The sequence below is a fragment of the Podarcis tiliguerta genome, assembly GCF_965153285.1.
Source record: "Podarcis tiliguerta genome assembly, chromosome: 7".
NCBI classification, from domain to species: Eukaryota; Metazoa; Chordata; class Lepidosauria; order Squamata; family Lacertidae; genus Podarcis; species Podarcis tiliguerta.
The window spans coordinates 6,288,312-7,441,744 of NC_139540.1; the positions used below are offsets into that span (position 1 = coordinate 6,288,312).

At 43.6% G+C, this 1,153,433-nt stretch overlaps 21 protein-coding genes and 2 long non-coding RNA genes across 83 annotated transcripts in view; 9 read left to right on the forward strand and 14 right to left on the reverse strand.

Annotated features, from left to right (window-relative positions):
• The window catches only part of SLC45A4 (solute carrier family 45 member 4), a 111,759-nt gene extending 73,446 nt beyond the window's left edge, over nt 1–38,313 (forward strand). For all 5 annotated transcript variants that reach the window (XM_083450543.1, XM_083450542.1, XM_083450546.1 and 2 more), the window contains 7 exons: nt 1–297; nt 21,338–21,526; nt 24,690–24,869; nt 25,927–27,002; nt 28,672–28,771; nt 28,987–29,198; nt 31,008–38,313. The exon at nt 1–297 is cut by the window's left edge and continues 375 nt beyond it. In XM_083450543.1, the coding sequence (XP_083306669.1) occupies nt 57–297; nt 21,338–21,526; nt 24,690–24,869; nt 25,927–27,002; nt 28,672–28,771; nt 28,987–29,198; nt 31,008–31,373 (2,364 nt within the window). In that variant the 5' untranslated portion in view covers nt 1–56 and the 3' untranslated portion in view covers nt 31,374–38,313. The remainder of the gene's footprint in view (nt 298–21,337; nt 21,527–24,689; nt 24,870–25,926; nt 27,003–28,671; nt 28,772–28,986; nt 29,199–31,007) is intronic.
• Nucleotides 38,314–48,714: 10,401 nt separating this feature from the next.
• DENND3 (DENN domain containing 3) lies at nt 48,715–100,867 on the reverse strand. 4 transcript variants are annotated; one of them, XR_014513737.1, is made up of 25 exons: nt 100,137–100,798; nt 98,692–98,880; nt 91,994–92,273; nt 89,988–90,103; nt 88,848–88,987; nt 87,377–87,488; nt 84,530–84,649; nt 82,425–82,643; nt 79,455–79,576; nt 78,214–78,369; nt 73,731–73,827; nt 69,354–69,457; nt 68,870–69,048; nt 67,380–67,901; nt 63,271–63,533; nt 61,967–62,137; nt 60,942–61,071; nt 60,480–60,587; nt 58,274–58,410; nt 57,216–57,376; nt 55,426–55,559; nt 51,929–52,041; nt 51,673–51,810; nt 49,493–50,105; nt 48,715–49,349 (listed from the first exon to the last, which is right to left on the reverse strand). XR_014513737.1 is itself a non-coding variant. In XM_083450412.1 (24 exons), exons 2-24 carry the CDS (start codon nt 98,773–98,775, stop codon nt 49,905–49,907), a joined length of 3,807 nt encoding a protein of 1,268 aa, XP_083306538.1. In that variant the 5' UTR covers nt 98,776–98,880; nt 100,744–100,867; the 3' UTR covers nt 49,891–49,904. The 4 variants fall into 4 exon arrangements, 2 of the variants coding, with proteins under 2 accessions (XP_083306538.1, XP_083306537.1); XR_014513738.1 differs by having other exon boundaries at nt 99,898–100,758; XM_083450412.1 differs by lacking the exon at nt 48,715–49,349 and having other exon boundaries at nt 49,891–50,105; nt 100,744–100,867.
• Nucleotides 100,868–167,415: 66,548 nt separating this feature from the next.
• Nucleotides 167,416–357,240, forward strand: PTK2 (protein tyrosine kinase 2; the record flags this gene model as incomplete). 32 transcript variants are annotated; one of them, XM_083450474.1, is made up of 36 exons in its annotated part: nt 167,436–167,509; nt 181,549–181,611; nt 211,138–211,164; nt 250,770–250,996; nt 254,876–255,042; nt 260,793–260,880; nt 275,643–275,722; nt 279,442–279,504; nt 282,676–282,730; nt 284,461–284,601; nt 285,363–285,440; nt 286,229–286,336; nt 288,760–288,877; nt 290,393–290,423; nt 293,996–294,048; nt 298,716–298,799; nt 300,108–300,125; nt 305,546–305,602; nt 306,841–306,861; nt 307,932–308,029; nt 310,129–310,213; nt 312,630–312,730; nt 314,319–314,434; nt 316,377–316,477; nt 317,336–317,425; nt 319,959–320,163; nt 326,518–326,629; nt 329,285–329,371; nt 333,133–333,270; nt 334,447–334,578; nt 340,892–340,954; nt 344,967–345,006; nt 345,448–345,554; nt 354,282–354,437; nt 355,166–355,246; nt 356,189–357,240. In XM_083450474.1, the coding sequence occupies exons 4-36, from the start codon at nt 250,802–250,804 to the stop codon at nt 356,399–356,401; spliced, it is 3,282 nt and encodes a 1,093-aa protein (XP_083306600.1). In that variant the 5' UTR covers nt 167,436–167,509; nt 181,549–181,611; nt 211,138–211,164; nt 250,770–250,801. The 32 variants fall into 32 exon arrangements, with proteins under 32 accessions (XP_083306585.1, XP_083306600.1, XP_083306571.1 ...); XM_083450473.1 differs by lacking the exon at nt 167,436–167,509 and adding an exon at nt 167,552–167,780; XM_083450445.1 differs by lacking the exon at nt 211,138–211,164.
• Nucleotides 211,650–213,939, reverse strand: LOC310682252. The gene is made up of 3 exons (XR_014513813.1): nt 213,770–213,939; nt 212,596–212,812; nt 211,650–212,484 (listed from the first exon to the last, which is right to left on the reverse strand). It is a non-coding gene; the product is annotated as an uncharacterized lncRNA (long non-coding RNA).
• Nucleotides 300,132–304,504, forward strand: LOC310682267. Its single transcript, XR_014513829.1, has 3 exons — nt 300,132–302,612; nt 302,972–303,386; nt 303,631–304,504. It is a non-coding gene; the product is annotated as an uncharacterized lncRNA (long non-coding RNA).
• A 1,119-nt stretch (nt 357,241–358,359) lies between the features above and the next one.
• Nucleotides 358,360–363,458, reverse strand: RPLP1 (ribosomal protein lateral stalk subunit P1). The gene is made up of 4 exons (XM_083450770.1): nt 361,676–363,458; nt 359,257–359,331; nt 358,795–358,909; nt 358,360–358,486 (listed from the first exon to the last, which is right to left on the reverse strand). The coding sequence occupies exons 1-4, from the start codon at nt 361,745–361,747 to the stop codon at nt 358,407–358,409; spliced, it is 342 nt and encodes a 113-aa protein (XP_083306896.1). The 5' UTR covers nt 361,748–363,458; the 3' UTR covers nt 358,360–358,406.
• A 1,990-nt stretch (nt 363,459–365,448) lies between these two features.
• Nucleotides 365,449–419,047, forward strand: AGO2 (argonaute RISC catalytic component 2). Of its 6 annotated transcripts, none has more exons than XR_014513744.1 (20): nt 365,449–366,521; nt 381,107–381,302; nt 384,409–384,529; nt 385,625–385,809; nt 386,891–387,027; nt 387,155–387,289; nt 388,074–388,161; nt 388,842–388,989; nt 390,143–390,262; nt 391,148–391,270; nt 391,943–392,076; nt 393,584–393,768; nt 395,440–395,599; nt 396,639–396,729; nt 398,085–398,279; nt 399,582–399,716; nt 399,958–400,059; nt 402,046–402,245; nt 403,364–406,268; nt 417,591–419,047. XR_014513744.1 is itself a non-coding variant. In XM_083450511.1 (19 exons), the coding sequence occupies exons 1-19, from the start codon at nt 366,479–366,481 to the stop codon at nt 403,470–403,472; spliced, it is 2,607 nt and encodes an 868-aa protein (XP_083306637.1). In that variant the 5' UTR covers nt 365,449–366,478; the 3' UTR covers nt 403,473–407,229. The 6 variants fall into 6 exon arrangements, 4 of the variants coding, with proteins under 4 accessions (XP_083306637.1, XP_083306638.1, XP_083306640.1 ...); XR_014513745.1 differs by having other exon boundaries at nt 385,628–385,809; XM_083450511.1 differs by lacking the exon at nt 417,591–419,047 and having other exon boundaries at nt 403,364–407,229.
• Nucleotides 419,048–420,375: 1,328 nt separating this feature from the next.
• On the reverse strand, nt 420,376–424,079 carry CHRAC1 (chromatin accessibility complex subunit 1). Its single transcript, XM_083450769.1, has 3 exons — nt 423,872–424,079; nt 421,731–421,857; nt 420,376–421,161 (listed from the first exon to the last, which is right to left on the reverse strand). The coding sequence occupies exons 1-3, from the start codon at nt 424,028–424,030 to the stop codon at nt 421,019–421,021; spliced, it is 429 nt and encodes a 142-aa protein (XP_083306895.1). The 5' UTR covers nt 424,031–424,079; the 3' UTR covers nt 420,376–421,018.
• Nucleotides 424,080–425,526: 1,447 nt separating this feature from the next.
• Nucleotides 425,527–696,812, forward strand: TRAPPC9 (trafficking protein particle complex subunit 9). 4 transcript variants are annotated; one of them, XR_014513742.1, is made up of 23 exons: nt 425,527–425,665; nt 427,773–428,373; nt 438,251–438,396; nt 438,892–439,020; nt 439,431–439,457; nt 440,002–440,123; nt 442,321–442,446; nt 446,044–446,260; nt 448,778–448,921; nt 450,078–450,204; nt 451,497–451,642; nt 452,723–452,808; nt 456,216–456,342; nt 457,632–457,764; nt 459,087–459,250; nt 463,963–464,115; nt 467,024–467,148; nt 494,340–494,482; nt 499,168–499,278; nt 524,783–524,936; nt 531,001–533,322; nt 533,590–534,605; nt 534,799–535,514. XR_014513742.1 is itself a non-coding variant. In XM_083450441.1 (23 exons), exons 2-23 carry the CDS (start codon nt 427,790–427,792, stop codon nt 694,914–694,916), a joined length of 3,459 nt encoding a protein of 1,152 aa, XP_083306567.1. In that variant the 5' UTR covers nt 425,527–425,665; nt 427,773–427,789; the 3' UTR covers nt 694,917–696,812. The 4 variants fall into 4 exon arrangements, 3 of the variants coding, with proteins under 3 accessions (XP_083306567.1, XP_083306569.1, XP_083306568.1); XM_083450441.1 differs by lacking the exons at nt 533,590–534,605; nt 534,799–535,514 and adding exons at nt 691,015–691,238; nt 694,737–696,812 and having other exon boundaries at nt 524,783–524,935; nt 531,000–531,091; XM_083450442.1 differs by lacking the exons at nt 425,527–425,665; nt 533,590–534,605; nt 534,799–535,514 and adding exons at nt 425,734–425,824; nt 691,015–691,238; nt 694,737–696,812 and having other exon boundaries at nt 524,783–524,935; nt 531,000–531,091.
• A 30,736-nt stretch (nt 696,813–727,548) lies between these two features.
• On the reverse strand, nt 727,549–1,108,692 carry LOC310682170 (mas-related G-protein coupled receptor member H-like). Of its 3 annotated transcripts, none has more exons than XM_083450645.1 (4): nt 1,108,517–1,108,669; nt 1,106,196–1,106,267; nt 1,102,880–1,104,876; nt 727,549–727,562 (listed from the first exon to the last, which is right to left on the reverse strand). In XM_083450645.1, the coding sequence occupies exons 2-3, from the start codon at nt 1,106,255–1,106,257 to the stop codon at nt 1,103,778–1,103,780; spliced, it is 1,161 nt and encodes a 386-aa protein (XP_083306771.1). In that variant the 5' UTR covers nt 1,106,258–1,106,267; nt 1,108,517–1,108,669; the 3' UTR covers nt 727,549–727,562; nt 1,102,880–1,103,777. The 3 variants fall into 3 exon arrangements, with proteins under 3 accessions (XP_083306771.1, XP_083306772.1, XP_083306770.1); XM_083450644.1 differs by lacking the exon at nt 727,549–727,562 and adding an exon at nt 1,101,205–1,102,218 and having other exon boundaries at nt 1,102,896–1,104,876; nt 1,108,517–1,108,692; XM_083450646.1 differs by lacking the exon at nt 1,108,517–1,108,669 and having other exon boundaries at nt 1,106,196–1,107,000.
• Nucleotides 755,208–842,501, forward strand: KCNK9 (potassium two pore domain channel subfamily K member 9). Its single transcript, XM_083450599.1, has 5 exons — nt 755,208–756,099; nt 756,641–758,772; nt 837,095–840,172; nt 840,429–841,821; nt 842,316–842,501. The coding sequence occupies exons 2-3, from the start codon at nt 758,127–758,129 to the stop codon at nt 837,931–837,933; spliced, it is 1,485 nt and encodes a 494-aa protein (XP_083306725.1). The 5' UTR covers nt 755,208–756,099; nt 756,641–758,126; the 3' UTR covers nt 837,934–840,172; nt 840,429–841,821; nt 842,316–842,501.
• LOC310681089 (cation channel sperm-associated protein 2-like) lies at nt 935,939–939,607 on the reverse strand. The gene has a single exon (XM_083448473.1). It carries the CDS (start codon nt 939,573–939,575, stop codon nt 938,091–938,093), a length of 1,485 nt encoding a protein of 494 aa, XP_083304599.1. The 5' UTR covers nt 939,576–939,607; the 3' UTR covers nt 935,939–938,090.
• LOC310681846 (cation channel sperm-associated protein 2-like) lies at nt 979,586–982,117 on the forward strand. The gene has a single exon (XM_083449814.1). The coding sequence runs from the start codon at nt 979,618–979,620 to the stop codon at nt 981,103–981,105; it is 1,488 nt and encodes a 495-aa protein (XP_083305940.1). The 5' UTR covers nt 979,586–979,617; the 3' UTR covers nt 981,106–982,117.
• Nucleotides 1,015,578–1,029,918, forward strand: LOC310681823 (uncharacterized protein). Its single transcript, XM_083449780.1, has 2 exons — nt 1,015,578–1,015,678; nt 1,028,783–1,029,918. Exons 1-2 carry the CDS (start codon nt 1,015,613–1,015,615, stop codon nt 1,029,797–1,029,799), a joined length of 1,083 nt encoding a protein of 360 aa, XP_083305906.1. The 5' UTR covers nt 1,015,578–1,015,612; the 3' UTR covers nt 1,029,800–1,029,918.
• LOC310681835 (mas-related G-protein coupled receptor member D-like) lies at nt 1,043,434–1,047,432 on the forward strand. Its single transcript, XM_083449801.1, has 2 exons — nt 1,043,434–1,043,677; nt 1,045,613–1,047,432. The coding sequence occupies exon 2, from the start codon at nt 1,045,636–1,045,638 to the stop codon at nt 1,046,650–1,046,652; it is 1,017 nt and encodes a 338-aa protein (XP_083305927.1). The 5' UTR covers nt 1,043,434–1,043,677; nt 1,045,613–1,045,635; the 3' UTR covers nt 1,046,653–1,047,432.
• On the reverse strand, nt 1,050,051–1,052,947 carry LOC310682191 (mas-related G-protein coupled receptor member H-like). The gene is made up of 2 exons (XM_083450686.1): nt 1,052,798–1,052,947; nt 1,050,051–1,052,671 (listed from the first exon to the last, which is right to left on the reverse strand). Exon 2 carries the CDS (start codon nt 1,052,616–1,052,618, stop codon nt 1,051,638–1,051,640), a length of 981 nt encoding a protein of 326 aa, XP_083306812.1. The 5' UTR covers nt 1,052,619–1,052,671; nt 1,052,798–1,052,947; the 3' UTR covers nt 1,050,051–1,051,637.
• Nucleotides 1,054,312–1,055,782, reverse strand: LOC310682188 (mas-related G-protein coupled receptor member H-like). Its single transcript, XM_083450681.1, has 2 exons — nt 1,055,483–1,055,782; nt 1,054,312–1,055,356 (listed from the first exon to the last, which is right to left on the reverse strand). Exon 2 carries the CDS (start codon nt 1,055,301–1,055,303, stop codon nt 1,054,317–1,054,319), a length of 987 nt encoding a protein of 328 aa, XP_083306807.1. The 5' UTR covers nt 1,055,304–1,055,356; nt 1,055,483–1,055,782; the 3' UTR covers nt 1,054,312–1,054,316.
• On the reverse strand, nt 1,065,927–1,072,460 carry LOC310682180 (mas-related G-protein coupled receptor member H-like). The gene is made up of 3 exons (XM_083450669.1): nt 1,072,276–1,072,460; nt 1,071,836–1,071,886; nt 1,065,927–1,067,340 (listed from the first exon to the last, which is right to left on the reverse strand). Exons 1-3 carry the CDS (start codon nt 1,072,284–1,072,286, stop codon nt 1,066,392–1,066,394), a joined length of 1,011 nt encoding a protein of 336 aa, XP_083306795.1. The 5' UTR covers nt 1,072,287–1,072,460; the 3' UTR covers nt 1,065,927–1,066,391.
• LOC310682177 (mas-related G-protein coupled receptor member H-like) lies at nt 1,075,372–1,087,669 on the reverse strand. 2 transcript variants are annotated; one of them, XM_083450661.1, is made up of 4 exons: nt 1,087,557–1,087,669; nt 1,087,118–1,087,168; nt 1,086,432–1,086,484; nt 1,075,372–1,076,828 (listed from the first exon to the last, which is right to left on the reverse strand). In XM_083450661.1, exons 1-4 carry the CDS (start codon nt 1,087,572–1,087,574, stop codon nt 1,075,937–1,075,939), a joined length of 1,014 nt encoding a protein of 337 aa, XP_083306787.1. In that variant the 5' UTR covers nt 1,087,575–1,087,669; the 3' UTR covers nt 1,075,372–1,075,936. The 2 variants fall into 2 exon arrangements, with proteins under 2 accessions (XP_083306787.1, XP_083306786.1); XM_083450660.1 differs by lacking the exon at nt 1,075,372–1,076,828 and adding an exon at nt 1,082,593–1,084,152.
• On the reverse strand, nt 1,091,935–1,094,844 carry LOC310682058 (mas-related G-protein coupled receptor member H-like; the record flags this gene model as incomplete). The annotated part of the gene is made up of 2 exons (XM_083450303.1): nt 1,091,935–1,093,212; nt 1,094,840–1,094,844. The coding sequence occupies 2 exons, from the start codon at nt 1,094,842–1,094,844 to the stop codon at nt 1,092,321–1,092,323; spliced, it is 897 nt and encodes a 298-aa protein (XP_083306429.1). The 3' UTR covers nt 1,091,935–1,092,320.
• A 4,664-nt stretch (nt 1,108,693–1,113,356) lies between the features above and the next one.
• Nucleotides 1,113,357–1,115,539, reverse strand: LOC310682222 (proto-oncogene Mas-like). The gene has a single exon (XM_083450755.1). The coding sequence runs from the start codon at nt 1,115,385–1,115,387 to the stop codon at nt 1,114,770–1,114,772; it is 618 nt and encodes a 205-aa protein (XP_083306881.1). The 5' UTR covers nt 1,115,388–1,115,539; the 3' UTR covers nt 1,113,357–1,114,769.
• Nucleotides 1,115,540–1,115,760: 221 nt separating this feature from the next.
• LOC310682179 (proto-oncogene Mas-like) overlaps nt 1,115,761–1,153,433 on the reverse strand; it is a 38,817-nt gene continuing 1,144 nt past the window's right edge. The window contains exons 1-3 of one of the 9 annotated variants that reach the window (XR_014513760.1): nt 1,123,451–1,124,213; nt 1,118,712–1,118,808; nt 1,115,761–1,115,801 (exon numbers count right to left, since the gene is read on the reverse strand). Coding sequence is in view for 6 of the 9 variants with exons in the window: in XM_083450664.1 (XP_083306790.1) it covers nt 1,121,797–1,122,813 (1,017 nt within the window). In the remaining 3 variants the exon portion in view is untranslated. Of the gene's footprint in view, nt 1,115,802–1,118,710; nt 1,118,809–1,121,570; nt 1,122,858–1,123,450; nt 1,124,214–1,125,191; nt 1,125,264–1,128,430; nt 1,128,766–1,130,965; nt 1,132,184–1,132,951; nt 1,133,761–1,152,678; nt 1,152,895–1,153,433 lie in introns of those variants that run through there. The other 8 variants (XM_083450664.1, XR_014513761.1, XR_014513762.1 and 5 more) reach the window with 8 other exon arrangements.
• The window catches only part of LOC310682181 (proto-oncogene Mas-like), a 22,827-nt gene continuing 15,055 nt past the window's right edge, over nt 1,145,662–1,153,433 (reverse strand). Inside the window, exons 2-3 of one of the 4 annotated variants that reach the window (XM_083450673.1) lie at nt 1,151,966–1,152,106; nt 1,145,662–1,146,639 (exon numbers count right to left, since the gene is read on the reverse strand). In XM_083450673.1, coding sequence (XP_083306799.1) covers nt 1,145,734–1,146,639; nt 1,151,966–1,152,058 — 999 coding nt within the window. In that variant the 5' untranslated portion in view covers nt 1,152,059–1,152,106 and the 3' untranslated portion in view covers nt 1,145,662–1,145,733. Of the gene's footprint in view, nt 1,146,640–1,150,838; nt 1,152,107–1,152,674; nt 1,152,773–1,153,433 lie in introns of those variants that run through there. The other 3 variants (XM_083450671.1, XM_083450670.1, XM_083450672.1) reach the window with 3 other exon arrangements.

Here is a 1,153,433-nt window from a genome sequence, read left to right on the forward strand (position 1 = left end):
AGGTAGAATAAATAAATAAATATATAAATAAATATATATATATTATATATATTTTTATGGTAATGAAAATGGCTCCCCAGAATGCTGACTCGGAATCTATGCAAGTTCAAGAGCTGCCCGTGGTTCAGCTTCAGAAACCGGAAAACGAGAATGAGAGTAAGGAAGAGACCATAAGCGAAGGATCCATAGACCGGATACCTGTACGCCTCTGGGTGATGCACGGGGCTGTGATGTTTGGCAGAGAATTCTGTTACGCCATGGAGACAGCTTTGGTGACGCCAGTATTGTTACAAATAGGTAAGTGGAATTGCATAACCATGAACAGTCGCCATCGTCGTTATCCATGAAACAGCAGAACAAGTTGGCCCTCTGGAGATGTTTTCTGATTTTGCTGTACCCACCTCTTCAAGAGGCAAGCAGAGACCACGGCATACAAGCCACTGGTTCTCAGTAAGCCACTCCTACGGTGGAACCCTCAATCCACATCAGTGTAACCAGGAGCCATGCGGGTTGAGTGGATCATGCGATTACTTTCCATACCAGTGTCTTGGCTCCAAGGGAGGTGCCATGCTGACGTGAGAAGTAACGCCATCATCCAGCCACCCAACCCAGTTTGCCTCCCTGTGTGCCAGCCAATCGCCATGCTGCACTATCATTCAACAAAACCCTAGTTCAGGAAGGAATATCCAAACCCTATAAGGCTGGTATGGTGGGGTTGGGAGTTAGAAGGGACTATAACTTTCACTGAATCAGGCAGGTTTGTAGGTATCATATGAAGAAATTAACAGATCCCATTATTGGTGTGTTTGTGTTTCCTAAGAGTTACCTCAATTTTTCTGCCTTCTGTGCCTTCCCTTTTCCTTTTTCTACTTTCATCCTTAGAGGACTTGCAAAACTTTTAGCTTCTGGTAGGGTGGATTTGATTTAAATCAATTTGAATCATGATTTACTAGTCAGTAAAACTTGATTTAAATAAAAAAAAATTAAAGAAAGACTCATTCTTGCTGGTATAATCTTAATATTTACAACAAGATGAAGGTTTCATTTTTGGAATAATAAATTTTCAGAGTGGGTTTTACAGTTATATCAAAAATTACTGATTTGGTTATACTATTAGAAATAGACAGATAATTATGAAATTATTCTGAGGTTTAATAAGTTAACTGTTTATATTTGGACAACTTTGCTGCTGTACTTAATTGGAAGGAGAAAAACAATCATTTCCTTAATAACAATTTAAACAATTTATTTAACTAAAACAATAACATTATAGCATATGTATACATGTTTGTTAACTGATGTGGTTAAAACATTTTTAAAACAAAAAACTTAGGCTGAGTTTTAGCACACATGAAAAACTTAAATCCTTATTTCCTGATGAATAGCCTTTGGACTATAGTGTAAATTAAATAGAAAGTTATCTTTAGAAAGATTTTTCCTTCAAAAGCATTTTATATTAAAAATCCAATTTTTTAAAAAAAAATCCAATTTAAATTTTAAAAATCTGATTTTTTTTATTTTGATTTTTTTTATCCACCCTGGCTTCTAGTCAAGGCCGATATCACCAGCTGCACATCCAACTACCTGGCAATAGATACTGCTACATGTTGCACTCTACTAAATTAACCCCCCCCCCAATTCTCCAATACAGCCATCCCATTATTGCCTCCCCAGGTGTGCATTTGGCAATCCTAAAGGATTTAGCTCTCTGCTGTATTTATGGGTAGGCTAGTTTGTTCCAGGCTTCAAAGGAAAGCCCAGCGTTCATTTAGTGATGTTGAAAGCAACTTCGAGGTGGTGGTGACACAAGCGCTGGTCTGGGCTACCTCGAGAATGCCTTGCTCGGAGAAGGACACACCCCCCCCCAAATTCCTAAGAGTAAGAGGGGAAGTGAGCGTTGGGGCTACTGCCATGTTAGCAGCAGCAGAACAGCTTCCTTAGCGCCAAAGGAGAGGGAAGCAAAGAGCCAAGGCAGTAACGTTCACCTTGGGGGACACAGTGCTTTGTGTTAACCTGTGCATGGCTCCCTAGGTTTGAGGACTGGGGCGATCACCCCCACTCACCGTACCCTAAGGACACTACTGGACACACGTTTTTGTACTCATTCCTGGCCTTTTGTGGTTCTAGGCCTTACCTGTAGCACACTATTGAGCTGTTCTGCTTTTTCTGAGGTTCTCCCCAGGTCATTGCAAATCCCTGCTCAAAAGCCAACTATTTCAGCTATCCTTGAAACGTCAACTGACTCACCACACTTTTAAAGTCGCAGTAATGTTGATCTTCCAGTACCAAAGTCCATCTTCTTTCAAAGTTGACTCAGCTCTTGAAGTTCACATTACTCAGCAAATATTCCAATGTCTCCTGGGGTTTTGATGGTTTGAAGCTGTTGCTTGTGCAATAGGAATACAGTAATGCTTAGAATTAGATTTCAGTTTAGATGTTCCAAAGCCTAATCTAAGTCCTCGTCTTTTTTTTTTTTAAGAAGCCCAGGTAGAACAGTAGATCATGTTTCATTCACATATGCAGAAGACAAGGGGCCAAGTTGCTGTGTGGCCTTGGGGAAGCCACATTTCTTACCTAACACTACCTCACACGGTGTTGCTTAGAAGCACCAATTTAGTTTTGAACCCTCAGGATAGGGTGGGAAATCTGAACAAATTAACTTCTTTACATTGACTCAAGGATGTCTACACTACACATTTGTAATGTTAACCTTAGAGTGTGACATACATAGCATACAGGATAGTGATTATCAAAAGGGCTTGATCTAAGTTGGAAGTGAGTGGCGGGCAGCTCTCAGTAGTGTTGAAGACTTTATCTTAAGATGCAAGACACGTCTCTCAATTAACTGCAGATCTCTCAGACAGATTATCCACAATGAGTGAGCGTTCAGCGCCTTTTGCTGCATAATTTAAAGCCATCAAAAATATATATACGGAGGCGTACAGTAGAAGGCAGAGCTTTGTTTGCGAAATGTTGCCTACAAATAAGGAGCTTAGCTTGCGAAATATTGGCCTAGAAAGGTGTTTGTGCCATAACTCTTCTCGGAAATCTTTTACGCCTCTCTTTGACCCCGGTGAGCTTAATCTGGCCGTAACTTGTCCAAAGACCTGTGGGTTGGATGGCTCAGAAGCAACCTCAGTTTGGACGCAGGACAGGCTTTTACACCAAGGGTGTGCCAGTGTTCTGGCGTTAGCAACTTAAAACTGCCCCTTGAGAATTGTGTGGGGCACTTGTGCCTCCTGGGGAGAGGCCGAGGTGAGCTGCCACATACTCTTTTGGGTGGGGACTGAGAAAAGAGGGTGGTGTAACATCGGATAATTTTAACCTTTCGAATTGTAGGTTAGTTTCTATGCATCCCTCTCTGTTCTCTATCCAGGCAAGCACAAAGCCTTGTCGGAGGTCAAGGACACAGTCTAGACAGGCAAAAACACTCAAGGAGGGTGTAGTGTTAAGGGGTGTGGCCAGGGAGGATTCAGAGGGCCAGAAAAGAGAGGCCTGGGTAGCCGTATTGGGGCCCTGGACGTGTGGTTCCCCATCACAGTGGAGAGTGAGGGTGCGTAAAATGCACTGAACCGGTCTTTGCTACATCTCCCTTATCAAGGAACAGAAACCTTTATCTCAGCAAGTACCAGTAGGTAGATGCCAGGAGTGAGCTAGCGGGAAATCACAGTTAGTGGAATTAACTCTTTATTAGAAAAAACAACAACAACAGGATCTGCGCAGGAGTATCCAGACTAATGAGCACAGCAACTAATCTCCGGCAGGTCTTGCCCCTGCAAAGCAGTTGCGGAGACTGGAGATCCCCACCTCCCTACAGCTGCCTAAGACCCCTCTTCTCCAGGGTTTACCCCAAGCAATCTGAGCCTGCACTTCCTCCACCCTCTTCAGACCTCTCCTGGTTCTTCAGGGAGGAAGAGAGCTTGTCCCCGCAGGAGGGGGAGACTCCCTGGCTTCTTCACCAGCTGCACTCATCCTTGCCTCTTGGCCTCCCTCTTCTGCTTCAGCTTCTGCCACCGATTCTGGACATCTCTCTGCCGTAGACTCCTCTCACTCACTAAGCCCTGTTACCTCTTCAGCTTCAAACACCTCCTCTTCCCGGACTTTGAGCCTTCTTCCCTTGGGAGTTTCCCAGCCAGCTCCTCCCCGCATTCCTCTGCACCCAGCCAGTCCAGGACAGTAGAGGAGTTCTTTTATAGGCAGAGGAACTCTTTTAAGATATACAGGACTCGTGCCATAATGGGTTCTGATATTTTTATACAGTGCCGTATTAAATGCCTGATTACCATTTAGTCCTGCCATCACCTTCGGAAAAGGATGGGATAAAATGTAGATATTAGAAGAGGTGATAAGTGGGTCACAGTATTGCCTTCCTCTCTATGACCTCAGCAGTGATGCTCTCTACAGCCAGTGATCTGCCTCCAGGCTGTCCTCTAAAAAACAGGACCAGGCTATGCAAATTTAGGGGGAGCGATCTCATTCATGTGCTTGTGTCTAGAAACTCATACTATGCCTTGTTCTCAACATTGAAACCTGGACTCGTGCCCTCATTGCTTTGAGGTGTGTTGGCAAGTTGGTTTCAGCAGCCCCTCATTTACATAACTCTGCATATTAAGTAGAGTGCTCCCGACATTTATATGTGCAATTTCTGAAGATTTAAAGGAGGGCACTTCCGCTGACATTCCATTGCAAAATGCCTCCGCTGTGCTTGTGGTGGGTTTTTTTGTGACTTTCGAAATTGACTTGCAGTAACCCTGGTACCAGTTGCATGGAAGAGAACCTTTGACCTCCGCTAGATAGGTCTCTCCAAACAAACCCCGCATTGTGGCCATTCATTTGCACGTGTTCTTGTTCTAAACTGCGTTACCCTTCGAACAGTGCTTTCTCCAGATTGGTAGCTGGAAGCATGTAACCGTATCCGGGGCCTTAGTGGCATAGCAACAAGGGGAAAGTAAGCCCTATTTTATCAGGCAGGTTTCTCTTGCATGACTTGCTTTTCTGTTGCTCTGACCCCCCCCCCCCCAACCCCAGGCTAGCAACTTAAGAAGTAGGGGGGATGAATAGGAGTCGTTTAGTGAATATAGTACACTGGGAAGCATCGGTTCTCTGGCGTTAAAGGTGGGCATCCCAAGGAGGTGCAGATAATTTCTGGGAGAAGCAACAGCTCTTTCCACATCTGGCTGCAGTCTGAGAAGGAGTTTGGGGAATACACAGCGGGTGCCTCTTCCATGGTTGAGGATGTTGTGATCTACCATGCATAGGGCAGGGTAACACAGCTCACTTTCCCCATTGAAGTCTAGCTTTCTTGCATGCTAGCTAGAGTTAATTATTTTGTGAGTTATTAGCCTTCTTTTTTCTTTTCTTTTTTGCAAGGTCAAAAAAGTAAGTCTGTAAAATGCACGAGAGTCCAGTTCTTGTTCCTGGCCTCCGTTGGGTCTTCAAGAACCAGCTAAATCTAAGCTTATTTTCTACCTTTAGGTGTGAAATTAAGTTTGCTCTCTGCCAAACACGAAAGTCCCTCTTGCTTGGTCGTTCTTTCTCTTGGGCTTTGAAATGATGCAAACCATATTGGCCACAGGTGGTTCGTGATGATTTAAGTCGGTTGCAGGTTTGTTCTGTTTCCCAATTTGGAAAGCTGGCTGCTAAAGCCAAACGAGCTCTTTAGCAAAGAGAAATCAAGACATGCGCCTTAACAACAAAAAAAGAGCTTGATGTAGCTTCAAACTGGATTTCTTCATTGTCAGGGGATTAAGCTGACTCAAGAATGCTCCACTTGAAATCCTCAGATATTAGAGGATGACTTGAAACTGCGGCTCTGTTGTAAACCTGATTTCTTGCCTTTTGTCTTGCCAACTTCAAATTAAGCATGTCGAGAAGGATCGTTCCCATTTGGGATTCTGTGGCTTTCAGGTAAAAAATGCAGGTAAAGGGAAACAACACCCCTGCTTAATCTTCTTGATGTTGGAAGAAGCAAACAGTTTTATAACAACCCTTGATGGGCTGGGAAAGAGGCTTTCCTCTTTCATATCCCATCGCTGTGTATCTGAGCCACCTTGCGTTTAAAACTCTTACAGTATCCTTCTGTGTTTTTGCAGGATTCTCAAATTTCAGCCAGTTTGGAATCATCAGGTTTGACTTGCTGGGATGGGGGAGTAAAACCTCCCGCTGTGTCCCTGTGCCCCTCCCCACTCCAAATAAAAATCCGTTTCTAAAATATGCTTGCAGGGGGGTTGTAGAAGGAGCAGCCAGTAGACTAACGTAGCAGTATTAATTTTATCACTTCATTCAACCGGCATAGCTGAATTAACTTTATTAAGTGCTGCAAGCACAATGGCCCTTTTAATACCCTAAGCACTTATGGTCCTCCATTCATGAATGAGCTTCAGTCATCAACCGGCGTACTATATAGAGGCTTCCCAGAGCTGATTGTCTAAATAGCCAACCCCACACAGAATGAAGCCCCCACAGTTTTGCACTAAATAGGATTTGTGTATCTCGCTCGCAGCTACAGGAAAGCACCAGCTTCAATAAAGGCCACATGCCTCGGAAGTGGCAAACACTTTTATTTTTAATGAAGCTTAGTAGGCAATTATTTCAGAACACACTCCCAGTTCCAGGTTTTCAATGAACGGTGGGGCTAAAGGGATTGATGGATCTATTGGAATTCTTGGAACGTATGAATCAGCAACTGCGTTCCCTTTTGACGACAAAAGAATTGGGGCGAGTGGTTCTTTTTGTGTGTGTTTGGAGTGCAGTAAAACCACCTCCGAATACCCCAACTGTGGGTCGCAAACACCCGGGGGGTTAGTCCCTGTGCATTCATTGCCATTGTTGGTTAGGTAATCGTAGGCCTTTTTGAAAGGATAACAAAGATTGCGTTTCGTTTTGTAATGGGTTGGTAAATACGGCGACTCAGTGGTTTCCTTTGCATAGTCTGCAGGAAACGTAAACCTTCCCTTTTGCTGTTTTGGTGTGTACTGCAACACCCACCCACCCCAAATTGACTCATCTATAGAGAGAAACAAACGCCTCACACAACTACCACAAGCCACCGGCATATGGCAAAGGATTCTGGGGTACATTCTTCATGGAAGGTGCTGGCCAGCCCATCATGCCTCCCCATTGGCTTGTGTGCGTTCCTGGTACAGCGCTTCTAAATTCACCTGCATCCTGTGGAGAGCTTGAGATTCAGGCAAAGCTGTTCTCCCGATACCGATCATCGCATGGTGCTCAACTCCCAATAAGCTGCTTAAAAAATCCAGGGTTCCATCAGGCCTATTTGAGACCCCCACAGTACAGTGGTACCTCGGGTTAAGTACTTAATTTGTTCTGGAGGTCCGTTCTTAACCTGAAACTGCTCTTAACCTGAAGCACCACTTTAGCTCATGGGGCCTCTCGCTGCTGCCGCGCCACCGGAGCACGATTTCTGTTCTCATCCTGAAGCAAAGTTCTTAACCCGAGGTACTATTTCTGGGTTAGCGGGGTCTGTAACCTGAAGCGTCTGTAACCCCAGGTATCACTGTACGTCATATAGAAATAAAGCCCCATAGCAAAGCAAAATAATATTTGAGTTGCAAACAAAGACCTTCCCAGGCAGAACGTTGATGAACTTGGGAGGTGGAGGGGGGGGGGAGATTTTAGCACGGAGCATGTGAACTTGCAGAAAAGAGCCGCGTTTAATGAGAAGAGAAGGGAGCAGGATCCAGTCCTTGCTTCAACAAGTATATCAAAGTGAGCTTAATTGCTTTAAAGTCTTTCTAATATAGCATCACATTGCCCAAAACATGCTGGGCCAGTAGAGTACCTGGTTTGCATCTCCCTTGCCTGAAATTCTGGAGAGCCACTGTCAGTCACTGGGCTATGTGGGTCAGTGGCCTAATGTGGTCTAAGACAACTCCCTGTGTTCCCATTCATGCACACATTTTTGGTTTTTGTTTGTGGGGGGGGGGGACACTCTCGTGGCATTCATCTTGACGCATTTTTGGAGCGGCATAAATTGCACCCTAGCGCTTCTTAATGCTGATTTCCATTTCTCTGTTTCTCTTTTGCAACAGCAAATACGTTAGAACTCTTTAATTTGGAACAAATGCAAACGGTTGTAGAGCACGTGACATAAAATAGTATTCCTGCTTTTCCAGAAAATTTCAGCAGTTCACACTACTGTGCTCTCTCTCTCTCTCTCTCTGTTATTCATTGTTTCATGGCACTCTATAGCACCCAGCTGCTTTTTTTCATTGATTCTAGCAAAGTGCTCTCTAACCACATGTTTACAAAGGACGTCGTTTCTGCGTCTGATGTCATCAGTTTTGTGGTGCTGCCCCCGCCGTTTCCATTTTTTTATTATTATTATTTCTCTTTCCTCTGCCAATAAACCACACACTGCTTCTTGGATCAGTTTGGAAACCATTTTCATTAACCTCTGCCAATTGTTTTGGACAACTTATTCATTGAGTCCCTCCTTCTCAGCCCGCAGCATTTCCTGGCACTCCATCCCAGGGATAATGAGATCATTGCCCATATCTTGTATAAACAGGGTTCCCCCCCCCCAACTTTGAAATTGATACAGGTAATTCTCATTTTAGAGAGAGACAACTAAGGTTTAGTCAAGACAGATCAATATTACTGTCCTCCTGGTAGCAGGCCAGGGATTTTAACCCTGATAGTGACGCTGTGAGGTCCCACGTTTATAAGAGCACCCAGAAAATAATCTGTTTTAAATACATATAGCCAGGTTTGCCCCTAAAGCTTCCCCATCAAGCTGTACTGTGTGCATTACCCTTATGGGAACTTGTTCCTAAATCAGTCAATATCCTTGGAATTGCAAAAAAGCTCTATTGAGCTTTGGGTAAACTGGGCTGCCGCATGTCTGTGGGCGACACATGTCATTAGAACTGATGTCTAATCTTCCAGCGAGAGCACTGCAGGCTTACATAACGCATGTGGCGCGTAAATGGGGGCCTCATGTGCAGCCTGTACGTTTTAATTACAGCCCTCCAGAGAGGGGGAGGGGAAGATTATAGCGCAGCGGAAAAACCCGAGCCCTTGCAGGCTGGCATCTCTCGCGGAGTATTTGGGAAGGTCCGTGTGATCTTCCAAGTGCCTTGCTGACCATTTGGGAAAGGCTCGGTCCTTTTTCGGGGCAGGCTCAACTGTACCCACTGTATTTCCTTCCGTGCATGGGGTGCTGGTGGTTATTAGCTGCCTCCTGTACCTGTCACTCCAGCTGACTGACAGCAGTCCGTTGCAAAGTCAGCAAATTTCTAAGTGTGAGCATGTACGCTGGGGCTGGGGAAGGGGGCGGTTTATAGGTGTTCACTAAGAGTCTCAAGGAATCTGCGTTGGAGATGGAAAAGGGGGAGTTGGGGCTTTGACACACACCTGCCGGCATCCCCTCCAACATTTTCTCGCCCAGATCCGTCTCTGCTTTCAAATGCATGGCCTTTTTGTTTTTTAGTGAATTGCAACGAGCTTATCGCAAGGCCAGGGGTTGGGAATCGCGGAGAGAGGAGAGGGGGCGGTTGCACTCATTGTTCTGCTTGTGGTCTTCACATGAACATCTGATTTGATTGGCCACTTGTGAGAACGGAGTGCTGGCTAAGTTTGGCCTCTGGCCTGATCACAGCAACCGCGTTCTTAAGATTGTAATTCGCATGCAACAAAATTCATATTCCGTGGACTCAAAAAGCAGTACTGCGGCGAACCTCTCTGAAACGAAACAGAGTTATCTTCCTTCTTTCCTTCCTTCCTTCTTTCGTGCATGGTGGCTAACAGATTGAGGTTGAATCCTGACAAGACAGAAGTACTGTTTTGGGGGGACAGGGAGAGGGCGGGTGTGGGCGATTCCCTGGTCCTAACTGGGGTAACTGTGCCCCTGAAGGACCAGGGGTGCAGCCTAGGAGTCATTTTGGACTCACAGCTGTCCATGGAGGTGCAGGTTAATTCTGTGTCCAGGGCAGCTGTCTACCAGCTCCAACTGGTACGCAGGCTGAGACCCTACCTGCCCGCAGACTGTCTTGCCAGAGTGGTGCATGTTCTGGTTATCTCCCGCTTGGACTACTGCAACGCGCTCTACGTGGGGCTACCTTTGAAGGTGACCCAAAAACTGCAATTAATCCAGAATGCAGCAGCTAGACTGGGGACTGGGAGCAGCCGCCAGGACCACATAACACCGGTCCTGAGAGATCTGCATTGGCTCCCAGTACGTTTCCAAGCACAATTCAAAGTGCTGGTGCTGACCTTTAAAGCCCTAAACGGCCTCGGTCCTGTATACCTGAAGGAGCGTCTCCACCCCCATCGTTCAGCCCGGACACTGAGATCCAGTGCTGAGGGCCGTCTGGCAGTTCCCTCATTGCGAGAAGTGAGGTTAGAGGGAACCAGACAGAGGGCCTTCTCGGTAGTGGCACCCACCCTGTGGAACACCCTCCCTTCAGACGTGAAGGAAATAAGCAGCTATCCTATCTTTAAAAGACATCTGAAGGCAGCTCTGGTTAGGGAAGTATTTAATGCTGTATTGTTTTTAACACTCGATTGGGAGCCGCCCAGAGTGGCTGGGGAAACTTAGTCAGATGGGCGGGATATAAATAATAAATTATTATTATTATTATTATTATTATTATTATTATTATTATTATTATTCCTTCCTTCCTTCCTTCCTTCCTTCCTTCCTTCCTTCCTTCCTTTTTTTAAAGCAGATTTATACTTGTTTTCTGTCAAGTGACCCCAAAGGCCATCTCCTCCAAATCGCTGCAGTGCAAGAATCTTCTGCTCTACATGGGACTCAGACCCACGACCCTGATACTAAGAATCTCATGCTCCATTGACTGAGCTGTCGTTTGTGGTCCGTTGTGCACCTACAAGCCACAAAGTGAGGTGACCACCCGGTGTAGATGCCTGCTCAGTTTCATCCCGCTGGCTGCCACCCAAATTCTTCTTCCCGCCACCCCCAGCAAGTCACAATCACTGGGAACTTGCTTTTTAAAAGAAAAGCGGCTGTCGGATTCCGCTCTTGGGCAGTGTTGCTGGTGACATGTATGCCCTGCTCCTCTGCTGCCTTTTTGGCATGTACGTTCTGCCCCGGCGGCTTTTTGTTGCACAGCCAATAAAACGTGACAACGTTTGATGAATACAGCAGCACAACACTAACTTAGCTCTCGCTCAGTGTAGCACAGAAGGATGGCAGGGAACGCAGTGACAGGGTAGAATTCAGTGAAGAATGAGCAGATGGGATAATTGGCAGCAGGAAAGAGGGCTCTCAATTACCTCCACTGGCCTGTTGACCCCTTTCAATGGGGCCACTTGCTCCCTCATCAGACTCCTCTTGGTTCTGTTGCATCACTAATTCTGCAAGCATTTGATCTGGTCAAAGGCAAAACGGCTTAACCAAGGAGGGATGCTACTTGCTCAAGTACATAAATTACTTGCAAACCAGTGGTGCTTCAGTACTGGGAGCCTCGCTTCAATTTATTCTAGGCCCTTTACTTCAAAGGGGAGGACATTTCATGCTTGCTCTGATCTCGTGGAGCAGCTTTGTCCAAATAAAATGTTTGGGGAATGGCAAATGGCAGGCAGTGTCCTCTTTGTGTTCTGCAGAAATACTTGTTTCCTGCTTTTAAAAGCACATTGTTTTGGTCTTAGATCTCCCTGCTCCAAAGACTTAAGGCTCTCTCTTTTTTTGTTTGCCCAATAAAATATTTCAATTGTTCCTTCACTGAGAGAATCATAGATCTGCAGAGTTGGAAAGGCATTGCAGGAATCACAACTTACTCTGAATATGCCCTATTGATAAACAACGGCACAGGGTTTCTTCCAGAGAATCAAGGAACTGTGCTGCTGAGAATTGTAGTTTTGTGAGGGATGAACTGTAGCTCCCAGGACTTTTAAATGCATGGTATAGATAGGACCAGGGACACGGGTGGCGCTGTGGGTTAAACTACAGAGTCTAGGACTTGCTGATCAGAAGGTGGGCAGTTCGAATCCCCGCGGCAGGGTGAGCTCCCGTTGCTCGGTCCCTGCTCCTGCCAACCTAGCAGTTAGAAAGCACGTCAAAGTGCATGTAGATAAATAGGTACCACTCTAGCGGGAAGGTAAACAGCGTTTCTGTGCACTGCTCTGGTGGCTTAGTCATGCTGGCCACATGACCCGGAAGCTGTACGCCGGCTCCCTCGGCCAATAAAGCGAGATGAGCGCCGCAACCCCAGAGTCGGTCACGACTGGATCTAATGGTCAGGGGTCCCTTTACCTTTATAGATAGGACCTTAGTTTTTTCTGCCTACTGGGAGGTATTTTTTAAAAAAACAATAAAAAAAACTACTATTCCCATGCACCCTAACGGGAAGCAGTGCATTAAGAATGAGGCCTTTAAATCTTTTCTTGACAATAGAGAGCCACTCCCTGCTCCTGATCTCCAACCTTGCACTTCAAAATCAGCTGCTTGAGGGGGAGTTGACTGCTGGACACCAAACTCACTACAAGCTGCGTTCTGGACATGGCTTGTATTGTTAGAATTTCAAAACTGGGGGAGTTTGATTTCTGCCCTCCTGTAGTTCCAAAATTGGAGCCCCATCCACACTCCAGCTGCTTCTCCACAATCTCCTGAAAAGTAAAGGGTTGGGTGGATCTCATTCTAGAGGTACCACTTATGCTTCTGTAATGGTACAGGCTTGCATGTGAGTAATTCAGGAAGTGGGTGCACAGACTTCATTCCTTCCCAGAAAACTCCCAAAAAAAACCCGCTTCCGTGGACACAACTTTGATAACTAGATAAAAAATGGCCAGTGTTGGCAGTCTCCAAGGCACCTGGCATATAAGGAGGTGTCCTTGTTTCCATGTGGCCAATTTGAAACCTGAAAATACAGAAATCTCACGTACGTTGCATCATTATGCAAACCCAAGTGAACAGCAGGTGGCAGTTTCCACTGCCAAGCCTGTTTGGAGCAGTAGTCATTCGCCCGAATGGTCACGCAGGGTGTGTTCCCGTTGCTGGGTCACCCTCCAGATACAAAAGATACGCCCTGAGCCAACTCTGCAATTAACCTGTGCAATTGAAACACTCCCCTTGCCAGAGCTGAGCAGCTTTCCACGAGAAGAGGGCGCAGTCGGACGATAAGGAGATCGCTTCCTTTGATTAGGATCTCGGTGGACAGGAGCCAAACCACCTTTCCTCCCCCTCTGCTCGTGAGCATCGTGTCAGTTTGCGCGCCTGTGCAGAGTTCGTTCCTCTTGTACGTGCTCACACGGGGGCAGTGGGAAAATAGGGCAAGTAGCCCCATGCCCCTTGAGACCCTGCAAAGTGTTGGTTCAAAGTGTTGGTGCTGACCTTGAAAGCCCTAAACGGCCTCAACCCAGTATACCTGAAGGAGCGTCTTCACCCCCATCATTCAGCCCGGACACTGAGGTCCAGCGCTGAGGGCCTTCTGGCAGTTCCCCCCTGTGAGAAGTGAGGTTGCAGGGAACCAGGCAGAGGGCCTTCTCGGTAGTGGCACCCGCCCTGTGGAAGGCCGTCCCACCAGATGTCAAAGAGAACAACTACCAGACTTTTAGAAGACATCTGAAGGCAGCCCTGTTTAGGGAAGCTTTTAATGTTTGATGTATTACGGTAATTTAATATTTTGTTGGAAGCTGCCCAGAGTGGCTGGGGAAGCCCAGCCAGATGGGCAGGGTATAAATAGTAAGTTGTTGTTGTTGTTGTTGTTGTTTATATGCAGCTGTCCCATGCGGGTATCGAACCTGCAACCTGGGCATTATCAGCACCATGCTCTGACCAACTGAGCTACCCAGGAGAAGAAGCTTCCTTGTGCTAGCTGGAAACTTTGGCCTTAAAAGTCGGACTCTCTGCAGTCCTTTTTCTCCATCCAAGATGGTTCTCATGCAAGATCCCTGTCCCTGCAGACCTTATCACGAAAGGAATATTGAATGTGCCGTGCGACCGAGACTCGTGCTAGCAATTTCCTGTGAACAGCCAACTCCTCAGGTCCCACTATTGTTGCCCAGTCAGTCGTTGGGGCTTTTTTTGTGTGCTATGTGTCTGGAGGGGGGAAGAACAAACAAAACTTATTTACTGTAGGCCCGTGTCCTGTTTGTTTGTAGCTGGCTGGGAAATGCCATTTTTCCAGAGTCTCAGCAGGAGCAGCGGCCGCAAACAAACGAAATTGTTTTCTATTGATTTGTGTGGGCACGTCACAGCTTTGTGCAAAAGGCAGGTTGTTCTTTTTTTAAAAAAAAGTTACAATCAACTTTGCTTATCAGGGGTGCTTTTTGGGTGACCTGTTTTCCCAGACTGTTTTGCAGCACTTCCTCAATAACTTCCAGGAGAGGTGTATCATTCCCACCCGCTCCGGAGGTCAACAGAAACAAATGGGGGGGGGGAGATAAGCATTACTCAGGCTAGTCCCTGATAATGAGCGCTGCCAAATCATTTCGTTCCCTTTTCCAGTTATCCCATTGGAATAAGCATGGCAGAAGAGAGCTGCTGGGATGCGGTTCTTTCAGTTATAGAATCATAGAATTGTTGGGAAGGGACCCTGAGGGTTATCTACTCCAACCCCTAGCAATGCAGGAATATTTTGCCCAATGTGGGGCTGGAGCCCACAGCCCTGAGATTGAGTCTTATGCTCCACCGACTGAGCTATCAAGGGCCTGTAGGTTGTTTTAGTAGGAGTGTGTTTGCCAACCCCACCCTCCCCAGCTTCCCATCATGTCCGCTGAGCGTGCTCAGTCCTCACGGGGCTGTTTTAGGTGGGCTCCCATTTTACAGTCCCCCTCCCTAAGTTATTTTATACTTCTGGGAAAATTTGCAGGTCCCCCCCTGCAAACTAGCTGATTCCTCTCCACTCTGCGGGCACAGGGCCATTCTTGATGCCTTGTTGGCATCCGTCTGTCTTGAGAGACAATGGAGTGCGCCTCCAGGGGTGAAGTCAAACCGCTGCATTAGCTGCGCCAAGCTGACCTCCTCAGGATGCAAACCTGGGCAGTGTGGATGGAGGTCTTGGGCTGCCCAGAGGACAAGACCCCCCTCTTGGCCTTGCTGTTGTGGCCCAAAGGAAAGCGGAGAAATACATTTGGCACCAGCTTGACGGCAGGATTTGCGTACAAGGCGCCGTCCAGCTGTCTTGGGGACTCCACTCCAGATCTGTGCAGGGTTTACTCCTTAGCCTTTTCTACTCCTAAAGATGTCCCGCGAAGCAGCGGAGGTTTAGCATCAGAGTTTTCTTCCTCCTAGATAGGCAACCTTCCCAGCCGTCCTTCCCTTCCCTCTACAGCACATGTAGAAACCACTTTCTTGGCCATGGGACCCACTATTGGTCTCTTCCGCTCAGTGTGCTGGAGCTAGTCTTTGCATGCAAAGGAAATCCCTAACTCACAGAGGGTATGAGACCTAGTGACTACCCTCACCTGGTTTAGCCAGCCAGTCACAGCTGTTCCTGGGGTGTGGCTGCTGTCACATGCTGGCATCTTCTAGGAGCCACAGGTGAGAGGTGAGTGCAGGGTGGGGTCCAAAGGTGCACAAACTACCCCAGAAGGAGCACAGTATGTTCCCCATTATAGGTGCTACCCACTCCCCTAACACCCCATACTCTTGCTGTATAAAAGGTAAAGAGACCCCTGACCATTAGGTCCAGTCGTGACCGACTCTGGGGTTGCGGCGCTCATCTCGCTTTATTGACTAAGGGAGCCGGCATACAGCTTCTGGGTCATGTGGCCAGCATGACTAAGCCGCTTCTGGCGAACCAGAACAGCACACGGAAACACCGTTTACCTTCCCGCCAGAGCGGTACCTATCTATCTACTTGCACTTTGACGTGCTTTCGAACTGCTAGGTTGGCAGGAGCAGGGACCGAGCAACGGGAGATCACCCCGTCGCGGGGATTCGAACCACCGACCTTCTGATCGGAAAGCCCTAGGCTCTTTAGTTTAACCCACAGCGCCACCCGCGTCCCACCTCTTGCTGTATAAGCACAAGCAATTAGTGTACATATAACAAGGGGGATCTGCAACAGAATGTTGCAGTATGGGACACTTGTGTTTACTGTTCCAGTGTGTCAACCGTACTTTCCTTCCTACCCCCAAAATAGGGAGAGTGGTCATTTCTTGAGGGCGGCCAAAGTCCAGGGTGTTCCCAGATAGCGCTTTAAGAAGATCCATGTGGAACCCCCCGAGCCTTCAGGCGGGTTTAAGGCGCCAAGAGGCATGGCAAGCCCAAGTAACTCCTTGCCAAGACGCCTGATTTTAAATCACTGCAAGTAACACGGTGTGGGCGACGGGAAAACATGGTGTTCCCAGCCCTCCTTTGGCTTACGGTGCTTCAAAGCCCTGCGGCGCTCGGTCTCGAAAACAAGAGCATATTCCTCTCGGCAGCTGAAAGAACGTTTAGAGTGGGTTTTAATTTTGTGCTTGATCAGCTCGGATCAGATTAAGAGCCGCTCTACAAGCTAAGGGTGCGCTGAGTCCCTTTCTCTTAGTTGTCGATGGCGAATTCAGAGACAGAGCCCTCCTTTATGCTGCTGTACCTGGATCCAAATTCCTGGCTGTGTTTTGTTCCATGTCAGATGAGGCGATAGGGTCAGAAACAAGCAGCGTTTTCACAATGCTTAGCTCCTGAAATCCTCCTCCTCTCCCCCCCCCCCCTTTCTTTTTGCTGTGCTGCTTGACTGAGATCTGAGTTGTGCTTACGATGTACTAAAAAGGCTCCCCAAATCGGTTTTGTTTTCACTGCCTACGGGTTTGTTACGCTTGTATTTTGTCTCTGGCGCATTGCATGCCTTTCCTGGATTTAGACTTGGAAATGCATCCCCATAAAGGAGTTCCTTGCCCCTAGCCCAGATGTATTGCACTCAGCTGGTCTTGTGGGGTGCCACCAGCATTAATTCCTAAACAGCCCCCTAATAGGTTGTGCTGAATTAATAGAAGGCTGCTTAGTGGCTAGAGCACACCTGTCCCGTCCCCCCAGGGACATGGTATCAGCATCCGCCGAATTAATGTCCTTAGCCATGCGCCACTCATTTTCTATTCAGCCCCTGCTGGCAGCAAGGAAGTCTGCCATAGCTCTCTGCATCAGATGCAGTTAGATCACTTGGTCACTCCCGTACAGGGGTGCAGCAGCAGTGCCCTCCCTCAGAGGAAGCTGCCTGTTGCATCTCTGTAGGAGTCCCTGCTCCAGTCAAGGGACTTCCTTAGCTCTTGCAGAAAGGAGCACAGTTGATTGAGTCCTTAATCTTGCACTGTTTTGGGGGGTAGAAAGAAACCATGCTCCAGCTTTGATAAAGGATGTGCCTCGTCTATCAGAAGTGTGGGAAACCTCTGTACAAACTTGCCTGTTTTTGATAGTATAGTTAATGTTGTCTTCAGTGTTGATACTAAAGCTATAGGGGAGCCAGAACTGTTTCTGTGTTCACTTTGGGATTCTGCAACTAGAATGAATTAAACAAAGCAGGCAATGTGTATCCAGTTTTGAGTTTGGGAAGAATTGTTTGTTTTAAACTGAGCCTAGAGTGGTGGAAGGGACGCGGGTGGCGCTGTGGTCTAAACCACAGAGCCTAGGGCTTGCCGATCCGAAGGTTGGCGGTTTGAATCCCCGATAACGGGTGAGCTCCCGTTATTTGGTCCCAGCTCTTGCCCACCTAGCAGTTCGAAAGCACGTCAAAGTGCAAGTAGATAAATAGGTACCGCTCCTGCGGGAAGGTAAACGGCATTTCCGTGCGCTGCTCTGGTTCGCCAGAAGCGGCTTAGTCATGCTGGCCACATGACCCGGAAGCTGTCTGCGGACAAACGCCGGCTCCCTCGGCCTATAGAGCGAGATGAGCGCGCAACCCCAGAGTCATCCGCAACTGGACCTAATGGTCAGGGGTACCTTTAGGGTGGTGGAAAGAAAAGAGTGAACTGGAAACCGAGATGAAATGGGTGGTTTCTAGATTGTGGAAAGGTGTGTTGGACTTCTTGAGGGGTGGGGTGTTGGGAGAGAGAATGCAGTACCTGTGGGAGCCCATGAAATGGGCAAACTGGGATTGCCGCCTCTCTCATAACCGCTGCCTCAAAGACAACAGACGAGTCTCATTGCTTTCCATACACCTGTGAGCTTTCACTCTGGTGGCATCTAGAATCTTGCTCTTCTTTTTAAACAGAAACCCACAGTGCTCAGCAGGTACAGGGAACCTTTGACTTTCCGGGTGCTGCTGAACTACAACTCCCATCGGCTCCAGTTATGACGGCCAGTCGTCAGGGTTGATGGGAGGTGTAGTTTAGCAAACACCTGGCGGGCAACCGGTCTCCCTATACATGATACTCAGACCCATGCATACACTTCTAAATTCTCTGCTGTGTTGCACAATTGCAGCCATAATAAGTCTTTCGGTGAAAGCGTCGGACGGGTTTCTGCAGGTGGGTGCCTTTCCCTTGTTTATACGCCACACAGCGAACGTCCATCAACCTTAAAAAAATATTGTGTACTAGTCAGGTTTGTCCTTTCTTTCCTTCTGCCAGCTACAGTTTTGACAGGCTTATTAAAACAGGCTGTACCAATTTAGGAATGCAGACGTCAACAAGCCTGTTTAAAGGAGAGGTTTTCCAGTCAGCAAACAGCATAGCTGGTGAAATTGCTGTTGGCATAAAGCAGCACACCCAAAATATATCTTCTTCTTCTTTTTAATCCATCCCTCGTTGCCCCTTGTCTTGTTTCTATCCTCTGAGGTTGTAAATGCAAATTAAAATTAATCTTGGGATTATGATTATTATTGAGCCAGAAGCTCACACTACCATGTAGGAATTTGCAGCTTGCAAAAGCGAGATACAAATTTCACGAGTTAAATAAACCTAAATGCCGCCACCTTGTTTTGCTTGGCCTTGGCTTTCGGCGTCAGAATCTCAGCTACATCTTCTAAAAACAAGTTTCCACTCCTTATATTTAGGTTGAACATTAATTGGATTGTTTTAAAGGTAACCTTAGATGCATGTTAAATGTTTTCTGTTCAAACGCTACAGGGGTTTCTGGAAAGCCCGGCATATAACCTCACAAAGCAAGTCTGCAGGAAGATTAAGATCTGTCCGTGCTTTAAATAACAGCCCTTTTAGTCTCGCCTAAACAGCCGCATCAGCTTCTCAGAACACAGATTGCGTAATCCCGATGGCAAATACAGAGTAGTAACCTTAAATGCATGTTGATCGTGTTTGCAAGGTCAAATCCTAGGCACAGCCTGGCCATGTGTCTTTGGGAGGCGGATGTTTTTTACCGCAGTGGGGTTTTAAAGATTGGCCTTGGTTGCCCAGTTGCTAATTGGGGCCTCTCAGATGATTATTTGAAGTGGCGAATAAAAACATGGTTGTATATTTTGGTGGGGAATCCTTTTTTAAAGCAGCCTCTTCTGTCACGTTTTTCTGACACTGGCACCATCTACAGGCTCCAAGTTAGCATTACACGTACTAAATAATCTCTTCAATATACAGTGTTATCTTTTCCCAGATACTCCAAATCTGGCATTTCACAGCCAGTAAAACAGCAAACCCAGCATATAAATGTCTATTCGTTGGGCTTCATAAACGGCGGAGGAATCCACCGTCTTGTTGCTCTCTCCCTACTTAATGGAATAGTGAAAAATTAACAGGGGGCTGTTCCGCTCAGGTTTCGGCTTTCTTTGGCAGAGGGTTAAAGCATGCGGGTGGCGCTGTGGGTTAAACCACAAAGCCTAGGACTCGCCGATCAGAAGGTTGGCTGTTCGAATCCCCGCGACAGGATGAGCTCCCGTTGCTTGGTCCCTGCTCCTGCCAACCTAGCAGTTCGAAAGCACGTCAAAGTGCAAGTAGATAGATAGGTACCACTCCGGCAGGAAAGTAAACAGTGATTCTGTGCGCTGCTCTGGTTTGCCAGAAGTGGCTTAGTCATGCTGGCCACATGACCCGGAAGCTGTACGCTGGCTCCCTTGGCCAATAAAGCGAGATGAGCGCCGCAACCCTAGAGTCAGCCACAACTGGACCTAATGGTCAGGGGTCCCTTTACCTTTAAGATATGCTGTATTTGCAAATATGCAAGGGGAGTGTGAGTGGAGGCAAGCAGGTGGAAAACCCACTACCCCACATCCATAGAAACATAGGATGGGGCCTTACCCTTGGTCCATCTAGCTCCACTCTACACTGAGTGGCAGCCATTTTTCTGGGGTTTCATGCAGGAGTCTGTTCCCAGGCCTACCTGCAGAAACTGGGGGTTTAACCTGGAAGCTTCTACCTGCAAGGCAAATGCTCTACTGGCGCTCTGCCTCTTTAGGGAGAAGATTTATCAACACTGGGTGAACTATTTATAGTAAGAGTAATAAAAAAACGTTATTTAGGGGAATTGAATTGAATTCTAAATTATATTCCGGATACATGGGAGATTTCAAGGGGTCAAAAAAAATGGATGTACCACGCTATATTAGAAGCAAAAAAACTTGTTTTGATGAATTGGAAGAGCCGCAGAAAGATGCCATTGAGCACATGGATTGATAATATGGACAGATTAGCGGCATATGAACGAATTGCATGTCGATGCAAATTAAGAATGGATAAATATTAAGAAATCTGGAATGACTATTTACGCGATAAGGTGGATAGTGGGGGAAAGTGGGGGGAGGAGAGAGACGTGGGAAAATATTGTTAAAAGGGCGCAGTCATAGGTATATCAGTGTATTTGAATCCGAATTGTCAAATTGTGTTATTGTTATTATGGTTTTTGTTGTAGTGTCTTTTGCGGTTGTTATTTGTATCGAAAAAATGATTAAATAACTGAAATTTTATGATTCTAACTCTGCATTGGCGACGCTCACACAAGCGGCACCACAATGCTGTTAACCTCTTAGAACTCCTGATCCCTCAAAGATTATTTCTCTCAAAATGTTCCCCATCCTTAGCTGCTGCATTCCCTTGTTCCACTAAAGTTTAGTTATATTTATTTAGCACGGATTTCCACATTCGGTCCGTACGTTTACATCCTTATTTCCAAGTGGGGTCATGGGCGGGCTTTAGTCAGTGAAAACAAGCAAGACGTAAACTATGGTTTCATATCCTGGCTTGTTCACTACTTACAAACTGCAGTTCCCTGAGGCTGGATGCAACGGGGAACTGTGGTTTGCTTAAAAGCAGAAGCGGGTGCTTCTCATCTCCTTCTCGTGGACCCAAAAGGAGAGTGCAAGCCCAAGGGTCATTCAGCCATAATCTTGTAACAGGAAACCTTGCATCTGAACCAGGCCAGTGTTGGCTTGGTTGACTGCATTTCTTAAACCTACAACAGCATTGGCTAGCCTGGGGGTCCTGTGTTGAGTTGAAGATGTTTGCTTTCCAAAATGTAACCAATAACCCTCTTGAATTCTCTGTCTTTTAGGTCTTCCTGAACAGTACTACAGCCTCACTTGGTTCCTCAGCCCAATCCTGGGCTTGATCTTCACTCCTCTAATAGGTTCAGCTAGTGACCGCTGTACTCTCAGCTGGGGCCGCCGGCGGCCTTTTATCCTTGCCCTCTGCATTGGTGTCCTCTTTGGAGTTGCCCTTTTCCTGAACGGCTCCATTATAGGTAAATCAGGGGATATTCTTGCGTCACTGTGCTGTCTGTTCAAACAAGCAGCAAAGGACCGCACTCCGCAGCCAGCTAAAAAAGCATTAATTGCGGAGACGCTGTGGGATTTTGCTACCATGCACCTGAATTCTGTGACTGGAACAAGCTGCAGAAAGTAAAGTTGTCTTAATTTGCTTGGGTGGTATCCAGCATTAGTCCTACTTACTCAGGCTTGTTAATGTCAGTGCCTTTGCCTCTGTTTCTTCTCATCAAAAGCAACTGCCAGGCTTATCGTGATGGCTTGCGGTGGCAAAATCCTAGCAGGTCTGAAACGACTGCAGCTCTTGGCATGGGAAAACTGTAGGAACCTGTTCACAGGGAAATGTTTCCTGTTGTGCTCTGATTTCCCTTTAATGCATATCTGGCAAACATATCCTGTTTCCAGCATTATTTGAAAAGGGGGGGGGGGAAGAAGGACAAAAAGATCGTTTCGCTTTTTCTTGTTCTGTTCTTAGGCTGAGGGGGGGGAGAGAGGGGGGAGAACACGGCAAGATCTAAAAATTGTTTATCAAAAGACTAAAAGGGGGAAGAATAACTCTTTCCTTCATCCCCGTCATTGCTGTTAGAGCAACACTCTGGGGAAACAATAGAAGCTGGGAATTTACCTTCTTTGGGGATTCAGACTGAGGCGAACTCCGTTGGCGACTCTTCGCATTTGCTGGGTATTAGCCAAGGTGGTGCAGTGGTTAAGAGCGCAGGGCTAGGACCTGAGAGTTGTTGTTGTTTAGTCGTTTAGCCGTGTCCGACTCTTCGTGACCCCATGGACCAGAGCACACCAGGCCCTCCTGTCTTCCACTGCCTCCCGCAGTTTGGTCAGACTCATGCTGGTAGCTTCGAGAACACTTTCCAACCATCTCATCCTCTGTCGTCCCCTTCTCCTTGTGCCCTCCATCTTTCCCAACTTCAGGGTCTTTTCCAGGGAGTCTTCTCTTCTCATGAGGTGGCCAAAGTATTGGAGCCTCAGCTTCACGATCTGTCCTTCCAGTGAGCACTCAGGGCTGATTTCCTTCAGAATGGACATGTTTGATCTTCTCAAATCCCCATTCAGCCATGAAGCTCACTGGCTGCGCTTGAGCCAGTCACACACTCTAAGCCTAAATTAGTAGTAGTAGTATACCACCCGTCATTTGTAGATCTCAGGGTGGTTCGCAGGATAATAATGCAAGATAAAAACACAAATAACACAATAGAAACAATAACTAAACAAAACAGTACACACACCCCAGCTTGTTGTGAGGATAAAAGGGGGAGGTGGAAAACCCTGTACTGGAGCTCCTTCGAGGAAAAGCAGAATATAAAGAAGGCTGATCGCCGAAGAATTGATGCTTTTGAATTCTGGTGCTGGAGGAGACTCTTGAGAGTCCCATGGACTGCAAGAAGATCAAATGCATCCATTCTTAAGGAAATCAGCCCTGAGTGCTCACTGGAAGAACAGATCGTGAAGCTGAGGCTCCAATACTTTGGCCACCTCAGGAGAAGAAAAGACTCCAAGGAAAAGACACTGATGTTGGGAAAGATGGAGGGCACAAGGAGAAGGGGACGGCAGAGGACGAGGTGGTGGGACAGTGTTTTCGAAGCTACCAGCATGAGTTTGACCAAACTGCGGGAGGCAGTGGAAGACAGAAGGGCCTGGCGTGCTTTGATCTATGGGGTCATGAAGAGTCAGACACGACTAAACGACTAAACAACAACAACAATAAAAAAAATGGAAAACAATTAGTTTCCCCAGCTTCTGTGCCATTCTCTCATCCCAAGGACGGGAGCAGCATCAACTGTTCACACTTTGTAAAATAGGCTCCCAAAGCTTATGGAAAAGGAGTGTGTTGGAACTTACGAAGCTGTTCTCTGCAGGGAAAGGCTGTCTCTCTCTCTGCACTGATCTAGGGTCTTTCCCCGCCCTGCCCGGAGATGTCAGGTATTCCACCTTGCAGCTTCTGAATGCAGAGCTCACAGCCTCTCTCCCCTGCTTGACTGGAAGCACTTCCTCCCGCTCTGAACTTAGAAAGCCTGCAAGCTCTGATCTCTCTGAGGTGGTTCAGCCCATGAACACTCGATCTGCCCCACTAGAACATTCGGGTTTTGCCTGCAATTGAGGACAAGCGACACGTGTATTTTAAAAGCCCCCCTCGCCCCCCCCCAGCAAATGCTTCAAATCTTGGCAGCTCTGGGTTTTTTTAAAAGAGTACATTCCTCACTCTGTGGTGCGGCTGTAGCCAAGCACATTTCATTACTTCCTCCTTTTTCTGTTTGGGGTTGTATTTTTCCCCCCACCTCCCACAAGTTGCGTAATAAAATAACACCACCTTAACCTGGGCTGACCTTCTCGGCCAACTTTTGTCAGACAAGGGAAGAAGCAGGTAACCGAGAGCTCCCTAGGCAAAATAAAATTGTACTCATCAGAAACACATTGTGTCAATCCTAATAATAATAATAATAATTTATTATTTATATCCCGCCCATCTGGCTGGGCTTCCCGAGTCACTCTGGGCAGCTTCCAACAAAATATTAAAATACAGTAATGCATCAAACATTAAAAGCTTCCCTAAACAGGGCTGACTTAAGATGCCTTCTAAATGTCTGGTGGTAGTTGTTTTCCTTGACATCTGGTGGGAGGGCGTTCCACAGGGTGGGTGCATAGGTGTCAACGGTTCCCTTTTTTAAAGGGAAATTCCCTTATTCCGAATAGGATTCTTCGCAAGAAAAGGGAAAAGTTGTCAGCTATGGGTGGGTGCCACTACCGAGAAGGCCCTCTGCCTGGTTCTCTGTAACTTGGCTTCTCTCAGTGAGGTAACTGCCAGAAGGCCCTTGGCACTGGACCTCAGTGTCTGGGCAGAACGATGGGGGTGGAGACGCATTTTCAGATATACTGGGCCGAGGCAAAACAAGCCCTCAAACCAGCCCTGGTCTAACCCATGCCACAGGGTTGAAATGCCCAGCCAGAGCGGCCAAGGGATAATTCCAGCGGTTCGTCTTGGCAGCCGATCCGTTAAGGAGATCCGTTTGTTTCTTTGATAATAAAAAGGACTGTTATTTTGTTCTTGGGTCGGTTCTTTACGAGGTAAAGAAAAAGGGAGAGAGAGAAAACGCCCTCCTTGTTTTCTTTGCTCTTCTTTCCTGCCAGGCCTGGCCATTGGAGATGTCCCAGACAAGCAGCCCATCGGCATCGTTCTCACTGTGCTGGGGGTGGTGGTCTTGGATTTTTGCGCTGATGCGACGGAGGGGCCGATCCGGGCCTATCTGCTGGACGTGGTGGACAGCGAGGAACAGGACATGGCGCTCAACATCCACGCCTTCTCAGCTGGTATGTGATTCTGTCTGTTCTTTTCTGTAAAGAAACCTGCCCCAGCTTCTGTCCCAGGCATCTCTGGGTAGGGCTTGGGAATGTCTCCTGCCTGGAACTCCAAAAAGCTCCTGCCAGTCAGTGTGGGACAGTACAGTGCTAGACAGACTGTATAAGGCTGTGGGTCTGACTCTGTATAAGGCGACTTCCTACGTTCCTTAAATAATTTTATTTCAATTTATTCCATAGAAGAGCATACTTAAACTTCCAACACCGCTTCCCTTTTAAGATTGTACTCTGTTTCCCAAGGTGGCTCAGTTGAGATGACACCAAACCATGGTTAAGGAAAGTCAACTGTCACCAGAGTTCTTTGGGGGGAGTTGATCAGCCAGCAAAGCAGAGCAAAGAAGCTTTGGTTTGAAGGAAACTTGAGAGAAAAATGCTCCTGTATGGTTGGAAGTTCAAACCACACTTTGGTTTCCAAACCATGGTCAACCTGAAACCCTGGCTTGCCTTGATCGCTGAAATGACTGCTTTCGTCTCCATTCATTTGTCCGCAGCTGTGCCAGAAGCAAGGTCTGTCTGTTCGGCAAGCTGCAGTTCTCAGCTGAACTAAACAAATTAACTACATCATATTTATGGAGCTGGGGACGCGGGTGGCGCTGTGGGTTAAAGCCTCAGCGCCTAGGGCTTGCCGATCGAAACGTCGGCGGTTCGAATCCCCGCGGCGGGGTGCGCTCCCGTTGTTCGGTCCCAGCGTCTGCCAACCTAGCAGTTCGAAAGCACTTTCGGGTGCAAGTAGATAAATAGAGACCGCTTACTAGCGGGAAGGTAAACGGCGTTTCCGTGTGCTGCGCTGGCTTGCCAGATGCAGCTTGTCACGCTGGCCACGTGACCCGGAAGTGTCTCCGGATAGCAGTGGCCCCAGGCCTCTTAAGTGAGATGGGCGCACAACCCTAGAGTCCTCTTTTATGTAGCAGCCAGATAGGAGGCACTGCTGCCTCGCCCACTTGGGTGGTTCCCAGCCTTTTCACAAAGCCGCCAGCGCATAACTTTTGGCCCTTCTCTCCTTCCTTAGGTCTCGGAGGGGCCATTGGCTACATGCTGGGAGGCCTCGACTGGATGCAGACGTTCTTTGGGGTCATCTTCGTCTCCCAGGAGCAAGTCCTCTTCTTCTTTGCCGCCATCATCTTCTCCGTCTCCGTCGTCCTCCACCTTTGCAGCATTGAGGAGGAGCAATACAACCCCCAGCAGGACCGGATCGACGACGAGGCCGACACCCTTTCGAGCGTCAAGCTGAGCGGCAGCCTCCCTCCCCTGAGCCGCCTGAACGTCATCAGCGAGGAGGACCATTACAGGAGCTCCATGTACCGGGACGAGGTGCAGTCTGAGCAGGACCTCAACATGGACTTCCTGGACGTGGACATTGTCCGCAGCAAGAGCGACTCTGTCCTGCACATGCCGGACGCCACCTTGGAGATGGAATCGGAGCTGCTTTTCCTCCACGAAATCGAGCCTTCCATCTTCCAGGACTCCTCCTACCCCAACACCCCGCACAGCGCCAGCCAGGAGTACATGAAGTCCAAATTCAACCGGCTGTCTGCTTTCCTCAGGGAGAACGAGAAGGAGGAGGACATGTTGCTTGATAATCACTTGAACGAAGCCAAAGCCCCGAACAGCAACGGCTCCCTACCCAAAGACCTCCTGAACGGGCACGCGAGGATCGGCATGAAGCAGTCGAGCACCTCCAACTCCATGCGCAGGCGCAAGCACATGTTCTACCGCCAGCCTTCCCACACCTTCTCCTACTACGGCAAGATCGGCTCCCACCGCTACCGCTTCCGGCGGGCCAACGCCATCGTGCTGATCAAGTCCTCGCGGAGCATGAACGACATCTACGACATGCAGAAGAGGCAGCGGCAGAGGTGCCGGCACAGGAACCAGAGCGGAGCCACCAACTCCAGCGGCGACACCGAGAGCGAGGAAGGCGAGACCGAAACGACTGTCCGGCTCCTGTGGCTGTCCATGCTGAAGATGCCCCAGGAGCTCCTGCGCCTCTGCGTCTGCCACCTCTTGACCTGGTTCTCCATCATCGCCGAAGCCGTGTTCTACACCGACTTCATGGGGCAGGTCATTTTCAACGGCGACCCCAAGGTGAGTCGCAAAGCTGGCCTCTGCCACGTGTTCTGCTTACAGAGTCACTCCTCCGCTCCATAGATATTTAGAATCATAGAATCCTAGAGTTGGAAGAGACCACAAGGGCCATTGAGTCCAACCCCCTGCCAAGCAGGAAACACCATCAGAGCACTCCTGACAGATGGTTGTCAAGCCTCTGCTTAAAGACCTCCAAAGAAGGAGACTCCACCACACTCCTTGGCAGCAAATTCCACTGTCGAACAGCTCTTACTGTCAGGAAGTTCTTCCTAATGTTTAGGTGGAATCTTCTTTCTTGTAGTTTGGATCCATTGCTCCGTGTCCGCTTCTCTGGAGCAGCAGAAAACAACCTTTCTCCCTCCTCTAGGTGACATCCTTTTATATATTTGAACATGGCTATCATATCACCCCTTAACCTCCTCTTCTCCAGGCTAAACATGCCCAGCCCCCTTAGCCGTTCCTCATAAGGCATCGTTTCCAGGCCTTGGACCATTTTGGTTGCCCTCCTCTGGACACGTTCCAGTTTGTCAGTGTCCTTCTTGAACTGTGGTGCCCAGAACTAGCATCGCTCTGCAAATTAGCTGAGCCCAAGCAGAGGGTGCTGCAAAGAAATTTCCCAGGTTTGTCAGGGTCCCAGGTTTATTTCATCACCATTTGCCTTGGAATCTGGCGGGCAAGGACGTTTGAAGTTTGGTTCTTTGTGGCCTAAAACTATATTGCTTTATGGCCGATTTGGTTTCGGTTTCACTCCTTTTATCGTTCTGAGTTTCTCGAGAATCTTTCTTTGAAACATGGGTTGAAAATAAGCCAGATGAATAAGCGAAAGTGTAAATCCTGGCCCAATTGCACTGGCTGCCAATTAGTGTCCAGGCCCAATTCAAAGTTCTGGTTTTGACCCGTAAAGCCTTAAGTGCTTCAGGACCAGAATTCCTCAAGGACCGCCTCTCCCTATAGGAACCAGCCTGGACCCTGCAATTATCTTCTGAGGCCCTTCTTTGTGTGCCTCTTCCACAAGAGGTTCAGAGGCCAGCGACACGAGAGTAGACCTTTTCTGCTGTGGCTCCCCGTTTGTGGAATGCTCTCCCCAGGGAGACTCGCCTGGCACCTTCATTAGATTTTTAGGGACCATGAGAAAATGTTCCTCTTCGACCAGGCCTTTGGCAGATTAATATTCTTTTAAATAGTGTCCTTTCAAATATATTGGGGAGGGGTATTTCTTTCTTTCTCGTTTTTATTATCTGTTTAATGTTTTTATGTTCTGAGCCGCCCTGAGATATCCGGATGAAGGGCTGTATGCAAATTTAATAAAATCAATCAATCTTTGGCTAGGCAGAGAGGTGCAAACATTGACACTTCCATGCTCTTGTTCATAGTGTGGCCTTTGCTTAAATCTCTAAAGCATGGGTAGGCAAACTAAAGCCTGGGGGCCATATCCGGCCCAATCGCCTTCTAAATCGGCCTGCGGACGGTCCGGGAATCAGCGTGTTTTTACATGAGTAGAATGTGTCCTTTGATTTAAAATGCATCTCTGGGTTATTTGTGGGGCATATGAATTTGTTCATTCCCCCCCAAAAAATATATAGTCCAGCCCCCCACAAGGTCTGAGGGCCAGTGGGCTGGCCCCCTGCTGAAAAGGTTTGCTGACCCCTGCTCTATTGCTTCACTGCAGGCCCCTTCGAATTCCACCGAACTGCATGCCTACAATGCCGGCGTTCAGATGGGCTGTTGGGGTTTGGTCATCTATGCCGCTACTGCAGCTGTGTGTTCAGGTAAGAGGTTCTGCGCCGGCAGCTGAAAGTCTCTGCACCCCAGACCAGCGAAGCCGTGTGTGGCTGACAGATAAGAGAATCGAGGAAGGGGACTGAGCGGGGGAAATTAGCCCTGGCCATGAAGTGCTTTAATGAGGGAGAGTTGGGCGGCTAATTGCACCCGGAGCGCGGGGCGCTTTTCTCTAACGGCAACATGCTTGGCCCCCTTTCTGCAGCCTTGCTACAGAAATACTTGGACAACTATGACCTCAGCATCCGAGTGATCTACATCCTGGGCACTCTGGGCTTCTCCATTGGCACGGCAGTGATGGCCATGTTCCCCAATGTGTACGTCGCCATGATCATGATCAGCTCCATGGGCATCGTTTCCATGAGTATATCCTACTGCCCCTACGCCCTTCTAGGGCAGTATCACGACATCAAGCAGGTAGGTGGCCGTGGGCCGGGCGTTGGGGGACGTGAGTTGGGCAAGAACCACATGGATGGATGAAGTCAGACCCCAGATCCATCCAGCCCAGCCACTGTCTACTGCAGCCTTCCCTGACCGGGCGTCCTGGACTACATTTCCCATCAGGCCCAGCAAGCACAGAGGGGGGTTCATGCTTTGAAGGCATCCCACGGCATACACAGACCTGCAGAGTCAGCCTTTAAGCTCTGGAGAGCCTTCAGGGAATGGGAAGAGATGGAGACAAGCCCGTCAAATTGTAGTTTGCAGTTGGAAAGCCCAGTATTCAGCAAGCAGCACTTCAGGCTGCTTTTGGCCTGAGGATTACCAGATCCTCGTACATATACATATACATATACATATACATATACATATACATATACATATATACATATACATATACATATACATATACATATACATATACATATAAATGGAGACGCAGGTGGCGCTGTGGGTTAAACCACAGAGCCTAGGACTTGCCGATCAGAAGGTCGGCGGTTCGAATCCCCGCAATGGGGTGAGCTCCTGTTGCTCGGTCCCTGCTCCTGCCAACCTAGCAGTTCGAAAGCACACCAAGTAGATAAATAGGTACCACTCTGCCGCGAAGGTAAACGGCGTTTCTGTGCACTGCTCTGGTTCGCCAGAAGCGGCTTAGTCATGCTGGCCACATGACCCGGAAGCTGTACACCAGCTCCCTCGGCCAATAAAGGAAGATGAGCACCGCAACTCCAGTCGGCCACGACTGGACCTAACGGTCAGGGATACCTTTACCTTTACCTATACATTCACACACACACATATTTTCTGTTATACAATTTAAAATACTCATTTTAACATCATTAAAATATCAATGGCGTCTGTTCTTCTCCTTCCATGGTTCGTTTTTCATATCATAGATTCCTGCGTATTTTACAAAAGCTAAACCATTCAATATTCCATCAATACATCCATCAAACCTGATTTACACTGTTGAATTTACCTTAATGCTTCCAACCTTTTCAGGTGTGCATAGCTCCCCCCCATATATTCAGTAAACGTTTTCCAATCTTCTCTAAACGTATGTTCTTGTTCTCTACTTCCATATGTTAAATCTGCAAGCTGCGCATATTCCGTCACCTTAAGTTGCCATTCTTCTTCAGTTGGGACCTCGCTCGTTTTCCATTTTGGGGCTAACAGAACACGGGCTGCAGTAGTTGCATACATAAATAACCTTCTTTTTTTTGACACTTGAGAATTGTGTTCTGAATTATCCCCTACAGAAAGCACTCTGGGTTTTTTGGAAAAGTAATTTTAAACATTTCCTCCCCCCTCCCCCATTCATTATAGATTAGTTCCCAGTACAGTGGTACCTCTGGATACGAACGGGATCCGTTCTGGAGCCCCGTTCGCATCCTGAAGTCAACGCAACCCGCGTCTGCGCATGCACGGGTCGCGATTCGCCGCTTCCGCGCATGCGTGTGGCGTCATTTCGAGTGTCTGCGCATGCGTGAGCGGCGAAACCCAGAAGTAACGCATTCTGTTACTTCCGGGTCGCTGCGGAGTGCAACCCAAAAGTGCTCAACCTGAAGCAACTTCAAGCCGAGGTATGACTGTACTCTTTTACAAGTCCACCACATATGAAAGAAGGTTCCCGCCACCTCTTTGCAGTTCCTGACCACAGACGTAAAGGACTTGTCCCCAGGGTGTCAGTCCCCAAAGCAAGCTGCTTCAGATACTGCAACGCAATGTGTGCTCTGCTACCCAATTCCCCGTTTTGTTGATAGCATCTCCTGTCCCCTTCTCTTTCAGTATATCCACCATAGCCCTGGGAACTCAAAGCGAGGTTTTGGCATAGACTGCGCCATCTTGTCCTGCCAAGTCTACATCTCCCAGATCCTCGTGGCCTCTGCGCTGGGAGGAGTGGTGGACGCCGTGGGCACCGTGCGGGTCATACCCATGGTGGCGTCGGTAGGGTCTTTCTTGGGCTTCCTGACGGCCACGTTCCTGGTGATTTACCCCGACGTCGGCGAGAGCCCGAAGGAAGAGCAGAAAGGGCTGGCGCCTCCCGAGGCGGCCGAGAGCGGCGGCGACGCGGATGGGGAGAAGCCGACCGTGATCAAGCTCTCTCGGAAAGAAGCCTCCGCGACAGAAGTGGAAAGCGAGTCGGTCGTTTGAGCGAAGCGCCGCCATTTGCACACATTCCAAGCCGTTTCAGGTGCATGAATCGGGACGTTCTCGCAAAGCAGAATCTGAACTTTTCAAAGGACATCCTTGCTGCAGCATCGGATTGAAATGGTTCTTTCATGCAAAGATGTAGATGAAATTCCATAGTCTTAGGGTAGCCTTGAATAGGTAGCTTTGATGCTGATTGCTTTCTCTACAATCCAGAAAAATCTCCTTTCTTAGAGGTATTTTTAATGGCGAGAAAACACGTTTCCATGGGGACTTTTATCGATGGGCAGGAAAACGTTCTTGCGTGGTTTGCTTTGTTTTTTTAAGACCTCGTGGCGGTTTTTCAAAATTCTCAAATCACCCATTCGGACTGTTTATTTCCCTTCCACCCACACCACCATTTTTAAAAACTGTAATTAAAAAACGAAAGCAATTCTGGCTGTGGCTTTTGCAGAAAAGTTTTCTGTTTTTTGTTCTGACTCCTTCAGACCTTGCAAGTTCAGTAGGATGGTGTATTTTAAAACTGATGCCGTTTTTATTAGGCTGGCAGCCGCGGTTCTCTGCTTTATGTTCCTCACCCCCTGGAACCATAGTCTGGATTTCATTATTTTTCCGTGCAATTACTACTAAGTATTCCCCCACCCACGACTTCCCTTGGACTTATTGCATCAGTTACTGCAAGAATTGCTGTCGCTTTATTTTTTATTATTATTTTTATTTTTATTCAAGCTGTTTTAAGCACCCGCACCTGCCGGCTGTTGCTTGCCAAGGATTCCTCGAGTGTGATCTCTTCGCCGCAGAGATGGCGATGTTTCGGTGGTTGGGAGGGACTTCTGGCTCTCCTCGGACGGTGGGAGGCGACATGCGTAGCTCTGAGGAGCACCAGTGGAACATTCTGTGACCTGTTTTGATCGGCGAGCCGGTCAGAATCTGACTTATTTTTCTTTTCATCTTTTGGTGGCGTTTGAAAGCCAATCATCTCCTTTGTGACGAAGCTGCTAATGGGGACGCGGATTCCCCGCTGTCAGTTTCTGCAGGCGGGCTGTGAGGTTCCCCTTTGTTTAGAAAGGGGGTCGTCGATTGCACTTTTTTCTGAACTTCTGGGCTGGAAATTGCGATAGCGGAGAGTTTCGAAAGGTAGTCTCGCTCCCGCAAGCGTAAACCAAAGGCCTACCTCTTGATACCTGCAGCCTGGAGAGAAAGAGAGAGAGAGTGCGTGCGTGTTGCGTGTGTTATTGTTGTTGTTGTTGTTTTTAAAAAGGAAAATGTATCTTGAAACAGCTTTGGGCCTTAAAGAAAACAAAATTCACCATTTTTAAAAAAAAAATATGCTGTAACTTTATTTAGTCGGAATCTTACTAAGCTGTTTTCCCACGTCCTTTCAACCCAGACTCCCTCCCCTCCCAGCCCCCAAATTCCGGGTCCAGGACAATAGCAGTAACACACATAGCAGGTTGTCGGGTAGACCAGGCTCTCATACCAAGCCAAGTGTCATTGCTGGGGATCGACAGCCTGTTAGAGGATGTCCTTAACAACAGCCAGCTTAGAAGGTCCTTCTCTTCACAAATATGGGGGGGGGGGGGCTTCTCCTTGCACGTTCCCCTTGCGCCTTGCAGGCAGTGGGAGCCAAAAGAGGCCGCAGCTGGTTTGCAGGCTGAAACCGCAGTGAAACCCAGGCTGCTCTTGCGAGAGATTTCTGCTGCCTCAAACTCACCTATTTAAAATGCATGCCTTGAACCATGCTGCTGCAAGTATAGCGATTCGAAAGCAAAAATCCTATCTTATCTATATATTTCAGAATGAAAAGCAGTTTTTAATAAATTACTTGAATTGTCAATTGTATGTATGTTTGACATAGCTGAAATGGAAATCGCCCGGCTGGCATCTCTTGGGTAGTTTGATGGCATCTCCTGTTTGTTTCTTAGCTCTCCATCAATTTACATATTTTTACCTCCGTAGGTGGGCGGGGGGGGGGGTGGACAGGGTTTGCATAGGCTTTTTAGAGGCCAGGAGGATTACATGAATACTCATTTTGTATACAGGGTTTCACAAACCGTTTTTTAAATGTCTGAGGTCCCCCTCCCCTCCCCCAAAAAAGACGACTATTTGGTGCATTTTGTTTGAAACTTCTTTTCTGAGCACAGTATAAGACTACAGAAGCAATCTAGTTATTGGGGGGGGGGGGGACAGAAAAAGAAAAACCTTCCAGGAGCTTGTAACCAAGAGAGCCCCCCCCTCCACCTAAACAGAAAGTCTCCTTTCACTACACATAAGACTTTTTAATTTTATTTTTTGAAAAAGTACTCCACGACATTAATTTGAGATAGCTGTTCTCTGCGTAAATTGCACCTTGTTCTACGAGGACCCCACTTCGTCACTCCCGAAGGCGTGTAAAAATAGCAAGCTGCCACTTGCGGCTCGAATCCCGCTTTGAAGAGGAGGCAAAAAGGGAACACTCTCAAACGCCTCTGTTGGATCTCTCCCCTTGATGCAGTTTGAAGGTCACTCATTCGGCTCTGACATTTCTTTTCCTTGAAAGCTCTCTCCCCCCCCCCCTTTGATTCTGCCTTGCTCTGCCCGAACTATTGAGGATGAGGAAGGCAAGTGTTTATTTTCCAAAAAGGAAAAAGCTTTCTTTTCAGAGGACTCAAAAGCTTATTTTTGGAAGAGCACATCGAAATTTGGAGGCTTCCCGGCAGTTCCTTGGTTCCTACGAACACTCGCTTTCTGACCAGCCCTGCAGTTGCGGGGTCACAATTTTTGCGTCACTATTGGCCCTGCCAGAATCTGAAAAGCGACCATGCATTATGGTGCTAAGGAGAAAATGGGCAGGTCTTGGTGAATTTTCTGATCTTTTGGACCCTTGTGAACATGGGCAAACGAGAGATTTAGCCTTGTAGCAGGGCTTAAACCCTCCTAAACATTTATGCCATAGAATTCTGAATAGCATTTCCCTTCCTGCGCTCTAGAATTTGCTCTTTAGGGCTTCTGAACTGCAGCCGCCAAGACGTGCTGCTGTCTGTCGAGAGATGCAAAGAACTTGGAGCAAATGGGCCTCGATGAGCCCAGAGCCAAGGTGGAAAGAGCAAGCCCCAAATTCTGTCTGGGAGCCAGTCGTGTTGTGTTTTCATCTTTGTAGATGCATTTAATGTCTTGGTCCCATCTCATTAAATCCCAGCACGGGATCATCGTCGTTCCCATTTGCCTTCTTCAGATGCTCAAGTTCAAATGCAGTTGAGCAGAACTGAATTGGGAAACGTCTTGATTTTGGAAAGGCAGAGGGAGCTTCCTATGCCGGCTGTGAAAGCTGTTTAGACGTGCCACAGGAAGATACGAGGCAGATCTAAGGCCAACACACCCTGGAATTGTAGGTCCGGCTTTGGTTTGGGGGGTCTCTGAATCCCCCACATCCGAACAACCCCACCATTTCCAGCGGTCTTTAGGAGAAGCGTCAGCCTCTGAGTTTTTTACATCATGAGCACACGTCTCATTCTTTCATCTGTCTCTTATAGAGCATACTGTTAGAATGGGGCACTTCCTTTTCCTCGCTGATTTTGAGACGCCGCACCTTCAACCAAATCTTTGCGGAGCGTCTGGCTCACAGACACGTTGAACACGCTGAAAATCTTCTGTAGTTGCCATCAGATACCTGGTCTCATGGGCAGCATTTATTGGACTTTGTAGGGCTTGATAGGGTTATATGTAATCTTTAAAAAAAGAAAGAAATCACACAAATTGATTTCCTGTGGCAATATCCAGCTGGGCTTCAAGCTTGTATATTTATGACGGCTTGTGGAGAGAAAAGCAATAACCTCTTTCTCCTGATTTGCACATGGGGAATTGAACCCAAATACTCTTTTTGATACCCTGGTCTTCCCCCTGCCTATTCCACCAGCCAGGCTTTCTTCAAGATTCCCAACCGCACCATGTGGGCGACTGATCCTCCTCTTAGGAGACGAGGCAGTCAGGAGATTGGAAGACCGGAACCCGTGTGATTTTTCCTGGCCCTGTCCATTGCTTTTTACTTTAGGCCATTTCCATGAAAGTGGAGGATAAGAAAGCTCTCTTTAAAGGACTGGCGAAGGAGGCTGCCCCATCACCATCTTGCCTCTGCCGGGAATGTTTGTTTTCTTCTTTTCCTCCTATGGATGAAACCTCCAGCAGAGGTTCCCTAGGCTGGATTTTCCAGAAGACAAATCTTAGCCAAGATACGGGGGGGATAGCATCAACTGCCCCGGCTTCCAGTTTTGAATTCGTTCTGCTGAAACCCGTTTGAGAAGGCTGTGGCAAAAGAGCTGCAATTTCTGGTCTGCAATCCAGAATCGGACCATGTCATGAGAGTGGCAAATAACCTCATCTAACTGCATGGAGTCATCATCTTGAAAGGCATGTTAGTGCCACTCGGTCTGATTTCTGCCATCTTTAAAGGCGGCTTTCGGTACCCATTTTAAAGGCACTCTCTTGTGCTGCGGAGGGAGGGGGCAGTGAAGCCGTTAGGCTGCAAAGCCAAAGCTTGACCCATCACTCCACCCCAAAACAGAGCATGATAACTAAAACCCAGCAGAGTATTTCCTCTTTGCAGCTCAATTTTAGGAGCTCACCTGGGCACCTGGCATTCTTCTGGTTCCACCTTTTCACCATTCAGTCGCAGAAAAGCTTTTTTCTTTGTTTTAAAAATGAAAAGCGGTTGGGCCTGGTTAAGGATGAATTAAAACGGAACGGCTTGGGCCTCGTTCTGCTGCTGTTTTCACTGTACATTGAAACATGGTGTTCCCTGCCCTTTCCTTCTGCCTGCTAGCAGGATGCAATCAGCTCTGACTTAGATCCACCCGTTGCTTCTTACACAACCCGAAATCTTGCATGATTCCCCACGTAAGCACATGTAGCAACTTTTGAGTACCTGAAGTGTCTTTTTGTGGGGGTGGTGGGGAGTGATTTGGTTTTTATTCATTTGCAGCGACCCCTTGTTTCCCCCCCCACCCCCCGTTAATAGGCCAAATAAATGTAACAAGACACAAAAAATATTGCACAGAAATGGGGATAAGTGACTTGGGAAGAAAAAAAGAAAAGGATACCAAATTTCACCTGTGTGCGTCTTCTCCTAACTTATGGATTCTTAAACGCGCAGGTTTTGTCATTTAAACAGCCAAGCTACAAGTTTTTTAAGACTGCATTGCAGGAGGAATGCCATTTGCAAAACAGAACAAAAAGAAGAAGATATTATCTACCCAGAGTTCTGTGGTTCATGTTGCTCCCATAATAAAATGTTTTACTGAGGATGTATCTTCTGCTGAAACACTTGTTTATGCCCCCATTTTATTTTGTTTTTTTGAGGAAGGGTCTCAGAGACACCCACATGAATTCCAGAAGCATAGAGTCCTTACATGCACAACTTCCTTGTGGCAGTTAAATTCAGAGGGGGAGATGGTTTGGCTTTAATTCAAGAGTCAGGTGACACTTGGACCTTAGATGGGATGAATTCTTCCTTTCAGCAACTTCTGACAGGTAGGCTAGCCCTAAGGTGCTGGTTTTGTTTCTTCAAGTTGCCGGAATAATTCCCAGGTGCGGAAAACATAGTGTGCAAATTCTCCGCGCGTGTTCAAGGTGGTCGTTGCTAGAAGCTGTGAAGAGGCTTCTGCACAGTTTGTAGACCAGACCACCTTTGCTCAAGGGCGTTTTTATGATCCGTTTCCAGACAGCAAAGACTAAATCCACTGCCTGAGGGCTCTTTTGGGAAAAAACAAACAGTTGCCTAAGAGGGAGAATTCCACCCACTGCAACTTCTCTCACTATACACAGCTGTGGAACAAGCAAAAACAGCTGGAATTCCTTCTAAACACATCTCTCTTAAGATTCAGTAAATTTCTCTCCACGTGCACCTAAAAGCTCTGATGCAATAACTCGAGGAATCATCCTGGAGTTACAAAATGATACCTGGTAGGTCTTGCAGGCACCCTCGTCCGATGTGTAAGAGAACAGGACATGCATACCAGGGGCATTATAGAGGTTATGCATTTTCCAGATAGTTGCCAGTAAATTAACTTCCTATGAAAAGCGCCCAGGTAAATAAAACTGTAATTCTCTTGGGAGAATTACAATGTAAACTCCTTTTCTTCTTCAGGTCACAAAATAGCTTACTTCATTGATCAAGTGTCAAGCATCTAATTTCATAAAATTAGAACCCAGAAAATCTCAGCTCTGTCCGGCTTGGCCATCACCCGAGTTAGCATTGACTTTTAGTTCTGTTTTGTTTTTAAATTCGATAGAAGCCTAAACTCCTCCTGGATAGTACAATTTGATCATCTGATCTTTCCTACGCTATGTACTTTGTTGTTGTTGTTGTTGAATTTCTGCTGCAACATGGACCTGAAACCTTCTTGGTAGCCAAATGGCCAGCTTGAATATTAAAATAAAATAAAATAAATGCCTCCCCTAGTGAAAAGCTGCATATAGGCATCTCTTAATGAAAAAAAAATATAAGTAAATATATATATTTAGTTCCATTGTGAACTGGCCATATGACAACTTCTTGTTTATCAACTTATTAAGTTGGGGCAGTATACTAGCTCTTGCTGAGTTTAGCAATGTTTATAAGTGTGTGTTAAACACATAAATGTTTCGAGTTTAACGAGGAAAAAGGGATAAATAAGAAATGTGACCGATGAATGTGTCTGAGTGGATTAGATGGCAGAATGTTCTGGGATTTGATTTTGACACAGAGCTTTCTTTTTCTGGTTTTCAAGGTAAAGACTTGTTGCATGAGAAACAGTTTAACTGTTCTGCACTTTTGGTCTCTTTGTAATTTTCCCCCACACCCACCCATTTATGGATAGAAATGGCTGAATGTAGAGTTTAAAAGAGAGAAAAACAAACCACTATTTCACATTTACATGTGTTCAATCCATTGTTCTACAGTTCAATCTTAATAAACATTTCAATATGAGCCGGTGGATCTGGGTTTTTGTGTTCGTGGAGAATGGGAAATAAGTCAGTCCTGCTCTTACATAAATCTAAATAATTGGGTGCACATAGAATTTAAGAGAGCCAGCCCATTCTAGCCCTAGTTCCTCTCCAAATCTGTCCGCTAATGTTTTGGGTCCTCTTCCTTGTCTTCTGATACGCAGCCCCTCAGTAATAAGATGATGGGGGACACCTGGCTTACTAGCAGTATATGGAGGGAATGATCTCGGGGTCTTAATAGACCACAAGCTTAACATGAGTCCACAGTGTGATGCAGCAGCAAAAAAAGCTAATGCTATTCTAGGCTGCATCAACAGAAGTATAGTATCCACATCAAGGGAAGTAATAGTGCTACTCTATTCTGCCTTGGTCAGACCACACTTGGAATATTGTGTCCAGTTCTGGGTACCACAAATTAAGAAGGATATTGACAAGCTGGAAGGTGTGCAGAGGAGGGCGACCAAGATGATCAGGGGTCTGGAAACCAAGCTTTATGAGGAGCAGTTGAAGGAGCTGGGTATGTTTAGCCTGAAAAAGAGTGAGAGGAGATATGAGGTTGTTTAGTCATGTCCGACTCTTTGTGACCCCATGGACCAGAGCACGCCAGGCACTCCTGTCTTCCACTGCCTCACGCAGTTTGGTCAAACTCATGTTGGTAGCTTCAAGAACACCGTCCAACCATCTTGCCCTCTGTCGTCCCCTTCTCCTTGTGCCCTCCATCTTTCCCAACATGAGGGTCTTTTCCAGGGAATCTTCTCTTCTCATGAGGTGGCCAAAGTATTGGAGCCTCAGCTTCAGGATCTGTCCTTCCAGTGAACACTCGGGGCTGATTTTCTTCAGAATGGAGAGGTTTGATCTTCTTGCAGTCCATGGGACTCTGAAGAGTCTGATAGCCATCTTCAAATATCTCAAGGGCTGTCACATAGAAGAGGGAACAAGCTTGTTTTCTCCTGCTCTGGAATGTAGGACTTGAACCAATGGATTCAAGTTAACAAGAAAGGAGATTCTGACAGTAAGAGCTGTTCAACCGTGGAACCTCGGAAGGTTGTGGTCTCTCCTTCCGTGGAGGTTTTTAAGCAGAGGTTGGGTGGCCATCTGTCATGGATGCTTTTGTTGAAATTCCTGCATTGCAGGGGGTTGGACTAGATGACCCTGGGGGTCCCTTTCGACTCTGCTATTCCAGGATTCTAGGTTCCTGGGCCTGGCATGAAATGTTACTGCATCTTTGTACAAACTTAAGGCCGCAATAATGTTCGCTCTCTCCTCCCTTCCACTACCCCTGGGAAGTGGAACGTGGTTTCAGACATTACACAAGGAGCTTGGAATTATTATTATTATTATTATTATTATATTTATTTATTTATACATACATACCCCGCCCATCTGGCTGGGTTTCCCCAGCCACTCTGGGTGGCTTCCAACAGAATATTAAAATACAATAACCTATTAAACATTAAAAGCTTCCCTAAGCAGGGTATGCACGGGACATGGGTGGCGCTGTGGGTTAAACCACAGAGCCTAGGACTTGCTGATCAGAAGGTCAGTGGTTCGAATCCCCGCGACAGGGTGAGCTCCCGTTGCTCGGTCCCTGTTCCTGCCAACCTAGCAGTTCGAAAGCACGTCAAAGTGCAAGTAGATAAATAGGTACCGCTCCGGCGGGAAGGTAAACGGCGTTTCCGTGCGCTGCTCTGGTTCACCAGAAGCGGCTTAGTCATGCTGGCTACATGACCCGGAAGCTGTACGCCGGCTCCCTTGGCCAATAAAGCGAGATGAGCGCCACAACCCCAGAATTGGTCACGACTGGACCTAATGGTCAGGGGTCCCTTTACCTTTAAACAGGGTGTGCACTGTTCCTTCACAGGTTCATTCCACCCCCACGTCCTCCCTGCTTCCATCTAAAGTTCAAAGTCATCCCTCTTCTTGCTGCGCAGCTGACTCTCCCAGCCTTTGAAACTGTAGATGCAGACAGACAGACAGCCATGTCCACAGCACTGAAAACTCGCACCACCAATGAGCAGGAAAAGCTGCCTGTCTGGTCCTCAAGCTGTTTGTGGCTGCTTGTATGTGGCAGCAGCCCAAGAACTCCTTCCCTCTCACTAGCTACACCGTTTGTCATTTCTCTTTGCCAAGTGAGCAGTTACAATGCTCACGTATACAAAATGCTGGCATGAAAGTGGCAAGCTCTACTCTGTAAACATCCCAAGGCATCTTGGTGCCTGGGCTCACTGAGCAAGAATCGCCACCTCTGGGCCTACAGCAGACAAACGGCGCTGACGACTTCAAAAAAAGTTGAGTTCCACGAGACAAGACTCCCAGGGAAGCATGGTTAACAAAGTCTCAGAAACAAGTCTTTTAATCTGCATCAACCAGCTGTTTCCACATTAGAAGCCCCCAGCATACGGACTATACTGAGAGCTTTAATTTGATTTTTGTATTCCAGGTTGATGCACGCACACCCCACTCGGCCAAATGATCTCCAAGGCTGCTTACAAAACACTTGAGCAATGCAGAAGGGGAGGGGGACCCTACCCAGTGCCCCCTTGATATTGCAGCCCTTCCCTTCAGTTCTGTGATCCAGGACAACAGGCAGAGCACATTTGTAGCATTCATACCATTTGAGAAAAGATTATCGTCGTGATACATATTTACACGCTGCCTCTCTGACAGGAACACAAGGCGGCTTACAGATTAAAGAAAAAGAGCAGCTAAAGAGCAGCCTCTCTTGGTCAGCCCTGTAGAGGACCTTAAGGTCCATGAATAATCATAGTTTAGAGATCCCGGGCCCTAAAGAAGTCAGATTATCCTCCACCAGGGCCAGGGCCTTCTCAGTGATGGCTCTGATCTGGTGGAATGTTCTGTCCCAGGAGACCAGGGCCCTACAGGATTTAACTTCCTTCCGCAGGTCCTGTAAGACAGAACTATTCCACCTGGCTTTCAATTTGAACTTAGCCAGATCTTTTATTCCCTTTCCTTCCCTCCCCCTCCCCTTTTATGAAGATCACCCGCCCTGGGATCCCACGGCTAATTCTCCCCTGGTCTCCTCGCTGGCCCAAATAGGACTAATTTAGCCAGCTAGCCCTGGTGATCATCTAAAGTTTATGGGATGGATTTCCCCCCTAAATTTATTTTTGAATTCTCAATTTATTGTTATTCACATTTTATACTGTATTTTATGCTGTTTTTTGTTGCATCAATTAAGTATTTTAAATTTGTTGTTAGCCACCCTGAGCCCAGTTTTCTGAACCAAGAAGGGCGGGGTATAAATATAAAAAATAAATAAAATAAAATAAAAAGCATTGGTGTAAGCCATTCATTTAAAAGCGAGCACTGATAGAATTAAAACCACACACACAAAAACACATTAAAAGTCTATTAAAACCATCCAAGTGATTACAGTTAAAAACAACAGCACAGCCGAAGCCTTTTCACTAAAAGCAGTCCGTCCCCAAATGCATGTTGGAACAAGGAGGTCTTTGACTGCCTGAAGAAGCGCAACAAGGAAGGAGCCAGTCTGGCTTTTATAGGGAAAGAGTTCCAGAGTCTGGAAGCAGCCACTGAGAAGGCCCTCTCCTATGTGTGCATGAGATGCTTAATCTCAGGGTTGTGGGTTCGAACCCCACTTTGGGCAAAAGATTCCTGCATTTTAGGGAGCTGGACTGGGTGATGCTCACAGTCCCTTCCAACTCCACAATAATAGAATTAGCTTGGACCTAAGCTGCAGAGGGGACACGGGTGGCGCTGTGGGTTAAACCACAGAGCCTAGGACTTGCCGATCAGAAGGCCGGCAGTTTGAATCCCCACAATGGGGTGAGCTCCCGTTGCTCAGTCCCTGCTCCTGCCAACCTAGCAGTTTGAAAGCACGTCAAAGTGCAAGTAGATAAATAGGTAGGTAAACGGCGTTTCCGTGTGCTGCTCTGGTTCGCCAGAAGCGGCTTAGTCATGCTGGCCACATGACCCGGAAGCTGTACGCCGGCTCCCTCGGCCAATAAAGTGAGATGAGCACCGCAACCCCAGAGTCGGCCACAACTGGACCTAATGGTCAGGGGTCCCTTTAACTTTTTCAGCTGCAGAGGGCTTTATAGGACAGAAAACCAAGTCCAGGGTGTGTCCTGCAGCACAGAGGGGTCCAGGCCTTTTTTTTCTGCCAGAACGCACCTCTTTGAGGAATTCCAGCCCCTCTTTGTAGCCTACTGGGGGCCAGAGCTGCACATCAGAGACTTCAGGCTGCATGCCGCTCTTGGCTTTGTGTCGGAGGCTGTGGGGCAGCACATCAGAGGCAATGTTGTAATGCGGCCGCAGCAATGCTGGCGGTGGGGCAATCGGGCGGAGAAGGGTCCCCCCCAAAAAATCATTGTTTCCCCCACTAAAAAAAAAGCTCAGCAACTTTGGCTCCCCCTTAAAAAATACTCAACAACTTAGGGTTGTCTGTCCAAGCAGAAGTGAGAGTTCTTGCACCTCTTTTTCTAGGGGGGGGGGAGCATTGGATAGGTCCATAAATTACTTGGGACAGACCCCAGACTGAGGGATCCCAAACACTCCTGAAGGGTACCAGATTGGTGATCTGTCTTTTTAAAAAAATAATATTTATTAGAATTTTAATAGTTACAGAAAAAGAAGAAAGGGAAAAAAAGGAACAATAAAAAATTTAACAAACAATACATCAAAAATAAAAACAAAAACAAAAAAACAATACATCAAAACAACAAAACAAAAACATTTAAAAACACACCCAATATTTCCATATCTTTACCTTTCATTTACTTGTTTCATCGATCTCCTCACACCTCCCTTTTTTGTATTCTAGTTCAGTTAGCTATTTCAGCAAATCCTTTCCATCTTTCTCCATTTTTTTGTTCTATAATTTATCTTAACACAATCTAACTTTAAATTTTCCACTTTGGCCCATTAACAATCAGTTTTTGCTTAATTCTTTATAACATTTCTGCTAAAACCATATAACTTCATTCCAGCATTCTTCTAACATTCATTAATTTTGCAGTATTTCTGTAAATATACTTTGATTTTTTTCCCAATCTTCTTTCACCGACTCTTCTGCCTGGTCCCAGATTGGCGATCTGGTGCTTCCCACAAGCCCTGACTAAATTACAGTAACGAAGGCAGTAGCAGCCAAAGAGGCTGACTCATTTCTGCCTGGCCAGACGCACAGGTGACATCAGCCATGCACTTGTTTAAAATGAATGGGCCTGTGACGATGCTTTGCACAATAGGCCCTGACCTAGTATGGCAGAAAGTTGTAGCCTTGGCCCACCCTGCTCTCTGTTTAGGGGAACATTCACTCAACTGCTCTTGACTCATGGGACCGGATTTCATCCCGTAATTCCAGGCTTCTGTCCATTCAATTTTTTTATCGGACGCTTTTCCTTTAATTCTGAAGCCGTGGTGCAAAACCTTTTATTATTTTAGCCCAGGGAGCAGCAGAAAAGAATGGAGGCGGACAAAGGGCTTTGAACGCGATGCAGCAGTTCCTTTTCCTAATAGCTGCCATGCAGCGTTTCATTGTGATGTGAATTTTGTACCATGACAATGAGCGGCCTCTACTGAGAGCCAGTGTAGACCAGCCGTTAAGGGACGCAGATCAGGCAGAGCTGCACCTTTGTGCTTTCAATGAAACGTTAGGTGGAACTTCTTAGCAGTTTGACAATGGAACAGATTGCTTTGAGAGTTGGGGTCTTCTCCTTTCCTGTAGTATTTTGGTGGCACGGTGCACATTTCTCAGGGACACGATAATTGCTCCCTGCACTGCAAATCCCACTTTGACACCAGGAGGGCTGACTTTAGGTGACCTCCAAGTCCCCTTTCAATTCTGTGACTGGAAGACTAAGTTGGACAGGGCGAAAATATTGATGGGCACATATCAGCAAAGAGTTGGGAAGGATAGAATTCTGACAGTTCTTTTTGACACTACAGCACCAAACAGGGAGCCTGGGAAGTTCCTCCCTAGGTAATGTACACATAATAACCTTGGCAACCAAGTGCTTGAAGAAGAAGAAGAATTTTAATAATAATTTCATTATTTGTTGCCCCAGCCATTCTGGGAGGAGGCTTCCAGCATATAAAACATTAAACATTAAAGACCTTCCCTACACGGGGCTGGCTTCAGATGTCATCTAAAGGTTATGTAGTAACTCCTCGACACCTGATGGGAGGGTGTTCTACAGGGCGGGCGCCACCACCGAGAAGACCCTGTGCCCGGTTCCCTGTAACCTCACTTTTCACAGTGAGGAAGCCCCAGAAGGCCCTCGGAGCTGGACCTCAGTGTCCGGGCTGAACGATGGGGGTGGAGACGCTCCTTCAGGTATACAGGGCCAAGGTTGTTTGAGGCTTTAAAGGTCAGGGCTGGCCTGGTTTTGGGGAACACATCTGCTGCTGTCCCTGCCCCTCCTGCTTGCTAAGTGCTGGGCTGGCTGCAGTCCACGCGCTCCATTTCTCAGATCCCATTCCCAAGATCTCTTCCCCTATGAAGAAGAGTTTGGATTTGATATCCCGCTTTATCACTCCCCTTCAGGAGTCTCAAAGTGGCTAACAGTCTCCTTTCCCTTCCTCCCCCACAACAAACACTCTGTGAGGTGAGTGGGGCTGAGAGACTTCAGAGAAGGGTGACTAGCCCAAGGTCACCCAGCAGCTGCATGTGGAGGAGCGGGGAAGCGAACCCGGTTCACCAGATTACGAGTCCACCGCTCTTAACCACTACACCACACTGGCTCTCAGGAGTGTGCTTCTCACCCCACCGACTGCCTGGCAATGACAGAGGCACTTTCTGAGCATTTATGCAGATGATAGCAGCAGCAGTGACAAACCCCATGGGTGGTATTGCCGCTATTCAGGCAGCAGCTGTGTTAGTTGCCAAAGTCTGCTAAAGTGGAGTTATCAGTCACGTTACAAAGACAACCCTCCAGGCTTTTTCTAGAGAGAGGGAGGACCAACTTAAAAGGCAAATGATGCGTTGGCAGGATTCTGCTCCTGACTCATGTCATCCTTATGCTCTGTTTCTTCACTCCGGCTAGTAAAGTTTATGTTCGGGGGTGAGAAGGGACAAGCGAGTATTTAACACACACACCCTCCCTTTTCCTAAGCGGAGACGAGATGAAGGCTTCTCTCTGCCTGAAAAGCTGCAAGGCAAAAAATAAGGCCATTTTATCAGGACCAGAGGGTTGTGCCATATCAGTATCCCTCGCCGCTTTCCAATCCAGAAGCCTACAGAAAAACCAACTGGGTTTGCTGCTGCTGTTTCCAACAAGCTGTTATTTAGTGATGGGGGCCGGGCTAGGAGGCTTTAAAGGGAGACAGGACAAAATCTGTTCAGGGCTTTGACAGCTGTCAACAGCTTTTAGCTCTGATAGTTACTTGGACCTTTCGGAGACAGTATGGCACGCTATTGAATGCCAATTACCGGAGCATTAGTAAGCAAGGACTGCTGCCTCTCTGTATTGCTTACCGGTGGAATAGGATGGGGAGATGCTCCCTATTCAGTCAAGAAGCTCATTGGGTGACCTTGGACCAGCCACTGTCTCTTAGTCTCACCTACCTCACAGGGGTGTTGTGAGGTTAAGATGGGGAGGGGGTGATACATGCCAGCAGATACAACTCCCTGGAGGAAAGGTGGGAGGGGAATCTAATCAATAAATTCAGCAAGGCTTTTCTTATGTCCTTTCTCCACCACCTACTGGAGCACCAAAGCTTCTCTTTACTTTGCTCCCTGCATTGAAAAGGATAATAATAATAATAATAATAATAATAATAATAATAATAATAATTTATTATTTGTACCCCGCCCATCTGGCTGGGTTTCCCCAGCCACTCTGGGCGGCTTCCAACAAAGATGAAAAATACACTAAAATGTCACATATTAAAAACTTCCCTGATGTCTTCTGAATGTCAGGTAGTTGTTTATCACTTTGACATCTGATGGGAGGGCGTTCCACAGGGCGGGCGCCACTACCGTGAAGGCCCTCTGCCTGGTTCCCTGTAACTTAGCCTCTCGCAGTGAGGGAACCGCCAGAAGGCCCTCGGAGCTGGACCTCAGTGGATGACAGAGAAGGCTGCAAGGCCCTTGTATTGCAAGGAGTGTTGTGGACGATGCTCTGTGCCCAGCTTAGTGAGCAATACAGAAGGTGCCCAGTACCAGTTTGATACATTTGCTGTCCCCAGTGCACCTTCTTACACTGCAAACCCACCATGCTCAAGAGCTGTGTCTCAGCACGACCAAACGGTGAACAGAGCAGCGACTGCTGTATCCATTGCTGGGGCTCCCTAGAATATATGGCCTTTTCATTTGATGCAAGCAACATGAGTACAAATCAGCACAAATGCTTCTCAAAGCTCCGATGCTATCAGAGTTCGAAAACGAAGAAGGAAAGTCACAACAGCTGTGTACTACTTATCTTTGAAAGACTGGCTGCTAATAATTCAGGTGGCTTGTTAAATTTCACTTGGTGGTGGTCTACAAAAAGGCTGCGTGCCTCATCTCTGGTGCCATTAATACTTCGGGTTCCAGTTAAATTTTACTCTGTGCTGACCTGCTTGCTCATATATATATATATACCGTATTTTTCGCCCTATAGGACGCACTTTTTCCCCTCCAAAAATGAAGGTGAAATGTGTGTGCGTCCTATGGGGCGAATGCAGGCTTTCGCGGAAGCCTGGAGAGCAAGAGGCGTCGGTGCGCACCGACTCCTCTTGCTCTCCAGGCTCCAGAAAGCTATCCGCAAGCCTTGCGCACCCGGGGGGGAGTTCCCCTGGGCGCGCAAGGCTTGGGGGCGGCAGCCTGCAGCGCGGAGCACTGGGCGCCCTTCAGAGGAAACCCCGTGCTTCGAGCAGGTGTCGGCAAGCCTTGCGCACCCGGGGGAACTCCCCCCGGGAGCGCAAGACTTGCGGGCGGCAGCCTGCAGCGCAGAGCATGGGGCGCCCTTCCGAGGACTCCCCGTGCTTCGCGCAAGTGTCGGCAAGTCTTGCGCACCGGGGGAGAACTCCCCCCCCGGCGCGCAAGGCTTGCGGGCGGCAGCCTGCAGCGCGGAGCACGGGGCGCCCTTCGGAGGACTCCCCGTGCTTCGCGCAGGTGTCCGCAGCCTGTCGCCCGCCGCATGGGGCGCCCTGAAGCAGAGCGCCCCTCGCGCCGGGCAGACATCGGCCAGCCCCACAAACTCCGGGGACAGCGGGGAGGCGCAGCGCCGCCATCCCACTGTTCCCCAACCTGGTTTTGGGGGGAAAATAAAGGGAAAAAAAATTTCCTTTATTTCCCCCCAAAAAAAGTAGGTGCGTCCTATGGGACGGAGCGTCCTATGGGACGAAAAATACGGTAATTAAAAAATAATAATTTACATTTCAAAATATTCATTTAGACCTTAAATCAATGACTTCCCTTCTTCTCTTTTTCTGGTTCATTTTGCATACCATACATCCCTGCATATTTTATATGAACTAAACCATTCGGTAATCCATTATTACACCATCAAAACTTCTTTACACTGTTGAATTTATCTTAATGCCACCAGTGTTTTTAAGTGTATACAATTTTCACCCAAATAATCAGTAAACATTTCCCAGTCTTCTTTAAACATATATTCTTCTTGTTTCTCTTCTTCTTTCTATATGTTAAATCCGCAAGATGCGCGTATGCCATCAGTTTAAGTCGCCATTCTTCTTTGGTTGGGACCTCGCTTGTTTTCCATTTTTTACCTGCTTGCTCTTTTATGAAGGTCCTACAAGGAGAACAGAGTGATCTTGCACCAGATTGGACAAATGTTTTGTGTGCACGCTGGAAACTCAGGTGTGCTTACTTAAAAGGAAGCGCCTCATCATTGCAGAAGCAAATAAACTTTTGGAAGTCACCCTCACATCTCTCTCCAAGCCGATCAGAAGGTCGGAGGTTCGAATCCCCGCGACAGGGTGAGCTCCCGTTGCCCGGTCCCTGCTCCTGCCAACCTAGCAGTCCGAAAGCACGTCAATGTGCAAGTAGATAAATAGGTACTGTTCCAGCAGGAAGGTAAACGGTGTTTCTGTGTGCTGCTCTGGTTCACCAGAAGCGGCTTAGTCATGCTGGTCACATGACCCGGAAGCTGTACACCGGCTCCCTCGGCCAGTAAAGCAAGATGAGCACCGCAACCCGAGAGTCGGCCACGACTGGACCTAATGGTCAGGGGTCCCTTTACCCTTTACCTGCTGGATAAATCTGCTCCTCTTAGAGGTAGACATGGCAGTGCAATACATAAGTCACAGTTTCCACACATATTTGAATAAAGATGTTTGATGTCAGCTGAAGTATGAAGCCTGTCCTTCTCAAGCTGATCTTTGTATTCACTATTCCAACCCGTTACATTCAGTACAGATTTTTCAGTAGCTAAAAAATTGAAAAGTTAGCTTCAGCTACTCCAAAAAGGCATGGTTTTATTAGTAGATAGAAATCCTTCTGTTACTCATAGGGTATATGAAATTCGCAATTTGTAACACTTCAATCTTTTATTAAACTGTTTACAAAAATAGCAAATATTTCTGTCTTTACAACGCTATCCAACACACTATCCCAATACGAAAGTTAAGGCCGTCAAAAGTTTCCTTCAGGCTCACTATGTAATGACTTTATATGTTAAAAAGTTGGAGGACAGAATTGCTTATTTACATTTCAGCTATAAATATCAAAAAATGGCAGGGGAACGACTCATTTGTGAGCAAGGACTCCTGATGGGAAGTAAGAGCATTTGAAAAGGGCAGAGTGGCATAGCTTATGTTCGCAATTAAATGGAAGCACCTTTGAAAATTAAGGTACAATATAAAATTATTCCATCTCACTGGAGTGTGTTAAATGTATAAACAAAGAAAGCAGCAGTCCCACTTTTAGGGAGTTGAGAACCTGATTTACAATTTACTTTCAGATCAGCAAGTAACCACAATCCTCAGAAGGGGAAATTTCTTCAATGCACTAGTGCTAGTGGAAAAGTCTCGTGACTGCAGCACCTTGGGCGGGAAAAGCTTATATTTTACTATAGTGATCTCTACAGTGTAGTGAGAACCTCCCTTCTTGCAAAAGCATCCTCATTCATTCTCAGTGGAGTAACTCAACCTGGAACGAGTCTTGAGATCAACAATGGTAAGCCAGGAAAAGACAGGTCTCTGTCAACCAACTTATCCCATTTAAAAGACCCTATATAGTCTTAAGGGCAATAGTCATCATTCACCCTTCTAAGCTTAACGGATTAATTGCACTGCAACGGTTTGTCATTCAGGAAGCACAGAACCCGATTACGCTGTCTGAACAAGGTGCCATTGATCCTACAACGCAGCAAATAATAAACTTCAGCTGGTATCTACAATTTGATATTAAAGACTCATTCAATGATTTCCTAGTGCATTTTCAAGTTTCTTACTCAGTGTATTCACGGTCATAATATACATTTACTTCTGCTATTCTAGAACAGAAATTCTAGAACAATTACCCTGAAAAGTGATCTGGTAAGTTAAAACATTGAAGGAAGAACAAGATACACACAAGACTGAAGCCAACGGACTCTCTGTTCCCAGCCTTAAAAACTGAATTAAACAAAACTGAAACACTGAACTTTATTCAACCTTCCAGATTGCTATCTTCCCTTCTTCCTTTCCAGAGCCGCTAAGAACGTATCTGTCCTCTGCCGAGCAAAGAGCTTTCACCGTGTCGATGTGCCCAACCAATTCTTTCTCCACCGTTTTCTTTTCCACATCAACCACATAGATCTTTCCTTTGGTTTTGCCTTGAGAAAGACCTCTGCCGCCAACCCATATCTGAAAGGCAAACAGGTCCTTTTAAAACAAAATACTGTATTTCCATTGTGCATGTAAATATGCATTATTTTAATCATTTATTCCAGCAGTAACAGGAGCAGCTGCAAGAAAGTAGGGGGGGGGAGACCTCAAACTGGTGACTAATAGCTAATTTATTAATGTAAGTATTAATGCCCAACTTATTTTGGCATATGTGATCACCTTCAGGAGACACAAATATATAGCTCATCTTTAATGCCTCAGCATACATTTCTGAGAAGGTGTTTTGTTGAAACAGGAAAACAGAGAACTGCATAGTAATATGGATCAACTCAACATGTTAGCTGCATAGCCAAGTGAAGTTTAACATTTAGTAACCATGTAAGCTAGCATCACCATCTGCTTATATTACCGTACTTTTCCATGTATAAGACACCCCCTATTTTGGGGGACTCTAATTTAAGAAAATGGGGGAGAAGGCACAGAGTTGTTGAGCTTGGGGGGTTACCCAAAGTTGTTGACCTTTTTTGGGGGGGCTGCCAAAAATCGCTCAACACGCACCACAAAATCTACCTCTTGACTGCCAGTGTGGTGTAGTGGTTAAGAGCGGTAGACTTGTAATCTGGGGAACCGGGTTCGTGTCTCCGCTCCTCCACATGCAGCTGCTGGGTGACCTTGGGCCAGTCACACTTCTCTGAAGTCTCTCAGCCTCACTCACCTCACAGAGTGTTTGTTGTGGGGGAGGAAGGGAAAGGAGAATGTGAGCCGCTTTGAGACTCCCTCGGGTAGTGATAAAGCGGGGTATCAAATCCAAACTCTTCTTCTTCTTCTCTCGCCAGCAGAAGCTGCCAATCACCCGCCTTATTATCACAGCGTCAGCCAATCAACGCCATTGACGCAAAAACCATAAGACGCCCAAAAGCTGCTGACAGCTGCGGCAGCAACCAATCAAACGTCCACCCTATGCACTATCCATGTATAAGACGACCCCAACTTCTAAACATAAATTTTACAGAAAAAAACCTGGTCTTATACACGGAGTAGTACGGTAATTGTTATTTAAATTAAAATAAGGTATTTGAGACTGACCACTCCATTGTAAGTAAACTATAAATAGTTGGTATAACTATAAATAGTTCCTATAACTAGGAAGGGAAGAGTATGGTTATCCACAGGCTATCAGATACAAGCAAACTGATAAATGACAGAACACACCATTTTGCCTTCACTAATTCTGGATGCATCATGAAAAAGCTACATAATGCCATTCTGGAGTCCTTGAAGGAAAAATACAAAAAAATACTTTCCAAGTGTGGCTGGTTCATTAAACAACGAGGGGATTATAGCTAAAGAACCTTGAAACCAAATCCATGAGCCGAACAAAACTTTAGATTTGTGATGTGGCAAATCTGAGAGGAGCTTCAAAAGCGGCTTGTAATTATGGCAGAGGGGGGAAGTGAAAAACTAACCACAACTGAATGGAGTTAGCAAGCAGCTCTTGCATAAACCTAGACGGACTTCTGTATCATAGCTGAGATCGCTGAGTAAGCCACAAGAGGCAAACAGAGTTCCTTTGCATCCGATTTACCTGGTTTTTAACTTTCATCATACACGTGATCTCTGAGCAGTCTTGCAGGCTGATCTTTTGAGAGGGTGTCGAGAGATCAGTCATGTTCCAGAAATACAACTCAGTGCTCGCTGAACATGATGCCAGCACTTGTTCACTCTAAGGCAAAAGCGAAGAGAAAGGCAAGAGAATACTCTTATTAATGCAAAGGATTGTCTAGCACGTTTAGGTTAAGGTGGTAGTAACAAATCAGCTGCCGCAATCTACTGTTACATACCTCGGGGAACAACTGGAAACAGAGGAAGGGCGTGGCTCTCGCGTTGTCTTCCATTTGTACCCTTTGCCGAATAATACCATTTGTTGAGAGGACAAGAATACAGCTCCCTATACCTTAAAACAAACATTCATAAAGCGCTTAGTAACGAAGATATTACAGTGGTACCTCGCAAGACAAATGCCTCGCAAGACGAAAAACTCGCAAGACGAAAGAGTTTTTTGTTTTTTGAGTTGCTTCGCAAGACGAATTTCCCTATGGGCTTGCTTCACAAGACGAAAACGTCTTGCGCCTTTTTCTTAAAACTGTCAATGCATTGCAGCATTCGAGGAACTTCAGTAATAGTTGTAAGGTAGATATAAGAAATTAGATTTAATGAGAATAAGTTTAATTATAAGAAAAAATGTGTATGGGCAATAAGTAATATGAATTTGAAGTATGGAATGGACGGGAGGTCGGGTCTTTAGTGTTAAGACCAATAGATGTTTTATTGTCTGCTAGGAGTATTGTGTGTCTATGGTTGTTTTTGTGATGGTTTGGTATTTGTGTTCGGTGTTTGTTTGTTTGTCTTTCTTGTTGTATAAATAAAAAACTTTAAAAAAAAAAAGAAAAACTCGCAAGACGAAAGAGTTTTTTGTTTTTTGAGTTGCTTCGCAAGACGAATTTCCCTATGGGCTTGCTTCGCAAGACGAAAACGTCTTGCGCCTTTTTCTTAAAACTGTCAATGCATTCCTATGGGAAACAGTCAATGCATTTCCTATGGGAAACCGTGCTTCGCAAGACGAAAAATTCACAAGATGAAAAAACTCGCAGAACGGATTAATTTCGTCTTGCAAGGCACCACTGTATTGTCTCATTAAAGCAGAAATGAAGATGGTGGTGCATGGATCATTTACACTAAATAAGTAAATACAAGGCATGACCGAAAAGTAGGGTGAATCACCCCTGTACGTGATAATAGGAATTGCTGGATTCACAGAGATATGTGGGAGGTGTCTGGCCATATCTCAGCTAACATAGGCCCACGGGTCTCAGCATTTATTTGACGGCCTACATTCATGTGGCAGCTGTTTTGTTGTTGTTTAGTCGTCTCAGTCGTGTTCGACTCTCCGTGACCCCATGAACCAGAGCATGCCTTGGAAACTCTCACTTTCTTCTCAAAGATTCTCCTTTTTTTATGTCCATGGAGTTTTCTTGGCAAAATACTGGAGTGGTTTGCCTGTTCCTTCTCCAGGTGGATCACATTTAGTCTAAACTCTCAGCCATGACCTGTCCGTCTTGGGGCTGTTTAGTAATAATAATAAGACCTTTATTGTCATTGTACAACCTATGTACAATGAAATTAAATGAGCCTCCCTCCCCCACCCCCAAACACTCAATCTCTTATCGAACAACACACCACCTCGCAAGTCAATTTCGCTATGTTATTTTCTGTTGAACAGCCTAACAGCCCATGGACAGAAGCTATTTTTTAGCCTGTTGGTATGGCTGATTATACTTCTATATCTCCTGCCCGAGGGTAAAAGATTAAAGGGGTGATGGCCAGGGTGTAAGTCATCCTGGAGAATTTTTCTTGCTCTCCTAAGGCAACGATCCCTTGCGATGTTAATAGTGCAGTGCGTTGCGATTGAAAATGGAGAAGAGAGTCAATATAAAATTCTGTTTCAAATGGGGTAAATCGGCATCGGAAACCCACGAAATGCTCACAATTGTGTATGGAGATTAAGCTGTAACCCGAAAGACAGCGTATGAGTGGTTTAAGCATTTCCGTGAAGGGTGGCAAAAAATTGAAAATGACCCTCGGTCTGGCAGACCGTCAACAAGGAGAACGGCTGCAAATGGCGACAGAGTTCAACAGTTATTGATGCGGGATCAGCGTTTGCCCATCTGAAGGATGGCAAAAGGATTTCATATTCCAAGTGAAATCGTTCCTGAGGTTACTGAGTTGTCCCACCCTCCATATTCTCCCAATCCGGCTCCACCAAATTTCTTTCTTTTTCCAAAACTGAAATCTGCCCTGAAAAGGCACAGATTTCCCAACATGTCCAAGCTGCTGTGACGAGGGAACTGAAAGCAGTATGAAAGGAGGACTTCTCCAGAAGTTTCCAAAAGTTCTACGAACATTGTCAATGGCACATTGTATCAGATTTCTGTCCAATTTCTGTGACCATTCACCCAACTTTCCGGTCACACCTTGTATTTCTGTTTCTAACCTTAACACTAATATTCTTAACTATGGAATAGTTTAGCAAAAGGATATACAGTGGCACCTCCGGTTACAAACGTCTCGGTTACAAACGCTTCAGGTTACAGACTCTGCTAACCTGGAAAAGGTACCGTATTTTTCGCTCTATAGGACGTACCCAACCATAGGACGCACCTTGTTTTAGAGGGGGAGAACAAGAGGAAAAAAATTCTCCCCCTCTCTGCTCAGCGCCCCTTCAGCTAAGCGGCAGGAGAAACGGAGCCCCTTCCATTTCTCCTCCCGCTTTGCTGAAGGGGCGCTGCACAGCTCTCCCTCTCTGCTGAAGCCAGGAGAGTCTTGCTCTCCTGGCTTCAGCAAAAGGAACCCGAAGCCTTTGGAGCGCAGCGCGAGTTCCCGCCGCACTGCAAAGGCTTCAGGTGGCTATCCCTGAAGCCTGGAGAGCGAGAGGGGTCGGTGCGCACCGACCCCTCTAGCTCTCCAGGCTTCAACGAAAGCAACGCGTAGCCTCCGGAGCGTGGAGGGAGCACTCCCTCTGCGCTTCAGAGGCTTCGCGTTGCTATCGCTGAAGCCAGGGAGCCTTCATTCACTCCATAGGACACACACATTTCCCCTTAATTTTTGGAGGGGGGGAAGTGCGTCCTATAGAGCGAAAAATACGGTACCTTGAGTTGAGAACTTTGCCCCTGGATGAGAACAGAAATTGTGTGCCGGCGGCACAGCGGCAGCAAGAGGCCCCATTAGTAAAAGGACGCCTCTAGTTCAGAACAGTTTCAGGTTGAAAACAGACCTCCGGGACAAATTAAGTTAGTAACTAGAGGTACCACTGTAAATGATTCACAGGAAAGAAAAGAGAACATGTTTGGAACCCTAATCTGGTTCACTGCACCTTTTGGGGGCTCCCCCTATTTTCTGGTGCTGCCTTCTTCCTACTAAGCATTGAAGGGATATACCAACGCTGTTAGGAAAACCCCTGTTTCTGATAGGAGTTTGTCAGGTTCATGAGCACCAGGTGAGCTCTCTTCCTAATGCAGAGAAATGCTAAGCACTGAAACAACACACTCACATTTGCAGCAAGGAAGAGTCTTCCCAGAAATGAAATTTAAATTAATCAGTCCCACGGTTTCAGCTGAAGTCCGCTAAAGTTATTATAAGCATTTGGGTGACGGTCTCCAAGAAAGAGCAGGGGAAGGCTGAAGGTGGCCGATTTCTTATGAATCAAAGTCAGATATGGCTTCCCCACCCTCTTCCTTTTAAATTACATTCTTTTCAGGTAGATGAAGACACAGAAACTTACAGCACCAAAGCCTGTTACTGTGGAATTTGATAGCAGTCAGAGTTTCACAGGGCAGCTGGAATCTGTGGTTCACTTTCAAAGTGCTGATGTCCCACATAATCACTGTCCCGTCCACGCTGCAAGAACAGGCCTCACTGCGCATGCGCAAGGAAAGTACGTGATGTTAGGACATGTGTTACAAAAAAATTTAACAAGTCGACGTAAACATTAATACAGTGGTATCTCGGTTTTCGAACATAATGCATTCCGGAAGACAGCTCGAGTTCCAAAACGTTTGAAAACCAAAGCATTTACTTACGCAAAACTCAATACGGAAGCCGTGTGGCACATTCAACTTCCAAAAAGCATTCAAAAACCGAAGCATTTACTTTCAGGTTTTCGATGTTCGAAAACCGAAACATTCAACTTCCGAGACGTTCAAAAACCGAGGTACCACTGTACTGTGGTTGAGGTAACAACATGTAATTCTATTCATGAGTCACTATCTGCCAGAGAAGTCTGTGTGTGTGTGTGTGTGTGTGTGTGTGTGTGGTGTATTGTTCAGTCTTCAAACATTACTTTTACCCCTCCTGCTTTTAAGCTAAACAAAAATCACATTCCAAGTTTTGTGGTATCTAGATTCTAGCTTCCCTTCAATGCAATGCAGAAGGAGTGAACTAAAACTTGTCCAATAACACTTCTCCTGCTTTAGGGCTGCGCTGCTGTTTATATCCGTAAAATAGCCTACTATATCCGATCTCATGAATTAGATATTGAGACACACACACACACAACTGAGGAACCAGCTTTTGGAACTAAGACCTCAGCTCAAAACTGGACTGCTCTTATTTCAAATGTACTCATACCTCCCCAACATCCACCTGGACAAAAGGCGAAAATGTGACTGGAAGATGAATTACGTACATTTTCTAGTTTCTAAGCTCATCTCTTCGCAAGGAGTTTTCTTGCTATTTGGACACATCTCATGGATTAGAAAGTTCTGCAGGTGACAGGAGAGAACCAGCCACTACCTCGGGGCAAAGGAACCTTTGGACCTCCAGAAATTATTGGACTTCACCTCCCAATCAGCCACAACCAGCATGACCAGGAGTCAGGGATTTTGTAGTGCAGGGCGACAAGAGGACTGCAGGCTCCCCGTCTCTGTTTTTCACTTAAAATTTAGAGGTGAAATATTTCAAGTAGATACCCAGACATGCACAAGAGAACAGAAATGTTTTACAAACTGGTGCATCATCCTGCTTCTCTTGCAAAAACCATGAATGGTTGTAGTTCCCACAGCGCTCGTGTGCAACCCTTTTGCTGTGCTTCCTTTTCCTTCCCCATGAAATTCCTCATACTTGGACATATGGCTTCATTCAGATGAACTTCTCACTAAAATTTTCCCCACATGCTGAGACTGCACAGTTGTAAAGCTACCCCCTTGTATTCCAACAATAATTTCCACTAAGCTTTGTTAATAATTTCTGTGTCCTCTAGGTTTGGGGGTAAATAAATTCAAAGCTGCTCTCCATTTTTCACCTAGAGGTGGGCTGAAAAGAAGAGGTCCTAAGAAACAGGGGCTCAGAAATTCCTCAAGCAACTGCCCATCAGTTTGGTTTTTGGCAGCATATCATAGTCCCCTTTTGAGGGAAACACTTTGAAAAAAAGAGGGTCCACCAATAGAAGTCTCTCTCTCTCTCTCTCTCTCTCTCTCTCTCTCTCTCTCTCTCTCCCCTGGTCCCTTACACTCAGGATACAATCCCAGTTGGTCTTTGAACAAGAGAACCTGCCATACTATATATTCAGCTGACCTGGAGCTGCTGTCTCCATTTTTCACAATGATGTCCACAACTTCGGAGCGATGGTCGTTCAGCTGCTTATTGCAAGACATGCTGTGGGTATTGATCAAATAAATAATGGAGTCCTGAGAACCGATCCAGACTTGGCTTTGTTCCACCATTACCATACAATTCTGCATTTGTAAGAAGAAGAAGAAATACTCAGCAAGACTATATCACTGCAAGATGGAAGCTCTCAATATCACACCAAAACGTTAAATCCCTGAAAAGCCTTGATGATTCTGAAAGACACACAAATGTTTTCCAGAGGTGAAATTCCACTTAGCTGTCTGTAACCTTGAGTCTCTTAGATGGGCAGTTCCCTATCCCAAACACTCATAGAATCATAGAGCTGGAAGAGACCACAAGGGCCATCGAGTCCAACCCCCTGCCAAGCAGGAAACACCATCAGAGCACTCCTGACATATGGTTGTCAAGCCTCTGCTTAAAGACCTCCAAAGAAGGAGACTCCACCACACTCCTTGGCAGCAAATTCCACTGTCGAACAGCTCTTACTGTCAGGAAGTTCTTCCTAATGTTTAGGTGGAATCTTCTTTCTTGTAGTTTGGATCCATTGCTCCGTGTCCGCTTCTCTGGAGCAGCAGAAAACTGTTTCTATTGAACTTAAGGAAACACCTGTACCCCTTTCTGATATATGCTGCTTAGAAACTTGAGCCTCTCAGGTCCTCCCGGCAGTATCTCTCTGCCCCCATCTCTCAGTGAAGCCTTGAAGAATTCCAAACAGTGTGCGTCAATTTCATTAGCAGCTAGCCACTATTTACCGCCCAAGAAGAAAACACAGGTGGTTTTCCTTCTGCGCCATTCCTTGGATTTCCTGATACAGTATATCTGGACAGAATATATTGCCACATAAATAACAATGAAACAGAAAAGACCCCAACACAGCTCACTTCTACCAAAACAAAAACTAAAAGGATGGAAAAGTTCAAAAAGTAAAAACGCCCATGCACCCTTCAGTACTTTTTGCTAGCAAATTAAAAATTATGCAGTATTTGCACAGTGTTGCTTACCAGTTTAGAGTTTCCTACTTTAAGATAGTGCTGTATGGACCATGTAGATGCATCGAAGACGACCACCTTCCCCTCATTTAAGGCACACCATAATTTTGGGTGGGCATCCCCATGTTTTTCTGCTGGATCAAGTTGCCCTAAGCGTTGGAAGGAGAAAACAGGGACACACTTGGTATAAAATACGTTTGAACCAAATACATTATCGAGCAATGTACTATCTAAGAGTACAGTGGTGCCTCGCAAGACGAAATTAATTCGTTCTGCGAGTTTTTTCGTCTTGTGAATTTTTCGTCTTGCGAAGCACGGTTTCCCATAGGAAATGCATTGACGGTTTCCCATAGGAACGCATTGGCGGTTTTAAGAAAAAGGCGCAAGACGCTTTCGTCTTGCAAAGCAAGCCCATAGGGAAATTCGTCTTGCGAAGCAACTCAAAAAACAAAAAACTCTTTCGTCTTGCGAGTTTTTCGTCTTGCGAGGCATTCGTCTTGCGAGGTACCACTGTATACATCTGGCTATGCCATCTTACAGTTTGGGTTACTGGGGAACACTGAAGAGCAGTTGTATTTCTGATGCCTATTAACGTCTCCCTCAGCTGTTACCTTTTTCACTGTGTTTTTGTTCAAGACAGTCCCTGTATTTTACAAAGCTTAACAGAGCCAAGAATGAAGAGGATGCAGGTTTCAGCCCATCAGCTTTACACGGAAGACCTGCTCCTGAAATATTTCCAACACAGGTGTGATTGTAAGAACCACGCTTCAGCTTAAAGTACCGGCACTTTCTAGACTGGCAGGAGAACAGAGAGAAGAAACACTTTTTCTGGTTGCATAGCCAAAATAAATTATTTTGATACTATGCTATACTACACTGAAATACTTATATGTTCCTTTGATTGTCCTTGAATGTCATCCTTTTCTGCCACAGCCTCTGAGAACCACTGCAGTACGGTATTCACTCCTGAACTACTCTGTCATGTGTCATTTAGCTCAGGGTTTTTCAAACTTCAGCTTTTTCTTCTTTGGACTACAAATCCCATCATCCCTAGCTAGCAGGACCAGTGGTAAAGGGTGATGGGAATTGTAGTCCAAAACAATTGGAGACCCAATTATGGGAAACCCTGATTTAGCCTACACAGAATAGTGAGATAAATAAAGGTAAAAAGTAAAGGATCCCTGGACGGTTAAGTCCAGTCAAAGGCGACTATGGGGTTGCGGCACTCATCTCGCTTTCAGGCCGAGGGAGCTGGTGTTTATCCACAGACAGCTTTCCAGGTAATGTGGCCAGCATGATTAAACCGCTTCTAGCACAACAGAATACTTTGATGGAAACCATAGCGCACGGAAACACTGTTTACCTTCCCGCCGGAGTGGTACCTATTTATCTACTTGCACTGGCATGGTTTTGAACTGATAGGTTGGCAGGAGCTGGGACCGAGCAACAGGAGCTCACCCCATTGCGGGATTCGAACCGCCGACCTTCCAATTGGCAAGCCCAAGAGGCTCAGTGATTTAGACCACAGCGCCACCTGTGTCCCTTTTTAGTGAGATAAATATTTGGCCTTGGAATGAGGATACCAGAGTTCTTACTGCCTCCTCTCCTCGGCCATATATCTCACCAGGAGGCCTCTTTCTGTTATCTTCCCCAACTTGTTGAGAAGCCAGCGTACCCCATCCCAACAGACTGCGGTGCTGTAATGTCACCAAGTGCCACCAACTCCAATTGTTCCCTGACACGCACCCCTTCCAGGAATACAGTATTCCATACCTGGTGTATCCAGTGGTGATGTATGGAAGTGAGAGCTGGACCATAAAGAAGGCTGATCGCCAAAAAATTGATGCTTTTGAATTATGGTGCTGGAGTAGACTCTTGAGAGTCCCATGGACTGCAAGAAGATCAAACGCATCCATTCTTAAGGAAATCAGCCCTGAGTGCTCACTGGAAGGACAGATCATGAAGCTGAGGCTCCAGTACTTTGGCCACCTCATGAGAAGAGAAGACTCCCTGGAAAAGACCCTGATGTTGGGAAAGATGGAGGGCACAAGGAGAAGGGGACAACAGAGGACGAGATGGTTGGACAGTGTTCTCGAAGCTACCAGCATGAGTTTGACCAAACTGCGGGAGGCAGTGGAAGACAGGAGTGCCTGGCGTGCTCTGGTTCATGGGGTCACGAAGAGTCGGACACGACTAAACGACTAAACAACAACAATACCTGGTGTATAAAGTAAGACTTCTACTGCTTGTGGAAAAGTTTCCCCAGCTGACGGATTAATCTTGTGCTTGAGTGTTTCTCTTGTTGTTTTGGGGACCATCATGGGCACTGAAGAAGAACAGACAAATACATGATGTTGTTTTTCAAAGTTACTGTCAGGCCCAGGAGCATAAACACATGCAAATGCCTGAAGAAATAAAGGCCAGTCACAGAACGAAAACAGAAGTCCATTTGGAAGGCAGTCAGAATAGTCACACAACAGGTCCTAGCATTCTGCTCCTCCTACTACTAGCCCTGGGCCTTTGGGTGCAGTCAAACTCTGACACACTGTACTCTGGCCCCTAGGTATTCCTGGGCTTGGTGCATGATTGGAGATGCCTTGAACCAACAGAGTTCTGGACGATGCTCTTAGATACAGAACAACGGTTCTAGCAGGAGCATTTAAGCCACAAACCAGCTCACCTTCGTTCTTCATCTTATCAAAGTAAGATAGCTTGGAAGCAGCATAAATGATCTTAGAGGACTGCAGTACACCCACGACTGCATCCATCAGGAGAACGTTCGTAAGTGCTTGTTGAATATACTGAGGGTCCTAGGGGACAAAATGAAAAGAAGCCATTATGTTCTGTGAACCGCCCTGAGACCTCCGGGTATAGGGCAGTATATACCATATTTTTCGCTCTATAAGATGCACCAGACCACAAGACGCACCTAGTTTTTGGAGGAGGAAAACAAGAAAAAAATATTCTGAATCTCAGAAGCCAGAACAGCAAGAGGGATCACTGCGCAGTGAAAGCAGCGATCCCTCTTGCTGTTCTAGCTTCTGGGATAGCTGTGCAGCCTGCATTCGCTCCATAAGACGCACACACATTTCCCCATACTTTTTAGGAGGGAAAAAGTGAGTCTTATAGAGCAAAAAATACGGTAAATTCAATAAATAATAATAATACTTGCTTTTTGCCTTCTGTTCCTTTTGTTTTAAGAAAAAGCCCATGTTTATCTCCCAATGTGTATGTTCATGATCCTCCCATTCAGCTTTGCATGTGTGCATAATGCAATATTCTATATAATCACATTACCAAATTCAATCTAAGAATATGAAGCCTTTGTTTATTTACTTATTAAGTTTAGGGGAGGAAATACTTTCCTTCAGGACCTTTAACTACCATCCCATTAACAGTAAAAACGGATTGCACCAATCCATCCAGAATCAGGTTGAAATGTGCGCCAAGGAAGCCATACAACAAAATGGTTGTTTAAAATATGGATACAGAAGATGTCAGGCTCAATAGTATCGTGGGTTTTGTAACGAAGGCTGCAGTCTTGGCAAAATTGGTCACTTCGCTTCTCTAATTATTAATCTTCTCTTACAACTGAAGGCGAGGAAAACATGGGGATTTCAAAGGTCAACGGGATAGTAAAAGCGTATAAAACTTTTCTTTTGACAATACAAAACATATTGCAACTGCCAATTCAAAGTGCCAGACCTTGTGATCATCCGCCATTTTCTTCCCGGCCCACATCTCCTTCACCATCAAGTGCCACAGATCACATTCAGATTTAAGATTTGCTTCGAAAACCTCCTTTTTGGACACGGCTTTTATCTTTAGGGTGGGAATCCGGAGAAGCAGGAAAGCAACTGTCGTACTCTTCACTTCCTGGGTTTGGGGGCAGTGGGAGAAGACGGAGAAATTAGAACTGAAAACTGAAGTGAGGCAAAGTACAGCTACACAGCTGTCTCCTCCAAATCCCTTCCCCGCCCCGTAATTTTTTCAGTTCCTCGGATTCTAAGCTCTTTCTGGAGACATGCTTTTCTCTAAATCAGGCATGGCCAAACTTGGCCCTCCAGCTTGTTTTGGGACTACAACTCCCATCATCCCTAGCTAACAGGATCAGTGGTCAGGGATGATGGGAATTGTAGTCCCAAAACAGCTAGAGGGCCACGTTTGGCCATGCCTGCTCTAAACAAACAATGGTCACAGTAGAGCAGGTGTGGAGAAACCACCAGATGTTGCGGAACTACAAATTCCATCATGCCTGGCCGTTGGCTATGCTTGCTGGGGCTGATGGGAACTGAAATTCAGCAACACCCAGATGGCCAAAGGTTCTCCAAACCTGCAGCAGATGCAACCGAGCCCCCGGATTGTATTGTATGCGATATTATTAAAATGCTGGGGGGTGGGAGAGTTTGCATGAAGTTCCATTAAGAGATGGCAAGAATTTCCAGCACTGAATAGGTTGCCAAACATGCCCCAGACAGAATTTGACCCGAAAAATTAAACTTTGGTATGGCAAAACTGATGTTAAAAGCCAAACATGTACACAAGATGATAATGACTGTTTCAGATACAGTGGTGCCTCGCAAGATGAAATTAATTCGTTCTGCGAGTTTTTTCGTTCTACGAGTTTTTTCGTCGTGCGAAGCACCAATGTGCATTGACGGTTTCCCATAGGAATGCATTGGTGGTTTTAAAAAAAAAGGCGCAAGACGTTTCGTCTTGTGAAGCAAGCCCATAGGGAAATCCGTCTTGCGAAGCAACTCAGAAAACGAAAAACTCTTTCGTCTTGCGAGTTTTTCGTCTTCCGAGGCATTCGTCTTGCGAGGTACCACTGTCTACGGTTGCCTCAACTATTTCTTGTGCATACCACCATCAGCCCTAAAGCACATAAATATATAAAAAGCCTCTATAAAGGCCACCAACTGGGATATAAGGCAGCCCCAAATCTGCAGTTGTATAATAAATATCTTCAAAATTAGGGAATTTGGGTATTGAGTCTATGTCGCACTCACCTCTATGTCCCTGAAAGTTGCAATCTCTTGGTAGCCGGGCCGAACTCCTTCAGTCAGAAGGAACAAGCGTTTCTGAGTCATGGCTATTTTCCCAACTCCTTTGTTCGTTTTAACAGAGGACGACAACTTGTAGACACATTCGTTTTTGTCTAAGCGTTCTATCACGCTGGGAGGCAGGTTTACTTCTTGAGCTTCTGCTTCCGTTTCTTTCCAGTAGGTGTAAAAGTCCTTAAATGTTTCTGGGTCTATTTGTTTCTGATGTCCTTAAATGAAAGGAACCATTATTTCCTGTTAACATTTCTACACAACCTGAGACACCCTGAGAAAAGTCATGCTAACCTGGTTTGACATGACACGGGAAGCCAAACTAGTTCCTCCTTTCACCCAAGCAGTGGGACAAGGTTTTAGCTTCTGTGGCAAATGTGTTTTGAGATTATAAACCACATCTTACAACATTTAGAATTTACTGGACTCTGTTTCATTCATATAGAAAGGGATTATCTACGACAACATGTCGCTGGAGATGTAATAGGGAAAATGATTCTTTGAAACATATGTTTATGCAATGTCCAACGCTTACGGATTTCTGGAGGAAACTTTTAGGATGCATAGGGACGCAGGTGGCACTGTGGATTAAACCACAGAGCCTAGGACTTGCTGATCGGAAGGTCGGCAGTTCGAATCCCCGCTATGGGGTGAGCTCCCGTTGCTTGGTCCCTGCTCCTGCCAACCTAGTAGTTCGAAAGCACGTCAAAGTTTACCTCTGGCGGGAAGGTAAACGGCATTTCTGTGCGCTGTTCTGGTTCGCCAGAAGCTGTACGCCGGCTCCCTTGGCCAATAAAGCGAGATGAGCACCGCAACCCCAGAGTTGTCCACGACTGGACCTAATGGTCAGGGGTCCCTTTACCTTTACCTATTAGGATGCATAAATACTACTGGGGGGGCGGATAAAAATTGTCAGATGATAATATTATCCTAAATCATATGTCAACAATATGGGGTTTGACAGCAGGTCCACTTAGATAGACTCTTTGCACCTTTACTGCAACCAAAAGACTGATATTGGTTCACTGGAAAGAGAATACCTTTGATCAATAGATACAAGATATAACTCAACATATGAACGGATTGCTTTTGGACACAAATTGTGTACAGATAAATATAATGATATTTGGAATGCATTTATATAAAATTATAATGACTTGTTAATAATTTTATATTCATTGGAATAATATTATTTATATACCCGTACATTGTATTTTGTCACAGTTTGCAGCACTTTTCTCTTTTTGTTTTGCATTTCTTTCCTTCCTTCCTCCATTTTATTTCTCCACTGAAAATTTCCAATAATATATAAATAAAAACAGTAAGCTCTCGCTTTTCTTGTTCCTGGCCTGCTGCCTCTGCCATTACGGCCCCTAACATCTCAAATTCAAGTATCTATCCTCTTTTTTTTCTGAATGGAAGAAGTGGCTTCATAAAGACTAGGCTTTACGAGAGGAGATGAAGCAAGTGAAACGAAGTGGGCAACCCAGTCTCAGAAGAAACTGGAGAAATGGATCGACAGCAAAACATGGAGAAGCAACAGCAGAACGATGGCTATACCTCATCCACAAACCAATTGCTAAACCTGTCCCACAGATAAAACCAAAATCAGCTGCTACTAGACATACCATCTGTGACTGCAGAACTGCCTTCTGAAAAAATACCTCAGCAACTATTATCAATTTACCATTTTAAGTATGGTTCAAGTAACTCTGCAATTGCTGCTGGCATCATTGCTGCAGTCTCCCACTGAGCCTAGGCAGTGCAAGCCAATGTACAGAGACAGATCCCAGACCTGGCCAAGGAAAGCATGCCAGCTCTCAGTAGCAAACACACACAGGTTATTAGAAGTGTAAAATGAGACATCAACCGAACCACGTGAAGCTGGCAATTTTGCCTGCACCAGGTAAAAAGGTAAAGGTAAAGGTACCCCTGCCCGTACGGGCCAGTCTTGACAGACTCTAGGGTTGTGCGCCCATCTCACTCAAGAGGCCGGGGGCCAGCGCTGTCCGGAGACACTTCCGGGTCACGTGGCCAGCGTGACATCGCTGCTCTGGCGAGCCAGAGCCGCACACGGAAACGCCGTTTACCTTCCCGCTAGTAAGCGGTCCCTATTTATCTACTTGCACCTGGGAGTGCTTTCGAACTGCTAGGTTGGCAGGCGCTGGGACCGAACAACGGGAGCGCACCCCGCCACAGGGATTCGAACCGCCGACCTTTCGATCAGCAAGCCCTAGGCGCTGAGGCTTTTACCCACAGCGCCACCTGCGTCCCTGCCTGCACCAGGTAGGTGCCATTTTAAAAATCCATCTCACTTTGGATGATAGCGCTGCAGAGAAGCAACAGAATCAGCCAAAGTATCCCATGTTTTTCACTCATAGACTTTCCTCTGCAACAAGACTGGCCGCATTTCATTCCTACCGTTATTAAGCTACGGATGCAGGACTAGGGCAAACACAGTACAGTGTTTCCTCGGGTTACATAGGCTTCATGTTACATACACTTCAGGTTACAGACTCTGCTAACCCAGAAATTGTGCTTCAGGTTAAGAACTTTGCTTCAGGATGAGAACAGAAATTGTGCTCCGGCGGCACGGCAGCAGCGGGAGGCCCCATTAGCTAAAGTGGTGCTTCAGGTTAAGAACAGTTTCAGGTTAAGTACGGACCTCTGGAATGAATTAAGTACTTAACCCGAGGTACCACTGTACAGTGGTACCTTGTGTTACGGATGGGATCCGTTCCGGATGCCGTTCCGGATGCCGCCTGTAATGCAAAAAGCCTGCAACTTGAAGCACCACGTCTGCGCAGCGCGATTTGGTGCTTCTGCGCATGTGCGAAGCATAATTTAGTGCTTCTGCGAATGCGTGAGCGGCGAAACCCAGAAGTAACCCATTCCGGTACTTCTGGGTTGCTGCGGGACGCAAGACGAAAACACGCAACCTGAAGCGGATGTAACATGAGGTATGACTGTAAAAGTCATGAAGGGATAATAAGAACACCGAACTATGGAGAGAAGGAGAGATAGCTCAGTCAGTAGAGCATGGGAATCTCAGGGTTGTGGGTTTGAGCCCCACGTGGGGCAAAAGATCCCTACATTGCAGGGGGTTAGACTAGATGACTCTTGTGGTCCCTTCCAACTCTTATGATTCTATGGAAGCAAAGTAACAACTGAATATGAATCCAAGCAGTCATCAGTGATTATTACTAATGTTGTCTGCACTGCAATAATCATCTCAGACACTATGCAACAAGCTAGCAATGGAGAACTAAGAACAGGTGGCTGCAGATCAGTATTTGCTTAGTGGCCATTGGTTGCAGGATGCATGCAATCACTTGGTAGGCAAAGGGCTTCTACATCACGAGGAGAATTTCACCCTGCTTGTGGAGCCTTGGCACACCCTAAAACCAGCATATCACCCTGGATCTGTATGATCAAGCAAGATATTTGAGTTCAGGCTCTAGTCCAGTGCAGAGTGTTGTGTTTAGAGCAGATAAGGGTAAAGGTAAAGGAGCCCTGGAGGGTTAAGTCCAGTCAAAGGCAACTCTGGGGTTGTGGCATTCATCTCGCTTCAGACCAAAGGAGTCGGCGTTCGTCCACAGACAGCTTTTCCGGGTCATGTGGCCAGCATGTCTAAACTGTTCTGGCACAATGGAACACTGTGATGGAAACCAGAGCGCACGGAAACACTGTTTACCTTCCTGCTGCAGCGGTACCTATTTATCTACTTGCGCTGGTGTGCTTTCGAACTGCTAGGTTGGCAGGAGCTGGGACAGAGCAACGCGATCTCACCCCGTCGTGGGGATTCGAACCGCTGACCATCCGATCAGGAAGCCCAAGAGGCTCAGTGGTTTAGACCACAGGGCCACCCGCATCCCATGTTTATGGTACAATACCTTGCTGATTTGGTTAGGTTTGCCAGCATCTCCTTCGCAGCAAGAAACGTATCGGGGAATGAACATGTTTTACGTCAACAGTAAGAGCAATATTCAAGGAAGGAAAAAAAGGTAGGTATGAAAAATTCTGACGAAAACAACTGCTTTCGAGCATATTTTTTTACCCCTTACCAACTGTCAGTGCATCGAACAGCCGATGAATCGTGTCTGTGTCTCTGACAATCCCAGATTCTTGAACGAACTTCACAAAGTCATCCAGCTGCATGTGTGTTTTCGGCAACTGGAATTTTTTCACACGGTCATCTACTTTGCTTATTTCCCTTTGGTTATCCATCACTTGACTGATCAGCCTCTTCAGCTCCGGCTTCTGATCTGCTTGGGAACGTTCGGAAGGAGGAAGGTTTTCCACCGCTTTCCTCACAAGGTCTGTGGGAAATATCCGTATGTCTGTCTTATAAAGGTTCTGGAAGTCCGAAAGCGCATTCAGAAGCTTTCCTTGCATCAAACCAATAAGTCCCCGGAGGTAGAAATACCTTGCCAGAAGCGCAGAGTTATCGGGAGACAAACTATCTATAGCTCTGCTGAGATAAATATTAAATTCAAGGTAGTAAGAAAAGACACACTGGCTCAGAAGAGGAAAGTGGATTTCTGGGATCTTGAAAGTCGTCACTGACTTAGAGGTTGATCTCGTATCTAGAAAAGGTAACAAACAATTGCTTACTACTAAAACAAATGCAACTAAATAAAAACAATTATACAACTTTTAGAAGGCATCTGAAGGCAGCCCTATATGGGGAAGTGTTTTTTTTTAATGTTTGATGTTTTATTATGCTTTTCTATTTGTTGAATGCTGCCTCAAGTGGCTGGGGCAACCCAGTCAGATGGGCAACAAGCAGATAATAAAAATAAGATTAATGATAATAATAATAATAATTTTTTATTTATACCCCGCCCTCCCCAGCCAAGGCGGCTTACAAGCAATAATAAAAACAAGATGAATGATTACAACTTAAAAACAAAAGTAAAATACAACATTAAAATAATGGAACATTAAAATATTAAAATGTAGCCTCATCGCAGGAGAAGGAAAAGAAAAAAGAAAGAGAGGGAGGGAGGGAATCAGATTGGCTCCAAGCCAAAGGCCAGGCGGACTCTGTCTTACAGGCCCTGCGGAAAGAAAGATTAAGATAACGAAAGTAAGATTAGGAAGCAATAGGCCAGGCATAGCCAAACTCGGTCCTCCAGATGTTTTGAGACTACAATTCCCATCATCCCTGACCGCTGGTCCTGTTAGCGAGGGATGATGGGAGTTGTAGTCCCAAAACATCTGGAGGGCCAAGTTTGCCTATGCCTGCAATAGGCCATTGACTATCGTTTTGCCTGTCCCACGCTGGTTTCAACGCCCCTACTAGGAACGCTTGCTTATGTTTACTCTTCTGAAAAGGATCGCAAGGAGACTGGCAGAAGTAACGGCACAGCGCTTTGCAGTCGGACGAAACTGGATTCTGAGACCTGACAACCTTTCCCTAACAGCCATGGATTGGTCTTCAGAATGCAGTTCAAGAGAGGGCTGCTGTATTTGACATTTATTTTATCTTTTTCATTTGCAGTGGAATGAGAAGAGAAACAGCTACAGCAGCCCAGTTAAGTTCTCCTCTTACCTTGCTTCACGTCTAAACGCCGAAGAGACGAATTCCTCGCCGGGCCATCCTTTGGCGCGATCTCTTGCAGATTAGGCAAGCTCAGTCCCATTCGCCTGCTCATCATGTACTGAGGATTAAACCTTCTCGAAATTACATTTTCCATGGTTGGCCTCCTCGGGCTGAGCAGCGAAGTTAACCTGCAGATAACAACATACATATATCAAACCTACTTGCAGGATCCAACAAACTCTCTGCCCTTGTGGCCATCACAAAACCCAGGCTAGGGAATAGCCCAGGCTGCGTTTCACAAACCCAAAGACAGTTACCAACCCATATAATTATTTGATGAAGTGGGACAAGGGATTTCAAAGATCATTTTAAATCATGCTTCTGTAGCAAAACTTCCTGGAAAAAAAAAAGAAAAATAGCCATGTGCTCAGCGGAGTAGAAAAGGGTATTTTGCTATGCAGCCACTGTATAAATAGTGAGAAGGCTTCTTCACCTGTCTTTCTCAGCTTCGGTGCTCAGCTCTAGGCGGGCAAAAGCATCCATCCTTCTGTTAAGGCGAGCTTTAAGGAAAAAGTGAAATATATAGGTATCCAGCACCTGCAAAGCGTAACAGGAAAGCGACGTTAGTATCTTGACATATTTGAAGGGCTAGCTATTCACTGACGTGAAACATCCCCAATGCGTCCCCTTAAAGCTGGACTTGTATGTCTGCACACTTATGATTAGGGCAGGCTTCCTCAACCTTGGCCCTCTAGATCTTCTGGACTACAATTCCCATCATCCCTGACCACTAGTCCTGTTAGCTAGGGATCATGGGAGTTGTAGTCCCAAAACGAGCTGGAGGGCCAAGTTTGGGGATGCCTGGGCTAAGTCCATTGCTTTATACCAGGCTTCCTCAACCTCGACCCTCCAGATGTTTTGAAACTACAGTTCCCATCATCCCTGACCACTGGTCCTGCTAGCTAGGGATGATGGGAGTTGTAGGCCAAAAACATCTGGAGGGCCGAGGTTGAGAAAGCCTGGATTAGTGCTTCACACCAGAAGTTCACCTGCTTAGTTTTTTTGTGAGGGGAAGGGGAGAAGAGTTTATCTAAGAAACTTCCCAATGTTCTGAACAAAAGACCAGAGGTAGAATTATTATACATTTACGATGGGGTGGAAGGACTCGCTCACAAATTTATTGACAAGCTGCGCAAATTATTATAGCTAGGAAGTGGAAGGGGCAAGGTGAATATAAAATGGAAGAATGGTATAAAGAGATGTGGAATATAATTATTAATGATAAATTAAAACGTGCCGTTATGGTATATGCAGGAGAAATGATTTTGAGGAGATATGGAGAGTGTAGAATTTGTACTCTTAAAACGGAAAGGGGTCAAACCATCGCAAGAGGCGTTGAAATTTTGTGAGGTTGGATAGCTATAACGGAATGGTATCGGTGGTGGGGTGCACATTTTTATTCTTATTTATTTATGGTTATTAGTTTGTCCAAATACAAATAAAAACAAATTAAAAAAAGAAACTTCCCAATGCTGCGTTTGTTTTTCTTTTTGCTGTGTTTTTTTTCCTTTCCCTTTTTGCTCTTAATCGTACTTATTGCTTCTCCAAGTTGCTGCTGCTACTTTTTAAAAACAAAGACAACAGGATCTTCTCCCTGGGAGCAGTCATTTGCTCAAACTCAGGGAACAGGACCACACAGTGAACCACATAATGCTGCTCAATGATAAACTTAGCCAGAGCTCGCTAAGTGTGGACGTTGCTGAGGGATGGGGTGCCAAACAAAGCAATATGGCCCTCCGTCTCAAGGGGGGGAAGAAGAAGAAGAAGAGTTTGGATTTGATACCCCGCCTTTCACTCCCTTTTAAGGAGTCTCAAAGCGGGTAACATTCTCCTTTCCCTTCCTCCCCCACAACAAACACTCTGTGAGGTGAGTGGGGCTGAGAGACTTCAAGGAAGTGTGACTGGCCCAAGGTCACCCAGCAGCTGCATGTGGAGGAGCGGAGATGCGAACCCGGTTCACCAGATTACGAGACTACCGCTCCTAACCACTACACCACACTGGGAAAACACACACACACACACACACATATATATATGTGTGTGTGTGTATATGTGTGTGTATATATATGTGTGTGTGTATAGGTAAAGGGACCCCTGACCATTAGGTCCAGTCGCGGACGACTCTGGGGTTGCGGCACTCATCTTGCTTTATTGGCCGAGGGAGCCGATGTACAGCTTCCGGGTCATGTGGCCAGCATGACTAAGCCGCTTCTGGCAAACCAGAGCAGTGCACAGAAACGCCGTTTACCTTCCCGCCAGAGCGGTACCTATTGATCTACTTGCACTTTGACGTTCTTTTGAACTTCTAGGTTAGCAGGAGCAGGGACTGAGCAATGGGAGCTCACCCCATCGTGGGGATTCGAACCCCCGACCTTATGATCGGCAAGTCCTAGGCTCTGTGGTTTAACCCACAACGCCACCCACATCCCATATATATATATGCAGCTTTCAAATCTCCTTCCTGGGGAGAGCATTCCACAAGCCACTGCAGAAAGGGCCTGGTTCTCATGCTGCCACCCTCCAGACCTCTCACAGAGGAGGCACACAAAGAAGGGCCTCAGTTGATGATCACAGGGTCCGGGTGGGTTCATGTCAGGAGAAGCCGCCTGTGAGCTATTGCGGTCACATAGAGCAAATTGCAAAAGTTCAACCAGGACGTGACAGCAGCCAGATTTGCCTTTCCCAAGAAGAGGCAAAGCTGGTACACTGGCCAAAATTGTGGAAAAGGCACGTGATCGTAAAGAGACAGAGCTGTTAATCTTTTTCGATGCGAGGGCTGAAAAACTGAAAGGAGGGGGGTGGGCGTTCCTTCTTTTCTAATTCTCTCTTTATTCTCTATGTGCCTTTTTAGCTGCGTTCATCCACTAGGTGGCATGTTATCGACATAGGATATTGGTTTCTCAAGGGTTGCAGTCATCACCGACAGCCTCGCCAGAATTTCATCACGCGAACAACAATTTGTTGATGAGACACCCTGCAAACTCTTGTTATCCATTTCCAAAACAACGCTGGTGGCTTATGTTCAGTGGATGACCAGGACCTATAGCGTTGAGGGATGGGGAAGAGGTGGGGGGGCATTTGGATCTGACACTCAAGCTCCAAGGAGGCCCCTCAAATTCGGACCCTTGTTAAAATTATTGGCATTGGGTAAGTTTCGCAACTTGTCCTCGGGCACTTGAGACCAAAGTGTGACAATCTCACAGCTTAGAAGGGCACGTTTAAACAAATAACTGGTACAGATTTAGTCATGTTAAAAGAGATTTAACTGATATAGATTTAGTTACGCTTGAGTTTTTGTTCTGGTGTTATTCCAACCTAGAATCAGGGGCAGAAAGACTCTTGTTTTATATTTATGGTCTTTCGTTTCCCCACATTCTCCTCAAAACAACCCTGTGGGGTAGGTATTTGGGGCCAAACCCAGTGTTTGGCCCAAGATCTTGCAGTGAACTTCATGGCTGCGTGGTCTCCCAGACCCTAGACCAAGTAATATCCCACCACTTTATTTCATAATCTGGGAAGTAGGCCTAAAAGTGAATATACAGGCTGAAGGAAATGATCTTTTCCCATAGGTCTGGAAGGCTGAGGAGGCCCCTAGGTTGTGTGTGGCAACTTTTAACAGTCCACTAATGCTGGCTAATTCATCCTTCTGGGCCCCACAAATTCACCCTACCAGGTCCAGGGTCCACCAGCTACCACTGAGGTATTCAAATACACAAATACAAGATGGGTGACACCTGGCTTGAGAGCAGTACATGTGAAAAGGATCTAGGAGTCTTGGTTGACCACAAACTTGACATGAGCCAACAGTGTGACGCGGCAGCTAAAAAAGCCAATGCAATTCTGGGCTGCATCAATAGGAGTATAGCATCTAGATCAAGGGAAGTAATAGTGCCACTGTATTCTGCTCTGGTCAGACCTCACCTGGAGTACTGTGTCCAGTTCTGGGCACCACAGTTCAAGAAGGACACTGACAAACTGGAACGTGTCCAGAGGGGGGCAACCAAAATGGTCAAAGGCCTGGAAACGATGCCTTATGAGGAACGGCTAAGGGAGCTGGGCATGTTTAGCCTGGAGAAGAGGAGGTTAAGGGGTGATATGATAGCCATGTACAAATATATAAAAGGACATCACATAGAGGAGGGAGAAAGGTTGTTTTCTGCTGCTCCAGAGAAGCGGACACGGAGCAATGGATCCAAACTACAAGAAAGAAGATTCCACCTAAACATTAGGAAGAACTTCCTGACAGTAAGAGCTGTTTGACAGTGGAATTTGCTGCCAAGGAGTGTGGTGGAGTCTCCTTCTTTGGAGGTCTTTAAGCAGAGGCTTGACAACCATATGTCAGGAGTGCTCTGGTGGTGATTCCTGCTTGGCAGGGGGTTGGACTCGATGGCCCTTGTGGTCTATTCCAACTCTATGATTCTATGATTTTATGGCAGTTTCCTGGACCGTGCCAACAGATGTCATAGTCCAGACTCTTTCACTCAAAGGAGAGGGCAGAAGAAGGACTCACTGGCCTTTCCAGTGGTTTTAGTCAAGGTTCTCCCATTACATAATGCTATGCCAAAAGGTAAAATCCTTCTTTCAACCGTTCTGCACAGGTAAGACCAAAGGACATACAACGAGATGGATGAATGAATAAACAGCTAGAAGCTAAATGGCTTAAAAAAATAAATAATCGAATTCATGTACTTCCCATAAAAGAACACTTGTGAAGGAAAGCTACAGGCCACATCCAAAATACCCGAATTCTTTAAAACTCTACTTATAATATTGAGTGACAAAATGATACAAATCAGTTCTGAAGATTTACCTTTTTGTAAAACTGCTGGTCGCACACTGCTCTCGTTTTCATAAATTCCTCACTATTAAATACTCTGTGCTCATAATTCAGATGATCTTTCACCTCCCTATTGGTAAAACAAAATTATCAAAATCAATCATGAATAAAGGTCCTTACTAATTGTGCTCAGTTCTTTAGGTGGAATCATTAAATCCACGCCCCCCCCCCTTAATTCTATTGTAACCTGCAAGTCTTCAGCAACACATCTAATACAGCACAGAGCACCCACCACATATAAACGACATGGGGAAAAAGGCACGTGTCATGGAAGTGTACGAGTTAGGGGTGGAGAAGGTATTTTACTGGGCCACTTTTCACAGAATCATAGAAGTGTAGAGCTGGGATCCCAACCCCCACAACCTGGAGCTTGAACCCACAGACCTGAGATTAAGTGTCTCCTGCTGGACTGACTGAGCTATCTCAGGGGACCAAACTGGCCTGACACTCCCTAACTTGCTTGTGGATCAGAACACAGCTCCCAATCGGACAGCACACTTCAGCATATTTTGAAATGCATTTCAGGGGGCAGAAGATGCACACACAAATAGGTTTAGGAAACTGATACACATGAAGGATCATTCTTGCGTATAATAGCTGAAGCCAAAGACTGATGTTCTGCAAATCAGTCTAACCCCCTTTTTAAAGCCATCTGCCCCAGTGGCTATTACAGCAAGATGGTCTGCAAGCAATACCTTATTGTTAATTATTGCAAACACACACATCCCGATTCGCAAGCAACAAACGCTTCGCATTTGTATTTTTCTTGGTCCTGGAGTCTGGCGCATAAAGCAGTAGAAGAAAGGAAAGACACTACTGGAAAAGAAGAACAAAGGGAAAGTTGGAAGAAAAGGACAAAACAAAAATCTCAAGCCCATTGACAGAATGTTGACTGGCTTTAGCACTGTAGCACTTTGCCTCTTCATAGAAAGCATTGGCTCAAATATTTATGAAAGCAGCAATAATTTCCCCTGAAGAAGAAGAAGAAGAAGAAGAAGAAGAAGAAGAAGAAGAAGAAGAAGAAGAGTTTGGATTTGATATCCCACCTTTCACGCCCTTTAAGGAGTCTCAAAGCGGCTAACATTCTCCTTTCCCTTCCTCCCCCACAACAAACACTCTGTGGGGTGAGTGGGGCTGAGAGACTTCAAAGAAGTGTGACTGGCCCAAGGTCACCCAGCAGCTGCATGTGGAGGAGTGGAGACGCGAACCCGGTTCCCCAGATTACAAGACTACCGCTCTTAACCACTACACCACACTGGCTCCTGAGTGTTGGTATGCCTGACTATGGTGCTAGGGGTACCAATTCTGTGCAGTGAATTAATACTGCAGTTTTGAAAAAGACACCCCTAGCGTTTTCCCCCCCAGATTCCAAATTCTAATTCTTTCCACACCGCCTCATCTTCTTCCACCAAAACTCCACTAATTTTTCAGCAGAATCATGTCTGTACTGAAGTGACCATTAAAAACAACTCAAGTGCATTTCTAGCTCTCACTGGAAGCAAACTATGGTCAGCAACCTTTGCAACCCCATAGTTAACACTGGAAAGGGATGAGGAGGAACTGAGCAGGAGAAGAGAGAACACAAACTTGTAGGATGCTCTCATTTATTTTAACCACAGTTAAGATTAGCAAGGCATCAGGAAATGTCACAGCTGCATGGGTACAAAGGCAAATGTCAAATGAGTGCCAAAATTCAGGTGGACCGTTAACCTTATTTAGGCACAGTTAACACCCCCCCCCCCCCAGAGCAGATGGGGGGGAGGAAGTCCTGCTACATGAATGGACCTCGTTCCATGCACACGTCAACTTAGTTGAAGCCCATCCAATAGGTCTATTCAAAGTAAAACTTATTTGAATTACACCCTCAGTCGCCACATTACAATGAATTCACACAGAGTCAACTGGCAACAGCCAAAAACCCACTTGAAAGCTCAGCATAAAAAGGTCCTTTGCTACAAGCATGAAATCCCTTTCTCTTAACAATGATTCTGTCCTCAAGACTAAGTCCTAGAAGCCTGGGGGGCTTCATAACATTACTCACTGAATTGTTTGCAGTGCCCCCCCCCCTCCAACCAGCCACAAGTCTGATGAGTAATGCGATGCACTTTGCAGCCGGGCAGCTTAAAAGTACACCTAACGTAAATTAGGGTAAGTAGCATTCACTATGAAGTTAAAAGGGACGTGGGTGGCGCTGTGGGTTAAACCACAGAGCCTAGGACTTGCCGATCAGAAGGTTGGCAGTTCGAATCCCCGCGACGGGGTGAGCTCCCATTGTTCAGTCCCTGCTCCTGCCCACCTAGCAGTTCGAAAGCAAGTCAAAGTGCAAGTAGATAAATAGGTACCACTCCGGCGGGAAGGTAAACAGCATTTCCGTGCGCTGCTCTGGTTCGCCAGAAGTGGCTTAGTCATGCTGGCCACATGACCCGGAAGCTGTATGCCGGCTCCCTTGGCCAAAAAGGTGAGATGAGCGCCGCAACCCCAGAGTCGGTCACGACTGGACCTAATGGTCAGGGGTCCCTTTACCTTTACCTCTATGAAGTTAAAAGGAGCCCTGGCGCATCAGAATGGAAGCCCATTTAGTCCAGCATCTTGCTCTCACAACAGCCACCCATCTTCTTTCTTCTTTGGCGATCACTTGTAGCCTAGTAAGACTGTCTTCCCTAAACACGGTTTTAACAATGAGTCCATAAGTGACTGTGGAGGCCAATTCTGGATCCACACGTCTTTCCACAGTGGGGACATTGGTTTCCAGGCCGGATTTGATCATGGTGAGGGTTTGCCACATGTGCCTTGCTCTTAGCACGTTTCTCCCTTGCATCCTGAGTTCGAGTGTCTTCAAAGTTCACCTTTGGTAAAGGCTGTTCTCCAATTGGAGCGCTCGCAGACAAGTGTTTCCCAATTGTTGGTGTTTAGACTACATTTTTTAGATTTGCCTTGAGACAGTCTTTAAACCTCTTTTGTTGACCGCCAGCATTACGCTTTCCATTTTTAAGTTGGGAATAGAGTAGTTGCTTTGGAAGACAATCATCGGGCATCCGCACAACATGACCAGTCCAACGAAGTTGATGTTGAAGAATCATCGCTTTGACACTGGTGATCTTTGCTTCTTCCAGTACACTGACCTTAGTTCGCCTGTCTTTCCAAGTGATGTGTAAGATTTTTCGGAGACAAAATGGAATCTTTCCAGAAGTTGGCGTTTATAAGTGGTCCATGTTTCACAGGCATAGAGCAAGCTTGCTAGTACAATAGCTTTGTAAACAAGCATTTCGGTTTACCTGCGAATGTCCCGGTCCTCAAACACTCTGCACTTCAATCGGGAGAAAGCCGCACTCGCAGAGCTCAGGCGATGCTGGATTTCGGCATCAATGTCGGCCCTTGTGGAAAGACAACTGCTGGAGCCATAGAATCATAGAATCATAGAATCATAGAATCATAGAATCATAGAATCATAGAGTTGGAAGAGACCACAAGGGTCATCGAGTCCAACCCCCTGCCAAGCAGGAAACACCATCAGAGCACTCCTGACATATGGTTGTCAAGCCTCTGCTTAAAGACCTCCAAAGAAGGAGACTCCACCACACTCCTTGGCAGCAAATTCCACTGTCGAACAGCTCTTACTGTCAGGAAGTTCTTCCTAATGTTTAGGTGGAATCTTCTTTCTTGTAGTTTGTATCCATTGCTCCGTGTCCGCTTCTCTGGAGCAGCAGAAAACAACCTTTCTCCCTCCTCTATGTGACATCCTTTTATATATTTGAACATGGCTATCATATCACCCCTTAACCTCCTCTTCTCCAGGCTAAACATGCCCAGCTCCCTTAGCCGATCCTCATAAGGCATTGTTTCCAGGCCTTTGACCATTTTGGTTGCCCTCCTCTGTACACGTTCTAGTTTGTCAGTGTCCTTCTTGAACTGTGGTGCCCAGAACTGGACACAGTACTCCAGGTGAGGTCTGACCAGAGCAGAATACAGTGGCACTATAACTTCCCTTGATCTAGATGCTATACTCCTATTGATGCAGCCCAGAATTGCATTGGCTTTTTTAGCTGCCGCGTCACACTGTTGGCTCATGTTAAGTTTGTGGTCAACCAAGACTCCTAGATCCTTTTCACATGTACTGCTCTCAAGCCAGGTGTCACCCATCTTGTATTTGTGCCTCTCATTTTTTTTGCCCAAGTGCAATACTTTACATTTCTCCCTGTTAAAATTCATCTTGTTTGTTTTGGCCCAGTTCTCTAATCTGTCAAGGTCGTTTTGAGCCAACCCTATGCCCAGGAGAAACACTGACATAACTGAGCCTCAGATTCAACGCCTCATTTATTCCTTCACCGAATCGAGGGACTCTTCGCTTTAGTACAGAAGGGAGCAGGAGATGCTCAGAGACAGACAGAGAGAGAGAAAGTGCAAATGCTTTGAGTTCCAGAATCATGCGCTGTGCAAGGGTTATTTCAGCACCTACCTAAAGATATTGACTATTAACTGCAGAGTAATCTGTTGAATTTCAGAATTCAGCCTCTGCTGCCAAATCCTCCTTCGCAGCTGAACTTCACCAAGGTCTGTGCAGGAAGCACGGTGGGATAGCTCCAAGTCATAGTGCAGCTGAAGATTTTCAACCCTGCAGGGGGGGAAAAGAACACGTTAACGCCCTAAAATTTAAATCAAATCCACCCTGGGTGGGGGGAGTCTGAGGATTCCACTCCCCGTCCAAGAGAGATGTGGCGGGATGCCAGGACAGGCATTTTCTCAACAGTCAAAAACTCACCCAGCCCCAATGGTAACCCCAGGGATGGAGGAAAGAGAGAAGCAGAGTGGAATGGCTTCAAGGCATCCTTTGAAACCAAGGGCCTTAAGCTATGCCTGTCTCGACAAGCAATCAGACTTAAGAGAGAATTTGGAGTATGTGTGGGGGAATTTGCTCACCAGTCAGGTGTCAGTACGCAAGAGAAAATGGGATTAGGTGTATTATAGAAGACAAAGGGACGCGGGTGGCGCTGTGGGCTAAACCACAGAGCCTAGGACTTGCCGATGAGAAGGTTGGCGGTTCGAATCCCCACAACAGGATGAGCTCCCGTTGCTCGGTCCCTGCTCCTGCCAACCTAGCAGTTTGAAAGCACGTCAAAGTGCAAGTAGATAAATAGGTACCGTTCCGGCGGGAAGGTAAACAGCATTTCCATACACTGCTCTGGTTTTGCCAGAAGCGGCTTAGTCATGCTGGCCATATGACCCGGAAGCTGTACGCCGGCTCCCTTGGCCAATAAAGCGAGATGAGCACCGCAACCCCAGAGTCGGCCACGACTGGACCTAATGGTCAGGGGTCCCTTTACCTTTACCTAGAAGACAAACTCTTTATCTTACTGGATCATGTGCCATTATCAGAATTTTGCAGTTCAAACTTTTTGGGTGTTTATTTCAGAAAACCCATCAACAATCTCTGTGCGTGTATTTGGGTGAATGGCATAGCTTAATTAACGCACACCACTTCCCCCCATTCAGGCGCCCTGTTGCCCCCCACCCCAGGTCCCTCAATCCACTGAAGGAATCCATCTTTCTAATCGCACTGGATGAAGATAAGTTCAGCCCCCGCGCAACTCACTACCTCACACCCCGTCGCCAAGCAGGAGAATGAGCAGGTGCACAAAAACCGCACTGTGTGTCTTTGCCAAACAATTTCATTTTTTCATCCTTAGCATTTATTTCTACCTTGCTATGAAGATTTTTGCCGCCTCCAGTGGGATATCTGGAATTTCAGTCTCCTCTTCCGATGACTGGGATTGCGCGATATCGCCATTGTCGATGTTAATTAGAATTAAGTCGTCGGCTTCCTTTTTATTTGAGAGACAGACAGGTTCATCATTTAAAACAATATGGATTAGGCAGGAAGAAGCAATGCAAAATGCAAGCTATGACACTATTAACAATGGAATAACTGAATACCACCCATAAGATGCAATTAAAATTAAGTTTCACTCAAAAGTAGAACTATTGAAATTAATGAACCTGATTTTGTGAATCTCAGTGGGTCTACCCTGAGCAATGCTTAGCTGAATACCACACGATGTATCTCACTTAACGTGGGCGGAATTCAATGCAGCACTTAGGAAATTGTTTTGTGCAATCATTTTTGCTTGGCCAAAGAGATGCTCTCCCCTTTTCTCCTTCTGTACACTGTTCTGGGGGTTCTTTTCAACCCCCCAGAATGAATTAGCGGGCAATACAGTAAGGAAGGGGAGGGAATAAGCCCGGCTGCGCTGGCATGTTCTGGCTTCTGCAAATGAAGCCAGGTAGTTGAATCCAGCCCCGTATGAATAAAAATACGTAGGTTTCAAATTTTTGGTCACAGAGCAGGGTAGATAAAAATCAATAATAATTTTTAAAAATCGGATTTTTTAAAATTTAAATTGGATTTTTAAAAAAATTAAATTGGATTGTTAAAATAAAATGCTTTCGGAGGAAAAACCTTTCTAAATATAGTTTTCTATTTAAGTTACATTATACTCCAAAGGCTATTCATCAAGAAAAAAGGATTTGTTTTTACTTTTTCATGTGTGCTAAAACTCAGTCTAAGTTGTTGTTTTTTACTGTTTAACCACATCAGTTAACAAACATGAATATATATGCTATAATGTTATTGTTTTAGTTAAATAAATTGTTATTAAGGAAATGATTATTTTTCTCCTTCCAATAAAGTACAGCAGAAAAATTGTCCAGATATAAACAGTTAACTTATTAAACCTCACAATAATTTCATAATTACCTGCCTTTGTTTTTCTAATAGTATAACCAAATCAGTAATTTTTGAAATAACTGTAAAAACTGCTCTGAAAATTTATTATTCCAAAAATGAAACCTTCATCTGGTTGTAAATATTAAGATTATACCTGCAAGAATGAGTCTTTCTGCAAAAAAAAAAAAAAAAAAAAAAGATTTAAATCAAGTCTTCCTGACTAGTGATTTACAGTATTTTTTGCTCTATAAGACTCACTTTTTCCCTCCTAAAAAGTAAGGGGAAATGTGTGTGCGTCTTATGGAGCGAATGCAGGCTGCACAGCTATCCCAGAAGCCAGAACAGCAAGAGGGATTGCTGCTTTCACTGAGCAGCGATCCCTCTTGCTGTTCTGGCTTCTGAGATTCAGAATATTTTTTTCTTGTTTTCCTCCTCCAAAAACTAGGTGCGTCCTGTGGTCTGGTGTGTCTTATAGAGAGAAAAATATGGTGAATCATGATTTAAATCAAATCCACCCTGTCACAGAGCAATAATTTATGAACAAAAGCATTGATCTTATCTGTGGATAAAATATTAGAACACAGTTCAAACCGAGGGGAGGAGATCAGTGGTGGACCACACACTTTGCATGCAAAAAGTCTTGGTTCAACGTCCGGCAACTACAGGAGACGCCCATTTGAAACCCCAAAGAACCACTGCCAGTCCGTGTAGACAGCACTGAACTAGATGGAGCAAATGTCTGACTCAGAACAAGGCAACTTCCTGCGTTTCCATCCAGTCTATCTCAGCCTCGCTGGGGAGCCGCTTGGACTCGTGCGAAAATATCCTACACAAATCTTCCCATTCCGAAAAGACTGAAGAGTCCTTTCAGATGTGAAGGCTGACAATGGGAGCCAATTCTTTAGAGCACGGCCACAACCCTATAAAACAGGAAATGAGCTAACTCTCAGGGTTCCCTGGAAGATGAACCAGCATTTATAATCCCCTGTCAAAGGGTCTGACCTGAGACTGCACTGGTGGTGGCAGCAATTATGAGAAATGTCAGGGGATTTACAGAGCAATCATGGCAATAGCAGTGCGAGCGAGAGCCAGAATTCAGGAGGTAGGGGCAGTGGCAGAGAAGTTCGTCCTTTGCCACTCGGTTGGTTATCTGGGGTTGCAGCCACAGCACAGCTAAGAAGCAGATTAAATGGGTGCCCTACATACATGACGAATATTATTAAATGCGTAATCTCTTCAAAAGGGCCCAGTTATCTATAATACCATGTGTTCGTCTAAACCATTTTCCATTTTTAATTCGTATTAGATAAGCATTAGATAATCCCCAGGGCTAGCTGGCTGAATTGGTCCTACTTGGGCCAGCGAGGAGGCCAGGGGAGAATTAGCTGTGGGATCTTCATAAAAGGGGTAGGGGGAGGGAAGAGAAGGGAAATAAAAGATCAGGCTGAATTTAGATTAAAGGCCAGACTGAATTCAGATTAAAGGCCAGGTAAGAATAGTCTTACAGGCCTGACAGAAGGAGGTTAAATTCTGAAGGGCCCTAGTCTCATGGCACAGAGCATTCCACCAGGTCGGAGCCATCACTGAGAAGGCCCTGGCCGTGGTGGAGGATAGTCTGACTTCCTTAGGGCCCGGGACCTCTAAACTATGGTTATTCATGGACCTTAAGGTCTTCTGCAGGGCAGACCAGGAGAGGCGGTCCCGTAAATACGTACCTGGAAGTGACCTGGATAAGTCATAAGGACATTACTGGAACATCACTAAAAGGGTGGAATGGAGGTAGAAAAAAGGGTTCACAGGCTTTTTCAATGGGCTTCTGATCCCATGCAAGTGGGCAGTAACCCAGAACGCAACTCCAGCACAAATGTGGAGTTACCTGCACCTCTGAATGCATTTTATAGGTGAGAGAAGCAGAGAAGCAGAACTGGATATGACCCACAACAGACCTTGCAAACCTCTCCAAAATGATCAATGTGGCATCCCATGAGGAAGGATGTAGGAGCCATGACGAAATCCAACATCTGACGAGACAGAATGGGTACGAAAGTGTGCTGCCACTGAATAGGGTGGATGTACATCATGAAGCACTCGGATATGAGGGTCAGCAATGCCCAGTCAGAGGAAAATAAAACAATCTTCCGCTCTGTTAAAATACAGGTTATGATCTGGAAAGGGAGGGAAAACAGGCCACCATAAATTCCATATAGGGAGAGCTTCAGCGTAACAGCACCTTATCATTTAATTAACAAATTTTAAGTGCTTGGCATACTTTACAAAAGTTGTTGTTGTTGTTGTTGTTGTTGTTATATTTATTTATACCCCACCCATCTGGCTGGGTTTCCCCAGCCACTCTGGGCGGCTTCCAACAGAACACTAAAATACAATAACCTACTAAAAATTAAAAGCTTCCCTAGGCAGGGCTGCCTTCAGATGTCTTCTAAAAGTTTGGTAGTTGTTTTTCTCTTTGACATCTGGTGGGAGGGCATTCCACAGAGCGGGTGCCACTCCCGAGAAGGCCCTCATCTCAGTAACTCTTATTACATCCCGTCTAGCAGAAAGATGGAAGGAGAATTGAACTGGCAACATCCCTCTGACTTCTTACTCTCACTGCCACTATGAGCATTCAGTATTTACGGCGACCCTGTCAAAGCCCTGGTCTCGCTATGGAAAGGCGGGCGAGACTTTGCCTGGTTATGGGGATCGCTGTGTTCCCGTTGTTAAAAGTATGGTATGTCTTCTCGCATGCTCCCTGCCAGAGGCCCATTTCACTCATTCAGAACAAGGGTAGTAGGCTGAAATTATTTACAAATGGGATCCTCCTTAATGAGGGTCCTAGTTGCGCGCGGGCCCCTAAGGCACCCTCGCTGGGAGAGTAGTTGCCAGGAGTGGCCCAAGCCTTAACCGTTGGGCCCTGGGATCATGCCAGGCTGTTTGGGCCAATCAGGGCAGTTGGCGCGATTCCTGGGGCCTATAAAAGCGGCAGCGCGGCGTAACTGGGGTTACCTGCATTCGCGCTGCCGAACACCTGCCCTCCCTCCCTAATTTTATGTGCTGCTGCTTTGGCCTTGCTTTGGATTGGGTCGCCTGTTTTGGAGCAAGAGCTGGGTAGGAATTTTTTCCATTTGGCAGATTGGATGTAGCCGCTTGGTTTTCACCTACCCCCTTAGCAATCGTCACAACTTTGTAAGGTTTGGCGGTGAGGCATTGGCTTATTGAAGTGTGTGGGAGGGGAGGTGCGGCCATCACCTGCCCCTCCATGAATAAGGGTATTCTGGTAAAGGAATCTGGAGGTCTGGATCTCGCCTGAAGTCCGCTTGAGGGGCGAGGGCCATGCCAGGACCGCAGGAACCCCAGGGTGAGCTGTTAGGATATTTCCGTTCCACCTTAAAAGGGAGCAGGATGTTTGTGTCACAGCCTGCGCATTTCCTGTTTCACAGGATGTTTATGTTGTGTCTTTGCTTTCGTTTCTCTCTCTCTGCCGGAGACATCTGAAGCAGGCAGTCATGTTTTTCTTTGTTCTGATCAACGCTGAATAAACTTGTAAATCATGCTCTCCTGACTGCATCTTTCGCTGTGCTTTATCTGCTGATAAGAGCGTGCATCGGCTCTAGAATGTGAGAAGCTATTTCTAGAGCTCGTGTCGCTAATTGCTGATACTGCGTGTCTACGGGAGATCAATGGACGTCCGGAGACGACGTGGAGGTCAAGATGGACTTTGTCTCCCTGGCAGTATCCCAACAACAGTTTCGTTGGTCTTCACCAATGTTGCTCCCTCGTTTGGTGTTTACCCTTTCAGACTTCCAGCCAGAGAGGCAGGAGTCAGTTATAGTCTGTTGCCAATGCCTAAGCCAACACTGCTCACTTTGCTGTAATCGATAAAGTTGTGGCCTAAATTTTCCCAATAACTTAAACTAAAATTACGTGTCAGTGTGAAGTTATTTTCAGGGGAAGGGCTTGGGGGCCTCGGAGCGCCAAGTAATTCTGTGCAACTCCCATAAACTATACACGGATCCAGTTTCCACCTGCTTAAAAAAAGACAGCCATGCTATACCTGTAACACCTGTTCCGGTTTGAAGCATAGGAAGGGAAGGTGTAGATCCAGATCGATAAGTGGGCTGTCAGGATCCTCCTGAGATGGAAATATTACCTGGAGAGGCTTCGTATTAAATATCTAGGAGGAACAACAGAGGTGGGTGGTCAGCTATTTTTTGTGTCATAACCACAAACTGCAACTACAATATATTTTACAAACAAAAACAGTGAAAACAGGCCTAAGAATCGGGAACAAGAAGACTGCTTTTGTATGCAGAACATTCACAGATCTGCAGCATTATAGCACATTTCTTTGTCCAAATGAACAAGCTTTTGTATTTTTTTTGCTCATCTACAGGAAGGGACTAAACAAAGCAACCGGAGAATTTGACAATAGATTAAACTTATCTGACATCTACTGTGATAATGAGCCGTCTAGTCTAATCCCTTTCTGAGCAAGGAAATGTTAATTCATGTGAGAGGGGGTGGGAAGAGAAAATAACAGTTGCATTACTGAGCGGATGAACCGTGAAAACAAATGCAAATTCTGGTGTTAAGTAAGATGGGATTTAGTTAATAACTCCTGTAGAACTTATATTTATTATTTATTATTATTATTTCAAGCACAATCATGAGCAGTTGCAATACAGGCTCAGATACTATAACACAAACAGAAAACTTACATTAAATTGCATCACTCGATGACAAGTTCTCACACAGACTAAAGGTCCTAGGGGAGACTACAGAACTGTTCTGTATTCCCATGATTGCCAAATACTGGAATAAACCCTGAAAACTGTTATGATCAGATACCTATTGACAAAGGCTCAACCCAGACCCTAGACAGGCTCTGGACAAAGAGAGAGAATGAAGATTGAATACAAACTCCTACAGTCTGCCCCGAAACACACATTCTTCAATGAATTATGTCATGTCCTGCAAAATAAGGATAACCTCCATTATTCCTCTTTAAAGGTAAAGGGACCCCTGACCATTAGGTCCAGTCGTGACCGACTCTGGGGTTGCGGCGCTCATCTCGCTTTATTGGCTGAGGGAGCCGGCGTACAGCTTCTGGGTCATGTGGCCGAAGCAGAGCAGCGCACAGAAACACCATTTACCTTCCCGCCAGAGTGGTACCTATTTATCTACTTGCACTTTGACGTCCTTTGAACTGCTAGGTTGGCAGGAGCAGGGACCGAGCGACGGAAGCTCACCCCATCGCTGGGACTGCCGACCTTCTGATTGGCAAGCCCTAGGCTCTGTGGTTTAACCCACATCGCCACTACCTAAAAATCCCAGCGTGGGCAGAAGAACATTGCAGTCCTAAAAGCAGAGTAGAAATAGAGGTCCTAAAAGACAGGGAACACCCAGGGCAGAAATGTGTAGGACAGGAACAGAACTTGAATCTTCAAACATGGATTACTGCCAAATAGCAGTAAAGAAGAAGGAAAGGTGATTTCCAGCAGGAAAAGCAGAAGATAGGGAGAGCTAAAGCATTCCCTCCCACACACCCCCATTTCCCCCCTGCAACCCCTCCCTCCCCTACAGTCAAAATAACATGGGAGGGAGAGAGGGAATGCAGAGACAAGATTTTCCCAACCATCGTCTCTCCACTGAAACTCCACTGTCCTATATTATTGCAAATGGCAGGGGTGACCTGAATTTGCAGACACAAGCCTGCTGCTGTCTGGTGTCAAGGCACCTTCATCGTGTAGTTTTCTTGATACGCTGAAAGTGCACCTCTCTTTGACAACTGAGATATGCATTCTAGGACACGCCCTCCCCCCTTCATTCTGTAATCTGTTTTAACTGATTCCGAAAGTGTTCTTTTTTAAATTGCTGTAAGCCACTTTCCCTTCCTCTCTTATTTTTCCCTAGGCCTGCATCATTTTTTTTGTTTTTTATACATATTTTGACTGTCAGACCAACACGGCTACCTACCTGAATCTAGAGTAATGTTCCGGTTTGCAGACTTTTTCTGGAAGTCAAACATGCTCTGTTTTGACTGTTACACTTCCAATTTGAGTGCCACACTTCCGTTTTAAGTGTTACACTGAGGTCTGTCTGTTTTTGTTATTTATTTTGCATTTTTGCTTCTGCGACTCTTTTTCGTTTTGTTTTTGTGACTGTGTGTAACCCAGTTCAGCTACTGACTGATTGAATGATTGCATGACTGCAGTACATTGTTTACTGCTTTCATTTTATGGATCAATGGTCTCGTTAGATAGTAAAATTCATGTTAAACTGCTGTTTTAGGGGTTGTTTTTAAAAGTCTGGAATAGATTAATCCGTTTTGCATTACTTTCTATGGGAAAGCACGCCTTGGTTTAGAAATGCTTTGGTTTTGGAACAGACTTCCGGAATGGATTAAGTTTGAGAACCAAGGTACCACTGTAGACAACAAATTGAAGGGTAAGTTTGGTCTGGAGGGAAAAATGAAGAATGGAGGAGAAGAAGAAGAGTTTGGATTTGATATCCCGCTTTATCACTACCTGAAGGAGTCTCATAGCAGCTAACAATCTCCTTTCCCTTCCTCCCCCACAACAAACACTCTGTGAGGTGAGTGAGACTGAGAGACTTCAGAGAAGTGTGACTAGCCCAAGGTCACCCAGCAGCTGCATGTGGAGGAGCGGGGAAGCAAACCTAGTTCACCAGATTACGAGTCCACCGCTCTTAACCACTACACCATGCTGGCCTAGGGAAAAATAAGAGAGGAAGGGAAAGTGGCCGTGAGCCTTTGCTCTTCTGAGCACCAGTCATGAACCAAGTTCTTCAGAACAGGGTTATTTTAAGTTCCCTCATTTCCAGACAAACACTAAGGAAGCTAATATACAGCAGAATAAAATGTAGTATCTTGCAGAATTACCAAGTGCAAAGGTCCTGGAGGAGGAGTGGGGATTAAACACAGTCTGGCCGCGAATTCTTTTATATAGTTATCAACATCTAAATCCTTGTAAGACTTCAATTGTGCCAATAAGCTGAAATAATAAAAAAAGCAAATAGAAGTGAAGCATATGTCAGTAGAAGGCAAAATTACTTTTAGTAAAATTCTCATTCCTTCAAAGTATGTTTTCTTCTGTACAGTATATATACACCAACTTACTGCAGTCCTTCTTTGTGTTGTTTTTGGTGCCTGCTAAAAACTGCTTTGCTCCAACGAAATATACTTAGATATATTTTTAAAATATGTGTTTAGATATATATTTTTAAAATGTATCTAAATACGTGCCTTGCTTTCATAAGTTTTTGATGAATATTTTAGTTTTAGCTTGAGTAAGCGGTATATAAATTTTGTTAAATAAATCAAAATGCATCACAATATACGTAACTGCAACAGACTAAATCCATGCTTACAACCATCACTAACCTCGGAATAACCGTTGAAAGAAATACATTTTAAGTGCCGTTCTGAACACAGGAGTATAGCATCTAGATCAAGGGAAGTAATAGTGCCACTGTGTTCTGCTCTGGTCAGACCTCACCTGGAGTACTGTGTCCAGTTCTGGGCACCACAGTTCAAGAAGGACACTGACAAACTGGAACGTGTCCAGAGGAGGGCAACCAAAATGGTCAAAGGCCTGGAAATGATGCCTTATGAGGAACGGCTAAGGGAGCTGGGCATGTTTAGCCTGGAGAAGAGGAGGTTAAGGGGTGATATGATAGCCATGTTCAAATACATAAAAGGATGTCACATAGAGGAGGGAGAAAGGTTGTTTTCTGCTGCTCCAGAGAAGCGGACACGGAGCAATGGATCCAAACTACAAGAAAGAAGATTCCACCTAAACATTAGGAAGAACTTCCTGACAGTAAGAGCTGTTCGACAGTGGAATTTAGTGCCAAGGAGTGTGGTGGAGTCTCCTTCTTTGGAGGTCTTTAAGCAGAGGCTTGACAACCATATGTCAGGAGTGCTCTGATGGTGTTTCCTGCTTGGCAGGGGGTTGGACTCGATGGCCCTTGTGGTCTCTTCCAACTCTATGATTCTATGATTCTAACCCAATTAATTTCCACCTATAAGGACACTGATTAATTATAGCACTGCCTCTTGGGGCATACTTTCCTTCCAATCTGCAAACCTACTTGGAAGGACAGTTTTAAAATAAATCGTTTCCTGTTCCACACTGATTGTGAAAACAGAGACCGTTCCAAGCAAAATGCTGCAGCGCTTAGGTGAATCTGCTGCCTTAATTTGGCTGACTTTGCCTCCCAACAGTTGTAATTGGTCACTAAAAGCTCTCTTACTGTGATATAGAATATTTTGACAGCTTCTGTAACAAATAAAATCACAGCCATGGGTGCAAGTTACTGCCATTGAAGTCGCTTAGATCATAAATCCTTACCAGGACAGACAGTCTTTGAGGGCATTGAAGTAGGGATACCTAGATATGATGCACACTGCAAATGGCACAAAATACGAAGCAGATCTGGAGCCCTTTGCCGTTTCCCAAGAAGCTTGTCCATTATAGAAGATGTGGGCATCCTGCAAGAAAACTGTGTGTTACTTTAGGCACGTCAAAAAAACTCAGTTTTGGAAAACCAAGAAGCACATTTACAAAATAAAGGACATAATGTTGACTTTAAGAACCGCTCATGTTGCAGTACATATTAGGCACTCAAGACCCATTCTAATTCTACAATAACAACAACAACAACAATTTATTATTTATACCCTGCCCATCTGGTTAACAACAACAACAACAATAATAATAATAATAATTTATACCCTGCCCATCTGGCTGGGTTTCCCCAGCCACTCTGGGCGGCTCCCAACAGTATATTATTATTATTATTATTATTATTATTAGCAATAAACATCAAACATTAAAAACTTCCCTAAACAGGGCTGCCTTCAGATGTCTTCTAAAAGTCAGATAGTTGTATATTTCCTTGACATCTGATGGGAGGGCATTCCACAGGGTGGGCACCACCACCGAGAAGGCCCTCTTACTGGTTTCTCACTTCTCGCAGAGAGGGAACCACCAGAAAGCCCTTGGAGCTGGACCTCAGTGTCCGGGCTGAACGATGGGGGGTGGAGATGCTCCTTCAGATATACTGGGCCGAGGCTGTTTAGGGCTTTAAAGGTCAGCACCAACACTTTGAATTGTGTTCAGAAACGTACTGGGAGCCAACATAGGTCTTTCAGGACCAGTGTTATACGGTGTTATATTCTTTGGGGAATTCCCATGTTCTGCTTACAAAAGCCACCCTACAGGTTTATAATCACATGTTAAGAACAAGTTACCTGAGTTGACAAAGTCGAAAGCATTCGCCCTAGTTATATCTGTGACTAGAACTCACAATCAAGAACTCTTCTGGGTCTTCTTCTTCAGAGAGGCATGCCCTGAACCATAAGAACTTAGCAGTAGCTAAAGATACAGACACTAGATGACTAATTCTGAGAATGGTCAGCATTTGCAAATGATCAACTCAGCATTTGGGCTTGTCGGATTAGGAGCACAGCAGCAGGCTAAATAACCTACTTGCATAGGCCGGTAATACTGTGCGACAACACCATACGTTCTGTTACCACAGACATCGGTGAAAACAAGGAAATGGATGCGGTCTTCCGTGGATTCCAACGCTATATTAAATCCTCCTGCAAATGAAATTAACGCATTGTAAGTCACAGCACCAATAAAAGTTAGCAGTAGTGAACACAGTTACGAATTGCCATCTTCAGATGAAGGGCAGTACAGTGGTGCCCCGCAAGACGAATGCCTCGCAAGACGGAAAACCCGCTAGACGAAAGGGTTTTCCGTTTTGGAGGTGCTTCGCAAAACGAATTTCCCATGGGCTTGCTTCGCAAGACGAAAATGACTTGCGAGTTCCTGCGATTTTTTTTCGCTCCCCACCCCCTTTTTCTAAGGCACTAAGCTGCTAATAGCCTTTTATCAGCTAATCCGCTAATCCCTTAAGCCTTTAATAGCCGCTAATAGCCGCTAAACCGCTAATAGCGCTAATCCGCTAATGGGCTTGCTTCGCAAGACGAAAAAACCGCTAGACGAAGAGACTCGCGGAACGGATTCTTTTCGTCTTGCGAGGCACCACTGTATATAGATTTAATACATAACAACAGCAACAGCAACAACAACAACAACAACAACAACAACAACAACTACAGTGCACATATCTGCAGACCCTGAAAACTGGTCCCAGGAGTGAAATTAGGAAGGCTGACCAAATCAACTTCCAGAGCACAGAAATCCAAGCAGTTTGTATTTTAAAATGCAAAGCCAACATCGCTTCCAAGAATACACGAGACAGTTCAAGCGGTGTTGTTTGTTTTCCCAAACTGGGGGGGTGGGGGTGGAGGACACAGATCCTTTGGATCCATTCCTTCCTGTGATCCTTACCCGGCACAGATGTTCAACATCTGCACAGACCACTGGCAGAGGTCACAAAGATTGCCACATTACCAGGGAGCAGCCTCGGAATCACCTCTCTCTCTGCTCTCAGAGAGGGAAATCCGAAACATGCCACGGCCGCTTGGAACACCCTACCCCCAGGGACCAAAGGATCACAGCCTTAATAAATCAAATTTAGCCTATTTAAATACCACCCAGATTGGCAGCGTTTTTGCTCTTAAGATTTTCATATTTTTCTCTTGTAGCCGAGATGCAGCTTATACTATCTGCATGGGGATGAGAGTTATACACAGTAGCCCAGAATCAGAATAGGAATCATTGGTTAGATTATCATGTAACCCAGCCCTTAGATTCTAATGCATGATCTATCTATCTATCTATCTATCTATCTATCTATCATCTATCATCTATCTATCTATCTATCTATCTATCTATCTATCTATCATCTATCATCTTCTATCATCTATCATCTATCATCTTCTATCATCTATCTATCATCATCTATCTATCTGTCTGTCTGTCTGTCTATCATCTCTCTATCATCTCTCTATCTATCTATCTATCTATCTACCCCTCTCTCTCTCTCTCCAGTGCGTTCTTTCTGGGGGGATGAAGGCGTACACATACCCCTAAACGTTTTGTGAATCTTTGTACTTTTGTCCATTTACTGAATTTATTTTTCCCGATTTAAACTATAAAATGGTAATTCTCTTGAGTGAAAATGAGAATACAGTCATACCTCGGGTTACAGGCGCTTCGGGTTGTGCGATTTCAGGTTGCGCACCGCACCGAACCCGGAAGTACCAAAATAGGTTACTTCCAGGTTTCAGCGCTTGCGCATGCGCAGAAGTACCGAATTGTAAGCCGCACATGCGCAGACGCGGCGCTGCGGGTTGCAGGCACTGTGGGTTGCGAACATGCTTCCCGTACGGATCATGTTCACAACCCGAGCATCCACTGTACCCCTAAACATTTTTAAGAAAAAAAGCACTGTATCTATCATCAATAAAATGATTCCCACTTTTCCAGAAGCACAAGTCCCCTGCTTTTATGCATCAATATTGATCCTATCCGTTAACAGACATGAAACTGATTATTAAAATGACAGGGGCTCACATTACCTGGAAAGCAAAGCTGTGGCAATCCATTAAGGTCAATGTCTATAGGGATGGTAATATCTTCTGTCTCAGGAATTTTATGGGCTCCATTCAGAGCTCTTGCAGTGTCAATCTTGGATTTCTCTTTCCTTTTCCGAAAGGAACGCCGTTTCCCTTTATTGAACGCATTACTATTTATATTTGCTGTTTTCAACTCCTCCTTGCTGATGAACGGAGGTACAAAAACAGAAAGTACTTCTGGTTCGAACGGAGGGGCGCTTCTTATGTCATGTCTTTGAGCAACCTAAAAACAATAAAACAATAACAATTCTTAATTTGTCCCCAAATGATGGTTCACATATAAGAAATTTACTTCTGTTACTACTTAGCAGCAATTTATTTTTGTTATGAAACAAACCCCAGCTAAAACAATATTTTTAAAAGAATGTTACAAATATTATTTGGCAATAATTACTTCTTCAGTCTTCATCCTCTTATGTATTATCTTCATTTTGTACATGGTGCTCTCTGCACACATATCTGATACTAAATTCTACTGTTGGATTGTACTTCCAAGTAAACAAACTCTAAGACTACTAGTTCAAAATTAAAGCCAAGAGCATTTAACTAGGTGCAAAAGTCCATTGGGTATTTTTCCACTGTCAGTTCTTTCTTCAAGAATCAATAATACGCATTAAATGAAACATAGGCAACATTATTATTTCAATTTGTTACCTACCTTTCAACCTAAGGTTACAGCAATTAAATCGCAATGTTAAAAGCAGTTCAAAAGAATTCACCATCACAAAAATATGGTGGGCCCTAAAACTAGACATCCCGGGTGTCAAAAAGCAAAGGTAGAGGTATGTCTTTAGCATTCGATGAAGATGCCAAACACACCTCTATGGGGAGAGAGCTCCACAGCTTTGTGGCTGTCACAGAGAATAAAGGTAAAGGTAAAGGTACCCCTGCCCGTACGGGCCAGTCTTAACAGACTCTAGGGTTGTGCGCCCATCTCACTCAAGAGGCCGGGGGCCAGCGCTGTCCGGAGACACTTCCGGGTCACGTGGCCAGCGTGACATCGCTGCTCTGGAGAGCCAGAGCCGCACACGGAAACGCTGTTTACCTTCCCGCTAGTAAGCGGTCCCTATTTATCTACTTGCACCCGGGAGTGCTTTCGAACTGCTAGGTTGGCAGGCGCTGGGACCGAACAATGGGAGCGCACCCCGCCACGGGGATTCGAACCGCCGACGTTTCAATCGGCAAGCCCTAGGCGCTGAGGCTTTTACCCACAGCGCCACCCGTGTCCCTTGTCACAGAGAATAGGTAAAGGTAAAAGGTAAAAGAACCCTGGACGGTTAAGTCCAGTCAAAGGCGACTATGGGGTTGCGGCACTCATCTCGCTTCAGGCCGAGGGAGCTGGCGTTTGTGCCCAGACAGCTTTCTGGGTCACGTAGCCCGCATGACTAAACCACTTCTGGCGCAACAGAACACCATGACAGAAGCCAGAGCACAAGGAAACGCTGTTTACCTACCCGTCACAGTGGTATCTATTTATCTACTTGTGCTGGTGTGCACAACTGATAGGTTGGCAGGAGCTGGGACAGAGCAACGGGCACTCACCCTGTCACGGGGATTCGAACCACTGACCTTCCGATCAGCAAGCCCAAGAGACTCGGTGGTTTAGACCACAGCGCCACCCGCATCACAGAGAATGTCCTCCCCCAGGCCACCAGCAGCCCAAGCTTACAGAAGTGATGGAACAACCAATAGGGATTCCTATGCTAATCATAACACCCAAGGGGATCTGTAGGGAAGGAGGCAAGCCTTCAGATGCTTGGAGCCTGAGTCATTTGAGGCTTTAAACACTAACACGAGCACCTTGACTTGGGCCCAGAAATAGAACTGGCAATCGGTGCTACTGTTTTGCAAGATCTAAATGGAACCCAAACAGTAATCCAGCTGCTGCATTTCGAACCATCCGAAGTTTCTCAATCATCTTCAAGAGCATCCCCATGCACAGTGCAGTCATCCAAACGGGATGCTACCAGAGCTATGTCACTTCCTGTCCAGAAGGGGCCACAGCTGTTGAACCAGCCATGGCTGGAAAAAGACAGTCCCAGCCACCAAGGTCATCTAAGCTTCCAGATCCAGGAGGACCTCCGAGCTGTGAACCTCCTCTTTCCAAAAGACTGCAACCCTATCCAAACCCCTACCCACCTCCTGGACATGAGTAGCTCAGGACCTTAAACTCAGTTTACAGTAAAAGTCACAAAAAATGGGTTGCGTCCATGTTAGTCCTACTCAAACTGGACATGAGGAACTTAGGTTCGTTTATGTCATCAGCACCTGTCTGTCTCGAGAGACAATGGAGTGCACCCCCAGAGGTGAAGTCAAACCACTGCATTAGCAAGACCAAAGTGACCTCTTCAGTGTGTATGGAGGTCCCGGGCTGCCCAGAAGACAATCCCCACCTCCTGGCCTCACTGGTGTGGTCCAAAGGAAAGCAGAGCAAGATGTTTGGCACCAGCTTGGCTGCAGGAGTTGCTGGTAGGGGGCATACAAGGCGTCATCTAGCTATCTTAAAGACTCCTCCAAATTTGTGTAGTTTATACTCCAGGCTTCCTCAACCTTGGCCCTCCAGATGTTTTGGTACTACAATTCCCATCATCCCTGACCACTGGTCCTGCTAGCTAGGGGTGATGGGAGTTGTAGTCCCAAAACAATCTCCGGCATCTGGACATGCGCAGACGTGATTTCTGGTATCTGCGCGTGCGCAGGCGCCATTTCCGGCGCCACTTGGCGAGTCCCCGCACCATGCTGTGCTGGTTTAGCGCAGCGCACGTGGGACTTGCCAAGCGAGTGGCTCGGTTTGCGGGCAGCTCATGGGCCGCTAAACTGGTCTTCGTGGGCCGCATCCGGCCCATGGGCCGCACGTTGCCGACCTCTGGTCTAGGGAGTATAACAAGCTTCCTCAGCCTCAGCCCTCCAGATGTTTTTGGCCTGGATGGGTGAGTTTGCCTGGTCTAGTAGTTAACAATATTGGAAGCAAAGTCAAGAAATCCTAAGCTAATACAGATTCTATGCCGGTTTCTCAAGAACTTGCGACACCCTTAAATCTATCTTGCTTCAAGACATTTTTCTTTTCAATTTTGTGCAAAGCATGACCATTATCAACCAATAGAACCAAATAAAATCAACTAAGCATCTTGATCTTTATCTAGTTCATTCTACCAAAGTCAGTTCGTAAGATGTCAGTGGCGAAAAAAAACTAAGCATGCTATTTTGCAACCAGTTCAGTTCATTCTGCTGAAACTGACTCATCGGAAGAAGTCTTCTATAGGAAGTGCCCACACCACTCCATCATATTCTATGTCAGATGGTGCCCCCCCCCCCAAATGTTGCTGAACTCCAACTCCCATCAGCCCCAGCCAGAGATGGTGAGAACCACATGGGTTACCCCTGCTCTAGGCAAATTATTAAACCGCCTTCAGGATCAGGAAGCAATGCCCTTCCCTGGGGTAAGGGGGCAGACCTACCAATGGCTATCAGCTTTTCCCCTTTCCCAGTCTAGCCATGAGATGAACAGCTGACAATGGCGGTAGCTTTCAGTCAATGAAAAAATAAAGATTTAAATGGCAAGGATGTTTCGTATAACTGCCTAAGCATGCAAGCAGTGGTGGTGCTCGGGAACAGGGAGTTGGGAACCAAAAGAGTACTTATCAAAATCATATTGCCATTTTCAGCGGATAATAAATCAGTTTGACACCCTGGTCATATGAGTGACACCCTACTTTAGATTCAGGTAGGTAGCCATGTTGGTCTGATGCAGTCAAAATAAATATAAAGCACCTTAGAGACCAACTAAGTTTGTTCTGGGTATAAGCTATACCCAGAACAAACTTAACAGGTAAAGGGACCTCTGACCAACTCTGGGGTTGCAGCACTCGTCTTGCTTTACTGGCCGAGAGAGCCGGCATACAGCTTCTGGGTCATGTGGCCAGCATGACTAAACTGCTTCTGGCGAACCAGAGCAGCGCACGGAAACGCCGTTTACCTTCCCGCCGGAGCGATACCTATTTATCTACTTGCACTTTGACGTGCTTTCGAACTGCTAGGTTGGCAGGAGCTGGGACCGAACAATGGGAGCTCACTCCATCGCAGGGATTCGAACCGCCGACCTTCCGATCGGCAAGCCCAAGGCTCAGTGGTTTACACCACAGTACCTTCCGCGTCCCGAGAACAAACTTAGTTGGTCTCTAAGGTGCTACTGGACATTTATTTTTAATTTGTTTTTTTTAACCCTACTTTAGAGCCCACGCAATCATCACAATGCCAAACAGCCGTTGCCATTCCTGACACAAACTCTCCCCACCAACAAAGGAGCTGTAGATCCACTTTTAGAACAACCTGTAACCAATTCAGATGGAAGATAGTTGTTCAACAAACGAGCTTATCTGCTTAAATAGCCCTCATCAGAAAAGAAAACAGCAACATACTAGGCAATTTGGAGAGAGGATACATCTGATGAAGTAAATAAGTCTACAAAAGCTTATGAAAAATAAGCTTATTGGATGAAAGAAGAATGGCAGACAAAATTAATCGACTACGCAGAACTAGATAAAATGACAGGAAGGATTCAAAACCTGCAGGACCAGAGATTCACAGAAGATTGGAAAAATTATACCAACTATTTGAAGAGCAACTGTAATCAACAAATTGCACTAGTAGGATTACAAGAAGTTTTGTAAGGAGAAATATATGAAACATTGCAAAGTAGAAAAAGAATAGAGATATTAGTTATGAGATTTAAATGTAATAGTGAAAGTAAGAAATGTATATTGAGTGATTAGATTGGAAAATTTTCAGAGGTGATTGATGGAAGTAAAAAAAATTGTATAAGATGTAAAAGTATGTTTAATTACTGTTGAAAATGAGATGTTAAAAAACTAATAAAATTTTATATATATATATATATATATATATATATACAGATTCCAAATTGCTTTTTAACATGGAACATCACCACAAGAGAATAATCATGGAAGCCATCGAGATAGAGAAACACCCTCACAACATGAACAAGCGTGACGACACATCCCGCTTGCCAGACATCTGGAAATTAGCCCTCCCCACAAAATCTGACACCAGATCCAGAGGCACACAGAACGCCATCACCAATCAACCACACCAGACCCAAACCCAGACCCTCTCCACAGATAAATTACAGACACCATCCAGTAGCCAAACCAGGGTGGCACCTCCGGATGCTGCACCCCCCTGCAATCCCTACACAGATCTGGCTGGCACAGGCCACAAAACCACAGCTCGCCCCTATACACGAAGCCAAGCCAGAGCACAACCAAGTGCAGTACAGCCATCTTCTCAGAAAAACTCTTCACAAAGTTCAAGAGTTCAAGACACGAAGGCTTTAGCAACTAATCCACACCTAATGACCCACCTAAGTGGGATTCAGGAAATCACTCAAGAAATCACTCAAGATATCCCTCAAGTAATTAAGGAACAAAAGAAGAAAAGGCACACTAGCCTGGGAACCTCCTCTCTGCCCAGAACATTGGAGGCTATACACCACACCTCCTCAACAGTATTTATAGGAACTCAAACACTGAGATCCTGCTCTGTTCCAGTAACAAGAAGCCGAAAGCACCAGCCTGAAGATGACGAGTGAGACCTCGTCGAAACGTCGCCTAGACACCCCAACTTTTACACGGGAAGACACCCGAGGACACCAAAACCTGCATATATATGTATATATATACACACACACACACATATATACACACATATATATAGTGGTACCTCGTGTTAAGTACTTAATTCGTTCCAGAGGTCTGTTCTTAACCTGAAACTGTTCTTAACCTGAGGCACCACTTTAGCTAATGGAGCCTCCTGCTGCCGCTGCGCCCTAAAGCACAATTTCTGTTCTCATCCTGAAGCAAAGTTCTTAACCTGAAGCACTATTTCTGGGTTAGCAGAGTCTGTAACCTGAAGCGTATGTAACCTGAAGCGTATGTAACCCGAGGTACTACTGTATATAAGAAAAATAAGCTTCTTGGTCTTTAAAGTCCCACAAGACTCTTGGTGTGTGTTTTCCCTGCAAGCAATCAACACAGCTAACCCTCTGGAAACCATAAGGGCTTGGTGATTAAGACTTAAGTGTTGCAGCATGCTAACGAAACGTCACAGGCTGGTGACATGCCCACTTTAAAGCAAAGTGGCACATCTCCATTTCACAACATCTCAACTCTTAGGAAGTGGCGGCGCTTGTTTCTTTTTCTTCTTTTTTAATCTGCAGAAACCACACACTCACCTTGCAAAAGGAAATAATTTTTTTTTTTAAGTCTTCCCCTGCCCCCAAGCTCCTAACGTGTAAATAAAGGCCAAAGAAGGAAGTTGACAAATTAGTGAGACAGGCGAGATAATCTTAAACTCCTGCGATCTATTATGTATTTACAAGCGGATCTGTGGGAAAGAAGCTGTGTTGTCGTTGTTTTTTCCTTCTCAGCCTCAGGGTGGATTTACCAGTTTGTCAGCGCATCAGGAACACGCTAACAGCTTTGCACAGTTACATAGCACAGAAATGCAGCCGCGCTGGTTTAAACGGATCTGAAGGGTGACTAGAAAGCGATTTGTTCCACCTTTCCCCTGCAGTCACCAACCCTGCGAAAGCATAGCAGCTCAGTCCCTTTACCCTTTTTTACCTGGTACATTTCCTTCTCCCTTTCTTTAGGGACGCCGACCAGCACGCAGATCTCCAGCACTGAAGAAGGGAGCACATCTTCCATAGCAAGGGCGCGGAGCCCACAAGAAGCCGAGGAATCCGGGCTGCTTCCTGCCCCTTCCAGACGGAGCCCACAGACCCCGGACAGCCAAGTTCAGTTCCTCCAGCCCTGTAGGAAGAAGGGAAGAGGGGAATGGAGGTGAAGACAGGCAGCCTCCTTGCTTCCGAGAAGGAAAGAAACAAACGAGGTCTGTGTCATCCGCTATGGGAGGAGCCTCTGTAAACTCTCCTCACTCAGAGGGCTGGATAAAAAGTTAAAAACCAACAGGGAAAGGGATCAAAAGGAAAGTTGACACCTGCAAGGAGTAGCAAAATCTCACCCCATGGCACTTCTGTTTCCAAGCACCCTTTGCAACGGAAGGGGGGGGGGCTGGTCCCAAAATAAAGAATAAGAACAGCCTTCAGTCTCTGCTCGCCCTGGGATGGAGGAGAAAGGAAGGGGTTGCCTGATCGTCTCTTCACTTATTTTAGGTGCATTTTCTCACTTTCTTTTTTGATCTCAAAATTGACAGCAAAGGGGTGTGAGATGGGGGGGGGGGGCTCCCTCGTCCCGATTTCTTCACCCGACCCCAAAATTTGGGGAGGGGGAATTTGTTGGCCAGCTCACCGCATTCAAACAAAATAATAATAATAATAATAATAATAATGACGACTCTGGGCGGCTTCCAACAAAACACTAATATACAAAATAACCTATTAAACATTAAAAGCTTCCCTAAACAGGGCTGCCTTCAGATGTCTTCTAAAAGTTTGGTAGTTGTTTTTCTCTTTGACATCTGGTGGGAGGGGGTTCCACAGGGCGGGTGCCACTACCGAGAAGGCCCAATGAACAACACCCCAATGAAAGGGGTTTCATTGGGAAACTGGGGGTGGCATATAGCCCTAACTTCAAGCTCGGCTCCCAAACACCCGCAAAATTGGGGGGGGGGGAGCAGTCCTCTCTTAAGTTGGCTCTCCTGACATCCATCTGCCCATTTGCAGAGGCTTTGAATCACAGGATTATAGACTCCAGGAGAGTTGGAAGGGACCCCCAAAGTCATCTAGTCCAACCCCCTGCAATGCAGGAATCTCAACATATGGTCGCGTCCCCCCCCCCCCCAACATCCAATTTGAAACTGTACAGGACCTTGCTTAGCTTTGCAAATGTGCCAGCGGTTTTATTTTAATATTGTTTTTAAGTTGTATTCATTCAGCTTCTTTTTATTATTGGTTGTTAGACGCCCTGAGCCTGGCCTTGGGCTGGGGAGGGCGGGGTATAAATAAAAAAATTTATTATTATCATTATTGCGCACCCCCACCCCCCAAATGAAGACAAGAAAGCAAAAGCAGATGCCCCGATGGTTTTGAAAATGGGGGGGAACACACCTTCTCTCCCCAATATTTCCTTAACTTTTAGAGAGCTCCTGCCCACCCCCCTCAAAAAAGGGGGAGGGAAAAAGACCCCCACCCCAAAAAAGAGGGAGGCAGAAAAGACACACCCAAAATGGGGAAGGCCCAAAAAAACCCAAAAGCGGGGAAGCAATAAGACACCCCCAAAAAGGCACCCCCAAAAAGGAGACAAAAAAGACACCCCCAAAATGGGGAAGGCCAAAAAAAACCCCCAAAATGGGGGAAGCAAAAAGACACCCCAAAAAGGCACCCCCCAAAAAAGAGGAAGGCAAAAAGGACACCCCCAAATTGGGGAAGGCCAAAAACCAACAACCCAAAAATAATAATTTGGGAGAAACCTCTACAGAGCTGCCTCTGAGGGGCTTCTGCTCACTTCTCAGTGCCAAGTGGGGTGGGGAAAAAATGGAGAGGCGCCCGCCCCCCAACTCAATCTCTCCTCAGCCCAGTTAAAAAGGGGAAGATATGGAAGACACACGCGGCCCCTTCCAGGAAGCAGGGCCGGCTCCCCTCGGCCGAGAAGGGGGCGCCCTCAGGCCCACCCCCCAGTCCCAAAGGCCAGCCTCCCTCCAGCTGGGACACCCACACGCCCCGCCGCGCCGCCCCTGCCCGCGGAGGCCTCGGCGGGTGGGAGAGGCGGAGTCCCGGGCGGCTTCCCTCGAGCAGGGGAGGAGCGGGAGAGGCTGCCCGCGGCGCGGAGGCAGGAAGTCGGGGAGGAGGCGGAGGAGGAGGGCGGCAGAAGAAGGGGAGGGTCCGAACGTATTTCTTATGGCTATTATAGGGCAATCGGTTTTAAAAAACCAAAACAAACCCTGGTAGGATTTATTTTTAGATTTCATCAAGTTTAATGCACTACTAGTGTGTGCATATAAACTCTGTTTGTTTGATTCATAAAGTTTAATGCATCGCTGGATTTTTATTTTACTGTGTTGCTGTTTAGTCGTTCAGTCGCGTCCGGCTCTTCGTGAACCCATGGACCAGAGCATGCCAGGCACTCCTGTCTTCCACTGCCTCCGCAGTTTGGTCAAACTCATGTTGGTCTCTTCGAGAACACTGTCCCAACATCTTGTCCTCTGTCGTCCCCTTCTCCTTGTGCCCTCCATCTTTCCCAACATCAGGGTCTTTTCCAGGGAGTCTTCTCTTCTCATGAGGTGGCCAAAGTATTGGAGCCTCAGCTTCAGGATCTGTCTTTCCAGTGAGCACTCAGGGCTGATTTCCTTCAGAATGGAGAGGTTTGATCTTCTTGCAGTCCATGGGACTCTCAAGAGTCTCCTCCAGCAGCATAATTCAAAAGCGTCAATTCTTCGGCGGTCAGCCTTCTTTATGGTCCAGCTCTCACTTCCATACATCACTACTGGGAAAACCATAGTTTTTACTATACGGACTTTTGTTGGCAAGGTGATGTCTCTACTTTTTTTCTGTGTACATATATACAAATACACACAAACATACACACACACACACATATATATACACACACACATACATATACATACATACATCATAGCTGTCAACTTTTTTCTTGCGAGGAATCCTATTCGGAATAAGGGAATTTCCCTTTAAAAAAGGAAAACATTGACAGCTATGACATACATACAGACACACACACACATATATAACCCCTCTTTAATTATTTCATAAAATTTAACCGTTGCATTATGTGTGTCTAATTTTTTATTTTGAAAAAAAAATCACCTCTTTATTTATTTCATGAATGCACCACTTGATCGTTTTGGGGTTTTTCAATTATAATAATAATAATAATAATAATAATAATAAAAATAAATCACTCAAAGTGGTTTCTGAAAAGGCAAGGCAATACTGCAAAACGGAGAGAAATCCGCAGCCCTGCTTCACGACATATGAAAGCTAAAATGGCAAAACAGATCAGAGTTTTACCTGAACTTTCTAAGCTTGCCTAAACAGGAATGCTTTTAGCGGGTGCCGAAAAGAGAAAAGCGAAGGCGCCTGCTTGGTCTCAAGTGGCAGGGAGTTCCAAAGTGCTACACTAAATGACCGGGTTTTTGCAAATGCAGAACAGTTATTAGGTAGCACCTGTAAAAAGGTAAAGGTACAGGGACCCCTGACAGTTAAGTCCAGTCCCGAACGACTCTGGGGTGCCAGCACTCATCTCGCTTTACTGGTCAAGGGAGCCGGCGTTTGTCCACTTCCGCAGGCAGTTTTCCGGGTCATGTGGCCAGCAACGGAACACCGAAACCAGAGCAGTGCACGGAAACGCCGTTTACCTTCCCGCCGGAGCGGTACCTATTTATCTACTTGCACTTTGATGTGCTTTCAAACTGCTAGGTGGGCAGGAGCTGGGACTGAGCAACAGGAGATCACCCCGTCACGGGGCCTTGAACCGCCGACCTTCCGATCGGCAAGTCCAAGTGGCTCAGTGGTTTCAACCACAGCGCCACCTGTGTCCAGGTAGCAACTGTAGTAGTGCCAATTAAAACTACAGTGGTACCTCTGGTTGCAAACGGGATCCGTTCCGGAGGCCCGTTCGCAACATGAAAGGAATGCAACCCGCAGCGGCACGTCTGCGCACGTGCAGGTTGCAATTCGCTGCTTCTGCGCATGCGCGGGACATCATTGTGCGCGTCTGTGCGTGCACGAGCAGCGAAACCCGGAAGTAGCCCTTTCCAGTACTTTCGGGTCACTACGGGACGTAACCTGAAAGAATGTAAGATGAAGCGAACGTAAGATGAGGCATGACTGTATACACAATATATAAATCAATTTGATTTTCTCTATGGTTCTTTTTGTTTCTTCACTGGATTTCTATTTCTTGTTATATATATATATATATATATATATATATATCCATATTAGTTGAATCCATCAGGTGCACTACAATATCTTTTGTTTTCTCATTACCTACTTACAGTCTTTTTAGGGATTCAGGACAAGCTCAGACATCATCCAATGCAATTCTGGGCTGCATCAATAGGAGTATAGCATCTAGATCAAGGGAAGTAATAGTGCCACTGTATTCTGCTCTGGTCAGACCTCACCTGGAGTACTGTGTCCAGTTCTGGGCACCACAGTTCAAGAAGGACACTGACAAACTGGAACGTGTCCAGAGGAGGGCAACCAAAATGGTCAAAGGCCTGGAAATGATGCCTTATGAGGAACGGCTAAGGGAGCTGGGCATGTTTAGCCTGGAGAAGAGGAGGTTAAGGGGTGATATGATAGCCATGTTCAAATATATAAAAGGATGTCACCTAGAGGAGGGAGAAAGGTTGTTTTCTGCTGCTCCAGAGAAGCGGACACGGAGCAATGGATCCAAACTACAAGAAAGAAGATTCCACCTAAACATTAGGAAGAACTTCCTGACAGTAAGAGCTGTTTGACAGTGGAATTTGCTGCCAAGGAGTGTGGTGGAGTCTCCTTCTTTGGAGGTCTTTAAGCAGAGGCTTGACAACCATATGTCATGAGTGCTCTGATGGTGTTTCCTGCTTGGCAGGGGGTTGGACTCGATGGCCCTTGTGGTCTATTCCAACTCTATGATTCTATGATCATAAACTCACTCTCACACACTACAAATTTCCAATAATATTATGAACAAACGTTTAAAAACTTGGCGCCAGTTAAAACAGATATAGTGCTGCCCACCTCGGCAGAAATAAAAAAGTTATCCATTATAAGATAGTGCTCTAAAAATAATGCTAGGAATGGTTTGCAGAGGAGTAGCTGCATTTACAGAATGTTAACCATTTCCTTGTCTTCCTTTTCTTGTAAAGTTAATATTATTATTTCATTTATAATGTATATAAAATAGAAGGAACAATTATGACAAACAGGCAAAAACTGAAAGATGAAAAACAAGGCGTCGCAATTGCTCTACTAGCAGTAGCTATTGTTCCTACAATGGATCATGGGAGACCGGTTCCATGATTAGAAAAGTTCATGTATTGGTGGAAATAGTAATAATAGTGTTCCCCTTCCCTTGGTTGGCTACATCTGTACTGTACAGTGGTGCCTCGCAAGACGAAAAGAATCCGTTCCGTGAGTCTCTTCGTCTAGCGGTTTTTTCGTCTTGCGAAGCAACCCTATTAGCGGATTAGCGGATTAGCGCTATTAGCGGTTTAGCAGCTATTAGCGGTTTAGCAGCTATTAGCGGCTATTAAAGGCTTAAGGGGTTAGCGGATTAGCTGCTAAAAGGCTATTAGCAGTTTAGTGCCTTAGAAAAAGGGGGTGGGGAGCGGGAAAAAACCGCAAGACATTTTCGTCTTGCGAAGCAAGCCCATAGGAAATTTGTTTTGCGAAGCACCTCCAAAATTGAAAACCCTTTCATCTAGCAGGTTTTCCGTCTTGCGAGGCATTCGTCTTGCGGGGCACCACTGTATTTCTATTATTCTGTTCCGAATTAACTGTAGAAATGGATGACGGGCCTCCTCAAGGCATAAGAAGGCTATTAAATTAGGGTTACCAGACATCCCCGTTTCCCAGGGACTGTCCCCGGATTTATGAATAAGCCCCCATACAAATTCCATCCCCGGAATGTCCCCAGATTTCATCTCATGTCCCTGGGAAACGCAGCAGCGGCAGTCTCAGCAGCCTAGAGCAGTTGGCTCTGGCTGGCTTCAGGAGCTGCTCAGAAGTCCCCATATGATGATGGTGCAAGGACTCTAAGACGCAGCTTCCAGGCTGCCCCCACCTTCCCTGACCCCAGCAACTAAGCTGTGAAGGGAGGCTTCATGCTGCCAGTGTGGTGTAGTGATTAAGAGCGGTAGTCTTGTAATCTGGGGAACCGGGTTCGCGTCTCCGCTCCTCCACATGCAGCTTCTGGGTGACCTTGGGCCAGTCACACTTCTCTGAAGTCTCTCAGCCCCACTCACCTCACAGAGTGTTTGTTGTGGGGGAGGAAGGGAAAGGAGAATGTTAGCCGCTTTGAGACTCCTTAAAGGGAGTGAAAGGAGGGATATCAAATCCAAACTCCTCCTCCTCCTCCTCTTCTTCTTCTTCTTCTTCTTCTTCTTCTTCTTCTTCTTCTTCTATCGGAGCAGCCTCCCCATTCCTACTTGCGTGCAAGCAGGAGCAAGGCGGGGATCTCTTAGCTGTGAAGGGAGGCTCCATGCTGCCTATCGGAGCAGCCTCCCCATTCCTACTTGCGTGCAAGCAGGAGTGAGGCGGGGATCTCTTAGCTGTGAAGGGGGGCTTCACGCTGCCTATCAGAGCAACTGGGAAGCCTCCCTTCCCAGCTGAGGGACCCCCATCGCCTCCTGCTTGCACAGAAGTAGGAATGGGATTGGGGCTGCTCTGATGGGAAGGAAGGCATCGCGCTGCCCAAGCCTCGCCACCGCCACTCTCGGTCCTCCTTCTCCGCCTTCCATGCCTGACTGCTTCCCCACCACCGCCACCAAAGAACCAACAACTTCGGGGCTGCCCAGGGAGAAAGGAGATAGAAGCCTTGGAGGAAGTGGCGGTTGAGGTCAAGGCAGCGGCCGCCCCCTGCTACCGCCATCGCTGCAGCATCAACATCCTGAACGTGCACTTATTTATTTATTTAAAGTGTCCCCCGGATTCATTGAAAAAAATCTGGTAACCTTATATTAAATGGCAAAGAAAACAATTTCCCCAGTCACTGTAGAAAGAAGCAATTGCAGATTTGAAACAGTAAGAAAAGGTTCCTTTTTGGGGGGGAGGGAAGAGCAGTATTATTCATAATGTATCCATAGCTCAATGCAAGTTCTTTTGAGGGCTTACACCCAGGAAAGTGGGTACGGGGGTTTCCAGTGTTTATTTGCTGCAGGGGAAGGAAGAGGAAACTGTTGCCCTCCGAATTTTCTCGCACTGCAGCTCCCCCCATCCCTGAACATTGCTGCCTGAGGCTGATGGGAATTGGAGTTCAACAACGGGAAAGCCACAGGTTCTCCATGCCCTGGTCCTGAATGGGGTAACTGTGCCCCTGAAGGACCAGGTGCGCAGCCTGGGAGTCATTTTGGACTCACAGCTGTCCATGGAAGCACAGGTCAAATCTGTATCCAGGGCAGCTGTTTACCAGCTCCATCTGGTACGTAGGCTGAGACCCTATCTGCCTGCAGACTGTCTCGCCAGAGTGGTGCATGCTCTGGTTATCTCCCGCTTGGACTACTGCAATGCGCTCTACGTGGGGCTACCTTTGAAGGTGACCTGGAAACCACAACTAATCCAGAATGCGGCAGCTAGACTGGGGACTGGGAGTGGCCACTGAGACCATAGAACACCGGTCTTGAAAGACCTACATTGGCTCCCAGTACGTTTCCGAGCACAATTCAAAGTGTTGGTGCTGACCTTTAAAGCCCTAAACGGCCTCGGTCCAGTATATCTGAAGGAGCGTCTCCACCCCCATTGTTCTACCCGGACACGGAGGTCCAGCTCCGAGGGCCTTCTGGCGGTTCCCTCACTGCAAGAGGCCAAGTTACAGGGAACCAGGCATAGGGCCTTCTCGGTAGTGGCGCCCGCCCTGTGGAACGCCCTCCCATCAGATGTGAAAGCGATAAACAACTACTTGACATTCAGAAGACATCTGAAGGCAGCCCTGTTCAGGGAAGTTTCTAATATGTGACATTTTAGTGTATTTTTCATCTTTGTTGGAAGCTACAAATAATAAATTATTATTATTATTATTATTATTATTATTATTATTATTATTATTATTATGCCCGCTTTGCTAAATTAATGCAGTCGCTTATAACAGAGGTTATTGGGGCAGTGTGCAAAAAGAGGGGAACCACACACAACTTTAAAACTTTAAAACAGGCCTCTGTGCGTGTTCTTGCAAAGGTTGCATAATAACAGAGCTAGATTATTTGCTCAAGTTCACATCTCATTCAAATAATCAACATGCAACTCAAACCTATCCTTTCTGGAAGTTATTATGGAGTACACCTTATGCATATAACGTCAGCTGAACCGAACAGACTTACTTGTGTAATCTGTCAAGGCAAATACTTGTATAAATTGTGATAAGCCTGAATGACAAGGTTATTGGAGGAGGTTATTGCAAGCTGCAGCCGCCAAGCCAATTGACATATTTAAAACACTGCATTTGGGTGTTCAGATTCACACTTTATACCAAACAACGCCTTTTTTCTTTCCTGCATCTGTTTTTCCTCTGTGTAAGAAACGATATTAGGAAAAGGAAGAGAGCTGTGTTTAAATCAAAGTACAGCATCGCATGTGGATTATGGGTGCATAATCAAAGATTCAAAGTACTGTATTTTTTGCTCTATAAGACGCACCAGACCATAAGACGCACCTAGTTTTTGGAGGAGGAAAACAAGGAAAAAAATATTCTGAATCTCAGAAGCCAGAACAGCAAGAGGGATCGCTGCGCAGTGAAAGCAGCAATCCCTCTTGCTGTTCTGGCTTCTGGATAGCTGCGCAGCCTGCTTTCGCTCCATAAGACACACACACATTTCCCCTTACTTTTTAGGAGGGAAAAAGTAAGTCTTATGGAGCAAAAAATATGGTAAATTCAGACCTTGAGCCGGAAGGAAATAAAGATAGAGAGAAGTCTCCAAAGGGAAACACAGAAAATGAGATGTACATTTGCACTGACAGTCTGCATCATCAGATACAAATCAACACTCCATGTCCAGGCTCCAAATGACAAAGTTTCAAAGACTCTGAAGCACGTAAGATGCTCTGTCTCCTTCACAAAGTTTGTCATATTCCCTTCAGTTGAGGGGGCTCACAATTTTGGTGCACAATGGAGCATTCATGGAGGACTGGACTGGGCCGCAGACCCTCGATAGGAAAGTACAACGCTGCCTTATTTGTTGACAATTTGTCTCGAGAGACATTGGAAGAGAGCACCTTTTGGGGTGCATCTTAAAAAGTAGAGACATCACCTTGCCAACAAAGGTCCGTATAGTTAAAGCCATGGTTTTCCCAGTCGTGATGTATGGAAGTGAAAGCTGGACCATAAAGAAGGCTGATCGCCGAAGAATTGATGCTTTTGAATTATGGTGCTGGAGGAGACTCTTGAGAGTCCCATGGACTGCAAGAAGATCAGACCTCTCCATTCTGAAGGAAATCAGCCCTGAGTGCTCACTGGAAGGACAGATCCTGAAGCTGAGGCTCCAAGACTTTGGCCACCTCATGAGAAGAAAAGACTCCCTGGAAAAGACCTTGATGTTGGGAAAGATGGAGGGCACAAGGAGAAGGGGATGACAGAGAACGAGATGGTTGGACAGTGTTCTTGAAGCTACGAACATGAGTTTGACCAAACTGCGGGAGGCAGTGGAAGACAGGAGTGCCTGGCGTGCTCTGGTCCATGGAGTCACAAAGAGTCGGATACGACTAAACAACAACAACAACATGTTTAATACATATGCTCAATAAGCACTGCAATTTATGCTGTTTCAGGTTTGATTTTCACCAATTTCTGTTAGATTGTGTTAGTGTGCATGTTGGGAACCTGTGTTACGTGTAGCCATTCGCACCATGTAGCAACTTGAGCTGCGTCTTTGTGATTCACATATTAGCTGTATTCCTGCTCCAGTGTAGGGGGGGCAGCAACTTGCAAAATCATGAGTTTCATAAAGCAACAGGTTACCATAACTTCTCTAATAGTAACGCACTCAAGGATTTCCAGGGGTATACATTATCACCTTTATCGTGGCCCTTTGGATCACCACCACATTTGGAAAGGAAGAAGAAGAGTTTGGATTTGATATCCCACTTTATCACTACCTGAAGGAGTCTCAAAGCAGCTAACATTCTCCTTTCCCTTCCTCCCCCACAACAAACACTCTGTGACATGAGTGGGGCTGAGAGACTTCAAAGAAGTGTGACTAGCCGAAGGTCACCCAGCAGCTGCATGTGGAGGAGCGGAGACGCGAACCCAGTTCACCAGATTATGAGACCACCACTCTTAACCACTACACCACACTGGCGGGAGGGATGCAGGCCTTCTCTGTTGTGGGTGCCAACATGATGGAGTCCCTGGCTCGTCCAATCATTTGTTGATGCGGCCAGGTCTTGCTCAGAGGATAGAGTGGCTGTAGCTTTGGCAAGGATCTCCGAGTAGCACCATTTTGGAGGACGAGCTTTGCATTCCAAAGGTTCAGGTCCTGGCATCTGCAAATTAAAAGATTTTGGGTAAGAGATGTTCAGAAGAAGCTCTCCCTGAGACCCTGGATAGTTGCTAAAAGTGTGTTGCTATAGCACTGTATTGCTTTAAACTGACCTGGTATAATGTTTCCTAACACCTTCCAAATGGACGTCTGCCATCATGTTTGCTTTCCATTTCCATCATGTTTTTGCTGGTTGCAAGCCTATGCCCACTTAGTAAAGGACCCCTGACCATTTACCTTCCCACCGGAGTGGTACCTATTTATCAACTTGCACTTTGACGTTCTTTTGAACTTCTAGGTTAGCAGGAGCAGGGACTGAGCAACGGGAGCTCACCCCATTGCAGGGATTCGAACAGCCGACCGTCTGATCAGCAAGTCCTAGGCTCTGTGGTTTAACCCACAGGCACCACCCGTGTCCCTTTTATGCCCACTTACTTGGAAGTAAGTCCCATTGATCTCAACGATGCTTACTTCTGAGTACACACACCTAGGTTTGTACTGTTAGTGAGGGAATTACATGTCCTGGTAGTGGGTTATAATGCTGTTTGTTTGGAATTGTTTGTTTTTAATGTTGTGTTTTTAGATCAGTAATATTTTATTATTTTAATGCGTTTTTATGATTGCCCACTTTATGCTTCTGAACAGAAAAGTGGGATGTGAGGGTATTAAAATATTTCTTTACAAAACAGGGGCTACCCATGGACTCCCTTACAAAAAGCTGCAGCTCTGATTCCCATTTGCTCCTTTCTCTTCTGTAAAGAACATTCACACTGAATAATCAAATTCAAAAGCTCTTTGAAATTCACAATATTTTTCCCATGGCTCTTTCCTCTTCTTGGTTTGATGCATCGTTTTCCTGCACTTGTTTTTTTCCAGTTCATCAAAGAGTGAGGTGAATTTCTTTTTCTATCCATATAAAGTGAATTATTCATCACGAACTTCATTGTTCATCTTCCTTTTCCTATTTAGCCTTGTCCCTTCATCCATTCTAATGCATTTAATGAATTCATTGTGGTTGGACTACATGGAACTGGCGGAAATGACTGGCAGAATCCGAGACCAGGGAGAAGAGTCGGTGGAAGAAGACTGGAAAAAGTTTTACAGAAATACTGCAAAATTAATGAATGTTAAAAGAATGGTGGAATGAAGTTATATGGCTTTAGCAGAAATGTTATAAGGATTTAAGTATAAATAGATTAATAGAATATTATAGGTAAAATAAGGTTAGAATGTGTTAAGATAATTATAGGACAGAAAATAGAGAAAGATGGAAGGGAATTGCTGAAATAATTGATAGAAGTGGAATACAAAATGGAGGTGTGAGGAGGTCGGTGAAATAAGTGAATGAAAGACAAGATATTGAAACTGTTTGAGTGTTTTAAACTGTTTTTGTTCGGCTTTGTTAGTTTAATGTGTTAGTGTTATGTAGTGTCTTTGTATTGTATTGTATTGTTCCTTTTTTAGCTTTTGTTTTTCTTTTGTTTTGTTTTGTAGTGTTTAAATTGTTCAAAAAGTAATAAATATTATTTAAAAAAAATTAAATTAATGAATTCATTGTGGGACGTGGGTGGCGCTGTGGGTTAAACCACAGAGCCTAGGACTTGCCGATCAGAAGGTCAGCGGTTCAAATCCCTGCCACAGGGTGATCTCCCGTTGCTTGGTCCCTGCTCCTGCCAACCTAGCAGTTTGAAAGCATGCCAGTGCAACTAGATAAATAGGTAACACTCCAGCGGAAAGGTAAACTGCGTTTCTGTGCGCCGCTCTGGTTCGCCAGAAGCGGCTTAGTCATGCTGGCCACATGACCCAGAAGCTGTACGCCGGCTCCCTCGGCCAATAAAGCGAGATGAGTTCCACAACCCCAGAGTCGGCCACGACTGGACCTAATGGTCAGGGGTCCCTTTACCCTTTACCTTTGGTTTAGGGGGTCCTTTTTTCTGACACTTGGGAAACTTTCCCAAACTTCACTTGCTTCAGCCTTGAGTTCTCGTCCTTATTGCCTCTGCAACCTCGAGATGTTCCTTGTTATCAGCTTTATTACTGCTCCTCCAGTGCTGTCTCAAGGATTATGCGTAATCTTCTCTGCACCTTGATCCAGGTTATTGCCAAACAGAGCAGACTTCAAAAGGTAGGCTGGTGGGTTTTATTATTATTATTATTTTCTGGCAGCACTGAAATGTTCAGCCTCCTGCCAGGAAAGGAAGTCTCACTCTGATTGCAGAAAGACATGAGGATTGGTGAACCATATCTAATTTGCATTTACAGATGATGGTGAAGATTTTAAATTTATTTACATTTATTTATTACATCCTATGCCCTTTTGAAGGGACGTGGGTGGCGCTGTGGGTTAAACCACAGAGCCTAGGACTTGCCCCTCAGAAGGTCAGCGGTTCAAATCCCCGCGATGGGGTGAGCTCCCGTTGCTCGGTCCCTGCTCCTGCCAACCTAGCAGTTCGAAAGCACGACAAAGTGCAAGTAGATAAATAGGTACCACTGCGGAGGAAAGGTAAACAGCGTTTCCGCGAGCTGCTCTGGTTCGCCAGAAACGGCTTAGTCATGCTGGCCACATGACCCGGAAGCTGTTCACCGGCTCCCTCGGCCAATAAAGCGAGATGATCTTTGTTTAGATAGAATTTAATACCCAAGATCTCTGTTTAGATAGTATTTAATACCCTGAGCCATTTGTTTTAGCCATTTGTTTTCGAATGCAGGGGCAACAGGGGCAACAGGGGCAAAAGGTGATCTGGTAATTAAGGTGCCTTGTCGAGGCAAATGTAAGATATATGGCTACTTGTCTGCCATTTATGGATAGAAAGAAATATAGCTCTTTGTCTCCCATAAAAGGTAATAGGAAATGGGTGTATCTTTTATGATTGGTTCTAGCAAACAGCCAATAGGAATTTCAACCAGGCTGATTGGACAGAGGCAGCCAAAGGAGGAGTAAGGAGGCTGGGCTGAGGAAATATAAGTGCTGGCCATCAGGGCTGGAGTGGGCAGAGCTTTGGTAACCATATACCACTGTGCCTATCATTTATTTGTCTGACAAATAAATTATTATTTTAATTTCTCTATTGCTGCATTGAATATTTCATTCCAGCTAAGCGTTAACCACAAGCAGGGTGCTACACTGACTGGGGCTTGATGGGTGCTGGAGTCCAGATCTGACCGTCCCTATTTTCAACCAATCGGCATTAAACCATATGTTAACTCTTAGTTCTTTGGAGTAGTCACAGTGCCCTCCTGCTAAGGAGAAAGATGTTCACAAGTCGCTAGCTCCAAGCTCACTGTCTCTCGCTTGTGCACTGTTATGTACTGAGTTGAATAAGATCCAAATTGCAGCAGTCGGATTGATCCTAGAACAATAGGATTCAGAATGCAGCAGTCTGATTGGTCCTAGAACAATAGGATTCAGAATGCAGCAGTCTGATTGGTCCTAGAACAATAGGATTCAGAATGCAGCAGTCTGATTGGTCCTAGAGCAATAGGATTCAGAATGCAGCAGTCTGATTGGTCCTAGAACAATAGGACCCAGAATGCAGCAGTCTGATTGGTCTGCAGGAGCCACCCAATCCAACTCTAGGTGGAAGTGAATCCGCAACCTGATTGGCCTACAGGAGAATCCCGGAATTAGCCAATCACATGTTGCCTATTATGTAAATAATGTATATAAAGCAGACATTCTGGGGGAACTTCCATTCCTCCTCACCATTATGAGCTGAAGAAAGAGCATGAAATCCACACTCGACTCTGAGTATAATTCACGCACCCTCTTTTCTCTGAAAAGTCTGCAACCACATCGCTCAGCCGAGCGCAGACAAGACAATGCGGTCATCAGCCCGTGATCACAGCACGGCACGTTCCCCATCACTTATTTCGTTTCGGGCTTGCTTCAATGCACACATGCAAATGAGGCTGTAACAAACGTGACACAGATTTCTCGTTTCCGCTCAAGCGGAATGCGGCGGTCTAGACAAAACCGGATAAACCTGGTTCACAGCCACGCTGGACAACCGCAAAACAGCCAAGTCATTTGCCCCAAAGCAGAAAAAGCCACAATCGTGTTTCACGCTTCAAGGTGCTGAGGCCAGCTATTACTTCTGCACTTTGAGAACCACCAGTCATTTTAGTGAGTTTTAGCTAACAGAACTGCTCAGACTGCTGAGAAGTTTGGATATGCTGTTTGGCACTAGGGTTTGGAGGCTTGGCCTCCTTAACTGGTGCAACCAGAATTTTCTCATCCTGCTTCTAACTTGGGATGTCTTCTCTGTGCAAAATAAGACTGCCCATGTCAGAGATCCCAGGCCCTACCTGGAAATATTGCTAAGCTCTAGCGATGATCCTAGTGAGGTAAAAAAACTTTAAGACGGTGTCATTATTTAAATCTTGCCATTTCCTCCTTCCTCCTTGGTTTTGCTCTATTTAACACCAGAAGGTCAGGCCAAGAATAGGATCAAGGAAGTTATGTGTACCAACACACTGTCAGCATCGCCCTTGAGCCAGTGTGACCAACTGGGCTCATCCACTTCAGCCCCGACTGGGCTAGGTGAGCTGGGTAGCACCTCCAGAGACCACCCTCAGCACAGGAACAGGTCAAAGTGCTGTGGACTCACAGCTTAGAGTTGTGAGCACCGGATTCACTCCAACAAGACAGTTGTCGTACACAGCAGAGTACAGCAGAGTCCAGCAGAGTATATAAACAACTCGGAGAGCAGCCCTGTAGAATATTCTCTTTATTCTATAACTACAACTGTTATACAACTATATACAGAGCTAAATAGGTCTAAGCATAAAGAATGCTGAACGCAAGTGAGTGCCTGCAGCTGCTCTTAGCAGCAACCTCATCTAAATACACAATCTCTTACACACAGTCTCTCTCTTCCTGACTGACTGACTGACCCACTCACTGACCGACTCTTTGATGTGGTGCTGGAGCAGAATATGTAGAGAGCAGAACACGCCTCCTCCTCTCTGCAGAATCAGCAGACTCCTCAGGAGATTCTTGGATATGGGAGGGGTGAAATCTCCTCACACACTGCAAATTATTTCCCCCCAAATTGGCTCAAATATTGACTTCCTTTGCAGAACACTTTAGTCTGCTTTCATAATAATAATAATAATAATAATTTGTTATTTGTACCCCGCCCATCTGGCTGGGTTTCCCCAGCCACTCTGTGATGGCTCACCCCGTCACAGGGATTCGAACCGCTGACCTTCCGATCGGCAAGTCCTAGGCTCTTTGGTTTAACCCACAGCGCCACCCGCATACCACCAGTCTACATGTAGGGCAAAGCTTTTAAACTAGGGATGCCCAGAATGAATTTCTGTGCTCCATCCAAATTATGGTCCATCTCCATATATGCCAGACCGGAAAGCGACATTAAGGTTGAGTTCACTCATTTTTATTTGAAAAAGGAAGAAGGGATTCAAGCCGACAACGCAACCGTAGAGCTTATTTCCTTTCTCCCAGAAGAATATTGGATTTTGCATCCGCTGATCTACCCTGTTCCTATTTTCAAAGGATCTGGAGGGTAAATTGACTGCCTTAGTCTTTCTGAGTTCAATACATAGACTTGCAGTATTAGACGTGTTTTGTATGCGCTGTCTTAGTCAGGCAAGTGCAAATAGCTGTCTTCATTAATTGGGAGCCAAGCCAAGGAAGTTCTTAAGCAAACAGTGAACGCCCAAAACATTTCCTGCTTTTCTAAGCCATTGTTATGTACTGAGTTGAATTGGATCCAAAATGCAGCAGTCTGATTGGTCCTAGAACAATAGGATTCAGAATGCAGCAGCCTGATTGGTCCTAGAACAATAGGATTCAGAATGCAGCAGCCTGATTGGTCCTAGAACAATAGGCTCCAGAATGCAGCAGTCTGATTGGTCCACAGGAGCCACCCAATCCAGCTCCAGGTGGAAGTGAATCCGCGACCTGATTGGCCTACAGGAGAATCCCGGAATTAGCCAATCACGTGGGACCCATTGTGTAAATAATGTATATAAAGCAGACATTCTGGGGGAACTTCCATTCCTCCTCACCACTATGAGCTGAATAAAGAGCATGAAATCCACTCTTGACTCCGAGTATATTTCATAAATACTGCCCTAACCATTTTCAGCAGAGAGCATATTTGTATCTACCATCTGAATCTGCTTTCCCAAGGCGCATTGGTATTCACAAATAAAAACACATGGAAATCAGTGAGGCATATCATGCATTTAATTGACTTGCCAGGTGAGATTCCAGAAGAGCAGGCATGCTAGCCTTTGCACAGCAAAGACAAGGGGTGATGGGCTGACTTAGAACTTTTCTGCAAGGAAAGCTCAGGTTGTCTGCAGGGCAAAAGTGTAGAGAGTGTTACCTGGACTATGGTTTTAGCGTGAAAATTGTGACTGTTCTCTTTTGAAGCTTATCAGCATACGTTAAAGCTACATGTTGTAGAGAGATAATTTATTACGGTCGGAGACCAGCTTATAAAACACACTTGGGAGTACAGTCACAGAAGGAAAACAAACTATTAAAACAATGTACAACAATAAATTTAAAAACAATGTACAACACAACAATAAACTACCGCAGGGAGTTGACCCAGAGTCAGCCATGGAACCGAGTTTGGAGATTTTCTTAACAAACTAGTTTGAGTTGGGAGATGGTCTGCGCCTACAGATCTGTGCACAGAATCTGGTGACCATCCAGGTTGTCTTCTGATCTTTGCCTAAAAGGAAAAGGTCAAATTTTGGCTTTACCAGGAGGTCAGCGAGCCTCACCAGCAGGGGATCAATGGTCTCACTACATGCCTCTTCATAAAAGGGACACCTAAAGAACGAGTGTTCTGGGCTTCCTATCTCCCCCAATGAACAGGCGCAAAGTCTCTGGGCAAAAAAAATGAGAGGCACAAATACAAGATGGGTGACACCTGGCTTGAGAGCAGTACATGTGAAAAGGATCTAGGAGTCTTGGTTGACCACAAACTTGACACGAGCCAACAGTGTGACGCGGCAGCTAAAAAAGCCAATGCAATTCTGGGCTGCATCAATAGGAGTATAGCATCTAGATCAAGGGAAGTAATAGTGCCACTGTATTCTGCTCTGGTCAGACCTCACCTGGAGTACTGTGTCCAGTTCTGGGCACCACAGTTCAAGAAGGACACTGACAAACTGGAACGTGTCCAGAGGAGGGCAACCAAAATGGTCAAAGGCCTGGAAACGATGCCTTATGAGGAACGGCTAAGGGAGCTGGGCATGTTTAGCCTGGAGAAGAGGAGGTTAAGGGGTGATATGATAGCCATGTTCAAATATATGAAGGGATGTCATATGGAGGAGGGAGAAAGGTTGTTTTCTGCTGCTCTAGAGAAGCGGACACAGAGCAATGGATCCAAACTACATAAAGAAGATTCCACCTAAACGTTAGGAAGAACTTCCTGACAGTAAGAGCTGTTCGACAGTGGAATTTGCTGCCAGGGAGTGTGGTGGAGTCTCCTTCTTTGGAGGTCTTTAAGCAGAGGCTTGACAACCATATGTCAGGAGTGCTCTGATGGTGTTTCCTGCTTGGCAGGGGGTTGGACTCGATGGCACTTGTGGTCTCTTCCAACTCTATAATTCTATGATTCTATTCTATGATTCTATGACTTTTTAAAGGCTCCTTCCAGGACCAGCGAGGGCAGAGCCGAGCTTCTGGCGAGTGTAAAGGTCCTTCTTGCATTTTTTGATACAGCTACATGTTGTACATTTCAAGCATATGACTTTCGCCCAATGATCTTGTAGTTTGTAAAGAGTGCTATGCATTGTACAGTACCTGCTAAATTCGGTGAGACTGGTTGCTGGCTGCAGAGAATCTAGGAGGGCATCAAATCATCAAGCATGAATAAATGTTTCTGTAATGGGGAGATCTCCTTTGCTGATGTAGGACCAGAAGCATAGTGAATTATGGCCACTTCCAATGGGTTGCTTAGCAACTCGATTGCTGCCAGCTCATGTAATATACCCAGGAGGAGAAGTAGGTCAACTCTGATGAGACAAATGGGGGAAAGTCTCTGGGAGCTGGAATGCCGGTTTGTTGTGCATGCCTTCGCAATGCAGGTCCCTTCATGCCCTTGGGCAATGGCTTTCAGGGTGGCAGGTGGGTCAACCTTCAGAACACCTAATTCCTTGGTGCAGACGATAAAGGATTGAACGAAGGCAGAAAGGCCCCAGTTGCTGCTATGGTAGACTGAGGAGTTTTCTTCTGCCTTGGGGGTATAGTTAAACCAAAATTGGGTACTAGACTGTGGTGTGTCCTAGAATTCTTGGACAAATCCATCTTTTGCATTCAAGGAGCATATATCTGCCTACAGGTGGAGTTGTGTGGGCTTAGTCTTAGATGGTTTAAGCAAGTAGGGTTACGATACGATAATCTTTATTGTCATTGTCCCATACATGTTAACGGAGGAATCCGAGGGCTCCCTTGGGGGAAAAAACAAAGACAGCAACCAGGACAATTTGGAGCAAAAGAGCAGCCTATAGGCTTGGCCTTTATTGGAAACTGTCGCGACAGGACTCCCACCCACAACAAGATGAAGCAAAATGGAAGCCCGGAACAAAAGAAGACCCCAACTTTTATTAGTTACTAATGCTTCTGAACACCAGTTTCTGGAAACCACAGGAGGGGAGAGGGCTCTTGTGCTCATGCTTTGCTCCCTGGTTTTCCACAGGCATCTGGTTGGCCACTGTGAGAACGGGAAGCTGGACTTGATTGCCTATTAGCCTGATCCAGCCACTTATTCTTATGTTCTTATGTCTTACCTTAGCCAGCCCTTGCCCCTGCTTGTCCATAACCAGTCCTGGGGGTGTCACTACCTTAGTCTAAGTGCTGCCTTTGTAAAACCCAGCAGGGAACAGGAGGAGAACCTGCTAGAAAGAGCTGGTTCTGCCTATTTTTGGCTGTAGCGCCACCTACTGTTCGTCTCCCTTCCTTCTGCCCTACCAGCCCCAATGGGCACCAGCTGCCCCGGTTTATACCCCACCTTTCAATTTCTTTTAAGGAATGCCCAGGGCAACTGACGCAAGGAGATAGAACAGAGAACTACCATCAGTACAGTAAAACGGTAAAGACCAAACGCAGCAGGAGAAGCAGTTAAAAACCAACCCATGTGGGGATGCAAATAAAACAATGCACACAAGGTGAAAGACTTCTGGGAAAAGATTTATAATGAATCGAAAAAAATGTTGAAACATACATTTATAAAGAAACCAGAGGCTTTTCTTCTTGGAATAACAGGTTTGGAATTGCCCAAGAAAGATGTTAAATTATTTTTGTATGCCACAACTGCTGCTCGTATTTTGTTAGCTAAAAAGTGGAAAACCGAAGAATTACCAAGAGTAGAAGAATGGCAGATGAAGATGATGGATTTTTCGGAGCTAGCCGACCTAACCGGAAGAGTCCGCGACCAGAAGGAGGAGGAATATCAGGAAGAATGGAATAAATTTAATTATTATTTAGTTAAATTTGTTAAGTTAAACTAACCGGAAATAGCTTGCAGATTACTTAATGGGCTTAGGATTTTATGTTAAGTGATGAATTAATATGTTTAATTCCAAAAGGTGAAGATTTAAGGATGTTAATGTTTAAGTTAAATTTCATAAAAATTGGGATTTGGAAAACCGTTAAAAGGACATGCAATGAAATTCAACCAAGGGGAAGCGAGGAAGTCACTTAACAAAGTTAATAACTGTAATTTTCAATAAGGCTATGATTTATGTTTGTTATGTTTGTTTGTCTTGTGTGTTTGTTTATAATATTGTGAAAACCAATACATTTTTTGGAAAATAAAACAATGCACACAGTTGCTCACAATCACTCCTTCCCCATCTGAGAGTGCGGAGCACGGAAAACTCCCTTTGACAGCCTCGCAAGAGGAGAGAGAGAGAGAGAGAGGGAAAAAGATGGGTGATGAGCCAGAACGTTGGCTGCAAGCCCCTAGGACAGCTTTGTTGTCCACAGCAAGCAAGCGCATATGCTAACATTTTAGCAAAGTAGAATTGTTTTGGCTGTGGTGGAGAATCTCCTCTCCCCAAAACTAGAAACGGAGAATGCATCAGCCAGCATCCGATTTTCTAAAAATGCTGAGGGCAGAAGCAGCTGCTTGAAAATTCCCTTGGCAGGTTCCCATGACTAGGAGATGCTCGCCCAGTACGGAACTGGCAACTTCTTTCTTTTAAGAAATGTTACCCCTTTTTTTCTATTATTTCTCATCAAGGCCTGCTCTGCCAATTTCATTTGGCACTTGCCGCTTCCCCAAGCAATAGGAAGCTACAGCGCAGGGTCAGTTCCTCATGAAAGTGGGAAGGATTGAAGAGGTATAGGCTGGTTCTGTGTTTATATCCAAGTTGAGCAGGAGTGGAACAAGCAGATACTAAGGACATTCAGTGCTATTCCAGAACATAAGAAGGGGCTGAGTTGGAGCAGACCAAAGGCCTATCTAGTCCTTTCTATTTCCTCCAGTGGCCAACCAGATGCCTGAGAAGTCCACAAGCAGGAAGACACAAGAGCTACCCACCCGGGAAGAATGGCAGATGAAGCTGATGGACTATATGGAAATGGCGGAAATGACTGGCAGAATCCGAGACCAGGGAGAAGAGTTGATGGAAGAAGACTGGAAAAAATTTAAAGTATATTTACAGAAGTATTGTAAAATTAATGAATGTTAGAAGAATACTGGAATGATGCTATATGGTTTTAGCAGAAAGGTGCTAAAGAATTAAGTAAAAACTGATTGTTTGGGCTAAATTGGAAAACTTAAAAGTATGATTAGGTGAAGACGAATTAAAGAACAAAAAAATGTGAAAGAGGGAAGGAATTTGCTGAATTAGTTAACTTGAACTAGAATACAAAAAAGGGAGGTATGAGGAAGTCGAGGAAATAAGTAAATGAAAGATTATGATATGGAATCTGGATGAGTTTTCTTTTTTTTTTATTAGGTTATTTTGATGTACGGTTCTTTTTTCCTTTTCTTTTTTCCTTTCTTATTTTTGTTGTATTGTTTGTAAAAAAAAATTCATTGTGTCTGTTTTTCTTTACACTTTTTTTTCTGTAATCAAAAAACTTTTAATAAATATCTTTTTTTTAAAAAAAGAGAGAGAGAAGTCCACAAGCAGTGTTATTCCTCGAAAGAGACCTACCTGAAAATGATTTACAGATGGTATTTAACTCCGAGTAGACTTGCTAAATTTAAAATGTATAACATTGCATCAGTTAAGTGCTGGAGATGCAATGAGGCTGAGAGTACATTTTATCATATGTGGTGGACTTGTAAAAAGGGTAAAGGAGTATTGGGAAATAATTTATAATGAATTGGAAAAAAATGTTTAAAAGTACTCCCCCCCCAAAAAAAAAAATCCAGATTCCTTTTTGTTGGGGATAATTCAGATGGAAATTCCCAGGTGTCAAAAAAGGCTATTTATGCAACCCACTACTGCGGCCCATGTTTTGTTAGCCCAAAAATGGAAAACGAACGAGGTCCCAACTAAAGAAGAATGGCCACTTAAACTGATGGAACTGGAATACGTGCAGCTGGCAGACTTATAGAATAGGAGAACAAGAAGAATATACGTTTCAAGAAGATTGGAAAATGTTTATTGAATATATGGGGGGGGTTGAATTGTGTACACTTGAAAACATTGGCAGCATTAAGATACATTCAACAGTGTAAATGAGTTTTGATGGATGTAAAAATGGAATACTGAATTACTTAGTTTGTGTAAAATATGCAGGGATCTATGGCATGCAAATTGAACCATGGAAGGAGAAGAAGGGAAGTCATTGATATTTTAAGGTTGTTCAAATGAATATTTTAAAAGGAAAAATAGAAAAACTTAATAAAAATTATACAAAAAAAGAGAGAAGTCCACAAGCAGGATATGAGGGCAGCAATAGTCCTGTCCTGATATTGATCCCCACTAGGTGGGTTCAGAGATATATTGCCTTGTTTCAGAGGTATGTTGGTCTTATATATATATATATACACGTCATGACCAGTAGCCATTGATAACATTTTTCTCCATAAATTTGTCTGATTCCCTTTTAAAGACATGGTTATCTCAGCATCTTGGCTGTCCGTTGTCCTGAAATGGCTGCCAGTCAATTTCATTTGGTGTATTAAAAGAGGGAGGGGAACCCACATGTTCAGAGGAGGGCAACAAAGGTGATAAAGGGTCTGGAAAACCAAGCCTTATGAGGAACAGTCGAGGGAATTGTTTAGCCCAGAGAAGAGAAGGCTGAGAGGAGAAATGAGAGCCATCAATGGCCTCTCCTTCACTGGAGGTTTTTCAACAGAGGTTGGATGGCCACCTGCCAATTTTGTTCCCAGTTTTATAAAATTCTACCATGTCCCTCCACCCAGAGTCTCCCTCCCCCCCCCCCGCCACCATCCCTAAACTGAAAAACCTGAGACATTGTACCCTTTCCTCATAAGAACCATGTTCCTGCCTCCTGGTCATTTTGCTTGTCGTTTTCAGAAACTTTTTCCAGTTCCACAATATCCTTTTTTGAGGGGAGGGCGTAGTTTCTTAACAGCACCGGGAACTGTAGGTCTGCACCCTTAACAAACTACAGTTCCCAAGATTCTTTGGGGCAGGGGGAGACCCACACTTTAAAGGTGACCCGTGATTCTTTGGGAACTGTAAGCGTGACCTTAGATCGCTCATAACAAAAGCATCAGCCACCCTGCCATTCTCTAACACAGCACTAGAGGAAGCTAAAGCCACACACATTGCGGAAGATGCTGAGGCACAAGACCTAGATCAGTCACTTACAAGAGTTCCCTCTAAGCCTTAAGAAAAAACACTGCAATTATCCTTGTGTGTGCAGTCATATGCCTCCAAATGATTGAAAGCAATTGTAGCAGAGGACTCAAAAAGTGCAGGGAGGGTTTGTGTATGGAGAGAGAGAGAGAGAGAAAGATCAGCTTCAGAATCTCAAAAATAAAATAGAGATAAAATATGCACTCTCTGGCCCTTACACCAAACAATCATTCTTCTTAAACTGCCCCATGATCCTCTGGTGAAGGGGAGTATATGAATTTAATTGATAATAATAATAATAATAATAATAATAATAATAATAATAATTCAATGGCTCGCTATTTTACATTTAAAGGCAAAGGGACCTCTGACCATTAGGTCCAGTCGTGGCCGACTCTGGGGTTGCGGCGCTCATCTCGCTTTATTGGCCGAGGGAGCCAGCGTACAGCTTGGTCATGTGGCCAGCATGACTAAGCCGCTTCTGGTGAACCAGAGCAGCGCATGGAAACACCGTTTACCTTCCCGCCGGAGTGGTACCTATTTATCTACTTGCACTTTGACGTACTTTCAAACTGCTAGGTTGGCAGGAGCAGGGACTGAGCAACGGGAGCTCACCCCATCACGGGGATTCGAACCGCCGACCTTCTGATCGGCAAGTCCTAGGTTCTGTGGTTAACCCACAGCGCCACCTGCGTCCTATTTTACATTTATGTTAAGGCAATTCACAAAATATCATAAAGCAACTGGCATAGTACAAAAATAGGAACAACTGAAGGCTGGTTTGAAAACAATGCGAAATGAGCATCTAAGGCAGAGACCTTTTAATCCAGGCAGGAATGCTTGCCAAAACAAAAATGTCTTTACTTGTTTCTGGAAAGCAGAATTCTGAAAAATGCAAGGAGGGTCTTGCTGGAGCTGGGGTTGGGCTCATGCTACTCAGACGTAGACAATATCTGACTTAATGATGGCATGAATTTCCCTGCTCAGGCATTTGCGAGGGTTCATTTGCATAATATCTGAGTTGGGGGCAGAGTAGCGTTGCCTCCGATGCAGACAATTGTTTTGATCGGACCGCCTGACCCATTTTTGCAGGGCGCCGCCGAGCGCCGCCAGTCAGGACGCCACATTAACAAGAAACAGGCAGACAGGGAAGGTCACAGCCAAACACAAGCATAGGAATAGAGATTGTGGACCACTCAGATGAAGAAAGAAGGCATAGGAACCAAGCCAGGTTCTCTGATGCGCTCCTGTTCCCGGCATTTCCTAATGCCTTTACCTTATGGTGAGCGGCAGCTCTGATTCCCATTTCGCTTATTCCTTTCGCGATGCTGTGGTGGAGGATGCCAGTGTTAAATCTCAGACTGTGTAGCCAGGATCTGAATTGTAAGAAACAGGGAAAGTGAGAAAACACCTATGATAAATGAGTGGCAGCTCCAAATGATAGAATATCTGCTATGATGATGGGTAGAGTCAGTGGATATCCAAAACAGAAAGTACAGAAATAGACTTTATTTGCGTAGCCGACAGGCTATAGCATCAAAGGACAAACACCAACAGAAATACATTACAGATATAGTTACCATAAAATCTTGTGACCTATTAAAACCCTAGGTAAATTAATAATCTCAGTACTTAAAACTTGGCAGAAGTAATAAAATAATAATAATAAAACATAATGATAATAATCATAAAATCCTAGGTGAGGAATCCGGGTGACGACACTGGTGTCATTCAGATAACAGCTCTCAGTCTCATTGCTCTCTTGATAAATTTGGCGACCTTCTCGGCTAGAAGTGAGAACAATTTGGCTTCGCAAGAGTGGCCTGGGATGGCAGATAGGAGCGGCGTAATGGTCTCGTCCCTGAGATCTTTATATAGGGAGCAAGACAAGAGAACGTGTGACACCGTCTCTACATAGCCAGCTCCACAGGGGCAGAGCCGGTTCTCAAATGGAATTTTTTGATATCTACCTTCAAGAACAGCTGAGGGTAACATATTTAGTCTGGCCAGGCGAAAGTACAGAAAGAAAATCTTTAAAGAATACCAGGGAAACTATTGTAATATTGTAATAGTATTGCAATATTGTAATACAGTGGTACCTCGGGTTACATACACTTCAGGTTACATACGCTTCAGGTTACAGACTCCGCTAACACAGAAATAGTACCTCAGGTTAAGAACTTTGCTTCAGGATGAGAACAGAAATCGTGCTCCAGCGGCGCAGCGGCAGCGGGAGGCCCTATTAGCTAAAGTGGTGCTTCAGGTTAAGAACAGTTTCAGGTTAAGAACAGACCTCCAAAACGAATTAAGTACTTAACCCGAGGTACCACTGTATTGTAATATTGTAATATTGTAATAATAAAAATCTCCTGGCAGAACTAGAATGATTCTTGCAAAATAAGAAACACAATGTTTTTGTTTTTTGATAAAAACAAAGAAAACAATATGGTATTTTGGAACTGTGTGTGAAAGAACAATAGAAATAATAATACAATGAGCCTAATCGGAAGTTAAATGTATTTATTTTTCTTTTTTTTAATGCTTTTCTTTATTAATCTCTTTTTTCTTTTTTCATTATTAATTTTCTTCTTTTCTCACTTTTTCTCTCTTTTTCTTTCTTTCCCTTTTTCTTCTCTTCCTCTCTCCCCTTTAGTTTCTTTTCTTTCTTATCTGCTAAGAAAGAGATAAAGTCAAAAATATGGAAAGTTGACTTATTCGAAGCGATGTTTTGTAGTTTGTTAAGTATTGTTAAAGATGGTCAGCCGTAGCGAATAGCGAATTGATGTGTTAGTTATTGTTGATTTATTGTTTTTGCTGAATCTTAAATAGAGATACAAGAAGGGGGAAAAGAAAGTATTTAAGTTTTTCACCCCTGTAGCCTTCACAGCTGCACAACAGACAGACATTCTAGAGGTATAGTTTTCCACAACATGCTGTTTAATTTCGAACCTCTTGTGCCTTCTCCATATCACAGACTTCCTTCATGCCCTCCATTTCCTGTGGGCTTTCTGTTTTGAATCTTTCTCTTTCAAATATTTGCAAGTCTGCTTGTGGGTAGCGTTTGCAGATGTGAACATGTGTGTAACACATATGGCACCACTGGAAGTGTGAGGTGCAAAAATAGGTTGTGGTGCGCCAATAGTGATTAAAAGTAGAATCAAGTAACCTCTCGAAAAGTCGACTGTATCAAATTGTTTGGAAATGGAAGGCGAGGAAGAAGAAAAGACATAGAAAATATTGCTGTCGTGTAAAAAAGAGGAACCAAGATCTGCAATCTCTATAATCTTAAAAAAGAAGAAGACGATAAAAGATAAAAGGGGCCAGGCTAGATAACAGTTTCCAGATGCATGTTAAACTTTATAACTTCTAATTATCTGACACGAACCCAAATTCTCAGGATCCTATCTAGATCAAGATAATGTCCCCTGAAAGTTCTGAGTCATCCAGGAAGAGACGGCAGAAGAGTTCACTTTTATGCCCTGTTATAAGAATTTTAAGGTGTTTTATATATATAAAATAGATGTTCATAAACGTACCAAGCAAACACATGTACAGTGGTACCTCGGGTTGCATACGCTTCAGGTTACATACGCTTCAGGTTACACACTCTGCTAACCCAGAAATAGTGCTTCAGGATAAGAACAGAAAATGAAAGCAACAGGAATTACCAACAATTGAAGAGTGGCAGATGAAGATGACGGAATATGCAGAGCTGGCGAAGCTGACTGGAACAATCCAAAACCAGTGTGATCAAGCTTTCCAAAAAGACTGGGGTAAATTTACACAATATTTGAAGGACAATTGTAAAGACTTAACGATGCTAGCAGGAATGACTTAGGAAGACTTATAACGGTGATAATTTTACCTTTTTACATATATATATATTTAAAAATTGATTAATTGGAATGATAAAAAGTAAGTAGGAAGAGGTGTGAATGTGGAAACCATAATAAAGAATTAATGTAACCATAAGGCGGGAGGGAGGGACGACAACTAGCTCATATGAGCCAAAAAATTGGAAAAATGCAGGAAGGAAGTATTTAAATATTGCAAAATTAAAATTTAATAAAATATTATATAAAAGAAGAAAAACAATTGGTGACACATCAATATACATCAATACATTCATATTTCACAAGTGGGTGTGATTTATGAATGTTGAGTGTAGGAAATAAAATCCATGTCATGAATAATTGTACAACCTTTGTCACGTCGCCTTTTATCTACCTTTCCCCCCCCCTTAACAAAAAGTCACTCTAACCATTTCTCGCACAGGAGTTGTTGGATCACGTTGCTTGCTCTGGCTTATTTGAACAACCAATAAAGCAGTTCCCTCAAATTCACTTATAACAGGGAGCTCGGACTATGTAAAAGTCGATGTGAAAGCTTCCATTTGCCTCTTTGCAGCTATACCAGAAGAGAGAGGAAGTGGGTGGATGCAAGCCTGAGGTTCGTGCCGACTTGTAATGCTAAAAACCATGCTAAGAACCACAGTTTAGTGTTACCTACTAAAAGGCATTAGAATGCGTTGCCAAGAGACAATAGAGGGAAATATATTCCTCCCAGAGGTAGGTTGAAAATCACAGTAACAGGAAAGATGGATCTACACACAGGAGGAATAAGTCAGAAATTAAATCGTCATAACAAAAGGGAAAAAAAAACCCTATGTAAAAATCGCATAGAAAATTTGTTTGCTTTCTGGCGCCATCTGGTGTTGCATGTTTATAACGCATTCAAAGCGTTGTTTTTGACTGATGTAGCTGAGTCTGAAGTCAGCCACACACGCCTTTCATATCAGGTGAAACAAAGTCTTCCTTGATTAGAAATGCATGTACCAAATCATAACCCACACCTTAAAAACTGAACACTATTCCAGTTCTAACTGTATAAGGTCATACATGATCAGGAGCAGAGAGAAATGTTCACTTAAGTGTATGAAATCCAAGCTATCAGATATTTTCTAGCTAATTGAAATTCCTTTTTTTTAAAAAAAAAAAAAAAAAAGTGTGCATATAATTTAATGGGAATTCTTACCCGTGAAGAGTATGCCTGCTCAAATAATACATAATGAAACATTCAAAAGCAAAGCAGAACAGGATGCACTTACAGGACAGTCAATATTTCCAAGCTAAATTTATCCCGTTATTCTTTCTAAATGGTTCTGGTACATTAAGCTGGAGCTACGTAGATGCTGCGTTAAGCATACCAATTTCAGCTATAAACTTCGCTGTGCGCAGGAATCAATACAGAAGAGATACATCCAAGGAGATATATGGAGCAGAAATTATCCTGAAGTCTTCTAGATGGTTTCTAGATGTTCCCAACGTTGTGCTCGTATGCAGTTGCCATCATGTGCAGGATTTTGATGTGAGCCACTGTGTGTGTGACCGGGACTGCAGAGATTTGTTTGTCTCCGCAAGCAGCTGCAGATGTAATAGGCCGTGTTCATGTAATGGGTTTCCTATATGCTACCTGCAATTATCACTTGATGGCTGGGTGTCTGAAACAATTATCGCAGATGAGAAGCTACTTGCTTCTTGTTACTGTCTATGATAAATTGTCTTCAGCTCGGGAAGGCAATTTATGCCAGGAACCGCTGCTTGCTAGATAATAATAAAATAATAATAATAATTTATTTATACCCCGCCCTTCCCAGTTCAGAAAACCGGGCTCAGGGCGGCTAACAGCAAATTTAAAACAATTGATGCAACAAAAAAACAGCATAAAATACAGTATAAAACGTGAATAACAAAAAAAATCAGAATTCAAAAATCAATTTAGGGGGGAAATCCATCCAATAAACAGTAGATGATCACCAGGGCTAGCTGGCTAAATTAGTCCTATTTGGGCCAGCGAGGAGGCCAGGGGAGAATTAGCTGTGGGATCCCAGAGCGGGTAATCTTCATAAAAAGGGGAGGGGAGGGAAGGAGGGGGAATAAAAGATCAGGCTAAGTTCAAATTGAAAGCCAGGCGGAATAGCTCTGTCTTAAAGGCCCTGCGGAAGTTAGTTAAATACGGTAAATCCTGCAGGGCCCTGGTCTCATGGGACATTCCACCAAGTCGGAGCCATCACTGAGAAGGCCCTGGCCCTGGTGGAGGGTAGTCTGACTTCTTTAGGGCCCGGGACCTCTAAACTATGACTATTCATGGACCTCAAGGTCCTCTGCAGGGCAGACCAGGAGAGGCGGTCCTGTAAATACGAGGGCCCTAAGCCACAAAGGGATAACTGAGGGGTGTGTCCAGGGTTCGGATACACTAAGATTATCTCATTCTGCATCAGTTGCAAGTGTTCACCCCAGTATGGTCCCCCTTTATCACATGCAAAGCAGAAAAGGACAATGACCTGCCCTCCCCAATAGCATACGAATAAAAAAAATGCTCAACAATTCCCCCCCAAAAAAGTTCAACAACTTTTTCTGTCCAGATTTTTACTTCTTGAAATATGGCAACCCTGGCCAAGCTGACACATACCCCAACGACAACACTAGGCGACAGAACGAAAGAACAATACTCCCCCCCATCTCTCTCCCCCCTCTTTTCCTTCCAAGTGCAAATGTCTCTGAGAAAAGTGTCTCTCACTAAAAGTTGTATAGTTACTTATCTCCTTGGCTCGGTGGTCATATAACTTCATACCATCCAACAGCTGTCCGGTGAAAATAGGGACATCCTAAGGAAAAGTGGGACATGGTCGGATCAAATCAGAAACCGGGACGGCTTCTCTAAATCCAGGACTGTCTCTGGAATATAGGGTAAAGGTAAAGGGTAAAGGGACCCCTGACCATTAGGTCCAGTCGTGGCCGACTCGGGTTGCGGCGCTCATCTCGCTTTACTGGCTGAGGGAGCCGGCGTACAGCTTGCGGGTCATGTGGCCAGCATGACTAAGCCGCTTCTGGCGAACCAGAGCAGCGCATGGAAACTCCTTCCCGCTGGAGTGGTACCTATTTATCTACTTGCACTTTGACGTGCTTTCGAACTGCTAGGTTGGCAGGAGAGGGACCGAGCAACGGGAGCTCACCCCATCGCGGGGATTCGAACCGCTGACCTTCTGATCGGCAAGTCCTAGGCTCTGTGGTTTAACCCACAGCGCCATCCGCATAAGGAATATAGGGTAGGGTTGCCATATTTCAAAAGGAGAGGCGTCTGAGTCCAAACAGAAGCCCTCATCTTTGCTGAAGATTGGATGGCTACATTCCTTGAGCCTTTGTATCCATGGAAGAGCCATCTAATTTGCCCTGTAAGTTATTCTGTGTCTTCACCTTTGCTGTTTCTTCGAGCAAGTAATTATAGAAGGTCAGTGCCCAGTTAAATGAGATGCTGAGATAAACTAGATTAACATCCTGTTGCAGCCTGTGGCCTTTCAGGGTGGTATTTAATTTCCAAGTTGCAATGATGTTTATGGAAGTGGCACATATTTTGAGCATTTGACAGCAGCAGAGGCAATAATCACCCGCGATGGTTCTGCTGGGATGCAGGATGTCCGCTAAGCTGATTAAAATAGAAATAAAAAAGGAATGCAGCTCAAAAACTTCGACTGGGTACAGAAACAGACGCAACTTCCATAGCAAACCTTTCCCGCCCCCCCTTTTGGCATTTTGCAAATAATTAAATCTTGCAGGGATAAGTATCAGATGAAAAAACTGCCTCTGAGAAAGGGCTCTGATGCTCCCATGCATTGATTTCCTCTCCTATGGACGTTTGACCTTTCTGCTCTGTAATGTTAAGGCCGTTTGAAAGAAGCTGAATGGCTAAGGCTTTCTCCAAGGAAACGGGAGAGCTGTCATTTTGCAAGGAAGTTGTGCTCCCTGTCCTCCTGCCTCGCTGACCAGGTAATCCCATGGGACCTGCCACTCTTTGTTCTTTGCCTTCTGCTCAAACATGCCTGGTGACCCCAGAAATGAGTCTGGAGGAGGAACGACGGGGACATGTTTTCCTGCCTCACAAGGGATGGCATAACAGAAAGGTGAGTTTTCTGCTTGAGGTGTCAACCAAGAGAGAGCGATGCTTGGGAGAATCGTCTTAACGCTCTTGGGTCTGTTGGTATTTACTGTGTTTTACTGCACAAGTGGACACGGGTAGCGCGGTGGGTTAAACCACAGAGCCTAGGACAGGGGTCTGCAACCTTTAAGACAAAAAGAGCCACTTGGACCCATTTCCGAAGAAAAAAAAAACTGGGAGCCGCAAAACTCGTCATTATAAAAATAACTTTTTTGTCACTTTTTATTATTTTTTTGTTTGACCCCTCAGAATTACTCCTCCTCATAGAAATAAACGTTAAATTAACAAGTTACCTTTTTGTGTGTGTTCTTCACTCCCCTTCAAAACAGTGACCAGCGTACATGCCCCCTTTCAATGCAGTGACCAGCGTACATGCCCCTTACAATGTAGCAGACGGGCGGGAAGGTGACGTCGGGACGGTGCGTGACTAACGCACGCACTGCCCCCATGCGACGTCACAGCCAGTACAGTGCCCGCCACAGTGGGGAGTGTTGGGGCGCACAATGCGCCTCCTCCTCTCGCTAGTATCTGCCCTGGAGCCGCTGCAAAGGTGTAAAAGAGCCACATGTGGCTCCGGAGCCGCGGGTTGCAGACCCCTGGCCTAGGACTTGCCGATCAGAAGGTCGGCGGTTCGAATACCTGCAACGGGGTGAGCTCCCGTTGCTCGGTCCCTGCTCCTGCAGTTCGAAAACACATCAAGGTGCAAGTAGATAAATAGGTACCGCTCTGGCGGGAAGGTAAACGCCGTTTTCGTGCACTTTTCTGGTTCGCCAGAAGCGGCTTAGTCATGCTGGCCACATGACCCGGAGGCTGTACACCGGCTCCCTTGGCCAATAAAGCGAGATGAGTTGGCTACAACTGGACCTAATGGTCAGGGGTCCCTTTACCTTTACCTTACTGCACAGGTGGTCTTTGAGTGGGCAGACTTTTCCAGAGAGGAATGGATCAGATTAGGTCTTCTGAAACATCTTGGAGGTTCTGCAGATGCATTTAGCCCCCAAAGCAAGAAGAATAGTATTTATGAGGGGGTGGCATTTGAATGAAACCAAAGGAAAGCCAGAAGGAACTGGCTCATACGTAAGTCAATCTCATTGACGGCAGATTCTTAAAAATGCTGTCAAGTCACATGTTACCTTCAAGTTCTAACTGGTTTATATGGAAACATTTTTGCTGAGAATAATCATAATAATAATAAGACAGGTTTTTTGTTTTCTTTACAAGAACTAATGCTAAAGGAATCCAGAAGATCTGTTCCAGTGAAAGTCTGAACCACACATTTTTACCAAGCAACTTATTGAAGCAGCCAAAATATTTCTCTTTCTAAACAGAGAGATCTAATATCACTTGTTTAAATGTAATAACGTGGTCTCGGACGAAATGGAGAACACAGAAAGGTTTGGTGTTCAGAGTATAACTATGTGGCCGCACAAATCTGCGAGATTCCAAAATATACATACTGTATTTATATGTATACCTTGCTGTAGGCATCCATCTGTCTTGAGAGACAATGGAGTGTGCCTCTGGAGGTGAAAACAAACCGCCGGAGAATCACGGCGTCTGCTGTGGCTGCAGAGACCAGCAACTCATAACCGCTGCCTCCTGCGTTGTTTTTGCTTTCTGGGTGCAAACCTGGGCAGTGGGGCATCTTCAGGAAAAGAAAAGGCAAAGGACCAAACCCTGCACAAATCAGAAGTGGAGTCCGGAAGATGGTTGGATGGCACCTTTTATGCCTTCTCCCAGCAACTCCTGCAGCCAAGCTGGTGCCAAATGTATATGTATAGATGCCCATTTATTGTTTAATTACATGCTGCCTCGTGGCCAAAAAAAGCCAAGGCAGCTCACTCACACACACACACACACACACACACCCTGCAAATTTCAAGCACAAAAAGCAAAATGTACAAAAATTTAAAACGACGAAACCTTAACATTTCCAAAAAATATTTGAAGCTAATTGCATTCATGCACCCGCCGTTCCTTCCAATGTGGCCTCACCAATAGGAATAAGGGGGTGCATATAATTCACAGTCCCGAGCCCCATGGAATCATCTGCCCAATCAATGGGAAACGGAGGGGTGGGTCATATGGTAGGGTTGCCGGGGGGGGGGGGGGCAAAGTTGTGTCGGACTCCCAGATGCTGTTTCCGACAGCCGAATTCTGACTATGTCTGGGAAATTCCGGATGTATGGCAGCCATGCCATATGGCGATAAGGGGACAGAGCCTCCCATCACGTTTTTGACGACAGATAGTAGTATTACTGTTTTAATACACAGGTAGACGCAGGTGGCGCTGTGGGTAAAACCTCAGTGCCTAGGACTTGCCGATCGTATGGTCGGCGGTTCAAATCCCTACGGCGGGGTGAGCTCCCGTCTTTCGGTTCCAGCTCCTGCCCACCGAGCAGTTCGAAAGCACCCCTAAGTGCAAGTAGATAAAGGTTGTTGTTGTTGTTGTTTAGTCGTTTAGTCGTGTCCGACTCTTCGTGACCCCATGGACCAGAGCACGCCATGCACTTCTGTCTTCCACTGCCTCCCGCAGTTTGGTCAAACTCATGTTTGTAGCTTCGAAGACACTATCCAACCATCTCGTCCTCTGTTGTCCCCTTCTCCTTGTGCCCTCCATCTTTCCCAATATCAGGGTCTTTTCCAGGGAGTCTTCTCTTCTCCTGAGGTGGCCAAAGTATTGGAGCCTCAGCTTCACGATCTGTCCTTCCAGTGAGCACTCAGGGCTGATTTCCTTAAGAATGGATGCGTTTGATCTTCTTGCAGTCCATGGGACTCTCAAGAGTCTCCTCCAGCACCAGAATTCAAAAGCATCAATTCTTCGGCAAACAGCCTTCTTTATGGTCCGGCTCTCACTTCCATACATCACTACTGCGAAAACCATAGCTTTTACTATACGGACCTTTGTCGGCAAGGTGATGTCTCTGCTTTTTAAGATGCTGTCTAGGTTTGTCATTGCTTTCCTCCCAAGAAGCAGGCGTCTCTTAATTTCGTGGCTGCTGTCACCATCTGCAGTGATCATGGAGCCCAAGAAAGTAAAATCTCTCACTGCCTCCATTTCTTCCCCTTCTATTTGCCAGGAGGTGATGGGACCAGTGGCCATGATCTTCGTTTTTTTGATGTTGAGCTTCAGACCATATTTTGCGCTCTCCTCTTTCACCCTCAATAAAAGGTTCTTTAATTCCTCCTCACTTTCTTCCATCAAGGTTGTGCCATCTGCATATCTGAGGTTGTTGATATTTCTCCTGGCAATCTTAATTCCGGCTAGGGATTCATCCAGCCCAGCCTTTCGCATGATGAATTCTGCATATAAGTTAAATAAGCAGGGAGACAATATACAGCCTTGTCGTACTCCTTTCCCAATTTTGAACCAATCAGTTGTTCCATATCCAGTTCTAACTGTAGCTTCTTGTCCCACATAGAGATTTCTCAGGAGACAGATGAGGTGATCAGGCACTCCCATTTCTTTAAGAACTTGCCATAGTTTGCTGTGGTCAACACAGTCAAAGGCTTTTGCATAGTCAATGAAGTAGAAGTAGATGTCTTTCTGGAACTCTCTAGCTTTCTCCATAATCCAGCGCATGTTTGCAATTTGGTCTCTGGTTCCCCTGCCCCTTCTAAATCCAGCTTGCACTTCTGGCAGTTCTCGGTCCACATACTGCTTGAGCCTTCCTTGTAGAATTTTAAGCATAACCTTGCTAGCATGTGAAATGAGTGCAATTGTGCGGTAGTTGGAGCATTCTTTAGCACTGCCCTTCTTTGGGATTGGGATGTAGACTGATCTTCTCCAGTCCTCTGGCCACTGCTGAGTTTTCCAAACTTGCTGGCATATTGAGTGTAGCACCTTAACAGCATCATCTTTTAAATTTTTAAATAGTTCAGCTGGAATACCATCACTTCCACTGGCCTTGTTATTTGCAGTGCTTTCTAAGGCCCATTTGACTTCACACTCCAGGATGTCTGGCTCAAGGTCAGCAACCACACTACCTGGGGTGTACGAGACATCCATATCTTTCTGGGATAATTCCTCTGTGTATTCTTGCCACCTCTTCTTGATGTCTTCTGCTTCTGTTAGGTCCTTACCACTTTTGTCCTTTATTATGGTAATCTTGGAACGAAATGTTCCTTTCATATCTCCAATTTTCTTGAACAGATCTCTGGTTCTTCCCATTCTGTTGTTTTCCTCTATTTCTTTGCATTGCTCTTTAAGATCCCCTTCATGGATCACTGCCTTGCCGTGGCGAAGGGGCTTGAAGAACTCAGGGAAGCTATGAACTATGCCGTGCAGGGCCACCCAAGATGAACAGGTCATAGTGGAGAGTTTTGACCAAACGTGATCCACCTGGAGGAGGAACCGGCAAGCCACTCCAGTATCCCTGCCAAGAAAACTCCATGGACAAAGACAACAGGCATATAAAAGTAGATAAATAGGTACCGCTTTATAGCGGGAAGGTAAACGGCGTTTCCGTGTGCTGTGCTGGTGCTGGCTCGCCAGAGCAGCTTCGTCATGCTGGCCACGTGACCCGGAAGTATCTCCGGACAGCGCTGGCTCCCGGCCTCTTAAGTGAGATGAGCGCACAACCCTAGAGTCGGACACGACTGGCACGTACGGGCAGGGGTACCTTTACCTTTACCTATACCTAGTAGTCTCCAGTGTCTCTTGACCTCCCTGGTCCTTGTCAGAAACACCACACTGGCTTTTGAGATGTGAACCTCAGAGCACATGGAATTTCTTGTGCTTTTCAATTAGTTTTTATTCAGGATTTTGTGTGTGTGTGTGTATTACAAAACTGATAAACAGGGAAAGGCACATTTGTTGTCTCCACTTTCAATTCACAGAGTCCTTTTCACGGTTTGTTTAGATTTTAGAAGACATCTGAAGGCAACCCTGTATAGGGAAGATTTTTGAATGTTTATTTTGTTTTTATATATCTTGGAAGATGCCCAGAGTGGCTGGGGCAACCCTGTTAGATGGGTGGGGTGAAATAATAATAATAATAATAATAGAATAGGGCATCCTTATTTTTATTGGAGAAATGTTGGGAGGTATGGGTGGAAGGGTGTATGACAGGAAGAGAGTGTGACATGGGAACTCAGGAAGCTGTCTTGTGCCAAGTCTGACCAAATAAACAAATGAATGGTCTGCCTACCTCAGTATTGCCCACACAGACTGGGACGCGGGTGGCGCTGTGGGTTAAACCACAGAGACTAGGGCTTGCCAATCAGAAGGTCGGCGGTTCAAATCCCCGTGACGGGGTGAGCTCCCATTGCTCGGTCCCTGCTCCTGCCAACCTAGCAGTTCAAAAGCATGAAGTGCAAGTAGATAAATAGGTACCACTCGGTCGGGAAGGTAAACAGCATTTCCGTGTGTTGCTCTGCTTCGCCAGAAGCGGCTTAGTCATGCTGGCCGCATGACCCGGAAGCTGTACATCGGCTCCCTCGGCCAATAAAGCGAGATGAGCGTCACAACCCCAGAGTCGGCCACAACTGGACCTAATGGTCAGGGGTCCCTTTACCTTTACCTTAGTATTGCCCACACAGGCTGGCAGCAGCTTTCCAAGCTTCCGGACAGGGAGTCTCTCCCAGCCCTATCCAGAGATGTCAGCGATTGAACGTGGGACTTTCTGCATGCAAAGCGTTACTAACTGAGCTACAGCCCTTCTCCTAAGTGGGCCTCACCACCCTCTTGCATTGGTTCTGCCCATCCAACATTTTGAATCGCCCCTGCTCACAGGGGGCATCCATACTCACAAAGATTAGCCACAAAGGAATGCAGCCTGTGGGCTGAAAATTTCATGGACTGGCTGATGGCAGAGGAGTGGTGGGTGGCACCAGCTGGGGAAAGCCCAAGGGAGGATGGCTCAGAGCCAGGGGGTTGGTAGTGGGACAAGGATGAGTGTGTTGGGATACTGCCAGGGAGACGGGGGCATCAGGCAGGCCTCCAGCTGGCTCCAGCCACTGGCTGGCAGCTGGGCAATCACCGGTCTCCCTTGGAACAGCATCAAACAGCGACACAAGTCTCAGATACCTTTAGAGACTTGGCACGTTCTATCAGCAAAGTGAATAAATCTTCTCACAATGGAAATGGTGGACAGAGACATGTGTAAGCATTATTTACAGGCATTTATTCAGCATAGTTGAGGAACAAAGGAAAAAACATGTCTGCTTCCCTTCGTGTCCAGCAAACAAAAGCAATATATAAACGGAAGTTCCCAGCAAGCCTGTGCTGGAAGTAAACAGGCATGTGATACACAACAGTCATGCCTGCTTCTTTTAAGGTGCAACCGAACTTTATCCTAACAGAGTGGTCAGAGGGAGAAGACTGGGAGGAAGTGGTGTTGGAAGCTGAAGAAGTAACGGCTTGGTGAGCAGGAAGAGTTTGTGGCAGAGAGCAGTAGAGACTCAAAGGCAGAAGCGGAGACTGGAGAGGAAGGGAGCCAAGAGGCAGAGAAGAGGCAGGCTACTGAAGAAGCCAGGGAGTCTCCCCCGCCTGCTGTGGCCAGCTCCTCTCCCTCCAGTCCCCCAGAACCAGAAGAGGTGTGAAGAGGGAGGAACAAAGACAGGCACGGCGACATTGCCTCAGATTACTTGGGAAGGACGTGAGGGAGAAAGATTCTTAGAGAAATGTAGGAAGACAGGGACCTCATAGAAGCAAGATTTACCAGGATGAGTTGCAGTGCTCACTAGGCATGGCCTCCTGTATAATGAGTTAACTTTGCTGACGCCGTGTGATTTATTTCCAACTTGCTTCCGACTCCAGCTCCTGACAAAAATGGTCTGTCACTCCAATTTATGCTGAGATGCAGTGATATGCATTACTCCAGTAATGTGCTGGTCCGGGGGGGGGGGGTTTACCGTGCGGCGTGGTCTAAGTCTGGTCCTAGGTTGAGGGTAAGGAGGCTGTCCGTCAGGGGCGAAGCGAGGTCCAAAGCGAGGAGTCGGGTGTGGCCAGGAACTCAGGAGAGCAGGTCAGGGTGCCGGCAGGAACAGGTTACCAACGATGTTGCTCCCGCAACCTGGGACTGGGCTGGCTGGCCTTTATCTCCTCTGAGGCATAGGGCGGTCCCGGCCCACAGGTGACTCGCCTCTCCTGGCCTTAAGGTGAGCACTCCTCCTGCGGGAACTTAGTTCCCTCCGCCTCTCTGCCCTGAGCCTCTGCAGCTCAGGAGAGGCTGGAGGGTTACTGGACCCAGAGGCAACCTCACCTTCCCCTGACAGGGCTGGGAGAGGAGCACCTGCAGGCAATGGGTCCTCAATCACCTCCGGAGCTGGAGTGGATACATCTGGTGTCTGCTCCTGAGGATCCGGCACAGGTGAGGGCCCTTCAGGTTCAAGCCCCTGCCCCAGTTCAGCCAGCCCTGGAGGCAGGGACTCCTGTGCAGGCTGGGATTCCTCAGGTTCAGCCTCTGAATCGGATTCCCAGGCCATCACAAGTAATGTTGCAGTTTATGTCTTTGAACTTGCTGGGAATGAAGAAGAAATTGAGCATCCATTTGTGAGGTTCCCATGTGCTTGTAGCTGCCGGCTAGAGGCCTGTGCTATGCTTGGTGCTAAAAAAAAAATAGTCGATGCAGGAGAGTGTCAAGAGTATAAAACTGTTGCTCATATATGGGTATTCCACAATCCACATGTTTTAGTTTAACTTCCCCTTTGTGTAAAATGTAGGGGGGGGGCTGTCAATTGTTTCAATTGACTTCGGAAGAATTGGCCATTGTCATTAATGGCATGGCGTTTCCTGCCAGGATACTGCTGTGTTCTGCCGCCAGTTGGAGACATCCGAGTTTACTGCCAAAATATCTTCATAGGCGCTTCACTAACAATAGCTTGATTGCTGCAATGCTTAGATAGCTGCAATTGTAAAATTAAGGGGAAAGGTTTGATACACTAATGGTCTCACTCTCAGGGCAGCTGTGTTGCCCCATCTGTAAAACGCCTTCACCTGGGAAGATCTCAGGGGTAGGTCATCTTTTTGGTGTCTGTAAGAGATTCATTGTCCCACCTCCCAGACTTTATGCTGTGGGTTGTATCTGGCGCTAGTCCTGCTCAGAGTAGACCCCCATTGAGGCATCTGTCCAGTTCTGAACTTCTTGAGTCCTTCTGAATCTTGAGTCCTGAGCTCTACATCAACAGAGCCTTTGCCATTACAGTGGTACCTCTGGTTGTGAACGGGATCCGTTCCGGAGCCCCGTTCACAACATGAGCAGAACGCAACCCACAGCAGCGCGTCTGTGCACGCGCGGGTTGCAATTCGCTGCTTCTGCACATGCATGTGATGTCACTTTGCGTGTCTGCGCATGCACGAGCGGTGAAACCCAGAAGTAACCCTTCCCGATACTTCTGGGTCGCTGAGGGACACAACCTGAAAAAACGTATCATGAAGCAAATGTAACACAAGGTATGACTGTACTTGCCTGAATTAAGAACCTTTGTTGCTGTTGGCATCTGTCTGTCTCAAGACACAATGGAGTGCACCTCCAGGGGTGAAGTCAAACAGCTGCATTGTTGTTGTTTAGTCATTTAGTCGTGTCCAACTCTTCGGGACCCCATGGACCAGAGCATGCCAGGCACTCCTGTCTTCCAATGCCTCCCGCATTTTGGTCAAACTCATGCTGGTAGCTTCGAGAACACTGTCCCACCATCTCGTCCTCTGTCGTCCCCTTCTCCTTGTGCCCTCCATCTTTCCCAACATCAGGGTCTTTTCCAGGGAGTCTTCTCTTCTCATGAGGTGGCCAAAGTCTTGGAGCCTCAGCTTCACGATCTGTCCTTCCAGTGAGCACTCAGGGCTGATTTGCTTCAGAATGAAGAGGTTTGATCTTCTTGCAGTCCATGGGACTCTCAAGAGTCTCCTCCAGCACCATAATTCAAAACCCTCAATTATTCGGCGATCAGCCTTCTTTATGGTAACCGCTGCATTAGCAGCACCCAAATGGCTTCTCTGGGGCAAGGATGTATGGAGGTCCTGGGGTGCCCAGGTGATAAGCCCCCAACCCTCTGAGCCTCACTGATGTGGTCCAAAGGAAAGGAAAGCAATAGGTTTGGAACCAGCTTAGCTGCAGGAATTGCCAGAAGGAGGCATACAAGGAGCCACACAACCGTCTTAGGGGCTCTGCTCTGGATTTGTGTAGGGTTAGCTCCTCAGCTTCTTCTTCTCCCAAACATCCCCTACAGCAGAGGTTTAGGATCAGCGTTTTCCTAGATGGGCTCCCTTCCCAGGTTGACAAACCCCATCTGCCCTTCCGTTCCCTCTACAGCACGTGCAGAAACCACCTTCTTGACCATTGGACTCTCTCTCTCGGTCTCATATATTCTGTCCACCAGAGCCTGTCTTCACACGCACAGGAAGACCCTGTGCTGGGCCCGGGGGTAACCCGAGCAACTGCGTCCAGGTCCGGTCCCGAATCCAAGGATTCCGCGAGGAGTCAGTCCGACAGGGCCAAGGAAGGTCACAAGGCAGGAAACCTGGCTAGGTCTGGCACAGGGTCTCAGGCAGGTTCTAGCAAACAGCAATGTTGCTCCCACAACCTGGGGCAGGGTCTGACAGCCTTTTATCTTTGTCAGGGTAGCGGCCGGTCCTGATCCCCCAGTGACTCACCTCCCTGTTTCGCCCAAAGGCGAGCACTCCTCCTGCGAGTGCTCAGGTCTTTCCTTCTTTCAGACCTCAGTCTCTGCAGCTCGGGAGACGTCGGCGAGTTACTAGACCCAGAGGCCGCCTCAGCCTCTCCTGACCCAACTGGTAGTGGAGCAGCTGTAAGTGATGGCCCAGCTGAAGGCAACGAGGTCATCCCCGCATCTGGAGCCAGGGCAGGCTCAGGCCCCTGACTCAGCCCAGCTGGTGTTTGTTGCAGGGGAACCTGTGTAGACTGGGATTCTTCAGGATCAGGCCCCAGACTTGATCCAGATGCCGCCTGAGGCAAAGGATCTGGTGCGGACTGAGACTCCTCTGGTTCCGAGTCCGAGCCCCAGTCCCAGGCCATCACACCCCTAAGTCACTGATGGTTTGAGACCCATTGGCTGAGCAGCGGAGCAAGCCGATCAGGCACCTGGAGAGGCGTGCGTGCCCTGAGACCAGGGGTGGGGCCAGCCGCCCGCAGGGCAAGGCCAGCCAGGGCAGGACGCTCCACGGGGCCTCCAAAGAGTCTGCCTACCTCCTTCCACTCAGCCCTACAGCTGAGGGGGAGGTGGCGGGCAGACCATTTGGAGCAACGTGGAGCCTGCGGGTGCCCAAGCCGCCACATCACTCCCAGTTGAGATGCGTGGCTCAAGCGCACTGCAGGCCCCGCAGTGAGTGCCGCCCAGCATTTTGTCACTGCCCTCAGTGTCACCCAGGGCGGCCCGCTCCCACCACACACCCCTTCCTCCGCCCCTGCATCTGCCATCGTCACCTGGTTTAGCCAGCCAGTCAAAGCCATTCCTGGGGTGTGGCTGCTGGAGAGAGACTTTCTGTAAAGGTAAAGGGACCCCTGACCATTACGTCCAGTCGTGGTCGACTCTGGGGTTGTGGCGCTCATCTCGCTTTAGTGGCCGAGGGAGCCGGTGTACAGCTTCCGGGTCATATAGCCAGCATGACTAAGCCGCTTCTGGCGAACCAGAGCAGCACACGGAAATGCCGTTTACCTTCCCGCCGGAGCGGTACCTATTTATCTACTTGCACTTTGACATACTTTCGAACTGCTAGGTTGGCAGGAGCAGGGACCGAGCAACGGGAGCTCACCCCGTTGTGGGGATTCGAACCACTGACCTTCTGACCAGCAAGTCCTATGCTCTGTGGTTTAAACCAAAGCGCCACCCACGTTCCTCCTTGCCCCACCTAGCCTTTCCCAAACTATGACTTTGAGAACAGCAGCAGCAGGGAAGAGAGGAGTTCAGGGATATATCTATATTTAAATAGTTTTATAAGCTGTGCTTCTTTGTTTCGCAATTTGACCCCTTTACATGGTTTTGTATGTTTTGTGGTTATTTTATGCATTGTGATTTGCTGTTACTTTTATTGATTAGAGATTGGTAATTCTTTATTGTGGTTAAACTGTTTAATTATTATTTACTGATGTTTAATTTTACTGTTTACTATCAGATTCTGATGGATTGTGGAATGTTGCTTTGTTTGATATAAGTTGTTTATTTTAAAAGTTATTACGACTTTTACATTGGATCAGATTGCTCCCATTATTGTTTGATGTTTTATTATGTTTTTATGTCTTGGAAGCCGCGCAGAGTGGCTTGGGCAACCCAGTCAGATGGGCGGGATATAAACATATTATTATTATTATTATTATTATTATTATTATTATTATTATTATTATTATTATACTGGCAGCTTCTAGAAACCACCGGTTAGTGCTGAGTGCAGGATGGGGTCCAAAGGTGGATAAACTACCCAAAAAAGACCATGAGGTGTCCCCCACCAGAGGTACTACCCCTATCCTAACACTCCATACTTTAAGAACTCTTTATAATAATAATATAATAATACTAATTTATTATTTATAGCCCACCCGTCTGGCTGGGTTTCCCCAGCCACTCTGGGCAGCTTCCAACAGAATATTAAAATACTGTAACTACTTACAAAATACTCTGCTTGAATGCAGGGAGCCTGGACAGTTTCTATGTGCAATTTGTGCAAATTTCTGGTAGCAGCTCCCTTTCTGAGCACAGCTGAGGCAAGATCTCCTGGAATGTTGGTTCCTTGGGTTTGCTTTGATGGCTGGACCAGCCATGGACCTACGAACAGAGGATCGGTTTTGTGCATTGAGTATTTGCTTGGCTGTGTTTGCAAAATAAATTAAGGGCTTCCTTCCCAGCGTGCAAAAGTGTTGCAAACTTCTGTTGGGATAAATGTTTGATTTGGCTGCCCCTTTCCTCCTCACACTGGATTGATTCACGCCAGTCACGATCTACAGGTTTTGCTCAAGGTGTCACAAGGCGCTCCCAGAAATTTCGACCCATTTATTTGGCATTGCCTGGGAAACTTACGGTCTGCCAAGAAATGTTTTTGGGGAAGTCAGATAGCTGATTAAAAAGAAACTTTTTGTGCGTGGGAGAAGCTGGGAAAAGCAAGACAGGAGAGACAGAGTAGCTAAGGTTGGTTGGTTTGCTGCCTTGGTGAATTAAAACAGTCATATCCACCTTTGCTTCTTGTGCTGGACCCGGGGGGGGGGGGTGTTACCGTGAGGAGTGGTCAGAGTCCGGTTCTGGGTCGAGGGTCTGGAGACTGTCCACCAAGGGCGAAGCGGAGTCCAAAGCAAAAAGCCGGGTGTGATCGGGAACTCCAGAAGAGCAGGTCTGGGTGCTGGCAGAAACAGGTTTCCAACAATGTTGCTCCCGCAACCTGGGACTGGGCTGACTGGCCTTTATCTCCTCTGAGGCCAGGGGCGGTCCCAGCCCACAGGTGACTCGCCTCTCCTGGCCTTAAGGTGAGCACTCCTCCTGTAAGAACTTAGTTCCCTCCGCCTCTCTACCCTGAGCCTCTGTAGCTCAGGAGAGGCTGGAGGGTTACTAGACCCAGGGGCAGCTTCACCTTCCCCTGACAGGGCTGGGAGAGGCGCACCTGCAGGCAATGGGTCCTCAATCACCCCCGGAGCCAGAGTGGAATCACCTGGTGTCTGATCCTGAGGATCCGGCACAGGTGCAGGCCCTTCAGATTCAAACCCTTGCCCCGGCTCAGCCGGCCCTGGAGGCGGGGACTCCTGTGCAGGCTGGGACTCCTCAGGTTCAGCTTCTGAATCAGATTCCCAGGCCATCACACTTCTTATCATGCATTGCGGAGATCAGAGCCGTCTTTCCCAGTGGGTTTACTGGCGAGTTGCGCCAGGGCACCGGCCTCTCAGGGGCGTCCCAGCGAGTGGGGGAGCTGTGCGGCTTTGCCGGCGCCTCTCCTTTCCCTCCTGCATGCCCAACAACTGCGCCCCGTCAACCAGATGGCAGGCATGCAACTTGCCTCCCAAGGCTCCATGGGAGGAGAGCGATCCCTGCAGAGGCTTAGGATGGAAGCTGCGCCCCGCCAACTATATGGCTGGCAGATGTGCAGCTTCCTTCTCAAGCCCCCACAGAGGCTTGGGAAAAGGTCGACAACTCTGGGAAATGAGGGTGGGGCGCTGGAGGGATCTTTGCACCACAGCGCCGGATATGCTTAAGACCAGTGGCGTAGCGTGGGGGGTGCAGGGGGGGCCGGCCGCACGGGGTGCAACATCTGGGGGGGGCACGCGCTCGCACTCGCAGCTCTCTGCCCCTACCTGGCTCACTCACTCTCTCTCACTGCAGTGCTGGCTGTGCGAATCCGATCCGAGCTGCCGGGTCACCGCCCAATGTGGAGGGGAGGGTGCCAGGCGTGCGGTGCGGTGCGGAGAGAGAGCGAGGGACTATCTCGGGGAGGGACAGTGCAGGGGGGGGCGCAAATTACTTGCCTTGCCCCGGGTGCTGACAACCCACGCTACGCCACTGCTTAAGCGGCCCTGGGAGATTAACAATAGTACAATTGCTGCAATCCTATACCCACTTAGATGGATGTAAGGCCCACTGAATTCAATAGGACTCATATTGGATTGCACTGTAGATGAACAAGTACTCATAACAACAACAACAACAACAATAATAATAACAATTAATAATAATTTATTATTTATACCCAGCTACTCTGGGCGGCTTCCAACAAAATATTAAAATACCATAATACATCAAACATTAAAAGCTTCCCTAAACAGGGCTGCCTTCAGATGTCTTCTTAAAGTCTGGTAGTTGTTGTTCTCTTTGACATCTGGTGGGAGGGCGTTCCACAGGGCGGGCGCCACCACCGAGAAGGCCCTCTGCCTGGTTCCCTGTAACTTGGCTTCTCATAATGAGGGAACCGCCAGAAGGCCCTCGCCGCTGGACCTCAGTGTCCAGGTAGAACGATGGGGGTGGAGACGCTCCTTCAGATATACTGAACCGAGGCCAGTATTCACTATTCTCATCTTTTAATGTCTGTACATTCTTTGCTCATTCCTCTTTATAACTAGGTCTGTGCCCCCAGGCAGGCAGTGGAGAGATGAAAAAGCTCTTCATCATCTCCCCTGGAATGCAAGGAATATTCAGTGATCCCAAATATCTGGTGGTTTAAAATCCAGAGTTAAGGCTATCACGTGTTGGCTCAAGCTCCGCAAAGCTGGGAAACAGAAAGCCGAGGCTAATGCCTTAACAGACGAGCCTCGTGGTTGGTAGAGAAGTCGTGCAATTTCACAAACAGTGCTTGCTTACGGCTAGGGGTGCCTGACAATTCCATGTAAATTCCATGACAATTCTCATGTAAAAACAAAAGGCAGGCCCCACAAATAACCCTTTTAAATAAAGAACACATTCTACTCATGTAAAAACACACTGATTCACGGACTGTCCGCGGGCCGGATTGAGAAGGCGATTGGGCCGGATCCGGCCCCTGGACCTTAGTTTGCCTACCCATGTTTTAGGACAATGCTTCCCCGGTTGTTTTTGGACTACACTTCCCATCAACTCTGACCACTGGTCCTGCTAGCTCCAGATGATGTGAGTTGCATTCCAAAAACAGCTGGAGACCCAAGTTTGGGAAACACTGTTTTAGGAGGTATTGGTCATGCCACACCCTTCGGATAAAGCTACATTCCTTTCTTTCTCTGTATGTGGACCTCTCTTTATAGCAACCAGCTTCTGGGTTTTTCCTTTCAAGTTTTGGCAGAGACTCCCCCCCCCATTACCGTTTTTTTTGCTCTATAAGACTCACTTTTTCCCTCCTAAAAAGGAAGGGGAAATGTGTGTGCGTCTTATGGAGCGAATGCAGGCTGCGCAGCTATCCCAGAAGCTAGAACAGCGAGAGGGATCGCTGCGCAGTGCTCCCTCTTGTTGTTCTAGCTTCTGGCTTAGCCGCACGAAGCCTTATCAGGGCAGGGGGAGCCTTCATCCCGCTGCCCTGAAGAGGCTTCGCATGGCTATCCCTGAAGCCAGAACAGTGAGAGGAATCGCTGTGCAGCGATCCCTCTTGCTGTTCTGGCTTCTGGGATTCAGAATATATATTTTTTCTTGTTTTCCTCCTCCAAAAACTAGGTGCGTCTTATGGTCTGGTACGTCTTATAGAGCGAAAAATACGGTATATTTTTAAGTTGAGAATCCTGCATTGCAGGGGGTTGCACTACATGACTCTAGGGTACCTCCCAAAGCTGCACTTTTATGATTCTATTGCAAGCTATATTAGAACAGAAAATGGAGGGTCACTTCTCTGCAGTCCAGCACAATCTTGTTCATCGCATCTAACAAAGCAATTCATTTCCTGCCTCGACTCCTCCTCTCGGTTCGTCTCCCCGCCATCTCCGATAGCAGGATTGGTTCTGCAAAGTCCATTTCGCTTTAATTGTGATTGAAGATTAGCAGTGATAACATTTCCAAATCCTGCTGCAGATAATAAAAGATTAAAATATGCAAACTAGGCAGAATTTCTGCCTCGTGCATCCTGATTGTGGCAGATATGAAGTTGCAAAACACCCAGCGGAATCTGCAGGGAGCTGTAGACCTTGCTGCAGACTTCACAGCGCAAGCTTTCAAACGCCACTTTTCATTTTTTACTTCGAATTTGTTTTCCAGGAGCCGATGGCAATTTTCGCTGTCTCTCGTTTTTTTATTCTCATGGCCAACTTGCAAGTAAGAATAAGCTGTGAAATACTGACTTGCACAGTGTAATCCTGAAGATCTATTGCTAAAACCAGGCTCCAGGCATGGTGCAATTAAAGCTTTTAGCCCAGCCTTGCCCTTTTCCTGTAACGTTTTCCTGTAATGTTAGTTTTCAGCATGCAGGGAGTTTCCAGTGCAGTGTAGCATGACCAGATGTCCTGGCCAACCCCAGCTAAGGAATGCACATGTCTATAAGTTAAGTCTTCATTGACAAAAGATGCACTTACAGTGGTACCTCTGGATGCGAATGGGATCCGTTCCGGAGCCCCGTTCGCATCCTGAAGCGAATGCAACCTCCATCAGTGGGTGCGCAGGTCGCGATTTGACGCTTCTGCGCATGCGGTCATTTTGAGCGTCTGCGCATGCACGAGCGGCGAAACCCAGAAGTAACACACTCTGTTACTTCCGGGTCACCGCGGAGCACAACCCGAAAATGCTTAACCCAAAGCTACTTCAACCCGAGGTATGACTGTACAGCAATTCCTGCAGTGCTCCTGCTATGCACACACAAACACAGCAGCTGTAGTGGACTGGCTAGGAATGATGGGAGGAACCAGGTAGGGAACCCCCATAGAAGAGGGAGAAGACTGGGAGGAGTAGGTGTTGGAAATGGAAGAGCTAACAGGGCTTAGTGAGCTGGGAGAGTTTGTGGCAGACAGAAGTCCAGAATCAGCGGCAGAAGCTGAAGAAGAGGAGGGAGGCCAAGAAGCAGAGCTGACTCAGGTTGTTGAAGAGTCACGGTGTCTCCCCTTCCTGCTGTGGCAAACTCTCCTTCCGAGAACCAGGAATGGCATGAAAAGAGCAAAGGAGAGGTCAGCTTCGTGCAGGCGTAGTCTCCCATTTATTTGGCTGCAATAGTCCATGTGGAAGGGCTTGCAAGTATGAATACGCTGAGAACTATTTAGTGGACTGCCTTGGTCAGACCACACCTGGAACACTGTGTCCAATTCTGGACATCACAATTTAAGAAGGATGTTGACAAGCTGGAAGGTGTGCAGAGGAGGGAGACCAAGATGATCAAGGGTCTGCAAACCAAGCCTTATGAGGAATGGTTGAAGGAGCTGGGAAAAAAGGAGAGTGAGAGGAGATATGATTTGTTGTTGTTTAGTCGTTTAGTTGTGTGCGACTCTTCGTGACCCCATGGACCAGAGCAAGCCAGGCACTCTTGTCTTCCACTGCCTCCCGCAGTTTGGTCAAACTCATGCTGGTAGCTTCGAGAACACTGTCCCACCATCTCGTCCTCTGTTGTCCCCTTCTCCTTGTGCCCTCCATCTTTCCCAACATCAGGGTCTTTTCCAGGGAGTCTTCTCTTCTCATGAGGTGGCCAAAATATTGGAGCCTCAGCTTCAGGATCTTCAAATATCTCAATGGCTGTTACATAGAAGAGGGAACAAGCTTGTTTTCTCCTGCTCTGGAAGGTAGGACTTGAAGGTAGGATTCAAGTTAGAAGAAAGGAGATTCTGACTAAACATCAGGGAAAACCTCCTCACAGTAAGAGCTGTTTGACAGCGAAATGGACTCCCATGGAAGGTTGTGGACTCTCCTTCCTTGGAGGTTTTTAAGCAGAGGATGGATGGTCATCTGTCATGGATGCTTTAGCTGAGATTCCAGCATTGCAGGGGGTTGGACTAGATGACCCTGAGGGTCCCTTCCAACTTTACCATTCTATGACCATCTGCTTCACATTCAGAATCCTGCCTGAACTCCTACCGAGCTGTTGCCCATCAGTGCAGAGGAACCAATAAGCAAACTCAGTAATATTGCAGCCCCCTCTGTTTCTAGGAAGTAAGAGCCGCTTGGGGTAGCAGGAGCAGTTTGAGTTGTGAAGCAATGCCGTCAGGAATACTTGCCACAGTTTATGGCCTCTGCCTTGCCTGGCCTGCCTTCTCCTCCTATGTCCCCAACTCATTATCATAAGAATTATGCTTCCTCCTCATCTTGTAATAATTAAGTCCACCACCACGCAAGAAAGACTCGCATTATGGGTAGCTTTCTGCACAAGGAGCAAAACTCCTGTTGACTCTCGAGTCTTGCCTCTTTCTCCCCTTCGGTGATATTGTTAACGAATTCATGTTGTGGGTGGTTGGCCCTGATGGAATGGAAATCTGCATACAGTAAAGTATGCAGGCTGGAGACTCAAACTGACTCCTGTAATTGCCTTCTAGGCTGCCTTAAAAGCAAAGCTTTATTTCTGAAGATTTCTCCCCTTGGCTTGCATTGTCCTGTTAATAGCATTTGTTCTGGTGCTTGCTGCTGAATAAACCTTGCTTTGGCGATTAGAGGAAACCGGATGGCTCAAACAATAAAAGATTAGGCCTGTAACTGCAGCTTTTCCAGATAGGTTTAAAAACTGAGGTCGCCTGTTAGCACTAACTTAAAACTCAGCATACCCGGGAACATTACGGGTATTGTCAAATGTACGGCATTCAAATATATTGTTGGATTTATTAAAGGTATTTGCACCAGTTTTTCAGGTGAACCTCACAAAGCAGTATTAAAACAATAAGAATAAATCAAAACAATGTAGCTCGGCCCCTGCTCCTGCCAACCTAGCAGTTCGAAAGCACGTCAAAGTGCAAGTAGATAAATAGGTACCACTCCGGCGGGAAGGTAACAGCGTTTCCGTGCGCTGCTCTGGTTCGCCAGAAGCGGCTTAGTCATGCTGGCCACATGACCCGGAAGCTGTACGCCAGCTCCCTCGGCCAATAAAGCGAGATGAGCGCTGCAACCCCAGAGTCAGTCACAACTGGACCTAATGGTCAGGGGTCCCTTTACCTTTACCTTTTAGTAAGACAGCAAAGAATAACTGGAGCATGGAAGTAAGATTGAGAGCGTATTGTGGGAGAAACAACAGTGACCAGGAAGTTATCATGTCCTCTTGGGTTTCTTGAGTTTCATGATACTGACACAAGGGAAAGCTGAGTGTAGCTGGACATACACCCTGGTGTTAAGTTGTGGGTGAACATATCAAACGACATAGCAATTCTTCAAACAGCTCTTGTTTATTCATAGGCCCAGAACACAACTGGGCTGAAGGGTTCAGCCAACCTGCATAAATAGAGCTCAACTACAAAGCAACAGTAACAACTTTCTGTAACTATCCAATCACTGAACGTCACTTTCAATTCCTTATTTGCATATGTGGACCTGAGTGAAAACTATCTACAGTATCCTCCTGCTGGCCCAGGGTGAGAACTTCAGTAAATAACACCTGGAATTTAGGAAGGCTGGTTTCAAAAACCTTAAGGAACTACTAGGTGAGATCCAATGGTGAGAAATACAGGATACTACAAGTGTTCCTTTTTTCCAGGGACAGTCCTGGATTTAAAGAAGCCTTCGCAGTTTCTGATTTGATCCTGGAATGTCCTGCTTTTCCTTAGGATGGTCCCTATTTTCACTGGAGAAATATTGGAGGGTGTGGAGTTATGCAACCCCCAAGCCAAGGAGATAAGTAACTATACAACTTTTAGAAGACATCTGGAGGCAGCCCTATACAATGGGTTTTTAAATGTTTAATACTTTATTATGTTTTTATATATGTTGGAAGCCACCCAGAGTGGCTGGGGCAACCCAGTTAGATGGGTGAAGTATTATTATTATTATTATTATTATTATTATTATTATTATTAAATAGCACGTCCCTCTTTTCATCGGAGAAATGTTGGAGGGTATGGAAATAATCAAAGAGAAGGGAGTCCAAGATGGACAGGAGTTTCTTTTAACTCCTTCTTTTAACTTTTAACTGAGTTAAGATTAAAAAAGGGTGTGTACAAAAAATGGAAAAGGGGGGAAACCACCAAAGAGGAATTCAAACAAATAGCCAGCACGTGTAGACACAAAGTCAGAAAAGCTAAAGCACAGAATGAACTCAGGCTTGCTAGAGAGGTTAAAAGCAACAAAAAAGGCTTTTATGGGTATGTTCGTAGCAAAAGGAAGGACAAAGAAACAGTGGGGTCACTCAGAGGAGAAGATGGTGAAATGCAAACAGGGGACACAGAAAGGACTGAACTCCTCAATGCCTTCTTTGCCTCAGTCTTCTCCGATAAAGAAAACAATGCCCGACCTGAAGAATTTGGAGCAATTGATTCAGCAGAGGAAACACAGCCCAGAATAACTAAGACGATAGTACAAGAATACTTGGCTAGTTTAGATGTATTCAAGTCTCCAGGGCCCGATGAACTGCATCCAAGAGTATTAAAAGAACTGGCAGATGTGATCTCAGAACCACTGGCAGTCATCTTTGAGAATTCCTGGAGAACAGGTGAAGTCCCGGCAGACTGGAGGAAGGCAAATGTTGTCCCTATTTTCAAAAAGGGGGAAAGAGAGGACCTAAATAATTACCGCCCAGTCAGTCTGACATTAATACCAGGGAAGATTCTGGAGCAGATCGTTAAGCAAACAGTCTGTGAGCACCTAGAAAGGAATGCTGTGATCACCAATAGTCAGCATGGATTTCTGAAAAATAAGTCATGTCAGACTAACCTGATCTCGTTTTTTGACAGAATTACAAGCCTGGTAGATGAAGGGAACACAGTGGATGTAGCCTACCTTGATTTCAGCGAGGCATTTGACAAGGTGCCCCATGATATTCTTGTAAAGAAGCTGGTAAAATGCGGTCTTGACTATGCTACCACTCAGTGGATTTGTAACTGGCTGACTGACCGAACCCAAAGGGTGCTCATCAATGGTTCCTCTTCATCCTGGAGAAGAGTGACTAGTGGGGTGCCACAGGGTTCTGTCTTGGGCCCGGTCTTATTCAACATCTTTATCAACGACTTGGATGATGGACTCAAGGGCATCCTGATCAAATTTGCAGATGACACCAAACTGGGAGGGGTGGCTAACACCCCAGAGGACAGGATCACACTTCAAAACGAGAACTGGGCCAAAACAAACAAGATGAATTTTAACAGGGAGAAATGTAAAGTATTGCACTTGGGCAAAAAAAAAAAATGAGAGGCACAAATACAAGATGGGTGACACCTGGCTTGAGAGCAGTACATGTGAAAAGGATCTAGGAGTCTTGGTTGACCACAAACTTGACATGAGCCAACAGTGTGACGCGGCAGCTAAAAAAGTCAATGTAATTCTGGGCTGCATCAATAGGAGTATAGCATCTAGATCAAGGGAAGTAATAGTGCCACTGTATTCTGCTCTGGTCAGACCTCACCTGGAGTACTGTGTCCAGTTCTGGGTACCACAGTTCAAGAAGGACACTGACAAATTGGAACGTGTCCAGAGGAGGGCAACCAAAATAGTCAAAGGCCTGGAAACGATGCCTTATGAGGAACGGCTAAGAGAGCTGGGCATGTTTAGCCTGGAGAAGAGGAGGTTAAGGGGTGATATGATAGCCATGTTTAAATATATAAAAGGATGTCACATAGAGGAGGGAGAAAGGTTGTTTTCTGCTGCTCCAGAGAAGCGGACACAGAGCAATGGATCCAAACCACAAGAAAGAAGATTCCACCTAAACATTAGGAAGAACTTCCTGACAGTAAGAGCTGTTTGACAGTGGAATTTGCTGCCAAGGAGTGTGGTGGAGTCTCCTTCTTTGGAGGTCTTTAAGCAGAGGATTGACAACCATATGTCAGGAGTGCTCTGATGGTGTTTCCTGCTTGGCAGGGGGTTGGACTCGATGGCCCTTGTGGTCTCTTCCAACTCTATGATTCTATGATTCTTAAATATTGAAGGCACAAAGGCAGACAATTCCAACAAGAAAGAAAAGTGGGAGGCATCTAAAGAAAATCTGAACAATATCCAGAACATTTTTGTTTTTTTAAATTGCCATGTAGGTGAAGGCAAAGAACTGCAGGCAAAGAACATGGGTTATGCAGAGGCTGGCATCTAACAGCTCAAGAGAGAGATGCCCTGTTGCAATAGCCACTTCCTGGTGGGCATTTCTCCAGAAACTCTCAGCAAGAGTAACATTTCACTGTTTGCAGAGCAGGCAATGCCAATTTACAGTCCCTAGGCTGAATCCAGCCCCAAGCTGCCACCCTATAGTTTCTCTGTCTCCCACCCACCACGCTTAATGAGACAGAGTTAATAGAGAATGGGGCACATGGCAACTTGGCAAGGCAACCCTTCTTTTGTTGACAATGATGACATTGAAACGCAGGCGCCAGATTGAAGAGACCCAGTTCCGAAATCCGTAGCCACGCTTCTGGTGTGATTGAGGGCTTCATCTGTTCAGAGATCAGTTGCACAGCAACCTAAAACCAACAAACAAATTTAGCATTCATTTGACGTTCATGCCTACTTTTTCATTTACCTTGGCTGTTTTTACCATCTACAACTGGTTTTAACTGTCCTCCAATGTTTGCTTTTTCATGTTGTCATCTGAAGCTTTTTATGAGATGATTTGGTTATTTAAACTCAGTAAAAATTAACATTTTTTTTTAAAAAAGAAAGGCTTGGGTGGAGCAGGTGGGAATGATGAAGACTGAGAAATGGGGGTAGGAATCTGTGGGGGGAGACTATGGCAATCTCATCCACTATTGCACTCACCTTGGAAGAGCATTTGGAGGTGCAGAGAGATCTCTGGAACGTATCCCCCGTATAAGTCAAGAGTCAACTATCTTCTTCTTCTTCTTTGGCAATCACTCATAGCCGAGTAAGATTGCCTTCCATGAACACGGTCTTAACAGTGTGTCCGTAGGTGACTATGGAGGCCAATTCTGGATCCACATGTCCTTCCACAGTGGGGACACAGGTTTCCGGGAAGGAGTTGATCACGGTGAGGATTTGACAAACATGCCTTCCTCTTAGCACATTTCTCCCTTTTGTCCTGAGTTCGAGTGTCTTCAAAGCCCATGACACCTTTGGTAAAGGCTGTTCTCCAACTGGAGCACTCGCAGGCCAGTGTTTCCCAGTTGTCGGTGTTTATGCTACATTTTTTTAGATTTGCCTTGAGAGAGTCTTTAAACCTCTTTTGCTGTCCACCAACATTACACTTTCCATTCTAAAGCTGGAAATAGAGCAGTTGCTTTGGAAGACAATAATCAGGCATCCACACAACATGACCAGTCCAGCGAAGTTGATGTTGAAGAATCATTGCTTCAACACTGAGGATCTTTGCTTCTTCCAGTACACTGGCATTAGTTTGTCTGTCTTCCCAAGTGATATGTACAATTTTTCAGAGACATCGTTGATGGAATCTTTCAAGGAGTTGGAGATGGCATTAATAAGTCAACTGTATTTTAAATAATAATAATTAAAATAAAATAATAATAATAATAATAATAATAATAATAATAATAATAATAATAATTTATTTGTACCCCGCCCATCTGGCTGGGTTTCCCCAGCCACTCTGGGCGGCTTCCACAAAGACCAAAAATACACTAATATGTCATACATTAAAAACTTCCCTGAACTAGGGAGGGCATTCCAAGGTGCTGGTGCCACCACTGAAAAGGTTCTGTACCTATTGGAAGGCAATCAAACTGCTGGCTTTTGTGACACCTGTACAGGGTCTTTCCACATTAGTCCCTTATAATAATTGGTACTGCAGAGACGAGTTGGGGAGAGGGATCTGTACGTATTGATGGATTCTGGTATGCCAATTGAAGCAAAGGGAACTTAACCCTCCATCCCTACTCACCCCCAGCCAAAATTACCTGCTTCAAAAATTAGTAGCTGGCCAGATTTGTACAGCTTTACAGCAACGTCTGTACAGGTATAGGATGCAAGCCAATGCGATGGGTTTGCAGTGTTATTCTGTGCAGGTGTCTCAGAAGTAAGCCCCACATCGGGTAAGTCCATTGGGTTTTACTCCCAGGTGTGTATAGAGCTGTAGCCTTTCCTATGCCCTCTTACCTATGAGAACTTGGTGGGAATTAATTCTGAGTAGGCAGAGGGTTGCACTCTTATATAACAATATACTTCTACTTAAATTGGACATTTATTTGGTTTATTAATTTATCCACATCAAATGTGGGGGGAGAAAGTGGGATCATTATAAATAGACTCTTTTCTGTGGTTTCAGAGACGCTGTAATTATTTCTTCCAACCAAATGACTGGTCTTTTAAAAAACAACAACTGTGAAAAGGCTCTGATTTGTTTCTGGGCTAAGTAAGATTCTTGAAAAGCCATTTCCTTTCTCTAAGATCTTGAGAGCTCAATCCTGGGCAGGAAAGAAGAGAAGAGAACATGAATCACTGTTAAGCTGCAAATATTTCAGGTTGTTTGACAGCAGCCAAATCCCTTCTTCTGCAGTAAACTCTTCCTTACAGGCAGATGGGAGGCTAAGGCAGTTGGGGGGGGGCACTCACAAATTACTGCAATTCCACCCCCATACTATTGAGAATCCTCTAGTAAAAAGCAAACAAACAGTCAAACCATTCTATGGTTGTATACACATTAGCAGCTTAAAATGCAGTTAGATTGTTCAGTTCGGATCAAAGCTGGTTTAGTTGGAAAGTTATCAAAACACAGTATTTCATAAGAAGAAGCCGGATAGATCAGGAGATAGGGGTCTGTGGCTAGCATAATGTGTTCACTGCTTCCCAGACCTGCGGTGCAGAGTAGATGGGAATGTGTACACTGCCTAAATCTCAGACTCAGAATGCTGGCTGGCATCCGTCTATCTCAGGAGACAATGGAGGAGTGTGTCTTTGGAGGTGAAGTCAAACTGTTGGAAGTTACAGTGCCTGCTGTGGCCGTGAGGACCGATACAGGAGAGACATGTTGTTGTTTTTTTCATTGTTTTTCCAAAAACAAAAAGAAACAAAGTACAAGCATCAAATTCAAAATCCATATTCGTATTCTAACATAAGCCTATTACATAGATTACCTAAATTAAAATATACATAATGACTCTAGGTGTCAGGGAACTGCCATCGGAGCCAGAGGGAGAGGGAGGGCTCCAGAGGGATTCCGGAGAGCGGCCCGAGAGGGAGAGAAGCAGCACATCTTCTGGGGAAGGAAATCAGCGTAGCACCAGTGGAGAAGGGGGGCAGATGGGGGAATCGGCGAGGTGGCTCCAAGACTCCTCGCCGGGGACCAGCGGGGAGAGCACGGGTCCTCCGATGCCCACACCCTCCCTGCGCAGAAGGCTTCCGCGCAGGGAGAGTAGGCGAAGACTAGGCGTCAAAGAACTTTTATGCTGGAAGAAGTTTAAGAAACGCCCACTGACGGATTCTGCCAGCGATTGAGACAGCCACGGGAGAGTGGTTGTCCAGACAGAAAGGGTTCACTCAGGCAACCCACCCAGGTGTGGCGCCGATTTACGCACGAGCAACCCCTAGAACCATTACACTAGGCTTCCTTTTGTATTGAAATACAACACAGTTAGAAAATTTATATTATAAATAATATTAAAGATTCCCACATGCCCCCCACTCCCCCTCACCCATGTGTGATCTCAGTAGTTTACTTCTTCCATCTTGTTGTGTTGTTATACTTTAATAATTATTCAATTAATTCTATTGTTCTTTTATTGCTTACCCCTGCACGTTTTACCCATTATCTATTAATATTTCAATTCCAGAACAATATTTGTAGGTATTCCTTCACACCATCCCACTCTTTGATTATTCTCTGATTTGAGTGGCCTCTAATAATTGCAGGAGAGACATGTTTTGTTGCAGTTGGGGCAGTTGAAGGCGTCCAGTTTTGCTGTTCCAAATGTACCATGTTGTTTCTTCTCTCTGCACTCCTCCCAGCGGTCATTCCTCCTCTGGTGGATGACCTGACTGATTGTCTCCAGATACTGCACTTGTCTGCAAGGGATTCCCACATGGTGGGATTGATGTTGCCAGCCTTCATGTCACGTTTGCAGACATCTTTGTGGCACAAAGTTGGTCTGCCAACGGGCCTGGTGTCTGAAGCCAGCTCCCTATAGAGCACGTCCTTGGGGATCTTCCATTCTCTGGACATGACCAAGCCAGCATAGACCACAAATTTGGTAAGTTTACTTACAAAACTCTTCAAAGGTCAGATTTGTGTGCTTTTCAGTACAGCAGTCAGAAAAAGACGCACAGGCAGGAGAACGTTGCTTGGTTACAAAATGGTAAAAGTTACTAAACTATTGGTATATGACAAAAAAATGTTAAGTTTCAGGCTCCATTCTTCTCTGAAACGAAAGAGGCTTCTCAGAGGGAGAAGCTGGTGAAAGCAGCTGGAGGGAGGAGCTCAGATCTCCTCACACACTGAATTCACATACAGACTGAATACAACAGGAGGCTTGGTTGTCCATTTCTTCCTAAGGTGTGGGAAAGTGACATGGGCTATTCCTGGCAGGACAGCTTACTTTATGGCATTAACCCCTTTATGTTTGGGAGGAAAAGAGTGTTGCAACACAGTTAGCCTCCTTGCCCGTTCACCTAGATTCTTTGAGGAATGCTACTATAGTCATGCATGGAATACTATAGTCATGTATGATGTGTGGAAGTGAAAGCTGGACCATAAAGAAGGCTGATCGCTGAAAAATTGATGCTTTTGAATTATGGTGCTGGAGGAGACTCTTGAGAGTCCCATGGACTGCAAGAAGATCAAACCTCTCCATTCTGAAGGGAATCAGCCCTGAGTGCTCACTGGAAGGACAGATCCTGAAGCTGAGACTCCAATACTTTGGCCACCTCATGAGAAGAGAAGACTCCCTGGAAAAGACCCTGATGTTGGGAAAGATGGAGGGCACAAGGAGAAGGGGATGACAGAGGACGAGATGGTTGGACAGTGTTCTCGAAGCTACCAGCATGAGTCTGACTAAACTGCAGGAGGCAGTAGAAGACAGAAGTGCCTGGCGTACACTGGTCCATGGGGTCACAAAGAGTCGGACACGACTAAAGGACTAAACAACAACAACAACGACAGTCAAATGTGCAAAACCTGTGTAAGGGGATGTCATAGATATGCCTTTGTCAGACACCACTGGACATACTTAGAAAGAAATTAAGTCCCACTATGTTCCATGGGGCTTACTTCCAGGTAAACATGCCGAGGACTGTTGTCCTGCACAAGGTCAGGCGTGGGAAGATTGCTGTGTGTGGCATTAAAAAAAACCTTTGTTTTCAAATGTATTCATTCTGCTATTAGGCACAAGCCCAGATTTTCCTGAAATCTCTGCACTGTTGTGCCAAATTTCATCCAAAACTTTAGCTTCTTCAAATAGAAGGAAGTCAAGCAACGTGGCGTGGTTTCAAAGTAGCAACGCATTTGGTTCAGTGAAGTACAGAAACCTTTACCAACCGATGTTTTAGAATACAACTCCCATAAGCCCTAGGCAACATGTGTTACCTAGGGCTGATGGGAATCATATTCCAAAATCTCTGGAGGGCACCTGATTGATTAAAGCAGCTGTACAGCCTTTGACTTAAAGAGAAAAATGCGGGTGGTGTTGTGGGTTAAACCACAGAGCCTAGGTCTTGCCGATCAGAAGGTCAACAGTTCGAATCCCCGCGACGGGGTGAGCTCCCGTTGCTCGGTCCCTGCTCCTGCCAACCTAGCAGTTTGAAAGCACAAAGTGCAATTAGATAAATAGGTACCGCTCCAGCAGGAAGGTAAACGGCATTTCCGTGCGCTGCTCTGGTTTGCCAGAAGCGGCTTAGTCATGCTGGCCACATGACTCAGAAGCTGTACGCCGGCTCCCTCAGCCAATAAAGCGAGATGAGCACCGCAACCCCAGAGTCGGCCATGACTGGACCTAATGGTCAGGGGTCCCTTTACCTTTATACATCTTATTGTTGGTAGAGCCTCTCTCAGCCCTCAGATATGTAAACGGGAGCTGAAGGAACAGTAGAATACAGATTGATTACGTTTACAGGACCATGCAGCTGAAGTGCTTCTGATACAGTGCCACATGAATTTATTATATGCACAAGCAAATCAAGACGTGTGGCTTATGCAGTGCTACCATACGGAAATTGCAGATGTTGCCTCCTGGAGTAGAAAATTCGGGTACAGAAAGCACTAAACTCTTCACACTTTATACACAACTGAATGTCAAAACCTAACACCCTAGGAAATGCTGTTTATGTTGCGTACAAAACTGGCTTCGAGCTGTTAAGTCACTATGCAGGAAACAACTTTCTGGCTCAATTAGTGCAAGCATTGGAGGTCTCCCTCTGTGCATGTGTTTACGTATGCATACAGTTCTTTGCAAAATATGTCATTAGCCCTGACCACAGGTCCTGCTAGCTAGGGATGATGGGAGTTGTAGTCCAAAAACAGCTGGAGACCCAAGTTTGTGAAACCCTGATCTAGACCTTTCAATTCAACAGGGATGTGTATGAGGCACTGTGCCAGATGTTTGCCCCCCCCCATGCAAACTGCAACAGCCCCATGCTGCAGAAGGCGCTTCTGAAATTCAGGAGTGTGGGATGCCCAGCCTGTGTTCCAGTCCTCCAGCAACAGATGCTGAAATGGAGTGTGGATTTCATGCTCTTTATTCAGCTTATAGTAGTGAGGAGGAATGGAAGTTCCCCCAGAATGTCTGCTTTATAGACATTATTTACACAATGGGCCCCATGTGATTGGCTAATTCCAGGATTCACCTGTAGGCCAATCAGGTTGTGGATTCACTTCCACCTGGAGCTGGATTGGGTGGCTCCTGTGGACCAATCAGACTGCTGCATTCTGAATCCTATTGTTCTAGGACCAATCAGACTGCTGCATGCTGATTCCTATTGTTCTAGGACCAATCAGACTGCTGCCTTTTGAATCCTAGGCAACTCAGTACATAACAGATGCCCATTCCTCAACCATGGTGAACCCAATATTGGGGCTTTCTGCACAATTAATTACCAATGGACGTATCTTTCAATCACCATGCTCTCCGTGGGCACATGAATGTTTCTGCTGGCACAGGGGGTTTTCCATCAGCACAAGCCCTCTCTTAGAATCATAGAATCATAGAGTTGGAATAGACCACAAGGGCCATCGAGTCCAACCCCCTGCCAAGCAGGAAACACCATCAGAGCACTCCTGACATATGGTTGTCAAGCCTCTGCTTAAAGACCTCTAAAGAGGGAGACTCCACCACACTCCTTGGCAGCAAATTCCACTGTCGAACAGCTCTTACTATCAGGAAGTTCTTCCTAATAATGTTCTTTTTGCCCTCTCTCCATTATGCCCTTTCAGCCAACAGTTCTGGTGGTTTCAATTCCTCTGCCAGGCTCCTTTCTACTATACTTTTTATACGATGCTGCCTTCTGTTCTTGCTATAGACTTAACATTTTTGGTTTTTGCAGTCCACAATTATGAAAAGGTCGGAGTATAGATTTCTTAAACCCATCATCCCGCTCAAAATGCCCTTTTATTCAACAGGCGTGCTTTGTTTGAATTTCCGGTTCCATTTTCTTCTTTATTACCTGCCCCCACCCTCCTTTTTACCTTGGGAGTCTGAGCTGGGATTATTTTTGTGCTCCCAATTAAGGAACAAATGCCTCAGAAATGTTAAGCCAATCGCAAAAACTAATCAGGCGGCTTCCGTAAGGAACGGAGCCTCTGTTCCCACTGCGTGAACACCAGCCCTCTGTGTATTCTTCGCGCAACCGCAGCAACACGGCAGTGGCTAACCCTTTTACACTGACGATTTAACTTTGTTTTCCGCTGGGATTCTCGCTTCAGCTCTTATGCCAGACAGCATCCATGGCATCCCGAGAATTTGTTTAGCTATATTTCAAATCCACAGTGACGCGAACAAATCCACACATAACATAAGCGTGTTTCATGGCTTTCACTTCCCCGTAATCCATTCTTGTAGACTTCTCTGCTGTACTCCTCACTGTGACATCGGAGTATAAGCCTTAATTTAATGTTGCCACAATGACAGGCAGAGGCCGGTGTATATTAGGGGACCGTGCATACTGAAAAGACTTCAGGAAAGTAACATTAAGAGAGCCTCCTGAGCATTCCACAATGAAGCTGCTTCTAAACCAGCTCTTTTTCTGGAATGCACACGCTTTGTTCACACACACACACACACACACACACACACTGAGCATCCAGATTACATAATTGTAAGCTTGTTTACATTACAGTCTTTTGCCCTCCCATGTTTTTTATACCTGACTTATGGCAATTTTTGTGGAAAGGCAATGTGCTTAATCAGGCCTTTAAGGGCTTCTGTGCCTTTAGTTTAACATTTCCTGTTTGCAGCTTCAGCCTGCTTTATTGTTTCCTGACAAAAGCCAGAGGAGGAAGCTTTAATTACTGGTTTTACTTGTCCTTTTCATTCTTATAGCAAGTATGAGAAGAAATAATCAAAGCCCCTTTGCCCCAATTCCAGCTTATTTCCCGGAGATTTGGTAGTATAGGAGGACTCCCATACATGATGTGCTGGTCCTGGGGGGGAGGGGGTTTACCATGAGGCGTGGTCAGAGTCTGGTCCTGGACCGAGGATCTGGAGACTGTCCACCAAGGGGGAAGCTGGGTTCAAAGCAAGAAGCCGGGCATGGTCGGGAACTCCGGAAAGACAGGTCTAGGTGCTGGCAGAAACAGGTTTCCAATGTCATTGCTCCCGCAACCTGGGACTGGGCTGACTGGCCTTTATCTCCTCTGAGGCCAGGGGCGGTCCCGGCCCCCAGGTGACTAGCCTCTCCTGGCCTGGAGGTGAGCACTCCTCCTGCGAGAACTTAGTTCCCTCTGCCTCTCTGCCCGGAGCCTCTGCAGCTCAGGAGAGGCTGGAGGGTTACTGGACCCAGGGGCAGCTTCACCTTCCCCTGACAGGGCTGGGAGAGGCACACCTGTCGGCAATGGGTCCTCAATCACCTCCGGAGCCAGAGTGGATTCATCTGGTGTCTGCTCCTGAGGATCCAGCACAGGTGAGGGCCCTTCAGGTTCAAGCCCCTGCCCTGGCTCAGCCGGCCCTGGAGGCAGGGACTCCTGTGCAGGCTGGGACTCCTCAGGTTCAGCTTCTCAATCAGATTCCCAGGCCATCACACATGACCAGGTAACACTACTGCAGCCACGTATGAAGAAGACAGTGAAAATACAGTGTATGCAAAACACATTGAGAAAGAGCTCACACAGTGAACAGCTGGGCATCTCTTTTCTTCAACTATAATACCAAATTATTTACTTGCAGGAGTGTAAGCACTGATGTAGAAGAATGAGCCACTTGGAGGATCAAGCTGACAGCCACCATCATTTGAGGGGAAATCTCTTTTAATATTAATATGTATTAAATTTATCTGCTTGTGGAGAAGAAATTCGCTGTGGATTTTAATGTTATATTTCTAACTTACTGAACTCTTCCCCCCACCCCCGACTTAAAATCCACATTATTTCAATTCAGAGAAGTAGCCCTGCAGTTCCAAATAACTTGTCTCCCTTCAGCTTGATCAGCCTTGGCTGTTTTAATGAGTATTTACTCCCTTGCAGTACAGCTCAAGACTGCTAAGCTGTAAAATACTAGATTACTATTTTCATTTTCTGCATAAAGCTGTTCTCCCCCCTTCCACATCCTCATTCAGTAATGGAAAAGATAATTAATGTTATGCTGTAATTAAGTTCATTATTATTTTATTGTTTATACCAATATAGCACAAGGATTTGCAGGTTTATTAAACGGCTGGAAAATTAAAAGAGATAATGGTGTGGGTGGGAATAAAAAGATTGGTATAAATTCAAACATTGTGTTCTCCTGTATTAGTGCCACGGCAATGCAAGCTGACCAGTCTATCATAATTCACATTTGCAAAACGGCATGTGTTATCACTTGGCACTTGTCTAATCAAGATAGAACCTTGTGGCCCTTGAACCTCGATGGCCCTTGTGGTCTCTTCCACCTCTATGATTCTATGTACTTCCACCATGGATGTGAAAAGGCAAATTGTCTGTGAAGGATTTAAAGCATGGAGCTTGCAATTTAAAGCATGAAGCTCCACCTCTCATTGACAAATCCATTTTCCCAGGGACATTGATGAGTGTAGCTTTGGTGTGCTTCCTCCTGGGTCAGTATTCTTACAAGCTCTGTTTAGTGAAAATGCTGTCATCTTTGCTCTTGGATACAGACCAAGTAAATGTCAATGAATGTCTTTATAATTTAGGCTGTGACTACCACTGAAACGTGCAGAGATGTCACTGAAGTTTGTTCAGTGGTTGCAACTGGTTTAGAATTTCAGAACCTCCAAGTGTCCCTATTTTCCAGGGATAGTCCTGGATTTACAGAAGCCATCCTGGTTTCTGATTTGATCATTGAATGTCCTTCTTTTCCTTAAAAAGGTAAAGGGACCCCTGACCATTAGGTCCAGTCATGGCTGACTCTGGGGTTGCGGCGTTCATCTCGCTTTATTGGCCAAGGAAGCCAGCGTATAGCTTCTGGGTCATGTGGCCAGCATGACTAAGCTGCTTCTGTCGAACCAGAGCAGTGCACGAAATGTTGTTTACCTTCCCGCTAGAGCGGTACCTATTTATCTACTTGCACTCTGACGCGCTTTTGAACTGCTAGGTTGGCAGGAGCAGGGACCAAAAAACGGGAGCTCATCCCGTTGCGGGGATTTGAACCGTTGACCTTCTGAATGGCAAGTCCTAGGCTCTGTGGTTTAACCCACAGCGCCACCCGCGTCCCTTAGGATGTACCTATTTTCATCAGAGAAATGATGGAGGGTATGGAGTTATGCAACCCCCGAGCCAAGGAGATAAGTAACTATACAACCTTCAGAAAACATCTGAAGGTTGTCCTGTATAGGGAAGTGGTTTTTTTATGTTTATAGCTGCTTGCATTCCAAATAACACCAGTCTCAAGGGTTTTCCATTGTACAGTCTGAGCTGAGCTGCTGAGGGTGTAGCTAAATATCAATGAAAAAGTGGACCCCTGTGAGTACTTTGAGTTTTGTGCGGGGCTGCTGAGCTCACACACTTTCATGAGCTACATGATCACAGTGGCACTTTTACTAAGTGTCGTGGTTGGCTGGCACCTGTCTGTTTCAGGAGACAATGGAAGAGTGCTCCTTTAGGGCTAAAGTCAAACCGTTGGAGAGTTACAGCGCCTGCTGTAGCTGTAGAGACCGATACAGGAGAGACATGTTTTGTTGCATCTGGAACAGATGGAGGCATTTGGTTGCGCTGATGCAGGTGCACCATGGCGTTTCTTCTTTCTGTGCTCCTCCCAGTAGTGATTCCTCCTCTGGTCACTGCTGTGGATACAGGACCTCACTGATTATCTCCAGGCACTGTGGTTGACTGCAGGGGATTCCCACATGGTGTGCATGATGTTGCCAGCCTTCAATGTCATGTTTGCAGACCTCTTTGTAATACAGAGTTGGTAAGGTGATCACAAGTAAGGAAAAGTCTAGTTCATGTGGATCCCTTGTCGCTTGAGACTGTAGCAATGTTTGGAGTGACATGCCAAAAGTAAAATATAAGCTACATTCCATTTGCTGCAAAGAAGACACTTCATAACTTTACTGTTGGCTGAAGGGGTTGGACGGGACATTTCAGAAGTAGCATGAGAATCTGGACATATACTGTATCCTGCTTCCGGTATGACAGCTCCCCTTTGAATTGTGCCACCTGAGACAGCTATTTACTCAGTCTAGGAAAAGCCAGAGTCATAACCCTGAGTCATACAGCAGTACGGTAGCCAAACTAAAACAGAGGCAGTAAGGCAAATAAGCTAACAATAATTATATATTTATAATTAATAGGGTGCTTTAGTGTTGAAATCTTCACACACCTATCTTGGTAATCTTTACAAGAGCTCTTTAAGGTGCTGTGTTATCTGATGAAAATAAGAGGAAAATATCCACAGGAGCTAAAAAGAATAGCTTGCTCTTGGAAATCGCCCAACCCACTTCAGACTTCAACTTTCTTTTGCTACTGCAGAGGAGAATAGATTTTCTCCCTTTCAATTGCTTTAAGCCTCTCGGTGGTGATCTTTTTATAGCACCTGTGGATATGTTCTTCTTGTTTCATTGTTAGTAAATGCAGTTCTCTTGCTTCTGCAGTATTAATTATTATTGCAGAATAGATTGCAGAAGAGGGACTGAGAGATAGTGACTTGCTTAGTGTTCTTTAGCCTGCAATCCTAACCCCACTTACCTAGGAGTAAAACCTGTCACGGCTAAAATGGCCGCTGCAGCAGGTTGTATATATAAAGTGAGAAATGTTAGTTTGTGCTGAGGCTGGTGTTTGAGTTGGTTGGTTAGTGCTGGTGTGTATAGTTATTCAGTTGTGTTTTGCACAAAGACTTTTAAGAATAAAACTCTGCAAGGATATTCTCGTGGACTCTTTTATGCAGACAAGGGTCCGAGGACCAGGCTGAGGAGACAAAGGGAGGTCAGAACCCTTTCCTTCTTTTTTTTTGCTTTTTACAAACACTGACAAAACCGTTGAATTAAATAGGACTTCTGAGGAGACATGGTTAGGACTGCATTTAAAGCCCGTACGAACGAAAGTGGGGTTTTCACTTCTGGATAAACAAGCATAGACGTGCAATGCACAGTGTGCCACTGAGAATTTGTGGGCTGCATATCAGTCTTGGACTTGGGAGATCTGGCTTCCAATGGCCATTCAGCAGCCATGAAAGTGACTTTGGGCCACAAGTCTCTATCTTTCACCCTTGACTGTTGTAAGGATTCTATGCCTTTGTACATGGAAACACTGCCCTAAATTCCTTTGCTTTCAAGACCAGAACAATGCTACAAAAGACAAATGAATGGAAGGCTGAGATAACATTTGAACCTGGATCCCCTTCATCTCAGGGTCTTAGGCACTAGGTTGACTAGCAGGATCAGGTACCAAAATCACTGCCTGCCGACAACTGGAAAGGCAAAAGCAAAGGAACCCCTGACCATTAGGTCCAGTCGTGACCGACTCTGGGGTTGCGGCGCTCATCTTGCTTTATTGGCCAAGGGAGCTGACGTACAGCTTCCGGGTCATGTGGCCAGCATGACTAAGCCGCTTCTGGCAAACCAGAGCAGTGGACGGAAACGCCGTTTACCTTCCTGCCAGAGTGGTACCTATTTATCTACTTGCACGACGTGCTTTCGAACTGCTAGGTTGGCAGGAGCAGGGACTGAGCAACAGGAGCTCACCCTGTCGCAGGGATTCGGACCGCCAGCCTTCTGATCGGCAAGTCCTAGGCTCTGTGGTTTAACCCACAGCGCCACCCGCGTCCCACATGGGTGCAAAAATGGGTGCCCTACCCTCTTAAACAGTTCCAGGTGGAGGGTATCTTGGACAGCCCTAGAGAGCTGGCATGGTATAGGGGCAAGTTTGTCAGACTAGGACCAGGCAGACCAGGGTCCAAATTCCCCCACCGGCAGAAAGCTCATTGGCTGGCCTTGGGCCAATCGCTGTCCCTGTCTCTCAGCCTAGCATTCTTCACAAAGCTGTTGTGAGTATAAAAAAGAGCAGCGGGTGAACCAAGCACATCACCTTAAGCTCCGTGGAAGAAGGTTGGCATATAAATGTAAGTCTTCTTGGTGGTGGCTGCTCCCAGACTTTGGAACTCCCTCCGTAGAGAAGCCAGACTGGCTCCCTCCTTGCTTTCCATCCACCAGCAGGTCAAGACCTTCTTATTTCAACAGCCTTTTGGCAACTGACTGCTTTCAATGAAAGGGCTGGTATTGTGCTGTTTTTATGGTCATTATCTGTATGTTTCTAATCTTTCTATATCCATCTAGATAAACTTTGTTAAAGTTTAATTGCTTTTTAATGATGGTTTTTTCCTGTTTTTATCTGAATTACCTATATATCTGTCAACCTTTCTACACACACCCCTTGAGGGAAAGTTGTGATTTTTTTTCATTTGTGGGGAAATTATTACTTGTGGGGGGGATTTCTGTCCTTGTTTGATGAGTGCTTGATACTCATTAACAATGATTTATTACTTTTTGTAGGAGAGTCTGGTGCCTCTACAGCCTCACCTCCTGCTGCTGTATGCCACCTTGAGCTCCTTGGAAGAAAGTTGGCATATAAATGCAATTATATATACAGTATACGCACACACACACACACACACACACACACAGAGTATAGGGTTGCCATATTTCAAAAAATATGGACAGAAAAGTTGAACTTTTTTCTTTTTTTGCAAAGTTGTCAAGCTGCTTTCTTTTCTTTCTTTTTTGCTCAAAGTTCTTGAGCTTTTTTGGGGGGGAGCGGCAAAGTTCTTGAGCTTTTATTGCAACCCTTTTCTTGCGAGCAGTTATTCCCCAGGCACTACAGTGGCCAGGCTTTCTTTTCCTCGCCTTCACCCTTAGGAAAATTTGTGATTTCTTTCCCTGTGGGGGTACTGGGTGGGGGGGAGGGCTGGTTATCGCTTATCAAGGATATTCGTGGGTTTGAGCCCCCATGTGGTCCCTTCCAATACTTTATAAGACTTTATTTTATTTTATTTTAGGGGAGCTTCTGCCTCTCCTCCTCCTGCTGCCTTATGTCACCTGGAGCTCGAGAACAAAGGCAGCATAAAAATGTAATCACACATGAACACACATGCTGACATAGAGGGCAGATATTCCTTTCCTCCCTCCTCAGGTATCTTCTTCTTACTTCTTCTTTGGTGATCACTCCTAGCCGAGTAAGATTGTCTTCCATCAACAGAGTTTTAACAATGAGTCCATAAGTGACTGTGAAGGCCAATTCTGGATCCACATGTCCTTCCACAGTGGGGACATTGATTTCCGGGCAGGAGTTGATCACGGTGTGGATTTGCCAAGCGTACCTTCCTCTTAGCATGTTTCTCCCTTGCGTCCTGAGTTCAAGTGTTTTCAAAGCCCAAGGTACCTTTGGTCAAGGCTGTTCTCCAATTGGAGCACTCGCAGGCCAGTGTTTCCCAATTGTTCTTGTTTAGACTACATTTTTAAAGATTTGCCTTGAGACAGTCTTTAAACCTCTTTTGTTGACCGCCAGCATTACGCTTTCCATTTCTAAGTTCGGAATAGAGTAGTTGCTTTGGAAGGCGACAATCAGGCATCTGCACAACATGACCAGTCCAACGAAGTTGACGTTGAAGAATCATCGCTTCAGCATTGGTGATCTTTGCTTCTTCCAGTACACTGGTATTAGTTCGCTCGTCTTCCCAAGTGATGTGTAAAATTTTTTGGAGACACTGTTGATGGAATCTTTCCAGGAGTTGCCGTTTATACAGTGGTACCTCTGGTTACGTACTTAATTCGTTCCGGAGGTCCGTTCTTAACCTGAAACTGTTCTTCACCTGGAGCACCACTTTAGCTAATGGGGCCTCCTGCTGCCGCCGCCGCACGATTTCTGTTCTCATCCTGAAGCAAAGTTCTTAACCCGAAGTACTATTTCTGGGTTAGCGGAGTCTGTAACCTGAAGCGTATGTAACTTGAAGCGTATGTAACCCGAGGTACCACTGTAAATGGTCCGTTTCAGAAGCATACAGTAAAATTGAAGTTACAGGTAGGTAGCTGTGTTGGTCTGCCATAGTAGGGGGGAGAAATCTGAAAAAAAGTGTGCATGCACACGAAAGCTTATAACAATAACAAACTTAGTTGGTCTCTAAGGTGTTACTGGAAGGAATTTTTTTAATTTTTTTTTGAGTAAAATTTAAGTGCAGAGTGTTTTGAGGACCGGGACATTCGCGGGGAAACCAAAACGCTTGTTTACAAAGCTACTGTACTGTCAGGTGTCTATCTACCTGCCGACCTTTCCCCACACACCCCCTGAGGAGAAGTTTCTGATTTCTTCCCCTCAGAGTGCGTGTGTGTGAGTGGGGGATACTTCGGCGTGAGGAGGGGACCGCGCGTTGGGCGGAGGCGCCCCATCCATGCCCTCAGCGCCCCGCGCTCGAGGCGGGGGTGGGGCGGGGCCGCGCGCTCCCGCTCCCTCGCCGCGCAGTCGCTCGCGGCCATGTTGTAGGCGCCGGGAACGAACTGGAGAGGGAAAGGCGAGGGAGAGAGGGAGAGAGAGCGCGCGCGCGCGAGGGCGGGCGCGTGTCTGTATGTGTATATATGTGAGGGCAACGGCGGCGTCGGCGGCGCATCCCATGGTGCAGCGCGCCGGGAGGGAGGGAGGCCGGCTGGCTGAGGGGACGGGCGGAGCGGCCTGGGAAGCGGGAGAAGGAGCAGCTTTCTCCTCCTCCTCCGGCTGAGGGAAGCGACCGGCGGAACGACCCGCGGGGGAAGGGAAGGGAAGGAAGGAAAGAAGAAGAGGGAGGCGGGCGAATGGACGCTCGGCTCTTATGATCGTGGCGCCTCAGGGCTTCGCCGGGTGAGTCTCTCATCCCCCCTCAGCCGTGAGGGGAAGAGGAGGAGGAAAGGCGGGGGCGGCCAGTTTGGAAGGGAGCGTGGATGCGTGTGGGGAGGGAAGAAGCGGTTGTGGGAATGGGGTGACGGTGGGGTGGGGGCTCCGAAAGGCGCGCCCTCCTCTTCTCCTCCCCTCCTGAGGGAAGGCAATGGAATAACATGTAAACAGGGAGTTTTCCATCCCTGAGGGTCTCTTTATGTCACACAGAGAGAGATGAAGGGGAGGGTTGTGGGGCAGGGCTCCGCCAGGGGGTGTGTATGGGGTGGGTGGGTGCAAAGGTGAAGCGGCCGTGGCTTTTTGAATGGGAGCGAGAGTTGTGTGTGTGTGTGTGTGTGTGTGGAGGGTGAAGCGTCCCCTGAGGTGTTGTGATTTGCACGTCAGCCGCTGTGGTTTTTGTGTGTTTCCACTAACAAAAGGGCCCATCCGAGCTCTGCAAACTTCGGGGCTCTTTGATTTCTCTCTCTCTGGAATCGCGCAGGAAAGAGAAACCAAGCCGCTCCCCCCCCCCCCTTTTCTTTCTCTCTCTCTTCCCCACAAAAGCAGGGAAGAGGAAACGAAGCTGCCTAAAAATAATAAACCTTTCCTTTGGGTGATCCACACCCGGCCGCCGCCGCCCCCGCCTCCGTGTTTCGTTCCTGACCCAGCCTTTGCGAAGTGTGGCAGATCCACGGGAGTTCACGAGGAATGCCGTGTAGGCCTTAAGTGCTTCTGGGGCGTGTGAAGGGGGTCGCTTGTGGGGAAAGTAAACGAGAAGGGCGGGGCGGCCCTCCAGTCTGGGATGCATCCGTCTCCGAAACACGCTTATAACCTGTAGCATGGAGAGTTGTGGATCGGCGTGTGCATCTTGAGCAACACGGGGAGTGGTGGTGTGTGTTTGTGTGTGTTTGTGGGAAGTCTACAAGGGAAGTCGCTGAGATTTCTCGTGTGCGCATCTTTTGGCCAAATAGTAAAAAATTCAGGTTGCCTGATCCACAGGGGAAAGGGTAGCCTCCGAAAGGGGGAGTGTATGCGTGCTGCTTGTGTGTTTTGCGGTGGTGGTGGTGTGTTATTCACCCAAGGCAGGTTTCTTTTGAAAGATTTTGAGGAGGAAAAGATCCAAATCCAGTGTAAATACACTGAATCACCCTCTCATCTTCACACTCTCCCCACAGTGAGATGGGCACAGCTGCAAAATAATCTTAACTCATTTCCAGATCATGTGTATATAGTAAAATTAATCCAGAATTTTGTGCGTTGTTCCTCCCAGCCCATGTTTCTCTTTTTCTAACTTTTAAATATATTGCTGGTTTTGCATTTATTTGTTCTAGATTAGTATATTGGCCAGTTCTAACATACAAAGCTAGGGATTTTGTGAACTAGGCAGTTCTGTATTACTTGAAATACTTTTTTTTTTTTTTAACTGAAACTACTTTTCTTCCAGTAGTATAGGCTATAATACCAATGCTGGGCTCTTGTACTGCTGATCTGCAGTTGAATTTCTGGCAATATATGTAGTACCATAATAAAGATATTGGAAGGGAGTTTAAGCTGAAAGCAGAAAGTTTGCCAGTGGAGATTTCAGAGTTCATTGTTCATGATGTACATCCGTACTGCAAGCTTTCCACTCCCCCTCCCCACCCCCACATCTGGAAGTAGTTAGCTTTGATTCTTCCCTCCCCACACTCCTTTCTTAAATGACACCCTCTGTGTATGTTAAATGATAGAATTTATAACTTGTCCGCCATTTAAAGGATCAAGGCCAGCAACCTCTTATTTAATTTGTTCATCCTTTCAACTTTTCTTCATTTGTGCTTTACTGAATGTTGAGGCGAGAATTATTTCTCCTCTCCTTACTGAGTCTATAGCTGAACTGGGAAGTGAACCCAGGTGCCTGAGGTCAATTCTGTTCAGTGTATCATAGTTGCTTTCATTCCAGCTGCAGGGCCTGATATCGCAAGCCTTGGCTTCCCTTTTGCTGACAGTCTCATATGAAGCTAAGTTACAACACTGCTCTTCATTGTGTATAATTGCACTTCTGTGTTATCAATTTGCTGGTTCAGGGTTCTGTGATACAAGCAATGATCTGTGATGCTGTAGTTCTTTATAACTGAGTAGCATTGTGTTTGTGTAGCAGCATCCACCCCACTGTGTAGTCAAGGCAGCTTTGCAGCATTTTGAATCACTAAAATGCATCATTTTTTGTGTGAAAACCAAAGCAGTTATTTAAATGCTTTAAACGGAACATCAGTTAATGTTCAGAGAGGAGATTTGTTCCTCTCCCCAAAAAGTAAAAATGTATTCACTTGGCTTGAAAAGTTCTAAAGGTCTTTATTACTGAGTAGAAGGAGGAATTATGGCATACATGTGGCATTTTCTTAATGCTTTGATTTGACTAACAACTGCACCTGCTGAAATTCACTCTTCACAACTATTACATGTTCAAGAGCCCCTGTTGTTGATTGCATCTGGTCACTGTAGTCCTGTTTCCAGGGGTGATGTAATCATATCCTGTTTTTCAAGTAAATGGCATGGTATTAAGAGCGTGTTCTCATGTAAACGATTTCTAGTTTTTGAGGACGAATCAGAAGAGACATCAAAAGCAACAATTCAGTTTGTAGATTCAACAAGCCTCTTGGTGACAAAGGATGAATCTTTTAATTTGGTTTTGATACTAATATGTGTAAACATTCAAGGAAGTTGGAAATTTCCATAAATATTGTTTCCTCCACTATTGCAAGAATCTCAAAGCATCAGTGTGGGTCTTTCAGAATGGCAGAAGTATTTGGTATGCTGCTGCCTACAGATCGGAGATAATAGGATGTTGCAAATCCTCTCACATCTCTTAAGAACTGTGTATATGCCTTTCATCAAATATAGCAAACAATTTGTAAATTGAGTAATGGCACAGGAAAGTTGCTGATAACTGCCTTCAGAAGTGTGATGTAGTAAGATAGTCACTTCAAGAATCAGCAGTGTTGATTAAAAAAAAAAGATGCTTAAAAGGGAGCTGTTAGAACTGAACATTTGCTGTATGCTTGCCATTGTTCAGTATTCATGTAGCTCTGTTACTAACTTTCTTTAAAAATATAACTAGAAGAGAGAAACTCTCAGGTTTGCTTTTGAAATTGTTTGAGATTTTTGAATGTATTATTATTACCATCATATACATATGAGAGGTAATGAAAATTGGTGTAGGGTATTGGTGAAGAGACATGAACTTACATTCAGGTAGGTAGCCGTGTTTGTCTGATGCAGTCAAAATATATATAAAAAATAAAAAAATTGTCCAGTAGCACCTTAGAGACCAACTAAGTTTGTTCTTGGTATAAGCTTTTGTGCGTATGAACACTTCTTCAGATACACTACCTTCAGATACCATCAGCTATTTGAAGAAGTGTGCATGCACATGAAAGCTTATACAGTGGTACCTTGGGTTAAGTACTTAATTCATTCCAGAGGTCCGTTCTTAACCTGAAGCACCACTTTAGCTAATGGGGCCTCCTGCTGCCGCCACGCCGCCCGAGCCCGATTTCTGTTCTCATCCTGAAGCAAAGTTCTTAACCTGAAGCACTATTTCTGGGTTAGCAGAGTGTGTAACCTGAAGCGTATATAACCCGAGGTACCACTGTACCAAGAACAAACTTAGTTGGTCTCTAAGGTGCTACTGGACAATTTTTTTATATGAACTTACATTGTACTTTGGAAGGCAACATTTGAGTAGGGTTATCCTATGGTTTATTGAACATGGGGTCTCTTGCCCAACCATGGTTTCCTGTGGTGTGAACAAGCTATGCTGAGCCAGGGTCTCATGCTCCTCTTCTTGCATGAGCAAATGGAAAAGATGAGAGGTTTTCAATTTTAAGCAAGCTGTAGTTCCCTGTTAAGGCTGATACCTGCCAATAGTGGTTTGTTTAAACTCTAGTGAGAACCAAACCAGGATCAAACAAAGCTTTCTGTTCCTGGCTTGTTAAATAATTTAATAAGCTGCAGGACAGAGGTTGGATGCACTGTGGATTGCACTGAGATTGTTTAAAATTGGATAACTGAAGTTTCCTATTTTTACCTCCTGGTGTACAAAAGTGTGTGTGTTGGGGAAGCCTGAGGCTAACCACAACTTACTCATGTGGCTCCTGTTATGTCTGAACCATGCAATTGGGTTCAAATATCCACCGGATGCTCTTGTTCTTTCATTATTGTCTAAGCACATCAAAACACCAAAGGATGCACTTCAGTGTAGTCATGTGTATTGTGATGCACATTGGGGCACACACAGACGTGTGTGTGTGTGTGTGTATACAGTGCTTTTTTCTAAAAAATGTTTAGGGGTACTCACATTTTCCTACTCATGTTGAAATACTGCCCCTCAATTAGGCCAAACTTAGATTCACAAAATGTTTAAGGGTATATTTACCCCTGTGTACCCCCAGAAAAAAGCATTGTGTGTATGTATATATATGAGCACACACATGCTCATGGGGTCTGTACTGGTGGTCACTGACCAGGAAAGAGATCTTTGGGTTGTTGTGGACAGCACAGTGACAATCTTGACCCAGTGTGCAACATCTGTGAAAAAGGTGAATGCCATGGTAGGGATAATTGGGAAAAGGACTGAAAATAAAACTTGCCATATAAATCTGTGGTGTGACTGTGTGCAATTGAGATTTCCTCACCTCAAAGATATTGTAGAGCTTGAAAATGTTCACAAAAGGGCAACCAAAATGATCAAAGGAATGGGGCAACCCCCCTGTGTGGAAAGATTGCAGCATTTGAGGGTTTTTAGTTTTGCGGAATGAGAGAATACATGATAAAGTTGTACTGTATAAAATTGTGCACGGTGTTGAAAAAGTTGATAGAGAAAAGCTCCCCCCCCCCCCCATAATGTTAGAACTTGGTGCCATCCAGTGAAGCTGGATGTTGGGCTGACGTACAAAAGAAACTACTACTTCACACAGCATGTAGTTAGTGATAGCTTTAAAATAGGATTGTGAGGAGACTGCTGATGCATTTTGGACTTAACATGGGCATTTGCTGCTATGAGAACAGGTTGCAATGTTGTTAGATGGAGGAGCAAGTGTGTGAGCCTAAAAAGCTGTTCCTGATGTCCCAGAGTTGTGTGTGTATTGTGGGGGAAGTATTGTCTGAACATGTGCTATGTGGGCTTAGGCAAACCACGGTTCCTTTGCTCTTAACTGAAATAAGGAACATTTTAGAGGGTGGTTGTGAGAATTTCTGAGCTAATGTATGAGGAAGCTTAAACAGTTAAAACATATTCTAAAATGCTGATTATTCTTATATGCATAAATAAAAAAGTATTCTGTTCTTACTACATTCCTGTGAAGAACTTGATAACAGTTACTTTTTTCAGCAGAAACATGCTCCAATCTGTTGAGGTGGGCTCAATTTCTCTAAAGTCATTTTTCCGATATCTGTCTGAGCGAGTAAGAAAAAGGCTTCTCTTCGGAATTTTCTTCTTTTTTGTGGTGTCTGCCATTCCCCCTTTCCACCCCACATGCTCCATAATAATAATAGGTCTGAAGATTGTGGAGGGTGCAAAATGATGGTTAGGCTGCCAACACATTTGATGATGCTGTCATTTGCAATGGCATCACATTAAACCTAAGGGAAAAGAAGCTTTGCTGCCATTGCTTATGATGAGCCCCTCAAGCCTGAGAAAATACTGAAAAATGTCTCTTTCTCATAGAGAAATTTGGTGAAATGGTGCTCACTGTCCTTTGTTTCTGTACTCACAGATTGAGTGGAGAATTTCAAAAGGCCATTTGCACTACTCTAATTGGAAGCATATTTGTGTTTTCTTTCTGGTGGGCAACTCACATATTGAAGTTTTTCACAATTTTGAAGCATTTCTATTCCTGTTTCCTTATTTCTTTCTAGACTGGTTTCTAGTTTCAAAGTCTATATCTGTTAAACTGACTATTTCTTGTTATGTTAAATTTCACAATCATAAAGTGAAATTTGATCTTGCCGTAGAAACTCCGTGGAGAATCATTCAGGGTTTTTTGGTGCTTTTTTTGGGTATTTGAATAGCTTCCCATCCTTTCACTGGTGCAAGGAACAGACTAGTTTAGTCAGCAAAAATCCTTAAGACAAGTGGCTTTGAAAAGACCAGAGCTAAAGATCTTGCCTTGCTTCTCTTTTCTGTATAATGTTGTACTTGGACAACTCTTGTAAGTTTTCACTTTCCAGGAATGAGGAGTTGTCTTTTGCATTGGCAACAGAAAAAAAGATAGGAACACATCAATCTTCCTAGCTAGGCAATAACTGCCTTCTCTGTTCGTTGGTTAAGGGGAGGAGCAGGGGATGTTGTCCCAGATTTCAGTCCTGTCAGTTCAAATATTAAGCTGAAAGGTTGGGTTGAACTGATACAAGCTGTTGTAGGGGGAAGAAGCAAGCCACTACCTGCCAGCTTTCTCTTCATTTTGGGGAACCTTTTGTTTTGATCCTCTGGATTGCAATCAAGGCAAGAAGAGTCTCAGTGCCCTGCTCCCCTTTGCTTTTGACAGATTCTAGAAATTCCTGCTCCCCCCCCCCAAAGAATGGGGCATTGCAGGGGGTTGGACTAGATAACTCTGGGGGTCCCTTCCAACTCCACAATTCTACGAGGCTGTGATTCTATGATTGCTCTGTAGGTAGAGGTATGATGCTAATCCTTTTGGTCTGGTTTGTTCACTTTAGTCATCTTTGGTTTATGTGTGCTGTTCAGTGTGTGTTTTTCCCCTTCTGATTTTGCTATACTGTTCTGGACTTTGGTGTTTGATGCTGGTGTGGCATGCCATACGGATGGACAGCGTTTTTTTCCTTCCAAGTATATGATTTATCCTTGCACCTCCTCTTGGCCTCTGGGATCGGTCAGCTGATCAGGCTGCCTAAATGGCATGCAGCAAAGGAGACTAGTGTTCAAAATTCTGTGATTTAGCTTTCTGGCTAATTGGAACTTTCTTCAGGTGATTTGGGCATTTAAGTGTGCTTCCAGGTAGGCACATAATATTGTAAGGGTTAGCTCAGATGAGTTATCAGCAACAGGTTCCCCCCTTCCACTTGCTGGCTTTCCTCTGGAAAATGAATATCTGAATTAAATGTTGGTAATTTTGATAGCAACAATATTGTGAGCACACAGTGAGAAATTCGCATGTGTCAGGGGTTCAGGAGCAGAGTCACAGGAGAGGGAGGAAACGGAGAGCGAGGGGGAGGAGTCTGAAGGAAATGTCAGCGACGACAGTAGTCCGAGGTCTCTGAGTCTCTCCAGTGACTCGGAGGATTCACAGAAAGGGGCCCCCATGGTCAGGGCAAGGGGAGTGCCCAGGGGGACACCTCGGGAAGAAGGGGCCAGAGGAGACTCAGAGAGTAGCAGTTGGAAATCAGGGCCCGCGTCCCCCCCAGAGGGCAGTAGGGGGGAGGAGTCCCAGGCATCGGGATCAGGTGGAGCGCTGCCAGCGGGAGAACATGAGGCAGGATTGACCACACCTCCGTCGGGGAGTGAGGAAACGGTCATCAGGAAAGTTAAACGCGCGCGCGCGCCAAGTTCAAATGTACAGGAGGGAGGCACAGTGGGCAGCCCGGGAAGAGAGCCAGGTCCTAAAGCCCGCAGAAGAGAGCGGGAGGAGTCAGGGGGGTCGTCATCGTCAGCCTCAGAGGAATCCAGGGAGACAGGGGCCCCGGAGGGCAACAGGACCCAGAGGAGAAAGAAGAGGTGGAGTAAAGCTAGAGTCTTAAACTGGTGTACAGGGGGCGGGGACTCAGAGGGAGCTTCGCCGGTCTAAAGTTTAGACGTAGGGATGGAGCGCTGCGGCGTGGAAATGGAAACTGTACTTCAATAAAGACTTTTGTACATAAATACCAGCCAGCGTTGGTCCTCTGTGAGCTGGGACCAGGAGCCAGCCTTGACAGCATGCATGAGGAGTCCCTATTCAACAATAAACTTCCATTGATAAGCACCCATATTCAAAACATATTATACTTTCCCTCTGCAATTTCAGAATTTGGACTCAAGCTTTTCTGATTTGGGGGCCATGTTGATTTCCCATGTAATTTGATGACAAACTAGCACATAATTTGGTGTAGAATTAATTGTAACCACCAATACTATTTTTCTAGAAAAAGAGGTGCCAGAACTCACCGTGAACACCTCCCGCCAAGTGCTCTGCTCACACTTCTAATAAGCTGGCAGACCAGAAAGGGGGGGGGGGCACAGGGCTGCTGTGATGGTCCATGATGGCAACTGGTTTCTTCCACTGAGGCACCCAGAGGAGCCTTGCACACCTTGCCTGGCAACCCAGAGCAGCAGAGGAGTGGCCCAGGGAGTGTATGGATGGGTGAGTGGTCTCTGAGCCAGGGTGGAGAGACACAATTTTTGCACCCCCCCTGGGCCTGCATCACTGGCAGGGGCAATTCTAGCCAACCTCTAGGTATGCCCCTGATTAATATACAAAGTCCTGAGCAACTTCAGAGACACAGTACCTTGAATACTACCTGAGCTCTTGTTCCAAGCTATGGAAATAGGCTGTGAGCCACAGGATAGAGGCCTGATGCTTGAATGAATGAATACGTACTGCTGATCACATATCCTTAAACTATTGTGATGGGTATGCATAATAAAAGCAGTGAGTAGTGGATGTTGATTCCATGGGTTAACCTCTTCTGCTGTGATGCTCATGGGGCAAGTGCTACCTCAGCCAGATCTATTTCAGAGAATTTATTTAATATCCCACCTTTTTGTCTGACAATAGGCTTCCAAGGCAGCTGACAATAAGCTTTTTTAAAAAAAAAATATTGTTGTGACTTACGAAAGGCTTTGGAATGACAGGAAGGTCATTCCCATGAGGCCTTGCTGCTTTGTGGTTCATCATCTGTCCTGCAGATTTATGAGGTTAAAGTATTATAATTCCATATAATCTATTCTATGTTACTTGTAGAAGTGGGGTATAAGTGTGATAAACAAGCATGAACACTAAGTGATTTATAGTTACCAGTAACCTCTCAGGATGTCTTGTCAGATCCTGTGAATCTTAAGAAAAGGGAAGTTGATAACACACAACATCTCTGCAAGTGAACTTGTTAAACTTATCCAGAACAAAACTTAGTCAATAAGAAATGTAGTGGCTTCCTTATCTAGCAATTTGCCCATGACTGAAGTCACTTTCACTTGGGTCCTTTGAGTACTGTTTCCTCTAATCCCTGAAAGATAACGCCCACATGATAACATCCCTAAGAGATCCCCAGAGGGTGAGGCAGCGTGACTTCCTGAGAAAGGGTAAGGGCTGGTGTCAACCTTCTAAGAAAGATTATGAATGGAAATGGGTGAATTGCTTATGTGATGTTTTTAAAGCCTCAGGACCATATGTGCATTTTACCTTTCTGGTGTCAGTAATACATGAAGTTATGAACTGTAATTTTGGTAGAAATTTAGCTGAGGTTTGGCATGGACTATTACAGTGGCATATTTGTAACTTATTTTAAAGAGTCTGAGCTCTTGAGATTGGGTGATAAATGCTTTTAAACATGCACGACTCAGTCCAGTAAAGTAGGCCCAATATGAGGACCCTATGTTATGAAATGTAAGGCTGTTGATTTATCTGAAACCACTGTTTTAGTGCCTTGCTACCTTTTTATTATTTAGCTTAACTCTGGAGGATGGATGGGGCAGAAAAAAAGATGTGTTTTTTTACCGTCTCCTGATATTTAATTATTTTTATGGTCTCTAGAAAGACCTTTGTTTTCCCAATTGAGAGTTGTGGAATATTTTAAAACTGTGAATATTGTCTGTGTTCAAGCTGGGGCTTGTGCATTTGAATGCTTTTCTTGAATTGAGCTAATGTAGCATATGTTGCACAGTTCTTACATAACTAGAATTCGCTTAGACGTCCAAGGGTTACATTCGGCTTTCCCCCGCCCCTCTGTCCTTCCAACCAGTTTTCGCTTTTAAGAGCTGAAACAGCCTCATCATTGCTAGATGAACTGACTTAAGCCAGCCACTGCATGTGGAACTGTTTTCTCCCAGTGAACATAGGGAGGGAGGTTGTTTGTGAGGAGGTTTGGTTTATATGCAAATTGAGAGTGGGGAGGGAAGTGGGCCACAAGTGGGAGTTCCTGGGAAGTTAGGATTGTGTGTGTTTGTGTGAGACAGAGAGAGAGATAGGAAGAAGGGAGATGACATGAGTATATGGCATTGGGATTTAGAGTGTGTGAAACTTTGGGAAGAATCATAGGAAAAGACAGGGGACACCATAGTATATCTGTCTGAAAATGTGCATATTTCCCCTCTAATTCTATTGTGTATTCTACTTGCAGTCTGCTCAGTTTCTTTCCACATACAAATTGACTCTTGGTAATTTCCTAGTGAATTTTGCTGCCTTGTATCTTATATTTTAGGTTAAGTGTTGTGTTTAGCAAATAATACAGTACTGCAAATTGCTTGTATGTGTTGCATTAGAAATTGAAATAGGCAATAAGCCTGAAGCCCTGGTCTCACTCAGCTTTGATGTTGAACAAAGAGTAGTTTTTATTGGTTCAGTCCCTGCAGTTGCCCTACCATTCTTGATAACTAGCAAAAGGAAATGAGAGGATATTATAACGAGGACTGCCACAGCAAATGTTAACGAGGGTCTTTTTAATTAACTGCACATCATGATAATTTTAGGAAGAGGTTTCTGAACAGCTAGAGGGCATGGTTAGGCACGAGGCCAGAAGTAACCGAGGTCAATACTGGAAACATAACTGAAAGTGATGAGTCATAAGGCATTTTTTGTGGGTAGTGAAAGTTAGGTACTTGGGAAGTGTGAGCAGATAGCAAGAATAACAAACACAAGGCTGCAATAGATTTTGGGTCCTAACAGATCTCAGGCATTCAAAATGTTCCATTAAGCTCCATGAAGTCAGAGTTTTACAGTCAACCAGTGGTCAAAATAATTACTGGTCTTCCCTAGAAATCTTGACTGCAATCAGTCCAGAAATTAATGTTATTTAAATCTCTTAATACACCTCTCCCCTCTCCCCCTTTTGGCAAAGTATTGTTGTGCCCTGTCACCTGCAAGTACTTTTCATGCTTGGGAGCCTTAAAGCCTTATGTGGTTTGGTGTATTGCACTGCTTGGGGGGCTGTTGTGTCAAAAACAAAGCATTATATTGGGGCATATGTGTGTTTTCTCATTTACTTAACACAGTTGATGAGGGGTTTTCTAAGCTGTGGTATGTAAATGGCTTTGAACACCCTAAAGTGATATATATAAATGCTAAATATGAAATAGTATTTTCTCACAATTTCCTATCCCCTCTATCTTTCTTTTTACTGTTCTGTAGTAAAGCAGACTACAATTTCATCATTATTGGCTAATGTAAGGCTGGAATGCTAATAGAGCATGCCTTAGTGTGGCCTCCCTGCCATAAACAAAAATCTTTGCCATATACTGGATTTTAATTAACTGTCTAGTACTGAAGGACTCCTGGATACAAATGAACTCTCTACTGATTCTTTCTAGGATAAGAAGTAGCAAAAAGTATAGCAGATGCTTAGATGTACAGTGGAACCTCGGGTTACAGACGCTTCAGGTTACAGACCGCTAACCCAGAAATAGTACCTCGGGTTAAGAACTTTGCTTCAGGATGAGAACAGAAATCGCACGGCGGCAGCGCAACAGCCCCATTAGGTAAAGTGGTACCTCAGGTTAAGAACAGTTTCATGTTAAGAACAGACCTCCAGAACGAATTAAATTCTTAACCAGAGGTACCACTGTATAAGAAATGGCTTTTCAGTACTTGTGTGCTAAATGTGATGCAGTGGAACCTCGTGTTACGTACTGCCCCCTTTGAACGCTGTGGGTTACGAGCTCAGCTAACCCAGAAGTAGATGCTCCCGGTTTTTACCTTTGCCCCGGGATATGCGCGGAAGTCGCTCACCAGCAGCACGGGAGCAGTGGGAGGTGCCATTAGCGAAAGCACGCCTCATGTTACAAGCAGTTTCAGGTTGAGAACGGACCTCCGGAATGAATTAAATTAGTAATTGGAGGTACCACTGTAATGATGTTTAAGTTAGAAGCAAATTCTTACTGAACATTGAAAAGGAGTAGGAGGAAGGTATTTCTCTGGAAATACCTCAGAGGTGGCATTTACACAGTGTTAGAAACTGAGATATAAGAGCTAGGAGCCAAATGGAACCTTCAAATTAGGTTTCAGTTGCCACAATATGCCTAGAAGCATTTTTTTTACATGATTTCACAGCAAATGAAGACAAGATGGGCCATTTAGCTGAAGATGGAATAAATACTGTGCACGAAAGACAAGTTCTTTTAAAATGAAGAAGCAGTCAAGTGGAAAAAGCAGTCTAGAAGAGATGTGACTGCAGTTTCATTCTAGCAGAAGTTAAAAACTGAACCTCTTTTACTCAGAGTGGGTAGTTTGCCAAAACCTGCATCTTTAAAAAAAATGTGAATAACTTTGCTTAGAGAATTTATTTGGTTCTATTCACAGTTTTTTGTATTTGGAGGGTTGTAACCAGCCATAGCAAAACAGGTTGTACAGAGAGCACAGTTGGTCTTAAGTTTAGGCATGTTTAGGACAGTCACAACCAGTGAACATGGCTGAGTTAGGTTTTGAACCTGGGTCTCCCAGGTCCTAGTTCTACAGACACTAACCACTACACCACACTGACTATCACTAACTATCACTGAGGCAAGCTTTTTCTTTCCGTTTACAATGTCACAGCTTCTGTGATAGGTGGAGCTGCCAGTGAGGGACATTGTCTAAATCTGTCCATTCATGCCTACATAACATGATTATTTTCAAAGTTCTAATATTTTTATTTCTGTAGAGCAAAGCACTTCCCTGTAAATGGTAGGGTGGTGCTCCACTATTTCAAGATGCTTGGTTTCTTTGAAGGTTTGCCCCTACCTCAAATTATCATTTTAGCTGTAGTGTGTTAACTCCATGAGTATGGATGAGAGGAAATTTGTGGGAAATGTTTGCACTTAAAAAAACACAAAATACAAAAAACAAAAAGCCTACCATTCTGTATTGATAACTAGGATTTAGCATGAAAACCCTCAAAGGTGGTTTATAGAAAGCCTAACATAACATTTATTTTGACATATGAAATGGGGTTTTCCCAAAAAAAGGCACTTCTTTATTTCATTTTTCACTTCCAGTAAAAATGCAAGTAAGACCGACACCTTGTAGTTTGAATTATAAAACGGCACCCCTTGCACTTAAAAGATAATAAAATTCCACACCTCCTCCTATTTCTAAAATACTCTATTTTATAGAATATGCACCAGTTTAAAGGGTGTTTCCACAGAGTAGTTCTGTTTCTCCAAAGAGACTCTCTTTGAACAGCCAGATCTCCCCTCCTGCTCCAACCACAACATGTCTTTCACAGATGAAAATCAGCCAGATCTCCCCTCTGGTGACTGCAGATTTCAGCTTGGTCACAAGGGGGCGCTCCTGAGTTGCAAAAAGCGACTGACAACTGGCTAATTTCGAATGCCTCATTTATATGCTTGTGTGAATCTGAAAGCCATTCTAATTCAGAAAATATCCAATTTGCAATTCTGGATTTATTCAAAATAAAAAGTAGTTTTCATTGATGTATTTTGTTGTGGATATCAATATGATAGATCTTATCAATATTATCTGTACTGTAGTTTGTTTCAGTTTGCTCATTCATAGCTTTTATGATGCATTTCCTTTTGTATTTTCAATATGTCAAGAAAGATAATATACCTGACTAATTCTATTTATTATTACAGTTTTCAAGACCCTTCTTATTCTTAGAAGGCATCCACTGCTAAGAACTGGAAAATCTGCTTAAGGTAGATATTATGTGTTATTTTCCATCTATTTTTTTAAAATGAATACTGTATGGGCATTCTACAAAGTATGTGAGTGAATTATGAGCCCTCAAAGACCATACAGTGCATGCATCTATTTCTACCTGGATTTCCTAGAAATTTATGTCCTAAAGGAAAGAGCAGCATGCCACATAGCAATCAGCAATACAATATCTGATATGGCATGTTAAAGCCTGCTCTGTAGCACAACAAGCACAGCATTGTGAATGCATTTGCTTTCTATACTTTGTGCATTGTTAATGAATGTAGTCTTTTTGTTTTGGTGTTGGTAAATGGTGTAAGGATTTTAGGCATTGCAGAGTTTTTCATGTCTGTCTGAAGAGAAGTTCCTCAAAAGCTTGCCCTTGTCATGAACTGAGATTAGTGCTACCAGAATGTGTAATCTCAGCTGCTTTTTGATCAGCACCCAGGGTCCAGAAACGGTGGGAAGAGTATTCTTATACTTATCCCATGACTTTGTGATTGCAGTGGAGTTGCTTTATTGCTGTGCCAAATTTTACCTTGTGAGTTATGTGGAAATTCTTACCAGAAAAAAATTACTCCATATTTAGGCTGTATATCTTGGTACTGTGTAGAGTAACCTCCTAGTGAGGCAAGTTGAAGCTTCTCAATTTGCTTTCTTCTGAAGTGAGAAACATTTTTCACTCCTGCTTAATTCTAAGAATACACTTAAGGAGCCTACGGGACTGTATGTTTGTTGCGGTTCCATCACTGCATTGCACAAGGTCAAAACTGAGCATATAATTTTGTGTTGTGAGATTCTCAGTTTTTGGTTTTATGTAAGTAAGTTTCTAGTCCTTAGACTTCAAAGAGATGTAGTCAGTTGCCTGGTTAACATCTCAGAAGCCGGATGATGAACTCAGTAGAATTTCTTCAAGCTGTAGGATTCACTTTTCTAGGAGCAATGAGGGAAGTTATACTCCTGATGTCCTTGTGTTTAAGGAAACAATCCCTAAACCACTTGCATTGTTTTGGATTTCTAAAACAAGATATGATGGATACATGTAGTAGTTTGTGCTTTTGTGATAGCATGGTATTGAAGAAGAGAAAATGTATAAAAGGTCACCCGGAGCACGTTTTTGTTTACTTCCTCTAGATTGCAGACCTGGAAGCCTGTCCCCAGCTTTTAGCCCCTTGTTCTGTACTTGTGCCCAGCATCAATTTATGGCAGCCTGGTGACCCACCCACAAGGATTTTATGACTCACAGTTTTATCCTTTTCTCTCATTTTAGAACTGCTGAGTTATATTTTAAATTTGCAAGACACTCAGAAAATGAGCTGGGATATGACTTCCGTTGTAACATGGGTTTAGTGTTTGTATGTCTGTCTGTCTTTTGTACCTAGCACAATGCACATACAATATATTTATGTTCTGTTTCGTTTGAGATTACTGTTGGAGAGTGCTCAAAACATATGATGTCATCTAGAAATGAGCTTTATTTGGTCTTTTCTGTGAACTGCAGCCTCCTGTTCTCTGGAATACTCCAAACGTAACAGATTAAGTGAGTCATCAGACAACTGTGTAATCATCAGTTTGTTGGGTAAATAACTTTCAGAGTGCAGTGCAGCATCTCCTTGGATAAAACTTTGTAACAGAATTCCTTTTGTGGGTTCTATTCGTGACCACACTGTTAAAATGTAGGAAAGCAAAAAACATATATGGCAAAAACCCCATGCTAAATAGTTAAAAAGAAAGTGTGTCAACAGTTCTTTAACCACACAAGTACACAAACCAAATAATGTCTCAATATTATTTGGATCATTCAGTATTAAAGTGGTGACCTTTCCTCATGTACTTGCTTGCTTTGTTCTTTGGGGCTTATTCCAAAAACTGCATGAAGCCATGCATAGAATTGCAGTCTTAAGAAAAAAGGAGGTACACCAAGGCTGCCCACATATTGAACAGGACTGTATTCTTGAGAGTTTCTTGAATTAGTATGTATTGATCACTGGATGAATGGTTTCCTACTCAAACTGAGACACCTTTCTCATATTTCTGCTAAGTCATGATTGCCCAAGATGGTCTTCAACAAGTCCCAATTCCTACATTTTCCTTTTTGTCCAGTCACTTACCTTAGTAAGGTGGGAATTGTTTGGAATGAATGAGAGGAGAGTTGAAAAGCCTTTTGCACACTTACAACATATCATAAATTATTGCCCTTAAGTATCTTTCTGTGTTGTCAAACTTGCAAAGATAGCTCTGCTTCCTGCTATTTTTGCAAATGTAAATCAACACTTGAAAACTATACCACCTTGCTACTTGCAAGTATTGAGGTGTAAATTGAGTGCTGAGAGGAACAGATCTTGTAGAAAGGTTGGTAGGACTGGAGAGAGAGTTGGTTTAAGAGTACTTATTGGAAGTCTGGCAGACATCCACTGACACAACTTAATCTGTGCAGTGAAGACTGAAGCTTTGTAGAAAGTGCACAGGATTACTTCCAGCAGTAATGACTACTTAGTAATGCGAAGAACAGCAAGCTATTCTGCTCAGAGTAGTGCTACTCTGCTGCATATTACTGCATATTACACATTACTCTGCTGCATATTACTGCATATTGCTGCATATTACACATTACACCGCTGGCTGTATTTGGATACAGTATTACCTTCATGTCTATACTGGGAACTCTGTCTTAATGGCTAACAAATGAGGATAATTAGGTTGTAGGGAGAAGCAAGGGAGGAGCATGTTCCCTTGGTGCCCGTCATGGCTTAATACAGGAGTGACCAACATTTTGGGACCTCCAGGCACATTAGCCCATTGAAGAAACTGTTGTAGGCACCACACATACAGCAGCCAAGCATAGGTGGCAACCTGCTCTGTTGACTGCAGTAGAATACAGTGGTGCCCCGCAAGACGAATGCCTCGCAAGACGGAAAACCCGCAAGACGAAAGGGTTTTCCGTTTGCAGAGGCGAATTTCCCTATGGGCTTGCTTCGCAAGACGAAAAATGACGAAAATTCTTGCGATTTTTTTTCGCTCCAAAACCCCTTTTTCTGAAGCGCTAAGCTGCTAAAAGCATTTTAGCAGCAAAACCGCTAATCCCTTAAGCCTTAAAAAGCCGTTTTTAGCCCTTAAACTGTCAACAGCGCTAATAGCGCTAATCCGCTAATGGGCTTGCTTCGCAAGACGAAAAAACCGCAAGACGAAAAGACTCGTGGAACGGATTCTTTTCGTCTTGCGAGGCACCACTGTACTTCTAAATAACCCCAGTTCAGCATGGGCAGGTGTGTGGAGGGAACTCCAAAGGCACCAGGGAAGATTTCTGCAGGCACATGTGTGCAGGCACATTATGAAGCTACAGATGAACATCTGCTCATGATCACTGTGTCTGGACTGGAGCCTGTTCCTGGGCCACTTTCCCAGATTGTACACTGCTTCCTTCAGTAAGCTAAGCTGTGTATGAAGGCTTGATATGAATTATGGAACCTTTTTATTTTTAAACTCTGAGGTTTAGATTATACTATTTGTATTATGTGGTGACATCTTGATCAGCTTTCTCATGATGATGTATGCCTGTTAGCATCCTAATAGCATTTACACATAATAGCATTAATATCCCCGTAAAAACATGACAGCATTAATTTTCCCATCCTTTGAAAATATTTTAAAATGCTTTTACATGCCACATTCAAAATTTCCCATTGATGTTGTAGCAATCAAGTGATAAGCATCTATGTGAGTACAGAGCAAAAAAATGTGTTCCAGAGCACTGCAACTCACTTTGATACTAATTTGTGACACTTGTAAGGTATACCAGGGATGGCTAATTTGTAGTCCACCAGATTTTGTTACTCCAAATTTGCAACATGTCTGTTGATTAGCCATACTGATTGGGGTTGATAGGAACTGGAACCCATAAACTTCTCGAAGCCACAGGTTAGGCACCTGATGTATACCTACATAAAACAGGCAATCTAGCATTGGTGAATCTCATTTTTAATTTGGCAGATTTAAGTTCAACAATGCATATACAACACATGGGGCATTCTAACTGTAGGAGACTGAATTTAAACCAAATAGCATTCGTTGTTGTTGTTTAGTGGTTTAGTCGTGTCTGACTCTTCGTGACCCCATGGACCAGAGCACGCCAGGCACTCCTGTCTTCCACTGCCTCCCACAGTTTGGTCAAACTCATGTTCATAGCTTTGAGAACACTGTCCAACCATCTCGCCCTCTGTCGTTCCCTTCTCCTTGTGCCCTCCATCTTTCCCAACATCAGGGTCCTTTCCAGGGAGTCTTCTCTACTCATGAGGTGGCCAAAGTATTGGAGCCTCGGCTTCAGGATCTGTCCTTCCAGTGAGCACTCAGGGCTGATTTCCTTAAGAATGGAGAGGTTTGATCTTCTTGCAGTCCATGGGACTCTCAAGAGTCTCCTCCAGCACCATAATTCAAAAGCATCCATTCTTCGGCGAGCAGCCTTCTTTATGGTCCAGCTCTCACTTCCATACATCACTACTGGGAAAACCAGAGCTTTAACCAGACCTTTGTTGGCAAGGTCTCTGCTTTTTAAGATGCTGTCTAGGTTTGTCATTGCTTTTCTCCCAAGAAGCAGGCGTCTTTTCATTTCGTGACTGCTGTCACCATCTGCAGTGATCATGGAACCCAAGAAAGTAAAATCTCTCACTGCCTCCATTTCTTCCCCTTCTACAGTATTTGCCAGGAGGTGATGGGACCAGTGGCCATGATCTTCGTTTTTTTGATGTTGAGCTTCAGACCATATTTTGCGCTCTCCTCTTTCACCCTCATTAAAAGGTTCTTTAATTCCTCCTCACTTTCTGCCATCAAGGTTGTATCATCTGCATATCTGAGGTTGCTGATATTTCTTTCGGCAATCTTAATTCCGACTTGGGATTCATCCAGTCCAGCCTTTCGCGTGATGAATTCTGCATATAAGTTAAATAAGCAGGGAGACAATATACAACCTTGTCGTACTCCTTTCACAATTTTGAACCAATCAGTTGTTCCATATCCAGTTCTAACTGTAGCTTCTTGTCCCACATAGAGATTTCTCATTCGTTACCTTGACAAGAATCTGCACTAATGTCCTTCCTGCTGAAGTTTGTAAAGAATAAAAGTGAAAGAGGAAATGTTATATTTCCTTGTTCCAACTTTTCTTCCCCTGGGAAGCAACACGTTTCTTTACACGCAATTGGGCTGAGCTGCACCTTGGTAGTGCCTCTTTGAGCTTTAGTTGGGAATTAACTCTTCACACCTAGGGTTTTGCATGATGGATTGCAACATCAGGAGCCAACTTTTTCCTTAATCAGTGGTTAGCAAGGACTGTTTGCTGAAATAATTAATGAAATCAAACTTTGTAGCAGTTATTAAATTTCATGCTGGCCTGATAAATGAGAAGCATGCAGAATTTATGCAGACCTGGCGTAAAACTGAACAAATGCGCTCAGATTTTTATTAGATTGTGTGAGTTGATTTGATCATTCCTCTGCATGCCATATAAACACATTGGGTGATTGGTCCTTATTGTGTACTTCAAAGTCCTTTGTGTGTAAGCTACTCAAGAAGACGATTTGGCTTCTGCTGACTTTCTCTTGCCTATCATGCCTCCTAAAATTAATCTTCAGCTTTCTTCACATAGACTGCCTTGCTTCTTCATTACTACCAACGGACCTACATGTTTCACTTTAAAGGATGGAGATGAACCTGGATGAATAGTAGGGTTTATGTTCTGTCCTAACACCTCTGAGCACAACCTGAAACATGCATAGTGCTTAACAGAGCCTCATTTGAGAGTCTGGCACCCTTTCCTGGCCATATGCAAACCCCATGGCTTCATTATCAGTCAACCTTTTTTTCTCTCTTTCCAGGTTCTCTGTTAACCATCTAGTCTAATTAGTTGTGAAGACCTCTATAGTTACTACACTATTTTGTGATTCTTTGGTTCACCTAATACAGGTATTGCTCTAATATGAATTCTGGAATTCTTATAGGTCTACGTGAATACCTGTTTTGCTTATTCATAAGTAAAATACAGAAATGGTACAATGCTACCTCAGAGCTATAAAAGGGATCTTTTCTTGTAAAACAAAAGAAGCATTAGGAACAGAGTGCTGTTATGTGTTCATATAACCGTGTCTAAATTTGTTGATGTCCAGATTTTCACACTAATCTAAAGTAAGTGATATTAGTTTGAGTAGCAAACATGATTTTGAGTAACAATATTGAACTAAGATCTGCCAGTGTAGCCTAACTTGCACTACTAAGTGTCTTGCTTCTGCCTGGTACAGTGTTCTCACTTAGCATGAAACCTAAGAAGGGCATGCTCAAACTTCGGAACAAGTGCAACTGGGCAGTTTCTGGGGAACTCTTTAATATATTGCGTTTCTATTTATCTTCCTAAGGCCTCTCTCTGCCTGTTTTTGTATAGCTTATCAAAGTATTATAGTTGGCGTTTTCAATGCTGTTAAGGAAACTTGCCAAGAGTCTTCTAGTGAACTTCTGATGTCATACAATTATTTGAGAATGAAGAAAACTCCCCAAATGCCTTTCTTTTTGAAAGACTCAAATTGAACCAGAAGAACTCTTTCCTCTTTGAATGGGTAGCATTTTCTGAATGGGACAGATCCCCATTATGTGGGGGCATATGTGTGTTGTACATGACTATGCATGATGCACAGATGAAGCCTACTGGTAGACAAGGTCTTTATTTTATTAAAACCAGCACATTACACGGGAAACGACACTATCTATGGTAAATGCATGTGTCTGTATCCTTAGGCTTATCAGTCTGGACAGATTAGCTATTAGGTTTTACTTTTGCTCTTGAGCAGAAAATAACTCCAAAGCTTTGTTCTGTTATAGACTCTGGTGTCCTGGAATCGCCTAGATATGTCTTGTTGAAATATTTCACACAAGTGTTAAAAGCTCTGACGTGGTAGGTAATAGAACTGTTGACAGATCTTCAAGTCTAACATTGTGAATGGGGATAACTAAACGATGATATTTTTATGAGCCTAGATTTAGCTTTGTAAGTACTATTAACGATAGCAGGATTGTGGCTACCATTACAAGTGGAGGTAATACATCCACTTACAAAGAAAATGCTCCTTTCATTTCTGCTGATTAGCCTAATCTTTAATCTTACACAAGAAAGCCATTTCCTGTCCCTGGGGAGATGACATTGCGGGCTGCGAGCAAGCCCTTCCCACGCTCATGGGGCAGGATAGCCCTCCGCCATTGGTTGGTCCTCAGCCATGTCAACCCAAGGCTCTCAAATCCGGATGGTCCGGGGGCATGGCGCAGGCTACTTAAACTGCCCACGGCCGAGGACATGTTCCTTTTCTCCCTGCTCAGTCAGTTCTCCCACCCTCCGTCCCTTAGGTTAGGTTCTTTATCTCCTGACCTTGCTATGGACTTTGGTTGGTTACCTGTTTTTTAACAAGGGCCTGGTAGGAATTTTTTCCACTTGGCAAATTGGCACCAGCCATTTGGTTTTTTGCCTACCTCGTAGCAAATCATCCCAATTTTGTAAGGTTTGGCAGTTAGGCATTGGAGTATTAGGTTGAAGGTGAGGGGAGGTAGTGGCCATCACCTACCCCTCCTATTTCAAGGAATTCCATTAAAGGAATCCGAGGGGCGTGGTCTCTGTCCGAAGCCCCAGACGGGGGGGGGGGGGGCTAGGGCCATGACACCTAGCGGTGACCCTGGGGGAGTTCCTAGTTGATGTGCATCAGCAGGGCTCCCCCTTCTGGTGGTTAACCCTTCCAAGACTCTTGCAGATGGGCAGGAGTCAGATATAGTCTTGTGGTGTCCAATGCCTAAGTCAATACCACTCACATTCTGTAACCATCATCATCATCATCATCATCATCATCAAACCCTTTATTGGCATCACATACAAACATCCAAAACAAATCAATACAGAATTACCACTTCCCCAGTGGCACAAAACATTTGCTAAAAGAAAGGAGGCAGAGCAGTCTATTGTCACATCTCTAGGTCTCCAGGGAGATCAGGCGTCTGCAGTGTATTTCTATGACAAAAAAACAAATAGAGATATTTAGCCACTAACTTGGTGAGCTCCTGATCATTCCCCAGTAATAGAAAATGTATGACCTCCAACTCTGGTTTCCATTTGGGGATGCAGAGTTGATCTAGAAATTGCAGGCATGCCTAGTGAACTCTCAGAAAAAGAGTGAGTATGATTTCTAGTGGTCAGGCATGGAACTTCAGTGTTTCAGTGTAGCTATTTGTGTTTCCCATGAATAAATTATGGTAATACATTGATTTTGTTTTAATTGCATAATTAATACAGAGAGGGGAATTTAATTTTTCTTGCTGTGGATTTTTTTGTTACTTTTGAGTAACAAATTTACTCAGCCTTCTCCTTAACTGTATATTTCCTTTTAAACAAAGCTATTGCTTAAACAAGAGAAAACTGATCTCTGATCTACCCATTTGAACCAGATGAATCTTGGTGATTTCAGGGTGAGGTCTTGTTTACATGATAAACAACAGTTAAATGAAGTCTGAGACACAAAGTATGCCTTTTTGGTTGTTGCTTCTCTCTGTTGTTGAGGTCTGTAGTCCTGACCTTGCAGGGGTTCTGAAAACATTGCAAAAATCCTTTATTTTTTTAAAAGGCTAGATTTTAATTGACATAAAAAAACAAGAATGCACATTATTGAATATATTTGTGGATGTGGTAAATTTTAATGGAAATCTGTGTATCTATTGGTTAGTTGCTATGCTGATGTTTCTGTAAGCGTGTCTTCTGTAAGCCACTCAGAATTTACTAACTATTGGAGTGGATAGAAATTGTAAAATGAACACAATTGTAGAACCATACAGTCCCAGTTCAGGTTTTGCCAAACTTATATTTTACTGCATTAGTTATGTAACTTAAAATTTGTGGTGTTGGGGGTGGAGGGAAAAGGGGAACATGTCTCTTATGCTCAAGGCCATGGGTTGGCAGACTAAGGCCTGCAGGCCGGATCAGGCCCACCAGGCTTGTAAATCTGGCCAGTGGACCCTGCCACTCGCTCGGTCAGTCCCCACACGCTGAGCTAAACCAGCATAGTGCTTCCTTGAAAAGAAGCCGTGGACGCCTCGCTGTGCGGGGACTGACTTCCGCGATGCTGACACTGCTTCAGATTGGCTGCAGGAAGCTCCTGCAGCCAATCCGAAGCTGCAGATGCCTTTGGGCAGGCAGCAACGCTGGCGCAGCTTCGGATAGGCTGCAGGAAGTTCCTGCAGCCAATCTGAAGCCTCGCTGCCCGTGCGCTGAGGCGTCTGCTGGCGGGCGGGTGGTGGGTCTGGGCCGTGCTGTGGGCATCGTGACGGGTGCGTCGCAGGGCTTCAGCCGGAGCTTGGTGCACCTGCTGGCCCTGCGCCCGGCTTGGTGCTGCTGCTGGTGGCACACTTGGCTGCCACGCTGGAGCAGCTGGATGGCGAGCTGTGCGCCCCTCCTGCCCGCTGACCAGGCCTTGAACGACGGGCCGCAGCGTGTGATGCATGCCGCCTGGGAGCTCCGCAGGGGCAGGCCAAAGGAGTGGCTGCTGCTTGTCAACAATGCCGGTGAGCGGGCGGAGCTGAGACGCGCTCCTGAGTGCGTGCAGAGTGTGTTCCTCCTCCAGGTCCGGAAGCAGGTGCAGGACCGACTTGCAGGGCGGCTTCCTGCAGGGGCCACTCTGCTTCCTTAGAAATGCCAGATCCCCTGGGAAAGGGCTAAGGCAGGGCTTTAGGAGGAAATAACACTAGGGACATAAGCCACACATTAATAAATCTTTCTCCCAAGATCTGACAAAAGCTGCATCCTACAGATCTCTCTCCCTCCCCCCCCCCCTTTCCTACCCACTTCTCCCTTTATTAGCTAAAACTTTGCAACTGATATTTATAGTTATTTTTGCCCCAGTGCATCAGTTTGAAGCTGCCAGGTACTCGGAGGTTAATTTCACTGTGTGCTTTTGTAAATTTATTTGGAAAGATAAAGTGTAATCAGTGGATGGTGGGATTTTTTTGGGTGGTGGTTTTGGGAATTCTTTTCTTTCTTCTGGGAAAGAGATTTCTTTAAACCAGGAGAAAGCCAGGCGCCAGATCTCCTCCCCTTCCCACACTTCCAAAATTTTAATTTTGATGGGTTCATTCTGCCCCCCCCTACTTTGCCTGAGACCATGCAGAGCCCCAATCAGTCGGCAGGCATTAGTGGTTTGGAAGGGTCCTTAGACTGACTTGATTATACAGCAGGTTTGTAAGGGAAGATGAAGAACAAGAAGAAAGTGGGCAGGAGTTGCAGTAGAAAACCAAACTGAACAAATTATGCTGTTGGGTCTGGTTCAGATTTAACCTTGAAACAAGGTATGAGTTTTTTGGGGAGTAGACTTCTGGATTAGGTGGTGCTCTCTCTGCTCTTCCCTGTCTATGCTGTATTCCTCCATTTAGCACTGTATGTGACCACCTCTAACCTGGATTATAAAGAGGTTTGGTACATGCCTAAATTTCATGTTGGATTTGAAATCAGGTTGTCAAAGAGTGCTAACAGACTTCATCATGTTTTGAATTTGTGGAAGGGATGGCTGTGTTTGCACATTACTATAAGCCACAGTTCTCTGGCTTGTCATCCATTTTCTGCCCAATCATTGCTTCTTTGCTACTGCTCTGGTGCAAGCAGGACAAACAACCCAAGAAGCCTGAGCTGGTAATTGTGGTGTCTTTGTCCCTAGCAGCTTTAGGTTGGTTTTCAAGTTGTGGTTTGTTATGGAAGCCTCGATCCCTAACTTGGATGTAACAGAAAACCAAGGATTCATTTGCTCTGGTTGCATGATTTTTGGAAAATGAGAAACATGGAAGATTTCAGTCAAGTAAAAAACAATTCATGGAATGGATGGGTTTTTGTTGACAGCTCAGAATTTAGGCAAATGTAGGAAGGTGTATGAACTTTATACTGTTCTCATTTGATGATTTCCTCCAGCAGATTTTTGACTGTTTTGATTAAGGTTGAAGGTACACACTGAACTGAGTTTACAAGAGCATAATGCATTTGCTCTTATAACCATATACCCTTGGAGACAGAAGAAGGGGTAGAGCTCCAAACTTCTCAGGATTCAGCTTTAAGTCCCCCCCCCCCCATTGTGTTAACAGATAAATCCTCTTTGGTATGGGCAATACTAGATTTCCTAAGAATAAGCAGTTTTATAATGAGAGGCTAAAATGTTTCTCAAGTAATTGTTCAGACTTTTTCTGGTTTCACTCTTTTCCCTCTTATCATTAAAGGTGCGTAGTTGTTTTTCAAGGAAGGGTGTGTTTTGGTTTTTGCCTACTGTGAAATTTGAGAGCTCTTGAGTGTTTTGAGATTTGACAGTAGAGGCACAGAGCGGTAGACATAGCTGCAAGCAACCTTGCAGCAAGGGAATCAGACATAACTTTCCACTGGAGGATTTCTTTCAAACACCACAAGAGCAAATGCAGGTCCTTGGATTTTTAAATTGTGCAAGTAATGGTATGTACTTCATGTATTGTTTGGATTAATTTGGTTAATGGGTATATAGACAATTCTGGTAACTGCAGAAGGTAGAGAACCTATGGCTGTGTACTGATAATAGCATGTTTTGCTTGCTTCTCAAATATGCAATAACTTTGTCTCAACATTCCCCTATGGTAACAAATGTTCCGTAGAGACTTGGTGGTGGCAGTATAAAGAGTATCCATATTGTTTTCTCTTTTTATTTGTCCTTAATGGTGACTCAAGTTTGGATTTTGTAGCAATTCAGGTTGAAATTCTCCAAAAGCTGAAACCCCCTTCAAAAGCACAACCAAATCTGCTGAGGGGTTTGTGTGTGTGTGTTCCTTTGGTATGATTCTTTCTTGCCTGTTTCAGTGATGGGCATAGTGTTTAAAGTTCCTTTTTTCTCAGATGGGATGAACTCTGGTATTTACCGTATTTTTCCGTGTATAACCCGCCCCTGTGTATAAGACGACCCCTATTTTTGGGGGACTCAAAATTAAGGAAATGGGGGGAGATTGCCCACAGTTCTTAAGCTTCTTTTGGGGTGGATTGCCCAATTGTTGAGCTTTTTTGGTGGTGGTGGGGATTACCCAGAGTTGTTCAGATTGCCGACAATCGCTCATCCGCTAGCGGCTTATAGATAACAAAAATTAGTTACCGTACATTATAAAGAAAAACATCAGCCTGGTTTCAGAGGCAATGGAATTATTAAATTGGAATTAAATTATTAGTATTCATTTATTTAGAATACTCATTCCACTTTTCAGCAGGGGTGGGCTTTCACATAGGCATCTTCCATCCTTGAAAAAATGAACACACTCACTCAGTACTCTCACCAATATATATGTAGGTTCTGGTTGTTTTAGAGGCCACGCCTCCCTTGAAGCTCCTCTTCTCCCTTCCTCCCATATCAGAAATATATAAGATGTCAAGGCCGGAAGGACAGGGCTGCTCCTGCCACAACAGTTCTTTCCTCAGACAGCTGACTTGATGACATTTGATGGAATTGTCTTTCTTTTTACCCAGTCTCAGTTTTTAGTTCGACTCTCTTGTTTTTGGCAAAGAACAGACCCTCCTTAACACCCTCCCTTCCACATTTCTGGAGCAGAACTGATAATATCTAGGCCAGGAGGACAGGGCTGTTATCACACAGTTATTTCTGCAGACACATCTAATGTACCCTTCCAGACAACACAAGAAACTGTTATGATCACATTGTATTTGTTGGATGTGCTGCAAAGTGGTAAATCTGGTTTTGGAATGCTTAGACATACGGATTGTGTTCAGAATGCTGTAATCAGAATTGGGGAATGGTAAGATAGGTGCAAGGGGGATCTATTTTGAACTCTAACACAAAAATGTTTTCCTTCCCATTTTTAAGACTTGATTGCCTTATTCTGTCCTCTTGCTCTCTGTACATGTTCTGAAAAATGTAATTTATTTTTTCTTAACTTGCTCAAACAACTTATTGGGCTAGGCTTGCAGAAGACTGGCATTTGGAGTAGCCGGTTAGCAGATGGTTGGAATGTGTGCAAGGACATCCAGTGGTATACAAGCATGCATGGTAGTCTAATTGCCGTGCATTTTTCCGTTAACTTTTTTTGGCAACAGAAAAAACTTTTATCAGAACCAATGTGAAGTGATAATTATTCCTTTCTTAATTGTATGCTTTTTGTAGTTTTATCTAAACACAATGGAATTACTGAGAGGTTATAAGCGTTTTACCTTCCAAGTCAGCAATTCCTTCTGGTGAGGGGGATATTTAGGTCAAGGTTACTGAAAAAATCGGAGTTTATATTGGTTTAATTACATCTTAATCTATGGGGAAATTGCTACCTGTGTATTCTGATAATACTACTATAGAGCCTAAAAAAATTGTATGTGACAGTTGATGCATTTTGGCCAGCTGCCTTCAACTAAATAAAAAGAAATTAGATAGCAGAGGTTGCCCATGAAGCTTGTTCTGCCATCTGTATAGTACTTGGATTTCAATCTGGAGAATATCTGTATCCAATCTCCCCAGAACCCAATTGATGTATAAATATCCCCAGTAGCACAGTGAAAGAGGCAGGAGGAAGGTAGATATCCCCCAGTCCTCCTAAAACTGGTTGTACAACTGTACCATTATCTAGCAAGTTCAAGAAGCATGCAAAGAAATGTTTAAAACTTGGCATGCATCTGCTTGTACTTGGCATACATCTTTTTAAAATTGGATGCAAGTGCTTAATTGTTGTTACATTGGAAGAAATTGTTTGCTAGTATGATATATTACATTACCAAACAGAGCTGGTTAAACTTGGGTCAAGTGCTCTTCATTGCTCAATTTTTAAAAAATCCAACTTCTGTATTTTTATTTGATTGCATCGTTTTTTTGCTTTCAGCACAGCTTAGTTTTAAGGAAAAACCATGTTAACTTGTGAATACAATTTAAAACTTGCATCTGAAATGGGAGTGTTCATGTGCTTTGTCATTATGAAGTGTTTTGCAGTTCTAAGTATTCAATTGGAAGTTAATCCATTGAACTAAGAGCGACTTTATTCTGAATAAACATAGACAGGATTGGAGTGCATGTGATCTAGTGTAAAGCCATTTCTATGTTAAGGCAAGGCTAGCTAATGTGATGGCCTTCTGATGTTGTGGGCTATAATTGGCATCTTCCCCAGTCCAAAATCTCTGGAGAGTGCCATGTTGGCTATCCCTGTGTTAAGGAGATCTGCTTGGCATTGGACCAGCCATCTTCTCTAATTTGTGGTCATTGTGGACTGCATATGGCAAAGTGAGTTCAAGCTATGCTTTAAGGTAAGGTTACCAGATTTTTTTCAATGAATCCAGGGACACTTTTCAACTTGGATGGATTTTGTATGGGGACTGATTTTGTATGGGAAACAGGGACATCTGGTAACCTTACTTTAAGGGCTTTTTCCCAAAGGCAAAAAATCCTACTATTGTAGGGTGGTAGGTACTAGTGTAATTTTTGGTCTTGTGCCAGAAACACAACACTGGCATATACCAGGTAATCATAACTTACACCAGTCACATCAAAGTATGCATTTGGACACCCTGCTTCAGCCTTTTGGCATAAATCCAAGTACAGAAATGGGTGCACACAGTCTATATGGTCAGGAATTTACTACAGTCTCCCCATGTGGCTGGGTGATGTGGAGATAATTTAAATTTAGCAAAAGCTGCACCTGAGTCTTACACCTAATTAGTTGAGAAAATGTGCTACAAAACTTATTGAAGGCAGATAAATGTTTGTAACAATTACCATTTCTATCAGCAACAGTAAATATCCAAAGTAAGCAAATGTTGTTAAAAGAAAATTTCTGAATCAAGACTACATGTGTAAATTCATCCAAGATCACATTTACTAAAACATCCTTTCTTTTAAAAAAAGAATGCTCTGCTTTGTATGTTCAGTACTGGGAACCATTCTCTGGAAAATGGCACAACTTGGGTTTACTAACCTTTGAGCATTTAACCACAAATCTCAGTATAGCTCATAGAAAACATTACTTGCTAGTCAAAATAATATCCATTATTATTTATTGGGAAATACTGAATCTTGCTTCATTCTGTATCTCATTCAGTCAGCTTGGGCTTTAAGCAACCTAAATAATCTGTTGTCACCTGCAAATATGACTACCCCACTGCTCACTCGTGATACCACATCATTTTGATCACTGTTTGCTTCCCTCCTTTGTATTAAATACTTGGGAACTAGTGATTTGGGATCATCCCTGTTCTGAGCACCAAGTTCTCATACATCACAGTTGTACTCCTCACCTCATTGACTTCTGAAACTGTTTTGAGACTTGACTTTGCATTCTGTTTACTTACTTGCATTCACCTTACTTGCATACAATAAAAAAACACTTGTACATGGACATTCGTTTACTCTTTTTGTGCTTGCCCCTCCTTTACTGTCCCCTGCTTGGTCTGATGATTAGTTCAAATTCAATGTGGGAAAGGTATGTTTCCCTTCTGGTGGAAAGTGTGGGGTGCTACTTAGCAAGATGGGGTAGAGTTGCTTCTTTTTATATAAATCCATTGGTGGATTGTCTGTTGCATTCTTGCCCCACTATGTTGGCTTATTTGCAGCAAAAAGCAAAAAATCTTCAGTGCCAAATATTATTTGCTCATATCTGGAGATTGACCTTCTTGCAAATGGCTTGTTTTGCTTGACATTTTGTGTATATCAGATATTGGTGCCTTTAAAAACATTTCTGAGTACCGTCATTGTGAATGATTTATAACTCTACTATAAAGTTGCTTAGGTGGACTCTTATGGACAGATATGCAAAGAACCGTATCTGTTTCTTAGTGGGGGAATTTTGCTTTTGATTTGTATCAACTGATGAAACTCTCTGATCACAGTATGTTAACGTCAAGTTCTCTGCAGGGTACAACAGCAATTGCTTATCAGGTTTTCTTTTATCAGGAGCCTTCTTCTAAGATGTTTGAAAAAGTAGACCCTTTAGGAGTTTTTCTAGTCGTCTTCTGGCTCTACCACCAGGTGCATGAGTAAAAACCCACTCTAAAGGTCTGCCTGGGAACAACATTCGTCACAAAAACTGCTTGCTGTTTTGTCTATAACTAAAAGCTGCAATTTTCAAAGTCATAAAGACATATTGATATAGAGGGGCCATCCTTGTAAAACACAAATCTGAAAAATCATTGTAACACTAAAATAGTTAAGCTTAGCATTCCCTTTGCATTAGCAAATTATAAATCAACTTCAATTTTTTTGGCCTTGCTCATTAGGCAGAATTGCTCCTCCATATGTGTGTGTGTGTGTGTGTGTGTGTGTGAGAGAGAGAGAGAGAGAGAGAGAGAGAGAGAGAGAATATTTTGAACAGAAGCTGTGACGTCTATTGAAATAAAATGTTTGGGCATTAAATATGCACTTATATATTTGTGCCAGACTGCATACAATATGTATGTGAAATGCTTACTGACTGATGGACGTCTCAAGCTGTGGAAGTTTACAGTGCTTACTCATAAGTAGAGCAGACTGTATCAGCATAAATAAAAGGCATAGTTAATTTTTTTCTCTCAACAGTTTTTCCAATTGAATGGGTCAGGGATGTGGTGGCCATAGCTTTGCCTACATTTCTTATCGAAACCTCACTCCCATGTTGAAGCATCATTGTATAGCTTAGGCAGAATTAACAATTTTTGCTGTACGTTCACATGTTGGTAGCAAGCCATTTCGTTATGTTGTGCAACATGATCGTATCATAGCATAGGATGCATTTAGCTTTATCTCTCTAGAAAAATAGCAGGAAGTTGCTGGGCAGTTTATGTGCACAAGCAAGAACATGCCTTCTAGAGTTTCATCATGGATTTTGTTTTCTAAATACCTGTTAAGACTCTGTGGGGGAGAATAGTTATAGTTTTACATTCAAGTGATTTAATTCCAGAAAGTTCAGTTGCATCTATTTTCTGTTAAATATTTTAAAGTGATAGCTCTCGTTTCCCCCTCTCTCAACTTCCTTTCAATATTCTAAGCTGAGACATGAATATTAAGGATGAAAGGCACTGAACTCAGATTTTCTTATGTGCTGATTTTGGAGGATGTGGACACCTTAGAACTCAATCTTGTTTCACTGCTTGAAAACTCTGTCTTCCTGTCAGGCTATCTAGTCAACTGGGATAATATGACATTTAAAATTGCATCACAACAGTTGTTTAAAACCTGGACATTTTAAGTGGTGGCCCACTGAGATCATCTTTCTAGGAATGAAAATCCCCAAAGCTGGTTAAAGTGAATTTAGCTTTCATACTTGATCAAATAAAAGCCGATTTAGACTGCTGGGAGACATTAGTGGTCGATCTTTGTAGGAAGTTCCGTATCATTAGCATGAAAATTCTTCCTCATCTCATTTATATTTTAAGGGGCCTTCCTGTCTCAATTTCACAGCATTATTTTACAGAAACCTGTTGACCTTAAAAAAATCCCTTTGTGGAACTGCCTATCCCATTTCACTCTCCAGTAGCTCTGACTCCTTGCTTGATTGGGAGTTTAACAATCTTGGTCCCCACATCGTATCATAGAACCTTTTCTTCTAGCATGTCTTTGACAATGAGTTCCTCAAACTGCAATGGCGCATACCTACAGTTTTGACCCATTATAAAGGTCACTGCCCTTGTATAGTTGGCTCTAGGGCAGGGATGAAGAACACGTGGTCCCCTGCCCCAGAATTGTCCTATGATTTTGTTTTTGTTCTCTGAATCTAATGTCAACCATGCCATCATGGCATACTCAGAAATGTTGTTATACGTGGTACGTTACCTGACTCCCATTTTCCAGCAGAGAGAATTCTAGTTGCAGGTGATAAGTCAGAAACCATTCCACATGGTCACGTCTAGTAGAACCTTCTAAGACCATTGGGTGCAATGGAACTCCATGTCCCAAAATTTTGTTGACTCCTGTGGGAAAGGTGAGCACAAGAGCAGTTTCCTCTCCTGTAGTTTCCAGCAGCTCATATTCAGTAGCATACTGCCCTCAACCTTGGAGGCAGAGTACCCACTAATAGCCTTTATCTCCATGAATTAATCTCTCCCCCCCCCCCTATTCTTTTTCTGCACTTCTGGGCATACAGTATATCTGCAAGTTCTTCAATATTTTGATTGCCAATTTTTAATGCTGTTCCTGTTCTTATTTTCTTTAATACTGCATCCTTTATTCAAACACTAAAAAATTAATTACAAACATCTTTATCCAACTTGTTGGTTTTTTTTGGCATGTCTTGAGTTTATCCTGTATGCCCATAAAATGCTGGTTTCATAATCTTCATCTAGTTCTAAGAAATCTTTGATACTAGGGACACCAATCAGTTGTTTTATAACTGTCTCGTAGCTGTCATTGCCTGCTCAAGAGGCAATTTTATTCATAATTAAGAAGAAATATGACTAGCATCTTACTTTGTTATTAATGCTAAAAATTGCATCTCTGCAGAAATGTAAAAGACATCTGCTGGGAATTAAAAATAACTTTTTAAGTTCTATACATTAATACACATCCAGATATTAAGAAGCTACTCTGATATTCCAAGAAGGGGAGAGATCTTTGTATAAAGAGGATCGATAGTTTTTCATTTTAGCCAAGGGTTGACACCTTATTAAGTATTTAACAGTTACGTCACAAACAACAAAGACTTCAGATCGTTGTAGAGAAGACAAAAGTTTACAAAATTACTGTTTGCTATTAGAAGTTATGAAGTTCCAGTTTACATTTTGAGTCATTGCAACATTAGGTGTTTACTTACTCATTTTCAGTTCCAGATTTAGGGCATTGGTTTGTTTTGTATTTGCATGAATTAGCATTTCTGGTTTTTAGTGACCTTTGAGAGGAATAAGTTCTAAATACACTAAGGTACTTCACTGAGAAAGATGTTGTCCTGCTTTTGTAAAGAAAAAATACAGCTGCATCTCCTTCAGCTTGCTTCTGGATAATAATATATAGTGAAAGCTCCTGCTAGCTTCCAGGAGGGACTTGCTTCTGTTCTTTATTGTCACTCTTTAAAAAGTAATTGATTGAAAATGCATGTTAGGGTGTGAGGCTATCAAGTGAACAGAATGGGCTTACTGGTACACGCACAAAATATTGGAGTAGAAGAGATTCGAAAGGCTGATTGCTATGGCTGTTCTTCTTTTAGGATTTATTGCGGCCGCAGCCAGATTTAGCAAAATACGTTTACCCATCTGGCAGCCTAGAATTGTCTCGTCAGCTGAAGCTAATGGACTTAGTGATGGATGCCTTTTGTTTGCGCTGCCTGACTTTTGAGTGAAAGGAGACAAAAGAAGCTCCACTGGCTTCACTGTACTGTGTGATAAGCTCGTGACCAAAGGCTGCTGCACTATGTTCTCTGTGAAACGGGATGGGGGGAGAGCAAATATTAATTGACAACTTAAGGGTTTTGGATCTAAGAATGCTGAAGCTGTACTGAATATACCGAATTCTAGCAGGCTTTGTAAGCAAGAACCTACATGGAAAGACTATACTGTGGTAAGTATTATGTAAGACGATTCTGTTTTGCCAGTTTAATGTGTGCATTGGATGCAGTTGCTGCTATGCCCGGATTCTGAATATTTTTAGTCTTTTGTTGTATGTAACCTGAAGACCCATTTGTATCAATTAGGTTACTAGTTAGGACCTTTGTGATTATTCTGCATTTTGTTTCCCAAGATGGGTGTTCATGTGGCTAAATTACATGCACTGAAAATCCATCAAGTCCATTTTCAATGATCAAACATGTCCCCTCCCCCATTTTTCATTACAGAATAAAAATATATCTGGAACAAAATTAAACTTTGTTAGTTTGATTGGGATGCTGCAATATCCTTTCTTGGTATGCGGGATGGTTAAATATGGGCGTGTTGATATGGTAACTGACAGCTCTGTGTATGTATCTGTGTGCATTAAAGTACACCTTATCAAGAGCACATTGTCAAAGTATGATCATAAGAAATAACAAGTAGCCGATTGATTTTCCTAATACATAAAGCTGTGTGGTACTGAAACATTTTGTTTCCTCAGTCAGCTCAGTTTTATCAAAGAATGTCACAAGAGCTAGTTTCAATTTGTTCACATTTTTATTTTGTATTGTAAACCAATTATCTTCACTGATTTAAAGATATTGAGCATATAGCAATTTCAAAGTAGCATTGAGTTTTCGTAAAAGTAGTGAGACAATTGTGACTATAAATCACTTGTGGAGCAGCTTTTTTCCATTACTCACAACATTTGGATGTCACACTAAAACAGGAGTAGCTAACTTGTGGTCCTCCCATATGTTTGGCTGCCATCTTCTCTCACCAGCCCCAGCACGCATAGCTAATGGTTAGGGATTGTGGAATTTGTAGTCTGAAAAAAGGTGGCTAGGACTTAATCCTTGAGTTTAAAGTCTCACTTCCCTGGTAACTGGAAGAACATGCTCTACGTTGCTTAGATATAGATGTGTCTTTGTATTAAAAGTTTAAGTGTTCAGAATTTCCCATCTACCAGCATTTGCTGCATTAATAAAATGTGTTTATTGCCTTTGGATTAAAAATGCCCCCAGAGGTGTATTTGATGAAGGCCTGCATAATTGGTGGCTCACCAGTCAGAATACAACACACCAGCCGTGTCTGGTGGTTGCTGTGTGCTTGAGAAGCCCTCAGCTCTTGCTGACCTAGGCAAGGGGTGGGGTGTGTGTGTGTGGCCACGTGTTTTAGGTAAGGAAAATGTCATTGGTTCCTCCACTTCCCACAACATATATTATTAGCTACCTTTCTTTGACCTCCAAGATATATTTGTACCAAATATTTGTACCAATATTTGATTGGTGATTAAAACTTGCCTCTTGCTGTTGGGAGAAAGTCGGTGTCATTATGCTGTTAATACGCATAAATTGATTGGTCTGCACAGTGCATTACGGGAAAGATACGCTTCAGCCATCATTTTAAATGTTGATTATGCTTTAATGGTTCTACACTAAATATATTCATTTGACTCTTTATGGACACCCAAAACCATTCATGCTGAATGTGTTATTCTTATCAGTGCTCTGACAAAAAAGCACACACTTAACATTTCTAGATGTTTCACTGTAACTTCAGGAATCCCTGTAAGCAGATGGCTTATACAAACAGTGCACACTTCATTCATGCTACCTGGAATTCCTTTGTTAGTCTTTGTAGGCTGTAGACTTTGGAGTCCTTCTATGGAGTGGATTCTCCACCTTTCATGTGAAAAGTGGAACAGCTGATGTCTCTTGAAAAGCATCAGCAGCCATTAGCCAGACTGTGAGGAGGACAAAGTATTTACCATATTAGTTCTTCAGATTGACATCTTTTATCATCCCTTGTCCTTATCTTCCTCTTTGGTCATTTTAAATTGCATGTTTTTTCTTTTCCAGTCTTACTTTTTGTGAAGCCCCATAATTCTTTACCACTAACTGGAGCAATAAAGAAATAAGTGGTCTTGGGAATATTTAGCTAGAGGTGGGCAAATCAGTGGTCTAACTTAGAAGAAGGATTTGCAGTTTCTCTCCTGAATGAATCCAATTTTTTTACAAGTTTATATTTTAACCTACAGAAGAAAACAATAGGATTATTGTATGACGTTTGGATACATGATGCTGATGAGTGCATCCATTAAATACACAGTTTATTACTTATTTCATTTGTACCCAGGCCTGTTGAACAAATCAGTCTTTGCCTGTCAGTAAAAGGAAAGCAGAAAGCAGGGCAGCATAACATCGCATGGATGGGAGTTCCACAATCTGGGAGCAAGCTACTAAGAAGGTGCTCTCTTGTGTTCTCACTAAACATGCCTGTGAATGTGACAGGGCTGAGAGAAAGACTTCCCCAGAAGATCTTAAAGCCTGGGCTCCCATAGGAAGATACACATCCTGAGTTGCTTTGGGTTCATTAATGGAGGGGGTGAATTGCGACGAAAATGTGAATAGGAGGTGGGGGCAGTCCTACTTGATATACCACTTGGTATTTGCTACAGTGGCTTGGAGGGTGTGGTATTTGTCTTTGTTGTTGTTTTGAGCAAGTAGTATGTAAATTTTGTAAAATAATAAAAAGAGAAACCAAAATAAAACCATCCATATTTGAATTGGCTTTGAAGCCGGAGGAGTTTTGTGTATGTGCTGTTAGTCGAACAGTCAGATTGAAAAATGTTACAGGATCATTAAGACTCTGAATTGCGAGGGTTGACTAATAAGTGGAAGAATAAAGTATTTAAGAGAGTGTACCAAATGCTGGCCTGGACTGGGAGATGGCTTTTATCTGGTGGGCAGAATATTTAGAAAGTGTTCTTTTGAAGCAGATTACCCACCTGACACGGTGTACTCTTACGATTAATTTAGTGCTGGTGAATGGAGCTAGAGAGGCTACTTGGGAGTCAGTTCTTCTATGGTCCATTGAGTGGGAAGGAATGACCGCTGGGTGTGGAGCACACTTCTGCTCACAGACAGCCTTAGCTGTCTGACCGCGTGACCTTCGGGTGTGGAACATACTTCCACCCGCAGACAAACCACAGCTGTCTGAACATCATGCCCTCTATCTAACCTTTGGCTTTCTCGGTGGTCTGCCATGCCCTGTCTGTGACCTTTGTCTCCTTCGTCATACATTGTGCAAGGGGAAAGTGGTGGAAACAGGTGCCAAAATAACTTTGTACCACCCCTCGATCTCGGGATTGGAAGATGTGTAAAGGTCACAGTCCAAAATGTATCTGACTGGTTTTGCATATTGTGCTAATAAAAAGAGCCTCAGCAGAGCTGGCTGGCAGCTTGCTTGTGCACAGTTCACCTGCATTACCAACTCCTGCCTCATGCCTTCACTTCAGAGTGGGCCTGTCTGCTTCAGTTTTTGTCATTAGCTTATAACATCCTGCTAAGAAGTGAAAACAGAGCTGACTTTTCTATCCAAGAGTTTGCCAAGAGTGTTTCCAATTGTCAGATCACTGTAGCCACTTCATGTCTCAGGTTTTTCCACTCAGACCTAGGTACTTCTATAAGAAGGATGTGATGGTAGGACTGCCCAGGAGCAAATAACATGCAATGTACCTCTCAGTCTGTTCTTTCTCAAAGAAAGGTAGGGATGTATTCTAGTTTGTCACAAGAGTGTAATTTCCCAGCACCGAAGCACCACTCCACAACTGGAAGCCTGAGCGAAGGGTTAGGCACAGCTGATGGCTCGTCCAAAACATAATAAACTCTAATTATAAATATTAATTTAATTTCCATAAAGAATGAAAGAAATCTAAAGTTACACTGGGGGGAGGGGACAGATTCTCTAAGTAGTTCATAACACTTGTTATATCCTGACAATATTTTCAGTAACTTGCAGGTTAAAGAGAAGCATCTTTCTTCAGTTGGCATACGGAGAACATGTGCTGTCCCAGCAACACATAAAACACATTAAGGAGAGTGGCAAAACTATTGGGAAAACCTACTCTTTGTCTCTGGAGATTCAGGAGAGGGTTTGGGTGACAACAATAATGCCATCAGATAGGATTTTGACCGGGCCAGGTTTTGCATGGGCCACAATGGCAAACACAATTTTACCTCCTGTAAATGACATTGAGAAGTGAGTGTACAGTTGAGATCTTCTGTTCCCACTTGTCAGATTTCCCACATGGATTTGGTAAAGTGCAGCTCACATGCTTACTGGCTTTTGAGATTATGTAGACAAGAATCTGGGCAGAAAGAGTGCATTATGAAGAGAACCAGTGTTGGATTACTGTTACAACTGAGACCATACATGATTCAGTATGAACATGATAGAAACAGCTCTGTATAGATAGCTAGAAACAACTGTAGTTCATTGAGGCCACCACTTGTTTTCTGGCAGCACATTCTGAATGTTAGCAGGTCTTTAAAAGAAAATAGTATGAGTCCTTTTCTGATTGGATGGTATAAACCTTAAATAAACTTAAACTGACGTATTCCACTGTTTTACTTGGCTGATTAAAGGGACCTCCCAATACTGTTTTGTAGCTTGTCAACCACAGTTAGTGTTTCTCATATGCAAGACAGAGTTGAGGTCTATTTATTAGGCAAATTATTGCTAGTTTAAAGAGTTGTGCAATGCAGAGTCTTGCTCCATAAGTCAAAAGGCATTCAGAGCCACTTAGTCTTAAAAATTATTCTAAAAACACAAAACACAGTAATTTGGTCTAGATATAAGGCTGAACCATGGTTTAGAGCAGGGGTTGGCAAGGTGTACCTTGCCTGGGCCGGTTCACTGCAGCGGAGAGCCCTCCGTGGGCCGGATTGCATGATTTCCGGCCTCTGCGCAGATGTGATTTTCGGTGCCTCGGAAGCGAGTCCCTGTGTTGCACTGCGCGCGGGGACTCACTGAGCAAGCGGCTTGGTTTGGGGGTGGCTCGGGGGCTGATTAAACGACCCCCATGGGCTGCTTATGGTCCATGGGCCTTAGGTTGCCTACCCCTGGTTTAGAGTGACATGCCTGAGCAGCAGTAAACTTTGAGTTTATACACTATCCCTCTCCTTTTCTTCTCTAGTACATCCACGAAGTTTGGAAACATTTCCTGATTTGAACAAACTAGAGTTAAGCATTACACTCAAACAGGGAACTCTGGTCAGTTAAACCACAGTTTGATCTGGGCTTGTTTCAATGAAGTATTGTTTTACTAACTACAGGGTAAATTATGGATGGTTAAGAACAGGAATCTGCAGCTGCACTGGAAGAGGAGAGAGCAGAGGGAAATGCACAATCAGAAGTCTAGTTAACTTAATAGTAAACTATGCTTTTAGCATTGTGTCTGAACTTGGGACAATTAGCACCTTGATCTTTTCCAACAAAACATATTCTATCAGTCTAATCAAGTTATATACCATGAACAGCTCCAGAATTCAGACCTGATTAAGTATAGCTTGGGAACCACCACAAAACTCCTTTTCACAAGTTAACACCCTCTTTTTATTGGACTTGCTTTGTTTTGATGCAGGAGTGTGCACATTTTAGCACTGTACATATTTTCCCTTTAAATATTTTTATGCTGACCCCAGAGCACAGCAGAACTAACATATGGTTATCCATTGCTGTTTGGGAGACTGCCTTTATTTTATTTTTGTTACATAAATCGAAAACAGTTTTAAATGTCAAAAAGAGGACAACTAGAACAAGAAAAAATGATCAAAAATACAATACAAGGGGAAAATATACAATACAGTGGAGCTACAAATACTTTGCATCACATACCTTATGGGAGAAAGCACCTCAAAGCTAAAATTGTAAAATGTCATGCAAATATGAGATATACCAAGAATCATGGGTGATTTCTGTCTTGAACTGTTTCCAAAAATTGTGCTGTGAGAGTGGAGGGTAAAATTTGGAAGACTTCTTGAATGAATGAAAATGTGTACAAATCCTTTAACATGCCCAGTTCACCCTATTAAACGAGTGCAGGAGTGGTTATTGGGTATGGCTGTTACACAGGAACATAAGAAGCTGCCTTATAAAACTGGTCAGTGTAGTACAGTGGTACCTCGGGTTACATATGCTTCAGGTTACAGACTCGGCTAACCCAGAAATAGTACCTCGGGTTAAGAACATTGCTTCAGGATGAGAATAGAAATCACATAGCAATGCCGCCGTGGCAGCAGGAGGCCCCATTAGCTAAAGTGGTGCTTCAGGTTAAGAACAGTTTTAGGTTAAGAACGGACCTCCGGAATGAATTAAGGTACCACTGTAGTAGGATTTCAGGCTGGAGGTCTCTCTGAAGCCTAGAGATACCAGGAACTAAATCTGGGACATCCTGCATGCAAAGCAGATGCTCTAGAACAGAGCTATGACCCTTCCCCTTGTTGTGTAAGAACACAAGAGCATGATTGCTTGGTCATCCCAATTTAGTCCAATCTGCTTCAGGCAGCCAGGCAGCCAGATGTTTCTGAAAGCTGTCAAGCATAGCATGAAGATAGCAGTGAAGACTATTATGGAACAACCTTTTGTGGACTAGAATCATATGCATGATGGGTTATCACATGTTTGGTTACACGTACATATGTATGTTGAGAGGAAAATGCTGTAGGGTCAAAGGAGTGTAGAAAATGCAGTGTGAGAGTGTTCATAGTGACCATATATAGCAGCTGTCCCTTGATTTGATCTCCTATTTATAGTGAGATCAAAGCACATTGTATTTATTCAAATTAGGAATGCTGTAATTGAATTTATTGAAAAGTGATGGTAGTTTATATTAACATTATTTATATTTATACTATATTAATTTGTCTAATCTCATTGAGTAATCTACTTTGCTATAGTGATATTGTGATCTAATTAATGCAAGTTGTGAAGAAGTAACTGTGCAACACTGGTTTTGGTGGTGCCTACTTTTCCCTTTGTTCTTTGTTACAGTTCGTGGTTAGTGTGGATAGAACTTAACCATGAGCAGGACTTTGGAAAGCACCCTGTGCTATAGCAAAAGAAAAAGGAAAACAAAAAACAAAACACGGAGAGGAGCAAAGCAGCTGTGATGTATTCTCTGGGAGACCATGTATTCATGTAAGCCATAGTTTGGCTCAGTGTGACATGCAAACCAGGGCAGCATGGAATTGTTCATTTTGTAATGTCTGTGGCAATATTTACTTTGAAATTGTGCATATCTTTAAAAAATAATGTCAGTATGCATTAGCTTTGGATACATTAGCTTCCTGCTTTGCCAATATCCATTGTGTGTATCTTGGGTGAGGAGGTATGATGTTCACATAGAAAGATTCCACCCCTTCCCATATTGTGAAGTAAATCCTTTCCACTTGTGGGTGTTGTTGCTTACCAGTTATAGATAATTCTCTCACCCCCCCCCCCCAAGTTCCTATAACACTTTTTTCACAGAAGCATGTCAGGACATGAGCTGCATTTCCTTTCTAATGTCTGTTCTGAAGATTGTCCAGGCTTACATGCTTTTTTCATAAGGGATTTTTCAAATAATAAAACAGAATTTTTGTAACACCCTTTACTTTTTTTAAAAGAGAGCTGGGTTAAAATTTTAGTGCTACAAATATCCCCAGATTATAATTCATTGATGTGACAGATCCAAGATAGCGCGCTGCTTAGCAAAAATAAATCTATGGGTGCATCCACCTAAACTAGAATACTGTAAGGCTTCTGCTGTCTTAAGGAGGCTGTATATACCAATAACTGTTGTTTATGGAATCTATTGCCGGAGGCAACGTAAGGCTTTCCATTCCTGAAGTTTGTGTTGCTCTTTCCTGTCTGCTTTTTGTTTTCTCATATTTAAGGGCTTCTCTCATTACATCAGCCTGACTTGCTAGTGAGCAGATGGTTTAGTGAGCATTTTTCTTGGTGGAATTGTTACCCTTGAGCTTTTCTGTGGTCTCCCCTGAGTGTTGCCTAGTTTTGTAAGACAAAATCCTGTGGCACCCTTAAAGACAAACCAGTTTCTTCTAAATTCATAATGAACTAGCTTAGCCCACACACTTGAAGTGATGGTGTAGAAGTCAGAAATGTGGAGTTTAATAATTTATCTTGTTCTCTTTCTCGCTAGGCCTGTGTTTATGGTAGGTTTTTCCTTGGTACTAGTTTGACCATATCTCCCCAATAAGTGGGAATACTGCCTATATAGCTATAGCACCCTTCATTTGAGAATTACGGCCTGGTTTACAATATAAGGACACAATAATACATAACATAATTACAAAACAATACCCCCCCCCAAGTTTAATCATTCATTTAGCCAAGTATAATGATGATCAACTGTGTGCGGCTTTCAGATTGCTGTAATACTGTTAGTATTTTAAACAGATGTCTTCATTTACTTTATTGGACCTTATTTGTTATAATATATAATTTTACTGTTTTAATAATTTAAATAAAATAAAATAGTTTTTAAAAATGAACCACATCTCTTGTCCCACCTACTTTTGGCCTCTAGCCCTACCCATAAGAGACAACCCCAATTTTTCTGGCACCCATCTCCCCCCAAAACAAATACACATATTTTGTCCTCCTTTTTTTGCCTTGAAGAATTTTTTTGGAAAGTCTATTGTAATTATTTCTACATCTATACATGTGCTGTAATATGCACTAAATTCTTTTTCATCCTATCTCCCAGAACTACAGTCTAGCTAAAGTCCAAGGCTCTGCAGGGAGGGCTGGGAAACAGATGGCCCTCCAGATGCCATAAATAATAATTATGATGATGATGATGATAGTAGTAGTTTATTATTTGTACCCCACCCATCTGACTGGGTTGCCCCTGCCACTCTGGGCAGCTTCCAGCATATATACAGTAAAAACATAATAAAACATTAAACCTTAAAAAACCTCTCTATACAGGGCCTCCTTCAGATGTCTTCTAAAGGTTATATAGTTACTCATCTCCTTGACATCTGATGGGAGTGCGTTCCACAGGGTGGGCCCCATTACCACAAAGGCCCTTGGCCTGGTTCCCTGTAGCTTCAATTCTCGCCAGGAGGCCCTCGGTGCTGGATCTCAGTGTCCAGGCTGAAAAATGGGGTTGGAGACCCCATTTGAGTTTGGTGTCAAACTCAGCCAGCATGGCCAGTGGTCAGGGATGATGGGAGTTGCAGTTCGATTGAAAGAACCTCCCTTCCTATGCTGTAAGGAGAACTGCTTCTGAAACTGACAAATGGGTCAATTGTTCAAAGAAGCAAATGCATTCAAAAGTGTTTTGGAGCCTTTTTGGCTCCTGGCTGCTTTTCTATTCACTACAACTTAACTAACATGTTATATTGGTAAATATTGTGTTTCTGCATTTTGAGAGTTGTTTTTATTTCTGGCTGCTATGTGGTTTTCAGCAATAACTGTATATTCTTAGAGGCAGATCTCAGATTGTGTTTGAAATATGCTGTAGGCTGAGCTGGGAAGCTTTCAGTTTTTGGTGTAATTATTTTACTTAATTGTTTTTCATTAAAGTTTTATTAGTTTTTACAACATGAAACATTGATTATAAGCCTAACTAAATATATAACATTAGCATTTTCTTGTTGATATGTATTTCTCCATGCTTTCTAACCTTTGATATATCCATGCCAGCTTTTAATGATGATCAAGCTCTTCTCTTACTGTATACTGGATAGATGTTGGGGATTAGCAGCTGGAATTCCTGCTGCTAATGTAGCTTCAAAATTGGCCTTAAAAGTTGCAGAAAAGCTCGATCAGTTTATCAGTTTAGATAATCCACCAAACCATAGGCATAGCTGTCAACGTTTTCCTTTTTTTAAGGGAAATTCCCTTATTCCGAACAGGATTCCTTTCAAGAAAAGGGAAAAGTTGACAGCTATGACCATAGGTAGCAACTATATTTCCAATCACAATTTCTGATTATGGCTTCCTAGCTAGTTGTATGCATGGTTTGTCAGTTCAGACATCATAGGGTACACTAGTGATGGGAATAGACTTTTGAGATTGAAATATGACCATTTCCAACTTATGTAGCTCAAGAGAATGGGATTGTAAATTAGAAAGATTGCACCAAATTTTATTTACACTAATATATATTTCTTTTTAATTATTGCAGATATTTCCAGACTTTCTTTTTCAGCAGGTAAGGTATTGTTTTAATAATAAATGTTGGCTTTTATAATGATATAATTCTAAAATATGGCCAAGTATGATGCCTGTAATTTTTTTGTATTGCTTGGTAATCATTAATGTATTTTGTAAGCTATATAGTTATGGTGTCAAGAAGTCAGAATTGTTGTATATAGAGGTGTGTAAAAGTCCATAGGGATTTGCTGCTCTGTTTTCAATACAGTTGTGAAAATAAGGTAGAAGACCCCTGGATGGTTAAGTCCAGTCAAAGGCAACTATGGGGTGCAGCGCTCATCTTGCTTCAGGTCGAGGGAGCCAGTGTTTGTCCACAGACAGCTTTCTAGGTTATGTGGTCAGCATGACTACACTGCTTCTGGCGCAATGGAACACCATGACAGAAGCCAGAGTGCATGGAAATGCCATTTACCTTCCCACCACAGCAGTACCTATTTATCTACTTGCGCTGGTGTGCTTTAGAACTGCTAGGTTGGCAGAATCTGGGACAGAGCAACGGGAGCTCACCCTGTCACGCAGATTCAAACCGCCAACCTTCCGATCAGGAAGCCCAAGAGGCTCAGTGGTTTAGACTACAGCGCCACCCACAACCCGGTGAAAATAAGAAGAGGTGTTGATGAGTCAGGATTTTAGGTTAAGGCTTGTAGGAATAAACTACCTTGTGGTATTTATTTTTAAAGTAAGACATTCAGTGTGGTGAATATGGAGATGGTATGGAGTATAGAGGGCTAGCTAAGGCATCCCATCCCAACCTTCCTAATTTATTTTTCAGTAGACTTGCATCTATTAAATCACACACAAAAGAACCTGATCCATGCATTTATTTATTTACTGCCACCACCACAAATGACTAGATTGTCAGTGGACTCTGACTTTTAGACTAATGACTGGTGGTTTCCTCAGTCTATCTGTGAAAGCCATCATTACTTTAGTAGGTGCATTTTGTATTTGGAAAGCTGAACTGAAAACTTTCGAGTTTATGTGGGAAATACAGAAGGCTACATGAAAGGCAGTGTGACCTTCCGCAAACAGAGCGCCCTGTGTTTATATAAAATAAAGAACACACTGTTTTTATTATTACTGAACCACGCACTGTTACCTACTAACAATCTCTGAAGTCCTAATGAAACCATAGACTTTTCAGGAACTGTGACCCTAAACACCCCTCAATAGAATGCAATGACAATTTTAGCTGTCTGCCATACTATTTATGCTGCTTACAGGACAATCTTTAAGGAGGTTCTTGCCTCTTAGTGCTGCAATATGGGATCTTGTGTTTTTGTTCAGGTGACTTTTTTTTACTTCTGCTTATCCCTCTCTCACAACTACTTGGAACAGAATTTTGTTTTTAGTATGCAGAATAGGCATCAAATGCAAATTGAAGATTTAAAAAGCAGCACTTCAAAACAACAACAGAATATACAACAACAACAACAACAGAATATACCTGATAGCACTATGCAGTAACTGTCTGGAATCGTCTTCGACTCTTTTGTATGTCTGTCTTTTCTGTTCTGAACATTTCCATTACAATACATCTCTACTCTGTGGGGAAGCATTGTAGCAGTGGACTTTTCCAGTGCTCCATGGTCATAGTGTGCAGCTAACAATCGGATTAAATATAGATTCTGTTGTTCTTGTCGTTGCTGGAAGATAAAGGTCATTGTGAACATTTCCTTTCCTCTTTGATTTCATAGTTAAACCTTTTTGTGGGGATGATTAAGTGTGTGCTGTTGAATGCATTACTTGATTAGGTAGTTTGTTAAACCATCACATAAGGGAGTTATCCTACATTTCTCTAATTTCTATCATAGCTTTCAAGTCTTTGCCACTTACTTTGCTCTTGCTTTTTTAATTGAGGCCAAGAATATGAGACTTGAGGATTTGAGAGTGCAAATCACTGGAGGCGTCTGAGGGCAACTTGTTAAATTTTTATCACTTTAGAGCTGGATTGAAGGCTGTGCTCCAGCACTTTATCTGTATGTAAAGTCCTCTAGGCCAGACATCTCGTAGCATGTACATAAATAAATGTTTTAATTGCTTTTTTAAATTAAAGAATTGAGCATCTATCTCAGTAGATCTGGTTGATGTTTGAGATATGGTAGATAAATTCATTAAATCCCATGGTTGACTTTGCTTCCCTCGTCATCTCCGTGTTTTTCCCATTTTCCCCATTTCCCATCATTATTAAATTGTTTTGTGCAGTATTAAGAGGGAGGTTGAAGTATTATGGTTTCTGATTTCAATTGAATAAATATCAATGCTACTAGTATTTCAATATTTGTATGGATCATTGATATATGAAATATTGGGAAATGAAATTTAATTGGTAAATTAAAAAAGTAGTAAAATTAAAAGGTAGGTGTCAAATAGATATGATGCAGATGTAGTGTAGCATTGTTGCCATTTTAGCAATGAGAACCTGAATGAATCTACCTGGCTGTGCTGTACTGTTCAATGCAAAGGGATCAGTTCACAAGTTGATAGACTGGAAGCCTGAGAAATGCATTTTCTTTGCATGGGTTTTTTTTTGGTAAGACTTGAAAATAAGCATCTAATTCTACTTTAGCAAGTTCAGAAATTGTTATATAGAACTTATGCACCTTGCACTGCTCTCTTTCTCTAAGCCACCAGCATTATATATGTGTGGAATTTCTGTTTCCCCCATTCATCCTGTTGTAGTTTACTCTCCTGATTCCCTCCCTCAACAGTAGATGACCTATGGTATTATATCCTGTGGTTGCCTGGCAACCTCAGAGTATGCACTTATGACCATAGACTTACAAGAGTAGACTGACACACAATGCCCAGATTCAGAGTTGACTTGGAATTTTAATTTGATGCATGTATCTTTTGCCTTTTGAAAAGCAAATCTATGGAGGCAAAGGCTTCTGTGTTGTACGTTCACTTGAGTGCTAGATTTGGGGTGGGAAGAATTCTGAAGCGTCAATTTAAGTATAATTACTTTTACAGCAGCCTTTCAGTCGGAGTTTTGTTTTGCTAGCCATAACAGAAAGTGTTCCTATACAGGTGAGGGTCAGTGTACTATATTCTACTATAGTGTTTATAACCTTTGAGGGTCGCACTGCATTTTTATAAAAGATAAAAGCAGGTGGGTGGATTGTAGAAATGATTGGAGTAGTATAGGTGAAAGTGTTTGATTTTTGCATTAACCCACCACTACCAGACCGGGAGCGTGCGTGCGCTCGTGCTCTCTCTCTCTCTCTCTCTCTCACACACACACACACACAGGCACACAAAATAAAACAAACACATTTCTGAAAGGCTGGATAATAACAATGGATTTCAGGGTTGCCATAAAGCAGCTTGCTCTTAGCCACACCTCTTGTCTCCCTGCAGTATGGCCACAATAATGATGGCCTTATCTCTGCTGCTACTTTTTTTTTCTTTCATATTTTTGGGTGGGGGGCATTACTATTGGCTACTGTAAAGGGAGCTTAAGGATGCAAACATTTTCTTTGCATGCTTAATTTTGCTGACAACTCTCAGCTGGCTGTCTCTTTGTTTATTGATGAATGATGAGGTATAGTCGTTAGACTGTTGGACCAGGACTGTTGAGACCCAGCTTCAGATCTCTACTCAGATGTAAACCTCTCACCCAATTTACTTGGGCTTCTCACTCATTAGAATGCTGCACTGAGCTCCTTGGTGAAAAGCTGGAATATAAGTGTAATGAACACTGATTTTCCTGTCATAAATTTTAAAATTTATCTGATAATTTCCTGAAAGTATGTATTTTTTATAACTGGCATTTCTATTTTTCCTTGTGCTATCTCCATCATTCCTTTTAAATCATATGAGTAGGTTATGGGCCTGCATGCAGATCCACTTCTGTCCATTATTATTTTTTACTGAACATCATCTAGGTGTTTAGGCACTTCTAAATATTGTACATTTGTTTTCCTTCTGTTTTGAAATAAACCATGCAAAGTCATCTGCATTTAATTCATGGGTTTTTTTTTTTTTTTAAGGAGGAAAAAGGTAATTTCTCTATGTGGCTTTCATCTTCTGGAAGAACATCAACATTTAGTTTAAAAGAGAATTAACTTACCAATTTTGAGGGAGGTTTCTGTCTGCTAGACAGAGCTAGCCAAGCTGAACACTTGCATGGACATCTGTTTGCAATCTTGTGCTTGTGAAAAGTGCCTTAGGGATATTCACTGATAACAAGCAGTTAATGGCAGGGTTCTATGTTTCATCCTGATTATTGGTTTTTGGCACCATGCTAGGGGGCATTAGTTGGTTGCTGATGTTTACAGGCAAGAATACCATCTACTAGATAACACTTTGTAAATGCTGCTAAGATCTGACCATGGTTGAGATGTGACACTACAACTCAGGATACAACAGTCAGGAAAGCCATAATACTAATAAAGGGTAATGGTAAAGGGACCCCTGACCATTAGGTCCAGTCGTGACCGACTCTGGGGTTGCGGCGCTCATCTCGCTTTATTGGCCGAGGGAGCCGGTGTACAGCTTCCAGGTCATGTGGCCAGCATGACTAAGCCGCTTCTGGTGAACCAGAGCAGCGCATGGAAACTCCTTCCCGCCGGAGTGGTACCTATTTATCTACTTGCACTTTGACGTGCTTTCGAACTGCTTAGGTTGGCAGGAGAGGGACCGAGCAACGGGAGTAGCTGTCTTTTAAAAACCAACAACAACAGCAATAATAATAAGAACAACAACAACACACAAACCTTTGGTAGTTTTATGATGTGCATTACAAATCTAGACTTTCCATTATTTTATTATTCAATTTGCTGCTTTTTAGAACATAAATTGTATTTATTTTTTTAAAAAAGGTTTTCTATGCATTGTATGTACATTATCTAGTTGTATAGACTTTAAACTTGCTCTTATCTGAGGCCCTTCTTTGTGTGCCCCCTCCATGAGAAGTCTGGCGGGTAGCAACGTGAGAATGGGCGTTTTCTGCAGTGGCTTCCCATTTGTGGAATGCTCTCCCCAGGGAGGCTCAACCTAAAACATGCTGCTTTAAAGAAGAAGAAGAAGAAGAAGAAGAAGAAGAAGAAGAAGAAGAAGAAGAAGGCATCACCACGCCCCAGGAAAGTGTTACAGCTATTTGAAAACCATCCAAAATGACTTCTGGTGATAATTGCAAAGGTTACCATCAGTTTGGCTCTCTTTTTTTTTTTTTTGAAGCGTTGCAAGATTCATTAAATGATATTCATTGCAGCATCCTAGACCAGGACAGTCACCACAGTTGTCATTTGAGCTCAGGTGAACCTTTGTGTGGCTAGGGCAGCCACTAGGCAAGAAGTTGCCTGGATTTCCCATGGCTGCTTCAGAGGCTCCTTCTGCCGGCAAGCGGGAGAATACGGAGTATGCCTGCCTGTGGAATAAGATGACTGTTTTGGTGTCTGTTTAGCACAGAATTGCCTATAAGAGAACCGCAAGGGGTTGTGGTTATTCTGGATGTCAACCATTTTTGGCAGGGAACCTGAAATGTTGCGGTAGACTGTAGCTTTTCTCTAGCACTCTGCTGGCTTTTTGTTTGTTTTATATTATTGTTCCAGCAAGAATAGGTGTGGAAATATTAGTACACACTGTTAAAATGTCTGTATCTGACAAAACATTCATATCTGAATTAAATTTGTGATATCCAACAGCAAATCGTGAACTTTTCTTCCCCTTTGAAAGTTCTCTTATCCTTTTACGCTTACTAAGAAATAGGTTTCATTAAAGACACTGGGGCTTGCTTCTGAGTAAACTTGTGAACTACTGCTAGTAAATGGACTAAAACAGGTATGTTTACATGATTTTTAATCCAACATATCGACAGTGATGCAGTGAATATTCAGTTCACTTCTGACCTCTCTTTATTCTCCATTTTAAGCCATTTTCACACAACAGCTGAGGGAAAAGATTCCTGTGGGAGAAAATGGAATTTATGATCATAATACCATAAACTTAGGTGCAGGGATTCTGCCAGATGCACCTGCTGCAGATCTTAATTGTGTTTAATTAAAAATAAATAAGATTGAATATGTTATTCTTTTTTAAAAAAGAAATAGTGGTGAAAAGGTAAAGTTTTCTGCCCTTTTCAAAGGAAGCCTCTTAATTTATACTTTTGTCTGATTTCCTGCAACCATCACAAGGCTCTGTTATAGAAGCTTTTGCTCTGATGGGTTTTGCGAGTCCTCAAATTTCTGCTCTTAGAGATTTAATGAGGGAGCGGTGGGTGGATGCTATACCATCTGTTAATGATTCTGCTTGGTGAACATATTTTACCTCGGGGCCTGGTTACTGACAAGAGGCCAGAACCCAGAATGGCTCTGTAAAGTAATCAGTTGTCTACTGTCTACCTCAATTCTGCTGGGCATATTCAGTAACTGTGAGCTGGTGAGACACCAGCTGTTGTCATCCACTTTTAAAGGGTTTATGAGGTCCCCCTATTAAAACAGTTGCAAAACGCTTCTCAAGTTTCATTTGAGAACCCAATTTGTCTTTGGAAGTCCAAAATACAGAACATGGTAATTTAGTCATTTACCCGTGCTAAGAATGGATCATGGATTGTGACCTGTGAGGATTTGACTTGTGCATTGTGCTGCACAGAACAAACATGATTAATCTGCTTGCCATGATTCAGTTGAACAGTGCTGGTATCACGGAAAGAGAGGAAATGAAGGTGAGGCTCTCTGTTGTTATCGGGATTCGCCTCATATGTAGTCTTTAATAAAAATTGGGTACCATTTTTTATTTTTTCCTCTCTTCTCCAAGCAGAAATTGCACAGAACCTGTTTTCCATGTCTCCAGTCCTAATACAGTATTCCTTTTGTGGATCACAGTCAGTAAGTATATGTCTGTGGTTTTGAAAATGTGCTGAACTTTAACAGTGAATTAAGTATTTAACCATTCACTGTTAAATACTTCATTCTAGTGATCCACAAGTTAAAATCATGAGTAGCTTAACTTTTCAAGTGTCATTATGCATTTCCTTCTAAAGCATTAATCTTTCATTAATGGATAGGCATACTGTGGTGAAAGGATGATGGACTTTTTCAGTCAGGGTGTAGTAGGAGAAACACAGTGGTAGGCTTAATCACATTTGAAAATGTAAAATGGAGTTCCTGCTGTATTTTTTTTTAAGGATCAGTATGGGATAACTCGGTAGCAAAATCTAGAAGTGTGTAAAATTCAGACACTTTGGGATGGTTTCAGACTGTGGAAAAAGGTTTAAAAGGGGTGAAGGCAGTGAAGATGACCTTTTGCTCCAAAGGCAAAGCTCAACATGGGAGACTACCTTTTTGTGCAAATTGTGGGTAAGAGGCCGAGGCTGTAAAAGCTTGCCTTTTGCAAGATCAGCTAGCTTTGGCAGCACTGTGGATACGAGGGAAATGCGATGAAGTGATGTAAAGAATGGCAAGAGAGAGGTCAGCTGCAGGGTGCTTTAGTAATGGTGGCTTAGAAGGCAGAGATACCTTCACAGAGGAAGGAGGAGAGATCAAGGAATGCAGGGAATAACTGTAGCATTGCTCAGACTGTAGTTTCACAATCTGTTTTGAGACAGGATGGTTGCAAATCAGAATAGCAGTAGACCTGTAACCTTCCTACCTTAGTCAGGTTTAGCGCTGGAATACAAGGTTGTGGGAGCATGGAATTGGAGCATGAATTGAGGGGCCCTCAATACTTTTGTAATACCCCCCCCACTCAAAAGTGAGATTTTATTCCAGGTGGGCCTTCAATAGCTCCAGAGACCAGAAATGTGTTTGCATTATGAACAGCTTTACTGCCATTAACCCTCTTTTTTGAACAGGACATGTTCATAGTTTTGCAGAGAACAAGTGCTTCAGATTATTAAGTTAGTGTTTTCCTGACGTGCTTCTATACATATCCTCCGGCAGGCACAACTTAACTTTCAACCCTCAGAAGAACTCCTAAGTCAGCCTTTCTCAACCTTGGGTACCTATATGTTGTTAAACTACAACTCCTATCATGCTTGATCACTAGTTCTGCTAGCCAGGGATTATGGGGGGTTGTAGTCCAACAGCACCTGGGGACCCAATGTTGAGAAAGGCTCCCCTAAGATGTTTAGAACCATAAACACGTATCTTAATACAATACAGATTTTTTTACAGTCACTCAAAATAAAACTTCAAAACAAATATTAACAAATGATTAAAAAGCTTGGTGAAATAATAATGTATTATTCAACTTGAACCCACCTCACATAAATTTTGTGAGGATAGAGTGCAAGAGTACCCTGTGTGGCACCTTCGATTCCTCTGGGGGAAAGCCTGGGATGCCAAAGTGATAAGTATGAGTTTTCTGAGCAGGCATTAATATTACGTCACAAGCTTTTGTTTTTTTATTTTAAATCAATTGAATGATTGTTGCTTACCATAAAATACAATAACTGGTGGAACGTGGTAATGATGCTTAACATATAGTGTGTGTCGAATGGATAGAGCATGTCACAAATAACTTTGGTAATCCTTACAACTGTTCTGTAACATAGCTTAATATTATCCCCATCTTGCAGTGGGAGTGAGGTACTGAGGCCTGGAGAATAGTCGCTTGTCTAAGGGCCACCTAGGGAGGGTTGGGGAACATGGAGGGTAACTGGATGGAGTGAAGGAAGGAGAAGCAGCAAGACAGGAATCCATATGAATAACTTCATGTGGTGCTCTGGATTAGGAAAATTGATCAGTGCTTCTCTGAAGTCTGCTCATAAAGGAAAAAGAAATGATTGCAGCCTCAGAGGAGTAGATCTGCTATATTTATCTTTCATGCAAGTTATTTAAGGAAGCATGTGGTGTCTTAGTTCAGTTTTTTTCTTCACCTTTTCTATAAACCAAAAAGTGAGACACTTTGACTTCATTTGATTAAGGAGAAACTTATTCCGTAGCTTTGGGATTTTGTATTGCTATCAGTGACAGTATAAAGGTAAAGGTACCCCTGCCCGTACGGGCCAGTCTTGACAGACTCTAGGGTTGTGCGCCCATCTCACTCAAGAGGCCGGGGGCCAGCGCTGTCCGGAGACACTTCCGGGTCACGTGGCCAGCGTGACATCGCTGCTCTGGCGAGCCAGAGCCGCACACGGAAACGCCGTTTACCTTCCCGCTAGTAAGTGGTCCCTATTTATCTACTTGCACCCGAGAGTGCTTTCGAACTGCTAGGTTGGCAGACGCTGGGACCGAACAACGGGAGCGCACCCCGCCGCGGGGATTCGAACCGCCGACCTTTCGATCAGCAAGCCCTAGGTGCTGAGGCTTTAACCCACAGCGCCACCCGCGTCCCTATTCAGTGACAGTATAGCTGGTGCCAAAGTATAGATAAAACCCTTACCTTAAAAGAAATGTCTGAGCCCCTTTGTCTTGACCCCAGTCAAGCACCCTTTCCAGCCACTTCCTTCATTCTTAATGAATTGTACATGTCATGCTGTGGTGGGTCATGGTCAATATTTGTTTAAATGGTTTTTATTTACTTTTTAATATTTTTAGGTCTTATTTTGTGTTTCATTTGTGTATTCCTTATTTATTGTAAGCTGCCGAGAGAACTTCATTACGAATGTTATGCATACATAAATGAATGCTGTTAATTGAAGATTTTATATTTCAGTGAACCACATATATAATAGGGAGAGCCTTGTAATTAAATTATTTTCAAGGTGCAAGAAGCATTCTGTTTACCAGTTGCATTTATTATTATTTTTTTTTAGTATATGGATTCCATCTGCTTTTCTTTCTAGATATTTGGTCTCCCCTGTAGTATTCATGGTTGTCAAAAAGGGGCCTTTTGGAGCTTCATAGAGAGGTGAGAGGGCGAAGTTCAGAAGAGGAGATCTAGCCTTCCACAACATCCCCCTTCCTATTCTACCCTGAATGTATGAAAGAACTTCAGGAAATCATTTGCTGCTAGAGTGCAGGGGAAATGGTTCTTTCTCAGAGGTGCTTCTGGAATTAAGGGTATTAGCTTTCCAGAGGTCTGATAATCTGTGCTGAAGGGGGAGTATAAAAAACAGCTCTCAGTTAAAACATGTGAAAGGAAAGATTCAGTTCAGAAAGTGAGACACTAACCTTGATGTTTGGCTTGTATGAAGGCAAAGCATAAGATGGCAGTTGCATCTTTGTGTGCATGTAACTTACTCAGGTCAGACATAACATTCAACTGTGGCTTAGTGTTATGAGAATGAACACGGGTGAGTTACAGGTTTGCGCTCTCCATTCTTGTTCACATATGGGGGAGGATGTTTTAAAGCTTCTGGATGTGGTTTCAGACAAACCACTGTCTTTCATTTCTTCTGAGTTGATGAAACACTGGTTTGTTCAAACCACAATTGGTATAATCAAACCAGGATATTACACCACATTTTGGTTCTAGAGTTTCATAATTGTGTAAAAGAAAACATTTCAATATGTGCAGCTTTCCCTACCTGACAAGCTTTTAACTAATATTATAGGTAAATATATGAAACTGCCTTATACTGACTGAGTCACTGGCCAGTCTCGTCCAGTACTGTCTACTCTGACTGGCAAAAGTTGTCCAAGGTATATGTTGTTCTCTCATTCTTTTGCATCTGGTTGTCTAATAGATGCCTTATATTTTGTGCAGTAGTAGAAACTACTGTGCCTATACTGCTGCACTTGTCCTGTTCTTGAAAATTGATGCTGAGAGGATTTTTGTTCATTGTTCATCCTACTTTCCTGACTATATGCATAAGGAGATGTCGTTTTATGGTGGGGACTCTTTAGACTTTGAAGGAGCTTTGGTCATTATGCCTGAGCAGTGGGGCAGAACTAATGGTTCAATTGTGCTCTAATTTTTATTTTAAACTGTATTGGAACCCAATTTTCTAAGTTCTTTTCAAAAGGGCTGAACAGAGCTTGTTGTAGACATGTCCAGCTGTTCTTGTTGTGAAACTAGTAGCAGTGAGGTGCACCAAGAACAGTGTGTGCAAGCTTCCCATGTATTTGCTTCAGGTGTTAACTTGGTGTCTGTTCCAAAGAATGCCTCCTTTTGCTTCCCTGTGGATTGCTCTCACAGGCAGGCAGGGGAGCAGGACCTCAGGCACATATCATAAATTAGGTGTTGGCAGGTTAGTATAATGAATATGATCCTTCATGTAACCTCGTCCCAAACTTCCGAGGACTTTAAAGATCATGACCAGTGCCTTGAAATTAAACCCAGAAATGCACTGGCAACCAGTGCAGTATGTTACAACCCCAACCCACCTCCAGACATCAGTTCAGCATTTCAAACAGCCTTCTGGAGCAAGTAGGTGGAAAAGAGGAGTAGAGTTGTATGTCATCCACATGTCATAACATTATTGTTAAATTTGGGGGTGGGGTGGTGTTTCTAGCTGAGATGTGACTGAGAAGCTATTTCAATAGCTCACTGTATTGCTACTCTATATTTTGGAACAGCTACCAAATAAGAGTGTTAGCAAAGACTGAATGTATTAGGGCAATACTTATATTAGACCAATCAACATGTCACAAAACATCATACAAGCTTTTGAGTTTTCTGGAAGTCTTCACCAGACTATATCAGGTATGGCCAGTGTGGGGCCCTCCATATGTTGTTGGTCTACAGTTCTCATCCTCTCTGACTACTGGCACACTGGTTGAGTCTGAGGGGATTTGGAATCCAACTACATATGAATGGGACAATTGTTTTTGTTGTTTATAAACTGTGTTGAAAAATTTAAAAGCAACTACCAAACACAAAGCACTGTCTTCCAAGACAAATGCATGTATAGATTGCAAGCCTTGCATGCAGTTATCTCCTGGATGGGACAGTGTTGGCTATCTTGGCGCTGGATGGTAAACAGAAGTGGGAAAGGGGGATTAGCACACTGTTTTGTGGTATTTTGGTTGGCCTAATAAAGGTATTGCCCTAATAAGGATGTTGGAATTTGCCTAATAGTCCAACATGGCTATCTTTCAGTTTAATCAGGCTGGGGCAACAGAAACAATCTCACTACCTCTGATTTTTGCATGTTAAGAATTGCCGTTAAAGTATACAGAATACTGCACATTTACATGTGTTCAAGGCACGCGTGACTGTGGCTGTGTGCATTGCCGCGAGCCCGGAAGTGGCAAGGAAAGGGGCAAAAACAGGCCCAAAGGGTATGAAAATGGCAGAAAAGCAGCATCTAGCAATCCCCCAAACCTTTGCAACTGCAATCCCAGGAGCCCTTGCACTGACATTTGAGGCCTGTGAAGAATTGGAGTTTGATTGAGGAGGTTTGGAGGGTGTTTGCAGACTTTTTCTATGGTGTTCCCAATATACAAATTTACTTAAATGTGTGGTTCCTTGGAATGTAACCCCTGCATCAAGGGGGAGCTGCCTGTACCTGACATCTCCATTTCAGTTAAGCAGAGCACAGTTTGCAACCACATCCAACGTAGTGACACAGGCAGCCATATTTGCTATCCTGGCTATGAGCTTGACTATGACTTGCAACAATATTGGCTTAGCAGTGGAGTTGGTCATTCTTACTTGTACTTAAATGGAAGCCGATATGCAATACACAAAACAGTATTCTTCAGGGTTAAAGGAGTAATTAATTAATAAAACAGGCACATTGTGGGAGAATGCATTTGGCTAGTAAACAAAGCTGTTTAAATCCAGCAGTTGCTAAAACACTTTCTTGGTATGTGTGTGACAGTGTGAGTGGAAGAGGCAAAATGTATATACCACGTTCTGTGTTGTTTGCTGCAATGTGTGTATGTATAAATAGCCAGTTTATCATTGATATTCTGTGCGCCTGTGTGTGTGCTGAAGGAAACAGAATCTGTTTTCGGTTAACCTTTTGTGGTTGGAGTATAATATGCACAGAACACCCGTATGTATTGACCTTTGCTGAATGCTAGCTTCAAGACGTTTTAAACAATGGCCATACTTGGTGTATAATTTGGGTCACCTTTTTTCTTCCATTGTGTGTGCGTGTCTGTGTGTGTTTTGAGGTATCTTTTCCATTTTTCTAGTAATCCTTTCTTGCAGATAAATTTTGAGAATATTTCAGAACACTTTACAGTACTTAGAAAGTATGAAGTTTGTAATTGGGTTGTCTTTAAATGAAAGATGATTAGAGGTTACGTCTCATTGTTTAGTGCAACCCCCTCCCTCCCCCTCCCCCTCCCCCAATTATTCTTGTTTCATCAGAATAGTTATTTAAAATCAAATGTCAGTGTTGGTAGGTACGATGCCAGAGGCATGGATTTAAAGCTAAACTGGTTGCAGGAGCGGATCTACAGCTATGACCTGGGTCAGGCTTGATTTGCAGCTTAGTCAGTTTTAGAATCTGCTGTCAGTTTTGTAAACAGGAGTCTGCTGGCTGAACTGAACAGAAGGGTGAGATTAGCATATTAATAAGGTTGTTGCTAATCGCCTCCCCTCCCTCCCCTCTCCCTCCCTTCCTCCTCCGCCTCTCCTGAATGAATCTAGGAATACAGACGCACACAGTCACATTGCTGGCTGGTTGCATTCTGTTTGGTAGCTTGTCCAGGGAAAAGGATGATCTGTGCTTTAAATTGTTGAGGCATGCGAAGACTCCGAAACTGAAATGCATTCTTCACGCTGTCGGAATATATTACTCGAGCAGCACTAAGGAATGGGGTGGTGTGGAGGTGGGTCTTTTCTTGCTTCTACCTTTGCAGCCAAACCTGAAAGACGCTAAATGTAAGGAGGGTTAGTAGTTGATTTTTCCTGCTTGTGACTACGCTCAAGCGGCTGGCTTCCCAGCCCCCCTGCGGGAGCAAATACTACTGGAGACCTGAATTGGAACATTGTATGCTGGAGCCTGGCGTGATCTCTATACGATTGTGTGTATGTTGTTCTTGGAATTGGCAGGGCAACAGGCCCCGAAACAAGCAGGTGTCATCTATATGGAGAAAAGCGGCTGTAGTCCATTCCCAATATGCTGGGCTAAAGGTACACCAAACTTAAATATTATATATTTTCTGACTTTTGATTCATGCATCAAAATAAAGGGGGGAAATAAGTTGGTTGGGAGAGAAGGACTGGCATGAAATTGAAAACACAGTGGCTGTATTCTGGCCATGTAATTTTGATGTGGAAGCAGTCAGCTGTGGTGTTTTACCTGACAACCATAAACATTTTACCCTCTAAAGGCAGGGAAACAAATGGTCTAAGCATTATTGGTTTTGAATAGTCAGTACTTTTCAGTTTTGATGATCTGTTTGAAATGGAGAATTCATCTACCTCAGTTGCCTGCATTTTTTAAAATTATTATTTAAATCTTTTATCAAATGTTATTCATTATTTTTCAGGATAGATTCTGCAAATTATGACTAATTTCAGTGGCCAAAACAGGGTGGAAATTTGATGAGTGTGAACAGGATAGAATTTTTATGCAGAACTACTGCATTGGTTACCTTTTTAAAAGCTGTGGTAAACGTGACAGGGAAGTGCTTTATAGCTGGCACAATCAGACAGGATCTGACTTGAAATTCAGGTTGAGCAATAAACCAGTTCCAAGTATAGAACTCTCCCTACTGGGTGTATTTTTAGTGGGTTTTAAAGGCGGCAGCATTATTTGCACCCTTGCCCTTTAGTGCACTGTCATGTAAGGTCCGGTTGCCTGTACTGTACATTTTAAGGTAAAATTATAAAGGACAAAATAGCCCTTCCCCCACATAAAGGTTTAATTTTGTAATGAAAAGTAGTGCAAGATGACCTCTTTCTTTATGGTGGTAGTGATTCACCTGAACAGGTCACCTATAGTATCCAGCTGGGCTATGAGCCAACCATTACCCTGCTCCCTTCCAAAGGGTAGCTGGAGTATTGCAATGCTCAGTTCATTACATGACCGGAGGCAGTTCGTGACCGCTACTCTGTGAAGGAAGGTTTTTAATCTGCTGTCACATTATGAGTTGTCAGCTGTGCCATAGCTTATGGTGGAGCACGGAGTCTGGTTTTAACCTCTGACATCTCCTGTCCAAGATTCTTGGATAGCAGATCTGAGAGACAGCTATCTGAGAACTTGGTTTTCCATTGCCAGTCAATGTGTCTTACTTACCCTCTTTTTCCTCAAAGGAGTTGCATATATTCTCCTTTCCAACCTCCCCTTTATCTCACAAGGGTGTTGTGAAGAATGATTGTTATGAGAGATTTGAATCCAGGCCTCCTGAGTCCTATACCACACTTGCTCTCATGGGTAGCAGATTGTTTTATTATATCAGGGCTAGCCATCCTCCTCTGGTTGTTGGGGATTCCCATCAGCCTCAGCCAGCATAGTCAGTGTTTATGAGAGTTCGGAGCCCAACGACAGGTGGAGGGTGCCATGTTGGGTTAGATGAACCACTGATTGGACAGTATATATGGCAGCGTCTTAGTTATCTCCAAACTAGTTGTGAAACCTTCTTCCCAGTGAAATATAAGTCCAGAATTCTTGAATAGTTTCCTCTGGATATGTGCAATGCATTTCCTTGGAATTTTCTTTAGAATTCTCCGGCTATGTGCACCTTCATCTTGGTGAGCTGTAAATGTAAAGTGAAGCATTTCTGTTACTTTTGGATCCCAACTCAATATTTCCTGTTTTATGAAGGGCATATTTGCTAAGTTAAATAAGGCAATGGCAACTTTCAATTTTGAAATCACAAATGCACTGAATGCTGTTCGCTTATATAAAATTAATGCTACATGTATTTTTGATGAGATTTTTTAAAAATAGCTTCACATAAAGGATAAACTTGGAACCTTGTGTCAGACTTACATTAGAATGTAGGGCTATTCAGTTAGATTACAGAGGAGTTAGTCCCTTAGCTGCTTTTATATTCTTCATCTGTTGAATAAAACTCAAGGGTAAAGATGCTGCTCTTCATGTCTGTGATGTCTAGTTTAATATCAAACCTCCTAAATTTTATCAGTACTGGATACTTCAGGGATAATATCCAGGAAGCCATAGGATACTTAGAGTTACATAACTCTCACAGGCACTTTGCAAGTTATAGAAATCAGATACCCTGAAGCCAGAGTGTATTGATGAACCTAGACACAGTTTAAGTTGAGAAGAATACACATAAGTAGTCCTATTCTTTACTATCATTGTGATCTCATTTCAGAGTAACTTTATAACTGTTACTCAACTTTATAATTGAAGCCGTGGACATGGTTAACTTCAAGCCATTCTGTCCAGCTGTTGCTGGACAATGTATGTCTTGGGGAGGGGGACGGGATGACATACACACATACAAGCTCTCCGTTTGAACTCTCCATGTGTCTTGCCCACCCTTTAATTGATACACTGTTCAGCTGACATCCAGTTACTCCTTACTATCCATGTTTTTGGATCTAGACATACCTTATGACTCCGTACACCTGCTGACGTCTTATAAGTAAGAAGAAAATTAGATTTTCTACTTCAGTGTGCATGGAAGTATTTATTGGGCAATTTTTACCTCTCTACAATATGTTGGGCAGGGATCTACATTTTTTGATTGCTATTGCTAGTCAAACAAAAATTTATGGCCACCAGCTTGTTTCCAGTTGGCTGGAGGCAAGCACTTTTGCCCAACAGCCAAGAATTCCCCCTAAACTTACTGGAGGGGAAGGTAGATAAGAAGCATTCCAGATTCAGTTTGAACCCCCTCCCCCTTCTGTTACCTGAGGGAAAGATAGGTGGTGAAAATTGCAGGCTTTAGGCAGTGCACAGTGCTGGGGCTCTGAGCTCTAACATTGAGCAGCGGTTGAAAAGGTTTCCTATCCCCAGTTGTCTCACAAGCAGAAAAGACTGGGCAAGGAGAGTGAAAGTTTCAGCAATTGCTGGGTAACGGGGCTCAGAGCTTTCCTCTGCACCTTTGACCCGGGGAGAGGGTGGGAATTAATCCAGGATGAGCCTGAGTCACTTCTCTGCTTCAAAGTAGGAAGAAGGTCTGTTGCTTATTTCTCCCACCAGTGGGCAATTGCACACTTCTCATGGAGAGCATGGCAAGTGTTTGGAGACATGTAAATGGAGGTTTGGAAGGGTGGTACTAGAACTGGGGGAGTTCAGCTGATGTATTAGAGGGTGATCTTCTGGCCTACAGCTGTTTGTTTCCCAATTCCTCTTCACAAGAACTGGTGCAGTGTACCTCCTTGCTTGCATATATTTCCTCAGGGTCATCCTTGCTGCCTTGTTCCTATGGCTAGACTCCAGTTCCCCACCTTTGAAAGGAGAAATGTGTCCTTGGCCTTTGAATGGTTAAGGTTGGATTCACATGTGTTAGTAACATGTCAGAGTTCATGGTCTTCGTTCTTTTTTTCTTAGGCAGTCATTCTGCCTCTCACTTCCCTTCCATCCAAACAAGTGGACAAGTGAACATAAGAACAGGATCAGATCAAAGGCTCCTCTACTCCATCATTGTGTTTCCCCATTAACCAAACAGATGCCTTTGGAAAGTCCACCAGCAACATGAGGGCAAGAGCGCTTACCCACTTACGTTCCCTTATGGTATTAGTCATTATGACTAGCATCCATTCCTAGCCTTATGCTTCATGAATTTGTCCAAATGCCTTTTAAAGCTGTCCCAAGATTGTGGCCATTACTGCATCTTGTGGGAGTAAATTCCACTGTTTAACTGTACATTGTGTGAAGAAGTGTTTCCTTTGGGCTGTCCTGAAGCGTGTAGTTTCATTGAAGCATGTAGTTTCATTAAGTTACTGTGAATTGTGTGTTATTGGGGGGGGGGGAGAACCTGCCCTGAAACACTTTCTCCAAACCATTTCTAGCATGTTTCCTGCCTCTTTTTCAAACTAAAAAGCACCAAATGCTATAACCTTTCTGCATAGGGGAACGGCTCAGACCCTAGATAATTTTTGTTTCCCTTTTCTAAATCTTTCCTAACTTTACAATAGAGGTGTATTGATGAAGGGATATTTTAAAATTTCTGGTAACTTACAGAGCAGTGGTGGCCAAAGAAATGCCTTGTAGATGGATGCTTCTGGACTGCAACTCACATCATTCCTGGCCATTGGCCATGCTGGCTGTGTCTGATGGGAGTTGGATTTGGATGTGGGTAAGAAACGACTGTTGTTGTTTAGTCGTGTCCTACTCTTTGTGACCCCATGGACCAGAGCAAGCCAGGCACTCCTGTCTTCCACTGCCTCCCGCAGTTTGGTCAAACTCATGCTGGTAGCTTTGAGAACACTGTCCAACCATCTCATTCTCTGCCGTCCCCTTCTCCTTGTGTCCTTTGTCTTTCTCAACATCAGGGTCTTTCCCAGGAAGTCTTCTCTTCTCATGAGGTGGCCAAAGTATTGGAGTCTCAGCTTCAGGATCTGTCCTTCCAGTCTGCACTCAGGGCTGATTTCCTTCAGAATGGATCAGTTGGATCTTCTTGCAGTCCATGGCACTCTCAAGAGTCTCCTCCAGCACCATAATTCAAAAGCATCCATTCTTTGGCAATCGGCCTTCTTTATGGTCCAGCTCTCACTTCCATACATCACTACTGGGAAAACCATAGCTAGAAACGACTAGCTTGGAGTAAAACCTGCAAATAATCCCTTACTGGTTTATTATGGCATAAACTAACTTAGACAAGAATATACTTCAGCAAATAAATATATTTCATTGAGCATCCTGCCAAGCACATATCAACACAGGAGACAAATAACTATTTTAAAGGTCGTGTGTGTGTGTGTGTGTGTGTGTGTGTGTGAAGTAATCATTTCTCAAATAGTCTGTTTTCAGTGTTCCCCAGAGAGAACATGCAGTGAGAGTTTCTTATTTGCAATTGAATAGCGACTAGTCTTTATCTGATAAATATGCATGCAGTGCTTGTGGGTTTAACCTTAGGGAACAAAACTGGATCTGGCCAGCTCCGATAATAAAGATGGTTAAATAGCTGCATATGGAAGCAAGGTAGTAAAACAATAACAAATTTGAATAATAACATTCTTAACTGTTGTAAAATTAAGTATGCTATTAACCATCTCCTGTCACTACGTGCCACAGACCATACAGTTATGTGTGTCAGCTACTGCCTAGGAAACATTGTTTGAAAATCTGCTTATCTTTATCTTCTTCATGTTGACAGTGGCATTTCTCCTTCTTGAAAAGAACCCTGTGCAAAAGAACCCTGTGTGAATTCAGGGACTCTGTACAATTCTTCTCACTTTCTCTCTTGCTTTAAAAAACGGAAAAGCTACTATCTTCTCAGTAACCTGATTGTAATTAGTACTCTGGGGCTTATGTGGCTGGTACATTGTTTCTATAATCGGCTAAGCAATCCTTCCTTTTCTGTACAAAATAACTACGACAGTGTTGCCAAATTCAACTTTTTCACATCAGTATAGCCTCATGCAACTTCACACTGAAACAGCCTTTTTCTGTTGAGAGCTGCTCTGGAATCAAGAAATCTTTCTGATTTACTTATTGTGTTCAGAGTAGAGTGCCTTATATTAGTTCCTGATGGTGGTTATAACGGACTTGGACCTGTGAAAGACGCAGGTTCAAATACTTGATAAGCGATGAAGTTGTCAAGTGTCTCTCAGCATGCTAGCTTCTTTAAAATCTCACTTTTCACTTATGTAAAATGGAATCACTTATACAGCTATTCCAGGGATAAGAGAGAACTATTGTAATCTACTTTTGAAAAGTGCTATAGAAATCATCCTGAAGAGATGATCCCACGTAAGAGATGACCTGAAAGTCTTTTGAGATGTTTGTGAGTGTAGTGTTTTATTGCATTACATGCTTGCATATCTGAAAACCCAAGAAAAAGTGTTTTCATACATAATCTGAGCAGCATCTAAAGCTTTCTTTCTCTGTTGGCCTTTTCATGTCTGGAATAAATGAACAGACTTCTACATACAAACCACCGTTATGTATAGAATGCTTGTGGAATTACTTTATAATGGAAATATTTCAGTCAAATCTGAATAGATTTAGGAGGGATTTAATGAGTAGGGGTTTACCTTTCCAATAAACTACTTTCTGCATTGCTTTTGGAAGCCAGGGTGAGCTCTTTTTGACTACTTGGATAGGTAAAGCTCCCTTGGGGGAATTTTTAATGTGATGCCAGGCTGGTTTGTGATGATACGAACCAACTAAAATAAATAATTTACGGTCATTCAATGTTTTATCTTCATAGCTCAAGATTAAATTGGAAAACATGACGGCAAAAGCTGTTGCAGAGAATGTAGCAGTAAAAATTAACCAATACTAGTCAAAATATGTATTATTTTTGTAATGAACAATCATTTAGTTCTCAGATTTGAAGGTAATACATTCTTTCAAAATAAGAATATTGTAGACTAAGTGCATCATTCTTCCCACTGTTATTTTGGCACCTGCCGCTTCCATTAAAATAAGTAAATGCTTTAATGTGGTTCTGATGCTCTAATTTACACAATCATTATCCTGGAGTGACAGCCCCATAATTCACTCCTGATCTATTTATGTATTCAAGGGGTCGATCAACAGTTGGATTTCAGAAAAGTTGACCTGTGCCATAACCAACCTCCCTAGCACCATTAATGAATTTTCACTGGTATGAAGTCTTTGCTGGGGGCTGCACTTTCGTGCCACCCTTCTCTGGTTTTCTGGTGCTATCCTGATATTTTGGACTATAGCTTTCATCAGCTCTGGCCAGGATTTCTTAAGCATATTTAAAAGATTTGTATATTTTCATGTTCAGGGGCTGAACATGCTTCACCGTGTTAGGCTGTATTCAAGGGGCCAGTGAGAAACTGCATGGGTGCCATTCTGCCTGAGCTGCTGTCACACTAAGTTTTTGAGCAAGCAAACATTTGATAATTGAACATTATTTGGAATACCTATCAATATTAACAATTAACTGCCAAGTTCCTAATGTGGAACAAGAGCCACTCATTGGTTTGGAATTATAATAGTAGTGGATGTCTTATATGTGTAGATGCTGAGCATTTAAATGGACAGGGTCCCCCGTCTTTTGGGAGAACCCCCATGGTTTAGGAAGAGCTTGCTTTTAAAGGAATTGAGCTCTAGTTCCTCAGAATAAATGGGAAAACTTATTGGATTTGCATGTGCATTTGAATGAAGCAATGGGCAGAGTAGAGGTGCAGGACTAGGGAATATCAATCACTGGAAACAGGAATGGGCTTGCACACATGCACATACCTTGGACGAGTGAAAAAGGCAGCCGTGCAAGTTTAAACACTGAGGCTGAAAAGTAGAGTCTATAACAAGCTGTTCAGTATCTAAGCAAGATAAGCTAGGAAAGTAATATTCTGTATTTTAATACAGCGGAAGCTCAGCAGGGGAAGCTTGGAAGAATAAAGGCTATCATGAACTTCTTTTTTGCCATGAACCAATACATTGGACTCAATTTCTTGACTTTAAGAAAGCCGACTTCATAAAACTTAGGGAAGTGCTGGGTGAGATCCCATGGACAGTAATACTAAAAGGAAAGGGAGTTCATGATGGCTGGGAGTTTGTTAAGAGGGAGATAGTAAAAGCACAACTTCAGGCAATACCAATGAGACGGAAACATGGAAGGTGCCTAAAGAAGCCAGGGTGGCTATCTAAAGAACTTCTAACTGAGTTAAGATTAAAAAAGGATGTGTACAAAAAATGGAAAAGGGGGGAAACCACCAAAGAGGAATTCAAACAAATAGCCAGCACATGTAGACACAAAGTCAGAAAAGCTAAGGCACAGAATGAACTCAGGCTTGCTAGAGAGGTTAAAAGCAACAAAAAAGGCTTTTATGGGTATGTTCGTAGCAAAAGGAGGAACAAAGAAACAGTGGGGTCACTCAGAGGAGAAGATGGAGAAATGCAAACAGGGGACACAGAAAGGGCTGAACTCCTAAATGCCTTCTTTGTCTCAGTCTTCTCCGATAAAGAAAACAATGCCCGACCTGAAGAATTTGGAGGAAATGATTCAGCAGAGGAAACACAGCCCAGAATAACTAAGGAGATAGTACAAGAACACTTGGCTAGTTTAGATGTATTCAAGTCTCCAGGGCCAGATGAACTGCATCCAAGAGTATTAAAAGAACTGGCAGATGTGATCTCAGAACCACTGACAGTCATCTTTGAGAATTCTTGGAGAACAGGCGAAGTCCCGGCAGACTGGAGGAGGGCAAATGTTGTCCCTATTTTCAAAAAGGGGAAAAGAGAGGACCCAAATAATTACCGCCCAGTCAGTCTGACATCAATACCAGGGAAGATTCTGGAGCAGATCATTAAGCAAACAGTCTGTGAGCACCTAGAAAGGAATGCTGTGATCACCAATAGTCAGCATGGATTTCTGAAAAATAAGTCATGTCAGACTAACCTGATCTCGTTTTATGACAGAATTACAAGCCTGGTAGATGAAGGGAACGCAGTGGATGTAGCCTACCTTGATTTCAGCAAGGCATTTGACAAGGTGCCCCATGATATTCTTGTAAAGAAGCTGGTAAAATGCGGTCTTGACTATGCTACCACTCAGTGGATTTGTAACTGGCTGACTGACCGGACCCAAAGGGTGCTCATCAATGGTTCCTCTTCATCCTGGAGAAGAGTGACTAGTGGGGTGCCACAGGGTTCTGTCTTGGGCCCGGTCTTATTCAACATCTTTATCAACGACTTGGATGATGGACTCAAGGGCATCCTGATCAAATTTGCAGATGACACCAAACTGGGAGGGGTGGCTAACACCCCAGAGGACAGGATCACACTTCAAAACGACCTTGACAGATTAGAGAACTGGGCCAAAACAAACAAGATGAATTTTAACAGGGAGAAATGTAAAGTATTGCACTTGGGCAAAAAAAATGAGAGGCACAAATACAAGATGGGTGACACCTGGCTTGAGAGCAGTACATGTGAAAAGGATCTAGGAGTCTTGGTTGACCACAAACTTGACATGAGCCAACAGTGTGACGCGGCAGCTAAAAAAGCCAATGCAATTCTGGGCTGCATCAATAGGAGTATAGCATCTAGATCAAGGGAAGTAATAGTGCCACTGTATTCTGCTCTGGTCAGACCTCACCTGGAGTACTGTGTCCAGTTCTGGGCACCACAGTTCAAGAAGGACACTGACAAACTGGAACGTGTCCAGAGGAGGGCAACCAAAATGGTCAAAGGCCTGGAAACGATGCCTTATGAGGAACGGCTAAGGGAGCTGGGCATGTTTAGCCTGGAGAAGAGGAGGTTAAGGGGTGATATGATAGCCATGTTCAAATATATAAAAGGATGTCACATGGAGGAGGGAGAAAGGTTGTTTTCTGCTGCTCCAGAGAAGCGGACACGGAGCAATGGATGCAAACTACAAGAAAGAAGATTCCACCTAAACATTAGGAAGAACTTCCTGACAGTAAGAGCTGTTCGACAGTGGAATTTGCTGCCAAGGAGTGTGGTGGAGTCTCCTTCTTTGGAGGTCTTTAAGCAGAGGCTTGACAACCATATGTCAGGAGTGCTCTGATGGTGTTTCCTGCTTGGCAGGGGGTTGGACTCGATGACCCTTGTGGTCTCTTCCAACTCTATGATTCTATGATTCTATGATTCTACATTTGTTGTTGGAAGATTAGTACAAAATTCCTGTAAACTAATACTGATGATCACAGCCCCCCAGTAAAGCAGAAAAAGGATGAAGTGCTTCAAGAAATTGTACGAATTTGGGAAATGGGGGAAGGCCAAAAAAAACCTAGCTATTATGGAGGAGAATGACCAACGAATATGTTAAAAAAGCAAGCAGAAAGCTTTGTGAGGCCAGCTAGATTCCTAGCAAAATGAGAGGGGAACAGATGGAAGAAAAATAGTGTGACATGGAAGGCCTACAGCTTTATAACAGTCTTAAGATAGATAGCAAGAGATATTTTGCAAGTGGAATAAGATTAGCCTGATTAGGTGGCAGACAAAAATAGAGAATGTTTTAAAATAATGTTAGGTTTAAAAGCATTATGGTATTTGAAATCATGACTGTTCATTTTAACTTGTGATGAATGTAAGACAGTGATGTAACAAAACTGTAGAATTACAATATAAAAATTGCAAAAATTGCTCAGTTTCTTTTATATTCAGTTGTGTGGGTTTCCCCACTCTGTTCATGCAACTCAGTTTCTGTTCTAATGTTTAGACAACTAATGTCTTTAAAAAGCAAAAGTGCACTTTTTCATGTAATCTTTTCTAATGAACAGAATCCATGAAGCCAGCTGGATGGGATGTGCTGCTTGTATTGGTGGGATTAATGTGATCAGAATAAGCGGTTTTCACAGAGTTACATTTGCCTCCGTCTGCTCATCTAATTTCTTCCATTTGTCGAAGTCTTGTTGTTATAGTGGGAAACAATCTATCTTTATCTCTTAGTATTGTGCCTACTTGCATTTAGTCTGTGTGCCTCATTTGTCTTCAGCTTTATAGAATCATTTGGTTGAAAGGGACTTTTTCAAAGGCCATTAAATTTGTTCATCTCTGGAAGGCAGGGCAATCTATGAACTATCCCCTGCCTATCAATCCACATAGTTTGGACATCAATTTCGGGTCCTAAGCAAAGACTGCTTGTGGGCAAACCCCTGTGCAGAGTAGTTGGCACTGGATGAAAGCAAGTGAGTTGCTTCCAGGTACAATATGGACAGGATTTCATAAGAGTACAAGATTGATAGAAATACAGAGGAATGATGGTCAGGACTGTAAAATATCAGCACACTTGCTGATATTTTTTCCTTCAGTTTGTTGCTTGCACCCATCATAAAGTCCAATCACCAGTGCTCTTGGGTTAATACAAAAGGCAACCCAATTTTCACTTAATAGGTGTTAAGCTATGGAATATTTCAACAATTACATCTACAGAAGTAGCAACAGAAAATATGTAAGTTTTTCTTTACCTTGAGCTGTTTTTATTGCTGTGCAACCAGTAAACCTCAGTGGCAGTGATGGGGAACCTTTTGCTTTCCCAGTACAGTAGTTTCTGGATAATAGTTCCCTTTGTCCCTGACCATTGGGTATGCTGGCTAGGACTGATGGGATTTGGAGTCAAACCAAAACTGGAGGTCCTCCAAGTTCCCTATCCCTGTTTTAAAGTGAAGTGAGTAACCAATAGCTTAGACTTGTCAGTGAATCATTCAGCTTGACAGCCCAGTGTTGCGGGAACGGCAAGGGACTGTGGCCGTTGCCACCAACTTCATAGATTACAACACTCATCAGCCCTGATCATTGGTCTTGGTGGCTGGGGCTGATGGGATTTGGAGTTCAACACCTTAGGGAGGTCACCACACTTGGAACAGCTGTACTATTGCAATGCTTGCTTCTAGGGTTGAAAATATTGACTCTTAGTGTTATAATAGAATACTTAAAAATATTTGTTATTGTTCAGAAGTTATTGACCTAACTTCAGTTTTCAGGCACAGATCTTCAGGATAAATATAAGATAAAGTTTTTGCATGTCCAGACTTCTTTGCTTGTTGTCTGGGAGTATTTAGAGAAAGCTGGATGGCCCTAGGTGTCGCTATTGTCCATTTGACCTTTCTCAAGGATAGTTTGGTATCTTTGGTAGGGGCTGAATTAGACACTTTAGCGTCTGAGCACCACCTTAGCTTCTGTTAAAACTCATGAAAACCTTGAGGCAGATATTGAAGTCCCCCCCCCCCCCAAAAAAAACCCCTTGGTATTTTAAGCTTATTCAGGTGTTAACTATTTGCATGCTGTTTCTGTGTTTTTTTGTTTTTAATTATTTAATTATTGATGTATTATTCTTTGAATATTCACTACATTGAGTGCTTGGTTTAGAAATGTGTCAGGCAGAATGGAAAAGATTTCAATAAATCTGGTGTAGAGCAAGTTGTTTTAAGTACCTGTGAACTTATAAAAAATAGATTTCTTAACTGCTTTGTATATTTTTCTTCTTGGGCCTAAAATAATAACTAGTTGACAGAACAAACGAATAGAATTGTTATATTAAAACTGGAGATTAATGGCAGAAAGCATAATGGGCAAAATCCTTTCAGTTCCGTCTTGGTTTACACAGCATTTGGTAAACTCTAGAGGTAGCTACTTATATAAATGGATTACACATTTTGAAATAAATCTCAAGGCCATCAGAGACCCATCTGAGTTTATCAAATAGCATTACGACCAACCTACATTTTATTTGCACAATATTCTCCAGTTGTTACTCAATTAAAGCTCCTGTCTAAGGACATCCCCAATAGTTGTTTAAACTTATCAATGGCGTGTAAAATAGGTTTTGTGAGCATCTGCTGTCCTTAAAACAACAACAAAGTTTCTCATTCCTTGTCCTCCAAATTATAGGCTACAGTTCTTCTGAGACCTAAGCGACAGTTTTGTCCAAACTAAAAGTTAATGCCATGTGCCCACTCAGGAACTGTAAATTCATCTTTATGAGAGGCTGTTTTTCTCAGATTTGGTGATAGAGACCCATTATACTAACATAAAGTGCAATCCATAAAGGACTCAAAAATACCCACAGAAATTAATGGGAACTGTGTAAAATAAATGCTGTTCAAAAATCATGTATGGAAAAATATAACCCTATGGACTGCCTTTGCACTTGCTGCCATGCTACTTAATGGTTTCAGACTAACATGGGAACAATTGTAGAGGTAGCCATGCCAACAAGGGAACATGAAAGCCTATATATTCAGAACTCTCTTGTTCTTCCTTTGAATTGTTTTTGAATTGCATCTTTGAATTGTTTTAGGATTTACTGCTTTTTAGTCCTATCTGATGGTCAGCCACCCCATCTTAATTATTGGATAAGAACAATATTGTAAGTGAAGCTTGTGTGGTTGAATTATACAGTATTTTAATCATTGGTTAGATCAGGGATAGGCAACATGGTGCCCTCAATTTCCACCATGGGCTTCAACTTCCATCATCCCTGATCATTGGTTAGGATGTGTGTTGTCGTCTTGAACATCTGGAAGGCACTCACATTGGCTACCCCAGGGCTAGATAACTTTGTGTACGAATTACATGTTCTTCATTTATGTATGATTTGACATTCTCTTTTATGGCAAAAGCTATTATGAAATTCCTGAAAACCATTTCTGTCTTGTAAAGAAAAAAACGCATATGTATAAAGATAGCCAGAGCAAAATATTGAATTCCACAATGCTTCTCTGCTTCTAAGCAATTATAAATTATGTAGTGTGAAAGGCATGTTGACTGTATGACCAGAGGTTTTGGTTGATGTTCCTAGAAACATGTAAAGTTTCTCTTTAGCTAGTCATATATTCTACTAACTCGCAGTATCTGCAAGAGATAAATAAATTATGAAACTGGGAATGTTATTTTAAAAAGGTCAGCCTTCTATTTTTCCCTTTTAGTGATTTAAATTAATTCAACCATTAATCCTTTCTTCTCATACACGTGAATGCCATCTAGGTGAATAATGTGTGAGGAGGACTATTGAAATTGTTGCTTCCCAGATGTTATTTTCCAGTATTGATAGCACAAGTCCACTTGTTTAGATGTTGAAGGATGATGAAGCAGAAAAGGAGACAAATAGAAAGGCTTGGGGTTTACATACTTCAAGGAGAACTTTCTCTCTTACACTCTCTTATTACCTTTAAGTGGTTCTCAAAGGATGTGGTGCACCACACTGGTATGGCAGGAGGGATGGCAAGTCTGGCAGGTGGGAAGATTCAAGGACAATCAAAGAAGCATTTAAACATTTCAGTGCAGTATAGTATAGTATAGTATAATATAAATATAATTTTTATTTGCAGATTATGGATAGATATCTTTTCAAAATGAGAGCAAAAGAATGAAGTGATATTGAGGACAATCCTAGTTGTGACCCAGAATTGCAGTTCTTCTACAGTTTTTCATGTCGTAACATTCACAGGGATTTTCAGCTCTGACAAATATGAAAGATCAGAAAAGGGAGTTTTCTTTGTGTTGATGAGGAGATGAATGTTTGTTTGTCTCAAATTAAACCTAATATACAGTCATACCCTGGGTTGAATATGCATCATGTTGAGCTCGTTTGAGTTGCACTCCGCAGCAACCCGGAGCGCATTACTTCTGGGTTTCGCAGCTCGCGCATGTGCAGACGCTCAAAATGACGTCACGCGCATGCGCAGAAGCGGCGAAAAGCGACACGTGCGTGTGCAGACGTGCCATCACTAGTTATGTTTGCTTCTGGATGCGAACGGGGCTCCGGAACGGATCCCGTTCATATCCAGAGGTACCACTGTAAATGATATTACCCAGCAAAAGCAAGCGCACGCCTCTCAATAGAGTTTGTATACATAAGGTACATATGTAAGAGGCTCATTTATAATTGTATTTGGGGAATTGTTAATGTTCTTACGCAGCTGCATTGTTTTATACTTTCTGGATGTGTGTATCATAAAGTAGCTGTGTTCTGTGTTTATAAATCAAGCACTGCTGGGAATTGTTTCTTTTTGTTTTCCAATGTATTTCTTATCAATAAAAAATTCAGTGTGGCACAAGCAAATTTTTATTCTCAAAGCGTAGTCCAAAGAAAAAAGTTTGAGAAACACTTCTTTATGACATGCAAAGTGGATGTTTTTCCCCCTAGAGATTTCCTTGAATCTGAGACCATGTACTTTGCTTGAAGGTCTTGTGTGTAGGTTAAATTTCAATTAGTCTGGTTGAAAGGTGTTGGGCAATTGCAATAGTAGGTTTTAAATAGCATGTTTTACTTTTCTCATCTTGGTTATGTTGTGTGTGAAAACTGTTGTGCGCCCTGAGCCATAGGCAGAGTGGTATGAGCTAGAAATCCAAAATAATTTTTACTTAACTTTAGCGAAACTAGTATGCTTTGTGCTTGCCCAGCAAGCAGATGGTTTAATCCTGATCTGTTGGGCAAGTGCAAACCATAGTTGGCTGCTTTTGATGAAATGGCACTCTGTGATACTGAATGACTTTCATTCATTCAGCCTTTATATACTTCCCCTCATCCCCTGGATTTCATTGTTGTTCAGGATATAAAGTTAAGGCAAAAAAACAACAACCAAAAACAGTGACAGAACAATAGATGCAATATTTTTGTTGCCCTTTAACAAAACATAATGTGAGGAAAGGTATATACCTAGATCTTGCTTGATTTAGATATTGTGGTGCAGAATGAACAAATATATGGCCAGCAAGCAGTACCTAGCAATTAATACAAGTGATTGCTGAACAGCCCTCCTTAGAACTCATTTCCCCTTGACAGATGCAGAATATTCATCTTTTTAGCACGTCCCTATGCTTATATTTATCTCAGGTATGGAAAAGATAGCTGTTTGAAGCCGATCTGTTTTGTGTGTGAGCATACAGTCTGAATACTGAACTGTAGTGTCTTAGATACTTGCCAATATTTATTAACATTATTTATCTCCTTTATTACATCTGTTTGTTTGGTGCAAGTGCAAAATTGCCATCCCTAATGATGAAGTTCTAACATTTGACTTAAAATGTATCATTTTAAGAAGCATTCCTGCTGGGTGTTTTCCTTCTCTATTATATTACGTTGTGTGAGTATATGAAAAAGTGTGCTAATGACCAGTGAGGCTCTCCCAATTTTATTCAAGAGTTGGAAAATGGCAGGCAACCTTGCACTTCCCTTTAGTGATTGGAGGCAACTGGGGTCTCTGCCTGAAATCAGTGCATGGGAATTCAAGGTGGTTACTGTAACGGTGGACTTTTCAGAATGAGAACAGGATTTGAATGATTTCCAGAGGGGTAGCTGGGCTAGTCTGTTGCAACAAAAGCTCCTGGTACCTTTAACACTAGCACATGTCTTCTGGCATAAGCCAGAGGTTTTCAACCTTTTTGAGTCCACGGCTCACTTGACCAACTATATTCTTTCTGCGGCACTCCTGTGGGGACTCAGGAGCCCAGTTTTATCACCACTTGCCTGCAGAGCTGTCAGCCTCTCACCCTTTTGCAAACACCCTCCCTTGTGGAGTGTTCTCTCACCTCCTCTCTCCTCTCCTTGGGAGTCCTCTTAGCAGCCACTGCCACAGCTCCTGGTCTCTGAACGCCCCACATCAAAGAGGGTGCCTCCTCCTTGGCCAACCCCCGAGGCACCATTCGCCTGGGCTGGGGAGCTTGTGGTCAGGGCTGCTGCAACAAACAGCAGTGCAAGCCTTTGGGAGGCAGAGACATGAGAGGGTATCACGAGGGAGGGAAGGAAAGAGGGACAGAGGGCAGTGTTGCCTGTGGCACCCCTGGCCATCATCCAAGGCACCCAGGGTGCCATGGCACACTGGTTGAAAACCACTGGCATAAGCTTTCGGGTATTTCCTCACCATTGTCTGCCTCTACTTGTTTGGTGAATTATTACTGGTGAACCCCAGAGTGCAATGTTCTGAACACTGGAGAGAGAAGTGAGCGCATGTCCTATGTAACATTATAAAAAATGGTCTGATTGCATTTGTAATGGGGAGCATTTGAAAAGGATTGGGTTGAGCAGGGGAGGGACTATTAAATAATGAGATTCCAGAGATCCTGACACTAGAGTTAGGTCCTGACCTGAAAAATCCAATGGGATCTCTTCTTCCCTATATATAGCTCCATAAAACCTGCTAGTCAGGCCAAGTCATCTCTGTAAACACAGTTGTTAGATGGTTTATTTTGAGCTTTTTAACTCTAAATAACAGTGCATGGAAATGCCTTTTTTATTTTAAGGACAGCCGTTTAGTTTGTGTTGTGTGCGTGTGTTTGAAAGCTCTGGGGTACATTCAGTAACATTAGCTGATTAATCTTTTTAGCACTGTGTTAGCTGGGGCTTTCAGGACTTCATTGTGGTTTAGAAACACAGGCTTCTGATCCCTAGTGTAGTGCCATTACTTGATTTTTCAGTTTTAGGGAGCCATAGTGCATATATGTACAATAGTGCTGCTTTGGATTTTCCAGTGTCCTCTTAAAATTCTCAGTGGGTTTTTTGTATCTATTTGCATTTATATGGGTTTTTGGGAGGCTTTCAATCATAGTTGGCATTACTCATGTGTTGATGATGGACCATCATTTTAACTCATTCTTAGGTTGTTATTTGTTTGAAATATTGTATTATGAGGCTATTACAGGGCACTTTCTGAGAAGTCAAGACTGAACATCTTTGTCTTTTAGGGAAGGATTCTGAAATCTTTTTTTTGTCTTGTTGCAGTAGCATTGTAGAAATGCATTTCTTTAGAAGCGTGAATCGATCATTCGTTTCTGAGTCACACCTCTTTCCATTGCCATTTTTTTTAGTATTTTAAAAAATCAAGGAGTGTTCAAGTAAAATGTGTTGAGATTTAAGAACTAGGTTGCTGTTGTCTGCTCCCAAATTTCATGGTTTGTGACAGATTGTGCAAGAGGGGACACCACTGTGATAGGAAATCCAGACTGCCTTAATTGATTGCTAACAATGAATTAAAGGCATAGAAGCCTTCTCTGAGTTAGGAATTAGCATGCCTGTGAGTAACTTATGTAGACTGTGGTTTCTTACAGCTAGCTCATTTCAGAATCATTCACTCTTATCTTAGTGGTTCTTTTCAGAAACTATTAGTCATAGTTTCCCCTTTGTTGTCTCCTAACTCACTATTTGGAAATGACCCCATAGATCTGTGGGGACTGTGTTCATTAATGACAATCCTTTAGTCATACATTTCTGATCAGAGGGGAAAGGCCAAGGTGCATTGTCCTCCTAGATGGAAGCACTGTGTGGGATGCTTGGTGAAGCTAGATCTTTGCAAAGTAATATAGCATGATTGTAGAATCACAGAATTGGAGAGTTGGAAGAGATTTTGAGGGTACTCTTATCCAACCCCTGCAATGCAGGAATCTCAGCTAAGTCATCCATGGCAGTTTGCCATCGAACTTCTGCTTAAAAGCCTCCAATTGAAGGAGAATCCACCACCTTCCACGTGAGTCCGTTCCACTGCTGAACAGCTCTCACTGTCAGAAAGTTCTTATTGATCTTGAGTTGGAATCTCCCTTCTTGTAACTTGAATCCATTGGTTTAGGTCCTACCCTCTGGAGCAGGAGAAAACAAGCTTGCTCCATTTCCCATGTGAGCCCTCCTTTTCCCATGTGAGCCCTTTAAATATTTGAAGATGGCTATCATCTCTCCTCGTTTTCAGGCTAAACACACCCAACTCCTTCAACCGTTCCTTATAAGGCTTGGTTTCCAGACCCTTGATCATCTTGGTTTCCCAGCTTGTACATTTTCCAGCTTGTCAATATCCTTCTTAAATTGTGGTGCCCAGAACTGGACATAGTACTCCAGGTGTGGTTTAACCAAAGCAGAATAGAGCAGAACTATTAATTCCCTTAATCAGGACACTATACTTCTGTTGTTGAAGCCTAGAATAGCATTAGCATTTTTAGCTGCTGCATCACACTGTTATCTCATGTTAAGCTTGTCGTCCTCCAAGACCCCTACATTCCTTTTACATGTACTACAGACAAACCAAACGTCCCCCATCTTATATTTGTGCAGCTGGTGCTTTCTGACGAAGCATAGAAACCAACATGTGTCCTTCTTGAAGTTTCATAGTGTTATTTTGGGGCCAGTTCTTCAATCTGCTAAGGTCATCTTGGATCCCAATTCTGTCTCCTGCCTATCTCTTGAAAACAGCTTGCTTTTGAAAATGTTGTATAGATTAACTGGAAGGTTTTTCTGTTTGTTATTTGTAAGACATGGTATATTGAAAGCACTTACCTACTGACCCTTTGTGTTTACTGTTCAAATAGGGTTTGCTCTTTGATATCTCTGAAGAATTCAGTATTTTTAAAAAGTGAACAAAGGGGGGGGGGAGAGAGGAAATGTTGCATTTTTTTTGTACCATGTTCATCTCCGTGGGCTATTTTTAAAGTGTGTGGTGTATGGTTCTAATGTCAGTTTCTCCATTACAGTGTGTGTGCTCTTAATGTGTCTTGTCTTGCCCATGTAGGTAAATATACAAATGTAAAATATCTACAAATTGTGTGACTCTCACCCAGTGCATATGTCACAGCCAAAACCTGTTTGCTGTAATTCCTAGTCGTACTTCCTAGTTTTCTGCATTAATATCTTATTTGCATTAATATCTGAATCGGACAAGCAACTGGTTATTAGAAATCATGAAATGAAGGAAAGGGCTCTAGCACAGAGGTAAAGCATCTATCTACATTGCCTACAGAAGCGGCCAGGTTCAGTTTCTGCTTTCTCTAGGCATGGTTGGTTACTACCACTGCCTGGAACTTTTGGAGAGCTGCTTTCCTATCAGGGTTGACCATACTCAGCTAGATGGACCAGTGGTCTGATTCAGTATAAGGCACTTGCCTATGTTTCTAAGTAATCAGATTGGGAGAAAGGAGTATGTGAAGTTGATGCATAGCTCCAATGGACCAAATCATAGGCTGGCCGCAACCAGACCACTAAAAACTTGCAATTTTATTTCTTAATTAAAGTAAGCAAGCTGAGCAGCTGAATGGAGATTTAGAACTCAGAATCTGGATGCAGGTTTAAGTGCTAGGAAACATCACTTGTGCCAGTGGTAATGCTTCAAACTTGGCAGAGTTTTTCCTGTACAGAGTGACGGTGTATTTTTCTGCTGCTTACTGACGTTGCATGCATGCGTGATTATCAGTGAAGATCTAAGATTATAAATAGGTTAAATTGAAATACAAGCCTCTATTTTAAGTGTCTGATGTGTGTTTGGATTTAAAAAGGCATTTTTACCAAGTTACATCAGCAATCTGTTTGCTGTCTTTCAGAGAATGTCTTCAAATATGTGTATGAAAAAGTAGTGTTACTTTAATCCCCCAATTTTTGTTTTCTGTAGTTATAGTTTGATTTTTCTTCCAGTTCTCAAAGGTTTAAAATCATCTTTTCAAATATTAATTATAAGCTGTTACGATTTCAGCTTGGTTTTTTTAAACTTGAAAATGTAGTGAAGTTCTTTAACAAAGGGGATCAACAACAACAGTCTCCACTTACAAGGTTTCCAAGGGCTATGACCTTTTTCCTTTTGCATGCAGAGAAGCACTTCTTAAAATGAGCATGCATATTTATTCCTGCAGTTCCTAAAGCCACTTGGAAATAGATGTGACAAATAGGCACCGGTGGTAATAATTTGTATCCTTATTTATTAAGCTATCGCTTTTGTCAGTTTGCATGCTGTCTAATTGATGGCCACTTTCTGCCTCTGCAAGGGCCTTGATAACGCACAAATGATATTTTTTGTCATCCTGACATGGCAAGGCAAGAAAATTGGTTGGCTATAGATAGCCAGTGTAAGTAGGGGAATGAAAAATTCAGTAACTAGTATTGTATGTGCTGTCCATTTAAAGCACTACTCTCAAGAATCCTGGAAAATGTAGTTTAGCCCCACAGAGCTAAAATTCCCCCCACCAACAAATTACAGTTCCCAGGATTCTTTTGTTGGGAAAATGTGCTTTAAATGTATATTGTGTTTGCAGCCTCTGAGGCAGGAAACACCCATTTCCTGTGTTGCAAGATCCTACAGAAGGGAATGTCCACCAAAAATATTGCGTGACATCATGACTTGATGGGAATTTTGACCTGTTTAGATGCTAGAACCTGTGTGCCTGCAGTTTCACCATCCTATCCCCACCAGTTTCCATCCACAGAAATCAGTACAATAGTTTTTGTAAAGTTTTATGTTTCTCATGGTGTGTTCCTTTGTAATGACTACATAGCAGCATATATTAGTTCAAATAAAAATGAAATTAAAGTCTCAAGTGCATCACATTGGGGCACACAAACTGGCATTTTTGTTTATTACTTTTCAAAAGTTCTCCATACTGAACCCCCAAATTATACATTTTAAACTTTTCTGGATTTAGACAATCCATTTGATTTTAGACATTGCTGTGCACGAACACACCTCTCTTCTTATCAAGCCATAATTCGCCTCTCTGGATCACAGCCACTGCTGATTGATTGAACACAGGGTGGTTCTTATAATGGTGCTTTGTCTATCAGAACAGAAATAGGCTATCACAACATGAGATGCATAGAAGGCGGTATGAAGATGTAAATCAAAAGAAAACCTGAATCACTTTTAGATGGATGGCTTATAAGAAATGGTAAAGAAACTGTTAACAAATCAGAAGTGCTTAATCCTTTAACAGAGGAGGATTAGAAGCAAATATCACCTGAAAATAGAAATTGGTGCCAACTCTTTGGGGAGCAGCTAGAATAGCTCTGTAGATGATAGGAGATGATGGGAGAAACTAGGTTAACCTCAGTGAAAAAGAATTGTCCATGCTTGGCCTGTGAGATTCCTCTGCAGTTGGAGATATGCTGATTGATTGTCAATTTGAGGAGTTAAGTGTTAGCTATCTGTGAAATCATGAGTACATGTTTATGCATGAATCCAGTCAGTGGGTGGCGCAGTGGTCTAAACCACTGAGCGGCTTGGGCTTGCTGATTGGAAGGTCGGCGGCTTGAATCCGCGAGATGGGGTGAGCTCCTGTTGCTTTGTCCCAGTTTTCTGCCAACCTAGCAGTTCAAAAGCACACCAGTGCAAGTAGATAATGAACCGGAAGCTGTACGCCGGCTCCCTCGGCCAATACAGCGAGATGAGCGCCGCAACCTCAGAGTTGGTCATGACTGGACCTAATGGTCAGGGGTCCCTTTACTTTTATAAAAGAAAGATTAATAATATTTGAAAGATGTTTGGTGGGGATGGAATTTCCATGCGGCAGCTAGAAAAAGTTAGAAGAGCCATGACTGAAGCTTCTAATATAAATAAATAAAAATAACTTAAAGGTAAAGGACCTCTGACAGTTAAGTCCAGTTGCAAACGACTCTGGGGTTGCGGCACTCATCTCGCTTTACTGGCCGAAGGAGCCGACATTTGTCTGCAGACAGTTTTTCTGGGTCATGTGGCCAGCATGACTAAGCCACTTTTGGTGCAACGGAACACTGAAACCAGAGCAGCGCATGGAAACGCCATTTACCTTCCTGCCGGAATGGTACCTATTTATCTACTTGCACTTTGGCGTGCTTTTCGAAGTGCTAGGTTGGCAGGAGCTCAGGAGCTCGCCCCGTCGAGGGGATTCAAACCACCAGCCTTCCGATCGGCAAGCCCTAGGCTCAGTGGTTTAGACCACAATGCCACCCACAACAGCACCCACCCACTTAATATCAGTTAATTGCCCAGAAGGTTGATTCTGGTTTTGAAATGAAAGAACCAAGTGGGGGGGGGGATCCTAACCCAATTTGTCATATCGGATACAAGCACAGGATCGATAATCTTTGTTTTTCTGCTGGATATTTCAGTCTCAAAACTCTAACCATTTTTAATAAATAGTATAATATTTTACTTGCATGCTCACCTAACATGAACATTTTTATTTGAAAATTAATGTTTCCCACATTATCTTGATCTAGTAAGGGGAGTTTGAAGGTAGTCTATCAGAGGAATCTCCCCTGAACTCAGGCAACTGAATTTTGATATTTTTGCTGTGCTAGCATACTGGGTTGCATTACCCTGGCTAGTATCAACATCATGAGACTGTCCCAGTTTTAAGGTTTAGATCAGACACCTGAGATGGTACTGTAAATCACTTGGAGATTTTGGTGATTAAGCAGTATATAAATTCTGTTAAGTAAGAATACTGACTTGAGTACTGGGAGGAAGTGGTACATAATGGCATGGGGTCTGTGTAGTTGTTAATGCCCTGGACGAGCATGTGAGTGGCAAGTTGTTTTCCTGGTACAATATGTTTCTTTAGTGATTTCTTATATGACTTCTATTAAAATTATATATACCAGGGTATTTGGTGACTGCATTCTCCAGGAGAGACTGTCCTTGAAGTTGCTAAAATACCTATGTGGCTTCACTACACTTTAAGAAGGATATTGACAAGCTGGAACATGTGCAGAGAAAAATGACCAAGGTGATAAAGGGTCTGGAAACCAAGCATTTATGAGGAACGGTTGAGGGAGCTGGGAAAAGAGGAGACTGCGTGTAGATATGATAGCCATCTTCAATATCTAGAGGGCTGTCTCATGGAAGATGGAGCAAACTTGTTTTCTCCTGCTTCAGAGGGTGGGACCCAAACCAACAGATTCAAATTACAAGAAAGGAGATTGCAGCTAAACACCAGGAAGAATTTTCTGACAGCAAGAACTGTTCAACAGTGGACCAGACCCCCTTGGAATGTGGTGGACTCTTCTTCCTCGGAGGTTTTTAAGCAGAAGTTGGATGGTCCTCTGTCAAGGATCTCTTCATTGAGATTCCTGCTTTGCAGGGGATTGGACTAGCACTAGGTGAACCTTGGGATCCCTCCCAGCTCTACAATTCTATTATTCTATGTTTTTTTGGACTGCTGTTGTTTAGTCGTTTAGTCGTGTCCGACCCTTCGTGACCCCATGGACCTGAGCACGCCAGGCACTCCTATCTTCCACTGCCTCCTGCAGTTTGGTCAAACTCATGCTGGTAGCTTCGAGAACATGGACTAGCATCTCCTTTTGACATAAGACAGGCACCCACTATTTGTAGCTTCCAGAAACAATTAAGATGTTTTTGTTTTGAGAGGCTTTCCCAACTGGCTGGGGAGGAAATTGTTTTTATTTTGTATTATATGAGTGTTTATATTTGTATTTTTTTTTAAAAAAAAAACTACCTTTGGTTAGTTTTTTAATTGTTTTGAAGCCTATTTTTAGGTATTTTATTTCATTATTGCCTTGAAATTTATGTGAAAGGTGATTAATAAATTAACAAAACCACAATAAAACTAGGGATATGGTATTTCTAACCCCCTCCCCCATCCCTTCCTGCTTGTGTTATCTGAAAATATGGCACAATAAATATTGGCAATATTTAATTTCACAACCGTGAAGATGGGGCAAATTGCTTCCTTGTACTGCATACACCTCATGTTGTAACACACTGTTTCTTCAGTCTTGGGTCCCCAAGTGTGGCCTACAACTTGCATAATCCCCAGCCTGCTTAGACAATGGTCAGGGAAGATGGACATTGCAGTCCAACAATATTTGGGGACCCACGGTTGAAGAAGACTTCGGTAATGTGCATGTGTAGCATCCTCTTTGCTTCTACTTGGGGCAGCTAGACTTTGTCGTAGTAGAAACATGACATGCTTGTGTTCACTCTTTCTTAGAAGTAGTTATTTCCCAAATGTGTTGTAGCACACTTGTATACCTTATTGCAGGGAAAAGACAGGATGAGCTATATGCAAATCACAGGACTGCTTAGTTTGTTATGGCCCAAAACTAGATGGCTCAAAGTTTCTGCAGTGCTCTCTTACCTCCTATCCTGGTGGCTTAGCAAGAAAATTTTGCCTTAACAATGCATTGCATTTTAGCAAGCACTTTCACCAAATGTGACTCATGGAAAGGGCGTAAGCAGAAGAAGGCAAAGGTTGTATATTCGGATGAGCATATCCTGTCTTAATTATGCTTGAAGTGGCACCACTGAGAACATTTAGAGTTGATATGAATTAGGCCTTAGTAATGATCATTGCCTTCCACTTCTGAAGTCACTTTGGGGTTTACAGCTGCTGTTCCAACATTTCCTGGAAGGCTGTAAAATGTGATACTAGTGTAATATAGCCCTGCATGGGCTATTAATCTAGTGTATTACATTGGATGTAGCTTTTAGGTAAAGAGTTCTGCAAGCATACTTAGACCTTCACTGCAGTAAAGGTGACTGTGAAAAGACTACTTTAGAAATATGCTGATGCTAGAAAATTAGAGCTAGTTTTTCAAACAGGATTTTGACTAAGGGAGCAGGAAATAATGCAAATAAGTGGTGAAAAGCTATTCACTTTTGTATACCTAGTGTAGTGTTTGAACAGCAGTGTCTACAGGATCTTGGTGCTCCTAAAGTTCTACAAACTAGATTGCATTTGATTACAGCCATACCTTGGGTTAAATATGCTTCAGGTTGAGCGTTTTCAGGTTATGCTCCGTGGTGACCTGGAAGTAACGGAATGCGTTACTTCCGGGTTTCGCCGCTCGCGCATGCACAGATGCTCAAAATGTGCATTGCACAGAAGCGGCGAATCACGATCCACAGACGCGGGTTGCGTTCTACTCTGGATGCAAATGGGGCTCCGGAACGGATCCCATTCGCATCCAGAGGTACCACTTTTACCCCTGCTCTAACAAATGGCCTTAAAAGCCCAAAAACTGATTATGATGTGCCAATTTTCCATTGCAGGGGTGGGACACAAAGAAGAATAAACTTCCTACTAGAAAGGGCAGAGCTGCTTTACTATTTTGTTTATTCCTGTGCTCTGTAGCTCCCATTTCTCAAACAGTTGGATGCTCAAAGAAAACTTATATAGACTCATAGAATGGTAGAATTGGAAGGGATCTTGAAGGTCATCTCGTCCAACTCCCTGCAATCCTGGAATCCTGACCACAGCTGTCCCTGGGTGGGCTCGAACCACCAACCTTCTGGTTAACAGCCAGACACACTTTGTGGGGCCAGTTTCATTTTGGAGGCAATAGGAAGATGATTTTTTTTTACACTAGTGTGATCTATAAATACAAGTGATCTAAAAAATTTACTGTACAGGGTGATAAATGCTTTTTAATGGGAATTTCCCCCTCTATACATTTGAATAGATTATTTTTAATGGTTTGTGTCTTTCGGAGGTGCTTTTCCTTAGGAAAATGAACACCAATTATTCCAAGGTATTGACTAACTGTAGAATTTGTTTACGTATCACTTATAAAGTCTGAAATGTTATTTTTTCCCTTCCTCCCATTTCAGAATATGACAGATACCTAGCATCTAGCAAAACCATGGCAGCAGCTTACCTAGACCCAAACTTGAATCACACGCCAAGCTCAAGCACAAAGACGCACCTCAGTTCTGGGATGGAGCGTTCTCCTGGGGCAATGGAACGAGTCCTAAAGGTTTTCCATTATTTTGAAAGTAACAGTGAGCCAACAACATGGGCCAGTATTATACGTCACGGGGATGCTACAGATGTTTGGGTAAGCTGATTTAACATTTTGTAGTTCTTTAGAGATGGTTTTTTGAAGGTCATTCTCAGAATGTGAAGCGAATAACTTGAGGCTGAGGGACACAGATGTTGAAGTGTTTACTTGAAGGTCTTTATTCAGCACATGCTGTGAGTCATTCCAGGCAAAGCTTTGATTTCTAAAATTTTCTAGAGGAATATGTCTACTCAGACGTAAATCCTGTTGAATTCAATGTGGGTTACTGCCAGGTAAAGGGGTTAGGTTTGAAGCTTTAGCTGACCTATTTAATGCCTTTGCTCACTTTTTTTTTATCCCCATGAACCACATTACAGCTATTCATATTTATTTGCACCTGCAATCTTTTTGTTTTAAGCTACTGACATGATTAAATAATATTTAAAAAGAATATTTTTCTTGGTTTAACAGGCTAACCAAGACTTTATGGTATGCCATGGTATGCTAATATTGGTATGGTATGCCAATTTTTATTTTAGTTGTTTGCAGACAAATACATTATTTTTCACAAAAACTAAAGTATTGCTCTTGGGCTAACTTAAAAGAAAATAGGATAGAACAGAAAAGACTTCAAACACAGGTAGTAGCATTTTACATTTCAAATGACCTTTTGTCTCAGAATTTTAAATATGCCATTGGTTCACTTGAAAGAGAGCACACATTCTGGTTTCATGCTGCAATAGGAAGGGATTTACATAGTTCAGATGTAATGCTTTTTTCATCTTGAAGGAATTCACGTAGAAAATGCTGTGTGTTTGCAATATGAGTTTGAAAGATACATTTTTCAACCTTGCTTTTAAATCTGAGACTTACAGCTCCAAGAGAACCTAAGGAAATGAGGCACTTACTTAATTTTGATTTCTGAAATTATTGTGGCCCATCCTGTGAGCTTGTTTTAGATACTTGAAGCTCTTTTACAGGTAATCAGCTCATAATTATTGCCATAACAGGCAAGGCATCCCAGGGGAGTACTAAAGCTTCTGTTTCTTACACTACTAGATATTTTGCTTGCATCACACAAAGATGATGCCTACTTCTCATTGAGGTGCTCAAACTGTGTCTGGGCTGCACCACTTCAGACTACTAATATGACAGAATGTTCCTACATACCCACTTCAGATTGCTGTACCACTCCCTTTAGCCCCAGTCATCATGGTTGGAAATGTTCAGCAGCATCTGGATAGTCATGTCAGCTATCCTGGCCTGGAGCAAACTGTAGTTTGGCCTAGCAATATGTTTGAAAAGGAGACAGTGGCTTGTTCGCCCCAAACAAACCCTGAGTTGTAAGCCGAGAACAAAACCAAGGTTTATTTGAAGAGAAGCAAACCACAGTCCTGGACATCCAGACATAATGCTAAGCCAAACCATCGCATAACTCCCAGCAGCATGACAGTAGCAGCAGTGGGGGAGGAGCAAAGCGCCTGCAATTTTAGCCCCATGCGTTATGATGCAATATTGCTAATTTTGCTTTAAGCCATAATTGAGTTTAACTGTGCTTTAAGGTGCCATGCAAACCAGGCCACCAAGTAGTGGGCCTATGTTTATAAGGCAATAATGGGTGGCAGGATTGCCCTAAAGCTTAAAAAAAATATGAAAGGGGGTATTTTTTGAATTAAGCAAAATTAGCAACCAAATCCCCCATTTAGACCTGACTTTGGCACTACTTTCGATTGGAAGTGGTAATGATCATGGAATTCAATATAGAGCATCACTAGCAATGCTACTGACTGCGGCATGCCCTTTCTGTGCCCACAAAGAAGGAATGGTACCGAAAAAAATTGGGGCTTAGCATTACCAGAGCATGTAACCCAACATAGGCAAGTCATTGAGGGTAAAATGAAATGAGACAGTTTTGATGATACTTGGTTCGCCTTCATTAGTTATATCAATAAATCTCATAAGGCCACCTGCATGCCAAACAGCAGTGGAAGGCTACCTTCGGAAATGAGAATGATGACAGGAGAACTCTTCTAATGCTCCTGTGTTTTAGTCACCAGATAAATTGTTCTTTTCATTTTGTTCGTTTGTTTTGGTTTTATATATACATTTTGTGGTATTAAGTGGAATTTTCTAAGGTACCTCCACAAACATTCCAAAAAGGTTTTTAAAAAGAATGAGAAAAAGAATGGGGAAGTGGCTTCGGGAATTGATGTAACTTACTGTTGACACATGTTCTTTAGGTGATAGCTACCATATAGCAGTCTCAGTCTCAGACACAGACTCTTAGACTGCTGACGGATATGAATTGTTCTTTCTGCTCTTGCTATTTTGAGCTAACTGCTGGTTAATAGCTATGCAATTGTTTACATGATCACTTGAAATAAAGTAAATGAAACAGGTGCCCTAGGAGGCTTCTTAAACTTTTAGGCTATGATCCTGTGATCATATCAGTTACTTAACGCAGCATGTAATTTTAACCCCCAGTTGGGTTTATCTTAAAAATTATAGCTTGAAAGATTACTTTGTTTCCTTCATTAGTTGCTTGTAAACCTCGCCAGTGTGAGTGGTTTTTGTTTTTATTATTTTTAAATTGACTTGTTCGTTAATAATCCACGCTAGTTTTGCCTACCCTCCCCTTTTTTTAATTAAAAAAATGGTTGTCCATTTGCAATTCTTAAGTTACATCTGCTTTTCTTTCTTTTTTCATTGTTAACAAAACTGTCCTACTTGGCGAGGTTTCTGAAAAGAAGTCTGTATGTTATGTGGACATTTTTTGTGCCAAGTTCAGAAAGCACAGAAAAAATGAATGAATTGCATTCCATGGCTGCTTCTATTCATACATTGATTGGGGGAGGGAGACTTGGAAGTGTTCCCATAGTGGGACTGTCAGGCTCACACTTAGCTATGCATAAATAGATCTTTAGGGTTCAATGCCTGAAATTTGTGCTGACCCACATAGCTCTAGTTATGGACAACTGTGTGTTGCAGTATTAGGAAAACTTGCACTTAAACAACACTATCTAGCAGCAAGCAGGTGAATAACTTCTTCTGTGTTTACCGTTTTGTGCTCAAGGTTTTCAGGCTAGAAGAAATGCTGTGTGGAATTGATAGACCTACAAATATAAGCACTGCAGTTCAGGTTCTTAGTTCAGTGGCACACTAGTCTCGCTGGTTGTCTCCTGAGTGTAGAGCTAGACTGTGATGGGAATTGGATAAACAAAGATTTCACCACCGTCTTAATGTATCCAGTGAAAGGCAAACAGAAGGCATGGTTCTGTTCAGTATGAAAATCTGAAGCAGCTGTTACTGTTCAGTAGTGACCGTTCTTTCACCGTGGTGATTCATGTTGCCTCTCAAGAACTTTTAAAATGTATTATTTATTCACATTTACAGCACTTATATGCTTTATAACATTGTGTTTTCTGGGCTGTTTACCACACATGCATGCATGCACACACACACACACAATTCAAATACAGGATAAAAGCAAAATCAACGTAGATATAACAAGAAAACAATACTGACTGCAACTTAAAGTTAAAACACAGGTATAAAAGCTGGGAGAAACATACTACACTTCTAGCTAATATTTCATTACCCATTAACAATTTTATTAAGGAATAATTCGTAATAAACACAAATGCTTGCTATGCTGTTATTTGATCTTATGTAGAAAATGTGAATTCTTAAAATTTATGCTCAGGAGACTATTTTCTTTACATTTATATCCCATTTTCTTCTGTCCTGAAACCCAAGGCAGCATGCAAGTGGTTCGTAGGCAATCACCCATCCAGGCACTGTCTGAACACAGGCCTGCTTCTATTCAGCAAGGTGGTGTCCTCATGTGCCTTCTGACCATATCATGCTCATTCAAGAAAGCCGTATATGAATTTTAAGAAAAAACAAACAAATCATTGCATTCTTTCTCTTTTTTAGGGCATAATCCAGAAGATAGTAGATAGTCACAAAGTAAAAAATGTAGCCTGTTACGGTTTACGGCTCAGTCACCTGCAGTCAGAGGAAGTTCATTGGCTTCATCCAGACATGGGAGTGTCCAACGTGAGGGAGAGATTTGAACTATCCCACGCGCCGGAGGAATGGAAGTAAGGCAAAAACCTAGAAGCGTTCCTACTCGCTAAATGCATGATACTTTGAAAACTATGTTGTGTACTGCCCCATAGTTTCATAGAGGTGTAAGACAGCAGTTTTGTTTAGGAAACGAGAAAGTAAACGATGCAGTGAAATCATATATTTCGGTGGAAACTCATTCCAGTTGTGGGGGGCAGGAGGGCGGCAAAATAAAAAAGGAAGCAAAATAAAAAATAAAACAGGAAGCAAAATAAAAAATAATACAAACATGAAAAATGTAAACACAGGAAGAGTAGAACAGTGGCTGGCTTAAATGAAGCCTGTCCCAGATGGCTTATCTGCTGCCCTAGCAGTTTGAGGTGGGGAAGGATGGAATTGCTTCTTTGCTGTGCATTGATCCTGCTGACTAGGCAAGGAGGAGAAGACTATAAAAGACAGTTCAGGAGCTGGATGTTGGGGAAAACAGTTACCAAGTATGGAAAAAAAGAGTGGTGAGAGGCCCTAGAGACAGACATGTAGGGTCTACTTCAGGCATAGGCAAACCCTCCAGATGTTATGGAACTATAACTCCCATCATCCCTGACCACTGGTCCTGTTAGCTAGGGATGATGGGAGTTGTAGTCCCAAAACATCTGGAGGGCCGAGTTTGCCTATGCGTGGTCTAATTGGTATAAGGAAGAGAGTTAAGTGCACTCCCTTAGAAGCACCATGGCTCAGCTTGGAAAGGGCAGGGGGAAGAGGATAGTGGGTATGAAGCAGGAAAGACAACTCCCAATATTACCTCTCCCAGTGCTTGAGAGAAAGTGGTGGGAGCACAGTTTGGAGATAGTCTGCTGCAAGTTCCTTAGTGTTAGTTGTGGTGAGCTGTGTTCTGCAGGTCCTTGAAGCATATAAGTAGTTTAAACATATTTTTTAAATTATTTATTTGTGGGGAGGTGCGGGGGGGGGGAGGATGCTGAAAATCCACTGCAAGCACAGTGTTGCTAGACTGGTTCAGAGTAGTGCACTCTATGGCTGCAGAATCCTGGTTTTGCTTGTCCCTGTAAACACTGGCTATAGACTAAGAATGAAAGATCTTTTGACCATCTTTGACACTGTGGCTCCAAGTAGACCAACAGGGCAAGTTGCGAAACATTTATGAATGTTCTGGAACTGCATCCACACATTCTGTGTGGAACGTTTGGCAATTAAGACTTCTGTAACCTCATTTCCTGCTTTCTCTGGGACTTCTTAGCAGGTTGACAGGCATGGGACATTTGTGGAAACTATCATTCCTGTTAGGAGCACTGCTGAGTTACTGTGGGTCCTTGAGCAAGATGGCTCTCTTAATTATTGTGGTGGAGTTGCAGGGAACTCTTTTGTGTGTTCTCCCTACTTGTGTCAGGCAGAGCCTACTCTGCTACAGCTTCGCTAGGTCCTCATTAAGTTACAGCAAATATGGCAGTACTGGTTTTTTCTAGGCTCTGTAACGGACCTAGTTTGGCCTCTGGCCCTTCTGATGATAATCACGTCACTGCTAGTTTGCAAAAGTAGTGACTCTTCTCATCTAATGAGTGACTCACCCATTAAGACTTCCTGCTACAAGCAAGGAGCTGCCATGCACTAGAAAAATGCCTTCTGATTTTTACAGTGTGATTTGGCTCTCTGTGGCTTTGCATTCAGTTTGACAGCCTATAAACATTTTTTTTCCTGGTAATGCTGAGTGCATTTCAACAAATCAAGTGCAACATGGGTATGAACTATCTTGGGACAGACTTGCTTGTCTAAACCCTTCACATTAAATTAAAAGGTTTTTAAAATTTTGAGTGAATAAAATGTAGCATTTATTTTTCCACATTAACATTTCTATTTCAGTGTTCTGTAGTGAACATGTGATTCTTTTTCCACCAAGTAAATTATCATAAAATCATACAAAATTATACCTTTGACATTTTTTTAAAGTATACTTATATTCAGTGTGACTGTAATTTATGCTGGAAAAATTAGTTCTGAAACGTAAAAGTGCCAGTTTCATTTATAGTATTCACTGGTACTCTCATGTCTTAATGCATTGCAGAACAAAGATAATAACCTTTAAAAGCAAAGTTAGATAATTGTTCTGATGTTTAGGTGATCAGGTCATATAAAATCCCTCATGAAAGCATCATGAGTTGGTATAAATTATTCATCATCTTTCCAGAGTGTAATTTCATGCTTTATCAAAGATGTGCAGCCTGCCTTGCTCTCTTAATCTGTGGAGGTTTGTTGGGAATAATGAAACCACTGCTGTCATATTTTTTTAATACATGAAACACAGCATTTAGTGTCGGATGACAGTGCTTGTAAAAATATTTAGATTAGTGGGGAAGAAGAAGAATTCTGGAAGGGGGCTTGAATCTAATAGCTTTCTACTGTGTAATAATATACAAATGAGGATTCTCCTTAAATAGCTTTAACTTTCAAAAAAAATGTAAAAAGGAGGCTTCTGTCAGCGCGAATGAGAAGATGTGACAACTTAATTCTGGTATTCATATTTGTGACACCTTTTCCAGAGCTTTTCTATAGTAAAGGAGCCACAGATGGAAGAATCAAGCAGTGGTTAACAGAGAACTAGATCTGCACCACACCAATGAAATGTGCAAGTCACTCTTGCAGCTGCTTTCTGTTCATGTTCTTCATTCATGGCTGCTCCTGTATTTAGCACTTAGACAACTTGCTGCCAAGAGCATCTGTGTGCTGCTCTACTGCTGGTGCTGACAACATGTAAACCCCACAATTTGGGCTTCTGATTCTTGGGACTCGCTCAGTGTCCTCATTTTGAGAAGTGCGGTAATGGAATATGAATAAATATGGGTGTGTGTGTTTTTTTAAAGAAAGGGTAGGATAAAAATCAAATTAGTAATAATGATGATGATTAATAATAGTAATGTTTTGGTCTAAGAGACTGTTTTCTGAATTCAATCCCAGGGACTTCTGGGGCTTCTCTAAAGTTTATCAGGAATTTTTCATAGAGACAGATCAGTAATACCAGAAACCTTGTCTGCCATTGTTATCAGTGAGTAGCAGCAAGGGAGTTTTGCATGACTTCTGTGCTGCATTCACCATCTACAAGAGACAATGGCCGAAAAACCTGGTGAACACCCTGCATGGATTGGAGAGTTCTGGGATACAGTGACCTTGACAATGTGCAGGGCATCCTTGGCAGACAAGTCAATATAGAAAGGGTTCCCTGAAGATACAGAGTTTGCAAACCATTGGTCTAGAACAGGGGTCAGGAAACTTTTTCAGCAGGGGGCCAATCCACTGTCCCTCAGACCTTGTGGAGGGCTGGACTATTTTGAAAAAAAAATTTTTGAACAAATTCCTATGTCCCACAAATAACCCAGAGTTCCATTTTAAATTAAAGCACACATTCTACTCATGTAGAAACACGCTGATTCCCGGACCATCCGTGGGCAGGATTTAGATGGCGATTGGGCCAGATCCGGCCCCTGGGCCTTAGTATGCCTACCCATTGTCTAGAAGCTCAGTCTGGCATCCTGTCAAAACGAATACGTTTTTTGCTTCCTTGGAAGTTGCCTGAAAAACCCATCCAACTCATCTTGACAGAACTGCTGACAGACAATTGACATGAACAACATTAAGCAAAGTACAGTGGTACCTCGGGTTAAGTACTTAATTCGTTCCGGAGGTCTGTACTTAACCTGAAACTGTTCTTAACCTGAAGACCACTTTAGCTAATGGGGCCTCCTGCTGCTGCCACGCTGCCGGAGCATGATTTCTGTTCTCATCCTGAAGAAAGTTCTTAACCTGAAGCACTATTTCTGGGTTAGCGGAGTCTGTAACCTGAAGCGTATGTAACCTGAGGTACCACTGTATGGTTCTGTAGAATGAGGATCAAAATTAGCTCATTGCCAGGAGTCTGTCTTAGGTTGCTCTTATACATCCTGCTGTAAGAAGTCTCAGAGCAGCATTAGAGGACTGATCCCCTTGAGTGTGGCACCTCTTTTTAACTTCAGTGGACCATTGCAGACGTGGATCATGTCTCAGTTGCACTTCTCACAGCCTGAAACTGCACCACCAGCATGGCATTTAAAATGAAAACATAATGCAAATTGCTGTCTCCATGCTTAGGTGCTGAACAGCAGCATATGATAACATTTTTCTTCCAAAAAAAAAAAAAGTTGAAACTATTATTTTTAGTGGAATGGTTCCTTTTTTAAAAAAAATGTTGCCAAATAAGCACAAAGGATGCTAGTGAAATTGGTGTTATTGCTCCCTGACTGTTCATTGTGATAACATTTTCTTATTTACAAAACTTTATTATGCTGAAGATTTGTTTGCATGGTGTATTAGGCATGTCTCATCAACCTTTTCATTTTGAAAGGTATAAAGGCTGATGTTTGAAATCTTACAATAATTTTCATCTCCAGTTTTTAAATCACTGGAACTTACTTTGCATTATCTAGGGGCAGAGAAGTTAGAATTTTAAAGTCTAAAGCAGTTGCAGTGGTAAAATAGTGTTTACTTCTAAAACTGCAGAACAGTTTTAGTTTTAAAACTGCAGAAGAATCTGCTTGTTGTAAAATGCTTTCTAGAAATAGCTGGTGACGTTTTTAAAAAGAAAAAGAAGCTTCAAACAACTTGCAAGAGATCTCGATTTAGGCAGCCTGTGTAGAAGCCCAGGATTTAAAAGCTCTTGCTTAAGCTGATGATTATCTTCAGGTATAATTGATTGTTTTAATATGGTGATAACGATGCTTTCATAGGCTGTGACTTGGAAGTTAGATTCATGTTGACACAGCGTGGAGAGTGGGATGATAATCACAGTAACAAACACATTCAGAATTGAAAGGTGGTGATTTCTTTGTGAGATCAGATAGGAAGAGGTTTACTGTGACATTTTTTTTTTTGCTTGTGAGGACAAAGTGATTTGTTGGCACTTCTGTTTCGTTATAATTTGTGCCATTAAAATATAGATACAGGAAGAAGCTGACAGTATTATTTTGCAGAGAATGAAATAGGATGGATGCACAGCAATTAACTCATATTTGGATCAAATTTAATGCTATTGTAGGGAAGATATAATAGTTGTAAAGGAGGGTAGCACTTGTAAAGCATATTAGAAGTGGGCCAATGTCTAAAAGAGCTGCATATTTTGGACAGAGATATTGCCAGTTTTTCACAGCAGCTGCTGGCATTCCTGGAGAGAAGAGTTCCATTTTATATTGAGAAGCTTGTTTGGATCTTCTCCATAGCCTTCTGCACAGATCATGAACCAGTTATGTTATGATGGTGAATTACTGAAGGCCAGTAATACAGTTTGTGTGTCAGTGTTAATAAGAAATTAGAATTGTATGAATGGCGATTGCTGTGAAGTTCAGTGGTTTCAACAGCACCTTGCATAAGCATATCATTTCATGCAATTTTAAAATTCTCACCCATCTCTCTTTTAAAATCAAGCATTGTTTCCCTGTTGCTTTTTGATGTGCATATGAATTCTCACATATTTGGCTCTCATTGCAAGTCTTAATTTCATCTGTCTTGTTTTACCTCCAGGATATGTAGAATATATGCCTGCTGGTAGCAAGTGTTTTGTTTTGATTTCATGTAAGCTGCTCTGAGAGCCTTTTTGGATGAAGAGTGGGGTACAAATGCTCTAAATAAATAAAATCTAAATAAATATACAGAACGGTTAGAGATTTTTTTAAAAAATTATGTGATGATGACTCATAACTTACAAAACACAAAGCATATATTTTTTCTGCATTTTCTATCCTTGTAGATATGAACTTCGAATCCGATACTTACCGAAAGGATTTCTGAACCAGTTTACTGAAGATAAGCCAACGTTAAATTTTTTCTATCAGCAGGTAAACACATACAGCTTTGTTTAAACTTGCTTTTGGAGTTGTGAAAGTCTGCTTTGTTTATATAAGTAGCATGTCGATGCAGGCACAGAAAAATGGTACTGGTATATGTTATTTGAAAGCACACATCAGAATTGGAGGGAAAGGTTGAGTCTCTTTTGTCAGTTTAAAGTGACAGTTAATGTCTCCCCAGTCAAGAAAACCAGTTTAAGGCACCAGTTTTCATAGTATGAGTGGAGTTTGAAAATTTTGCACATAGCAGTGATTAGGTTTCCCCTCTGCGCACTGACCCCAGTTTATGCATATGCTGCATTGGGATAGATTCAGAAATACTTTTGTCTAAGACACACTTGCAGTGTGGTATAAGTACCCTGGGATATTTCACTCTCGTTAAATTCTGCCTTTCCATAAATAATGCCCAAAGCTGTGGCAAGAAGACATGTTTTGGAAGGGTTTTCAGATCCTGGGTCTGACCAGTGCCTGGATGAAGTTTTGCTGTGGAAGAAAGGAGGCATATAATGAAAAACCATGATTAATATGTGTGCAGTTATTTCAGAACCTAACTTTCCCCAATAAATTCCAGCTGTTATACACAGATTCCAGCTGTTCTCTATCTATACATCAATTCTTCTAGAGATTCACACAAATCTGTGTAATAAATGTGGGACTTCCTCCCCCAAATAAATAAATAAATAATAATAATAATAATAATAATAATTTATTATTTATGCCCCGTCCATCTGGCTGGGTTTCCCCATATTAAAAACGGATTAAAAAACATAGGGATATCTCATAAAGCTTTAAAGAAAAAGGGTTCCCTTCTTTCTTGCTATAAACTTCTTTTCAAAATCCAATTAACTTAAACCACCTAACCATCTCCAACCCTCATCTACTTGGAACTCTTCTAATAATTTTCTCTGTGACCAGGAAAACTGTGTGTATTCTGCAGTTCCACACAAGCACAGCTATAGTTCAATGGAAATACAGCAAAAAGCACAGGGCTTGGTTGCTGTGGGCAGAATTCATTCATCATCCTGAAAAATCTTGGCTTTTAGTCACTACAGCTGTGAAGATAAGCTTGAAAAGTGAGTGGGCAAAGTCTGGTGGAATCTCGGAAAGTAGAAAGGGGCTGACTAAGAATTTCTTAGTTCTTTAGCTAGCGAAGACAGCAGAGTTTCATTGCGCAATGTAGTCTCCCTTTTCTTCACAATGACTGACAGATTTACTGTAAAATCTTAAGTGGGAATCAATTATGCAAAATAAGTAGAGGTGTGCAAATTTGCTTAAAATACATATACAATATAAGAGCTGCAGAATGCATTGTCGGTACAGGATTTGTTGTACTCCTTTGACAGAGATTTCTTTAGAATTATCTAAATTCATGTTAGTAACCTAATTAGAAAGTTACAGCCAGGGATTTATATGTAGCAGAGTAGTGGTAGAACATATGCTCTGGCTCTGGCAGTGGTGGCCTGGACTTTGTGTCGGGTTTTGGCTCAACAACTTTTTTTGTCCAGATTTTTACCCCTTGAAATATAGCAACCCTATATTAATGCTACATACTGGTGTAAAGAATTTAAGTTCATGGAAAAGAAGTTATCTTTTTTCCCCGTGATAAGGGTGACGAATAATAACAGCAATTGTGAGGTGGTGGAAGGCTTAATCCAGCGATTCATTTCCAGTGCACAGTGTTGCATAATTCGTACTGGAGTATTATGATGATAAGATGGGTGTAAAATTGCTTTGGGGAGCTCTAGTTTGGATGCATATAGAGCTTGTGCTTGCCAAGGCGGTGATGTGATGGTGTCACAGATCTGTGGTCCGTTCACTGTTCAGTAGAATTGCTCCCAGGCTAGTCTCAAGCATTATTGAGTGTGCTAGTATTTGCCATGCTCACTGTGCTCTTGCCAGTCGGTTTGTTTTCCTTCTGCCAGCAAATCACTGATTTTTTTCTTTAAGCACTGCCTGATTAGTGCCTTGCCTCATGAATTACTTGAATCGTTTTTTGAATACAGAAATGCCAGCACAAGTTGATTTTTAGGAGGACTGGAGGAAGCTTTTGGGACTTGTTTTTCATAGTCAGAGATCCATTTCATTTCTATACTGTTTTATCTTTTAAAGAAAAAATATCAAACAATACTGAAGAAAGTCAAATAAAGTATACTTTCAAGGCAACATAATTAGCAGGAATCTAAAACATTATCTTAAAGATTTCAAAATAAAACATTACAGAGGCGGTCAACTGCAGAATGCACATTTAACACAGCAAAATTAACAAATATTTTATCTTAAACATTCCAAAAGAAAACATTGCTAAAGGAAGTCAACTATAAAATGCACATTTAAAACCGCATTATTAGCAAGAAAATAAAACATTTGAATAAAATATTATCATAAGCATAGAACGTATCTGCTGATGTTGCTGCCAATCTTGCTAGTGGTGGTTCATGGAGGATGGCAGCTGTGGAAGCTCTGGCTCAATATCCTGGGTCTGAGCTAAGACACAGTCAAGATGGTCTCTGGCCTCTTCTTCAGCCTCAGCTTTTGTAGCTGGAGTCAATCAGAGGCCCACCCTCCCAGGCCAGGTGGAATCTTCCAGGACTTAGAGCCACAATGTTTATAGGCCCTCCACTCTTTCATGATGCCAGGAGTGGTCATAGGAAGCCACCACAGAATAGACCTCAAAGTGGCCTATTTTCTGACGTAGCTCAAGTCTTCCTCAGTTTGTGTTCTGCTTTTGTATTTTCTGCTGCTTCCAAGCTCTCTAATATAACAGGAAGCAGCTGAGGCTCTAGTCAATGGAAGATACACGTAGGAGTGGTCATCTCTCTCTCTGGACATTTTTCTGTTCCAGAGACCAACTAGTACAATGACAGACAGTTAGCTAGGTCAAAAGGAAACTCTCTTAAGAGCAGTCAGGAAAAATGATGCAGACCCATCCGTCTCTGGTGGTAGATAATCCTTACTGTTCTCTGAGCCATGCAAATCTATGAAGTCTTGTAAACCTATATCTTACCAGGTGGTGATCTTTCCATATGGCAAGATACATTTACAAAACATTCCAGCTTCCTCCTCCCGGTAAAATTAAAATTAGTAAGATAGTACGCCTGATTACTTAAAGTGATCATTTGCACTAAAAGACTAGCATTGCTTCCAATATTATAAAGGTTCCCAAGTGTATAGTTTGATTTTGCCAACAAAATCGGAAGTGGGAGCATATACAAAGACAGCTGGGGGATCTGTCCACCATGAGAGAAGGGGTAATTTTAAAGTCATTCTGCCTTGCACAATGCCCTGTTGGCAAGCAGTTCCCTTCCCCCAGTCACTAATGTCCTTATTATTACCATAGAAATAAGGGAGCCTGTGTAATTAGTGCAGGATGTCAAAGATCAACTTGCATTAATGTAGCAACTGTGACCTTTTTGATAAGGCAGAGCAGCAGCTGAGGGCAGATGGCAGCTGAGCGTTACCCTAATGCAAAGCTTTGCTTTTAAAAGCTGTAAAGAAAGAAAAAAAAACACCAGTGTGTATTTTCTTTGGAGCATGGAAGTCTTGTTAAATGATTTGTCCGTTGTAAAGCTGGCCAAAAGGGAAGGGAGGACTTCTATAAATGAAGCAGAGTAGTAACCACTTTTTACCGTTCAACATTGTAGAAGCCATGATGATTCCACAGGATAAGAAACTTACAACAAATGGGATGTAGAGGGTTTCATCCTCCGACAGCCTACTTTGCTTCTTTAACAGATGTGGAGAAGGGACAGAGTGCTCTATCAGTCTTTAGCCACTTTGCTTGCCTGCATGCAATTCCTTATCTACTATAGCTACCAGGCAAGTTCTGAAACACAAGGCTGCTTTAAATAATGGCTTATTTAGAGGTCACATTCTGTGCATGGGTTCAACAGCGGCTTGAAATCCATGCTTTATATACCTAAGTCAGTCGTCTTCATTGCTGACAGTGCTTGTAAGGAAACCTTGAAAATATACTAGATTGAATAATGCTTTGTTGTGGGCTGGTAGATGAGGGTAGAGGAAACTCTGTTTCTTCCCTACTAACCCTCTGGATTTTCATTGGGCACAGAAAATGACATTCACTTGGACCAGCTTTACATGTCTTTGTTTCTACAGTAACATTCTGGGAACTGTTTTAAATGCTACACTTACCATGGAGATTAGCATCCCCATGGTGAGTTGAACTACCAACCTGCACACGCACACCTGCTCTCTCCATCTGTCTCATGATGTTATGAACAACTTTGTACATGTGCGTTCAGAAAGGAGACGCCTGAAGAAAACATAATATTTAACTTTGCACTGTTAGCACCCCTATGCCCAGGTGGAGGAGATGAAAAACAACCTCAGATTAATGTCTTGCAACCTTATCCCGAGACTCATCTTGGTGCCTTTGGATTGCTTGCTGTTTAATTAATGCATGATTGGTTTCATACTGTGAAAGCTGGACATTAGGAACCTGTTTCAGATCCTTAAGCCAGACCAATAAACCCGCTACCACCCCTTGCACTCAGGGCTCCTCAGTTTCACCCTCTCCTGTTTATGTGCACCTCCTAATTAAGGCATGTTAGGTTGACTGTAACCTCATCCATGCCTTGCCCTGACTTATGCTTGGGGGGGGGGTTGTATCTTTTTGCTGCACAAAGATTAAAACCTTGATTATTTCATGAATTGTCTAATAGCAATCTTCTCATCTGAATTACCAAATCCCCAGGCTATGGTGAATTTTCTTCCTGAGATTTTGTTGCTGTAAGGGCTAGGGGTTGGGCGGGGGGAGAGATCTGGCTAAATGAGGCACATGCCTTCTAAAACATAGCAGCTGCTGCATAAGGCAATACAGTCAGTAATAAATTTATTCTTAACTCATGCACCAGAGTAAGCCTACACTGTTTGGAATGTCAAAACGTATGAGCTCTTCATTCCTCTCATCTTGACTGTGTATCGCGCCAGTCTGATGTGCCAGGGAACTTGACTGCTGGCGGGTTTTACAATTGTTCCTTAATAAATGTTTTGAAGTCTGGGAAGTGACTAGTCAGCAAGTTATTCAAGAACTGCACACAACCAGTGTTCTGTCTCAACAAAAATAAGGATCCTACTGAGAGAGCAGACTTGCTGTATTTTTGCTTTTTGTTTCCCAATAAGCTTTTAGCCTGTGAAAGAGTTGCTGCTATTGGGGCTCCTGGCTTAAGCTCAACTCTGTGTTTACTCATAATCAGTCCCACTGAGTTAAATGGGGCTTTCCCTGTGTGTGCTGCATTTCAACCTTGAATCACTTTCTATGGTTCATCACCCCTTCCCCTGGTGCGAAAAACATGTATGAGCTAAAAGACAAACTCTCAAATGGTTGATCTCAACCTGCTTTTAATTCTGAATAATTCCCGTTGGAGTAAAATTCCAAACTGGTGTGGGATTCTTCTCGCTGAATCTGGGACAACATCTTTGGCAACAAACACGGGTTTCCTAATCTCATCTTTTCCTCCTGCTGTGCAAAAGTGGAGGAGGGATGGATTTGCAAGGGAGAGAGTGAGTGGTGAGCTGTGTGAGAGTGTAGGGAAAGAGCTCCTCTGCACAGTCTGAGATTCACCCTCCCTAAGAATTCTTTTTTGCCAGCCAATATTATACTTGAACAAGTTCCGGAAAAGAATTCAAAGAGGACCTGGAGAAGAAAGCATGCAGGTGCAGGACGGATTAAGCACCTTTGGCCCACTAGACTCTTCTCCCTTCCAAATGCCCTCAGTTATTTTAAATGTCAACAATAAACAGGGATTTGGAAATTCTGTTTGAGCTTTTGAACTGGCAGTTCTTGTCGTTTACTGCTCTGAGGCAGTGTCTGCAAACTTGCAGCCTCACCAGTTCCTGTAGCTGCCTTCTGCCATAATGTGTGCATGGTGAAATAAAGGTTTTGGGGAGCAGTCACCGACTCTCTCAGAATCTAGCTCCTAGATTCACAGATTATGATGTGCAATTTTTTGAAACTGAGAACCAACCAAGAGTCCTTAGGAACTGTTTTCCAATATGAAGGTTCAGATTCCAAAGCTGTAAAGTGGGCCATAGTTAATGTATTTGCTCAAGCACCCCCAGTGACAAAAGAAGATGAAAACAAGTGCATGATCTCATGGTGCACGCCAGTTGTTTTGGACTACAATTCCCATCATGCTGTCCATGCTGGCTATGGCTGATGAGAATTGTAGTCCAGCAACTTCTGAAGGTCACCAAGTTGAGGAAGGCTTCCCTGGAGTCTTCTGTGCACAGCAACTTTTGCTGTATATGAACATATTTAACGAATAAGTCAGTGGTTTCCAGATGTCTGACACCCAAGCTATTTCAATGTATTTATTTGTGCAGTCTTCTCTCTTAAAAGTATGAATTGTTCACCTTCTTAGGACCCTCATCCTGAGTTTCTTCATGAATCAGTGTTCAGGTCATGCTTCCTCCAAAGTGCAGGCAATTTGCTGCATTTTTGCACTAGGAGTGATGCTGTCACCACCTGATACAATCATGCTGCACAATTGCTAGCTCAAATCAGACAGAGACTGACTTGAAGAAGTTAAGGCCAAAGCAGTAAGTCATGCAGAGATGCAGCAAGTAGCTTCCTCTGTGAGTGTATCATTCCAGCTTCTCATAATCTTTTAAATAATTTAATTACTTCTCATGCCTATCTAGCAGTTCTCTCGCCACATCCTATTGTGCCCTAGCACAGAGTTTGAGAATTGCTGCTTTAGCATCTCTGGCAGATTGAAGTTTCGGCTTACCCATATTTCCTGGACTTCATGAATGTTCTATATTTAACCTTAGTCAATGGAAGAAAGTTTAGCACACAGCAATAGTCTTTGGGGCACGGAGTGCTCTTATCTTCTGAGCAGCAAACTGCTGCTGTGGTTGCAGCCGGGTGATTAGTGAACATCACGGTTACGAACAGTATTCCTGAAGAAGGAATTGCACTGGCTGCCAGCTAACTTCCAGGCTAGGTTCAGAGCGCCGGTATTTGTGTACAAAGCCCTATACAGCTTGGGGCCAGATTGTTTCACCACCTATATACCCAGCTGATCACTCTGCTCTGCAGGAGAGGGCACCCTATGGATACCATGCTATCAGGAGCTCCCTTTGGCACGTTGTCAGAATTGGACCTTTAGTGTGGCATCTCCTACGCTTTGGCACTCCTTTCCACTGCATATCAAACAGGTGCCTTTTCTACGCGTTTCTTGGCACCTGTGAAAGACCTTCTTATAAAAAAAGTTTGCAGGTTTTTATCCCAGTTGATATCTTTCCTGGATCTGAACTGATTACTTGCCCGAGACATTTGGAAGCTTGGGTAGAACAGAGAAAACCAGTGGGATGTGGTTATCTCCAGATGCTAACACTTGAGGAACAGCAAGGAAGGATGTACTTGAGGTGTCGTCACTCTGTAATCAAAGAAGGCATTGACTCCAGTAAGCTAGAAATCGAAAAAGGGACTGACTCCATTACAGGGGTTGTGCTCTCCCCCCTCCCCCCCCCGAAAAGCTCAAGGAGATCTTGAGATGAAAAATGAAGTCAATGAAGCACCCACAGGAGGAAATGTTTTGGTAATAAGGTTCAATTAGCTTCAAAGTCAAAAATTGTGGTCATGGCAGTACAGTGAAGGAGCGGCAAGGCAACCATTATAACAAACCTAGTTTGGTAGCCATAGGCGAGAAAGGATTCCATGTTCATGAGGGAGCAGGATGGCAGAAGAAAGATGGAGCACTCTGTTTCTCTCTCCTGCACCCAGGCAGAAATGTGCAGAGGACTGTTGCAGGAAGGATGAAGCTCCACTCTCTCCAGTTTGTTGGCAGGCTAATAATTTTGTTGTTGTTGCAGGCTAGTAACTTTTGTGGACTTGCTTTCAAAGCTACACTATAGTTAAAAACAGCATGAAGATCAAACTTCTTTAGATGAAAACAAAGCAAAACAAAACAAAATCACTGCCTCACCTTCTAAAGGAAGTGCTTCTGGAAAAATTGAAATACTCACATATTTCACTTGGAAAGAAAATAATAATAATAATAATAATAATAATATAATATACCCCATGAAGCAAATAAAATCACTAATGCTGTAAAAGTACGAACATTAGCTGAGCTGGTTATCTTATCAGTTATGATTGTTTGGTTTATTTGATTCTTCTGTTTGTTTGTTAAAAATAATAAAAGATACTAAATCTATTTTATTCCATTGATATGGGTTATGGATTTCTGTTTGTTTATTTGGTAGGTTTGAACCCTACTTTTTGAAGAAGAAAAAAACTTCACAAAGTAGGTTACAGTTTCAAAAATTACAGCATTACCAATATGCAAAATATAAAAATGGATGCCCTAAATTAATCTGTCAAGTATATCTGGCAAAACAACATTAAAATCCAATAGGTGTCCACAGGGCCCTTAATATACAGTGGTACCTTGGGTTAAGTACTTAATTCGTTCCTGAGGTCTGTTCTTAACCTGAAACTGTTCTTAACCTGTGCTTAACCACCACTTTACCTAATGGGACCTCCTGCTGCTGCTGCGCAGCCGGAGCACAATTTCTGTTCTCATCCTGAAGCAAAGTTCTTTACCTTGAAGCACTATTTCTGGGTTAGCGGAGTCAGTAACATGAAGCATCTGTAACCTGAAGCGTATGTAACCTGAGGTACCACTTGTATGTTACCTGCTAAAGGCAGCTGAAAATTACTAATTTCTTGTTTGTGATACCTTCTCTAAAGGTAAAGGTAAAGGGACCCCTGACCGTTAGTCCAGTTGTGGCCGACTCTGGGGTTGCAGCGCTCATCTCGCTTTATTGGCCGAGGGAGCCGGCATACAGTTTCCAGGTCATGTGGCCAGCATGACTAAGCCGCTTCTGGCGAACCAGAGCAGCGCACGGAAACGCCATTTACCTTCCCGCCAGAGCGGTACCTATTTATCTACTTGCACTTTGATGTGCTTTCAAACTGCTAGGTTGGCAGGAGCAGGGACTGAGTAACGGGAGCTCACCCCATCGCGGGGATTTGAACCGCCGACCTTCTGATCAGCAAGTCCTAGGCTCTGTGGTTTAACCCACAGTGCCACCCGTATCCCTCGATACCTTCTCTAGAAAATACCTTAGAAGATACCTTCTCTAGAAAGTCTTAATTTCTGGGTACTATACTGCTGCTGTTCATTGTTGCCCCAGTTCTTGATTCTGAAGAAACAAGAGTTTATTCCCCGAAGAGATGGAAATCTTTAGGACCAAAAATAGAGCACAGTATAATAGGAAATGGTTTCAATATGCTTGGCTGAAACCAGCATGTGCTCATTCACCCACCAGTGTTTGCATTCTGCTTAAGAAATTATTGTGTGTATGGTTACTTGTTGCTTTAATCTTTTTTAAAGTTTATTTTTTGGAGTTTATTTTTTTGGGAGATTCAGGGATTTGGAGGGTGAGGAGAGAAACTGTGATGCTGCAGTAGACTGCAGTTAGAGAAATGTATAAGACATAGCAGTATGGTAGGGCAGTTGGCTTTATATTCAGATAAGAGGTAGCAATCTTACTGTTCCTTTCCATGTGTGTTAAGGGGAAAATTGTTTCCTGGATGTGTAGTATCCAAAGAAGAATTCAGAGTTGTGATCTAGGTGTATTTGCTTGGTTGGTTTGATGCACTTCACCAAGGCTAGAGCACTTTAGAGCTTTTGAGGTGATTGCACATTTCATCTTCTCCTTGACTGAGCATCTTGTATTCAAAACGCTTTTTCGATAGGGTACAGTTCTACAGTGTTTACTTTTATTTTTACTTCTTTGCATTCTCTTAAGACCGGAAATAGTGTTTCTGGGGCTTGTGTGTGACCTTTTTCATGCACTGCTAACTCAAAGCCAGCCCAAGAACATTTCCTAACACAACGCTTTTCTGCGCTTCTTAAAATTCCTAGTGGTTTAAGATCAGATATAACATTAGACATCATATGAAGGTGGGGAGGAAAGCACGAGTGGTCAAGAGAGAGACTGAAACACTATTGAGTGATGAACCCAAAAGAGAACATGAGCATACATGTGAAATACGGGGGCAGAGGTATATAGCAGTCACGGTTGTGTTCTTATGGTCGTTGGGAGCAGCAGATAAGATTGCATGGACTATTACACCAGGAAGTCTGGCATGGAAAGGAATAGATTGCCTGGGGAGGAAGAGGCATTTGTGGCTGGGTGGCCAACCTGTAGCAAGGTTGACTTAAGTGGCATAGGACGTGTAGACCGTGACACTTATGTAACAGGAGCAGGAGAGACATGGTCCTGGGAGTTGGACCTTCCCTTCCCTTTTGCCTGCCTCTCCTCTTGTCTGTTCCCTGAGACAAACCACTCTCAAGTGGTCAAGGGATGCTGACGTTTTCATTCTAACATGAATGAGCGTGGCACTCTTTTATGTTTTGCATTCCATCTGTGGCTCGTGTGCCAAAAAGGCTAGCACCTTGGTTTTGGAAGTGAATGGTAAATATTTTAAGAGACACAAGCAATGGAAGTACAAGTCATGTATGAGGCAGAGGCAGATTTAGGGGAATGTGTCCTGCTTGCCTACATTAAGTGCTGACCCAAAAGCACGCTACAGGGAGCGCTGTAGAATGGGGGGGGCTGAATTTTTGGGTTACCCAAGGGCACTGCTGAAATTTGAGAGCCCAAAGTCTGCCACTGTAGGAAGAGGTCCATAGATAGTGCTTTCTTATTGAATCTGAGCATGCAATTTAAGGAGAGGCCTTCTGTGATAATTTAAAAACCTAAGTGAATCACAAAGTGCATTTTTCCATAATGTCAAACGTTTAGTATAAAAAAGCTACAGTACAGTGGTACCTCTGGTTGCGAACGGGATCCGTTCCGGAGCCCCGTTCGCAGCCTGAAAGGAATGCAACCTGCGCACGCGCGGGTCGCGATTCGCCGCTTCTACACATGGCATGCATGTGATGTCATTTTGTGTGTCCGCACATGCGCAAGTGGCGACACCCGGAAGTAACCCTTTCCGGTACTTCCGGGTCGTCGCAGGACGCAACCTGAAAAAACATATCATGAAGCAAACGTAACGAGGTACAGAAAAAGGGGGCAGGGTTGGTTAGAATGTTTCAGACTAGGGCCTGAGAGACCAGAGTTCAAATCCCCACTATGCCAGGGATGACCTTGGGCCAGTCATTGCCTCTCAGCCTAACATACCTTATAGGGTTGTTGTGAGGAAGAATTAGGAGGGGAGAACCATGTATGCCACCTTGAACTCCTTGGAGGAAAGGAGGATATAAAAGGCATAAATAAAATGTATTCTACTGGACTGTGGTTTTGCCCATGGCACTCTTATTTGCCTTTTTACTTTGCTTTCTCTTTCTGATTTTGAGGGAATATACAGCACAAGGTGTCTAAACGTTTGGCTGAAGGTTTCGTGTACTATGTTTCTGACTATGAAAAACTATCCTTGCATACCAACCAGTGAATGTTATTAAAAAGAAATAAGAAAGAAAATGTTGTTGTACGTGAACACACATTGATTGTCCATATTATTTTGGGAAGTTTAAAATTGAGTTTTCCATTAAAGTGAGTGATTTAATAGTGAAGAACAGTGGTGCAATGGGCAACTCTTGAATTTTGTGAAAAGAACCATATAATTCAAGGGGAAATACTACATTAATTAAAATCAGCATGTTGATCTGATTAATGTAAAAGACTCTTTTTGTAAAGCAGCTTTGCAAGGGTTTTAAATTAATATACTAGCTTCCTGGGGAAGTATATCATTATAAAATTAATGTAATTGAACAGCAGTTCTAATTAGTAGATATTAAGCTCACAATCATTTTTGGGAATCAAGTAAATATCCACCAATAAGTGCTGAAAAAACGCCAAGCTTTCAGTGTAATTCTGTTAAGCTCTGATTTGTTATCTATAAACTTTAAGCGTTTTTAAGATGAAAAGCCCTATTAGGCCTAAGTATTCATAAAAATTAAGTTTTCATGTATGTTATCTCTGCTTACCCAGCTATTCACAACGTTGGCTGTTATTAATCATTCTTCCTTCTAACAGAGCTGTTTAAATGTCTAGTGGTAGACGTGTGCTAATGTTAATTGTTGCCATTAAAGTATACATCTCAGTCAAGGAGGTCTGAATTTCATTTGGGGGTAAATTATATTTTTAATTACCAACCTTTATTTATTTATTTACTGGGTGGGGGGAATTGGATGACTATTATTGTATCTGTTCTTGACCCTCTTGGGTGGAGAGTCAGCTCAAGGACTCTCCTTGGAAAATCCTGGTCATGGTTTGTTTCACAAACTGAGGCAATTGAGTTCTCCCACATAGTGACCATGAAACAAAACCACGGGTTGTGTCCTCAAAGTTAGTTTGGTTTTCCAACTGCTCTTGCCTCATGTCTTTGTAGACTGGCAAGCATCTGAGGTGACACGATGTCCAAGCAAGCCATGACTGAAGAAGGGTGTTGGGTTCACTGATAACACCAGACCATTCTTGCAACAAAGGAAAGTCAACACTGAACCATGGTTTCAGAACACAGTTTGTCATTACACAATTAAAAATTACCACATACCACCAAGCCATAGTTTAATAAATCATAGTTGAGTTAACCTTGGCTTAGTGTTATGAGCAAACCAGGCCATTGCATAGATGTGCATCTATCTTTTCCTTCAAGTGATTTTTTATTTTTTTTATTTTTTTGGAAGTTCAACTTTTATAGCCTCCCTGATGCCTGTAGTAAAGCTATGGGGAGCATGTATGCAATAAATTCATTATCTATCAACTATTTGCATATCACATTTCATTGAGAATTCTAGGGCAGTTTGCAACAATTTCCATAAAAACAATGCAATAAATCTAGAAAAAATACGAATCCACAGTAGAAAATACCACATCACTTCAGGCAACTTCACATTTTGGAGGGATGTGATTGGAAGGCAAGCAGGAGTGATACACACTCCCTCTTTCTGCTTTTTCTTGGTTAATGTTTGAAATCAAGAGTCTCATGTCTTGCCAGTTGTGCATGTGAACATTTTCAGATTCAGGAATATTGCTCAGCTACTCTCTTTACAATGGAGATGCACAGTATCCCTCTTCGGCTCTGGATCCATTCCAGTCCGGCTTCCGCGCTGGTCATGGGGCCGAGACGGCTCTGGTCGCCCTAACAGATGATCTCCGCAGGCAGCTGGATCGAGGCGGGTCAGGGCTGCTGATTCTTCTAGACCTGTCAGCAGCCTTCGACATAGTCAATCAGGAACTCCTGGACCACCACCTTGCCGACGTGGGGATCCAGGGCACAGGCCTTCAATGGCTGCGCTCGTTTCTCTCTGATCGGGGACAGAGGGTGGCGCTTGGGGGGGGGGGAATTGTCATCGCGCCACTCCTTGGTGTGTGGAGTGCCCCAGGGTGCGATACTCTCCCCGATGCTTTTTAACATCTTTATGCGCCCCCTCGCCCAGCTTGTCCGGAGTTTTGGGCTGGGCTGCCATCAGTATGCCGATGACACCCAACTGTATCTGTTGATGGATGGCCATCCTGACTCGGCCCCAGACACACTGACCAGATGTTTGGAAGCTGTGGCTGGATGGTTTCGTGGGAGCCGGTTGAAGTTAAATCCTTCGAAGACAGAGGTCCTCTGGCTGGGACGGGACGATATGGGATTGAGGGGGCAACTCCCATCTCTTGCGGGGGTGTGCCAGCACCGTCCGTTAAGAGTTTGGGTATAATCTTCGATACCTCCCTCTCCATGGAGGCGCAGATTGCAGCTATAACAAAGGCGGCATTTTTTTATCTCCGCCAAGCTAAGCAGTTGGCTCCTTATCTCTCTCGCCCTGACCTAGCCACTGTGATCCACGCGACGGTCACCTCCAGACTGGATTATTGTAACTCGCTCTACGTGGGGCTGCCCTTAAGACTGACCCAGAAACTCCAGCGGGTGCAGAATGCCGCGGCGAGACTCCTTACGGGGTCTTCGCTGCGAGATCACATTCATCCGGTGCTATACCAGCTGCACTGGCTCCCAGTGGAGTACAGGATCAGGTTTAAGGTGCTGGTTTTAGCCTTCAAAGCCCTATACGGCCTAGGACCCTCGTACCTACGGGACCGCCTCTCCTGGTATGCCCCACAGAGGAACTTACGGTCTTCAAATAAAAACATCTTGAAGGTCCCAGGCCACCAAGAGGTTAGGCTGGCCTCAACTAGAGCCAGGGCTTTTTCGGCTGCGGCTCCAACCTGGTGGAACACTCTGTCACAAGTGACAAGGGCCCTGCAGGACTTGACATCTTTCCGCAGGGCCTGCAAGACAGAGCTGTTCCACCAGGCCTTTGGTCAGGGCGCAGCTTGACTCCCTCCTTTGGCAATCTTTACAGAACTTTAGTTTATGGTTGCCATCAATTTTGATTTTAATTAATTTTTATAATGTTTTTAGAATGTTGCACTATTTTAGTGTTGTTAGCCGCCCTGAGCCCGGCTTTGGCTGGGGAGGGCGGGATATAAATAAAATTTTTTATTATTATTATTATTATTTGGATGTTGCACAAGAAACTAGAATTATTTTCCTCACCCTACTCCTCAACCCACCCACCCCCACCTTTTAATGAACAAATCTGCTCTTCATTACTCATGGAAAAGATTGCTTGGAGCTTGAGAATAATTTACCTCCAAAGCAGACTGATGAAATTTGCTTGGAAAAGTATTGAAACTTGCAGTGAACATAATATTTGAATGAAAGTATATTTGATGTCATTTATACTGTTCTTATATATGACACATTCCTCTTTGTTTTACTTTAGGTGAAAAATGACTATATGGTAGAAATAGCAGACCAGGTGGACCAGGAAATTGCCTTGAAGCTAGGTTGCCTTGAAATCCGGTAAGGCAATATTTTTTACATATTTATTCAAATTTTTATAAGCTGAGCAATTTCCCTTGTTCTGGATACCCTGATTGATATGAAAATTGTGGTTTTTTAAAGGGTTTGCTTAAAAGTCTTTTTAGAACCTATAGTGTTTGGTGTAATACAATTGTAATGCTTTTAAATTTACAGATTTCCCCTTCCCCTAACTCCCCGTTAGTGACATTTTTATGTCGCTCCTGCTCAGTTCACACAAGCTTAACTCAAATGGTTAGAAATTAGCCACAGTATTGAAAGTTAGGCAATACAAATACATTTACTGTGGGAGAATGTTTCATCAACCCACATTTACAAATCTTGAAGAGTTGAATTAGGAACATTGCTGTTGCCCCTTCCTTAACTTATTGTCCAATACTTGTAAAGTGTAAAAAAAATCTATAGAGAAAAATAGAGAAACTGAGAGAATGAATCCAAACATATTTTTACTCTTGTAACTAGGAATATTTGGAGTTCTTCGGGGAGAAAAAAGACTTACTGTCATCTGTCTTAATGTCTCCGATCTGAAACTGATTTTTTTGCCTTTCTGTTGCCTTTCTGCTACCCGCCTGAGCCTGAAGCTCAGTCGAGGGGATATTGTGTGCCCTAGATCTGAGCAATGGGCTTTGGAGACTGTCAGGCATCCAAGTTGCTTTGGTGGCCTTTTTAAAAAGCAGAATACTGGCAAAGATGTTGTGGTCCTTTTTCATGAGTTGTCTCTTAATAAATTATCCAGGTGCCATGCCAGAGCTACAAATCTTCTTTCTTTCACAAATACACATTCTCACTCTTGCGAGCACAAAGTCATGTTCTTGTATTTTATAATCGGTTGCTGGGAATCACAAGTGGGAAGAGCAGTGTTGTACTCATTTCCTGCTTACAGGTTTCCCATATGCATCTGGTTGGCTACTGTGAGAGCAAGGGTGGTTTCTTATATTCTTAAAGCAGCAAGCACTTATTTAATTGAGATTATAGTGCGAGTTATGGAGCCCCTCCTGTTCAGTATGCCCCGCATAGGTTATGTGACCCTTCCTTTTCACAGGGATCAGCCACAGCTAAGGGAGCCTTTATCTGGAGTGTCGTTTTCTCCATGGCCCACTCTATAAACATAAATCTCTATATATAGCTCTGACTCTGCACCAAGGGGTCAGAATATTATTCAGATTTGTTTCCACCTCCAGTGAGGTTGTCTTTGGAACTAGGTCGCTGGCTATCCCCACAATGGAAGTACAGCATGGATGTATGGAATGGGGCTGGCTTTCCTACCACCCAGGAAATTTCCTTTGCAATGGAGACACCACCGCCCTCTTCTGCCAACAGCACACCTTCTAAGTGTCTGGTGCTGCCTGCCTTCTGAGCTTCATAGCTGGACATTGGGTTTGGTTAGACATCTACAGAGCCAAGCTATGTCTCCAGATACATGAATGCATATTATAGAATTGTGGAAATGTAGGGAAGGGCTGCAGCTCAGTGGGACAGTTCATACTTTGCCAGGGCTGTCTTAAGCATATCCAGCGCTGTGGTGCAAAGCTCCCTCCACCCCCCCCCCCCCGTTTCCCAGAATTTTTTAGGGAGGATGGCGCTGTTGGGATACTGCCAGGGAGACAAAGTCCATCATGACTCCACGTCGTCTCTGGACGTCCATCGATCTCCCACAGACACGCAGTATCAGCAATTAGCGACACGAGCTCCAGAAATAGCTTGCCACATTCCAGAGCCGATGCACGCTCTATCAGCAGATAATGCACACAGCGAAAGATGCACTCAGGAGAGCATTATTTACAAGTTTATTTCTGCGTTGATCAGAACAAAGAAAAAACATGACTGCCTGCTTCAGTGTCTCCGGCAGAGAGAGAGAGAAACGAAAGCAAAGACACAACAGAAACATCCTGTGAAACAGGAAATGTGCAGGCTGTGACACTAACATCCTGCTCCCTTTTAAGGTGGAACGGAAATATCCTAACAGGCGCTCCCAGTGGGGCTGGAGGAGGCAGGCAGCGGCTGGAGGGTGGTTCCTCCATTGGGGAAGAGGCGGAGGCTGGACGCGGCGCCTCCCGGCTCAGCTGGCTGCTTCATGCCACGGTGGCCATTGCAGATGGAGGCTCCGGGCACGGTGCTGCTTCGGCGCGGCATGGCGAGGGCAGCGAGCTGATGCCAGGAGGTTCCGCGTCCAGCCTCCACCTCTTCCCTGGCGCCCTCCAGAACTTGGCGCCCCGGTGCCATTAGCCTCTGTGGGTAAGACGCCTCTGTACTTTGCATACAAAAGGTCCAGGTTTAATCCCTGCCACCGTCAGAAAGGGCTGGGAAGCCTGTGGCTGGAGAGCTGCTCTGTATGCATTTCCCCCCACCACTGCCACACTCAGCTTGTGTTTCCTCTTCAGCTGAATGCTGTGAAACTGAGCCCAGTATCACACCAGGAAGGCTGTAGAACACGCATGAAGGCTGGAGCCTTGAAGGGCTCTGCCTAAGCCCAGCCCAACCCAGTCCTGCTGGGATACCTACCCTAAACAACATTTTGTAGTCTCCTCCTATTTTACAAAGCACAATAATTTTTAGTATGTTAATAAACTCTTCCGGATTACAAAGAGAGAGAGACAAGAGAGATTTCGGAACAATAGCTGATGAAAATTCCCCAAGCGTAAAACTGTTGTTCAAGGTCTTTTTGTTGAGACAGTTGCTTTAGTTCTGCTATTGTCTTGCACAGCAAGACTCAGAAAAAGTAACAATCAATAAGAAATTAGTGGTAAATCAAGCGACAGAGTAATAGGGAGAGAAAAGCAAATGTTGAGCAGTAATTTTGAATTACACCATTATTGCAAATGCTCTTCTGGCCAAGAATAATGATAGCTGGTACACGGCAGCTCAGCACTGTCAAGATTGCAAGTTTAAAGAAATGTTTGGGTGGAAAGGTGGCTGAGGATTTAAATTTTCATCACAAGCATATAATATGGTTTGAGACAAGGAACTTGATCTTTTTGAATCACAAGCCCTTGTGATTGCAGATGTATAACAAAACAAACTAAAAAGTGGAAAGCCCAACACAAAATTGAGTAAAGTTTCCAGTGCCCACAGGTTGGACATTCAGCACATTGAAGAGCCGTATATATTGAAGTGCTGGCTTGAGTTAATTTGAAAGGATTCGGAAACTCCAATATACCTCTGCCATAACACAGGGATTCAGCCACAGGAGGATGGTGCTATGTTTTTCCACTATACATGCAGCTTAGATCAATGTACAACGCAAGTAGAATGGTTAAAATTCTTAGAAAAAATCAAATAGAGTAAATTTATTGTCTTAAAAATAACTATCTCATATGCAAATCTATTCGAGTCACTTCATGGAAAGCATATTCTGTTGTTTGGTGTTATAGCAATAAAAGGTGGGTCACAAACAGAGGGCACCTGTAGCAGTGCTTTGGGTTTGTCCTGGGATTAATGATGGGCACAGTTGTGATATCACACCTTGAAAATGCTCCTCAGGTGATTGGGGTTTGGTAAGTGTGTATGCTGTTAATCTGCGAGAGGATTTAGTAGCATTATTATGACAAATTCAGCTCTTGCATGTTCATCATTTAAACAGCAGTGGGTTTCTATTAGTCACGTTGCCGAGATACTTTTATATGCACTGATGGCTTATCTTGTGCTTGCCCAGACAAGTATTTACTCAAGGTGTTTTTGTTTTGTGTCTGTGCTGATTTCAGGAGATCATACTGGGAGATGAGAGGCAACGCGTTAGATAAGAAGTCAAACTATGAAGTATTAGAGTAAGTATATCATTTCAGTACCAGGCCTGAGTTGTCTCTTGCTTAGGAGAAAGAGGATAAGTTCCATTAGAAGCTGCATTACTGCCACTCTTCACGGGGAGGCCATGATACGAAGTCTGCTGTTATTGCTTTAATTAAGATAAAATGGGAAATCGTAAAACCTAATAAATTTCAGACCTCTGAACCTATTGAGGAGGCAAGAGCTCATCAGCTTCTGTCTGACCAAGACAAATTGGATTCTTCATAGTTTAAACCTGCTGATATGCAGTATCATAGTGGTTTCAATCATCTGCATTCTGTTAATGCATCTGGGATCAGCCGGTCTAGTCCTACAGATTTAGCAGTGCTTTGTATAAAATGGATTTTCTGTTTGTGATTAGATTAATCAGTCACGGGACTAAATTACTTAGAGTCTTTAATTACTTAGCAGATTCTGGAATTATATAATCGGTGGCTTTGTTTTCCCTTTCTTTCCTTTCCCCCTGTACCAAGTTACAATGAAGTTAGCAAAATCACAAACTGCCCAGCATGTGCTCCAGACTTGAGTTACTCATCATTAAAAGCTGGAATATTGACCTAGGCAAACTGTGAAAATGTGGCTTCTAGCCAAATTTCAACAGAGAGCTTGAGGAGCTTTGCATCCAATTCCAAAAAGACAATTGGCATTGCTACAGCCCATTAAAGGGCAGTTTTGTTTTAGTGAACTTAGTGGCTAAGTGCATTAGCAGGTTTTCTAGGAAGTGAAAAGACTTCCCTACTAAAGTCCCAATAGAAAGCCGAAAGGCACGAGAGGGTATAAGTATAAAACAGATGGGCAACATTCAGCTTCAATGCCATTTGTGGGTTTGGAGGAAAGCGAAAGGCAATGACAATTGCAGCGTTAGAAGTGATATATAAATGGAAGAACCACCAATCTTTCAAAATCTGTAGAGTTAGGTATGCCTTCAGTGTCCACTGTTATGTCCTACCAATATATAAACTAATTATTCCTTAACAAGCTCATTTTGAAATTGATACCTAATTTAAGAGAGTGACTGGAGGAGAGAGGGGGGGATTGCTGTTTTAATTGGGGGGGGGGGTTTAATATTGTAAACCACCCTGTGATACTTGGATGAAGGACAGTATAGAAACTTAGTAAAAATAGCAGCAACAGCAACAACTGACCTGTCAGCTTGACATCGATACCAGGAAAGGTCCCAGAGTAGATAAGTAAACAGTACATCTCTGAACACTTGGAAGAAGATTCTGTGATTTCTAATACTCAGCATGGGTTTCTGGAAAACAAGTAATGCCAGACGAATCTAATTTCTTTTTTTGATGGCAGATCAGGGGAATGCATTGGACACAGTGTATCTTGATCTCAGTAAGACTTTTGACAAAGTCCCCCATAATATTCTTGAAGAGAAGCAGTGGACTGGACTAGGTAACTGTTAGGCGGATTTGTAGCTGGTTGACTGACCAAACACAAAGAGTGCTCACTAATGGTTCCACGTCATCCTGGAAAAAGTGACAAGTGGGGTGCTGCAGGGTTCTGTCCTGTGTCTGTTGTTCAACACCTTTATAAACACCTTGGATGAAGGAATTGAGGGGATGGTCATCAAATTTGCAGATGACATCAAACGTGGAGAGGTAGCTAACGCTGTAGAAGCAGAATCGGGATTCAGGATGACCTTAACAGATGGGAGAACTAGAGTAGATCAGGCCAGAGGCCCATCTAGTCCAGCATCCAGTTCTCACAGGCCAACCAAAAACACGTAATATTTATTTGTTTGTTAAATATTTATTTGTTATGTTTTATCAGTGAGCTCCTGCAGTAAGCCAAGCTTCTATCATAGCCAGCCAGATATCTCTACAAGCAGAGCTTGAAGGCTGTTAGGGATGATGCAAAAACTGTTCTAAAACTGTAAAATATTGTTCATACCAATACACAGAAACCATGTACGGTAATAACATTAAGGTGGCAGTAATGTGAGATATTTTCTTTGTAAATATTTCCGAGATGTGCAGTGCAGCCCCTCTTGGAGTGCTCTTGCATGTCATGTAGACTGTCGGATTTATCTAATCCTACATAGGAAGATAAACTGCATGCAGTTTGCATCTGAGAAGAAATACATCAAAGGACTTAATATTTATGAATGTTTTATCACGTTCTTCCCCAGTTTAGCATCCCTGCAGACACTTGTGCTTGTAGCTGCAAAGGAGAATGTTCTGCTGCCGTTAATCTTATATGTTTTGGGGAAAGATTTTTAGCAGGGTCTTTTTTCTTTTCTTTTTTAAAGAGGCCTACAATCAAATGCAAATGATTCCACTAAATGGTAGCTGGCTTTGTCTATCTGACATCTCTGAATACAACCTCTATAGAAAGTTGTGCATTAGGTAGTGATCCCTGAAACATCTCAAGTTTGGGGCTGCTATTCAGAATAAAATTAGGCAAAAAGAGGCGCCCTTTCCCAAGTGTCAAAGGGAGAGGGGAAGATATATGTGTCAGTATGTGTGTGTGTGTGTGTGAACATAGACATATACATATATATGAATGATAAAGGGGAACCTTCCCTCAGTGTGTGTGTGTGTATGTGTACGTACACACACACACACACACACACACACACACATCCAGTACAATTGCCACTTAAATTATTGCTGATGAACTTGCACATTATTTTTCACATTTAGAGATTAGCAGATTGGGCTAGTGTCTCAAAGCTTCAAATATAGTCAACAAGTAATAAAAGTTTGTTTTGCCTATTAGCACTACAAGTTGCTTCTGCTTGGTGTATTTGTCTTATAGATACAGTAAATAAGGAAATTGTTAAATGTTTTGGAACTGAAAGAGGGTTTTTTTGTGTGTTTTTTTTAGTAGTCTGCTTCCCAACTAGAAGTTTATAAAAGAACTGTTTAAAATGATATATAAACAATGTTGAAAAGGTTTTTTTAATTGTTGACTGTTTTTTATGAATTCTTCCTTGATTTGTTTATTAGCACGCATTGTGTGTATACACACACACACACCCCAGCATATTTCCTCATGATTTTATTGTTGATTTACATGAACAAGGCACACAAATCCCAAAATCTGTATTAGGGTAATGTATTTGTTTGATCAATCACAAAATCCTGTCCAAGTACAACACTTCTCATAAACATGACTAACTATTGCTTTGATTATTTCAGGAAAGATGTGGGCTTAAAAAGATTTTTCCCGAAGAGTTTGTTGGATTCAGTAAAGGTAATTGTATGTTCTATTCAGATGCTGGAAGTAGTTGGATGGTGTGTGGTGATCATTCCATCTCCTGCCCCTCAAAGTGCACATTTATATATTTATTTAGTACTGCCCATTTCATGACATTTCAAAACACATGAGAGGACAAGACAAGCTCAGGGGCTTACAATCTTGAAAATGGCCCAAGGGAATGTGGTACAAGCAAAAAAATACATAGGCATATTGAACAAATTCCTGACTTGTTTTGCTGTCAGTTTCATCTCTCAGGAGGTGGAGGAGGGAATACAGGGAACTGCTATTCTTTATCTAATTCTTACCAACTGAGACCAGCGGGCAAGTACACATGGCAAGAACCTTGGGGTGAAAATGACTGTGTTACCTTGGAATTTGTGATAACAATGTATGTGTAAACTGGACATAGCTGGACAGGTAACCTGGATTTTTGGAAAGCAAATCTGAGGAATTTCTAGCAATGGCTAGAAATTCTGAGGGAGAAAAGAACTCAAGAGGGATGGGATATTGGGAAGTGTGGAATACTGAAAGCACAATGGCAAACTATTCCCGTTAGGAGGAAAAACAAAAGACAACTAAATAAGTTTGTGTGACTGCACAGAGAACTAATGCTGATGAGCCGAGATTTTTGGAAAGGATATGTACAGGAGGCAGAAAAATGAGTACAATGAGCAGCTTGCATCTGTAAGGATGTAAGGTATCAGGAAGGCTAAAATCCAGAAAGATCTGAGACGAGAAAGGGCTTCTTTGATTATGTTCAGATAAAGTAGAAGGACAAAGAAGCGGGTAGGTCTTCTGTTTAAGGAATTATTAACCAAAGATGAAGAGAGGGTTAGAATTACTCATTTTCTATTTCACCTCTGTCTTCTCCAACAAGATGAATTGTGTTCAACCTCAGGATAGGTAAGGAAGCTGTTAGAGAGCACCTAGCTACGTTGAAGGAGTTCAAGTTTCCAGGGCCAGATGAATTGCCTCTAAGGGTGTTGGAGTAGCTCACAGATGTTTCAGAACCAGTGACTATTAATTGAGAATTCTTGGAGATCACATGAGTTGCCAGATGGGCGGATGCTATCCCTTTCTTCAAAAAAGGGGGGGAAAACCAGTTCTGGGAAACTCGAAGTTAATTAGTCTGATGCCAATACCGAGGAAAATTCTATAATAGATTATTAAGTGTTCAATTTGTGAGCCTCAAGGAAAAGAGTGTGTGGATTACTAGGAGCCTGAATGGATTTATTTAATTTGTTCCTCCCAGTTCTGTACAATTTCTGAATGTCACAGGCGTCTGGGCAATGACTACTTGAGGGTAGAGTAAATATTCTGAATGTGAATGTATGAGACTGAGCGGAAGCTGCCTGCAGTTTTTTCTTCACTTAATATTGGTTTAGAAAATAAGATCAAACCCCAGACAGTGGCAGTTGGTCCAAGTGCATCATAATACTCAGATTGCCTTTTAACATTATGGAGTAATTAAGTTTATTTCAACCTTTCTTCTGCAACAGCACCTGTTAAAGAGAGTTACATAGTTGTTGTTTTTTATAAGATGCAAGGTGGTAAACAGCTGTACATTATTCATGCTTGACAAAGCTTCTTTCTGCTTCAGAATTGTGAATGTTCCCACCCCCCAAGTTTATTGGGCAGATGTTTCCAACCTTGTGGTGATGGATGCAGTTTAATATTCGCTCTTGCCGGCAGGACCTTACAGTGATATCTCTTTCATTACCTAGGCCAAAAACCTACGGAAAATGATCCAGCAAACGTTTCGACAGTATGCCAACCTCAATAGAGAAGAAAGTATTTTGAAATTCTTCGAGATCCTCTCACCAGTATACAGATTTGACAAGGAATGCTTCAAGTGTGCTCTGGGTGTAAGTATGCTACATCCAAGTGCTAGGGCATATTACAAAATAATCAGGGTTATTTGTAGGCAGGTCACGGTTTATTAAACTATGGCCAGCAGCTTAACTATCATTTCTTGACTATGGTTAAAGGTTGCTTGTTGACCAAGGCATGTTGTTGTTGCATGAACTTTAGTGTTAACCATGGTTTAGTGTTATGGGTGAACCTGGACGTTCTCCTTATGGAACTGTCACTATCCAAAAGGTACAGAACCGTAACAGAAGAGTGTCAGAAAAATTCAAATCAATTTCAAGGCTTGGCTGCTTTTTCTTCCTGGTGTTTTTCTCTATTCTCTGTTGTAATATGCCAAGGTTTAAGGGATTATCTGCCAGCTATGTTAATTGTGGTTCATTATTATGTTCAGTCCAGGCCAGAGGTTACAATGGTGTTTTTTTAGGGGGCGGGGAAGGGAGAACAAGTATTTGGTAAATGTGTTTGTTATATCGAGCTAATCACCAACCATATAATACAGTTACACACATTCTTAAAAATCATTTTTGAATTCAAGGATTGAAGATTGCACTCAGTTTCTGTGAGTCAAATTACCGCTGTGTCTAAAATTGAACTCTCCCCTGCTGGCTTTTTTAAAAAATGAGTTATTTTACATAATGCCAAGAAACAGTGATAAACCTGTAAAGATGGAAGTTGTGTATTAAATTTGATGGTATTTACCCAATTTTTTTTTGTCAATGTTATTTCCAAATCATCACCACCTCTGTTAATATAAAAGTCAAGCTGGATAATTTCGGTCGAGCTGGCCATTGGTCCAGAAGAAGGAATCAGCTACCTTACAGACAAGGGTTCCAATGTAAGTCTGTTTATCCACCAACTGTATTAACATGCCTTGGAGTAGGAGGTGTAAATGAATGTTTAGGTGGAGGTTAATCTTAAGTTAGATTTTCAGGCAAAACTCTGCTTCTCCCATCTGTTTCACCCCCTAAAAAGCAAACAAACCACAGTCAGTCTGCATTCTGTGCTCAGCCCTTATTGGACTGTTTATAGGGATTCTCCCTAAATACGTTGTGCTTCTGCAAATCTTGGGCTTCTCCTTGGGTATCTCTTTTTTGTACTTGATGAGTTAGCTACGTAAGCATCCTCCCCTGAACACGGGAAATAGAATATGATATTGCCACTCTTCATACCATAACTTCTGCATTTTTGGAAGGCTTAAATTGACTCCTAGGGTTTTTCTTTCCATTATATTGTGTTCCCCCCCACCACCACCAACCCCAAACCAGGCTTAGATTTCAGGAAACCTGACATACAGAAAGCAAAGCAAACAAATGCTGTGTTGATTACGCTTCCCTCCACCCTCCTCTCCTCATAGGAGATCTCAAATCAGTTTCCATTTGGGCTCTCTGCCAATAGTTCATATTGCTCCATAGTGCTCTAGGCCAAGAGTTGCCATCTCTTTGCTCTCTTCCCTTTCCCTGGGCAGAGCTTGTGACATTGCTCTGAGGCGCTATTAAAAATGACAGGAAGCTGGCAGAATATGGTAAACTTCAGGAGGATAGTGGTAAGTGTTTAAGGATGGTCGGGTGATCTATAGTACTTGCTGTTACTGATTCTTTCACTTTACCCCATACTTTTCTGTAGCTTACTCACCTGGCAGACTTCCATCAAGTTCAGACCATTCAGTATTCAACTAGCGAAGATAAGGACAGGAAAGGAGTGCTACAATTGAAAATTGCTGGAGCACCAGAGGTAGGCGGATTACTGTTGAGTTTTCTGTTGCACGGTCAGGCAATGAGACCTAATTCCTTATTGTACTTTATCAATACTTCATGAACAGAGGTGGGTGTCTATCCCAGGACAATGTAAAAATTTGGATCATTGCCTCAGACTACTTTGTCCCCAGACTGCAGCCCTCTGCATTAATAATGCTAAGAATGATGTATAGTAGAGTCCTAGCTGCAGTGAGGTACCTGCCATAGTGATATTCTTTCAGGCTTCTTGGATCCAGAGTGGCTGAGTTTATGTCTGCCTTGCCAGTTGTACTGGACCACATGCCCATGCTACAGTTCTGCTGTTCATTTTGCAGTAACCCCATGGTGATGGTTGCAGTGGAAAGCCATTACTGCCCTCTGTGGGTGCTCCTTATTATAGTGTGTTTGACAGAAACTGCTACCCTTTGGAGTGTGTGAGCACTACGCATTTGTGGTTAGACAGGTCAATGTGGGAAACCATGTATGGAGTTTTGAACCTGAGAATGACTCTTCCCTGACCTAGCTGTTACGTTGGACGTAATCAGGAAAACAGTGGAGAAGAGCGAGAACACAGAAATGATCAGTTAAGTCATATAAAACATGGGTGCATTTCTCTGCTTTGGGAGATGTTGTTACTACCCAAGAAACCTGCACAATGCACACAGTGCTATCCAGAAAAAAGGTGTGACTAGCGGAAGCTTGCTTTTGAAACTGTTGATACATGGAAGCATACTGAACAGCTCTTTAGGTAAAGGTAAAGGGACCCCTGACCATTAGGTCCAGTCGTGACTGACTCTGGGGCAGCGGCGCTCATCTCGCTTTATTGGCCGAGGGAGCCGGTGTACAGCTTCCGGGTCATGTAGCCAGCATGACTAAGCCACTTCTGACAAACTAGAGCAGTGCACGGAAATGCTGTTTACCTTCCTGCCGGAGCGGTACCTATTTATCTACTTGCACTTTGACGTCCTTTCGAACTGCTAGGTTGGCAGGAGCAGGGACCAAGCAACAGGAGCTCACCCTGTCGCAGGAATTTGAACTGCCAACCTTCTGATCGGCAAGACCTAGGCTCTGTGGTTTAACCCACAGCGCCACCTGCGTCCCGCGAACAGCTCTTTAGTTGGTACCATAAACCTTCATCAATTATACTTGGTGAAAATGTGGTATATTTTGTGCTTAATATTTTTCTTAAACTGTATGAACTATGCACACAATCGATAAGCAAGTATTCTAGGGTTAAATAAGAGACATTCAATTTCTAGGTAAAACCCAAACTGCATGCACTTCTTTGGTTATCCGTTGTTATTTTATTCCAGATAACAATTGCCAATCAAGTTTGACCTCTGTTTATTATTTGCTTCACACAATTTATATCCCACACCTTCAGCTTTAATTTGTGTTGGCACAGGTAACAAGTAGCAAGAACAATAAAAATACAATTGATAAATTACAGATAACCCCAGTGTGTGTGTGTGTGTGTGTGTGTGCGCGCGCACATGCGTGCACATTCCAGGTCATCACACACAATGGCAGCACACATATAGCCTGCCCTCCCCTCGTTCTGCCCCCTTTTCCTGCCGCTTCTGGGTCACACATTCTTTGAATGTGTGCAAAATGGGAGTTGTCTGTAATGCAATAAAGCATAGAAACTAAGACAACACTGTGAAACATCATTTCAGCCATCTCTTCAAATAGATAGCAAAATCAAAACTGCTCCAAGTTTGTTTGTTTTTAAAGAAAAACAGCTAAACTACCTTTTGCTAAAAGCCCTGAGAAAAGCCCTGTGTTTGCCTGGTGCCTGAAAGATAGTTAAGTAGTCACTTCACTGGGCCTCCCTATGGCATTCCAAAGGTGAGGAGCTGTCAATGAAAAACCTTTCTTATCAAAAGGTGAATTGTTTCTGAATTCTCCTTCCATTGGCTCATGAATATTGCTGATACCTAGTATGTTTTGGGTTCAATCCAAATAATTACAGTCCTAATCTTATACATTCTGAGATACAGGATGCAGATGAAAACCCTCCATATGGAGAGGCCCATGAAGGCAGCCACACAGAGAAAGCAACTTATGAGCTGATTCGGCCACATGGAGATACACTGCTTTCCAGCAGAGAGATGGCACTTGTTGGCAGCTGAAAAAATACTCTGCTTTATTCATGCAGACTGGCATTAGAAAGTGGCATTTGTCATTGTGGTCGTGCCAGCTCTCATGTTCACATCCTCCATGGGGCCGCTCCCATGTGAAAGGCTTTAGGGTGTAACAACTGGGACCTTTTAATCATTTACTCACTTTCCCCCCTATTTTCTGTTTTTAAGTTGCATGCTCTGCTCTGACATAACAGCTCAGCTGTTCTACTAAATGTTTGTGTCTGCAAATAATGCCTCTTTGTTTGGTGCCCTGTTTTCTCGCTCTCCTTCTCTCTAGCCTCTGACAGTGACAGCACCATCCTTAACCATTGCAGAGAACATGGCAGACTTGATAGATGGCTATTGCCGGCTGGTCAACGGTGCTACACAGTCCTTCATCATCAGACCTCAGAAAGGTGAGATAACATTTTTGTAGATAACTTGTATTATGTCTACTCAGGTTTGGTGTCATTTAGCTTGGGGGGTGGCTGGAATCCTAGCCTGGAGAACTTTTCTCTTGTTTACTAGGGGAAATCCGTGTGGTTTCTGCAGCCAGGGGATATACAACTAATAGCAAAACATTAACAAGCGTCTGAGATGCCAATTCCAACAGCTACTCTTATATAAGTAATTTTATAGATGGCAAAACCATAACTTAGTCATATTGCAAAACTGTCAGCTAGTTTGTATTCTAAACTAGTAATAAACTATATCTTGCTTGCACACAAACTTAACTATCTCTCCCTATGTGGTCCATCATACTTTGTTTGGATCATGTATGTTCTATAGGAAGACAGCCTTCCTTTTTAGACACTCATGCATTCAGTCATACATGTTTTTATTTATTCTATTCTTCCTCTATGGAAATCAGGGTGGCACCTATGGTTCTTTCCCCCCTTTATTATTCACAACAATCTTGTGAAGTAGGTTAGGCTGAGACATAATGAGCAGCCTAACTTCACTTGATAACGCTATGTAGCATGATGGATTTTAATTTTCATCTCTCCAGTTCTGATATTTTTGGTTACATGAGCTTTGGCATGCTCGAAGAAATTTTAGACTCAAACACAAGATATGAAAACTGCTGTTAGAATCATAGAAACATATTTTATTTTGGCAAATGTGAATTATTCAGCGAAAAAGAAATACATAAAACTAAATTTAATTAAAAAACAAATAACTTTTGATTATTAATATTAGTGCAAAAATAAAATAGTTGTTTAAATGTAGCCAAGTCCAGGAACGGCTTTTGCCTTGTTGCACTGAGCACAAAAGAGGTTGTCTGCAGAGAGTCTAGCTTATTTTCTACTGACTGGTTATACTTCAGTACCCCATGTCTGATAGACAGATAATCTATAATCAAATTTAAATTTTGGACACTACTAAGCGAGGGAAATTATTCAAGTCTGATTTTGATATCTTAACACTAATAGTGTAGAATAGTGCAGCCATGATTTCGGGGCTTTTTCATTGAGTACTTGAATTTTTGTAATATTTTACTTTCAGTTTCTAGTCTCTTGCTTCCTGTATGTTGGACCTTCTGCAGATGTTCTAAAAATTGCTTGGGAAAGTGAAATAATAGTTAGAAGTTGACCCAAAGGGTAAAAATTCAGTTGCTCAGAAAACAGTGAGCAGATTTCCTGTAGTTTTGACCCTTCTGACACAATAGTAGTGTGTCAGAGTTTTTCTGAAGATTTTCCCTTTCTACAGGTATCCAGAGATTCATTATAAGATCCTTGTACCGCATAAATGAGGGGCATTTGGAAGCTTTATGTAAGGCTATTAGGAAAAATGTGATATTGTAAAACATCCTCCTAGAATTTGAAGATGGAATTAGCTGTAATTAGCAGTTTTCCTACTTGTGAAATATATTTTATGCATATACTGTGAGAGCATGTGACAATCGACTGTCTATTTTCCTCTTCATGCAGAAGGTGAAAGAGCTTTACCGTCCATACCAAAGTAAGTCTTAATACTTCATTTTCAGAAGTTAAATAATACTTTGACATATATTAATTTGGGAGTTATTTGGGACTTTAAATGAAGTTAACCAGCTATTGTTTGTTCCATTCATTTTTATTCACCATGTAACTCAAATACACCTGGATAACTCTTGTAGCATCATAAGGATGGCAGGTGGCATTGTGGGTTCTTGTGGCCTCCATATCTCTTTGTGACCAAACTGCTGCTGGGTTAAAATCAAATGCCTTTGGGAAACTCAAATGCATACCTGGCAATAATTTAGTGATGGAATAAGTTCTTTGATGCAGAAGGTCCCAGGTTCAATCCTTGATAGTAGTAGTAGTAGTAGTAGTAGTAATAATAATAATAATAATAATAATAATAATAATAATAATTTATTATGTATACCCCGCCCATCTGGCTGGGTTTCCCCAGCCACTCTGGGCGGCTTCCAACAGAATATTAAAATACAATAGTCTATTAAACATTAAAAGCTTCCCTAAACAGGGCTGCCTTCAGATGTCTTCTAAAAGTCTGGTAGTTGTTTTTCTCATAGTGTGACATGTGAAGGCAGCTTTTTGTGTGAGCTACATTAGGGCAATACACTTTCCTCAACTATATTTTATTCCATAGAAAAACCATTAAGTGAAAAATTTCATTAAATTAATAGGAATATTATGAATGCATGCAATGCTATTCAGATTGTGGGGTTTAAAAGTTGCAATCCCTCCCCCCTCCAGCCTGGCCACTATCCCAGGTGGGTGGGTGTGTACCCCTTCCCCACATTATGATAGCTTTATTTTACCTGGGGACATGTGTGTGCATGCACAAAGCACTATTTCTGTAAACTACAGTAAAAAAATAAACCCCAAATAATATAGAATCCAAATCTTTCTTTCTTTCCCTTCCTTCCTTCCATTAAATTTGTTAGTTGCTTTATCTGTACCAGGGCACACCCAAAGTTGACTTACAACCAAAGAGAGCCAAACAACCCCATCATATATACATTAAAACCAAGAGGAAACAGAAATACATTAAAAACATCCCCATACACTAAGGTCCCAGACAGTTAAAGGCCCAAGGCCTGGCTATAGAAGAAAGTTTTTGATTGGTGCCTACAGATTTATGATGATGTCACCAGGCAAATTATATCGCAATAGATTTAGAACATTGGTAGAAACGATGATGCAAATTTCCCCCCAGAAAAGCTCTATTATTATTGCCACCTTTCTTTTTCTGTTTCCCTTTCAGGCCTCCTTTTGTTCTGATTTGGTATATTCATTTCAATCAAAATAGGTCATCTCCATTTCTTTGTGGTCCTAAAATGCAGCATATTCATGATAATGCAATAGCTCTTGTAGATTATAACTACTGCGTGTTGTTAAATAGGCAAGAGAGCTTAACTTCACCTTCAGCCAAATGGCTGAAATATGCCTCATGCAGGGGTGTGAGCCCTTATTTTGGCTCATTACCCCCTCGAACAGGGCCTGAATCCTCAGCACATTGTTTGAGGCTTTTGGTTTCAGGGTTGAGTAATGGCCAAATGGTGACTAAGGCAAGAGCACAATGGGCTGCCAGCTTTAACTCTTTGCTGCACTTGCTCTATTTTGAAATATATCCCAGGTGCTTAATATATATCTCAAGTGGCTGTAGCCCTGTTAAGTGACAGTATAAAAACAGCTTAAACTGAAAATATTTTACAGCATTTTCCAAAGGTCAGTGGAGATGGGCTAAGGCAAATCTCACAGGGCAGTTGTTTCTGCAAGGCAAGCGCTAGGACAAAAAGACCCTGTTGAGAGCATTAGTCTTTACTGTCCGCAAAGTTCTGAATGTTGTTGTAGTTACGAGGCGGGAAACCTTTCCAGCACTAGGGACACATTCTCTCCCCTGCAGCCTTCCAAGCCCCACATGCCAGTGGTGGGCAGAAGTGGGTGGAGCAACAAAGGTAGCTTCTACCTTTGCACAGTAGGCTAGTTCCTACAAATGCTCCTACAAGCCTGTCTCGGTCCTCCATCCAGGCAAACAAGAAGCATTTTCAAGGGCACATTCCTGCAAGGAACAAGCACTTGAGGAAGATGCAAAGTACGACCTGTGAGCCATAGGCGGGGCAAGGGGAATGGCTTAGGAGGAAGTGTAGATTGGGGAGAGTCCTGAGGGCCAGATAGAGGGTTTTAGAGGATCACATTTGGTTCCTCGGCCTGAGGTTCTCCACCCCCTTTGCTTGGTGATTTCAGACTTGAAGGGATCCTAAGCAAAGCTCTCTGGGTGGACTTGTGTAACAAAAGGTGATGGCTATGGTGTTCTTTCCCTTCTGATTTTGGCTTCCTAGAGGCTGGGAAAGAGTTTAGTTCTCTTGACCAGCAACATGCTCAGCCAGTTGTCCAGTGGAAGGAAAACATTTAAGTATGAATGTGTGTTCCTCAATCAGCAGGCTATGCATAAGGAGGGGTCTCTAATGTTTAAAATCCACTCCATGTTTTCGTAGCAGTTGTAGCGTACCATAATCTGAAGCTGTACTCAAAATGCTCTTCTCTACACAAGCTAGACCAGGTCAATCAGCCACTGAAAGATTCTGGTAGGCTTCAATATAAGTAGTTGTTACTAAAGTTGTAGTAAAATCCTGTTCTGCTTGGAGAACTACTCTGGTTTTTTCCTGGTCTCCAAAGAATGAATATTTTAACTTCTCTTGCTGTGAATGTAGGAGCCCCTCACCTCCCTCTGGCAGCACACAAACAAAATGCTGTGAGGCCACTTGTAACTCCACACTCCCTTTACACAGCATGCTAAATCTAAAGAGGCTTCCTTTTGCTGAGCTTCGTTTTTTATTTATGCAGTTATATATTTTTATGTCCTAAAACAGTCATTTTAACATAGTGTATGTTACTTTACTGTAGACTGGTGGTCACAGTTTTGTAGTTCATTGTTGCTCATGTTTACTCAGATATCTCTTACTGAGTTCAGTGGGACTTATGTGCAAGTAAATGTAAAGATTGCAGACTTAATCTGTTTATGAATTGCTCATAGTGTTTCATGATTAAAACTCTCTTGATGTACAACCACCACTGAAGTTAATAGATTGATAATGGATAAATTCTTAGCTACACTAAGCCTACTAAGTCCCCCCCCCCCCAGGGGTGAAATAATATTTAAGAAGGATATGCCCTACATACTTAACAGGAGAGATAATAAGACGTGTAATAAAGAGACAACATAGCCCTCTTTCACATATAAGAAGTAGACACAGTGTTGAATTGGGGTAACACTAAATGAGGATTAAAAGCAATTCAAAATTAAACTCTTGCTTGTTAACCCAGTTTCTTTATAAAGCTATTCTCTTCTGACTTGGTCAAGATGAATCAAGTTTAAAATTGGCTCCTCATAGCATTCCCTCTACTCTCCCCCCACCCCCACCCCTGGTGGATTCATAATGGTAGAGACAACTTTCTGCTCCTCCAAAACTTTTCACTGTAGAAAATGGGTTGGCCCTCCTAGTTGCAGGAGGTGCCCTGTTAGAAGGAATTCTCTTGAGCTACAATGTACAGCATTCACAGATTTGAACTCTTGTGTTACAGGCTGGCCAACAACGAGAAGCAAGGAATACGGTCGCATACAGTCTCTGTGTCAGGTAGGACCTGCAATAACTTTGCTTATGAAGACAGTTTTATTTTGGTAATTTTATATATACTTCTCTGCTGCTAAATATTTTAAAGCCTTTGCTTACTTCCTCACAAAACATCATTGAAGGCTGGGAGGGGGAAGATATGCTGGGGGTTTTTTGGTGTTTTTTGTTTAACAAAGGCATCTCCTTATATGAAGCTTAGATGAAAAGTGATTACAGTACATAATTGAATTGCTTATGTGCAAGTTACTTTTCAACCAGGGGTAGCCAACTTGGTGCCCTCCAGTTACTGTTGAACTACAACTCCCTTTATCCCTGACCAGCCCCTGACTGGAAGGCATCTTGTTGGCTACCCCTGCCCTTCATGATTCACGTATGCAAGGGCTATCATAGAGGGGGGAATATACAACTCAGTGAAAACTGCAATATCTTATATCATTGCCTTTAATGAAATGTGTGCATGTGCTCTGTATCTACACGGATTTAGTCATCAGCAACAGAACTTGATATGGCTGTGAATTACTGGCTTAATAAAGTGCTCCATTTTAATCTGCTGCAATTCCCTTGTTTGCATAGAGTTGCCAAATACTAGGATCACTCTGGGATTCTTTTCAAACCAAAGCATAAAGTAGTGATCCTTGCTGAGAGCGGAAGATTTAGAGGCTGGAGAACTTAGGACTGTTTGGCCGATGCTGTAGTTCAGTAGGAAATGTGTTGTATTTAGACCTGGGTTAAAAATCCTAGAATTCAGTGGATTCACATGGAGACTCTGGACAGGTTGCAACACTTGGAAATAGGTTTGACAAATAGGCGCGGGTGATAATGAGTTTTATCCTTATTTATTATTCTATTGCTTTTGTCAGTTTGCACATATTTGCTTCAATCTCTGTGTATAGAATGTTAATCACTATGTGGCTACTATAAGAGAATAATTGTAACCAAAAAGCATTGTACATGCTAAAATTGCTGCGGAAATAACAAAAGAAGACCATAGTTGAACATGAACAGTCCTCCCCTACTTCTCTCCCCAAACAAACCAGGAGCAGTAAGCCAAGAACAGGCCTTGGCTACTCCTTGTGGTTTGTTTAGGGAGAAACATGAGCCTGGGTTCAGATAACACAACAAGCCAAGTCTTGTGGCTTGTTGCCCCAAGTGCAGCAAGGAGTAGGGGAGGAGTTGACCAAGGGCAAGTGCAGCCCTGAGGCCAAACCAGATTAGCCACCCCTTGGTTTACTTGTTGTTTTGAGAGGAGAAGGGAAGGAAACACACAGGGATCAGGAGAGAGAATTTGTTCCATCTATGCTGAGAAATTAAAAGGTCCCATTTCATAAGTTAGCATCAAAGTTGGTCTCTCAAGTCTTTAAAAACATTAAATCTGTAGATGCAACACGTTCGTGAATAATGGTTTGTGTAACATGGAGAAGTTGGGTGGATAGTGTCAACATGCACATCAAACTGAAGTCTATAAGTTTGATTGCTCTATGTACCATTATCTAGACATGAGATTGTGCATGCAGGATTATGCTTTTTTCTGTTCTGGCTCTTTTTGTTTCTTTTTGGTCAGTCTGCTTTTCACATCAACCTTTTTATTGGCTTGTACAGCTGGATTTAATTACACTTGATTCTTGAAGAAACTACTGGCCAATTTCTTGTTTAAACAGAGAACTCTTATTACAACAATGGAGAGCCAACTGGGAAATCCATCACCACTTCACTAGAGCAGCTTGGATGCATTCTTAAATGTAGCAAAGTCTAAGGAGTACAGGCCAAAACACAGAAGGATAACTTTTAAATCCTTAACAATTCAGCCATTGGGCTGCAGTTTCTAAACACTTTGTTATGAACCATTAAAGCCCAGTTTGTGTAGAAATGTTGGAACAGCTCTAATGACTCATACAGTCCAAATGGTTATTCATACAGATTTTGTTACTACTAACCATTATTTGCACAAAATAATTTCAAGTCATAGTATAGTTCCTTCAGGTTTTGGCATGGGCTGTTGTCATGTTGAATTCATTCCTCAGGAACAGATCGTTAGTGTGAAAATTATATGGTAGTTTGGGCATAGTATTTTTCAGGGGGAGATAGTCTCTTTGGGTTTTTCTCGAAATGTACCCACTAGCTTCAAAGGAAGTTGTGTTTCATGCAATCACATAAAAGAGGCACACTTTCCCAATGAATATGTCTGAATGACACCGAACAATGAAAGCAACAGATGCACACAATGCACAATTAATGTTGGCTTATCTAGCTTAGCAGAGTTTTAACAGCACAAAGTCTAATGTGCAAAACCAGCTGTGGTGATGCCATCCCAAACTGCAGAATGAGAGCTGTCATTTGATATTTAAAGTGACTTGTAGCCCAGAGACTTAAAGCGAGGCAGGGTTATATAGATAAGCCTCACTTTCCCCATCAAAACCAAGAAACACAAAATCAGAATGATACTCTTTGATTTTATCAGCATTGCTCTTCTTTATCTTGCATGAATCTAAGTGTTCTAGAAGTTCTGCAAAACCTGCCAGCCATTTAAAGAACAAGGTCACCAAACAAAAGTATCACTGAATAATGGGCAGTGTGACTGTTTCACAGGGAAGTGCATGCACAGAATTGTCCTGGTTTCCACATGGTGTTTACCGTTTGGCCTTGAAATGCTATGTGCGTTCACTCAGTGTAATCTGTAAGTCACAGCCTTATAGCGTGTGCTATTCAACACATGAAGATGTAAATTAATTAATCACACCACAGAGCAAAATGTTCCTGTCCCTTCCACCCCCTTTTTAGAGTACTTCTACAGTGGAGTTGAGTAGAATCTCTAAGTCTGTCACTGAAGCAGTGTGGGTCTACATGCCAAGCATCTAGATGAAAAAATAATAATCAAATACTGGAATTCTGTTTCTGGTTTCTGCCATTTATTCAGAAGCAGCACTATGCTCCAAATTCACTCATACAGGGAGACAGTGGCACATGTTAATCAAGTTGATCCCTGCCATTCCCCCCATCTCCTTAGGGATGAGTAAAGTGTGTTGAGCTGCTTTGGATAGAGCAGAACCATTATTTGGCTTAGCATCTTCTATTTTAACTTAACATTATATTTATTGTGAAATTACATATGAGGGCAATTGTCCTGAATGGCAGTTTATAAATCTTTCAGTAAATAAACCGTTGCCTTACTCCTTTAGTGTATTCAAGTTGCTCAGATGCCTTTGTTTTAAGACACTTGTGCAAACCATATAATAATACAGTCCCACGACTATCTTTTTGCAACAAGAGGAAAGCCCAAGGAGGTTTTTTTTTTTTTTTTTTTTTTGAATGAATTGAATGAACTGAAAGAAAAATGCATGTTGCTGTTGGGAATATTAGTATCCCTGAATAGGGAAAAATGTTTTGTATCTTCAGTACCACACAGTCCTTAGAAGTGATTTAAGAAGGATAAGCAAATGTTGAGCTGCCATCTGTTTCTGGAGATTACGATTTTTTTTTCCTGCTGACCATGCTTGAAACATGCTCGGTCTGTCTACTTGTGATAGCTAAGAGAGCAAAGCACCCACATGATTTTTTGATAGCCCACTGCATTTTTTGTACTGTGAGTTAGTGAGGCCCCTGTGATTCTTGGTTGTCCCAATCAGAAAGAGTGATGCTGCTAAACAGAGTGCAGGAGACAGAGCAAAGTACAAAGAACAGGTTCCAAGGCGGGTTGCATGGAGATCGATACAGTTAAACCATGTAAGATATTCCACCTCAAAAGGCTTGTGCAAGAATGCCTGTCTTGTCAAAATATATAGAGTGGCGAGAGGAAGGCATTCCACCAAGTGGGAGGCCACCACACTGGTGATCATGGAAAATGGGGGTTGGGGGTGGTGGCCCCTGTTCTACGGCATTAGACTTACACTTAAATACACTAGAGCCTTTCCTCATACCCTTTCCCAAACATAATTTGTCAGAGTTTAGAAGGAGAAATGGAAACATGTGTCTGACTGGTCTGCTGGACTGCTACTTTTTCAGATGTTTCCTACGCACCTTCTGTTTCTGTAGTATCAGTGTCCAATCCTCCACTTTCGTGGATCCAAAAGAATTTGGCAGATCTCCTTGTGGTACACACCAGCATAAGCTTATGGTTTTTATTATATAAAGGCCAGGGATAAGAAGCTGGAGGTGAAGAAAGACCCCAGGAGCTGAAGTCAGGTCATACAGAAAGATGTTTTTGCCTCTTTAGGGCAAAAGAAAATATTCTCACTCCTTATCTTTTACTTAATGATGTGTGAAACATTTGCATTTGTTGTTATTTTGTCTATGTTCGTACACACAGTCATGTGAGTATCCAGATTTGTTAGTAATTGTCAATTTTGTAATCTATGCCAGTTCATACACCAAAACGACGTGTTCTGCTCATTGCTGTAAACAAGAGCTTGCAGATGTTGAGCTTTTAACAGCCCCTGTTTGATAAACCCCTTTTCAAAAAGCAAAGTAGAAGTAAAATATTCATTTCCGTAATAATACCCATAGAAAGGAAGGAAAGACATATTTAATGTAGTTGACTATCCCTTGAAAGGATAAAAATGTAACATTTAACTTTTGCATTCTGGTGTTCATTCCTTGCAGATGTGCTGATACGTCAATCTTCGGTTGTGTCCAAATAATTTTTCTTTCTTTTTATTTTCCGCTTCTTGGTAAAGGAGTCAATCACTGTCAACATAAAGCAAAGAAAGCCAGACACTTTCTCCCTTTCGTCTTCTGTTCCCATGAGTCACCACCTAAGGGTACTACTGCACTGCTCTGCCTTTAGGCTTCCTGACTAACCCAGAAGCTGAACAATACTAACTCTGTTGCAGTTTTGTTCACCTGAGGTTGGAGTAAAATTGTGAAGCAGAGTTCCAAGAATAATCCCGCTGAAATTTCAGAGCGTTTCCCAACACACACATACACACCTCGCAGGAAATATTTTTAACAAGTGTAGATGCTGCCGCCTTTGTACCGATGTGGTACACTATGTAAGCAAAACAATTGGGCAATGCAAGTGAAGAAGCTCTGCAAATCTTTTACTCGGCGGTCCACTTGGGCCAGCATATTCTTGGACCCCTGGTATAGCATGCAGTTTAATGTAATAGAAATTAGTAGCTATTAAAGTGTATTGAGGTCACTTAGGTTAGTAAGTGATTGTGGTAATGCTTTGCAAAGGTCTAAAGGCATGTGCAGACATTGCTACTGTAGGATTCTTACCGTGGGACAGGTATTTGCCTTCATGTTAGCATGCTGGACAGGGGGAGGCTCCAGTATCCTCGAATGCAAGAAATTTGCTCAAGGAAGAGAACCAAAAGCATGGCTGAGAGGGGAAGACTTGCACCAATCTAGGAGTACTTTTAGCCCCGGGCCGGGAGGACGTAGAGTGTGCCCGAGCCCTGGGTGTTGGTCCTTGACAGATGGGGCTTTGGTGGGGAGTTAGGGGTGAAGAGAGGTAAACTTTCACCATGCCTCTAATGAGCAGGTGTTTGCAGCTCATTATCTTTTGAGCTGGTTGGTTAGAAATCTGTTTCTGTAGTTAGTACTAAAATTCTGAACGTGGATTGTATTTAGTAGTTTCAAATTGTGGCATCACATGATTTTGCAAGAACAAATTCGTACAAGCATTACATAATAGTCTAAATTACAGGAGAAAGTTTTCATACGCATCAGGCCGGTTTGCCCCTTGGGCCAACTTATTCCTTTTTATTCTGCTTTCTTGTCCCGTAGCAGATTGATGCCACTGGTAATGAAGCACAGCCGCTTAAGTTTCCTTACCCCAAAAATGCACTTGAAATTTGTACCACCGTGTTGTTTGCTTGCATTTTGTCCTATGCTGTGAGGAATTAGACCACTGGATTCCAGTGAGCTCCCTTAATTTCCTCTTCCTTTATCAGATCTCTTTTGAGCTAGGCATGTAAGATGACTGCATATGATTTTGCTATTCTGTTTGACTTTCCTGTGATTTTAATACTATATCTTCCCATTTCTTTCCCCTTTTGTCCCTCCCCTTCCCTGCATTTCTCTCTCTCTCTCTCTCTCTCTTTGCATGCCACCCGGATCAACAGATGAAATTAGTGGGGACGGTAATATGTGGTTATATATCTATACCTATTTCAGTCTGTCTGTCACTAACATGCAGTTTTACAGCCCCTTACGCTGATCTACTGCTAATGTCATTTTAAAAAATAATCAAAGTAGCCCTAAGGCTGGCTTTTATGTCTTGCTACTCCACAGTGTCGCACAGAACAAAGGGCTATAGAAGTTGTTTGTTTGTCTTTAAACCCTTCAAATGAGGGCTGAAGTTGGCTTTACATTAAATGTGACTGCTGTTCCAAATGATAGTTTTGCATCTACGTTCCCTTCCCTTCTCAGAAACATCTAGTGTTTTCTACCTCACGTCTTGACACCACATTGTCAAGCCTGGAGCTGGAACTGGGGGAGGGATATTACACTGGAATTTATGGAGGACAAGCAGGAAACTAGATGTGCAGCTGCTTATCTAGTTTAATTCCAAAAGGAGAATTTCCATTGCCCCCCACCCCACCCCAAATATACGCGCTGAATTTGAAATACTGAAGCAAGAGCAAAGTGCAGGCTGGACTCTATGTGTGGCTTCTGGAGTGGTGCTGAGAATCTGTTTGGAATGACCAAACAGAAACAAAAGTTCCAATCCCAACCCAAGTTATTAAGAATATCTCAAACAGCAGTCAGTGAAGAGCTGCATTTCTTTACATTAGATGGCTTCTTTAAAACTGGCCCCCTCTGCTGGTGCTAGACCCCACTGCCTGACATCCCTGAGCCACTGTTAAGGCTTTGCAATTCCTAGGCCTTCCGAAATGAAGAATTGCTTATATTTGCTATGGCATAATAGCAGTATCAGAGAAAGCTAAATGTTTTTCTTTCCAATGCAAGTAATTCGTCTCCCTGGGTGAATACGAATTCTCCAATACGTTAAAGAGAAAAGTAAAATAACCAGGGGGAAATGGAATGGTCTGTTATATTCATTCTCTCTCTCTCTCTCTCTCTCTCACTCACACACACACACACACACACACACACACACAAACACAGAGAGAGAAATTAACATTTCTTTAGATACTATAGCCATCTTAATCATCCTTCAAATGCTGAGCACGTCATTATTTTTAGAGGGTCTGCAGTGTTGGGGCTGCCTTGCTCCCCATCACGCTAGAACAGCACCTATGCAAGGAAGGGATCACAATGTCTGGCTTTGGAAACATCCTTTTGATTATGATTCCAGCCAAAAGCAGCCTCGTGGCCACATTCGCCAGGGTGGCTTATAGAGATGTGCTGCTAGAATTGGCTATATCCTTTCCACGTGTGCCTTTCTGCATTGTTTTCCTCTGCTCACAGTGAAGAAAAAGCCCACCTCTAAGACTGTGTAAGAGTAATAAAGTGAAAGCAAAATAATAACAAGCATATAAAGCATGCTTTATTTCTCTTTATTGGGAAGGTATGCCCATAGCTTTTAAAATATGCTTTTATATGGGAAATGCTACACGTTCAGGGTTGTGCAATGTTCAGCCATAATCCTATTTGAGGATAGCATCCTCTTGCCACTATGCTACACCTACTTATTGATGAATAAATCTGCAGTCCTAACCCCACTTACCTGGGAGTAAGCCCCATGGAATTGAACAGGGCATACTACTGAGTAGACACCATGGCAGCTGCAGCTGCTTCTATCTGTGCTTTAATTTAGAGACAGGAGCAGCTAATGATTAAGTGCTGGGCTGTGCAAAGCAGGAAGCAGCAAAGGTGGATTTTTATTTTATGTATCATGTTGGCATGCTGCCATTCCCCAAGGAACTCAGGGGTTACGTGGGGTTATATTTGTTTATCCTCTCATCAACAATGTAAGGAAGGTTAAGCTGAGATAGAGCCTGGGTTGTAGGCTGCCCAGTGAACCTCATGGCTTGGAAACAATTTTAGCCTGAGTTTCTCACATCCAGTCATAAGGTTTTAGTCACCACACTACACCGCAAGAACTGAAAGTAAATTGACAAATAGAACAGGAAATCTCTAGCAATTATGCTTTTGAGAGAATCTGGATATGGGTGAGCATTTGAATTGTTTACTGAGAGCCAGAGAGGGTTGGGGGGGGGGGGAGGAGATGATACAGCAAAGTGAAAGGAAGGAAGTGGTAGAACTTGGGAACAGATCAAATGAAGGAGGGGCAGTTTTTACCACTGAGATGTGAGATTTGGTGGAGAGATGCTTTTCAGTATCTGAGTATCAGAAAACTGATAGTGGAGGGAGCTTTGAAGAAATGGGAGGACTGCGCATAAAGAAAGGTGTGGTCAAAGGCTGCTACAGGGAGGTGGAACGACAGGAGTAGGTCACCCAAGGTGGCAGAGGGAGAATGAGTAGATCAAGGAGACGAAATAAATAGTGAATGCACAGAAGTCCAAGATTGAAGGCGAGTTTAAAAAGTTGGAATAATCAGAAGATTGAACTCAAAAGATAGAATGAGATGAAAAGACCTGAAGGGTCTTACATTTTGGTCTCTGTTACAGAGTATACCAGTTTTAAGTGGAAAGAATACAGTGGTGCCTCACAAGACGAAAAGAATCCGTTCCGCGAGTCTCTTCGTCTAGCGGTTTTTTTGTCTTGCGAAGCAAGCCCATTATCGGATTAGCGCTATTAGCGGTTTAGCGGCTATTAGCGGCTATTAAAGGCTTAAGGGATTAGCGGATTAGCTGCTAAAAGGCTATTAGCAGCTTAGTGCCTTAGAAAAAGGGGGGTGGGGAGCGAAAAAAACCCCCCAGGAATCACAAGACATTTTTGTCTTGCGAAGCAAGCCCATAGAGAAATTCGTCCTGCGAAGCACCTCCAAAACGGAAAACCCTTTCGTCTAGCGGGTTTTCCGTCTTGCGAGGCATTCGTCTTGCGGGGCACCACTGTACAGCTAAATCAGTGCCCCCCCCCAAAAAAACCAATAATGGGGAAAGGGACAAAATCCCACTTTCATGTTTAATGCAGAGATACCAAACCACTTAAATTAATCTGCTCCATTCACAATTGATTACCACTTTTTGGGAGTGGGGGCGTTATAGTCATTCAAAAAGTACCGTAATTGGTGAAGAGTTTTCAGAGGAGCACTTAGGCTTGGCCAGGATATGTCACCAGAGTTTGGAGGTTGAGAAGGGACAGGATTTGGTGGTCCAGAGTTGCTCATCACACAAGTATCAAGGGAAAACATTGGCACTTTCTCACCAGCAAGTTTTTAGAACAGTAGCTTATGTACCCTATTGTGTTTTTTAACTTTTTATAAAGGTGCAGTGTTTATAATGAACAGATGAGCAAATGTTTTGGGAATTGTGGTCTAAACATACAGTGGTACCTTGGGATGTGAACGGGATCTGTTCCGGAGCCCCATTCGCATCCTGAACAGATCGTAAGGCACGACAGTGCGCGTGTTGCGTTTCGTTGCGCATGCGCGTGACATCATTTTGACCATCTGCGCATACGCGAGCGGCAAAACCCGGAAGTAACACACTCCATTACTTCTGGGTCGCTGCGGAGCGCAACCCAAAAGCGCTCAACCTGAAGCGTATTTATCCCAAGGTATGACTGTATTGTCTTCATAGAGGGGGCTTGGGGTGAGAGTGCAGGCTTTCAGATATTTATCCCAGTTAGTGGGCAAGAATGTGTGAGTCTTCATCTGCTTCCCACTCCTTTCTAGAGGTCTAAGAGATCACTGTCAGGAGTGGAATAGATTTGGCTTGATAGGAAGCATAGAATTGTAGAGTTGGAATGGACCTTGAGGACCATCTAGTCCAACCCCCTGCAATAGAGAATATGCAGCTGTCCCATTAGTGGATTAACCCTGCAACCTTGGCTTTATCAGCACCACACTCTAACCAACTGAGCTATCCATGTCCAAGGCAGATTTATATAAACATACTTGCCACTCTTAGTTCCCCGTGAACTGCTACTGAGTATTGTAAGCATCTGTCTCTCTTGGTAGACAATGGAGGAATGGACCATTGGGGTGAAGCAGACTGTTGGAAGATTGCAGCACCTGCTGTGGCTGTAGAGGCTGATAGACATGTTTTGTTGCACCTGGGGCAGATGAAGGTGTTTGGTTGTGCTACTGCAGATGTACCATCGCGTTCCTTCTCTCTGCGCTCCTCCCAGCGGTCATTTCTCCTCTGGTCATTGCCATGGATGCATGTCCTGACTGTCTCCAGGCACTATGATCATCTGCAAGGGATTCCCACACAGCAGGGTTGGTAGCACAGAATTGGTCTGGCAACGGGCCTGGTGCCACTCTTATAATTAACATTACTTAGTTCCCAGTGAATTACTTCTGTATAAATTTTGAATAATCTAGACAAATACGAGCCATCAAATTCATTTGCAGATGGAATTTACAATTATTATTTATTAAATCTGTATGCTGCCCTTCATCTGTAGATCTCAGGGCAGTTCTCAAAATGCAAGATTAAAAATACAAGATACACAATGCAGAATAAAAACAAAAACAAACCTTCAACCCCCTTCCCCGTACCCCTATCCCACAAACAATTCAAAATGTAATAGGACGTTAATAGCAAGATTGGTTTGAAGAGGAGTGTTTTCCCCTGGTGCCTAAAGGTATATAATGAAGGTGCCAGCCGAACCTCCGTGAGAAGACTATTCTACAAATGGGGAGCTACTGCAGAAAAGGCCTGTTCTTACGTTGCCATCTTCTGGATCGCTCGTGAAGGAGGCACATTAAGATGATGATGATGATGATTTCAGGGTCTGTAGGGTCATATGGAGAGAGGTGGTCCTTGGGGTATTGCAGTCCTGATCCTTTTAAGGCTTTTTAGGTCAAAATTGGGCCCAGCCAGTGCAGTCAGGCCAGGCTTGGTGTAATATGCTCAAAACTGTCTTGCCCCTGTGAGCAACCTGGCCACCTCAGTGGTTTCATGTAGATGTACAATCCATCTTTCTTTTTTTTTGTTTTAAGGGAACAGATCACTCCATAGTGTGCTAGACTGAAACTAAACATCAGACTCTTGCTGCTAGTGGATCCTTCATCCTCAAATTGTTAATAATGCATAAGATATACAAAGTTCTTGCTTGTTTGCACCTCTTAGAAAGGGTCTTGATTTATATTCCTGTCCCACACCATTGGATTATAATGGGCCTTGTAGTTGGAAATTTCAATTGATGATACAGACAGGACTTAATTCATATTTTGACTAATAGAACTAAATAGGGGAACTGTCTACTATTTAATAAAAGATGCATTCAAATTGTCTCTAATGTCTGAAAAACAAGTCTGTGTGGTGTAATGTAGTAGGCAATGAGATCATCTTCATTTCCATGAATAACTTGGTGCATGGGGAAGCTTTAGTCATGGTGGCCTAAGCAGATTTGTGTGAAGATTGAAAAGGCTACAGGTTTTTGCTTTTTAAATGGGAAAGGGAGCAGCATCCCTACCCCCCAAAATGTCAATCCTCCTACAAACTCTCTGATTCTTTCCTTTCAGAAACGGATGACTATGCAGAGATTATAGATGAAGAAGATACTTATACCATGCCCTCAAGTAAGTAAAATGTTCATTCTGGAGTTTGTTGTATTCCTAAACTTCAGAACAGCAATCAGCAAGCCGTTTGCAATTAAGCCAGTTGAGATCCATTGGCTTCAGTTAGTTCAATTGGTTTTAGGTAACTTGTTGGTCAGAAGATCGATACATTTCAAAACCGGATGGCTTTAAAAGGGAAATGTTGTGGGCAAGAATATTCTTATAGGATTTACATTCTGTTTTCTTCTTCTATCTGTGCTTGATTCATGAAACAAAGCTAACAATTAAACACCCTAGTAGAAATTAAGGGGGGGGGGGTGAACTCATCAGGTTAGAAAATGAAGAACTGTAGACACCATGTAAACCATTACCATTTAAAATACATGAGGAAAAACTTGGTGTGGTATATCTGTTGTTAGCTTGTACCATTTCAGGGGAGCGCTCAAAAGAATTGAATGATTTCCCCACATTGGACGTCTGCAGCTAGCATGCCACTGGCAGACCCTGTTTATATGTTGAAGGAGTATTTGGGGGGAGCATTCATTCGCTTGAATCCTGCCTGCAGTCTGAAATACAGCCCAGTGACAAACAGCATTGCATTAATGGGGCTTCGGCTTGGCTGCTTTAGTGCTGAATTCAGTCTTGGATATTGTGGCACTGGTCGACTTCAGAACTTGCCTAGACAAGCCAGGTCCACGGGTGCTTCTTCCTCTTCCCTCTTTCTTTTTTTCCTTTTGTGAGACCAGATGCGTGCTAGCCCCTGGAAATATCAGTTTGTAAGAGCAAGTTTTCAGCCTCCTCCCAAAGGAGGGGAAATGTCTGTGTGGATCTGCTGAACTTGGATCTTTGTAGGCCACCCTGGAAGAAAGAGTGGACATGAATGTAATAAATAAAAACCCCTTGCAGGGTTGGGTGGGGGGATGGTTGGATGCTTCTATTGTTTTGGGCCATAGTAACGAGAGAGGGTAGATCTCAGAACTGAGCACTGCATGTTCTGAAGCCCTATCCTAAAACATGCTGCACTTTGCAAATAAAGGCTGGGAACAGGGATTACCAATGACATCTTTGCCTCTCTTGGGTCATGAAGATGGTGGCAAAAAGAAATTAAGATTTTATACTTGTGGGGCTCACACTAAATTAATATACAAAGTCTCTGTGTCTGTGGGTTTTAAATATTAGAAGTATTTTCCAAATGTTTTATGACTTTGAAGAAGCTATTTCTAAGGAAGTGTTTGATTTTTCTCTTAATTGCACTGCAGAAAGCTATGGAATAGATGAAGGTAACAGGAGATCCTTTAATAATCTCTGTGCTTGCAACTTTGGAATGATGTGATGGTGTCTTTTTTAAAAAAAACTTGACTTTATTAATATAAAATATTAATTAGCTTGATTGTGAGAATTTAGCCAATATATTTGATAGCTTTGGGATTTTAAAGAGGACAATGCATTAGTCAATTAAAAAATGTGTAGGACATATTAAGCCCATTTTTATTGTGTGAGCTGTCCTCACTTAATGTTACAAATACTGTAAATGAAGTGAATAAGACCTAAAGTACTTGTTAGTTGCTTTGGAGGTAGCTGGCAGTGGAAATGAGAAATAAAGCATGTTTCCAAGTAAATAAATAAATTGATTGGAGATACATTGCTTCATGCTCTAGGAAACCACTGGTTTTCTTAGGAATATGCAGTAAACTATAGAACAAAAGTAATAAATAATGCACAATCTCATTATGTCAATTTTGCATCAAATATCACCAGAATTTAGGTGTTGCTTTTGTAAATATCTGGTTCTTTTTATTATCTCTTTGCACCTCTTTAAAAATACTCCAGGCTGATTTGGTGTTTAACAGTGCAATCCTGTGAATGTTTACTTGGAAGTAGGTCTCACTTGGTTCAGTGGAACTTACTCTCAGGTAATTGTGCAAAGGATTCCAGCCTCAGGCACCCGAAAGACAATATAGCAGAGAACTCTTAAACATACTGTTTATGGAGGCTAACCCATATAATCTAGGCTACTTGCATTTCTTTCCATGTGGTCTTGTAGGTCATAATCCAATTAAGATGTTTTAATTATATTTATTGCATTAATAATAACTAAACACATTGGAACTAATTCAGTACGTCTGGATTTCACAGCATTCTTTTCAGGGTTTTCATTCGAACAGTTGTTTAAGAGGATTCTGCTGTGCAGACCGTATTTTTATAGATTGCGTGCAGCAAATTCTAATCTGTTTTTCAAATGCCAATCATTTGTGCGGCTTACTTTTGAATTTTTTGGCATCTTGTGGATTATTTCAGCTGAAAGCTTTTCATCAGTAGATTGACATTTAAATGGATTCTGTTTCAATAGCCAGGGATTATGAGATTCAGAGAGAACGGATTGAACTGGGACGCTGCATTGGTGAAGGGCAGTTTGGAGACGTTCATCAAGGAGTTTACGTGACCCCAGTAGGTATCCTTACTGTTTTCATACTTTTTCATAAAGTGTATTCTCTTTCTTTTAATTATGCGTTCTGTGAAAACACTGTGTTTCATATACATTTGGTGGATAAACATTTAATATTTTATCCAGTAAGAGCAGTGAAAGAATCATAGAACCATAGCTGTCAACCGTCCCTTGTTTGGCGGGAAAGTCCCTTATCCCAGCGCTGTGTCCCGCTGCTGTCCCTTATTGATGATGTCCCTTAAATTTCCCGGGTTTCAAAGGAAGCAGCTCCTCTCCCTCCCTGCCTACCGGCCAGGGAGGAGGAAGGCTTCAACTGTGTTGCTCGGCTGTATTGATCACCCAATAAGGAGTCTAAGAACGACTGGGGGGTGGAGCTTGCATACCTTGTGCCGATCAAATCGGCTGCTTTGCCTGGGGATTCACCTTTGCTCAGCGCTTCCCAGCGGAGAGGTGACGGTGGCTTTCCTTGCTGCATCCCCTTTGCTGGGTTGCTGAGCTGTGGGAACCACCACTTGAGGCTTCGTTTGGCTGCTGGCTGGGCTTTCTGCCTTTGGCTCGGAGGGGCTCAGAAGTTGAACATACCTGTGTCCGGAAAATCTCTTATTTTGGCTGCTGGTTCCTTATTTTCGAGGCTGCTGGTCCCTTATTTTCAAATCTGTAAGTTGACAGCTATGCATAGAACTGTAGAGTTGGAAATGACCCCTGTATGGGGATTTAACCATCAACCTTGGTGTTATCAGCACCACGCTCTAACCAAGAATTACAAAGGAGATCCACCACCTTTGTCTGGAGCCAACCTCTGACCTGGGAAGTGAAATATCATTCTGTCTTACTGCTTCACATGGCTTGGCAGGGATAGAATTCTTTAGTTTGGGCTTTCTGATTATTTGTGGAGCCTTCATTATTACTTGAAGGGCATGACATGTCCCTTCATTCCTATTCATGAACTTGTATTTGAAGAAGCTAGAAGTCTATGGTACCTTGTAAGTCAAAGGGTACAGGGCAGGACAGTAGTTCTTCAACACCACATTTTGGGATCTACCCGGGGGGAGGGGAGAGAGAGAGAACTTTACATAATGTGGCTAAATGTTGCTCGTGTTAATCTGTCTAAGCCTACATGTTTGTACCTGTGTCTTCAAATAAGCTAGAAGCAGCCCTTATAATTCGTTGTCCATCAAAATACTTGTTTGATATCATACACAGCCTACTGTTACTGCTGCACATTTCACACAAAAATTGAGGTAATTTGTATACAGGTTCCATTCCCCACCCCCCATATGTGAAATCACATAAAATGGGGAGAACCCTAGAGAGTTATTCTGGAATGGGTAGGATTTCCTTGCAAGGTGGCGGATATAAATAGATACGGTGGTACCTTGGGTTGCAGACGCTTCAGGTTACATACGCTTCCGGTTACAGACTCCGCTAACCCAGAGATAGTACCTCAGGTTAAGAACTTTGCTTCAGGATGAGAACAGAAATCGTGCGGCAGCGGGGGGAGGCCCCAGTAGCTAAAGTGGTACTTCAGCTTAAGAACAGTTTCAGCTTAAGAACGGACCTCCAGGACGAATTAAGTTCTTAACCCGAGGTACTACTGTATTTGGGTTTAAAGTGTGTGTGCTTGCACGCTTGCTTGGGTGCAGACACGGAGACACAAACATGCCGTTGCAGGGGGTGTTTTTCAACACTCACTAAAAGTTGTGTCAGTTTGATTTCTCATTTCCTTAAGTTGTCTCAAGTTTGGGCAAAGGTGGAGGAATCACCCAGAAATGTAACAGTGGATGCTAGTCTGCCTCCAAAATGACTCACAAGCTCTGTGTTTTTCAAAATTATTACAGAGTGAGAGAATGCTTAGCAATGTTTTGTTGCAAATATGTTTTTAAAAACATTTAAGATGTGTTCTATGCAACATTTTTAGAAACAACATTGCCAATGTATATGAATTAATTGAATGAAAATATACACTTGTAACTTACCATGATTTTTTGCCAAAAAACCCAAAACAAAACTCTCTTTCATAGTCATTGGTTATAGTTCCAAAGAAACAAATATTCACAGGAGGTGACCATCATTTTTACAATGTGGTTTTTCTGTCTTGCAGGAAAACCCTGCCATGGCGGTTGCAATCAAAACGTGTAAAAACTGCACCTCAGACAGTGTGCGAGAGAAATTCTTACAAGAAGCCTGTAAGTTCTAAAATCACTTCCTCTTTACATTTCAGTAAGCCAAGGTGGGGAACGTGTATCATATGGCCACAAAATTTAAGATGCTCTTATAATTCTGAGATCCCTGCTTTTATTCAGTTATCTGTTTTTGAGAGCAGGTTTTCTAGCCTTCATTCTTCGTTATGTTGAAAACATAGCAGCATTAAATGATGAATTTTCAGAGTCAGAGGTATGTAAATAATGGCACAAATTCATCATGAAAGCTGTAAGCTGACTTACTCTGAGCATTATGTGCACAAACCATCCTGAAACTAAAAGGTAATAAGCATTTTATATTTTTACCATATCACCAATTTTATAGCACTTGTGAAGTGCCATGTTTTATGTTTTTTGTGCTTGCAACATCTCTGGTAGGTCATTGCAGCACACATTTTATTAACGGAGAACAGAACCTGTGGCCAGCTAGAAAGTGAACTTTATCACCACACTTTCATGTAGCTTGTATATTATGAGGCAGACCAATTCTGGTTCATGCTGCTGACAAGTTGAACCATTTGCGGCATGTTGAAGTTGTTACCCCAGCCTTTTCTGGGTTCCAAGCCAATGTCTGTGTTTTTAATAAAGCAATGCCTCAATTTTGAAAATAAATGTGGGAGCAACTAAAGAGGCAATGTGGCCATATGCATTCAGATTTTCCAGAAGGGGGCCTTGGCTTCTTTACAGTTTATAATGTAGTATAATGAGAGGGCAGCAAATAACACCAATATGCCTCAGAGCAGCTTCCATTACCTAAAGCTACTTTTTCCACACTTTAAGCATAACCAAAATTTGGCTCATGCTCAGGGGTTGCATAGATGTATAAGTTTTGTTTTTTAGAAAAAACTTAGCGTATTCATTATTTTGAGCTTTGCGTTCTATGACAGATTTGTGCAATTACTCTGTTCCGTTGCCTTCAACCTTACATTAACTTGAAGTAGGGTTTTACTTACTGTATGCAGATATGTGCATATACAGATTGTTTTTAAGGCCACATATTTGAATTACTCTGATACCAATGTACACATAAAACCCTGAATTGCATATCAAGCCAAATGGACGGCTAGCACAGCTTGAGAAGCCGGGTTTCACTTTTTTATTTTCTAGCTGAATCTGCTGATACCAGAAATCAGGATTCTGCTGATATTAGAAATGACTCAAGTACTTTCTCATACTTTCCATCTGTGTGTAGAAAACACACACCTCAGTTTGCTCATTTGAGAAAGGCCATGGAGTTCCACACCTGGTTGTCTTGAGTTTTCAGTTCTTTCCTGCTTTCCCTCCCCCTAACTAACTTGGAATTAGATGCTGAATTTGGGGGAAGCTTTGCTTAAAATGAAACTGGAGGCACCTTGGATTGGGCCCAGAAATGAATTGGCAGCCAGTACAGCTGTTTTAAAACAGGGGTTATGTGAGATCTGGAAGGAACCACAACCAGCAATCTAGTTGTAAAGACATTGCAGTGTTTGACGCCAATGGTCCTTGTCAGGAATAACACTGTTCTCCTCACCCCCGCATAATCTAGCAACTCTTCAAAACCTAGACATATAGAAGGTGTGGATTTGATTCATAAATCTAGGATTTCAATAAACAGTTTAATCAGAGGAATAAGACATACAATTTGTAACTGCGGGAAAAGCATGAGCAACCAATATAAAACTGCTATGTTTAATAAATGTTTTAGGAATGTTTCCCTGCCTGTTCTGAGATAAAAGGCTGGTGTTCCAGGTTCAGCTATAGAATGCTGTCTCTTCCACAGCATGAATCAATAGATGCACATTTTAGCAAGTGTGAGGTGTTGCTGTTTTTCTGATGAGACTGATAATAGAGCAATTATGCCCATAATAAATAAGATCTGATAAACACCAAAGCGCTAAATGAGATTTTCTTGTGGACTCCATACACATGTCAGTGCTAAATTCTATCACCACAGTAATAACATTATGAATCAATCCTAACTAGTTAACTATTCTTCCTCCTCCCTTTATGAAGGATAAATAGCTGAATTATTCATAAACATTGTGACTAGATAAGAAATGCTAAGGTGTCTTACAAAGAAGAAGAAGAAGCTGGGCTTCAGTATTACTCTACTTCTTTTACCACAATGCCTGATACTAATTTTCTAGAGGGTTTCAACCCAAACAGATTTTGTTGAATTGGAGTACCTGGTTTAGTCCTATTGAAAGACACTGCTGACTTATTAGTGGTGCTAAATTGCCACCTGTGATGTGCATTCATGTTGAATCTGTATTACATGAAGTGCTTCTGACGCTTCTGATTTCTTAGTCCAGAGTTTGTAACTTGAGTTCTTGTTCCCAGAAGTGTTATTTGCCCACCAGCCTAATCTGTTTGAGATCACAGTGTGATTCCTAACAACAAAGCTTACTTTTCTCCATTCTAGTAACAATGCGTCAGTTTGATCATCCTCACATCGTCAAGTTGATCGGTGTTATCACAGAAAACCCTGTCTGGATCATTATGGAGCTCTGTACGTTAGGAGAGGTAGGAAAAGTTTGGAAGCTTGTGTATGCCTAAGTCTTGCAGATGATGTTTTACAAAGAGTTTTTGGAGGACTGCTTGTTTTGCCAGCCATGTATTTGCTGCTTGAATATTGCACTCCAAGACACTCATCAAAACTCTGCAGCTGCACAGTTTGGGGTTCAAATTTAACCCTGGAGTAATCAGGCCTAGCTGTGCTGGTGATGGGAGATTTGCACCTGTTTACCCCAGTGCTGTTTGACTCACAGTCCTCAAAGGGGTTCTTTGTAGTGAAACAGAGAGTGGAACTGATAATAAATTAAAACCTTCATGCATGCTGTGCACAAGATGTGTATTAATGGGTAACAAGTAAAACCATATTACCCTTGAGAGAGAGCTATTCCTAATAGATTTGCTTGAACCAGGTTATACAGTGGAATTGAGAATTGAACTAGGGTAGCTGTTATGTGTAACAGATTACACAGCTCAGTTCCCTTCTAATGCTTTAGCATTATTGTTTGAAATTCTATTATTATCCCCTTAATGCTGTTCCCAACAGCTGCCGGCAACCTGTTTTTGTCTTCCTTCTTTTTCCCAGAAATGCTTTGATTCGTATTACTTGTTAAAAAAAATACTGAAGTGATTACCGTATTTACCACTTCCTTCCACCTGACAAATTAATATTGTAAAGTGGAGGAGCGGGGGTTTCAATTCAGTGCTGTCAGCCGAATGCCACCAGTTTGGCTATATTGTGGGCTGTAGCCCGGTCCAGTGCTTTTGCTGCAGAATTGGGTGGACAGGGCTCATATCTGCCTTATGACCTCTTGGTCTCTTTTCACATCTTCTGCTAAGTGGTGTTTGGGCATGGGCATGTTCAGGAATGATGGGAGTTGTAGTCCAGCAACATCTAGAGAGCCACAGGCTCCCACCCCACTCTAAAGAGTCAAGCAAAGACCAGGCAGTAAACAATAAATAAGAGTATCAATAGGTGAGAGTGATCATCAGGCCCCATCATCCCAGGGTGAGGCATGAAGGAAGTAGTGCAGCAGCATTCTTAAGACCCAGGGAGTCTTAAGGTGAGCTAGGGATCACAGCAGAGGGCTGCTGGTTTCCTTGTATCTATGGGAATGGGGCTCAGGCAGAGCTCAACAAATCCACAAGAACAGGTAGGGAGATGCCTTTGGGAGCATTCTGGTGGACATTGTGGGAAAGGGGAGCAAGGCCTGTTATATGACTTTATTTCAAGGGTAGCCAAATGCCTTTGGCAGGATAAATGCCCAATAGTATTGTGGCCCAAATGTGGCCAATGAGGGGGAAATACCGGCATGAATGGGGAGGCTCCCATGTTTTGCAGAGGTAAAAGAACTGGGGGAGGGTGGGAGGGAGAGACTAACCCCCTCCCCCCCAAAAAAGAAAAAATAAGGCTGGGTATACTTAGTAGTCACTCAACTGCTGGTTTCTGTTCTGGAGCTTGGGAGACAGAAAATGGGGTTGTGTTGAATATTTTGGAACAATAAATAAAAGCACCCCGGACAGCAACATTTTGTCACTTGTTCATTCAGCTATGTTTTTATTTTGCCTGAACTTTTTCCTCTCTCTTTCATCCATAAAGCTGCGGTCGTTTTTGCAAGTAAGAAAATACAACTTGGATCTGGCATCTTTGATACTGTATGCTTATCAGCTTAGCACAGCACTTGCCTACTTAGAGAGCAAACGATTTGTACATAGGTAAGACATCTTCAACCTGCAAAATTTTAGTTTCAGACCCCCAAATGCATACGTATGTTTGTCTTCTTTAGCAGCCAGGCTGTTTGGCTATACTGCTTAAAGATAGGAGAAATGTTTTGTTATCTAGAACTGCATCTTCACACTGGGTTCTAGGATAGCCCCGCGAAGCCTCCTCAGGGCAGTGGGATGAAGGCTCCCCGTGCCCTGGAGAGGCTTTGTGCGGCTATCCCAGAAGCTAGAACAACAAGAGGAAGCGCTGCGCAGCGATCCCTCTCGCTGTTCTGGCTTCTGGGATAGCCGCGCAGCCTGCATTCGCTCCATAAGACGCACACACATTTCCCCTTACCTTTTAGGAGGGGAAAAGTGTGTCTTATAGAGCGAAAAATACGGTAATTTATTAGAACTTAATTTACTGTGTGAATAAAAATACTCCCAAGTTTAGAATAAAACTTTGAAGTTCCAAAATGCATTTGCTTGTTCACCCATTGGGGATGCAGCTGCACTCAAGAGACTTAGTGAAGAGTGACACCTGCTGGACTGCCGCTTTTTAGTATTTTAAAAAAATATTTGCAGCAAGTGAGTCTGCCAAGACATCTTCTGGTGATTTGCAAATGCAATTTTGAAACCCTTTCAAAACGTGAGAGCTCATCGGCAGTGTTTTTAAGAGCAGGAAGAACTATACTCATGCTGTTTTCTGCTGCAATTAAACTGAAAACCAGTAGAAACAACCCCTCAGATTTCTAAGTAATAAGAGTGAATAAAATGTTGCGTTAAATATGGATGACAGAAACATCTGGGTGGCACTTGGTTGGCAAAGGCTACTTTAGTTTGTTCAAAGTACTCCATGCACTCCATTTTGTAATCCTCACAAAATCCCAGTTAGACCTGGGATTAAAGCCACCTTCTGAGTTTATGCTGGAGTTGAGATTGAAAGTGGGGGTTTCATGAAAAATAATTTGGGAAACAGTAAGCTCCCCCCCCTGTAGTGTTAAAAAGCATTTTGCACTTCCTCTTTGGTGTGAAATGCAAGCTTTTTTCACCATGAGGAGAAATGGGAGAGTTCTGATTTATACGGTGAAAAGAGGTATGAGCAACAGAAATTTGGAAACTCTTGTACTTCCCAGTTGTTCTGATTCTCCAAGCACCTGCTATCACTCAGAGGCACATGAGTGGATTGGTACTTTACTAGCTTAGAGAATGGGCTATAATTGCTCTTCATGTTGAAGAAATTGTGTGTACGGTAGAGGCAAGAGTCTGAAACTAATGAAGATTTTGTAATTCAACTTCACATGGATAGGGCAAGATCAGCAGAGAGGCGCCCTAGATTTGAAGGTGCTGCACACACTTAACATAAAGAAGGTCTCAATTCAGTGATTTACACTGAATTTTTGGTAACAGGGCAAAGTCTGACTTCTGCAGATGGTTATCCTAGAGGAACATCGATTTGGCTGGGCATAAGGTAGCTTCTTGCATACTCACATTGTTTTCTCTGTAGAACCTAAACAGACTTTCATATACTATGTTGTGTGCACAGAGCGTGGACAGAGTGGTTGGCTAGTGCTGCTCACCTGACCTCCAGACCATTGTGTCGCTGCTGCTTACCAGGGGATAGAAGGGTTGGCATGGTGCAAACACACTGGCAAGAGCACCAGATTGACTCCACCAGTGTGTTTGAACCACATTGCCCTTTCCCCTCCCCTCCCTTTCTGCCTAAATTGCAGCAATGTGACCGACTGGAGGTCAGGTGAGCAGGAGCGGCCCTCCATGCTGTCCGATACTGGTATTGCACTTGTCATTTCTACCAGGAGGAGATAACTCAGGTTAGTAAGGGAGAATGATGCTAGATTTCAGTGTGATGAAATGCACAGAGTACTGCTAATAGTCAAAACTTTTGATGCCTTAAATTGATGTGAAAGGAAATAACTGTTGTGTCCTCTGGCAGGGATATTGCTGCTAGAAATGTGCTTGTGTCCTCCACGGACTGTGTGAAATTAGGTGACTTCGGTTTGTCCCGGTATATGGAAGATAGTACGTATTATAAAGGTAAGAAAGGGGAATGTTCAGCAAGGCATGGTTTCCAAAATGTACTCAACGTCATTGTATTTACTAAGTCAGTTGATTTTAAGATGGTCCATGCGACATAACACAGAACCACAGTATAATGGCAAGTAAAGACAAACCCAGCCCAGTTTAAAAAATAAACCAATGTTGTATAAATACATTTGGGAGAAGCCAGGAAAATGTTATTTCTGCAAATTATTCTGCTTTGCAGCTTTCTTAAATAAGTAACCAGATTTTATCTGCCCAATGACATTCAGCACCTGTCGGTTTAAAATATCACACTTTCCTTAGAATTGCACACCTGATTTATTTTAATGGAGAGCTAGGGAGCCAAGCTGCCTGCATTCTGCCCTCTTGCCCTCTGTGGTGCATGTGGAACAACAATCCAGATTCTGGGCCAGCCTAGTGAAAAGCAAGGCCTGTAAACTTGGAAGAAGTCAGAGTGCATGTGAGTACCAAAGAGATCAGATGGCAGAAAAGCCTGCCGCAAGGCAGTGGCTTAGCAAGGCAGGGCAGAGGAGTGCGGCAGGAGATGAGTAAACGGCAACCAAAGGGGCATCATAATCAGCAATACAAGTGGCTCAGTGCAGCTTGACCGTAATATTAGGTTTTTAGTCTCTGCTGTTACTTATACTCCTTTCATGAAAGTATAACTGTGGGGCACCTTCCTTGGTCTTCGCCTTTCTAATTGATGCTGCACTCTGAGGAGCACGGCACAAAAGGATCTTTACAAATGGCCAGGAGAAAGAACAGTGTGTATACTATTCAAGATAATCAGCTGAATATACTTTAGCATTAGCAGTTAACGGGTCTTCAGTAGTCGTGATTTATACCTTCCAGCTTCCAAAGGAAAATTGCCTATCAAGTGGATGGCACCAGAGTCCATCAACTTCCGACGTTTTACCTCAGCCAGTGACGTCTGGATGTTTGGTAAGTGATGATGAGCTCCATTTATAGGGTTTTTTTATGTGAACCACTTACAGGCTTTCATTTCCCATATATTTCACACTGACAAGTTCCCTCCATCCTTGTGAAAGGATATTAAAGGATTTATGGGGTGCAATGTACCTCTGGATGTTGCACACAGACCTACATACATTGCATCATTCTGCTGCGTCCATGTCAGTGAGGCTGGGCAACCTAATGACAGGGTGGAAGGCGAATTTTGCTTTTACTGTGGCGTGTGATTTACTTTTCCCATAGGAAGAAATAATGAGCATTTGCTTATATGGGAGCAGGGATAGCATTGCTGTTTGGGCTTCATGGTGGCCCAGTAACTGAGAGTCAATAAATTGGTTGCCTTGGGACATGCCTTTTCTCTGGACAAGGTCTCTCCCTCCTGAAAGGTTCAGAATTGTAGTCTGGAGGTGCTGTTGGATCAACCATTGCTCCTGGATCCCATGTTGGTAGCTGTAGGCTGGAGTGCCTTTCCCTGCTTTGGCTGAAAAGCCAGATTGCTGGTATAGCCCTGCCATTGTTAGACATGCTTTGGTAGCTTTCATATTAAACTTTAGTAACGCACACTATGTGATGAAGTTGCTTTGTTAAATGACTCAGAAGCTTTAGCTAGTGCCGGATGTGGTGTTCTGCCTTGCATATGTTGTTTATCTGCTGTAGAGTAGCTCCTGATACTCTGCAAGTCTCTCCCAAGAGGAATTTATTCTTCCTTTTCTGTCTTTACAGAGATGGGTGAAGACAGGTTTTTCAGGCAGCCTTTGGTGTTTGATTCTGCTTCTTGTGGTGGTTCGGCTGGTGTTCATTGCTGTTGTTGTTTTACTTTACTTTGTAAGCTGCTGTGACGTTTTATGAGTAGCAAAACAGCATAAAAATGGCAATACTGATTAGTAGAACTCCACCCCCTCATCTACAAAGCCCGATCCTTGGTTATCTTGCCCATGCTAAATTGTGATGCAATATCAGTGGTTCTTGCTGTAGGCGTGTCATTCATTCACAAACACTCATTTATATAGACAAACAAAGGTGTGAATACAGCTAGGCTCTGGAAGTTCTTAAATTCTTCTGTATTTATTTCTGTACTTGGCAAGAGGCAGGAGAAGTTTCATCTCTTGTAATAAGCTGAGCATAAGCCAAAAGGGGTGGGTTGATATCAGCTTCACTGTGCTTAATAAAAGCATGGTGCAACAAAAACAAGCTCATTTCTTTGTACTTTTTGGTTCATAATTATTTTTATATTGCAGTTAGGGCATTCTTTCTTCAGTAATTTATTTTTTAATTGGACACAGAAAAGGCATTGTGGGTAGAAAGCCCCAGCTATTAACAGCTCCTAAGGCAATTTTTGTTAGATTACCCATGTTAAGCATAGTTTCGATTGAAACTACTTTGTCTCTTGGTTCAGCTTTTTTTCTTTGTTGAAACTTAACCTCAGACTGCAATACTGTCAAGAACGGTCCACAAGTAAGAACAAGCCTGTGGGAAATGTGGAAAACAAGGATTGCTTATTCTTTATTATCATGACTAGGATGGTGAAGTTTAGCAGGCTGATTGATTAACCAAAAATTTAGTTGAATGAGTGGTAAAGGCCAATTTGAGTAAGTGGGGCTGAAAGTGTAGAGCACACTTTTTTAAGGCAGTTTTTGGTTTGTGATAAGTTAATAAGGGAAGTGTTAAACATGGCCTTTTAGTGTAGTAATGAGTATGTTTTTTAAAGAAAGGTACCATTTCACACTTCTTCAGCACTTTGGGGGGAAATCCATTTTCAGGCTTTGTTAATACAGATTAATTTGAGCTTTTTATGCCAATGAAATATGTTAATCAATTTACTTCCTTTGTTATAATAGTGCTTTTTTAAGTTCCACTTTTCTTCTAATAAAGCGGGAACCTCTGGCCAGACTTGCCCCACCAGATGTTCCCATTTGACCTGCCAGTCCATTTTGGCAAGCCATGTCCACCTGTCCAAATCTTATATGTACTTTCCCACAGTACCCTCATTTTGTCTAGATTAAGCCCAGACAATATGGTTGAAAAAACTTAGCTTGTTGGGTTTAGATTGGGAAAGTAGATACCTTTTGCCCCTTGGTATCCTAGCAACTGTGCCCTGCCTATTCCGAGAATAGGTTTTATCCTAAATGTGTCTGTCTCCTCCAAAAATGGGAGTGCACACATAAGTAAGAATTTCCCTTTTTACGGTTAATCTAGTATATCTTTCCTTTATGTGGTTGGAGCATAAATTCCATGGTGAATATTCATGGTTCAGAACAACAGATAGGTAGTCTGCTGAGGCAGATTTCTGAACAAAAACGCAAGTGTTTGTTGAGAGGTTGCACAATTTCCAACTCATTATTGCTAGCTATTGTTCAACAACTCAGCCACCCCTTTATCTGTATGCCTGAGAAAACAAATCCTTTCAAAACTTTATTAGCTAAGTCTTTAACCTGGCTGATAATTTCCTCCCAAATACTCTTGTTTCAGGTTAACTGCTCACTTTTTGTTTTCAATTTCCCAGGTGTGTGTATGTGGGAAATTTTAATGCATGGCATAAAGCCCTTTCAAGGAGTGAAGAACAATGATGTGATTGGCCGCATTGAGAATGGCGAGCGGTTACCAATGCCTCCGAACTGCCCTCCCACTCTGTACAGCCTTATGACCAAATGTTGGGCATATGACCCCAGCAGGCGGCCGAGATTTACGGAACTTAAAGCTCAGCTGAAGTAAGAATCGCTTTCTTGTCTGCTAGCATCTCATGTTATGTGCTAATCTTGTTATGTTAAGATATTGGCTTTAAAGGGATTGTGATTGTGAGGGAGGAGGATGGAGCGAGGGATCGATGGCATTATTTTGAAATAAAAATATGCTTGTTTGTGCTTAGGATATACCGTATTTTTCCATGTATAAGATTAGGTTTTTTCCCTAAAAAATAATGTCCAAAACTTGGGGGTGTCTTATACACGGATAGATTCCCGCCCCCCATTTTCTTAAATCTGAGTCCCCCAAAATAGGGGGCATCTTATAGATGGAAAAATACGGTAACTATTTTAAACAAAAGCATTTTTTTAAAAAAATAATAATCTTGGAATATTTGAATGAAATATTTGGTGCGACTGTTCTGTTTCATAGCCTCCCATCAGTATATATTATGTTTGTCAGTCCCATTGAATACCTACCAAGTGCTACTTCCAGAATGTATTCACCTTCAGTCATCTTATTTCCTTTCCCCCATGGTTTTACTTATTTACCTTTTTTTCATAGAATCTGTGGTTGATATCCTCCCCCTCCTTTTTATTATTTTTGCTGTGGAGGGTGAATTTGACCATACAGTCCTGCAGCTTGACTCTTGGAGCATGTGAATTTGAAGGGCTCAATAGGCACTCCAACCCCTTTTACAACTGCTTTGCAGATAGTACCCTAAATTTTCACTTTTCTGTTGCTTAAAATAGTGTTCACCTGGCTTTTTTGTTAGGGCTTCCAGGACAGTGGCCACTAATAGTAGTAAGCAGTATAACGATATAGCACACTATAAAAATAATAAAAGTAAAAACAAAAAGCCTCCAGCAGAATCATAAAATCATAGAGTTGGAAGAGACCACAAGGGCCATCGAGTCCAACCCCCTGCCAAGCAGGAAACACCATCAGAGCACTCCTGACATATGGTTGTCAAGCCTCTGTTTAAAGACCTCCAAAGAAGGAGACTCCACCACACTCCTTGGCAGCAAATTCCACTGTCGAACAGCTCTTACTGTCAGGAAGTTCTTCCTAATGTTTAGGTGGAATCTTCTTTCTTGTAGTTTGGATCCATTGCTCCATGTCCGCTTCTCTGGAGCAGCAGAAAACAACCTTTCTCCCTCCTCTAGGTGACATCCTTTTAGATATTTGAACATGGCTGTCATATCACCCCTTAACCTCCTCTTCTCCAGGCTAAACATGCCCAGCTCCTTTAGCCGTTCCTCATAAGGCATCGTTTCCAGGCCTTTGACCATTTTGGTTGCCCTCCTCTGGACACGTTCCAGTTTGTCAGTGTCCTTCTTGAACTGTGGTGCCCAGAACTGGGCACAGTACTCCAGGTGAGGTCTGACCAGAGCAGAATACAGTGGCACTATTACTTCCCTTGATCTAGATGCTATACTCCTATTGATGCAGCCCAGAATTGCATTGGCTTTTTTAGCTGCCGTGTCACACTGTTGGCTCATGAAAATAAATAAAAAATGAGCACAGTCACACAGTAAAAACAACCAGTCACTGTCTTTGTAAAGGCCGTCTGAACTAGCTGTTTTGGGATGAGAAGTGTTAGGGTCAGGCCAACTTCCCCTTTGCCCCATAGGAGGTAATTCGGTCCTTGTAATGCCTCAGCCAGAAAGAAATTGTTCCCACGTGCTTGGTGTAGAGACATGGTGTAGGGTTTCAGATACTGAGTGAACAGTTAGAGATGTACAGGATGAGATGAATTGTTAAGAGGTGCTGAACTCCCTATATTCTAGCAAAAAAGACACTGACATTTTCCATATGTGTCAAGAAGTAAACACTGCTTCCTGTTTCACCTGAACAGGCGGAGTAGAGGATTGCTGTTCCTTAGAAGAACTTTTCTATTTTTCACAAGTCTTTTTTCTCCCTTCTCTGGACAAAGATCCCTTGGCCTTGCTTTCACTCCATAAAGGCTATGTCAGCCCTTTTACTTGCAAGGTTTGAAAATTCTCTGCTGGTGATGCAACCTTGGGCAGTCGTAGAGCACATTTCAAATATTTTATTTCCATGCCCTTGGAAACCAAATTGTTTAGAAGGTTTTCTTTTTTTGCATCTGCTCTTGACTAATTCACACATAATGGTAAGCCAGAGTTAATGTGAGGAAATAAATATAAATTAAGAAACACAACTCTGTCCTACTACACTAGTCTGAAGAACTTTGAGAAGATTGCCTTCTGTTTAGTAATACAACAACATGAAATTCCCTTTTAGGGCATGGACAAGGGTCACGGGTTATTGTGGCTAGTTGGATAATGGTATTTTCCTGAAAAATGCATTCTGATGGCTATTTCAAATAAAATGTCAACTTTGCTAAGAAAATTAGTTGAATGCCTTCAAGCTGTTTAAGATCTGGCAGGGTAAGCTGCAAGACAAGACATGCTCCGTTACTTACTGTGCAACAAATAACGTTCAGTTTGGGAAAAATATGGCTCAAACTGACTTTTCTGACCTCCTGTGAATTCTAGCTTTAAAATGCTAAGAGTGCATTAGAACAGCTGTATAAAGGCACAGTCAAAAATATCTCCAGACGTTGTGCTGTTCCCATCTATGGACTGTCCCTCCCAGTGGCCAAACAAAGGCAGTTTTATGTGTTATTTTTAATCCTTTGCTTCAAGCAGATTAAAGCTTCTCAGAGTCATTTCCATTTCACACTCTTCTTTGTCAGGGCAGAGACAAAAACAACTGAGGATTGCCTTCATTTCAGCAGATCAGGATTTGGGGGCAGGGTTGCTTTGATGCACCCTATTTTAAAGTCTTGCTGTAGGCTCCAAAATTGGGGGTTCATTTATCAGCATTGACTGGGAGTTAGACCAGGAATCTGTTCTGAGAGTCATGGCTCAGCCTAGCTTTTGGATTTCCAAAATAATTAGAGAGTCCTTCAGAGCATGTGTGAAACCCTTACCACTGATGACCACAGCTGGTTTCCACACATGAGTTTGGGACATGGTTTACAAATCCTTTTTCAGAAGGGCACTTTTAGGAGGGAGCAGAGAATGGTAATGGGCAAAGCCCTCTTGAATGTGGCTTGCCATATCTTGTACCCTATTTTTTAGGTCAACCACTGCCAACCTTGTGTTCTCCAGATGTTTTAGGCTGCAACTCCCAGCAGTCCCAGCCAGGTCTTAGATGTGATCCCCAGTATCCTCAGGTAGGATCGGGAAGACATCTGAAACCCTGGAGTCTGCCAGCCAGTGTAGACCAGGCATGTCCAAAATCTGATTTGGGGGCCCAATCCGGCCTGCCAGTTGGTTTAATCTGGCCCCTGTGGCAGTTGTTTATTTTCTGTGGTAAAATCCTAAAAAAAGCTCAAGAACTTCAATCTTAAAAAAAGCTCAAGAACTTCAATCCTAAAAAAAAGGTCAGCAACTTTGGTCGGCCCTCACGCATGTTCACTTCATCAGATCTGACCCTCTTTGGAAAATGTTTGGACACCCCTGGTGCAGACCAACCTTGCTTTCTCCAGATGCTCCAATCCACCCCAACCAGCACAGCCATGAAGACTGCACCAGATTTTTGGTTCAGGGGCTAGATTTAGCTCCGGGTTCACTAGTGTCGATCCTTGGAATGGCAGATGGGAGGCATTACTCAAAGGCAAACTTTATCCATGGCTCTTCAGCTTTTAAGTTAAGCATTTTCAAAACTTGTCAAGTAAGCATACAGGCAAGGTTGTTTTGGAGGAACCAGGGCAATGTGTGTGTTAGCACCTCTGTAAAGCAAACTAGAAATACATGGCTTATCTGAAAAGAAAAGGGTTGATTCTAAATTTGAAAGTGAAAAATGTCATGAATTCTTGCTGCATCTGTTTAGACTTACTGAGTGTTGGAGACACCACGGTGATGTGCATAGATAGCTTGCCAGGCATGCAGCTAAGAAATCAGGATTCCCATTTTTAGCTGGTTGTAGCTCTACATGTTTTTCATTGTCTTGGCTATTGACTGTCTCTTGTAAGTTGTGGCTTTTAATGAGCTAGTGTGTTGTGGTCATGAGCCCCCATTTCTTCCACCCTTCCCCAAGTAGAATGGCAGAAGTTTCCATCCAGCTGTTACAACAGACAAATAAATAAAAACTCGATAAACAAATGGTTTGTTCATCATGTGTACATGGAGACCAGTTTCTTGAGGTTTGCAGCTCTCATGACAGTTTGCAAATGACACTGAGTGCTCTTTAAAGCAAAGGTGCTGCTAGGATTTGGGTTGTTAATTGGGGTGTGCAAAAGGTGGGGGCAAATTGCTTTGTTACTGAAGACGAGTAATGAAATGGGACTTCCTTGCCACAGTTCCAGCAATAATAATGTGTGATATTTTAGTGTATTTTTGGTTTCTATGGAAGCCGCCCAGAGTGGCTAGGGAAATCCAGCCAGATGGGCGGGGTACAAATAATAAATTATTATTATTATTATTATTATTATTATTATTATTATTATTATGACAGGTAGACTTTCCCTACCCCAGACCCAGAGAACTGGGAATATTTAGAGAGAAATACTGCTGTTCATTGTATGCATGTACAGTGGTACCTCTGGATGTGAATGGGATCCGTTCCGGAGCCCCATTCACATCCTGAATAGAATGTAACATGCGGCTGCATGGGTCGCGTTTCACTGCTTCCGTGGATGCGCGTGACGTCATTTTGAGCATCTGCGCATGCGTGAGTAGCGAAACCCGGAAGTAACGCATTCCATTACTTCCAGGTCACCGCGGAGCGTAACCTGAAAACGCTCAACCTGAAGCATATTCAACCCGAGGTATGACTGTGTATGTGCATAACACAGCTTATCCTGTCTTTATCTTAGCTAAATAGTTTTTGCACGGTGTTGCATTGTTTAAAAAACATGCAAGACCCGTTTGAGCCTTTCAGCAAATGTGTTTGCGCTTTGTTCTCAAACCACACTCAACTCACTAAAAGTATACAAAAAAAACAGTTGTTCATCTCCAGACCAAATTTACCTGATATTTTGCTCCTGGAACAGACCCATAAGGGGGAAAAATAGCACTATATTGGTCTGATTTATTCTATCTTTGTGGTGGTAGTAGGGTGTGTTCATTTGGAGCCTACTCTGATTGCAGGGAAGTAGGCTCAAAATCCATTTATTTCCAGCAACCAGATGAAATAAATTGCTATCTGAGTTTTTGCCTTCTCCATCCCTATAGAAACTGCAGAGTGGTTTTGCATTTGGCAGAGCAGAGAAGCAGAATCTAATAGCCAATCAAGGAGGAATTTATTTTTAAAATGAGCAAAGGACTAAGGCAACTGATCTCATGCCTTTCATCACTTTATTCCAAGTGGTTAACTGGGGGAGCTAGACGAGGAGGGTATAAATCCTGAACAGCCTGTAGAAACTCCTGACTCCATCCCAAAGTTGCTGTGCTGCCAAACTGATTAGTTTGTGGCTCTGTAGAGACCAGTGTGGAAATGATCGGATCAGCTTCGAACTCCTTAGAATATATGTAGCACAGGATACTGTAACTGCTCAGTAAATCTTGGAAGCTGCTGCATGCCAAGTCTTTTCAAGATGGCTACTATCCAAGTTGGGTGATCTGCATGGCAGGAAGGGGAGTGAATTTCTGAAGAGGCAGCAAATCTTCAATTAGTCACTTCAAGTGGGAAAGATGTGGTAAGTAGCTGAGCAATAGAGGAGGTAGTACTCTTATTTGTTTTACTGAAGAAATTCCTTCTGTTCTCTGTTAGAAGCCTATCACAGTTTTTGTTTGAGCTTGTCTACTAGTAAAAAGTTAAGCAATAAGAGTTTTAGAAGCAGTTTTAAGCATTTGATGTTATATTCAACATTACTAATAGAACTGAAAATACCTTTCCGTCTTTCTTCCTTAAGTCTGAAGCTTCTTTCAGACTTTTCAGAGATGCAACAATCTTATTTTACATGCGGTGTATGAATGTTTTCAAGCAAGTACGTGCTTGATTAATTGCCTCAGTATAATTACACTGGTGCCATTAGATCAAAAGGAATGTGGATATATAGATATTTTCAGTGTTCTTCTGTGGGATCACCCGTAACTTTCTAAATATATCTCTCGTTGCCATATGTCTTGATGTTTTAAGAGTCTTGCGTTTCAAAATGCAGTTGCTAATTTCGCAAAGGCATTCTCCCCACACCCCCATTTCCCCTCCCCACTATTAGTCTTACGAAGCCTAACCGTTTCTATTGCTGTCTAAAAAGAAGACATATTTGTCTAGCAAATTCCTTACTTGTCTGCCGTCTGGAACCATTGGTTTGGGGAATGTGTTTGGAGGAGACTTGAGGACGGCATCTATTACGTTCTGAGCCAGAATGCCATTTATCTTCAGTGCAACATTTATTTCCCCCCTAGTACAATACTGGAGGAAGAGAAGCTGCAGCAGGAGGAGCGAATGAGAATGGAATCAAGGCGACAGGTTACAGTGTCCTGGGATTCAGGAGGATCAGATGAGGCTCCTCCCAAGGTACAGAAGATGGCTTTCTCTCATATCCTTTATACTAAAACTGTGTGGCTTCTTAATTCCAGGAGTAAGCACCACAGGCCACATCCGGATACAGAGCCTTTGAATCTCTGTTGTTAAAGTGCAGACAACTACATTCTTTTTTTCTTTACCTTTTTAAAAAAAGCTATCTTCCTTTGCCGCAGAGGTTCTTTTGAAAAAGTCCTAAGAGAAAGAAAGCTTAAAGGTAGCAGAAACAGGAAGAAATACAAATTAGTTCTTAGATATGTCTTCTTTAAGAAATAACTTGTTATTTTTCTGTACTTGAAAGTTGAAAAGTATTACTTAAATAATGTAAAAAAAAAAAAGTGAAACTGACATGCAACATCTGATGTTGATTATCTATTGACTGAAATTTAAAATAAGTGTGATTTCAGTAATTCCTACTCATTTGGCTCACATTTTGTTATCTGCTTTGCTGAAACTTGGTATGCTTCGTGACATGTTCACCATAAACCTCTATGAAGACATTAACTGGGTCTGACAGTAGGTGAACTTTCAATGGTAATATGTCAGGTGGTTGTTCACTCTTCTCTATGTTCTCATTGTCCTCTTTAGAATCTCCTCCCAGGGGCACCCAGATTATCATTGTATTGTTTTACCTGGGGATTAAACATTTTCATTTTTGCCTTCCTGACCGCTTGTAAATAGCTGGCTTGTGAGACATCCATAAAGTTTTATTTACGACATAATAGCACGCCATTCAGAAATGAGTTCATTCCATTCTAATTTATACTGGGGCTTATCCCTTGCTCAGTGGATGGTGAGACCATTTTCAGATGTTTTGCTTACATCTGTTTTCACTTCGTCAGCCTTTCCCTCAATGCTGATGTACATGCGACAGATACCTATGCTGCATAAAATGTGAGTGGGCTGCCAATGTGTCTCTGACTGGGGATTGGTTGTTGGCAGGCTGGGAAGGGCTCTTTGTTCAGTGGTAGAGCGCATGCTTTGCATGCCACAAGGCTCCAAGAGACCCCTGCCTCTGCGACCTTGGGTGCATTGCTGTCTGTTGGAGTAGAGAATATTAAGACTAGATGCTTGGACATGTTTGGAAGAAGCTGATTGATTGGATCCATTTCAGTCTGGCTTCAGGCCCAATCACAGCACCGCTTTGGTTATCCTAGTTGATGACATTTGTTGGGAGACAGATGGAAGGAGTGCTTCGTTCTCCTTGATCTCTTGCTGGCTTTCAATACTGTTGACCATGGTATCCTTCTAAAGTACCTCAGAAAGGTGTGGGTTGAGGGCACTGTACTTCAGTGGTTCTGATCCTGCTCCCAAGGCCATTTCCAGAAAGTAGTTATGGGAGGCTATTGTTTGGCATTGTGCAAGTTGTCCTGCGGTGTCCTGTCCTGTCCTCCGTGCTATTTAATATCTATATGAAACCACTTGGAGCTGTCATCAGATTTGGAGTGAGGTGTCACCAATATGCAAATGACACCAAGGTCTACTCTCTGTTCCATCTGAAACAGGGGAGGTGGTCTCAGTGTTAGACCACTGTCTAGAGACAACGGTGGACTGGATGTGGGCCAGTAAATTGGAACTGAATCCTGAAAAGAAAGAGATTCAATATGTCACAGGTTCTTGAGTACGGGAAGTGAGGAGACTGCCTGTCCTGGTTGGTTGCACAATAACTTGCTTGCACGATAACCTGAGGGTGCTCCTGCTTTTTCCCCAGCTCTAACTAAATTTTAAAAGTATATTGTACGTTCCTTTCTTAGTTACCATGGCTTTGCCCTTCAGAACACAGAAGGCAATAAAATCAAATGAACAGAAGTTCACACTGACCTGTAGCCGAGCCATTTGAATTACTGTACTCTCATGGTGAAGTGCTTTGAATAACTAATACATACATTTGCAGAAGTAAACAAATGGCATGAGTTGTAGCAGCAAGCTGCCGCTAGTATTTTACAACATTGTTTGATGGCATTAACTGTTAAATTCTTAGAACTAATCTGAGTGGATAATAGGTTTCTTTAAATTAATGAATGAAGAATTACAGCTTGATTAAGAGAAGCACAACACTAAATCCTTTGAAAGCTGTGGCTAATGAGCAATGGGACCTGATTAGCACATAATAGAGGAGATTTTGGATCTGTGCTTTTTTGGGGGGTGGGGAATACAGATGGGCTCTGACGTGACTGAGAGAAAAGTGTTCTAGTTACCTTTTCTGCCTTCTGTTTCGAACCTGAATGTAATGGAGGTGGGGATCAACCTTCATGAACTTTTCAATAAAACTTGAGCCTATGAAAAAGCATCAGTTGAATGCAATAGGAATTTGTAAAGCACATTACTTAGTCGCCATCTGTAGGGATCACAGTAATGCAAAATCCATTTTTGTTGATTCAGTTTGTTCATCTCATAATTGTCCTTATTCCTTGTTTGTTCCTTTGTCATACAAATTGTGTCCATCCCTACTGCATGTTTTCATTTGCTGCCAGTCATAAACCTGGTGATAGTCCTGGGCAGGTTAGGATGAAACCCAAGTCTAAGTGCATAAATGAAAGAAACTTCTTGCATCTGTTTTGTTGCATTTTTATTTTATTATTTTACTAAAAACATAGTGAGTTGCGTTATTTTGTTTTGAAATGAAAGTGTGTTTCTCTGTATATCTAGCCCAGCAGACCTGGTTATCCCAGTCCAAGATCCAGCGAAGGGTTTTATCCCAGCCCACAGCATATGGTACAACCCAATCATTACCAGGTGAGAACTACTAATTCTTAATCACTACTGTTTCACAGGGACGCGGGTGGCGCTGTGGGTAAAACCTCAGTGCCTAGGGCTTGCCGATCGTGTGGTCGGCGGTTCGAATCCCCGCGGCGGGATGAGCTCCTGTCTTTCGGTCCCAGCTCCTGCCCACCTAGCAGTTCGAAAGCACCCCTAAGTGCAAGTAGATAAATAGGTACCGCTTTATAGCGGGAAGGTAAACGGCGTTTCCGTGTGCTGCGCTAGTGCTGGCTCGCCAGAGCAGCTTCGTCACGCTGGCCACGTGACCCGGAAGTGTCTCTGGACAGCGCTAGCCCCCGGCCTCTTAAGTGAGATGGGCACACAACCCTAGAGTCGGACACGACTGGCCCGTACGGGCAGGGGTACCTTTACTTTACCTTACTGTTTCACTGTTTTAAAAAATCATCACATTAAATGTTTGCAGAAGGAAGGAAAGCATGGTTCATATAGCTGGGGGATGGTCCACACATGGTTCATAGGAAGCTCTGGCACACTTTTGCAAGAGATTTTTGCACAACTCAATTTCCAGTATTACTGTTACTCCCATTAAGCAGTTACTGCTAACTGCATGCCAGACATGGGGCAGAAGTGGTGAAGTCCCTGGTCAGGGGAACAAAAATTAGGCATATGGTTTTTTTTGTTTTTTTTTTTTTTTTACTATTGACTTATTTTTCATACTTCTTCCTCTTCCTGCTAATCATGCTCAGGCATAGCTTCTGTAATTTTGCCAGGCACAACCCATACACTTTCAAGCACATTTATGACAATTTTGAAGCTAGTTTTTTTTTTAAAAAATGAAAGATGTTGTTCCTGATAATGAATTCTGTTCCCACTACAAACTTATTTGGTTGAACTTTGCTATAATGGAATTGCAGAATGTTAACAACCCTGAAATTGGGTTGCTGAAGGAATAATGGATTTATGTTGGGTTGTCAAAAACACATTATCTGGCACAGTAACTTGAAAAAGAGAGAAGAAACTGACAGCAATAGAAGGTGCATTTAGTTGTTATTAATATAAACCTATGTTCCTACCTTCTCTTGGTCTGCCTTGTCCAGAATTGGTACACTGGCAGACACTAGCCCTGCAAGGTTTCAGCCAAGTCTCTTCCCCTCCTCCCCACCCCAGTCTTGTCAACTAGGACCTTCTACATGCAAAACATGTTCTCTGCCACTGAGCTATGGGCTCTCCCCCATTAAAGGAGTAATTACACCACACAAATATGCAAGATGGAAAAAACTTAGGTGTATACCATTTCTAATGCCAAGAACCCAATTCTCTCCCTCCTGCATTTTTTTAAATGAATGTCCTTTTTAGATTTCCATATTGTTATTATTTGTATGCCCTTTGCGTAACTTTTTATTTGTGCATTCCTTTCATTGTGCCAGAAAAAAACATAATACCTATATTGGTGAATGTATAATTACTGATTCCCAATTTATAATTCTCGCTGTCTTTTAAAAAGCAAATGAGTGAGCGAGGTTGGCATAGTGGAGAGATGAGAAGCATCAGAGGCAGAGCTTTTTTTCAGCCAGAACTTAGTGGAATTCAGTTCTGGCATCCCTCAGGTGGGCACCATTACCATTCTAAGGAACGAGGGATGTGTTCATGGTGAGTTCCGGCACCTCTTTGTCTAGAAAAATAGCACTGAACAGAGGTACATCCAGATTAAGAACGCACTGGGATGTAGGTAGGAAGGACTTTGCTGAAAATGGTTTTGATGAGTAACTAGAAGGAGGCTGTGCAGCTGATTTGAAAAGTTTGTTCAAGTGTAGGAAAAAAACAACATTGAGCAATATGAGAACTCACTGCTGATAGCCAGTGAGTTTGTGCAAAGGCAATGGAAACAGAACAAAGGCACCAGAAAGTGAGAGAGGTGGGGAAAATATATATATATATATTAGGTGGGGGGGACGTGCTGTCACTTTGTGCATGCCAGAATCTCAGTGGAAGGAACGCACACGAGGCTTGACTTATTTGAAGTTGCAGTGGGTGAGGAGGAATTCAGATGATGGAGCTCCTATGTCTGCAGCAGGCTGAGCGCGAAGACATTTGAGCTTGACTGGGAATCAGAAGTGAATAGGGAGAGAGAGTGCAGAAGACTTTATTGAGGGGGATGGCCATAAAATTGTAAATACTCAAAAGGGAAAGTTGATTTCGGCAGGGGCATGCAACCTGAGTTGAGAGGGGGAAAGGTAGCAGTAATGCCAGTGAGGAGGGTATTATGGTGGTTTAGAGGAGGGGCAACTGGAGCAAGGGTCCAGTATACCTGAAGGAGCGTCTCCACCTCCAACGTTCTGCCCGGACACTGAGGTCCAGTGCCAAGGGCCTTCTGGCGGTTCCCTCGCTGCGAGAAGCCAAGTTACAGGGAACAAGGCAGAGGGCCTTCTTGGTAGTGGCGCCCGCCCTGTGGAACGCCCTCCCACCAGATGTCAAAGAGAAAAACAACTACCAGACTTTTAGAAGACATCTGAAGGCAGCCCTGTTTAGGGAAGCTTTTAATGTTTAATAGGTTATTGTATTTTAGTGTTCTGTTGGAAGCGACCCAGAGTGGCTGGGGAAACCCTCCCAGATGGACGGGGTATATAATAATAATAATAATAATAAATTTATTATTATTATGGATTTTCCCAAGTGAGAAAAGGGAAGGGTGTAAAGTGATGTAAAGACAGACAAGGCAGGAAGGATTTGAAGATGGTTTGGATGTTGGCAGATCTTACCCAAAGTGCTCCAAAAAGTGAGAATCTGAAGATGAAGCAAGTAACAGCATCTCTCATTTTACACGAGTGAGGGAATTACGTAGTTTCGAATGGAAAGGGTATGAGCTCTGTCTTTGCCATTTTAAATGCTGACACATTTGCAAGACTGCTGGGAAGAAATGTGGATGAGACTGAGGTAGAGGATTAGGCAGAAGCTGAGAGGTCAGAGCTGAAAGAAAAAATGTGGGCACTATTGCGGCACTGTTGTCTTAAAGCTGTAGTATAATCTTTCCTCATTTATTCAGGGTTTATGGAAAGCTGTAAGTTGCAAATGTTGCACAGATGTGGAAGTGCAATTAAATGTTCCGATAAGACACTTCTCAGCGGTCTCCTTGAAGGCTTTTACATTTGCTAAGAGAAGCCAAAGTTTATGTATTTATTTTGCTTTGTTTTATCTTTGATCTTGTACCACCCTGGATCCTTTGACAATAATTATTTCAGTAACTCACAGATGGATGCAAATCTTGCAGTATGTCTACAATGCTGTGCATTTTTAAACTGGTCTCTCATTTGAAACCAGCTTTGGATCACAATGGAGAAACTGTTGGAACATCTTCCAGCTTCTTGTGCTAATTATCTTCTGCCACCACAGACATGAAAGCTTGTAGAAAATGCCGGGGGTCTGTATTTAGCAGTATATATGGGGAAATGCAAACATAATCATTATTAGTGTCAGTGAGCACTGTGCGCTTGTATATCATGCACAAGTGTTCTGATATGGGCGTGTTCATTAAGGGCATTATAGGTTTTATTTTTTAGAAATAATCTCTAAAAATTAGGTACATATAAGGCAGCATCTAAGGGCATGTCATAATGTGACTGAAAGCATCAATTTCAACTCTTCTTTTCTCTCACTTGGATTTTTTTTTTTTGTACCCCCCTGCTTTTGATTTATGAGGACAAACTCGTAAAACGTGTAAAAGTTTAACTGGAGACTTCGTAGTGAGTTCAGGCATTTCTCATTGCTTTCTTTGGTAGGTCTCAGGGTACACCAGTTCCCATGGGATTCCAGCTATGGCGGGTAGCATTTATCCAGGCCAGGCTTCCCTCTTGGATCAAACAGATTCCTGGAATCATCGGCCTCAAGAAATATCCATGTGGCAACCCAACATGGAGGTAACTTCTTCCCAGCAACTTGTGGGCAGTTGAGAGCATTCTCTTGCTTTCTAGCTAATATGTGTATTCCCTCTCCCCTTTCCCTCCTCCACCTCCTTCAGTAAGGCTTCAATAGCCTCATTTGCCCTCCTTCTGGTGTTCCACCCCCACCCAGTTTGACATAATCTGTATGACGAAAGCAGCTCCCAGGATGCTTCTGTGCAGCCTTGCTTTTCTGAGAGAGCTAGTTAATCATCCCAGGCAATCCATATAGGGCAGTGCAGAGTTGTTCCATTGCTGCACCAGAGCAGCCAGAGCCAGAGGGGAGTGATACTAGGTAGATTATACAGCTGCCATCTGCTGGGAGAAAAGGGAAGCTAGTGTTGGTTTCACACCATTCTCCTTCTTCAGTGAATGACAAAACATTTCACAGTTGGTCTTCATTCCTTCCGCAGGCAAGATTTTGGCTTCCTCTTTCCCTTACCCAAGTCCCTGACCTTGCAGCAGTTCTAATATACTCATCATTTAATGCACTATACTGGAGGAGGCTGAAACTTTGTGCTAAAAAACAACAACATTCTTGTTCCTCTTGTGTGCTGTTTAAACCTCCCTGTCCAACCTCTTAGTACAACAGCTTCCTACAAGTGGATCTGCTTATGACAAAGCATCACTGGCATGCCATTTTGAGTGGGTGGGTGGTAGTGCTAGTGACACAAAGCATTGGGAGGAATCTCTCTCTGGACCATTAAGCACCTGTTTCAGTTGCTGAAGGCAATTGCTGCTACAGTTAGCTGAGTGCTTCTAGTGGTATAAGAGGGTTTTTAGATCTAAATATACATGGCTTCAATTCTCTTTCTGATAACTTTTTTCAAGTGCCTTTTCAGCCAAATAGTTGGTCTGTAATGGACAGAAAAACACTTTTCAGTTGCGCAAATTTCCTGGCAGTTTCTCATTTATCCTTGCAACGACCAGTGAATTAGGTTCGGCTGCAAGCTAGCTGCATAGCTGAATTGGGGTTTCAGCCTAGAATTCTCGTGTCTAAATGTAATCTAGCACCACGTTTGTTTAATGAGTTTATTGCAAACTGATTTTTATCTTGCCTGAAAAGCTGCTGCCTTCAAGAACAGGATTACATTAACAGAATAAAAATACTACAACAATTCATATTCTTGGTTTTTCTCTCTCTCCGTCTGGTAGGATTCCGGCAGTTTAGATCTACGAGGAATGGGGCAAGTTCTACCTGCACATCTAATGGAGGAGAGATTGATACGACAGCAACAGGAAATGGAGGAAGACCAGCGATGGTTGGAAAAAGAAGAGAGATTCCTGGTAATGGATTCCACTGCGCTGCTTTTCTCTCGCTAATTAATGCAGTGTTCTCTAAGACACATTTGGTGCTGGGCTCAGGTCAGCGCAGACACTGGTCAGATGCACTAATTAAAAAAACTACAAGTCTCATGGTTCTGATAATAATTGCAAAGTAGGGATCCACAGATCACACTTGTGGGTGAGATCCAAGTAACACCTGACATTTGCAAATGTTCCAGTGTCCCTCCTTACAGGTACATAGGTGATGTTGTAGATCTGGGGGTTGCTGCTGTTCACTCCCACTTTAGATCCTAGGTAGGAACCTGACCTCCTTCCAGTTCTTATCGCAGATCTCCACACAAGAGAGAGGTGGGGAATGACCCCCTTTTCTCAAACTGACCTAATTTTATCTGCGCAAGTCACAGGAGAGATACAAGAGGATCAGAGCTGCCTTCAACACTGCCAGTTCAGGTGGAAGAAACCAAGTACACAGGTCTTCCCCCTTCCCTCCCTCCCTCTCACTCAGATGGGTTCTGCTCTCTGATAGGGAAGAGGGAGAGGCTGAAAGGGCTAAGAAAAGGCTCTCCTAGTGCTGACATTTCCATGATAGTTTCCCCTGGCAACCAGCAAAGAAACCGTACACCTATCTGACTCAGGTGAGGATAGTCCCAAGACTCTGTCTGAACCAGCTAAACCTCAGTCTTCCCCTTCCAGTTGACCAACCTCATTGACATCATCTGCAAGGAATGGGCCAGGCCTTCCAAACCTGAGTCGCACTTTCCCATCTGTGACACATTCTCCCCTCTCCCACATGATGAATTGCAAGACCTGGCCACACCCAAGTTGGATGCTAAGGGGGTAGTACTCATGTCAAAGGCTCTTCTCCTAACTTCAGACTTGGGTGAGCTACTGGTTGATCAGCAGTGGAGAAGTGAAGCTACTACACACAGGTTTGAGTCATCTTCTTTGGCTCTGAGGGCCTTTGCTAAATCCTCAATGATCTCTCTTTTACTTGACCAAATGTAGCTCGGACAGAGATGCCAGAGAAGCACTCCAAGGTTTTCTACTCCTCGGATCTTCCTGATGGGTGCCTCACTAGCCATCCTTTGCCAGCCAGGCCCGTGTCTTAAGGTCTTCTGGAGAGGATCTGTTCCAAGGACCCTCTTTAAGTTAGTCGTGTACTGTGTTTTCACATAGGAGAGGGCCTTTTCTGTGGTGGCACTTGAAATTTGGAATGCCCTCTGAGGCACACCCAGTGCTGGGTCTGCAAGAAAGAAAAAAATCTCAGGACTTACCGGTCCCCCCCCCCAAAAAAATCAAAACAAAATTCCAAAACTGAATGAGAAGAGTTTTGACAGTACAGTGGTACCTCTGGTTAAGAACTTAATTTGTTCTGGAGGTCCGTACTTCCTGAAACTGTTCTTAACCTGAAGCACCACTTTAGCTAATGGGGCCTCCTGCTGCCACCACGCGATTTCTGTTCTCATCCTGAAGCAAAGTTCTTAACCCGAGGTACTATTTCTGGGTTAACAGAGTCTGTAACCTGAAGCGTCTGTAACCTGAGGTACCACTGTATATTCAAGTGATTTCATGAAACATGTAGGCTTCCAATTAGTCCAGTTTTAATTCAGCCCTGCATTCCATAGCTACAGCTGTCTGCATGGACACAGTGCCAGGCTACTCCAAGCCACGCCTAAAGGAGCTACTCACTTCCTCTTCAGAAGCTCTTAGAGTTAACAAGGCAACCTTCAACAAAGCACAGCTGAAGTGCCTCTTGTACTTCTCAGCTGCTTGGTGCCCTGCTTAGAACCAGAAGGCCTTGGAGAAGACCTGCACTTGAGCCTGGACTGAGCCTCCCATAAGTGGTTGCGGCAGGGAATCTGTGGCTGTCGGGTTAGAAGGGAGGGGGTCGTGGTCCAGGTAGAACTATCTTCAGCCCTCACCCTTTACTGATGTGTCAGAGAGAGGAAAGGGTTGGCTAAATGGATTCTGCAGGGCTGGAATGGGGGACATTAATGCCCAGTATGCAGCCTGGTTGACGGGCATCATAAGCGCAGGCCCTAGAGGCAAGGAGACACACCCTGCCAGCCCCGGTATGAAGGGAAAGTGGTCCAAATGTATTCAATGAACTTTAAGCAGGTTTCCACACAACGTTTTAATCAGATTTCTTAAGGGTGGAGATTCTGGGTGTCTCCAAGAGGACATCTTATTTTCTGTGTTAAATCATTGGACCTGTTTTTCCTACGCTTTTAGCAATTTGCATCCTTGGATCTGTTGTGGCTTTCTGTCAATAGCACATTGATAGTTGTGCGCATGAGCACGCACGCACTGTTCAGCAAAGCTTGGAATTCTGCAACCCCTCACTGGCCTCTCTGGGTTTGGGGTGGAATAACTGACATAGTGCTCTTATCTCTGGCTTTTTATTTTTGTTTTCAGGGGTTGGTGAATTCACAAATATTCCCACATATGTGCAGCTCAGCACTTGTCTAGACGAACTAGGAAAACACGAATAGCAGCGGGAAAATTGGTGGAACTGTGTGCTAAAGTTGGGTTTTTATTTTAGGATTAAAAAAAGAGAGAGAGAGAACACAGCCGTCATTTTTCCTTTGTTGAGAATGACTTGTGCATTTTTTCCCACTGAATTAATGAAAAAAAACGACATGGAATGCAGCAGAGCTCTCCAGCTCCTCTTTGTGAAGAGGGGCGGGGTGGTGGGTAATTATATCCTTGCCGTTCCCAAAAGAATTCAGCTAAGCAAGGGCTTCTGCGCACATTTCGCTTTTGTGGCATTTACCCTAAAGTGTTTTGCTGTCGTTGGTGCTGCATTAATGGTAAGCTGCCTTCACTTCCTGCTAGGTAGAGTGTCTAGAAGAAAGCTTGTACATACCTGGAGGATGTTGAATTGAGAAACAACTGCCCTCAGGACGCTATGGGCACACACTACCAATCTACCCTTTTCAGTCACAACTGCAACACCTGTCCTGTTGCATCCGCTTTTTTTAAAAAAAAAATATGGGTGTGACTTTTAACAGCACCATTTTCTAATACACAAGGGGGACAATCCATTGTAAAAATAATTGTAGGTGCAACCTCCCCCGATAGGGATGCTTGAGGATTTTGCTTAGTTCACATTTTTAGGCAACCCACCTTGATTCATGCTTCTGGGATAAATGCAGTTTACACAGTTTTCTGAATTTTTCAAGATTGTCATCTGCTCAAAAATGCAGTAAAATGTACCGTATTTTTTGCACCATAACACTCACTTTTTTCCTTCTAGAAAGTAAGGGGAAATGTCTGTGCGTGTTATGGAGCGAATGCCTGCGGGTGGCGGGGGGGATCTGTTGCAGTCGTGAGCAGAGGATCCATGGTTCCCCTTCCTTTCCTCCGTGGTTACAAAGCATGGATCCACATGGATCCTCAGGATTTTTGCATTGTGCTACTCCAAACTCACTGTCAGATCACATGTCTGTGGCCATAGCATGAACCACAAAAATCACATATCCACTTCGCTTAGAATATTTTTTTTTCTTGTTTTCCTCCTCTAAAAACTACGTGCGTGTTATGGTCTGGTGCGTGTTATAGAGTGAAAAATACGGTATTTCAGGACAAAACAGATACAAAACCACGCACCTTGAGGTGAAATGCATACAAAATGCATATTCTGTGAAATACACATTAAAATGTGAACTATTTTTGGGGTTTTGTTTTTTGAATATTGCATAATGATGTGGATACGGAATGGACCTATGAACGGAGTGCCATGAACCAGAAACAAATTGATCTGTCCATCCATGTTCTATGGCAGTTAGGCATTCAGAAAATAAGGAGAAGAGGCGAGAGTTCAGACCCTGATGCTGGAGAGAGCAGAGGGCTAACTCCTATCTGTTCCAGGAAGCATGGCCAATGATTGGGGGTGATGGGAGTTGCTGCCCAATGGCATCTGGAGGGCGATAGGTTACTCAACCATGCTTTAAAGAGGTTGGAACATCCCCTTGGAATAGTGAGATGGCGCTATCATTAGGAGAAATCAAAGGCAGAGGGGTCTGTTGCTCTTCCTCTCTACATTCTCCTAGTTGGGCAGACTAGGTTAACTATCCCTGTAATAGCTACTCAGTACTATCTACCTCACTCATGTATTGTTCAGTTGTGTGGGAGATCCATCATTTACCAGTGGACAAATGCGAGATAGATTATACGCTCTCCAAGGAACTGATGCAATACTTGTAATATGGGATGTGGGTGGTGCTGTGGGTTAAACCACAGAGCCTAGGACTTGCCGATCAGAAGGTTGGCGGTCCGAATCCCCGCGACGGGGTGAACTCCCGTTGCTCGGTCCCTGCTCCTGCCAACCTAGCAATTCGAAAGCACGTCAAAGTGCAAGTAGATCAATAGGTACCACTCCGGCGGGAAGGTAAACAGCATTTCCGTGCAGTGCTCTGGTTCACCAGAAGCGGCTTAGTCATGCTGGCCACATGACCTGGAAGCTGTACGCCAGCTCCCTCGGCCAATAAAGCAAGATGAGCGCCGCAACCCCAGAGTTGGCCACGACTGGACCTAATGGTCAGGGGTCCCCTTTACGCCTAATACACTTAATGCTTGTCCCACACTTGAAGAAACCAGTCTTTTACTGTGGTACACCTCTGCCTATTGGAACTCTCTGCCTATTGACATAAGGAAGGTGCCTTCATTGTATTCTTTTCGGCACGCACTTAAAATACGTTTATTTAGGCAATCCTATCTAGACTTGTAGAAGTTGCATGTATTTTATTTTGTTTTTGGTATTGTTGGTTTTAGTCATTTTGAATATTCTTAAATATCTGTTTTTACCTGCTTATCAGTGATGTTAATGCTATTTTATATATAAAACAGAGGTTCTCTTTCAGTCAGACATTGCATAAATTTTGTTAAACAAATAAACGAAGTTGGTTGTTGAGAAGAAACTTAAACCCTGACCCTACATTCTGATGACACACTAAGCCAGGGGTCAGCAAACTTTCTCAGCAGGGGGCCGGTCCACTGTTCCTCAGACCTTGTGTGGGGCCGGACTATATTTTGAAAAAAATAATAATGAACGAAATCCTATGCCCCACAACTAACCCAGAGATGCATTTTAAATAAAAGCATACATTCTACTCATGTAAAAACACCAGGCAGGTCCCACAAATAACCCAGAGATGTATTTTAAATAAAAGGACACATTCTACTCATGTAACAACACGCTGATTTCTGGACTGTCCGCAGGCCAGATTTATAAGGCGATTGGGCCGGATCCGGCCTCCGGGCCTGAGTTTGCCTACCCATGCACTAAGCCAAACTATGGATTAGCAGCCATGCTGCCCTAACCTAAAAATCCCATGGAGGGGCAAAATGACTGTGACCCCCTCTTCAGGAGCCAGCATGTTTGTGCTAAGCTATGATTTGGCTTAGTGTGGGATGTGGACATAGTCTCTCTTTTAACCTATCTCTGCTCTGCCCCTTTTAATTTATTTTTTGGGGGGAGAGGGGGATTAAAAACTTCATCTGATCCATTTTGCAAAAGATCATTTCCAACCTTTGGTTTTTTATATTATGCAGTGTAGTATCAGAGTAGGAGAGTGATCCTTAGGAATTGTTTTATTTTAAAAAGTCAACAGATTCCTTTACTAATCTGACATTTCAAAGGGATAATAAAAAGTGGCTTCTATTTTCTTCCTGCTAGAAGCAGCGTATTGGGTCCAGGCTTCCTTGTGAACTTTCTGCATCTCTGTGCTTTAAAAGAGCGCTGGTAATTGGCCCCATTTGGGAAGTTTGGAGATGGAGCCAAGTACATTTAAGCCTTCCTCAAGCAGGAAACAGGAATTAATGTGAAGCGTTTCTCATCCTGTGGTTGAAATTTTCGCTGTTAGGAAGAAAAGGGCAATAAACGACGGCTGTGGCGCTGCTGCTGCTGCTATTCCTGGGAGAATTAAAATGCAGGTTTTCCAATGTTGTGTTGGGGAAATGGTACTATCAATATTTATCTCAAAGCCTTTTTTATGTACAAGCAAGAAAGCGAGTAGTTAGAAAGAGCGAAAGGAAAGAAAAATCTTTAGAAGGGCTGCTGGGAGGTTCAGTTGCTGCATTTTGGAAGAGTGTGTGGGGTGTGCGCGCGTGAAGTTGAGGCATGAGGAGAGAAGGAATGCAATAGCATCCGTATTAGTCAAAGTGCCCTCTCTCCCACCCCTTCCTTTCCTCCCAGCAGAGGATTTTTATGTTTTGCCTTTCTTTTAGTAAGAATTCTATTTCTTAGGCTATTTGGCTTGCATGGCTCTTCAAAACCCGCAGTACAAAACCACATCTCTTTTCATTTCCTTAGAAACCTGATGTGAGGCTCTCCAGGGGGAGCATCGATCGAGAAGATGGGAGTCTCCAGGGTCCGGTAAGCACAGATGCCATCTCTTCGACTACCAGGAGAAATGTTTGCTTAATTTTCTCGATGGAAAATGTTGTTAACCTTCTGCTCGTGCTCGCGGGAGATGAGTTTTGATTTTCTCAGTGTTTCCGCGATGGTTATGTTTACGTGAGAGGTTTCCAAAGGCTCCCGCTTCTCTGGGAACGGCGCTGACAGGGGAAGTCTTGTGCGCGCAGCACTTTGAGGAGCTGCTTCTTTTCATGCCGCCGCCGAAGCAGATGCACTCTTCCCTTTGCAAACAGAGCTCTAATTATTTTTAAAGCTGCTTTGCGGTACACAGCCAGGTCGGGGTGTGTGTGTGTGCCTGTGTTAGCTTTGCATTGACGTATCTGTCAACAGGAAGCAAAACTGTAAAGGAATGCCTGCAGATGTTTGAGTAACTAGAGAGCGTTCTCCTAAGTAATGTGGAACTTAAGTAGTGTCTTGAGGGCGATGTTTGTAAGCAAGCTATCATCAAAACAAGGGCTGGATGAAAAGACCTGTTGGATGTGCTTGTAAAACACATCTGCAACAGGGGTATAGCTGCCTCAGACAATAAACATGTAATCTGATTGCTAGTCAGAAACCTGTACTTGGTGGTGACCTACCCCCTTCCAATTAATTACTGTGTTTGGGGCATTTAAATGTGCATTTCTCAGTACCTGGAGGTGCAGCCGCAATATTGAAAGAAAGTCTTAAGAACTCATTCATCCACCTTGGCTTTATAGAAATAAGGGCTGCACTGCTTTCACAACAGAGATCAGAGTATTTAAATTGGATTATTAGCTTCAGGGCCTTTGGATCAACGCTGGGAGTTTTGGGTGCGAACACAGACTTGTTTTAGTGCTGCTTTAGCCCCTCTGCAGTATAAACTTGCTGACAGCTTCAGGCTTGCTTGTTCATAAGGACTTCTGCTGCTAATGTACTGTGAGCATGCTACCTAGAAAGCAAATACCAGGCCTACCTTCAGATTTTTGAGGATCTGATCAGTGGGACTTGGTTGATCTCTGACTGCTCCTTCATCTGGAGGGGAAGATCAAGGCATTCCTTGAGGTCTGGGGCTGTAAACAGACACAGCTATGTCCTGGGATGGCTGCTTCTGTAGGACAATCTCCAGGTCCTCTGGAGAAACAAGTTGTGTAGACAGCTGGAACATATTGCACTGTTCTATGTTTATACAGCAGAGCTGAAGGATCTCCCATTGTTGGTAACCTCTGTAACCATCCCCTGCAGTCTAGCAAACCTAATTTAAACAGAAGGCCCTTTGGGGGCCACTAGGTGGCGCGTTGGAAGATGGCCGACAATAACATCTCTCTGACCCATACGAGGTATTAAGGGGCTGCTATGGGAAGTATGCAGCCTTCCTAAACCCCCCCAAGGGTATGGGGGGGGCTGCCCTGCCAGCGGTGTTCACAATGCACCCCCTGATCCGAGAGACGGGGGTGTGGAACACTTGGCAAAAGCCCTCGATGGATTCAGATCTTCCCGACGCCGATTCCAATCAGCGCGTGCTGGTTGCTTCAGTCTGGAATTATAATTGGACTAATTGGCAATAACGGATCGGAAGAAAGGCTGAAGCACATATATCAAGTAAGGCTCGAGATAAGGACTGCTGACTAATGCATCTCTGTGATCGGGAGTGACGGATGGATAAGTAAATCTCTTGATGAATTACCACCATGAGAACGTAAGGCTGGAACGAAGGGGGGGGGGTGGAGGAAAAAACCCTCTTAAATTCCTTTGCATGATATGACTACAATAATCCTCCACCCTAGAAAGAAATAAGATCGTCGCGTTTTAAAAAAACATAAACAGAACTTTAAAACTGTGTGGGGGAAATGACTACAATACGAGAAGATTGAAAGGCGAGAAGGAGGAAAATTCTTATGACGCAGTTAAAAAAACATGGCGTCTCGCAAAGACAGGCTGGCAGGAGAACAGACGAGGGGGAGGAGATTCAGGAATTTGAAAAAGAAAGAAGGCTGGAATGCAAGTTTGACCTGACAGAGCCCCTGATAATGTCTGATTTATGGCTAGCCTGAGGAAAAATAATGGACCGACCGAAGACTAACAGAGGTCGCTCCTGAATAATATGAGTTTGGCAGAGCATAAAACCCACACAGAGACGCTAAATCTTCAATCTGTTTGTGAAAACCATCAGAGATCGCAAAGAAAGGAATAAATGATAACAACAAGAAGAGAAAGAAGGTAATAAAGATCTATCCGAATCGAACTGGATGGAACTGTTTAATAAAAGCAGCAAATAAGTGATGTCTGGAGTCATCTGGAATTTTGGACTCGTGCTGAGCTTGATGTATGGGTACCCCCAAAAAATTTTAAAATTTGGCTGTATAATTTGGAATTAATGTGATTTGAACAATGTGATGTGATTGGCCTGTTAATAAAAATTATTTCAAAAAAAAAAATAAACAGAAGGCCCTTTCCACTTCTCAGAAGTGCTTTCTCATGTACGGTTCTGCAAGGTAATTTGGTTCTGCAATGAGATGGGCCTTCATTGTGGTGGCATCTACTCTGTCGTTCTATTGGTGCATACTGAACCCTTTGACATGGAGATATTTATCCCAGCCTGTAAATGTAGGGAATTGTTTCCACACTGTTCTTGTTTTATGGTTGTAACTATTTTTACTGGTTGTATAATCTCATGTTTTCTGGTTGGGACCCACCCTGAGACCTCATGGCAAAAGGGTGGGTAAGAAACACAGAGTGGTCTTCATTGACATTTTGCTCAGAGCAGATCCCTTGAAATTAAGGAACATGACTAAGTTAGGTTGGTTGATTTCAATAGGTTTCCTATGAGTAAGACCTAATGAATGCCACCCCTATTTTTTTTTTAACTGTGCGCATGCAGAGAGAGAGAGAGACAGAAACAGACATACACACACACACATATAGAACAACATCACATCAATTCAAATCCAGTACAGATACCAGCTGAGATGTTTCTTACTCCTTTCCTGTTAGTTTTTCAGTTACACGTTTTCTCTTGCTAGCATGCAAGCTTAGCCACCCACAAAGACACATATTTGCTCTGAGAGTGACACTAGAGCAGCTAGCTAGAACATGTTGAATGAATCAGTGCAGTGAATTATTCTGGATTTATCCTTGGGGGCAGCTGAGTTCATGCAGACGCTCTGTGGCTTGGCCTCATTTTGCAAGGTGACCTCGAAATGCTATGTTAGTAGATAACCAGCTTTTAAAAATTTAAGCTACCCAACGCTCTTGCCTGGGTTCTGATGAGGAAAACGCATCTTTTCACTCACATGTTACATTTTCTGCAGCAGAAATGCCCTGTTCAGATTCCCATTTAGCCTTGCTTGTGTTGGCACTATTATCTTGCAAAGGAAAATTTTCTCTGTGAATGCTCACTTTTTGATAAAAGCACACCAGGCTTTTCTAAACCAATGTTTTTCTAAGAATGCAGCAGCCAAACAGCATACACAAATGCCACTTTTGTTGTGCAGTGAGAGAATAGACTTTTATCTCGCTTGGCAAAGGGTTGTAGAAATATGATTAGATTTGAATCCTGTTATAAACCCCTTTCCAAATTAATAGCCAAGGTCTTTTGTTCGTTTTCCTTTTATTGTGAAACACAAGAGTAATTATTATGAAAGATCTGTTGAACAATATGGAGAGACCTGAGGCACAAGATTTTCATACTGCAGCTCAGTAGCCTGGATTTTTGTGTTTGGATTGAAGAGGTAGAATGTTATAAACATGTCATTTTGTCTGAGTGATGGTAGCTGTGACCTTGCATGGATATATCACACGGATGCCAAGCAAAATAGCAGGAGATGGGAGGATTTGTTTTATGTTGTTTTCTCCTGAAATTTGAGAGCAGTGGGAGAGGAGAAATGTTGGAAATTCTTGTGGCTGGATAGCCTGATGCATAAGGATGGTGGGGGAGGGGAGTTAGCTGGAGAGGGTTTCTTTGTACATAAACACTGCGAGCAGACAAATAAAACTTATTTTCCTTTTTCAGGCTTCTAACCAGCACATTTATCAGCCTGTGGGTAAACCAGGTAAGTCATAAATAGGCAGCTTTACAGCCACAATGTGAACTCTCAATCTCTCCTCTCTAGGTCTCCTCCATTATTAGAAAATCCATTAGATTCTGGGGGAAACAACATTTGTCAAAGCTAGTGGCAGTCCGCAGTGGCTACTCCTGAGTAATACCATGTGTCTGGTTCTCCTATACCAAAAGGATCTGTAAAGGTCCATTTAAACAAGCTGTGTCTATTACCTAATCTAGGAGGCTTCTGTGCTTGACTTCAAAGCCAACGTATAAAATATAAATTGCTCTTCAATTCTAATTTTGGGGATTGTGTGTTTTGCTTTCTCATAGAAGGGGTTGGTTTGGGTGCTAGTGAAAAAGGACTTGATGAGTTTCTGCTGCATTCCAATTAAATGAGCCTAATGGTTGTAGTTTTCATATCAATGCATGTATAATATTTTCTTACCAGATCATTCTGCTCCACCAAAGAAACCACCTCGCCCAGGAGCTCCCAGTCATTTGGGTAGCCTTGCCAGCCTGAACAGCCCCGTGGACAGCTACAATGAAGGGGTTAAGGTATATTCTTAGTGCAACATTGGGTCGCATTGGTCATTACTCTTCCAAGTCCTGGGTTAAGTTGAACAATAACTGTTACTAACGGAGAAACAGGTCAAAACCTACCATAACCTTTCTTGACCAGTCAAGGTAGATGTGTGTTATGGCAGGTCTTTCTCCTGGTGCTCCCCACCCTGAGTTCATGGTACCCGAAGAAAAGAAATATCCAATCTTTGCCATATTCAGCCATTTTAGATCTCTGCTCCTCCAGGTTGTCAGATTCTGTTTCCCAACTGAGTATACTCAAGCAGGTTGTGGAATCCATTTGCAAGCGGAGAGTCAAAACTGCAGCTTGCAAAATGAGATCTGGTGCCCAATGAGATCTTACTCTCTTCACAAATGATAGAGAATAAGAGATTGTGTACGGACTGGGCTGGAACAGTAATGTTGCTCCTCAGTGCTGCAAGTTGCAGCCTATAATCATACCATGCCTGTTGATCTTTGTGTGCATGGTGCAGTTTATGCAGGAGCAGCGCTGTGTATCTCTGTACTTGAACCTTGCTATGCACTTTTTTTGGGTGGGGGGTATTAATAGTGGTTTGAAATGGAATCAGATGATTGTCCCCTAGCTTAAGACATCTCTCCTGGCAACTCTTGCCATGTGAAGTACACTTGTCTATAAACTATTCACACGGTGTAATGAGCCATTACTATTCAGTAGCTGCTCAGAAATGATTGGAAGCAGGTAGCAGAAAGCTCACTTCATGGCCAAAATCTGGGCAGATTTTGTAAGCATAGAGCTGCTGGGGTGCTTTGGGGGAGGCATTTTTACATGGCATCCTTGTAGTGATGGATCATATACTCCCACTATTAACATGCGTTCTAAATAATGACTAACCCACCATGCATCACACGGTGGGTTGCTGCTTTTCGCCTTATTCTCCACCATTCTTTCCAGAGATGTACCCTTTACTGAAATGTGAACAAGGCAGTCAACTGTTCTATCAACAGTGGTTTGGTAGATTATACATAGTGTCCAAAGTGTGCCCTGCATAGAATCGTCACACACTAGAGGGAGTCTTGAGCCAACAACATTCTAGATCATCAGTCTAGATCAGCGGTTCTCAACCTGTGGGTCCCCAAATGTTGTTGGACTACAACTCCCATCATCCCTGAGCTCTGGCCTTGCTAGCTAGGGGTGATGGGAGTTGTAGTTCAACAACATCTGGGGACCCACAGGTTGAGAAAGGCTGGTCTAGATGATCTAGATTTGATGCTACTAAGCAGAGGTTGAAATCTTGTGCTCCATGTGCTGCAGTCAGTCTTCTGACTCCATTCGTGCCCTTGTTAGAGAAGCCGATGAGGCCCATACTTCCAGTGTACTGGCCCAGGTACTCCAAGGAGCCCCGGCTGCTTGTCCCTTTCATGCGACATAATGGTGCTGAATGGCACTTTTCTGCAGTGACCAAAGTTGCCAGCTACAAGTGGGAACATGAGCCTTCCTCATCTGAAGTTTGCATCTTCCCAGGGGCAGCCTCCCTTTCCCTGCAGTCTTGGGTAGTCTCCTTTTGTTCCAGTAGAGAACTTGCCACCACCATATGACAACAGGCCCCTCTTCACTATGTGGCATCCACCTCTAATGTTCCTTTTCTCGTTGAATGCAAGTTCACGCTGTCCTGAATTCTGCGTTTTCCATAATGTGCTGGGGCCAAAAATGAACACTGCCATTTCTGCTGACTTTTTATCTTAGCGCTGTGCACAGAAAAGCTCGGTCAAGAGTATTTATTTCTGAGTCTTGGAAATGCCAGGGCGATAAGTCTTGAAAACCTGTGTTGTTCAAAGCATCACCCAAGCTCTAACCTTGAGCAGGATTCCTGGGTAAATACAGCATCTTAGATTCTGGCCAAGATCCCGGGAGCCACTCTGGCAGGATGCCAGAGGGCTTTAAGGATGCTCAGTAGACTTTGGGCCTTCACTTCATCTAAGGGCAGCCCCCTGTGCTGTACTGTGAAAGTCTTCTGTGCTTCACTTCAAAGGTGGTTTGCCATGTCGTGTATGCAGGGCTGCTGTTTGAGGAACACAAGCCCAGAGTCCCCTTGTAGACTGCAAGAGTAGCTGTGTGGCTCTGAATCTCAGCCTCTGTAGCAACAGCTGAAAGTCTCTTTGTTCCTCTGGGTGGAATTCACTTTTAAACACTCAGGGCTCTACCCAGTAGCTTTGGGAACTTGCCTGCTTTTCTTTCAAATTGCTGGGAAGCTGAGGCACAAATTGAATGTGTTCTTGCTAATAGGCTGAAGAAGCTGAGCTTTTCCCCAGGCAGGAATGATTTTCAGAGGCAGGTGGTCAAACGAAGTAACATTTCTCCTCCTTCATGGGCACAGCAGTACAGTTTTTGTGACATGCTGGCTTTATTTCACCGCTGCAATAATTGTGGATTGCAGTTTCCCTCAGTAGAGTTAAGGTTTTAAGTCTGTCTCATCCACAAAGGCTGACGATGTATATGGCTTTTTAAAAACCCTGCTTGAAATCCAATTCTTCTTGCCCCTGAATCTGGTTTTTAAACCTGGCTTCTACATCCAGCTCAAATAAAAAGGCTTAAATGTAGTACAGACAAATACTTATGCTTTGGCCTTTTGACTTTCCAACACAGAAGACTGCATTTAGGGTGCAGCCACAGAAAACATGTCCTTGTTCAGCAGCAGAGGTCACCCATGTGGTGCTGTCCAGATGTTGTTGGATTAGTGGTCAGGATAATGGACGTTGTAGTCCAAAAGCTTCTGGGAGATCACCATGTTGGCTGGACCTGTTACAGAAACTCAGGTTTCTATAAAACTCAAATTCCTTTGGCTTGCTTGACTGTCCAAATTAGGTTGTGTTTAGATGTGAATAATTAATACATGAAAATAAGTTGTGCTTTTTATTACCCCCCCCCCCAAATAGTAAATCTATTTCTATATTCTGCTCTAAAGAGAGTTCATTCATGTGCTAGCAACAATCGAAGAATAAAATAGGGGAGTGAAAGCATAGTTAAACACATAGAAGCCTCAAAAACCTAGGTAAAACATAATTAACCTTTTTAAAAACTCTTTTTAAAATGGATTAGACAGAGTCTTAGAGATTAGTCTACTACTGGATATTATCCAGGATGCTATAATAATATAAATATAATATAATATAATATAATATAATATAATATAATAAAATATAATATAATATAAATTATTATTTAGTGTACCCTGCCCATCTGGCTGGGTTTCCCCAGCCACTCTGGGCGTTTTCCAACAAAGATTAAAAATAGATTAAAATGTCACATATTAAAAACTTCCCTGAACAGGGCAGCCTTCAAATGTCTTCTAAATGTCAGGTAGTTGTTTATCTCTTTGACATCTGATGGGAGGGCATTCCACTAGGCGGGTGCAACTACCAAGAAGGCCCTCTGCCTGGTTCCCTGTAGCTTTGATTCTCACAGTGAGGGAACCGCCAGAAGGCTCTCTGTTCCGGACCTCAGCATCCGGGCAGAACGATGGGGGTTGAGACGACTCCCATATTCAGAGGCCCTTTTTGCTCGCCAGCTGCTGGAATCAAACTTCAAGGGGATTCTTGTTGCCATCATGTGCTGTTTGTGTGTTTGAGCACCTGAGAACACCCTGGCTGGTGGATGGGGCCCCAGGCCCATCTGGTTCACCCTCCTCTTCTCACACTGGCCAACCAGATGCCTGAGGGTAGCTCACAAGCAGGAGCTGGGCACCAGTAGCACTCTCGACTCAACTTCCCATGGGATCCGAGCAGCCATTAGAGTGACCTCTGGCCAGCTCCAGGGATATGTGCTGTTGTAATTCAAGGACGGTTAGAACGGTTTACTTTCTCAGGAAAGTTAAGTTTCTGAAGAGGCGAGCCTTTCCCAAGAGCTCTGTTCCCATTTAGCGATGAAAATGGAGATTCTCATTAAGTGAAATCTATTTTAGGGCTTTCGGGGCGGGGGCAGAACTGATGGGAAGGCCCAGTATATTCCCATCTGTGGAATTCACAATCAAGCCATCAATGGCAAGAGGTCTGGCAAAAATGGACACAGTGCCCTTTTCTCCCACTTAACGTTTTGAGATTTGCTTGGCGTTTCAAGGCCAGCATAAGAGGACTCAAGAGGCTGCTTTAAAAATTGTTTTTTTTACAAACAGTGCCAGAGTCTTTTGAGCTGCCAAGCCTCCAAAAAAGAAAGGGAAAAAAAGAGTTTCTCTTAAAAGCATTATTTGCTAATCTCAGCGTCTCAGTCTAAAATTCCTGTATAAACACAGAGACCCTCCTTAAAACGAAATCTGGAAAAGGGCAAGTCACCAGGACTCTACATTCACATTTTGGAGGCGGCAGAATATTGCATCGTCATCCCATTTCCCTCTTTCATCCCGGAGTGGATTTTCCTGGCCCGCCCTCAGGAAGCTGCAGGACCTTTCGTATAACGTGGCTGTGCTGGAACCTGCCAAGCCAAACAGAAGCTTTTCCTGAGATTTTTAGGTCACACAAAAGGAACCAGTATTGGACAGAATGCAGAAATTCCCCTTATTGCAAACAACAGTTCTGAGCTTCTTAATATCTGGAGGAAAATGGAGCTTGGAGGCATTTCTGATTTTATTTTTGAAAGAACAGTTATTTGCCAAGGGGAAATCAGCCAAACATTGCACAGTTTGTGGTGGATTACTGTTGAAATTGGCTTCAGAAATGGCAGAGAAGCATAACAAATGAGCATCCATCTAGGCAGATAGAGTCTTCTGCCAGGATTCTGGAATTTCAGCATAGGAATCAAGTGGGTTGTTTGTAATTGGTCCCCAAACTATCCTCCAGCATAGAACTTGGCCAAGGGTTTGACCAAAGATTTTTTGCAAACAGGAGCGGAGCAATTAGATGACTAAATGATTCCTTCTACTGAGCACTTTCCCCTGATCTCATAAAAAGAGACTGAAATTTTCCTCTGCTTGATCTCTTGTGCAGAGAACCAGGTGTCTGAGGCCCGCCTGCTGCTTCCACACTGAGGGGCTCCTCGTAATCTTTAATTCCTTTGCTTCTTGCTGGGCTGTTTTGCCCCTGTTGCTGTTTGCATGCTCTCTTGCTAGGGGCGCATGGCAGATAAAACTCTCCTTCCAGGGCTGGGCATGGACACTCCGTTTCCGGGGCGGGGGCGGGGGATGGCTAACACAACTGAGCAGAAATGGGTCTAGATGAACTTTGGGGCTGGGGCGTTTTAACAGGTCTTTCTTGCTATTCCTTATATTTTGGAATCCTTGCCCCCCCCTTGCTACATTTTATTAACCTTGTGTTTTTTTCTCTCTTCCCTTTCTCTTCTGGTAAATTTCTTTAACCACCCCTCAAACTCTGCTCGACTCTAGCCATGGAGGGTAAGCACTTGGAGTGTGCGTGTGGTTGTGCGAATGACAAGACTACGCAAGCCCTGTGTGGCAGTGCCTTTTGCTTTTCACAAATGCCTCTGCATGTGCTCTGGTGGCTGCATAAATTTGTTCAGACCCCCCAATCCATCGGGAACACCTTCACCCCTTAGAAATGAATGATATGTTTCTCAGCCAGCCGGGGAGGGAGAAATGAAGGGCTGCCACGTCTGCAGAACCATTTGTTTATTTATTTGCTTTATTTAAATAATTGATATGCCACTTAACACCACACTAGTCTCCAAGCAGTTTACAAAGATACAACGTAGAAAGTAAAAATCAGTTAAAACAAGGGGATCAAAGTTCAGTTAAAATATATGGAATATAAACGTCTTCAGTAGTCGCCGTAAGCTCAGTAGGGAGGGACCTATCTGACCCTAACTGGAAGGGAATTCCATAAAATTGGACCCACATCACTAAACACACAGTTCCTGGCATATATGAGCCTTGCATGCGAGCCTTGAGGGAGCACTCGCAATGACTCCCTTGAAGACTTAAGTGATACAAGGGATTAGGTACAAGTCCTTGAGGTATCCTGAACCCAAATTGTTAAGGACCGTGAACCTCACTTGGTAACACACAGGCAGTCGATGCAAACATTTGAGCTCTGGAGTTACGTGCTGGCAATAGTCTGCCCACAACAGCAGTCGTAACAGCAGCATTTTTCACCAGCTGAAGCCTCCGGACTGTATCCACAAATATCCCCACCTAGAGTGCACTGCAATAACAGAGTCTTGAGGATACCAATGCAGAATACTATCCCTGTCCACAAACGTCTGTGGTTGCCGTACCAGCAATAGCTGGCCAAAGGCACTCGTAGCCACTGAGGCTACCTGAGCTTCCAATGACAAAGATGGCTCCAGGAGCACCCCCAACCTCTGAACCTCTGTTTCTATCAGAGGGAATGCAACCACATCTGGAACAGGCAACTGGCCGATTTCCCCCAGACATGACAACTACCAACTCACAGTGCTTCCATCTTCCCAGGGTTCAAGCTCAGTTTTTTGGCTCTCATCCAGTCCACTCGTGCAGTCAGTGCCACAGCAGAAGTACACCTGTAGCATAGCAGCACATCATTGCTGATACGTTGCAAACATCTGGCAGGCTGCTCTTTCGCAGACATTTCCTCACCCCCCACCCCTAATTCTTTGAGAATGGGAAGAGCCTTCATCCAGTCACATGCAGGTAATTCTCTTACCTGTCCCTGGCTCCTCCCCCCTCTGCCTCTAGCTGCTACACCTTTGTGGAGTATTCCACATCCTCCCATTTCAGAACCAGGCACAGGAAGGGGGAATCAACAGGGTGGCTGATTTTGCTGCTGTGCTACAGACTTGGGCAGGAAGCAGTGTTTGGCGTTCCAACTGTGTCTTCTCGGATGACTGTTTGCCTTAGCCTTAAAAGGAGGCGTGTGTAGCCTTTTCCCACTGGAACGTCTGAAACTTCTTAGGCTCCTGGAGTGCACAGCTTTTCACTTCCAACTGCTCTTCATATTTATTTATGGAAACCATCCCTTAATAAAAAAGTATCAAGGGGGTGGTGCACAAGGTAGGCTATTCTGACCAAACCCTGACTTAAGACCCGTGAACAGCACAGGAAGCTGCCTCACCCACTTAAACTGCCATGCGCTTCATCGGCCTCACCCACCACTGGCTTACCTCCCCGGCTGTGGCTCTCAAAGCTGCTCAAGAGAGGGCAATGCCAGGGATTGAACTTGGGGGTCTTGTGCCTGCAAAGGAGTTGCTCTGCCACTGTGGAACTTGGAGTGGGTTCTCCTTTCTCCTGCAGCCCCCATTCTCCTCCCAAATCTGCTCCAGAGGATTCCCCAACACTCTAGAAGATTTGGGGGGGGGGTGTGGGGAGCTGCAGGGCGGAGAAGAGGAAGGTGGAGATATCTTGCATGAGCGAAAGTCTGCTCCACTCATGCACCATCTCCATGGAATACAAACCTCTATACATTTCTAGGAAATCTAGTTGATTTGGTGCATCTGTAACAATTCCACCCCCAGGATTTGATTTCACATCTCCCTGAATATCATTTACATGACAGCTCTCACTGGATGTACATGAAGCAAAATAATGAACACAAAAAATCCAGATTGTCAGAATACCTTGTTCCCCTGAGGAGTTAGTAGTAGGGAATCTCCTGCACACAAAGATGCAGCCAAGGACTAGACCTAAAGGATGTTAAGAAGTGGAAATATTTAAGCTGAGCATTGGCATCATACATGCCATCAGAAGCGTAAAGCAGGGTGGTGTAAATTAACCTTCCATAAGGTTACACCAGATACAAACTGTTCAACAGCAGCAGCAGGGCTATTGCTGGTGGAGCCGACGTAAGTTTCTGGCACAAGGAAAACAAACCTTTAAAATAGGGTTTGTTACATCACCCTTTGGGCCAGTTTAACTTACAGTGGTTTGACAGGGCACAAGACCAAGCTGACTGGCTTAGTATTCTGCCTGAGTCCCCCTCCTCTGGTCCCAGAAATCTCCTTTTTGGGTCTTATGCCAGCTTAAAGGGTACTGGTCTTGGCTCAACCATCTGGGGGAGATAAACTGGTTTCTCGCTGGGCTGAGTGGGAGAGTTAAGCTGGCAGAGCTTGGCTGGGCTCTGGGAATCTTCCAGCTCATCTGGAGATCAGCTGGATCCTAACACACCCCTTCCATTCCTTACTTAAGTTTGTTAGCTGAACTTTGTTTCCATTGAAATCAGTGGGATTTAAGTCATGCCCAACCTGTCAATGGATGTCAAGATTAAATAACTTCCACAGCAGTCCTGCACCCTCTTACCTGAAAAGATATACCAATGAACACTATAGAATTTACTTTTAAGTAAGCTTGTGTTGGATTGCACTACAAGACTGGAACCAGCCCAATGACTACAAGGGCTCATAGGCTAATCCCAATGCTATAAAATGGATGAAAGCGCAGCAAAACAGAGTCTGCAGTCATCAGACTCCTTACTCTGGAATATTTCAATTGAATTTAGGTGATCTGAAGATAATCTAAATATTGAAGGTTATGCAGAGATTCTGTTGGAGCAGAGGCACCAACCGCAACGTGAAAGAAGTGTTCCTACTTGGTTCTCCTCTCTGATTTCATATTGTGGTTCAGCTTCGTTCATATTCCCAGTCTTGGCCACTGAATCTTAGAAACTCTTCAGGGCTTCCATCGGCTTGGCCGCTGTTTGAATGTGTATGCCCTGTGTTTGTAGTTACAGAAAGGAGTTTTCCTGAAGCTGAAACTAGATGAAAGTAGATGAGCGCCATCTGGTGGGCAAGCATGTGGAAGTAAATCTATCTCCTTTCCCCTCCAGATTCAGCCGCAAGAGATTAGCCCTCCGCCAACAGCCAACTTGGATCGTTCCAATGACAAGGTCTACGAGAATGTCACAGGCCTCGTGAAAGCGGTCATAGAGATGTCCAGCAGAATTCAGCCAGCCCCACCGGAGGAATATGTCCCCATGGTGAAGGTAAGATAATCCCCCACCCACCAGAGTGGCCTTGTAGTCTTTCAAGATGTGTGGCAGGCAGAAGAAAAACGAAAACCAGGACTGGGATATGTGGGGTTGTGTGTGCGTGCATTCTCACGCTCTCCTGCACGGAGAGAAACTTAAGCAGGGTTCAGCAACCTTTTTCAGCTGTGGGCCGGGCCACCGTCCCTCAGACCATGTGGTGGGCCGGACTATATTTTGAAAAAATAAATGAAAAATGAACTAGTTCCTATGCCCCACAAATAACAATTTAAATAAAAGCACACAATCTGCTCATGTAAAAACACGCTGATTCCCGGACCGTCCGCAGGCCAGATTGAGAAGGCGATTGGGCCGTATCCGGCCCCCGGGCCTTAGGTTGCCTACCCCTGAACTTAAGTATCTGAACCAGTCCTACGTCTAGTAATGAAAGATTGTAATGTGGTTCACTCTCCTTGATGTATGTAGTTTATTAATATGCAAAGGGAACACAAATGGGGCTGTGTGTAAAAGACACATGGGTGGGATTTGACCAGGGCATGAAACTCAGGATACCGAATGTATCTGAATTTGTTGTATTTCTAGTCCTTTGTGCTCGGAAGAGAAGCTTGAGAGACGATGCCTACCGAAATGTCTGGTCCATAGTGGGAATGACTGAGCAGGGATTCCACAGGATAGGATTGGGGTAATTGGTATATAATTAATCATGCTTTCTTGTCTTTGGCTAGGAGGTTGGCTTGGCACTTCGAACTTTACTGGCTACAGTAGACGAGACCATCCCAGTGCTCCCGACAAGCACCCACAGAGAGGTAGATGATTCAAGCTTTAATTTCTGGACGGCAAGCCTGCACATCAATGCACTCTGCAGTCATTGGTCTGGGTTGAGCCAGCACAGCCTCTGGATCCCCTCATATGCTAGCCTTCCCAATGAATACAGCCTTTCATACAGATGTGTAATCAGCAACCAGTTTGGACCCATTAGTGGTATAGCAGCCTCATGTGGCTACTGGGACTTAGGAGAACAGCGTAATGGAGCATGTCCATTGGGAGGCAAGAGTAGCAGGGGTGGAACACGCATTGTTTACAAACAGCAAAAAGTAATCACCAGGGGAAGCTTTGCAATGCTAAGCGAATGGTCTCCACCTAGTGGCACAGCAATAAAACTGCTAGCACACTTGCAAAGCTAAGCTCCGAAATCCAGGGACCTAATAAATTCCATTATAGCCCCTGGGGAACAAACCAGTACAGCGGAACCTTGGTTGCCGAACAATTCAGAACCCGAACGCCAACAACCCGGAAGTGAATGCTTCTGTTTTCAAACATCTTCTGGAATGGATTAAGTTCGAAAATCAAGGTTCCACTGTAGCGGCCATGACTATTATTTAGTGAGTTTCACACCTAAGTGACTTTTTTTATTATTATTACCTTTACATACCACCTTTATCTTCCAAAGATCTCAAGGTGGTATGCTTGGTTCTCCTCCCCATTTCATCCTCAAAACCCTATGAGGTAGGTTGGTCTAAGAGGTGACTGGCCCAAGGTCACCCACAGTGGGCATTTGAACCCTGCTCTCCCATCCTAGTCCAACACTCTTTAACCATTACACTGGCTCTATAGGGACATGGAACATTTCCAACTAAAGGTCCAGTGGTTTTAGGTAAAGGTGAAACTTTCATTGGGAATAGATGAGTATTGTAGCACCTTCTGCCTTTTTCTACACCAGGTGTCATCCTGATTCTTCTCTCTTCCAGATTGAGATGGCCCAGAAACTCCTGAACTCTGACCTCGCTGAACTGATTAACAAGATGAAGCTGGCTCAGCAATATGTCATGACTAGCCTGCAGCAGGAATACAAAAAGCAGATGCTCACGGCAGCTCACGCTCTGGCTGTGGATGCCAAAAACTTGCTGGATGTTATTGACCAAGCCAGGCTAAAATCGATTGGCCAGTCCAGGCCCCACTAAATGTAGAGGGAAGTTTGCATTGTGCAGTTGGGAGAGCCTTGCTCCCTTAATGGGCAATTAGCCTTCCAGCAGAAATGAGAATTGACCCTTCCTGGTCCTGGATTTCCAGTAATTCCCATGCTGCTTAACAAAATGACGCCTGTTGGTTCTTCTATCTTCAAGCATCTTTCCCCCCCTAATTGACAATGCCAGGAAAAGTCTGAGATTGAAAACGTGTCAATTTTCACAGAACTGTATCTGCACAGAATCAGTGGGCATCAATTTGAAATTTTCACATTATGTGGAATGTGAATCTCTTCATTTGCAAAGGGTTTTTGTTGTTTTTAAAGAAAAAGAAACAAGTCAAAGACCTTGAACTTTCCAAGGTGCAGAACTGAGCAAAGGTATTGTGAAGAATTCTGGGAAACCTCAGGGCTGAGAATTCTTGCCCACAATATGCGAACTGTCCAGACTGGAATACTTTTTTTTATTAGAACACTTAAAGCCGCAAAATGCTAATCACAATTTACAGAGAAAGATTAAAAAGCTATATTTTCAAAGCGCCTGTCATTTCAAAACAGAAAATCCTCTTCATCCATTTGTTTCCCTCCCCTTCCATGTGGACGTGTGAAGCATTGGATTGGAAAGTAGTTGTAGAACACCAACAGAGAACTTGTCTTTTTCACCAGAATAACATGCCAGTTTTTTGTAGCAGTTGTTTTCCTCGGAAGCAAAAACAAGCTGCTTTGTACCAGAGCAACTCAAAGCTGAATTTAGAAGAAAATGTTATGTAACCATACATGTTCCCCATTTTTATATAATTTATAAAGAAAGATTAAAGCCATGATGAATATTTTAAACCTGCCATTGGTGTGCCTGATTAAGGGATTATAATGAAATAATCCATGTTTCATATGTGTTTCCTTTTCCCCTAAGGAAACTAGACACACAACCATTTAAAAATAGAACCTGGGCAAATGTGATGTAATTGTTTCTTGGCAACTTAGTACAGAATTCTCTTCCTAATTTGTTTCTGTCGCTCTACTCCTGTAATGGTAGGTTACCTTGTGTGGCATCAAACAGAATCCTCTCTGGAACACATTTAGGGGGAAATCCTTTCCAAGTTCCTCCCATACAAACTATATAGGAATATGAATAGCTTCTGTGTATTTTTAAAAAATAGTGAAATAAGGATTGTCTTGGAGTGGGGTAGACACTCTTAGCACGAACTTCATTGTTAAGGGGTTTTGAACTGTTAGGAGGTTGAGGACTAGGGTCTAAAAGGCCTATAATCCTTGCCATTCTACATTACCTTATTGCTTTCACCTACCAGCGGTTCTTTCCTGTACAGGTTGGGGTGGGGAACCTCCACTCCATGAAACAAAACATGGCACCATCAGGCTTGTCAGCAAATTGAGGAAGCCCCACCATTGTACTTCAGGAGTGGTGCATGTGGGGCTCTCACCTTAGATGCAGCTGATGGGGAGATCTGATCACAACTTCAACATGCATGCCAATTCTTGTTAAGTTTAATGAAGAATTGGGGGGGGGGGTTTAAATTTAAATCCTTCTGCAGCAGAACTCAGCCCCAGATGCAACAAAACATGTCTCTCCTGTTTTGGTCTACAGCCACAGCAGGCGCTGTAACTTTACAAAAGTTTGACTTCATCCCTGAAGGTGCACTCCTCCATTGTTTGCAGAGGTGAGGGAGATAGATTTACTACCTCTGCTGTAGAGAAACAATTTCTAAAACCATCAGGATGTAAACAGGAAAACTCTGTCTAATACATAGATGAATGTTTCCCAAGAACCACTTCACCTCTTGATTGCCGCCTGTTGGTAACTGCGAGTCTGTTGCATTCATGTGCAGCTTTCAGGCTTCCCACAGGCACCTGTTGGCCACTATTGTGCAGGATGCTGGCCAAATCCAGCAGACTCACCTCATGTATTACCAGAACAAATGAGCAAATGAGATTCCATTTACATGCTTTTGTATCTTTATTAGCAAAGAGTACAAAATGTTTGCTTAGTCAAAGAGACCAAAGCCCATGTCATCATCGGATTCTTCTGACTCTTCTTTCTTTTCTTCCTCTTTCTTCTCCTCAGCTGCAAAATTAATATTGATTAGAATACAGCAATCTCAGTCCACCTTAACTAATTAACACCCATTAAGCGACACCTCCACTGAACAGGATTTAGATAATGCTGAACTGTTTTGCCCTCTCTTTTGACCCTTGAGGACCAAACTTGTTAGATGCAGATTACCACCACACAAATTGTGGACAACCTAATTATCCACAAAGAGGAAAAAAGAAGACATTTATAGCATGGCTTGTTAGTCCCTTTCTGGGGAAAACTGCATCCCACTTAAATGGATCTAAGGGCCTCCTAAATAAGGAAAGAATTGCACTTACCGGGAGCAGCAGCACCAGCAGGTGCCCCTCCACCGGCTGGGGCTGAAGCCGCTGGAGCACCACCACCAACTCCTACATTACAGATGAGACTTCCAATGTCAATGTTGGCCAAGGCCTAGTCAGAATAAACAAAGTTACTAAAAACGGGAGCATATCAATTTGAGTGACAACCACCCATCATACAGCACAAACTTAGAACCAGTTACTGCTCTAGAACTGCTAAGAGTTGTAATAGTAAAATCAGCACTGCTGTCCCCAAAATACATAAATCTGCCAGCCAAGCACCTTGTCCTACGTGGCCCTCTAGATAGTGTTGGATTTCCATCAGCCCCGACCTGCAAGGCCCTTGGTAAGGCATGATGGGAGTTGAGATCCAACAACACCCTAAAGGCTCAGCAGACTAGAATATATTCTTTCCATAAATATATTTTTACTGGATAACTTGTTCCTCATTAGTCTTACCTTTGCGAAGAGTCCAGGCCAGAAAGGTTCAACATTCACTCCGGCTGCTTTGATTAGGGCATTGATTTTGTCCTCCTAAACAAAGTGTTAAGAAAATTATTAAAGAAATGAGGTCACAGATCATACTCTACCCCCTACCCTCAAAATGCATTTATATGCTTCCATCATTAAATCAAAAGGCATTACTAGGTGCACAGCATTAGTGACATCCCCCATCTAAATAATTTGAAATTAGTATCTCAAAATAGTCTGTAGTACCTACCCTCTTGTTTGAGTTCACTTCATATGCGTATAAATTCCAAGCAGGCAAGTGGAAGCCCGCAAGTTCCCAGAAGAGAATGGCAGCCCCTGTTGCTAGGCTGAACTTAGGTTGGTAAATATTATTTTTATATATGTGTGTGTGGGCTAGTAACTGTTGTGGCAAGACATACAAGGCTGCTTTAGGAATCACCCTGACACTGGTAGGGTTGTTAAAATTACTTTCCTAATTGAGCCGTACCACCCTGTTGAAGAGAAAGTGGGAGTTGGGTGTCCACTAAGGACTGCCCCTATTCTGCAGTGTTGTTGGATGAAGCAAAACACAGGATGAAAGCTAAACAGCTATAAGCAGCCAGCATCCTAAGGTCAAAAGAGCCCTTCTGGATGAGGCCAAAGACCATCTAGTCCATCACCCTGTCCTCATGACAGCCAGCCAGGTGCCTGCAGGAACCCACAGGGCAACGGTGCTCTCTCCACCTGCAACTCCTATCAGTTGGTATTCAGAAGCATACTACATCCCCATAGGAGTAACACAGCCACTGTCCCTAGTAGCTATTGCTAGTCCAGTTTCCCACCAATTTGCCTAATCCTCCTTCTGAAGTCAGAGCAGTTTGTGGCTGTCACTACATGGGGTGAGGGGTGAAGAGGAATCACATAACTGTAGCATTGAAAGGGATCCCAAGGGTCATCGAGTCCAACCTCCTGCGTTGCAGAAATAGTGGCTAAAGAACCCCCAACAGATGGCCTCCAACCTCTGCTTAAAAATCTCCAAGGAAAGACAGACCACCAGCTGCAGAAGCTTCCTACCCCTTTGCTTCTCTTTTCCTACAGAGCCAAATGCCCACACTGATTTCTGCGAGGGCAGCAAATATCCTCAATGTGGCTCCCCCCACGGGGCACATTGTTGGTGACCTTTTCTCACGGAGTTAAATGAAATGCTCTCCCCAGGGACACCTGCAATTTCAGGCGCCAGGAGAAAACGTTCGTTTTCTTCCTTTTTGTAAATATAAACCATATAATCACATACATTGTTTTTCCCCTTTTCCCCGCCACCAAGCACTTCCCTCAGCTCCCCCCGATTTCTCTTCACATACTTTCTCTACATATTATAAAGTTGTACATATCCTTACATATCTGTCCATCATGTTATTAACTGATAAATTTGTGTATGCTTATTCAAAACCTGGCAAGGAGTCCAGTTCTTTTTGTTGTCTTGAGAAAACGTTCGTTTTCGACCAAGCCTTTGCCTAACACCCTATCTAATTTTAAATTTTATCTTTGGGGGGGCATTGTTTTGACTACACACATTGCGATTTTTATCTTGTTTTTTATGCTGTTAATCGGAAGGCAGCATACGGATCAAATAAGTAAAATTAGCAGAGGGTTTTGCTGGATAAATGATAACAATAATAATTTATTATTTATACGCCGCCCATCTGGCTGAGTTTCCCCAGCCACTCTGGGCGGCTCCCAATCAAGGGTTAAAAACAATACAGCATTAAATATTAAAAACTTCCCTGATCAGGGCTGCCTTCAGATGTCTATGTTGGACCACTGGTCAGGGCCGGCCCACCCATGAGACAACATGAGGAGGCCAGCACCAACACTTTGAATTGTGCTCAGAAACGTACTGGGAGATCTCTCAGGACTGGTGTTATATGGTGTCGGTGGCCACTTCCAGTCACCAGTCTAGCTGCCGCATTCTGGATTAGTTGCAGTTTCCGGGTCACCTTCAAAGGTAGCCCCACATAGAGCGCATTGCAGTAGTCCAAGCGAGAGATAACCAGAGCATGCACCACTCTGGTGAGACAGTCTGTGGGCAGGTAGGGTCTCAGCCTGTGTACCAGATGGAGCTGATAAACAGCTACCCTGGATACAGAATTAACCTGCGCCTCCATGGACAGCTGTGAGTCCAAAGTGACTCCCAGGCTGCGCACCTGGTCCTTCAGGGGCACAGTTACCCCATTCAGGACCAGGGAATGAGCTTAAGTCAAGCACGTGGCCAGAAGGGACACTTGAACCAGCGTGGCTGGGCCAGGCCTGCTCTTCCTTCTGCCCCTTTAGCTCCTCTCCCCGAGTGGCCTTTTTCCCTCCACGTGCCGCCATGTTCCGGCGCATGCGCCCTGAGCCCCTCCGCGCGCGGCCTCCCCCTTTCCCTCACCGTGACGGTGACTTCGTCGTCGTGCAGGATGAGGGCGGAGTAGATGCAGGCGAGCTCGGAGACGGAGGCCATGGCGGGCAGTCGGGGGTCGGTGCGCGGTGCTAGTCGCCGGCTGGGAAATCGGCCTTAGCTTCTACTGAAGGACACAGCACCTTGCGCGCCTCGCTGAGGGAGCTTGGAGAAAGGGAAGGCCCCTCGCCGACGACCGAGCTTATAAAGGCTGCCCCAGCCAATCCCGGCTCGCTCGCGGCGGGGCGCTCTGGCCAATAGCGGAGAACGTGGCGGACGAAGAACCAGTCGCGTTTCGGCGGGGCGGGCTTTAGTCGGCGGTTGGAGAGGAAGGTCAGATTCGCGCGAGAGCACGAAGACCAATCGTAGCGACGGATACTCCTCGGTTGGCGGCGGCCGCGAGGAGTCGAAGAGGCCAAAGCCAATCAGAGAGGCGGTTGTTACTTTCTTGCGTCGACGCCGTCTGGGGCCAAGAGGCTCCATGGGTAATGTGTCTAGACTTCAGAATCTAGAGTAACCCATCCCACGTTCTGAGGAGAGAGATTCTGGTTACACACTGGAAGCCATATTTAAATCCTGGGGCAAATGTAGGCGCCAGAGAACAATTATACGAGGGAAGGCGAGTCTGCGGCCCTTGCCAGAAAAATCATGAGAACCGTCATTTCTAAAAAGTCACTGAGAATTGTAGCTCTGTGTGAACCAGGATTCTTGGGGGATAAATGTGTAGTATGCTTTTAATTATGTACTATTTTATTCTGTATATTTATGCTGTGAACCACCCTGAGATATTCAGATGAAGGGCGGTAGGCAAATTTGAATAATAATAATAAGAAGAAGAAGAAGAAGATGCCCCCATACTTGAAAGCCTTGTTATCACTTCATTTAGCAGAGTCCCTGAATTACTCTGACGCTTCGCTGATGACGTCATGGAGGCGATGGGGTGGGGGGAGTCCCCGAACTACGTTCCCCGCCACCTCCCTTCTTGCTTGGAAGTACAGTATCGAAACATCAAAGCCAACCGATGTATGTTCCTGCTCAGCGCCTGCGCAGTGACTCCTTTGAGCCACCCACGCAAGCGGAGCCGCTTCCACCAACAAAGATGGCCACCGGAAGTCGAAGGAGAGAGGCTGTTCCGCGAGCCGCTCCGAACCCCGCCGCTACCTCTCAAACGCCTTGTGCGCATGTCGCATGAGGATGGGAACGCTTTGAAGCCTCGGTTGTTGCTCCGTTGCTAGGCGGCGTGGGAGTCAGCCAATAGCGGAGGAGGAAGGGGGCGGGCAGCTGTTTTTTAAACTCTTAGAGGGGCCCCATTCACAGTCCTGGGCTCATTGAAGTAAGCAGGAGCGGCCAAACTCCGCCCCCCCTCCCGCCACAGACACACCGCTGCCTCCCGATCAATGCTGCGTCGCTCAAGCCTTTGTCTCTCTCTTTTTTTCCTGCCTGGCAGAAATGCAGGCAAAGTTGACTGGCCCTTTGGCGCCACTGCTGAGAGGGCTACCTTAGCAACACGCGCCAATGCTCAGAGATCGTTCTCTGCTCAGGATTGGGCTATGGGGAGGGGGAATAGGACTAGGAGGGAGGGAGGACAAAAACCTGATTTTTCGAGAAAAAAGTGCTAATTGGAAGGAGGGGAATAATTTGGGTATGTGATCACCCCACATCACACTCCAATATCTTCTCGGTGGGAATTTCCTGCTTTGCCCTGCTAGGACTTTTAATTTTCCTAAGTTTCCCCAGTTCCTAGGGTCATGTATACCTCTCTGAGGATAACGGGGTCCCGTCCCCCCAATAACTCTCATCACTCATAACAAACTATAATTCCCAGGATTCACTGGAGGGAAGCCAGGACAGTTCAAAGTGGTATCATAGTGCTTTAAATGTGTAGTAATGACAGGGCCTAAGACAAAACACATAAGCCATGCCTCTTTAGCAGGATACAGTGGTACCTCAGGTTAAGTACTTAATTTGTTCCGGAGGTCCGTTCTTATCCTGAAACTGTTCTTAACCTGAAGCACCACTTTAGCTAATGGGGCCGCCGGAGCACGATTTCTGTTCTCATCCTGAAGCAGAGTTCTTAACCTGAGGTACTATTTCTGGGTTAGCGGAGTCTGTAACCTGAAGCATATGTAATCTGAAGCGTATGTAACCTGAGGTACCACTGTACGTCTGACATGGCTGGAGGATGGAGTGGTGGCAGGTGGGTTGACGTGTCCTCAGTCATTCCACCTGCTTTCAAAGTTCTCTTGGCCTCCCTCTCTTCCAATCAAGGAACTGGGCCCCAGCAGCATGGCTTGGTGGGTCAGCTATGGCTTTGAAACTGCTCCCACACCTATAGCGGTTTCTGGCCTGGGTTCAATGCAGTTGCTGTGCTTGCCAAGCCAGCAACCGAAGCTCTAGCCAGCAAGTGACTGGGTTGCCAACTTTGCACCTTTGCAGTTTAATGTCGCTGAAAGGTCACAGCAACTTACTGCCTTCTAGACCTTAGTAACACTTCGAGGCTAATAGGTAAAGTGACAGCCTCATTATGCCACAACCTTGTTGCCCCAGCTTCAGAAGTGGCATGTAAAAGGTCCTGGGTTCAATCTCCACCAGCATCTTCAAGTAGAGCAGCTGACAGAAGAGGCAATACTGAGATCGACAGACTAATGGTCTGATTCAGTACAAGGCAGCTTCCTATGTTCATTATACTGTACTGCAAATAAGGCAGAAAACATAATTGTCCTAGGATCTGTTAAAAATAGCTCGCATTGGCTTCCCTGTGTGTGTGCCTATGTATGGGCACTAGAGATATCTTGCATTTATTTAGGCATAATTTCTAGAAATGCTGAGAATGATAAAATGTGGGTTGAACGAGGTAAACCGTTAGGTGGATTTGTAGCTGGTTAACTGACCAAAACTAAAGAGTATTCATTATCGGTTCCTTATCATCCTGGGGAAAAGGTGACAAGTGGGGTGCTGCAGGGTTTTATCCTGGGTTGGTCAACATCTTTGCAAATGACTTGGATGAAGGAATTGAGGGAATGTTTATCAAATTTGCAGATAACAAACTGGGAGAGGTACCTAATGCCACAGAAGACAGAATCAGAATACAAAATGACTTCAACAGATTGGAGAACTGGGCCCAAGTTAACAAAATTAATTTCAATAGGGACAAATGTAAGCTCCTGCACTTAGGCAGGAATAAATAAATGCACAAATGGACTAAACCTGACTTAAAGAATCCAGGGGTCTTGGTGGACCACAAGCTTAACATGAGTCAGCCGCAAAAAAGCTAATGCATCAACAGAAGTATAATGTTCAGATCAAGAGAAGTAACAGTCCCACTCTATTCTGGCAGGGAGGTCAGAATCGCTCCAGAACACAAAAACCAAAACATTTAAAAAACCCAACATTACAACATTACAAAGAGTTCACTTGGTGGAAAGAGACAGTAACATAGGTATGAGATGATCTTCTTGGGGTTGAGGCATTCTTTCATAGATGGGACAATACCACTGAAAAGACTCAGAAACAGGTGCCAAAAAAAAGTATTTTGTAAATGGGCATAGTTGGACTGGATTGTAGTATCTGCCTTCAGTTCTCACCATCATTTGATATTTATCACCAGCAACAACTTTTTTTCTCTTCAACATCTTCGTTTCTTTAACTCCCAGCAAGAAGAGCTTATGTCATGTCTGAAAACTAGGTTACTATATAGTGGCTTTCTGGATGTGACATTGCTGAACTGCTGCCATTTAGGGTCTCTCCCCACCCTCAAAGGTTGTCAAAGGGTGCTGTGCAACACCGTGGTGTGGCGGGAAGGTTCAAGGACAATCAATATTATATTTTGGGAATGCTCTTAAGTAGCCGCATCGTTTTATATTTTCTGGATGTCTCGTGGCCGTATTACAAAGCAGTGGTGTTTTATGTCCTAATTCAAGCACTGCTGTGTGTCGCTCCTTTCCGTTTTACTTTCTTGTCAATGAAAAAAATTACCGTGGCGCGAGCACATTTTTATTCCGAAAGCGTAGCTCAGAGGGAGAGAAAAAAAGTTTGAGAACCACTGAGCTGGAGTCTCTGTGGGGCTTTTTGACCATCTTTGTCGAACCCGAAAGTGTGAGGTGATTTTAAAAAGTACGCGCGCGCACGCAAAAAAACCCCTTCCCCTCATGCTCTCTTCTTGTTTCTCGCTTCAAAAACATTCCAGCGCCCGGTCTTCTTGGGGGAAAAAAAGGATTTTGGCTTGTGTGTGGGTTTTTTTAAGTTTAAAAGTGCTACGTGAGGCGGCGAGGCACACGGTGCGACGAGGGCATCTGAGGCAACGGGGCCGCCACCGCTGCTGCGTGAGGGGAGGAAACGAAAGCCGGGAGCGGAGGAGGGCCGGCGCCTGACGGGGCGGAGCGTCTGGCTTCGCCGCCGCCGCCGCGGCCTCCTTCTCCTCCTCTCCCACCTCGTCCGCGGCCTCCGCCGGCTCCGCCCTCCGCCGCGGCCTCCTCCGCCGGCTCCTCCTCTCGGGCCCTGCCCGCCTCGCCTCAGCTCGGCTCCCTCCGCCCTCAGCAAAGCCACCATCACCGCGCCTGGCGCCGGAGTTTGGCGGGGGGGCCTCGGCAGCGGAGCTCCAGCCGACGAAGGAGGAGGAAGAGGAAGAAGAAGAGGAGGAGAAGGCGGGCTTTATTTTTATTTCATTATCATCGTCACCATTATTATTATTTCCCCTGCCGCCTCGCCTCCCCCCTCCCCGCCCGCCGCCGCCGCTCTCCTCATAGAAGAAGAAGAAGAAAAGGGCGCCACGCCGCCCGCCCGAGGGCCGCCGCCATGTACACGGCGGGGGGAGCGGCCCCCGTCGCCGCGGGACCCGGTGAGTGAGCTGCCGCTTCTATCCCCCAAACCCCGCCAGTTCCACGAGGGAACGGAGAGAAAGGCGGCGCTTCTCTCTCTTCTCCCCCCCCCCCACAAAAAATATTAAATGGGTGGGCAGCGCTGAGGCGGGAACCGGGTTTGTGAGGAGAAAAGAGAGAGGAGAAGCAGTAGCACCAGCGAAGGAGGCGCACGAGGCGCCGCCAACGGTCTCTCGGGAGGGAGGGGGGGAGAGGGAGGGAGGTGCGCGCGCTCCCTCTCGCGCGGCCGGGCTCTGTGAGGGGGCGCTCGGTACGTTTCCCTCAGCGCGGCCGCCGGCGGTCTCGCCTCAGCCGCCCGGCCTCCTTCCCTCGCTGCCGGCTCTCCTCCTCCTCCGCCGCCGCCAGCTGCCTGGGCGAGACCCGGAAAGAGGAGGAGGAGGGCGGCAGCAGCGGGAGGGTGTCGGTTGCGGGTCGAGGGAGAAGAGGTTTTTTTTTTTAAGGCTCCTCTTGCCCGCTTTTTTTACCTCAGCTGTGGAGTCGGTGGGGGGGGGAGGGGGCGAAGGAGGCGCTGCGCTTCCCGAGGCTCCTTAAAATTTTTTTAAAAGTAATAAAAACCACTTGTACACAGACTTGCAGTTCGGGTCCCTCCCCCCCATCCTTTTCCCCGCAATTGATTTTTTAAAGTGAAAAGCACGCGCACAACCCCCCCCCCCATAGACCGGTTGCGAGTGAGGGATGGGCAGCCTCGCGACAGCGCCGCCTGAGAGAGACCCCCTGGTGTGGGGGGCGTGTTGGGTGGTCGCGAAGCATCAGGGCCCCCGGCTGCGCGGAGTGGGGGGGGGGAGAGGGAAGTGGAAAAATAAATAAATTAAGGGGGCGCCTGTGTGTGTTTTGTATGGCTTGCCTCCTTTGTGTTTTGGCAGTGGCTGCCCTCGCCGTGTTGTGGTTGCCTTTCTCTGTTGTAAGGGGGGGGGACCCCCGGCCAGTTTGCAGTTTTAAGAGAGTGAAGCCGGACAACGGGCATTGCCAAAAAGATGGGGTGGGTGATGGGGGCAGACAGGGTCTAGGTAGGGGAGATGGTGGCAGGAGTTGGGCTGGATGTGAAAAGAGTTCAATCTACTACTACTACCATCCAAGAGGCCCACTGGTGCTAAAACAGAACCACTTTATTTTTGAGTGCGTATGTAGCACCACATATATAATGCCCACCTTTTATTCCTGCATTGCAGTGGGTTGGACTAGATGACACTGGGATCCCTTGCAACTCTACAATTCTATGATTCTATTTATGCACACATATATACAAAGCATAAGAAGAGCCCTGCTGGATCAGGCTGGTGGCTCATCTAGTCCAGCATCCTGTTCTCACAGTGACCATCAAGATACTTGTGGGAATATGTGTGTGTGTGTGTCTGTATATCACTATATACATTATAAATTATGTTTTTGTGTATGTGCATACACACACATACTGTTACATGTGTGTGTGCGCAAATGCATATATGCATTTGGGTTAGTGTGATGTGCTGGATTAGGGAGACACAGGTTCAAATCCCCACTCAGGCATGAAGCTGACCAACCTTGGGCCATTCATCCTTGCTTACCGATATTTATGCATTATATTTATATCCTGCCTTTCCTTCAGGCACCCAAGGTGATGTACGTGGTTCTTCAGCTCCACGTTACCTTTACAGCTGTTTTGTATGGTAGGTTAGGTTAAGACAATAGTTACTGGGCCAAGATCACTTGGTGAGTCTTATGGCTGCATGGGGATTTGAATCCTGGGCCCACGCTAACCACTACACAATACAGGTTCTTACACTTCTGAGCAGTGGGATGTTACGTATGCTGCACTGAGCTTCTTGGAGGAAGGATGGGATATAAACACAATAATATAGTGCACACTGACACATATATGCACACCCTATTTCTCATATGTCTTCATAGCATCTTGCTGCCGACTGCACACCAAATGTTGCGCTTCTGTTTCAGTGCCCAGGTATGGTTACAAGTTTACTCACACTTCCAAGTTTACCAATATGGGGTAACCGCCACCATCACCCCATTCTCATTATGTCCATGTAGTATCCCTTCTGGATCCAAAACCTGCCAGAATAGGGAGGAAGATAACCCCCTTGGGTTAGGGGTCCATTTTTGGTTGTCAGAGTGACCTGACAATTTTTGTGCCCCTTCTCATAATATAGAGTGCAACCCTCAGATTGAGAACATTTTCACTGCTGGACCGAACTGGAAATATCTCTGTGTACTGATGGGCACTGTCATTACTATACTGTATAATTTGTGCGTGTTGTGCAAGTTACATTCTGTTGTGCACAGCATCAAAGCTGAACAGGTGAAATTAGGGATTTTGTTTATTCCTTCTGTACCAAATATTTGTCTTGTTGAAACAACTGCCCAAAATAAGAACGTATGGAAGTGCTGGTAAACTTGTCTGGCAAGTGTGCCACAAGTTTGGTCCAAAAAATAGTGCCACAACAGCTCGCATGTTGCATCCATGCCTTTTGTACTGAACAGAAAGCAAGCATAAAGACAAACAGCTTGGGAGTCTGAAGATGTGCTGCTCCTGGATATGTTTGCAACAAACTAGCTCCCTTTGCTACAGGTTGACCTCTCATGATGTGTTGGATCAATGAAGTGTACTGAGCTCAGTTGCGGTTCCATTGTTTTCTTGTTTTTATATATTCCATATAGTCAAAAATTAGCAATTTAAACAGTTTAACATCTCTGGCGGCCCTTTAAACATATTACTAGCTAGGGTTTCACAGAGTTTATCCGGTCTAAAATCACTTTTTGTTTTCTTACTCTCCTTGTTGAATCAGCATACAGTGGTATCTTGATTTATGAACTTAAACCGTTCTGGAAGTCCGTTCTTAAACCAAAACCATTCTTAAACCGAGGGGCACTTTCCCTAATGAGGCCTCCTGCCGCCGGTGCCCTTCCACTGTTCGGCTTCCGTTCTTTAGACCGAGGTAAAGTTCGCAGTCTGGGACACTACTTCCGGTTTTGCGGAGTTCTTAAACTGAATAGTTCGTAAACAGGGCTGTTCTTTAACCGAGGTACCACTGTATTTGAGATGTTCCTGGGCATCTCACTTAAGGCATGTTACCTGGGGCTTCCAGACAGGTAGCATGTTAAAAGTACAGTAAGTTGTATAGTTATTGCATCAGATCAGATCAGATATTCCCCATCTAATAACTGCTTCTGTTGTGAGGAAGTTGCATTTTCCTCTGCTCTCAAACCTGATGCTTGTTGCTAGGAAAACATAGCTATTAGTCAATCAAGGGTGTGCTCTAGCTGTGCCAAGTTTTTAATTCTGTGGATGCTCCTTGGATGCTGTTGGCACTATTTCTAATGAGGAGTATGTCTCCCCTCCTGAAATGTGTGTGCTGTTTTGTGAAAATTGTAGAAGTTTGCTTTGCTTCTTACAACATTCTGCAGAGGCTGAGCATGTTTCTGCAGCACCTACCAGTCCGTCATGCAAAGTTAAAAACTTATCTTGCCCTTTAAAAATAGGTGGCAAACATGAGCAAAGCAACTTTTCTTTTCTGGCAGCAGTTCTTAGCCGCATACCCCACTTCTCCAGCATTGCTGATTTAAAAACATCCAGCTCCCTGCCTGTCCTTAGTAAAAATACTCCATCATGTATGTGTGTGTTGGGGGGTAGGGTGTATTGTACCCAGTGTTCAAAACACCCATTGCTCTAGGTACATTTTGCGACAGGGAATTTCATTAGCACGAGCAGTTTCTGAGCTCAGGGTGCAGTACTACACCTAAGATTTCAGATTAAAACTGCAGAGTGGGAGGAAAGGAGGACCTTTTTCTGCCTCCCCACTTCCAGCTACTCTCTGTAGATTGGAGAAGATACCCTCTTAAGAATATTAGGGTGTGGACAGGGGAAGGACTAGATCATGTGAAAAATGAACATAATATTTTAGCTGCAGTTTATTCATTTTCAACTTTGTATTCTTTTTATTTAAAAAGTGCACCTAAACATTCCGTTGTTGCACCCATAACCTAAGTTTAAGGTGCCATTTAGCTCCTAGCTTTCATAGCTCAGTTTCTACCACTGATTGTACTGCAGGTGTAAAATGTTAGATTTATTTTTAATGCCTGGAAGTCATCTGACATTGCCCATAGAGTTGTAAAGTGTAAACACAGCAGTAGTGACTTTGCCCTCCCTGCTGTCTTTAATAGTGTTCAGATACATACAGTGGGATCTGACCAGTATCTCAGTTGACACTTCCATCTCACACCAGTCCTGTATCTCTTCTTCACCCCTGATTGGGAGAAAGGTGGGATATAAATCCAGGGTTGTAAAGACTGCAGAGAGAATTATTGGGTGCACTCTTCCCACCTTTGATCAAATCTATGCTGCCAGGTGCCATAAGAAAGCGGCAGAGATAGCACATGATAGTACGCACCCCGGAAATGATCGCTTTCAGCTTCTGCCTTCTGGAAGAAGGTATAGGGTTATAAAGGCCAGGACTAGCCGCCTGAAAAACAGTTTCTACGCTAATGCAATTCTGGTTCTAAACGCAATTCTGGTTCTAAATAAGGGGTCTCTGTAGTATAGTGTATTTTAAAATGATGTTTTAGAGTTTTTAGGGGTTTTTGAATGTTTTATGTAGTTTTTATGTAGTTTTATGTAGTTTTGTGGTAGTTTTATGTAGTTTTTAGTAGTTTTTCAATTTCATTGTTCCGCAAGGGACAATGACAATAAAGAGATCGTATTGTATTGTATCGTATCGTATTGAATAAATGAATACTGTCTTGCCTGCCTAATGTGGATTGCAAGGCTTCTGGAAAGGAATTGTGTTTCTTCTGATCAGCTATATAGTAGTTTGCATGCTGTTGTCACTGAATTAATGTTTAACAGTAATAGGAATAAGTGAAGTGTAATGCATAGGTAATTTTCAGAATCAGCCTGCCCAAGTTATTCTGATACTAGGCAAGGTTGATTGTACTGCCTGAAAGTATTTCCCCTTCATATTCGTTCTTCATGGCACAGGTGCTTCCCAGTAGCATACATGCAATGGGCCCAGCATAATTGTGTTTAGTGAGTGGTAAACTAATTCTTCATTTTGTCCATCTTTATTGAGACATAACACTGTTAGTTATTTTTGGATTAGCAGGCATCTAGCCCTTCCGGGTTCAGAGACTGCTGAATGTTAGCTGCCGTGGGGCAGCAGCACAGGAGGGCTATTGCTTTCATCCCTTTGCTATGTGCTTCTCAGAAGCATTTGCTTGACCACTGTCTGAAACAGGATGCAGAATTTGAAGAATTCTTGATATTATCCAGAAGTACCGCCCTTATCCTCTTAGGGGGAAATGTCCCAGCAAGTTACAATGGAAGCCCAAATATAATTCCTAGATGAGGAATTCAACAACTACATGACTTTACATTCTACCCAATATGCTTGTTTTATGTTTTCAGGACTTAAATCCTAACTTGTAGCAGGCAAGATCTGAAATATTTTACATAGTACCTTTTTATTGAATCAATTGCCTTTGAGCATAAGGTTTTGAGTTCTCCAGAACTGAAGCCGAACTTTGTGGAAGTTGCTTACCATAAAGTATCATCTGCATTAATTTTTTACACAATGCCTTTTGTTACAGTACAGCAGTTAACAACCCATTAAATGGTGTGTGAGAGAGAAATGTGTGTTTTGAAGTGGTGGCTGGGTTGAAATCCAGTAAAGCGTGTTTACTTGTGTGTTCTTGGTTTTGTGTAATTAAAAGTTTAATTTGGAAATAAGCTTAATATATGCACATGCTGTAGAAGCTTGAAATTGTGTGTGTCACATTTTTTCTTCCGTAAAGATTTAAAAGAAATCTGAGAAATGGTTTTCAGTAGTTTACATGCTGAGAGTTTGATTCTGTTTAAAAAGTGCACTTTTTTACTTCTGTGTCTTGCCTGAATTATAGTTGGAGAGAACTGGTAGATTTTTGTGCCACGTTAAAACAATGCAATACACCCAAATCACATGAAAGAAATATCTCCTGCCATTTCCCCCTAAATGTTCTCCATCAGTACATAGTCTTGGTTCAAATAATTACTTAGGCTGGTGTCTTAGGTCAGGGATGGGTAACTTTTTTTTACTTAGGTCCTTGAGAAGTGGGAAGATTCAGTGTGGGGAAGGAGTTGAAGCCAATATTGGGCAGGGCTGGCACTGACAGTGTAACCTAGGGTGCCGTCTTATACTTTACCTTACACCATGTTGGACCAGTGATGGTCATAGCTCAACGCTGTCAAAATTGACTGGCAGCGGCTCTCCAGGATTTCAGACAGGGCTTCTACATGGAGATGCTATGCATTGAGTTTGGGACCTTTTGCATACAAACTATGTGCTGCACCACTGTATGACAGCTCCACAACCCAGTGGATGGAAGCAGAGCCACATATAGATGGATAACCCCCACCCCTTCTCTTTCCTTCCATTCCCTCAACCCATTGATGTGTACTGTTAGTTCATGGGTAGGCAAACTAAGGCCTGGGGCCCGAATCTGGCCCAATCGACTTCCAAATCTGGCCTGCGGACGGTCCGGGAATCAGTGTATTTTTACATGAGTAGAATATGTGCTTTTATTTAAAATGCATCTCTGGGTTATTTGTGGGGCATAGGAATTCGTTCACCCCCCCCCAATATAGTCCGGCCCCCCACAAGGTCTGAGGGACACTGGACCGATTCCCTGCTGAAAAAGTTTGCTGACCCCTGTGTTAGTTGCATGAGTTGAGAGTCAGACTCCAGTGTCTCCTAAAGTGTGGCAAAAAGTTACACTTAGAATCATAGAATCATAGAGTTGGAAGAGACCACAAGGGCCATCGAGTGCAACCCCCTGCCAAGCAGGAACACCATCAGAGCACTCCTGACATATGGTTGTCAAGCCTCTGCTTAAAGACCTCCAAAGAAGGAGACTCCACCACACTCCTTGGCAGCAAATTCCACTGTCGAACAGCTCTTACTGTCAGGAAGTTCTTCCTAATGTTTAGGTGGAATCTTCTTTCTTGTAGTTTGGATCCATTGCTCCGTGTCCGCTTCTCTGGAGCAGCAGAAAACAACCTTTCTCCCTCCTCTATATGACATCCTTTTATATATTTGAACATGGCTATCATATCACCGCTTAACCTCCTCTTCTCCACACTTTACCTCAGTTTCCCTTGGGTGCCTTAAAGTGAAGGAAGTTTTCTGCTTTCCTCCTATGGCACTTGCTTGTTCTGTTCCTCCCTCCCTCCAGCTAGTGCCAGCTGAGGGAACATGTAGCCACCCCACTGCTCTGCATGAAAAGCAAAGAACCACTCACAGGTACCCTCCTGTGGCGGCAAGCTGGATCAGGTTAGGCTGTGGGTTAGATCTGGTCCACAGGGGTTCCCTACCCCTAGCTTAGTTGAGTGGAAATTATTCTTAATTAAACTTCCATACCACCTTTCTTCCAAGGATCACGGGGTGGTTCACAATGTAACAACACAAAAATACACACCATAGTAACAAAATGGTAACCTTTACACACACACACACTCTCACACACAGAGGGTTTAAGGCCATAGATTGTTTAATTTGGCAAAAGCCTGGGAGAAGAGGAATGTTTCAGCCTGGCACTTAAATATATGTAATGAAGGTGCTAGGCAAGCCTCCCTGGGGAGAGCACTCCACAAATGGGGAGCCACTACAAAAATATAGCCCCCACACAAGCTCTGCTTGTACTGCAAATATAAAAATTATTTAATGACCACTTAAAAAATGAAAGCAATTTATTTACCGTATTTTTCGCTCTATAGGACGCACCCGACCATAGGACGCACCTTGTTTTAGTAGGGGAGAACAAGGAAAAAAAATCCCCCCCCCCGTCTGCTCAGTGCCCCTTCAGTGAAGCAGCAGGAGAAATGGAGCCCCTTCCATTTCTCCTCCCGCTTGGCTGAAGGGGCGCTGTGCAGCTCTCCCTCTTTGCTGAAGCCAGGAGAGTCTTGCTCTCCCAGCTTCAGCAAAAGGAACCCAAAGCCTCCGGAGTGCAGCAGTTGCTATCGCCGAAGCCAAGGAGCCTGAATTCACTCCATAGGACGCACACACATTTCCCCTTAATTTTTGGAGGGGGAAAAGTGCGTCCTATAGAGCAAAAAATACGGTATATGCCACTTAAATGTCAACAATTATAATAAAAATGACACTTTTAAAAAAAAAATGAGATTCTTCTTCTTCAATTTATTAATTGCTTTTTTGCCACAGACAACCCAAAGGAAATTACAAAAAGAAAAAGAGAATACACATACATACACATTAAAACCGGAAAAGAAAAGAATACATTAAGACATCTATACTATACTATTTGAAGGTCGGGTTTTAAATGGTGTGTTGGCCCTTACCAGCAGATTGATAAAGGTGGATGAGGTTAAAGCTCTAGATTAATTGGGTTTTCAGTATTACTTTGTAAAATATAAAAAGCTGTATAATATACAAAGTTGTAACTTAGATAGATAGATAGATACATTTCCATGTGCATAGAGATATTTATACCCCAATCTTTAACCAAAGTTGTGAAGGCAGCTTTCAATGCATTTCATATACAGTAGCTCAGTCATCAGGTTAGTTCCTCACTGTGTTGGCCTTCCTTACTCAGGCAGCTGTTGATTTCTCTTGCAGCTTCTGGCAGCAGATGCAAGAGGCACAGTAAAGGGGGAGGAAAAGGTGTATACAGTCCACTGTCCCGTCCTCAGCTGTTCCAGCTGCCACTCTGCTGTTCCAGTCTCTGGGCCATGGCAGGTCTTGGATGAAATGAAAGCAGCCAGATGTTGGAGTCCTACGCAGGGTGGGGTTTGCTCACCTGGGCTGCTTTTGATGTCACTTATCACTTCTGGCTCCTGGTTGCATGTGGGGAGATGTGTACATGCTTCTCCCAGGTTTTGGATGTTTCCACTTTTTGATTGGAGGCTGATCCCAACAGCTTGTTTTTGCGCTACTCCGTCTAACAAAGACAAAGAGATTACTAAAACACCATCTATTTCTCTCTTAAAATCTTGCAAAGGGTGGGAAAACTAATTGCCAGCCTCAGTATTTTTCTAAAAAGCAAGCTGTTCCATGTAGTTAGGATAGATATTTAAATTGTTGATGTATTTCTGTAGTTTGAGTACCATCTTTGGAACTAAATCTAGATCCAACCACTTACTCTCTATTGAATTCAACTGACTTCAGTTATGTCATGGCTAATTTGCCCCACTGATTTCATTAGGACTGAAGTTTAACTAAACTTAGTTTGAATCCAATCCATATTCTTTTCTGGATGGCAAATGCTAGTTTGAACACATGTGTCTGATATCATAATTGTTTATAGCAGAGGGGATGAACATGTGGCTTTCAGATGTTATTGAGCTCTCAGGCCCAATTAGCCCCAGCCAGCATGACCAGTGGTCAGGAACGATGGGAGTTGTATTCTCAGAAACATCTGGAGAGCCACAGGTTTTCCACCCCTGGTTTATAGAAACAAAAATGGCTGTTTCAATGAATGCTCTTGTTGACATAATATGACATCTGACTGCAGCATTTTCCTGTTGATCGATCCACTTAGATTTATTTGGCGTCTTCTCTCTGTGAAGCTAAAACAAAGCTTGAATAATTTAAGACATTTTAGGCCTAGTTCACACATACAGCAGAGGAGGCAATAAAATTATTGCCACACTGTATTGCTTCAGGCTGCAGGGATATGTATAGAGAAGGCCATGGGAAACTAGCAGATTAGGGAGAAGCCTAGGCTAGAACTCTTCTCACTGACATCTAGTTGTCTGTGTATAAATAAATTCTTATATGGAAAGCTTTAGCGTGTCTGACTCCGTAATATGCAAGTTTTCTTTGAGCAGAAGGAATATTTTTAATTTTCCTGTGATTTGTACTGCCTTAAAACAAGCCAGCTGCCTTATAGAAAGTCGTATGACAGGTCCACGTACCTCAGTATTGTATACAGACTGCAAGCAGCCCTTCAGAGTTAAGATTGCTGTTGAACTAGCATGTCCAACTCCCAAGAGACTGCGATCTACTCCCACTAAAAAACAAAACAAAACCTGGCAGTGATCTATCCACTGGATTGACCAAAGTTGTTGAGCTTTTTGGGGGGGAGGAAGATCCCCAAATGCACTAGGGTAGTCTTCAGAAACACTTGCAGCGTGTTGTTGAACTGTGCTAGTCGGGGCTGCCTGTACAGGGATCTGATGAACTCATGATAGCAGGAATATGCCCCTTTCACACAGATTTGCCTCAGCTGCACATATATTGCTAAAGGTTGCCACAACACCCCCTTCATTCACACTGAGAGCCAGTGTGGTGTAGTGGTCAAGAGCAGTAGACTCGTAATCTGGGGAACCGGGTTCGATTCCCCGCTCCTCCACATGCAGCTGCTGGGTGACCTTGGGCCAGTCACACTTCTTTGAAGTCTTTCAGCCCCACTCACCTCACAGAGTATTTGTTTTGGGGTGGAGGAAGGGAAAAGAGAATGTTAGCCGCTTTGAGACTCCTTCGGGTAGTGATAAAGCGGGATACCAAATCCAAACTCTTCTCTTCTTTTGGCCCCAGTGGCACAGTCAGGAATGATGGCTGGTATCGTTTGCGTGCTGTGTTGTCTGGGTTCCCTTTCCTCTCCTTCGTTGTGTTCATAAAACAGTGATTGTGAGCAGCATGAAGAGATTTGAGCTGCCAAGGTGCTTGGGAACTGGCAATAGCAGGGTCATTGCTGGCTGTGCCACTGGGGCTGATAAAGTAGGGGGATGTTGCCACACCAACTTGAGTGTTGTAAGTGTGGTGAGACAGTGCTGGAGAAATGAAAAATGAGAGGCACAAAAGATGGGTGACACCTGGCTTGAGAGCAGTACATGTGAAAAGGATCTAGGAGTCTTGGTTGACCACAAACTTGACATGAGCCAACAGTGTGACGCGGCAGCTAAAAAAGCCAATGCAATTCTGGGCTGCATCAATAGGAGTATAGCATCTAGATCAAGGGAAGTAATAGAGCCACTGTATTCTGCTCTGGTCAGACCTCACCTGGAGTACTGTGTCCAGTTCTGGGCACCACAGTTCAAGAAGGACACTGACAAACTGGAACGTGTCCAGAGGAGGGCAACCAAAATGGTCAAAGGCCTGGAAACGATGCCTTATGAGGAACGGCTAAGGGAGCTGGGCATGTTTAGCCTGGAGAAGAGGAGGTTAAGGGGTGATATGATAGCCATGCTCAAATATATAAAAGGATGTCACCTAGAGGAGGGAGAAAGGTTGTTTTCTGCTGCTCCAGAGAAGCGGACACGGAGCAATGGATCCAAACTACAAGAAAGAAGATTCCACCTAAACATTAGGAAGAACTTCCTGACAGTAAGTAAGAGCTGTTCGACAGTGGAATTTGCTGCCAAGGAGTGTGGTGGAGTCTCCTTCTTTGGAGGTCTTTAAGCAGAGGCTTGACAACCATATGTCAGGAGTGCTCTGATGGTGTTTCCTGCTTGGCAGGGGGTTGGACTCGATGGCCCTTGTGGTCTCTTCCAACTCTGTGATTCTATGATTCTATTCTATGTCTGTTTCCTTTGCTTTAAGTTCATCAGCTTCCTCTGTGGCCTATGAACATTTTTATGTGCACTGTCCCTGATGGGTGGGCACCAGCAGAGTTTTCAGGGATGGCTTGAGAATATCTTTGTGTGGCATATTGACTCTATAATGACCATTCTGCTGGTGTCATGGTGGCAGTGTAAGTGTAGGATTGCTTTGTATCATGTCTTACAAGTACAGCACAACAGATTTTAATAATATTTTTGGAACACCAAGGTCTACCAAGGCCAGTTTTACTCAGCTTTAAGGATGTCTTAAAAGTTGCCAGTATATTGGAAGTGCTTCTTATCTTGGACTGAACATTTCACGCTATATCTCCACCTTTGTCTATCAGCTTGAAACAGAAGAATGTTAGAGGGCTGACTCTATATGATACTCTGCAGAAAAACTTTGAAAACTAAAACTTACCTTTCTTTACAGTAACTCCAGCTTATTTGAGGTGTATAACACCAGGAACTTTTATATGTACAGAGATACATTTAATATGTTTTATTTTGTCAAAGCTTTTTATCTTCATAAAAACTTTAATTTCACAGTACGGTTGCTGAAGCTAGGATGACTGAAATAATGACCAATTAATGTAAAATGTAAATGCAGATGGAGCTACAGTAGCAGAATGAAGTGAACAGAAATAAAGTTATGGCAGCTGAAGATTATGAATTATTTAAATTGTATGTAAAAGTATATCGTGCTATTTTTTTCCAACCGAAAGAGCAAATTAATAACAAAAACAGCAATTTTAGTCATTTGACACATTTAGGTTCCAAATGAATGAGGATCTTTGTGTATTAAAGCTATCAGACTACATTGCTAGTTTCAAGAGCAAGAGAGGGAGCAATTATTTCTCTAAACAGCACTAAAAGCACCATCCACTGGTAATTTAAATGGGAATAATATATATATTATTAAACAATATTGCCAGCATAATTGATCATAATACATTCATCTTGGGGCTTATCCAGTGAACTGGAACCAAAATGACCACACTTCCATTTGACTTGTTTGGCCGTTCTCCTTCCTACTAAAATACTTTCACATTATCAAAAAAGGAAGTTATGGCTATGTATTTGAGAGGGGGCTGCGGATGTACGGTAAAAGTGTTTGTGTGTGTGAGAGAGAGATCAGTAGTATCATACACACTTGAAGTCCTTTCTCTGTGTGAGCAGAGCTGTTGAAGTTGGTATTGTTATTTGAAAGACTCAGCCTTCATTTGCAAAACAATTGTTACAGTTACAGAATTAATTACTGATTGTACCAGGCATTAATCAAGAGTTTTCTCATGACATTCAAAAACTTTTGTGCATCTAGACAACATTTTCTCTAATATTGTTGTAAGATTCTAATGGAACAATCCAGCTTTTTTGTTGTTTTTTAAATCTACATTTTTGTTGTTAATCGCTTTAGGGTGTTTCATGGGACGTGATTCAAAAAAGAAATAAAGTAAAGCACTTTTATGTAGCTATGGGCAAATGCTCCTTAGTTTTGTCTTGAAAAACATTTTCCATTTGCTCTCCTTGAGAAAAGCTTGAGATTAACAAATAGATAAAGCACAGTGCCAGTTCTCTTCCCTGTTACCAAGGCTATGCATGTCCCCATGACATGAGATTTAGAAAATAGTGGAGATGGAGATAGATGTAATAAAAAAACTAGTAGTTACTTATTTCAAGGAAAAACCCACTATTATTTATTCTAGAAAGGGAAGTATTCTGCTGTACTCAGGAGAATATAAACACTGTATAGGAAGTACAGTAAAGGTAAAGGGATCCCTGACCATTAGGTCCAGTCGTGACCGACTCTGAGGTTGCAGCGCGCATCTCGCTTTATTGGCCAAGGGAGCCGACGTACAGCTTCTGGGTCACGTGGCCAGCATGACTAAGCCGCTTCTGGCGAACCAGAGCAGCGCACGGAAACACTGTTTACCTTCCTGCTGGAGCGGTACCTATTTATCTACTTGCACTTTGATGTGCTTTCGAACTTCTAGGTTGGCAGGAGCAGGGACCAAGCAACGGGAGCTCACCCCGTTGTGGGGATTTGAACCACCGACCTTCTGATCGGCAAGTGCTAGGGGAGGTATTCTGCTGTACTCAAGAGAATATAAACACTGTATAGGAAGTACAGTAGGATATGGTAATAAATAACTACTTAATAGTACAGTTGTGTGTTGTGATTGCTTTTGGTGTTGTGTAGGTATTAGACAAAGGGTGGGAAACTGGATCAGGCTAGTAGGCCAAATCATTATCTCCTCCCTCCCCCAACTCTTGTGGGCCAAGCCTGACAAATGGGCGGAGACACCCACCTGTCAATCACCTGATGTTATAGTGACATCGGTGGATCCTTTTTTTACCTGCACACTTTAAAATCAGTTCTATTTCCTGACTTCCTGATTTAAAAGTATATGTGTGCTCTATAGTAAAATATATTAAAGCTATTAAATGTTTCCCCTTCTTCTTGGTTGGTTATTATAAATCTATATGCTGAATCTGTGTTTTGATAAGTAGCATTGTTTTACAGCTGTTGAGTTAAGCATGTATTGTATATCACACCGATATAATGAAAAAAACTGAGCAGAGTAATAACTAGACATGTGATTCAAAAACAGAACCAGAATTCCTGCATTTCAGTCCAGTTAATCCTGTTTACTTACATGCCAGTGCAATGCAACCCACTTTTGATGGGTTGCTGTGGACCATTCTTTCTCTTTGCTGTGCTATACAGCTGCTCACCAGAGTGTGTTCTTGGCTAGCATTAAAATCCTTGTTATTAAGCTGGTTTTAAGAGAAAGTACTTTGGATTGCTAAAATGATACTTGGACTGCAGCCATTTATGTTGCTGTATTGAAAGAGTGATTTTTGCTACAAACAGTAGGAAGACTCACTGGATAACTTTGATTATTCTCCTGCTTTAGTTTATTGCCATTTGTTACTTTGCTATGAATGACATAGGAATATATGTTACAGAGAATTGCATTTACGGAATTTGCATTACTCTTTGTGCTTTCCCCTCCTTTCTAGTACTTGCAACGCCTCCGCCCATGCCTCCTCCAATACAGGCATATGCATTTAAACCTCCCCCTCGACCTGATTTTGGTACTTCAGGGAGATCAATCAAACTGCAAGCCAACTTTTTTGAAATGGACATTCCAAAAATTGACATCTACCATTATGAATTGGATATAAAGCCAGAGAAGTGCCCTAGAAGAGTTAACAGGTACATCCCGCTTTACTTTCTCTTCAGCTTTGAACATTTCACTTCCTTCATTTTTTTAAAAAAGGATACATTCATTAAACTTTGATGCTGAACTATTTCTCTTTGGGATGGTATTTGTGGTATACTTACTGTAAACCAGAAACAGTGGTGCCTTTGTTCTGCTTGCACTTAAGAGGAGCTCCTCTTATAAAACAAAATCAGTTTCTCCAAATCTTTTTATACCATCCTAAAATATTTTTTCTCCCTATGCTGTGTTCGGTGGCACTGTGTTTATTTAAAACTTTTAGTGTTTGATGGATATCAATGATATGGCAGGTCCTATCTCACCGATTTCACTGCAGTTGATCTCCTTCAACCAGTACTGAACTGCTTGCTTACTGGTTGGTACTGTAGTTTGATATCAAGCCTCTTAAATGGAGAGGTGATGTTACCAACTGCTTGTTTTCCTGTCTTCACCTACCGGCAGGGGGAAGTGAACTCATTTGTCTGATGGTATAAAAGGACTTTGGAGAAACTATATATAACAGCAGGTAAGAGATTACATGTCTCCATCAGATTGCCTGTTAAAAGAAAATGACGGATGAAGATATGTGTAGGTTCCTGGGTCTTTTAGATGTTTGTCTTTACAAGCCATAGTGACTGGGTTTATGTATAGGATAACATCTGCTCTGTATGCTGATATCTGAATTACCCAAAGTTGGTGTAAATCAGGACAGATTTTTTCACTACTCAGTTTCCTACCTCTCAGTGGAGGCAAATGTGATTTAATTACTATTTATTATTTGAATTTTGTCGTCTGCCTTAACCACTACAATAAGTGGAAAGGTGGAATATTCCTTCCAACTGATATTTACAGGCCATAATTTTATTCATTAAGGCAGTGTTCCACATCTTCTGTCTCTATTATCTGAGAGTTCTTTGGTGTATTAACTGATTACTTTGCTTTTGCCACTAACATGCATGCTGTGGTTACCATATACACAAATGGTATTGCATGTGTTTCTGTTTTAAAAAAGCTGGAAACATGAAACTCAATAGCAGCCTAGCTATCTCCTATCCATCTTTCACTTTTGAATATAGAATTGAAGGACTTTCCTGCGAAGGACTTGCCAGGGAGCTCTTGTATTTGAAGGCTAATAAGCCGTTAAAAAAAAGAGAAGCAATAGCTTATTTATTTGTTTGTTTATCATATTTGCATGTATAAAAATATTTATATGCTGCTATTTCATTAAAATATCAAAGTGGTTTACAACAGAAATACATACAACCATGCAATAAAAACCACATTAAATGGAATAGTCAGACATCAATTAACTATTATGGGGACATGTATACTTAATTGCCTGCATAGGCCTGATGGACTAGAAAACTTTTAAGAAGATGTTTAAACTTTGGCACAGTGGACAATTGCTGACTCTCTTCTTGGCAGAGTATCCCACAGGACTAGGCTGATGACACTAAAGGCTCGGTTTTTTGTTTTCAAGTGAGCCTTGCCAACTTGGGGAATGACCAATTATGCTCCTGCAGATGATCTCAGTGGTCGAAGTGGGATATAAGGGTTCAGGCGATCCCTGGACTACCCTGGACCTAAGTTGTTCAAGGCTTTGTAAATTACCGTATTTTTCGCCCTATAGGACGCACTTTCCCCCCTCCAAAACTGAAGGGGAAATGTGTGTGCGTCCTATGGGGCGAATGCAGGCTTTCGCTGAAGCCTGGAGAGCGAGAGGGGTCGGTGCACACCGACCCCTCTTGCTCTCCAAGCTTCAGGAAGCTATCCGCAAGCCTTGCAAGCCCGGCGGGAGTTCCCACGGGCTCACAAGGCTTGTGGATAGCAGCCTGTTTTGGGGGCTGGGGGGGGGAAATATATTTTTTTAATTCATTCCCCCCCCAAAAGGAGGTGCGTCCTATGGGCCAGTGCGCCCTATAGGGCGAAAAATATGGTAATACAAGAACCTTGAACCTGGCTCGGTAGTGAATGGGCAGCCAATGAAGCTGTTTGAAATATGGTGTCATGTGTTCTTGACCAGATGCCCCTATCAGCAGTTTGGTTGCTTCAGTCTGTACCAGCCGGAGCTTCCAAACCAAACCTAAAGGCAGCCCTACATAGAGTGCAAGCCGAGTTTATTGGGCCTTATCCAGTCCACCACTGCATTCAGACATCAATCCAGACTTTTCACAGCCTATCTTGATTCATATGTTATGGAGGAGTAGAAGTAGTAATTGCATGCTGTCCTCTCCCAGTGATGTTGGGAGCACACCAAAAAGCTAAGAAATCTTAGCTGCCTTCCTATTGTGGCTAACCTGTCATCTTTATGGTATCCAGCATGGAACACATGGGTTCTGCTCTGATAGCTATTAACGTTGCATGTGTTGTGGCTAAGGGCATGGTTTAAAGTGGAGTTGGTTGCAAGGAATGCTTTATGAGTAAGCTTTTCTTTCCTGCCTAACATCAACTTTAATCAGGACTGAGCTTTGAAGCAGAAAAAAAAAGTGATTCAATCTTGCCTTTGCCATGAACTTCTAGGCAAGACAGTCTCTCCTCCCCACCCCGTCTGTCAATGAATGGATTGCTCTCAATGCTCTAGAGATATAGTCAGTCAGCTCACAACTTACATGCGTTCAACATATGTGATTTCAACTTTGAAATCACATAAATTAAATGCACGGTAGGTGGAGACTTAGAAACTCCCTTTGCCCAGGGTTCCCCCAGAACAGAAAGAGCTTTTAAGCTCTCTGCCTTGCCTACTGGGCTTTGGGAAGCTTTCTTGCAGGAGTCCCCCAGAGCCAAGTAAGCAAGGCAGAGAACTTAAAAGTACTGTGCCTTCCTGGTGGGGTGAGATCCATTGGTACACCAACTCCAGGAGGTGAGGTTGCTCACATGTGGGTGGTTTCAAGGGATTGTATTTACTATTCACAATTTTGGATTTATGAACCATCCCAGGAATATAATCCACAAGTAAGGTGCAAGTGATCTGTACATTGATTATTATGAGTGGACTTGAATGGGTTTCAGCAGATGTTTGAATTCAATCTTCATCCTTTTATAAAGCTATAACTAATAACTATGGATGGATGCTTATTCTAACACTTTGAACAATGTTTCCAGAGAAATAGTTGAACACATGGTCCAGCACTTTAAAGGACAGATATTTGGGGAGCGCAAGCCGGTGTTTGATGGAAGAAAAAACCTCTATACAGCTATACCACTTCCAATAGGGAGAGATAAAGTAAGTATTTAATGCCAACTTAACTATGATTCCATATGTTCCATGTCTGATTTCATTTTTTTGTCAGAGCTGCATGCTTCCCATGGGTCAAGGCTTCAGTGATAAGATGCAGGTTATTAAATCTGTAGGGTTTTTGTAAGTTCATCAGTAATTCATCCTACCAAGATTTCAATATTGCTCATACAATGGGAAGAGCTTCAGTGGGGTTTTCCAAGAAGACCCTTACCACATGTGTCACCTGTGCTGTTTGATTTGGAAGCTGTGCAAAGCAGCTGGGGCAACCCAGTCAGATGGGTAATAAATAATGATGATGATGATGTCTCATTGTTGGAATAAATGCCTTACACAGCAGTAGTTACTTTTAAAGTGTTTGCTGTGGAAAAGCAGCTCTGAAAATATAAAAAGATCACATTCTATAAAGGTTTTCATAGGATGTTCATATTGTATAACAATTAATGGTGCAGCTGTAGCTATAACAGGAACTGTGGCTGAGCTGATCGCTGGAAGACAAAAGGCCAGCCATGCTGCCATTAGAGACACATTACCTTGTTTGTTACCTGCAGTTGGTGCATCACAGAACAAGTGTAGGTTCTAAAACAGCTTTGCCAAAACACAGTGGTGATCTTAAGCTGCACATGATCCAACGTGGAGAAAAGAAAAAAATTATCCAGGATAATTATTTCTGAATATTTTGAGACCCTTTTCAGAAGTTAGGCTGGTGGAGATCCGAGAAAGAGTCTTTTAAGTTGTGGCACCCCAACTCTCCAGGGCGGCTTTCCTGTTACTGAGCCTGGTGTCTTTCCCTGGCACTTGGAATACCTTTTAATTTGCTGAGGATTTTCAGTGATGTATTTTTTCTTGGCTTACATCATCCCCTCCCACCCTGCTGCTCTGTTTTTATTTTGTTATTTAAATGTATTACTGCACTTGAATCATGTGTGGAGTAGCCGTCTAAGTAAATTTTTATTTGTGTGGTCTTTCTGTGTTGTTGTCAATGAGCGTTCACTATACAGAAGAGTTTGCTTCCCTTTGACTGTTCTGATAAAGTGTGTGCTTAAACAGAAAGAATCATCTTGTTGTGGTTTCCAAATGTTGCAGGTGGAATTGGAGGTCACATTGCCGGGAGAAGGGAAGGACAGAATATTTAAGGTGGCAATAAAGTGGATGTCAGGTGTGAGTCTGCAGGCTTTACACGATGCTCTGTCTGGTCGTCTTCCAAGTGTTCCTTTTGAAACAATTCAGGCGCTGGATGTAGTAATGAGGCACTTGCCTTCCATGAGGTAAGGGAAATGTTAATATAGGTCTTTAGGGAAGTTTTAGTGCGGGAGCTAAACAAAATTACACTTGGGAATTTTGCATCTACATCAACAACGTCTTGATGTGAGCTCTAGTGCACTATATGTGCGCACACACACTTTACTATTTGTGTGGATGGAAGAGGCAGGTGTGCATGCAAAACTCCTGCAAATTAGAAGCTGCTCATCAACTGGAATTAAAGGGAACTTTTGAAGGCAGATGTTGAAATGAGGACAAAAGATTCAGGGATTTAGGACTGGCAGCTGTTTACCCCTCTTTCTCTCTTTTTCTGTTTTTGCTGCACCCTTCCTTTCTCCCATTTATCCATGCCTTTCTTCTTTCAACCATAATTCTTTTTATTGTTGCATAAAAATAAATCCAAAGATGTCCCAAAGATGGTTACAGGGATTCTCGACCTTGCCAGGTACTGGCATAGTTTGCATATCATATTAGACACAGTTTAAAACAAACTGGATTAATGTAAGTGAGCAGCATAAGTGGTGTGCTAGGACATGCTGCTTAAAAGCTTTTGCGATGCTCCTCGCCCACGTGGTCCTGCTACTGTGGCTCAGATGAAACAAGCCAGTGTCTGCATCTTTATGCTGCACGAACATGGTCTTGTGACTTGTTTCTCTCCAAACGCACCACAAGTTGGAACTAAGGTTTGTTCTTGGCTTACTGTTCACAGCACGGGGTGGGGGCTGAAGGGACAAATCATGAACCCAGCCTTGGATGACTTTGAATGCTTATTTGGTTTCTGGTGTGCCGGCAGCAGGACTGGGGAGGAGCCCCGCTTAAGCTTTTGAGCAGCAGGTGACAGCATGCTGTTCATTCACTATGAACCATAGATAGCTTTTAAATCATGGTTTAACATTCTGTGCACATAGGGCCATTGAACAATATTATTTACCAATAATATTTTTCAGTGGCCCAATGTGCACGGCACATGAAACCCTAGTTTCACCCTAGTGTAGTTGGACCAGGAATGTGTTTGAAATAATACAGCTCCACCCTCCCTCCATTCCCCCCCCCCCCACTGAATAATATATTCACTTTCTCTTGTAGGTACACTCCTGTGGGACGGTCCTTTTTTACTGCATCAGAAGGGTGCTCTAATCCCTTGGGTGGCGGCAGAGAAGTTTGGTTTGGATTCCATCAGTCAGTCAGGCCTTCACTGTGGAAAATGATGCTTAACATTGATGGTATGCTTTGTGTCACTTCGCCATTTGCATTTGTTTACGTTGTCTGAAAGTGCTTTTTAGTCAGGTTTCTTAGATCTGTAAGATTTGTGTGTCATTCATTTCCTGTATTTTTCCTTTTGATTTTTAGTATCTGCAACAGCATTTTACAAGGCACAACCTGTAATTGAGTTCGTATGTGAAGTTTTGGATTTCAAAAGTATTGAAGAACAACAGAAACCTCTGACAGATTCCCAAAGGGTTAAGTTTACCAAAGAAATTAAAGGTAAGAAAGTTGAAGGAAACAAACATGATTGTCTGTGTGGAACAAATATTGAGAGTTTCAGAAGGCTACTTTATAGTAAATTGTCTCCAGTCGTGCGGTAGAATGTGGTTGATTGTTAATGAATTGGTCATTCAGTTTGGAAGGAATTTAAACTAGGGCTGTAAGGAGATCAACATTCTTGCCGTCGACCAAACTGCTTTTGATTGATGCATATTTTAAATGGACTTGATTTCTCCCAAGATTTGTAATTCCTGTGGGCTTCTGCATGTATGAATGTTATGACCCAGTTGTATAAAAGCATATTCAGTTTTCACTCCTGCTTAAGCGTGTGTGGAAGGCTTTGTTTTGAAACATTCTTAAGGCACAACAGCTGGGCTCCTTCCTTGCTGGCAGGCAGGCAGCAAAAGGAGAGTGCCCCAGTTGGTGTCTCCAGGCAATATCCAAATGTGGTCATTGCCTGGTTGGTGCCTGGTGGTGTGGATTGGGGCCTACTTAAAGTGCCAGGTGCTACTAAAGGATCAGTGAGCCCTGGCAGCCCATCACACTCAAGTTATTTAGTTATTAAATTTTGTTCAGCTTACATTAACCCAAGTCACATGGAAATAAGGTAATCATATTGTTAAAATGTAGTTAATGTTTATTTAATAAAGTCTCCTGAAATGCAAGCTTTGGGTTTTTTTAAACAGGTATTTCAAATGGAACCATTTCCCCTATTAATTTTCGAATATGTACTAGTAAATTTTCTAGGAAACAAAACTGAGTTCTTATGCTCCTAAATCATTAGGTCTGAAGGTGGAAATCACTCACTGCGGGCAAATGAAGAGAAAATACCGAGTATGCAATGTTACCAGACGACCAGCAAGTCACCAAACGTAATATTTGCTTTTTAATTTTTTTGCAATTACTTAAGAATTGTCACTTCCTCTGTACTTATTTGATGCAGCACCTTCTTTCGTGCTCATTGACAATAAACCTTCCATGGATATATGACAAGATTGAGAACTTGAAGAAGTTACTTTGAGTTGGTGACATCCCTTGTTAAATATTGCCTCTTCTAATGCCAGAAAAAGCAGCTTCCTTGAGGCTTTGCATGTCCCTTTTGTTCCAGACCCTTCTAGGCTGATTTAATTTTGCTCCTTCAGGTTTTATTCTGATGTTGGAAGCTTGTATAAATCTTCTTTCAGATAGTCAGTGAAAAACATGGTAGGAGCTTCAATTATGACATATTCAAAGGAGCCGAATACATTATCTGGGTAGTGTTTTCTGATTTAAGGATAATTATAACTGCTGTGTTTTATCTTCAAAGGGTGATTGAAACTCTATTAGAAACATAACGTGGTTTGACTGTAGCCAGTGAACGTAGAAACAGTGAAAGTGCCTTTTGTGGCTTCCTGTAGGCACTTAGTCTCTGGGAGCTGGAAAAAGCAAAGCGTTTAAGTATTATGACTATATAATGTCTGGAGGCTGATATGAGCCCTTGTAAAGTTGCATTGTGGGACAGTTTGTGAAATCACTAACTTGCATTTCCCTCTTGACATTTGACTTTTCGTAGATTCCCGCTTCAGCAGGAGAGTGGACAGACCGTTGAATGCACTGTAGCTCAATACTTTAAAGATAGGCACAAGCTGGTTTTACGATACCCTCATCTTCCATGTTTACAAGTTGGACAGGAGCAGAAACACACATATCTCCCTCTAGAGGCAAGTCTTTGCTTTTCTGTGTAGGAGGGTCGGCCTTACTCCATATTTCTAACAGGTTCCCCCCGCCCTCATTGTCGAAGTACCGTATTTTTCGCCCTATAGGACGCACTTTCCCCCCTCCAAAAATGAAGGGGAAATGTGTGTGCTTCCTATGGGGCGAATGCAGGCTTTCGCTGAAGCCTGGAGAGCGAGAGGGGTCGGTGCGCACTGACCCCTCTTGCTCTCCAGGCTTCAGGAGAGCCGCAGCGCCAGCCCCACAAGCTCGGGGGAAAGCGGGGAGGCGCTTCTCCCCGCTGCCGGTCCCACAAGCGCCTGGGGGGGTGGAATAAAATTTTTGTTCTTTATTTCCCCCCCAAAAAACTTGGTGCGTCCTATGGGGCGAAAAATACGGTAGTTTAGTTGAAATTTGATATGTTTTTATTTATTTAAGGTATGTTAACCTTGCTCTTTAACCAAAGAAGACTTTCAGATCAGGCTTACAGTGGAAAAAGGCTTCACACACACATACACTGAATTGGGAGGAAGGAGGAAGTATCTAAGCTCACATACAAGTTCTTAGTTACAAGTTCTTTAATGGCCAGCTGGAGTAGAAAAGCTGTTTCCTATTGGCTGCCATTTCCCTCCATATTAGGGGGGAATAAAACCAATGCCAGAAGTGTTTATAGAGCCTATTCAGTGGAAAGTTGCTTCCTTTATCCAGACCAGCTCTGATCTTACGGCATTGGCCAAGTGAAGGGGTGGCTTGGTGGGGATATTGGGTGTGCAGTGGTTTCTCATTCCCTCAAATGACCTGGTGTGGTGCATGTTTGTAAACACCTAGAAGATAATGGGACTCTGTTATGCCTTTTGGGGATTGCTTCGCATGAAGGCACAATCTATGTTTTGGGGTTGTTTCTTTAGATCTGATTTATCTGAGGCCCAATCAAATGTTTGTTGGTACTGCCAAAGATTAGTAGGTTTGAACTTGACCAGTTCTTTCAATGGGCTATCACTCAAATCCCAATGTAATAACAGTTTCTAACATCCTCATATCGCTGTCTATCTTGTTAGTTTTAAGGTTCTATAAGATTCTTTGCTATTTTACAGAGTAGTATGTCTATTCCTCTGGATATTTTTTTTAAAAAAAACTAATTTGTGTTTGGTCTTTGTACAGGTATGCAACATAGTGGCAGGACAGAGGTGTATAAAGAAGCTGACAGACAATCAAACTTCCACTATGATAAGAGCAACTGCTAGATCAGCACCTGACCGTCAAGAAGAGATTAGTAAACTGGTGAGTCCTCTTCCTCTGTCCCTGGAATTGGGGCATAGCTTGACCATATAACACCGGTCCTGAAAGAACTTCATTGGCTCCCAGTATGTTTCCGAGCACAATTCAGAGTGTTGGTGCTGACCTTTAAAGCCCTAAATGGCCTCGGCCCAGTATACCAGAAGGAGCGTCTCCACTCCATCGCTCAGCCCGGACACTGAGGTCCAGCTCTGAGGGCCTTCTGGCAGTTCCCTCACTGCGAGATGTGAGGTTACAGGGAACCAGGCAGAGGACCTTTTTGGTAGTGGCGCCTGTTTTGTGGAACGCCTTCCCACCAGATGTCAAGGAAATAAACAACTACCTGACTTTTAGAAGACATCTGAAGGCATCCCTGTTTAGGGAAGTTTTTAATGCTTGATGATTTATTGTGTTTTTAATATCCTGTTGGGAACCACCCAGAGTGACTGGGGAGGCCTGGCCAGATGGGCAGGGCATAAGCAAATAATAATTAATAATAATAATAAATAATAATAATAATAATAATAAATTGTATAGTGGTGTGCAAAAAGGAAGCACAGATTCTGGTCTTGGCATAAATCATCTATGTCTGGTGCATTTACTAAACATAACACTGCCTCCCCGGTTTGGACTTTCAAAGAGCTTGATAACTTTTTAGCAAACAGAGAGGAATATAGTAGAAAAGTGGAGCTGTCTAAGAGGGGCTGAAGGCCAGGGAACAATAAGTGACGAAAAGCAGCAGGTATTCACGTAACATTGCCCTTCAGTCTCAGTTCTCAGAAACTGCTCATTCCCACTCTGTTTTCTGAGCCATACCCAGACAAATTCGGTGTTTTGAATTGTATTTTAATCAAGCATTTGTCTCATCATTGGTTTATTTTTCGTTTCCAGATGCGAAGTGCAAGTTTTAATACTGACCCTTTCGTTCGTGAATTTGGAATAATGGTGAAAGATGAAATGACGGACGTGACTGGGCGGGTCCTACAGCCTCCTTCAATTCTCTATGGAGGCAGGGTATGTAAACCAAGATCCTGTGGGATCTGCAGTGATCAAACCCACCCCCCCCCCCCGGTTTGTATGTAAAGACATTGAATAATGGTTAGTGCTGTACTTTGCCACAGTTTCAGATTTTACTGTGTGTGGCTTTCAGATGCTGCTGTGTGAATACTCTGAGTATCTATCTACAGGAGGGTGGGTTACTCTCTTGTCCCCCTATTTCTTCCCAGTGGAGAGGTTTCAGTGCGGGGAACCTCTTGCACATACTTTTCTCTTGGAGTTGTTCCAGTGATACTGTAGACGATCTTGCAGTCTCAAATGGTGCCCTTTAGCATTTGGCCAAGAAAAATATGTATTATGTCAATAGATGCAGTTACCCTGACAGTCTTTTCCACTGATGTTACCAATATAGCTTGTGGATGATTGTACATGTAGTTTGTTGTGTGCAGGGAAAAGGATACAGAGATCGGAAGTCATGGTTTATTCTGGGTCTGGGATGCATTTACCCCTGGCCAAGGGGGAGACTGATCAAGATGCCTTGGTGTACCGTGGAAGACTTTCTTTTTTTAATGGTCTCCCCAGAATGTGTAGAGGCTTGCTATTTTGATACTGAGGTATTTAAAGCCATCGCAGCACAGAGCTATTTCGTGCAGTAAGCCACTCACTACTATGTTTTCTCTCTCTTTCTAGAACAAAGCAATAGCTACACCAGTTCAAGGGGTTTGGGATATGAGGAACAAACAGTTTCACACTGGAATTGAAATCAAGGTCTGGGCAATTGCTTGCTTTGCTCCACAGCGCCAGTGCACTGAAGTCCACCTTAAGTAAGTTTGTTAGGGATTGAAGTCGTGTTCAGGTAGTGATTTTGAATGTGTTCTCATAGCTTCTGAAAGTATTAAGTATGTCATTAGTTTTCTAAACATAACAGCAGAACTATGCAGTCCTCCAGAAATATGAGAAATACAACTAATACAATTGAAGTATTGGGGAGCAGATATCTCTTACAAATAAATACAGTGGTACCTCGGGTTACAGACGCTTCAGGTTACAGATGCTTCAGGTTACAGACTCCGCTAACCCAGAATTTGTACCTCGGGTTAAGAACTTTGCTTCAGGATGAGAACAGAAAACGTGTGGCAGTGGTGCAGCTGCAGTGGGAGGCCCCATTAGCTAAAGTGGTACCTCAGGTTAAGAACAGTTTCAGGTTAAGAACAGACCTCCAGGACGAATTAAGTTCTTAACCCGAGGTACCACTGTATTCATTTACTTATTGGCAACTAAAACATTGTCCAGTAGCGCCTTAGAGAGCAACTAAATTTGTTCTGGGTATAAGCTTTCGTGTGCATGCACACTTCTTCAGATACATATTAGAAATGTTGCATACTTTTAAGGCTGGACAGTTGCATTTAGCTAGTGTGAAATGGGAACTGCAAAAATGTAAAATGTAAAGACCGCACTTAGGCACCATAATTTGGAAAGAACTTCTACTGACTTCAGGGCTATTAAAAAGGTAAAGGTAAAGGTACCCCTGCCTGTACGGGCCAGTCTTGACAGACTCTAGGGTTGAGCGCCCATCTCACTCAAGAGGCCGGGGGCCAGCGCTGTCCGGAGACACTTCCGGGTCACGTGGCCAGTGTGACAAAGCTGCATCTGGCGAGCCAGCACCAGCACACGGAAACGCCGTTTACCTTCCCGCTAGTAAGCGGTCCCTATTTATCTACTTGCACTTAAGGGTGCTTTCGAACTGCTAGGTTGGCAGGCGCTGGGACCGAATGACAGGAGCGCACCCTGCCGCGGGGATTCGAACTGCCGGCCTTTCGATCGGCAAGCCCTAGGCGCTGAGGCTTTTACCCACAGTGCCACCAAGCATTTATGCACAGAATTGCAGCCTTAAAGTGTTTGGACATGGATTTGTCCCCTACTTCTGAAACTGTAAGGTTCCATGTACTTTGGTAAATAAATACTAGCTTTATTTATAAACCACTCCAAATTTTCAGGAGAGTTTCGATCCCTGAAACCTGAAGTGCGCATTCGCATTTGGGAATATAGACACTGCTTATTTCCTTGGGAGTGTATGTGCAGCTGCTTGCATGTACGACTGTAGCTGTTTCGTGAGGGAAAGGCATTGGCATGAATCTTGGCAGCAGTATATAGGCCTGAGTGTTTAGAGGATTCCCCAAGGATGGAAATAGAAGAGTTCTGTAATCAGAAATATGGAAATTGCAGACACTCAAGTGTCACTCAAGCCAACGAGGCTATATTGGTTTTAATGAGTGTCAAGTGCTGGTTCCATTCCTTTAAATGTGTGCCTTGATTCATTTTTATTCTTAGGTCCTTCACAGAACAACTGAGGAAGATCTCACGAGATGCAGGAATGCCCATCCAGGGTCAGCCCTGTTTCTGTAAATATGCCCAGGGAGCAGATAGCGTGGAACCAATGTTCCGACATCTAAAAAACACTTACGCCGGATTGCAGCTCGTAGTAGTCATTCTGCCAGGAAAAACTCCAGTTTATGGTCAGTATATAGAGGTTACATTTGATTTACCTATTTAAATTGATGCAGTGTGGCCTTTTATTGCCTTGGCATTTCATAGTGTTCTAGATGATTTCCTTTAATGCAGCAGCGTACTGTTCCCAGAGGAACTGCCTGATGTAGGTCTCTGGTGTGCAGTGCAATATTGACTGTTTGGCTTTGCACTTTTTTTCTGAAGTAGCATGATAAGCATCAGGGGAAGAAAGCTTTGTGTTTATCTTGGCTGTGAGTCCTGGAAGAGCTGCTCCCTGTCTTGCAGGCCATTTCACACCTGGCCGGGGAAGGTGGGGCCCTGGCTGACTCCAGCTTCAGTAACTGAGGCTGCTAAACAGACTCTTGAACTGAGGAATTAGGGGTTTTTTTTAAATGGTTTTTTGTTGCTGCTGCTGTTGATATTAATCTTTATATTTAGATCATCTTATGATTAAGTCATGTGGAAATGGTTCAGTTTGGTTGTGTGCTTTTTGATGTGTTTTGCTTGTTGTTTATGACTAATTTTTGTTATCTTTGTAAGTATGTACTTCTTTCATGTTGTAAGCCGCCTTGAGAATCGATTTAAGTCTGGAAAGGCGGCATACAAATAATTTTGTATGTGTGTGTTGTATTTCACTTCTGTGTGTATGCTGCTGAGCAGTCTTTTTGTCAGGATAACCTAAGCATCAGAAGCCCATTCTATAAACTTTGTCAGGGACCTGCCTAATCATTATTTTGGAAGGTGAATAACAGCAATAGGCATACATGCTCATTAGTGTACAATAATTATTTGAAATGAAACCCTCAGCATTACAGTGGTGCCTCGCAAGACGAAAAGAATCCGTTCCACGAGTCTCTTCGTCTAGCGGTTTTTTCGTCTTGCGAAGCAACCCTATTAGCGGATTAGCGGCTATTAGCGGCTATTAAAGGCTTAAGGGATTAGCGGATTAGCTGCTAAAAGGCTATCAGCAGCTTAGTGCCTTAGAAAAAGGGGGTGGGGAGCGAAAAAAACCCCCCAGGAATCTCAAGACATTTTCGTCTTGCGAAGCAAGCCCATAGAGAAATTCGTCCTGCGAAGCACCTCCAAAACGGAAAACCCTTTCGTCTAGCGGGTTTTCCGTCTTGCGAGGCATTCGTCTTGCGGGGCACCACTGTATTTTAATCACATCCCATTTCATAGACTAATGTATGTTATTTTACACATACCCCTTTTCCACAGAAAGCTGATAACATGGTGTCTTTTACGGTTATATACAAGGCTTGTTTGTTTATTAGAAGTATTTATATACTATCCCAGGTTGGCTTGCGAAAAAAGAGAGAGAAAAACACAGCAAAACTGGTGAAATAACAGACAAAGACAGTACATCTTAAAGCAGCATCTGTAAAGCAGTAAGATAGGGGAAATAAAGATGTCTTTACCTGGTGTTGAAATATAATGATCGTAAACTCTAGGTGAGTCTCTTTGGAGCGAGCATCCAGAATTGGAGCACCATCATTACTGAGAAGCCCCCCCACACCAAGAACCGCCACCGCCCCCCAACTTGCATCAGATGACAGGGACATCTGTAGAAAACACTCTGGTCTTCCTGATTTTAATGTATGGTTATTTTCATATTGAGAGGTAGTCTGATGATCTCCTGTGCCAGAGTGACTTGACTGGATCTCTCTTTCACTTGGCAGCTGAGGTGAAGCGTGTTGGTGATACTGTGCTCGGCATGGCCACACAGTGTGTGCAGATGAAAAATGTGCAGAGAACGACGCCACAGACACTTTCCAATCTGTGCTTAAAGATCAATGTCAAACTGGGAGGAGTAAATAACATTTTACTGCCTCAGGGAAGGTAAGGGGTTTCCTGTGTGTAAACAATTGAGTAAGTAGACAGTTTATAAATGCGCACATCCATTGCATCCTAATTTTCTGAGAAGTAGCTATATTCAGTGCAGCATAGTTTTTTTTTGTCCTGTAGGATTGCTTTTCAAAAAAGTTTATTTCCATGGCTAGATTTTAATTAACATATTATAGTGAGACTAAAAACCTGGAATCTGATACACATAATGCTTGATTAATTCTGTAGCTGGAGGAGAGAGAGAGAGAGAGAGAGAGAGAGCGCAAAGTGCAAGTTGCCTTGTTCATTGAATCCTGATGGCCAGGATAAAACAAATGAAAAATAATACATAGTTTAGACTTGAAAGAAATTTGCATCTTGTTGCATTGTGCCTGAGGGATTGCTAAGAATTGGATTTATGATAAACATGCTAGGGTTGGGTGCGTCTCAAGCTGAAATAGTGGGATGGGGGGGGGGAGTAAAAAAACCAAAACTGGGCACACATCTTTAGAGGCTGCAAAAATAAGTCCTGACTATATTAAGCATATACATCTGGTAATGCCCCAAAGGGTGACTAAATGGGAAATGCCATTTTAAACTTTGTTTGTTTTCCACTAACATGCATTTGTGAACCAAAGTATAAGTCCCTTTCGTAAAGATCAGCAATCTTTTCTCCTCTGCCAAGTTTAAAACGGGGAGCAGCTATTGAATAACAGGTCCATCAGTGTTGGGTGTGTGTAAAGGGTGTACATTGCATCCACATGTATTATTGGCATGTCTACAAATTTTGGTTGGCCTCAGTAGTTGCCCCACCCCAAATTGAGGAAAGGGCAGGTCTTGCCCTTGACACCATTCTGCATTCCAGAGGCACTTGGAAGCAGTCCAAATTCCTGCCACTTTGGAGTGCCTTTAGAAGCTTCGCGCAAAGCCATTTCCCATTCTGCCTGTTTGGTAATGCCACTGTGGAACAAGAAAAGGTGGGCTTACCTTACTGACTGTTAACTTACTATGTGACTCTTCGGTACCATTATAATTTTTTTTTATTATTACCTAGGCCTCCAGTATTTCAGCAACCTGTAATTTTCCTGGGTGCAGATGTCACTCATCCACCAGCTGGAGATGGGAAAAAACCATCCATTGCTGCTGTGAGTAAACTGTGTATCGGTCACATCAAACATATCCCACCCCGCACCCCCGTACATACAGTGTTTTTCAGTAGTTGCATTAGCAAGGGAGCAGTTCCTTTTCTTCATGTGCCCCCCAGTGGACCAAAACACTGTGGTGCCATCTTCTCTGTCCGGTCTGGGGCAGGGTTTTTTTAAGGTTTCATCTCGGAGCTGAAAAAAGACCCCTTTTTTCCCATGCATTTGTAGTGAGTGCCTGTAGACTCCGGGTCTGTTCCCTTTTGCTAGTTTAATCCTATTTAGACGAGGCTTCTGTTTGCAAGCCAGGTAGTGAGAAATGAAGAATAATGACAGCAGGAGTCAGTGCTTAGTCTGCTCCTGGTCCATTGTTCCTTCACTGAAAGGGAGCCCAAGCAGGACTCACAGATGTGTCGTTTTTCTTGCCCCATGCAAATGATTCAGGTGAAGATGCAAGGTGAGGCAATAGTGCCTTGAGGTTCAATATCGCATCCCTTGCTTGGTCACAGTGGGTTCTTTAAACCTGGATGTAAATTAGCGGCCGGCCCTTGTATAGCTGAGTTAAGGATGTGACAGGCTCGTTAAGCTGGTACATGTACCTACTTCACGAAGACTCCTTAAATATCATATTACTCAGATAGGTTTCTCTGCATTCAATACGTCATAGTAGTATTACAGTTGCCAAGGTCCCCGAATTCTGGTATTTTTTTGAAAGGGAGAAAAAGAGATCTGCTTTCTCCATACCACACAAATTTTATACAAGTCTATCTTGTCTTCCCTTTTTGACACTGTTAAGCTTCAGGATAGTTGCAGAGCCTCTGTTTCTTCTAGGCATAGAAGGAATAGAAAACCCCAGTCTGCATGGGGTTTTTTTGGAAGGGGGGAACCATGCTGCTGGACAAACATCTGCCTCCCTCCTTGTAAGGAGAGGGTGGTAACTGCACAGAATAGCCTGGCAGACTGAATGGAAGTTTACTTCAGTAAAACGCCACCTTTAGAATGATTAAAGCCAGTGTGGTGTAGTGGTTAAGAGCAATAGTCTCGTAATCTGGTGAACCGGGTTCGCTTCCCTGCTTCTCCACATGCAGCTGCTGGGTGACCTTGGGCTAGTCACACTTCTCTGAAGTCTCTCAGCCCCACTCACCTCACAGAGTGTTTGTTGTGGGGGAGGAAGGGAAAGGAGAATGTTAGCCGCTTTGAGACTCCTTAGGGTAGTGATAAAGCGGGATATCAAATCCAAACTCTTCTTAAAGATCTTGGAAGACTTGCTTGGAAAAGGGATATGAGGTAACTCCTGTTTCTACCCCATATTCTTAGATGAACCAGCTCATTAAAACAACCCTCTTGTTCTCCAACAGGTTGTAGGTAGTATGGATGCCCACCCTAATCGATACTGTGCCACTGTGAGAGTCCAGCAGCACCGCCAAGAGATCATCCAAGACTTGGCTGCCATGGTCAGGGAGCTGCTCATTCAGTTCTACAAATCAACCCGATTCAAACCAACTCGGATTATTTTCTACAGAGATGGTGTTTCTGAGGGGCAATTCCAACAGGTTATCTTCCCTTTTGATATTTACATTTTGCTGTGTTCTTTGTATAGCATTGTTTTAGGAAGGGTTGCATAGATGGCTTTTGTTGATGCATGGTTATTTCTTACATTTGTATTTCCACCCTTCTTTGAAGGACTTTGGGGTAGCTCCTTCCCCTCACAATAACTTTGTGAGGTAGATTAGGCTGAGCAAGTGTGGCAGCTCCAAGGCTGTTGTCCAACACTCCATCAAAATGGTGGTATCGTGTTGTGCTCTGAAGAAGAGGCAGAAGTCCCCATCCATAATGTTGCCTGGTGAGAGCTGATAGAAGAGCCCTCTCCCTTTTTTCTGCAGAAGACAACATGAGTATCTCACTGCTTGTTGTTTCTTCTCTCTGGCAAGAGCCAGAGACTTGAGAAAGGGGGGAGGGGCTTAGTGCAGACCACAGGTAATAGCTGACCTCTGAGCCAAGGAATCTTGATCCCAGGCACACCTATTTGTAAGAATAAAAGTCACCAAGTGCCCCAGCACAAAAATCTTGAAATTATAATAGGATCAGTCCAGAGCTATTTGAATACATAAAACCCGCAACTTGTGTTCATTCAGCTTTACATGTGTAGCTATTTAAAAAAAAAAATAAGAAGGGGTTGAGAAGGTGTCGGGTTCCAGGAAAAAATTACTTGGCATTCCCACCCACCATTGAATCCAATGGGTTTTGCCTATTTTGGCTTTAGGCACAATCTCCAGAATTGTGGGCCTACTGTATTCTTGTTGCAGCTATGATGGTATCTCTCTGGGGTTTGTATATGTATATGAAAGCTTTTTTAAAGCCGAGTTCTCAAAATTAGTTTGGGAGTGTACCCCAAATGCTTGTATGATGCTGCAAGTGGACAGAAAGGGGCTGGGGGAATTTGCACATGAGAAGGCTGCAGGTAAGGTCCGTGGCCCTCGCTCTCTATCCATAAACCTTTCATTTCAGTGTTGTCTGAACCTTAGATTTAAAAGTCTATATGTGGCTGATTAACAGCACTGGAAAATGTGGGGCTTGCCAAACGCCGCAACATGCCTGGACCTATACAGGTTTTTATTATAATGTTGATCTTCCTCCAAGTTCTCAACAATCTCGTTTAATCTCATTAAGTGAAGAATGTAGGATAGGTCTTAAGATCACCTGTTCTGCTGCAGGGGAAATACCTGAAGCAAGCTCTGAAAATGTAAACAGACAGATTTTTTTAAAAAAAATGCATTTTCCTACTAGTGTCTATGTGTTTGTGACATTTCAGAATGTTACATTTCCTGCACCCCCCCCCCCTTTTTCCCCTGTAGGTCCTCCATCATGAATTGCTGGCTATCAGAGAAGCATGTATTAAGCTAGAAAAAGACTACCAGCCTGGAATCACATTCATTGTTGTGCAGAAAAGGCATCACACCAGACTCTTCTGTACAGACAAAAATGAAAGGGTGGGTATCACATTTTGTAAAGAGGCTGACAATAAGCAGCAGCCTGCAGGTGTTGAAATAAGTAGCCCAGCCCCATCCAGCAGACGCCGATCATAAAATAGAAACGCTCATCAACCATTTATACTGTAGCATCTAAACAACCTTTTAAGCAAATGCACATTTGCTTGCTCCTGTTTTGCATCTTCATAGTACAGACGAGAAGAAACAAAAGCTTAAGTCTCATTATTTTTTGTTTGCACAGGTCGGGAAAAGTGGAAACATTCCAGCAGGTACAACAGTGGACACAAAAATCACCCACCCTTCAGAGTTTGACTTCTATCTGTGTAGTCATGCTGGTATTCAGGTATATTCTTAATGTGTCATCTCATTCTGTAGACCAATTGTGTTCTAACTATTCTGTCTCCTGTGCATTTTAGCTGTGTGTGTCCTAGATTTATTATTTATTCTTCCTTGTACCACATACCCTTAGTGTGGCAGCCCCTGTGGTCTGGAACTCCCTGCTTATTGATATTAGGCCAGTGCTTTCACTATGTACTGCTTTAGATGCCTGCTGAAAACCTCTGTTTCAGCAAGCCTATCCAGATGCATCATTGAGTTACATTTGTTTTAAATGTTTTATTTTATGTATGTTTGTTTTTAATTGGTTTGTACCGTATTTTTCGCCCTAAAGGACGCACCGGCCCATGGGACGCACCTAGATTTTTTTTGGGGGGGGGGGAATAAAGGGGGAAAAATTATTTTCCCCCCCAGGCGCGGGGCTGGGGCGGGGGAAGCCCGAGCTTCCCCCGGCCCCAGCCTCCAGAACGGGACCCAGAGCCGTGCCGAAGTTGCATGCAGCTTTGGCATTGCTCTGGGAGCTTGCGGGGCTGGCGGAGGCGGAAGCCCTCCGCCAGCCTCCAAACCAGGTCGGGAGACAGCGGGATGGCGCGCTGTTCCTCCCCGCTGTCCCCCGAGTTTGTGGGGCTGGCGACGGGAAGGAGCAGGCTTCCCCCCCCCCCCCGCCAGCCTTCTAACCAAGTCGGGGGACAGAGGGAAAGGCACGCTGCGCCTCCCCACTGTCCCCTGAGTTTGCGGGGCTGGCGACGGGGAGGAGCAGGCTCCCCCCCCCCGCCAGCCTTCTAACCAAGTTGGGGGACAGCGGGATGGCGGGGTTCCGCCTCCCCGCTGTCCCCCGAGCTTGTGGGGCTGGCGGTGGGGCTCTCCTGAAGCCTGGAGAGCGAGAGGGGTCGGTGCGCACCGACCCCTCTCGCTCTCCAGGCTTCAGCGAAAGCCTGCATTCGCCCCATTGGACGCACACACATTTCCCCTTCATTTTTGGAGGGGAAAAGTGTGTCCTATAGGGCGAAAAATACGGTATATTTTAGTTATATTTCATATATAATTGAACATGTGTACCACTTGGAGATTTTTATTTTATTTTTAGTAAGTGGTTTATAAATTTTCAAAATAAATAAATGGTATCTCATATGAGAATATATTTTGAAATTATTCCTGGAAAAAATAGGGGTTCATGAAATGTTTCTTTTTTTAAAAAGAAATCTTGAAGGGATTCCATGTTACCATAGCAGATGTTTTGTGATTGGTGCCTCCAGCACACTCAAAATCAAAATTCCAAAATGTGCCCACTGGTCCAAGAAGCTTGTGTCAACCCCTAAACTAGCAATTCTGAATTGGTGCACACTCCAAAAGTGGGATGAACCAAATTATCTTCACTTAATCTTTTTCTTATAGCCCAGCATGTGTCAAACCTCTTTTGAGCTTCCTCTGTCTTGGGCACCTCTCTGTGTCCAACAACAATAATAGGTTTGTACTAAGATTGGCCTGGTTTCATTTAACACTTAAGCCGTGGCTTGTTTTAACAAACCACGAGTTAACCTAGAAATATCGCAAAGACGATCAAGTAAACCATGGCTTGGTTCTCCACAGCCTGGTTTGTTTTCCAGCTGCTCTTGCCTTGTGCCTTTGTAACTTGGTGATGGTCTGAGATGAGGTGGCCAAATTCTGCTTATGAAAGTGTTCCAGGTTTGCACCTAACATGCCATAGCTAAAACAAACCAAGATTTGTTAGACAACAACAAAGCATGGCTTTTCAGATTGTGACTTGTTGGCAATAAACAAATCATAGTTAAGCTTCTGGGCAGGGTTTGAATGAAACTCATAGGTTCCTTCAAATGAAAGGAATTATTTCATATATATCTATGTATATCTATATAGATATATTTTATATTTATTCATAGGATAGCTTATAGAAATTCAGTGTGGTGTGTTCAGTCCATTTAGGTCTTGGATGTGGAAGGAGAAAACCTCTGCTTCTTTGTGCTCTTTTCAGGGGACAAGCAGGCCATCTCATTACCACGTTCTCTGGGATGACAATCGTTTCTCTTCAGATGAGCTTCAAATCCTTACCTACCAACTGTGTCATACATATGTACGCTGTACTCGTTCTGTTTCAATCCCTGCACCAGCATACTATGCACACCTGGTTGCCTTCAGAGCCAGGTATCATCTGGTGGATAAAGAACATGATAGGTGAGAAACTTGCTTGGGACTGATGGAAATGGGCAGAGTGCAAGTCTGTGTGTAGCTTGCCCGGAGGCTCTATAATTTGCTTCTCCTAGCTCCATGAAAGTACCGTATTTTTCGCTCTATAAGACGCAGCAGACCACAAGACGCACCTAGTTTTTGGAGGAGGAAAACAAGGGGGGAAAATATTCTGAATCTCAGAAGCCAGAACAGCAAGAGGGATCGCTGCGCAGTGAAAGCAGCAATCCCTCTTGCTGTTCTGGCTTCTGGGATAGCTGCGCAGCCTGCATTCGCTCCATAAGACGCACACACATTTCCCCTTACTTTTTAGGAGGGAAAAAGTGAGTCTTATAGAGCAAAAAATACGGTATTTTCTAGCTCACTTTCTTGTGATTAATAATAACGACGAATCACAATTTTTATGTAGAGGGGTTCAAATTGTCATTCATCATTATTAAAATGCATTCATTTATTGCTTTTCTACCCAAAGGCCCACAAAGCAGTGAACAACAGATTAAATTAAAAATTAGATAAACATAAAATAAATCCAGATAAAAATCCATCAATATAGGAAGATAATTGTATCTTCAAACAACCATGGCTAGAATAGGAGGATGGTATTGAGAATAGATAATCAAATGACAGTGCGATCCTATACATAGCTTTCCAGATGAGTAACTGAAACTTTTTAAAGGGGTTATATTATTGTGTGTGTGTATGTGTATCTGTGCTTACATCTTTGATTTCTGGGTCCTTTCACACTCAAACCTTGTTACGGTTTTGGGATGTCTCAGGTTTAGCAGTATTCCTACAACAGGTGTACCAGACCAAGAACCATTTTGTTTTAGCATAGTGAACTGGAGCCGATTGGAGATTTTTGATTCTCTAGTTGGAGTTGCCTGTAATTTCCCCTTGCTCAGGGGAAAAGAGTTTGGGTTAATAATGGGCCTTAAGTGTGCTAGATTTCTTGTAGAGTGCATGCTTTTTAATTTTTAAAAGATCCTCTGATACGAACTGAATACACTGTTTAGAAACATCAGAATTGCCTTGTGGAAAATTACTTCAGGGTAGATAAATAAAGTGAGTTTTGTCTTTCCTCCCCCCCCCCCCCCCTTATCTTCTAGTGCCGAAGGGAGTCATACGTCTGGTCAGAGCAATGGCAGAGATCATCAAGCACTTGCAAAAGCCGTTCAGGTTCATCAAGATACGTTGCGCACCATGTACTTCGCTTGACATGTTGCAGTGCTTTAAGTAACTCAGTTCCAAGTTGGATTCACAGGAGACCAGCTGCACTTAGACCAACAGTTGCCCCAGCTACAGCGACAGCCAGCAATGAGTGATGCATCATAATTTTATTAGGTTTTAATTTTTAGTATTGTTTTTTTTTCATTTGCAAGGAAGCCTTCCGTCCGGAATTTCAGACTTGATTGCAAACTGCAGACCTGTACAAAATTGCACAGCTATTAGAAGTTTGGATTTGCCAAAATCAGAAGCTGCTTGTCAGGAAGAAAGGAACAAAAAAGAAACAAATCAAAAACCCCTTTTGTAACTAAATCTAGAGCTGTGATCTCAGGGCTAAAAACAACACTTTTCATTTAGTTATGCCTTTCTACAGATATACTTGTTTGTAACTAATCTGAAAATACCCAATTAAGATCAGGCTTAATGGGTTGGTGAAAAAAACCTATGAATTTTGCTTTTATTCCTGAAAAGAAAATGAAGTGCTAATTCGGTGCCATTTAAATCCTCAGTCATTTTGGATGCATTCACAAATGGTTTAGTATTGAGATGCAAAAGGGGAGAATTCTGGTTTGCCCCTTGCTGTCTTCTAGATGAACAGTCTGTGGGGGTCTATGGGCAAAAAAGTATTTTTTGAAGTTCTTGAATGTCTCTCATTGTGCTGTTTTAAGTTTTTCGTAGAATGAATAATGGAATTATTTCAGGAAGAAAAAGGAGTTTATTATACATTTTATTAGGTCCATTGAAAGATTAGCAAAGCGTGCCATTAAAAATGTATTTTTTTTCCTTAAAAAAAAATCCATTTTGATTACTAATCATGGAGTTTGTCCTATAGGACTGTGACACTTAATTTTCCAAAGCTTTTCTAAAGAATACGGGTCTGTGGTGATACAGTACAATCTTTTTCACTGTTATGTTTGAATTAATGTAAAAATTATATATGTTCACAGTATTAACATGATAGACTAGATGCTATTTATTTTTATTTACTAAGGAGTGATCAGCTCAACTTACTTCTGTTAACATATCATAAATTCAGGAATGCTTTGGATTTGAGATGAGAAGTTTATCATGGGGACACTAGTGATTTGGGCTGGAATTCACCAACCGTAGCTTTTGCAAGTTCTCTGTTCATTTCAGCAGGCCTTGTGTGTGATGTTTCACCCACATCTCTTTGAAATGAATAGAGGACAGGCTGCAGCAATGCTTGGTGTATTGCACCTTTCAAAAGCAGGAATATGCAACTGACTTAACGAGGCAGGGTTGAGAGATTTACCTGGTGTATATATCGTTTTATTTAGCTTATATTTGGAAGGGCTTGCTGAGCTCATCCAGCTCAGTAGATCTAACACTCAGTAGTTTAGGCATGAAGGAACAGTTCTTGATTCATTCAAGCACAAAAAATTACTTTCCTGTTCGATCATCTGAGACAGAGAAGTGAAAGGAAAAGAGATCTGGTGTGTACTTGGGCAGTGAAGTGTCAACTGTTTTGCGTAGCATGAATAGAAAGAGGTGGGGGAGGTTTGCCGTCCTCTTTGGAGGAGCATTAATTCAAACAGAGACCTACTTAAAAATAAAAGCTTCTGTACATTTGCACAAGATTCATATAGGTGACTAACGACAAATACCATTGCACTAACGATGGCAACAGGAACACTACTAAGATACTGTCGAAGAAAGCCCAGGAAATTTCCCTCCTAATCTGACCTTGCTGGAGTTTACAAAAAGAAAGAAAAGAGCTAAACACATCAAGTCAGTGTTAAGTACTTTTTATGCTTGTAAAACCATCTTAAGATTCATTCGGATTTGTTTTTTCTCTCTCTTCTGAACAGCAGAACAGCTGCTTTGCAAGATTTGTTCCCATTTCTCTATTCAAGAAGTGGGGGAAATGGGATCAGGCTGTGCTAAGGTTGTTACGGTATAATAGAACTGATAGTTGATGCCTGGGCAACAGAGTGCTCAATTTTTTTTGTTGCCTGTTAAATTCTAGGAATCTAATTTATGCTGTACATCAGTTAAAGTCTGCACCTAGTAAGCAGTGCCTCATAATGCCAAACAGATCTGCTGGAACAACAGACAGGCTTTTGAGGCATGAGTATGTCATGTTTTCTTTTGTTTAAAGTGTGTGTGTGTGTGTGTGTGTTTGTTTGTTAAAATTCTGGACACTGCAGTTCCAGCAGCTTGATTGTTTCAAGAAAAACAGGACCCAGTCAGTGTCTCTGTCATTCTGCTGCGAAAAGCAGATCGCAACATCTCCTCCTTGAATTTATAGCATCTTAGCTTTTTCTTCCTGGATTTGTTGCACTTTCCAGCTTGCGTTAGGGAAGCGATTGAAATGTGAAGAGATATTTGGGCTTCACCACTGTTCAGTTGGTGAACGAGCTGGTTCTAAAAGCTAATCTAAGCTAGTTCTGTTCTAGGCTGGCACATAAGGTGACAGTAATTCGTTAGTTCCTTGTTTCTCTGTCATCTTGAAGCTACATCAGGCAGAAGGAGGTGGGCCACGATGGTAGAATTTTCCTTGTCTTCCTATTCAGAACTGGGTGGTCACGTCAATGCAAAGAGCTCTTTCCCGCAGCTGCTGTTAACTAGCAACGAGCTAAAATAGTAGCGGCTATCTTCTAGGTGCTAGCTGGCAGTCACTTAGTTCTTTTCATTTCTTCCATTTCCATTATCTTCATTGAATCAGCACTCTCAGACTGCAGATGCATGTCCACAATTGTTGCCTGGGCTTGTGTAGACCCTTCTCCAAAGAATTAATGTTGTCACTGGCATGTGCAGCAATTTCATGTGAGTATCTACCTGTGTAGAAGGAATATGGTCGTTTTCTGAAAGTTAGATATCATTGTGTGGCAGAAAGGATAAATGCATGTTGTTTTCTTTCTTTTAATCTTGTATACTGTATTTTTTTTTTTAAGGCTTTTTTCCTTTCTTATTGTTAGATGCATGGTGAACTAGTGTCTAGCAAGATTCAGCATTGGGGGGAGGGGTTGTAAAGCTCGTTTTTGAACCATTGACAATGCACTTTGAAAAGATAGGGCACTCTGATTATGCACAGGAACTGCTTTTTATAATATATGCATAAACCAAAACTCCAATTTGAAACAAAGAATACATCTTTCTACACAGCTGTTTACTACAATGACTCTTGAAAGCACAGCAATATCTCAGGTGAATGATTTCATACACTTTTATCCAAAATATTTTCCATGAGAACAAAGGAGAATAGTTTACAAAAAAACTGAGGGGAGTCCAGGTTTGTGTCATATACCTGGAAGTGCTTTTAAATTTTATCTACTTACTGTTGGAATCAATTTGTAATAAAACTGGTTCTGTTAGGAATTTGGCTTCTTTTTCTCCTTTTTTAAAAAGTTGTTCCCTTTTCACATGCAGAGAAAACTGGGTCTGATTGACCTCCATAATTGTTTTTTTAAAATGGCATCAGCACTCAGTTGTAGCCAAACAGGTGTTTCAGAGTTGCATTGCCTGTAAATGCTGCAGTCCTTTCTCAAACTTCACCTGTAAGGATTAGACTCTGCTGGATGTGTATCTGTGCTAGGGATGGGGAACATAGAACAATCTGTATGTTGTTGTAATATAGTTCCCATCAGACCCAGCTAGCTGGACAATGGTTGGGGAGGACGGGAGTTGTGGCCCTTCAGATGTTGTTGGACTGCAGGTTCCCCCTCACTTCTCTTATCTGTGCTATTGCCTGTTTGATGCTTATAAATTCCTGGAACGTCTCAGAAAAGAAGAACAAGGGGCTGACATCTCAGCCCTAGCAAAACCAGTTGCTTTGCTGTCAGTTTCATGTTGCCAAGTAAGGAACCTCCTATCGTGGGAAGATTTGAGGGGTGGTGGAAACACCCTATAGAATTCAAGTGTGCAAGTTTCCTATTTTTATTTGTTTTTGTTTGCTTTACAATTTTAGCAGTATTGGGATGTAAAAAAAAGAAGAAAGCAGCAACCAATGGAATTGCTTCTGTTTCAGAGCGCAAACCAATGAACCAGCAATGATAACTGAAGCCATTTTATCTGAAAAAGCAAAACACACTATAATTGGTCTCTTGTGCCTTTTAAAAATATGCATTCTTGATGCAGAGAACATGGATGCCTTCTGGAGCATATGAGGATTGGCATTGTTGCCCCTTGCTTGCTCAGAGGTTGTCGGCCGGAGATAAATGACAACGGGAGTGAGAGCCAGAGCCAGCCATGGCCAGATCTCCTCCCCACACCACATTTTGGAGTTGTTACTGACGTAGATCATGTATTGAGCCCAGCCAAGTTCTTTGCCTCTCCTCCTCAGCTTTGGGTCTTGAGCACAGGCGCAATCAAGCCCCTGCCTAGCTTTCATTACTGTTCTGGTGCTGACTTGATTGGGATATGCAGCACATTTGAAGCTGTGTTGTTGAATTTTATGATAACAATGGCTAGAGCACTGGAATAATTCACATCTAAAAACTTGCCAAGGGGTGTGTGTGTGTTGCTAGTCTTGACTTGTAAGGACATACTGTGTGGTTGCATGTGGCGACTTCCAAGTTGAGCTGTGATGGGTTTGTTCAGGGGAGATGGGAAATCTCACAACGCCCTTTCTCCTGTTCCTCCTCAGCTTTGCACATGCTGGAGATTACCTGTGTTATTTGAGTTGCTTCTGCCTGTACCTAAAATTCAGATAACATGTAGCAGTCAGGTGGTAAAAAAGATTGCATAAGTTAGGAGGAGCCAGCGTAGTTAGTGCCTTCTGCGTGCTGTTGAACTCCAGCTCCCAACCAGGAGTCTGAGATGATGGGAGCTCAACAACATCTGAAGCATCATGTAGACTGTTGTGACCTAGGCTATGGCAGCATCTTAATAGCTCCAATTTCTTGGAGATAGTCTTCACTCTTTCTGATCTAGGTTGTTGGATATGGGATTGGCTTAAACATTAATATGGGCTCCTGGGTCACCTACCAACCTGACATATATATATATATATATATATATATGCAGGTTTTGGTGTCCTCGGGTGTCTTCCCGTGTAAAAGTTGGGGTGTCTAGGCGACGTTTCGACGAGGTCTCACTCGTCATCTTCAGGCTGGTGCTTTCGGCTTCTTGTTACTGGAACAGAGCAGGATCTCAGTGTTTGAGTTCCTATAAATACTGTTGAGGAGGTGTGGTGTATAGCCTCCAATGTTCTGGGCAGAGAGGAGGTTCCCAGGCTAGTGTGCCTTTTCTTCTTTTGTTCCTTAATTACTTGAGGGATATCTTGAGTGATTTCTTGAGTGATTTCCTGAATCCCACTTAGGTGGGTCATTAGGTGTGGATTAGTTGCTAAAGCCTTCGTGTCTTGAACTCTTGAACTTTGTGAAGAGTTTTTCTGAGAAGATGGCTGTACTGCACTTGGTTGTGCTCTGGCTTGGCTTCGTGTATAGGGGCGAGCTGTGGTTTTGTGGCCTGTGCCAGCCAGATCTGTGTAGGGATTGCAGGGGGGTGCAGCATCCGGAGGTGCCACCCTGGTTTGGCTACTGGATGGTGTCTGTAATTTATCTGTGGAGAGGGTCTGGGTTTGGGTCTGGTGTGGTTGATTGGTGATGGCGTTCTGTGTGCCTCTGGATCTGGTGTCAGATTTTGTGGGGAGGGCTAATTTCCAGATGTCTGGCAAGCGGGATGTGTCGTCACGCTTGTTCATGTTGTGAGGGTGTTTCTCTATCTCGATGGCTTCCATGATTATTCTCTTGTGGTGATGTTCCATGTTAAAGAGCAATTTGGAATCTGCAAAATTAATTTCGTGTCCTGTTTCTTTCATGTGTTGGAAAAGAGAGGAAGTTTTTTCTTCTTTTTTGACGGCATTCTTGTGTTCTGCGATCCGTGCATTTATTCGTCTGTTTGTTTGTCCAATGTACGTGGCTGGGCAGACTTTGCAGGGTATTTCATAGACCCCTTGGTTTTCCAACTGAATTTTATCCTTGGGGTTTCTGAGGATATTGGCTATTTTTTGGTTGGTGCAAAAGGCTGTTTTGATATTGTGTTTATGGAGGATTTTGCTAATTTTATCTGTAGTGCCCTTGATATAAGGAAGGAGGGCTATGCCATTGTTTTCTTCTGTGTCTTGGTTTTTGGGGGGTGTTTCTTTTTGGATTAGCTTCGTAACCCTGTTTTGCTGGTATCCATTGGCAATTAACACATTTGAGAGATTCTGTAACTCAGTTGTCAAGTGGTCTTCGTCAGCCAGGCGTTTGGTTCTGGAGATGAGAGTCTTGGCTACGGAGTTTATTTGTGCAGGGTGGTGGTGTGATTGTGCATGTAAGTAGCGGTTGGTGTGTGTTTTTTTCCGGTAGATAGTGTGTCCTAGGGAGCCATCAGGTTTTTTGTAGATTAGGACGTCAAGGAAGGGAAGTTGGTTGTTGGCTTCTATTTCCATAGTGAATTGTATTTTGGGGTGTAGGCTGTTGAGATGTGTGAGGAAGCTATCCAGTTTTTCCTTCCCGTGTGGCCAAATTACAAAGGTGTCGTCAACATATCTGAGCCAAAGTTTGGGTTTGTGTTCTGACTTGTCTAAAGCATTGGTTTCAAAGTGTTCCATGTACAGGTTAGCGATGACCGGTGAGAGGGGTGATCCCAAATATATATATATTTGTCTAAGGCTGCCACCCCTGGAGCTGAAAAACAGTTATCGGGAACAGGTGGGATTGGAAGTATCCAGTTATATGCAAGCACACAATAGGAGCGCCAAGCCTTATCTCTTGAAGTCAGTGTAGTCTCTCCCCACCCTCTTGAGAAATGAACTAGATTTTACGTGCTTAGCAACGCTTCACAGTCCCATGTCCCATCTTGTCCCATGTCCAGCGTTAGTTGGAAGCTGCCTTATTACCAGTTCAGACGGATCAGTCGTCCACCTAGCTCATTATCACCGAGTCTGGAACAGCTCTTCAGGGGCTCAGGTCTTTCACATCACCTGTGACCACTGACACTTTGGGATGAGATTTTGGTCCTTCGCTTTAGGGGTTGTAGGTATAAATCTTGCCACATGTGATATAACCCAGAGAACAACTCCTGTGACATTACTTAAGCCATAAGGTCTTTCTGCCTAAGGAAAAGAATGTAAACGTTGTCACTAGTAGGTAGCCGTTGTAGATTAAAGTTTTGTGTTCCAGTTACAATTCGTTTCTCCAAAAGCAGTTATTTTTGTTGGGTAGCTTTGTTCATTTCGAAATGGCACTGGCTAAGATCCATGCATATGAGACCATGCATTATATCTTACTTTCGCATTTGTAGTCACTGACAATTCGCTTCTAAAGGTATCCAGGCCATCATTTCTAGGAAAAACTCAAGCAGGATGTAATTGCACTGATCTTTTTTTTGATTTTTTTTTTTTTACTGTAAAGGGTTTTCTGTTTGCATCTGCTGTAGCTATTGGAACAATACTGTACATAGCGTTAGGATGAGACAAGGGAGAAATTGTCACATTCATTGTTGTATTTCTAGAGTGAGTGTCTGATTTTACAGTATTAAGAGAGGAACATAAAGGCTCATATTTAGTTTCTGCATTTTATCCATTTATATGTAGCCAACAAATCCTTGAAGGACAGTTTGCTAAATTTGCTTTATATATTTTAGTGAAGTTTTGTCTGCTTTCACTCCATAGCTTCATTTTTTTTGTCCCTTTCCAAAATGCACTTTGCTTGCAAAATATTTACCCCCCCCCCCGATTTTATGCACTGGTATAATCAGTTATACATAGCTCTCTGCCCTGCAGTTTTATCACTGCCTTTTTGACCAGTCGGCCATGCTGTCTGGTTACAAAGAATGCAGATTGGGAGATGTGCCAAGAAAAATGACTGGTGGAGATTCATTTGGCTGCTCTAACGTGGGCTTTGGGCTCAGCCAAACTGTTGCAGCGGCTATGTGAAACCATTGGACAGAGGGCAAAACGTGGGCTTGGGCTTCATTCTGTGCCGTAGGGCTGCTTACCTGATGGAGCTTTTCTCACTCAACCTTGTATGAATTCTCCATACTAATTAAACGGGCAGCCCAAATGGATAGCTTGTGAATTGGATAGCTTGTGATTTGTGAATTGATCTTTTTGTGGCCAGTTATTCTTTGGGCTGCAAATGTACCTGTTAGTAATTGGCTCTGACGTCTGTCGAACTACCCTTTGGCACGCTTAAAGCAGACAGAGAAGCCCCTGCCCTGCTTGTGAAGTTATTTCAGCCCTCCCACCCCATGTTAAGCCTGTTCATTTGGCCTGCTGTGTACCTGACTCCACCCTAGTTAAATGTCTCTTCTTTTCATGATGATCCCTGAAGTATTGTCATAGAATTAAAACGGCATGGCCAGATTGCAGCAGAGGACTCTTCAACTAGTAAGCTGGTACAGTTTAAAGACTACCTCCTTCATACTTCGAAAGAGATTAGAATATCCCGCCCCCCCTTTTTTTTGAGATGTGATTTAACATTACTGAGAGTAGCCAAAATTCACCAAAGGACCTGAGTCGCTATGAACTTACTGGCTTCTAATCTGAGAAGCCAAGTGCCATACGGGGTCTTATAGCATCTTTTATCAGAACAAGCAGTCTGGATAGAACCCACAGGATGCTGCCTACTTTGCAAAGGCGAAGAAAGTTGTTGTTTTTAATGAATTTAATATGGCTTGAAGAATTGCAGTGATATCATGGACGGGTCCACTTTTACCCTGTATTTGCAACCCTCCCCCCCAAACTGTTGTTTCCAATAAGAAATGTTTGAATGCCTTAGGTGTAGGAGCATGTGTGTGCATGGGATGCTTGGCCTGGATCTAAAAAGCTACCCCCTAGGGACTTGGGCATGTACGTCTCCCTTTAAATGGCAGGCCCTTATTCCATATCACAGGCTAATGATAAGATTCCCTTTTTGCTTCAGCTGAGGTTTGCTTCTTTTGCATATGAGGGCTTGCCGTTTGAAAACACAAGCCCCAAGTTCTCTCGTGCATACTAGCTATGAATCCAGATGTGCACACATATGTAAAATAATATATAAGGTCTCTTGTTTTAACAGAGGGTGACATGAAGGTGCTTTAAACTTATTTTGAACCTAGGATGACATTATGTGTTGAATATTTTTGAGATTCTATTTAGGTATTTTTTCTTCGAACTTCAAGATGCTATTTTTCCCTACACAAGTCACTAACTTATATAAACTCTAAATGTGCAAATATATATATATTCTTGAATGTTTTATATTATGAGTGTGTTCTGTTTCACGGTATGAGAATTTGGTCACACCCAAGATCTTGAAGTGAGTGCAAATAAGGTGCTTTTATCTCAAACTTAAACTGTAGAAAGCTGTCTTGTAATCATAATATTATTCTGGCGAGCGAATTCATTGTGCTCATTTATACATACACATATTGCTATCAAGATTGTCACTGGATATGTCATAGGGCTGTTATCCATAACTTACTTACTTTACTTACTTACTTGATAGTTAATGCAAGTCATCATAAGTTTCATCGTTCAGGAGAGTAACAGTGCTTGTACTATTCAATAGTCATGTTCACCAGTAGTTTGCAAACAGATCTGTTCATAATTTTTCCCATCCTTTGAAGCCTGAGATCCATAGAGCTATGTGAATCCCTTGGGGATTGTCTTTGAGCAACAGACCCTGCTGTCCCGTATCACAGTTTGTGCTTGAATGTTCCCTGGAGTTTCAAATGTGGGTTGTCACGTGGCAAAAGGAAGATGGCAGTTCAAATAGCACAATTTCAGAGCCTACTTGGGTGTGTGGCACTAGGTGTGGAATGTAGGAAGCTACCTTAAAATGGACAGACCATTGGTCTACTTAGTTCAGTACTAGTTGTCTGCCTAGGCTGATCAGCAGCAGCTCTGCAGGGTTTTCTAGCAGGAGTCCACCAATTCTATTTAGCAATGCCAGGAACTGAACCGGGCGGGGTTTTTTTGCATGCAAAATGTGTGGTCAGCCACTGAGGTGTGGCCTACACCAGTGGTTTTTTTGATACGGTGACTCACAAGTCCGAATTTATTTGGTGTGGTGACCCATAAATTTATTGCCACAAGCGTCAATGATATGCCAACGAAATGAAAAGTTGCAGGAGGCATTCATCATACCAGTTAAAGGTTACTAACAATATTTATTTTGGGCTTACTTGTAAAGCCTGTGACTCGTTTGCACAGGCTTTGCGACTCTTGTGGTTCATGACCCATAGGTTGGGAAACACTGGCCTCCACAATGAAGCCTATTTCTTTCTCTGCCCCTTCTCCACCGCTGTCTGAAGCTGGTGGAGTTTCTGAAGGCACCTGAGCCATCAGGAAACAGGATACTGGTGTCGATGGACCTTTAGGCTCTTATGCATGTTGCCAAACCATGGTTTTAAGGGAACCAGCATGGCATCTGTACTGACCCTGAATTACAAGAGAGGGCTTAACCTTGGGGAAGAAGGGTGTTACTGCTAAATTGCCAGAGATTGATGTAATTTGTCCCTTCAACCACTTAAGGCTGAAAGAAGTGTTCATAAGGCTTTATGAAGCTGAGGGCTAGAGACTTCAAGCAAGGGTTATGATTTAAGTTACTGAAAACCTGCTGAAGTCTGCTGAAGCAACCAAATTGTCAAATGGGAACTATCCTACTTTAAATACTACTTTACAATGCAAAAAAATATCCTGCCTTTTCCGTCAGCTGTTCAAAATCTAGCAGAACTCCATTAAGGAGCATAAGGGTGTAGTAACTTTTATCCCACATTAAGGATATCCTTAATAGAGTGAGCTTGTTGCTTGAGATATGTGATACTTTGATTGGAAGAGAAGAACAATTTTGCTGCTGCCTCTGGAGTCAGCCTAGATATGAGAGATCTCCGAATTCACGGCAGCTTTTTCTATAGAGTTTTAAGAACAGTGCATGCAAATAGCTGTCACCTTTCTCAGTTCTGTGAATTTCTCAAGATTACAACCAGGGAAGAAATACTTCTTGGGAAAAGAATTTGGGCCCGTTGCTCTCCTTTAAAAACAAAAGAAAAAAACTACCTCTGATTATGATGAGATGGCAGTATTGCAGGCACCTTTTCAGTTGTTTTTAAGAGGCAAAAGGATGTGGGGAGACAGACTGCATAGTAAAGTTACTTTCCCTACCTCCCATTTTCTACCGAGTCCTTTGCACAAACTGTTGGTAACGCCATGCTTAGGATGTGTGCTGACTCTGAAGCTTTTTCTTCATTTTCCCCTGTGTGCTGCAAAAGCCACAGCGTCCTTGCTTCACACAGGTTTTTTTTTAGGTGTACTGTACATCTTGAACACCCACGTATCATAGGGTTGGAGTTGCGGTGGGCTGTGCTCCTTTGCCCAGTGTGCCCCTGCATGGTCAGCCGAGACTTGCCACTCAGCTTCTAGCAAGCAGTTATTATGACCAATGGCTATTAACCCGCAATAGTAAAATAGACTGAGAGTGTTTTGCACCATGAAGTTGGAGGTAGGAAGTTATGATGGTCAGGGTTTATGGTGTAATCTGATCTTTAAAAGCTTTGGCACACCAGATTTAACTGATATCTCCTGGGATTAATTTTAACCTGTAGTTTAGTTTAAGCAGTTGTAGTATTTTTTTAAATTTACTAATGTTTCTTGGATCCAGACTTAAGTTACTTCACTGACATCAATGGGACTTAACCCAGTATTAACTTGAGATCCAGTGTGGTGTCGTGGTTAAGAGTGCCGAACCAGGACCTGGGAGACCAGGGTTCAAATCGCCACTCGGCCATGAAGCTAACTGGGTGACCTTGGGCCAGTCACGGTCTTCTCTCAGCCTAACCTACCTCACAGGGTTGCTGTGGGGGTTAAATGTGGCAAACCAAGCACACCTCCTTGGAGAAAAAGACGGGACATAAATGCAGTAATGAATAGTAATAATAACTTGGCGGAGGCACCCAAGTTCAGCAAACTTGGGTCTGGATCCTACCGGCTGAGGGAATGATTGCCTAGGAACACCATTATCGTACATATTTCATTTGCCAAGAAGGAAGGAACAAAACACGTTGAAAAAAACCGATTAGCTAATGAGAGAGATTAGTGAAGGGCCTTATTTCAAAATGGTACTAAATAGAAATAGTTTACATCCTTTTGCTGCCTCTCTGTTGCAATGTTCCAGGCTTCCAGGATATACAGAAATATAAAATTAGCACTTGAGGAAAACTTTAAAAATTATTTCTTCCCATTAGTAATGCTGTAGAGTTTCCATTTCAATATATATATAAAAACTCAATGTAGGAGAATTAGCATTTTATGCAGCGTATGTACCTTAAGCAGTTTTAGTTACATGCTTGCTTGATGCGATGTGGTTTCTTTAACTTAAGCCTTAACAAATGTATCAAATTTGTCCAAAATCAGAATATGCAAAAACAGTAATTTAGTAAGACTTAACTCTTTCCCATGAAGGCACAAGAGATTTTTTTAAAAAAAGTTCTTATCCTTAAAACCAGTCTATGTTTTTCAGGAGGCAATGGAGGCACCAGCCCTGTAGCCTTGTCATTCTATCCCAATTTTTACAGAATTTTACACCTCCTGGACTGGGGCTCCAGCCACACTGTTAATCCGGACATTGTGATGTGTGGAGAAGATATTAAGCAATTGGAAGAAATTCATTTTTTTTAAAAAAGGGCTAAGGGGATTAATGTTGCTTCATTCCCCCGAGTGATATGTAGTTGTATTGAAAGAAGAGTCTTGACGATTTTTTAAAAATGTACATATGTTGAAAACATAGTGATGTTTTTTTGCATCACAGAACTGACATTGACTCCTTTTGTCTCCAAGATTAGCCGCAGGCGGGGGTGGGGGTGGTTGGGGACCCAGCACTCTTTCCAGTTTGGATCTACCTCACACTAAGCAGTTGGGTGCTAATTTATTCAAATTATAAATGAGATTGTCCAAAGTGACCAAACAGTATGTGATTACTTGTCCTCTGAAGACAAGGGTGTTTGGGGGGTGGGGGGGTGTTACAAAAATGCATTTGGTTTTTCTCTCTCTTCATCTTTGTGCCTTTTGTGTTGAGTCCCAATGCATAGCGAAATCGTCACGCTCCTATACAAACTATAAACCCTTTTTAACAGCAAAACTGAAAACTGTGTCAGGTTTCTGAAAAATTAACGAAAGTGTATTTTTGTGTGTAATAAAAACTATATAAATATACAGCGTAACGGAATGCTTGTAACGTGGAAAGAGTTCTTTTTTTAAGAAAAAAAACATGTATTGAAAAACAGACAGACGGAAGGGGGAAAAAAAACATTGATACTCGGATCCCAAACTATTCTATGCATACATTTGCATGGTCGTGAACCATGCATGCTCTGTGGAGCTTCTCAGTGTTTGCCCAAAAGGAAGTAGTGTGGCGGTTCAATCTTGGAATGAGCGTGCTCCAACATGCTAGCCAATATATGTGGGCCGCCCCATTTGTTTCACCAAAGGGAGCAAATCTGCACACGACGAGATATATATATACTTCCTCCATTTAATTAGTGAAATCTCTGTGGCCTGGGTAGTTCCAGGGGTGGGAAGCTCAATATGCGTGAAGATGTGTGTATGTAGCTACTAATACTCAAGCTGTACATCAACCTTTGCTAACCTGGTTAGCCCTCCAAATAGGGGACTACAACTCCCATCAGCCCCCAGACAGCAATTGCTCACTGGGGACTGATGGGAGTTGTAGTCCAACAATACCTGGAAGGCTGCCCTCCCGGGCTGGCAAAGGTTACTGTACATATATACATGTATATAGTAAAACATGGAAGTGATGTGTGTGCATATGTCAGGTAAGGGAATAAAAACATCCAAGTAACTTTCTGCATGCTTTTATATAACAGTTTGAATATCCTTTTTTATATAAAAACCTTTTTTTACTTACCTTTTTTGGGGGAGACTAAGTTGTAATATACTATTGTTTTTGAAGACTGAAAATTTGACTTTATAAACCGTAACCAATACAGCATGGGAATCTTTTCCTGTAAAAATTGATAATTTAGTTTAATATCCGGGTGGGGGAATTAAAGAAATGTGGGTGGGTGGGGGGGAGAGATGGGGGACACCAACATTCCTAAGTGGCAGGATTTAAGCTATACCCTAAAGGAGGTGTTTTTCCTTTTTTTTTCTTTTTGCTGCAGAGAGACTCAATCAACAGGAAAAAAAAGTGTATGTTACAAAACTGCCCCAACGGGTCTATAAGTAAAGCTATATTTTATAAAAGAGTAACCAACCTTTTAATATGCTGCATATAAGTGATCAGCATTGTTGCACTTTCTCAGTAATAGTGTCCTGTAAATTGGCTTATGGTTAAGAATTTTAAAATGTTTTTAATGTACCATAGTACTTGGGCAGAATATAAGACTTACAGGTACCTCACGATTGAAACAAGAGCCTGAATATGCTGCATTTTGTTCCTTTTATTTCACTGAGCATTTTGTTTGGCTTTCATTAGTTTTAATATATTGTTAAAAGGCTACCTGGCTTTTAATTTGTATTTGTTGGATCCCCTGAAGAACTGAGAGAGTTTGTCTCTCTTCACTTAGTTAGACATTCTTACCCTTTACTGGTGTTAGTTCAGTAGTTGTTATCCAGTCTGCCCTGCATTGTTCAGTAGAGGATGTAGTGACTTTACGAAGTAGGTTTTGAGAAAAAGGAAACTTAAGGTTGTAAAACAGACAATATATGTTCTCTCTTGGTTTGTATGCTTGCTTTATAATCATTGAACATCGAGATGGGGAGTGGTGTCGTTTGCTGCTTTCCAACTGGAAAAAAGCAATCATGTACTTGTAATAAATTATATATTGATTAAGGAATAAGCTAACAAATCAGTTAGGATAACCTAACTGGACAGCTGAGCCACACTGCTACTCCAAAACACCCCCCATTGGAAACTGAGGGCAGGATCCAGCTAAACAGTTTGGCTAGCACAAGGATTTTAGCTGTGCAGTGGAACTTCCCTGCCTCTCACCCCCTAAATCTGCTCCGGAGGCTTGAATATGGGAATATTCCACTGTGCAGTAAATGTCCTTGCGTTAGCCAAACTGTTTAGTTGGACGCCACCCTGAGTTTGCAACCAGGTGATTTCAAGCAACATATGCCCTTTAGATCTAATTTCCTTCAGAATAACTTGGTAGTTTTAATTCCCCAAATGCATTATAACACAGAGGGAGTTGTGTTTGGGAGTAGAATGCAGGGAGAGAAACTCTTGAAGGAAGCTTCAGAAGACTGTGAAATTCAACATTTATTGTCCTGTTTTTAAACTTAGGTGGTTCCTCTTTCCATGTTTGTTTTACAGCTTGCTAGTAAAATACTTTGCACTACTTATGCAATAAACTCATGACAAACTAACCTTTTACTTTTGTTTTGGTTTCTTGTGTATGTGTGTGTGTATATATATTATAAACTAATACTAAAGATTTAGTGTAGTGTTTTTTTTTTATTACCTCCATACCATAAGACATGTAACAAGCTCAAAATGCTGTAAATCTTGATGAAATATGATGTGAATGATATTTTATAAAGTTATTTTGTATGGTGTCGATTTTGTTTCTGCCTCATAGTATGTCAATAAATTACTCATATTTACAAGTTCAAATGTACCATTTTCTATTATGCATGGGTTTCAAGTGCCTGGTACAATTAATACATTTTTTTACAGGGCGGGAATGTGGATGCACACATTACTGATCCTATGAAGTAAGGTAGGCTGCATGATGGTAACCGGTCCAAGGTCACATAGCAAACTCCATTGCTGGGAAACAGTTTGAACATTTGTCTTTCAGACCAGCTGATCATTCTTAACCATTCTGGTATTGTGTGCATAAGAATAAACTATTTCCTTATTAGCTCAGTTTCCATGGAACCTAGGAGAAAAATGACTGGCTATGCAATTTAATAGGTGCTGTTTTGCTCACACACTTCACTAGACCAAGGTGTTTTATCAAACACAGGACATTATGGCTGTATGGTACATAACTTCGTATGTGTGTTCCATCTTTATAACTCCCAGGTTTGCTTCAGAGGGTAGAGCTTGCAGCCACTGAAACGGGAGCAATAGTGTACCTGCTGTGTACTGCACTTGTATTTTAGTCAGTATACTGTTCAAACTCTCTCTCCCATCATGGGGGGAGACTGAGCTAAGCTTTGTGTCCTCTGCATGAGTACTTCTATGTCCAGAAACTCATTCAGGAGGGCAGCAGACGGAGAATTACAGTTTTAGTTCCATTGTAGAAAGGGCTCTGGTATGCCATTACCAAACCAACTGGTAGGGGCATATAAACCTACCCATATTTTAAGAACTTCAGAGGGTTAATTGACAGTGCAGCAAGAGAATTTGAAGGGTGGGTATAATGTAATACCAATATTGCAAACTTCCAGTCCCAATTTGACTTTTTTTAAAGCCTGTGATGGTCTGGAACCACTCAACCTCCAGTGGCTTCCAGAGCACAGGCAGACACCCCTGAGATAGCACCTGCCCTTGAGTAGCAGGGAAGGTTCTGCCATGTGGGTCATCACAGCATAGAAGCCGGTGAAGCAAAATCTTTAGTAAGTGCTTCATTATTTTTTTTGAAAGTAAAGACTAAGGAAGGAATTTCTTTTCCTGTGGATGAGCTGGCTATATAAACATTTAGACCTAACCCTTTCAAGCAATTTCAGACAAAGCATCTCTTATCATTCAACATGTTGATGGAAGCAACTACAGAGTTGGTGCAAAAGGATGGGTGGCCTAGCACATAGTGTAAATGGATCAAAAATCACATTTTAGTACTCTCCCTGCCTTGGAATGCTCACCTATTATCCCACCTCAATTAAGTTTTACATCACTCAGACACACAAAACAGCCTTCACTAAGCCTTTGGCCCAATCCCTGAACAGGTTCAAGTTTCAAAGGAAATGCAAAGGAAAAGTGCTTATACAAAAATCTTCTGAATTCATTTTTATAAAACATTCATTAGAACAAGTATTCTACAAATGTTGCCACTGTTTAAAGAATAAAGTACATCTCTTACTCAAAATGGAAAAGAGTCCCTGCTGTGGAAAAGCTACTTCTATATTTAAAATCCTTTCAAAATATACATATTAACATGAGGCAGAGCAGATTCCCCCCCCCCCCCAACAAAATGCATAACATAACTACAAGTAGTAATTAAAAACAAAAACATGAAAAGTGTTTCCCCATTTGTTCCCAACTAGGCTGGACATTGTGCATTATGTTTGCTTTCTATGAAGTTGTTAAATGAATTGTTCCCTATTAGGAGGTCCATTGTCACTGCTGAGCTGCCCAATGTGGGCAGAGGAAGAAACCTCTGTATTGGAAATACAGTATCCACAAGATAAGAATGTTTGATACGTAGTTAGTAAGCTTTTAACAAAGAGCTGTATTTTAAAATAAAAATAAAAATCTCTTCACAAGTTCAGTCCCACACTTATGGCTCTTGCATATATTGTAAAACAAACTGGCAATCCAGTTGTTCCATTTTCAACCAATGCAGAGATAACAGGACTTTACTTGAACACAAGTTAATGTGTAACAGGGATGTGCTGTAAGTCTAGTCATTTGTCACCCTCAAGATGCTTCTTCCTCTTCACTTTCTTCATCCTCTTCCTCTTCTGCCTCCTCCTCCTCCTCCTCTTCTTCTTCTCCACCCTCTTTTTCTCTCTCAAGCATTTTTAGATATTTGCTAGCCAAGATCTTCTTTGGCAGGATATCTGGAAGAAGGGCACCTTCATTAAATGATTACAGAAGCATTCTTACAGGTGCTAGAAAATAACTAAGGAGAGGTGTGGCCCAATGTAAGGTTCACAATGGAACCACATACCCAACGCAGACTTTTACATCCACAAAAATATTCAAAAAAAATCCCCCCCCCCACTGCTATGGTTGTCCAAGAGCACTTGGTAAACTTAAGGAGGTGACTTGTGAAGACTTAGAAACTAGAATGGATTTGAACAGGAAATCTGTATCCTAGTCATTCTCTCTGCCCATCATTCATAACTCTCATGTTTCTCTCATTCAGCGATGAAACAATTGCTGAGATGGCTAGAGCACCAGTGGCAAAAAACCCATTCCAAGTTGGACCAAACATGAGTTAGAGCTTAACATCGAGCCTACCAAGTGGTGATGGCAAAGACAACCTTCTTTGCCACCTCCTTTGTATCAGTGGAAAACAGTTCCAGGAGACTTTTTAAGGTGGTTTGTAGTCTTAACAGAACCAACTTCGCCATTGGGGACTCAAAAATCTACAACAATTACATGACCGATAAGAGTAAAGACCTACCTGCAAGGAACTGAAATGTATCATAGTTCTCTGCTGTATGGGACAAGTCACTGTAGGTTAATGATGTTTTGTTCTTTCCCTGGCCATGCTTGTAGGAATGCACGGCTAAATACTGGACAAACAGCTCCTAAGGATAAGAATATAGTATGCCAATGAGTCAGGTATATATTATTTGGTGTACGCTATTTTATTGTAATTACATCAGTCACCCTCTTGGAACCACAGAGGGTACTATAACAAGAGGAGGTATCGTGGTGCAGTGGTTAGAGTGCTGGGGGATCAGCATTCAAATCTCTCCCCAGTCATGAAGCTCACTCAGTGATCCTGGGGCAGTCAGTCACTCTCAGATTAACTTATCTCTCAGGGTTGTTGCGAGGATAAAATTGGGAGGAGAAAAACCGTGCATGCCCCCCCCATAGTTCCTTGGAGGAAAAGTGGCACACAATTGATTTCATCAATCAATAGATATCCACAATGCAATACAAAATATGTCCCATAGTAGGCTGATCATGGGCTGGGAATCTAAGCTACACTTTTTATCACCACTGTTGTCCCTCCTGCTACTCGTCTTTCAAAGCAACTACTCTATTCCAGACTTATAAATGGAAAGTGTAATGCTGGTGGTCAACAAAAGAGGTTTAAAAACTGTCTCAAAACAAATCTTAAAAAATGTAGTACAGTATAAACCCTGACAACTGGGAAACACTGGCCTGTGAGTGCTCCAGTTGGAGAACAGCTTTTACCAAAGGTGTCATGGGCTTTGAAGACACTCGAACTCAGGACGCAAGGGAGAAACATGCTAGGAGGAAGGCACGCCTGGCAAACCCTCACCGTGATTAACTCCTGCCCTGAAACCAATGTCCCCACTGGAAGGGCGTGTACATCCAGAATTGGCCTCCACAGTCACTTTCAGACTCATTGTTAAAACCGTGTTTATATTATATAATATATATTATTAACTTGTAAGATATGGATTTGTGTTTTTTTTAGTTGTTTTTTTAGTTTTCGAATGTTGGTTTTTGTGCGTTGTGTATTGTTATTTTTTTTCGATATTTTTCGTGTTGTTGTGTGGAAAATACTAATAAAAATTATTTAATTAAGAGACACAAAACAAAAAAACGTGCTTATGGAAGACAATCTTGCTCGGCTATGAGTGATTGCCAAATAAATAAGACATATTTAGCTATACCCTGCCTTTCCCCCTGCCTTACAGATAAAAGTAACAGCTATAAACACAGAAAAACAACAATCATTGACAATTAAAACATACATACATAGATTTCTTAAAACCCTAAAAATCATTACAAAAAACACCCCCAGCAAGGCACCAAATGCAGTCAGTTCCCAAAAGCCTGAAGAATGCCTTCAGCTGCTGGCAGAAGGGCAGCAAGGAGGTAGTGAGTTTGGTTTCCCTAGGCAGGGAGTTCGAAAGTTGACATTTGCTGTAATTGTGCTGTTTAGCTTTCCTTTCTTTTTTTAAAAAAAAGTTGTTTTGTTATTAGCATTTTATAGAATGCGCTTGATCTACTGCTGATTTAGATGATTCTATATAATTCATGTTGTAGTTGTGATGCTCTATTACTGTACGTCATTGTTGCTCTGGAGCCACTTTGCATAGAAAGAGAGTAAGTTAATGAGTCAAGCTCAAGGCGGGAGACGTGAAAACTCCCCTGGGTCCCCATCTTTCCTCACAACAACCTTGCGAGGTAGGACTGAACAGAATACAGTGGTACCTCGGGTTAAGTACTTAATTCGTCCCGGAGGTCCGTACTTAACCTGAAACTCTTAACCTGAAGAGCCAATTTAGCTAATGGGGCCTCCTGCTGTCGCTGCGCCCTGAGGCACGAATTCTGTTCTCATCCTGAAGCAACGTTCTTAACCTGAAGCATTATTTCTGGGTTAACGGAATCTGTAACCTGAAGCGTATGTAACCTGAAGCGTCTGTAACCCGAGGTACCACTGTACACATACATATGTATGTATGTGTCTCTTGTTTAGAAAAACCACCCCACCTTCCCAGGAGCTTGGTCTCCACAGGAGAGCCGCTGCCACCGTCGGAGCTGCCTCAAGCGCAGTCTCCCGCCGGCGTCTCCCTCGCGGCCTTCGCATTCCCCTCAGAAGCGTCCCTGCCGGGGCCCTACCGTGGCCTTGGCCGTGAGGAAAATGGCGTCCGGGTTGATGCTGGAGACCTCAGGCGAGCTCTTCATGATCACCCGGATGCGAGACAACGGCAGCGACACCAGACGGTTTTCTTCACCACCGCCGCCACTACCGCCGATTCCACTCACCCGCGACGCCATCTTCCATCTCCCTCCCACAACCGCGCGGCCTCCGCCGGAAGCCTCGCCTCCTCCCCTGGGATTTGTAGTTCTCTTCTCCGCTCTGGCTGCGGCATCGCCAGGGGCTCCGAACTACCTATCCCACAGTACACTGCGGCCACGACTCCGCCTCCCTCTCTCCGAGCCCAAACGCGCGGCGAGCAGCCTCCTTTCGAAAGACTACAAGTCCCGCAAGGCGCGTCTGTGACATCACTCGTCAGCGACCTTGAGCGCAACGCATACGAATTATTCCCGCGCAGAATCTTCGTCAGTACTGTACATACCTTCGCCCCCTGCAATCCACTAGGAGGAGAAGGCGGAGTGTAAATAAATATAAAAACATAGAATTGTAGAGGTCGAAGCCCCTCCCCCCCAGGGTCATCTAGTCTAACCCCCCTGCAACGCAGGAATATCCCTTATCTTGGCGTATCCCCACACTAACCAACCGCCTTATAAACATAAAATAATAAAACCGATAGTACTAATAATAATACTTTGGCATGTCTGAAGTAACCGTCGCTTGGAAACAACTATTATTATTATTATTATTACTACCACTACTACTTGTCCGTCGCTTTATCTTGCCCCAAAGCAACCTAAATAGTAACAAACCTAGACAGCATCTTAAAAAGCAGAGACCTTGTCAACAAAGGTCCGTATAATTAAAGCTATGCTTTTCCCAGTAGTGATGTAAGGAAGTGAGAGCTGGAACATAAAGAAGGCTGATCGCTGAAGAATTGATGCTTTTGAATTATGGTGCTGGAGGAAACTCTTGAGAGTCCCATGGACTGCAAGAAGATCAAACCTCTCCATTCTGAAGGAAATCAGCCCTGAGTGCTCACTGGAAGGACAGATCCTGAAGCTGAGGCTCCAATACTTTGGCCACCTCATGAGAAGAGAAGACTCCCTGGAAAAGACCCTGATATTGGGAAAGATGGAGGGCACAAGAAGAAGGGGACGACAGAGGACGAGATGGTTGGACAGTGTTCTCGAAGCTACGAACATGAGTTTGACCAAACTGCGGGAGGCAGTGGAAGACAGGAGGGCCTGGCGTGTTCTGGTCCATGGGATCACGAAGAGTCCGACATGACTAAACAACAACTAATAATAATAATAATAATAATACTTTGGCATGTCTGAAGTAACCGTCGCTTGGAAACAACTATTATTATTATTATTACTCCTATACTACTACTACTTGTCCGTCGCTTTATCTCGCCCCAAAGCAACCCAAAGAGTTTGTGCGTAGCAAAATAAAATAAAATAAACGCTCCATTTGCTGAGCGTTTCCTCTTTAAGTCAGCGATGAGGGGCGGGGAGACGCCTGCCCTTTACAAGTCGCCGGGCGACTCCAATTCCCACCAGCCCTCAGCCTGCGTGGCCCATGGCCGGGCATGACGGGAGTTGTAGTCCCGTGGCCTTACTCCATACGGAGGGGCGGGACCAACTCTCGCGCGGGGACTCCTGCGCGTGCGTATTTCGTTTCGGCGGCTAGGCGGCTGCGCAGTCAAGGCCCTCCCTCCCCGCACCGGCGAGTTCCGCTCCCTTCTGCCTGTGGGGCGGGCGCGCTGAGGAAGAGGCCGAGAGGAGGCGGAGCTATTGCGTCGCCCCGGCTGAGTGAGTGAGCCGGAGCCCCCCTCCCTTTATCGCGGTGGGGGAGGGGGGAGGGGCCGCTTTCTCCTCACAAACTTTCACCTCCCCCCTTCTCTCACACACAGATATTTTACCTCAGCTTCCCCTTCCTTTCCGTGTGTCTCTCTATCGTGCACCTCTGAGGCAGTTGTAATTACGAATTTTTGTTATTATTTTGCTAATGTCATAAAACTAATAATACTGTAATCCTTTCATATATTAACGTTCATGTCTGGCTGGGGTTTGCTTTCTCTCCTTCACCGCCCCACGCCCTCCTCTCCCCAAACAGGGGGAAGAGGCTATTTTTTTTTCATTTCTAGGAGGCGGGGGGTTGGACTAGATGAGCCCCTGCGGTCCCTTCCCAACTTTGCCTTCCAGTGGTTTTAGGTGTCCTTCCCCACCCCACTCCTCCCTAAAGAAAAACCTCAGGGTCAGTGAGGGAATTTTCAGCGGGTGCAGCTTTCCCTTCTATCCTGGGTGACAAGTCAAAATTCCCTCTAGGTTAGTGTAGCACAGGCTTTCTCAAACTCTACCCTCCAGATGTTTTTGGCCTACAACTCCCATCATCCCTAGCTAGCAGGACCAGTGATCAGGGATGATGGGAACTGTAGTCTCAAAACATCTGGAGGGCCAAATTGAGGAAGCCTGGAGTAGAGCAAGGTTTCCCCAAACTTGGGTCCCCAGCTGTTTTTGGACCACAACTCCCATCATCCCTATCGTGCACCTCTGAGGCTGTTATAATTACGAATTGTTGTTATTTTTTTGTTAATGTCATAAAACTAATAATACTGTAATCCTTTCATATATATATATATATATACACGTTCATGTCTGGCTGGGGCTTACTTTCACTCCTTCACCGTCCCACACCCTCCTCTCCCTGCACAGGAGGAAGAGGATTCCCCCCCCCCTCACTGCTAGTAGGCGGGGGGTTGGACTAGATGACCCCCTGGGGACCCTTCCCAGCTTTGCCTTCCAGTGGTTTTAGGTGCCCTTCCCAACCCAGTTCCATAGCTGTCAACCTTCCCTTTTTTGGCGGGAAATTCCCTTATTTCAGCGGCGTTTCCTGGATTGTTAGATATCCCGTAGACTGTCCCCGGGACAGGTGAGGCTGCTGACCCCTTATTTTCGAGGCTGCTGATCCCTTATTTTCAAATCTGAAAGTTGACAGCTTTGCACCCCACTCCTCCTTAAAGAAAAACCTCAGGGTCAGTGAGGGAATTTTCAGCGGGTGCAGCTTTCCCTTCTATCCTGGGTAACAAGTCAAAATTCCCTCTAGGTTAGTGTAGCACAGGCTTTCTCAAACTCTACCCTCCAGATGTTTTTGGCCTACAACTCCCATCATCCCTAGCTAGCAGGACCAGTGGTGAGGGATGATGGGAGTTGTAGTCTGAAAACAGCTGGGGAAATCCTGGAGTAGAGACTCAGGTGTCTCACCACTTTTCTCCTTGCTGCAGACTGGACACAGTATTATTATTATTATTATTATTATTATTATTATTATTTATACCCCATCCATCTGGCTGGGTTGCCATTTATTTAAGAAGCTCCCTTATTTAAGATATTTCCAGTTCCAGGGCTCCCAAAATTTGCCCCAGCAGTTTCTTAACCCTGGTGGCTGTTCCTGGCTTTCTATGTATATAGAACATTCTGTGTCTTTCTACATCTGAACATTCTATACAAGCAGTAAAGCATATTGTGAGAAATTTATGTTTGGGAGCCAGTGTGGTGTAGTGGTTTGCATGTTGAACTAGGACCTGTGAGACCTGGGTTCAAATTCCCACTCAGTTCAAATCCTGCCTCTCAACCTAACCTATCTCAAGGCTACTGTGGGGATTAAATGAGGACAGGGGAGAAACATTTATGTCACCTTGAGCTTTTTGGAGAAATGATGGGATATAAATGAATAAATAAAGATTAACACACCGTGATGTGTGATAGCCTACTCAGGATCTGATAACTTGCTTAATAAAGCTGAAGTTGACAATGAATTTGAAGACTAGAGCTAATCCTTAATCTATTTGTAACTTCTAAAATGATGGGTACTCCTGCAACAATCTAACAGGAAATTTTTGTTTGTTTGTTTCACTAGTATACGGGTGATTCAAAATGAGTGTCCCTGACTACATGCAGTGTGCAGAAGACCATCAAACTCTACTAGTTGTGGTCCAGCCAGTTGGGATTGTCCCTGAAGAGAGCTTTTTTAAGATCTACAAGCGGATTTCAACTGTGAGTCAGATCAACGTACGCGACTCTCAGCGCATCCTTTACATCCGCTATAGACATCATTACCCACCGGAAAACAATGAATGGGGGGATTTTCAGACACACCGCAAAGTGGTGGGACTCATAACCATCACAGACTGCTCCTCTGCAAAAGACTGGCCTCAGACCTTTGAAAAATTCCACCTTCAGAAGGAAATATATGGCTCCACACTTTATGATTCTCGGCTATTTGTCTTCGGGCTTCAAGGAGAAATTGCAGAGCAACCCCGTACAGATGTGGCATTTTATCCTAGTTATGATGAGTGTGAAAATGTAGAAAAGAGGATAGAAGACTTCATTGAATCTCTCTTCATTGTATTAGAATCCAAACGTCTTGACAGAGCCACAGATAAGTCTGGAGATAAGATCCCACTTCTCTGTGTTCCTTTTGAAAAAAAGGATTTTGTAGGCCTGGATACAGATAGTAGGTAAGTACCTTCACAAAATACAGATCTAAAATTTATGTCTCTTGTCTGGCCAGCTAGAGGTACTAGTCCCTTCTATAGCTGGGAAAATACTGCTCCTGTCCCTCAAAGCTGCCTTGTTGACAATTTTAAAAAAATGAGTAACAGGGTGCTGTTGTTAACTGACATTTGTGAGCATTCTTGATAAACTTGTTTCTGATGTAGATGTAAGCCTGGGGGGGAAACTGGCAGAATATTTGAGGGAAAAAGATCTACCATGGGAATTTTTGTTGGGGGGGGGGGGAGCAATAATAATAATGATATACAACTCCTGTTACCCCCCTCTCCCAGGTTTCTACGGCTGAAATACTTTTTAAGACAAAACTTTGTTCAAATGAAGATTTTATTTTACACAACACTCAAGTCCAAAATGCATTTCTGCATCTAGAGAGTGCTGCCATCTGCATGTGAGAGAGCACACAGGGCATTCTTTTTCTTGTGAATTGCTACTTGCTCTCTTCGGATGATCCTTCATTCAGTTTAGTGATACAGTGGTACCTCAGGTTACATACGCTTCAGGTTACAGACTCCGTTGACCCAGAAATAGTGCTTCAGGTTAAGAACTTTGCTTCAGGATGAGAACAGAAATCGGGCTCTGGCGGCGCAGCAGCAGCAGGAGGCCCCATTAGCTAAAGTGGTGCTTCAGGTTAAGAACAGTTTCAGGTTAAGTATGGACCTCCGGAACGAATTAAGTACTTAACCTGAGGTACCACTGTATTAGAAGTATGCATCTCCTGTCCTACTGATCTGGTCCCTCCTTTGTGGTTAGGCTTTTCACTTTTCCCCTCAAATGTCTGATACAGTCTCCCTGCTACAGAAGTAACAGTTTAATTATGTGGATGTGTACTTCGAATAGAATCCACTCTGTTTAATGGAACTCATCCCCAAGAAAGTGAACATGAAATTGCAGCCTCGGGCATTCATACTGGAGGCTGCAGTCCTAGGTATATTTACCAGGGAGTAGTATTTTTTTGTAAATGTGAACAAGATTGTTCCATTTTGACTCATTTTGATGGGTATGATGAAAGTACAAAACCAGAGGTGTAGGAGTCTGCCTTGCAGATGGTCTATGACTCTGAAAGTCTCTACTTCCAATAGTTTTATTTCATTTATGATCTTGCAGTATTTTGTTTAAGTGCCCTATGGCTGTTTACTTCACACACAACAATTATGAAGCTGTTGATTTTTTTATTTGCTCATTCAAAACAGATGTTGTCAATGACATATTCTGGATATTGTGGTACTCAAATACTAATGAGTTGTCACTCTAGTTGGTAGTCTCTCTGATCAGTCCCTAGTCATAGTGAACTTGAGTCACATTGACACTATCCTGCAAAAGTTAAATACCTTTTTACGTGAAAGTTCACGTCCCAGTCCTTTGATGTTTTACTTAGAGGTAAGTCCCACTGATTTAGGGAGGAATCCAAACACAAGCTGGTGTAAAGCAAGCCTGTGTAAGTTAAGGCAGCTGAACAAGCTTAGGATCCAGTCTAAGTCTCACCTCTCTCATCCTAATCCCACCACAACCCCACAGCAACCCCTTTTCAGGACTTATGCCAGTTTACGATCCATCAGGTTTAGCTCAGGCAGCAGGGTCTTGGCTGAACTGAGAGTGAGCTTGCATAGCCCTGGATCCTAACCCACTTGTCCTCGCAGATCTTGCTATAGGATTGCCCTCTTAATTGTAAAGTGTCTCCCCCCTCCCATTGTTGCACCTTCTTCCATCCCTGGCAATGTGTAATATTTCGCCTGCTTTGTTAGATAATATTTGTGTTTTGTTTGCTATAGTTCTCATCACTTTTCTGGGAGATCTCAATGCGAATTAATTTTGATAATCTAAGTCAAAGTGCTCATATATTAAGTTGTTCTGATTTAACCAGGAAGTAACTTTAGCATTTCATTTTATCCCAAATTGTTCACTCTTTGAATGTGGCCTAGGACAGGGATGGTCAACATTGTGTCCTTCAGATATTGTTTTTCCAGCATCCTTGACCACTCAGGCCTTGCTGACTGTGACTGATTGTAGTTGGAGTTGAGTAACATCCGAAGGGTACTACACAGGCTACTCCTGTACACCTATGTTATTCCTGGACAGAAGTGAGGGGCAGACGGGGCTTGTCAACCTGGGAAGGGAGCCCATTTAGGAGAAGGAAAGCTCTGATCCTAAATCTCTGCTGCCTTATAGAATATCTTCAGCAAAAGAAAAGGTTAAGGAGTAAACCCTAAGGCTAAGGTGTAAACAATCCCTAGACAATTGGATGGTGCCTTGTATGCCTCCTTCTGGCAACTGCTGCTGGTGGCAGATGTATTGCCTTGCTTTCCTTCAGACCATGTCAGCGAGGTGGAGGGTGTGTGTGACTTGTTGTCTGGGTAGCCCAAGACCTCCATGCACACCGCTCAGGCTTGCGCCCCAGGGTGGTCACTTCAGTGCTGCTAATGTAGCAGTTTGACTTCACCCCCTGGAGGCACACTCCATTGTCTCTCAAGACAGATGGATATCAACAACAACCAACAACAGGCTACCCCAGACACCTATGATACACTTAGAAGACATATGTAGATGTATGTACTAGTATCTAAAAAGCAAAGAAAAAGCAGAGGAAAGGAGAACATGCATTTTGAAAGGTGCTCTGTTTTAGCTCAGCATTTGAAAGCCATTTTAATCCCTGTAAACATGCAGTGGTTGATTAAGGTATCTTTAAGCAGAGGCTTGACAACCATATGTCAGGAGTGCTCTGATGGTGTTTCCTGCTTGGCAGGGGGTTGGACTCGATGGCCCTTGTGGTCTCTTCCAACTCTATAATTCTATTCTATGATCACACGTCCCAGAAATAGCTTATGTGTATTTCTAGCCGTGTATTGGAGCGCGGGTGGTGCTGTGGGTAAAACCTCAGCGCCTAGGACTTGCCGATCGTATGGTCGGCGGTTCGAATCCCCGCGGCAGGGTGAGCTCCCGTCTTTCGGTCCCAGCTCCTGCCCACCTAGCAGTTCGAAAGCACCCCTAAGTGCAAGTAGATAAATAGGTACCGCTTTATAGCGGGAAGGTAAATGGCGTTTCCGTGTGCTGTGATTGTGCTGGCTCGCCAGAACTGCTTTGTCACGCTGGCCACGTGACCCGGAAGTGTCTTCGGACAGCGCTGGCCCCCGGCCTCTTAAGCGAGATGAACACGCAACCCCAGAGTCGGAGACGACTGGCCCGTACGGGCAGGGGTACCTTTACCTTTACCTTTATTTCTAGCAGACACGTGGATTCTTTTTATTTTCACTGGAATGTTAATATAGTAGGTACATACAGAAATCATATTGCAGGCACCCACAAATAATAGTCTGTTTTCTAATTTCAGGATTCCTCAATAAATGTGAAAATTAATTTTTTTGTGGCTGTTAATATGCAATTGTTTCTTAAAGTTAGAAAAATGTATATTTCAGATTTTTAGGTGGTAGTATCTCATTTTAGACCATAGCAGAGAGGTGACTGCAGGTGTTTGAAATTATTTTTGTAAGTAATGTAGGAAATTGCCTCTGGTAGATTGGCATCATTAGATGTACTTGAAAATGTTGTACACACAAGTGAGCATATTACCTTCATGAACTGCAGTTCATCATGCGTGAGATTCACGTCAGATACATAGCTGCCACATTTATTCTGCAATTTAGGTAGATGTGATTATGGTGGTAGTTATTTGTATTGTGCTTCATTGGTAGCAGATTAGCCAATTTCTTTCTTTTTACATGGGTACATGCTATAGCAAGACCCTTAATGGTGTTGACATAACTGCAGGACAGTCTTTGAGTGTATATTAAAAAAAGAATACCATAGATGCTTAACTTTTATGGAGTGTTGGAACTAAGGGTGCAATCCTAATACCACTTACCTGGTAGTTGGCTCCATTGAATTCAATGGGATTTACTTCAGATTGGACATAGTTCAGATGCAGTATTCTTCCATTGAGGCTCCAATACTTTGGCCACCTCATGAGAAGAGAAGACTCCCTGGAAAAGACCCTGATGTTGGAAAGATTGAGGGCACAAGGAGAAGGGGGACGACAGAGGACAAGATGGTTGGACAGGGTTCTCGAAGCTACAAGCATGAGTTTGACCAAAGTGCGGGAGACAGTGGAAGACAGAAGTGTCTAGCCATGGGGTCACGAAGAGTTGGACATGACTAAACGACTAAACAACAACAACAATTCTTCCACCACCCTCAGAATACTGGAACCAGTGCTGCTTTAAGTCATTTAAATTGGAGCTTAGAGTTCTGGGCTGTAAAATGTAAAGAAAAGAACCAGTTAGATATAGTCATTTTCAACACTATCTGTTCTCCGTGCCTCTTTTGATTCAATAATGTTTCTTACCGTGGGTAGCAACCTGATTCTGCCTAACCAAACTTCTACGCAGTTACCTCTTTTTCAATAATTGTCATTTCTTGCCCATTTAAATCAATGATGAGAATCTTAACAAAAGTCTTCAAGTAATGGAATCCATAAAATTTAGTCATATTTGAGGTAGACCCACTAAAGCCAATGGACAGCAGTTTAGGGAAGCAGTCCTATGCACAAGAAGCCAGCATTAGAGGAGGGAGAAAGGTTGTTTTCTGCTGCTCCAGAGAAGCGGACACGGAGCAATGGATCCAAACTACCAGAAAGAAGAACAGGAACAGATGAAATTAATTACTTATAAGCTACAATCCTATACACACCTGGAGTAAGTCCCATTGAACTCCACTGAACTTACTTGTGAGTAAACATCCATAAGATTGCACTGTTAACAACTTCTGTGTGCTGAAGCATAGAAGGGGTTTCCTAAGGCATTCACACATCCAATATTTGGTACGTCACTGAGTAAAGAGTTATACAAAGTATCAATTGTTTATTAAACTTGGTGGCCGTCATTAACAGGTTAGCTTTCAGTTCCCTGAAGGTGATACGTCATGTGTTTTTAGACCAAAAAAGGCCTGTTTATATGATAGCTTATATCCAGAATGTGTGAGCTGACAAATCTTTTTTAAAAAAGCTTTTAGTATTGTAGGTGGATTTGGAGCAACTGATGCATTGCTTCTTAAGCTACAAACTGAAAGCCAGGAACACACTCAGCTCCCACAGAACACAGTTTGACACAAAATTAATTACAGTGTCAGGTTGTTGAATTGTAGCTAACATTTTTGGTATTTGCTACTTCTTAGCATTTTGGTGAAATGGTACACTGATTCAAATGCAGTCATATGTGCATCATTTTGTTTTTTAACTCAAAAGGCATCATTCACCTGTAAACATGTTGATGAAGATCCATTAATTTACGGTTGTTTTGCTCTTCTAATCTGTAATTCTAATGTGCTTTCTAAACATCTCTTTATTAAGTAATCGGTGTGGTTTCCTTCACTTCTTCTGTGTATACATGGCTATTTTATTTCTAATTACTGTGTGTGTTTCTAATTTTTGTTTTGTTCCTTCCTTGTTTCTTTTCTCTCTCTCTCGTACTGCCCTGTGAGTGTGTTTTTGGGTCTCAAAAGGTAGGCTTTTGATCACATTGCATTTTTAAAAATAGCTAGTTTTTGTGTGCTGCCTTCTTCCTTTGCCTCTGTTGCATACTATAGTGTTGCTTTTTGTGTCTTTATTTAACACAGCAATTGACTGTTGCTGCCTGGACTCTTGCTGGAGTTTATCTTTTTGGCATTTTGGGCAAGGCTTTTTTTAAAGTGCTGAGATTTGTCTAAGTTGCCTTCTTGAGTTGGGGGTGGGGAGGGAGTAAGGAGTACTGTTTAAAACTTTTTTTTTTTTGGTAGCTCCAGACACCCAGAGCTTGCAGGGTTTGTGTTTAGTTTGATTTAGGATTTTTCACCATCTAAAACTCTACAGCTATTATAATGCTCTTGCATATTCAGTTTCAAGACTGAATAGGTCCTCAGCCATGGAACTTGTTTCTGGCTTTCAAAAGCTATCAACAACTGTAGCCAAGCATGCCATCTTAACTTGATTTTTGTTGTTGTTGAAATAGTTCTTGTAACATTTAACATGAAAATATTCATTCATTTTGCATGATTTTCTTTTGCTTGAGAAATTTTAAAGAGATGATAATCTATAATGACTTGTGTTGTCATTTAGGAGTGAACGAAACTGATAATTGTAAATCCAAAAGTACAGTGGCAGCCGTCTGATGTATTTAGTGTATTTTAATTGGGGTGCATTCATAAATTTTCCAGTGTACACAACGTCATTTGATTGCAGCTACTTTTAAATTGCTCACTGAATAGGCTGATGGATGCAGAACCCATTCACAGGGCATAACCAAGGGTACAGTGAGTGGAGTCTTGTGAATATATGAGTATAAACTATTTTTTTTAAAAAAAAGCTTTCCTTTTTGACATTTATGGCACTGAAGCACATCAAAATGCAAGTGGATAGCAGAGGGTGATATTTTCTCCCTGACAATCACTTGCAGACTGATCGCATTAAAAATATCTGGGTCGTTCAGTTTGCACCTTCTTCAAATGTGGGAATAGACTTCCAGTTCAGTTGTAGTCTGACCTAGAGTAAATTGTAGTAGTTCACTACCACTTTTTTATTTTCTTGTTTGATGTTTCTGTAAGGGTCTGAGGAGAGAAAAAAGAAAGAGGGGCAGAAGAAACAATGTTAAGGAACACTCATGAAACTTCATACTTAGTCAAATCATTGTATTGTCTACTCTCTGGCAGCAGAGCTCCAAGGATATTTCACAGCCCTTCTGCATGATCTACTGTTAACTGGAGATGTTGGAGATTTGAACCGGAAGTTGTTTGGATGTATCCTATCCCTGCCCTAAAGCTTAATCCATGCAAAGGATCAACCTTCTTTTCTGCTTCATAAGGAAGAGCCCACCAAGAGCTCAAATAGGCACCTTTCAGAATAGCATAACGTTTGGCTTCTTGCTCTGCTACACAAGCCATAGGAGCATAGGAGCCATAGGAGATATATTTTAAAAAATTAATTATGTGTTGCAGGTTGTGGCTAATGGTGGGTCCTATGCCTATAAAGGCTAAAGATAAGTGCCTTGCACTATGGCAGGTTTTGTTAGATATATAAGTCATACCTGTGAAACACCGAACTGTATAATAAACTGGTGGCCAGAGCTAGATCGCATGTTTTGCAATGCAGAATTAATATTGTATAAAATCTTTCTTGAACGTGTTGAAAGCCAGGCTATAGATAGTGAAAGTATTGTCAGTCACTTTTCAATTGCTAACATCATGGCAAAATTCTTCCATGAGACTCTGTTCCAAATCCTTAGCTAACAAGGGGAAAAAGAAGGATGCATTCTTGTCTGCATTGTTTTCTGATTAAAAGTTTCATATCCAAAGTGTGGTTTCCCTACATGGGTTATATGTTGTTAACTCTTTGCCCCTGGGTGCATTTAATTGCCAGGACTCCTTCTTTGCATTTGTGGAGGTGTCAAAGGCTTCCTCTTCCAGTCACCCAGAGGTCACCTAGAGCACTGTTCTAACTAACTTTGGTCATTCATCCATAAACATGAGCAATAATAGCAAGCGGTTGCTGTTGTTATTGTTTTCAATGACGATTCTACATCCCTGCTTAACAATAAATTTTCACAAGGGGCATATTTTGTATTCAGTAAGTGCTGAAGAGCCGGAAACGTTGACTCTCCCTGCTGACTTGTATCCATGTGGTCCAAGGCCAAGGCAAAGGGCCCTTCCATAGAGATAAAAGCAGGAGATGCTCTGTCTGTGTGTCGTGGACATGGGAGTAGATAGCTGAAGTGGGTTGGGAAGAATGCCAGGACAGAGAAGGTTGCTGCTCACATTGGAAAGGCGGTAGGTTGCTCCTGCCTATAAATTACATGCTTATAAATGAAATGGTGCTCAGACCATTTTGTAAAGAGCAAAGCAGCTTCTGGAGGGTGGAGGAGTTTAGAGTGGTCTTCCATGACAAGACTTCCACAGAACTAGAGTCACTACAAAAAATAAAATGAAAAAAAGTATAGATGATGATGATGATTATTATTATTAGTATTATCAAATGCTACTGGCTATTTTCTGTTTTTATTGCACCTATGGGAATTTAGTATTACAAATATTGCAGGGGCATCAACTTTCCTCCTTATAATAGCTGAATGTTAAAATGTGGTTATTTAGGGTGCAGGCAGCAACATACGGCGATACAATTTTATTGAATGTTTTAACAGCACTGTTTTTCCTAAATGCACTGAAACACATTTTTAGAAGTTTTTTTTTATTACTTCTTCATATCTCATAAAATGTATACAGTTTAGCTATTACTTTTCTTTATGCTGTATTTACTAATGTTTTGTCTTAAAACACAAGCATATATCTTTTCAAACATACCACTGTCATGCAGGGCATATGAAACGATCTTTTAATTAGCCGAAAATCTTCTACTGAGATTGGACTTGAGTTCTAGAAAAACTGTTTTTGTATGCACAAAACTTAATGGGTCTTGAAGTAAAAAAATGCATAGTTTCATTACTGTTCTGTATGCATTATTTTCTAAATATTCTGTAGAGGATTTGTTGAAGAAATCCCACTTTATTGGCTATGGGAACAATCCTGTGCACAAAAACTGTCATAAAGCAAGCTGGTATATGTTAAATTGGCATACCTGATCCAAACTCCATTGAGCAGCTGGACTACTGCTGCAGCTCTGCCTATGCCTGGCAGAGGAAAAACAAGTCTTTAAAATAGTATTTTACTCTGGCTTGCAAGGCCACATGACAAAGCTGAATGGTTTTATGATCCAGCCTAAATCTCCGCTGTCTGGTCTCGCCCCTGCCATGCTCCCAAAGTGTCTGTTTTTTCGGGGGTGGGGGATAGGGACTTACATTGGTTTCGGCTCTTCATTGAGAGAATTGCTTTTAATGAAATTACTTCCTTGCTGATATCTATTAATACTTTTAAATCTTCAGAGAGATCGAGCTTCAGATATCTTGCCATTCTGAAATTCCATGTTCTTCACATGTAATATAGTCTTGCAGTTCCTCTCAAGCTGTGGAGCTAAGTTAATGCATAAAAAGTTCTGCTTTTGCGTTGCTCAGTTTATAACCTGATAGTACCGCAAATCATAAACTATTCCGTTTCACTAAAGTAAAAAATAATTAAGCAGCTAGTGTCATCTGTCTCTATCAAAAGATTCCATAACTATTAAAGCACACTCAGAGGTTGTAGTGCAGGAGCCCATGGGTGGCTTTTGTGGAATCTCTGCCATAGATGTGCAGTTTTAATTTAGCGAAGGTTCTTCAATGATCTTGGAAATTCTATCTGAATGCCTCTTTGAATTTGCTTAAGCAGTGCTCAGCTGCCTCACCCTAGCAGAACACCTTCGCTAGTCAAGCACTTCCGTGATGTCAGGTCAGCTAGCGGCATAAAAAAAGAATGGGACAGACACAGAGGAAAGTGAAGAGGTCAGAGGATAAGGAGAGGCATGTACGTTCTTTGGGTGATGGTTGCCAACACTCAAGATAGCTTCCACTGATACAACTATTGCTAGTGTTGCATATACAGAATGTGGTTTTGCTTCCAAATGTGATTTATTTTATTATTATTATAGTTGCTATCTTTGTTTTTATTTAGCCTTTTACATTGATGGCTGAAACAGGTCTGTCTGCTCATTGGTGAGCAGAAACGGCTATTTATTTCATCAACTTTTATATCTCACGGTTGTATCCAGAAGTCAGGGAGCACAGGGTGGCTAAAGACATAAATATTGTTGCGAAAAAAATATACCTGTACATGATGCATAAATTGATAGAGCAATGTTAAAGCAAATAAATCTAATGCCTTCTGGTATACTGAGGTCAACGAAGCTAATCGATCTCTGTCTATTCTGTGTTCTAGACATTATAAGAAGCGATGCCAGGGTCGTATGCGGAAGCATGTCGGTGACCTATGTCTGCAAGCCGGGATGTTGCAAGATTCCCTCGTACACTACCACATGGCAGTGGAACTTCTCCGCTCTGTGAATGACTTTTTGTGGCTTGGAGGTGGGCAAAATGAGTAACAGAACATAACTGTTTTTAGAAAGCTTTCTTGACCCAGGTTGCAATCTGATTCAATTATATTTGGAGCAGATCCATTGAGATCAGTGGATACACGATTTATATCCACTTTCTGCCTTTACCTGCTACAGCTTAGATGGAAATTAATTCATATTTTAAGTCTTGGTAATGAAACAGAAGTGACCTTAACATCCATAATAAATCCGTAACAAATTGTGATCCACAGGGCTGGGTACGGTAGTGCACAGCAAGGGATTTCACACACCCTGCCTATGAAAGGAATGGTGGATTTTAAGGCTGCTTTGGCAGTGCTTTGAGATAACCACCACCACCACAAATTTTATTATTTATACCCCACCCATCTTGGTTTCTATTCGCCTGGGCCAGCCTCAGTACCTGCCTATATTTCTTATACAATTGAAATCACATGAGTAGGCTTGAGAGATTGCTGCCACTTAAAATACTGTTTTTAATCTGTAGCTGCTCTTGAAGGATTATGTTCCGCCTCAGTTATCTATCATTATCCTGGAGGCACAGGTGGTAAAGTTGGCGCAAGAAGAGCACAAGGAAGTTCACTTTCTGCAGAGGCAGGCAACAGGCACAGACCAGGTAAGCAATATACTTGCTTTTCTTGGAGGATTTTCTCCCTAGTATGTTTGGCAATTAAGTATTTGGCAGGCTCTGGTATTTCCCCTAGACATCAACAACCATCATGGCATGATGGGAGTTGTTGTCCACTGCCATTGGTAGGTTGACCACTCCTGATGTAAACAGACAATGCTAAGCTAAATGACCCAAGGGTCTGACTTGGTAGCTTGTGTAGAGTCATCTGTCAGGCTGTAGGAAAGTATGTGATAACAAAGTTTATCAAAACCACTTGGCAGCTGTTTGTTTCAATGTCAGTAATGGGGTTTTCTCAGAATTCTGTAGCTGTTTGGCATGTTTTCAAATATATTTAATAGCTTGGGGGTTTTTTGGAAATAAAGAAGGTTAATGTTGTCACTTTGATTTTCCTTTAGGGGCACAAGAAGTTCTTATTGATCCAGGTATACTGTCTTATTAATCTGCTGTGTCAATATATATATTTGTGTTAATTGTTTTCTAGTTCCTATATGTTGTTCCTAGAGTTCTTTTTTTTAAAATAGTAGTTTCTACTTCATATAATCTTTAAATCATTTTTTAAATTTTCCTTTGGAGAACAGGCAAATTCATTTAAAATGTTGCATACCATTAAGTGGCATTTCCTTTTTTCCTTATTATGTAGACAACATAATACAGCACTAGTTTGTCAATTTTGCCAGAGATTATTTTATGTATACTTATGTTATCAAAATAAGATATAATTTTCAACTTTTTGTGCAATTAAAAAAAAAAGAAATTTAATTCTGTGACAGTGAATCAGCAAACTGATTTTTATTTACATTCTAAAATTTTTAAAAGGTTTGTTCATTGCTAAAACTTAGTATTGGTAGAGTTAATTTGTTTTGAAAGGCTTTTCTGAAACATTTTTTGGTCTGCTTTGCTCTTACCCAGGTGTCATTAACTGGCAGCCATTGTTAATTTGAAATTTCCTGCTTTCCTCCAATGCAGGAGCCCTCACGTCAAATGGCATTAATGCAGATACCAGTACTGAAATAGGACGGGCCAAGAACTGCCTTAGCCCTGAAGACATCATAGATAAATACAAAGAGGCCATTTCTTACTACAGCAAGGTGATGTTGCTACATTATGAGAGATTTTGATGTGTGAAATAAAGGCAGTCAGCTTCATTTTGAGCGGCACCTCTGGTAGTGGGCACATGATTTCCTGTAAGAGTGTACAGTACTTCTGATGGGCATACAAGATAGTGTTGATGCTGTCGGTCTGCTAACTCTATAAACTAGCACCTATACATGTGGCTGCTGAGGTTTCCTAGAAAATGGCTTTTTATAGTTTAAATTGTGGTTTTTAGAGTAGAATGCTAGGCTTATGCACCAAGCAAAGGTGAACTCATGCTTACATTGATATTTTTAGAGAGTTTCCACTACTTTCAGATATAGCAATGAAATTATGGTTTATCATTGCGTGAATATTTATTTCAGGGGTCAGCAAACCTTTTCAGCAGGGGGCTGGTCCACTGTCCCTCAGACCTTGTGGGGGGCCGGACTATATTTTGGAGAGAAAAAAATGATGCCAGAGCACCACGAGCCCCATTGGCTGCTTACCTGTGTCTTGTGAGCTGCAGGGGCTGGTGGCAGCGGCGGAGGGACGATGAGTGGCGCACAAAAAAGGCTCTGGAGAGGGGCTGCTTAAAATGGCAGCTGCTTGAGCGCTGCTGCTGCTGGCACCAATAAAGCCCAGCCCCCTTCCTCCTCTAGGCAGGGCGGGGAGAAGCCAGGAGGAGGGAGGGAGGAGGCGCCGGCGCTGCCGGAGGGAGAGGAAAAGAACGTGTGCACTGGCAAGCCATGCAGTGAATCCCGGACCGTCCATGGGCCAGATCCAGAAGGCAATGGGGCCTTATCTGGCCTGCGGACCTTAGTTTGCTGGCCCATGATTTGTCAGATCCCTTTCACTTTTCCAGGATGGAGAAAACTTTCACTTCTGCTTTAACTAACTATAGTTAGTTAAATCTGGAGTGGACAAAGTGGGAATAGCCTTAGCTACGGTTTAGCAAAATAAGCCAACTTTAAACTGGTTTATGATCCTGGCTTGTTCCAGTAAGTCATTGGTGGGGAGCCTTCTGCCTATTAGCCTAATTAGGTCCACCAAGCCTTGGAGGTTGACTCCCTAGGTGGTTTTGGGGGAAACCATGCAATCTTTTTCATATGAGGTCAGGCCTTGGAAAGTTCAAGGAAGGATTTTCCTTTGCAGCCACAGCTTGAATTTAAGCCACAGATGCAAAGGAAGAACTGTGGCTGCAAAGGAGGACTGTTCCTTTGCAGCTGTACTTGGGACTTTAAATTCCTGACATCATATGAAGTCAGGTGAGAGATAGGTGGGGGGCCCTGTTCATCTCTCAAAGTGCCCTCCAGAGGGTTGGTTACTGCTGGATCCAATTCACCCTTGCTGCAGCAAACCTTAATTAGACTATCCATATTTTATGGTTTGGACATAACTGAAAATAGAAGTAAAAACTTCTTTTTCTTGATACTGTGCTGAAGAATGAAGGAGGTGAGAGATCAAAGCTCATTTATGTAACAATAAAGCCATAGCCTTGTTTCTGAATGCAGTCACTGTGTTTTATTTTAACTGAAAAAGCCTCTGAAGGAAATGCAGATCATTGTATTGCAGTTTTGGCCCCACACTCTGCAACTCTTGCTAAATATGTGAACTTGGTTCAAATGCTTTGGAAATATTACTTTTTTCTCTCCAGAGTCTCCAGCCACATTTGTAGTAGCATTTTCTTTTTACTTTCGCCTTGTACGTAGATTATCTCAAGGCAATGTACAAAACGTAATAAAACCAACTAAGTTAAAAACGGCACAGAAATAACACAAAATGGACCCCCCCCCGGGTATTCATCCAGCAGGGAAAGCTTGTTGAAACAAAAATGTCTTTAGTTTGTTGTTGTTTTCCAGAAAGTAGGCACCTGTTGTATTTCAGAGGGACTGCTGTGCCACAGAACAGAGGCAGCCGTGGTGAAAGCCCTGCTCCGACTTATTGTGGAGCAGGTTTCTGATATGTTTGGAATTTGAAGAAGCAGCTCTCCTGCAGACTGCAGTGAATTCTCAGCATATAGGGATAATTAGCCCCTTTCCCAAATGATTTGCTTTGAATGCAGGTGTTTCTTGGTTCAGTTTCCTGCATGAAACCCTGGAGAGCTGGATGGACCAATGGTCTGACTCAGTATCAGGCAGCCTCCTGTCTGCCAAATATTTTTGGTACATCACTTAATAATATTTCGATCCTCTATATGTTCTTGTTTTATAGTACAAGAATGCTGGTGTAATTGAGTTGGAAGCCTGTGTGAAGGCCGTGAGAGTGTTGGCAATACAGAAAAGGAGCATGGAAGCTTCTGAATTTCTTCAGAATGCTGTTTATATTAATCTCCGTCAGGTGAGTACACTCTTTATCTTTCAACTAAGAATGGATTGACTTGGTTTTTTGAACTTTCCCCCCTTCTAATTAGCATCAGTGCCAAACACTCTCCCTTGTTCCTCTCCAACCTTCAACTGCCGCTTTAGTGCTGTGGGAGGAATTTGTCACGTTACGTTGAATATTCTGTCATTTCAACTTGCCAGATAGGATGATTCTCCTCTCCCTGCACCCCTTGTGTTTTTCTGGGGTGTCTACTGACCCCCTCTCTGGAGCCTGTTGTTTTTGGAGGGCAGGGCATGCATGGCAGAAGAGCAGGGGAGAAAGCCCCACCGTGCAAATTCAAGTCCTTGCCTAGGGTTCCTGTTGACAGAACTCATTTGGTGAATTTGTTTCTGGCTCGTATGAAGCCAGAGTTCCAGTTACATCCAAACTGGGAATTCCGGCTTATTGTCGGTTAACAAGCAAGGATGATAAGCGGGGAAATGCTTAATGTCATTTATCAAGCAAGGATAATCTTGCCTTGTTTCCTGGAATTTCCCAGTTTGTATGTATTGGTAACACTTGCTTAATACAAGCCAGGCGCAAAGGACTGAAGTGGTGCTTAAGGAGAGGAGTGCTTGGCCTTGACGAATTGTTCCCTGCTTGATAAATCAAGCTTTATGAAGCCAGCAACGATAATTGAGCCATTGTTTGATAATTTCTATAACCCTACATTTGAAGACTCAGTGCCATTTCAGATAAAACCAGTTCAACTGAGAATCCAGTGAAAAGGGATTTAGTCTGGAGAAGCTTGAGCATAATTATGCATAATTGAAATGTGCATTGTCAGAGCATTAGGGAAGAAACTTAACTATTGTGCCATTATTGAAATACCTTAATAGTGGTACTCCACTGTATGGTTTCCTATAAGGTTCATTACAACTGTTGGACCCATTCCAGAAATGAGTGGAGTTGTGAATGCACAGAAGCCAAGTGCTTTGTTTTGATGGGGTGGGTATAATATTGTTCTTTAAGGTAGCTGAAATGGAGGACTTGCAGCAGTAGTTAGACTGAATTTGGGGGGGAAATGGTTATAGAGAAGACAAAGCAGTGAATATTTCCAAATATTTTGTAATATCAGTTTATGGTGTCTATTGAATATGAATGTGATCAACCAAGTGTTGAGGTGGATAGCTCATGGTTCTGACAATGCCAAGGTTGCAGGTTTGATGCTGGTAAGGGACAGCTGCATATTCTTGCATTGTAGGGGGTTGGACTAGATGATCCTCAGGGTCCCTTCCAACTCTGATTCTATAATAGTTATCCCTAGGCTATTGTCTTTAGAGGAATTTTGAGTGGAACATCACACCACTCACCTTTCCTTTCTGAGCATTTGTCATTTCAGGTGTTGTACTGCTCTCATTTTATTTTCTTCAGACAAAATATTTCTCTAGAGGGTTGGGGGAAATGTCAACAGCGGTTGCGGCAGGCTTTCGTTATGCTTATGTTGTATATTTTTCACTAGGGGTCAGCAGTGTAACACTGTAGGAATTGGTTATTGCTGTGGCTGGAATAGTGCCGATAGAAAGTCTTATTGCTTAACAGCCTCTTCAGTTAGCCAAGCAAAGGAGTTTTCTCTTGCAGGTTTATTTCTGTCTTAAAATATTCCAGTCAAACAACAGAAATAATGAGCCCTGATGGGATTTGATATAACAAACAGAATTTGTATTGTGGGTTTGTGGTATTTGATGCCTTCAAGATTCTTGTTGCTCATTGCCCAAGTTGGGTACCCAGTTAGACTATTTGCTGAACAATTTATGAAGTTAGAACTCTTACGTATGTAGAGAATTGAAATGCCGCCTGGCTTTTCCTCCTGAATTTCCTGGGAATATGTGATTGGGATCACTTTCTTTTGCATGCTTATGATATTGCTGTCTTTTGCTTAGGAGCTAAAACATATTATGTTACTTCTGTATAGGAGTTGTTGTTTTTTAAAGCAACTGTCGGCAAATACTCACCATCAACATTAAAAATTCAGTTCTTAGAGTACCATATAGTCTTGGATTCAAACAGTTGGCTAGCATCAGATAAGGTGCTTGTGCTAGCCAAGTGAAATGTTTTGCAATCTTTTCCCTCCACTCACTTGAACTCTGTGCTGCTCACTAACTATCTGAAGAAGTGTGCATGCACATGAAAGCTCATACCAATAACAAACTTAGTTGGTCTCTAAGGTGCTACTGGAAGGAATTTTAAAATTTTGTTTCGACTACAGCAGACCAACACAGCTACCTACCTGTAACTAGAACTGCTCACTAACTGCTTTTGAAACTCCTGTCAGCTTCATAAGCAGGTTGTCATGTGGTGTAGGGGCTGCTGTATGAGCAAGCCAGTTCTAAAGCAATTTAGGATTATGGAACTAGTCAAATAGTTCAGTCATTTCTGGAATGGATCAAATAGTTCTAATGTACCTTATAGGAAATCATTCAGTGGAGTAGCACTATTAAGTTATTTCAATAATGGCACAATAGTTACGTTTCTTCCCATGTGCCCTGACAATGCACATTTCACTTGTGCATATTTGTGCTCTAGCTTCTCCAGGCTAAATCCCTTTTCACTGGGTTCTCAGTTGAACTGGTTTTATCTGAAATGGCACTGTTTGAGTCTTCAAGTGTAGGGTTATAGAAAGCCTTCTTTACACCACTATAAAACTGCAAAACTGCATCTATGATACCTTAGCTATTATAGAAAATTTTATATGCACATGTTGGATTAAAATTATCTTAAATATTTCTACAAGTGCTGATATCAAGTCTTTAGGAACCCAAAACATCATTTTTTTCTGTTGTACTATGACAGTATTCTGTTTTTCCAGGAGTCTGTTAGAATCCAGCCAATCTTTTGTTGCTGTTGTTGAGATTTTCAGGGCAGTGTCTTGCAATGCTTTATATCGACTTCAGATGAATTCTTTGCATTTATTATTTCCTTGGTGCATCCTGCCTTTCTAGCTCAGCACTTGAGCCACCTGAAGTGGCCAGCATGTTAAAAATACAATGACCACATACTGAAAACAGGTTGTTTTGGGCATAGCAGTTGACCATCAAAACCAATACTTGTAATAGAACAGAGCTAGCAAAATCAACCAACAATATACTGACAGTTTTGGGAAATACAGGCTATGGGGGTGTGTGGAATACATTGGTTCTCAGTCAAGGATTTCTTTGTATTCTCTTTCGTGGCTAACCAGCAAAATACATACATTCCTGCAAGGGAGAACTGCATACTTAGCAGCAGGAGGTTTCAGATTATTTAACACTACAGCTGCTCACACTATCAAAGAAGAAAGCTGCTTTTGGATTATAATGCAGTATAAGTAGCTGTGATTTATCTCCGGGATGCATGCATTTCTCTAGAGTCTAGTTGGTCATTATTTTATGCTTTATTACTGTCCAACTGCCGTTTCATTGCTTTTCCCTTTAGGATGTCACTTTGCACACCTTTTAGGTTTGGGCCCATTTCTTTTTTCTTGCCTTTTTATAAAACTGTGTAGCTGTCTGCCTGCTTGTATGTATGAGATGTCAGCAGGTTTCAGAAGAACCTTTTAATGAGTAAACTTTTTTTTTCTCTCCCCCCCCCCAGCTTTCTGAAGAAGAAAAAATTCAGCGTTACAGCATTCTTTCTGAGCTTTATGAGCGCATTGGATTTCACCGCAAATCTGCTTTCTTCAAGCGTGTGGCAGCAATGCAGTGTGTGGCACCTAGCATAACAGAGCCAGGGTGGAGAGCCTGCTATAAGCTGCTTCTGGAGACCCTTCCTGGTTACAGTCTATCTCTGGATCCTAAGGATTTTAGCAAAGGTACAGATTATTTTCAGACACACCCCTGCCCTTAAAAAATCCCCCTCAAAACCCTTATTGTCTTGCTTGCATCAAGCTTAGCAAATAAATGTACAGAAGTCAGAAGACTGAAGTTTGAATTGGAGGCAGACATTCCAAGTAGTCAGCTCCACAGATTTACACGTACACAGTCATGAGACAAAGCCAGGCAATAAAATGCAAAGTGTAAGGCAGATTGGTCTGGTTTTCTTCTTCTTCTTTTCGGTACCTGTGATCGCCCTATGCTGCACAGAAACCTTGGTTATTATTATTGTTTAAATGTGTATTGTGCTAAATACCGGCAGAGGTGCTACTTCACGTTTTATAGAGGGGAGAGGGCAAACATGTTTTTGTGGAGATGGGGAAGATTCACTATAAGGTCTGCTCTTGAATATGTTCAGGCTGAAAGTATATTGTTACAAATGCCCTCTCTCCGCCAAGCAATGGCCAGAGTGCATGGGGCTACAGGCACACACACAGGGTCTGTGCCCCTTTGGAGAATAGAAGAAAGGGTCGAGACTGCCGTGCTTTAAGAAATAGGGTTTATTCGCCCATTTACACCTTTGGTTTGCATGGAGGGAGTCTAGATCTTACAGCATGACCCAAAGCATTGCAGACAACCTCCCCTCTTCCCCACAAAGATGGATCTCAGCCGTACTTCCTCCTCCTGCCCAGAAACCCTTGCTTCAAACCTCCCTTTTCCTGCCCCCTCAAACACACACCCCACCACCTTGGTAACATCTCACCTCCCAGGCTAAAGGATTCCTCTCCACAGTGGCCCACCTTTGTTCCCTTAATGGCCCTAGCTAGGCCAGGCTGGTTTGTATGAGCTGGCCCAGGAATTCCCTGTATTCCCTGTTTGGAATAATTCTGTACTTTAATCCGTATACCAATTAATCAGAATCCTAGTATTTATGCATTCCTAGTGTTTAGGGGGAGCTCCCCCCAGTTCTAAAACACTGTTTTAAAAATATCAGTTTATATTGAGAACATTTGTCATAAGGTAAAGGTAAAGGGACCCCTGACCATTAGGTCCAGTCATGACTGACTCTGGGGTTGTGGCGCTCATCTTGCTTTATTGGCTGAGGGAGCCAGCATACAGCTTCCGGGTCATGTGGCCAACATGACTAAGGCACTTCTGGTGAACCAGAGCAACGCACGGAAACGCCGTTTACCTTCCCGCCAGAGTGGTACCTATTTATCTACTTGCACTTTGACATGCTTTTGAACTGCTAGGTTGGCAGGAGCAGGGACCGAGCAACGGGAACTCACCCCGTCGCGGGTATTCGAACCACCGACCTTCTGATCAGCAAGTCCTAGGCTCTGTGGTTTAACCCACAGCGCCACCCGCATAGTTATTTTTAAATTCCTCATAAAATCTAAAGAAGCAGGTACTCCTGAGGAAGAATCACATGTGAAGTGGTGGGAAGGATACAGCCACTGTCAATCTTCAGTTGTAGTCCTGAATTATAATAGGATATGATCCACACTGTAGTTTCTGAAAGTGTTGCAAATGCATATAATAAAATTATATACCACACTACATACCAGCTAATATTAATAGCTTCATGAAAGCTGCAGGTAGTTTTTAAACACGTATATTATAGAAAGAATTGCATCCAGCTAACATTTACTCAGAGTAGGCTAACTGAAATTAATAGGCCTAAGGTAGTCATGGCTATTAACTTCAGTGGGTATACTCTGAGTAACAGTTAGCTGAACACAACCCCAAGTCTCTTTACATTTGAGGAACATTAGCTTCCATATTTCATATTTTATTCAAATATGTGAGTATGGCATTCAAACCTTGACAGGACTTATTTCTACATAATTTCTTTTTTTGAATGTAACTAATGTGAGGTAATTAATTTTAAGTCCAGTTTTCGGAGGATAATGATAAAAGTGATTTATGTTTAGCCTGAGTGCCTAAATTTAAGTGTGGATGATGCAGTAATGAGAGGATTTGAGAGAAAATGTATCTTGGATTTGAAGAACATTAATAAACATCTGAGTGATTATGATGATTTGTGTTCAGTGCTACAGTATAATTTAGTTGATGAAATGGAAAATATTAATTTGATTTTTCCAGATGGCAGTAAGATTTTACTGCGTAACAGAAGAGGCACTATTCAGTGGTATAGTGAAAATCTGAAGGTTTGTGCATAGGCTTTGAGATTTTCAGGGGCCTTGGGCCCAGTAAAAACTGAAGGGGCCTTACACTAGGAGCAGTGTTATTGTGTAGGCATGGGATCTTGGCACTGAAGGTCTTTTTGAGAGGGCATTAAATAAGTTATCCTTTATTAACTACCCTAGTCTGCAGCGTGGCTTTTAAAAATTTATGTCATGGGATGGTTGTCTTGGGAAGTAGGTCTAGCATAATGCTGAGCCTTAGAGCTAGTAGCCTTGTAAAAGTCAGCATCGAATGAATTTCGTGATGGTATTGATTGCTTCTCACTTTCGAGATTTATTGCAGTAAACATTCCCGGTTTTGTTTTTAAGGAACTCACCGTGGCTGGGCTGCCGTGCAGATGCGTTTGCTTCACGAGTTGGTGTATGCTTCAAGAAGAATGGGAAACCCAGCGCTTTCTGTCCGACATTTGTCTTTTCTCTTGCAAACCATGCTGGATTTTCTTTCTGATCAGGGTATGATTTTTTTAAAAAATAAAATAAAATTACAAATATATTTTCTGTAACCAATTTATATAGATGTCACTAAAGGAGAGGCTCCTTTAGACAGGCTGAGTGGGATTCCTGACTTCTGTTGATTGGGCAGCAGACTCCCCATCCTGTTTCCTTCCCTACCAAGTTATGTCACAAAGAGCTTTTGAAAATCCTCTTAATCTAAAAATGGACAAATCACAGCAGGTTTGAAACAGGTAAACTGGCATTCTTTCTGGACTGAAGTTGCTCTTCAATACATTGTCAAGTTATCTCAAGGAGTGCCTGTAAGAACCTGAATATGTCTTTTAAGATCTTCTGGGGAAGACCTTCTCCAAACAGTGCAATCTACAGAGGTTAGGTGGACAGGCATCAAAGCCTGGCTCTTTTTAGTTGTGGCATGTCACCTTTGGAAAGCCCTGTCATATATTGCCAGGTCTGTAAAAATGTTTTTATTGTTCCACTGACTGCTGCTTTTGGCATCTTCAGTATTTTGCTTGTGTGTGTTTTAACTACGTTTCCGAGCACAATTCAAAGTGCTGGTGTTGACCTTTAAAGCCCTAAACGGCCTCGGCCCAGTATACCTGAAGGAGCGTCTCCACCCCCATCGTTCTGCCCGGACACTGAGGTCCAGCTCCGAGGGCCTTCTGGCGGTTCCCTCATTGCGAGAAGCAAAGCTACAGGGAACCAGGCAGAGGGCCTTCTCGGTAGTGGCGCCCGCCCTGTGGAACGCCCTCCCATCAGATGTCAAAGCGATAAATAACTACCTGACATTTAGAAGACATCTTAAGGCAGCCCTGTTCAGGGAAGTTTTTAATCTGTGATATTTTACTGTATTTTTTGTTTCTATGGAAGCCGCCCAGAGTGGCTGGGGAAACCCAGCCAGATGGGTGGGGTACAAATAATAAATTATTATTATTATTATTATTAGTTCAGGATCATATCCAATATTGCATCAGTGGAGTTCTGAAGTCCACTGTAATTTTTTAAGAGAGAGAGAGAGTGTAATGGAGAGAGTAAGCAGTATATCACAACACATAGCAAAATAAAATAAAAATAGCTGTAATCCTGTATAAATTATGTGCTTTTGAATATTACCATTTTGAGACAACTTTAATGGAGAATTGTGCTTTCTTTTCAGAAAAGAAAGATGTAACACAAAGTCTAGAAAACTACACCTCAAAATGCCCTGGGACGATGGAATTAATTACGCTTCCAGATGGTTTAAAGCTTCCCCCTGTGCCATTCACTAAACTTCCTATTGTAAGGTAACCATCAATTGCAATTGAATTGCTTGGTCCTGTTGGTTTTCATGCTTTGCACTGTAGGCATCAAAACGTTCTTTGTGATCCATGGGTCAGCTGCAGTAGAATGGGACAGTTTCTGTCCTTGTAACCATCTGTCCAGTTTCTGACTTATAACAATATTTCTTGAAGGGAGCAGCCAGTTGTGTAAGGAGTCATTGTGTTGAGGACACTCAACTTGCATAGTTGAGACTGCATCTTAGCCCCTGAATATCAGAGATTTGCGGGTGGCGCTGTGGGTTAAACCACAGAGCCTAGGACTTGCTGATCAGAAGTTTGGCGGTTTGAATCCCCGTGACAGGGTGAGCTCCCGTTGCTCGGTCCCTGCTCCTGCCAACCTAGCAGTTCGAAAGCATGTCAAAGTGCAAGTAGATAAATAGGTACCGCTCCAGCGGGAAGGTAAATGGCATTTCCGTGCGCTGCTCTGGTTTGCCAGAAGCGGCTTAGTCATGCTGGCTTCATGACCCGGAAGCTGTACGCCGGCTCCCTCGGCCTATAGAGCGAGATGAGTGCCGCAACCCCAGAGTCGGCCACGACTGGACCTAATGTTCAGGGGTCCCTTTACCTTTACCTTTATTACCCAAATATATGCATACTCATGATGTCTCAGCATCATATCATCATTTCTGACTTATCTTTGTTTGTTGTTGTCTGCTTTCATACTAGTCTAACCCTTTCCTCTACTTTCATGGTTGTGTTGGCTGATGCTGCCATAGATGGCTCTATGGTGGATTGAACTGTTGCTATTATACTTGTTTATTTTGTGCTGTATAGTGGCTTTGCCTGAGATATGTTTGTCAATGAAGTCTCTTCCCAGTGAATTAATTGTCAATATTGGCATGGCATCAGTGTTATGGCCACAGAATGTGAAATAATTTTACCCTTCAGTAAGAATTTAAGATACATAATTTGCTTTTTATGCTACATATGGGATGTAGCATCTACATATTGAATGGAAAATAATCCTAAGCACTATTGCTGAGCACACAGTCTTTCAGAGCTCACTAAGCCTCAGACACTGAAGTTCTGAATTCAAGCTAGATGCATTGCCATATGTGTAGGTTACCAGGCTTATAGTAACCATGCTTATTTAAGGAATTGATAATCCTTTATTCTTCTTGCAATTTGTCCCCCCCCCACACTACTCTAAGCTGATTTTACTATAATTTCTAATGCTGCCTTGTTTCTATTCTGACTGCATGTTCAATTTAGGTGTCTTTCCTATATTAAAACAACCCTTTTTGTTCATTTAACAGATCTGTCAAGCTTTTAAATCTCCCTGTTAGCCTTCGGCCACAGAAAATAAAAAGCTTGGTGGGTCAGAACATGTCAACAAAGAGTCCCTTTATATATTCTCCAATCATCGCTCACAATCGTGGGGAGGAGCGGAGTAAAAAAATTGGTAAGAAAACGATTTCCTATATTCATTACGTTTTAAAATGCATCCTGCTTGAATATTTGATATACCACTGTTTGCTTGCTGGTTTTCATTCTGCAAATTGAATCAAGTGGTTATTGCCAGTTTTTGGATCAATACGCTATTTCCTCCTCTCGATTATAAAACTGACTAGACAACTTGGCACAGATTGCTTGTATCCATCTTGCCTTTGTTTGCAGCTCATGATGTGTTAATCCACTGCTGCCACTTGGAAAGAAGGATATAAGCAGCTCACATTTTTATAGTATCATTGAAGATGATTGCAAGAATGCCTTTCAGTCTTTCAGTGCTTATTGGAAGCGTGAGGAACAGAATGCTTGCAGATTTGCTGTTATAGCTTAGCATAATCTTGCAACAAAAGTTGGGTTACGTGGGGATCAAGACTTCCTATTGTCGCCGTGCAAGTGGCAACCTGTACGGACACCCATATGGACGGCGCGCGCGAGCGGCAGCCTGTACGGTCACCGTGCAAGAGGCAGCCTGTATGGACAGCGCGTGGGATATCTGCAATATCGCTGTAGCAATATATAGAATCATAGAATCATAGAGTTGGAAGAGACCACAAGGGTCATCGAGTCCAACCCCCTGCCAAGCAGGAAACACCATCAGAGCACTCCTGACATATGGTTGTCAAGCCTCTGCTTAAAGACCTCCAAAGAAGGAGACTCCACCACACTCCTTGGCAGCAAATTCCACTGTCGAACAGCTCTTACTGTCAGGAAGTTCTTCCTAATGTTTAGGTGGAATCTTCTTTCTTGTAGTTTGGATCCATTGCTCCGTGTCCGCTTCTCTGGAGCAGCAGAAAACAACCTTTCTCCCTCCTCTATGTGACATCCTTTTATATATTTGAACATGGCTATCATATCACCCCTTAACCTCCTCTTCTCCAGGCTAAACATGCCTAGCTCCCTTAGCCATTCCTCATAAGGCATCGTTTCCAGGCCTTTGACCATTTTGATCACAGCAACAAAGTATGCATGTAGCTTTTTGAAAAACAACAACAGCAACTTTGAAACTTGTTATGTTTTTGTTTTTTTAACACAGATTTTCAATGGGTCCAGGGAGATGTTTGTGAAGTTCAACTGATGGTGTACAATCCAATGCCTTTTGAACTCCGTGTAGAAAATATGGTATGTTTCAAAGCCTGGTTGACTTGAAACCCTGATTAGCCTTATTGATGTTAACATCATGTTTAAAATGAGATGGGACAAATGGCTGAAATTGTTGGGAAGAGGACTGTGCAATGAGGGTGTGTGATCACCCTCTTAATATCTGTACCAGGCTTGTTTGATATGCTTTATGCTCTTGAACATTTATACTAGTGTATACAAGCAAGGATAGAAACCATTGCCTTTTACTGACTAGGATTATTATTATTATTATTATTATTATTATTATTATTTGTATTTCATTATACTTAATCTCAAACCTCCTTTATAGAATAGTTCATTCTATAAACAAGGTTTGAGATCAAGTGTAACACTGCTCCTTTAAGCCAAGTTATGTTTCTACTGGAGTTCTTGAGGATTTGAGGCACGCTAGCAGCAATAGTTGTGTTCCTCATTGTCCATGTAACTTTTTTTATGCCGAATTTCTTCTGACCTTTCAACTTGACATCTCTGTGCCCTCTAAATTTAGCCCCAGGTCTTTGTTACTTTCTGCTTTTACATTCTTTAAAACTCCTTGGTTTCTTTTCCTAAGGGCACTGCTGGATGAATATGGAGTCTGTCAAATCTTGCCCCATTCCTCATCCCTGGGTCTTTGTCCACACAGCAATAATGCTAATTGAGGAAAGAGTTCTAGCCCTAGTCGGAACCATTGGAAATGTGTGACAAGACACTTGTGAAGGCTGGAATTAAAGGGTTTGGATGATATGTACACAAGGGCAGTCATTGTTCAGCCGAAATAGCTGTGTTTTAATAGTGCATCTTGCCTGATTTCATAAAATATGAAGAGTCCCAAACAAACTACCTTTATCAACTTAATGTGAAGATGATTTGCAGAAGTGAAAGTGATGTCTTAATAATCTAGTGCTTGGTGGCAAAGCTTTATCAATAAATTATTTGGATTTTCAAGCAATTTGTTATGCAGAAGAAGTAACTTTTATTTTTGAATGATCATACTTAAATAATAAAGGGGGGATTTTAAATTTTTTTCTAACTGGATGAGACCAAAGTTTCATCTAGTAAGTTCAGTATCTAGTTTGCAGCAGTGACCACCCATATACTTCTGGGAAATCACAAGCAGATCCTGAAGGTAGCAGTCTTTTCCTGTCTGAGTTCTAGACGCTGGGGGACAGAGTTGCATGCCTTTTTTTGCAGGGAGGTTTAGTAAAGCTATAGTTAATGGCTGTTGGTAGACTTTCCTCTTACATTAGCTTCTGTAACCCCTTTCAAATTGAGTTACCATCACCACATCTTGTGACCACCAGTTCCACATGTTAATTATTGATTGCAAGAATCATTTCCCTTTGTCTATCCTGAATGTACTGCCCATCAATTTCATTGGATGTGCTCAAGTGCTTGTGTTCAGGGAAAGGGGGGGGGGAAGCTTAAAATGAATTCTTCATAACTTTATAAATCTCTGATTCCTCCTCCCCCCACCCCAAATACATCTTTTTAAAGAAGCAAGCCCTGTACAGTCATTTCATCACTGTAAGGAAAATATATCAGAAGTGGGGGTGGGACTTTTTCCATTACGAAATTGGTGTTTTCAATCAAACATGGTTAATGCTGAAATTAATCACCAACTATTTTATATACCAGAGGTTTGTATGCTATGAAATCTTGCAGAGATTTGCAGAATGATACTAAACACACCAAATTTCAAAATAAGATAAATATAAATTAGAGACTTCTATATATCATCTTTAAGTGCAAAAGTAGCACCCAGTACATACCACAACATAGTGTCCCTCTATCATAGCCTTATGGGGGAGGATAAAGCTCATGTTCTAAAATGATTTTGGCTGCGAGTTTGAATAAGATTTTAGTGATACGCAATATCTCTTTTTGGGTATGTGTGTGTTATTTTGTTACTTAAAAAAAAATCAATCTTCATTGCAAAGCCTTGGTCGTTGTGGGACACACCATAAATGTTCAAAAACATGTTTCAGGTTTGCTGCCTTCAGCCTGCATAACTCTTTCACACACACAACAGTGTCCTCTGTTAGGGATTTGCCTCAATGCACTTTGTCACTTTGGAAGTAGATGACAGAGTTCTACAGTTTTGATTCATGTTAATGCACCCAGATAGCCTGCAATCTGTGTTGAGTGAAATGGCTATTGGCTGTTGTCATTTGTTGAGCTGAATAATACTGTGTCTCCTCAGACACTCTCTGCAGTTAATTCAGCTAACTGCCGTGTCAGTTGAGATCACATTAGAGTGATTCTTTGACCCACTTGCTCGTGAATCTAACCAACCAAACGTCCTTTGCTCCAGCAGATGGTGGCACATTATTCTGACCAGTGGGACTTTTTCAATTCACAGAGACAATTCACTGGTAATAAGTCCTAAGAAGAAAGGAAAGGCAATTATGTTGGCTTTTTCTTCTGGTTAGGAGCTGGAACTTAGCTATTTCAGTTGTCAGACATTTAACTTACATAATATTATGTAATGCTTACTTATTTCGGGGTTGCTTTGCAAGGAAATCTCCATTGCAGTTAGATTTACCCTTGTGGTATTGCATATACTGTATGATGGCCATGTAATTACTGTGTACAGTTGCTAATCTCAATTCAAAACTGACAGTAATGTTAAGAGCCAGTGGCTGTCATATACCCTTTCGCTGCAGATTACAATTCTTTAATTTAATGATTCTGATAGAGTTGGAGGGGACACAAAATTAGAAATGTTGCACACACAATATAGTTTGTTTTGTTTCTACAAATGTACTTAAGACACTATAAAATAATAAAATTGCTATATTCAATTCAGCAGATGAAATACAATGGTACCTCAGGTTACAGACGCTTCAGGTTACAGATGCTTCAGGTTACAGACTCCGCTAACCCAGAAACAGTACCTCGGGTTAAGAACTTTGCTTCAGGATGAGAAAAGAAATCATGTGGCGGCAGTGCAGCAGCAGCGGGAGGCCCCATTAGCTAAAGTGGTGCTTTAGGTTAAGAACAGTTTCAGGTTAAGAACGGACCTCCAGAACGAATTAAGTTCTCAACCCGAGGTACCACTGTATAATAATAAGCAGTTTGAGCATTACAGTAAACACAGCGCTAAAAGTTAAGCACCAAAAACCTTTGCAAGCTGGTTTAATATTTGTGAACATCAGTTTCCAATGTGTATTGGATCAGATGCATGGCTTCCTTAATTTAAAGCCCCATTTTCAATGCAGACACGTTTTATTTAAAATCATTTATATCCCACTATTTCTTCCTTGGAAGAGTGGCAAAAACAGTAAAGCAGTATAAATAGTAAAGCAGTATAAATAAGCACCAGCAGACAGCATTTATACTCTCTTTGCTGCAAGTTGAATAGACTTCTTATGTGTGTCTGTTATGTATATGCTTTCTACCCCCTCCAGGGCCTTCTGACAAGTGGGGTGGAGTTTGAATCCCTCCCTGCAGCGCTCTCTTTACCAGCAGAATCCGGCCTCTATCCAGTAACACTTGTTGGTGTCCCACAGTCTGCAGGCCAGATCACTATCAATGGTAAAAACTGTTGTTGCTTTTATATTCCATTCATACTTCAGAAGTTGTCGATTTTCTAAATGGCAGCCAGTTCTAATCCCCTGCCATTTTTTGTTTAGAAGTGAGTGATCCCTTTTGCTTACTGTAATTCCGCCCAGCCATACAGGAAATAGAAGCAGTCTATCTCACTGTGTCTACTTATTACCCTATTGTTAAAACTGCATATAGTTGCTGCCGTTTGAGATGAAGGCTGGGCTACAAATTTCATAAACGAAGTCTAGATTGTATCAATCGATTCGAAAAAGAAAATATTGAGCTAACCTAATTGCCTACTAACTGTACATAGAAATGAGAAAACAAGAGGCTTATCTTTAAATTGCTTATAATTAATGTGCTTTCCAGTAAATGAGTCAGGAGTCTGGTATAAAAAAGCCCTCTCTATTGTAGCTGAACATCTCAGAGGCGAATGGTGTTTGTTGGATTGTAGATTACTGTATATGGGAGAAAAGGGGCAGCAGAGATCCTGGGGTAATCCAAGGTAAATCCTAAAACAGTTCGCTTAAAACATAATTTGGCAAATTGGCAAAATTCTCTTGTTTCTAGTAGGGATATTTGTGGAATTTGATTTTCGTGAATCCCAAAATGAGCTGACCCGATCCCCATTTCTCACACGAAAGTGTGATTCAGAAGTTAGCTATCCATAACTGTTTGCACTTGCGAATGTTTTGGTGAGGTGTCCCCCCCCCCCCCCCGCCGCCGCAGTGTGTTTTGAAAAAGAAAGGTTTTTAGAAATATGTGTTTTTTTAGAAGAGTGCATTTTTTCAAGGAAAATATGTAATAATTTAAATACTTATTTTTAAAGAAAGTATAGCTTAATGCAAAAATGGGAAGTAACTGATTTATGAGTGAAAACATGCAAGAATGAAATGAATAGGAAATGGACGGATACATATTCTTAAGACTTTGGCTCACAGTGTGAATACTAAACAGGATTAAAATTTACTGGCCTCCGTATTTGCCACTTAGCCCCCATCCCGTTCCCATGACAACCCCTACCCCCTAACCAATGTTAGTTATGTTTTGAGGATTATTGGCTCCTGGACATTTCCTAAATAGCTCTTCATAGATAATTGCTAACTACTTATATCATAATTAGCTAGTAAGGAGGGCCCAAATGAGTCACTGGTACCAAGGTCACTAAACTATTCAGTATATTCCATATTTATCAAGTTTCTGACATCTTCAACTACAGTGGGGTTTCCGTCCATGACTTGACAATAAACTCCTGATGTGGTCTCTGTTGATGGCAGGTTATCACACTTCAGTTTTTGGGGTCTTCAGTGATTGTCTTTTGGATAAGTTACCAGGAATAAAGACCAATGGTTGCACAGTGGAAGTCATTCCAGCTTTACCTAGATTGCAAATTAGTACTTCATTACCGAGGTAAGAAACCTGAATGATCATTTTCAAATCGTTAGGAACTAGGGGAATCATCCGCTCTCCAAAGAACCACATAACATTATATTGTGTTCCCATTCAAATTTATGTGTTTGTATTAGTGAAAACATCAAGCATTTTATTATACAGTGGTACCTTGGATTACAGATGCTTCAGGTTACAGACGCTTCAGGTTACAGACTCCTCTAACCCAGAAATAGTACCTCGGGTTAAGAACTTTGCTTCAGGATGAGAACTGAAATCGCGCGGCGGTGGTGGCGCTGCGGCAGTAGGAGACCCCATTAGCTAAAGTGGTACCTCAGGTTAAGAACAGTTTCAGGTTAAGAACGGACCACCAGAATGAATTAAGTTCTTAACCCGAGTTACCACTGTACTGTTGGGGTCAGCAAGTAAGGACAGAAATTTATCCTGAAAGATATTAGCTTGAGGATTACTATTTTAACCAGCAAGGGCAACAGTGGCTTCAGTGTTAACTTTCAATAGCTTGCACTGCAAGGAGAATTAACTCTTAAATTCTTCTTTAGATTCTTCTTGATTGGTCAAAGTAGAATTCTCCACAATGACCACTATCACCTGTGCAGTAGCACATGCAGTCAATATCTTTATATGTCACACGGAAAGGAGAGGAGTAAGTAAGCTGTGCCAGCATAGTGTAGTGGTCAGTATCGGACCAGGATTGGGAAGATCTGGGCTCAAATTTCAGCTCAGCTGAGATATGCAATGGATAACCTTGCTCCTCAGCTCTAATATATCTTTACAGGGTTGTTGTGGGGATAAAATGTGACTGGGAAAAGGAGGTATGCTGCCCCAGGCTCTTTGGAGAAAGGACAAAAAATAATAATAAATAAAATCATAAAAGGTAAAGGTAAAGGGACCCCTGACCATTAGGTCCAGTCGTGGCTGACTCTGGGGTTGCGGTGCTCATCTTGCTTTATTGGCCGAGGGAGCCGGCGTTTGTCCACAGACAGCTTCCGGGTCATGTGGCCAGCATGACTAAGCCACTTCTAGCAAACCAGAGCAGCACACGGAAACACCGTTTACCTTCCCGCTGGAGCGGTACCTATAGATCTACTTGCACTTTGACGTGCTTTCAAACTGCTAGGTTGGCAGGAGCAGGGACCGAGCAATGGGAGCTCACCCCATTGCAGGGATTCGAACCACCGACCTTCTGATCGGCAAGCCCTAGGCTCTGTGGTTTAACCCACAGCGCCACCCGCATCCCAAAATAAAACCATAATAATGTAATTTTCATATGTTTATCAATGCTGCGTGTGTTTTTCACTTGTATTTTCATGCCATTCTTGAAGGTCTGCTCACATGCTACAGCCTTCCTCAGGAGATGAAATAGCCACCAATGTGTCTGTCCAGCTCTACAATGGAGAGACGCAGCAACTCACCATTAAGCTGGAAAATATTGGAACAGAGCCTTTGGAGAAGCTGGAAGTCACATCAAAAATGATCAACACGAAAGGTATTTGCAATTGATGCCTAAAGGTTTCTGAGTGCAGCACAGCCATGCCCACTGGCGGCTGCTGCTGCTTATCATTATTATATTAAATTTGTATACCACCCTTCAGCTGAAGATTTCAGGGCAGTTTCCAGCATTAAAAAACCAAAACCAAAACCAAAATGCAAAGCCCATTATAAAAACAAGAACAAATACAAAACAGACGAATAACAACCCACCTCCCGCAAAAAGAACATAGAATGTTATTCAGCCAAAAGCCTAATTGAAGAGGAGTGTATAAGATGGAAGAAAGCTGGGATTTAAAGAAATAAGTGACAGGCTGGGCGCTGCTAGACCTCCAACTAACTTCATCAAAGATACCTGCATACAGTACACAAGGAAGAAAGGGATGAGGAGGAAATTGGCAACAATAAAATTCTGGTGATGGCTCTTCATAAGTTACGTGATAAGCATATATTTTGAGAAAGGCAGTTACGATTGATGAAGTGGCTGGATGGATGGTATTGTATATGCTTCCTCCACAAGACTTAGGTGAGAATCCCCACCTCTCCAAGGGTGCTGCTTGATACCCAGAGCATCTTGGGCATCTATATAATACGCAGCTCTTTCTGGTGGCAGGAGCAACACCTTATAGTTTAACAAACAATAAACCTAAAATTGTTTCGCTGGATTCAGTTTTTGTTTTGTACCAACAAGGATTTTGGAAAGGAACAATCTTTGAAAGTATTTTCAGATTTTATTCATGCTGATGTCCTTCTAATTACTGATAAAAATCAAAAAATAAAACCGCCTAAGATAAACAATAATAGTTGTTGACTATTTTTTGATACAGGGTTTAATGTGCATCGGATTTAAAAAGGGAAGTATTTTCTGTAAGCCCAAAAACCTTATTTAATTAAATATTGCAGATTATTATATGATGCTTTCTGTCAAGCAGACATCAAAGGGGTTTTCATAAAAGTGCACATTGGTAATAACAAAAGCAATAAATATAATACAGTTAAAACATATATAATTCATAATGATTCCATTGCATTTATCAATGTCTCAACCGTACAAAGAAGACTAGCAAGAGGAAAATGGAAAAGCTACCTCCCTAGGGCCCAAGATGTTTAGGGATTTTTATGTTAGTCTTAACACCTTTAATTGAACTTGATAATATACAGGCAGCTAATGCAGATTTTGAAAGATAGGTGTTTTATGACATTGCACCAAAGTAAAAGGTAAAAAAAAGCATTCCGCACTGTTTAGAAATGACCACACTACTATAAAGCTTCTAAACTCTGTTTCCATGACTATTTCTTTCTTCTTTTTTAATTTTTATTTTCCATGACAATTTCTATCAAGAAACAGTTTATTGAGTTTATGCATTCCTCACTGACTTCTTACAAGCTCTCTTTAAGCTGCAGTCTTTTAACACACTACTAGGGAAGAAAGCTTCACCCAGAATTAGAGATGCACATACACATTTGAATGTTTGAATAGCTACTAAATTATGATTCTTCTATAAGATATGCAAAAAACTAAGAGGCATGTGAACTGAGGATGTAGTCCACCAAACGTGTACATAATTTCCTGTGGAAATCACATTGGCCTGGTTTGCATGATTAGTTCCTTGCTCAGTAAGCCAGGATATGCAGAAGCTCTGTGCAGGTGCCTTGGCAGCTGCTTCATCCCTCCCTTGGTGTGAGGGCCTGAATGAGCCAGGATTCAGCTCTTAATCAGAGCATCAGATTATATGTGATCCAAGAAAACCTGTTCAATAGTTTACAAACAAGCCAGGATATTAATCTAACTTTAAACCACGGCATTAAAGGGATGCGGGTGGCGCTGTGGTCTAAACCACTGAGCCTTGGGCTTGCCGATCGGAAGGTTGGCAGTTCGAATCCCCATGATGTGGTGAGCTTCCATTTCTCTGTCCCTGCTCATGCCAACCTAGCAGTTCTAAAGCACGCCAGCGCAAGTAGATAAATAGGTATCGCTCTGGTGGGAAGGTAAATGGCCTTTCTGTGCGCTGCTCTGATCCGCCAGAAGCGGCTTAGTCATGCTCGCTGCATGACCCGGAAAAACTGTCTGCGGACAAACGCTGGCTCCCTCGGCCTGTAAAGCGAGATGAGCAGCGTAACCCCAGAGTCATTCACGACTGGACTTAACTGTCAGGGGGCCCTTTACCTTTACCTTTAAACCATGGCATACGATGCCAGGTTTTGATCATATGATTTTGGCTATTGAGATTCATGGACAATACATACCTTCCTGACAATGGATTAATAAGCAGTAAAATATTTTCACATTTGATGTACCTCTTTGACTTGCTGATCGGAAGTTTGGCGCTTGGAATCCCCGTGACGGAGTGAGCTCCCATTGCTCTGTCCCAGCTCCTACCAACCTAGCAGTTCAAAACCACGCCAGCGCAAGTAGATAAATAGGTACCTCTGCGGCGGGAAGGTAAATGGCATTTCCATGCGCCCTGGCACTTGTCACGGTCCTCTGTGCACCAGTAGCGGTTTAGTCCTGCTGGCCACATGACCCGGAAAACTGTCTGTGGACAAATGCCGGCTCCCTTGGCCTGAAAGCGAGATGAGCGCCACAACCCCATAGTCGCCTTTGACTGGACTTAACCATCCAGGGGTCCTTTATCTTTTTACCTTTACTTATTATGTTAAGGACAGAAAATTTAAACAACCCTGAGCCTGCTTTAGTCAGTAATGAACAAAGCTCCATGGAAATCAGTAGAAAAAAAGTTAAGACTAGGTGCAGTTGCTCCCAGTTGGACTTGAGTTGCAAACCCGTCCATGTCATCTTGAAATAAGTTCCATTTACTTCAGAGGGACTTAATAAGTAAGGAAGTCACTGGTGAGCTTTGCTTGGAGACAACATTTGCAACATTGGTTAGTGGATCTGAAGATACTACACCACCTTGATAGAAAGAACTTAAAACTGGCTACTAAAAATAAGATGTCAGAAAGTGGCCATTCTTTTGATGTGCTTGCATCTTAAATGAACTTTTACTGGAATGGAAAAAAAAAATATTCGTTACTGTGTTTCTGATAATAAAGGCAATAGTTGGCAGTACTGTTGTAATGAATAATGCATCTCTGGCTAACTCCTACAGGGAAAATAGTTAACTGTGCAAGTTTTAGATTAAAAATATGAATTTTAATAATTTAGTTACTTCGAAGCACTCGGACAAACAGTGATCCGAGCAAGTGCAACAGTGTTTTGGGCCTTTAAAAAATATAACTCTTTGCACAAGCCTGCAAATTCTGGTGATCTCTTAGTTGTTCTCAGCAGTGATACATGCTGCAAATATTTAGAATCTGGTTTTGTGCTCTCATCAAAATAAATGATTGAAATAAATTAATAGGCATAGCCTTTTAATCTAATTAATGTAAATCTATTTCTGTCATTCTCAAATTCTAACACTGCTGCCCTGGGCCTTTTCCGGGGAGGATATAAATTGAATCAATAATAATTCACCTACCCCAGTAACTACCCGCTGACTTGCAGGACATTTTTGGGAGAAGAAAAGGCAAAGGAGTAAACAGATCTGGAGTGGAGTCGCTAAGGCAGTTGGATGGCACCTTGTACGCCTCCTTCCGGCAACTCCTGCAGCCGAACTGGTGCCCAACACATCCCTCTGCTTTCCTTTGGACCACACCAGTGAGGCCGAGGGATGGGTCTCGTCATCTGGGCAGCCCAATATTTCTATGTCCAAGCTTGTGCCGCAGAGAGATTGCTTTGATGCTGCTAACTCAGCAAAAAAAATGAGTTACCGGTCTCTGCAACCATAGCAGGTGCTGAGATTCTCCTGTAGTTTGATTTCACCCCCCAGAGGTACAACTCATTGTCTCTCAAGACAGGCAGGTGGCAACAAAACCTCTTGCAACCCATATGCCACTTCTCTTGCCCTGTTTTCTTGTGTTCAGAGCATGTAGTTATACACTGAACTTTTTCTAGTTTTGTGTGTGTGTGTGTCCCCCATATTGCACTTAAAGGTAAAGGGACCGCTGACCATTAGGTCCAGTCGTGGCCGACTCTGGGGATGCGGCACTCATCTCACTTTACTGGCCGAGGGAGCCGGCGTACAGCTTCCGGGTCATGTGGCCAGCATGACTAAGCCGCTTCTGGCGAACCAGAGCAGCGCACGGAAACGCCGTTTACCTTCCCACTGCAGTGGTACCTATTTATCTACTTGCACTTTGACGTGCTTTTGTACTGCTAGGTTGGCGGGAGCAGGGATCAAGCAACGGGAGCTCACCCTGTCGTGGGGTTTCAAACCGCTGACATTCTGATCAGCAAGTCCTAGGCTCTGTGGTTTATCCCACAGCGCCACCCATGTCCCTTTCATATTGCACTTAACAGGTAGTAAATAACCTGACATTCAGGGGGAGCTATTTTCTAGGCATTCTGCTCCCTCCATACCCTGCAAACCTGGCTGCTTTCTAAATATTTGAAATAGAATTGGTCCTAGGTGGTGATGTAATTATTATTATTATTGTTGTTGTTGTTGTTGTTGTTGTTGTTGTTGTTGTTATATTTACTAGTCACTTTTCCCATAAAAGTGGACAGAAATCATTTCTTTGTTTTTGAAAAAGAAAATTCTGTGTATTCAGGAGAAGCCATACTGAACACTGGGTATTTTATAGTTTGACTCAGTATCCTTATTGTGTTTGTCTACACATAACTTCTGTATGTTGTTATTATTTTTATAGGAAAGCTGTTTGGTGACTTTCTGAGCTGGAATCTGGAAGACACACTCTCTCAGTTTCCTCTGAAACCAGGACACATTGCTACATTTATTGTGTACATTAAAGTAAAGCTTGACTTCTCCTGCCAGGAAAACCTCCTGCAAGATCTTAATGATGGTGAGTTTTGGATTCTTTTTTTGGTATGCAGTGGGGGTTTTGGTAGGTATTTTGGCTTAGTTAGGGATTGTAATGGTTCTAGGGATTGCTTGTGCGTAAGTAGCCTTTACTCCTGGCTAGGTTGCATGGTTGAACCCTTGCTGACCTGACAGCCCTCTATTCCGTGGCTGCCTCAGTCGCTGGCAGAATCCGTCAGTGGGCGTTTCTTAAACCGCTTCCAACATAAAAGCTGCTTGACGCCCAGTCTCCTCCCCCGTTGCCTGCGCGAAAGCTTTCTGTGCAGGGTGGGTGTGGGCAAAGGAGCACTAGTCCCCTCTCCGCTGGTCTCCTGCGAAGAGCCCTGGAGCCACCTCTCCGCTTCCTCTATCTCCTCCCCTTCTCCACTGGTGTTAACGCTGATTTCCTTCCCCAGTGTATGGGCTATCCCTCCTCCTACTGGGACCCTCTCCACCATCATCCGGGAGCCCTCTCACCTCCTCCTGCTCCGATGGCAGTTCCCTGACAGGGATATTTCAAAGCTGTAGGGTGTGACATCTCTTACTTTGCAACCTTAATGGCAAATATCACCCTGGCTGTAATGGAACCACCAGCTGATCTAGTTGACTACACATCTTTAAAATCACTCCAAAGCTATGTTTGGATCGAGACAAAGTTCACCAAGCTTTCCCATTAGGTCTCATATATAATCTTACTATATCCCTTCGTGCAGTGGTAATTGAGAATCAGCATGTGGTCAGATCTGGTAAGCTTGATATGTAATCTGAATAGTGTTTTTAATTAAAGTATGGCCTTGGGATCTGGGACAGAGTAATACCAAGAATAACAAGAGCATGACATTTTCACAATATCATACATGATAATTTAAACAACTTTACAGTTGAATTACTCAAGTTGAATAAATTCACCTGTATCCTTTCTCAGTGCTTAGTGGAAAGTTGCTAGTGAGTGTTTCCCCCTACTGCTTTTAAACATTATGGGTTCAATCCGTTCTATTGCAAGCCCAGAACTTGTGTGTACAAGTGTGTCTTTCCCCACCTCTTGGTTCAACCCCTTGTTGGAATTGGGAAAGAGACCATCCATATGGCGATCCATCAGGTATTTCCCAGAAATCTTTAAAACCACACTGATGGTAAGTTGAGAAGCTATTCTTACTCAACAGCAGGGGTAGGAACATGGTTTTATTCAGCCCATGGGCTGTATTCCCCTTCTGACAACTTTGCGAGGGGTGGGCACAACAGTGGTAGAAACAGGCAGAAAAGTCGGGAGCAACAGATGTAACTCTTGCTGTTGCGCAGTACAGTAGACTACATTGCAGTCATGTGAAGTCAGAGGCACACCCCTCTTTCCATACTCCATCTAGGCAAGCAAGAGGCATTCTCACCACTGAAGGATGCAGTGATGATGTGTGCATGTAACTGAATTCGGGGATGGTGTGGCGTAGGGTAGCTGAGGAGTGTGGCCTAATGAGAAGTCCAGGAGTCGGACCGAGAGGTCTGGAGGGCTGTGTTCAGCTCCCATCCTGATGTCCCCTCCATTTGCCCCAAGCAACAGCATGCTTGTGCATCTCAGTCAGATAAGGAAGCATAGGGGCAAAGCAGAAACCTCGTTTTTCAACATTCCCTTGTGTGTAATTGAAAAGTTGTATTGCACAGAATCTCATAAAAGTAACATTTTAAATAATGCAATAGATGTGCTGTGTACATAACTTATTTAGAAGTTACAGTAATGAGTTTTGCCGGTGCCCACAAATTCTGACAAAAATAACTTTGAAATTTATTAAGACCTAATGATAAAGGTCTACTGACTCTAAATTTTAATTAACTCTTGCAGTATTGAATACATAATATTCACATTATCTATTATTTAACATTAAGCAAATATTATTAAAGAGATTTTGGAAGGCTTTGCTCCAATGAATGTTTGCTGGAAATATTGTGTTTATTAACACATTGTTTGGATGAAGGCACGCTGCCTTTGTTGATATCAGATTGTCAGAGGATGTAGGATGGGCATAGTGGCATTAATAAGGCTGCCACAAAGACTTGCACTTGCTTTGCTTGTGGTAGCTGTATAATGAAAGAGGCATTACTTCTAGTAATAGCCATGTTTATAGGGTATATAATATCTCCCCTCTGTTCTCAAATGCCATCCCTGCTTGCAGGTAAGTAAAGGTAGCAGAGGAACTTCCAAGGAGGAGGAGGAGTTCTTTATTTCCCAAGCCTCATAGATTGACTTAGGAATCGATTTAAAACAAAAAGCCAAATCAGTCTGCTTCTGGGTCTGACCAGGAAGAGCACGGGAGAGTTTGCCCAGCGCTAGTTAGAACTGTCAATTCCCACAGTCGTCATATTACCTTGTATTTTCTGTGCATCAAAGAAACTATTTTGAATCTTGAGTGATTTGGGTTTATTGCCTAGTACCGGGTGGCGCTGTGGTACTAGGGGGATGCGGGTGGCGCTGTGGGTTAAACCACAGAGCCTAGGACTTGCCGATCAGAAGGTCAGCGGTTCGAATCCCCGTGGCGGGGTAAGCTCCCGTTGCTCAGTCCCTGCTCCTGCCAACCTAGCAGTTTGAAAGCACGTCAAAGTGCAAGTAGATAACTAGGTACCGCTCCAGTGGGAAGATAAACGGCCTTTCCATGCGCTGTTCTGGTTCGCCAGAAGCGGCTTAGTCATGTTGGCCACATGACCCGGAAGCTGTACGTCGGCTCCCTCAGCCAATAAAGCGAGATGAGCGCCGCAACCCCAGAGTCAGTCACGACTGGACCTAATAGTCAGGGGTCCCTTTACCTTTACCTTACCGGGTGCCACAGGTGCTTGTCAAAGATCTGGTCGCCTACTGATATTTCTTTTTAAGTGCCTCTGAGTTTGAAAGTAGGAATGATAATGTTCTCTCCCCCGCTTTTTAGATGGAATTAGCGTAAGTGGTCTTCCGCTTTCCAGTCCTTTTCGACAAGTGATAAAACCACGAGTCGAGAACAAACCTATAAATCCACCAGAAACCAGCAAAGTTGGTGACTTCAGTCATGTAAAGGTAAGCGAACGCTATCACAAAAATTGATTTGCCTGGCTGCGTTGAATGTTTGGTGCTGAAAGAGATAGGTAAGGCATTGTGTACGGTGACAATTTTGTTGGGGAAAAGCAAACTAGTATATCAGACAAATAAATGGTTTTGTAAAATATTGCAATAATATTGGGATTGTTGCTGTTTTGCTACTTTGACAGTAGAAGCTATAAAGTTTGCAATACTAACTGATCCAGTAAAACATCTAATTTTACTTCTTTCTTTTCCAACTTAAGTGTGCTAATTAACCAGTTCAATAAAGTACAAGTCATAACTTGCTTTTGTGTTCTTCTGCCTAAAATAGTAAAACCAGACCCACTGTGTGAAGGTGCTAAAACAAAGCTCACTTTGTTTTTTCCATCCTGTAAAGGAGAAATAAGCACAATTGATTTCTCTGGAATTATATTCCCAGCACACTAATTTGAAGTAATTTAACCAAAATGTGTATAGGAAATCTGATACCAAGTGCATCCTCTATGTTGTGGCTGCTATCAGCCTAGCAGGCTACTGTGATCTTTAAGATTCATAGCTATAACTTGCTAGTCTTGGGGAAAAGTCTTGTGGCACGTTAAAAACCAGAAAGTGCCTGCTTTCATGGACTACAGTCCGCTTTATCAGATGCTTCTATTGTGGTTCTCTGCTCCATTCAAAAGAAGACATTTGTAGGCCAGTCAATGAAATAACCCCTTTTGTAACAGGTGATTCTGAAGGGGGGAAAGTATGATTCTTCCCGCTTCCAGTATGCAGAATTTGCGGCTGCACATTCAGTTTCTGTTAGGTATAAATGTGGACATAGAACAGGCATTTGGGGGGAAATTAAGAAATGTGCTTTGCTTATTTGGAAGAAATGGAAAGGTTTGTTTTTCATCCAGCTAACTGTGGTCATCTTGAGACCATGATCCAACTGTAGATGTGGGCCGTGAGATGTATATAACATCTGGTGACTCCTGATGCAGATGTGCGATCCAATTTGCACCAAAAGATGCATGTAGAGATGGTTTGCTCTTGTAATTTATTTTAGGAGCCTGTTTTTTTGTTTTTTTTACTCTTATTTAAAATTCTAGCCAGTGCAACATTTTCTCTAGCTGAAAAAAATAATCTTACATTGTTGTATAGCTATTTGTAGGGTAGACCCAGAGAAGAGAGGTCACAGAATGTCACATTGCCTGTCTCTCATGTGCCACAGATGTTCATTTTGAACTACATGAAGGGAAAAATTGAAATTCACCCAGTGTATGCATCAGAGTGCTTCTGAGGCCAAGTGTTCAAATGCAGCATTGTCAAGCTATTTTTAGAGTCCTGCTATCACTACAGTGCTGTTTAGAGATTCAGTTGAAGCTGCTAATAGGTATATTTATATCCATTCTGTCAACTGCCACAGCATGAATGCTTTTACAGATGATAATTCTATTTTTGGACTATGCACTATGGTTACCATCACCCTGCCTGCTTAAATACATGCTATACATCCATAGACACTTATCACATACTGTATTAATGTGCACTCATACAACTCATACAGTCATACAGTCAGACTGGTGATTAAAGCAACAATCCATCAACCAATTAAGACTGGTTTTGCAACCAGTATGACACACAAATGCGTTTAAACTGTTGCAAGTAATAGCAGGTTGCTTTGTTGGTGGCAATCAGTGTAAGTTGTCAGAATTATTAACACTGTTTAGTGCATAATTTCTACATGTTACCCCCCCTTCCACTACTGTGAGTAGGTGGCAGTTATTTCAGAATAGAGAAAGTGAGCTGGGCTGAGAAATCACCACTGTGCTGCACCATAGAAACTCATTGTATTCCCTTGGTGCATGCAACAGCATTCTCCTTTGCCCTTAAAGGCGGGGGCACTGGGTAAGGTAAAGGTAAAGGTAAGGTAAAGGTAAAGGGACCCCTGACCATTAGGTCCAGTCGTGACCGACTCTGGGGTTGCGGCACCCATCTTGCTTTATTGGCCGAGGGAGCCAGCGTGCAGCTTCTGGGCCATGTGGCTAGCATGACTAAGCCGCTTCTGGTGAACCAGAGCTGCGCACGGAAACGCCGTTTACCTTCCTGCCGGAACGGTACCTATTTATCTACTTGCACTTTTGGGTGTGCTTTCGAACTGCTAGGTGGGCAGGAGCAGGAACCGAGCAACAGGAGCTCACCCCGTTGCGGGGATTCGAACCGCCGACCTTCTGATCGGCAAGTCCTAGGCTCTGTGGTTAACTCACAGTGCCACCCGCGTCCCATGGGTATATTGGTCCAAATGAGAGACAGAGAGCAAGCCATGAGTTCCACACTGTGATGGCTCAGTTCTAATGGGTGGAGCTATCATGTGCCACTCGGGGCAGTTCTGAACTGCTAAATAAACTGGTAGAAGGATGGGCACTTTGCTACACATTGTTCCCTGAAAACATTTGTTATTTCATTCACCAGGTTGTTTGGTTGGTATTTAATCTGTGAAAGAGTTGAGTGAGGCGTGAATGTACTGATTTGCTTCTTCAGTTTTTGTCCAAGGTTATCAATACGTGCATGTTTCTATGTATTCCACAATCTCTTCAGGCCCCAGTCCTATATATTAGGCTTGGGGAGTTTGTGGGACAGATGTGGCCAGACTCTCTGAGTTCACTTCTGACATCCAGCCATTCAACACGGAGAGAAAAGAACTTCAGTGTGCAAAGTGTTCTGTTACAGCTACTACTTCTGCAGTATCAAAAGTGGAGAGTGAAATTCTCGGCAGACTTCTGTGCACATAAACGTTCGTGCATTTTGCAAATGTATATGCAATTTTCAGTGTGCAGCTGCATTTTGAAGTTTGAAATGTTAAATAACTGTAAGGCTGAGCTGGCTGTTCAGCTGTATAATGGCTCTATTTGCATTCTTCCAGGATTACTGAATTCTTTTTGCCTTCTGCAGTGTAAGGGCAGATGAATTGTATCACAGAGCTTTGAAAATACAGTAAACCTGGTAAAAATGGCTACAAAAATATGAAAGTGGAGTTGCTAAGTTACTAAGAATTCAGTATATAACTGTGTTTCCATGGGAGGGAATAGTTTTGTGTGCAGGGATGAGGCTGCCCATTATTGGAGGGTACCCCTGAAAACTTCCACTGGTGAAGACTTGCAGAGGATTGCACTGTCAGACTGTAAATTATCCAATACGTAATTCGGAAAGCATTCCTATGCCTTGGAGATTTCTGCAGCTAAGTTCCTGTTTCATCCGATACATGAGATAAACTGAGAAAATAGTGACCTTTCACTGTTTGCACATGTTGTTGGGGGTAAGGAGTAGTATCAAAACAACTACAAGGAAAAATATTTTGTTACTTTTCCTGCCCCTGTTTGAAAATACATACTTGCTCAATGAGTAAATACAAGCAGAGCATCTGGTAATTATGCTAATTCATTAGAGAAAGTAAAATTAATTAAATAAATGTATATCTAGAGAATTCTTACCTGTTTCAATAATTAGCTGAACATTTTAGTCCTGCTGCGAGTAGACAGCTCAGTGTTTCAAAATAAATTGTGCATCTGTTCTGGATTTCAATTTTTTGTGCTAGGATATTAGTGATGCAAATATCCCAGCTTCCTTTTTTGCTTTTAGCACTTTGATATTATTTGCTTACTATTGGGAATCGGCATTCCATGGGAATTTTAACGATAATCTACAGAGCACACATAAGTCATGCAGATCATCTCACAATAATGTTAATTATGATCCTGTAAATTGGGACGCGGGTGGCGCTGTGGGTAAAAGCCTCAGCGCCTAGGGCTTGCCGATCGAAAGGTCGGCGGTTCGAATCCCCGCGGCGGGGTGCGCTCCCGTTGTTCGGTCCCAGCGCCTGCCAACCTAGCAGTTCGAAAGCACCCCCGGGTGCAAGTAGATAAATAGAGACCGCTTACTAGCGGGAAGGTAAACGGCGTTTCCGTGTGCGGCTCTGGCTCGCCAGAGCAGCGATGTCACGCTGGCCACGTGACCCGGAAGTGTCTCCGGACAGCGCTGGCCCCCGGCCTCTTTGAGTGAGATGGGCGCACAAGAAGAAGAAGAAGAAGAGTTTGGATTTGATATCCCGCCTTTCACTCCCTTTAAGGAGTCTCAAAGCGGCTAACATTCTCCTTTCCCTTCCTCCCCCACAACAAACACTCTGTGAGGTGAGTGGGGCTGAGAGACTGTGACTGGCCCAAGGTCACCCAGCAGCTGCATGTGGAAGAGCGGAGACGCGAACCTGGTTACCCAGATTACGTGACTACCGCTCTTAACCACTACACCACACTGGCTCCACAACCCTAGAGTCTGTCAAGACTGGCCCGTACGGGCAGCGGTACCTTTACCTTTACTTAAACTAGCAATCAACAGCTGGTAATACCTCGGTCAGATCCATCTCTAGAGTGAGATGGATAAGCAGTTGTGGTGATGGGAGCTTGAAGTAAGACATTTGGGAAGGTAGGTTGTACTCCTTTGTCAGTGTGGCCCTCTTCCCAAACCATTTCCTGACCAGGGCATCAATAAAAATAAACTTTGCTTTGCTACATAGTGAATTGTTTTTAAAATGTATATTAGAATTACACATAACATGTTCCTCTCATGAAAGTTTAACTTGGAGGAGGAGAAGAAAAATAAAAATTATTTGAGAATGAAAATATCTTCATAATGTGTCTCTTCATTATGATTAATGTGCTGCAGAGACCATAAATAAAATATTGAGGTACATTTGAATATTTGGATTGGACCTGTGTGATGCATATAAATGACGATGAACAAATGTGAAGCAATAATAAAATGATAATGTCTTCAATAGGAACACCTCAAGGATTGATTGCATGAAATTTCAGTGTTCAAACGTGACTGCATGGTGGCATCTGACAGGGTCTTACGTTAAATGAAAAACATTAAAGATCCCACTGAGTATGCACTAAAGTTTGGTGTCTCTCAAGTAACGCAGTGGAGCCTGGAAACAGTTTTGAAGACAAAACTGTTTTACTTTGTCCTACTGACAATATTGAAAAGCCCTTTGCTTCTTGAATTGTGGAATATCTGAAACTATATATTGTAATCAACATCTTCAATTTGTCTTGCAAAGTTGTTCAAGTTGGTTGAATTAAGATGAAACTCAAAACGGACAGCAGAACTCATGAGATTTATGACATTGAAAGTTAGTTTCATGTGAGGGGAAAGTATTTCAACAGTTTTTGCACATCCAGCTTTGATGGATGCTGGAACATAAATTGGTCACAAGAGCTTCAAACAGTTGACAGTGATTTAAAAGACTTAAGGACCGATTTCTGGGTCAATATTTTCTGATGGACATGTTAGTTAGAGTTACTGTTATACCTACACCCAATTAACTGTAACCAGAAGGGCAGAGTTGTGCTGTGGGCATGCTTTCAAGCCCTTCTCTCATACATGCAAGTAAGGAGGCTAGAAACTCTTCTATTTGCTAGTTTTCTTGTTCTGAACCAGAACAGTTAATTAACAGCTTCAGAACAAGTAAGCATATTCTTATTAATGAAATCTCTGTATCAATCTTCATCCATTGACCTCAGGGCAGTGCACAACATAAAAATACAATATAAAAACACAAAGTACATGATAAAAAGAAGTACAAAAAAACACAAACCCATAATCCATAAAATGTCTGGAGGCGGTTAGAGGATGGATGGTGGCTAACAGATTGAGGTTGAATCCTGACAAGACACAAGTACTGTTTTGGGGGGACAGGAGGCGGGCGGGTGTGGAGGACTCCCTGGTCCTCAGTGGGGTAACTGTGCCCCTCAAGGACCAGGTGTGCAGCCTGGGAGTCATTTTGGACTCACAGCTGTCCATGGAGGCACAGGTCAATTCTGTGTCCACGGCAGCTGTTTATCAGCTCCACCTGGTACACAGCCTGAGACCCTACCTGCCCACAGACTGTCTCGCCAGAGTGGTGCATGCTCTAGTTATCTCCCACTTGGACTACTGCAATGCGCTATACGTGGGGCTACCTTTGAAGGTGACTCGGAAACTACAACTAATCCAGAATGCAGCAGCTAGACATTGGCTCCCAGTATGTTTCCAAGCACAATTCAAAGAGTTGGTGTGGATCTTTAAAGCCCTAAACAACCTCGGCCCAATATACCTGAAGGTGCATCTCCACCCCCATCATTCTGCCCGTACACTGTGGTCCAGCTCCAAGGGCCTTCTGGTGGTTCCCTCACTGCAAGAAGCAAGGTTACAGGGAACCAGGCAGAGGGCCTTCCCGGTAGTGGCGCCCCCCCTGTGGAACACCCTCCCACCAGATGCCAAAGAAATAAACAACTATCTGGATTTTAGGAGACATCTGAAGGCAACCCTGTACAGGAAATTTTTAATGTCTAATTTTCACAATGTTTTATGTGCTGTAAGTAAGCTGCTCAGAGTGGCTGGGGAAACCCAGCCAGATGGGTGGGGTATAAATAATGAAATTATTATTATTAACCCATAACCCCTCCCCCACCCCTCTCACAAACACATTTAGAAGATGTTAATCAGCCAAAGGGGTTGAACACGTTGCAGTGATCTAACCTACAGGTTACCAGAGTATAGACAACAGTGGTCAGGCTATTCCTGTCCAGATACTGGCATGGCTGGGCCACCAGTTGAAGCTGATGGAAGACACTCCATGCCATTGCAACCACCTGAGCCTCAAGCTACAGTGAAGGACCCAGAAGTACCTCCAAACTACGCACCTTCTCCTTCAGTGGGAGCGATCAGGGGTGATCATGTCAATGGCCCAACCCATTCGGATGCTCAGGAGCTCAAGTCATATGAGCCAGAAAATCTCCCAGAGCCACCTGGAAGCCCACTGGATCCACCAGGGTGGACCATCCTAATAAGTCCCCTGCCTCTGCAGAGGGGAAAAGGTGCTGAAAGCCTAAATCTCAACAGGAAGTGATCTGACACAAAAAATAGATGCCCAGGTAAAGGGTTCTAGCCTAAGCCTCTGTTGCATGCTAGATTCTATATGCAGGGGATGTTTCCATATTGTGTAGCGTTCATTCATGTGAGCCTTTTTCTGCAGCATGAAATGGCATGGAACAGACATAGATTTCCCCTATCATCTGTTTGTGAGAATTCTGCTTTTCTCAAAACAGGAAGGAAGTACGGAAAAGGGCAATCTAGACTTTATTCAGACTGCCTCGGGGTTGTCATCATTGAACATTATGCTCCTGATCACATGTGGCAGGAAGAATCTATGTTCCTTTGGGGACTGACAGGCAGTCAGCATTTGCTACCAGAATTGCTAATCGTGTTCAGCTCCTTAAAATCTACATTTCCCATCTTGGGTTTTGTGGTTTTTTTTTTAATGCATATCAAATCGCTTCGTTGATATTTAAAGCTCTTCTATTGATGCGTATCTTTGTGACCATATAATTCCTTCTGCTCTGATGTAGGGATCTAGGGTCTTGTAAAGCTCTTGTTTTGATGACCCCTAGACATTTGAAATTGCAGAGCAGAATGAATATAATTACCCATTTGGAATTTAGCCAGGGCATGAGGGTTAATGTCTCTTCTTCCCTTGCAAAAAGTCATTGGGGAGATTTTAATGATAGTGTCGGGCTATCCAGTTATCTCTGTATCATTTGAAATATGATGCTTTCATCAGTGGTAGCCTAATGCAGCATTGCAGTAATATTTCAGTGCTGGGACAGACTACAAATTCTTGAGACACTAGCAGGTTTATATTTCTTGTGGGTCGTTGTTGTGTCCCCCACCTACCAATGACTGCATTTCTAGTTCTTGTGCTATCTTCTCAGTGCTACGGTCTTCACCCAAACCTCATGTAGAGTTTCAAATTGTTCATCACCCTGTCTTTCCTTCGTTTCCCCCAAACTGCCTTCTTGTAATTTTCTATCACGTCACTGGCATTTATTGCCTCTACTCTGAGCACCTTCTTAAACGGAGAGAGTTCATAAGCCAGTTTGGGGAAAGATAAAGACATGAAAGGTGATGATGCTGCATTTATTATGGTTCACTGCTTAAGGTTTAACAAGCATTCACTGATGTTAGTGACAGGATGCTTGCACTTCAGTTGAGTCAGCAGTTCTCCAGCCAGACAGATGGCCTAGGACGAGAAAAGGACACACAAATGAGAAACCAGCAGCTTGGGTAGGTACAGTGAGCTAATCTATTAGAGCAGTGTGGTCATCCAGTTGTTGTTGGACTTCAACTGTCCTCTGCTCCAGCTAACGTGGTCCATGGGATTGAAGTTATAGATCAACATCATCAGGAAGGCCAGAGGCGCTCCTCATTCTTGTATCAGAGTAAAGGCTTTTTAGAGTTGATTTTAACTTGGCATTCTTGAAAGCACTACAGTTCCTTAACAGTGGTACCTTGAACATATGTAACAAGTGAGCAGCGTGGGAGAATTGGAAAACACTTGAATACTGCTCTGTGTGATGCGGTATTAATTAATATGAGCACAGGACACCATCTTATTAAGATCTGTAAGGAAACTCTGCTTTGGATCACCATTTAAAGAGAGTTGTATTGCTGTGGGAAGGAGCAAGGCCTCAACTTCCGTTACCCTAAGGCAGCAGAAGAGAAGCTTTCATAGCCCAAGGGATTGTTTTCCTTGTGGATAACCTTTGCATACTAGCTGTATGTCGGGCCAAAGTGAAAACGTGGTCATGGTGGAAGCCATATCCATGCCTCATTCCTACACATCTAGATATTGGGTTCACACTTCCTTATTGTGCACGGAGAAAGGGGATTTTTTCTTTTTTCTTTTGGAAAAGCAACAGCTTGCTGATGGAGGAAGAGAGTGACCTATTCCCTCATTGGCAGCATGTTTCTGCCAGCCTGACCCCTCTTCCCTGCAGTGTCCTTCTGATAGTGTGGTTGGGATGGGGAGGTTGTAGGAAGTGGAGGATGAAAGTTCACATTTCCCCCATGATCTCATCCCACCTGTTTGATGGGAAGGTGTAATGAAATATTTAATCTCCATATTCTGACTTCTCCAATTTTAGCCAAACCAACCACCCCTATAGCTCCCACAAAAGGTAAGGGTGCTTTGTTGCTGTTGAGTCGTTTAGTCGTGTCCGACTCTTTGTGACCCCATGGACCAGAGCACGCCAGGCACTCCTGTTGTCCACTGCCTCCCGCAGTTTGGTCAAACTCATGCTGGTAGCTTTGAGAACACTGTCCCACCATCTCGTCCTCTGTCGTCCTTGTGCCCTCCATCTTTCCCAACATCAGGGTCTTTTCCAGGGAGTCTTCTCTTCTCCTGAGGTGGCCAAAGTATTGGAGCTTCAGCTTCAGGATCTGTCCTTCCAGTGAGCACTCAGGGCTGATTTCCTTAAGAATGGAGAGGTTTGATCTTCTTGCAGTCCATGGGACTCTCCTCCAGTACCATAATGCAAAAGCATCCATTCTTCGCTGATCAGCCTTCTTTATGGTCCAGCTCCCACTTCCATACATCACTAAGGGTGCTACCCCCGCTTAAGAATCTTAATGATTCTGGTATTTAACTGCTTAGGAATAGTAAAGATTCTGATAAAAATTTTTTAGCATGATTCAGGATAGTGAACAAGAGCCCTTAAATAATAATTTAAAAATCAAATACGCTCTCATAATAGTTCTTTCCCTTTGCTCCTACAGCTTTCCTGAGTGTGGTGCTGCTGACTTGCATTAGCTGTTTTTAACTTAATATAATAAAAGGGGTTGTGTTAAAAATTGATTTCCAACTATGCTGATATTGGACACAGAGTGCCAGTGCAATCCTTCAGCGTGTACAGATAAAAGGGGGAGGGAGAGATGATGCTGAAGTTTCCAATTCCTTATATGCGAGAAAGTTCAAGACTATATTGCCAACTTGAAGAAGAATGTAATGGCAGTAACCAGCATAGTATCAACAATAAAATACACCCATAAAATAAAATAAGTACATCAAAAATTAGCATATCAAATGAATAGATCATTTATGATTGGATCGCTTCTTAGGGACAGGCTGGATTAACAATATAGTAGAGTATGCACATATTAGTCTAAGTTCCTAAAGGAATACACTATAAATTTTAGCAGAATAAGGCACAACACAAACCAAAGCCATGCTTGTTGGGTGATCTAGCCAACTAATGGATTCAGGTACTCTTTGGAGTAGCTGTTTTAAAATGTGGTTCATTATGATAGAATAAGGCTCTCTGAAGCAGTTTCATAGGATATTGTTCTGCACGTTCTGAAATCAGATGTGAACTAAGGACCCTTGTTAGTTTTCAGGTGTGGACTTGGTCAAGTGTCTAGTTTATGTAATTGGTTATGTAAGTGATAGTGTGAACAAAACATGATTAGTGCAGGGTGGAATATACACACATACAAAAAACGCTGTCAAAATGCTTTTTTTAAAAAAAAGGTTTTGAAAAACAAATTGAATTTTGCATGGCTCACTGTCGCCATCTAGTGTCACATTTGTATATTGCACTTTACAACACATTTAAAGCATTTTATCTGCAGCTGCGTAGCTGAGTCCCGTGCTAATCTGAATGTGATCAGATGTTGTTAATATAAATAATTTGCAATTGTGGCATGATAATGGTTGGATTAGGGACGCGGGTGGCCCTGTGGGTTAAAACCACAGAGCCTAGGACTTGCCGATCAGAAGGTTGGTGGTTCGAATCCTCATGACGGGGTGAGCTCCCGTTGCTCAGTCCCTGCTCCTGCCCACCTAGCAGTTCGAAAGCACGTCAAAGTGCAAGTAGATAAATAGGTACCACTCCGGCGGGAAGGTAAACGGCGTTCCCATGCACTGTTCTGGTTCGCCAGAAGCGGCTTAGTCATGCTGGCCACATGACCTGGAAGCTGTATGCCGGCTCCCTTGGCCAAGAAAGCGAGATAAGCACCGCAACTCCAGAGTCGGCCACGACTGGACCTAATGGTCAGGGGACCCTTAACCTTTACCTTTAATGGTTGGATTGAGATATGGGATCTTTTTTAAAGGTGGACACTTAAAATCTTACAAAGGAATTAGTATTGGAATGGGAGAGCATCTGCTGCAGTTCTTTCAGTATCTACAAATGAGACACATAGTGAAATGCCTCGTTTTAAAATGTGGCACATTATGCAAGAGAGAACAGATTTTGAAAATGTAATGGCTAAAGGGCAAAGACCAAAGTTATTGAGTAAGCTATGTGATATTATTATGGCTAATGATATTTCCGTCAACACATATTAAAGCAGATGTGAACAGTATTTGAATAATGAGATCCTGCTAGATGCATGGAAGTAGATAGGGCAATATGTCCCACAGGAAATAAATATTAATCTTAAAGTTTTTTTTTTATATAAACTTCTTATCTGTTGGTATTTGAGACCTTCAAGGTTGAAATAAATAAACATAGGCACAAATAATAAGTGTTGGGAATGAGAAACACTAAATGCTGATATGCTCCATATATTCTGGTCTTGCCCCTGAATAAAGATCATTTTGATAAATATTATAAAAGGAAAGGAAAGCATTCCAGGTTATATGCTGCCAGCAAATTTCTTAGCTGTTCTGTTTTGTAACACAGAAGGTCTGGTTTTGCCAGAAGATAAGGAAATTACCATTCGCCTCTTAACAGCTGCATGGATAACAAGTTCTAAATGGGGGGAAGAAACAAACCCCAAACTCCTTCACCAAGTAGTAAAAATTCATAAATTAAATAATAGAATTATAACGAGGGAAGGTAAGCAATCTAATAATTTATTTATTAAAAAATGGAGTGTGTTTATTATGTACTGGTGGAATGAGACACAAAGAAAATATTTTACCATATACCGGTATACTGGGTTGGTATGTGCAATGGTTATTTAGAAGTCTCGCTCCCAGCCTTTACTTCCTTTTCGTATTCTTTTATTCCTTATTATTACTGTTATTATTACTTGTAGTTGGCCATTTGGTTGTGCTCGTATTTGTCACCTTTAACACCTACAGTGGTACCTCAGGTTAAGAACTTAATTCGTTCTGGAGGTCCATTCTTAACCTGAAACTGTTCTTAACCTGAGGTACCACATTAGCTAATGGGGCCTCCCGCTGCAGCCACGCGATTTCTATTCTCATCCTGAAGCAAAGTTCTTAACCCAAGGTACTATTTCTGGGTTAGCGGAGTCTGTAACGTGAAGCCCCTGTAACCTAGGTACCACTGTATTTTGTAATCTATTGCGGTAGTGCGCAATGGGTCAGTGTGTCTGGCTGTTAACCAGAAGGTTGGTGGTTTGAGTCCACACAGGGATGGCTGTGGGCCAGATTCCTGCATTGCAGGGGGGTTGGACTAGATGTCCCTCAGGTCCTTTCCAACTCTATGGTTCTAAGTAGCAGTACTAATCTAACCACCAATGCCCCTCAGTATTCCTAACGATAACTGTAGTCTGCATATGGTGTCTTGGCCTACTTGGTATCCTGATCTGTTAAAGTTGTTTACTCTGAAAGATGCTTCTCTTGTCATCTTTTCTATAACATAATATTTATACCATAATTACACATAATAATATACCCTGCCCATCTGGCTGGGTTTCCCCAGCCACTCTGGGTGGCTCCCAACAGAATAAAATAGCGATAAAATATCAAACATTAAAAACCTCCCTAAACAGGGCTACCTTCAGATGTCTTCTAAAAGTCAGATAGTTGTCTGTTTCCTTGACATCTGATGGGAGGACATTCCACAGGGCAGGCACCACTACCGAGAAGGCCCTCCATGGTTCCCTGTAACCTCACTTCTCACAGGGAGGGAACTGCCAGAAGGCCCTCGGGGCTGAACCTCAGTGTCTGGGTAGAACGATGGGGGTGGAGACTCTCCTTCAGGTATACTGGACCGAGGCTGTTTAGGGCTTTCAAGGTCAGCACCAACACTTTGAATTGTGCTCGGAAACGTACTGGGAGCCAATGTTATATGGTCTCGGCGGCCACACATAATTTATTGATCTACTTGTTCCCTGGATTAACATTTCCTAAACTGTGGTTTGTGAGTCTCAAGTGAGTGGGTTTCAAAGCCTGTGCAAGTGGGATGCAGATTTTTTTATAAGTAAACCCATGTTGTTATAAAGAAAACAACCACTTAATCCATTCTTCCTTGTTATTACTGCATTGAGTTGCCGGCACAGGTTATTGCAGTCTCAAACAGATGGTAAGGCAAGAGCACAGGGTTTCTCTTGATTTCCATCTGATAGCAAGTTAGTGGGCTGCAGGACATAAACCCCTCTTACTCATAAGAACCAGTGGTGTGATTAGCAAGCAGAGCTTTTGCTGAGAAGTCATCTTCCAGAGCATAAAGATGATACCTGCACTCAGACAAAACAAAAACAGAACTTTTATGCCTCAGAAGTTATTGTGTGAAGGAACCTAGCCATGTTTGGTAAGATGGATGTTGGAAAGGTAATTTGCAGATTCAGGACATGGGCTTATTTTACAGTTCCAGGAACCGCCACACCAGATCCATAAGACCTTGTCAGATCATTCCAGCTCCAAACAGATGAATTATTGTAAAAAAGGGCACTTCACTACTGCTACTCAAAGCTTAACCATGGCTTAATCTGAGCTAAGGACTCAAAAACTCTGATGGGAGGATGTTCCTTTCAGCCCCTCAGCCTGTGGATCTTCTGTTCAGAATCAAACCTAAGATGGTGAATATCATTGCTAATGGGTGTTGTGCTGGCATCAGTCTGTTTCGGGAGACAATGGAAGAGGGTGCGTTAGGGGGAAAGGTCAAACCATTGGAGAGATCTAGCACCTCCAGTGACTGACATGTGTTATTGCAGGTTGATGAATGTTAATGAATACCCCAGTGATATATTTTGAATGAATTATCAAAGCATACTTGCTAATGATCAATATTTGAGAATATGTTGAATACTCAGTAAAAACTGAAGATTTCCCCCATGTTTTCCTTGGTTTGTCTTGCTTTATTACAAAATAATTTTACTGAAAGCACTTTCTAGTACTTTAAGCAACAAACCACAGATTCATGAATGTATTCATAGCCTTTTCAGGAACAGAAAACAAAATCTCTAGATCCCTAGTTAATTCATCAGAATTGCAGAATGCCGGTAAGGTTTCCTGCTGTGCATCTAGGTATGCTAGTTTAACATCGCATCTGATTTGAAAGGCTCAAATTTCCCTCTGCCAATATATTTTCTTTTCCTCCTTAAAAACAAAAACAAAAACAAATCCATTAACTTCATTGCTGTAACTCGTGATGATCTAAATGGATTGCAAAGTGGAATCCCCAGAAGTTGGCAAACTATAGCCTGGGGATTAAATTGAGTGTGACCATGCAGTTGCTATATACCTGATTACTTGGCTAACATAAAGTTCTCAAAGATGACTCACTGTTTGGGAGTTTCAGTCGCATATTTTTTATTAAATTCTGAAAGAGAGCTGACACAGTAGCGTGATCTTTAATAAGCATTTGTAGGATTTTGGGTGCAGAAGTTTTGAGACTAGGTTTCAGGGAACCCTTCTTGTATTGATTTATCTGTCAAAGACTGTTGTCTGTTGCAGAGGATTCTGGCAAATGTGTACTTGGTTTCACCCTCACCCCATCTAAAATGAGAGCACAACCTCCTGGAATACACTCAAGTCTCCCGTGACTGCACATTAGCTGTGTTTGGATGGTCAAATCTCAGTTTAATAAGCTGAAATAGGAAGAAATGTTTGCCCATACTTGCAGCCCCTTCCGTACTCACTTCTTGGCAGGCCGTGATTAATTCCAGAAGTCTTATAGTTCCAATTTTATCCAAACAGGGGAGTTGGGGTTGGTTACTGTAGTTCTGAACCCAGCCAGGATCGTAAATCATGGTTTGAAGCTGGTTTAAGGTTCTGTCTGCTCCTGATTCTGACAACCATAGTTTACCATTGCAGTTAAAATGGGAAGCTATAGTTAATGAAAGACTTCTGCATTTCATTGAGATGCCACGAGTTAGACACTTGCACGTGACCTTTTGCACATGGAAATGTGCAAAAGGCTCATTCATATCTCATATTAAACCAAAATATGGCCATCAGAGAAGGTGGGGAATGGTTATGCAAGTTATACGATATATACGATATACAATATGCGATATCTTTATTGTCATTGTCCCATACAGAACAATGAAATTGAAAAACTTCATAAAACATTCAAAAACCCCTAAAAACTCTGAAACCCCCCTTTAAAATACCCTATACTATTCTATAAAATACACTATACTAAAAAATACACTATACTATAGAGACTCATGCTGCATTAGAACCAGAAATACATTTGCGTAGAAACTGTTTCTCAGGCGGCTAGTCCTGGCCTTTTTAACCCTATACCTTCTTCCAGAAGGCAGAAGCTGAAAGATATCATTTCCAGGGTGTGCACTATCCTGCGCTATCTCTGCCGTTTTCTTATGGCAGCTGGCAGCATAGATTTGATCTAAAGTGGGAAGAGTGCACCCAATATTCCAGAAAGCCAAGTGGTAGGGTTGTGTGCTGTTACTAATCCCACAGAACTCTTAGGTTTCCCAAGACGTCGTTTGAAACCCAGTGCTTTTTAAAAAAGCCTTCACTTTCAGCTTCTGTATGTTGCCATAAGGCCTTGTCCAGTCATATGCATTTGGCAACCTATATATCACTGTAAGAGCAGCTGCAGTTTTATCTCATTAGCTAATGTACATGCAGTACTGCATGCCAGCTCTGTGTTGCATCTGAGTATTATTCTGCTCACACTTTCAATCGTTTCAAGCAAGGCTATTTTTAGCCAGCTGAAATTTAAAACATTCCTTCTACCTTCGGGGGCAAGGGGACTTTATTGAGATACAGAGCATAACTCAAGATGGATCCTGTTGCTAAATGGTCTGACAAGGGGAGGCAGGGGGGAAAAAGGACAATACTGCATTATTTAATTCCCAAGGCATACATTATGCAGAATCTATATTTAGTTTTCCTCAGTCGCTACTACCACTGTATTATTACACAAAGGGATGATGCAATTTCATTGTTCAGTGAGTTGATAAGACATAAATGCAGATGAATGAACTAGACGATGAATGTGGGATACTGCATGTTGCTTCTGAAATTCAGCTTGTGTGCACTGCATCTGAGGGAAAGCTACAGAACTATGTAGGCAATTGCGTCTTAAAATGTTGGGTCAGCATGCAGTTACTGTAATAACTGTTTTAGTTCTCAAGGGCAGCAGACACAATGAAAGGCCATCTTGCCTTAAATAGACAAATTGTAATGACTATTTTAAGCGTTTAAAACAGACACACACACACTTGGGATTTAGTTCCTTGGACTTGCACGTCATTGTCATAGCTGCCTCAGGATTTCAGATTTATTCGACTGGAGGGCAGATGGCCACACTGCTGAGCAAGGGGCATCATGGCAATTCACATCATCTGTTTTATATGGGATTTTGGTGTACGCATAGAAGGTTGTTGCTTTGTGAGGAAATGCACCATTTTTAAAAGACTATATGGAAGTAGATTTTGGTATTTTGCTGTTACACAATCATCTACTACATGAAATAAGCCCCATTGAGATTAGTGAGGCTTGCTACCAATGTAATTGGTACAGGATTGTAGTCTGAATTTTCATCACAGCTCAGTATAGTTCGCGCTAATTGGTGACTGCAGTGTTACACACACTGGCTGTGTGTGCACATAAAACTCAGTCATGGTTTAGTGCTACGTGCATGAGGTTTCATGAACCCTAGGCAAAGCATCAAGCTTATAATAATATTCTTTTAAATATTAAATAAATAATTTTATTATTTATTCCCCACCCATCTGTCAGGGTTTCTCTCTCCAGTTCCGTCAAGTGTAGAGAATGACTAGTTTAGTTTTTGCTTTCAAGTAACCTCTCATGATTCCGGAATTAAGATTGCCGGAAGAAATATCAACAACCTCAGATATGCAGATGACACAACATTGATGGCAGAAAGTGAGGAATTAAAGAACCTTTTAATGAGGGTGAAAGAGGAGAGTGCAAAATATGGTTTCAAGCTCAACATCAAAAAAAGAAGATCAACGCCACTGGTCCCATCACCTCCTGGCAAATAGAAGGGGAAGAAATGGAGGCAGTGAGAGATTTTACTTTCTTGGGCTCCATGATCACTGCAGATGGTGACAGCAGCCACGAAATTAAGAGACGCCTGCTTCTTGGGAGGAAAGCAATGACAAACCTAGACAGCATCTTAAAAAGTAGAGACATCACCTTGCCAACAAAGGTTCGTATAGTAAAAGCTATGGTTTTCCCAGTAGTGATGTATGGAAGTGAGAGCTGGACCATAAAGAAGGCTGATCGCCAAAGAATGGATGCTTTTGAATTATGGTGCTGGAGGAGACTCTTGAGAGTCCCATGGACTGCAAGAAGATCAAACCTCTCCATTCTGAAGGAAATCAGCCCTGAGTGATCACTTGAAGGACAGATCCTGAAGCTGAGGCTCCAATACTTTGCCCACCTCATGAGAAGAGAAGACTCCCTGGAAAAGACCCTGATGTTGGGAAAGATGGAGGGCACAAGGAGAAGGGGACGACAGAGGACGAGATGGTTGGACAGTGTTCTTGAAGCTACCAGCATGAGTTTGACCAAACTGTGGGAGGCAGTGGAAGGCAGGAGTGCCTGGTGTGCTCTGGTCCATGGGGTCACGAAGAGTCGGACACGACTAAACGACAACAACCTCTCATGATTCTATGCATACCCCATCTTTCCTCCAAGGAGGTCGAGGGCGTGCACGTGGTTCTCCCCCTCTCCATTTTATCCTCACAGAAGCCCCATGAAGTAGGCTGGGTTAAGAGACAATGGCCTTTCCAAGGTCACCCAGTGAGTTTCGTGGCTGAGAAGGAATTTGAACCCTTGCCTCCTAGGACCTAGTCCAGTGCCCTAACTACTCCACCTCACTGGCTCTCTAAAACATGGCTTAGCTGTACAATTAAGCTGGGTGAAGTTTCACAGGAGATTAAGACCCTCTTCTGAGGAAAAACCCTCTACAGCTCTTTTTCTGAATTGCCCATCTCAAGCAACACTTGCAAATGCTTCCATTGGCAGATTTTTATTGGTAAATGTTGCATGCTAGTGACCAAAGTGGGTTCAGTGGCAATGAGTACCTTGGGCAAGTTCCGACTGGTTTGCCAGCTATGGCCATTCCTGGACAGAGGAGACCTAAGCCACAGTGACACATGCCCTGGTAACCTCCCGTTTGGATTACTGTGAATAATAATAATAATAATAATAAATTTTATTTATATCCCGCCCTCCCCAGCCGAAGCCGGGCTCAGGGCAGCTAACAACAATTAAATAATCAAACAATCAAATAATCAAACATTCTAAAAACATTCCATTATAAAAATTAATTAAAGTCAAATTAATGGCAACCGTTAAGCAAAATTCTGTGCAGGTTGCCAGAGGAGGGAGTCAGGCTGGGCCCTGACCAAAGGCCTGGTGGAACAACTCTGTCTTGCAGGCTCTGCGGAAGGATGTCAGGTCCCGCAGGGCCCTAGTCTCTTGTGACAGAGCGTTCCACCAGATTGGAGCCGCAGCCGAGAAAGCCCTGGCTCTAGTTGAGGCCAGCCTAACCTCTCTGAGGCCTGGGACCTTCAGGATGTTTTTATTTGACAAGCGTAGGTTTCTCTGTGGGGCATACCAGGAGAGGCGGTCCCGTAGGTACGAGGGTCCTAGGCCGTATAGGGCTTTAAAGGTTAAAACCAGCACCTTAAACCTGATCCTGTACTCCACCGGGAGCCAGTGCAGCTGGTATAGCACCGGATGAATGTGATCTCGCAGTGAAGACCCTGTAAGGAGTCTCGCGGCATTCTGCACCCTCTGGAGTTTCTGGGTCAGTCTCAAGGGCAGCCCCACGTAGAGCGAGTTACAATAATCCAGTCTGGAGGTGACCGTCGCATGGATCACAGTGGCTAGGTCAGGGCGAGAGAGGTAAGGAGCCAACTGCTTAGCTTGGCGGAGATGAAAAAATGCCGCCTTTGTTATAGCTGCAATCTGCGCCTCCATGGAGAGGGAGGTGTCGAAGATTACACCCAAACTCTTAACGGACGGTGCTGGCACTAATTGCACCCCCGCTAGAGATGGGAGTTGCCCCCTGTGGTGTGGTTTCTGTGGGGCTGCCCTTGAAAATAGTTTGGAAGCAGAACACAGCTGTCAGAATGTTGACTGGGGCAGCTAGCAGAGACCATACTGTACAACATGGAACCCAAAGGATCTCCATTGACTGTTTGCTTCCTGGCTGAATTTAAGGTGCTGGTGCTGCACTGTAAAGCCCTACACATCTTAGAACCCAAATCTTAGAACCCAGGTATCTGGAAGAGGCCCTTCTCCAGTGTCCTTTGTGGTGGCACCCAAATTGCAGAATGCCCCCTCTTTTGGTATTTCAGCATTAGGCTAAAGATCTGTTCGCACGGCAATTTCTGCAATTCTGTTTTTTTTTTTTTACTGAACTTTTAATAATAATAAATTTTATTTATACCCCGCCCTCCCCGGCTGAGACCGGGCTCAGGGCAACTAACACCAAATATACAGTACATTAAAAACACAAAATCAAACGATTAGTTTAAAATACAATTTGAATCACATTTAAAATCAAAATAAAATTAAGTAGGAACCCATGAATCATAACCGTAGAGGTAAGGAATTAAAAGTTCACCAGGCCCGGCCACTCGTGCTGGTCCCATATGGACCGATAGAGAGAGCCAAGGAGGCCACTTACATACAGGGTCCCATAGAAAGAAAGGGGTCAGACTGCGTCTGGACCAAAGGCTTGGCGGAACAGCTCCATCTTGCAGGCCCTGCAGAAAGATGTCAAATCCCGCAGGGCCCTGGTCTCTTGCGACAGAGCATTCCACCAGACTGGGGCCAGGGCTGAAAAGGCTCTGGCCCTGGTTGAGGCCAGTCTAACCTCCTTGAGGCCTGGGACCTCCAAAGTATTATTGTTTGTGGACCGTAAGGTCCTCCGTGGGGCATACCAGGAGAGGCGGTCCCGTAAGTACGAGGGTCCTAGGCCGTATAGGGCTTTAAAGGTTTAAACCAGCACTTTGAACCTGATTCTGTACTCCACCGGAAGCCGGTGTAGCACTGGATGAATGTGGTCCCGTGGCAAGGACCTCGTAAGGAGCCTCGCTGCAGCGTTCTGCATCTGCTGGAGTTTCTGGGTCAGCTTCAAGGGCAACCCTGCCCTGCATAGAGCAAATTAGAATAATTAAGCCTGGAGGTGACTGTTGCATGGATCACTGTGGCCAGATCGGGGAGAGAAAGGTGCTTAGCACCTTAGCATGGCTTAGCAGCTGCTTAGCATGGCGGAGGTGGACAAATGCCACCTTTGCCGCAGTTGCAACCTGCGCCTCCATAGAAAGGGAGGCGTTGAAGGCTACACCCAAACTCCTGTCAGAAGGCGCTGGCACTAATTGAGCCCCTGCAAGAGATCATAGAATCATAGAGTTGGAAGAGACCACAAGGGCCATTGAGTCCAACCCCCTGCCAAGCAGGAAACACCATCAGAGCACTCCTGACATATGGTTGTCAAGCCTCTGCTTAAAGACCTCCAAAGAAGGAGACTCCACCACACTCCTTGGCAGCAAATTCCACTGTCGAACAGCTCTTACTGTCAGGAAGATCTTCCTAATGTTTAGGTGGAATCTTCTTTCTTGTAGTTTGGATCCATTGCTCCGTGTCCGCTTCTCTGGAGCAGCAGAAAACAACCTTTCTCCCTCCTCTATGTGACATCCTTTTATATATTTGAACATGGCTATCATATCACCCCTTAACCTCCTCTTCTCCAGGCTAAACATGCCCAGCTCCCTTAGCCGTTCCTCATAAGGCATCGTTTCCAGGCCTTTGACCATTTTGGTTGCCCTCCTCTGGACATGTTCCAGTTTGTCAGTGTCCTTCTTGAACTGTGGTGCCCAGAACTGGACACAGTACTCCAGGTGAGGTCTGTGTCCAGATGGGAACTTTAATTCTGTTTAGCTCTTCACTGTCTGGAATTGTTCTTGTTTTGATTGCATTATAACAAACCATGGGGTCACATGATGAAGGGGATGCTAAAAGATGCTTAAATAAGTATAATCCCTGCATGTACACTTCAGGTTCTGGTTCTATAAATTAAGGGCATAATCTTCCCTGTGTTTTCTCCAAAGTCATTTACTCGTGGGGATTATGTGCATGTTGTGAGCTGAAACTGCCATTCATCAAATTAATCGTGTTTCTATAAATTGGTTCTACAGTGTATTTTAGATATATTTTAAGTGCTATGAATGGGCTTCTAGCTGTGAAGGGTGCATTAAGGTTAATGGACATTGCACAGTAAGATCATTGTTACTTTGCAGCAAATTTACCTCGCTGCAGGTGAGCACTGCTTTGTGACACAGCTTGAAGTACCTCGAGAATAAGAGATACTGTATAAAAATGCAGTATTCTGCCCCCAACAACTTCTCATAGAAAGCCGCTAAGCCATTCATTGTTACTCTTTCCCCATGTCCAGACTAAAGTAATTCACTTTTTTAAAAATTCACATTTTTAAAGAACTCTTCGTGTGGGTCAGCAAATGTTGTCTCTTGCTGTATTCTTGGTCTTCTATGACAACAAATTCATAGAATCAGAAGGGAAGGGAAGGGCCATTGGCTGCACAAAGTAGCTCATGCTCTGAGATAGAAGACTTACCACTTCTGTGTGCCTGCATCTTGCTATTAGAGCCATGCCCCAGGGATTCTTCAGGCTCTGAGGGCTGGCTCACTTAAAAAAGCTGTTTGAGCTAGCATATACCAGGCTCAACATGAACATGTGAGGATAAGAGAGTGTTGTGACTCTCCTCTTCTTCTTTGGCGATCACTCGTAGCCAAATAAGAATGTCTTCCATGAACACGGTCTTAACGGTGTGCCCGTAAGTGACTGTGGAGGCCAGTTCTGGATCCACACGTCCTTCCACAGTGGGGACATACTAGCTTTCCGGGAGGGAGTTGTTCATGGTGAGGGTTTGCCAAGCATGCTTTCCTTTTAGTGTGTTTCTCCCTTTCGTCCTGAGTTTGAGTGTCTAAATGAGTGAGCTGATAAACAATAGTTATACAAATTCTGGAGGAGCTTAAAGGACCTGATCAGGAAACAAAAAAGTACCACAAGTATCTTCAAGAACCAGGAATGAGACCAAAGTGAGCTCAACAAATGACATTCTTTGGTGGTTCTAGGCTGCGACAGTCTTTATTTCAGAAAGTACCTCCTCTTTGTAGATCAACAGGGCTTCTAGCAGGAATGACACTGAGAAGAGCGGTTTCTCTGCTCCCATATCTTTCTTTCTTTCTTCGCTAGACCTTTATTAGGCATTACAAGTATAAAGGTAAAGGGACCCCTGACCATTAGCTCCAGTCGTGACCGACTCTGGGGTTGCGGCACTCATCTCGCTTTATTGGCCGAGGGAGCCAGCGTACAGCTTCCGGGTCATGTGGCCAGCGTGACTAAGTCGCTTCTGGCGAACCAGAGCAGCGCACGGAAATGCCGTTTACCTTCCTGCCAGAGCAGTACCTATTTATCTACTTGCCCTTTGATGTGCTTTGGAACTGCTAGGTTTGCAGGAGCAGGGACCGAGCAACGGGAGCTCATCCCGTTGCGGGTATTCGAACCGCCAACCTTCTGATCGGCAAGTCCTAGGCTCTGTTGTTTAACCCACAGTGCCACCCGCGTCCCTCTACAAGTATAGGCCCATCATAAAACATTAGATATAAAAATTTAAAATATATACAAATAATAGGTAGAATCTGATATTTCATTGTGCCGTGATGTTAGACTGCCCCCAAAATGGGAATAGCATACCTTTGTGTAGCTGGACAGTAGAAAAGAAAATGTTCTACAATGCCCAGCACATTCAAAGAACATTCACAATGTTTATCATTTCTGGGGATGTTTAATTATCTGCCCTTGACTAAAGCTGACGGGGAAATGTTCAATCGGGCTAACATAAAGGCTCTGCGTTGGGCTGGAATTATTAATTTTGAGATATATGACACCCTGTTATCCGTTGTATTAAAATCATAGAATTTGGGAGAGCAAATTTTATTCACAGCTGACTCGATGTTTTGTTTTCAGTGCTCCTTAATCTGGTTTGAATATTGAGATAAATATATTGCTCACTTGAATTATACAAGAGTTCCAAGTCAATACCAATATATCTGATTTTGCTATGTAAGAGTTGGAAGCATCTGGCTTTATAAGAGTCCTTTAAGTAAGTCAGAGAGCAGACTTGAAGTTTGACAACAAAAATGGCAGTGCAACCAGGATTTTATAGTGCTAGCTCACAACCAATATTCATGTTTATACCTAGTTCTGCACACATCCTCTCATACTTGCTTGAACTTGGGAGCCCCAGGACACGTCTCAATAAACTTGAGTGTATCTTATCTAAATCACTATTAGCTTGAAAAATCTGAATAGCAGCTGGTATAAGTTGGTTACCTTTCTGAAAATAAAAGCGAGCTACAGCTGAGGAGGTACACTTTGCCTGTTTTATAGCACTTGTGCAATGGTTTGACCAACCTGAGTTGCTCTGGAATAAAATTATCTGTGCATCTTTACTTGCTGGATTTATTGTCCCCTTATTTCCCATTTCTCTAATTTCCGGGAATTACAGAAGACCAGATTTTTTATGTTCTGCTACCATATCAGCTTTGCCAGGCTAGAAGCAGTAGAGTTCTGGCATCGATTGTATCTCAATTATTGTGACCGCCTTCAATTTTTCCTTTGTATTTATAGTTTATTTCTTTTGTGTGTGAGATGCACCCTTTCAGGCAGATACTCGGACAATGCTCTGGTTGTGCCTTACCATAAAGTTTGATGGAAGTGGCATCACTGAGAAGAGAAGAGGGTTCTTATGGAAAGATGGCTTTGCTTTCCTGGTGCAGCTTCTGTGATTGGCGTCTCTTCCTCTTGCATAGAAGCTAAACAGGCTAATGCTGCTGAAGCAAAACAGGCTAATGAGCATCACTGTCCACCTGCCCATCTTCACTCATCTCTCCATCTTTGGGGTGGAAATGAGGCAGAGTGGTTGCTTAACCACAATGGACCTGCAAGCTGCTAACTCCCATTGAGAGAGACAGAGGAAGTAGCTCTGCTACCCAGGAGCTGAGGCACATATTGGAGACCAACAAGTGTTTTTCTTTCTCTCCATCTGAAAGGGTTTCGCTCTGCTTTGCTTCAGGCCTCTCAACATGATTGAAAGACCCGAAAATAGGCCCTTCTGCTCATAAATCTGTTGATAAATGGATGACAGTTTAGGAGCTTCTTGCGAAGTAGACCTTAGTCCACAAAAGCTTATGTCATAATACATGTGTTAGATTTTAAGGTGCCACAGAACTCTTTGTTGTTTAAGTAGCCAAGGCATTTTCCATTGCAAGAAAGCTGAGCAAACATCCATATATGCTTACTTGTTAGCATATTTTTTCCCCTAATCCTTTGTGAAGATGCAAAAATGGTGCATGAAATCACTCAAATAGCATAATTCCTGACTTCAAAACGAGAACTCCTAAGCATCTTGCATTGAAGTAACTTCAGGCAGTGAGTATGGAAAACTGCCTCTAATAGCTGTACTTTAACACTGTCAAATTACCGTATTTTTCGCTCTATAACACACACCAGACCATAACACGCATGTAGTTTTTAGAGGAGGAAAACAAGAAAATAATATTCTAAACGAAACAGTGGTTGTATGATTTTTGTGGTTCATGCTGTGGCCACAGACATGTGACCTGACGGTGAGTTTGGGGTAGGCCAATGGAAAAATCCTGAGGATCCATGTGGATCCATGCTAAAGTCGCCCTAAAGTCGCAGGGGCGCTGGAAGTCGCAGGGGCGCTGGGGGAGTGAATGGGAAGCAAGAGAAGGAGAACGATCACACACACACACACACACACAGAGTATCAATCCTAAAGTCGCAGGAGAGCGCAGGGGCGCTGGGAGAGTGAACGGGAAGCAAGAGAAGGAGAACGATGCCACACACACACACACACACACACACACACACAGTATCAATCCTAAAGTCGCAGGAGAGCGCAGGGGCGCTGGGAGAGTGAAGGGGAAGCAGCAGGAGGAGAACGATAGCTCAAGCACACACACACACATTGGCTAATCCAAAATCGGACAGCAAAAAACTGCAGGCAGGGACAGAGAGCACGGGGTTGTTTTAAAGCAGCCAACCCCGCTCTGCTTCTCTCCCTCCTCCCCGCTTGGCTCGCTGACAGGAGCCGCTTACACCCGCTTTGCTGTTTCAAAGCGAGCCACGGACTGCTCACAACTGCAGCAGATTCCCCCGCCATCCACAGGCATTCGCTCCATAACACGCACAGACATTTCCCCTTACTTTCTAGGAGGAAAAAACTGCGTGTTATGGAGCGAAAAGTGTGGTACCTATGGACGTTCTGATGCATTTCCAGTAATTCGGTTTCTATTCCAAACACCAGCAGGTCATTCTAGTGCTGTGATACCTGCTGGCCTTCAAGGCAAGATGTCCCAGAGACATCTCTAGTTTTCAAAGCCCCAATATGATATTTTGAATGATTTAAGCAATGCTAGATTTTCAGTGGCAAACATGGTAATCTTAACCCCATGTGTTTGCCTGACGTGCAAAGTTTTTGGGCTGGCTTACTTCTGGGTTGCACAGGGTCTCCCTTTTGGCACTGGTTGCTCCTGGCACTTTTAAATTATAGCCATGCCTTCTGGCAGCAGTTTTAATGAAATACCAGATCTTGGCAACGCCCATAGCTGGGCTTCAGGCTGCCAGTTTGAACAGGGAGCTGAGATTGAACTGGGAAACATGCATATAGTGAAATACTACTTTAGTCTCAGCTGCGTTTTTCTAGTGGCACCTGGTAACCAAGGCAGATTGGCTGCCAAAATATGTTGGCTGAAATCATTACTTGGGGCACAGTTTCTATTTTGCATTTCCCTCCTTTTGAAATTCAAACTCAGTGGTGATTTTAAGTGAGAGAAAAGCAGTGGACACTCTGGACTCAGTCAAGGGATGGGGAGAAGAAAGCCAAGCTACAAAGTTTGATGGTCTCCTTGAGGATGGTTCTGCGGAGCCCCAGATGTTTGCCCAAAGGCCTAGCACTAATGGAGCTGTTTTTTATGTAGGAGTTTCATTAAAAACACATCAACTTCAGCATTTGTTTTTGTTTCTTGGATTCTGCAATTATTTCACTTTCTTTTTCTTCCGTGTAGAAGAAAGCACTTCAAAGGAATTCAGTTTTGCTATTCAATCGGTTTTGTACAGGTTGCCCTGCATAACAGCAGGACATCATCAGTTTTGGGATATAGAACAAAAGAGTGAAATCTGTACTTTGCCACACTTTATGAAATATTATGTCACCAGCAAAAAAATAAAATAAAAATATTTTCAATACTACAAGTTTGTCTTAAGCAATGTCAGCTTTCTGAAATGGCCGATTTTAACTCAGCATTTTGTTAACCTGGAAATGTTTGTAGGGTGTTTTTCTTCATTTTTGAACGTATTGCCTAATGATTATTTTCTAGACATGACATTAATGGTTGCACAAGTTGTCCAGTTGCTATGTTGTGGTGATGTAAAATTAGCCATGCTGCGTATCATTTTTGTGATTAAGCAAAAAAAAAAAAACCAAATTGTGTGACTGTGTGAAATCAGATATAAGGTTAGCTAAGTTACAACAGATATACCCATAAATTTCAAGGTAGAGTTAATCGTCTGTGAATGCAGGCTTATTCTTCCTTAGCTCTCTGGTGAAACAGTGCCACATTATTGTGAGCCAATGTCCCACTTTACCACAGGTGCTTAAAGCAATGGAAGTACAGTAAAGTGCAGAAATGACACCAGTAGTTCCGAATTTGGTGCATAATGAAACAATTGCATGTCCCTGTTCATTTACCAAATGGAATCCATTCATAGTAAATCCCATTGCCTAAAATATGGTTGTGAGAATTTGTTTTTAAATTGCATTTATAGGTGGTCTTTCCCCCCCCTTTTAAGGCAGATGTTATGTTGTACCATAGCTGACTGTAATCTCTGAGATCATCCTGTTATATTTCCTAAAGCCCCTGTTGCATTTACATCAGGGTAGCCAGAACAGTATTGTTAGTGGAAGCACAAAGTGATACTTGGTGCTCAGCAATGGAAAGGTGATAGAAATCAACTGTATATTTTAGTATAGGGGAAAGAAGCAGATTCAAATTTTTTACTTTGTTTTTTTTAGACGCTGGAAGCCATCTTGAACTTCAAATACTCAGGAGGTCCAGGACATGTCGATGGCTATTACAGGAACTTGTCTCTGGGACTTCATGTAGATGTGGAGCCATCTGTCTTCTTTACACGTGTTAGTACTCTGCCCGCAACAAGGTGCGCTATTTTTAAAAAGTTTACTTTTGTGTGGGAAGGGGGAAGGATTTCTCTATATAACATCAGTATAATAGTAGTAGTAGCAGCAGCAGCAATATTGGGACAGCAATCTTATTCCTGAAATATACCAAAGTAGATTACTATTAATTGAGAAATAGTTTCCTCTTGCATGTTCTCAAGGGTCCCATGTCCCATACACAGCTAAAAGCTAATCAGCAAAAATGAAACATTTTGTTTCCTTTTTTGAACCAGTGTGCTTATAATTTCATAGAAGTGACCCAGTGCATCTGAATGAAGTTGCCCTAATGACCTAAAAGTTGGCCAGTATACTGCCTTCCTACATGTTAATTTCCAATTTCATTAAAACCATGTTAAAGTTTAAAGAATACTTCGGGGCTTGCACAATTATCTATTTCTCCTCTTTTATTCATGTTACAATTAATCTTTGCTTTAAACAAGCTTTTTGTTCTTTTTCTCTCTCTATTATATCAGTATTATTATTTATTATTATTATTATTATTATTATTATTATTATTATTACTTCCTCTTAAAGTACTTAATAATTTTGTCACATAGTATTGTTTTTATCATAACACAAGCTACATAATATAGCTGAGAATGGATTTCAGTGAAAGTTAATGCTTAATGTATTTTTGCATAATAGGTAATGTTCAGTAGAAATTCACTTAGGGTTGTACCCAGCACTGCATCAGTGAGGCATTCGCTAGTGCAGTAGGACTTCCATTCCCATTCCCCACTGTGTACCCAGAAAAACATGCTTCCCAACCCTCCAGAGCTGATTTTGAGGATGTAGCAGTTGGAAGGGAGAGAAGAGAAAGAAGAAGCTCTGTAACATGCACAGAAGTTTGTTGCACCAGCAGAGCTTCAGCAATGGAGATGATCCTTAGTTTATAAGCAAAACTGTGATTCCATTCATCAGCACACCTAGGCTCACAGTGTGTCGGAGATACAACCTTTTTGAAAATGAACAGCAACACAGTGAAAGTATGAAACAAAGCTCTCACTCTGTTTATTAGAAGAACTGCACGTTGCTGTTTTGGATTATGGCATTAGCCATATGAAACCATGTTGTGTTTTGTTAGAGGTCAAGAAACCTCCTAAGTACTTTTGTTGAGCTAGGTCCAGAAATAATATGGATGAATAAATCTTTAGGTGGAGCTATTGCCAGAATTGTCCATGGAGTTTCCTTGGCAGGGATACTGGAGTGGCTTGCCGGTTCCTGCTCCAGGTGGATCACGTTTAGTCAAAACTCTCCACTCTGAGTTATTCAAGCCCCTTCGTGAAGAGTCGGACAGGATTAAACGATTAAACAACAACAAAAACATTGCCAGAATTATTTTATGTTCCTTCAAATTTTTTTACAAAATGTGTTGTCACTGTACAAGTATTGATGTGAATGTGCATTTAAATACTCCCTTTTTTATAGTGCTCATCATTTGTGGTTTTGGTGACATACAGCGCTCCTGCACTTCTACAAATTTCTCACTACTAATACAAATTGCATCTCATTCCTACACTTCATTGACACATTTGGACTCTCTGTCCACACATCTGTGAACTGGTGTTATTTAAAAAAACAGCTTGTTTCTCTGTTTATGATCCACACTGTCTGCTGATTGTAAGACTTGAGCACTGCAAATTATGAAACAAAGTTTTATTTGTTTGAAACTAGTGTGATTAATTTTGCTTGAAATCACATATTTGTATAAGTTATGAGCTACTCACGGACTTTTGCCTAGCTTTTAAAAAGTTGTTTACAGTATTTGCACCCTGGTTTTCCAAACCCTGGTTTTCAAAGCAATTTACAAATAATACAAAAGTGGCTTTTTAAAAAAAGATATTAATTGCAGATTGGAGAGATTAAGTAATCATATCAGTTTTAGAGTGGCTCTGCTAGAAAGTACTCATCCATCTTTTTCTTTGGAATACATGTCTTAACTTGGGTGCATATGGTTGGATGGCCATCTGTCATGGATACTTTAGCTGAGATTCTTGAATTGCAGGGGGTTGGACTAGATGACTCTTGGGTCCCTTCCAACTGTAAGATTCTATGATTGCCTTTCTGTCATGTTCTCACATTGCAGTTGTCAGTGGTCCACTTTAATGTATCCTGACCATTATTTCCCTATGTTCCCCCTTTCCTGTCAGTCATAATACAAATCAGCGGACAGTTTCAAAAATTGTATATTCCTAGGGAATCTTAACTGTTCAAGCCCTAGTTCTGCAATGTGATCCTGGTGATTGGACATAACCACCACACTTTAGGCTCTCTGTTTCCTATCTGCTTACCCTTCTTGAGTCTTGGTCTTCATCAGAGCCTGGAGACTCCTGTTCCACAGCACAGTGGCAAGGCCACAATACGGATACCTCGTTCATTGCTGGGAACATCAACCTTGCCATGTGGAAATCCCTTGCAGACGACCGCAGGGCCTGTAGAAAGACAGTTATTCATCCAGCCACTCTTAAGCCATCACCCTAGTCCAGTTCCCAGGAATGCTTGACTCTCCTGTCTGCCTGTATTTCATTTCTAGCAAAAAATACACAGCCACTCTCTAGTTCTCACATGGAGATTTCCCTAAAAAAAACCATTGACCTTTTCATAGAAACAGCTAGCATTCTGTAACAGAATCATTCCTTTCAGCAGTTACAGTGTTTACGACCATCCCATGACAGCATAGCAGGCTTAGACTCTTCCACCTGGTGGAAGAACCTAACAGCAGAAGACAGCAGCTTCTCAGTTTATTTTTTTGTCATGCAGCATGGATATAATATACCTTCTATTGGTTTCATGCATTATGAAATAGAACATTTCTGCCTGTTGGGAGAAATTCGCTGTAATTCAGCTGCTTCTCCTAATGCCAAAAATTCAACAAATCTGCCTCTTTCCAAACTAGAGCAGTCTGTCATTTGGTTCAGTTAAATTTTATGAGTTTCTATTTTAGCGTTGCTAATGAATAAAGCAATAGTAGTTGCCTGTCTCATCTTCTCCACTCAATTGAATTTAGTTTTCTCTCTCTCTTCCTGTGATGAATGCTTTATATATTCATTTGCTGATGAAATGTTTTTCAGTGCTTGAAGATTTTATCAAGTTATGATAGCACTGTAATAGATTTTAATTCTTTAAAAAATGGTGCTTTCTCAAAATGACTTGAGTAAACCTAGAATGTGTAAGATATGCACATCTAGTGAAGAAGTATTGTTAAGGCAAATGGAGAATTAAAAAGTTTAAGGGCATTGTGTGACTCATTATCCAAGCACAGTTACTTATAACCCTGACACCAAATGCATGAGATCATACATCCATGCTGTAGCCCTAATGATCTGGATTTAGGGCCACCAGCTAGTTACAAACACTGTTATTGTTTAGTCGTGTCCAACTCTTTGTGACCCCATGGACACCAGGCACTCCTGTCTTCCACTGCCTCCCGCAGTTTAGTCAAACTCATGTTAGTAGCTTCCAACACTATCCAACCATCTCGTCCTCTGTCGTCCCCTTTTCCTTGTGCCCTCCATCTTTCCCAACATCAGGGTCTTTTCCAGGGAGTCTTCTCTTCTCATGAGGTAGCCAAAGTATTGGAGCCTCAGCTTCAGGATCTGTCCTTCCAGTGAGCACTCAGAGCTGATTTCCTTCAGAATGGATAGGCTTGATCTTCTTGCAGTCCATGGGACTCTCAAGAGTCTCCTCCAGCACCATAGCTCAAACACTAGCAGATTAAAATTCATTCTTAAATTCTACATTCTTCCCTCTGATACTCTCACTGTTAGTGCAATAGGGTGATTTTTAACAAAATAAGAATTGCCTTAATGGATCCTGTCAATCCAGCCCTTTATCTCACCCGAACAGATATCACTGGAGTAGAGATTCAGCCTGTTTTGTATGAGGTTGTACTCCCTTTGAGTGACGTGGTTTGCAGTTTGGCAGTGCTCCTAAATACAGCTTTACATCTGGATCATCATGGTGTGGCAGTGACCAGCAATGCTTTTGCTCAGTTTAGGCTAGTATACCGGCTGCACCCTGTCCTGATCCTGGCTGCAGTGCCTTAGTTTCATCAATGCTGGATTACTGTGATGTGCTCTGCAATGTGACTGCCTTTGGTTTGTGCATACTCCTTCTCCTCCAGCATAGCTGAGAGGATGAGTTCAGACACCTTAGCTATGGGTTTCCATGCCTTTAATTGTGGATTCCCATGTTACCCACACCAGAAATGGCAGCTCGTGTTAACTATGGTTAGTTTAAACAAGCCAGCTAGAGAAATCAGTTTGAGCTGTTTTAAACTAACCATAGGTAACTTGAATCACAGTTTGAGTTTACAGATGACACAAGAAGCCACCGTTAACTAAAACTGAAAGCAAACATCTCCATGCTCATCTCAGCTGTGTGGGAGGAGGAAGAGAGCACCTGATACCAGAAAGAAGCTGACATCTCATTAAACCATAGTTTACTGTGATACTTGAATTTGAACAATGACTGGGACATGATAACTAAAATGTTAAATAGTCACTGCTCTGAGAAGTGCTGAGATTTGCTGCAATGGAAAAAGAACACTGACTTGATCACAGACTGTTCCTTTCCTTTAATAACAACGATTAATGTTTTTCTGTTATCGTAACTCTGTGATGATTGTTAAAACCTCAACGTTGTTTGTTTAAATCTCTTCAAATAGTACCCGCCAGTGCCATCTCCTCCTTGATGTGTTCAACTCAACAGAACATGAGCTCACAGTTAGTGCAAAGAACAATGAAGATCTAGTTTTGCATGCTGGGGAATGTCAGCGGTAAGTTCAGAGACAAAACACAGCTTCTTAGTTTCATCCCCTTCTTTCTTTCAAGTCCTCCTGTATGCTACATCTCTGTCTCACCTTGAATACAAGAAGCTCAGAGGCTCAGCAGTGCATGTGATTAATAAGTAGTCCCCTGTAAATATAATTGACTCGTTTGAGACATCTTAACTTGAAAGTTTTCTTAGCACAATTTACACATAGATGACATGTGTGGGGAAACAGAAAGAAATAGATATTTTCTGCATCACTTTTTTCAGTGTTCACAACAACTATATTTTGGATTTTTTAACCTTATTATTCAAATAGAGGCTCTTGCTGTTTTTTAAATAATGTGTGTGCAGTACAAAAGCTCTAAATCACTGTCCTAAATCATAATTTTGTTTTATTAACTGTACAGTAGAACTTTATTCAGTTATTTTCACTAGTGATCAATATTTTGAAGGGGGGAGTATAGGAGCACTTGGGTACCTATACAAAAAAAGTATAGTGGTCAGATAATGAATTTGCATATGCTTATAGCAGAATATGAGAATACTTGATGGTACAAGTTTCACTGGCCATTTTGATACACAAAGTGATAATTGAACTCCTGCCATTCTAGAGTTCAGGGCATTCTAAATCAAATGCTTGCTTAGAAGTCTCAGATATCAGAAACTAAAAATCGATGTTCAATTTAGTTTTCAGTGTGGTCCTGACTACTCTCTTTTTCTAGTAGCAATAAAGTCATGGATTTTCTTTCAGATTATGGCTGGATTTCTGAACTTTCACATTTTGTAATCTCGATAGCGTCAGTTTTGCCAAGCAAATTCTACTCACAAAGAATGTTTAGTTATGTACTTCGGAGTAACTTTGATATGGTTCGGCAGCTATTTTAAAAAGTTACGAATTTAGTCACTAGCACCTTGGCAGTGCCTTGGTTTGTATTTACAGATGTGAAAATATTAAAATAGTTATTTATGATAAAATAATATGTGGTCATCAATAGCGGTACATGTAGACCTACTTTTGATAATTTATTATGCTTTGTTCTTGATCATCATACCATTAAAATCAAGTTTCATGAGAGTAATTTGTAATTCAAAGTGGAAGGTGTCACCTAAGCATTTAAATTCTACACACAGAACGTCTGGCATTGAATAGTCCTGAACTAACTCATTAGTGTGGAGATTTATCAAAGTGATGATCTCAGTAGATCGGTGTTATCATTTTTCTTTTGTGGTGCTCCTCAAGTGTTTCATGAATGTGTGGTAAACAGATTTCAGAGAGTACCTGGAAAAGACATTATACTTGATACTCATTAAAAAAAGGCTGTATCGTCTGACTTCCCATTATATACTCAGATGCTGTAACATGATCCACACAAAATAAATGTATTTCCAAGTATAAAGAAACCATATGAAAAACGAGTCTCCTAAAGCTGATGGCTTGCTTCCCTTTTACCTGAATTGCTTTCACTTCTGTAAAATGATTTTTTTGTATAAAAACCTCCTCTATTCTGAGAAAATTTGTGGTGATGTAAAAGTTGAGATCAAGTAGGAGCACATTTTTCTGAAAAATGGTCTAAAGTGAGAAGGATAGTATTTAGGAGAGGATGGGACTTTATGTATGTACCGTGAGCAGCATCAATAACCTTTTCCATAGTTCTGAGAAGGACATTATTCTTTGCGTATTTTTCAGTGGTGGGAGAGCATCAGGCATATCAAATGGCACTTTTGTGTGATTTAACAGCCTGTCAGTTTTTCCCCCCTTTACTGAAGTGTAGCACTTACCTCTTTTTAAAAAGGCATTTTAAGATGCCATAGAAAATTTCCAGTTAATGGGATGCGCTGGGATCTTAACACTGAAGTAGAGTGGATTACACAATTCAAATGAGGTGACTCATTTGTTTGTGGTGGTGGGGGGAATTGAGTATCTTTTCCCTATTCAGCAGCTCCCTGTTTGTCTGCCTATTTGGGTAGCTTAGAAAGTTTTCAAAAGACTTTTGGAGGGGATGGGGAAGAGGTTGCCGAAGAGGGAAAAACCTAACTGAAATGCCAATCACTGGGTTACCCATGAAATCTTGGGTATAGAAACTGACCAGTTTTTATGAACTTGGGTTCACCTGGCCAAATTAACATGGTTGCTGTTGGGACTTTTCTACCTTTTTGTTAATATCTTCAAAGTGTCAGTGTGAAATATTCATTAGGGGTGCTCAGATCATTTCTGTAGTTTGCAAGACAATGCGAGTGCCCTTCTTGAAGATGTTTGTGGGTTCCATATGGCTCTTCCCAGTTATTGGGATATTCTTAGGAGGCCTCCACTTAGGGTTCTGCACCTGTAGAAAGTGTGTTCTGAAGTTGCATTGAGTGAAGACTTCTCTAGAATTGCAGCAATTAACTGGTTTCCTAGAGGTAATATTTTCCTGAGTACCATGAGCGGTGAATAAACATTAGGTAGCTTTCATACCCTGCTTATGAGCTTTAGGAGTTACCTGGCTGGCCGATGCTGAATTAGATAGGCCTTGTTGGGCGAAGTAAAGCAATGAGGAACTATAGTAACTTCAGCCCTACTTGCTGTCCTCATATAACTGATCTCTTCAGGGTCAGGACATCCTGCAATCCCGCCAGTTTTGCAAGGCTTTGTTACCTTTATTCAGTAAGTTGCTTATAGCTATTATCTAACTTCTGAATTGCCCAAGGCGATTTACAGACATACCTTTAAAAACAGCTGAAATAATTTTAAAAACAGTACAAGAATAGTTTTATAAGTAAAAGTACAGGTGCAAAAATAAACATCACAGGGTTAAAAATACAGTGGTGCCCCGCAAGACGAATGCCTCGCAAAACGGAAAACCCGCTAGACGAAAGGGTTTTCCGTTTTGGAGGTGCTTCGCAAAACGAATTTCCTATAGGCTTGCTTCGCAAGACAAAAATGTCTTGCGAGTTGCTGCGATTTTTTTTCGCTCCCCACCCCCTTTTCTAAGGCACTAAGCTGCTAATAGCCTTTTAGCAGCTAATCCGCTAATCCCTTAAGCCTTTAATAGCCGCTAATAGCCGCTAAACCGCTAATAGCGCTAATCCGCTAATCCGCTAATGGGGTTGCTTCGCAAGATGAAAAAACCGCTAGACGAAGAGACTAGCGGAACGGATTCTTTTCGTCTTGCGAGGCACCACTGTAAAATGAACCCTTAAGGCAGAGACCCTTCCATCTTAGTGGAAAAGCTTGTTGAAACAAAAATGTTGTTGGTTGTTTCCGGAAGGTATAGATAACAGGCGCTTCTATGTGTTGGAAGTGACATTTGTACTGGTTGTTATTCACACTTCTCAGACAAACAAATTAAGATTATATCGTTGAGTAAAACAAGTAGAGAAATATCAATCTGTACTTTATTGGGGTTTATACCTTCCCAGTGTCCACAATATACATCATAAACGAGACAATGAAAATTTCATGTTTGTAGACCATTTTTGTGATGATGTTCCCCAGGTGAGGATTAAATATGGGACTTTAATTCCTGTATAATTCATTTTATATGAGTAGGACTGTTAATGTCTGAAGATATGGCTCATTTCACCTATATTTTTAGCGTGACTACTAAAAGAAGAATGATTGATGTGTGCTCGTATCAGTAACACTTCATTTAATGTCCCGAGGATTTCTTGAAATAGGTACTTTAACATCTGACCTTCTGTTTGTAAACACGAGTCTCCTTCAGAAGACTCTGAAGACTCCACCTATAATGCAGATCATATGCCACTTTAGGCAAAAATACTCTGGTTGTGTTCTGCAAAATGATCAAAACAAAAGAGACTTAAAACCACCATATTGGCAGACCTGTTTTTGTGTAGGAGATTCTTCAGTTTATCTCTTCTTTATCTGGAAAATGCTTATTTTAACCTTGAAATCAAGTTTTGAATCATATAGTACATTCCGGCCTCCTTATTTTGTCTTATTTTGTCTCTTGTTAGGAAGTAGAATCCCGAGTCTTGTGTAACTATTTCTTTGCACCCATCATGAGTTTGGTTTGACTTTTCGTTCTTACCTGCCTATCTTCAAAAGCAGGTTTTGATTACGGCAACGAGGTCTGCTTTTGGAACGAAAGCCTAATGAACATATAAAACGGTCTTACATCGTCAGACATTTGATTCAGTACTGTTTTCTCCAACTGGTGGCAAGCAGGGGTCTTGGGGGAAGCGCTGCAGCTCAGTAGCAGAATGCTGGAGAGCCGCTGCTAGTGTGTAGACCAGGCTTCCTCAACCTTGGCCCTCCAGATGTTTTTGGCCTACAACTCGTATGATCCCTAGCTAGCAGGTCCAGTGGTTAGGGATGAGGGATGATGGGAATTGTAGTCTCAAAACATCTGGAGGGCCGAGGTTGAGGAAGCCTGGTGTAGACAATACTGAACCAAATGGCCCAGTGCTCTGACTTGGTATGTAACAGCTTCCTATATTTCAGCTTGCTAAGATGCTTTTTAATTGCAGATAATGAGAACTGAACCTGGAATCGACTATATGAAAGGCATGTATGGTGGCACTTTGTCTATTCTTTCCTTCTTTATTAGATCTATATCCTCCCTTTTTTCCTCCAAGGTTCTCAAGGTACACAGTACTCACCACCCCCAATTTTTGTTCACAACAACTTTGAGAAGTTGGGTAAAATGAGAGATAGTGACTGGCCCAAGGCCACTTCCCAAGACTAAAAGTCCCAATGGTGTTGATTATCCTTGTTAAGCGATATGAACTGTGGACTTAATTATCCATCGTAACAATTCTCTTAAGCCTGAACTTGCATAGTAGGGCTATTATTATTATTATTATTATTATTATTATTATAATTATTATACAGTGTCTAGGACAATTGCTTTGGTAGGAAGCAGCCATATACCAAGTCCCCAACATTAATCTGTGTTATCATTTTTCTGCACTATTTTTTTGGCTACAAACTAGTCTTAAGTAAGAACATTCTGCTGGATCAGGCCAGTGGCCCATCTAGTCCAGCATTGTGTTCTCACAGTGGCCAACCAGATGCTTGTTTGACCATTTTTGTTGCCTAGTACATGTATCTAGTACAATTAGCTTCATCTACTTGGGCAGTCCTCCCATGAACAATCATGGACAAGAGTCTCTCAGCTGAACCTTTACCTAATTTACTTTAGCATGCAGATGTGTGTTAAGGTCTTAAAAGCTTTGGTACATTATTTCTTACACACGGTGACGGGAGTAGTGAGTGCTAAATGGAAACTTAGGATACTTCCTGAAGAATTTCTGTGACTCTTTTTCAGCTTTTCTGACCATAGTGACTGTATTTTTTTTTATTGCTGCGAGTCCTATGAGACCAAATAGATGTTTGTTGTATTAAGCCAGCACATACTGCAATACCCCAATGAAGAAGCCATCTAGATCTTTTGTAGAGCCGATATAAGAGTTACTGGGGCGCCGGTGGGGTGTGAGGTGGGAGAATTGCAAAAAGAAACTATTAGCCATAAAAATTGAAACTCCAAGCACACGCTCCGTCTTGAGCTTACTTGCTTTTAGCACAAAGAATGTAATTTTAGGGCACACAAGAGAAAGTCTGTCTCATCTCTGATGAATATTAAGTGCTCTGATAGGCTCATATTTTGAATATTTGAATAGTACTGTGACAGGAAGAGAGGTCTTTGTCTAATAGCTGTAATTGTTCTCTCTGATATACCTGTCTTGTGTTGCTAGAAATGGAGCTTATCTAAGGCTAATATCTGGTAATCCAGAATACCTTTGTGTGACTTATTAATGCCCCATCTCCATTTTTAAATAGCATTGCATTCTTTTATTTCTCTTTTTTCCTGAAGCACTAACGATCTTTTTCGCATGTCAGTATTTGCTCAGGTTTTCTCATTAAGTTTTATAATGGAAACTTCTTCTTAAATAGATTCTTAGGAGGAACCTAACAAAAATCACTTAGTGGTGTATTTAATCTATCGGTGCTCATCTTTTGAAATCTTTCAGGTGTGCATGTGGAAGAGTATGTTTTAAAGTACTCATTAAGCAGAGGAAAAATAAATGCAAAGTGTCGTGGTAATTTGCAGTTCAGTGTACATTTTATAGGACTCCCTTCCAGTTGAGGTCCAACAAACTCCTTCTCTGTGGAAATTCCAGTACATGCTAAATACTTTTAAAATTATTATTTCAGCAGGCATTTTATCTGAGTTCTGGATTTATAGGTTGTTTCCCCCCTTTTTTCTTTTTCTACTGAGTTAATTGTATATCACTTTGTCGTAATTAAGCGGTATGTAAATAGTTTAATGAAATGAAATCCATTTCAGTACTACCCATAATGAAGGTACTTTCATTAAAATTACATGAAATTTTATTTATACAGTAAGTGTATTGTTTTTTAGCAAGTAGTATCTTCCTCTTAATGGGGCATGTAGTAATTTAGCTCAAATACTGTGGAGAACATCTATTGTATTAGCCTCCACATCAATTGCTTTTTGCAAAGCACAGTATACCCTGTTTCATATTCATTTATTGAAAGAGATATGATCAGAGGGACTTGGATAGCAATAGCCACGATGCTATAGAATAGTCTTTCCTCTGAGGTGGAGTTCGATTTCCTTGGCTGTTTAATTTTGGCAGGTGTATGGTCTTTCTAGTTAGTGCTTGTTAAAAATTGGTGGGTATTTCTGTTTTTAGCTAGTGCTGTTTGTGTGTGCTTTTCTTGAACAGAGTTGCTTTGTGTTACAGGTGTGTAAGTTTTGTATCATTTCTAAGACATGCTGACCATGTGGGAAACTGTCGGTCTGGTGGTGGGATATTATATATGTGTGTGCACATACCACAGACTTACCATTTCTAGGTATTTGCAAATGTGTCTCATTAATGACAACAAAGACGTTTTGTGGAAATTGCCTTGGCTGTTGTGACGTGGGGTTTGTGATTTCAGCTCTCTTGACATAATCTGCTGGAGACAGTTCTCTAGTAACACTTCTTTATTACAGCAAACAAGACTGAAGACTGAGGAGGGGAAAGCTACATTTATAGGGACAGGGGACTAGCTAGAAAGGATACATTTTGGAGGGAACAATATCAGGCAATCACAGTCCTGCCTTTTGGAGGAAACCAATAAGACAGAGGATCCAAATACAGCAGTTTAAATGAACCAATAGTAGCTGTACCCCCTGAAACCAAAAGGCAGTTACTTTACCCTAATGCAAATATAGACAATAATAATACAGATATAAAATCCTTTGACTCAATACACAACACCCCTCCCCCCCTAGTGAGCACAGCAGACGTAATCCCTCAGGTACTGTGGGGTCCTACAACTTCTACTTGATCTCCTGACAACAGGCGTTGCCGGTTCTGGATTGGGTGTTACCTGTGGTAGAGGGGCTGCTATAGGGGTTTCCTCAGGAACAGATGGAGTCCCAGACATCTCAGGGTTCCCTACCTGTACCTCGTCATCATGAGGACTAGCAGACCCTGGTTCATTTGCTGAAGCCCCTGGTGACTGCACCTCTGGGCCATTTTCACTCTGGTCTTGCAGCTCTGCGTCGTTAGCCAGGGATGAATTATCTGACTCCTCCCTGCTGAGCGCCCGGCGCCTCAGCTGATCTATATGTCTCTTCCAAACTTGCCCATTTTCCAAGGTTACATAATAGGACACAGGTCCACTAGCCCGGGTGACCACACCAGCCACCCACCGCGAACCTCGTGAATAGTTCCTCACCCAGACCAGATCTTCAGGGGCGAGATACCTTGTTGTGTCAGTCTCAGCCTGGGGGGTTGCTCTTGAATTATGGTTTGGCATTTTATCCGGGTGGACATAATCCAGCACCGTTACCAGTCTTCTACCCAAGAGCAGCTCAGCTGGCGACTTGCCCGTCGCAGTACACGGCGTCGCATGCTGCAAAAATAACATTCGCGCGATGCGAGCTGACCAGTTACCCTCCATTAAGCGCGCAATGGATTCTTTGGCTGTTCTTACCATGCGCTCAGCCTGCCCATTGGAGGATGGGTGAAAGGGCGCGGATGTGACCCCTCTTATGAAGTTATCAGCCAAGAATGCCCTGAATTCTTGGGATACAAAAGCTGCCCCATTATCTGATACAATGGTCTCAGGTAACCCGTGGGTTGCAAACAGCTGCCTCAACACCTTGATTACGGCAGCTGATGCCATGCTAGGGACCATCGCCACTTCTAACCATTTGGAATATGCATCGACGACAACCAAAAAGACCTTCCCCTGGAATGGCCCAGCAAAATCTAAGTGCAGCCGGCTCCAGGGAGATCTGGACTGCTCCCACCAGTGAACTGGTGCTCTGGCCACTTCTGGCCGCACCTCTTGGCATGCCTTACATGTTCGTACCCATTGTTCTATGTTCTGGTCCATTCCAGGCCACCACACATAACATCGGGCTAGCGACTTCATCCTGACCATTCCCGGGTGTCCCATGTGAAGCGTCTCAAGCACCCTGTTTCTCAGTGGTGCTGGGATGATCACCCTATCTCCCCACAGGAGACAACCCTTATGCATGGACAACTCGTGCTGCCTTGTCGCATAAGGCCTGAATTTGTCTTCATGCGGACCACCTGGCCACCCCCTCCCCACCCAAGTGAGCACACGGGAGAGAACAGCATCTTTCCTCGTTTTCTCAGCTATATCAGTAGCCGTTACAGGAGCCCCCGGAAGTGTTTCCAGCATCATTATGTGCTCCGCTGGAGCGGGATCCTCATTGCTCCCGCCAGGAAGGGGCAATCGACTCAGCGCATCAGCGTGGCACAACCGTTTCCCCGGCACATGGGTCAAGGTGTACTGGAACCCGTTCAGGAATATAGACCAACGCAACATTCTGGGGGAGAGAATTTGTGGCGTTTGTTTGTTCGGGTTGAACAACCCTAACAGTGGTTTGTGGTCCGTTTCAATGGAGAAATGGCGACCGTACACATAATCATGGAACTTTTTGATTCCTGCCACAATTGCAAGCGCCTCTTTGTCAATTTGAGCATAGTTGCGCTCCGTGGGCGACAACGTACGGGAATAGAAAGAGATGGGCTTTTCCGACCCATCCAGTTCCCTATGACTCAGCACCGCCCCCAGGCCGTATTGAGAGGCATCACATGCCAGGACCAGCGGCTTTGACTCATCATAATGAGCAAGGACGCTCCCGCTACTCAGCATTCTTCGCAAGGAGTCAAAAGCCTTCTGCTGCCCCTGCCCCCATCGCCACACATTCTTTTTCTGCAACAGTCTATGTAATGGTTCAGCTACCGAAGCTTTATGGGGTAAGAACGAATGATAAAAGTTAATAAGTCCCAGGAATGACTGCAACTCCGTCTTGTTCTGTGGTCGTGGTGCCTCGATGATGGCCTTAATCTTAGCATCTGTGGGGTGGATGCCTGATGCATCAATTTTAAACCCCAAGAAATCCACAGCTGGCACCCCAAAACTGCATTTTTCCTTTTTCAGTTGCAACCCCACCTCCTTGAACTTGAGCAACACTGCACGGACACGCGCAACCAGTTCCTGTGGGTCTTTTCCAGCAATCAAAACGTCATCAAAAAATGGCAAGACCCCCGGCAGACCTCTTAACAGGCGTTCCATGAGCCCTTGAAAAATCCCTGGGGCCACACAAACTCCAAATTGTAATCTGTTAACTCTGAACGCCCCTTTATGTGTGACAATAGTCTGTGCTTCCGCTGATTGTGGGGTTACTGGCAGCTGTTGGTAGGCTTGTGCCAGGTCAATTTTGGCAAACACCTTGCCCCCAGCCAGTTTAGCCAACAGATGTGATACGACTGGAATGGGGTATGAGTTTCCCCTGAGTGCCTTATTGATAGTACATTTGTAATCTGCACAGATCCTGACTTCCCCATTTGCTTTAAGGGGCGTGACGATTGGAGTCTCCCACTTAGCAGAGTCCACGGGTGAGAGAACTCCCTGCTTGACCAATTTATCCAGCTCTGCTTCGATCTTGGGTTGCAGTGCAAATGGCACTCGCCTTGGTTTGAGTCGGATTGGGGCCACCCCAGGGTCCAACTCGAAGTCAACTGGGGGCCCTTTATAACAACCCAGTTTTCCATTAAAGAGACCAGCAAACTCTTTGCATAATGCCTCGCTCATCTCAGGGCAGGTTTGGATTGAATTAAGCCCTGATATACTCAGTCCCAGGGCGGGGAACCAGTCAGTGCCCAGGAGACTGGGGCGACTGCCCTTCGCAATCACCAGTTTGAGTACAGCCTGTTTGTCCCGGAACTGAACTCTCACGGCACACATTCCCATAACATGGATGCGGCCCGCTGAGTATGACTGCAAGGTTGCCGGGAAGGGCTCCAGAGGGGGCAACTTACCCCTGGGGAAGAATGTCCTCGCGGTCTGGTCCGACACGATAGTGAATCCAGATCCGGAGTCCACCTCCATGTCGCACTGCTGACCCTCAATCTTCACCTTGACGTGTGCCTTGCCTTGCGCTGGGAACTGCACGACCCTCCCGTTGATCTCCGTTACATAGTGGCAGTCCTTTAGAAAATGGGTTGCTGTGGGCGGTCTGCGATGCTCCAGTCTAGGTGTTCCTGTCGCTCCCAACGCCGCCGATCTACAGACCCTGGCGATGTGACCTGTCTTCCCGCACGTCCGGCACATAGCATCCCGGAAACGACAACTCTTCCGCTCATGGTTTCCGCCACAACCTGGACACCTGCCTCGGTGATCTTTGTGCACTGTGCAGGCCTGACGCACTGACTCGACCCCACGGACTGGGCTCTGGCTCGGAGTAGCCTCTAGCTCGTCCATGGCATGCGCAACTTCTATCTGTGGCTTAGGGGCCTTGCGACTGGCATCAAGCTCCTCTCTTTCATAATTCTCCGTGGCGGTGGCCTCCTTCAAGGCTGAAGCAAGGGTAACCTCTTCTTTAGCCACGATGCGTCTTCTGGCTTTCTTGCTGCTCAGACCACCGATAAACCGATCCAGGAGAGTCTCTTCCAGATTTTGGAAGTCGCAGTGCTGAGCGAGCTTCCGCAGTTCAGCTAGAAATGCAGATACAGACTCCCCAGCACGCTGCTGCCTCTCATGAAACTCCATCCGCCGGGCCATCTTGGTCTCAGTAGGCGCCAAATGGCTTGTTAGGCAGGCAAGAATATCTTTGAGAGATGTCTCACTTAGCTTCGCTGGAGCAAGCAATGCCTTGGCCAGCTTGAAGGTCTCAGGCCCACAGTAGCTCAGGAATGTGGCCCTTCTTTTGCTGGCATCGGTGATCCCTTGAGCCACTGCGAAGAACTCGAAGCGTTCGACGTAGTCTTCCCACGTGTGGGGCTCTGATGGCTGGAAGGGCTCCAATACCCTTGGACTCTCCATTGTCCTGTGGCAGGGTCGTCTTCTCAGCTGGCCAGTGAGTCTTGTTCTTAGCTGCAATCCGGACTCTGAGGCAGGGCTGCGTTTAACCGCTCCTCAGCATTCCGGATCCCATCCTCGTCGCCAGTTGTTGTGACGTGGGGTTTGTGATTTCAGCTCTCTTGACATAATCTGCTGGAGACAGTTCTCTAGTAACACTTCTTTATTACAGCAAACAAGACTGAAGACTGAGGAGGGGAAAGCTACATTTATAGGGACAGGGGACTAGCTAGAAAGGATACATTTTGGAGGGAACAATATCAGGCAATCACAGTCCTGCCTTTTGGAGGAAACCAATAAGACAGAGGATCCAAATACAGCAGTTTAAATGAACCAATAGTAGCTGTACCCCCTGAAACCAAAAGGCAGTTACTTTACCCTAATGCAAATATAGACAATAATAATACAGATATAAAATCCTTTGACTCAATACACAACATTGGCTATTGAAAAGAAATGGAGGAAGTCTTAATATCAGCGGAATAGGGACTCTCCTAGTAGTCCCCATGAGAATTCATTGTATAAGAACTTGCAAAAGGGCCTTCTTTGTGGTGGCAACCTGAATCCAGAATGTCCTTCTCTTTGAAACATGATTCATAGAATCTTGGAATCATAGAAATGTAGAGTTGGAAGGGATACCAAGGGGTTTTTTTACATTTAGATTTCAGCAGAATATATTTTTCTTTGGCCAGGTTTTTATAAATTAATTTGTTATAATACTTGTTCTAAAATTTAACAGCTGCAGGTAGTTTTTGTGCTTTTGCTTTGATATTTTATTGCTGTTTTTGTTATCTCGTGTTTTATTTATGGGATGTACTTCATTGTTCTGTTCTTTGTTTTACATCACACTGGGCTTCTTTGGGAAGAAGGATGAATAAATAAATAAATGAATAAATAAATAAATGGGATTGTGCAGGAACATTGGATAACTTTTTAATGAACCAACTGTTTGGTACAGGAATGGATTTTCATGTGACCCCTCCAAATGTTGTTGAACTCCAACTCCCATCAGCCCCAGACATTATGCTCAATGGTCAAAAATGTTAGGTGTTGATATGGACGGCCACAAAATTCCAGCCCCTGGTATAAGGCAACATTTATTTGCTTTTAAAAATCAAGCGATACTCTTGCTTTCCCCTCCAAATGAGACAGTTACAGATTTATGAAACTGAAGCAACTATTCGTGGCAGACTGTCTGACTTGCCTGTATCGTTTATCACAATAAAAATAATGTTTGGATAGTTAGCAAAACCTACCATTAGCTGTACCTTGCTGCTCTGTTTTGTTTGTAGTCTTTAAATGGCTTTGAAAATGCTCTTTTCTTTGGCAATTTAAGATTGTGTTGGCTTTTGGAAATCTAGGAGGATTTGTAGAATCTATCACTGAACATCATCAGAGAGTGTAAGAATATGGTGCTGGCTTGTTTCCTTGAGAAATACCTATAATTCTGTGCTACAGTGGGCACAGCTTGCGAGGTCATCTGTATTCTTACTGAATGACTTGTTCTCCTTCTGCATAACTAGAGTTTTTCTTTCTCATTTATCTGCAGATTGAAATATATGTCAGCCAGCAGTGTGAATGGCAGTACTACATTAATTTATCATTTGCAACAGTAGGCTCAACTTTTCTATATATAGCACCAGTATGCCTATGCAGCTCATCAAAGGTATTAGTTGATGTTGAGGCAGAGGGATGATCGAATTAAGGAAAATCGTGTCTGATTTGTGCACCTTTCAGGGTTTACTCCTTCCCATAAAATAATTATCTCCCCTAAGCTAAATGATCTTGATTTTGAGTAGGATGCATTTATTGTTGTTAGCCGCCCTGAGCCCGGCTTCGGCTGGGGAGGGCGGGATATAAATAAAATTTATTATTATTATTATTATTATTATTATTATTATTAACTAGAAAATAAGGCAGAATTCACTAGAGGCAAGGGGGAAATAGCTGACTTGTCAATCATAGCTCTGACATCACTCATTGGCTAAAAACATTGAAAGATGTTGTTGTTGTTTAGTCGTTTAGTTGTGTCCGACTCTTCGTGACCCCATGGACCAGAGTACACCAGGCACTCCTGTCTTCCACTGCCTCCCGCCGTTTGGTCAAACTCATGCTGGTAGCTTCGACAACATGTCCAACCATCTCGTCCTCTGTCGTCCCCTTCTCCTTGTGCCCTCCATCTTTCCCAGCATCAGGGTCTTTTCCAGGGAGTCTTCTCTTCTCATGAGGTGACCCAAGTCTTGGAGCCTCAGCTTCAGGATCTGTCCTTCCAGTGAGCACTCAGGGCTGATTTCCTTAAGAATGGAGAGGTTTGATCTTCTTGCAGTCCATGGGACTCTCAAGAGTCTCCTCCAGTACCATAATTCAAAAGCATCAATTCTTCAGTGATCAGCCTTCTTTATGGTCCAGCTCTCACTTCTGTACGTCACTACTGGGAAAACCATAGCTTTAACTAAACGGACCTTTGTTGGAAAGGTGATGTCTCTGCTTTTTAAGATGCTGAAAGATAGAAGCAACCATTTCATAGAAATTGCTTACACTTCATACCTTTCTAGAGATTTATTTTTAGAAAAAATAAATCTGTTTGGGGCCAACAATGGGGGCCTTTGTGAGTGCCGCATAATCCCCCCTCGCTTTAACTTTATAGTTTGGGGTTTTTCAGATTGGAGAATATAATTTGGAGGGTCTGTCTTGCAAAGTGCCCTGGCTATATTCACAAAACGTGTTCCGTTTTGCCCAATTTCTTAATGACCTATATGTTAATTATATGATGTAAAGTATGGTTGAGTTCTGAAAAATATTGCCTACCATCCGTCCATACCTTAAAGATTTAACATGGCACTTTTTGCAGTGATCCAGGATCGCTTGGCGTTAGGCAGAGTGTGAAACAACAATGAAGATGTTAAACATTTTTGTACGGCAGTTTTATGCTGCTTTTGGAGTAGAAGGGGCCAGTAACTAATTCTTTACATTGTGTCAGGCTACCAGCAGCATCTTCTGTAACAGATACTGCATTTCTCATTAACGGTGGCTTGAAATTGCCTTCAGTTGCTATAGTAACTATCTCAGCCTTACACACAAGATTTATTCTGAGAAAGGTTATTGCGGGAAATGCTGCTAATTGGGATCCCCCCCCCCCATGTTACTATTTAAAAACCCTAACAAAAGTTCTACATATTAATAGCAGAATGGCAGATTTAATTGCAAATAAAAATGTTTTGTTGCTATCGTTAGATTTTTAGTTGATTTAGTACTAGCTGACCCCACTGTGCTTTACTAGATATAGAACATTATGGTTCTTGGGCCAGTGGGTTTGAAATAATAATAGTTGGGGGTATTATTTTTGTTTGTTATTATGGTATGTATTTTGGGTTTTTATATCTAAACCACCCTGTGATCTTCGGATGAAGGGCAATATAGAAATTTTATGAATTAACAATAATAGTAGTAGTAATAATAATAATAATCCTCTGAGCCAACAATAAAGATGGTAAAAACACCTGTTTGACGACTGTTTTATACAAAATTTTGTCCACTGTCTTGGGGTAATTTTTCCCTAAAAGAAGAAATTTAAGGAGTAATAAACAGTGAAAATAATAAGCAGCCGCATGGTAATAGGAGATCACCACAGTATTATTGCTGCCATAACAATCTGCCTGTCCATTCAACTGCTGTCATTTCAGAATGTCTAAGTTGTGGGATAAATAACAATGATGAAAGATAAAATGATGAAAGATTAAAAAAAGAATATTGAAAGATGTTTCAGTAGCATCTTAAAGACCAACTAAGTATACACACGAAAGCTCATACCTAGAAAGCTTATACTTAGTTGGTCTTTAAGGTGCTACTAGAACATATTTCAATATTTTTTTAAAAAAATCTTTCATCATTGTTATTTATTAAGACAGACCAACATGGCTACAATACCTGAATAACTTGTGGGATGTAATCCATTGGTGCAGTCAAATGCAACATTCCTTATTTCCCTAGAGTGGGCACAGGCAGGGGGACATCCAGTCAGTGTAACTTCCTGTTCCACTATTCTGGAGCTCCTCCCCCTGCATGTGATCTGGGAGATGGGCATGGCTCTGGCTGACTCCATAAAAGAGCCAGGTCATGCATCCATTTTCTCAGCTCGTCTTGATTCTTGCTGTCTTGATACTACTGTTGTTCTATCTCTTGCTGCCATGCTGCTCTCCTGCAGCCATTTTGTTAATTAATTTTTCTGTCTGCTGGTTCTCAGCCAGCAGCACATGAGTTCAATTTCCATATGAGACAAACTCACCGTTTCTTTATGTAACTACCAAGTAAAGCCGGCCTTTCAGGGATCAAATTGTGAACTGAAATGCGAGTAAACTTTACTCAGAAAGACTCTTTTGTCTTTATTCTTTTAAGAGGGATCAAAAGGGGACACAAGGAAATAATCTTAACTAAGCGATTCAAATGAATCTGCATACTAGCTTCCATTGAGGGAAATTTGCTCTGCTACATCACTCATTAGCGTGAGTGAAGGAAGGATAATACTTATTCAGTATATCCTTTCCTGCTATCCTTAACATTCCCACATCAGTATGCTGTACTTTTCTGCTGTTTGCCAAATCCTAGAAAACTGAAGGGGGTTTACAATATCTGACTCTTCCAATCCAAGTTGCTGGTAGTAAAAACAATATGGTAATTTTGGGGATAAATTAATCCTGATTAGGGGCTTTGAAATTTCATAGCCTGGCTAATAATGGATTGGTAGGCTCCATCAGTGGTTGCACTTTATCACCGACATTGCCAAATTCCCGTACCCGGAATATTTTAACAGCCAGAGAAGTCCACCACATGTGGAAGAGCCCTTTGAACGTAGCATTCACTCCTGTAAAATTCCTGTCTATTTATTTAAGTATCTCTGATGGTCTTTGGTAAAGGGACCCCTGACCATTAGGTCCAATCGTGGCCGACTCTGGGGTTGCGGCGCTCATCTTGCTTTATTGGCCGAGGGAGCCGGCATACAGCTTCTGGGTCATGTGGCCAGCATGACTAAGCCGCTTCTGGCGAACCAGAGCAGCGCACGGAAACGCCGTTTACCTTCCCGCCTACCTTCCCTACTTGCACTTTGATGTGCTTTTGAACTGCTAGGTGGGCAGGAGCAGGAACAGAGCAACAGGAGCTCACCCCGTCACAGGGATTCGAACCGCTGACCTTCTGATCCTATGCTCTGTGGTTTAACCCACAGCGCCACCCACGTCCCCTTCGGAGGTTACATCATCTCTATTAATTTCCACCAAGACAGCAAGGCAGATATGTTACTTGTTCTGTTTATCTCCCATTCCGTTTTCAGCCTTTCCCCACTCCTACAGGTTTCCACTGTCAATAAATTAGAGATGAGAGAGAAAAAGGAGGCACACCTATGGCAAGAAGAACCATAGGATGAGCAGCTTAGAGTGCAGTGGATCTCTGATTCAGCCAGCTGATTTCTGGCTCAGCTACTCTCAGCCAGTGTTAAATCCCCAAGCCTGCTCATCCAAAGATATGCTGGTGTAACTTGATCCAAGGCCAGTGTAAGTGCCCCCCTCCTTGCAAAAGGGGCATTTCAGGAGCATGATGGGGGCAGAACCAGAGAGGGAGGAGTTAGGCTGGATCCTAAGCCCATTCAGTTTGGTTCCCAGCAACCTGGCATAGAACACTATTTTAAGGGGTTGTTTTCTGTCGGCCAGAACAGCAGCATCCGCTGGCTTAATTTACACCCACTTTCTTTATGGCAACTTCTTGTGCATAGGATTCGGTTCTGGAAGTTGGCTGCATGCACAGGTTTTCAAGCACTTTAAATTATATGACCACCTCTTGGGAGTTTAATTGTTTAGATATGTATGTTCTGAGCTTAGCCAATGTAGGGAGCAATGCTATACACCAAAAGCTGGCGTAAGTTCAGCCAATTTCAGCTGAGCCAGGATGAGCAAGTTATGCCACCATATCTTTGACTGAGCCAGGGGTGGGGACTTTCTGGCTCAGCCAGAGATCAGCTGCATCCTTTGTTCTTAACCCTAGAAGATCTTTGCCATAGGATTCCTCCCTTTTCGGGCTTGCATCAGTTTAGACATTTTGATACCAGACAAGTGCTTTTTTTCCTGAAATAAAAGTTCAGTTCTTGAAAGGCTATCTTTAGTGGAAAAGTTCAGCAGCTTTTTCTGCTGATGCATTTTCACTAACCAAAACACTGCCTGATTGTTTCTTAGCATTCCTAGGGGATATTTCCTCACTGCCCTCAGCTGCACATTTAGATATTTGCAGGCACACTAGGGCTTCATCTGGTCTCCTCCAGCATGGAGTTCCAGAATCTTGCAAACTACATTGAATTTTGACTGGGTTCTGATTTCTTCCTAAATGCAGAGAGGTAACCTAAGTAGAGAGGGCTAATCTACAGCCCATCTCCCTGACATGGTGTCTATATCATAATAGACAAAGAAAAGACTTGTCCTATTGTTGGTGTGTTTCTGCATGGAGCAGGCAACTGAGAGGAGGAAAAAAAATAAATTAGCAGCATAATAGCTATAAAAACACTCTTATCACCTTGGCGGAGGTCATACCCACATTTTGAAAAGCTCACTTTATCCAGTTTTTATCCTTAGGAATCAATTCAGGCACATGAACAGAATAAAGCAATAGACCCTTCCAAGAAGCATAATACACAGCAATAGTTTACTTGATCCGACTATGTCTCTGTATTCACATTTTCTTTTCTTTCCAGCTCACTTTGGCTGCACGGAAAGATAGAGTGACCTGTAACTGAAATTTCCATAATGAAAATATGTGTTCTGAGTCATCACTATTGAATTCCTTGGCGATTCATTCTTTTAATCCCCTCCAAGCAACATGAAGCTGATTTCAGGTCTCCAGAGGCAAAGCTTTAACTCTGATGACTAATGCACAGATCTGTGGAGAATATTGTAGAGGTCATCGTATTCCCCCCCCTACACACCCTTGCTCTTCAGTTTTACAGTGTGAGCAAACTCCTTTTTGCCCGAGAAACTGTGAATCAAAATGGGAATGAAGCTGTGCCTATTTCTGATTTTGATACAGAAACAGTATAATCAGTGCGAGAATTCCATTTGTGCACTAGGTATTCCGTGCTTTTCTAGCTTGTGGATGTCAGCTAGCTTTCTTCAAGGCTTTTTCTGTAGTGCTCATTGTGAAAATATATGGAATTAACGCTATAAAGAAACATGCTTATCCAAAATATTATTATTGTTATTATATCTTAACCAGTGAACAGAACAGTAAAATGACTCAACAGAAGTCCCTAAAGTCATTTAAATGCATCTCAAATGTGGAACAAAATGTTGGCATGGGGAAGCATTTAACACACAAACGTATTTATATAAAATCATCATACAATTAGGAAACAATTTCCTAATATTCTTTTTCCTTTTCCTTTTGGCTAGTTGTTCATAAAATTTTATCTCCAAGAAACAGTTACTGTGAGCATTCCCCTTATAATTGTTCATGTCTGTGTTTATGTGCTTTAAATAGAGCTGTGAAGGTGCAGAATTTACACCCACTATCCACAGAAACATTTCCTTTTTTTAGCCAGGGTATTATTTATTTCATCTTTCATTTCTGCTGAAGCAAAAATACTGGTTATGTTATTTTATTTTATTATGTCTATCCTGCCCTTTCAGGCTTTCAGGGCAGTGTTACAGATGACAGATAAAAATAACCTTTACATGTAAATTACCCAACGGACTAAAGGCTCTTAAAATTTTGATTCCTACTACCTGATTTGGTTGGCTGCTAGACAGGCTATAATACTCCATCTTGAAATAGGTTCAAGACCAACTTGACTCCTTTCATTTGGACTGTAGATGCTAGATTAACATGAATATAAGGCACTTCAGGTATCTCATAGCAAGTATGTTCAGAACACTGTTCTAATTACATCCTCCACATCCAATACTGAAGACCTCACCTGTCAGATAAAATAAATGATTATATGCAGCATGTAAAATGCTTCAATTGCATCTGGCTGAACTCCATGCTTCTTATTTTTTACCAAGCAGTAAAAATAAGACAAACACCTGTTAATAAACTTATTTTTAGGTCATGATTGCAGATAGAAATATGCCTGGTTATGGAAATAACTTGTCTGTTTCATTACAGCCCTCTTTAGGGAAGTTTTTAATGTCTGATGCTGTACTATTCAGTTGGAAGCCGCCCAGAGTGGCTGGGGAAACCCAGCCAGATGGGCAGGGTATAAATAATAAATTATTATTATTATTATTATTATTATTATTATTATTATTATTATTATTATTATTACATCTATACCTATGGTGTGATTTGAAGCTTCAGAATATATACTCTTCCATAGAAGAAACCTTAGTTGTCTTTGACCGTCCCTTTCTACAGGCTGCGCTGTGACCTTCATTACTTCATTGCTTTTTCTCCTCATATTTTCCTAACATGAGCAATATGGAATTAAGTTTTAAATTCTTACTTTTAAAAATGTTATGATGTGACTCAGTATTTTTAAAAGCTTGAAAGAAATCTCTGCGGAGGCTTTGTAACTTCCATAGCAGATATAGTAGCCATATTCACATGTAACACTAAACCTTGGCTTGTCTTAATGTCTGAACCTGTCCCAGCTAACTAAACAAAGTTATTTTGGTTGATGTAAAGCCATGGTTTATCATTGGTTTGTGAGTCTTTTCTATGGCGGCACCATAACTGTTGAACACATTCCCCCTGAAATTTGCCTGGCATATTGGTTGCTGGCCTTCAGATGCCATTGGGTAAATAATGCATGTGGTTTGATGGCCTTGTTCCTGTCTTCCATGGTTTTATTACTGTATTTTTCGCCCTATAGGACGCACTTTTCCCCCTCCAAAAATGAAGGGGAAATGTGTGTGCATCCTATGGGGCGAATGCAGGCTTTCGCTGAAGCCTGGAGAGTGAGAGGGGTCGGTGCGCACCGACCCCTCTCGCTCGCCAGGCTTCAGGAAGCTATCCGCAAGCCTTGCGAGCCCGGCGGGAGTTCCCGTGGGCTTGCAAGGCTTGCGAGCAGCAGCCTGTTCTGGGGGCTGGGGTCGGGGGAAGCTCGGGCTTCCCCCGTCCCAGCCCCGCGGCGGGGGGGTGTATTTTTTTTTATTCATTTCCCCCCAAAACCCGAGGTGCGTCCTATGGGCCAGTGCGCCCTATAGGGCGAAAGATACGGTAATTTTGATTTTATTTACTCACTATAGATTTATGAATTCAATATGGATTTTTAGCTCACACTTCACAACAGCAAAATATACAATTATAAAATAAAAACAGTTACAAGCATAAACAAAAGAATTGAAAACAATTTTGGATATATAAAAAAATTAGAACTCAAGATGGCTTGATTGATGCCATTGCCTATTAACATTGCTGTTATATTGCATCATCAGAGTGCATGATGTTTTCCAGAGTACAAGAGGACAGAGTTTGAAATCTGTAGTGTGGAAAGAAATCTCCCATAGAGATAGAATTTCTGTCAGGTGCTTGGAAAACCCACAACTGGGAGAATAGCTGCTCTGTACATACGTTCAGTTTTCAGTAGAAGGTTGGAACAGGTTAATTGGTGATTTATCACTTATACTGAATAGGTTCTATATTTGTGCAGATCACTGAAATATCACAATATTAATTTTCACAGATATATTTTTAGTTTCACACAGCAGCTTACAATTTATCACATTGAGTAAATCAATACAGTTTTAAAACTCAATAAAACAGTATAAATTTTGTTTGTATAGCACTAGTTCTTAAAGCTAATCCTAGATTTTTTAAAAAATCCCCAATATAACATATACTAAAACCAAAGGTGAGTCTTTAAAAGCTTGAATAAAAATATGAGAGTGAGTCTAAGCCCATATGAGGTCTGATTTCATAGTTGTGAGACCTTCACTGATAAGACGCTGTTCTTTATTCTTGCCAATCTTATAATTTAGTCTCGAGTCGTCTGAGCAGTGTAGCTTAAGGATGATCTTAAGATGCAGGCAGGTTGATACAGGTGGAAGTGATTCCTTAAACTAGCCTGATTCTAAACTGAATGCATTTATGAGCCCTTTGAAGTGTGCTTATAAGCACACCGGCAGCCAGTTCAACTGGCACCACATAGGTGTCATGTGCAGCAGTCGCTATTCACTAATGGAAGTAAGTGAAGCGCTGGAGCACTGGCAATAACATTCAAAGACAAATCAATACAAAATGAATCAGAGGCAAATCAGAGACACAGCCTTTCCTTTGCATGCTGCCAGATCAGGAGCAATGCCTGCTTTAAGGCTGAATTATTGGAAAAATAAAACAGCATATTATCTTATTAAACCTCCTTGGATGGAAGGTAACTAGAGGGTATAATATATATACAGTAGTACAGTGAGGAGGGAAAGTATTTGATCCCCTGCTAAATTTTGCCTGTTTGACCCCTTTGCAAAAGATGACTTAGTACTTTGTGGCAAAACCCTTGTTGGCAATTACAGAGGCCAGACGTTTCATGTAGGTGGCCATCAGGTTTGCACACATCTCAGGAGGTATTTTGTCCCACTTCTCTTTGCAAATCCTCTCCAAGTCAGTAAGATTTCGCGGCTGATGTGTAGCTACTCGAACCTTCAGCTCCCTCCACAGATTTTTGATGGGGTTAAAGTCTGGAGACTGGCTAGGCCACTCCAGAACCTTAACGTGCTTCTTCTTGAGCCACTCCTTGGCTGTGTGTTTTGGGTCATTGTCATGCCTTGGCCGTGTGTTTTGAGTCATTGTCATGCTGGAATACCCATCCTCGACCCATTTTCAATGCCCTGACTGAGGGAAGGTTTGACAATACACGGTCCCGTCCATCGTCCCTTTGATGCGGTGAAGGTGTCCTGTCCCCTTAGCAGAAAAACACCCCCAAACATAATATGTCCCCCTCCATGTTTGACTGTGGGGGTGGTGTTCTTGGGGTCGTAGACAGCATTCCTTCCTCCTCCAAACATGGCGAGTTGAGTTGATGCCAAAGAGCTCGATTTTGGTCTCATCTGACCACAACACTTTCATCCAGTTCTCCTCTGGGTCATTCCAGATGTGCATTGGCAAACTGCAGACGGGCCTGTACATGTGCTGTCTTGAGCAAGGGGACTTTGCGGGCTCTGCAGGATCTCAGTGCTTCACGGCGTAGTGTGTTACCAACTGTTTTCATGGGGACTGCGGTCCCAGCTGCCCTGAGATCATTGACAAGTTCCCCCCATGTAGTTCTGGGCTGCTTCATCACCATTCTCCTGATCATTGCAACTCCACAAGATGAGATCTTGCATGGAGCCCCAGACCGAGGGAGGTCAACAGTTATTTTGTGTTTCTTCCATTTGCGAATTATCACACCAACTGTTGTCACCTTCTCACCAAGCTGCTTGGCAATAGTCTTGTAGCCTAGTCCAGCCTTGTGCAGGTCTACAGTCTTGTCCCTGAAATCCTTGGACAGCTCTTTGGTCTTGGTCATGGTGGCTACTTTGGAATCTGCTGGATTGATTGCTTCTGTTGACAGGTGTCTTTTGTACAGGTACTGTAATGAGCTGGGATTACAGGTAAGACCTCTTCCTTACAGCAGGTGCTTCTAATCTCAGCTCCTTACATACAGTGAAGATACCAGGTAGGCTGGTTGATAGGGGATCAAATACTTATTTCACTCATTATAATGCACACCAATCTCTGACTTTTGTCTTCTTGGTTTCTGGGGGTTTTCCTGTTGTTATTCTGTCTCTCAAAGCTAAAACAAACCTACCATTAAAATTATGGACTGGTCATTTCTTCGTCAGAGGGCAAACGGGCAAATCTAGCAGGGGATCAAATACTTCCCCCCCCTCACTGTACCTGTGTTTCCATCAGCCAAAACACATTTTTTAAAAAAAACAACAACTATGAGTCAGATTTAATAAGTGGCACTTACTTAATAAGACTTTGAATTTGGCCACCAACTTTTCAGGTGGACTTCTGGTTGTTATAAGTGAAGCAGTTGCGAGGGGATCATGAAAAGCACACTTGTTTTGTGATTTCTTTTAAACCATTTTGCAGTGTCCTTCCGTCTGGAAAGATTTCACTCTTCACCTAATCATCTGTTGAAATGATTAGGTGACACAGTTGGTCTATGCCTATGTGGAGTCTGCAGCAGACGACACAATCTAGCCTTAATGATAACTGCAACTTTCTGAAAACAATACGTTTAGAAGGGAAAACACACACATACCCCTTTGTTGCAGAGGAAAACCTTTTTTTTTTTCAGCCAGAACTTTCTGGAACTCTCAGGTGGGCACCATTGCCATTCTAAGAGAACATATTGAGTTCTGGTACCTATTTTTCTAGAAAAATAGTGCTACCTTCAAGTATATATTGCTATTATTTGAAGTGAGTGGGGTAACCACGGGGGGTAGGCATTGACAAAGTGTCTGGTTTTCAGGGCATGGTAATTGTGTGTGTTAACTCTGCTTACATGTGAGGTATGTAATTTCTCGTATATCTGTTGTCCTCTGCCATCCTTGGTTAGTTCCCTTTATGATTGGATATTTACATCTTTTATTCTGGTAAAATTCATGAGTAATCTCACCCCCCCCCCCAGGTTATTTTATCAGATTTTTACTTTGTTTTGGAACTTCAGATTTATTAAATTCTTTTTCTAGAGGGCTACATACTTTAACATATACTAGTTGAAATCTAAAGCGTGTATACTTGTAGCACTTATGGTTATTAATTGCTTGGAAGCTGCTTAAGGTGGTTTGGGCCAAAAGGTATAACAGAAATCCTGATATAAATGATAAATGTTTAGGTGTGCATTTTGTGCAATTAATGGAGATTTGAGATAGTGGTGGGGAAATCACTCATTTTCTGCAGGGGTCTTTACTAAGCTCTTCTGCCAAACTTTTATAAAACCAGTTTTCGATTATGAGTAAAGGTGGTTCCTGTGGGCTGTATGAGTCATTTTATTCTAAAATCACATTTCATAATATGGTTTCTAAGCAATGAAAGAATGAGAGGTCCACACTAATTTTAATAAAGGAGCTGCATTACAATCAAATAGCAATAGATAATAATTAAATTAAATTAAATTAATGCCCCCCCTTACAGTATAACATCTCCATTTCTAATTGAATATTGTGATGACGTTTAAGCTGATCTACTTCTGAGTGTGCATTAGAGAGTGAGTGTGTTCAGTTTTTCAAGTAGCTAACTTGTGGGAGACTTTTTGCAAAAACACAATACTTCCTTAGCAAAGTGGAGAAAGATTACTGTGGAAACTTCAAAACAAATTGCTATATGAATAGGTACTACAGTCTAGTGTTTGATGTGATTGCTAGAAGAACCTGAAAATATGATGTTTTGATATCTGCCAGTCAAAATGTGAGTCATATTTCCATGATACATTAATTACAACAGTTGTGTAGCAAAATATGACTTGAACAAGACCACATGAGTACCTAGAAGAGGCTAGAAACTTAAAACCAAGAGTTTCAACATCTCTGCCTAATTGATTCCTTTCCTCTGGGCTCTACACAGTGTTCCATGCTGGATTTCAATGGAAATCATAACCATAATACATACATTTTAATCAAATCTATTTATCTGCTTCTAAAGTGGATGTCTGCCGTGTTCCAAATTGTATATGTTTGTGGGTATGCATTTTACAATTGTGTGTTTTAAAGCTCAACGTTTTAAAATTGCCTCCTGGTTCTTTGCTTAGTCAAGCTATTCAAGCTGGTAAATAACTTTACTGAGCGGGAGTGGAAGGCTAGATGGATTTGTTTGCGTGAACATGTATGCACAGAAGAATAACGGCACCCTGGTTTAGTAGCCAACTGCAATTGAGTTTGTGTGTATTTCTATTTGGTTATTAATTATGATCTGTTCATATGTCGTCCTAGAAGTGTGTGAACGTTAAATAGGATCAATGGCCCTTCCAAATTTGTTTAGGAATAATTTTATTTACAAAAAAGCTAAATATCACCCTTAATAACTATATTTACAAGGCGGCGACATCATTTTGGGCTTGTTTCAGTTCTGTTTGTGCTTTGCACCACTACTGCTTACTGATGCTTTTCTGATGTGATGAAAATTGCCGTGTGACCTGCAAGACATTGTTCCATAAAACTTCTCCAATAATAATTGTTGTTTTTTACTGCAGTATGGCTATCCAAGTTGACAAGTTCAACTTTGAGAGCTACCCGGACTCCCCTGGTGAAAGAGCACAATTTACAAACCCAAAGCAGCTGGAAGAAGAGAGACAGCAAGCTAAAGGTCTGGAGATCAACAGCAAGTTAGACATTCTTTGGAAAATCATATCCTTTCAGAAATACTATTTTTTTTCCTCCTTAAGATACTCTTGTAGGAAGCCTGTGACCTTTAATTCAAATGATTTTTGTAAAGAAGTTTGAAAGAGAACATGGTTTAAAATTGATCATTTAACATAATTATAGAATTCTTAAACTTAATTTTAACTCTTAACTGGTTTAGATTTTTCCAGTATGTTCAGTACGATGCCTTGCAATCCTTTGATTCAAGTGGGCACACTCCAGGGTTCATCTGTTTTCTTGAATAATGCAAGATAAAGAACTGTACTGTGTTTCGTGGAATTGCCTCTGAGATGGCACAGGGCTTGAGAATGCTACTCGGGAGATGGATTATGGCACCACACTGGAGCCCAGCCATAACTGAAACACAGAGTCCAAGGCAGCAGTGCTACCTGCGGAGAGACCAGTCAAGGTTCAGAACTCCTAGCCTGGCAGACAGGATTCCTTGGAACAACCTCTCATGGCGGCAGGGCCTTTATGGCAAGAGTTGGGATCTTCCCGTGAGCCTGAGGATCTAAATTCCTCCCACAATAACTCATTGGTCCAGTAGTAAAGGTGGCATGTAGGAGGAGAGACTGTCTTCAGGCCAGAAACTTCTCCATCCAGGGGTGGGGCCTGGGAAAGGCGACCTAGAGACTTTAAAGGGGTCAACTGGGCCTTTGTTGGAGCAATTTGTGGATTCAGAGCTGTCTGTGGTGCCACCTTCTTGGCCTGCCCTGTGGGCTTCTCTGCAGGACCAGAACAGGGCAGATTAAACCAACTCCTGACCACAATTCAGCTGGAAGGTATAAAGAGAGGATGCTGCTAGCAATAGCTTTCAGCATTTTAATTGATTCCAGTAGGAGCCCTTCTCCAAAAGTGCTGGAGGCAGCTGTCAGTCAGAGCAACTTTGAACAGGACCACAGCGGCCCGTTGATGTAAAGCAGCACTTTTCTGTACTTCCACCACATAAAACATTTTCTGTGGTCTTCCCTAAATTTCAGCTTGTACCATCGAAGGCATCTCCCTGAAACATTTTTTTTAAGGAGCACATTATGTTTCCTAATAACTGCTTACACAGTTGGTATCAAGGCCCAAAGATGGATCACATTGCTTCTTCACTTAAACCCCAACTCCAAATATGCTGGCTATACTTGTCAATGAGAAAGGGAAGCCTTTAGTTCTAGGGAGGAGAATCAAAAGGCCCAGGCCCCTCTGTTTCCTTCAGCTCCTTCAGCTATACAGGACCGGGGCTTTAAAGGTCAGCATCAACACTTTGAATTGTGCTCGGAAACGTACTGGGAGCTAATGAAGATCTTTCAGGACCGGTGTTATATGGTCTCGGTGGCCACTCCCAGTCACCAGTCTAGCTGCCACATTCTGGATTAACTGCAGTTTCCGAGTCAGCTTCAAAGGTAGCCCCACGTAGAGCACATTGCAGTAGTCCAAGAGGGAGGTAACTAGAGCATGCAGCACTCTGGCAAGGCAGTCTGCGGGCAGGGAGGGTCTGGTAAACAGCTGCCCTGGACACAGAATTAACCTGCGCCTCCATGGACAGCTGTGAGTCCAAAATGACTCCCAGGCTGCACACCTGGTCCTTCAGGGGCACAGTTACCCCATATTCATGCATAGAAACCTCTGACCTGTGTGTGGCTGGAATGTAGCACACTGGACAAATTAAATGAAATTAGCATTTGTCACAAGGGAATTGAACCTCCGGCTGAAAAAGGTTCCCCATCCCGATTGCTTATCACGTGCATCTGCCCAGCTTGTTGCGGTGCGGTGATGTAAATGTGAAGGTGCATATGTGCTCCTCTTGCATAGGAGTAAGTCCTTAGGATTTAAAATACAGATTGAGATATTGTTTATTAAATAACACCAGATACAGTGGTACCTTGGTTTACAACTAAAATCCGATCTGCAGGTCCGTTCATAAACCAAAACAAGCTGTAACCCAAGGCGCACTTTTGCCAATGGGGCCTCCCCCCAAAAATTGTTCGTAATCCCCCCCCCAATGGGTTGTAATCCAAAAAAAGTTCACAAACCGGGACATGCACTTCCGGGTTTGATGTGTTTGTAATCCAAAACGTATGCAAACCAGACTGTTCGCAAACCAAGGTACCACTGTAGTGATTTTTATAGTTTAGATTACAGATCCAGTCTTGGCATGGGGGGGGGGGTTCCCTCCACCCCCTGTTTCCTAATGAGCATGTGCTAATAGCATCTGCTGTTGTCTGCACACCGGAATCTTGTTGTTGCTGTTCAGTACTTGAACAGATGGAATACCATTTTGAGATTGGCTAATATTTGTGAGTCTGTGCATTTTATTAATATTTTCTAAATATTTAGTGGGTTTTATTTTGGAGAGCCGTTTGGCAGCATTTGAAGAGCAGTTTTGGCAAGCCGGTTGGCTCCTAGGTGCTTAGAAATGGGAAGCAGCACTGCTAGCTGTTTTGAGCACGTCCTTGGGGGATCCTGCCATCTTCCATTCTTGTAGACATGACCAAGTCAATGTAGATGTCGCTGAGACACAAGTGCAAGCATGCTGGAATTCTGTGATTGGAATTCTGCCCTACTGTGTGATACCCAAAATCCTCCTGATGCAGCACATGTGGAAGGCGTCGAGGTGTCACTCTTGGCGGTTGTAAGTCACCCATGACTCACTTCCATAAATAACTAGCAGTCTCTCCCATTAACGCTGAGCTGGACAAGTGTATTGACAAGGCAGTTACTACAGTAGTTCATCTCTCCCCAAGCAATTGGGCTTGGGGAAGAAACTCCAGTGCTTTTCTCATGACTAATTGCTGGGGGGTGGGAATGAGAGATGTTTGTTTGTTGGAGAGAGAGGGAATGAATGCATGTATGAATGAATGAACGAATGAATGAATGAATATGTGTATGTAGTGGAGCATGAATGAGTTTCTGCTATATGTGAGAATGGATGTGCATGGATGTGTATGACTGGACGTAGAATCATAGAATCATAGAATCATAGAGTTGGAAGAGACCACAAGGGCCATCGAGTCCAACCCCCTGCCAAGCAGGAAACACCATCAGAGCACTCCTGACATATGGTTGTCAAGCCTCCGCTTAAAGACCTCCAAAGAAGGAGACTCCACCACACTCCTTGGCAGCAAATTCCACTGTCAAACAGCTCTTACTGTCAGGAAGTTCTTCCTAATGTTTAGGTGGAATCTTCTTTCTTGTAGTTTGGATCCATTGCTCCGTGTCCGCTTCTCTGGAGCAGCAGAAAACAACCTTTCTCCCTCCTCTATGTGACATCCTTTTATATATTTGAACATGGCTATCATATCACCCCTTAACCTCCTCTTCTCCAGGCTAAACATGCCCAGCTCCCTTAGCCGTTCCTCATAAGGCATCGTTTCCAGGCCTTTGACCATTTTGGTTGCCCTCCTCTGGACACGTTCCAGTTTGTCAGTGTCCTTCTTGAACTGTGGTGCCCAGAACTGGACACAGTACTCCAGGTGAGGTCTGACCAGAGCAGAATACAGTGGCACTATAACTTCCCTTGATCTAGATGCTATACTCCTATTGATGCAGCCCAGAATTGCATTGGCTTTTTTAGCTGCCGCGTCACACTGTTGGCTCATGTCAAGTTTGTGGTCAACCAAGACCCCTAGATCCTTTTCACATGTACTGCTCTCAAGCCAGGTGTCACCCATCTTGTATTTGTGCCTCTCATTTTTTTTGCCCAAGTGCAATACTTTACATTTCTCCCTGTTAAAATTCATCTTGTTTGTTTTGGCCCAGTTCTCTAATCTGTCAAGGTCATTTTGAAGTGTGATCCTGTCCTCTGGGGTGTTAGTCACCCCTCCCAGTTTGGTGTCATCTGCAAATTTGATCAGGATGCCCTTGAGTCCATCATCCAAGTCGTTGATAAAGATGTTGAATAAGACCGGGCCCAAGACAGAGACTACTTTTTGCACTGGCCTTGCTCCCACCTCTTTCATGCGGCTACTGGAAGGCTAGCCACAAAGAAATGCTGGCCTTGGGCTGAAAAAGATTCTTCATCCGTAGTTTTAGTTATTAAAAGAGAATATGAATGCCAAAGGCAAGACGGACACAACATACAGACCTTCATATGGCGATACTACAAGCCCTTGAGCCGAGCTGGATGAATGAGACAGTTTTAAGTGGGCTTTCTTTTGACATCTCCGTAAGCAAATTTTGTTAATACTGGAGAGAGAATGTTCTCCCTAGTGGGGTTCACCTTGTGCTTTCATTATGCACCTTTAGGCACCAGGCGAAAACATTCCTCCTCAAACAGGCCTTTGGCTGATTGACGTCCGGTGCACTTTTAAATGTTTCATCGGCGGGTAGGCTTCTTGGTTTGTTTTTGCTCTTTTTGCATTATGTATTTTGTGTTTTTATCCTCTATTTTTATGCTGTGAACCATCCTGAGATCTACAGATGAAGGGTGGTATAGAAATTTAACTGATTGATTGATTGATTAGAATAATAATGTGGAGGAACACACAACAAATGTGTTTGGAACGATAAAAATTCAATAATAATCAGTATTCAGAAAGTTCAGAATGCAAATGAGAGGAAATATTTATGGTAAGATGTATTCATGAATCACTTTAAGCAGTTTTCCATTAGTATAATTTCTATTTATGAATATGTGCTAATTCATTTATGCTTGAAGTAGCAGTGGGATGCATTCCTTCACTTTGTACGTTTTCACATAGGAAGTGACAAGTGGGACAGAAAGAAACATCTTCATAGCAAAATGCCTGAGGTCAAACTGCATTGCAGAGTGAAAGCAATTAAGGGCTGTAAGGCTCAGTGCAGGGGCAGTGGTGGGAAGAATCTGTACCCACCAGTCTAAGCAGGAGGATATTTTATTAATGCAATATCTCAAAGTACAAGTTGTCTTGTTGGTATAGTATCTTGTAAACAAGTTTGTTTCTCTTTGCATCCAACTTTATTCTAAAAATATGCTACCAACTTTCTTCAGTGACCTTAAAGGTGAGCATTAAGTAAATGTAGTTGAGAGTTTGCACATTTTTCTTCTCAGTGTTCATTATAGATAGAATCTACCTGTCAGTACATCTGGATGTATTGGGGATGGGGTGGGGTAGATCTTCAGGTTCTACATATAACCAGGAGATAAAACTGTTTTGTTTACAGTTACAGTGGTACCTTGCAAGACGAATGCCTCGCAAGACGAAAAACTCGCAAGACGAAAGAGTTTTTTGTTTTTTGAGTTGCTTCACAAGACGAATTTCCCTATGGTCTTGCTTCGCAAGACGAAAACGTCTTGCGCCTTTTTCTTAAAACCGTCAATGCATTCCTATGGGAAACCGTCAATTCATTTCTTATGGGAAACCGTGCTTCGCAAGACAAAAAAATTCACAAGACGAAAAAACTCGCAGAACGAATTAATTTCGTCTTGCGAGGCACCACTGTAGTGGTAACAGTGGTGTTACCTGCAAAAGCAGAAATAATTTTAGTGGAAATAGGTTGTCTAGAACAGAAACCTTCATGGGGGAAGGAGGACTTGTTGAAGAACTAAAGCATGTATCGAAGGTCCCAGGTTCATTCCTTGGCATCTCCCATTAAAAAAGCATGTTTCATGTTGTGGCTTTTTCTGTCTCTGCCATCTTCTTGCTGCCTGCTATAGACCTTCCTCTTTAGACTAGGCTTTTAATTTGAGATCTTCCCTAGTCTGCATCTGTATGGGGATTTTAAAGATGCTTTTATTGTTTTATCAATTGTTGTTTGCCACTCTGTTGGGAGGAAGGTTGGGGTTGCTGCCTGTTGGAATACATAGTGCTTGCAAGGTTAGAAAGGCCAATGACTTGCCTTATTGTGTATTATTGAAAATGAAGCAATACCATCTATACCTGTGATATCTGTGCCACTTGACTCAGAAAACAAGTATTGATCCTGTCTGTCCTGTTCAGGACTGACATTTCTCTTTGCTCTCCTTTCTGTCCAATAACAACCTAAAATTATTCATAGAAATTGCAGCCTTACATGTTTCTTTTCATGTATGTTTCTTTTTATGAGCTGCATCTGTCTCCTGTGCTCCTTAACTATCCTTTACCCCTCTTTGAAGCGTGAAGGAGAAGCAAGCATAGAAGGGGTTCTCAATCAACTGGTCCTAGAGCACTTGCAATTGGCTCCTCTCCAGTGGGGTGAGTAATGCTGAAAAAGATTGATAATTATATACATTTGCTTTATGTTGTGGTGCTTCTTACAGATGTTAGCTCTGCACAGTCATTGGGTAACCTCTTGAAATGTTGAACAGTGCACAATGCAGCTCTCAGCTTCCACTTTCTATCATTTGCTAAAAATCAGTGGAGCAGGGTAACTTAGTATGAGGGCTTTCCCCTTGGTTTCGTTTACTTGGTTGTAGAAAATCATTCATTATCCTCAAAACCAATTGTTATTGTTGGGTTATGACTCTGCTGTCCACTCTAGTGTGGTAGAGATTTGCTCTTACAAAAATGTTGTTGTTTTTGTGTGTGAAATGCATAACTCTTGTTTGTAGATAGTAATTTATGTGGGATATTTCTTACTGATTTATGATCAAACCATGTTCTCAATTATTTGATATGCAGTGGGGGGTTTTTGGGGGGGGCATTTCTGTTCAGAGAGCAAACACATGAAGAATTATCTTTGTGAAATGGAAGAGGTTAACATTTACATTATGGTGTGTTGGAAACAGCTGTAAGAGCAAAACTGCAGCCAGACTAGATGGGAGACACATGTGGCACTTCTGTCTGCTATCTATGAAAAGTAGACTCCGGATGTTGTGACCTTGCATCAGGAAATGCTGAGTAGGGCTGCTTTTCGTAATTTATTTGCATACTGGTGTTGGCGGAAAGTGGGTGAGCTTTCACTGAAAAAATGCCTTGTTGAAAATATTACTGCACACTGCATCTCTCTTGTTAACCTGCTTAAAACGCACGTGCCTACACAGTAATGCTTGTTTAGGCCTAGATTTCTCCTGGAACATGAAATGATCATATATATCGTTGGAATCCCAGTCTCTGGACAGTGCAAGATTCCAGGCACATATCTTGGAATGAGAGGCAACGGAGACTGTGGTATATGATATATGGTTTATTTATACATCTTTCTTCTTCCTCTTCCTCTTCTTCTTATTTGGCGATCACTCGTAGCAGAGTAAGATTGTCTTCCATAAACACGGTTTTAACAATGAGTCCGTAAGTGACTGTGGAGGCCAATTCTGGATCCACATGTCCTTCCACAATGGGGACATTGGTTTCCGGGCAGGAGCTGATCACGGTGTGGATTTGCCAAGCGGGCCTTCCTCCTAGCACGTTTCTCCCTTGTGTCCTGAGTTCGAGTGTCTTCAAAGCCCATGACACCTTTGGCAAAGGCTGTTCTCCAACTGGAGCGCTCGCAGGCCAGTGTTTCGCAGTTGTTAGTGTTTATACTACATTTTTAAAGATTTGCCTTGAGACAGCCTTTAAACCTCTTTTGTTGACCACCAGCACTGTGCTTTCCATTTTTAAGTTTGGAGTAGAGTAGTTGCTTTGGAAGATGATCATCAGGCATCCACACAACATGACTAGTCCAACGAAGTTGTTGTTGAAGAATCATTGCTTCAACACTGCTGATCTTCAAGCATGGCTCTCACTCTCAGGCTTCTGCCTGCAGCCTGCTTCTAGCCCAACTCTCACATATACAACACACTCTGGCTTTTTTGTTTCTCATACACACAACCTGTATTCACTCAGCAGTATCGCAGTCAACACAAACACACTCTTATCTGCAGGCAGATATCAGACAGTTCAAACAAGCTTACAACACACACACAATTGCTGGCTGGAAGAACAGACCAGGCAGGGCCCAGTATGAAGTTATAACCATTAGTTATGTGTTCATGTACCAAAGATGCAGAACTGAATATGCGGTTTGTAAAAGATAATTGGCAAAATTCTGAAAGCATGTGGAATTTAATAGGCTGCTCTGAAAGATAAGCAATATGAAAGTTCTGCCTCGTGGAAAACAAGGATACAATATTTTGGCTGACATAGCAAAAGTGGTTTTGCAGAAGTTGGGAATAATAATAATGCTAGGTTTACGATTCCTGGGAAAAATATGTGGCTTAGGGGCAGTTTTGAAAAATAGATAAGAGACTCAACCTTTGATAAAGACATTTTAACAACTCAGCAGCTGAGTGATAAGCACTTAGCAGTAAAAAACTAAGACATAAAAGATATTTCAACTGAACGGTGGCTTTATTATTTTTCCATCAAGTTCTTTCTTTAAAAAGCTACAGGTTGTTGGTGCTTGTTTTATGTTGTGTAACATGGCAGAACAGTTCCATAATTCTCTTCCTGTACTGGTCTTGATTTTTTTAAAAAAATGTTAATAAGGTTCAATCCTACGTACAGTGGTACCTCGCAAGACGAATGCCTCGGAAGACGAAAAACTCGCAAGACGAAAGCGTTTTTCGTTTTCTGAGTTGCTTTGCAAGACGGATTTCCCTATGGGCTTGCTTCGCAAGACGAAACGTCTTGCGCCTTTTTTTTAAAACCGCCAATGCATTCCTACGGGAAACCGTCAATACGCAGCGGTGCTTCGCAAGACAAAAAAACTCGTAGAACGGAAAAACTCGCAGAACGAATTAATTTCGTCTTGCGAGGCACCACTGTACTAGTTCAGTCTGAACAATAGGAGCATTGGAAACTGCCTTAGAGCAACTCAGATCATCGGTCCTTCTAATTTGTTACTGTCTACCCTAGCTCAGTGGTGGTTGTCCACTGCTATCCCAGCCCTATCGTGTGATGCCAGGATCTGATCCTAGGACCTGTGTGTGCCAAACATGAGTAGTATTGCTGAGCTACAGGCCCTTCCCTAGAGATATTTGGCAGCAACCCTGGAGTAAATTTGGACTAGGAATATGAACCTTTTTCAGGGTGAGTGTTTGTAACCTTATACCAAAAGTCCCATTACCGTAAGCCATGGTTATAAAGATTAGCATTGCAGGCATATGAACTGGTTTGAAATCAGTAATTATATTGAATTATAATTATGTGAGCCTCCTGCTTCTGTCCCCAAATATCTATTTATTGCTAGTTATGATTGCCAAAAAGCAGGGTGGAATTGGCATTGCTGTGGAAATTACCTGTTGCAGGTGATTACCTTTAAGAGACCATATTACAAAGCACTCACACTAGGCTTGTTTTTTATGGGCAGGCTCAAGATGGATGGTAGTTCCTCAGGCATTTTTCGGGGGGGGGGGAGGATCGTTGCTTTTAACGGTTTATAGCTCAAACATTTGCCAACCAGGTTGTTGTGAATCATTTGCTCTAATAAACAATCTTCCTATTTCTCCTAATTGGGCAGCATGAGTTGTTTCTGTTCGGGACTGTTCTTTCGGAGGAAAAACCTGCTTACAGAATGGCAGGAGGGGCTAATTTTATGCACCATTTCAAATTCCACCTGTGGAAATTACGTTAGAACATCAGAAACATGATTATTTGAGCAGTTAATCTGTGTAACTTTAATGACTGAGAATGCTGACAGAAATTGCTCTGTGTCTGCCGAGTGCACGTTGTTTTTTGAGGCTTTCTCTGGTTTTGCACACGAAAGCCGCAGAGCTGACATAAATTCGGAAGCTCTGGCATAGTCAAGGCAGGAGATATAGTCCTTGTTAGGAATTCTCATAAATGGGTACCAACGCAAAAACCCTATGAAGTAATTTGGAACAGTCATGCCGGTTGCTTTTTAAATCTGCCCATCTGCCAAAGAGCTCAGGGTGGCGTGTGGGCCTTCCTTGCCATCCTCACAGCAGCTTGATAAAGTATTTTTAAAAACCCTGAAACATCTATGCCCCCCTTTTATGACAGTTTTATGTTTATGACAGTGGTGTATTGCTCACTTGGTAGCATGAGGCACCCCATGTCAGTCTTATTCAGGATGAAGAACCATACTCTCATCCAGTGCTTTTTTTCTTTAAAAATGTTTAGGGGTACTCTCGTTTTCCTACTCATATTGAAATACTGCCCCTCAGTGAGGCCAAACTTAGATTCACAAAATGTTTAGGGCAGGCTTCCTCAACCTTGACCCTCCAGATGTTTTTGGTCTACAACTTCCATGATCCCTAGCTAGCAGGACCAGGGATGATGGGAATTGTAGTCTCAAAATATCTGGAGGCCAAGGTTGAGGCAGCCTGGTTTAGGGGTATGCATCCCCCCCAGAAAAAAAGCACTGCTCTCATCTGTGGTCAAGATCAGGGCTGCACTATTACTTCAGGAAGAGCAGAGCAGAAATCTCTGCTTTAAAGACAAAAGGGCCTTCCTAAATCTCCCCCCCACACACATTTGTGTCTCACTCAGAGGAAAGTTGCAAAGTGGATTGCACAGTTGTTTTGATTTGGTAGTACACATTAGTCTTGGCACAGACGGTAGACATTACTTAAGTATGAAAAATGGAGTGGAACGATGCGGGGCAAAGGATGGAAATAAGACAATTCAGAAGTATGATTGAGTTTACTTGTGAGAAATTGCTTGCGTTTCCTAGCCACTGCAGTATATTGTTCTAGCAGAGAAAGTTCACTCAGAGAGGAAGACATGATTCAAAGAACAGAAATGACAAGAAAGAACGCAATATGTTTACAACCTTGTGACACAGATCAGTCAGAGAAGGCAAGTTCCAACAAGACGGTTAAACTATAAGTGATGGAAGTTTCAGAAGGTGGCAGAAGGATGGTGTTTCTGTGGAGAACTTTCTTAGGAAATATCCTTTTTTCTTTTGAAGTGGGTGAAAACTGGAATGGATATGGATCAATATACACTAGAGCTATTATCATCAGTCTTTTTTGATTCCAGAACAAACCTTCTAATGGAACCCAACACTCATTTTTACCACATGGAACTTGTGTGTGTGTGTGTGTGTGTGTGTGTGTGCCCTTCTCTCTTTACCCTTATTTCTGTTTAGAATAAGAAAATATTGAGATATGTCACGTGAGCCAACTTAGACTGGGCCATAACCTGTTGGTGGCCTAGAAAGGTATACTGGTGGTTTTGTGGACTGTCCTGACAACATGAATGTGTGTGTAGGCTTGGGGGGACGAGTTGATCTGTGAAGAGCAAATCAACCCACCGCAATATATTCAGAGGCCCAGGTAGCATATAATAAGCTAGTATGCAAGGAGATATTTTGAACTTTTCATATCACAATTTTATGTTGTGAACTACCTTGACATCTACAGATGAAGGGGGGTATACAAAAATAACAACAGCAACCCTCACCCTTTTCTTAAATAAGTTCTCCGATACATGAGGCGAGCCAGTTCACCCAGCTCTCCACCCCGAAAGCAACCTCAGGTGTAGGAACAACTACACATTCATCCACTGCTTTACCAACTGCACTGGCTCCCGGTGGAGTACAGGGTCAGGTTTAACTTGCTGGTTTTGACCTTTAAAGCCCTATGCGGCCTAGGACCCTCGTACCTTCGCGGCCGCCTCTCCTGGTATGCCACGCGGAGGACCTTAAGGTCCATAAATAACAACACTTTGGAGGTCCTGAGCGACAAGGAGGTTAGATTGGTCTCAATTAGGGCCAGGGCCTTTTCACTCTGTCACAAGAGACCAGGGCCCTGCGGGACTTTGACATCTTTCCACAGGGCCTGCAAGATGGAGCTGTTCCTCCTGGCCTTCAGCTTAGACTCACTCTGACCCCTTGTATGGGATTTGGTATAAAAATTTTCCCTTGGCTTTTTTGCTGGCCCATTTGGACCAGCATGGATAGCTGGCTCGGGTGAATATCTGATATTTCCTCCCTTTATGGTCTTGATTTATGGGCTACTACTAAAATGTATTTTAAGCTGTATTTTAATTAACTATGTTTTATTGTAATTTATATTTGGCGTTAGCCGCCCTGAGCCTGGCTGGGGAGGGCAGGGTATAAATAAAAAAATATTATTATTATTATTATTATTAGTAGTAGTAGTAGTAGCAGCAGCAGCAGCAGCAAGGGGGGTGAGATGTCCTTTCACACACTGAAATGCTCTCTCTGAATCACAGCCAAAATCTGTGGTTGTTTCAGTTTTAACTCATCTTAAGTAAGCATTGCCACCAGAGATACCACACACCAATTGTTTACACTCATTCTCCAACCGTAGAATCACTTATTCTGATATGTTTGCTAAAGCCCATGGGAAGTCCACAGAATAACTTGGAAGAGATGAAAATATAGCTGTCATTTGACATAGCAAATCCTTTCCCTGAAGTATTCTCTCTACCCCCCCCCCCCAGTATTCTGTAAACAGTTCCCTTCCTGTACAATGACCTTATCAAAGTTCATTGGAGGTTTGTAGGGTTTTTTTAAGGGTAGGAATGCATGGCCCAGATATGCTTCAGCAGGTAGAAAGACTTTGCAGTCTATAACCAGATAAAAGGGACACCTTTTTACACTTGGGGATTCAGTTTAATTTTAGCATTGTAGAACTGGCGTGGATCCTTGAAAAGGTTGACAGTACCTGGAAGTGGATTCTGCAGCCCTATTTGGAATTTATTAAACAGAAAGGAAAAGGAAAAAGAAATCTGCTTCCTTTGTGCTCTGTATACTGTCAAGCAGTTCTTTGCACAATAAATCTAAATCTAGGGGATGCTAAAACCAGTATTCGAATTAGAGTCTTGGTGTTAGTTACTAATGGCTTATGCTGTTGGTTGCTTATGTTTTAATGCGATTTCATTGGCGTCTAAGTGCTTCTATTTATAGCAAGAGCACAATGCTCTCCACTGCATTCTCTAGCATGAAGAGCTAATGTCTTGTGGTGGCAAGGATATTTTTAGCTGTGACATTTGGAACCGAAGGGGAAAGGTCAGGAATTCTGATGAGGACAAGTTCTGCTGCTTCCAGTGCTTTCACCTATGTCATTCTCCAACAATAACACCAGTTATTGTAATACTAAAGAATACTACTCATGAAGCAAATGTGAAGCAGACAATCATTTTAGCTTCTTTCAATGCGCATTCTCCTTCTCCCTGAGTGTCAATTTTCTTCTCTGTCAGATTCCATGCAGTGATGTATGCATCAAAGTGAGGGTGGTGAAGCCTATTGTAGAAGTTAGCTTTGTATTTTATTTCCTCCCCTAAAAACCGTATAGCTCGGAAGCGGTCGATAATTTTTAATTTATGTTGTCCTCTGACATCCACTATGCTATTGCATTTTGATAGCTATCAAATTGCCACATAATAAAGGAAATATTATTGTATGCTTTGCTCAGCAAAGATTCAGTGAGAAGCTGTGGATTGATGGTATATTATAGAAAAGCATGGAAGACCAGACTCCATGGAAGTAAACACACTTTTTGAAAAACAATGTAATTGCATTGTAGTTTTCCTGATGGGAAATTAAGTGCATATAAGCATGTCAGAAAGCTGTTGGTCAAGAAAAGGGTATAAGAAAAAGTGTACTTAAATTCTGAACTTGCATGCTTCACTCCTTTTGTTTAACAAATTAGGCAGTTACTTAGCTTTATGTAATGTTAGGTGGCTTAGAAAGGGTCTACTTGCTAAGAAAGCAAGAATCCCATGTTTACCAAGGTACCACATAGAATAGCACAACAGTGGCAATAACTTTTTAGGACCAATGGAAAGCCACAAAATAGTGAACTAGCTTTTGAGTTTTACAGAACTCTTCCCATAGACTAGACGTTTTACAGAAAAAGGGGGAGAGAAAATAAAAATACTGTAAAAGGTAAAGGTAAAGGCACCCCTGACCACTAGGAGCAGTCGTGGCCAACTCTGGGGTTGCGGTGCTCATCTTGCTTTATTGGCCGAGGGAGCCGGCGTATAGCTTCCGGGTCATGTGGCCAGCATGACTAAGCCACTTCTGGCAAACCAGAGCAGTGCATAGAAACACCGTTTACCTTCCCGCCGGAGCGCTACCTATTTATCTACTTTGATGTGCTTTCAAACTGCTAGGTTGGCAGGAACAGGGACCGAGCAACAGGAGCTCACCCCGTCACAGGGATTCGAACCGCCGACCTTCTGATCGGCAAGTCCTAGGCTCTGTGGTTTAACCCACAGCGCCACCCACGAGTCGATCCTAATAAAGATATTGTGTTAGTGCTGCTCATTGTTACATGCAAGCCCATCTTTGCCCACTTCCTCTCTGGATGGTTAAAATAAATATTACCAGTATCGATCACATCCAACCCCAACCCCAATCCAGCCTGAGGAAGCATTCAGTGGACATTTAAAAGCTTTGTAAAAACTGCTTTGTAGCTGTCCTAATGATTGTATTGTTTTACTGTTTCTGTTTGCACTTTTTCAAGTGAACCAACATGGCTGTCTGTTTAGAAGAATAATATATCTCCTTAAGTTTCTACAGCTGAAATGCTGTTCTGCTTGATGGAAATTCTTTCAACTGTGACTGTTCTTGTTACCTTTCCCAGGTTCCTTTTGGATTCAAAGAGCATGTAATAAAGTGAATTACCTCACTGAATTTTATGAATTATATGATGATGGCTAGTGAAAAGATTTCAGCATGTATCTGACAGTTATCGGAAAACAGCATAGACTACAAACCAAGGAACCAGCAGCACAAAACTATGGCATAACCTGAACTATTCCCCCCCCCCCAATCAATCAAGACGCAATTTATTTCCCATCATTTCCCACTTCTTGTCGGTTCATAGTCTCAGCAGTCTCATGTCAAAATTAAGAGCCTCCGTAGGTCTGATGTTGATGCGAACAGGGGTGTTTCTGTAAAATTTGTTTGTTGCTCTTCAGACCAGTCCTATCCTTCTGCACAGAGTTTAATGCAATGAAAAGTTTAGATGAATTGAAACCTCCATATCTTTCCAAATGTAAACTGTGACTTGGAAGCCCTTACTCAGGAGCACTTTAAAGGGTGCAGGATTAGGGCACAGATATGTTCAATGTAAAAAAAAAAAAGGGGGGGGGGTTGTAAAGTAAGCAGCCGACTGATAGCTATCAGATTTGCTTTAATTCTGCCTTGTGAAATGATAGAATCCTTTTTCCCAGCACCTTTATATGGTTTGATCTCTGGAAACTTCACTACAAACCTGTGATAATGCTTTATTGTTATGTTGTAACTGGCGGATGCTTGAAGCTAGCATATCTGTTCAGACACGCTATGAACCAATCTAGGTCACCTATAAACCTACAAACGTAAGTTTACAATGATGTATTTTTTTCATGTTGTAAGCCTCCTTGAACATGGCTTGAATTATTTAAAGACAGCATACAAATAAAATTATGTATGGATGTGTGTATGTATGTATGTATGTATGGCCCATAGCTGTCAACTTTTCCCCTTTCTTGCGAGGAATCCTATTCGGAATAAGGGAATTTCCCTTTAAAAATGGGAAACGTTGACAGCTATGGTATGGCCTGTGGGAATTCTGTAGCAGGTACATTCATTCTTTGGTTTGGGCAATATATAAGGTTTTCCTTAGATACTGTTTTCCATGTAATTTAAAAATAATAGCTGTAGTAGTGTAATTATATTACATTGATTTAGATTTGTAACCATGTGAAGCTTTTAGAGAGCCTAGCCACTTTTCTCTGGATTAGGATGCATTAGGATACTGAAACCGGAACAAAATTATTATATTTTATATAAAAACACACACACTAGAATTGTCATCTGCTTAGGTGAACTCAATAAATAGGTATGATATTGCCAGGAAAGTTTGAAGCAGGAAGAAGAAATCTAGAGAACCAAACTGCACTCTTCTCTGTGCTAATTCATTCTTCCAAGAGTTGTATGTCAGTTCCCTCCTTAGAATTGGGAGAGTGTAACTCCAAGAGCTTAATTCTTCAAAGTAAAATCAAGGTCGGCTTGACAAAAAATAGCCATGGATCGAGGAAGTTGTAATTGTGGAAGAAATCCTGTCAGCCTCAGTTACTAGAAAACATCAGAAGGGGAACAGGGCTTGTGACTGAGAAAAAAAGCTATCAAAAGTGAACTCAAAGGATGGGTATGCCTTATATATTATATAAAAACCTTTCATAAAGTTGACAGAAAGTACTGTTTCATAGTTACTTTTGCTATTCATGCACCCTATTGGCTGATGGAGAACGAAGATAGAAAAATCACATTTTCATTGTGAAGCTGTCTGCCTCTTAGCTCTTCTGCCTCTAATAAAAAGTAAAATATCCAATAACAGCTCAGAAGAACTTTATTGCACAGTCAGAGCTCCTGCAATGGAAGCCTATTGCAAATTGATTGTGCCACTTGGATGTAGGAAGTTAGAGCCTTCTTTCCCTGTAAATGCAGACGGTTTGCTCAGTGGTTGAAACACAGTTCCTTGGGGCCATTGTAAATGTCTGTGTACATATTTCATTTTTGTCTTTTACAGGTGTTTTCAACATAAAATAAAGTTAACCCCTGCAGACTTTCAGGAAAGATATTAGTGTATTCTTAGATCAGTAACAACACAAGAGTCTGATTTTTGCCATCTTCCACATTTTCAATCTGGGAGAGGGGGACTTTGATCAGCCTCTTTAGAGTTCAAACCTTGTGAAAGATAGAGGCCTGTTCTAGCACAGTTTGGGCTGCAAAAAAGATTGGTTTATTTGGTTGTATGAGGTCAGCAATGATGAATCCTGCATTCTTTTTATATTGTAAAAACTGCAAAGATTTCATTTCTTGGTATGGGCCAGATGTTCAGTAACACGTTTTTCTGGTGCTTTCAGAAAGGGGCTTTCAGAGATACACAAATTCTCACTGATAGACCTTCCATCCCAAACCTTATATTTTTTCCTCCACTCCTTTGTTGAAGTCAGAGAGGTAAGTCAGAGGGGAGCTATGATCACGGGCAGAGGAACGGGAGTGCGGAGGGAACGGACCGCCCCCGGCACCACTATTCTGGTAGGGTGCCATCGTGGCGCCCTCCCTGGGCGCGCAACAGGTACCATGGCCCCACAAGTGACGCACCACGCCCCCAGAACGCGCGCCACGCCCCCACCTGCTCTTGCCTCCGGTAGCAGAGCATGCAGCTTCACCACTAGATATCATGGCCATAGTGATCCATGCGACGGTCATCTCCAGGCTTGACTACTGTAATTCGCTCTACACGGGGCTGCCCTTGAAGCTGACCCAGAAACTCCAGAGGGTGCAGAATGCTGCAGCAAGGCTCCTCACAGGGTCTCTGCCATGGGAGCATATTTACCCAGTGCTTTTCCAGCTGCACTGGCTCCCGGTAGAGTACAGGGTCAGATTTAAGGTGCTGCTTTTGACCTTTAAAGCCCTTCACGGCCTCGTACCTACAGGACCGCCTTTCCCGGTATGCCCCACGGAGAGCCTCAAGGTCCATAAATAGCAACACCCTAGAGGTCCCGGGCCCTAAGGAAGTTAGATTGGCTTCAACCAGAGCCAGGGCCTTTTCAACTCTGGCTCCGGCCTGGTAGAACGCTCTGCCTCATGAGACCAGGGCCCTGCAGGATCTGATTTCTTTCCGCAGGGCCTGTAAGACAGAGTTGTTCCGCCTGGTCTTTGGCTTGGAGCCAATTTGATTCCCTCCCTCTCTTTCTTTTTTCCTTTCCTTCTCCTCCTGCGATGAGGCTACATTTTAATATTTTAATGTTTCAATATTTTAATGTTGTATTTTAATTTTGTTTTTAAGTTGGTAATCATTCAACTTGTTTTTATTATTGCTTGTAAGCAGCTCTGAGCCTTGGCTGGGGAGGGCAGGGTATAAATAAAATTATTATTATTATTATTATTATCTTCAAATATCTGTAAGAGGGAGCAAACTTGTTTTCTGCTGCTGTAGAGAGTAGTAACAGTGGCTTCAAGTAACAAGAAAGGATATTTCAACTAAACATCAGGGACAATATTCTGACAGTAAGAGCTGTTCAGCAGTGGAACGGACTCCCTCGGAAGGTGGTGGTCTCTCCTTCCTTGGAGGTTTTTAAGCGGAGATTGGATGGCCATCTGTCATGGATGCTTTAGCTGAGATTCCTGCATTGCAGGGTGTTGGACTAGATGACCCTTGGGGTCCTTCCAACTCTACAATTCTATGATACTTTGATTTAGAAAGATGAGGCCCCGGATAAAATCCTGTTGCATCTCACTTGTCACTTCTCCAGATTGATAATGAGGTGTTGATGAGTTCTTATTGGTTACAGTCCATCAACTAGCTACAGTCCATCTAGCATTAGCATAATCTGGAATATAATAGAGGGACCTTGTCAAAAAGTCTTGTTGATCTCATTTTATGTCCATAGGATTCCCCTGACCTACCAACTGCTAGGTCAATCTGTTGCTTTAAAAAACTTCAGAACTTTTCACATGTCTGGTGGCAGGGCTTTTTTTCCAGCCAGAACTCAAAGGAACTCAGTTCCAGAACCTCTCAGGTGGGCACCATTGTCATTATAAGAGAGCAAAGGAAGTGTTCATTGTGACATCCGGCACCTCTTTTTCAAGAAAAAAATGCACTGTGGACCCCTTTCTTCCTAACCTGGCCCAGACTGACTTTTGCAAATTCATTGGGATGCTGTTGCGCCTGCTGATTGAGCATCAGCCTGATCCTACCACCACACTGAAAGTTGCATGAAAAAGTGGAATCGTGAATTGATTCATATTAGCACTGAAATGGATCACGTTATAGTAATCCAAAGATGTTAGCCAAAATTTCTATTCTTGGTAAGCACTATCTGTAGCAGCATCAGTATTGTGTTCCATGATGTTCCTTCATATACTTACACAAGCATGAATGTTTGTGTGCACGTGGTTTTATTTAAGTATTTTATTCAACAAATTTAAATACCATTCCCTCCCCCTGGAAACATTGTCCTTGGAGTGATTTAAATGGGTCTAAAGATGACTTTTTAGACGAGAAACATGTACTCTCTGTTACAGTTAGTGGTGATAAATTATTTGTAGCGCTTCAATGTAATCTACTTCAGTAATGAAGCAGTGCTCTAATTTAGAAAGAGGATGATCTTAGTAGATGAATGAAAGCAGGCTCGTAAAAAGCGGTTCAGTTTCACATTGATGGAAAGGAAACGCGGGAGAGATTACAATGCATATTATTTCTTTAAAAAGTATAAAGCAGAAGAAACGAGTGGGAGACAAATGGGAGGACAGACATGGAAAAGAGATAAATTTGTATACTATTTGTGTCACTGATAATGAACGGAAGGTACACAGATAGTGCTAATTTTAGCACAGCGTGAGCACATTGTCAGGAAGCTGGCAGTGAAGACATGTTGTGTATCGTTCTCAGGTTTGCCTGCCAATTAGAAGCCCTAAACCAAGTTAAAGAAATATTTGCATGGCAAGACCCCCCCCCCCTTTGTGAATAATGAAACACACGGACACCAATATAGTGGTACCTCTAGTTGCGGACACGATTCATTCCTGGGGTGCCTTTCGCACCCCAAAAAGTCTGCAACTAAAGCAGTACTTCTCTGCAAGCGCGGAGCATGATAGAGCACTTCTGCACATGCGTGAAGTGCGCAGAACACTTCTGCATGCGTGCGCGGTGAAACCCAGAAGTATGCACTTCTGGGTTTGCTGCGCTCGCAAGCCGAAAAGATGCAACGTGAACCTAACGCAACACAAGGTATGACTGTATTTAGGTTAATGGGATAATTAAGGCCACAACTTCATTGGCTGCAGAATGTGAGTGGTATTGGCTTAGGCATTGGAACTGAACCGACTGTCTGACTCCTGGCTGCTGTGCAGGTAGTCTAGTAAGGGTCAACCATGAGTAGGGGGAGCCCTGTTGATGTACCGGTACATCTACTGGAGCTCCCCCAGGGTTCCCGATCGGGTCGTGGAAACATCCACTCTGAGGAATATATTAACAGCTACAGAAAGGAGTCTCTGAGCTTAAGGTGAAGGACAGTGTGTGGTGTCCCGTGAGAGTGTTGTAAGCTAATAACAACAACAACAACTTTTCTTTATATCCCGCCCTCCCTGGCCGAAGTTGGGCTCGGGGCAGCTAACATCAGATATATAACATAGGTATAAAATCAAACAATAATTAAAGAATTAATTTACCTCCTAAAAATAGGCCAAAATCAAATCAAAGTCTAATTAGATGGCTTTCCTCAGGGTTAGGGTTGGGAACAGTAAGTGCTCATTAGCCCAACTGTTTACGCTGATCTTGTATGGGCCTGTGAGAATGCTGGGAGGCCCCTTTCATATTACAGTGGTACCTCGGGTTACATACGCTTCAGGTTACATACGCTTCAGCTTACAGACTCCGCTAACCCAGAAAGTGTACCTTGGGTTAAGAACTTTGCTTCAGGATGAGAACAGAAATTGTGTGTTGGCAGCGCGGCAGCAGCGGGAGGCCCCATTAGCTAAAGTGGTGCTTTAGGTTAAGAACAGTTTCAGGTTAAGAACGGACCTCCGGAACGAATTAAGTACGTAACCAGAGGTACCACTGTAGTTCTTATACAAAAATAAATGAAATAGCTTATCTCCTGAGTTTATGCCAATAAAACTCAGAAACGTGAGGAGTTGGAAGTCCAGTGTTGTTTATTGCAAAGCAATAGGTTTACATTCAGATCCTGCGACATCTACCTGAAGCGAAGTAAATGAACATAAGCAACTGAGGTTTAAAGGAAGCTGTGCTTGATGAGAAGTCCATAACATCAGTTAGATTTAGTATAAATATTATTAGGTGAACGGTTACCTGAAATAACATTATAGCTTGAAGTATCCTTTGTTTTACCCACTTTGTGTCATAAATTTTCTTTGTTTGATAAAAGCTTTCTGGTTTGTTTGAACAAAATCCCGCCTGACACTCCAAATCATTAAGTTTTCCCTCACACAAGTCACCACTAGATAATCAGGGGTAGTTTGTAGAAATTCGTATAATTGATGTACTGTGAGGTGGTTGCACTATATTAAAGTGAGGGCCTGCCAAGGGGCAGATGTGGAGGGGAAATGGGAATGGTTGCCCTAGAGTACAGTGGTGCCTCGCAAGACGAAATTAATTCGTTCTGCGAGTTTTTTCGTCTTGTGAATTTTTCGTCTTGTGAAGCACGGTTTCCCATAGGAAATGCATTGACGGTTTCCCATAGGAGTGCATTGACGGTTTTAAGAAAAAGGCGCAAGACGTTTTCGTCTTGCGAAGCAAGCCCATAGGGAAATTCGTCTTGCGAAGCAACTCAAAAAACTCTTTCGTCTTGCGAGTTTTTCGTCTTGCGAGGCATTCGTCTTGCGAGGTACCACTGTAGTTGTGGTATCCTATATTTTCTTTCCATCTTGCTTACATTGTGTGTCTGAAAGAAAACATCTTGATAGTTAGAAATTTGACTTGAAGGAATGGGGGAAGAGGGCTTCAGTTGAAGTTCCTGCAGGGTGGCAGAGTGGCAAAAGCACAATCATATTAAAGAAGCAGAAACCTCTTCCATAGAAATGAGAGTATGCAATTTTTTATTATTCCAACATTGCCCTTTACATAGCTGCAGGCAATGGTACAGATTCCGCAAGCATGACTATTGATTGTAGCAGGTGGTCTTCCCAACATTTCTACATATATTGCAGAATGTTAATTTATAAGCATGCTTCCGAATTCTTTAGTATGTGCCCTGTGTGCGTATTAGGCTTTCAAACATGTCAAACTGTACACACTGTTGTTGGTAAGTAGTTTAAATTAATGTCTTGCGTTTAAATTTATGAAGCTACAAAGACTTCCTGGATCTTTCCGAGAGGGATGCTTATCAATTTCCTTATCGAGTTGTGAAAATCAAACTGAGCTTGAATTCAATTAATTTGATTCCAGTGACATTTATTGATGTGAAGTGTAATTAAAAAACATTGTCTTGTAAGACTGTCAGTTCCCTGGTATGCCCTTTTCAAACTCTAATTTACAAGAACAATATAATTTACCTTGCACACCAGCAGACCATAGTGACTGAAATATTATTCTGTTCCAGAAAACAGCAGATCACAATTAAGAATGACGTGTGCCTTGTGCTTCGAATTTTTTGCAGTAATGATTGGTTGTTTCGGTGATCAGTGCTGCATACAAACGCTTACATGATTTTAGAAAATAGGAGTGCACTGTTACTAGTCAGTAAACAAATTAATTAAACGTGGATGTCTCTTTGTAGAATCCCATTTGTATTTGTTAGTACAATATTGTTCACCAGCAGACCTTCACCATAGCAATGTTTGTGAATAATTATTAGTGGTATGTAAAAGATCCACATGAATCCCCAATCAAGAACTGAAGTTACAGCTGAATATCTCAGTTGGTTAGGGCGTGGTACTGCTAACGCCAAGTTTGCAGGTTCGATTCCTGTAGGGACAGCTGCATATTTGTGCATTGTAGGGGGATGAACTAGATGGTCCTCAGGGTCTCTTCCAACGGCCTCCGTCCAGTATACCTGAAGGAGTGTCTCCACCTCCATCGTTCGGCCCAGACACTGAGGTCCAGTGCCTAGGGCCTTCTGGCGGTTCCCTTGTTGCGAGAAGCCAAGTTACAGGGAACCAGGAAGAGGGCCTTCTCGGTAGTGGCACCTGCCCTGTGGAACGCCCTCCCATCAGATGTCAAAGAGAAAAATAACTACCAAACTTTTAGAAGACATCTGAAGGCAGCACTGTTTAGGGAAGCTTTTAATGTTTAATAGGTTATTGTATTTTAGTGTTTTGTTGGAAGCCGCCCAGAGTGCCTGGGGAAACCCAGCCAGATGGGCGGGGTATAAATAAATAAATTATTATTATTATTATTACTATTATTATTATTTATTTATTTCTATAATTCTAATTCTATGAAGTGGGGCAGCTTTGGACAGACTTGTCGGAGCTGAAGTGGGCATTTCCATGGTACCTTGAAGCAGGGAGCTTTCGGGAGCTTTTGATTGTTGGGCCTCAATAATTTTCAGCCTTCGTAAGTGGGCCCTGGAGGTAGAGATGTTGAGAATCCTCCTTGATTCTAAGACAAATGAAGCCAACATGGGGACCTCCAGATGTTGTGGATTGCAATTCCCCCATCTCTTATCATGGACCATGCTGGCTGAGACATGGTCTAGGAAGAGGACCTTCTCGGTAGTGGCCCCCGCCCTGTGGAACGCCCTCCCATCAGATGTCAAAGAGAAAAATAACTACCAAACTTTTAGAAGACATCTGAAGGCAGCCCTGTTTAGGGAAGCTTTTAATGTTTAATAGGTTATTGTATTTTAGTGTTTTGTTGGAAGCCGCCCAGAGTGCCTGGGGAAACCCAGCCAGATGGGCGGGGTATAAATAAATAAATTATTATTATTATTATTACTATTATTATTATTTATTTATTTCTATAATTCTAATTCTATGAAGTGGGGCAGCTTTGGACAGACTTGTCGGAGCTGAAGTGGGCATTTCCATGGTACCTTGAAGCAGGGAGCTTTCGGGAGATTTTGATTGTTGGGCCTCAATAATTTTCAGCCTTCGTAAGTGGGCCCTGGAGGTAGAGATTTTGAGAATCCTCCTTGATTCTAAGACAAATGAAGCCAACATGGGGACCTCCAGATGTTGTGGATTGCAATTCCCCCTATCTCTTATCATTGACCATGCTGGCTGAGACATCCAAAACATCCGAAGGGTACTTATAAATGACTTCCCCTGCTCTAACATTTGAACTGGACAACTCGGATTTAACTGGTTTCCCCTCCAAATTTTCGAGCCATAGGTTGCAATCTGATGCTGTTTCGGCATCATCTGGTTTTCGTCCGTGCCATCTGAAAAGGGAGAGTAGATTAGTCTGGTTGAATTCGCCGGGTTTTGAAAAAGATCAGTATGCTGGAAGACCCATTTGCCACAGCCAGCCCATCTATAATTCATTTTTGTGTAGATTCCCTCTCCGCATGCACTCTGCTTTGTTTCTGCGAAAATAAGCTGAAAAGTAATTAAAATGCCTGTCTCTCAGGTCTCTTAATTAAAAAAATATATATATAGTGTGTTTCAGCAGTTGAAAGATGTGCCGAGATCTCCCCGAGGCTCCCTCTTGCTATAAAAAGAGCTTTCTATTTTCGTTTTACTCCTCTCTGAAAAAGAACCACCTACCCTGCTTATTCATCCCCCGTTGGAATTTACTGATCCAGTTGCAAGCCTGAGCCATTTAAAATTAGCAGCCATGCTCTATCAGCCTTTAGGGTGCACTCCTTCATTTAATAAAAGGACACTGTCAGCTTGGCACATTACTAAAGCACTCAGCCAGAATAACCCTCGCACAATGTCAATACCTTTTTTATTTTTAATTTTCAACTTTTTCACATGAAATTATTTTTGGCAATGAGAACTGGAGGAGATGAAACACGTTTTCATTTCCCCCCTTCCCTCAGCAAATTCTAACTCTCCCCCCCCCCCCGCCTTGCTGGGCGAAATGATAATGCTGATTTTCTCTGATCTTCCTTCAAGCTCCAGGTTTTGGAATATGTAAGGATATTCTCCTGCTAGCGAGACACTCAGGGAGAATTTGCATAGCAAATTGGAACATCTGTCAGATTTATACATTTGCCTCTTGTAGTAGTTCTCTTATTAATTAACCATTGCAACTCAGGTCTGCAGGGACTTGCCTGTGTAAAAGAGTGATAACGGGGATATGGGGCCTTTAATATCTATTTTATACATCTATATTCCATCCTATTTGGCCAAGAATTGTAATGATGGGTGATAATTACCATTTTATAGTAAGATGTATTGGTGTCTAGCAAAATACCAGTCATTATGGGTCTGTACAATGTTCTCTTATAACTCTGGGAAATAGTAACTGCAGCTTTTGGCAGGGGAAGAATCCTATGGATTATAATTTGCAGTTTGTCCAGGAGTGCTAAAGCACAAGTTCAGGTTCACATACCAAGCTAAGCCAGACTTGCAGCCAAGAAGCTGTGATCTCCACTCTCAGAGCCTGTATGCTTTCGGGCTTAATGTGATGTGCAAACCAGGCCATTTCCTAGTGGCGAGTGGATATTATAATGCAAATAATACTAATTTCTTCTTCTCCTCGTGAATGCTGAAGGAACAAAAACAGGTCATTCATCGCCTCCCTATTTTGGTTTTAAAATTCTGGCAACCATCTATACATCAAATATAATGATAGGATAAGCTCTGGCATTGTAGTGAACAAAATGGGTCTCAAAATGTAATTTAATACTCACTTGCACCTGTATTAGGGAAACAGCATATCCATCATACTGCTGGCTTATGAAAATAGAAACAGAGAAAACCCTACAATGCTAAACGAGTGCAGAATTTATTGCATGGGTTTTGTGAAAGGTCATACCACATAATGGGTTGGTGTTTTTTTTGTCTGAGTACAAATAATTATATGCTGTTGGAATTTGTCCAGTAAATTCAGGTTAAGTAGATAGTCAAGCTACTGCACTTACAGCTCTCGTAGAAGAGATGGCATGGTCCCCCATCCTTGGTATAGAGCAGGGTTTCCCAAACTTGAGTTTCCAAGCTGTTTTTGGATTACAGTTCCCATCATCCCTGACAACTGGTCCTGCTAGCTAAGAGTGATGGGAGTTGTAGTCCAAAAACAGCAGGAGACCCAAGTTTGGTAAACCCCGGTATAGACAATTATACAGTGGTACCCCGCAAGACGAATGCCTCGCAAGACGGAAAACCCGCTAGACGAAAGGGTTTTCCGTTTTTCGATGCGCTTCGCAGGACGAATTTCCCTATGGGCTTGCTTCGCAAGACGAAAATGTCTTGCGAGTCTTGAGATTTTTTTCCGCTCCCCACCCCCTTTTTCTAAGCCGCTAAACCGCTAATAGCCTTTTAGCAGCTAATCCGCTAATCCCTTAAGCCTTTAATAGCCGCTAATAGCCGCTAATAGCCGCTAAACCAGTAATAGCGCTAATCTGCTAAGGGTTGCTTCGCAAGACGAAAAAACCGCTAGACGAAGCGACTCGCAGAACGAATTAATTTCGTCTTGCGAGGCACCACTGTATAACTTTATTGAATTGAATTAATTGCTTATGATGAATTGGTTGCTGTTTGCTTTATATGCTCTTGCGTTTGATATTATAGTCATTGCAATGTTATTTTTAATGCTGTTGTGATTATTGGAAGCCACTTTGAGCTCAAAATTTGTTGTCGGAAAAGCAGGGTACAACCATCAAAAAAACTCAGCACAAATGTGGGAGAGTGGTAGCACACACAGAAAATCCAAAGGTGATAGGAGTGACATAGAAGCAATAAAAAAAGAATTAAATAGCTAAATACAATAGATATGTGTGACAAATCAGGGAGAATTTAGACGGATGCTGGCTGTAGTGCTGTTGAAATTGACGCTAAGAATTTCAGGCAACCTAATTGGTGCCCTAAAAATTACAATTAAAAGCCCTGCATTGGGTAACTTATAAGCCATTTGATAGATTTAGTGACTATATTAGCTTCCCCATTCAGATTTTAAGCATGCTGGCATTGCCAGTTAATATAAATTATCTACTTCATTGGCCCATTTTGCATTGATGGGAGCAGAACTCAGAATGTTTACAGCTGTCCCTTTTACATTTATGTGTGGCTGTTTCAAGGGCTCCATAGCTGGCTGGAGGAGGAACGATTTCATGTGAGCTCCAGATGCTTCTTAATGGCATTTCAGCAGTGGAAAGAGATAATATATCTATATTTACTGTGATGCCATCTGTTAATAAACTATACTTAAGAGGAAATAAAGATCAGAGTTTTATGACTTATGTAACTATTAATCTATTTGCAGTACCGGCTTTAAAATCTTCTCCCAGATACTTGAGCAGAGGATATGTTACAAAGCAGATCATATTCAACTGCATTTTGTGATGAACTGTCTTTATAATAGCATTAACTGCATGGAAATGTTTGTATGCGGTTTTGTTTACTACAGTGTGGTTAACTCTTAAACTGCTGTCCCAAATATTCTGTATGAGAAGCGAACCTTATTTGTATGCATCGCCTCTCTCTCTTATTGTTTGTTTTAACATGTTTAATATCTTGCTCTGCAGTTTTAGAACATCCAGGGGAGCATCTCAAAAACAGAGGTTAAACAGTCCACCTAAATGCCCCTCCAATGAGTAACAAAAAACATTAAGAGCTGAAAGGCAGAATACACACACACACACACACACACACACTTAATCTAACAATAAACCAATATTGTAAAAGGCAGAGATTGATAAATAAAGACTTCTCACAACAGTCTGATGCAAAATTTGTCAACTATTAGTGTCCCTGTAGAAGGCATCACCCACCTGCCTAACATCAGAAAGTGGGAGCACCCAGCTTCATGTCCTCTGTGTTATCTGGTTATGGTTGAAAAAAGATCTGTGATCCATCAGGTTGCATAAATTTAATCCAGACAAGGCAGAAGTACAGTTGGTAAAGGTAAAGGACCCCTGGACGGTTAAGTCCAGTTGAAGGCGACTATGGTGTTGCAGCGCTTTCAGGCTGAGGGAGCCAGTGTGTGTCCACAGACAGCTTTCTGGGTCATGTGGCCAGCATGACTAAACCACTTCTGGCGCAAATGTACACCGTAACAGAAGCCAGAGTGCACAGAAACTTCGTTTACCTTCCCACCGCAGCAGTACCTATTTATCTACTTTCACTGGTGTGCTTTCAAACTGCTAGGTTGGCAGAAAGCTGAGACAGAGCAACAGGAGCTCATGCCATCGCGGGGATTCGAACCGCCAACCTTCTGATCGGCAAGCCCAAGAGGCTCAGTGGCTTAGACCACAGTGCCACAGCATCCCTAGTTGGTTGGCAATAGCACCCAAGATGGATCAGGCTTGTTTTCTCCAGCTCCGGAGGGTAGGACTCGAACCAATGGCTTCAAGTTACAAGAAAGGAGATTCCGACTAAGAATCAGGAAGAACATTCTGACAGTAAGAGCTGTTCAACAGTGGAAAGGTCTCCCTCGGGAAGTTGTAGAATCTCCTTCCTTGGAGGTCCTTAAGCAGAGCTTGGATGGCCATCTGTCATGGATGCTTTAGTTGAGATTCCTGCATTGCAAGGGGTTGGGCTAGATGACCCTTGGGATCCCTTCCAGTCATACAGTTTTATGTATTCCATGTTCTGTGATTCTATCAGTCATATTCCACTTGAAGAAATCGGCAAACTGTCATGGACAAAGCCTTAGGCTGCTGGGGAAAGAAGCAGGCGAGGAGGAGAGTGGTGGGAAGGCGTATTGTTTTATTGCTGACTCCAGCTCCTGACACAAACCGGTATTTGAGAATAGTATGTAGTACTTAAAGCATTCATTTTGTTGCAAAGTTATCTTACCATTTGAATATTTAAAATTTAACTAATGATCAAAAGATAACTATAAGTAAACTTTGAGAGGTTTAAGTGACATCGTCTTCAGTGCTCCTAATAGTCAGCTTCACGGAGAACAGTGTTTCCTAGAATTACTGCAATGCTATTGCAAAATTTATTGTTTTATCCATGAATAATTTAAGTAAATAATTGGTTAGCTGGGAAAGCCATTAAGATTGTAGAGATTTTTATATGTGGCTTTTTTCCCCAACAGCAATGAACTGTGCAATCGGACTGTTATTTCAATAAAAAAATTAGTTTAGTGTGAACTGCTGCAGATACTCTAACAGCAAAGAAGGCTAATGATCCGGGCTTTGCTGTTTGTTATATTGCCATATTAATATTATATGGATAAAATGATCTTCTTAACACTGATACAGATAGTTAGCATCAGACAACCTGAACAGAAGTTTACTCATAAAAGAATAATTATGGCCTCTAAAAATATTATTACAGTGCTAATGGGTTTTCTTTCTGTTGTACTTCAATAGAAAGTAAATATGTAACCATGTGCCATAAGTCTTGGTAAACCTAATAGGGATAAAAGAGAAAATAATTTCATAGTGTCTGGAAATTGCCCACAAATAAGTGTATGAACTAGAAGGATTATTGACAACTGATCTGAAAGGAATAAGAAAGTGTCTAATTTCTCAGCCAACTAACCCCTGCTTATCTTTGGGGCCACACTTTGTTCTCCTCTGCTATTGACAGAGGAAAGTGTAACTTTTTTGCAGCTGAATCCATCTACAGCAGAGCTTTCCAAACTTTTCATGATGGTGACACATTTTTTAGATGCGCATCATTTCGTGAAGCAGTAATTCAGTTTTGCATCTTTTCACGATGCAATTCAGTTTTACTAGCAAACCAGATGTTAAACTAACCCCTTTCCAGTCCCAGGAGGAGCACAGTTTGCGCAACACACCTACACACTGCAGCAGACACACTAACGTATCGTGACACCCAGCTTGAAGAGCTCTGATCCACAGTATTATAGCATATGTTCAAGCTGGGAACTGGTTTTACTGTCATGGAATCTATCACAGAATATTGAGATTATTGAAAGCTTCCTCCTGTGGAACCACCTGTTCTTGCTGAAGAAGACAGGGGCACAGAGTAGGGTATTATTACATGTTGATTCTTCCTTGAATGCTTGTTGTTGTTGTTGTTGTTTAGTCGTTCAGTCGTGTCCGACTCTTCGTGACCCCATGGACCAGAGCACACCAGGCACTCCTGTCTTCCACTGCCACCCGCAGTTTTGTCAGATTCATGTTTGTAGCTTTGAGAATACTGTCTAACCATCTTGTCCTCTGTCGTCCCCTTCTCCTTGTGCCCTCTATCTTTCCCAACATCAGGGTCTTTTCCAGGGAGTCTTCTCTTCTCCTGAGGTGGCCAAAGTATTGGAGCCTCAGCTTCACGATCTGTCCTTCCAGTGAGCACTCGGGGCTGATTTCCTTAAGAATGGATGCGTTTGATCTTCTTGCAGTCCATGGGACTCTCAAGAGTCTCCTCCAGCACCATAATTCAAAAGCGTCAATTCTTCGGCGATCAGCCTTCTTTATGGTCCAGCTCTCACTTCCATACATCACTACTGGGAAAACCATAGCTTTTACTATACGGACCTTTGTTGGCAAGGTGATGTCTCTACCTTGAATGCTTAGGTCAGCCTTTTTCAACCTTTTTCTGTTTTCATATTGCTCTGCCTTCCTTTGGACCACATCCGTGAGGCTGACAGCAGGATCTCGTCCTCTGGGCAGACGAGGACCTCCATACACGCTGCCCAGGCTTGCGCCCCAGGGAGGTCACTTGGGTGTTGCTAATGCAACGGTTTGACTTCACCCCTGGAGGTGCACTCCATTGCGTGGCGAGTTCCCGCTCCCAGTGGAAATAATGACACATGACACAATTATTAAGGTTAATGGGCTAAATAAGGCCACAACTTTATTGGTTACAGATGATGAGCAGTATTGGCTTAGGCATTGGTCCTAACCGACTATATCTGACTTCAGCCGTCTGCTAGAAGTCCGGGAAGGGTTAACCACCATTAGGGTGAGTCCTGCTGATGCACATCAACTAGGAGCTCCCCCGGGGTCACCGATAGGGGGCGTGCCTTAGGCCCTTACCTCCATAGGCTTTGGACAGGGTCACACCTCCCCGAATCTTTTATCGGACTACCCTTCAATATGCGGGGCATGTGATGGCGCTACCTCCGCTCTTCCATCTACAGAGCAATACCAATGCCTAACTGCCAGGACCAAGAAAGTTGTGAGGATTTGCTACGAGGTAGGCGAAAACCAAGTGGCTTGTGCCAATTTGCCAAGTGGAAAAATTGCTACCAGGCCCTTCAACAGTGACCAACCAAGGTCCATAGCAAGGTCAAGGAACGAATACCTTAAAGGGTGGGAAAAGCAGGAACAGCTGGCAGGCGGCAAAGAGGGAGATCCCTGGTCGTGTCCTGGTTTAAATAAGGCAGACCACACCCCCAGAGCCAGCCAATTGGCTGGCCAGGAATCCCCCTATCACGCAGGTGCTGGAGCCATGAAGCCCGCAACTCCACCTCCTCCGAATGACGGAAGTGTGTTTGTCTCTTGAGACAGATAGATGCCAACAACAAGGGAGTCCTGCCCTTTAAATCTGGCTTTGTAGCTTATGCCTGTCCTTAATGGAAGCCATTTCCCCCTTAGAGTTCAACCTCATATCATGGCAATGCTGTTTGTGGGTGTCCGGGTTTTAGTGTGGGAACATAGGAAGCGGTCTTAACCTGGATCAGACCATCTATAGGTAAGGTAAAGGGACCCCTGACCATTAGGTCCAATTGTGACCAACTCTGGGGTTGCGGTGCTCATCTCACTTTATTGGCCGAGGGAGCCGGCATACAGCTTCCGGGTCATGTGGCCGGCATGACTAAGCCGCTTCTGGCGAACCAGAGCAGCGCACGGAAACGCCGTTTACCTTCCCGCCAGAGTGGTACCTATTTATCTACTTGCACTTTGACATGCTTTCGAACTGCTAGGTTGGCAGGGGCAGGGACCGAGCAACAGGAGCTCACCCCGTCGTGGGGATTCGAATCGCCGACCTTCTGATCAGTAAGTCCTAGGCTCTGTGGTTTAACCCACATCGCCACCCGTGTCCCATAGACCATCTATACATCTAGCTCAATACAGTCAACACTGTCTGGCAGCAGCACTCCAGAGTTTCAGGCAGGTACAAATTTTCCCCAGCCCTACCCTGGAGACTGAACCTTTTGCGTGCAAATCATGCACTCTGCTACTGAGCTACAGCCCTTCCCACAAGCCCTTTTCACTCGTTTTGGATAATATACTAGCTTCACTTCTTTCTTGAGACAAATCCCCATGGCCCTGTTTTTATGCTCCGAGGAGTGCAAGGAATTCTGCCAGTCAAAAACTCCAGCTGGTCCAAAATGCTAGCTGGGTCTAACAGCAAATATTAGAAAATATCCTTAGAATCTGGATTTCACTTGCTACCAGATTGTGTTCAGGTTAAACTCTCTATGCTGGTTTTAACCTTAAACTCTTTATATAGCTTCAATCTGGATATATTTCAGGGAACAGCATTTCCCATCTCTCCCCCCCCCCATCAGTTCAAATCTACCAGAGAGATAGATACTGCAGGTTCCACTGTGTCTGAGATAACATTATTAATCTATTCTAAAAATAGAACTTTTTGTGATGGCACTTGTACTGTAGCTTTTCTCCCTGGGGAAATTTGCCAAGCCTACTCAGTTGTGATCTTTAGGAGATCTGTAAAGATATTTATATTCTGCCAGGCTTTGGGAGATTGCATGACATTATCAGTGCATTTCAGTTAGAAGATGTTGCTTTTAGACTGAAAAGATGTGTTCCACATTGGTAAATTGATATCCAAGTAGCATTAAAATGGAAACGGAAACTAGCTGTCCTTTACTACCTACATTAGTACATTTGTAATGCAGCCACTTATAATGATATTTTTTTGTAAGTAGATTGTTAAACTGGCTTCCACCAGATATTATTATTGAACATCATGTAAATTAGTTCTTCCCAAACTTTCTTTCCCACAGATTACTTTAAAATTTTTGAGAGTCTTGGAGAACCACTGAACGATTTTTCTGCCTTTTGTAGCAACTGTAATGCACTAGGCAATACTATCATTTTATTGTCTTCTTTCATTTCTTATATATTGTATTTTATTATATATTTCACTTTGAATGCAGTGGACCATCTGCATCTTTAGACTTATTCCTTGATCTAAAAGTACTATTTTTAGTGTTAGCACTGCTAAACAGAATTTTATTTATGTGGAATTTGTGATTTCAAACTTTTTTGATAACTGTTGCATGCTAGGGTTCCCATACGTCCAGAATTTCTTGGACATATCAGGAATACTGCAGCCGCAAGCAGTGTCCGGAAGCTCAACAAATTTTCTGTCCGGATTTTCACTTTTTGAAATATGACAATGTATGCTGCCCAGAGAATGATGGTGAGCGATGAAAAATGAATTAATTAATGAATAAATGAATAAATTAAATGAATAAATTAATGAATTAATGAATAAATTAATGAATAAATGATAGCCATCTGATGGGGCTTTGCCTCCGGAGCACTCAGGGAAATCACAGTGCCCTCTGAGGTGGTACATTAAGCACAATGTTCAGGTTTTCTAACATAATTTAAAGAATTGTTTTCTTTACCTACTTTGCAAGGAACCTGTATGTTCTGGTTTAGTTCTAGTGGGAAAATGAAATAGCTGCTGGTGTTTATATATTCAAAGGTCAGGGAGTCTTAAGACTGCAAAACACTGACCTTATTTTTAAAAAACAACAACCCCAAATTCAAATACAATAACCATTAAACACTTATCCGACAGTACATCTAAGAGTGATTGTTTTATCCATTGTCTGTAGACATACTGTCATACATTCAAGATTCAAACATATTACAGTGGACCCTCGGATTATGTTACCTTTGGGTAATGTAACTTTTGGGTTGCAAACGCGGAAGTATATACTTCCGGGTTTTGCCATGCGCCCATGCGCAGAAGCACTCTTAGCATGCTGTGCATGTGCGCAGAAGCGGCGCCTCTAAATACAGACTTTTCAGGGTATGTACTGACCCCAGAACAAATTAAGTTCGTATCCAGAGGGTCCACTGTACTTAATGTAACCTCTCCACTGATTTTGGTCATTAGCATAGTTAAAGAAAATTGTCCCGGTTTCTTGGAAGGTGTCTCTATTCGTTATGCTTTTAACTGCCCTCCTGTGTCTGACGAGATGCCCAGACATTGCTGTATCCCATATATTATTTTCCTATATTATTTTCCTATAGGTTCAAGGGTATTTCAGTCTGGTTTTTCCATTTGCTGAGCTATCGCTAGTCGTACTGCACTCAGGAAGAAGCCTACTAGTTTGCTGTGGTTCAGGGTGGAATCTTCAGGCCCAAAGATAGTAGGGCTAAGGCGGGATTTGGAGAAACATAAAGGGGAAAGGAAGTGATTAATTTTTGCCAGCCTGACTGGCATCCAGGGCCCTCAGAGGATGCCCTTGAGTGACGCCTCCTGTAAGCGAGCAGAGATCCACCCAATTGAAGATCACAGCTGGGATGATATCTGGACCACTCCCCCACTAAGACCTCATTCTATTGTAGACCTTTTACAAATTGCAGGCCAGGGCTTTTATATATCTATATCTAGCCCGTTGCATCCCTTTCTCCTTCAAATTTGAATGAACTTGAAAGTTTGCTTACTACTTGTGACCTTTTAGTTGGTCCTAATAAAGATATTTTGTACTGTTTATTTGTGGATAGTCCACCTCTAGAAATTAATGGGAGAGAAGATTGTAATGACTATGTTTTGTGTCCTTTTGACCTATATATGATACTGCCATTCAGCATCGCTTTAGTTGGCTAACATTTTAATGATCTGTCTGATCATCAAATTATGTACTTCCCCGATTTAGCTTAACTTTTTTTTTACACGGTTATTTCACTTGATCGGAGCAATACATTGGTTTCCTTTAATTGCTACATTAACTACATTTGTTAGTTACCTAACACTTAATTATTTTTGCCATCCATCTGTTTGCAAATTGTCCACGTGCTCCTTCCATAACGGATGGCTCATTTGGTTTCCTGCATAATTACTTGCTGCTCATTTGATGCTCTGAATAAATAATACATTTCTGCATAATTAACAAAGTCTTTAACTCCTCATTAATAATTTAGTTTTTGAATACTGTACCTGAATTTATTTTTTCCTGTTTTTGCCGTCTAATTGTTTACACTTTGCCAAATCAACTCTCACTCACTGTGCTCTTCCTTCCCATTCTACTGCTAATCTTATTTTGCTGTTTGCTCTGTGTGCAGAGGGGGTTCTCATCTTTGTTCTATATTTTGCTTGTCAATTGTACCTCTCTGGAAGGGATGACCAGTATCGCCAGTTTATCTAGAGTTGCCATACGCCCAGAATTTCCCAGACATAGCCGGGATTCTTCTGTTGAAAATGGCTGGAGGACTGCATGAATGTGAAAAATGGATATAAATTCAGAGCTACATACTACAATGCTGTTCCAGTGTTTTTAAGAGCCACTTAAAAAAATAAAATAAACTAAGGGGCAGTAATATTGTCCATATTCACAGGCAGCAAAATGCCTTGGGTTAGTCCTGCAAGGACATGAGAGTTCAAACCTTCAGTCAACCATGAGGCCCACAAGATGATTTTGGGAATTCTTCCAGCCTAACCAACCAGAGGGGATGCGGGTGGCAGTGTGGGTTAAACCACAGAGCCTAGGGCTTTGCCGATCAGAAGGTCGATGGTTCGAATCCCCACGACGGGGTGAGCTCCTGTTGCTCAGTCCCTGCCCCTGCCAACCTAGCAGTTCGAAAGCACGTCAAAGTGCAAGTAGATAAATAGGTACTGCTCCGGCGGGAAGGTAAACGGCGTTTCCGTGTGCTGCTCTGGTTCGCCAGAAGCGGCTTAGTCATGTTGGCCACATGACCCACAAGCTGTATGCTGGCTCCCTTGGCCAATAAAGCGAGATGAGAGAGTCGGTCACGACTGGACCTAATGGTCAGCAGTCCCTTTACCTTTTACCAACCAGAGACTAAGAGATTTTTTTTTCCCCCACCACAGGTTTTCTTGGGGGCCCAGGATAGAAACATTGCAAGAAATATAAATGATCGCATATGACAATGAACAAAGATTCTGAACAACCCTGCGTAACAAGAATGTCTCAGTTTGTGATAAATTGGCCCATGAAACACCAGTTGAATTGTTAAATCCTCTTACTGATGATTGCCAGCTGAAAATTACAGTGCTGTTCAACTGTGCTTACTGTACACTTTGAAATCTTGCACAAACAGATTAACTGGCAGTCTATCTCAATATTACTAAATTGCTGCCTGTTACGGTGAACAGCTAATCTCCCCACCCCCCGCAAAAAAAGGAAAATCAAACACATTTGTTAAAGCTCTTTGTGTTTCATAATTTAACAAATCTAAAGCTGGAGTAAAAGTAGAACCTGCTTGCTCTACATATTCACATATTTCTTTTTAGCTCCACTGAGCCAATTAATTCTGTCTCTAAACAGAAGGAGGGAACACCTGAGATTTTAATTAGCAGATCTCAAGGGTATTCCGATCTTTGGAGAATTAGGCTATTTTTGGACATGTTAACTAAGAAGATGGAAATAGATTCAGAACTGCTGGAGTCGCAAAGCTTTTTTAATCCAACTGGTGAAATGTTATGGGGTATGTGTGTAAGGAAAAGTCAGTTTGGTGGTTTGGTTCTAGCACGAAAAGGGATATTGATAGGGGGTTCTGCGTTGTTGTTTTGATTGTACCTTGGAGTTCCCACAACCTCCATCTTGTGTGTGTGGATAGGGCTGTTTTTTGTTTTAAGAAACACAATATTTGTATATTGCATTTATATAGCACCTTTCTGCCAAGGCACCCAAGGCAGTTTACACTTTAAAACTCCAAAATGAGTAAAATGTTAGATTGGCCCAGCACATGGTGAGAGGAGCCAGTTTGACTGGGGTTGGATCGAGACACATCCAAAAAAGTGTTTCAGGAAAATGCGTTATAACCTTCATAGTGGGGAATCATGTTGGTGGAAGACGGGACTCCATATCTGGTGTCACAGTGTTATAGACGGCTAGGACGCTTATGAAAGCCTATGACGACTTATAGGACGCTTATGAAAGCCTATGAGATGGCTATGAAAGCTGCTAAGAAATCTTACTTTGCAGCTTCCATTGTATCCGCTAGCTCTCACCTGGCACAACTTTTTAGAATAATTAGGTCAATAACGTCCTTAGGAAGACAACCAAATTTAAGCACAGATTTGACCCACAGCTGTGAGGCATTTGCGAGCTTTTTTGCGGAGAAAGTCCTGTTGCTCCGCCGTGACCTCCCTGCCAATTTAGATAAGTGACTGAACTGGAGGCCCCTCGACTGACTTCAGGTCCAGTGTTGGACCATTTGAGCCCGGCCTTGGCTGGGGAGGGCGGGGTATAAATAAAAAATATTATTATTATTATTATTATTATTACGCATATAAAACACTTTTTCTTTGTAAATGTAGCTGAGTCCTGGAGCAAGGTCTTGCTCTTGCCCTTGCCTGCCTCTCTTGTTCTCTTTTTCCTTCTCACAAGGCAGGTGGTGTCTCTTGTCTGTGTAACGTTCAACATACAACCCTCCCTCAACTTGTTATTATGTGGAATTATTCTATATACAGTGGTACCTCAGATTAAGTACTTAATTCGTTCCGGAGGTCCGTACTTAACCTGAAACTGTTCTTAACCTGAAGCACCACTTTAGCTAATGGGGCCTCCTGCTGCCGCCGCGCCGCCGGAGCACGATTTTTGTTCTCATCCTGAAGCAAAGTTCTTAACCTGAAGCACTATTTCTGGGTTAGCGGAGTCTGTAACCTGAAGCGCATGTAACCTGAGGTACCACTGCACATGTGTAGCTATGCTGTATTCCAATGTGTAGAAAAAGAGTAGCAATAGACTATGTATTAAAGAAGGAAAGAAGAGAAGTCAGAATCATATTTCATTAAATATGGCAACTTCGCTAGGGAGACACTGTGTCTGGCAAAGGAATAATCCTTTGGAATAACCCTTAACCTTGCTTGTGAGGGTGTGATAGGAATTTGGTTTCCATGCATTGTCGTGGGTCACTTTTTTATCTTCATCTGATCTTCTGCCTGTTATTTATTGTAAGAGAATCTGCCTTAGAATTACCTCTCTTCAGAGTGCTGTCAATTGTTCAATTTTTGTACGTGGTTTTCCTTAGAAGGTACTTAGAAATATTCCTGGAAAGGAATTGATCATTACAATCCTGTATCAAGGTTTAGCATTGCATTATTTTTGGGAGGAAAAAAACTATTTCTCCTAAAGCTCTGCTGTGTTTTTTGAAATCTAGTCTTTTACATATTTTGTTTGGTTTGCATGATATCTCATAACAGTAAAATTGCTTACAGTTAAGGGCTCAAGGGGATGTGGGTGGCGCTGTGGTCTAAACCACAGAGCCTAGGGCTTGCCGATCAGAAGGTCGGCGGTTTGAATCCCCGCGACGGGGTGAGCTCCCGTTGTTTGTGTTGGGATACTGCCAGGGAGACAAAGTCCATCATGACTCCACGTCGTCTCCGGACGTCCATCGATCTCCCGTAGACACGCAGTATCAGCAATTAGCGACACGAGCTCCATAAACATAAACCTTAAGTTGTTCTCTGTTAACAACCTTAGACAACAGATCAGCAGGAATTTCATTTCCTGGCATGTAGGACACCCGAATGAGTCCTTTCTGAATACACTCTCTTGCACGATGTAACTTAATCTGCAAGTACTTGGTTCTTTGCTTGCAACTCTCTGAGTTCAGCAAAGCCAAACAGGATCTATTGTCTTGATACACTTGTATAGGACATTTCACAGAAACTCTGATGTCCTTAAACAGTTGCATCAACCATTCACAGTCCATGAGTGAAAATGACAGAGCATTGAGTTCTGCTTCACAGGAACTTAGGCTCACTGTTGTCTGCTTCTTGCACAGCCTGGTTCGCCAGAAGCGGCTTAGTCATGCTGGCCACATGGCCCGCAAGCTGTCTGCGGACAAACACCAGCTCCCTCGGCCTATAGAGCGAGATGAGCGCACAGCCCCAGAGTCGTTTGCGACTGGTCCTAACGGTCAGGAGTACCTTTACCTTTTAAGGGCTCAATGCAGTTCAGTATGGGTTCCGTATGATAGCTATGTCCTGCTTGCACTGTGGGAGGCAGTTAAACTTTGAATACCAGTTGCTGCGAATCACTAGGAGAGAGAATGCTGTGGTGCCTGAGGTCCTGCTTGCGGGCTTCCCCATGGCATCTGGGAGAACAAGATGCTAGATGAGATGGGCCTTTGGCCTGATCCAGCAGGTCTCATCTCATGTTCTTAGTTCACCTGACCCTTAGAGTAGATGAGAGGCCTGTGTGCACTTCCCTCAGTGCAACCTTCCCCCATCCGCTTTATCAAGGAACCTGAGTTTGAAACTTCTCTTGACCTTGAGCAAGAGGAAAGAAGGGCTGGATGGGGAAATAGGAGACACACAAAGGTCTTCCATTTTACAAGATGCTTGGAAAGGTCTGTGCACACACAATAGAAGAGAGGGGAGGGGGATCATTTATACCGTGTTGGGATCCCTCAGCATGCAGATGGATTAGGTTAGACCTGTGATGGATTAGATGGAGTCCTGAGTTTTCAATAACTGAAAGAATAATGATGAAGATTTAGAATTTTTTGTTGTTTAGTCGTTTAGTTGTTTAGTCATGTCCGACTCTTCATGACCCCATGGACCAGCACACGCCAGGCACTCCTGTCTTCCACTGCCTCCCGCAGTTTGGTCAAACTCATGCTGGTAGCTTCCAGAACACTGTCCAACCATCTCGTCCTCTGTCGTCCCCTTCTCCTTGTGCCCTCCATCTTTCCAAACAGCAGGGTCTTTTCCAGGGAGTCTTTTCTTCTCATGAGGTTGCCAAAGTATTGGAGCCTCAGCTTCAGGATCTGTCCTTCCAGTGAGCACACTGGGTGGGAAATAATGGCCATTTAGAACTGAATGCCAGCGAAAGTGTGAGCTTGAGATGAATATATCCTTTTTACTTTTGATTGTTTTTAAACTGTTTGGTGACTTCAGCGTGCAACTAAGTATAACATTGGATTCTGCTAAAGTGGCTTGAGAAACATGTGACCAAACATGTGATTCACGTTTTTGTGCTCTGAGTCATAGACTCATAGAATTGTAGAGTTGGAAGGGCCCCCTGCAATGATCTTGTTCATCTGATTTTAGTTCATGTGAAATACAAGAACAGGAGACAAAGAAGTAGGAACACAAAGAAACGAGTTTAAGGAAAATTGCATACACACCACTTTTGTATTGCAGAAAATATCCCCCAAGCTTGTGTATGGACTTCAGCCAAACGTTGGTGCCATGAGTTTGCCAACGGCTCTGACTTGAGTTTACTGCAATCACTTACAAGTTGACATAATTCAGTTCCTGATGGTGCATCCTCAGACAGAAAACAAACTGGATTATGAGTTCTTGGGATCTCTGTAGGACTGTAAACCTGTCAAGCAATATAGAGCAAGAAAACCATATGTCAGGAGTGCTCTGATGGTGTTTCCTGCTTGGCAGGGGGTTGGACTCGATGACCCTTGTGGTCTCTTCCAACTCTATGATTCTATGATTCTATGATTCTAAGCTGGAAGAAAATTCACATTTTCTATTTTCAGGTTTGCATTTGTGCAGGAAGGGAGATAAAGGTGGAGGGTTGAATAATAGATGGAATGCAGAAAGATGTGCCTTACTGGGAGTAACCTTTTAAATAAACTCTCCTTTCTGGGGGTTCGGTCTAAGGGTGAAAGCCAAGGAGCTGCATAAGGAGCTATAGATGGAAAAAGAAATTGGGAACAGTTCCAGTGCATGCATTAAAGTGAAGGATGATTGTATAGATCTCCACCTCCCTAGATTTCAGCATTTTTGTTTATTATACAGTCTTCATTAGCTAATCATTTTCTAATTCTATTAATCCAAGGTACTTTAATTATGAGCAGTAGAAGGTACTTGATCCATCTTCCCTACTAGAAGAATAGGAAACAGGCTGTGTACACAATATACAATTAAAATACTTGCCAATACCAAGAACCTTGGGAACTGTAACTTCTCCCTCACAGAGCTAGAGATCCCAGCTGTCTTAACAAATTACACTTCCCATGATTCTTGGGGGGGGGGAGTTTAATTGTATTGTGTATACATATATTTCTTAATGTGTTGGTGACTGCAATCACCCATTCTCAAAGATTTTGAAGCAATTAATGCCAGATCTCAAAGTCACCTATATGTTTCCCCTTTGTCATCATTCACATTCCTGTCTTGGAAATTCAAAATGTTGGTGTGGTCCTATTAGCTCTGAAATATACTCAGAGTCGCAAAGTGATTTCATGCTCTTTATTCAACTCATAGTGGTGAGGAGGAATGAATGAATGTCCCCTCAAAGTATCTGCTTTATATACATTATTTACACAATGGGCTGCACATGATTGGCTAATTCTGGAATTCTACTGTAAGCCAATCAGGTTGTTGATTCACTTATATCTGGAGCATGATTGGGTGGTTCCTGCCAACCAATCATATTGCTGCATTGTTCTAGGCCCAATCAGACTGCTGCATTCTGAATCCTATTGTTCTAGGACCAATCAGACTGCTGCAATTTGGATCCTATTGTTCTAGGACCAATCAGACTGCTGCAGTTTGGATCCTATTCAACTCAGTACATAACAAGCTCATTATCTGTAGGAAAGAATGAAACAGCATTTGCTTGCAAGGAAACTGCATAAGGGCCAAATCACCACTATCTCTTGATATTTTCAGAAATCCACAAAATGAGTTACTGATTAAGGACCACACTGTGTTACAACTTGTTCAGGTCCAATTGATCATCCAGTGTTGTGGTATATGGTTGCCTCATACTGCCAGTGAAATACCAATGACAGTTTGCAAATCAAAGTGTTTAAGTTTGGAAACTGCTTAGCGTCTATGAATTTGAGTTTATAGTTTCTGGCTATGTAAATAAACTGGGACAAAATGAAGCCTCATTTGCCCAACCATTTCTTAGCGCAATTTTCCATTCTGTTTTCTTATCACCTGTCACAGTTGCTGTTGTCACCTTGCCGTTGCCGCAAGTTACTCGTGCAGGGATCTAGTATATATTTTAATATGATTGTGAGTAGCAAATGACATTGGGTGCTGCGAGCAGAAAAAAACCACAGTCCATATTTAACACATCATCTTGATTACTCATGTTGCTGTTGCAGAAATACAAGAACATCCTTGGGCACAATTATTTCCCCCAATTAAAGGGGACTCTTTTTTTACATGCTTGCAAAGCACAGTTGACAGGATGCACAGAATCAAGGAGCTAGTATTTTATTTTTTTTGTAGTTTGGATAATTAGGTAAGCTTGTTCAGTTTACCTGTTCATTTCAAAACTGAATTATGAATCTTTTGCAGCTATTCTAGCCCCCTCTGCTTTTTGCTGTGCTTGTGTTAGTTTCTCTTTTTTCTCTTCATTGGAGTTTTTCAACAGTTTTCCGTTGCTGAGAGAGTTGAAGTTGGAATGCGCTGTGTGGTCAAGGAGTTGTCTGTTCTGCCTGTTGGTCTGGTGGGATGGATGACTTCTCCCACTGGAAAGGAGGCAAAATTCTTCAATGGGTTCTTCCAGTAGGAGGTGTCTTCTCTCTGAAGCATGTCACCTGTCATTCCCAATAAACAGAAATTCATCACAAGAAAAATTCCTGTATTCTTGCCTCCCCCTGGGTAACAAATCAAATGATTCTCAGAACTCTTCGTATCTATCAACTTGGGAGCTAAACTCGTGGACACAAAGCTCATCACTTTATTGTTGGTTGGCTGCACAACAAAGTATTGTTTGCTGGGAAACTCTCTCGGTATTTTCTGTCGGCAGATGCTACGTTCTAATTTGGCAGATTCCACTTTGTGAAAAAATGGACCCACAACCTTCTGTTGTCAAAGGAGTGAGCCCAGCCTGATGTGTTGGCTGCTGTTTGGTTTCTGTTCTTGCCTTTTATTAAGCTTTCAGTGGGTGGGAAAGCCTCCCTCTGGAGAAATTCCTTAAATTTAAATTAAAAACTATTCTAACTCAAATAGTCCTCATCCCCCTCCTTCTCCCCTCACCCCTTTTCAAATGCATCTATTCCCAGTTAATAAGACTTATAATTGCTTTGTTCCAAGCTTCATTGTTGTTCATTTGTTGGACAATCCTGTCTGTATTTTTGTCTGTGTTATAAAATCAATAAAGATCGCTTTGAAAACTGTAACCCAACCTCTTTTACCTGTGAGTAAGTTCACTGAGTTAAATGGGACTTACTTCTGACGACACATGGTTAGGATTGCAGCCTTGATGTTTTATCTGAGTCAGTGAATGCGTTTATCATCTTACCATAATATGCAACCAAAATAGAGGGATCTGTGGAGAAAAAAATTCCAAAGGAAAACAAGCATCCCTTTATACCACCATTGTACATGCAGTTGCAAAGTCACTGTGTTCACAGCATTGTTTGGGAAAAGACATTAAGATTTCTCTCTGTCATCACTTCAGTGTAGAATTTGAACTGGGTTCAGTGCTGCATGATTCCACAAGTGAATTTTATGCTGTCCCTGTTTTTTATCGGTTCTGTCACTTATCCAGAATAATTGTATGTTTAGGATATATTTCTTGCCAAGTTAACTGAAAGGAATGTTCTAGGCAATGTTCCTCATTGTAAAACACCAAAGTAAAAGGATTCATCCTTTGTTTTGCATACTTTTTTTTTGAGCACTTCACGAATTCCTTTTTTTGTGTGTGTCTATTCTTCTGCAGTAAGAGAAATCAACTCTTATTCACCACCAAGGAAATGCTAATAAAATAGAACATTTTTTTTCAGATAAAAAAAAAAGTACATTTCATTTCTCTAGCAAATTTAAGCAAGAGAACATTCCTCATATCATCTCTCCTCCAATTGACTTGTACAGTTGTACCTCGACTCATGAACGTCTTGGGAGTTGAATGTTTCAGCTCCTGGACAATCAAAAACTGGAAGCGAGTGTTCCAGTTTTCGAACGTTATTTCGGAAGCAGAACATCCGACAGGGCTTCTGATTGGCTGCAGGAGCTTCCAAAGCCACACTTTGGAAGTCGAATGTTTCGGAAGTCGAACGGAGTTCTGGAATGGATTCTGTTCGACTTCCGAGGTATGACTGTACTAATTAATTCACTTTGTCGCAGGGATGACAGTATGCATCTCTTGTATGATATGTTTCATCCACTTTTCCCTGAAGTTCCAACATCTGTGTCATCCTTGCACTTCTATCCACAACTCTTGCTTTTAAAAGGATGATCTCAGCTTTTCTATGTCGCTACAGTTAGCTTGAAGTACATTTGAGGCTGGAGAATTTCCACAAATGTTTCAATAAAAATCTTTTTAAATCATAGGTAGTGACTTAGATGTCAATGATCCGGTTGAGGATTATAGTGAAATATGAAACACTTAGCCTAGACTTTATTGAATCGGTGGCCAGAACTCATATTAATCCTGCCATGGGCTCAAGATGGCACTATGATATAGAAAATGTACCAGTCATAGTACTGTTAGAGATTAAAGGCCAGAAGTGTTCCGTTTAATGCCAGAATAGTAGACTATATGACGCTGTGCTATTTTGCGATCAGATTACACCTTCTTTTTCCCCTCTGTGGAGCGCAGATGTCTTTTTGATTTCTGGTCTAATTCCCTTTGAATTTGTGTATGGCTTTCCAAGAATCTACATTAAAAATAAAACTCTTATCAAATCTCACCTCTTGGCCAGAAATACATAGGCTCCTTAGAATTTGCCCAGCTTGCTTTCTAACTCTAAGGCTTCCTCAAAAGATTCCAGAATGATAGATTTCAGGAAATGGTGCTGGAAGCTAGATATACGAAGCAGCAACTTCGTTGTAAGCTCAAGACAAAACAACAGACACAGTTGAAAAGTTGGGTGTCAGCTGTGCAACCAGTTGAGTTTATGAACTGTATTTAAAGGCAGCCCCATGAACAGAGCCTTTTGCATAGACTAGTGATGCAATTTATTATTATTATTATTACATATTGGGTGGCAGCCCCTGAGGAGTTTGGAGATTATAAATGTAACTGATATTCACATATTTGATTGATGTGAAATCTTTGAATACGTCAAACTGTATTTTGCATCTTTTTGTTCCAGGGGCGGATGATCAAAACAGCAGGTTTCTTCATCCGCCTCACTATTGTGTGGTTTTCAGTTTTGATCTGGAGCAAGAAGTTGTCTAAAATAAGCACACGGTACGTGCTGTAAGTGGGGTGCAACACCCACCAAACTAGTCCATTGAACAGAACCTCTATATTGGTGTTGCTTCAATGTAGGTGTTTCTGTTCATTTTTATTTACATGATTTTGTTGTGTGCGGCATGGTGCTATATTAGTCTGTTTTCGTTTTGTTCCTAGCCGTATCACGGGAAATGGAATGCTATTTTTGTCTCCCTCTTGCCTACTTCAGCTTTTGTTTCTGTGGCATGCAAACACCAGGCCTACATTCTTGGAAATCTGGGCATCTTCTTGCAACAAACTGGTCCTATTCTTTGGAATCCTCCTGCACACACACTTTTTCACGTCTGGAGAAAGAAGGGAGGCCTGTAGGCAGATGGTTCTAGGAGTGATAGCAAAGCAGATATTTGCCTCCTGTTGCCCAGACTGCAGCATCCTCAACTCTTTGTTCAGTTTTTGGCATTAAGGCCGGGACATTTGTACTTGACATGAGTGCCATTGACGATGATCTCGCATTTCCAAAAGAGCACTTGTGTAAACTGAAAAGAAAATCCAGCTACGGTGCCATTCTATCACAGGCACCTAGGAATAAACTTGCACTCTGACTTTTTAAGGTAAAGAAGCTGAGTTACTTTTCTTTTCTTACAAAGTCAGCAGACCAGAACTTGGCAAATGGGATGGAAGGCATCTTCCTTGTTTATGTAGCACTTGCCACAGATTGCAGGCTCTCTGAAAGCGCTGGAGGTACATGTGATTGAATCACGCAAGGTTAATGCTTATCTTCAATGTATCACCCTTTGGTAAGGAATTATATCGATGCACCTAGCAACAGAATATTTTGTTTTCTTAGCAACTCCTCGTGGTTCATGCTGGCCTCTGTGTTAAGAGGGATGTGCTCTGAGAAAATAAGATTAAGTTAGCAAGTAGCCTCAGATTAGATTAGGGTGTTTTTTTAGTTTTTTAAAGTAAGCCTGCAAACTTTGGGGCCTGAAGTAAGGTACTATTTATGGTGAAGTTATGAGAAAATACTGTCTTCAACTTTAAAAGGTAGCCGTGTGCAATTAGTCAGTGTCTTCATTATAATTCGGGTGTGGCATTACACAATAGACCTTTGAAATGAAGAAGAGGTGGCATTAAGAATGACAGATTAATTAAGGAATTTAGGTTAATGGTGTCATATTAATACATGTGTTTAGTAAGGTTAATTATTGGTTTGTCCTCTCTGAGTCTGAAGGTCATTTTGCAGCTTTGGGGCAGGATTAAAAGAGGCACATAAGTGTTTCTCATGAGCCCCAAAAGCCCTCGGTGGATATGGTGGCAGGATGTGTGTTTGAAGAAGAAAAATAAAAAATAAATAACTTTGGGCACAAGCCCTTATGCATACCTGAAGTGGAGTCACTGATCCCAGTCTTTTGACATTTATCCCTTACCTTTCCCGCCCTGACCTAGCCACAGTGATCCATGCGACAGTCACTTCCAGGCTTGACTACTGTAATTTGCTCTACGCGGGGCTGCCCTTGAAGCTGTCCCAGAAACTCCAGTGGGTGCAGAATGCTGCAGCGAGGCTCCTCACGGGGTCTCTGCCATGGGAGCATATTCACCCAGTGCTTTTCCAGCTGCATTGGCTCCTGGTGGAGTACAGGGTCAGATTTAAGGTGCTGGTTTTGACCTTTAAAGCCCTTCACAGCCTAGGACCCTCGTACCTACGGGACCGCCTCTCCCGGTATGACCCACGGAGAGCCTCAAAGTCCATAAATAGCAACACCCTAGTGGTCCCAGGCCCTAAGGAAGTTAGATTAGCTTCAACCAGAGCCAGGGCCTTTTCAACTCTGGCTCTGGCCTTGTGGAACGCTCTGCCTCATGAGACCAGGGCCCTGCAGGATCTGATTTCTTTCCGCAGGGCCTGTAAGACAGAGTTGTTCCGCCTGGCCTTTGGCTTGGAGCCAATTTGATTCCCTCCCCCTCTTTCTTTTTTCTTTTTCCTTTCTCCTCCTGTGATGAGGCTGCATTTTAATATTTTAATGTTTGAGTATTTTAATGTTGTATTTTAATCTTGTTTTTATATTGTATTCATTCAACTTGTTTTTATTATTGCTTGTTAGCCACCCTGAGCCTGGCCTTGGCTGGGGAGGGCAGGGTATAAATAAAAATTATTATTATTATTATTATTATTATTAATAATAATAATACCATCCCAGGGTGAACCTTAGTCTCTCTGGCAGTCCTGCAATACTGTTTAATCAGTAGCTCATCTCAGATAGAATTCTGCATATATTAAGTGGCTTTGGTTTGAGCAATGAGTGCGTCATAGTAGTGGACAAGGGAATCCTGTCTTGTTCGTGCCAGTGATGACATCTGCACATGCCAGCCAGAAACAGACAACTGTAACTGCCCAATTGATCGCTGAAACAAAGTGTCATTGATCCTCTGAAGCGATTTCATACTTGTGGTGCCATATCTAATGGAAGTCAGGCCTGTAATTGGGCCATTAATGAGAAACTGGGGGCCTAAGTAGTTCAGGGTTATAAACACCAATGTCTCTACCAGCAGCCAAGTTTTTGATAACATTATGCTCTGCTACTCATAGCTATGAGCTTTAGGAAAACTTAAGATGATTTCATCAGAAGAACAAAGTGGATCAGAAAAAGTCTGTGTAGACAGGCTTTTCTTTTTGCCCTTAACATGGTAGACTAGTAGCTCTGTCAAAGTTCTTACAGTCCGTCATCCAGCTTCTAAAGCCCTCCTCAACTGACATTGATTTCTTCCTAAGTCTACTACTGTCTTAGGGGCATCTTATGCTGGCTTTGCAAAGCTAGAACAGTCTATACAGTTTTGAAGCAATCTCTGCATCTCAGCTAGCTTTTGCATGCCTTTTTATATCATTTCACCACACTTTTTGCAAGACTATTATGTACTGTATAACTTGTGCCATCTGGAACATCCATTTTATTACTCTTTGCCTCATTTACTCTCCATCTAATTTAAAACCATGTCTGGAGATATGCCTTCTCCCTCTCCTATTGCCAGTATAATATACAGTACTGTACTTTCACGTTCATCTCTTACAGGTTCTGTCTTTTAACTTTATTACTTTTCTTGGTTTTTCATTTCCACTTGGGAACAAAATTAGGACTTTAAAAATCATTCCCCCCCTGTATATGCTTTAACCAATCTTTCTTAAATTGCAATATTGAGTGAGCTGTTCTCGAGAATCGTATAAGACAGGGAAAACAAAAGACAAAAAGCGTACTTGCTTTGTGAAAAATTCTCAGTATCCATTAGTAAATAGCTAGGAACGTGTTACTCAGAGATTACGGAGCTGTTGAAATGTCACAATTTCTTTTCCTTCTTAATTCCCCCCTCCCTTTTGTTCATAGAGTTATCGTGGTGCTGGTATTTGTTTTCATAAAATGTTTAGTGCTACATTTTTGACTCGGCTTCCTTGGGCTACTCGTGTTCATAACTGGAATTCTCCAAATGCATCTATAGATAAAATTGCACAGAATGTGGTTAAGCTGTTTCCTTATTACTGCTATGACATTTGACATTTTAATGACTGGAGACCAAGGGTCTAGGGTCAATATCTTTACATATGTATCCATTTGTTGGATTATTTCCCCTCCTTTCATGCTTTGGCAAGCCAAAGCTTTTGTTTGACATCACAGCGAAATGGCTGTTTCATTTACTTGTGTACATTTCATTTCTTTAACTTTGAATATGACCTTTGTTTTCTTTATTCATATAAAGTGTTCATAAAAAAATACATGAATTATAATATATTTTTCAAAGTTCAGACTAGAACCCATACCAATACTGTAAAAGATGCTAGAGGGTTAAAGAAAACCTAACAAGCCAGCAGAGGGCAAGATTCCTCCACCCGGTTTTAGCCAATTTCCCCTCCTCCAGCTGCAGGCATAGATAGACCTGTGCTTGCTGGATCCGTCCATGCCGCTGGAGAGACTTTTCAAGTACAGTGCGAGGAGGGAAAAGGAGAGATCTCTTGCATTCGTTTGCTTTGCTTTCCACTCACATAATATTGGACACAGCTTGATACAATCATCATAATTCCTGAACTAAAAGGCCTTCATGTTACAATGTGTTTTGTAAGTAATAAGGGGGGGGGGCAGTGCTGAAGCATAGCTAGGTTCCTACAAGGCAAGATAAGAGTGATAACAGCAAGAACCTTTCTTGAACTAACAAAACTGGACAACAGGGGCAAAACAACTGCTCATATACATTTCTGAAGGCCTGGGCCACTCCCACTTCCAACGTGATTGGCTGTCTAAACTTCCAAGCTGCGAATCATAACTCGAGATCAAAGGCGAATGACAGAGGCCCAAATCCTGAAATGTTCTGTAATTGGATATCATGTATCGAATCAGAGCACGGGGGCTCAGAATCCTTAGTCCAGACTCAAGCTCAGGCAAACACGGACCACTGAATACATAACAGTGTCTCCCCCCCCCTGTTTGCTGTGCCTCCCAGACCCACTCCCCCCAAAATAACCCCTTCTCTTTCCACCTCAGGCTGCTGCCACGGTCGATGTCCAGGGGGGCCACCACTTCTGGCTGCCTTCCTGTCCTTCCCATGCTGCCCAGGCCAACTTTACATCATAATTGGCGTCAGCAGTGGAGGAATAAGTTGGCAGTAGCGATAGCAGAACTGGCAGTAGCAGAAGTGGCAAGCCTCGAGGTCTCAGTCCCAGGGACAGGGCCCGCTAGGCTGGCAGGCAGAGGAGCCAACAGAACTGGGCTGGGTGGGCTGCTACAGACAGTTCTAGCTGTCCCTCCACAGTTTCCCTGGGTTTCCCAACCAACACCTCTTGTCGCGCCGTAGTTCACAGCACCATTTGAACTACAGTGTTACCTCGGGTTACATACGCTTCAGGTCACATAAGCTTCAGGTTACAGACTCCGCTGACCCAGAAATAGTGCTTCAGGTTAAGAACTTTGCTTCAGGATGAGAACAGAAATCGCGCTCCGGCGGCATGGCAGCAGCAGGAGGCCCCATTAGCTAAAGTGGTGCTTCACGTTAAGAACAGTTTCAGGTTAAGTACGGATCTCTGGAACGAATTAAGTACTTAACCCGAGGTACCACTGTACTGCATGATGTCGGATGAGTGAATGTGTATAAATATTAATCGTTGTGATTCCAGGAGGAAGAGAACATGTGTGTTTGTAAGATCTTAATGGGACAGTAAACATTTCTTAGCTGAATCTAAGGGTCTTTTTGGGGGGCGGGGGGGGGGTTGTTTAAAAGTAAATGTAATGGAGCTCATGGAAAATTGGCCTTAAAAGCCTGGCTAATTACACTCTGCGATTTCAGTATGAAAAGAAAAGGTTACCTAAAAATGCCATAATCTGTTGTGTCACTTTTGCTCTTCAGAGAGAGGGTTGTGGATGACAAATAAGTTCTTTCACTGCTTTGGGATCTTGAAAGCCGTGCTGAGACAACTTGGCTGTGAAAGCAGAAGCTGGAATATGCTCTTTGTGAACACACACACACACACATGCCAGCAATTGAACCTAGGCTTGTAGCTAATTGGCAACCAGTGCAATTATTTCAGCAGTGGCATAATATGATGTTAATATTCCACCCCAGTGAGCAGTTAAGCTGTGGCATTTTGCACGAACTGCAGCTTCTGGGTCAGCCTGAAAGCCAGACCTACATAGAATACACTGTAGTAATCCATTTAAAGCAGTATCATAAGTTTTTTTTGCTTTTTTTTTAAAAAAAATCATCAATATGTAAACCAAACAGATGATAGGGGTGGGGTGGGGAGGCAAAATATTTGGCTATTGTTATGAGCTACATTTATGATCTTACCGTAAAAGACCATGTCAGTATGGTTTATTTATGACCTGGCTGCACAGATGGGTGACTGAAAAGCACTAGAAGTTACACCGCTATAAATCCAAAACATTGTTATGCATACTCGGAATTGATTTTGGACTACAGCACAGATACTACGTAAATAACATTTATTTCTTCAAATGCTGCAAAGATTTGACATGTTCAATAAATTGGTTTAATTAAAATCCAAAGTGAATTATGAGGGTGGCAATCCTCTTTTTCATCAACTCAGAAGAATGTAAATTTAATTTTCTATAGTGGGATGAGTCAATCTAGTACTCAATATCGGGAGGCTTATAGGTATTCCCTAAGAAGGAAAGGATCGTAATGGTAATATCCTTGGAGAGCATAAAAGTGAAATTCACTTGCTAGCTTGTTTAAAACAAGAATCCTCATAAAACCAGCTGCTTGAATTTAGCATATATAAGAGCAGCAGTTAACTAAGAAAACTCTTACCTCCAAAACACTGGAGATAAAAGGATCAGTGAATGATCCTATTGTTTTTCTTCAAATTGCAGTGCACTGTTCCTATATATGGAGTTCTATATGCAGATCTGCAAGGATTTGCAGGTTAGTATTCATTAGATCTCCAGCTAAACTGCAAGGTTCCTATTGCAGTCAGGCTATGCCAACTTAATTTCCTCATCCTCAGCTCAGCCGGAAATACACCGGTATAACTCCTCCACTCCAGCTGGCTGAGCCAAACCCTGCAGATTTAAACCACCGTAAGCGCGGGTGGCGCTGTGGGTAAAACCTCAGCGCCTAGGACTTGCCGATCGCATGGTTGGCGGTTCGAATCCCCGCGGCGGGGTGAGCTCCCGTTGTTCGGTCCCAGCTCCTGCCCACCTAGCAGTTCAAAAGCACCCTTAAGTGCAAGTAGATAAATAGGTACCGCTTTATAGCGGTAAACGGTGTTTCCGTGTGCTGCTCTGGTGCCGGTTCGCCAGAGCAGCTTCGTCACGCTGGCCACGTGACCCGGAAGTGTCTGTGGACAGCGCTGGCTCCCGGCCTCTAGAGTGAGATGAGCGCACAACCCTAGAGTCTGTCAAGACTGGCCCGTACGGGCAGGGGTACCTTTACCTTTACCTTTACCTAAGCCCTGAAAAAGGGGCCTAGTGCTGGCAAGAACAGAGGGGTTGCCCCTGGGCTGGATCCTATGCCTGGTCATGTGGCCCAGCAACCCAGCATAAGTAAAAAGAGTAGTGTAATTCAAACACTATTTTAAAGGCTTATTTTCACTCTGCTAGGCGTATCCCTGCTGCTGAACAGAGTTTGGGTCTGGTGCCTTCATGGCACCTGACTCTTTTGGATTTGCTGGAAAGATATGTATGTACATCATTAGCAAATGGTTTGTTTTGTATTTCTGGTGGCTGCTAGGTATTCCTTTTCTTCTATTGTTTGCTCACATTGAACTTCCTAATGGTTCTGAAGTGGGGTGAAGAAGAGCGATAGAGACTCTCTTATTTGGGTCCCTCTCTGTATATTGATGGGTATCCAGGCCATTTGTCCTAACTTCTGCCTTCAGTGTGCTACATGGTGGTTCAATATATGCATAAAAGTTCAGAACCATGTACCCATTTGTACAGTAATTGTGTTATAAAGGTTCACTTCAAATTGTCAAATGCTTTTTGGGTGCCTAATCAACGGTAGGTTTCTTTTTCTTTTTGATATATAGGAATCTTTATTAAGTACCCTTCAGGTGTTATCAGATACTTTTCTGGAAAGTACAAAACCCTTCAGATCTTTATTGATATACATTGCTTTCAGTGTACTTAATCTCTGAGACTGAAGTGAATATGTTAGCCTCTTGGTTTAGCAAGGTAATTGATCCGTAAGATCCTATCTGTCGCTTGTCTTTGTTCAGTTCAGTTATGTGCTTAAAAGCACCCCTGTCATGCAGGGGTACAGCAGTCCCTTCATTATGTTATCTGATAACCAGGGTCCAAGTATTAAACTTCTAACACAGGCACCTCCACACATGTTCCATAATCCCGTCTCATGCATACATATAGCCTCCTGGAAAAAATCTATTTAATTCTGAAATTGTATTTTCTACTTTTCTGAAATTACAGCATCAACCACAATGGGGATTTTTTTTTTTTTAACCATGCCCTAAACACAGTTCATTCTATATTTTTGTTTAATATAATATCCAGCCTGAAAAAAGAGTCACACAAATCTTATCCATTATTTTGCAACCTTTTGATTGGTCCTTGCTGATGTACTCTTGAATGATTGTTGCTGTTGTTGTTTGGTGAACTGCAAATGTTTTATAAATAGACCAATTCACTCTGAACCTTTGTTTTTCTGGCATTTTCCATGGCAAAATAGCATGTGCCCCCTTCCCCCCCACTTATAGTTAGCCATGGCAGCCTGGGGGTTTGTGAGTGAGAGAGACAAAGAACTGGACATTTGCTTACACAGGGTGGTATTCAATATTAGTCAAACTCAGAGCAGACCCATGGAAATAAACTAATTCGTGTGTTTTTTAAGTACATTGATGATGATGATGATGATGATACCTTTATTGTCAATGTACAACCTGTGTACAATAAAACTAACCAAATGAAATTAACATTGAATTCAGTATATTTACTCTGCGTTTGACTAACATTAGATAACACCCATATATGCTTGGTTTGCAAATCCTGTGAACAGCACTGACTCCCACTGTCCCTTGGATCATTGTTCCTGATTATTATAGTTCTTGTTCCTCACAACAGCTGCCCATTCCTCTTGCAAATCCACATCAAACTAGAGGGCCAGGTTTTGAGAGTGTGTGTCATATAGGAAAGCACATATCTCTTTCTCGCTTACACTACAAGTCTAGTTTAACAGCACAAGCCCCTCTCTCTGCTCTAGAGGAGCACCTGAGTCAGCAGCTCATTCTTCAGAATGTAGCTTGTTGTGCTGTAATACTGCTTGTGATTTGCTCTCGCTGTTGCATGAGATCTGGTCAGTTGGTTTAAAGCTACAGGAAAATGCGTTTCTATAAATATCCTCAACTAGGATCTACAGTTTGGTCTGTTCCCCCGCCCCCCACCCCTTTATGGTGTTGGAGATTCAGCCACACACACACACACACACACACACACACACACACACACCTTGATCTCTAGGGGCTGGTAAAGTGTACCATCTCTCTCTTCCCTGCTGCCAAGGTTCAGCGCTGCTGATAACTATTGCTTAAGAGTTTTTCTGAATCAGACAAATCATACTCCAGCAGCATTTTATCATCTCTGTAAGATTACCGAAGCCCTGATTCAGTGGAAATATCATTATATGTTATTCACCTTTAATAGAATAAGTAGCAACCTTGCTGCTGCTTGCATTAAATATCTTTGTTTATGTGGTGAACATGGGGAAAGGCGTTTTCAGGAACGGAAATAAAATAAACCGAACTGTTCACAAAATGTGTGGAGTGTGGGATACAATGCAGTTTTAACACTATTTTTGAAAGGAAGATTGCTAAATGCTGAGGGATGTTTTGAGGGTGGGGAGAATATTGTTGTTCGCTAATAGCTGTGTGACAGGATGAGGGTAGTAGCATCAATCTACAGTCAGGGTCTACATCTTGACAACCCCTCGTGGGGTTGGTGCTCTGAAGTCCCAGCAATTATTGGGACTTCAAAGCATCACACAGGGTTTGCAAAGTGCCCTGTGCAGTGTTTTGAAGCGTTGCTGATCAGCTGATTGTTGCTGCTTTAAGGTGCCAAACAGTGCTCTATAGCACAGCTGATCCCATGGACCTTGAAGTCAGGACCCATCAGCTGACAGGCGACGACTTCAAGATCTGCTTTATGCTGATCAGTGGTGACAGCAAACACAATCGGAAGCAAACTTTAAGGCACATTCTTGCCTTACTGGGCACTAGACCTACAGCCTCTGGTAGTGTTCAGGGGTTTTCCTAGCACATATGATAACTGCTATATCCAAGGCTGGAAGTATAATTAAATTCCTACAGAAAAATGGTTCACTGTTAGCTGACTCATTCTTACGCCTAGAGGTAACTGTTAATATTATACATATATGGCCTCTGCAAATGGGCTCCTCGAAATACTCCTGCCAGAGGGATGTGGGGTTATTTACGTGAACAAGATTACAATTTGAGATCATTAGTAGAGAACTTTGTTTTTGCCGCAGGCTACACAAATACTGTAAGTGTTTAGGTCCCTTGCCACGGAGGAACAGACATAACATGAATTAAATTGACTTTTGGTAACATGATACCAAAGTCAACGGTTCATTCTCTGTTAGGCTGAAAAACAAATTTAATATGTCTGGTAGATGTTCTTCATTCCTCCTTCTCTTGCCTACGAAACAAGCATATGAAATAGCGGGTGCACTATTTGCATGCCTTCGGTGCATGTACAATATGTACATGAAGCCATTTAAATACAGTAAAGTACTATATCAATAGCACTTATTTTAGTGCCTGTCCCCATACCAACCAGCACAAACCCAATGTAGGGAAACTGATTATGGTCTGACTAGGGAGTAGCCCAGCATGTAGTGATTTATGAAAGGGCATTCTCTGTATTTACACCCCACTTATAGAACTCTTTTCCCATAGAAGAATGGATGATTAGGACATTCATAGAATGTCAGGGAAAGATGCTGTGTTTTCTGAACACAACAGGAAGTTATATTTATATTATTTTCTGCCTTGTCTCCCTTCATATTATCTAGTCTTGAGTAGAATGGCTTTGTTGTTGATGTTTTAATTGTATTTTATTGCTTGTGTTTTTATTATTTTTGACTGATATTTGTAAACCGTTTCAAGAACATTTGTGGCAGTAAGCAGCATACGAAAGCTTTAAATAATTACATGCGCAATCTGCTCTGTTTTTAGCAAAGTGATTTTGTCCATCTGTCTGTCCATCTGCCCTCTATGCTTTTGGACGCCTGTTAAGATACTGTCGCCCCGTTTGGCATGAGGGTTTCCAAGATGGAGGAGCCAGTTTTCATCTGTGTTTGGACACCATTTGATGCCATTCTGAATCAAGATGGCCGACCAAAATGTTCTGAATAGCACAGTAGATTCCTCTGGAGATAGTGTTTCCCAATTTCGTGTGACCTTGCTCAGTTTGGAACAACGGTTACGAACTGTGTCAATTGGGATGCATCTGAAGATTGTTGGCATTACTCTGTCTTGAGAGACAATGGAGTGCATCTCACGGTGTGTGTGTGTGAAGTCAAACTGCTGGAGAATTGCAGCTCCCACTGCAGAGACTCGTAACTCCCATATTTTTTTTGTTGTGTTAGCAGTACCAAAGTGACCTCTCTGGGCGCAAACCTGGACAGTGTGTACAGAAGTCCTGGGCTGCCCAGATGACAAGGCCCCCATCTCAGACTTACTGGTGTAGTCCAAAGGAAAGCAGGGCAATTGGTTCTTGGAACCAATTCAGAATTTTACATTTCCTTGCTTTACCCAGCTGAGGTAGAACTAAGCTTTATTTTTAACTGAAAAAGGTAGGTCCATTGTCTCCGTCTCTTCATAATCTTTGATAATGCTGGAAAGATTGCTGTGGAGATAGAAGTCGATTACTGGGGGGGGGGGGGAGTTTTGCAGTCTTTGAAATACTTGCGTTCCGCATACAAAGTATCTTGTTCCTTTAAACCTTCATCTCATTTCCCTTGATTTCCTCGTTATTGCCATTTGCAACAGACTATCAGCTGACCCATCAAGCAGAATAAGCCATTCAGGAGATTAATTTAACAGAAGAGATTAAATGGACAGGGGTTTGGAGAGGTCTGTATTTTATACTGCTAAATATTTAAGCATGTTTTTAACTAGCACAAATTAAGGGCTCTTTAAATTTTAAGTTGTTGCTATGGGAATTTTTATCTTGCTCAATACCTTCCCCTCCCAACACAGGCAAGTCTTCAGTGCAAATTTTAGTGTTTTGTTTTTAATGCCAACTGGACAAAACTGCACTCAACCTCTGACTGCCTCCTATCTCATTTGTGCACTTCCATTTTTCGCTTTTTGCAGCTAATTACTGTATTTTCTGCTCTGTAAGACTCACTTTTCCCCTCCTAAACAGTAAGGGGATCCCTCTTGTTCTGGCTTCTGAGATTCAGAATATTGTTTTTCTTGTTTTCCTTCTCCAAAAACTAGGTGCATCTTATGGTCTGGTGCGTCTTTTAGAGCGAAAAATACGGTATTCCACCCACTCCAGTGTCATCTACCCAAAGGCTGTCTCTGGGAGAGTCTTTGGTGTGTTGGTTGTAAACAACAAAAATTTGGAGGAACAACCCACCCCCCAATCCTGATACAATAAGATGTTGGACCCATAATGTGTGACTGCCCGATTTAGTGCTAGTACAAATGTGAACTGAAAGTCACTTGGCAAGATTCCTGTGTGCACAAGTTATGGTAGAAGAGTCAAACACAAGAGAGAACAAGAAACTGTGAAACGGTAATAAATCCTGTAATATCCTAATGGATAAAAATGTCACTAGTAGGAAACAGGAAGAAATAAGATTTGCAGGGCACGCATAGGCCAGATTGGTATGGAGTATTTATTCCCTTTCTACTAATCAAAGTTATTGAGGCCAGCTTGCAATGATTTATAAATACAGTAAAATGGACAAGAGTTACTACGGTGGGGTAAAGGCATACAGTGAGTGCTCACTGGAAGGACCTGGAAGGTCCTGGAAGGAAGATCCTGAAGCTGGGGCTCCAGTACTTTGGCCACGTCAGGAGAAGAGAAGGCTCCCTGGAAAAGACCCTGATGTTGGGAAAGATGGAGGGCACAAGGAGAGGAGAAGGGGATGACAGAGGACGAGATGGTTGGACAGTGTTCTCGAAGCTACCAACATGAGTTTGACCAAACTGCGGGAGGCAGTGGAAGACAGGAGTGCTTGGCGTGCTCTGGTCCATGGGGTCACGAAGAGTTGGACACGACTAAACAACAACAACAACCCTAATAGCAGACGTGGCCAATTGGAGATCTAGCACAGAGCCTAAAGAAAGACTTAGGAAGGAGTGCTTTTCTCTTGTCATTGCAGAAATTGAATATATCGCACAGATACAAGGACCAGGGTAGTTTTATGCTCCCACTTTACCATATTCAGTGGATATTCTTTACATCCTTAGTTCCAGCAGGTGCATGATGTATGACAGACTGGAAAACTACAGTCTAGTTACAGCATTTGAGAAAACTACAGTCTAGTTAGGGCATTTGAGACACAGCACATTTAGAAGTTATTTTGGGCAAGCTCCTTGAAAAGTATTTGAGTTATTCACTAGCACCTCATAGTGAAACTTGTGCAAGAGAATTTCTCTCTGGAATTAGACATGGAGGGGGAAAAACCTGTCTGTTTTCAGTGCCCCTTTAAATCTGTTTGAAAGATCTACTAGATTCACAGTGCATTTTTTTCATCAGTTTGTACTGTGTTATAAAAACCTCCACTTGCTTGAGTCAGTGATGTCTTTGGTCTCATTTTTTGCCACACCTGAGACATTCTATTTTAATTTATTCTTCTGTAGTTTTCTTCCTTGTTCTAAATTCAGCACCAGAGACAGCTGCTTTGATAACATGTTTAATTATTATTTTTCTGCAAGTGAATAGACTGATAGGTAATATCCATTTCAATTAGAACCACTGATTTAGATTTAGAAGTAAATAAGAAAAAAGTTGCAATATCTGACAGTGTGATTAAATTGAAGCTTCAATAAACATACCAATTTCACAAAATCAAATTAATACAATTTATTAATCAGTGGTGAGCCTGAGCTAGGGATCATTATAATTGAACAAATGTCAAATATTTAAATATGATTTTCATATTTATATCATTATCAATTCCCACGTTGGTATTTTTGATTTTTTTAAAACAATGAAATAAATGTGATAAATGTAATGAAATAAATGTGAAAATTATCTTTTGGTTGTGTGAAATTCATGCTGTTATAATGATTTTAAGCTATGCTCCATTGGCAGCATCATGCAGACACAAAGAAAGAGAGAGCTCTTGTACCTCAGGTTGGGTGAGCAGTAACAATGCCCTAGTTATGCTACTGCTCAAACCTTGATTGAAATTTGGTGAAATTGCTATGGGGCAGTTGAAATCACTATCCTGTTCTAAAGCATGGTCAGAAACATCGCTCATCCTTCCACCCACAAAAACTCATAGAATCATAGAGTTGGAAGAGACCACAAGGGCCATTGAGTCCAACCCCCTGCCAAGCAGGAAACACCATCAGAGCACTCCTGACATATGGTTGTCAAGCCTCTGCTTCAAGACCTCCAAAGAAGGAGACTCCACCACACTCCTTGGCAGCAAATTCCACTGTCGAACAGCTCTTACTGTCAGGAAGTTCTTCCTAATGTTTAGGTGGAATCTTCTTTCTTGTAGTTTGGATCCATTGCTCCGTGTCCGCTTCTCTGGAGCAGCAGAAAACAACCTTTCTCCCTCCTCTATGTGACATCCTTTTATATATTTGTTTTTAGAAGACCTCCTTTTTCCAGCAGTGGGAATCAGTGACCTAATGACAAGTACAAAAGGAGTAATAAAAAGGGGGAAATAATATTCCTTATGCCCCCGACTTTTGTTGAATATTGCAGAGTATACACAGACTTTCTGGAAGTATATGGTTGCAAGCTGGAAGGATGACCGGGGGAAAGCACATAGTCTGCATAATTTGAGTACAGTGGTACCTCGGGTTAAGAACTTAATTAGTTCTGGAGGTCTGTTCTTAACCTGAAACTGTTCTTAATCTGAGGTACAACTTTAGCTAATGGGGCCTCCTGCTGTTGCTGCGCTGCCGCCGCACAATTTCTGTTCTCATCCTGAAGCAAAGTTCTTAACCCGAGGTACTATTTCTGGGTTAGCGGAGTCTGTAACCTGAAGCGTCTGTAACCTGAAGCACCTGTAACCTGAGGTACCACTGTATTAGCTGCCTTAAAGGAGTTTCCTGTATATTCATTATTATTTAAATTTGTATTCCGCCCTTCATTGAAAGATCCCGGGGCGGTAAGCAACAGAAAAATACAAAATGAGAATAAAGTGGTAACTCGGGTTAAGCACTTAATTCGTTCTGGAGGTCCGTTCTTAACCTGAAACTGTTCTTAATCTGAGACACCACTTTAGCTAATGGGGCCTCCTGCTGCCGCTGCGCCACCGGAGCATGATTTATGTTCTCATCCTGAAGCAAAGTTCTTAACCTGAAGCACTATTTTGGGTTAGTGGAGTCTGTAACCTGAAGCGTCTGTAACCCAAGGTACCACTGTACTGAGTATATTTAAGCAGTGCTTTTTTCTGGAAAAAAGGTGGGGGGACTCACCACAATGTTTGTTCGTTTGTTAATTGCAGGCCCAGTTGTAGTGCCACCCCCTCCTCCTGGGCAGTGGCCAAGTGTAAAATGTGATTAATAAACTCAAGAAGTCAATGCTCTGGATTAGAAATGGCTACAACTATTACAGATATAGGTGGATTTTTGGCTCCTTGGGTTTATGTTTATTCCAGGCCCCCCAGAAAAATAATAATTATTGGTCCAAAAGTTACAGGAAGTACTAACGATTGCGGAGTGGCAGGCAAAGATGATGGACTTTGCAGAACTGGCCAGAATGACCTGCAGGATCCGAGACCAGGACGATCAAAAATTTCAAAGGGATTGGAGTAAATTTATTGCATATTTGAATAATAATTGCACAAAGACGCCAGCAGGATTGAAATAAATCCTATAATGTGGACAATAGAAGTTAAAGAGCTAAACTGCGAGACAGGACTTGAAAGTGGAAAACCTGCTGATGGGAAGGAGGGAAGTCAGAAAGCTTTTGTGTTTGTTATTGTGTGGTTGAAAATATTGTTTAATGAGGAAAATCATAAAAATATATTTTAAAAAGAAAAATAATTATTATTATTTCATTTTAAGAAGTTAAGGGAATTCTGTTCCCCCAAGTTCTTGCTCAAACATGCCCCCCTGCATGTAAGCCATATATTTTGTCTTAGCTGAGTCAATCTCCACTACTATCTTGATACTATGGGCAAAATGATGGACAGAGCTCTCAGCATTCATTCTAGTTATACTGAAGCTCAGAAACTGTCTGGGATAAAATAGAGTCCACAAGTGTTAAAACAGCACCATTGTGTGCGCACATGAGTGTAAAATTATAAAGGTGCTTTTCAATAGCAATGACATTGTGTTCCACTCTTTTAACTACGCACATCAAGCTTTTTGTTTTCTAGGACTTAATTTAGCCGGCAGTTGTTATTGGACATTAGTTTACTTTTCCTTCCCAGGCAAGATTTCTCTGCAGAGATTATTTTCTTGTTGCTAAAATGACAATCCAATTCGCAGCCACCCCAGTAGCTTCAGTCATTCTAATAAGGGTCTAATAAGGGGGGCAATTTATTTCTTACATTGCAAAGATTTGCTGCTGCATTACGATATGCCCGTCCTTGCAACAAAGAGAGGAATAGGGATAGAGGAATTTCTGGTGTCCAAAAGAGAAACCTGTGTTACATTTTCCAACCACTTTGCTTTTCCTGGACATTTTTCCGGCACAGCAAACGATGATTTACAAGAGTTCTGTATTTCTTTTATTATATAAAAATTGTTGAAGGGCTGGAGCTTCATTGTTCAATGATACAAACATCATTTCTGCTGCTATTTGGGGAGGGAATTAAGCACCAGAAAAAAATAGGTTTCACATACCTCAGCTGAAAATAAAATAAGATGGGGTTGTTGTTTTTTGTCCCCTTTCCTACTCCCTTCCCCGTCAGCCAGCCACCTTCCAGGATGGTTCTATTTTCACTCTACAATTGGATTGTTCTATATTGGTTCAAGATGCTTTTTCAAAGTGATTAAGTGGTGTTTCTGGGAGATTTTTGCGTTCTTTCTGTAAGCAACTTACTGTGTGTCTCCAAGCAAACTTGGAAAACACATTGTAATGGTTCTAGGGGTTGCTTGTGCGTAAGTTGCCGCCACTCCTGGCTAGGTTACCTGGTTGAACCCTTTCTGTCTGGACAGCCTCAAGTTTCGTGGCTGCCTCAGTCACTGGCAGAATCTGTCAGTGGGCGTTTCTTGAACCTTTTCTAGCATAAAAGCTGTTTGACGCCCAGTCTTCTCCTACTCTCCCTGTGCAGAAGTATTCTGCGCAGGGAGGGTGTGGGCAGCGGAGTACCCGTACTCTCTCCGCTGGTCTCCGGCGAGGTGTCCTGGAGCCACCTCTCCGATTCCCCCATCTGCCCCCCTTCTCCACTGGTGTTACGCTGATTTCCTTCCCCAGTGGATGGGCTACCTCTCTCCCTACTGGGACCCTCTCCGGCACCCCTCTGGAGCCTTCTCTCCGCCTCCAGCTCCGATGGCAGTTCCCTGACATACATCTTAATTGCACCCCACTTTTTTCCCCCATTTTGCTTATGGCACACTATTAACTCCAGTTGCTCATTGGCACGAGCTTTTTCTTTGTGCTAACTATAATACACTTCTGTTTTCTCTGAGTGCTTTGGGAATGTCCAAATCATTTGAACAATCGGATGCCTAGAATGTATACATGGAGAAGTATGGAAAGAGAGAGGGGCAAGAGAGACAGAGGGTTGCTTTATTTTAGTTTTTTTAATAATTTATAGATTCTCTTAAGGTATTTGGGTCCCAGACTGTTCAGGGCTTTAAGTGTGGGGGCTGAAGAATATTGCTATATAACATCGCCTGACTATTTTTATGCTCAAATTTGGGTGAGCTCCCATGAGCCAAGAGATCCATGGTTGTGAAGCAGTCACCCAATAATTCGGCCCTCCAGATGTTTTGGGACTACAACTCTCATGATCCCAAGCTAACAGGACCAGTGGTCAGGGATGATGGGAATTGCAGTCCCAAAACATCTGGAGGGCCGAGTTTGCCTATGCCTGCAATAATGCCTCTTTAGATGCCCTTGTTTTGACTTTGTTGGGCAATGGGAAGGCCGTGGATCGTGATCTCTGTAAGAACATTTTTTGTGTGAAGGAGCCTACACACGTGTATTGACAGATGGCAAGTTCATTGCTGGCATCTGGACGTCAGAGACACTTGTTGTTGTTTCAAGGGATGGCTGACTAGTGAATAAAGAGCCTTTTTCCAGGAGAGCAAACTCAAGCATCAATCTGCAGGAAATGGATGGATGAGAGTACTTGAAAAGGAACAAAGGATAGCTTCGAGTTCTTAAGATGAGGCATCAGTGCAACTTGAACCTCTGTCTCCAACCTGCAGGCCTCTCACATGTTAGAGGAAACCTTTGTAAAGCGTTCAAGAGCTGTTAGAAAAAAGCTATAATGATTGCCTTTAGACATTGTGTGACACCATTCTGTACCCAAAACAAACCACTTGCTCATTGTATGTTCATGGAAAACTGGCTACTCCTCACGTAGATTTCTTTGAAATCTACCTTCATCATAAATAAATAACACTATTGAATTCTGGTTTTTGTTGGTTTGCGCAAGCCAGAAAATATTCTCCTGTAGGTTTGTGAGTGCATTCAGTGGGCACAGAAGGCTAAGCTGACTCTTGGAGGGGGGAAGAGAATAGAATAGAGTGGCTGGAAAATGCAAGTGTGGGTGTGAGATAGAGAGAACCATGTTGTTGTTTGGATGGATTATTTTCTTGTTTGCAATGAGAAGCCGTTTTCAAATGAATGCAGGGATGGAAGAGAAAGCTGCCCACAGAAGTCAGTGAACAAATTCAATATTATAACGCAGCAGAGATTGGGCTAATCTTTCCTCTCCATGGTAAAAAATGAAACCTTGCTTTCTAAATGGTCCTAAGTACTCTACTTATCTGATCTAAGCTTCGTCCGTATTTTCTGCTCTGTTTCTCTTCTTCTTTTGTATTTGTACTTCTGTTATTTTTGGGGTGTGTGTGGGTGGGATTGATTTGTTTGACTTGGTTCAATAAAAAACAACCCTTAAGTGTTGTCCAGCAGTATTAGACCCTTACTTCATGTACAGAGTTGGGCAGAAGCAGAGGGGTAAAATTTATTGGAGTTTGTTGCCCATGAAGTAGTCACCATCATAAATAAGAGGCTTTGCCCCCATTGTAAATGTAACTTTGAAATGGAAGATGGACAGCATTAGGCTATTGCTTTAAAATAAAAAGTAGACTGTGAGAGGGTTTATTTCCCCACTGCCTTAAATAGAAGGAAATCATGTTTGCTCCAGTGACGCTAAAGTGCTGTTTTTAAACGTGTTTTAAACATTGATCAGTGTTTTGGGCGTTCCTGCAAACATTGTGCAGGTCTTAATGACTGTACAGATTTTCCTTTTCTTGTAGATGTGAGGAAAAGTATTTCTTTGCTGGCTTTCCTCTGAGAATGCCAGCAAAGATAGATAGAAATCCCTTAATTTGGTAAACAACAAACAGGCTTATGGAGACTATAACTCACTTTACTTCATCAGATGAGCAGAGTGATTAAGTTCATTATTTAAACCTCCACTTCCTGGGGTTGGGGTGGGTTATGACGGTTAATGTGCATTTTGAAATCATGGGGAACGGGTAACTTGCTTTGAACATGATTTCTGAGAGCAAATTCGAATGCTACTTTTTGTTCATTTTTCTGGTTATCTTCTCTTCAGCTGCTTAAACTTGTCTGTGTCTCACTTCATTCAGAATCACTTGGATGAAGAGCCCCTTTTCCTTAATCTTGTAGGAAGACTGCAGTATCTCTGTGGATTTCAATTTCACGTGGAGGAATGTGTAGTTTTGTGCTTCATTATTTCAGAAGTATAATTGCAGTAGGGGGCCTAACCTGCTGAGCAAAAAGCATGTGGCGGTTTGGAGCACTCCCTCCAGATCTTTGCTTCAGTAATGTGCTGAAAGGCAGATTTCTCAGGAAACCTGTCAAAGGCGTCTTTGTGCATTCCTAAATGAAATGCAATGTTACATTAAAGTCAAGGCTGGGAGCAGGGCACAGAACAAGGAAGCACTCTGAATGAAAAGCCTTCCAATCATTGAGTTCATGCCAACAAAATATGCCAACATTTAGTTTTGAGATTACATACAGAGAATTGTCTAGAAAGAGCATTATTGCTGTGAATTATTGTTAGGTGCACTGTGCGGTTTTGTACTTGTGGCCTTGGCACAAAGTTTTGTGGCATGCTGGAAAAGTTTTCTGTGCAATAATTCTTTCTCCTGCAATAATTCTTTCTCCTCAGTATCATACGTCTCTAGACCCCGGAGTAGAATGCTAGGAGCTGTTTTGGTCACTTAAGGAAAAATACCCACCTATAGGCTGCATAGAACAAGGGGAAATACACCCCAGAGTTTATATAAACTAGTGGCATGTCTGATTTGTGACAACTTGTCTTCATGATTCTCCGTGCTGTTCTCTTTTTTGTGTCATCCGGGGTCAACAGTGCACAAAGGAAGAGTGAAACCCAAGCTGAGGTTCATGTAAGATCAGCATTTATTGCTGCAGTGGGAGGAAAATTTGGGGAAGTTTCTTCTCATATTCCTCTTGGAATTTGTAACATCTTGGTTTTTTTAAATGTCCTGTTATATGAGTCTTTAAAGGATTGCCTACTTCCAAGATCTGGGGCCCCGCATGCATGATATCTGAGATACAGTGGTACCTCGCAAGACGAATGCCTCGGAAGACGAAAAACTCGCAAGATGAAAGAGTTTTTCGTTTTCTGAGTTGCTTCGCAAGACAGATTTCCCTATGGGCTTGCTTCGCAAGACGAAACGTCTTGCGCCTTTTTTAAAAAACCGCCAATGCATTCCTATGGGAAACCGTCAATACACAGTGGTGCTTCGCAAGACGAAAAAACTCACAGAACGAATTAATTTCGTCTTGCGAGGCACCACTGTACAAGTAATTATAAATCTGAGAACTTGCACAATGATCTTATTTGTTGCATTGCAGAATACCGCCTGTTAACTGTAACACACACCATAAACTTTGGACACAGCCTGTCTCAATTTCTCGTAAACCAGAGCTGAGGGTTTTAAAAGGAGAAGAATATTCAAAATAGGAGGATAACTGTAACTCCATCCATTTCCAGATATCATGAAATTCTATACCTGCTGTTCAGTATTCTGATGAGGCTTCCTGCCCGGAATTTTTCAAGTGTCCGGCATTCTCATTCAATATTTCACACTCATCGACTGTGTGCAGACTTCAGTGAGATCCGCACAAATTGCTGTTAGTCCGAAAAGCAGGCTAAGAATTAGCAGTTCCATCTATGTTCCATGTGTCCCTCCACCTCACCCCCTAATCCACCTGGCCCCCTTTCCTGCTAATACCTCTCTTTCCACGAGTGTTGCTGCTGTGTCAGCCAAAGGAGAACTTGCTATTTGTCAGTCTCTGAATGGGAATTTGTTTGTTCTCTGGACAATTGTTTCAGTGATATGAGAGAACCATTTATCAATGTGCCAGTCAAGTGAATTATGCCGGATTGTGGTCTGGGATGGCATCAGCTGCTCAGGAGAGACTGAAGAGAAAATCAAGTATAATTTCTATTTATTACGGCCACTCTGGGGCAGACAGTTTGGACTTTAAAGTAGTAAATATAATCATCTGCTTCCTAGCCTTCTTGCTTTCTTCTGGCTTTGATCAGTGTGTAACTAAAATAAGGTTGATGCATTAAAAAGTGGCCTACAACTGAAGGCCTGACAGTTCTCCATAAAATGGGCTTATTTTTCACCTGATTTATCATCCAAGTGTCGCCCATGAATTTTGCATTATTTTGCCCAGAACTGAAGGCAGCTGAGCTGACAAACAGCTTCTACTGACGATGGCTACAGAGCAATGGGTATGTGCCATCATCTCAATATTTGCCTGTCTGAAACAAGCATAGCTTCTTTAATTCAAGGTATTCACAGTATGCCAGAATGATGAGAAGGATGAGGTCAGTCTTTCACAACCAGAACCACACGACTGAAAATGTCCTCTCTTGTGTGTCAGCTAATTGAGCTTCTGATGCCAATGTTCTGTGGAGCAAAGGATCAGCTGGTGACCACAGGCAGCGATCGGGTTGCAACACTCCAATCTGTTTTTAGATATTAAAATAATTTTGCAGCTTGTATTGATACTGGTTGCGAACCAAAACATCTGTTTGCATTCATTAAAGGCAACCAGGTATGTCCCTGATGTTTTTTCGTCCGTTATTGCGGCTGACAAGGTGACAGGGTGTTACATTTCAAAAAATAGCTCCTCTACGTTGCTGGCAAACTACTTGTTGAAAAACAACAGAAGAGTAACCTTGCACAAACTTAGACTAACACATAACTGAGCTGTATTGCAGCCCTGAAGCTGTTCAGGTGAAATATAAGACTGTCAATCAGCTTTTAGCACAACGGTATTCAACATTTAATCAAAGCAATATGTATTCTTTTAACAGGATGCAAACAGTTTGCAGGATTGAGAAGCTGGAGGATTAGCCCAGCAGGGATTCAGTTGTTGACCAGGTGGCAATCCTTGGGGCAGAACAACTCAAGAGTTAGATTTAGATACAGAACTGAATCCTTAACATTTTCATTTCATGTGTTGCTTTTTAAGGTACCAGCACTAACAGCTTATCTCATTTTAACCCTTGAAGCTGTTGCAGAAACTCCAGCGAGTACAGAATGCTGCAGCGAGGCTCCTCACGGGGTCTCTGCCATGGGAGCATATTCACCCAGTGCTTTTCAAGCTGCACTGGCTCCCGGTGGAGTACAGGGTCAGATTTAAGGTGCTGCTTTTGACCTTTAAAGCCCTTCACGGCCTAGGACCCTCGTACCTACGGGACCGCCTCTCCTGGTATGCCCCACAGAGAGCCTCAAGGTCCATAAATAACAACACCCTAGTGGTCCCAGGCCCTAAGGAAGTTAGATTGGCTTCAACCAGAGCCAGGGCCTTTTCAACTCTGGCCCCGGTCTGGTGGAACGCTCTGCCTCATGAGACCAGGGCCCTGGAGGATCTGATTTCTTTCCGCAGGGTCTGTAAGACAGAGTTGTTCCGCCTGGCTTGGAGCCAATTTGATTCCCTCCCTCCCTCTCTTTCTTTTTTCTTTTCCTTCTCCTCCTGCGATGAGGCTACATTTTAATATTTTAATGTTCCATTATTTTAATGTTGTATTTTATTTTTGTTTTTAAGTTGTAATCATTCATCTTGTTTTTTATTGCTTATAAGCCACTCTGAGCCCGGCCTTGGCTGGGGAGGGCGGGGTATAAATAAATTATTATTATTATTATTATTATTATTATTATTATGAGTTGTTACACCAGCAAACAAATGGACGGGGAGGTATCCCAATTAGGTGCACCATGGCAATATTCTGAATCAAGATACTATGATGATTCTGATGCTTGTCATCTCTGACTAGAAGTGGTTTTCCGGGGTTGGAGGCAGGGGTCATTCCCTCCACCTGCTACCTGATTATTATTTTAAAACAAAAAGCAAAAACAAGATGCTAGAGGCTGAGCAGTCAATGCCTGAGAAACAGTTTCCATCCAAATGCGATTTTGGTTTTAAACGCAGTGTAAGGAATCTCTATGGGTGTATATTGTATTTTAGGGGACTAACCAGGTTGGGGTGGCTGGGATAGCAGGCTTGTTGGTTTTTGAATGTCTTATGTAGATTTTTCAATTTTGTTGTTCTGTATGACAATGACATACAGGGACAATGACAATAAAGATTATCGTATTGTATCGTGTTGCATAGCCTGGCTCTTCCTCTAAGGATCCTAAATATTTGGCTGAGAAATACTCTGAACTAAATTTAACAACTTTCCTTGCTAGTGGTTGTTTCATCCATGGTGGTGGTTGATTACTACATTCAACTTACTCAAATTCTCAAGTGCCATAGTTTTCACAGTCTACCAGCTTCCAGTATCTTCCCCCGCCCAAAGAAACTCCTCATCTTTATTTCCTATACAGTAAGGGATAGAGCTCACTGAAAGTATCACCTCCAGATTTTTTAATGGTATCCAAACACCATGATTTTGTCACATTTAAGTTGCTTACTCACCATGAGCTCCATTTGTCATTTCTTTCATCCTGCAAAATGGCATCACAGCTCTCCTTTTATCGGACAAAGGCTGAAGTGTATGTCACTGTGTAGCAGATAGCCCAAGATTTTGATCCTCTGTCAGAGTATGTTTTGTTTTGTTGGCCTACTTTTTCGCTTTTGTTTTTAGGAGCATTTAGTTAACTCTGAACAAAAAACCATTCCTCCCTGTTTGGCTATCAGTGATCAAATTTGATATGGTTGTTATTTGACCATACTGTATTTCGTATCTCACAACCAAAAGCAGGTTTTGTGCACAAGCCGATTCCTATTTTTGCTCTAGACAAAAATCCTTAAAGTCACTGTAGAACTTATCTGCCTTAAAAGTGATCCAGCAATTACTGTTACTTTGATTTACTACTCAAACAACAATTGCAATTAATATTAAAAAGCAAAGTTCCTTCTGTAACTAGATTGTTTATTCATTTGGGTTGAGTGAAGTCAATTACTCCCTAATGCATTGCATACTACAGAAAGTGAGTTTCTAATTGCTAAACTCTTCTGTTTCTTTTGACCAAAGGGCACACACACACACGATTCCTTCAGTTTTCCAATCAAATATAAATATGACTATAAGATTTACTATAGCTATAGTATTGATTTTTCTCTGCCTTTTCTTTGGTAGCTTCTAAACATCTTTCTTAGATACATTGCAAACACACTGCCTCTGATCCTGTACAGAAACTTGTGTTTGCAGAGACCTGTGGATTTCAATATGATTACTTGTGCCCTTCTTAATAGGTTTTGATAATAACTCTTGTAGGTTCTAAATGGCTCACTATGGCCCATGTGAACATAAATTTAAACCTGTAAGAGCAAAAGGGTGGTTATAAACAATCCTTTCAGTAGGATGCTACTGTTGTGCTAAGTCATGGATCAATACAGCCCACATGCCAATGCAGTCCTAATTGCCCTAAGGGCCTGGATGAAATAAAGCTGTAAATTATACTCCAGAATATTGATCCTTAAATAAAAGTTATTGCCTCTAAGTGCTGACGATGTACTTGACACCACTGTGAAAACAGCCTCTTTATACTAGGGGCATGCTGTCCAACATTTATATCCCAGAAAAGTGCTAAGATTATATATTAAGTCGAAAATTACAGTGTAAGCAAATTTTCTTCCAAAATTGATTATAGGGGGGGGGGGGAGAACCCTGTTAACTAGGTTCTGCCTAATAAAAGTAAAAATCTGCCCAGATGGGCATGTTGACCCTCAAAAAGGGGACATGTCTAGGTTTTCCCGGACATATGGCAACCCTAACATAGCCAGTGATGGGACATTAATAGGCATCAAATTCTGTGATGCCCCCTTAATGAAAAAAAAAATTTGAACTCTCTGATGATTATTCTTTTTCTAGCAAGGCAAGAAGCAGGGGAGAGCAGAGAAAGAGAGCCATTTTCTTTCTTTTTCAGTGCCGGTTCCACTTCTAAAATATTAAATCTAATTTGTAATGTGCCAGCCACCAACTGCAACCTGTGTCCCCCCCCCCCCATGTGTGTTTAATTTAGTTAATTCACAGCAAAAAGACATCACTGCCCACTAGCAAGAGTTTGTTTTGGGACAGTTTCTGATAATCTCCGTATTACAGCTTTCCCCAAGCTGTGATTGAAGTTAAAAGGACAGAGTGGATGAAGAACGTCTTACTCTGTCTCTAGGGAGCAGAAGGAAGTTATCCTGACACCTTAAAGACTCTATTTAGTTAAATGTCATATCAATAGATGCAACAGTGCCATTACTGAGGGTGGAAACAGAAATAGAGAAGGCACTTTGCTCCAGTCACTGCACCAGCGACCTGCAACGCTGGAGACCTCCTCCCTTTCCATCATCCACAATGATGCTTGAAATTGGCAAAGTGTTTGAGAGCAGCCAGATTCTATTTGATTTTTGGTTGCTTTGTTCTACAGGCTAAGGCATTTCTTCCTGTCAATGCGTAACTGAGGAGCGGGAGAGCAAGAGAGAGCAAAGAGGTGCACAGCTAAAAGCATTTTTATCTAGCAGGCATCCTGGCTTGTTGCTAAAGCCTAATGGTAGGATGGCAAGGCCAAACTATTTATTAATATATGAACAAACTGGTGCTGTCTTTCTTCTCCCAGTCGTTTGTTAACGTGTGAATTCATCAAGCTGATGTAAGACTTAGCTTCTTTGCACCAAGGGGATGGAAGTCATAGAATCATAGAATCATAGAATCATGGAGTTGGAAGAGACCACAAGGGCCATCGACTCCAACCCCCTGCCAAGCAGGAAACACCATCAGAGCACTCCTGACATATGGTTGTCAAGCCTCTGCTTAAAGACCTCCAAAGAAGGAGACTCCACCACACTAATGTTTAGGTGGAATCTTCTTTCTTGTAGTTTGGATCCATTGCTCCGTGTCCACTTCTCTGGAGCAGCAGAAAACAACCTTTCTCCCTCCTCTATGTGACATCCTTTTATATATTTGAGCATGGCTATCATATCACCCCTTAACCTCCTCTTCTCCAGGCTAAACATGCCCAGCTCCCTTAGCCGTTCCTCATAAGGCATCGTTTCCAGGCCTTTGACCATTTTGGTTGCCCTCCTCTGGACACGTTCCAGTTTGTCAGTGTCCTTCTTGAACTGTGGTGCCCAGAACTGGACACAGTACTCTAGGTGAGGTCTGACCAGAGCAGAATACAGTGGCACTATTACTTCCCTTGATCTAGATGCTATACTCCTATTGATGCAGCCCAGAATTGCGTTGGCTTTTTTAGCTGCCGCGTCACACTGTTGGCTCATGTCAAGTTTGTGATCAACCAAGACTCCTAGATCCTTTTCACATGTACAGTGACTAGTCAGGTCAGGAAAGAATTAGTCAACTTAGCGTGATTAGTCTGGACAACTTCTTGTTTTTTTTTCAGATTTCCTGAAAGAGAGTCTGGCTAAAATTTATAGTGTTCCAGCACTCCAAAAATTAAGGGAAAATGTATGTGTGTCTTATGGAGTGAATGCAGGCTCCTTGGCTTCAGCGATAGCAACGCGAAGCCTCCGAAGCGCAGTGGGAACGCTCCCACCGCGCTCCGGAGGCTTCGGGTTGCCTTCACTGAAGCCTGGAGACCGAGAGGGGTTCCTTTCGCCGAAGGGTAGGTGCCCCTTCAGCTAAGGCGCAGTGCCCCTTCAGCTAAGCAGGAGGAGAAATGGAAGGGGCCCCGTTTCTTCTGCCACTTCGCTGAAGGGGCGCTGCGCAGAGAGGGGGAGAATTTTTTCTTTCTTGTTCTCCCCCGCTAAAACAAGGTGTGTCCTATGGTCGGGTGTGTCCTATAGAGCAAAAAATACGGTAGTTGTTTAGTTCCCTCAGGAACTGAACGAGAGCGCACAGAGTAAGGAAAGTGATTCAGAGCACAAGTAGAATGAGAATATTAATATTAATAATACTTTTATTTTCATTTAATTTCATTGTACACAGGTTTAATTTCACATTGTTTAATTTCATTGTACACAGGTTGTACAATGACAATAAAAGTATTATTATTGTTATTATTGTTGTTTTTATTATTATTATTACCCTCAGGAACCGAACGAGAGTGCCCAGAGTAAGGAAAAGGATTCAGAGTACAAGTAGAATGAGAATATTCAACTGCTGTTGCGATCAGCTGGCAATGTACCCTGCTTTATATGTATATATATGTAGAACAATGGATCTAAAAAGTTACAAACACAGCATCAAGGCCTGGATGTCAACCTTGTTTGTTAAACTTATTTTCACATCTTTATAACTGGAGCCTGATCCTCTGATACCATTTACTGAGGTTATATTTCATGATTGTGCTTTGTTCTGCCTCTGTGACCCAACCGTTCCTTCAACTCTTCCAGCCTGCCTCTCTACCCGTCGCTGCACGACACAGGTGCCTCTCACATGTTAGAGGAAACCTTTGTAAGGAGTTCAAGAGCTGTTAGAAAAAAGCTATAATAATTACCTATAAACTTTGTGTGACACCATTCTGTATCCAAAACAAACCACTGACGCATTGTATTTTCATGGAAAACTGGCTTCTCTTCATGTAGATTTCTTTGAAATCTACCTTTATCATAAATAAAGAATGCTATTGAATTCTGGTTTTTGTTGGTTTGCGCAGGCCAGAAAATATTCTCCTGTAGGTTTGTTTTTCTTAAAGGAATCATAACTCACCCTCTCCTACCATCTCATCTTAGAATCTTAGAGTTGGAAGGGTCCCAAGGGTCATCTAGCCCAACCCTCTGCAATGCAGAAATTACAGCTAGAGCATCCATGACAGATGGCCATCCAACCTCGGCTTAAAAACCTCCAAGGAAGGAGAGTCCACCACCTCTTGTGGGAGTCTGTTCCACTGCTGAACAGCTCTTACCATCAGAAAGTTTTTTCCGAAAGTTTCATCGGAATCTCCTTTCTTGCAACTTGAAGCCATTGGTTCGGGTCCTAGCCACAGGAGCAGGAGAAAACAAGCATGCTCCCTCCTCCATGTGACAGCCCTTAAGATATTTGATATGGTTTTCCCAGTAGTGATGTATGGAAGTGAGAGCTGGACCATAAAGAAGGCTGATCGCTGAAGAATTGATGCTTTTGAATTATGGTGCTGGAGGAGACTCTTGAGAGTCCCATGGACTGCAAGAAGATCAAACCTATCCATTCTGAAGGAAATCAGCCCTGAGTGCTCACTGGAAGGACAGATCCTGAAGCTGAGACTCCAATACTTTGGCTACCTCATGAGAAGAGAAGACTCCCTGGAAAAGACCCTGAGGTTGGGAAAGATGGAGGGCACAAGGAGAAGGGGACGACAGAGGACGAGATGGTTGGACAGTGTTCTCGAAGCTACCAGCATGTGTTTGATCAAACTGCAGGAGGCAGTGGAAGACAGGAGTGCCTGGCGTGCTCTGGGTCACAAAGAGTCGGACACGACTAAACAACAACAACATATATTATACACACACACACACACACTATTATTTTTTTCAAAAATTTTTATTGGTTTTCCAAAATTTTAAACAAATAAACAAACAAAAATAACTGAACTTCATCCAATCTTAGTGACATTGTTAAGTGACTTCCTCAAATCTCCCTAGCTGAATTTCACTGTGTATCATTGTAACAGTTTTCCAAAACCAATTTGTCTCATAATATTAACTTAATCACTTAACATCTTTCTTTCTTTTCATTTTAACTTTAAACATATTATTCTCTAACATCACATATTTAAATCCTAAGCCTATTTTCCAGTTAAGTTATCTTAACGTATTTAAATAAATAGTCTTTAAATTTCATCCATTCTTCCTGGTACTCCTCCTCCTTCTGGTCGCGGACTCTTCCAGTCAGGTTGGCTAGCTCCGAAATTCCATCATCTTTGGATTTGATATCCCGCTTTATCACTACCTGAAGGAGTCTCAAAGCGGCTAACATTCTCCTTTCCCTTCCTCCCCCACAACAAACACTCTGTGAGGTGAGTGGGGCTGAGAGACTTCAGAGAAGTGTGACTGGCCCAAGGTCACCCAGCAGCTGCATGTGGAGGAGCGGGGAATCGAACCTGGTTCATCAGATTACGAGTCCACTTCTCTTAACCACTACACCACACTGGCTCTCATTAACAGCCAAACCCAACAAATGCATGTTCTTGTTAGTTAGGATGAGAAAGGGTTATATGCACCAAGCTGCGTTCTTGATAGGCCGATGCTCAGACCACAGAAATACAATTCCAACTAAATACATTTTCGACTAAACATCAGGAAAAACTTTCTGACAGTAAGCACAGTGGAACAGTCTCCCTCCGGAGGTTGTGGACTCTCCTTCGTTGGAGGTTTTAAAGCAGAGTTTGGATGGCCCTCTGCCATGGACACTTTAGCTGAGATTCCTGCATTGCAGGGGGTTGGACTAGATGACCCTTAGGGTCCCTTTCAACTCTACAGTTCTGTGCTTCTGTGCTACTGTGAATTGGTAGAGAGGGCTCTGTGTAATGTCATTTCCCCTCTTCTGCTGTAGAGGAAGGAGCTTATCGTAATTCCTGTTCCCCCTTCTCTTCCTTCGACCAGCTATGAAGGCACACATGCCCTGTGCTTGCTGTTTACTGTAAATGTAAGTATTTTGCCTGCATAGTTTTTACTGCTGCCATTGCAGTGAACCTATGCAAGATTATAAGCAGGTAAATTATATTTTGAAACTTACTTCCCAAGCTGTAGCCTGATTCATTGGTAAGTAGGATAAGAGAGGGAGAACTGGCTTACTTCATACTTGGACTTGCTCAGAACAAGGTTTTACAGCCTAATTCCTATGCTTTTAATTTTGATGGCAAGGGTTGGATTTTAAAACTCTGTTTAACCCCTACACATGGGCACCTGGAGGGATAAATTGCAATTAATATATTCTCTCATACCCATTAAAACCCACCCCACAGAATCCTTGGGTTGTATTCAACAAAATTATCCCTTTCACACAAGTACTTCCGCTTGTACAACAGACAAATCTTCTCTCCATCTTCTACATCCTCCAATCTGTTCTGGGGATTCCCTAAATCTCCAGAGCAGTTGACTGTAGATAAATACGTTTTCCAGTTTCTAACCACTTTGGAAAAGCTGAGAGCTTTCCCACAAATTTCTGATTCAAGTATTGAATGAATAGCTTGCTCGCTCCTCAATTCTGTTTTTAGTTAATACCCACCTTTACAACTGCCCTTTTTAAAGAACGTTTCCTAGTGTAAGAGCCAGGCTATGCAATATGCTGTTTGGATAAGCCTAGAACTCAAAATTGCAGTTATTTTGTCTTGATGTACTTCTAGAAGCATTGCAGAGCTAGCAAAAATATATAAAAACTGGCTACAGTGTTGAAAGAATTTAGTTTTCCAAGTTTCATTTTATCTACTGTAGCTCTTGCTATGTTTTCTGAACGTCGCATATTCCTTTTGAATTATTGTGAAGCCACCTCTGATTCTGTAGCATTCTTATTTTCATTGATTGCAATTTAAAGTGACTTGGTTAAGGGCTCTTAATTTGAAAGAAGATACTACTTCATGTCTCACTAACGATTAACTAAGTGGTCCTACTCAAAAATAATAGAAGCAATGTGATTTATTTAACATTAATATACCACTGAGAAGCAACCTGAGTGCTTTTTACAATGTGCTGCTTACGGCATGTGCTGACGATAATGATGTTTCTTTCCAAGCTAATCTGTTTTACAAAGAAAAGGAAAGACTAAACTGGCACAGCCCAACGTAGCAAATTTTATCAAATTTAGAATCAGCTCAATAGTTGAAAATGCCCACTTTTTGAGGTTAAAGCAACCTTCCAGATCAGAGGAATGGTGTTCCTAATGCACTGTCTGGTTTCAAATTGCTTTAGGGCCTTTGGCACAACTTTCAGCATTCATTTAGAAAGACAAATGATTACAATCCATTGTATCTAAAGCAAAAATATCAGTTCTGAGAACACCACACAGACCTGTTAAGGGGGAAAAGTAAACTGTGGCTCTGAAGTGCTCTGAAAATGCATTGCTACTTTAAAATATATATATCTCCAGACTCTTTAAATAATATTCCTGAGAAGTCCAAACCCAACTTGTCACTCAGATAAGCCACCGTACCCGAGGCCTGGAAAGTAGCCAATTTTTAAAACAGGACCCAAGAAGATCCTGGAAATTACAGACCAGTTAGAGCTTAACATTTGTCCCTGAAAATATTGTAGAAAGTATTGCCTCTCATAAAAGTAGTTGTGTGGTCAGATGCAACTTATATACCGTATATACTTGAGTATAAGCCGACCCGAATATAAGCCGAGGAACCCAATTTTACCACAAAAAACTGGTATAAACCGGTTCACCACACCACAAACCTGGTGGTGGCAGCAGCAGCGGAGGAAGAACAAGGAGGAGGAGGAGGAGGAGGAGGAGCCCGAAAGGACCCTCACTCGAGTATAAGCCCGGGGGGGGGGGGGCTTTTTCAGCATAAAAAATGTGCTGAATAGGTTGGCTTATACTCCAGTATATACGGTACTCATTACTCTTAACACACACACACACACACACACACACACACACACACGTAATGTTTTCCCTCATTTTCTGTGTGGGAAAAGGGGAGAGAGGAACAGAGATTTATTTTCTGTTACCACTTGAAATACTTGCATGTACCCTAACATGGAGATAGTCTAAAAGTGGGATGCAAGAAGGTCTGCCTCCTGCTGTTCACATGAATCCTGCCTGTTATCTTGTGCCTCATGCAAGGAAAGGAAAGAATTGAAATGCACAGTGGCCTATTTGATTCCTTCCCGTAACCCAGATGTGGACCTTAACACTTGAGATAATGATTTGAAAGCATTGCTTTCAAAGTGACAAAATCAGATCCCTTCCACTGCAGCTCAGCCACATAAAAGAAAAGACATGATTAACATGTCAGAGTAATCCTTATCTGTGCTACCCAGTCATTATTATTAGTCTTCATTAGTTTTCTAAGTCATTAAGAAACCCCAACTGTTCAAGGTTCCTTGCCAAAGGAAGCCTGGAAGACTCACAAGCCTTCTACCACTTAGAAGAAAAAAACTACTGTGATTATGTGAGTTCCTCCACATTTTTAATTTTACTCTTTATTAACTCCACTTCAGTTATGTTTTTCGTTATCCATGGCTGGATCCCCAGGATGCTAATTGCTACTGTAAAACTACAGATACTGCTGAGCTAATGGCATTCTGAGGAGGGAAAAACTTTGGAAATCAAATGAACAGATAGGTAGAAACTGAACTTCTGAATATTTTGCCGTAGCAAGTTCCTTGGGGGCTGTCTTGTTTTTCTTAGTGTTTGCAAAACCTAGAAGAGGGTGTTGTCTCTTCTGTTAGTTGTTTTCCCTCCCCCCTCCATTTCCAATTAAGCTATCACATTTTATCTCCTAGCCATAGAATAGGAGAATATATCAGAATGTATTGAAATGGGAAGGTTAAAGGTAAAGGGACCCCTGACCGTTAGGTCCAGTCGTGGCTGACTCTGGGGTTGTGGCGCTCATCTCGCTTTATTGGCCGAGGGAGCCGGCGTACAGCTTCCGGGTCATGTGGCCAGCATGACTAAGTCGCTTCTGGTGAACCAGAGCAGCGCACGGAAACGCCGTTTACCTTCCCGCCAGAGTGGTACCTATTTATCTACTTGCACTTTGACGTGCCTTCGAACTGCTAGGTTGGCAGGAGCTGGGACCCAGCAACAGGAGCTCACCCTGTCGCAGGGATTCGAACTGCCGACCTTCTGATCGGCAAGTCCTAGGCTCTGTGGTTTAACCCACAGTGCCACCCACGGAAGGTTAAGAATCAAAAATATAAATCTGTTGCAATTTCTATGTAAATAAGATGATATAGCGGGGACATTTCAGAATTCCCGCAGTGTGACTCCCCCTTACCACCTTTGCATGTTCTGTTCATTAGGTTCCTTCTTTCATGGGAGTGATTTATTATCATTTAGTAATTTATGTGCCAATTATACACCAAAATGGCTTTTATTCTCATGAGCAGTGAAATAGCCAAAGTAGGTTGTTATGGATATTTGTCTATCAGCAGCTGTGGGGGCTAGAACCAGGAACCTTGGGTTCTGGGTACAGGTTGGAATGTTTTCCTTAAAGTGCAGTATTCACAGGCCTTTACAGAAAGGACTATAAAAGGCTTCCTGTATGAGCTCAGACCTTGTCTAAATTGCAGGGTCCTTCTGTCTCTGTCTCTCTATTGGATTGCACTGGGTTTCTGTTCAGCATAATAGCCATCAGCTGATAACCTTAACTTAAATACACAAAAGTTACATACAGACTTTAATCATTGCATGAAATGAAATGAAATGAAAATACAATAAAAACAACCAGCTCAACAACTGGAGTTTAGTGAAAATGAATTAAGAATTCAACATTCTATCCTCATGTGCATAATTGACTAGAGTATTTTTGTAAGCAGCTGGATTGATCAGGGCAAAATAAAAATAGTGGCATAATTGTTTTGAGTGCTGTAAAGGAGCCCTTGTTCCCTCACTGTGAGAAGAAAAGTTACAGGGAACCAGGCAGAGGGCCCTCTCGGTGGTGGCGCCCACCCTGTGGAACGCCCTCACATCAGATGTCAAAGAAATAAACAACTATCTTGACGTTTAGCAGACATCTAAAAGCAGCCCTGTTTAGGGAAGTTTTTAATGACTGATGTTTTAATGTACTTTTAATCTTTTGTTGGAAGCCGCCCAAAGTGGCTGGGGAAACCTAGCCAGATGGGCAGGGTATAATCAATCAATCAATTGATGAAACATTATCTACTTGATAGGTAACAGAATTATAGATGCTTCATTTCAGGGGTACCCAGTTAGGGGTCAGGATGTGGTGGAATCTCCTGCGTTGGAAATTTTAAGCAGAGGTTGGGTGGCCGTCTGTCATGGATGCTTCAGTTGAGATTCCAGAATTGCAGGGGGCTGGACTAGATGACCCTCAGGATCCCTTCCAGCTCTAAGATTCTATGAACCTGGTTCCCCCCATGCCATCGTTACAGATAATCTGCAAGCTACTGTGCCATTTGTGTTCTTTGCTGATCTCTTATCATATGTAGAAGATAAGTATGTTTAACCAAGGAAGGAAAAGGTTACACAATGGGCACAACATACTGACAATTTTCCAATACAGTGGTACCTCGGGTTAAGAACTTAATTCATTCTGGAAGTTCGTTCTTAACCTGAAACTGTTCTTAACCTGAGGTACCACTTTAGCTAATGGGGCCTCCCACTGCCGCTGCACTGCCGCCGCACGATTTCTGTTCTCATCCTGAAGCAAAGTTCTAAACCTGAGGTACTATTTCTGGGTTAGCGGAGTCTGTAACCTGAAGCATCTGTAACCTGAAGCGTCTGCAACCCAAGGTACCACTGTATAGAAAAGAATTTCATTACAATGGCTAGATTTCAAAATAATAGTCTGCTCTCTGAATTTTTCTAATGCCCATTTCAATGCCTTTTGCTTCTGTCAGGGTGCGATATGTCGCGACCAAGCAGCAAGACCCCATCCATGAAAGTACATCCACATTTTTCGTCACTCAGACCAATTTTTTTCTTAATGAGTGTGAGATGCTTAATCGTGGCTTTCCCTTAATCTGCTTTTGTGACATTATGATATCTGTCCTCTCTTAGGTAAAGGATGGCAGAAAAGCCTCTTAAGGCTCTCCGTTAACCAAGATTTGTGTTCCTAATTCGCCACAATTGCAATTTTCTCTCTTGGTTAACAGTGTCTCCATTTTCCTGTAAGGCCTCCTAAATGGGTGCCGCTTAATTGCTACCAAATCCAGATGTCTTCTTGAATTGCATGTCATCTTATCTCTCAATTTGTGCCAGTCACGGAGGATTACTGACACTTCTCAACAACCCCATCCTTTGTGCTCAGTGTACTATTTTCTAGCTATAGACGTTTTCCTGGAGTTTTCCATATTTTTGTTGTCACTGCACGCTAGCTGCAGTATGCTTTTCGGTGGTTCTGTAAGTATACATTTGACACTCTTCCTAGTCTTTTCTTGCCATCTTCAAAAAGACTTCTTGAGATGCACATTCTTCCTTGTCAGCACTTTTCCTCTTACAGACAGGAGAAAAAAATAAGCATGAGATAGAACTTGCTGGCCAAAAATGGTAAGGGCTTTTTCTTAGGAAGATAGTTTGACTCCCAGCAATGCAGAAAAGATGTGGGAATGGGAAGCAGTTGACAACCATGTATATAGACTGAGCACAATATTCAGTTTGGAGTGTCCAGCTCTTCAGAAAACAGCCTGATGCAGGAGGCTGCCTAATTTGGTTCAGAGTCTGATGTCTCTCCTGGTATGTCCCACAGAGGAACTTATGGTCTTCAAATAAAAACATCCTGAAGGTCCAGGCCACAGAGAGGTTAGGCTGGGCTCAACTAGAGCCAGGGCTTTTTCGGCTGTGGCTCCAATCTGGTGGAACGCTCTGTCACATGAGACTAGGGCCCTGCGGGACTTGACATCTTTCCGCAGGGCCTGTAAGACAGAGCTGTTCCAGCAGGCCTTTGGTCAGGGCACAGCCTGACCCCCTCCTTTGGCAATCTGCACAGAATTTTTGCTTAATGGTTGCCATCAATTTGATTTTAATTAATTTTTATAATGAAATGTTTTTAGAATGTTGCATTATTTGATTGTTGTTAGCCGCCCTGAGCCCGGCTTTGGCTGGGGAGGGCGGGATATAAATAAAGTTTATTATTATTATTATTATTATTATTATTATTATTATTGATTCAGAAACATGTAACTTAATAGCTCCTCCATTCACTATTGTGGAGAAATTAAAAAATGGGCATAACTTTTATTGTTGTTGGAATTGAATGGCATTTGGAGGCATAGGAACTCCTTCTCAGCCCGCCTTGTTACAGACAAATAGGTTCTAAGGTGGGGGGGTTTTATGCTGGGAACCTTTGAAGTCCAACCCCTCCAAATGAATAGTTTATAATGATTAGAATCGTAGAATCATAAAATTGTAGAGTTGGAAAGGACCACAGGGGTCATCTAGTCCAATCCCCTGCAATGCAGGAATCTTTTGCCCAACATGGAGCTCAAACCCATGACCCTACCAACTCAGGATCTACCAACTGAGCTATCTCATCCCTGGTTTTTGAACCAGTCCTGACTCCACAGGCACCAAGGATTATTAATATTAGCATTATTTGCAGAATTTAAATTTGCCAGCATGGTAGCCCCTTATGAACGGATGGATCTTGCAAGATTTCAGAGGCATAGCTCCATTGGTTTTCCCTTGAGGACAGCATTTACAGTTTTGGGATGGTATTTGACAAGAGTAGATGTGCTAGCGTGGGCCATAGGGGAAGAAGAGTCTGAACATCTGGCACCAGCAAAACTAACAAGGAGCCCCAGTAAAACCATTCCATCTAATTAGAAGCTAGATCTGAGATGTTTCCATTTTTCCAAACATGCTTCAGCATTTTTTTTAATGTCCAACTTTCCAGAGCTCCCTGAACCACTTTGGATGTCCCTGTTTTGGTTTGGGGCACTTCAGAGAGTATCTGCTTCAGCTGGGATGAGCCCTGAATCTTTCCAAAACATTGATTTCGTTCTTAGGATTCATCCAAATTTAATGCACACTCCACTGAGGTTTTTCCTCAGTGGGTCTGGAAGACAAATGCCATCTTTGCTTTTATTTGGTCCAGCTGCCATAATGTTGACGAGAACCTACAATATATTTGGGGCAAGGCAGCTCTGATGGAGCTAAACTAGGTGTGATCTTTGCTGCGCAGTTTGCCCACACAGGTTCCCAGCTATTTTGAGGTAATATCATCATTTTTAGAGAACAATACTGGCAACTGACACATGATGACCTGATAAAACAAGGAACTGCCTTACGAAGGATAGAAAATGCCGGTCAGATGAACTCAGACAGGTTCTTCTCATATCTTTTGAACAAGCACTGTAGAAATGCTCAGATTCAGGCTACACTTGAATAAGCAAAATGTACATGAACAGTCTCAGAACAACTTAAGTTCCTAAACAGTATTATATGACGGTTTCCTGGAAAAGGGTTGAAGTGGTATATGTTGTTGTTGTTGTTTAGTTGTTTAGTCGTGTCCGACTCTTCGTGACCCCATGGACCAGAGCACGCCAGGCACTCCTGTCTTCCACTGCCTCCCGCAGTTTGGTCAAACTCAAGCTGGTAGCTTTGAGAACACTGTCCAACCATCTCGTCCTCTGTCGTCCACTTCTCCTTGTGCCCTCCATCTTTCCCAACGTCAGGGTCTTTTCCAGGGAGTCTTCTCTTCTCATGAGGTTGCCAAAGTCTTGGAGCCTCAGCTTCACGATTTGTCCTTCCAGTGAGCACTCAGGGCTGATTTCCTTCAGAATGGATAGGTTTGATCTTCTTGCAGTCCATGGGACTCTCAAGAGTCTCCTCCAGCACCAGAATTCAAAAGCATCAAATCTTCAGCGATCAGCCTTCTTTATGGTCCAGCTCTCACTTCCATACATCACTACTGGGAAAACCATAGCTTTAACTATACGGACCTTTGTTGGCAAGGTATATAACTTTTGTTAAATTAATATGAGATAGAAAAGGTGCAAACCTGAGCACCCAAAACTTTCCTTTGAGGATAGATTTATAACGTGGTAGTCTACTGATATGATGAAGAGTTTGTGAAAGGAGTGGGAATCTATTTCTCCAAAGTTTAAGGGAAAAGCGAATAATATCCCTAAGTATTACACCATACTTTTATTGGCGCCGGGCTCATGCCCTGCATTTGCCCAATTATTCTGTTTTCTTGGACTGAACTGGGGTTAAGATAATGCATCAAAAATGAAACTATTCTTTGGTGTAAGTTAATTCTTCCCACACTTGCGTTTGGCTTTAGTGCTTCTCTCGCCAGGCCTGTCTCCCTAGCTTTCCTTAACCCCATTTATTTTCCATTGCTACCAGGTTTTCTTCTTCTGCAGTGAATACTATTCTGTCCCTGTTTATTTTGGATACATCTAGATGGGCTGTTTACTTTTCCATCCTCACACTTTATTATATTACTGACGACCATTGTCCCCTGTTTATCAGCTTTTGTCTCTCTGTACAAATGCTGTTGAATTGAAATAGCCTCTTGGGGAAACAAGCCAGCCAAATAAGCAAATACGGGTGGCACGAAGCATTGAATCACTTTTATAAAAGCCTCACTGTTTGAAAAAGCTCGTATTTCTTATGAATATCAGATTCAATTTGCTCCTTATTATGTTCTCTGAATCAGAGTGAAATATGCATTTAATATCTGTACACAATTTGTTTCACTTTCTAGGGATTTCTAAAAGTGGATTTTAGCGTCCCACTTTTGTCACGTGGCTATTTTGAAGGGTTCAACGCTTATTTTAAAAGGATCGCTGTGACAAAATTTAGGAACTCTTGCCTGGAGGGAGAGGGTTAGAATTCCCCTTTGTCCCATCCGTGCAGAGATTCTCGTTTCAAAGAGAAGTAAAGAAAGAATAAAAACTTCAGAAAGCTTAATACCAAATTTCCACCACCGGATTGGGTCATATACAGAGGGCCCTGCCCAGTCTTTTCTTTCAGAGAAACTGAGATGAGATAATTTTCTGTCAGTGGAATCAGCTCTTCAACATAACATGTGTATAAATATTCTTACATGTATAAATATTGGCTTAGCTAAACTCCCTTGGGATATAGTCTTAAATGGCCCGTTATTGATTCCTGTGATGAGGTTAGAGCAGAATGAAATGAAAAGCAGATCTTGTGCTCCTTGGCTACATCACTTAAAATGCTAGACAGTCGCCATCCAACTAATACAGTAGGGAACTCAGCCAATCCATAGATCTGTAGTGAAACTTGCCTAGGAGTCATGGTATGGACGTTGTAGGATTGACCCAAAACAAAATCTTCAGTGGATTATGTGGGTGGTTATTTTTTTAATGTTGATAGCTGCTAAAAATGTTGGCCAACGGTTAGATGAAATTATGTGTTATGTTTCTTTTTAAATGGCAAGTATGAATGTATATCTCTTTGCCTTTTAAGAAACCACACACCGATAAATTTGAGTGTTACAGGTGATGGGGCTAAGAAGCAGAGACTGCTTAAGACTGTGGAACTATCTCTGTTCAGGACTGAGAAACTGTTCCTCTTTGCTTGCATTTTGGAAGAGTTCTAGAACTTGTTTTTTTTGTGTCACACATGGGGAATTTCCCCTTACGAGTCCTCGTTTGTTTATTTGTTTGTCTGCTCATTTATCCAGGAGGATTTTCCCAAGGCAGCTTACAGTTGATACAAACATTTAAAACCAATATCTAAATAATGTTTACCTTATTTAAAAAAGCAGCATACAACAGTTTTCAGGAAGACCAGTAAAAAGTCATAGTACCATTTAAAACCCAACCCATTGTTTCAAGCGGGTTTTAAATAGAAGGCATTTAAAGCAGAGAGGGAGGGAGCCAGATAGAGAGTTTCTGTGTGGCCACCACAGAAAAGACCCTGTCTCTTGTGCCTGCCTGTCTCCTATAATACGGATTTTTAAAAATCTGCTTTTTAGTGGTTATTAGTTGCTTTGGAAAAGCAGCATATAAAATCTTTAGATAACTCAAAGTGTCATCATGTCATCTGTCTGAGGTATGTCAACTGTCTGTTTGTCAGTGCCCTGCTCCTGGATCTGCTATGGGGAGGGCAGCCAGACCCCTCCCTAGCATTGGCAAGAACAAGGGGAACTTCACCAAGCCCCTCCTGTGAGAATTTCAGCTGCTATCAATGGTTATTAATAGAAGAACCCTGAGGGAAGAACAATGTGGCAGGAATTATCCAGTCCCCATAAGCAGTCAATTGACATTTTTCTTCTTGTTCATTTTGAATAGAGACTATTTATTATTGAAATTGCTTGTAATAATGAATGAAAGCTGCTGAAAATGTGAATATATCCTGCCCTTGTGCATTGCCTGTTTGAAAACTTGAGCATGTCTGGCTTATTAAATAAAATGTTTATTTCAAAGGAAGTGATTGGTGTCTCTCGCAGCTCACTTAAGAATAGGTTTTAATTTTCCCTGAATGTCTGCTGTGGGTTAAGGAGCTGGTGGCTGTTTTTAATTTTGCACAACCATCTAGCATAACATATGAAAAATAATTGCATTACGAGTGCTGAGTACATTTCATACCAAAAATGCATCTGTTCTAAATCTAGTCTGTAATTGGTTGGTAGTATTGCAAAGCGAAGGGAGACGAGACAAATTGGAAGAACCCTAATAATTCATAACGTTGAGGATCAGCATTTGCAGTATTTTTGTGGCTTGCTGGCCATGGTTTCAGTCATCCTTTTCATCCTTTTTCAACTCAGTAGTACTGGTGCTTCCTTAAACATGTGTCCAATGCCCTATGCTCTTGAGTAATGTCTTGGGTTGTTTTTGAGTTGTACAGGTGACTCCCCACTTATACAGGGGTTAAGTTCTGGGTCTCTGTGTTCATAAGCAAAATGGGCATAAGTGGGGAGCCCACTGCAGTAGTTAAAGCTTCCTGCCCAATAGCTGTTGTGTGGGGTAGCGCAGCAGCAGCAGCAGTGATAGCTCCCATCCACCATTTTGGAAACCTTTTTTGGAGTTGGCTTCCCCCCTGTACTTTTGGCTTTCTGACATCCTCTTCAGGCTCTTTGAGGGAGGGTTTCCTCATATGAGACACTATGACTTTCCATCGCTGTCCTGCTATTTCAGGATATAATTGAATTATTTATTTCCGGGCGCAGGTGTCTGTAAGTAAGTCAGTACAGTGGATGCTCAGGTTGCGAAAGGGATCTGTGCGGGATGCACGTTCGCAAACCTGCAGAGTTCGCAACCTGCGTCTGCGCACGCATGGGTTGTGATTCGGCGCTTCTGCACATGTGCGACCCCCGAAACCCGGAAGTAACCCGTTCTGGTACTTCCAGGTTTCGGCGGTCCATAACCTGAAAAAACGCAACCTGAAGCGGCTGTAACCTGAGGTGTGATTGTACTGGAGCCTAAGGAGGTGAGCTAAACGGCATCAGGTAGACATTGAATCTGCATCACAATATACGATATACGATCTCTTTATTGTCATTGTCCCTTGCGGAACAATGAATTGAAAAACTACATAAAACTACATAAAAACTACATAAAACTACATAAAAACTACATAAAAACTACATAAAACATTCAAAAACCCCTAAAAAACTCTAAAACCCCATTTTAAAATACACTATACTACAGAGACCCCTTATGCTGCGTTTAGAACCAGAATTGCATTAGCGTAGAAACTGTTTTTCAGGCGGCGAGTCCTGGCCTTTATAACCCTATACCTTCTTCCAGAAGGCAGAAGCTGAAAGCGATCATTTCTGGGGTGCGTACTATCATGTGCTATCTCTGCCGCTTTCTTATGGCACCTGGCAGCATAGATTTGATCTAAGGTGGGAAGAGTGCACCCAATAATTCTCTCTGCAGTCTTTACAACCCTGGATAGCATTGTTTTTTCCCTGGCCGTGCAGCTCCCAAACCACACGCACAGACCATAAGTTAGTACGGTCTCCACAGTGCAATGGTAGAATGCCATCAACAGGTCCTTTGAGAGATTGTTTTTCCGGAGGATTTTACCCAGTTATGTCCAAATAACTGGGAACGAGGAAACCAGAAAGCTAATATAGCCTCCTTACTTCAGTAGGTCAGTGTCTGTCATCTCCTAGATCTGGTCTGGTAAGAGTCATGCTCTTGCCAAATACAAACTGACTTTGCCTTCCTCATCTCTACTTTTGCCGCATCCCTCTCAGCTGTGCTCCCCCACCCTTTGTCTGAAAACACCTGGAACCGTGATCCTGAAGCCTGACTGTACAGTATATGCATATATTTCCAAATTTTTGTTTTTCTTTATTTCAGCTACACTAATCAGCTGTAGGCTGGGGGGAGTCAACAACAGAAGGTGCCTATAGTGATTTGTTTTTACTGCATAACAAATTACAGTTATCTGCGCTGGCCAATATGTCTGGCAGCAGTCTTATTTCTGGCAAAGAAGAGGCCTTGGAAAGAATTGTTCATGAATTCCCAGGTACCAGATTCTTAGTGTGCACATGAGATTTCTGGGAAGCTTTGGTATGGAAGCCATTTCGTTGGATGGAATGCTTGACTAAACTGGACACTGTGGTTATTGGCTCTGCTTTACAAATCTGTATAATAAACAGCAACTATAAATGTTCTTGGGGGGAAAATATCAGTTGAGATGATACCAAATCCAAAGCCAAACCAGTAATTTATTAATATTATTCTACATTATGCATTAAAATAAATGTCCCATTTCCAGGAACAGTGTTTGATTTCAACAGAAATCTCTCAAGTTTTTTGTGGTATGGGGATGCATTCTCAAGATCTTGAATTATTTGGTTGTCTCCTCTCCTTTCCTTCTCTCCTTTCTTACCACTATTAAGGAAGCTTCTGTTAATATCAACTTCTTTGTGGTCTCTGGAAAAACTCCATTCTGAAATGTGTGGTTCTCCGACAGTGAGCAGCCCTAAAATGCCACATGGGATGTCCTCTTCTGTTACATGAGGGTTTGAGGGCAGATTTCGCTTAGCTCTAGGTTCCAAACACTGCTTTCCACAGGGGCAGACCCCCATTGTGCAACAGCAGATAACCTCCAGGAAAACCACACTCACAGGTAAGCAACTTGTTTTTGCAAAGGCCTGCCCTTTCTAAATTATTGAAATCTGGGCTGCGTTAACTTCCTCAGTCTCGGAGCTCTGTGCATCTTTATCTCCATTTATTAGTTCCTTCATTATGATGCTGCATTTAATGCCCCTGCTTGACTATTCCCCATTTAAATAGTTCATTCTTTAAGCCCATTTAATTCTTTATCTAATTGATTAATAAGCTCACAAGTATTATCTTATTCCCAGCACATTAGCAATCAGTGTCTCTGGGCCAGCCCCATAGTCTAATTGAAGTGCAGCCGAGTTTCTCTTTTCAAGGCTATCACAGATAAGGAGCCAGAGGCAAAGTGCTCTTTTCCTGCAGAGAGGAAGTTATTCACATTGCCCCCTAATGATCGCTCTTCTGGCTAGCATTTGTCTTGAGCCACCGATGAGCACTTAATTGGAAATATTTCCAATGAAATGGGCAGCTTTTCAGAGATCCAGTAGTGATAAGCAATAAATTGGATTCTTTAATATCCTCTGCCTTCAACCATTTTAATGGAAGAGCTAGCAGGAAATACTGTTTAAGAACTTAGGTTGTTGTTCTGCGACTGCTCATTATTCAAGTATAACCTCAGCCGGAGCGTATCTTTTATCAAAAGCCGCAAAAAGAACTTGCCTGAATTCATTTGATGGGCATTTTCTATCCAGTTCGTTGTTTCATTAGGTCATCATGTATCAGTGGCAGGTAGTGTTATCCAAAACAGATAATATTGCCTCACAGAAGCTGGGAACTTTGATCAACGTATCAAAGGGCTCAAATGGGTTGTTGGTTTTATGTCACCTATGTAATGGGGTGACTTATTGTTTCTGTTTTGTTTTTTTTATCTTGATATTTTATTAAGGATTTTCTTGTTTTACAGAAGTAAGTGTAATGCCTCATTCCCCCCCCCCCCCATGTAACATTTTTACAAATCCATTTCATTTGTTGAGGCATTAGGGGGAGAAGAAAAAAGAAAAGAAAAAAGAAAGGGGGGGTGGAGAGAGGGAAGATGGATGGGGGTGGGGTCGGGTGGCGGTGTTTCTATTATGTTTAATGTATGTAGAGTTTGGTGTCAGCGTTGCTTGTGTTGTTCACTTGTGTTCCTTTGGTGGTGAGAGAGGTTGGGGTTGGCCTAGGGTGTGATTGTTTGCTTGTGAATGGCTGTGGTGATCTTTGTTTTCGTGTGTGAGTGAGGTGGGTGGGTGTTTTGGATCAGGTTAGCCATATTGATTTGTATGCTGTTGGTGGATTATTGTCATTGTCCTGTTGGGCTGTGTATGTGATAAAGGGGAGCCATACCGGGGTGAAGGCGTCTTCTTCTGTTTGTCCCCATGTCAGTTTCAATTTATTAGTTAGTTTTTCTAGTAGGGCCGTTTCCCATACTATTTGGTACCATTGGTCCATGCTTACTCCTGACAGGTCTCTCCAGTGTCTGGCTATGGTGCTTCTCGCTGCTGAGTGTAGGTGGGTTATGAGTTCTTTGTGGTGTAAATGGGCATTGTTGTCTTGGTGACTTCTTGTTTCTGTTAAGAAAGTGAAGATGCAGAGGTGTCTCATAGTACCATTAAGTATGGGAATTTGATCTGGCAGAACTTGACAACTTGATTTCTTTTGGTTATGTTTGCTGTAACAGTGGAGAAGGAGTCTGACACCACTAAACGACTAAACAACAACAGCAAACAGTGGAATAAGTACTCACATGTTGTAAGGATATGCCCAGTTCATGCTTCTTAGTCCTCAAGATCTACATGGAGATCTATCTCACTGCATACAGTCGTCTGACCACTAGTTGGTGCAAGTGAAAGCTACTGTCTTACTCTGTGTGGTTTTGTGGCACAAACACATTAAAAAAACAAAACACACACACAAAAACGATCCACTGTGGAACAACCCAAAATAATTCACCTGCAAAACTGATCAATACTTTTACATGCACTTGTATTATTTTTATTGTTGCAAATCTGATTGTATATATTTGTAGAAAGCAATGAAAATGAAATACAGTGGTACCTCTGGTTAAGAACTTAATTCATTCGTTCTTAACCTGAAACTGTTCTTAACCTGAGGTACCACTTTAGTTAATGGGGCCTGCCGCCGAGCCGCTGCCACACGATTTCTGTTCTCATCCTGATGCAAAGTTCTTAATCTGAGGTAGTATTTCTGGGTTAGCGAAGTCTGTAACCTGAAGCGTCTGTAACCCGAGGTACCACTGTAATGATGATGTTCACTAATAAGAAGCTCTGGGAATCAAGCTTTTAGAGAAGGGAAAGGTCCCCCAGTTTCAGTTGGGCAAAAAATGCTCAAACTTGCCTTTTTCTTCCCCACAAATTCTAAATTTGCTCATAATTTCTATCACCCGAAGAGGCCTCAGATGGCTGTGGCTGAGGGGGGACCTTCTGCTGTTTCTGTGGCACTTCTAGCAACACCCACCCACCCCAATTTTCTGCTCTTTCTCCAGCAGCAGCAAGAGTTGAAAAGACTGGGGTCTTCTCCTCTCAACCCCAACACATGGGACATTGCTAGGGCAGGTTGCACAGGGAACCCTGGGAGGTGCGATTTCCTCACATTGCCGGATGGAATGTCAAGACATCTAGAAAAATTACGCTTTCAAGGACTCCCTGCTGGGGAAAGAGAGAGTTTGTGAAGGAGCCATGAATTTTCAGGTTTTAGCAGCATCTAATAAAGTTCAAATAAATATTCAAAAGGTACCTTCATGCATATTTCTCATTTGTATTATAGTATGCCTTTTGGAAAATATTTTAATTTGAAGAATAGTTGGCTGGTGGTGGCTGGTTTTTCATTTTTTGCCTTACCACTATAGAGTTGTGTGAATCTCTGAACAGGCTGTTTAAAATACATAGTCAAGTGTTAAGGCTTTCGTTGCTTGTGGAGTTGGTGGGTCAACTTGCATCTCCCAGTGGTCTCATCTCACATGTTCTTTAGCATATCGTTTCTCAGTGGCAATCTGCTGTTTTAGAATAGCAGCTTGTATGAACAACTAGTGAATAAATGGATGGTTTCAGTGCCACACAGGGTGGATAAAAATCAATGATTTTTTTTAAAATAAATAAATAAACAAATCAGATTTTTTTTTTATTTAAATCAGATTTTAAAAATAAAATGCTTTTGGAGGGAAAATCTTTCTAAAGATAGTTTTCTATTTAAGTTACATTATAGTCCAATGGCTTTTCATCAGGAAATAAGGATTTGTTTTAAGTTTTTCATGTGTGCTAAAACTCATTCTAAGTTGTGTGTTGTTGTTTTTCTTAAAAACAACAACCTACGTTTAACCACATCAGTTAACAAACATGGATACATATGCTATAATGTTATTGCTTTAGTTGAATAAATTGTTTAAATTGTTATGAAGGAAATGATTATTTTTCTCCTTCCGATAAAGTACAGCAGAAAAGTTGTCCAAATATAAACAGTTAACTTATTAAACCTCACAATAATTTCATAATTATCTGTCTATGTATTTCTAACAGTATAATCAAATCAGTAATTTTGGATATGACTGTAAAAACTATTCTGAAAATTTATTATTCCAACAATGAAACCTTCCTCTGGTTGTAAAATATTAAGCTTATACTAGCAAGAATGAGTCTTTCTGTAAAAAAAAAAAAAAAGATTTAAATCAGGTCTTACTGACTAGTGATCTAAATCAATTTGATTTAAATCACATCCACCCTGGTGTAGCATAAGTTTGTTTCTCCTTTTGAAATAAATGGAAATTACTTGAAAATTAAAGACATCTTGGGAGCCCTACATCTACTTGTAGATAAAAACAATCACCTAAGTGCAGAGCTCTGCATAATGGTAATACATAGAGGCAATGCCTCCTGTAGTTCTGTAAAGGCAGAGGCTGTCCCATTTCATAGAATCATAGAATCATAGAGTTGGAAGAGACCACAAGGGCCATCGAGTCCAACCCCCTGCCAAGCAGGAAACACCACCAGAGCACTCCTGACATATGGTTGTCAAGCCTCTGCTTAAAGACCTCCAAAGAAGGAGACTCCACCACACTCCTTGGCAGCAAATTCCACTTATTTATTATTATATTTTATTAAGGTAATTATGTATTACTATATATTTATTAAGACTATGTTAGCCTTCATCAAAGGAACCCAGGGTGTGTTACAGTGTTTTTTAAAACAACAATGTGAACAATATCAGAGCAGAGCAGAACAGTAATATGGTTGACGTTTTATAACATAAAAGCAACCAATTGCAGCAGCAGACTTCATTGGTGCTGGAGAAATCATGTGTGCAATGGACATACATAGGCTAATAGAATCCTAGAGTTGGAAGGGATCTAATCCAGAATGCAGCAGCTAGACTGGTGACTGGGAGCAGCCGCCGAGACCACATAACACTGGTCCTGAAAGACCTACATTGGCTCCCAGTACGTTTCCGAGCACAATTCAAAGTGTTGGTGCTGACCTTTAAAGCCCTAAACGGCCCAGTATACCTGAAGGAGCGTCTCCACCCCCATCGCTCTGCCCGGACACCAAGGGCCTTCTGGCAGTTCCCTCGCTGCAAGAAGCCAAGTTACAGGGAACCAGGCAGAGGGCCTTCTCGGTAGTGGCACCCACCCTGTGGAACGCCCTCCCACCAGATGTCAAAGAGAAAAACAACTACCAGACTTTTAGAAGACATCTGAAGGCAGCCCTGTTTAGGGAAGCTTTTAATGTTTAATAGACTATTGTATTTTAATATTCGTTGAAAGCCACCCAGAGTGGCTGGGGAAACCGAGCCAGATGGGCGGAGTATAAATAATAAATTATTATTATTACTATCCTGAGCGTCATCTAGTCCAACCCCCCACAATGCAGGAATCTTAGCTACAGCATTCCTGACGGATGGCCATCCATTACATTTTTGTAGCTTCTCTGCCCAAGAAAGCTTCTCGAGATACCTTTGCTTTCTTTCTGCTGCTAACTGGGAATCGGTTATATGAAATGTCTTTTCCCAGTTCATAAATTATTAGCATTGTTGTTAGTGTTTTAAGCTGTAACTTTTACGGGGTTTTTATGGTGCTGTATTGTATTTTTTAAAAAAAATAAGACTTTGGTTTGTGACCAGCAGCTGTTTTAAATGAAATATGAACAACTCAAAAAGTTGTGTGTTTTTTTAAAAAGTAGTATTCCCAATTTTAATTATTTCAAGGATGCACCTAATGTAACGGAGGCATAGTACGTGATGCTTAACTGCATCTGATTTGTAGCCACGCTTCAAAGGTCTGCATTGGTTTCTGGAAGAAAGAATCAGCTTTTAAAAAAAAGTATTGGGCTGGGTTTTTTTTATCGCATTGATGTATTCTGTCTTGTCCTGTTCCATTAGCAAGAGTATGAGACCTGCTAACTGTAACGTACAGGAGCAGCAGCTGAAGCATGCATTTGTATAAATGAAAGCGGTTGATATTTCTAAGATTGATGATGGCTTCGTTTGATTCTGCCAATTTTTCTTTTGGCAATTAAAGATTAGGCTTTGAGTTCTCCTTTAAATGGCTTGTGATTACATTAACGAATGAGTGGAAGAACAAGAGCAATCAGAATATAGCTTTGTGTATTTTTACATCAGCAAAGTAAAAGCAGCTTTCCAGAGGAAAGTTATTGTTTCTGTATCTCAAGAGTTTTCTGCAGTATGAGGGTCTCCTCCCCTTCATGCATGTGCCCACAGATTCCTCCTGTGTCATCCACAGAGTCTCCTCGACTGTCCCCCCCATGCAGGAAGGGCTTTTACACTCGCCAGAAGCTCGGCTCTGCCCTCACTGGTCCTGGAAGGATCCTTTGAAAAAAGTCCCATATGCTCAGAGACTTTGTGCCTGTTCATTGGGGGATATAGGAAGCCCAGAGCACTTGTTCTTTAGGTGTCCCTTTTATGAAGAGGCACGTAGTGAGACCATTGATCCCCTGCTGGTGAGGCTTGCTGACCTCCCGGAAAAGCCAAAATTTGACCTTTTCATGTTAGGCAAAGCTCATAAGACCACCCAGATGGTCGCCAGATTCTGTGTACAGGTCTGTAGGCGCAGACCATCCCCCAACCCAAACTAGTTCGTTAAGAAAATCCCCAAACTCGGTTCCATGGGTGACTCTGAGCCATCTCTCTGCGGTAGCTCATCTTAAAGTTTTACGCGTCTATACGCTTATCGCATTTATAAATTTTAAATTTATTGTTGTACATTGTTTTAAATGTTTGTTTTCCTTCTGGGATTGTACCCCCAAGTGTGTTTTATAAGCTGGTCTCCGACTGTAATAAATTATCTATCCACTGTCCCCCCACTGAAATTACGCTTAAACAAAAGCATACTGCCATAGCAGATATAATAGATTGTGGTGTGTGCACGGTGCCCACTAGATTTTATCAAGTTACTGATTATTGCAGCAGTGTATATGAAGTGTTTAGAACACTGGCATAACACTCCTTTCTTTCATTGTTTTTTCCTTTCTTTCTGAAAAAGCCTTCACACCAGCCCAAGACTTCTTAGAAACAAGTTATTTCTAGTGTTCTGGAATTATCGCAGGAGTCGAACAGTTCATGTTTAGTGTTGGGGTGTGGGACAGTTTTCACTCCCTTTTCTAAAATGGTGTGTTTTTGCAAAATGACTCCCCCTCCACAATTTTCACTTATCGATATCAGCACAGACCATTTGATTTTCCCCCTGTGATGCGATAAATTGTGATCTCGCCACATACAAGTATTCAAAAGACAAGCTCAGGCAAGCTATATAAATTAAATGTTCATAAATGTACAAGATAAACACGTATGTAAGTATATAAACCACGTATGTGAAATAGTATAGGAGAGCAATCATGAAGCCATTTTGACTCTCCCAAACTGATCTCAAATATTTCTAGGCAAGGAGGAAGGAAATGGGAAAGCTTGCCCCTTGTCTCTTTGCTCACAAATCCTGTCTTAAAGGCATATCTGTGTATGAATAGGGTGAGCCTATGACCTGGATTCAGGAACTGAGTATTTAACATCACAAAAGAATGGCCAGGGTGCCCAGGTAAAAGCAATCAGTGACCATTATAAGGTATCCTGGCAGACAGGATTCTGCTGTAGACCACCTCTTCTGTGGTCTACAGCAGTATGTATGATGTATTGGAGGGTGGCCTTGAGCTACAGGGTGGCATTTTCAAAAGTCTATATAAGAGGTCGCATACCAATGTTCTGGGTTTCTCTTCCCTTCTCCTCTGTGTGGTGAGTGGGGACCCTGTTGCAACAGTTGAACAAAGATCAGGCTTACTAGCTGCTTTGCTTCTCAATATTCTCTGGTTGGCCTCTTATTTTTCTCCTACCGATAGAGAACCTACAAAAGGACTCTACATGGGCTCTTGGGTACCCCATAAGGGAGAAGGAGCAGTTTTTTTCTTATAACAATGGGATATTATTGCAAGTCGAGATAATAAGAGCTTGCCTATAGATCAAGCTGATGGCCCATCTTGTACAGCATCCTGTTTTCGCAGTAGCTAACCAGATGCCGGGACGCGGGTGGCGCTGTGGGTTAAACCACAGAGCCTAGGACTTGCCGATCAGAAGGTCGGTGGTTCGAATCCCCGCGACGGGGTGAGCTCCCATTGCTCGATCCCTGCTCCTGCCAACCTAACAGTTTGAAAGCACGTCAAAGTGCAAGTAGATAAATAGGTACTGCTCCAGCGGGAAGGTAAACGGCGTATCCGTGCGTTGCTCTGGTTGGTCAGAAGCGGCTTAGTCATGCTGGCCACATGACCCGGAAGCTCCCTCGGCCAGTAAAGCGAGATGAGCGCCGCAACCCCAGAGTCGGCCACGACTGGACCTAATGGTCAGGGGTCCATTTACCTTTACCTATAACCAGATGCCAGTGGGATGCCAGCCACAAGTTTAACATGTGAGAAATTACTGCATACCTCAGGTAATATGATGCCTGTGTGCAGGAGTTGTGTAATGGCTACGACCGACCATGTGCTATAAATCAGGAAGCCTCTGAGTCCAATTTGTTCTACCTTCACAGTCTCATTGGGAGGCCGCCAGCAAACCTTAGTTTTCATCAACACTATAGGGATAATAATACTAACCAACCTTACAGGATTACTGATAGAATTACTGAGTTAAAATACCTGAAGTCTCAAAAAGAATAACAGACATGAGAGGTGATATGATTACCAGTATGATTCATTTTGCAAATTAAACTTTGTTATGCCTCATATCAAGACAGATATTTACCCCCTCCGCTCCCCTCCGCTTTGCATTGTAACTCGAGATAGAAAAATACACATGAAAACAATGTTTTCTATTTGCACTGTTTATTGCTAAAGGCCTTGTAGCAGGCACCACCTTCTCCTTGACTCTGCATAATGCAGTTGCCCAACAACAGAACTCGTTTGATCTGGAAGCAACTGAGAGACGAGGCAGCAAACCTGAATCTGTAATCTTGCATAATTTGTTTTGCTGTCGCATTGATGTAAACACCTGCTAGCCTGGAATTTTAACTTATGCCTATCTAGAGATATCATATTTACCTCTTCTTTGTCTCAAATTATTTCTTGCGTTCTTCCTTTGACCCCAATCTCGAATGACTTTTGTAGTTGTTCTCAATAACCCTGCAAGGTGTTGGTCATATCAGTATCTGTTGACAGAGGCATAACCATCGACATGTTGGATTTGTGTAGCAGCTTTCATAATTTCACTGGTTTTTTTTATGCTTTTTATTCACTTGCTCAGAAAGTACTTTCCCTTTAGGCTGCAGTTTTGATGTTGGAATAGGTTTGTTTATTTTGTGCTTGCCAACAGGCCGTTAACTCAGCAACGCTAATGCTAATATAAGCAAAATTTTAAAAGAAAGTTGTGGTTTTAAATCCTGAGGTATTGTAATGGTTCTAGGGGTTGCTCGTGCGTAAGTTGCCGCCACTCCTGGCTAGGTTACCTGGTTGAACCCTTTCTGTCTGGACAGCCTCAAGTTTCATGGCTGCCTCAGTCGCTGGCAGACTCCGTCAGTGGGCGTTTCTTGAACCTTTTCCAGCATAGAAGCTGTTTGACGCCCAGTCTTCTCCTACTCTCCCTGCGCGGAAGTCTTCTGCGCAGGGAGGGTGTGGGCAGCGGAGTACCCGTACTCTCTTCGCTGGTCTCCGGCGAGGAGTCCTGGAGCCACCTCTCCAATTCCCCCATCTGCCCCCCCTTCTCCACTTGTGTTACGCTGATTTCCTTCCCCAGCGGATGGGCTGCCTCTCTCCCTACTGGGACCCTCTCCGGCATCCCTCTGGAGCCTTCTCTCCGCCTCCAACTCCGATGGCAGTTCCCTGACAGGTATGGCCTTGGATTGAAGTTGCAGTCTACAGATTGAAATATCAAAATCAACATCTACTTTTATTTGAACTCAAGAACAAGCAGACAGCCTGCTTTTTATTAAAAACCGGAAAGCCATTTCCTATTCTTTCTATTTTTCACTACTTCCTCGTTTTTTCTCTTTCGATTGTTTGTTTTTCATTTGAAAATGAGGGCATTATTCTGTGGGAAATTCTGCTGCCCAAGTCCCATTGGAAGGAAGGAGTACTTTGCAAACACAGGAGTTTTGCTTCATCCTTCTCTGCTATCAGCTCGTTGATAACAACAGATGAGGTCCTCTGGCCCAGAGTGAGATTCAAAGGCTTTGAGCAGCAGCAAATGGTTCTCTTGAAAAAGGGAGAAAGGATGTAATCGCAGTTGATACCATGAGTGAGACAAGGACTGAAAAGCAGTTTCTACATACAAATGTTAATTAGGTGCTTACATTTTAATGGTGACTGTCTTTTGAAATTAGGATATCTCTTGTTTGGTTTCCGTTTTGTTGTTGTTGTTGTATCCTGTCTCTGCCTGCAACCGGAGCATTTTTACTTAGTCACTGACTCATCTGTCTCTTACCCATTCTCAGTGGACCCAACAATACAACAAGATGGTAATAGAATCATATAATTGTCAAGTTGGAGGACTGTAGAAATTGTAGAGATGGTGATGGAAAGCAGCTTCCTCTTGCAGTATCACAGGGTTTATAAATACATTCATTGAGGAATTCCTTATCACCAGTTGTGAAATCAAAAGCCCACCCTCTCATTCTCAAAATATGTATCACTGATTCCAGTCGAAGTGCATGCAGATGTGCAGAAATTACAGCAGACTTGGCATTTTCAAGAGCATAGATTTTTAGCCACTTTCTAATGAAAACAGCACAGTGAAACATAGGCACCCCCTTTCTCTGTCTCTCATGCATGTACACAAACATACACAGCAGTGTGGGAGCTGTTTTTGTGTAGTGCATTGTCACTCATTTGAGGAGGTTGTTTAAACTGCACACATACTGATGACATGGTAGCATATGGCTCACACTTTATTCCCAGGAACTGATGAAGTGCATTCACATGATGAGGCAGGAATATTTGGCTTGGCTCCTATCCTGCTCTCTGCATGAAGGAGAAAGCAGAATTGTGGCCAGGATCTCTGTCACTCTGAAGAACGAGGCACCGAGTTGCTTTGGTGTCACTGGAAGTGAGCGTTGTGATAAGGATTTTAAAGTCTTAGATATATAATAAATGTTCATAAATGTACCAACCAAGCACATACATAGATCAGCACAGGAAGATCAACCTGAAACCATTTTTGATTCCCAAACTGACCAAATGTTTTCTCTGCAAGGTCAAAGGAAAATGGAAAAGCCTCCCCATTGTCTTTTCCTTCACAAATCCTATCTTAAGGGTATGTCTGTCTGTGTTTGAATAGCGTGAGCTTGTGACCTGGCTCAGGAACTAAGTATTACAAAAGACTGGCCAGGCTCCCCAGGGTATCCAATCAAGTGAGCATTAACAGGCCACCTGTCAGACGAGATAAACAATGCACTCATATTTCTGCTGTAGACCGCTTTTTCTGTGATGTAGGTATGATGTATCTTGGGGGGAGGTGGACTTGGGTTACACCCCTTCTGTGATGTATGTATGAAATATGGAGGGGTGGTCTGGAACTCCAGGGCAGGCAATTTAAAATTTCTATATAAGGGCAGACACACCTTTGTTCTGGGTTCCTCCTCCTTTCCTGCGTGTGAGGGGAGCACCCTGTTGCAACAGATCAATAAAGATCAGGCTTACTAGCTGCTTTGCTTCTCAATATTCTCTGGTTGGCCTCTGTTATTTTCTCCTACCGATAGGGAACCTACGTAAGGACTCTATATGGGCTCTTGTATACCCCATAAGGAAAAAGGGCAGATTTTTGTTTACAACAGATGGCAACCATGAACAAAAGTGTCAGACACAGGAGCAGAAAATAGTTTCCCCGCTCCTAGTTTCTTAGCCGTAAAATGAAAGATTCCTTTATCTCATTCCTGTAACTGTAAGGAGCCAAAGAACATAAGAAGATCCAGCCAGAAAGGTAACCAGTTTAGCATTCTGTTCACATGGTGGCCTACTAGGTGCAATGGGAATTCGCAAGCAGAACCTGAGTTCAACAAAACTCTTCCTACCTGCAAATTCCAGCAACTGGTAAAAAGACCCCTGACCATTAGGTCCAGTCGTGGCCGACTCTGGGGTTGCGGCTCTCATCTCGCTTTATTGGCTGAGGGAGCCTGCGTACAGCTTCCGGGTCATGTGGCCAGCATGACTAAGCCGCTTCTGGCGAACCAGAGCAGCGCATGGAAACGCCGTTTACCTTCCCGCCGGAGTGGTACCTATTTATCTACTTGCACTTTGGCGTGCTTTCGAACTGCTAGGTTGGCAGGTGCAGGGACCGAGCAACGGGAGCTCACCCTGTTACGGGGAGTCGAACCGCCTACCTTCTGATCAGCAAGTCCTAGGCTTTGTGGTTTAACCCACAGCGCCACCTACATTCCAGCAACTGGTATTCAAAAGCAAAACAGTAGAGGTAGGACATAGACATAACGGCTAGTAGTTGTTAATGCATGAAACCTATCTGTCTTCAAAAGAATGTATGTTGTAGTCTGAAACAAAGGTATTAGTCTGAAAGGATATTCAAGCCACTCCTGAAAGACACCATTAAACCCATATTTTTTGCATTTCACATGATCACTTTACTATCCTTACTCTTAATCCCATCTTCATTTCATTGAAAAGTTGACAGTTTTCAAATACTTGCAGATTACTCACCTCCAGTCAGTTGCTTCACAGCAAACAGAGTTGCCCCATATTCATTTCCCCCCATTATAAGTCAATTCTGTTTTGCATTTACAGGTTCAGTATGAAAGTGAATCTTGGGGTAACTTAAAATATAGCCTCTAGCACAATGCAAAGAGTGACTTTTATGGAGGAAGGCAATAAATTGCATTGCACATGCACAATTCCTTGGGCATACCTAAAGGGATTCTCTGGATCATGGCCCAGAATTTATGGTTGTCAAATTTTGATTGATTCCAGTGAAAGTGATAACTACAGAGAAATCCATCTTTGCTAAATATTGTGCGAAGTTATACTTTGGCTACTCACAGTTGATTACGTCTCTTCCAGGAAAGCTATTAAGTTGATTGTTTTTGCTAGAGACGGTGGATCTTTCCATCATGAAGTTTCTCTGTTTTTGTTTTTTGCCATAATCAATTATCTATCACGAATATTGCTTTCTGAATGGCTTTGCCAGGTTTCTCCTTTGGCGTGATGCAAAATGGACAGCTGCTATGCTAACTTACTCATTTCTCCTTTTTGTTTGTTTAGTTTCCACTTTGCTTTTTGATCCCAAAGCATCCCCATGGTCAAATATGTTTGTCAGATTTTGTTTGTTCCATGGTAGGCTAGTTCCTGTAATGGAACTGTACTATCTGAGAGATCTCAGTGTGGAACCAGGTAGGTTTCAGCTCAACAGCAGATTCATTGGAACATGATGCTTTCATACTCAGTTCCCTATTTTCAACATGGAAATAGAGGAAAGACCATGGAGATCTGATGTCATTCATGATGATGAGTCATTTCTCTGACTTGGCTAAAATGACTTGTATCTCCTAAGGCAGGTATCGCCAACATTTTCAGATCAAAGACCCAGACATGCATTTGGGGACCCATTGCTGACCCCTTTACCATGCATTTGCCTGGTGATAGTGCTTCTGTTGGGACGCAGGTGGCGCTGTGGGTTAAACTACAGAGCCTAGGACTTGCCGATCAGAAGGTTGGCGGTTTGAATCCCTGCGATGGGGTGAGCTCCCGTTGCTCGGTCCCAGCTCCTGCCAACCTAGCAGTTCGAAAGCACGTCAAAGTGCAAGTAGATAAATAGGTGCCGCTCCGGCGGGAAGGTAAACGGCGTTTCCGTTCACTGCTCTGGTTCGCCAGAAGCGGCTTAGTCATGCTGGCCACATGACCCGGAAGCTGTACGCCGGCTCCCTCGTCCAATAAAGCGAGATGAGCGCTGCAACCCCAGAGTCGGCCACGACTGGACCTAATGGTCAGGGATCCCTTTACCTTTACCTTAGTGCTTCTGTTGCGACTACCCTTGGATCAGACCATGACCCACCAGTTGAAGACCTATGCTCTGAGGCTTAAGCCCATGCCTGTAGATTTGGGGTCCCATGTCAAGATCCTAAAATATACCTCTAAAATCGGGTGAAGGTTAGGTGTGTGGAGAAAGGGTTATTCAGGGATACAGTTGTGTTGAGGGAAATGTGGCTCTTCACCCTTCCGCCTGGCTATTAAAGCCATCTCTTCCCTCTTCACAGTGTTTGGGGAGTTTAGTAAACTGATAGATGCAAATTTCCATTACCGCCAGCAGTACAAATTCAATGTAGCTACAAAGGATCAAGCTGTGTTTGTATTTTGCTTCATGTGTCATCAACAAAATTGCCAGTAAAGATTTTATTCTGACTCTTTTTTATTTTATTTTTAGTAATGGTGATGGTGTCACAGATGGTAAAACAGTCACAGATTGATTTTCTGGCTGCAGGGTTGTGTGTGTGTATGCTAAGGGCCTTGTTTTGCTTGGTAAATGGTGCAAATTGGATACAGTAATTAATGAGGGAATGCATGGGGAACCTCCAAGGTCCTTCTGGTGGTTTCCTCACTGCAGGAAGTGAGGTTGCAGGAAACCTGGCAGAGGGCCTTCTCGGCAGTGGCACCCTCCCTGAAAATGCCCTGAAAATGTCAAGGACATAAATAAATTTAGAACTTTTAGAAGACACCTGAAGGCAGCCCTGTTTAGGGAAGATTTTAATGTTCGATGTTTTATTATGTTTTTATACGTGTTGGAAGCCGCCCAGAGTGGCTGGGGCAACCCAGCCAGATGGGTGGGGTATAAATAATGCAATTATTTTAATTATTATTAAATCTTGTATGTACGCAATTTCCTGGAGAAAATCAAGCTTTATAATCAGTAAATGAAACTTACAAGTATTTTCTATAAGAGAAAAAAAAATTGAATTTAGTGTATGTGCTAATAAAGTAGCACCCTTAGATCCCCTTGGATGTTGCTTAAGCTACTTTGGACGTAGAAGGTGAAATTATGTTTTCTTGGAGCAATCGGTTATTTTAGGCAGTGGGTTAAACCACAGAGCCTAGGACTTGTTGATCAGAAGGTCAGCGGTTCGAATCCCCGCAATGGGGTGAGCTCCCGTTGCTCGGTCCCTGCTCCTCCCAACCTAGCAGTTCGAAACCACATCAAAGTGCAGGTAGATAAATAGGTACCACTTCGGTGGGAAGGTAAACGGCGTTTCCGTGAGCTGCTCTGGTTCACCAGAAGCGGCTTAGTCATGCTGGCCACATGACCCGGAAGCTGTACGCCGGCTCCCTCGGCCAATAAAGCGAGATGAGCGCCACAACCCCAGAGTCAGTCACAACTGGACCTAATGGTCAGGGGTCCCTTTACCTTTTTATTGTATGCAAGGTAGCTGATAAAAATAGGATAGCACATTCAAGAACTAAACTAACAACACATACTTAATGGTATGTAGGAAGAGAGAGACCGCCTTGATGATGGCTATATATTTTTTCACCTCCAAATTTAAGCATCCTCATGATCATGCTTGCTGGAAAGCTGGGAAAATAAATTTAAAACAGAGGTATAACACTCTTTTTTAAAAAGTTGTGAAAGTAGAGGAGAATGTGAGAGGAGGACTGTGCTTCTGGTCATGACTGATGTCACAAGCACTAATAATGGATTCTACATTCCAAGCAGCACTTCAGGTTGTAACGGCAGCTAATTATGGTGGAGAGAGAGCTGTGTTTTCACAGCAAATTGCACTTGGGAGTGCTTGAAAAATGTGATTTCCCCTCAATAGATACGCTGGCAGGTGGAAGGACATTTGGCACCCCTGCAACAATAACATTCGCAGAGCAGTGAAACGATCGTAACCTGGAAAGGCCCAGGGAAGAGGTCTTGAATGTTGACATCCTCGCAGTGCTTCTTCTCAAACTAAGGCTGAAATCATTCTCTCCAGGAATCCAGACATTTGCTCTATTGAGCTAAGGGGCAGGTGGGGCTGATCAGCCTGGGAAGGTAGCCCACCTAGGAAAAGGAAAACTGACCTTAAACCTTCACTTCCTGACAGTGGGAGGGTCATTTCCCCAACTCTCAGATTGGCTCAGGGAAGCAAATAAAGTTCTTCTGGGTTTTCCCAAGGGCAGCTTTCTATTAATCCAGAGTCAGCTTGCTTGTCTCTGCTGTGGATACAGTTATCCTTACTAAAGTACAGTTCTAACACAGAGCCCACAGGGAACGTAGCCAACAGTTTGAGAGCCACAACTACGGGTCTATCTTCCTTGATTGTCTGTGCTGCTAAAATACCTTTGTGTTCTGTCGGGCCAATCAAGTAGCCTGCTATTTCCTTTCATGACCTCAAATTGCAGCAGCCGATCAAAAGACAAATATTTTATGTCAGCTTTTGGTAAATAATAAAAAAGGGTTGGAGACTGTGAGGAAAAGATGAAAGGAATTAAGCAGGTGTCACAATGGGGATCCTTTCCCTCTTCTCACCTAGAGTTGTCTAAGGTGTTTCATTATTTAAGCAAATATCAGGCTGCATTGTGAAAACCTGCTAGTTTGAAAAGTATGTGTGTGGGGATCAGAATCAACAGATTAAAGGGGCTCAGCAGGGATTTTGCTAACCTATAGAGATGATTTATGAAATGCTGTCTAGGAAACTGCACTGAACATACCTGCAAAGGGTGAATAAACTTGTTTTCCATTCCTTTGGATCAACTGCACCTCTGCATTCCCAGCAGCAAATCCAGGAACTCAGCCTTTATACTTTACCCCAATAATTAGACAGGTTGATTGTGAACACAGGTGTTAACTTGTATTATCCATAACCTTCAGAGCATTCTTCCTCTGGCTCAGAATATTCCTGAGGATGGTGATCTTAACTATCATAGAATGAGTGCTCCATTATTTCTCCATTCTCATACATATTTGAGAAGCCAACTGAAGGCCCTGCATCAAGCAGTGAGTCTGAGACACAATTAAAGTTCGCACAGTTTGGGTGGAAATCATACCTCCTGGTTCAGTTGTCACGGACTCCATCTGGTGGGTCTGTACTGAACAGTGGTGCCACCACCACATCTGCATAATAAATGTAGAAGTGATTATCATGTGCAAAGTTGAATAGAGGCTGTAGGCCAGGCATGTCCAAAGTCTGCTTCGGGGGCCTAATCTGGCCTGCTGGTGTGCAGAGCATACGGAGGAGCTATCAGCTGTTTGATAGTGTAAGGAAATTCCAATATCCCTGAGAGGTGGCCATTCAACTTCTGCTTAAAAACTTCCAATGTTAAGTTTAGGGATATGGAACCTGTGGCCCTGCAGTTTAATGTTTAATAGGTTATTGTATTTTAGTGTTTTGTTGAAAGCCGCCCAGAGTGGCTGGGGAAGCCCAGCCAGATGGGTGGGGTATAAATAACAAATTATTATTATTATTATTATTATTATTATTATTATTATTAATTATTATTATTACTATTATTATTATTTTCCTGGGGTAAAAATCCTTTAAAAAGCTCAACAAATTCAACCCTAAAAAAAAAAAAATCAACTTTGGTCGGCCCTCATGGCCCTTCACTTCATCAAATCTTCATTACTTCTAGATCAAGGGAAGTAATAGTGCCACTGTACTCTGCTCTGGTCAGACCTCACCTGGACTACTGTGTCCAGTTCTGGGCACCACAGTTCAAGAAGGACACTGACAAACTGGAACGTGTCCAGAGGAGGGCAACCAAAATGGTCAAAGGCCTGGAAACAATGCCTTATGAGGAACGGCTAAGGGAGCTGGGCATGTTTAGCCTGGAGAAGAGGAGGTTAAGGGGTGATATGATAGCCATGTTCAAATATATAAAAGGATGTCACATAGAGGAGGGAGAAAGTTTGTTTTCTGCTGCTCCAGAGAAGCGGACACGGAGCAATGGATCCAAACTACAAGAAAGAAGATTCCACCTATACATTAGGAAGAACTTCCTGACAGTAAGAGCTGTTTGACAGTGGAATTTGCTGCCAAGGAGTGTGGTGGAGTCTCCTTCTTTGGAGGTCTTTAAGCAGAGGCTTGACAACCATATGTCAGGAGTGCTCTGATGGTGTTCCCTGCTTGGCAGGGGGTTGGACTCGATGGCCCTTGTGGTCTCTTCCAACTCTATGATTCTATGATTCTATGAAATCTGGCCCTCTTTGAAAAATGTTTGGACACCACTGGTGTAGGCTGATGGTGCCCTAATCCCAGGCTTTCTTCTGAAGTTTCATATGCAACCCACCTTCCCTGTGCAGACAGTGCCTTTTCTTCTCTCTGGGATTATTGAATGGCCTAATAGAAAGATTAGAGAATGTTGCAGTAATCTAACCTAGAGGTTACCTGAGCAATAGAGAACAGTAGCCAGGCTATTCTTGCCCAGCTGAAGCTGATGGGAGGCACTCCGGGCCACGGAGGCACCTGAACCTCAAACTATGGCAAAGGATTCAGAGGGACTGTAACCCCATCAAGGGCAGCCAACTTTCCACCCATCCATTCTAGGGAATCTCCCACAAACAATGCCCCAGTGTGACCTGAATTGAGCTTGGATTTGTTGACTTTCATCCAGTCCACTACCAAGGCAAGACAGTGATCCAGCACGCCCAGCGCTACCCCTGCTGACAATATACTCCAAACTTCTGGATAATCCTGCTCAAATTGACCCCAGAGAACCCCCATGAAGACTTCATGGGGCTGAAGAACACTCCACCAGAATCACTCTTTGCGGGTAACACCCGTGCAAATAGGTCTGGGACCACTGCAGAGCAATGCCACCCAACCCTAACTTGGAGAGCTGCTCCAGAAGGATACATCTGCACAAGAACCTTTCCCAAGAAGGGGCTGGCAGTTACTCAGATTTTTTGAATCCAGGGAAGATTTCTTGAGGAGTGGTCTTACCACTGCCTTCTTCAAGCTGGCAGGGACCATCTGCTTTTGCAAGGAGGCATTAATTTAAACCTCCCTGGCCCAGGCATCTGTCCCCTCTCTTGCTTTTTTTTTTTTTTTTTTTTTACAGGTTCAAGTAACTAAATATCTATGGAGTGCTCCCTTATAGTGAGTCAACCACATTATCCATCACTTTTTCCCCAAATGCTTTTTATTGAGATTTAAGAACACCAACACCAACCAACAAAAACACCAAATCTTATTACATATTACATATATCCTACTTTATGCTCCATAGAGCCGTTGACTTCCGTCCTTCCCTTCCGCAAGTTTTCTTATTCCAATCTATAATTCACAATTTCATTGGTTAAAAATTATACCGTGACATAAGATTTAATTTAATCCTGCCAACGTTTTCATATTTCTGTAGTTCTCACTTCTATAAACCATAAAGTTACTCCATACGTTTTGGTACTTATCCATCACTTTCAACCCTGATTGGCAGTAGACCTGATTCACCGGTTGCTTTGGTGAAAGTTCCCCTAGATTGAAGTAATGTCTAGCTCAGTTGTTGACAACCTAAGGCCCATGGGCCACAAGCAGCCCACGGGGGTCATTTAACCGGGCCACAAGCCACCGAGCCGCCCGCTCGGTGAGTCCCCACACGCTGCACTAAACCGGCGCAGCGCAGCACAGGGACTTGCTTCTGCAGCACCGGAAATTGCGTCTGCGCAGACACAGACGCCGGAAATCACAGGCAGGCGTGCTCACACATGTGTGTGATCCGGCCTAGGGAAGGATCTCCGTTGGAGTGAACCACCCCAGGCAAGGTAAACCTTGCTGACCCCTGGTCTAGCTGGACTAAGAGGATCACATGCAGAAAGCTCCGTTCCATTTCTAACTGTGTTGCAGAAGCACCATTAGGTGCCATTGGAGGGATTTCCTGTACTGCGTGCTTTCAGTCCAGCCATCTTTTCAATTGCAACTCTTCCTGCGTCTTTTGATTTCTTTGCAATGTACTTGAATGCTGATTAGATATTGTCCAGACAAGATGATAATAAAATCTGATCCACAGTTGCTGCATGCTAATGAAAGCAAAACGGGGAGGATTGTGTTAAAGGTTTAAAAATAAAAGTGTTCTTTGACAGTTTTTATTAGAGTTTGTCTAGTCTATTATTTAACAAACTTCCTCTTATTGCTTAAAGAAATGATTGCTCTATTCCAGAAGGAGCCCATTTTTCTTCAATTACTCTGCTGTGTGCTTCAGACAGCTTTGTGCTCTGTTTCTCATGCTAATTCCTTTTATTGCAGCTGTTGGAGAATCTTAATGAAATTTGGCATGTTTAAGCCCCTTTGCTGTCTGCCATGTCCAGCACATCAGTAAAACCTGGCTGATTAACTGATACATAGGCATTCAGAAATGCTTCTAGAGTGCTTCCAAGCAGATGAGGGTTTGAGCAGATGAGGGTTTGAGCGTCCAACATGCTGTTTCAGCACCCAGAGGCTGGTTCCTGTACTCCTGTACTTATCACTGCCAGTAAAAATGATTAGATGGTAGCTGGTAGCACAGCCCAAAACAGTGGCTGTAGCCAACCCGCCCTTTCTCTTGTTGCTGAATAGGATTCTACTAGGAAATGAACTAGGAGTGAATCAGGCATCTTGAAGCACCCTTACAAGGCCACAAGTCAAGCCCAAGTAAATATTGAAACTGGAATGCATAAGCTGTCTTTGCCATATCATCATTCCAGCATGGCTATGTGCAGGCATTGCAGATTGCGTGAATTTAGCAGCAAATCTTAAATCAGATTCCCAGTGGTTTGTGAACATTTTTCTGCTAGACTTCTCTGTTGTGTTAGAGCCACTGCAAGATGTTTGGCTGTCCGAGGTGGAACACCAAATGCTTGCCTGTCCAAGTCAAGGGACGTAGTACCTAAGACCAGCCAAGTTGTTGTTGTTGTTAATTTAATGTCTATACTGCCCTTCATTTGAGGATCACAGGGCAGTTTACAACAGAAAAACACAAAAATACATAATGTAGTAACAAATAAAAACAACACCCTCCTGACAAAGACAATTTGAAGATTGTTTAATCAGCCAAAGGCCTGGGAGAACAGGAATGTCTTTGCCTGATGCCTAAAGATATATAGTCATGAGAAAAAGGAGGTGCAGCCGCTTTGAGTTTTGTGGTTTTACATATGAAGACATAATTACAATAATCTGTTCCTTAGTGTGAGTCGCTTGTGCTGATATGCTGTGTTTGGTTTTTGCTAAACATGGTGCTGTGCATTATGGCTGAACATCTCCACTTTGGTCTCATCTGTCCAAAGGACATTGTTCCAGAAGTCTTGTGGTTTGTTGAGATGCAACTTTGCAAACCAAAGCTGTGCTACCATGTTCTTTTTAGAGAGACAAGGCTTTCTCATTTTTCACATATGATTTCTCCATCTTCGCTTTATTTCTGTTAAATAAATCACGACATGGTGATGTATGTCATGCGTTGTTGTTCACCAATTGAAATCCTGCTCAACCTCTGCCACTTGGTGCAGACTGTGCTAAGGTAGATGGTTTAATGGTCTCAGTATCAGGCAGATTCCTATATTCCTAGAAGCAGATGATGTGTGGATCTGGCAAGGTTGGGACCAGATTTTATTATGAAGTGCTGCACCTGGATTTTGGGGACAGGCAATGAAGGTAGCACAGGAAATAAGTGCATGACAGCAAAACTAAACTTTGCAAGATCAACCCCCATAACACTAATGTTGGGATAGGAGGAGGCAGTTTGTAAAGAAGAATGGGTGAGTGGGATGGATGATTAACTCTGACCTCAGAGCATTTATTGTTGTTGTTTAGTTGTCTTAGTTGTGTTCGACTCTCTGTGACCCCATGAACCACACCATGCCTTGGAAACTCTCACTTTCTTCTCAAGGCTTCTCCTTTTTTATGTCCATGGAGTTTTCTTGGCAAAATACTGGAGTGGTTTGCCAGTTCCTTCTCCAGGTAGATCACATTTAGTCTAAACTCTATGACCTATCTGTCTTGGGTGCTCCTGCACGGCATAGCTCATAGCTTCTTGGAGATATTCAAGCCCCTTTGCCACGACAAGGCACTGATCCATGAAGGGGAGAGCATTTATAGCCAGAACAAATGAGGAGGAATCAGTAGGCTTGGGTTTGGGAGGACAGTCTTGACCTTCGCTCATCTGCTCATTGGCAGCCTTTAGTAGCTCACCGCAATTGCTCTAATGCTACACTTCCACGAGTTGGAGTATTCACTGATATGTCAACTTGAAGGTGATGAAGTTGCATTTTGTCCATAAGAAAACAATACAAAATTCTTCTTTATATAATAACTGAATCCTAAAAATGAAAGGTGCATGAGGGTAGTCTAGTTTAGTTCCTTGACTACAAATAGGAAGAGCATGCTCCATGCACAAAAGTGCATTAATTTCTTTGTTGACTTCCATTATTAAATCTGTATACCAAATGGTCCTCTGCCTGCATTGACTATATAGTGTGTCAGGATTTAAGTAAAGGTAGATGAATACATACCATAAAGAAGGCTGATCGCCAAAGAATTGATGCTTTTGAATTATGGTGCTGGAGGAGACTCTTGAGAGTCCCATGGACTGCAAGAAGATCAAACCTATCCATTCTTAAGGAAATCAGCCCTGAGTGCTCACTGGAAGGACAGATCATGAAGCTGAGGCTCCAATACTTTGGCCACCTCATGAGAAGAGAAGACTCCCTGGAAAAAACCCTGATGTTGGGAAAGATGGAGGGCACAAGGAGAAGGGGACGACAGAGGACGAGATGGTTGGACAGTGTTCTCGAAGCTGCCAACATGAGTTTGACCAAACTGTGGGAGGCAGTGGAAGACAGGAGTGCCTGGCGTGCTCTGGTCCATGGGGTCACGAAAAGTCGGACACGACTAAACAACAACAACAACAACAGATGAATACATGGATATGCTTGTATCCATGTTGAGACCATATTTCCTGTGCCATGATTACACACTAATGTGCTATTATTGCTTTTCCCTTCAGAAGCATGATGTGCCTTTAAAAAAACCCCAATGTTCATAAACATGTATCAGATTTATTCTGTCATAGACACCTTATTTACCAGGTAGCCAGTTCATGCAGAGCAGTTTGTCTCTTTGGTGTATTTTGAGATGTCGTGCTGTTTGCCCTGCCTCTGCTTAGAACCATTGTGCAACTCCTGTATAGCAGTTTCACTTCTCTGTGTGTGGAATGTAACTGATTCATCCTGATTGTGTAGGGATTAACACACACCCCTCAGAAGCAGAGGTGCCTCCTGGGTCTTACTGCAAGATTTGAAGAGATCAAGAGTGAGCTCAGAGCATTCCTCAAATGGGCTATTGATGGGGAGGATTTTATAACATTTGAAAGTGCCCGTAATCCTCAGATACCTTCTTTTTCTATAGTTTCCACTATCTTGCTAATTGATCTGAAGCTGGCTGTTCATTCCCAAGATTAACACCTCTAGAAATAATGTGGAACTACTGGTCTTCCCCTCCCCTTCTCTTTGCCTTGGTGTGTTTCATTCTCAGTTTAGCTGTCAGTGCCACTCAGTTCAGACACCATTAAATCCTGTGTATGTTTTCATTTCTGCTTTTAAGAAAACACAGATTATCTAGTCAGGAAGCATTTCAGGTTTTTCTCTTTTGTCTGAAAAAAAAGAGCAGGAAAATGCTCACAAATGCCGAAAAACCAAGCAGACCCCAAATGAATCAAATACGCTGTAATATTGTATACAGATCTTAAAAGGAGGCAGCTCACGTTGTCCTTGCTTCCTCATTTCATTGGCAATTCTTTTTGTAGCCATGTATCCACTAACCTGGTGGTCATTTAAGAGTCGATTTCTGCCCTAGACCATGTGGATGGCAGGTACATTTTAAGAAAGGTACCCAAGACAATTCCTGTGGATCTGCTCACAGAGTACACACATATACCACAAAAAACAACTTCATTTTCCAGCTGCTATCAGATGAAAGGGGAGGAAGCTGAAATTCTTCCTGCCTAGCTACTCATTTTTTAAAAACAGAAACATAAGCAAATAGGCTAAGTAAGTAACTAAGTACAGTGAAACCTCGGGTTGCAGATGTGATCCGTGCCGGAGACACGTTCACAACCCGCACCGCCGCATCTGCGTACGCGCAGGTCACGTTTCTGGACATCTGCACATCTTCAACGCACAATTTAGTGTTTCTGCGCATGCGCGAGCACCAAAACCTGGAAGTAACCTGTTCCGGTACTTCTGGGTTCGGCGCAGTGCGCAACCTGAAGTGTCTGTAGCTCGAGGTATGACTGTAAAGGGTTTGACCCCTCAAGTTGTTTGATGAGAGATACAGCCATACCTTGGGTTAAATGGGCTTCAGGTTGAGCGTTTTCAGGTTACGCTCCGCGGCAACTCGGAAATAACAGAGTGCGTTACTTTGGGGTTTTGCCGCTCGCACATGTGCAGATGCTCAAAAGGATCTCACACGCATGCACGGAAGCAGTGAATCGCGCCTGCACATGCGCAGACGCGGGTTGCATTCGCTTCAGGATGAGAACGGGGCTCCAGAATGGATCCCGTTTGCATCCAGAGGTACCACTGTTCTGAATGACCGACACCACAACACTAGGCTTTTTATTGTCGTACTGTGTATTTTGGGTCTATGGACCGCAATAAAGCTGTGTTGTGTGTCTGCTTTCTGATGTTATTGATTAATAACATGAAAAGGCAGTAAGTTCGATTCACTTCAGTTCAAAGAATCATAGAGTTGGAAGGTGCCCTGAGGATCAACTGGCCCAACTCCCTGTAATGCAGGAATGTCAACTAAAGCATCTATGACAGATGACCATCTAACATCTGCTTAAAAACCTCCAAGGAAGGAGGTCCACCACCTCCCGAGGAAGACGGTTCCACTGTCAAACAGCTCTTACTGTCAGAAAGTTCTTCCTGATGATTAATTGGAATCTCCATTCTTGGAACTTGAAGCCATTGGTTCGGGTCCTGCCCTTCGGAGCATGAGAATACCAGCCAACTCCATCTTCCTTCCATGTGACAGCCTTTCAGATACTCAGTTCGGTTCATATGTTTATTGTTCTAGCCAAAGGCTGAGACAAAGGTGGTGGTAACATGGTCTCTTCTGTGGCCCTGCAATGCCATTAAATTCAGGGAAGAAGATGAACAAATCACAGAGCCTTGTATTTTCTGCCTCAGCTGAAGAACCAGTGGGTGTGGCACCTTTGCCCTTCTCCAACATCCTGTTCTTACCAGTGATTTGTTCAAGAGCCCTGGACCTACTGAACTCCACGTTGTCTGGATCATCCCCTTCTTTGGGTGGTGGACATCACCACGGATCCCCTTCCACTGCAAGATCCACTTCTTCATTTGTGTCCTGAGCCATCATAGCTCATCTTCTCCACAGCTCCAGAGCCAGCCACTCCTCAATTTATACCCATTGGAGATTTTTCAACCTACTGGGCATTCTTCTCCAATCTTGGCTTGTACTGTAGTTCCCAGTGGATTTGAGCCGTTGCCATAATTTTGCCACATGTAGCATTTTTAATAGAAACATATCATTGTGGAGCAGCCATTTTTATTTTCTAAACAGAGAGTTGCTTACAGGACTGAGTCAACTGTTCTTTCAGGGCATTTCCTTCCCTTGCTGTTTTTCATTCCTACATCTGTGTTATAAATCAAAAGCTGTTCTTAGATAGGGATCTCAATAAGATATTTAGTATATCATATATTTTAAATTTAGGTCTCAAAATATAGAAGTGTTGGGTTTTTTCTGCTATGCTGTAACTAACTAGCTCTTGCAGCTCTTACAACAACCTTACCATGATGCAAGAGTTAATACAGCTTCAGCTATAAATAAACAATATAATGGGAAACAGTAGCTGCTGGAGAAAATGTCCCCGTTTCTGAAAGTTAACTGAATATGAAATATATCCTGTCTTTACTATATCCAATAAATTGCTGCTTGGAAGTATATCAGCATATTTGCAGTCTTGTGGAGAAATGCTGCAGTGTGAGATATGAAAGGAACTGCCTACATGGTCTAAGTAACATTGTTGGGGAAAGTCACTATGTTGTTCCTCAGCCCTTCCAATATTTTCCCCTTCCTCTCTGGTGCCTCTTGCCTTCTGCACCTGCCTCCTGGTGAGTTCCTTGGCCTCTTCTAACCACTATATCCCAGTGCACCCTTCAGTCGATAGGACAATATTCATTGGTTCCAGGTTCTTGTTTGTGCTACCAACTCCATCCCAGCCACCTTGCTTTTGCTGCGGGTCTCTTACAGCATCTCCAGACTGGTCGGAACATGTCCCTGCTAACATTTAGGTGTTGCGCATCAGATGATCACTAAGCCCCCCAAAATGCTTTGAAGACTTTTGGCTTTTTACTTGGAAAATCAATACAACCCAGGTGGTTGGTTAAGAAATCCCAACAGAGACTTGCGGAAGAACGATGTCAATCAACATTTGATTATCTCCTTCTATCGGTCCACAATAGAAAGTGTCCTTTCATACTGCATCATGGTGTGGTACGCTGGTTTGACATCAACTGATAGGAAGTGCCTACAGAGGGTGGTGAATACAACACCAGATATTATGGGCTCTCCCATGAATCCGCTGGATGACATCTCGGAAGAATGTTGCCTCAGGAGAGTGAGGAAAATTCTCAGGGATGATTCACACCCTGGCCGGCACTTTCTTGATATCCTGCCCTCGGGCAGAAGATATAGAAGCACGATTAGTCGCACCAACAGGGTAAATAACAGCTTCTATCCGTGGGCTGTTAGGCTGCTGAATGAAAAGATAACAACAGGGCAACTGACTTTTGGGTTTGGTGGGTGTGCATCAGTAAACGAGGGGAATTAAGACTAAGAGAGCTGAGTGGGGGGTGCTCGTGTAATCTCACTGTATACAGGTTGTACAAGTGACCATAAAGTATTTCAATTTTTGTATCTTTAGGAGGCTGAATGGATGCCATTCAGAGCAGCCCAGTCGTAGGAACTCTCAGCAGTTGCCCTCTCCCCCATCCTGCGGTGCGGTGCATGCAACTCCAGAATCAGACTTCCGTTTTCAGCTTTAATCACTTCTTAAGCTCTATCATTGTGGGCAGCTTTCCCACATCTCCATACTTCCAAATACAGCCTCCCTCCTCCTTATACTGTCTACCTTGTCCTTTCGAGTACCTGATTGATCCTCAGCTGACCTACCAAGCTCACCTTCAAGCAACTCACATTCCACTCCAGATGTCAGCCTATTTTTAGAAGGCTGGCTTCTGAAGTTCTGCATGTGCTTCATCTGTTAACTCCCTTGATTAAATTCGGAGGTAAGCTCCCGTGGAAGTAAAGTAACAACAACAATAATGTATTAAATGTCTTCTATGGAGAGGAATTCATACCTCTTGTGATACTTAAACACAATCTATCTGCATCACATCCCTCTGATTAGAATAAATATATGATTCTCAAGGGATGTTTAAACCCCCATTCTTCACCCTAAAGTAGCCTAAGGAAGAGAACAAAAGAAATGTCCTGCTGGATTAGGCCAAAGGCTCTTCTTGTTCAGCAACCTGTTCTTACAGTGATCAGTTGGCTACCTATGTGTCAGGGCTGGCTCCTGGTCCCAGCTCACAGAGGACCAACGCTGGCTGGTATTTATGTACAAAAGTCTTTATTGAAGTACAGTTTCCATTTCCACGCCGCAGCGCTCCATCCCTACGTCTAAACTTTAGACCGGCGAAGCTCCCTCTGAGTCCCCGCCCCCTGTACACCAGTTTAAGACTCTAGCTTTACTCCACCTCTTCTTTCTCCTCTGGGTCCTGTTGCCCTCCGGGGCCCCTGTCTCCCTGGATTCCTCTGAGGCTGACGATGACGACCCCCCTGACTCCTCCCGCTCTCTTCTGCGGGCTTTAGGACCTGGCTCTCTTCCCGGGCTGCCCACTGTGCCTCCCTCCTGTACATTTGAACTTGGCGCGCGCGCGCGTTTAACTTTCCTGATGACCGTTTCCTCACTCCCCGACGGAGGTGTGGTCAATCCTGCCTCATGTTCTCCCGCTGGCAGCGCTCCACCTGATCCCGATGCCTGGGAGTCCTCCCCCCTACTGCCCTCTGGGGGGGACGCGGGCCCTGATTTCCAACTGCTACTCTCTGAGTCTCCTCTGGCCCCTTCTTCCCGAGGTGTCCCCCTGGGCACTCCCCTTGCCCTGACCATGGGGGCCCCTTTCTGTGAATCCTCCGAGTCACTGGAGAGACTCAGAGACCTCGGACTACTGTCGTCGCTGACATTTCCTTCAGACTCCTCCCCCTCGCTCTCCGTTTCCTCCCTCTCCTGTGACTCTGCTCCTGAACCCCTGACATCCATCCCCCCCTCGAAGCCCCCCCTTCCCCCCTCCCCTTCCTCCTGCGGGGGTGCTGGGCGCTCCGTCGTTGTGGGGGTGAATGGTGGATACAGTTCGTCCCCCGTGGCGTGCATCCAGTTAGATAAATCCGGCTCGTCCTCCGTGTCTTCGCCGACCTCGTTCTCCTCTGCTTCCATCTCCGTGCCGCCATGCTCGAAATGAACTGGCGCCCCCTGTCGGACAAGATAGACCGTGGCAGTCCGTGCACCCTGAAGACGTGGTCTATGAACAGTTTGGCGGTCTGTTCTGCCGTGGCCACCTTCGCGCACGGAATGAAGTGGGCCATTTTAGTGAACATGTCCACCACCACTAGCACTGCCGTTTTGCCCCTTGAGCTGGGTAAATCCGTGACAAAGTCCAGGGCCACCCTCTCCCACGGTTCGCTCGGGGTCTGTAGTGGTTCGAGCAGTCCTGCCGGAGGTTTGTGCACTGACTTGGCCCTTTGGCAGGTGTCGCACCTCGAGACGTACTCCGCGACTTCCCCTCTCATCTTGGGCCACCAGAAATCTCTGGCAACGAGTTCTGCCGTCTTCTCCTTGCCGAAGTGCCCGGCGGTTGGCGCGTCGTGCAACTGCTGCAGTACTTTCGCACGGAGTTCGTCTCCCGGTACATAGAGTGCTCCTCTGCGGATTAGCAATCCGTCCCGTATTTGGAACTCGTCGTCTTTCGCCGTGCCCTTGCGCACGTCCTCCATCTTGGCTAGTGCGAAGGAGTCCTCCTGCAGTGCTCGACGGACCGCCTCCAGGTCCACGGTTGCGGAAGCGCACGCCCACGCTTTCTGGGCGAAAATGTGCTTGGCCGCTGCTGGCGCCGCTTCTTCGAGGTATTGCGGCTTTCTGGACAGTGCATCTGCCATGATGTTGTTGTCGCCTGGGATGTATTCTATCCTGAAGTCGAAATCCGCAAAGAACTCCGCCCATCTGATGTGCCGCTGGTTCAGGAACCTTGCCGTGCGCCAGTACTCCAGGTTCTTATGATCCGTGCGAACCTGCACTGTGTGTTTGGCCCCGATGAGGAAGTGCCGCCACGCCTTGAATGCTGCATGAATGGCCAGCAACTCCCTGTCCCAGATGGTGTAGTTCTGCTCTGACTTGCTGAGCTTCCTAGAGTAGAAGGCACACGGTCTCCAGTCCCCATGCGGGTCCTCCTGCAACAGTACGGCGCCCACGGCTCTGTCTGAGGCGTCCGTCTCAACTCTCAGCGGTTTGCTGGGATTCACATGCAGTAGTTGCTGCTCGGACGAGAAGAGACGCTTAAGGTTCTGGAAGGACTGCTCCGCTTGCTCCGTCCAGATGAACTTCTTCTTCTTGGAGCTGAGCGTGTCGGTAATGGCCGCTGTCTGCATCGCGAACCCCTTGATGAACTTGCGGTAAAAGTTGGCAAACCCCACAAACCGCTGGACCTCCTTCCGATTGCGCGGGCTCTTCCAATCCAACACTGCGCGAACCTTGGCGCTGTCCATGGCGAGCCCCTTGTCCGACAGCTTGTAGCCCAGGAAATCCACCTCCTTCCTGTCGAACTGGCACTTCTCCAGCTTGGCGTATAGCCGATGCTCCTGCAGTCGCTGCAGAACCTCCTTGACGTCCCCCTCGTGGGTCTCCTCAGATTCTGAGAATATCAGGATGTCGTCCAAGAAGCAGACGCATTTCTTGTAGAGGAGACCCGCCAGGACGTGATGCATGAAGGCTTGAAAACAGTGGGCGCCATTTTGTAAACCGAAGGGCATAACTCTGTATTCATATGTGCCCAGGGGCGTGAACATGGCAGTCTTCCACTCGTCCCCCTCCCGTATGCGAATCAGGTTGTACGCCCCTCGCAGATCCAACTTTGTAAAAACGCGTCCTTTCCTCACCGTAGCAAGCAGGTCATCTATTTTGGGCATTGGAAAGGCTGTGGGCTTGGTCTTCGAATTTAAGAGCCTGAAATCAACTACAAGCCTCTTTTGGGGCGTGTCCTTTTTCTTCACAAAGAATACAGGACTGCCCCCCGCTGCTTTCGACTCCCGGATGAAACCGCGCTTTAAGTTGAGGTCTATGAACTCCTTGAGCTCCTGTAGCTCGTCTTCAGACATGGAATACAGTTTCCCGGCTGGCAGCGTCGCCCCTGGCAGGAGGTCAATCTGGCAGTCATAGGGCCTGTGGGGAGGCAGCTTGTCTGCTTCCTTCTCGCAGAAAACCTCCAAAAACGCTGCGTACTTGTGTGGCACTGCTTGCAGCGTGCTTAATTGTAGCTGCGTGTCTTCCCCTCCTTCTTCCGGGCTAGGAAGAATGCAATGTTCCGCGCAATAGGAGGAACCGAAGGTCAGTTGGCGTTGGTACCACGCCAATGCTGGACTGTGCCTGTGCAGCCAACTCATGCCCAAGACCACCGGCGTGTCCGACAGTTTGGTGACGTTGAAACTGATGACCTCTTGGTGATTTCCAATCCGCATCACCATTGGCTGCGTTTGTTGCACCACCTGCCCCCCTAACAAGTCTCTGCCATCCACCGTGACAACCTTCAGGGGCAGCGTGGCTGGTAGCAGTGGTATATTGTGCTGCTGAATAAAATCCAGTCCTATAAAGTCGGCGTTGCTGCCGGAGTCAATGGTGATCGGCACTTCCAGAGTGCTGCCGCTGGGCAGTTGGAGAGACGCTGTAAGCTGCAACACTGGTTTGGGTGGGAGGGGGTCTGTGGGCTGCAAAAGTGCTGGGGATTGCTTCATGGACTTGTCTGACTGGACCCCAGTGCCTCTTCCTCCAGCCAGACTCTGTCGTTTAACTGTTGCTGTGTTCCCAGTCGAGTTGCTTCTTTGACTGTTGCCGAGGCTGCAGTGTGCTTGTGGAGCCTCTGGGGACACTCTTTCGCCATGTGTTGAGCACTGTCGCAGATGTAGCACTTCCTGTTCCCTCTAGGAGGCTTCGTTTTGACTGCTCCCGGCGTTAGGGCTCTGGTAGCTGACTGAGCCCTGGCACCTCCGAGCTCCATCGGTTCTTCCCCCCCTCCTTGGGGGGGTGTGGATTGCGCACGCGCTGCATCTCTGGGAAAAAGGGGAGGTGCTTTCGCTGGTGTGCGTCCCCAACGCCCTTCATCTCTGTTCCATGGACGTTCTTCCAAACGCACGCCGATTTCCAGCGCCCTCTGAACCACTTGCTGAGTGGTCTTAGGTCTCTCTCCTCTTGCAATCTCATCTTTCACATTTGCATTCAATCCTTCCCAGAAAAGGTCTCTGACTGGAGCAGAATTCTTCTCCTACCCCAGCGCGTGGACTAATGCAAAAAAGCGGGCATGATACTGCCTTACACTGGCTTTGCCTTGTTTGAGACCATGTATGTCTCTTCTGGCAATATCGACGTCTATCTTTGATAAAAAACATGCATCCATCGCTTTAATGAACGCATCCGCGTCTTGGAGCGCCGGATCATTATCTCTCCATAAATTTCTCAGCCACGCTTTGGCTTCCCCATGCAAATGGGATAGGATAAACCCCACTTTTTCTCTTTCATCTCTAAAGTCCTTTTCCAGCAGATTCAGCGCAAAGAGCAAGTCTGCTCGGAAATTAGGGTACTGTGGTAAACTCCCGTCGAAATGCGATACCAGGCTGCCCCCCCTTTTCCCCAGCCCTATGCCCTCTGGTCTGGCTCCCGTTTGCCCTTGTCTAGTAAGCATGTCCAACCTGGCTTGGAGATCCTTGCAGACTGTATCCATTTCTTCTTCCCTTTTTCTGGAGGCACGCACCTCTGCGTTGAGTTGAACCACAGCATTTCGCAGGTCTGTCCATTCCTGTTCTGTAGTCATCTTGTCTGATTCTTGTGAGCTCGCAAAGCACCACTTCTCTCCCCTCGCTACGTCGACTCACGTTGCGAGGTTCTTGGTGGAAAATCTTCTCAGGGCAGAGGGAGCTTACTGTCAGGGCTGGCTCCTGGTCCCAGCTCACAGAGGACCAACGCTGGCTGGTATTTATGTACAAAAGTCTTTATTGAAGTACAGTTTCCATTTCCACGCCGCAGCGCTCCATCCCTACGTCTAAACTTTAGACCGGCGAAGCTCCCTCTGAGTCTCCGCCCCCTGTACACCAGTTTAAGACTCTAGCTTTACTCCACCTCTTCTTTCTCCTCTGGGTCCTGTTGCCCTCCGGGGCCCCTGTCTCCCTGGATTCCTCTGAGGCTGACGATGACGACCCCCCTGACTCCTCCCGCTCTCTTCTGCGGGCTTTAGGACCTGGCTCTCTTCCCGGGCTGCCCACTGTGCCTCCCTCCTGTACATTTGAACTTGGCGCGCGCGCGCGTTTAACTTTCCTGATGACCGTTTCCTCACTCCCCGACGGAGGTGTGGTCAATCCTGCCTCATGTTCTCCCGCTGGCAGCGCTCCACCTGATCCCGATGCCTGGGAGTCCTCCCCCCTACTGCCCTCTGGGGGGGACGCGGGCCCTGATTTCCAACTGCTACTCTCTGAGTCTCCTCTGGCCCCTTCTTCCCGAGGTGTCCCCCTGGGCACTCCCCTTGCCCTGACCATGGGGGCCCCTTTCTGTGAATCCTCCGAGTCACTGGAGAGACTCAGAGACCTCGGACTACTGTCGTCGCTGACATTTCCTTCAGACTCCTCCCCCTCGCTCTCCGTTTCCTCCCTCTCCTGTGACTCTGCTCCTGAACCCCTGACACTATGGGAAGCCCACAAGCAAGACCAGAGTGCGGCACCACTAGTCACAGACCAAGGCTTATCCAGATGACTACTAGAAAAGCAGTATCTGCTGCATATCATCTGGGCCTGAAGTTGACAAGTAGAAGATGATGAGGGACAAAATTCAGGATGCAAATAGACATACTGAATGACAACTGGGCAATTTCTCCTCTGCCAGATCTCTGGACATCTTATTACGTGACTAGGGCAAAGGAGGTAAAGGTAAAGGGACCCCTGACCATTAGGTCCAGTTGTGGCCGACTCTGGGGTTGCGGTTCTCATCTCGCTTTATTCCCAAGGGAGCCAGTGTAAAGCTTCCGGGTCATGTGGCCAGCATGACTAAGCCGCTTCTGGCAAACCAGAGCAGCGCATGGAAACGCCGTTTACCTTCCCACCGGAGTGGTACCTATTTATCTACTTGCACTTTGAAGTGCTTTCGAACTGCTAGGTTGGCAGGAGCTGGGACCAAGCCAACGGGAGCTCACCCCGTCGTGGGAATTCGAACCGCCGACCTTCTGATCAGCAAGTCCTAGGTTTAACCGACAGCACCACCCGCATCCCAGGGCAAAGGAGACCTGAATTCAAATCCCATTTGGCCATGAAGCTTACTGAGCAGCCCTGGGCCAATCAGCCTAACTTATTTCTCAACAACATTGTTGTAAGGGTAAAGCAAGGGTGGGAGATATCCATGAATGCTGCACCGAGCTTCTTGGAGAAAAGACAGGATAAAAATATGTGAAATATGAAATATATTTTACCAGGGAGACATGAGAAGAACTGTAGGGGACCAGTAGCAAGGCAAGGTTCTCATAGGTCACCTTTTAAAAGGGCAAATAAGCTATTTCTTCCCCTGCATCTTAATATTTAAAAAATAATAATCACACAGGGATATTGCCATTCCCTCCAAATGTTTTCAAACAGAGGGAGTAGATCTGCTCGTTTTAGAGTCTTGGAATATATGGCAATTGTGTGTGTATCTGTCTATATCTTTATCTATATATAAATTCGTATGCCACCCATCTGACTGGGTTGTCCCAATTCTCTTGCCTTATCACCGGCATTCAAATAAGTATAAGTGGCTGGGTTAGCATTTCCAATGGTATTCCCATTGTGTTTCCATCTTAGCTGGAAACAGGTAGCATTGTGAATCTCAATAGAGCACGTTGTTCTTTTCTTTTGTTCAACATCATTTCGAATATCTGTCTTAATTCGCTATCTTCAAAGAACTTGGGGGGGGGGGAGTGTTTCCCGCAAGGAGTGGGGAGAACCCAACAACTTGTGAATACTTTTAAGTGTGCATGCAGACAGTTTGAATCCTGGGGAAATGGGGAGAGCAGAAGGGGCAAATCAGCAGGAGAGTCAATCTGTTTTCAGATGAAGGATCAGTAAGGATTCAAGAGCAGGGAAGAGCAAGAATGAAGGAAAGAGGCAGACTAACAGACCAATACAAGAGGAGCAAGCAGGCTGGTTGGTTGATATGTACAGAACACATGCCAGCAAAGTTGAAATTTGGGCATCTCCCTGGCAAAGAAATAGGCCTTACCAGGAAGTGTTACTAGCCAAACCCTGGAGTGACTACCAAAATCAGTTTGGCAACACAAATCAAGAGGGTTTCTGATAAGAACTGTGGCTGATCCTGATATAAAACACCATGCAACTGAAATAATCCTGAATTCAGCTTCCAACTGGTTCTTTTGGTCTGCTGTGTAATCGTAATAAATTGGGTTGACAACAGGGCACCAACACTAAGGGTTGCCAGATGTGAACCACGGGGAAGCAGCCGTTGTCAAGATGTTGCCCTAGTTCAGACGTAATGTCCAACCACACTTTTTAGCATTGTTTTCTTCTTAACCACAGTTTTTGTTGTTTAGTCGTTTAGTTGTGTCCGCCTCTTCATGACCCCATGGATCAGAACACGCCAGGCACTCCTGTCTTCCACTGCCTCCTGCAATTTGGTCAAACTCATGCTGGAGCTTCGAGAACACTGTCCAACCATCTCATCCTCTGTCGTCCCCTTCTCCTTGTGCCCTCCATCTTTCCCAGCATCAGGGTCTTTTCCAGGGAGTCTTCTCTTCTCATGAGGTGGCCAAAGTCTTGGAGCCTCAGCTTCATGATCTGTCCTTCCAGTGAGCACTCAGGGCTGATTTCCTTCAGAATGGATAGGTTTGATCTTCTTGCGGTCCATGGGACTCTCAAGAGTCTCCTCCAGCACCAGAATTCAAAAGCATCAATTCTTCAGCGATCAGTAACCACAGTTTAGCACTGTAAGAATGACCTTAGCTTCTCCCACAGCTGCTGTTCTGCCCTCTCTCCCCTCCTCCTCGGAGTTGGGAAGCTTTCACTGCTGTTTTTTATTAACTTCAACTTGGTTTGAAGTTGGCTTGTTAAGATTTTAGGGTTCAAGCACCATGCTAAACTGTGGTTAGTTTTAATCTGGTGGAGGATTTTGACTTCCTTGTGGCTGTTCCAGATGAATAGAAGGGAAGTGTACTAGCCCAAGGGAGGCTAAGATTGTGAATATGTGTAGGTTTTCTTTCATGAACATGGAGTGCCAGTTGCTGAATGTTGTGTTCACAATTACATTCTCTTTATTCTGTCATTTTTACCCTCACATTTTAAAAACTAGAGCCAGTCTGTTACAGAATGGATGTGGAAATCATGGGACAAGAGAAGCAAGGCTTTTAGTAATTTTATAATAATATAATAATAATTTATTATTTGTACCCCGCCCATCTGGCTGGGTTTTTCCAGCTACTCTGGGCGACTTCCACAGAGACCAAAATACACTAAAATGTCACACATTAAAAACTTCCCTGAACAGGGCTGCCTTAAGATGTCTTCTAAATGTCAGGTAGTTGTTTATCGCTTTGACATCTGATGGGAGGGCGTTCCACAGGGCGCCACTACCGAGAAGGCCCTCTGCCTGGTTCCCTGTAGCTTTGCTTCTCGCAATGAGGGAACCGCCAGAAGGCCCTTGGCGCTGGACCTCAGTGTCCGGGCAGAATGATGGGAGTGGAGACGCTCCTTCACACAGTAAAATATATCTCTATGGCCATGAGGACTAGTAACCTGGTTATGTAAAATAAGATGCTGGGGATGTAAAAAGGATCTGTAGACTGTTGGGATACTGCCAGGGAGACAAAGTCTATCATGACTCCACGTCGTCTCCGGACGTCCATTGATCTCCCGTAGACACGCAGTATCAGCAATTAGCGACAGGAGCTCCAGAAATAGCTTCCCACATTCCAGAGCCGATGCACGCTCTTATCAGCAGATAATGTCCAGCGAAAGATGCACTCAGGAGAGCATTATTTACAAGTTTATTCAGCGTTGGTCAGAACAAAGAAAAACATGACTGCTTGTTTCAATGTCTCCGGCAGAGAGAGAGAAACGAAAGCAAAGACACAACATAAACATCCTGTGAAAACAGGAAATACGCAGACTCTGTGACTCAAAGCCTGCTCCCTTTTAAGGGGGAACGGAAATATACACAGACTGCATCACAGCAGCCCTGATTATTATTATTATTATTATTATTATTATTATTATTATTATTATTTATTCAATTTGTATACCACTCTGTAACACCTTTAGATCTCAGGACGGTTCACAACGTAAAATCACAATACAAAAACCACAAAATACGTCATAAAAATAAAAGCAAAGACAACCCAAGTAATTCCCCCCTCCACAACACTTTGTTTGTTTGTCTATATGAATAACGTGATGCCACACATTGCTCACCCATGGTAAAAAATTCTTAATTTGCTTTAAGCGTCATAGGGCCATGTAACAAGATAATTAACAAGAAGTAAAAATAGAGATATGACTTTGCTTTGCTATGTCGGAAAACTAGAGTTAAAGCAATGTTCCTCACAGCCTCATGCTCATGTGATAAAGACCAGTAGCTCCATTACTGGCCATTTTTCTTTAATTCCCATTTGAAATAGCGGTTTGCTTAGGGGTCTTCCAAGTGCATAGGAAATGAAGAAACGTGAGCAGTTTTATGTGTGAATATTTTGCCCCTCCAAATTAGACGATTGGCCATTTCTAATTATACCAGCATGGGAAAGATTGCTCCCAAACCATTTAAAAACAATTCCGATAGACATTCAAAACCACATTATTTAAATAGTCACCAGCTATATTTTCCTCCAAATAATACGAAACATTTTTTAAAAGGTTATAGAAGTGGAAGGAAAGAACCACATCTGCGCTGAGCCAATAGACTAACGGAAAATGGCTTCTGAATATTTGCCCTTCATCTTTCATTGTAATCACCAGGATTCCAGCCTGGGAAAATGCATTAATATTCCTATTTCCATCATTGGCATAGATATGTAAATTAACTCAGGAGGTCTCTTTTCTGAATTGGGTTGTGCAATGCATTAATTTTAAACTTCATAAAGACAGAACACTTGGCTGCTGTGTATAACCCATGCAGTACACAGGCTCCCTGGAATAGGAGAGATTATGTACCTGGTAGCATCAAATGGTGGCATCTGTGTCAGGTATTGATATCTACAAATACACTAGGCTTGTGTATTTGAGTGCTGCTGCAGAAATACTGCGTGCAGAGTGCCTTTTATTAAGTAAAATTTCTCATAGACAACAGAGGATTGATAACATGTACAATATAATATAGCTGTATTGTATATTGCCTGTCTGTATTGTTTCTTCTGAAATTCATTTCACTGTGCAGAATTTTTTATCCTTTTGTAGTAATAATAATAATAATAATAATAATAATAGATTTATACCCAGTATAAATAATAGATTTATACCCTGGATTCCCCAGTAACTCTGGTTGGCTTCCAGCAAAATATAAAAATACATTAATTCATCAAATATTAAAAGCTTACCTAAATAGGGCTGCCTTCAGCTGTCTTCTAAAGTCAGATAGTTGTTTATTTCTTTGTTTATTTCTTTGACATCTGATGGGAGGGTGCCACCACTGAGAAGGCCCTCTGCCTGGTTCCCTGTAACTTCGCTTCTTGCAATGAGGGAACCACCAGAAGGCCCTCGGCGCTGGACCTCAGTGTATAGGATCTTATTTATTGGGTTTTACTAACGCTTAATTTGGACTTTGGAGGTCAAGCCTTCTTTAAGGTAAAATTTGCTCCCTGGATGATGGCACTGTTGGGGGCAGACCATGGGGCTCAGAGCCCGCCTGAATGTTAGATGAGCAACAGCTATGGAGGAGACGCCACTCAAGGAATACACATGCAGTCACAAGCAGCTTAGGAGTAGCCATTATTCTGCCTTGGTCAGACCACACCTGGAATACTGTGTCCAATTGTGGGCACCACAATTTAAGAAAGATGTTGACAAGCCAGAATGTGTGCAGAGGAGGGTGACCAAGATGATCAAGGGTCTGGAAACCAAGCCTTATGAGGAACAGTTGCTGTTTTATTCTGGATTGTTTTATTTGATGGTTTAATGTGTTGTAAACCAGTTTTTCCCCCTTTAAGATACAAAGCGGTATAGAAATGAAATGAATAATGCCAATAATAAACTCCACTAAAAAAAAGGCGATTAGACCGTCCACTGTGGTGACCGTAACTAGGTTTAAGTTGCCGTTTGGCGATTAGCTTATATATGGGGGACACCTGGCTTACTAGCAGCTTACTAGCAGTACATGTGAAAAGGATCTAGGGGTCTTGGTGGATCACAAGCTGAACATGAGTCAACAGTGTGATGTAGCAGCAAAAAAGGCTAATGCTATTCTAGGCTGCATCAACAGAAGTATAGTGTCCAGATCAATGGAAGTAATAGTACCACTCTATTCTGCCTTGGTTAGACCACACTTGGAATACTGTGTCCAATTCTGGGCACCACAGTTTAAGAAGGATGTTGACAAGCTGGAAGGTGTGCAGAGGAGGGCAACCAATGTGATCAGGGGTCTGGAAACCAAGCCTTGTGAGGAATGGTTGAAGGAGCTGGGTATGTTTAGCCTGGAGAAGAGGAGACTGAGAAGAGATATGATAGCCATCTTCAAATATCTCAAGGGCTGTCACATGGAAGAGGGAACAAGCTTGTTTCCTCCTGCTCTTCTTGACACAGCGCATGTAGAAGGCATTACCTATCCATGACTCATTTCCATAAAGTGGCGTATTGAACGTGAAACAGAGGCTGTGATAGGAGTATAGCTCAAGCAGTCTTTGGTGAAGTGCTAAGTGCTAAAGGACAAGATATCCTCAGAGACAAAATCAGCTGAAGTGGTGCTTTTTTAGACTTTGCAAAGGAGCTCGTGTTCATTTTGATAGACTGGTGATAAAGCGAAGGAATGTCAAATCCTTGGCGGCAGTGGTGCCACTGACTCATTTAAAGAATGATGCACTTTTCTCAGTGCACGGTTTCGTTTAGGGAGTTTTTTGGGGGGGGGGATGGAAAAGCCAATAGCCTCTGGAGAATGCATAAGGCAACACCTTGAAAGTACAAACTCTACTGAAATACCTGCTTTTAACGCCTGTGTCTCATCTCTGTCTTAGAGAACACTACCATTTTAGCACCATCCGTGTGCTAGATACTGCATGCTGGCACATGTTGTTCCCCAATTTCACTTCTTTGTACCTAGGAGGGTGCAAAGGGTTATCAAATTGGGTTGATACACTTCAGTGCAACCAAGATGATACCTTGCATACTTCATAGTCTGTTGTTGAACTGACTGCTTCTGTGCACATGTGGCTGTCAACTTCTTCTTCTTCTTCTTCTTCTTCTTCTTCTTCTTCACAACAACAACAACAACAACAACAACAACAACAAAACAACATAATTTACACAACATAATAATAAAATTCAATGAAACAATAATATAAAAAGTCATATTAACAGTCCCCACATATTTAAAAGGCCTTGTATCATTTAATCTTCATTGGCTCCCAGTAAAATTCCGAGCACAATTCAAAGTGTTGGTGTTGACCTTTAAAGCCCTAAATGGCCTCGGTCCTGTATACCTGAAGGAGCGTCTCCACCCCCATCGTCCAGCCCGGACACTGAGGTCCAGCTCCGAGGGCCTTCTGGCAGTTCCCTCGCTCCTCTTTATAGCTACATTCGAAGAGGAGGGGAGAGAGGGCAGAACAGCAGCTGTGGGAGAAGCTAAGGTCATTCTTACAGTGCTAAACTGTGGTTACGGATCGCCAAAGAATTGATGCTTTTGAATTATGGTGCTGGAGGAGACTCTTGAGAGTCCCATGGACTGCAAGAAGATCAAACCTATCCATTCTGAAGGAAATCAGCCCTGAGTGCTCCCTAGAAGGACAGATCCTGAAGTTGAGACTCCAAGACTTTGGCCACCTCATGAGAAGAGAAGACTCCCTGGAAAAGACCCTGATGTTGGGAAAGATGGAGGGCACAAGGAGAAGGGGACGACAGAGGACGAGATGGTTGGACAGTGTTTTCGAAGCTACAAACATGAGTCTGACCAAACTGTGGGAGGCAGTGGAAGACAGGAGTGCCTGGCGTGGTCTGGTCCATGGGGTCACGAAGAGTCAGACACGACCAAACAACTAAACAACAACAACAACAACAAAGCCACATACGTTAGGCTAACCATGTCCAGTTAGGGGTGTAGCCACCAGCCAAAGCTGACAGAAGGCACTCCATGCCAACGAGGCCACCTGGGCCCCAAGTGACAGCAATGCGCCCCCAAACTGCATACCTGCTCCTTAAGAAGGAGTGTAACCCTGTCAAGAGCAACTATTCTTCCATCCATACAATCAAGGGAACCACTCACTAACAGTGCCTCTGTTAGTTTGTGTGTGCTCTGTACATCCTGTGTAAGCACAATTAACATTAAAGCTTGGATTGAGGCCTTATCAAATTTATGCCATTCTTCAGATTGCCTGCTAATTCCCGTTGTCAGCACTGCTTGCTACGGATGGAACTGAAGCCAAACCCAAGTAAACAGAAGGCAAGCACACAAATTAATGGTGAAAGCCATCTAAGGCAGAGATATTTGTAGAGGTGTCTAAAAATAAAACTCGGGCCAGAAGAAACTGTGTGTTGAGTAAGGGAATGTGCCCATCATCACGAAGATCATTTCAGCCGTGTCATCTTCAATTCTAACCTGCTTGGAATTGTTTTGAGAAGGTCCAGCCCCAGTCCTTTTTTGTACAGTTTGTACCTGTGGAATGATTGGCAGGGTTAACTAATTCAACTGTTGAGCTAAATGGCAGCTGATAGAAAGGGTAATATCTAGGTAAGAGCAAGATTTTTGTTTATTTTTTACTGAAGTGTGGAACAAAATGGGAGTGTAAGTAAAGAAAGAGTCGCTATGCAAAGAGGCTGTACAGTGGTACCTCGGGTTGCATACGCTTCAGGTTACATACACTTCAGGTTACAGACTCCGCTAACTCAGAAATAGTGCTTCAGGTTAAGAACTTTGCTTCAGGATGAGAACAGAAATCGTGCTCCGGTGGCATGGCAGCAGCAGGAGGCCCCATTAGCTAAAGTGGTGCTTCAGGTTAAGAACAGTTTCAGGTTAGGTATGGACGAATTAAGTACTTAACCCGAGGTACCACTGTAGTAGGTCAAGGGAAATCTTTTAACCAACCAGAGTTACTTAAATTTTCTAAATCAGATCACAAACTACACAGAGATTAAATAAGGAGGCAGTTTGGTCATGAGCTCAAGACTACAACACTGGTGACCTTTCCTTTAAAAAGAAATAAATCTAAACCATAATAAAGTGATCAACACACATGAACAAACATTTGTATAATTCTTCCAGAGCTTTCTATCACATTGTAATGCACGGCAGTTTTGCAGTAACGTGCAGTATTCAGTTTTGCTTCTGATAATAACCATAAATTCCAAATCAGTGTTTCCTTACATTCTCTTTTTGGTCGGGAAGCTTCAGGTTTAAAAATAAAATGAAATGAAACAAACTGTTGCAAAGAAATTGGAGCTGCCGGCTGAATTTAACAAAGGAACTAGATTATGGGGCTGTTACAGCTAGCCTTTGTTTCCATTTAATAATTGCACAACTGAAGAACTATCAAAAGGTAAAGAAAAGATACGGAGGATGGTATGTCAGCAGTGTGATTGTAAAAGCTACTCTCAGGTGAAATGATAAGGGTGATGCCGTTCTGTGCTGTCATAAACTGAAACAGCTTGTAATAATGATGCTAATATGATTAGATCGTGAATTACGTGTAATAGGGAATAATGAATTCATGTCTGTTCTTTGGCTTTATCTCTCTGGTGTTGTTGGCTTAATTAACGGACTTATTTTTGACGGAAGTTTTGTTTCTCAGGATGCGCTTTTGCTATTACCTCCACACTGGGTAATAAAAACCCAGCACTAATAAAAACGATAAGTAGATTATAATAGACCACTAACATGCCTTCCCTATACTCTGGTCTTTACAGTGAAGTTTCCCCTGTCTTTCCATTCTCCTGGCTATCTTGTATAACATGATGATTAATCACGTTGATTAGGGGGGAGAGAGAAAGGGAGGAGACCTCTTGTGAAGGTACAGACACATTAATGAGATAATTAGAATAAAGAGAGGGAGATAATGAGGGGGCTTCTTTTGTTATACGCTGCCATTATCTTCATCTCTGCAACAGATTGGTTAAGCCTAATTATTGCAACCTTGTGAGCTTATGCAGTGATAAATTTGATGCATATGGTGATACATGAGTATATGATGATGGTGATGCAACAAAACATGGCGAAGGTTCCATAGTAGAGTAGAGGGGTGCATACTTTTTGTTATGTACTGAAGTTCTCACCCTGGGCCAGTAGGGGGATACTGTAGATAGTTTTTACTCAGGTCCACATATGCAAATAAGGGATCAAAAGTGACGTTCAGTGATTGGATAGTTACAGAAAGTTGTTACAGTTATGTTGTACTGGAGCTGTATATAAGCAGGCTGGCTGAAACCTTCAGTTCAGTTCTGTTCTGACCTGTGAATAAACAAGAGCTGTTTGGAGAATCGCTGTGTCGTCTGATATGTTCACCCACAACTTAACACTTTTCATGAAGAAGGTCTTGGCCTCAGTTCTTGGCATCATCTGCACGTGCTAGGAAGGATCTCAACTTGAGCCCTTGGAGGTCATCTCTTACTCAAGTAGGCACTCTTGTACTCATCATCTGAGGCCCTTCTTTGTAATCCCTTCCCTACAGATTTGGAAGGTGGCAGCATGAGAACGGGCCTTTTCTGTGGTGGCTCCCCCAAGGATGCAGATGTTTGCTTAATTAGCCAAAGGCCTGGTTATAGACAATCTTAGGCCTTTTACATGTTTTGGGGGGGTATTGGTATGTTTTGTTATGTTATGTATTTTGTGTTCCAAATTTGTATTTTTATGCTGTGACATAACTGGCTGTACATTTGAAAAAATAATATATACTATTCATTGTACTTACAGCAGATGCTACTATGCTATACGATCCACTATCCTGTGATATCATATATGAGTTTGTACTACTGATGAAGCCTAGGATGGCGAAACAAGGCTAATATTCCGGAAATCCTTGTCTTAGACTCTGTGAAAGGATTCTGTGAAATTGCAACAGCCTTTCGTGTGGATTGTTGGACTCTATGAACAGACAGGTGGAATAGACACTTTCACATATACAGTGGTGCCCCGCAAGACGAATGCCTCGCAAGACGTAAAACCCGCTAGACGAAAGGGTTTTCCGTTTTGGAGGTGCTTCGCAGGACGAATTTCTCTATGGGCTTGCTTCGCAAGACGAAAATGTCTTGCGATTCCTGGGGGGTTTTTTTCGCTCCCCACCCCCTTTTTCTAAGGCACTAAGCTGCTAATAGCCTTTTAGCAGCTAAGCCGCTAATCCCTTAAGCCGCTAATAGCCACTAATAGCCGCTAAACCGCTAATAGCGCTAATCCGCTAATCCGCTAATGGGCTTGCTTCGCAAGACGAAAAAACTGCTAGACAAAGAGACTCACGGAACGGATTCTTTTCGTCTTGCGAGGCACCACTGTATGGACCTTATGCATAAACTGATTAGAGAATGAACTGATCCACTGGGTCTTCTACATTTTTCATTGAACTTTATGAGCTACTTCTGTTGAAATCTGCAATTCAATACAATGAATAGTATATATTTTTTCAAACGTACAGCCGGTTACGTCTTGTGTGTTTATTGTTGCCAAAACCTATGCAAAAGAGCAGCAGGCTTGGAGGAACCTCAAAATCTGAAGAATTAGGAAAAAGCACCTTTAAAGAAGGGAAACTCCCAGTTAGGACTCAAGGTGGGCTGCAGAATTCTGACCGACAGCTTTGAGGAGCAGAGAACTTCTGGGGGATGGAATGGAGTTCCTAGACTCCTAAACAGCAGCACATTTTGTTGCAGGTTCCAGTTATACAGGGATGGAGAACAGGATCCGACCGGCATGCCACATCCGGACTTCTCTCCCTCCCCGCAGGCCACTTTGACAGTGGTTATACAAATTACTTATCATTTGGGTGTCATTTGGCAGTTAATCATCAGTCTTGAAGTACAGAAGAACAACTTGAAAAGAGACCTTAATAAAAGGTCAGGAAATCTATTAGTACGGGTATGAAAAGATTTGTCATATGTGACACAAATGCCAGACTACTGTAAATGATCATAGGAATCTACTTCATTGATTCACAAATGTGTAACTAGCTATTATAGTTGTAATGCACGCTGCCAAGTTCTAGTATCTGTTTTTTATTATAGGTTATCTGGTTGGGGTGGGGAGGCGGCTACATTGATAGTTGTGCCCTCCAAGTGATCAGATGTGGCACTTATTGAATTGATAAGTGTCACAAATGAAAAGCTTTGCGTCACAAATGAAAACCTTTTCGGAAGCTTGGAATTCAGCATGCAGGCTTAAGTGCATGGCTTGAAAAATATGCTCTTGACATACAAATTCTATCGCTCAAGCAGATGTTGAGCACCTTTTTCTAGAAGTTGACCACAGAAGCCTCCTGAGCCCCAAACCATGGAGAAGGGATTAGGAACACCCCGTGTGATCAGGAGTTCCCTTCTCCAGTCTCTTCTTTCTTGGGCCAATTCCTAACCTTTCCCACACTGGAGAGCCAGTGTGGTGTAGTGGTTAAGAGCGGTAGGCTCATAATCTGGTGAACCGGGTTCGCGTCTCCGCTCCTCCACATGCAGCTGCTGGGTGACCTTGGGCTAGTCATACTTCTCTGAAGTCTCTCAGCCCCACTCACCTCACAGAGTGTTTGTTGTGGGGGAGGAAGGGAAAGGAGAATGTTAGCTGCTTTGAGACTCCTTCGGGTAGTGATAAAGCGGGATATCAAATCCAAACTCTTCTTTTTCTTCTTCTTCTTCTATTTCTACAATTACAGTGTGAGCTAGGTTCAGCTGATGGATCCAAGATCTTTTTATTATAATCCATGTAACACCCAATGAACATCAGCAAAAATAAACAGACATTACATAAAAGATCACTTTGCTTTCATCGTAGTACAATGAGGCAATCAGCCGTAAATTTTGCCTTCTGCCATTGGATAAAATTCCCAACCTTAATCATAGTTAACACTCACCTGGATTTCTGTTAGCTGAGGCTTTGAAACTATATTCATATATTAGTTAATAAAAAGCTCTGGTGAGCTCAGTGGCAAGAAAAGCCTTAACTATGGTTAATTCGCATAGGCAGGGAAGGGATTAGTCCATTCTTTAACTCACTTCCAAAGCTTTGGTATGAGTAATCTACCTAGTGCATTAGCCCATGGGGCTAAGTGGCTCATGCCTTAAACTTGAATAGGAAAGAAAAAATTGGATAATGAGAAGTTCTATTGGCCATCTTTCCCACCTACTGCTTGCCAACATTTGAATGGGTGAGAAGGGTTAGCAATAGACATAAATTGCTTTCATTGGATCACCTAGTTATTTAAAAGGATTGTAAGCATTCACTGTATGAAAGCTTATATGCAGAACAAAATTGAAATGAGATTCGGTCATTCATTTAATAAGAATTCTTATGCTATACTTTGCCACTGTTCTCCACTTGGAGAAAAAGTAATTTAATTTTTAATAAAGAATTTAACTTGTCTTTAGGAACCTCTATCCCTGCTCTTTCAGGCTGACATATTGCTTTAAAATTTATAACTTTCATTAGCAGAATGTCAGCATAATCAAAATACAGTGCAAAATAATTGATGAAATGCAGAAGTGATGGACTTAAAAGCTGAAGCATGATGCTTTTGGAGTGAGCTAGGGACATTAATTTTGAAACCATAAAGAAAGAGATTTTATATTTCAGGATTCTTTGCTTATGGGTACAGAGGATATTATACAGTTTATAAAACTGAGATATGACATTAATGTTAATTTAAGTAATGTGGCAGCTCTGAAATTTTGCCATATGATCTGTTTTCAGTAGCAAACCCTATCATTTATGTGACTTGGTGTTTATGGTTCAGGTGACACTAATCCTGCCATCACTTAAGCATATTCTCTGTTAAGGGGCTCTAATGAACATATTTTAGAAGCAGTTTGAAGAAGTCATTCCTCCCCAGTGGTGCATCTCTGAACATGAGAGAGTGAGGTGTGATCCTTGCTAAAATCTGCACCAGGTTTGAGGTGCTCCCTGGGCAAGATGCCATCCAGTAAACTTCATCCCCAAAGCTTTTCAGTGAGCAGAGGAGGAATGGGTGTGTTACAGTATATAACATATAGTACATTAGCAGCTAGGGACGCACTGTGGTCTAAACCACTGAGCCTAGGGCTTGCCGATCGGAAGGTTGGTGGTTCGAATCCCCGCGACGGGGTGAGCTCCAATTGGTCAGTCCCTGCTCCTGCCAACCTAGCAGTTCGAAAGCACGTCAAAGTGCAAGTTGATAAATAGGTACTGCTCCGGCCATTGGACGTTTCCAGCAGGGCTCACCCCCCATAGAGCCACCACCTCTGTCACCTTGGATGACTTGCCACGTTGGTGTCAAGTTCAGTAGGAGAAGTAATCTCTATGAAGGAGCATTCTCCATTCTTATCTGGCAAATGAAGTCAAAATATTAATAAATTGGTTGGCTCATGAACTTCCAGCTGGTATCTCTTGATGGAGCATCCTTGACAGGAGGTCAGCCATGGAGAATGGCATTGTGCCTGTTGCTACTGAGCCTTTGCCTGTAATAGGTTGTTTCGACCAGCTGTTTGCAAACATACGCTTGTGCTTTTGTAATGATGAGTGTATGGTTCATTTATGCTAGGATGGCTACAGCGATTTCCTTCGCCTTCTCATGATAGCTACTTTGCTGCTATTTTCACACCGCTAGTCACCTTGAAGTGTATACTTCTGGCAATCGCAAGCTTTTTTATTTTTGAAATAATTGCTATTTTTATTTTTGAAATAATTGCTATAGAGATGCAGAGGGATTTCTAACTAGACTGGACAGTCTTTGCAGAAATGCTGCCCCACAGATGCTGTTTTTCTCAGTAATTGTGATTTGTGTGGACCATCCTTTTTCAACCGGAGTGCCCTAAATACACTGTATTCCAAATCAAAATTTTGTTTTGTAATAAGAATAACAAATGGCAACGAACCATTGGGCCAGTTAGAATGACGAACAGTTTCTTTTGTAGGTATGTCTGCCCAACAGTTTGGTAAGGTAAAGGTACCCCTCCCTGTACGGGCCAGTCGTGTCCTACTCTAGGGTTGTGCGCCCATCTCACTTAAGAGGCCGGGAGCCAGCGCTGTCCGCAGACACTTCCGGGTCACGTGGCCAGTGTGACAAGCTGCATCTGGCGAGCCAGCGCAGCACACGGAAACGCCGTTTACCTTCCCGCTAGTAAGCAGTCCCTATTTATCTACTTGCACTTTGACGTGCTTTCGAACTGCTAGGTGGGCAGGTGCTGGGACCGAGCAACGGGAGCACACCCCGCCATGGGGATTCGAACCGCCAACCTGGCGATCGGCAAGTCCTAGGTGCTGAGGCTTTACCCACAGCGCCACCCACGTCCCTTCAACAGTTTGGTATCTCAGCTTAAATCATCTAACTGTTTTATGTGGGGAACAGGAGGCATGGATATAAATCTATCAGTGCAAACATACATGGATGGACCTGTTACATTTCATAATCTTTTCTCACACTTGAATCTTGCTTTTCCTTAAAAGAGCTCAGAATGACACATGTGAGGGTATCTTGTTTTATTTGGGCCACTCACACTTCTTTGAAGTCTCTCAGCCCCACTCACCTCACAGAGTGTTTGTTGTGGGGGAGGAAGGGAAGGGAGATTATTAGCCGCTTTGAGACTCCTTAAAGGGAGTGAAAGGCGGGATATCAATTCCAAACTCTTCTTCTTCTATTTCTACAATTACAGTGTGAGCTAGGTTCAGCTGATGGATCCAAGGTCGCACAGGCCTTGGTGATCCTAGTTCAACTTTGCACCCACGTTGCCTCTGCGTTTTTACTCCCAACCTTCCACTAAGGACTGCCATTTTATCTTTACAATAATTATTTGAGATTTAGGTAGGTAGCTAAAATATAAATATTTTAAAATATAAAAAAATAAAAATAAATTGTCCAGTAGCACCTTAGAGACTAAGTTTTTTCTTGGTATAAGCTTTCGTGTGCATGCACATTTCTTCGGATACACTGAAACAGAAGTCACCAGACCCTTATATATAGTGGGAGGGTGGGGTGGGGTTTTTCTCAGGAGGGTAGTAGGAGATGGGTGATTGAGGTAGCTTAGGCTGAGAGAAAGAGACTTACCCATAGCCACCCAGTAAGCTCCACGGCTGAGAGAGAATTGAATCTCAGGCTTGTCATGTTCAGGCCCAGCCCAATGCATCACCCTGCCCTTTTGTGACACACATGTATTTAAGAAGTAAAGGACATTGTCAAGCATATTGCCATCTTCAGTGATGGAGTGTCAATTTTTTGTCCAGTACAAGAATAACTTTTCTGATGGTCCAGAGAGGTCCTGGAATGTCAAAGTAGGCCTCTGCTGCTAGAGCAAAAACCTGTCTAGTAAAACATCCTGTTTTCTGCAGTGACTAACCGCTGTATTTGTACAAGTATAGATTTAAATTAACAATTTCCACAGACCAGTCCTGCTCCTTAAACAGGATTTAAACACTGTTGTTTTATCATGATTAAATAATGTCAAGTGTTATAGATTTAGACCAGACAGGATTTATTAATATACAATTATGCTTTGTGGGTATAATCAAATCTGTAAATTACTAGAAGCAGGCATGTGCTCTGCCTTTCATAAACACCAAAAAAGTGTTCATTAGCTCTGAATGGGAACAATTTTCATTTGGGATATCAGTTTAAAAATGGATGCAGTTTTTGTTTGCTAAACCTAATGCTCAGGTTAGAGTCATAGATTAATAGAGTCATAGAATTGTAGAGTTGGAAGGGAGCATGAGGGTCATTTAGTCCAACCCCCTGCAATGCAGGAATCTGTTCTTGCCCAACGTAGATGTTGAGATTAAGAGTCTCATTCTCTACTGCCTGAGCTATCCTCTGTTTGATTCTCTTAACAAGTGGGATTTGGTAGGGTAGTTGGACTCCTTTACATCTGTTGACTAGACCCTCTAGCCAAACCAACTAGGGAAAATCTTAATATTCAGGAAGTACAGCTAGGATAAAGGTAAAGGGACCCCTGACCATTAGGTCCAGTCATGACCGACTCTGGGGTTGCGGTGCTCATCTCGCTTTATTGGCTGAGGGAGCTGGCATACAGCTTCCGGGTCATGTGGCCAGCATGACTAAGCCGCTTCTGGCGAACCAGAGCAGCGCACAGAAACGCCGTTCACCTTCCCGCTGGAGCGGTACCTATTTATCTACTTGCACTTTGACGTGCTTTCAAACTGCTAGGTTGGGGAGGAGCAGGGACTGAGCAACGGGAGCTCACCCCGTCATGGGGGTTTGAACCGCCGACCTTCTGATCGGCAAGCCCTAGGCTCTGTGGTTTAAACCACAGCGCCACCTGTGTCCCACAGCTAGGATACCTGATGTTAAAAAATAAAAAAGCTGTATGCAGATAATATCAGACTCAGTTCAAGCACAGGGGCTAATGCAATGTAAGGAGCTAATGCAATTATTAATAATATATGGAAGTCTATCAGAGTACAAGATTAATCATAAGAAGTCATCGTGAATAGGACTTAACCTTCAGAAGAAAATCAAAGAGGGACTTGTTCAATTAACAGCTATTCCCTGGGCACTAATGCGCTTGAAATATATGGGAGTATTACTAAATGAAGACTGAACAAATCTGGTAGAAATTAACCAGGATGGATTGTTCACAGAAGTAGAATGAGACTTACATTTTTGCACATAGTGTTGGGGGCCTTATGCCTCTGAATGCCGCCTGTTGGGTGTCGCAAGTGGGCAGAATGCTGTTGCGCTTTTAGGCTTCCCATAGGCATCTTTTTATGTTCTTACAACTCACATCTTTGGAACTTTTAACCTGTGAGAGTCCTGATTTGCTGAGTGCAAATACAAACTCATGGGGTTGTATCCAACCAAGTCCTACTCAGTGTAAACCAATTGAAATCAATGAAACTACATTGTCGTGACCATTAACTTCTATGGGTCTACTCTAAGTAGCACTAGCATTGAATACAACCTTTATAATATATAGTTTTCTATTCTGTTTGCCTATTGTACTGTTGGGGGCTTAAAATTGCATTCCTAACTAATAATTATATAAAGTTCTAGTGAAGAATGCAGATGGCTGCACTTGCTTTTGGTGTTTCTAAGACAATATTAGCCTCTAAATCCTTTCCATTGTTCAGTTGGCCCTCCTGGCTGAGCAGCTATCAAAGAAATGAATGAAGCCTGGGTCACAAATGGGAGAACATAGCTATTGATTTCTTAAGGAAAGAGCTTGGTTAACTACTCGTTGAATGGGGAGAAAGTGTAAAGAGGCTAATTACAGTGGTACCTCAGGTTAAGAACTTAATTCGTTCTGGAGGTCCGTTCTTAACCTGAAACTGTTCTTAACCTGAAGCACACTTTAGCTAATGGGTCCTGCTGCCGCATGATTTCTGTTCTCATCCTGAAGCAAAGTTCTTAACCTGAGGTACTATTTCTGGGTTATCGGAGTCTGTAACCTGGAGTGTATGTAACCTGAAGCATCTGTAACCCGAGGTACCACTACATATGGCTTCGCACAGGGCGCCACTGAATTTTGAGACCCTAAGGTCCACCACTGCCAGTGGTCTTCCCATCCTCTACCGTTCATCCATGTATTCATGCATTTCAAATATTTATATACTACTCTTCATATGGGTAATAGAACAGTTTGCAATATAAACCTAGTGCAGTAAAATGTGCCTATTACAACAGAAATCCACCCACTGTACCCAATAATATATATTACCATGCTAGAATATAGCAGCCAGCAAACAACTGGGTGAAGAGGTGAGTCTTGGGTGCCGGAAAGTTTATCCAAGTTGGTGCCTGCCAAATTTCATAGAGGAGAGACCGTCAGGCTGCCACATAAAGTACCCCAGTCAGTGGTAGCAACCGACAAGTAGGTCTAATAATACTCACTCTGACTGTTAGCAGAATGAGAGATTTGTTAGTCTTGTTTGTTAGGCAAGGCTGCTTGACAGCTACAGTGTCTGCCTGCAAACACTTGAAAATTAAAGCATTATTCCATTGCCTCAACATTGTGGGGAAATAATGCAATTCAAACAAGGGTGGATTTGCAAAAGCTGTCCCTGAAGGCATAGAAAGAAAGCTGCCATGCCTGATAAAATGTGCAGATCCTACCCTTGGACTGAGTATTGTGGCAAATATTATTCCACCTTCTCAGATTCCACCTTCTCATCTTGGCAGCGAGGTCAGCAGCCTTAAACAGTGCTTTTCCAGGGAGGGGGAGGGGAGAAGAGAGGTGATAAAGCTGAAATGTTGCAATCAAAAGAAGCGACATTTCAGCTTCATCACAAATGTGGTCCAATTGAAATGACCCAAAAATTAAAGTCGGGGGTTCCAGGTGTGGATATTTCCATTGTTGCCTGATATCAGGACATGAAATCCAGGAAATGCTAATAGCATGGTAGTGTGGATTTGCTTCTGAGGAAGAAGAGGCTGTGCATAGAGGGAGCATGGATTCCTGGTTATCTCTCTTGATATGCTAACGAGTTAGCCCTGGACCTTTGCCTTTGATTATCTTTGTGATTATATTCCATGGCTCAGTGTTTTGCTGTACATAGCCACTGCCGTTCATTGCTTTTAATTACATTTGAACACCTTAAAAACTAATATTCTTGTGCCTGCCTGTGGCATTTGAAATGCTAATGAACTCCACATCTAGTGCAGCGCAACCGTGTCATTTTAATTCTCCATCACCACCAAAAGGCCTTTTCAGCTCGTGTAACTAATACCGGTTGATGGAGAGGGAAGCTTTTGAGTGTGTCAGCTTTATGATATGATAATCATCTGATGGACTATTTGTGTGATTGTAGGATTGGCAGATGCAATATTTTGGCTTTAGTGCTTCTATACCGGGGGGGGGGGGGATTTGCAAGTACACCTTGTTCCTATAGAGCATTGCTTGCAGAGACCCTTTTTTCCAGTTGCTACAAAAGCCCTCTTCAGACATGCAATCTGCACATGGCTGCTGCAAAAGTGTGGAGGGTGATGGGAACATGAACATTGGCCCGATTCCCAGGGTTGCCAGTGCATCCCCTCCATTTCCAACCAACATGTGTTTAGTTTTGAAAGGTTTAAACTGGGCTGTAAGCACATTAGCTCTGAACATGTTTAGAAGGACTGGTCATGTGCTTCGGATGCCTGATTACAATCTTTCAAAGCAACTACAGTGGTACCTCTGGTTACGTACTTAATTCGTTCCAGAGGTCTGTTCTTAACCTGAAACTGTTCTTAACCTGAAGCACCACTTTAGCTAATGGGGCCTCCCGTTGCCACCGCACGATTTCTGTTCTCATCCTGAAGCAAAGTTCTTAACCCGAGGTACTATTTCTGGGTTAGCGGAGTCTGTAACCTGAAGTGTATGTAACCTGAAGCATCTGTAACCCGAGGTACCACTGTACTCTATTCCCAACTTAAGAATGGAAAGCGTAATGCCGGTGGACAACAAAAGAGGTTTAAAGACGCTCTCAAGGCAAACCTTAAAAAATGCAGTATAAGCACGGAAAATTGGGAAACACTTGCCTGCAAGCGCTCCAATTGGAGAACAGCCTTTACCTAAGGTGTCATGGACTTTTAAGAAGCACAAACTCAGGATGAAAGAGAGAAATGAGGTAGGCATGTTTGGCAAATCCTCACTGTGAGCAACTCCTGCCTGGAAACCTATGTCCTCACTGTGGAAGGATGTGTGGATCCAGAATTAGCCTCCACAGTCACTTACGGCCACACCATTCAGATCATGTTCATGGAAGACAATCTTACTCAGCCCTGAGCGATCGCCAAAGAAGAAGAAGAGCTAAAAGGTTTAAACTGGGCTGTAAGAACATTTTCTTTGAACGTGTGTACAGTGGTACCTCAAGTTTCAAACACTTCAGGTTACAAACTCCGCTAACCTGGAAGAGTTACCTCGAGTTGAGAACTTTGCCGCAGGATGAGAACGGAAATCGTGTGCCAGCAGCACAGCGGCAGCAAGAGGCCCCATTAGCGAAAGCACTCCTCTAGTTAAGAACAGTTTCAGGTTAAGAACGGACCTCCGGAACGAATTAAGTTCGTAACTAGAGGTACCACTGTACAATTATACCTCATGTTACATCCGCTTCTTTCAGGTTACATCCCACGGTGACCCAGAAGTACTGGAAAGGGTTACTTGTGGGTTTCGCCACTCGCGCGTGCGCAGACATGCAAAATGACCTCACGCGCATGCACAGAAGTGGTGAATTGCAACCCACGCATGTGCAGACACGCTGCTGCGGGTTGCACTCTTTTCATGTTGCAAATGGACCTCCGGAACGGATCCTCTTCTCAACCAGAGGTACCACTGTACAAGCCTCCTGGGCTGCGACCAGGGGGAATTCCATAGAGCTACCAGTTAGCGGAGGAACTCTTGTCATATTTGCAGGCTTAGAGGAGGGTGAGCATCTGACCTATGATTTCCAGACCTCTGCCTCTCATCACTAATTTCTGTGAACAGCCTAAGCCTTTTGTCAAATTATGCCATTTAAGAGATTTGGCTATTAGCATTCTGAGATATTTAAATATGAACTCTTGGAGAGAGTCATTTTGAAATTCAAAGAAATCTGTCATCTTAAACACTTCCCTAAGTGGCTCTCTTATTAAGGATTCCTTGTTATGGGTGAACACGCAGTTTCACTGATAGTTTTCTTTGTTCAAGAACCTCATGTTCCAAACTATTGTCAAGAACAGGTGTCTGAAGCAGTCCTCTGTGGCAGGTACTGACTTTTTTCCACTGGATGAATCCATAAATTAAGCCTCAGTAGGTCAGACTTGCCTGACTTTCCAAGTAATTAACAATTATATTGGATATTTTTGTTATATTGGATTTCCCCCCGCCCCCCCAAAAAAGCCTCAAGGCCAGTGGAGTAAGAGATGATGATATTCTTTAAAATCAGTGCTAAGAGATAAGTGTCAGAGGAAATGGACCTTTGCTCTCTCAAAACCGATTTCCACCGAGCGGCCATGCAGCAGAATTTACAATTAAGGTCTCTCTAGAAATGAAAATGAGAAGGGTATGTTAAAAAAAAATTGCTTCAGCTCACAGAGTTGGTGTTCCAGAATAAATGCCTTGAAGAAGGTTGTGCAGGGCATGTTTGCAAAATACCGCATTTTTCGCCCTATAGGACGCACTTTTTCACCTCCAAAAATGAAGGGGAAATGTGTGTGCGTCCTATGGGGCGAATGCAGGCTTTCGCTGAAGCCTGGAGAGCGAGAGGAGTCGGTGCGCACCGACCCCTCTCGCTCTCCAGGCTTCAGGAGAGCCCCACCGCCAGCCCCACAAACTGGGGGGGAGAAGCCTGACTTGGTTAGAAGGCTGGCGGGGGGGAGAAGCCTGCTCCTCCCCGTCGCCAGCCCCGCAAACTCGGGGGACAGCGGGAGAGGCGCGACGCGCCTTTCCCACTGTCCCTCGACTTGGTTAGAAGGCTGGCGGGGGGAGAAGCCTGCTCCTCCCCATCGCCAGCCCCGCAAACTCGGGGGACAGCGGGAGAGGCGCGGCGCGCCTTTCCCGCTGTCCCCCGACTTGGTTAGAAGGCTGGCGGGGGGAGAAGCCTGCTCCTCCCCGTCGCCAGCCCCGCAAACTCGGGGGACAGCGGGAGAGGCGCGGCGCGCCTTTCCCTCTGTCCCCCGACTTGGTTAGAAGGCTGGCGGGGGGAGAAGCCTGCTCCTCCCCGTCGCCAGCCCCGCAAACTCGGGGGACAGCGGGAGAGGCGCGGCGCGCCTTTCCCGCTGTCCCCCGACTTGGTTAGAAGGCTGGCGGGGGGAGAAGCCTGCTCCTCCCCGTCGCCAGCCCCGCAAACTCGGGGGACAGCGGGAGAGGCGCGCGCCTTTCCGGCTGTCCCCCGACTTGGTTAGAAGGCTGGCGGAGGGCTTCCCCCTCCTCCAGCCCCGCAAGCTCCCAGAGCGAGGCCAAAGCTGCACGCAGCTTCGGCATCGCTCTGGGTCCCGTTCTGGGGGGTGGGGGAGGGGGAAGCTCGGGCTTCCCCCGCCCCAGCCCTGCGCCTGGGGGGGAAAAATTTTTTTCCCTTTATTTCCCCCCCCAAAAATCTAGGTGCGTCCTATGGGCCGGTGCGTCCTATAGGGCGAAAAATACGGTATTTAAGATTTTGGTTCAGTAACTGAGCTGTCCCCAGATTTAATTAACTCAGTCCACCAGCTCCAACCCACACCAGCATTTTGGTATGTGCCCAAACACTGAAATTTTCACAAATACTCTTCTCCCCTTCCACACCTTCTTTGGTCAATTCTCTATGAGTGGATGCTCAGGATGAATTAACATGGATTTGCTATGCCTTACTAGCATTTAACAGCCATTTTATGCATTTGGCATGGTTATAGGGCAGCAGCAGAATCACATACACAACCTTTCCGTGCAATCTTGTGGCTGACAGGATATAGCAGTTCATGATTCTGAGTCCAGAACCAGAAGTTAGTAAGCAGTCTGGTTTTATCAAAATTTCAGTTGTATGTGTCTTAAACTTAAAACAAGCATGTGTCTTAAATGCTCCTTTCTTTACCTTGCAAACAACAGAACAGTGAAAAGGAGAGCAGGGCTCAGCAATTAGGCTTGCAAGTGCCAAGCTTCCTATTGCATGCGCCATGGGGCGCTGTTGGAAATGCTTCTCTCTAGCAGGTCCTTCCTGGGACCTGGGAACTCTTACCTAATCGCACAGTGCCATTGTTTTGTGAGATTCTCTACCTCCACTGGATTTAGCTGCTGCTGGAAGGATGGGTGAGGAGATGGCTACTTTGCCACAATGGAGTTGGCGAGAGAGAAGCAAGAGTCAAGATGCCCTCAAGGGCTTGTCTTCATTGCCAGCTGTAGTAGAAAACAATTTATCTTGTGCCCCCTATGTTGCTTCTTAGTATATCATGACATATAAATTGATTTTTTTCCTTGCCACTTGCCTTGCTGCTGGCTTTTGGGGTTTTTTTTTAAGAGCCCGGGGTAGGTAGACGTTTCTGCAGAAGAAACTAAGCAGTACCAAGGAGAGAGAGAAATAGGAGATATATTTTAAAAGCCAACAAAAGGACATGGGTAAGAAATTGGGAGGGAGGACAGATAACCAAGGATGAACACCAAAGAGCAGCCCAGTCCTTTATTGTCATTGTCATCATCATCATTTCAACTCGGATGACAAGATGGTCAAAACATAAAGCAGATGCTTCCTCCCTACAACAGAATCACACATCCTACCAAACAAACGGTCTTGAACTGTATTCTACTTCTGCAAAAAATTAACACTCGAATTTCTCTGAAAAGATGTCAGGGACTGGGCAGAGGAAGAATGGTGGAGACCTCCTCCCCAGCCTGACCCTTCCAGAGAAGAAGGAGACAGTTCAGAATTACAACAGGGGTTTTGAGTGAGGTCACAGCTCAGAGGCTGATGAGGGGGAAAGCTGGGAAATAGTGAGAGAGGAGGAGGAGGAGGAAGAATAAGTACCACCAGAGGAGAGACAGCTGATGGACTCAGTGTCTTTAGAAAGCATTCCAGACCCCCCTCTCCCAGAACCCGGCGGACGTTGAAAGTAGGGGAGCAGAGAGCTCAGAGGTAGAGGGCACATATCAGCACCTGTAGTGATGACGCATAATGGGAGAGAGGGAGGGGTGGAGACTCATTTGGAGCAATGCCATTATTCTGAGAGGCCACATTCCCAAGCCTCTCTCTGTGAATATTGAATAAACGCAGACTGTAAATACTTTTCCTTGTCTTGCCCATTCCCGGCAACCTGCCATGGGGGTTGGTTCCTCTGCTGTCTGACAAAAGAGAAATGTCTTTCCCTTATACTGAAAATATGTCAATGAGGGGACAAGGCGAGCTGAAAAGAAAAAGGCCTAATGAAAGGCCCCATTCCGTAGATGGGGGGGGGGGAACACTTCTGGAAAAGGGTTGTTCTGTCATAGCCACCCTCTCGACTGCTGCTGAAAGGGGGCACACTTCTAGGATCAATGACAGCAAAGCTAAACTTCAGAATAAGATGTGATTGGCGAGCGATGCTAGAAGCAACAAAAATGTTTCTGGTTAGATTTTAAAGGAAGAGGCAGGACTGCTGTGGTACTGTCCAGTAAAGATGGGAAAATGTCAACAGGTGATAAAGAGAAGTGGAGATGCTTATCTGTTTTACCTTGATCTTCTCCCACAAGGGAGACCATGTGTAACCTTGTACAAGTAATGTACCTGGTGAGGGCTCAGGACTGTAGATCAAGAAGCACCTGTCTACTTTAAATGAGTTCATCTTCAGGGCAAGATAATCTGCATCTTAGAGTACTAAAGGAATTTACTAATTTACTCTGAGGCTCTCTATCATCTTCGAGAAATCCTGGAGAATGAATGAGGTGCCACAGAACTGAAGACAGGCAAATGTTGTACTAGTTGTCAAAAAAAGAGTGGAAACCACAGATTTCCTGACTTTAATACCAGGAAAGATACTAAAACATATTAAGGACTTAAGAAGAGCCCTTCTGGATCACAAGCAAAGGCCCATCTACTCCAGCGGCCACCAGATAAAGGAATCAATTTATAATTGTCTTGTTAGCTGTGCAGCAGCAAAAAACCCCACCATGGATTTGTCAAGAATAAATCCTGCTGGATTAATCATATCTTGGGTTATTGCCTTAGTGGATTGTGGGAATGCTTAGGATGCAATTTATCTTTGTTTAAATTATGCATTTGAAAAGATATTTTGGTTAGTAAACTGGTTAAAGGCAGACTGGAGGATAACATTCTCAGATGGATTCACAGTTGACTGGAAAAAAAACTTATTCAACATAAGCAGAGTCCTGCTGAAGCAGACCAAAGATACATCTAGTCCATCTTGTTTTTACAGCGACCAGTCAGTTACCAATTAGAAGTTTGTAAGCAGGACATGAGGGACGTGGGTGGTGCTGTGGGTTAAACCACAGAGCCTAGGACTTGCCAATCAGAAGGTTGGTGGTTCGAATCCCCGCAACGGGGTGAGCTCCCGTTGCTCGGTCCCTGCTCCTACCAACCTAGCAGTTCGAAAGCACATCAAAGTGCAAGTAGATAAATAGGTACCGCTCCAGCGGGAAGGTAAACGGCATTTCCGTGCGCTGCCCTGGTTCGCCAGAAGCGGCTTAGTCATGACCTGAAAGCTGTACGCCGGCTCCCTCGGCCAATAAAGCTAGATGAGCGCTGCAACCCCAGAGTCGGCCACGACTGGACCTAATGGTCAGGGGGTCCCTTTACCTTTTAAGCAGGACATGAGCACAACAGAACTTTCCCCATTGTTTTCCCCCTCATAATGGCATTGAGAAAATGAATAGAGCACTGAAATCAACAGTATGGTCTTGGGCTCTCTCACTGTCCTCCAACCTAATTTCTCACAGGGCTGGTGGGAAGAAAAATTACCAGGTATACAGTCAGGTGCCATGCGTATTATCCTTCCTTTTCAAATAATACCCGCTAAGGAAAGTATGCACAATCAGTTCTTTGGGCTTTTGCCATTAATATATTGCCAGAGATAATGTGATTACTACTTACCATTAAGTATTATGCCCCTATTTACTCTTCCAGGAGCACACAGCTATCGAAGGGACATAAAGTAAAGTATTATTATTTTTACTGCTAATGACAGACCTGGAAAATTCCCAATTACATAACCACAGGGGGCATTTGGAAATGTTATACTGGTACCTAGGAAACTGGAATCTGCAAACAGAAATGAGACAATATTTCCACTGATTCCCTATTCCCCTTACAGCTACCCACACCATCTCCCATGTTGATCCTCCGGAGCAAATGGGGGCAAGCAGAAAAAGTTGCAACAAGAATAGAGGCTGAATTTCCTCCTTTGTTCCAGTCTTCTGTTTGTGGGAACAGAGAGCATTCTGGGACTAGAACTCTCATTGTGGATTTCTTTATCCATCCCATTATTTCTGCTGTGACTCCGTGATATTGATTTGTGGTGTGGAGTAAAGAGAGTAAACATTCTGCTAGCAGAGAGAGAATAAATTAGTATGCAGCCATCAGGAGTGATAAGAGGTAGATCAAATCGTTTTGCGGGGGGGGGGGGGACTAGTGCTATACTAAAATGCTGATCTACTGATAACTGATATACATTTTTTCCCCTCTGGAGAGCTTTTTTCTTTTTTTCTTTTGGAAGACTAGTAATATGTTGCTTGCCAGAGTCATAAGGTGGAGTAGAATTCAAAAATCTTTCCAGACACTGAATCTTGACACATTTGCCTCCTGGCTTTTGGCTTACTTGTGCATTTGTCATTACTTCATTGCTTCTTAAAAGATTCATTTGCAGATTCATTTCACAAAAGTGAGCGAAGAATTCCACATGAGTGCATGCCTTAGACCAGATCTAAAGTGATGTTTACCTTGCCTTTTGCTGCAAACTCTTGCCCTGTTTCCTTTGTTGGGCAAGCATTAATCACTGTGTTCTCTAATTATGCTGCTGTGTCTTTCAACATGCTTGGCAAGCCTCTGATAATCAGACTTTCTGCGGATAAGGTGATAGCCTAGCCTGCTTACTCACTCAGACCTTGCACACACAAAAATCTGAAAAGAAAGGCCTAATGAACCACAAGACTGCATTCATTTGCACATAATTGTATCTTGCTTTTTTAAAGCCCACAAATCAAAGGCCAGATCTGACACCTGTTCCTTTCTTGTTCCCTTCACCCTGTTCTCTTTAAGAAATTAATTCTAAATTACCTTCCATTGAAGTTTTGCCACCCAACCAACCAAGTACGAAGGGTGGCGTAGATATGCTACAATCTTCTACAACCCTTGAGAGGTGACTTCTTGACACAGATAATTCCCAGAGGTTAAACAGACCTTGGTTTTTACAGCTTGTAGTGTTTCTTAGTTTTTAAATGACTTCTGATCTCTGCTAGAGAAGCTGTCAAATGTTGACACCTTGGCCAGATTCTGAGGCAGAATGTTCACAGGTTTTGGGAAGGACTTCCATGTATTCAGTTTAAGGTTCTTGCAGCACCTGTAACACTAGCTTTACCCATAATCTTCTAAGCATCAGCACCCCATCACACCTAGAGACTTTGGGGCAAGCTATAGCCCTCATGTCCCAGATCTGGGTCCAACCCAACTGGTGCAGGCATGCAGTCCACAGCTTGCCTTGGGGTGGTAAGTAATTTCATGGACATGCCAGTGCCTTCAGACATTCCTGGGGACTCTAGAATGGTTTCATTAAAAGGGTAAAAGTCATAGCAGAAGAGACCAACATTAGGTGAATCCCAACACTTCACACTTCAAGTGAACCTTAGGAGAAAACTAATGGTAAGAGCTCTTTGACAGTGGAACTAATTACCTGGAGAGGTGGTGAATTCTCTCTCTCTCTCGTGGTCTTCAGAAACTAGACATCTCTCTGCTGGAGATGTCTAGCTCAGTTTCCTGCATCAAGCAGAGGTGGGGAAGAGTAGATAAGAAGACCCTTTCCAGTTACGTGATTCCTCATGTATCTGCATCATTCCTCACCTCCTTTTTTTAGTAATAGTTGTGACGCAGCAATATGATATAGGAAGATGGTTTCAGGCCTCTGAGCTGTCACATGATAGTTGAATTCATCATGACAAGTGCAGATGTATTTACCAGCTGTCTACTGCACAGATTCCTAATCTTTTGATTGCTCAGTTTCTCTTTCTAAAAAATGCTTATTTATAAACATGACTCATCTTGCATTCTTTGATGAAGATGTTATTGCCATATAGGCCAGTTGACTCCAAGACTGTTTTCTTACTCATGTCTCTTCCGTTAGAGACAAGATTTACTGTAGTTCTGGTCAGGATGTTTCAGAGAAGAGGCCAGGCTAAAATGGATGCTTTGCAGAACAAAAAGCAATATGGAATGTAGCATACCAAATTCCTCATGTAGAATATTCAGGTATGAGTGACCTTTAAAGTGCAAAGTGGATAATACGTCACTTTGCAGTTCAAGGGTCACTCAGACTAGAACCTGGAAAACAATGATCTTAAGACAATTCTCTATTGGTGCTTAATTCCGTACAAAATGTGGAAGTTTTTTGGCCAAAACATGCATCATTGGAAGTGTAATGGAATCAACACGGATTTAATAAACACCTTCTGGAGTTGTAAAAATAATTCCTTTCTTGAGAGTATTGTACAAACAAGTACAGGCTACGAACTTCCAATAAACTCTAAAATAACTCTCCTTTTGATACTTCATTCTGAAGTCATTAATACTGATTTGCGGCTGATTACTACACTGCTAACAACCGCAAAACCGTGTATTGCACAAAAATAGAAAAATAAAGGACCTCCCCTACTACAGTGTAACTGATTGGTTAATGAAAACCTGGCAAATCTTAATTGTTAAACTTCCATATGAGCGGAACACGATACATAATAGTTGGGGAAACAAATTTATTTAGAGGTAGGCTTTGTTCCTACATTTTTGGAATGACACTGTAAATGGTGATATTTTTCCTTTTAATCTGTTCATCCTACAGTAGTTTTCTTTGTGGGGTTCTTTTTTGCTATGTTGCCCCTTTCCCCCTTCATATGTCCTTTTTCCATTCCTCATTCCTTGTTTTCCAGTATGCGCAATGGTTGGAAAATACATATATACATATTTCCTGCTCAGCAAGAATAATACAGAATTGATCAGACCAGGCAATTGCATTCATACCCAAGTCAAACGCATATAATTTAAGCTATTATTACCTTGGATAACTGACACACTGGAAAAGCCTAAAATGACCTCCTAGTTAAAGGCGGGTGTCATTTAAACTGTGTGAGGATTCCTAAAACTGAATTATGAAAGAGCCAAATGGCCTGTCCTATCTTTGGTAAAATGCTGAGATAAAGAGAATTTGGCACTGAAGAAAGCCTTAAATGTTTCCAATTAATTCCAGCTCATTGTGCTTAAATCATGGCTGGCTTTGGTGAGGCCAGAAAGCTCGGTGTTTTAGCATTCGTATTTACACAGCCACTGAGATGCAGTAAATCATCTACCTGCCCGTTAACAGGGAGTAATGTGTTATCTTTTGTTGTGCCTGAAAATAGGCTGTTATGCCGGGATCAGAGTGGCTCATGAGCTAGTCAAATATGACATGGCTTCCTCTCGTCTTTCTACAATGGAAAAACTAATATCCTACCTTTTTGCTTTTCTATCCCTTGAAATGGCTTAGTGTCTCATTTCCTAGTTGAACTTGTACCAGCAGCTGTTTCATGTTCTGCGGCAGGCTTGCGATTCATTAAGACCTATAATGCCTTATCCTTCTTCTGTATTAAGCTCCAAAATAACCTTTGCTTCACATTCTGAATGGTTGTGTGATAATCAGAATCATGCGTTCTCTTTCGAGAGAAGTTGGCCTAATAAAATCTATTGCCTTACATAGGTGAGATCAGGAATTATAAGCAATCGATGGTCCTCATAATCCATATTGACAGATTCTCAGGGCAAGGTTTCTATCAGACTTTGTACCTGATCTCTTTAACTGCAAATCCTGGGGATTTTAACCTGTAGCATCATTGAATCTGTTCTTCCTTACCAGTGAACTGTGATCAACTTCTCTACGGGGGCCACACCCCCTGTAAAATTTTACCAGCATGGGTGTTGGAATAGAGTGTTTACATGGTTACTCTTAAATATATGACCGTGTATATATTTGGAGATCTGCAGTTCCCAGTCGGCCTTTCATATATGTGGCCGGCGATGCAAGTATCATCTACATGAGCATGTCAACATACCCACCTGTATGTAACAACATGTCATATATGCAGCATCCCTCATTTCAATAATATTAGCAGCACTTGTGTGAAGTGAGAGCTGGACCATAAAGAAGGCTGATCGCCAAAGAATTGATGCTTTTGAATTATGGTGCTGGAGGAGACTCTTGAGAGCTCCATGGACTGCAAGAAGATCAAACACATCCATTCTTAAGGAAATCAGCCCTGAGTGCTCACTGGAAGGACAGATCCTGAAGCTGAGGCTCCAATACATTGGCCACCTCATGAGAAGAGAAGACTCCCTGGAAAAGACCCTGATGTTGGGAAAGATGGAGGGCACAAGGAGAAGGGAACGACAGAGGACGAGATGGTTGGACAGTGTTCTCGAAGCTACCAGCATGAGTTTGACCAAACGGCGGGAGGCAGTGGAAAACAGGAGTGCCTGGCGTGGTCTGGTCCATGGGGTCACGAACAGTCGGACACGACTAAACGACTAAACAACAACAACACCTGAAAACATTTAACATTTGGTCCATTATTTTTATTTATTTATTTCATTAAATTTATATCCCAGCCTTCCTCCCAAAGGAGCCTGGGGCAGTACATACAGCTTAGAAACTACCAGCATGGAAAAATATATGGATTTAGTACGACAGCAGGAACGTCCCCGCTTCATACATGGCTCTTAGAAAGGTTGGTGGATGACGTGGTTTTTGTTACATGGTTTTGAGATGGAAATCATTCCAAGAATAATCTTACGGATGCTGAGTGTTGTGCTCCCAAACTGAGGGAGCAGAAGGAAAGTCTGATCTCTGTATGTGAGCTCTTTCTTTGCTAGGCTAATTATTTCATGGTACTTTGGAAGGAAGTATGACATTTCCTTAGGAATCTGGGATTCCTTGGAGGTCCGTGGGTGTTTGGGTTTTTTACCGCGTTTACTTAAATAACAGGCCAGCTTCCCAGGTATGGCTATAAGACATGATGTTTTTAGCTCCAAAAGTCTTTTCTAATAGCCTGGGGCACATATCATTGCATCTCACTGCAGGGGTATGGGTTAAAAGACAATGTTTGGGGAGGAAATAAAAAATCCCTGAATAATTTGCAGACTGAGCTGGTTTTTAAGCAGAATACTACATTTCTGAATAGTGCAAGGAGGTAATTGAAAGTCGCAGACTGTGTCCAGCAGGGCATCAAACTCTAATGTGGACATAATTTATTGCATTTCTAAGTGTATTTTATACAGTTTTTGAGCCAAGAAACAAGTTACAAAATTCAAAGGTGCAGAATATGAAGAATAATTGCATTCTGATCAGTCAGTCCAGAAGGTGCAGATCAAGCCAATTCACATTGAAATTAATAGAAATCAAAATTCTCCATCTAGCCCCCTATATGGGTAATGCCAGTAACCCCAAATACATTGCTAAGGTCATCAGGATACAAGTTTATTAAATGCAGAATGGTAATTCTCTATAACCATAACCAGTTTACTCCCAAGTGAGTGGGGTTAGATTGCAGTGTCGTTTACTGGAGTCATAAACCAGCCAAGGTTCTATACCATACAGTGGGTAGTATCCAACAAAGTAGAATCATAGTATTGTAGACTTGGAAGGGACCCTGAGGGTCATCTAGTCCAGGCGCGTCCAACTCCCTAGAGACCGCAATCTTTTGTTGATGTTTAGTCGTTTAGTCGTGTCCGACTCTTCGTAACCCCATGGACCAGAGCACACCAGGCACTTCTGTCTTCCACTGCCTCCTGCAGTTTGGTCAAACTCATGCTGGTAGCTTTGAGAACACTATCCAACCTCTCGCCCTCTGTCGTCCCCTTCTCCTTGTGCCCTCCATCTTTCCCAACATGAGGGTCTTTTCCAGGGAGTCTTCTCTTCTCATGAGGTGGCCAAAGTATTAGAGCCTCAGCTTCAGGATCTGTCCTTCCAGTGAGCACTCAGGGCTGATTTCCTTAAGAATGGATAGGCTTGATCTTCTTGCAGTCCATGGAACTCTCAAGAGTCTCCTCCAGCACCAGAATTCAAAAGCATCAATTCTTCGGCGATCAGCCTTCTTTATGGTCCAGCTTTCACTTCCATACATCACTACTAGGAAAACCATAGCTTCTACTATACGGACCTTTGTTGGCAAGGTGATGTCTGTTGCTGAGCTTTTTTTGTGGCGGCAGAGTTGTGGAGTTTTTTTAGGGGGGGACTTCATAAAATGCTGGGGGGGGGGGGAGCCAAGACTTTCAACAAAATGCTTTCTTTAACCAACGAGCGAACACTCAGGGATTGACCAGTTGATCACGATCGACCTGCTGGCAACCCCTAGCAATGCAGAAATATGCAGCTGTTCCATACGCGGATCAAACCTGCAACCTAGACGTTATCAGCACCATGCTCTAACCAACTGAGCTATGCAGGCTGGTTCCATTACTGCAAGGACTTCCAACTCTGCAACATAATTTCCTCTTCCTGTACTCTCTCTGAATCTGTTCTGACGGTTTCCCCAACTCTCAGGAGCAGCTTTGGGGAGGGTGCAGGGGGCATTCAAGGACGAGAGAAGGAGAAGTCCTGTTGTGCAAATGGAAATCCTTGTACTAACGGGACTACTTCATTGGATCCCACCTATTTATACAATAAAAGCACCATAAAAAGAAACTACATCACAATTCAGAATCACAACACAATGGTTTAAGCAGCAAGAGTATTAAAAATAAGTATTTGTCTAGTGCAGTGATGGCCAAACTTGGCCCTCTAGCTGTTTTGGGACTACAGTTCCCATCATCCCTGACCACTGGTCCTGTTAGCCAGGGATGATGGGAGTTGTAGACCCAAAACAGCTGGAGGGCCAAGTTTGGCCATCACTGGTCTAGTAAAGGTAAAGGGACCCCTGACCATTAGGTCCAGTCGTGACTGACTCTGGGGTTGCGACGCTCATCTCGCTTTATTGGCCAAGGGAGCTGGTGTACAGATTCCGGGTCATGTGGCCAGCATGACTAAGCCGCTTCTGGCGAACCAGAGCAGCGCATGGAAACGCCGTTTACCTTCCCACCGGAGTGGTACCTATTTATCTTCTTGCACTTTGAAGTGCTTTTGAGCTGCTAGGTTGGCAGGAGCAGGGACCGAGGAACGGGCGCTCACCCCATCGCAGGGATTCGAACTGCCGACCTTCTGATCGGCAAGTTCTAGGCTCCGTGGTTTAACCCACAGCACCACCCATGTCCCATCACTGGTCTAGTGCCTACAAAATATTGATGTTGGTTTCCCACAAAACTTGCTGGAGTAAGAGTTCCAGAAACAAGTTTCCACAGATGGGAAGCAACTCTCTATGGTTTCCATTTGTCTCACTTTGTCACTTTGACACAACCTTAGTATGCAAGAAGGCTGATATGGGAGCAGGTGTTCTTTAAGCACCCAGCTGTGTAAAATGCCATTTCTTAAAGCAAACATGTAGCTTCCATTTGGTTTTGCAGTGAGGGTGTCTGAGGCAGCCAGCCCTCAAAGCCCAGGGAGCTAAGCATTTTTCTTTCCAGTGAACATCACCCAGCGCGAAGATTTAATTGAAGAAAGCTGTACGTTATCCAAACCTCTACAACAGTCAAGAGATTGAGCAGCTCCAAAAGCGAACACTGATCAACACTTTGCCAAGGATAGATTTGGGAATTGAATGTGAACTGATGAATGAAAGGAAGCTAATGGAATCCAAGTGAACAAGTTAAAACAGCAAAACCAGGCTTTTGAAATAGACTTTTCCTTTCTTTCTTTGTACCAAGCACATAATTAATAGCGGCAGAGAACACTTACAGTGATAATCTTAATAAGATAGGATTTTCCAACTCCATGGACTCGCTCTAGCATGGAATCCCAATGCAGAACCAAGACCAGAAACTGATATTTAATAGAAATTGGTGGTTTTTAAGCAGAGGTTGGATGGCCATCTGCTGTGGATTTTTGATATATAATGAATGATTTTAGAATTTTGTACTATTTTATTGTTGTTAGCCGCCCTGAGCCTAGCTTCGGCTGGGGAGGGTGGGATATAAGGATATAAATAAAATTTATTATTATTATTATTATTATTAGGGTCCCAACTCTACACTACTATGATTCCATGAATTTCCATAGAATTTGTCTGGAGGGAGGGCTAAAAAAAAGAACAACCCTTGGAGCATTCTGCTATTTTATGTGGAAAGCCAACTTGTTTGTTTGCATTAATTTGAAGGGAGGCATATAAATTTATGAAATAAATTCAATATATGTGAAAGGGCACTTTGAGAATGAGAGGGATTCTTAACCATAATGTACTGCCTGACCTTTCTGTGAAAATTGTAAACCACAATTGTCCTTGGGTCCATGCATATGCAATGTGGAGTCTCTCTGTCTCATGGTGAGAGCCATGGTCTCTCTCCATGGCGAGAGCCCAATATATTTTGCCTTGAAGTTAGAGTAGAAATCCATTTTTAAAAAAACCCCCAAAAACTTTAAATGTCAATAAGGAATAATAGGGCTGCACTCATGTCCTTATGTTAAGGGTGAGTTAAGTAAATTGCATTCCGCATTATAACTTTTTTCGAGGGGTGTGTGTGGGATATTTGTTACAGTTTATAGCTAGGCAATAGTTCCAGCCATTACTGTCAGAATTTGGCATAATCTCATTGCCAGGGGTTCTACAATTAAAGCAAATCATAAAAGTGATAATGGGAAAGGAAACCTGTTTAGTCCTGAGGCTAAGTTGACATTTTTGTGTGAATCTGCATTATTTATCCTGATTGTAGCAGATGTAATGTCATAAATATTTTTTAGCAGCCTGACAAATTTAGGGCCAAATCCCCACTCACTCTTTGAATGAAAGAACACACCATCTTCATTCAAGCTAAAGGCATATGAGAGAAACAGGATTATGCCAAAGAGAGTTGGAGCGAGAACACAGCCCGGTTTCACACCATTCATTATAGGGAAGGCGTCTGAGGATGAGCCGTCATAATTGGACGATGCCATTCATGTTCTTGTGGAAGGACACCATCATCTTGTGAAGCTTTGGTGGGCATCCTATTTTTTGAGCAGTGTTTTGTGGTAGGGATCCTTGTTCCCAACACTGCAAGAGCACTTTCTGGCGAACCAGAGCAGCGCACAGAAATGCCGTTTACTTTGACGTGCTTTGGAACTGCTAGGTTAGCAGGAGCAGGGACCGAGCAACGGGAGCTCGCCCCATCACGGGGATTCGAACCGCCGGCCTTCTGATCAGCAACTACATGTGAAAAGGATCTAGGAGTCTTGGTTGACCACAAATTTGACATGAGCCAACAGTGTGACACGGCAGCTAAAGAAGCCAATGCAATTCTGGGCTGCATCATTAGGAGTATAGCATCTAGATCAAGGGAAGTAATAGTGCCACTGTATTCTGCTCTGGTCAGACCTCACCTGGAGTACTGTGTCCAGTTCTGGGCACCACAGTTCAAGAAGGACACTGACAAACTGGAACGTGTCCAGAGGAGGGCAACCAAAATGGTCAAAGGCCTGGAAACGATGCCTTATGAGGAACGGCTAAGGGAGCTGGGCATGTTTAGCCTGGAGAAGAGGAGGTTAAGGGGTGATATGATAGCCATGTTCAAATATATAAAAGGACGTCATATAGAGGAGGGAGAAAGGTTGTTTTCTGCTGCTCCAGAGAAGCGGACACGGAGCAATGGATGCAAACTACAAGAAAGAAGATTCCACCTAAACATTAGGAAGAACATCCTGAAAGTAAGAGCTGTTCGACAGTGGAATTTGCTGCCAAGGAGTGTGGTGGAGTCTCCTTCTTTGGAGGTCTTTAAGCAGAGGCTTGACAACCATATGTCAGGAGCGCTCTGATGGTGTTTCCTGCTTGGCAGGGGGTTGGACTCAATGGCCCTTGTGGTCTCTTCCAACTCTATGATTCTATGATTCTATGAAGTCCTAGGCTCTGTGGTTTAACCCACAACACCACCCACTTCAAATCCCCACTTGTTCATTAAGCGCTCTGGGTGATGTTAGGCTAGGCTAGGCTCAGTCTCTCAGAGTAAGAATCACGTGCACCATCTTAGGCTTCTCAGAGGAAAGGTGGGAGAAAAATGCAATAATAAATCTAGCACTGCATACAGTCAGTAAGGTAAAGGTATCCCTGCCCGTACGGGCCAGTCTTGACAGACTCTAGGGTTGTGCGCCCATCTCACTCAAGAGGCCGAGGGCCAGTGCTGTCCACAGACACTTCCGGGTCACGTGGCCAGCGTGACAAAGCTGCATCTGGCGAGCCAGCGAAGCACACGGAAACGCCGTTTACCTTACCAGTAAGCGGTCCCTATTTATCTACTTGCACCCGGGGGTGCTTTCGAACCGCTAGGTTGGCAGGCGCTGGGACTGAGCAATGGGAGCGCACCCCGCCGCGGGGCTTCGAACCGCCAACCTTTCGATCGGCAAGTCCAGAGGCTTTTACCCACAACGCCACCCGCGTCCCTCATACAGTCAGTAAGACATACAAATGCACTCAGCTACCACAGGTACTTAACTCTAGCCGGAACACCATTTGGGCTGGCTTGCCGGCTTCAGTGGCGTAGCGTGGGTTGTCAGCACCCGGGGCAAGGCAAGTAATTTGCGCCCCCTAACCCTAACCCCCAGATGTTGCGCCCTGTGCGGCCGGCCCCCCCTGAACCCCCCACGCTACGCCACTGCTGGTTGAGCTCCCACCCCACCCCCACCCTGCGCCCCCGGAAGCACAAAACAGCTGGCCTTTGGCTATCTGCCCTGGAAAGGAAGCCGCTGATTTATTTCCCCATTCCAAGCTGAGCAGGCCTGTTGTTGGAGGAAAAGCCGGCTTCCCAATGACACAGAACTCTTCGTCAAAGTTTGACTTCAAAAATGTAACCCGAAAAGTACTTCTCATGGTGGACCTCCTGCTCGCTGAGGATGAAAAATTGAGAACCCTTCCTTCACCCCAAACACTGAAATCCTGATTGTGAGGACCAAAAGTGGTAGAAGGGAACTGAGGGGTAAGGGATTCCCGTTAGGTTATTATTGTTTGTTTGTTTTTAACGGGGGTCTCAAGACAGCAAAAGGCATTTTCTCACCAGTCTTGGCTCAGCAGCCAACACTGCGTTTGCTTTCCCTGCTGCCTGACGAAGAGTTCTGTGTTCGCGCTAAAGTCGGCACACTTTTTCAGCTGACCAAACCAAAAACATGAATGACAGCCCCATCCCCAAAGCAACCCCGAAGGTTCCGAGGTAAAGCTGTGAAAAGCAGCTTCTTCTGAGGTCTCCTGCATCCCCATCTTGCGGGGTATCTTCTTTGCCAAAGAAGGCGACTGTGAAGATCTCTCCTCCCCCCTTTCCTTAAGATAAGCCACAAAGCCTTTGTATTGAGCAGGGCAACGATATCAGCTGCCCCTTTTGGGGGGACGAGGGAGAGCTGTTACACAATGGATCCCCTAACACGTGCGAAATTGATCAGATGCACCCTCCGCCGCCCCGTCGAGGCGCACGCTCTCGCCCGCCGCCGGCTCCATGGACGGAGGCGGCGCTTACCGCTGCCGCGCCAACCGGCACCTGGAGGGCGGTCAGTCGGCGCTGCCGGGCTCGCTGCTCTTCGCGGCCGGCCTGCTGGGCAACGTGTTGGCGCTGGGAATCCTGTGGCAGCACCAACTCCGCGCGCGGCTGCAGCGCGCCCGCGGCTGGGGGCGCCCAAGGGCGTCCGCCTTCTACCTCCTTCCCTCTGGACTTGCGCCCCCCCAAATGTTGCGCCCGGTGCGGCTCGCACCCCTGGCACCCCCCACGCTACGCCACTGGCCGGCTTGCTCAATTTTGAAAGGAAACAAGATGGCACTAATGAAATGTAAAAACATTTGTTTTCATGCATGGGAAGGTTGCCAGAAATTAGGCTGCTTGAAAGGATTATGAAAAGCACTGAACTGTTCTACAAATTAGTATTAGTGTTTTTTTCTAAAGTACAATATTACTGTGTTAAGTGTGCAACACTTAAAACACACACACACCAGTTTCTGCCTTGATTGATAGTTTTGAGTATTTTTTTTAAAAAATAAAATGCATTGACTTCATCTTCTCTTTTCTCAGACTGTGAAGGCATTGAACTTTAGAGGTGTGTGTCGTAAGTATACACTTGGATACATAGCTGTCAACTTTTCCCTTTTCTTGCGAGGAATCCTATTCTGAATAAGGGAATTTCCCTTAAAAAAAGGGAACAGGTGACAGCTATGCTTGGATCATGCATTCCAAGATTGTAAAGAGTCGGTTTTGTGGACCAAAACTCACTTTTGGCAATTGAGCTTAATATATTTAAATATCTCTACTCGAAACCTTTGGGACGCGGGTGGCGCTGTGGGTTAAAGCCTCAGCGCCTAGGGCTTGCTGATCGAAAGGTCGGCGGTTCGAATCCCTGCGGCGGGGTGCGCTCCCGTTGTTCGGTCCCAGCGTCTGCCAACCTAGCAGTTCGAAAGCACTCTCAGGTGCAAGTAGATAAATAGGGACCGCTTACTAGCGGGAAGGTAAACGGCGTTTCCATGTGTGGCTCTGGCTCGCCAGAGCAGTGTTGTCACGCTGGCCACGTGACCCGGAAGTGTCTTCGGACAGCGCTGGCCCTTGGCCTCTTTGAGTGAGATGGGCGCACAACCCTAGAGTCTGTCAAGACTGGCCCGTACGGGCAGGGGCTACCTACTCGAAACCTTTGCCACTTTAATATGACTGCTCTTGTTATGGTTTTGTCTATATGTTTTCTCTTTTTATCTCTAGCAAACACACAGGTCTTTCTCTCGAAGCTTAAATTCTAGCTATAAGGATGATGAAACTGACGTGAAACACATACAGCAGATTTAAAGCGAAAGCACCTGCATGTTCAGTAACTAGGAGACTTGACTGTCATGAAATTACAGTTTTTGTGTATGTGTGCAAGTAAAAGTGGCTGCCTGTTTGGAAAAAATGAGGGAAATGATTTATGCAGGGGGGCTCAAGGAGCATAGGGCATACTTGGTGGTATCTGGTACACAAATTACCTAAGCAATGTTCAAAACCGGCAGCTAAAAAAGCCAATGCAATTCTGGGCTGCATCAATAGGAGTATAGCATCTAGATCAAGGGAAGTTATAGTGCCACTGTATTCTGCTCTGGTCAGACCTCACCTGGAGTACTGTGTCCAGTTCTGGGCACCACAGTTCAAGAAGGACACTGACAAACTAGAACGTGTACAGAGGAGGGCAACCAAAATGGTCAAAGGCCTGGAAACAATGCCTTATGAGGATCGGCTAAGGGAGCTGGGCATGTTTAGCCTGGAGAAGAGGAGGTTAAGGGGTGATATGATAGCCATGTTCAAATATATAAAAGGATGCCACATAGAGGAGGGAGAAAGGTTGTTTTCTGCTGCTCCAGAGAAGCGGATACGGAGCAATGGATACAAACTACAAGAAAGAAGATTCCACCTAAACATTAGGAAGAACTTCCTGACAGTAAGAGCTGTTCGACAGTGGAATTTGCTGCCAAGGAGTGTGGTGGAGTCTCCTTCTTTGGAGGTCTTTAAGCAGAGGCTTGACAACCATATGTCAGGAGTGCTCTGATGGTGTTTCCTGCTTGGCAGGGGGTTGGACTCGATGACCCTTGTGGTCTCTTCCAACTCTATGATTCTATGAAAATCCCTTTGGAAGGTTTTTTTTTGGGGGGGGGGGGGACGACCCATAGCCCAGAGCACTTCTATCAAACATGACTAATCAAGCTGAAACAAGAACTGCCAGGAACTGCTTCCGACTTCACAAAGAATACACAAAGGAGAGACAAGGTACTTGCCTAATCTAAACAACCAAGAAAGAAAAAACCCAGCTTGATTTGTACGCTGCATTAGTTTGCAGTGGGGCAGTATTTTTCTTAATCCCAAGTCTTCCCCCAGATGTTTGGAAAATTGAATTGGGCATAAACGTAGTCACCCAGCATCTAATTTATTTCTACTCATGGCCCTAAGAATTTTCCCCATGTTCTGTTCCAAGTTCAGGATGAATTGTAAGCAAAGAGGTAGGAAGGAAGGAAGGAAGGAAGGAAGGAAGGAAGGAAGAAAGAAAGAAGCAGATTGAGGTCACTTTTCTAACCTGTGCCAGTTAGCAGCTAATAAAATGGCAAGCACAGCTGGTGTCATTGTAGATCTTAATGTGTGCTCTTACAACTCGCTACACAGGAGCCGATAATGGCAGTGAAATACTTGTTTAAACATTTCACAGCTTTTTTTTTATCCATACATGTGATTCATCTCACCTAGATATACCTGTTGCTTTGCTGTTATTTTTAAGCAAGGGGTCTTCCTTAATAATAAAGTCGCATTAGAAATAGCAGCATAATACTGTCGCCATAATTACTAGTAGTTGGCACTTAACACCAGCAGGGTTCTACACTGCGCTGTAAGTATCAGTTTTGATTTTATATTTCAGTGGAGAGGAGAGCAAATAGCTGTCAGTAGGCATGATTCTTAGTAAGATTTAAAGGCTTACTCCTGTATATGTTCAAGATTACAGTAAAAACGTAATGCGAGTGAACCCTCTCCCTCTGTCCGGCTGCAGTATCATGAACACCTAATTGGTACATAGGATGAGAGAGTCTTGCGTTTGTGTATTCATTATGTAGGTGTGTACAGTGTGTGCAGACTGCTAGCATGAGGTCCCAGAAATGTTGGCCATGAGGAATCATAGACCTCATGCTGCAAAATATTTTCCCACCCCTGGCCTATGTATCCCAACATCCTCTTCCCAACAGTGAACAACTAGATTCAGGGGTCCCCAAACTTTTTCAGCAGGGGGCCAGTCCACTGTTTCTCAGACCTTGTGGGAGGCCGGACTATATTTTGAAAGGGAAAAAATGAACAAATTCCTATGCCCCACAAACAACCCAGAGGTGCATTTTAAATAAAAGGACACATTCTACTCATGTAAAAACATGCTGATTCCCCGACCATCCACTGGCCGAATTTAGAAGGTGATTGGGTCGGATCCGGCCCCTGGGCCTTAGTTTGCCTACCCATGAACTAGAAGCTTCTGGAAGCCCCCCAGGAGAGCATGAAAACAACAACGCTCCTCAGCACATGGTTTTCAAAGGTTGCCGTTGTTAGGATATTTCCGTTCCACCTTAAAAGGGAGCAGGATGTTTGTGTCACAGCCTGCGTATTTCCTGTTTCACAGGATGTTTCTGTTGTGTCTTTGCTTTCGTTTCTCTCTCTGAGGCACTGAAGCAGACAGTCATGTTTTCTCTTTGTTCTGATCAACGCTGAATAAACTTGTAAATAATGCTCTCCTGAGTGCATCTTTCGCTGTGCATTATCTGCTGATAGAGCGTGCATCAGCTCTGGAATGTGGCAAGCTTTTTCTCGAGCTCCTGTCGCTAATTTCTGATACTGCGTGTCTACGGGAGATCAATGGACGTCCGGAGATGACGTGGAGTCATGATGGACTTTGTCTTCCTGGCAGTATCCCAACAGCCGTACCATCTCTGAACCTGGAGGTCCCATTCAGCTATCATGGCAAAGAGCCATTGACAGGCCTGTCCTCTGTGAACTGCCATTTCTGCCTTTAGCAATTCTTGGGCCCATTTAAGTGTTTATAGTCGTTCAGTTTGTAGAGTTGGCCTGATCTAAGAAATGATTGCGTGTGGTGTGAAACATGGAGGCAGACACAATCTTCCTCCCCGGATTCAGGTTGAAGGCCAAAGAATTAATACATCGTGCAGGTCATGGTCTGGTTGGATACAGAGGAATAGTGGGAAGAACCAGCCAAGGAAATGCCAAGCAGTGGCGGAGCATATGCCTGCGCTGCCCAGGGCGGGCATGCTCCCAAGGGCGGGGCGTGCTCCTGAGGGGCACGGAGGGTGCCCTCCCAGATGCAGGATAACCGCTCGGGTTCACAGAGCAGCGCGCGTGCCCTGCAGCTGGGGCCAGAGCAAGCAGCCCACAGGGACAGAGCGAGCCTTCAATGGTGGACGTTGGGCACACTGCTCACCCATGACTCCCAAAGCCTTCCCCCCACTGTCAAAACAAATGGGGAAGGGGGGAATGCTGCTGGCAAGGTGGAGCAGCTGCCCCCTTCCCCCAACAGTTCTAGGTAGGCTTGGGAGTCACGGGGGGGAAGCACGCCAAATGTCACCCGCTCAGCGAAGACACCCGGGGCGGTTCTCCCCCACCGCAGCCCCCTTCCTCAGCCCCTGCCACCAAGAGAAGAAGACTCAGAGCCCAAAGAGTGGTGGCGGCACTGAGGCAAGGAAAAAGGGCTACCCCTATGCTATCCATATAATCAGTTATCAGTAATCAATATATTCATATATGCTCACACATAATCAGGGCTTACAGTATTTTATAATCCATTTTGAATCAAAGGGAAGCTGTGCCTTAGCTAACTGCTTGAAACAGCAAAATTAGGAGCCGACCTTTCCCCTACAAACATCCGTGTACCCTGGACAAGGGGGAGACGTGAATCAGAGATTCTGGTACAAAATCCCCTCAGATACAGGCTAAATTAATCCACAGAACAGGAAGAGCAAAACCACAAAATCTCCAAACTCCCTGTCCTGTCATAACTAGGGGAAAGGTTAGACAGAGCGTCACTGCAAGCAACGGAAAGCAGAACTAGAACTCTGTGCTTGACCAGGAGCTGGAAGCATGGCAAGGAGCTTGCTAATTGGCTAATTTTGCTGGCGATATCGTGACTGCCTCATGGTTGTCTCATGATCTATGATTTGCTGTGATCTGTTCAGGTATAAAGACCTCTGGATTTCTATCAATTGGGGTCCCAGTTCCTTTTGGAAGAGATTCCAAACTGGGTCCTTATTGCCTGGCAATAAACTTCACCTTCTAATTCTCCATTTGCTGAGTCTGCCTGATCCTTATTTACTCCAAGAGGGTACCAGCTCACGTTCGTTGCTTCAGCACAATGATAATTGGGCAGAGGGAGAAGACTGGAAGGAGGAGGTGTCGGAAGCTGAAGAGGTAACAGGACTTAGTGAGCAGGGAGTGTCTATGGTAGAGAGAAGTCCAGAATCAGAGGCAGAAGCTGAAGCAAGAGAGTGGGATGAGGGAGGCCACGAAGCACAGAAGAGTCATAGGTGTCTTCCCCTCCTGCTATGACAAGCTCCCCTCCGCCACTTGTCTCCCAGAACCAGCAGAGGCATGAAGAGGGCAGAGGAGAGCTTAGTTGCACGCAGGCATAGTCTACAATTGCTTGGGGAAAGCCCTGGAGAGGAAGGGAAGGGTCTTAGAAAGTCTCTTGGCAACTGATTCAGGATGCCAGACTTACCAGGGATGAGCTGCTGTGTTCATTAGCCTTGACACTCAGCCAAGTTTGTGAAGATCGTGTTTTTGCTAGTAAAGGGTTAACTCCAACTTTGAACAGTGCGATTTACTGCTGGTTTGCTCTTTTGACAGTGCAGTTCAGTCCGTTGATTGTGCTCTGCTGCACACAACTCTTCCTCCTGTGAAAGGCAGTCATATCCGTTGTGTTCCTCCCCTTTTGGTTTGACTTTCTGCAGTGATGCTCAACTTCACTTTCTTCTCGTTTTCTGAAATGCTAACAGTCATTTTTTTAAACGTATCTGAATCCGAGCAAGATGAATATAGCACTCACCATTTGGCTGATGTACTAAAGATGTACAGCTTCTGCATGCATGTTAGAGCCAACAGTGATTTACTCCCAAAGCAACACCAAGAGTAATTTCAGCTTTTATATGCCATCTGTGTTAGCAAGTAGCAACAACACCAACTGGACTCTGTGCACGAAGCTCTTTCTTCCATTTGCTGCTGGAAAAAATATGAAAACAGGTCCATGTGGTGCAATGGGTTTTTTTCATGTGGTGCAATGGGTTTTTTCCTGTGTCAAGGGAAGAATGAAACTTTGAAATACTTTTGATGTTCCCATTTGACCGTCTCTGAATGTGCCTCTGAATATTCTGCTACCCGCATAGGCCTGTGCAAACATACTTTGATCATTTGACAGGAACCACTGTCTTTACACTTTTATAGGTGGCTAGTACTGCGCCTGAGTTCAGGAAATAATTAGTGCCTCTACACATACGCACCCTAAATCAATCAGTCTAATTGGCTGTGAAGAATATGAAATAAATTGGTTTGATTAGAGGTTACTGTCTTGTGACCTTTATAGTTTAATTGGCTAAGGAGGAAAGATGCTTGGAACAGTTGCATGCGTTGTGATGTTGGGTACCAACAGAAGAAAAGGGAAAGTTATGTTTCGTTCATCATTGTTGGAGCGCAGGTTGTATGGGCCACCTGACTGGTCAGCTTTCAATAATGGTTTAATAATAATAATAATAATAATAATAATAATAATAATAATAATTTATTTATATCCTGCCCTCCCCAGCCAAAGCCAGGCTCAGAGCGGCTAACAACAATAAAAGTAACACAACATTCGAAAATCCATTCATTCCGAAAATCAATAGTCCATTGTCGATTCTGAATGCCAGTTTCAGTTGTTTGGCACTAGCAAGAACATAAAAGAGCCTTGTTGTCCACCTAGTCCAGGGGTCTGCAACCTTTAAGACAAAAAGAGCCACTTGGACCCGTTTCCGAAGGAAAAAAACCTGGGAGCCGCAAAACCATTCTGACATTTAAAACAAATATATCTCCGGAGCCGCGATCTGACAACGGGCAGGAAGGTGATGTTGGGACGGTGCATGACTAACGCACGCACCGCCCCCATGCGACGTCACAGCCAGTACAGCGCCCGCCACTGTGGGGAGTGTTGGGGCACACAATGCGCTTCCTCCCCTCGCTAGTATCCGCCCCGGAGCCGCGGCAAAGGTGTAAAAGAGCCACATGTGGCTCCGGAGCCGCGGGTTGCAGACCCCTGACCTAGTCCAACATTCTGTTCCCACAGTGAGTAACCAAATGCCCATGGGAAGTCCACAAGGTCCTGGTCACGGATCTGCCGTATTACTTCTCATTTGGCGCTGTAATACATTTCACAAGAGGAAACATTTCAAAAGTATGCAGAGATGCAACTCCGTGGCATTTGGAGAGAGTGCACAGAGATCTAGGATGGGATGGTAGCTGGTTTTGTATATTTTATTTATTTATTAAAAAATACTTTATTTTTGGGATGCTGAAAACAGGAACTAGCTGGGCAGCTCAGTTGGTGTGGTGCTGATAACACCAAGGTCACAGGTTCAGTCCCTGTAAGAAACAGTTGCACATACTTGCATGGCAGGGGGTGGGCTGGATGTTTCTCAGGGTCCCTTCCAACTCTATGATTCTGTGTGATATCTGTGTGACTCCTCTCCTGAACGTGAACCATGTGCAAAGTGGGAGAAACGTCACTTTCAGTCTCTCTTCCAGAGATGTGTGTGACTTAGCGAAGACAGCTGCTAGTGAGTAGGGTTGCGATAAAAGATATTCCAGTACCTTAGAAGCATGCTTCCATCTTCCCACTCATATTGCAGAGTAAAAAAAATGGAAAACAGATGGAGTGCGTGCTGGGGGGAAAAAAAACCTAGGCAAGCTTTTCTTAGTATAGTAGCATTTAGAAAGCTGTTTTCTTTTGCTTAGTGGGTACTGGTGAATATATGTGTTACATTGCAAATTTGGCTGCACATAATCTGCTCCTAAAAGTCACCCTGAAAACCTGGTGGTTTATTCTTGGCATTGCCCAAATGCCCAGTGTGTTAGTTCTAGAACCAACAATTCAAAACTCATTAGTCATCATGCATCTTCTCCCAAACATAATCACAAGGTGTTGAAAGTCATGATAAAGGATGATAAAGGTCAATGTTTACACAGTATAGAAAAATGTTTTATACATTGCTGGGTAGATGTGGTTCCAGCATGTGAACTTTCCAATTTTAGCTGGTTTATTTTGGTGCAGTGAGACCGATAAGGATTCAAAGTTCCTGGAGCACAACTTATTGAGTTTGTCATGTTGGGTCTTTGCTTTGCAGATGTGTCGGTGGAGGGAAAGCTCTGCGACTGCGATGTTGTAGCAGATTGCACAGTCGGGGACACGGTGAAGCTGGAAGTGAAGCTGACCAACTGGAGCAAGCGCAGCGTAGGCCCCTTCTCGCTCACGGTGATCCCCTACCAAGATTACCAAAATGGCGTCCACAACTACGACCTCCAAGATGGCATCACTTTCGTTGGATCCAACACCCTATATATCGATACGGTAAATCCATAAATGACCATACGCTGTCTGGTTCCGTGTTAGAACGTTGAAAAGATAAGCACGAGTTTTCTGTGAAAGGTATCTTGGCATATCTCATCCGTTGCATCATAGATCAAGAAGTAGACTTCAGTTCTGGATGTATCTGCTTCCTAGAGGGTATCCCAGATCTTATGCTAAAAGAGATACAGTGGTACCTTGGGTTAAGGACTTAATTCATTCCAGAGGTCCATTCTTAACCTGAAACTGTTCTTAACCTGAGGTACCACTTTAGCTAATGGGGCCTCCTGCTGCCGCCGCGCAATTTCTGTTCTCATCCTGAACAAAGTTCTTAACCTGAGGTGCTATTTCTGGGTTAGCGTAGTCTGTAACCTGAAGCGTCTGTAACCCGAGGTACCACTGTACCTATATCAGCCACCTTTTAAAAATCTAAACTTAAGAAGATCCTTTAGCATTCTACCTTTCAGTTTAGAATTTACTGTTTTATGCACGGTCCCCTGCTGAATCATAGAATCGTAGAATTGGAAGGGGCCTTGGGTTAATCTAGTCCAACCCCCTGCAACGCAGAAGTCTTCCAACCAACGTGAGCCCCGAACCCACAAACCTGGGATTAAGAGTCTCGTGCTCTACCGACTGAGCTATCCAGTCTCATCCAGTTACACGCTACACGAACGTGCTTGACTCCTGGTCCACACATGGGAAAGAGGTTGCAAAGGGGCAAGTGGTGACCTCCTTCCTCAAAGTACTTATGGGAAGCACTTGTGGAAGGAAATCACAAATGTTTGTGCACTTTGATGAGTGGTTTGAACTGTACAAGTTAAGCCTATTTGCCAAGTTCCATTTTCTCCTCTGACATGAATTGTGATTGAATTGGAGTGCTAGCAACATCACCACCAGCAGCATCATAATTGCAGAGCAGCTTTTCAGCTGATTTCTTGAAGAAAGCCTTGAGGAAGCAGGGATCATTCCCTTTGGGGTGCCTCCACCATTAAGTAAATGTTTGAGGTTCTCCAAGTTGGAGATACAGTAGAACTTGGCAATGAGCCTACAAAAACAAGTGAGAACAGTTTGAAGGGGCCAGAGTGCCGTAAGAAAAATTGTTCCACAAAGGGAGAGGAACACAGTGTTCCGGTGTTTACATGCTAATTCTATAAGCCTCCAACCTGTAATAGAGGAATTTGAGTGCTTGGTGCTAAGAGAGAACATAAAACGTCTAAGAAGACTAGTGGAACAGTGAGAACCAGGGAAATATGGTTATCCTTGGATATGAGCTCTATAATATAGACAGAGCAGAGGAATATACACATGCACAGAATTGTGATGGATGCTGCTCTCATCCCAAACCCTAGAGATGAAGAAAGACATCAAGGCAGTAACGGAAGGAGAGAATGTTGCATTAATGGGTGATTTCAGCTGCCTGCACATTGACTGGGTGAATGTAGTGGCTCTTGTTATATTGTTATTGCAGCCACTGCTGGAAACTGGAAACTAACCCTCTGAAAGGAGGTGAAGAAAAGATGACTTGGAGCAGAGTCACACGTTTCATCTCTGTGAAACGTCTCCACTGTGCACTTAAGTGCTCTTTTCACATTAGAAATGCAAATCCGAACTGCGAGTGAAGTTAACCTTGTATTTGAAAAGATGTATCTCATGCACACGCACTCATTAGGAAGCCGAGATTGGCTGTGCTTCTTGTTGAGTGTGCTTTCATTAGCAAACCTGGGTCTGTGTGATGTAATAAAGGAAAGGCCCTTAGAGAGCAGTCAGGGAAATCCAAACCAAACCTCTTGACGGAATATTGCTTGACCAAAAGCTAAGCTGATTTTGCCTCAGGTGGTTGTTTAAACCAGGGTTTCCCAACCTTGGGCCTCCAGCTGTTTTCGAACTACAATTCCCATCATCTCTGACCACTGGTCTTGCTAGCTGAGGATTATGGGAGTTGTAGTCCAAAAACAGCTGGAGGCCCAAGATTGGGAAATGCTGGTTTAAACTATATCTAAAACAGCCACCAAAGGCAGAGGATGCGTAGCTCTCCGGTTTCTACTATCTGGATTCTTCAAGTGCTAAAGCTGGGTGACCCTGACAAAATGGGCCTTCATGGCTTAATCACTTGTCTGCCTACTGCTGCTCTTTGTTCCAGAATCAAAGCTATGAGAGAGCCCAGTTCTCCCCCCAAACCCCCACTTTTACCTTGATTGATGTTCCCTTTGGCATTCTCTTGGCTGCCTAAATCCAGCTACTTTAGTAATAACCCTTCCACTTTGTGCCAATATTCCCCCCCCCCCCCAATTAATATGTTACACCAGACCGGATGCTTGCCAATTTAAAAGCAAGCAAACCAGTGCAATTCTTCACGGCTCTCATCCCGTCTGTAACAACCTGCAACTCATCTTTCAACGCGTCCCCATTTTTACCATTGAAATTCTCCAGACTTGTAGTTTCAATCGGAACTATAATAATAGAGGGACACCAGAGCTTGGTTTCAGTGATCCATCTGAATTTTGGAAGAACAAATAGGACCCATGACAAAGTTTTGTGGTGAATCTTTATTCACTCCAGGATACATTCCCATAAACTGCAGCAAAGTTCACACACACGAAAACCCGGCCAACCCTCTTCTCCTCCCAAATGCAGGCTGATTGAGCAATCCAGTTCCCTCTTGTTTCTCACCCCACCTCCAGTTTTGTCATCTCCCACCCCCACTCACAAAAAAACAACAACATCTTGACATTTTGGAAACCCTGGAGTTTCATAGACCATTTAGGGATTTTTCAAAATGATTGGTTTCCTTTAATTCACCATCTTATATGTTATTATTATATAAGGAGTCCCCACCAAGAAAGTAGAAATTTCTGCTTCCTAATGACAGGCACTCAGTTACCCATGTTCACTACAGGGCCTCGGACAGAAATCCTCCCCCAGTTCCACCTGGATATAGGAAGAATTGAACCTGGAACCTTCCGTGTGTAAATGCTTTGCTACTTAGCTATAATCCTCAGCTGAATTTTTAAAGTTTTATCCCCACCACCCACCGAAATGTTTGGAAGGAACATGATCAGGGGTCTGGAAACCAAGCCTTATGAGGAATGGTTGAGGGAGTTGGGTCTGTTTAGTCTGGAAAAGAGGAGGCCGAGTGGAGATATGATAGCCGTCTTCCAAGGGTTGTCACATGGAGGATGGAGCAAGCTTCTCCTGCTCTGGAGGCTAGGACCAAAGCCAGTGGATTCAAGTTTGTCGGAATCTCCTTTCCTGTCAACACCAGGAAGAACTTTCGGGCTGTAGGAGCTGTTTGACTGTGGAACGGTCTCCCTCCAGAAGTGGTGGACTCTCCTTCACTGGAGGTTTTTAAGCAGAGGTCGGATGACTTCTCTCATGTATGATCTCCTTGATTACCCTGAGGGTCCCTTCCAACTCTACAATCCTATGATTCTAACTACTGATCTGCTGCATACAGATAATGAATATTCTACTAAAATAACTCCCTCCCCCCATCTCTTGCAGGTTAAGCCAACAGAAAATTCGGTGTGCATTGGAGCCCTACTCTTTCTGTACACGGGCGATTTCTACTTGAACATCCAGTTCCACGAAGACAACTCCAGCAGGGAGCTTCCCCTCTCGTGGTTTTGCCTGCCCAGCGTTCACATCCGTGCTGCTCAGCCCGTGATCCAAACTAAGATGTAAATGTACCGTATAAAATTGCATTAGTCGCCATGCTCAGGAAGGCTGGGCGTTGCCTCCACATGACCTTAGTTTGTTGCTTTCCAGTCTGATGTTTTCATTTCTCTCCCTCCCTGTGAAATGCATTCAAATACTTCCCACAATTAGCTGGTGGTTACTGGAAGCTCGTTTTGTTGATTTGAGAAGAAGTGAATGAGTATACTAGGGAACACAATTTTTCCTTATTTGCGTATGGTTCTTATAGAATAACATTCCTTTCTCTTTGCCCCAAAGATCTTACGTTGTTGCTGAAGTGCAGCACTGGGCTTTAGCAATCAGTTTTTAAGATGCAGACTTAAAATGGAGTAATGGCTAGTATATTAATGCTTGTCTAGATAGGGGGTATCCAATACATTCTTGCAATATGGGCCGAATTCCTAAAGCCGCTTCCTTGAATTTTCAGCAATATTATAGAAACTTTCAAATATACCAGAAATGCAGGCTTGTAATGCAAACTCCTTTGACCTGCAAACTTTGGTCTAATCAGCAGGATCACATTTGCAATATGAAACCCACACCAACCGCAGAAAACGCGTCATAAAAAAGTGCTTCATATTTCAACCACAGAGTGTGCTGGTTATTAGGAAGCAGAAAGTAAATTCCTGTTGGCTTCATCATATGCACGTTGGGATCTGAATTAATTCAAAATGGTGTTAATCACATATGTTAAATGGCAGCATTGCAAGGATATTTCTCTTTTTTTTGGTAGAGGAATTGCTTCTAAGCAAGTGACACAGGTATTTGCATGAAGTGTCTCTTTCTCCTCACACCACCTTGTTCCCTAAGTGCGCATTTTCATGCGATGTAGCTTTTGATCTGGCATCAACTCACAGCATTCTGGACTCCTGGGGCAAGAAATTAGGACTGTGCACTTTTGTTTAGAAGTTGCCTGACTAGTGGGAAACTAGAGACATCGCCTGCTGAAAATCCCTGCACTGACCTTCATTTCAGGATGGCTCTCTATCCTTCTAGGAAGCATTAACCCAATAGCCAGAGAAGTGACTTTGTGCTTTCTTCATCGTGTTGCCAGATGTTTAATGGCAGGCTTTCTCCTACTCCTCGCCTTGGATGGGCAGAAAATATTGTGCCCTCTCGTCTACTAATCCTGATCACTTATCCTGATTGCGCCCGATAACATTTACAAATGGCCTAATATTTCTGTATCATCTTTGCTCTTCCGTTTCTGAACTCTTCCATAATACCTGTGAAACAGCATGTGAACTGCAGGTGTATGCATTCTCTCCAGATTGCAGTCCATTCCGCTGCTGCTCTCTGGCAACATCTGCTTCCTAATAGATGCCACTCTGTGCAAGGTGACTTTTGAAGTCTGTTCCATTACAGAAATGTAGGATCTAACCTCCCCCTTGTTAACGTTAATGGATTATCTGCTTTGGCACTCTCTCAGTTTGCCTGCTTGCATGCTCCCGAGTGAGAAAGGGTAACTTTGCAACGCTGAAGATTGTTAAGTTTCTGGCCAGAAGTACATTTCCTGTTGCGTTATTTCACAGATCTGTATTCTGAAGGAAGCTGGTGTAACCCCAGCTGTGCTCAATCTCTGAGCCATTAACATATTAGATTCCACAATTGCACTTGCAATAGAGTTTAAATGCAGACTGTTTTCCAGGTCTTTCTTCTTTTCTGGAAATGTAGGCAGATTTCTCCCCTCCAAATCTGTAATGGGCCAAGTTTCACCTGTAAATCACTTGTAAACCCCAGTTAGATGAGTTAAACCATTCTTTGGTTTTAAAACTGTTACAAACCGAGAGCAGAATTTGGTCCGTTGTGTGTATATGCTGATATATGCTGGTGAAACTCAAATCGTATGTTAAGTTGAACTTGCCAAATAAATATTTGTCCATCTGCCTCCCTCCACTGTGTATGATTTTCCACTGTGGTTTTACTGCTTGTAATTATGTGACACCTCGGCTGCTGTTATCACCTTGTGCTTTAACAGAACAGTATCAAATTACCCCTTGGTCTGGAATTCAATTTCACTCTATTTTATCTAGCGAAATTGGGCTTGTTAAATGATAAAGAAAACAGTAGATGCATATGGACCAATAGGTTTTTTTTAAAAGCAACAACCACCACCATGTCTTTATAGGAAATGTTTCCTGCTTTAAGGAGCTTATAGTCTAAAAACAAAGGAGGAAAAGAGAAGCCCTGGGATACGTGGTAAGAATGCAAGCAAACATGGCTGCACACAGATTTGGCTAAGCTTAAGGTTAGAGAGATTGGGGTGGCGCTGTGGGTTAAACCACAGAGCCTAGGACTTGCCGATCAGAAGGTTGGCAGTTCAAATCCCCACAACGGGGTGAGCTCCCGTTGCTCAGTCCCTTCTCCTGCCAACCTAGCAGTTCGAAAGCACGTCAAAGTGCAAGTAGATAAATAGGTACCGCTCCGGCAGGAAGGTAAACAGCATTTCCGTGCACTGCTCTGGTTCACCGGAAGCGGCTTAGTCATGCTGGCCACATGATCCGGAAGCTGTATGCCAGCTCCCTCGGCCAATAAATTGAGATGAGCGCTGCAACCCCAGAGTAGGCCACGACTGGACCTAATGGTCAGGGGTCCCTTTACTTTTAAGGTTGAGAGAGCAGGTATATGGGATGAAAGAATAAAGACCTCAGCAATGCAGGAGCAATGCAAAAGGCATGAGCATGAAACTTCGGAAGGCATGAGTGCAAATTTGTGCATGACCCTTGTTCTGGGTTGGAGACCTTACCATGAGGTCAGATGAATGAATATCCACTGGTGGTTGTTAAGGGCAGCAGAATGGAAGAGAGACAGATCTGATCCATGGTCTCAGGGTTTCCTGGGGAAGCCCTATGAAGATGAATGAGAGCAGCACAAAAGAGTCAGAGGAAACAGGGTGGTATTCTGGCCACCAAGATGGCATCTAATGGGAACGTAGTATGGAAGCTGGTCTTCAGCCAGGCGTGGTCCTTTGCTAACAAACACGTTCCATCTCCTTATACAGTGTTTTAATAGCTGCTCTTATTTATGGTTTTGTATGTTGTTGGGTCCATTTTAAAGGTGCCCTGGCCCTCCTGAGACTACGAAGCAGCCTGAAAACGCGATAAAGAGCATTGTTTTCCAGTTCCTCTTGCTGCAGGCCCCTTGGGCCACATTGTACTATTCTGGCAGCTGCAGCCCTGTGATCTATCTCTGTGTACATCTTGTACATTAATGGAAATGTGTCAGCCATCATCATTATTGCTTTTTAACTAGCCTCTGCTGATTGAAAAATTGACATCACCCTCCTGCTTTGAAGGCAGCAAGAAGCGCAGCCATTTGTGGGAGTATCAGATGCAGATCACAAAACAAACAGATGTTAGTGGCCAAATCTGGGAAATTTGATTAGCCGCGTCACATGCAGGGCAGCTGGGGACATATCTGGCAATGTTTTGGCCTCGTTTAAATATTTAACTGGAGTTTAGAGCGTACATAGCACCTTTTTAAAAAAGAATTCTTTATTTTGTAATGTCTTCGTTGGCCTCAGAAGCCACTTTTAAGATGCTGAGAATGACTTTATGCCCTTAGATGGGTGTTTTTCATCTTCAGGGACTGAGGGACATAGGAAGCTATCTTAAACTTGTCTGTCTGGCCCAGTGTTGTTTCGTCTGACTGGGAGTTTGACGCAGAGGCCTTTCCAATTACCTGCTGCCTGGTGGTTTTGACCGGAGTAGTTCCTGGGGATTGAAATATACTCGCAACCCAGAGCTATTTTATCTCCCCCAAGCCTGAGTTGGCTGTGACCCAGCCACACCCAATCCAAGCCAGTATCTGCTCCCAGCAAAAAGCATCTCGACCGAGAGAAGCCCTGAACAGTGGTTCGTTCAGAGATGCGGCGGCCAGCCTCCTCGGAGCGGGTGATTGTGCTGGGAATAATTGACTTATCCGATCACACCTAATGCAGTAAGACAGCAGGGGAAACTGCCCTTAATGAAGACTGAGTGGAAGGTGGCAGGGCCAGAGCAGTGATTCATTCCGGCACACAGCAGGTCTCTGACACCACCTCCAGCAGGTGGATGCTTCAGTCTCACAGGAGCTTTTAATTATGTGTGACAACATGAGGTTTCATGACTGATAGCATTTCCTAACACAAGATACAGTGAAAAACGCTACATTTGATGCATTTAAGAAAGTGGAAGAAAAATCTTACAGAGTAGATTAGGGTTAATGAAACCTTTTGCATCCTAGACATCACATTTTCATCTAGCTAATCTCTGGTGGGGTGTGGGATTCAAAAGCCAGGGGTGGGGTGGGCCAGAAGCAAAAGTAAGCAGAGCAAAGAATGTAAGTGCTACCTAGGCTGCACACACTCATGCACCCATCTCTGCCCCCCATCCAGGCTTTTATCAGAGTTGAAGAACACATTCTAACCAGGAAGGATATGAAGGTATGTGGCCTTGGAAGGTTCCCATGGGTCAGTTATAGATGTCTACATGGCCACATGCAGGCTCCAGGCCAGACTCCCATCCCCTGGAGTAGATCCATCAGCAGCTAAACATAGCCTTCATATCTAGAGACAGTATTCACCTGCATGCAAAGACAGGCTCTGGCGGATTGAGACCAATAGTGGGTCTAACGGTCAAGAAGGCAGTTTGTGCTCATGTTGTAGAGGGAGCAAGGGGAAAGATGGTTCTTGTTGACCTGGGAAGCCTATCTCAAGAAGGAAAACACATCCGAAACCTCCTCTTCCTGGTGGGATATCTTCAGGAGACGAGGCGGCTAAGGAGTCAACTCTACATAAATCCGGAACAGAGCCCCTAAGATGGTTGTGTGGGGCCTTGTACGCCTCCTTCTGGCAACTCCTGCAGCCAAGCTGATGCCAAACTTATTGCTCTGCTTTCCTTTGGACTACATCAGCGATGCCGAGAGGAGGGTCTTGTTATAACCAGTGTGGTGTAGTGGTTAAGAGTGGTAGACTTGTAATCTGGTGAACAGGGTTCGCGTCTCCGCTCCTCCACATGCAGCTGCTGGGTGACCTTGGACCAGTCACACTTCTCTGAAGTCTCTCAGCTCACTCACCTCACAGAGTGTTTGTTGTGGGGGAGGAAGGGAAAGGAGAATGTCAGCTGCTTTGAGACTCCTTAGGGTAGTGATAAAGCAGGATATCAAATCCAAACTCTTCTTCATTTGTGGAACCTAGAACTTCCATGCACACTGTCTAGGCTTGTGCCCCAGGGAAGCCCCCATTGTCTCTTGAGACAGACGGATGCCAATAATACCTCCAATGTTGGTGACAAAGAAGAGGAAAAAGCTAAGCCACCTTCCTACCTTGATTGTGAGCTTTCAGGGGTATCATAATGACTGCTGGAGTGCTGGGCTGGACAACCTTTTGGCAAGATGTCTTCTGCCAAATCTGTGGGAGACGAGTAGTTGATGAATTACTTAATGGATGCTTGAGATTCCTGCATTGTAGGGGTTTGGACTAGATGACCCTCAGGGCCCTTTCCAACTGTACAATTCTATGATTCTATTATTCTATGAAAGTAGAAGCATATTCCTTATGGAAAGGCATCTTTAATTGAGACTGACAGTGCACCAGCTCTGCTTTTGGAAGATGTCCAAACACTCAGCATCCAATACTCTTGAGATTGGAAATTTTGCAGCACTATCTGCTTCTGCAGCACAGTTTTCTCTCTAGCTTGATGCAACTCAGGGATTCTGCAGGGGAGTGCATTTTTATTCCTCTAGCAAAATACACATTTCTTTTGACGGGGGTGTGTGTTGTCAAGTGTGGGTGCAGCAACACACTTGCAGTCAGAGCCTGGAGATGCATTATCACCATTACCAATTCCAAATGCAATGGTCGACCCACAAAATACCTCACCAGAGAGTCCAATAGCAAGATGGAGCACAGATCTCAGACAGAGACAACAAAACATCATCTTAATGAGCCTATTGAATGTGTGCAGTAAGGCTCACATAACAGCTAGTGCTGATCCATTTTCATTAACTGCCCTTAATTTGAAAGCTCAGCATCACTTTGCAAAAAATCTTTGAGCAGAGGGATTCCAACTGTCAGGGGTTCAGGAGCAGAGGCACAGGAGAGGGAGGAAATGGAGAGCGAAGGGGAGGAGTCCGAAGGAAATGTCAGCGATGACAGCGGTCCGAGCTCTCTGAGTCTTTCCAGTGAATCAGAGGATTCACAAAAAGGGGCTCCCATGGTCAGGGCAAGGGAAGTACCCAGGGGGGCACTTCAGGGAGAAGGGGCCAGAGGGGACTCAGAGAGCAGCAGTTGGAGATCCGGACCAGCGTCCACACCAGAGGGCAGAAGGGGGGAGGAGTCCCAGGCATCGGGATCAGGCGGCGCGCTACCAGCGGGAGAACATGAGGCAGGTTTGACCACGCCTCCATCAGGGAGCGAGGAAACGGTTAAGAGGAAGGTTAAACGCGCGCGCGCGCCAAGTTCAAATGTACAGGAAGGCGGCACAGTTGGCAGCCCGGGTAGGGAGCCAAGTCCTAAAGCCCGCTGAAGAGAGCGGGAGGAGTCAGGGGGGTCAACGTCTGCGTCGGAGGAGTCCAGGAGGGAGGAGACCCCGGGGGGCAGCAGGACCCAGAGGAGAAAGGAGAGAGGGAAGAGGTGGAGTAAGATTAGAGTCTTAAACTGGTGTACAGGGGGCGGGGATTCAGACGGAGCTTCGCCGGTCTAGACCCTAGACGTAGAGCTGGGGCGCTGAGGCTTGGAAATGGAAACTATACTTCAATAAAGACTTTGATACATTACTACCGGCTAGCGTTGGTCCTCTGTGAGCTGGGACCAGGAGCCAGCTCTGACACCAACGAAGCACAGTGTCCTTGTTTGTTGTGGTATTCAGTAGGAAGCTACTGCAGGCCACTCTGCCCATGACTCTTCATGTGCTCCTCTTGGAGTATCAAAACTGCTTCCATGCTGGGAAGGGATTTTTCGTATGTCTTTGTCACCCTGCCCCTACCCACTTTGTGGGTGCACCAGTGAAGCCAATCCAGTGCTCCCCATCCTAGACCCTGCATTAATCATCTGCAGCCCTTCATGTGCCTCCTCCATGAGATGTCTGGAAGGCAGGGACATGAGAACGGGCCTTTTCTGTAGTGGCTTCCCATTTGTGGAATGCTCTCCCCAGGGAGACTTGCCTGGTGCCTTCATTACATACCTTTAGGTGCCAGGCAAAAACATTCTTCTTTTCCCAAGCCTTTGCCCAATTAAACAATCTATGCCATTTTAATCTCTCTCTCTCTCTCTCTCTCTCTCTCTCTCTCTCTCTCTCTCTGTGTGTGTGTGTAGGGGTTATTGTTTTTGTTTGTTACTACGGTATGCATTTTTGTGTTTTGGGATTGTAAACCACCCTGTAAGCCTCTTCATGAAAGATGAAGCTCAATCCTTCTTTTCCCTTTGAACAGGAGTGGATGAAATTTGCAGGGATACTATCCCCCTGGACTGGCTTAAGCACTTCATCATCTGAGAGAAGGAGCGTCAGAAACTGTGATCAGTATATTTTAAATTACTAATAATGAAATAAAAAAGTAGGCTAATAGCTGAGGTTAATCAATTCACTTCAGCACAAAGAGAGGGGGCGCACTGAAGACTGCCTTGATGGTATAAGAAAAGCAGGCTGAGTGAATAAGAATAATAATTCCTCAGCTTAAATAAATAAATACCCTCCGGTTCCTTTGCAAAACGTTGGGGGTGGAGAGGGGAGGAAAGGCTAAAAACCTACGAATAACGATGAGAGTTGATTTCCCATGCAGGCGTGAGGCCTGACAACTCCTGCTTAGAAATGAATTCTTCCCCACCTCCTTTGAGAAACACAATGATTTTTTTTTTAAAAAAAAAGCTTTGTAAAGTGTAATAGCAATATATTATTATACCACAAGCCCAGAAACGGAATATGTTCTACCCTTTTAAACATCTCTCTGCCATCCATTAGGGGGAAGGAATTTCTGCTTTCCCCCCTCTCTGCTTAAGAAACCACTTTCTGGAGGGTGAGGTGGAGATTATCTTGGCAGGGAAGGAAAGGCAACCAGCCCAAAGCTGCTCCTACTGCAACGTCAGATTAAAAATCTATGCCATCCAACGGTCTTCTTCCAAACAGCACTAATTTCTCTCGACAGTCTGAAATACTAGCAATACAAATCCATCTGCATGACGGGCAAACTGTACATAAATGCATCATATATGACATACAGTGGCCGCTGGTTCCCAAGGGACCATTTTCTCTCTCTCCTTCCCCGAACTGTGAAACTATAAAAAGCAACCAGACGAGGCTGTGTGATCAGTTTGTACCAGGAGCAATTTACAAGAGTTAGTGAAGAAGGGAGGACTGAATTGGTACAAGGCAACGTTCCTTGTGTTTATGAACAGAGCTCTGAGCAAGTCTGTGGCCGTGCAGTACTTCAACATTATGAAATTCTTCATACATATTCAAGCCTCTTCTCTTTCCCTCCCTCTGCGGAATAAACACTGAGGAGGCTATAAGGAAGCACAATGCAATGATGGATTGTTCCGTATATTGAATATGAAAAGCTTTCATTTGGTAAGGCACGATGTGGTAGGGGAGCAATTTTACCCAGGAAGGTGTTTGTTTTAAAAAAAACAAACGCACGCGCACACACGGAAAAGAATTGCTATACTTTTAATAAATGAAATTTGCTCTCTTGATGGTGTTTTTCTGCAACTGCTTAGTGATTACGCCACAGACTTCACTGATGACTTCAGAGGGGAGGTGTCTGTGGTGCGTAAGCCTGAGGTTCACAGAATCCAGATAAGTCTTTTCTTTATAAAACGTATGTCCTGCTCTTCAAAAAAAGGGTTTTTCCCTGTGGGAGGTGCAAAACCTTACCTAGGAATAAGACAGCATGCAATTGGTAAAAAATAAACACTCAAATCAGAAGAAGAAGAACAGCAATAATTTTCGCAAAGGTTTCGCCTGGGGCCAAAAATAAAAATTAGGTGCCTAGTGAACCTCCCTGAGGAAGGTCATTCCACAAATGGGGTCCCACCACCAAGACATTCTCTTAGGTCTACTCCAGTGCAGAGGGCAGGGGAATAGGTATGAGGGATTTCAGAGACTGTCTTAACACATGGGGCAAGCTGATCTAGAGGCTTGGGAGCAAAGCCCAGTCCAGATTCCTGAACTGCAGTGCCCATTACGGCCAGTGGCCAGGGACTGCTTGTTATCAGAGTTGAAGGGGGAAAAATATTTTAATTAGGGACATGGGTGGTGCTGTGGGTTAAACCACAGAGCCCAGAACTTGCAGATCAGAAGGTCAGTGGTTCGAATCCCCGTGACAGGGTGAGCTCCCGTTGCTTGGTCCCTGCTCCTGCCCACCTAGCAGTTCAAAAGCACGTCAAAGTGCAAGTAGATAAACATGTACTGCTCCGGCGGGAAGGTAAACGGCATTTCCGTGCGCTGCTCTGGTTCGCCAGAAGTGGCTTAGTCATGCTAGCCACATGACCCGGAAGCTGTACGCTGGCTCCCTCGGCCAATAAAGTGAGATGAGCACCGCAACCCCAGAGTCAGCCACGGCTGGACCTAATGGTCAGGGGTCCCTTTTACCTTTACCTAAAGTGAGGGGGTTTTACTGTGTTGTGGAGGCCAGTAAATAAACACAGCAAGCAAACAAATATTCCTCTATTCTGGGTCGCGGGGGGGGGGGGGGCTGGCTGCTGAAGGATCCTATGTAAGAGGCAGGGTCTCCCAGGGTGGGAGGCTGGGAGAAGAAAAGGTAGCTCTCAGGTGAGAGCTGTGAGGGTCTACCCCTTTCTGTGTGAGACAAGGATGGTAATAATAATAATAATAATAATAATAATAATAATAATAATAATAATTTATTATTTATACCCCACCCATCTGGCTGGGTTTTCCCAGCCACTCTGGGCGTCTTCCAACAAAATATTAAAAATACATTGAATACCTGTGAGAGAGGACTTGCCTTTTCTTTTTTTCTGCTTCTGTTTTCATTTAGATTAGTTTTTTTTATATAGCATTGCATTATGAAAAACCTTAATAAAATTTTATGGGGGAAAGTAAGAAAGAAGCGGAAGCAGCAGTAATGAGAAATAGAGGGCTATATTTCTTAACTCTTCTTTCCTGGGCTTATTTGAGAGAAGGTTTTGTATTTACTTCACCCTGTCTCTTTTTAGATTAGTTGTTTTGTTTATTGTGTTGTATGATGAAAAAGTATCAATAAAAAATAATGAGAAAGAAACAACAAGATAGGCGAATAATAAAATAACTACATCCAAAGTTCCCCACAGTGACCCAGCTCAGACCAGTGCTGGTTACTGGACAACTGTGGGTTTGTTGAACGAACCAATGAATTATGTCTGTTGCTAGTCTAGGGGCAATTTCCATCCTGCCCTTGCCTGCCATATCAGGTCTTTTCAGTCTGGCAGGCTCAGTCTATGAGCCTTTATCTCTTCTTTCCTCTCTTTCTCCTTCCTCACGTCTCTTCCCAGCTTCTTGTCCCCTCTTTTCAACTTTCTTCTCTGCAGCTTTCCTTCAAGCTCCACTCTTGGAACTTCTTTTTAACTCCCCTTCCCTTTGCTGGCCCTCTCAGGTATCCTTAGGAGAACATCACAACACCAATAAAAACAAATAACTGTATAAATAAAGGACCTACCCACGGGATGCTGTCACAGAAACCCTGCACGAACACTAGGCAATGAAACAAAAATATTCTCCTCCTCCCCTCTCTCTTTCCCCCCAAAATCTATGACAATAGTGTTCCATGCGCTGGTTATCTCCCACTTGGACTACTGCAATGTGCTCTATGTGGGGCTGCCTTTGAAGGTGACCCGAAAACTGCAATTAATCCAGAATGCAGCAGCTAGACTGGGGACTGGGACTCGCCACCGGGACCACATAACACCGGTCTTGAGAGATCTGCATTGGCTCCCAGTACATTTCCAAGCACAATTCAAAGTGTTAGTGCTGAACTTTAAAGCCCTAAACGGCCTCAGTCCAGTATACCTGAAGGAGCGTCTCCTTCCCCATCATTCAGCCCAGACACTGAGGTCCAGCGCCGAGGGCCTTCTGGCGGTTCCCTCACTGCGAGAAGCCAAGTTACAGGGAGCCAGACAGAGGGCCTTCTCAGTAGTGGCGCCCGCCCTGTGGAACGCCCTCCCATCAGATGTCAAGGAAATAAGCAGCTATCCTATTTTTAAAAGATATTTGAAGGTAGCCCTGTGTAGGAAAGTTTTTAATATTTAATGCTGTATTGTTTTTAAACACTCGATTGGGAGCCGCCCAGAGTGGCTGGGGAAACTCAGCCAGATGGGTGGGGTATAAATAATAAATTATTATATGTTATTATTATTACCACCATAACAAATGCAACAAATGCAAACAAACTGTATGCATTGAAAGGGGAGACTCTACATGTACTTTTCCTTGTTTATTTGTTTGTTTGGTATCACAAAAAATATTTAATAAAAACTAATTTATTTATTTTTTTAAAAAAGAAGAGTCCTGCTGGATGAGGTTAAATGGTACATCTTCATTCCAGAATCCTGTTCTCTCAGTGGCCAAACAGACAACTTTTGGAAGCCCACAAGCGGACCAGAGTGCATCTGCCCACACTCACAAGCAAGCATTTCGGAGTCTGTAATTGTTCTCAGAAGTGCAAGTAGATAAATAGGTACTGCTGTGGCAGGAAGGTAAACGGTGTTTCCGTGTGCTGCTCTGGTTCGCCAGAAGCGGCTTAGTCATGCTGGCCACATGACCTGGAAGCTGTATGCTGGCTCCCTCGGCCAGTAAAGTGAGATAGAATCATAGAATCATAGAATCATAGAGTTGGAAGAGACCACAAGGGCCATCGAGTCCAACCCCCTGCCAAGCAGGAAACACCATCAGAGCACTCCTGACATATGGTTGTCAAGCCTCTGCTTAAAGACCTCCAAAGAAGGAGACTCCACCACACTCCTTGGCAGCAAATTCCACTGTCAAACAGCTCTTACTGTCAGGAAGTTCTTCCTAATGTTTAGGTGGAATCTTCTTTCTTGTAGTTTGGATCCATTGCTCCGTGTCCGCTTCTCTGGAGCAGCAGAAAACAACCTTTCTCCCTCCTCTATGTGACATCCTTTTATATATTTGAACATGGCTATCATATCACCCCTTAACCTCCTCTTCTCCAGGCTAAACATGCCCAGCTCCCTTAGCTGTTCCTCATAAGGCATCGTTTCCAGGCCTTTGACCATTTTGGTTGCCCTCCTCTGGACACGTTCCAGTTTGTCAGTGTCCTTCTTGAACTGTGGTGCCCAGAACTGGACACAGTACTCCAGGTGAGGTCTGACCAGAGCAGAATACAGTGGCACTATTACTTCCCTTGATCTAGATGCTATACTCCTATTGATGCAGCCCAGAATTGCATTGGCTTTTTTAGTTGCCGTGTCACACTGTTGGCTCATGTCAAGTTTGTGGTCAACCAAGACTCCTAGATCCTAGATTGCATCCCAGAGATTGCAACCCCAGAGTCATCCGCGACTGGACCTAAATGGTCAGGTGTCCCTTTACCTTTTTACAGGCCGTATAACAGCATGCTTTACTTGTTCATTACTAGCTTTTCACAACATCATCAACAACGGGGTCTTAAAAGGCTCACACATAGAAAAACCCAGAAAGAAGGAGCCAGTGTGGTTTAGTGATTAGAGCGTCGGACTAGGACCTGGGAGATCAGGGTTCAGATCCCCACTCAGCCACGAAGCTCACTGTGTGACCTTGGAGTCTGTTTCTGCCCTATCTCACCTTGCAAAGTGGTTGTAAGGACAAAATGGGGAAGGGGAGTGGAGAACCATATTGAGCCCTGTCTGGAACACTCTTAGCCAGAGACGCCTGTGATTTATGCTGCTGGTGATAACCAAAGGGTTGATTAGTGTGTAATGTACTCTCTATTGCATTATATGTTCCCAGGATGATTAATTATACAAATGTTACAGAACTCCTTGTGGATTCCCCCCCATGAAGTAGAAACTGTTACGAAAACAAACACAGCAAATAAAACAACGGAAAATTAAAAGCTGTTCATAGAATCATAGAATCATAGAGTTGGAAGAGACCACAAGGGCCATCGAGTCCAACCCCCTGCCAAGCAGGAAACACCATCAGAGCACTCCTGACATATGGTTGTCAAGCCTCTGCTTAAAGACCTCCAAAGAAGGAGACTCCACCACACTCCTTGGCAGCAAATTCCACTGTCCAACAGCTCTTACTGTCGGGAAGTTCTTCCTAATGTTTAGGTGGAATCTTCTTTCTTGTAGTTTGTATCCATTGCTCCGTGTCCGCTTCTCTGGAGCAGCAGAAAACAACCTTTCTCCCTCCTCTATGTGACATCCTTTTATATATTTGAACATGGCTATCATATCACCCCTTAACCTCCTCTTCTCCAGGCTAAACATGCCCAGCTCCCTTAGCCGTTCCTCATAAGGCATCGTTTCCAGGCCTTTGACCATTTTGGTTGCCCTCCTCTGGACACGTTCCAGTTTGTCAGTGTCCTTCTTGAACTGTGGTGCCCAGAACTGGACACAGTACTCCAGGTGAGGTCTGACCAGAGCAGAATACAGTGGCACTATTACTTCCCTTGATCTAGATGCTATACTCCTACTGATGCAGCCCAGAATTACATTGGCTTTTTTAGCTGCCGCGTCACACTGTTGGCTCATGTCAAGTTTGTGGTCAACCAAGACTCCTAGATCCTTTTCACATGTACTGCTCTCAAGCCAGGTGTCACCCATCTTGTATTTGTGCCTCTCATTTTTTTTGCCCAAGTGCAATACTTTACATTTCTCCCTGTTAAAATTCATCTTGTTTGTTTTGGCCCAGTTCTCTAATCTGTCAAGGTCGTTTTGAAGTGTGATCTTGTCCTCTGGGGTGTTAGCCACCCCTCCCAGTTTGGTGTCATCTGCAAATTTGATCAGGATGCCCTTGAGTCCATCATCCAAGTCGTTGATAAAGGAGTTGAATAAGACCGGGCCCAAGACAGAACCCTGTGGCACCCCACTAGTCACTCTTCTCCATCTTACTATCTTAAAATCTGCAAAGTTTTGGCAGGTTTTGCGGCACTTTCAACAACTGAGCTGCTTGAACCCACCTGCCACTCGGCCTAATCCACATCTGCCCTTGTATTAAGGAACTAGAGGCTTGTGGAATGAGGTTGGGCGGAAAGTAAAAGGAGTGAAGTGTAATGGTTCTAGGGGTTGCTTGTGCGTAAATCGGCGCCACACCTGGGTGGGTTGCCTGAGTGAACCCTTTCTGTCTGGACAGCCACTCGCCCGTGGCTGTCTCAATTGCTGGCAGAATCCGTCAGTGGGCGTTTCTTGAACTTCTTCCAGCATAAAAGTTCTTTGACGCCTAGTCTCCGCCTACTCTCCCTGCGCAGAAGCCTTCTGCGCAGGGAGGGTGTGGGCATTGGAGGACCCGTGCTCTCCCCGCTGGTCCCCGGTGAGGAGTCTTGAAGCCACCTCGCCGATTCCCCCATCTGCCCCCCTTCTCCACTGGTGCTACGCTGATTTCCTTCCCCAGAAGATGTGCTGCTTCTCTCCCTCCCGGGACGCTCTCCGGAATCCCTCTGGAGCCCTCCCTCTCCCTCTGGCTCCGATGGCAGTTCCCTGACATGAAGGAAACAGGGAATGGATAAAATTGGTAAGAGAGAGAAAGGAAGAGCATGTGATTTGCACAGAAAGGGTGCAAGTCCAGTCTCTGCCATCTCCAGATAAGGGTGAGAAACCCTGAAACCCTGGACAGCTACTGCCAGTCAAAGCAGTATTGAGCCAGAAGGACCATGGGGTGAACTGATATAAGACAGTTCCCTGCGTTTCATCCTCTATGAGTTTTCTTTGTAGAAAAGCTGACATTTGTCTATTCTTTTTTCCAGTGCTGAATGATCCATTTTAAAGAAATATTTTTTTGTGTGGTAACAGGTGCAATCAGATGCCAGCAAAGCTTCTAATCACCTGAAACGGACATAGGTGAACAAAAGAGAGAAATAAAAGATAAAAAGGTAAAGGACCCTGGACGGTTAAGTCCAGTCAAAGGCGACTATGGGGTTGCGGCGCTCATCTCTCATTCAGGCCGAGGAAGCCGGCATTTGTCCACAGACAGCTTTCCAGGTCATGTAGCCAGCAGGACTAAACAGCTTCTGGTGCAATGGAACACCATGACAGAAACCAGAGTGCATGGAAATGCCATTTACCTTCCCGCCAGAGCGGTACCTATTTATCTACTTGCACTGGCATGCTTTCGAACTGCTAGGTTGGCAGGAGCTGTGACAGATCAACGGGAGTGCACTCCGTCACGGGGATTCAAACTGCCAACCTTCTGATAGGCAAGCCCAAGAGGCTCAGTGGTTTAGACCACAGAGCCACCAGTGCAGTATGTGACTGATTTTTTGCCTAGTGTAGAACCAAATCTACCCATTTCCACTGTTTTGGGGACAGAGTTAAATCTACCACCCTTCTTCCTCTGAGCTCAATAAACCCTGAGGTTTAACCATCCTCTGTTGTTCAGCTGCACCAGAACCCAGGAACACCTTTACCTAGCAGCCAGCATAGCCTTTAAACTCTATTGTTTTCCTTTTTGAATCTCCTCTGACTTGTGTCTTTGCAGGTTGATATAATCACATCACTGGAAAGGCCCTCAATGATAGAATTGGTTAGGTTTGTAAACACATCTCAGAGGAGAAATAGCACACAGCCAACATTAATTGAACATCTCCTGCATGGAACGGCAGTGTTTTCTAAGGATTCCTCTCACTGCTGACAATGGAGGAGCTCTGTGCTTTGCCTTGCTGGTAACAGCAGCCACTTCCAACTTTCATTATTCCTAAATTGTGAATTGAACGATGAGCAAAAGAGAATTGACAGAGCTACTAATAGCAGCATTTTAAAAGTTATCACACTTCCAGAAGCCTTATAAGATTTCATTAACGCTAATGCAATTCACCCCTGGACATCAGTGATAAAAACCATACTCTTCCAATTGTGTAATAGGTCTATCATCCGTATTATTGTCGCTATTGGTTTCTTTTAAGTACACAATATATCCTGGGGGAGATGGGGGGGAGGGGAAAACAGATAGCATCCTTTTGCAGAAAGATTCTTCAAAAAGGAACTTATTAATCATGGCTGTATCTTGTGAAATTGTCAGAAAATTGACAACTGAGAAGGCGTCTTTTTGAAATGCCACCAAATATCCCTATGGGAACAGGATTGTTAGGACTGTAGTTATCAACAAAGGAGTGTGTGTAGAATGTAAGTTGAATGCTTAATGTGAACAACAACTGGACATTGTGCACATTCACCAGGCCTTGTGGAGAATGTGCACATAATCCATGCATGAAGAGGGAAGGGTGCACATTTCCCAGTCATGCAAAATCCCCAACAGGCCTTAGCAAATGTGTACATCTCAGCTGCACTTTGTATGTTCTACGGGCAATATGCATAATCTCTAAGTCCCTGCATTGCAGGGGTTGAGCTAGATGACCCTCAAGATCCCTTCCAACTCTGCAGTTCTATGAGTCAAGTCTCCTCACCCAATCTCTTGTTTGGAAGTACACAAGCTTTGCCTCCTGGGATTCTTCTGGCCTAATGTTATCTAATGTTATTCCCCCTCCATCAAGCAGCCAATCAGTAGGAAAAAGGGGTGGGACTTCAAATGGTCCCAGTGCAGCAGACCCCTTCTTAGAGGGCTTGAGCATGGGGGCAGGAGCAGAAGGGAAAAGGAAGGGGTTTAAATCAACTCCTTTGAGTTTGGTAGAGACACCAGTACTTGCTGCAAAATTGTAAGGCGACCAGGAGCTCCACGCCTGCGTTGAGGCACTCACATGTTAGGCCACAGTTTTGGACAAAGCGAAGCAGGAAAGTAACGCCTGGAGTTCAGAAGTGACTCAACAATTTGAGCGGCTTTTCGGCCCGGACAACAAAGACAGCAGTCATGTCCTTAAGTTTCTTTTTAATAAGATTACTCAATTGCTTGTTACCTGGAGCTCTCAAGTCTGCCATAAATCGTTATGTCCTTACAAGAAAAGTCGCCCGCTCTTTGTGAAGAAGTGTCCCTTATTCCTCCTGGAACAGGGATGCTCAGCAGCCTCTCGCTCTCTCCATCTTCGCAGGGATTGTTTGAGGAGGCAGCCAGAGCATTGGCTGTGCAAAGTTAGCCAGCCGCCTCGCAGCAACTAGAAGTATCCCATAAGCTGTCAGTGCTGCTGAAGAAATCAGGCAGATGTGTACAACGCATCCATAGATCCGCTGGGATGAAAAGTACTGTGGCAGGTTTGGGGGTGGGAGTTGGTCTGGATGGTGTAAACAGCCTCAGTCCTGTATAACTGAAGGAGCATCTCCACTCCCATCATCCAGCCCGGACACTGAGATCCAGCGCCGAGGGCCTTCTGGTTGTTCCCTTGCTGCGAGAAGTGAGGTTACAGGGAACCAGGCAGAGGGCCTTCTTGGTAGTGGCACCCGCCCTGTGGAACACCCTCCCAGCAGATGTCAAGGCAATAAACAACTATTTTACTTCTAAAGGACAACTGTTTAGGGAAGTTTTTAATGTCTGACACTGTACTGTGTTTTGAATATTCGGTTGGAAGCCGCCCAGAGTGGCTGGGGAAACCCAGCCAACTGGGCAGGGTATAAATATTATTATTATTATTATTATTATTATTATTATTATTATTATTATTGAGTAAGGGTGGGAGGCTGAGCGGTGGGGAGGGCCCTTCTCTGCTTGAATTAAAATCTGAGCTGGAGAATAACTTCCAGGTCTGATTAAAATCTGCTGGACAATAAAAACATAAGATGAGCCTACTGGATCCGGCCAATGGTCAACCTAGTCCAGCATCCTGTTCTCACCGTAGCCAAACAGATGCCTGCGGGAAACCTAAAAAAAGGATTGGAGTACACTCTCCCCTCCTATAGTTTCCAAAAACTGGTATTTGGAAGCATTGCTTCCTCCAACTGTGGAGGTAGAACATAGTTCTCCTGGTTAGTAGCCATCAGTTGCCCTTTCCTCCGTCAATTTGTCTAATCCTCTTCTAAAGGTTGTTTGCCACCCCTGCCTTCTGTGAGAGCAAGTTCCAGGCCTGATCAGACTGCAATGCCTGATTAAAATCCAAGCCCGATAATAACTTCCAGTCCTGTAGTGCTAGCCTTGTATTTGAGGCAAGCACTACCCAAATTCATTTCTACCAAGCCAAGAAACGCTGGTTTTGGCACTGTCACTAGTTTCCCCCCTCCGATGACAGAACATTCAAGCATGCCTTATTTATCTTATGGTCTGGTGTGGCGCAGTCCCTGCAAAGCTCTCCAACCTGATAACTCTCTGTGCCATTTTTAGGGTTACTTGAAATGACTGCTGGATGAGTGATGCGAATCTAGAGTCCATCAGGGTGATTGCAAACTTTTGGATCATGGTTGATGCCAGGAGTGTTGGTGGAAGGAACTGAATGCACAGCAGTCAGCTGCCTTGGCTGGTGTTGGCTGAGGGGGGAAATCCCTCCCTTTTTAAAAATAAAAATAAAAATGTAACATTAGCATTCTAGATGGCTTTACTCTGAATACGGTTCAGGCTTGCTGTTTTAAATTCAGCATTACAAATTGGAAATGTTTTATTCAACTGTTAAAAAAACACAAATGCAACTAGATCCGAACGGGATGGTGTCAGACTGGCAGATGCACGGCATCTAATGGGCCTCTCCAGCATTGGAGCCTGGAGGCTTTGTATGTGATGTGATAAATACTTCTGTTTTGGTGGTGGTTGTGAGAGCCCCTGAATTATTGAAACGGGGGAAAATAGTTTTGATTTTCTTGCATTGTTGCTTTAAAAGAAATACCTGGCTTTGGGGAACAAGCAAAACAAAAGGCCTGGAAACGATGCCTTATGAGGAATGGCTAAGGGAGCTGGGCATGTTTAGCCTGGAGAAGAGGAGGTTAAGGGGTGATATGATAGCCATGTTCAAATATATAAAAGGATGTCACCTAGAGGAGGGAGAAAGGTTGTTTTCTGCTGCTCCAGAGAAGCGGACACGGAGCAATGGATCCAAACTACAAGAAAGAAGATTCCACCTAAACATTAGGAAGAACTTCCTGACAGTAAGAGCTGTTCGCCAGTGGAATTTGCTGCCAAGGAGTGTGGTGGAGTCTCTTTCTTTGGAGGTTTTTAAGCAGAGGCTTGACAACCATATGTCAGGAGTGCTCTGATGGTGTTTCCTGCTTGCCAGGGGGTTGGACTCGATGGCCCTTGTGGTCTTTTCCAACTCTATGATTCCATGATTCCATGATTTTATGATTCTATGAAAAACACCCCAGAATGTGTGTTTGTGTGTGTGGGAGGTTATAGAGAAAGAACACCTTCTTTTCTCCTGGGAAATCTAAGTAGCATACAGCTGCTCCCTAATAACAGGCAAGTGAGGTTGCTTGGGCTGAGACAAGAGGCCCCACTGCGAGGGCCACGTGGATCCTGGCACTGCTGTGGTCCACAGCTTACAACAACCACCTCTGAGAGAAGTGTCTTTTCCTTGAGGTGCAAACCTTGCTACATGGCAATCTTGCAAGAGTGCTTGTCTTCACCTATCGCCATGCCTGTCTCGTCTGGTTTTGCCTGCGTATACACACTGGATTGTGCCAGCCAATCAAAAGGAGCTCAGCGGGCTCCCTGTGCTTTTTGGTGGAGGGACCACTCTGTCCACTGTTAGAATTCCTGCTCCGTGATTGCAGTCATAGGATTTTTGTCTTTCACATGACGTGATATGTTTCGACTCCACAGAGTGGGAAGTGACAGAGACAGGATGTTTGTGTTACTGTATTCCATAAAATGGGCCTATTGCCCTTTGTTCTTTTTCTCTTTGCTGTCTGATGCTAGAGAGAGAGGGAGCCATGTTGCAGTGCTCTGTGTGTGTTTATATGTAAATAAAGTAGATTAGCCAAAAAGCTGAGTTGCTGAGGTCTGTTACGCATGATGTGTAAACTCTGTGGATCCCTAAATGTGCCGGTGTCGGTTGGCATCAGTCGCTGTGATGTTCAGGCTGAAGAAAGCTTTTGAAGCTCCCAAAGAAATTACCAGGAGGGAGAGAACATGGCAGCTGGGCATGTGTCTCTGCCAGGGTCCTACTCAGGTGTAGGCTGAACTCCTGACATCCACATGCTCCTTTTGTATATGAAAAGAGGGTCCCTGAGCTGAAGGTGAGGGAAGGCCTCACACAGAGGCCCACAGGAGGCAGTGATAGCCACCAGCCTAGCTGACTTTAAAAGAGGATTAGATAAATGGATAGGTGAAGGGTTGCTTGAAGGCTACCAGCCATGATAGCTGCGCTCTGTCTTCACAGTTGGAGGCAGTAATGCTTCTGAACTTCCTTCTTTTCTTCTTTGGCGATCACTCATGGCCGAGTAAGATTGTCTTCCATGAACATGGTATTTCCAGGCGGGCGCTGATCACAGTGAGGATTTGACAAATATGCCTTCCTCTTAACATGTTTCTCATGAGAGCCAGTGTGGTGTAGTGGTTAAGAGCGGTGGACTCGTAATCTGGTGAACTGGGTTTGATTCCCCGCTCCTCCACATGCAGCTGCTAGGTGACCTTGGGCTAGTCACACTTCTTTAAAGTCTCTCAGCCCCACTCACCTCATAGAGTGTTTGTTGTGGGGGAGGAAGGGAAAGGAAAATGTTATCCGCTTTGAGACTCCTTAGGGTAGTGATAAAGCGGGATATCAAATCCAAACTCTTCTTCTTCATCTGAAGGAGCTAGGATCTGAAGCCATAACCATCTGCATTTAGTGGTTCGACCCTTGAGTTATGGTCCTTTCATTGCCCCCCTGCCTGCTGTGCATTCACCCCCTCTGTTCTTACTGGGGTCAGAGAATCCCTGAAGAGCAGCCATGACATAATATAAGTAGCTACAGGTAACTTCATGCATTTAAAAGGTATCTAACTGTATTGCTTTTTAGCAGTGAGGGGTGGTCTAGTAGGGTGAATGGGTCAACTTTTAATAAAAACAAAATATACATGGAGAGGTCGCCCCACCCATCCCCACACAGATATGCTTCTAAACAGAAGTTAACCGGCATGAATTTACTGAATTTCAAATGCACAGCCTGTTATAAATAGCATCAACCCAGCACAATACAATGCGATACTGGAGTGTTTTTCTCTGGTCTATTTTCCTCCTATTAAAGTCACAGTGCTTTTTTATTGGCAATTACAATACTTTCCCCCTTTCCAACATAAAAGCCTGGGCGGGAGTGGGGAAATCAATAAAAGAGAATATGGAAAACTGGCCTCCTGTTCTGCAAAGGGAAAGGGAACATGCAAACCCCTCTGTACAGCTTTTCATAATTAAGGGCAATTAATAAGGTATGGCAATTAATAATGGTATGGCCCAGGATAATTCGTGTTCAGCAAGCTGTTGACCTCATTCATCATGGAGTTGCCCAGACCGAGGAGCAAATCTTTGAAGCAGCGGATCTCTGGGAATGTCTGGTTCCCAGGACCAGGAGGAATCCTGGCTGCTGTTCTTAGTGTCCCAGAACAAACTGCCTGTAGATGCCTTCAACTGACCAATCTGTCTTGCCATGGTGCAGTGATGAGATCTTACAACAGACAACAAAGGCTGAAAGACAATCTCCCTCTCATTTTCCAACTGGAAAATTCCGGGAATCGAAGCCTTTTTCTTCTTCAGGTCCTGTTGAGATGCTTCCTTGTTTTTGCTGCATCAGACTAGGAAAGGATGCAATCCTTACCTTGATTACCTGAGACTTCCATTGAATTCAATGGGACTTCCTTCTGAGTAGACATGGTTCAAATTCGGCTGCAACATACCTGCCCCTCTGGAAACCGGAGAAAGTCGATTTTCAAGAAACAAATGTGCTATGGAATATGCCTCAAGGGTCCAAGACTCCTGATTATGAACAAAGACTCTGGTGATGTCAGCTGTAAACTGTGCGGTCTCTTCACGCTGGGAGCTTGTGACAGTTTTTTTACAATCCCCCCCCCCCAAACACATTATTCTTTGCCAGTTACACTGCTACAACAACATTTCAAAGGAGGAGAACAAAGTGAGGCAGAAGCTGTCAGATATAGCTATAAACTTGAGTGCAATTATAGACGCAAATTACTGTGTTCCAGCAAATCTTGGTTTAATCCAAGTTAAGCAATCACCGCCTGCTTGATATCTGATGATTAACCTCTTCTCTGTGGGCAAACTTTCCCCACCAAAACAAATGCAATGTTTTCCTTAGCTGGGGTGGGGAGGCAGAGTTTAAAGAAGATGAGGCATAGGGGTGAGGTTTGCATTTAAATGTTTTTTCCCCCCAAACAATATGTGGACAGGATAAAAGCAGCTTTCAAAATTCGCACCCCTCTGAATTTTGCAGTTCAGTCCTTCAGCCTATTAATGTGTACAAAATTCATGAATGGGGGAAGGGGGCGTGTGCATAAAAAGCCCACATATACTGGGTATCACAGGGAAAATTGTACAGTAGTACCTCGGGTTACAGACGCTTCAGGTTACATACGCTTCAGGTTACAGACTCCGCTAACCCAGAAATAGTAGCTCGGGTTAAGAACTTTGCTTCAGGATGAGAACAGAAATTGTGCGGCGGCAACGCGTGAGCAGCAGGAGGCCCATTAGTTAAAGTGGTACCTCAGGTTAGGAACAGTTTCAGGTTAAGAACGGACCTCCAGAACGAATTAAGTTCTTAACCCGAGGTACCACTGTACACAAAAATGTCAGGAGAAATGCCCATTAACATGTTGATGAATTTTCATAAGGACTATAGACAAAATTGTAATGTGGGAAACTAAAGACCGAGAGAGGTATTGTCTTGCCCTGCTAGCTGAAATCCTTTTTATTGGAGTGGTAAGGGTGATTGAGGGACGCGGGTGGTGCTGTGGGTTAAACCACAGAGCCTAGGACTTGCTGGTTAGAAGGTCGGCGGTTTGAATCCCCGCGATGGTGTGAGCTCCTGTTGCTCGGTCCCTGCTCCTGACAACCTAGCAGTTTGAAAGCATGTCAAAGTGCAAGTAGATAAATAGGTACTGCTCTGGCGGGAAGGTAAACGGCGTTTCTGTGTGCTGCTCTGGTTCGCCAGAAGCGGCTTAGTCATGCTGGCCACATGACCCGGAAGCTGTACGCCGGCTCCTTCGGCCAGTAAAGCGAGATGAGTGCCTCAACTCCAGAGTCAGCCACGACTGGACCTAATGGTCAGGGGTCCCTTTGCCTTTACCTTTAAGGGTGATTGTGGAGCAGCTTTTGAGCACCTTGGTACTTTTAGATGTTATTGGACTCCAACTCCCATCAGCCCCGGTCAGCCTGACCAATGTACAGGGATTATAGGAATTGGAGTGTAACAGCACCAAGAGGGCCACAGGTACTCTAGCCCTGTGAAACAAGTTTCATGCTCGCTCACTTCCTTTGTATTAGGAAGTGTGTTTGGTGTGGCATCCTTCATCTCAATCCCATGAGGCAAAAAGTCACACCTTTCCCCTCTAGTCTTAACTCATCCTTCTGAAGCCCAAGCAGAAAGGCTAAGAGTGTGGTTATTGGCATGCCTGCTCAGAATTAAGCCCCATTAATTTCAATGGGACTTACTCCCAGGTAAATGTAAAGGATTTCAACCTGAGAAAGGAAAAGGGGATCTCATTGAAAAGAACTTGCCCCTTCGATACTGAAGCTATTTCTGTGGATTGCAAGCTGATTCTCCACTCCAGACAGATATTCAGAAACTTTGTTCCTTTGCAATAATCCTTATAGGGAATTAAAATGTTTGTCTCTTCCTCTTTTTGAGAATCAGTAGCTGTGATCTGCATAATGCCTTTTGATGACAATAGAAACAGTGAGCTGATTATGAAAGAATGGAGTTGGCAGGCTCGTTGTTTCATTAATTCTGTAACTCTGAATGCTCAGAGAATAGCAGGGCTTAAAGTTCTCTTTGAAGAATATGCCTCGGTGCTGATGTTTACGCTGCGGTTCCCTGGGCACTCTTTAACAAATATGTTTTAAATGGCGTGATGTGTCTGCACATAATCTTGATGTATTAAATGTTGTGATACATTGTTTGCATTATGCTTTCTGAATTGCTTTTAGTGCCTCTGATAAATAGTATGTTATGCTCAAAACAGGTTAGGCATACTAAGAAGTTGGGAGCGTGTTTGCAAATGGAAAGTAATTTTTTCTTTGGCACCTTCTGGTGGTTTTTGTTTTTGGTGGTGGGGGGGAGAACTATAGCTCACTGGGAGGGCACCTGTTTCAAGTGCATGTTTTGCATGCATAATGTCCCAGGTCCCAGGACCTGTCTGAACCTGTGGAGAGTTGTTGTTGTTTAGTTGTTTAGTTGTGTCCCACTCTTCGTGACCCCATGGACCAGAGCACGCCAGGCACTCCTGTCTTCCACTGCCTCCCACAGTTTGGCCAAACTCATGCTGGTAGCTTCGAGAACACTGTCCAACCATCTCGTCCTCTGTCGTCCCCTTCTCCTTGTGCCCTCCATCTTTCCCAACATCAGGGTCTTTTCCAGGGAGTCTTCTCTACTCATGAGGTAGCCAAAGTATTGGAGCCTCAGCTTCAGGACCTGTCCTTCCAGTGAGCACTCAGGGCTGATCTCCTTCAGAATGGATCGGTTTGATCTTCTTGCAGTCATGGGACTCTCAAGAGTCTCCTCCAGCACCATGGAATCATAAAATTATAGAATCATGGAATGGTAGAGTTGGGAGGGACCGCAAGGGTCATCTAGTCCAACCCTGTGCAATGCAGGATTCTCAAATAAAGCATCCAAGACAGATGGCCATCCAATTTCTGCTTTAACACTTGCAATAAAGGAGAGTCCACAACCTCCTGAGGTTACCTCCAGACAGAGTACAGCAGGGATGAGGAACCCTTTTTCAACCCATCAGATACTTTCCCCAGTATACCTGCCAATCCCAGACACTGGGGACAAAAAGTGGGGGTAAGGCCAGGATTTCCATGCTCTGCTGATGTGTCCCTCAGAGGCATCTAGCTGGCTACCCCTGGAGGAAGGATGCTTGGCTAAATTTGTATTGATCTATAATAATAATAATTTATCATTCATACCCCGCCCAACTGGCTGGGTTTCCCCAGCCACTCTGGCTGGCTCCCAACCGAATATTAAAAACAATACAGCGTCAGACATTAAAAACTTCCCTAAATGGGGCTGCCTTCAGTTGTCTTTTAAAAGTAAAATAGTTGTTTATTGCCTTGACATCTGCTGGGAGGGCGTTCCACAGGCAGGTGCCACTACCGAGAAGGCCCTCTGCCTAGTTCCCTGTAACCTCACTTCTTGCAGCGAGGAAACCACCAGAAGGCCCTCGGTGCTGGACCTCAGTGTCCAGGCTGGATGATGGGGGTGGAGATGCTCCTTCAGGTATACAGGACCGAGGCCGTTTAGGGCTTTAAAGGTCAGCACCAATGCTTTGAATTATGCTTGGAAACATACAAGGCCCCAATGAAGATCTTTCAGGACCAGTGTTATATGGTCTTTGTGGCCACTCCCAGTCACCAGTCTAGCTGCCACATTCTGGATTAATTGCAGTTTCCAAGTCACCTTCAAATGTAGCCCCGCGTAGAGCGTATTGCAGTAGTCCAAGTGGGAGATAACTAGAGCATGCACCACTCTGGCAAGAGAGTCTAGCTGTACAGTTCTCATATCTTAGCTCCAAAGAAATGCCATCACCTTCACTCTGTCTTTTGTAGCTGAGTATACAAAGGCATTTTACATAGTGATCGTTTCCAATTGACATCAACATAACAGCAGAGTTATTTTCCAGTCTGTTCTTTGCTGGTCCAGTTCCTGAGGAATAGATCTTCCTTGCTATTCACAGAGCGGAGATTCTTAATAAATTAACATTCGTGCTGACAAATTTAATACGCTTTGGTCAGATAAAGATGGCAGGGAATGACATGGAGCAAAAGCAAAAAGCAGACAGGCAACTTGAAAGTTCTCTACTCTCTCTCTCTCTCTCTCAATTTTCTACTTATTCCTAGATGCATCTTAGGCAGAATGAGGGCGGTGCATATGGGACAGGAAGAACTTCAGGTGACAGTTAATTGGAAGGAAGGGTAATTAAGGAAGATAGGTGCACTTGGACACCTAAAAGGTCTTAGATCATTTAAAGTAATTGGGCAAAAAGATGACAAATGGAATGCAGCTTAGATAAATGCAGGATAATGAGTTCTGGGCTTGGACTAGACAGAAGAAATATGCAAACCAGCCCAGTTTCCACTGCCTGCTGAACAGCAAGGAGATCTGGTGAGTGGAACCTGTGTACAATTGCTTTTGAATTATTGGTGTTGGGCATGGAAAAAGTGAAGAGTATTGGAGTTGTGGTTTCCTTCTTCTCTTAGGATGGCTTTGGGTGTTGTAAGAACATACAAAGAGCCTGCTGGATCAGACGAGTGGTGCATCTAGTTCAGGAACCTGTCACACAGTGGCCAACCAGGTCCCTGTGGGAAACCCTCAAACAGGATTCAAAGCAAGAGCAACCTCTCTGTTCCAGTAGCTTCCAACAACTGGTATTCAGAAATATTGCTGCCTCCAACCATGGTGGGAGAGAACAGTCATCATGGCTGGTTGTCATTGATAGCCTTTTTCTACATGAAGAGTCACAAGCAAGTAGGGAGAGAGAACATCTGAATCTCTGAAGCTGCTGCTGAGCCCAGCAGATCATCAAATAGAGTCATACCTCAAGTTACGTCTGCTTCATGTTACGTTCTTTCAGGATACGTCCTGTGGCGACCAGGAAGTACCGGAAAGGGTTACTGTGGTGATCACACAGGGTCCCTGGACGTTTGACGGTCTATTGATCCCTGTGCCACCACTATGTTCGCTTCTCCGCTGCCACCAACCCGTTTCTCTTGGGTACACACGGAGTCCAGACAGTTGTTGACATTAAACCAAATAAACAAATTTATTTTATAAGCCTTAACAAGTTTATGATTTCAGATAATTTTTCTTGTCAGTTTCTTAATCTTAGGTTCTTACCGGCCTATACCTTCCTAATACTTCTAACTAATTATCCTAACTGTCTATCTGACTCCTCGTAACAGATTCTCTCACTCTCTCCCATCAAACTATCCCAACCCTCAGACGTATCCTCACTCTCCCTTCTCTAACACCCGACTGACTCCTTAACAACACTAACTCTAACTCCTCCCCTTGGGTTCCCACTTGCCAATCACTTCACACTCATTTAACCCTTTCCTTATGACCCAGCATGATGTCACCTAGGAGGGCAAACGTCACAGTTACCTCCAGGTTTTGCAGCTCGCGCATGTGCAGACGCGCAAAATGATGTCACGTGCATGCGCAGAAGCGGCGAATCGCAACCCGCGCGTGTGCAGATGCGCAGACGCGGGTTGCATTCTTTTCATGTTGCGAACGTTCTAGCATTTGTCCGGTCTTCCAGTAGGCACCTGACATAGTGAGCCTCTGATTTTCCCGGGAAAGGTACCAGCAAGGGTAGTATCAGTTCAGCCCTGGCCTGTTCATATTTTGCACAATGCAACAAAATATGTTTTATGGAATCGATGTCTTGAGCACACGAGCAAAGTCTGTCCTGGTAGGGAACTCCTCTCAACCTGCCATCCAACACTGCAGGTTGCCTGTATAAATTGTGTATTGATTTGTAATGATTTGTTGGGTCTCTGGACCGTAATAAAGATTGATTGATTGATCATGTTGCGAACGGGCCTCCGGATCCCATTCACAACCAGAGGTACCACTGTACATCTCTGTTGGATGCAGAATTAGATGAGTTTCCCAGGCAGAATTTGGATTCCTGGAAACCTCACATGTCGTGAGCTGTTCGGTCAAGGAAGTCTGCCCACTTCCGTTTCTTATGGAGTGTTTCTCTTCCCAATGTAGGAACAGGGGCCAAATTAAGGGCAGTTCTCTGACTTCCCCTCTTAGAATGGAATAACAACCAATCCCTCTGGGAGTTGTGGCTCTGTGAGGGGAAGAGGGGTTGGGGTCTCCTAAGCACCTTTAACAAACTACAGCTCCCAACAGTGTGACGCGGCAGCTAAAAAAGCCAATGCAATTCTGGGCTGCATCAACAGGAGTATAGCATCTAGATCAAGGGAAGTAATAGTGCCACTGTATTCTGCTCTGGTCAGACTTCACCTGGAGTACTGTGTCCAGTTCTGGGCACCACAGTTCAAGAAGGACGCTGACAAACTGGAACGTGTCCAGAGGAGGGCAACCAAAATGGTCAAAGGCCTGCAAACGATGCCTTATGAGGAACGGCTAAGGGAGCTGGGCATGTTTAGCCTGGAGAAGAGGAGGTTAAGGGGTGATATCATAGCCATGTTCCAATATATAAAAGGATGTCACATAGAGGAGGGAGAAAGGTTGTTTTCTGCTGCTCCAGAGAAGTGGACACGGAGCAATGGATCCCAACTACAAGAAAGAAGTTTCCACCTAAACATTAGGAAGAACTTCCTGACAGTAAGAGCTGTTCGACAGTGGAATTTGCTGCCAAGGAGTGTGGTGGAGTCTCCTTCTTTGGAGGTCTTTAAGCAGAGGCTTGACAACCATATGTCAGGAGTGCTCTGATGGTGTTTCCTGCTTGGCAGGGGGTTGGACTCAATGGCCCTTGTGGTCTCTTCCAACTCTATGATTCTATGATTCTATGATCTCGTTGAGGAAAGCCATAACTGTTTAAATTGGTATTGTAGTGCTTTAAATGTGTGGTCTTCATGTGGCCTTAGTCACCACTAGACTCTGGGGTCATGGCAGGGGGCAACCCCAAATCAGTTTCCCTATCCTGGCAGTGCACTGACTGTAGCTTTGAAGTTTTGGCCCTAAAACATGATTAAAAGGGAGTATACTTATAGCTCGATTTGGGTTTCAGATGGATGGTGTTTTCCTCCATGGGGGCGGAGGAGGAACATCCCCTCCCCTTTTTAGAATGAAACTTCTGGGACAGAAATTCCCTTGAGGCATCTTGACTAATCATGTTATGAGTGTGTGTTCTCCCTTCATAGGAGGTGTTCCCTGCCTCCAGTCAAGCTTCTAAGCACAATCTCCATAGCTCTCCTTTATAAACTGCCTTTTATATTTCTGCAGTGTTGTAGCTTGAGTTCCCTCTGAATAAAAGCACCTTTTCATGCCCTCTGTGTAATATGAATCCATCGCAAATGATGTGAGCGAGGAATGAATGTTTTGCTTAGAAAAGAACACTCTGCTCTCCAGGCGGGGGGTGGGTGGGGGAGAGAGAACCAGCAGTGCTGCTTTCTTGGGTGCAGAGTATTCTCCTGAAATCTAAACATTAAAAGCAGAAGAATAGGTTGCTGGATCAGGGCAATGGCCCATTTAGTTCTCACAATCACAAGCCAGATACCTACTGGAAACCAATGAGCAGAGCATAAGTCAAGGAACACACAATAGCCCAACCCCAGTTCACTCTGGGGCCCCGATCCACCTGCCCTGGGTGGATCCTCCATCTTGAGGACCACCCATCTTGGATGTGGTTCCAAATTAAGTAGCGTTTAATTAGGTGGTGGGTTTTTTGTTTGTTTGCTTTGTTTAAACCCCCTAGTTAATAATACAGCCAGGATGGGGGAGGAGGGAGAAGACATTGTGTATTTTCTCCCTGCCAACCAAAAGCAATGGGGTTCAGTTCTGTGGAGTGCTCCATCGCAAGCAACTTTGTGGGATGTGAAGCACAAGAGCAGTCAAGTACAACATCCCTAGAGTGGACATAAAAGGGGATGTCTGGACCAGCCAGTCAGAACTTTCTGTTTCTCCTAAGCTGGGACAGACTTCCTCTGCATGTGACTAGAGGTGGGCGTGGCCTCACCTGTGCAGGTAACAAAAGCTTAGGACGGGCCACCATCTCTCTCTCTCTGACCACATTCGTCGAAGAAGCAACATCCGCTTAGCCTAAGATGCTCAAAGGAGCTGTCTCCTTATGGGATAGTTTCCAGGTGTATATTACCGTATTTTTTGCTCTATAAGACTCACTTTTTCCCTCCTAAAAAGTAAGGGGGAATGTGTGTGCGTCTTATGGAGCAAATGCAGGCTGCACAGCTATCCCAGAAGCTAGAACAGCAAGAGGGATTGCTGCTTTCGCTGCGCAGTGATCCTTCTTGCTGTTCTGGATTCTGAGATTCAGAATATTTTTTTCCTTGTTTTCCTCCTCCAAAAACTAGGTGCGTCTTATGGTCTGGTGTGTCTTATAGAGCGAAAAATACAGTACTTTTCTAACAAGTCTGCCTTCTGGGATCCATTTGTGAACAGAATGTGAGTGAGTAAACTCATTTTATACTTTTATAGAAGTCGTGTCTTATCCTTTTATGAGGGACTAAATGGGGAGTTACCTTTAAAACGTGTTTTAGAGGCCTTAGCAAGCCTGAGCAAATGCATCCGTTGTGTAAATATAAAAAGGGAAATGTTACTCTGCTAAATGGTGGAACATGTAAACAAAAGTTGGAAAGGATATAATCAAACAATATATCCTCTCCTGCATCCCTGAACATAACCACAAACATCTCTGTGGGGAAGGTGTGCTTGCAAAGAAACTCTACAGAAGAATATTGGAGGCAGAATACAGTAATCAAGGTTAGTAGCCATTGATAGCCTTTACCTCCAAGGATTTGTCCAGACCTCTTTTAAAGCCAAAGGGACGTGGGTGGCACTGTGGGTTAAACCACAGAGCCTAGGGCTTGCTGATCAGAAGGTATGCGGTTCGAATACCAGCGACGGGGTGAGCTCTCATTGCTCGGTCCCAGCTCCTGCCAACCTAGCAGTTTGAAAGCACGTCAAAGTGCAAGTAGATAAATAGGTACCGCTCCGGCGGGAAGGTAAATGGTGTTTCCGTGCGCTGCTCTGGTTCGCCAGAAGCAGCTTAGTCATGCTGGCCACATGACCTGGAAGCTGTACGCCAGCTCCCTCGGCCAGTAAAGCGAGATGAGTGTCACAACCCCAGAGTCGTCCGCGACTGGACCTAATGGTCAGGGGTCCCTTTACCTTTTAAAGCCATTCAAGTTAGTGGCCATAACTGCCTCTTGAGGGAGGGAGTTCCACAGTTTAACTGTGTGACGTCCTTTATTTTTTCTGTCCTGAACTTTCCAACATTTTGCTTCGTCAGAGATCCAGGAGTTCTAGTTTTATGACAGAGGTGGAAAATGTTCCTCTATCCACTCTTGGCATTCCATGCATGATTTCCACACTGCTTCTTGCTACTTACTTGCTTTCCTCTTAGCTAAACAGCCCCCAATACAGTGGTATCTCAGGTTAAGAACTTAATTCGTTCCAGAGGTCCGTTCTTAACCTGAAACTGTTCTTAACCTGAAGCACCACTTTAGCTAATGGGGCCTCCCGCTGCTGCCGCCACACGATTTCTGTTCTCATCCTGAAGCAAAGTTCTTAACCCAAGGTACTATTTCTCAGTTAGCAGAGTCTGTAACCTGAAGCATCTGTAACCCGAGGTACCACTGTATTGCAACCCTTCCTTATTGGGGAGTTGCCCCCCCCTTAATAATTTGCTTGCCCTTTTCAGGGTACTCATAGAATCATAGAACTGTAGAGTTGGAAGGGACCCTGAGGATCATCTAGACCAACCCCCTGCAATGCAGGAATATGCCGTTGTCCCATACGAGAATCGAACCTGCAACCTTGGCATTATCAGCACCGTGCTCTAACCAACTGAGCTATCCACGCACTAAACAGTCATTAATCTTTTAATGCAGTTGCAAGTTACTACTACCTGAAAGCTCTCCGCACCTAAGCAAGTGTCTGCCTCTTCTCCATTAGTGGTACAGTACTTAATAACAAACTCTCTGTTTAATAAAACACTTTGGGTAAGTGAACCTTATTCCTGCTTCCTTGAGGGTATCTCTTATCGGGGCTCTCATAATTCTTTGTTCCCAATTAGTGCCTATTTAGTTGAGCCTTCTGCCTTCCTGTTTGTTTTAAGAGCTGGGATGATTAGTTTCTATCCTTCTAATCAAGCTGTTAACGAGCTTCTGTGGCTGTTCGTTCCCTGATGGCACGTTGATAGGATTCTCCTTGAAGTCCTGTCCCCTCCCCTACTTCTGAATTCGCTTTCAACGCAGAAATTAGCCATTTCCCCCAGGCTTTGATATACTACACACGAAACATAAACCGCTGCTTTGATAATACATAAATGCCAATACTCAATTAAACGATTGCCAAACATTCATTTACTTCTTAAAGCGGTGGCTTTAAAAGGAAGAAAGAAAAGAATACACACTCGCATAGCTATCAACTTTTCCCTTTTCTTGCGAGGAATCCTATTCAGAATAAGGGAATTTCCCTTAACAAAAGGGAAACGTTGACAGCTATGAGTAACTGCTGTCCTTAACTCATAGTTATCAGAGGCTTAATGATGGAACGTCTACACATTCTTATTGGAATGTGTATAGATGCTAGAAGAGGAAATATTGATTAGATATTACCCCTCCTTCCTCACATTTGTGAGTTTAGCAGAATGCATCCTTTTGCAGCTTAGATAGGCTAGTTTACTTTACTTTTACTTTTAGTTTAAGTAATCCAGGATGCTTTATGGCAGACTGGATCCTTCTGGTATTTCCCCCTTAAAAAACAACAATCACACAAATAGTCTTGTAAAAGGTAAAAATATCATTTACTCACTCAGAATACTTGCTGAAGAGTAACAGATAGCTTTGTTCAGGCAGGCTTAAAATGGTAATTCAGTTACAAAGACATTGGTCTAGTTTAAAATGGAGTCTGAGACTGAGCATATGTTCTCCAGTGTGGTGTAGTGGTTAAGAGCGGTAGTCACATAATCTGGGTAACCGGGTTCGCGTCTCCGCTCCTCCACATGCAGCTGCTGGGTAACCTTGGGCCAGTCACAGTCTCTCAGCCCCACTCATCTCACAGAGTGTTTGTTGTGGGGGAGGAAGGGAAAGGAGAATGTTAGCCGCTTTGAGACTCCTGAAAGGGAGTGAAAGGCGGGATATCAAATCCAAACTCTTCTTCTTCTTCTCTTCTTCTCACATTGCTGGAATGAGGTCAAAGATCAAAGGGGAAGTGCTTGGCCAGGTGATTATATGTATGGATAAGCCCTCCACCTGTCAGGGCACAGAGAGAGTGTCTCTCAGAGTTCCTTCTAGGAAACTTACAGGAAGAACTCTGAGCTCCTATCACACACGTGCCTATCTAGCAAACATGCATTGTTGGTTTGACTGCATTGTAAATAGCCCACAATTCTAGCATGAAGTATTGCACTTGTTTATTTAAAATATGTGCACTTTGCCATTTGTCCAGGGCAGCTTCACAAGAGACTGCAACCACAAAGTGCAAAGCTTCAGGAAAAATGCAAGCAATCCGGAGACCCGACCAGGTGTGGGCATCATTCGGCTATCAAGATGCAGCTGATGAACAACTCCCATTAGTTCTGGCCTTTGGCTGTGCTGGTTTAGGCTGATGGCAGTTGTAGCTCAGCAACATCTGGCGAGTCAAAGGTTCCCCACACATGGGCTAGGCATAATAATTAAAACTGGTGTTATGCCACAATTTTGTGGGAATGTTCAGGGATGCAGGAGAGGATATATTGTCTGATTATATCCTTTTCCAACTCGTGTTAACAAGTTCCACAATTTAGCAGAGTAACATCCCCCTTTTTAAACTAGCAGTGGATGCGTTTGCTCAGGCTCGCTACAATAACAACTGTTCTGGTAAGTAAAGGTAAAGGTACCCCTGCCCGTACGGGCCAGTCTTGACAGACTTTAGGGTTGTGCGCCCATCTCACTCAAAGAGGCCAAGGGCCAGCGCTGTCCGAAGACACTTCCGGGTCACGTGGCCAGCGTGACATCGCTGCTCTGGCAAGCCAGAGCCGCACACGGAAACGCCGTTTACCTTACCGCTAGTAAGCGGTCCCTATTTATCTACTTGCACCCAGGGGTGCTTTCGAACTGCTAGGTTGGCAGGCGCTGGGACCGAACAGCGGGAGCGCACCCCGCCGCGGGGATTCGAACCGCCAACCTTTCGATCGGCAAGCCCTAGGCACTGAGGCTTTAACCCACAGCGCCACCCGCGTCCCCAACTGTTCTGGTATTTCCCCCTTATTCCCTCATAAAAGATAAGACACGACACAGTCTTCTATAAAAGTATAAAAAAGGTTTACTCACACATTCTGTTCACAATCGGATTCCAGAAGGCAGACTTGGCTTAGAAAAGTAACATATACTTGGAAATTTTCCCATAAGAAGACAGCTCCTTTGTCCTCTCTTGGCTGGAAGCCAAGAGGGCATCTTTGGCTAAGCAGATGTTGCTTCTTCGATGCATGTGGAGAAAGAGAGAGAGATGGCTGCCCTGCCCTGTGCTTTTGTCATTACCTGCACAGGTGAGGCCACACCCACCTCCAGTCACATGCAGAGGCAGTCTGTCCCATCCCAGAAGGAAACAGGAAGTTTACCTGCTGGCTGGACAAACATTCCTCCCCATGTGTAAACATGTTCACTCTAGGAATGTTGTACTTGACTGCTTTTGTGTTTCACATCCCACAAATCTTCTCCTGTGTGGGTTTCTGAGGTTCTTTTATTTTATTCCAAAAGTAATCTCCTCAATGGGCTGCCCTCTGCAGCCTTCCTGGGTGCTCATTCTCCCTGAAGGCTCCATGATGGCCTTGCCTGGACTTCCTTCTCAGCTCAGGGAGGCTGCCAGTGGCAAACCTGGCACAATGTTCGTCATTCTTAAAATGTGAAACTTAATTATTATTATTGGCTATTCTTGCAATAAACAAGGCACTCTGTGGAGAATTAAAGAAGACAAGTCCCTGCCCAAAGGCTCCCAATCAAATTAGGCACTTATTGAAGCAGAAGAAACGTAGAACATCTTATTAACTCTTTTGCTGAAACCAGTGGAACTTAATATCGCCTAATTTTGGTTGGATCATGCCCTACATAAAAACAAGGATACAAGGATAAAACCCAACCAAGTCCAATGCTCCACTGATTTCAGCAGGAGAGCTTTCAACAGGGGCTAAACTCTTCTCTGAGACTTAAAATTGCTGAACTGTACAGCTTGGTTATGCCTGATTTTTTTTAAAAAATGCAATAAATAAGAATCTGTACTGATATGAATGAGAAGAAGGTATCCTACCCTGAATTTCATAGACCTACAATTCTGTCTACAGGAGGCATAACATGTGATGCCCTCCAGGTGTTGGTGGACTATAACACACATGATGGGAGTTGTAGTTCAACAGCATTTGGAAGTCATCACATTGGCCACCCTTGGTCTGTGGTTTTTAAAGGTGTCAAGTTGAGACCTTTATCATCATCTGCTACAAGATGCTGGGATGGAACTTGGTACCTTAAGGATGGGAAGAGAGACTCCATACGGGGTCCTCGCTGCAGGATCACATTCACCCAGTGCTACACCAGCTGCACTGGCTCCCGGTGGAGTACAGGATCAGGTTTAAGGTGCTGGTTTTAACCTCTAAAGCCCTATACAGCCTAGGACCCTTGTACCTACAGAACCGCCTCTCCTGGTATGTCCCACGGAGGACCTTACGGTCTTCAAACAAAAACATCTTGGAGGTCCTGGGCCACAGGGAGGTTAGGCTGGCCTCAACCAGAGCCAGGGCTTTTTCGGCTATGGCTCCAATCTGGTGAAACGCTCTGTCACAAGAGACTAGGGCCCTGCGGGACTTGACATCTTTCCTCAGGGCCTGCAAGACGGAGCTGTTCCACCAGGCCTTTGGCCAGGGCACAGCCTGACCCCCTCCTTTGGCAATCCTCACCGAACTCTAGCCCAATGGTTGCCATTAATCTGATTTGAACTGACTTTATAATGAAATGATTTTAGAATGTTGTATCATTTTACTGTTGCTAGCCGCTCTGAGCCCGGCTTCGGCTGGGGAGGGTGGGATATAAATAAATTATTATTATTATTATTATTATTATTATTATTATTATTATTATTATTAGGAAGGGCTATAGCTCACTGGTTGGAACATGTGCTTTGCATGCAGAAGGTCCTAGTAGGTTTGGTTTTTGGCATCTTCAGGCAGGACTGGGAGATAACTCTGAGAGCTGCTGCCAGTCAGTGTAGACCAGGCATATCCTGTTGGAAAAACGTCCTTGGGAAGGGTGCTACCTTCCCAAGACACAGAGGCTTCTCTCCGGTGGTCACTCTCTGGTTGGATATTGCCCTCAGTCCAAAGAGACCAGTAATAAGCGACCCCTCCATCCTGAGAGGAGCACACTCGTCTTCTGGTATCCCATCACAGAAGAAAGAGACAGCCAGTAGTCTACACACTACTTTATTTACAGACTGTACCCGGAGCTCTCATCCGACATGTCTGCTCTCCTGAGCAGCAAGTACAGAAGTACGACTTGACACTGACTTCACTTAGAAGCAAAAGTAACTCTCCAGTTACATGAGAACAAGCAGAGACTTCCTGTCTCACGCTCACAGACATCGCATGATGTCAACAACCATTGTGCTGCTCCTCGCAGCTGGTGAGAAATAAAAACCCCAACATGTCCAACTCCCAAGAGACTGCGATCTACTCCCAGTATAAAAAAACCTGGCAGTGATCTACCCATTGCCATTGGAGGGATAGGTGGGTGCAAGAGGTGGATTGCCCACAGTTGTTGAGCTTTTATTGAGGTTGGGGAGGCCAGAGTTGTTGAGCTTCATGTAGCGGGGGGAGGACTGATTTCCTGAGCTTCTTTGGGGGAAATGACATTAATTGCTCACAATAAACTACGCCACTAACAAGCGCACTTTCCCACAATTGTCGGCAACAGACAACAAAGAAATACCCATTTCACACAGTGGAGTGACAGAGTGAGGGAAGTGGGGGGCGGAGACCTTCATTATACATTTTTTTAAATCCAGCGTTCGATAAGGAGCCCGCGATTGACCACCATCAAGCGTGATCACCAAGGGATCTACTATTGGACATCGCTGGTGTAGACAAATACTAACTTGATGGACCAATGGTTTGACTTGGTAGAAGCCAACTTTCCTTGTGCTTTCCCATTGAACTATTGCCATTCTCTATTAAGCATGACTAATGTATGCCGAAGAATTGATGCATTTGAATTCTGGTGCTGGAGGAGACTCTTGAGAGTCCCATGGACTGCAAGAAGATCAAACCTATCCATTCTGAAGGAAATCTGCCCTGAGTGCTCACTGGAAGGACAGATCCTGAAGCTGAGGCTCCAATACTTTGGCCACCTCATGAGAAGAGAAGACTCCCTGGAAAAGACCCTGATGTTGGGAAAGATGGAGGGCACAAGGAGAAGGGGACGACAGAGGACGAGATGGTTGGATAGTGTTCTCGAAGCTAGCAGCATGAGCTTGACCAAACTGCGGGAGGCAGTGGAAGACAGGAGAGCTTGGCGTGCTCTGGTCCATGGGGTCACGAAGAGTCAGACACGACTAAATGACTAAACAACAATGGCAACAAATTATGTCCACCTCATGTTTAGGAAGGTGTTTATTCAATATTAAGGACTCCTTTACTAACTAACATCCATTCATGGGACTGGTCTACGTGAGGGACACTGTAGTCAGCTGACCCATGGTAAAGGTAAAGGTAAAGGTAAAGGTACCCCTGCCCGTACAGGCCAGTCATGACAGACTTTAGGGTTGTGCGCTCATCTCACTCTAGAGGCCGGGAGCCAGCGCTGTCCGCAGACACTTCCGGGTCACATGGCCAGCGTGACAAGCTGCATCTGGTGAGCCAGCGCAGCACACGGAACGCCGTTTACCTTCCCACTAGTAAGCGGTCCCTATTTATCTACTTGCACCCGGGGGTGCTTTCGAACTGCTAGGTGGGCAGGCACTGGGACCCAACGACAGGAGCGCACCCCGCCACGGGGCTCGAACCGCCGACCATGCGATCGGCAAGTCCTAGGCGCTGAGGTTTTACCCACAGCGCCACCCACGTCCCTTCTAGCTGACCCATGACCTTTGTTCAATTATATAACAAATACCCGATGGACACAAATAATTTGTAATGATTCATAGATTCGACCTTTATGATGGAAGGAAGATAAATGAGTCTTCTGAGTTTATGCACATTGAGGGGGAAAAACATATCCCTCGAAGAAATGTTAATCAGACTTATTGTAAAATGGATGCTAGCACACTGTGGTTGAGCTGGAGAAAGTATACCTGAGTGAGAAACAGACAAGTAATCAAATATAAGGAATAAAAAGAGCCTGGATTATATATTGCATGTTGCAGCTTTCTAGTAATTTTATATTCATAAACTTGGTAATCCTGGCAACAGACCTGTAAGCTGTGGTGGCAGGGACTGGTAGAATCCAGAGGAAAAAGCTGTTAAGCCTTGGATGCTTCTCTTGGGAAAAGAATGGAAGAAGCAGAAATGAAAGGTGGTTTTTTAAAATAAGGATGCAAAACCACGGCAAATATAAGAGGAAATCAGATCGGAAGATATGGAACTGGGTGTGAATTAATGAATATACAATAAGTAAATAACTATGGAATATTATTTTAATATATGACCACAGTGGAGAGGGGATGCGGCTGGCGCTGTGGGTTAAACCACAGAGCCTAGGACTTGCCGATCAGTAGGTCGGCGGTTGGAATCCCTGTGACGGGGTGAGCTCCCATTGCTTGGTCCCTGCTCCTGTCAACCTAGCAGTTCGAAAGCATGCCAAAGTGCAAGTAGATAAATAGGTAGCGCTCCGGCGGGAAGGTAAACGGCATTTATGTGCGCTGCTCTGGTTCGCCAGAAGCGGCTTAGCCATGCTGGCCACATGACCCGGAAGCTGTACGCCGGCTCCCTCGGCCAATAAAGCGAGATGAGCACACAATCCCAGAGTCGGTCACGACTGGACCTAATGGTCAGGGGTCCCTTTACATTTACAGTGGAGAGAGACTTGTGTGAACAAAGATGAATAATTAAAGAACCCCTTTTAGACTTTTTATGTGGAATGGAAATGAATGAATAGGAGACATTTGGGTCAGAATATCAGGAAAATATTCCTTAGCAGAAGGAAAAATATCTTGATGTCACCCTAAGAGTAAATACTTTGAATAATCTAAGAGTAAATACTTTGAATAATCTTTTTGTAACTGACAAATGGAAAATCAGAAGTCCTTTTTATTTCTCTTTCTTTCTTTTCCTTGTATTATTTTTATTTTCCTTATTCTCCCGTCTCTCGTTTCTCTTTTCTTTTCTTTTTGTGTGTGTCCCCTACTCTGGGCCACGACTGGGATTATACATACAGTTGCAATTGAAATTATTCACACACACACTCCAATTGCAAATCAGGTTTATTATCAAAGTTTATAGACTTTTGGCTGTTTGCAATGAGCAAATCAACCAATAGCAGCTGAAATAGCTCAACACGACAGATGCTTCAAGTGGTTCCCCCAAATTCAGCTGAAATTGCAATTTATACTGGATGGTTTATGGAGGACCCTGTATGAGAGGCAGGACAGGAAGATATCCCAGAATGGGAGGCAGGGAGAAGAAAGGGAAGCTCTCATGTAAGAACTGGGAGGGTCAACCACTTTCTTGTGTGGTGTAGTGGTTAAGAGCGGTAGTCTCGTAATCTGGGGAACCGGGTTCGCGTCTCCGCTCCTCCACATGCAGCTGCTGGGTGACCTTGGGCCAGTCACACTTCTTTGAAGTCTCTCAGCCCCACTCACCTCACAGAGTGTTTGTTGTGGGGGAGGAAGGGAAAGGAGAATGTTAGCCGCTTTGAGACTCCGCTTTGAGAGGAGGGCAACCAAAATGGTCAAAGGCCTGGAAACGATGCCTTATGAGGAACGGCTAAGGGAGCTGGGCATGTTTAGCCTGGAGAAGAGGAGGTTAAGAGGTGATATGATAGCCATGTTCAAATATATAAAAGGATGTCACCTAGAGGAGGGAGAAAGGTTGTTTTCTGCTGCTCCAGAGAAGCGGACATGGAGCAATGGATTCAAACTACAAGAAAGAAGATTCCACCTAAACATTAGGAAGAACTTCCTGACAGTAAGAGCTGTTCGACAGTGGAATTTGCTGCCAAGGAGTGTGGTGGAGTCTCCTTCTTTGGAGGTCTTTAAGCAGAGGCTTGACAACCATATGTCAGGAGTGGTCTGATGGTGGTTCCTGCTTGGCAGGGGGTTGGACTCGATGGCCCTTGTGGTCTCTTCCAACTCTATGATTCTATGATAAAGGGAGTGAAAGGCGGGATATCAAATCCAAACTACTACCCTTCTTCTTCTTCTTCTTCTTCTTCTTCTTCTTCTTCTTCTTCTTCTTCTTCTCTTTTTTTCTGTTTGTGTTTTCATTTAGATTAGTTTGTTTTTTATAGTATTGCATTATGAAAAGTCTTAATAAAATTTTAGGGGGTGAGGAGAGAAGCAGCAGCAGCAGCAGAAATAGAGGGCTATATTTCTTAACTCCTCTTTCCTGGGCGTATTAGGAGGAAGGCATAGGATGCAAATCTAATAAGCGATGTTCTCATTAAGTAAGTGATAAAAAGTTAATTCCAAGTACATGTAGCTAGGATCACTGTGTAATCTGGATTGAACCAGACTGTGCATATGATTTTCTCTGAAATACCCAGCCACCAGCACTTACTTGCAAAAACTAGTAAACTTTTAAAAAGCATTGTTTATAACTTACAAAAAATGCATATTTTAATTTCCATTAATTTAACTGGTTGATCATGACAGAGAATCTATTTATAATAGTATAACCCTATTGAATTCAGAGGAAGGCTTTAGTGAGGAAGTGAACTCTTTAAATAAATTTGATTTCAACTAATTAAATGAGGCAGGCTTCTGTAAAATGCTTTATTCTGTCTCTGCCTCAAATCCCAAGAGTAATCATACGTCTAGATATTCAGCAGTAAAGCTGTTGGCTTTTTTTTTTTTTAAAAAAACAACCATGGGCAATACAATAAACTGGACTAGATCTTTCTGTTTACTTGTCTGCTCCAGCTGGGCATCCTATTGGCTGGAATCCCTGGCTTGAGAGATCATGAGGTTTCAGGGATTGCCATGGGAACCAGGAATGATCACAAAAAGAGCTGGAATCATCCGATTCAAAGATTATTTGGTATTCAGTGGTTACTATGGAGACTGAAAATGGTATCCAAAACAGGGATGTGCATTTTGTGTATCAATCTGAGTTTAGCATGCACACATGAACACACACACACACACTTTTTTTCTTTTAAAATACTTAAATATTAAAAGTTAAACAAAGGCCCTCAGCGGAATTGCTATTTTATGCTAGTTTTGGGTGGAGAGTTTCACGTATCTGCACTGCTGAAATTCTGATAACCTTCCCAAATATTTCTCCCAAGGGAAAGAAAAACAAACAAACAAACAAACAAAGGGAGATACAAGATGTGATGTAATTATTATTCAAACATATTTTCAGATCAAATTTTTTCTTTCCTTAAGAGGAAGAAGCCTTTTCCAATGGGAGAATTTACTTATTTTTAGTAGAAGAGTTCCTTTTCACTGGAGAAAGTCTTCCTTTATTGGAGAAAGCTTCTGCCATTGGATGAAGGAAACCTTTGGGCTCAAAGTCATTATTTATTTATTTATTACTTGCTTGGATATTCTAAGAAACCATATATATATTTATAGCTTCAGTTTTGAAGTCAGTGGTTGGAATCAGTTCATTGTTGAAAGGTTCAGTCTACCACTGAGGAGGGAGAAAGGTTGTTTCTGCTGCTCCAGAGAAGTGGACATGGAGCAATGGATCCAAACTACAAGAAAGAAGATTCCACCTAAACATTAGGAAGAACTTCCTGACAGTAAGAGCTGTTGGACAGTGGAATTTGCTGCCAAGGAGTGTGGTGGAGTCTCCTTCTTTGGAGGTCTTTAAGCAGAGGCTTGACAACCATATGTCAGGAGTGGTCTGATGGTGTTTCCTGCTTGGCAGGGGGTTGGACTCGATGGCCCTTGTGGTCTCTTCCAACTCTATGATTCAATGATTCTATGATTCTATACCATCTTGATGTAATGTTGTCCAACTGTATCAAAACATGGACAAAAAACTGCTCCTTGATGTCAGGAACCATAACACAAAATTTAGTTATAATATCTTTAAAAGTGTCTAAGTACATAGTGAAGAATCAACTTTCCGAAATATAGAGCAGACTAGAGGAGGAATGCCTGGCACTGCCTAGGAATTTTTAGAAACCAAAAAATACTGTGTTTTAAATGGATAGTGCAGTTTGTGAGCTTGGACCCATCATATAAAAAATTGGTTGCAGTAATGCCAAGGTCATATTTCAGTCCACCACCTTAATTCAAAACAACACCTGGAATCCAAACATCAATAAAGACTCCCCAGTCCCACTTCTGGAACCTTGGTGACAGTCTCTTGAGTGGTGGTCAATCCTGTGGCAAAAAATGGGTGAACTCATGCCAACCTCATGTTTCAGCCTGCCATCTTGGTTCAAAATGGTGCCCAGTATCCAAATATTGAAAAGGACTGCCCTACACACCTCAGGAACCCTCACGTCAAGTTTGGCAACAGTATCTCAAGAGGCAGTCAAATCTATGCCAAAAAACCGTGTGGAGTCCGGCCAAAGTGATGTTTTGGGCTACTATCTTGATTCTGTGGGATGTAACATCACAAAAGCAGTCAAATATAACATTTCCTGTTTGCCCAGAGTGGACACACAGGGGAATGTTGCTCCAGCCAGGAGGACTTCCTGGTCTGGAGCATCCTCCCCTTTGTGTGACAAGGTAGATGGGCATGACCCTGGGAGACCCCATAAAAGGGCTAGTCACACAGCCATCTTCCCTTTTCTGCCCCTTCTCGATGTTCCTCTTCTTGTACTAACTAGATGCTTTATTTTGCTGTCTGCTGGCTCTCAGCCAGCAGCACACGGGCTCATTCCTCATGAGAGGATGAACCCACACTTTTCTCTGTATCTGTAACTACAAGCTAAAGCCTGCCTTCAGGATCACACTATGGACTGAATGTGAGTCAACCTTATCATCCTCCTGCAACTGCCCAACATTCTTTAAGCAATCTTAAAAGAAGATAAAAGAAGATTAAAGGTAAAGGTAAAGGGTCCAGTTGTGACTGACTCGGGGGTTGCGGCGCTCATCTCGCATTATTGGCCGAGGGAGCCGGCGTACATGTGGCCAGCATGACTAAGCCGCTTCTGGCGAACCAGAGCAGCGCACGGAAACGCCGTTTACCTTCCTGCTGGAGCGGTACCTATTTATCTACTTGCACTTTGACATGCTTTCGAACTGCTAGGTTGGCAGGAGCAGGGACCGAGCAACAGGAGCTCACCCCGTCACGGGGATTCGAACCGCCGACCTTCTGATCGGCAAGTCCTAGGCTCTGTGGTTTAGACCACAGCGCCACCCACGTCCCTTAAAAGAAGATTACTGTGTCATTATTGTTTTAAGAGGGAACAAAAGGGGATTTACTAGGAACAAATCCAATCTGGACAAGCCAGACTGGATTGCTTAACTCGAGTGATTCTCACGAATCCAGGCAACTAGCTTCCTGCTATGTACATGGGAATGTGCTCTACTACAAGCTCACTAGCGTGAGTGAGGAAGGATAATATTAATCAATATATCCTCCCCTATTGTCCTCAACATTCCCACAGATTCAAAATCTATCACAGGAAACCTTGTTGGCAGTGGGTCAAGAGGCATCCAAATGTGTAGGGAAGAGCCCATTCTGAACCCTTTGCTCAGCATTTGGCTGAAAAGGTTGCTTAGATCTCCTGAATTCAATGGAGTTTGTTTGCAGGGAAGTGTGGTTAGGACTGCAGCCTTAACGTGTCTGGTTTTTTTTTGTCCAGTATTGATTCCTATATAACTAATTCTGTAAGTTCAAAGCAATTTTAATGTATTTTTTTTACACCACCTTGTGACAAAAGGTTGTATAGTGCTAGTTCTAGTAAATAACAATCTTACCGGCCGCTGAAATGTTTGCAAAGCATTTTTAGTGCAAGGTGGCTTGCTGAAGTGACTTGCCAGCAGGGAGCAAAATCGTCACCCAATACTGCTGGAGGTTATAGAAAGAGCGATTGGTCGTATGAATCTGAGAAAGCGGCAAGCACATAAAGGTGGGAGTACCTGGAGATGAGGAAAAAGGAGAAGGAAGAGAGAGAGAGATGCTGCCTTTCCTTACATGGAAAACCAGGCCCAGTTTCAAGTCAGGTCCTGCTTCCTTCAGCCTAGGCTAAATTCAGACTTGGCTTATGCCCCACCCTTGTCCTTCATGCTACTCCAACTTTCCATAAGCAAAAAAAGAAGACAGAAAAAGAAAACAAAAACAGAGAGAAGCTTTACTTGTGGAAGGAGGAGAGGGTAACGTTTCCAAGCACAATTCAAAGTGTTGATGTTGACCTTTAAAGCCCTAAACGGCCTCGGTCCAGTATATCTGAAGGAGCGTCTCCACCCCCATCGTTCTACCTGGACACTGAGGTCCAGCACCGAGGGCCTTCTGGCAGTTCCCTCACTGCGAGAAGCCAAGTTACAGGAAACCAGGCAGAGGGCCTTCTCGGTAGTGGCGCCCGCCCTCCCACCAGATGTCAAAGAGAAGAACAACTACCAGACTTTTAGAAGACATCTGAAGGCAGCCCTGTTTAGGGAAGCTTTTAATGTTTGATGCATTACTGTATTTTAATATTTTGTTGGAAGCTGCCCAGAGTGGCTGGGGAAGCCCAGTCAGATGGGCGGGGTATAAATAATAAATTGTTGTTGTTGTTGTAACAGTCAGTGGCCAGGACTCACTACCAGACAATCAACCGCCATAAGAAAATGCTGCAGCTGTGGATCATGGGGCTTGTAGTTTTCAAACTTTAAGCAGTATGATCTCTAGCAAGATGCAACACTCTGAGCATCATTTCTAGCCTACGGCTTCTACTATGTGGTAGTGATCCTTACAAGGAAGATAGGAAGTTGCCTTATACTGAGTCAGACTATTGGTCTAATCGGCTCAGTATTGTCTACACTGACTGAAAGTGGCTCTCCAAAGTATCTGACAGGGCTCTCTCCAACCCAACAGGATGATACAAGTGATTGGACTTGGGTATGCAAGTCAGATGTTCTCCTGATGAGCCAGGGCTCTCCCCCAAAGCCTTCCGCCTTCCCCCAAACAAGGCACTTTCTCTCTTTGGCTTGCAGGAGACGAGACACACCTGAAAATGTTGACAATGCTTTGCCTATTCAGAATCTTTGAGGGCCCCTTTTCAAAACACAAGCACCCATGAGTTATTTCAAGTGTTCAGAAATCACAATCTTTGGATGACTAGAGCAGTGTTTCCCAACCTTGGCCCTCCAGCTGTTTTCGAACTACAATTCCCATCATCCCTGACCACTGGTCTTGCTAGCTGAGGATTATGGGAGTTGTAGTCCAAAAACAGCTGGAGGCCCAAGGTTGGGAAATGCTGGACTAGAGCATCCTCTCACCATGTTCTGCTCTGCCACTGAATCGATCGAAATCCCTACAGATCCTCCCATTTATAATTACATTCCACTTTAAGTGAATGTTAGTGTTAATATTGCAGATATGGAATAATCCCCGGCAGATGTTGCTAATCTTACTGATTCTCCGAATTCCTAACGTTCAGCAGGGAGAGGAGCAGGAAGAGGCAGCCAGCAAGAAAAAATAAACCATGGGAAGAAATGCCCATGTAGCTGGCCGAGGTGCTGAAATGTATTAGTGTTCCACACTGTCGATATTTACTGATCCATTGGTGACACTGCCACATTTGCAGTTTTAAAAGGGAACATGAGTCTAAGACAAAGACAGCAAGTGTTATTTATTTGTCTGCTGAGTCAGCCAGAGGTTGATTTTGTTGCTGTTTTATCATGTTTCTGGCAAGCAAAATAACTTCAGGGTAGATTGAAAAAAACCAACTTAAAGGAACACACACAAACTCAAGTTCCACAGAGGAGGCCATCTGATCTGCTAATAAGACAAGTTGCTATCAATCTTCCACATTTAGCTGCTATATTTTTAAAATGTGATTGAGTGTTTTTCATACACAGTCATGGGATAAGTGGGGAGACATGCAGTTCTCTCTGTTCTTCTGACATACTTACTCTCCCGCTGAGGACTCAGACTTGAGGTCTCCCACTTGACTTGGACCTCATGAACACACCAGCAAACAGTCCTCTTTTTGCAAAGATGGAAGGCTCTATTCTGCCATCAAATCCCCCATGTTTTTTAAAAATATGTTTTTACTGCCTTTTTAAACTAACAGAATGATCAGTTTATAACAATGCCACGCTTTACAATAGCAAAAGAAATGAAATGAAAATGTCTAGGGATGACTACTAGTGCTCCTGGGAAGACAGAGGAGGAAATAGTTGAGGTGGGGGCAGAACTTCATACCAAAGAAAGAGAGAGAAGCTGGGAGAGGGGGCTTTCAATCCAATCACTTTTGTTAACAAACTGAATAAAAGGATACCAAATTGCTGTAACTTTATCAGTTTTGATTCCTCCCACATGCCCTCCCCCTCTCTTAGGTCAGCTTTTCCTCCAAGGCTAGCTGCCAAACTCTACTGCACCAAGATTTAAAGGAGAAAAGTGTTGCTTCTCTCCAGTTCCTGGTGATTTCCAGTCGTGTTTCTAAAAGGTCCCATGTTTTGTAAATTAAAATTATCAATATCCCTCTTCCAAGGAGGGACTGAAGATTAGACAACTTCATGGATAAGAACAGGGGTCAGCAACCTTTTTCAGCCATGGGCCGGTCCACCATCCCTCAGACCATGTGGTGGGCCAGACTATATTTTGAAAAATAAATAAATGAATGAATTCCTATGCCCCACAAATAACCCAGAGATGCATTTTAAATAAAAGAACATATTCTACTCATGTAAAAACATGGTGATTCCCAGACCGTCTGTAGGCCGGATTGAGAAGGTGATCGGGCCAGATTTGGCCCCTCGGCCTTAGGTTGCTGAAGTGAAGGACGTGAGGCAGGAGTTGGTAATGCAGGTGAGCTGTGCATAAGCAAGCTGCCAGCTAGCTCTGCTGAGGCTCTTTTTATTAGCACAATATGCAAAATAAGACAAGTTGCTTCCATCTTTGCAAAAAGAGGACTGTTTGCTGGTGTGTTCATGAGGTCCAGGTCAAGTGGAAGACCTCAAGTCTGAGTCCTCAGTGGGAGAGTAAGTATGTCAGAAGAACAGAGAGAACTGCATGTCACCCCACTTATCCCATGACTGTATATGAAAAACACTCAATCACATTAAAAAAATATAGCAGCTAAATGTGGAAGATTGATAGCAACTTGTCTGATTCCAGTCAGATACATTTTGGACTCTGACCTTTACATCTCCCAATCATGAGATCACGGGGTGGTGCAAAGTTATTTTGGCACCTGTTTCCACCGTGTCATTTTCCCCTTGAGCGATGTATAGCGAAGGAGACAAAGGTCACAGACAGGGCACGGCAGACCACTAAGAGAGCAAAGGTTAGCTAGAGGGCATGATGTTCAGACAGCTGTGGCTTGTCTGTGGGTGGAAGTGTGCGCCACACCCGGCAAGCATTCCTTCAGTTGCCTACCCCTGGATAAGACTATCAGTTGCTACTAGCCATGATTGCTATGCTTTGCATCCACAGTAGGAGAAAGCAGTGCCGGGAATGCCAGTTGATGGAAACCACAGGAGATAAGAATGCTCTTATGCTCTGATGCCAGTTTATGGCTGGCCACTGTGGGAGAGGGATGCTGAACTAGATGTGCCAATGGACTGATCCAGCAGGTGGTTCTTATGCTCTTAACACATCACTTGTGAGTATTCGGGGGCAAGAAATTCTATGCAATGCGGCATAGCTTTATTTTATTTTTGCATTACATCAAACATTTCATCAATACAAAACTCAATTTTGGTGTCAAGCTGAATGGCTTTTGAAAAATGGACACATGAAACTTTTCTGAAGGATAGCCACTCCTTGGTTCTGGGGGGAAAAATAGATCTGGAAGGGAGAGATATTGAATTATGGAGCTGGGGACTCAAAGTCTTTATTTGATTCTATGGGAAATGGATGCATTATATATGCATTGCACAGGTACTGGAGATTTTATGTTGTGTTAGGTTTGTCCATTATTTTCTTTCATCAGCACTCAATAAAAACAGGCACTGAACCAGTGTAGCATAGCATGAGTATGAGATGGAAGTTCTCATTTAAAATCACAGCTTTAATACGCTATTATAATGTGTGAGAAATAATACTTAACAAGCTTGTTGTGAGATTAGAGAATAAATATGTGCAAAGCACTTTATGCAGTTGGGGGAAAGCATCTTATAGATAATAAGCCTTAAAGCCAGTGTAGGTAGATATTGCCGTGTTGGACTTAAATGCTCTCACAGACTTCCGCTTTCCCAACCGCTTTCTCGTGGGGGAAACCTGCTATTTACTGCAGAATCAGAGCAAATGCCAATTGGACTTTCCATGGATTGATGTCTGCTTCAATTCATGAGAACAAGTTTTCCTGGGGAAAGAGGTGGGACAAATGGACAACTGCTTTCTAGGCATGGGGCAAGTCAAGTGTGGACAAGTCCTTAGACTGGGAAGAACTGGATTCAAATCTCCACTTGGCCATGAAGGATAGGGGTGGGGAAGTCCACTGAGGAGCAAAAAGCAATAATAAATAAAATTAAATCCACGGTACATTTTGGAAAGTGGTTTGTCTATCTGCCTGCCTGCCAGCTTACCTGCCTATCTGCCTGTCTGTTGCAAAAAGCATAGTATCCGTAGCATCTTGTACACCTCCTTCCAGCAACTCCTGCAGCCAAACCTGTGCCCAATGCATTGTTCTGCTTTCCTTTGGACCATATGATGGAGGTAGAGAGGGGAGGTCTTGTCACCTGGGCAGCCCAGGACCTCCATACACACTGTCCATGTTAGGACCCAGGGGAGGTCACTTTGTTGCTACTAAAGCAGCTTGGCTTCACCCCTGGAGGCACGTTCCATTAAGTATCCTTGGGCAATTGATACTGTTCCACCGACTTCACTTTTTCATGGAAAATCCTCCCTTTCTTCATCTGAGCAGCCAGCCGGCTACAAAGGAAAGTACTTAATGCTGCAACCTCCTACTTGTCCCTGAAAATATAACCTAGTTGTTTTTAAAGGCTTTCTTTTTGTATCCAACAATAGGAGACCATGCTCCTCAGATTCACTCAAGCACCTGTCCTTTTTATAACATCCTGTGTGTTTACAAGCTGTCTCCAGCATTAGAAAATTGACTGTTCTATGGCCAAGCTGTTCCTAGAATGGTGTGTTTATTAAATCATATTGAAGTCTGAGTCTCCTCCCCACCACATTGCAACGCCAATTGCGGAATCAGCTTTATAGACAGTGGAGCTGCAGCAGGCATAGGCAACCTCAGCCCTCCAGATGTTTTGGGGCTACAATTCCCTTCATCCCTGACCACAGGTCCTGTTAGCTAGTTAGATCATGGGAGTTGTAGTCCCAAAACATCTGGAGGGCTGAGGTTGCCTATGCCTGGTCTGCAGTTTAGCCAAGATAATAATTACACTCTTCAATTACTGCAGCAATATATTATTATTATTAATACAGTGGTGCCTCGCAAGATGAAATTAATTCATTCTGCGAGTTTTTTCGTCTTGTGAATTTTTTCGTCTTGCGAAGCACCACTGTGTATTGACGGTTTCCCATAGGAATGCATTGACGGCTTTAAAAAAAAGTCACAAGACGTTTTCGTCTTGCGAAGCAAGCCCATAGGGAAATTCGTCTTGCGAAGCAACTCAGAAAACGAAAAACTCTTTCGTTCTGCGAGTTTTTCGTCTTGCGAGGCATTCGTCTTGCGAGGTACCACTGTAATAATAATAATAATAATAATAATAATAATAATATCACCCTTCAACCATAGATCACAACATAAAATTGCAAAAGAAGAACACAAAATACATAACATAAAACCCCCAAACATCTTTTGCACCGTGATCCCAAATCAGGGGGGATGCTTAGTGGTGGAGCATCTGCCTGGCTTGCGGAGCATTTAATCCAAGGTTAAATCCCCAGCATTTTCAGATACGGCTTGGAGAGATCACCCTGCCTGAAACCCTGGAGAACCACAGTCAATCGGTGTAGTGAAAACTGAGCTAGGTGGACGAACGGCAGCTTCCACTGATTTCATGGGGACAGTTTCCAAGTTAGCAGAGAACTCTGGACTTATGAGAAAATTAAACACGCCTTGGACAGCAGTCACATACAATTAAAATTAAGTTATAATGCTAATGCTATAACACTGCTGCTGCTGCTGCTGCTATTAATAATAACAGAGATGACTAGGCCGTTGTAGTCCATGCTCTACTAACTTGCAGACTGGATTATTCCAATGCTCTCTACGTGGAGCTGCCCTTGAATACTACTCAGAAACTTCACTCTGTCCAAATTATGACAGGGGTTCTATTTACACATCATAAAGGTAAAGGTACCCCTGCCCGTACGGGCCAGTCTTGACAGACTCTAGGGTTGTGCGCCCATCTCACTCAAGAGGCCGGGGGCCAGCGCTGTCCGGAGACACTTCCGGGTCACGTGGCCAGCGTGACATCGCTGCTCTGGCGAGCCAGAGCCGCACACGGAAACGCCGTTTACCTCCCCGCTTGTAAGCGGTCCCTATTTATCTACTTGCACCCAGGAGTGCTTTCGAACTGCTAGGTTGGCAGGCGCTGGGACCGAACAACGGGAGAGCACCCCGCCGTGGGGATTCGAACCGCCGACCTTTCGATCGGCAAGCCCTAGGCGCTGAGGCTTTACCCACAGCGCCACCCGCGTCCCTTTTATTTACACATCATACAATCAGTTTTAAAAGAGTTGCACTCATTGCCAGTTTGTTACCAGGTCCAATTCAAAGTGCTCACAATTCCAGGCTCCAAATGACTCAGGGTCCAAATAGCTGAAAGACCACCACCTTCACTTCTGGGTGCTGAGATTGGCAGAGCCAACTACCCTTTGCCCCCAGAGGCTCGTGGTGTTGCAGGAAAACCAGCCGTATCACACGAGTGAACAAAGAAACACATGAGACAGAGGTGAAAAAGAAGTCCAAAGTTTATTTCTGCACAGAAGTTTGATCCCGTGGGATTGCTCCACAAAGACTGGACCCAGAACATTAGATCACACACGTTTTCATATAGATTGCATACGTTCCAATACATTTCAAATCCTTACATCCAATCAGAATGTTTAGTTCCCCTCTCCCCATTTCCTTATAAGGCACTTAAATGTAGGCAATGCTACCACCGTGTGATTGGTCTGATTTTACTGCAGTGCCGAGCATGCGTACTGCTTCCTTAGGTGTGTGCTTCCTTATGATTGGTTAGAGTTTGCTGTGATGCTTAGCATGCTCAGAATGCCCAAACCTTATTTGGTGTGATTCCCTGTGATTCATTTCATCAGTGGGTGGGTGGCCTGGGAGAGGGCCTTCTCTGTGGTGGCCCCTGAGCTGTTGGACTCTCTCCCCACAGAGATGCGTCCGGAACTTTCATTATTCCAAAGAATGCTGATGATGCCCCTCTTTACCCTGACTTTTGACACCTGAGGTGTATGTTTTTAGGACCCACCTTCCTTTTTATGATTGTAAGTTGTTTCAAACTGTTTTTATATTGTGCTGTAGCCTGCCCCAGGACCTTAGAGAGCCAGCGTGGTGTAGTGGTTAAGAGTGGGAGACTCGTAATCTGGTGAACAAGGTTCGCGTCTCCGCTCCTCCACATGCAGCTGCTGGGTGACCTTGGGCTAGTCACACTTCTGTGAAGTCTCTCAGCCCCACTCACCTCACAGAGTGTTTGTTGTGGGGGAGGAAGGGAAAGGAGAATGTTAGCCGCTTTGAGACTCCTGAAGGGGAGTGAAAGGCGGGATATCAAATCCAAACTCCTCCTACTCCTCCTCTTCTTCTTCTTCTTCTTCTTCTTCTTCTTCTTCTTCTTCTTGACAGGGTTATTGACAATCTTACCTTGTGTGTTTATATTTGTGTGTGTGGGTGTGTGGGTGGGTGGGTGGGTGGGTGCGTGGTTCTTTCACAAAACAAGTGCTGACACTTGCAGTTCCTTTCACAAGAGTGCAGTTCAGGGGAGCTGAGTGAGGACCTCTATGGCTCAAATCTTTTCCCTTTGGAAGATCTACTGGGTTTCCCAAGGAAGGCCTCTGTTTTCTCAGGCTAAATTCCACCTATCATTACAGTGATAGTAATACTGGGCTACTTTATAGGGCTGTGGCAAAATACAGCTTTCTAAGTTGCAAGGTCTACATTGCTTTACTACTCTTGCTTCATCATCCTCAGATATTCTATTATTGTTATTATTACAATGGTGCTTTATAAGGAATGAGAAGGCACAGGTCCCTGCCCCAATGGGCATACAATTGAGACACCAGAGAAATAACAGAGGAAGGGAAAGGAGAAGCAGCAGCAGTAAACAGGGGAAGAATATGGAATTATTTTTGTTACATGCAGTTAAACTTATTTAGAGAAAGGTATCAGGTCTATGGGTGGTGAAATCTGAACGGGGAGGAATAATTAACTACATGGTGTTCTTTAGCAACTGAATTTATTTCTCTCTCTCTTCCAAATGGGCTCAATGTACTGTGTCAAAGTGCCCGCCCAACAACAGAATGCACACATTTCCACTTCCCACCTTAACGCAGAAGTCTTAATTTTTATTTGGCCAATTGAATTTTCTGCTAAATGTGGAGAGAGCAGTCATGCAAAGTTTGCACATGATGTATTATCACACACACAGGATGTAGAACTGTGTGCCTTTGGAACAGCTCCCCGCCTCCTTACACACTTTTCAATTTCTCAGTCATGTCTTTCAACCTCTTACATGCTGCCTCTCATGGAGACCTTTGGCTCAAATGCGGAGGAGTGATGTCACCCTTGCCTGCCACAATCCGGTTCTGCAGCATTTTTTTTTTTTTTAATGAAGAAGGAATTTAAAAATAGAACAGGAGAGACAATTCAAGCTAGACCAGATGCTCAATTTGCTGCCACCTAGAGTGTTTTAACAGTAGCATGTTCCATCCAGAAAAAGCATGAGAAAGGGGCTTCAGAAGTGGGTTGGAGACCCTGCAGCTTCGATCAGGAAGAAACGGTTCTTCAGTTTTGGTCTTGTGTCTGTGTGCTTTTGCAAAACGCTTGGGGAATGTCAGCTGCTATCTCTTTATTTGAATCTCTGAGCTGATTAACGCTTGGTGACAGCAATGCCAAATTGTGCTTGTTGTGCATGTTTATTTATTTCATGAAATTTATATATCACTTGATTGTGTGTGTATATATATATATATATATATATATATATATATATATATAGGCCTTGAAGTGGTTTACAAATGAAAAAAAACCTCCCCAATACAATTATGAGTAAAGACAATCAAAGGATTCAGCAAACTGAAGCCACCAATAAACTAAAAACACATCAGCAGTCAACAGCAAATGCTTATTTTGATTTGAATCTATTGTAGACCAAACACAGGAATTTCTATTATTATACCCACCACATAAAAAATAGCATTACTTTTCCATGGACAGGTTCCTCTGGTCTTTATTTTGTGGGAATCAGAGCGGATTAAAGTGCTCTGTCACCCTAGCACTAAAAAAAATAAATCCATTTTTGAAAAAAAGCAGCAGAACTTTGTGGTTAGGAAATAGATGAGGAAATGCTCTGTAAAGTGTAGGTTGAACAAATTATTAATGGGGAGAGGTATAAGCACTCCACAAGCAAATCAGGATGAATAATAGAATCATAGAATTGTAGAGTTGAAAAGGACCCCAAGAGAAATCTATTCCAATACCCTGCAATACAGGAATGCAGGAATGTTCAATGTCATATCAATGCCCCACTAACAGATCAGATTTAATGCTCAAGACATCACCTTGCCAACAAAGGTCCGTATAGTTAAAGCTATGGTTTTCCCAGTAGTATGGAAGTGAGAGCTGGACCATAAAGAAGGCTGATCGCCGAAGAATTGATGCTTTTGAATTCTGGTGCTGGAGGAGACTCTTGAGAGTCCCATGGATGCAAGAAGATCAAATGTATCCATTCTTAAGGAAATCAGCCCTGAGTGCTCACTGGAAGGACAGATCGTGAAGCTGAGACTCCAATACTTTGGCCACCTCATGAGAAGAGAAGACTCCCTGGAAAAGACCCTGATGTTGGGAAAGATGGAGGGCACAAGGAGAAGGGGACGACAGAGGATGAGATGGTTGGACAGTGTTCTCGAAGCTACCAGCATGAGTTTGACCAAACTGCGGGAGGCAGTGGAAGACAAGAGTGCCTGGCATGCTCTGGTCCATGGGGTCACGAAGAGTCGGACACGACTAAACGACTAAACAGCAACAACAAAAAGACTGGGCATAGTTTAACTTCTGTTCTGATTTGTGCAAGCAGATCTGAATGAATGCTGAATAAACATGTCCTTTGGAGGCACTTGAATTTGGTTCACACACTCACGTCAAGTCATCAACTGTTGCATAAACTGAGTGATGCACAAGCATGTGTGAATTAGCCTGCAGAATGCAGGTATTCCTTCCCCACCCCTTTAACACAGATTTTTAAAAAAATATTTATTTGCCCGGTAGAATACAACTGTTGTGATTAATTTGTTGGTGAACATGGAGAGAGCAGTCATGCAAAATTTGCATGAAATGTATTACGCACACAAACCATTGCAGTGTAGTGGTTAGAGCGTTGGAGACTAGGGTTCAAATCTGCATACAACTCATGAAACTCTCTGGGTGACTGTGGACCAGCCACTACCTCTCAGCTTAACCAAGCTCACGGGATTTTTGTGGAGATCCAATTTGGGGGTGGGGTACCACGTCCACCATCTTGATCTCCATGGAGGAGAGGTAGGATATAGATGTAATGATGAAGATGGTGATGATGATGATGATAATCAGGCACCTATTAAGAAAGATCCCCTCCTAGTGGACTTTCCATACGCTTATAATTTAAGTTTCTGTGCCTGTTTCCTGCTTTATACATACGGAAATAATAGGAGCTTTTGTGAAGTTTGCAAGCAAGGCATGAGAGCAACAGCCCTTTCTGATTATTTTCCAACTGGCAATTGATGTTGCAAAAGATGCAGGAAGATCCTCAGCATTTTAAGACCCAAAGGTTGCCTGAAATCATTGTGCACGATGCTAGCTGCTGGTGCAATTAATATGCATTGCTGGGGCACAAATCCAGGTGGAGATGACTTATGGGGTCTTTATTATCTCCCCCTCCCCCAATGCAGTAATGAACAATAGCATTTTCTCCACTGGTTCACTGTTTGTTTGAACCAGCCCTTCCTCTTTCTCCAAGGAGCCAAAGGGCAATGCATCCTGTATTGGGTGGTTAGAAGAGCAGAGAAATGCGTTTGTCCCTGAACTTTGCATTGCCTTTGGAAAGGAGGAAAGTGGGTCTGGGAGGCTTCCAGAGAAGGTGCTGTTGCCCAATGGGTTCCTCCAAGCCTCTCTATCTGGTGCTTGTGACTCTTCTCAGGTCACACACCCTCCTCAGCCACATCCTTCTCCATCCCTGCTCTGCACCTTTGCTGTTTTTGTTTGCTGTTCGACGGTGGAACAGTCTCCCTTGGAAGGCTGTGGACTCTCCATCCTTGGAGGTTTTTAAGCAGAGGTTGGGTGGCCATCTGCCATGGATACTTTAGCTGAGATTCCTGCAGGGGGTTGGACTGGATGACCCTCAGGATCACTTCCAACTCTACAGATCTATGATTCTATATAGACTACCCATACGGATGTAACATTTGCATTTGTTGTTCCGCCCTCTTTTAACTCTGTCTCTGCCCACCTGTGGCCCCTGGAAGCTTGCAGAGGAGGGGATGTGGCCCTTGGCTTGACTTCTTAGGGCCTCTGGGGTGGACCTGTAATCCAAAATGACAGAGAACAGAGCAGATAGGAGGATTGCTACTGGTATACTGGCCTGCCCGTGCCAAGAACTCTAGAGGCTCATGCCATCAGTCTTAGGCTTCGCCAATTACACTGATCAATTGATCAATGCATTTTGCTCCAGAGAAAGCTGTGCGGAGAGCTTTGTAATCCGAAAGAGCAAAGAAAGGGGGAGAGATGTCAGATTTCTGTGTGTTTCTCCCTGCAAAGGAGGAGGCAATCTTTCCCCTTTTCCTTTTGGAAGTGAACACACTGTGCCGGTAACGTTTTAGTGCATGATGATGATCCTCCTTCCTCCTAGGGATGATTTTCAGGACGCGTCTCCTCCTGGCATTCAGCACCCACTCCCAGCAGAAAAGAAAAGGAAATCTGGTGTTGGGGGAAGGTAATATTTCAGGGGGACATTTTCATGAGAGGCTGCTGCCAGCAGGTTGAGTTCCTGGCCTGAGTTCTATTTTTAGCTCTGCTCCTTCGTTGCTATTGATCCCAGTCACCCTTTGTTAATTAGATACACACACAACACACGCAGCATTTGCAACTCATTTATCAATTCTCTTCAGCACCTCCATCCCTGGAGATGTAATTTGGAGCCCTCCTTAAGACAGGCTATTGATCTGCGCTGCAACTCTGCTCTGTGTTGCAATCTATTTATAGAAAGGCTCTTTGAACCCCCCTTGACTGCCCCCCCCTGCACTCTCTGCTTTTCTATGGGGGAATCAGAAGTGGCCGACATAAATCAGATTTTGATGGAAGGACAGAGATGCTTGAGGCATAGATGGGTGGAGCATGGAGCCTCATTCATAGGATAAGGCTAAATAAGATCTTGAAGGAAGCTGGGTGTGAGCAACAGTGGTCAGTTAGAGCAGAAGACTTACAGGAATGCAGGAATACCAAATCAGACCAATGGTCCTTGTAGCACAATATTGTCTGCACCAGCCTTTTCCAACCCATTACCCTTCAGATGTTCTGAACTATGACTCCGATAATGCCTGACCATCAGCAATGCTGGCTGGGGGTAATGGTAGTTGTATTCCAAAGCACAATGTGTAGGACCCCAGTTTCAATCTCTGCACCTCTTGTGCATACTAGGCTAGGTTGGACCAGTGGTCTGAGCTGATACAAGCCAGAAGTGGGGAAACTCTGGTTCTAAGATGCTGCTAGACTACAAATTCCACCAACCCTGACCATTGACCATATTGGCTGGAGCTGATGGGAAACCAGCTACACATGGAAGGCCACACGCCCTCCATTCCTGTTATAAAGCAACTTCACAGGTTCATGAGTTGCTCAGGAGGAGTGGGAAACCACTGAGGCCAGCTAGCTCCCAGCAACGCCTGCTCCACACCTTTGTATAGCTTGAAGCAGTGCAGTCTGGGAAAACCATCCAAGAGTCATGTGAAACCTTAGAAACAAGGGGAAGCTGCCTTATACCAAGTCAACCCATCGGTCTAGCTAGCTCACTATTCTCTACAATGGATATCAAGAGTTTCACAGTGACTTTTCGCAACTGTATCTGGAGATGCAACACATCTGGTCCACCAGAAGCTATTGTCCCACTCCCCAATAACTTAAAGACTGGTTCAATTATTGTGGTCTAAGCTTTCATAGGCTAGAGCCTACTTGTTCAGATGCATAAAAATCAGGAGGGGGAAAAAATAGAAAAGAAAAAAGAAAAGCAAAAAGCAAAGCAAAGCAAAGCAAAGCAAAGCAAAGCAAAGCAAAGCAAAGCAAAGCAAAGCAAAGCAAAGCAAAGCAAAGCAAAGCAAAGCAAAGCAAAGCAAAGCAAAGCAAAGCAAAGCAAAGCAAAGCAAAGCAAAGAAAAGAAAAGAAAAGAAAAGAAAAGAAAAGAAAAGAAAAGAAAACTGGTCCAGGAATGTCAACCAATTGTGCTGACTTTATAAACTGGCCCTTCCTGGCTGCAATTAAAAGGTTACTGTATAAATTATAAGCCTGGAAACAATAATGACCTCTGAGCTTCTAAAAATGCTCCTTAGCTGAGGACACGGCAGCTCTCTCCTGTGGGATTTGCCTCTCCAGCAGCTTGCTGCAGAAATCTGATGATGAATGGAGGCTCTGCGCTCAGCAAAGCAATCACCTGCTGAATACACCTGTAACTTCCCAATGGCTGTTGCTCCTCTCTCTAACTCTCCCTCAATGATGCCAGCCACACAAAGCTAGAGAAGTTCGCCCATGCACTATTGACCCTCTAGAAAGACCCCTCTCCTCTAAGGCCCTGAATGTGGTCTAGATCCCCCTTTCAGTAGCTCTCTGTGTGATTTACCTCTATTTCCCAGGGCAACGTGTCTGCCTTGTTTCCAAACTGCCTTTATTTCTCAAAGAGAGAAATTGCGTAGAGGTACCTCCTCTATTACCCCAGGAAAACGTCTCCTACAATTAAGCAGAAGGGCAGGGGGAAGAGCCCCCTCAGTAGCATTTCGCCTTTGTGCCATCCCACAGCTTCTCAGCAGTGGGGGTTACCAAACGCATCTATTAAGTGGTGCAATAATTGCACAGCCACCTTGAAATTTCAGGCTCCACATACATAAAAAGAGAAAATAGAGAGGCGGGAAACCTGCGCTCCATTATTTGCCAGGGAAAGCTAGGAAAGGAAAGCAAGATCACTGCCGAGCAGAGGAGGCTGGGGCAGGGGAGAGCTGCAAGTGGGAGGGTGCTCTCACCAAAGGGTCTTCCGCTGAGCCCCCTCCTATTGGCATACATAGATTGGCTTACATCACAGTGGCAAGTAATTGCCCTCTGATCAGCATCAAGTGTTCAGTTATCCTTTTAATTCCTTGCAATGCCCTAAGAGTGCTGCTTTGTGGAAAGCCACGAGTGCTGGTTTTGCTGCTGTTGGGCCCCCACCAGTTGCCAAAGGATTATTGCCTGCTGTTGACCCCAGCTCTGAAATGATCCAGGACTCTAAGACTGTGTTTGCCCAACCTCCTGAGACCGGTTTCACTTCTACAGCAACAAAGGGCTTGTTTTGGAAGTCCAGATGATTCGCCGTCCCTGCAGTCCTGCATGGGCCACTGATCTGAGCATGCTCCCTTGCAGACCTGGAGATAATGGGAACCGTAAACCAAAACGTCTGGGTGGCAGATGTGGCTATGCCTATTCAAAACCAAGAGCCAATGTGGTTCGAGTCTGCCTGGAGGTCATCTTTTGGACATGGGAGCCCAGCACACCAAAGCTCTCATCCATGAAGGTTGGTTGTATGACTCACTGTTAAGAGGAAATAATTCCACATATGTAGCAACTTTGGTTTATAATTTGTCCCAAGACTGAGACTTGCACTGATGTCAAGCAGTGAGCCTGTGTCCTTGTGTTCTTTGTTCATTTTGACCTCTGAGCTGGAAGTTGCATCATCTGTGATTCAAATGCACTGCAATCTCTGCATTAGCCTATGGTATATGGGCGTGTTATGTGGTTTATTATGTTTCTATGTGGTAAGCCGCTCTGCAGCCTTTTGACAAAGGGCAGTGATTTATTGAATAATAATTATAATAAAAATGTGAACTTTGATTGCAAAATGTGGCTCTCATCTGCTTTCTAGCTTGCATCATTTATACCCCACCCATTTCTCTGGGTTTCCCCAGCCACTCTAGGCGGCTCCCAGCAGAATAGTAAAAACACGATAAAACATCAAAAATTAAAAACTTCCCTAAGCAAGGCAGCTTTCAGATGTCTTCTAAAAGTCAGATAGGTGTTTATCTTCTTGACATGGGACGGTGTTCCACAGGGAGGGCGCCACTACTGAGAAGGCCCTCTGCCTGGTTCCCTGTAACTTCGCTTCTCGCAGTGAGGGAACCAGCAGAAAACCTTCGGAGGAGGACCTCAGTGTCCAGGCTGGACGATGGGGGCGGGGAAGATGCTTCTTCAGGTATACTGGGCCAAGGCTGTTTAGAGCTTTAAAGGTCAGCACCAACACTTTGAATTGTGCAGTATGGGATAGGCTCAGTGATGCTTTTAGCAATGTGTGAATTATCTTTTCCTGGGCCCTTGTTCTTTTTGCCTTTAACAACCTGGGGACTGTCTCACAGATGGCGTGACTGCAGAGTCCTTACTACGTATAGCCTTCACACCCTGCAGCTGCAGTCTATCTCCACTTCCCAATAAGTGCATTTGCACAAGACATGCACTTGCAGAAGGGTGTTGGCCACATTCAGAAGTTAAGGATTGCTCATTCACTTTATTAAGAGATGAATACTTTCACTTTTGCTGCATGCAGTGCTTTTTTTTGTTTGCTGCCTGCTTATTTTAAAGTATGACTTGCTTTATATTTTGATCACATCTTATTATTAGCACTGGGTTTAGAGAGAGGGAGGGAGAGATAGATAGATAGATGATGATAGATAGATATAGATAGATGATAGATGATAGATGATAGATGATAGATAGATAGATAGATAGATAGATAGATAGATAGATAGATGATAGAAAGATAGAGAGTGCTAAGAAGAAGGGATATGAAGCTTGTTAAGCAATCAATCAACCAACCAACCCACCCACATAGGGTTGGGTCCGGACAAAGTCAGTTATACCTAAGTAACTTTGAAAGAAGTGCCATGACTGACAAGTCCTGTTACTTTCAGTGAGGAATACAACACCCAATCCTATACACGTCTACTCAGACATACATCCCATGGGGCTGTATCCAATACTAGCCCCACTCAGAGGAGAGCTCTTGCAATTCATGAGCATGACTGTTTTCCGCCCATTTATTTCAGTGGGTCTGAGTGAAACGCCATTGGCTACAGCCCATTTTCAATGGGACTTAGTACCAGGAAAGTGGAACTAGGATCGCAGTCCCATTGAGCTAAAAGGGGCTTACTTCTGAGGAGGCATGGGTAGGTCTGCACAATCACAGTGCAACTGGCCAAGTCTGGATCCAAGCCCAGAATGTGTGAAGGTGGCTTTGAAAAGAAAGCAGGTGACATTCTCTCCAACCTGCCCCAATTACTTTGTTTGCAGGTCACGGAAAGTTTCCCTTGCTTAGTTTCTGTCTGCTAAGAGACACAGCAGCAATCCCAGAATTAAAGGGTGGCAACCTTAGCTACATCTTTGTCCAGTGGCTTCATTCCCAAAGACCAGAAGACTGCTACGCCTTGGCAAAGCGAGGGAGGGGAGTCCCCGGTGCCTGGATTTTTGCACATCATCTGTCTCCCCCTCCCTCCAAATCCCCTTCCTCCAGCTCGCAGCTTATTTAAAGAAGAGGAGCAGAATGGGCGGGGCCACATCTGGGGTGGGCGGGGCCAGAGGATGTAGAGAATGAGTGAGTGAGACCGCGGACACCAAGAGAGCAGGTCGGGAGACGGCAGCCGACGAGTTCCAGTTTTTTTCCAGACAAGGTGGGTGGATGAGAAGAGAGAGGGCGGGAGCGCGCTTCTCCGTCTGCGCTCAGAGGCAAGCGCTGGGAAGGGCGCTGAGCAATTGAAGGAGGTGGGAGACTTTCCGCCGGCGACGGCTGGCTCGCACAAACCCCACCGCCAACTCTTCTCTGGGGCTGGAAACATCCCAGGAGATGAAGCCCAGCCCAACCCGGCTTGGCTTTGCGTTGGGCGAGGAAGGAAGATGGTGATGGAGGAGGAAGGCGCGCACGCCACCCCTCCCACTCCCGGTGATGTCAAGCAGTTAGGACGCTGGGGGGCTGCTTTGTCGTGGGGGAGGCAGCCTTAAAGAGGATACGACCCAGAACCGAAGATATACACAAATACAAAGCCAGATCCCTCTCACCCCAGGCCACATAATTTCTCCAATACTTTGAGTCTCATTTTCTGGGGGTTGGGGTTGGGATGGAAGAGTGTCAAGACAAGGGGTCCTGCTCCCCTCCCCCCCCTCCGTGCTCCTCCCCCTTCTGAATCCTGATGGCTGTTAACTCTCTCCTTTAAGGCAGCGAGACTGGCAAGACCAAGTGCCTTCTGTAGCGCTCTCATCTTCGGCTTCAGGCAAGCCCATCTTCCCAGTGTCTGCGAAAAGAGCAAAGGAGCGTGGCGCACTGGCGGGTGCGACCAGTCGGTTCCCAGACGATCCCACGCGCGACCGGGAGATTCCTTTGCATCCTTGGGCCACGCCTCTCTCTCACACACACAATCTTCCCCCTCCCCTCCCCCAATTATTCATTCATTCCACTCCTTCCCCCGGCAAACGGCAGCCTTTCAGATAAAGGATCCAGAGGCAGGCGCGCACCTGTCTCCACAGAAGACCCAGACTGTCTGCCTTTTACTCCTGCGAGGAAGAGGAGGAGGAGGAAGAGGAGGAGGAGGAGAAAAGCGAGCGAGCGCGCCCCTGCCCTGAGTCCGACTATGAGACCCCAAAGCCGCAAGCTGACGTCTGAGACCGTCTCCTTCTTACCCCGGCTGGTCTTCCAGATCTTCTCCTTCAGCATCGTCTATCTGTTCCAGCGACAATCGCCCTGCCCCCAAACGGTGGGCTCTTCTCCTCCCTCTTCCCCTCCAAAAGCAACCCCCCTTCCGAAACAGTAACAGAAAGGGGCTGGCTGCATTAAGAGACCTCCCCCGCGCGACCCCTCCTCAGCCAAATCGCAACTGACCCTAAAGAAAGCTGGATTTCGCGAACTTCGCTGCCGCCGCCTGCCCCGTCTCCCCGCAGCCACGCTGGTGGCTGCAAAGCAAAGGCTGTGTGCGCTCTGTATGATCCTCGTGGCGACTCCTGGAACGATCTGCCTCAAGATTGCTGCTGATCATACTTGAAGGCTTTGCTCGAAGGAAGCAGCAGCCTGCAGAAGTGTGTGTGTGTGTATGTTCGTGTGTGCCTGTGCGCGCGCCTGGTGAAAATTTGCATCATTTGGGGGTGGGGGAGAGCCGGCGTGGCGCTTGCAAGCTGGTCAGTTTCCTTCCCCACTTACCGGAAGTTCTTCCTCCGTTCCAAAGAGGCAGCGCCCCAAAAAGAAGTCTTCTTGGGCAGTGGCTGATGCTGTGCCGGCATCCTACCGGCGCACACCTGGACCGGCCACATCTGGAGACGGGACCCGCTGGCCTCTCCCGGGAGGGACAGCCCAGTCGCACATGGATTGGAAGGGGCGTGCCGCCGTCCCGCCGCCTCTCTGATGGGACCCCACTTCGCGTCCTTAGCCCGCTCCCCCCGGGGCTCGACAAGTGCGGAATAAACCCCAACCCGAGCTGGGAAGGGCGATTGCGGGGAGACAGGTGGCGGGGCGGGCAAGATCCGCTCTCCCCGACGGACTCGACTTCCCTCTTGGCTTTCCCTTGCTAAGAGGGCGGGGAGGGAGTTTTTGGGAGTTTGGGAAAACTGTGGGCGGCGGCGTGGAGGGGGGGACCTTCCTCTGGTCCTCGGGCTGAGCCTCCTTTCGACTCCTCGGGTGGGCAAGATCTGGTTTCCTAAAGAGGTGCCCTTGATGGCCCTGCGCGCCGGGACAGCTTGGTTTGGACAGGTCTTGCGCAGAGTTTGCCGGCTGCAAGGTCCGTGGTCGAGACGCTCCAGCAGCCTTCTGTGCCTGTCCGCCTCACAGGAGCCCGATCCGCGAGGCGGAGAGCAGCAGCAGCCAGAACAGCAGCGGCGGCAGCAGCAGCAGCCCGAGCAGCCGGCGCCACCGCGCTTTCAGCACCAAGGACAGCAGCTTCCCCGAGGAAGCCCACCGAGCCCCGCCAGGCGCCGCTTGCAGCTCGCCTCGCTCGGCGGCTGCCTCTGTTGCACCCTGTCGGATCTCCGGGCGGCCAGGGGGGGACATGGTCCCCTCCGTGGGCCCTTCCTGGCGGCCATGAAGAGGCAGAACGTGCGGACCCTCTCCCTGATCATCTGCACGTTCACTTACCTGCTGGTGGGGGCGGCCGTCTTTGATGCCCTGGAGTCCGACCACGAAATGCGCGAAGACGAGCAGCTGAAAGCCGAGGAGACCCGGCTCAAGGGGAAGTACAACATCACCAACGACGACTACCAGCAGCTGGAGGAGATTATCATGCAGTTGGAGCCCCACCGGGCCGGGGTCCAGTGGAAATTCGCAGGGTCTTTCTACTTTGCCATCACAGTTATCACCACCATAGGTAAGTCCCCCGCGATACCGGGATGGGTGCGAGTGGAAGGTTTGAGGGCGCCAAGAGTTGAGAAGCTGTGAGATGCCATGGAGAGGGACGTCGGAAGGGAAGCTTCCTAAACTTTGGGTGCTGTTCGGTGCTGAACTGCTAACACGGAAAATGAAATATATCTGTGCATAAAAGCATGAGTAAATGTGATCAGAGTGCTCCAAAGGTTGAGGAGTTATGCAAAATGAAAGCGGGTTACCCAGGGAAAGATGTCTACTGCGAGGTGGGTGAAGTGATGATTTGGGGAGCTGGGCAACGGTGGGATTTTCAGGGTAAAAACAAGAATGGGTTTAGGAAGCCGTGCAGTGGGGATTGGTTCCCAAAGTTGGAGAGTGAATGACTCTCCCTTTCCTACTCTATTAATTTATTTGAATGTTTCAATTCACACTTGTTGGACATCAGGTCTCTCTATCTCTCTGCCCCCATCCTCAGATTCCAGACTAAACCTTAGTAGAATTGGGTGGAGTGACTGGGAACTTCTGAAGGCAGAATTTAGCACCACTAGTAGTTCTTCCCAACTCATGACAGGGAGCCAACAAAATGATGTGCAAGTTTTGGAAGGCGATGCCAATAAATTAAGATTTAAAAGTAATTGAAGCTGCAATCCCAGGCACACATAACTGGGAACAAGTTCCAGTGAGCTCAGCTGGACATACTTTTGAGAAAACGTATTGGATTGGCTTGCAAGTCTCTTTTGAAGCTTGTTTTCACTCTAGGGAGAAAAAAACAACAGCCAAGGTTTGTATACTGGCATTGCCATGTACTCTGAAATAGTTTGATTGCGCTACTCAGGAATCTTCACAATAATAGTTTGAGCACTGTAACCCAAGCCTTGGATTGCCATGATTCAGGGAACTAATGGACCAGATCTTTCCATCTGATCCTTTGCTTTGGGAAGGGAGAGGCCAATTTGCCCCAGAAGTTTTCTTCTACAACAGTAGTAGTAGTAACAGGTCCTTGTCTGCGTGCCTCTCCTCTTGTCTACTTGCAATCTCCTCCCCCTCATTTTAGAAGGCGGAGGAGACAGTCCAATGTGCAAAATAGTAGGAATCAGAGAACTTGCTCAGTGCTGAACGTAACATGACTTTTTAGATGACTGTTTTGTTGACAAGGCAGAGTTGTTTTTCTAGCAGCGTACCATACTCTTGGGAAAAGTGCAGAATCAACCCAAGAAAGTTTTCCTCTCCTAAAATAAAATAAAATATTGCTTGACAGGATGAAAAAAAAAAATCAGTGTATAGCCCATTTCATCCCTCAGGCCCTGATGAGGTATCAAGAGATAGGTCCGGGACCCTGGACTTTATTTTGTGCTTACTCTATTGCTTGCCTATTTGTATATTCAGATGCACGTCATGAGAAAATGAAGATGTTCTCTCAACATACACCACCAGCAGGTCACTTGAACACAATAGTTGGTTAATAATGCATGCACTATGTTCTGTCGGACAGGACACGAAGAACAGAACAACGTTATTAATTGAGACAGACACTATCATTACCACCAGTGTAAACATTAACACACGAAGGAGCTCTCAGTTTTCAGCAGAATGTCTATTCCACCTTCTTATAAGCTGTCAGGTGTGGAAGGTGTGCAGTTTCCAGCAGTAAATTGCTTGCTTGAGAGATAATCTGACACTGGGAGAGATTTTGTAGATTATGTCTTTGTAACTTTGTTTAAAAAGAATGTTTCTTTTGGGGGCCAAAACTGAGACTTATTTTGCTGAGTCTCCCCTTCACTTCAATCTCCCCCCCCCCCCACACCCTGTCATAAAGGGTCTTTGTAGAAATCAAAACCTGAATGCTTTGGAACAATCTTTGTGAAGTTGGGTTTTTTTTGGGGGGGGGGGGATCAGGGAGGGAAACACAGCAGAGTATTAACCCCCCACCCCTGTGCTTTAATTCTGATATTTTTCTACTTTCTGAATTTGTTCTGCTTCTCCAAGTGCTTTTATCTTTCTATACAGTAAATTTTTATCAGTTTTCAATCACAGTGCAATAATAGCCTCATTATAACAATACCAATTTATAATACAATTATTAATACCAATCAATCAAATACCGAACTATATAATTTAGATAACGTGGGGCCCCCAGCATGCTAGATTTGATGGTTTTCTTCATTTCTGCGTTCCAAAATTCTCCAAGTGCTTTTAGAGAATTAATTTGACCCAGTGTTAAAAATTAGTTCCACCTTTTATAATGCTATAATGTTTTAATGATTGTATTGAACACTGTCGTGATAGTTTGTTGAATGGGTTTAGTTTAGTTTAGCTGGACCCAATGACATAACTTCCTTTCGTGAGTTTCAGAACATCTGCTGTCTCTTAATTTATGTATTTAAAATTGTGAGTATATAATTGAAATACTTTGTAATACGTTGCAGAAGGATGAAAAGATTTATTTTTGGTTAATGCTCTCAGTATACATGTTTGCCTGCCTGCATATTAACTAAAAATATTGGATATTTAGATCAAAAGCTTTCTTATAAGAGCACAAGGAATAATTGGAAGAAGCCTGGTGGAAAGAGAACTCTGAATTTAACCATGGGCATGACCTATTCAAAGGCAAACACTTTCTTGTCCCATTGATTTCAATGGGAGAGGTAAGTGTTAACTTTGACTGGCTTATATCCCAAATGTGACTCGCATGTCCATTGCTTAATTTGTGAAACAACAGGTGCCAAGTTTCAAACCAACTTGGATGCCATGGGCTAAGCCAGTGTGTCTGAATGTGCTCTTTTTGTGATTACTCAGGACTGAGAAAAAGCACTCTGTACATGCTCAAAGGCACTCTCCCCTCCATCCAGCCTGTAGGCATAGATTAAAAAAAATAAGCCAGATAGTTTTGAGTGCTCTTCAAGCTGGGGTATATAGGACCATTATCACTGAAAATCCACTAACAGTGCAATTCTATGCATGCCTGCTCAGAAGTAAGGCCCTTTCAGTTCAATGGGACTTATTCCCGGGTAAGTATGCAAAGGGTTGCAGTCTCAGTAAGCTGCTGTCCTGCTGAAATCAATGGGACAAGTTGGCCTTGACTTAATTTCAGACCCATTTATTTCAATGAATATCAAGTTCTACCAACCCATGAGGACAAATTAACAATTTCTCACGTGTGGTTAATTTATATCTTTGAAAAGTGCTTCTGTTTTCTTTATTCCACTTCAGTAGTTTTAGGCCTTTAGAGAAAACACTTTTTTTAAAAAAAAGTTATTTTAGAATAATCTGCAGTGACATCAAGTGTGCCGCTCGGCTGGGTTTTTTTTAAGTTTCTATTTTTAAACTAACCTTGAAGACGTCGCTTTGCACACACTTTGTTCTCTCTCTAAACCACCTAAGTACAACTCAGGAAGAAAAAGCACATTTTATGCATTAATGAGAAGGCACCAAGTGCCTCCGTAGGGTACAGCTAGTGGGCTGTTACTAGCAAATGCAATCTGAAATTTCCATATTTTGCATAATATCAATAAAATACAACAGTTGGTTGTGGTTTCTGGATTGGCTTCTTATCAAAGGCAAGAAAATAAGAGTGTCCCAGAGCTGAACTTAGCCAGGTGCAGAATGTGACATCTGGCACTGAGCAAGTTGGTCGAGGTTTAGCGGTTATGGTGTGTTTGTTCAAAATATTTCAACACCGCCGCCCCATCAAAAACGGCAAATATTTAAATCAGGCACAGGCAAACTCGACCCTCCAGATGTTTTGGGACTACAACTCCCATCATCCCTGACCACTGGCCCTGTTAGCTAGGGATGATGGGAGTTGTAGTCCCAAAAACATCTGGAGGGCTGATCTGTCTATGCCTGGTTTAAATTGTTCCAAAGTGCTGCCAATGTTCAGAAATCCTTAGTATGCCACCTTTTAGAGTTTCACTGTCATCATTTTTATTTGCAGAAACCCCGTCCGTGTATATGATGCTCTACAGCATAAACCAGTGTCCCTGCCCCTAGGAACATACAGTGCCAAGTCTGACAGGGAATAGAGGCACATAAGAGAGGGGAGGGGGCAAGGATAACAAAGAGTCAATGTGAGCAAACGCTGTTAATGCCTATCAGCTGTGTACGCATCTGAATCACATTTTCAACCCCCCCAAAGAATAATGGAATTGTAGTTCAAGGGTGCTGGGAACTGTAGCTCTATGAACTACGGTTCCCAGGATTATTGGGAGTGGCTGTGTGCTTTGAATGCATAGTGTGTACTCAGCCACTGTGACCTCGCTGTAGTTGAGGACCAGCACAGGCCTTTGCTGTTGTACCTGGGGACCAAGAAGTGAAGTGACGGTTTCGTGAGAGAAACTTCACCAGCTTTCCCAAGACCATCACACACTAAGGATCATCGCTGATTCTCCACATGGACCAATAAGCAGGTTGTATTATCTCTTCCATCCTTGCTGCCAGCCCAGACCTGGGTTTCCTCAGTGAGGCCCCATCTACAGTATACATTTAAAATACTGTTTTAAACAGTCATGGCTCCCTGGTGCCAAGAAACCTGGGAACTGTAGGGTTTTTTTAAAGGCATGGAGAGCTTTTAGGAGAACCCTATTCCCTTCACAGAGTTCCCTGGGAAGACGGATTGAGAATTAAACCACTCTGGGAATAGTAGCCCTGCGAAGCGAATTGTTGTTGTTGTTTAGTCGTTTAGTCATCTCCGACTCTTCATGACCCCATGGATCAGAGCACACCAGGCACTCCTGTCTTCCACTGCCTCCTGCAGTTTGGTCAGACTCATGTTTGTAGCTTTGAGAACACTGTCCAACCATCTCGTCCTCTGTCGTCCCCTTATCCTTGTGCCCTCCATCTTTCCCAACATCAGGGTCTTTTCCAGGGAGTCTTCTCTTCTCATGAGGTGGCCAAAGTATTAGAGCCTCAGCTTCACAATCTGTCCTTCCAGTGAGCACTCAGGGCTGATTTCCTTAAGAATGGATACGTTTGATCTTCTTGCAGTCCGTGGGAGCGAATAGGGGTCACCTAATGACTCTCAGCACCCAGCTATAGTTCCCAGGGTTCTTTCAAGGAAGCCACAGTTCTTTAAAGAGATATGATACAGTTTTAAATAGACAGTGCAGATGGGACCCAACAGATTGAGACACTATTTCGATGAAGAGGTTAGGAGGGCGAGGTCCCTGTAATTTTTAAAGAGATGCCGCAGGAACTACTTCTTCTATTTGGTTTTTGACGGGAAAAAGGGCTTTCCGTGGCTACTTTAAATCTGCAGTGGTGTGCTGATGTTGTGATTTCTCCCCCTTTTTTCTTTTGAAGGTGCTTTTAATTAATTAATTAATTTTAAAATGTAAACCACTTGGAACTGCTGGAAAAGCAGTATGGAAAGGTTTTAATAAATAAACCTTAATTAAATAATAAATCAATCACTTCCAAGGAGGGATTTGAAGGAAGAGAGAGCGAGAGAGATGCAAGACCACATAAATGTGCTTCCAAATCCTTATTTTCATGTCCCTCAAAGGTATTTTCACATTTCACATATTGGCTTTTTCGCTTAGCGTGCCTTCACTCTTTCACTCTGACTAGTGTATGTATGTTTTTAAATGTTTGCATTTTGAGGGGTACGTTGAAAAGCAAGTGCAATGTTTGAAGAGGCTCCGCACTCGCTCTCATACCAGTTCTTGAGGCAAGGCATTAATACTCCCAATTTACAGAGAACAGAGGGATGTGGGTGGCGCTGTGGTCTAAACCACTGAGCCTTGGGCTTGCCGATCGGAAGACTGGCGGTTCGAATCTCCGCAATGCAGTGAGCTCCTGTTGCTTGGTCCCATCTCCTGTCAACCTAGCAGTTTGAAAGCATGTTGAAGTGCAAGTAGATAAATAGGTACCACTCCAGCGGGAAGGTAAATGGTGTGGCTGTGCGCTGCTCTGGTTCGCCAGAAGCGGCTTAGTCATGCTGGCCACATGACCCGGAAGCTGTCTGCAGACAAATGCTGGCTCCCTTGGCCAGTAAAGCGAGATGAGCACCACAACCCCAGAATCGTCCACGACTGGACTTAACCGTCAGGGGTCCTTTACCTGTGCAGGCTCACTGAGTTAGATGGACCAATGGACTGACTCAGTATAAGGCAACTGGCTACGTTCATAATTTGCTCTTTCTCTGTCTGCACATGAGTTGCAAAGATAAAAATAAGTGGGCAATGAAAAGCCTAGATGTCCTTTAGCCCCTCTGCCTCCTCTCCCATCCAAATAATCCCCTCCCAGTGCTGCTTTGCCATAGAGAAGCAGCACCTGGGAAATTTGGATTCATGAGTTCACTGCTCACATGCAGTTTTTGACTGAGAGTTAATTGCAGGTTCGAGATACATCCTGGTGCAGCTGGGATTTAAGCCACAAGTTCCTGTTTGGCATGCTGTCTGCACTTCGCTCGCTGACCTTGCTTTGCGTCCCTGACTGGTCTTGAGTCCTTTTGGCTGGCTAGAATGTGTCCTCAGACTCTGATATTGCTTGCCTGGATTATGGATTATGGATAGAGGAAACAGAGAGAGTGAGAGAGAGAGAGAGAGAGAGAGAGAGAGAGAGGGGAATACAGTGCACTCTACAAATGCAAATTTGCAACCAAGATGAACAAGGGTCTGGACAACAAGCCCTATGAGGAACGGTTGAAGGAGCTGGGTAGGTTTAGCCTGGAAAAGAGGAGACTGAGAGGAGATTTGATAGCCATCTTAAAAAATCTTAAGGGATGTCTTTCTTAGGGGTTTTAAAGCAGAGGTTGGATGGCCATCTGTCATGGATGCTTTAAGTGAATTTCCTGCATCGCAGGGGGTTGGACTAGATGACCCTGGGGTCACTTCCAACTCTACATTTCGGCAATTTTACATTTGTGGCTCTGCCTCTTTTGCCTCTGGCTTGATCCATGTATGTATGTATGTATGTGGATTGTGGAAAGTTGTCCAGAAGGGAAGCAAGCCATGGAGCTGTAAAAGTTTTCTCTGTCCTTATTTTAACTGGAGATGCCATGGGACCTTCTGTATGGAAGCTGCTGCTTCATCACTAAGTTACGACTTCTCATATGATGCTGCAGTCATGTGCCTTGGGCCCCATACCATCTTCTGTCAACGGATGGTTTTTCCATCGCATTTATATCTCATCTTTTTTCCTACAATAAAATCATGGTGGCATCCAAGGTTCTCCTCCTCCACCTCCTCCTCCTTTAAACCTCACAGCAACTCTGGGAGTGGCCGCCGAGACCACATAACACAGGTCTTGAAAGACCTACACTGGCTCCCAGTATGTTTCCGAGCACAATTCAAAGTGTTGGTGCTGACCTTTAAAGCCCTAAATGGCCTCGGTCCTGTATACCTGAAGGAGTCCTGTATACCTGAAGGAGCGTCTCCACCCCCATCATTCTACCTGGACACTGCAGTCCAGCGCCAAGGGCCTTCTGGCGGTTCCCTCACTGCGAGAAGCCAAGTTACAGGGAACCAGGCAGAGGGCCTTCTTGGTAGTGGCACCCGCCCTGTGGAACGCCCTCCCACCAGATGTCAAAGAGAAGAACAACTACCAGATTTTTAGAAGACATCTAAAGGCAGCCCTCTTTAGGGAAGCTTTCAATGTTTAACAGACTACTGTATTTTAATGCTTTGTTGGAAGCCGCCCAGATGGGCGGGGTTAGAAATAATAAATTCTATTCTATTCTATTCTATTCTATTCTATTCTATTCTATTCTGTGAGGTAGGTTAGGCTGAGAGGCTGTGACCGGTCCAAGGTCACTGGGTGAGCTTCATGGCCAAGTAGGGATTCGAATCCTGGCCTCCCAGGTCCTAGTCCCACACTCTAACCACTACACCACACTGGCTCTCCAGTTAGGGAGCATTTGGTTAAGAAACCATGCCAGTGAAATGGAAAGGTTGGAAAGATTACTCTTCTTTGTGGAGACCCATTTTGCACCACCAGCGTACAAGAAGTAATGGTGCTAGACTGGTTGAACTGGTCAGTTCCTTGCTGCAGCTGCTCACTGTTAAGGAAACCAAATGCTCTCCTAAATGCTGAGTGGTTGTTGCTAATTACTCACAAATGATGACAAGAGAGGCGGTAGAATTGGGAAGCTTCCAAGCTCCATTGCACTAATAACACTTGGCCAATTTTTGTTAATTCCGTCCGATGAAGCCCACCCTTCCCTTCATTAACCAGTGATAGGTTTCTTCCCCCTCTGGGAGGTGAGAGGTCTAGCTAATTTGTCAGCTCCAGTATTAGCAGAGGCTCAAAATATTTATTCCGTTCCTTGGAGGATATTTTCTGACTCCCAATTGCCATACTCTTTGAATTTTTATTTTTTGGTAAAAAAAGTTTTCTACAGGCTGCCATCAAATCCTGCCCCCTCACACCCAATCGCTGTGCAGAAAATATATCACTGTGTTCCACTGGGAGCGTTGAAGTGACTTCTCATGAAAATTTCATGACTCGGTGGTTCAAAAAAGTTTCTGCAGGGGATTAAAGGAATTTACTTATTACTGTACAGGTTTCATAGAGAATGATTTCTGAGCATTGAGAACAATTCGATTGTTTATTTCTGTACCCGAGCAAAATGTCTGCTCCTTCTCTATGTCAACCCCATTCACCTTCATCTACTTTGCAGATTCTATTTTCTGATTCAAAGTTCAACAGTGCATAAGAATGGTGTTGCTCGGCTAGATAAAAATCTTTTAGCCTAGCATGTTGTTTCCAGCAGTTGCAAGTCCAGTGTTTCTGGGTGCTTACAAACATGAGGACCCCCTATGGGCTGTCTGGAGCTCAAAGAGATATCAACTCTGCATATGCCAGCTCCACTGAAATAACTTTGCTGATAGTCCTTGATGTGTGTTGCTCTCTCTCTCTCTCTCTCTCTCTCTCTCTCTCTCTCCTTGAGCTAAACTGTGCTCCTTCAGCCTTTTCTCATTCATTGCATCTTTTGAGCATTTAAATCCTCCTCACGATTTGGTGATCATGCCAGGACAGGATCACAGTGAACTCAGATTAGTTATCAGCATCACCCAGTTTCGTCTGTTCTGACTGACTCTCTAGGTCCTATGGCAGAGACCTTTCCTATCACCTGGTGTCCTAATAACCCAGGGGTGGGGAGTCACAGATCTGGGGGTCAGAAGTGGTCCTCAGGACTCCCCTCAGGCCACACACCCTCCCCAGCCTCCTTTACTCAGGCCGCTTCCTTCACTGGTCTAGCATTGCACACTCATTGAGTATGTTTGTCTTGTTGTCATGTGTTCCTTGCTGCCTGGATGGAAGAGCAAGGTGTGTGTGTGTGTGTTGGAACCTGCCTACTTAGAAACCTAAACGTTGCATGGGTTGCCTTGCTCATTTTTGCCCCTGGGCCTGCCCACCACTTGCATGAGATTGTCCAGAAGGGAATGAAGTCTTTGGGCAGAAAATTGTCCCATGTCCCTGTTTTAACTGGAGATGCCAGGGATCGGATATGAACCCAAAGTGGGTTAGGCTTCCCCATATGGTGTTGCAATTAGGGTTGGCAGAAGCCTTCACGTCTGCCTCACCCCCTGTAGGTGGCAAGTGGAGGTATTGAATCTCAAATCGGGCAGCCTTTAACACCACCACCACCACAACTTGCAAGCTTCAGCCTGGCAGAGCTGGCTGCAATTTACACCATGGACACTCGGGGAGAGTCTTCCCCTCTCTGCTCCTATTAACCTCTGTCTCCAGGGCTTACCCCATGACATTATTAGGGGCTGCTCTCTGATGTCACCAGGGCCCACCCCAAGATCTTAGGTTTGGGCCCTGAAATCTCAGGGTTTGGGATCCTCCTGCAGCCCTGATTGCAACAACATTAGACCATGTGATGCCGTGCAATGCAGGCAAAGTCCTCTGATGTTACACAGGCAGGTGCAATTGCTTAAATTATAGTGGCTGCATGCATTATCCACTGCCCCCCACCCTCAGTCACTCAACAAGAGCCCATATAGATTAATGGTGAAGAGTATAGATGGTGATCTGGAAGGCTGCAGTTCCAAAGATGTCTTCTCAGGCATGAAATTGCTATGTGGCAGAAGAAGAAGAAGAAGAAGGAGGAGGAGGAGGAGGAGGAGGAGGAGGAGGAAGAGTTTGGATTTGATATCCTGCTTTATCACTACCCCAAGAAGTCTCAAAGTGGCTAACAATCTCCTTTTCCCTTCCTCCCCCACAACAAACACTCTGTGAGGTGAGTGAGGCTGAGAGACTTCAGAGAAGTGTGACTAGCCCAAGGTCACCCAGCAGCTGCATGTGGAGGAGCGGAGACGTGAACCTGGTTCACCAGATTACGAGTCTACAACTCTTAACCACTACACCACACTGGCAAACCTCTCTCACCTTCTTTCAACAACCCCCACCCAAAAGGTGATAACAAGAGTGGTATACCTTCCAGAGGAATTGTAAAAATACAATTGCCTAAGAAAACATATATGGAGTTCTCTGAACATTAAAGTTGTAAACAGAAACTCCTTTTCCTCCTCTTATTCTTTTGATGTGCAATAGAATGTCTATCCTCAGCTGCTAAGAGAAGTGTTCCTTTTCAGGGCTCCAGAGACTGTAGAATAAGACCTTTGTGGTGCTATTTGAGTTCTTCTTCCTTGGTGATCACTTGTAGCCAAGTAAGATTGTCTTCCATGAACATGGTCTTAACAGTGAGTCCGTAAGTGACTGTGGAGGCCAATTCTGGATCCACATGTCCTTCCATAGGTTTCTGGGTGGGAGTTGATCATGATGAGGGTTTACCAAATGTGCCTTCCTCTTAGCTCATTTCTCCTTTTTTATCCTGTGTTTGTGCTTCTTGTCCATGGGACCCTTGGTAAAGGCTATTCTCCAGTTGGAGCACTCATGTGTGAGCTATTTGAGTAAAATATGAAGAAAACACACCCTTGGATGGTTTAGTCCAGTCAAAGGCGACTATGGAGTTGCGGTGCTCATCTCGCTTTCAGGCCGAGGAAGCCACTGTTTGTCCACAGACAGCTTTCCAGGTCAAGTGGCTAGCCAGACTAAACTGCTTCTGGTGCAACGGAACACCGTGAAGGAAACCAGAGCGCATGGAAACGCTGTTTACCTTCCCGCCGCAGTGGTACCTATTTATCTACTTGCACTGGCGTGCTTTCGAACTGCTAGGTTGGCAGGAGCTGGGTCATGTGGACAGCATGACTAAACTCTTTCTGGTGCAACCAAACACCGTGACAGAAATCAGAGTGCACGGAAACACCATTTACCTTCATACTGCAGCGGTACCTAACTATTTACTTTCAATAGGAGCTTGCCCCGTCACACAGATTTGAACTGCCTACCTTCTGATCAGCAAGGCCATGAGGCTCCGTATCATGGGAGTGGAGGGAGTTTCGGGGAATGGGAGGGGAAAGGGGCACATTTCCCCCCGTTCTTTCCAAACTTTCCACCTTTTCATGCCGTGCTACACAGCAGTAGTGACTTCTCTCCAAAACCTGAGCATCTTTAAAACTAGCCATGATGGTTGTGTTCCATGTCTTCTGGTGGAATCAGTATGCCTCTGAATAAGTGCTGTTGGGAATCATAAGAGGGAATAGTGTGGCTGATCTCAGGTCCTGCTCATGAGTTGCTTCATTGCCCACCCATTAAGAGTTTTTCAAAACACACTTTCCCTTTAATTTGCAAACTCATATGTACAACTAGGAAGGTAGAAACCACCCTCTTATTTTGTGTGTGTGTGTGTTTTCTTCTTCATTTCCCAGCTGATAGGCTACTCAACTCGATGAGTTTGCTTTTAGAGGGATTGACTGTATTCTCCCATTCATAACCCCGAAATAACATGAATGGGCACACAAGCATTGCTCTTACGTCTCACACAGACCTTTCCAGTAAAAAACAAAAAGAAAGGATGGAAGAGAAGAAAAACTGAAGACCTGATGCACACTGGGGTTCAAATTGGCTCCAGGGTCTCCCGAGGGCTGCTGATTTAGACAATTTGCTTAATGTTCTTATTTCCATAATGTATTCTGATTGCAACATCTGTGGGCTTATATAGATGCCCACAAGATTTGGCTTCCTCTGTCGGGGAATCGGAAGTATTTTGGGAATATAGTCTACAGCAATCCATTTATAGCTGCAAGAAAACTGGGTATTCTCCCTCCCCCTTTCAAAGTGAGCAAGTTCCCACTATGGATAACACTCGATCATTTCTCAGGCTTTTAGAGGTGATAGCCATACTTGATTTAACGCCACAGAACTGTAGTAAACACTGGCTATTTCTGGAGGCTCGTGTGGGGAATGCAAAGAAAAGAAAGCCATCTTTTCTCTCTCATTCCAAAACCAGCAGAAGCAACCAATGGATAACAGAAACGTACGGCTAACCCTGATCTTTCACCAAAGGTTCATGGCCACAGTGTGCCCAGGGACATAGCTCAGTGCATGTGCTTTGTATGCAGAAGGTCTTGATTTTAATTCCCCAGCATCTCAAGGTAGGACTGGGATAAGTCCCAGACTGAAGCCTTGCAGAACTGCTACCAGGCACTGTAGGCCACACTGAGGCATTCTCTCCCCCACCAGCTTCATTATTGTTATTTTATTTTAACAAAGTAACAAAATAAAAAATATAAAATGTGCACCCCACCCCAAGACCATTCCATTATAACTATCCAACCTCCCAAAATTTCAACACCTCTTGCAATGGTTTGACCCCTTTACATTTTAACAGTATGAATTCTCCAAATACCTCCCATAACTCCTAAAAATCATTTCTCCTGCACATTCCCCGTCTTACCTTAACAACACAAGTTAATTCATCATTAATAGCTATACCCCGCACCTCTGTGTTCCATTCTTCCATTTTATATTCACCTTGCACCTTCCACTTCCTAGCTATAATAACTCGTGCAGCTGTCAATAAATTTGTGAGCAAGTCCTCCATAGCCTGCGAACCTTCCACCTCATCGTAAATTGATAACAATGCTACCTCTGGACTTTCGGTCAGCTTTAACCCAGTGATTATCTCTTAAACACCCTTTGCCCAAAAAATGGAACATATTTACACCCCCACCACATGTGAATGTAAGTCCCAGTTTCCTGGCATCTCCAAACATTTCTTGTTCATTTGATTTAGTCTTGCTGGTGTTAAATACAGAGTGAGTGGGATCAAGTTGGTAGCACAGGAAGAAGATTCTACTGTCTCCCTGCAGCATCAGTTTGTTTGGCTTCCTTGCCGAATGCTGAGAAAGTGGATTGCAAGTCAGCTCACATCATTCCTTTGGAAGTTACAGACCCTCCAAGTTGTCCCTATTTTCCAGGGATGTCCCTGATTTAGAGATGCCATCCCGGTTTCTGATTTGATCCCGGAATGTCTCACTTTTCCTTAGGATGTCCCTATTTTCATTGGAGAAATATTGGAGGGTATGATGTTATCAGATCACTTCAATCCCATAATGAGGTGGCTCTTCTACAAAATGCTTTCCATCTTCCACTTTGTCACAGCCATCTAGGAGCAGTGCCAAAGGGCAGAGTCAAGGCCTTTCCCCCGCTTTATGTTCATCTAATCAACTGAGAAAACCATATGTTCCTCTTAACAAAGGTTTGCCTTTTTTTTGCTGTAATATCACCATCACCATCATCTCAGTAAAGCAAGCAGCCCACCCCCGAGAAAGGATACTGAGCCAATAGCCCTTTGGCCAATTTAATGTTGCATAACCTTCTTATGGCAAACTTCCAGACATGAATAGAAGTTTATGTAATGGTGGGGAAAGAAAGGGTTAGGAAAAGAAAAATGTCAAAATTCTGGGAGGTGCTTCCTTTGCTTAGGAGATGGATTTGAAGGACTCTTAAAAAAATATCTTACTATATCTCCCATTATCATAGAACCATAGAACTGTAGAGTGGAAGGGACCCCAAGAATCCTCTAGTCTAACCCCCTGCAATGCACAAATCTCAATGAAAGCATCCATGACAGATGACCATTCAGCCTCTGCTTAAAAACCTCCAAGGAAGGAGAGTCCACAACCTCCTGAATTGAAGTGGCCGTACTGAAGTGAGCGTCATAAGACAAGACAAAGGAAGGGTGAAATAATATATGGAGGGTTTTTTAAATGTAATAATAGAGTTGGGGTACTTTCCAACTCTAAGTTCTATGATTCTAAGTGACTGTGGTCCTCAGACTGAAAAACGCCCCCAACATTGTGCTACACATCCACTTTATCATACTGCCATCTCATCCTTGTTTTCTGTTTTTGTAAAAAAATCATTATCATGCTTAACCTTTACAGAAACAGATTTCTGTTCAATGACATAAACATGCACTGCTTATTCCAGTTTGTGATAAATGGAGACCACTTACCTATCACCAAAATTGGCACAGGGAGTCCAGTTTTTCTTGGGATAAAGACTTTCAGTGCATCCATTTCTGTATTTTTTCTGTAGTTTGTTAAAGGTGCTGAGAAATGTTTGCAGGCCCCTATTCCCCTCACTAAGCTACCATTCCCAGAATTCCTTGGGGAGAGGGGTTGATGTTAAACCACTCTGGGAACTATAGCTCTGTGAAAGGAGTAGGGAATCGCCTAACACCTCTCAGCACCCTTAACAAACTACATTGGTACCTTGGGTTACAGACGCTTCAGGTTACAGACTCCACTAACCCAGAAATAGTATCTTGGGTTAAGGACTTTGCTTCAGGATGAGAACAGAAATTGTGCGGCGGCAGCGTGGCGGCAGCGGGAGGCCCCATTAGCTAAAGTGGTGCTTCAAGTTAAGAACAGTTTCAGGTTAAGAATGGACCTCCGGAACAAATTAAGTTCTTAACCAGATGTACCACTGTACACTTCCCAGGAGTCTTTGGGGGGAAGCTGTGAATGTTTAAAGTAGTATGATGCATCCTTAAATGCATAGTGCAGATGGGGCCTCAGTTACAGATGATAGTGCTACCAGTCCAAGGTATTTTGCTTCTTCACTGGGACCTACTTTGTGTGTGTCCCCCCTCCCCCAGCCAAGGGGGCCAGCACTGAAACAAATATTGTTGCATCAGTCAGGTACTAATTGCTGCCTTCCTCTGTCCCTCACCATCAACAAAGTACATCATGTCACCCTCCAACATGTTGCCATGGAAAACCAGGATGTGCTTCTTCCGGGACATGGTCCCACACAAGTCATGTGATCTGCATGAGATCCTAGCACCCAAAAAGCATGTTTGGGGGCATTGTGCTCTTGAGAGCACAGCCTCCCAAAACGGGACCTCCCAATTTAATTGGGGCAGTTGAGCGGTATGATGATTCATGGCATGGACTGGACCCATATGGCAGACACTGTTTTCTGAACTTTACTTTGGTGTTTGATTCAGGGTTCTGCTAGCTAGGGGATGTTTTGCTGCTCTTGGGGGCTGTCTCCTTGCTTCCAGCTGATGTTGGAGTGCACACAGTGCTGTGACCCTTTCTGCAAATGACAGTGTCCCCACATTATCTCTTTCTCACCATGTGTCGTCTTAAGCTTCTGCACTACTGAGCAGTTGCTATGGTTAAAATGAGATAAATCTAGTTCCAGGCAACAAAGAGTTGAAACACAGAGCTCGCTCTCTTTCTGCCTCCCTCCTTCTCCCTCTCCTATTCCATTTTTTGCAAGGGACACATTTCAGCTTCAACTTCATGCCCAAGAGCTGCATGCAAACAACTGAGAGTAACAATTTGCTTCTAACACTTGGCTTGACCTTGTTCCACATGGTTGGTTCTTGTATTGGGGAAATTAGAGGACTCTCTGCTGAGACAGGCGGAAGAATTCTGTTCCATTGTGCAGACGGGTGCCCCTGGGCTTGTGGGGTGGTGATAGCCAGTTGTTAAGAACAGTTTATGGTCACCTACTGGGGCCTCGGGACGCGGGTGGCGCTGTGGTCTAAACCACTGAGCCTCTTGGGCTTGCCGATCAGAAGGTCGGCGGTTCGAATCCCCAGCATGGGATGAGCTTACAGGAAAACTCTATGAGCTTCAGCTCCTACCATCTAGCAAACATGCAATGTTGGTTTGATTGTATTATAAATATCTCACACTTTAAAGGTATCCTGCTTTCTGCAGGAGAGGAGGGTGAGGCTAGAGGAGTCCTGGCTGCCATTTCTCACTGTACTGGAGAATTCAAAGGCTCTGTTGGGGCTGCTACCTGCTGCTTTCCCTGCAGCCAAACAGGAAAATGTTCCACAGGTGAAGCTTTTCCAGATAACTGGCAGGAAAAAGCTTCAGCTGGTGTGCCAGACTGCTGTTAATAAGAAAGGTGGCCATCAGGTTGCAACCTGATAACCCTCTTAGCTAGTTTCCCATTGTGATGCCAGGATGCCTGGGAGCTCTACAGCTTTCCATGCAAGCCCAGGCCTCTGAGTAATTCAGGGTTGCAATGAACCTGGCTTCTAGCCCTGCGTCTTTCCTATCCTGACACCTGGGTGATCTGTGCTGGAGAGATCTTGCCAGCAGCACTCAGAATGAGGAATGGTTTGTTCTTAAGGCAGGCCACAAGTGGGAGTCGAAAGGCTCGCTGAAAGAGCAATTCCAGCAGCTGCAGCTCCTGCAACAGCAGGGTATTCCTTTTATTTGTATGAAACCAAAACATATGTCTGTGTCTGTAGGGCAAAAAGAGGCAAATGAGCTGCATTGGCAGCAGCTGAACAAAAACCAAATAGCTTTTAAAAACAACCACCACCGAACCAGCTTGATTTCTAATCAGATATGCTTTAGTTCATCTTCTCTGCAAATGGATGCAAACCTCCCCAAGGCCTAGTTCGTGATCTAGAAGCTCATTCTTGAAGGCTGCAGCATGCACTGAGGACTTGCGTGTATCAATGGTCCATTACACATCAATATAAACAACATGGGCCACTTCTTTTGCAAGGCCTTTCCAGACGAAAGTCTTTTTGAACCTGGCTACTATGATCCTTTTTACAGGAGATAATGCAGCTTGAACCTGATACCTCCCCTGTGCAAAGCAGATGTTTTACCACTGAATTCTGGCTTCTCCCTCTGCTGTTCCATGGTCCTTCAGATTCTAGCCATATCTTTCTTGCCCCAGACAAAACTTCAGTAAGCTGAGGGACTGGTATATTGCCCAGTTTGTTATGATTCTTGTAGGGTTTGTTTTATTGCTAGGTGAGCCAACATAGGCTCAGAACTCGAGTGAGTCCACTTTATAATTCTGATTCGCTGGAATAAATCCAAGACCACCAGCAAATCTATTTATGTTAGCAGTACTTTGGCACTGATTAAGTGGCTCTGTGCATGCGGCCTTGCAAGTGTCAGCGTGTGCCCTGCACCAGGAAGCGGTAGTCTGCAAAATAAATTATTGCAGACTTGAAAAGCAATTGGGGAAACCCTGAATGTAATGTTAGCCAATTTGGAGAATGGGAGTCTATGCATTGACTATGGAAGGATTAGAAAAAATGGATAGGCTGAGCTTCCAGGAAGGAGGAGAGCCATGCCAATCATTGAGACATGTAATGGAGAGATGGGGAGCTGAGTTCAGGAGCAGATTATATTGCAGCTGTTCTGGAAGTCCCAGTGCAGTTGTGATAAGCAGGATGACAATGCTGGAGACCACCAGAATCAAGGCTGAGCTGAGATCAGGAGCCTAAGAACCTGGTAGTAGGAACCTGGATGTATGGATGACAGGCTGAGGAATGCAGAGCAGGACCTTGAACTGTAGACCAATTAGAAGCAATCTCAGGCAATGGCTGCAAGCGCTTGCCAGCTGATTCCCTATTTCACAGTCTCCATCACTTTTTTATGAACCAAATGGATTATTTTTCCAGTGCAAACTGAGACACAAGGCTATCCAGTGCTTCTCCCTTCTCCCTGTGAACAGCTTTGGCAGAGTTCTTATACAATACAGCTGAGGGTTGGCTCCTGCAAGGGAAAGTGGGAAAGGGTAGGATTTTCCAAACTGTCTATTGAAGTTCACATCGGAGGAGAGGGGGTTAAAGAGCACTTTGCCCATGACTCGGCTTGCAGAGGCCTCATGATTTGATGACATACATCCTATTTGGTTGGAGATGTTGTGCCTTCAGCCATTACAGCTGCTGAGGATAGATAGGTGCATAAAACCTTTCATGGAGAGGACAGAAAGGTTTATCTTCTTCTCTTGTAATACTGAAACTCAGGGCCACCCAAAGTAGCTGAAATTCAGGACAAACAAAATCAAGTACTTTTTCATGCAGTGCTTAGTTAAACTATGGCATTTGGAAGAAGTAATGATGACCACCAACTTGAATGGCTTTAAAAGAAGATTAGAATTTTTCATTGGCCACTACCCATTATGACTATTTTCTTTTCCCTGTTGGAGTCGGTATATTTCTGAATACCGGTTGCTGAGAATCACAGGTGGGGAGAGTGCTGTTGTGCTCATATCCTGTTCGTGAAAAAAGCACACCAAGAACTCAGGCCAATGTAAGTTTCAATAGTGGGAGTGGTCCCTACTTGCAAATCAATAGTCAATAGTAACAAAAACTAATCCATTCAAAAGTATGTATTCTGACAAGGATTACAAACTCAAATAGAGATTACAAACTCTAACAGAGATTATAAACTCAAACTCATAAAGATATGTATAACACAATAATTCGTTACAGAATTAGAAATAAGAGTTTATGAGTTAAGTTCATGTTAGTCCATAGTCAGATTCAACGTGAAGAGTTTCAATCATTGAGCAGAAGTCAGAAGTCAATTATGGATCAGAGACCAGGACAGGGCCCTGTTTCGATGTGTTTACCTTCATCAGCTAATTTTTTAAGGGTTGTGTAAGTTTGAAGGCTTTCGGATAAATATATCCTGTTATTTTCTACATTTCTGAGGGATAACAACTACGTGTGGGTAGATCAACGTGTATCTTGAGCTTTTCTGTGCGTTTCCCACATGCGTTTCCCAACCAACTGATCCAGCAGGGCTTTCTGTATGTTCTGTGTCCAAATTTTATTTGTGTTTGCTGAGTCAACTTACCAAAAGTTCCATAGAACTCATTATTAGTTCTGGCTCCTTTTGATGGCATAGTTGGGTTGCCTAGGAGAAACTAATACTGATGAGGAATGGTTGAGGGAGCTGGGTATGTTGACTTGTTTTCTCCTGTTCCAGAGGGGAGGACTCACAGCCAAGATAATAATAATAATAATAATAATAATAATAATTTTCATTTATACCCCGCCCTTCCCAGCCAAGGCCGGGCTCAGGGCAGCTAACAAGCAATAATAAAAACAAGTTGAATGAATACAACTTAAAAACAAGATTAAAATACAACATTAAAATATTAAAATGCAGCCTCATCACAGGAGGAGAAAGGAAAAAGAAAAAAGAAAGAGGGGGAGGGAATCAAATTGGCTCCAAGCCAAAGGCCAAGCGGAACAACTCTGTCTTACAGGCCCTGCGGAAAGAAATCAGATCCTGCAGGGCCCTGGTCTCATGAGGCAGAGCATTCCACCAGGCCGGAGCCAGAGTTGAAAAGGCCCTGGCTCTGGTTGAAGCTAATCTAACTTCCTTAGGGCCCGGGACCACTAGGGTGTTGCTATTTATGGACCTTGAGGCTCTCTGTGAGGCATACCGGGAGAGGTGGTCCCGTAGGCCCAATATTGTTCTTGGACTCATTAGCAGCCTCAGCCTTTGTAGTTGGAGTCAGTCAGGGACCCACCCTCCCAGGTCAGGTGGAAAAGGCCTGCAAGGCAAGGAGCAGGTCCCCCAAGACTCACAGCTAAGATGGTCTTACAAGAAAGGAGATTCTGATTAAACCTTAGAAATGGCTTTCTGATGGTAAGAACTATTTGACAGTGGAATGGACTAGCTCAGAAGGTGGTGGACGCCCCTTCACTGGAGATTTTTAAACAGATGACCATCTGACAGGGTTTCTTTAGTTGTGATTCCCACATTGCTGAGGGTTGAACTGCATGACCACTGGGGTCCCTTCCAACTCTACAATACTATGGACACAGTGCTGATTTTGGGGTGTTTCCGTGCCAGTTCTTCTAGTGGGTTCAGTTCCCAGGGTTGGCAGAAAGGGATGAAACACAGTAATGCACATACATCCACTCAAGTCAAGATCCAAAGGGAATATGTAATAGGCACAAAAATCAGAATGAGAGGGGTTGAGTCCCGCTGCAGGAGCTCCTAGACTTGGGCTTTCAATTCGTCCAGATGTCTGATACATGCTGTACTTCAAAGGTAGCATAGCTTCTCTGCAGGACACCTAAGCTCCACTCAACGATGGTGGCGATTTCTTCCCTAACTTACCCTGTGGTTATTGGCATATGCCCTGAAGCATGGGATTTGATTATCCTTCTCATTATCTTAGCTACAAATGTTATTAGTAGCCATAAAATTGCTCATTAAAGCAAGAGGGATTACTTGCCTGTGCCACCAAGGGAGATAATAGATAATTTACTAAACAGGTTCAGCTGAAATCCTGTCTGGTTTCCCCACCCTCCTGCTCCTCTTCCTTTTTTTGAAAGAAAGGGAGTCAGAGAAAGAAAACCACCCTCATTGCAGCATCTTGTACTCTCCAAATGAGCTCCAGGGACATCTATATCCTTGATGTACTTCTGATAATTGTAGGGCTATACACTTAAGGCCAGTTAATCTCTCTCCCCCTCCTCCATTTCCCCAAAGTGATTTCTGTGCCTAGTGATACATGCATTTTGCTTCACAGGATCATAAATACACTTAACATTGTTTTTAGATATGCTTTTCAGAGTGCACAGAGCACACTTCACAGACGTGTCTGGTTGTAAAGTCTCCTACAGCAAGCCTGGTAGGTAAATCAGTATTGTGTGCCCCCCGCCCCCATTTTGCAAATGGGAGCAGGAGCTGGTGGGTGTGTGTGTGTGTGCATACCCTCCAACATTTCTCTGAATGGTAATTTATGGAATACCCCACACATCTTACTGGGTTGCCCCAGCCACTCTGGGAAGCTTCCAACAGATATGAAACCATAATAAACATTTTTAAAAGCTTCCCTATACAGGATTACCTTCAGATGGCTCGGGGGTCGGATACCCTCCAATACTTCTCCAATGAAAACAGGGACATCCTAAGAAAAAGTGGGACACTCCAGGATCAAATCAGAAACTGAGATGGCTTCTCTAAATCAGGGACGTCCCTGGAAAATAGGGACACATGGTGCCCTTCAGATGTTGCTGGACTACAACTCCCATAATCTCTGACCATTGCCCATAGTAGCTAGGGATTATGGGAGTTGTAGTTTAGCAATTTCTGGGGGATGCCACATTGGCTACCCCTGACCTAGGGCAATACAGTATCATAAAAAGCCAACATAACTACTCTGCCCCTTGTCTCCCATCCAAGTAGGCTTTTCTCTATACCAGTTCAGTGTCTCACACTAATTGGTATTAAGCAACTTTAGGATCTGGTTGGCCGCTGTGAGAACAGGACTAGATGGGCCATTGATCCAGGAGACTCTTCCAATGGATACTCAAAAATGTTGCAGCCCAAACTCTCACTCTGGGCAACCTATAAAGGATGGGGTTTGGGGTTTGTAGGAAGCAGGCAGGAATAGGCTGACAGCTGCCTCCTGTCATTGTGCTTCTGTCTTGCTTAATTAAAAATAATGCAAGTGTCAATGACAAGGCTTTAAGAAACAAAGCTCATCCCACACACCTTTATAAGTGTCTGAGCAGAGAGTTGGTGGCTTTCTGAAAAATCGTGTCTCAGACTCAGGTGCAAATATAACCACCAGTTATTTGAAAACCCCGTCCAAGAAACCCAGGTGATAAAAATAACACAATAGGGTGATACTGCTTTCCAAAACAAGGATTCACAATTGCATTTCATGCTTTGTAGTTGCCAAGGAATTCTAACTTGTGCAGGTTTGAATGGTGGTGGTGAGGAGGTAGTGGCTTTATGTATAATCAGGGCAATGGGAAGAGTGTACAGATAACCCCATCACTTTATTTTTTTTAGTGTTGGGAAAATTGGGTCAATTAGCTTTTGGTGAACAAAAACAGCCATTTAAGCGGATCCATAAATGGGGCTCAATTTGTTTACCCCTAGGTGGTCTGAACATCATGCTCAGAATTTGCTACTGTTGACCTGCCCTTGCATGAACATTTCCCACTGGTGCTATCAGCAAAGTCATTTGGCAGCTTGTAGCACTGGTTTTAGCTTCCTCCATCTAGCTTGTAAGAGTGCTGTTATTCCCTTGCTAGTGGCAGCGCCTTCTCAGTATTCAGCACCACGGAGAGCTCAGGGTTGATAATGGGTAGTAAGAAATGTGTGAAGAAATTATCAGCAGAAGAGCAGACACTCTCATAGGGGATTAATTGAGACCACAAATTCAGAGTAGTTAGCCATTTTGGGTTGCTCCTTCAGGGTCATCATGAGAATGAGAGAGTCCCCTATCCTTTCGATTTGTTGTTCTTGGGGCATTATTGTTTTTTAAGGGAGATTTTTTTTTAAAAAATGATTGACTGGGATGCTCCCTGGGAAGTGGTGAGTGAAACTATGCTGGGGACTTCACCTGACTCACCACGGGACGAGAGTCTGTTGGTGGGAAAGTGTTTAATCTCCTTAGGTGGGAGATGGAGAGAGGGTTTTCTATTGCCCCAGGTGAGAGATGAGGAGAAAATGACCTCTCCTTCCGATGCTGTTCTTGGATTTTTCTTATTCAGAGGACTCCTTTTTCAGTACACAATGATTAGTTAATTGAACGTTGAGTGTTTTGTTGAAGCAGGAATTGAATAGATGGAGTGATGCAGCTGAGTGATGTGATAGTTGAATGATAGTGTTAAGTAGAGGTGGTGTAATCTGATTGGCTTTGTGTAGTGTGAATGTGTGTTTCAGGGCTGGGAAACCTTTGTCGTCGAACTACAGCTCCCATCAACTCCAGCCAGCAAGCCAATAGTCATAGAGAATGGGAATTGTAATCCAACAAACATATGGAAAGCCAAAAATCCCTCACCCCTGGTGTATGTGAATGATTTTACTGATTGTATTATTATGCTATGTGCTTTTGTGTGATATGTATGACATTTTCTAGATGATACTATCATTATGTTGCGTTTTGATGTTGTATTTTGTATTTTGATGTTTCGCATATGATCTGCTTTAGCGGTTCTTATTTATTTTACTCGTGCCCATTGTTTTGTGACATTTATTGGTTGCTTTATCATGTTGCTTTACTAAACTGTGGAATTATTAGTATGGTTTGGTTTTGAATGTTGATTTTGTATTTTATAGTTTTGTATTGATTATTTTATGCTGGCATGTGTAAACTGCTGAGAAATTTATGATGGAATATTTAGCAGCGTGCAACTTACTTAAGTAGGCAACGGAATAGTAAATATATATTGAAGGGGGAGGTGAATCACCATTATCAGGAGAAGTTCCTAACCCTTCTGTACTTTGTGGCAAGGCAATGAAAATTCTGCAGAAATGTGATCAATTGCAGAATATCCTGTTCCTCAGTACTTGGGAACTAACACTGAGATTAAAACAAAACTGCAGAGGGGTGGGTAATACATGAGAGAAAAAATATTTTAAGTGTACTGAACTTTGTTTTGCATAATTTTCAGACAACACCCATGGATTTGGATGCCATTCCTGATATTTGAAACACTTGCAAGTTGCATTTGAAGTCAAAAAATCATGCCAATTGAATATTGAGAGATCCTGAATATAGCAGTGTAAGGTTTTCTTCCGCTCCTCAGCCATTCTTCCTAGTGTTGACCAGCGAGTCAGTAGTTTGCTGTGAGTGCTGGCCAGATCTAAAGTGGTCTTTGAAGCCTCTTTGGCTAACCATTAAACTGAACCGACCTTATATGAATTGAAACAGAAGCACTGTAATGTTTATTTTTTTAAAAAAGAGAGAAAAGTAGAAAATGGTGGGGAAGAAGAGTGAAAGATACAAAATTTATATAATTAATATAAATTCAGCAAACTGCGGGTGGCAGTGGAAGACAGGAGTGCCTGGCGTGCTCTGGTCCATGGGGTCACGAAGAGTCGGACACGACTGAACGACTAAACAACAACAACAACATATTGGTTCAGTACTAGTTTAACTGGCATGGCTCCTTGCTCCCTTGCCCCAACCTAGGAACGGTGATTTGACTCAGACAATAAGGATTTTCTGCTAGAAATTGCTACCCCCCCCAAAGAACTACCATCTGCAATAAGCTAGTAAGTCTGCAGTGCAGATATGCCCAGAGGAAGAAAAAGTGTGTGAGAGAAAAACAATGAGACAAGAGAAATGGGACCTCTCTCTCTCTCTCTCTCTCTCTCTCTCTCTCTCTCTCTCTGTGTGTGTGTGTGAGAGAGAGAGAGAGAGACCTGTGGGTTGTATTCAGTGTAGCACTAAGATTAATGGTCTATCAGCACAAGAATTTCTCTTTGTGCAATGACATGTTCTCCAACTCTCCTAACTTCCAGGAGTGCATTTGAGATCGTATTGGGGGGAGGAGAAAAGGAAAACCCCATTGTGCTTGTGCTAATCCTTGCACTAGGACGAATATTTTGTTGAACACCCCCCTATGATGCAGGTTGGATTTAAAAGGATGTATTGGATCTGAAAACTTCAAAGACCTCTGAACTGGCTGAATAGTTCTGAAATAGCGAGAGAGGTGCGCATACCTGCCTTTGAGCCGCATTGTATGGTACACGTGCGTCTATATTGGTTATTAGAAGGCTGGTTCAGACGTTGATAGGCCTGGGGCAAGCTGAGGAGCAGGCAGGAGGCCAGATAGAGGAGGCAGTCAGGCAGAAATGAACAGAAGCTGTGTATCTTCCCCTGGAGACCAGCTGCTCAGATTGCAAAGCAGCGGAGCTTAGAGATGGAAGTGAAAGGTGGTTGGGAAAGTAGCTCAGTGGCAGAACATCTGCTTTGCATGCAGAAGGCCACAGGTTCAACCCCCAGCATCTCCAAGTAGGGCTGGTAGAAACTCCTGCCTTAAGCCCTGGAGACCCACTGCCAATCAGCGTAAGGAATACTGAATTAGATGGACCAGTGGTCTGATTCAAAGGTGGGTGGCTTCTTAGGTTCCTAAGGCAAAGAAAGCCAATTTTCCATTACAGAGAAAGCTCTCTGCATTTACAAGTGCATGCTCTGTATACTTCTTGCATCAAACAAGAGATAAAGCACAGGGAAAGTTGATGTATAGCTACTTCTGGCTGCATTGTGAGCAAGATCCTCTGCAGTCTTCATGCATACAGAAACGTTCTGCGAATGGGCCTTGGACTGCTGTTTTCTTTCTTTCCTCTTTCATTACCATGAGACTGTAGCTTGGAATTAGATACTTCCCACCCGGAATGAACAGCCTCACTTCCATCCTAGGTACAGCTGGGAACATCACCCAACTGAAACCCCAGTCAATGTAGACGAGACTGAGACAGATGGACCAGTGGTCTCCCTCAGTAGAAAGCAGCTTCTTGTGTTCTTATAGAATCATTGGATTGTAGAGTGGGACGGGACCCAAGGGTCATCTAGTCCAACCCCCTGCAATGCAGGGATTTTTACTGTGGTTAGTTCACTCCTACCTAGGAGGCTTCTATCATCATCATCATCAAACCTTTTATTGGCATCACATCCAAACATCCAAAACAAATCAATACAGAATTACCACTTCCCCAGTGGTACAAAACATTTGCTAAAAGAAAGGAGGAGAGCAGTCTATTGTCACATCTTTAAGTCTCCAGGGAGATCAGGCATCTGCAGTGCATTTCTACGACAAAAAACCAAATAGAGATATTGGTGAGCCCCAGTAATAGAAAATGTATGACCTCTAACTCTGGTTTCCATTTGGGGATGTAGAGTTGATCTAGAAATTACTGATGGAGATCAGCAAATAGTTTACAGTTAAGAACCATATGTGTGAGGGTTTCCACCAGGTGGTCTTCACATGGGCAAGTTCTTTCTCCTTCCACCCTGCCTGAGACCCTTCCCCAAAGGAGGTTTGATGGATTTGAATTAAACCTGGCCAGCGAAAATGCCCTTCTTTCTTGAGGGTTAAGCAGAAATTCAAGGTAATTGTGGTTAGTTTCATGTGCCCATGAAAGTTGAAAATAAAGAGGGAACACATTTTCTCTGCTGCTACTGTTGGTTCCTGGCGCTCAATATGGAGGGTTCTAGAGTGTGCAGTGTCTGCAGTTATCATCTCCATGCAGCTAGCTGTCTCCTGGCAGTTCAGACCATAAGTAACCCACACTGGGCTCCAAAGTTTGTCTGGCAGTGCTATAGTGCCTTACAATTGACATAAGATGGAGCATCACACACAGTCAGTGGTTTCCTGATACTGTTGTCCTAAGACAAGTGAGCTATTGGCTCTGGAAAGCTTTGCAAGTCTGTTCTGTGGTGTTCCTTCTCAGTAATGTTCTCTCCAAAAAAAATTATCTGTTCTTCTGGCCTCCACACTTCTGGCTTCCTTCCTTCCTTCATTTCAGTGATTCATTACCCCTGAATCCTCCTGCTTTTGGATGTCTGGAAGTACAATCACAGATATACATTTCCTTTGGATTCGCCTTGCATGCACAGGAGAATTTGGAGGAGTTTCCCCACCCACGCTCTGCTAGGTATAGATCTGGTTGCCAAAAAGGACAGCAAGTAAAAGAACAGTCAGTTCTTCCTCAAGTGTATAATCTAATAAACCAAGAGGATGGAGCAAATTATAGATTAAAATATCTAGCTCTGTTAAGATATCCCCCCTCACTTTACTCATTAAAATGAACAGTTAATGTCAGCCAGGAATAAAGCCGATATCTGGTGTATTTATAGTCACGTACACTAAAAACAGCCCCGGGGTGCCTGATTTTTCGTGGAACCTGCATACAGTGATTTGGCCTTTCTCATTCAGGCACATAACGACCCTGCTCTTTAAAACCATGTGACAAGTTTGGCCATTTCTCCATTCCACCCAGTTTTTCTTAGTAGGAGACTTTAAAAGAGGATCACACAATTTCAAGCGCTTTGTGTTTGTGGGAGGGGCAACAGTCAGGCAGGCAACAGTTGAACAACAAGTATTATTTACATATGCATAAATGAATGCAATGTGTTTCTCTCCCTTGAGCCCAAGAGAGGCTTTAGTAGTCCTTTTTCTTTCAAAACTCCTTTGCAGCAGAGGAACGCTTTTGACTTTTGCGCAATTGGCTTCTTTGTTTGGTGAAAGTGAGCATGAAAATTTCAACATGAAAACTGAACATGAAAATTAACCAATTGACTTTAGTGTCTACTACTTCACACAAAAGCACATGTGCAGTTGCAGGCAGTTCTGATCAGTCCTCAACACTGTGTATGTGTGTGTCTGTCCATGCTTGCAAGGAGAAATGTAACTTGTTCACTGTCTGATCATGGATAGAGGAACATAGCAAGCTGCTTTATACAGAGTCAGACCACTGGTCCACCTAGGTCAGCATTGTCCATACTGACTAGTAGCAGATCTCCAGAGTTTCATACCTGCCTTTCTTGAAGATGCCAAGGACTGAAACCAGGATCTTTTGCATGCTAAGCAGTTGCTCTGCTATTGAACCATAGCCCTTCCCAATACAACCACATGGGGGTGCGATGTAGTGGTTAGGGTGTCTGACTAGGACCTGGGAGACCAGGGTTGAAAATTCCCACTCATCTGTGGAGCTCGCTGGGTGATGTTGGGCCAATCACTCACTCTTGGCTTAAGCCACCTCACAGAGCTGTTGTGGGCATTAAATGAGGAGGGGAAGAACTAAGTAGGCAAGCCACCTTGAGCTCCTTGGAGAAAACGGTGGGATATAAATGCAATGAATAAATAAATAAATGTAGGTGAATTACTACTACGTATATCTGCAATTCCAGAAGGCAGAGGGGACCCGGCTTGTTTACGTGTAACTTTTGAGCGCAGCTCCTTTGTTGTTGTTTAGTCGTTTAGTCGTGTCCAACTCTTCGTGACCCCATGGACCAGAGCACGCCAGGCACTTCTGTCTTCCACTGCCTCCCGCAGTTTGGTCAAACTCATGCTGGTAGCTTCGAGAACACTGACCAACCATCTCGTCCTCTGTCATCCCCTTCTCCTTGTGCCCTCCATCTTTCCCAGCATCAGGGTCTTTTCCAGGGAGTCTTCTCTTCTCATGAGGTGGCCAAAGTACTGGAGCCTCAGCTTCACAATCTGTCCTTCCAGTGAGCACTCAGGGCTGATTTCCTTAAGAATGGAGAGGTTTGATCTTCTTGCAGTCCATGGGACTCTCAAGAGTCTCCTCCAGCACCATAATTCAAAAGCATCCATTCTTCGGCGATCAGCCTTCTTTATGGTCCAGCTCTCACTTCCATACATCACTCCTGGGAAAACCATAGCTTGAACTATACAGACCTTTGTTGGTAGCTCCTTTAGGTGCTGTTTTTGGAATACTAGAGGGGTCTATGAAATGGGAGAATCTGGAGACTGTAGATTGCACCAAGCACTACCTCCCTTCTCCAGCGAATTTAGCACGAACTGTTGACTCACATTTATATTTCCCCAAGTGAGGGCCTTCCTATTGCTGGCTGTGCCAAATATTAGGTGTAAACTGCCTCATCAAACAGATCAAAGTGCTTTCTCTTTGCAGGTTAATTATGGGGGGAAAAAACAACAATCCATGAATTTTCCTGTTAAGGCTGAGCTACTTTATCTTGAATTTCCAAGGGAATAAATCCTTCCTTTTGCAAACTGTTCTAAAATAAAAGAAGGGTAGTTATTTATAGTTCACGACCTCTCTTCTGGTTAAGCATCAAAGACTGTGTGCTTGTGTATGAACTACAATTATCCCAGGGGGATGAACAATGATTATAGGGCTCCCCCTAGAGGCTTCAAGGAGCGCAGTCATAGCTAAAGTAACCTGCAGGAACACCTGATTACAAAGAGGAGTATCTAACCAGGTGTGTGGCACGGTCCTGTTCAATACAGTTGGTGAATCTGGGCTCACACCCTCATCTGTATACTTTGCCTTTTTTGCAATGAACAATGAATGAATGTGGTTCCAGGTACTCAGGCAAGCAGTCAGGATACTATCTTTAAGAATTTGCAAGAGACTAAGTCACTCTGGGGGGAGGCGGGTGGCGCTGTGGGTTAAACCAATCAGAAGGACGGTGGTTCGAATCCCTGTGACGGGGTGAGCTCCCATTGCTTGGTCCCAGTTCGAATGCACATCAAAGTGCAAGTAGATAAATAGGTACCACTCTGGCAGGAAGGTAAACGACATTTCCATGCACTGCTTTGCTTCGCCAGAAGCGGCTTAGTCATGCTGGCCACATGACCCGGAAGCTGTACGCCGGCTCCCTCAGCCAATAAAGCAAGATGAGCGCGGCAACCCCAGAGTCGGTCACGACTGGACCTAATGGTTAGGGGTCCCTTTACCTTTACCTTTAAGTCACTCTGGCTAACTTGCATGTGGGAAAAGGACCAGGTAGAACTCTCATGATCTCCTTAAAGCTTTTCAGGAGGGTCTGTTTTCACATCCAGCTGACAGTCATCTATAGCAATTGTTGTTGTTTAGTCGTTCAGTCGTGTCCGACTCTTCGTGACCCCATGGACCAGAACACGCCAGGCACTCCTGTCTTCCACTGCCACCCACAGTTTGGTCAGATTCATGTTTGTAGCTTTGAGAACACTGTCTAACCATCTCGTCCTCTGTCGTCCCCTTCTCCTTGTGCCCTCCATCTTTCCCAACATCAGGGTCTTTTCCAGTGAGTCTTCTCTTCTCATGAGGTGGCCAAAGTATTGGAGCCTCAGCTTCAGGATCTGTCCTTCCAGTGAGCACTCAGGGCTGATTTCCTTAAGAATGGATGCGTTTGATCTTCTTGCAGTCCATGGGACTCTCAAGAGTCTCCTCCAGCACCATAATTCAAAAGCGTCAATTCTTCGGCGATCAGCCTTCTTTATGGTCCAGCTCTCACTTCCATACATCACTACTGGGAAAACCATAGCTTTTACTATACGGACCTTTGTTGGCAAGGTGATGTCTCTACTTTTTAAGATGCTGTCTAGGTTTGTCATTGCTTTCCTCCCAAGAAGCAGGCGTCTCTTAATTTCGTGGCTGCTCTCACCATCTGCAGTGATCTCTATAGCAATTAAGTGTGAACAAATCATGTGATGCAAATCATTGCATGAACTGACGGTTAAGGAATGTGTAAACTGACTACTTTGAAAAGTATTATGTAATAGGAGAGGATTTGATAGTTCAATCCGTGCTCTGATAGGCCATTTATTCATGCCAGGAATCTAAGCTTTCCTGGGGGAACAGGGAACCTGATGCCCTCCAGATATTCTGCTATAACTCCCATCATTGCTGGCCATCAGCCATGCTGATTGGGACTAATGGGAGCAGGATTCAAGATTATATGGAGAACCATAGGCTGCCATTGCTGCCTTAGTGTATTGTTGTTGTTTTTTAAAAGTTGTCACTAGATGGTTTAAGTACATTGCAATTTACATTTCAGCGAATCTCTTATTCTGCAACTTTATTGGTACTGTTCTCAACTAATTACATTTCAGCGAATCTCTTATTCTGCAACTTTATTGGTACTGTTCTCAACTTCCATCCATGCTGTGGCAGCTTAATATAATAATAATTTAAAAAAACCAATGTGGACCATCCCATAAGAATTACCTTGCTGGCTTAGATCAAAGTCCCATTTAGTCCATCACTGTCTCCCAAATATGCCTCCAAGATGCTCACAAACAAGGCAAAGGCAATAATGCTGGTAGCTAACTATCTAGCTATCCCTTCTTGGTTTGTTTCCAGAATCTGGTAATGAAATACATAGTACCTTTAAAGATGGGGTTTTAGCTGTTGGAGGAAATTGGATCTGATAACCTTCAAAACCTTCAGAAACCATAGTCATGAGGGCTATGGCTATCAATGGCTACTAGTCATGATGCTCCTGTGGTCAGAAGCATAGCTGTCAACTTTTCCCCTTTTTTGCGAGGGAAAATGTTGACAGCTATGGTCAGAAGCAGTACCAGTTGCTGAAAAACCACAAGTGGTGAGGGCTTCCTATAGGCTTCTGGCTGGCTACTGTGAGAACAGAACGTTGGACTAGATGGGACTTGGACCTCATCCAGCAGGACCTGCCTTATGTTCTTAAAAACCACCACCACCTGTAATAGTGGTGAATCTTCCAAGTTCATGTAATATTGGGTTGGATTCAGTCATGCTTAGAGCAGACCCCTGGAGACCAAAGAGACTTAGTATTGACTAAGTCCCATTGATTTCAAAGGATCTTCTCTAACCCTGACGTAGGGATCAATCCTAAATTCCAGCTGAGGAGCAGCAGAGTTGCAACTGCTCATCCAAGCTCATTCAACTGCTCATCCAAGCCACAGTGAGTGGGGCTAGGGTGTCTTATATATTTTGCTGAGCCAACTCCAGGGTGGGGCAGCAGAGAGGCTCAGATCAGGCCCCTCCCCAGCTGGTGGATCAGCTTAGGATCGAGTTCTTGTCTGCCAAAGTAGATTGTATGAATTAAGAAAGAAAGAAGAATGATGCCTTGCCTTTAGGTTAAAGAAAAACAAACCACACTGTGGAAGGGAAAGGCAGACAAAGGAGATGTTATATTTTGGGAGTCTGCAATGGCTTTGTGTGTGGTCTGAATAACTAGGCAAATCAGGATGATTCAGGCCATGATCTCACATTCCTGAGTCAGATCAGACCATTAACAAGGTGCCTTAAGGCTGACCAGGAACCCCCTAAGCTTCTGAGTATTTCTGCGGCTGTGATTTCCCCCCAGAAGTTAAATGTACAACCTACCCATCCCATTTCCTGAGAAATAAAACCAATCAGACTGGGAAAATGTCTAGAGTTCAGTAAGGAAGGTGGGTGAGAGGGGAGGGGATCTTTGGTATTGATGGGCAGGTCAAGATTTTCATAGAATCAAAGATTTGAAGAATTGGAAGGTACCCCATGGGGGCCTTCTAGTCCACCCACCTTCAGTGCAGGAATCATAGCTAAGGAATCCCTGACAGATGGCCGGCCATCCAGCCTCTGTTTAGAAACCTCCTTCTGAGGGAGTCCATCCCACTGTTGAGCAGTTCTTACCACCAGAAAGTTATTCCTAATGTTTACTTACAATCTTGAAACCATTGGTTTCCTGAACTACAGGTCTCATCAATCCTGACTCCACTGAGTTTTGACTATAAGAGCAGGCTGTGTGTGGTTGAGTTAGACTATTGATTGGCCTGCTTCTTTCCCAATCTTCAATTTTTCTGACTACAAATCACAGCTCTCTTCTCCATTGAGGGATTTCTGGAGGGGTGGTGGTGGTGAATAAGAACTGCAACTTTTCCAGGCCTTTTTTTCCCCTCCAAAGAAGAAGGTAAAATCACCCAGAACATTCACAAACTTTTTGTTGATAATAATCAGCTAAATAGTTTGAGGATCTATATAACTGTGTAACATGCATAAAACAGCATTCTTAGAGAAATCAAAGACTGGAACTGAGGGAAGTCCGGGGGTGGGTGGGTGGGTTCTTTATGGGAGGGTGGGGGGAGGGAGGAAAAATGGGGGGGGGGGAATAAGGATGATATGTTTCTGGATAATATGTTTTGTTTTAATTTTGAATAAAAAAGTTTAGATAGATGAAAGAAAGAAAGAAAGAAAGAAAGAAAGAAAGAAAGAAAGAAAGAAGCCAAGTTATGTCACCCCTTGCTGGCAACCTCTCCCCCCTTTTCGAAGACCCTCCCTTGTGGACTGTTCCCTCAGCCTCCTCTGCTCTCCCTTCTCAGGAGTCCTCTGGGCAGCCACTGCTTTTGCCGTTGGTCTCTGAACTGCCCTCCACCGCCCCAAAGAGAGGTGCCTCCTTCACTGCCCCACAGGGGCCTGGGACTTGTCTGTCCATTTCCAACAGCAAGAGCTGGGGGACTGGCTGGCTGGGCTCCCGCTCCTGCTTGCTTGCTTACTCCAGGGCTGCCTCAGCTCCTGGCAACCAGCACCCACTGGCCAGCCCCAGAGGCACCATTTACCTTCCAGAGCTTGTAGCCAGGGCCACTGCAACAAACAGTTGTGCAAGCCTTTAGATGTCCTCTATTTAAGAGGCTTCTACCCTGCAGCCTCTTATAGTTGTTTTAACTGCGAGTCTTTTAGTTCTTTTGCTCTTACAGTTGTTTTAACTGCGTGTCCTTGTTTGTTTTTAGTTCTTATCTGTTTTAATTATCAGTTTTTTTATCCATCCATTATCCGTGTTTAATCTTGTATTTTATCTACTCTTGTATTTTATCTGCTCTAACAATTATCAGTTAAAAAAATCCTAACTGCTATTTTATCTGTATGCTTTTTAATCCTGGTCTGATACCGTAATAAAGTTGAGGCAGAGATGTGAGAGGGCATCAGAGGAAGGAAGGAAGGAAGGAAGGAAGAAGGAAGGAAGGAAGGAAGGAAGGAAGGAAGGAAGGAAGGAAGGAAGGAAGGAAGGACAGAGGACAGTGTTGCCCATGGCACCCCTGACTATCATTCAAGTCACCCCAGGGTGCCATGGCACACTGGTTGAAAACCGCTGAACTACTGTATTCCGGATATGCCCGGGAAATTTCGGATGTATGGAAACCCCATTATGGTTGCATATAGGTATTTATATCCAGTTTGGGCTAGGTTGATCTTTCCTTGCTATCTGTTTGCTTGCATAGTGTTTTGTGGCTCTCTGCCCGACTTATGCTGATGAATGGGGTCAGGGTGTCATTTCCCCCTTCTTTCTGCAGTCTCAGAACAACCAGAAAATAAAGCCGATCATTAGGTTCAGACCGGCCAGAGGAAATATGTCTGTTGATTTTCTACATTCTTCAATACACATTAATATTTAAGGCCAAACAAAGAAACGGAAACCCCCGGCTGAGTTGCGATTACTTTTGTTTTTATGGTTAAAATCCAGTTAAGTTAATCTTGTTTGTTGCATATAGCCCACACAAATTCTTAAAGCTCTTTTCTATGCAACTTTGCAGCTTTCATGATGTCAGCATTTTAATGAGAATTAAGCTTTGTTGCAGTATATGGAGATTATAGCCATTCATTCATTCATTCATTCATTAGAAGACCTTGCAAAATTAACCTCTGTAATATGCATTTTCAGCTTTTAGGAGGAACATTTTAATACTGAAATGAAACAGACAAGACCGTTTATTATTGTTTATTTTTTAATTTTGCACAAATTAGGTCAGATTCAGCAACAAAAATGCCGATCAGAATTTCCTTCTATTCCTGTTATGCAAATACATGAAATCATGATGATTCCCGTATTGTAGGTTTCTTAAATATTTTTTTTAGTAAGCATATCAATTCCCCATTCCCCACATCAGAGATGAATGAAATTATCTCATGTCATGGATCCCCTCATTTGAAGTATTCATGTGTTCATCAACAGACTCCTTCCCTTCCCTTTATGCCTTGATTTGACTATTCAGAGAATGTCACTGCAGAGTCTTAATCATAATGGAGATCATTCTACCGCATGCCTGACAAGTTGAGAGTTTGGCGAGAAAAGATTACACAAATATCAATGACTGGTGTGGCATAAACATCAGGATTCCTCCTCTCATCTCAAGAGGGCCAAGATCTAGCAAAGTGTGATTAAAAGATAAAGGGGAATATATATATGGATTTAATAATGCATATTTATATGATAGCTCTTTCCTTACAGCCTGTATTCCATTTATTTAACAGATGGTCAAACACACACAGTTGCTTTAGACTTGATTTGTGGCCTGATCTAATGAGCTGCTGTGCTGGCAAAAAGTAGGCATGGTTGGGGGAATTTGATATTTGCAAATCCTTATTCATGTTGACCAGATCTGCATCTCCTAGACCTAGACTAATGTGCAGGCTGGAATTTAGCTGTTCACAGGGTTTCATGTTTCCCCAACAATCTGACAGTTCTCAGTTCAGACTGAAGGATCCTGTGGTCTCTGAAAGAACACTGGGGGAGCCATAAAAGCACTGAACATAAAGGTAAAGGCCCCCCTGACCATTAGGTCCAGTCATGGCTGACTTTGGGGTTGTGGTGCTCATCTTGCTTTATTGGCTGAGGGAGCCGGCATACAGCTTCCGGGTCATGTGGCCAGCATGACTAAGCTGCTTCTGGCAAACCAGAGCAGCGCACGGAAATGCTGTTTACCTTCCCGCTGGAGCGGTACCTATTTATCTACTTGCACTTTGAGGTGCTTTCAAGCTGCTAGGTTGGCAGGAGCAGGGACTGAGCAACGGGAGCTCACCCTGTCGTGGGGATTTGAACTGCCGACCTTCTGATCGGCAAGTCCTAGGCCCTGTGGTTTAACCCACAGCACCACCCGCGTCCCAGCACTGAACATAAGAACACAAAAATAGCCTGCTGGATCAGGTCAGTTGCCTATGTAGTCAAGCATCCTGTTCTCACAGTGACCAACCAGGTTCCTGTGGGAAACCAGGGAGCAGAACGCTCCCCACCTGTGGTTTACAGTAACTGGTATTTGGAAGCATCACTGGCTCAAACTGTGAAGGCAGATAATAGTCATCTTGGCTAGCAGTTGTCAATAATCCTCTCCTCTATGAATTTGTGTAATTCGCTCTTAAAACCATCCAACTTCGTGGCAACCACTGCCTCCTGGGGGAGTGAGGTCCATAGTTTCGTTATGTGCTGCATGAAGAAGTATTTTATTTCATAGAATTGTAGAGTTGTAAGGGACCCTGGAAAAGACCCTGATGCTGGTAAAGATTGAGGGCACAAGGAGAAGGGGACGACAGAGGACGAGATGGTTGGACAGTGTTATGAAGCTATGAACATGAGTTTGACCAAGCTGTAGGAGGCAGTGGAAGACAGGAAGGCCTGGCGTGCTCTGGTCCATGGGGTCACAAAGAGTCGGACATGACTAAACAACTAAACAACAACAAGGGACCCCCAGGGTCATCTAATCCAACCCTCTGCAATGCAGGAATCTCAGCTAAACCACCCATGACAGATGGCCATCTAACCTCTGCTTGAAAACCTCCAAGGAAGGAGAGTCCATTATCTTCTGAGGGAGTCCATTCTTACCAGCAGAATGTTCTTCCTGATGTTTAGTAAGAATCTCTGTTCTTGTAACCTGAATCCATTGGTTTAGGTCTACCCTCTGGAGCAGCAAAAAACAGGCTTGCTCCATCTTCCATGTGACAGACCTTAAGAAATTTGAAGATGGTGATCATATCTCATCTCAGTCTCCTCTTTTCCAGGCTAAACATTCTCAACTCCCTCAACTGTTCCTTATAAGGCTTGGCTTCCAGACCATTGATCATCTTGGTTTCCCTCCTCTGCACATGTTCCAACTTGTCAATATCCTTCTTAAAATTGTGGTGCTCAGAATTGGACACAGTATTCCAAGTGTGGTCTGACCAAGGCAGAATAGAGTGGTATTACTCCCCTTGATCACGGCACTAAACTTCTGTTGATGCAGCCTAGAATAGCATTAGCTTTTTTTGCTGCTGCATCTCATGGTTGACTCATAAAGTTGGAAGGGACCCCATGGGCCATCTAGGTCAACCCCCTGCAAGACAGGAATATGCACCCAAACAGGGATCAAACCCATAACTGTAGTGTTATCAGCACCAACTGAGCTGTTAAGCTTGTGGTCTACTAAGACCCCTAGATCCTTTTCACATATACCACTGGCAAGTCATGTGTCCCCCATCTTTCATTTGAACAGCTGGCTCTTCATGACTACATTTGTCTGTATTGAAATGCATTTTTGTTAGTTTGGGCTGAATTCGCCCATCTGTTCAGGTCAATTTGAATACCCTTCTGAATGGCTACTGTTAGAAGCAGATGTATAGTCCAAGATGAGTGTTGGTCTGATTCAGGGGCCTAGTTATGATGCACCAAGACTCTCCAAATTCTTTCACTTTGCCATAGAACCTTCCTCCTCTCAGCTTCCCCAGATACGCCTGTAATCTTGCAAGGTTCATTCAGTTCATATTTGTCCTGCATTTTTGGGAGTGCAAAGTTGGATGCCAGTTGCTAACACAAGTCATGAATGAAAAACTCCAGTGGCAAAATCCATGCTTTTCTGGTAGAAGAATTGGCTAGTGGCAAATGATCTAATGTTCAAAAGCAGACCTATCCAAAGGTTTTGCTTAGCTTGGTCTTCTCAGAGGCCACATTGTTGTAACGTATTGCTCAACAAAAGCATTGAACGTACATCACCAAAGCCTCTGTTAACATGATGAACTTAGGTAGCACACAGAGTATGTTTTAATACTTTTTAGCTCTTACAACACAAACCAATTACTGTGCGAAGGCTCTGCTCTCAGCTCCAGCTCATCCTCCCATTTCATTTAATTTCTGCCAACAATTTCACTTAAAGCACAGTTCTTGGCTGTGCAATGGGAAAAAAAGAGATATAGTCAAGCCTGAAAAATTGCAGAGAAAGAGTACAAAATAGATCAAGGGGGGGGGACTGAGTTTCACACAAAACTCAGCTAAAAAGATTAGGAGTCCTGGTTGGAAAAGAGAAGGCAAAAAGAGCAATATGATTGTCATATATGAAATTATAATTGGTTCAGAAAGTGGAAGCCTGGAATTTATACATTTGTTATTTCCCACAGTCCCCAACTCCGATACTTAATCTCTCAGAATGAAATGGAAGCCAAAGCTGCGTCCTTCCTCCATTTTATAATTCTAAGTGTGGTGGAGAAGGCAGAAGTTATTCAGGGCTGTGGGAATACACTCTGCACATGATCATTGCAATCTCTCCTCCTTGTTTGAGTTCTAGACCTGATAGCTCTGACATTGTAGCTTGATTTCCTGGAGGATAAGCCTGCCAATGGCAACTAGCCAAGACGGCTATGCCCTAGCTCCATGGGCAGAGTCAGATGCTGGGATTCATAAGTAGGGAGACTGCTGTGGAAGTCAGGACTTGGTTTGTGGGCATCACAGAGGCATTTGGTTGGGCATCGCTAGGATAGGATGCTTGACTAGAGACTTGGCCTGATCCTGTCGTCAACTGCTCTGAGACCTGTAGTTGTAGGGCAGTATTCTTGTGATTCTGGAACCAAGTCCTTACAGTTGCCATTGAGCCATGTGGGATTGGTGTCCTTAAGGAAATTGCTAGAGGAAATATGTAGAAGTATTGGCAAAGACGGAAATGAAAAAAGAAGGTATGAGAGGAGCAGAATGATATTAGAGTAATGGCCTTAACCTAGCATGTCTTTCTATCTACAGGGAGATGTGGGAGAGAATACAATAGCCTGACTTAAGGGATATGGAACATCCTTATATTTTATATACAGGTGTATATGATTGAAATTTCAATTTACTCTACGAGATGTACTAAATATATGTAATGTATTGTAAGACTATTAATAAAGCTTGTTACATAGCAAAAAAGAAGAAGATATTTTATGTATGCCACTGCATGTTTACGATATTTATTTTTGTGTTTTTATACTGTAAACCCCCCTGTGATCCTTGGATGAAAAGCAATATATAGATTTTATTTTATTATTACATTTCTATACCACCTTTGTCTTCCAAGGATCTCATCATCATCACCACTAGAATTAGAATTAATTTGCTTTCAAAACCACCATCTCAAGGTGAGATAATTACTGGTAGAGTGGTACCTCTGGTTACGTACTTAATTCGTTCCAGAGGTCCATTCTTAACCTGAAACTGTTCTTAACCTGAAGCACCACTTTAGCTAATGAGGTCTCTCGCTGCTGCTGTGCTGCCACCATGCAATATCTGTTCTCATCCTGAAGCAAAGTTCTTAACCTTAGGTACTATTTCTGGGTTAGCGGAGTCTGTAACATGAAGCGTATGTAACCTGAAGCGTATGTAACCCAAGGTACCACTGTACAAACAGTTAAAAACCTATGGACAACAGATACATTTAAAATAATACTAAACCCCTGACAATCCAGTGTTAAGACTTTGCCGGGATGGTGCTATTTTAGACTGCAAGTGGAAATCTGTTTGTTTGAATGTACTGACATGGAAATACATACGTAGGCCTGTGCATGTACACACCTTGCTATAGAAAAGAAACAAACCAGGAAAAAGACCCAGGCGAACTTATATGTACTGTTTTTCCATGTGTAGGACATGGAATTTTAACATTGATTCCCCCTCTGCAATCTGACGTAGTACAGTCCAGGAGAAACTGTTCCATCTGATTCTGGTGGCTGTCGAAACTGGCCATCTGTCAGGTCATTTCCTGGAGCTGCCGTGTAGTCATTTATGCTCAGGTTCCTGAAATTTGCTTCTTGGTCAAATTCAATGTCAAAAGCTCCTGCCATATGTCTGCAGATATTTCACTTCCACTGCCCCTCTTAATGTCTCTTGCAGTTCTTGCTTTGACAAGGTCTAGGAACAACTTTTCCGGGTAATGGATCTGTTCATTAATACTCTGTGGTGTTGCACGGGCATTAGAAAGCCATTGGGCATTTTTCTTCATTTGTGTTTTGCAAAGAGCTGGCTTTTTTTTTTTGCAAGAGCTGAGAAAAATGTTTCCATTAAATCATAATGGGACAGAGATGCTCCTAGGCAAAGTGTTAAGAATGGGAAAGCATCGTTCAGACTTGATTTGCCTGGAATTATTGAGCAGGACAGAACTAACTAACAGCCTGCTTATCAGAGGCAGAATGCTGTTTGCTGGGGTTCACAAGTGCAAGAGTGCATCCACTTGGGCTTTGTGTAGACATCCGCTTGGCCACTTTGAGGATAGGATGCTGGAGTAGGAGGTCTTTGGGTCTTATTGGGGAGTCTTCTCTTCTTGTGAGCTCAGCTGATGTAGTTAGGGCTGTGCCAGTTCTCACTGTGGCCCATTCTCTACTATGGGTGAAAGTAAGCCATATCAACACTGGGGTGTAGTTTGGAGGGGACCTGACTGTCACTGCAGACACCATGTGCTCACCATTGATGAGAACCACACAGGGGTGTGATGTATTTCTGCATTACAAGGGGTTGGACTAGTTAGAGTCTTGGGGTCCCTTCCAACTCAACGATTCCATGATTCTATGTTTTGAACTAGGCACTTTGTGTTTCATTTTTGAGGGTAGGATCTCACCTTCGCAGAACTATGCGCTCCAGTTTCGGTGCTGTCTTTAAGCATCGAAAGGAGCAGGAGTAAGCAACACAAACCCCCATGATCGCCTGACTGTGGATTAGTCAGGAACGGGAAATTAGGAGTCTGGACATTGTCCTCCACCCGTTCAAAACAGCAGTACATTTTACCTTCTTTGCAGCTCCAGCTGCAACAAGTAGAGCATGGGTAGGCATACTAAGGCCCAGGGGCAGGATCTGGCCAAATCACCTTCTAAATCTGGACTGCAGACGGTCTGGGAATCAGCGTGTTTTTACATGAGTAGAATGTGTCCTTTTATTTAAAATGCATCTCTGGGTTATTTGTGGGGCATATGAATTGGTTCATTTTTTTCTTCTTCAAAATATAGTCCAGCTCCCCACAAGGTCTGAGGGACAGTGGACCGGCCGCCTGCTGAAAAAGTTTGCTGATCCCTGCAGTAGACGGTAGCCCATTTAGGCAAATGGGGCATGGCCCCACCAATTTCAGTCTGCTCTTAGTACCCACCTACCTTTTGTCTAACTTTCATCCAGTCCAGCGGGTGGCAGTGCTTGTATCCAACTCAGCTTTCTCTTCCTACTAAATCTCAGTGTTGACCTCGTTTAACTCAGCAAGTAGGAGGATGGGTTCAAAGCTAGGCTCTGGCGCCACCTACTGTTGACCTCCCTGCATTCCACCCTACCAGACCCAATGGCTACCAGCCACAACTGGCCACAACAATTGATTTCCTCAATCTTGGAGTGAAGAGCACAGACTTCAGGGTTATCCATGGTCCCAGCCTACCTCTGACGATGGTGGGGATAGTATTCTTCAATAGATACATCAGCCATGGGCCAACGTTGGTTTGTGATGCCTTGACTAATGTGAATTTGCCGCGAGTAAATTCCACAGACATGTAATATTGCAGCTTAGTTTACATTTAGCTAACATCTCGGTACTTCTACAATTCCCACTCCAGTTTTAGTCTCTTGTTCTTCTTTTTATTAAATGTAGGTTAGCTTGGGCTCCCTGTTAGAGTGCCTTTCTGCCAATACCTCTAGAAGACCTTTGACCATGTTATTGTCAGAACTGCTTAGGAAACAGAGGTCCAAACTTGTTTGAGTATTTGAGCATAAACAGATAATCTCGTGTTCTATTATTTAGCTGTACTTTCTCTTGCTCACTGTGAATAACAAAGGTGGGGAAATGTTTGTGATTCATTTCGTGGCTTATAATGAACATTCAAGGCTGCTACTCGGAGGTCAGAGAGAAATTTACAGAAGTATGCAAGGTAACAAGTTTTCTCCTGAAAACTGAGCACGTTTATCTGGATGGTTTGAATGAAAATCTCTCTGTTCCCCTCTGATTCATTTTACAGATGTTTCTTCCTCCTTTGAATTTTCTTTTTTTTTGGGGGGGGGAGGACCAAGTGATGCTGGCCACATGACCTGGAAGCTGTACCCGGCTCCCTTGGCCAATAAAGCGAGATGAGAGCCACAACCCCAGAGTTGGCCACGACTGGACCTAGCGGTCAGGGGTCCCTTTACCTTTACTTTATCACAAAACCACAGACGCAGTGAAACAATATTTATTATATAGGTAGAATTTCACGAGTTTTAGACTGGAGCTAAGCACTCACAAACACAGAATCTAGGACATTGTATATGAGACCCATTAGGACCACTTGACATGGTATGAGAAAGATACATTCTCATTTCTTTGCAGTGAACGTTGTAACCTAGAGAGGGGAGATGCATGCTTGGAAAGGGGTGGTGAAGACACAAGGAGAAACCTGGGTTGTTTGCAGTTCCTAGGCACTGGTTTACTGTGTGAGTTTTGATAAGCACTTCCCCCTCTGCACATACGGATTTCACTATGGAGACATGCAGCCATGCAGAGAAAACTGTCTTTCAAAAGGTAACTTTCTAGTCAAAGGATTGAAAGACCAGGGATGTTCACATGTTACATTGAATGAGTGTACAATCTGTACACATGCCCTGGTTTCTCTTCAGATCGTATAAATCTTTTGCCTTTTACACATGTATACACAAATAGCTGAGCTGCACGCTTGTACAGTTATTCACAGGTAATGTTCAACAAGTGTAGAATTTGGGTGCATGTGCGCACAATGACCGAGTTGTATGAACAAATAAGTGCACATTCTTTCACGCAATCACTTGTACATGTGTAGAAACAACTTGTACCTGGGTTCAGTGTATTATGTGAAGACATCTACTATCTCTTGGGGTGGAGGACCCGCCCTGTATCTGTAAGCAATGTGGATTGGGTAGAACACATGGTAAGTCCTCATGCTAGCACGTCAACTGCCCAAATGTAGTTTGGAGAGACACGTAAGTTATAGCTATGGTGTAGAGACACCATCAAATGGAACCAGGTTTTGTTTTTGTTTTTTAATGAAGCCAATCATACGGTGTTTATTATATGCCAGATTTGGTCTCTCAAGTGAGAATGCTGTTGCTCGCTCACTATTTTATTTGACTACTCAAATATCTTCTGAATATTCGCTATCTTGTTCTTGACATCCTGTGGCAGCTGCTTGCCTGAATGGAAGATTGAGAGGGGTATGTGAGTGTAAATCCAGCCTTCTGTGTACCGTATTTTTTGCTCCTTAAGACGCACTTTTTTCCTCCTAAAAAGTAAGGGGAAATGTCTGTGCGTCTTATGGAGTGAATGTGTAGTCGATCGCTGGCTCCCTTTCCAGCCCTGCCCCCTTGCCCAGGCCTCCATTGTTGAATGTTCTGCAGAGGAGGCTATTTGTTTCCCCAGCGACATGTGACTGGCTGGTTAGATTATCTGTCTGGAAACTGTAGAAATGGCTCCCTTTCCTTTCCTAAAGAAGCTGCAGAAGTGTGAGTTGAACCCCATAAAAATAGGATTTTTTTCCTTTGCAAAGTCAGCTCAACAACTTTGAGCTGATCCTCAAAAAAGGGACTTTTCTTGTTTGCAAAAGAAGCTGCACAACTTTGAGCTGATCCCCCCAAAAAGGGGCTTTCCCTCTTTCCTTCTCTAAAAACTAGGTGCGTCTTATGGTCAGGTGCATCTTATGGAGCGAAAAATACAGTGACTTACACTTGTCACTAAGTCCAGGTTTGCCTCTGGTCCCTTCCAACCCTGGAACATGGCCCCTAGGAGGTTTCGAAGATGGGAATATGGACCTTGGGCTGCAAATGTTCCCCACTCCTGACTTAAAAGTTTGGTACCAGTGAATTAGGTTGTTTTGGTTTTAAATGCAAATTAAATATAGAATCACAGAATCAGAGAGTTGGAAAGGACCTTGAGGGTCATCTACAGTAGTGAAACCCCCTGGAATGAAGGAATATCCAGCTGTCCCATATGGGGATTGAACCTGTGACCTTGGTGTTATCAGCACCCCATTCTAACCAGCTGAGATATGTTTATCACCCAGTCATACAACCTTGCTTTCTGTTCCTACCTATGTCAGATAGAAATGCTTTATGTTCAGAAGTTCAGTGTATGGAACAAGGTGATCTACTGCTTTCAGGCTGGTTTGAAAGGTTTGATAACGTTCTTTCAGGGAACCTGCTGGAGAGGTTCACAAACCTCACAGGGTGAGAGGTGAAACACAGTTATAGATTATTTTTTAAATTGGGCTTAAGAGGCAAGGAACAAATAATAGAAGGAACAGTTCAGTTTCCGGAATGTGAGGAGGTTAATAGAAAAACACCCACAGGGTGTTCACAGGGAGGAACAAGTGGAACTCTGGAAGGGTTGAAGAAATCTCAGGAAATGCCAGCACAATGGCACAGTGATGGATTTCGGGGCAGGTAGTGTGAAGTCTAGATGAAACAACTTAAGCAAATCACACATACAAAAGGGTTCTGAATGAGCTCTTAGTCCTCTGGCCTCTAAACTCCTGGCTGGCACCTCCTTGAAAATATCTTTTCAGCGCACACTTGAGAGGCGAAGAGGTGGAGACATTGCTCTTTGAAGGTGATAGAGAAGGCGAGATAAAATATGATCGTTGCCAAGGTACTCAGATTGCATTGGGGTTTGAACATCCTTGAGGGTGGATGACATCGGGAAATAAAAATGAAAGGATACCAGTGACTATTGTTCATGTCCTGAAGAGGGAGAAATGAAGTTGATTTGGTAGAACGGACGAGTTTGTGACCAAGTTCATAAGTTTACTTCAGGGGGGTGGGGGGCGGGGAGACATGTGATTCTGCCCACCAACTGATATCTTCTTTAGGTGCCCTTCTCTGGGTGCTCCCTACCTTCAAATATTGGTCAGGTGATTACAAGCAAAGTGGTGGCACCCAGGCTGTGGAACCCTCTCCCTAGACACAAATACTTTCTTCTTCATCTTGAAGTTCAATGCCATCACTTGTGAGTTCAATCAAGACAGAGGATTTTTATCATGCTACATGAGTTTATTAGCTAACCAGTGCCAGGATATCTGTGCTCTTGCAAATGATTCCCTGCCCCACTATACGTGTTAATACAATCATTGCATCAATCATCACTGCAGAAACTTCAAGGTATGCTCCAATGATAATCAATCCCTGACTTTAGTTTCTCCATCTCATAGCCGTTCAATGGCCATCTTGCAATTTCCTCCTTTGCCAAACAGGATTTCACTTCATGCCTCTGACGAAGCTGGTCTGAATCCCAAAAGCCACAATAAATTTGTTAGTCTTTAAGGTGCCGCAAGACTCTTTGATTCTTAAAATATCTGAGACACTTTTGAATTGTTTTAATTCAAGCTTTAATTGCCTTTAGATGCCTTGACTGTAATGAGCTGGTTTTGGTTCTTTCCATCTGCTGCTTTTATGAGTTTTTTTATTATTATAAAAAACACTCTTCTTAATTTTGTATTTTATTTGGTTTTTAACTTTATTGCAAGACATTTTCAGGCTGTTAGGTGATGAGGCAGAGTGGAAATATTATATATACAGATACAGAGATCTTGCAGAGTGGAAAGAAACCATGGGGAAGCATATCATTCCCCTGCTGCTGTCGTTAATGTATGTTTCAGGCCTAGATGGAAATGGGATAAATGTATTTCTGGCAATGAATGGAGCATAAATAAAGCCACCATGTTATTTTGCTTCAGTGCCAGTTGTTTGTGAAAGCCAAAGAGTGGGGGGCATTTTTTCTTTCACTCTGAGGGCCATATTCCTTTTTAGAGAAACTTCTGAGGGCCACAGGCCAATGGTGGGTGTGGCTAGAGGCAAATGGGTGGAGCAAGAAATGCAAATTTCTCATTTGGGCAGTAGGCTAGTTTCTACTCTCACACACCACTTTGTGTCCTCTATCCAGGCAAACAAGATATCTTTTTAGAGTTGAATGAGGGATTCCAGACAGGAAAAAAATGCTCAGCAGATGACACAGGATCAGTGAAGTATATGGCTTGAGGAACAAGGTGCAGCCTGAGGAGATTTCTGAGGGCCAAACAGAAAGTCCTGAAGAGCTGCATTCAGCCTCTGCGCTTGAGGTTCCGCACCCCTGGTATAAGGAAACAAAAGTCAATCAAAGGAAAGATCTCTTTGTGTCTAGAAAAGCTTCCCTGATATAATCTCGCTGCCTATACAAGCTGTCACTGAGATGGGCATGGGATAAGCAATGGTTCAGTGCATCCGCCTTCCATCTTCTGCAATGTCTGAAGAGGAACCTGCGCATGGGACTTGCCAAAGATTCAGAAGAGCACACGGTTTGCACAAGCTGTCTTCCCGTCAGTGCCTTGAAAGACCCCAAAGCAGGAGCCAGGAGAAGGCCGTCCCTCACCTTGTCATGTCACATAAATGTCTCTCATGCAGATAAGTAGCCTCAACTCCTCAGCACTGCCCGGCCGGCCTTACAAGAGTGCAGGCATTTCATTCCTTGGGAGGTTTCCGAAGCACAATTCTGCTGAAGGATGGAGGGTGTTAACCCTTCATTGGCTGTTTTTGAGCAAAGATCTCCTGTCAAGTGACTTATAGGGATAGAAAGGAAGACATGCAGGAAGTGTACTGTGACTTGATGACAGGCCCAATCCTTGATCGAAAAGCATTTTGTTTAGAATGCCCTGCTCACCAGCTTGGATCAAGGAATGCTTGTCACAAACAGAACATACACTATCAATAGCTCAGTGAGAAGTGAGACCGATCACACTTTCTACTTTTCTGGAAAGTGATTGCAGAGATGTAAGGATGGTTGAGGAGCAACTGAAGTGAGGTAGTGTCCTATTTAATGTCAGTGTGCTAAGCAGAGAAGGAAATGCTCTGCTGTATACAATTTTTGGGACACGGGTGGCACTGTGGTCTAAACCACAGAGCCTATGGCTTGCTGATCAGAAGGTTGGCGGTTCGAATCCCTGCAACATGGTGAGCTCCTGTTGCTCGGTCCCAGCACCTGCCAACCTAGCAGTTCAAAATCATGTCAAAGTACAAGTAGATACAGTGTTGCCTCGCAAGACGAAATTAATTCGTTCCACGAGTTTTTTCATTGAGCGAGTTTTTTCATCTTGCGAAGCACCACTGCAGTTGAACACTAACAACGGCGGGGAGGGGTGGGGAGAAGCAGGGCAGCTGCCACAGCCGGTACCTCGGACTCACCCGCACAGCTGCTGGAGGGCGGCGGGGCTCAGGAGCGCGACTCCGGCTGCAACGCTGGCTGCTGGCGGCAACGGCTCTCTCAGAGGAGCGCGCGAGGGTGGTGGGCAGCGGCGTGAGGCAGCCAGAAGGTCGGCCATCAGCCGGAAGGTCGGAGGGAGCCGGAGGAGTCCGCAGCCGGAAGGTGGGAGGGAGCCGGAGGAGCGGGGAAGCGAGCGTGTGTGTGTGCAGTGACCGTCACCATGACAGGAGAGGCAGGGCTGTTTCGTCTAGCGAAGCAAGCACTTAGGAAAATCCGTCTTGCGAAGCACCTCAGAAAACGAAAAACCCTTTCGTCTAGCGGGTTTTTCGTCTTCCGAGGCATTCGTCTTGCGGGGTACCACTGTAAATAGATACCGCTCCGGAGGGAAGGTAAACGGTGTTTCCATGCCCTGCTCTGGTTTGCCAGAAGTGGCTTAGTCATGCTGGCCACATGACCCGGAAGCTGTTTGCCGGCTTCCTCGGCCAATAAAGTGAGATGAGCACTGTAACCCCAGAGTCGGCCATGACTGAACCTAATGGTCAGGGGTCCCTTTACCTTTACTATACAATTTTCAGGCAAGTTTGGCATGGGCCCATAAAAAGGGACTTGGCTTACAAGTCCTCCACATTATACTAATTAATTACATTTATATCCCACTTTCTTCCAATGAGCTCAAGGTGGTGTATATGGTTCTCCCTCATTTCATCTTCACAATCATTAAACACAATAACTAGACACTGAGAGACAGTGACTGGCCCAAAGTCACCCAGTGAGCTTCAAATCTACGTGGGGATTTGAATCCTGGTCTGCCTGGTCCTAGTCCAACACTTGTAGCCACAGTGCCATATAAATATGTCCCCCTCTTTATTCCTAAATTGCAGGGGCTTGGACTAGATGACCCTCAGGGTTCCTTCCAATTTTATAATTCTTTGCTTCTTCCATGCTGGGACTAAAATCAATTTTATAATGTCTTCTATACTTATACTAGATTAGCATCTGCGATCTGTCCCTTCTTCATGGTACCTTTCCAAATTTCCTTGAGTTTTAGCAGTCAAGAATCTGAATGGCTATCTTTAGACGCTGGCTTTCTCAGCCAACGTCTCCATTTCCAGACAGAACTTGTATCCTTATTTCCAAAAGAATTCAGGAACAGCCCTTTTCAGCCTCACCTCAGCTAGAGCACTGCGGAGAACAAAGAGCAGGGTATTTTAACTCAATTTTTGACCTTCTGACCGACTGAGGAGCCTTCAGTTTAATTGTTGCTAGGGTCTCCTTTCCCATGCCTCAAGATGTTATTAGGAATGGAGTCAAAGGTTACCTGAGGTAACAGGGGTGGGGGAGAAATGTCCCTGAAAATGAACAGCTGGTGCTGGCTAAGCAATGCGCGGGGAGAGGGCAGTGATGGTGTATTTAATCTCAGCAATGAGATTCTACTCTATTCTGTAAGTCACGCTGAAGTAATGCAATGAAGCAACTGGAGCTTGTAGGCACTCCATGGTCTGCTCTACATACATCACAGCTCTCCGTCACCATCCTCTTTTCAAGAATTTCCTGCAGATCTGGCAGATTCATATCTGAACTCTAATCCATGGGTAGGCAAACTAAGGCTCAGGGGCTGGATGCGGCCCAATCACCTTCTCAATCTGGCCCACGGACGGTCCAGGAATTAGCATGTTTTCACATGAGTAGAATGTGTCCTTTTATTTAAAATGCATCTCTGGGTTATTTGTGGGGCCTGCTTGGTGTTTTTACATGAGTAGAATGTGTCCTTTTATTTAAAATGCATCTCTGGGTTATTTGTGGGGCCTGCCCATAGCTGTCAATGTTTCCCTTTTTTAAAGGGAAATTCCCTTATTCCGAATAGGATTCCTCGCAAGAAAAGGGGAAAGTTGACAGCTATGGGCCTGCCTGGTGTTTTTACATGAGTAGAATGTGTCCTTTTATTTAAAATGCATCTCTGAGTTATTTGTGGGGCATAGGAATTCATTCAATTTTTTTCTTCAAAATATAGTCTGTCCCACCACATGGTCTGAGGGACAGTGGACTGGCCCCCTGCTGAAAAAGTTTGCTGACCCCTGCTCTAATCGAACTGAGATGATAGTGGATGCAGCTGAGCCTTTGGAGTGCGAGGGGTGCTTTGATGTGCCGGAGATCACCCTTGTATTTCTCATGCTGTTTAATATCTCTTTGGAGCCATTTGGAGTGTCTATTAGGAGATTTGGGACAAGGTGCCATCAGTATGCTGACGACACCTCTATTTCTCCATAGCATCTGAAGTAAGAGAGATTGTAAAGCCCCAAGTGGGATGGATAATAAAGATGGAGGCACTGTGGGTAAGTGGTTCCCCTGTCTGAGAAGAACTGACCAATTGCTTGCCCTGGGTGGGATTTAATTGCTGCTGAAATATCAGGTACACAGATTGCTTCTGGGTCCAGCTTTGTCCCTGGAGGTCCTGATAACCTTGTTGGGGCTGGAAGGACTATTGACCAGCTTCAATTGGTACAACAGCGGTGGCCATTCCTGGACTGGGAGACCACAGTAGTTCAGGCATTGCTAACTCCAAGACTGGATTACTGCAATGCACTTCACATGAGCTTCCCTTGTACTTGGTCCAGAAACTACGGTTAGTGCAGAATGCTGCAGAACGATTGCTGAAAGGAGAGAGAGGCCACCAGCATATTGCAGCTCTGCTCAGAGATTTGCACCGGCTGCCAATTTGTCACCAGGCAAAATTCTAGGTGTTATTATTAATATTTAACAGCTTGGAGCCAGTCTACTTGAAGTAACTCCTTGCCCCAGTTGGCTGCTTTGATCTACAGAAATGGCACTTTGCAGGTGCCACATAATTCTCATTCTGTACTTGCAAGGAATCAGTCCTCCAGTGTGGCAGCCCCTGCACTTTGGAACTCCCTGCCCATTTATATTAACCAGGCACCTTTGTTGTATTTGCTTTGGCTCCTGCTAAAAACCTTTTTTAGTTTAGGCAGGCCTACCCAGACATGAGAGACATGGGTGGCACTGTGGGTTAAACCACAGAGCCTAGGACTTGCCGATCAGAAGGTTGGCGGTTCGAATCCCCACGATGGGGTAAACTCCTGTTGCTCGGTCCCTGCTCCTGCCAACCTAGCAGTTTGAAAACATGTCAAAGTGCAAGCAGATAAATAGGTACCACTCTGGCGGGAAGGTAAATAGGACTCTTCCACAAACTTAACCACCTGGTGAGCCAATTGTCAGCCTGTCTCATTGCATGTTTCCTAAGCATTAGTTGCCATTCTTAAACTGGAGCCTCAACTGGTTCTCCATTCTCAACTGCTGGTTGGCATCTGTCTTGGGAAGAGTGTGCCTTTGTGGGTGAAGCCAAACCATTGGAGAGTTACAGGGTGTCGGGGTGGGGCAAACAGCCTGGCAGCGCATGCATATGAACCGTATGTACGGCGCATGTGCGGTACCGCTACGTGCTGCACATGCGCCAAAGGGCAGTTTGCTGAATGTGCCATACGGATGGCAGTGGAATCCTCTGCTCGCAGCTGCAGCTCTGAGAAAGCAGATGGCTAGTGGGTAGGCTTGCTTTGCGCACTGTTTTGCAGCTCCCCCCTTTCCCTGGCTCACTGTAGGCTTGGGAGTCACGGGCTGGGGTGGGCAGAATGCCACCCCCATCAGGATGGCACCCGGAGCGCGCCACACCCGCCGCACCCACCTTGCTCCGCCTCTGCTTGTGGCATGCATGATGTGGGGCCAGTGTGGAATGTGGCCTAGGGAGAATTCTGAGGGCGAGAGCTTCTCCATCCCTGCCAGATACCATACAAGGGTCTGTCGTCCAACAGTGCTAGTGGGCTTATAGAGAACAGCAAGAGGATATTGCCCTCCCCTCAATAATCTGAGTGTCCACATTTCCCAATGGTAGGGCCAACCCTAGTAAAAGTTTCCATTCTACTGGCAAGTTCTGCGCTTGTCTGAGTGCGGCCGGAGGGGAGCGAGACATTGAAGAAAGGCATGGGCGATCTGCAGTACAATCCTGGTTATAGTTCTCCAACGTTTTGGTTCACTTCCGAGGACAGGAGGAGCAGAGCCATCCTCAAGCTGGCAAGAGATTAACTGTTCGCAGGGCCTGGGAACAGATGCAACAAGTATCTCCCTGAGAGGATGCTTCACTCAACTGGTAAGCCCCAAAGCACAACTTGCTATGTTAATGAAGCCCAGTGCTGATCAAGCAGATTGGGAGCGATTTGAAGCGATTTGTAGGTATGTGGGGCAGTAAATGGGAAATGCTGTTTTAATGGGAACTGGCGTCGAATGATACAGCGGGGACAGCCAAGTGCGGTAAAATGCAGACATTTTCCTAAGCAGCTGTGCAGCCAGCCAGCTTAGGGGATTTATTGGCTATTTATGGCAGATTATACGATGAGAGGAGCATTCTGGCTTGGTGAGGATATCAGACATTAGTATTCTATCGCAAAACGGGTTGTAATTCTCCATGCTCCGTCACGTCTTCCCTGCTCGCACAACGTTACCCTTTCCCTTGTTCAGCCTAAAGCTTTGACATGTCATGTCCTTATCTCATCATCTATTTAATAGAATGCGGGGGAAATTCACAGAACTTCAATTCCCCCCTCTCTTTTATTTAGATTCACACCACAAAACAATATTGGCCTTCATAGGTCAGGGAGAAATTCATCCTGTGGTGCTTCATAATGATGACTAGTTGTCAGATAAGATGGATTATGATTGTGTACAGAGTAGCTTCCACACAGCATTTCTGACAGAGGTTAGGATTGGCGCTGCACTGAATATTCACTAGTTTCAAATTTTTTTGGGGAAAAAAGGCAATTATGGTTGGCAATGCTATTTTTCTAGAGAAAGAGGTGCCAGAACTCACCATGTTCTCTCTTTTTTTATTATTTTTTTTATTCAAAATTATAACAAGACACATTATCCAAAAACATATCATCCTTATTTCCCCCCCAATTTTTCCTCCCTCCCCCCCCCACAAAACCCACCCACCCCCACCCCCTGACTTCCCTCAGTTCCAGTCTTTGGTTTCTCTAAGAATGCTGTTTTCTGCATGTTACAAAGTTGTATAGATCCTCAAACTATTTAGCTGATTATTATCAATAAAAGGTTTGTGAATGTTTATTCAAAACCTGCCAATGAGTCCAGTTCTCTTTGTTGCGTCTTCAGATACTTTGTAAAGGGTTCCCATTCATCCTTAAAGTCACAGTTATCCTTGTCCCATAGCTTATATGTCAGTTTTGCCAGTTCTGCATAGTCCATCAATTTTTCTTGCCATGATTCTTTAGTTGGGGTTTCTTCAGTCTTTGAAACTCACCATGTTCTCTTAGCATTCTCTTAGCAATGGCGCCCACCTGAGAGGTGCCGGAACTGAGTTCCAGTGAGCTCTGACTGGAACAAAGCTCTGATGAAGAGAAGAGTTTGGATTTGATATCCCACTTTATCACTACCCGAAGAAGTCTCAAAGCGGCTAACATTCTCCTTTCACTTCCTCCCCCACAACCTGTGAGGTGAGTGAGGTTGAGAGACTTCAGAGAAGTGTGACTAGCCCAAGGTCACCCAGCAGCTGCATGTGGAGGAGTGGGGAAGCGAACCCGGTTCACCAGATTACGAGTCCACCGCTTTTAACCACTACCACTACACTGGTAGGGTAGATTCTCCTTTCCACATGTGCTTGCCTGCCCATCTTTATCTATGTAGTCTCTTGTTGCCTCTAACTGGGTTTCCCAGGGTGTTGTTCTACCAACTTTGGTTGGTTGCCCAGCTGCAGCGCTGTCCAGATGAGGATAACCTGGCTTTAGTGATCTATGACTTGGAGAAGGCTATCAATGGCTACTAGCCGTGATGCCTATGCCCTGTCTTCACTGCAAGTGGTAGTAATGCTTCTGAATATCAGTTGCTGGAAACCACAAGAGGGGAGAGTGGCTCTTGTGCTTGGCTGCTGCTTGTGGGTTTCCCACCGGCATCTGGGTGGCCACTGTGAGAACAGGATGCTCGACTAGATGGGCCATTGGCCTGATCCAGCAAGCTCTTAAGTTCAGTGTTGAAGTAAGATGAACTTTGGGCCAGTCAACATCTGTATACAGAGGGGTGTCATTCTTCCCACAAGCAGCAAAATGTCTTTCGTCTGCCCTGTTAAGAGAGAGCAGTTCTGAGCATCTTTCCTTTCTCTAAAAACAATTCTTGCTTTGATTTTTTATATATACTACTAACAGATTTGGACTAAGGGTGACTGACTTTTCTTACACAGCTGCTGCTGTTATCCCCCCCCTTTCTGTTTCCCCCTTCTTTTTGCAGGTGTTTTGATCCCTCTCGTTGTTTCTGAGCGGGGATTGCAGCCCTTGGTTGTAAAGGAACAACAGAATGAAGTCTGGGAATTTTACCAGGAAATGGTAATTGAGCTTTAACAGCTATGTTTAGGATACAAAAGAGCCTGTTGTTTCTCTTCCTTTCCTTAATTATCACAGTTTATTGACAAGGCAATAATCCTGATTGCTCTGTGACGTTTGTCAGGCATGATGGGTTTGGGCTCTGAGCCCGAGCCATTGACTTCTGGTTAGTGCAGGAGATACTTGCTGCCGGTAATACTCATGGTCTTTCCCTCAGTAACATTACTCCTACTCCTGAATGTCAATACGACATCTCGTGTTTAACCCGTAGCAGCTGCTGTTTTGACTTAGCTCCTATTGACATTTAACTGCTCAGTTTCAGACTCAGGCTGGTGGGTGTAAGAGACACCATAGCAGACACCAATTATGTTAGCCTGCTATTATTTAATCTTGATCGGTACTCAGTTTTGCTTCTGAGTCGAGATCAAAGTACCGGCTTCACTGGGACCTACAAGCCCTGGAAAGTCTGAGACTAGGATATTTGAAAGGCTGTCTGCTTTCATATGCTTCTCTCTGCCTATTCAGATCTTTGAGGAGAAACCCACTTCCAAACCACTTTCCCCTGCCATCAGCAGTGTCATTCATGGGAAGGGACCTTCTCTCTCACTGCTCCCAGACTGTGGATGAACTCCCTTCCCTTGGGAGACTCAGCTTGTCTCGTCTTCACTGACATAAGAACATAGTCTAACATCCTGTTCTGCTTGCTGGGTTTCTCTATGGAAAACCAGCAAGCAGGTTTCAAGCACAAAGCACTGCCCTGCAACTGGTATTCAGAGCATCATTGACTCCAACTGTGGAGACAGAGCACAGCCATCAGGCATGCTTCTTCCTTCCTTCCAGCTGCTCTGCCAGCTTTTATTACTGAACTTGCATATTGCCTCAACAGGAAAACAGCAGCAGCTTCCAGCCAGCCTAGATCCAGCTCCCTTTCACAGAGTGCAATTTTGGAATAAGATTTTGCTTCTCTTGAGTTAAGGGGATCTTAGTTCTGGAGAGGGCAATGGAAGGGAAAGGAGGTCTCCTTCTGATGGGGCTCAGTAGGTTCTGTTGCTGTGATCCAGGAGGAGACAGAGAATGAGCAAAGTCTTGGGCAACCCCAGTGGGCGTAAAAACACAAGAGCCCTGTTGGATTGGTTCCAGCTAGTCAACCACTCTGTTTCCCATACACTCCAACATGTTGCAGCAGGAAACTAGGATGCCTGTTTTTCAGGGCATGAACCACACAAGAGCATGGTGCCCTAAAACACATGCCTTTCAGGTTGCGATCTTGCATGTTTTGGGGTGTCGCCTTCCCAAACAGGATGACCCAATTTAATCAGGGCAGTTGCAGGATATGTGTCTCCCACGGTGATGTTCCTTATCGTATCTGCAACATACAGCTTTGCTGTGATAATCTAGCTTTTCTCAGACTGGTTTCCAGTGTTACGCTAACATGAAGCACAGATACCTCACACTTCCTGTTGTTTGGCATCTCTGCAGTATTCCAATGTTGGACAGCTCAAGGTACATTTCTGCTGTGTTTCCTTTCCAATGGTGTCACATACAAAACTCAAACTTGTGAGCATAGCTTGAACAAGGCAAATAGACAGATACGGTGATGCAGCACCGTAAATGTACAAGGCAGGAGAACATTATATTAGAGTTTCTCCCCGCCCCCCCTGTTTTCTCTGTCCCAACAAGCTTACAGCCTGAGTCACATGTATACAGTACTCGAACGATACTGCGGTTTTCCTGCGGAGGGGAGCATATCAGTAGCAGGAGCAAGGCTCATCTATCAATGTTATGCCTTGTCAACGGAGAACTACACACCAAGTAGTAAAGTTTCCATAGCTACAAAGCTTTACAGCTGTTCCTTTCTAAAAGAAATGGTGTCTGATCACATTCACGAGTTGTCTTTATTTCCCCCTCTTTCCATCAACTGATTTTGTGTTCTCTTTTCTCACCCCTCCCCACCTCCTACCAACTAAAGCAACAATAGTTTCTTCAGTTTGGTCAGATTTACACTTCTCAGTTATAACGGAGAATAAATCCATTTCACTATGAAGAGGATTTAATGCATTTGGGCTCCAGGCTGGGTCAAAATGACCCAAGATACATTCTAACTAACTAGGGAAGGGACTCTGGCTCGTTAAGAAGAAGTCATATTGATGGTTGGCCTGTAGAAGCAATTCCCAATCTTTCTTCCTTCTTTTTTAAGAGGGCAATGGAAAACGCAGAAGCAATCCCAATGACAGACAGTAAAGTTTGTATGATGGATGGATCAGTCAGTCATCTGAGTCAGGCATGGCTCACTACTCTTACAGCCCAGACTAGGCAGCTGCTCTTAAATGTCATCAGATGCTATTTTTAATCCACAAAGTTAGGGTACCAGTCCATTTCATATCAGATCAGGGAGAAACACTGTAGAATTCTCAACAAGGTTTAGAGACCTGCTCCTGAATATACCCAAGATTAAATGGCACAGAGCAGTGTATTTATTTTAGTGGTATGAGTTGTATCCAATATTAGTTCTACCCAGAATGGACACATTGAAATTCATGAACATGACTAGCTAAGGTTCATTAATTTCAATGGATCTACTTTGAGTAAAACCTAGTTGGCTGCAATCCTATAGGCTGACCTTAGTTTCAATGCATACAATGTATGCCATACATAGTACGTCAAAAGATACGTTCAAGCAGGTCACCATATTGCATTCCAGGTTTCTCAGCCATATTTAGGGTGGCGATGTTACAAACTTCTTAGGAAATGTGTGCTATCTTCTAATGATGGCTTCTCAACAGTCACTTCATTTTAAAGAAAGTATTCTCCAGATTGATACAAGATTTATCATGGATGCCTTTTCGTAACCTGTGAATGACACACTGAAATGTTTTCTGCTATATAGTGTTTTTCTTAAATGAAAGATTACCAGTTTCTCACAGTAGTTTAAAGTTGTTGCGGCTGCTACTGCATTTTACATGAACAATAATATTGAGTCTGTCTCTATGTGGCAAAATTCATTCACAACACACACACACACACACACGTGTTAGTGTTTGTGTGTGTGTGTGGAAACAGTTGGTCCTGGCAAGTATTAACCACTCTCAATTCCAACCTGATAATTGCCACCTGCCCAGATTTTAACTTGTCTGAATTAATTTTAAGATGTATTTTAATTAACTGATGTCTGTTTTTATGCATATTGTGTTGTTTTTATATTAGCTGCTCTGAGCCTGGCCTTGGCAAGGGAGGATGGGATACAATTTATTTATTTATTTATTTATTTATTATTGATACTATTACAAAACGAGGGATTGGTGCCTGTAAGAATGCAGATCTGATTTTGTAACGGTTTGGCATATTTTCCCAATTATAAAGGTAAAGGTAAAGGTACCCCTGCCCGTATGGGCCAGTCTTGACAGACTCTAGGGTTGTGCGCTCATCTCACTCTAGAGGCCGGGAGCCAGCGCTGTCTGCAGACACTTCCGGGTCGTGTGGCCAGCGTGATGAAGCTGCTCTAGCAAACCGGCACCAGAGCAGCACACGGAAACGCCGTTTACCTTCCCGCTATAAAGCGGTACCTATTTATCTACTTGCACTTAAGGGTGCTTTCGAACTGCTAGGTGGGCAGGAGCTGGGACCGAACGACGGGAGCTCACCCCGCCGCGGGGATTCGAACCGCCGACCATGCGATCGGCAAGTCCTAGGCGCTGAGGTTTTACCCACAGTGCCACCCGCGTCCCTATTTCCCAATTATAGTTGATATTAAAAGGCCTGTGCTGCTCTGACATAGTTGGTCTGTGTCAGACCTAAAGCCAGCTGTTTCTCTCTCTCGAAGAAAGGGGGGAAGCTTATAGCTCAGTCAGTAGAGCATGAGCCTCTTAATCTCAGGGTCATGAATTTGAGCCCTATGTTGGGCAGAAGATTCCTCCCACTCTCCTGCCTTAGCTTCCTCTGGACTTCTGTCTACTACAGACTCTCCTAGCTCACTAAGCCCAGTTACCTCTTCTGCTTCTGACTCCTGTTCTTCCAGTTTGCTCCCTCTTCTTCCTCTGACCACTTATCATTGCCCCACCACCACTCCCCGGGCTCTGAGCCTTCTTCCCTTGGTTCCTTCCACCATTCTTCAGCATCCAACCAGTCCACATTTTGATGGACAGTAGATATAAATAATATAGATGACCAGTGCATCTTACACTTCACAGAAGGAATACAATAATAGGAAATGAGCTTTAAAAAGAAGGAAAAAATGGGGTGTATAAAAAATATTTTATTGCCATCCAACTTGGTGGTTATTACTACCAATATCCAAGCTCTGGTGTTTTCTTTTGTGTGAGAGAGACTGTCTTCATCCCCATCACTTCATCCTCTCCAAAAAAGCAACCTTATATTGAGAAAAGGGGAAGGGTTCACTGGGGAGAACTCAGTCACAGGAGAGACTTTGAAGGTCTCCCCTTAATGTACTTGTGAAAGAAGAGAAAGTAACAATATGCATAACAGGTTATAAAAACAGAAAAATTATACAAGTCATGCAAAATTCAACAGCATATCCAGTTTTCTTCTGTTGAACGCCATTAAAATATATATTAGGTGGGATCCTTGGCCAATAGTCGAATTAAAAGATGCTGCAGATCATTAGGGGGAAAACAATAACGGATCTGACTAATGATCTTCAAGGCCTCATTTGCTGACCAGTTAATTAAGTAGGCTGCATGGATGACAGTGCTGTTAATAATACTGTTCAATTCCTGGGAAGCAAATTATTATGAGGCATGGAAAGCCCCCTTTGCCTGCTGTTTGAGGAGGGGAACTGTAGAAGACTTCTTAGAGGTTCGACAATGAATGCATCATAGGAACGTATGAAGCTACCTTATAGCAAATCAGCCCACTGGTCTATCTAGTTCAGTAGTGCTGGCCTCTTCCTCATCACCAACACCTTAACTGGTTCAACCCCTCAGCATATCCATGTTGGGTGGGGAAAGGTCCTTGTCTAAAACCCTGGACAGCTGCTGTTAGTCATTGTAGGCGATACTGACCTAGATGGAACAATGACCTGGCTCCGTATAAAAAAGCTTCCTTTGTTCCTTGCATGCAAGGTCTGAATCCTCATGGAAGACAGGTAGCAATCGATCAAATTCAAAACTAATACTCAGATAATAGACTTCAACATCAAATAAGACACTTCTGCCACTAAGTCCAGTTTGGCACTATCTCAGGGATGGGAAGAAAGATTTATGTGCTGATGTGTGCTTTGTGCTGACTTCTGGATGAAAGAGCGGCAGTCATATCTGCGTACAGTTCAGTAGACCTCCTTGTCTGAGAACAGCTGAGGTCAACAAAACCTCATTTAGCAAAGCAGGTAGTGGATGCATTTGGCTTAAATTTCCACTCTCTTAGATTGTGGATATATCTAAAGAAAAGAAAAAGGGGGCTGTCAGGACGTGGTTTCATCTTGGCACTATAAGCTGTATCAAACAAAATGTCTTCTCTTTCCAGGCATGAATATATGCCCAAAAATATATGAGACAGGGGTGAAATTCAAATTCGTTTGCATTTTTATGAGCAACTACCCACTTCTCACATCTCAAGCCAATAAACGAACCACAATACAATGATCTTCCAAAATTTACATGTCTCCAAATTTTGCAATGCATTTCTCCAACCATCCAGTGTGTGCAAAAAATACATTCAATATGGAAAGTGCGTGTAAATGTGCATATATAGTTGTGAAAATAACACACCAAAATTGCATCCTGTTAGGAGAGATTCATGGGGCGTGGGTGGAGCTGTGGTCTAAACCACTGAGCCTCTTGGGCTTGCCAATCAGAAGGTCAGCGGTTTGAATCCCTGTGATGGAGTGAGCTCCCATTGCTCTGTCCCAGCTCCTGCCAAGGTACCAGTTCAAAAGCATGTCAGTGCAAGTAGATAAATAGGTACCACCATGGCGGGAAGGCAAACAGTGTTTCTGTGCACTGCTCTGGTTTCGGTGTTCCGTTGTGCCAGAAGCAGCTTAGTCATGCTGGTCACATGACCCGGAAAAACTGTCTGTGGACAAATGCCAGCTCCCTTGGCCTGTAAAGCGAGATGAGCACTGCAACCCCAGAATAGTGTGCGACTGGACTTAACTGCCAGGGGTCCTTTACCTTTACCTTTTTAGGAGAGATTCACACTGAAAGGCTGACAAAATTTACACAATGGTTTGTTTTAAGACTGCTAAAATTAGAAACTGGTGAAGAGGGAAAGTCACGAAAAAAATATGTCCCAAAACTTCCGCATTCTGCCCTGTGTTTTTCAAGGCAACGATACCTAAGGGAGATGAGATGCTAAAGAACATCTGATATTATAAGACTCCATTCCCATGGGAAAAGAGAAGCCAGGGAGATTACTTTGTTTCTCTCTCTTCAAAAAAGAGATGTTATAAAGGTTTTTGCCATTGATTAATGAAGTTCAAAGATTCCTTACTGGAACATCCCCCTGGACTACCATGAAATAGCTTTCATCCCAAGAGATGCTTTCATCCCAAGATGTTCTGTCAATGGTTTTCAGAAGGGGTGCTTAGCAGTGGCTCTCAGAATCTAGTATTTCGTTTCTAGGTCGTTCAGCATTGCCTTTTTACACCATTAATTCCATCACATATTAAGGCAGGGTATTAGAATTTCCTAGCATCTGAGTTTGGGTGCTCCTTCTCACGTATGGTCCTTACACTATAGTGGCACTGTTGTGCCTTTGTGGAGGTCTGGAGGTCTCCTCTGAGTAAGAGCTGGAAGCAAATTTTGCTGGAATTGAAATTCTGGAAAGAAAGTGAAGGTTCTTGCTCAGGTGAGGAATGTCAAGAGAAGCAAAACAGTTTTGGATAAAACTCATGAATTTTATATCGGAGCTCTGCCTGTTCTGAGGTTGCTAATGAATTTCTCAGCAAATGGTGAATTTTGAGATCTTAGCTTGGGTGAAAGATCAACAGAATTGCAAGAGATTAAATGGAGGTTGACAGTGGAATCCTACAGAGGTCTTCTTAGAAGTAATTATTATTATTATTATTAAGTACAGGTCTCAGGGTGGGAAGTCACACTGAGCTCAGTGAAGCTTATTCTTAGGTCAGTGGGCATAAAATTAACAACAACAACAACATTTTATTTGTATCCTGCCTCCCAAGCCGAGGCCGGGCTCAGAGCGGCTAACATTGTAACATTCCCATGGATTCCTAACACTCTGGACCCTGCACAGCAGTATCACAACCTTAGTGTAGGCTGGTGTTCCCAGTGGGTCAACTTGGATAGGAAAAGTCAGGACGTTGATGGTGGAGCAGTCTCATGCTAGTGTGAGCACAATCTAACTGGGTTCTAAACGAGGGGAAGTAATTTCCAAAGCCACTCTTCCCAAGCTTTGCCACCATCACCAAGTACCGTATTTTTCGCTCTATAAGACGCACCAGACCACAAGACGCACCTAGTTTTTGGAGGAGGAAAACAAGAAAAAAAATATTCTGAATCTCAGAAGCCAGAACAGCAAGAGGGATCACTGCACAGTGAAAGCAGCAATCCCTCTTGCTGTTCTGGCTTCTGGGATAGCTGTGCAGCCTGCATTCGCTCTATAAGACACACACACATTTCCCCTTACCTTTTAGGAGGGAAAAAGTGAGTCTTGTAGAGCAAAAAATATGGTACTTGTATATGTGACACTGCTAGGTTTTTTGTTTTCAATTTGGGCTTTCTCAGTTTCTCTCCCCGCCCCCCCCACTCTTAAATCCAGCTCTCACATTTGTGCAACAATTTCAAAATTCCTTAGCATTTGTTTTAGAAAGGTATGTTTTTATTGGCATTTTCAATAAACAGAACAATCATTTTACAACAGCAGATTTATTATATTAAGCACATTTCGGTACACAGTTTTGACTAATATGCACTAATATTGACTAATATTTCAATCCCTTCCCCCTAATATTTTTTTTTTTTGTTAGCTTCACTAATGTATGCATCTTACCCCTGATTTATGCATCTTTGTACACTTTGGCTGGAGAACTGCATTGCAAAATTCAGAGAAGTGTGCATTTCAAATGACAGCTGTCTTTTGGTTCGTGTATTGGTTTGAGAAGTGCAAATTAGGTAGTTTCTCACTAAAATGCAAAGAATATCAAATTTCTCCCCCATCCTTGGACTGTGCTATGTGCTGCATGATTAGGCAGACAGTGGACCTGATCCCTAGATGCATATGCACTGATTGTCTTCTAAGAGCTCCCCTTTCATTGGACTGCTAACTTTACTCAACGCATTACAGTGCAGGTGACTTGGCACATGGTGTAAGCATCATACAGCCATTTGCCTTGTGTGCAGTGTTTTAGCCAGTCTACTTCCCAGCTTGTCTCTTTATTGTCTTGACCTCAGGTCATAAAATACAAATGCGAAATGCACAAGCATAACATTTTGTACATTGTCAAAGCAGTATGGTCAGATACCTCAGGCAAAAGAAAATCAATTATCCTTAAAACTGTCAGCTGTCTGGTTTTCCAGTTGAAGGTTTCTGAATCTGTTAGCCCGAGCCAGTACAGCCAGTGGTCAGAGATGATGAGAGCTGTAGTCCAGCAAGATCTTTGCTTTAGCTCTCATCTCTGACCACTGGCTGTACTGGCTCAGGCTAACAGAAGTCCCAACATCTGGAGGATCATGGGTTCCCCATCCCCTTAACTCGGGGGGGGGCATAATTCAGTGGGAGAACATCTGTCTTGCATGCAGAAAGTCCTAGATTCAATCCCTGTCATCTCCAGGTATGGTTGGGAGAAACTCCTGCCTGAAGCTCTGGAGTCATTGACAGTCACTATAAACAATACTAAACTAAATGGACCAATGGTCTGACTCAATGTAAGGCACTTTCCTATGTTCCTAAGGCTAAGAAACTCTCAGCTTTTGCAAATACATATCTGAACATTTGTTGCATTGAACATGAGAGAAAGCACAGGGAAGAATGTGGTCTATCTATCTATCTATCTCTATCTATCTATATCTATCTATCTATCATCTATATCTATCTATCTATCTATCTATCTATCTATCTATCTATCTATCTATCATCTATCTATCTATCTATCTATCTATCTATCTATCTATCTATCATCTATCATCTATCTATCATCTATCTATCTATCATCTATCTATCTATCTATCTATCTATCTATCTATCTATCATCATCTATCTATCTATCTATCTATCAATCATCTATCTATCTATCTATCTATCTATCTATCTATCTATCTCTATCTATCTATCTATCTATCTATCTATCTATCTATCTATCCTCTATCTATCTATCTATCTATCTATCTATCTATCTATCTATCATCTATCTATCTATCTATCATCTATCTATCTATCTATCTATCTATCTATCTATCTATCTATCTATCTATCATGTATCATCTATCTATCATCTATCTATCATCTATCTATCTATCTATCTATCTATCTATCTATCTATCTATCTATATCTATCTATATCTATCTATCATCTATCATCTATCTATCTATCTATCTATCTATCTATCTATCTATCATCTATCTATCATCTATCTATCTATCTATCATCTATCTATCTATCTATCTATCTATCTATCTATCATCTATCTATCATCTATCTATCATCATCTATCTATCAATCATCTATCTATCTATATCTATCTATATCTATCTATCTATCTATCTATCTATCTATCTATCTAATCTATATCTATCTTTGGCTTCATTATCATGTGCAAGGTCCTCTGAAGTGGTCATGCTGCATATAGAAAGCTTGTTTGGATTGGCACTAAATTGCTGTTTTCTTTCTTTTTTACCCATTATGATGGGACAATTCCTACCTAGAAAGAACACCCTCAGTTCAGAACTCCCTGAGCCCATGCTGTTCTGAAGTTCAGGCCATGTACACCTGACATCTCCATGCAACTGGTTCCCTCCTTCCCAAAATGTATGCATGTTAAGGCAGGAGGACAGTCTGGAGGTGGAGAGGGGAGGTCTCACTTAATGATTTTGGATGTTTTCATGGAGCATCTATTAATGCTGGGGAGCACAGGAAATGTAGTTTCCCATGGCTCCCAGCTCCATCCTTGTTAATGTTTTACAGATTTGGGGTGACACCCAACTAAGTCTTACTCAGAATAGGCTCCCTGAAATCCATGGACTTAACTTTGTCACATGGAAGTCCACCAGCTTCAGGAGGTCTCCTCTGAGTATGACTTAGATACAACCCTTGGTTAATAAGCTTATGTGCTTTTTGTTTTAAAGTTTTACAACCTGCCTCCAGCCCTCTAGAGAGGGTAGGATAGCAATCCAAATAATAAAAATGGAAGCACTGTGAAGTGTCAATTTTCCCTGAGGATGAGAAAATTTAAGCTGCTGGGCAGAGGCATCTGAATTCCCTTCCTGCTTGTTAAGTGCAACCCTCGGCTTTCTGATTCCAACAGGAAGACAAATGGGAGCTTTTGTAGCCAACACATCCATTTCCTAATGGACTGAAAGCCTATGGTATTTAAGGGGCTTCCTTCTGGCACAATCTCTAAGTCCGAGGGATACGTTCTCATGGCAGAGGCTTGAGTCTTATTAGTGGACGTGCAGCGCTGAAGGCAGCTAATGATGGTTTGGGGCTAATGGTGCATGAATGCAGTAATTTCAGTTGGTCATTATCACCCCTAGAAAAGACATGGGTCGTGACCGTAATTGCTTAAATAACAGGAAGAAAATGTATTTGAGATGGGCTCAGAGGCACAGGTGCTCAGGAATGCTACATCTCCCTTGTTCTCTGGGAGATTGCATTGTAATGGAGTGTAGTTTGCATCAATGGTGTGTGAAGACTTCATGTATTTGGGCCAGCGGTAGGATTTTGAATTGTTCATGGCACATTATGACTTCGAAGGTCAAGCACTTTAATAGTTGGCGGTTAATTCATTTCTGCTCTCACATATACTTTAGCACTATCATTTACAACCATGATCCTTTTTATAATACTTTTCAATATGTACTTTAAGGAGTGTCATAGAAAAACGGCTTTAAAATCGACAGTAACAGTGCTTGGAAACTTCATTATAAAAAGGAATAAATCCCAGTTCAAGATCGCCGCCTCCAAAAAGGAACTAATTCCATCCCAGTTCAGGTTACAATTCCATTCAAAATTCACTCAATTAGTCCTTGACACTTTTTTTAGCCACTAGAATTTTACAAGCTGCTCCCCTCAAGCATAACATATACTTAAGAAGACCAAGAAAGCATCAGAACATAACAACACAGTGTAATGTGAACAGTTGTTTTATTAATTTCCCCAAATAATGAAATGGCCACAATCAAACACAGAGTTAAGTGTGATGAAACATATGAATTGCAGTTCCACTGCAAAAGGAACTTAATTCAGATTGAACTCATCCCAAAATTATAGGTATAATTCAGAGATTTTTGAATTAATTCAATGAATTAGTTAATCTGAATTATTTCCTTCTAAGCACTGGGCAGTGCCCATTGAGTACATTAGCACCACTGGTTGCAGGTACATCATCTGCTGCACTGAATGAGAAACAGGTGGGACCTGGAGCAAAATGATACAACATGGCGTGCCTCTGTTCAGGTCTACAGCCACTCAATACTATTTCTTTTCCTCACTTCAGTTTTCCTTTTCCTCACCCCAGCTACCATATAGCATTCCATGCCTTCTGAGTATGCTCAGTCTTCATTCGGCTGTTTTCTGTTTCTTTTTTTTCCTGTGTTTGTACCCTTGTTTTTCTCCCTATATTCATTTTTTTGCACTTACATAAACTGAGAATTGACAGAGCTATTTGCATCTATGAAACCAAGCCTTATGAGGAGTGGTTGAAGGAGCTGGGTATATTAAGCCTGGGAAAGAGGAGACTGAGAGGAGATAGGATAGCCATCTTCAAATATCTCAAGGGCTGTCACATGGAAGAGGGAGCAAGCTTGTTTTCTCCTGCTCTGGAGGGTAGGACCTGAGAACCAATGGTTTCAAATTATGAGAAAGGAGATTCCAACTAAACATCATTAAGAACATTCTGGTGGTAAGAGCTGTTCAACAGTGAAACAGTCTCCCTTGGGAGGTAGAGGACTCTCCCTCCTCTCTCACCAGCAGATGAAGGCTGTTCTAATCACAGAAGCAGACAGACATTACCCCTAGTGTTCTGACTGGTCCTAGATGATTGGCAACCATGGGCTGGATGCAGACTATATTTGGGTACTGTTGAAATTAATGCAACAAGTTAGTGTTAATTTCCATTGATTACAGGGAACTAAGTGCAACAGAATTATTCTGGTTTTTTTTTAAAAAAAGAATTTTATTAGCTTTACAGTTTTATATTCCATATAAAATAAAAATAAAAAAAGAATCAAAATATCCCCCCACGCTATGACTTCCCTCAACTTCCCCTTCTGGTTCATTAAATGTTTGCTGCTTCTGCTTAACTGTTATCTTTTGATTAAATGCTCTTATATTCTCATCATTTATTTTTTTATACCATATTTTCTTTCCAATTATGTCTTATCCTTAATTAGTTTCCAAACTGTTGTTTCTTAATCTTTACATTTGTTTTCTTAATTGTAAGTGTTTACTCGAATCCTGCAACAGTCTTATTCTGGATCCAACTGCTTATTTCCTTCCCTGACTGTAATGATTCTGGGTTCAGAGGCAGACTAGAAGAATGAAGAATGGCTGGAAGCAATTTTTTTTTTTTAAGAGCTTGTGCAAGAACCTCTGGGCATTTGGAACTGCCTGAGCCATGTGACTTTAGGCCGAGTCCTAAAATTACCAACTTCTTAATACTTAAGGGTTTAAAATTTAGAGATATTCCCTGTCTTTGCTCTGATTGGAAGGCTCAGAAAATGTTTTCTCCCCCCTCCCTTCAACTACAGAATGGTTGGTAACTGGAAGCGTGGTGTGGCTTGTTGGAAATCACTGCCATTTCTTTGTGTACCCTGATAAGCAGCTTCATCAAACAACTGCAAAACCCCTCCAAGGAAATTGAGTTTTGGAGGCAAATATAGCATGGTACAAACTGCACTAAGCCTGGAAAGGGAGCTTTTGATTTCGAAGCATGAAAGGAGAAAACATAATAATAAGCCACAAGAAGCAGAGAAAATTGCTGGCGCACTTGGTGAACTGTGTTCTGAAGAGATGCAACCTCCACAGAACCATGCCCCTGGGCTGTTGCTTTCTTGGCTTTGTTTTCACAGTCCCTTTCAGATTATGCCAGCCTCCCTCAACCTCCAGATGTGCTTGGACTACAATGGCCATCAGCCCCAGTCAGTGTGGCCAATGGTAAGGAAAGATGGGAACTGTAGTCATAACCACATCTGGAGGGCTTCAGGTTGGAGATGGCTGGGATGTGGCGTGGCCATTGCAATGACTTGTTGTCACGGTCTGGTCTACTGGTGATCAAAGTCCTGGCTGAGGACGTTGGGACCAGGGGCAAGATGGCGGGGTGGGAGCAGGAACGAGAGTCCAGAAGTCAAGGGTAGGGTCGAGAAGCAGGGAGTCAGGAAGCCGAGGTCCAAGGATCAGGAAGCAAGAAGTCAAATGCAGCAAGGTAGGAAGTGTGTTGATGTGGCAAAGAGCCGAAGGGAAATGGTGACCTTATATCCCTTCCTGGCTCTTGCCACCAGGTGCAGTGACTTACCAAGCGGCCTCACCTGGGTTCTGGAGGCCTTGCCTCTCCAGAACAAACTTAGGAAGGCCCCAGTCCTGCGAAGCCCTACTGGTCACAGGGCTTCTGCATGCACTCCTGACACTTGCGGTGGTGGGGTTGTGCCATTCAATGTGTGGATGACACTGACACACTCAGAACCACCTTTAACCAGTTACGAGAACAAATATTTTGGCCTCCAATGAAATATTGCAGGCTTCCTTTTGCAGGCTGGTGAAGAAGGGACTGAAACCAGAGCTCAAAAAGCCTACATTGAATTTCTCTGCTCAAACAGAGCCACCTCATTCTAGTTTTGTCTTCATACTCCTCTCTGCTAAGTTCTACAAGGGCAGCGCTGATACTGAGGAGGAAGTGGACAGGTAGCATTGCCACCCTCTGGGCACTGTAATTTGTTTAGGGCTGTTGCAAATTGTAACTCTGTGTGGGGTGAATTACGGTGCCCAGATTTCTTTGAGGAAAGTGATGCGCTTCGAATGTGCTTTATAGTGTGTACATCAGGGATCAGCAAACTTACCGCACCTCTGGCCAGTGTCTCCAGCGCCAATTTTGTGGTGGGCCGGAGGGCGGGGCAGTGCGTGCCCATACGCGTGCGCACACCCTATTTCTGGCACACTTCCGGGTCGGAGGAGCACCGGAAATAGCTTGTGCGCATGTGCACGGGCCTCATCTGACCTGGATGTGCACTGGAAATAACACTTGCGCATGCGCAACTAATGCTTGCACATGCACACAAGCTATTTCTGGTGGTCCTCCGACCCAGAAGTGGGCAGCCGTGCAGCGCAGTGCCGGTAAGAGCGGGTGGCGGCAGTGGGGGTCGCCACGGGCCAGATAAACGAGTCCCTCGGGCCTTATCCGGCCCGTGGGCCTTAGTTTGGGGATCCCTGGTGTACATAGCCTTTGACTTGTCCAGTGGATAGTGAGAAGCCAGGGATGGAAGAGTGAAAGTGATGTTTCCTTTCTGGTGATGGTCAATGTACTCCTCCCAGCTTCATCGATCACAATGTGGTAAGGCTGGCCTTGGGGGTGGCCTTTCCTCAGGGATCCACTCAAAGTTGTTGAAAGTGCTGGATCTTTCACACAGGCTCATACGTTGGGCCTCCAGTTCACAGGAAACAAAAATGATGGATCGCCCTGATTATGCATAGTCAGAACGTTTAAGATGGGATGCCTAGCTCCACCGCCTCTTGCAAATTTACTGTGGGATGCATATGTCAGAATCTGGCATCGAGGAAGGTTGCTCTTTGTAAACAACAGAGAAATGGGCTTATTTTGTAGAAAACTGCAGCTGCCTATTGATGAGACAAATTGCTGTGAAAATGGCTAACTGGGATGGGTGGATCAATTTCCACAATTTAAACAAGACAGATTTACTTCCTTGGCCGCAATGCCTTGGCTTGGTGCTTTCAGCATCCTCATCTTAGCCTCTTCCTGAGCAGGATTTCACAGATGCCTGTTCAGACCCTCAGTTGGTGATTGAAAAAAATCCCAAAAGGCAGGAAAGGATCCAGGGAAGCCACTGTTGCTCAAGGGTGAAGACAGCAGGGTGTGTCAGGAAAGACTGAAGAGATTATTATTGTTTAGCCTAGAAGTGGGAGGGGGACACAACTGAACTGACACAGTTTTGCTCCTTTTTAAGTTTTTCACCCACCCCCAAAATGAAAACCCAGAAAAGGAATTTCTTCCCTTGAAATTTCATTGAAAATAGAGTTGCTCGTCTTGCAGGAGATATGCAAAGTTCCTATGAAGTGTAGTAGGGGGAAAGGATGAAAACTCTGCAGGATGGGGATTGCCAGAATGTGAGATAGCCTTAAATTACTGTGTCGGCAAATACTAATGTTATTCTTTGCTACATTACGACAAAGAGCTGTTGGTTGGTTGGTTGTACCACTTCAGATTGCAAATGGGGGGATTGCTTGGTTGAATACTTCCCCGTGAAAATGTGGGGCTCTGTGCATATGGAGCTCTGGATCAGTGCAGTGTGTACAGCTGGGATGGAATGCTTTCTTTCCATCGGAAGGAGGGGGAAATGGAGTGGGAGATTTCATAAGATTTAGCTGGCCACAATGATGGGGATTCCTTTCTCCATTCCACTCCCTGTCTCCAACTTGTTTGACCACAACTTGTAGTGGATGAAGTCCTTGCAGAAATGTAGGAAACTGCTTTATACTGATTACAGGTAGGTAGCCGTGTTAGTCTGCCATAGTCGAAACAAAATTAAAAAATTCCTTCCAGTAGCACCTTAGAGACCAACTAAGTTTGTTATTGGTATGAGCTTTTGTGTGCATGCACACTTCTTCAGATACATATACAGATATATATAAGGGTCTGGTGACTTCTGTTTCAGTGTATCTGCAGAAGTGTGCATGCACATGAAAGCTCATACCAATAACAAACTTAGTTGGTCTCTAAGGTGCTACTTAGAATTTTTTTATTTTATACTGAGTTAGACCATTGGTCCATCTAACTTAGTATTGTCTACCCTGACTGTGGGACGCGGGTGGCGCTGTGGGTAAAACCTCAGCGCCTAGGACTTGCCGATCGCATGGTCGCCGGTTTGAATCCCCGTGAGCTCTCGTTGTTCGGTCCCAGCTCCTGCCCACCTAGCAGTTTGAAAGCACCCTTAAGTGCAAGTAGATAAATAGGTACCGCTTTATAGAGGGAAGGTAAACGGCATTTCCGTGTGCTGCTCTGGTGCCAGTTTGCCAGAGCAGCTTCGTCACGCTGGCCGCGTGACCCGGAAGTGTCTGCGGACAGCGCTGGCTCCCGGCCTCTAGAGTGAGATGAGCGCACAACCCTAGAGTCTGTCAAGACTAGCCCGTACGGGCAGGGGTACCTTTACCTTTACCTTTACACTGACTGGCAGCAGCTCTATGGGGTTTCAGGCAGGAAGTCCTTTCGAACTCTACCTAGAGATGCCAGGCACTGAGCCTGGGACCTTTGCTTGCCTACTCAAATCCGTGGTTCTTCCTCATATGATGGCTGGCAGATGCGAGTTCTCCCCCCACTCTTGCCACCGCTGGTAATGATACTCTTTCCCACAGCCTGAGATTTTGTAGGATTTGGCCATCACCCTTTCCGTCCTCAGTCTCAGAGCACCTGTTTGACCCAGGCCACTTTCCAAGCTGAGCCCTAGACCACGGAGCAGCTGTCCACACAAACCACCCTATGCAGAAATATTGCTGGCACAGCAGAATGGGCTATAGCTAAGTGGCAGAATATCTGTTTTTAATGCAGCGGGTCCCAGGCCGAATCCCTGGAATCTCCAGATACGGCATGTAAAGCCTCTGCCTGAAACCTTGGGAGAGCTGCTCTGCTCCCAGCCAGTGTCAGCTGTTCTGTATTAGATGGACCAATGGTATCACAGCTTTAAGGCAGCTTTCTATATTTTTTATGGATGCAAGTGCTGGACTAGGAGGCTTCTGCCTGAGGCAGGAGATAACGGCTCTCTGACAGTGTAGGAAGAGGGTTTTTAATACCAAGAATGGAGAGACTCCGCAATGATGTAGGGGGTGTATAGCGAAGGGTAATGGGATGCAATTGAGCAGAGAAATTCAACGTAGGCTGTATGTAAGGAAAACTTCCTAATGGCAGGCTCTGCAAAGCTCTTTACAGATTTCCCCAGGGATTGCTGTGAGGAACCCTTTCACTCCTGGCATTTCAGTTCATATATAACATCAGGCTTTCAAACTGTACTCCAGGGAATCTTGGGGATCCTTGAAGGCTCCTCAGGGGCTTCTCAAGGCGAACATCAGCAATGGGCAGAGGGAGCCAGTGTGGTGTAGTGGTTAAGAGCTGTGGTCTCGTAATCTGGGGAACCGGGTTCGATCCCCCGCTCCTCCACATGCAGCTGCTGGGTGCCCTTGGGCCAGTCACACTTCTCTGAAGTCTCTCAGCCCCACTCACCTCACAGAGTGTTTGTTGTGGGGGAGGAAGGGAAAGGAGAATGTTAGCCGCTTTGAGACTCCTTAAAGGGAGTGAAAGGAGGGATATCAAATCCAAACTCTTCTTCTTCTTCTCAAGGTGAACATCAGCAATGGGCAGAAGCAATGGGCAGAACAACATGATTGATGTTTGCCTGCCATGCCAACAGTACACTAGATTCAGGATGTGTAGGGGTAGGCAGATCTATCTAATCAGTTTCTCTTCATTTCTCATTTTCCCAATCTTAACTTCTCCACATTTCTACATCCATTTGCGAATTAAAGGTCCCAATGAAAGTGCACCAGTATTTTAGGATAACAGAAACATTATTGCATGCAACATTGACTACTACACACGTTTGCAAGCAATTTCTCCCAATACAGTGCATTTTCAAAAATCATTTTCACTGATGCTTTGATGCATGCTCAAAGCCTGCAAATTACTTGGTTGGAGAACAGCACCTCAAAGTTCATTCAAGTATGGATTTCGAAAGATAGTAGTGTTTCAATCTTCCGTCAACAATCCTTACATTGGCAAAACAGCACAAATGGTGCATGAGAGGAGCGTCAGAGGTCTTGGGGGAACTTAAAGGATTGCAGGTGCACAAAACAGCTTTGGGGAAAAAACACAAAGGGGACCCTCTCAACCAGCCAAAAACCCAGCCCTTTGAGAACTGGGCATGCTCTGTGGAGAGGCAAAATGGAATGGGAAAAAAGCATGGATCACAGGCTGGAAACCTGAACAGGAACACTTCACACTGCATCATTTTGTTGCAAACTGTGCAAACTGAATGTGCACTCTAAATGGTGGCCCCAAATCCTTTGCAATATGTAGGGGAATTTGTGGCTCCAAAGAGGTTTCTTAGTAAAATGTTAGGAATCACAAGACAGAGAAACCAATAGGAGAACACTTCAATCTCCCAGGACATTCTATACAAGATCTCAAAGTAGCTGTCATATGACAAAATAATTTCAGAAATAGACTGGAAAGAGAAGTTGCTGAATTGCAACTTATTACCAAACTTAAAACCATGGAGAGACCTGGTCTGAATAGAGACATTGGATTCTTATTTCATTATACATGATAAAGCTATTTTTAGCCATCTCACCCCTTGCTTTTTCCTGTAAGACCAATTGCAGTCGTTAACAGTTGTCAACAGGTTTACCACACCTATCAGCCAATCACCCATTCCCACCACCTTTCTGAGTAATACCCCGCCCGACCCTCTCACTATATATAAGGGTCTGGTGACTTCTGTTTCAGTGTATCTGAAAAAGTGTGCATGCACATGAAAGCTCACACCAATAACAAACTTAGTTGGTCTCTAAGGTGCTGCTGGAAGGAATTTTTTTACTTAGTAAAATGCTTGATGTGAAAGCTGGATTAGGTTGGCATCCGTCTTGTCTTGAGAGTCAACAGAGGAGTGTGCCTTTGGGTGTGAAGTCAAAACAGTTGGAAGGTTTTTACTTCACCCCCAAAAGCTGTGGCTGTAGAGGTATGGGGGAGACATGTTTTGTTGCAGCTGGGGCTATATAGTAAAACTGCAAGGATGTCATCACGCTGCACTTTGTGTGGCCACCAGCAGGCAGCCACGAAAACTGCAGCACGGTGATGGAACAGCCTGCTGTCCTGCCTGTTCCTCTTCAGGTTTCCTGGGCTCAGGTTTCGGTGATCTGTAGGTGGAGGAGTGTGTGCACATTTGGGACAATCTATAAGAGGAAGGGGGACGCGGGTGGTGCTGTGGTCTAAACCACTGAGTCTAGGGCTTGCCGATCAGAAGGTTGGCGGTTCGAATCCCTGCGACGGGGTGAGCTCCTGTTGCTCGGTCCCCGCTCCTGCCAACCTAGCAGTTTGAAAGCATGTCAAAGTGCAAGTAGATAAATAGGCACCGCTCCAGCGGGAAGGTAAACGGCGTTTCTGTGCGCTGCTCTGGTTTTGCCAGAAGTGGCTTAGTCATGCTGGTCACATGACCTGGAAAAACTGTCTGCGGACAAATGCGGCTCCCTCGGCCAGTAAAGCGAGATGAGCGCCGCAACCCCAGAATCGTTCGCGACTGGACTTAGCTGTCATAAGAGGAAGGGGTTTCTGTAAGCTGCAAGGGGAGGGGTTGGAGAGTGAAGTGAGCAGTGTGTGTGTGTGTGTGTGTGTAATCCAAGGAGGCATGATTGGTTTAAACTAGAGAAGAGTTATTTCCTTCGGTCATCTCTGCTTGCCAGTTTGCCTTTTCAGGCTGCAGTCTTGTTCAAGGCATTATATGTCTTGTGATATAATACTCTGGACAGTTTCTGAGGAGGGTTGGCAGAGGCAAATGGGGACAGAGGGGTGCCACGAGGACACGCAGATTCCAACCCCTCAGCATGTGTAATAAGACATAAGGCTGGATGTGATGTGATAACTGTGTAGCAGAGCCCGCCGAGGTCTGAACCCTCTAAAACATAAGCCCAGATTCAGCAAATTCAGCAGGGAGGATGCAGGCAAGCGGACAAGTTCACCAGATGACTGAAAGCTGGCTGAAACTCTTCAGACTGCAGGTGGTGCTGGTGGAAGTATGAGATCTGGTGCGCATTCAATCATGCATTATTTCCTGTGCTTGCTCCCTGATGGTTTTGCGTGTGCAATATATATTGGCGAGCATTCAAATATTTAATCTCCCTCCCACTGCAGGCTGATGTGGAATCACCTGCAGATTTATCCTTTTGAGATCTCTTGATTTCCTTCAGTTCAAGCGGCAGAGCATCTGCTTTGAGTGCAGAAGGTCCCAGGTTCAATCCCCAGCAGTTGAGATCCCCACATTGCAGGGGGTTGGACTAGATGACCCTCGGGGTCCCTCCAGCTCTACAGTTCTGTGATCTCCATGCAGGACTGGAAATGTGTCCTGTCTAAAACCTTGGCAGTCAGTGTAGATGATACTGATCTGGATAGAATAACTTAATATAAAGCGGACACTTACCTTCTTCCTAAGCACACTTCTTTGACATGGGCTACAATCCTGCACAAACAATGGGGGTGAGACTCGTTTAACTCAATAGGACTTCTGAGTAGATATGCCCCAAACCGCATTGTTGTGGCCCAGTCCTATGCATGTTAACTTGGAAAGCCCACTGCACTCAGTGCAGCTTACTGCAAGCGAGCAGCGCAAAAGATTGCTGTTCTAATTCTTCTCCACTACGGTCATACCTCGGGTTACAGCCGCTTCAGGTTGCGTTTTTTTGGGTTGCGGACCACCAAAACCTGGAAGTACTGGAACGCCGAATCGCAGACGCACAGACATGGGTTGCAAACTCTGCGGGTTGTGAACCTTTAAAGCCCTATATGGCCTAGGACCCTCGTACCTACGGGACCGCCTCTCCTGGTATGTCCCACAGAAGAACTTACGATCTTCAAACAAAAACATCTTGGAGGTCCCAGGCCACAGGGAGGTTAGGCTGGCCTCAACCAGAACCAGGGCTTTTTCGGCTGTGGCTCCGATCTGGTGGAACACTCTGCCACAAGAGACTAGGGCCCTGCAGGATTTGACATCTTTCCGCAGGGCCTGCAAGACAGAGCTGTTCCACCAAGCCTTTGGCCAGGGCACAGCCTGACTCCCTCCTTTGGCAATCTTCACAGAACTCTAGCCCAATGGTTGCCATCAATGTAATTTGAATTAATTTTATAATGAAATGATTTTAGAATGTTGTATTATTTTATTGTTGTTAGCCACCCTGAGCCCGGCTTCGGCTGAGGAGGGCGGGATATAAAAAATTATTATTATTATTATTATTATTATTATTATTATTATTATTATTTGCATCCCACACGGATCATGTTCGCAACCCGAGCGTCCACTGTATTTTCTTAATCGTAGCATTTATATTAAAGCTTCTTTTGGAATGAGCTGGGATGGCCATAGCTCTCTCAAGTATTTGCAGTGAAGATGCATGTCCTGGATTGAAAATTGGGACCTTATGATGTCAGGGTGAATCATAATGTGGAAAGAAAGTCACGTCCCTTATACCGTTTCCCTCCTATGTGATTGCAAGGAGAAGCCAGCGCTCACCTCTCCACAGGGACAGGAATTTGCTGACTCTGTGACCATCTCCCCCTTCTCTTTCTTGGGTGACCCTTTCAACTCTGCCTCTTCACTGCCATCTGCTTGATTTGCTGACAGGCATTTAGCTAAGTCGACTTGATTTACTTGCAGACAAACCTGTGCCGGGGGTAACTTTTCAAGCTGAAGCCGCCATCCTTCTTCTGAGTCATGCTGTGCTGTGCTGCAGCCTGGCCTTCCACCCTTCAGAATTAAAAAAAGGGAAGACAGGCGCCTGACCTGATAGAGCTGATGAGAGAAGAAGAGGCCTGTGGCTCGTGCCGTTAATCTCTGGGAGGTGATCATAGTCTCGGCTAGGGCAGGAGCATGATTCCTTTTACACTTATTTTAAACTTTATTCACATCTGCCGGTGTGGTCCAGTGCATAGCAATAAGGCTAGAGGCAGCCAGGCAACATTTTTTGCTGCAGGAAATCGATCTGCTCTTTTTGGCTTTCAGCTGCTCCTTTTGCGGTTGCATATGCTCAAAATTAGCTTATTTATTGTTACATTCACAGCTACAGTGGTACCTCGGGTAAAGTACTTAATTCATTCCGGAGGTCCGTTCTTAACCTGAAACTGTTCTTAACCTGAAGCACCACTTTAGCTAATGGGGCCTCCTGCTGCTGCTGCGCCGCCAGAGCACAATTTCTGTTCTCATCCTGAAGCAAAGTTCTTAACCCGAGGTACTATTTCTGGGTTAGTGGAGTCTGTAACCTGAAGCGTATGTAACCTGAAGCATATGTAACCCGAGGTACCACTGTATCATATATTTCTGTGGGTGCATATTGCTGCATGCCACCTCAATCTCTGAGTGGTGTGAGATTCCAGGGATTCATGTTTCCTTTTGCAAATGAGGCACAGCAGAGACTATGGTCTCTTTATGATAATATTGTTTATGTGCACATATATACAAACTGAGTCTGTGATGGAGGGGTTCACAGCATTAACCCCTCCCCAAATGATCTTGTTTCTCCCATAGGTGCAGCCTTGGATTCAAGCAGAAATCAATCATACTCCCACCTTCTTCCTAGCTTGCTGCCTTTAAAAGCCTGCAACCTTTTCCCCCTCTAGGTCACATCACAACCAACTCTAAACATCTGCCTCAAACTCTGGCTTTGTCTTCTAACTAACTTCAAATTGAGGAGAGGTCTCACCCATTTGCCATCTGGCACAGAGCCTATTCTTCTTAGGTTTCTTAATGGGCCATCACTGTTCCTTTTTTTCTCTTAATGGCTCACCTCTCATGAGGAAGCTTACCTGGTTTATATTTTAACACTCCAATCCTTGATTAAATTCTAACACTTACTAGGTCCAGGAATTTAGGGGAGTCTGGCACCGCCAAACGCATAACAATATTTTGGTCATAGTAACACTGTACCATGGAGTTTGTAGTCTTGAGGCTCCACCAACTATTGTGGCAGTCAAGAAAGCCCCCACTTAATGAGTGGCAAATGCCATGAGGATTTTACCAAATTGTCTACAATGTTGTATAACAGATTTGAGCTTTTTTTGGGATGCTGTTGCTGCAGTTCTGGAACACTCCTCCAGGTAGATCTTGTGGGGCCCTTCTTTCAAAATTTGCCTTGCATTTTTGTTCTGTAGCAGTCTTTTTCAGTGTTCATTTTGTTGATTGACCTTTGTTGTTTTTACTAATGTTAACTGTACACTGCTTCGGGTGCAGATGAGTAGAAAGGTGGTCTGTAAACAATATGAAATAAACATAAATAATGTAGTTATTCAGCAGTAACAGATCCCCTACTTGCAAAGTCAGTTTTAGAAAAGATTTGATGACAACCTTCATTATTTCCACTCATGGAAAGAGAAGTTAATGGGGAGTGGAGTCATTTTCTGGGTGTGTATATAATACGCCAAACTCTAATTTAGAGAACTGGATGCACTGTTTGCAGTATTTACTAATGGGTTTACTTAGGCCTAATCTGTCAGTTTTGGTTTCTTCCAGTTTCTGATTTCCCCAGTCTTACTTTTATTTTTCCACCTTTCTACATCACTGCGTGGATTTTTTTAAGTTGTGAAAATTCACCAGCATTTTAGTGTGAATTTTCTCCAGTATACACATTTTTTTATTTAAAAAATGCAGCTTTGCCTAATACAACAATTGTTGCAAACCATTTGACCTAATACAATGCATAAACCACAAATCAATGCAGAAATGAGATTAACTGAAGACTGGGAAAAGGAGAAACAGAAAGAAACACAAACTGACATGTTCATTCCTACCTCCGACCATGACAGTATTAGCTGCTACTGAAAGGGCTTGTCTGCTACCATGACTGAAGATGATGGGGCAACCTGAGTCAAGAGCAGCTTAAATGCTTCAGATACACAGTCTACGTACAATGGCCTTTAAGCGTCTAGTACAACTGAGCTAAGGAAAATTCAGCATGCCGAAAGGATTACTGGAGTTATTCCTAAGATCTACGCCACTCTTTGCCACCATTTCCCTGGAGGAAAAGCAGTTTGTGTGTTACCTCAGTCATGACCATACCCTCCCCCTCCTAATACGTCTGTTTTAAGTTTCAGATGTAATTATTCCTCTGTCGTTATCTGCCATCTCAGGCTGCAGCCAGCATAAGAAATGTCTGAGTCATGAGGGTTTGGCATAGTTCACCCCCCTCCACCCCCAGCTTTATGCTGTTGTCAAAAGGAGAGATTGCCCCACGAAGGAAGGTGAATTTCCATTACCATGGAATGACGATGAAGAATGCTTGTGAAGCTTCTTCCATTCCGGTTTTGAATAGCAGTGTGGGTCCCATATTGCCTGAAAAAGTGAATTCAAAGGGAAGCAAAATCAGCAGCACACAATTTGCATTCAGATCCTGCAAATGGAGGAGGAGGAGATCTTGGCATGGATTTATTGCTGCAGCTGCTGTTGCTACCATTAGTTAAAAGCTCACTTTTCACTACTATTGCTGTGATATAGCAATATCATATTGCTATGATACAGCAATATCAGGCAGGTGGTTCTTGCCTGTTTGAAGGAGGCAGTGATAAGACCACTTCTCAAGAAACCATCCATAGATTTTGAGAGCCTAAGTAATTACTGGTCAGCTGCCAACCTCCCTTTTGGGGGTAAGGTACTTGGGTGGATGGCCGTTGACCAGATCCAGGTGCTCTTGGAGGAGACTGATCTTCTAGATCCATTTCAATCGGGGTTTCAGCCTGGCTTTGGCACAGAAACGGTCATGGTTACCTTCTATGATGACCTCTGTCAGAAGAGAGACAGGGGCAATGTGCCCCTGTTAATCGTCCCTGACCTCTCAGTGGCTTTCAATATCATCAACAATGGTATACTTCTGGAGCAGCTGTCCGAGTTGGGGGTGAGCAGAACTGTTCTGCAGTGGTTCTGGTTCTACTTGGATGGTTGTCTTCAGTGGGTGATGCTTGGGGAGTGTTTTGGGCACCATGATGACACACAGTTCTGTTTCTCCTTTACAGTAGACATGTGTAGGGCATTTGGAATGGGTACAGAAGAAGATTTAGGGCAGGGCGACTTGTTCCACTGTGCTGGGTATTGAGCCTAGCAGGGGACAGCAGGGCATTGCAACTATGACGTAGTGAATTGAACAGAACAGAAGGCAAGAAGTGGAATATGTGAGCTGATTTTGGGGCTTGCACAGGGTGCTACTGAAATGTGAAAGACCAAAGTCCATCTGTGATGGGTAGCTCCACCTAGGAGCAGCCACCCCTCCTTCCCTCCCTCCTTGGTCACTCACCTGTTTTTGTCTTTTGCTTCTCCAGGTTATGGGCATGCTGCCCCAGGAACAAATGCTGGGAAGGCTTTCTGCATGTGCTACGCTGCCCTGGGCATCCCGTTGACCCTGGTCATGTTCCAGAGCCTTGGCGAACGCATGAACACCTTTGTCAAGTACCTCTTGCAGCGGATGAAAAGGTGCTGCAGGATGAGGAGCACTGATGTCTCCATGGAGAACATGGTGGCCGTCGGATTCTTTTCATGCATAGGGACCCTCTGCATAGGAGCAGCGGCCTTCTCCCACTGTGAGGAGTGGAGCTTTTTCCAGGCCTTCTACTACTGCTTTATAACATTGACTACAATAGGGTTTGGGGACTACGTGGCCCTTCAGACGAAAGGAGCCCTCCAGAGGAAGCCGCTCTACGTGGCCTTTAGCTTTATGTACATCCTAGTAGGCTTGACAGTCATTGGGGCATTCCTCAATCTGGTTGTTCTCAGGTTGTTCATGAACATCGAGGAAGAGAGGCGGGAGGCTGAGGAACGTGCCTCCCAGGCAGGGAACCGTAACAGCATGATCATCCACATCCAAGAAGATTCCCAGCATGGGCGGCCGAGGTACAAGGCCGAGGTGACGGACCTCCAGTCGGATTGCTCCTGCATGTGCTACAGGTCCCATGAATACACCAGCCGGGTTGTGTCCCACCAAAACTCCTTCAGCTCCAAGTTGAACCTCCAGTACTTTCACTCTATCTCCTACAAGATAGAGGAGATCTCGCCAAGCACATTAAAAAACAGCCTTTTCCCATCCCCTGTGAGCTCCATCTCTCCTGGCTTGAACAGCTTCACAGACAGCCACAGGCTGATGAGACGGCGCAAGTCCATCTGAAGTCCTTTGTCCTTGGGGGTTTTGATCTTTTATTCCTAAGATTGGTTTTGGTTTTGGTTTTTTTTAAAGGAATTCCTCGTGTAAGTCAGAGCGAGGCTAAGATTAATCAAGGAAATCAAGCAAAGGAAGAGACATCCTTCCTCTGAGACTCAGCTCTGGAGCAAAGTATGCCTTACATTTATGTCCCCGCCCCTCGGTAGTCTGAAGATTCGAGGTGATGGGAAGTGGGTATCCAAATTCCAAAGTTGCACATATTAGCTGGGAGCTTTCAATGTGCCCTGGGGCACTTTTTGACCTAATGAACTCTTTTCCTTCACAAGCAGGTCACTCTGTGTGTGTGTGTGAGAGAGAGTGAGAGAGCACGAGTGTGCTTGTGTGTAGCGTGTCTGGGTTAGGGTATAGGTGCACACGCACAATTCCACTACCAGTGCCATGTGACTAACAAAGTATATATCAAAGCATCAGGTATTGGTTTTGTTTCCTTTCGATTCTTCCTTTGAAGAACTTGTATTCTGGCCTGCTTTTTGGCTTCCAAAACATGGCAGGGGCTGTGGGAACGGGAAAAAGCTGCTATTCTCTTTTGTTCCGTTTGCTGAGTCAAGCATGCACCATAAACGGTCAATATACCAAGTGTATCATGGTGATTTTTAATTTTTTTTAAAATGCTAGATTTTATTAGATGTTTTGTTTCCAGAAAGGTTCAAGGCAGGAAAGAAGGATTGCTTTTGCTTGCCAGATCAAATCCTTACAAAAAATAACCCCCCAAACATATATTTTTTAAAAAATCTACAGCATGCATTTTGTAGAACTGGTATGCATTAAGACAATACAAGAGGAAAACAAAACCCTTGAAAAGATAGGATTAATACCCTAAAGCAAATAATATGGTTTCTTTTAATTCTTTGTTATTGTTCCAACTATATGCCACAACACAGAGGGTTTTTCTTTTCTGAGGGGGGAATCGTTGGAACTGAAGAGTATCTATTTTATTATTTCTTATTTATACAGTTTTGTATAAAATTATGTTATCATGTGCTTGTGTGTGTGTGTGAGTGAGAGAGCCTGAATGTGTGTAACGTGTGCAGCATCAGATGCATGCATAGGAATTATATTTTTGGGAATGCTTGGACAAGGATGGTATACAGAGGTGGGTGTATCCCCCCCCTCTTTTTCTTATATAAAAAAAAAGGGCATTCCTTGTTTTAAATTATTATTATAATAAAAGATCGTCTCTAAATGCTTTTGATTTGTAAATAACGGAAAGCCTTCGTTGGCCTCAGGAAGGATTCAAGAGAGAGTGTCTCATGCTTTGACCTTCTGGGAACGTTTAAACCCTGACAATCTTTTGCTGACCAAATGTGTTCAATTGAGGCAACTGCGGGTGTCAATACTTGCTCTGCTTTGACCCTTTGAATGATTGGACTGGAATTGAGTTGCTTTAGCGACTTGAGAGCAGCTCTTCGAAACGTTTTGTTCAAGGAATACAAGATCTAGGAAGCACTGGCTTAATGGTGAGGCGTACTTGCAGTCCAGAAATTCCAAAACAGTTAGGGAAATGGGCTCATTTAGAATGGAAAGCTTATCTGAGCGCTAAGTACCCCCATGACATGAAGATGCTTACCTGTTGCTGTCTCTGCAAGAGTCCCTGTTCTGGCTTGGCATCCTTCCAGCCAATCAGCCTCATTTTTGTGAGATGGCAATTCTGCTGTATGTCTGCATTGGGTCTGCGAAGGGATCATTCAGTTGCTCCCAACGCAACTGTGCTTTTCATCAGCCCAATGGCCATTCTGTGTTTTGTGCCTGTGTTTGAACCATTATGTAACAATCCAGTTTATCCTATCGTGTTACATATCAGCACCAGAGCGAGGAAGGGAGGGATTTAGTTTGCTCAGGGCATGGTTAAAATGTTTTTGACAGAGCAAGCTGCAAAGCAGGGATGAGACATGCCATAATGAAGCAAGGCAAGCAGAAGGCTAATATGATGCTGTGATTTTCTGAGGGTTGCAATGGCCTCAGCAAAAGACTTTCACAAGGCTTCAGGGTCTGGAGTTTTCTATATTGGTTCATCTTTCTCACTTGGTAAATATAGAGATTTGAAGGCCTAGTATTCATCACTTCCATTTCTTGTACCCTCTGGCCCAGTGTAAGGGGAAATTGTAAAATTGCAGAACGAGGGGTGAAGTGAAATAAACAATACACTTATGATGACATGTTTATTTTTGAGAATGGGGAAACTACTGTATTTTTCGCTCTATAAGATGCACCAGACCACAAGACGAACCTAGTTTTTGGAGGAGGAAAACAAGAAAAAAAAATATTCTGAATCTCAGAAGCCAGAACAGCAAGAGGGATCGCTGCGCAGCAAAAGCAGCAATCCCTCTTGCTGTTCTGGCTTCTGGGATAGCTGTGCAGCCTGCATTTGCTCCATAAGACACACACACATTTCCCCCTTTTAGGAGGGAAAAAGTGAGTCTTATAGAGCAAAAAAAACCCAGTATCTCCACTGTACAATATCAGGGCCGAGGAACTGTTGGCCACAGGGACCTTGACATGTAGCCTGCAGACAGCTAGAGTTCAATTATGCTTTTAAAAAACAGCATCCATTGCTGCCAGCGGAAGCTGATTTTTAAGCCTATTCGCCAGGCAGGAGGAAATTTTGTTTGATGGGAAGGGAGACACAGCTGAGGCGGTTAGAGGTAACCCATGTTCTGTTGTCACTCCCCACCCACACCCCAAATTACTTCACCACCACACATCTTACAAAACAGCTTGGTGGCTGAGGACCTGTAAGCACATGCAAGAGTTGTTGTTGTTGTTATTTTCTAGGCAGGAAAAGTGCTTTATTCTGGTGAACTTACTTCCGAATTTAAAGCAATTGCTTGCACATTCTCCCTCTCTTTTTTTATAAAAAAAAATATTGAGTTTTTAAGTTGGTTATTCATATACATATTCCATTCATTCTTCAACATGTATTTTCTTATACACAAACATAAACCAAAAATATAATAATTATTCTTTGCATGTGACTTCCCTCCACCTCATTTTGACTCCTTACTTCTTCCTTATCTTTCAACTGTGTTGTTTTTCCTTGAAAGAGTTATTATTATTGAGGCTAAACATTATTAATTTATTTATATACGACTTCATTGCCAAAGCGGCTTGTAAGTGGTTTTAGAAATATAAAACCATTTACAGAATATAAACGCACAGAATGGAGACAAGCAATAAAACAGTGCCACATCAAAACATTAAAATATACATCCCGCAATTAAAAGGTGCAATAAACAATTCCTTTGAAACAGCACAACAGTTAAAACAGCAATTAAGATGGGCGGTTTAGGTCAGGAGATCAGGGGGTTGTGACAACAAGCGCGTTTGCAAGAGCCCGCGGAATGCCAATGCAGATAGGACCCCTTGCGTTTCAGCAGGGTGAGCATTCCACAACACTGGGGTCATCAGTGCTACCAAGTGTTGCTTATCTGAGGTGAAAATAGCTTTCTTTGCTGCAGGCTCTGCCCTCTGACACACCAGCTTCTTTTCAGTTGTCGCTTAATATCAACCAGTAGCACCAAAAATGATGCATGAAGTGCAATATTGGCCAGAACGAAGTCATTAACTATAATAATAGTAAACATAATACTGCTACAGTCGTACCTCGGGTTAAATATGCTTCAGGTTGAGTGTTTTTGGGTTGCGCTCCATGACAACCCGGAAGTAACGGAAAGCGTTACTTCTGGGTTTCGCCGCTCGCGCATGTGCAGACACTCAAAATGATGCCAGGCGCATGCGCGGAAGCGGCGAATCACGACTCACACACGTGCAGATGCGGGTTGCGTTCGCTTCAGGATGCAAATGGGGCTCCGGAACGGATCCCGTTCGCATCCAGAGGTGTGGCGATCACACAGGGTCCCCGGACAATTGACGGTCTATTGATCCCTGTGCCACCACTGTGATTAGCTTCCCTGCTACCACCAACCCGTTTCCCTCGGGAACACACGGAGTCCAGACAGTTGTTAACATTAAACCAAATAAGCAAGTTTATTTTATAAGCATTAATAAGTTTATGCTTTCAGATAATTTTTCTTGTCAGTTTCTTAATCTTAGTTTCTTTACCGGCCTATACCTTCCTAATAACTTCTGATTATCCCAACTGTCTATCTGACTCCTCTTAACAGATTCTCTCACTTTCTCACATCAAACTAGCCCAACCCACAGACTTATCCTCTCTCTCTCTTCTCTAACACCCGACTGACTCCTCAACAACACTAACTCAAGCTCTAACTCCTCCCCTTGGGTTCCCACTTGCCAATCACTTCACACTCATTTAACCCTTTCTTTATGACCCAGCATGATGTCACCTAGGAGGGCAAATGCCACAAGAGGTACCACTGTATTTTTAATTTGATTGAATGAGATATATTTTATTATATTTATTTAACAAAATTTTTAAACAGCTTAATTTTTTTTAAAATACCCCATTTAACTATTTTATGTAAAATAATACAAAACATTCATAAGAAAATATGAATTCTGTGGTAGACATGTGAAAAATCCCTGCTTGAGTGATGGCCAACTCTGACCACCAAGTTTCACTGCGACCATGGCTATATTTCAATCTCATCTCTTAGTGAAACTTGGTGGTTCTAGTCCAATTCTCCTTTTCACTCATTCCTGTGTGGGCACAACGTCCAAGACATTTTGCTGCAGGAGGTAAAGGATAATACAGTGTCCATTCTATATACAGTGGTACCTCGGTTTTTGAACGTAATCCGTTCCGGAAGACCGTTTGACTTCCGAAATGTTCAAAAACTGAAGCAGTTACTTCTGGAAGCATTTACTTCCGGAAAACTTGATACAGAAGCTGCGTGACACGTTCAACTTCAAAAAAGTGTTTGGAAACCAAAGCAGTTACTTCCAGGTTTTTGGTGTTCGAAAACTGAAACATTCGACTTCCGAGATGTTTGAAAACTGATGTACCATTGTATAGAAGCTGTGGAATAGGATGATGTCTTCTGCCACTCTTGGAGAAATCAGACTGTTTTAAGGGGTGCACACAATTGTGTAGTTCAACAGAAGGGGACAGCTGAGCAGGGGAAAGGATAGTACCTTATAAGCCCTCATGATCTTTTGCCTGAAGTAACTGCCTCATTATGTCTAATGGTAGGGTGGGATCAGAAATCACAAGGCTGCCCTTTCAAGAATGCTGAATCGCACATCATGACCTAGCTGACTATATATTTGGTAGCTGGAAACATGTGAGATGAGACTGGTTAAGCTTAAAAGAACGATCAATGAAAGGAACAAGAGATTTAAAAAAGGAAACATTTTCCAACTATTAAAAGCATGGAGGCCAGCGGAAGAATTATGAAGGAAATAGACCAGATCTGAGGTTTATGGCATAATTTTACTTTGTGTAATGTTCTTGCTAATATCCAGGGTCTAATTAAGATATTCATTTAAAGCCTTTTACTAGGGAAATGCAAATAGAAAGGGTCGCTGGAATCTGTCCATTGCACTAATGTTATGGACTTTTTAATGTAGATTTTAATGAGGTTCTGTTGCTGACTGGGATATTACACAAATTTAAATCCAAGTGTTGCTAATTTCAACAATGTGGAGCACAATGTCATTTCAAGATTTGAAAAGGAAAAGAAACACAGAAGAGGAACTGCCCATTTTAACAGCATCCTTTTAAAATATCAACATTCTTGCTGGAAAATGAGAGGATATAGAGCTGTAGGAGCAGGGTAACAGAGGACAGCAACAGAGATGAGCCGTAGAAAAATTGACTGAAGTTTGAATTCACTATGGAAATCTTTTCTCACTTAGTTTGATTTTTCACAACTAAATTAAAGTCCCCCTCCTCCGAATAGAAGCTGCAAATAATTAAAGTGCAGATAATTAAGACGGATGTGGAATATCCACTGCAAGATGGTAGCAGGGACACAAAACCTGATTGTGAATGCAAATGCATGAAATTTGATCAGAAATATTGCTTTGAATGAGCCAATAAGTATTTCATCTCGACTCATTATTCCAATCAGGTGTTCTGGTTTACAGCATAACCCAATGAAATATGAAACCATCAGAGTACAGAGGATCCATTTGCATTTAAAAACAAACCATATTCCCAGTCTTTGTGGATGTAATGAAAACTCAGAAATAGCTTTGGGGGTGAATTTGCAAATGGTCTAACAGTGTACTAAAAATAAACAAATGCTTGGTGGATCAAACCAAAGGCCCATTTAGTCTAGCATCCTGTTCCCACAGTGGCTAACCAGATGTCAATGGGATATTCGCAAGCAGGACATGGGCACATAGGTTAGGGAGGAAGTGATAGAGAACATTCAAAACCCTCCCCTGAGTTGCTAGAGCACTGTTGCCTCTCTGAGGAGACAATACCAAAGATGGATAAGCAGCCCGACCTGCTACAAGTCAGGTTCTGATAATGGTGCTAATCAAAGCATTATTTTACTGACCCTGCATTGGTTGCATTGAACCAACACCATTGTTTGTTTGTTAATCGGCTTGCCATGGTTTGTTACAGCTGGGTGCAACAGCTCCGGAATGCAAAGAGCATTCCTCCAGTCATTTCAATAAGAGAGAGTTGATCGCTGAATCATTGAATTGTAGAGTTGGAAGGGGACACGTATTCCTTTGTCTGAATGGATTGGCTGAATCCATGGAAATGAGCGAGGAAGACCAGAAGTGCAGCAGCTCCGCATGAAAATTTGGCAGAATGAGGTGGATATGTGCGACACGTAATTGCAATCGTTCATTTTCAGTGGTGTTACCTAGACTTCAGGTCAGGGATGGAGAACCTGTGGCCCTCCAGAAGTTGTTGGATTCCAACGACCATCAGCCTCAACCATCATGGAGAGTAGTCAGGGATTATGGGAGTTGTGACCCAACCATAGCTGGAGGGTCACAGGTCCCCATTCATGCTTTTGAACCAGAATTGGATTGGTTTATTATATTTATAGGGATGCGGGTGGCGCTGTGGGTAAAACCTCAGTGCCTAGGACTTGCCGATCGCATGGTCGGCGGTTCGAATCCCCGTGGTGGGGTGCGCTCCTGTCGTTCGGTCCCAGCGCCTGGCAACCTAGCAGTTCGAAAGCACCCCCGGGTGCAAGTAGATTAATAGGGACCGCTTTCTAGCGGGAAGGTAAACGGCGTTCCGTGTGCTGCGCTGGTTCGCCAGATGCAGCTTGTCACTTTGGCCACGTGACCCGGAAGTGTCTGCGGACAGCGCCGGCTCCCGGCCTCTAGAGTGAGATGAGCGCACAACCCTAGAATCTGTCAAGACTGGCCCGTATGGGCAGGGGTACCTTTACCTTTACCTTTATTATATTTATATCCGACCTCTTTTTTCAAAGAGTTCAAAGACAGCATATAAATCCATGCCTTTTCATCTTTAGAACAACTCACTTAGGAAGTTTAGACTGAGAGCAAGCAAGCGACCGTGTCAAGACCACTCTGTAAGTTTTATAGTTCATTGGATATCTGAATTTATGTCATTGCTGGCCTAATCCAGTACTCTAATCCAGGGTGTAGTCAATGTCAAGCCCTCCAGATGTTTAAGACTATAGCTGCCATCATCCATGGCCATTGACCATTCTGGCTGGAGCTAATGGGAGTTGTAATCCAGAACATCTGGAGGTATTACAGTGGTGACCCTTGCTCTAACCAGCAGGACACACGGGCTCTCAATAATAATTGGAAACATATTTTATGAGCCTACGTCCAGATCCAAGCCTCCCTCCCTCTCCTCTCCCTCCCTTTTATGGTTGTGATGAATGGATATTGTAATTAACAAAGATCTCACCCCTAGCGCATTTCATTTTTACTTAATTGTCTTGTCAACCTTTCCCTACCTTGCCTACTGATCATGTATGGCACAGTGCTATATGTCAACACCCACAACAGCTTTGCCCCCCACCCCCAAGAAAGAAGAAGACTCCAAGCCAAGATTAATAGGTGCAGTCTTTTGGGTAATTAATATTCATCGCTGCAAGCCATGTTGTCTGGGCTCTGTTTGAAAAAGCAGAACCCATCCTGCAGAGTGACGGGATTTATCATTTGCCGGCTCTTTCTGTGAGCAGATTGAGTCGCGGCTCCAGTAATTGAAAATGTGCTCTGAAATGCATCTTTTCCTCCCCTAACTTCTGATTATACTAGTTTGGTGGCTTTGATAAATACCCTGTTCAGTGTGCAGAAGAGCTTGTGGAAGGGTGTCTACCAGGATCACAGCATCCCAGAAGGGCAGAAGGCAGATTCCTTGTTAAAGACCTGATGTCGCTTGTTTCATGCTTGGCTATTTTTCACCCCTGTTTGTTATCCCCGCCGCGCTTTCGAACTGATGCCTTAGCTTGCCCTTTCAGAGGCACATTCAATCAGATGGAACCATTACTGTGTAGCGCTTCTCCCTCTCATTGCGCATTAATGAAGAGCATGATGTTGTGGGAAAGAACCCTGGGGAAAGAAAATAGCGCCACTAATTACTGCTGGCAATAGGAGTGTGCGGATTGATTTAAAGACAAGAGAGGGAGAGGGGGAACTAAAGTGGAAAGACAATTTGCTCAAAAGGTTGCATGTCCCAAGGTTCCTTGTCTCTAAATCAGAGGCTAACCAGAGGCCCAAGTCAGGATTTGTGCAGCTTTCTCCTCCACTCTTAGAGGCAGTTTGTCTCTGAATACCAGTTCCTGGAATCACAAGTGGGGAGAGTGCAGTTGTTGCACCAAAGACCTCTTTGCAGGATCTCCACTGGGGAATCTGGTTGGCCACTGTGAGAGTAGGATGCTGGACCTGTGGCTTGATCCAGCAGGGACCTTATGCTTCATTTCTTTCAGTTTTTAAATATTATTTTCTGGAGTCTAATCCAGAATGAGGATTGGTTTGTGAGAAAGGGTTTGCATTTCCCCACCCTGTCTCCAGCTCCCCCACGGCTTCAGCAGACCCTCCAAGTGTCCCTATTTTCCAGGGACAGTCCCGGATTTACAGAAGCTCTTCCAGTTTCTGATTTGATCCTGTAATGTTCCATTGTTGTTGTTTAGTCATTTAGTCGTGTCCGACTCTTCATGACCCCATGGACCAGAGCACGCCAGGCACTCCTGTTTTCCACTGCCTCCTGCAGTTTGGTCAAACTCATGCTGGTAGCTTCGAGAACACTATCCAACCATCTCGTCCTCTGTTGTCCCCTTCTCCTTGTGCCCTCCATCTTTCCCAACATCAGACTCTTTTCCAGGAAGTCTTCTCTTCTCATGAGGTGGCCAAAGTCTTGGAGCCTCAGCTTCAGGATCTGTCCTTCCAGTGAGCACTCATTAGGGTGTCCCTATTTTCATCAGAGAAATGTTGGTAGGACATTCCTATTTTCATTAGAGGGTATGGAGCTATTCCACCTCCAAGCTAAGGAGATAAATAACTATACAACTGTTAGAAGACATCTGAAGGCAGCCCTGTATAGGGAAATTTTTAAAAAAAGTTTAATATTTTATTACGTTTTTATATATGTTGGAAGCCACCCAGAGTGGCTGGAGCAACCCAGTCAGATGGGTGTGGGTATAAATAATAAAAGTATTGTTGTGGTTGAATAGGACGTCCCTATTTTCATTGGACAGATGTTGGAGGGTATGCTTCAGCTTTCCCTATTAGTTTAAGCTTAAATCTGATATAAACATGATGTCCCTAGCATGGGTGTTTCCCAGCAACTGTCATTCAGAAACATACCTCCACTAGTCACTGGGTATTAGGTGAGCAGTTTCCCAACTTTCTGCCTTCAGGGAATTCTTGTGCATGCCAAAGAGGCCTTTGCAGGAGGTCTCAGTTTAGCTTCAGGTTAATATCTACCACTCCCATCCACATCCAAAAGAGAGAGCATATTGATGGACAAGCTATCTTTTAAGGAAGCTTGTCCACCATGTATGATCTTCTCACTGAAGAGTAGTAACAGGCAGAAGAAGCTTGTCATTCCTTGGAACACAATTTAAACACACTTAGGGTACCACTTGCCTCTGCATGGCGAGTCCTTTTATCATAGATAATTCCAGTTCATAAAGTGGATTACAGATAGTCAGTTCGATATATTATGGGGAAAATGGGTCCTTGTGATTGCCGTTCCCAGCAAGTCAAAAAGCATGGAGAGACTGTCTCTTTAAGGTGCAATTTCTTCTTTCAGCTTACTGTTGTATCTACGAGAAGCAGGGATAAAAAGTGTTCAAATTGTGTCCCAGTGGCTTTTATACAGAAGTTCTTGGATTTCTTCCAAAGCAAACGCACGAAAGGTGTTCAACCGGGTTGAGAGCCTGCAATTATTGTGTGTGTGTGTGAGTGTGCGCGCATGGGTGTGCGTTGATGCTGTCTCTCCTGACACTTCGGTTGCATTTTTGTACTTTTTGCACGATGTACGCAGGACAGGGGTGAGGCACCAGGAGCCCTTCTGATGTTGCTGGACTATGACTTGACTCCCACCATCCCTGACCATTGGTCATGCTGGTTAGGGCTGAAGGGTGTTAGGAGCTCCACAGCATCTCAGGTTCCCCATTCCTGGAGTGGAAAGAAGACAAAGCAGCATTTTCCAGTGGCATTATCAAAAAGAAAATGTCCTTAATCTGAGTGGTATATTTTCTGTGCAGAGCATAGAAGAGAAATGGCTGGGGAAAGAGGGACAAGAATTAAAGTCCATGGACTAGAGACAGACAGTGTGGTGCCCTTCAGATGTTGCTGGACTACAATTCCCATAATTCCTGACCATTGGCCACACTCACCAGGGCTGATGGGAGTCATAAGCCAGTAACATCTGAAGGTTGACTACCTCCACCATGGACTATGCTGAAAATCTGTCCCAAGGAACAAATTATGGATGAGTAGCCATGGCAGAGCTGAGTGGGTGCCATGGAAATGACATCCCTTTGGATCATTCTTCCCCTTACTGCAACAGCACCCAGGAAGGTACATTTATTGCATGGGTCAAAGCCATCACCTGATGATCAACAACAATGACAAGGAGCAAGAGTTGGGCAAACCACAGTATGATGGCCCTGATCTGTGTGGTGGTGGATCTTCCTAGATGATATCTTGGGGAGGGGAGATCTTACCTCAAGGGTGCCATTCACAATGCAATTCCTCTGGAGATTAACAGCTTCTAGCCAGCTTCTAGCCCGCACAGCAGATGTGGCAAAGAAAATAATCCCATGGTACCTAAAAGACTATCATATTCATTGTGACAGGAGCTATTCACATTGCATTTATTTATTACGTTAGTGAGATTATATTGTAAGGTGCTTTTGCCTACAAATACAGGATATAAGTGCTTAAATTAGCATTGCGCACTAAAGGCAAGAGTTGAAGCAGGCTCTAGAGTGGCCAGTCTCAAGGTGAGGTTGCTGTTCCTGCTCAAGCAAGGTTTTTCCTGCACAGGTAAAACATCTGAAGAAATTTAAGGAATAATAATAATAATGAAATTGCTAAGGAATGGTATCCCTGGTTGGCCATTGACCTTTCCCTGAAATGACATTTCCAGGCAAATCTGAAGGTTCTTGATTCATATGGAACATTCGAAGAAGGGGAGAAAACCTCTCACCCCACATTTCAGAGGACTAGTAAAATTCTTGAGGAGGATTCCACATACCCCTCTATCCCATGGAAGCTCAATGCACAATGAAATGATTTGTCTTTAAGGTACCATAGTGCTCTTGGTTGAGTTTTTGCTCCCAAGGAAAAGACCCATATGGAGAAAGAAGTCCAGTGCTTTGCATTTCAAAACAGAATGTCAAGAGGAAGAAGAGCAGGTCAGAAGCAACAAGTTGAATTGTGTTAGTATGTGAATTAAATTAAATGACAGTTGTGTCTCAATTTCATTTTTTTTACTGGCCTTCTCCATGTTGGGAGAGGTAGACCTCACACATGGCCTTCAAATGCCGTACTTGATTCAGCAGAGTGGCTTAACAGTTGGATGAGCAGAAAAAAAATGATGTATTGCAGCTTACCTAAAGAATGAAAACTGTACCACACCAATGTTTACAAGTCCAAGTAGACAGCGAACCCCTGTAAAATATATGTAATTTATGCAAGGGATTGCATCTTTCTTTTTGTAATGAATGCACTAAGCAACCCTGTATATATTTTACAATGTCTTTACAAAACAAGAGGAAAAAAAATACAGAGAGAGAATCATTTACTGTAGTGTAAAATAAATGCACTTTTTCTAATTTTTTCATTAAAAATCCTATGGCACGTTTTCAAATGCATATGGCTTCTTTTATTTAACACGGGGATGGGGAACCTTTTGCAGCCTAGAGGCTGATTCCTTCATGGAAATCACGTCAGTGGTGGTTGGGGCTAGAGGGAAAGCGGCCAGAGCAATGGACATGATACTTATCTGTGTATAGTTGGCTACATTCAAGCCACGCAAAGTCTAGAGGTTTCTGCACCCACTTGCACCTTTCCTTCCTCCTTACAGGAAAGAAAGAGACACTGTCATCATTCAAGGACATGTTCCAGCCAGACAAAAGCACCTGAGGGTGCAGAACAAGCGTAGAGGGTTTGTGGCCTGGGTAGAGCTCCAAAGTCTGGAAAGCAAAACCTGGGAGGCCACATTTGGACATTCAGTTTGGGGTTATTTGGCATGCCCTACAACCAAAATGTGCTCAAGTCCCTTCATAAGATCCGTTCTATTTTTGCATTCAGTCGAGGTAGTCGATGTGATGCCCTGTAGATGTTTTGGACAGTCATTCCCATCAGCTCCAGCCAGCATGGTGGGGGATGATGGGTTCTGTAGTCCACAACATCTCCAGGGCACCACATTGGCCACCCTTGGCATACAGGTACAGGGCACCATCCAATAGGTGCCTTACGGGTACCCAAACCATCACAGCCTCTTGCTCTGTATGAGAATGGAACATTTTAAACTGTTGGAAGGCCTGCAGTGATTAATTAGGCAGGTAAGAGAAACACTCAGATTCCATAGTCCCAGAATGAGAATAAGCCCTTCTGAGCTAAGCAAAGCCCCAAGAGTTCTACCAGCCCATCTATTCCTTTTCCTAGCGCATCACTGGTGGGAGCTTGTCATGCTCACCCACATGTGCCTGCGTCCCACTGGGATTCATCCATTTTGCCTGCCACAGTTTGCCTGCGGCGCTGGAGCCTCCTAGGGAGCATTATACTTTGCCTCTTGTAAGCACAGATAGACATTAATCATTCAAGATTGCCAAGTGACAGATGACAGAGCACACAGCACATTTCCTGGGATTTTGTTCTCGCCAGCGATAAGTGCTTGCCATGGTGGTAAGGACATGTTGATTATTAGTGCTGCTGTCTGATTACATGAGAAACAATGATATGCAGCACATTTTGCAAAGGCACCCAGATACATCAAAAGCCCGTTTATTGAGAAACAGGCAGTGAAGTTGTGTGGTGCTTCTGGCTTTGGGGCAGATGGAGACATAGAGGACCCAGAGGAAGTTAGTTGCATTTGGGACCCTTTGAATTCAATAGGACAAGTTAGTCATCTATGGAGTTCAAGTTCAACTAACTCTCGGTATTATTTAACTAACCTGTCCCCTCAGTGCAACAGGAGTTTCCCTCCTTCTTCCCCCTGTGGTCTCCCCAAATCTGCTCTGAAGGGTTGGGTGAACACCCTAGAACAGATTTAAGGGGTTCATGGAATGGAGAGTGGGCGAATATTCCATTGCCCAAGCAGAAATCTTTGCACTGACAGAACATTCATTTTGTTCTGTGTGGGATTCCATCCTCAGTCTGCATCCAACCCACAGAGTAGTAAACCAAGAAGAGGCCATCAATCTCAATCCCTTGACCTTGTGCAATACTGATGGCATCTAAGGACCAGAATACCAATTCAATCATAGGGCTGCTTTCCTAGGGGGGACTTGGAGGTCCTCACTCACTCCTGAGCATTGAAATGAGGTCTTCCACAATATCAGTGGTGTTTTTTTTTGGATCAGAATGGCAATGCAATCATGAAGTTGCAGAGCTAGAAAGCCCTTCAAGATGATACAGGCTGAACTGTTGAGGCTGGAGCTGCGTTCATTTCATTCTTGAGGTCAATGGGAGAAGATTGAATGGATGAGACCAACGGTGGGTCCAACCATAAAAAAGGCAGCTTCTGTGTGTCTTGTAGAGGGAAGCAAGGGGCAGATGGGGCTTGTCAACCTGGGAAGGTAGCTTGACTAGGAAGGAAAATTCTGATCCTAAACCTCCACTGTCTTTAGGGATATCTTTGGAAGAAGGAAAGGCTAAGGGGCAAACCCTACACAAATCCAGAGTGGAGCCCCTAAGGCAGTTGGATGGCACCTTGTACACCTCCTTCGGGCAACTTCTTTAGCCAAGCTGGTGCCAAACATATTGCTTTCCTTTCCTTTGGACCACCTCATCAAGTCTGAGAGGGAGATCTTAACTGGGCAGCCCAGAATACCCAGACACACTGCCCAGGCTCATGCCCAGGGAAGGTCACTTCAGCGCTGCTAATGCAGCAGTTTGACTTCACCCATGGAGACACACTCCATTGTCTCTCAAGACAGACAGATGTCAACAGCAATATGCTATCCATAGAGCTCCAAGATGACTCAAGCACATAAGCCATGCTACACTCTAAAAGGAAAGGAGAAAGAAAATAAAAGCATTACCAGCAACTGACCCTTGGTAATGATCCCCTTTCCTCCTCCAGTCACCAACCTAGAATCATAGAATCATAGAGTTGGAAGAGACCACAAGGGCCGTCGAGTCCAACCCCCTGCCAAGCAGGAAACACCATCAGAGCACTCCTGACATATGGTTGTCAAGCCTCTGCTTAAAGACCTCCAAAGAAGGAGACTCCACCACACTCCTTGGCAGCAAATTCCACTGTTGAACAGCTCTTACTGTCAGGAAGTTCTTCCTAATGTTTAGGTAGAATCTTCTTTCTTGTAGTTTGGATCCATTGCTCCGTGTCCGCTTCTCTGGAGCAGCAGAAAACAACCTTTCTCCCTCCTCTATGTGACATCCTTTTATATATTTGAACATGGCTATCATATCACCCCTTAACCTCCTCTTCTCCAGGCTAAACATGCCCAGCTCCCTTAGCCGTTCCTCATAAGGCATCGTTTCCAGGCCTTGCTTTTGCCAAACCCCCCTAGAAGTGGGAGGGTATCTTAAGGAGTGGTCTTACCATTGCCTCCTTTAAGCAGACAGGGACCACCCATCTCAAAAAAGCCACCAATCACTTCCCAGCTGGCTCTCCCCTCCCCGCCCGTTTCCCTCAGCCATGAGGCTCAAGGGTCAAGTACACAGGTGGTTGTCCAGACCAAACCAAATGTTCTCCCACATCCTCAAGCCTTAATAACTGAAACTCATTTAGCACAAGAAGACTAGACAGTGTTCTGGACACCTCTTGAGATTCAGCTGCTTACATTTCTATGAGTACATATAAAAACCTCATATGGTTGGAGGATGTGCATGCATTGCACATTGACTTGAGAGGCACTGTGGTATAGTGGTTACAGTACAAAAATTTAGGTCCAAATCCCCACCCAGCCATGAAGCTCACTGTGTGACCTTGATCCAGTTGGTCTCTCTTAGTCAAACCTACCCTGCAGCTTTGGTGTGAGGATAAAACGGGTAGAGGAGAACAATATGTGTGAGCTTTCAGCTCATGGGAGGAGGAAAGCAGGGGTAGATATGCAGTGATGAATGATAAATTGATGCCACAATTCCAAACGCAGCTAAACCTTTTGGCAAAGTAGGATGGAGGCAGTAAATAATCTTGTGGAACAAGTCGATGGGTGAGAGTTTCTTAGTGCTTCTATGAATGCACCCCTCCCAAACCAAAAATAAGAAAAAAACAACTTTGATTTCCAGATTACCACTGTTTCCATGGCAATGTCCCAGTGTTGTACCAAGAATAGATGCCGGAGAAAGAAATATTAACTAGTTTCTTTGGAGCAATGAAGATGTTACGACAAGATCTACATAACAAAGCTAAAGAAAGCATATTGGGGTGAAGGGAGGGAGAAAGATGCCCTTCCCCAGTGGCTCGGCACAAATTATTCACAGCACAAGAGGTTTAGGAAGAACAAGGTCTCTTGCATATTTAGACAATCCCGCCATTATTTCTGCTGTAAGCAGATCAGACACAGGAGGTTCTCTGCTGTCAACACAAAGAGAGGGATCAGATTAACATAAGAAGCTGCCTTATACTGAGTGAGATTTGATGTCTCGTGAATCTACGCATGTCTATAAGCCATGACACCTAAGCGAAACTAGGACCCACGTACCTATGGGACCGCCTTTCCTGGTATGCCCCACAGAGGACCTTAAGGTCCACAAATGACAATATTTTGGAGGTCCCAAGTTACAAGGTGGTTAGATTGGTCTCAACTATGGCCAGGGCCTTTTCAGCACTGGCCCCGACATGGTGGAGCGCTCTGTCACAAGAGACTAGGGCCCTGCGGGACTTGCCATCTTTCCACAGGGCCTGCAAGACAGAGCTGTTCCGCCTGGCCTTCGGTTTGGACTCAGTCTGACCCTTATGCTTCCCTCCCCTTAGGGTTTTGATCTATGGGCTACTTTTAAAATGAGGCTGCATTTTAAATTGCATTTTAACCCGTATTTTAAATTAGCCCCCCCCCATTATGTTTTTACTGTAATTTTTACTGTTGTTAGCTGTCCTGAGTCCAACTCTGGCCGGGGAGGGTGGGGTATAAATAATTTATTATTATTATTATTATTATTATTATTATTATTATTATTATTATTATTATTATTATTATATCATATCCCACCCTCCTACCAAAGGAGTCCAGGGTGGCAGCAACATCTGGCCTAAAGACTAAACCTAGAAACCCCATTTCCGTTGGCTCTCTAATCCACATTCCACTGCTCTCAAAACCTCCCTTGCCTGTCCCTGTATTATTTTTGGATGTTGCTCACCTAAGGTTTACTCAGAGTAGGCCCATTGAAATTAATGAGCACAGCAAAGTTATGTTCAATAATTTCAATGGGTCTACTCTTTCACTGAATACTACCAACCATTGTTGTGATTTCTGTTTATTAGTTGCTTGCTACAAAAGGAGTCTCAGCCACTGGTCTTCAACTGGTGGGTTGGGACTTACTAGTGGGTTGGGGCCTGATCCAAGGTGGGTCACCACAAGAAATAGGTCTCCAAATGCTTGTTTGGGCTAAAAGTGGGTCCTGAGCAGCGGCGTAGCGTGGGTTGTCAGCACCCAGGGCAAGGCAAGTAATTTGTACCCCCTAACCCGTGGATTTGCGCCCCCTAACCCTACCCCACAGATGCTGCGCCCGGTGCGGCCGGCCCCCCTTGCACCCCCCATGCTACGCCACTGGTCCTGAGTCTGGAAAGGTTCAAGATACTTAGTCTAAGCCAGGGGTAGGCAACTTAAGGCAACCTTCTCAATCCGGCCCACGGATGGTCTAGGAATCAGCGTGTTTTTACATGAGTAGAATGTGTGCTTTATTTAAAATGCATATCTGGGTTATTTGTGGGGCATTGGAATTCGTTCATCCCCCCCCCCCCAATATATAGTCTGGCCCACCACATGGTCTGAGGGATGGTGGACTGGCCAACAGCTGAAAAATGTTGCTGACCCCTGGTCTAATCAATGCCCAAACTTTTAAGAGCATCAGCATAGCACAAAATCAGAAAAAAGAGCAATATATTACAGCAAAAGTAGTGTAAAAATCCATAGACCAGGCCCTACAAAATAGCATTTATATATATATATGCACACAGGTACATACAAGTAAACAGCAAAATCATTCCAATCTGTCAAATGCCCGGGAAAGAGGTAAGTTTTTACTTGGTGCTAAGAGGATGCTAATTAAGGTGCCAGAAGAAACTTGCTGGGAAGAGCATTCCACAAATGGGAAACCCCAAAAGGAAAGGTCATCGTCCTCTGTGCCACCCTCAGAACCTCCCCTTTCAGTCTACTTCCTACTTGGTTCCATTTCCATTAGCTACCCTCTTTTCTGCATGGCCTCCATCATCAGTTCCTCTCACCCATTATCACAGAGTTTTCCATGGTCCTTCCGTTCCTTGAGGTTTATTCAGCATCCTTTCTATCACGAGCCCTTTTGTGGTCACTTCTCTTATCTCCTCTGCCCCTTTCTCTCAAGTCTCCTTCCTGTTTCTTTACCAGTGGCCTATTCTCTACCATTCATGAGACCCTTCCTTCTCTTTCCTACATTCTGGGACCACTTTCCAATCATCAGCCTTCCCCACAAAGCAGATGGGTCAGTATCAAATTTAATTCCCAGTTTTCTTTCTCCCACAGAAAGAGGACATAAAGAGGAGGTTTCCTGGATCACACAGACGACCCGTCAAGTCCAGCAGCCATCAAGTGCCCATGGAGAGCCCACAAGTTGGAGATGACTGCAGTAGCAGTCTTAGCTCCCAATTTTTGAACAGTTCCCCTTCCCCTTGAGAAGATGGAACCATAGAATTGTAGCATTGGAAGGGACCGCAAGGGTCATCTAGTCCAACCCCCTGGCAATGCAGGAATCTCAGCTAAAGCATCCATGACAGATGGGCTTAAAAACCTCCAAGGAGGGAGAGTCTACCAGCTCCTAAGGGAGATTGTTCCACTGTGGAACAGCTCTTACCGCCAGAACATTCTTTCTGATGTTTAGTCGGAATCTCCTTTCTCACAATTTGAAGCCAATGATTCAAGTCCTACACTCCACAGCAGGAGAAAACAAGCTTGCTCCATCTTACATGTAATGGCCCTTGAGATATTTGAAGATGGCTATCCTATCTCCTCTCAGTGTCCTCTTTTCCAAGCTAAACATATCCAGCACCTTCAACCATTCCTCATAAGGCGCTTTCCTGAACATCCCATGCCATCACAGTGGTTCAGACAATGGATCTCAGAGGCTACATTGCTCCAGGCTTGATGCAAATGCACCTAGAAAGTGCACTTCATACAGCTTTCCCACCTTGCATAACATCGTGTTATAAAGTGAGCATCAGTTTAGCCATTCTTCCTTCCTCTGATGGCTACATTCCGCTCCTTCTCTGTTCGGGTGGCCTGGAATTACTCTGCATTTGAGAGATCCAAAGAGAGAGCACTTTCGATCTCTTTGCGAGGACCAAACGGGCACTTCTTTCCCATAGTCCCTGCAGGAATTAACCTCAGTCGACAGAGTCAGTCCAGTGAGATAAAACAGAGGCTGAGTGAATTGTTCTAAAAAAAGCAAAGCACTGGGAGGTGGCTTGTTTCTGAGGCTCGCCATCGGTACATTCTTTTGGCGTTTAGGGAATTGAGCAGGAGTCTGCAGGGATAAAAAGAGAAAATAGGAGTTAAAATTGGAGTGTTGAGGGCTGGGGTGGAAGGGAGAGATTTTGTCCCTTTCCTTGCGCTGCAGGCTTTCAAAAAATCAATACTCATAACATTAACCCGCACGAAAGTGAAAGGAAAGCAGAAGCACACATTAAAAACACAGTGGTGCTATGTGCTGGAAAGTACACAAAATGACTGGGGGATTTCTCAGGAGCATAACTGAGCACAGCTTGCTGCAAGAAAATAAGGAGCGCCCTTGCCCATCTCATCCAGCACCCTATTCTTGTTGGTGGCAATGGAAAAATGTAAGTATTGAAAGACAACCCCCTGGATGCCAATATCCAGGTTTGGGACAAGTGCTCTTTGGTGAGAGCAACCCAGCAGAGATTTAAAATCACAAAACATGCAGCAAAGTAAAACGTGAAAATATGGGTTGTTAGCCTTTGAAAATATGCTCTTGCGAGTTCCAAAGCTTCCCTCTTCTCTTAGAATAGAAAAAGACCACACATTTGGTAAGTTAAAAATGCTTTACTTACAAACCCTCCGAAAGTCAGATTCATGTGCTTTTCTATACAGCACTCAGGAAAAGTTGCACTGGCAGTAAAACTTGGCTTAGTTCCAAAGTAGTGAAAATTCCTAAATTATTGTTACAGAAACTCAAGAGTGGCTTGTTTGAGCCATGCGGTCTGAGCTTGGAGCAACCAGCTCATACCTCCTCACACAATGAACTTCTCTGATAGACTGAAGGTTGAACAAGGGCCTTGATTGCCTTCCTCCCAAGGTGAAGGGGAGTGAGCTAACTAACTCTGACAGGACAGCTTACTCTATGACATTAACTCCTTCATGCATTGATTAGACTTAAGCATGTTGTTTATATGAGGCCAGCCAGATGCTCATGGGAGACTCACAGGAAGAACCTGAACACAACAGTACTCTTCCTTGCTGTGGTTTCCAGCAAGTGATATTCACTGTTTGGAGACAATATTGCCTCTGGCCATGGAGGCAGGGCATACCCATCATGGCTAGCAGCAATCAATAGCCTCATTGTCAATGAATGTGTCGAACCCTCTTTGATAGCCATTCAAGTTGGCAGTCATCACTACCTCCTGTGGAGTGAATTCCATAGTTTAGCTACGCACTGGGTGAAGATGCGTTTTCTTTTACCTGTCCCAAATCTTGGAACATTCAGCTTCATTGTAAGTCCTCACGTTCTAGTATTATGTGAAAGGGAGAAAAATGGCTTCCTGTGTGATTTCTCCACATGGTATACATGGCACACCACTATCATGTCCCTCTTATTTGCCTTTTCTCTAAAATAAAATGCCACAGATGATGTATCCTTTAGTTAGTCTATACTTTGATGACTTGGGTTGCCTTTTTCTGAATCTTTTCTAGCTGTACAGTATCCTTCACATGATTGATTTGTCGAGTGGTAGTCATGAGGAGGGGTAATGAGCTATGTAGCCCTCCTGCCTCCTCCAAGTCTTATTTAACCACTGCTTTGGGATTTGAGATAACACTAGGGGCTGCCCACCCATTTTCAAGGATGTTTGCAGTCATATGGACCAGACCCCTGCTTTTTAAAATGGGTAATATATGTTGAGACACTGGTGGCGTTGTGGGCTAAACCACAGAGCCTAGGACTTGCCGATCAGAAGGTCAGCGGTTTGAATCCCCGTGGCGGGGTGAGCTCCCATTGCTTGGTCCCTGCTCCTGCCAACCTAGCAGTTCGAAAGCACGTCAAAGTGCAAGTAGATAAATAGGTACCACTCTGGCAGAAAGGTAAATGGCGTTTCCGTGCGCTGCTGGCCACATGACCCGGAAATTGTAAGCTGGCTCCCTTGGCCAGTAAAGCAAGATGAGGGCCGCAACCCCAGTCATCCATGACTGGACCTAATGGTCAGGGGTCCCTTTACCTTTAACTTTAATATATGTTGAATGAAAGATCTTATCCCTAAGAATTAGTCTGGCACATTTTAAGGCCATCAAAGGCACCTTTCATTGCTTTCTCCTGAGATAAACAAAATCTCTAAGTTAATTGTGCATCATTTGATAATTCTTTCCTGATTCTACTGCCAATCAATTTCATTTGAGTGACTCTAAGCTTATGCATTATGATGAAGGGAAAAAAAATATTTGCATACCTATTTCCCCAAATATTGCTTTGCTAGTCGTTTCAGCCTCCTTTAACCAACCTTCACAAATCATTAGGATATTGCTCATGTTCTTTCCTTTGTTCTAAAATATCCTGATGCTCAAAGCAAAAATGTGGGTAAAAATAACTCTTGCTCAAAAATAACATCAATTCTTCAGTTAAAACACACACACACAAGCAAGGGAAAAAAATAACAACCCAGCAACCCAATTGTCAGTGGCAAATATTATTTCTTATAACTGTAGATAACCTTTCAGAACTCCTGGGTAGGACAGAAAAGATTAAAACATAACTCATAGGAAATAATAATAATAAGAGTAATAATAAAACATCTGTGAAAAGGTTGCATCAAAGAAAATTGAATTTAAGGGCAGATTTTGCCCTATAAATCTGTAGTAAAAATAGCCAAGGTTGGCTGAGAGTGGTGTGAAAAATGAATTCAGTTGAAGCAGCGAAGGCTGTGATTGCTCAGAGAATAGCTCCATATAACGGACTTGGATAATCATTGAAGAATTATTTTTTACCACCCATCAGTATTGCATAAAAGGTAACCTTATGAACCACACTTACCTGGTGACAGAAATCTACGGGTGTCCAGGGGAGACCGATGAGAGAACTTTCAAAGTGTTATAAATGTCTTCCTTTTCCAACATTTTCTTTTGCATGAGTTGCAAAAACTTTTGATTATTCAATTACTTTGATCTCTCTCTCTCTCTCTCTCTCTCTCTCTCTCTCTCTCTCGATTTCATTTATCCTTGGTGGTGCCATTGCATAGACAAATCTGATTAGTAGCATCTTTCTTTTCATTCCATTCAGAGTGCCATTAATCCCTGATGGGCTGGGGTCATCAATGTTCCTGTCCGTTGCCCTCAACAAAGGGGCAATTTTATTTATGATTTTTTCATTATTATTATTTTATTTTTTAAACAAAACTTGTATACCCACCTGTCACCAAATAGTTATGGGTTAGATTAGCATTGGTGGCTAGGACAATAGTTCACACACAAGACAAGAAGGCTGTTTGGTTTGAATTAGAACAAGCATTTTGTTGGAGCAACTTGAATGCCATCCTATGATTGTATCAAGCGGTTAGGGACACGGTGCTTGGATAAAAGGGTTATTCAACACACATTACTAAAACTGTGGGGAGAGCAGAGTAATACATTAAATCCATGCTGATTTCAAGAAATCCCAAATTTAATTGACTTTGTTGTCTTGGGGACATTTCCAAATGGGAAAGACCTAAAACCCCAGTTTGTACATAAAGCCAAGTAAAACCATGACTTTATGGAGAGAGGCTCCTAGGGAGAAGATTTTGGCCATTTCACTCCTTTTCTGGTCCAGCTGCTGCTATGCTACATGGTTTGCCTTAGCCTGGCATATGAACCCAGGCTCATGGCTTCTCTCACTCCAGATAAACCATGAGAAACAAACCACAAGTCCATGGTTAGAGTGATGCACTAAGTCAAACCATTGCTTCGTCCATAGTCACACTGCAGCAGCAGGACCAGACGAGAAGTAAGGTGGCCACAATCTCCTCTCCAGGAGCAGCACCCTTCCATTGTCACACTAAGCCATGGTTTGGCTTAGTGTTACACCTGAACCAAGTCTGTGACTACAAATGGATGGATGTTCTTATAAATTGGATTTTCATCAGAGGAGAGGGAACTGGGATGAGACTGCAAGGCTGCATTTCATCTTGGTTTCCATGTTTTCTGGGAAGACATTTTGTCTGATGAAAATCAGCCCCCCCCCAATTTTTTGTTTTTGTTTTAAAGAAGACTGATCATCTTGCAAGGTTTTGGTGCTTAATAATTTGACAGAGAGGTGCTGCCTCGCTGCTATGAGCATTAATAATGTATTTTGGATATTAAAAAGGACTCTTTAAAATATTTATGGGAAAAGAATTTAGAAATGTCAGAAGACCTGGATGAAGATTTATTATTTGATTAATCCTCACTTCTCTGGTGTCTTCCTGAGAAAAGCAAAATGTTATGAGTTGTTCTGTTTCTAGAATCTAACTCCTGGCAGGCTGAAGAAAAATGTTCAAGTGTAATAGATCTAAATCCTGGAAGTCCTCTAGAGATCAGGCAGAAATTTTGCCCCTCCCCCATACTTGTAGTATGAGTATCTTCATATTTGATTCTAAATTGGTTCTAAATTGGGTGCCATTTGTCAAGTAACTGAGTTAATCTGAAGCTTGATCCATTTGGAGATGAACTATCAAACATAAGGATGCTTGAAGATTTCATCATCTGAGGAATTCTGGTATGAAATGAGGCAACTTGCAACTCCCACACTAATGTGTAGATGGGGACTTTTCTATCCTCTGGCTTCTGCAGCTCCCCAATGTTTTGAAACGGTAGCTCTGCTAATGTGTTACTCTCATGTAAGGCAAGTGTGAACCTCTTTTGTAGCCCCATCTCCATATCACATCTCCTTCCCAGAGCAACCACATGTTGTGTGAAATTGTCTGTGAAGAAAACCCAACCTGTGAGCTCTTCTTCACATGTCAACACAAAAGTGCCCTACACTTGCGTAACACATGAACAGAAAATATGTTTTAGAATAGTATTTAATTATGAATTAAATATGAATTAGTGTGGAATGGGACAGGGCAGGCTTGTGCAGGAACACATGCAAAAGCGACACAATAGAAATAGACTTGACGCTTATAGCAAGAAGAGCCAGGATGCTTATAGCAAAAAACTGGGAAGGGGAAAAAATTCCATCAGTAAGAGAATAGCAAATCAAACTCTGTGAATACATAGATTTGGCAAGGTTAACAGCAGTCTTGAGGACAACCGGAGCAAAAACTAATGAAAGAATGGGACTGTGTATATGAAAAAACATTGTTCTGGAATAAACTTATCGGTATGTAATGAATGAAGTTTGCAATGTTGAAGAAAGGAAGAATTAGATATGAAAGGGTTAAAGTTAGAATTAATGTACATATGTATATATAACATGACAATCAAGATGAGGTGAAAATTGGAAGTCGCTAAAGGGTATGCAGGAAACAAAATGTATGTATGTTTCATTATGATTTGTGGTTATTGCTGTTGTTTTTGTTTTTTGGGTTGTTTTTTCTTTTTCTTTTTAAAATTTTTTTTATTAAGTTTTGCACAAATATCTCCAATCATACAAATTCCCAATTAACATATTTTCAGTTTTAGGACTTCCCTCAACTTCTCTGGCAATCGTCCGTATTTAAAATTTTGTCTACGCATTCCTCAAATTTAATATCACCTTTTTTTTGTCTTAATGTCTTAATAATCCTATTTGCATTTTTGCAATATTCCTTATTTTTTCACAAAGCTTCTTTAAAACCCACTAGCATTGTTTGCTCATCACATACACTCTTCAAATACTTCAAAAAAAATTTTCCAGTCCTCAATGAACTTGTGATCTCGTTGATATCTAATTTTCCCAGTTAACTTATCCAGTTCTGCATAGTCCGTTAGCTTCATTCTCCATTCCTCCAGAGTCGGTAATTCTTCCTGCTTCCATTTTTTCTTTTTCTTTTACTTTCTCTTTTTCTCTTTTTTTCTTTTTCTTTCAAGATTTTTGATCATTGTTTGACTTTATATTTTATATTGTAACTTTGCAATGAAAATATTTTTTTAAAAAAGAAGAAGAAGAAGAAAGAAAATGACTTGAATGCCACTTCCACAAAATATATTTAAAGCACTATTAGGCCACTCTAACACTCACAACTTATTGCAAAGAATCACGGGAAGTGTAGAGAGTTATGGGCACTGAGAGTTGTTAGGAGGCTCCATTCCTCTCACAAAGCTGCAATTCCCAGGGTGATATAACAATCAATCCCTAACAACTCTCAGCACGCTTAACTAATCACACTTCCCAGGATTCTTTGCAGGAAGCCATGCCTCTTAAAGTGGCATAACAAGTCTTAAATGTTTGGTACGGATGTGGCCATTGACTCATCCATCCCTAATCAATGTGCTTGAATTAGAATGCAGTGTTTTCCCAACACCAGAAATCAGCAGCTATTCCAACAACCAAGAAGCGGCTTATCAAGTTCTTTGACATTTGCTGAAATGAGCAAGTTGATGCGAATATGCACTGAAGAAACTAACCTAACTGGAAGGAAAATGGGTTGCATTTTGCACCAGAATGGACATGGGTATGTATATAAGGCTCGAAAGAAACTTTTTCTTCTTTTTTGGGGGGAGGGGGTAATGCCAATCTTTTGAAAAATCCTTTCTTTTAAAAATGAATATTTGCACAAAGTGTTTTTCAGAAAACTTCCTCACACCTTACCTCCCCCGCTTTTTTTTTTGCTGCAAAATTGAAACTGGAGAATATTTTATTCAGCGCAGACATGCATATGCCTCAATAGATGAATTATGACACCACCAACTACATGACACCCAACTGCACAGCAGGCTTTTCTGCTTTTTGTTGGGGGGTGTAAACTATTTCTCTTTGCAGGATTGTGGGGTTTGTGTTTCTCCTCTTGCAAAGAGAGTTGCATAATCCACCAACAAAACAACGAATCTGTCGCCTCTGTTAATTAGGCTGTGAGTTTGTTCTCCATTTTGTTCAGATGCCACCTCACGCCTCACATCTGCCTAAGAGGCTGTGGGAGTCTTCTGCAAAATGTCTTCTCCCCTCCCCACTTTCCAGAGAGTCAAAAATCTTTTGTTCCCTTTAGCAGCAGCCTGACTTAATAATTAATACTTAGCACTTGTACAAACATTAGCTAATTAATCCTCACAACACTCTGGAGAGTATTGCCATCTCCATTAATGGAGACTGGGAATTAGGGACCCAATGAGACATATTATTGTTATTATCGAAACATTTCTGCTGCAATAGACTCTAAAAGGCCACAAACAGGTTAACTCCCACAGGGCTAGGCATTGTACATAAGAAGTGATGTCTGCTTCACACAACACTCTTTTCCTACACAGATATGTTTATTTGTTGAAAGGGTTTTCTATCACCCCCCGCTCCCCTTCTCTACAGCTTGGGGTGGATTGAAAGCAAATTTGAAAAACTAACATAAAGCCGGCGAAAGCATTTCCTCAGAACTACAGAAGCTGTAAAACAGCAGCCACAAATCAGCCATAAAATTAAGCCAAGGAAAGATCAAAACAGCAGGTGGCACCATCCTGCCCCAACGGCTGCCATTGTATTTATTACAGGAAGTTTGTGAGTAAAAGGACTGGGAAGCGTTTATGGCCTACCTGGATAGGGTGTGGTATGAAGAGCAATTATAAGACAGTCTACACATTATGGCTAACAACCTTTTTTTGTTACAATATAAGTAACAAATAGATCTTTCTTTCTTTTAAATAATAAAGCTGCAGGAACCTCTCTGTGTATTCATCCATCCTAGGGGACACAGGTGGCGCTGTGGTCTAAACCACTGAGCCTCTCAGGCTTGCCGATTAGAAGGTCAGCGGTTTGAATCCCCACGACAGAGTGAGCTCCCGTTGCTCTGTCCTAGCTCCTGCCAACCTAGCACTTCGAAAGCACACTAGTGCAAGTAGACAAATAGGTACTCTTGTGGTGGGAAGGTAAACAGTCTTTCCATGCACTCTGGCTTCTTTCACAGTGTCCCGTTGTGCCAGAAGAGGTTTAGTCCTGCTGGCCACATGCCCCAGAAAGCTGTTTGTGGACAAACACCAGCTACCTCAGCCTGAAAGCGAGATGAGCGCCGCAACCCATAGTGGCCTTTGACTGGATGTAACCGTCCAGGGGCCCTTTACCTTTACCTTTATCTATTCATCCATCACAGTTGCAACTTCTCTTTCTTCCAAGACACTCGCTTTGGTATATAAGGGGCAGGGGCACCAACTCCAGGGGCTGGAAGTGTCATCCGCCCCCTCAATATTCCTTAGCAGGTGGCTCAGCCCCCCTAATATTGAGGGGGCAGAGGAGGCTGAACTGCTGCCCAGCATCAAAGGCAGGCTCCTCCTAAGTACGAGAGAGGAAGATTTGCAGCCATAGAAGCTGCACGGCACTGGGCAAGGCCTATTCGCAATGATGTGTGTGTGATGACAGAGGCATGTCGTGCTGCTGCCCCCCAATCTTTGGCTCAAGGTGGCGCCTCTGATAAGGGGTGTGTTGGGCTGCGAAACACTGACTTGTCCAAAGACATGTAGAAGGTTTCATGGTTGAGTGTGAGTAAAGGTAAAGGGTAAAGAGTCCCCTGACCATTAGGTCCAGTCGTGGCCAACTCTGGGGTTGTGGTGCTCATCTCACTTTATTGGCCGAGGGAGCCGGCATACAGCTTCCGGGTCATGTGGCCAGCATGACTAAGGCGCTTCTGGTGAACCAGAGCCGCGCACAGAAATGCTGTTTACCTTCCCGCTGGAGCGGTACCTATTTATCTACTTGCACTTTGACGTGTTTTTGAACTGCTAGGTTGGCAGGAGCAGGGACAGAGCAACGGGAGCTCACTCTGTCATGGGGATTCAAACCACTTACCTTCCAATTGGCAAGCCCAAGAGGCTCAGTGGTATAACCCGCAGTGCCATCCTGGTCCCCAAAATTCAAGGTGAGAGCACTTGAAAAGAATTCCTATATGGCTGGGAGGAGTATAACAAGTTCAACAGTCTCCAGCTCAACCCTCATGATGACCTCTTAACTTGTTATCTCACCCCCCCCCCCAATAGTTCAAGCAGAAGGAAGAAGGGAATGATAAAAGCACTTAACAGGACTATTCCATCGATTAACATTACTTTGGTGAGTTAAAACTAGAGATGTGTGAATTGGTCTATTCTGGTTTCTCATGTTTCCAGCCGTAAGTTCAGCACTTCATATTTCCAGATCAGTTTGCAATTTCCCTCCCTAGAAACAAGTTTCATGAAAATTCCTCAGTATTTTCATCCAGTTTGATCCCGACTGACATATTTTTGCATGCAATTGTGCTTTATATAAACATTTTTCTAATATTTATATTTCCCCTAATATACTGCAATTCTGTATGCTATTTTCACTCATATATGTACTTTTATATACAGTACACTTTTCTTTAGAATGTGCGTCTCTGTAGATGCTACTTGGTTGAAGAATTGAATCGCAAGATTCAGAGAAGTGCAAATTTCAAAGGACAGTTGTGTTACAGTTTGAGTAGTTTTCATAAAACGCAAATTAGGTAGATTTGCCTTTAAAATGCAAAGTGAATAAAATTTATCCCCCATCCCTAATTAAAATGATCCACGAGGCTTCTGTTCCTTGGGTTGGACTAGACGGCATTTGAGATCATTTCCAATTCTGTGAAAAGACAGCAGCTGATTCACTCCCTGTCAGCATGTAGCAGGCAGAATAGAGTGATTCTCTTTTTTAAAATCCACTCTTATCTATTAAGATGGCACAATGCCTCTTCCCTTGGCGCTAAAATTGGCTTTCCCCCCTCTTTGCCACTATATCAGCCTCTCTTCTCTTTTCACCCCTTTCTCCTCTGCCCTGGACAGGAGCAGAGATAATCTACCAGACTAAATAAATTAAACAAACAAACTGAAGCCGTCTTTTGTCTGGTGCAATGAAATGTGAAGGGTTTTTTTTCTGGAATCTAAATGACACTGACATAGGAGTAGGTATTGACTATCCTCTCTGGGTTTCTGTGATTTGTCTGATCCGTGATGGAGTGTCATAACCAGCTGGGATAAGGTGTGTGGTCCTCCAGCCCCCTCATCCTCCTGTAACTGATAAATCACCTCCTTTTGTTGTCTTGCTTTGAAGCCAAGCCACTGAATTCCCTCCTGTCTCCTTTGTGCAGCCACTAGTCCTTCAGCACTGCCCTTTCTAAGCAAGGCGGCTCCTCCCCAGGGCTCAAGAACATCACAGATTCCTTTTTACTCTTTATCTCGCTGCCTGACATGGCCATACCCCAAATGCAGTGTGTGCCTTTACAAATTATAATCCGATTTGAAAGCAATACTTATCAAAAGCAGCCGACAATGACTTACAGTTTATAATCCCCTGGATACTATAAAAATAGCTGAAGCATTAGATACCTAACACTGTTTAAATTGTTCCGGAATGTAATGCTACAATCTGTTGAGGGCAATTTTTTTTTTTCTGGGGGGAAAGGGCATAGTAGGACTCAAAGCCTTATGTAGACATTGCTCCCCCCCATTTTTTTTGGTAAAAATATGATAATTTGGGAGCCACTATATATCAGATTCCTGCTATAAGAGCTGTCTTTCTCTGAGGCAAATGCCATGTTACATTCAAATATGTGCTATAAATCCTGGCTTTTCTTTAAAATAAATTAAAGCCTTGGATGCCTGCAATTCTAAACAGAGGAGGAAAGTGGGAAGGGTTGTTTTTAACCCCTCCCCTTCTCCAAATCACACTATACAAGCTACTTTTCCCGCTGCAGAACTCTAAAGGCATGTTTACCCTTCAAAATACACAGCTGTAACCCCACCAGGGAAAAGCAGCAGCTAGCAACAATTTTAGGAATGGGTCACAGCTCAGGGATAGAGCACATGTCTAAAATGTAAATAGTTCCAGGTTCAGTTTCCAAGCATCACCAGCTTGAACCCAGTTTGAAACTCAGGAAAACTGCTTCCAGGCCGGTTAGGCAGTTCAAAGTTCACTTCAAAGGACCACTGGTCCGACTCACATTAAGTCACCTTCCTGTGTTCTCTGAGAGTGAAAGAATGCCCACCTGGGAAAAAGCTGAGCACCCTCTGCTCAGAATTGCAGCCTCTTGGGTCTGCTATTTATTTTTAAATCACTGGGACTTTGTTACATGTGCTTGCATATATCACGGAATTTGTCCCTAAGGTAACTTCTTAAGGACAGTGGAAGTTGTTTCAGCATTTATCTTATGTGCTATTAACTTTTTTTAAGTTACAAAAGTACTGTTATGGAGCTTGAGTAGTTGACATCAGTGCTCCCCCCCCTAAAAAAATGTTTAGAGGTACTCTCATTTTGACTCCAGAAAACCATGATTTTATAGTTCAAATAGGGAAGAATAAATACAGTAAATGGACAAAAGTACAAAGATTCACAAAATGTTTAGGGGTATGCGTATCCCTCCAGAAAAAAAGCACTGGTTGACATCATGGGAACTAGCCAAGGGGGAACCCTCTACAGTAGACACTTCTCTTATTCCAAACAAATGATTCTCCAAACCACAAATCTGTCCCCCCCCCCCTGCAATTCTTCTCAAGACACACTTTTATTTTGCTGTCTGGTGGGCAGCTATGACATGTGAGGTGGGCCACCACTTCTATGCTGTTCTTCTGGCTATGGTGCCTGCTGCTCACGAAAACCAGGATGGGGCAGGGCAGGGCAGGGGGGTGGCAAGGATGGGAGAAGCAATGGATTGGCAATGGGCACATACATGTGTAAACTTGTGCCTCCATTTCATTCAGGTTTCGGGCCTAATTTTGCCGTGGAAACTTTGTTGAATACCCTGTAGCCAACACGGTGCACTTTTGTAGTACCAGCCTTGTACCTGATGCTGCTCAAGAATTCTAAGAAACAAGAATAATAATTGGCACAGTTTTGAAAGGTTCAGTACACCATCTTGATTCAAAATGGCACCCAATTGTATCCAAACAAAGGGGGGGGGGAAATATCTGATGCTTGATCTCAGGAACCATCATGCCAAAGTTCGTTATGATATCTTAAGAGGTATCCAAATGCACAGTGAACAAACAACTTGCCCAAATATATTGTAGAGAGGGGACATTCTAGGGTGACTTACTTCCAGGGCCCCCAAAATATTCCCTGAAAACTGTTTAAGAATAACAACCTTTTCCATGACTTTTTGCAACCATTGTACTACTTAAGGCACCATTCCCCCCTTCTCCCTCTGATTTAGAGTTTCATTCTCCAAGGCTAAATGGTCTCAACCATTAAGGGTCTCTATCATAAACCTAATATGCCTGTTGCCTTTGTATGCATACAAAGGGATACAATTTTCCCAGTAGTGATGTATGGAAGTGAGAGCTGGACTATAAAGAAGGGTGATCGCCGAAGAATTGATGCTTTTGAATTATGGTGCTGGAGGAGACTCTTGAGAGTCCCATGGACTGCAAGAAGAAACGTATCCATTCTTAAGGAAATCAGCCCTGAGTGCTCACTGGAAGGACAGATCGTGAAGCTGAGGCTCCAATACTTTGGCCACCTCATGAGAAGAGAAGACTCCCTGGAAAAGACCCTGATGTTGGGAAAGATGGAGGGCACAAGGAGAAGGGGACGACAGAGGGGGAGATGGTTGGACAGTGTTCTCGAAGCTACAAACATGAGTCTGACCAAACTGCGGGAGGCAGTGGAAGACAGAAGTGCCTGGCGTGCTCTGGTCCACGGGGTCACGAAGAGTCGGACACGACTAAATGACTAAACAACAACAATCGTAAACACAATAATGCCACAACTCTAGCCAGCCAGTGTGACTTGATGACATGAGGGCAAATGCATTATCATTGGCTCTACACTGAATGTGTGAACATATTTGCCCTCTTTTGGAGAAAATTCATAATATTATCTGAAAGGTGAAGATTCTTTTCACTGCTGATTTCCTCCTCCTTTCAGCTCAGCTGTAGCTTTCGTGTGCCTCTGTTGCTTTTTATGCACTGTTTTCAGCTGCTAAGATTGCTGGCTTCGAAATTGGGTAAGTAAATAAATACATTTGTCTGTGTAAAATGTCTACTATCGCTGCTGGTGAAGCAAACCAAGTAAGGTAGCTCTTCTCATTGAAACAATGTCTGCAGGCAAAAGCTTACCAGTCAGCACAGGTTCCCATTATCATTTCCCTCTCTGAACCTGATGGGAGCTACATAAACAAATAGCAGGATGGAAAGTTTGCCGAGTACTTGCCATCAGACAGTGTCTACATTTCCTAGCCCCCAGGCTGTCTTGCTGACATGAATATCTGAGACATATTGGAGAGATATTTTTTCCCTTTCTCGGAGTTAAACATAGATGAGTAATTCTTACAGGCTTTAAAAATAGCCCAGGCATCCAAGTACCATCTGCACAAATAACATGGCTGGAACAATTGTGTCTTGGCATTGCTTTGCCTCCTTTCAAAACGCTCGTCCTTTCAGCAATTTGCACTTGCGGTTAACAGCCATTAGGAACAATGTTATTGCAGATGATGGGGCAGATTAAATTAGTCCCGTGTGCCATATGCCAGGTCCAAAGTATGAGAAAGTACCACTCTAACAGCCACGGTGGCTGTATATTTTCAATCCCTGTATATCCAAGTGTGGTTTTGCCTCTCATTGTTGAGTTGAAAAGCAGGCTAGGCTGTCCCCCAATTTTTGTTGCCAGAAACGAAAGACAAGGTGATAGATGTTGCTCGTTCCATGTACAGAAGCTGAACGCACCAACAGTTAAGAACATAGGACGTTGTCTTATGCTGAATCAGAACCATTGGTCCATTGAGCTCAGCATACCCTCCAGCATTTCTCTGATGGAAATAGGGATGTCTTATTTCATTATTATTATTATTATTATTATTATTATTATTATTATTATTCACTGCCTATCTGACTAGGTTGCCCCAGCCACTCTGGGTGACTTCCAACATATATAAAAAACATAATAGAACATTAAACATTTAAAAAAACTTCCATACGCAGGGTTGCCTTTAGATATCTTCTTAAGGTTGTATAGTTACTTATCTCCTTGGCTCGGGGGTCACATAACTCAATACCCTACACCAGTGTGGTATAGTGGTTGAGAGCAGTAGTCTTGTAATCTGGGGAACCGGGTTCGCGTCTCTGCTCCTCCACATGCAGCTGCTGGGTGACCTTGGGCCAGTCACACTTCCTTGAAGTCTCTCAGCCCCACTCACCTCACAGAGTGTTTGTTGTGGGGGAGGAAGGGAAAGGAGAATGTTAGCCGCTTTGAGACTCCTTAAAGGGTGTGAAAGGCTGGATATCAAATCCAAACTCTTCTTCTTCTTCTTCTACCCTCCAACATTTCTCCTATGAAAATAGGGATGTCCCAAGGAAATATTCTGGGATCAAATCAGAAACGAGGATGGCTTCGGTTAATCTGAGACAGTCCCTGGAAAATAGGGACACTTGGAGGGTCTGGCTCAGTATTGTCTGCTGTGACCGGAAGCAGCTCCCTAGGATTTCAGACAGGGATTAAGCCCTGGAGCTTCTGTATGCAAGGCAGACACTTTGCCACCGAACTATGACCCTGTCTCCCAATCTTGTTTCAACACTGGCAGTGGGATTATTGATATTAATTAGTTAGATGTATATCCTGCCATTCTTCCTGTAATGCCCTGCTCTACATCAGAGGACCTAGGCTAGTTTAGGGGGCCTGGGCAGATGGTGTAGCATGCACAATTCTGTCTTCTAATTGAGGGGTCTAGGCAGGGGGCCTAGGTGGAACAGAGATTGCTGCCGGAGGTGGTCTCCTCTGTCTAACAGTAGAGCCGGCCTTGAATTAGCCGGCTGAGTAAAAAAATAGGCATAGCAAGAACGATATCCCAGACACCTATCAAACTAGGTTATCCCAGAATCTGTTGAGACCAAGCTGTGCTATGTAAGATTTGAGAATGAATGAATTTGGCTGCTTTATACTGGAGTCTGCTTTTTAAATGTGTATCTTTCTGTATGGTGAAATTATTAAGGTCCACTACAGTTTTTATTCTGTTTGAGGTTTGTGTTGCTTTAATTTCTAAAAATCGCTTTGAGTTACCTTAAAAAAAGCGACTAATAAGTGCAATTAATAATAAGTATATTCTGACCAGCAAGGCTTTTTGAAACCCAATTTTCATATTTTGCTCACCTGCATCTGAAAAGAGTAGATCACACATCAGGAGAAACATGTAATGCCCCTCTGGGCAGAGACGATAACGTTGAGTGGTTGAGTATGAACTCCACATGTCAAAGGTCCCGTATTAAATCCCTAGCACCTCCACTTAAAGCTAACAAGCAACAAGAAAGACCTCTGCTGAGACCATGGAGAAATGCTGCCCATTCAAGTAGATTATTCTGGGCTAGCTGGGCAGATAATCTGACCTGGTGTGAGACAGCTTCCTAATCACTATATTAGGCTGCAGCACATCTGAGTCTGTGAGTAATTGTGGGGTCTGTGGTTGTGATGGACATAGAGCCGTCCCCAATGCTCGCTGGCTCCGAGAAGCCCTGCAATAGGGCAGACAGTTTAATTTGCATCTGTCGGTGTAACCTTTTGAAATCTGATAGTTATGCATACCACTAACCCACTTTCCCACCCAACCATAACAATCCATCTGTTGTTGATGCCTGTGAGATGGGCAGTATAAGGAGGCAGAAGGGTGGGAAAGCCGTATCTGGGCTGGAGACTTCTTCAGATGACATGTAAGGTGGAATGGAAGCTGGAGGTAGGCTGGACTCATGTGCACTCATTTGAAGGACCTCACAGAGCCAAAACTCCAGCCCCGGTGCACCCTCCCCACAGAACCACAAGGTATCCCTGAGTGCAGGCTGCTACTTTCCCAACCTCGCGCTGTCGCTCTCTTCTCCTTTGCTATCCCGGGGATCGGGAGGCAGGGGGCTGCCGGAGCTCTGCATGCTCTCCCAGGTGAGAGCTCAGCAACGCATGGAGAAGGGGGTCACTGATGCTGCAGTTGCTGGAGCCGTGGAGGCTGGGGGTTTTCTTTGGGCTTGGTCGCTCAGCTGACCACTACAAGATCACTCCCCAGCGCCGGGCACTTGTACTTGAGCACTACAAGATCACTCCCCAGTGCCGGGGAGAGCATGCAGAGCTCTGGCAGCCCCCAGGGCCAGCCCCTGCCTCCCGATCCCCAGGAGAGTGAAGGAGAAGAGAGCGACGGCGCAAGGTTGGGAGAGGATGGGGAAGAGCAGGCTGGGCTTGGGGATACCTCGCGACTCTCATTCCGTGGGGAGGGTGCACCGGGGCTGGAGTTTGGTGGAGCACGACCAAGGCAGTTTAAGTCCCATGATGAGGTCTAAATCCCGACTGGAAGGGATCCAAATGGTCCGCATCCTCCAGGCATGCCTGGAGTTGTTCAGCAACCACCCTCTCAGTCACCTTGCCCAAGAATGGAAGATTTGAGACTGGGCGATAGTTGGGCATACTGGTGGGCTCTAAAGATTTTTTTAAAGAAGCGATTTAATGACCGCCTCTTTCAGCGGTGTGGGAAGGCTCCCTCACAGATGGAAGCATTCACCACCCCGCAGAGTCCATCTCCCAGCCCTTCCCTGCTTGCTTTTATTAGCCAGGATGGGCAAGGATCAAGGAGAAGGGTGGATGTTTTCACTCATCCAAGCAGCCTGTCCACATCCTCAGAGATAACAGATTGAAACTGACTCCATGCAATTCGACTAGACAGGACTCTAGCACTCCCCCGCCCTGGCCCTGCTCCCACGGGGAGTCTACCTCTTTCCGAATCTGAGCGACTTTATCTGCAAAAAACTTTGCAAAATCATTGCAGGAGATCTTGGAGTCTTTACCAGGCCCCAGTGTCAAAGGTGGTTCCGTTAAATTGCGAACCACCTGAAAGAGTCTCCTGCTGCTACTTTCTACAGATGCAATAGAGGCGGTGAAGAAGGTCCTCTTCACCATCGCTCTCGCCACTTGGTAGGCTTGACATTGAGCTCTAACCCATGTCCAGTCTGATTCAAAATGAGTTTTCCACCACTAGCCGTCTCAGTGATTGTTTCATCACCCTCAGCTCCAGGGAAAACCACGGGGCTGTCCGGGCTTCATGCAATTGGAGAGGGCACTTCAGAGCCAGACAGTCGATGATGTTGTTTAGTCATGTCCGACTCTTCATGACCCCATGGGTCAGAGCACGCTAGGCACTCCGCATTCCAGCGGATCATCAGGGAATCAGCTGAAAGGCCATTAACATGGGATAAAGCATCCCCCATCACTCTCTGGAAACCATTTGTATCCATTAAGTGGCAGGAGCAGACCATCCGAATTGGTCCCACCTCCCTGCAGAGGGGAAGGGTCGCAGAGAATCCAGTTGCACCAGGAAGTGATCTGACTATGGCACTTCTTTTGTTTCACTTTTACTGAATGTCAGATCACCCACATCACTAGAGGTGAACACCAGATCACCCACATCACTAGAGGTGAACACCAGGTCTACGGCATGTCCATGACTAAGAGTTGGGCCAAACGTATTCAGGGACAGCCCCATGGAGGCCATGCTTTCCACAAAGTCCTGAGTGGCTCCTTGTAAGGTTTTATTGGCATAGATGTTAAAATCCTATAGGACAACCAAACTAGGTGTCTCCAGGAGAACATATGCTTGACCTGAAGCAGCTCAGGCAGATAATCCTTGGTGCAGCAGGGAGGTCGGTACACCAAAAGGAATCCTGAACTGTCCCTATTGCCCAAATTCCAGAACATGCTCTCAGAGAACTGTGCCTTCCCAACAGGACGTAAACCAGTGACTTCCTAAAAATCACTGCAACCCCCACCCGCCTCGTCCATATGACCTGGGTTGCTGTGCGTACGAGAAACCTGGTGGACAAGCAGCAGCAAGGACAAGCCCATCTGCTTCATCCAACCAAGTCTCCATCACACACGCCAGGTTAAGTCCTCTATCCACGATCAAGTCGTGGATGGCAGTGGTCTTATGAATCATTGACCTGGCATTGCACAGCAACACCTTCAGGTCATGTGGGTCTCCCTTGTTGATTCCAGTATCCACCCAGTAAAGACCAGACCCGGAGGCAGGGATAGTCTTCAAACAATGACTAAACCTGCCTCCTCGGTAATGTCGTGGTCTAGTCTTCTATTATTTTAACCACTCATGAGCAGTAAATGACCATATGCCCTTCCACATAATCATTTCCCTTGTCAACATGGACATTCTTTCTGTCTCCTCTGTGTGCTGTTAGCACTTCATAGCCATAAATGATAAAGAATAGCATGTTCTTCAAAACAGTCTCCAAAAGGACACAGTGGAAAAAAGCCACTGCTGGAGACACGTAGTTGGAGAATGAATGGAAAATGTACTGGAGGGAGCAATTGCATGCTGTCATTGGGAATGAAGTGCCGGTGTTCTAAATTTGGCTGGGCGATGTCAGGTGGAGAAGACAAGAGGGGATTAGTGGTTGCTCTGTACTCTTCTTTTAGTCTGCTTATGTAGAGCTGGAGGCAGCCCAAATTGGCCTGAGGTGAAATAACCTTAACAACCTCCACCATTTATAGAGCAACATCAATGTGCACGACGCTTTATAGAGAAACGACAAAGAGCGAGGTGGAAAGTGAGGAACATGGGGTGATAATCCATAGGTGATGACCACCATGTTTTCAGCTCACCTACATATAAAGGTAAAGGTAAAGGTACCCCTGCCCGTACGGGCGAGTGTTGGTGCTGACCTTTAAAGCCCTAAACGGCCTCGGTTCTCTCACTGCGAGAAGCCAAGTTACAGGGAACCAGGCAGAGGGCCTTCTCGGTAATGGCGCCCTCCCTGTGGAACGCCCTCCCACCAGATGTCAAAGAGAACAACAACTACCAGACTTTTAGAAGACATCTGAAGGCAGCCTTGTTTAGGGAAGCTTTTAATGTTTGATGTATCACAGTATTTTAATATTCTTTTGTTAGTCGCCCAGAGTGGCTGGGGAAGCCCAGCCAGATGGGCGGGGTATTATTATTATTATTATTATTATTATTATTATTATTATTAATAATAATAAATTATTATCTAGGCTTGTGCGCCCATCTCACTTAAGAGGCCGGGGGCCAGTGCTGTCCGGAGACACTTCCGGGTCATGTGGCCAGCGTGACAACGCTGCTCTGGCGAGCCAGAGCCGCACACGGAAATGCTGTTTACCTTCCCGCTATAAAGCGGTACCTATTTATTTACTTGCACTTAGGGGTGCTTTCGAACTGCTAGGTGGGCAGGAGCTGGGACCGAAAGACGGGAGCTCACCCTGCCGCGGGGATTCGAACCGCCGACCATGAGATCGGCAAGTCCTAGGCGCTGAGGTTTTACCCACAGCGCCACCCGCGTCCCCTCACCTACATATATTTTGTTTCAATAGGAGTTGAGGTCCAAGGGGTTGCACCAGTCTTCATGGAAGAGGGGCTTTTGGCATGGATGTGATAGAAGAGAGATTGGTGGCAGCAGGCAGGTACTCTGAGAGAGAGAGAGAGCCCTAAGCAAAAGGAACAACAAGACAGGAGGAGTGGAGTTATCTATGGAAACAGGGAAGCATACTTAGAGGAATAATCATAGTTCGGTAGTAGAGCATACAAGAGTTTCCAGGTTCAGGTCCATGGTATTGCAAGGTAGAGCTTGGAATCTGTTGTCTGAAACCCTGGAGAGCTGATGCCAGCCAGTGCAGAAAGCACTGAACTAGATGAATCATTGGTCTGACTCAGTAGAAGACAATCTCCTATGATTCACGTTGGCATGTTGCATTTGTGTCAATATCTATTTAAAAAGTTTTGTTACTTAAGAACAAAAGAAACACCCTTCTTGATCAGACCAGAGATCCATCAAGTTCAGCTTCCTCTTCTCACGGTGGCCAATCATATGCCTACAGAGAGCTAAGAAGCAGGAGATGTAAATGTGGATTAAGGATGGGTCTGGCTAGCATTCTCACATGCAGAAAAAGCATTGAATACTGCTGCTCCCCCTCTAAAACAAAAACAAAAAACACCACCAACCAGGAATGTAAGATAAGCCTGCTTGTTGTTGTTGTTTAGTCGTTTAGTCGTGTCCGACTCTTCGTGACCCCATGGACCAGAGCACGCCAGTCACTTCTGTCTTCGACTGCCTCCCACAGTTTGGTCAAACTCATGCTGGTAGCTTCGAGGACACTGCCCAACCATCTCGTCCTCTGTCGTCCCCTTCTCCTTGTGCCCTCCATCTTTCCCAACATCAGTGTCTTTTCCATGGAGTCTTCTCTTCTCACGAGGTGGCCAAAGTATTGCAGCCTCAGCTTCACAATCTGTCCTTCCAGTGAGCACTCAGGGCTGATTTCCTTCAGAATGGATAGGTTTGATCTTCTTGCAGTCCATGGGACTCTCAAGAGTCTCCTCCAGCACCATAATTCAAAAGCATCAATTCTTCGGCGATCAGCCTGCTTTATGGTCCAGCTCTCACTTCCATACATTACTACAAGATGAGCCTGCTAGATTAGGCCAAAGGCCCATCTTTCCACCATCCTGTTCTTACAATGGCCAGCCAGATGCTGATCTGAAGCCCACAAAGAGGACCCGGTGGTATAGAGTGGGAAAGGGACAGTTGCCCCGGGCACAAAATTGTTTGGGGCATAAAATTTCAGCACCTGGTTCTGCCTCACTACAACTGTGCGCTTCCAGCACTGGGCTCCGTTGAAAATGTCTTCTCCATGCGAACTAGGAAGTTACCTCTCCAGACAACGGAATGACTCTTCTTTTCTTCTCTCTGTGGCTGCAATCTCCTGGGTGATGTGAATGCCGTTAGGCAGTTGAATGTGGCATGCGTACTTTGTCTGTTTCCTTCCCTCCCCTTCCCCCTCTGTGCAGCCCTGGGCACTGGCAACCTACACTATGCCACTGGGAGGACCTGAGCATAACTGCACTCTCTTCACTTGTGATTCCCAAGAACTGGAAAACTATCCCTGACTCTGGGGATGCGATGGTCAACCTTTCCTAGGCATAGGGACATTTAGTGTGGCAGATCTGCCCCTGCCCTACCTTTAGAGGTTCTGTAGGAATTTCCCCTGCCTTCTTTCAAATGACTTCTGGAAACTGTACTGTTTAGCTAGCCCTGCAGATTTATTTTTTCTTTTTAACCAAGCATAAGAACAGTGGGCCTGCTAGATCAGGAGCATCTAGCCCAGCATCCTGTTCTACAGTGGTCACCCAGATGCCGGTAGGAAACACTGAAGCAGGGCCAGAGCACAAGAGCACTCTCTCCTCTCATGTGGTTTCCAGAAGAATTCTTCTCTCCAACTGCGGAGCTACCTGTATCTGCTGGTGTTTAATTGATCTTTTTAATTGTGCTCTGTGGATCTGTATAGGCTGATTTAATATTTTAATATTGCAAGCCGCCTTGATATATTTTATTGTAAATTTGTCAGATAAATAAATATTACACAATGCTATTTGCCGGTCTAGTTCACTGTTGTCCACTCAAACTGGCAGCAGGTCTGGCAGAGATCTTTCAGTGTTGTTGTTTAGTCGTTTAGTTGTGTCCAACTCTTTGTGACCAGAGCACGCCAGGCACACCTGTATTCTACTGCCTCCAGCAGTTTGGTTAAGCTCATGTTTGTAGCTTCGAGAACACTGTCCTCTGTCGTCCCCTTCTCCTTGTGCCCTCCATCTTTCCCAACATCAGGGTCTTTTCCAGGGAGTCTTCTCTTCTCATGAGGTGGCCAAAGTCTTAGAGCCTCAGCTTCAGGATCTGTCCTTCCAGTTAGCACTCAGGGCTGATTTCCTTCAGAATGGATAGGTTGGATCTTCTTACAGTCCATGGGACTCTCAAGAGTCTCCTCCAGCACCATAATTCAAAAGCATCTTACCTGTAGTCAAATGCAGTAAGAAGGTCCATTTAACTTCTATGATTTTTTAAATAAGCGTTTGGAATGTGCAAGCTTCATGTGCGTGTCTGAGGCTGCTCCTTCCTTCCTTCCAGATGCAGGCTCCCTCTCAAAGCTCCCGATGAGCAAGCAAATGAAATAACATTACTTGAAAACATTGCAGGCCATAATTTTAATAAATGTCGGCTCCTGTCATTGTGTTCCTCAGTATTTATCCTTTTATATGCTGCCAACCGATCCAACAGTTTTGTCTCTTTGACAAACATTTCATGCAATCATAAATTAACTCATTTCTCAACCTCACCCTGACATAAGTAGTCAAGCTGTCAGTACGCAGAGGTATCGGGCTTGGCAGAACGTCCCCTGGAAACAGAAAAGGAGCTTCCACAGAGTGAGCTAAACATGGCCAATTCTCGGATTGCTGCCGTTGGGCAACGCAGTAGCCACCTTAGGACAAATCATTTGTGGTTTGCAGCTAGACTGAAAATGGATCCAGTGGCAACTGTGGAATTTCCTGTTAAGCTTCTTACTTGCTTAATTTGCATTCAGATAGCCGGAGGACTGAATTTAAGAAAATAATGGGAGCCTTGTTGTTGCCTGGAGGTGATGGGACCAGTGGCCATGATCTTCGTCTTTTTGATGTTGAGCTTCAGACCATATTTTGCGCTCTCCTCTTTCACCCACACTAAAAGGTTCTTTAATTCTTCCTCACTTTCTGTCATCAATGTTGTGTCATCTGCATATCTGAGGTTGTTGATATTTCTTCCGGCAATCTTAATTCCGGCTAGGGATTCATCCAGCCCAGCCTTTCGCATGATTAATTCTGCATATAAGTTAAATAAGCAGGGAGACAATATACAGCCTTGTCGTACTCCTTTCCCAATTTTGAACCAATCAGTTGTTCCATATCCAGTTCTAACGGTAGCTTCTTGTCTTGAAAAGGGTCATTTAAGCTAAAGCTCTGTTGCCAACAGTGGCCAACAGGGAGCCTCTTGGAACCAACAAACTGTGATTGAAACAGCACTTCTCTGTTGCTTGTCCCTCAGCACCTGCTATTCTTTGTGCATCGAGGTGCCATTTTGGTATCATTGGTGGTGACTGGTGCCCACTGAAAGTGGTAGGGTGGAAGGCACAGAGACAAACAGTACAGGGAGCCAGGGGTGGAGGAAAAGCAATAAACAACTACCTGACATTCAGAAGACATCTGAAGGCAGCCCTGTTCAGGGAAGTTTTAAATATGTGACATTTTAGTAATTTTTCATCTTTGTTGGAAGCCGCCCAGAGTGGCTGGGGAAACCCAGCCAGATGGGCAGGGTATAAATAATAAGTTATTATTATTATTATTATTATTATTATCATTATTATTATTATTATTAGCAGAGCAACAGATGCATTGGGCTATATTCTGCTCCTATGAAATCTTGAGATTTTTATATACAAACATACACCCACCCCTCCACCCTAGGCATTCAAGAGACATTATCAAGGACACATTCCAGGCAAAAATCACTCAAGGAGGATGCAGACCAAGGACAGTGTGGAGAAATCACATTTTAAAATGTGTTTACTGGAACAGGGTTTGGATGAGATACAATGCATGCGTATGTGAATCGTGTAAAGGGTCAAATTTGAAATACTGTGTATCTGTTGGCTACTAACAGTTAGCTGTTGTTTAGTCATATGAGGCCGCTTTGTGGGGGGGGGGGATGGGTTCTTTTAAACGCTTGGAGAGAGAATTGTACAATTACCCTTCTGATTGGTTTGTTGGGTGGATGTTCTTGGTCACTCATTGGACGGGAGAAGTCATGAGGTGGAGAATTCTCTTCTCTACTCAAATCTGATTGGCCTGTTGGGTGGATGTTCTTGATCACTCATTGGACAGGAGAAGTCATGAGTTGGAGAATTCTCTTCTCCACTCAAATCTGATTGGTTGAAGGATAGGCTGGCTTGCATATAAACAGGCCTGTTCCAGTACTGTGAGTGGGGCAAGAGAAAAACAGAGATCAAGAAGAGGGAGAAGTCTGAAACAGAACCAGGTGGGAAATGGGCAACAGAAAGGCCCAGAGAAAGATGGAAATACTAGTCTGGCCTCAAAGAGCTGAATCACTGGTTTAAGCTGAAGATTGGCAGAGAGGCCATATAAGGTTGTCAGGCAGCGAGGAGAATTCAGCATAACATGAATTCTAGAACTGATCATAACATGAAGCCCCTGCAAGCATGGTTCAAAGGGGGGAGGGAGCCAAAGTCTGCAGCCCATGGCATAGCGTGGGTTGCCAGCTCTTGGGGCCAGAAGGCAAATGGAAGGAGTGCGCATGTGCATTCAACTGTCTAACAGCATCCCCAACACCCAGGAGACTGCAGCCACAGAGATAAGAAAGTAGGATTGTCACTTCCTGGTTTGCAGTGTCTAACAGCATCCCCAACACCCAGGAGACTGCAGCCACAGAGATAAGAAAGTAGGATTGTCACTTCCTGGTTTGCAGTGTCTAACAGCATCCCCAGCACCCAGGAGATTGCAGCCACAGAGATAAGAAAGTAAGAGAGGTGGTTTGCACGGAGAAACCATTTTCAGCGGAGCCCAGCGATGGAAGTGCTGTGTTGAGGCAGCACTGGGGGGGTTGAGATTTTTGCACCTTTAACCATTTTGTGCCCTTGTGCTCCCCCCTGCCCCATGATATGTCACTGGCCAGGACCTGGGAGTGAGACTGAGTGGATAAAAGGGCCTAAGGATCATTAGCATATAACTTAATTAGGGCTAGGAACAGCACTTCACCAGCAGGAATCATGCAAACCACTATAATTGTCACTTAAATAAACTTAGTATAGCAAACGCAAGTCTTGGAGAAACAAAGGCAACTGAAATATTACATTTTACCTCACTTTGAATGTATAGATAATAATAAACAAATACCTTGCTATTTTTATTTAATTGTTAAAATGTGCCTGGCTTGCTTTGTACCATGTCTAAAATATCACATCTTCTGGGTTATGGATTAAGGTTTTAGTAAAATAAATACAGTATATAGTGGTAGCAGGTTATGAATTTCTGTACAACAGTGAAGCAGGACTCTCTTCAAATGCATTTGTGAAACGGCAGAGTTAAATAGACAAAAATAAAATATAAAGAGAGAGTGTGTCTCACCACAGGTGGTAAGGAATGTAACTGAATGGCACGAGTAAAGTCCCCCAGGCCAGATAACCTTGGGCATAATACCATTTTTTTCATAACTAAAATCTTCACTTTCTTACTGGCTCCATGGCCAAAGCCACAAATATAAAATGTTGCTTTCCTTCAGAGCAAAATAAGCCGGGTGCATTGGTTTGAATAATGCAAGAGTCAAGAATTTGTAGCATTCGTCCCTGGCAATACATTTGAATATTATTGTCCTGGCATTTTCTGTCCTTTTAGAAATATTTTCAGAACCAACTTTTCTCCAAGTCACAGTTGCGAGTAAATTTGAAGCGCAAGGAATTCTGCCCATGTTTGGCAAGGAGAAAAATATCTGCATAAGAGTTGATGCTGGCAAAGTTCTTTCTCCGTACTAGGAAAGTTACAACCAGCAACAAAAGTTGTCATTTGATATATAAATCTATTTCTTTCTCCCCTTTTAAATTATAGTGGTAATATGAATATTTCAGACGCGTTTGCAGATACATAAAATATAACCATGCAGAAAAAGAAACAATATAAAGCTTATATACATTTTATAACGTTTAATAGGTTTGGGGGCTGTAACACTGTAAAACTATTCCTCACTTCCTAAATGTCATTTGATTTTTTTTTAAAAAAATGATTCCTGTAAAGCCAGCAATCGTTTAAAAATGAATCACAATAACAACTAAAATGAAATTCCTTTGCGACAAGAAATTGGTGGAAGCATGATAGAGGTGTATAACGTTATGCATGGATTGGGGAAAGTGGAGAGTAGGAAGTTCTTCTACCTCCAATAAGGCTAGAACAAAGCAAAATGTACAGATGAAAGCATCTTAAAAAGTAGAGACATCACCTTGCCAAGTCCGTATAGTTAAAGCTAAGGTTTCCCCAGTAGTGATGTATGGAAGTGAAAGCTGGACTACAAAGAAGGCTGATCGCCGCAGAATTGATGCTTTTGAATTATGGTGCTGGAGGATACTCTTGAGAGTCCCATGGACTGCAAGAAGATCAAGCCTCTCCATTCTGAAGGAAAGCAGCCCTGAGTGCTCACTGGAAGGACAGGTCGTGAAGCCGAGGCTCCAATACTTTGGCCATCTCATGAGAAGAGAAGACTCCCTGGAAAAGACCCTGATGTTGGGAAAGATGGAGGGCACAAGGAGAAGGGGACGACAGAGGACAGTGATCTCGAAGCTACGAACATGAGTTTGACCAAACTGCTGGAGGCAGTGGAAGACAGGAGTGCCTGGCGTGCTCTGGTCCATGGGGTCACAAAGAGTCCGACATGACTAAACAACAACAACAGCAAATTTAAAAGCTATCCAAGTTGTCTGGCTGTCACTGCCTCCTGTGGGAGCAAGTTGCATAGTTTCTCTCTGACACACACACACACACACACACACACACACACAAAATTATCCTCCTGCCTACCCCACCCCTAAATTTAAACCAGGGTTTCCCAAAGTTGGGTCTCCAGATGTCTTCGGACTACAACTCCCATCATCCCTAGCTAGCAGGACCAGTGGTCAGGGATGGTGGGAACCGTCGTCCAAAAACAACTAGAGACCCAAGTTTGGGAAATCCTGGTTTGAACTATAAGCTCTTTGCCTCTTGAAGCAGGAATGGTGATGGGGTTATAAATAATAACCTTAATTATTTATGAAGAGCCTCTCACACTTTGAGAATTATAGCCATATTTGTTAAAAATGACCACATCAGAGCTGGGGAGCATTTATATTTGGAGAAACTAAACAAAAAATGCCTTGGCTTATTTCCTGTTTCTTTATACATTCCTGCCTGGGAGACGAGCCAGTTTGATGCAATAGAGTTGATGACAATCGACATTTGCTGGTGTAGGCACATTGAAACGGGAAACCTCCAGGCAGCAACAGGACTCTTGCCCATTGTTGCTTGCTAATCTGGAAAGTGTCGTTTAATAGACTCTCATCCTTTATTTTATTTTTTTATTTTTTCACTATGTGGCTTAATAATAAATGCAAGCTAAGACCCACTGCCAACGGTGCTCAATTACTCTGCCAAAACCCCTTGGAGAAGAGAAGAAAGATGTATTGAAAACTGGGACCAGATTTGCTTGTTTGCAGACTCAGTGGCTATTGAGAAATGCTGGTTCAGGGCCAGGACTATGAACAACTAATTTGTCCGCAGACATGAGCAGATGAAATGCCTCCCTGCCCAAAGCAATCTTCTCAAACCTGATGCCCTTCAGCTGTTGCTAGACTTCAGCTCCCATCACTCCTGGCATTTGGCTATTCTGACTGGGGCTGATGGGATGTGGAGTCCATCAACATTTGGGTTACACCAGTTTGGGGGAAGGCTGATTGAAGGCACTGGCTTTGCTAGGCATTGCTTACCTTCCAAGTGCACCTTCCTAAAATGATGATGATGATGATGATGATGATGATAATAATTTATTTATACCCCGCCCTTCCCATTTCTCCGCCCATCGGAGAAATGTTGGAGGGTTTCTAAAATCCCCTGAGTACAGCACACTTAAATGAATGCAAGCTGCAAGGGAGCTTTGGGGAACTCACTCTGTATATACTCAGAGGCACTAGGGTAGCCAAACTTAGTTTCCATCTGCTTGGGTTGAACTGTGGCATTTTAAACAGGTGAGGAGTCTGTGGTATTTTCACTTGCCTGTGACCCTGTGGGTTTGAGTCCCTTGCCTTCCTGCCAAGCGGGTGGAGAATCAGAGCATTCAACCATTTTAACTGACTCGCAGTCCAGCGTTTTGTATGTATGCTTTGCAACAGGTTCAGCCTTCTCTTCAGGGTAAGAGGGCCAAGGGAAAGAAAATCCATTTTTAAAGGGTAGGCCTGATCTAATTAGCCTTTTATCTGAATCATCTCTGCAACCTAAACAACAACAAAAAAGAGGAAATCTATAGCCCACTCTGAGGAGCGCAAGCAATGCAGACTTACCCATCGACTTTGACAGCTCATATTGTTCTTGCTTTAATATTGCATTATCCTGGCTTTTCGCTGAGCAGAGTATGTTTTCTGGCGATTACACCTTGGGCAGGGAAAGGCTTTCTAGCTCTGCAACAGCCTTAGTAATAATACATGCCTCTGCTTAATCTATGAGCCACAATCACATCTATCTACCGCACGGAGCAGAGTGCTGAGAGGGATGATGTATCCTGCAGCAATATGCAGGCCCTGTAGTAAATTAAGTTACAGCCCCATTACACGCCACATCGACAGCGGCGTTCTGCGCGTACGCAGCCGGCACTTTGTCACTGCCTTTTGCGTTTTTACAGCCCATGCGGTTGTAAATAGCTCTCCCTCAAACACAATGTGCATTTTTTGCAGTCACTTCATTCACCCTCCGGGCTGAACAGGAGTTGGCTGCAGGGGAACGTTTACTGGAACCGGGCCTAAATCATGCCACCGAGGGGTGGGACAACCAGAGAAGAACGGCAGATTAAGTTGATGGATTATGCCAAAACTGCAAAAATGACCGGAAGAATCAGAAATCAGGAAGACCAAAATTTGAAAAAGGAATGGGGGAAATTTATAATTTACCTTTAAAACCATTGTAAACAGTTAAAATTGTTAGTAGGATTGGAATAAGAAGGGATGCAGGTGGTGTTGTGGGTTAAACCACAGAGCCTAGGACTTGCTGATCAGAAGGTCAGCGGTTCGAATCCCTGCAACAGAATGAGCTCCTGTTGCTCTGTCCCAGCTCCTGCCAACCTAGCAGTTCGAAAGCACGTCAAAGTGCAAGTAGATAAATAGGTACCACTCCGGCAGGAAGGTAAATGGCGTTTCTGTGCGCTGCTCTGGTTCTCCAGAAGCGGCTTAGTCATGCTGGCCACATGACCTGGAAGCTGTATGCCGGCTCCCTTGGCCAATAAAGCGAGATGAGCACCACAACCCCAGAGTCGGTCACGACTGGACCTAATGGTCAGGGGTCCCTTTACCTTTACCTTTTAGGATTGGAATAACACTTGTAGTTTAATGGATATAATGGAGAGGTAAAATGTTTGGATTATTATAAGAGATGCAGGGGGAAATGACTAACAATTGGACCCACAAAGGGGAGGAGGGAAGTTCAGGAGATGTTTTGGAATCGTATTTTTATGCAGTATGTTGGATATGTGTTTGAAAAACTTTAATTTGAAAAACAAAACATTTTTTTTAAAATTAAAAAAATAATAATCATGCCAGCAAAACCATCTTTGATTAGCCTCATTCAACAACTTCTAAGAAGGAGGTTTCACTTTCACTTTTTCAAATGTCACCTCACATGAAACTTCCAGACCATCCAAGTGTCCCTGTTTTGCTGGGACAGTCCTGAATTTACAGAAGCTGTCCTGGTTTCCGATTTGATCCTGGAATGTCTTGCTTTTCCTTAGGACGCCCCTATTTTCATCAGAGAAATGTTGCGAGGTATGGAATAGGGCATTCCTATTTTCATTGGAGAAATGTTGGAGGGGACATCTCTATTTCCATCAGAGAAATGTTGGAGTGTATGGAATAGGATGCCCCTATTTTTGTCGACAGCATTTTTGGTGACAGCAGCCACGAGATTAAAAGATGCCTGCTTCTTGGGAGAAAAGCAATGACAAACCTAGACAGCATCTTAAAAAGCAGAGACATCACCTTGCCAACAAAGGTCCGTATAGTTAAAGCTATGGTTTCCCCAGTAGTGATGTACGGAAGTGAGAGCTGGACCATAAAGAAGGCTGATCGCCGAAGAATTGATGCTTTTGAATTATGGTGCTGGAGGAGACTCTTGAAGAAGAAGAAGAAGAAGAATTTGGATTTGATATCCCGCCTTTCACTCCCTTTAAGGAGTCTCAAAGCGGCTAACATTCTCCTTTCCCTTCCTCCCCCACAACAAACACTCTGTGAGGTGAGTGGGGCTGAGAGACTGTGACTGGCCCAAGGTCACCCAGCAGCTGCATGTGGAGGAGCGGAGACGCGAACCCGGTTACCCAGATTACGTGACTACCGCTCTTAACCACTACACCACACTGGCTCTCCCATGGACTGCAAGAAGATCAAACCCATGGACTGCAAGAAGATCAAACCTGAAGGAAATCAGCCCTGAGTGCTCACTGGAAGGACAGATCGTGAAGCCGAGGCTCCAATACTTTGGCCATCTCATGAGAAGAGAAGACTCTCTGGAAAAGACCCTGATATTGGGAGTGATGGAGGGCACAAGGAGAAGGGGACGACAGAGGACGAGATCGTTGGACACTGTTCTTGAAGCTACGAACATGAGTTTGACCAAACTGCGGGAGGCAGTGGAAGACAGGAGTGCCTGGCGTGCTCTGGTCCATGGGGTCACGAAGAGTCGGACACGACTAAACAACAACAAATTTTTGTCGAGAAATGTTAGAGGGTATGGAACCTCCTTAGCCTTTACAAAATGTCACTCTGAAGCAAGCAATAAACAAAACCAAAGCATATGAGTGGTAGGAGTTAAAGAAATGTGGAAGATGCCTGCAATAGGACCCCACCCTTGGCATTTCAGTATTTCATTTCTGCTACAACAGGCTATGTATTATTGAACGTCTTGTCCTGCCGAACTCATTATTAGGATGTACTACTCTTAGCCTGCATGGAACTCAAAATAATAATTATACTGTTTGCCGAAGGTAAAGAGACCAGGATTAAGAAGAACACATATGCTCACTCCCATATTTGGATGTAGAACAGTATGTTTTTTTAATTGAACATAATTAGTTCAGTTCACCTCCCTAGGAACTCCATTTGGAAAGACTGTTTAAAATAATATTCTGCCTCTCCTTCTCTCTCTTTGAAGATCCGTTTACACATTCAGGGCACTGTATCCCTTACATGTTGATTTTGTCACCGCTCCAGGGATCTCTTCCTGGCACAATAAACCTGAGCCATGCATGGCATGCATGCTGAAGTCCAGAATGGCATCCTTATTCATTTCAATAGATTGAGCTATTTATTTCTCGGATTTATGGCCTGCTGCTTTTTGGCCAAGGCTCCTGAAGCAGGTAAGGTTGTGTGTGGTTGGGTGCCACCACGGGAGAGGTGAGGGGGCATTTTCAGTCCCAGGGCCAAATCCCTTTATGGGGGACCTTGGAGAGGGGCACATGGGTGGAGCTAGGGACAAATGTAGGCAGAGCCACAGATGTGGCTTTTGGAACTTGTACGGTAGACCATATTCCAGCTATATAGAGTCAGACCCACCAGCCCCAGATTCCTCCAATAAGGCAAGCAAGAGACATTATCTCCAGTCTAGGATACATTTCATTCAGGCAAAAGCAGTCAAGGAGCACACAGAGGAAGGGCAGTGAAAAATGTGGCCTGGGGAAGAGGACATGGCCTGGGGAGATGGAGAGGTCTGGAGGGCTACACTCAGGTGCTGGGCTTGAGGTTTCCCATCCCTGTGTGATGGGAAACCCAAAGCGAATAAAGGCAGTCCACCCATGACATTGCCTCCCCCATCTGTTTATTTATTGATTATATTTCTACACTACCTTTCTCCCGAGTTTGGATTCAAGGTAGCTGATAGCATTTAAAAACATCATTACAAAATACGGAAGTTAAACACAGTAACTAAAATAGACCAGTGCAATGATCTCAGGCAGGCAAGCAAGCTCTGATAAGAATGAATGGGTCTCTGGCAGTTTTATGGTGCATTTATTTACAATTAACACCCAGAGAACGGCTCCGAGCCTGCCGCTCTTAGCTACCAGTTGGTCACTCTGAGTCTCCGCCCCTTTCGCAGCACGAAGGGCGCCAAAGTCCAGTTCTTCCTCTCTTGTACTTCTGTTGCATTTTAACCCTTTCAGCTCTTCTGGTTCGGGGACAGGGTGGGCGGACTCTCCCCACCCACTCTCAGATGAAGAGCCCTCTAAGCGCTGCCTCCCTCCTGGTTGCATAGCAACCCCCTCAATGCTGTCTATCTCTCCCCCTCTGGCTGCGAGCTTTCTGAGTCTACTGCTCTATCCGAGTCTGGGAACTCTTAATGAAGGAGGGCTGAACTAACCCACTCCTGTTCTGTCTGTGATTGTCTGTGACTGCATTTCCTCGTCTCCAGAGTCAGACTCGGCTCCCTCTGTACTCGCATTCCTTCATCTCCAGAGTCAGCCTCTGCCCAGGTGTTTGTTTGAGCCACGTCTCTGACAACCAGAATACATTTAAAGCCAGCCGATAAAACACAGTTTGTCCTGACAACACCCTAATGATCAGCATTGTCTGCCCCTGTCTGAGTAAGAGCTTTGCCTGAATTGGCATTGAGGAGCAGGGTCAGGCAGATTTGGGAGGAGGAAGTTACACCCGGGGACAGATTTTCTGATTGGCATCCATCTGTCTCATGGGACAATGGAGGAGTGTGCCTTTGGGGTGAAGTCAAACTCTTGGAAGGTTACAGTGCCTGCTGTGGCTGTAGAGACCGAGAGAGATGCTTTGTTGCAGCTGGGGTAGATGAGGACAAACGGTTGTGCAGTTGCTGTTGCACCATGGTGTTCTTTCTGTTTTCCTCCCGGTGGTCATTTCCCCCCTGGTCACTGCTATTGATGCACAACCTGACTGTCTGTCTCTAGGCACTCTGGTTGTCTTCAAGGGATTCCCAAATGGTGGGGTTGAAGTTGCCAGCCTTTTAAATTCTTGATGCCAAGGACTGAAAATGGGACCTTCCACATGCAACACACATGCTCTGCCACTGACTTATGGCCCTCTCCTCCATATTATCTGTGGAAATTATGGTGGGAAATTGGCTGGCATTTCCAAGGGACAGTCAGATAGCTGCCCACTTAGCAGGTGCTCTAAAGTGTCAAAATGCTTTCTAACATAACTTTGTGTTTAGTGATGGCTTTGGTAAATTGGGCTGACTTGATGATGGTTGAGAGTCCCTAAAGTTCTTAGATTCGGTGAGTCATCCTTAATCTTTTAGAAAGAGGGTTTTATTATCCTCTATTAGATGACTGACTCCAATCAGTGATTAATAGGTGAGAGAAGGTGAGAAAGAACAGGGAGAAGAGGAGGCAATTTTAATTGTACTTCTGACAAAGGCAAAGGGTAAACAAGAAGATGAAATTTGCATTTAACAGAAGCAAGCTCTTATTTTGCAATTGTGGTAGAATATTCGGCTTCTCTTGTCATGCTGCATCCAGTCAGTGCCAGGAGATCTGTTAGTGACAAAAACTCTCAACACAACAACAAAAAATTCCCTGCTGACGGTTACTGCTCAATGAGTGGAAATGTGGCAAAGCGTCAGATTACTAGCAGATCATATTGACAGTTGCCATTTGGGCAACACAGACTGGGTGCAAATGTTTGCTGGGTCATGAGCAATCATACAAATTCTTATTCTCTTATTCTTATTCTTATTCTTATTCTTATTCTTTACTGCCCTTCATCAGAGGATTACAGGGTGGTTTACACTATAAAAACTCAAAAATACATAACATAATAACAAACAAGCAATACCCACCACAGAGTTTAAGAGGCCATATATATATTTTTATTAGCCAAAGGGCTGGGAGAACAGGAATGTTTCTGTCTTGTTTCTAAAGATATATAATGAAGGCACCAGGTGAGCTTCCACAAATGGAGAGCCACTGCAGAACCATTTTTGTGTTGCCACTCTCTGAACCTCTCATGGAGGGGGCACATGAGGACAGGCCTTTGACAGTGATCACAAGATCCAGGTAGCTTCATATGGGACACTGGTGGGCTCACAACCCAACCAGGATCATGCAGAGGCACTGGCTGTATGAGGAACACAGCCATGGTGATCTACATGATCATGACAGCAACTTTGAGGAATGACCAACGTCTTGGCACAAATCATAATTGCCTCATGTCAGTCTTCTTCATCGAAATGCCCATCTACAATGTCAACAACCTCTGTGGAATCCCATCTGGGCTACATCTTTGTCGATCTCCATATGCTATACACATTTTGTGTGAAGTAGATGTTATATCAGAGGTGGGGATCTCAAGCCAAGGGTCTGAATGTGGCCTTGCAGTTCTCTCTGTCAGGCCATTGGGACCCTTCTCAGTCCACCCCTTTATCAGCCCTGCTCTGCAATTGCCTCAAGTGCTTTCGCCTGTCTGAAATGTCTCATTGGAATGCGATGGTGCCTCTTGCTGGTCTGGAGGTAGGATGGAAAGATACAGGGTTTGAGCAGAACCCCCTGGCTTTTGTGAGTCTGGAGTGTATCTTACTGTCCCAAACTAAGAGTCACACATATTGTCCTACCCACTTTCACTTCTAGCCTTACTCACCATTGGAATGCCACCCCCAGAAGATTGATAGAGAGGTATTGCGGTCCTCAGGCTTCAAAAATTCCCCACCTCATCTTACATTTTAAGAATGTTGAGCAGGACTGTATACTTGGTATATGAGTTGGGAGTGTTATGTATTACTAACGATGATGATGTTGTTGTTCTGAGTTTTTGTAACTTCCCAAATTCCATACTTCCCCAAGCCTTCTGGATGAGAAGTGCCAAAAACATTAGCAATGAAGTATTTCACATGGGTAACTGATGTGTGTCGATGACTGATGTGCTGACTCCTTTTGAAATGCTGTTCGTCAATCAAATTAGGCTTAACCACTTCCTTAACTGGATTGCAGCCGAGTTTTTCCATATGATCTTTCAGCCCCAATAGTTAAATTAATTGATGGAACCTTTTCAGGCCATTAGGGAGGATTGATTTGCATGAAGTGAATATGTTATTGTTGTTGTTGTTGTTTGCTTGCATAGTAAATGTCTGGCTTGAGCGGATCTCTTGGGGTTCGCAGTTAGTCTACCCATGTTAGGGCCATTTTCAGCTGGCACTTAAAGAAATTAGGGTCAGTTCAGATGGTCTTCTCCCTGTTGCCTCCACTCCCACATCTACCGTGTTGAGTGAGCTACCCACAGGAAAAGCATAATGTGTATGTGAACCAGGAACTAGTTTTGGCAAAACTTGAAGCTGCTGTGGCTGAAATGAAGGAATTTCTAGTTCAAACACTAGGTTGCTCACATGAAGAGATGTCTCCTATGAGAGGGGGAATGAGAACACCCCCCCATTTTGTTAAGGTGTTTGTTTTTCTTATTAAAAACCTCATTCAACTGGATGAAGAATAGAGGGATGCTCATCAAATTTGGGGTTGACACAAAACTGGTCAGGTAGCTAATGATGTGGAAGGCAGAACTGGGATTCAAGAAGATCTTAATAGACTGGAGAACTGGGCCCAGATGAACAAAATGAATTTCAATAGCAACATATGTATGATTCTACACTTAGGTAGGAAGAACCAGATGCAAATATATAGGATGGGGGACATCTGGCTTGTCAGTAGTACATGTGAAAAGGATCTAGGGTTCTTAATAAACCTCAAGTTTAATGTGAGTCAACAGTGTGATGCAGCAGCAGAAAAAAAGCCAATGCTATTCTAGGCTGCATCAACAGAAGTTTAGTGTCCAGATTAAGAGACATTATAGTACCAAATGACTGGTGTTTTATTTTAATTTTTTTTTTAATAAAAAACCTTAGAAAGAAGAGTCAGAAACTTCTACCATCATTTCAAGTGTCATGCAGATATCAAGGCAAAAAGAAAATTAAAAAGTAAACAACTGGTAAGAAAAGTACTTGAAAAATATCGTTGGTTGGAACAAATAATTCTAAATGAATGTCATTTACCAGCACTGAAGAAGTAGAGGGAAGTGCCGAAAAAAAAAAGCATTAATTTTTTTTCATAAGCTCATCTCAAACAAAATTCCCCTAGAAATAAAAACTTGAAGCAAAGCCTTATCAGAGGCTGGGATTTCACCATCTTCTTCTCTTCAGTCTTCCTGAATGGCTTCCATGCTTTCTCCTCTTGTGTACCTACCCATCCCAACCGTTTTACCTGAAAATACTTTAGCTTCAGATTTTTCTCCCTTGATGTACTCTCTTGGTGAGTTATGGGGTGAATACGGCTGGTATAAAGTATCAGGAAACAAAAGTTATTCATGCACCCCCCCCCAACTTCTTGCTGTGATATTTGTCATCTCTCACAAGCTATGCAAGGCTACAGATGACAGTGGAGGTGTCCAAAAGAAGAAGAAAAAAGAACTGTGAGTTGGTACTGGTACTGACAGCTCCTGAGGTATCCTGTTCCTCTCTTGAGTTGATGCACCATTGATGTTCAAGTGATGTTTTCAGGGGAGTTATTCTGTTGCAAGCACTGCTGTTTGGAATAAGCAATCTCTGGGATGCTTGGATTATATCCAGTCCATTCATTGGTGAGAGTAATCTACAGTAAATATAAAGAAAAGAGTGGGGTTATCTCTGTAGCTGACTGCTTCCTGAAATGGTTTTGGGTGCCTCTTCTGGTGTATAAATGTTGAAGCCCAGGTACTAGGGATGGGTGATAAATTAATTTGGTTGGCTTTTTACCACTCAATTTGCCCTACCTGAACCAAAGCGCAACTTTCCTTTGAAAGCCACACTTCTCTGAATTTTGCGACGCAGTTCTCCAACCAAAGAATGCACCCAATGAATGTGCATATTAGGAGAAACAATGTACAAAAAAAGCATTAAGAATTGCTTGTAAAAAGGCATATACAAGGCAAAATTGCATTTTTATGAGGAATGGGCATGAAAATGCATGCAACTTTTCATAAATACTTTAATATAAAATCACAAATATGTGCAGAAATGGGGCAAGCTGCATATTGGGGAAATGAGGAACTGAAAATGACAGATTTGCCCATCTCAAACATATGTTGCCTCAGTACACCTATATTTATGTAGCATGACTAATCGTCGCTGATAGATTTCCTCTCCCTGACTTTCTTGAATGTAATTTTATAAGCCACCTGACTAGCCAGTACCACATTTTGTGGCAGTGAATTTCATAAGACAATGATTATGCATTGTGTGAGAAAGTATTTTCTTTTGTCTCTGTACTGAGCCTGCAAATGTGATGTTAAACTTCACTGGGTAATACTACATTATGGGAGATGGACCAAAAAACCCCCACCCCACTCTCTACATCATTCATAATTTTCTAACCCTCTATCATGTCCTTCCCTCTCATCCATTGTTCTGACAACTTGAAAGCACTAGTTGGAGGCTGAAGTTTCTTCCTAACCCATCAGATTTGCTCCATGTAACTACAGGTCCCTCACTAATTCCCCGATCAAGAACAATTTGTCTTGCCTTTTTCTTTTAATTTGCAAAGTGTTAGCACTCCCTTAAAATAAAAAAGGAACTATTTAGGCACGGAGGGAATGGAAAGTACCTCATCCTTCACTTAATGTAGCATCTCCTGGGGAAACTTTGCTAATAGGATTTAACAGTCTGTTGCACAAAGGAGCCAATGGCATTTGCAAAAAAAAGCCCTCTTGCTTCCTTTCCTATCTCTCCTTTGTACAAAGCTGACAGACCTTGGTTGACTCTGTAAACAGGCAGACAGGAGGCTGTGAATGAGTTCTCAATTATCATGCGCTGAAATGGCTGACACCCCTCCCATCCCCTGCCAGTAAGGAATTGGACATGGATCAGCAAGGATTCAACATGGGGAAACGATTCATAGTTGTATACTGCACAGGAGCTTTGCTTAGTTCAGGCATAAGCAAACTCGGTCCTCCAGATGTTCATTCCTAGCTAACAGGCCCAGTGGTCAGGGATGATGGGAACTTGTGGCGATCACACATGGTCCCCGGACCTTTGACGGCCTATTGATCCCTGTGCCACCACTGTGCTCGCTTCCCCGCTGCTACCAACCCGTTACTCTCTGGTAAAACATGGAGTCCAGACAGTTGTTAAAATTGAACCAAACAAACAAGTTTATTTTATAAGCATTAACAAGTTTATGGTTTCTCAGATAATATTCCTGTCAGTTTCTTAACTTTAGTTTCTTTACCGTATTCCTAATACTTTCTGACTGATTATCTCAACTGTTTGACTGACTCCTCTTAACAAATTCTCTCACTCTCTCACATCAGACTAGCCCAACCCATACTTATCCTCTCTCTGTCTCTTTTTTAACTCCAGACTGACTTCTCAACCACCCTAACTCTAACTCCTTCCCTTGGGTTCCCATTGGATAGTCATTTTACAATTAGTTAACCCTTTCCTTATGAACCCAGTATGATGTCACACATCTAGGAGGGCAAACGCCACAGAGCTGTAGTCCCAAAACATTTGGAGGGCCGAGCTTGCCTACACCTGGCTTAGTTTGTAGCGGTATGAATGGGGAAGGTGACAGATTGCACAGCCCTGGCCCTAACAATTAGAGTGAATTGGGCACTGCCCCAGCAACCTCAGCCTGCCCTCAGCTAGTCCTCAAGTGACTTGGCTGCCTTCTTTCCTACAGCCAGCCCAGAGCTGAACACTCCTTCTCTGTCTCAGGGTTGCCCTTGGGGATATCAAAATGTTGCAAAACGTTTGGCACAGGTTTGGAGGGGATCCTCCAACTCTGGAGTTCATAGTTAATGTTAAGTACGAAGCCCTTGTTTGATGTATCAGCAACTCAGTTTGTGGGGCATTGCAAAACGCAGGGTTTTCACTGCAAATCAACTGTAAAACTTGGGCGCAGGTTTGCAGGGGATGCCAAATTTTGGGCTTTGTAGTTAACTATCCTGAAACCAACAGGTCGGAGGATGGGGACAAAACTAGAATTAGTTGGTTCTGCCTGTTGTTGGCTCCAGCTCCAGCTTCCGTTGGTCTCCAGTGTGGTGTAGTGGTTAAGAACGGTGGACTCGTAATCTGGTGAACCGAGTTCGCTTCCCCTCTCCTCCACGTGCAGCTGCTGGGTGACGTTGGGCTAGTCGCACTTCTTTGAAGTCTCTCAGCCCCACTCACCTCGCAGAGTGTTTGTTGTGGGGGAGGAAGGGAAAGGAGATTGTTAGCCGCTTTGAGACTCCTTAAGGGGTGTGAAAGGCGGGATATCAAGTCCAAACAACTCCTCCTCCTCCTCCTCCTCCTCTTCTTCATCCCTGCCTTCTTCCTTCACTGGCAGAGGAAGAGGAGTGTGGGGGGAGTGCACCACCCCCAGCAGTGCGATCCCCAGGCTGCCATCGCAGCTGCCCCCTCCACCTGCGCTGGGCGCCCCACCCCCGCAGGCAGTGCGCCCTGCCCCCAGGACCCGCGCTCTGCCCCAGGTCATGCACCAGCCCTGCCCCCGCTTGCTTTCCTCTCCCGGTGCCAGAGCATGAAGCTCTGCCACCATCTGCCTTACCAGTTCCAATGGGCACCAGACACCACTGCATGCACTTGAGTTGGGTTAGGTCAGGAAAGAAGGTCTGTAAATAAATTGAAAGGCTGAGGGGGGAAAGATGGGAAGACTCATCTGCATGTCCCAGACAGCAAAGCACTAGACTGAGGAGACCAAAGAGACTAGTAACAGATTGCAATTTACAAAACAGGAAAACAAGCAAAAGAAATTGAGGCTTATGAACTTAGGAAGCTGCCTTATGCTTAACAAGACCATTGATCCATCTAGTACAAGGCTGCCTACACTGACTAGCTGAGACTCTCCAGGATTTCAGACAGGTTCCCCCCTTCCCCAACCCTATCTGGAGATGCTGTGAATACAAAGCATGCACTCTACCACTGAGCTATGACCTTTCTCCATAGGCATCTGGTAGGCCACTCTGATCAGACGGGCCCTTGGCCTGATCCTGCAGGGCTCTTCTGATCTTCTTATGTGGGAAGGAGGCATCAGTAGATCAGAACATGGCAAGCAGCCAGTGGAAATCAAAAGGAGGTGAATATAACGAAAGAAAAAAGGATGCTGAAGCCGAAAAAGGAGATAGATGTGGGGAAGCCTAGATGGGAAATTAGAACACAGCTCAGTGACTCTCTCAGTACAGGGAGGGAAATGGTTCATACTGATGATGATGAAAGGAAGGGAGTAGGTGCAGAAATAAGCTTCCATTGTAGCATTTATTTGTTTGTTTGTTTGTTTGTTTGTTTGTTTATTTGCTTCATCTCACACTTTCTCTCTATCTGCCCATGTTGAGCCACATCCACCAACAGGAGGCCTGGAAGTCTGCTTTGATGTGATGGTTTTATGCAAGGAAATCGAGCAATATAGCCTCCAGTCCCGAAACTGGAAGCTTCAGCACAATCCCAAGAAGCTCAGCACCCAGTGAGCAGCGACCAAGTCCTCTTGGGAGATGCAAGACACATTTACATTTTGTATGATCCGCCTCTTCCAAAAATTAGGAGGAAAAGGAGAGATAAGGAGAGCTTCCAGAGCCCAAGGGAGATGAGGCAATGCAAAATTTCTCCATGTTGAGAGAAGGGAATAAGTTTTTTTAATCTCTTCAGAAGTCGTACTTATTGCAGCATGGTCAAGTTCTCCAAAGAACTCAATGGGAGCAAAGCTTGGAAGAAATGCTCTCCTCCCCAAACAATGGGAGCATTAGTCCTTTGGATGACCACCACAATATCCTCTGATTTTTCTGGCCTTTCATGTGGGCAGTCCACAGAACATATATCTATTACATTCCCATATCTGGTGGTTTTCATGTTCCACCAGACAGGTCAAAAGACCATTCTCCAACAATACGTTCCCTAAAACAGACACATTCTGAACATGCAATTTCACTGGTTGAAGGATATGACTAGCATGGTTGCCTAGCATTCATAATATAGTTGTTTTTTTGAGTTGAGATTCCTGCATCCCTGGGGGGGGGGTTGGACTAGATGACCCTCAGGGTCCCTTCCAACTCTGCAATTCTATGGTTTTTATGAGTGATGACAAAAACAAAAACAAGAAATCATTGGAAGTATCTTCTTTCTAGCATTGATGCTTGAAAGAAAAGAGCTCCAGCACATGGTATAGAAGCAGCGATTGCAGAAAACCACAAAGGCTCATAGCAACTTAGTTTCTCAGCCTGTTGCTAATGGTGTCCTGACTCCCAATGTATTCCTGAAATGCTATTATGAACTGCCATTCTAAGTATGCTATTTTTTTTTACAGATGAAACTTGTCACCTGGACCACATAGGCTGAATTAGATGGAGTGAAATTCTTCCATCCCACTCTGCCCTGGCAAATCCAATTCAGAAATAATTTGAATACAGCCAGTATATTTATGGATATCTGAGTTAAATTCAGATTGGAAGTCTGAAGTAATGTCCCCCCTCCCTCCCCAGGCTGAGAGGCTTATCTGCCCTGGTGAACACCTGAGAAATGATTCTGTCATTTACAAAGGACTATTACCATACTTTCTTGGGACATATCTCTCCATGCATCTGAACCGATTTCCAGGAACAACAGAGGTTTAGGGGTAGAATTCAATACCACACTATTATGATCGTTCCATCAGCAAAAGCATTTTTGCTTGCTCAATGGAACCATCTCCCCTCTCCTTCCTCCATGTGCTCTTCTGGACTATTCCTGATGGGAAGGAGGAAGAAGAGGAAAATGTGAGTTGTATCCTAGATGGAGAGAGAAGGCAAAGCAAGATGAAAGGGAGAGGGAAGTGAGCTAAGCAATGAGATGGTTGTGGGGAGGGGGAGCTTTTACCTATAATCTGGTCATCTCAACAGACAGAAGGGGAGAGGAAATTCCCAGTGGCAAATTAAATTCAACACAGATTAGGTTTCCCCAGGGTAGAGTAACAACTGCCCATTGTCAACATTCGCCTGACCTCATGGAGTGGCACAGAATCCAGCCATGGAAAGGCAACTGTCTACATATCCTGGTCAATATAGATAGTCTCCAACAGGACTTGGAAAATGTACATACATTTACTGAATTTTGTACATTCTTTTGTCTTTATGCATAAGCTCCAACAGCCTTCGGGTTACGTACATATATCAACTGCAGTTTGTGCATTCCCGAGTCATTATGCATAACCCCCAATTTGCTTTGAAGAATGTTCATGCCCTGCCTGAGTTTTGTATGTTCTCCAGTGAATATGAATGAACTCCAGCAGGCCTCAGGAATGTGCCTATATCTAGGGAATGTTGTGCATTCTCTGGGCAGTATGCACATTTTCAATATGGTGTGCAGAGTCTCCAAGAAACACATCTTTCCCCCTATTTTTAAAGTGTTCGATCTGTACTCCCTGGGCCACTTCTAGCTCACAGCCTAGTCTTGCATGGGCTGTGGCATACCTTGCATCTGAGCAGCAAGAAGAAGAGGTGGGCTCAAATTAAAGATCAGCTCCTCCTACCCCTCCTAATGTTTGTTGAATCATAGAATCATAGAGTTGGAAGAGACCACAAGGGCCATCGAGTCCAACCCCCTGCCAAGCAGGAAACACCATCAGAGCACTCCTGACATATGGTTGTCAAGCCTCTGCTTAAAGACCTCCAAAGAAGGAGACTCCACCACACTCCTTGGCAGCAAATTCCACTGTCGAACAGCTCTTACTGTCAGGAAGTTCTTCCTAATGTTTAGGTGGAATCTTCTTTCTTGTAGTTTGGATCCATTGCTCCGTGTCCACTTCTCTGGAGCAGCAGAAAAGAACCTTTCTCCCTCCTCTATGTGACATCCTTTTATATATTTGAACATGGCTATCATATCACTCCTTAACCTCCTCTTCTCCAGGCTAAACATGCCCAGCTCCCTTAGCCATTCCTCATAAGGCATCGTTTCCAGTCAAGTCTTTCATGCCTCCAGTCAAGTCTTTCATGCCTCCCTCAGAACTTTCAGACTCAGACTTGGGATGGTAGACTCTGTAGCAATACGAAGAAGGAGATGAAGAGGGAGGGGAGAATGGAACAGATGGCAGCCCTTCCCTTCCTCTGAATACACCTGGCTTCAGTGTTGAATGTATTCTCTCCTTTAGGGGGCAGAGTGCAGCCAGAGCCTGGAGAAAGATTAACTCTTCAAAGTTAATCTTTATTTATTCAAGGGAACATGGTGCAGCCCTCACAATGTCTGAGACTTCACTACAAGAGTTCCCTTTTTCAATTATATTTTACTAAGTTTCAACATTTTTAACATATACAATCAAAACACAATTTCGCCTTTTCTCTTGTTTTTGTTGACTTCCCACTTCATGGAGTTGTTGTTTCTCTCCTTCTGCTGCACCCTATCTTCTAAGCATCAAATCATAACCACATTATTATAATCTGATTACTGCTATTGCTCATAGTTAAATCCTTCTCACAACTTCATCATATTATAATATTTCTTTAAACAGTCTGAAAAAGACATCAATTCTTCCATAAAGCACTCATCATTGGATCGTCTTAATTTTGCCAGTTCTGCATAGTCCATTATCATACTTATCTATTCTTTGGTTGGAACTTCCTCCTCCTTCCATATCTGCACATATAGAATTCTAGTTGCTGTTGTTACATACATAAACTTTAACATTTCTTGGGAGATTTCTGCCTCTATCACCCCTAACAGGAACACTCTGGGCTTTTTCAATACAAAAATTTTAAACATCTTTTAAAATCTCATCGTGTATCATTTCCCAAAATTTCCTCATTTACTTGCAAGTCCACCACATATGGGAAAAAAGATCAATCTACCTGTTTATAATTCCAGCAATTATTAGGAACCATCTTGAACATTTTTGATAATTTGTTAGGTCATAGAATCATAGAGTTGAAAGAGACCACAAGGGCCATCGAGGTGTTAAGTACCATCTATTTTCATTTAGAGGATAAAGGTAAAGGTAAGGGGACCCCTGACAATTAGGTCCAGTTGTGACCGACTCTGGGGTTGCGGCGCTCAACTCGCTTTATTGGCCGAGGAAGCCGGCGTACTGCTTCCGGGTCATGTGGCCAGCATGACCAAGTTGCTTCTGGCGAACCAGAGCAGCGCACGGAAACGCCGTTTACCTTCCCGCCGGAGCGATACCTGTTTATTTACTTGCACTTAAACATGCTTTCAAACTGCTAGGTTGGCAGGAGCAGGGACGGAGCAATGGGAGCTCACCCCGTTGCAGGGATTCGAACCGCCAACCTTCTGATCGGCAAGTCCTAGGTTCTTAGGTTTAACCCACAGCGCCACCCGTGCATAGCAAGCAGTAAGTTTCATATCTACTTTCCACAGCTCTTCCCATGCACTCATTTCTATATTATGTCCTTCCACATGAGAGTTCCTTATCTGAAGATGCTCCTCTACAAACTGCAGGAAGGTAGGGGCATTGCGCCATTTGCAAGCACCTGGGATGGGTGTGGAGCATGCTCGCCCAGCCCTCACCACTGAGCAGGTACTTGTGTGTTGGGCGATGCCCTTCACCCTCTGTGCCCCCCATACCTACCACCAATGGGTGCAGAGGATGATCTTCAGCTCCTAGACTAGATGCTAGACTAGATGCCCACAGGTCTGATCCACCAAAGGTTTTAATGCTTTATCTTAAGCTTTATGCCTGTGAAATATCAACAGGGAAAAACTCCTAGCCTGTCATGTTGACTTGAAACAACTTCCTCCTTGCAATGCATTCTGGGAAAGGACAACCCAAACTTCACCACTTCACCACTCATTTGCCTTCCAGCTGGTTTCTCCTGAGCTTTCTACCCAGTTAAAATTAATAACCAGTTACGCTGCAAGCTTTGGATTTTCATATTTTTCTGGCATCTTGTATAACCCGAAAGTGTATTTATTTTGCATTTTTAAAATGCCCCAAAGCAACACTAAAAGTAACGACATCGTAATGTTTCAATATAGTTCAGTCTGGGTCTAAAAATAACTTGTGTGCCTTTTTGTGGATCAATATCAGGTCCCTGCAAACTGTTCTATTTTATGACATTCCTTTTAGAAAGTTGCTCTTGAATTGCAAATGGCTGTCATATCTATTAATAAACCATACATCCATCTTCAAGAATGCTCCCTAACTCTGCTCTTCCTTTGCTATAGAGCTTTAGTTTGCATACGGTTGCACCAATCCACATTTTTTTTCATACTGTGGGGTGAGCTCTGATCCCTGTGCGGTTTTCTAATAATACACATACCTGGTGTTGATTTATGTACCTCTCCAAGTGCTGATTTAGCCCTTCCTCTGTGCTTTAAGAAAGTTTTAAGCTCCCCTCCTCAAATAAATAAATAACATGGAATGCCACAAGGTTCAGCCAGTCAGAACTCTGCATGAGCAGGTTGGGCAGGGCCAAACCTTTATTAATGCTACAAGGGCTATCCAATCAGCACTGTTCATTGCTGGCTCCTGCAGGAAACAGGAAGGACAGGTTGCCCCTTTGATTCTCTGAGGTAGGTTGCATGTCTCATCCAAGGACTTGTCATCCTTCCCTCGCTGCACTGTGAGTTGTCACTAGGGGAATCAGTGTTGTACCTGAATGTCTGAAGATGAGGTGGATTGGAAAAACAACAACAAGCATATATATATAAAAATAAATAAATAAATAAATTTATTGTAAGAGTTCTTATTTCAGAACCTTTAATAAAAGTGTGGCCCTTTCTCTCGTTGCTCAGAAGCACCAAGAGCTTTTATGCATATTTTAGATTAGCCATCCAATATCCATTCCTTGCAGTTTCTGCACTCCTTATAGGTGCAAATGCCTCCTGGGTTCCCAGTTCCACAAGAATAGAATAAGGGAAAACCAAACAGTATATTGTCAATAGTCTCCTCACATTCTTTCCCACTCACCCCCACTAAAATTGAGGAGTAGACATTTGAGATGCCAATTTCTATCATCTGAATCTTCCTTCCTTCCTTTTTTGGAAGGGATACCTTTGTTAATCAAATTCTAGAAGATGGTGTTGGACTTTGCCTCCCATCAGTCTTAGATGGCTTGGCCAAGGCTCAGAGATTATGGGACTTACAGGTCAACAACATTTGAGAGCCCCGTCCTGGATCTTCTTGCATGAATTGTCCAACCTGACATTGAAGCTTTGCCACCACAGATCATTCAACTTAAGTGTATCCTGCGGCATATGTGAGGTCTGGATTTTAGCCTGGGATGGGCAAAGTGGGGAGCTCAGGTATTGAGAACCTTCCCAGAAGCCAATGACAAGGACAAATGATTCATCAGAACTTCATTCCACCCACTTGATGCATCATCTTCCAATATGCCACCATGTGCCAATTTAATTAACGTGCTGTTTACTTCCTCATCTGGGTCATTAATGAAGGTGCTAAATCTGCTTTTAAATTCCTCAAAGTGACCTTGGTGAGGGAATGTAATCTGGATCCTCCAGTGGGGCCTGGATGGGATCAGGGAGGACAATTAATGAGGGATGCAAATTAGAAAGCAGGGTGTTGCAGGATGCCAGCACGCACTGAACAGGAGGGAAGGAAACCGCCACCTTAGCTTGGGAGAATCTAGTGATCCAATTTGCCCAACAATGCATCTGGAATTTCACTTCAGCTCTGTCCTGCAAAATCACATAAGGCCACTTGACCTTCTCTGCTTTCAGTAGCTACTTTCCCCTGAAGGGCATTTCCCCCTGCAGGAGAAATGATGACAGGGAAGTTATGGGGACTGTGTCCCTTCCCCAAGAGAAAAAGCAGCCCAGAGGGGGACAATTTTCAGCTGCAAAATGATAGGAAGCATTAAACAGTCTCTTATTCGTCTCCCATTTTGGGCTGCGTTGGGTTAAAGAACAAACCCACCCCAAGACTGTGGAGCAAAGGCTCACAGAACTCCACTTAGCATGTAGTTTGAGCCTCAGCTTGCATAGCCAGTGGGTTTTCTAACTCCGATCTGCTCAGCTGGAAAAGCAGAGCTACATGTTTTCTCGAATAAAGCTCTTACCCACTGGGCCTGGGGAGACAAAGCAAATCTCTTTGGGTAGGCAAGTGTTTGCTCTTATCTCCTTTCACAGAAACAATGCTTTAAAAGAAGATATTCACTGGTGCACAGTTGGTTTTTTTGTTTTTGTTTTTTGGATTGCATCCCAGGGATGACCAGCTTCTGCATTCACAGTGAGGAACAATCTCTTCTCTGTGCCTCTGAATATTGGGGAACACAAGTGGCGAGAGTGCTCTTGCACTTGTACCATGCCTTGAGGTCTGCACTATAAGAAACAGAATGTTGGACTAGATGGGCCTTTGGTCTTGTTGGGTGCTGTTGCGGTTGCTTGAGAGTAACCAAGCAGGACTCCGACCTGTCTTTGACAGGCTTTATTTTGGTGAAAATATTTACAGCGAGCTCACTGGAAGGACAGATCCTGAAGCTGAGGCTCTAATACTTTGGCCATCTCATGAGAAGAGAAGACTCCCTGGAAAAGACCCTGATGTTGGGAAAGATGGAGGGCACAAGGAGAAGGGGATGACTGAGGATGAGATGGTTAGATAGTGTTCTCGAAGCTACCAACTTGAGTTTGACCAAACTGCGGGAGGCAGTGGAAGGCAGGAGTGCCTGGCGTGCTCTGGTCCAGGGGGTCACGAAGAGTCGGACACGACTAAACGACTAAACAACAACAACATTTACAGTGAAGAGCATCATAAGTTCATGTCTGGCTCAATTGCTAGCAGAATCCGGGAGTAGTCTGTTTTTGTACCTCCCCTAACATAAAAGTTTCGTCACCCCCAGCCTTTTCCGCCCCACCCTGCGCCTCAAACTATTGCGCATGATGGGCGACGGCAAGGGCGTGCCTCCCTCCTCTCCGGCTTGCTCAGGCGCGGTGTTAAGGCCCTTACTAGCATCCCCTGGTCCTTGCACCTCTTCTCCACTGGAGGTGGGGCTTTACTCCCCTCCAGAAGAAGAACTGCTTTGCAAGATTTTCAAAGGCTCGCTGTAACACATCTGCCCCTCCATCGCTCACCTCTGAGCCGATGGCAGTTCCCTGACAGGTCTGGTGCAGCTCTCCTTGTGTGCCAGTACCAAGGCAGGACTATAGATGATGTGTTACGTGCAGCAGGTCCCAAAGCGATATCTTCATGTTGAGGTCTGCCATTCTCCTCCCTGATGCACCATGTAAGGTAAGGCTATCAATGGCTAATAATAATAATAATAATAATAATAATAATAATAATAATAATAATAATAATTTTTTATTTATACCCCACCCTTCCCAGTTTAAAAACTGGGATCAGGACGGCTAACAGGAAATATAAAGCATTGATTAAAATGTGATTTAAAAACAGCATAAAATGCAGCATCAATATCAATAAAATTCAAAAATTCAGGGGTCATTTTGGGGAGGAAAAAAAACCCCAGTCAGTAGACATCACATGATCACCAGGGCTAACTGGCCAAGTTGGTCCTACTAGGGCCAGCAAGGAGACCAGGGAAGAATTAAATGTGGGGTCCCAGAAATGGTTTCTTCATACAAGAGGAAAGGGAAAAGGCAACAGAGGATCATTCTAATTCAAACTGAAGGCCGGGCAGAATAGCTCTGATCAAGTCCTGCAGGCCTTGATATATTAGCATATGAGTTATACTAGTCTATATCAGAAGATACAAACCTGTGAATGACAGTTGTCTGAGGATGCAAGCAGGAAAGAGTTCCATCTTTTAACTATGGGCTGCATGAAAAAGTACTTCCTTTTATCTGTCCTGAATCTTTCAACATTCAGCTTCATTGGATGTTCATGAGTTCTAGTGTTATGCGAGAGGGTGAAGAACATTTTTATATCCACTCTCTCTATGCCATGCATATTAGAAAACACTTTTATCATGTCACCTTTTACTCACTGTTTCTCTAAGGCACAAACATTGAATCTCTCCACATCTTGGATAATTCAAGAGTAAAGTGGTACCTTGGGTTACTGACGCTTCAAGTTACAGAAGCTTCAGGTTACAGACTCCACTAACCCAGAAATAGTACCTTGGGTTAAGAACTTTGGTTCAGGATGAGAACAGAAATCGTGCAGTGGCAGCGGGAGGCCTCATTAGCTAAAGTGGTACCTCAGGTTAAGAACAGTTTCAGGATAAGAACAGACCTCCAGAACAAATTAAGTTCTTAACCCGAGGTACCACTGTACACATATGCTCAGGTGTGGCACTATGGTTAAAAAGGTAAAGGGACCCCTGACCATTAGGTCCAGTCATGGACGACTCTGGGGTTGCGGCGCTCATCTCACTTTATTGGCCGAGGGAGCCGGCGTACAGCTTCTGGGTCATGTGGCCAGCATGACTAAGCCGCTTCTGGCGAACCAGAGCAGTGCACAGAAACGCCGTTTACCTTCCCACCGGAGCGGTACCTATTTATCTACTTGCACTTTGACGTGCTTTCGAACTGCTAGGTTGGCAGGAGCAGGGACTGAACAACAGGAGCTCACCCCGTCATGGGGATTCGAACCATGACCTTCTGATTGGCAAGTCCTAGGCTCTGTGGTTTTACCCACAGCGCCACCCGCGTCCCGGCACTATGGTTAGATATGTGTATTTTCACACTGAATAGGGTCCTTCTCTAGTGTCCCCTGACAGAAACACACCTTGACATCAGCAGATCCATCGCCCTTGTTCTGTGGGCTTCTACTGGTGTTGGTGAGCAGTAGCAGCGATGTGATCTGCACTGTGCAGCTACAAGTTACAAAATTTCCTGCAGCGCCGTGAGGCATTTGTTATGGGGAACTGAATGAAATTTAAAATGGAAGGAGGCTCACAGCTGCTTGCTGCTAAATTAAACTGAGCCACAAGGAACAGGAAGGTTAGTGAGCCCATTCCAGAACACTTGGCAGCACCTGGGACAGGGACAGAGGAGCCGCAGCTACCCCTGATTATGGATGTGTTGCACATCAGTTTAGAAAGAGAGCTGGAAATGCTTCTGTATGTTACAACTTGTTAATATCCATCTTATTCTTCAGAATGAAATTGTGGATAAACGGTACCATGATTAAAACTTGACAGGGGTACCAGGGAGTCAATAAAGTTTTCTCAGGGGTCAGATCCAGCCCAGGGGAAGTCTTTCAGCGCTCCATCACAAATAAAAACAAGAGACAAGGGGCACTCCATTGTTATGGTTGCCTGCACTCCAACTCACAACTCCACTTGCAATTCATGCATATAGGGGACTGCTGTGTCCTGAATATTAACAGAATTTCAGAGCTCGCTGCCATCTGTTCCAATCTGGCTGCCAAAATATAGTCTCCTTCCTGGAGAAATGGATCTCACCATTTTGTAAATGTGAACTGCATTCTGTTCTCCTGAATATTTTAGTGTTTTGTCAGTGGGACGTGTGGCAACTAAAGTGGGTATACTAAGGACTTCTAAGTGTGAAAATGCGCTGTCTGGGTTATAGAGGAATTGAGTTACTATTTTAAATATTTGTGGGCAGGCAACAATGCCAAAGCATTCCTTGGTATCTTTAATAAGAAACTAGCGGAATGTCCACCAGATGACAATAATTTGCATGGAGCAAATGTGCTAGGATTGCCCATCCGTCTCTCCCCTCTTTCCCCTTCCCCATATTTCTAGTCTCTCCACCACATCTTTTCCTCTCTTGCCCTTTCTCCTCTCCCCCCTCTCCCACTTTCCCCCCTCTGTCCCCTCTTCAGCTTGACTTATATATTTATTCCTCCTTCCACCATTTTAGCCAATCAGAAGGAGAGTGCAGTCTTGATTCTGTTTCTCCTTAACCATCAGGTTGCTAGGCTGAATGTTTGAGATTGCTGTATCAAACCTTCTGAGAAAACCTCCCCCTATACTTTTACCCTCTCTGTGAACTTTTGACCCTCCTGTGCAGAACAGCCTCTAAAGCAAAAACAAACTATTCTTTCACATAGATTTTTAAACAGAGGCTAGACTGCCATGGCTCAGAGGTCAAGCCATGGATTTCCTTCATCACCAAGACTAGATGATATTTGAGGTCACTTCCAACTTTTTGATCCTATGAAGCCTGCATGAACTTCCTCAAGCATGGTCATCGCTGTTCCTAATGATAATAATCAAGTATGAGCCCTCCTGATAAAGCATTCCCACACTTTCTGAGATCACCAGGCTCTGATAAAGCATCTTCACCCATCCCTGTTGCTAGGGGTTCTTAAGTTCAACCAGTAAAGTTTGTTGTGCAAAACCTGCTTTACTGACCTATGGCCCAGAAAGAAAAAGAAATGAAGGCTTTCAAAATAAAACAGCAATGGGGTGAAAACTATAGGAGCAATGCCCAGAGCAACAGAACAAATTTTTAATGATTTATGGACTTGAACAAGTAAACCTGGTAGCCAGATGGATCTGCAGTTCAGTGAGCCAGTGCTGATTTCTCCAGGCAACAAAATGTCATGTCAATCAACCGACTAAGGCCTGCAGAAGTTCTACTAGGAATGTTCTGAGTTTGTTTCATGGTGATTTAGTACAGTTTCATGAGTGTTCCTGTACAACCTGCTTGTGTGATTAGGTGGCATACACCTGGTTTCATTGCCATTTCTCTTTTGTAAATCACAGAATTATATAGTTGGAAGGGACCCTGGGGATCATCTAGTCTAAACCCCTGCAATGCAGGAATCTCAGCTAAAGCATCCATGACAGGTGGCCATCCAACCTCTGCTTAAAAACCTCCAAGGAAGGAGAACCCACCACTTTCTGAGGGAGGCAGTCCCACTTTCAAACAGCTCTTACTGTCAGAAAGTTCTTCCTGATGTTTAGCAGGAATCTCCTTGCTTGTAACTTGAAGCCATTGGTTTGGGTCTTAACCTCTGGAGCTGGAGAAAACAGCTCTTGAGATAGTTGAAGATGCCTATCATATCTTCTTTCACTCTCCTCTTTTGCAGGCTAGACATACCCAACTCCTTCAACCATTCCTCATAAGGCTTGTTTACCATATTTTGATTTAAGTAGAGGGACTTGTGCCTTATTCCAGGCTTCTGGGTAGCCTTGCAGAGCAGCTGCATCATCCACATGTATGGGCAGTATTGCTGAAGGCATTCTGCAGAATTATACCAGCCAGCTTTGGGAACCTCTTATCAACAAATGAAGCATGCCTTGCTCTCCTGGCACAAAATATTGATGGTGCATGCACCACCCCAATGTGATCTTTCAGAGTAAGGGTGAGGAATTGGTGTTCCTCCAGACCTTGGTGGACCTTTGAGAGCTGAGACAGGAGGGAGGGGATCTGGAGATATTTCACGGCAGATAATGTTTCCTTTGACTCTGAAGCAAAGACAAATCTGTTGCTGTTCACCAAATCACTTTAAAGAACACTGCCCGAAGCAAAAGATGAGACATAAATTATTTACAAGAATACAATCAGCAGTGAGAGCCCTTGTCCAGGGCATCACTCCAATTAAAAACTAATGGAAAAGGCCACATTTTAAACCTGCATGAGATAAGTAAATTGGTAAATCATGCCAATTAATTGATGGATGCATTTAGCCCAAATGAAAACGGTGAATATGAGATTCTGGTAGAACCACAGGCAAGGAGGCAGAGATGGACAGAAAAATCTCCAGAATGCATCTCCGAAGTGTGCCTGATACTAATACTATTAACGTTTTGAAAGAAGGTGAAGACACACCTCTCTGTCCAGACCTTTGAGAAAGTTTTAGTTCATAGAAAAGGTAAGAGGCAACATGACTAAAGTTTATTAATTGACACATGGCATGGAGAAAGTTGACGGAGAAAGGTTTTTCTTCCTCTGTCATAGCACTAGAACCTCTGGACAACCAAAGAAAGTGAACGCTGGAAGACACAGGACAGAGGAATAGAATCATAGAATCATAGAGTTGGAAGAGACCACAAGGGCCATCGAGTCCAACCCCCTGCCAAGCAGGAGATAGAAAAAAGGGCTTCATGCAGTGCCTGGTTAAACTTCAGAACTCAATCCCACAAGAGGCAGTGATGACTACCAATCTGGATGGTTTTAAAAGAGGGTGAGACAAATTAATGGAAGAGAGGGCTATCAGTGGCTACTAGCCATGATGACTATGTTCTGCCTCCACAGTTGGAGGCAGGGGTGCCAACTTGAATAAAACACTGTAGCCATTAAAGTCTAACAGTATTAATGTGCATTGAGGTCCTTCATGAGATCTATGGCTTTTCAGTTCATCTGGTTAATGCTAGTGCCTTCTTCAGGGCTACATTTCAGAAGAGTAGCCATGATCACCTGTTGTAACTCAGGACTGCAATATCTCAAGGACTGCCTGTCCCCATATAAACTGACCTGGATTGTGTGTTCTTTGTCCAAGGCCCTTCATCGTGTGCATACCTTGTGAGGTCCAGAGGGTTGGTGACACAAGAACAAACCTTTTCTGCAGTAGCTCCCCATGTGTGGAACGCTCTCCCCAGGGAAGTTTCTCTGGCATCATCCTTATATATCTTTAGGTGCCAGGCGAAAACGTTCTTTTCCAACCAGGATTTGGGCTGACTAATATTCTACAGCCTTTTAAATGTCTTTGTGGGAGGGGGAGTTATTGTGATGTTGTTTTAACTATTTATTTGTGCTTTTATCTTGTGTTTTTATCTGGTTAACTGCCCTGAGATCTTTTGATGAAGGGCAGTATATCATCATCATCATCATCATCAACAACAACAACAGCAGCAGCAACAGCAAGTGTTGGTGCTGACCTTTAAAGCCCTAAAAGGGCTCGGTCCTGTATACCTGAAGGAGTGTCTCCACCACCATCGTCCAGCCCGGACACGGAGGTCCAGCACTGAGGGCCTTCTGGTGGTTCCCTCACTGTGAGAAGTGTGGTTACAGGGAACCAGGCAGAGGGCCTTCTCGGTAGTGGCGCCTGCCCTGTGGAATGCTTTCCCAGCAGATGTCAAGGCAATAAACAACTATTTAATCTTAAAAGACAACTGAAGGCGGCCCTGTTTAGGGAAGTTTTTAATGTCTGACGCTGTATGGCTTTTTAATATTCAGTTGGAAGCCACCCAGAGTGGCTGGGGAAACCCAGCCAGATGGGCGGGGTATAAATAATAAATTATTATTATTATTATTATTATTATTATAGCAGCAGCAGCAGCAGCAGCAACTTCTGCTAGATCTTGCACCTCTGAAAGGTAATGGAAACAGACACCACCCTCCTGATGCTCAGAAAATGTGTCTTAGTGCTGCCGGATTTTGTTTTTCACTTACAACAGGACAACATGGCTATCCTTCTAGAATGTGTCGTGATAGGCTGAGAAAGGAAAGAGCTATTTAATTTAAAGTGAAACTAGAAACACAGCATGAAGCAAGGCAGTTGAGCAAATTATTTCCATGGGTTGGATAGCAGGCCCTGCAAAAAGACTGAGCAAATATGAATGTCACAATATTGGAATTTGCCATGCAAGTCAAAAAGCACTCTTTAATGTTTGAACCTCATAAATGATTAAACCTCATAAACCTCATATATATAGATATTCAGATGGGATCCATTTCCATGTAAGACAGACGGTATCATGTTGGCCAGATGGAAACTGCTGGCAAGTCATCTACTATATTAAGTACCAGCCTGTTTGGTTAGTCCACTGAACGATAAAACAGAACCTCTTTTATTAAATACATTCATCTAAAAACCATGTCCTTGGATTCCACTGTCCTTCAGTCAGATTCCTGTTATAGGACGTCCAGTTGGCAATTTTTCTCACTTTCATTTCTGTGTTTTTGAGCGAAACTGGAGCTGATATGTAGACTTCTATAATTCACTCTATGCTGGTCTACTATTAAATACAATGCAGAGGATTTGGCAAGTGCAAAATGTGCTTGTTAGCTTGGTAGTAGTAGTAGTAGTAGTAATGATAATGATAATAATAATGATAATAATATTATAGTACCCCACCCATCTGATTGGGTTGCCTCAGCCACTCTCGGTGGCTTCTGATACACACACATACACACACACTAAAACATTACACATTAAAAAGCTTGCATCTACAGGGCTGCCTTCAGATGACTTCTAAGAGTTATATAGTTACTCAACTCCTTGACGTCTGATGGGAGGGTGTTCCATAGAGTGGGTGCCACTACTGAGAAGGCACTCTGCCTGGTTCCTTGCAACTTCACCTGTAGCAATTGGGTCAGCCCAATGGGGCCATGTGGCACCAGTCCTGAGAGCACTTTCCCCATATCAACAATCCTGAACCCTGTGATTGGCAGGTGATGCCTTGTTGGTAGTTGTCCAGTTGGCGCCAACCCATGACAGAGCCTTTTCAGTGGTGGTTCCCCAGTTGTGGAGTGCCCTCTCTTGTGAGGTATGCCTGTCTCCATCATTATTAGCTTTCAGGCAGAACTTGAGTACTTTTCTGTTTACCCAGGCATTTGGTGGCTGAAGAATATTTTTCTTCCCAGAAACTTCCAGATCGTTGGATGGGAAGTATGTTTTCAATTGCAATCACTTTAGGAATGCCTTGAACTGTAATTGTTTTTAGAGTGCTTTGATTGGTTTTATAATGTTTGTTTGTTTTTTGCTATGCTTTTGTTTTTAAATTGAATATCTGTTTGCTGCCCTGGGCTCCTTGGAGAGGAAAAGCTGGAAATAAATCCAATCAATCAATGAAGCAAACACACAAACAAACAAACAAACAAACAAACAAACAATGTGAGAGTAAAGTCTTGCTCCTGGAGGGAGAAATAGCAGGCAAGGTATGAACATAACCACACCATTTCCACCCCTCACCTTTAGTTTCTTATGTCCCTGTCTTCTTTTTTTACTCCCCTCCCTCTTCCCTCCATTTTCCTTTCTTAAGAACAGCCAGATCTTACGCAGTCCATTCCCTGCAGCTGTCAGCCAGATGCCTGTGGGAAGACCACAACCAGGACATGAATTTACTATTTCACAGTGCGCAACTGGGTAGAATACCAAGAGCCTTCCATTATAAGCCTTCACAAGGAAAAGGGATGAAGGCTACCAGCACCATGCATACACAGAAGGAAGTCCTAAGCCACATTAATACCATGCGTTTAAAGCACTACGATACTGCTTTAAACCATCGTGGCTTCCCCCAGAGAATCCTGGGAAGTGTAGTTTGTTAATGCTGCTGAGAATTGTTAGGAGACCACTCTCCTCCTCACAGAGCTAAAATTCCTAGACTTCCCTGGGAATCATAGAGTTGGAAGGGACCCCGAGGATCATCTAGTATTCTTGCAATGCAGGAATATGTTCCCATACGGGGATTGAACCTGCAACCTTAGCCTTATCAGCACCACACTCTAACCAATTTAGCTATGCAGGAAGAGGCTTTGACTCTTAAACCACTCTATGGATTGTGGCTCCGTGCAGGGAACAGGGGTCTGCTAACAACTCTGAGGACTTGAATTCAGCAGTGATTACTCCTTGGTAAAATGGCAGTGTTACTTTTTCTTAAAGAAAGCTAAAATTTCAGAGATGGGAAAGGGGCTGGAATATCCCTGGGAGGAGGAAAGGCCCCCCCGGACCCCCGGCAGCTACAGCCCTGAAGCAAAACTTCCTGCTCTTTTACTGTCAATCATTTGGGATTGTCCTTTGCTTGGACCATTTGCTCAAACACAGTGCTCTCAAACCCGCAAGCATGCCGGTCTGTTATGGCTTCTAACGTTGATGCCCTGATACTATTGGAGACTTCATCACTCAGTGCTACAATTTCCCACTGCCTGGAGCTATGCTGAAGGCTTGTTTCCTCCATAGGTTCTTTGCTAAGGAATCTGACTCACCAAAGTCTGATGGCTGAGCTTCAGAAGCGGAGCCAGAGCAGCAAAGAAGAGCATCATTTCACTTCCAGCTCTGCACTTGTTTTGACAGGCAGCTTGTTGCCAACATTGGGTAGTGTCCAGCGCACTGCTCCAAGAATGTCCCATCAGTACAAGGATTTCTGCTTGCGTGACAAAATGTTCTCCTCATCTCCTCCCCTCCCCCTTCCCACTAAGCTAGCATTTCCACCATAAATTTGACCAATTCTCCTTTAAAGCTATCCAAGTTGATGGCCATCTTGTAGCAGTGAATTCCATAGTTTATGTGTTTTGTGAAGTACAGAATATGGAATATGGAATATCTGGCTTAGGGCGGGGCCTGACAGGCAGGCATGGCGGACTCCCTGGTCCTGAATGGGGTAGCTGTGCCCCTGAAGGATCAGGTGCGCAGCCTGGGAGTCATTTTGGACTCACAGCTGTCCATGGAGGTGCAGGTCAATACTGTGTCCAGGGCAGCTGCCTACCAGCTCTATCTGGTATGCAGGCTAAGACCCTATCTGCCTGCAGACTGTCTCACCAGAGTGGTGCATGCTCTAGTTATCTCCCACTTGGACTACTGCAATGTGCTCTATGTGGGGCTACCTTTTGAAGGTGACTCAGAAACTACAACCATTCCAGAATGTGGCAGCTAGACTGGTGACTGGGAGCAGTCACGAGACCATATAACACCAGTCCTGAAAGACCTTCATTGGCTCCCAGTATGTTTCTGAGCACAATTCAAAGTGTTGGTGCTGACCTTTAAAGCCCTAAACAGCCTTGGCCCAGTAGACATGAAGGAGCATCTCCACCCCCATCACTCTGCCCGGACACTGAGGTCCAGCTCTGAGGGCCTTCTGGTGGTTCTTTCACTGCGAGAAGTGAGGTTACAGGGAACCAGGCAGAAGGCCTTTTCGGTGGTGGTGCCTGCCCTGTGGAACACCCTTCCATCAAATGTCAAGGAAATAAACAACTATCTGACTTTTAGAAGACATCTGAAGGCAGCCCCATTTAGGGAAGTTGAGAGGCAGCCCCATTTAGGGAAGTTGAGAGCCATCTGTTGAGAGCCACCCAGAGTGGCTGGGGAAACCCAGCCGGATGGGCGGGGTATAAATGATAAATTGTTGTTGTTACAGCTGAATAAACTTTCATTTGTTTCTACAGTCTTGAGTGTGTGGTCCTTGCTAGTAGTCCAGCCTTACTCATGGGGATGTGATTACAAACCCAGATTTACAATGAAAAGATGTGGATCCATGGTTATAATGTGGTGGCAATAGGCACATTGATATCCTCCCCATTTTGCTGCATCAGTGCCATGAATGGCTGTCCATCACTTAGCAGGTTAAAAAGGTTGGTGGAGAATACAGAATCAATGAGAGCACTGCCCAGAGGGCTTCCTGTCTGCTCTCTGTGGGTGGAGGGAGATGTGAAACATGGAAAGATTATTCTGTATGATTTAAGCTTATTATTGTCCTCTACGTAGAAAACTATACTCGCAGCAACTTATCAAACTATAAATTGAACAGAAACAGAAATAGGATTAAATACCAACCGTGAAAAATAACAAGGTATAAAAGAAGCTCTGAAAAAGAAAGAAGTCGACCAGTCAATTATCCAGAATTTATGTAGAAAGAGACTGCTTTTCATCAAATATGTGTCCTGGTAGTTTTACCTGGGCATGGTACTCCATAAAGCACACTGCACCAAGCAAGAGCCTCACTTCTTGTCCCTACTTATCTCACCTTGATGGGAAATCCATCAAGGATGTGTTCTCAAAAAGATGGCGAGAAAGATGGTGCCACTGGGAGAATCCATTCCATAAGACAGGATTATGGTGCCCCCCCCCCAATGTTGCTGGAGCCTTCACCAAACAGGGATAATAAAATCACTAGCATTTGAAAGTGGTAGAATGAAGGATTTTAGAAACTAAACTGATTACTGAAGGACAAGATCCTAATAAAGTTATTACGAAGTGGGGTTTGATTACAAATCATTGGAATACAAAATTTCAGTATAAGGTTAATCCAAATACACTTTTTGTGGTTATTTAAACTTGGCTGTATAATGGGAAAATATATCACTGTCAAGGGTGTATTCTAAGCATAATTACTTTTCTCTCCGAAAAATTTTACACATCACAAAGGAAGACAGGTGAACTCAAATCAGCGTAATGGAAGAAGCAAAGATCACCAGTGTGGAAGCAATGATTCTTCAACATCAACTTCGTTGGACTGTTCATGTTGTGCGGATGCCTGATTATCATCTTCCAAAGCAACTGCTCTATTCTGAACTTAAAAATGGAAAGCGCAATGCTGGTGGTCAACAAAAGAGGTTTAAAGACTGTCTCAAGGCAAATCTAAAAAAATGTAGTATAAACACTGACAACTGGGAAACACTGGCCTGCGAGTGCTCCAGTTGGAGAACAGCCTTTACCAAAGGTGTCATGGGCTTTGAAGACACTCAAACTCAGGACACAAGGGAGAAATGTGCTAAGAGGAAGGCACGCTTGGCAAATCCACACCGTGATCAACTCCCGCCCTGAAACCAATGTCACCACTGTGAAAGGACATGTGGATCCAGAATTGGCCTCCAGAGTCACTTATGGACTCATTGTTAAAACCATGTTTATGGAAGAGACTCTTACTTGGCTATGAGTGATCGCCAAAGAAGCAGCAGCAGCAGCAGCAGATTCTTTATTATTTTTTCTGTTTCTTTTTTCTTTATCTTTATTATCTAACATCTGTCTAACATATGTGTGCGCGTATGATTGATGTAAGGTTTGAATTGATGCAAACTATGTTTTTTTCTGGAAGACAGAAGTGCCTGGCGTGCTCTGGTCCATGGGGTCACGAAGAGTTGGACACGACTAAATGACTAAACAACAACAACAACATGTTTTTTTCCTAATAAAAAACAAACATTAAAAAGAATAAAAGAAGAGTGATTACTTTCACAAGTTAATGGGTGATCATAAATAGAAACCAACAACTTTGCTATTGCATCATTTCAAACACAGGGGAGTTGCCTCATAAATTCAGCTGCGGAAAAGCATCTAGAGTAGACCAGTGGCGTAGCGTGGGTTGTCAGCACCCGGGGCAAGGCAAGTAATTTGCGCCCCCCCCCTGCACTGTCCCTCCCCCAGATAGTCCCTCGCTCTCTCTCCGCACCGCACCGCACGCCTGGCACCCTCCCCTCCACAGTGGGCGGCGACCCGGCAGCTCGGATCGGATTCACACAGCCAGCACTGCAGTGAGAGAGAGAGAGTGAGCCAGGGAGGGGCAGAGAGCTGTGAGTGCAAGCGCGCCCCCCCCAGATGTTGCGCCCGGTGCGGCCGGCCCCCCCTGCACTCCCCATGCTACGCCACTGGAGTAGACTAAGTAGCTGAGTCAAGAGTAAGCCTGCTTCTAGGCAGGTATTTATTGTGGGGTCAGTGACCCTCTTGCACGCACATTTTTAGAATTGCCAGGATGTGTTCCTCAGCCCCATTTCCCCCCGATTTACTCTGAACCAGTTAATGATATCAGAACGACCCATTTACAGCATTAACCCGCCTCTGGGAGCACCATAACTTCCCCCATGGATTTCAATGGGATCTAAGTACAACTAATGTAATGTGGATCCAACCAAGAGGACTGGATTCTAAGATGCTCCTCCATTCATGTAATAAGAGCCATTTCTGCCCACTTCCTTTTCCAGATACAGCCCTCTATCACACTATCTCCAAGGAGCCCCCAAGCCTGAGGTCCATAATTGGGGTGTCTTTGGCAGGGAGGGGGGAATGCCCCATTCTGTGCTTGAGGACCCTGTTCCACCCATGGGAGGGAAGTCAGGATCCAAACCATTGGTTGTGTTTGATGGTCCATTCATACACACAAGATAAGTGAAGGGAAGAATTGTCCCACCCATGGAAGGGAAGTCAGGATCCAAACCATTGCTTGTGTTTGATGGTCCATTCATACACACAAGATAAGTGAACAGGCAGAAGTACTGTATTATTATTTTTTCAAATTCTGAGCGTGAAAACTTAAAGTGTGGCTTAAGTTCGTGACCTTACCAAAATGGGCTTTTATGATATCGCTGCTAGAACAGACATACAGTAAAACGAAACAAAATAATGATTTATTGCCAATTTGCGAGCTTGAGACTGTTGTGCAATTAATTCCAATGTCATTCATCACTTTCCCCGTATTTTAGAGTGTAGTATTGATTTTTTTATTTGCATTTACTGAGATATACTCCGAGTCGCAAAGTGATTTCATGCTCTTTATTCAGCTCATAGTGGTGAGGAGGAATGAATGAATGTCCCCTCAAAGTATCTGCTTTATATACATTATTTACACAATGGGCTGCACATGATTGGCTAATTCCGGAATTCTACTGTAAGCCAATCAGGTTGTGGATTCACTTCTATCTGGAGCATGATTGGGTGGTTCCTGCCAACCAATCATACTGCTGCATTGTTCTAGGACCAATCAGACTGCTGCATTCTGAATCCTATTGTTCTAGGACCAATCAGACTGCTGCCTTTTGGATCCTATTGTTCTAGGACCAATCAGACTGCTGCAGTTTGGATCCTATTCAGCTCAGTACATAACATTTACGGTGCCACGAACAGGTGTTTAACCCACATGTGGGTCCTCTCTAGTACCCGTAGGATTTTTCTTCTACATTTGCCATTTGGGGGTGGGAATGCTTGCGAAACTGTAGCAACTGAATAGCGATTTGCGATTTTAGCGATTGTACGGTAACTTTGGTGGGCTTGCGAGATCAAAGGCTTAAATTGGCTCAGAGTTACAATTCTACCAACTGCAGGGATTTTCAGCCTGCAACCCAATTTTAAGGGAGCGGCTTATATTTGGGTATTGTCTTTTCTCTCCCCCCCTTGAATTTTAAAGGTGCGGTTTATTAGCGGGTGTGTCTTCTATTCGGGCCAATACGATATTCCATCAGAAAGCATGAAAAAACCACACGAAAGTATGTATCTGAAATATACTCGAGTCGAGTGTGGATTTCATGCTCTTTATTCAGCTCATAGTAGTGAGGAATGAAACTTCCCCCAAAATATCTGCTTTATATACATTATTTACATAATGGGCTGCACGTGATTGGCTAATTCTGGGATTCTCCTGTAGGCCAATCAGGTTGCGGATTCACTTCCACCTGGAGCTGGATTGGGTGGCTCCTGCAGACCAATCATACTGCTGCATTGTTCTAGGACCAATTAGACTGCTGCATTCTGAATCCTATTGTTCTAGGACCAATCAGACTGTTGCATTTTGTATCCTAGTCAACTCAGTACATAACACCATCAAACCTCAGTTCCATTTTTTTTTCAATGTGGCAGGTGTGGGAAACCTCTTCCATCCTAAGGGCTGCATTCTCTTCTGGGTAAGGGTCACATGGCAGTGGTGGGCAGGGCCAGAGGAAAAAGGGGGTGGAGCAATGCAAATTCTGTCTTTGTACAGTAGGCTAGTTTCTACGCACTTGCTCACACACCCCTTGTTATCCTCCATCCAGACGGGGCAGATGCATTATCAGAGTACAAGGACACACTTTGGCCAGTCAAAACCACTCAAGGAGGATTTGAAGGATGAAAGGCCAGCCGTGGTGTGGTCTGGGTAGGGGATATGGCTTGGGAAAGTCCTGAGGGTGAGAGAGAGGGGTCTGGGAATCCCCCACCCCTGCAGTGTGGACTGGCTTCTGACAAAATGTGCTGGATCCAGGCCTTAGCTCTTTTGCCTCTCTCCATTTCCCCTCCTCCCCCAGAACTCAGAGCTCAGCAGATAAGTCCATCATTAAATCACGAGTCGGATAATCTGCTTATTCAGATGGAAAGACACTTCATGGATAATTAATGTAGGCGAAGCCTTCAGGTGGCAAGGTGTCAAAGCCAAGGAGCGAGGGATAAAGACATAAAATGGGATAACAGAAAAGCGTGGACCTTTTTCAGCAGGCCGGGAACAGAGTCTGTCAAACTTGGTTGCAGCATTTCTTTGTTAATTGCAAGGAGCCAGGATGGGAGAAATCACATCTAATCCCGAGCGTGGAGAGAGGATGAACGGTTCAGCTGACAAGGGCAGAAGATGTAAAAGCGAGCTGTAGGCACCCTGCAAGTTTCTGTTACATCATTATTTACCATCAGTCCAGTGAGCTGAAGAAAAAGGCTGCCCACTCGCCACTGGAGTGAAGTCCATTAATTTTGATCACGGGACGAGGAAGATTGTCCTGTTCTCAGCATTTCCCCTACTTTACTTCCTTGGACTTAAATCAAAGAGTAGCTATTCTGCACTGCGCTGCACATTTCAGAGATATATAGATGCCCAAACCTAGATCTAATTTGGATTCCATAAACCCAGATGATTCACTGCTAGGGTTGCCATACTATGTCTGGACGCCTGGCAACCCATGCCAGCAGTGTCGTCTTGGGCGCTTTTCTTTAAAAATAGCTCAAAAAAGAAAAAAGCTCAACAACTTTTCTGTTCAGATTTTCACTTTTTGAAATATGGCAATCCTATTCACTGCCCCCCACACAACCTCTCTCTGCAGAAGTTATGAGAACAGGGTGTTGGACCAGATGTGCTTTCAGCCTCACCTACAAGGGACCTTGCAACAAAGTGTCAATGGAAGGGAATTTTGAAGGCAATTTCTAGGTTCCTGCTTGTACAGACCTCACCTGGAGTACTGTGTCCAGTTCTGGGCACCACAGTTCAAGAAGGACACTGACAAACTGGAACGTGTCCAGAGGAGGGCAACCAAAATGGTCAAATGCCTGGAAACGATGCCTTATGAGGAACGGCTAAGGGAGCTGGGCATGTTTAGCCTGGAGAAGAGGAGGTTAAGGGGTGATATGATAGCCATGTTCAAATATATAAAAGGATGTCACATAGAGGAGGGAGAAAGGTTGTTTTCTGCTGCTCCAGAGAAGCGGACACGGAGCAAACTACAAGATCCAAACTACAGGATCCAAACTACAAGAAAGAAGATTCCACCTAAACATTAGGAAGAACTTCCTGACAGTAAGAGCTGTTTGACAGTGGAATTTGCTGCCAAGGAGTGTGGTGGAGTCTCCTTCTTTGGAGGTCTTTCAGCAGAGGCTTGACAACCATATGTCAGGAGTGCTCTGATGGTGTTTCCTGCTTGGCAGGGGGTTGGACTCGATGGCCCTTGTGCTCTCTTCCAACTCTATGATTCTATGATTCTATGTTTCTATGATTCTACCTCGGGTTAAGTACTTAATTTGTTCCGGAGGTCCGTACTTAACCTGAAACTGTTCTTAACCTGAAGTACCACTTTGTTCTCATCCTGAAGCAAATTTCTTAACCTGATGCACTATTTCTGGGTTAGTGGAGTCTGTAACCTAAAGCGTATGTAACCTGAAGCATATGTAACCTGAGGTACCACTGTACAGGAAAATATATCAAACAGTTGGACTATGCTTACTTAAGTGTTGTTGTTGTTTAGTTGTTTAGTCATGTCCGACTCTTCATGACCCCATGGACCAGAGCACGCCAGGCACTTCTGTCTTCCAGTGCCTCCCGCAGTTTGGTCAAACTCATGCTGGTAGCTTCGAGAACACTGTCCAACCATCTGGTCCTCTGTCGTCCCCTTCTCCTTGTGCCCTCCATCTTTCCCAACATCAGGGTCTTTTCCAGGGAGTCTTCTCTTCTCATGAGGTGGCCAAAGTCTTGGAGCCTCAGCTTCATGATCTGTCCTCCAAGTGAGCACTCAGGGCTGATTTCCTTCAGAATGGATAGGTTTGATCTTCTTGCAGTCCATGGGACTCTCAAGAGTCTCCTCCAGCAGCATAATTCAAAAGCATCAATTCTTCGGCTATCAGCCTTCTTTAAGAGTAAGCCCCATTGAATGCTATAAGATTTGCTTCCAAGTGATGATGATGATAAATTTTATTTGTATCCTGCCCTCCCTGGCCAAAGCCGGACTCAGAGCGGCTAACAACAGGTAAAAATAGCACAGTGTACATAAAATCACAATGTCACTTAATTAAAATATATTCTAGAATCAATTCAGAAGCAGATTAATGGCAACCATCGTGTTATAGTTCTATGAAGATTACAGAAGGCTGCAAGTTTGCATGAGCTCTACACAGCTACTTTCTGTTGCTCGTCGTTGACAGAAGAAGAGCAAAATCTTCAGGTTTATGCCAATAGCCTTGATTTGCATAACGATGTGAAGTGTGGAATATGGCCTTTTTAAAAGAGCAGAATATCACCATTTCTGGGCTTTGAGGTGTTTACATAATAGAACTTTAGATCTGCTGTCCCTCTCCCAAACTTCTGGAGTAATTCATGAGCAAGATCGTTTAGGTGCCTGGCGAAAACTTTTCTGCTTATCTCTGACATTTTAAGAACTGCTAATGTAAGCATTCTGAAACTTAGAGCAGTTTGATTGTACCATCTATTTAAATTTCTGTTGCTGTTTTAATTTGCATTATTAGTTTGCATTGTTGTTGTTGTTCCTAAGTGTACTTTTAGTTTCTTGTTATCCACTCTGCTGAAATATGAAATAAATACATAATGAATCCTAAATGTTCTTAACATTGTGTTTTTATTGTAAACCAACCTGGGACCTTGGGCTGAAGGGTTGATAACAAATGGAATCATCACCATCAGGAGGAAGAAGGTTTTATTCCACCTAAAGAAGGAACTTTATTCTCTGAGTGTATATTTCTGACTATCATAACTGTCTCATAGAAGGGACTAATCGCAATAAAATAAACCCAAGAGATTCCTGCTGTGATTTAAAGCATGCTGAATAAGCCACGTGGTTACATGCCCCTAATCTGGATTTTACAGATTTTACAGATGAGCTGTTATTTGGGCATGTGACGTGTGTTCATAGAAGAAGAAGAAGAAGAAGAAGAAGAAGAAGAAGAAGAAGAGTTTGAATTTGATATCCCGCCTTTCACTCCCTTTAAGGAGTCTCAAAGTGGCTAACATTCTCCTTTCCCTTCCTCCCCCACAACAAACACTCTGTGAGGTGAGTGGGGCTGAGACACTTCAAAGAAGTATGACTGGCCCAAGGTCACCCAGCAGCTGCATGTGGAGGAGCGGAGATGCGAACCTGGTTCCCCAGATTACGAGACTACCGCTCTTAACCACTACACCATACTAACTAGCTCAGACAGCGGTTCAACATCACCGAGAGCTTGTGTGGTGGAGTAATTCAAGTGTTGGACTAGAACCTGGGGGACAAGGGTTCAAATGCCCACTCAGCAATGAAGCTCATTGGAAGCGTCACGATGTTGCAGCTGAGCCTACTTTATAGGGTTGTGGTCAGGATAAAATGAGGAGGCGGAGGATAATGCATGTGTCAAGGGTGGAGAGCCTGGTAACTTCATAGGCAAGAATCACAAGCAGTTTGTGTTTTTCAGTCCTAAATAGCCATGACATTAAAAAAAGAAGTTGATGGGTTTTAAAACAACAGCACAACATGAACAGCTACCTGCAGAGATGGGCTTGAGTTGTAAACCAGGCCCTTGGCCATGCGTCCGTCCACCAGATTCCTCCAGAGAGGAGGCAGCCGGGATTTCCTGGGCATGAGCAAGCAGGGGCCTTGCACACACACAGACACACATATAGGCACACTCTCCCCTCTGGAGGCCCAACCAGCACAGTCATCATCCCATTCACACAACACTCTTTCATCTCTGTGTGTTGACTGCAGAGGCCACAGTCTGCCCTTAGCCCTTTTCTTACAGATCTCTCAACTGCCTGCAGGTACAGCAGAGGTCGTTAGTCATCAGCATCAACAGAGACGCTGGACACACTCAGAATTTGCTCCACTGCAAAGTTCCGAGATATTGGTGGGGGGGGGGAGAGAAGAGGCACATAAACAAAAACAGTAATAATAATAATAATAATAATAATAATAATAATATCGCACTTGAAGTAATAAAACAAAACAAAAAGCCTCAACAGGAAGTTGAGCAGTGGTCATGCACACAACCTGTTGAGCATCCAGCTAGATGATTTCAATAAATAGGGGAACAGATGACAACTGGAAGCAGTAGGGGGCCACTTGAGCATTTCTTGGGAGAAGGACGAGACAGAGAAAGAAGAGGAAGAAAGAGTTCTTTATCGAGAGCAGAGATGCCCAAGTGCCAAGGATGATAATTCCCCCAAGTGCTGCCCACGTCCCTTTGTTAGCAACTCTTTGGAAGGAGGAGCCATCTTTGTCTGCCACCCCACAAAATCCCACTGGGTGCCAAATCTAGGTCCAGGCTCAGAAAGCGGCCCCTCGTTTTTTATTCAGTCATCTGGTTGCAAAACAAGAATCCATATCTCTCAACAAATAGAGGTCTTGGCTATTTTGATCCCTTCCCCTTCCATTCCCAACATCCTAGGTGCCAACCGGAAGTTCCGCCCCTCTATATTCACTGTTCTCTAATACGGCTGGACCTGCGAGCCCGAGGGGATCGCCCAGGCTCTCTAAGGAGGTCTCTGCTGGCTGTTCCCTCCCTTCTTCTACTATCTCATAGCTAGGTAACTCCTGCGGAGGCTGTGCAGCATTCTCCTCTCTCTCTCCTACTGAAACTGCTGGGGAGAAGGGAGGCGAATCGTCCCCCTCCTCCTCCTCTTAGGAGAGAAGCTGATCTGGCTGAGGACACACTTCCCAGTCCTCCTGTTCGGACCATTCCCTGACATCATGCAGAATCAGAATCAGAACTTTATTAGCAAAGCCAACAGGCCACAGCTATGCAAGAATTAAAAATAAAATAAACTGAGAATAAAAGGAGGATAAGAACAAACAGAAGGAGGTCCGTCAGATGAACAAGTCTTTCACTCAGATGGTGGCCCTCAATTTCATAGCTCTCTATGAAAGGAGAAGCAAGATGGCGACGGAGGTAGTAGCCTAGTTAACTTCGTCTGTTTCTAGATTAAGTTTTAAGTAGTTTTAAGTAGTCTTTTTAAAAAAACCCCCTCTGGGCTTTTATTGTTTTATTGTTTTAGATTAAGTTCCAAGTAGTTTTAAGTAGTTTTCAAACCCCCCCGGGCTTTTATTGCTTTATTGTTTTATCACCTGATTCGAGCTTCAGCTTTGCTGCCTTGCCGCACCCCCCGCTGTGCATCTGGTGCTGTGGAGCTGAGTAATCTCCTGAAACGAGTGAGTGGGGAAGGGAAGAGGTCTGGCCTGACTCCCCTGCCGTGAAGGGATCCCCCGTCACTGGAAAGGAAAAAACTCAAGACGGTAATTAACAAACGGGGAGGCCAGCTACTCCTCTGGAAGGACGCCGAGCTTTTCATCTAAAAAAAAAAAAAAAAAAAAGGAAGGAACCGAAGCAGCTACAACCCCAAGAAACATAAGGCAAGCTTAACTCGATAATCATTCCAAGGGGACTTTTCTCTTTGTTATACTGCCTAGCTACTTTACTGGTTACGTCGTGAGGCTGCTGAATGAGGGAGAAAGAAAGGAGTTATAGTATGAAAGCCTAGGACCAGCAATATTTTCTAACATCTTAAATGACTGACACCTCACAAGCCCCGATGTAAATTGCTGGAGAAATTAGCAAGTTGGTGAGGTTGGAGAGGTTTAGGAGGTAACTTCCACAAACCGGCATCTCTGCTATTACTTACTCCAGCTTAGAACAAAAGATAAATCGCCGACAAGTAAGCACCCTCTACCATATACCCATATATACTCATATATCCACTATGGTCCTCACTAGGAAAAAATACAAGGACCAAGGAATTTTGCCTAACTCACCACAGAGCCCGATGGAGCGCCGAGAGAGACAAAGTAAAATTATCAGCTACTTTCCCCAAGAAGACTCGGGCAGGAGAACTCAGAAGGAGAGTATTCTAGATGTAGCTATGCCTTTGCCACCCACAGTGCTGGATTGGTCAACACAGCTAAAGGACTTGCAAACAAACAACAAGAGGACAAACTATCCAACAAATCTGGCCCAAGAACTTGCCATAGCAGAGAATGCTACAAAGGCTAATACAGCCAACACACCTGATGCTAATCCGCATTTGCCATCGCGGGAACTTGGAAGTAACCTTTCAACCTATTGGTTGAAAGCCAATGACAATGGAACAGAAACGCGAGGTGATTATCTTCGGGAGCAGATACGCCAGATCTCTACGGATCTCCTTAACGTCAAAAAATTTTTAGCAATAACAAACGGGCTCCTCCTGACTCTAGTGGATAATTTCAAACAACATGTGAGCGCTTCAGACCAGATTACAAATCCCCTAGCCAGCCCGGATCCACCATTGTCCACCAAACCCCGGAGGAAAAAAGCTGAGCGTAAGACGAAGAGAAGCAAAAATATGAAAAACCTAAGGCGGCCTAAGACAACTCACCGTACTTGTAAAAAATATTGGCAGAAGCTCTTTAACCTTCTCCCATCCCTCTCCACAAGTGGAACAAACAAATCTAACTCGAGTGCCACCAATGAGACACGTAAAGTAAATACATCCATAAAAGAATCTAAACCAAGTCTTGAAGAATTAACTCCGAGCTGGGACAAAGGACCTAATCCATCTACAGTTATACCGCCTCAGAGTCCTCTTATGGCCAGCACAGAATCTGCAGACAGAGGTGCGCTGGCGACCCAAACTATTAAGGGGAACCACTCCCCTCAAGTTCGACAGATGTTGTGTCCCAAAAGAGAATGGAGTTTAGTCCTAACCCCTCAAAAGCTCGTCTTTGCTAATTACCCCAAACCGCCCAGATTTTATGTAGGGTCGGACCGTATAAACCATTTCTTGTCCATTATAAGTGGCATTTTACCGGGGGTAGTAAAAGCAACTGACATAGCCGCTATAGAGTATTTACATCAAGATGATTGCTCGGTACGAGCATTGATTACTTTTTTAGACCACAATCTGGCCAGTTTTATGTTTAGAGCTAAAAACCTATTCAAAAAAGAAAGAATAGTCCTATTAAGAACATTTGAAAACAGAGCTCCTCTAACCTCTCTGATGGGGCCCAAGGGCATAGGAATGGAAGTTCACAAAAGGGAAAAAACCAACCATCAAAACCATCAAAATAGAAAGCATAAGTTCCAGCAGGATCATCTCCATCAAACAGTACCAAATGAAAAAAAGGAAGCCCCACATCCAACTGGCGCCTGGCCTCTCACGTGTGACAGTGAGGACTCCGCTTGGGAGGAAGAACTCTCGCTGATAAAGCGTTTCTGGTCACTGCATTCTCCAGCTCAAACTGAGATCTTGAAAAGACTTGATTTACTTAGAAGCAGACTAGTAAAAAAGGATGACCAAGGTGAGACAATGAAGGACCCTTATGTGCAGCCCATATCTCCCAAATGTCTAGTGGATAAGAAGACAGTGGGAGGCACCTTCAAATGTGTAGACGTGGAATTACAATCTGAGCCCCCTGTGATGTACAATAAAGTAAAACCTAATCAATGTGTGAAATCTCAAAGCTCCTGGCACAGCTACCTTAAACTGTCTCCGAATGAATTAGCTTCCCCCCCAACTCCAAAATCTAGCCCCAATTCACCAAGAAGAGAGGATCAATACACTCTCTCCAAGCAGTCATCCTCGAAAAGAGCCAATGGGTGTGTTTTTTTAGACACCAAAGAACTGCTGGACGTGGTGGTGACATAGATCCAGCTCCCCGAAGGGCCCGGGGCCTAAAAGTGCTGTCTTGGAACATTGCGGGTTGGCACGCCAAGAAAAATAACCAACAATTTATGTGCTACCTTAAGCAATTTGACATCATCTTCTTTCAGGAGACATGGCAGAACGACCCCATATTTCTCAATGGGTATAACTGCCACTACCTGCCTGCCTGTCCATCTCTAAAGGGCGGCAGATCTAGTGGCGGCCTAGCTTGCTTTATTTCTACGGAGCTGGCGCATTCTCTAACAGCCCTACCCAGCTGCAATTCTTTAGCAACAGCCGCCCTACTTAGCCTCAAGAGAACCACCCTTTTGCTGGTCAATGTCTATATTCCCCCAGGCCAAAAAAAACCCGTTGTCAAGGCTACATGGGCTGAACTAGAGGCGTTTTTAGAACCTCTTGAATCTACTTACCCGTCTGCCCTGACTATTGTGTGTGGAGATTTTAACGCTCGTATAGGAACAGATGACATCAGTCTATACACTCACTTCAACCTATTTATGGACCCTGAAGAACAGACGGATATTGGTGCGACACGACTGTCCAAAGATAGCAGAAGTAATTTTTCAGGTCTCTGCCTAGTGCAGGCTGCCAGACGGAGGGAACTGCTGATATTAAACGGCAACATAGAGGGGGATCGTCCCGGGGAATATACTCATTTTTCCAAGGCAGGGGGAAGCGTTATAGATTATATTCTAATTTCAAGATTTGCCCACAGCTTTGTAAGGAAGTTCCAAGTAGGCCACAATACTCTGAGTGACCACCTACCTCTAATCCTAGAGCTTGCAGGTCGGCCTTTTGACTATTCCATTGCCGAGCCACAATATATACCCTCTGTAAATTTGGGTATACTTGCTCCCAAAAGACTCAAATGGTCCCCAATATTGAATGAAAATCTAACCCTCCTCCTTCAGTCAGCGGAGTTAAAGCTTATTCGATCCGCTATTGTGACAGGCAATTCAGTAGATGCGATTATGGAACGCTTTAAATTACTTATGGAAAGACTGAAATCCAATTTAACAACAGCGATACATAGCTCCGCTACAAAGAGGGCAAAGAACGGAGCTAGCTGGTTTGACTTGGAGTGCAGGCAAACAAGGAGACAAACGAGATCAGCCTACCAGAGATATAGGAAATCAGGGACTGCCATTCTACTTAATGCTTATATTTATCTGAGACGGTCCTACAAACAATTATTAAGGAGAAAGAAGTTGGAAGCTGAACGAGCCGCATGGCAAAGTTTGGTTAAGGCATCGCACGAGAAAGATACTACTTGCTTTTGGCGAACCATATCTGGTCTACTGGACCAGGAGCGCACTAATTCCATCTGCACAGTGGAACCAATGGAGTGGTTGCGCCATTTTCAATCTTTGTTCTATGACCAGGAAGTCCAACATTACAAACTATGCATCCAATTGGAGGACCTACCTCATTGGCCACCAGTAACTGTAAAGGAAGTTGAGAACTTAATCGCACAATTAAAGAACAATAAGGCTCCAGGGAATGATTACATCCCTGCCGAACTTCTGAAGTCCAATATGGGCTGGTGGGCCCCCCTGCTGGCCTCTTTATTTTCTTGGATTGACTCAACGGGTCTACTTCCAGATGGTTGGACAGAGGCAATAGTTATTCCAATCTACAAAAAAGGACCCATGCCAGACCCGGCGAGCTATAGACCAATCAGCCTTCTGCCTATACCCAGCAAACTATATGCCAAACATCTTCATATTAAGCTAACTAGCTGGCTGGAAACCGAAGCTATTCTAGCGGAAGAGCAAGCGGGTTTCAGGCAGGGCAGATCCACTATAGACCATTGCTTCACCCTAGCCTATTTAATTGACAAATATGCCATAAAATCCCGTGGGGTGCTATACGCAGCCTTTATTGATCTAAAGGCTGCCTTCGATTCAATTCCACGTGCAAGACTCTGGGACAAACTGAGCACATCAAGTATAGACAAAAGACTATTATTTCTGATCAGCTGTTTATATAAAGACACGGTGCTGCATGTAAGAACTTCGTTAAACGGCCACCTTATAGGACCAGTTCCTGTCAGCAAGGGGGTCAAGCAAGGTTGCATCCTGGCCCCAGTTCTATTCAACTTTTACATCAATGATATGGTCAACTGTTTGTCATCTCCGGACTTCCATGCCCCCAAACTGGCTGACAAATCAATATCCGTGCTTTTGTATGCTGATGATGCGATACTCCTATCCCGAACAAGAATAGGCTTAAATAGGCTCATAGGTGAATTTTCAGCATACTGTAGGAGAGAGCAACTGGCAATAAATTATCAGAAAACCAAAACCATGGTTTTTGCAAGGAAATGCAGACAGTACAGCTGGAGGATGGATGACCAGATAATTGAACAGGTTAAAGCCTTCAAATATCTGGGTATCGTTTTCCAGTCGACCGGGTCCTGGGATGCCCATCAAAAATATGCCAAAGAAAAAGCAGCTCAAAGCATTAAGATGCTGTCGCGCTTTTTCTACACGAAGGGGGGCAGATACACCCCAGCAGCCTTTGAAGTCTTCCAAGCAAAACCTCTGGCGCAGTTACTGTATGGGGCACAAATCTGGACGGGGAACCACTGCTCCAGTCTTGAAACTGTTCAGTCTAAATTCCTAAGGCAGATACTCGGCGTCCCCTCCTGTGTTCCAAACGCTGCTTTACGACTCGAGGCCTGCCTTCCATCTGTAGAAACTCAGACCTGGCAAAGAACACTCAACTATTGGCTTCGTCTTAATTTAAATCCATCTGGTCTACTGCCTCTAGTAATGCAAGACCCTCATAAAAGCATGTGGTTCAAAACTGTGCATCAAAAACTCCTTACATGTGGTCTGCATTCGCAATCCCTATTATCAATGGGCCTCATTAAAGCAAAGAGTCTAATAGGCCAGCGCCTGAAAGACATTGAACGGCAAAACAACCTGACTATCTTAAAGAAACTGTGCCCATGGTATACCTACTATCACCCTTCCCATTTTGACTCTCCAGCTTCATATTTGTTTAAATTAACCATCCCAAAATACAGACGTGCCTTTACATTGGCTAGATGGGATGTTCTTCCCTCTGCCGTACTCGAAGGTCGTTACCAAAAGACTCCATTTGAAAAACGACTCTGCCCATGTAGAGATGGTAACACGGAAACAGTGTCCCACGTCCTCCTATCCTGCCCCCTTTACAAAGACCTAAGGAATGAGATTATTACTCCACTCATTCTCCCCAACCCTGGCCGCTCACAGGACATTATACTGTTTTTTCTCTTATCTGATACGGATAGTCAGACAACAGAGAAGGTCGCGAGGTACATCGAGAGACATCATGCAGTGTTGAGATACAAATGCAACAAACAAATACCTAAACCACTGGTAAAGTCATTTCGGTGTCCATTCCCCCATCTCATACCCTCCAACATTTTCTCACCCAAATCCAGAGCACCCCCCTTGCACTATGCTGCCCTTGCCTGACCCCCCTCGTGTTGCCTTACTTTCACTGCGTCTATCTCCTCTTCTTCCTCTGCGGCAGCGGCTGGGCCTTTGCCTCTTCAGCATTCTTTGTGGGAATGGTCAGGGATGCAAGAGAGGATATATTGTTTGATTATAGCCATTCGATCTTGTGTTAACAAGTTCCACAATTTAGCAGAGTAACATTCCCCTTTTAAACTTACAGCAGATGTGTTTGCTCAGGCTCGCTAAAGCCTCTATAATTACTGTTCTGGTATTTCCCCCTTATTCCCTCATTAAAGATAAGACATGACACAGTCTTCTATAAAAGTATAAAAAGAGTTTACTCACTCACATTCTGTTCACATTTGGATCCCAGAAGGCAGACTTAGCTTAGAAAAGTAACATACACCTGGAAAATATCTCATAAGAAGACAGTCCCTTTGTCCTGTCTTGGCTGGAAGCATCTTTGGTAAAGTAGATGTTGCTCCTTCAACAAATGTAGTCAGAGAGACAGAGAGATGGCAGCCAGCCCTATGCTTTTGTTACCTGCACAGGTGAGGCCACGCCCACCTCTGATCATATGTAGAGGAAGTCTGTCCCAGGCAGGAGAAACAGGAAGTTCTGACTGGCTGGTCCAGACATTCCACTCTAGGGGTGTTGTACTTGACTGCCCTTGTGTTTTACATCCCACATTCTTGAGGTCTCCTTGCCCTTGCCATGGCTGCTGGAAGTGGTGCACATGCTTCCAGAAGTGTCCTTCCAGAAGAATGGCAGTGGCAGCAGATGTCACGGAGGAAGCCAAGAGTCCATGGTGGAGACAACACCGGCTGCCAATGTAGAGGTGGAGGAGAAGAGGTGTGGAAGTGGGATATCTGGGATTTCAAACAGAAGCCAGGGCAGTTTCTGTAAATCTGAGATGTCCCTCGCAAAGCAGTTGGTGGTTGGTGTGCCAACTTAAAATATCAAGAAATGCCCTGGTGCTTCTCTAACAGTGAAACCGGACACCTTCATCTGCCCCAGCTATAATGAAACATGTCTCTCCCGTATCAGTCTCTGCACCCACAGCAGGTGCTATAACTCTCTAATGGTTTGAATCTACCCCCAATGGTGCACTCTTTCACTGTCTCTTGAGACAGATGGATGCCAATGACAAGCACAGAGTATATCCATGTACAAGTTGTACACACAAGACTCTCTGTGTGCACACAGATCAGATTAATCTGCAGAGCTGGGAGTATGGCCCACGGGCAGGATTCACACCCACTCTCCTCATTGTATTTCAGAATGTCCGAAAAGCGTGCCCCCCCGGGGGGGGGCACTGTCTGTAAACAAAAGGAAGAAACCTTCAGCCGCTCCTGTGAACTCTTAATCTTACAGACCTTGTTCCATCTGCAGAACATCCACAGCACAAACCTTTTCTTTTCTTTTTTTGTAGACTTTTAAAAGTCATGGAACAGTCCTTTGGATTTGTTCTGCTCTGTGGGCTTTTGCAAGTAAAGTACAGTGTCAGCACCGTTAAAGGACATGATTTTCATGTTGTATGCTCTGCACTTTCTTTAGTGGCAGTAAATATACAGAGTGAAAGGGAAGCAAAAAGGCAAGGATATAAAGGAGGATTTTGATGTATCCAGCAAGACCTGGAAATGGATTTCTAAAACAAAGCAAAGCAAAACAAAACAAAACAAAAAACAAAACAAAACAAAACAAAACAAAACTATGAGAGGCCCCAGAGCAGATTTAAGGCTTTATATTATTATTGAGTTGTGTTGGCACCTCTCAGGGTTTCATCTGATATTTCGGGGTTTAGCTTCAGTGATGAAATGACACTCAGGAGAATCTGCCTTGCATGCCAAAAGTGATAGGTTGGGCTGAGAGACCCTTTGCCTGCAACCCCAGAGAGCTGCTGGCAGTTACCTCTCCTTGCCTTGTGGATGAGCCAGCCTTGGGCTTAACAATCAGCCCCTCTTCCCAGGGAATTCTAAAGTTGCATACAATCTGCTCCCAGAATCTGTTCCTTTGGGAAAGGAGGGCGAGGGAGGAAGGTTCTGGGACAACAGTAAGCCTTGGTGTTCTGCTGAAAGCTGGAAGTCAGAGGGCAGGAGACTCTTAATCCCAGGGTTGTGGGTTCGTGCCCCATGTTGGATGAAAGATTCCTGCATTGCAGGGGGTTGGACTAGACTACCCTTGTGGCATCTTCTAACTCTATGATTCTGTGTAGGTTTTGCTCGTCCTTGGGGTCCAGCTGGTGTTAGCCAACCATAGGGTGGGCTAGTCCCATGTCCTGGGCTGCTGTTAGCCACATTACAGAAATAATTAAAACAAACAAACAACAAAATCACCCTTCAACTTACAATTCTTAAGCAGCCTTCCATAGAAGGGTGACCATTCTTGGAATGCTTTTTTGCAGTTACAATTCCTGGCCAGGTCCAAATGAAGGTCGGTATAATGTAACCTCTCTGAGCAAGCAGGCTCCAACAGGAGTCAGCTACATTCAGAGCAAGGGGGAGAAAGCCTGCCGCTTGTTCTCGGTGTCGGATATGTTAGAATATTCCATTCCACCTTAAGAAGAACAGGCGTGACTGTTGTGTGTCACATACCTGTTTACACTCCAGCACAGCTTGCTGGGAACTTCTGTTTGTGTATAGCTTTTGCTTATACTTTTTTGCTTGGACATGAAAGGCAGAAGACATGTTTTCCCTCTTGTCCTGATGTATGCTGAATAAACTGCTTGTAAATATGCTTTACACAGCCTCTCCCTGTCACTTCTGTTGTGCGTTTACTCTGCTACGTTGCATGCCCAGCTTCTGAAGCTTGTGAAGCTCTGGGTCGCAGACTCATGCTGCAACAAGGACTGGAGTTCATCCGGCACATCGGCTGGTGGGCTGGAGCCAGCTGGAGACTTGCCAATGGCCCCTGATTCCTTAGCAGCATCCCAGCAAGATAACCAATCGTAGACTGTCTCTAGATGTGAAACTTGGGCTGATTTCTGTAATTCTGTAATTTTTCTGCACTGACATGGTATTCTGCACTGAGAGTATGTTTCCAAGCACAATTCAAAGTGTTGGCACTGACCTTTAAAGCCCTAAATGGCCTCGGCCCAGTATACTTGAAGGAGCGTATCCACCCCCATCATTCAGCCCGGACACCGAGGTCCAGCTCCGAGGCCCTTCTGGTGGTCCCCTCGCTGCGAGAAGTGAGGTTGCAGGGAAACAGACAGAGGGCCTTCTAAGTGGTGGCGCCTGCCCTGCGGAACGCCCTCCCATCAGATGTCAAGGAAATAAACAACTATCTGACTTTTAGAAGACATCTGAAGGCATCCCTGTCTAGGGAAGTTTTTAATGACTGATGTTTTAATGTTTTGTTGGAAGCCACCCAGAGTGGCTGGGGAAACCCAGCCAGATGGGTGGGGTATAAATAAATAAATAAATAAATAAATAAATAAATAAATAAAATAATTCAGTGGAGACAGCCAGATGACAGCAAAGGACTTGACCCGAGTCATCTTGTAGCACAATGGGCTTGCTATGCTACCTCAAAGCAGGTTCTGTAGGTGGACAGCCCATTAGTCGAATCCTGTGCACCTGCTACCTTTTTGCCATCTCTAGGTGACTTCCCTCCCCTTCCTTTGTTCAAAGCGCTCGCACAAAAGGGGATATTATTATGTCTTTCTTGATTACGAAAATAGCCTCAGTCTTGTTTTATCGGGTTTTATTCAGCAGGAATGTAATTCAATTCTCCCTTTCACTGGGTGACTCAGATGAAAGGGCACATGGCTTTTTATATAATTGCACGGGAGAAAGGGGGTTCGGAAAGGGCGGCGGCTGGATTCTTCTTTGCTCGCTCGTTTTCTGCACGCCCTGAGCAACAAATGCAGCAGCAGGGCAATATGAGAAAGCAAGCAATTTCCTCGGGTCAGGTGTGGAACAGAGTGACCCACATGGTTAGAGCCATGTGTGGACTCTGGCCACAACGTAAAATCTGAGTTCAAAATCAAATTTTGCACAGAGGAACCGAACATGCGGCAAGACTCTAAGTCAAAGTCATGATGCTACAGGAAGTTATCGTAAGTAAACATAGTAAGAGCTTGGCTGCTAGATCAGACCAAAAGACCCATCTAGCACAGCATGTTGTTCTCAAAACAGAGTGTTTGTTGTGGGGGAGGAAGGGAAAGGAGAATGTTAGCCACTTTGAGACTCCTTTGGGTAGTGATAAAGCGGGATATCAAATCCAAACTCCTCCTCCTCCTCCTCCTCCTCCTCCTCCTCCTCCTCCTCCTCTTCTTATCTACTTGCACTGGTGTGCTTTCGAACTGCTAGGTTGGCAGAGGCTGGGATGGAGTAAAGGGACCTCACTCCGTCATGGGGATTCAAACCACCGACCTTCTGATTGGCAAGCCCAAGAGGCTCAGTGGTTTAAACCACAGTGCCACCTGCGTTCCTACCCCAGTTGTATTACAAAGTGGCTGATAATGAGAGGCATACTGTCTTCAACAGTGAAGGCAGTACATAAGCCATTGTGGGTTGTAGCCGTTGACAGCTTCATCAAAGATTCAAAGAAATGTAGAGTTGGAAGTGACCCGAGATGATCATCTGGCACATCCGTTTGCAATGGGGAAGGTAGTGGAACCATACCAATACTCCTGATTTCAACTCTGATATTGATTGCCAAGGCCTCCTTGAACCTTGCTGGTCCAAGGGATTAAAAACCAGCAAACAACCATCGTACATGAGTTGGATACAGTGGTACCTTGGGTTACAGATGCTTCAGACTCTACTAACCCAGAAATAGTACCTCGGGTTAAGAACTTTGCTTCAGGATGAGAACAGAAATCACGTGGCAGCAGTGGGAGGCCCCATTAGCTAAAGTAGTACCTCAGGTTAAGAACAGTTTCAGGTTAAGAACGGACCTCTGGAAGAATTAAGTTCTAAACCCGAGGTATCACTGTACAGTGGTACCTCGGGTTACATACGCTTCAGGTTACAGATGCTTCAGGTTACAGACTCCACTAACCCAGAAATAGTACCTCGGGTTAAGAACTTTCTTAAGGATGAGAACAGAAATCACACACCAGCGGCGCGGTGGCAGCGGGAGGCCCTATTAGGTAATGTGGTGTCTCAGGTTAAGAACAGTTTCAGGTTAAGAATGGACCTCCAGAACAAATTAAGTTCTTAACCCGAGGTACCACTGTATAAGCCTTGGTGATGTCCAGGTCAAGCATTTCAGTGCCTTAAAAGAACTGATTGGTGACATTATTTGCCAACATATGAGAGCTGTAGGCAGTGAAATAACAGAGCCAGGATTGCAGCGTAGCTTTCATTGGCAACAGTGAAGCCCATATCACCCACTGCAAATCAAAAGAAACTATAGTCATCTTCCAAAGCGGAAGTTAGTGGAACCATGCTATCACTCCTGATTTCAACACTGACATTGTCAAGTGATATCAAGGCCTACTTGAAGCATGCTGATGCATCTCTCACCACCCCTGAGGCTTGGCCATGCTGTTTGGGGTCAATGGCAATTGGAGTCCAGCAACATCACATTTGCCGCCTGTATTTTAATGAATGTTGGGAGTCAGAAGCAAATGCAGCCAATATTATATCACTTGTGCACACTTTCCTATGCATATGCTGTACAAGGCTTACTGTGATGAGAAAAGCAAGGTTGAAAATTGCAGCCCTACCAACTCAAAGAATTATCAGCTGCCGCCCGTCCAAGTCATGAAAAGATATAAAGAAGGAATAGGGAATCTGTGGCCCTCCAGATCTTATTGGACTAGAACTCCCATCAGCCCTGGCCAGCATAGTCCATGAGGGTTTGTAGAAATGCCTCAGTAAATTCAAGGAAATATAAAATGTGTGTGGGACAGGAAGGAGAGTGTTTGAGATCTTGAGATGGTTTTTTTTTAATTGCTTGACATTTCTGGTGGGAGGGCTGTGTCTCAGTAATTCCCGTAGACCAGCTCCCATGGACCTGGACCCCACAAAGCTCAAATATTGCCTCTCCCTTTATCAGCCCCCACACCAACTCTGGTCATCTGGCTAGACCCAAATATGTGTTCTAACCTGTACCAGATGAAAACCAGAGTGAACAGAATCAGTGCCTTTAGAGGTGTCATTTCCCTTTTTTTGCTGTCTCATTTCTTCCATTTGGTCTTTGATGATGCAGATTAACTTCTCCATTTTCTTTTGGAGTAATATATCTAATCCTGTGTTCTTCTTCTTCTTTTTTTTTTTACTTTAGATTGGATGCCCCTTTCTTTTCTGACGGGAATCTTCCTTGGATGCAAGTGGTCTTTCTGATGGACAAGAAATGCTCCTTCCAACAGAGAAAGAGAACCTTTGGATCCAAGGCTTCATATTTTGACTTGTTCTTACCAATTTTTTAAGCTGCCTTGAGCCTCGAATGAACAATTCATTGAATCGATTTAAATAAATACTTAAAATAAGTAAGAGTTCAGGAAGAAAGGCAATACCATAATCAATCATTTTAAAGCTGGAAACATTTCATTAATTAACGGCAAACATCCTTCTACTACGGATGCAATAAAATTGTGTATGTGGCTATGTGTTCTCAGAATAAGGGAGTTATTTGCAACCTTTCTGTAAGACTGCCCTTATGTTTTTCAGGAGGATAGATTTGTCAGTCATTTACTAGGGTACTAATTAGGAATTTGTTGGTATCACCCATATTGGTCAAAGGTGTACCATTGCTTCAGCTACAACATACTCTTTGAGCTCAGTATGGTGGGTTTCAGTTGCTTGAGGAACTCCTTGGTTTTGCCACAACAGGTAGGGAGTGTGGTCAAGGAGAGAAAAGGAAATGGGGTTGTGGTTCACTGAGATGTTGAAGGGACACCGTGTCACCTACCAGACATCAACGGCCAGCTCAAGTGGATGAAGAAGGAAATGAATTTTGGTTCCTAGAAGCTTCACTCATCTGACAGGAATAGAACAGGTAAGAAATGGAGCAAACTAGCGCTTCCCAGCTCACCTTTTAGTGAGTGGAAAAGGAAGGGCACGGACCAGTCAATCCTCTGATCCAGAAGCCAGAGTGAGGTTTCCTCAACAGGAAACAGAGGTTTTCATTCCATTGCCTCCCCTAGGGAAGGATATCCCCAGTGTTCAAGCAGGTCACTCCTCGCTTACTGCAATACACTTGTGGTTAATTAATAAAAAGTTGGCTCTTTGGTCCATTGGTGTTTCTTATGCCAACTTTCTGGGGTATGGGGGAATTTATTCTTGTAGATCAAATATTACATATGTGCAGAACAGATGTCTGTCTGGCCCACAGGAAAATGTGGCATTTGAGGGTGCACCCTGGTGTGCCTTGCTCACCAATGCTATGAAACCCTAGAGACATCAAAAAGTGTCCGAAACCTGCAGACCGGGTGGTTTTGTGATCTTTCCTTGCAGTTCTAGTCTAATAATGTATAGCCACATAAATCAGGGGCAGGGAACTGTGTCCATCCAGATGTCGCTAGATTGCAGATCCCATCTGTCCCAGCCAACATGGGCAAGAGTCAAGGATGATGGGACTTGTAGTCTAGCAACAGCTGGAGTACCACAGACTGGTAAGAAGGACAATGTGAGAGGTAAACTGTTGATTTGCCACAGGTTTTGGTTGTGCTGGCTCAGTAACCAAGGAGGAGTCCACACTTGCATCTTCCTGATCCTTCAGAAGCCAACACTACTTGTCCTCCAGGTTGGACAGAGCCAAGACGGCATAATTCTGCAATTGTTTGCGCTCATCCAGGTTATACTGCAGCTTCTCCAGCAGCTCAAAGTAGCGGAAGAGGGCGTCACGGGGCCAAATGACCTGCTCGTCATTATCAGCCTCGTATAGCCCTGGCAGGTTCTTGTGGACATATGTTTCCCAATCCAGAGTCCCAGCCTCGACTTCTGGTATGCTGTATATTGTGGATGGCCCCATACTCATTCTGTCCTGCCCCTGGGGTGAGCTGTACTTCTTTTCCAGCAGTTCCATCTTAAATTTGTCAGCTTTCTGCTGAGTCTCAATCTGCTTCATTTCTTCACTCAGTTCATTCCGAATGGTCTGGAAATTGGTGACCATGGTGGCCACCATGAGGTTTCTGAAGATGAATGCCCCAATGAGGAGCCACAAGCAGATAAACAAGCCACTGATTGCTTTGTTTATCTCTGGGACCTTCCACGTGTCCTGCAGCAGAGCATACCAATGGTCCATGGTGAAGAGAATGAAGATGGTCACCAGTGAATTGGGCATGTCTTGAAAATACCTGTTGTACTCTAGGTCATCCAGGTTTGAGCGAGTGTAGCCCTCAAAGAAGAAAATGCCTGATACGGCAAAAATATAGAAGAAGAAGACGAGGAGCACCAGGATGAAGCTCATGGCTTTCATTGCTTTGAAGAGGGCCATAATGAGGATCCGGATTTGCCGGAGTCTAGGGAAGAGCTTTAAGCATCGCATCACACGGCAAACCTGGAGGAAGTATGTGACGGCCTTGCTGTGTTTCTTTTCAATGAGGAGTATCAACTCAGGGATAAAGGATATGATGGTGACTGTGCAGTCAAAGACATTCCAGGAGTTCTTAAAATAATCCTGAAAGCTAACAGCCCAGTTCAGCCCAATTTCCACCAAAAAGATGAGGACAATGACCCAGATGATCACCTCCATTGCTATCTTCATTTTCACAAAGTGGTCCTCCAACTTATCCCTTATCTCTACTAAGATCATGAGGACCACCATGTTCAGGCAGATGAGGATGATCATGAAGACTTTGAAGATTTGGCTGTTCAGGACTGAATAAGCCCACATGGCGACAGGGGGCCAGCGGCTGCAGCGCACGCGGATGCGGTTACGGCAGCGTGTTTCTCGCGTGACCATGACATTCCGTTTGGGCGCAACATTGAAGCGCACCAGCTGGTGATGGTCTGTGAGCATTATCTTCTTTAGCTTCCGATGGTCCAGGAAATCTCGTATGTTATGGCGTGGAATAGCACTGCCTAGCCCCCGTAGATAGTCAATCAGATAGAAAGTGTAGATCAGCTTGGAGCGGATGGCATCTGCTCGGGGATGCAGTTCAAAGGGTGCTTCATTTGTCTCTTTGGAAGCATGTGATGAGGGTGGCTGGTCCTCCATGACTCCTGCTGGCTCCTCCTGGTACGGCCCAGAGGAGATTGGAAGGTTCTTCATACAGCATAATAGACACTCAGTGGTGACCTCACAGGTGACCTCACACCTGGAGCAGTCAGAGCATTCCACTAGCCTGATTCTATTAGTATGCCTAGGACTCCAGTTCTTAGGATCAATGCATGCAAGTTATATAATGGAATGCAGACATGAGCCAGTATATCGTCTAATCACAGTGGTCTATGCATCTGTAACCTCAACGCTTGATTTGTTTGGGCCCTTGATTTGTTTTGAACCCTCATTCTTTTGCGGCATTGGCTACCCCTCCCAATTTGGTGTCATCTGAAAATTGAGAGTCCCCTCAATTCTTTCATCCATGTCATTTAGAAAGATGTTGAACAACAATGGGTCCAGGACAAAACTCTGCTGCACCCTACTTGTCTCTTTTTTCCAGCATGACGAGGAACCATTAGTGAGCACTCTTTGGGTTTGAACTGTCAACCAGCCAGAAATCCACCTAACAGTTCCCTTGTCCACCCCACATTTTATGAACTTCTCTATGCGGATATCATGGGAAAGTTTGCCAACAGCCTTCCTGAAACCAAGATACACTGTCCACAGCAGGGAGGGAACAGCTGGCTGGGTCAGGGAGGTGTTCAGTGCCTCTTTCCGAGAGGGAGTGGTCACTGCCTGTTTGAAGGAGGAAGTGATAAGACCACTCCTTAATAATAATAATAATAATAATAATATCTTTATTGTCATTGCCCCCTTTGGGGACAACGAAATTACTTGACTGCTCCATAAAAACACTAATTAAACAATACAGTATAATACAAGGAGATTAGATGACTTTCAAAGTCCGGGCTTCCCATTCAGGGCCGAGATCGCTCTGGAGAAGAAGCTGTTCTTAAGACGGCTCGTTCTTGTCTTCATCATCCTGTATCTCCGTCCCGACGGCAAGAGCTCGAAGAGACAGTGACCAGGATGCGATGGATCTTTTACTATGTCCAGTGCCTTCCTATGGCACCTTGTGGCATAAATCTGCTCTAAGGTGGAGAGTGGGCAGCCAACAATGCTCTCTGCTGGGCAGTACAGCTTCCGTACCACACACATAAGCCATAAGTGAGCACACTCTCAATGGCACAGTGATAGAAGGCAAGCAGCAGTTTCTGCGGAAGATGGTTTTTCCTTGGTATTCTAAAAAAATACAGTCTCTGCTGCACCTTCGTCACAAGCCCCCTTGTGTTGACACTCCAGGACAGATCCTCTTGTAATTCAATGCCCCAAAATCTGAACATTGTTACCCTCTCCACACAGACCCCATCAATCAAAAGTGGCTGGACATTGCTCTTCTGTCTCCTGAAGTCCACCACAAGTTCCTTTGTCTTCCTTGTATTTATGAGCAAATTGTTAGCTCTGCACCACTCTGTCAGCCGCTCCACCTCATCTCTAAGAAACCTTTGCTAGATTTATTTGGAGTGGGGGGGAAAACAAGAATCAAACACCAAATACTCATAGACCAAAGGGAGAGGGGAGGCTTTGCCCTACCAGAGTTAGAACTTTATCACACAACTGCTGGGCTGGTATAGATAAAAGACTGGATTGCTTTAAGGGAAATGGATGTGCTAGACCTGGAAGGTTTTGACAATCGATACGGTTGGCACACGTATCTAATTTATGAAAAGGTGAGGGCACACAAGGGATTTTTGAATCACATTATAAGAAAATCCTTATACAGTGGTGCCTCGCAAGACGAAATTAATTTGTTCTGCGAGTTTTTTCGTAGAGCGAGTTTTTTCATCTTGTGAAGCACCACGGCGGGGAGGGGTGGAGAGAAGCAGGGCAGCTGCCGCAGCCGGTCCTTGGACTCACCCACGCCTTGTGGACACCGCGCGACGCGGCTGCTGGAGGGCGGCGGGGCTCAGGAGCGCGACTCCGGCTGCAGCGCTGGCTGCTGGCGGCAACAGCTCCCGAGGGGAGCGTGCGAGGGTGGTGGGCAGCTGCGCGAGGCAGCCGGAAGGTCGGCCGGAAGGTGGGAGGGAGCCGGAGGAGCCGTCAGCAGGAAGGTGGGAGGGAGCCGGAGGAACGGGGAAGCGTGCGTGCGACCGTCGCCATGACAGGAGAGGCAGGGCTGTTTCATCTAGCGAAGCAAGCCCTTTGGAAAATCCGTCTTGCGAAGCACCTCAGAAAATGAAAAACCCTTTCGTCTAGCGGGTTTTTCGTCTTCCGAGGCATTCGTCTTGCGGGGTACCACTGTATAAGATCTGGATAAAATATACAGTGGTACCTCAGATTAAGAACTTAATTTGTTCTCGATGTCCATTCTTAACCTGAAATTGTTCTTAACCTGAAGCACCACTTTAGCTAATGGGGCCTCCCGCTGCTGCTGCGCCGCCACGCCACGATTTCTGTTCTCATCCTGAAGCAAAGTTCTTAACCCGAGGTACTACTTCTGGGTTAGCGGAGTCTGTAACCTGAAGCGTCTGTAACCTGAAGCAGCTTTAACCCAAGGTACCACTGTAAAGGATTATTAGAACCAAAGATTCCCTTGACCTCACCGACAGAAGCCCTGGCTATCAAACAGAAAAATATGCAAAGAGACTGGGCCACATAAAGAGTGCAGATAGAAGAAATTAATGATAACTTCAAATTGAAAGAATTTGAAGAAATTAGAAGACACTTGACAGACTGGCTGCAAGATTTTCAGATAAAAGAAAGCTTAGACAGAAAGGAAGGAAACATCTAGATTTGAAAAAATAATTAATTCAATATAAAGGAAAATAAATTTAAAGAATATATAACCTCCTTTTAGAATGGGAGGCGAAAGAAGAATTGATGAAAGGGACAATGGTGAAATGGGCGCAAGACCTAGGGTATAACATCTACATGGATCAATGGGAGAAACTATGGAGGGAGGGCATTAAATTTACGGCATGCTATAATCTCAGAGAAAATATTATGAAAATGCAGTACAGTTGGCACCACACTCCAGCAAAACTTGCGAAGATGTATAAAAATAGATCACCAACCTTGCTGGAGGTGTAAAGATGGTATAGGGTCATATATACAGTACACATGTGGTAGGAATGCACTGTTAGGATATTTCCGTTCCACCTTAAAAGGGAGCAGGATGTTTGTGTCACAGCCTGCGCATTTCCTGTTTCACAGGATGTTTCTGTTGTGTCTTTGTTTTCGTTTCTCTCTCTATGCCAGAACACTGAAGCAGGCAGTCATGTTTTTCTTTGTTCTGATCAACGCAGAAATAAACTTGTAAATAATGCTCTCCTGCGTGCATCTTTCACTGTGAATTATCTGCTGATAGAGCGTGCATCAGCTCTGGAATGTGGCAAGGTATTTCTGGAGCTCCTGTCGCTAATTGCTGATACTGCGTGACTACGGGAGATCGATGGACGTCCGGAGACGACGTGGAGTCATGATGGACTTTGTCTCCCTGGCAGTATCCCAACATGCACAGCCATTAAGGAATTTTGGAATAACATCTACAATGAATTAAAAATGTTATTTAATTTCTCATTTAAGAAAAAACCTGAAACCTTCCTCCTAGGTATAATGTCATCAGAAATCAAAAAAGATGTTAGACTACTTTTTTATGTACACGACAGTAGCAGCCAGGATCTTAATTGCAAGAAACTGGAAAAGTGATAAAACACCTGTGATAAATGAGTGGCAGGTCCAAATGATAGAATATCTGCAGTTGGCTATGATGACAGGGAGAGTCAGAGGATATCCAAAACAGAAAGTACAGAAAGAATGGAAAATCTTTAAAGAATACCTAGAAAACTATTGTAATAATAAACATCTCCTGGCAGAACCAGAATGATTCTTGTAAAATAAGAAACATACTTTTTTTGTTATCTGATAAAAACAAAGAAAGCAATACAGTAATTTGGAACTGTGTGTGAAAGAACAATAGAAACAATAATACAATGAGTCTAATTGGAAGTTAAATGTATTTATTTTCTCTTTTTATTTTTATTTTTTTAATTTCTTCCTTTTTCTTCTTCCTTTAGAAATTTTCTTCTCTTCTCACTTTTCCCTTTTAGTCTCTTTTCTTTCTGATCTGCTAAGAGACAAAGTTAAAAATGAAAAGTTGACTAATTTGAAGCAATGTTTTGTAGTTTGTTAACTATTGTTAAAGATGGTCAACTGCAGCAAACAGTGAATTGATGTACAGTATTAGTTATTGTTGATTTATTGTTATTGTCAAATCTTAAATAAAATTTAATTAAAAAGAAAATAGAAACTTTCCCTGGATTCAGAAAACCTAACTAACTACCGGCCAGTTGCTAATCTACCTTTCCCGAGCAAGGTTCTGGAGCAAGTGGTCGCAGATGAGATCCAGGTGCTTTTGGAAGAAACTGATTTTCTGGATCCATTTCAATTGGGGTTCAGGCCTCGTTTGGGTTCCAGTCATACTTGGACGGTCATTCCCAGAGAGGGCTGCTTGGGGAATGCTTTTCAGCCCCATAGAACCTTCAATGTGGGATTCCTCAGGGCTCAATCGTATCCTCTACATTGTTTAACATCCACATGAAACCGCTGTGTGGGGTTATCTGGAGGTTTGGAGTATGTTGTCAGCAGTATACTGATGACACTCAGCTCTATTTCTTTCTTTTTTAAAAAATAATAATAATATTTATTAAATATTTTATAGTTATGAAAAGAAAGACAATAAAGAAAAACAATACATAGATTCAACAAACAATACATCCACAATAAAAAAATACAATACAACAATACAACAAAAACAAAACAAAAACATTTAAACACACATTCAAATTTCATATCTATATCTTTCATTTGCTTATTTCCTCGACTTCCTCGCACCTCCCCTTTTTGTATTCTTGTTCGAATTTGCTAATTCAACAAATCCTTTCCCTCTTCTTCAATTTTTGTTCTATAATTTATCCTAACACAATTTAACTTTAAATTTTCCACTTTAACACATTAACAATTAATATTCATATAGTTCTTAATAACACTTCTGCTAAAACCATATAACTTCATTCCAATATTCTTCTAACATTCATTAATTTTGCAATATTTCTGTAAATATACTTTAATTTTTTTCCAATCTTCCTCCATCGACTCTTCTCCCTGGTCTCGGATTCTGCCAGTCATTTCCGCCATTTCCATGTAGTCCATCAGTTTCATCTGCCATTCTTCCCGGGTGGGTAGCTCTTGTGTCTTCCAATACTTTGCGATGAGTATTCTTGCTGCTGTTGTGGCATACATAAAAAAGGTTCTATCTTTCTTTAACACCAATTGGCCGACCATGCCCAGGAGAAAGGCCTCTGGTTTCTTCAGAAAGGTATATTTAAATACCTTTTTCATTTTATTATATATCATTTCCCAGAAGGTACTAAGCTCTATTTCTCTGTTACATCTGCAGGTGAGGCAGTGGAAATGCTGGACCAGTGTCTAGCCTTGGTAGTGGAATGGATGAAAGCCAACAAACTGAAACTCAATCCAGATAAGACTGAGGCACTGTTAGTGGCTAGTTCCCTAGACTGGATGGGTGGGAAATCCCCTGCTCTTGGTGAGGTTACACTTCCTCTGAAGGAGCAGATACATAGCTTGGGGGTACTCCTGAATCCTTTGCTGTCGCTCGAGGCTCAGATGGCCTCAGTGGCCTGGAGTACCTTCCATCAGCTTTGGCTGGTGGCCCAGCTATGCCCCTATCTGGACAGAGATAGCCTAACTACTGTTGTCTATGCTCTGGTAATCTCAAGGTTAGATTAGTGCAATGCATTATACATAAGGCTGCCTCTGAAGATGGTTTAGAAACTTCCGGTAGTGCAGAATTCAGCATCCGGGTTGCTCACTGAAGCAAGATGGTTTGAACATATTACATATCCTGGTCCAACTGCACTGGCTACTAATTAGTTTCCAGGCCCACTTCAAAGTGCTGGTTTTGACCTATAAAGCCTTAAATGGCTCAGGACCACAATACCTCAAGGACCACCTCTTTCCATATGAACCTACCCAGACTCTGAGATCATCTTCTGAAGCCCTTCTTTGTGTGCCTCCTCCTCAAGAGGTCTGGAGAGTGGCAACATGAGAGCAGGGCCTTCTTTGCAGTCTATGGGATGCTCTCTCTTCATTATGCACCTTTAGGTGCCAGGCAAAAACATTCCTTTTTAACCATGCCTTTGGTTGATTTGATTGACTATGCCCTTTTAAAATGTGGGTTTTTTTAGGGGGATTATTGGGTTGTTGCTTTTACAGTGGTGCCTTGCAAGACAAAATTAATTCATTCCGCGAGTTTTTTCGTAGAGAGAGTTTTTTTGTCTTGCAAAGCACCACGGCGGGGAGGGGCGGGGAGGGGCGGGGAGGGGCGGGGAGAAGCAGGGCAGCTGCCGCAGCCGGTCCTTGGACTCACCCGCGCCTTGTGCACACTGCGCGATGCAGCTGCTGGAGGGCGGTGGGGCTCAGGAGCGCGACTCCGGCTGCAACACTGGCTGCTGGCGGCAACGGCTCTCTCAGAGGAGCGCGCGAGGGCGGTGGGCAGCGGCGCGAGGCAGCCGGAAGGTCGGCCGGAAGGTGGGAGGGAGCCGGAGGAGCTGTCAGCCGGAAGGTGGGAGGGAGCCGGAGGAGCGGGGAAGCGAGCGTGCGACCGTCACCATGACAGGAGAGGCAGGGCTGTTTCGTCTAGCGAAGCAAGCCCTTTGGAAAATCCGTCTTGCGAATCACCTCAGAAAACGAAAAACCCTTTCGTCTAGCGAGTTTTTCGTCTTCCGAGGCATTCGTCTTGTGGGGTACCACTGTATTTTGATAATTTATTTTGTGGTTTTAGATTTTGATTTTATTCCATGAACCACCTGAGACCTTTGGGTATATAAATTCCCAGGACAGTATATAAATACATATACTACTACTACTAATAATAATAGTCCCCCTTGTATGCCAAGCTTCTAACTCTATCAAAAAAAGACATGTGATTGGTCTGGCATGACTTGTTTTTGAGAAAACCATGATGGGTTTTAGTAATCACAGCATCCTTTTCTAATTATCCTTTATTATCCATGAATCTGTCTTCTCAGAATTCCCATCCTTCCTTCCATGATATTTCTATTCAAATCCTTTGTCTACTGCCTTGAATGTAATACTTACTTCCATAACATACAGGTATATTCTGCATTACATTCCTTTATCATTGTCATTCCTTTGCTTATATTCCCAGTCCTGTCTGCTATTTCAGTTGACTATAATATTGTCTCAGATGATCCACAAACATCCTCTCGATGTGACATTCAATCGCTAGTCTACACTGGTCCACACAGTGTCTCCTAACACTGAGTGACCTGGGGCAACATCCTGCCAGTCCTCATCTGCCTCCTCATGATGGGGGGGAGGAATGAGCCCCCCCAGTGGCTATGTGGGGGCTGTAAAGACCTCAGCCCCATGGAGTTGGTGCGCCTGATCAGATGGCAACTCTAAAGGGGCTTGCTGTAACCACCAACCATCTGATAAGCAGTTATAGCAAACTGCTTTGAAGTCTTTTTGCAGGCATGGTTTAGAGTCAAGCCACACCTGCAAGCAGCTGAAGAGGAAACAGGCTCATTTGCAGGTGAAACTAGAACTTGATAGGGAACACCCTGGTGCAGCCAATACCACTGGGACTTGCTTTCAAAGGATCAGGAGCTCTCCTTAAGCCCTGTGTTGTTCCTTTGGAGCCACGCCCTTAGCTACCCCACACCTCAACATCACATATAACATCAGGGACTCAGGTAGACTGGTAAAGAAAAACTATTTTATACGTGTTGTATATGCCAACAAAGGTCCGTATAGTTAAAGCTACGTTTTCCCCAGTCGTGATGTATGGAAGTGAGAGCTGGACCATAAAGAAGGCTGATCGCCGAAGAATTGATGCTTTTGAATTATGGTGCTGATGGAGACTCTTGAGAGTACCATGGACTGCAAGAAGATCAAACCTCTCCATTCTTAAGGAAATTAGCCCTGAGCCCTCACTGGAAGGACAGATCGTGAAGCTGAGGCTCCAAGACTTTGGCCACCTCATGAGAAGAGAAGACTCCCTGGAAAAGACCCTGATGTTGGGAAAGATTGAGGGCACAAGGAGAAGGGGACGACAGAGGATGAGATGGTTGGGCAGTGTGGGGGCCACTATGGGCGCATTGGAAGATGGCCGACAATAACATCTCTCCGACCCACACAAGGTAATTTAGAGGCTGTGATGGGAGTAAGCAGCCTTCCGACCCCCCCAAGCGAGTGGGCGGGGGACTGCCCTTGCCTGCTGTGCCCTATACCACCCCCGAATTTGAGGGGGTGGGGGCACTAGGCAGAAAGCCCTTGCGTGGACTTCGGATCTCCTGGACGCTGTCTCTGATTCGCGCCTCTAGCTGCAGCAACTTCAAATTAGAAGGAAGCTAATGCACATATTTCAAGGAAGAATGGGGAGTAAAGACTGCTAATTGAAGAGATCTCTGAGAAAGAAGACGGGTCAGATAAACAGGAATATATCATGAGAAGACACACCAAGGCTCGGTATGTCGGCAACGGGACTGGCTGGGGGGGAGGGAAACTAAACTTTCTTTTCTTTATGTGATTAACTAAGAACCCCCCCCCGCACAAGTCAGAAATGCTGCGTAAATTATCTAAGCTGATGAGTTAAGACAGTGTGGAGATAATTTTCTAACCAAAAGCATGTTTTAAGGAGATTGTGGAAAGTATAAGAGCTTTGGGATGACGCAGTAAAAAATAGTGTCGCCATTTTGGCAAGTTCTGTCGAAAGACTTATGTCTGGGAGGAGGAACAGATCTGTTTTTATTGCGAGCGAGCCTCCTCAGAGGGACCAAAGAAGGCGACAGATTTGCAAAGATTAATGATGGAAAAACTGCTTTTATTTATGGAAGTGATGATACATGGAAACCATCTCGATATGGTGACTGGACGAATGGAAAAATTCACACAGGATTATAACTGGTGTTTACCTGCTTAAGGAAATTATCAGAAGAGATCACAAAGAAAAAAAAACCTATATGAATAAGATGAGATGTGGGAACAGCAAGATAGGACTGGATAGAATTATGAACATTATTTGGACAGATTTGTGGATATTAACGCAGCAGCAAGAAGATGATTGGAATCCCCTTCGGATCTTGAAATATGGGTCTCCCAACAAAAAAATTAAATTTTGGCTTTGTAATTCGGAATTTATGTGATGCGATTTGATTTGATTGGTCGGTTAATAAAAATTATTTTTTTAAAAAAAGAGATGGGCAGTGTTCTGGAAGCTACCAGCATGAGTTTGACCAAACTGTGGGAGGCAGTGGAAGACAGGAGTGTCTGGTGTGCTCTGGTCCATGGGGTCATGAAGAGTCGGACATGACTAAATGACTAAACAACAACAACAACATATGCGATATAACACTGTGACACAGGTGGCGCAGTAGAGTCCCATCTTTTGTCTACCAGATATCCCTGTATGAGTTTGCAATGCGTTTAGCTGGATCGCTTCTTTGACATGTCTATATCCAGCCCAGGTGTGAGGTGGGTAGGCATGGTTGGGGGGGGGGGGACAACCTTGTGGGCCAAATGGGAACCTGTGCCAAGTCTACTTACACCAGAGGTTCGCCATCCCTGTCCTGAGCCGATAAGTCTGTTCAGATGGCGAAGGCAAACATTGCATTGCATTGGCTGAACTGTCTCTGTTCATGCAGGGCAGGAAGAGTGTCCATCTACTTGGACCAGTTTTTGGCTCACAAGCCACCAGGAACAATTCAATTTGCTTAATGTGGACCACCCTCATTGCAAAAGGAACTCATTAGCTCACCCAGCTGTCTGACAGTGGCAGACAACAAAACCTGAGGCTTGGCAAAGGGAGATTGGATCTGGCAGTTTCTGTGTGGAAGCTGCAGAAATCAAATTCCTAAAGAATCCTGACGCAAGGCTAAAGAAAGTGAGTATATGCTGCTGCCTTATGGAAAATGCCTGTTGCTTGCTTCCACATCATTGTACAGTCGTCTACATTCCAGCCAGGCAACAACGAGATGTTTCCATGCACACACAATAGCCTGTTTTATTTGCTGTGCTGTTTCAATGAGATTTTTTAATTGTCTGTTTTAATTAAGGATGCTTATGTCTTAACGCTCACGACGCTGATTTTTATACTATGCACACCACATAGAAGCTGATTTCGGCATTAAGCAGAATATACTGTTGCAAAAGGGACGCGGGTGGCGTTGTGGGTTAAACCACAGAGCCTAGGACTTGCTGATCAGAAGGTCAGCGGTTTGAATCCCCACGATGGGGTGAGCTCCTGTTGCTCGGTCCCTGGCCTGCAGCCAGCCTACCCAAGATGAATTCCAGTCTTTCCTCTTCCAGCTTCTTCCTCCCAGAACCTCCAGCTAGAACTCTCTTTTCCGGTCAGCTCACTCCCAGTTAGTAACCTTCCAAACCCCAGTCTCTGTTTACACTTCAGGGCAAGGTGGCGGGGGGTGGGTGGGGAGGACAGTTCTCTTGCATTGCCAATGGCTCTAAGTGTCGCTGTATTGCTTCTTAATGGCCCTAGCTTGGCCAGGTCGTTTTGCAGAGGCTAGCCCAGGAATTCCTCTGCAGTTTGTATTTCCCCCTTCACACCCTAAATAATCAAAACCCATGACTTTTTTTCAGCCAGAACTTGCGGGAACTGAGTTCCAGCACCTCTCAGATGGGCGCCATTGCTATTGTAGGAGAACAAGCAAGGTTTTTCATGTTGAGTTCTGGCACCTCTTTTTCTAGAAAAATAGAACTGGCAAAATCCTACTATTTATTAATTTCTAGGGTTTGTGGGGGAGTCCCCCTCCCTCATCTATAACAAGATGATGATGATGAATTGAACTAATGAGTCCCCTTAGGGGAAGATCTGCACAAAGACTTCTGCTTGAGAGGGGATTTCTTCCCCTCTCCTCCCTGTGAAGCCCCCCAGAATTGGCTTGGGGGCTGGGAGAACTCCTGGAAAAAACACATGGGGCAGAGAGGAGAGGAGAGAATTCCAGCCAGCAATGCTGACCTTCATGGAACAATTGCCTTAACACAATGTTGAATGAGGTTCCCCACCCCAGCTGTAAGTCTTTGGTGTGCTCTCTTACAAGGAATTCTAGCCCAGCTAGTATTGTCCTGGTTACACACTGCATGCAATGATGCAACATGCAGCAATATGCTACATCATCCGCATGGTGCAACTGAGGGGTCACCTTGCCCTGCCACCATACAAAGACTGAGTAAACTGCTAAACTTAGCTTTAGCTCAGAGGTGGGTTACTTGCCTTGCATGGAGATGGCCATAGGTTCAAATGCCAGGCAGGCTGTGAAAGGTTCTTCTCTGAAACCCGGGAAAACCACGGTCAATAATACTGAGCTAGATTGTCCAATGGTCTGACTTGGGTTTCCTTTGCCGTAGAACTGACATCCCAATTAATGCTGAGCGGTTTAAGTGTGGCAGATACTGACTGAGCTCACAGATATCAGACTCTGAGGTCTCTTCTGGTCAATTCTGGCTAAATATTCAGTGCAGCCTCCCGATATCCTCTGGCACCAATTAGACAAACATCCTCCTCTTCATTTGGCAATAGACCCAAAGCTGCTGATCTCATATTTTCCTCTCCTCCTGATTCTGAGTCACACTTTGATTTCCACCCAGCAGGGCAACTGAATATTTGCACTGCAGACTGGTAATTAGAAATGTCACTTTGGCCGCAGCTAACAAGGAGCGTAGCTCTTTTGTCTTTGCAGCAGGTAACATTATGAAGGTTACAGAAGAGGCTGATGGATTGTTTTGATGTGAGCTGGGAGAATTGAGTAGCAAAAAGCAGGGGAATGACATTTTCTTGAACTCCCCCCCCCCAAAAAAAAACCCATGGAAATTTACCATGTCAAAATCTTTAAAATTACCCTGTGCTTTCAGATGAAAAATGCTTCCCTACCCCAGTTTGATTTGGAATCGAGTTTGACAAACATAGGTTTGCTGTTGTTGTTTTTTAAATAAAAAAAATCAGGTCATTTAATTCTGCAGATCATTTAGAACCTCCCAATTCCCCTGATAACATGGCTGTGAGTATAACAGCATCCTCCTCCATCCCTCAATCTTCCATAAGCTCCAAACCTGCTCCCTTTTCTGGCTTCTGCAGTGGCTTCTGTATCTTCTCTACCAATAGTGTGTTAGCACAAGCATCTCTCAATTTCTCCATCCCTTCCACTCCTATTTCTCTTTGGTTCTTGGCAATGGCAGCATTTCAGGCACCAGAGATACTTAGAAAGCTTGCTCTCCCAGTGCTACATGAATCTGTGATATTGTCAAGCACCAGGGCGGGAGCGAAGAGCCCTCCTCATCAGCACCACATTCTGGCAAGTGGGTGTGGAGTGGACTGAGACCTATGGGGTGAACTGAGAGAAAACCATGGATCATTCTGGGTAAACTGGAATACTGGCACTTTAGAGCCTCTCATTCTGAACTGGGTCCTTACAGCATTTGGCAATTATGGACACATAGACATGACACTACAGATATTTGGGGGACCAACTTGTCCATCCCTTATGCTCAGGGCTGTCTTAAGCATATGTGGCCCTAGGGTGCAAAGATCCGCCCGGTGCCCCCCCAAGTTTCCCAGTCCCAGGTGTGCAGGAGGGCAGAGCCGGCTGGCTGCCTCAGCGTCTTGCTGGCTTGGTCGCCCCTGAACTCACGGCGCAGAGCCGCCCACAGCAGAAGAGCCTATCACGGTGCTCTGACCAATGGGTGGACTCAACTCTCAGGCCCCAGATTCTGTTAGGATATTTCCATTCCACCTTAAAAGGGAGCAGGATGTTTGTGTCACAGCCTGCGTATTTCCTGTTTCACAGGATGTTTCTGTTGTGTCTTTGTTTTTGTTTCTCTCGGTGCCGGAACACTGAAGCAGGCAGTCATGTTTTTCTTTGTTCTGATCAACGCTGAATAAACTTGTAAATAATGCTCTCCTGAGTGCATCTTTCGCTGTGCATTATCTGCTGATAGAGCGTGCATCGGCTCTGGAATGTGGCAAGCTATTTCTGGAGCTCGTGTCACTAATTGCTGATACTGCGTGTCTGCGGGAGATCAATGGACGTCCGGAGATGGACTCATGATGGACTTTGTCTCCCTGGCAGTATCCCAACAGATTCTTGGCCTGGCGCCCCTGAGAGCTCGGCGTCAGGGTGCCCCGCACCCCTAGTGCCTATGGGTAAGACGGCCCTGCTTATGCTCTTCTGATTATTTTGGTACTGCAAGAGGACCAGAGTTTTCCTCCCACCATAGAAATGTCCCTAACCTGGTGCCCTCTAGACATTGCTGGATTATACTCTCACCATTCCTTGCCATTGGTCCTTGTGGCTCAGCCTGATGGGAGTTGTAGTCCAATAATGCCTGGATGACACCTTGTTGGGAGGGTTCTATTTGTGAATGCAGTTAAAAGTTCTCTGCAGACCTTCTCTGCTCAACGTGTGAATGGGTTGAGTGCACAGAGTCTGTCCAAAGCAATTGGAAGGACGGATGACTTGCATGCACACTTCAATACCGCCACCCCATCCTTGGGTACAAAGTTCACATGGTCAGGCAAATGCTTAAACACACCTACATTATCTTGAACTATGAATGTGCCAAACTCCAGCTTTCTGGTTCCTATATTTTTCAGTCGACTCTCTTGATGGATAAGTTTTCCAAAAATCAGATCTTCTTGGACTTGCTAGGTAAGAGTGTAGCTTGCATATTTGGGATAAATGCTTTGAACCCCCAGTTTAAGGGGGACATAATAAAAGGTACAATTTCCACAGTTTCTGTAACTGGGATGCTTTGTCCTGTGTGTGTGTGTGTGTGTGTGTGTGTGTGTGTGCCAAGTTTCAGAACTGTAGCTCATTAAGCAATACCTTTTACAACTTTGATACCCTGATGAGTGAGTGAGTGAACCCCAAATGTCAATCTCTGTGTTTGTGTTTAATACAGAGCACACTGAGGAATTGATCCAGCAATGCAAATGACAATAGCAGAGCCATAATTCTGACGAATGAACTACCAACAGGGGTAATTCCTATTATGCAGAGTATTTCACACTCTTTGGGCATTGGGCAGATTAGCACAAATTGAATTTCATGCTAACCGGCTCAGGGCAATGGGTGCCCTATTTCTATGAACTCTTACTGTATTAAGATAACAATTAAGAGATATTCACACTTCTAAGTATGTGGAAATAGCAACAGTTTTCTTCCCACACAGATAACCTTAAGGAATGTGACTACTCGCTGGAAGCCCCTACCAAATTCTCAAAACTACCCCTCCTTCTAGAGTTAGCTAGTCATGCAGAAGCATTGGATCTCTGAGCATGTCAGGATCATGGCTGTCTCAGATGCTGGAGATACCTTTTTGGTGGCACCACGTAGCAAACTGTTCCACTGAAGATGTCATAGAAACCCACACCAGTGCAATAGAAGAGACACATCTCAGATAAGGCTTTCCTAGGACCACCAATGTCTCTTGCTGGACTAATTTGGCCCATGGGCTGGAGGTTCCCCACTTCTGGCATGGAGTTGAGGTGTTCACAAATTCATTTCAACACTGCTGGACTTTACATTACTTTATAAAGTCCCTGCAGGTGGCATTTCATCTGTGTCCAACAGTTGCTCTAAAGTTTTTGCTGACCCAACCTGAGCATCAAATCTGAACCATGAACTTCACAAGGCTGTCCTTGCAGAGCTCTGGAATATTACCCCGCCCCCCATTATCCTTCCTCCTTCCCTACCCTTAGAGATTGAAATATATAAGTCCCAATAAATCTCTTTCACATATTGATAAATGGCCACTGTTTGTGAGTGTCACTGAGGAGGGAGAAAGTTTAGCTCCTTGAAAAATTGCTGTGCAAACAAGCTGTCTTCAGTTGCTGCGTTCCTCTCTGCACCTGCACTGAACAGAAAGAGGCACCTTGTACAACCTGAAATTGATGCAGTACTTACAACTGGCATCTTCATCCACATGGCTTTAATTGTCTCCTGCATTTATTTACTAACGTCTGATACTTGGGAGCAGGACAAACATATGACAAGCATTCATTCATTCATTCATTCATTCGTTTGTTTGTTTGTTCATTCATTCATTCCATGATGCCAAAATCTGTAATTTGGTATACAGATTCATCAATTTTTTTACATCTTGAATTGAATTTTATTATGAAGGTTACAGACCAGTTCTGGCTCACTTACAATATCAGGAAAATCATAAAACACATCAGGAATACATTGAATTGCAGTTGGGTATAACAGAGACAATTCAGATAATATTCAGAAAATATATATTTAATCTTGATCACTAAAATATAACCTAAAATTGTCATTTAAAACCTTAATCATTTTGGTAGTACAGCTTGTTCCCTAAGTTTTATGGCAGTCGCACAGAATTTGGCCACCCTTACTGTGATCTCTAGATCCTTGTCCTCTACCAGGAGTTTTAGACATTGAAGTTCAGACCCATTTGGAGATTTTTGTATAACAGGAGTGATAAATATCGAGCATATACCCCTGCAGAAACTTTTTTACATCTTCATTTGTATTTGGGACTTGGTGATTTACTCTAAAATCACTTCTCTAGCTTGGAATGCGATTTGAGAGTCTGTTTTGCATAGTTAGCATTTACTACACAAGGTGTCCCAAGCTGCCGTGTATATACTCTTACACATATGGTACTGGCAGTAATGACTGTGTTCTGTCTCCACAGTAGGAAGTGGCCACGCCTCTGAATGCCAGTCGCTGAGAATCACAGGAGGATGGGGTACTGTTGTGCTCAGGTTCTGCTTGGTGGGATTTCCATAGCCATGTGTTGACCATAGTGAGAATGGGATGCTAGACTAGATGAGCTGTTGGTCTGATACAGGACGTCACTCCTTATGATCTTTAATGCCAACCCCTTATGTTAATGAAAGTCTCACCATTGTGAAACTATGAGCATACTTCCATGCCATGCACAACTAGGGGTGTGAACATTTTTCAGATTAAGGGCCACATTCCTTTATGAGTACCCTTCCAGGGGCCACATACCCAGTCTGGCCAGCAGAGGGGGGCAGAGACCAAAGTGGCCAAAAGTGGCCAGAGCATAGAATCATCCTGCATTAAAAGCTCCAATTCATCTTACTTGTTTCCTATACTCTGTGAATTTGTATAGAGACCACATGACTTTTTCCTTCTTGTAGTTTCTTGCCCTTGAGCAGGTTTTTGGAGTACTATCTCAGTTTCCTGTGCATCAATGATTGAAAATGTTACTATACAAGTAGGCTAGCTTCTGCAAAGTAGGGTCAGCAGGGCATGTGGTTGGGAATGGGGTATGGCCTGAGGAGAGTCCCAAGGGCCAGGCAGAGAGGCTTGGAGGGCCACAAACAGCCCTTGGTTTTGATGTTCCCCACCTATCTGCTAAACCATAGTGCAGTGTGATGTGCATATTATTTTTTTTTTTAATAGGGGACTGGTTAAAGGTGCCCCTGCCCGTACGGGCCAGTCTTGACAGACTCTAGGGTTGTGTGCCCATCTCACTCAAAGAGGCCAAGGGCCAGCGCTGTCTGAAGACACTTCTGGGTCACGTGGCCAGCGTGACATCGCTGCTCTGGCGAGCCAGAGCCGCACACGGAAACGCCGTTTACCTTCCCGCTAGTAAGCGGTCCCTATTTATCTACTTGCACCCGAGAGTGCTTTCGAACTGCTAGGTTGGCAGGCGCTGGGACCGAACAGCGGGAGCGCACCCCGCCACGGGGATTCGAACCGCCGACCTTTCGATCGGCAAGCCCTAGGCGCTGAGGCTTTAACCCACAGCGCCACCCGCGTCCCTTAGGGGACTGGTTAGTTACCCTAATAAACTTACCAGGTGGTCCAGGTGTGTGTATGTTCTTTCCTCTCTCTCTCTCTCTCTCTCTCTCTCTCTCTCTCTTCTCTCACATACCACTACAGTGCTGCTCTTTGGGCTAGGCTGGTCCAGGATGTTTTGGCATCTGATTTCAGGCACTGGCTGGATGAATAGGAGTGGTTGGAGGCACCAGCCAGGGACCCTCCAAGGGAAAATCCAAAGGAGGAGCCCAAGATTGGTGGTGGGACACTGAGGAGAGGTCAGAGGGAGAAGAGTGAGAGGGGAGGCTAGAAGCTGAAGCAGCAATAGGGTTTAGTGAGCAAGAAGAGCTGGTGACAGAGAGCAGTTCAGACTCCAATGCTGTAGCAGAGGAGGAGAGTCAAGAAGCTGCTGAAGAATCCAGGGAATCTCCTACTCCTGCTGTGACCCCAAGAACTCACAGAGAAAAGAGAAGAGAAGAGCAGAGGCCAGAGGTGCACAGACACAGTTTGAGACTGCTTGGGAAACATCTGGGAGAGGAGGAGCCTTAGAAAGGGTGAAAGGCAGGGAACTTCAGTCCTGGCAACTGCTCCATAAGTGCAAGACCTACTGTGAAGGATTGTTGAGTTGTATGGCGCTTCCATGGATAAAGAGTTAACTTCACTGACAATGGAGCTCTGCGTCTTTCATGCGGACCTGTGAATGACTCATCCCTGACATCTGAGGTGGACCACAAAGTAGTGTTATCCCCATCAGGCCAGAAGGGGATCTACATCAGGAACAGGGTGGGGATAAAGATCTACATTGGGAACATGGTAGGAATCAAATCAACTTTATTTGACAGTTGAAGTGGGAACCAAAGGCCATCATTGGGTGGTTGCTCTGAATCATGCCAGGTGGGTGCAGACCCCAGAAGACCCCAGAGGGCAGCTCCTGGCCTTTCCTCCCTGCAGGTGAGAGGAAAGCAGCAGAGCCTCCCATTCACTAAGAGACCACTGTTGGGGCTGCTGAGGAGGCAGTGGCAGCAGTGGGCAATACATTCCTTGCAGGCTGGAAGTGCTGCCACTGTGGAACCTGCCACCTGAGGCAGTCCCGTTACATTGCCTCATGGGTGGGCCAGCCCTGTCTCTGGGTACTCCTTAGCCTCTTGGGCTTCCCACACTTCCTGGGGGGAAAGGAGGTGTTTGCAACATAGCATCTTCCTCTGCACTTTCCAGGGTGGGCACGAAGCCTGCTTGTTGAGCATCTGATCACCTGAGAGTGCTGCACTTAAAAAGCAAGCAAGCAAGCAAGCAAACAAACTGAAATGACCTTCCTTTTGAATTATCCTGCCACCCCACCCACACTCCACTTTATTAGGCAATATTTCAGGTTGCTTTTTAAAAAAGCTAACTTTACTCTCAAGGATGTGTCTAGTGTATGGCTTGACTCATTGCTCTGTCTGGTGCAGCCATTGTCTCCCACAACTGCCTCAAGCATAGACAGACATTCCCAGTTCAACTGTCTCATCCGCAGTTTATATGAAAACACTCGGGTCCAGGTTAGGTGTGACCGACAGGACCATTTATCCAAGGAAATCCAAACCTACTGTGATGTTAAACAAGGCTGCGTCCTTGCGCCTACTTTATTCAACTTCTATATTAACTCCTTAATTTATTAAAAGCATATTAAAAAGTAGAGACATCACCTTCCAACAAAGGTCCGTATAATAAAAGCTATGGTTTTCCCAGTAGTGATGTATGGAAGTAAGAGCTGGAACATAAAGAAGGCTGATCGCCGAAGAATTGATGCTTTTGAATTATGGTGCTGGAGGAGACTCTTGAGAGTCCCATGGACTGCAAGAAGATCAAACCTATCCATTCTGAAGGAAATCAGCCCTGAGTGCTCACTGGAAGGACAGATCGTGAAGCTGAGGCTCCAATACTTTGGCCACCTCATGAGAAGAGAAGACTCCCTGGAAAAGACCCGATGTTGGGAAAGATGGAGGGCACAAGGAGAAGGGGACGACAGAGGGGGAGATGGTTGGATAGTGTTCTCGAAGCTACCAGCATGAGTTTGACCAAACTGCGGGAGGCAGTGGAAGACAGGAGTGCCTGGCGTGCTCTGGTCCATGGGGTCACGAAAAGTCGGACACGACTAAACGACTAAACAACAACAACAAATATTAACTCCTCAGTAGAAAACATGGAGAAAGAAAATGCCCACCCCCCAAATTGGCTGGTACACGCCTCCCGGTTCTCTTATATGCAGATGGCGCAGTTCTATTTTCCTTCTCCTGTGTAGGCCTAAGAAAACTTCTGAGATCTCTCACTGTTTATTGTAATGCCGAACAATTAACTATAGCAAATCCAAAGTTATGGTGCTCTCTTAAAAAAGAATGAGACACAAATGGAGAATTGACAATCGACCTATTGAACAGGTATCATTTTTTAAATACCTGGGTATAACCTTCCAGGAAAAGAGCTTGTGGCATTATCAGGTTAAAAATACTGTTGCAAATGCCCAAAGATCTACCGAAGCTATTATAAGCTCTCCCACAACTGCTAGCAGCTCACACTGATGTCGCAGGCAAATGCCATTCCCAGACCTGTGGGTCTTTTGCACTTGGGATACTTGGATTTGAACTTGAGGTCTTGATTTATTATGCTTTATATAAGCTGTAAGCCACTCAGAGCAGCTGGGGAAACTCAGCCAGGGTATAAATAAAATAATAATAATAATAATAATAATAATAATAATAATAATTACAGTGGTACCTCAGGTTACATACGCTTCAGGTTACACACTCCACAAACCCAGAAATAGTGCTTCAGGTTAAGAACTTTGCTTCAGGATGAGAACAGAAATCGTGCTCCGACAGTGCGGCAGCAGCATGAGGCCCCATTAACTAAAGTGGTGCTTCACGTTAAGAACAGTTTCAGGTTAAGTACGGACCTCTGGAACGAATTAAGTACTTAACCCGAGGTACTACTGTATCATTATATTATACAGTGTGCTCTGTTTGAGATCAAGGTCATTCCCTGAAATGCTTCTGGGCTGGACTGGTCCCAATCATGGCTGGTGCTCATTTGGCTTGGTTGGGCAGAAGGAGGGGCATCAGAAATAGGGGCGGGGGTGAAGGAAGGCTCTCTGACACCTGGTGCGGGGTGTCGAGGGGCGGGGCAAACTGAACAGAGGTGCATGTGCGGGACTGCTATGTATGGTGCATGTGCGGCTAAGGGAGCTGGGCATGTTTAGCCTGGAGAAGAGGAGGTTAAGGGGTGATATGATAGCCATGTTCAAATATATAAAAGGATGTCACATAGAGGAGGGAGAAAGGTTGTTTTCTGCTGCTCCAGAGAAGCGGACACGGAGCAATGGATCCAAACTACAAGAAAGAAGATTCCACCTAAACATTAGGAAGAACTTCCTGACAGTAAGAGCTGTTCGACAGTGGAATTTGCTGCCAAGGAGTGTGGTGGAGTCTCCTTCTTTGGAGGTCTTTAAGCAGAGGCTTGACAACCATATGTCAGGAGTGCTCTGATGGTGTTTCCTGCTTGGCAGGGGGTTGGACTCGATGGCCCTTGTGGTCTCTTCCAACTCTATGATTCTATGATTCTAGGTGGTGGCACAGTCCTCTGCTCATGGTGGTGGCGGCATCCTCCGCTCATGGCAGCAGGATCCTCCACACGTGGCTGCAGCACCGCAATGGCCGCATCTTGCGCCACTGCACCCAGGGGCAGCGGGGCCAGCCCCCCACGGGGTGCCTTCTTGTCACCCCCTTCAGAGATGGCACCCGGGGCGGACCACCCTTCCGCTCCCTTCCTCCGCCACTGAGTAGGGGGAGCCAGATTCAAGGATAGGATGAGCTAACACTTCCTGCTTTCGTACCTATCCTCATCCGTGCTGAGTTCCACAAGGGCAAAGGAGACTCTGGAGGAGGAAGATACCACTGGCAGTTCTACGTCCTGGCTGAGTTGTTCGTATGAAGGTAGGCTGGTGGGTTGGAGGGGCAATCTCCTACTAGCCCTAAGGGAGGAGTCTTCATGGATTGCTGTCTCTATGGATTGCTGTCTTTCCCAGCCACTATTGCAGCTGCCACACTGCACTTTGGGGCCACTTTGGCATTATAGTATATGTCCAGAATAAGCAAGACTGACAAGTTCTTTCCCCTAAGAGGTTGGCTAAGTTCAGCTTCGGATGCAAAGCAGCGCCGCACAGCTCCAAATGCAATCATCTGACAGCATGGTTCAAAGTCAATTGAATCAAAATTCAAGATAAGGATGTGAAATATGGATGCTTTTCAGCTCTTGGCATGTTTCCGAAATGCCAAGGATCAGATCAGCGAGAAGGTGAAGGGAATGTGGGACAAGCAAATCCACTGGGCAAAGTAGTGGCTTTCACAAAGAAGCAGCGCTGGAAGAAAGGAGAAGAACCATGAGGAGCAACAACAGAATCTTGGGATTGAAACTCAAGTTAGTTTCTTAGAAGTGGCATTGAAGAATAATGATTAATCTATGGAGGTTGCTGGGTTGTGTCCAGAATTAGTCATACTCAGAGTAGATCCATTGAATTTAGTGGGCACCACTAACTTAGGCCCATTAGTTTCAGTGGGTTCACTCTGGGTTAGACATAGTTGGAGATAACCTGTTATTTATAAATTTGAAATAAAAATGATTCTCCATAATGTGGCTTCCATGCATCTAAAATCATGTCCTAAACATCTAAAACCAGAAATAATAAAAAGGGGGGTATAATGTATAACTAAACAGAAAACAAACTTAAGTAAAAAGCAAAGACAAAATAACTTCTTTCTTAAAACTAAGTTTTTATTTATATATTTTTTAACTGTTGCTATACAGTGGTACCTCAGGTTAAGTACTTAATTCGTTCTGGAGGTCTGTACTTAACCTGAAACTGTTCTTAACCTAAAGCACCAATTTAGCTAATGGGGCCTCCTGATGCTGTCACGCCGCTGGAGCATGAGTTCTGTTCTCATCCTGAAGCAAAGTGCTTAACCTGAAGCACTATTTCTGGGTTAGCAGAGTCTGTAACCTGAAGCATATGTAACCTGAAGCGTATGTAACCCGAGGTACCACTGTATCTGTATATATCTGTATCCCATGGACTGCAAGAACATCAAACCTCTCCATTCTTAAGGAAATCAGCCCTGAGTGCTCACTGGAAGGACAGATCCTGAAGCTGAGGCTCCAATACTTTGGCCACCTCATGAGAAGAGAAGACTCCCTGGAAAAGACCCTGATGTTGGGAAAGATAGAGGGCACAAGGAGAAGGGGGCGACAGAGGACCAGATGGTGGGACAGTGTTCTTGATGCTACCTGCATGAGTTTGACCAAACTGCGGGAGGCAGTGGAAGATAGGAGTGCCTGGCGTGCTCTGGTCCATGGGGTCACGAAGAGTCAGACACGACTAAACGACTAAACAACATCATATCTGTATTGTCCCTGTTATACCTAATTGCAAATTCAATTGTATCCCTATCGTGTTTTATCACTTCCTTGATATTGTATGTGGGCTGGAACTGGTCTGTGACCGAAATAATAAAATTCATTCATTCATTCAAAATAACGTCAATGCACAAAGTCCTCAGTGTGCATTACCCGATACAAGCCACTGCAAAGAGAGAGGTCTTCAAAGCCCTCTCAAACATTTCCATGAAGCCTGGCACATTCATCCACGACTGTGGAACCACCACTGTAAACTTAACTGGTGGGTACCTAAGCAATGCCATTAGGCTTATCAATGGCATCCAATCATGAAAGCTAAGTGTAAACTCGAGGTTCAGGTGCAGTATATCTTTCTGCAACAGATGCTGTGTCCAGCCACTGTTGGAAACTAAATGCCAAATTGGATGGCCCTTGCCTTGGTGTATGAGCCAGCAAATTGTATTCACCCAATATACAGCCAATACTGTAGTAGCCCCCTTATGCCTTTTGTTTCCTGAACGCATAAACTTTCAAAAACTCCTCGGCATTTCACTGTAACTCTAATTCCAAGTCCCATTAGCTTTGCCCTCAGAGCGGAAAAGTTATTGGTGCAGGATAAACCCCTGGCAGGAATTTCCTCATGAAATTTCACGAGACTTTTCGAAACTCATTTTGCTTCCCTCAGAATTCATTGGAAGTGCTGGCATTTTCCTGAAGAAAGAGCTTTAAACCAAACCAGGAGATTGCTTTGAATTCAGAGGGAATTTCTAATTATCCATCCACCTGGCTAGACTATTGTGTCTTCTTGATTAAAGTGCAGCAGAAACAGTTTACTGGGCACTCTTGGCAAAGAAGAAATATTTCCCAGGGCCAATGACGCTGCGTGTTTTCAAATCTAACCGCACATGGAGAATCTTCCTTTTCTTAACATGCAGGAAATGTCAAAGATGCAAATTTTATGCCACGTGTCCAACTATTCAAGGGGTTTTACATGCAGAGAGCGCCAGAAGGCAAAGACCCTCCATCATACAGACCAGGAATAAGGAACATTTTCCACCCTGAGAGTGGCATAACTTTCTGTGAAACCACCTGAGGACCTTACACCAGTGGTGGTTGGGGCCAGAGACAAAAGTGAGCAGAGTAATTAATCCCCAATTTTCTTTTGTATGGTAGGCTATTTCCATCAGAGCAGAGGCAGCAGAGACCCAGAACAAATCATCTGAGGAAGATGGTATCTTGGGTTAACCCAAGCAACACGGTCCAGGTCCGGTCCTGGATCCAAGGATTCCATGAGGAGTCAGTCCAACGGGGCCAAGGCAGGAAACCAGGCAAGGTCTGGCACAGGATAACAGGCAGGTTCCAGCAAGCAGCAATGTTGCTCCCGCAACCTGGGGCGGGGTCCGGCGGCCTTTTATCTCTGATGGGGTAAAGGCTGGTCCTGATCCCCCGGTGACTCACCTCCCTGTCTCGCCCGAAGGTGAGCACTCCTCCTGAGACTACTCAGGTCTCTCCTTCTCTCAGACCTTAGTCTCTGCAGCTCGGGAGATGTTGGTGGGTTACTAGACCCAGGGGCCTCCTCAGCCTCTCCTGACCCAACTGGTAGTGGAGCAGCTGTAAGTGATGGCCCAGCTGGAGGCAACGAGGTAATCCCCGCATCTGGAGCCAGGGCAGGCTCAGGCCCCTGACTCAGCTCAGCTGGTGCTTGTTGCAGGGGAACCTGTGCAGACTGGGTCTCTTCAGAATCAGGCCCCAGAATTGGTTCAGATGCCTCCTGAGGCAGAGGATCTGGTGCGGACTGAGACTCCTCTGGTTCCGAGTCCGAGCCCAAGTCCCAGTATCTCCCTTGGAAGATAGTCAACAAAGAAATACCTGCAGGGATTAAATTGCTCATTTCCCTCCATCATTCCTTCAGTCAAATTTGGAGTCTCCTGCCTCTCAGCCTAGCCTACCTCACAGGTTGTTATTGTGGGGATTTAATGAGGAGGGGGGAGGGGGGCCAAGTCCATGACCTTGCACACCTTGGAGAAAAAAGGTGGGGTATAAATGCAATTGATAATAATTAAGTAACAAATTTAAAAATGTTGAGATGCTTCTGGTCTCTCATGCATCGTGTCTTTTTCCTTTTTTGCATTTCATCTTTATATACAGCAGTACCTCGGGTTACATATGCTTCAGGTTACATACGCTTCAGGTTACACACTCCGCTAACCTAGAAATAGTGCTTCAGGTTAAGAACTTTGCTTCAGGATAAGAACAGAAATCGGGCTCCAGCGGCGCGGCAGCAGCAGGAGGCCCCATTAGCTAAAGCGGTGCTTCAGGTTAAGAACAATTTCAGGTTAAGTACGGACCTCTGGAACGAATGAAATACTTAACCCAAGGTACCACTGTATATATATTAGTATACATCACAATTATCATTCTCCAGCGGAGATATACATAAGAAGAAGAAAATACTTAAATGTTGAAAATGAAATAAAATTATGTAAAAAAACAACAACTATTCCCTCCATCCGAACATGCATCATGTCTATCTGGACCTTTAACCCTCCCCAGTGTCTCTGCTTCCAGGAATGGAAACAGTAAGTCGCGTTTCCAGAAGCCTGGCAGAAAAAGTTGTTGAAAGAGAGCAAGAGGAGGCAGCAAGGAGATTATTATCTTTGGCTCTGATGAACTGCGGCATTTTTTTCACAGCTGCATTTCCTCAAGCGAGCATTTAGTCAGTGGGAGTTGTGGAGCAAGTCCCCCCTTATCCACTGGATTACCCCAATAATTAAAGTGACAAGTGGGGACATCAAGTGCTTTTGAGTGGGGAAAGGAGCAATAGAGGGGGAGCAGAGGCACTCTGCATCAAAGAGCAGTGTGACTGTCTCCAGGGTTAAGCCTATAATTTATTTTATCTTAATCATTGTGTTTACATAAGGCCTTGCTTGGAACACACTTTTTTTAAAAAAAAAAAGTGTTTAAGAAAATACTTTTCTGTATGTTATGTTTTAAAATAACACGGGCATGATTTAACCACTTATCCTTTGTCCCTGTGATTTCTGAGAATCAGTTACGTCAGGAATTCTGTTGGAGGCAATGGAAGAGTGTGCTTTCAGGTAAAGGTACCCCTGCCCGTATGGGCCAGTCTTGACAGACTCTAGGGTTGTGCGCTCATCTCACTCAAGAGGCCGGGGACCAGCGCTGTCCGGAGACACTTCCGGGTCACGTGGCCAGCGTGACATCGCTGCTCTGGCGAGCCAGAGCCGCACACGGAAATGCCGTTTACCTTCCCGCTAGTAAGCGGTCCCTATTTATCTACTTGCATCCGGGAGTGCTTTCGAACTGCTAGGTTGGCAGGCACTGGGACCGAACAACGGGAGCGCACCCCGCCGCGGGGATTCGAACCGCCGACCTTTCGATCAGCAAGCCCTAGGCGCTGAGGCTTTTACCCACAGTGCCACCCGCGTCCCGCTTTCAGGAGTGAAGTCCAAACATTGGAGAGTTGCAGCTCCTGCTGCGGCTTTAGAGACAGATACAGGAGCAATATGTTTAGTTGCATCTGGGGCAGATGAAGGAGTCTGGTTATGCCACGGCAATTCCTCTTTCTTCTCCCAGAGGTCATTCAACACAGTGAATTATCCCCCCCACCCCTGTATTCCAGGTCCACGTTTCAAAGTATCTGAAGAAGTGTGCATGCACACGAAAGCTCATACCAATAACAAACTTAGTTGGCCTCTAAGGTGCTACTAGAGGGACGCGGGTGGCGCTGTGGGTTAAACCACTGAGCCTAGGACTTGCTGATCAGAAGGTTGGCAGTTTGAATCCCCATGGCGGGGTGAGCTCCCGTTGCTTGGTCCCTGCTCCTGCCAACCTAGCAGTTCGAAAGCACGTCAAAGTGCAAGTAGATAAATAGGTACCGCTCTGGCGGGAATGTAAATGGCGTTTCCGTGCGCTGCTCTGGTTCGCCAGATGCAGCTTAGTCATGCTGGCCACATGTCCCGGAAGCTGAACGCCGGCTCCCTCAGCCAATAAAGCGAGATGAGCGCCACAACCCCAGAGTCGGTCAGGGGTCCCTTTACCTTTAAGGTGCTACTGGAAGGATTTTATAAATTTTGTTTTGACTACAGCAGACAAACATGGCTACCCACCTGTAACTATGCTTCAAAGCGTTCAGCTGAATCAAAGAAGGTTGGCTGGTCATTCTGGGATCTACAACTACCAGACTTTTAGAAGACATCTGAAGACAGCCCTGTTTAGGGAAACTTTTAATGTTTGATGCATTACTGTATTTTAATATTTTGTTGAAAGCTGCCCAGAGTGGCTGGGGAAGCCCAGCCAGATAGGTGGGGTATAAATAAATCATTATTAGTACTACTTGGAACTACACATCTGCATTTGAGCACTTCACGTCGTTCACTGTGTTGTCCCCCCCGCATATATTTTCTTACCTTTTTTTATCAGGACAAGTACTTCTTCACAAGGTGAAGGACCCATGGACGGTTCAGTCACATTCAGCTATGGGGTACGGCGCTCATCTCCACTTTCAGGCTGAGGGAGCTGGCGTTTGTCTGTAGACAACTTTCCGGGTCATGTGGCCAGCCAGTGGTGGACCTTCATGCTCTAGTACCGGGGTGGGGTGGGGTGGAGAGCAGGCAGGGGCAGGGCTGGTGTGTGTCCTGGGGGCGTGATGCATGTCCCGGAGGCGTGGCACCCAGCACAGGCAGGGGGCAGCCACGATGGCACCCCATTGGGATCGCGCTGCCGGGGGCGGTGCGCTCCCCCTCCTCTTCCTCCACCAGCATGACTAAACTGCTTCTGGCGCAACAGAACACAGTGATGGAAACCAGAGCGCACTGAAATGAAGAAGAGTTTGGATTTGATATCCCACTTTATCACTACCCGAAGGAGTCTCAATGCAGCTAATGTTCTCCTTTCCCTTCCTCCCCCACAACAAACACTCTGTGAGGTGAGTGAGGCTGAGAGACTTCAGAGAAGTGTGACTAGCCCAAGGTCACCCAGCAGCTGCATATGGAGGAGCAGAGACGTGAACCCGGTTCCCCAGATTATGAGACTACCGCTCTTAACCACTACACCACACTGGCTCTCTTATGCCGTTGAGCATTTACCTTCCAGCCGGAGCGGCACCTATTTATCTACTTGCACTGCCGTGCTTTCAAACTGCTAGGTTGGCAGGAGCTCACCCTGTCACACAGATTCAAACTGCCAACCTTACAATCGGCAAGTCCAAGAGGCTTGGTGGTTTAGACCACAGCACAACCCACGTCCCTTGACTGCTTCACAAAGTGTATTGTTAAACTATGTAACTCATTCCTTTGGGAGGCAGTGATGACCACCAGCCTAGAGAGCTTTGAAAGAGGATTAGACAAATTCATGTGGCAGAGGGGTATCAATGGCTACTAGTCATAATGGCTATGCTCCACCACAGTTGCGGGCAGTAGTTCTTCTGAAAACCTGTTGCTGGAAACCTCAGGAGAGGAGAGTGCTGTTGTACAGTGGTACCTCGGGTTAAGAACTTAATTCGTTCTGGAGGTCCGTTCTTAACTGTTCTTAACCTGAAGCACCACTTTAGCTAACGGGGCCTCCCACTACTGCTGTGCTGCCACTGTGCGATTTCTGTTCTCATCCTGAAGCAAAGTTCTTAACCCAAGGTACTATTTCTGGGTTGCCAGCGTCTGTAACCTGAAGCATCTGTAACGTGAAGTGTCTGTATCCCGAGGTACCACTGTACTTGAATCCTGTTTGTGGGTTTCCTACAAGCATCCGGCTGGCCACTGTGAGAACAGGATGGTGGACTAGATGAGCCCTTGACTTGATCCAGCAGGGTCTTCCTATGCTCTTAATCCTTACAACACATCCATAAAGAAGTGAGCTTTTCCTTCTCTCCCCCTGACCAATAATGCAAATGGATGGTTTGAGACTGATAAGCTTTGAGCTGCCATGCAAAGAGATGCATTTGGTTCCTCCAGGAATCCTGAATTCCAGACACAGGGGGAGCAGGTCAAGAAAAATAACCTGTCATAGAATCGTAGAGTTGGAAGAGACCACAAGGGCCATCGAGTCCAACCCCCTGCCAAGCAGGAAACACCATCAGAGCACTCCTGGCATATGGTTGTCAAGCCTCTGCTTAAAGACCTCCAAAGAAGGAGACTCCACCACACTCCTTGGCAGCAAATTCCACTGTCGGACAGCTCTTACTGTCAGGAAGTTCTTCCTAATGTTTAGGTGGAATCTTCTTTCTTGTAGTTTGGATCCATTGCTCCATGTCCACTTCTCTGGAACCGCAGAAAACAACCTTTCTCCCTCCTCTATGTGACATCCTTTTATATATTTGAACATGGCTATCATATCACCCCTTAACCTCCTCTTCTCCAGGCTAAACATGCCCAGCTCCCTTAGCCGTTCCTCATAAGGCATCGTTTCCAGGCCTTTGACCATTTTGGTTGCCCTCCTCTGGACACGTTCCAGTTTGTCAGTGTCCTTCTTGAACTGTGGTGCCCAGAACTGGACACAGTACTCCAGGTGAGGTCTGACCAGAGCAGAATACAGTGGCACTATTACTTCCCTTGATCTAGATCCTATACTCCTATTGATGCAGCCCAGAATTGCATTGGCTTTTTTAGCTGCCGCGTCACACTGTTGGCTCATGTCAAGTTTGTGGTCAACCAAGACTCCTAGATCCTTTTCACATGTACTGCTCTCAAGCCAGGTGTCACCCATCTTGTATTTGTGCCTCTCATTTTTTTTGCCCAAGTGCATAGCTCAGTGGCTGGAGCCATAGCATCTGTCTTGCTTGAGGAAGATCTCAGATTCAGTCTCTGTCACCTCCATGTACAGTATATCAGGAGTGGGGGAACGACTCCTGTTTGTAACCCTTGGAGAGCCAGTTGACAATACTGAGTGAAATGACCCAATGGCAGCATGAGGTTGTTTCCACTTTTCCTAGGTTTCAGCACAGAACTAGTTCAAAGTATTAAGTTCACCTTATTCTTCCAAGATGGGGATTTTTGTTAGCTTCGACTGTAGCTTCTAGATCAGGTGAAAAGAATAATGAATCTGCTTTCTGTAGGGGGAGGTTCAGTGGGATTTTGGTGCAAATTGTAAAGAAGAATTGCTCTTTTTTATTATTCATTCATTCCTTTATGCAAGGCAATAGCTACCCTGCCATTAGGACCCCAAAAGGACACCCAAAGCAGCTTGGAGACCATAAAAATAGATTAAAAACAAACACCGTAAATCCATTCAAATCATTAAAACAGCAACACACAGAAGATCATAAAACAACTGGGCGAGTTTTAACATTCACCACCACAGCAGAGGGTTAAAAGGGATAATTAAAAACATGGCAGAATTAATTAAATAAGTAAATCTTAAAACTCAGCGGAGAGAAAGCCAACTGGACCTCTTTCAGGATGTTCTGGCTTCCACTGCTGAAAAGTCTGTGCCAAAACGAAGCACAGAGCAGGGGCTCAGATGCTGACTGCAGTGTGTGAGCAGGTTCATGCAGAAGTAGGCAGTTCTTCTGGTAGATAGGAAGGTACATTAGTAGGGTCTAAACCACCGAGCCTCTTGGGTTTGCTGATCAGAAGGTCGGCGGTTTGAATCCCCGCGATGGAGTGAGCTCTCATTGCTCTGTCCCAGCTCCTGCCAACCTAGTAGTTCGAAAGCATGCCAGTGCAAGTAGATAAATAGGTACCACTGCGGCAGGAAGGTAAACAGCATTTCCATGTGCTCTGGCTTACGTCACAGTGTCCTGTTGTGCCAGAAGTGGTTTAGTTATGCTGGCCCCATGACCCGGAAAGCTGTCTGTGGACAAACGCCGGCTCCCAGTGTGGTGCAGTGGTTAAGAGCGATAGACTTGTAATCTGGGGAACGGGGTTCGTGTCTCCACTCCTCCACATGCAGCTGCTGGGTGACCTTGGGCTAGTCACAATTCTCTGAAGTCTCTCAGCCCCACTCACCTCACAGAGTGTTTGATGTTAGCCGCTTTGAGACTCCTTAGGGTAGTGATAAAGCGGGATATCAAATCCAAACTCTCTTCTTCTTCCCTCGGCATCCCAAAAGCGAGATGAGCGCCACAATCCCATAGTTGCCTTTGACTGGACTTAACCATCCAGGGGTCCTTTACCTTTTTACCTTTACATTATAGGTAGCCTTCATGGGGCATACTCAACATTTTAGTGAATTCTAGCCACTTCTCCGACAAAAGAATATTGTAGAGTGGGAAAAGGTATAGAAAAAGGCAGAGAAAAGTTTTACTCCCCTCCCTCATAACACTAACACCAACAACTCATGGACATCCAGTGAAGCTAAAAGTTGGAAGGCTCGGGACAGATAGAAGAAAGACCTTCTTCGTGTTAAACTATGGAACTCACTCCCACAAGAGGCAGTGATGGCTACCAACTTAGACGGCTTTAAAAGAGGATTAGACGAGTCCATGAAGGATGTTCTTCTAAAGTTCTTCTGATGTTCTTAGGTAGCTGCAGGTGGGTCTGAAATATACCCAGTCCAAACTTCCTCAACTGCTAGTTTTTAAAAGAAGAAGGTAAAAGACCCCTGGCAGTTAAGTCCAGTCACATACGACTCTGGGGTTGCGGCACTCATCTCGCTTTGCTGGCCTAGGAAGCTGGCATTTGTCCACAGACAGTTTTCCTAGGTCATGTGGCCAGCATGACTAAGCCGCTTCTGGCAAAACCAGAGCAGTGCACAGAAACACTGTTTACCTTCCCGCTGGAGCGATACCTATTTATCTACTTGCACTTTGACCTGCTTTTGAACTGCTAGGTTGGCAGGAGCGGGGACCGAGGAATGGGAGCTCACCCTGTCGTGGGGATTCGAACTGCCAACCTTCTGATCAGCAAGCCCAAGAGGTTCAGTGGTTTAGACCACAGCGCCACCTGCGTCCCTCCAACTGCTAGTTAGTCTTGCCTTATTGTACTCTTGTATCCATCTGCCAGTGCGAGAACAGGTTGCTGGAGTAGATGGGCCAATGGTCAGATCCAGCAGGGCTTTTCTTATACACTTATGTTCTTATGAAGTGACATTGCTCTTCCTTTTCCTTTTTCCTAAGTGTTATAGCTCAGAAGAAGATCATCTGCTTTGCATGCAGAAGGTCCCAGGTTTGCTTACCAGCCTTTCCAGGTAGGTCTGGGAGGGATCCCTTGCCTGAAATTTTGGGGTGCTGCTTCCTATCAACATGACTGAGCTGGATATATCAATGGTCTGACTCAGTGTAAGGCAGATTCCTGTGTTCTTCTTTCCCAGCTTAGAGACTAGAGCTAAAAAATCTTTAAAAGGCATGTTTGGTTGCTCCCCTTTTTGAGTCATGTTTGTTCTACTGCCTCAAACCTGCCTTTTTGTTTTTAGCAACGGCGAAACCTAGCAGATGACAACGTTAATGTGGAGAGTTTGATGAGAAAGGCTAGAGGAGAAAAGAACAATGCCGAATGATTAAAGACTTGGAGAGTCTGGCATTAGGTGCTACAAACTCTGATTGGATTTGGTAACCAAGGAGTCTTTGAAACATATTCCATTGCAGCAATGGACGAGGCATTCCAAAACATTTGGCAGATAAGCCGGAGAAATTAAGTGTGGATGTGTTTGTAGGGTGGGTGGGGGGAGACAATCTTGAAGAAAGGACAAGAAATAAACAAAGAAGGATCCCGATATTAAGTGTGAATGGTGGTTTTGCCAACACTGAACAGAATGTCCCTCCTTTCCCATCAAGGAGAAATCGAGCTCAGAGAGGAGAGCAGAATAGCCTTGTTTGTTAGTAATCAGAGGCTATTTAAAGCTCAATGTGGAGCTGCTAGGAGGACTTACTGGGGCGACATTATGGTGAGCATTACAGACAAGAATGGTGGGGGAGTTCAGTGCAGTTTGCATTTAAAGTCGAACCTATCTCATTCACATGTTCCGAAGCAATGCAAAAACCATCCTTCAAATTCAGCCATCCTTTGAATTTTGCACTTCCCCAAATTTTGCATTGCTGTTCTCTGGCCAGGTAATCTGTACTAAGATGCATTTACTGAAGTGTCCGTTTTTTAAAAGGCGTATCATTGAAACTAACATACAACTATGGGATCAAATGTGACGGTGTCCGATTTTCTTGGCTATTGGCCAGTTACATATATATTTAATCTAATAACACTCTGACCACTGCTCCCAACTTGTTCAAGAACAGAAATCTCACATCAGGTCCTGGGTTGCCCTTCTGCTGGTCAGCTCTAGGGCTGGTTGATATCTGGTTTCCGACATCATGATATAGATCACCAGCTAAACATCATGATATACCAGTATATCACAATGTCTGAAATAAGGATGGAGCTATGTAGAGGCATTGGCTGGCTTCAGGGTTTTCCCCATGTTGTGATTTTTTGCCGGCGCCTGCTTTTGTGATTCTCTGCCCCCTGTAGGAGGCAGGGAATTGCTGAGCTGGCAGAGTTAACGAGGGCTGCAGGAATCAAGAGAAGCATTGGCTGGCTTCGTGGTTTCCCCCACATACACATCATGATTTGGAATATATTGCCAGGTCAAAATCTTTGAAACTGATATCACAATATGGACTTCAAACTGGTTTTGGCTGATATATCAATATATTACCCACCCCTAGGTAAAGGTAAAAGGTAAAGGACCCCTGGACGGTTAAGTCCAGTCAAAGGCAACTATGGGGTTTGTGGTGCTTTCAGGCTGAGGGAGCCGGCGTTTGTCCGCAGACAGCTTTCCGGATCATGTGGCCAGCATGACTAAACTGCTTCTGGCACAACAGAACACCGTGATGGAAACCAAAGTGCACAGAAACGCTGTTTACCTTCCCACCGGAGTGGTACCTATTTATCTACTAGCACTTTGACGTGCTTTCGAACTACTAGGTTGGCAAGAGCTGGGACAGAGCAGTGGGAGCTCACCCTGTTGCAGGGATTCAAACTGCCAACCTTGTGATCAGCAAGCCCAAGAGGCTCAGCGGTTTAGACCACAGGGCCACCCGCTTCCCACCTACCCCATATCAGCTCCATGGCCAACTGTTCTAGCGCACAGTCATTTAGGGTACCTGGAAATGTCATCTCTTTGCACTGACTGGAACAGATATTGCAGGTGAAGTCAACCAGTACTACAACATTTCCCCTTTCGAATGCTTTGTTGTTCAATCATTTAGTCGTTTCCGACTCTTCGTGACCCCATGGACCAGAGCATGCCAGGCACTCCTGTCTTCCACTGCTTACTTGTTTTCATTAATTCTCTCCTAAATCTCTGTCTGCTGGCTGCTTCTCCACATTTCGTCGACCCACTGATGGAGTGTTCCTTTCCATTGCAAAAAAAGCAACTCCAGGAGGATGGCCAAAATAAAAGCATGGAGCCGTGTTGCTTGCGAGCAGAAGCCCTGAGAAAAGATCTCTTCCTTGGCTGAGCTAACACTAGGTGACAAGAAGCTGAACCACACTTGGTAGGTGAGTAAGCAGAGGATCGTTCTGGGCTGTCGCTTCCGGTGGATTGCAATGAAGAAAGTGACGAAGGAGAGAAGCTCGCCAATTGAGTCAGTGGGACTATTGTAGAGCTGCATTGGAGAGGCACAGCTCCTAAATCTGCTGGGCCTTGCGATAATAAGTGGGAGCCTGAGGACCTCGTATTGTCACTTGTCAGGAAGAGTTTGCTCCTTCGTTTGCGATGGTTGCCTTTGGCTTGCATTTATTCAGCGCAACATATATCATCTCGGGAGAGGAGGGCTTTGTGGAGGAACTGTAGCACTTCTCTGTTCCGTGGAGAAGAGATTAAAAACAGAAATACCCCCCTCACTCTCTTTCGCACACACTCACTCACAGGGAGAGAATTATTTTTAGCCCACAGGTCGCTCGATCTACAATCCAATCTAACTACAATCCAATCTAATAAAAGTCCCCATCTCAAAATAGCAAGGTGAACGGCCCTGAAACTTTCTCACTCTTTGTAGCACTTTGGACTAGTTTTGTGCTGAAACCTAGGAGCCTAGGAATCTGCTTTCTACTGAGGCAGACCACTGCTCCATCTAGATCAGTGTTGTTGAGCTCAGTGTTGTTGACTGGCAGCAACTCTCCAGGGTTGCAGGAAGGAGATATTCCCAGTCCTATGTGGAGGTGTTGGGAACTGAACCTGGGACTTCTGCATGCAGAGCAGATGCCAAACCCTCCAACATTTCTCTGATGAAAATAGGTAAAGGTAAAGGGACCCCTGACCATTAGGTCCAGTCATGACTGACTCTGGGGTTGCGGCGCTCATCTCGCTTTATTGGCCAAGGGAGCAGGCATACAGCTTCCAGGTCATGTGGCTGGCATGACTAAGCCGCTTCTGGCGAATCAGAGCAGCGCACTGAAACGCCATTTACCTTCCCGCCAGAGCGGTACCTATTTATTTACTTGCACTTTGATGTGCTTTTGAACTGCTAGGTGGGCAGGAGCAGGGACTGAGCAACGGGAGCTCACCCCGTCGCAGGGATTCAAACCGCCGATCAGGTCGGCAAGTCCTAGGCTCTGTGGTTTAACCCACAGTGCCACCCGTGTCCCTGATGAAAATAGGGACATGATGAGGATGAGGATGATACTACTACTACTACTACTACTACTATTAATTTTATTGTTTATATATCCATCCACCCACCTGACTTGGTTACCCCAGCTCCTCTGGGCGGCTTCCAACATGTATAAAAAACAGAATAAAACATTAAACATCAAGAACTTCCCTATACAAGGCTGCCTCCAGATATCTTCTAAAGATTGTATAGTTACTTTATCTCCTCGGCTTGGGGGTTGCATTACTCCATACCCTCCATCATTTCTCCAATGAAAATAGGGGTGTTTTAAGGCAAAGCGGGACATTCTGGAATCAAATCAGAAACCCAGATGGTTTCTGGTAGAATTGTAGAGTTGGAAGGGACCCTAAGGGTCATCTAGTCCAACCTCCTGCAAGGCAGGAATCTCAACGAAAGCATCCATGACAGATGGCTGTCCAACCTCTGCTTAAAAACCACCAAGGAAGGAGAGTCCACAGCTGTTGAACAGCTCTTACTGTGAGAATTTCCCCCCCTAATGTTTAATCAGAATCTCCTTTCTTTAACTTGAAGCCATGGGTTTGAGACCTAACCTCTGGAGGTGGAGAAAACAAGCTGATGGTGTGTGACACTGGGAGGGTTAGCCATTGCAGACCCTTCAAGTGTCTCTGTTCTCCAGGGACAGTCACAGTTTTACAGAAGCTGTCCCAGTTTCTGATCTGATCTCGGGATGTCCCACTTTCATTTGTATAAATGGCAACCTAGTCAGATGTTTGTGGTATTATTATTGTTGTTGTTGTTGTTGTTGTTGTTGTTGTTGTTGTTATAGTTATTATTATTATTATTGAATAGGACATCCCTATTTTCATCAAGGAAATGTTAGCACCCCTGATTTCCACCCTTCACTTGCAGTTCAGTAATATAACAACAACAACAACAACAACAACAACAACAACAACAACAACAACAACAACAACATTGTTTATACCCCACCCAGCTGGCTGGGTTTCCTCAGCCACTCTGGGCAGCTTACCAACATCTCTAAAAGCATAATATCAATACCTGAAAACTTCCCTAAACAGGGCTGCCTTCAGATGTCTTCTAAAAGTCAGATAGCTGGTCATTTCCTTGACATCCAAAGGGAGGGCATTCCACAGGGAGGGCACCACTACCGAGAAGGCCCTCTGCCTGGTTCCCTGTAACCTCACTTCTCGTACTGAGGGAACCGCCAGAAGACCCTTGGAGGAGGAACTCAGTGTCCGGGCTGAACGATGGGGGTGGAGAAGCAGAATTCCTGGACTGTAGGGTAAAAGAACCCGGTGTCCATTTTGATCATACTGAGGAGGCTACAAAAATAACTGGGTTCCGTAATGAGTTCATTGTTCCCTTTTACTCAAGAGGCTGCCAGTGTCACTGTGTCTTGTGGGGGGAGGGAAGAGAGCACCTAGTGATTTAATGTACTTGGCAGAAGGAGACAGATTTGGCTTGGCCCCAAGAGGAATTCATTTTCTTGCTGGTTTTTGTCGCCTGGTTTCTGTATTTGCTTTCCACATTTAGTGATTGTGTGGAGGAAGGTAAATCCCCAAAGGTGGCTGGCCAAGAGTAATGACAGATTCAGACAATCAAAGACTCCGGTAGCTTCACTTAATTAACTAATGGCCTGCATAGAGTTGTAATGGGATTCGAAAAGAGAAAGCTTTTAAGCAAAACCCAAAGCCAGCAGCATCTGTAATAGGAAGCAGCTGATGGCACGTCTCTCCTTCGCCCCACACCCTCTGAGATTCATGACACAAAAATCTAAAAGGATATTGCTTCTTGAATGTTATGGCTTTACACCCCCTAGCGTCCCTGTGCTGCAGCTGCATCAAATTCCACACTCAATCTTTGAAAGGAAGTATTGAGAGCAGGGCCATAAAGAAGGCTGATCGCCAAAGAATTGATGCTTTTGAATTATGGTGCTGGAGGAGACTCTTGAGAGTCCATGGACGGCAAGAAGATCAAACCTCTCCATTCTGAAGGAAATCAGCCCTGAGTGCTCACTGGAAGGGCAGATCCTGAAGCTGAGGATCCAATACTTTGGCCACCTCATGAGAAGAGAAGACCCAGATGTTGGGAAAGATTGAGGGCACAAGGAGAAGGGGACGACAGAGGACGAGATGGTTGGACAGTGTTCTCAAAGCTACCAGCATGAATTTGACCAAACTGTGGGAGGCAGTGCAAGACAGGAGTGCCTGGCATGCTGTGGTCCATGGGGTGACAAAGAATAAACGACTAATCAACAACGACAACAAAATCAAGGAGAGGGTTTTCAAACCTGTGTTCTCCAGTGCTGTTGGCCTGTAGCTCCCATCAACCCCAGCTAGCTTAGTCAATAATCAGGCATACCTTCTGAAATATACTCGGAGTCGAGTGTGGATTTCATGCTCTTTATTCAGCTCATAGTAGTGAGGAATGGAAGTTCCCCCCAAAATATCTGCTTTATATACATTATTTACACAACTGGCCCCACGTGATTGGCTAATTTTGGGATTCTCCTGTAGGCCAATCAGCTTGCGGATTCACTTCCACCTGGAGTTGGATTGGGTGACTCCCACAGACCAATCAGACTGCTGCATTCTGAATCCTATTGTTCTAGGACCAAAAGAGACAGCTGCATTTTGGATCCTATTCAACTCAGTAATAATAATAATAATAATAATAATAATAATAATAATAATAATAATAATTTATTATTTGTACCCTGCCCATCTGGCTGGGTTTCCCAGTACATAACACCTTCCAACACTTCTCCGATGAAAATAGGGACGCAGCATTCCATAATGATAATTTTACTATTTTTATCCCACACATCTTACTGGGTTGCCCCAGCACTCTGGGCAACTTCCAACATAAAAACAACAACATAATAAAACATTAAACGTTTAAAAAAACCTTCCCTATATAGGATTGCCTTAAGATGGCTCAGGGGTTGGATAACTCCATACCCTCCAACATTTCTCCAATGAAAATAGGGACATCCTAAGGAAAAGCGGGACATTCTGGGATCAAATGAGAAACTGGGATGGCTTCTTCAAATCAGGGACATCACTGGAAAATAGGGACACTTAGAGGGTCTGGTCAGGGATGATTGGAGTTGGGGATCCAAAGTTGAAGAAGACCCACCTAGGCCATGATTTCTGATCGTTTGACCTGCACATTTAAAAATACTCTGACCTGTTTTCTAAACTGTATGAGAATCACTTGCCTCCAGTAGACCTCTATTTTTTCTTTGTTTCTGCATGAGTGGCTGGTTCTGGACATGTTTTCTTCTTTCAAAGAGGCATGCTCAGACCAGTGACTCATCCAGAGACTCAATGGTCTCCTTAGAGATCTAGTTATTCTGCTGCAACTCTGCAGGGAAGTGAGTGAAAGATAAACTTGCCTCCTTCTAGTTACCAGGCACACCCAGAACAGTGGCTCTTGCAGTGACATAGTGAGGTCTGCCCCATAAAGAGCCCAGAGGAGAGCAGGCAGTCATGTAGAGTTGCACCAGGCATCCTCCATGGAAGAGCTCTTTGGGTTCACAGAAACCCTTTATTAGACCGCTCATGACACACAGACACTATTTCACATGCCAATTCCATTATAAGACTTCTTTAGCCCTTATTTAACTGCATTCTGCAGGAGAGCTTCTCAGTGACATTCAAATGATACTAGAAGCCTTCTCTATACCCTCCAACATTTCTCTGATGGAAATAGGGATGTCCTGTTCCATAACAACAACAATAATAACTTTATTATTTATACCTCACCCATCTGACTAGGCTGCCCCAGCCACTCTGGGCACCTTCCAATATATATAGAAACTTAACATTAAACACTAAAAAGGTGACCCGAAAACTACAATTAATCCAGAATGTGGCAGCTAGACTGATGACTGAGGGCAGCCGCTGAGACCATATAACACTGGTCCTGAAAGTTTTGTTTTTTGTTTTTTTTAAAACCTCTGCTTAAAAACCTCCAATGAAGATACCCCACCTTCTGAAGTAGAGCATCTTGGCTATGAGACCTGAAAGACCTGCCAGTGTGGTGTAGTGGTTAAGAGCGGTGGACTTGTAATCTGTTGAACCGGGTTTGATTCCCTGCTCTTCCACATGCAGCTGCTGGGTGACTTTGGGCTAGTCACAGTTCTCTGAAGTCTCTCAGCCTCATTCACCTCAAAGAGTGTTTGTTGTGGGGGAGGAAGGGAAAAGGAGATTGTTAGCCGCTTTGAGAATCCTTAGGGCAGTGATAAAGCGGGATATCAAATCCAAACTCCTCCTCCTCCTCCTCCTCCCTGACTTGCAAGCCTTTTTCCACCTGGGCTAAGAGGGGAGAGCCTTGACTGACTCCAACTACAAAAGCTGAGGCTGCGGAATAGATTCTTGGGCTGGTGAATTGTTTAGGTAGATTGGTGGAGGATGGTTGCTGCTGTTATTGACATTTATTTTTGTATCTTTATTTTGGATGATATTATGATTTATGTGGATCCCCCCCCCCCCAATTTGGTTGCAAACTTTTGATGTTTTATTGTTTATGTTGTTTGTGACCACTTTCGTTATAATGTAATTATGTTTTTTTTTTTTTCACATTGTAAGCGGCCTTGAGCATGGTTTTAATTATGGAAAGGTGGCATACGAATAACAGTATGTATGTATGTATGTATGTATGTATGTATGTTGTGCGTTTCATTGTAGAACAGCTCTGTAGAAGGCATCTGAAAGAAGGCAGGGAAGGTCTAGGCTCCAGACATCTAGGCTCCACAGGTCAGGCTCTGCCACAGGTCAGGGTCTGCCACAATAAATATTTCCTAGCAAGGGCTAATTGAACTTCAGGGCTGTGGGAAACTACAAGAAGTGCCCATCAGAGGTGAAGCATAAGGGATCAGATGGTCCTTTCCGCTTAGGCTGTTTCGGGCTTTGGAAATTCACACAAACACCTTGAACCTGGTCCAGGAAAAAAAAAACTGGCAACCAGTGCAGCTGCCACAGCGGAGGAGCAACATATTGCCAGTAGTTTAGTCATGTAATTAGTTTGGCTACTGCATTCTGCACTAGCTGCAGGTTCTGAAGCAGATACAGGGGTAGCCCACATAAAGTGCATTGCAATAATCAAGCCTCGAGGTTACCAGTGCATGGACCACTGAGGTTAGACGATATACTGGCTCATGTCTGCATTCCATTATATAATTGCATGCATTGATCCTAAGAACTGGAGTCCTAGGCATACTAATAGAATCAGGCTATTGGAATGCTCTGACTGCTCCAGGTGTGAGGTCACCTGTGAGGTCACCACTGAGTGTCTATTATGCTGTATGAAGAACCTTCCAATCTCCTCTGGGCCGTACCAGGAGGAGCCAGCAGGAGTCATGGAGGACCAGCCACCCTCATCACATGCTTCCAAAGAGACAAATGAAGTACCCTTTGAACTGCATCCCCGAGCAGATGCCATCCGCTCCAAGCTGATCTACACTTTCTATCTGATTGACTATCTACGGGGGCTAGGCAGTGCTATTCCACGCCATAACATACGAGATTTCCTGGACCACCGGAAGCTAAAGAAGATAATGCTCACAGACCATCACCAGCTGGTGCGCTTCAATGTTGCGCCCAAACGGAATGTCGTGATTACCCGAGAAACACGCTGCCGTAACCGTATCCGCGTGCGCTGCAGCCGCTGGCCCCCTGTTGCTATTTGGGCTTATTCAGTCCTGAACAGCCAAATCTTCAAAGTCTTCATGATCATCCTCATCTGCCTGAACATGGTGGTCCTCATGATCTTAGTAGAGATAAAGGATAAGTTGGAGGACCACTTTGTGAAAATGAAGATAGCAATGGAAGTGATGATCTGGGTCATTGTCCTCATCTTTTTGGTGGAAATTGGGCTGAACTGGGCTGTTAGCTTTCAGGATTATTTTAAGAACTCCTGGAATGTCTTTGACTGCACAGTCACCATCATATCCTTTATCCCTGAGTTGATACTCCTCGTTGAAAAGAAACACAGCAAGGCCGTCACATACTTCCTCCAGGTTTGCCGTGTGATGCGATGCTTAAAGCTCTTCCCTAGACTCCGGCAAATCCGGATCCTCATTATGTCCCTCTTCAAAGCAATGAAAGCCATGAGCTTCATCCTGGTGCTCCTCGTCTTCTTCTTCTATGTTTTTGCCGTATCAGGCATTTTCTTCTTTGAGGGCTATACTCGCTCAAACCTGGATGACCTAGAGTACAACAGGTATTTTCAAGACATGCCCAATTCACTGGTGACCATCTTCATTCTCTTCACCATGGACCATTGGTATGCTCTGCTGCAGGACACGTGGAAGGTCCCAGAGATAAACAAAGCAATCAGTGGCTTGTTTATCTGCTTGTGGCTCCTCATTGGGGCATTCATCTTCAGAAACCTCATGGTGGCCACCATGGTCACCAATTTCCAGACCATTCGGAATGAACTGAGTGAAGAAATGAAGCAGATTGAGACTCAGCAGAAAGCTGACAAATTTAAGATGGAATTGCTGGAAAAGAAGTACAGCTCACCCCAGGGGCAGGACAAAATGAGCATGGGGCCATCCACAATATACAGCATACCAGAAGTCGAGGCTGGGACTCTGGATTGGGAAACATATGTCCACAAGAACCTGCCAGGGCTATACGAGGCTGCTAATGACGAGCAGGTCATTTGGCCCCGTGACGCCCTCTTCCGCTACTTTGAGCTGCTGGAGAAGCTGCAGTATAACCTGGATGAGCGCAAACAATTGCAGAATTATGCCATCTTGGCTCTGTCCAACCTGGAGGACAAGGAGTGATGGCTTCTGAAGGAACAAGAAGATGCAAGTGTGGACTTCTGCTTCTATTAGATTAGAACTGCAAGGAAAGATCACAAAACCACCCGGTCTGCAGGTTTTGGACACTTTTTGATGTCTCTAGGGTTTCATAGCATTGATGAGCAAGGCACACCAGGGTGCACCCTCAAATGCCACATTTTCCTGTGGGCCAGACAGACATCTGTTCTGCACATATGTAATATTTGATCTACAAGAATAAAATCTCCCATCCCCCAGAAAGTTGGCATAAGACACAATAATGGACCAAAGAGCCAACTTTTTATTAATTAACCACAAGTGTCTTGCAATAAGCTAGGAGTGACCTGCTTGAACGCTGGGGATAGCCTTCCCTAGGGGAGGCAATGGAATGAACAGCTCTGTTTCCTGTTGAGGAAACCTCACTCTGGCTTCTGGATCAGAGGATTGAGTGGTCCATGCCCTTCCTTTTCCACTCACTAAAAGGTGAGCTGGGAAGCGCTAGTTTGCTCCATTTCTTACCTGTTCTATTCCTGTCAGATGGGTGAAGCTTCTAGGAACCAAAAGTCATTTCCTTCTTCATCCACTTGAGCTGGCCGTTGATGTCTGGTAGGTGACACGGTGTCCCTTCAACATCTCAGTGAACCACAACCCCATTTCCTTTTCTCTCCTTGACCACACTCCCTACCTGTTGTGGCAAATCCAAGGAGTTCATCAAGCAACTGAAACCCACCATACTGAGCTCAAAGAGTATGTTGTAGCTGAAGCAATGGTACACCTTTGACCAATATGGGTGATACCACAAATTCCTAATGAGCACCCTAGTAAGTGACTGACAAATCTATCCTCCTGGAAAACAGAAGAGCAGTCTTATTGAAATGTTGCAAATAACTCCTTTATTCTGAGAACACATATCCACATACAGAATTTTATTGCAAGCTGAGAGAATCAGTTACATCAGTAGTAGAAGGATGTTTGCGGTTAATTAATTAAAGAAATGTTTCCAGCTTTAAAATGATTGATTATGGTATTGCCTTTCTTCCTGAATTCTTATTTTAAGTATTTATTTAAATTGATTCAATGAATTGTTCATTCGAGGCTCAAGGCAGCTTAAAAAATTGGTAAGAACAAGTCAAAATATGATGGCTTGGATCCAAAGGTTCTCTTTCTCTGTTGGAAGGAGAATTTCTTGTCCATCAGAAAGACCACTTGCATCCAAGGAAGATTCCCATCAGGAAAGAAAGTGGCATCCATCAGAGGAAGGGGAACTGTGGATCCAATCCAAAAGAAATAAAAAAACAACACAGGATTAGATATATTACTCCAAAAGTAAATGGAGAGGTTAATCTGCATCATCAAAGACCAAATGGAAGAAATGAGACAGTAAAGAAGGGAAATGACACCTCTAAAGGCACTGATTTTGTTCACTCTGATTTTCATACATGTTAGAAACACATATTTGGGCCTAGCCAGATGACCAGAGTTGGTGTGGGGGCTGATAAAGGGAGAGGCAACATTTGAGCTTTGTGGGGTCCCGGTCCATGGGGGCTGGTCTACGGGAATTACTGAGACACAGCCCTCCCACCAGAAATGTCAGGCAATTAAAAAAAAAAAACCATCTCAAGATCTCAAACACTCTCTTGCCTGTCCCCCACACACTTTATATTTCCTTGAATTTACTGAGGCTTTTCTACCAACCCTCATGGACCATACTGGCCAGGGCTGATGGGAGTTCTAGTCCAATAAGATCTGGAGGGCCACAGATTCCCTATTCCTTATTTATATGTTTTCATGATTTGGACGGGCGGCAGCTGATAATTCTTTGACTTGGTAGGGCTGCAATTTTCAACCTTGCTTTTCTCATCACCGTAAGACTTGTACAGCATGTGCTTAGGAAAGTGTGCCTTTACACATGTGCAGAGTGCCATTGCTGTCTCTTCTCTAACCATCTCTCCCCCCCAAAAAATATTCTCTGCACATCAGTTATTGTCTACAGACAGGGGAAGAGCTTCCCTATAATTGGGCCCAAATATGATTTTCAGACCAGATTGGCAGCACACCTCTAATTTAGAAATTCAGCTATACTTCATGGCATCAGTTTTTGAATTCATGGATAAATGGGCTGCATGTGTGGCTTTGAGTTCATGAGAGCTGTAGTCCTGCAAATCCCATGGGCCACAGGTCTTCCCATCCCTCCTACAAAGTATAAGACCTGCAGAAGAGCCCAAGAACCTCCTTGTAGAATCTAGCACAAATGACATAATTTTGGCTCCATACTCCCATCATTTGGCCCCTGACTGGAAGCTTCCTGGTCTCCACTTCTCCTCCTCACCTGCCCAGCTCCTGACTCTCACCTTGGATGTTCCAGATCTCTTTGGGACGGTGCTCTGTTTTGGACTTTGGACACCTGGATTGACCCTGGACTGGGAATTTGACATACTGACTTACTGTCAGGTAGGCCAGGGGTTCAGGACATTATGCTTGTGTCTCCCAATGTTCATTAAAATACAGGTAGCAAATATGACTCTCAGCAGCCCCAAACAGCATACGCAAGTGTCAGGGTGGTGGGAAATGTAAAGGTAAGGGTAAAGGACCCCTGGATGGTTAAGTCCAGTCAAAAGTGAATATGGGGCCGCAGTGCTCATCTTGCTTCAGGCCTAGGGAGCTGGCATTTGTCCACAGATAGATTTCCAGGTCATGTGGCTAGCATGACTAGACCGCTTCTGGTGCAACGGAACACCGTGATAGAAGCCAGAACGTATGGAAATGCCATTTACCTTCCTGCTGCAGTAGTACCTATTTATCTGCTTGCACTGGTGTGCTTTTGAATTGCTAGATTGACAGGAGCTGGGACAGAGCAATGGGAGCTCACCCCATTGCGGAGATTCAAACTGCTGACCTTCTGATCAGCAAGCCCAAGAGGCTCAGTGGTTTAGACCACAGCGCCACCTGCGCCTAGTTTTACAACAAGGGCGTAGTTTATCCCTAGCTTCAGCAGGGCTTGAGGAGGCTTTAATTTCACTTGCCAATCGATGTCAGAGTTAAAATCAGGAGTGATGGCATGGTTCCACTATCTTCCCCTTTGGAAGATGACTGTAGTTTCTTTTGATTTGCAGTGGGTGATAATGGCTCTGTTACTTTACTGCCTACAGCTCTCATCTCATATGTTGACAAATAATGTCACCAATCAGTTCTTATAAGGCACATGAAATGCGGGACCTGGACATCAGCAAGGTTTATATCCACCTCATGTACGACATTTGTTTGCAGGTTTTCCATTCCTGACACTGCTGCTGATTTCAAGGAAGGAAGGAACACTCTGATTATTTAGTGCAGGCCCATTAATCGCAGCCTGTTGATACCTGAATTCTCATTCCGTTCCATAAACCACTTGTGAGAGCAGCTTTCATGTGCTGCATCTCAAGGCGCTTTGAAGATAATAGCCGGATGAGACACAATTGAACAACAAATCATTACCAGAGCAAAAGGGAAGCCTCATAAACCCCATCTGAAACAAAATGTGAGTGATTTAAAAACAAAGGAGACGAGCGTGTGCAGAGTCACCATCTCCAACCCCCTGTGGAGAATAGCTCCATTTACAAGGTGTGTAGCAATTATAAAGCTGATCGGTTGAAATCCTGCATGAGAAAAGGCCACGCCACGCCACCCATTAAATTCAAAATGAGATAAAAGGAGATGGACATTATGAGCTGAAATCTTATTCACTAACCATTTCAAGCAAATACGGATTATTCACATTATTATTATTATGGTTTTTAAGCAGAGGTTGGATGGCCATCTATCACGGATGCTTCTGTTGTGATTTCTGCTTTGCAGGGGTTCGGCTGGATGACCCTCAGGGTTCCTTCCAATTCTTCTTGTTGTTGTTTAGTTGTGTCCGACTCTTCGTGACCCCATGGACCAGAGCACGCTAGGCACTCCTGTCTTCCACTGCCTCCCCAGTTTGGTCAAACTCATGTTGGTAGCTTCGAGAACACTGTCCAACCATCTCGTCCTCTTTCACCTCCTTCTCCTTGTGCCCTCAATCTTTCCCAACATCAGGGTCTTTTCCAGGGAGCCTTCTCTTCTCACGAGGTGGACAAAGTATTAGAGACTCAGCTTCAGGACCTGTCCTTCCAGTGAGTACTCAGGGCTGATTTCCTTCAGAATGGAGAGGTTTGATCTTCTTGCAGTCCATGGGACTCTCAAGAGTCTCCTCCAGCACCATAATTCAAAAGCATAATTTCTTCGGTGATCAGCCTTCTTTATGTTCCAGCTCTCACTTCCATAGGGTAAAGGTAAAGGTACCCCTGCCCGTACGGGCCAGTCTTGCCAGACTCTAGGGTTGTGCGCTCATCTCACTCTATAGGCTGGGAGCCAGCGCTGTCCGCAGACACTTCCGGGTCACATGGCCAGCGTGACAAGCTGCATCTGGCGAGCCAGTGCAGCACACGGAACGCTGTTTACCTTCCCGCTGGTAAGCAGTCCCTATTTATCTACTTGCACCCGGGGGTGCTTTCGAACTGCTAGGTTGGCAGGCGCTGGGACCGTATGACGGGAGCTCACCCCGCTGTGGGGATTCGAACCGCCAACCATATGATCGGCAAGTCCTAGGCGCTGAGGTTTTACCCACAGCACCACCCGCGTCCCACTCACTTCCATACATCACTACTATTACTATTACTGGAAGCTGCTTTGTACTAGGGTAGCTCACGTGTCCACCCAAAACCTGTACTCTGCTGAAACCTGTTTAAAAGGTTTTCTTTTCTTGCAAAAGAGGCTTCTGTTTTGGGTTTTTTGTCTCCTTCACAGGACACTGCAGAATTTCCTTGGAAGAATATGGAGTTTAATCTGTCAAAATATAGATAGGACACTCCCCCCTCTCTCACACACACAAATCCACCCTCTCATCCATTCCTTCATCCCTTCCTCACTTCCACCTGTTCATCCATCTTCTCTCTCATGACTTGGTGGGAGGGTCAGACCAATGGAAGCGGAAGTCACGTGCAGCCTTCTGGCAATGGACTGGTTTAGGCAAGTGGTCTTCAACCTTTCCAAGCCTTGGACCCATCTTGAACCTAAATATGCATATGGGGACCAACATCTTTTTTAAACCAACCAACTAAAAAACCAACCAACCAACCAACCAACCAACCAACCAACCCATATATCTATATGGTTGCAGTGCTGCTGTGACAACCCACCTTAGATCAGGCTGTGACCTTGTGGTGCATCCCAACCCATCAGTTGAACACCAAGGGTGTAAACCAAGGGTGGGGAACCTGGGGTCTAGACAGGGCCATTGCTAGGGGGTGGTGAGATGGGACCCCACCAGGGGCACAAGTGAGGGGCGGGGGCATGAAATCGGCTAAAAATATGTCCATAAATATGTCCACAAATAAAAATATTGATTATTGCCTCATAAGAAAAGGTTTTAAATAAAGGGTGAATTGAATGGGGGGGGGGGTTGGAGGAGAGGTGGAAAGAAGAGCTAATTTGTCAGTGGCTAGGGGGTGCAATCTGGACAGTTCTGCCAGGGGCGCAAGATCACCTAGCTATGGCTCTGTGTCTAGGGCCCAAATGTGGTCTTCCAGGTCTCTCTACCTGGCCCTTCCAACCTGCCCAAGGCTACGTCCCAGCTGTGCATCCCTAACAAAATGTATTTTCATGGCTAGGATGTGTCTTTAACTTATTCTAATGCCTCTCAATTGCCTTATCGGAGCAGTGTGCAAGTATCTCTGGCCCTCTCCATCAGTGGCATGCAGTCCTCAGAAAGTTTTCCAGAAGGGACTGTGGCCCAGACCATACTGAGTTAGGCCAGCTAAATATCTGATATGGTAAAGCACAGCTTCTGATATTCTTGCATCTAGTTTATGAATACAGCGCTGGTCCTTGTGCGCTTGGCTTCTTCATCCTAGCGCAAGTGGCTTGGTTTTTGAATTGCATATGCGAGGCCCGAAAGATTTGTTATCCAAACAGCACTTGACATGTTGATTTTAATTGCCCCTCCGTCTCTCTCAGCATGATCTAAATTTGCATACTATGCACAGAAGAGATTTCTTAAGCACTGCTAAAAAGCTTATTTTGGTATTTGCTATTAAAAGCAAGGTTCCATCACAGTTAGTTGCCTTGGTTACTAATTATATATATTTTTAGTCACATGTGGAGCTCTGTGTTTAAACATAGCATTTATGTTCTGGCGCCAGAGGCAGCAGTTCACATGTGGCCACGGTTATGATTGCAATCAAGGTTGTTTGTGTGTGTGTGTGTGTGTTTTAAAGTGATATTTATAGGGGCATAGGGAGTTGCCGTGATGGACAGGTCTAGCCTTTAATCATAGTGAATTATTTCCCCAGGGCACTTCAATCACAGTGATTTGGAGAACTTAAAAACAGTGATTATTTTTTTCCATATGGATCTATGCCGTTCCCTGCGAAAATCAATTGAAAGAAGCTCCCCACAAACTCCATTGCCCACTCTTGGGGTAACAAGGTTCTTGCTGGAAGGGTGAGATTTTCCCCACCCTCAGTCTTTCCTGTGGGTCTTTCCATAACCCCCTGTGCAAGTCAATGGACATATATTTCTCTCCCATAGGTTGAAGAAGAAGAAGAAGAAGAAGAAGAAGAGGAGGAGGAGTTTGGATTTGATATCCCGCCTTTCACTCCCTTTAAGGAGTCTCAAAGCGGCTAACATTCTCCTTTCCCTTCCTCCCCCACAACAAGCACTCTGTGAGGTGAGTGGGGCTGAGAGACTTCAAAGAAGTGTGACTAGCCCAAGGTCACCCAGCAGCTGCATGTGGAGGAGCGGAGACGCGAACCCGGTTCCCCAGATTATGAGACTACCGCTCTTAACCACTACACCACACTGGTTGGCGCAAAACAAGCACAAAACCTTGGCATCAGTTTGGAGGGGATCCAAAATTTCAGAGTTAATGAAGCTCTCTTCCAGGGAGAAGAGACTGTATCCCCCAAAATCATGGAGGGGAGGCAGAAGGCTGTCCCCATCGATGGCCCTGGAAGGATTATTCCTGCGGTGGGAAAAAACCCCACCCCACCCCGTTTTTCCTTGAGAATTTATTCTCTACTCCCCCATGCCCTGCCCCTGCCCTGATTCCTATGTTACCCACCCCAAAATGGCATAATCTGCCCCTGAAGGAGAACTGATTCACCTATTCTTTCTGACATTTGGCAGACTGTCCCATCAGAAGGGGCAACCATGCAATGCATTATCAGATGTTGTTGAGCTGAATAAAGAGCATGAAATCCACACTCAACTCCGAGTATATTTTAGAAGGTATGCCTGATTATTGACTAAGCTAGCTGGGGTTGATGGGAGGCTAACAACACTGGAGAAAACAGGTTTGAAAACCCTCTCCTTGATTTTGTTGTTGTTGTTTAGTCATTTAGTCGTGTCCGACTCTTTGTGACGCCATGGACCAGAGCACGCCAGGCACTCCTGTCTTCCACTGCCTCCCACAGTTTGGTCAAACTCATGCTGGTAGCTTTGAGAACACTGTCCAACCATCTCGTCCTCTCCTGTCCCCTTATCCTTGTGCCCTCAATCTTTCCCAACATCAGGGTCTTTTCCAGGGAGTCGTCTCTTCTCATGAGGTGGCCAAAGTATTGGAGCCTCAGATTCAGGATCTGTCCTTCCAGTGAGCACTCAGGCTGATTTCCTTCAGAATGGATACGTTTGATCTTCTTGCAGTCCATGGGACTCTCAAGAGTCTCCTCCAGCAGCATTATCAGATACCAGAGTCCAAAGAGTCTGTAAAAGCATTTCCGTTAGGACACAAACTTTGTGGGCAACTGTGTGTCATCTTCGCTGTTCATCTTCTATCCAACCATCTTCTGCCATCCCAGTGCTTCACCACCTCTCATCGAACCACAGTCCATGAGATACAACCATAGCTGTCAACCTTCCCTTATTTGGCGGGAAACTCCCTTATTCCAGCGCTGTTTCCCGCTGCTATCCCGGGTTTGTTGATATCCCGTAAATTTCCCAGATTTCAAAGGAAGCAGCTCCTCTCCCTCCCTGCCGGTCAGGGAGGCTCCTCGACTGCGTTGCTTGGCTGCCCAATAAGGAGTCTGAGAATGACTGGGGATGGAGCTTGCATGCCTTGTGCCAATCAAATCAGCCGTGTTGCCTGGGGGCTTGCCTTTGCTTCAGTGCTTCCCAGCGGAGAGGTGACAAGTGTGGTTTTCCTTGCTGCTGTGTCCCTTTGCCGGGTTGCTGTGCTGTGGGAACCACCGCTTGAGGCTTCGTTTGGCTGCTGGCTGGGCTTTCTGCCTTTGGGCCTTTGGCTCGGAGGGGCTCTACTCTGTGCGTGTGTGTGTGTGTGTGAGAGAGAGAGAGAGAGAGAGAGACTGAATGTGTCTCTTAAGCTTATAGTAGGAATGCTGTAGCTTCACAAACTTACCTTCACACAATGTGTAATTAACTTGGGGAAATTTTTTACCGCAGGATGTGGTGAGGTCAGTACTTTAGATTTACAAGGGGATCTGAGAGATGAATGGGAGATACGGTTTGTCAGTATTAATGGACAGCTAAATAGAAACTTAACCCCAAAAGTTAGGACCAAGATTCAAATCCTGACTGGGTAACTTTGCTCACTAGTAACATTGAACCATGAGGACGAGATGGTTGGACAGTGTTCTCGAAGCTGCCAGCATGAGTTTGACCAAACTGCGGGAGGCAGTGGAAGACAGGAGTGCCTGGGACAGGTGAGGCTGCTGATTCCTTATTTTGGCTGCTGATCCCTTATTTTCAAATCTGAAAGTTGACAGCTATGGATACAACTTACCCAACCCATTTTTACTTTAGATGTCAGAACCCTCCTTGTACCTTCCATGGAGTTGCTTTACCCTTTAGCAATCAGCCACTAATTTCCTCTTCAACTGGTTCTTACCAGAATTGTATTCATGTTGTGTTCTTGCATATGTGACCCTCGGCCTCACTAATGATGGGTCTAACAGTAATCCCACCTCATTTCCACCACTGAAATCCAGCAATCTATCAACTAAGCCACCATGACTTGATTCAATTTATGCAGCTCATTATAAGGTTGAATTTAATGGAGTCACTGCATGAACAGAGAGACATGAATTAAGAGTTCATGCAACAGAACTTCCACTTCCTTTCCTATTTCCTGGTGCCAGTTCCCCAACTGCTACAGAGGGTTTAGGGAACCCCCAGAGCAGATTTGTGAGGTGGGGGGGGTTTCCACAGGGGGAAGAGAGGTAAGAAAGTTTCCACTGCTTGATCAGAAGTCAATTTGCTTGCAAAATGTCTTCGCTGGATCCAACCAACAGTTCCTTAATATGAATGTTTCACTTTCTCTCAAAACTGCAGTGGTAGCAGCGAATTATTTTAAGAAAGCATGCTTAGAGTAGTAAAAGGATTTGCATATGCACCAGAGAGGAAGAAAAGTTGGATAATAAATCAGTGTCAAACAACCAGGTAGTTAATGCAATAAGGAACCTGGAGTTACAAATATTTTGAGCTCAAAAGCTCCTATCAGGGTGCTATTCTTCCTCCCTCCGCATTATTAAAACTGACAGGAGCAACTGTTTAAGTACCCTACACAGCCAGGATCAGGCACTAATTCCTAATTTTTTATGCATGCACAGGTAAGTACATAAAATTCAATATGCTGGATTGTATCTTATTTAGAGGAGAGGATGTGTCTGAAGAATGCGAATAGTCTCTTTCTCTGTAATTCATTAGCCGGGGTGGGTGGGTGGGGAATCCAGTCTCATTGCATGTAATCTGATTGTTGTCCATCGATGAGATGATTTTGCGTTTTATATTCAAACTGTGCACTTCGTTCTAAACAGTCCTGCCACGACACAGCAGATTGCGTTCCTGCGTGTCTCCTGAGAGCCGGAGGGAAGATGTTATTATCCTGAATTCCTTGTTTCTCTGTAGTGTCTTTTGAATAGGGGTGTATGTGTGAAATTGCCGATTCCACTGTGTTCTTAAAAGAAGCTTTGTGTCTCCCATAAAATGGGGATGTCAGCAGATTAAGGCCCAACTGATATTTTCCAGTCATGGGGACCTCTTCTCAGTGGCTTCCTCCCATTACCACTTTGGAAATCATATGAACAAGGCCAGTTGTTATAGATTCTTGACTTATTTATCCTGCCTTCCCATATATGTCATGTTAAAAACAGTTCACAAGGAAGAATGGTAAAACCAAGGACGAAATCATGACAGTCGAATTCCGCCTATGTCATATTCAGAGCAGACCTGCTGAAATCAATGGATCTAAGTTTGTCATATAAGGGTGGTGCCCATTTCAAACTGGGGCTGCTCATTTTAAGTGCCTCTATTCTTGAATAAGTTCCCACACCAAGTGTTGTGGACAAAGGGAGGAGTGTACCCAACCAATTCATCAGAAGCATTGGCCTCTTGGGCCAGCATTCTACTCTGTAAGGACTTGACAACAGCCATAGCTCCAGAATTTGAAATTTGAAATACTTTATTGTCACTTGTACAACTTGTATACAGTGAGATTACATGAGCACCCCCCACTCAGCTCTCTTAGTCTCAATTCCCCTCGTTTACTGACACACACCCACCAAACCTGAAAGTCAGTTGCCCTGTTGTTATCTTTTCATTCAGCAGCCTAACAACCCATGGATAGAAGCTATTTTTTACCCTGTTGGTACGACTAATCATGCTTCTATATCTTGTGCCCGAGGGCAGGAGATCAAGAAAGTGCCGGCCAGGGTGTGAATCATCCCTGAGAATTTTCCTCATGCTCCTGAGGCAGTGTTCTTCCATGATGTCATCCAGCAGATTCACAGGACAGCCCATAATATCTTGTGCTGTATTCACCACCCTTTGTAGGCACTTCCTATCAGTTGATGTCAAACCAGTGTACCACACCGTGATGCAGTATGAAAGGACACTTTCTATTGTGGATCGGTAGAAGGAGATCATCAAATGCTGATTGACATCGTTCATTCGCAATACTCTGAGGAGATGGAGTCTCTGTTGGGCTTTCTTAACCACCTGAGTTGTACTGAAAATAAAATAAAATAAAATAAAATAAAATAAAATAAAATAAAATAAAATATAAAATATAAAATATAAAATATAAAATAATATAAAATAATATAAAATATAAAATATAAAATATAAAATATAAAATATAAAATATAAAATATAAAATATAAAATATAAAATATAAAATATAAAATATAAAATATAAAATATAAAATAAAATATAAAATATAAAATATAAAATATAAAATATAAAATAAAATAAAATAAAATACGAGCTTGTTCTGCTCCACAGTATTAAATGCAAATTTATTTCTATACATTTCCCTCCATTATACTGGGCTCCCAGCGCCATCATAAGGGAAGGAAATCCCATTGTCTGAAACACAGAAATTCACCAAAAATAGCCAAATAGATGCTTTTATTTAGTTCCAAAAGATAAAAAAATTGTGATACCGGGATGGGGGAGGGCGGAAGGGGACTCTATAATCCTCAAGATGTATCATCACATACTCAGGTTTACCACTCCCAGCTGCCAAACCAGGTGTTGACAGCCCTGACAAAGGGACCAGGCTAGGTGTTTTCAGAGTGAAATGAGACCCAGGAAGAACAATAAGGTGCCAGGGAATGCCTTCCTGACAAAAGTATATGTAGATCTTTTCATTTACTTGTGTGAAGTGGGTACTTGAACCATGCATGATTGACAAGTTTTGTCCTTTTCACTTAGTAAGCAGGTTTACTTACTAGGCTTCACCTTCCTAACTTGTTGCCTCTAATGGCCCTCTTTGAAACTCAAAACACTCCACATGGATAAAATTAAGAGCCCTTCCAAGGAATGGGTGTAAGGTGGGGACAGGAACCTTCAGGTATGCGTTAAGAGAACATGCCTTGGGGGGACATGGCCTTGTTAACCATAGAATCATAGAATTGGAAGAGACCACAAGGGCCATTGAGTCCAACCCCCTGCCAAGCAGGAAACACCATCAGAGCACTCCTGACATATGGTTGTCAAGCCTCTGCTTAAAGACCTCCAAAGAAGGAGACTCCACCACACTCCTTGGCAGCAAATTCCACTGTCGAACAGCTCTTACTGTCAGGAATTTCTTCCTAATGTTTAGGTGGAATCTTCTTTCTTGTAGTTTGGATCCATTGCTCTGTGTCCACTTCTCTGGAGCAGCAGAAAACAACCTTTCTCCCTCCTCTGTATGACATCAGCCTGTGGGCTTTATCGGGACAGGTTCCAGTTGGAACCTGTCCCGATAAAGCCCACAGGCTGATGTCATATGTCAACTTTTGGCAGCTTACAATTGTTCCTTCGCAACTGGGTCTCACTGGGAGCTTTGCTGGCTCCCGTGATAGAATCATTGTACCTTTGGCTGAAGGGGTTTGATTTCAAAATGTGCAGGCATCCTATAATGTCGGAAGTTGGCACATGAGAGATGGGGGAAATAAGGAGCTGGACTATCAGTTAGGTCCACTTCCCCACACCTGGGAAGTGAGGGGCAAATGGGACTTGTCTACTGGCAAAGGAAGCCCATCTAAAAGAAGGAAAACTCTAATACTAAACCTCCTCTGCCCTGGGAAATATCATTGGGAGAAGAAATGGCTACCGAGTAAACCCTACACAAGTCTGAAGGGGAATCCCTGTGATGTTTGGATTGCGCCTTGTATGTCTCCTTCTGGCAATGCCTGCAGCCAAGCTGGTGCCACATCAGTGAGGCCATGAGGGGGAGGGTCTTGTCATCTGGGCAGCCTAGGACCTCCATACACACTACCCAGGCTTGCACTCCAGGGAGGTTACTTTGGTGCTGTTAGCACAGAGGTTTGATTTCACCCTTGGAAATGCACTCCATTGTCTCTCGAGACAAGTGGAGGCAGGAGCAGCAGCAACAACAACAATGGTTTGTGGAGTAATTAGGTGCGGCACACTTCGGCTGGCACTCAGCTTTACCAGATGTGTAGCAGAGTAAACACAGCTTGTGCCTTTCTGTAAAGGTAAAGGGACTCCTGACCATTAGGTCCAGTCGTGGCCGACTCTGGGGTTGCAGCGCTCATCTCGCTTTATTGGCCGAGGGAGCCGGCATACAGTTTCCAGGTCATGTGGCCAGCATGACTAAGCCGCTTCTGGTGAACCAGAGCAGCGCACGGAAATGCCGTTTACCTTCTCGCCACAGCGGTACCTATTTATCTACTTGCACTTTGACATGCTTTCAAACTGCTAGGTGGGCAGGAGCAGGGACCGAGCAATGGGAGATCACCCCGTCGCGGGGATTCGAACCGCCGACCTTCTGATCGGCAAGTCCTAGGCTCTGTGGTTTAACCCACAGCACCACCCACGTCCCATGCCTTTGTGTGCAAGCATGCAAAAAACTGTGTGTACGCGGCTTCTTTCTAATCTCTAAGAAGCTTTATTATGTACAGCAACAGAAATAAATCATCTGCTCCAGGAGCGACCAACATTGTGACTCCCTTCGTCTCGGCCAAAACCGAAAGCAGAGTCACACAGAACAAAGAACAAGTTCCCAGATGTGGGAAACCCCTCCCCAGTAGGCAGGACACTGGACTCTGAGCTGTTTAACCCTGTAAGCTCTGATTCCCCTCACATGGTTATCTGTTTATTATTTATTATTCAATAAATGCATCTTAAAAAGCAGAGACATCACCTTGCCAACAAAGGTCCGTATAGTTAAAGCTATGGTTTTCCCAGTAGTGATGTATGGAAGTGAGAGTTGGACCATAAAGAAGGCTGATCGCCAAAGAATTGATGCTTTTGAATTATGGTGCTGGTGGAGACTCTTGAGAGTACCATGGACTGCAAGAAGATCAAACCTCTCCATTCTTAAGGAAATCAGCCCTGAGTGCTCACTGGAAGGACAGATCATGATGCTGAGGCTCCAAGACTTGGGCTACCTCATGAGAAGAGAAGACTCCCTGGAAAAGACCCTGATGTTGGGAAAGATGGAGGGCACAAGGAGAAGGGGACGACAGAGGATGAGATGGTGGGACAGTGTTCTCGAAGCTACCAGCATGAGTTTGACCAAACTGCAGGAGGCAGTGGAAGACAGGAGTGCCTGGCATGCTCTGGTCCATGGGGCCACGAAGAGTCGGACACGACTAAACAACTAAACAACAACAACAAATGCATATTTCGCTTGATTACAGAAAAGATAAAGCAATAATATGAGCAATAAGAAAAATTAGCAAACAATAATTTAAAACTTTCAAAGACTAAAATAACAATAGACTAAAAATGAATTAAATTCACACCAACTTTCTAAACATCTGGGTAGGCTTGTCGAAAGAAGAATGTGTGCTGAGAAGAGTACAGTGAAGGCACCTCACTGATATCAATAGGCAGGGAGTTCCAAAGCGTAGCTGCTGACACCCTAAAATACTGAGTTATAATAATAAAGGAGTCAGAAATACAGTGGTGCCCCGCAAGACGAATGCCTTGCAAGATGGAAAACCCGCTAGACGAAAGGGTTTTCCGTTTTTCGATGCGCTTTGCAGGATGAATTTCCCTACGGGCTTGCTTCGCAAGACGAAAATGTCTTGCGAGTCTTGAGATTTTTTTTCGCTCCTCACCCCCTTTTTCTAAGCCGCTAAACCGCTAATAGCCTTTTAGCAGCTAATCCGCTAATCCCTTAAGCCTTTAATAGCCGCTAATAGCCGCTAAACCGCTAATAGCGCTAATCCGCTAAGCTGCTAATAGGGTTGCTTCGCAAGACGAAAAAACCGCTAGACGAAGAGACTCACGGAACGAATTAATTTCGTCTTGAGAGGCACCACTGTACTTCAGAAGGGGTGCTGCAATTATCATTGCCTTTTTGGCTACCACTTTGAATCCGCTTGGTTGAAAGAGGACAGCTGTATCTAAACTCCACCCACTGGATCTCAGTTATGGATGTTTCTAATCTTTGAAAATAAAATAGCTTGAAGTCTCAAAACAGGTAATTGTTGGGAAGCACAAAGCAGCTCGAGAAAAGTATAAAACAGCATAAGTTAAGAGGCGGAGAGAATATTGATCTGGGAGTGTTTGGACACCATCGATTTTGTTTCTGGGAAGATCTGTACATGGAGCCAGTCAAAGGAACAACTTGCCTAGAGAAGTTGTTGAAATGTTGATGCTGGAAGGTGTGTTTTTTTTTAAAAAAAAGAGAGAGGGAAATTACACAGATATCAGACAGAAAGTCAGTTCCCACAACTGCCCTGTAATAAAAGCACATCTAACCATTTGAATTCCATACTTTTGGTGTAGTATGCATAATGGAAATTCATGGATCTTGTCCATAAAGAGACACGTGAATTTCTGATTACCTCAGCTCTACAGCTCATTAGTGGCATCCTTTCCAGATATTATTTAATTGAAGGCACTATCCCACCTTTCCCCCCAAAAGGAGCCCAGGAAAACGAACACCAAAGTGATGAAACGATGCATTTTTTAAATCATGGAATCATAGATTCATGTTTAGTCAGAATTTCCTTTCTTGTAACTTGAAGCTATTGGTTTGAGTCATACCCTCCAGAGCAGGAAAAGCCAAACTTGTTCTCTCTTCCATGTGACAGCCCTTATGATATTTGAAGATGGCTGTCATACCTCTTCTCAGTTTCCTCTTTTCAACCGTTCCTCATATCTGGTTGTCCACTGCAAGATACGCCTGGACTAGACATGCCTTTGGTCTGCTTTAACATGGATTTTATGTTCTTAAAACGGGATCCCTGATAGTTGGGACTTCGGAAGACCCTGCCTGAAGCCTCAGCGAACTGTTGCCTATCAGAGCAGACAGTACTGATGAGAGATGGAACAATAGTATGATAATTCAGAAGAAGGCAGTTGAACACTACAGCCAAAGTGGTTACATTCAAGTAAAAAAGGAAACCAGGGTACCTGGTTGGTCTAACTAGGGACAAACATCATTCCAGACTCCAAACTGAGTAATAAAATATAAGGGTGGTTTTGTCAGAGAAGATCTAACTTAGTCATGTCCACTAATTTCAGTGAGTCTGCTGTGAACAGGACTCAGTTGCTTATTACCCTATGTATATTTCTATGTCTAGTCCTCCGGCTCTCTCACTGTCTCTTACTCTTTCCTTCCAACATATTTATAGGAAAGCACTGTGCATTACATCCAGCACTCCAAAAAATGTGTTGGATCAATGCCTCTTCTTAGCGTTCCTGCAAATTTGAGTATGATCACTTCCCCCACCCTGTTGGAAAGCTCTCGGGCAGAGCTGCAAAGCTTGAGCACCAATCGGAGGATGACGTTTCTGAATTCCCTACTACTCCTGACTGCTACTCCATATGCTAGCACCATCTGCCGTTACACACACAAACTTGAGAAGGCCACTGGAGTATTCTGGGCAAAGCGGCATGCAGTTTGTATACAGGGAGATGAGTAGGCTAGATACCTTGCCGAAAGCCTGTCAAGCAGAAAAGATTATGGCCAAGGGCAAATGATCAATGATCTCAGATGGTAGATTGTCTGGAAACCAAAACACGGGGGAAGGAAGACAGCTGGTGAATTGATCCATAAAGAGCCAGCGTATTCAAGGAGTAACTGAGAAGTTCCAGAGTAATCAAGAGCAAGTAAACAAAAGGCTATGAGGGAGATCATGAACTACATGAATGATTATCCAACTTCTTGAATCATTCCGGTCTACTTGAACTAGGAACATAAATTAAGGGTGTGCCCCAACTACAAGTTTCAGTTCAGACCTCAGTTTTGTGCTTTGGAAATAGTCTGATTTGGATTAAAGCACTTTGTAGACTGCCTGATTGGGCTCTGATCCAAATACAAATCCTTGTTTTGAGTTCTGTTTTACAGGCTTTGGGTAGGTAAAAAAAGGGAATGTGAGGAGCTGTGGTCTAAACCACGGAGCCTCTGGGGATTGCTGATTGGAAGGTCAGTATTTCGAATCCCCACAATGGGTGAGCTCCCATTGTTCTCTCCCAGCTCCTGCCAACCTAGCAGTTCGAAAGCATGCCAGTGCAAGTAGATAAATAGGTACCACTGTGGCGGGAAGGTAAACGGCATTTCCATTTTGCAAAGTAAGAACACTGGCTTCTGTCATGGTGTCCTATTGTGCCGGAAGAGGTTTAGTCATGCTGGCCATATGATCTGGAAAGCTGTCTGCAGACAAACACTGGCCCCCTCAGCCTGAAGTGAGATGGGGTCCTTTACCTCTTTTTTTAAAAGTTAAAAAAGGATTCACTTGATGTCCACACAATATACTTGTGAGAGGTGTCCCTATATAAGAAACCAGCCAAATAAAAGCAGGCATGGAATCACAGAACGGTGGAGTTGGAAGGGACCCGAAGGGTCATCTGTTACAACCCCCTTAAATGCAGGAATTTTAGCTAAAGCATCCATGTCAGCTGGCCATCCAACCTCTGCTTAACAACCTCCAATGAAGAAGAGTGTATCACTTTCCAAGGTAGATTCCACCTAAACATTAGGAAGAACTTCCTGACAGTAAGAGCTGTTCGACAGTGGAATTTGCTGCCAAGGAGTGTGGTGGAGTCCCCTTCTTTGGAGGTCTTTAAGCAGAGGCTTGACAACCATATGTCAGGAGTGCTCTGATGGTGTTTCCTGCTTGGCAGGGGGTTGGACTCGATGGCCCTTGTGGTCTCTTCCAATTCTATGATTCTATGATTCTAGTCCGTTCCACTGTTTGCAGCTTCCTCTTCTCAACAGCATCACTGGGGGTGCAACCAATCTGGTACAATGCTCCTTGACTTGAACCTGTCAAAATGATGCTTCTGCTTCCATTCTGAGCTCTTTGCACCCACAGATGCCTCAAATCTCTGTTTACAGCTTTCTGCTCTACTGGCTGAGCTATGAAAAGGCCTGCTGGTGGTGGAGCTGACTCCTTGGTACTGAAGGAGCTTGCAAAGTAAGAACACTCCTTCGAGATAAGGACACTCCTTCAAGCCAGGTGTAGTCCTTCCACCAAGATGAAGACAAATTAGTGCCTACTGAGCTTGTGTGGGAAGGGTACTCCTGCCTTCATCAGGTGCATGTAAGCATCAACCGCAGCTATTGCCCTATCTTCATTACTATCATCCTTATTGTGAATGGGGGAGACTCAAATTTCCCATGAACTTATATTTAGGCAATATACTCAGAGTGATGGGTTATTATATTCCAATTTAATCATTATAAGAGAGGCCAATGGGAGCGTATGCCTCTGTCATAAATCATCCACGAAGCGGGAAAGGCAACTTAAGTAATATAAGAAGGATTACAGTGCCTATAAATGAAAATACATCATCCCCTGGCATACTGCAAAAAGCAGAATTTGCAGCACTTTGGGACATGAAAAGATACCTATTTGGGCTTGATCAAAGAAACGTTTCAGTTTAAAGAACTGTAAATTTAAACAGGGAAAACAGGTATATAAAAACGGGACTCCACGTCGCCATCTGGCAGCACAATGTTATACTGCACATACAAAGCATAAAAATCACTTTTTCTTTAGCAGTTTAGCTGAGTCCTTGGAGTGCTCTGTGAATTAAGCTTATTAAAGTTTTACTTAGAGCTGGAGCGGAACCCTTCCTCAAAAATATGCAGCTCTATATTGGTTTTCATATAACATTCCAAAAACGCTTAAGAAAATAAGAACTCCACATCTCAGACCCGATGTCTTACAAACAGTTTCAGGAACAACAGTTCCTCCTGTAAATGGTGATGTTCTGGTGAAATTGGCTGGAGCTGTTAGGAGCTACATGATGCAAAGTTCAGAATAACTTGCCAGTGATTCATCTAGCCCAGAATTCTCTTACCTAAGTCAGCCAGATATCATCAGAAGATGCCTTCCCTTGTTTGTCCCATGATAAGGGGTATAACGTAGTGTTGGAGTTCCTTTTGGTATCGTTAATAGGCATTGAAAGATCTCTCACCCATGAATCATTGATAATCCATTCCATGCCACTGAACGAGCTGTGATGCACCATTTTGACACACTGTGAGGTCCACTTGGATTCATGTTGAAGGATGGAGGTCAGATGGGGTTGTTGCCTCCCTCCACGGCTTGAGCAACTTTTTGACTAATCCCTGGCTTTTCTGAAAGCAAAAACCGCTTGTTGATTTTACAGATGCATGCATCTTCCCAGATGCCAGTTTACAGGGCATCAGAAGGGACATCTAAAATAAGGTCCATCGTTACGGCTATTCTACTGATGGCAGGTGTAAATTCAAACGTATTTAATTTCTTGCATTGATAACCACCTAATCTCCAAGGAGCCCAAGGTGGTGTACATGATTATCCCTCTCCCCATTTTATCCACACAACAACCCTGTGAGGTAGGTTAGGCTGAGAGACATGAACTTTAAAACACACAAGAATTTATGTGTGTGTTTTTTCAAAAAAAAATATTGCATATAATTATGGAAATGCAATGGAAATATTTATCAGTGGACAGCTGTAAAAGTGACTCTGAATCAAAACAGAGCTGCCTCATTTCTACATAGAAAAATGGATGTGACCATCACAGAGGGGGGTGGAAAGAGCCCCCCCACACTTTGACCCACATTTTTAATGAATTCTTCAACATAATTTATTGTTGAATGCTGGATTGAATATCCGTTCTCCAATTCATTAGTCACTGTGCACTTCAGTTAATAGGCAAAGCATTAGCTAACTCATGATAAATTCAATAGATATTTTCAACATAATTTTGCTGGTACTCCCTGCCAACGTGGTACCACTTTGGAGGCTGAAAGGATGTCTTTCTTTAAATGAGAAGGAAGGCATTTTTAGGAAATATCCATTATGAATTCGTTCCAGAGCTTCTGATGTTTTCAAATCAGTCTATTAAATGAGGAAGGCACCCAGGATCTTCTTTCAGAACAAATAAGTTAAAAATGTCCAAAGGGAGGAAGATAGAGATCAGAAATACAATCAAAATGGTGGCTTCTTTCATTTGTCCCTCAACAGTAGAAAGGCCATTCGGAAGCCATCTCACACAGGGAAGCTCAGTCAACCGATGCGCTTTAGTCCATGAGAAATAATTAGGGTGTCCTTTTTCTCCCTTGTGAACTTCACTTCCCTGATATTGAAATATGCTTTAATTAATAATAATAGCAATAAAAGGAAATATCACTGTGAATTCTATTTGGCCCATGATAATTTCTTAGATAAAGAGTCCTAATTTCTCCCCTCCCTCCAATGGAATTTCCAATGTTAACTTTGGAAAAGTCAAGCAGTCTATGATTACAGTTACCAAGGTCCCATAGATCTCTAACTTCTGAATAGACATGGATACCTCACACTGGTAATGTAGGGTGTTGATTTAGTGCTGTGCATCCCACAAGGACACGGGTGGCGCTGTGGGTAAAAGCCTCAGCGCCTAGGGCTTGCCGATCGAAAGGTCGGCGGTTCGAATCCCCGCGGCGGGGTGCGCTCCTGTCGTTCGGTCCCAGCGTCTGCCAACCTAGCAGTTCGAAAGCACTCCTGGGTGCAAGTAGATAAATAGGGACCGCTTACTAGCGGGAAGGTAAACGGCGTTTCCGTGTGTGGCTCTGGCTCGCCAGATGCAGCTTGTCACTCTGGCCACGTGACCCGGAAGTGTCTGCGGACAGCGCTGGCCCCCGGCCTCTTGAGTGAGATGGGCGCACAACCCTAGAGTCTGTCAAGACTGGCCCGTACGGGCAGGGGTACCTTTACCTTTACCTTTATCCCACAACCCAATCCAGCAGCCATTCTAAGACTTTGGATCGGCCCTCACCCAACTCAGGGCTGACCCAACCTGGATCTAGTCCTTGAATTTACTTGGGGACCACAGTTAAATCCTGCTGGGTATTGCTTCCCCAGTGCATTCCCTGCAGCCAACAGAAATGCTGGTGAGTGGAGGGTTCAGTCCTGCTCATTGGGCTGTGTATGGATATTCCCTTGATCGGAACAGGCACAAATAGGCAAAGCACTGTGCAGGGCTGTTTAAAAGCCCTCTTGCAAACAGCTCCATCCAGCTCTTTGCAAAGGCTTTGTGCCTATCCTTCTCCCCTGCCACTATTGCTGTGTCTCTTGCCAGTCCCAGATCATTATCGGTGGGCCATCCTGACCTCAAGTGATCCGGGACTATCTCAACCCAATTCAGCTGAATCCCAGATCTGCCCAAATGAGCCGGTTATGGGCTTTTGTTACTCCCTGGTGTTTATTATTATTCTTTCTCTCTTTCCACACCCCAATAGAACATGGGGAAAAAATCCACCCTAAGAACTCAATTTTCAAACTAAATCTTGGAAATACCTACAAGCTTCTACAAGTAGAAAGAGGACTTTTCTAGTAACATTTGAGCTCTCTCCAGGCATCTTTCAAAATTGAGAGAAGCCAAGATAATTCCCCAAATGTCTGGAATAGCTTGGTTTATTTTCTGAGTCAATCCTGCTTTGGAAGTTGCCCACCCCACTCACCTACTCCCCACTATGATCTTCAAAATACCCTCTAGGATGTTGGGAATTCATTCCTCCGTGCTGCAGATATGGGATTGTTTCATCACATGTCTGTGCGTTTACATTCCACAGTGTTGGATGTCATGGGAACGGAAGTTGAGATACCCTGTTTCCGTGGTACTACTTTTGCTCCCCCACCCCCCCGATGATGAAGCTGAGAGGAGCCATGTTTATCTTTGTCCTGTAAATAAGAAATATAGAGCTCTGTTTCCACACCTCAAAGCCTTGCTTTTGCTGTCTGCTGACTCTGCTGAGACAGGGTGTGCAGATGTCTTTGGATATCTGTCACAGCAGTGCCTCAGGAGGAGGATTAATCACCCGAGCAGCACTTCAGAGGGAGTAAACACACAAGGCCGTGGTGTTGATTCCCAAACCCCATGAATTTCAGTAGCAGCCACCCACTTCAGCTCCCAAGGGACACCAAGATAGAATGCCAGTGAACTTAACAGCAGGCAGGGATCCAGTCTCTCTCTGTTTGGTTTCTCTTCTCACAGCTGGACTGCTGACACTGCTTGCTTTGCCTTGCTTTGCTTTAATATCAGCATCGAGCTCACAATAACAACACATTAAAAATTTAACAAGGAACATTTCCACTAAGACAGTTGTATCAAAACCTGCAGTAGCACAGAAGATAAAAAAGAGAGAATTCACTAAACAATGACATATCTGAATCATACAAATAATTGATCGGGAATGGATGCTGAGCTCTAGCCCAGCTCCAGTTGACATAACCCCTCTGAAAAAGGGCTTTCTTGCTTGGTGCAGCAGCATAGGTGCAGGCAGCAAGTTTGTCTATACTTTCAGCCCCAAGGGAGATGGGACAGGTCCCATCCAGCCCTAAATGGAGCACATGCTGCTTGCAATCAGCAGTGCAGTCCCAGGCACCTGGATCTTTCACACGGAAGGCTGGCCTGGTCTCACTCAGTCCCCCTGAATGAGTCAATTGCAAACAGCAATTCAAATCCCTTTACGGACAACCTCATTGCAAGCACACTCTCTTGCAGATGGCTGCACTATTTCCATCAGTGTCTTCTTTCACAGTTTTAGCCATAAGGGAAGCGGCGCTTGTCTCACTCTTCCCTGGATGGAAAACAGCCTCCCAAATTCTGCTAAGGCCACAGCGGGACCCATTAGGTGCAATTAAAATAGAAGACAGGAACGAGTTTTCTGGATCAGGTAGAGTAGCAAAACTCTGCCAAAAGCTAATGGAACACTATATGGCTTGCTAGGAAATTTCATGATGATATGGAGTTTGTGCCCCACCCTAGGAACCTAGAAAATGAAATTCTCTACCATGCCTTGCCTGGGACTCACTGCTGGATGGGGGAGATTATGGCAGTGATCATTCAGTTCTCAAGAGCAGCATTGTTTGGTTTCAAAAACGTTAGGACCTTCTTTGCCTTCATTATTATTACTGTTGTTTATTTATCTCTTATCCATGATGCTGCCCTTCTCTCTTCCTTCACATGCCTCCTGGTCAAAAGACACCTTTTCTGTGAAGCGCTCAGAAGCTGATGGACCACAGCTCCCATCATACCTGGCCATTGGCCCAGCTGGCTAGAGCTGATGGCAGCTGGGGTCCAGTAGTGGTGTGCAGTCAGTAGACATGGGTGAGTAGGCTAGTCCCCTAAATGTTTCCTTGCTGCCTCCTTCCCAAAGCCTGGGAAACTTCTGTCCAGCTTAGGGATGCTCATACAGGCGATGTCTCACACATGACACTATCCCCCTCCCATTGCCCTTGGCAATGATGATCTGATCCTGTTCCTCTACGGAAAATTTCATGGCACACCACTAGTTTCCTTGAATGCCAGGAAAGCACTACAAACCCTTCAGTGTGTTTGAGAGCCAGTGTGGTGTAGTGGTTAAGAGTGGTAGTCACGTAATCTGGGGAACTGGGTTCGCGTCTCCGCTCCTCCACATGCAGCTGCTGGGTGACCTTGGGCCAGTCACACTTCTCTGAAGTCTCTCAGCCCCACTCACCTCGCAGAGTGTTTGTTGTGGGGGAGGAAGGGAAAGGAGAATGTTAGCCGCTTTGAGACTCCTGAAGGGGAGTGAAAGGCGGGATATCAAATCCAAACTCCTCTTCTTCTTCTTCTTCTTCTTCTTCTTCAGAGGGATGAAAAATGACAAGAGAGTGCACTTTGACCAAAGAGAATCTCATTCAATAACTCCCCTGACTCTTGCTATTTCATTCAGCATTGCCTAGACACCTGCATGAGTATTTTGACAACCATAAAGACTAAAATGTAGAGGGTTTTCATTTTGTTTTTGTTTTTTAAATGGAAGCCATGCTTTTTAGGTTGAATTCTGAAGCTACTTCTATTCCAAAGCTACATTATTCAGTTTTACTACATTTCCTGCAGAATAGAGGGGGGGCATACTGTTGCAGAACACGCACCACGGGAAAACTGCTTTTCAATTCAGTTGCCTGAAGCTCCTCTTTATTCTGAAGTACACCTGAGAGATGTTTCTCAACTCCTGAAAACTAGCGAGTCCCCTGGACATGTTGCAATGCGCACAATATTTATACAGTAATTGTCACAGAAAGCACAGAGACTTACTTGCTCAAATATAGCGGAATACTATAGAAAGGTTCAAGGCAGTATTTAAACATGTTCCAAAATAGTTGTATGCTCTTTAGATTCATTTTACATCATCAGCAGTTATTTCGCTTTATGGGCTGTCTGCAGTTCCATGCATTGGAACATTTTTGTACAACTTTGTGGCTAAGCAGAACATGAATAATCAAATGTCACTCTCATTCCATGTCACCTCCACTCTTATTCTTGACCAGAGCAAATGCCATTATCCTTAATCCTTGTTATGTAATGAGCATGGATCCTAGAACAATAGACTGGTAGGATCCTAGAAGGCAGCAACTTGAGTGGCCTGCAGGAACAGCCCAATCAGGCTCCAGGAGGGGAGTTGAATCAGCCAATCATGCGGGACCCATTGTGTAAATAATGTATATATAGCCAGAGGATTTTGAATCCCCACAACGGGGTGAGCTCCTGTTGTTCAGTCCTAGCTCCTGCCAACCTAGCAGTTCAAAAGCATGTCAAAGTGCAAGTACCTCCGGCGGGAAGGTAAACAGCATTTTCATGCACTGCTCTGGTTCGCCAGAAGCGGCTTAGTCATGCTGGCCACATGACCCGGAAAAACTGTCTGTGGACAAATGTTGGCTCCCTCAGCCAGTAAAGCGAGATGAGCGCTGCAACCCCAGAGTCGTTTGCAACTGGACTTAATTGTCACCCAGAGGTTTGGGGGAGGGGGACTCACTCACTCACTGATGACCATGAGCTGAAGTAAAGAGCATGACTTCAACACTCAACTCCGAGTATATTTCAATCCTGAAACCAAACTTAATGATTTCTCTAACAATGCTAATCTTTGACTATTGAAGAGTTGAGTGATACTAAAGTGGTTATTATTCTATCTATACTGAAAATATTGGGAACCAACAGAGTGCTGGATCTGGAATACTTATGCTATGTCACTGCTCAGTTATGGGATCTACCAGAAATGTTAGTCCTTTTGTTGTTTAGTCGTGTCCGACTCTTCATGACCCCATGGACCAGAGCACGCCAGGCACTCCTGTCTTCCACTGCCTCCCGCAGTTTGGTCAGACTCATGTTGGTAGCTTCGAGAATATGTTAGGCCTTACTCTGATGCTAATTTGTTTGGTTGTTTATTTGGTGTTTACTTTGCTCCCCCCACCTTCCAAGCAAAACAACAACCAACAACAACATGCAGGCACCCATGGCTGTATCCATGGCAATATTTATCAGATCAGTTTGAATTTTGGCTCTTCTGAAGACCTCATTAGGTAGGTCAAGTGTGCCAAGATTTACGCTATTAACCCAATAAACATGTTAGCTTAGTATATGTGTTTGCATACATTACTTGGCTGGAGAACTGGACTGAAACGTTCAGAGGTGCTGTCCTTCAAAGAATGACAGACTTGTAGAGTCGTGCAGGACCACAAGGGTCATCCAGTTCAACCCCCTGCCATGCAGGAATCCTTTCCCAATGTGGGGCTTGAACCCACAATCCTGAGAGTAAGAGACTCATGCTCTACCCACCCAGTTTGTGGTTTGTTTTGGGAAGTGCCAATTAGTTAGGTTTGCCTTTAAATGCAAACCGAATTTCTCCCCCCATCCTAAATCCAATGTTGGTCATACTCAAGGCAGACTCACCAAAATGAATGGACATGATTACAGTCATACCTTGTGTTGAATTCTGCTCTTCTTATGGACTTTCAGCTTACGAACCCGGAAAACCCAGAAGTGTTTACTTCCGGGTTCGCCACCCACGCATCCGCAGAAGCTATCTGCATGCTTTGCACATGTGCAGAAGCAATCTGCGTGATTTGCTCACACGCAGAAGTGTTTGATCGTGCCGTGCACATGTGTGGAAGAGGCACTCTAGTTGCGGACTTTTCGGGGTGCGAACGACACCCCAAAACGGATTAAGTCCGCAACTAGAGGTACCACTGTAATTTAGACTCATTAATTTTACGAAGTCTGCTCTGAGTAGGACTTAGCTGGCCCTGTTGGCCCCCCTGGAACAACACTACCTCGTACGTTCCAGGCTGAATCCCTGAGACAGCAAGCCATTTATTTTCAGCTGCTTGTTTGCTAATCTGTGTTAGAGATTTATATACTTTCTTTCTCACAATGATCTCCAGGTAGTTTGCAGCGAGCGGGAAGAGAAGGGGTGGATAGATTAGCAGCTAAAAAAAAAGCAAGAAACAACCCAACAAAACAAATTAAGACCCAGATGCTATTTGGAGAGTTTAAATATTTAGAACGTTTAAATATTTTAAAAGCTTGCAATCTTTGCCAGGTGACTGAAAGGCAATATTGGCACCAGACATATCTCCTTGCAGAGGTGCCTCTGATGGACATGGGATTTGGAGAAGGCCATTCCTGATGACCTGAAGATCAAGGCAGGTCACTATGAGAGGTGGCATGCCTGCAAATTGTTGGATCCTAACAAGCTGTTCTGAGATTTGCTCCGTTTACGTGAATGAATGGTAAGCGGGAGTCACAGCTCAGCTCCCTTGCAATATCGACACCTCATGAGCGTAATCGCTGTACTGTTGAGACCTCTTTGAGTGTGAGCAAATAAAGAAAATGTTAGTGCATTAGTCAGGTAGGAGATTGTTTATTTGTTTTTGCTGCTGCAGGGTTGCTCAATACAGGAAATGGCAGGCTACATCGGGTGCTGCAACTCGTATACAACTCTGGCAGATGTTAATTGCAATCTGCACAGCAATATATGGCATGCAAATGTTGGTTAAACAGACCATTCATGTTAATGAGTCCTTTACTAATGAGATAATGGGGCTGATTTGATATTATCCATATGCCTGCTTCAGCAGTATTGCTATGAAAATCAGACAACAGTTTCCAGGTCATTGTGTGAGTGTGTGCACACATGCGAATTTGAACGTACAAATAATAATGTACTTTTGTACATGAATGTTGTAGTGAAGCTGACATGAAAACAATATTAGTGGGACTCTGGGCAGCTCCCCATATTACAACTGTTGTAGGAAACATCAGCATAAGATCAGTTATCAGCCAATTTTCCCCATTTGCTTATTTAATCATAATCTAGTCCTTGCCCACTCATTCACCCTTCATCCAATTCAAAGTATTAATACTTCCATTTTCCTATATACATATTTTTTTTTAATGAAACAGTAAACATTAGCCTGAAGAATCATTAAGTTGCATCCAAGTAAGTTATATTCTGAACAGATTCATTGAAATTAATGGAGTGGCAGCTTGCTGTGACCTGTTTGCAAAGAATTTGGATGATGATAAGAAGTGTCTGCTGAATCAGGCCAATGGCCCATCTAGTCTAGCATCCGATTCTCACAGTGGTCAACCAGATGCCTGTGAGAAACCAACAAGCAGGATTTGAGCAAAAGAGCACTCTCCCCTCCGACTGTTTCCACTGTACAATATTTAGAAGTATACTACCTCCAGTAATGGATACAGAACAGAACCATCATGGCTAGTGGACTTTCATAACCTTCTTCTCCATGAAATTTGACTAATCCTCCATGAAATTTGACTAATCCTCAAGTTGGCTGCCATCACTCCTCTCATGGGAGCAAATTTCGTAGTTCAGCTATGCACTATGTGAAGAAATACTAGCCCCCCCCCCACCCTTTCCATCATTCAGCTTCATTGTCTGGCCCTGAGTTCTCATATTATTGGAGAGGAAGAAAAACCTTGCCCTCCACTCTTTCTACACCATTCAAAGCTGTCTCACCAGAGTGGTGCATGCTCTAGTTATCTCCCGCTTGGACTACTGCAATGCACTCTATGTGGGGCTACCTTTGAAGGTGACTCAGAAACTACAACTAATCCAGAATGCAGCAGCTAGACTGGTGACTGGGGGTGGCCGCCGAGACCACATAACACCGGTCTTGAAAGACCTACATTGGCTCCCATTACGTTTCTGAGCACAATTCAAAGTGTTGGTGCTGACCTTTAAAGCCCTAAATGGCCTCGGCCCAGTATACCTGAAGGAGCGTCTCCACTCCCATCATTCTGCCCAGACGCTGAGGTCCAATGCCGAGGGCCTTCTGGCAGTTCCCTCATTGTGATAAGCAAAGCTACAGGGTACCAGCCAGAGGGCCTTCTTGGTAGTGGCACCCACCCTGTGGAACACCCTCCCATCAGATGTCAAAGAGATGAACAACTACCTGACATTCAGAAGACATCTGAAGGCAGCCCTGTTCAGGGAAGTTTTTAATGTGTGACATTTTTGTGTATTTTTTTTTTGTCTTTGTTGGAAGCTGCCCAGAGTGGCTGGGGAAACCCAGCCAGATGGGCAGGGTACAAATAATAAATTGTTATTGTTATTGTTGTTGTTGTTGTTGTTGTTGTTGTTGTTGTTGTTATTCCACCCTCTTTGGGTCTCCTTTTCTGCACATTTTCCAGCTCTCCAATATCATCTTTTTTTCAGGTGAGGTGACCAGAACTCTGCACAATATTGCAAGTGTGGTCATACCATATTAATTTTCTTAAATTTGATCTGTTTATATGCTCGTTTGTCTGTTATGTAAATACCCCATTTTCATACTCTACAATGAAAATAGGGACACCCTATTCAACAACAACAACAATTTTACTATTTATACCCCACCAATATGACTGGGTTGCCCCAGCCACCCTGAGCGGCTTCCAACATATATAAAAACATAATAAAATATTAAACATTAAAAACTTCCCTATACAGGTCTGCTTTTAGATAGCTCAGGATTCAGATAATTCCATGTTCTTCAGCATTTCTCTGATGAAAATTGTGGCGCCGTAAGGAAAAGTGAGACATTCCGGGATCAAATCAGAAACTGGGACACCTTCTGTAAGTCCCGGGCTGGCCCTTGAAAATAGGATCCTGGAGGGTCTGTGCTTTATCTCTTAATTCAAACAGGGACTTGGATATGAGACTTCTACCTTAATCAATAGGTAGCACAAGCCTTATGAAATACAGTTCATTTATATTTAGTAACAGCAAGCTGAGATGACCTAAAATTAGATTGTCTAAAGTTAGATGTCATAGTCCCACATTTATATAAACAACTGTTTCAAAGGGCCAGTCACCTAGCAATGAAAGTGAAGTCAGTTTTAGAAGCTTAAATGTGGGATTTAGAAGCCTAATTTGGGACATCTGTTCTTGGACACCTTGACCCTGGTGTGTGTAAGTGCTGAAGCTCAAAGGTTTTGGCTTGAGTGGCTTGGTCAAGGACACACAGAGATTAAGAATGAATGAGAACCAGTTAGGCAATATTCTGAGTGGATGAACCAACACTCGTTTAAGACTTCCAATTGCTTTGTTATGTAACAGTTATGTAAGGATTGTAGATGATTTTGTAGAAAGCTATAAAGAAGCTATAAAAACAGTTTAAATATTTTGTAGAAAGGTCCAATGATTTGAAGATTATGCTCATTCCGCTTACTCTAACCTTCAACTGTATATGTTTAATTCAGAAAAACAAATCGAAATGACCCTAAAACTTTGTTTTTATTAAAGATTTTCTAGGGTTACAAAACTACAAACATAGTCTCCATTTTCAGGTCATAAAGCCCTTTCTACAGATCAGTTATATACAATGTGGGACTTTGATGTTGTATACAGTATCAGGCTAGGAGAAAACTTTGTGAACTTTCCTTGCCCACAAAAAATAGCACCTCCAGGAGTAGCCAAGGATAGCATTTGGGGAGCAAGTTCAATGTTATTGATTTAATTCACAAGACCCTTAACAATTTGAATCCAATAAACCCCAAACACTTCCTGATTCCTCATACCCCTGCCTAATCACCCAGGACTTGGCAGGAGTGGTATAGAAATGGTTGAAAGAATTTGCTTCAAAACAAACAGATATTGCTGCAGTTCCCATCACATCTGGGTTGGGAGCATGGTGATGACCTTGGGTCCCCTTCTCCTTAATATAATCTGCAGGGATTATAAAGGAATTGTGGAGCGCATAGGAGCCAATTCTTAGGGGCCGTGGGGGCTTCGGTCCCCACAATAAAATATTTGAGGGGGTCAGCGCCCACGAAGTTGATGGGCATTCCCATTCAAATAGTGTGTGTGCACTGCATCTTGTGATCAATTATGTGGGGTGGGGCTTACCTGGGCCCCCACAATATTTTATGCAAGTTGGCACCCCTGGTGCAGGGATTGGGGTGTTCCAAATTCATGTTTATTTCAGTCCATGGAATATAGGAATATAGGGAAACTAGGAAATAGCATGGTATAGTGGTTAAGAGTGGTGGACTCGTAATCTGGTGAACCAGATTCGCTTCCCCGCTCCTCCACATGCAGCTGCTGGGTAATCTTGGGCTAGTCATACTTCTCTGAAGTCTCTCAGTCTCACTCACCTCACAGAGTGTTTGTTGTGGGAGAGGAAGGGAAAGGAGATAGTTAACCGCTTTGAGACTCCTTAAGGGTCTCAAAGTGGAACATCAAGTCCAAACTCTCTTCCTCCTCCTCCTCACTGAAATGGTGTCGCTTTGTATGGCTAGCTCTTGCAGTAATGATTTCTAGTGCCTCATTGAGGACCCTTGAGTCACCAGGTCAAGTATGGTGTTTGAGAAAGGGAGGGTAACATATTATGGTTGCTTTCTGCTGATGTCCAACACTCAATTCTATGTTCAGAAGCAATGTGTCCTACTGACACTAGCTACCAACAAATGTGTTTAGGACTGAGGTGTGAACTTCATATTTTGGCATCAAAGTGGCTCGTAATTGCCCCGTAATTGCTCAACTTTGACAGGGCCATTTTTCAGTCTTCCAGCTCCTGTTGTAAAATCACTGGAACAGGAAATGAACGTTCTAGGATGTAATTTAAGAAGTAGCTGATCCATGGTGCTTGTCTTGGTCCAATGATCTGAAGCAATTGGTTGCTTAAAGGGGAATGGGGTCACCTGTCAAGCTGGAGGACTTTCTATTTGTGATTCTTCATCCAATAGCACCATGCAGGACAAGCCCTTTGACCAGAGTGAAAATGTGCTCTTGATCAATTTCGTCCCCATTTTTCTGCCAACTGTTTGAGTCTTTCACTTTTGTGAAGACAAGGTGGTGTAAACTGAAAGGGGAATGCAGAAAGGGGAATCCCCTACAGAGGATCCCACAGAACCCTAGTTTGGTGTGATGGATATGGAAATGAGAGACCTAGAATGAGATCTGTATTTGACCTATGTGCATTGAATGTTCTGTTTTTTATTAAAATTTTTGTTGATTTACAAAAGTGTGTGCATTGTCTCTCTCTCATATTTTTTCCCCCATGTAACATTTTTACAAATCAGTTTCGTTTGTTGAGACATTAGGAAGAAAAGGGGGAAAGAGGTGGAGGGGGTAAAGATGGGTGGGGTCTGGTGGCGATGTTTCTATTTTACTTACTATATGTATGGTTTGGTGTCAGTGTCGCTTGTGCAAGTTCTTTGCTGTTCACTTGTGTTCCTTTGGTGGTGAGAGAGGTTGGGTTTGACCTAGGGTGTGGTTATTCATTTGTGGTTGGCTGTGGTGGTCTTAGTTTTTGTGTGTGAGTAGGGTGGGTGGGTGTTTTGGATCAGGTTAGCCATATTGATTTGTATGTTGTTGGTGAATTTTTGTCATTGTCTTGTTGGGCTGTGTATGTGATAAAGGGGAGCCATACCAGGGTGAAGGTGTCTTCTTCTACAGGTATTTGTCCCCATGTCGGTTTCAGTTCATTGGTTAATTTTGCCTAATAGACTTCTACAAAAATAACAAACCCTTGTCAACACAAGAAATACAAACCAAACTTGAAGACACCCAAATGCCCTGGTTAACACATCACCAATTATATGCCCTCTTAAACAATCCAGCAGTAAAATCAACAGCAACTAGGCCTCTGGCAACCTTCGAAAACCTCCTTCTAACAACAAAGAGACATGATAGAGGGATGGTATCTGCAATATACAAAATACTACTACAAAATCCCACAAACTCCCTAGATGTGCATTGAATGTGCTGTAAGTGTATACTGAGGATCTGCCCAGAGAATCCAGGTCTCTGTTGCCTTTTACGAAGCCAAGTGAAATCCTGGACAGCTGTTGCCAGTCAGTATAGAGAGCATTGAGTTAGATGGAACAAACTCAATGCTCTCTATACGGACTGGCAGCAACTCTCCAGGATTCCAGGCAGGGGTTCCTATCTGGAGGCACCACGGATTGACCATGGTTACTTCCATATGGAAAAGCATATGCTCTGCAACTTTGAGAAGTGTGTCTGGCATCTTCTGTGTGCTTCTGAGAGAGCCACAATGCGTACGTCTTGCCTGTGCTGTCTCAGAGAAGCTGGCAATGCTTTCCCCCTCGCCATGACATTGCAAAGCCCCCACTGGGCCAGGCTAAACACATCCGATGAAACCTCGGTCCTAGGAACATCTAGGCAAATTCTGCCACTTACTAATGAGTGCCTTGATTCAGCTGAAATGAAGGCGTTCTTATTATTAAGCAATATAAGTCTTCCTGCGGCACAAAGATGGGCTTTGTGCCTCTGATAAGTATATCTACAGGGCATCACATTATTCCCCATGTTAAAAAATAAGCCCTTTCAATGAGATGCATTAATCCCTGCTATTAGCACTCTGTTTAATTCCCCCCACTTCTTTCCTCTTTATTGCTAGTCTGCTAATCCCAGGAATTGGCTGTTCTGTGGTTCCACATGCATTGAACTTAATAACATGTAAATAGAGGTGTATTTTTAAATAATGAGATGTGGAGAGCCCAGGGAGTGGATTTAGGTTAGAGCAGGGGTCAGCAACCTTTTTCAGCTGTGGGCCGGTTCACTGTCCCTCAGACCATGTGTGTGGGGGGGAAGACTATATATATTTTTTTTTGGGGGGGGAGGAATGAATGAAATCCTATGCCCCACATATAACCCAGAGATGCATTTTAAATAAAAACACACATTCTACTCATGTAAAAACACCAGGCAGGCCCCACAAATAACCAAGAGATGCATTTTAAATAAAAACACACATTCTACTCATGTAAAAACACACTGATTCTCGGACTGTCTGCGGGCCAGATTAAGAAGGGGCATTAGGGTGTAAGGTTGCGTACCCCTGGCTTAGAGGGATAGTGTGTGGGTGACCCCACCTGCTTCTGTTGTTAGTTTTCTGTCTTGGCTGTCAAACCGATTGGCACATGACAACAAAATCTGGTATCGGAAGCGCTGGTGACAAAAGCTGTCATTTCGGATGATGGGATTTGTTTTGTTTCCTACGACATGTTCATCAGAAGGTTTAAACTGGATAAGGAGACTTTAGAACTGGGGCTCCCAAATTGAAACTGCTTCTGTGATATGCCCCACAGAGAAACTTACGGTCTTCAAATAAAAACATCTTGAAGGTCCCAGGCCACAGAGAAGTTAGGCTGGCCTCAACTAGAGCCAGGGCTTTTTCGGCCGTGGCTCCGATCTGGTGGAACACTCTGTCACAAGAGACCAGGGCCCTGTGGGACTTGACATCTTTCCGCAGGGCCTGCAAGACAGAACTGTTCCACCAGGCCTTTGGCCAGGGCACAGCCTGACTCCCTCCCCCGGCAATCTTCGCAGAGCTCTGGCCCAATGGTTGCCAGTGGCTTGAATTAATTAATTTTATAATTGAATGATTTTAGAGTGTTGTTTGTGCTGTACTTTTGTACTGTTTTATTGTTGTTAGCCGCCCTGAGCCCGGCTTCAGCTGGGGAGGGCGGGATATAAATAAAAAATTTTATTATTATTATTATTATTATTATTATTATTATTATTATTATTATTATTTCACAGTGTGGGGGTGGCCACATTCCAGTATAGAGAGACCAATGAGTAGACATGCAACTTCATTGAATGCTGAGTTCATCATGCCATTTTCAAATGTCTGTAAGTGTTTTTTTAATTAAGTTTTCTCTCTCTTCCATAATAACATAAAAAGAGCCCGTTGGATGAGACCAATGGCTCATCTAACCTAGCATCCTGTTCTCACTGTGGCCAACCAGATTCCTGTGGGAAACTGGCAAGCAGGATTCAAGCACAAGAGCACAAGAACTACACAACTTTTAGAACACAGCTGTATAGGCAAGTTTTCAGAACCTATGTTTCATTATGTCCTGGAAGCCACCCAGAGTGGCTGGGGTGACCCAGACAGATAGGCAGGGTATAAATAAAATAAAAATAATAAAAAATAATACAGCATTAACTTTCTGGGGAAGAAATAAGAAACTGGATACTAATGATGTATTTTTCTGTAATATCTGTATTTATTATAACGGGTTGAGCAGGAAAGGAATAGGCGCGACCCCTTTTATTTAAAGGAATAAAAAGATGTCCCTTTTGCTGTGTCATTTTGACTTTCAGAACCCATGCTGGGCCAATTTCCTTAAGTGCCTCTATAAAAGTTGACCCCAATCCCCCTCCGTTACATAGCTCTAAACCATCTTTAAGTCCTTGTTGATCCCATTTGCTTAGCACTCTGGTCTAAGCACACTTTGCAAGAAGAGCTTCAGCAGAAGCCGTCACAGAGCAAGATGCAAGAAGGCCCACGATCTGGAATGATAAAGCAACGAGCTAAACTTGAGCAACCTGGCCGCCTGGTAAGCACATCTGAGGACAAGGGAGCTGAAAGTTAGGTACATCTTTTATGCTTCAAAGAAGGAGATGGGGTTTTTAGGGGCTGGTTTTGTGTTGTTTGCAAATGCATGTCGCTGCGCCTTCATAGGTAACGAAGCTTGATCTTCAGGGAAGGGTCACAGTGTTAGAGTATCTGCTTTGCATGCAGGAGGTCGCAGGTTCAGTTCCCAACATCCCAAGAAAGGGCTGGGAGAGAATCTAGTTTCATACAACCATGGAGCTGGAAGAGACCACAAGCATCATCTAGTCCAACCCCCTGCAATGCAAGAATCTTTTGCCCAACGTGCGACTCAAACCCATGACCCTGAGATTACGAATCTCATGCTCTACTGGCTGAGCTATCCTCTGGAGATGTAGATGATATTGAGCTAGATGGACCAGTGATTTGGCTCAGTATAAGGCAATTTGCAATGCACCTGTGCATGCCATTTTTAAAAAAAAATAATGAAAAGCAATTGCAGGAGAAGTGGCTTTCTCCCTTCTCAGGTATCACAGGCGTGTTTCTTCTTATGACCCATGGTGGGCAGGATGCTGGGTGTGTGTGTTTGGATTTGGAGCACGGAATGCATAAAGCACATCACACTTCCAAAATCTCTGTTGTCTTGCAACGCTGCTGTTCACCAGTGTTTGCATACACTGTGCAGTTAGCAATCACAATTCCTTGGGGAAAAGGGTGGTGAAACTCTGGCTGAGATGGAGGAGAAATCCATTCAGTATGCATTTTAAGTGTGAATTTTCCAAATGCACATCCCAAACAAGCATATGAACTGAAATGCACCTCTCTGTGGAAATCCACACACGGATATTAGGGAAAATAACATTCTCAACTGCATTCTGTTAGAGGGAAATGTTGGGCAAAATTGCATGCGGAAATACATACATTGGCAGTAGAGGCGGAAGGAAATGCCAGTTTGGTTCTCTTAGTTTCTCATTTTCCCCATATTAAATTTAGTTCTCCAGATTTCTGCAGAACTGTATGGGTCCCCCCCTCCCCCTTTTTAAATCCTCATGAAAACTCATCAGGGTTCAGCTGAAAATTTCTCCTAATAAACATGTTATCTTTATTTGTATGCAGTCTCGACTAATGTACATATTTTGGCAAGCAGGTTTTCCCAATTTAATGCATGCTATTTTTGTTATCCCATTCATTTTAGTGCACACTTGCCTCTGTTATGTGCTTTTTCATAAGCTAAGCGTTGGTTGGCTGGAGAACTGCATCACAAAATTTGTTTTAAGTGTGAATTTTAGAAGGGAGGCTGTTTTCATATCAGTTTGGGAAGATGCAAAAGATTCGCTTTTAAATGCAAACCAAATCAAATTCCTACCCCTTCCCTAGTTAGGAGAAATCTGCACAGAAATGCATGTGAATTTTGAAGCAGACTTCTTTTTCAAACTGCAATGAAAAAAAATGCTTGAGTGAGAGAATCACAAACCGCAGCTTCTTCTGCCTCTAGATCCAACAGTGCCCTAGCATAAGTCCAAGATATTGTTGCTCATGCAGTGGGTAATTCGCTCTCCAGTTGCAACCCATCATTTCCTATGGTCCCCAAGCCCATGGAGAAGATTTCCTGAACTATTGGAGGTTGCAGAAGGAAGTGAGAAGAAGGAAAATCCCATTCCACAACTGCAAGGGCTGCAGGCAACTAGCTCCAGGCTTGAGTTGTCATCACAAACAAAGCATTCCTCCTGGTCCTGCTTTACACAGGAGAAAGTGGCATGAGGTTGACCCAACAACAACTCCCGGGGCAGAAAGGGACAAGGATGGAAGATTAATTTAATGTTATTGATTTTATTATCTTATTTCAATTTATTAGGTGCTTGCCACATAAGAAGTCTCCAAGTCCATCTTTTGGGCTCTGTGAAGATGATGATGATGATGTTGATGATGATAATTTATTATTTATACCCCGCCCATCTGGCTGGATTTTCCCAGCTGCTCTGGGTGGCTCCCAACCGAATGTTAAAAACACAATACAGCATTAAACATTAAAAACTTCCCTAAACAGGGCTGCCTTCAGATGTCTTTTAAAAGTAAGATAGTTGCTTATTTCCTTGACATCTGATGGGAGGGCATTCTACAGGGCAGGTACCACTACCAAGAAGGCCCTCTGCCTGGTTGCCTGTAACCTCACTTCTTGCAGCGAGGGAACTGGCAGAAGGCCCTCGGCGCTGGATCTCAGTGTCTGGGTAAAACTATGGGGGTGGAGACACTCCTTCAGGTATACTGGGCCGAGGCCATTTGGGGCCTTAAAGATCAGCACCAACACTTTGAATTGTGCTTGGAAATGTACTGGGAGCCAAGGCAGGTCTCTCAGGACCAGTGTTATATGGTCTCCCACTCACCAGTCTAGCTGCCACATTCCGGATTAATTGCAGTTTCCGAGTCACCTTCAAAGGTAGCCCCTTGTAGAGCGCATTGCAGTAGTCTACGCAGTGATCTCACATGGGTCATGTGACTCATGCAGGATCGCGGATTGGAAGACAGGCTTCCCAATTTTGGGACTGAACCTGTTGGAGGGTATGTAATAATGGTCAACGTTTAGTGATAGCAGCCCTGTAAACCACAAGGGTCAAACAGAAACCACAACAGGAGATGATACATTTTCAACCACATATCCTGGTTCATTGGACTGATGTGCTTACGGCATGCCAGTTTCTCTGACTTGATATGCATGCTTCTTTTTTCTAACTCTGGTCAATGATCATCACCTTGGAATTCTAATCCAACGAAACTTCACATGGGAACGTTCTCATTTTTTGGGGGGGGGGTACACAGGTGTACAGCCTTCTGAAGGAGGTTGGTCAGTATGGGCATGTTATTAGTGCTCTATTCCATTGGTGGAAAATTGGATAATCCGTGTTCCTCTGGGTTGGTGCCAAACATTATCGCTCAGCTCAGGTGAAAGCAGGAGTGCTGCAGCTTAGTAGTAGGGCATCTACATTATACCCAGAAGGTCCAGGTTCAATCTGGAAAGCCTCTTGCCTGCTGTCAGCCAGTGTAGACAATGCAGAGCTTGATGGATCAATGATTTGACTCATTGAGAAATCCACTTGCTTTGCTACGATGGCTCTGATGGAGACTTGCATGAGATGGTATCTGCCAATCCTTTTGATTTTGGGTGATGTTTGCATGTAGAATTGGACTGCATTTCAGGGAATTTCCCAGCATGGAAGTCTCTGCTCCTGCAGAGCAGTAGGGATGGCATGAGACGTTGGCTCTAGATTAACAGTTGATAGAACATGAGTTTCTTAATCTCAGGGTTGTGGGTCTGAGTCTCACATTGGGCAGATGATTCCTGCATTGCAGGGCATTGGACTGGATGACCCTCGTGGTCCCTTGCAGTTCTGCAATTCTATGAATCATTATAACATTTATTTCGCCAGCTGTAGTCTTTAACAGAAGGACCACTGGCTGGAAGTATTTCAGGGACAAAGTTGTGAAGAAATAACAATACATTTGGAACAAAGCATCTGCCCATCTACAGATATATTCTGAAAAGTTGTTTTTGTTGCTATTTGTACGCTGTGATCAAACTTATCCTCCTGTTTCTCAAAATATTTCTTCCCCTGTGAAAGAAGCTTCTATTTTTTCCTCCTGCATTCTCAGGGTACTTTAGAATTTCGGTGGGGGTGGGATTGTTCTTACTTTATTCCTTATCTTTACACTTATATCATTTCCTTCAAGGAGCTCAAGGGGGTGCACATGGTTATTTTCCTCCCCATTCTAACCTCACAACATCCCTCTGATATAAGTTAGGCGGAGAGACTATGAGACGCTCAAAATCAACCAATGAGCTCTATGACTTCCTGTGGAATTGAACCTTGGTTTGGTGTCCAACTAATTTGGATTTATGCTTATGCAATGGAACTCCCTCCTCTTCTTCTCTCCCGATGTGCACCCCTCCCCAAATCTGCTCTGGATAATTGAGGGAATCCTCACAACAGATTTGGATGTGTAGCAGGAGGACATGGGGGAGTTCTGTTGTGCAAGCATTTATTGATGTTTTGCAACCTTAACCTGTTGCAAGATCTTAGCCAAACCCAGTTGAATATAGCAGAGCATATGCAGACTTCCAGAAGCAATCAGTTGCAGGCAGGTAGGATGAAGCAGGAACAAGACGCTGCTACCAGTAACTTGATTACTTAGAGGTTTATTATTTACAGCAGACTCTACAAGTTACTATATACAGGATACAGACGGATCTTAACTCTCTCACTGAACAAACTTCAAATGACTCTTAGAACTCACACTGACCAACCAACTAACCAACCAACAAGGAAGGTCATGAGTCATCATGCCTATGTGGAGACCTCGACCAATAGCAGAGTTGTATCCAAGGTCCCGTATCTCTAGGCAGAATAACTCCCTCTGCTCAGTCTTCTTGGCCTTTGGCCAACTCCTTAATTGCTTCTGTGGGAAGCTGCATCAGATAGCACGTAGTCAAAAATCCCAACCCTTGCACTGATGGAACAAGTTAGTTGGAGACAGCCCTGGTCTCCTAGGTCCAACTCTCTGACCTTTGCACAATACTCTCCTTGTGAGATGAGGTGCAAGGTGGTCACATGAGCTTATCTTTCCATTAAAGTTTTCTCCAGATTCCCTGGTTGCCTGGACTTCCTAATCCCTCCAAAAGCTCCATAACAGCACAATGTCTTTCCCTGAGCTTTACAGGGGTAGCAAGGAGGTTGGCTCCAAAGGCCTGAGATAGGTGCTCCTCCTGAATTGTTTCTAATAGAAGTCTTTCCACTTACCTTATAATACTGATTTCTTTAAGAGCAAGAAGGCTTAGCAACGTGACAATGCACAGCCATCAGGAGCACCACAGGCAACCTATTAACCTTACTGTACTTCCAATGAAGTACAGGGACGTGGGTGGCGCTGTGGGTTAAAGCCTCAGTGCCTAGGGCTTGCCGATCGAAAGGTCGGCAGTTCGAATCCCCGCGACGGGGTGCGCTCCCGCTGTTCGGTCCCAGCGCCTGCCAACCTAGCAGTTCGAAAGCAGTTCGAGAGCAAGTGTGGTGTAGTGGTTAAGAGCGGTAGTCACGTAATCTGGGTAACCGGGTTCGCGTCTCCGCTCCTCCACATGCAGCTGCTGGGTGACCTTGGGCCAGTCACAGTCTCTCAGCCCCACTCACCTCACAGAGTGTTTGTTGTGGGGGAGGAAGGGAAAGGAGAATGTTAGCTGCTTTGAGACTCCTTAAAGGGAGTGAAAGGCGGCATATCAAATCCAAACTCTTCTTCAAATCCAAACCCTTAAAGTGCAAGTAGATAAATAGGGACCGCTTACTAGCGGGAAGGTAAACGGCGTTTCCGTGTGCGGCTCTGGCTCGCCAGAGCAGCGATGTCACACTGGCCACGTGACCCGGAAGTGTCTTCGGACAGCGCCGGCCCTTGGCCTCTTGAGTGAGATGGGCGCACAACCCTAGAGTCTGTCAAGACTGGCCCGTATGGGCAGGGGTATCTTTACCTTTTTTTACTTCCAATGAGGATGTCATGGGGTTTGTAGGAAAGGTGATCACCCAGGAAGGCTGCAGAGTGCAGGCCATGAAAGAGAAGATTTGCAGAATGAAAGAAAAAACATTTACAAACATTTATTGGTCACCACGAAGGCACACATAAGGAGGGGGCGGAACGCTGCATCCTACTCAAGAGAATTTTATTGACCTTTTATCTCCACGTGGATATTTTTAAAACAGAATTTATTTTCTCCTTAACCAATGGACAGTCATCATGAAACAGATGCAGGAGAAATGTTCGGCACAATGCTAATTTCATAGACGCAACTGAGGTGATTCACACCCTGATTTAATGAGCAGATTATCTAAATTTTGACAGTGGGTGGTGGCAGTTGGGGGACAGGAAAGTGAAAGGTATCAAGGCATGGCAAAAGGAACTGCATGGTGAGGGATGAAGGTGAAGCAGAAGCCACATTCTCTGTGTCTCAGGTGGCCAGTGCTCTGAAAGAGATTTTAGCACTACTAAGCGCTCAGCTGCTGCAGGTCATGGTCCCACAGTAATGTTATTAGTGGGGCAAAAGTCCCCTGATCTGCTGTCTTCTTTGAATCACTCTGCAGGGAATCCACTAGCAGCTAAGAATGGATGCATCTGTTAGTTTTGGTCTCTCTCCTTTCTTGTAAATTCAGTTCTACACATTGTCAATTTGCAAATCCCTGTGAGAATCCACCAGACATTTAGTGTGAATGAATTCCTCCTAATGATTACAGTTTGTATGCAGTTGGGGTTAATCTACAAAATTTTGCAGGCACATGTATTCAATATTAAGGGGGGTTTTTTGTATGTTATTTTCATTAAGATATGCATTTCAAAGCAAACTTTCCCCATGGATGTGCATTTTTCTATGCATTGGGTGGAGAGCTGCATTGCAAAATTCAGAAAAATGTGAATTTTAAAATGATAGCTGTGTTTTGATTTGGTTTGAGAAATGCAGAATTAGACATTTTCTCATTAAGAACCAAACAAAGTCCAATTTCTACTCCATCCTTCCTAGCAATGGGGAGTCTAACAGCAAATAGCTGCCGTGGGGCTCATTCTGTGCTCTTGGGAGCTTTACAACAGCACCTGGTGTGTGAATCCCCAAACCCATTTAATATATCACTTTTTTTACCCTTGACTTTGGAACATGGGATAAATCACAAACAACTGAGGCATTGATCCTAAGCACACTTCCTAGGGTGTGATCTCCATTGAGTTCCATAGAACTAACATCTCTGTAAGCATGCAATGTCAAGCTTAGTGATGGAGTAATCCATTTTAAATGGATTTATATACAGATTTTGGTGCTTCCAACCTCATCACTGGACAGTGGCTTGCAATGAGTGCCCACTTATAACCAAGCCACTTCAATATTCTCATCTTCTTTAAAAAATGACAAGCCACCTATCTATATGGAAAATTATTTGCATAAATGTATATTATATGTATAATATAGATAAAAGAGCCAGTCCCCATGTTGTACTATATTTTTTGCAGCATAAATCTGTATATGTATTTTTAGACATTCATTGTTGCAAAGTAATCAGTTTATTAGGACAAGCCACCTATCTATATGGAAAATTATTTGCATAAATGTATATTATATGTATGATATAGATAAAAGAGCCAGTCCCCATGTTGTACTATATTTTTTGCAGCATAAATCTGCATATGTATTTTTAGACAGTCTTATGCATTGTTGCAAAGTAATCAGTTTATTAGGACAGCTGGAATATATATGCATTAAATATTTGTGCAACATTATAATATAATCATGCATATACTATACAAGTATTGTTCACATTTTTCATGGAATGAGTTTTGGGAATCTTCAATCCTTGTCAAGATTACATAGTCTGGGTATACCTACCACAATGTTCTCTCCTCTAGTTACTTCTCTATATTGTCTGGCCATTTCCTTAGCTATCATGTGCTACCATTGTTTTGAGAATATATATTTCATTTAATTAACCTCAATAACTTAACTGCTTGAGCAGACCAAAGGCCTATCTCGGTCTGCATCCTGTTCCCACAGTGGCCAACCAGCTGCCAAGGGGGGAACCTATAAGCAGGACCGCAGTGCAACAGCACTCTTCCCAGTTGTGATTTTTAGGAAATAGTATTCAAAAGCACACCACCTTTGATGGGGACTGTAGAACAACAATAGTTTTATCCTGCATGAGTTTATCTAATCTTCTTTTGAAGTTGTCCAAGTTGGGTTGTCCAAGTTGGTGGTCTTCACTGCCTCCTGTAGTATTGAGTTCAATAGTTTAACCATGCACTATTTGAAGAAGAACTTTCTTTCACACTGGATAGCTCTGAGTTATAGTGTAATGAGAAAGGGAGAAAAGCTTTCCTCTCCACTATCTTCACAAACTAAGTTTTAGGCACCTTAACCATTTTCCCACTTACTCACCTTACTCAACTAAGAAGGCCTCAGTACTGAAAACTTTATGCATAGAGACGTTACTCCGTCCTCTTTGGTTTTCCTTTTCTGAAAAATTTCAGCTCCACAACATCCTTTTTTCAGGTGATGTGAGCAGAACTGACCACAATCACACAACCTTAAACTTGATCTGTTCATATGCTCACTTGGGGGTTCTGTAAATGCCCCACATTATCTCATTATTCAGACACGGATTCAGGTATGAGCCTTTTCCTTTAATCAATAGGTACAGAAGGGCTTATGAAATAAAGTTCATTTATATATAGTTATGGAAAGTTCAGATGGTAACACGAGGCCTAAAGTTAGATTGTCCAAAGTTAGACAGCGTAGTCCTTAATTCATATAAAGACATGAATAGTTTCAAAGGGACAATCAATTAGCAATGAAAGTGAAGCTAGTTTTAGAAGCTTAAATGTGAACTTAGAAGCTTACTTGGGGATATTCATTACTGGGAACTTTGACCCTGATATGCTGAAGCTCAAAGGTTTTGGCCTACGTGGCTTGCTCAAGGACACATAGGGATTAAGAATGAGTGGGAACCAGTTGGGCATCATTTTGAGTGGAATCACCAAAGCTAATTTAAGGCTTCCAATTGCCTTATTATGTAACAGTTATGTAAGGGTTGTACTTGATTTTGTAGAAAGCTATGCAGCAGCTATGAACACAGTTTGAATATTTTGTGGGAAGGTCCAATGATTTGAAGATCACACTTGTTCCACATACTCTCTATACAGTGGTACCTCGGGTTACATACGCTTCAGGTTACAGACATCGCTAACCCAGAAATATTACCTCGGGTTAAGAACTTTGCTTCAGGATGAGAACAGAATGGCGGCACGGTGGCAGCAGGAGGCCCTATTAGCTAAACTGGTGCTTCAGGTTAAGAACAGTTTCAGGTTAAGAACGGACCTCCGGAACGAATTAAGTACTTAACCCAAGGTACCACTGTATGTCTAATTCGGGAAAGCAAATCAAAATAACTCTAAAGCATTGTGGACTAGTCTGCAGAATTTCTGAAATTGTACCAACATTATATCAGTTTCCTTTGAAATTCCCAGCAATGTTTCCCTAGCTGGGGCTTTCCAAATCCAAAAGGCTAATTTGGGTGGCAGCTGTGGGAGATGAACTGTTGATCAACACCTACAGAAAGCAAGATGGGGATGAAAGGGATCAATGTGATGATGTATTGGTGATTATTTCTCATGTGCCTAAAAAGTTGATGTGCAATGTAGATCACAGAATGAACTACAAGATATACTTCAGATATAGGTATGCAGGCGAAGCCATTATTTAATTCTTATTTTACACTGTTTTCCATTTACTTTAATTTTATGACAGTGTGTACACAATTGATTTCCACAAATTCATGTTGAACTACACTGTATTTTCAGTTGATTTCCTAGGTGAACTTGTTGACACTTATTCTACCAACAACCCCACCCCCTGGAACATTTTGAGTTAAAGCCTGCAAAGCTTGTAATTTAAGAGATTGGTCAAAAGAACCACATTAATCCTCCTAACTACACTGAAATTTTAATCTGCTGCTCAGATAGGTTTGGCATGAGATTACTAACATTATCTCCAACTCCCTCAAGGTGCAATAACTATTTAAAATGTGCCGGCAGAGTCACTTTACATTATATGACTACTATCCGATCTACAAATGAATGCTCCATAGGTTTTATGTAGCAGTGGTTTTTTCCCCCTGCTTTGTGCAAGAACTTCCCAAGACACACTGGCCCCAGGCATCAGCCATTTCAGTGATCAATCCTCATTGGCTTGGTTCAGATGCAAGAGACTGTGCAGTCCACATTGGTAGCTTCCATTGGCCGAAAAGCAGCATCCATCTGTGGGTATGAGGGAAGGCATGAGTCTCATGGGCTGGGCAGAAGGTAGATCAAGATCTTTGGGTGATTTTCAGGGGGTTTGCTGTAGATTGACAAGAGTTTCTTACTCCTGGTTATTCCCAATAGCGACAGAAGCAAGATCTCCCTCTGTCTGTAAGGGCTCATCTAGAGTTGTTTGCTCTGATTCAGCAATAATGAGCAGGTTAAAAGATGTTAAAAGAATGAATGACAGTAGCTTCAACATTTATTCTTTAGTATATCCAGTTTAAAGGGACACGGGTGGCGCTGTGGGTTAAACCACAGAGCCTAGGACTTGCCGATCAGAAGGTCTGTGGTTCGAATCTGGCTTGACAACCATATGTCAGGAGTGCTCTGATGGTGTTTCCTGCTTGGCAGGGGGTTGGACTCGATGACCCTTGTGGACTCTTCCAACTCTATGATTCTATGATTCTATATCTTGTCCCACAGATCTATCACATAAGTAGAGAAGGAAAAGAGAAGGAATTAGAGAACAATGAAGGAAGAGATGCAGACTCAAGATATCTCCATTAATTGGGGAAGGCACATGAATATAAGAAGGTCAGACACAGATTGTCTGATGCCTTGTTTGAATCACATTATAGCCTGGTTCTCACATGGTGGTAAGCTATAGTGAAACAAACTATGGGGAGCAAGCAGGTGTGCTGGTGTATATGTGTTCTTGGCTAGTTCTGGTGGCTTGTTTCATAGAGATGCAAACCATTGACTTGCATGTAAGACAACGTCAATGCTCCTTTCAGTATGGAGGAGAGCATTAATGCAATTTGTGCAGTGTACACAAGCACACTTATTGACTGAGCTAGGCCTTGAGCAATGACTCATTAAGAAGAGACAAAAGCGCCTGCTGACTCAGGGCATACTGAGGACTTCAAACTAAGTTGGATTTAAACTCGGGATAAATTGCTCTCTGAGGACAGCTTAACTCTGGATAAGCTGTAAGGTTTTATCCATGAAGCTGCTTGCCCCCATTACCTATCACGCTATCTTAACCTCAGCACCTCACTATTTCACATGAAGGCGAGGAGATAAATGTTCCACTAATGTGCATGCAAGTTATTGACCACAAAATGGCTCATAGATGAATGCGTGAATTGCCTCCAGTGAAAAAGCTCTGTGCTTTGTCTGAGGTGTCAGATTTGGAACGGCTAATTCACACAAGCAAGAAACCTGTGATTATTGTGCAGTAATCGAAAGAGCATGCATGTGCGAACAGAATCAATGCACTATATACAATGTTTACTGTGGCAACTCACTGGGTGGCACTGATGATATAGCTTGCAACAGTCTTGCAGAAGTACAGTGGTACCTCAGGTTACATATGCTTCAGGTTACAGACTCCGCTAACCCAGAAATAGTGCTTTAGGTTAAGAACTTTGCTTCAGGATGAGAACAGAAATCGTGCTCTGGCGGCGCGGCAGCTGCAGGAGGCCCCATTATCTAAAGTGGTGCTTCAGGTTAAGAACAGTTTCAGGTTAAGTACAGAGCTCGGGAACGAATTAAGTACTTAACCTGAGGTACCACTGTAAATGCTTGGGCACACATTATACTTGTGGGAATAGTGTCTGATACAAATCAGCTGCCAAACCTATCATCTGTGCCACATTTGCAGTACTTCAGAGATGAAGAGTATTTCACATATATGCGCAGAGGCTGTTTTCTTAACAGTCTGCAAATACAAAGTGATCCCTGTACAAGAATTCTCCTGTAAGTACTAGGTACATTGGACTTGCCACCATTTCCAATGTGCATGGGAGAATTACGGCCAAACAGAGGAACCTACAAAGTAGTTGAATCAAAAGTGTCAGAGTAGATGAACATTCAGAGAGACTCTAAACTAACATGTGAGGGAAGAGCAAAATGCTGTGCTTATAGCTCAAGAGAGGTTAAGTGAATTAGCACAAGGCTTCAGGAGGATTTATCTGGCAGGTAACTAGGGTGAGAAGCCACTTTGCTTGCTCATGTTGAGCAAGCCGGAAAGCAATTGTGGGGCATGTACACTCATGTGGTTGGGAAGGAAAGAGAAGCAGACAGGTATTTCATCCTTTCCTGATTGTATGTTTAAGAAAACCTTGATAAAACATGTGGTGGTGGTTAGGAGGAGACACATGTAGACTGTCTGCACATCTCCTTCCTCTCTCTCCTCTTTGACAGCTTTGAATCACTTTGAATGGGCCTGATCTAATATGGGCAAAATGGGGCTGCACCCAATGCACTCTGGGCTCGATTAAAATCAATTCATTTTGGTTCAGGGTCTGGGATTTGGCTGGTTCTGGTCACAGCCCTAGTATAGAGCCAATACGACTAATAACCATTGGGAGATCAGTTTCTCTTAACCCCATTCTAAATCCATCCCATCTAAGCCAGTGGTTCTTAATTCTCTCCCCCCCCCCAATGGGTCACACGTTCAGAATAAAAATTTGCTCATGTCACATTGAATGTTTTATTGATAAGAAATACATTGGAAAGCTAGCCAGATTGATTCGTATACTGTCAGTGGGTTCTTCTTGTTGTCTTGCTGGGCTGTGTATGTAATAAAGGCGAGCCATACCAGGGTGAAGGCGTCCTCTTCTTTTTGTCCCCGTGTCATTTTTTGGTTAGCTTTTCTAATAAGGCTGTTTTCCATACGATTTGGTACCAGTGGTCCATGTTCAGTCCTGACATGTCTCTTCAGTGTCTGTCTATGATGCTTCTGGCTGCTGAGAGTAGGTGGGTTATAAGCTCTTTATAATGTGAGTGGGCATTATTATCTTGGAAAATGTTCAGAAAATCCTTAATAAAAATTATAAACAAGAAATACATTGGAAAGCAAAAAGACCACAACTGCTGTCACTTGATGCTCTTGCTCTTGCTCTCGTTTTGAACATTTATCTGCAAAAAAAATGATACTATACTATGCTACACTAAAATATTTAAATGTTTCTTTGATTTCCTTCAATCTTCTCACCACATTTGCCAGCCTTTCCTGTGTGACATGCATTGAGAACCACTGATCTCAGTCCAGGGTCATCACCAAATCTTGTGGTAGTGAATTCAAGGATTCCTAGGCAAGTCTGTGATTTGTGAATTTCTCTTCATTCCAAACTGGGTCAGAAGCCGATATTTCTGTTGTTTGTTCTGTAAATAAATGAACAGAGCTAAGATGAAATCGGCTAGTTATCTGGAGGGGAAAGTCCATTTGTATAAAAAAACCTTTTCAATTCATGCACCACACTAAACATCTACATATTCATTGTTCTTTCAGGGTGCTCCGGCAGCTGATGAAAAGATGTTCAACTGCACAGTTAGTGAAGTTACTGTGATGAACCTGAAACCTGATAAGAAAACAACCGTACTATTGCCTGGAAAGAAGAAAGAGAAGGTTCTCAGGTCTGCCAGCTTCCACCATTCTGCTCCCAACCTTGCAGACACTACAGTACTCAAAGAAGAGACAAAACCCCTTGCTGGAAAAGTCACCAAAGATAGTGTTACTTTCCCCAAACCATTTTATTCAGCAGATGCTCAAAGCATGGATAATCTTGCCATGAAAAGACCAGTGAGGTTGGCTCCGCTAGAGATCTCATTGGAAGTTAAAGAAGCTCAGCTCAAGAAAATCATGAGCCTTCAGAGAGATTCCCAGTTGGCTGCTTCCAAACTGGCTAGCATTGGCTCCCTTGGCAGTGAGCCCCATGTCAAAAGGGTGAAGAATTTGGCCCAAGTTGAGGTGGAAAGCCTTCACATGGTCAAGCCGAATGAGAAGCCCACTTTAGAGAATCAAGAGGGCATCCATTCATCAAGTTTTGACAACCCTTTGTGTAAGGTTCAGATCATCTTGCCAGCTGAGGGAAATGCCAAGCCTTCTAAAAAGCCTGCTGCTGAATGCTCCCCTGTGCGATGCCGTAAGCCTTTAATTCCCAAGAACGTGTGTGACATTCTCCAAACGCCTGGTTTTCAAGAGGATGCCAAGATTCCAGACAACCCTTCTCAGGTGAATGGTAGGCCCCGTTTCAAATTAAAGCAGATGAAAGAGCAACAGGAGCGTTTAGGCAAGGCCAAACCTTTGAAGGCCACAGGGACTGGCCTAGAGGAAGGGAAGGTCCAAACAGCCGGCCAACGAGCTCAGAAGACTCTTAGTCATGCAAACAAGTTACTGGACAATGTAGCCAAAAAGCACAGGGGCAGAAGGGAAGAGCCGGATGAGATTGATGAGGACCTCCTTGCAGTGCGACCAGCCTCACGAAGGATGGCACTGGGAGATATTATTCTGGTGGATGAAGAGTAAAGCTGGATCTAAGTTCCATTTTAGCTCAACCCCAATCCTTTCAGTACTAATCCCTCAAAATGAACAGTGTTAAAATTAAAACTTCCTGAAGATCATCAACATTACACTTCTCCATAGCCATTCTAATAAATGGTTAACAGCTTTACAGTTTTATAGGAGAACTATGTTATGCAATAAATATCAGTTGCCCATTGTTCTATGGACTCTTCTATGTGTCTTGGTGTCCTTCAAAACTTTCTTCGTGCTTATTTAAATGGTTGTGTGATGCAGCCATGCTAGAAGTTGACCTGGAGGAAGTTGAGTTGAGTGACCACTCAGCTCACCTATAGGAGTATCACAAGACCCAGGATACCTACAGAAGAATCACGTGGGTAGGATTTGGGTGTGGTCAGGGGGAATGACTAGATAAGGGATCTAAACAGGAAATTTACCTTTGTGGTAGGAATATTAATGGGAGAACTGAACACCTAAAGTGAAATGATGAAGTGACACTTTTGGGCAAGGGGACCTCCTGGATTTTTTGTTGTGAATCTGAAATGTAAAAAGAAGAAGAAAGGTTAAAAGGGGGAAATCAGTCTGTATTTGAAGTCAAGACTGTAGCTCAGTGGTAGAGCAAATTCTTTGCATGCAGAAGGTCCTAGGTTCAAACCCTGGCATCTCCAGGTAGGGCTGAGAGGGAAATGAAACCCTGGAGAACCCTGCAAGTCACTGTAGTCAATGTTGTGTTAGATGAGCAAATGGTCTGAGTTGGTATACACCAGTTTCTAATGTACTTATGCATTGTATTTTTAAAAAATGAAAAGCAATTTTAGAAGTAGTGACTTATCCCTTCATTGAGTTTCAGATGTAGGTGTGCTCTTGTGAGCCATGGGCAGGATGCTGGTGTGTGTATGGATTAGGAACATGGAATGGGTGAAACATCTCATACCCTCCACCCATCACTAGTTCTCTGCTGTCTTGCAACACAGCTAGTCACCAGTGCTAGGGCTCCTCTGTTTCTGGGGAAGGCATAGGGATATTGATTGAATGGGTTGAGAAGAAGCCAGAACAGAATCTATCCCATATGCATGTAAAATGATACGGAAATGGCAATGTTCTGAATGATAATTTCCATGAGAAGAACAATTTAATGATGCCTGTGGGAAAATGTGTGCATGTGAATACACACACAGAAAGAGATTAAAATAGGAAACAAAAGAATCATGGACAAACATATGCCCAAATTAAATGGAAGTAAAGGGAAACATATTTGTATGTCCCTAGCTCAGATACATTGGTTAAAGACATGCTTCCCTGTGCAAGCAAAAAGAATCACAGTTGTCAACTTGGTACAGTAAATCCAGACCGAATTCCTCTGCAACTTCAGTGAAAGGGCAGCTAAAAATAGCACAAAGCAACAGTAAGCAATGCTTTGCAGGTTAGAAAAGGGACCAGTTGATATCCATTACTCATTTTGCTGGCTGATAGATGGAATAATGTTTTTTCCAAGGCAAACTACTCTTTAGAACAGTGGATTCAAGGACAGGGTCTTAGCTGGTGTCATTTTGCACTTTAAGCAGTTCAGATAATTAAACTGTGCCGGAACCAAGGTTGCAGGTGGTCAGAGTATATGTCTTCCTCTTTATGGAAAGAATGGGCTGAAAACCTCCTCTGTACAGAAAAAACATGATGTCAGGAAGAGGACAAGGCTGAATACTTCTACTTCACATTCAAGCTTTTTATATAAAGGGAAGAGGCAAGGGAAGCATTCAAACTTGCAAGCCCCACACAACTGCGTCAAAATGGTGCTGTCCAAGGACAGCTTTCCTACCCAATCCTCCTGTGTGTAAATGCTTTGAGTAATTTCATTGGGTATGTACATGGGACCACCACCACCACCATTTTATTGTCAGCTGCTTTCCCATAGTTAGTGTGGACATCTTTTTCAAGTATGTGGAGCTGAAGAAGGAAGCTGGAAGAGTGAAACTCTTTCCCACCCTCTCTTTCAGCTCTTTGAGCTTCTCAGATTAATTCTGCTGGATCCAACTTTTACCCAGTTGCCTTGGGAAAGTGTTGTATGTTTGTAGGTGCAATTTGTCTTCTTTCTGTCTCTCTGTGGGGAGAGGAGAAGGATGACAGAAGAGGATGGCATCCATGTCACTTGCTCAAAACTCCAAAAGTGTCCACTGTCCTCAAAAGATAGGCAACCAAGATTTTGGCTGTCAAAGGCAGTAAATTATTTAGGATTCAGATAGACAATGACGACCACCAAAGTTACTCTTTAACAGCTTTAATTTATATGATGAGGTTTTATAGGCTAAGGAATAAGAATCTGTCTTATTCACAAGTTTAAATAGAGTTGGTTATAAAGCCTAGAAATAACTGCATTCAGACAGCACATCTCTTCATTTCCCCAATGTTTCCTTACCTAATAATTCCTGTGTTTTATAAGGTCTTTCGCATGGCATAAAAGCCACTTTTGGAAATCTAGCAGAATCTAGGGGAAGTTTAGTACACAATTCTGTGATAATTGCTTCCAGAAAAAATATAATAAATTCGCAACCCTATTAACCTGGAAAATTGCAGGAATTTTGTGCTGTAGAATTTTGCTCCATTTTCAGAAACCACACCATTGTGATGAAATATGGGCTGGTATTCTAGCATACAGTTTTCCCCACTATATTCTTGGGCCAGTCATGGGGAAACAGAAGTACACAAGGGTGGTGACATGTCCAATGACATCTGCTGTTGTGTCATACCACACCCACCTGCTTGGACATATCAAAAAAGGGAAATTCTTTAATGCAGCACGTAATGCGATGCAAAAGGAATGTTACAAGCACTAACCTTCTAACCTGGAAGACTAACACAATAATAACGTAAAGGTAAAGGGACCCCTGACCATTAGGTCCAGTCGCAGACGACTCTGGGGTTGTGGTGCTCATCTCACTTTATTGGCCAAGGGAGCCGGTGTACAACTTCTGGGTCATGTGGCCAGCATGACTAAACTGATTCTGGTGAAACAGAGCAGCACACAGAAACACCATTTACCTTCCCGCCGGAGTGGTACCTATGTATTTAATTGCACTTTGACATGCTTTTGAACTTCTAGGTTGGCAGGAGCAGGGACTGAGCAGCGGGAGCTCACCCCGTTGCAGGGATTCAAACCGCCGACCTTCTGATCAACAAGTCCTAGGCTCTGTGGTTTAACCCACAGCACCACCCACATCCAATAATAGCCACATCCAAATGCATTCTATGAGTGACACTTTAAAGAATAGAATAGAATAGATTCTTTATTGTCATTACACAAGTGCAACATTGCACAAGTGCAACGAAATTGGATGCCATCCCTTAAAAACAACAAAAGCAAAACAACAACAACAACCAAACAAACCACATTCCAGCCACACCCACACCAACACCCATCAAACTCCCAGGTCACACTATCGAGTTACAGCATTCAAAAAGGCCACAGCTCTTGGATAGAAACTGTTTTTCAGTCTATTTGTCCTTGACTTGATGTTTCTATATCTCCTGCCAGAAGGCAGTAGTGCAAACAGACTGTGTCCCGGGTGAGATGAATCCTGCAGGATGTTGTTTGCTTTCCTAAGACAACGGGAACCGTACAGTTCTTCCAAAGATGGGAGAGGATGACCAATAATCCTTTGGGCTGTGGTTATGACCTTCTGGAGCACCTTCCTCTCCCTAGCTGTACAACTGGAGAACCAAGCACAAATACAGTATGTAAGAATGCTCTCTATGGAGCCTCGGTAGAAGGACACCAGCAGTCTCTCACTCAGATTGTTCTTCTTCAAAAGTCTGAGGAAATAAATTCTCTGCTGGGCCTTCTTCACCAGAGCAGTGGTATTTGCGCTCCAAGTCATGCCCTGATCGATAGTTACTCCCAAAAACCTGAATTCCGCCACCCTCTCCACCCGTTCCCCGTTGATATACAAGGGCTGAATGTCCGCCTTTTTTTTTCTGTAATCCACCACCAATTCCTTGGTCTTAGCCGTATTAAGAGCCAGATTGTTCTCTCCACACCAAACACAGAGCCGCTCCACCTCGTCCCGATAGGCGGACTCATCCCCTCCTGAAATGAGCCCTACCACCGTAGTGTCATCAGCAAACTTGATGATTTTGTTGCTGGAATAGATGGCTGTACAGTCATACGTATAGAGAGCATAGAGCAGGGGACTCAACACACAACCCTGTGGTGAGCCGGTGTTAAGGCTAAGGGCTGTGGACATATGTGACCCTACTCTAACCCTCTGAGAACGTTCTGACAAAAAATCCAAAACCCAGAGACAGGTGGAGTTGGAGAGTCCAATCGCCTCTAGCTTGGACACCAGTCTATGGGGGAGGATAGTGTTAAAAGCAGAGCTAAAATCCACAAACAGCAGCCTCACATAACTCCCCGGCTGCTCCAGATGGGACAGAGCAGCATGGAGAGTGGTGGTGATAGCGTCTTCTGTGGATCTATTTGCCTTGTATGCAAACTGGTGGTTGTCAAAAGTTGATGGAAGACAGGAAATAATGTGACGGCGCACCAGTTTCTCAAAACACTTCATGATGATTGGAGTCAGTGCAACTGGTCTGTAGTCATTCAAACTACTGATTGTGGATTTTTTAGGCAGAGGGACAATAGTTGACGACTTCAGGCAGGGTGGGACAATAGACTGGTGTAAGGACTTATTGAAGATCTTAGTAAAGACCCTCGCCAGCTGATCCGCACAGCCCTTCAACACCTTTCCAGTGATGCCATCAGGTCCAGCCGCCTTCCTCGGATTCGCCATCCTCAATACCTGTCTCACCTCATGCTCCTCTACCGTGAATGAGGGGCCCCTATGGGCTGGTGGCTGTAATACCGGCGTCTCAGGTGGCTCCCTCTCGAAGCGAGCAAAGAAGAGGTTAAGCTCCTCCGCCAGCAAAGGGTCACCGTCGACAGCACCAAGGTTAGGTTTGTAGTTGGTAATATGCTGAATCCCCTGCCACATCTGTCTTGTGTTGTTGCTCCTTAAATTATCCTCAATCCTCAGCCTATAATCCAATTTTGCCCGTCGAATACCCCTCTTCAAGTTTGCTCTTGCCACACTGTAAAGCTGCACCTCGCCTGACCTAAAAGCCCTGTTCCTTTCCCGCAACAGGCACTGGACCTCTCTATTCATCCAGGGTTTCTGATTGGGGTAAAACCGGATGGATTTATTTACTGTGACAGTGTCTGTGCAGTGATTGATATAGCACAGAACTGCCGCCGTGTGTTCCTCCAGGTCTGTATGATCGAAAATATCCCAATTGGTTCTCTCAAAACAGTCCTGCAGCTGGTGAATAGCACCTTCGGGCCAGATTTTAACAGATTTTGATATTGTGGGAGCCCGTTTCCTGAGTGGGATATATGCTGGTACCAGGAACAGAGACATATGGTCGGACTGGCCCAAGTGTGGCAGCTGTAAAGCCCTATAGCCGTGATTTACATTCGAATAAACTTTATCCAGTGTCTTGTCCCCTCTTGTGGGACATTTCACATGCTGATAGAGCGTTGGGAGCACTGTTTTAAGTTCAACATGGTTGAAGTCTCCCGCAATGATGTGCACAGCTTCAGGATACTTGTCTTGCTGGCTGCTGATAAGGCTCTGCAGGCATCCCAAAGCCAGGTTGGCATTGGCATCTGGTGGCACGTACACACCAGTTAACATAACAGCTGTGAACTCCCTAGGGAGATAGGCTGGTCTACATTTAACAGCCACATATTCCAAATCCGGTGAACAGTGACTGCCCACAGTCTTCGAATTATTGGACCAGCATTTGTTCACATATACACACAGCCCCCCTCCTTTGGTTTTTCCGAAGTCCATGCCTCGGTCATGACGATGTACCGCACAGCCTTCCAACTGAATAGCTGTGTCTGGTATGGACGGTTGAAGCCATGTCTCAATGACAAATAAAACGCAGCAATCTTTTACAAGGCTGTTCTTTGCTGCCTGCAGCCTCAATTCATCCATCTTGTTGGCAAGAGATCTCACATTAGCAAGAAATATGCTAGGGAGCGGTGGTTTAGATGGACTCCTCTGCAATCTTACCAGGACACCAGCCCGACAACCCCGCCTTTGCCTCCTGTCTCTACGCCGCCTTGATACATTTGATACATTTAGGATGGCATAAACTTTTTGGTACTGCACCTTGTCTGACTTGTACAGTCTGTGAAACCTTACATGCCATAATAAAGAGGCCACAAGAACTTTTGTTGTTTCAGCTACAACACACAAATATGGCTTCCGCTCTGCGAATGATTAGAATGAAATATCAGAAATGTGATTACATACATTGACCTTGCTTGCTGGATGTCAGGGTGCTATAAAATTATATTTTCCTGAACAGGCATTCTCTCCCTCCACTTCCATACACACAGCATTCCTGTGAATTTGGTAAATTGAGCTTGACTTCACGATATGCACTTGCAAGAAGAAGAGGTAGCTTTGCCTGAATGGTGTGTGTTTTCTAGCTATTAGTAAATGTTGCTAGAGAACAGCCAAGAGGGGAAAAAAGGAAATTCCCTTTTCAAAGTGCTATTAGTCCAGCTTGCCAGCAGATGGCTCATGAGTGTCATGAATAAAATCAGTGAAAGAAACACACTGTCTGGGTCCTGGCTCTATTGTCTTTCTTTCCCAGTTTCCACAACAGTTCTCCTCTATATTCATTATTACTAGTGCATAAGAAGCATCTGGCTGCTGATTTAGACCAAAGGTCCATCTAGAAGCTGTCTGTTTCTGGGAAGCATGCAAGCAGGAAATGTGCTCTGTTCACATGCAGTTACCAGCAAATGGTATTCGGAGACATTCAGAGGCAGTATTTTATTTTCTTTATCCTAAATTTTCCAGAATTCAAGTTCATCGGATGACCCTGAATTCTACTATTACAAAAAACCCCCAACAACTTCCATTTGACTTTATCTATGTAATGCATAATTATGCAGCTCTATCCTGTTCCCTCTTACTGGCCTTTTTCTTCAACCTTTCCTGAAATTTTCCCAGCTCTCCTTTTTGAGGTGAAACAACCAGAAATGTACAAAGTATTCTAAATATGGTTGCACTGTAAAATTGTATAGCAGCATCATGCTGTTAGCAGTTTTATTTTCAATCCCTTTCCTCAAAGCTTTTGATTCATCATTATGGGTAAGCCTCTTCACCTTTTTCTTGGCTGCTGCCTTCTTAATCTCAGTTTTAATCTCTTTTTTAAATTTACCGATGGTTTTAATTGTTGTTTAAACCTTTTAACTACTTTTCTTTAACTGTAACCTTTTGCTTTTAACTGTTTCTTGTAAACTAAAGAAGCAGATAAAATCAGCAAAATAATAATAAAAAGCAAATAGTAATAGGCTTGCTGACATAAAAAAGTTTTCCACGGGCATCCATGAGAGTATAACGAGTGTACCTGCCTAACGTTAGCAAGTCTTGAGATAGTTTCAGCTCTAAACTGGGGGAAAATATCCCTCCATACCTACAGTACAACATGGGAAGAGGCCTTAAAACAGTGCGACCTGATGGGTGCTGTCCATGGTTCTGAATTTTGCTTAAAGGGCTCACTCTGCCTGAGCTGACTGATCTGCTCAGTGTGAGAAAAAGAACAGGGTTGGGAAGTTTGTGAGGATTTTGTGGAGTTAATACCCTTCAGTGCAGGGGTCAGCAAACTTTTTCAGCAGGGGGCTGGTCCACTGTCCCTCATACCTTGTGGGGGGGGGGGGCAGGCTATATTTTTTTTTGGGGGGGGGGATGAATGAATTCCTATGCCCCACAAATAACCCAGAGATGCATTTTAAATAAAAGGACACATCTACTCATGTAAAAACATGCTGATTCCCAGACTGTCCGTGGGCTGGATTTAGAAGGCGATTGGGCCGGATCCAGCCCATGGGCCTTAGTTTGCCTACCCATGCTTCAGTGGCAGGCCAGACGATGGACAGAGTAAGAGAAATTATGATGTGATGGTAAGAGCTACGGGCACACAAGTGTGACATAGTCCCCAGCTGCGAGGTTCCAACCAAAGAAGAATGGCAACTTGAGCTGACAGAATATGCACAACTCACAAACCTAACACATAGAATAAGAGAACAAGAAGAATATATGTTTAAAGAATATTGGAAAACGTTTACTGAATATATGGGAAATAATTGTGTACAGCTGACAACACTGGCAGCATTAAGATAGATTCAACAGTGTAAAAAAGTTTTTATGGGTGCAGTAATGGAATACTGAATGGCATAGTTTTTGTAAAATACTCAGGGATTTACAATATGTAAAATGAACCAATGAAAGAGAAGAAGGGAAGTCATTGATATATTAAGGATGTAAAATGTTCATTATGTATATATACACAATGAACTAAAAAAAGAGGTTAAGATATGTTGTTGTTGTTTAGTCATTTAGTCGTGTCCGACTCTTCGTGACCCCATGGACCAGAGCACGCCAGGCACTCCTGTCTTCCACTGCCTCCCGCAGTTTGATCAAACTCATGCTGGTAGCTTCAAGAACACTGTCCAACCATCTCGTCCTCTGTTGTCCCCTTCTCCTTGTGCCCTTCATCTTTCCCAACATCAGGGTCTTTTCCAGGGAGTCTTCTCTTCTCATGAGGTGGCCAAAGTCTTGGAGCCTCAACTTCAGGATCTGTCCTTCCAGTGAGCACTCAGGGCTGATTTCCTTCAGAATGGATAGGTTTGAACTTCTTGCAGTCCATGGTCCTCTCAAGAGTCTCCTCCAGCACCATAATTCAAAAGCATCCATTCTTCGGTGATCAGCCTTCTTTATGGTCCAGCTCTCACTTCCATACATTACTAATGTTTAGATATACCTTCCCTAAAAGGCCGGAGGCATTTCTTTTAGGAATGGTTGGGGATGAGATACCAAAAGAAGACGAAAACTATTTCTTCATGCGACAATGGCAGCCAGAGTTTTGATAGCTCAAGGATGGAAACATCAAGATCTGCTGACTATTGAAGAATGGCAAACAAAGATGGTAGAATACGCAGAATTAGCCAGGCTGATGGGACGAATCCATGAGCAGGATGACCAGACGTTCCAAAAAGACTAAGAAATTTATAACTTATCTTGAGAAGCACTGTTTACATATAAAAAACACTGGCAGGTCAGAGATAAACCTTACAACGTATGGAGCATGCTATATGAGATTATAGAAAGAACCATGTATAGATATGAACAGTATGCTGCTATAAATGAATATGTAAATATTATAGTGTAGAAACAAGAAAACCAGAAGAGGGGTAGAGGGAAGTTACTAATAGTTACTAGGTTACTAATATTGTAAGAATGTAATGCATAAATATATAATATGAAAATCAATAAAAACAATTGCAAAAAAAGGATGCAAAATGAGTATTCTAAATTGTAAAACAGAAAACTTATTTCTTTATACCCCACCCAACTGGCTGGGTTTCCCTGCTGGGATCAAGCAGGTGTGAGATATCACCTTTCAGAATGTCAGAATCTTATTCACATTTTTTTCCTAGAGTTCAAAAGAAACTTCTCATTCTGGATGGAGAATATCGGTGAAATGTTTTCTCTCATTTCAGTGAGGGTGGCACACGGTAATAATATCGTGTTGAAACTTCCTACCAGCCTATTAGGTAATGTTCCATTATCCTAGATGCTTTGACAATGTTCTCAGTGTGAAAGAAATTGCTTCCTGTGAAAAAATTGCACTCTTTTGGGTAATACCTTGCAGGTTATTTATGAGGGAAAGCGTAGCCATTTAGGCAACTTGAAAATCCAGCTCTTTAGGTGTGCCCTTTTTTTATATACTATAAGAATGCCATTTCCTACCATTTTTTGTAACTGTGGGATGGCATTCACCTGGCAAACAAATACTTCAGGTTTGCATTTTAGGTTTTTTAATGTCTGTCCAAGAAAATTGGGTGAAGAGGAATGGCCAGATTCAACACACACACACACACACACACACAGAGAGAGAGAGAGAGAGAGAGAGAGAACTGGTTTGCAGTATTTTAAAAATTAATTTTATTAAAAACACAATTATCCAAAAGTTACACTTCAGTTTTCTTGACTGCCATAATACCACAGAACAATGACTCCGAACCTCAATTCATCATCACTGTCATGTTGACTTGCCAAATACTCTCAATAGGAACCCAACTATGGATCTGGGTTTACTAGACATTTTCAATCAATATATCCCCTCCACAGACACCTCTGTGATGATGATGGCGTAAAATTATCCTGTTCTTCTTCAATAAAAAAGGAGACTAAATTGTGTCAAAGACTTCTCTTTGCCTCTGACTATTTGACGATGGCATGAGAGGCATTCTGAAAGAGCAATGTTCCAGATATTATTAACTCAAGCCTCTATTGGTATATTAGAGTTTTCTAATCATTGGGCAACAACTAGTCTAGCTGCTGTTAATAGGAAGGAAATTAATTCTTTTGATTTAAGGGTAGAATTTGTGGTCAAATCTAATGATAGTAAGGCAAGCGCCTGATAAATAGTTTAGTGATTTTGGTGGTCAGATAAAAGTATTTTCCCGATAATTATGAAAAATGCTGGATTGAAGTGGAAAAGGATCTAGAAGTATGAACAAATTGAAGTTATCATTGTTAGGCTGAATTGCTGTGATAAAAATGAATGTGTTGCCAAGGATGTTGTTTTTGTTTCAAACATTGCAAATTTTGGATAAGATGGATTGTTTCAAGAAGTGGCAGAAAGATATCTCCAGATTTGTTTGGCAGGGCAAGAAGCCTCGAATAAAATTTAAGATATTAACTGATGCTAAAGAAAGAGGTGGATTTGCCCTGCCAGACCTTAAACTTTATTATGAATCAGCTGCTTTTTGCTGGCTGAGAGAATGGCTACTTCTTGAAAACACTGAAGTGTTGGATCTAGAAGGTTTTAACAATGTATTCGGCTGGCATGCATATTTGTGGTACGATAAGGTAAAAGCACATACAGCATTTAAAAATCATATTGTCAGAAAAGCATTGTTTAATGTTTGGATAAGATATAAGGATTTGTTAGAAAAGAAAACCCCAAGATGGTTGTCACCAATGGAAGTGAAGGCACAGAAAAAACTCAATATGGAGGCCAAATGGCCGAAATATTGGGAAATTCTGCAACAGGATGGAGACAGAATAAAATTGCAGAGCTTTGAAAAATTGAAAAACAAAGTGCGAGATTGGCTCCATTACTACCAAATAATGGAGGCATACAATCTGGACAAAAAAGTTGGTTTCCAGGTGGAAAAATCAAAATTGGAAACAGAATTGTTAGATCCAAAGATTAAGAATTTGTCAAGAATGTATAACTTGCTGTTGAAATGGAAACTCAGGATGAAATGGTGAAATCAGCTATGATTAAATGGGCACAAGATGTTGGACATAGTATAATGATGGCTGACTGGGAATAGCTATGGACCACAGGTATGAAATTTACGGCATGTAATGCCTTAAGAGAAAACTTAATGAAAATGATTTATAGGTGGTACATGACACCAGTCAAGCTTGAAAAAAATTATCATTTGCCCGACAATAAATGTTGGAAATGTAAAGAGACTGAAGGTACATTCTTTCACCTTTGGTGGACATGCCCAAGGATTAGGACATTCTGGGAGATGATTTATAATGAAATGAAAAAGGTATTCAAATATACCTTTCTGAAGAAACCAGAGGCCTTTCTCCTGGGCATGGTCGGCCAATTGGTGCTAAAGAAGGATAGAACTTTTTTTATGTATGCAACAACAGCAGCAAGAATACTTATTGCGAAGTATTGGAAGACACAAGATCTACCCACCCCGGGAAGAATGGCAGATGAAGTTGATGGACTACATGGAACTGGTGGAAATGACTGGCAGAAACCGAGACCAGGGAGAAGAGTCGGTGGAAGAAGACTGGAAAAAGTTTAAAGATTATTTACAGAAATACTGCAAAATTAATGAATGTTAAAAGAATGGTGGAATGAAGTTACAGTATATGGCTTTAGTAGAAATGTTATAAGGATTTAAGTATAAATAGATTAATAGAATATTATAGGTAAAATAGAGGGACGCAGGTGGCTCTGTGGGTAAAAGCCTCAGCGCCTAAGGCTTGTCGATTGAAAGGTTGGCGGTTCGAATCCCCGCAGCGGGGTGCGCTCCCGTTGTTCGGTCCCAGCGCCTGCCAACCTAGCAGTTCGAAAGCACTCCCGGGTGCAAGTAGATAAATAGGGACCGCTTACTAGCGGGAAGGTAAACGGCGTTTCCGTGTGCGGCTCTGGCTCGCCAGAGCAGTGATGTCACACTGGCCACGTGACCCGGAAGTGTCTTCGGACAGCGCTGGCCCCCGGCCTCTTGAGTGAGATAGGTGCACAACCCTAGAGTCTGTCAAGACTGGCCCGTACGGGCAGGGGTACCTTTACCTTTATAGGTAAAATAAGGTTAGAATGTGTTAAGATAATTATAGGACAGAAAACAGAGGAAGATGGAAAGGAATTGCTGAAATAATTGATAGAAGTGGAATACAAAAAGGGAGGTGTGAGGAGGTCGGTGAAATAAGTGAATGAAAGATAAGATATTGAAACTGTTCTAGTGTTTTAAATTGTTTTTGTTTGGTTTTGTTAGTTTAATGTGTTAGTGTTATGTAGTGTTTTTGTATTGTATTGTATTGCTCTTTGTTTTGTTTTGTTTTGTAGTGTTTAAATTGTTCAAAAAGTAATAAATATTATTTTTTTAAAAAAAGATAAAAGTATTTTCCCTAAAGGGTGCACTTTACCAAACATGAAAATAGTAACCTCATTCTCCACAGCTTTTCCAACATAATGGTGAGCTTGAAGAATTTATTTTTGGTTTGCAGTATTAAATCAAAGAAGTTCATCCATCCATTTAGCACAGCACTATTGGACCCACTATTAGACTGTTTATAGTGTCCTAGCTGTTGAATTCACAACTGGGCGGGGGGGGGGGAGTTAGAAGAAAGGAGATTCTAACTAAACATCAGGAAGAACTTTCTGACAGTAGTTTGACAATGGAACAGACTCCCTTGGGAAGTGGTGGACTCTTCTGCACTGGAGGTTTTGAAGCAGAGGTTAGATGGTAACTGTCAGTTGAGACCCCTGCATTGCAGTGGGTTGGACTAGATGACATTGGGTTCTTCCCAAACCTACAATTCTATGATTCTATATCCTCTGCCAGCTGGAAGAAACAGAAAATACTCTTTTCGTTTGTAAGCTCTGGGTTCACAAAGAGTTAAATCTTCCCCCATGCAAAGTTTCCTGTGGACAGGAGATAAAAATCTTCACCAGAAAGACTGCTGGGTGACTTTGCAAAGTCTCTGTGGCCTGTCTCTGGCACATCAGCACCACAGATAACCAGCTCCTTCTGCAAATTGTACTTTCCTCTTTAACTGAGAGTAGCATTCAAGCCTCTTTTTAAAAAAATGCAGTCTGTGTAGTTCCCTCCCAGGCTCACCATTGCACACTCTGTACATGTGCTCTCAGATCAGTCAGCAGCGAGAGCCAGGGGAAAGCAGTTCCTGCCCTCTCTTCTTCAGAAACAGCAGTACTTGCTCTGGACTGGGGATTTCCTAGGCTGAAGGAACACCCGGAGATTCTCAGGAATCTGTGAAGTCTGGGAGGGGGTGGGGTGCGTGGGAAGAGGGCGGATCTGGCTAGAAGGGGTGGTGGAGGAGGGAAAGAGCTGCTGGAGAGACGCCAGTCGAGAAGAAGCTGCGAAGAAGAGCAAGAGAGCGAGAATCAGAAGGGCGTGTGAATAACAGGAAAGCAAGCAGGGAGAAAACATTCCCCCGCTGAAGGAGGAAGGAAGGACTGTTACCAGCCAGCCAGATCGCGCGTTTTGCTGGAAGCTTTAGGTTCCCCAGGAGGGGCTGGACAAAGAAAGGACCTGTAAGTTATGTCTGTAACTTTTATATCTGTAAGTTTTGATTCTCCTGTTTGTTTGAGTTTTGTGTTCCTATCCCCTCACTTTGTCCTCCTTTAAAAGTTCCAGGTTTTGGTGGGGATGTGATGTTCCTGGGGACCTCTTCTCTGCTTTCTCAAACTCTCCTTACCCAGGCACTCCAGAGGGCACCGGTAACCATGGGTGTAGCCGGGGGGGGGGCACTTAACTGCGCCCCCCTCACATAAAGCCTGCCCCCCAACATAAATCCAGGCTATGCCTTGCATTTAGGTGGGGGTCAAGTCACTCCGGCTTGCATCCTGAGTTGCCTCTGTGAACACGGAATTGTGATATGAGAAGAAGCCTGGAAAGTCATCCAGCCCTCTGGTGAGGCTGGGGTCCCACCAGGACATCGTCGCTGATAGGTGGCCATCCAGCCTCTGCTTTCACCCTCTAATTCAACCCCTCTTTGAAGGGACAGGAATAAATCAAATCCCTTTCATAGAATCATAGAATCATAGAGTTGGAAGAGACCACAAGGGCCATCGAGTCCAACCCCCTGCCAAGCAGGAAACATCATCAGAGCACTCCTGACATATGGTTGTCAAGCCTCTGCTTAATGACCCCTTTCACTGGACAGAGTCTGATCCAAAGGAGGCTGCCACTGTTGAGAGCATGGAGAAGTTTTTTTTAGTACTGTTCTCAATATTTTTCATGGCCAGGTCAAGATATTTCTCTCCCTCACACTCACTCCTTTTCATTTTTTAAGTAGTATTCAAAACTGTAAAAGTTTTTAGTGGTTTCTATCTAACCACAACGAGGCTCCAAGAATTGTTAGATGTCTGAGTGTGATGTAAAAGCAGTTTCTCTCCCACCACTTCCTCTGTGGGCTAATTCAGCTTCTGCTTCCATTCATTCTTGTCATCCTTTTGCCTTAACCTCCCAGCCCCCATATTTTAGTAACGTAAGTGTTGCTCTTAAGTATCAGTCGCTGAATGCATAATAACAGTAGAATTAATAACAGTAATCTTTAAAACAATTTTATGGAAGGTTTATAACATTTTGAGCATTAAAACTCAAATGCATTTATAAAAAGATAATAAAAAGGAGTATATAAAAAATGAATAACAACAACGAAAAGGAAATATTATATAGAATACCCATGATCCTTATAAAAAACAATTAAAGAAAAAAGAGAAAGAGGAAGAACAGATTAAAAATAACTAAAAGAAAAGAGAAGACTGGGGAAAAAATGATTAAAAAGAAGAACTCCTGCCTCCCTATCTGACAATTATCTGTTACAACAGTTATTTAAAGTAATTAACATATGCACTCCATAATAGTTTTGTCCCCTCTGTAGGCTGTAACTTTGCCCAAATTTCCCTCTCAAGTTCAGCCTTTAACTTTTAGTTACCCAGACAGCACAAAACTACTCTTCTAACATCCTTCTAGTAATCCAAATTGATATTTCTCCAGTTTCTATATAAAATCTCTTATAAAGTCATTTTAAACAGTTACAATAATAGTAATGGTAATGGTGGAATTCAGCTGGAAAATCTACTATTTTGGATGATTGTTTGTTAACTCTGTGTTTGGGCACCTATTGAGATATTGCATTCTTATTTTCCATGATGGTTCCTGAGATCAAGGGACAGGGTTTGTCTATGTTTTAATACAACTGGGTGTCATTATGAATCAAGATGGCAGACTGAAACTTTCAAAACTTCACTGATTTTAATCACTGATTTCAAAACTTTGCTGATTGTTTAGGGGTTTTTTGGAATTCTCATGCAAAGCCATATCTAGAACTTCTAATGTCACCCGTTCTTGCTAGCTTTCGGTTGCCTCGCCTTATAAAATAGCAAAAGTGTTTATATGAAATGTTCAAATACTTCCAGCTCAACCAGAGTGACTAATTCCGCTCTGTTTCCTCTCTTCAACAGAACAGAAAACGGTGTGGAGTATTATGAGCAGCAGTGAGTGGGGCAGCAACATTTTCACCATGGACCCTGAAAACACATATAAAATGTACGGAGAGCAACTTCATGCAAAATGTTTTGAAGAAGAAATCTACAGATACGCATTTTCTGAACTGGGTTATTATACTAAACCCATTGCCATCCTTATCTGCATATTTGGGTTGCTGGGGAATGGATATGTTTTGTGGCTCCTTGATTCCCATATTAAGAGAAATCCTTTCACCACCTACATCCTGAATTTGACTGCAGCTGACTTTGGCCTGCTCATGTTTTTGTCTCTGTCCCTTATCTTTTTGTTCGCTGATGACCTCTGTGGATTACCGCTCCCTGTCCGCATTTCTGCAATACCCCTGTTGCACTTATGCCAATTTTGCTATACTGCCAGTCTCTGTTTCCATACAATCATCAGCATAGAAAGATGCCTCTCTGTCTCTTTTCCGAGCTGCTACCAACATCGGCGGCCACAGTCCCTTTCGTCTGGGCTATCTGTGCTAGTCTGGATCCTGTGTGTCATGTTCTGCGGAATGGAAATTTCATTTTACCTGGTCTATAATATGATATTATACCCAGTTGTCAAGAACATGTTCATTGTGGTCATATGGGTTTTGCCTCCAATTTTAGCTGTCTTCACTTTGTTCCTTCTGGCCAAAATGTGTTGCAACTCTCAGCGTCGACTGCCAGGAAGCCTGACTACTGCCATTCTTCTCTCCCTCCTGTTTTTCCTTCTCTGCCATGGCCCATGGAGCGTCGCATTTCTGTTATCCTCCCCTAAGCATTCACAAACTCTTATTGCACTTTCACAGCTCCTCTACTCTGTCAGTGGCAGCATTAAACCAGTGCTTTATTACTTGGTGGGGAAACAGGGCAAATGTTCCTCTACAGAACCCCTGAAGGTCATTTTCAGGAGGGTCTTCCAGGATGAATACTATCCTCTGCAAGAGAACGTGTTGACTGATGCAGAGAAACTTAGTGCAGTATCTTGTTCAACGCATGCCATCAACTGACGAAGCCAGCATTGTTCTTGAATGGAAATGCTTTGATCCTGGACTATGTAAGAATAATTGCTCATAGTGGACTATACCATGAAGCTCAATCTCCTTACCCAGGAATGAAGAAGCAAGATGCAATCAATAGGCACAACAAAAAGCCACAGCTTCATTAACTCAAAGGAATGCTTTTCTCTTGCCATACTGATTTAACTGCTACTTCTCTCTAGCTTTTTATTGATAAAGTTGCTGCAGCATAGTCCATTGCCATCAGGAACCTCAGGGTACCTCCCTGTGTGGAGTAAAGTTAGCCATGTTGATGACTATCACTGCCTCTTGTGGGAGCATAGTCCCATAGTAAACTGCTCAGGACCGCAATACCTCAAGGATGACCTCTCTCCATGTGAACCTACCTGGAACCTGAGATCCTCATCTGAGGCCCTCCTTAATGTGCCTCCTCCACAAAGAGGTCTCAAGGGTGGCAACACGAGAAGGGACCTTTTCTGCAGTGGTCCCCCATTTGTGGAATGCTCTCCCTAGGGAGGTTTGCTTGGCCCCATCCTTATACACATTTAGGCACCAGGCAAATACTTTCCTGTTTAACCAGGCCTTTGGCTGATTCACATACAATACCCTCTTAAAATGTATTGGATGGGGTGTCTGTTATTGGGTTCCTTTTGTTTATATAATATATTTTGTGTTTTTTTTTATTGTGATTGTATCTTGTGAACCGCCCTGAGACCTGCAGGTATAGGGAAGTGTACAAATTTAATATATAATAATAATGGTTTAACTATGCACTGTGTGAATTGATTTGTCTGTGTGAAGAAATGCTTTCTTTTGCCCCAGATGCTGTAACCTTTCCTCAAAGGGAAGTTTGCTGTGAGGTTGCTGGGTTTTTACTGCCTATGTGTTTGTCAGGAGACAGGGAATTTGATCCCTCCCAGGGTGGCAGCCAATAAGCAAATAAAAAAAGAAGAGTTCTTACCAAGTCTTTTATTCAAGATTCACAGTAGAAGACATAGCAATGCCACCTCTCTTAGATAATGGCGTTGCTCCGCGTAAAGTCCCACCACCTCCATCTCTCCTATCATATCTCATCCCTGCCCCGGCTGATCTGTGCTTTCTGGCTTTAATCCTTCTCTTCTACTACTCTCAATGCTTGCCAGGACCTGGGATAAGGGGAGGGGTTTGGCATGCTTTCCAAAGACACTGAGTCAGTTGTTTCTACCCTAGTGCTTCTTCTTCTTCCTGCTCCTCTCCCAATATTTCCCAGCTTCTGCCCTCTGCAGCCTCTGAACTGTGACCTTCTGCAAACCACTGTTCTAAATCTATACTGTCTCCCTCTTCTCTGGGAAGTGCAGCGGGGGGGGAGGGGGGGTTCTCCACCATTCCTCCTCAGACCAGCCCCTGACAGTGTTTCATACGTAGTCCTTTTAGGCACTGCCATGGGTTCTTTGAAACGTTTGATTAGGAGGAATTCAGTGATGTACTAAGGCAGGGGTCAGCAACCTAAGGCCTATGGGCTGGAAGCGGCCCATTGAGGCCACTTAGCTGGCCCCTGAGCCGCCCCCGAACTGAGCCGCCCGCTCAGCAAGTGCTGCACTAAACCGGCGCAGTGCAGCATGGGGACTCTTTCCCACAGCTCCCGAAATCACTTCTTTGCATGCCCAGACGCCAGAAATCATGTCTGCGCATGTCCATGGCGCCAGAAATCGCTTCTTCATAGGCACAATTTCTGGCATTTGGGCATGCGCAGAAGCAACTTCCGGCACCGCGGACATGAGCAGACACGATTTTCGGCATTGTGCTGCTCCAGCCCGGCCCACGGAGGATCTCCACAGGAGTGATCCAGCCCATGCCCAGTAAGCCTTGCCGACCCCTGTACTAAGGCATCCATACTGTCTAGTTAAACATTTTTGTTTGTTAGTCAGAATGATACCCTCTTCTGCCACACTTTATATTGCAAGGTTTATCCCAGCCCCTGCAGGCCAATTTTGGTGAGCACATAGGGGTGGTGGTGGAATATTTGCTCAGGGCTTCTGATGGTGGGGTTTGCTAGCTGAATCCCTCCCTCTTTATTTGCAATTCTCCAAAGTCACCTTGGGGCCTTGAATAAGACAATGAATGAATAAGGTTATTCAGAAGAATAACAATAGCATATGCAGCTGCTGTCCCTTGCTATGAACTTGCATGTTGCCTTCTAAAGTAGGAAGCAGGTGGCCAAGGAGGTTGGAGGAGGTGGATTTAGAGCAGTGTGGCCTTGGTTCAGTATACCTGAAGGAGCATATCCACCTCCATCGTTCTGCCCGGAAACTGAGGTCCAGCTCCGAGGGCCTTCTGGCAGTTCCCTCGCTGCGAGAAGCCAAGTTACAGGGAACCAGATAGAGGGCTTTCTCAGTAGTGGCACCTGCCCTGTGGAACGCCCTCCCACCAGATGTCAAAGAGAAAAACAACTACCAGACTTTTAGAAGACACCTGAAGGCAGCCCTTTTTAGGGAAGCTTGTAATGCTTAATAGATTATTGTATTTTAATATTCTGTTGGAAGCCGCCCAGAATGGCTGCGGAAACCCAGCCAGATGGGCGAGGTATAAATTCTTCTTCTTCTTCTTCTTCTTCTTCTTCTTCTTCTTCTTCTTCCACTGCACTGGGGTCAATGGAAGGCATCACCACTCTGACATAGTACTGAATGGAAGGCAAGAGTTGCAGGGTGCCAATTTTTTGCCTTGCAGAGGGTGCCAGTGAAATTTGAAAGTCCAAAGACTTTGAGGAGGACTGACCTGATGATGTACCACAGCCAGATCCACAGTTTCTTCTGCTCCTGTCCAGGGGAGCCAACAACCATGACCCCCCTTGCCACTGATTTGCCTGTCATAGCAACAGCTTATTATTAGATGTAAAAGGTTTGCCTTTTGTATTCTTTGGGGTACTACTGAATATCATGTTGCTTTTTATGATCCCAGAGCTGCACCACCCCATTCATGGTTAGCAGTTTTTAAGCCTTTTGACAATGTCAATAAATAGGTAATGAAACGAAAGACTAAAGCTAGTCAATATTGATTGCTTTCTCTGTTCCAACTGCTTCTTTCTCTTTGAAAATGTCCCCATGTGTACAGGAAGGAATGATGCTTAGTTCTCATGTTCAGTGCGTGTGCCTTTGACAGTGGCGGTAGCCATGTTGGTCTGACGCACTCAAAATATATAATTTTTTTTAAAAAAATGTCCAGTAGCACCTTAGAGACCAACTACGTTTGTTCTTGGTATAAGCTTTTGTGTGTATGCATGCACACGAAAGCTTATACCAAGAACAAACTTAGTTGGTCTCTAAGGCCTACTGGACAATTTTTTATAAAATGTATATATTAAAAGATTGTTTAGGTAGAGGTTTAACAACAACAACAACAACCACCACCACAACAGTAATAATTTTATTTATATCCTGCCTTTGCCCTGACAGGGACTCAAGATAGCATGCAGATAAAAACAAGAATGGCTAAAAACATAGAAAGAAACAATAATTAAAAACAAACAAACAAGTAAACATTGATGGAACAACTTCACTCTCAAACTGTAACATTTGATGCAATATATTAGTTAACTTGAGAAGAAATGAGATCTTCCAGCATATTGTGTGCATCATAATATTTAACCTTGAGTTGCATCACATTGGCCAATGACCCAAAGCAAGGTCGTGACTCATGTTTTCCCCAGTCAAGCTAGCTCTCTGAAGAAAGGAAAGTTCATAGCCTCCATTCTGCCCTTTTTCCACTGCCTGCAAAACATATCACTCTATATATTTAGTAAGATAAACAGTGGCCAACTTTAGAAGAACAAGAGGAAGGAAAATGAAAGACAGGATACATGACAACAGAGAGGAAACCAAGGCAATTCTCCGAGTGGCTACCAAGGTGCTTACTTTATGTTGCCCACAATGATTGCCAAGCTGAGCCTACAATTCAGCAATTTCCATTATTGCTATTATTCATTTCATCGCTATGCCTCTGTATATTTTAAAGAAAAAAACCTCAGTGTGGTTTAAAACACATGAGAGCATCAAATCCAGGATAAAACAATACTGAAGAAAGTTAAATATACATTCAAAGCAAAATAGTTACCAGGAAACTAAAATATTGTCTTAAACATTTCGAAAGAAAACATTACTAGAAGAAGCCAAATTAAAAAAAATGCACATTTAAAACAGCACAATTGACAAGGTAATAAAATGTTATTGTAAGCATAGAACATGTCTGCTCCTGTTGTTGCCAATCCTGTGGAGTCCGCAGTGTCATTAAGAAGTATGGCTTATTTACACATATTTACACCTGAGGTTTGAGGGAGGGAGTTCAGGACCTCCTCCCCAAGAGTGTCTCTTGCTGCTTCAGTCAGTTTAAGTCCAGAGTAGTCAGCTATGCTCGCCAGTCTCTAGGTTGCAGCCTGCACTCATGAAGTTCTCACTTTTGTTCTCTTTCCTCTTCCCAGAACATATCCAGGAACATATAGGGGGGAATCTGAAACAGAGGGATCTGGGGATACCTTGTAACAATATTATCTGTGGTGGAACCAGGTTGGATTGGAGATGCAGGAGGTTCTGCCAGGGGACCAGATGGCTTTCACAGCAGCTCAAGCTTCACACATAATGACCCGGTGTGTTAAATTCACACTTTCACACCAAGGGTGTGCAGAGCTTCCAAAGGGATGGAGTTGAAAAGAATCCTGTTTATGCCTTTGAAGTCTTGGAGTCCTTGGTATTTGAACAAATCCCACTTCATGAATGATTAATATTTCTTTATTAAATTGTATACCACCTGATGTTCATGTTAGCTACTAAGCAAATAACAAGTATAAAAACTAAGGGGGCAAACATTAAAAGATAAATACCCATGATTATAAGTTGTAGAAAAGAAGCAGAAAAACACGAATCTGCAGACTTTTTTTTAAGAATAAATCTATGTTGTTGGTCATCTCTAATGCCATCCCCACAGCATAGCTTACAAGGAGAAATTTAAGGAGTCATCATCATTGAATCTGCTGTGGCTGGAAGACTCTGATCTTCTCTGCAATCAGCTTTGTCACTAAAAACTCTTTCCAGCACCACCTTCAAGGGTTCTCTGGATCGATGTGTCGTTTTCCTTCCAATTATGAAGTAAATGAATGGATTAACACTGCTGTTGATAACAGCAGATACTACTGCAAATAATGCCGTTATTATATTAATATCAGGAAAAAGATGTTGAACAGTTATTATGACACTGAGTGGAACACCAAAAACAAGGAAGAAAAGAAGAGCAAGCAAGAGTGCTGTGTAGAACTTTCCTCGTTGGCGTCGATGTAAACTGCAGCAGACCTTGATGAAAAGGATCACAGTACAGATGACCACAACAAGTGTGCAAAAGACAGAGCTGATCATATGAACGACACAAATCACTATGTCAAAGTCTGCATTTTCAGTTAAAATGAAAAAGTTATAGATTCCAAAGACCAGAATGGACATTGCCCATATTAATGCACAAACAATTTCAGACAGGTGTTCTAGACGGTGGCATCGATACCAGATTGGGAAGACAACAGAGAGACATTTCTCGACACTGATGGCTGTCAGTAGATATAAGCTAATGGCATGTGTGGAAATAAACAGTTCAAAACCCAGCCGAGAGGAAATTCCTCCTACATTCCAAAATCTAGCTGAAATTGAAAATGCTAAAAATACAAGGACACAAGAATCAGCTACAGCCAAGTTCAAGATGTAGGTGGTGATGGGATTCTTCTTCACAATGAAGCAGAGAAACCAGATGACAATTGCATTCCCCACCAGGCCACATATGAATATTGTAAGGATGAAAAGAAAGAAAAAGAGCAGCAGGTAATATGTGAAGGAAGAAAGTTCAGATTCAGCATCTTCCTCTGGGAATGCTGAAGGGCTGTAGTCTCCAGAAAACCCATCAATGGTTAAACCAAGTGATGCTGCTGTGCTCTGCTCAGCCATAATGAAATCTTTTCTTTTGGAATCTCCCTTCTTCCCCGTTCTCTGCACTATGTCTGCAAGCAGAAGGGATGATGAACAGAAGGGATAATCACTAAAAGTAAATGCCTACACAATTCCAATATGGAAAGCTTCTAACTCATTTGTTATAGGTAGCCCAGAAAGAGATTAACACTACTCACCTGCTACAGCTTCAAGAAGAAGAAAAGAAATATAAAATTGTCGAGTCTGAAGGGACCCTAAGGATCATTCACTCCAACCCCCTGCAATGCAGGAAAACAATTTGGGCAAAATAAAGAAGAGGTTCATAGAAGAGGCACAAGACTCCCAATGCATATAAGAAAGAACTCTGGTTACACAGTCTTCTCTGCCCCTTCCTCTGTGATGGTATCTCAGCCAACTGTTGTAATTGTTTATCAGGCTAAAATTATCAGGGTCGAGAGAGGAAGATAAATTGTACAAATGTTCTGAGATCGCATGACTTTAAACAAGCCTCCTCCAGTCTGATGTCATCCAGATTTTTTGGACTACAACTCCCACCATGTTGTGCTGGATGGGAGTGGGAGATGTAGTTCCAAACATCTGGATGGCACCAGGGTGGGGAAAGATGCTTAATCAAAGGAATGGAGTTGATCCTAAAGCAAGGGTGCAATGTTCTTAGATGGCAACTCAGATGTGTCTGAGGACAGCCTCTAGCAGCAAAATGTCTCTGGACCAGTCCTGAAAAGGCCTTCAGGTATCATTCTAACGATGTTCTTTTTTTCTTGACTACCCTTGTATTTAAGGTTGCCAGCAAATTTGGAAAAGATAAGAACAGATGGCCTTGTAGTTGTGTGAGCACAAGTTGTTCAATGTGGACACATCAGCTAGTGAAAGTTTTCATAGCACAAAGATAGTGGATTACAGCCAAAGGATACAGTGGAACTTCTTCTTCTCCTGCAGTGGAGTCTGCAGAATCTTTAAGAACTGTGGTTTCTTCACTCGTATTTACACCTGAGCTTAGTTGGAGGGACGGCAGAACCTCCCTCCTCAAGAATGTCTCTTGCTGCTTCTCTCATAGCTTCAGTCAGCTTGAGTCCAGAGCAGTCAGCTATGCTAGCTATTCTCTAGTTTTCAGCCTGCACTCATGAAGTTCTCACCTTTGTTGTCTTTCCTCTTTCCAGAACATATCCAGGAATATATAGGAGGGAATCTGACACACGGGGATCTGGGGATACCTTGTTCCCCCACAAACCTGTAACAATAATATTTGTGGTGGAACCAGGTTGGATTGGAGATACAGGAGGTTCTGCCAGGGGACCAGATGGCTTTCACAGCAGCTCAAGCTTCACACGCAATGACCCGGTGTGTTAAATTCACACTTTCACACCAAGGGTGTGCAGAGCTTCCAAAGGGATGGAGTTGAAAAGAATCCTGCTTATGCCTTTAAAGTCTTGGAGCCCTTGGTATTTGAACAAATCCCACTTCATGAATGATTAATTTTCTTTATTTATTTGTATGCCAGCTGATGTTCATGTTAGCTACTAAGCAAATAACAAGTATAAAAACTAAAGGAGCAAACATTAAAAGATAAACACCCATGATTATAAGTTGTAGAAAAGAAGCAGAAAAACACAAATCTACAGACTTTTTTTTAAGAATAAATCTATGTTGTTGGTCATCTTTAATGCCATCCCAATAGCTTAGCTTACAAGGAGAAATTTAAGGAGTCATCATCATTGAATCTGTTGTGGCTGGAAGACTCCGATCTTCTCTGCAATCAGCTTTGTCACTAAAAACTCTTTCCAGCACCACCTTCAAGGGTTCTCTGGATCGATGCGTCGTTTTCCTTCCAATTATGAAGTAAATGAATGGATTAACACTGCTGTTGATAACAGCAGATACTACTCCAAATAATGTGGTTATTATATTAATACCAGAAAGAAGATATTGAACAGTTATTACGACACTGAGTGGAACACCAAAAATGAGGAAGAAAAGAAGAGCAAGCAAGAGTGCTGTGTAGAACTTTCCTCGTTGGCGTCGATGTAAACTGCAGCAGACCTTGATGAAAAGGATCACAGTACAGATGACGACAACAAGTGTGCAAAATACAGAGTTGGTCATATGAATGACACAAATCATTATGTCAAAGTCTTCATTTTCAGTTGAAATGAAAAAGTGATAGATTCCAAAGACCAGAATGGACATTGCCCATATTAATGCACAAACAATTTCAGACAGGTGTTCTAGACGGTGGCATCGATACCAGATTGGGAAGACAACAGAGAGACATTTCTCGACACTGATGGCTGTCAGTAGATATAAGCTAATGACATGTGTGGAAATAAACAGTTCAATACAAAGCCCAAAGGAAATTCCTCCTACATCCCAAAAGCTAGCTGAAATTGCAAGTGCTAAAGTTACAAGGACACAAGAATCAGCTACAGCCAAGTTCAAGATGTAGGTGGTGATGGGATTCTTCTTCACGATGAAGCAGAGAAACCAGATGACAATTGCATTCCCCACCAGGCCACATATGAATATTGCAAGGGTAATAATGAAAAGACAGGCAAAGAGAAACAGGTAATGTGTGAAGGAAGCAAGTTCAGATTCATCATCTTCCTCTGGGAATGCTGAAGGGCTGTAGTCTCCAGAAAACCCATCAATGGTTAAACCAAGTGATGCTGCTGTGCTCTGCTCAGCCATAATGAAATCTTTTCTTTTGGAATCTCCCTTCTTCCCCGTTCTCTGCACTATGTCTGCAAGCAGAAGGGATGACGGTCAGAAGGGATAATCACTAAAGGTAAGTGCCTACACAATTCCAATATGGAAAGCTTCTAACTCATTTGTTATAGGTAGCCCAGAAAGAGATTAACACTACTCACCTGCTACAGCTTCAAGAAGAAGAAAAGAAATGTAAAATTGTCGAGTCTGAAGGGACCCTAAGGATCATTCACTCCAACCCCCTGCAATGCAGGAAAAAGTTTTGGGCAAAATAAAGAAGAGCTTCATAGAAGAGGCACAAGACTCCCAATGCATATAAGAAATAACTCTGGTTACACAGTCTTCTCTGCCCCTTCCTCTGTGATGGTATCTCAGTCAACTGTTGTAATTGTTTATCAGGCTAAAATTATCAGGGTCGAGAGAGGAAGATAAATTGTACAAATGTTCTGAGATCGCATGACTTTAAATAAGCTTCCTCCAATCTGATGTCATCCAGATTTTTTGGACTACAACTCCCACCATGTTGTGCTGGATGGGAGTGGGAGATGTAGTTCCAAACATCTGGATGGCACCAGGGTGGGGAAAGATGCTTAAACAAAGGAATGGAGTTGATCCTAAAGCAAGGGTGCAATGTTCTTAGATGGCAACTCAGTTGTGTCTGAGGACAGCCTCTAGCAGCAAAATGTCTCAGGAACAGTCCTGAAAAGGCCTTCAGGTATCATTGTAATGAATTACACATTGTAATGAAATACCAGCAATTTCGTGAAGACCATGATGTAGAGAATCCACTTTCCCTTTATGTGCAAGGGAGCAGGAAACCATGGAGAACATGGTACTATGACAATACTTGTGGTTATTTACCAATCCTCCACTGCACTGGCATTTTTATGTGCATGTTTGGAGCAGTGGTGGACTTTGGGGTCTAAAATTTCAGTGGCCCCTTGTGCAATTCTCAAAACTTTTCGCTCCCTCTGCCTCTCATCTTCTGTTCCAAGTCATCCTTGCCCCAGTGTGGTGTAGTGGTTAAGAGTGGTAGACTCATAATCTGGTGAACCGGGTTCGCGTCTCCGCTCCTCCACATGCAGCTGCTGGGTGACCTTAGGCTAGTCACACTTCTCTGAAGTCTCACAGCGTCACTCACCTCACAGAGTGTTTGTTGTGGGGGAGGAAGGGAAAGGAGAATGTTAGCCGCTTTGAGACTCCTTCCGGTAGTGATAAAGAGGGATATCAAATCCAAACAACTCCTCCTCCTCCTCCTCCTCCTCCTCCTCCTCCTCCTCCTCCTCCCCCTCCCCCTCCCCCTCCTCCTCCTCCTCCTCCTCCTCTTCTTCTTCCAGTGCCCTCTTGGCTTGGTGCCCAGTGCTGGCAAACTGGTTGTGCTTTCCTAAATCCACCTCTGTTTCCATTGGTGAAGACTGGAATTGCCATCTGGTTTCTGTACATATGCCTTGTGCATCTGCACCAAGAAAAGTACTCCCTCAATCACCTAACTTGCTGAACTTGCCTGTTGTTGACTTCAACTTCTTCCCTTTTGTGCTTCTGTCACTCCCTTTTTTGGTACCGAGCACTCTCAAAAATGACCAACAAGACCATTGTCACTAAAGAGGCCAGTAATTTACCTCCTTTGGTTTGCTTATACTGGACAGCCCAGTGAGACTTGCTTTCTAATCTAGGATTGTTTTGCCCAGTCAGAATACATTTCTTCTTTGCCTTCATGGCTGCTTTGGCCCACTTCTGGCTTGTTGCCTGGAAGAGCAAAGCTATTTTGCCATCTTTTGTCATATGAATGTTTTCTCCACAATTATCAGGATAATCTGTACCAAGAATGCCCTTATCATCGCTCTTCTTGTCTCTACATTGATTAGGTTCACCAAGATGTGCTGCAGCTCACAAGATCAGCCAATAATGTTTTATGGGACCGTTACTGCTCACTCTCACTTCCTTCATTTCCTTTGCTATTCCATTTAGAATATTGTACTTCATAGACTGTTTAGGTTATATACCCATTATTCTTCTTATGTTGCTTTGATTTCTCCTTACTGCTTTCAGAATCACCATTCATCCTTTGCTTTGCTTTGTCATTGAGGGAAACAGGAAACATGGAATTGAAAGAATCTGAGATATGTGTTCCAGGCACCTAATAATGCATTAAGAAGCTTCTGGAGAGCAATGATTTCCGAATAAAGATGAACAAAGTCAGCCTGTTTCTGTTCTGTGTCAGTTTCATAAGATAGCTCAGTCCTAAATCTGTTTCTGTCCCCTTAAAAACAAGAGAAACAAACATTTCACATTTAAATTGCCTGCACCTTTGTACTCAGTTTCCCTAAAATACACGTTGTGTACAGATTTCCTGCCTAAAATAAGCATTGTTGTATGTTTTTCTATGCATTTCAACTAAAAATGCTTATAAATGCATGCTTTCTCATAGAATATATTTTTGTGTACATTATGTAATGTGTTTTGAACTATACCTGCACTGCAAAATTCAGAGAAGTGCATGGTTTTTCTCCTTTGTTGCTTTGATGGGAGTGTTTCCCTCCCTTGCTAGGGGCACCCCTTGCAAGGGTGAAAAGCATGGTGCTACCTGGCATCTATGATATATTGTGCGTGCGTGCGTGTGTGTGTGTCTGTGTGTGTCTCAGTCTCATGTGGTCAGAATGGACCAATGGGAGTAGGGCAGGCATAGCCTTATTTAGGCTAATGGCTTCATCAATTAAATGCAACAGCCTGCCCACCCTCCTCATATGGTAGTATTGGGTTAGCTGGTTGTTCATTAGGAACGTGAATAGGAATGCTTCTGGTGTTTCATGATTGGCTGTGGGTGTACCTTTTCCACCTTTCATTTGCTACTCATGCCATCTACCAGCCTATTCTGCTGTTGTATCATCCTTGTTCTGGGTTTTGTCTAACCTACTTTCTGGAATGACGCTTCTACTTCATCAGGGTCCAATGATTATTAGCATTGTGAACTTTCTGGGTTTCCCCCCCTCCCTTTATCTTTGGCTCCATGCTGACCCCCTTCAGCAAGATCTGATGTAGCTCACACAGATGTCAGCCACCAAAGGTGCACACAGATTTATTGACCGCTCTCCTCTTCTTCATTATATTTGCCATTCAACAGCATCATTGACCGAAGGATATATTACTTGGTTGGGAGAGACAATCCAGGGAGCTCTTGAAGGATGTGCTTGGAAGGATGTTCAAGGATGAAGCAGGTGCTAGTGAAGGGAACCAGATGGATGTTGCAAAAATGGTGGTGGAGCCCAGCCAAATACAGTCACAAATTCTACCTAATGAACTGAGTAAGGGAGAGGCAATGATTAGACAATGACATCTGATGACTCTGTCCGTTTGTGGTAGGCATGTGATAAACTAATCAGTGAACACATGTGGAGCTACTCTATTCAAGATAATACTATAACAGTTGATGACAAGTATTTGATATGGTCTTTTTGTGTTTTGATTCAGTGAGCACGCCTCTTTCCTCTTTTACGGTCAGAAAGCTGATCAGAGGATGGTGTTGAGGTTCCTTTAATTGCAATAATAATAATAATAATAATAATAATAATAATAATAATAATAATAATTTATTTATACCCTGCCCATCTGGTGCACATGCTTCCCTTATCTTTCACCTGCAGGTCTTGTGATTAGTGTCTGAAGGACACTGACCTGGCAACCAGCCAAGCAGGTCACTGTGACCAGGTAACTGGCCAAGGATGTGGTCATTCTTAGGTCTATTAAGAGGGGGCTGTACATTGCATGCTTGCTTCGCAAATTAATACTGAATTCTGTGCTGTATATATGCTCTGAGTTGTACTTGCTTTGCATTTGAAGCCTGTACCTTCTACTAGGGATCTAGGGGAAGTCTGTATATACTGAAATTGCCTTAATGTTTTGGAGCTGTCAGTAAAGGACTGAACTGACTGAAGAATTGGAGTCTGACTGAATGTCTTCCAGCACAAAACTGCACTGCCACAAACCAACCTGCTTGGGGAGCTGAACATGTTTGGCACAAAAAGCCAACAGATGAATGTTTAGGGAGCTGATAGCTTCTACAGCGCCTCCTCTCATCCAACTGATACCTATTAAGCTAATGTGAAGTCATTTTGCATATGTAAAGTATATGCCTGACCAGAGACAATCATGAGGTCCTTGCCAGAAATGAGATGAAGTTGGCATATTCTGGGACATTACTGTGATTTGAACTTCAGTGTGTGTCTTTTCCCAATAAAAAAGTGAACACAGCAATTTTTCACATGAACAGACTCTCCAGGTTAGAGAACAAAACTCTCCACTGGAGTGAAGTATAACCTGCAATTCTAAGCACACTCGTAAAGGAGTCTCCCCATGAAATGTGACTAGGATCGCATTGCATGAGAGAACTGTGACAAATATCCCCACTTCTGCTGGTTCCAATAACATTAGAACAGCCCTACAGTATACCTGATTTTCCCTACTCCAATTGAGCTTGTTGAAATGGGAATAAAATGTATTTTTGTAACATCCTTTGGAGACAGGCCAGGCCTGCATAGCACTATGCCCCATTCACAATCTTGAAACACAATGCTTATGTAAAGAAAACATTGTATTGGCTTATCATAATCAATCCAGCTTTATGGGTTAATTTAAAAGTTTCTATATACATTGAATACTGTTTTTGACATGGATACTTTTAGTATGCACAGATACAAATTATTGTATCATTTAGGTTTTGATAATACTTCTCTTTTGAAGAAAAAGCTGTCACAGAGTCCCAATCCATAGCTTGCTTCTTATATGATCAGGTTCTGCCACATTCTGGATTAGTTGTAGTTTCCAGGTCTCCAAAGGCATTGTTTCCTGAGTAGTTTGATCATCAAATCAAATACCATGGCAGATGAAGTTAGATAATTTCCGTTAAAAGAACAACGCCCCCCCCCCAACCCATAATTAAGATCCTTACTTTATAATCATAGAATCATAGAGTTGGAAGAGACCACAAGGGCCGTCGAGTCCAACCCCCTGCCAAGCAGGAAACACCATCAGAGCACTCCTGACATATGGTTGTCAAGCCTCTGCTTAAAGACCTCCAAAGAAGGATACTCCACCACACTCCTTGGCAGCAAATCCCACTGTCAAACAACTATTACTGTCAGGAAGTTCTTCCTAATGTTTAGGTGGAATCTTCTTTCTTGTAGTTTGGATCCATTGCTCCGTGTCCGCTTCTCTGGAGCAGCAGAAAACAACCTTTCTCCCTCCTCTACGTGACATCCTTTTATATATTTGAACATGGCTATCATATCACCCCTTAACATCCTCTTCTCCAGGCTAAACATGCCCAGCTCCCTTAGCCGTTCATCATAAGGCATCGTTTCCAGGCCTTTGACCATTTTGGTTGCCCTCCTCTGGACACATTCCAGTTTGTCAGTGTCCTTCTTGAACTGTGGTGCCCAGAACTGGACACAGTACACCAGGTGAGGTCTGACCAGAGCAGAATACAGTGGCTCTATTACTTCCCTTGATCTAGATGCTATACTCTTACTGATGCAGCCCAGAATTGCATTGGCTTTTTTAGCTGCCGTGTCACACTGTTGGCTCATGTCAAGTTTGTGGTCAACCAAAACTCCTAGATCCTTTTCACATGTACTGCTCTCAAGCCAGGTGTCGCCCATCTTGTATTTGTGCCTCTCATTTTTTTTGCCCAAGTGCAATACTTTACATTTCTCCCTATTAAAATTCACCTTGTTTGTTTTGGCCCAGTTCTCTAATCTGTCAAGGTCGTTTTGAAGTGTGATCCTGTCCTCTGGGGTGTTAGCCACCCCTCCCAGTTTGGTGTCATCTGCAAATTTGATCAGGATGCCCTTGAGTCCATCATCCAAGTCATTGATAAAGATGTTGAATAAGACCGGGCCCAAGACAGAACCCTGTGGCACCCCACTAGTCACTCTTCTCCAGGATGAAGAGGAACCATTGATGAGCACCCTTTGGGTCCGGTCAGTCAGCCAGTTACAAATCCACTGAGTGGTAGCATAGTCAAGACCGCATTTTACCAGCTTCTTTACAAGAATATCATGGGGCACCTTGTCAAATGCCTTGCTGAAATCAAGGTAGGCTACATCCACTGCGTTCCCTTCATCTACCAGGCTTGTAATTCTGTCAAAAAACGAGATCAGGTTAGTCTGACATGACTTATTTTTCAGAAATCCATGCTGACTATTGGTGATCACAGCATTCCTTTCTAGGTGCTCACAGACTGTTTGCTTAATGATCTGCTCCAGAATCTTCCCTGGTATTGATGTCAGACTGACTGGGCGGTAATTATTTGGGTCCTCTCTTTTAAAGTTATGTTTTTATTATGACTTTCTATATTGGATCAGATTATTATTAGGTGTGTGATAGATTTGCTGTCATTTTTGTTGTTTCTTCAGCTTGTAAACCATCCTGTGTATAGCAATATAGAAAAGTGGTATACAAATTAAAAGTGAAATGAAATGAAAACTCATACCAGCTCCCTAGACCTGACAACTTCTCCACTCATCATCCTCTGCCCAGCATACCTGAAGGAACATCTTCACGTCCATTGTTCAGCCCATACACTGAGGTCCAGCTCTGAGGGCCTTCTGCTGGTTCCCTCCCTGTGAGAAGTGAGGTTATAGGGAACCAGGCAGAGGGCCTTCTTGGAAGTGGCGCCCGTCCTGTGGAACACCCTCCTATCAGATGTCAAGGAAATAAACAACTATCTGACTTTTAGACGACATCTGAAGGCAACCCTGTTTAGGGAAGCTTTTCATGTTTGATGTTTTATTGAGTTTTTAATATTTTGTTGGGAGCCCCCCAGAGTGGCGGGGTAGAAATAATAAATTATTATTATTATTATTATTATTAGTAGTAGTAGTAGTAGTAGTAGTAGTATCCTTGTCACTCATGTGCCATTTGCTTTCTCAGTATCCTTCCTATGGTTTCTAATCTGATCAGGGTTTATGCAGTTTGCCTGTATACTTCTATGGAGGAGGAGGAGGAGCAGGAGTAGTGCTGCTTATTGACTAATGAAGCAAACCTATGCACAAGATGGCCTGAAGGAAATCAGTGTAATTTAAGCTTGTGTCAAATTTCAATAGATCCAAACCCTGTTCAGCAGCAGTAGTTGCAAATCCCCCAGAATGGGAGGTGGGGGTGGGATTGTGCTATAACTAAAAGAAATAATTGATAGCTGGTGGTTGTTTTTTAAGTAGCGACCAAGCAGCTATCAATAACACAAATCCTGTGTTCTAAACTGCATCTTCCAATCTAATTAGTTCAAAGCTTACTTAATTCAAAAGTACAGTGGTGCCTCGCAAGACGAAAAGAATCCGTTCCGCGAGTCTCTTCGTCTTGCGGTTTTTTCGTCTTGCGAAGCAAGCCCATTAGCGGATTAGCGCTATTAGCGGTTTAGCGGCTATTAGCGGCTATTAAAGGCTTAGTGGATTAGCGGATTAGCTGCTAAAAGGCTATTAGCAGCTTAGTGCCTTAGAAAAAGGGGGTGGGGAGCGAAAAAAAATCGCAGGAACTCGCAAGACATTTTTGTCTTGCGAAGCAAGCCCATAGAGAAATTCGTCCTGCGAAGCACATTGAAAAACGGAAAACCCTTTCGTCTAGCGGGTTTTCCGTCTTGCGAGGCATTCGTCTTGCGGGGCACCACTGTACATAGCAGTTCAACCTAAGGATCAAGGAGGAATCTGCTGAACAGGATCCTGTGGACTCAGGGAGAGAGTTTGGAAAAGTGTATGGAATGCGTAAGGTTCAGAGGGGTCCCAATGGAAAATGAACTCAGGTTAAAAAAAAGAAAGAAAAGATGAATGTGCCTAAAATTGTAGTGAGGTTGGAGCCTTACACAGGAATAAACAGAAAATAAAAATAAAATGGATTTTGGGAAATATCAAAACATCTGAGGGAAAACCCAAAACCCAAAACCCATCAACCCAAAACCCATCGACCCAAACTGACCAGGATGATTTTTTAAAAAGTGAAAGAGGGAGATGCTTAAAGCAGGAAAAGTGATATATGTGTGTCCAAGAAAGAGATTCAGGCTTTAATAATAATAATAATAATAATAATAATAATAATAATAATAATATAAAAATTATACCCCACCCATCTCGCTGGGTTTCCCCAGCCACTCTGGGCAGCTCCCAACAGAATATTAAAAATACAATAAAACATCAAAGGTCTTTCATAATCCACAGTGTCTTTCACCAATGTTTGCTTCCTTTCCACTCCATTTTTTGGTCTAACATGCATTGAGACACCCCGGATCTCCAAATAATTTTTTTTGGCCATCTGATTCTTTAGTAGAAGACATGAACTTTAGTGGCACCTTTGTGTGAGGCTGTACCACTCAACCTACCACTGCACAAAAGCTGTTTGAAGCAGGCTCCATGCAGAGGCATCGTAGAGTAGTAGTAGTAGTAGTAGTAATAATAATAATAATAATAATAATAATAATAATAATAATAATAATAAAAGTAGAGTAGAGCCTCATCCATAAACTTCCTTAGGACCTGATGTGTGTTGAAGAGTTCTGCCATTGGGGAATTTCTGCTTGCATTTTGATGGCCTTCTGTATTCTTCCTACTGAGTGATTTAGTTCAGATTGAGGTTCTTGGGGCACATTCCAAGCCTCTGGTCCATTGGCCTCTGCTCAAGGAGTGACCCTATAGTCCACCCATTGGAAAGAGCTTCCTGTTCTGCCTGGCAATATAATTGTGGGTAGAACTATTATCCAGAGGGCTTCCCAGGCTTCCTAGAGACAGAAATGAGCTGAGATACAAAGGGACCTGGTGGATTCTGAACTGACACTACAGTCAACACTGTAGTTGGGTTCGGGCCTGATCATTATATAGCTGCAAGTGGTTTAGCCTAGAGCAAGCTTGTGCCTGCCCCATGGCTGCCACCTCAGGCAGCATGAGCAAGGGGCTGTAGTTATGGTGGTGGCTATGTCATGCCATGATGTCCCACTGCTGTCTATGGGCCAGAACTCCGGTCAACATTATAATGGGGTAGGCATTGAGAAAGAAGATTTAGCACAACCCTTTAGATTTTATGGGGGTTGAGAAGTTTGTGCTCAAGCATAAATCTGTTTCCTTTGGAAAGGGTTCCTCTTTCCAAAGGAAATAATTCAACTCAGAACTCCTAGTCTAAATCTCATTCTTTGGACAATATGTAGACGTAAAGGTAAAGGACCCCTGGACAGTTAAGTCCAGTCAAAAGTGGCTATAGGGTGCAGCGCTCATTTCGCTTTGCAGGATGAAGGAGCCGCCGTTTGTCCACAGACAACTTTCTGGGACATGTGCCCAGCATAACTAAACCTCTTCTGTTGCAACAGAACGCTGTGACGAGGGCCAGAGCCCACAGAAACGCCTTTTACCTTTTTCCTGCAGCGGTACCTATTTATTTGCTTTTGAACTGCTAGATTGGCAGACGCTGGGATGGAGCAATAGGAGCATTTAAAAAGGGTAAAGTCAATTCCAGAAAGAAGGAAACAGAAGGTCCATATCAGGGCACAGATAATGGTGGATAAATGTGTTGGACTGTAGCATTGATGCCAAAGTGGGAAGAGAACAGCCACAGACGTGTCAATGCTGATGGCTGTCAGTAGAAGCTGGCCAACAGAATATGTGAAGAAAAATAGGTCAAATAATAATATTTTAATCACATAAACAGAATAGAATTCCCCATAGAGAGTTACAACAGGCAAAATAATACTGAGGAGAGCTGTAAAGACACCAAAGTCAGCTATGGAGAGGTTCAGGATGCAGGTGGTGAAAGGATTCTTCTCAATGTGGAAGCCAAGAAGGTGGATGACTTTTCCATTCCCCAGGAAGCCAAACATGCTGATAATGATAGTGATGCTGTTGACAATGCTTAGGGTTAATTTCAAGGAAGCCGGCAACTCAATGTCCATATAAAAAAACTCTTCCCTGGAAGAGACCAGAAGAAATAAGTTCCTGATGGGCCCCATGGCTGCCACCACAGTCAGCATGAGCAAGGGGCTGTACTTATGGTGGTGGCTATCAGTGGTCGATCTACATTTTGGGGGCCCTGAAGCCCGAATTGCTATGGGGCCCTCTTTGCAACTGGCAATAAGGTCTGAGTAACTATTGTTATCTTCTTCAGTGGGGTTGTTCCACAACAGATTATCATATCTTTATAACATTCGTGCTACAGACTCTCAAACTTTGGTATTGTTGAAATAGTTACAACAAAAAATTAATCAATTTGAATCATGCGACTCAAAATAAGTCTACTAGATCCACAGTTTCAAGCAATGAGGACTAAAGTTGCTTCTGGGTTGGCTGTAACTCCAAAAAACATTACGGCAGTTGTTCATGGAGAGAGAAGCCCGACCCATTGGACAAGAATCATAGAATCATAGAGTTGGAAGAGACCACAAGGGCCATCGAGTCCAACCCCCTGCCAAGCAGGAAACACCATCAGAGCACTCCTGACATATGGTTGTCAAGCCTCTGCTTAAAGACCTCCAAAGAAGGAGACTCCACCACACTCCTTGGCAGCAAATTCCACTGTCGAACAGCTCTTACTGTCAGGAAGTTCTTCCTAATGTTTAGGTGGAATCTTAGGTGGACAATATAGGGTTGAAGAAATCTATGCTCACACATATTTTCCATCCAAGCTCCATCTTCACAGTAGTGCTCTTTCCAAAGCAAACATTAAAATGCAGAACTCCTAAAGTGAAACTCCTGCTTTCGACAATAGAAAGAAAGACATTACAAGAAGACATTCAGACAACAGATTATTGTCTATACATCATGTTGATCATAATACAGTGGTACCTCTGGTTACGAACGCTTCTGGTTACGAATGCTTCAGGTTACGAACTCTGCAAACCCAGAAGTAGCTGCTCCTGGTTGTGAACTTTGCCCCAGGATGCGAACGGAAAGCGCTCGCTGGAGGCATGCATGCAGCGGGAGCCCCCATTAGCGAAAGAGCGCCTCAGGATAAGAATGGTTTCAGCTTAAGAATGGACCTCCAGATCAAATTAAGTTTGTAACTAGAGGTACCACTGTAATACAGAAGTTGACATTTCTTGTCTTAAGCCTTCAAGGGAGCCATCGTAACTGAGTTTTCTGTTCCAGACTTCGACTCTTCCAAAACTGAGTTTTCAGTTCTGGACTCTGACTGTTCCACACAGTCCTCCTCATCCTTGAAAATCCTCTGCAGTGCAACTTTCATGGAGACCCTGGACTGGCCCTTCTTCTGTCTCCTCCCAACTAAGAAATAGATCAGCGGGTTGACACTACTATTCAGAGAGGCACACACAAAACCAACTTCCATTAGAATCATATTGCTCTCATTAAAATAGATGGCAGTGTAAATGGCATTTAGTGGGAAAGCAAAGATGAGGAAGAAAAGAAGTGCAAGTAAAATGGTGGTGAGCAGCTTCCCGCGTTGCTTCTGCTTTGATTTGCAGCAGACTTTGAGGGCCAGTATCAGAGTGGAGGTGACCATCAGAGGAGCACAAATGAGGGCATTTACAATAAGCTGGTACACTAGGTTAGAGTTTGGAAAGCTCTGAGTCAGTAGGAGAGCAAGGTGAATGCCTGAGAGCAGGAAAGAGAGGGTCCATATCAGGGCACAAATAATGGTGGATAAACGTGCCGGTCGGTGGCATCGATGCCAAAGTGGGAAGAGGACAGCCACAGACCGGTCGATGCTGATGGCGGTCAGCAGAAACTGGCCAGCAGAATACGTGAAGAAAAATAGTTCAAATAATACTTTTCTAATCAAAACAGCAACATGGGATTTCTCATAGAAAGTTACAACAGGCAAAATAATAGTCAGGAGAGCTGCAAGGACACCAAAGTCAGCGATGGAGAGGTTCAGGATGTAGGTGGTGAAAGGATTCCTCTTAATGTGGAAGCCCAGAAGCCGGATGACCATTCCATTCCCCAGGAAGCCAAACATGCATATGATGATAATTATGCTGTTGGCAATGCTTTGGATTACATTTCTATCACGTATTTCCTCAAAATATAATTCCCTGAAAGAGATAAAAGGATCTCAGTACCTGATATGATGTCTAGGTTCACCTTCATTAACTCTAAAGTCAGCATGACCCAATCAGTGATCAATCGAAGCAGCAAAGAGATAATTTGGTTTTCTTCTTGTCTAGTTCAACACCTGTGTAGCTAAGGCACTGCACAGTTTTCGTGAGTCTTCAAAATAAGCTGGTTGGTAGCTTTTCAATTTTTTTTAAAAAATAATTTTTACTCGTAAGAAATATTCAATGTCATCATTTAATATCCATTTTCTAGTTTCCCCTTCCCTGTTGACTTCCCCCAACTTCCATTTCTGGTTTATTACACCAAATGTTACATTCTGCTGTTTATACACAATGTTCTGTTATCACTAATTGTATTTCTTGTTCTCTGTAAATAAGGTTGTAAATGTTTATTTAAATCCTGCCAATAGCTTTTCAATTTTTTAAACAAATAAGTTGATATCTTATCACAAAATAAGGGAGCTTTGAGTTTCAAAGCATGGCAATATCATACCCCAACATTATCAGTTAGGAAATGATTCTCATAACAGGGAAAACATTTTTCCTAGAGGTTTTTCTGGAAAACTACAAATTCAAAAACATTTCCAAATAAAGAGAAAGCACCATTTTTTCTTCAATCCAAAATTGTTGGATTATGTTAATCCAACTGAATGATCAAGTTAATCTGATTTAATGTTGCAAAGATGCTTTTCATAATTGCAGAACTCGTCATTGGAGGGATTTGAATCTCCTTGCATTTTACTTAGACATTATCTAATTTAAACTTCACGAACCAATATGCAAAACAACATTTTCTTTGAAATTCAAATTTACCCACATATTTGGATGCAGTTCTCCAACCAAAGTCTTTACAAAAAATGCATGTATTGTGGCATTATGCTTGTTAAAGTGTGTTCATTCTTCAAAACAGCACAAACATTACATTTTTTTAAAAAAAGAAAGTCACACTAACATATTTTTAAATATTACATGAAGTTATTTCTTTTTAATCCAAATTGTTGCAGAAATGTAGAGAATTCAAAATGTGAGAAACTGAGAAAACCCAAAATGGAAATCTCCACCTATCCCTTATACAGACTATAAGATGAAGTTATGGTCCTGTATTAATCACATATGCTGTACCACATCTTCATTCTTGGGTGTGTTGAAGTTAATGTATACAGTGCTAATACTGAACATGATATTACTTTTTTATGTGCACTTACGCCAGTCGTGTAGATATATTCTTCGTGGTGTTGTTGTTGTTGTTTTTTTGAAAAAGAGGATTTATGTAAGAGAAAATAAAATTACAATTAGAATCCAGTTACAGAGGCTACTTTTGGTTTAACTGATTAGTTGTTTATAGCAACTGAGCAAAGAGTTCAAGGAAAAGAAAGAATGCAAATATAAGGTAGTTTAATTTTAATAAAATGTGTTGCAATTTCACAAACCAAATATACGTATTGAATCAAAGGAGGTAACATTGGTGAACATTATATAATAGCACAGTGCATGAGATACTCTTATGGTGCATTCAATATGACCTTAACAGATTGTAGAACTGGACCCAAACAAAATGAATTTCAATAGGGACCAGTTTCAGGTTCTACACTTAGGTAGGAAAAACCAGTTGCACATATATAAGATGAGGGAAACCTGTCTTGCCACTAATACATTTGAAAAGGATCTAGGGGTCTTAGTAGACCAAAAGCTTCACACGTCAGCCATGTGGTGTAGCAGGAAAAAGCAACTGCTTTCTAGGCTGCATCAACAGATATACTGTATAGTTCCTAATCAAGGGAAGTAATAGTTCCATTCTGTTCTGACTTGGTCAAACCACACCTGGAATACTATGTCCAGTTCTGGGTGCCACAATTTAAGAATTATGTTGAAAAGCTGGAATATGTGCAGGGTGTGTGTGTGTGTGTGTGTGTGTGTGAGAGAGAGAGAGAGAGAGAGACCAAGATAATCAGGGGTCTGGAAACCAAGCCTTATGAGGAAAAGGTGAGGGAGTTGGGCATGTTTAGCCAGGGGCAGAGGAGACTGAGATAAGAGACAGAGGAGAACAGAATCATAGAACTGAGGAGTTGGATGAGACCCCAAGGGTTATCTAGTACAGCGCCCTTGTTATATTAAAGGGCTGTTACATGGATGATGGATCCAACTTGATTTCTCCTGCTCCAGAGACAGGACATGACCCAATGGATTCAAGTTGCAAGAAAGGAGATTCCAACTAACTATCAGGAAGAACTTTCTGACAAGAAGAGCTGCTATACCTGAAGGAGTGTCTCCACCCACATTGTTCTGTCCGGACACTGAGGTCCAGCGCTGAGGGCCTTCTGGTGGTTACCTCACTGTGAGAAGCGAGGTAACAGGGAACCAGGTAGTGGCGCCCTCCCTGTGGAACGCCCTCCCATCAGATGTCAAAGAGATAAACAACTACCTGACATTTAGAAGACATCTGAAGGCAGCCCTGTTCAGGGAAGTTTTTAATGTGTGACATTTTAATGTATTTTTAATCTTTGCTGGAAGCCTCCCAGAGTGGCTGGGGAAACCCAGCCAGCTGGGCAGGGTACAAATAATGAATTATTATTGTTAACCTTGGAGGTTTTTAAGCAGAGGTTGGATGAAAATCTACACTGCAGGTGGTTGGACCAGAAGACCTCTGGGGTCCCTTCCAACTCTACAATTCTATGATTCTATGTATCTGGAATATATATATTTCTTTACACATTATCCTTGAATACTTCCCTGCTTAACCTTGTTTCATTTTAGGGTTTTAGAATGTTTGGGAGTGTAAATGGCTGAACTGGACAGCCAACCTCCCTGTTTCTCTTCTACAAGCTGCTATAAGTGTCAAGCCCCACCCTAGCTCATGAAAACATGCAGAGAGAAATTGCCACAGTATCAGCAAACAGGCACCTAAATCAGCATCATGTAAAAGCAAATGGGGAAGCAATTAAAAGGGAGCTTTTGTTTAGGAGTGCTTACCTTGTAATCATCCATCATGGGATAGTCCATAAAATGTACTTTCCCCCAAGAAACCCAAGCTACAGTTGTAGCTAGAACAGCCTCTAACACATAATAAGCTAGTTGGCAAAATAATTAAGTGGAAAACTAAAGAGGAAACTGAATCACCAGCTAATTTTGCAACATATCCTGGTCATGTTCCAGCATCATCACAGGAAGTAGGTGTTAGAGAAAGAAGAATTTAGCTTTTAATATTTACTGTGCTTGATGCCAGGTTGTGCTGCTGTGGGTCGCCCCTTTCTCGCCTCACTTGCCGCATCAATGCACCAAGCGAGGAGACCCATGGTGGCAGGCAGGGAAGGACAGGAAGCTGGGGACAGGGCCTGGCAGAACATGCCTGGGCAGAACAGGAATCCCCATGAAAGATGGCACCTGTGTTGGGGCACCTGGTTCACACCCTCTCAAAATTGTGTGCCTGGGGCCATGCCACCTCCCCATCTGTCTATAACTCTTTCTTTCCTCATGGATAACAAAGTACAGTAAGTAACCCATGGGATATGAGGTGGTCTATCATCTCTAATCCCCTTGGCCCCCAGTATGACTCTGGCTAACTGGTTTGATTGATTAGCCACTTGCTACGTATGATATATGTTCAGAGGCATGTAGAGGAGTGTTCATAGTGGCAAGCCCAGGTGTAGGAATTCCATCAAATTTTATCTGAAATGAACATTCAAAGAAAATGTTGGGGTAGTCCTTTCATGCAAAACATCTAAGCAATATTTTGAGTTTTATACATCAAGTCTTAAAGATGGTGTGATGTTGTTGATTTTTCTTGTGCAAAGGTTCTTCCTCATTTTGCTGAGAGATTTTCCCTTGAGGAAGCCCCCACTCTCCTTTTTTACTGAAGATTCAGTTTCTGCAAGAGCTTGTGATTTTCAAGAAGTTTCCTTGATATGAAGATTGTTACATATGTTTCACAATCAGCTTTCACCCACAGGAAGTATCTCACCAGTTAATCTGCTGATTTCTATGCATAGTTGCCATGACCAAATCTCTTCAAAAACTAGCATTGTGTTGTCCAGAGCACTTGTCTTGTAACTGCATGTGTTTTGGGGTGTTTATCGGAATGCAGAATCAACAATATGGTTTATCCCCCTCACAAATAGTAGATACAGTGGTACCTCTGGTTAATTCATTCTGGAGATCCGTTCTTAACCTGAAACAGTACTTAACCTGAAACTGTTCTTAACCTGAGGTACCACTTTAGCTAATGGGGCCTTAACCTGAAACTGTTCTTAACCTGAGGTACCACTTTAGCTAATGGGGCCTGCTGCCACTGTGCTGCCGCCGCATGATTTCTGTTCCCATCCTGAGGTAAAGTTCTTAACCCCAGGTACTACTTCCAAATTAGTGGAGTCTGTAACCCGAAGTGTTAACCGTGTGATGTAGCAGCAAAAAAAGCTATTCTAGACTACAGAACTATAATGTCCCAAACAAGGGAAGTAATAGAACCGCAATATTTTACCTTGGGCTGATCAAACATGGAGTCCTGTGTCCAGTTCTGGGCACCTGAAGACTGAGAGGAGAGAGAGAGGAGAACAGATTACCTTCAGGGCCCTTTCCAACTCTAAAACTCTTTGATGCTATGTATCTAGAAATACATATTTCTATTACACATTAGCTTTGCATGCTTACCCCCCTTAACCTCATTTGGTTAATGGTTATGACAAGGTTGTTTGTTTGTTTTTACAATGTTTGGTAGTGGAAATAGCTGAAATGAACAGCCAGCCTATCTGTTTTCTCTTTTACAAGCTGCTATACATCTTAAATTCAATCTCAAGCCTAACTCATGAAAGCATGCAGAGAGAAATTGCCACAGTATCAGCAAACAGGCACCTAAATCAGCATCATGTAAAAGCAAATGGGGTAGCAATTAAAAGGGAGCTTTTGTTTAAGAGTGCTTACCTCGTAATCATCCATCATGGGATAGTCAATAAAATGTACTGGTCCCCCAAGAAACACAAGCTGGAGTTGTAGCCGGAACAGCCACTGATGAGCTAGTCAGCAACAAAAGTAAGCAGAAATCAAAAGAGGAAACCGAAGCACCACATGATTTTGAACTAGATCTAGATAACAAACTTCATAGGAAGTAGGCGTTAGAAAAGGAAGAAAAGAGCAGACACAGAATTCAAACCCATGGAATTGGTAGGTAGATTGTTTTAGTGCCTAATTTGATTAGATAATTCAAATTGAGTAAGCCTATATTTTTATTCCCAAATGAATTTGACGGATGTACAAGATGGTGCATAGTAAACAATATGAATGGCCATTTGAAACAGATCAGTTGTTTATTATTGTTATTGTTGTTGATGTTGTTGTTGATGATGATGATGTTGTTGTTGTTGTTGATGATGATGATGTTGTTGTTGTTGTTGTTATTATTATTATATGTATTCAATTTATATACCACCTTCCATCGATGAGTGGTAATTGTAACCCTGGTCTCTTATGCGCTACTCCATTTGATATTCTGCCACACTTTCTGGAAACAAAATGTACAAGTAAATAATTTGGGGTGAGGGATGATATTTTTCCAGAGGGCAGAAACTTTAATGGGGACCTAGTTAAACATTCTGTGTGGCACCTTTCAGACCGTTAGTCCTAATTCAGGCCCCAGTCCTATCTGGGAGACATGCCCATGAAATTTAGTAAGTCTTACTTCTGAGTAGTATGGTTATACTGACATTAAGCTACACTAGAAATTGCACAATAGGGACCCGTCCTAAACCAAGGTTAGATATTGGTCAGTTTACTACTACTACTGCTTATAATAATAATAATTTGTTGGCTCCCAACAAAATATTTGAAACACAATCAAGCATCAAACATTAAAAACTTTCATATACACAGCTGTATTCTGATGTCTTCTAAAAGTTGTGTAGTTCTCTATCTCCTTGACATCTACTGAGAAGGCCCTCTGCCTGGTTCCCTGTTACTTCACTTCCCACAGTGAGGGAACTGCCAGAAGGCCCTCAGAGCTGGATTTCAGTATCTGGGCTGAGCTATGGGGATAGAGATGCTCCTTCAGGTATATAGGCCAGAGGCCACTTCGTGCTTTAAAGGTCAGCACCAAAACTTTGAATTGTGCTCGGAAATATACAGTGGTACCTTGGGTTACATACGCTTCAGGTTACATATGCTTCAGGTTACAGACTCTGCTAACCCAGAAATATTACCTCGGGTTAAGAACTTTGCTTCAGGATGAGAAGAGAAATTGTGCAGCGGCAGCGCGGCGGCAGCAGGAGGCCCCATTAGCTAAAGTGGTCTTCATGTTAAGAACAGTTTCAGGTTAAGAACAGACCTCCAGAACGAATTAAGTTCTTAACCCGAGGTACCACTGTACTTGGAGCCAATGTCGATCCTTTAGGACTGGTGTTATATGGTTCATGCAAAACATCTAAGCAATATTTTGAGTTTTATATATCAAGTCTTAAAGATGGTGTGATGTTGTTGATTTTTCTTGTGCAAAGGTTCTTCCTCATTTTGCTGAGAGATTTTCCCCTTGAGGAAGCCCCCCTCTCATTGTAACAGAAGATTCAGTTTCTGCAAGAGCTTGTGATTTTCAAGAGGTTTCCTTGATATGAAGTTTGTTACATATGTTTCATAATCAGCTTTCACCCACAGGAAGTATCTCACCAGTTAATCTGCTGATTTCTGTGCATAGTTGCCATGACCAAATCTCTTCAAAAACTAGCATTGTGTTGTCCAGAGCACTTGTCTTGTAACTGCATGTGTTATGGGGTGTGTATCGAAGTGCAGAATCAACAATATGGTTTATCCCCCTCACAAATAGTGGATACAGTGGTACCTCTGGTTACGAACTTAATTAGTTCTAGAGTTCCGTTCTTAACCTGAAACCGTTCTTAACCTAAAGTACCACTTTAGCCAATGGGGCCTACCGCTGCCACCGTGCTGCTGCCGCATGATTTCTGTTCTCATCCTGAGATAAAGTTCCTAATCCGAGGTACTACTTCCAGGTTAGTGGAGTCTGAAACCCGAAGTGTTTGTAATCCGAGGTGCTTGTAAACTAAGTTACCACTGTATTACAGTCTGAAATCTCTTGCTGGGTCTTTTATCTGGATAATGACACTTGTGGTTTTTTGTGTTATGATAGTGGCCCAGCCACTTGAAATTCTGCTGCTCCCTGCACTGATGTTACTTAGATATAAGCTAAAGTCAGATTTTTCCATAGACTTTTGGAGATAGTGGTTAACACTCAGCAGCCCTGGGTTTGATATACTTACAGCATCATTCTAATCCAAGGCCTGTTGGACTTAGCAAATTTGGAATAGGTGGACTTTAGACTACACCAGCATAGCTCAATGTGGCTCTGCTCCTGGTTCAGCCAGAGGAGCACTGCACTGTAAGATCTAACAAATCTTGCCATATAGGATGTTAGCGATATGCGGGGTAGCCTGAAAACAGCTTGCTCCAGTGAGTGTTAGGGAGTCCTTCATCCACAAACAGGGAGAAGATCCCAGAACAGTTGTATATAAGTGGGAGAGGAACTCCGAGCATGCACAGCTTCAGCTGAAAGTGCCAATAAAAGGAGAACTAGACGACTGACCAAACTGCTGCTTCAGGACTGCCGATAGACTGTGTCTGCCTCCATCATTGCTTAAAAGAAAGAAGGACTGAAACTTAAGTATGCCATTAGAGTTATTGCTATAATGATTGTAAATAGTGCTACCATGAAGTGTTTATGACCAGTCAAGAAATAATTCATTTGACTGAGTGTTATGGTGTCTGTGTTTCTTCTCAAAGTATAGCTTCAATTGTTGACTACTGCTTCCCAGAAACTCTGCTAAATGGATGGAAGCTGCTAACAAGTTGCCTACACATGAGTATACCCATGCAGCGAAAATGTGATTGACTGTGACCATCAATAGTGAGTTGGTGTGTGCTCTTCAGAAAGAACTGGAGTCAGATGCAAAGTACAATAAAATTGAAAGATTTATTTAAATTGCAGCTGAGAAATGATTAAGATAAAACACTGTGGTATAAGAATGAAAAGAATACATAAATGAAATGCAAGTGAACAATTGAGAAATGAAAAAGAACAACAGAGAAATAAAAAAGAACACTATAAGATACATGTAATTATTATAATTATTTCATTATGCATTAAATTAGTATACCACCCTATACCTTTAGATATCAAGGCAGCCACTGCAGTCAGCGTGAGCAAGGGACTGTGGTCATGTCCCACTGCTGTCTAGCTTGGAGTTGCGTGCTTTGTCCAGTATACTTCTGTACTTTCTGAAAGGCTGAAATGCCAATCAACATTATGGCGTTGGGAGGTGGTGGGGAGAGTAGCTTTAGCCCAACCCATCGAAAAATATAGGGGTGAAGAAGGCTATGGTCAAGCAGACCTTCTGTCCAAGGCCCATCGCCACAGTCTTGCTCTATCCAAAGCAAATGTTACAATACAAAACTCCTAGTTTAAATTTCCTATGTTGGACATGAGATAGAAAGGCATTAAAAGAAGTCTTTCACACCAAAGACTACCCTCTGTACATTATTGTGCTTATGATAATAAAGAATTGGCCAGTCGTGCCTTAAGGCGTTAAGTTGCTATCATAACCGAGTTTTCAGTTTTGGATGCTGATTCTTCCTCATCCTTGAAAATCCTCTGGAGTGCAGCTTTCATGGAGACCCTGGACTGGCCCTTTTTCTGTCTCCTCCCAACTAGGAAATAGATCAGTGGGTTGACACTACTATTCAGAGAGGCACACACAAAACCAACTTCCATTAGAATCATATTCTTCTCATTAAAATAGATGGCGGAGTAAATGGCATTTAGTGGGAAAGCAAAGATGAGGAAGAAAAGAAGTGCAAGCAAAATGGTGGTGAGCAGCTTCCCGTGTTGCTTCTGCTTTGATTTGCAGCAGACTTTGAGGGCCAGTATCAGAGTGGAGGTGACCATCAGAGCAGTGCAAATGAGGGCATTTACAATAAGCTGGTACACTAGGTTAGAGTCTGGAAAGCTCTGAGTCAGTAGGAGAGCAAGGTGAATGCCTGAGAGCAGGAAAGAGAGGGTCCATATCAGGGCACAAATAATGGTGGATAAACGTGCCGGTCGGTGGCATCGATGCCAAAGTGGGAAGAGGACAGCCACAGACCTGTCAATGCTGATGGCGGTCAGTAGAAACTGGCCCGCAGAATACGTGAAGAAAAATAGTTCAAATAATACTTTTCTAATCATAACAGCAACATGGGATTTCTCATAGAAAGTTACAACAGGCAAAAGAATAGTCAGGAGAACTGTAAGGACACCAAAGTCAGCGATGGAGAGGTTCAGGATGTAGGTGGTGAAAGGATTCCTCTTAATGTGGAAGCCCAGAAGCCGGATGACCATTCCATTCCCCAGGAATCCAAACATACAGATGATGATAATTATGCTGTTGGCAATGCTTTGGATTACGTATTTATCACGTATTTCCTCAAAATATAATTCCCTGAAAGAGATAAAAGGATCTCAGTACCTGATATGATGTCTAGGTTCACCTTCATTAACTCTAAAGTCAGCATGACCCAATCATTGATCAATCGAAGCAGCAAAGAGATAATACCACTTTCTTCTTGTCTAGATCAATACCTGTGTTGCTATGGCAGTACACATTTTCCTGGAATCTTCAAAGTAAACTGTTTGGTAGCTTTTCCATTTTTACAACTATTGAGTAAATATTGACACAAAGTAGGTGAAATGTTGAGGTTCAATAGCAAATTAGGAAATAGCTAACACTATTCTAGACTGCATCAACGGAAGTATAGTGTCCAGACTGAGGGAAGTAATAGTACCACTCTATTCTGTCTTGGTCAGACCACACCTAGAATACTGTGTCCAATTTTGGGCACCCCAATTTATGAAGGATTTTGACAGGCTGGAACATGTGCAGCGGAGGGCAACCAAGATGATCAGGGATCGGGAAATCAAGCCTTATGAAGAGAAGTTGATGGTATGTTTAGCCTGGAAAAGAGGAGACTGAGAGGAGATATGATAGCCATCTTCAAATATCTTAAGGGCTGTGACATGGAAGAGAGTAGGACTCAAACCAATGGCTTCAAATTGAAGGAGATTCTGACTAAACATTAAAAAAAAGCTTTCTGACAGAGCTGTTCGACAGTGGAACAGACTCCCTAAGGGGATTATGGACTCCCCTTCATTGGAGGCTTTTAGGCAGAGGTTGGATGGCCATCTGTCATGGATGCTTTAGCTGAGATTCCTGCATTGCCGGGGGTTGGACTAGATGACCCTTGGGACCCTTCCAACTCTAAAATTCTATGTTTCTATGATTATGAGTTTGGAAATTATTCTCAGAAAAGGGGAAGTATTTTTCCCTGTGGTATCCCCTCCATTTTTAGTAACAATGGCCCCAAACATTTTCTTTAATCCAGGAAATTTTAAATAAAGTGAAGGGGTATTTATTCCCCTCCACTTTTTGTGACAAAGGGCTAAACCTTTTTCTTTAACCCAGGATTGTTGGATCAAGCTGAGATTGTTGCTATGATGGTTTTGCTAATCGCAGAACTGGAGATGGGGGATAGATTTGAATTTCTTTGCATTTTAATTAGAAAATATCTAATTTGAACTTTCTGAACCAATATGCAAAACAACAGCACATTTTTTCTTTGAAATTCACACTTATCTGCATTTTGTGATGCAGTTCTCCAGCCAAGAAATTCCTACAAAAATGCATGTATTATGGGGAAACTGCACACAATTCAAAATATTCAAAACTGCACACAATTCAAAACTGCACACAAAATATATTAATATATTTCTTTTAACAAATGTAACTTTCTTCTAAGTTACATTAAATATTTTTAAAATACATGAGGAAACCATTTTTTTTAATATAAAATCAAAATTCTGCAGAACTGGAAACATGAGAAATTGAGAGAATCCAAAATGGAAATCTCTGGCTATTGTTATGAAAACTCTATAAGATATTGTTCCGCATTAATCACTTATGCTTTGTCACACCTACATTCTCTTATGTAGGTGTGACACACCTACACACCTGCTTTGTCACATCTACATTCACTGTATCCATAAACTTCACTTTAAGTGAAGTGAATGGATACAGTGCTTATACTAAACATGAAATTATTTTTAAAATGCACTTACCCCATGGCAGGGATAACGATAGGACGACTTCCTGATGTCTAAATAAAATCACAATTACAACCCAGTTACAGAGAATACTTTAGGTTTAAGAAAATAGCTGTTAATAACAACTGACCAAATGAGAAAAGAGGTGAAGGGGAGGGGGGATAGTGCAAAAACAATGTAGTTTAATTAAAAAAAAACTTTGCAATTTCACAAATCAAATATCATTTTTCAACAAAAAACATTGCTGCACATTGTATAACAACATGGTGTATGTATGATGCATTTAAGATGAACTTCCCAGATTGGAGAACCAACAAATGAATTGGAATAGGTACCAATGTCAGGCAGAAACAACCAACTGCATAAATATAAGACGGATAACACCTGACTTGCCAGTAGTACATGTGAAAAGGATCTAGGGGTCTTAGTAGACCAGGTTTCCTCAACCTCAGCCCGCCATATGTTTTTGGCATACAACTCCCATGAACCCTAGCTAACAGGTCCAGTGATCAGGGATGATGGGAACTGTAGTCTCAAAACATCTGGAGGGTTGATGTTGAGGAAGCCTCTAGTAGACCAAAAGATTCACGAGTCAACCGTGTGATGTAGCAGCAAAAAAAGCTATTCTAGACTACAGAACTATAGTGTCCCAAACAAGGGAAGTAACAGAACCGCAATATTTTACCTTGGTCTGATCAAACATGGAGTCCTGTGTCCAGTTCTGGGCACCTGAAGACTGAGAGGAGAGAGGGAGAGAGGAGAACAGATAACCCTAAGGGTCCTTTCCAACTCTAAAATTCTTTTATTCTATGTATCTAGAAATATATATTTCTATTACACATTATCTTTGCATGCTTACCCCCTTAGCCTCATTTGGTTAATGGTTATGACAAGGTTGTTTGTTTGTTTTTACAATGTTTGGTAGTGGAAATAGCTGAAATGAACAGCCAGCCTATCTGTTTTCTCTTTTACAAGCTGCTATACATCTTAAATTCAATCTCAAGCCTAACTCATGAAAGCATGCAGAGAGAAATAGCCACAGTATCAGCAAACAGGCACCTAAATCAGCATCATGCAAAAGCAAATGGGGAAGCAATTAAAAGGGAGCTTTTGTTTAAGAGTGCTTACCTTGTAATCATCCATCATGGGATAGTCAATAAAATGTACTGGTCCCCCAAGAAACACAAGCTGGAGTTATAGCCGGAGTAGCCACTGATTAGCTAGTCAGCAACAAAAGTAAGCAGAAATCAAAAGAGGAAACCGAAGCACCACATGATTTTGAACTAGATCTAGATAACAAACTTCATAGGAAGTAGGCGTTAGAAAAGGAAGAAAAGAGCAGACACAGAATTCAAACCAATGGAATTGGTAGGTAGATTGTTTTAGTGGCTCATTTGATTAGATAATTCAAATTGAGTAAGCCTATATTTTTATTCACAAATGAATTTGAGGGATGCACAAGATGGTGCATAGTAAACAGTATGAATGGCCATTTGAAACAGATCAATTGTTTATTACTGTTGTTGTTGTTGTTGTTGTTATTATTATTATTATTATTATTATTATTATTATTATTATATTTATTCAATTTATATACCACCTTCCATCGATGAGTGGTAATTGTAACCCTGGTCTCTTATGCGCTACTCCATTTGATATTCTGCCACACTTTCTGGAAACAAAATCTACAAGTAAATAAGTTGGGGTGAGAGATGATATTTTTCCAGAGGGCAGAAACTTTAATGGGGACCTAGTTAAACATTTTGTGTGGCACATTTCAGACTAACGAATTAAGGCCCCAGTCCTATCTGGGAGACATGCCCATGAAATTTAGTAAGTCTTACTTCTGAGTAGTATGGTTATACTGACATTAAGCTACACTAGAAATTGCACAATAGTGACCCCTCCTAAACCAAGGTTAGATATTGGTCAGTTTACTACTACTACTGTTTATAATAATAATAATTTGTTGGCTCCCAACAAAATATTTAAAACACAATCAAACATCAAACATTAAAAACTTCCATATACACAGCTGTATTCTGATGTCTTCTAAAAGTTGTGTAGTTCTCTATCTCCTTGACATCTATTGAGAAGGCCCTCTGCCTGGTTCCCTGTTACTTCACTTCCCACAGTGAGGGAACTGCCAGAAGGCCCTCAGAGCTGGATTTCAGTATCTGGGCTGAGCTATGGGGATAGAGATGCTCCTTCAGGTATATAGGTCAGAGGCCACTTCGAGCTTTAAAGGTCAGCATCAAAACTTTGAATTGTGCTCGGAAATATACAGTGGTACCTTGGGTTACATACGCTTCAGGTTACATATGCTTCAGGTTACAGACTCCGCTAACCCAGAAATAGTACCTCGGGTTAAGAACTTTGCTTCAGGATGAGAAGAGAAATTGTGCAGAGGCAGCGCAGCGGCAGCAGGAGGCCCCATTAGCTAAAGTGGTCTTCAGGTTAAGAACAGATTCAGGTTAAGAACAGACCTCCAGAACGAATTAAGTTCTTAACCCGAGGTACCACTGTACTTGGAGCCAATGTCGATCCTTTAGGACTGGTGTTATATGGTTCATGCAAAGCATCTAAGCAATATTTTGAGTTTTATATATCAAGTCTTAAAGATGGTGTGATGTTGTTGATTTTTCTTGTGCAAAGGTTCTTCCTCATTTTGCTGAGAGATTTTCCCTTGAGGAAGCCCCCCTCTCATTTTAACAGAAGATTCAGTTTCTGCAAGAGCTTGTGATTTTCAAGAGGTTTCCTTGATATGAAGTTTGTTACATATGTTTCATAATCAGCTTTCACCCACAGGAAGTATCTCACCAGTTAATCTGCTGATTTCTGTGCATAGTTGCCATGACCAAATCTCTTCAAAAACTAGCATTGTGTTGTCCAGAGCATTTGTCTTGTAACTGCATGTATTTTGGGGTGTGTATCAGAGTGCAAAATCAACAATATGGTTTATCCCCCTCACAAATAGTAGATACAGTGGTACCTCTGGTTACGAACTTAATTAGTTCTAGAGTTCCATTCTTAACCTGAAACCGTTCTTAACCTGAAGTACCACTTTAGCTAATGGGGCCTACCGCTGCCACCGTGCTGCTGCCGCACAATTTCTGTTCTCATCCTGAGATAAAGTTCTTAACCCGAGGTACTACTTCCAGGTTAGTGGAGTCTGTAACCCGAAGTGCTTGTAACCCGAGGTGCTTGTAAACTAAGTTACCACTGTATTACAGTCTGAAATCTCTTGCTGGGTCTTTTATCTGGATAATGACACTTGTGGTTTTTTGTGTTATGATAGTGGCCCAGCCACTTGAAATTCTGCTGCTCCCTGCACTGATGTTACTTAGATATAAGCTAAAAACAGATTTTTCCATAGACCTTTGGAGATAGTGGTTAACATTCAGCAGCCCTGGGTTTGATATACTTACAGCATCATTCTAATCCAAGGCCTGTTGGAATTAGCAAATTTGGAATAGGTGGACTTTAGGCTACACCAGCATAGCTCAACCTGGCTCTGCTCCTGGTTCAGCCAGAGGTCCACAGCACTGTAAGATCTGACAAATCTTGCCATATAGGCTGTTAGTGATAGGCAGGGTGGCCTGAAAACAGCTTGCTCCAGTGAGTGTTAGGGAGTCCTTCATCCACAAACAGGGAGAAGATTCCAGAACAGTTGTATATAAGTGGGAGAGACACTCTGAGCTTCAGTTGGAAGTGCCAATAATAGGAGAACTAGACGACTGACCAAACTGCTGCTTCATGACTGCTGATAGACTGTGTCTGCTTCCATCATTGCTTAAAAGAAGGACTGAAGCTTAAGTATGCCATTACAGCTATTGCTATAACGATTGTAAATAGTGCTACCGTGAAGTGTTTATGACCAGTCAAGAAATAATTCACTTGACTGAGTATTACAGTGTCTGTGTTTCTTCTCGAAGTGTAGTTTCAGTTGCTGACTACTGCTTCCCAGAAACTCTGCTAAATGGATGGAAGCTGCTAACAAGTTGCCTACACATGAGTATACCCATGCAGGGAAAATGTGATTGACTGTGACCTTCAATAGTGAGTTGTTGTGTGCTGTTCAGAAAGAACTGGAGTCAGATGCAAAGTACAATAAAATTGAAAGATTTATTTAAATTGCAGCTGAGAAATGATTAAGATAAAACACTGTGGTATAAGAATGAAAAGAATACATAAATGAAATGCAAGTGAGCAATTGAGAAATGAAAAAGAACAACAGAGAAACCAAAAAGAACACTATAAGATACATGCAATTATTATAATTATTTCATTATGCATTAAATTAGTATATCACCTTATACCTTTAGATATCAAGGCGGTCCACAGCCACTGCAGTCAGCGTGAGCAAGGGACTGTGGTCATGTCCCACTGCTGTCTAGCTTGGAGTTGCGTGCTTTGTCCAGTATACTTCTGTACTTTCTGAAAGGCTGAAATGCCAATCAACATTATGGCGTTGGGAGGTGGTGGGGAGAGTAGCTTTAGCCCAACCCATCGAAAAATATAGGGGTGAAGAAGGCTATGGTCAAGCAGACCTTCTGTCCAAGGCCCATCGCCACAGTCTTGCTCTAGCCAAAGCAAATGTTACAATACAAAACTCCTAGTTTAAATTTCCTATGTTGGACATGAGATAGAAAGGCATTAAAAGAAGTCTTTCACACCAAAGACTACCCTCTGTACATTATTGTGCTTATGATAATAAAGAATTGGCCAGTCGTGCCTTAAGGCGTTAAGTTGCTATCATAACCGAGTTTTCAGTTTTGGATGCTGATTCTTCCTCCTCCTTGAAAATCCTCTGGAGTGCAGCTTTCATGGAGACCCTGGACTGGCCCTTTTTCTGTCTCCTCCCAACTAGGAAATAGATCAGAGGGTTGACACTACTATTCAGAGAGGCACACACAAAACCAACTTCCATTAGAATCATATTCTTCTCATTAAAATAGATGGCAGTGTAAATGGCATTTAGTGGGAAAGCAAAGATGAGGAAGAAAAGAAGTGCAAGCAAAATGGTGGTGAGCAGCTTCCCGCGTTGCTTCTGCTCTGATTTGCAACAGACTTTGAGGGCCAGTATCAGAGTGGAGGTGACCATCAGAGGAGTGCAAATGAGGGCATTTACAATAAGCTGGTACACTAGGTTAGAGTTTGGAAAGCTCTGAGTCAGTAGGAGAGTAAGGTGAACGCCTGAGAGCACGAAAGAGAGGGTCCATATCAGGGCACAAATAATGGTGGATAAACGTGCCGGTCGGTGGCATCGATGCCAAAGTGGGAAGAGGACAGCCACAGACCGGTCGATGCTGATGGTGGTCAGTAGAAACTGGCCCGCAGAATACGTGAAGAAAAATAGTTCATATAATGCTTTTCTAAACGAAACAGCAACATGAGATTTCTCATAGAAAGTTACAACAGGCAAAAGAATAGTCAGGAGAGCTGCAAGGACACCAAAGTCAGCGATGGAGAGATTCAGGATGTAGGTGGTGAAAGGATTCCTCTTAATGTGGAAGCCCAGAAGCCGGATGACCATTCCATTCCCCAGAAAGCCAAACATGCAGATGATGATAAAGGCACTGTTGGCAATGCTTTGGGATAACTTCAGTGAAACAGTTGAGCCATCTGAATCTCCAGAAGTCTGATTTGGCTCTTCATACTCCATCCTGGAAGAGATAACAGGAAATCTTTTTTGGATATACACTAACTATAGCATTAACTATCATCAAAAGTTAATATTATCCAATTGCAAAGAGATTATTTGATTTTCCTCTTGTCTAGTTCAACACCTGTGTAGCTAAGGCGCTGCACAGTTTTCGTGAGTCTTCAAAATAAGCTGGTTGGTAGCTTTTCAAGGATTCCTCTCAATGTGGAAGCCCAGAAGCCGGATGACCATTCCATTCCTCAGGAAGCCAAACATACAAATGATGATAATTATGCTGTCAGCAATGCTTTGGGTTATATCTTTATCACCTATTTCCTCAATATATCTTTTCCTGGAAGAGATAAAAAGATCTCAGTACCTGATATGATATCTAGGTTCACCTTCATCAACTCTAAAGTCAACATAGCCCAGTCAGTGATCAATCTAATCAGCAAAGAGATAATACCACTTTCTTCTTGTCTAGAGCAATACCTGTGTAGCTATGGCAGTACAGTGTTACCTCGGGTTAAGTACTTAATTCGTTCTGGAGGTCCGTTCTTAACCTGAAGCACCACTTTAGCTAATGGGGCCTCCCGCTGCCGCTGCGCCGCTGGAGCACGATTTCTGTTCTTATTCTGGAGCAAAGTTCTTAACCTGAAGCACTATTTCTGAGTTAGCGGAGTCTGTAACCTGAAGCGTATGTAACCTGAAGCGTATGTAACCCGAGGTACCACTGTACACATTTTCCTGGAACTTTCAAATAAACTGTTTGGTAGCTTTTCCATTTTTACAACTATTGAGTAAATATTGACACAAAGTAGATGAAATGTTGAGGTTCAATAGCAAATTAGGAAATAGCTAACACTATTCTAGGCTGCATCAATGGAAGTACAGTGGCCAGACTGAGGGAAGTAATAGTACCACTCTATTCTGTCTTGGTCGGACCACACCTGGAATACTGTGTCCAATTCTGGGCACCCCAATTTAAGAAGGATTTTGACAGGCTGGAACATGTGCAGAGGAGGGCAACCAAGATGATCAGGGATCGGGAAATCAAGCCTTATGAGGAGTAGTTGAAGGTATGTTTAGCCTGGAAAAGAGGAGACTGAGAGGAGATATGATAGCCATCTTCAAATATCTTAAGGGCTGTGACATGGAAGAGAGTAGGACTCAATGGCTTCAAATTGAAGGAGATTCTGACTAAACATTAAAAAAAAAACACCTTTCTGACAGAGCTGTTCGACAGTGGAACAGACTCCCTCAGGAGATTATGGACTCCCCTTCATTGGAGGCTTTTCGGCAGAGGTTGGATGGCCATCTGTCATGGATGCTTTAGCTGAGATTCCTGCATTGCAGGGGGTTTGGACTAGATGACCCTTGGGACCCTTCCAACTCTAAAATTCTATGATTCTATGATTATGAGTTAGGAAATGATTCTCAGAAAAGGGGAAGTACTTTTCCCTGTGGTTTCCCCCTCCATTTTTAGTAACAATGGCCCCAAACATTTTCTTTAATCCAGGAAATTTTAAACAAAGGGAAGGGGAGCGTGTCTATCAGTGGTATTTATTTCCCTCCACTTTTTGTGACAAAGGGCTAAACCTTTTTCTTTAACCCAGGATTGTTGGATCAAGCTGAGATTGTTGCTATGATGGTTTTGCTAATCGCAGAACTGGAGATGGGGGATAGATTTGAATTTCTTTGCATTTTAATTAGAAACTATCTAATTTGAAATTCCTGAACCAATATGCAAAACATCAGCACATTTTTTTCTTTGAAATTCACACTTATTTGCATTTTGTGATGCAGTTCTCCAGCCAAGAAATTCCTACAAAATGCATGTATTATGGGAAAACTGCACACAATTCAAAATATTCAAAACTGCACACAATTCAAAATATTCAAAACTGCACACAATTCAAAACTGCACACAAAATATATTAATATATTTCTTTTAACAAATGTAACTTTCTTCTAAGTTACATTAAAATATTTTTAAAATACATGAGGAAACCATTTTTTTAAATGTAAAATCAAAATTCTGCAGAACTGGAAACATGAGAAATTGAGAGAATCCAAAATGGAAATCTCTGGCTATTGTTATGAAAACTCTATAAGATATTGTTCCACATTAATCACTTAAGCTATGTCACACCTACATTCTCTTATGTACGTAGGTGTGACACACCTACAAAAGATGATTTGTCACATCTACATTCACTGTATACATAAACTTCACTTTAAGTGAAGTGAATGGATACAGTGCTTATACTGAACATGAAATTATTTTAAAAATGCACTTACCCCAGGTAAAATACCCCTTTTTCATACTGAATGCTAGAAAAATTTTCTGATATCTAAATAAAATCACAATTACAACCCAGTTACAGAGAATACTTTAGGTTTAAGAGAATAGATGTTAATAACAACTGACCAAATGAGAAAAGAGGTGAAGGGGAGGGGGATAATGCAAAAACAATGCAGTTTAATTAAAAAAAAAAACTTTGCAATTTCACAAATCAAATATCATTTTTCAACAAATAACATTGCTGAACATTGTATAACAGCATGGTGTATGTATGATGCATTTAAGATGAACTTCACAGATTGGAGAACCAACAAATGAATTGGAATAGGTACCAATGTCAGGCAGAAACAACCAACTGCATAAATATAAGATGGAGAACACCTGACTTGCCAGTAGTACATGTGAAAAGGATCTAGGGGTCTTAGTAGATCAGGTTTCCTCAACCTCAGCCCGCCATATGTTTTTGGCATACAACTCCCATGATCCCTAGCTAACAGGTCCAGTGATCAGGGATGATGGGAACTGTAGTCTCAAAACATCTGGAGGGTTGATGTTGAGGAAGCCTGTAGTAGACCAAAAGATTCACGAGTCAACCGTGTGATGTAGCAGCAAAAAAAGCTATTCTAGACTACAGAACTATAGTGTCCCAAACAAGGGAAGTAATAGAACCGCAATATCTTACCTTGGGCAGATCAAACATGGAGTCCTGTGTCCAGTTCTGGGCACCTGAAGACTGAGAGGAGAGAGAGAGGAGAACAGATTACCCTCAGGGTCCTTTCCAACTCTAAAACTCTTTGATTCAATGTATCTAAAAATACATATTTCTATTACACATTAGCTTTGCATGCTTACCCCCTTTACCTCATTTGGTTAATGGTTATGACAAGGTTGTTTGTTTGTTTTTACAATGTTTGGTAGTGGAAATAGCTGAAATGAACAGCCAGCCTATCTGTTTTCTCTTTTACAAGCTGCTATACATCTTAAATTCAATCTCAAGCCTAACTCATGAAAGCATGCAGAGAGAAATTGCCACAGTATCAGCAAACAGGCACCTAAATCAGCATCATGTAAAAGCAAATGGGGTAGCAATTGAAAGGGAGCTTTTGTTTAAGAGTGCTTACCTCGTAATCATCCATCATGGGATAGTCAATAAAATGTACTGGTCCCCTAAGAAACACAAGCTAGAGTTATAGCCGGAATAGCCACTGATTAGCTAGTCAGCAACAAAAGTAAGCAGAAATCAAAAGAGGAAACCGAAGCACCACATGATTTTGAACTAGATCTAGATAACAAACTTCATAGGAAGTAGGCGTTAGAAAACGAAGAAAAGAGCAGACACAGAATTCAAACCAATGGAATTGGTAGGTAGATTGTTTTAGTGCCTAATTTGATTAGATAATTCAAATTGAGTAAGCCTATATTTTTATTCACAAATGAATTTGAGGGGTGTACAAGATGGTGCATAGTAAACAGTATGAATGGCCATTTGAAACAGATCAATTTATTATTATTAATATTGTTGTTGTTGTTGTTATTTATTCTTCTTCTGATTATTATTATTATTTATTCAATTTATATACCACCTTCCATCGATGAGTGGTAATTGTAACCCTGGTCTCTTATGCACTGCTCCATTTGATATTCTGCCACACTTTCTGGAAACAAAATGTACAAGTAAATAAGTTGGGGTGAGAGATGATATTTTTCCAGAGGGCTGAAACTTTAATGGGGACCTAGTTAAACATTCTGTGTGGCACCTTTCAGACTAACGAATTCAGGCCCCAGTCCTATCTGGGAGACATGCCCATGAAATTTAGTAAGTCTTACTTCTGAGTAGTATGGTTATACTGACATTAAGCTACACTAGAAATTGCACAATACGGACCCCTCCTAAACCAAGGTTAGATATTGGTCAGTTTACTACTACTACTATTAATAATAATAATAATAATAATAATAATAATAATAATTTGTTGGCTCCCAACAAAATATTTGAAACACAATCAAACATCAAACATTAAAAACTTCCATATACACAGCTGTATTCTGATGTCTTCTAAAAGTTGTGTAGTTCTCTATCTCCTTGACATCTACTGAGAAGGCCCTCTGCCTGGTTCCCTGTTACTTCACTTCCCACAGTGAGGGAACTGCCAGAAGGCCCTCAGAGCTGGATTTCAGTATCTGGGCTGAGCTATGGGGATACAGATTCTCCTTCAGGTATATAGGTCAGAGGCCACTTCGCGCTTTAAAGGTCAGCACCAAAACTTTGAATTGTGCTCGGAAATATACAGTGGTACCTTGGGTTACATACTCTTCAGGTTACATATGCTTCAGGTTACAGACTCCGCTAACCCAGAAATATTACCTTGGGTTAAGAAATTTGCTTCAGGATGAGAAGAGAAATTGTGCAGCGGCAGCGCGGCGGCAGCAGGAGGCCCCATTAGCTAAAGTGGTCTTCAGGTTAAGAACAGTTTCAGGTTAAGAACAGACCTCCAGAACGAATTAAGTTCTTAACCCGAGGTACCACTGTACTTGGAGCCAATGTTGATCCTTTAGGACTGGTGTTATATGGTTCATGCAAAACATCTAAGCAATATTCTGAGTTTTATATATCAAGTCTTAAAGATGGTGTGATGTTGTTGATTTTTCTTGTGCAAAGGTTCTTCCTCATTTTGCTGAGAGATTTTCCCTTGAGGAAGCCCCCCTCTCATTTTAACAGAAGATTCAGTTTCTGCAAGAGCTTGTGTTTTTCAAGAAGTTTCCTTGATATGAAGATTGTTACATATGTTTCATAATCAGCTTTCACCCACAGGAAGTATCTCACCAGTTAATCTGCTGATTTCTGTGCATAGTTGCCATGACCAAATCTCTTCAAAAACTAGCATTGTGTTGTCCAGAGCATTTGTCTTGTAACTCCATGTGTTTTGGGGTGTGTATCGGAGTGCAGAATCAACAATATGGTTTATCCCCCTCACAAATAGTAGATACAGTGGTACCTCTGGTAACAAACTTAATTCGTTCCAGAGCTCCGTTCTTAACCTGAAACTGTTCTTAACCTGAAGTACCACTTTAGCTAATGGGGCCTACCGCTGCCACCGTGCTGCTGACGCACGATTTCTGTTCTCATCCTGAGGTAAAGTTCTTAACCCGAGGTACTTCTTCCAGGTTAGTGGAGTCTGAAACCCGAAGTGTTTGTCTGAAATCCGAGGTTCTTGTAAACTAAGTTACCACTGTATTACAGTCTGAAATCTCTTGCTGGGTCTTTTATCTGGATAATGACACTTGTGGTTTTTTGTGTTATGATAGTGGCCCAGCCACTTGAAATTCTGTTGCTCCCTGCACTGATGTTACTTAGATATAAGCTAAAAAGAGATTTTTCCATAGACTTTTGGAGATAGTGGTTAACACTCAGCAGCCCTGGGTTTGATATACTTACAGCATCATTCTAATCCAAGGCCTGCTGAAATTAGCAAATTTGAATAGAATAGAATAGAATCATAGAGTTGGAAGAGACCATAAGGGCCATCGAGTCCAACCCCCTGCCAAGCAGGAAACACCATCAGAGCACTCCTGACATATGGTTGTCAAGCCTCTGCTTAAAGACCTCCAAAGAAGGAGACTCCACCACACTCCTTGGCAGCAAATTCCACTGTCGGACAGCTCTTACTGTCAGGAAGTTCTTCCTAATGTTTAGGTGGAATCTTCTTTCTTGTAGTTTGTATCCATTGCTCCGTGTCCGCTTCTCTGGAGCAGCAGAAAACAACCTTTCTCCCTCCTCTATGTGACATCCTTTTATATATTTGAACATGGCTATCATATCACCCCTTAACCTCCTCTTCTCCAGGCTAAACATGCCCAGCTCCCTTAGCCGATCCTCATAAGGCATTGTTTCCAGGCCTTTGACCATTTTGGTTGCCCTCCTCTGTACACGTTCTAGTTTGTCAGTGTCCTTCTAGAACTGTGGTGCCCAGAACTGGACACAGTACTCCAGGTGAGGTCTGACCAGAGCAGAATACAGTGGCACTATAACTTCCCTTGATCTAGATGCTATACTCCTATTGATGCAGCCCAGAATTGCATTGGCTTTTTTAGCTGCCGCGTCACACTGTTGGCTCATGTTAAGTTTGTGGTCAACCAAGACTCCTAGATCCTTTTCACATGTACTGCTCTCAAGCCAGGTGGCACCCATCTTGTATTTGTGCCTCTCATTTTTTTGCCCAAGTGCAATACTTTACATTTCTCCCTGTTAAAATTCATCTTGTTTGTTTTGGCCCAGTTCTCTAATCTGTCAAGGTCGTTTTGAAGTGTGATCCTGTCTTCTGGGGTGTTAGCCACCCCTCCCAGTTTGGTGTCATCTGCAAATTTGATCAGGATGCCCTTGAGTCCATCATCCAAGTCGTTGATAAAGATGTTGAATAAGACCGGGCCCAATACAGAACCCTGTGGCACCCCACTAGTCACTCTTCTCCAGGATGAAGAGGAACCATTGATGAGCACCCTTTGGGTCCGGTCAGTCAGCCAGTTACAAATCCACTGAGTGGTAGCATAGTCAAGCCCGCATTTTACCAGCTTCTTTACAAGAATATCATGGGGCACCTTGTCAAATGCCTTGCTGAAATCAATTTGGAATAGGTGGACTTTAGGCTACACCAACATAGCTCAACCTCTCTGCTCCTGGTTCAGCCAGAGGAGCACTGCACTGTAAGATCTGACAAATCTTGCCATATAGGCTGTTAGCGATATGCGGGGTAGCCTGAAAACAGCTTGCTCCAGTGAGTGTTAGGGTGTCATTCATCCACAAACAGGGAGAAGATCCCAGAACAGTCGTATATAAGTGGGAGAGGCACTCTGAGCATGCAAAGCTTCAGCTGGAAGTGCCAATAAAAGAGAGAATTAGACGACTGACCGAACTGCTGTTTCATGACTGCCGATAGACTGTGTCTGCCTCCATCATTGCTTAAAAGAAAGAAGGTCTGAAACTTTAGTATGCCATTACAGCTATTGCTATAATGATTGTAAATAGTGCTACTGTGAAGTGTTTATGACCAGTCAAGAAATAATTCACTTGACTGAGTGTTATGGTGTCTGTGTTTCTTCTCAAAGTGTAGCTTCAATTGTTGACTACTGCTTCCCAGAAACTCTGCTAACTGGATGGAAGCTGCTAACAAGTTGCCTACACATGAGTATACCCATGCAGGGAAAATGTGATTGACTGTGACCTTCAATAGTGAGTTGTTGTGTGCTGTTTAGTAAGGACTTGAGTCAGATGCAAAGTACAATAAAATTGAAAGATTTATTTAAATTGCAGCTGATTAAGATAAAACTCTGTGATATAAGAATAAAAAAATACATAAATGAAATGCAAGTGAGCAATGGAGAAATGAAAAAGAACAACAGAGTAACAAAAAAGAACACTATAAGATACATGTAATTGTTATAATTATTTCATTATGCATTAAATTAGTATATCACCCTATACCTTTAGATATCAAGGTCAGTATGAGCAAGGGACTGTGGTCATGTCCCACTGCTGTCTAGCTTGGAGTTGCGTGCTTTGTCCAGTATACTTCTGTACTTTCTGAAAGCCTGAAATGCCAATCAACATTATGGCATTGGGAGGTGGTGGGGAGAGTAGCTTTACTCCAACCCATCGAAAAATATAGGGGTGAAGAAGGCTATGCTCAAGCAGACCTTCTGTCCAAGGCCCATCGCCACAGTCTTGCTCTATCCAAAGCAAATGTTACAATACAAAACTCCTAGTTTAAATTTCCTATGTTGGACATGAGATAGAAAGGCATTAAAAGAAGTCTTTCACACCAAAGACTACCCTCTGTACATTATTGTGCTTATGATAATAAAGAATTGGCCAGTCGTGCCTTAAGGCGTTAAGTTGCTATCATAACCGAGTTTTCAGTTTTGGATGCTGATTCTTCTTCATCCTTGAAAATCCTCTGGAGTGCAGCTTTCATGGAGACCCTGGACTGGTCCTTCTTCTGTCTCCTCCCAACTAGGAAATAGATCAGTGGGTTGACACTACTATTCAGAGAGGCACACACAAAACCAACTTCCAATAGAATCATATTCTTCTCATTAAAAGAGATGGCAGTGTAAATGGCATTTAGTGGGAAAGCAAAGATGAGGAAGAAAAGAAGTGCAAGCAAAATGGTGGTGAGCAGCTTCCCGCGTTGCTTCTGCTCTGATTTGCAGCAGACTTTGAGGGCCAGTATCAGAGTGGAGGTGACCATCAGAGGAGCGCAAATGAGGGCATTTACAATAAGCTGGTACACTAGGTTAAAGTTTGGAAAGCTCTGAGTCAGTAGGAGAGCAAGGTGAACGCCTGAGAGCAGGAAAGAGAGGGTCCATATGAGGGCACAAATAATGGTGGATAAACGTGCCGGTCGGTGGCATCGATGCCAAAGTGGGAAGAGGACAGCCACAGACCGGTCGATGCTGATGGCGGTCAGGAGAAACTGGCCCGCAGAATACGTGAAGAAAAATAGTTCAAATAATACTTTTCTAATCAAAACAGCAACATGGGATTTCTCATAGAAAGTTACAACAGGCAAAATAATAGTCAGGAGAGCTGCAAGGACACCAAAGTCAGCGATGGAGAGATTCAGGATGTAGGTGGTGAAAGGATTCCTCTTAATGTGGAAACCCAGAAGCCAGATGACCATTCCATTCCCCAAGAAGCCAAACATACAAATGATGATAATTATGCTGTTGGCAATGCTTTGGATTACATTTCTATCATGTATTTCCTCAAAATATAATTCCCTGAAAGAGATAAAAGGATCTCAGTACCTGATATGATGTCTAGGTTCACCTTCATTAACTCTAAAGTCAGCATGACCCAATCAGTGATCAATCGAAGCAGCAAAGAGATAACACCACTTTCTTCTTGTCTAGATCAATACCTGTGTAGCTATGCCAGCACACATTTCCCCTGAATCTTCAAAGTAAACGGTTTGGTAGCTTTTCCATTTTTACAACTATTGAGTAAATATTGACACAAAGTAGGTGAAATGTTGAGGTTCAATAGCAAATTAGGAAATAGCTAACACTATTCTAGATTGCATCAACGGAAGTATAGTGTCCAGACTGAGGGAAGTAATAGTACCACTCTATTCTGTCTTGGTCAGACCACACCTAGAATACTGTGTCCAATTTTGGGCACCCCAAATTATGAAGGATTTTGACAGGCTAGAACATGTGCAGCGGAGGCCAACCAAGATGATCAAGGGTCGGGAAACCAAGCCTTATGAGGAGTAGTTGAAGATATGTTTAGCCTGGAAAAGAGGAGACTGAGAGGAGATATGATAGCCATCTTCAAATATCTTAAGGGCTGTGACATGGAAGAGAGTAGGACTCAAACCAATGGCTTCAAGTTGAAGGAGATTCTGACTAAACATTAAAAAAACAACTTTCGGACAGAGCTGTTCGACAGTGGAACAGACTCCCTCAGGAGATTATGGACTCCCCTTCATTGGAGGCTTTTAGGCGGAGGTTGGATGGCCATCTGTCATGGATGCTTTAGCTGAGATTCCTGCATTGCCGGGGGGTTGGACTAGATGACCCTTGGGGCCCTTCCAACTCTAAAATTCTATTGTTATATGATTATGAGTTAGGAAATGATTCTCAGAAAAGAGGCAGTACTTCCCTGTGGTCTTTCCCTCCATTTTTAGTAACAACGGCCCCCAAAACTTTCTTTAACCCAGGAAATTTTAAATAAAGGGAAGGGGAGTGAGTCTATCAGTGGTATTTATTCCCCTCCACTTTTTGTGACAAAGGGCTAAACCTTTTTCTTTAACCCAGGATTGTTGGATCAAGCTGAGATTGTTGCTATGATGGTTTTGCTAATCGCAGAACTGGAGATGGGGGATAGATTTGAATTTCTTTGCATTTTAATTAGAAACTATCTAATTTGAACTTCCTGAACTAATATGCAAAACAACAGCACATTTTTTCTTTGAAATTCACACTTATTTGCATTTTGTGATGCAGCTCTCCAGCCAAGAAATTCCTACAAAAATGCATGTATTATGGGAAAACTGCACACAATTCAAAATATTCAAAACTGCACACAATTCAAAACTGCACACAAAATATATTAATATATTTCTTTTAACAAATGTAACTTTCTTCTAAGTTACATTAAAATATTTTTAAAATACATGAGGAAACCATTTTTTTTAATATAAAATCAAAATTCTGCAGAACTGGAAACATGAGAAATTGAGAGAATCCAAAATGGAAATCTCTGGCTATTGTTATGAAAACTCTATAAGATATTGTTCCACATTAATCACTTATGCTATGTCACACCTACAGTCTCAGGTTTACAGTGAAGTGAATGGATACAGTGCTTATACTAAACATGAAATCATTTTTAAAATGCACTTACCCCATGCCAAGGCCGGAAAAATTTTCTGGTATCTAAATAAAATCACAAATACAACCCAGTTACAAGGGTACTTTGGGTTTAAGAGAATAGATGTTAATAACAACTGACCAAATGAGCAAACACGTCAAGGGGAGGGAGGATAATGCAAAAACAATGTAGTTTAATTTTAAAAAAATACTTTGCAATTTCACAAATCAAATATCATTTTTCAACAAATAACATTGCTGAACATTGTATAACAGCATGGTGTATGTATGATGCATTTAAGATGAACTTCACAGATTGGAGAACCAACAAATGAATTGGAATAGGTACCAATGTCAGGCAGAAACAACCAACTGCATAAATATAAGACTGATAACACCTGACTTGCCAGTAGTACATGCGAAAAGGATCTAGGGGTCTTAGTAGACCAGGTTTCCTCAACCTCAGCCCTCCAGAAGTTTTTGGCCTACAACTCCCATGATCCCTATCTAACAGGACCAGTGGTCAGGGATGATGGGAACTGTAGTTTCAAAACATCTGGAGGGTTGATGTTGAGGAAGCCTGTAGTAGACCAAAAGATTCACAAGTCAACCGTGTGATGTAGCAGCAAAAAAAGCTATTCTAGACTACAGAACTATAGTGTCCCAAACAGGGGAAGTAACAGAACCGCAATATCTTACCTTGGGCAGACCACACCTGGAGTACTGTGTCCAGTTCTGGGCACCTGAATACTAAGAGGAGAGAGAGAGTGATGAGAACAGATAACCCTCAGGGTCCTTTCCAACTCTAAAACTCTTTGATTCTATGTATCTAGAAATATATATTTCTATTACACATTAGCTTTGCATGCTTACCCCCTTAACCTCATTTGGTTAATGGTTATGACAAGGTTGTTTGTTTGTTTTTACAATGTTTGGTAGTGGAAATAGCTGAAATGAACAGCCAGTCTATCTGATTTCTCTTTTACAAGCTGCTATACATCTTAAATTCAATCTCAAGCCTAACTCATGAAAGCATGCAGAGAGAAATTGCCACAGTATCAGCAAACAGGCACCTAAATCAGCATCATGTAAAAGCAAATGGGGAAGCAATTAAAAAGGAGCTTTTGTTTAAGGGTGCTTACCTCGTAATATGTTAAGTTGTGGGTGAACATATCAGATGACACAGCGATTCTTCAAACAGCTCTTGTTTATTCACAAGCCAGAACAGAACTGAAGGGTTCAGCCAGCCTGCTTATATAGAGCTGCAGTACCACGTAACTATAACAACTTTCTGTAACTATCTAATCACTGAACGTCACTTTCGATCCCTTATTTGCATATGCGGACCTGAACTATCTACAGTATCCCCCTCCTGGCCCAGGGTGAGAACTTCAGTACATAACATAATCATTCATCATGGGATAGTCCATAAAATGTACTGGTCCCCCAAGAAACACAAGCTAGAGTTATAGCTGGAACAGCCGCTGATGAGCTAGTCAGCAACAAAAGTAAGCAGAAATCAAAAGAGGAAACTGAAGCACCAGAAGATTTTGAACTAGATCTGGATAACAAATTTCATAGGAAGTAGGCATTAGAGAAGGAAGAAAAGAGCAGAGACAGTATTCAAACCCATGGAAATGGTAGGTAGATTGTTTTAGTGGCTAATTTGATTAGATAATTCAAATTGAGTAAGCCTATCTTTTTATTCACAAATGAATTTGAGGGATTTATTGTTGTTGTTGTTGTTGTTGTTGTTGTTATTGATTCAATTTATATACCACCTTCCATCGATGAGTGGTAATTGTAACCCTGGTCTCTTATGCGCTGCTCCATTTGATATTCTGCCACACTTTCTGGAAACAAAATGTACAAGTAAATAAGTTGGTGTGAGAGATGATATTTTCCCAGAGGGCTGAAACTTTAATGGGGACCTAGTTAAACATTCTGTGTGGTACCTTTCAGACTAACAAATTCAGGCCCCAGTCCTGTCTGGGAGACATGCACATGAAATTTAGTAGGTCTTACTTCTGAGTAGTATGGTTATACTGACATTAAGCTACACTAGAAATTGCACAACAGGGACCCCTCCTAAACCAAGGTTAGATATTGGTCAGTTTACTACTACTACTGCTTATAATAATAATAAAAATTTGTTGGCTCCCAACAAAATATTTGAAACACAATCAAACATCAAACATTAAAAACTTTCCTATACACAGCTGTACTATGATGTCTTCTAAATGTTGTGTAGTTCTCTATCTCCTTGACATCTGATGGGGGGGGCATTCCACAGGGTGGGCCGCACTATTGAGAAGGCCCTCTGCCTGGTTCCCTGTAACTTGGCTTCTCGCAGTGAGGGAACCACCAGAAGGCCCTCAGAGCTGGATTTCAGTGTTTGGGCTGAGCTATGGGGATGGAGACGCTCCTTCAGGTATACAGGTCAGATGCCATTTCAGGTTTTAAAGGTCAGCACCAAAACTTTGAATTGTGCTTGGAGATATACTGGAAGCCAATGTCAATCCTTTAGGACTGGTGTTATATGGTTCTGGAGGTCACTCCCAGTCACCAGTCTATATGCTTCATTCTGGATTGGTTGTAGTTTCTGAGTCATCTTCAAAGGTAGCCCCACATAGGGGGCATCGCAATAGCCCAAGTGGGAGATAACCAAATCATGCACCACTCTGGCAAGACAGTCTGTGGGCAGGTAGGGTCTCAGCCAGATAGGGCTGGTAGACAGTTGCCTGGACACAGAATTGACCTGCATCTTCATGAACAGGAGGATGAGCAGGGGGTCCCCCATACCCAGTGCTATTTTTCTAGAAAAAGAGGTGCTGGAACACACCATGAACACCTCCCTCATTCTCTTAGAATGGCAATGACGACCATATGAGAGGATCATGTCCTGATGTTGTTTTTTCCTTAGGCAAAGGTATTTCCACAGGTGAAACATTTTCCTGACAAGTTTCCTGACCCCTCCTTTACTGAAAATAATAATAATAATAATAATAATAATAATAATAATAATAATATGGGTGGCTATTACTATATTTAGTTTCTGCAAGAGTTTGTGTTTTTCAACAATTTTCCTTGATATGACATTTGTTGCACATGCTTCATTATCAGCTTTCAACCACAGGAAATATCTCCCCAATTACTATGCTCCTTTCTGCTCACGTAGTTGCTGTGATCAAATCTCTTCATTTTGCTGTGAAGGGCATTTTTTTGTATCTGCATGCATTTTGGGTGTGCGTATCAGAGCACAGAATCAACAATATGGTTTATCCCCTCACCTACAAATAGCAGATACTACAATCTGAAATATCTGTCAGGATCTTTAAATTGGATAATGACGCTTATCTTTTGTGATGGTGGCAGCCCAGCTTTGTAACTTCCTGCCACTTGAAATTCTGCTGGTGTTTGCCACTCAGCAGCCATAGGTTTGATATACTTACAGCACAATTCCAATCAGAGGTCTGTTGGAATTAAGAAGTTTGGAATAGGTGGACTCCAAACCTCCAGATATCCCCACAGTGGTTTCATGTAGATGTTAAACAATGTGGGGGATAGGCTTGAGCCTCATGGAACCCCACATTGTATGGGTCTGAAAAGCATTTCCCAAGCAACACCCTCTGGGAATGACCATCCAAGTAGGACTGGAACCACCGCAAAGAGGTACCACCCACTCCTAGTTCGGACAGTCACTTAAGAAAGATAACATGGTCAATGCTATCAAAAGCCACTGAGAGCTCAGTAAGAATTAACTGGGACATGTTTCCCTTGTCTCTCTCTCTCTCTCAACAGCGGTCATCGAACAGGGCAACCAAAGTAGTTTCTGTGCCAAAACTGGGCCTAAACCTAAACCCCGATTGAAATGGATCCAGAAAATCAGTTTCTTCCCAAAGTGCCTGGATCTGGTCTGTGACCACTCATTCCAGAACGTTGCTCAGAAAAGGGAGATTAGCAACTGGCTGGTAGTCAGTTAGGTTTTCCAAATTCAGGGAAGGTTTCTTAAGGAGTGGTTTTACCACTGCCTCCTTCAAACAGGCAGGGACCACCCCCTCTTGTAAAGAGGCCCAGCCATCTGTTCCCTCCCTGCTGGTTTTTATCAGCCAAGAGGGGCAGGGGTCTAGAGTACAAGTGGTCACCCTGACCAATCCAAACACCTTGTCCACATACTTGAACTTTACCAACTGAAACTCATTCAACACAATAGGACTAGACTATGCTCTGGGCACCCCATGAAATTCATTTGCTATAGCAGCAGAGTCAAAGTCTTGGTAGAGGCAAGTTATTTTATCTCCAAAATGCTTTGCAAACAAGTCACCCTCTTCCTTCCCAGTCAAGAAAACAAGGTCCAGAGTGTGGCCTGCCATCTGCGTTGCGCCACTGACATGTTGGGACAGCCCCATGATTGTCATGGAGGCCATGAAGTCCTGAGCTGCCCCAGAGCCAGCTGACTTGGCATGGATGTTGAAGTCTCCCAGAACCAGCAGTCTGGAAATCCTCAATGCCACCTCTGAAACCAATTCTGCCAGCTCAAGCAGGGAGACTGCTGGGTAGCGAGGCGGTCGGTAAACCAGCAGTAGCCCTAATCTGTCCCGATTGTCCAACGCCAGGAACACACACTCTGTATGATAAAGACATACAAACTCTGAAATATAAGAATGTAGTAATGAAATAAAACTGAGCAATAAAGAAATGCATTCCCTAGGCTGGCACATTGTGGAAGCTGTTGATGCGTATTTCTGCTCTTGCCACATTGCAAAAAAGAAAATGTTGGTTTTGCTTCTTGTGTTACCTCCCTTATCTTATATCAGCAGATTTCATATCAGTGTATTATTCAAGGCAACTGCTGTCCTCTTCTTAGAATGCAATAAGGGGATACCAAGAACTGCTGTAATAGAGAAGTGCTTCAGTTTCTTCGGAAAGTGTTTTTGGTTTGTCATCAACTGGGCCAATATTTGCTCCTCAGCACCCATTTTTTGTTTCACGGAAATAAGTCACTTTGACCAAGATGGTGCTTTCCTGGCTTCATCAGAGGTTACATAGAGGATACTGGGGAATGGGCGCTGGGAGAACGGAGGTTAGCGACTGACACAGAAGAAGGGATCAGTGATCTGGGGGTCCCTGTGACAGCCAGGAGACGAGAATCAGAAGAAGCTGCAGGTTTGGAGAGTGAAAAACAGGTGCAGAAGGAATGAGAGATAGGTGAGGCTGGTGTAGAGTCAAGGCCTTCCACATCTCCTCCTGCTTCCCCCCACCTCTCCTGCTCCACTGTCTCCCAGGACATGAGGGAGGAACAAAAACAGGTTGCATGGAATCTTTACCTCCCTGTGCACAGCTTGAGTGGGGGAGATGCATAAGAAGAGAGGGTGGGGCCTCTTGGTTGCAGAAACTGCCTCATCAGGTGTACACCCAGAATTAGCTAAGAAATGTAGGACTGAGGGGCATGTTGCTAAATTGTAAGTGTACTTTTGACAGTAAAGAGTTAATTTCTCACTCTGGACATTCTTGACTGACAAATCCACACTTGGCCTGAAGCTTACAGGGTAACCTTGGGCCAGTCTTTGCTTCTCAGATGAACCTGTCAAATAGGGTTGTTGTCAGGATCAAATGAGGAGGGGGGGAAACCCTGTACACCACCTTGAGCTCTTTGGAAAAGAAACGAATAAATGATAAGTAAATAAATCCAGGACTGGGGGACATACTCTCTGTTTAGTAACCAGATAGCAGCTTCATGCTTTGCCGTATTATTACTGTACTTACCAGATGCCCACCACTTCACATTATGAGGAGGCAATGGATTTCCTTCCATGTTGGGATATCTAAAATAAAATAACTGCTATATATTACCAAAATAATTTTAAATGCTGTTACTTAGATGTCAAAGTGGAAAAGATTGAAAAAGACGTTCACTAGAGCTGTGCACAGCCCAATCTATCTGCTCTATGACATTGATCCAGGGGTCACAAACGAGGGTGGCCCACTGGCTTGTAGTGGCTCCCAAGATGTCACGAAGAACTTTCCCAAGCTGGTGAGCCAGAATCCTTCCAGCAGAACTACCCATGTACCCCTCTGCCTCTCAGCTGTGGTCCCCTGCTTTCTTTTGCAAATGAACTACATCAGCTTGAGACATTCACATCCCTGTGAGAAACTGCTGATCAGCCATCTTTAGACATACAGTATGTGGAGGAGACAGCAAGAAGACACCTGCAAGAAGTTTAGGGCTGCATCCTTTCCTCTTCATCCATGTTAAACAGTTTTCCAACATTATGTGAGAGGAAGGATTTTGTTCATTGGTACTCAAGATAGCTAATTTAGGGTGAGATTCTTGACAAAGGCATTACTGAGAACCATGAGTCATCAAGTCTCAGAGGAGGAACCAGACAACTACTCTGCAATGTAACTAGGAGAAATCTATTTATTGTTTACAGTTATTCTTTGTTTTCATGTTGCCATGCTCAGGCTGGTCAATGGGGTCAGAGATACACAAGAAACCTAAAGATATGCATGCAATATTACATAAATTGTAAGAAGCAACATAAAGGAAAAAGAACTCAATGCAAGCCAGTAAGTTGGATGGAGGTCCCTTCTTTCCTGAGTGTTCAAGGTGATGTCCTAAGGCAGCAACATCAGTGGGTACTAGAGGAAAGGAGGATGTGCTCTGTCTTTGTTTTGGATTCTTCTCTGTCCTTTGATCTTGATATTTAGTCATATTCCTTTTCCTTGCACAGTAAGGCAAAAAACATTCCATTCTTTTTCAGTAACAATTCCGTTTACAGTCTCTCTGCTCATTGCCTACAGGGCATATGGTGATCTTCTGCTTTATGAATTTCCTTGGTGCGCCAGTCTATTCATTCTGTTATTCCTTGGTACTCCAGCTGTCATTCACTTATCCCATCATTCACATTTATGGATCCCCGACCCCCTCAATTCTATTCACAGGGTTTCCATGCTTTGCCACCAACCAGCAGAAATGTCTCATGCTTAACTGTAAGGTCCCCCATCCTCACTCACTCATTCCTTGTTTCTCGGTATGTTCCTGGAAATTACCTTTTCCCTTCCATCTCTAAGAACCTCAGTTCTCCTGCTTCAAAAAACAACTCTGCTCATTCTCCCTTGATACCCACTAAATGTGGCACACACTATCTCAATATCTATTGTGGCGGAAAGCTTTTGGAAGCTGCATTCCAGTAGCTGGCATCCACATCCACATATACAAAAACAAGAAACACACCAGATCTCTATCACTCACTTGCAGTAAATTGGGCAATCACACAAAGTAGATTGAAAACACATTATCCTCCCCCACCCCCGATAATTCTGGGGACTTTAGTTTATTAAGGGCACTAGAAAATGTAGCTCTGTGAGTGGTAAATTAAGTTCCCAGAATACTTGGAGGGGCATAAGGTGCTTTCAAAATTTCGTAGCTGCTGGTGGAGTATGCTCACCGTTAGACTTTGGCATAACCCCCATCTACCGCGCTCCATCCTATTTAACATCGCTTATGGCCGCGTCTCACCGATATGCCTTCATTAGAGCTAGGTTCAATGTCTTTCCAACAAACGTGCTGAGACATAGATTTTCTAAGGGCCAAGTCCCTTCAATGTGTGCTTGTGAAATGAAAACATCTGAATCTCTTCATCATGTTATGTTTATTTGCCCTTTATATAGCTCAGCCCGTGCTAGCATACTAAACTCCATAATCCAGCCTATGGCTGGCAAACCAGTAGACCTACAGCTTGCCTGGGCACTTCAGGATGTGGATCCTTATATTACCCTACAGGTTGCTAAATTCCTAACAGCCGTCCTCTCGTATAAGAGATGGAATGGAATGTTGAATGATTATTGACAGCTATAAGAATTTTTTATAATGACATCAGATACTGATTTTAGTGTAGTCCTTCAAATTTTTTAACTTTAATCTTAAACTTTTCTTATGAATGGCTAATATATGTCCTTGTGAGTTGTGAACGGTGTCATACTACGTGTGTTTTGTGCGAGTCTGCTGTTTTATTTGATTTGTTTTGTTCTGTTGTGTTGTGTTTCATTATGGGCGTAAAGCCGAATAAACATTTTGATGATGGTGCTTTCAATGTGGTTTCAGTGTATGATGTGTACCGAGCCACACAGACATTGCTATTGGACCTAGAAACGGAGACCTTCTATATATCCCTGGATTCATAGACTCATAGAACTGTAAAGTTGGAAGGTACCCCAAAGGTCATCTAGTCAAGCAGGAATCTCAACTAAAGCATGCATGACAGATGACTTTCCAACCTCTGCTTAAAAGCCTCCAATGAAGGGGAGTCCATAATCTCCTGAGGGAGTCTGTTCCACTGTCATACAGCTCTTAGTGTCAGAAAGTTATTTCTGATGTTAAGTCATAATCCCCTTTCTTCCAACTTGGTTTTTCCAGATGTGGAATTGAAAAGTGGTTTAATGACTCTCTTAGACCTAATTTTGGGAGGGGTCAAATTAATTTTGACAAAACTAGTAAATTCTTTTTAGAAGTCTTTTTGGGAAGGTTTTCGCATTCGTTGAGTATGCCTCTAAATAGCTGTTTCTGGGAACCTCAAGTGAGGAGAGTGCTATTAATCTCTTTAATCACAGAGAATCAGAAATTTTGTACATTTCTACAATCCCACCAGAGATGCCTGTAAGTACCCATGAGCTGGCATCCCCTCCATGACGGTTGATACTGCTGTTTATAGAGGAACCCTTGAAACCAATGAGCATTAGATTGGGAAAGTGGGAATATTATTAATTGATTATATAAGCTTCATGCACTGGAGATGCAAAGGTACAGAGAAGAGGAGTGCAAGGAAGATGGCTATGCTGGTTCACACTGAGAAGCTTTTTTTTTTTTTTACCACCCCCAGGGATAGAAATGAGGCCTGCCTATAAAAATCCACCAGGAAATCTAATATTTCACACAGTAGGAACCCTGCTAAGTTGCCACTCATAGGCTGTCAAATCATAGCTTTGCTCTCTGTTCTGGATTTCTTGTCTTCTGTACAGTCTCCCACATCCTTAAACACCCTTGAGATTGCAGCTCTCATGGATACCATGGAAGGACTCTTCCGTCCTCTCCTTCCAACTAAAAAATAAATGATTGGGTTGATGCTGCTGTTTACAGAAGAACACCCAAAGCCAATTAGCATGAGACTGTGAAGGTGGGGGAAATAATAGCAATAGATTACATAAACTGCATTCAGTGGGAAAGCAAAGATGAGAAAGAAAAGGAGGGCAAGCAAGATAGCCGTGATGAGTTTTCCTTGCTTGCGTTGTTGTGCTTTACAGCACACTTTGATGAACAAGATCAGAGAAGAGATGAACATCAGAGGCGTACAAAGCAGAGCATTTACAAGCAGCTGGTAGTGTAAAAGGGATGCCCCAAATTTGCCAGTCATGCGGAGAGCGAAATGGATTGCAGAAAGCAGGAAGGAGAAGATCCATATTATAGCGCATATGATGGCAGATGAGTTTGGTCCCCGGTCAAATCGATGCCAGAGTGGGAAGAGGACAACTACACACCTGTCAACGCTGATAGCTGCCAGTAGATACTGACTGGTAGAATACGTGAAGCAAAAGAGTTCAAAAAATAATAGAAAAATGCTGTTGAGAATGTGAGATTCACTCGTCACACGAAGGGCAGTAGCAAATGCAGCAGTACTGATTAGAGATAAAAGGACAGCAAAGTCAGCAATGGAGAGGTTCAGAACATAGGTGGTGAAAAGATTCCTCTTAATTTTGAAGCCAAGAAGCCAGATGACATATCCATTACCCAAAAGCCCCAAAATGCAAATAATGGCAATCAAGCTGTTGATTAAATACTTTGCTAATTTGGAGAAGACCAGATCATTCGATGCTACAAATTCAGCAAAAACAATGCTGGAGGCAGCAGTTGTGCTATCATTTAAATTTCTAAATATGATCGTCTCATTTGAGTTAAGATAATCAGGTATGTCTCCAGAACCACTGTAAGCTTCTGTTATTGCTCGACCATATGATTGCTTGACAATACCCTTTACATAAATTTTAACGTCGGTAATCCTTTCATGCCAATACCTGCAAAAAGAAAGAGAACAAGAGTAATCATTATTCTGCAGGCAATCAAATGATCTACACAACCGGTACACAAGCCACACTACCTACAACCCTGACTCCTCATTTGTCAAAGTCACATTGATTTGGGTGCGAATGGGACTGGGAGCAACTTCCACTGAGTGAGTCTCTTACCTGATTCCCAACATTTCTTTCAAAAACTCCCAAGTCAATGGTGGCCACACCATGCCTTTACATTATTATGATAAACATTGATGGCCACCCAAAGAATCCTGGGAGTTGTAGTTTGTTAAAGGCACTGAGAGTGCTTGGGAGATCCCTATTGCCACCACAGTGCTACAATTCCGAGAGTTCCATGTGCAAAGAGATTGAGCGTTAATCCACCCTAAGATTAAAGGAGGACTGGGAGAACCATGCATGGCACCATGAGCTCATAATAATAATAATAATAATAATAATAATAATAATAATAATAATTTGTTGTTGTTTAGTCGTTTAGTCGTGTCCGACTCTTCGTGACCCCCTGGACCAGAGCACGCCAGGCACTCCTGTCTTCCACTGCCACCCGCAGTTTGGTCAGATTCATGTTTGTAGCTTCGAGAACACTGTCTAACCATCTCATCCTCTGTCGTCCCCTTCTCCTTGTGCCCTCCATCTTTCCCAACATCAGGGTCTTTTCCAGTGAGTCTTCTCTTCTCATGAGGTGGCCAAAGTATTGGAGCCTCAGCTTCACGATCCGTCCTTCCAATGAGCACTCAGGGCTGATTTCCTTAAGAATGGATGCGTTTGATCTTCTTGCAGTCCATGGGACTCTCAAGAGTTTCCTCCAGCACCAATAATAATAATAATAATAATTTATTTAATTTATATACCACCCTATATCCAGGGGTCTCAGGGCGGTTCACAGAATAAAATCAAGATATAAAACCACAAAATACATAATAAAAATAAAAACAACAACCCAATAGCCCCCCCCCCAAAAAAACACATTTTAAAAGGGCATAGGATGTAAATTGGATCAACCAAAGGCCTGGTTAAAAAGGAACGTTTTTGCCTGGCGCCTAAAGGTGTATAATGAAGGTGCCAGGCAAACTTCCCTGGGGGGAGCATTGCACAGATGGGGAGCCACTGCAGAGAAGGCCCTGCTCTTGTGATGCCCGTTCTCTTTAGAAAAAAAGGTGTGAGATAAATGTGATAAATAAACAAAAAACTATAAAGTAAATCTGGAGGGTGGAATTCTGAAGGTCACATCCTCTTTTTAGTAACCTGACAGAGGCCGCATTCTCTGCCTTATTATTTTTATTATTATTGTATATACTTACCAGATGTCCGTCACATCCAGTTCCCTTGTGATGTTAAAATGATGTGTAGAATTTCCTTCCATGGTGGGATACCTAAATAAAATGACTACTATAAACTATGAGAATGATTTCAAGTGGTGTAAATCAAAGTTATGACTTTATTAAAAAGTAGAAGAGACTGGAAGATGTTCACTAGAGTTGTGCACAACCATCCGCTCCATGACATTGATCCAGGGGTTCCTGAATCAGGGCAGACCATGCTGGTTCAACCTGAAGATCAACTGCCCCACTCTGGATCCAATTCTGAAGTTTGGAGAAGGAGTTGGACACCACACTGGATGCAGAGAGGGATACCAGAAAAGCCCAGATGGATGACGCAAGTGGCCCATCTAGTGCAGCTTCATGTTCTCACAGTGGCCAGCTAGATGTCTCTGGAATAGCCAGACGGAGAAGCTGAGCCCAAGAGCACCCTCTCAGATTCTGATTGCACCCACACAAGACACAAAGGATTGGGATTAAAATGACAACAGCCTTATTAAAGTCTACTTGAAGGGTCTGCAAAGGACTAGAATTACGAAAGCTTCAAAGCATTCCAGGCTCCTATAAATCTGAAACAGTGTAATCTATAGCTTAATTCTTGGATATGTGGGTGAGCTCCCTTGGCTCATGGCCTCAGAGTAGTTAACTCTCTAGCCAAGCTGTTGCTGTCTAGGGACAAATCTAGGGACGCGGGTGGCGCTGTGGGTTAAACCACAGAGCCTAGGACTTGCCGATCAGAAGGTCGTCGGTTCGAATCCCCGTGATGGAGTGAGCTCCTGTTGCTCGGTCCCTGCTCCTGCCAAAGTGCAAGTAGATAAATAGTGCACATCAAAGTGCAAGTAGATAAATAGGTACTGCTCCAGCTGAAAGGTAAACGGCATTTCTGTGCGCTGCTCTGGTTCACCAGAAGCGGCTTAGTCATGCTGGCCACATGACCCTGAAGCTGTACGCCTGCTCCCTCGGTCAATAAAGCGAGATGAGTGCCGCAACCTCAGAGTTGGCCATGACTGGACCTAATGGTCAGGGGTCCCTTTACCTTTACCTAGGGAGAAATCTGCTCTGTCACATTTAGCAGGGAGAAAATTTGTCCTCTCAACTTTATTTATTACATTTTTATGTGGTGATTATATATTTTGTTAACTTTTGGGGGAAATTAGCTCATTTGTGGTACTATTTTGATATCCAGTGACAAAACTATTGTTTAAATCTGGATAAACAGATAAGTCTCCAGAACCATCATAACAGCTGAAGTTCTGAAACGATCTTGTGGGTCTAAATGAAATCAAAGAGATTACTCTTCAGAGTAGTGCTTCCATAGAGAAAGAGAGCAAGGAGAATGGTTTCCATTTATGGTGCCTGGAATCTCATGCATCAAAATATTCATACTGCTTCTTATGAAACTTCCACAGCCAAACCTAAGTAGTCATCTCTCTCTTTCTCCCTCTCTCCTTCTCTCTCTTTGCACCCCTTTTCTTTTTTCCTTGATATATCATCACACCCCTTTTTTCTCCTTATTAGGGCAACAAGAAGTCCTTCCAAAGTCACCAATCTAGGCATATTTAGGGCCATTCAAGTGTTTGGGTTGTATTCAGTTAATGTTCAGCCAGACTAAGCCTACTGAAATCAATGGGCATTATTAATTTAGATCTGTTAATTTCAATGGGTTTCAATGGAATTTCATTTTAGGAAAATTAGAGAACTTTTTAATTTTTTTTATTACAAAATAATTTGAGGCTTTGGGTTTTTTTTTTACGATCAAGCAGTACATATATTTTATGAAATAAGTATATAATTTTAGGAGACTTTAATTAGGCATCAGATTTTGATACAGAATAAAACTTCCCTGTCACCAGTCCTTGGAGCTTATTCACTTGCAAGTGATATGTGGTTTCCATCTAAGCAAGTTTTACCGTTATTGAAAGATACATGCACACAGCTGTACACATGTATTACAAGAATAAAATTATATCAGCATATACTAAAGAATCAGGAGGCATTTCTCGTTTAGTAAAGGTTAAAAGTAGCAGTGGTGCCCTCTCAGCCTAGGATCCCATATGCTCCAGCTCTTTGCCCTGGTAGACCAGGTCTAAAAGAATCTTCTTTGGTGATCACTTGTAGCCGAGGAAGATTGTCTTCCATAAACACAGCCTAAAAGGATCACGCCAGCCTTTGACCTGTTATACTTCTAACAGAAGACTCTGGGGATTCAAGCTGGCTGAAAAACACATACCACGCTGCCACTCAGATATGGTTGCCCTCCAGCTTTTGCAAACAAGCTACATCAACTTGAGACATTCACATACCTGGGAGAAACTGCTGATCAGCAAACTTTAGATATATACGTTGGAGGCAGCAGCAAGAGGTATAATATCCTGTGCTGGAAGATGTGCAGAAATAAATGCAACTACAAAGAAAAGAAAAGAACTGACTTGTCATCAAAGTTCCCTGTAAACTGTTTAGTTCTCCACCCCTTCCTCTTAATTTGTGCTCAGTTTGCAAACATCATATGGCAAGAAGAATTTTGCTTGTCAGTTATCAAGATAGCTAGTGTAGGAGGAAATTCAGGTCCTAGAAAGACATTACTGAGAAATGTGGGTCAGAAAGTCACAGAAAAGGAAGAACCAGGGGAGGTGGGTGACTGGTTTGTTTTGCTTTGGCTCTGATATGTATTTTTATTTTGTGAACCATCCTGAGATCTTTGGATGAAGGGCAGTATGCAAATTTAATAAATCATAAATAGCAATAATAATAGCTCTGTGATGTAATTGGGATAAATATATTTATTTATTACTTAGTGTTAACACCTTGCGCTTATTTTACCATGCTCAAACTAGTTAACAGGGTCACACAAAAACTTATGTCAGATTTAGAAACCCTCCTAATTCTGGGGACTGTAGATTGTTAGGATGCTGAGATCTGCAACTCAGAGAAAACACCCTATACTTCTTGGGGTTCTTGCGGGGGTGGTTAATGTAATTTCAGTGTCTGATGTATACAGAATCTCACAGACATAGCACCTCAGTCTATGGGATGATTGATTGAAAGGTGTCAGATCTCATAGATGATGGCAGCTGATGGAACCTCAGCTGCCTCAAAATGGAAAAGCTTGCAGGGTTTGTGATTTTTGTTTTGGTATGAAAATATGTGCCGTTTAGCATTAGCCAAAGAAACACTTTCCATTATTTTAAATATCTCTTGAAAGCCTGAGCTCATTCTGAGCTTTGACCTACCAGACCTTCTCCCTGCAGCTGTTGGCTACACCTGTACAGTATACTCTTCCTTTCCAATTTTCTTTTTCTTCCATTTCATATACATTCCCTTCTTACACCTCAGCTTATCTGTAATGATACTTTCCAGCTTCCTCTCTGAGTGCATGCCGACTATGCTCAGCTTTCCCATGCTTTTGTATCATTAAAGCAAACAGGTTATTTTCATTTACTTCTAAGCTTCTCAGTGCTTCCACTTCATCACTCAGTTCCTCTCTGTTGATGAGGACCAGATCCCCTTTGTTGTTTCTTACACCTTCTGGACATTCATATTGTCATGGAGGCTGATGGAATCAATGCCAAACTGGGAAGAGGACAGCAACACACCTTTCAGTGCTGATGGCTGTCAACAGAAATTGACGAGTGATGTACATGAGGAAAAAGTAAGAGGAAAGGAACCCTTGCAACAAATCAGAAGAGATATAAAAGCATATAAGGATGCCAAGCTCAGCCACAGCCAAATTCAGGATGAAGATGGTGAAACAATTCCTTTTCATGCCAAAGCCGAGAAGCCAGATGACAGTTAGATCCCTTGTAAGTTCAAAAAATGCTAATAACTGAAATAAAGGCAGGGATAATAAGGTATATGATATTCCATAATTAATATGTTCATAGTTTGGGAGCCCACTTGCATTGTCTCATTATCTTCCCCTACAGCATCCAAAAGGGACAAGGACTGAGGGCTATAATTTCTCCTCATGTTCAATCTCTGCTTTTGAGCTGCTTCTTGTATGAATCCTCCTCCTAGGAGAAGAGAGACAAAAGTGGAGTCAGTTCCCATTAAATAAAACTCAACCATATTACATTTGTGCATACATTTCCCACCCTTCTGATCCATTCCAGTAGCTGGAGTTGTTGGAACAAAGTCATCGGTGGAACAAAGATTTGTTGAGCAACCAGAAAGTGTGACATTCAAGAGTTTAATTAATTTGCTCTACAGCGGTACCTCGGGTCACATACGCTTCAGGTTACAGACTCTGCTAATCCAGAAGTACTACCTTGGGTTAAGAACTTTGCTTCAGGATGAGAACAGAAATAGTGTTCTGGCGGCGCGGCGGCTGCAGGAGGCCCCATTAGCTAAAGTGGTGCTTCAGGTTAAGAACAGTTTCAGGTTAAGAAACTGGAACGAATTAAGTGCTTAACCCGAGGTACCACTGTACTTTGAAATCCTGAGTAAGAAACCCTAAGCAGTTTAGGGGGCAAGAGGGAAAGACAGAAAGAGGAAAAAACTTCCAGTGGCAGACAATTTTAAAATTTAAACCACACAGAGATAGCAAGAACAGAGGAGCAGCACCACATAGTGGTAGGAGGGGAAATGAGGCAGAAGAGGAACCCCTGGAGGATAATGACACAAAAAAGCAGGGCTATCAGGAGCTATGCTGTGTTTCCGGAGCTACAAAATTGATTCCATGCCTTCATTTCAGAGGAAGGAAGGAAGTTTTGCTGGACCACCTTTGAGATTCACAGTTGGCGATCGTAAAATCTTCTTCAACATTCTCTTTTGATGAACCCCCAAAGTGGAACTCCTCGCTCTACACATTTATGCAAGAGGGAAGAATTTCTTGGGCAGGCACAGACTCTCATACAATAACAGATCCTTAATATCCATGCACAATCAGTCATGCAAACACACGCAAAACGCAGCAATTGCACACATAAACAGAGAGCTTCTTCATGTCCCTCAGTTGTTAGTGGATTTGAGTTCAGAAAACATTTGGTAGCTCTATCAGAAAACAGTAGGGTTCCATCCATTCTTAAGCAGTTTCCCAACATTGTGTTGCAGGAAGATGTTATTCCCCTTTTTATCAATAGCTAATTTAAGAGGAGCATCTTGCCTTTTAAGTCTTGATCCCGTGGAAAGACAATCTTCAGGAATTGTGATCCAGTTTATCCAAAGCACAGCTCTCAGAACCAGACACTTCGCCCATCCCTCACATATTGGGGATATCCACTCTCCACAAATTCCAGTCACTGGAATATTTCATTGTAAGGTTCTCCACCCCCACTCTCACTTCTTGCTTCTTTGTTGTGCTTTGGCATCCATCTGTCTCGTGAGTCAATGGAGGAGGATACCTTTGGAGGTGAGGTCAAGCAGTTGCACAGTTGCAGTGCCTGCTGTGGCTGTAGCTTCTTTTTATATTCCTGCCAATTATCTCTTCCCTTCCACCTCTATCAACTTTAACTGACCCAAGTTCTCCTGCTGCAAAAATCAATCTGAATATATACTGTGGTGGAAAACTTTTGCAGGGTTTATTTCAAGAGCAGGAGCGCGCGCGCACACACACACACACACACACAGAGAGAGAGAGAGAGAGAGAGAGAGAGAGAGAGAGAGAGACTAAACGACTAAACAACAACAGTTCCTCTTTCCCCATTCTCACCACAGCCCTGTTGCACCACTTCCTGTTCTTTTACAGTCAGCACTTCATTGTTAAGGGTGAATCAGAAAAGTGTGAAACAGGAAAGCAGACATCACAGAGTCATTCAAGAGAAATGAATGGTGATGTTACGATGACTCATGTGGACAATTTGGTTGTGTATTTTTCATTATTGATTGTTTCTGACTACTTTTGTTATATCTGTAATTACATATTTTTCTTCAGGTGGTAAGCTTCCTTGAGCATGATTTCAACTATGGGAGGCCATATGTATGTATGTATGTATTTTTAAGAGTTTGGGATGTTAGGCTATGCTCCAGATCCCTCTAATCCCTGTGTCTAGCAAGTGTTAGAAGTTAATAAAGGCAGTGGGCAAATTTTGTGGGCAATGATGTTACCTAGAAGTAAATTAGCAAGCTGGAGAGAGAGTGTCAGAGTACTGTCTGAGAGCAATATTTGATTTCAGTTTGAATCCAAGGTTGTGGCTGTGGGAGAAACAAGACCCTTTTGGGGGGCTAATGCTGTGATTCCCTCGATTATAGGCACATACTGTATATGTGTATAAGTAAACAATTTATCATAAAGACACCACAGTCTCTGCTCTGCCTCATTCCGAAAGGATACACGGACCCTGAGTAAGTTCCCATAACTGCTGGAATTCCACATCGCTCAGAGATTGTTATGGCACGCAACAGCAGCAGCAACCACAATTGTTGTGCAGTTGGTATTTATGGTAAGTAAAGTGCTTTGAATTGATAGGTTTTCAAATTAATACTTAATTATATTAATTTAATTGTATGTATAAAACTGCTCAAATTCCCTTCCAATACCTATTTGGTGTTTCACATGCTCCATTATCTTTTTATATTTTATTTGAGGAATATTATTCATTATTTAAAAACAGTGAGAACAGTGTAAAACAAGCACCAAAACATACAAGCAGGGCACAACAGCAGTGCCCCCCATCAATCAATCATTTTATTTTTATGCTGCCTTTCCAAAGTTAAGACCTTACAACATTACGTAACTTTAAACATAACAAAAGTAGTAATAAACAATAAAGAAAATATCAAAAAGCACACAGTCAAATGAAACAATTTCCACATAAACCATAAGATACAAAATACAGTGGTGCCCCGCAAGACGAATGCCTCGAAAGACGGAAAACCCGCTAGACGAAAGGGTTTTCCGTTTTGGAGGTGCTTCGCAGGACGAATTTCTCTATGGGCTTGCTTCGCAAGACGAAAATGTCTTGCGATTCCTGGGTGTGTTTTTTCGCTCCCCACCCCCTTTTTCTAAGGCACTAAGCTGCTAATAGCCTTTTAGCAGCTAATCCGCTAATCCCTTAAACCTTTAATAGCCGTTAATAGCCCTTAAACTGCTAATAGCGCTAATAGCGCTAATCCGCTAATGGGCTTGCTTCGCAAGACGAAAAAACCGCTAGACGAAGAGACTCACGGAATGGATTCTTTTCGTCTTGCGAGGCACCACTGTACAGATACAAAATATTAACAGCAACAACCCCCAACAAAATTGTGCCAATCAAGTACTTCCGCCCAATGTGTTGTGATGGTTCACAACTGTGCTGATTTGGATGCTTCTAGAGATGTTGCCCAAATTGGTATGAAGGTTCCTGGAGGCTGCAATCTTCGAGTATGTTTGGAGACACCATTCGTAATAGTTTTGTTTATTTATGTATTAAATCTACATATTGCCCTTCTTCTGAAGATTACAGGGCAGTTCAGAACGTAAAAATTATAACACAAAATATTTAATAAAACAAAAACAAATGAATAACCCCCCTCCATCAAATACATTTAAGGTGAATCAGCTGAAGGCCTGGGTATAGAGGAACATTTCTGCCTGGTGCCTAAACATATGTAATAAAGGTGCCAGGCAAGACTTCCTAGAAAGAGCTTTCCACCTGATATGGTGGAACAAACCAATACTTTAGCATGACTTCACCCAATTTGGCACAACTGTAAGAAATGAGGTTTTCTGAGGCTAATGTTGCAGTTTTTGTCTACATAAATGTGCCTAAATAAAGACACATTTGACTCAAATTTTAGTTTTGGTTTTTGGCAGAATTTAGGCCACAACTTTATTGATTACAGAAAAGTGAGTGGTTGCATAGGCTCAGGTTCGACTAGCTCCCTGCACCCTTGCAGGTAGCGCTGACCCAGCGCTCTATCATAGGTCAGCCAAGGGTGAACACCTGAGGCAGGTGAAAAGCCTGGGAACAGACTCTGTTCACTCTCCAGATGCTCCCCTGGACTCAGGCACGGTCACAACACCCTTTCAGGGGTTGACCAAACCAAGTTGAGTCCCTGGATTCCTTTAACAGAATACCTTTCACATAGGGATGGTGAGACCATTCTCCCATCCCTATCAAATGAACCAGTGCCTATCCACAACCTTACAAGTTGTGATGAATTGCTACGTGGCAGGTGAAACCCAAATGGCTACAGCCAATCAGCCAAGTGGGGAAAATTCCTGCCGTGCCCCTGTCCCAACGACAGACGATATACGACAGCATAGCAAGGTCAATCACAAAATGCCCTAAAATTAGGGAGAGGTGTGCGGGTGTTCCGATGCATGAGCCGAAAGAGGAAGCTCTAGGACACATGCATGAGTCTCTCAATCCGTTTGGACTGCACCCCATTGGCCAGATTAAACCCAGAAACTAGGGACCTACCAATTGTGTGTTGTAGCTATCCAATAGACCCACCCACAACCAGGAGGTCACTCTCCAGGTCTCACCACAACATGTGCCCTCTTTTAGGGAGGACACGATTTGTGTGTACGTAGCCCAATAATTCACAGATTGTACTATCCATTAAATAATCCCAATTTGTTTTGGTTTCTTTGACTTCCTGAGCAGAAAAGTAAAGCATTCTGATTCTTTTGAAGCATTAGATCTGGGGGCTGACTCGGAGTTCTAGCTCCTCTCTTCCATGTTCCTCCTCCTTGAAAAGCCTCCACAATGCAACCTTCATGCTCTTCCTTGAGAGACTCTGTTTCTTTCTTCCAACCAGGAAATAAATCAGTGGGTTAACACTGCTGTTTAGACAGCTGCATAAGAGTCCAACAATTAGTGAAGGTGATGAGATATCAAACCCGAGAAACAGAAGTAAAATCATGAAAGTTAATGTAAAAGTGAAAAAGAGGAAGAAGAGGAGAGCAAGAAGGATGGCTCTTAAGACCCTTCCCTTCTTCCTCTGTTGTGATCTGAGGCAAACTTTTATAAGCAGGATCACTGTGGAGATAATCATGAGTGGAAAGCAAACCACAGGAGGAACCAGGAAGAGGAAGAAAAATAGTTTATCAGAAAGGTACTCCAAAGAAGCATAAATGCATAATCCAATGGATAAGAAAGTAAGGATCCATATGAGAGCACAAACAATGGTAGACAAGTGCTGTGGCCGGTGACATCGATGCCAAATTGGAAAGAGGACAGAAACACACCTGTCAACACTGATGGCTGTCAACAGAAATTGACCAGTGATGCACAAAAAAAAAAAGGAAAGCATCGATACCAAAAAATATTAACGAGGTGATATTTGCCAATGAGGGTAAAAATACAAACAGAGGTAGCAATATTAGCAAAGCAATCAAGCATATGATGACCCCGAGGTCAGCAACAGCCAGGTGCAATATGAAGGTGGTGAAAGGATTCCTTTTCATGCGAAAGCCAAGAAACCAGATGACAGTTCCATTCCCAGTAAGTCCAAAAATGCTAATAACAAAAATAAATACGGCAATAATAATCAATGCTGTTTCTTGAGCCTTTAATTCAATATAGGGATTATTACTTTGGGGAAGCTCGGTGCCATTGTTTGTTCGGTTTCCATTCTCTGCAGTATCCAAAAGGGACAGGGATTCCATGCTATTGTTTCTCATCATGCTCAATCTATGCTTTTCAGCTATCTCTTGAATGGCTTCTCCTAGGAAAAAAGAAACAAAGATTGAGTCAGTTCTGTCTATAAAGCTGAACCTTATTACACTGGTGCATGCCTAGATTGCAAAATACCATGGGATAGCAAAACAATGTGATATGGGGTGCAAAATTAATCCTCCTTACAGGTTTAGTTTTTATTTTATAAAAATAGAAGAGTCCTTATGGGTGCTAGAAATTGCTTGAAAGTTTACAGGCAATCCCTTTTGAAATCTAGAAGATTTATTCAGTACATTTTCTAGTGATTAGAAGACTTGACTACCAAGCCATATATAAGCTTTTTGTCCTATCATGAGGTAGACTCTGTTCAGGCGTTCTTAAAACTCTGCTTGCATAGGAAGGGGAAATAGTTAATGGCAAAGCTCATCTCAGTATATATATATTTTAAAACAACAACAACAACAACACCACAGAGAAGGACAAGAAACCACCATCAAAGTTTTTGGTAAAGTTTTATGCCAGACTCTAACAACCATATATATGCAAGGTTTCTATATATCTATATTCACTCAATGGGATTTGAACTAGTGATGAATGATCAAGAAAGAGATATTGTGGATGTGGTGGGTAGCTTGATGAAAATGCTGGCCCACTGTGCAGCAGCAATTCAAAATGAAACTTTCAATAAAATGATGCAGTTATAAAAATCTATGGTGATTCTACACTTGGAATACTGTGGTAAAAATCCTAGTCATTTCAGAAAGGATAGCACAGAATGAATGGCTTCATCAAGTTCTCAGATGTTCATTTATTCTTCTCTTTTAGAAAATCACTGTCCATCTAGATATAACAAGAGGTGACTATGGAAAGGGGCTATGGAAGGTATGGATCTTACCGTCCCTCTGCGATTTCAATGTAGGGTCATGCTTTAAAGCTCAATTTCCACACTTTAAAGCTATGACATGGAGCTTTAAAGTGTGGACTCGTTCCTGGAAAAAGGAAGTCTGACTTGGTGCTATTTATCTTCATTTGTTTCCAAGTCCATACATAAAACATATAGACAAACCAGTCTGGCTGAGACCTAACATTGCCCTCTTTAATGTATAGTTTATGAATGAAACAAACCAATAAATCTTTCCAACAGAAGACCCCTGGAATTCAACCTGTGTCTTCCTGCCTGAGAAGCATGTACTCCTCTGCCAGTCTATGGGGCCCCTCCTGCTTTTGCAAATAAATTTAATCAACTTGAGACTTTCACATACCTGTAAAAAACTGTTGGTCAGCAATCTTTAGACAGAATGAGTGGACAAAAAGAAGACATACGACACCCTGTGCTGGAATAACTAGGTAGGGCAGAAGATTTGCAGAAATTAATGCAACCCCAAGGGAAAAACAGATGTGTTCTCAAGCTGAGGGCAACAAGTTTAGGACTATCCCACCCCACCCCCCAACTCATTTTCATTTCCCCTGAATCAGTTTGAAAAGTCATGTGGTAAGAGGAGTTTGTTTCATTGGTTATTAAGAAAGCTAATGATGAGATTCTTAGAATGAGACTCTTACATAGCTTAGGATGAGAGTCTTGCCTCCTGAGGCTTATTATCTTGGAAAGGGATTCTTAAGAAAATTGCACAAGTACGCTGCTGAACCAGAAAGCTTCTCTGTGATGCAATCAGGAGAAATATCTATTTTGATGACACTCAGAACTTCTCTTTATTTTTTCATGCTTAAGCAGTATCACGGATACACAAGAAACTCAGAGATATTTGTATAATAGATACAATATTTAAAGCTCCTAATAGCTTAGGCCCAAAAACTTTCTTCTCTATAAGGTTCCACCCCCAAGGTATTAAGATCAACAGAGCAGGCCTTTCTATTATCTCTGCTGATGGCAGCCCCAGGAGAGGATATTATTTATGATAACCTGGAGAAGTTTAAGAATTCATGTGGCTGAGATTGGACATTTGTACCCATGATCATGTCCCACAATGACATACTCTCCAACTTCCCCGAATCTGATGGACCACCACAGAAACAATTAAGCCACCACAGCTTCTTCCTTTTGCCAGGAGAAATCCTGATTTAAGCTACTCTTGAAGTGACAGTGGAGTTGCAGCTAGCTTGTAGTTTTAGCAAAGCTGCAATCTATCCCATCGACCTTTAAGACTAGCTTGGCTACCAGTCTTCCACCCCCATCCATAGATACTTTATGCTGTCACTCTCCCTGCTTTTCTCTCCCTTTCTCTTCATATTCTCTCTCTCTCTCTCTCTGTGTGTGTGTGTGTGTCTGTGTGTGCGCGCGTGTCTGTGTGTCTGTGTCTGTGTATGTGTATGAGTATAAGTATGAGAGGAGAGAGAGAGACCCACTGCATGCCCCCTTCCATCAGGTTTTCAGTTTTTCCCAACTCACTCATTCAATATCCCATGCTGAATTTTCTTTGAGTTGTTCTGTGGGTATAATAATAATAATAATAATAATAATAATAATAATAATAATAATAATAATTTATACCCCGCCCATCTGGCTGAGTTTCCCCAGCCACTCTGGGTGGCTTCCAACTGAATATTAAAAACAATACAGCATTGGACATTAAAAACTTCCCTCAAGAGGACTGTCTTCAGTTGTCTTTTAAAAGTAAAATAGTTGTTTATTGCCTTGACATCTGCTGGGAGGGCGTTCCACAGGGCAGGCGCCACTACCGAGAAGACCCTCTGCCTGGTTCCCTGTAATCTTACTTCTCGCAATGAGGGAACTGCTAGAAGGCCCTCAGCGCTGGATCTCAGTGTTCATTGGAATTCTTGTCAAAACTTATCAGTTTCAAAGGTTTAGGGGGAAATGCAGTACGGGAAGGGGTTATAGATTTTTCCTCCCAGTAAAAGAATCTGCAGGCACAGCATCAGTAAGCTAAACTAAATTTCCCCTCTTCTGCTCTCGGAGTCAGTCTTAACATCTGAAACTTACGTATTGTGTCCTAAACACTGGGAGTGGAGTGGTTGGATAGGCTCCGTGCTTCAGATCTGGAGTGGAGAAGAGGAACAGGAGAAGGAGTTGAATGGCTCTGGAGATCAGGAAAACAAAAGCCATTACGATTATTAGGACCCAGCCCATCTGACTGCATTCACCAGCCACAGTTGACTGCTTTCAACATAAATAAAAACATAACGAAACAATGATTTGGGAATGCATATGTAAGTTGTTGTTGTTATTATTATTATTATTATTATTATTATTATTATTATTATAATGTGATATTTAACAAAAGCAGATTAAATAAATCTCAATTGAAATCCACTCTCCTGGTCTCCCAATGGCCAAACAGATGCTTAAGGGAAGCCTACAAACAGCTTCGGAACACAACAGTCATCTCCACACCTGTGGTTTTCTGCTGGCCCATCAGCTCTTTAATTTCACAACCCACTTCAGGCAACTCTGAAGAGCAACCTGTTGTTGTTGTTTTACAGGGCATTGGGGACACTCCTGTTCAATCCCATTTCCTGGACCGGGAAATGGAGGGCCAAATGAGGTGTGGAGGAGCCCTGAGAACCTGTTTTTATATGCCCTATGAGATGTTAGAGCAGTGGTGGCCAAACTTGGTCCTCCAGCTGTTTTGGGACTAAAATCCCCATCATTCCTGACCACTGGTCCTGTTAGCTAGGGATGATGGGAGTTGTAGTCCCAACACACCTGGAGGACCAAGTTTGGCCACCACTGTGTTACAGGCTCAGCCATAGACATTAATGGAGACATTTGAAAATTTGTGTAGTTTGAATTGGGCAGATATGGCCATTATTGATTTTTCACAAATAAATAGTTGGGGGGAAAGACACAAATGGAGAGGGGACCCTCCAATTAATCCAATGCTCATTGAGCTCAATGGGATTTTGCGAAGTAACAGAGAAGAAACAGGGAACTGATTACTCACCTATTGTTCCTGCCAAAACCCTGGACATTTGCCTCTATGTTCCAAGTATACATTCTGTGTTTCTTTGGATTTCAAGCATGGGCAAAGAGCATCTAAGTGTGCTGTTCATTTGGCCACTAGTTCCTCTTTTGTCTTCTTGCTTGCAACCTAGTTGCAAAACTAACCACTATTTCCTATTTTGATAAAGTCAGAACTTAGCTGTTAAGTGTGAAACAGAAATCTGATAACAGATGTCAGGGTCATGCCAGGACACCAAGAAGAATCTCAGTTGTGAATCTAAAGACTTCCTTTGATTTCTTGGTTCTCAGTTTTGTACCTATGATTTTCCAGCTTGGCACTTATGGTGGAGTAACTCAAAGGATAACAAAAACGAGGCAATATATTGGGAAAACAACAGCAGCAGTGTTAAAAAGTGTATGTAACTTTTGCGTGGACAGGCAGAGTCCCACCAACCCCAGGCAACCCCTGAGCGGAAGAATGACTCAAGACAACGTGCTATGGGATTACAATTGGCCACAACTTTATTAAATTTCAGGTGTAGGGAGACCTTGGCTCAGGCATTGGGCGTTTATCCTTCCCAGTCCGCAGCCGGGGATCTGGAAGACATCAGGGTTATCCAGAATGTGTGGGGATTGTGCTGGCTCTGGAGAACATATGTTCAAGCAGAGAGCCCGCCCCCTGTTTTGCCGCCATTGTAGGGGACAGCAATGACAACCTCTCGGCATATGGCCAATACCTCCCCTCAAGATCCCTTTAACAGGGAACCCTGGGATCAACGCCGCAAGGGGGGCCTGGGTCACCACTTCACACACACACCCCATTTAGGAAGATAGACTAAAGGATCCCGCCCAGGGCCTGAAACTGCCAAAGTTTTGACGTTTTGCTACTGGAAAGGCAGAACCTGCCAATGCTGGAAAATTCCTTTCCGGCCCTTCAACAGCGACCAAGACATAGCAGCGCCTGCATACCTGTGGAGAAGAGGTTAACCTGCAAAAGAAGATTTAACGAAGGGAGGCCAGGGTGGGAGAAGCTCTGGAATCAACTGACCCTTTGCAGGTAGGATTCACCTTCTGTTGTGTGGGCAGGGTGGGCCCTCCCCTTACCTGGCTGAACCCCATGTAACGCCTCCCCAGGCGGGATTGGGCAATTGGCTGAGGTAGGCGGAGACGTCCAGATAGCCAGCCTGGGGAGGATGAAGCCGGCCCAAACTACCAGGGTCCACACTGGGATCGGGGGGGGGGGGCTGGGTGCGACCACGCAAAAGGCGAGAAACATTGATGTCATGAACCATATCTGCTAATTGTCACATTGTCCTATAAAGGTTTAGATGGCAGATTTTTTTTAAATTCTATATGCACATAGTTATAATTTCTACATCACTACATCCATATAATAAGCAGGGATTTTTTTCAGCCAGAACTCACCGGAACTCATTTCTGGCATCTCTCAGGTGGGTGCCATAAGAGAACAAGGGAGACCTTTATGGTGAGTTTCTGCAGCTCTTTTTCTAGAAAAATAGCAGAGCCAATAAGGATTGTGCTGGTGGAATGTTCCATAATGCACTTTTTTAAAAATCTGGGGGAAATATTTTTTCAGCCACAATTCACCAGAGCTCAATTCCTACACCCCTGAGGTGGGTGCCATGGCTGTTATAAGAGAACAAGGGAGCCCTTCGTGGTGAGTTTTTGCAGTTTTTTTTCTAGAAAAATAGCACAGAAAATAGGGATTGTACTGGTGGAATTAACTATCATGCACTTTTTTAAAAATCTGGGGGGAATACTTTCTTCTGTTTTCTTCAAACATTCGAGCTCTACATGTGAAGATTTCTTTACTTTATTCCCTTTGGCAATGAATCTGTTTTCTATACCATTTAGCAAGTCATCCTTCTCAACTGAAAGTCTGTTGAAGTGGCATTTCTTTTTATTTCATTTTCTAAAACATACAAAATATTAATCCTGCCAAATGAGCAATCCATGGGGCTTTTAACAATACTCCTGAAACAAGGACAAAAATTAACAGAGTAAATAAATCCAAAATCATAAAATAGTGAGTACAGGGGGAAACAAGTACCAAGAAATACACCAAGGGATAGAAAATGAAGCTTTCCCAGCTATTTTGAAGTCTTCACATCCGGGTTTGAACTGGAACTTCTCGTTTCTCTCTGCAGTTTTCCTCCTCTGTGAAAAGTCTGTGGAGTATGACCTTCATGCTCTCCCTGGATCGAGCCCTCTTGTTTCTCCCAATCAGGAAATAAATCAGTGGGTTAATACTGCTATTCAGGCAGCTGCATAAGAACCCTACAGACTTTGCAAAAAAATTAACATTATAGTCTATAAGTGAAGTGAAGTAACTGATTGATAAAATGCAAGTAGATGGGAAAGCTAAGAAGAGGAAGAGGAGGAGGGCAAGTAGGATGGCTGTTAAAGCCTTTCCCTTCTTCCTCTGTTGTGATCTGAAGTAAACTTTTATAAACAGGACCAGAGTGGAAACAGTCATGAGTGGGAGGCAAAGTATAGCATTCATTAGAAGCAGGTAGAAAAGGGGATTCGTTTTAACTCTAACAAAAGAAAGAATCATGAAGATTACAGTGAGCAGGAAAGAAGTAATCCATATTGTGGCACACACAAGGGTGGAAAAGTGTGGTGGTCGGTGGCACCGATGCCAAAGGGGGAAAATGACAGAAACACACCTGTCCATGCTAATAGCTGTCAACAGATATTGACCAGTGTTGTACATGAACAGAAAAAAATACGTTACCAAGAAAGAAATGTAGGCAATTATGTTCACCTGGCCAATATAGCCAATTGTGTGTGAAAATGACTGCAGAAGATGCACAATAAAAAGAGAAGTTAAGCATATGAGAGCCCCAAGGTCAGCCGCAGCCAGATGCAGGATGAAGTTGGTGAAAGGATTCCTCTTCATGCAAAAGCCAAGAAACCAGATGACAGTTCCATTCCCAATGATTCCAAAAATGCTAATAACTAAAATGGAGATGGAGATAAGAATCTCTGCTATATCATATGGTGATAAATCATAATCAAAACCATTCTGGGGGGTTAGGAGGTCAGTTCCATTTTCTGCTGCAATATCTTCCAACGAAGCATTCGAAGTGGACCAGGATCCCAGGCCATCGTTGCTCATCTTGCTGGATCTCTACTTTTGAGCTATGCCTTGCATTGCTCTTCCTAGCTGGAGAAAATAAAGAAATGTGAAGTCAGTTTGCGTTATAAAACTCAATCACATTAAACCGAGAGACTGAAACAATAATAAAAGAGTAATGCTATCGTGGAAATTTATGACAAACAAACAAACAAACAAACAAACATGCCCTCTAACATTCCTCAGATGAAAATAGGGACATTTTTCACTCCTCTCCTATTGACCCTCCTTGACCCCCTTTTTTTTGTCTCTCACATAGCATTTACTAACTTAAGAAGGACAAGTGTCACCAGTAGTAAGCTGTTTATGGAAAAAAAGAAGAATTGTAACAGAAAAATAAAACACCGGTTAAAGTGAATCCAAGCAGCAAAATGAGAGCTATGAGAGAGAGAGAGAGATTTGCTGATGAGCCTGACACTGAGATTCTTTTTTTAAAAAAGTAATGTTGTATCCCTACTGTAGAGGAGTTGTGGGGCAGATTATTGGTTTCTCCAGCCCAGTATTCTCTTCTCCAGGGATTCAGCCTGGACTTTTCTGCCAGCAATGCATGGACACTTCTGCCTTTGGTTCCCTTTCCAATTTTGCAAATGAACTGTGTCAACTTGAGACATTCACATACCTGTGAGCAACTGTTGATCAGCAGTATAAGAAAATGGTGAGTTGGAGGCAGCAAGAATCACAATATCTTGTGATGGAATGAGGAGGTAGTCAGAAGATTGACAGAATTGACTACAGCCCCAAGGAGGATAAAATGGATGTATCACCAAGCTCTCCGCAAGATCTTTAGGGCTCCACCCATTACTCTTCATCTGTTCTTAAGCAGTTTGCCAACATCCTGTGGCAAGAAGAATTTTGTTCATTGGTTGTCAAGAAAGCTAATTTAAGAGGAGGTTCCTGCCTCCAAAGTCTTGATGTCATAGAGAAGCATTCTTGTGAAAAGTGAGTAAATAAGTTGCAGGGAACAACTGGTGAGGGGAAAAACTACAGTGCGTGGGATTCTTTGAGTGGAATGATATGCTTTGAATGCATGGTGTGTGTGGAGGCCCACAGGTGTAACTATGGAACATGGAAGGGTGCTGGGTGGGCTTCTGTAAGAGAGGGAAAATGGAGAACCAGGTGGGACAGGAGAACAGAATGGAATGGTTGGATAAGATGTCTGAAACATACATATATGTAAAGATCTATGTAGAGTAAATAACATGGCACATTCTGGTTAGATCATTTTCCTTGTTCATATTTTGGGCTTGTCCACCTTCCACCAGTCCCATTCCAAAAAGGCACAGTTTCACGCAGTTTTCAGACACCGATGCAAGTGACCTTGCCTTTGCTGTGCAGTTTCCCCTGAAAAATACACTCTTTGCCTCTGAATTGGAACGAACAAAAATCTGTGGAAAAACCCAATGGTCATTTGTTTTGATTCAGCAGTAAAGAGAGGATTTTCCTAGTGGGAAATGGAAGGCCAAATGAGGTGTGGAGGAGCCCTGAGAACCTGTTTTTATATATCCCAGTGGATGTTAGAGAGTCAGCCATAGACATAAATGGAGACATTTGAAAATTTGTATAGTTTGAATTGGGCAGATATGGCCATTATCTATTTTCACAATAAATATGTTAATTAAATAGCTGGGGAAAATACACAAATGGAGAGGGGACCCTCCAAATTTATCCATTACTCATTGTGGTCAATAGGATTTTGGGAAATGGCAGAGAAGAAACAGGGAACTGATTACTTGAAATACTCACCTATTGTTCCAGACAAAACCCTGGACATTTGCCTCTATGTTCCAAGTATACATTTTGTATTTCTTTGGATTTCAAGCATGGGCAAAGTGCATCTAACAGTGCTGTTCGTTCTGCCACTAGTTCCTCTTTTGTCTTCTTGCTTGCAACGTGGTTGCAAAACTAACCACCATTTCTCATTCTGATACAATCTGAATTTAGCTGTTAAGTTTGGAACAGAAATCTGATAACAGATGTCACCGAGTTGTGCCAGAGCACTAAGAATAAGCATGCGTAGCTTTTGTTACTATTTATCCAATTTTGTTCCGTATAGTAACACATCTTGGTCTGTTCCTAAATCCACATATCAAATACACAAACAAACCAGTCAGTCATGGTTCACATATGGAAAACCAACAATGATATTTTAATCTACAGTTTATTGTGTCCTAATCTGCTCTCATCCATGCTCTCTAATCACAGAATGCATATAGTAAAGAATAATAGGAATGTCATTTATGTCACAAAGGAACTGGTATCTCTTCAAGGGTATTCCTCCTGCATGCAGACCTCTGCTACCCTATTATGGTTCCCCTCTTGCTTTTACAAATAAACTGCATCAACTTGAAACATTTGCATACCTGTGAGAAACTCTTGATCAGCAATCTTCAGAGATGGTGTGTGGAATGCAGAAGGAAGTAGAATATCCTGTGCTGGGATAGGTAGGGGGTCAGAGCATTTTAAGAAATGAATGTAGCTCTAAAGAAACAGTAGATGTTTTATCAACCTTCCAGCTAGATGTTCAGGACTCCACCCAGTAATTTCTATCAGTTCTTTTATCTGTTCTTGTCAATATCATGAGGTAAGATCCACCCACATTGGTTATGTGGTTAGGCGGTACCTACGGGACCGCCTCTCCTGGTATGCCCCACAGAAAAACTTACGGTCTGCAAATAAAAACATCCTGAAGGTCCCAGGCCTCAGAGAGGTTAGGCTGGCCTCAACTAGAGCCAGAGCTTTCTCGGCTGTGGCACCAATCTGGTGGAACGCTCTGTCACAAGAGACTAGGGCCCTGCGGGGCTTGACATCTTTCCGCAGGGCCTGTAAGACAGAGCTGTTCCAGCAGGCCTTTGGTCAGGGCGCAGCCTGGCCCCCTCCTCTGGCAATCTGCACAGGGTCTTGCTTGCTGGTTGCCATCAATTTGTTTTTGATTGATTTTATGGTGAAAATGTTGGATTGTTTTGATTGTTGTTAGCCGCCCTGAGCCTAGCTTTGGCTGGGGAGGGCGGGGTATAAATAAAATTTATTATTATTATTATTATTATTATTATTATTATTATTATCAAGATGGCTGGTGTAGGAGAAGCTTCTTAACTGCATTCAAGATTGTATCAAACATAAGACACATCAGAAGAAAATGATTCATAAGGACAAGCCCTCCAGAAAGGCCAACTCTTCAGCTTGCTTTTATGATGTGTTTTCTTCTTACGATGTGCCTTGTGTTTGATATCTGTTTGTTGTACTACAGAAGCAGGATCAGTGGGAAGTGGAGGAGAGGAGGGTGGGCTTACGACAAATAACTTTCTGCTCAGCTCTGCTTCCTCACTTCACACTCTCTGTGTCCATCTCTCACATGGGGAAGGGTGAACTGCTCAGCTCTGAATTTGCTTGGCTGTCCAATCTATCCAACATTCTGGTGTGAGAATCATTCCCCTTCCTCACCATTCAGACCTTCTGACAGCAATCCCCAATTCTATTCACAGGATTTCCAGGATGTTTCCAGGACGTGCAAATTAAGAAATAGATTTATAATAAGATATTGAGTTCAGAGTAGAACAAGCACCAAGAAATATAAGAAGAGATAGAAATTGAGGTTTTCTGGGGGGTGAAATTTAATCAGCTTTTTAATAAATCCTTTGCGTGTCGAGGTCCCCAATCCACCCCCCAAATAACTCACAACAGACACGTAATTTTTGTTTAAGATTTTTGGAATGATTTTGGCCACAACTTTATTCAAATACAAACCGTGAGTGGTTGTTTAGGCATTGGTTAAGACTATCTGTCCCCCCGCCTGGGGACAGAACTGACTTCCGGGCACCACCGAAAGACAGTGCGGGGGAAAGCAAGTCGGGGAGGCATTGGAGCTGAGTCACAGACCCTCAACTCTCACCTGCCTGCTCCCCGAAGGCTTGCCGGCCCTAGTCCCATTCCAGGGATTGGACAAAAAGATGGCAAGCCCCAGGATTCCTTTAACAGAATTCCCTTTCCGCAGCAACCATCGAGGGGCAGGCACAGCCTATCCTAACCCCTCCTCCACCAGATTTATAACAAATGCCTAACCACAACCTTACAAGTTGTGACGATTTGCTACGCAGTAGGCAAAAAGCACCCAGCCAGCCAATTTGCCAGGTGGAAAAATTCCTACCAGGCCCCTGCTCAAAGGCAGACGACCCCATGACAGGCATAGCAAGGTCAACGCAACAACCCCTTACTCTAGGGCGGGTGGGCGGGTGATCCGTTGCACGCAGCAAAAGAGAAAGTACAAGGCTGCGTGCAGAGTATTTAAACCTTTTACCCCTCCCACCAAAATTGCAACATAACTTTTACCCCAGCAACCCAGTGAACCAATCACTGCCCCAGGCCATCTTTAGAGACCCTGCCTGGTAACAGAGGGGTGGCTCAGTAGACCCCACCGCAACACGTGCTCTCCCTGAAGGAGAACACGCTTTGTGTTACAAAGAAACGGATCAACAGGGAATGGTACATCTGTTGTCTCCACTTTCAGTTCATAGTCTTTTTCACGGCTTGATTCTTTTTTGCAGTAGTCAGATCCGGGTTTGGACCTGAACATCTCTCTTCTTTCTGCAATCTTCTTACTCCTTGAAAACCCTCTGGAATATGACCTCCAAGATCTCCCTTGACCGACTATGTTTCTTTCTTCCAACCAGGAAATAAATCAAAGGATTAACACTGCTATTTAGGCAGCTGCATAAGAGCCCAAGAAATATTTCAGTATCATTTCCATCTTTACCGGAAAAACGGATTAATAAGCTGCAAGTAAATGGGAAAGCTAAGAAGAGGAAGAAGAGGAGGGCAAGTAGGATGGCTATTAAAGCTTTCCCCTTCTTCCGCTGTTGTAATCTAAAGTAAAATTTTATAAACAGGACCAGAGTGGAAACAGTCATGAGTGGGAGGCAAAGTATAGCATTCATTAGAAGCAGGTAGGAAAGGGGATTCGTTGTATTATTATTATTATTATTATTATTATTATTATTATTATTATGTGATTTTATGGGAGCTGTGCGTGGAGGAAGAACTGTGAGGGGAGAGATTCCATCAGGCAAGGCCTCCTTCCACCTGCCTTGCTCTACCCTCTGCTTCTCAATGTGTACTGTATTGTTTTATGTACAGTGGCTTGCCGTTGCTTTATTGATTATAGTTTAGATATTATTGTGACTGTTGAGTGGATTTCTGTTTAATTTTTATGTGTTGATATTGTTATCATATACTATTCTAATGATTGTTGAATGTTACTTTTTTTGATGGAGGTTGCCTATTTTAAGGTTGTGTTTTATTGTCACATTTTTGTATTGTTGTGAGATGTGCATTTTTTGTTTCTTCAGCTTGTAAACCGCCTTGAGTACTGTAAGATAGAAAGGCGGTATACAAATTAAAAACGACGATGATGATTACTCTATCCTGCCTAGTACTTTCTGCTCTGACCGGATGTGGAAACCTGCTGTCTTCACCAGCCATGCACCTGGTAACACAATACTCCATGGAGTTGGCATGGCTCACCTATCTGCCAAAGGTGCACAGCATTGCCATTCAGATCCCCTCTAACCATTGCTAATGAATGACATCAAAATTAGCTATTCACATTGCTCTCAAAAACACTGGATCAGCATCCTTCTGGCATGGTGAGTGGGAGTAGCAAGTGGTGCTGGAATAAGCAGGTTATCAGAAGATTTGCAGAAATTGTTAAGATGCATCATCTGGCTCTTAGCAAGATGTGTAGGATCCTGCCCATGTCTCTTCAGTTCTGTGTAATCCATTTGCAATAATCATGTGATAAGGTGATTGTATTCCACATTGGGTCTCAGGATAGCATTTGACAAACTCAGGAGGAGATTCTTGCCTTCTAAAGTTCAGTGTCCCAAGAAAGCACGCTTGAGAAGAGAGAGTTTGCAAGTGGTAAGCAAGTCCCACTTCTCTTTGACCTTATCTGGAGAAATATCTTTATTCATTAGAGTGTCATCTGACCCATTAACAGAAAGAGTAGCTAATGTCTTAAGTGAGCCATGAGCTTGCTGTTGGTTCTGCTAGGGTGGAGAACTATATCTGAAGAACAAATGGAGAGTCCTGCTAGATCAGATAAGAGGCCCCTGCAGCCAACTGTCGTGGTCTCACAATGACCATATAGATGCTTCAGGGAAACCCACATATAGCTTCTGAACACAACAGGACTCTCCTCCCCCATGATGATCTGCTGGCAGGCCTTAATCTCCTTAATCTTCCAATCCCGTTGGGAAAACTTTGACATGTGTGGGAGGCTGATAGGCATTTTTTGGTGGGACTTCAACACACTTTGGCCCAATCCCACATGCATCAATATTTTAAAGCCTCTATTTTTATTTATATACTCTTTAATCCATCTTGGCGACAAGGAAAAAAACAAATTCTCAGTCTGAATAAACTGCAATCTACCAAGAGATGGTCTCTCTCTCTCTCTCTCTCTCTCTCTCTCTGTGTGTGTGTGTGTGTGAGAGAGAGAGAGAGAGAGAGAGAGAGACCTACAGAATGCCTCCTTCCACCTGGTTTTTTTCCATTCAGTCATTCCATATCCAATTCCACTGAATTTTCTTTGAGTAATTTTGGGGTTTCTATGCCTCTCTCAGCGCTACACAAAGCATGCCTCTTATGCAATGGTGGTATAGTTTTGGATACAGAAGCCCAAACATGGGAAGTATCAACTTGATATTACTGCACATGAGACTTAGATCTATGATATAGAAGACTCTGTATGAGACTGGTCTACTGGGCACATGTTCATGACCGTTAAATGCCAGGACATTGTTATCTGCCACCAGAGCTATCTTGTTTGAACTTCTGCAGAAGATAGTTGGGTGTTTCCTGTGAGAGGAGACAGTTACAGAAGCATCTGATCCAAAACTTACATTATGGGGGGTAATAACTATATATGCAATAATGATATGCAAAAGAATTCCAAAACATTATGGGGGTAATTAAAGTTCTGGACCTCAGACCACATCCAATTCTCAATCCTTGGGTTCAGTCCTTCTGCATCAGTCCAACAGCAAGTTAATTCCTCTCTTTTGAATAATTAGATTTATGGTGCTTTCATTAATCGCGAGCACGCGCACGCACACACGCACACAGACTGTAGGAGCTGGGTTGGAAGGCAGTAATCTTTCTCTGCCACTCATCAGGTGCTTTGTGCCATTCTTATGAGGAGTGTTACTTGCTCAAGCTGATTTTTCGTTAGCTTTTTATGTGAGCAGCTTGCTTCCCCTCAATTGCATTAGAGCCTTTGCGCATTGTGGTGGGTCACTTAGCTTGAGCCAGTGAAAAGCTAATCAGCTTAAGAGGAGCCCAGTTAACTTCTCCCCTGCTCAAAGGGGACTTTTTGCTCTGCAGTGCAGAGTGGACTGCATGGTTTCACCTGATTGCTTTATTCTCATGCCCCATCCTAATCCTTCTTAATAAGTGTTAACGAGAATGATGTGTCAAGGTCAGTCTATATACATGGTGATTTCAGTTCTTCACCATGCAAAGGAGTCCAGTGTATGCATCAAGATATAGGCTTGATGGCTAGCACTGAGTGGAAAGTGCATTATGGCATGATATGGAGCCATCTCCCCCCTGTATGCTCTGGTGTTTTTTTCAAAAAAATATTGGAAAGTTGGAGAAACATTGATGTCATGAATCACTTCTGCTAATTGTCACATTGCCCTATAAAGGTGTAGATTTCTATATGCACATAGTTATAATTTCTATATCACTACATCGATATAAGCATGGCTTTTTTCAGCCACAATTCACCAGAGCTCAATTACTACACCCCTCAGGTGGGTGCTATGGCTGTTATAAGAGAACAAGGGAGCCCTTCATGGTGAGTTTTTGCTGTTCTTTTTCTAGAAAAAATAGCACAGAAAATAGGGATTGCACTGGTGGAATTAACTATCATGGACTTTTTTAAAAATCTGGGGGAAATACTTTCTTCTGTTTTCTTCAAACATTCAAGCTCTACATGTGAAGATTTCTTTACTTCATTCCCTTTGGCAATGAATCTGTTATCTATACCATTTAGCAAGTCATCCCACTCAACTCACGCTGTTAAAGCGGCATTTATTTTGATTTAATTTTCTAAAACATATAAAACATTTATCCTGCCAAATGAGCAATCCAAGGGGCTTTTAACGATACTCCTGAAACGAGGACAAAAATTAACAGAGTAAATGAATCCCAAATAATAAAATAGTGAGTACACGGGGAAACAAGTACCAAGAAATAACACCAAGAGATAGAAAATGAAGCTTTCTGAGCTATTTTGAAGTATTTCTTCACATCTGGGTTTGCACTGGAACGTCTTGTTCCTCACTGCAGTTTTCCTCCTCTTTGAAAAGTTTCTGGAGTATGACCTTCATGCTCTCCTTGGATCGAGCCCTCTTGTTTCTCCCAATCAGGAAATAAATCAGTGGGTTAATACTGCTATTCAGGCAGCTGCATAATAACCCAACAGACATTGCAACAAATTGCTGTTTATAATCTATAACTAGAGGGGAAAAACCGATTAATGAAATGCAAGAAAATGGGAAAGCTAAGAAGAGGAAGAAGAGGAGGGCAAGCAGGATGGCTGTTACAGCTTTTCCCTTCTTCCTCTCTTGTGATCTGAAGTAAACTTTCCTAAACAGGACCAGAGAGGAAACAGTCATGAGTGGGAGGCAAAGTATAGCATTCAATAGAAAGTGGAATAAAGCGGTATACCATGGAACGGTAAAAAGAGCAACAATCAAGTTGATTGCAATGAGCAGGAAAGAAGTGATCCATATTGTGGCACAAACAAGGTTGGAAAAGTGTGGTGGTCGGTGGCATCGATGCCAAAGGGGGAAAACGACAGAAACACACCTGTCCATGCTAATGGCTGTCAACAGATATTGACCAGTGTTGTACATGAAGAAAAAAAGAATGGAACCCAATAATACAATCGAATACATATAGGGAATAGATAAGAATGATTTCAAAAGATATATAATGGAAAAAGCAAATAAGCATATGAGAGCCCCAAGGTCAGCCGCAGCCAGATGCAGGATGAAGGTGGTGAAAGGATTCCTCTTCATGCAAAAGCCAAGAAACCAGATGACAGTTCCATTCCCAATGATTCCAAAAATGCTAATAAGTAAAATGGAGATAAGTAAAATGGGGATAAGAATGTCTGCTATACTATATGGTGATAATTCATGATCAAAACCATCCTGGGGGGTTCGGAGGTCAGTTTCATTTTCTGCTCCAATATCTTCCAACGAAGCATTCAAAGTGGACCAGGATCCCAGGCCATCATTGCTCATCTTGCTGGATCTCTACTTCTGAGCTTTTTCTTGTACAGCTCTTACTACCAGGAGAAAATAAACAAATGTGGAGCCAATTTTAGCTATAAAGCGCAACCTATTAATCTGAGACAAACAATAATAAAACAGGCATGCTATAGTGGGAATTAATGACTGATAAACAAACACATTAGGAATATGGTTCACAGGAAAGTTTGTCACAACTTATCAGTTTCAAAGGCTTTGGGGGGAAATGGAGTTTGCCGATGTGTTGTGGATCTTTGCTCTGAGTAAAAAAATTACATTCACAACATCAGTAAGCATATCGTTTTAGAACTCAAATTCTCCTCTTCTGCTCTCTAACTCAGCCTTAAGATCAGAAACTAACCTTTTGTGTCATGGACATTGGTTGGTTGGGTGTTGGAGAAGACGAGTGTGAGAAGGAGTTGAACAGCTCTTGTGATTCTGGAATGAATTGGGAAGGCATATGTAATTTTATTGTTTTTAAAATGTGATTATGAACAAAAGTGGATAAATAGAACTCAAGTTGAATTGGGATTGTTAAGAAATAAGAAATATGAAAATTAGAAGAAGAAAAAAAAAACCCCACAATAGATTAGCCAGACAGCAAGGGTTTTACAATGTGGAATGTATTAGACAAACCATTACTCTATCCTGCCTAGTACTTACTGCTCTGGGAACTAAAAATTCCTGCCATCTTCACCAGCCATCTACCTGGTATCCTTCTAACAGAACACTCCATGGAGTTAGCTTGTCCCACCTATCAGCCAAAGGTGCACAGCATTGCCATTCAGCTACAGATCCCCTCTTACCTTTGCTAATGAATGACATCAAAAGTAGCTATTCGCATTGATCTCAAAAACTTTGGATCAGCATCCCTCCGGCATGGTGTGTGGGAGCAGCAAGTGGTGCTGGAATAAGCAGGTAATCAGAAGATTTGCAGAAATTGTTAAGACGCCTCATCTGGTTCTTAGCAAGATGTGTAGGATTCTGCCCATGTGTCTTCAGTTCTGTGTAATCCATTTGCCAGCATCGTGTGATAAGCTGGTTGCTTTGTGCCTTGGGTCTCAGGATAGCATTTGGCAAACTCAGGAGGAGATTCTTGCCTTCTAAAGTTCAGTGCCCCAAGCAAGCACTCTTGAGAAGAGAGAGTTTGCAAGTGGTAAGCAAGTCCAAGTTCTCTTTGTCCCTATCTGGAGAAATATCTTTATTGATTAGAGTGTCACCTGACCCATTAACAGAAAGACTAACCAATGTATTCAGAGAGTAATCAGCTTGCGGTTGGTTCTGCTGGGGAAGGACGTAGGCTGGGGTGGAGAAATATATCTGAAGAACAAAAAAGAGAGTCCTGCTAGATCAGGTCAGTGGCCCTTGCAGTCAATTGTCCTTGTCTCACAGTGGCCAAACAGATGCTTCAAGGAAGCTCACAACAGCTTCTGAACACAATAGTACTCTCCTCCCCTGTGATGTTCTGCTGGCAGGCCTTAATCACCTTAAGTTTCCAACCCCCTTGGGACAACTTTGACGTGTGTGGGAGGCCAATCTGCTTTTTTGGGTGGGGCGTGGGCACACTTCTGTCCGATCCCATATGCACCAGTTCTTTACAGCCTCTATTTATTGATATTGAGTATTCTTCATTCCATCTTGGCGACAAGGAAAAAATTACCTAATTCTCAGTCTGAATAAGGCTGCAATCTAGCCAGATCAAGGGATTGTCTCTGTGTGTGTTTTGTGTGTGTGTGTGTGTGTGTGTGAGAGAGAGAGAGAGAGAGAGAGAGAGAGAGAGAACCATCAGGTTCTCAGTTTTTTCCACACTCACTCATTCAATATCCCATTCCCATGAGTTTTCTTTGGGTTGTTCTGGGGGTTTTATGCCTTTTATGCAAATATGGGGAGTATCAACTCGCTATTACTGCATAAGAGATTGAAATATGTGGGATAGAAGACTCTGTATGAGAATGGTCTACTGGGCACATGCTCTTGAGAGTTAAATGCCAGGGCTTTGTTATCTACCACCAGATCTTTCTTGCTTGAATTTCTGGGTGTTTCCTGTCAGAGGAGACAGTTACTGTCAGGGCTGGCTCCGGGTCCCAGCTCACCAAGGACCAACGCTAGCCGCTAGTAAAGTATCAAAGTCTTTATTGAAGAATAGATTCCATTTCAAAGCCTCAGCGTCCCAGCTCTACATCTGGACTCTAGACCGGCGAAGCTCCGTCTGAGTCCCCGCCCCCTGTACACCAGTTTAAGACTCTAATCTTACTCCACCTCTTCCTTCTCTCTCTCTTCCTCTGGGTCCTACTACCCCCCGGGGTCTCCTCCCTCCTGGACTCTTCTGAGGCAGACGTTGACCCCTCTGACTCCTCCCCCTCTCTTCGGCGGGCTTTAGGACCTGGCTCCCTACCCGGGCTGCCCACATTGCCGCCCTCCTGTACATTTGAACTTGGCGCGCGCGCGCGTTTAACTTTCCTGATGACCGTTTCCTCGCTCCCTGACGAGGGTGTGGTCCCTCCTGCCTCACGTTCTCCCGCTGCCCGCGCGCCCCCTGATCCCGATGCCTGGGACTCCTCCCCCCTACTGCGCTCTGGGGGGGACACTGGTCCGGATTTCCAGCTGCTACTCTCTGAGTCCCCTCTGGCCCCTTCTTCCCGAGGTGCCCCCCTGGGCACTCCCCTTACCCTGACTATGGGGGCCCCTTTCTGTGAATCTTCCGAGTCACTGGAGAGACTCAGAGACCTCGGACTGCTGTCTTCGCTGACATTTCCTTCCGACTCCTCCCCCTCGCTCTCCACTTCCTCCCTCTCCTGTGACTCTGCTCCTGAACCCCTGACATCCATCCCCCCCTCGAAGCCCCCCCTTCCCCCCTCCCCCTCCTCCGGCGGGGGTGCTGGGTGCTCCGTCGTTGTGGGGGTGAATGGCGGATACAGTTCGTCCCCCGTGGCGTGCATCCATCCTGCTAAGTCCGGCTCGTCCTCCTTGTCTTCGCCGACCTCGATCTCCTCTGCTTCCATCTCCGTGCCGCCATGCTCGAACCCAACGTCCTCCCCCAGCCTGTCCATGTCCATCTCACCCTCGGTCTCCTCTGGGTCCGTTGCTTGCCAAGGACCCCTCAGCCACCTCCTGCTCCACCGCTCCTCTCCTCGATCGTCCCACCAAAACGAGCGGTCTGAGGCAAACCCCGAGGGCGAGCCCTCCGGGGAACGTGTTTCCGTTTCTGGTTCCTCGTCCGAGGTGAACCCCTGGAAGGTGCTGGTTGAAAGCGTGGGTGTGAAAAGCCAGTCGTCGAAATACTCGGCTGGCATGGGCCTGTGTGGGAACAAGGCATGAAACTCCTCCTTGAGAAGAGGCTCGTTCAGGGCATAGTCTGGCACCCAACGGTTGGCGCTGGCCGGGGTACCTTCACTGGCGAGAAAGTATTCTACTCCCTCTTCCCCCCATCTCGAGTCTAAAATCTCTGTGACCTGGTTGATGAGTTCCCTTCCTGGCGACTCCCTCCTTGGGGGGGTCCCCCCATATGGGTCTGGTGCTGTGTCCTGCGCCTGAAATCGGTGAGGTGCTTTGTAGGGCGTGAGCACCGACCTATGGAATACTGGGTGCATTCTGGATCCCTCCGGAAGTGTCAACCGGAAAGCCACCGGATTGATCCGTGCTTCAACTTGGTAAGGTCCTAGCTGCTTATGTCCGAGTTTCTTCTTAGCTAGTGATCTGGTCGGCACTGCGTGTGCCGCTAACCACACCCAGTCTCCCACCTTTATGTCCTCCCCAACCCTTCTGTGCTTGTCAGCCTGCAGTTTGTATGCGTGCTTTGCAAGCTCTAACTGCCTCCTAAGCTGTTCGTGAACCTCCTGCAATTCTGCCGCCAAGACTTCCGCTGCCTGTGGCTCTCCCTCCCCCAGTCTCTCTAATCCCGGGAAGGTTCTGGGATGCCTCCCGTTGTTGGCGAAGAACGGTGTCACCCCCGTTGACACGTGCTTCGTGTTGTTGTAGGCGAACTCAGCGAGCGGCAGGTAGTCCACCCAGGTTGTCGGCTGCTGATTTGCATAGCATCTCAGGTACTGCTGCATGATGGCGTTGACGCGCTCCGCTTGGCCATTGGTCTGCGGGTGTCTCGCCGACGCTAGGTTGATCTTGACATTCAGGAAACCCATCAGCTTCTGCCAGAAGTTCGAAATGAACTGGCGCCCCCTGTCGGACAAGATAGACCGTGGCAGACCGTGCACCCTGAAGACGTGGTCTATGAACAGTTTGGCGGTCTGTTCTGCCGTGGCCACCTTCGCGCATGGAATGAAGTGGGCCATTTTAGCGAACATGTCCACCACCACTAGCACTGCCGTTTTACCCCTTGAGCTGGGTAAATCCGTGACAAAGTCCAGGGCCACCCTCTCCCACGGTTCGCTCGGGGTCTGCAGCGGTTCGAGCAGTCCCGCCGGAGGTTTGTGCACTGACTTGGCCCTTTGGCAGGTGTCGCACCTTGAGACGTACTCCGCGACTTCCCCCCGCATCTTGGGCCACCAAAAATCTCTGGCAACTAGTTCTGCCGTCTTCTCCTTGCCAAAGTGCCCGGCGGTGGGTGCGTCGTGCAACTGCTGCAGTACTTTCGCACGGAGGTCGTCTCCCGGTACATAGAGTGCTCCTCTGCGGATGAGCAATCCGTCCCGTACTTGGAATTCGTCGTCCTTCACCGTGCCCTTGTGCACCTCCTCCATCTTGGCTTGTGCGAAGGGGTCCTCCTGCAGTGCTCGACGGACCGCCTCCAGGTCCACGGTTGCTGAAGCGCACGCCCACGCTTTCGGAGCGAAAATGTGCTTGGCCGCTGCTGGTGCCGCCTCTTCGAGGTATTGCGGCTTTCTGGACAGTGCATCCGCCATGATGTTGTTGTCGCCTGGGATGTATTCTATCCTGAAGTCGAAATCCGCAAAGAATTCCGCCCATCTGATGTGCCGCTGGTTCAGGAACCTTGCCGTGCGCCAGTACTCCAGGTTCTTATGATCCGTGCGAACCTGCACTGTGTGTTTGGCCCCGACGAGGAAGTGCCGCCACGCCTTGAATGCTGCATGAATGGCCAGCAACTCCCTGTCCCAGATGGTGTAGTTCTGCTCCGACTTGCTGAGCTTCCTAGAGTAGAAGGCACACGGTCTCCAGTCCCCATGCGGGTCCTTCTGCAACAGTACGGTGCCCACGGCTCTGTCTGAGGCGTCTGTTTCAACCCTCATCGGTTTGCTGGGGTTCACATGCAGTAGCTGCCCTTCGGACGAGAAGAGACGCTTAAGGTTCTGGAAGGACTGCTCCGCTTGCTCCGTCCAGATGAACTTCTTCTTCTTGGAGCTGAGCGTGTCGGTAATGGCCGCCGTCTGCATCGCGAACCCCTTGATGAACTTGCGGTAAAAGTTGGCGAATCCCACAAACCGCTGGACCTCCTTCCGATTGCGCGGGCTCTTCCAGTCCAACACTGCGCGAACCTTGGCGCTGTCCATGGCAAGCCCCTTGTCCGACAGCTTGTAGCCCAGGAAATCCACCTCCTTCCTGTCGAACTGGCACTTCTCCAGCTTGGCATACAGCCGATGCTCCCGCAGTCTTTGCAGAACTTCCTTGACGTCACCTTCGTGGGTCTCCTCAGATTCTGAGAATATCAGGATGTCGTCCAAGAAGCAGACGCATTTCTTGTAGAGGAGACCCGCCAGGACGTGATGCATGAAGGCTTGAAAACAGTGAGCGCCATTTTGTAAACCGAAGGGCATAACTCTGTATTCATATGTGCCCAGGGGCGTGAACATGGCAGTCTTCCACTCGTCTCCTTCCCGTATGCGAATCAGGTTGTACGCCCCTCGCAGATCCAATTTTGTAAAAACGCGTCCTTTCCTCACCGTTGCAAGCAGGTCATCTATTTTGGGCATGGGAAAGGCCGTGGGCTTGGTCTTGGCATTTAAGAGCCTGAAATCCACTACAAGCCTCTTTTGGGGCGTGTCCTTTTTCTTCACAAAGAATACAGGACTGCCCCCCGCTGCCTTCGACTCCCGGATGAAACCGCGCTTCAAGTTGAGGTCTATGAACTCCTTGAGCTCCTGTAGCTCGTCCTCAGACATGGAATACAGTTTCCCGGCTGGCAGCGTCGCTCCTGGCAGGAGGTCAATCTTGCAGTCATAGGGCCTGTGGGGAGGCAGCTTGTCCGCTTCCTTCTCGCAGAAAACCTCCAAAAACGCTGCGTACTTGCGCGGCACTGCTTGCAGCGTGCCTAATTGTAGCTGCGGGTCGTCCCCTCCTTCTTCCGGGCTAGGAAGGATGCAATGTTCCGCGCAATAGGAGGAGCCGAAGGTCAGTTGGCGCTGGTACCACGCCAATGCTGGGCTGTGCCTGTGCAGCCAACTCATGCCTAAGACTACAGGCGTTTCCGACATGTGGGTGACATTGAAGCTGATGACTTCTTGGTGATTTCCAATCCGCATCACCATTGGTTGCGTTTGTTGCACCACCTGCCCCCCTAACAAGTCTCTGCCATCCACCGTGACAACGTTCAGGGGCAGCGTGGCTGGTAGCAGTGGTATATTGTGCTGCTGAATGAATTCCAGTCCTATAAAGTCAGCGTTACTGCCGGAGTCAATGGTGATCGGCACCTCCAGAGTGCGTCCATTGGGCAGTTGGAGAGACGCTGTAAGCTGCACCACTGGTTTGGGTGGGAGGGGGTCTGTGGGTTGCAAAAGTGCTGGGGATTGCTTCATTGACTTGTCTGGCTGGACCCCAGTGCCTCTTCCTCCAGCCAGACTCCGTCGTTTAACTGTTGCTGCGTTTTCAATTGAGCTGCGTCTGTGACTGTCGCCGAGGCTGCAGTGTGCTTGTGGAGCCTCTGGGGACACTCTTTCGCCATGTGTTGAGCACTGTCGCAGATGTAGCACTTCCTGTTCCCTCTAGGAGGCTTCGTTTTGGCTGCTCCCGGTGTTAGGGCTCTGGTAGCTGACTGAGCCCTGGCACCTCCTATCTCCATCGGCTCTTCTCCCCCTCCCTGCGAGGGTGTGGAGTGCGCACGCGCTGCTTCTCTTGGAGAGAAGGGAGGTGCTCTGGCTGGTGCCCTTCCCCAACGCCCTTCTTCCCTGTTCCAAGGACGTTCCTCCAGATGCACCCCGATTTCCAGAGCCCTCTGGACTACTTCCTGGGTGCTCCTTGGCCTCTCCCCCCTTCCAATCTCCGCTTTTACATCTGCATTCAAGCCCTCCCAAAAGAGGTCTCTCACTGGCTCAGAATCTTTTTGCCATCCCAGTGCATGAACTAGTCCGAAAAAGCGTGCATGGTACTGCCTCACGCTGGCTTTGCCCTGTTTAAGTCCATGTATGTCCCTCCGGGCAATGTCGATGTCTATCTTTGATAAAAAACACGAGTCCATTGCTTTAATGAAAGCCTTCGCATCCTGGAGCGCCGGATCATTATCTCTCCATAAATTCCTCAGCCACGTTTTGGCCTCCCCATGCAAATGGGACAAGATAAATCCCACTTTCTCTCTTTCATCTCTAAAGTCCTTGTTAAGCAGCTCCAGCGCAAACAGCAGGTCTGCTCTGAAGTTGGGGTACTGCTGTAGACTCCCGTCAAAATGAGATACAAGGCTGCCTCCCCTCCTCCCCAAGCCAATGCCCTCTGTTTTGGATCCCGGTGGCCCTTGTTTAGAAAGCACGTCCAACCTGACTTGGAGATCCCGGCAGGCGTTAACCATTTCCTCCTCTCTTTTCCTGGATGCAAGCACCTCCGTGCTGAGTCGTGTCACAGCTTCTTGCAGGGCTGTTAGTTGCTCTTCCGTAGTCATCTTGCCTGAGTTTTGTGAGCTCTGGAGGCACCCCTCTTCTTCCCTCGCTGCGTTGACTCACGTGGCGAGGTTCTTGGTGCCAAAATTTTTTGAGACGGAGCTTACTGTCAGGGCTGGCTCCGGGTCCCAGCTCACCAAGGACCAACGCTAGCCGCTAGTAAAGTATCAAAGTCTTTATTGAAGAATAGATTCCATTTCAAAGCCTCAGCGTCCCAGCTCTACATCTGGACTCTAGACCGGCGAAGCTCCGTCTGAGTCCCCGCCCCCTGTACACCAGTTTAAGACTCTAATCTTACTCCACCTCTTCCTTCTCTCTCTCTTCCTCTGGGTCCTACTACCCCCCGGGGTCTCCTCCCTCCTGGACTCTTCTGAGGCAGACGTTGACCCCTCTGACTCCTCCCCCTCTCTTCGGCGGGCTTTAGGACCTGGCTCCCTACCCGGGCTGCCCACCTTGCCGCCCTCCTGTACATTTGAACTTGGCGCGCGCGCGCGTTTAACTTTCCGGATGACCGTTTCCTCGCTCCCTGACGAGGGTGTGGTCCCTCCTGCCTCACGTTCTCCCGCTGCCCGCGCGCCCCCTGATCCCGATGCCTGGGACTCCTCCCCCCTACTGCGCTCTGGGGGGGACGCTGGTCCGGATTTCCAGCTGCTACTCTCTGAGTCCCCTCTGGCCCCTTCTTCCCGAGGTGCCCCCCTGGGCACTCCCCTTGCCCTGACTATGGGGGCCCCTTTCTGTGAATCTTCCGAGTCACTGGAGAGACTCAGAGACCTCGGACTGCTGTCTTCGCTGACATTTCCTTCCGACTCCTCCCCCTCGCTCTCCACTTCCTCCCTCTCCTGTGACTCTGCTCCTGAACCCCTGACAGTTACAAAAGCATCAAACCCAAAACTTATATAATGGGGAAAATAACTATATATGTAATAACTATATGCAAAAATATACCAAAACATTATGGGGATGTTTAAAGATCTGGAACTCAGACCACATCCAGTTCTCAATCCTTGGGCTCAATCATTCTGCAACAGTCCAACAGCAAGTTCATTCTTCTCTTTTGGAACATTAGATTTTCTTTCATCAATCATTCAGAAGGCAATGTTTTGCTGCACAACTGAACAACATCTAAAATAACATGAAGATAATGCTCTTTGGAGGTCATCTATTTTAACCCCCTGCTCAATGCTAAAATCCTGTGGTCCCCCTGAAATCAGTAATCCACATTGAATGCAGGTCAACAAGGCTACGGACAATGCAACCCAAAGTACCACACACTGACTTACTAGGAATTAGAATGACTCATTAGAACAAGAGTGATATAGACTTCCTTTTTCCTGCTGAGGGAAATGGCTGCCTCCCACAAGAACGGACTCTCAGCTGTTCCAGTAATTCAGGGTTGATAAGGGGGTAATCAGCCCTGCTGACCTCCCCATGGTGGGGGAGGGCTGTCTCGCCCACAGATCGTCCGTTATCTGTCCTCTGCAACAAGATGTGGGGGCAGGGACGCTGGGCTTGAAGCACAGAATGATGAGCTGGGCACTCTCTGAAGCCATGCCCATGAGCCGAAATACCTGCTTTCAAAAAATGAATGAGATTTGGGCAAAAAACAGGCATGTTCCAGATGGAAAGAGATAAAAGAAAAATCTGCCTAATTATACAGTTGCTGGTTACTAAGTTTTGGACTCTAAAAGGACTCTCATCTTGATGTGTGGATTAATGAGGTGAGCGACTGCTGTCTTTTTGCATTTGTCATATTTGTTACCTCATGATTTGGCAAAGCTCACCCAGAAAGAAATTCATTATTCAAAGGGAACACAAGAGGTGAAATCTCAATTGAATGTCGGATGCAAAGCCCTCAACGGAGAACTGGCAGAGTGAGATCTGATACAAAAGCGGCTTGGGCTGAGGATGTGAGGGGGAAAAAATGGCGGCTGTGTTGCACGGTTACAAAAAGAAAGGAATTCCTTTGGGACTACAAAAGGGGGTACCTCATTCTAAGACACATCTGTCTGTATGAATTATTTTTATATATGATTTGAGGACATAATGATGGTGAATTGTGGAGCCCTCTCAGTTCTCCTAGGGCCCAGGAGAGATGGGGGGGGGGGGGGGGCTTCCTTTAGAAAAACCCAAAATAATTCTCATATTACATACAGATCCTGAAGCATACCCCACAATACAGTACTTAATGGAAACATACAGACGCAACAGCTTACTAAGAGAGATCAGGAAGAATTTGTTGATAGGCCGCCACCAACTTCAACTTTGGAACAAAGCCCAGAGCCTTAACGAGAATACAAAGAACGAAGGAGCGATCAAAGAAAGAGGACTGCACTTCAAGAATAATTGGACAGAGATTAATATGGAATAAGAAATGCCTCCTGTGTGTTAATAATATAAGGAACTGTTTAAAAAGATAGTGAGTCACAGAAACAGCGACTGATGGATTGAGAAAATAAGCACCGTTAAAATCAGAGTTATGAAAATGGAAAATAGTGAAGAATGCAGAGACTTTAATGCGGACAGTATCTCTAGACATCTGGAGCATGAGGAGTTCCCTTTTGAATTTTTTAATAATTGGAATTTATAATTGGTGGTATTGCTACTATTGTAATATTGAATGATTTGCTTTGATTTGTCATTAATAAATTCAAAAAATAATCTTAATATATAATTCTGCAGTTGAAACTAATGGAAAGAGGGTTTACCTCCATGTCTCCTCAGAGATATACAACCTGTGGATATTAACAAATAAATTTATAATAATAAGATACTGAGCTCAGAGTAGAACAAGTACCTGTCACGGTCTGGTTTACAGGCGGTCGAAGTCCTGGTAGAGGAAAAATAAATAAATGCTCAATCTGAATAAGGCTGCTATCTAGCCAGAACAAGAGATAGTATTTCTCTCTCTCTGCCTGTGTGTGTGTCTGTGAGAGAGAGAGAGAGAGAGAGAGAGAGACCTACATCATGCCCCCTTCCACCTGGTTCTTAGTTTTTTCCATTCAGTCATTCCATATCCAATTCCACTGAATTTTCTGTGAGTAATTTTGGGGTTTTTATGCCCCTCTCAGCGCTACACAAAGCATGCCTCTTATGCAATGGTGGTATAGTTTTGGATACAGGAGCCCAAATATGGGAAGTATCAACTTGATATTACTGGACATGACACTTAAATATGTGATATAGAAGACTCTGTATGAGAATGGTATACAGTGGATTCTTGGGTTGTGAATGTGATCTGTGCAGGATGCACTTTCGCAACCTGCAGCAATGCGTCTGCGCATGCGTGGGTTGCGATTTGGCGCTTCTGTGCATGTGCAAGGCGCGATTTAGTGCTTCTGCTCATGTGCAACCACTGAAACCTGGAAGTAACCCGTTCCGCTGCTTCCGGGTTTTGGCACGTCCGTAACCCTACAAAACACAACCTAAAGCATCTGTTACCTGAGGTATGACTGTACTGGGCACATGTTCATGACTGTTAAATGCCAGGACATTGTTATCTGCCACCAGAGCTATCTTGCTTGAACTTCTGCAGAAGATAGTTGGGTGTTTCCTGTGAGAGGAGACACTTAGAAAAGCGTCAAAACCAAAACTGATATTATGGGGAAAGTAACTATATATGCAATAATGATATGCAAAAGCATTCCAAAATATTATTGGGATGATTGAAGAACTGGACATCAGACCAAATTCAGTTCCAAATTCTTGGGCTCTATCCTTCTTCAGCAGTCCAACAGCAATTTGATTCCTCTCTTTTGAAGCATCAGATTTAATTTCATTAATCGCCCACACACACACAAACACACACACACTAAGAGACAGAGACACAGAGAGAAAGACAGACAGACAGACAGACAGACAGACAGACAGACAGACAGACAGACAGAGACAGAGACTGCAGGAGGTACGATTGAAGACAGTAATCTCTCCCTGTTACCCATCAGGTGCTTTGTGCCATTCTTATGAGGAGTGTTACTTGCTCAGGCTGATTTTTGGTTAGCTTTTTATGTGAGCAGCTTGCTTCCTCTCAATTGCATTAGAGCCTTTGGACATTGTGGTGCGTCACTTAGGTTGTGCCAGTGAAAAGCAAATCAGCTTAAGAGGAGCCCAGTCATCTTCTCCCCTGCTCAGAGGTGACTCTTTGCTCTGCAATGCAGAGTGGACTGCATGGTTTCACCTGCCTGCTTTATTCTCACGCTCCATGCCAATCCTTATTAATAGAATGATGTGTCAAGGTGAGTCTTTATCCATGGTGATTTTGCTTCTTCACCATGCAAAGGAGTCTAGTGTAGGTTTGGATGTAGGCTTGATGGCTGGCATTGAGTGGAAAGTGCATTGTGGCATGATATGGAACCATCGCCCCCCTGTATCCTCTGGTGTTTTTTGCAAAAAAAAATATATTGGACAGATAGAGAAACATTGATGTCATTAATCACTTCTGCTAATTGTCACATTGCCCTATAAAGGTGTAGATGGCAGAACTTTGTGTATTTCAATATGCACATAGATGGGATCCTCATAACAGAGTCCTTGTTGCGCTCAGGACCCAAGAGCTCACCTGACAGGGTTAAAATGGGGGGGGGGAGCAGGAAGTCCTGGCCATTCTATTGGGAACATGCTAGCTGGTTTTAGCCAATAGCCAGTAGGTGGTGTGATCCCAGGTGCTTTAAAAACAGCAGTGTGAAACAAGTGAGGCACTTGTATTTGCACAACTGAACACCCGCCTACCCTCCCAAGTTTAGGTAGAGTCTCTTGGCCTTGCTTTGGTTTGGGTCGCCTGTTTTGGAATTGTGCCTGGGTAGGATTTTTTTCCCATTTGGCAGATTGGCTATAGCCATTTGATTTTTGCCTACCCCTTAGCAAATCGTCACGACTTGTAAGGTGATGGTTAGGCATTGGCTCAGTTGGATTGTGGGGAGGGAAGGTGCGGTCATCAACTGCCCCTCCAGGAACTGGGTATTCTGTTAAAGGAATCTGGGGGTCCCGGATCTCGTCCAAAGTCCGCTTGAGGGGCTAGGGCCATGCCAGGACCAAAGGAACGCCGGGGTGAGCTTAGGTTGGTTCTCATAGACCTAGCTCCCTCATTTGGTTGACCCCATTGGACAATCACCCTGAGAGGTGGAGTCAGTTATAGTGGGGAGTCAATGCCTAAGCCAATACCGCTCACGTGATTGTATTTCAATAAAGTTGTGGCCAAAATGTGCCCAAAAAGTTGAACTAATATAAGGGTCCGTGTGTATTTATTTCTGGGGTAGGTCTTGGGGCCTCGATATGCAATTATAATTTCTATATCACTACATCCATATAATAAGCAGTGCTCTTTTTTAGCCGTAACTAACTGGAACTCAGTTTCAGCACTGCTCAGGTGCGTGCTGTTGCAATTGTAAAAGAACAAGGGAGGCCTTTATGGTGAGTTTCTGTACCTCTTTTTCTAGACAAATAGCACAGAAAATAGGAATTGTACTGGTGGAATGTTCTATCATGCACTTTTTAAAAAAATCTGGGAGAAATCTTTTCTTCTGTTTTCTTCAAATATTCGAGTTCTACATGTGAAGATTTCTTTACTTCATTCCCTTTGGCAATGAATCTGTTTTCTATACCATTTACCAAGTCATCCCTCTTAACTCAAAGTCTGTTGAAGTGGCATTTCTTTTTATTTAATTTTCTAAAACATTCAAAGCATTACTCCTGCTAAAACAAGGACAAAAATTAACAGAGTAAATGAATCCAAAATAGTAAAATAGTGAGTACAGAGGAAAACAAGTACCAAGAGATAGAATATGACACTTTCTGAGCTTTTTTGAAGTCTTTTTTCACATCTGGGTTTGAACTGAAACTTCTCGTTTCTCTCTGCAGTTTTCCTCCTCTTTGAAAAGTCTCTGGAGTATGACCTTCATGCTCTCCCTAGATTGAGCCCTCTTGTTTCTCCCAATCAGGAAATAAATCAGTGGGTTAATACTGCTATTCAGGCAGCTGCATAAGAACCCAACAGATATTGGAACAAATTGCATTTTATAGTCTATAAGTGGAGGGAAAAATCTGATTAATAAAATGCAAGTAAATGGGAAAGCTAAGAAGAGGAAGAGGAGGAGGGCAAGGAGGATGGCTGTTAAAGCTTTTCCCTTCTTCCTCTGTTGTGTTCTAAAGTAAACTTTTATAAACAGGACCAGAGTGGAAACAGTCATGAGTGGGAGGCAAAGTATAGCATTCACTAGAAGGTGGTAGAAAATGGTATGTGGTAGAATGTCAAAAATAGAATCAATCAAGTTGATTGCAGTGAGCAGGAAAGAAATGATCCATATTATGGCACTCACAAGGGTGGAAAGGTGTGGTGGTCGGTGGCATCGATGCCAAAGGGGGAAAACGACAGAAACACACCTGTCCATGCTAATGGCTGTCAACAGATATTGACCAGTGTTGTACATGAAGAAAAAAAGAATGGAAACCACTGTTACAATCCAATGCATATAGGGAGGTAAATATAAAAATAACCTCAGAAGATTTATAATGGAAAAAGGAAATAAGCATATGAGGGCCCCAATGTCAGCTGCGGCCAGATGCAGGATAAAGGTGGTGAAAGGATTCCTGTTCATGCAATAGCCAAGAAACCAAATGACAGTTCCATTCCCAATGATTCCAAAAATGCTAATAAGTAAAATGGAGATGGAGATAAGAATTTCTGCTATATGATATGGTGATAATTCATGATCAAAACCATCCTGGGGGGTTAGGAGGTCAGTTTCATTTTCTGCTCCAATATCTTCCAGTGAAGCATTCAAAGTGAACCAGGATCCCAGGCCATCATTGTTCATCTTGCTGTATCTCTACTTTTGAGTATTTTTGGATACTTTTTCTTGTATAGATCTTACTACCAGGAGAAAATAAACAAATGTGGAGTCAGTTTTGGCTATAAAGCTCAACCAAATTTAAACTGAGACACTCAAACAATAGCAAAAGAGACATGCTATAGTGGGAATTCATAACTGATTAACAAACAAACACTTTAGGAATATTGTTTATTGGAATGTTTGTTAAAACTCATCAGTTTCAAAGCCTTAGAGGGGAAATGCAATATTCCGGTGGGTTATGGATCTTTCCCACGAGTAAAAAAATGACATTCACAATATCAGTAAGCATAGTCGAAGTAAGCATAGTTTGTGAATAAAACTCAAGTTGAATTGAGATTACTAAGAAATATGAAATTCAGAAAAAGACCCACAATAGATTAGCCAGACAGCAAGATTTTTACAATGTGTAATGAATTAGACAAACCTTTAGTCCATCCTGCCTAGTACTTTCTGCTCTGACTGGATGTGGGAACCAAAGATTTCTGCCGTCTTCACCAGCCATCCACCCAGTATCATTCTAACAGAACACTCCATGGAGTTAGCTTGTTCCACCTATCAGCCAAAGGTGCACAGCATTGCCATTCAGCTACAGATCCCCTCTTACTTTTGCTAATGAATGACATCAAAATTAGCAATTCTCATTGCTCTCAAAATCTTTGGATCAGCATCCTTCAGGCAAGGTGAGTGGGAGCAGCAAGTGGTGCTGGAATAAGCAGGTAATCAGAAGATTTGCAGAAATTAAGATGCCTCATCTGGTTCTTAGCAAAATGTGTAGGATCCTTCCCATGTGTCTTCAGTCCTGTGTAATCCAGTTGCCGGCATCATGTGATAAGATGATTGTATTCCACATTGGGTCTCAGGATAGCATTTGAAAAACTCAGGAGGAGAGTCTTGCCTTCTAAAGTTCAATGTCCAAATCAGGAACTCTTGAGAAGAGATTGTTTGCAAGCGGTAAGCAAGTCCAACTTGGCTTTGTCCCTCCTGCTGATACAGGAGCCCAAACATGGAAAGTATCAACCTGATATTACTGCATATGAGACTGAAATATGTGATATAGAAGACTCTGTATGAGAATGGTTTACTGGGCACATGTCCTTGACAGTTAAATGCCAGAACATTGTTATCTGCCACCAGTGCTATCTTGCTTGAACTTCTGCAGAAGATAGTTGGGTGTTTCCTGTGAGAGGAGACAGTTAAAAAAGCATCAAACCCAAAAATGATATTATGGGGAAAATAACAATATATGCAGAAATGATATTCGAAAGCATTCCAAAACATTATGGGGGTAATTATTGTTCTGGGTCTCAGACCACATCCGGTTCTCAATCCTTGGGTTCAATCCTTCTGCATCAGTCCAACAGGAAGTTACCGTATTTTTTGATCTATAGGACTCACTTTTTCCATCCTAAAAAATAAGGGGAAATGTGTGTGCGTCTTGTAGAGCGAATGCAGGCTGCACAGCTATCACAGAAGCGAAAACAGCAAGAGGGATGGCTGCTTTCGCTGCGCAGCGATCCCTCTTGCTGTTCTGGCTTCTGAGATTCAGAATATTTTTTTTCTTGTTTTCCTCATCCAAAAACTAGGTGCGTCTTGTGGTCTGGTGTGTCTTATACAGCGAAAAATACGGTAATTCCTCTCTTTTGATACATCAGATTTACTTTCATTAATCACGCGCGCGCACACACACACACACACACAGACTGACTGACTGCAGGAGCTGGGTTGGAAGGCAGTTACCTTTCTCTGCCACCCATCAGGTGCTTTGTGCCATTCTGATAATGAGTGTTACTTGCTCAGGCTGATTTTTGGTTAGCTTTTTATGTGAGCAGCTTGCTTCCTCTCAGTTGCATTAGAGCCTTTGCACATTGTGATGGGTCACTTAGGTTGTGCCAGTGAAAAGCTAATCAGCTTAAGAGGAGCCTGGTCATTGAGCCTAGCATTGAGTGGAAAGTGCATTGTGACATGATATGGAACCATCTCCCCTGTATGCTCTGGTGTTTATTCCAAAAACGTTATTGGAAAGATAGAGATACATTGATATCATGAATCACTTTTGCTAATTGTCACATTGCCCTATAAAGGTGTAGATGGCAGAACTTTGTGTATTTCTATATACACATAGATGGGATCCTCATAACGGAGTCCTGGTTGTGCTCGGGTCCCAAGAGCTCACCTGACAGGGTTAAAATGGGGGGGGAGCAGGAAGTCCTGGCCATTCCCCTGGGATCATGCCAGCTGGCTTTAGCCAATAGCCAGTAGGTTGTGTGATCCCAGGTACTTTAAAAACAGCACTGTGATGCAAGTGGGGCACTTGCATTTGCACGGCTGAACAACCACCCACCCTCCCAAGTTTAGGTAGAGTCTCTTGGCCTTGCTTTGGTTTGGGTTGCCTGTTTTGGAACTGTGGCTGGGTAGGAATTTTTTTCCATTTGGCAGATTGGCTTTAGCCATTTGATTTTTGCCTACCCCTTAGCAAATCTTTACAACTTGTAAGGCGGCGGTTAGGCATTGGCTCAGTTGGATTGTGGGGAGGGGAGGTGCGGTCATCAACAGCCCCTCCAGGAACTGGGTATTCTGTTAAAGGAATCTGGGGGTCCCGGATCTCGTCGAAAGTCCACTTGAGGGGCTAGGGCCATGCCAGGACCACAGGAACCTTGGGGTGAGCTTAGGTTAGTTCTCATCAAGCTTGCTCCCTCATTTGGTTGACCCCATTGGACAATCACCCTGAGAGGTGGAGTCAGTTATAGTGGGGAGTTAATGCCTAAGCCAATACTGCTCACGTGATTGTATTTCAATAAAGTTATGGCCAAAATGTGCCCCAAAAGTTGAACTAATATAAGGGTCCGTGTGTATTTATTTCAGGGGTAGGTCTTGAGGCCTCGATACGCAATTATAATTTCTATATCACTACATCTAGATAATAAGCAGTGCTCTTTTTTAGCCGTAACTAACTGGAACTCAGTTTCAGCACCTCTCAGGTGCGTGCCATTGAAATTTCTGGTGAGTTTATGGTGAGTTTATGGTGAGTTTCTGCAGCTCTTTTTCTAGACAAATTGCACAGAAAATAGGAATTGTACTGGTGGAATGTTCTATCATGCACCTTTTAAAAAATCTGGGAGAAATATTTTCTTCTGGTTTCTTCAAACATTCGAGCTCTACATGTGAAGATTTCTTTACTTCATTCCCTTTGGCTCAAGCTGATTTTTGGTTAGCTTTTTATGTGAGCAGCTTGCTTCCTCTCAATTGCATTAGAGCCTTTGCACATTGTGGTGGGTCACTTAGCTTGTGCCAGTGAAAAGCTAATCAGCTTAAGAGGAGCCCAGTCATCTTCTCCCCTGCTCAAAGTGACTTTTTGCTCAGCAGTGCAGAGTGGACTGCATGTTTTCACCTGATTGCTTTATTCTCATGCCCCATCCTAATCCTTCTTAATAAGTGTTAACGAGAATGATGTGTCAAGGTGAGTCTTTATACATGGTGATTTCAGTTCTTCACCGTGCAAAGGAGTCTAGTGCATGTTTGGATATAGGCTTGATGGCTAGCATTGAGTGGAAAGTGCATTGTGGCATGATATGGAGCCATCTCCCTCCTTTATGCTCTGGTGTTTTTTTCAAAAAAATATTGGAAAGTTGGAGAAACATTGATGTCATGAATCACTTCTGCTAATTGCCACATTGCCCTATAAAGGTGTAAATTTCTATATGCACATAGTTATAATTTCTATATCACTACATCGATATAAGCATGGCTTTTTTTCAGCCACAATTAACCAGAGCTCAATTCCCACACCCCTCAGGTGGGTGCCATGGCTCTTATAAGAGAACAAGGGAGGACTTCATGGTGAGTTTTTGCAGTTCTTTTTCTAGAAAAATAGCACAGAAAATAGGGATTGTACTGGTGGAATTAACTATCATGCACTTTTTAAAAATCTGGGGGAAATACTTTCTTCTGTTTTCTTCAAACATTCGACTCTACATGTGAAGATTTCTTTACTTCATTCCCTTTGGCAATGAGTCTGTTTTCTGTACCATTTAGCAAGTCATCCTTCTCAACTCAAAGTCTGTTGAAGTGGCATTTCTTTTTATTTCATTTTATAAAGCATATAAAACATTAATCCTGCCAAATGGGCAATCCTAGGGGCTTTTAACGATACTCCTGAAACAAGGACAAAAATTAACAGAGTAAATAAATCTAAAATAATAAAATAGTGAGTACAAAGGAAAAAAAGTACCAAGAAATACACCAAGAGATAGAAAATGAAGCGTTCCCAGCTATTTTGAAGTCTTCACATCCGGGTTTGAACTGGAAGTTCTTGTTCCTCTCTGCAGTTTTCCTCCTCTTTGAAAAGTCTCTGGAGTATGACCTTCATGCTCTCCCTAGATTGAGCCCTCTTGTTTCTCCCAATCAGGAAATAAATCAGTGGGTTAATACTGCTATTCAGGCAGCTGCATAATAACCCAACAGATATTGCAAAAAAATCAACATTATAGTCCATAAGTGAAGTGAAGAAACGGATTAATGAAATGCAAGTAAATGGGAAAGCTAAGAAGAGGAAGAAGAGGAGGGCAAGCAGAATGGCTGTTAAAGCTTTCCCCTTCTTCCTCTGTTGTGATCTGAAGTAAACTTTTATAAACAGGACCAGAGTGGAAACAGTCATGAGTGGGAGGTAAAGTATAGCATTCACTAGAAGGTGGTAGAAAATGGTATGTGGTAGAATGTCAAAAATAGAAGGAATCATGCCGATTACAGTGAGCAGGAAAGAAATGATCAATATTGTGGCACACACAAGGGTGGAAAAGTGTGGTGGTCGGTGGCATCGATACCAAAGGGGGAAAACGACAGAAACACACCTGTCCATGCTAATGGCTGTCAACAGATATTGACCAGTGTTGTACATGAAGAAAAAAAGAATGGAAACCACTGTTACAATCCAATGCATATAGGGAGGTAAATATAAAAATAACCTCAGAAGACGTATAATGGACAAAGTAAATATGCATATGAGAGTCCCAAGGTCAGCCGCAGCCAGATGCAGGATGAAGGTGGTGAAAGGATTCCTGTTCATGCAAAAGCCAAGAAACCAGATGACAGTTCCATTCCCAATGATTCCAAAAATGCTAATAAGTAAAATGGAGATAAGTAAAATGGGGATAAGAATGTCTGCTGTACGATATGGTGATAATTCATGATCGAAACCATCCTGGGGGGTTAGGAGGTCAGTTCCATTTTCTGCTGCAATATCTTCCAATGAAGAATTCAAAGTGGACCAGGATCCCAGGCCATCATTGCTCATCTTGCTGGATCTCTACTTTTGAGCTACGCCTTGTATTGCTCTTCTTACCTGGAGAAAACAAAGAAATGTGAAGTCAGTTTGCGTTATAAAACTCAATCATATTAAACCGAGAGACTGAAACAATAATAAAAGAGTAATGCTATCGTGGAAATTTATGACAAACAAACAAACATGCCCTCTAACATTCCTCAGATGAAAATAGGGACATTTTTCACTCCTCTCCCATTGACCCTCCTTGACCCCCTTTTTTTTGTCTCTCACATAGCATTTACTAACTTAAGGACAAGTGTCACCAGCAGTAAGCTGTTTATGGAAAAAAAGAAGAATTGTAACAGAAAAATAAAACACAAGTTAAAGTGAATTCAAGCAGCAAAATGAGAGCTATGAGAAAGAGAGAGATTTGCTGATGAGCCTGACACTGAGATTCTTTTTTTAAAAAAGTAATGTTGTATCCCTACTGTAGAGGAGTTGTGGGGCAGATTATTGGTTTCCCCAGCCCAGTATTCTCTTCTCCAGGGATTCAGCCTGGAGTTTTCTGCCAGCAATGCATGTACACTTCTGCCTTTGGTTCCCCTTCCAATTTTGCAAATGAACTGTGTCAACTTGAGACATTCACATACCTGTGAGCAACTGTTGATCAGCAGTCTAAGAAAATGGTGAGTTGGAGGCAGCAAGAATCACAAAATCATGTGCTGGAATGAAGAGGTAGTCAGATGATTAGCAGAATTGACTACAGCCCCAAGGAGGATAAAATGGATGTATCACCAAGCTCTCCGCAAGATGTTTAGGGCTCCACCCATTACTCTTCATCTGTTCTTAAGCAGTTTGCCAACATCCTGTGGCAAGAAGAATTTTGTTCATTGGTTGTCAAGAAAGCTAATTTAAGAGGAGGTTCCTGCCTCCAAAGTCTTGATGTCATAGAGAAGCATTCTTGTGAAAAGTGAGTAAATAAGTTGCAGGGAACAACTGGTGAGGGGAAAAACTACAGTGCGTGGGATTCTTTGAGTGGAATGATATGCTTTGAATGCATGGTGTGTGTGGAGGCCCACAGGTGTAACTATGGAACATGGAAGGGTGCTGGGTGGGCTTCTGTAAGAGAGGGAAAATGGAGAACCAGGTGGGACAGGAGAACAGAATGGAATGGTTGGATAAGATGTCTGAAACATACATATATGTAAAGATCTATGTAGAGTAAATAACATGGCACATTCTGGTTAGATCATTTTCCTTGTTCATATTTTGGGCTTGTCCACCTTCCACCAGTCCCATTCCAAAAAGGCACAGTTTCACGCAGTTTTCAGACACCGATGCAAGTGACCTTGCCTTTGCTGTGCAGTTTCCCCTGAAAAATACACTCTTTGCCTCTGAATTGGAA

Coding starts and splice junctions, on each gene's coding strand:
- TRAPPC9 (XM_083450441.1), top strand. CDS start 427,790: ATGAGTGTCCCTGACTACATGCAGTGTGCAGAAGACCATCAAACTCTA. Junction 456,343..457,631: donor AGGCCAGATCACTATCAATG/GTAAAAACTGTT, acceptor TGTTGATGGCAG/GTTATCACACTTCAGTTTTT. Junction 531,092..691,014: donor ATTGGCTCCTCTCCAGTGGG/GTGAGTAATGCT, acceptor TTTGCTTTGCAG/ATGTGTCGGTGGAGGGAAAG.
- LOC310682177 (XM_083450660.1), bottom strand. Junction 1,086,485..1,087,117: donor CCATGTTTGATCTGCCCAAG/GTAAGATATTGC, acceptor GATTTTATTTAG/ATATCAGAAAATTTTTCTAG. Junction 1,084,153..1,086,431: donor AAAGGGGTATTTTACCTGGG/GTAAGTGCATTT, acceptor TATCTCTTCCAG/GATGGAGTATGAAGAGCCAA.
- LOC310681089 (XM_083448473.1), bottom strand. CDS start 939,575: ATGAAGAACCTTCCAATCTCCTCTGGGCCGTACCAGGAGGAGCCAGCA.
- AGO2 (XM_083450511.1), top strand. CDS start 366,479: ATGTACACGGCGGGGGGAGCGGCCCCCGTCGCCGCGGGACCCG. Junction 390,263..391,147: donor AAGAAGAGATTAGTAAACTG/GTGAGTCCTCTT, acceptor TTTCGTTTCCAG/ATGCGAAGTGCAAGTTTTAA. Junction 396,730..398,084: donor AAAAACCATCCATTGCTGCT/GTGAGTAAACTG, acceptor GTTCTCCAACAG/GTTGTAGGTAGTATGGATGC.
- LOC310682222 (XM_083450755.1), bottom strand. CDS start 1,115,387: ATGCTTTCCTTTTTTTTTTTGTGCATCACTGGTCAATTTCTGTTGACA.
- LOC310681835 (XM_083449801.1), top strand. CDS start 1,045,636: ATGAGCAGCAGTGAGTGGGGCAGCAACATTTTCACCATGGACCCTGAA.
- KCNK9 (XM_083450599.1), top strand. CDS start 758,127: ATGGCCCTGCGCGCCGGGACAGCTTGGTTTGGACAGGTCTTGCGCAGA. Junction 758,773..837,094: donor CACAGTTATCACCACCATAG/GTAAGTCCCCCG, acceptor TTGCTTCTCCAG/GTTATGGGCATGCTGCCCCA.
- LOC310682188 (XM_083450681.1), bottom strand. CDS start 1,055,303: ATGGCTGAGCAGAGCACAGCAGCATCACTTGGTTTAACCATTGATGGG.
- LOC310681823 (XM_083449780.1), top strand. CDS start 1,015,613: ATGCAAGAAGGCCCACGATCTGGAATGATAAAGCAACGAGCTAAACTT. Junction 1,015,679..1,028,782: donor TTGAGCAACCTGGCCGCCTG/GTAAGCACATCT, acceptor TTGTTCTTTCAG/GGTGCTCCGGCAGCTGATGA.
- LOC310681846 (XM_083449814.1), top strand. CDS start 979,618: ATGAAGAACCTTCCAATCTCCTCTGGGCCGTACCAGGAGGAGCCAGCA.
- RPLP1 (XM_083450770.1), bottom strand. CDS start 361,747: ATGGCCTCCGTCTCCGAGCTCGCCTGCATCTACTCCGCCCTCATCCTG. Junction 358,910..359,256: donor GGCCTGGACTCTTCGCAAAG/GTAAGACTAATG, acceptor TATTCTGACTAG/GCCTTGGCCAACATTGACAT. Junction 358,487..358,794: donor TGCTGGTGCTGCTGCTCCCG/GTAAGTGCAATT, acceptor TTAATTTTGCAG/CTGAGGAGAAGAAAGAGGAA.
- LOC310682170 (XM_083450645.1), bottom strand. CDS start 1,106,257: ATGGAAGGAAATTCTACACATCATTTTAACATCACAAGGGAACTGGAT. Junction 1,104,877..1,106,195: donor CTGGATGTGACGGACATCTG/GTAAGTATATAC, acceptor TTCTTTTTGCAG/GTATTGGCATGAAAGGATTA.
- LOC310682191 (XM_083450686.1), bottom strand. CDS start 1,052,618: ATGGCTGAGCAGAGCACAGCAGCATCACTTGGTTTAACCATTGATGGG.
- LOC310682180 (XM_083450669.1), bottom strand. Junction 1,067,341..1,071,835: donor CCATGTTTGATCAGCCCAAG/GTAAAATATTGC, acceptor TATCTCTTTCAG/GGAATTATATTTTGAGGAAA.
- DENND3 (XM_083450412.1), bottom strand. CDS start 98,775: ATGGAAGATGTGCTCCCTTCTTCAGTGCTGGAGATCTGCGTGCTGGTC. Junction 88,988..89,987: donor AGTATTACCGGCCTATGCAA/GTAGGTTATTTA, acceptor GTTTTCTTGCAG/GATGCCCACATCTTCTATAA. Junction 61,072..61,966: donor AAATGGCGGATGATCACAAG/GTCTGGCACTTT, acceptor TTTGTCCCCTAG/GACCCTCAGTATATTCAACA.
- CHRAC1 (XM_083450769.1), bottom strand. CDS start 424,030: ATGGCGTCGCGGGTGAGTGGAATCGGCGGTAGTGGCGGCGGTGGTGAA. Junction 421,858..423,871: donor TCCTCACGGCCAAGGCCACG/GTAGGGCCCCGG, acceptor TCTTATCCTTAG/GAGCTGTTTGTCCAGTATTT. Junction 421,162..421,730: donor TACATTTCAGTTCCTTGCAG/GTAGGTCTTTAC, acceptor CCCTTCTTCCAG/ATATCCTGCCAAAGAAGATC.